The 1,109,948-nt window shown below is 43.0% G+C and overlaps 4 protein-coding genes across 6 annotated transcripts in view; 1 reads left to right on the top strand and 3 right to left on the bottom strand.

The window, feature by feature from the left end:
• TAPT1 (transmembrane anterior posterior transformation 1) overlaps positions 1-72,477 on the bottom strand; it is a 117,868-nt gene extending 45,391 nt beyond the window's left edge. Inside the window, exons 1-4 of the mRNA XM_040335212.1 lie at positions 72,275-72,477; positions 44,937-45,067; positions 16,983-17,101; positions 321-483 (exon numbers count right to left, since the gene is read on the bottom strand). Coding sequence (XP_040191146.1) covers positions 321-483; positions 16,983-17,101; positions 44,937-45,067; positions 72,275-72,410 — 549 coding nt within the window. The 5' untranslated portion in view covers positions 72,411-72,477. The remainder of the gene's footprint in view (positions 1-320; positions 484-16,982; positions 17,102-44,936; positions 45,068-72,274) is intronic.
• Positions 72,478-144,976: 72,499 nt separating this feature from the next.
• Positions 144,977-689,299, bottom strand: LDB2 (LIM domain binding 2). 3 transcript variants are annotated; one of them, XM_040335208.1, is made up of 9 exons: positions 688,918-689,292; positions 474,376-474,478; positions 313,427-313,599; positions 238,077-238,199; positions 226,874-226,957; positions 157,826-157,949; positions 155,311-155,441; positions 148,798-148,872; positions 144,977-145,497 (listed from the first exon to the last, which is right to left on the bottom strand). In XM_040335208.1, exons 1-9 carry the CDS (start codon positions 689,047-689,049, stop codon positions 145,267-145,269), a joined length of 1,176 nt encoding a protein of 391 aa, XP_040191142.1. In that variant the 5' UTR covers positions 689,050-689,292; the 3' UTR covers positions 144,977-145,266. The 3 variants fall into 3 exon arrangements, with proteins under 3 accessions (XP_040191142.1, XP_040191144.1, XP_040191145.1); XM_040335211.1 differs by having other exon boundaries at positions 145,431-145,531; positions 688,918-689,299; XM_040335210.1 differs by lacking the exon at positions 148,798-148,872 and having other exon boundaries at positions 688,918-689,295.
• Positions 689,300-818,184: 128,885 nt separating this feature from the next.
• LOC120924325 lies at positions 818,185-822,349 on the top strand. The gene is made up of 2 exons (XM_040335207.1): positions 818,185-818,614; positions 819,316-822,349. The coding sequence occupies exons 1-2, from the start codon at positions 818,422-818,424 to the stop codon at positions 821,889-821,891; spliced, it is 2,769 nt and encodes a 922-aa protein (XP_040191141.1). The 5' UTR covers positions 818,185-818,421; the 3' UTR covers positions 821,892-822,349.
• A 245,599-nt stretch (positions 822,350-1,067,948) lies between these two features.
• Positions 1,067,949-1,104,967, bottom strand: QDPR (quinoid dihydropteridine reductase). The gene is made up of 7 exons (XM_040335206.1): positions 1,104,792-1,104,967; positions 1,104,522-1,104,614; positions 1,103,555-1,103,651; positions 1,094,536-1,094,676; positions 1,087,522-1,087,630; positions 1,072,219-1,072,302; positions 1,067,949-1,068,303 (listed from the first exon to the last, which is right to left on the bottom strand). Exons 1-7 carry the CDS (start codon positions 1,104,879-1,104,881, stop codon positions 1,068,198-1,068,200), a joined length of 720 nt encoding a protein of 239 aa, XP_040191140.1. The 5' UTR covers positions 1,104,882-1,104,967; the 3' UTR covers positions 1,067,949-1,068,197.
• Between the last annotated feature and the right edge of the window lie 4,981 nt (positions 1,104,968-1,109,948).

Raw genomic sequence — 1,109,948 nt, 5'->3', positions numbered from 1 at the left:
AGCGCTTCGGAAGCGCCACAACATGGGAGTTTTTAACCCCTTCTTTGGGGTTAAAAGCGCCCTGTTGGAGGCCAAAAAGCGACACAAAAGCGTTGCTTTACTGCTAAAGGCCAGCGCTTTACTTGTGAAAGCAGCCTAAGATATTTTAATTATTTGGCAAAATTAAACAAAGATGAACTTGCCAATATGCTGCACAGTACACATAATAAATACAACAGCTTCTAAACATAAAAAAGGTACATTTGAAGTGATAAGCTTCAGCAGCAATATTATACAGAACATCGCCGAGAATGGAAAGAAAATGATAAACCAGTACCTACCTCAAGCATATTGTAGATGATATAAAGCTTGATGACGGACTGTCCCCTGATGAGGTGGTACATCATGGAGTAGTCCACATAGTGCATCATGAAGTAACATATCACTAGTATCACTCCCTTAAATATGTCACAGACCTGAGCTGGCTGCAGCAACCGACCATCACTAGAAAGGCAAGAATTCACAACCTTAGTCAAAATGTTTGTAAATGATGATTAACTAAATGTAAGCCGGCAGAAACACATGGACTACACAGCACAACTACTTTAATAAATAAAATAAAAAACTGACAAGGGTTCTAAACACACTTTCACTCATAACATGGGTTGTGTTCACATGAGAAACTTCTTTGATTTGTTTTCAGTCATCTGGCTCGAATGGAAAAATACAGGTTGATGCACCCATAGTGCCGACCGCAAGACTTGGAACCACTTTGATCTGTCCCAGCATTCCTAGGGAGAAGAATGGCACAGTTTTCAAACCCCAGGACCGCTCCACTCGGCTGCGTGGACTGTGCTACGTTATCACCCATAAAAGGTAATTGCGGCAGGGACAAGGGAGGGTGTTCGGGCACTTTTAAAAAAAAAATTTCTGTAAAGATGAACACTTCAAAGCCATGTTCCTAGATAGTAGACAACAGGCTGTAAAAAGAAATGTTTTACCTTTACACAGTCACTCTAACAGATCTCCAGAGCCCACTTTGGGCCGGGCCTGGTTGCTGACATATTTGGAAGAGTAGGAGAGAAAGAGTAGAGAGGGTTCTAGGATTACAAGGTAAATATAGTTACAGATGGACATTTTATAATAGTGGTTGTAAAAGCAGAAGTTTTTTTTTACCTTAATACATTCTCTGCATTAAGACCCCCCCCCCCCCCCCAAAAGTTCTATTCCTCCTGTCCCATGACAGCGGTCAATGGTGGGAACGCAGTGCTATTCTTGTCTTAATCGCATTCCCCACTGCTTCTGTGTGAACCCAGGCTGAAATCACTATTGCAAGCCTTTGGTTCACACAGGAGCGGTGCGGGAAACCTAATGCGATTTGGACCGCAATCGCACCACATTCCTGTTCAAATCACATTTCTTTTCAGTGCGATTTGAACTCATTCTGTATGGGCTCAAATTGCACCGCAAAAAGTATCTGTTTTGTTTTTTGCAGCATTTTCGCAAGTACTGGTGAAAATACTCTGTATCAGCAACAATATCGGTATGGGCGCGACCCTAGTATATTTTACATTCATTGCATTGGTCCAGCTTGGAGCAATGTAACTATGTATATGCCATACCTGGCCAATCCCCTTAGAAGCTGGAAATCACTGCTGTACCGTGTTTCCCCGAAAGTAAGACCGGGTCTTATATTCATTTTGTCCACAAAAAAACACACTAGGGCTTACTTTCAGGGTTGGGCTTATTTATTTACCATAGAAAATACCTTTTACCGTAGGGTATACAGCTCCCTGGTGTACCGATATTCAACTGCTCTTCTTTCGTCATCCGGGAGGAGAGAGAGAAGAGATCCCACTGACGTCAGTCCGCTCTGCGCGCTGAGGAGGAACGGGCTGAAGACATCAGGCAGGAGGAGAGAGAAGAGCCGAGGTCACCTGTCATCAGCTCGCTCCGTGCAGTAAGAAGGGATGGGCTGAAGATGTCAGGGGGGAGGAGAGGAGGAATGAGAAGAGCCGGCCAGCTGCTTACAGAAAAGAGGGATGGGATGCAGACGAGGCAAGAAAAGGACGGATCAGCAGTGGCTTTAAACATAACGGTACCATATTTTTTAACACAGTAATAAACGGAAACACTGCAGCAATGTATAGGTTTGAAAAAATTGCAGCCCGCCCCAATAATCACGCTAGGGCTCACTTTCGGGGAAACACGGTAGAGACTGCTCTACCACTACTCCAGTGATCTCCACTCCGGGTCTTGTGCTGTCGGACAGCAGCATTCGGTATGGGGGCCATTCAAAGAATGCTTTGTATTTTCTGAATGAATATGAAGTGTTTTCTGTTTGGACAAGATGAAGAGCATGATGTCACCCCATGCCTCTCCACCTATTCTGAGAACCCTTTGCATTCATTCAGAAAACACAAAACATTCCCTGAATGGTGCCTATGCAGAGCTGTAGACCTCCTGTGTTCAGAATGCAGAAGGACAGCTGCTCAGCACGGGACCCAGAAGCAAGTGGAGGTCACTAGAGTAGCGGTGTTTACTTCATTGATTTCCAGCTTCCAGTGGCATCAGCCAGGTATTGCATATACATAATTATATTGGTCCAAGTTGGACCAATGTAACTAGGTTAAAATTATACCATTGCTGGAATTTATCTTTAAACCGGAGTTCCACCCAAAAATGGAACTTCCGCTTTTCGGGAACACCCTCGCTCCCCTCCGGTGTCACATTTGGCACCTTTCAGGGGGAGGAGGGAGCAGATACTTGTGTAATCCAGGTATTTTCTCCCATTTCCGGGCATAGGTCACCGTGGCGACCTACACCACGTCTGGTGCCTACTCCCCCTCCCCACTGTCTTTTGGGAGACACACAGGTCCCAGAAGACAGCATGGACCAGTGGGATCGCGCAAGCACAGTAAAGAACCAGGAAGTAAAGCCGCAAGGCTTCACTTCCTGATTCCCTTAACGAAGATGGCGGCTCCTCAACCCAAAAGCAGAGGGACAGACAGGCAAGTGTCCATAGATTAAAAGTCAGCAGCTGCAGTATTTGTAGCCGACTTTAAATGTATTTTATTTTTTGGCGGAACTCCGCTTTAAGCAAACAGAGGCTTGGGAAGTAGCTTTTCCAGATTTGAATAAAAGGAGGAAGTATTTGGATTCCTGTTTTACCAAAATATGGTGCTTGGTTAGAGAGATTTATCTTCACTAAGAGCCCTTTCACACACGGAGGGGGCAGTAGCAGTAAAGCACATCTAGTTTTAGCGGTGCTTTGCCACTGTTATAGCGGCATTTTGGCGTCACTATTCGGGCGGGAGCAGGGTGCTTTTAACCCCCCTAGAAGGAGTTAAAAGTGCAAGTGTAGCAGGTTATCTATGTTTAGAAGATTCTGTTGCTATGACTATCTACTTTATCCAAGATGTACCATTGTATTTCCTTTATTGTTCCAACCAAAATGGTCTGTTACAGTACTCTGTGTTGTTTATTCTCAATAAAAAATTTGAACAGAAAAGTGTGAGTGTAGCAGGCGCTTCCCATTCATTTCAATGAGCAGGAGCCATGGAGGAGTTTAAACCGCTCCAAAGATGCTGCTTGCGGGACTTTTTCTAACCACTTGCAAGTGCACCGCTCCAGTGTGAAAGCACTCTGGATCTCACAGTGGGGCTGCAGGGGAGACATTAAGGCGCTTTACAGGCGCTATTTTTTGCCCTTTAGCACCTGAAAAATGTCTCTGTGTGAAAGTGGTATTAGAGGTTCATTTGTAGTGGACAGCATATAGTGCTCTCTGTTCTCTGTGTGCGGGGAAGCCGACCCAGTGACGTCAGACGCCGCTGCTCTGGCGCCGTTTTGAACGTCTCTTGGTTGGGGAGCTCATTTAATGGGCTGCTGCCCATGGATGAGCAGCGTGGATCTTGGTCCTGGTGATTCGTTTGGCTATGTGAGGACCGATGCAGGTTGCAGTGCCCCAGGGATATCCATAGGTGCCTATCTGAGTCCATGCATTACCATGCTTCCCATGTCACCAATAGGGTTATCACCCTGGCTGACACCTCACTGGACATTTACCAGCGAGATCTTATTTAGCACCCCCTATGACCCCGTAGGCACCTGCTTCAGCCAGCGTCCTTCAATCCATCCTGTCCACATGTATGCACCTTACCAGGACTCCCCCTCTTCGAATGCACCCACAGATGCCATTATGTTGGTAAGCTTTAACCTTAATTATTCCTATGGTCGGGTCTCGTCCCCCTCTTTCCCCCCCCCTCCCCTCTTTTTCCATCTCCACCTACCCCCCCCCTCCCCCTTCCTCCCCCCCTCCCCCTCCACCAACCCGACCATGCCTTATATTTATATATCTTATATCCTACATAATTCCAATCGATTATATGTCCTTTATTTATAGAGATCCACGTGCTATCCCCCCAAGTCCGCCACGGGGGGAAACCAATTGGGCGGTTCGCCTCCGCAATTGTTTTATTACCCATCGGATAAGCTACCCCTACTGTTTCTTATGCAATTTTTACTGCTCCTGAACTGTAATTTATGATTTTACTGTATTATGTATCCTATAGATTGGCTCTCCTGAGGAAGCGGTTAACCCGCGAAACTAGTAGAGAAATCGTCCAATCTTTGATCTATATGATTGTTCTGTATAATTTTTATTTGTAATAAATTATTTTTTATGCAATTGCTTTCTATTATTCTTTATCAGTACCGAAATAGTCCACCAAAATCTGGGTAGGCATGCTATCAAGTCTAGCTTCAGCAACTATTCTTTTGCCCCCATCCCTCCTCTTTTATGTTCTCTGTAATACTTTTCAGTACTACTGCTGTATGCAGGCTGAAGTATTCTACAGAGCTCCCCCTTTTTAACAATGATTAAAAAAATGTTGGGTATGCACCATATAGGCTTTTTTATTAGATTAAATTAGATTGAACAGTTTTACAATGCTGTATCTTCTGTGGTCTCTTCGTCTTGTAGTAAAACCTCCATGGGTAGAAACTTTGGAAATAAAATCGCTAATTGTAAAACTGTCCTGTTAATGGATGCACAAAAGTGATTACAAAAAATAAAAAATAAAGTTTGCAGCAAAAATACATTTATCCTGTCACATTATATCTTATAATATTGTAATTTGTTATTTGGAAGGAATAACCTATGAGCTTTTGTCTCGGGATCATAGGTTTCCCTCTGCAGATGCCTGTATGGATCCTTATAAAGCCTTCCCTGCTCTTCCTCCCCATATTGCGGTGATACTTCACGCTGCTTATCGCAGTACATCACTGTGATAATTCAGCCGCTTAAGCAAGATGGCACTTTTGGTGAAATATTACCGAGATGCACGCAAAAAAGGTGAACAATGATAATGCGGCCAATTTATTCTACAGACAAATCTTTCTATCCATAAATCTGAAGCCTTCAGAAAAGCTTCAAGGACAGTGATATAGCGCCATCTAGTGTTCTTCTTTGAAAACACGTTTGACCAAAAATAAAGACTTCATTCGATTGGGAACGTCAATTTAAACATTTAGGCCCAGATTCTCAAAGAAGCGCCTATCTTTAGGCGGGCGTAGCGTATCTCAGATACACTACGCCGCCGTAACTTAGAGCGGCAGGTCCCGTATTCAGAAACAACTTGCGCTCTAAGTTACGGCGGCGTAGTGTATCTGACACGGCATAAGCCCGCCTAATTCAAACTAGGCTGGTAGGGGGCGTGTTGTATGTAAATGTTTCGTGACCCCACGTAAATGACGCCCTTATCGAACGGCGCATGCTCACTATCACGTTGAATTTTCAAGTAAATTACGCCCGCTCAATGCTTAGGCAACGTGAACGTAACCTACGCCCAGCCCCATTCACAGACGACTTACGCAAACGACGTAAAATACGACGCTGTTCGGACGTTTCCGACGTCCATACCTAACATGACTTACCCCTGCTTTATGAGGGGTAACTTTACGCTGGTCCGACGCCTTACGTAAACGACGTATCTTGATACGCCGGGCGCACGTACGTTCGTGAATCGGCGTATCTAGCTAATTTGCATATTCTACACGGAAATATACGGAAGCGCCCCTAGCGTCCAGCGTAAATATGCACCCTAAGATACGACGGCGTAAGAGACTTACGGCGCTCGTATCTAGGCAACTGTGAGGCGTATCTGATTCTATGAATCAGGCGCGGAGATGCGACGCCTCACACTCAGAGTTACGACGGCGTATCTGGAGATACGCCGTCGTAACTCCTTTGTGAATCCGGGCCTTTGGCTTCTCAATCACTGAGCAACAATAATTGGCTGTATTTTGAACTATATTTTGAATTTTAATTATCAGCAAACAATGAAAAAACATAATACATAGAATTCTGTAAATACTTTAGCATATCCACACAATTGTTGGGTGAGCGCAATATCCCAAAAATAATAAATACACAGAGAATTATGGTGAAGTGCATTTACACAAAACATCTGCCTGAAAAGGGGACTACCAAGTGTCGTGATGTCAGAGCCGTGTCGTGGGTGGAGCTCTGACATCACGACACTGTCACGTGTTGACTGCGGCCATCTTTGTGGTTGGAAACAAATGCCATTCATGACAGACTGCAACCTTTGATATGCCTGTTTTTATCTGTCAAAATGTGAGTACCCTGGCTGCTTTTTAGAAATAAATGTTGCCTGGTTTTAACCACTTCAGCCCCGGACCATATTGCTGGTCAAAGACCAGGCCCCTTTTTGCGATTCGGCACTGCGTCGCTTTAACTGACAATTGCGCGGTCGTGCGAGGTGGCTCCCAAACAAAATTGGCGTCCTTTTTTTCCCACAAATAGAGCTTTCTTTTGGTGGTATTTCATCACCTCTGCGAATTTTAGTTTTTGCGCTATAAACAAAAATTTTGCGACAATTTTGAAAAAAAAAAAAAAGAGAATATTTTTTACTTTTTACTATAATAAATATCCCCAAAAATATATATATAAAAAACATTTCTTTCCTCAATTTAGGCCGATACGTATTCTTCTTCATATTTTTCATAAAAAAAAAAAAAAAAAAAAAAAAAAAAAAAAAAAATCGCAATACACGTTTATTGATTGGTTTGCGCAAAAGTTATAGCGTTTACAAAATAGGGGAACGTTTTATGGCATTTCTATTAATATATATTTTTTTTTACTAGTAATGGTGGCGATCAGCGATTTTTTTCGGTACTGCGACCTTATGGCGGACACTTTGGACTCTTGACACATTTTTGGGACCATTGGCATTTTTAATAGCGATTAGTGCTATAAAAATGCATTGATTACTATAAAAATGCCACTGGCAGGGAGGGGGTTAACACTAGGGGGCGAGGAAGGGGTTAAGTATGTTCCCTGTGTGTGTTCTAACTGAAGGGGGGGTGGGACTGACTAGGGGAAATGACTGATCGCTGTTCATACATTGTATGAACAGACGATCCGTCATTTCTCCCCCTGACAGGACCGGGAGCTGTATGTTTACAGCTCCCAGTTCTCGCTCTGTAACGAGCGATCGCGGGTGCCCGGCGGTGATCGCGCCCGTGCGTCGGCACCAGAGGCGAGCGGGGGGGGGGGCTCGCACCCCTATTGGCTGAAACGCGAGATGACGTATAGCTACGTGATCTCGCGCAGCCGAGCCGACCTGCCGCCGTATAACAGCGGCGGCTGGTTGGGAAGTAATACTACACCATGAGGAGTTGCCTTTCTTGTATTTATGCACCTACGATCTTCCTTTTGGTGAGACTACAAGACCCAGCCATCTATGATCCAATTAAAGTGGTTTTGTGGAGTTGTGGACATATCATGCTTGTTTGACCACCTGTAATTCAGTGGTCTGATTTCTTTGGCAAGACGCCCGGTGTGTTGATGTTCGGTGGAGGATAATTTCATGCTGATCTGATTGCGTCTTTGTTTACACTGTGGGGGATTCCAGCTTTCTTCCCTGAACAAGGACTTTAAACATTATGGACTCTTACCTTTAATTTTATGCTACTAGCGCTGCATACACCCATTTTTATGCTATTTTGTCGCCATAAAATTTACGCCAGCTGCTTCTGTAATACTAGCGCAGGGAGTAATCTTCAATTTATTAAATCATAATGCACTGACAGATTTACCTACATACGGGGTCTGGGAGGAAGTGTCTCAGAAGTGATGATGTCACTTCCTATTAGTCCTCGTCGCCGCTCACTGAAACTACGCATCCTAGCAAGTCCTGGGATATAGAGTGCATGTGTGCAATGGATCTTAAGCGTGCTACATAGCAGTTTTGACCTCCGCCCCCATCATCGCTGTGCCCTGCTTTGCTCTCATTTTGGGGAAGTTGATGTGATGAGGCTCGCTTTCTCCGAGCCGCGCACATCCTGGTCTGCCAGTGAAGTGTCTGGTCAAAGGAGGAGGCAGGACCATCTATTAACACAGCACAGTAGGTAGATAAGACTGGCAGTCCGAGACGTCTGGGTCCACCCACTGCAGTGAGCAGCAGCAGGATTTGGCCTTTACTAAATACTACAGAGAGGATTGTGGATTGAGGGAATAGAGGGCATAGCCAACTGTTGTGAAGAGACTATGAGGGAGACACAGGGCTCTTCACTGAACAAAGACGGCTGGATATCTGACAGGCAAGAGAACTGTGAACTCAAAAACCAACAGATTATCTAAAGAGGTATGGAAGCACCTGTACAAATACGTAATAAAACCTCTGCCCGGAGTTCCACTTTAGGTGCTCAGATTGCTCAAAAGGAAGTGCTAAGAAAAAGAAGAAGCAGCAATCCAGCAAGCATGCAAATTATGCTGGCACTCCGATTAAAAGTTCATAGTTTGAAAGTACCAAAAAAATTTATATAAAATATATATAATTATTTTTCCTGTTTTGCAGTCCTTGAGCCAACCTTTTTATCAGACAGGAAGTGAAGGAATTTTGTATCGGTTCAATACAAAAAAAAAAAAAGAAGTTTTTGTCTACAAAACAGATAAAGAAATTACTGTACCCTTATGCCACGTACACACGACCGTTTTTCATGTCATGGAAAAAAAAAACGACTTTTTTTTTTTCGACGTGATTCTTGTCATACACACGATCGTAAAAAAAAAAAATGCTTGAGCAAAGCGCGGTGACGTTCAACGCGTACAACGGCACTAGAAAGGGGAAGTTCCATTAGAATAGCGCCACACTTTGGGCCGATTATGCAAATTTCCCTTCTCATAACTTGCTTCTGAACATGCGCGTTTTCCCCCCCCCCAATGTTAAAGCCTACACATGACCATGTTTCACGACGAGAAAAAAGACAACATGAAAAACGACAATTTTTAATGCCCATTTTTCTCGTTGAGAAAAATGCCCTGGAGCCTACACACGATCGTTTTTAATGACCAACTTAAAAAATGGCATTTTTCTCGTCATGAAAAACGGTCGTGTGTACGCAGCATTACAGATGTTTTTCAGCACCACACAGATATAAGGGGAATGTTCAGTCTCCTAGCTATTTTAGGCCTCGTTCACACCACGGTGCAGAGACGTCAAAATCAGTGCCCTGCTCACAACACAACACACAGATTTTTCTGCGAGGTGTATGCAACTTTCTGCACAGAAAAAAAACAAAAAAAAAACAACGCAACATCAACATTGGTGTGAATAGGGCATATAACCGACGCGCATGAAAACGGATATCAATGTGCATAAAAACCCACAGAAACACGCATGAAAACCAATGTAAAACAAAAGGCTCTGCGATTAGTTTTTATGCAGGTATGCATGTTTCATGCAGATATGGTGTAAGCGAGTCCTTAGGCTGCGATCCGCTTGCTCAGCAGGGGATCTCTCCACTAATCCCTGCTGAGCATAAGGATGACAGAACCATGTCCGGTCCACTCATGCAGAGGGGATACTACGGACACAGACAACTCTCCTCTATGGGCCGGCGGATGTAAACCAATTTCCTGTCCGTTTACACCTGACTGCCATCGAATCTGATTGATGGACAGGCAAACTTATCTGTCTGTTCTTTATGTAGGCAGGTTTACACCTGCCGCTCCATAGAGAAGAATGGAGGTTTCCGATCGGGTCCGCCTGAAAAACTGATAGGCGGACCCAATCGTAACGTCTGTATAAAAGGGGCCTCATGCCTCGTACACAAACGTTTTTCCCAGCAGGAAAACTACCATGAGAGCTTTTGGTCGGGAATCCCGGCCGTGTGTATGCTCAATCGCAGTTTTCCCATCAGGAAAACTGTGCAAAAAAAAAAAGAGAACATGTTTTTTTTTTCCCCACCGGGATTCCCAGCGGACTTTTTCCCGTCGGGAAAACCGGTCGTGTGTATGCTTTTCCAAGGGGGGGGGGGGGGGGGGGGGCAAAGTGCATGCTCAGAATCAAGTATGAGATGGGAGCGCTTGTTCTGGTAAAACTAGCGCTCGGAATGGAGATAGCATATTCGTCACACTGTAACGGACTGAAAAGCACGAATCGTCTCTCAAACCTTTACTAACACGAGAATCAGCAAAAGCAGCCCAAAGGGTGGTGCCCTTTGAATGGAACTTCCCCTTATAGTCCCGTTGTACATGGTGTATGTCACCGTGCTTTGGACGGGCGGTATTTGGCCTGAACGTGTGTATGCAAGGCAGGCTTGAGAGCAATCCCGTCGGGAAAAACATCTTTTTTTTTCTGCCGAGAAAAACGGTCGTGTGTACGAGGCATCACTCTGCCCAGTCTCCCAGACTCTCAGGTGTTGGCCTGGTCAGAGTACCTGCTCCAGAAGACCAGACAAGGCCTGGACACGCACTCCTCCCCCTGGCTAACTGAAGACTCTCTTGCAGACAACACTCTTCTGTCCAATCAGTTTCGAAAACCCTTCAAACAGGAATTATCTGGCCTTGTTTAGACATGTGGTTAGGGGAAGTCTAATATAAGAGGTTGAGACACATTTTTGCCACTCCTAAAGCAGTAATAGGCAGCAGAGGGGGAAGATTACATGCCAGATTAATTGACCAAACATGTAGAGATCAGTGGGCGGTAAGCCCGCCAAATGAAGTCAATGGGTATGCACCAAAAACATCCAGCAGCCGCATGCCATGCACTTGGTTGTGGCACGATTGTTGAAAAAAAATGGGGTTAAAAACCAGGCAGTGAGGAGGCGTCACAATGAGGAGGTGTCGCAGCGCTTCCTCTCCGTATGTCAGTAGCCTCTGGAGCGTGATCCGAAAGAAGATCAGGATTCAGCAGCAAGGGAGATTTAGATGCAAATCTACTCTTACACAGCGACAGATCATCCATCCATTATAATGTATACACACTGGAGTGTCTACCTGTCCTGTGTCCCTCACGCTATTTTAGTGTACTCAGGAGGGACAGGTGCAGCGTCCAGCTCCGCTGTCTGCAGCCTCTCAAAGTCGAAGGCAACCTACGTCTGGGTGGGGCGGAACGCTGTACCGAGGGGTACTCACGTTTCGGGCCCTATGCATTCAGGGATGATTGCCCAGAAGGCAGGTCCTCTTCTATCCACTGATATGCATACTCTGATTTAAGAGCTGCTTTTACTATACATCAGACAAGACACAACAGCAGATATCAAATATGCCAACATTACATGGCTGTGTTATTTCACATGTCGCAATCACTAGAATAAGTGTTATTAGAAGGGATTAGCTGCAAAGCCTCAGTCTGCCATAACACAAGCAAACCATTCCACATATTGCTTTGCTCCGACACAGAAGCAGCCATTTGATATTCAGCACAGAACCTGAACAATGGTGGAGCCAGGACAGATTGTCTTACTCATCTTAGAAAAAACAGTGCTGATGTAATAACTCTCACATATAAATGGCAATAAATTAATAATAATAAAATGTCAGTGAATATAAAAGCAATCAGCTATAATAAATGATTCTCTTACAAGGCTGCCAACTCATCCGATTAATTGCTGATGTATAGAAGTTATGCAAAATGCTGTGGTTAATTAGATCTAGACAATGCTTTACCTACATTTAATTAGCAAGAGAACCTATGTAATTCAGCAATTAAAAGGACGAACTGGCATCTTTGCCCTCTTATCCCTGTACCCTCATTTACTATATACTGGTCTTTAAAAATGCTTTGAAAGCATAATGATACCATGAAAAGAATCCACATGGCTACAATTTATACAATAAAAGACCAGATTGCTGAAGCTTGTCACAGCCTATTAGTGGCAACTAATAGGCCTCAAATGGTTTGCGGTGACTGCGCCAAATAGCGGTGAACATTTTAGTAGTCTCCTGCTTTTCAAATGTTCTCCTTGTCCTTTACTCAAGTGTATTTATGATCAAAATGTAAAATCATATATTCACTTCCACATTGGAGAGCTGCACAGTTAATCGTTAAAAAAATAAAATAATTCAACCCCCCCCCCATCTTAATTCGGTGTTGTCTCCATTGTAAAGTGCCTGCGCATGCGCAGTACATAAGGCCACTCCAGCTGATCTCCCAATCAGCTGGCGTGACGACACCATAGTGCATGCGCACATTGTAGAAGGCATTTTTTCGATGGGAGATACCATTTGACGGGTAGAATTGAAAGCTATGCAAACAGCGGAGGGAGACCGCAGTTGTCAGATTGTGCCTCGCTGTTGCGGGGCGGGTTGAGGACGTGTTGCAACCCTCCCTTATACACAGGAAAAAAAAAACCCGTTCAACACCCCAAACCCGCCCTGCAACATAGACAAAAGCCGACCTTGACCACACTGTAAACCCGCCCCGCAACAGCGAGGCACAATCGGACAACTACTGTCTCCATCCGCTGTTGCATAGCTTTCAATTCTGCCCATCAAATGGTATCTCCCGTCAAAAAATGGCTCCTACGATGGAGGGCACTTTGACAGAACACTGGTATTTCCACGATTCTATGTAACAAGTGCAGAGCCATTCTCTGCTTAGAGCGGTCAAGAAAAAAAGCCAGCAAACGTTTATCAACATTGCTCAGCACTGAGTGATTATAAAGATTGTATCATTTGGTTCTTTTAGAACAAAGGGATGAACTTCAGTCTGTAAATGAGGTCAGTTTAAAGACTTAAGACTAAGCCTTTTTATGACACCTGTTGCTTAAAATCAGAAATTTTTGCTAGAAAATTACGAATTTCCAAACATTATATTTTAATATATTATATATATATTTTTAACAAAGACCATAGACAATAAAATGTCGCTGTTGTAATATTTAACATCACACTGTATTTGCACAGTGATTTTTCAAACAAATTTTTTGGGAGAGAAAAAAATATACTTCAATTAATAATAAAAAAAAAAAAACGAAAAAAAAAAAAAAAAAAAACAGTAGTTGCGATTCTCATTTTAGCCACAATCATGCAGCTTTACCACATTGTATTTCTATTATTTCTACCCTACTGAATAATCTTGAAGTTTGTAAACTTACTTTGTGAAGATCCCCACATATTTACTATCCACTATACCCTGTGAGTAGGCACTGCTGTGTCACACATTTCACAGAGCCTGCTCTCTTAACTACAGGAGTGCTGAGAGGAGGCAGAGTCAGTACAGCAATAACTGCTTGCAATCAGTTTGTAGTTTGCAATTTGTAGTCCTTAAAATGTTAAAGTAAACCAAATTAATAAGCAGAGGAGAAGCTGCAAAGCATGCAGGGAATTCAGGAAGGTGTGGGAAGACATGGCCAGCAGACAGGCAGAATGCACAAGATGGAAGGAGATTTGCTTAAAGTGTTTGTTAACCCCAAAAAATAAAATGGATCCTGTTCCCTTAAAGCATGTTATTTAGCACAGTGCTTGTGCTGTGTATTTTGGCCCCCTGTATCACCTGAAATACCTGGCTGATCCTGCCAATTTCTACCCTCTGCTCTGTACACTGACCACAATATATCTGGGCTGCTTAGCCCTGACACCGTGGTCAGGGTACGTGCCTCTGTCATACGCTGCCATCTGCAGCTCCCCGTGTCTCCCTCTGTCTTCCTCCCCCTCCCCTCCCTGCCTATCAGCTCTCACTAGGGCTGCTCTGCTCCTCTCCCCACTGCTTTAAAACAAACTGATAATTACATCATCCCCTCTGTCACATAAAAAGCTGTGTCCTAGTGCCTGTGCTTTATAAAAAAACATATATCAGATTTCTACCTGTTTTAAGTGTCTTCCAGCGATCAAATGACTCCAGGCTCTCTCCTCCACGCCTCCCTGGCTGACGTCGAGGGGAATCTCTGCCCCGCCCTCTGGAGCTATCATACGGGGAGAAGAGAGCCTGGAGTCATGCGATTGCTGGAAGACACTGTAAAAACAAGTATTTTTTTTATAAAAGCACAGGCACTAGGACACAGCTTTTTATGTGACAGAGGGGATGATATAATGATCAGTTAGTGGCTTAAACACTTTATGTAAGCCTATACGGGATTGTCAAAAATAACTATTGTTTGTATTGTCATTACAATGTTGATGTCATAAAAGTGTATGTTGTGACTATAGATCTCTTTCAAGTCTTTATGCAATCAAGTGCTGATGTTCACCACCTATGAAGAGTAATACTGCTACATAGTAGTAGTAATAGTTTGCAATACAAATAACAACTCAGCATTGGTAATTACCAGTATTGGTAATCACAGGTATCTGTTATTCCTGTGACAGAAGGGAGCCGATCAGTCACCGCAAAACAGCTTGTGAACTGCCTTCCCCATTATTTAACCACTTCATTACTGGGCACTTAAACCCCCTTCGTGCCCAGACCAATTTTCAGCTCTGACGCATTTTGAATGACAATTGCGCGGTCATACAACACTGTACCCAAATTATATTTTTATACATTTTTTCCCACAAATAGAGCTTTCTTTTGGTGGTATTTGATCACCTCTGCGATTTTTATTTTTTGCGCTATAAACATAAAAAAACAGAAAATTTAGAAAAAAAACACAATATTTTTTAATTTTTGTTATAATAACATCCCAATTTTTTTTTTAAAAAAAATAAAAATTTCCCTCGGTTTAGGCCGATACGTATTCTTCTACATATTTTTGCTAAAAAAAAAAAAAAAAAATCGCAATAAGCGGATATTGATTGGTTTGCGCAAAAGTTATAGCGCCTACAAAATAGGGGATAGATTTGTTTTTTGTTTTTTTACTAGTAATGGCTGCGATCTGCGATTTTTTTGTCAGGCCTGCGATATTGCGTCGGACATGTCAGACACTTTTGACACAATTTTGGGACCATTCACATTTATACAGCGATCAGTGCTATAAAAATGCACTAATTACTGTATAAATGTGACTGGCAGTGAAGGGGTTAACACTAGGGGGTGAGGAAGGGGTTAAATGTATTCCCTCATTGTGTTCTTACTGTGTGGGGGGAGGGGACTGACTGGGGGAGGTGACCGATGCTGTGTCCCTATGTAAAGGGACACAGATCGGTCTCCTCTCTCCCTGACAGGACGTGGAGCTCTGTGTTTACACACAGAGCTCCGCGTCCTGCTGTGTCACCGACGATCGCGGGTGTCTGGCGGACATCGCGGCCGCCAGGCACTCGCATTGGCTCCCGAGCGATGCGCCGGGCACGTTGTTTCCCCGCTGTGCGCCCCCAGCGGCGCGCACGGGGAATCACAACAACAGGACGTCTAAAGACGTCCACTCGGCACTTGAGAGCCGCGCTGTGGACGTCTTTCGTCTATAGCGCGGCCCTCTAGTGGTTAATGTGCCATTTAGAGGGTTTCTAAACCGACAACAGTAAAATCAGTCTGTACAGTGGATATAAAAAGTCTACACACCCCTGTTAAAATAAATGTCAGGCTTCTGTGATGTAAAAAATGACAAATATAAATCATTTCAGAACTTTTTCCCATCTTTAATGTGACCTATAAACTGTACAACTCAGTTGAACAACAAACTGAAATCTTTTAGGTGGAGGCAAGTAAAAATAAACTAAACTAATGTGGTTGCATAAGTATGCACACCCTTAGACTCATACCTAAAAAGCTGAGAGTATTAGTTTATCAGCATGGCACATCTTGACTTGGCAATTATGCCCACTCTTTTTGAAAAAACACTCCAAATCCATCAGATTGTGAGGTCATCGGATTCAGGTCTGGGCTCTGACTGGACCATTCCAAAACTTTAATCATCTTTTGGTAAAGCCATTCTTTTTTGCTGATTTGGATGTATGCTTTGGGTCGTTGACATGCTGGAAGATTCCGCCCAGAACGAGAGCTGCACCGTCCGGCCGTCATATGACGGCTGGCAAGCAGTTAAAGCGGGGGTTCACTCTATAAAAAATTTCTAACACATCCAGCCCAGTTCTGCAAATAAAATTACACTGACCTTTTTTTTTTTTTCGCCGTAGATAGCGTTTATCCTTAGAATTCACCGCGACTTCCGGGTAGGGAATCCCGCGGGAGTGGGCGTTCCTAATGACATGCCAATTGATTGACATGCTAAACGACGGCGCATACAGGGCGTCACGACTTCCCGAAAGAAGCTCGGGTCGGCTCGGCTCTATTTGGCGCCGAATAGAGCCAAGCTTCTTTCGGGAAGTCGTGACGCCCTGTATGCGCCGTCGTTTAGCATGTCAATCAATTGGCATGTCATTAGGAACGCCCACTCCCGCGGGATTCCCTACCTGGAAGCCGCGGTGAATTCTAAGGATAAACGCTATCTACGGCGAAAAAAAAAAAAGGTCAGTGTAATTTTATTTGCAGAACTGGGCTGGATGTAGTGTTAGAAATTTTTTATAGGGTGAACCCCCGCTTTAAGGAGATTCATCCTCTCCATTTGTGTCGTTTTAATCTTACCTACTTTCTGTGAAATGTGGGAATGCAAATAATAAAAAAAAAAAAAATCAAGAATCTGGCATTATCACAAATGCTGTATCTGTATCCACTATATCATGCTGACCGGTAGGCATAGCATCCATAAGGCAGAACTGGAATCTCAAGCTGCATGAAGGGCTTATACTAGGAGCTCATAACACTTAGAAACCGTACCCTAGAGGAAGAGCAAAGGAAAGGAGAAGACAAATCTCATCTTACCTTAATCCACAACATGGCAGTGTAATGAACCTGATAAATGCCAGCAGGACCCTCAGCGGGAGCAATGTGAAAACATACAAGAAAGCATCGAGGCACAGGAAGAACCCAAAGAACATCAGCTGAAAAGAAGAAAGAAGAAATGTGAGAGAGCAGATCTGCAATATTAAAGTGAACCTGTCATCAGATGGTCAGATGCCACCATTCTCTGTCACAGACCACCATACAAGGTTCAGGAATGTGACTAGAATCTCAATTTAAAGTGGTTGTAAAGGCTAAACATTTTTTTTTTTTGTTATTATTCTATTTTATTCTCTGCATTAAGGTAAAATCTCCTTGATGTTTACTGTAGCTCCCCGCCAGCTACTCTAAATACTTAGAACTTCAGCCCAATCTCAATACAGTGCTGCTCTCTCCCTCCTCACAGGATGGAGAGCAGTGGAAGTTATTGGCTCCTGCTGTTAATCAAATCCTGTGACCAAGGAGTGGGGCTGACCACTATATTACATTATTATATTACAAGACCACACATAGACTGGCCCAGGATCAAGCCTCTGTTTCGTCACATATGGCTACAGCCTACATTTGGGTACCCGCTGGAGTGCGCATGCGCAACGCCGCCATATGCGTTCCAACACTTTTACAAATGTGACGAAGAATATAGCTAGAGAATTTACCTGAAAGGAATTTGTGAACGTTGTAGTAATTGCTTTTCAATGAGAATTTAGCATTTGTAAAAGTGTTGGAACGCATATGCGCACTCCAGCGGGTAGCCAAATGTGATGGATCGCCATATGTAACAAAACACCTGCACGTGTGCCACCGCAGGAAGCGGCTTCTTATGGTGGCACATGGGGAAGGAGGAGCCCAGAGTGGTCTTGCAAAACCATTGCACAGAGCATAAAATGGTTCTTAAAAAAACAAACAAACAAACAAAAAAAAACACACGTTTAGACCCCTTTCACTCTATGGTGCTTTTCAGGCACTTTTACGCAGCAAAAAAAAAAAAAAAAGCACCTGAAAGGCTCACGAAAACCTACTCCATTAACCATTTAACAACCGCCCTATAGACGATATACATCTACAAGGCGGTTGCTTAACTCTGGGAGGACGTCCATGGACGTCCTCCCTGAATCGCACGCACACGGGAATGTCCGTGATCGCTGGCTCCTCCGGACCCGGAGCATCACGGTAAAACGCCGCTGATAGTGGCGGTTTACCACGTGAACGCTCCGTCCAATGACGTAGCGATCACTTGTAAACAAACCGGCGTCATGTGATGACGCCGGTTCCTCCCTCCCCTCTCTGTACCGAACGGTACAGTTTGAGAGGAGAGAGCAGATGCAGCAGGAGTGCTGTGGGCTGGATCTGTGACACATGCAGTCACAGATCCAGCCAGCCATCCATCCCTGCCCCATACTGTGCAATACTACACACCTATACTGTGCAATACTCTGCAATACCCCACAATACCCTGCAACGTCGCCTATGGGGATTTTTAAGTAGCAAAGTTTGGCGCCATTCCACGAGCGTGTGCACTTTTGAAGGGTGACATGTTGGGTATCTATTTACTCGGCGTAACTTCATATTTCACATTTATGCTAAAGAATGAAGAAAAAATACAAAAATTTGCTAAATTTTATAACAGAAACAAAAGAAAAATTCATTTTTTTTTTACAGAATTTTCAGCCTTTTTTCTCTTATAGCGCAAAAAATAAAAAACCCAACAGTGGTTAAATACCACCAAAAGAAAGCTCCATTTGTGTGAAAAAAAAGGACGTAATTGTCATTCAAATTGTGAGAGCACCGAAAGCTGAAAATTGGTCTGGTTATTAAGGGGGTTTATGTGCCCAGTGATCAAGTGGTTAAGATCAATGAATGCTTTCACACTGGGGCAGTTCGCTGGCAAGGTGGTTGAAAAAATGCCCCCCTCCATTGAAATTAACGGAAAGCTCTTCAAATACGCCTGAAAAGCTTAGAAGCGCCTCAGTGTGAAAGGGGCCTTACAATCACATCAAGATCCCAGTCCTGAAGAATGAGACTCATGAGTAGAGGATTAAAGGGGTTGTAAAGGTAATTTTTTTTTCCTAAATAGCTTCCTTTACCTTGCAGGGCTCCTTCACTTACCTCTTCTTCTGTCTGTAACTCCACACAGTAATGCAAGGCTTTCTCCCTGGTGTGGAGTGTCGTGCTAGCCCCCCTGCCTTGGACTACAGGAGAGTCAGGACGCCCACTAACACACAGCTCCTTTCTCTATCTGCAACGTAGAGAGTGTCCTCACTCTCCTGTATTCCAAGTGAGGGGGCGAGCACGACACTCCACACCAGGGAGAAAGCCTTGCATTACTGTGTGGAGTTACAGACAGAAGAACAGGAAGTGAGGATTTCTCAGAAGAAATAAGGACATTTAAAAGCAAAATGGAAGGATGAGGTAAGTGAAGGAGGACTGTACCTTTACGACCCGTTTAAATAAATAAAAGTGTGACGCTGGTATTCTGCTTCCCTTGAAAAAGTCACTCCAACCAAAGTGGACATGTCAGTTCAGTTTAGATGCTGGAGATGCTATCAAACTGCCGCCATTTTTTTTTTCTCAGAAAATAGCTTTTTTACTTTTTTTTTGCAGGTCAGCCCTGAAACTCCTGACAAAAAGCTAAATGCATTGATTAAATACACACATAAGAGCTGTATATCTGGCCATCCAGTTCTACAATTTACACAGCTCTGCCACACAGCACAGCCTAGTTTTCTCTGTTAGAATTAGGTATGGCTTGTGGGTCTCGTCTTGCCTTTAACCTATATGAATGGATAGTAAAAAGAAGAAACAGCAGACTGATGAGCTCATTTGTCATTGTTTTCTTTTCTCTGGTCAGCATGTTCTCTGCATTGCAGCACAATGACTGCCTCCTTATGCTACTTCTCTTTTCCCCAGTCTGAGATCTTCTGTCCTAGGGATTGCTGGAGGCTGACAGCAAGTCAGGCTCTTACATCACTTGCGTGTAAATATATTTAATAATATAAAATAATGAACACAGAACTGCAATAATCTTAAGACTACTTTCACACTGAACACTCGGGGCTTTCACACTGGGGCTGCAGGGGAGGCATTTTTCAGGCGCTGTTTTTAGCACTATATCGCCTAAAAAATGCCTCCAGTGTGAAAGGGGGCTTAATATTAGCCTGGTTTGAATAGGCAAGCAGCGGTGATGTTACTCCCGCGGCACATCATTATGAAGGGATGACGTACGCAGTGTGCCATCCTTTTAGAGTGCGGTGCGCATGTGCAAGGGATGTCACTGACAGCAGGAATGGTGAATATCTCTTAAATGATGAACGTACAGGAGATAATCCTTGTACCTAGAGGGAAGCTTTATTATAAACGTACTTGCAGGTACAAGTCACTAACCAGTAGGGTTGCAACTAATGATTATTTTCATAATCGATTAGTTGGCCGATTACTGTTTCGATTAAGAACTTTTTTTTTTTTTAAAGAGTAATTTTGCTGCAATTTGCATTTTTAACCACTTGCTTACTGGGCACATATACCCCCCTCCTGCCCAGGTGAAATTTCAGCTTCCGGCACTGCGTCGCTTTAACTAACAATTGCGCGGTCGTGCGACGTGGCTCCCAAACAAAATTGACGTCCTTTTTCCCCCACAAATAGAGCTTTCTTTTGGTGGTATTTGATCGCCTGTGCGGTTTTTATTTTTTGCCCTATAAACAAAAAAGAGCGACAATTTTGAAAAAAATACAATATTTTTTACTTGTTGCTGTAATAAATATCCCAATTTAAAAAAAAAAAAAAAAAAAAAATAATTTTTTTCCCTCAGTTTAGGCCGATACGTATTCTACATATTTTTGGTAAAAAAAACAAAAAAAAAATCGCAATAAGCGACTGGTTTGCGCAAAAGTTATATCGCCTACAAAATAGGGGACAGAATTATTTTTTATTATTTTTTTTTTTTACTAGTAATGGCGGCGATCTGCGATTTTTATTGGGACTGCAACATTATGGCGGACACATCGGACACTTTTGACACATTTTTGGTGCCATTCACATTTATACTGCGATCAGTGCTATAAATATGCACTAATTACAGTATAAATGTGACTGGCATTGAAGGGGTTAACACTAGGGGGTGAGGAAGGGGTTAAATGTATTCCCTGCATTGTGTTCTAACTGTAGGTGGTGACCGATCTATATCTCTATGTACAAGAGACACAGATCGGTCTCCTCTCCAGAGACAGCACCACTGTCTCTGTGTAAAACGGCAATAAGAGATGATCTCATATGTTTACATATGAGATCATCTCTCATTGGCTGCACAGATCGCATCGCAAACTGCCACTCTGATTGGCCGTTCGCGGCGATCTGTAATTGGCTGTGTCCAAGGGACACGGGCAACACAGAGTTTCCCCGCTGCGCGCTCTGGAGCGCATGCGGGGAACGCGCAAAGGGGCGGACGTCAATTGACATCCACTTGGATTTTGGGATCCGCGCTGTAGCCGTCATTTGACTATAGCGCGGATCCCAATCGGTTAATTTTTTTTGGCCAATTTGTTGTTAGGCAGATAAAAAAAAAAACAAATTGCCACAAAAACGCATTACATGCTTTTCTGCAGCTTCTCCATTGCAGTACATTGAACCAAAAAAACAAAATGGCAATGTTTTGCGTTAAAAAAAGTCCTTGCCCTTTCCAAATACGCAGAGGCTGAAAAAAAAGCATGGATGTGAATGCGTCCCATAGGAAACCGTTACATGAACTGTAGTGTGTTTCTGCAAAAACAAACAAAAAACACAGAGGTGTACCATAATGGGGTTAAAAAAACAAAAATAAGTACAAAAAGAGCAAATAATCGCTCTGTTCTTCTGTTATGAGTCCAATATCTCCTGACAAGTTCTCTGATTAATATGATAAAACCAGCCTGAAATTTGTGTCAGGGGGGAGCTATAACTAGATTAGCAAAAAAGCTGAACCAGTCACAGGCATGTGTGTAGAGGGGGTGTGTGCCTTTCCTCCAATCAGCTGTCTTGCGGTGTATAGCCAGAATTCACACCCACAGGTGAAACAGGAAGGAGACAATTCTAAAAGAGAATGTGCACTTTCTAAACAGTATATAAAGCTGAAGACAGCAGATAGACATGCAAAACTTATGTAGGGGGATTTGTTTAAAGCGGAGGTCCAGCTAAAATGAAAATATTAAAAGCCAGCAGCTACAAATACTGAAGCTGCTGACTTTTAATAAATGGACACTTACCTGTCCAGGGTGCCCGCAATGAAAGCAGCAAAAGACGAGCAATCGCTCGTCTCTCGGCTGCCCCCGCCGCCATCCTCGGTGAGGGAATCAGGAAGTGAAGCATTTCGGCTTCACTGCCCGGTTCCCTACTGCGCATGTGCGAGCCGTGCTGTGCGTCCTTCACTGGTCCCCGCTGTGTTCTGGGAACTGTGTGTTTCATGTGATGTAGATTCTGCGGCTATCTATGCAAGGAAGTGGGTGCAAATACCTGTATTACACAGGTATCTGCACACCCCTCCCCCCCGAAAGGTGCCAAATGTGACACCGAAGGGAGGGGTGGAGGCTTTCCGAAAAGCGGAGGTTCACTTTTTGTGTGGACCTCCACTTTAATTTCGGTGCATCGGAGTCTGTTCACTTCACTGGGTATATGAAGGGTTTACATCCACTTTAAAGTGTTATTAAACCCAAAACGGTAAGATTAGTCTGTATATGCAGTAAAGCACTGTTGAACCTAAGGGCTTAACCCTACGCATTGTGTAAAAAGGCAGTTAGATTCTGTTTTCTCTATTCCTCCCCTCCTTCCACTGTCCCCAATCTGCTGAGAGAGCAGAGTCTTGGGGACAAGCAGCACATGCTCAGTTTGGTGTGTATTGCTAGAGAGTTTTTTTTCTCTCTTGGGAGAATGCATGTAATCAGCACATGGCCAATCAGCACTGTCCAGTCAGAGGGTCAGGGGTACTGCAGTCTGATAGAACAGTCAGAGTAAAATGAAAACTCCTCCTACAAGCTACAATAGAATATATCTATATTAATATTACAACACTGATGACAAAAGGTATTTAGCAGTTTAGATTTACTAACATAATTGCCTTTCCATGTTCTGTGAACTGTGGGAGACCAAGTATAATGATTGCAGAGTCCTGGGTTTAGTAAAAACTTTAAGCTGGGCATAGAGGGCTTGAATTTCTGTGGATGTTAAATTGGCTAAAAGTTGGGCCATGGGTGACCCTGTAAACCACACCCAGCTTGACAAAAGGCGATTCAAAATGACTGAGTTGGGTGGAAAATTATCGGCTGAACATCAGATGTAGTAACTGTTTGATAGCTAAGGTGTATTTACCCAGCCACAGGTGCCGCAGTTACCCCGCCTGCGCACCGGCGCCGAATAGAGCCGAGCCGACCCAAACTTCTTTCGGGAAGTCGTGACGCGCTGTGTGTGCCGTCGTTTAGCATGTCAATCAATTGGCATGTCAATAGGAAAGCCCACTCCCGCGGGATTCCCTACCCGGAAGCCGCGGTGAATTCCACGGCTAAACGCTATCTACGGCAAAAAAATAAATAAAGGTTAGTGTCATTTTATATGCAGAACTGGGCTGGATGCAGTGTTAGACATTTTTTATAGGGTGAACCTCCACTTTAAGGCCTCTTTCCTCCTCTTCCCCAAATGCCTTTTTTTATGGGGAGGGGGAGGGGGGGAAGTAGCATGTGCCTGGCTTTGGCAGGTACCCGCTCCCACTTCTGCTTGGATCGTCTAGGTGACCTGAGCAGAGTTCTACTCCTTCCCTCCCCACAGTCCTCTGGGACACATCACAGGTTTCTGAAGACTACGGGACCATTCACAATGCACAGCAAGGCTGCGAGTTTTTGCAGCTGCTGACTTTTAATAAGCTTAAAACTGAGGCTCCTCTTTAAGCCCTCCAAGTCTTAAACTAATGCAAAACCTATCAATGTGCCTGTGAAGGACCTCGGAGCGCTGGAAGTGACTGCTTGTTCTTGTATTAAGTATTAGCAGGAAAACAGAAAACCCCACTTGTTTGCGACGCCCATGTGTACTACATTGAGGGGCCACTCACTTCACACCTTTACCGGAATGTAAACTAAATCTGCAACCAGACGCCATTCTATTTTCATAGCCAGACTTCAGTCTGCCAAACACAGAGCAAGATGGGGTGCCAACGTTTACAATGGTAATCGTACAGCCGTCAAACCCCATCACTGCAGCAAAGGAATTTTACTGCTACATTTAGCTGCATGTGCTCATGAAAGCTGCTGCCAAGAATGGGGCTTTCTGAAATTACAGTTCAAATGTCACCGGGCCCTTGTAGAACAACACTCTGCTGACAGCAGGGTCAGCACTTAACAACAACTGACCAGATACTTGATGGCAGGGAATAAAAAATAAATAAACAGAACAAAATCTCTGCGGATAACGGCATATGACACTCCAGACAGTTACAGAGTTGCTGTAAGAAAAGAATTGGCTGGAAATTGGAACTCGGATGAAAAGGTGAAGCTTAAAGATGATTTGATAATATAGCCTTCCAAAAGTTTTCTCTATGAAACTTTTCTATCATGATATTCTATCACAAAGCTAGATTTCTGAATTGGTTTGATGCCGAGCCAATCCTACGAATCGAGGGGTATCTGGGAAAAGTGGGGGTTTTCTGGGTGGGGGTATGGAGAAGTGGAGATTAGAAGGTTGACCAATATGGGTTTTCCTCTGGCCGATATTTACAAATCAGGGCGGTCGATATATGAGGTCGATTTTTTTAATTGATTTTTTTACCCTTTGTCTCGAACTCTCCCACTCCACCCTGTTTGCTCCTGTCATTCTACCACACACTTGATGTCCTCAGTACAGATTGCACTGGCAGGTGGCACTGGTTGGCTCTGGCAGGTTTCACACCGAGTCGATAGTGTAACTGTGTGAAACTGAATGCAGAGAGAGATGAGCTGTCAAAATCAGTGGTGATGTCGTGAGTGGGCGGGGCCCGGGGTGGGCAGAACCCAGCAGCTATCAAACACCAGCCAAAAAATGGGCTATTTAAGAAAGGGGGTGGGGGCTACATACACGTAGCGGGCCGCGCAGATCCCATCCCATTGGCTGGTGTTTGATAGCTGCTGGGTCCCGCCCACCTCCAACATCAAGGCTCAATTTTGACAGCTTCTCTCTCTCTCAATTCAGTTACATGCCCTGCCAACAGAGTGTGGAGGAGGAACATGGGCAAGGGAGCGGTCAGTTGTAAATATCGGCCTAATTTGGATAATTATAAGACACGGGCAACGTCTCTCTCATTCTGAGACAACATCATTTAACGTTGTCCAACTCTCGCCGCAAGGGGGCAGTTCGGTGATTGGTGGTGCACTCTGTCCCTGGGACACGGCGCATCACCGATCTTGGTAAAGACCCGATGACGAGGCTATTTACCCATGTGATCAGCTATGTCCAATCACAGCTGATAAAAAAGGAAATGACGGTTATCGGCATTCCTTTCCTCACACTGAGAGCATGAGAGGAGAGCCAATCAGCGAAATTTTCTGACAGGAGAGATCTGCATAAAAAAAATCAGTGCCCTGATTAACAGTGCAGCCCCACCAGTGCTGCAAATCGGTGCTGCATATTAGATGTTGCCTCATCAGTGCTGCCTCATCAGCGCACATCAGTGCTGCCTCATCAGCGTACATCAGTGAAGGAGAAAAATTGCTTGTTTACAAAATTGTATAAGAAAAACTAGTTTTTTTTTTCAAATTTTTGGTCGCTTGCGGGTTTTTTTTTTAAGCAAAAAAGAAATAACCCAATGGTGATTAACTACCACCAAAAGAAAGAGCTTTATCTGTCTAAAAAAAAATATATAAAAATCTAGTTTGGGTACAGCATTGCATGACCGCGCAATTGTCAAAGTGCTGAAAGATGAAAATTGGCCTGGGCAGGAAGTGGGTAAAGCGCCCAGTAGGCAAGTAGTTAAATAATAAAGAGAAATTACCCAAATGGCCCTAATCAAAATGTTTACAAACCCAAGGCAACATGCACAGGTTAAAATGGCAATTAAAGGTTAATTTCCCACATCTTTGGCTTTTTAACTTGCAATTAGTGTGTGTATAGTCTATGAGTATATGCTCTCGCATAGATGTACTGAACCATGAGGAGCAGAAAAGAACTGTCAAAAGACCTGTGTAGCAAGGTAATGAAACTTAATAAAGATGGAAAAGGATATAAAAAGATATCCAAAGCCTTGAATATATGTCAGTCAGTACTGTTCAATCACTTATTAAGAAGTGTAAAATTTAAGGTTCTCTTGCAAAGATCTAATACCAAGCCAAGGTCAGGTAGACCAAGAAAGATTGCAGCCACAAATGCCAGAACAATTGTTTTGAGATAAAAAAAAAATCCATAGGTAACCTCGGTAGAAATACAGGCTGCTCTTGAAAAAGACAGTGTGGTTGTTTCAAGGAGCACAATACGACAATACTTGGACAAAGACGAATTGCCAGAAAGAAGCCTTTACTGCGCCAATGGCACCAGATGCCCAACAACACTACGTGCCTCACAGCTTCTAGCACATTGTAATCTCGAGGGACGAGACAAAAAGAGCTTCACGGACACAGACATAAGGGCAATGTTTGGAGAGGGGTCAACAAGGCCTATAGAGACAAGAATACCATCCTCACTGTGAAGCATGGTGGTGTCTTACTGATGTGTTGGGGTAGTGGGAGCTCTAAAGGCACGGGTAATCTTGTGAAAATTTATGGCAAGACGAATGCAGCATGTTATCAGAAAATACTGGCAGAAAATTTGCATTCTTCTGCACAAAAGCTGTGCATGGGACGCTTTTGGACTTTCCAGCATTACAATGAGCACAAGCACAAGGCCAAGTTGACCCTCCAGTGGTTATGGGTGAAAAAGGTTTAGGTTCTGGAGTGGCCATCTCTGTCTCCTGACCTCAATATCATCAAGCCACTACTCTGGGAGATCTCAAACAGGCAGTTTATGCAAGACGACCAAAGACTTTGCATGACTAGGAGGCCTTTTGCCAAGACAAATGGGAAGCTGCTATACAACCTGCAAGAATCCGGGGGCATCAAAGACAACAATTACAAAAAACTGCAAGCTGTCATTGATGCGAAAGAGGGGAATACAATGCAGACCTTTAAACCGGGGTAATTTCCTTTGTTTACTTATTGCCATATTTTCTTTAAGGCCCTTTCACAATTGTGCGACTTGTCCTGCGAAGTCGAAGTCAAAGTCGTTCCCATGATAACCATTCATATCTGTGCGACTTCAAGTCGTGCAGACTTCAAAAGTAGTTCCTGTACTACTTTGGTCTGACTTCCATGCAAGTTTAGGTCCATTTACCAAGTTTACACAGGCACTTCCTAAAATCTTATCAAAATCACGTGACTTTTAAGTCGTAGCAGTGTGAAAGGAGTTTTAGGATTGTTTGAATAGGAATCCCATAAAAACTTGGTTCACACTGCTGCAAAATGGGATCCAACTTGACATGTCAATTCAAGGTTTCCCTATGAGAGCCGTCTTAAAGTGATACTAAAGTCTTTTGAGTTTAAAAATACCAAACATGTTATACTTGCCTGCTCTGTAAAATGGTTTTGCACAGAGCAGTTCAGATCCTCCTCTTCTCGGGTCCCTCTTGGGTGCTCCTAGCACCTCCCTCCTGCTGAGTAACCCACAGCAAGCAGCTTGCTATGGGGGTACCCGAGCTGAGTCGCATCGCTGTGTGTAGATTCAGACATTAAGCCATAGCTAGTCCCTCATCTGTCATTGGCTCACTGACTTTGATTGTCAGCAGCGGGAGCCAATGGTGCTCCGTTGCTGATTCAGTCAATGAGGAGTGAGAGCCCCGGGCAGCAGAGTCTCTCCTGCAACATTGGGGTCAGGTTAGTATTAGGGGGGCTTCAGGAGCTTAGAATGCATGAAGATAAAAAAAACTTTTGCCTTTACAGCCACTAACTGTTACTACATAAGTTGCTTTGACTTTATAAACGGGTTCCTCCACTAATTTGGTCAGACTGGGTGCGATTTCAGCTCTTGTACAGGCTCCTAAAAAGCATCCAAGTTGGACCAAGTCAGAAGGAAGTCGCAGGCAAAGTTGTACGACATTGCCGTTGCAGAAGTGTGAAGCACGCCTAAGAAAGGAATGCGTTTTGCCTCATTCGTGTTTTCTTTTGAATCGGAACATACTGTATATTACCAATTCTCCAAGGCTATGCAAACATTTGAGCACAACTGTAGATTTGACTAATCACACACCCTTTTGGGAGGCCGATCAAGCAAAAGAAATGTGCAAATAAAATCTCAAATGATTAGAGAAATTATGCTGATAACAAATCACAGCAAAGTTACAAAGGAATAGTTAAAGAAAAAGACTTGTTTTTGAAAAATAATCCATCCTCTCAATTTAAATGACAGTCCACCATGGAGTTGGCAGGGCTCTGGATGTGGAGTGGTTCCAGCTGCTGAGCTCCAGGTAATTTCAGGAGCCAAAATCAAACCGCAGGCTTTGTTCACATGGGCTGCCGCTTGCATAAGCGCTGTATGTACAAGCTTACAAAACATTTGCAAAGCCTTCAGCAAGTCGCACTTGTTGAAGCTTCAGGGTAGACTTAGACATGCGTCTAAATCTCTCTTCCTTCTAAAGCATGATCTGTGTTCGGGTCACGCTCCAGAGACTACCGACATGTGATGCCTCCTCACTGCCCATTTTATGCCGATACTCCTGGAGAAAAATGCAGTGCATGTGGTTTTGGCTTCCCCATTTACTTGAATGTGTAGCTTTCAGTGGGCTTACTGCTTTTCAATCACTATATCAGGTGACCTATTGCAGCTTAAAGGGGTTGTTAAGCCACTTGGTAAATTACCGTATTTATCGGGGTATTGCGCGCTCCGGCGTATAGCGCGCACCCCTAAAGTGGACCCACATTCCTGTGGAAAAAAGATTTTTGTACTTACAGTTTTGGTGTCTTGCGCGGTGTCCATCGGCGGCCTCGTCGGGTCCAGCGTCCGTCTGCGGCTTCGGGTGTCCTCTTAGTTGGGTCCAGCGTCCTTCTGCGGCGTCCTCCCTGCTCGATCCCCGCACCGAGTTTGAATACTGCGCCGGCATATACCGAGCGCAGTACACTCGTGTATAGTCGGGCAGGCTCGGCTACTCTCGGGCTCACGTCCTGTACGTCCAGGACGTGAGCGCGAGAGGAGGCGAGCCTGCCCGACTATACACGAGTGTACTGCGCTCGGTATATGCCGGCGCAGTATTAAAACTCGGCGCAGGAAAGCAGGTATCGACGTATATCGCGCACCCACGATTTTGCCCTGATTTTCAGGGCGAAAAAGTGCGCGGTATACGCCGATAAATACGGTACACGCAATACCCTCTGTTAGAAAACGTCCTATGCTCCAGTGTCTGTGCTTTGTAAAAAATATGCCCATTTCTACCTTCTTTCACAGCACCGCTCGGCAGTCTTGTGACTCTTCGCAGCTCCCTCTCCCGATCTGACAGCTAAAGTGCGAGGGGCCGAGAATCCCCTGCTGACATCAGTCAGGGGGAGGAAAGAGGCGAGACTACCTACCTAAAACACACGGACTATGATTTATTTTTACTGTAACCCCTTCTCTAACCATGTTATCTTCAAATAACTTTTTTGGTTGTTTAGATACTCCGGAAAGGAGAATCGGCAATGTATCTTGTTCTCCATTCAAGAGGATAAAGCATAAAGGGAACGGGCTGTAGCTACTTATCACTGTTACAGCCAATCACAGGCTATCACAGCAGTCATGTCGTCAAGAGCCGGTCCTTCCAGCCCCACAGAAAAAGCCCCGCTTCTGTGAGACCAGCATATGCGCTTACGCTCACCATAAAAGGTATTAACGCGTTATTAAAAGGGGTTGTAAACCTTGCAGTGTCCGCCGCCCCCCCTCCCCCCCCCCGTTTTACTTACCTGAGCCCCGAATTTCCATGGGCGCGATCCCGCGTCACTCTCCCTAAGTCTTCACGGCTCTTCATTGGATAGATTGATAGCAGCACAGCCATTGACTCCCGCTGCTGTCAATCAAATCCAATGACACAGCCGCATGGGCTGAGTCATTCACTCAGCTTCTCTGGAAGGAGAGTGATGGGGTGCTGCGCCAGGTGACTACCTCTTGAAGCTCATCAAGAGAATGCCAAGAGTGTGCCAAGCAGTAATCAAAGCAAAAGGTGGCGACTTTGAAGAACCTAGAATATGAAATATATTTTCAGTTGTTTCACACTTTTTTGTTATGTATAATTCCACATGTGTTAATTCATAGTTTTGATGCCCTCAGTGTGAATCTACAATTTTCATAGTCATGAAAATAAAGAAAACTCTTTGAATGAGAAGGTGTGTCCAAACTTTTGGTCTGTACTGTATATATCTATTATATATTTATTTTTTCCACAAGATGGCATACACCTCCTTGGACTGAACCCCTTATGACCACTTAACGACTTAAGGACCCCTTCACGCCGATATACGTCGGCAGAATGGCACGGCTGGGCACATCAACATATATGTACGTTGTCCTTTAAGCCCAGCCGTGGGGTCACGGGCGCGGTCCGAAGCTCCGTGACCGCGGGACTCGCTGACCCGATCGCCGCTGGAGTCCCGCGATCGGTCCCCGGAGCTGAAGAACGGGGAGAGCCGTGTGTAAACACGGCTTCCCCGTTCTTCACTGTGGCGGCGTCATCGATCGTGTGATCCCTTTTATAGGGGGACACAATCGATGACGTCACACCTACAGCCACACCCCCCTACAGTTGTAAACACACTTGAGGTCACACATAACCCCATCAGCGCCCCCTGTGGTTAACTCCCAAACTGCAATTGTCACATTCACAATAAACAATGCATTTTAAATGCATTTTTTTGCTGTGAAAATGACAATGGTCCCAAAAAGGTGTCAAAATTGTCCGAAGTGTCCGCCATAATGTCGCAGTCACGAAAAAAATCCCTGATCGCCGCCATTAGTAGTAAAAAAAAAAAAAAATTAATAAAAATGCAATAAAACTATCCCCTATTTTGTAAACACTATAAATTTTGCACAAACCAACCGATAAACGCTTATTGCGATTTTTTTTTACCAAAAATAGGTAGAAGAATACGTATCGGCCTAAACTGAGGAAAATATATATATATTTTTATATATTTTTGGGGGATATTTATTATAGCAAAAAGTAAAAAATATTGAATTTTTTCAAAATTGTCGCTCTATTTTTGTTTATAGCGCAAAAAATAAAAACCGCATAGGTGATCAAATACCACCAAAAGAAAGCTCTATGTGTGGGAAAAAAAGGACGCCAATTTTGTTTGGGAGCCACGTTGCACGACCGCACAATTGTCAGTTAAAGCGACACAGTGCCAAATCACAAAAAGGGGCAAGGTCCTTTAGCTGCATTTTGGTCCGGGTCTTAAGTGGTTAAAATGAAACGTCTGTTTATCTGTCTCCCCCCCTCCTCCGGTGAAACATTTGGCACCTTTCAAGGCGACGGGGAAACAGGTACCATTCCTTCCGGTCTCCCCCTCCTCCTTCCTCTGCCATCCGGACCAATAAAAACTGCTGCACGCTTATCACATGCACAGTAGGGAACCAGCTGTGAACCTGAAAGGCTTCACGGCTGGGTTGCCTTACCAGAAATGGTGGCAGCTGCACCAGACAGCCAATCTGAAGAACAGCTGGGGTGCCAACATCCCACACTCCCTGGACAGGTACCTGGACAGGTAAGTGTCCAGATATTAAAAGTCATCAACTGCAGTATTTGTAGCGGTGGACTCTTAATTTTTGGTGGGGGGGGACACGGTTGGGGCCAGACCACCTCTTTAACCAATTCCAGCCCAGGGACGTCATATGACATCCTGGACTTTCAGCGGGGATATCATTCAGATATCATTATTTTCTGCCGGCGATTCTGTGCACAGCAAGAATGATTATAGTGGCAGATCCCCCGCTTGATCGTTCTTACAAGCGATGTGAGTGGACACCCCCCTCTCCCATTGCCATCTGGTGCTTCTCCAGGCTCTCCCGTGCCATCGGGGATGCAGAGAAAGAATCGGCTGGCGCTGGATGATGACCATATGACCGTTGAAGGCCTGGGCACAACGTTATGGCGCAACGCCCGGGCCCCGGATGTAAACAAAGCCGTGGTCGCGGCTGTCGGCATGAGAGCGTAAATTTTTTTCCAGCCTGGCGGAGAGATGTGGGGTCTTATTGACCCCACATCTCTCTATAAAGAGGACCTATGACAATAGATTCCTATTCAAGGGATGTTTACATTCCTTGGAATAGGAATAAAAGTGATAAAAAAAAATGTAAAAAAAAAAAAAAAAAAAAAAAGTGTAAAAATAAAAAGAAATTACGTAAAATAAAAGAATACATTAATTTTTTTTTTTTTTTTTAAGCGCCCTTGTGCCCGGAATCGAACACACACGCAAGTCCCACCCACATATGTAAACGCCGTTCAAACCACACGTGAGGTATCGCTGTGTGTGTTAGAGCACAAGCAACAATTCTAGCACTAGACCTCCTCTGTAACTCTAAACTGGTAACCTGTAAAAAAAAAAAAAAAAAATTAAAGCGTTGCGTATGGAGATTTTTAAGTACTGAAGTTTGTCGCCATTCCACGAGTGTGCGCAATTTTAAAGCGTGGCATGTTGGGTAACATCTTTCACTTTATACAAAAAAATTTACTTTCCTGTTTTGTTATTTTTTAATTCATGAAACTGTTTTTTTTTCCCCAAAGAAAAAAGGCGTTTTGAAAAATGATTGCGCAAATACTGTGCGAGATAAAAAGTTGCTATGACCATCATTTTATTCCCTAGGGCAGTGATGGCGAACCTTGGCACCCCAGATGTTTTGAAACTACATTTCCCATGATGCTCATCTACACTGCAGAGTGCATGAGCATCATGGGAAATGTAGTTCCAAAACATCTGGGGTGCCAAGGTTCGCCATCACTGCCCTAGGGTGTCTGCTAAAAAAAAAAAAACACACAACGTTTGGGGGTTCTGAGCAATTTTCTAGCAAAAAAAAATTATGATTTTTACATGTAGGAGAGGAGTGTCAGAATAGGTCCGGTATGGAAGTGGTTAAGGACCAGTCCTATCCTGACATTTTTTGTAAAAATCTATTTTTTTTTGCTAGAAAATTACTTAGAACACCCAAACATTTTATCTATAAAATCTCAGACTAATGTAGAAAAGTTCTTAATGTTCTCCAGAGGCCTAATGATTTATCATATAGATTTATTTGCACACATTGGTTAAATGCCACCATTGTAGCAGTTCCAAGAACTTCAAAAGTCTGTAACAAGCGTGTGCAGACAGAGGAAGGAACGCTTCTGTAAAGTGAGTGTACAACCACACATGGGACTAGTCTGCTACTGAAGCAGATAAACAGCCTGCTAGACAATACTTTCACCACCCCACCTATCGAAGCTGTATATATATATGTATATGATTTGCATTTTATTGAGTGAAAAAAGTATTTGACCCCCTCACAAAACATGACTTAGTATTTGGTGGCAATCACAGAGGTCAGACGTTTCTTGTTGTTGCACACATCTCAGGAGGGATTTTTGTCCCACTCCTCTTTACAGCTCCTATCCAAGTCATTAAGGTTACGAGGCTGATGTTTGGTAACGCGAACCTCCAGCTTCCTCCACATATTTTCTATGGATCAAGGTCTAGAGACTGGCCAGGCCACTCCAAGACCTTAATGTGCTTCTTCTTGAGCCACTCCTTTGTTGCCTAGGCCGAGTGTTTTGGATCATTGTCATTCTGGAATACCCATTAACGATCCATTTTCAAAACCCTGGCTGAGAAACGGATGTTCTCACCCAAGATTTGACCGTACATGGCAGCGTCCATCGTCCCATTGATGCGGTGAAGTTGTTCTGTCCCCTTAGCAGAAAAACACCCCCAAAGCATAATGGTTTTACCTCCATGTTTGACGGTGTTCTTGGGGTCATAGGCAGCAATCTTCCACCTCCAAACATGTTGAGTTGATGCCAAAGAGCTGGATTTTGGTCTCCTCTGACCACAACACTTTCAACCAGTTCTCCTCTAAATCATTCAGATGTTCATTAGCAAACCTCAGATGGGCTTGTACATGTGCTTTCTTGAGCAGGGGGATCTTATGGGCGCTGCAGGATTTCACTCCTTCACGGAGTAGTGCGTTACCAATTGTTTTCTTGGCAACTGTGGTCCCAGCTGCCTGGAGATCATTGACAAGATTCTCTGTGTAGTTCTGGGCCGATTCCTCACCGTTCACATTACCCCTTCGGGGTAAGACTGTGCTACATTAAGATACCTCTCATCATTGAAACTCAATGAGGTGAGATCTTGAATGGCACCCCAGACTGAGGGAGACTGACAGTTATTTTATGTTTCTTACATTTGCAAATAATTGCACCAACTGTTTTCACCCTCTGACCAAGCTGCTTGATGATGGTCTTGTAGCCTATTTTAGCCTTGTGTAGGTCTACAATCTTGCCCAGACATCCTTGGACAGCTCTTTGGTCTTAGCCATGGTGGAGAGATTGGAATCTGATTGATTGCTTCTGTGGACTGGTGTCTTTTATACAGGTAACAAGCTGAGATTACGAGCACTCCCTTTAACCACTTAAGCCCCGGACCAAAATGCAGGTAAAGGACCAGGCCCCTTTTTGCGATTCAGGACTGCGTTTAACGACAATTGCACAATCATGCAACGTGGCTCCCAAACAAAATTGGCGTCCTTTTTTTCACACAAATAGAGCTTTCTTTTGGTGGTATTTGATCAGCTCTGCGTTTTTTTTTTTTGCGCTATAAACAAAAATAGAGCGACAATTTAAAAAAAAAATCAATATTTTTTACTTTTTGCTATAATAAATATCCCCCAAAAATATATATAAAAAAACATTTTTTTTCCTCAGTTTAGGCCGATACGTATTCTTCTACATATTTTTGGTAAAAAAAAAATAAAAAATAAAACGCAATAAGCGCTTATCGGTTGGTTTGCGCAAAATGTATAGCGTTTACAAAATAGGGGATCGTTTTTTGTATTTTTTTTTTTTTTTTACTACTAATGGCGGAGATCAGCGTTTTTTTTTCGTGACTGCGACATTATGGCGGACACTTCGCACAATTTTGACACGCATTTAAAATGCATTCTTTATTGTGGAAATGACAGTTGCAGTTTGGGAGTTAACCACAGGGTGCGCTGAACGGGTTATGTTTCACCTAGTGTGTGTTTACAACTGTAGGGGGTGTGGCTGTAGGAGTGAGGTCATCGATTGTGTCTCTCTATAAAGGGGATCACACGATCGATGCAGCCGCCACAGTGAAGCACGGGAATCAGTGTTTACACGCGGCTCTCCCCGTTCTTCAGTTCCAGGGGCCGATCGCGGGACCCCAGCGGCGATCGGTTCTGCGGGTCTCGCGGTCCAGGAGCTTCGGATCGCGGGCGCGCGCCCGCGACCCATGGCTGGGTAGATGTAAAGGACGTGCGGGTACGTCCATCTGCCCAGCCTTGCCATTCTGCCGACGTATATCGTCGTGCGGCGGTCGTTAAGTGGTTAAGAATGTGCTCCTAATCTCAACTCTTTGCCTGTATAGAAGACACCTGGGAGCCAGAAATCTTGCTGATTGCTAGGGAATTAAATACTTTCGACTTAGATCCTACTTCAGCCCATTGAATATCACTGAAGTCGGACAAAAGTTGGATCTCCATCTTGTCCAATCTGACTTTGGCATGCAACTTGTGCTCTGATGATCTTGAGGGGGAACTCCACAGCAAAAAAAAAAGGAAACGGCATGGGTTCCCCCTCTAAGAGCATACCAGGTGCTTCGTTCTCGTATGGATTTTAAGGGGGAACCCCTACGCTAAAAAAAACAGCGTAGGGGGCTCCCCCAAAGTCCATACCAGACCCTTATAAGGAAAGTGAGTGGGGACGAGCGAGCCCCTCCTGAACCCTACCAGGCCACATGCCCTCAACATGGGGAGTCTGTTTTGGGGCAGCTCCCCTCCTCCTCTGCCAGGCCAGCGAGTGCAGCGCACTTTGTGCATGCGCAGTAGGGACCCGGCCGTGAAGCCAAAAGGCTACACTCCCAGGTTCTCTTACCAGCAATGGCGGAGGCGGCAGCACCTGACATCACTGGACTCCAAGACAGGCAAGTGTCCCAATATTAAAAATCAGCAGTTACAGTATGTGTGGCTGCTAACCTAATTTTTAAAGGGGTGGGCGGATCTCCTCTTAAAGGACACGCTCTATGCTTTAGAAAGCAGGTATTTCAAGTTTGTAGGATGAAAAGACATGAGGGGTTTAGGTTAAGTAGAGCCGAGTATCTTTTGTATATGAAGTACAATAAGCCTCACAGGTTTGTCACCACAGACAGCTGCAAACCAATATATGAAAAAGGAGCCTATGAATCCCTGGAATGATTTTCTAGATGTTTTTTTAGCAAATATGTGATTTGCTGCAGTAATTCGTTCCTGGGTACAAATAGAAAATTAACACTGAAAATATCTGTGGCTTGAAAGCATTTTTACATCTTTTGTCGAGGCCAGATTTATACTGTTGCAGTGTGTCAACATGCACATGATTACATGCTTTGATGTGCATTGAGAGATCATGTATTCTGAATCGTCCGTCAATGCACCGGAACACACACGCGCGCGCACACACACACGTACGTACCTTTGTTCCTCAATGTAACTCACCATATCTACACAGTCCAGATCTGTGCAGTTGGTAGGAGCGCTGTTTTCATGCAAAATGTGCTTTAAATTTATAAGGTTGTATAGGAGTGCGTAAAGAGTTAAAGGTGTTTGTTACCCCAACATTTCATATTCCAGATACGCCTGCTGTACCATGGACTTGTATGAGAAAGTCTCCTGTTCTCTTTGTATTGCTTTCTTAGTGTGAAATCCCTGGTGTTCCTGCCAGTCAATCTGCTTTTCTATTAAAAACTGACCACACTAAGCAGAACACACTATGGTCAGTTCTCTAGCAGGGCTGGGTACTCAGTATAATCTCAGATGATGAGACTTGTCCTAACAAGTTTGCCTTTATTCCTATTTTAAACTGAAAGGGTTGTTTTACAAGGGGATCATTTCCAATCACTTTAATTTAGGATCTTCATAAAACAAGGATTGTAGTCCCTGCTAGTAGATACGGTATATAATGTAGACACAGACTTCCTACATAACAAATCCTGAATCATATTTATTGTAGCTGCGTCATAAAAAAGGTGGAAACCGCAATAATTTTCTTTTACCCAGGACTCAACAAACGGCGCACCATTACATTCCATAAACACATTGTTACTGCACAATGGTTTTTACCAGACAGATTTTGTTTACACCTCCAGCACAAACAGGCGCCGTTCTTCCATGTGACTGTCATAACAAATGTCTGTAACGGGGAAGAAATTGGTCTTTGGCCTTTCTAAGAAAGAAACAAAAAATAATCACTGTACACCTTAAAGCAGATCTCCACTGCAGCTTCATTTTTAGTAGGGTTGTCCCGATACCACTTTTTTAGGACCGAGTACAAGTACCGATACTTTTTTCCAAGTGCTTGCCGATACCGAATACCGATACTTTTTTTTAAATGTGTCCCCAAATGCAGCCATGTCCCCCCACAAATGCAGCCATGTCCCCCCACATATGCAGCCATGTCCCCCCACAAATGCAGCCATGTCCCCCCACAAATGCAGCCATGTCCCCCCACATATGCAGCCATGTCCCCCCACATATGCAGCCATGTCCCCCCACATATGCAGCCATGTCGCCCCTATATGTAACCATGTCCCCCCTATATGCAACCATGTCTCCCCTATATGCAGCCATGTCGCCCCTATATGCAGCCATGTCCCCCATAAATCCAGCCATGTCCCCCATAAATGCAGCCATGTCCCCCCTATATCCAGCCATGTCCCCCCTATATCCAGTCATGTCCCCCCTATATCCAGCCATGTCCCCCCATACCTTGATGCCGCCGCCGCATGGGTTAAACAGCGTGCGGGGAACATCACAGCTTTCATTTGAATAGCTGTAGTATTCCCGCTGCGCCGCGTATAGACACTCCCCCTTGCTCGGGATTGGACAGATCCCGAGCAAGGGGGAGTGTCTATATGTGGCGCTGCGGGAATACTACAGCTATTCAAATGAAAGCTGTGATATTCCCCGCACGCTGTTTAACCCATGCGGCGGCGTTGTTGCGGTATGCGACGGGGTCGGCGGCGGCATTCGTTGCGGCGGCGGCGGGGGAGGTGGGTCGGTGTTTTTCAAGTATTCTTTTTAGGTATCGGGGGTAGTTGCGGGAGTACAAGTACTCCCGCAAATACTCGGTATCGGTCCCGATACCGATACTGGTATCGGTAATCGGGACAACCCTAATTTTTAGAATTCAAAGCAAACTCCCCCATCCATCCTTGTCTCCATGCTTTATTTTGTTGCTCTCCTTTATACAGTATTTACTAATGCTAGCAACGTGAGGATTTAAAAATAATCAATATTGATTGGGAGAGTAAAGTTCCACTTTCATGTCTCCACCACTGCAAGGGAAAGGATCAAAGTATGTCCCCGGAGTGTACACACCAAGTGATTTCAAAACCAAGATTAAAGCGGGGGTTCCGTGGGAAAACTTTTTTTTTTTTAAAATAGGTTTTTGTAACGCTGATAGTACAAAGAAACTTGTACTCACCAGTACCATAGTCGCAGCTGCTAGGATGACATTGCCATCTTAATTGCGGGCACTCTGAAGCCCTCCTGTATATTCTTCCGGGATGCTGTGAATGCTGTCCCAGCATTCACCGCTCTATCCCGCGCATGCGCAGTGTGACGGCGAGCCGCGCCGTCAACACTACATAGTTGCTATGACAACGGCCGGCAGCGTCCTGAAAAGGACACTCTCCGCTGTGACCAGCAGACAAGTCATGAGGACTAGACCCTCGTGATCAATCCCACAAGACATTGCGGCGATCGCGACACGCCCAGTCCCGCACACCTAGAACCAGGAAGTGCCTGCTTCAGGACAGGAAAACAAGGTATCTAGATTTTTTATAATTTTTTCAACTGCGGACTAGTAGTAGACATCCAGGCCACTATTATTTAAGGCTAAGTTGTAAAATCGGGTGAACCTCCACTTTAAACTTTCGTTTTTTGCTTGCTTTTAACCACTTCCCTACCAGCCACAGTAGGGAAGCTGTTATACTGGCGATTCTCTTTCATGTAAAAGTATTCCCGAGCAGCTGCTGCAATACTTATACAGGTGGCGGAAGGGGGTCCCAGCCCCCTCCCACCATAATGGAGTTCTCCCCAACGATTGGGGAGTCTGGGAGCGATGTGACCGGCGGCATGCATGTCTGTCCTTGCAGAGAGATGAGCTGAAGCTGTTCCTCCCACTGTCTGATGTCAGTACTGGCAAGCGGTGATTGTTTTGTCACGTCTGGTTACGGCTCTTTGTTTACTGGCTACAACGCGACCAGTGAAGAAGCCGATCAGACAGATCTGTGCCCGATCGGCTGCATTGGAGCCCAAAGGAGAGATGGGGAGTCTAATAGACCCCCCATTGCTCCATAAAAAAAAAAAAAGGAGCACCTGTCATTTCTATTGACGTCAAAAGGGATGTTTACATTCCCTTTGACAGAAATAAAAAGTGAGCAATTTTTTTAAAAAACACACACAAAAAAAAATATATAATAATAATAATAATAATATGTTATATATATTTATATTTTATATTTTATTTTTTTAAAGCACTCCTGACACTCCGTGCTCACACGCACTGGCGAATGCACACATCGGTCCCGCATGCATATGTAAACAGTAAACGCACCACACACGTGAGGTATCACTGCGAACGTCAGAGTGAAAGCAATAATTCTAGTACCAGACCTCCTGTGGAAATCTAAACTGGTAACCTACGAATGTTTAAAGCGTCACCTATGGATAATTTAAGGTACCATAGTTTGTTGTCATTCCGTGACCATGCGCAATTTTAAAGCAAGACACGCAAGGTGGATTTGATTGAAATCACTAGTAAAGCTTAAGTTCAATGATCATTTTTAAAGAGCAACTGTCATCTGTCCCGCAGCGGCTCCTCCTCTGACCCGCTGTTGACTCTCCAACAGTCCCATTCACTTTAATGGGACAGCTGGCGATACGGCAGTGACACAACAAGCTGAGGGACGTGGCAGCAGCAGGTGAGTGAATGCCATGTTGGATCTGAAATGACAGGTGCTCTTTAAGTGTAAGGACTTATTCTTGCTGGTAGTTAGAGTATCTTTAGTATAACATTAATAACAAAATTAAGGTTTCCTATTTAAAATATTAAGCCGTCAGGTTAGTAAAATAGCGATAATAGAACAGATTCAATTATACAGTTTGTAGTGCACATAGATTTGCAAAACAATGGGATAAAGGAATATTCCCGAACTTTGATTTATCTCATGGTTACTGTGAAATTGTGTGAATGCATCAATGCAGTGCATGTTATCTCAGTTGGCATTCACAGAATGAGTTTACCAAAATGTAAATATTGCAGAATATACAGCCTCATGCTACATAACTAAGCTCCATTTCATGCTGAATAAACTAAATTATTAATGTATCTTAAATAGAAAATTATCTTTAGATTGATGTTTACTCCAAAAGCATTTTATGAAAATTAATTTGATAAAAATCTGATTTAAACCTAATACATTTTTTTTTTAAAAGATTTGTGACATGTTAGGTATCTGTTACTCTGCGTAACATTTGGACTGAGTGGTTATACCGGAAAGACGCCTGCAGGTTTAGGCATCATCTTATATATATTTTTTTCCAGCCGGAAGTTGGCTTTCATGTAAAAAGCAATCCTAGTGGCTAGAACTGCACAATTCGGACTAAAATGAGAATCTCAATTTTTTTGCTTAGAATAAAGATCACGATTCTCACGGCGCAACATCTTTCACATTATACGAAAAAATTGGGCTAACGTTATGTTTTTTTTTTTTATTCATTAAAGTGTATATTTACAAAAAAAAATGTGTTTAAAAGACCGCTGCACAAAAACCATGTGACACAAAATATTGCAATGACTGCCACTTAATTCTCTATGGTCTCTGCTTGAAAAAAAATAAAGTTTGGGGGTTCCAAGTAATTTCCTAGGGAAAATTTTTTTTTTTTTTACATCTATATGTAGATGTCAGAATTGGCCCAGTATTGAGGTGGTTAAATCAGCACAATGAATGAGAAGTATTCATTGTGCTTGTGGCTGCTCTGTTCACTCCTCTTTTCCCCCCCATACCCCCTGCAGCTGTAATCTTCCAATGCTGTGGGGATAAATATGTTGGACCTGTCACAGGCACTTTTCAAAAGTGTTGACTATGCCCGTCCCCGTGGTCGATCCATAAAAGCCATACCATCGGTTCGCACAATAAATGGAGGACTAACAGAAAAGTCCCCCCCTCCATTCAAAATGCACTTTCATTGTGAGTTGAGTTAAGTTAAGTTAAGAGGTCTTACCCCGAAGGGTCCTGACGTGCTTGGGCCAATTAAGACAGGATCCGATTAACCTACCAGCACATCCTTCGAGTGTTGGAGGAAACTGGAGTACCCAGGGGAAACCCACGCACGCACAGGGAGAGAGCAAACTCCAGGCAGGTGATGTCATGCTCGAAATTTGAACCAGCGACCCTTTTGCTGCTAGGTGAAAGTGCTAACCACTACACCACTGTGCTGCCCGTGGAAACCATTAATACCCCACAGAGCACCTCTGTTGCAGAGGACTGCAGATTTCAAGCAACACAGCAGTCACCAGCACAAAGGGCACTTTTCAATAAAAGCCCATCTCTGGGCAAATCTCGTCCCCCCCCCCCCCCCCCCATGCAGTGGGGCTGTACTTGCACTACATGGGGTCAACGGCACGTTTTTTCTAGGGGTGAACACAAAGTTTATACTCCCCTAATCCGTCAGAAAACCCATGATCCCCGTTATATTGTTAGTGATTCCTAAATAGAAGTAGTGACATCGAACAGTTACATTACGTTTGGTGTAACATAAGAAAGGAAAAAAACAATTAAAAATGCATGTAAAACAAAAAAAAATATCAGCGTTCACCTGACATTTGTTATGATTTAGTGCATTATTAATCACGTGTAAAATGTCTATTAGCTAGTAAATTATAGTAGTCATTTTGTGCCCACAAAGCTTTTTTTTACTCATCCTGTGGAAAACCACGTTAAAGTATGTATAAACAGCTGTTTATAAGTATAAAAAAAGTATAAGTATAAAAAAAAAAAAAACACGGATATGTTTGACACAAATCAAGCACAATTGTTTTAAGCATCAGACCCACTAATACGTAATACATGTCTAAAGGATAAATCACCATACCAGGGACAATATTTATGAAACTAAGCCAGAATAAAAGTATACTGCCCATCAGAAGATCACATGGGGTAAATGTTTTTTCTTTATGTATTTCCTGTAATAAACTGAAGTCCTACCAGGAAAGAGGCCAGGATATAAGAGATTGAAGAATATGCTGATCAGAGTTCTATCTCCATATGGTGCAATAAGATAATCTTAGTAGCATGTGTCAGTGAAGATCCCTGTGCACTTATCTCCCCGGCTCAGCTGTCTGTCTGTCTTGGCGGTCACAGGAACTCAACCAGTCCAACTATTCTCTGGTATTCTGACCTTAGACCTCCATCTCCCCAGTAAATGAAGGAACAAGGATTAAAGAGGAACTCTGCTAGAACCATTTCCATCTACACTGCTGAACATGGACTGTCAGAAAAATAAATAATGCCAAAGAAAAAAAAAGAAAAAAAAATTACTAGCTACGTCTTGCAGTCATAGGTGTTAACCACTTGCCTACTGGGCACTTTTACCCCCCCCCCCCTCCTGCCCAGACCAATTTTCAGCTGTGCTGTCACACTTTGAATGACAATTGCGTGGTCATGCTACACTGTATCCATATGACATTTTTAGCTTTCTTTTACTTAAAGCGGAGTTCCACCCAAAAGTGGAACTTCAACTTAATCCACTCCTCGCCCCCTTACATGCCACATTTGGCATGTAATGTTTTTTTTTTGGGGGGGGGGGGGAGTGGGGGCTTCAGGAGGAGTGGGACTTCCTGTCCCACTTCCTCCTTCCGCCGAGGGGCTGCTAAGGCGATTAGTCTAATCGCCTTTCTGCAGCCCCTCCCTGTACGCGATCGCTGGGAACACGTGACAGGTCCCAGGCAATCGCCTGTCCAATTGGATGGCGCAGTGCCACTCGCGCATGCGCAGTGGGTGCCCCGCCGTGAAGCCGAAAGCTGTCATGGCCAGGTGCCCACACTTGGAATGAAGACGCCGGCCGGAAGGGGGGGGAAAGGAGCAGAGCCCCGGCCGGCGCATCGCTGGAACGTGGAGCAGGTGAGTGTATGTTTATTAAAAGCCAGCAGCTACACTTTTTGTAGCTGCTGACTTTTAATAAACATAAAAAATGACTGGAACACCCCTTTAATCACCACTACTGAAATAAAAGATGGAGAATTTTGAAAAAATATATATAATATATATATTTTTTTCATAGTTTGTCATAAAATGTTGACAATGAGCGCTGATTAAGCTGCACTGATTGGCAGAGATAAGGCAGCACTGATGAGGAGGCACTGTTGAGACTGCATTGAAGTGCAGTCACTGTAGATCTGAGGGGGACATGCAAGGAAAATAAACAACATTTTAGCTTGCACATGATTGGAATATAAAAATCAGCAGAGCTTCCCCTCATTTCAGCTATTCCCCAGCTATTCTACAGCGACTGCACTTCCAAGTGCACATGTAGTGCAAAGTGGATTTGCCTTTCGTAAAAAAAACAAAAAAAAAACACTATATCATGCCTAGTAAATAGATACCCAACATATCACGTTTCCAATTTGCGCACACCCGTGGAATAGTGAGAAATATGATACAGTACATTATCCATAGGAAACACTTTAAAAGCCTTTACAACTTACCACTTTAGAGTTACACAGAAGTCTGGTGCTAGGTTGAGGTTTTCAGTGTACCTTACATATGTGGAGCTATTGCCATTTACATATCCATGCAGTACCTATATACGCATTCTCATTTGCGTGCGCACAGAGGGATAGGGAGCTTTCTTTTTTTATTGTATTTTTTACACTGTTTTTTTTTTTTCTTGAAATGTTCATTGAACAACATCCCTTGTGATGGCATGGGTCATAACAGGCCCTCTTTATGGAGAAATCCAGGAGTCGGACCCCAGATCTCTCCTCTGCCCTTCAAAGCAGTCGATCAAGCCTAGATCAGCCTTAGGCGATTTAGTTTGTGTTTGTATCGCTATACAAGTTACTCATTCATAGGCTACTTTACAAGGCGGTAGAGGCTTGTAAACAAACAAATTGAAGCCGGAAGTGACAAAGTCCTCATCGCTTCAAACTTCTGATGTCACAGAGGGGAGGAAATGGAAGTTCTTCCCACTCTTCACAGTGCATCCGATGCAACAGGTTGGCGGACAACAATGGCTGTACAGCCGCTCAGATCACACTTCCATTGTAGAGAAATGGCAGTTTGTGTGTGTGCGCCCACACGGACGCGCACACTTGCAGATTCAACATCAGTCATAATTTCTGCCGAGTAATCTAGTGACCGTGGTGGTTTTTAAAAACACTGGAGGATATTATGAGAGTTTTATTTCTTTGGAGACGGAATTGCTCCATATTTCTTCAATTTGGATGTGAAGATTAATTATTGGACGGGACCCTCGGGATTATGAAATTTAAAGGGGGTTGTAAAGGTTTGAGTTTTTTCACCTTAATGCATCCTATGCGATGTGAACAGGACGAATATTAGCATAAATAAGAGCACAAGACACAGTAGCATGAAACAAATAGTATGTAGCATGAAGCAACAGCAGAAGGGACCGAATCCAGCCACTACTGACCTTCTCAAGCTCTCTGGGTATTCTCAGGCAGGTGTACACCCGCTCTCTTCTTTCCTTGTATTTTGCTTCATTATGTTCCAGGAAGTAACCGCGTGTGAGTTCAGCGCCGATAAACCTGAATAGGGAAAGATCTGGAAAAAAAAACAGGAGGGAAAAAAAAGTTAAAAAACAAAAACCCATAAATCACTAGCCTGATATCCATGGGGGGGCCTAAAGCCAGCCATAGATGGAGCGATTTTTCTTGCAGGAAAGAAAATCGATTCCCCCATCTACACAGTCTCTGTGTTGATGGGGGAATCTCTCCGGCTGACCGACCGTATTGTGTTCTCCCAGCAGGTAGAGGGGGCTTGCAAGGAGCCGTTCCGGCCAGGAGGAGAACACAGTGATTATTGCTAGTGGCTAAAGATGCCAGCAATTCATCACATGAAAAATCTGACATGCTGGTTGTACCCAACTTAATCGCTCGATCAACTTAAGTACAATCAGCCTGCCCATACATGGTTCGAATGCCAAACCGGCCAAGATTCGAACCGTGTATGGCTGGCTAAAGAAAGAAGCAGTCACTGTGGATGATTCCTCCACCTCTACCCGTTTTCATAAATCATACCGGATTTTTTACCCAATGATATTAAAAACAAAACAAATACTGTAATGTTTTTAGTTAAAGTGGACCTTTCCGGCAAAACGTCACTGAAATCTTATCCCCTGGCACAATCTGAAGAAATTCAACTTTTGTTCACTTGTTCGTTCTCAGTTTTTGTTTTCTGCAATTCTGAGTCCAGCACGTCCCTTGCCTCCCCTCCACCAGGCAGCACTGCACGAGTATACATCCAGCACACATCAACATGGGGTTTGCGGCAAGAACCTGAAAGACAGCCGGCTTGCAACGACGAAGGAGAGGAAGGTGGCGTTACTGGATTGTAAAGAGAAAAAAAACAGCCAGCGCTATGTGTAAAACAATATTGTAGCTGCTAGTAATATAAGTGTAATACATAAACACCCAATTCGTGCAACATAATGATTGCAGCGCTTAAATGAAAAATATAATTACCGTATTTATCGCGTATAACACGCACCCTAACTTTAAGAGGGAAGTTTCAGGTAAAACTCTTTCCACAGCCCCCTGCGTATAACACGCAGGCACAGTTTACCCTCTATTTTCAGGGTAAAAAAGTGAGTGTTATACACCAATAAGTACAGTAATCAAAGTGCAAATTTAAATTAAAAGTGAAATTAATATACAAGTTCACAGAAGAAAGTGCCCAAAAACATTAGAGCAATAAATGTTTCTCTTCAATAGCACCAAACAGCGTTACCAATGAATAAACACTAATCGTCAATTACACCAAAAGTGCTTCCAGTGACAACAAGACTGTTGTGCAAAACTTCTCCACCCAGTGAGTAAATCAAACACTCACCAGACAGTTTGGCTGCCAAGTTATAAGCAGCATGCACGCTCCTATTTCTTATGGCAAATGGTCAGCTCTCCCTGGAATGCCAGATCCATGCACACATTACTGGCTCCAAGACTACTATTGGTGTGCAGCAGCAGATTGGCAGATCACTCTAGATGTGCGAGGAGGTTTATGGAGTAAAGGGGGATTAAAAAAAAAATACATGGAGGGGAATAAAATTCCCTTTTCCGAACCCTCCAAGACACAGTGGAACACCAAAGTTTGTGAGATCCAGTAAATGGAGAATCTCCACAGAGCAGATTATAGACTATTTTGGCCTAAACACCTACCTAAAGACGACAAGATGCATGAGACATAAGAGATGGTACTAAATGATGATGGAAGTTACACCATCTACTGATTTGCTTGTTTGTTTTTTGAATTCCCTAAAGCAGTCAAGGAGTCACTCAGTATTTCCAACATAACAAAGCCTCCCAAATCATAGGGAGTGAACTTCTGAACGGTAACTTTGCACTGATGAAAAAAACGATAGGCAGCAATAATTTATATATATATATATATATATATATACACACACACACACACACACACACACACACACACACACACACACACACACACACACACACACAGGTCTTCTTTAACCACCTCAATACAGGGCACTTTCACCCCCCCTTCCTGCCCAAGCCAATTTCCAGCGCTGTCACACTTTGAATGACAATTGCACGGTCATGCAACACAGTACTTAAAGCGGTGGTTCACCCTCATTACCAACATTCTAGCATTAAATTAAGCATAGTAGCGCGAGCTACAGTATGCCTTTATTTATTTTTGTTAGCCCCGTACTCGCTGTTTAATCCTATAGTGAAGATTCCGACTCCCCACGGGGAATGAGCGTTCCTATCCAGAGGCAAGATGATTGACGGCCGGCTATGGCGCGTCACGCTCCCCGAAGATAGCCGGAGTAGGTCTCGGCTCTTCACGACGCTATACAGCGCCTGCGCACAGACTATGCGCAGGCGCCGTGAAGAGCCAAGTCGGCTATTTCTGGAGAAGCGTGACGCGCCAGAGCCGGCCGTCAATCATCTTCCCTCTGGATAGGAACGCCCATTCCCCGCGAGGAGTCGGAATCTTCACTAATTTAATGCTAGGAAAAAAAAAAAAAATTTACAGGGTGAACCCCCTCTTTAAATGAATGATTTTTATAAATTTTTTCCCCCCACAAATAGAGCTTTCTTTTGATGGTATTTGATCACCTCTGCGGTTTTTATTTCTTAAACAATAAACAAAAGAAGAGGGACAAGTTTGAAAATAAAAATAAAAAACACAATATTTACTTTTTGCTATAATAAATATCTCAATTTTGTATTTATTTTTTTAAAGCAGGTTTTTTTCCGCATATTAGGCAGATATGTATTCTTCTACATATTTTTGATAAAAAAAAAATAAAAAAAATCCCAATAAGCGTATATTGATTGGTTTGCGCAAAAGTTATAGCGGGATAGTTTTATAGCATTTTTATTATTATTTTTTTTTCTTACTAGTAATGGCGGCAATGCGCGATTTTTATCGTGACTCCCATATTGTGGCAGGCATATCGGACACTTCTGGGACCATTCACATTTATACAGAGATCCGTGCTATAAAAATGCACCGATTACTGTATAAATGTGACTGGCAGGGAAGGGGTTAAATGTGTTTCTTAGGGAGTGATTCTAACTGTAGGGGGAGGTGACTCGCAAGGAGACGGATCGGTGTTCCTCTGTACAAGGAACACACCCATCGGTCGCCTCTCCTCTGACAGGATGTGGATTGGTGTTTACACACACACAGATCCATGGTCCTGCTCTGTTACTGGGCAATCGCGGGTGCCCGGCGGACATCAGGTCCCCAGAGACGCGAATGGGGCCCCAGAGACGCGGCACGCACGCCCCCTAGTGGGCCGGGAAGGTGTCATTTGACGGCCGGTGGGCGGCAAGTGGTTAAAGACGCCACAAACCAAAAGTGAAAAAAACATATAGTTACTCTACCCCAGACTTTCTCAACCTTTTTAACACAGGGGAACCGGTAAAATAACTTTCTGGTCTCAGGTAAGCCCTGCTAAAAATGACTAAATTCCGACTTCGGGGGCGATTTTAGAGACATTGAAATTGCACCCTGATGTCACCAAAAGCAGAGCAAAAACGACTTTTGGGAATCGGTGCGGTGCCGCAAATGCGGGGTCGCACCGATTCGGGCGGTGCTGTTGCTAGCAATGGCATGTGCGCCAAAATCGCTGCAATGTGAACCAGGGCTCACAGATTGATAAAAAGATCAATGGTGTCTGTGGGAACCTTACCCGAGAGGTTGAAATTGCTCAAGGAACACCTAGAAACCGCTCGAGGAACCCTGGTTGACAAACCCTGCACTACCCCATAATTTCCCATAAGTAGTAATACACTAGAGATGGACCTGAGGCTGACGGAGACCCTGTTCTTATGTCCATTTATCCCTTTCTCTCTTCATTCCTCATTGTCCGCAACCCCCCCATTGTCACACATTTGTTTCCCCACTCTTCTTAACCACTTATAGCGGATGTTCCGGCCAAAAAAAAAAATATTAAAAGCCAGCAGCTACAAATACTGCAGCTGCTGACTTTTAATATTAGGACACTTGCCTGTCCTGGAGTCCAGCGGCGTCCGCAGCAGAGGACGAGTGATCGCTCGTCACCCTGCTTCTCCCCCCTCCATCCACGCTGAGGGGACCAGGAAGTGAAGCTCTCTGGCTTCACTGCCCGGTTCCCTACGGCGCATGCACGAGTCGCGCTGCGCCCGCCGATTGGCTCCCACTGTGTGCTGGGAGCAGAGTGTTCCCAGCACACAACGGGGGGGGGCGACGGGATGTGACGCAATGCCCGTCTTTTGCCCGTGAATGTCAGGCCGGAAGTGGGTGCAAATACCTGTCTTTAGACAGGTATCTGCACCCCCCTCCCCCCTGAAAGGTGTCAAATGTGACACCGGAGGGGGAGGGTTCCGATCAGCGGGACTCCACTTTAGGGTGGAGAACCGCTTTAAGTCCCGGACCATTTTGCAGCTAAAGGACCGGGGCCACTTTTTGCGATTTGGCACTGCGTCGCTTTAACTGACAATTGCGTGGTCGTGCAAAATAAAAAATAAATCGCAATAAGCGTTTATCGACTGGTTTGCACAAAAGTTATAGCGTTTACAAAATAGGGGATAGTTAAATGGTATTTTTATAATTTTTTAACTAGTAATGGCGGCGATCAGCGATTTTTTTCCGTGACTGCGACATTATGGCGGGGTCACATCGAGTACACGGAGCCGAGATCAGTGTCATTGTCACTAGTCAGAGAGGGGAGATGCTTACACAAGCATCTCCACACTCTATAACTCCGTGAGACGATCACAGGTAGAGGTAGACCGATATGGGTTTTTCTCTGGCCGATGCCGATGCCGATATTTAGAAATCGGGGCGACTGATGGCCGATATGTGATGCCGATTTTTGCGGCCGATATTTTGGGCCGATTTTTGGATTGGGATGCATTGTGGAGAGGTGGATGGATGGTGCTGGGCGTGGGTGGGGGATGCGTTGGAGGGGGGATGGATGGAGCTGGCCATGGGTGGGGGATGCATTGTGGAGGGGGATGGATGGTGCCGAGTGTGGGATGGATGGTGCTGGCTGTGGGTGGGGGATGCGTTGTGGAGGGGGGGATGGATGGATAGAGCTGGCCATGGGTGGGGGATGCATTGTGGAGGGGGATGGATGGTGCCGAGTGTGGGATGGATGGATGGTGCTGGCCGTGGGTGGGGGATGCGTTGTGGAGGGGGATGGATGGATGGTGCTGGGCGTGGGTGGGGGATGCGTTGTGGAGGGGGATGGATGGATGGTGCTGGGCGTGGGTGGGGGATGCGTTGGAGGGGGGATGGATAGAGCTGGCCATGGGTGGGGGATGCATTGTGGAGGGGGATGGATGGTGCTGAGTTTGGGATGGATGGATGGATGGTGCTGGCCGTGGGTGGGGGATGCGTTGTGGAGGGGTATGGATGGATGGATGGATGGTGCTGAGTGTGGGATGGATGGATGGTGCTGGCCGTGGGTGGGGGATGTGTTGTGGAGGGGGGGGGTGGATAGAGCTGGCCATGGGTGGGGGATGCATTGTGGCGGGGCATGAAGATGATTGAGTTGCATTGTGAAAATGGATGAGGAGTTGCATTGTGAAGAGGCTCATATCCACCCAGAGTCATACTCATCCATTTTCACAATGCAACTCAATGCCAGCTTGTCAGTCTTAGCCAGGTGTCCCATCAAAGCAGATTAAAGTCTACAGGGCACAGTTGGCAATTCAGTATAAAGACAATTTCAGGTAAAAGTGTGGCAGGCACCAAGGTATTGCACTAAAGCGATGTCTGGGCAAAGAAGAAACCATATATGTTGTACATTTCTGCAATACATGCACATTTCATTATGTTTTTTCAATGTAAAAAAATCTACAAGGACAGAAAAAATATCTGTTGATCCTTCCAGTGAGCCCATTACATTACGAGTACTCTGCCTTCACTGTGCTGAAATCAGCTTTTCCTAAATTCTCCTCTTCTCAACTAAACATCTCCCCTGATTTTTCTGGAGATAAGCAGAGGGGGGGAGGTTTTTGGGTGCCTCAAAGAAAAATGTTGCAGACAGAAGCTGTTTGTGCCAGTTCTCCTTGAAGAACACAGTGGACGAGTTTCTGCTAACACATTACTTTTTTTACTTACCCTCCACCCATCCATGCAGGAAGGAAGAGGAGGTAGTGCTGGCCACGATCACCTGCTGAGGAGGGGGGAGTTACTAGTCACAGGCAGTAAGCGGCTCGGGCTTGTGACATACTTGCTGATGCTTTCTTCCTCTGCTATAGCCCGCCAAAGTCGGGGGGCGGGGCTGGGCGGCTCTACTGAAACTTGTTTCTCTTCTCCTATAGGGGCCGGCGCAGGCTATCAGCGGCGCGGGTGAATGATTTCTCGTGCTGCTGTAGCTGTAGGTGGAGCGGGGCACTGGTCAGCAGAGTTTAGCACCCGAAAATCGGCCTAATTTTCACAATAATCGGCCGATGCCGATATCTTAAAAACGGCCAAATATCGGCCGATAGATATATCGGTCGACCTCTAATCACAGGTATCACCGCGATGATCGAGTTCGGGGGACCAACGGTCCGACTCACGGGGATGGCGGCAGAGGCGCAAACGCTGCGCCGGCGGCGCGTGTGCGCGCGACCACACGGACAGGCATTTAAAGGGGACGTACATATACGTTGATATGCCTGTCCGTGCCATTCTGCCCACGTATATGTGTAGGAGGCGGCCTTTAAGTGGTTAAATAAAGAATAAATACATATTCTAAAAATTGTATTAACATCCTAGCTTTCTTACCAATGTACTGGTGCCAAGCACATAAAACGGTATATATCTATCGAAATGTCCTCCTTGTCGGAACACCAGGACAAGTTGTAACATAATACAGTCATGTTCCTGGCAACCACTGCAAAGAGTTCAATGTCACCTCTTCAAACTCATTCACAGGGATCTCTCATTAGGCTGAGCAGAAGTTGAATTGTGCAGTAAAAATAAAATAAGGCTAGAAGCCAGAAAATAAAGCATTAATCAAAGCAAACCACACATTTCCCACATTGAGCAAATACCAGCTTCATGCCGCAGCACTGAAATGATCTCATACCATAAAGGTTGTTGGGAAAAATATATACAGACAACCCCACTGAAAGGATTCAATTATTTCATAAAAGGTTTGTTTAAAGCTACCTCCTCTATTGGGAAAGAGCAAAAACTAAACAATGGCTTTAAAGTGGAGTTCCACCCTGAAAAAAAATGTTTTACTCCAAAAATCAAAAAAATAAATAAAGTTTTACTTACCCGAAATAGCTGTTGCTATGTGGAAGTCCCGAATCTGCCTCTTCATCTTCCTCTGTGGATTCTCTTCCTCCTCCTACACTCGGTTTCTTCTTGTGAATGGGGCGCGCTGCATTCTGGGAACTGTGTGTGTCCCAGAAAGCAGCCGGCCCATTCACAAAGCTCCGCACTGATCGCGCATGCACAGTAGGAAACGGGCAGTGAAGCCGCACGGCTTCACTGCCCGTTTCCCTTACTGTGGATGGCGGCGCCTGGAGCTGCCAGGATCGAGGATCGGCCTCGGCGAAGGCCGACATCGCTGGTGACTAGGACAGGTAAGTGTCCTTATTAAAAGTCAGCAGCTACAGTGTTAGTAGCTGCTGACTTTAAAAAAATTTTTTTTACCGGACCTCCACTTTAATTTAAAAGGAGTTTCCAGTTCTGAACCCACTCTTCTGAACTATATGTCTATCTATACATGTTAGGGTTACACTGTGCCAGGACATTTGGCAATGTCCTACAAAGAACATTGAACTATCCAGTCCATCTCTTACCAGGTTATGGATTTGAAGCTAATGGCAGCCCCCTACATAGTGGGCCGGATTCAGGTAAGAGATACGACGGCGTATCAGTTACGCATAGATTTCCCTAAGATTCGACTGGCGTAAGTGTCTTACACCGTCGTATCTTAGGCTGCATATTTACGCTGGCCGCTAGGTGGCGCTTCCGTCGATTTACGCGAGGAATATGCCAATTGGGTAGATACGCCGATTCACAAACGTACGTACGCCCGGCGCTATTTTGTTACGTCGTTTACGTTAGGCTTTTTCGGCGTAAGGTTGCTCCTGCTCTTATGAGGTGTATGCAATGTTAAGTATGGACGTTGTTCCCCTGTCGAATTTTGAAATTTTTACGTCGTTTGCGTAAGTCGTTCGCGAATAAGGCTGTACGTAAGTTACGTTCATGTCTAAAGCATTGACGATTTGCGGCGGAATTTCGAGAATTATCGGAGATACGTTACGCCCGCACAATATTACGCAGGGCTACCTGAATCTAGCCCCCCGTCTACAGCAGTTCTGGTAAACTTTCTTGATATTGTGGGTCTTAAAGTGTTACTAAACCCACAACAGTAAAATTAGTCTGTATACGCAGTAAAGCATGGGGGTTATACAACTGCGGAGCCTCACTGCACATTGTGTAAAAAGGTTGTTTGATCCTGTCTTCTCTGGTCCTCCCTTTCTACCACTGTACCAAATCCATCTCCTAATACAAGGGTGTCAAACTCAATTTCATCGTGGGCCGCATCAGCATTATGATTGCCCTCAGAAGGGCCGGTTGTATGTATCTGTAAGATTAGATGTCCAGCGCATCCCCTCCCCTTACATTAGATGTCAAGAGCCACCCCACCATCAGAAGTTGAGTCCCCCCCCCCCTCTACATCACAGTGCACCCCCATTCCTTATGCTGCTGCTGGGAATAAGCTGGATGCATTGCTTGAAAGCAGAAAGTAAGGGTCTGGAGTAGAACCAGAGGAGGGCTGGAGCTCTCTGCAGCTGCAGGAGAGGTGCGAGGGCCACATGAAATGGCCTGGAGGGCCAGATTCGGCCCGCAGACCTTGCGTTTGACACCTGTGTCCTAATAGTACACTCAGCACATGCTCAGTTTGGTGTGTATTGCTAGAGTGTTTTTTTTTTTTGGGTTGGTGCATGTGATCAGCTCTCTACAGACAGAGGGTCAGCGGAGAATGAAAACTCCTCCTACAAGCTTTAACCAGTGCTCAGCCAGACAATGATAGAAGTCACAAGACTGCTATATACTGCCGATGAGAAAAAAGGTATTTAGCAGTTTACAGTGCCTTGAAAAAGTATTCATACCCCTTGAAATTTTTCACATGTTGTCATGTTACAACCAAAAACGTAAATTTCTTTTTTTGGCACTTTACGTGATAGACCAACACAAAGTGGCACATAATTGTGAAGTGGAAGGAAAATGATAAATGGTTTTTAATATTTTTTACAAATAAATATGTGATAAGTGTGGCGTGCATTTGTATTTAGCCCCCCTGAGTCAATACTTTGTAGAACCCCCTTTTGCTGCAATTACAGCTGAAAGTCTTTTTGGGGATGTCTCTACCAGCTTTGCACATCTAGAGCGTGGAATTTTAGCCCATTCTGCTTTGCAAAATAGCTCAAGCTCTGTCAGATTGGATGGAGAGCGTCTGAACAGCAATTTTCAAGTCTTGCCACAGACTCTCAATTGGATTTAGGTCTGGACTTTGACCGGGTCATTCTAACACATGAATATGCTTTGATCTAAACCAGGGGTCTCAAACTGGGGGCCCTCCAGCTGTTGTGAAACTACAAGTTCCATGAGGCATTGCAAGGCTGACAGTTACAAGCATGACTCCCACAGGCATGATGTGACTTGTAGTTTGGCAACAGCTTGAGGGCCACCAGTTTAAGACCCCTGATCTACATTGCTACTCTACATAAAGATTGGCAAGACCCTGAAACTGAGCTGCAGCACGGTGGCCAAGACCATACAGTGGCTTAACAGGTCAGGTTCCACTCAGAACAGGCCTCGCCATGGTCAAATAAAGAAGTTGAGTGCACGTGCTCAGCATCATATCCAGAGGTTGTCTTTGGAAAATAGACGTACGAGTGCTGCCAACATTGCCCGAGAGGTTGAAGGGGTGGGGGTCAGCCTCTCAGTGCTCAGACCATACGCCGCACACAGCATCAAATTGGTCTGAATGAAGGAAGCCTCTTCTAAAGATGATGCTGAAGACAAGCAGACTAAGGACATGGCGTACTGGAACCATGTCCTGTGGTCTGATGAGACCAAGATAAACTTATTTGGTTCAGATGGTGTCAAGCGTGTGTGGCGGCAACCAGGTGAGGAGTACAAAGACAAGAGTGTCTTGCCTACAGTCAAGTATGGTGGTGGGAGTGTCATGGTCTGGGGCTGCATGAGTGCTGCCGGCACTGGGGAGCTACAGTTCATTGGGGGAACCATGAATGCCAACATGTACTCTGACATACTGAAGCGGAGCATGATCCCCTACCTTTAGAGACTGGGCCGCAGGGCAGTATTCCAACATGATAACGACCCCAAACACACCTCCAAGATGACCACTGCCTTGCTCAAGAAGCTGAAATTAAAGGTGATGGTGATGGAAGAGGTCTCCAGTGGCAACCTGTGATGCTCTGGTGAACTCCCTGCCCAAGAGAGTTAAGGCAGTGCTGGAAAATAATGGTGGCCACACAAAATATTGACACTTAGGGCCCAATTTGGACATTTTTACTTAAAGGTGTACTCACTTTTGTTGCCAGCAGTTAAGACATTATTTGCGGTGTGTTGAGCGATTTTGAGGGGACAGAAAATTGACACGGTTATATAAGCTGTACATTCACTACTTTACATGCGCGCGGGAGACATCTTTCCGGCAAGGTCCTAAACAATAAGGTAAACTGTCAGAGCAAACGACTAGTGCATAAAAAATGTAAATGAATATGGACAGAGGATAGATCTAAAAAACAGTCACAGTTCTTTAGTCCATATTCTAATATGTGGTAATAACCAATCCTTTAAGGGGGGGGGGAGGAGAGGGATAGGAGGATGGTAGGCGGCAGCTGTCCACAAAGAAAGACGGCTCTGTAAGGGGAACAAAACAGGAAGCGCTACCTAAGTGCAATATGTTAATCACAATTTATTGAGTTTAAAAGGAAATGCACTTACAAACATACTAAGTCGTGACAATCACAGCACATAAACAGCACAATAGCTGCAGTACTGTGTTAGGCCTTTAGAAGGAGCAGAAGGCTCCGAGCGCGTAGCCTAGATTCTCAGTGGTTTGCCTCATACTGTCCTTCCCCCGGTGCTCTCTCTGGTTCCGCTTCCTGTGACGTCATCGTCTGTGTTCCATGCTGATTCTGGCTGGCTTCCTGATCACAACAGGATGAATTTCTACACTCTCCTGCCTACCCGTGAGCCTGGATGCACCGGAGACCGGAACCGCACCGCGACTACAGCACACAGATGAGCCGGATTTTTATACATGGTTTGTAAGTGCATATCCTTTTTAACTCAATAAATTGTGATTAAGATTTTCCGACAAGGTCTGGCAGCTGCCGAGTGGATATAAACCCGAAAAATATTTTTTTTTGATGTCACAATGTACAGTATAAGATTTCCTATTATCTGTGCCCAGTCTTGCCACACAGAGTTGATCCAGCTCTGAGCAATCCTCTTTTATTGTTCAGTGAAATAAAATGGACTTACAAAAGAAAAACCTTAGTCCGTTCCGCCCCCTTGATGTGAGTGACAGGTTATTTACATATCTCATGCACTAGCCTGGAGACGGGCATTATTTTTTAATTCCCACCCCCACTTCTTTTCTGAAGTCATGTGCTTACTTTTCGGGGTTTTGACTGGATGTTAGTGATCATAGCAGAATTTAGTGTAAGGAATACACAGGAGAAAATGCATGTTGACAAGGGGAGTGTAGAGGTGGGCAGGGAGTCTACTGACATCACAACTCCACCCACTGAGCTCCAGACAACAGATCCACCCACAGAATCTGCAGTTTTCAGTTCTTATAACAGACAGAGGGGAGACATTTGACAGGTAAGGATACATGCAGGAGGCATGTATATCTTTATAGATCAGCATTATGGCAGTAGTTTAGAGAGCATGAGAGTGGGTTTACATCCACTTTAGGAGATTTTTTTTACCTACACGTAAGCCTTATTATAGGCTTACCTGTAGGTAAATGTAAAAATAAATAACTTTACTACCACTTTAACCAGTTCCCGACCCCCGCATGTACATATACGTCCACAATATGGCACGTACAGGCACATGGGCGTACACGTACGTCCTCGCCTATTAGCGGGTGGGGGGTCCGATCGGGACCCCCCCGCTACATGCGGAGGTCGGGTCCGCTCGGGGAGCGATCCGGGACCACGGCGCGGCTATTTGTTTATAGCCGCTCCGTCGCGATCGCTCCCCGGAGCTGAAGAACGGGGAGAGCCGTATGTAAACACGGCTTCCCCGTCCTTCACTATGGCGGCGCATCGATCACGTCATTCCCTTTATAGGGAAGACACGATCGATGACGTCATTCCTACAGCCACACCCCCCTACAGTTGTAAACACATACTAGGTGCACCCTAACTCCTACAGCGCCACCTGTGGTTAACTCCCAAACTGCAACTGTCATTTTCACAATAAACAATGCAATTTAAATGCATTTTTTGCTGTGAAAATGACAATGGTCCCAAAAATGTGTCAAAATTGTCCGAAGTGTCCGCCATAATGTCGCAGTCACGAAAAAAATTGCTGATCGCCGTCATTAGTAGTAAAAAAAAAAAAATTAATAAAAATGCAATAAAACTATCCCCTATTTTGTAAACACTATAAATTTTGCGCAAACCAATCGATAAACGCTTATTGCGATTTTTTTTACTAAAAATAGGTAGAAGAATACGTATCGGCCTAAACTGAGGAAAAAAAAAAATTTTATATATGTTTTTGGGGGATATTTATTACAGCAAAAAGTAAAAAATATTGCATTTTTTTCAAAATTGTCGCTCTATTTTTGTTTATAGCGCAAAAACTAAAAACCGCAGATGTGATCAAATACCACCAAAAGAAAGCTCTATTTGTGGGGGGAAAAAGGACGTAAAAAACACCTTGGGTCTTTAGGCTGCATATTGGTCCGGGGCTTAACTGGTTAACTACCACTTTAAAAAAAAAAAAAAAAAACGGGAAGGCTCTTCAGAGACTGTGGGCACGATGCAAGAGACGGCCAGAGACTGTGGGCACGATGCAAGAGATGGCCAGAGACTGTGGGCACGATACAAGAGATGGCCAGAGACTGTGGGCACGATACAAGAGATGGCCAGAGACTGTGGGCACGATACAAGAGATGGCCAGAGACTGTGGGCACGATGCAAGAGATGGCCAGAGACTGTGGGCACGATGCAAGAGACGGCCAGAGACTGTGGGCACGATGCAAGAGACGGCCAGAGACTGTGGGCACGATGCAAGAGACGGCCAGAGACTGTGGGCACGATGCAAGAGACGGCCAGAGACTGTGGGCACGATGCAAGAGACGGCCAGAGACTGTGGGCACGATGCAAGAGACGGTCAGACTGTGGGCACGATACAAGAGATGGTCAGACTGTGGGCACGATACAAGAGATGGTCAGACTGTGGGCACGATACAAGAGATGGTCAGACTGTGGGCACGATACAAGAGATGGCCAGAGACTGTGGGCACGATACAAGAAATGGTCAAAGACTGTGGGCACGATACAAGAAATGGCCAGAGACTGTGGGCACGATACAAGAGATGGTCAGACTGTGGGCACGATACAAGAGATGGTCAGACTGTGGGCACGATACAAGAGATGGCCAGAGACTGTGGGCACGATACAAGAAATGGTCAAAGACTGTGGGCACGATACAAGAAATGGCCAGAGACTGTGGGCACGATACAAGTGATGGCCAGAGACTGTGGGCACGATACAAGTGATGGCCAGAGACTGTGGGCACGATACAAGTGATGGCCAGAGACTGTGGGCACGATACAAGTGATGGCCAGAGACTGTGGGCACGATACAAGTGATGGCCAGAGACTGTGGGCACGATACAAGTGATGGCCAGAGACTGTGGGCACGATACAAGTGATGGCCAGAGACTGTGGGCACGATACAAGTGATGGCCAGAGACTGTGGGCACGATACAAGTGATGGCCAGAGACTGTGGGCACGATACAAGAGATGGCCAGAGACTGTGGGCACGATACAAGAGATGGCCAGAGACTGTGGGCACGATACAAGAGATGGCCAGAGACTGTGGGCACGATACAAGAGATGGCCAGAGACTGTGGGCACGATACAAGGGATGGCCAGAGACTGTGGGCACGATACAAGGGATGGCCAGAGACTGTGGGCACGATACAAGGGATGGCCAGAGACTGTGGGCACGATACAAGGGATGGCCAGAGACTGTGGGCACGATACAAGGGATGGCCAGAGACTGTGGGCACGATACAAGGGATGGCCAGAGACTGTGGGCACGATACAAGAGATGGCCAGAGACTGTGGGCACGATACAAGAGATGGCCAGAGACTGTGGGCACGATACAAGAGATGGCCAGAGACTGTGGGCACGATACAAGAGATGGTCAGAGACTGTGGGCACGATACAAGAGATTACTGCTTCAAAAGGGCAATATGGACAGATTAGTGTCTGCAGAGGAGAGGCCCCCAAGGGCTGCAAGGTATATTGTCTGTAATAGAGCTCAAAGTGCTTACAGTGTAACAGCCTCTATACATAGAATTTGCAGCTGCACCAGCAAAACAGCCCGTTTTATTCTAGATTTGATGAAAGCAATGCCTAATCATTTTTTAGCACTGATGTCTAATCACACAGATCTGTGTACAGTTTGCATGGGGCTTTTGTTCAACTGGCATGCTGGAGTTCATACCTAGGGCAACAACAGAGACCATTACATCATAGCACTATTCATTTTGTACCCCAAAAGTCTCAATTAGAAAGTTGGCCTGCGTTATAGTCTGAACTCTCAGTGGAGAAATTTGGTGCCTGACTGCCATTTATAAAAACTACATAGCATGCTTTTTTTTTTTTAAATCAATCATGGAAAGAAGGTAAATATTGTTTCAGTGTTATTACTGATTAACTAGCAGTTTGCATTTGACCTTTATGTGTTGTGATACGAGAACAATGAGGACACCAGAACTGGGAACACGAGATAGAGGTGAGCCTCCAGACAGCAAGAGCACTGCCAAGTAGTGGAGGTCAGTACTGATATCCAGACACAAATATGTGGAGTGTGTATGTGTATATGTGTATATCACACACACACACATAAAATCATTGGTGTGCCGTACATAGTCTGTGCAGAAAGTAGAGCTGTGGGAGGGACCCAGCAGTCTCCACCCACTACATGAGGGGGCGGAGATCAGACCAGACACCCTGCACAGGGAGAGAATCACAGCAGTGACTGGTCTTTATTACAGGAAGTTCCTACACACACACACACACAGTTTGACATTGGATTACTTCACAGATATGAAAGAAATACACAAAGCACACCAAGATTAAAGAAAAAATGCATATGACTTGTATTTGGACAATATTTGTTTATCCAGGAGATTTGTTTTAAAGGGGTTGTAAATCCTTGTGTTTTTTCACCCTAATGCATCAAGGTGAAAAAACTTCTGGCAGTGACCGGATCCCCCAGTTTTACTTACCTGAGCCCCTACATTCCACAGGGATTCGGCTCTTGATTGGAAAGATTGATAGCGGCGCAGCCATTGGCTCCTGCTGCTGTCAATCAAATCCAATCACGCGGGCGCTGGTGGGCGAGGCCGAGTCCAGCATTTGTGTCTATGGATGCAAATGCTTGACTCAGGAGCGCGCCCTGAACGTTTCTTCTAGGGCAGGGGTGGAAAACTCAAATTCATCGGGGGCCGCATTAGCAGTATGGTTGCCCTCAAAGGGCCGGTTGTATCTGTAAGACTACGTGTCCACTATTTATTATCATAAATAATTGTCACTGCATTTGTTTATTACTGGTTTTATGGAGCGCAGGGTTCAGGAGTTTGCTGCGTACGAAATGCAGGATACAGGAGTATGCTATGGACCGTGTGCAATATCTGACCTCTGCACCCTCCACTCTCCTTCCATCCTCCCATCCACCCTGGGATGGGGTGGGGTCGGGATGGGGGTGGATGGGAGCCGTAGGATGGGATAGGGACGGGATGGGGTGGTATAGGATGGCGTGGGGTAGGATGGGATGAGATGGGGTGGGGTGGAGTGGGGTGAGATGGAGTGGGGTAGGATGGGATGGGGACGGGATGGGGTAGGGTAGGATGGGATTGCCCCCACCTCACTGTAACATCCACCATTGCCCCCACTCATCACTGTAATGTCCACCATTGCCCCCACCTCACTGTAACATCCACCATTGCCCCCCACTCGCACTGTTCCAGTTCAACATTGCCCCCCACTAGTAATCACCTTAATAATAGCCAGTCCAACATTGCCCCCACTAGTAATCACTGTAATAACAGCCAGTCCAACATTGCCCCCACTAAAAATAGCAAAACTCACTGTACTTGAACTACGCGCTCTTGCAGAATAGCCGAGAAGATCCACGAGCAGATGAGGGAGGGGTGATGACGTCAGCGCGCTCCTAGGCAGCAGCTGCCGCCGCTGGGTGTACCAAGATGGCCGACCGCTCCGGAGCTAGGCCGAAGCCTTTCCTAAGGCCGAGGCATCGGTGCGCTCCGCGGATCACGGATGGGTAACGATCCGTTGCACCACTAGTGGCAACGGACGGCCCGTTGCGCGGGCCACATGGCAAGGTCTGGCGGGCCGGATTCGGCCCGCGGGCCTTGTGTTTGCCACCCCTGTTCTAGGGGATTATCTAATGCGAGGAGGTGCTGCGAGAGCTGCCGGGGGACCCCAGAAGAAAAGGATCGGGGCCACTCTGTGCAAAACAAGCTGCACAGTGGAGGTAAGTATGACATGTTTGACATTTGAAAAAAATGCACTGACGTGCACGGACGAGACAGCACTGACGTGCACTGTTGATCAGTGCCCTGGTTATCTGTGCAGATCTCCCCTGTGGGAAAATGCTGCCGATTGGCTCTCATCTCCTCACACACTGTCAGTGTGAGGAGAGGAAAGCTGATAACTCGGCATTTCCTTGTTTACATGTAATCAGCTGTGATTGGACACAGCCAGGGTGGATACAAACCAATTGAATCATATTGTAAATAAATGTGATTAAAAAATTACCTTTCCCTTTTCAATCTGCAGCTCTGTAATTTTCTGCAAAAATCACACAATATGGCTACTTGGAGGTGTTCTGTACAACGCCCTCCATAAATGTAATGCCGCGTACACACGATCATTTTTCGGCATGAAAAAAACGTTGTTTCGTGTGTGGGCTTCACATCATTTTTCAGGTTCTGAAAAATGACAAAAAAAAATTCGAACATGCTGCATTTTTTAACGTCGTTTTAAAAGATGCCGTTTTTCGGGTTGAAAAAAAATGATCGTGTGTGGGCTAAAACGCCAAAAAAAACCTGCGCATGCTCAGAAGCAAGTTATGAGATGGGAGCGCTCGTTCTGGTAAAACTACCGTTCATAATGGAGTAAGCACATTCATCACACTGTAACAGACAAAAAAGCGCGAATCGTCTTTTACTAACACAGAATCAGTTAAAGCAGCCCAAAGGCGAATAGAACTTCCCCTTTATAGTGCCGTTGTACGTCACCGCGCTTTACTAGATCATTTTTTTAAAACGATGGTGTGTAGGCAACATTGTTTTAATGATAAAGTTGGGAAAACTTTGTTTTTTAGACATGCTGAAAAACAAAGTTTTTTTTTCATGCTGAAAAATGATCGTGTGTACGCGGCATCATTCCCTGCTTGCGTGATTGGCTAACTATTTGTCCCACTAGTCTGCACTAAGATAGACATCCCCTGAAACAAAAATATAATTTTTGGTGAGACACTCACAAAGGGAAATCGGGTCTAAAGGGATGCAGACCCTGACACTTTCCTCATTAGAGCCCTGCAGGTGCAGCAGCTGATTGAGAATTATAAGATCACTCCCATACAGATTCACTTTCCACATGGACACAGGCAAACAGTTATTTCTTCAGACTAACAAAGGGTAGGAATCTGCAACAAAGTTAGGTAAAAACGATGAAATTGTACCAGATTACCCAGAGGGGATTTCTTTCTCAACAAAAGAAGTTACTTTGGAAGAAATTGTAAAAATCGACCAAGAGCACATTACATTTTTGGGTTTAAAAAATAAATAAAAATTCATTGAGCTGATCTTTTTCAGTCGACCAAAAAAAAAAAAAAAAAACACACTAGAGTTATTAACCACTTCCCGCCCGGTCAATGGTCAATTGACGTCTGGGAAGTGGTTGTGAAATCCTGACTGGACGTCTATTGACGTCCTAAAGGATTTCATGGGGGCGGGCAGCACGGCGATCGGTGATGCGGGGTGTCAGTCTGACAACCTGCATCTCCGATCTCGGTAAAGAGCCTCCGGCGGAGGCTCATTACCACGTGATCAGCCGTGTCCAATCACGACTGATCACGATGTAAACAGGAAGAGCCGTTGACCGGCTCTTCCTCACTCGTGTCTGACAGATGCGAGTAGAGGAGAGCTGTTCGGCGGCTCTCCTGACAGGGGGGGGGGTTTGCGCTGATTGTTTATCAGTGCAGCCCCCCCTCGGATCCCCACACTGGACCACCAGGGAGTGCCCCCCAAATAGCAAAAATAGATAATAAAAAAATGTTTTTAATACAATCGATGCCAATCAGTGCCCACAAATGGGCACTGACTGGCAACATGGGCACTGACTAATGATGCCCAGCAATGCCATCCCTCAGTGTCACCCAGTGTCCATCAGTGCCACCCAGTGTCCATCAGTGCCACCTCTTAGTGCCCATCTATGCCTAATGCCCACCTATCAGTGCCCATCTGTGCCACCACCCATAAGTGCCCATCAGTGCCGCCTATGAGTGCCCATCAGTGCCCATCAGTGCCGCATACCGGCGCTGCCTATCAGTGCCGCCTCATCGGTGCTCATCGGTGCCCATCAGTGCCCATAATTGAAGAAGAAAACTTACTTATTTACAAAAAATATTACAGAAACAAAATAAAAACGTAATTATTTTCAAAAATGTCGGTCTTTTTTTAGTTGTTGCGCAAAAAATAAAAATCGCAGAGGTGATCAAATACCACCAAAAGAAAGCTCTATTTGTGGGAACAAAATGATAAAAATTTCATTTGGGTACAGTGTAGCATGACCGCGCAATTGTCATTCGAATTGCGACAGTGCTGAAAGCTGAAAATTGGCTTGGGCAGGAAGGTGCGTAAGTGCCTGGTATGGAAGTGGTTAAATGAATTTGAGAATTGCTAAAAACCCAGTTCCAATGTGCAGTGTCACTGTATCTGTAGGACAGGAGCAGCCATATTTGACAAGTACACATGCTGGCTGTGCTGCCTGCTCTGTAGTGCTGTACAATGTAGTGCCTTGCTAATCATCTCTCTTATACAGTGTATAGCAGACAGGGCATATCTAATGACTTGCAACATCAATAATGTCCCCGATTGCAGAAGACCACATGATCTGCGCCTAGTCCCTTGGCAACATGACAGCGCTTTGGGTTCGCATTTTTTTTTTCAATTCATGCCAAGAAAAAAAAAAAAAAGGAGGAAGTACCTAATGACAAAACCTATCAATTCATGTGAAGTATGTATTACAAGTGGATGCAGATGCAGCAGTTGCACAGACAGTCGCATATCAAAATCTGACTTGTGGGCAGGAGCGGGTGCATGGATCCGAATGCACAGCGTCTGTGTTTGGACCCGTGCACCCACTTCTGCCCGCATGTCGACATGCGACTCTCCTTGCAGCTGCTGTATCTGCATCCAGTTCTATGGGCTCACTGCATGCAGTTCAGAGGTGGATGGACAAGCAGCATATAGTGGCTCCGCATAGAAGACGGGTCTCAGTGCCCCACTGAAATAATACCGATACTATTGTGCATGCAGGACCATTTGCATTATGTGCTGCCTCTGCCTGCATTGTAGTCCAGGGATAGGCTATCTTACATAGATAGTCAGGTTAAAAAAAAAAAAAAAAAGAAGAAGAAGGACACAAGTCCATCTAGTTCAACCAATAAAAAAAAAAAAAAACACACACGTTAGAAATAAATCATTCAATCCCATATACACAATCCTATACCCAGAGGAATGAAAAAAAAAAAAAAAACACACAGCAAATCATGATCCAATTTGCTACAGGAGGGAAAAAAAATCCTTTCTGATCCCCGAGAGGCAATTCTATTTTTCCCGGATCAACTTTACCAGTAAATGTCAGTACCCAGTTATGTTATGTGCATTTATGACTGAAAACAGGCCTTTAACCACTTAAGGACCGCCTCCTGCACATATATGTCGGCAGAATGGCACGGCTGGGCACAAGCACGTACAGGTACGTGCTGTGCTATTGTCCAGCCGTGGGTCGCGGGCGCACACCCGAGACCCGGTCCGAAGCTCCGGGACCCGCGGAAACTCGATCGCCGCTGGAGTCCCGCGATCGGTCCCCAGGGCTGAAGAACGGGGAGAGCCGTGTGTAAACACAGCTTCCCAGTTCTTCACTGTGGCTCCGTCATCGATCGTGTCATCCCTTTTATAGGGGGACACAATCGATGATGTCACACCTACCGCCACACCCCCCTACAGTTGTAAACACACTTCAGGTCACACATTACCCCTACAGCGCCCCCTGTGGTTAACTCCCAAACTGCAATTGTCATTTTCACAATAAACAATGCATTTTAAATGCATTTTTTGCTGTAAAAATGACAATGGTCCCAAAAATGTGTCAAAATTGTCCGAAGTGTCCGCCATAATGTCGCAATCACGAAAAAAAAGTAAAAAAAAAAAAAAATTTTTATAAAAATGCAATAAAACTATCCCCTATTTTGTAAACGCAATAAATGTTGCGCAAACCAACCGATAAACAGTATTTTTGGGGGATATTTATTATAGCAAAAAGTAAAAAATATTGATTTTTTTTCAAAATTGACGCTCTATTTTTGTTTATAGCGCAAAAAATAAAAACCGCAGAGGTGATCAAATACCACCAAAAGAAAGCTCTATTTATGCGAAAAAAATTACGCCAATTTTGTTTGGGAGCCACGTCGCACGACCGCGCAATTGTCAGTTAAAGCGACGCAGTGCCGAATCGCAAAAAGGGGCAAGGTCCTTTAGCTGCATTTTGGTCCGTGTCTTAAATGGTTAACCACCTCTCACCCACCATATAGCAAAACGACGGCCGGAACGTGATTCTGTTATCCTGACAGGACGTCATATGATCGCGCTAAGGCACCGTGCAGCGATCAGTGGTGTGTCACACCGCATCTCTGATCACGGTAAAGAGCCTATGATGTGCCATATCACAGTGTAACAGCTTTTCCTCACTCGCACTGACAGGAGCAAGTAGAGGAGAGCCAATTGTCTACTCTCCTGACGGGGGGGTCTGCACTGCACAAGGATTATCAGTGCAGACCCATTGAGGATGCCCACCCAGGACCACCAGGCATGCCCACCCAGGACCACCAGGGATGCCAATCCGTGCCCATCAGTGATGCCTGCCAGTGCCTCGTGATCTGTGCCGCCCACCAGTGAAAGAAAGCGCTATTTGTGGGATCAAATTCTGTTTGGGTACAGTGTCGCATGACTGCGCAATTGTCATTCAAAATGTGATAGCGCTGAAAGCTGGTCTGGGCAGGAAGGTGTACAAGTATTGAAGTGGTTAAAGCAATCTACTGAGCTGGCCAGAACGACCTCTGGAGGGAGACTATTCCACATTTTCACAGCTCTTATTATACAGGATTTATATAGCGCCAACAGTTTGCGCAGCGCTTAACAAAATAAAAGCAGACATTACAATTTGGTACAAGAGGAATCAGAGGGCCCTGCTCATTAGAGTTCAGCTCTTAGACCCCTTTCACACTGAGGCACTTTGCAGGCGCTATAGCGCTAAAAATAGCGCCTGCAAAGCGGCTCCATTCTCTCCAGTGTGGAGCGGTGCACTGGCAGGACGTCAGAAAAAGTCCTGCCAGCAGCTTCTCTGCAGCACACTAGGAGCGGTGAATTCACGGCATGCGCCGTTCGTAAAATACGTCAATCACGTAAGGTCACCCCCCATTAAAACACGCCCCCTCAGCTAAATTTGAATTTACATCAGCAGCTTTACATGGATGAGCACCAGACTTTTTATTAAGGCTCCATGCACACTGAAGCTGATAAACTGAAGTTTATTGGCGTTTTGGGCTTTTTTTTTTTTTAAAAGCCCATAAACTGAACTCTATGTTAGCCTATGTGCCCATGCACACATGGGCGTTTTTTAGTGTTAATGAGCAGTGGAGTTTATGGGCTTTTCTCTGAACGCCAGAAATTTGCGTTCAAAGTGGCGCCAGCGTTTTTTTGCTTTTTTTTATCCATCGAAAAAAAGAAAAAAAAAAACGCTACACTACAATACACTAATAAGCGCTATTGCAAAAACGCTAAAAAGCGTTGAAGGGCTCCCTGCAAAGCTACTGGCGTTTTTTTTTCGCTTCAGTGTGCATGAAGCGTAAAACGGATCATACTACAGTGCACTTAGATGGCGCTGCTCTTTTTGTTCTTTGTGTCACGTGACTGAAACAACCCCACCTGAAGTTTACCAATAACCTGTGTTTTTTGTGCCTCTAAGTGTAGCAATATGATTACAAATGGTTATGGAACAAATCATTATTTCTTAGGCCTCATGCACACTGGATGTTTTTACAGCTGCTGTCTTTGGCTTCAGATGTTTTTTTCTGCAGTCAATAAACTCCCCAGCATGTTATCCTATGTGTCCGTGCACACATGGGCTGTTATTAGCAGTTCTTGGCCGGGGCATTTTCTAGCTGTAAAAAAAAAAAACCCAGAACTAGTGGGTTTTGAGAGGAGTTTTTCAGCTCCAACTCTGACAAAAGCTGAAAACAGCTTTAAAACGCCCCCAAAAAAAATTAAAAAATAAAATAAAACAAAACGCTCAACACCACAACTATTCAAAGTTTATCAGCGTTTTTGAGCCACAAACTTTTATGGAAGTATAGTTTTGATAAAAAAAAAAAAAAAACACTCTACAGCAAACATTACAGTCTTTTAGGGAAATTTGCTTTGATAAATGAGAAGCATGTTTCCGAAACCAATTATGCTCGCAGTCCAAGTATAATATATATATATATATATATATATATATATATATATATATATATATATATATATATATATATATATATATATATATATATATATATATAGACACACACACACATATATTATATATATATATATATATCACGATTCTGGCTAAAATGAGAATCACGTTTTTTTTTTGTTTGTTTAGCATAAAGATCACGATTCTCGCAGTGTAACATCTTCTTTCACATTATACAAAAAAATAAATAAAAAAATGGTCTAACTTTGCCGTTTCGTTTTTTTTAATTAATTAAAGTGTGCGCAAATACAGTGTGACATAAGATATTGCAACAACCACCATTTTATTCTCTAGGGTCTCTGCTTAAAAAAATAAATACAAAAATCATGTTTGGGTGTTCCAATTTTCTAGCAGGAAATATTTATTTTTTTTACATGTCAGAAAAGGTTTGGTCTTCAACCACTTCAATACCAGGCACTTACCACTGCCCCCCGCCCAAGCAAATTTTCAGCTGTTTAAATGACTATTGCGCGGCCGTGTTACACTGTACCCAAACAGAATTTTTATCATTTTGTTTCCACAAATAAAGCTTTCTTTTGGTGTTATTTGATCACCTCTGCGGTTTTTATTTTTTGCCAAACAAATAAAAAAAAGACCAAAAATTTAGATAAAAAAAAAAAAGTTTTTGTATTCGTTATAAAATTTTGAGAATAAGCAAGTTTTCTCCTTCACTGATAAGGCAGCACCGATGATGGGCACTGATATGCAGCACTGATGGGCACACATGGGTGGCACTAAAAGGCTGCCCTGATGGGTCATTATGAGTGGCACTGATAGGCGGCACTGATACACGTCAATGATGGGCATCCCTTGTGGCACTGGCAGGCATTGTGGGTGGGTACTGATTGGCAGCTGCCCGGGCACATATTGGTATTTCCCTGGTGGTCAAGTGGGGTGGCCATCCCTGGTGGTCCATTTCGGCATCCTGGTGGCCCTGGGCGGGCATTCGAGGGAGGGCTGTGCTGATAAAACAATCAGCACAGACCCCCCGTCAGGAGAGCAGCCAATCGGCTCTCCTCTACTGGCGTCTGCCAGACATGAGTGAAGAAAAGTTGATCAACGGCTCTTCCTGTTTACATCATGATCAGCTATCATTGGACATGGCTGATCACGTGGTGAAGAGCCTCCGACGGAGGCTCTTTACCGAGAAAGGTGAAGGGGTGTCTCAGACTGGCACACCGCACCACCGATCGCCGCAATGCATGGCCCCATGGGAGCGTGGCGGCTGTTATCCTGCTGGTCGTCATAGCACGCCCAGTCAGGATCATGCAACCACTGCCCAGCCATCATTCTGTTATAGGCCAGGCGGGAAGTGGTTACATTTTCTTCATCTACACACCAGAGTTCTTTCCTTTGATAAAAGAATGAAAAGATACTTTGTTTCCACTTATTCACATGTTGTATTAAAACTTGTCAGGCTGTCTGGATTTAGTTTTTCCAGCTGTGAGAACTCTATGTTATACCTACCTGCTCTGTCCAATATTCTCCTTACCTCCTCCCCCACTAGCACTGTCTGCTCCTCCTTCCTATAAGTGCCCCCTCAGTAATCTGAGCGCCAAGGGGGCACTGGCATGGGCGTGCTCCCTAGTCAGGCTGTACGAGTGTCCACACAAGCACACACAGCGCCGGTAAGCCACGTCCCCACTACCTCCTCACAGGAGTTTGACTGACACCAGCAGGAACAATGAGAACAGCCAGGTAAGTGTTTAGAGACGAGGGGGGGGGGGGGTCCCGGACAGGTAGTGGGGCGTTTAATTTAGCGCAGAAAATCCATCAAGGTAAAAATAGTTTTGCCTTTAAAATAACTTTAAGTGCCTTCACATTCAATGATTACATATGAGGGACGGTTTTTCTAATGCACAATAAAAAGAAAATATAAGCCGAAGGATCTTTATGCAATTTTTCACAGTTGTGTGCATGACAAGGTACGGTTTCTGCAGCGTGCGCAAATCAGAGTCCCACGGCATAAACTTTCCCTATAGAACCCTTAGAATATCTGAATCGGCTTGTTTGCCATTTAATCTGAGAAGACGATTAGACAAATAAAAAAGAAAGGAAAGATTTTGCTTACACATGCATGAACTATATACCTCTAACACTTCCTGGGTAATTATAGCGCTGGACTCTTTATTGTGCCAATAAAAAGTACTCTGGATAAAAGCTGTCCCAGTTCAGATGCGCAAGAACATTATTACACAAGACAAGGGAGGGAATAATAATTACAGGCACTGAACAGAGATTGCAGCAGAAGCACCGTGGGACAGAACATTACACCGGGCAGGATGTGGTTGGGTATGTGTTAGTGGGTAACATTTCATGGCACAGCTAACCAATACTACATTTGTGTACCTGACTAAGACAACGTGGGCACTTTCATTGCATGGAACACTCTAGGAGGCCCCGAGCCATTGCTGATGCTAAAACCGTCATCAGTCCACCTCCCTCCAGCAACCCCGTGTACAATCTGTTGCAGTGCCTTGTAGAAAGTCATGTGAGCTGCACTTGTCAAGTAACACAACTATTGAGAATTGTGATAGATCAGAGCTGACCACCTGTGATCACAGAATGAGCGGGGTGTGCGGAGCCTCGTGCCTCCACTTCTGACATACCCCACGTTCTTCCTGCCAGCTGTTCACTCACTGAGCTGCCCATGATGATCACTTCTGTACATTATCTACACATAGAATGACTGGGAACCGCACACAATGCACACACTCAGCTACAATGGAAGGACAAAGAAAGTGCTGCAGGGTGAGAGGCCCCCAATGATAAACAAAGAGCCAGAGAAAACATTCAGTCCTGGGACAGCTGTCAGGTGACCCCCCCCCAACAGAAGCAACCAATCAAATGCCCCCACCCACCTGATCTGCCATATAGAGGGTTAACCAGCAGTCATGCCAATGTATCCTCCTGTATGTTGTAAAGCACCAGTACCAACTATACCCGCCGCCAATCAGGACTTCACACATCCAGCTGCCAATCACAGGCTCACTATACCCCACCAATCAGCACCTCCCAATAACCACCTGTCACCCTCATCCTCCATGCACCCACCTCCTCCCTGTCACCCACCTCTTCCATGCACCCGCCTGTCACCCTCACCCTCCATGCACCCACCTGTCACCCACATCCTCCATGCACCCACCTGTCACCACCCCACCTGTGAGCCTCCATGCACCCACATCCTCCATGCACCCACCTGTCACCCACATCCTCCATGCACCCACCTGTCACCCACATCCTCCATGCACCCACCTGTCACCACCCCACGTGTCAGCCTCCATGCACCCACCTGTCACCCACACCCTCCATGCACCCACCTGTCACCACCCCACCTGTCAGCCTCCATGCACCCACCACCCCACCTGTCACCCTCCATGCACCCACACCCTCCATGCACCCACCTGTCACCCTCCATGCACCCACATCCTCCATGCACCCACCTGTCACCCACATCCTCCATGCACGCGCACACACATACAGCTGTCACACACACACACACACACACACACAGCTGTCACTCTCCCCCGCCATGCACCTACCTGTCACTCCCCCCCAAATGCACCTACCTGTCACTCCCCCCCAAATGCACCTACCTGTCACTCCCCCCTCCATGCACCTACCTGTCACTCTCCCCCTCCATGCACCTACCTGTCACTCTCCCCCTCCATGCACCTACCTGTCACTCTCCCCCTCCATGCACCTACCTGTCACTCTCCCCCTCCATGCACCTACCTGTCACTCTCCCCCTCCATGCACCTACCTGTCACTCTCCCCCTCCATGCACCTACCTGTCACTCTCCCCCTCCATGCACCTACCTGTCACTCTCCCCCTCCATGCACCTACCTGTCACTCTCCCCCTCCATGCACCTACCTGTCACTCTCCCCCTCCATGCACCTACCTGTCACTCTCTCCCCTCCATGCACCTACCTGTCACTCCCCCCCTCCATGCACCTACCTGTCACTCTCTCCCCTCCATGCACCTACCTGTCACTCCCCCCCTCCATGCACCTACCTGTCACTCTCTCCCCTCCATGCACCTACCTGTCACTCCCCCCCTCCATGCACCTACCTGTCACTCTCTCCCCTCCATGCACCTACCTGTCACTCCCCCCCTCCATGCATACACACACACAGCTGTCAGCGCTCCCCTCCTCACCAGACAGGTTCCTCCTCTTCTCCCTCGCCCTCCTCCCGTCGGTCCTCTCATAGAAGCCCAGGGTCTCCGCCGTGGCGGCTTTCTTCCCTCCGTCCTCCTCTTTGTCCTCTCCGCTTAGAGCCGCCGCGTCCGCCATCCCCAGCCGCGGCGGCAACTAGTGCAGAGACGAGTCTACCAAACAGAGTACGTCATCACAGGGCGCCGCTCCGGGCTCAGGGTGGAGTGAACGGTGACGGCACTTACTAAGGGGGCGGGGCCTCAATTCCCTTGCAGCCATTTTGATTATGGTCCACCTGCCCGGACCCCAATGGCTTCATGTGTACAGTATAGTGCAGCTAGTGTGAGGAGCTGTGTGTTGGCTCAGTTACCTCACCTGCTGTGCCTGAGGTCAGGGATTGAACATCTGTCCTGTAAATAAAATGGCATTACTGTACAAGTCCTGGAGTTCCATCTGCCTTAGAATAGCACACCTTTCTACATACTGCTTTCCTTTGGGGTGTATAGGTTGTGGGGTTCTGCAAGCGGAGGCGGCTTATTGTAAATTGGAAGGTCCTTTTAGTAAAAAGAAGGTCCCCAGATACTTTACCCCATGTCATAGTGGGAACCGGCAGCACTAGTGAGCTCCCAGGTAGGTCATTCTCCTCACTAAGCCAGGGTAGTAGAGAAACATTGACTTGGGCACTAATAGACTGCACTGATAAGGCTGCAATGATGAGACTCAGTGGCGGCTGGTGCTCAAAATTTGGGGGGGGGGACATTGATTGCAGCCATTGTGCCCATCATATGCAGCCACTTGTCCCCAACTTGTGCCCATCATATGCAGCCACTTGTGCCCACCTTGTGCCAATCATATGCAGCCACTTGTGTCCAACTTGTGACGATCATTTGCAGCCTTTTGTGCCCATCATATGCAGCCACTTGTGCCAAACTTGTGCCCATCATATGCAGCCACTTGTGCCCAATTTGTGCCCATTATATGCAGCCACTTTTGCCGATGATATGCAGCCACTTGTCCCCAACTTGTGCCCATCATATGCAGCCACTTGTGCCCACCTTGTGCCAATCATATGCAGCCACTTGTGTCCAACTTGTGACGATCATTTGCAGCCTTTTGTGCCCATCATATGCAGCCACTTGTGCCAAACTTGTGCCCATCATATGCAGCCACTTGTGCCCAATTTGTGCCCATTATATGCAGCCACTTTTGCCGATGATATGCAGCCACTTGTCCCCAACTTGTGCCGATCATATGCAGCCACTTGTGCCCAACTTATGGCCATCATTTGCAGCCACTTGTCTCCAACTTGTGCCTATCATATGCAGCCGCTCGTGCCCAACTTGTGCTCATCATATGCAGCCACTTGTGCCCAACTTGTGCCGATCCCTTTAATTGTCGCCGCTGTGCCAATTGTCCCCATTGATGTCACTGTGCCCTTCGTCGCGCTGTACCCCTGTTCCCCCCCCCCCCCGCCCGGCACTTATCTTTACTGGAGTCAGCCATCCACGTCCTCAACCCTCGCCTCGATGTCTTCTCCCGCCCTCGATGACGCTTTAGCCAATCAGGTTACCGGTAGCCAGAACCGGCCAACCTGATTGGCTGAGACGTCTGTCAGTCTCATCCAAGGAGCACACATATCGTTGGCTCTGATAGGCACTTCCGTACAGCCAACCAGTTGCCGTTATTCAGCTGGCTGGCGCTCAACATCCGGCCAGCTGAATAGTGGGCGGCAGCGGGACAATAACATAGATTCGTGCAATGCATGAATCTATGTTATTAGACTCATTGGTGGTGAGAGCCAGAGCGGGCGGCGCTCCAGCGCCCTCTATGGATGAACCGCCACCGATGAGACTGCACTGATGATGCTGCAATGATGAGACTGCACTGATAAGGCTGCAATGATGAGACTGCACTGATGATGCTGCAATGATGAGACTGCACTGATAAGACTGAATGCACTGATAGGCTCCACTGATGAGGCTGCACTGATGGTAAAGGAGAGCTCTGATGATAAAGGGGGGCACTGATGGTAAAGGGGGCCTCTAATGTTACAGGGTGACTTTAAAGGCAAAGTTTCTTTTTATCTAGCAGTCCCTGGACTTGGGTTTAAATCTGCACTGGCCAATTTCTCACAGTCAGGACAGTGCTACATGTCAGCTAACAGCACTATTCTACTTCTATCTTCTAGACTCTTAGATAGATGTGGAAAAAATGCTGTTAGCTGACAAAGATGGTATCTCCTTTTTTCATGTAGCACTGTCCTGACTGTGAGAAATTGGCCAGTGCAGTTTTAAACCCAATTTCTCACAGTCACTCCTTGCTGACACCATCACTAAAGCCCTTTTCACATGGCGGGCCACAACAGGTCTGTCTGTCAGCTTTTCAGGCGGACCTGATGGGAAGGTCCATGGTTTCCTAAGGACAGGCGGATGTAAACAGGCTCTATTTAACCATACCCCCTTTAGGCATACCTCCCAACTGTCCCTGTTTTCGAGGGACTGTCCCAGATTTGGAGCAATGTCCCTCTGTCCCTCATTCTCCTCATTTGTCCCTCATTTTGGTCTGATTTATACAGATGTTTATAAAATGCACTTTTTATCTGTCAAAAAGTGTTTCCCAGTGCTAAGCCTTTCATCGGATTTCTAAATTGCTGCATTTGTAAATTCCAAAAGCCAATATAATGGAATAGTAGTGGTAAAAAAAGCACTTGTGGGTTTAATCAATCTTATTTTTTTTGTACAATTCTCCTTTAAGGGGGCGTGGCAAGGGGTGTGTCCTATGCCTGCATACTTTTGCTGATAGGTGTCCCTCATTTCCATCTCAGAAAGTTGGGGGGTATGCCTTTAGGACATGCCCAATAGTTACCCTAATTTAAACTATGCCCATCTTTGCAGCAGCGTGTTTTTTAAGTGACAACCACGCCCACAACATGAATGCCCCACCCCTATTTAGTATACTACACTGGCTTTCTGTGGGGAAAAAAATGTGCCAACAATTTTTGGGGAAAGCTTGGCAACTATGCGTGTGGCCAAATTTAGGCAATAATATAAGCTCTCTGATCCAAACCTGGGGATTCCCACCCCTGAAGGAGCTGCTGGTTAAGATGGATCATCTGATGCTGGCCTCAACCTTCTCCAAGCCCCCAACTTCTCCAACACACCTAGCTTGACGAACAAACACTGGGTCTCACAAGGAGATCACAGACAGTAACCCTAATACTCCACAATATTACTAATTTTAAATAGACACCAAACTAGTCAGTAAAAGAAAATCAAAATTGGGATATTGGTATCTGTTAATGGTCAAACAATGTAACAAAGGAGTGATAATAAATAATATAGTTAACTTAATGTATAGAGTAGCTGACCACACCATGTAGGCTAAAGTTTTACCAGTCAACCAGGTCAGCTTAAACAATAAGGCCTCATACACACGATAGGTTAAACAGAGGACAACGGTCTGATGGACCGTTTTCATCGGTCAAAACCGATCGTGTGTGGGCCCCATAGGTTATTTAATCATCGGTTAAAAAAAAGCCAACTTGCTTTAAATTTAACCGATGGATTCCTAACCGATAGGTCAAAACCGATCGTTAGTAGGCACAACCATCGGTTAAAAATCCATGCATGCTCAGAATCAAGTCGACGCATGCTTGGAAGCATTGAACTTCGTTTTTTTCAGCACGTCGTTGTGTTTTACGTCACCGCGTTCTGACACGATCGTTTTTTTAACCGATGGTGTGTGGGCGCGACGGACCATCAGTCAGCTTCATCGGTTAACCGATGAAAACGGTCCATCAGACCGTTGTCATCGGATGGACTGATCGTGTGTACGCGGCTTAACACCGTCACCTAGAGTGCAACAATGAGCAGCAAAGGAAACAAATATGTTTAACCCCTCGGTGCTATGCTGCCTATGTGCACAAGAGTGGCTATGTAGGCCTATGATCCCTATAAGCCCTATATTTTATCACGATTATGTAATAGTTTACATTTTTGGGGCTGTATTCTATATATGCAAAGAGAGATCACACAAACACTTGTAGGTATAACATTTAATTAATTAATCACAGATACAGATACTGTAAGTAATAATATTAGAAAATATAACAAGAATATTGAACTAAAGATGCTGTTTTCCACCAAGGATCCCTCCATTATATGGCATGGTGCAGATGACCAAAATCAGACATATGCATGATGGGAGCTGAAACAATTATTCCAAGTTTTTGCTGTAGTATATACTGTATAGCACTTGAATGTAAAGAAATTACCAAGCCACCTCCATTGGAGAAACATTACCTTTTAACCACTTAAGCCCCGGACCATTTTGCAGCTAAATGCCCAGGTCAGGTTTTGCGATTCGGCACTGCGTCGCTTTAACAGACAATTGCACGGTTGTGCGACGTGGCTCCCAAACAAAATTGGCGTCCTTTTTTCCCCACAAATAGAGCTTTCTTTTGGTGGTATTTGATCACCTCTGCGGTTTTTATTTTTTGCGCTATAAACAAAAATAGAGCAACAATTTTGAAAAAAATTCAATATTTTTTACTTTTTGCTATAATAAATATCCCCCAAAAACATATATAACATTTTTTTTCCCTCAGTTTAGGCCGATACGTATTCTTCTACCTATTTTTGGTAAAAAAAATCGCAATAAGCGTTTATCGATTGGTTTGCGCAAAATTTATAGCGTTTACAAAATAGGGGATAGTTTTATTGCATTTTTATTATTATTTTTTTTTTTTACTACTATTGGCGGCGATCAGCGATTTTTTTCGTGACTGCGACATTATGGCGGACACTTCGAACAATTTTGACACATTTTTGGGACCTTTGTCATTTTCACAGCAAAAAATGCATTTAAATTGCATTGTTTATTGTGAAAATGACAGTTGCAGTTTGGGAGTTAACCACAGGGGGCGCTGTAGGAGTTAGGGTTCACCTAGTGTGTGTTTACAACTGTAGGGGGGTGTGGCTGTAGGACTGACGTCATCGATCAAGTCTCCCTTATAAAAGGGATCACTCGATCGATACGCCGCCACAGTGAAGCACGGGGAAGCCGTGTTTACATACGGCTCTCCCCGTTCTTCAGCTCCGGGGAGCGATCGCGACGGAGCGGCTTTAAACGAATAGCCGCGCCGTCGTCCCGGATCGCTCCTCAAGGGAATCCGCCCGCCGCACGCAGCGGAGGGGGTCCTGATCGGACCCCCCACCCGCTAGAAGGCAGGGACGTATATCCAGGCCCATTCTGCCTGTCCGTGCCATTTTGCGGACGTATATAGTCATGCGGCGGGCGTTAAGAGGTTAAGGACTTGATCAATTTGTAATGACATTCCTTTGGTATGAAATCAGTTAAGGTAACCAAGATATTGGAGACTTTCTTTCTTAGGGATTGTGAGACAACTCCAATACGGAAAAATGAAATATGCAATTTCCTCATCACCCTACCAACCCCAGATAGGAAACAGGAGGTCATATGTGGGTAGAATAAATTTACCAGAGGCAGTACTTGAGTTGTTTCCTCTGCCAGCTACCGTTGGGGCCCTTTAAAGCATTGATATATAAAAATATAAATAGAACCTGCATCCAGTTATGGCACGCTGGAGAACTAGTGTAGTCTTTGGCTCAGTTGTAAAACAGAAATAAAGGAAGTTCAATACAGCAATGTTGTCTTGAATAAATGTTTAGCATGTGGTCTGGGGAATGGTGCAGGTGTCGTCTGGCAGCAGTAGCCATGCCTGAAAACTAAGTGACAGCTGTTGTCCCTGGCAACAAGAGATTAAGGGTGTCCCAGCATGGTAAGGGGACCAGCATATAAAACCTGGAGAGGATACCAGATAATGCCACCTGGCAGCATTAACCCTGGCTAAAATGGAAGTGCGGGGTGTTGTCCCTAGCAACAAGTGCCCCTTGGTACAGGAAGTTACACAGAATAACCGAGTCAGTCGATTGGTGGATCTTGGAGCTTGCCTGCCAAAGGATCAGTGGTGTCTGAGAGAGAGGGATCAAGTAGACCAGAGAAGCAAGCAAGGGTCGTTTGAGAGACAGCAGTACCCTGTTGTAGTGGGGAAAAAGCAAGTTTTCCTAAGCAATATAGATATGCAGTTATCCCTAACAACTGAGAACCTGTTTTGCTTGCAAGGGGTGCTGGAAAGTTAGGAAGGGCTGCAGTTTCACCCCATGACAGAATCAGCTTGTGAAGATTCCACTGATAATAGACAATGCACTTGAACACTTGTCCCAGGATCTGTTAAGACCTATGCAGTTTATGGGATTGATCCCAATAAATAGGAATGAGCCGAACACCCCCCATTCAGTTTGCACCAGAACCTGCGAACAGACCAAAAGTTTGTGTGAACTTTAGAACCCTGTTAAAGTCTATGGGACTCGAACTTTTGAAATCTAAAGTGCTAATTTTTTTTTTTTGTTGTTTACAAACGATTTTATTGTAGAAAAGGTCAAGGTACACAAAAAATAATAACAATGATGTTACAGAAATGTATACAGGTATCATTGATAATTAACATTGTACAGTAAGAAAGGGTTATGATTAGTAGTAGTTAATCTTGAACCAAAAGTGTGGTGTCCCAGAGAGACCATTTTTTTGATACTGGGGCATAGAATCATATAGCGTATGGTGAATTCTCTCTGAGAGTTTCATGTTTGTCATACGGTTGAGAATCTGTGGCCAGGGTAAAGAATTGGAGTGCCAATTAAAGGCTATGGCCCAGTGAATGGAGGAGTGCTAATTTTAAAGGCTTATATGCAAGTTATTGTCCTAAAAAGTGTTTGGGGACCTGGGTCCTGCTCCAGGGGACATGTATCAATGCAAAAAAAGTTTTAAAAACGGCCATTTTTTTGGGAGCAGTGATTTTAATAATGCTTAAAGTGAAACAATAAAAGTGAAATATTCCTCTAAATTTCGTACCTGGGGGGGGGTGTATAGTATGCCTGTGAAGTAGCGCTTGTTCCCGTGCTTAGAAACGTCCCTTGCACAACGTGTCATTTCTGAAGGAAAAAAAGTCATTTAAAATCGTGAGGGTCCCCCCAAATTCAATTACCAGGCCCTTCAGGTCTGGTATGAATATTAAGGGGAACTCCGCGTCAAATTAAAAAAAATGATGTGGGGTTCCCCCCAAATATCCATTCCAGACCCTTCAGGTCTGGTATGGATTTTATTTTTTTTAACCACTTCAGACTCCACCAAAATAAAGGACACGAGACTTGCTCACGTTTTGCTTGCTTATATCGTCTCTGCTATGGTTTCGCATCATTTGTGGTTATCCTTAGCTTTTTTTTTTTCCTTTTTTTTTCTCCTTTTTCCTTCTTTCCTTTTTCTTTCCATTCTCTTTCTTTTTTTTTTCTATTTTTTCCTTTTTTTTTTTTTCCAGACATAGATTTTCCAGTATATAAAAATCAAAAATATGTCCATTTACAGACATTTAAGGGAGAAAATAACAAATAGGCTACTCCCTATTTTATCCCTCAACCCTCCCCCCTCCCACCCCCTGCTACCTCGCCGTTACTACACTTACAACCATATTTTATTATTCCTTCCTATGTTGGCCCCTATCAGATCTTAACCCTTAATGAGAGGGCACACCTGGGCACTGCCCAGGGGCTCTAGCTGCATGGGGGGCCCCTGCACTTTCCCCAAAGCAGCTGGTCCTTGAGCCCACGATGCCCCGTAATTGGGGGCCCCATGATGGCACTGAGAGTGATAGATACACAGGGGAGGCAGTCTGCCTCCTACCTACTTGATGTCTGTTTACCTGCACTGTCATCATTGTAGGGGCCCCAGAGCATTACTTTGCCCAGGGGCCCATGATGCTATTAAGATAGCCCTGGTGCCTGTGTGTGTGTAGGTCAATCCTGTATGCCTCCAGAAGCCAGATTTGAGAACTTAGACGGGTGTACGGTTAGGATCTAAAAACATCCCCACCATATAGACTGTAGCTGAAAAGTTGATGATCAGCCAGAGGGTGACCCAATGCCATTGGAGTCAAAGGGCCGTCATGCTTTGTTGAAAAACCCAAAGGTTCTGTTAGGAAATCTGGCTAGCATCTGGAGGTTCCTTGTTGCCAACTGCCACCCCTGCAGGAGCTTCTGATAGTATTGGCTCCTCTGCACTTTCCCTGGCCCTGGGCAGAACCTCACTCACACTGAAACCAACAGAATACCATAGCTCCCAACTGTCCCTGATTTTGAGGGACTGTCCCTGATTTGGAGCAATGTCCCTATGTTCCTCATTACTCCTCATTTGTCCCTCATTTTGATCTGATCTATACAGATGTACCGTATTTATCGCGGTATAACGCGCTCTGGCGTATACCGCGCACCCCCAAAGTGGCCCCCAATCCTGTGGGAAAAAAAGATTTTTTGTTATTTTGTACTTACAGTTTTGATGTCTTGCGCGGCGTCCATCTGCGGCCTCGTCGGGTGTCCTCTTCGGCGGGTCGGGCGTCCATCTTCGGCGGGTCGGGCGTCCATCTTCGGCGGGTCCGGTGTCCATCTTCGGCGGGTCCGGTGTCCATCTTCGGCGGGTCCGGTGTCCATCTTCGGCGGGTCCGGTGTCCATCTTCGGCGGGTCCGGTGTCCATCTTCGGCGGGTCCGGCGTCCTTCGGCGGCGTCCTCCCGCTCGTTTCCCGCCACGACTTTGAATACTGCGCCCGCATATAGCGAGCGCAGTACACTCGTGAATCTTCGGGCAGGCTCGGGCGCCTCTCGCACTGACGTCCTGTACGGTCAGGACGTCAGTACGAGAGGCGCCGAGACTGGCCGAAAGATTCACGAGTGTACTGCGCTCGCTATATGCGGGCGCAGTATTCAAACTCATGGCGGGAAATCGGGTATCGGCGTATACTGCGCACCCACGATTTTGCCCTGATTTTCAGGGCAAAATAGTGCGCGGTATACGCCGATAAATACGGTATATAAAATGCACTTTTTATCTATCAAAAAGTCTTTCCCAGTGCTAAACCTTTCATATGAGTTCTAAATTGCTGCATTTGTAAATTCCAAAAGCCAATATAAAGGAATAGTAGTGGGAAAAAAAGCACTTGTGGGTTTAACCAATCTTATTGTTTTGTACAATTCTCCTTTAAGGGGGCGTGGCAAAGGGTGTGTCCTATGCCTACATACTTTTGCTGATAGGTGTCCCACATTACCATCTCAAAAGTTGGGAGGTATGAAATACTGTGGCTGAGAACTCTCGGAAGTCGCACAAAGATGGCACACACTGACCTTTTTGAAATAGGCAGACTGTATTGGTAGACCATATTGAAAAGGTAACACAGCAGAGCAGATCAGTGTCAATGTATGAAAACTGTAAAGGACTATTAATAGGTATAACAAGTTAGGTCACTTGAGGACTCTCAGACAAGGGACCAGGTCTGTGAGATTAAAACACTAAGGCCCCATACACACGAGAGAATTTATCCGCGGATACGGTCCAGCGGACCGTTTCCACGGATAAATCCTCTCAAAGATTTCCGCAGATTTCTATGCGATGGAGTGTACACACCATCGCATTGAAATCCGCGCGGAAATCCTCTGGCGATGACGTGTCGCGCCGTCGCCGCGATTATGACGCGGCGACGGGCGCGATGCTGTCATATAAGGAATTCCACGCATGCGTCAAATCATTACGACGCGTGCGGGGAATCCCTTCGGACGGATGGATCCGGTGAGTCTGTACAGACGAGCGGATCCATCCGTTGGAATGGACTCCAGCAGATGGATTTGTTGTGCATGTCAGCAAATAACCGATCTGCTGGAATCCATCCCAGAGGAGATTTCTCCGCGGAAACAGATCCGCTGGCGTGTACACACCATAGGATCTATCCGCAGAAACCCATTTGCTGGGATTTATCTGCGGATGGATTCTATCGTGTGTATGGGGCCTAAGAACAACCCAGTCCTGTCCTCAGGTATGTAGCAATTCTGAGCAGTTCTTAAAGTAAACTTTTGTCTGCAATGTTGGGGCCCTTTAACGTTGGCGTGCAAAAGTAGTGAAGTTGTCTCAAGGGGTGATGTTCAACAGCAGATAAATATAAAGTTGTTCTCAGTATGTAGGTAGGCCCCTTGGCACAGAATGCAGACATAAGGCATGTTTCAAAAAGGAAAACAGAGGAGGAATAAGGTAATTATGCAGTGTGGAGCGATGCACAAGGGGCAATCAAAGTCAGGATTCTAGGATGCTTTGGATTATGTCTCTGATGTTGATGGCTGCCGCTGTCAGGTGAAAGTGGCAGCAGAGATGATTAAAGGATAAGTTCACCTTTTGGAACATGTCATGCCGCGTACACACGATCAGTTCGTCTGATGAAAACGGTCTGATGGACCGTTTTCATCAGACTAACCTATCGTGTGTGGGCCCCATTGGTTTTTTATCCATCAGTGAAAAAACTAGGAACTTGTTTTAAAATGATCTGATGGTTAAAAAAAACAATAGAAAAAAACGATCGTCTGTGGGCACGTCCATCGGTTAAAAATCCACGCATGCTCAGAATCAAGTCGACGCATGCTTGGAAGCATTGAACTTCGTTTTTTTCAGCACGTCGTTGTGTTTTACGTCACTGCGTTCTGACACGATTGGATTTTTAACTGATGGTGTGTAGGCACGACTGATGAAAGTCAGCTTCATCGGATATCTGATGAAAAAATCCATCAGACCGTTTTCATCGGATGAACCGATCGTGTGTACAGGGCATTACACGTTCCAACCATATTAGATTAGAACATGTAACATATTCCAGCAGCTGCAGCCTCTCCCCCCTCCCCAGTGACAGCGATTGGACACCTTTTCCAGGTACCCGCTGTCACTGTTTGAAAATAACGTGGACATGTCCTTCATTCACAGTGCTCTGTGAATGGTAAACTACAAGCACCGACAGTCACAAAGGCTTGCAGTTTTAACCACTTCCTTACTGGGCACTTAAACCCCCTTCCTGTCCAGAGGACTTTTTGCGATTCGGCACTGCGTCGCTTTAACTGACAATTGCGCGGTCGTGCGACGTGGCTCCCAAACAAAATTGACGTCCTTTTTTTCCCACAAATAGAGCTTTCTTTTGGTGGTATTTGATCACCTTTGCGGTTTTTATTTTTTGCGCTATAAACAAAAATAGAGCGACAATTTTGAAAAAAAATTTTTTTTTTTAATTGTTGCTGTAATAAATGGCTCAATTTTTTAAAAAAAACATTTTTTATCCTCAGTCTAGGCCGATACATATTCTACATATTTTTAGTAAAAAAATAAAAAATAAATCGCAATAAGCGACTGGTTTGCGCAAAAGTTATAGCGCCTACAAAATAAGGGACAGAATTATTATTTTTTTATTATTTATTTTTTTACTAGTAATGGCGGTGATCTGCGATTTTTATTGCGACTGCGACATTATGGCGGACACATCGGACACTTTGACACATTTTTGGCGCCATTCACATTTATACTGCAATCAGTGCTATAAATATGCACTAATTACTGTATAAATGTGACTGGCAGGGAAGGGGTTAACACTAGGGGGTGAGGAAGGGGTTAAATGTGTGTTCCCTAATTAGTGTTCTAACTGTGGGGGAAGGGGGGTGACTGGGGGGGGTGACCGATCTGTGTCTCTATGTACAAGAGACACAGATCGGTCTCCTCTCTCCCTGACAGCACCGCTGTCTGCGAGAGCCGGGAATGAGAGATGATCTCATATGTAAACATATGAGATCATCTCTCATTGGCCGCACAGATCGCCTAGGAAACGGCCGCTCCGATTGGCCGTTCACGGCGATCTGTGACTGGCTGTGTCCAAGGGACACGGCCAGCACAGCAGTTCCCCGCTGCGCGCTCGGGAGCGCGCGCGGGGAACGCGGAAATGAGCTGCCATCAATTGACGGCGGCTCAGAGATTTAGAACCACCCTGCGGCCGTCAATAGTCGTACGGCCGTAGGGAAGTGGTTAATGAACCGACGCAGTTCACGTTGAGCACTTTGGTAGTTCATTCTCTCTTACTGTCAGTGGGGTGGATTCAGGTAAAGGCGAGCAAAACTGCGGCGGCGTAACGTATGACATTTACGTTAAGCCGCCGCAAGTTTTACGGGCAAGTGCTTGATTCACAAAGCACTTGCCTGTAAACTTGCAGGGGCATAGCGTAAAAGGGGCCGGCGTAAGCGCGCGTAATTCAAATGATCCCGTAGGGGGCGTGGATCATTTAAATTAGGCGCGTTCCCGCGCTGAACGTACTGCGCATGCGCCGTCCCTAAAATTTCCCGACGTGCATTGCGGTAAATGACGTCGCAAGGACGTCAATGGTTTCGACGTGAACGTAAATGGCGTCCAGCGCCATTCACGGACGACTTACGCAAACTACGTTAAATTTTCAAATCACGACGCGGGAACAACGGCCATACTTAACATTGGCTGCGCCTCCTAATAGCAGGAGCAGCCTTACGCCGAAAACGACGTACGCAAACGACGTAAAAAACTACCGCCGGGCGCATGTACATTTGTGAATCGGTGTAAGTATGCAATTTGCATACTCTACGCTGACAACTACGGGAGCGCCACCTAGCGACCAGCGTCAGAATGCACCCTAAGATACGACGGCGTAAGAGACTTATGCCAGTCGTATCCTAGGCTACAGTCGGCGTATCTAGCTTTCTGAATACAGAAAGTAGATACGCCGGCGCAACTTAGCAATTACGCAGCGTATCTATGGATACGCCAGCGTAATTGCTCTCTGAATCTACCCCTGTGTGTATAGCCTGCCCGTACGAGGTACCAGCGGACAGATACACTGACAAGTCTGCAGGAGTCCTGCATGGCACCTGCAATCCACTGATCATGGGCGCAATGCTTTACAGGCTCCAAGTAAAAAAATGCACATTTTTTTACCTGCAAAAAGATGTACAGGTATTTTTTATAGGTGAACTTAATCTTTTACTTCTAATGGCAAGGTTTTAATAAGGGTAATGGCTCTCCTTTAGGTTTGGGTTGGGGAAAGGTTAACAATTAGTTGTGCGGATCAGTGACCCTCCCACCAGATCCCTTTGTGACAGACAGGGTGCAACAGCGAGTTGTCTGTGTGGTGGGGAGGACCCTTAACCACTTTTCCACTGGGCACTTTTACCCCCTTCCTGCCCAGGCCAATTTGCAGCTTTCGGTGTTGTCACACTTTGAATGACAATTTCACGATCATGCAACACTGTACTCAAACTAAATTTGTATCATTTTTTTGAGACAGATAGAGCTTTCTTTTGGTGGCATTTACTCACCACTGGGTTTTTTATTTTTTGCTAAACAAACCAAAAAAGGAAAATCAAAAACAAAAACCGAAATTTTTGAAAAAAAATGTTTTTCTTAGTTTTTGTTATAAGAGTTTTTAAATAAGTAATTTTTCTCATTAGGTTGGCTACACACTAGTGTGAATTGGATGTGGATTTCCATGCATCCAATCTGCACAGCAGGAGATTGTGACTGGCTCTCTATGGAGTGCGATTTGCACAGGAGCCCTGTGAGCCTTTTGGTCCGTTTCAGGACCGAATTCAGCCAAAAATTTGAGCGGAAATCAGACCTGAAACTGTAAACGAGGAAGCAACGGACTTTTGCTGTGAGCCGCTGCATGCTCAAATGTGAACCCAGCCTCACAGATGTGCGCTGATGAGGCTGCACTGATAGGCTGCACTGATGGGCACTGAGGCAGCACTGATGGGCACTGGTGAGAAGGCACTAATAGGTGGCACTAATAGGAGGTACTGATGGGCACTGATAGGCAGCACTGATGGGCACTAACAGGCATAACTGATGGACACTGATTGGCAGCACTGATGGGCACAGATTGGCAGCACTTGTGGGCACAGTTGGGGTGGCACGGATCACCAGGACACTGATGATCAGTGCCCTGATTATCAGTGTAGCTGTCCACTGAGTGGATGTGCCAGTTATCGGCTCTCCTCTCCTCATGCGCTGTCAGTGCAAGGAGAAACTGACGATAACCGCCAAATACTGTTTGCACTGTGATGGCTGTGATTGGACACAGCTGGTCACAAGGTAAAAAGCCACTGTGATTGGCTCTTTACCCTGATCTGTGATTAGCTGTGTCCTGAAGGACACAGCGATCACAGATCACTGCCGATTTGCGCCACAGGGTGCACGATCATGGGAGGATGGGTGGGATGAGGTTAAACAGCGATGCAGCAATTGTAGCAGTGGCGAAGGCAACGCAAACAGTTATTTTGGATAATGGGTGCTCAGTTCAGCACAGCTCCCACACTCCTTCCCAGTTTGCACATTTCTTCCAACTACCCAACTCCTTGCCGGGCTTTTATTTATATATATTGTCCCTCTTGGTGCTTATGTGCTTTGTAGTTGCAGCCCCAGTTTAGCTGTGTGTAGAAACTTCCTTTTGGACTACATCTCCCAGACTGCCTCTGGCAACTGCAAATTTGATTATAGTTAAGAAAAACAAGTTGGCACTGCCATCTTGTGGACAAATATAGTTCTGCAGCTCAGTAACAGTGTTACACATAAAGTGCACTTTTGCATGGCGCTTGCCCCCTTGACCTAAAGTAAACCACCCTCCCCTGCCCCAGATTTATACTTACATCTAATCGCATGGCCTGCTGCAATCCTCACATCCCATCCTTATTCCTACTGACTGTGCCTGCACAGTTAATCCACATAGACTTCTATGGAGCCAGATACAAGAGATGCTTTTTCTGCTTCCTGAAGTTCTTTAATAGCCCACTGGCCTTGTAGCACTAGTGTGTGTTATGACTTCCCCTCAGGGCATTATTTGCATAGGATTTCTGCGTTCTCCTGGCGTGCCTGGATGGATTTCCTCCTACAGTCTAAAACATGGTGGCAGTAGAGTAATGAAGGGCTTAATATTCCTGCCTGCTGGCTAGATGTACCAACATTGGGGCAGATCCACAGAGATCTGCACCCGCACAGCGTATCAGAGATACGCTACGCTGCCGTACCTTACCTGGATTTAAATCAAATCCTGGAAGAATTTGTGACGTAAGTTATGGCGGCGTAGTGTATCTCTGGCGGCGGAATTCAAATCAGCGATTAGGGGGCGTGTTTCATTTAAATGAAGCGCGTCCCCGCGCCGAATGAACTGTGCATGCTCTGTTTCTAAATTTCCCGCCGTGCATTGCGCTAAATGACGTCGCAACAACGTAATTTTTTTTAACTTAGACCTGAATTACGTCCATCCCGATTCACGGACGACTTACGCAAAAAAAAAATTCAAAATCAAGGCGGGAACGACGGCCATACTTAACATGGCAGGTCTAACTATACGCGACGAAATACCAGCTTTAACTTTACGCCGGAAAAAGCCGACTAGAGACGCCGTAAAACAAATGCGCCGGCCGCTCGTAAGTTTGTGGATCGACGGAAATAGCTAATTTGCATACCCGACGCGGAAAACGACGTGAACGCCACCCAGCGGACGCCAAAGTATTGCATCTAAGATCCGAAAGGCGTACGAGGACGTACACCTGTCGGATCTAACCCAGATGCCGTCGTATCTTGGTTTGAGGATTCAAACCAAAGATACAACGCGGGTAATTTGAAAGTACGCTGGCGTATCAGTAGATACGCCGGCGTACTCAATCTGTGGATCTGCCCCATTATGTTTACAATAATGGGGCCTAATGGAAAAAAAAGAGGAAAAAAAATATTTATGTTTTTAAAGCGGTAGTTCACCCTCCTTTCCATCATTAGACCATTAAATTCGGCATCGTAGCGCGAGCTACAGTATGCCGGTCTTAAATTTTTAATCCCCGTACTCACTGTGGTATCGCTGATTGAAGAATCCGACTCCCGCGGGGAATGGGCGTGCCTATGGAGAGGGAGGATGATTGACGGCCGGCTCTGGCACGTCACGCTCCCCGAAGACAGCCGGAGTAGGTCTCGGCTATTCACGACGCCTGCGCACAGGCTATGCGCAGGCGCCGTGAATAGCCAAGCCTATTTCGGCTATTTCCGGAGAAGCGTGACGTGCCAGGGCCGGCCGTCAATCACCTTCTCTCACCATAGGAACGCCCATTCCCCGGATTCTTCAATCATCGATAGCACAGTGAGTACGGGCATAAAAAATGTAAGACTCGCGCTACGATGCCGAATTTAATGGTCTAATAAAAAAAAACTTTTTTTTTTTTTTTAACAGGGCGAACCCCCGCTTTAACTACATAATCATGAATTCAACTCACCTTCGCAGTTCAATCGTCACAATACAAAGCTATAGCCAGAGGGGCTGCTTTAGGGCTCTTGCAGCTAGCCTTATATTTCAGGTTCCGAATTCAGAATAATCTAGGCTCCCACGACCTTTCATCTACTTTCTACATTCTTTCAGATTAATTCCTTTGGTCTCTCAATTACTCAGTGTAGTTTCAGTCTTAATTAGCAGATTAGAGCAAAATCTTTTGTCAATCCCTCCCTGGACACGGTCACTTTTCATTTATTCCGCTCTCTGTTTTTCCTTGGCACTGCCCTGATGTCTCTATTTTGGATATGATAACTTTTTTTTATTTTAATTTGGCAGCCGTTAGCAATTTGACTGATTTAAGTTTAATTCAATCTAAAATTGGAAAGACATCCAAAGTTCCAGCAGTGAAATTCAATTCTATATTCAGCAGCGTTAATGCATGGCCTAGACATTCAGTCTGTTTTGTTAATAAACGAACTTTAAAGTAAACTTAAATGTATAAAATGCTTCAAGTACCAGAATGTATTTTCTGGAGAAAATGCTGTTCCAGGCCCCTTCAGTGCTGGCCATGTGTCAAGGTACCTGGCTTCATGATCTCCTCTGAAGGGATAGATTAGCCATTCTTAATTTTCATAGGACCAAGTGCTTAGACCTATCATAGATATGGTCAGCACCAGTGGTGGCCTGTCCATTGGGGGCGCCTAAGTGCCGCCCCCTTTCTCCATGCCACCCCCTATATGAAAAATGGATAGATTCATTCATAGCATAAATCTATCCATGGCCGCCACGGCCACCCCCTAATCAAGCATCCGGCACCCCTCTCAGGACACCGGGCGCCTGAATTACATAGGCGGGGGTGTTTTTTTAAAGCACCTGATTAGAGCCATAGGGCCAGATTCTCAAAAGAGATACGCCGTCGTATCGCCTGATACGCCGTCGTATCTCTGAGTCTGCCCGTCGTATCTATGCGCCTGATTCATAGAATCAGTTACGCATAGATAAGCATTAGATCCGACAGGCGTAAGGCTCTTACGCTGTCGGATCCTAAATGCAATTTTTTTTTCCCCGAACGTACGCCCGACCGACGCAGTGAAGTTACGATGTTTACGTAAGATTTGCGAAGCGTAAAGTTGCCCCTGGGTATATGAGGCGCAGTCAATGTTAAGTATGAAAAGGATAATGCGCTAAATCAACTGATTAAATAAGGTGTCAACACATAAAAATTACTGGAGGGAAAAGACAAATTGATACAAAGAATATAGTTCCAAATTCTATATGTATATTGTCCCTTGTTGCTGTAATCCTGAAGGCAACTCAGAAACACTTTGCCAGACCACACGCGCACATTGTGTGAGATATCACCAGCTTGATGATGTAATAATCAAACTTGTCAGGTCAAAAAAGTGCTTTCCACCAGGTATTCACGTATTCAGATATGCAAAGAAAGGGAGACAGAGAAAAGACCGATAGTGTGATACCGTTAATGAAACATCAGCGTCTCACAACACTCAGAACATCACTCACGAATCCCCGGTATTAGTTAGGCTTCAGCGTGTGTGCATGTAAGCTGCTCAGCTTGTCAGGCTCCTCATCCGGCACCTCCGTGCGTCCCGTCACTCAAGCTCCTCCCCCACGCGTATCGTCACTAGACACGTGACTTAATCATGGGTCAATGTGTGACTGGGGCTTACTATGGCTATAAATAGCCAATCACACACTCGCATCAGCGCGAACGGACCAATGGGGAGGCACCAATGACTACATCATTGCAGATACACCACAACATATTCAGCCAGTTGCGGTTTATATAAATGTCTAATATTAAGTTTTAATATGATACAAATTGAGACAAAATAACTTTTAAAACCGCTGTCTTGATACAAACAATAAAAAACAAAAACAAATGTAGTCTATATCAGATTCTGCTACAGACGCATCCATGCAGCTCAGACTCATCAATTTAACATATGCAGACAGCATCCCGTGGTTTTCATATGGTATTTCTACCACAAACCAAAATTAAAATTTTAAAAAATATGTATAAATATAAATATATATAAAGATACTGAGACACATATATGCAAAATATTCCACCATATGAATGTTACATATAGATCAGAATATCGGTCACATGTCCCAATCTACACTAAGAGATAAATAGCATCACAAACATGAATTTGCATTCCAATATCTGCAACAAACACTAGGTATAGGAGCACCACACCACTAGCCAACAAATGGGTACATGCTCACAATGTAGAAGTATTCAACAAAATGGTGCTAAAAGATCTGGAAAAATTAAAAATAAGGAGGTTACCAGATCCCAAAATTATTCAAAAGGGCATCAAAGAATTGGAGAAGAACAAGAAAGTAATAATACGACCGGCAGATAAGGGAGGAGCAATAGTATTGCTGTCAAAAGATTATTACTATGAGGAATTAAACAATCAACTCCAAGATCAGAATACGTACATTAAGCTTACAGGCAACCCTACCGGGGAGTATAAGGAAGAATTGGCTGTGCTCATACAAAAGGGCAAAGATAAAGGTATTTTATCCAAAAGAGAAAGTAAATACCTGAATCCTGATATGTGTCGAGTTCCTATCATATACACGGTGCCGAAGGTACATAAGGATCCATTAAAACCCCCTGGGAGACCAATCATCAACGGTATCCAGTCAATTAATTCACGTTTAGGAGAATATGTTGATAAGTTTATACAGCCCTTGGTATCCAACACCAAGGCTTACCTCAGAGATACAAAACACCTTATCCAGTTACTGGAGACTGTAGTAATTTCTCCACAGCATAAGTTCCTGATAGCAACAGCTGATGTAGCCTCGCTCTACACTAATATTAATCATGAGGAAGCGATTAATGCAACCAAGTGGGCGATGAATCATTTTAGCCAACTCATCCCGAAGCAAAAAAAGTTTGTCTTGCGATGTTTGGCTTATGGTTTACAGCATAATTATTTTTGGCACCAATCCCAGTTCTACAGGCAACTCAATGGCATCGGAATGGGAGCTAAATATGCACGTATTCATGTCAGAATGGGAGGAGGGGGCAATTTACAACGATATGCCTAGCCAGCTGATTTTATACAAAAGATTCATAGATGACTGTATTGTCATCTGGGATGGTGATGAACAATCTTTAATCACATTCTTTGAGAAATTGAATCTAAACCAACAAAATATTTCCCTAACGTATACTATCAGTAATCAGACGATACAGTTCCTGGATTTGAAAATCACGCTGGAGGAAAACTCAATATCAACTAAAACATATTTTAAACCAGTGGAACGGAACAGTTATATCCCGGTGGATAGCTGTCATTTCGAGCCCTGGCTTATAAATATCCCTAAAGGACAGCTGTTACGCATCCGTAGAAACTGCACTGACCAAAAAGTATATTTGGAGCAAGCTAACTTTATAGGAACAAAGTTTGTGAATAAAGGGTACAATGAGGAGTTTATTCAAGAACAAATCCGTAAAGTATATGACACACCTAGAATTGCCCTTATTCAGGATAAAGTGAAACCTGATCAAATGGATAATAATCCCCCGATTATCCTGAACTACACTGTCCAACATAGACAGTTAGAAGCCATTTTTAAAAAGCATTGGCCTATCCTAAGAGCTGACCAGCAGCTACAGGGTATTTTACCCATTAACCCCAGGGTGGTATATCGCAGAGCTCCCACCCTGAGGGATTTAGTAGCGAAAAACGTTCCTGATCCTCCATTAAAGAAAAATGTACTTACCTTTTTTCAGGGTAAGGGATTCTTCCCATGCAAGAGGTGTTTTGCATGTAAGAATACGAATTTTAATGGGCAAAAATGTACTAAATTCACTTCAAATGTCACCAAGAAGGAGTACAACATTGATGACCTCATTACCTGCAGGACTGAGGGTGTTGTGTATGTTCTTGAGTGCCCATGTTCCTTACAATACATAGGCCGCACAAAACGACCCTTATGGAAAAGATTAAGAGAGCATGTACAGAATATCCTAAAAGCATACCCGAAACATAATGTCTCCCGTCATTTTGAGCTATGTCATCAAGGGAACCCAAAGGGTTTGAAATTTTGGGGCATACAAAAATATAGCCCCCACTGGAGAGGAAGCCATAGGGTGAGAGAGATCAGTAAAGCAGAATCGAGATGGATCCATGAGATGGGATCTCTCTCTCCGAATGGTTTAAATATTGACTTTGATCTTAACTGTTTTATATCTGATTTTTAATCTCTCTCTTTTTTAAACTTTTTTAAACTTTTTTAAAGTTTTTATAAAGTTTTTTATTTATATATATATACACATCTTACACATCTTTCAAATTGCTAATTTATTACTATTTCATTGTGAGCATGTACCCATTTGTTGGCTAGTGGTGTGGTGCTCCTATACCTAGTGTTTGTTGCAGATATTGGAATGCAAATTCATGTTTGTGATGCTATTTATCTCTTAGTGTAGATTGGGACATGTGACCGATATTCTGATCTATATGTAACATTCATATGGTGGAATATTTTGCATATATGTGTCTCAGTATCTTTATATATATTTATATTTATACATATTTTTTAAAATTTTAATTTTGGTTTGTGGTAGAAATACCATATGAAAACCACGGGATGCTGTCTGCATATGTTAAATTGATGAGTCTGAGCTGCATGGATGCGTCTGTAGCAGAATCTGATATAGACTACATTTGTTTTTGTTTTTTATTGTTTGTATCAAGACAGCGGTTTTAAAAGTTATTTTGTCTCAATTTGTATCATATTAAAACTTAATATTAGACATTTATATAAACCGCAACTGGCTGAATATGTTGTGGTGTATCTGCAATGATGTAGTCATTGGTGCCTCCCCATTGGTCCGTTCGCGCTGATGCGAGTGTGTGATTGGCTATTTATAGCCATAGTAAGCCCCAGTCACACATTGACCCATGATTAAGTCACGTGTCTAGTGACGATACGCGTGGGGGAGGAGCTTGAGTGACGGGACGCACGGAGGTGCCGGATGAGGAGCCTGACAAGCTGAGCAGCTTACATGCACACACGCTGAAGCCTAACTAATACCGGGGATTCGTGAGTGATGTTCTGAGTGTTGTGAGACGCTGATGTTTTATTAACGGTATCACACTATCGGTCTTTTCTCTGTCTCCCTTTCTTTGCATATCTGAATACGTGAATACCTGGTGGAAAGCACTTTTTTGACCTGACAAGTTTGATTATTACATCATCAAGCTGGTGATATCTCACACAATGTGCGCGTGTGGTCTGGCAAAGTGTTTCTGAGTTGCCTTCAGGATTACAGCAACAAGGGACAATATACATATAGAATTTGGAACTATATTCTTTGTATCAATTTGTCTTTTCCCTCCAGTAATTTTTATGTGTTGACACCTTATTTAATCAGTTGATTTAGCGCATTATCCTTTTCACAATTTTTGCTTGGTTTTAGTTCACCGTTATAATTGCTGCTTTTTCATTTATTTATTGATTAAGTGATATAATTATTTTTCACTATAGTAGCGCTGTAGATCTTTCACATATATTTTTGCAATGTTAAGTATGGCCGTCGTTCCCGCGTCGAAATTTGAAAATTTACGTTGTTTGCGTAAATCGTCCGTGAATGGCGCTGAAGACCATTTACGTTAACGTCGAAACCAATGACGTCCTTGCGACGTCATTTACCGCAATGCACGTTGGGAAATTTTAGGGACGGCGCATGCGCAGTACGTTCGGCGCGGGAACGCGCCTAATTTAAATGATCCACGCCACCTAGCCGGATCATTTGAATTAGGCGGGCTTGCGCCGGAGGATTTACGGTACGCCGCCGCAACTTTACGGGCAAGTGCTTTGTGAATCAAGCACTTGCCTGTAAAACTTGCGGCGGCGTAACGTAAATGTGATATGTTACGCCGCCGCAGATTTACGCGATTATACGTGAATCTGGTCCATAGGCTCTAATAAGCTTCAAAATAGGGTGCGCAGAGCATTGTGCCATGAGCCCACCCAGGTGATACAACAGCGAATTAAAATTTGCTGTTGTAACACTGATCCTCAATCCGACCAATCAGAAGCAGGTCTAAGACCCGTTTTCTTATTGGCCGAAAAGAGAAGGGTCCCAATTAGCCACAGAGGAGGAGGGAGGAAACAGAAGCCGCCAATGCCCATAGAGAGCAGGGGAAGGAAGAGCCGCCGCTGCCACCGCCGAGGAGCTAGTGAAGCCGCCGGGGAATCGCTGCATAGATGGGGTAAGTGCACCTGACCCGCCAGCCGACTGACAGCCGAGGGGGTGATACTGTTTTCCGCCCCCCCCCAAAAAAAAAAGTTCCACCGGCTGCCATTGTTCGGCACTTTAGGAAGCCTGAAACAGTATTTTCTCCAAGAAAACTAAGAATATAATAATAATAATAATTTAATGTGACAATAAACAGTATCCTTATTTTTCATAAATAATCTATACGTACCGTGTTCCCCCGAAAAAAAGCCTGGGTTTTCTATTAATTTTGGCAACAAAAGACACAGTAGGGTTTATTTTAGGGGTAGGTCTTACAATGTAATGTGCTGTCTTCTCTCTCCCTGCCTGTCAGGAATCCCCAGTTTGAACGGAGTTAAAATGCTTGTACAATTCTATAATCCACTCTATTACAGTAGTATATAATGTACAATGTGTGTGTTTTTGTAATATAATTGTGCCAAATACCTTCATTATAGCCCCGATCTGCGCTTCTGTGACCCGCAAGAGCTCTCTTCCCCACAATTATATTACAGAAACACACACATTGTACATTATATACTACTGTAATAGAGTGGGTTATAGGATTTTACAAGCATTTTAAACTAGGGCTTATTTTTGGGATAGGGCTTATGTTGCAGTCCTCCTGGAAAATTACGCTAGGTCTTATTTTCAGGGTAGGACTTATTTTCGGGGAAACACGGTATCTACTACTTAATAGCCCTGTAGTCTATTTTTCATCAAATCATTTTTGCCTCCTTGTAACATCCTCTCCTTTTCCCTCTTGCTTTTGTTCGTTTGGCATGAGCAGTGCACATAGATTGCAGTCATGTGCACTGCTCTACGTACACTACAAATCCTATAGTCCATAGTAGACCATAGCCCTAGTCCATCTCAAGAGTAAGAAAGAGAGGGTGGCTATGTCCTTACTTACAGTGGTAGCAATTTAGTGTCACAATTTATCCTTACCTGTCATATTGCAAAGATAACTTTAACCACTTCCCGACCGCCGCATGTAAATGTACGTCCACAGAATGGCACGTACAGGCACATGGGCGTACATGTACGTCCTTGCCTTCTAGCGGGTGGGGGGTCCGATCAGGACCCCCTCCGCTACATGCGGTGGTCGGGTTCCCTCGGGGAGCGATCCGGGACGACGGCAAGGCTATTTGTTTATAGCCGCTCCGTCGCGATCGCTCCACGGAGCTGAAGAACGGGGAGAGCCGTGTGTAAACACGGCTTCCCCGTGCTTCACTGTGGCGGCGTATCGATCGAGTGATCCCTTATATAAGGGAGACTCGATCGATGACGTCAGTCCTACAGCCACACCCCCCTACAGTTGTAAACACACACTAGGTGTACCCTAACTCCTACAGCGCCCCCTGTGGTTAACTCCCAAACTGCAACTGTCATTTTCACAATAAAGAATGCAAACAAAATCGCTGATCGCCGCCATTAGTAGTAAAAAAATTTTTTTTTATAAAAATGCAATAAAACTATCCCCTATTTTGTAAACGCTATAAATTTTGCGCAAACCAATCGATAAACGCTTATTGCGATTTTTTTTACTAAAAATAGGTCGAACAATACGTATCGGCCTAAACTGAGGGTGTCAGGGCTCCATTCCCGGCTCCATTGAGTTCCCGCGCATGCGCGGGGCGACTGGGCACGGGCGCACGTCCGGGCGCAATATGTGCGCGCGCATGCGCGGTACAGCGGCGCGCCGTGTGCGTGGACGCGCACACGGCCGTGCACGTGACAGCTCTGTGGCCAATCAGAGGACTGGCTCTCCTATTTAAACTGGCCTCATCCCTTGAACAAGTTGCTGGCTTGTCTTCAGCTCCTATGTGTTTACCTGTTGCCATACCTGCCTGTTTTGACCCGGAATTCCTGACGACTCTCCTCTCACCTGGAACCTCTGACCCTTTGGCTAACGTTACCTGGATTGCTGTTGTCTCCTGCCCCTTGACCTTGGCTTGCTCTCATGGACTCCCTCTGAACTCTCCTGCCCTTGACCCTCGGCCTGTGACTCGGATTTGCCTTCTTCTCCTGTGGACCCTACCAGACTCACCTACCAGTTCCTGCCTGACCAACGCTTGTCTCCAGTCTTCTGCACCGGCCCTGCTTCTGTCAGCTGCACTAAGTCTTCCTGCCAGCTCCCGGCACCGGTGCCTCCTTGTGCCGTCCCTCCTCTGTCCCAACTCCAGGGAGTGGTCTGCACAGGGTCGCAAAGGTGAGCCGCCCTCAGCATCTCGGTCTCGGTGAGTACAGGTTTTGACAGTACAAGCCAGCCAGATGTCTGAGACCGACAGGGCGCGCTCACCCTTTGAGACGCTGTGCCAACAGGTCTCCGCCTTAACAGAGGCAGTCCAGAAGCTTCAGGAAGGCTACCTCCAGATTGATGGCCGCCTCCAACAACTGGCCGGTTCCCCAGGTCCATCCACTGCAGCCCTAGCCTCTTCACCCGGACCTTCTGCTGCCCAAGCTCCTGCAAGCCCTGCCATGATGGGGAGTAATCCCGAACCCCCGGGTCTCCATGCCCGAGCGATTCTCAGGCGACCGCCGGAAATACCGGGCTTTCAAGAATGCCTGTTCCCTTTACCTGGCCTTGCAACCTAGAACTTTTGCGACCGAAGCTGTTAAGGTTGGATTCGTAATCTCTCTCCTTTCTGAGGAGCCTCAAGCATGGGCACACTCCTTAATGGAACAACGCAGTCCAATACTTGACTCTATGGACACCTTCTTCACCCACATGGGGAAATTATACGACGATCCTCTACGTGCAGCCACCGCAGAGGGTACTCTGCACAGCTTAAATCAAGGGAGACGGCCGGTGGAAGACTACACCGCCGAATTTAGAAAGTGGTCTGCCGACACAGGCTGGAATGAGTTGGCCCTCAGGTACCAATACCGCCAGGGCCTCTCTGAGAACCTAAAGGATGAGCTTGCAAGGTCGGCACCCCCTGCCTCTCTGGAGGATTTAATCCAAACCGCCACTCAGCTGGATAGGCGCCTTCGAGAACGTCGTTCGGAGAGGTTCCAGTCCAACCGGCCTAACTGGGTTCCACCAAGATATGCTCCAGTACCTCCGCCTCACCCAGCTCCACCAAACACCTCATTACCCGACCCAGAGCCGATGCAGCTTGGTATAGTACGGGCCCCTCTGACTCCAGAAGAGAGACTCCGGAGGCGTCAGTCTAACCTCTGTCTGTACTGCGGAGCCGCCGGACACTTTTTGCGCACTTGCCCAGTAAGGCCTTGTAAGTCGAAACCTCCATCTGCTATCAATTTCCCTGTTACCAGTTTGCTTCAGACTTATGTTATCCTCTTTCTTTCCCTACAGCTCCCGGAAGGGGCAACACGTCTGCCGGTGATAATTGATTCTGGGGCCTGCAGCTGCTTCTTGGACTCATCCTTGGCCCAAAAGCTGCGTATCCCCTGCCGTACCAAGGATTTTCAGCTGCAAGTTCATCTGGCTGATGGCTCTCTTCCCCGTTCCCGATTGATTACCCAGGAAACCCTTCCTCTTTGTGCCATCTCAGATTCTGGGCACCGGGAGTTCCTCTGTTTGGACTTGATCCCGTCCCCCATGTTCCCTATCATTCTGGGTCTCCCTTGGCTACAAGTTCATCTGCCCTGCATTGATTGGCTCAAGAAAGAAGTCAGCTTCCCTTCCACCTACTGTTCCCAGCACTGTCTCGCACCCGCTCCAGTCGCCTGCTCCACGCTAGCTACTCCACCTGAAGACCTACAGCATGTTCCTCCAGCCTACCTAGACTTCAAGGATGTCTTTGACAAAAAACAAGCCGATTGTCTCCCACCACATCGGTCATATGACTGCCCCATTGACCTCTTGCCCGGATCTGAAATTCCCTTTGGGCGCATATTCCCCTTGTCAGAGACTGAGTTGAAGACCCTCAAGGCCTATATTGAAGAAAATTTAAGTAAGAAGTTCATCCGTCCCTCCTCCTCGCCAGCGGGGGCGGGGATCTTCTTTGTCGAGAAAAAAGATGGATCGCTTAGACCCTGCATTGATTATAGGGAGTTAAACAAAATTACCATCAAGAACCGGTACCCGCTGCCCCTAATCCCCAAGCTCTTTCAAAGGTTCCGATCAGCTCAGGTTTTTTCTAAATTGGACCTCCGGGGCGCCTACAATTTGGTCCGAATAAGGGCAGGAGATGAGTGGAAGACTGCGTTCAGGTCCAGATTCGGGCACTTCGAGTATCTGGTCATGCCCTTTGGGCTTTGTAATGCGCCCGCCACCTTCCAACATCTAGTCAATGACATTTTTCGACAATTTCTAGATGACTTCCTCGTAGTCTACTTGGACGATATTCTCATCTTTTCAGCCACAAAAGAATTACATCGGCAACATGTCAGGCAGGTTCTCACCATCTTGAGACAACACCGGCTTTATCTCAAATCAGAAAAATGCGAGTTCGAAAAGACATCAGTGCAATTTTTAGGATTCATCATTTCTGTGCATGGGGTAGCCATGGATCCCCAGAAAATCAGTGCTATTCAGGAGTGGGCACCTCCAACAGACAAAAAGGGCGTTCAGCGCTTCATTGGCTTCGCCAATTTTTATAGACGATTCATCATCAGTTTTTCATCAATTGTTTCTCCCATCACCAAGTTGACCCGCCAGGGGCATCGCTTCCAGTGGCCACAAGAGGCTCAGGAGGCCTTTATCAAACTCAAAGCGGCCTTTACCTCGGCACCTGTACTTTGTCATCCGGATTCTACGTTACCTTTTGTTCTAGAAGTGGACGCCTCGGAATCTGCTACAGGCGCTATTCTTTCCCAGAGACAGGGACCGAAGTCGCTTCTTCACCCAGTAGCCTACGCCTCTCGGAAACTAAGTCCTCCTGAGCGCAATTACGACGTAGGCGATAGAGAACTACTGGCCATAAAATTTGCACTGGAGGAGTGGAGGTACCTGCTGGAGGGGGCAGCGCATCCCATTATCATTTTCACTGACCACAGGAACCTGGAATACTTACGGTCTGCAAAACGCCTTAGGCCCAGACAAGCCCGTTGGGCTCTTTTTTTTGCTCGCTTCAATTTCCATATTACCTATCGTCCTGGCGCAAAAAATGGAAAAGCTGATGCCCTCTCCAGGATGTTTCCAGAGACGCCCGATACTTCCGAGCCCAGCACGATCCTGTCACCTCAAAATGTTTTGCTTCTCCCTCAAACAGATTTGTTGACTGCTCTAAAGACCGCATGCCAACGGTGCCCTGATCATGAGGTTTCCTCCTTGGAGAAAAAGGATGACCTGCTGTGGTCTCGTGGGAAGATTTTTGTTCCAACAGAGGCAAGACAGTTAATCCTCAGCACCTTCCATGATCGTAAATTGGCTGGCCATTTTGGTACCCGTAAAACTTCCGAACTGATCTCTCGCTCCTTCTGGTGGCCTAAATGGAGGTCCGACTGCAAGGATTATGTCTCTTCCTGCATTCGCTGCCAGCGGAGTAAGGGGCCAAACACGAAGACCTGGGGGCTGCTGAAACCCCTTCCTATCCCAGAACGGCCCTGGATTGACATCTCCATGGACTTTATTGTCGATTTGCCTCCTTCAGCCGGGTTTACCACGATCCTAGTCGTGGTGGACCGTCTGTCCAAGATGGCGCACTTCTTGCCCATGGTGGGTACGCCCTCCGTGGCAGACACAGCCAAAATCTTTTTTAAAGAGATTATCAAGCTCCATGGAGTGCCCAAAAGCATAGTATCTGACAGAGGTACTCAATTCACATCCAAATTTTGGAAGGAACTTTGCAGAGCTTTGGAAGTGAAGATCTGTCTGTCCTCGGCCTATCACCCTCAAAGTAATGGCCAGACAGAGCGCACTAATCAAACGCTAGAACAGTATCTACGATGTTTTTGCTCAGTCTCCCAAGACGATTGGTCCTCCTTGTTATCTACAGCCGAGTTCGCTTACAATAATTCCATACATTCTTCCACAAACCAAACCCCGTTCTGGGCTAACTTCGGTTTCCACCCTTCCTTTTTGCCGGACTCCATCCCGGAAACATCTGTGCCAGCGGTCCAGGAACGTGTGACCTGCATCCAGCAAAACTTTCAGAAGTTACAGGAAAGCATGCAGCAAGATCAGCAGGACTATAAGAGGTTCCATGACAAGGGGAGGAAGGATTGCCCTGTCTTCAAAGTGGGTGAGAAGGTCTGGCTATCCGCCATCAACCTCAAGTTACCTATTCCCTCTCGGAAGCTGGGTCCAAGGTTCATCGGGCCATTTGAGATCAGGCGAGAAATCAACCCAGTAGCTTTTGAGTTGGCTTTACCCAGGTCCTACAAGATCCACCCTGTGTTTCACGCCTCCCTGCTTAAGCCCGTTGTGTCTGACCCCTTCAACGGTAGAGAAGAACTGCCGCCACCACCAGTGGAGATTGAGGGGGAAAAGGAATTTGAGGTGGAGGCCATCTTGAATTGTAGGAAGAGAGGAAGACAATTACAATACCTCATCAAATGGAAGGGGTATCCCCCTGAAGACAACTCCTGGGAGCCTTCCCGAAATCTTCATGCCCCTCGTCTGATTTGGGCCTTTCATGCGGAGCACCCTGAGGTGATGGACAGTTTGGGCGTCCGGAGTCCGCCCCTTGGGAGGGGGCACTGTCAGGGCTCCATTCCCGGCTCCATTGAGTTCCCGCGCATGCGCGGGGCGACTGGGCACGGGCGCACGTCCGGGCGCAATATGTGCGCGCGCATGCGTGGTACACCGGCGCGTTGTGTGCGTGGACGCGCACACGGCCGTGCACGTGACAGCTCTGTGGCCAATCAGAGGACTGGCTCTCCTATTTAAACTGGCCTCATCCCTTGAACAAGTTGCTGGCTTGTCTTCAGCTCCTATGTGTTTACCTGTTGCCATACCTGCCTGTTTTGACCCGGAATTCCTGACGACTCTCCTCTCACCTGGAACCTCTGACCCTTTGGCTAACGTTACCTGGATTGCTGTTGTCTCCTGCCCCTTGACCTTGGCTTGCTCTCATGGACTCCCTCTGAACTCTCCTGCCCTTGACCCTCGGCCTGTGACTCGGATTTGCCTTCTTCTCCTGTGGACCCTACCAGACTCACCTACCAGTTCCTGCCTGACCAACGCTTGTCTCCAGTCTTCTGCACCGGCCCTGCTTCTGTCAGCTGCACTAAGTCTTCCTGCCAGCTCCCGGCACCGGTGCCTCCTTGTGCCGTCCCTCCTCTGTCCCAACTCCAGGGAGTGGTCTGCACAGGGTCGCAAAGGTGAGCCGCCCTCAGCATCTCGGTCTCGGTGAGTACAGGTTTTGACAGAGGGAAAAAATTTTTTTTAGATATGTTTTTGGGGGATATTTATTATAGCAAAAAGTAAAAAATATTGCATTTTTTTCAAAATTGTCGCTCTATTTTTGTTTATAGCGCAAAAAATAAAAACCGCAGAGGTGATCAAATACCACAAAAAAAAAGCTCTATTTGTGGGGAAAAAAGGACGCCAATTTTGTTTGGGAGCCACGTCGCACGACCGCGCAATTGTCTGTTAAAGCGACGCAGTGCCAAATCGCAAAACCTGGCCTGGGCATTTAGCTGCCTAAAGGTCCGGGGCTTAAGTGGTTAAAGATTCATTTAAAGTGATTTCTTTTAATCAGCACAATGGATAGTACTCACTGGATAAGAAGTGTATCTTGTGCTGGTGGCTGCTCTCTCCTTTCAAATCTTCAGTCCTCTACCCTCCCCGCATACCCCCACAGTGGTAATCTTATGGTGTTGCGGTGGTTAGATGAGCCGTGGGACCTGTCATAGGCACTCATTAAGAGTGCCGACTATGTCCACCCTTTGCTCCCTCGCCTTCATTCATAAAAGCTGTACTATAGGTTCCAACAATGAAAAGCGTTCTATGAATCCATGACCAGTGTAGACCAGATGTCCCCAAACTTCTTGATACCTGCCCGACCACTCGTACTCCATCTCACCCCTTAATGCTACCTAAAATTAACGAGACCACACATGGAATTGGATTACAAATGGCCATAGCAGCCTTTTATTAACACAATATTAAAATTTCACAATCTTAAACACATAAACATCTGAAAACAATCAGTCACTAAGCCTGTTGGTCTTAACGGCACCCTAAAATTTAAATATGTTTCACTTCTACACTGCAGGACCTTTTACCATAGTAGGCCTCCAAGCCGTAAAAAACACCAGCTCAGAGACAACCCACTACCCACAGTGCAACCATTACCATATTCCAGCTAAACCGTTCTTACTGGAGTACACCAGAGGGGCACATACCACCGATGAGTCCCCAACACTTCCATCTCATAGTTTTTCCAGAGACCACCCCAGGATGCTGCAACACAGAACACAAATTCCACGCCATAGGCGGGATGGCAGCCAAAGAACATGGGATCCTAAAACCCTCCTAGAATCTCGCGCCCAACAGCAGCGCAGCATCCAGAAACCTATTTAAGAAAGGTTGTATCCTTTCCCCCCCTCACTGGCGTCATCCCTCAGGCTCTAATCATGTGCTTCAAAAAAAAAAAACACACACTGAAATCCATGCGTCCTGCACCCTGCATGTAGAAATGAGCACACAGAAGAAGATGCCAGAAAGGGATAGGAATGTTGTTTCCCTTAAAGGGGTTGTAAAGGTAAAACAAAAATCCCTAAATAGCTTCCTTTAGGATTTCTCAGAAGAAATAAGGACATTTAAAAGCAAAATCGAAGGATGGAATAAGTGAAGGAGGACTGCACTAAGGTAAAGGAAGCTATTTAGGGAAAAAATGTTTTACCTTTACAACCCCTTAAACCACTATACTACCGGCCGCCGTCAATTGACGGCGGCACGATAGCTCTATTGTTTGACAGGACGTCATATGACGTCCTTGTCTTTCACAGCCACTAGGGGGCGCGCGCGCACCCGCCACCTCACTGGGAACACGATGCGCGTGCCCCGGCTGCCGCGATGGCCGCCGGGCACCCGCGATTGCCCAGTAACTGAGCAGGACCGTGGATCTCTGTGTGTAAACACAGAGATCCACGTCCTGTCAGGGAGAGGAGACCGATGCTGTGTCCCTTGTACATAGGGACACAGATCGGTCTTCACCCCCAGTCAGTCCCCTCCCCCCACAGTTAGAAACACTATGCAGGGTACACATTTAACCCCTTCCTCACCCTCTAGTGTTAACCCCTTCCCTGCCAGTCACATTTATACAGTAATCAGTGCATATTTATAGCACTGATCGCTGTATAAATGTGAATGGTCCCAAAAATGTGTCAAAAGTGTCCGCCAAAAAAATCGCAGATCGCCGCCATTACTAGTAAAAAATAAAATAATACATTTTTTTTTTTTTTTTTTACCAAAAATATGTAGAAGAATACGTATCGGCCTAAACTGAGAAAAAAAATTGTGTTTTTTTTTTTAAAAAAAAAGGGATATTTATTATAGCAAAAAGTAAAAAATATTGTGTTTTTTTAAATTGTCGCTTTTTTTTTGTTTATAGTGCAAAAAAATAAAAACCGCAGAGGTGATCAAATACCACCAAAATAAAGCTCTATTTGTGGGGAAAAAAGGACGTCAATTTTGTTTGAGAGCCATGTCGCACGACCGCGCAATTGTCAGTTAAAGCGACGCAGTGCCGGACGCTGAAATTTCACCTGGGCAGGAAGGGGGTATATGTGCCCAGTAAACAAGTGGGTAATGAAGCGGCCACCACTGAACAGAGGAATGTAGATTTAAAGTGGAACAACAATCCTGTCCCTTGCTGACATCTCCTTCTGTGTGCTCATTTTTGGGCATCTTCATTGGCCAGCAGAAGATGATGTCACATGCTTACAGCTTTCTCCACTGTAAGCTGGGCTGTGCATGTGCAACCGCCCGTGGATTGCTGTGAGTAGGCAATTAGGTGTCTTTTACTGTAAAAAAAAGACTTTGCATGTATCTTCTGCAATACAAAGCCTGCTCTTAGTGAATAACAGTAGAACTTTTGTTCCACTTTAGCCAAGAGAGCAGCCACCAGCCCAAGGGAGACTTCTCATTCATTGTATCCCTAGTGTTGATTTTTTTTATTTATTTTTTATGAACAAAAGTTTAACTGGTTGTAAACCCTTAGGCCCCGTACACACGGCCGAGGAACTCGACGTGCCAAACACATCGAGTTCCTCGGCGAGTTCAGCCCTGAAGCCACCGAGGAGCTCGGCGGGCCGAGTTCTCCCATAGAACAACGAGAAAATAGAGAACATGTTCTCTATTTTCTCGACGAGTTCCTCGGCGGCTCCATCGGGCCGAAAGTGTACACACGACAGAGTTTCTCGGCAGAATCCGGCTCTGACCGAGTTTCTCGCTGAATTCTGCCGAGAAACTCTGTCGTGTGTACGGGGCCTTACATATACCCAGTGACTGGCCCCAGGTGATGCACAGCAATTAAACAAATTCTCCTACATAAATTGTACCTGTTGTGCTCTTCTCCACTACAGCTGTTCAAAGTGCATTATTTACACAGCTTGTCTGAGCTTCACAAAACAGGGGGAAGATAGCCAAAGTTACACTTTACAGAGCTCAGTAAGACAAGCTCTGAGAACTGAATGGAGGGAAGGGACACATCCACCATCACAGAGAACACAGGAACATAGCTGAGGCTGTCAATTACAGACTGTGTGCTGGATATCCTTCCCCGTCACCTTTTATTCTCCTGGTGTCAGGAAAACTTGTCAGAAGGGACTGACAAGTCCCTTCTGACAGGGGATATAACAGGGAATCAATGAATGCATGTAATGCCCGTACACACCATCACTTTATGTGATGAAAAAAAACGACATTTTCTGTGAAGTAAAAAATGACGTTTTTGAAACTTCAATTTTCAAAGACGAAGTTGCCTACACACCATCGTTTTTCTCACAATGTTCTTGCAAAGCGAGGTTACGTTCCACCACGTTTTTCCATTGAAGCTCGCTTCATAAGTAGCTTCTGGGCATGCGCGGATGAAAAAACTTCGTTTTAAACGACGTTTTTTGCTACACACAGTCAATTTCTGTGAAGTAAAAGTTGACGTTTTGAAAAACGACACATAAAATTGAAGCATGCTTAAATTTTTTTTGGTCGTTTTTTAGAAGACATAAAACGATGTTTTCCCCCACACACGGTCAATTAAAGAGACGTTTTTAAAAATGTCATTTTTTTTCATCACATAAAGTGATGGTGTGTACGGGGCATTAGGCCTCGTACACACGAGGGGACATGTCCGATGAAAACGGTCCGCGGACCGTTTTCATCGGACATGTCCGCTCAGAGATTTCGGTCTGATGGTTGTACACACCATCAAACCGAAATCCGCGCGGACAGGATACGCGGTGATGTGGTCGCGACGATGACGTGGCAACGTGCGCGACCCTGGAAGGTCAATGCTTCCACGCATGCGTCGAATCACTTCGACGCATGCGAGGGCTTTCAGCCGAGCGGACATGTCCGGTAAGTCGTACAGACGACCGAACATGTCCGACGGACAGGCTTCCAGCGGACATGTTTCTTAGCATGCTAAGAAACATTCGTCCGCTTGAAACCTGTCCGATCCGCCGGAAAATTGTCCGCTCGGCCGTACACACGGACCAGTTTCAGCAGACATGTTCGGTCGTGTGTACGAGGCCTTATAGAAACCTCACTCCAAATGGCAGCTCAGACAGGTCTTGTCCTTAAGTAATGACTCTCATCCAACAGAGGATATGGATCATCAATAGATATTGCCGATATGTAAGAGATAATGACAGCTCCACATAGTGCATTAAATGTAGAAAATATTTATTAAAAAGATGGTAATGAACTTACAATGTTGCAGGAAAAAATAGGCCTTAGGCCCCATACACACGAGAGGATTTATCCGCAGATACGGTCCAGCGGACCGTATCCGCGGATAAATCCTCTCGAGGATTTCAGCAGATTTCTATGCGATGGCGTGTACACACCATCGCATTGAAATCCGCGCTGAAATCCTCTGGCGATGACGTGTCGCGCCGTCGCCGCTATTATGACGCGGCGACGGGCGCGACGCTGTCATATAAGGAATTCCACGCATGCGTCAAATCATTACGACGCGTGCGGGGAATCCCTTTGGACGGATGGATCCGGTGAGTCTGTACAGACGAGCGGATCCATCCGTGGGATCCGATTCCAGCAGATAGATATTCTGTGCATGTCGACAAATATTTATCTGCTGGAATTCGGAAATATCCGCGGATAAATATCCGCCGGAGTGTACACACCATAGAATCTATCCGCAGAAACCCATTCGATGGGATTTATCTGCGGATAGATTCTATCATGTGTACGGGGCCTTAAAGTCTGTTGTGCCGGCCGGTGCACAAAACACAGACACCCGTCCTACTGGGGAATCGTATGGAGCTTGAGGTGACGTCAGTGCGCCGCTCCGCCCTACGTCCGTTTCGTAACAACTTACTTTGTGCCCCTGGATGCATTTTATGTCATTGGTCATATATCACTTTAGTACTGTTTATGTCACCAGTCATTCATTAGTTCACTAGCCTTTTTTTTGGTATTTATGATTTTTTGTGACACATTTTTCACATTATTATTATATATATCATATGGTTAGGGGATTAGCGCGATTTATTTCCTTACCATACTAGCTCATTATGTCTTTGTCTTGCAAGTTTTTATTTTTTTATTTTTTGGGGGTTTACAACCGCTTTAATGCATAGAATGCGTTAAGGTGAAAAGACACAAACCTTTACAACCCCTTTAAGCATGACGGAAAACCTCCAGGCAAACACCTACATACACAGTATTCTGTGTATTTGCCGAAGGATTTGTAATTCTGTACAGCCAATCATGCCTAACACAGCTAGTCACTAATTAAACAATTTATCTTCTTGGTTCAGCAATTTTGCTTCTTCTTTTCACCGCCCTCTTCTCTGGACAGTGAAATAGCATCATCACATCTGTCCATTTAGCTGATTAGAAAGTTGTTTGTATGACAAAAATGGTTTGCCAAGATCACAAATCCTTTGGCAGGCAAAAAAAAAAAAAAAGTAGATCTACAGTATGGCCCGGATTTACAGACACTTACGTCGACGTATCTTCTGATACGCCGCGTAAGTGCACTGATGCGCCGTCGTATCTATGCGCCTGATGCTTGAAATAAGATACGCCTGAATTTTGTCTCCATCCGACCGACGTAAGTCTCCTACGCCGTCGTATCTTGGGCGCATATTTACGCTGGCCGCAAGGGGCGCTTCCATTGATTTACGTGTCAAATGAGCGAGATACGCGATTCACGAACGTACTTGCGCCCGTCGCAGTAGTATACGCCGTTTACGTAAGGCGTATGTCCAGCGTAAAGATAAACCACCAAATAGGAGGCGCAGCCCATGCAAAGGTATGGACGTCGGAACAGCCGTCTTATTTTACGTAAGTAGTACGTGAATGGGGCTGGGCGTAGGTTACGTTCACGTCGTAGGCATTCAGCCGTCGTATCTTAGGGCGTAAATTCGATGTGATTCTGAGCATGCGCGCCCATGCGCTGTTCGTTCGGCCCTTCATTTACATGGGGTCACGCTTCATTTTAATACATCACGCCCACTCCCTTGCTACTTTGAATTAGGCTGGCTTACGCCAGCCAATTTATGCTACGCCGCCGCAACTTACGGAGCAAGTGCTTTGTGAATACTGGTCTTGCCTCTCTGTTTTACGTCGGCGTAGCGCATGTGAGATGCGCTACGCCGGCCAAAAGATGTGCCGCTCTACGTAAGTTTGTGCGGGCGTAGCGTATGTTATTTACGCTACGCCTCCGCAAATTACGTGGGTAAGTGTAGTATTGACAAAGTATGTTATTTACGCTACGCCTCCGCAAATTACGTGGGTAAGTGTAGTATTGACAAAGCACTTGCTCGTAAGTTGCGGTGGCGTAGTGTAAATGGGGGCGGCGTAAGCGCGCCTAATACAAATGAGTATGAGGGGGGCGTGTTTTATGTAAATGGATGGTGACCCGACGTGATTGACATTTTTCCTGAACAGCGCATGCGCCGTCCGTGGAATTTCCCAGTGTGCATTGCTCCAAAGTACGCCGCAAGGACGTCATTGGTTTCGACCTGAACGTAAATTACGTCCAGCCCTATTTGTCCAGCCCTATTCGCGGGAACGACGTCCATACTTAACATTGCGTATGCCTCATAATAGCAGGAGCAACCTTACGCCGAAAAAGCCTAACGTAAACAACGTAAAAAAAATAGCGCCAGGCGTACGTAAATTTGTGAATCGGCGTATCTAGGTAATTTGCATATTCTACGCCGAAAACGACGGAAGTGCCACCTAGCGGCCAGCGTAAATATGCACCCTAAGATACGACGGTGTAAGAGACTTACGCCAGTCGGATCTTAGGCTAATGTCGGCGTATTTTGCTTTCTGAATACAGAAAGAAGATACGCCGGCGCAGCTTTGAATTTACGAGCGCCGACCACCTGAATAACGGCAGCTGGTGGGCTGTACGGAAGTGCCTACAGCCCTCAGCCTTCCGGATTCTTATCCAGGGAACGTACCGGGGTGCGTTCCTTGGATAAGACTGACAGGCGTCTCAGCCAATCAGGTTGACCGGTTCTGGCTATCGGTAACCTGATTGGCTAGAGCGTCATCGAGGGCGGGAGAAGACATCAAGGGATGTGGATGGCTGACTCCAGTAAAGGTAAGTGCCGGGCGCAGGGGGGGAAGGGGCATTTTACAGGGGCACAGTGGCAATGAAGGGCACAGTAACATCAATGGGCACAGTAACATCAATGGGCACAGTAACATAAATGGGCACAGTGGCGACAATAGGCACAATGGGCACAGTGGGGACAATTGGCACAGTGGCATGAATGGGCACAGTGGCGACAATTAAAGGGCACAGTCACAGTGACATCAATGGGCACAGTGGCACAGTTCTTATTGCCTCAAAAAGTCCGCCTTGTCACTACCTTGTGTAGTATTTTCCTCTTGATTCAATATTTCGGATGTTGGCAAATGTGAGTGCCTTTTTGTTTTCCCCTCCCCTTACTTTTTTGGGCACAGTGGCAACAATGGGCACAGTGGCGACAATTAAAGGGCACAGTGGTGAAAATTGGCACAGTGGCGACAATTGATGGCACAGTGGCTGTGTTTGATGGCATGGCACAGTGGCTGCATTTGATGGCATGGCACAGTGGCTGCGTTTGATAGCATGGCACAGTGGTGACAATTGATGGCACAGTGGCTTCGTTTGATGGCATGGCACAGTGGCTGTGTTTGATGGCATGGCACAGTGACTGCGTTTGATGGCATGGCACAGTGGTGCAAATTGATGATGGCATGGCACAGTGGTGCGTTTGATGGCATGGCACAGTGGTGCGAATTGATGGCACAGTGGCTGCGTTTGATGGCATGGCACAGTGGTGACAATTGATGACACAGTGGCTGCGTTTGATGGCATGGTATAGTGACTGCATTTGATGGCATGGCACAGTGGTGCGAATTGATGGCACAGTGGCTGCGTTTGATGGCATCACACAGTGACTGCATTTGATGGCATGGCACAGTGGTGACAATTGATGGCACAGTGGCTGCGTTTGATGGCATGGCACAGTGGTGACAATTGATGGCACAGTGGCTGCATTTGATGGGCACAGTGAGGCTGCAATTTTTTTTTCGTTTGCGCCCCCCCCAAAAATTTTGAGCACCAGCCGCCACTGGGACATGCCAAGCATGTTTTCAGACCTAAACCCTATTGAGCATCTGTGGGGCATCCTCATGGAAGGTGGAGGAGTGCAAGGTCTCTAACATTCACCAGCGGCCACATAAAATATTGACACTTTGGGCCCAATTAGGACATTTTTACTTAGGGGTGTATTTACTTTTGTTATCAGCAGTTTAGACAATAATGTGTGTTGAGTTGTTTTGAGGGGACAGCAAATTTACACTGTTATACAAGCTGTACACTCACTACTTTACATTGTAGCAAAGTGTTGTTTCTTCAGTGTTGTCACATGAAAAGATATAATAAAATATTTACAAAAATGTGAGGGGTGTACTCACTTTTGTGAGATACTGTATATGTAATATATTAATATAATGTGTGTGTTAAAGGATTTATTGTATCAATTTAAAGAAAGCTTAATGTCACTTTAACAGATTGTAGGTTAGAGAGGTAGAAAAAATTGTTGTAGTCAACAAAAGTTTTATCAATTAATGTGTAGCAGAAGAAATTCCTCATCTGCTCAGTAGATGGTGCTAGTAAGCCATGCAACCTTGCTGCAAGTGTTTTTTTTTTTTTTTTTTTTTTACAAGAATGTTCCTATAAACTCACCCTGCTGCTATAGCTGTTTGTGTCTAAAATACAAATTAAGTATGAACATTTCTTGTTCTCAGAAGTTTTTTCTCTTTGGAAAAATAAAGAAAACATTCAAACATATGAAAAGTTATTTGAACATAAACACATTATCTGTGATATTGAATAAAATATTGCAACGTACCAACCTGGGAAGCAGAATTTTCTATTTTGTTTTTACGGATCGGAATACATCACATGATTACTGATCTGATATGTAAGAGTGTGCATAAGCCCAAAGAAAACAATGCACTTATAAAAAATACACACTATATAAAAAAAACAAAAAAAACGCCATGCTGATTAATACACCGTGGGGTAGATTCAGCAAGCAATTACGCCTGCGTATCCATAGATATGCAGCGTAATTGCTAAGTAGCGCCGGCGTATCAACTTTCTGTATTCAGAAAGCTTGATACGCCGACTGTAGCCTAAGATACAACTGGCATAAGGCTCTTATGCCGTCGTATTTTAGGCTGCATTCTGACGCTGGCCGCTAGGTGGCGTTCCCGTAGTTGTCAGCGTAGAGTATGCAAATTGCATACTCATGCCGATTCACAAACGTACACGCGCCCGGCGGTCTTGTTTTACGCCGTTTGCGTTCATCGCTTTCGCTCCTGCTATTAGGAGGCGCAGCCAATGGTAAGTATAGACGTCGTTCCCGCGTCGCGATTTTCGAAATTTACGTCGTTTGCGTAAGTGGATCGTGAATGGCGCTGGATGCCATTTACGTTCACGTCGAAGCAAATGACGTCCTTGCGACGTCATTTACCGCAATGCACGTCAGGAAATGCGCAGCATGCGCAGTACATTCGGCACGGGAACGCGCCTAATTTAAATGATCCACGCCCCCTACGGGATCATTTAAATTACACGCGCTTACGCCGGCCCCGAAACGCCGCCGCAAATTACGGAGCAAATGCTTCGTGAATGAAGCGTAGCTCCAGTAATTTACGGAGGCGTAGCGTAAAAACGGTACGCTGCGCCGCCGTAGCAGTGCGCGCCCCTACCTGAATCTACCCCCGTGTGTTTTGTAGCCATGTTCATGAGCCCTTAATAAAACCCCAGCAACAGGTGAGTGCATTGCATACAGCATTTGGTTGTCTGCTTACTGTATGTCAGGTTTTACTATGGGGCTCAGTCATACTTTTCAATTATTTAGCGGTATTGACTCATTCATATACAGTGCCTTGCAAACGTATTCACCCTCCTATCCTCCTATCCCTGTTGATGCCTTGTGAGGAGAAACGCAGCGTCGGGCGGAGCAATAATACCTGACGTCACCACGCCCCAGCTGATCGGCCCGAGCCCTGGTTTGCTGAGCCCCTAAGATCTCCGTAATAGAGGTCCATCTGATCTGGTAAGCGACCCCTCTGTTTATTAAATGTGTTCCATCGGCTGAAATATTGGATGAAAATATTGGATGAAGATTTGTCTTTTCCTCCGTGATTACAGCCAACTACTATCAGCTGTTTCTGATTTGGACACTAATCTTTGGTTTTGTTGGCACCATTTGTATTGATTTATTATTTGGTCAATATTTTTACACCATTACACTTTGTTTGCTTGCTTTTGTTGGTTGCGCATTTTTGTACCCATTTTTTAAATGTATTCACCCCCCTTGGCTTGTTACTTATTTTGTTACATTACAGCCTTTAGTTCAATCGTTTTTTAATCTGAATCATATGTGATGGATCAGAACACAATAGTCTAAGTTGGTGAAGTAAAATTTGAAAAATATAAACATAAAACAATTTTTCAGAAATAAAAAAACTAATAATTGGCATGTGCGTATGTATTCACCCCCTTTGTTATGAAGCCCATAAAAAGCTCTGGTGCAACCAATTACCTTCAGAAGTCACATACAGTCAGGTCCATAAATATTGGGACATCGACACAATTCTAATCTTTTTGGCTCTATACACCACCACAATGGACTTGAAATAAAACGAACAAGATGTGCTTTAACTGCAGACATTCAGCTTTAATTTGAGGGCATTTCCATCCAAATCAGGTGAACGGTGTAGGAATTACAACAGTTTGTATATGTGCCTCTCACTTTTTAACTACTTGCCGACCAGCCGCCGTCATTCTACGGCGGCAGGTCGGCTCTCCTGGGCAAGAGCCCGTCATACTACGTCGGCTCTTAGAGCGGCCACTAGGGGCGCGTGCGCGCCGCCGGAGTTGGGCGCGATCGCCGCCGGGCACACGCGATCGCTCGTTACAGAGTGGGGAACGGGAGCTGTGTGTGTAAACACACAGCTCTCGGTCCTGTCAGCGGGGGAAAGGCTGATCTTCTGTTCATACAATGTATGAACAGAGGATCAGTGTTTCCCCCTAGTGAGGCCACCCCCCCCACAGTAAGAACACACACAGGGACATACTTAACCCCTTCCCCGCCCCCTAGTGTTAACCCCTTCACTGCCAGTGGTATTTTTATAGTAATCCAATGCATTTTTATAGCACTGATCGCTATAAAAATGCCACTGGTCCCAAAAATGTGTCAAAAGTGTCCGAAGTGTCCGCCATAATGTCGCAGTACCGAAAAAAAATCGCTGATCGCCGCCATTACTAGTAAAAAAAATATATTAATAAAAATGACATAAAAATACCCCCTATTTTGTAAACGCTATAACTTTTGCGCAAACCAATCAATAAACGCTTATTGCGATTTTTTTTTTACGAAAAATACGTAGAAGAATACGTATCGGCCTAAACTTAGGAAAAAAAATGTTTTTTTATATATTTTTGGGGGATATTTATTACAGCAAAAAGTAAAAAATATTAATTTTTTTCAAAATTGTCGCTCACCGCAGAGGTGATCAAATACCACCAAAAGAAAGCTCTATTTGTGGGGAAAAAAAGGACGCCAATTTTGTTTGGGAGCCACGTCGCACGACCGCACAATTGTCAGTTAAAGCGACGCAGTCCCGAATCGCAAAAAGTGCTCTGGTCTTTGACCAGCAATATGGTCCGGGGGGTAAGTGGTTAAGGGACCAAAAGTAATGGGACAGATTAACAATCATAACGCAAATTTTCACATTTTAATACTCTGTTGCAAATCCTTTGCAGTCAATTACAGCCTTAAGTCTGGAACGCATAGACATCACCAGACGCTGGGTTTCATCCCTGGTGATGCTCTGCCAGGCCACTGCAACTGTCTTCAGTTCCTGCTTGTTCTTGGGGCATTTTCCCTTCAGTTTTGTCTTCAGCAAGTGAAATGCATGCTTCAGTCACTAACAGAATTGGTGAGCACACATATATTATGTTCTTCTTGACAAAAAATGCATACTGTAATATACTGTACTAATTTGATGTGTATTAATGGCATATTCTTATGTCACACACAGACCACTTAACCCAAAAAGAAAAGTTGCAAGGCCCTGACGAAGCACCATTGTGCGAAACTTGTTGGCTTCCTGCATACTAATATTTATCCCGCTTTTTGTAACTATTGTGGTCCAATTCATGTTTATAATTGTTTTTATGAATTATACATATTAAAACTTTTGATATTTTTGTAAACCTTCTGTGTTTGGTGTACTTACCTTCTTACAACAATTGACACTTCTCACTTAAAAATCCCCATATTTGGAAGAGGGTTACTCTCTTCCAAATTCTTCTCTGTTCTTTTATTGCTTCTAATTATGGGTTTTGAGTTAATGTCAATTGGATTTGAATACAATCCCACCATTTTTCTCTTTTTTATGAAATGCATGCTCAATCGGATTCAGGTCAGGTGATTGACTTGGCCATTGCATAACATTCCACTTCTTTCCCTTAAAAAAAACTCTTTGGTTGCTTTAGCAGTATACTTCGGGTCATTGTCCATCTGCACTGTGAAGCGCCGTCCAATGAGTTCTGAAGCATTTGGCTGATTCGGATAATATTGCTCGAAACACTTCGGAATTCAACCTGCTGCTTTTGTCAGCAGTCACATAATCAATAAATAAAAAAAAAAACAGTTCCATTGGCAGCCATACATGCCCACGCCATGACACTACCACCACCATGCTTCACTGATCAGGTGGTATGCTTTGAATCATGAGCAGTTCCTTTCCTTCTCCATGCTCTTCTCTTCCCATCACTCTGGTACAAGTTGATCTTGGTCTCATCTGTCCATAGGATGTTGTTCCAGAACTGTGAAGGCTTTTTTAGATGTTGTTTGGCAAACTCTAATCTGGACTTCCTGTTTTTGAGGCTCACCAATGGTTTACATCTTGTGGTGAACCCTCTGTATTCACTCTGGTGAAGTTTTCTCTTGATTGATGACTTTGACACACATACACCTTCCTCCTGGAGAGCGTTCTTGATCTGGCCAACTGTTGTGAAGGGTGTTTTCTTCAACAGGGATAGAATTATTCGGTCATCCACCACAGTTGTTTTCCGTGGTCTTCTGGGACTTTTGGTGGTGTAGAGCCTGCAGTGGGGGAGAGGCGCTGCTGACAGTTGTCTGTTTCCAATCATCGGAGGAGGAGGAGGAGCTTGGCGGAGTCCTAGTCTGGCACATTCGGTTCCGGTATTCCAGATCCTGATGGCTCAACAGCTGATCGGATATTGAGGTCTGCTTCGAGTGGAGAAAAGGAGGTGTTCTGTAGATCCAGTCCTTACGAGTCCTTGGTGTGAACAAGCGTTGGTGATCCACCACGGTATGGTGAGCTGGGTCCACTCTGGAGGGTAAGAGTATTCATTTCTCCCCCTGTCCAAAGGTGACACTTTTTATAGCACACCAAGTATATATCACTCGAAGTACCAAGCACAGTGCGACTTCGGACAAGTCTCCCCTCACTTGGATATTTACTGTTGAACTGTCTAGTGCTCATAACTTTGGACTCTGGCAATTTTTTTATGTAGATTGTTTTATTTCATAGAGATTAAAGGAGTTGTAAAGGAAAAAATGTTTTTGCCTAAAATTAATGTCTGCAAGGTAGACAGACAGAATAGTGTAATGATTCTGTTAAAAAACGAGTAAATACCTATTAAATTCCTTCATCTATATCACCTTCGGCGTTCTAGTTTCTGTTCTCTCATTCACTTCCTGGTTTGCAGCGCTCGTTTATGTAAGAACTACATTTCCCAGTATGAATTGCGGCACGCCCAGTAATTCACACCTCCTTGAAGTCTCTAACATGTAGAGAGCATCCTGCCACACAGATGTAGTTACCAGGAGGGCATACCTCCCAACTTTCTGAGATAGGAATGAGGGACACCTATCAGCAAAAGTATGCAGGCATAGGACACACCCCTTGCCACACCCCCTTAAAGGAGAATTGTACAAAAAAATAAGATTGGTTAAACCCACAAGTGCTTTTTTTCCCACTACTATTTGTTTATATTGGCTTTTGGAATTTACAAATGCAGCAATTTAGAAATTAGATGAAAGGTTTAGCACTGGGAAACACTTTTTGATAGATAAAAAGTGCATTTTATATACATCTGTATAGATCAGACCAAAATGAGGGACAAATGAGGAGAATGAGGGACAGAGGGACATTGCTCCAAATCAGGGACAGTCCCTCAAAATCAGGGACAGTTGGGAGGTATGCAGGAGGGGGTGAGCACGTTACTGACCACCGCAGTAAAGCCTCCCGTCACGGTGGTCAGTAAAATCAGACAAGCAGGAAGTGAACAGAACAGAGAAGAAAGAGAGCAACTTCTGAGCAAAAACGAACAATGAGGAAGTGAAAACAGGGAATGTCTGCAGGTAAAGGAGACTTATTATGAATTTTTTTTCCCCTTTACAACCCCTTTAAGATACACTATTTTTGTTGTTGTTTGGATTTTCACTGCATTTGTGCTGAATTTTTTCACATAATATAAGCATACCTTTCTTATTTTTGAATATATACACTGCTCATATCTGAGCATGGCCTAGTAATATATTTTTCTGTGCACATTGGGAATAGTCACATTTTCCCAAGGTTTCACTCACGTCATTTTGCATTGATGGTTTGTTCCATTTTGTCTCAGACTTAAAGATTGCTGTTCACAAGCGCAGACCATCCAACTTGAAGGAGCTGGAGCAGTTTTTCAAGGAGGAATGGGCAAAAAGCCCCGTGGTAAGATGTGGCAACCACAAAGAGACTTATCCAAAGCGACTTGGAGCTGTGATAGCCACAAAAGATGGCTCTACAAAGTATTGACTTTAGAGGGGTGAATAGTTATACACATTGGCCTGGATTCAGATACATTGGTGTATCTATTGGCGGGCGTAACGTATCTCAGATACGTTACGCCGCCGTAAAATAGGGCGCAAGTTCCGTATTCAGAAAGAACTTGCGCCCTAAGTTACGGCGGCGTAACGTATGTGCTCCGGCGTAAGCCCGCCTAATTCAAATCTGGATGATGTGGGCGTGTTTTATTTACATTTCATGTGACCCCGCGTATTTTACGTTTTTACGAACGGCACATGCCATCAATCATCCTCCGTCTCCATAGGCACGCCCATTCCCCGAGGGGAGTCGGTATCTTCGATGTACGAGTACACGGTGAGTACGGGGATAAAAAAATCGGGACAGGCATACTGTAGCTCGCGCTACAATGCCTGATTTTATGGTAGAAGAATTTTTTTTTTTTTTTGGGGTTTATAGGGTGAACCCCCGCTTTAACATAGGATACCCCTCATATAGCAGGGGTAACTTTACGCCGGAAAAAGCCGAACGTAAACGACGTAAAATCGTGGTATCTACCTAATTAGCATATTCCTTGCGTAAATCTACGGAAGCGCCACCTAGCGGCCAGCGTAAATATGCAGCCTAAGATACGACGGTGTAAGTACCACTAATGGAAAAATACAACTGAGAATCATATAAAAGCATTCAAGGTTTAATTTGTACTAATGTTAATAAAAACAGACCCACACGGTCACAGTACTTATATCAATAACAGGTAATATCACAATGAAATCCACCTAGAAGGTAACTATTTGAAAGTCAAAATGCGTTGAAGGTTATTTTCACAATATTTTTCTGCCTTCTATGTGGATTTGATAGTGATATTGATGCAGGTATTACTTGTTATTGATATGATTTTTTTATATAATTACTGTCTCTGTGTGGGTCTATTTTTATAAACCTTTGAACAAATAAAAACCTTGAATGCTTTTATATGAATATTATTCTTTGTATTTCTCATCAGTGGTACCTAAAACATCCCATCCTTTGAAATCTTTTCCTCTGTATAGAATTTAAAAAGAAAAGTTGGTTTGTTTTTTAGTGTGTGGACTTCAGAACTGTGTCATTCACAAGTCTGTCTTCCATACTGTATGCTCTTTTCTCTGTGCGCTCCCTCCCTGGCCACTGCACATGTCACACCGAGAGGCACATAGTGGAGGAGTTTTGTAGTGCAGTGGGGGTGCCTGATAAGGAGTTGAGAGACTAGTTCCCCATGAGGTTTTCCTGGCTGTTGACTGACAGCGCATGGCAGTGGCTAGATCCATAACATCTATTCAGTTCAAAAGCAGCATTCAAATCTGCCCACTGCCACGCGTTTAAGGTGGACCTAATGGGTAAATAGTTGCTCAGGGCCAAATCCACAAAGACCCGGCGTAACGGCGAAATTCTAATTTAAGTTACACTGCCTTAAAATTTCTACCTAAGTGCCCGATCCACAAAGCACTTACCTAGAAATTTCTGGCCGTGTAACTTAAATTCCGCCGGCGCAAGGCGTTCCTCATTTCATGGGGGCGATTCCCATTTAAATGAGGCGCGCTCCCGCGCCGGCTGTACTGCGCAGGCTCGTGACGTCATTTTCCCGACGTGCATAGCGCAAAATTACGTTACACCAGGCTTTGTGCATTGCGACGGGTCAATAAAGTTGCGTCGAAAAAAAAAAAAGATACGGCGCAAAAAAAAAATCAAATTCGGAAAAAAAACGCGTCACTAGACAGAAGGGTCTGCTTTTACATGGTGTACTAACTTTACACCATGTAAAAGCAGCCCTAATTTTGCGTATGCAACTTAATACTTACGGAGAAAAAACGAAGCTGAAAAGCTTTGTGGATCTCCGTAAGTGCTAATTTGCATACCCGAGGCGGCATTTCGACACGAAATGCCCCCAGCGGCGGATGCGGTACTGCATCCTAAGATCCGGCAGTGTAATTCAATTACACATGCCGGATCTTCTCCCTAACTATGGAAAACTGATTCTGTGGACCAGGGATACGACGGAGTAACAGCAATTACTCCGTCGTATCTCTTTTGAGGATTTGGCCCTCAGTTCCCCAGCTGACTCCCATTTCACAAATTTAGGTGATTTAAGACTTGAATGCAGCTTCTCGGCCATGGAAACCCATTCCATGAAGCTGTCTATGCACTGTTGTTGTGAGAATCTCAAGGCCACACAAAGTTTGGAGGTCTGTAGCTATTGACTTCACAGACATTTGACGAATTCTGCGCACTATGCGCTTCAGCATGCGCTGACCCCACTCTATCATTTTACCAAGTCTACTACTTCATGGCTGAGTTGCTGTTGTTCCCAGTTGCTTTCACTTTGTTATAATACCACTAACAGTTGACCATGAAATATTTAGTAGCAAGGAAATTTCACGGATGGCCTTATTGCACAGGTGGCAACCTATCACGGTACCACGCTTAAATTCACTGAGCTCCTGAGAGCGACCCATTCTTTCACAAATCTTTGTAGAAGCAGTCTGCATGCCTAGGTACGGTACAACAACCTCAATCACAATCTGCTGCCATACCTATTACGATCACAGTCGCAGCCACAAATACTTTCCTGTTACTCTGGAAACTCCAAGGCCTGCAGGGGTTCCTTAGCCAGTGCACCATTAACCCCTTAACGCCTGCCGCACGACTATTTACGTCCGCAAAATGGCACGGACAGGCAGATGGGCGTATATATATACGTCCTTGCCTTCTAGCGGGTGGGGGGTCCGATCGTGACCCCCCCCCGCTACGTGCGGCGGGCGGATTCCCTCGGGGAGCGATCCGGGACGACGTCGCGGCTATTCGTTTATAGCTGCTCCGTCGCGATCGCTCCCCGGGGCTGAAGAACGGGGAGAGCCGTATGTAAACACGGCTTCCCCGTGCTTCACTGTGGCGGAGTATCGATCGAGTGATCCTTTTGATAAGGGAGACTCGATCGATGACGTCAGTCCTACAGCCACACCCCCCCCTACAGTTGTAAACACACACTAGGTGAACCCTAACTCCCCCTGTGGTTAACTCCCAAACTGCAACTGTCATTTTCACAATAAACAATGCAATTTAAATGCATTTTTTGCTGTGAAAATGACAATGGTCCCAAAAATGTGTCAAAATTGTCCGAAGTGTCTGCCATAATGTCGCAGTCATGAAAAATAATCGCTGATCGCCGCCAATAGTAGTAAAAAAAAAAAATTAATAAAAATGCCATAAAACTATCTCCTATTTTGTAAACGCTATAAATTTTGCGCAAACCAATCGATAAACGCTTATTGCGATTTTTTTTACCAGAAATAGGTAGAAGAATACGTATCGGCCTAAACTGAGGAAAAAAAAATTATATATGTTTTTGGGGGATATTTATTATAGCAAAAAGTAAAAAATATTGCATTTTTTTCAAAATTGTCGCTCTATTTTTGTTTATAGCGCAAAAAATAAAAAACGCAGAGGTGATCAAATACCACCAAAAGAAAGCTCTATTTGTGGGGAAAAAAGGACGCCAATTTTGTTTGGGAACCACGTCGCACGACCGCGCAATTGTCTGTTAAAGCAACGCAGTGCCGAATCGCAAAACCTGGCCTGGGCATTTAGCTGCCTAAAGGTCCGGGGCTTAAGTGGTTAATTTTGAACTCCAGCCCCAAAATTTCTTGTCTGATTGGGCAAAGGTAGCCTATATTATTTCCCTTCTGTCTGACGAGGCTTTAGCCTGGGCTGCCACTTTGTGGGAAAAGAATAATCCAGCGGTTTCTAGCCTGTTTAATTTCTTGAAACTCTTTCGGAATATGTTCAAGGAACTGGGTCATGTCTCTTCAGCGGCCAGTGCGCTTTTATGTCTCCTCCATGAGTCTGCTCCCATGGGACAGTATGCTCTTCAGCTGAGCTGGAATAAAGGGGCCTTAGTTGCAATTTTTTTTACATGGCCTCTCTTACAGAGTGAAGGATGAACTAGCAGGAAGAACCATCCTTGCTGATCTGGACGGTGTCATCTCCTTATGTAACCAGATGTTTGCTTTCAGGAAAGGACCCTAGAAAAAGATGCCAGTACTTCTTTGTCCTTAACCAATTGACGACCGAGGACGTCCATGGACGTCCTCGACTTTGTGCCGTGATATCTGAATGATGCCTGCAGCTACAGGCATTATTCAGATATCACCGTCTTCAGACGCCGATCCTCTGCACGATAAGAACAATCAAAGTGGCAGTTGCGCCGCTTGATCTTTCTTATAGGCAGCGGGAGGGGACGTCCCCCCCTCCCGCTGCCATCCGGTGCTTCTCCGGGCTCTCCCATGCCATCGGGGGCCCGGAGAGAGAATCGGCCAGCGCTGCCTGGGAAGCTTAGAGATGACTGGTGACCAAATGGTCACCAGTCATCTCTATGACCGTCGGAGGCCCGAGCGCGACGTTATGACCCGGAAGTAAACAAAGCCGCAATCGATGTTGTCGGCATGAGATCGGTGAATTTTTTTTCATCGATTTCATGCTTGTAAGCCTGGAGGAGAGATGTGGGGTCTTATTGACCCCATATCTCTCCATAAAGAGGATCTGTCACAGTGATTCCTGTTTACATCTGTCTTCTGGGAAACCCTGTTCCCAGGAGAGAGCGGGGACCAGTGACCGCGCACCGCGATCCTCGCGCATGCGCAGTAGGGAATCGGGCAGTGAAGCCAAAGGCTTCAGCCTGGATAGTCTATGCAGGGTCTTAAAGTACCATCTATCTTTGCAACAAAAAAGATATCTGCTCCTGCACAGAGCCAATAGAGGGCAGTGATGGATTTTAAAAAACAACTGGATTGGTGCTGAGGAGTTTTAGACTCACAGTAATCACACCTCCTTGATTAGTGACCACAGTGAGAAATCTCCCAGTACTGTGGTGATCAGGAAACAGACAACCAGGAAGTGTCCAGAACAGAGAGGAATTACAGAAACATCAAAGCAAAAACGAACAATGAGAACATGAAACCAGGACTGCAGTAAGGTAAAGGAAGCTATTTAGCTAAAAAAAAAAAATTCCTTTAGTGACACTTTAAGTATCACTTAAAGAATTTGTATTTAAATATATACAGTTGTGAACTCACATGAAAAAAGCATCTAAAAACTTAGCTGACTGGCATAAAGGGAAATGGACCATCCTGTTCTTCAGTGTGTGTCCCTGTATTTGGTGAATTCTTAAAGCGGAGGTTCACCCTAAAAACAAGTATATATACCATTCAATCCAGCATACTGCCGACATGTACAGTATGCTGTTTTTTTTTTCTGGTTTACATACCATAGTATAGTATTTCCCCCCCACCCGGCTTCCAGGTAGTGAATCAAGCGGGACTGGGCATTCCTATTCGAGACTAAGTGATTGACGTATGACAAAAGCTTGCCCCCCGTCGCAAAAGGCACGTCACCAGTTTCCGAAAAAAGCCGAACGTCGGTGCGCAGGCGCCGTATAGTGCCGACTCGCAGTTTGGCAGGGGGCAAGCTTTTGTCATACGTCAATCACTTAGTCTCGATTAGGAACGCCCAGTCCCGCGGATTCACTCCCCGGAAGCCGGGGGGAAATACCTATACTACCGTATGTAAACCGAAAAAAAAAAAAAACAGCATACTGTACATGTCGGCAGTATGCTGGATTGAACGGTATATACTTGTTTTAGGGTGAACCCCGCTTTAAAAACCTGCCCAATGAATACATGTACATGTATCTTGGGTGTAAAAAAATGCTAGAAAGGCGACATTACAGCTTTACTGAATCCCCCTCAATGTAGCCACAAATCTTCCTCTGCTACTCTGCATTAGTGGATTGAACTCAGAATCTCACCAATTCAGGGCCACATTGCTTCACTAACTTTTTACATTTCTTTAAAGAAAAAAAAAAGCACACCTTGATTTGTCAAACAATGGCTACACAATGTACAATGACTTCTTACGCCTCCATAATTGAATACTTATTATGTCTGAAGAGAAGTGGTTTCCTTCACAGTTGGGGACCTGATAAGAAGACATTTTTAGCTTTTCCTTTCTGCTGAATGCAAATGCCTTTTATTTCCAGAACTTATTTAAACAGATAAGACCAATTTGGCCGTTTCTTCCATAGATGATCTGGAAAACTGTTCTTACTTGAGGTATGCGCCTCAGACAGACTTGCGTCAACATATCTGGATCAACTGTGGGTATAGGATTGGGTATATGGGATTGTATATTTTTTATTTTATTTTTATGGTTGAATTGGATGGACTTGTGTCTTTTTTCAACCTGACTAACTACCGTATTTGCCGGTGTATAAGGCGACCGGGCGTATAAGACGACCCCCTAATTTTACAGTTTTTTAAGATTTTTTTCCCTGTACTCACCATATAAGACGACCCCCCTTCCGAGGCTTCCGACGCTTCATATTTCTTCCTTCTGGAGACATATTCTTCTTCCTTCTTGCTGGAGCTGGAGCCAATCACGGTGAGCGATGTATTCTATTAATGAATACAAAGCCTGCTTGGCTTGGCAGAGGCTGTAACATCAGCCCACACCTCTCTGACTCTCAAAGCCAATCCGAGCAGGCTACTGTATGTATGGTAGATGGTTGTTGCTCCAATCCGAGCAGGCTACTGTATGTATGGTAGATGGTTGTTGCTCCAATCTGAGCAGGCTCTGTATTTATTTGAATACATCGCTCATCGGGATTGGCTAAGCGGTATATACTGTATGTAGCCAAAGCTACATACAGTATTACTGAATATCCAGCAGACATCCGAGCAACTGACCCGGCGTATAGGACGACCCCTGATTTTTGGACAGTTTTTTTAGGTGTAAAAGGTAGTCTTATATGCCAGCAAATACAGTATGTATGGCTTTATTATATGACCAATATTATGTGACCCTCCTCCAAATGACAAATGAGTTCAGGAGCCCCCACCAGTTTTGACATTTGAAGATGACCATATTTCAGGTCATAAACAGCAGATCTGAAATTGTCAGTTACAGAGCTAAAAACAGACACCTCATCCTGGTGTCAATGTTTTCTGAATTTATAGACATCAATAGAATAAGTATATTATGTGCTGGATACATAAAACATAAATAATGCAGATATAAGCCAAGCAAAGATGTTCCATATTTACTTTAACAGGAAAAGAATTGCCAACATTTCTGTTATAAAAACACCACATAGAAGGCCTAATGTTTTTCTTCCATTAATGGCGTGACAGTGATGGTGTATGTTGCCCAGGATTTTCAACCAGACAGGTTGAGGGGCTCCAAGATAATTGATTAATGTGGAGGAATCTATTTTGTCAGGTTCCTCTGTGGTTTGTAAAATCCAGTTGGGGACCTGGAGCCTGGAGATCCGGGGAACCAGGAGATTTTGCAGCAATCTGGGTGGGAGAAAATCTCCAGTCTTGGGACCCGGATTTGTGAATAGCCAGGATACTGATTGTTCAGGTGGGTTCTGGGCTAATAGTAGAGTCAGGACCAGGGTTCTAAGCTCCACCCTCCCAAGGAGTCCAGGTGTGCAAGGGAGAAGTGTACATGTCTGCACTTCCTCTGGATCAACTGTGGGTATATGATTGTGCATATGGGAATTTTTCAATATATTTCTCTTGGTTTAACTAGATGGTCTTTTTTTAAACATCACTATGTAACTATGTAACTTTTAATATTGGTTGTTTTAAAATGTAAACCTGATTCATAAAATGTGAGCTGGGCACATATACCTGCAATGTTTTCTTATCTCTCTTCAAAGCCCTAGGTCCCGTGGCTTTCTCCTGCTCCATTCTTCTGTTATCAGCATGATAACTTCTGACAAGTTCTCTGTCAACTGTGATAAAACCAGCCTGAGTTTTGTTTAGGGGTGGGTGCTATAAATTGATTAGCAGAGAGCTGGTCTATTCACAGCACATCTCTGAAAGTATATGCCGATGTGGAGAAGGGGGTGTGTGCCTTTTCTCCAATAAGCTGTCTCCCAGTATAAGCAAAGAATTCACACCCAAAGGTGAGTCAGGAAGAGAAAATTCTAACACCATGTGCAGTTTCTAAACAGTATTTGGAGCTGAAGACAGCAGATATACATGTAAAACGTATGTTGGGCGATTTGTTTAATCTCTGTATATCATCTGAGGCTGTTCACTTCACAGGTTATATGTGAGGGTTTACATCCACTTTAAACATGCTGTGATTTACATTACAAATAATTATTCTTCTATGGTGTCGTAAGGAAATTGCACTAACTCAAGAAATGTATTGAAATTTCTGATACCCTGATACCCTGATACCATGATGGTCATCTGAACCAACAATTATTTGTTATTCATTACAGGTACTTATAAAGCACAATCAATTTACGCAGCACTTTACATGTATATATTGTACATTCACATCCGTCCCTGCCCTCAAAGAGCTTACAATTTAAGGGTCCCTAGATCACATTCATACATACACATTCTGGGGCAGATCCACACAGAAAGTACGCCGGCGTATCTACTGATACGCCGGCGTACTTTAAAATTTCCTGTGTCGTATCTTTGTTTTGAATCCTCAAAACAAGATACGACGGCATCTGGGTTAGATCCGACAGGCGTACGTCTTCGTACGCCTTCGGATCTTAGATGCAATTCTTCGGCGTCCTCTGGGTGGCGTTCCCGTTGTATTCCGCGTCAAGTATGCAAATTAGCTTTTTCCGATGATCCACGAACGTACGAGCGGCCGTCGCATTCTTTTACGTCGTTTCCGTTCGGCTTTTTTCGGCGTATAGTTAAAGCTGCTTTTTGGTGGCATACGCAATGTTAAGTATGGCCGTCGTTCCCGCGTCGAATTTGAAAATATATTTTTTTGTTTGCGTAAGTCGTCCGTGAATGGGGCTGGACGTAATTTACGTCCACGTCAAAACAATGACGTCCTTGCGACGTCATTTAGCGCAATGCACGGCGGGAAATTTAGGGACGGCTCATGCACAGTTCGTTCGGCGCGGGACGTGCTTCATTTAAATGAAACACGCCCCCTACTCGCCGATTTGAATTACGCGACGTTACGCTGCGAGAGATACACTACGTAACTTACGGCGCAAATTCTTTCTGGATTCAAAGCTTTCAAAAGTAAGTTACAGCGGCGTAGCGTATCTCACATACACTGCGCCCATGCAATTGTATGTGAATCTGCCCCACTATTGTCAATTTAGACAGGAGCAAATTAACCTACCAGCATGTCTTTGGAGTGTGGTAGGAAACCAGAGTACCTGGAGAAAACCATCACAGGCACAGGGAGAACATGCAAACTCCAGGTAGGTAGTGCCATGTTTGGGATTCGAACCGGTAAACCTTGGTGCTACTAGGCGGAAGTGCTAACAATAGAATAATGGATTGTGAAATTATCATATGTAGTCAAGATTTATGCACTGGGATATCTGGGGAGAAATATTGTACATACAATGTATGTATAAAGAACAGTAACATACTGTATATTTTATCTGAAATATTTTTAACAATAAAAATATGCAATTTTATATAGCAGGCTTGAATTGGTATCTTTAGGGTAGCTTCACACTGCTCTGCTGCGTTTTGGCTGCAGCACAGGTGTAGGGCAGTGTTCCTGCAGTTTTTGTGCAAGTTAGTTGCGCTTTCCCATAGACTTCTATTATGGCTTGCTGTTTTGGTGTGTTTTCTAAAGCCTCGTACACACGATCAGTCCATCCAATGAGAACGGTCTGAAGGACCGTTGTCATCGGTTAACCGATGAAGCTGACTGATGGTCCGTCGAGCCCACACACCATCGGTTAAATAACCGATCGTGTCAGAATGCGTTGACGTAAAACACAACGACGTGCTGAAAAAAATGAAGTTCAATGCTTCCAAGCATGCGTCGACTTGATTCTGAGCATGCGTGGATTTTTAACCTATGGTTGTGCCTACTAACGATCGGTTTTGACCTATCGGTTAGGAATCCATCGGTAAAATTTAAAGCAAGTTGGCTTTTTTTTAACCGATGGTTAAGTAACCTATGGGGCCCACACACGATCGGTTTGGACCGATGAAAACGGTCTATCAGACCGTTGTCCTCTCGTTAACCGATCGTGTGTACGAGGCCTTAAAGCGCAAAAACAAATGTCCTGCATGCAGGACTTTTGGTGCATTTTCAGAAAACACACTAAGCACATTCCTAAACCTTCTGCTTCTGCATGCCTTTGGAAGAATGTTTCAGGAATAGTGTGGAAGGGTCATTTACTGGATTATGAATAGTTATCTGACCTTAGCCAATCCCTGGGAGGCTGGCCCAGAAGCTAGGGAGAAGATAAATGTTTGGGAGGATTTGATCAGCTCTTTCTTCCCATGGGGCCTTTCCCCTGGGAGGGGGAGCATATGTCCTACGTTTCAGAGATATTACTGAAACAAGGCCTCAACATGTGCCATGTGCTGGGGGCCTGAAAGATGATACCTAACCTGAAGCTGGGCTGTAGAAAGGAAAACTTTACTGAAGAGTGTTGCAGGGGAGCTGGTTGGGACCTGCCGTCTGGACATTGGGGTAGATTCACATACCTTTTACGGGGGCGTATCTCCAGATACACCGCCGTAATTTGAAATCCGCGCCCGCGTATCGTTACGCCGATTCTCAAAGGCAGATACGCTTAAAAAATAGGCTTTCTCCACCGACTTAACTTGATTGTGGCGGCGTAGAATTGTGTGCAATATAACGTTGGCCGCTAGGGGCGCTTCCGTTGTTGTCGGCGTAGTATATGCTAATTACCTAGATACGCCGATTCACAAAAGTACGTACGCCCGGCGCAATTTATTTACGTCGTTTACGTTAGGCTTTTTCGGCGTAAGGTTGTTCCTGCTATTAGGAGGCGCAGCCAATGTTAAGTATGGATGTCGTCCCCGCTTTGAAATTTTAATTTTTAACGTCGTTTGCGTAAGTCGTTCGCGAATAGGGCTGGACGTAATTTACGTTCACGTCAAAACCAATACGTCGTTGCGCCGTACTTGGGAGCAAAGCAATGCACACTGGGATATGTACACGGACGGCGCATGACGTGATTGACAAAACGTCAATCACGTCAGGTCATCATATATTTACATAAAACACGTCCCCCTTCCACATTTGAATTACGCGCGCTTACGCCGGGCCCAATATACGCTACGCCGTCGCAACTTACGGAGCAAGTGCTTTGTGAATACTGCACTTGCTCCTGTAAGTAACGTCGGCGTACCGTAAATACGATACGCTGCGCCGCCATAACATTGCGTGACCCTACCTGAATCTACACCATTGTGAATAGGACCTTTTGCACATAGCTCCCGGTACAGAATTGCTCACTGGCAAAGTGTTGCCAAAGGTTGCTGCTTAAGGACTGTAACTGTTTGCATGGTCTCATATTGACTGGCTGTCCTCTTTTTCTGCAAAGTTATTTTCAAGGCTACTATTGAACAACAACATTCAGGCATCTGTGCTGTAAGAATTTGTACCTTGAGTATTCTGCAACCCAAAACTCTCTCCTTACATTTGCTCAAGATTTGCAATAAATCTTTAGAAGTCATCCCTAGACTAAGCCTGAATTTGTTGGTGTGCTTCAGGGACTGGGGCCAGGGATGACAGCCTCTGAACAGGTAAGGGAGACTCAATGGGGCAGATCCACGTACCTATGCGCCGGGCGCAGCATATCTAAGATACACTATGCCGCCGTAACTTTATTCTTTTTTTTCAAATCCTCAAAGAATTCGCGCCGTAAGTTACAGCGGCGTAATGTATCTTTGGCGGCGTAATGGCACGGAATTCAAATGGATGTAATGGGGGCGTGTTTTATGTCAATACGTCGTGACCCGACGTAAACAAAGTTTTTGTTGAACTGCGCATGCGCTATCCGTGGGGGTATCCCAGTGCGCATGCTCGAAATGAACCCGGAACAAGTCAATGCTCACGACGGTGACGTCATTCTACGCGAATCCCTATTCGCGAACGACTTACGCAAACAACGTAAAAAATTCAAAATTGTACACAGGAACGCCGGCCATACTTAACATTGAGTACGCCTCATAACAGCAGCTTTAACTATACGCCGGAAAAAGCCGAACGCAAACGACGTAAAAAAATGCGCCGGCCGGACGTACGTTCGTGGATCGCCGGAACTAGCTTATTTGCATACTCGCCGCGGAATTCGACGGAAACGCCACCTAGCGGCCGCCGAAAAATTGCAGCTTAGATCCGACGGCGTACTAAGACGTACGCCTGTCGGATCTAGCCGAGATGCCGTCGTATCTTGCTTTGAGGATACAAAACAAAGATACGATGTGCAAAATTTGAAATTACTTGGTGTATCAATAGATACGCCGGCGTAATATCTTTGTGGATCTGCCCCAATATGTTTCCAGCAGCCTCTCTGGGGGTTATCACTACACACCCAATCGTGTGCAAGGAAAATAAAAAAACAACTTTTTGGTTGCACATTGTTGGACAATTTAAGTTAGCAGAGCTTCACCTCATTCCCTAAGCTCTGGGCGAAATTCCCCTTTCCAAGTAAACAGTCTATTATCTGTTATGCGATGAGGAACTGGACCCTCACCATCCCTTGTAGTTACCCCATATTTTGATTCCCTATTTAGCACCCAGCTTTTCCCTGGTTGATCCTGCCAGTAGCATATGCTTGTCTCAAAGATTAAGCAATGCACGTGTAATGGTTGGCCACCACAGGCTTGTCAGACCTCCACGCTGTCCCATCCTAAAAATCAAGATCAAGCAAGCTTTTGCTCTTCTGCTCTACGGGAGGTTTCTGTCTTCCCTGGGCTCACTTTAGGAGACCTGCGTTACCGTTTGACAGGTGTACCACCCAAGTCAAACTTCCCAGCCCGACCGATCCAGCCCTTAGAGACAACCCTTTTATAAAGTTACAGATCTGACTTGCCAACTTCCCTTTCCTCTTCTCTATATTCCCTTTGAAGCACCCCTTCTTTCCTCTCCCGTCCCCTTATATCCCCTTTCTTTCCTTCTCTGGAATAACATCAAAATTAAGAGAAAAAAGAAACATTCATGTTAGCACAATTTATTGGCACACAAACTGGCAAAGCATACATGAAATACATTTGCTCATAACACATTGACTTATACTGTGTGCTCAGAATGGTCATATTAAAAGGAAACAGAAACTTAGACATATAAAGTTCCACATAAATACACTGCAATAATAATTTTAATAATAAAAAAATGCCATTGAAGGATTTACAAAATATTTATACAAGAAATATACTATGAAAGAGAGCAACAAAGTCAGCTGAGATACAAGGAAACACAAGTGTGGAATTGAATTTGTTTTCACAGAATGGATGGCCAATGGGCTTTAGAAATACCATGACCACAGCTATTGAGTGAGTAGGCCATATTCTTGACACTGAAAATAGTTCTCCAACCTGGAGCTGTTAATAAGCAACTCCACCCACAGCTGTCAGGTACTAGATGAAACTAACTCTTGACATTCTTTAGAAAAATATATTCTGCCAATGAAATCAACTTAGTAGAGTTTCAGGCAATTTAAAAAGGGGGATACTGCCAAAATGAGTGATGATCCCATAAAAATTCTACTATAGCGGACCCATCAATAGTAGTTACGTACCTACTAGCATGAGTTTTCTTCTGAGGCCACCCTGTGTCAGTAGAAGACTAGGGGTGATCTCTATAACATGGTCAATGTAGGTTGCCGGCCAATAGATCCAAAAGTGGGATGGATTAGAACTTTAACCCAATAAAAGTGGGCTCTGACGTATTTTTCAACAATTATACCCATACCTCTTTATTACTCTAATCAGCTTTGAGTGTAGTTGCCATTTAATAATACAGAATATGACTCATCTATGTGAACTTTATATGGCCAACACAACAGCAAAACATAAACAAAACATTAACAGAAACAACTGTGCGTCAATCTCTTAACCAGAAAACAAATCAAATATATAAAAAGTTTCAAGAGAAGGAATTATACAAAGTTATAAATGAAGTTGATGTTCCATTTGTTAAAGCACAAATGATTCATTTTTTTAGTATTACAAAAAAGTTTTATACTTAAAAATTTATTTGTAAGTGATACTGTCATAAGCACTGTTTGTAATCCCATTGAAAAAAACTAAACGAAACGTTGACAAGTTTGTTGGAAATTAAATATTTCTTGCTCTGGGCATGTTGGATTTTTTTTCATAGGGAGACTAAATCTAATGTACATTTTGCTTTATATAAGTAAGTCATTTATGACATTTACAGATATGTATGCTTCCTGCATATTATTCTAATTCAGTTATTTTTTTAATGTTGTATTAAATATAGATATAAGTATAAATGTTGTATTAAAGTTAGATCGGCAAACTTAAAGAAAGGATAATAGGATGGCATTGATTAAAATGTCAATATGTTTATCTGCACCATGTTATATTGCACAGAATGCATTCCTCAATGTTGTATAAGCATGGAAAAAATTGTTTCAAAACATAATAAAAACATAATAAAAAAAGTAAAGAGAAAAAAAAGAAGGCATAAGTTCTAGCACAAAATGTTGAAGTACCACTTCCCAAATTTTATGAAATGCCAAAATCACCATAAGTAGATGGGCCTTTAAAGGTGCAATTATAATTACACAAATAATATAAAAAAAGTAAAACAAATATTTTATTGATACTGGTTATAAATATCATATGTATACATCGATAAGCAGTAGCTACAGCACATTTAAAGAATAAGCTTGTAATAAAATCTTACATTAGTAACTTTGTACAGTAATAGAATTAGAAATACAGTAAATGTATTATACTATCTGTTAACCATATTATAAAAGGAACACCACCATGACATGTTTCACATAATTTTGCTTTCTCAGAAGGTATGTGATGAATATCAGAAGTCTGAATGAAGAAATTTTGTAGCTGCCAGGTAAAAAATCATTCTCAAGGTGTTAGATCATAGGCGATATATAATCAAAACAACCCAGGAACTTCAAAAACGAGTCCTTACATTATGAAGTTTGGATCCTAATAATTACTGGGGTCCCAAGCGCAAGTATAGCACCTCAATGACACACAGATGCAAGTGTTGGGGAGGTCCTTCCCCCTCCCCAACCTGGCTCCTAGGACACCATATTTCTCTTGATACAAGACTCTACTCTGGCATGGGACCTAGCTTGTGCTTTGCCTGGACACAGTTTATATTATTAATTTGTGACCTCTCTTTACATTCACCATTTTAGTTGTGCTGTTCAAAATCTTCCAGGGCACTTTCAATTTACTCTATTCCTGTGTAGAATGTGTATTTTCCAACTTGAGAATTAAATTCTACTCACCTGATTTACTTATCTGATCCCAATTTTTTTAGAACTTTTCAACAGCACATGTCATTGGCACATTGTAAGTTAATATACTTACACTTGGGACCCCAGTGATTGTTAAGCCTCATACACACAATCACATTTTCCAATGGGAATTGTGTGATGACAGGCTGTTGGAGGAAAATTGACTCTTGAGTGCCGTTTGTATGCAAGACAAGTTCCTGGCCAACGCCCTTCAGACAAAAGGGCTCAAGCCTCGTACACACGACCGAGGAACTCGACGGGCGAGACACATGGTTTTCCTCATCGAGTTCCTTGTTAGGCTGTCGAGGAACTCGACAAGGCAAGTTTCTCCATTCCCGTTGAGGAAAAAGAAGACATGCTCTCTTTTTGGCTCGACGGGATCCTCGACAGTTTCCTCGTCGAAAAATGTACACACGACCGGTTTCCTCGGCAAAAAAAAAATCCCAGCAAGTTCCTTGCTGGTTTTTGACGAGAAACTCGGTCGTGTGTACGAGGCCTGAGGCCCCATACACACCATAGAATCTATCCGCAGATAAATCCCATCAAATGGGTTTCTGCGGATAGATCCTATGGTGTGTACACGCCAACGGATATTTATCCGCAGATAAATCTCCCCTGGGATGGATTTCCAGCAGATGGATATTTGCTGACATGCACAACAAATCCATCTGCTGGAATCCATTCCAACGGATGGATCCGCTCGTCTGTACAGACTTACCGGATCCATCCGTCTAAAGGGATTCCCCGCACGCGTTGTAATGACTTGATGCATGTGTGGAATTCCTTATATGACAGCGTCGCGCCCGTCGCCGCGTCATAATAGCGGCGACGGCGCGACACGTCATCGGCAGAGGATTTCAGCGCGGATTTCAATGCGATGGTGTGTACACGCCATCGCATAGAAATCCTCTGAAATCCACGAGAGGATTTATCCGCGGATACGGTCCGCTGGACCGTATCTGCGGATAAATCCTCTCGTGTGTATGGGGCCTGAGGTTTTGTCTGTGGAAAATCCGATTGTGTGTGTATGATGCTTAAGGCTCCATAAAACTTCATAGATCCATGAAGGAAGAATTATCTTTTTGCACGCGATAGTACATTAGTGTATCTGGATTGCTTTGATCCCCTATGATTTCCCCCCATTGTGGATGTTTTTTATACTTTTTTTTTCAAATGTCTGGTCTATTACTTTTTATACTCAATCCTATACCTACTGAGAAAGCGTAATTATACTAAATGCTTTGAGAGGGTGTGCCCTTTTTCCATGGTATAAAATGGATAATGGATAGTATAGCATATTTACTGTATTTCTATAGTATAATCTGAATATGATATGTAATCTCACTTATGGGGACATATGTGAGATTACATCATAAATGTATTTTTTAAATATGCTGTAGCTAATGCTTTTTAATGTATACATATTTTATGTTGTTGCCAAGAAGCCACGTGTTACATGATACTAGCCATTACAAGTTGAGTAGAGGTTCTAAACATGGGGAGTTTATCAGAGAGGAAGTCAGTTGTATACATGGAAATATTCCCAGCATATTTACAACATTTTCCCTATAGATGTCAGCTATTTGTTAGCCAGAAAAGCCTATGCACACTTGTAAACTTGTAGCCAAACTGTGCCTACTTGCCCTCTCTCTGCCCAACGTAAGTTTTCTCAGAGCTTTTTTTCTCAGAAAATAGGTGCAGGAACTCAAGCACGACCCCATTCAGATTTCACAAACAGTAGAAGAGTCTTAAAGGGGCATTAAATACCAGAATTGCATTACATATAGAGTGCAAAGTTCATGGGGGTTACAAACAGAGTGTAGAGCTGTCACTTGTAAACACAGAAACCAGACTTCTGTGTTTACAAGTGATTGTGGTGAGCAGGCACCAAAGGGTCTGAGCCAAAGGTGGTGGAACTGAGTTCCCCCAAGTTCCCCCTGAAAAAAAGCCCTGAGTTTTCTAGTTGGTAAACAAGCTTTCTCTGGAGAGAGAGATAGTGTTTTTTGTTTTGTGATCCTGAAATCCTTAGATGGATCCTTAGAAAACAGAGAAAAAACAGAATCAGAAGAGGCTCACACCAAACCAAAGGTAATAGTAGTCGCTTTGTAGTCTCAGCCCTTGTGCAGGATATTTTCAAGCTTGAATAGCTAATGTGTTTTCTTTAACATAAACCTAATAAGATATATTTTTTTTAAACTTCACTTGAAGTGGAAAGTAGGCATTTCTATGTGCTTATAAGCCATCTCTAGTCGCCATTCTTCTATCTATGCACCCCTGAAACCTGGGACTGATCTGTTTTCTGGCTGAAGGCTCTGACCCTATTCAGTTTCATCTCATGTGCTGTTCTGTTGGCTAGCAGGGCGGACCTTTACATTGATGGGCCAATATAAGGCACATGGTAAAGTAAGTAAGCAGAATCTGAGCCAGTGACATGAACGCTGTTTGGTACTTGCACCCTGGGTTGTACAGGGTACTATACAGGGGACAAGAAGCGGTTTTCAGACATTGAGGGGCCTACCAATAAACGGAATTATGCTTTGAAATCTCTTTACACGTACCCTTTATGCCCCCCTGATTGACACATGAAATCTACCTTGATTTAAAGTACAACTAAAGTCTTCTGTATTACAATCTATACAGTATTCAATCCAATGACTTTGTGGTGGACAAGCCTCATAATGTAAACAACAAGGCTTTATTTACCTTCCCTGACTGAGCCAAATACTCCTTCTTTGTGTCTAAAGCTGGCCATAGATGGATAGATTTTTAAAACAAAAATTCTTGGGAAAAGAAAGTTCTATGAAAGTTTGCTCCTTCCACATCCACATGGCTATTATGTGACTACTATGCAAATGAGTTGGAAGTACACTTGTAGTCTATTTGTTAGATATCATCATTGTATCTATAAAGTTTGTGCACAGCCTCATATGCTCGCAATTAAGTGCCTTTGAGATGCCTGGGAGTGACAATATTAAGGGAAACCTCTTCAATTAAAGTGGGCCTTGAGATTATATGCCTTCTGTCTCCCTTCCTTGGAATAATATTTTAAATCTTTTTCTTTGTCGGTATATGATCACTTTTTGATGATTGTGTACTTTATACAGGTATATTACCCACATATCCATGGGCGTCTGCAGAATCTATTTCTATGGAGGGCATTTTAAGATCACCCATGCAATATAAAATGATGTACATTCTCTAGGCTATAGGCCGGATCTACACAACATGTACACAGGCAGGCAGCCAATCACCGAAGAGGAATGGCGGAATGGCCGAGCTGCCGAGCCATCTCATCCGATGATCTGGCTGGGGGGGGGGGTGAGGGAGGCACATTAGATGTGTCAGGACAGAGAGCAGCCGGCAGACTGAGAAAAAAGTCAGTGGCGGCCACGGCGAACACTACAGCTGGAAACTACAACACCTTCTCGCCGATTCCAGGGGGGGGCAATCGCCCCCCCCCCCCTTGCCCCTACCTGCGGACGCCCATGCACATATCTATGATGTTATTTTTTTACTCTGTGAAAACTTTATTAAAAACATTGAAACAGAAAGTTTGCTCCTCTTTCTAATCATTAGTCTAATCATTAGTAGGTCAAATCAATGATAATTTTTTAACACAGTGATGAGAAAACTTGAAGGAGCGGGATGGAAGCTTTTTCGCAAACAAGTTTCTAACAGTGTAGGTGGTTTTTACTTGATAAAGTTCAATCATTCCAAAATCAAGTGTTAAAAGCAAACAAAATCTTTTGAACGCTAAATTAATGTTTTGAGAATTTTTGTACACATTTTCCTGATTTTGAGAACCGTTCTTCTATTACGGTATTATATTTAAAAGATATATACTATATTTATCAGAATAGCCATCTATAATACACAGAATTTTTTGTTCCTGATTTCCACGTACACACGACCATTTTTAATGTGATGAAAAAAACGACGTTTTTCTCTACGTGATTCTTGTCAAGCCTGCCTTGCATACACACGATCGTGAAAAAAAATGCTCGAGCAAAGCGCGGTGACGTACAACACGTACGACGGCACTATAAAGGGGAAGTTACATTCGGATGGCGCCACCCTTTGGGCTGCTTTTGCTGATTTCGTGTTAGTAAAAGTTTGGTAAGAGACGATTTACGCTTTTCAGTTACAGGGTGACGAATGTGCTATCTCCATTACAAATGCTAGTTTTACCAGAACGAGTGCTCCCGTCTCATGACTGGCTTCTGAGCAAGCATGTTTTTTTCCCGTCGTTAAAGCCTACACACGACCGTTTTTCATGACGTGAAAAACCACAACGTGAAAAGCGACGCGAAAAATTAGAACATGTTCAAAATTTTTAATAGCCATTTTTCACGTCGAGAAAAATGCTCTGGAACCTACAAACGATCGGTTGTGTGTACGCGGCATAAGACTTTTCTTGAGACTTTTCTTTTAGATTCTATCCATCGATGGCCAGCTCTACAGTGTCCCTTTCCCACACTGCAGTTCCCAGTCAAAAGTTTTAGTAGTTCAATAGTTTTTATAGGGCAAACTCCAACCAACTTTCAATCAATGGTATTGATTGAGTGGGGAAGTTCTAACTTTTTGAGTTAAGTTTTTAATGATGTCTGCATCCAGGTTTGAGATTTCCCTTCACTTTTTGTTCAGTTTAATACACATCACTTGTACAGTATGAAAGCAGAAATCTCCTCAGTGGGACAGTAATACAAACTTGAGATGCTGTAGCCTCCAAATACTTACCTCCAAATGCTTACTCTGTCTAAGTTATAAATAGAGGCCCAGATTCTCGTAGATGGGCGTAATACTGCGGCGCTGTAACGTATGTCATTTACGTTATGCCGCCGCAAGTTTTACAGGCAAGTGCTTTATTCACAAAGAACTTGCCTGTAAAGTTGTGGTGGCGTAGCGTAAATCCCCCGTCGCAAGCCCGCCTAATTCAAATGAGCAGGGTAGGGGGCGTGGAGCATTTAAATTAGGCGTGTTCCCGTGCCGAACGTAGTGCGCATGCGCCGTCCCTAAAATTTCCCGACGTGCATTGCGCTAAATGACGTCGCAAGGACGTCATTGGTTTCGACGTGAACGTAAATGGCGTGCAGCCCCATTCACGGATGACTTACGCAAACGATGTAAAATTTTCAAATTGCGACGCAGGAACGACGGCCATACTTAACATTGGATACGCCACCTAGGGGGCATGTTTATCTTTACGCCGCGTATCTCTTACGGAAACGGCGTATCTTTACTGCGATGGGCAAGCGTACGTTCGTGAATCGGCGTAACGACTCATTTGCATATTCTATGCCGACCTCAATGGAAGCGCCACCTAGCGGCCAGCGTAAATATTGCACCCTAAGATACGACGGCGCAGGCCGTCGTATCTTAGCCATGTTTAAGTGTATCTCAGTTCGGGCTTAGATTCTGAGTTACGTCGGCGTATCTACTGATACGCCGGCGTAACTCTTTGTGAATCTGGGCCAGTTGTGGGAAAAATTTACCTTGGAGCCCTTTGACTTCTATAAATGTGCTTGACTTTCATATGGCCAATTGTTTCTCAATGAAGCCTCATATCTATCATTTACAGCAGGTTGTATATCCTATTTATCTCCAACTTTTATATGTGCCTGAAACCCTTAGGCCTTCTACACACGACCGAGTTTCTCGGCAAAAACCAGCAAGAAACTTGCTGGGAGATATTTTTTTGCCGAGGAAACAGGTCGTGTGTACATTTTCGTCGAGGAAACTGTCGAGAAACTCGACAAGCCAAAAAGAGAGCATGTTCTCTATTTCCTTGACGGGAATGGAGAAAATTGGCTTGTCGAGTTTCTCGACAGCCTGACAAGGAACTCGACGAGGAAAACGATGTGTTTCACCCGTTGAGTTCCTCGGTCGTGTGTACGAGGCTTTACATATTCAGTATATTTTTAAATGTTATTGAAAGTTCTTATAGGGCTTATTCACGCGTGGTGCCGGGGAAGGTAAAATTAGGTGGCTGAGCCAAGGTTTTATGGCTACTCAACCACCTGTCTGAACAAGGACTTGCAGTCACTCAGGGCTGTACACATGCTGCAGCTGTGTCAAACTATGTAATGTCACATTCAGCCAGTGGTACCACCAGTGAACATGAGCCTTATAAATGCATGGGTCTGCTCTGCATCCTCATGTCAACCACACTGTTGCTGCCATTTTTTTAGTTAAATAGGCAGTGAGGAGGGGACACATCACCACCTCACATCTTGTCAAATGCGTTGGATTGTTTTTCAGAGGAGCATCTAAGTTAGATACACTTAACTAGACCAGCTTGTGTTGTATCAGGCTTATAACAGCCGCAAAGGAAAAACCTTGGTTATGTTTCTGAAATACATTGCCAGTGTGAATGTTTTCATTAAAAATCCTGAACTGAATATAGATACATTATAAGTTGTTCTTTTACAAAACCCCTTTAGAAATCTGTACTATGATAGAAATAAGAGATCTGTGAATCGCTATTTTTTTTTATAAGCCCAATACAAAAATATCTTCTCAAGGCCATCTACAGCGAGTTTGCCGGCCTGGGATGTTCTACTTACAAAAATAACTTCACGGTATTTTGACTAAAGTGTTCCATGCACATGTTTTAGTGTTGTACTTAACCACTTAAGACCTGGACCAATATGTAGGTTAAAGACCTGGCCCCTTTTTGCGAATCGGCACTGCGTCGCTTTAACTGACAATTGTGCGGTCGTGCGACGTGGCTCCCAAACAAAATTGGCGTCCTTTTTTTCCCAGAAATAGAGCTGTATTTTGGTGGCATTTGATCACCTCTGCGATTTTTTATTTTTTGCGCTATAAACAAAAATAGAAGAAAGAAAGTTACCGCTCCAGGTGGATTGTGTTAGGATGATCAGTATGGTCTCAGAAGATCAAGGGTGCTGGCAATGCACAAGGCAACAAATGGAAAAAGAAAATATGGACAGCCGCACTCAAAAAAAAACTTGATGGTTGTCTTTATTTAAAAAAGGAAAAATGCACTACAAGTCACAGCACACAACACTGGAGTAAAACAGCTGACGCGTTTCGCACTATAAATTAGTGCTTAATCATAGCTTATGATTAACTACTTGCCGACCAGCCGCCGCAGTTATACGGCGGCAGGTCGGCTCCCCTGCGCGAGAGCCCGTAGCTATACGTCGGCTCCTGCAGCGGCCACCCGCGATTGATCGTTACAGAGCGGGGACCGGGAGCTGTGTGTGTAGACACACAGCTCCCGCTCCTGTCAGGGGAGAAATGCCTGACCGTCTGTTCATACAATGTATGAACAGCAATCAGTCATTTCCCCTAGTGAGGCCACCCCCCCTACAGTTAGAACACACCCAGGGAACATACTTAACCCCTTCCCCGCCCCCTAGTGGTTAACCCCTTCACTGCTAGTGACATTTTTATAGTAATCAATGCATTTTTATAGCACCGATCGCTATAAAAATGCCAATGGTCCCAAAAATGTGTCAAAAGTGTCCGAAGTGTCTGCCATAATGTCGCAGTACCGAAAAAAATCGCTGATCGCCGCCATTACCAGTAAAAAAAATATTAATAAAAATGCCATAAAAATACCCCCTATTTTGTAAACGCTATAACTTTTGCGCAAACCAATCAATAAATGTTTATTGCGTTTTTTTTAAGAAAAATATGTAGAAGAATACGTATCGGCCTAAAGTGAGGAAAACATTTTTTTTTATATATTTTTGGGGGATATTTATTATAACAAAAAGTAAAAAATATTAATTTTTTTCAAAATTGTCGCTCTATTTTTGTTTATAGCGCAAAAACTAAAAACCGCAGAGGTGATCAAATACCACTAAAAGAAAGCTCTATTTGTGGGAAAAAAAGGACGCCAATTTTGTTTGGGAGCCACTTTGCACGACCACACAATTGTCAGTTAAAGCGACGCAGCGCGAATCGCAAAAAGTGCTCTGGTCTTTGACCAGCAATATGGTCCGGGGGTTAAGTGGTTAACCACGAATTTATAGTGCGAAACGCATCAGCTGTTTTACTCCCGTGTTGTGTGCTGTGACTTGTAGTGCATTTTTCCTTTTTTAAATAAAGACAACCATCAAGGTTTTTTGGTGTGCGGCTGTCCATGTTTTCTTTTTCCATTTATAAACAAAAATAGAGCGACAATTTTGAAAAAAAAATGCAATATTTTTTACTTTTTGCTATAATAAATATCCCCCAAAAAGATATAAAAAAAACTTTTTTTTTCCTCAGTTTAGGCTGATACGTATTCTTCTACCTATTTTTGGTAAAAAAAAATCGCAATAAGCGTTTACTAATTTACTACTAATAGCGGCGATCAGCGATTTTTTTCATGATTGCGACATTATGGCGGACACATCGGACAATTTTGACACATTTTTGGTACCATTGTCATTTTCACAGCAGTTTAGGAGTTAACCACTAGGGGGCGCTGTAGGGGTTAAGTGTGACCTCATATGTGTTTCTAACTGTATGGAGGCGGGGCTGGACGTTTGACGTCATTGTTCGTCTTTCCCTATATCAGGGAACAGACGATCAATGACACTGCCACTGTGAAGAACGGGGAAGGTCTTTTTACACACACCTCTCCCCGTTCTTCAGCTACTGTGACCGATCGCGGGACACCGGCGGTGATCGGGTCCGCGGGTCCCGCGGCCGCGGAACTTTGGACCGGTTCGCGCGACCCACGGCTGGGCTCTTAAAGGCAACGTACCTGTACGTGCTGTGCCCAGCCGTGTCATTCTGCCGACGTATATGTGCAGGAGGCGGTCCTTAAGTGGTTAAAGTGGATGTAAACCCTCACATATACCCAGTAAAGTGAACAGTCTCAGATGATACACAGGGATGAAACAAATCTCCCTACATAAGTTTTACATGTATATCTGCTGTCTTCCCTTTTCTACACTCTTTAAAATGTGCAGATCATGTTAGAAATCTTTCTTCCTTTAGCAGCAAATAGGGGTGGGTGGAGACACTGTACTTACACAGTTTGAGAGCTGATTGGAGGAAAGAGACACCCCCCCCCACATAGGCAGAGGAACGAAGGAACATGCAGAGCTGTATTGTGAATAGACAAGCTCTCTGCTTATCTCCCTCTAGGCTCCCTCCCCGACAGACACAAATTTTCAGCTGCTGTTATCTCATGTATTGAAGAACTTGTCAGAAGTGACTCATAGTGATAACAGAGGAACACAGCACCAGAGAGAAACAACACTTAGGCCGCGTACACACGGTTGGTCATAACCGATGAAAACGGACTGAAGGACCTTTTAGTCGGTCCAAACCGATCGTGTGTGGGCCCCATCGGTCAGTTAACCTTCGGTGAAAAAAATTAGAACTTGCTTCAAAATTTAACCGATGGACGCCTAACCGATAGGTCAAAACCGATGGTTAGTATGCAAAAGCATCGGTTAAAAATCCACGCATGCTCAGAATCAAGTCGACGCATGCTTGGAAGCATTGAACTTTTTCAGCAAGTCGTTGTGTTTTAGTCACCGCGTTCTGACCTGATCGTTTTTTTAACCTATGGTGTGTAGGCTCATCAGACCATCAGTCAGCTTCATTGGTTAACCGATGACAACGGTCCTTCGGATCGTTGTCATCAGATGGACCGACCGTGTGTACGCGGCCTGAGAGCTTTGGAGAGAAGAGTAAACATATATGTATGTACTTAGTTAAAATTTCATGAATGGGGTTTACAACCACCCGCAGGGATGAATTCTCAAGGGAGGGGGCGTCACCGCGGTTCTTTTGAAACAAAAGTCTGTACACTCGGGTGGCAAGAGTTTCTTGCCAAGAATCTTGTGTGTACGAGGCCTTCGTTTGTGCTGCCCCCTCCAAAATTTTGAGCACCAATCCGCCACTGCTCCCAGGAAAGGTCTCCTTTAAAAAGAGCAGACAAATTATGTAAAAAAAATTATGGGGACTGATATGAAAATGTACATCTTAGTTCAAAAAGGGGGTTTTAATCATCTTAAAGCGGAGTTCCACCCAAAAATGGAACTTCCGCTTATCCCACTCCTCACCCCCTTACATGCCACATTTGGCATGTAATTTTTTTGGGGGGGAGTGGGAGCTTCAGGAGGAGTGGGACAGGAAGTCCCACTTCCTCCTTCCGCCGAGGGGCTGGTAAGGTGATTAAGCTTAATCGCCTACAGCAGCCCCTCCCTGTAAGCGATCGCCTAGGACACGTGACAGGTCCTAGGCGATCGCCTGTCCAATCAAACAGCGCAGCGCCGGGCTGCGCCACGCCACTCGCGCATGCGCAGTGGGTGCCCGGCCGTGAAGCCGAAAGCCGGGGAGGGGGGGAGAGGAGCGGAGCCCCGGCCGGCACGTCGCTGGAACGCTGGAGCAGGTAAGTGTCTGTTTATTAAAAGCCAGCAGCTACACTTTTTGTAGCTGCTGACTTTTAATAAACATAAATATTGGCTGGAACTCCCCTTTAAGGAATCTATGCAATTTAGAAGGGCCAGGCACACATAAAAATTATATTTCAGCTTAAAATAATCATTAGTGGATTGAATAAGACCCAGCAAGCACAGATATACCTTGTAGCATGTTTAAAGGAAAACTATATTATATTTATATTTTCTTCTGAAATGTACGTGAAGGCAATTAGCTTAGGATATAACCTAGTTTATATTGGTATCTGTGCAAGATGGCTATTTGCTAATTTTCAGTACAGGTTCAGTAGTGCTGTCTTTTCATTTTGGGGACTGGGTGAAAAATGCATTACTTATAGTATCTCTATGATAATGATCTCAGTTGGCAATGCTTGGTTAATGAGGTAAAATTAAAGCCTCGTACACACAATCAGTCCATCCGATGAGAACGGTCTAAAGGACCATTGTCATCGGTTAACCGATGAAGCTGACTGATGGTCCATCGCGCCCACACACTATCGGTTAAATAACTTGTAACTCCCCATCCCTGCCCAGGTATCGGCTGAGGCATCAGAGCATTTCCCCCGAGTACAAGTACTCGGGGAAATGCTCGGTATCGGTACCGATACCGATACTAGTATCGGTATCGGGACATCCCTAGTTTTGACCTATTGGTTAGGAATCCATCAGTTAAAATTTAAAGCAAGTTGGCTTTTTTTAACCGATGGTTAAATAACCTATGGGGTCCACACACGATCGGTTTTGACCGATGAAAACGGTCCATCAGACCGTTGTCCTCTGGTTAACCTATCGTGTGTACGAGGCCTAAGATAGAAGGAAAATGTATAAGTCTGTATATGATGTAATGCAAAAATCAAAGAATGGTGTAGCAAGCATATAACTGGAAAGTCACATCAAATATTACTTTAAAGTTTACTTTTCAATGATAGCTGACTTATATGTCACCTTGAACTTTACGCAAGGAACACTTTAGGGTGGGCGATTTCTATCACAAGCATAGCTAAACAATGAAACCGTAGTTGATTTTCTTTGAATAAGCTGACAACTCCTTTTTTCTTCTTAGGTACTATGATGGAAAGATATCCTCCCCAGAATTTACATCTCTGTCTTTTCTATCATAGAGCAAAACAATTATGTATCTCCCTGGTAGATTTTTTATTATCAAAAAGTAAGAGCAGATTCCAGCAACATGAGTGTGACATCCATGTAATGGCTCAGGCCGGGTTTCACAAGTTTGGAATTGTAAAGGATACATCTTTCCACCAGCAGGTCTGAGAATTATAGAAAGCAGTCGGGGGAAACTACAGACAGCTAATAACTCAATAACTAAATATAATTTTTGGATAGACTAACTCGTTAAGAGATGCAAAAACTTTTTGTCCAAGATGTTCCGAGAATTTTTCAGAATTGTTCTATGATATTATTGTGCCTACATAACTGGCCACAAAGCACTCATAGTAAGTGTATAGCGTACTTTTAATCTTTTTTGGACAATTTTACCTTCAAATTCTTCCATATGAACATTTTATCTTAACCTGAAATCCCACCAACAGCCTCACAGAGCATACAAGGGGTCAACTAAAAAATGTGGAAATACTACAATATAACCTCTTGGGAAACCAACAGGCTTATTTGTGCAAAGTGCATGCTCTATGTGTCTCTATTTTACTGATCCAAAAATTGCCCTTATGCCGCGTACACACGATCGGAAATTCCGACAAGAAAACCGTGGATTTTTTTCAGACGGATTGTTGGCTCAAACGTGTGTTGCATACACACGGTTACACAAAATTCCAACCGTCAAGAATGCGTGACGTACAACACTACAACGAGCCGAGAAAAATGAAGTTCAATGATTCAGAGCGTGCGTCAAATTGATTCCGAGCATGCAGGTTTTTTTGCGCGTCGGAATTGCATACAGATGAAAATAACTTTTCCCCTCTGAAAAATTGAGAACCAGCTCTCAAATTTTTGCTGTCGGAAATTCCAACAGAAAAGTCAGATGGAGCCTACATAAGGTCGGAATTTCAGACCAAAAGCTCACATCGAACTTTTCTTGTTGGAAATTCCGACCGTGTGTACGTGGCATTAATTTGTTTTATCTCATGGCTTTGCAACAATGTATCACAAACAGCAAAAAATCCCATGACCAGACAAAGTATAATTTGCACAAGTATGACTTAAAAATACCGGATCAAAGGCTTTTAAGAAATAGGTATCTGTGTAGAAAGTTCTTATTTGAAATAATTATACCCTAGTATAATAATTGTAAATAAAACAATGCCATCATTTGTAGACTCTTGTCCTGTGCAGTATCAAGTTCTCGGATGGTTTGGTGGTCTATTGGGAAACTTGTTGTGCTGGGTTCTCCGATTTGGTCTCTTGATTTACAGGTGGTTTGCTGTTCCAGGGGCTATTGTTTCCCAGTGCGGGAGAGTTGTTGAAGTCTTCTTCATCATCCATACCATTAGCGGCATCATATTGTGTGTTTTCTAGTCTAGTGATAAGCCTTTCATCTTCATCTCCAAACTCGCCTCCCATCAATGTTGGTTCTCCTACCACCATCACATCCTGTGAACAGCACAGACCATTATTATGTGGGTACCTTGAGGAAAGACAAAAAAACTACCGATGACTGAATGTGGGAGTGCAAGAATACTGACTTATAAAAGAGCAAAGGCATTTAAAATGTAACAGATTAGATTTGATATGAGTAGGGTCTTTGACCAAAAGCACAAAGCTCCCTGTTTTTACATTGGAGTGACTATGACTCACACTGCCCACACAACTGATATAGTCATATATTGCTCACGGTAAAGAAGCTATCTGCTTTAAAGACAACTCATTGATTGTGGTGTAATCCTACATATGTTCTTATAGCAGTGTATTCTTTTCCCAGCGTTTTTCCTAGTGAGTATGATCAGTGCATCACATGACACTGATGGTGCTATTATGTTGTAAATTGTTGCTCAGCAAGCTGTATTTTTCTAGAATTCTAAATGAAAACAGAGTCCCGGTTGTGCAGTTTCTGAACATTTTTGCAGGGCCGGCCCTACCATGGGACCCGATGGTACCATTGTACCAGGCAGCACTTTCAGGGGGGCAGCAAATTTCCTGCCTGGACACCATCCCATTCCGCCAGCTCCACTCTCTACTCCACTGTGGGGCTAATTGCCACCCGACCGCTCCTCCCGTTCCGCTCTCCACTCCACTGTGGGGTTAATTGCATGAATAGAGCCATAACAGGTCCTTTTTATACTCCTATACATGTATAGAGCCAGGATAGGTCCACTTTAGTTATCATGATATAAAATAATGGATGTGGCGGCATTTTGGTGGGCGTATTTTTTTTTGGGGGGGCAGCATTTCATTCTTGGTACCAGGCAGCACAATGTCTTGGGCCGGCACTGCATTTTTGTCATGTTCAATTCAAGTCCTTTCCTGGCTTTGGCCTTTAGGAATAAACTTTGTAATTAGCATTTCACAAGTGCAGCTTACAGAAGGGGGTTATGAAAGCTAAAGAAAGGCAGAATAAAGCAAAAGTAGAGTTGTTGAAATAATACAGGCATACCCCACTTTTAAGTACACAATAGGGTTTATTTAATATCGCTAGAGAGTACAAAATCAGGCTCACTTCTGCATAGAAACCAATGAGCTTCTAACCCCAGCTTGTTTAATTAAGCCTGGTAATAAAACCTGGAAAAAGCTCATTAGTTTCTATGCAGAAGTGAGCCTGATTTTAAACTTTCCAGCGATAGTAAATAAACCCCATTGTGTACTTGTAAGTGGGGTATGCCTGTAGTAGCCTAGCAATCTTTTTACACTACGATACCTGATTGATTACTATAGTCAACAGCTCCACATTTACAAATGTTTTTACTACTCTTTTTTCAAAATTCAGCCACTCTATCAGCATGGAAACTTGGAATAGGCAGCCACACACCACAACAGGATACCAATAAAAACGTCTTTGTTGTAATGTAGACAGATGCAGTCACAGGAATGAATCAAAGGTTAACATGTTTTACGTACCTTGTGCTTAGTTATGACTGGCTGCATCTGTCTACATTACAATAAAGATGTTTTTGTTAGTATCCCCGTTGTGGTGTGCGGCTGCCTTTTCCAAGTTTTCTTGTTTATCGCGGTGGCGAGCCGGACCAGCACCTGTGGGGTTACCTGCTGTGGGATCACCTTGACTCACCTGGAGTGGTGATTTCTCCTCTGCATTCCTTTACTCTGTCAGCATGCCCCTTGCTCCTCCCTGGTCTACCCTAAATTTCTGGGCCCGGATTCACAAAGGACTTACGACGGCGTATCTCCACGTACGCCGTCGTAAGTCCGAATGTGCACCGTCGTATCTATGCGCCTGATTCTTAGAATCAGTTACGCATAGATTTGGCCAAGATACGAGCTGCGTAAGTCTCCTACGCCGTCGTATCTTGGGGTGCATATTTACGCTGGCCGCTAGGTAGTGCTTCCGTTGATTTCCGCGTTGAATATGCAAATGAGCTAGATACGCCGATTCAGGAACGTGCTTGCGCCCGTCGTATTAAAATACGCTGTTTACGTAAGGCGTCCGACCGGCGTAACTTTACCCCTCATAAAGCAGGGGTAAGTCATGTTAGGTATGGACGTCGGAAATGTCGGAACAGCGCCGTATTTTACGCCGTTTGCGTAAGTCGTCCGTTAATGGGGATGGGCGTAGGTTACGTTCACGTTGACTAAGCATTGAGCCGGCGTAATTTACGGAGAAAATTTGATGCGATACTGAGCATGCGTGTGCATGCGCCGTTCGTAAAGCACGTCATTTACGTGGGGTCACGAATCATTTACATACAACACGCCCACTACCAGCCTAGTTTGAGTTAGGCGGGCTTACGCCGGCCCATTTACACTACGCTGCCGTAACTTAGAGTGCAAGTTCTTTCTGAATACGGGACCTGCCGCTCTAAGTACGGCGGCGTAGTGTATCTGAGATACGCTACGCCTGCCTAAAGATAGGCGATTCTTTCTGAATCTGGCCCCTGGTGTCTAAGGTTCAGTGTTGGGCAGAATGGGGTATAAGGTGGGCTAGTGGACCCCAAGAGGTGCTGTTACAAGTCTATGCTTGGGTGCTAGGCAGCTTCCATTTAGAGCTTTAACTCATGTTGCTTTATGTACTGATGATGTTCTTTGTCTTATTTCAACTCACAAATCATTTTTAATAGCTAAGCATAATCAGACTAAATTTATGTGTGGGATGCTACTGGTTGTCACACTTCTTGGGTCTTTACCGTGCTCAATATAAATAACTCAGTTATAAGTAGCAACTGGCACATGGTTGAGGGTAGATCCCTCCAAGAGATACTGGTTCTAACCTTCAGCCCATGAGGTACATTTAGTTGACTTTTTTGCTAAGCTGTGGTAGCGCCACCTTTTGCTGGATCATCCGTCAGTATGTGAAGTGGACAGCACAGGCTGACTTTCATCACTGTTCTGTATGATGTCAGGCTAAATATATGACAATTTAGGTGTATAGTGTAGCTAGAATAACTGGGGAAAATTTGCTTTCTACGTTGTAAGAGAAAATAGTGGGTGGTTGACCCTGCTGACATCTACCCAAAGCTGAGAAAGACATGTACCCAGAAATGAGCTTTCCACTTTGAGTTGATGCTCCCTTTATTACGTGCAAAAAATCTAGCAGACACAAGAGAAAAAACTTGTGTTGTCCAATACAAAACCAGTCTAATATTCCATGATAATTCCACTGATTTCTCAACATCACTAATGAATGTTTAACAAGCAGGACTTGCCTGCTGCAGGGGAATTAGCATGGAATAGTGACTGGTTTGGCATAACAGGCCCGTATTTTTGCCTGGGCCTATTACTTACCAAACCGTTCCGTATTCCACGATAATTCCTCCTGACCCGTGTCTTATCTCCTATGCATTTTTTTGTAGGGATGAGCTGTAAATAAAGGAGGATTCGTTAAAGGAGAAATTCAGATGGAAGTTACACATTTGCAGTTAAACATACATTGATATTGATGACTTAGTATGGCATTGCAAAGTCTACAAATTCACTTACGGTAATAAACATTTTAAAACAATATAATAATCTATCATTAACTTAATCGAATAGTCAAAACAAGACTTGCAAAATATAGCCTAGTTAAAGCTCCATGTGGGACAGCTATGTTAACTTATTTACTATATGCATGCTGTGCTTACTATGTATGACACAATTTGTGTGCTTGGATGCTCCTGTCTAGGGATGAGCCGAACACCCCCGCGTTTGGTTCGCACCAGAACCTTCGAACGGACCGAACGTTCGCGCAAACATTTAGAACCCCATTGACGTCAATGGGACTCGAACGTTCAAATTAAAAAGTGCTCATTTTAAAGCCCCATGTGCAAGTTATTGTCGGAAAACGTCTTTGAGAACACGGGTCTTGCCCCAGGGAACATGTAGCATCATTAAAAACACTGCTCCAGAAAAAACTACCATTTAAAAAAAAAATTCAATTGATATATGTTCCCTGGGGCGAGACCCGGGTTCTCAAAGACGTTTTCACAGGCATACTATAGACACCCAGCAGGTACAATATTTAAAGGATTTTTTTATTTTTTTATTTAAGCATCATGTTGCTTAAATACAAAAATAAAAAATATTAAAAATTCCTTTAAATATTGTACCTGCTGGATGTCTATAATATGCCTGTGTAGCTTTATGGTGCACACTACAGAGAACACAGGCAATGCATCACGTGAGAATACTGCAGCTAGCACAATCAACTACCTGCCAGTAAATTAGGAAGAACTGATCTAGCTAAGCTATACAGTGTATAAATATATGTACAACACCTGGGATGTATATATATTCTCTACACATTGTAACATTAACTGGCCTGCCTGATCTATCTATCTAGAAAAAATGACACTCTCTCTCTCTGACTGATCTCTAACCAGCGCCGGAACACACTACACAAGGCCGACCTGCAGGTGGCCTTTTATAGTGTGGGGCGTGTACTAAACCCCCTGAGCCATAATTGGTCAAAGCCACCCTGCTCTCTGTACTGACACGATGTGATTGGCCAAGCATGCAGGTCATAGTGCATGCTTGGCCAATCATCAGCGCGTAATACCGCAGTGAATTATGGGCCGTGGCGCGTCACTCGAATTTGGCGCGAACGACCCGTTTTGTTCGTATTTCGACGAACGATCGAAAATACGATGTTCGAGTCGAACATACGTTCGACTCGAACACGAAGCTCATCCCTACTCCTGTCAATGAAAACTATGAAAGTGTCAGTAAAAACAAAATCCCTGCATCTGAGGTACCACACAGCAGGGAACACACGCTCTCTATAGGTAAATCACCTTGTAAATAATTTTTTAAAATAGAGTTATTCAGAAATATTTTTGATTCCGTTGAAGGACCAGTCCAACCAAAGCTCTTATCTTGGGTATTATTAGATACCTGGTAATTTCTTATATCTCTTGGGTTCAATACTGGCCATATTTTTGCACTTGAATGCCTGGGTTTGCACACCTGCTTTGGCCATTATGATGGGTTCCAACTCTTTCTGGTAATTATTGAATGAATTTTACAATATTGAGATTCCTTCATTGATCTTGAGCTTGATCATCTGGACAATTGTGGGCTCTTTTGCATGCAAAACTTATGTGATGCCAATACTATTTTGGGAACCAGCTAAATGCTGAACAGCGTTATCTAATTGTATAATTTATTATTACACGCTCGGACCCTGTACATACGCCTAAAATAGTTTTCTATTAAACCACATGGCCTAATCCAGGTTTGTGCTCTGTGAAAACACCTAAATGAATGAAACACTAGAGGTTTACAGCCAATGGGGTGGATTTACTAGGAAAATAGACTTGCAAGTGCAGTTGATTGAGAGCTATCACATGCACAAAACCCAATCACATGCAAGGAAAAAAAAAAGATTTTTCTTGCACATGATCGGATGATGGAAGTCAACAGAGCTTTACCACATTTACTAAGTTTTGGAACAACTGCACTTCTAGAGTGCACAGTCTATTTGCTTTTCATAAATCCATCCCGATGTAGTCAAAACTGACTGCAGACCTTTATTAAGGAAAATACAAGATGGATATCCTCCTTGGATTCACTGCAGAGCATTTCAAAAGGCGCTGTAAAAGGAGATATTAAATCTAAGTAAGATCATTGCAAATGGGTGTTCATGTTTAGGTGAAGGGTCTACTCCTGGCAGGCCTGCTGATAGAAATCATGGGGCCCCGTACAGCCTACCTGACGGGGCCCCCTTCAGCTCCACCCCTGGTCCCACCTTTAGCTCCACCCCTGGCCCCGCCTTGAAACTGTCTCTGCAGCACGTTACGGGATTGGCGGCATTGGTAGGCACCTGGAGCAGAGAACCGGAGGCGGGGGGGGGCTGCCGTCTGAAATTGAAGTTGAGAAGCGGGAGGGGGGGGGGGGCTGCCGCGAATTGAGAAGCAGAGGGGGGCCCTTTACAAATTATTAATAAAAATTAAAAAATAAAAAAATTTATAAAATAAATAAACATTTATAAAAAAAAAAGGGGGGGGGGGGGTTGCCATTCAGGGCCCTGGGGACCTCTGGGCCCTTTAATTAAAAAAAAAAAAACATTTATAAAAAAAAAAGGGGGGTTTGCCACATGGAGACCTCATGAGCCCTTATATATAAATATATATATATATATATATATATATATATATATATATATATATATATATATATATATAAAAGGAATAAAAAGGAAAAAAAATTAAATAAAAGATGAAAAAAAAAGAATTTATAAAAAAAGGGGGATTGCCATCCGGGGCCCTGGGGACCTTTAATATATATATATATATATATATATATATATATATATATATATATATATATATATATATATGAAATTTATAAAATATATAAAAATGTATTTATTTTTTATAAAAAAAGGGGTGTTTTCATCCCGGGCCCTGGGGATCTCCGGGCCCCTGGGGACCCCCGTACCCCTAAGAAAAAAAAATTGTCCCTTTAATAAAAAAAAATTTATATTAGAAAAAATATTTTTTTTTTATAAAAAATAAATAAAAAAAAGGGGGGTTGCCATCCGGGGCACTGGAGGCCTTCGGACCCCTGGGGACCCCCGGACCTCTAAAAAAATAAATTTAAAAAAATGACCCTTTAATAAAAATTTAAATAAAAATATATTAAAAAATATATATATATTTTTTATAAAAAATAAATAAAAAAAAGGGGAGTTGTCATCTGGGACCCTGTGGGCCTCCGGGCCCCTGGGGACATCCGGGCCCCTGCTGGCCCGGGGCCCCCTACAACAGGGCCAGCTGTACTGGATTATCAGCGGCCCTGACTCCTGGTAGCAATACAAGTGATTGGGGTCTGCAGCATCAGTGCACACAAAGCCAATGCTGGGAATGAAATTAAACTTGATTTTCATTAAACCTTTGTGCACTGAGCAATTTACCCCAATGCACTTTTTTCTGCCCTTGACATCAGAACACATAGCATTTTAATTCTTGTGTATACAGCAATGATGGGAAAGACAGCTGTAGAAACTTTTACTAGCTGGGGAGAGAAAATATCCACAAAAATACTATTTGTTGTTTTTATTGTAAAATTATTTTGTTGGAGTCCACTGAGGGACACAAGAACTCTTAGAATTTTTAAACTTGGGTTATATTGCCTCTACAGCCTAAGAAATCTAAGAATTTCGGTGTCCCTCAATGGACAATAAAGAAATATTGTCTCTGGACAAAGCAGATTGGTCTACTATAAAAGAGCTAGTTGAAAATTCTATATATTAGAAAACAATTTAAGTAAGAATCTATGAAAATTCTATATGTTAGAAAACAATCTAAGGAAGAATCTATGAAAATTCTATGAAGCTTCTGGAGTTTACATTAAATAGTTTTTGGGTCTTTATTTTTATTATTTTTTGGAGGGAGACATATTTTTTCATAAATAATGTTGTACTACCTGTTTACTAATACTGCACAATAATTGTATGTTAATGGGAGTTGATGATACTGGGGTTAATGGACTAAAAGATTCTAGGTCTTAATAAATTGAATATTAACTTTGAAAAGTGCGTGCTTACTTTGTAGAGTGAATGAAATCCCATAATGTGTGTAAGGCCGGCCAAAGACAGTTTGAATCTCGGCTGGTTCAGCAGGAACCGGCCAAGATTCTAACCGTGTGTGGGCAGGCTGAATGTACAAAGTTGATTGATCAGGTAAAAGGCCAAAGCTAAGCCACTCCATGTCTTTCTCTCCAACCTTCCGGTGCAGGTCCAGTCCGTGATCTGGATGAGAAGAAAATGGAACAAGAAAAGGTTGACCGTACTCTGAGGCCCCATACACACCATAAAATCTATCCGCAGATAAATCCCATCAAATGGGTTTCTGCGGATAGATCCTATGGTGTGTACACTCCGTCGGATATTTATCCGCAGATAAATCTCCCCTGGGATGGATTTCCAGCAGATGGATATTTGCTGACATGCTCAACAAATCCATCTGCTGGAATCCATTCCAACGGATGGATCCGCTCGTCTGTACAGACTTACCGGATCCATCCGTCCAAAGGAATTCCCCGCACGCGTCGTAATGATTTGACGCATGCGTGGAATTCCTTATATGACAGCGTCGCGCCCGTCGCCGCGTCATAATAGCGGCGACGGCGCGACACGTCATCGGCAGAGGATTTCAGCGCGGATTTCAATGCGATGGTGTGTACACGCCATCGCATAGAAATCTTCTGAAATCCTCGAGAGGATTTATCCGCGGATACGGTCCGCTGGACCGTATCTGCGGATAAATCCTCTCGTGTGTATGGGGCCTGAGGTGTGAAGAAATAGTATTGAAGATAAAAATCCATCAAAATGTCTTTATATGACATCATAAGCAACATAAACATCAATGCAGACCTGACAGAGATGAACGCGTTTCACACTCATGAGTAAGCAAATTTTGATTTGTGAAACTAGTTAATCTCTGCCAGGTCTGCATTGTGGTTTATGATGTCATACGAAGTGGTTTTGATGGATTTTTATCTTCAATAAAGTCAATACTATTGCTTCACACCTGAGAGTGTGATCAACCTTTTCTTGTCCCATTGATCGATCAGCTTAAAGTGGAGTTTCCGTCCCAAAATTTTTTTTTTCATTATTGTGCTATAATATTTTTTTTTTACTCATCTGCAAATGCCTGTTGCTATGCAGTCCCACTTTGTCCCAGTCTGCCTTTGAAACCACCTAGGATTCTGACATCATCTCCCTCTAATGCTCCTGGAAAATGTGTCATCATTTCCCAGGATGCAGTGCGCTGTCCAATTATCACTCCCCATCCAAGACTTCCAGGAAGTAAGTGCTTGTAGGATTCACAATGCCCACAAGCAAAATGACAACGGTGTAGATATAGTTTTATAAACTATCTTTTTTGAATAACTATGCGGATCGGCGGCGGATTGTAAAATAGTAAGTGACCGGATTTATATTATAAAAACGCAGGATGAAAGGACATACATTTAATAATTGCATTTCCATGCTCCATGTACCGTGGGAGATCAGATATAGTGAAGGCCGGATCCTGGATTTTTAGAAACACTTTAAGAACTCTTGACATGTTAGCCAAGTAGGGAGTGCATTGCTCAGATGAGTTGGCCCTATCCAAAAGATTTTTTAGTGTGAGAAGTAACATTAAAGCAAGGCCATTATACAGGACATGTTCAGGATATGTACATCAAGTTGATTTATTTTTTATGTTTATTTAATAAAAATGAAAAGATTGAAAGGACATACATTTAAAAAATGCTAATTGTGGTTGGAACTCCGCTTTAAGTACAATCAGCCTGCCAAATTCACTTGAGATTATAGCTAGCAGCTGCTATAGCTGCTTGCAATTATCACTGTCTTCTCCCAGCAGAGACGGCTTCCCCCACCTGCCCCTGTCCCCCTGCTGGGAGTAGGCAATTGCTTGGCAGGAGGGATTCCCCTGTCAGCATTGGGCACTGTTTATGGCCGTCTATGGCCTGTCTAAGGAAATTGAAGAAAGCTAAAATGTTGCTAACATGATTGGTTGATTGAGGTGAAACTTTAAGCTCTACTTCTTTGGAATATCAACCTCAAGGACAAGGACTCTAGCTGGCTTATCCTTCTTCTCACTGATTTCTTTGTAAGAATCTTTGTTGCCTTTTGTAGACATATAGAGGTAGAATCTATGAATATGTACATAAAATACTATCTTACAAACATGGCACAGCAAGCAACAAGTATAATTTATGCCGACATCATAAAATACAGACTTTCTGAATGAAATGTGAATAAAGTCCACAATGTGGTTCTCATAGTCGTAGTGTCATACTGATACTTACAGGTACTTGACTAGACAAGTTGAGGTTTGCATTTGGTTTCTTCTTCGAATATGTGCTGTTTGTGTTTGCTGTGCTGCTGGTGGAGTTTTTCCTTTTCCGCCTTTTGATGGTTGTCTGTCTTGTTGGTTCTGCTGTTGGGATATAAACATACATTCAAACGTACATTCCTAGCAAGTGTTTGATGCGTTTATGTATCACAAGCATCAATGATATCTATATATAATAGTGATACCTCAATAAAGGTGAAATGACCCCCAACACTTACTAGAGACTTCCGATTACTGAATAAAATGTTCTGGTTATTTACAACGTGGAATCTTATTCTTAGGGCTCATACACACTGGGCTTAAAGAACACCTCTTTTATAGGCTCTCCATGTATCATGCACACCCATTCTAAGTCCTATGTTAACTAGCCTGCAGAAGAAAGATGGGTGCTGCAGTCTGGTCACGTGATCAGCTCCCAGTGCTGGCTACAGCATAGGGGAGTGACAGCCCATAATAAGCCTATGGGTGATGTCTACACCCAGGCATTGCAGCCGTTGTCGGTGATCTCTCCTCTGCCCTAAAGCCAGCCACTGGGGAGATCATTTTGCTGGATTGGAATGTCCAGCCACCCAGCTTACAGCAGGGGTGCACAACTTTTTGAAGAGCCCTTCAACTCTCACTTATGTGTTTTTTTCCATGCTAACATTTTAAAGAGCAAGGGCCACTTAAAGGGGTTGTAAAGGTAAATGTTTTTTCACCTTAATGCATCCTATGCATTAAGGTGAAAAAACATCCGACTGTCCGACTGTACCCCTCTGAATCCCCGTTTTACTTACCTGACCCCTCAAAAGTCCTGCGCGCATCCACGTGATCCTCTTCGGTTCTCAGCCTGGCCGTTGATTGGCTAGGCTGGACGGATTGATAGCAGCGCAGCCATTGGCTGGCGCTGCCGTCAATTACAGCGGATGATGTGGTGCGCCGGGGGGCGGGGCAGAGTGATACAGTCGGCGGCTAAGCCCGCTGCTGTATAACGGGAGCATGCTCGCAAAAGCTTTCCACCATGCGAGCTCGCTCACATGAAGGTGGAAAGCTTTTGCGAGGAGGAGCCGAGACAGCCGCTGAGGGACCCCAGAAGACAGGGTTAGGGGACACTCTGTGCAAAACGAGCTGCGCAGTAGAGGTAAGTATAACATGTTTGTTATTTAAGAAAAAAAAAAAGTTTGCCTTTAGTGACCCTTTAAGTGATTTGGTAACTGGTCATGGGCCACAATACAATTAAATGGTTCAAACTTTGGAACTTTTTATTTTGAATAGCATAATAAATATTTTAAAGATCAATCAGGATCATAATTTTCCATGGGACCAATTGCCCATTGTTTATTCACAACCACAATCACTAGTACGAACATTCAATCGCTAACCCGCAGTAAAGCCGCAGATGCACTACACCCACAGATTAGTGTATAAGCAGACTTAGAATTGTTAACCATTTTATAGGTGCTAACATGCCCTTTGCAAAAGCTTAGTGTATGTGATGTTTAATACACTGACCTTCTTTTCCTCCTCCAGCTTCTGCTGGCAATGCTCTTCAGGCTGCTAGAAAGGTCTCAGGCCTCGTACACACAAAACTTGCTGTTTTTTTTTTTGCCAAGGAAACCGGTCGTGTGTACACTTTTCGACGAGGAAACTGTAGAGGATCTCGTCGAGCCAAAAAGAGAGCATGTCTTTTTTTTCCTCGACGGGAATGGCGAAATTTGGCTCGCCGAGATCCTCGACAGCCTAACAAGGAACTCGAAGAGCAAAACGATGTGTTTCGCCCGTCGAGTTTCTCGGTCGTGTGTACGAGGCTTCAGGTGAAGTGCACTTCGTATCACTCTGCCTGGGACAGGAGCAAGCGCTACAGAGGAAGCATTTGCTTATGCAGCTCCTGCTCCCTCTGCTTCCTGCTGCCGGCTCGATGCACTCTGATGCTTTGGGATGGTGGATTGGCAACCCGTTGATGGCGATCTGGCCTTGCTGACCCGTCATCCTAGAGCATAGGCATGCGCTTCCCTGGTCTGAGGTCACAGGCCACATCAGAGGCTCAGTGGGCCACAGGTTGAGCTCCCCTGCTTTACTGGCAAGTTAGTATAAGATTTAGAATGGGGGTGGGAGCAGGTTTAAGATTAGATGGTTTTAGACCAGACCAGATAGCTTTAAATCAACTGCTTCACAAATCAAAAATTCAGTTTTATGATAGTGGGTGGAGCCATGCACATTATTCTTCCGAAACCTAAACTGTGCAGCTATTATCTATCCAGCACATGTTCCCACTTTACTAAATATCCCCACTGTCACAATTTAACAACATATATTAATGTAATAAGTGATAATGCTTTTTTTTTTTTATTTATTTAGTACACTTTGTAATAGTAGTAGTAGTTGTAGTAGTTATAATAGTTGTGATGTCATTGCTTGCACTACTACAATCTGTAATGAATAAATACCTAGATGTAGATGGACAGGAAAACGAACCGGCTAAGCCATACCTGGTGGTGCTACCATGCGCTGCCATTTCTGGAACAGACAGGTTTTCAGGCAATCCCGAGGACTTAGGTTATATGTTTTGTGTCTGGACATTAACTCTTGCATTGGCTCCAGTATTACACACAACTGAAACAAAACATAGATACATACAATAAATTATCAGTCTGGCATTGTATATGTACATCATCATACTCACAATAGTTTGTGTATGGGGGACTTATTAAGTTAGACATAGGAGTTGATTTACTAAAACTGGAGAGTGCAAAATCTTGTGCACCTGTACATGGTAGCCAATCAGCTTCCAACTTCAGCATGTTCAATTAAGGCTCTTTCACATGGAGCGTACCGTTTCTGGGTCCGATCCGTGTGTCTCCGTCGGCTCAGCGGGGATCCCCGCTGAGCTGTCGGCGGATAGGGCGGTCCCCGCACACAGTGCAGAGACCGCCCTGTCTCAGCTCCGCTCTGCCCTATGGGGAACCTGATGCAGACGGACCGTCTGTCCGTCTGCATCAGTTCCGTTCCGCCGGACGGAAGAAAAATAGGGTTTTCTTCCGTCCGAAAACCGGATCCCGACGGACGCGGACGTTAGCGGATGCTCCATCCGCTAACGGATGCGATCCCATAGGGATGTATTACAAGTCCGTTAACGGACTTGTAATAACGGACAGGCGGAGCGGACGTCTGAAAGGGGTCTTAAGCTTTGAATAAAAACTGAACTGATTGGTTTCTATGCAGTACTGCACCAGATTTTGCACTTTTTCAACCCGATAGTATGAATCAGATCTGCAACCTTCTTATGAGATTTTCAACATTTGCCAGAAAACTGACTGCTGCAATATTAAATGTACTCCTTCCTATATCACATTAACCAGGCAGAAATGATAAGCATTCTGACCTTTATTGGAATAACTTATCTAGTTTTTTTTAGCAGTGGTGTGGTGCTTCAACTTGCATTTTTTGTTACATTACACTACAATCCAAGGAGACCATGTAAATCCTCTGGGGTATAGGAGCCACCTGCCGAGAAACCAGGTCATCTACATCAGGTGTCTCCAAACTTTCTAAACAAAGGGCCACTTTACTGCCCTTCAGACTTTAGGGGGCCAGACTATGGCCAGTGGAAGTGGAAATGTTCCTGGCATCAGTGAGAGTAAATATTGCCACATTTGGAATTGTGGGGAGAAATGGTGCCCCATTGTTGGTGCCAGTGGATGAAATGGTGTCCCATTGTTGATATCAGTTGACAGAATAGTGTCTGGTATCAGTAAGAGGAATGGTGCAACATGGGGTGGACAAAGAAAAACAAAGGACTGCATCTGGCCCCCGGGCCGCAGTTTGGAGACCAATTATTTACATCAACATCAATACATTAGGATAAGATAGCAATACCGATATAAATAACCCTATAGGTCCATTGTTATTTTTCCACTCTCCTAGACCAGATTGGGACAACCGTTTGGCTTTATATAGCTACCTGATCATCATTCAGATCTGTGATCACAGCACAAAGTAGAGGGAAAGTTTTGACTCCTGCTTTCCCATCATTAAAGGAGTTGTAAATAAAAAAAATGTTTATGCTGAAATGACTGTTTACAGGGTATAGAGACATAATAGTTAACTGATTCCTTTTAAAAATGATTAAAAATAGATAAGAATCAATCATATAATGTACCTGTAGTTTCTAGTTTCGTTTTTGCATGCTGTTTCCTGCCTCTCTGCTGTACAGAGCCACAGAGCCAATACAGGGCAGTGATGGTTTGGAAAACAAAACTGATTGGTGCTGAGGGGTTTTAGACACACAGTAATCACACCTCCTTGAAGTTAGTGACCACAGAGAGAAAGCTCCCAGCACTGTGGTTATCAGGAAACACAACCAGGGAGTGTGGAGATCAGAGAAGAATTACAGCAACTTGAGATCAAAAACGAACAATGAGGACATGAAAACAGCACTGCATTAAGGTAAAGGAAAATATTAAAATAAAAAAAAAATCCTTTACAAACCCTTTAAAGAGGTTGTATAGGTGCAATTTTTCTTTCCTAAATAGCTTCCTTTACCTTAGTGCAGTCCTCCTTCACTTACCTCATCCTTCGATTTTGCTTTTAAATGTCCTTATTTCTTCTGAGAAATCCTCACTTCCTGTTCTTCTGTCTGTAACTACACACAGTAATGTGAGGCTTTCTCCCTGGTGTGGAGTGTCGTGCTCGCCCCCTCCCTTGGACTACGGGAGAGTCCGGATGCTCTCTACGTTGCAGATAGAGAAAGAAGCTGTGTGTTAGTGGGCATCCTGACGCTCCTGTAGTCCAAGGGAGGGGGCGAGCACAACACTCCACACCAGGGAGAAAGCCTCACATTACTGCGTGGAGTTACAGACAGAAGAACAGGAAGTGAGGATTTTTCAGAAGAAATAAGGACATTTAAAAGCAAAATGGAAGGATGAGGTAAGTGAAGGAGGACTGTACTAAGGTAAAGGAAGCTATTTAGGGAAACAAAATTATACCTTTACAACCCCTTTAAATATATACCATGTTGGACTTTTGGTTTATTATATATACTGTGTGCGTTTACACACATACTTTACATATATATATGTATATATATATATATATATATATATATATATATATATATATAAGAGGGGTCTTCAAAAAGTTTCCGCACTTTTATATTTTCATTGGAAAGGGTGAGAAATGTGTGTATATATTGCATGTATGCATTTTTTTTTTGCTGAAATTACTGTTTACAGGGTATAGAGTAATAATAGTTAACTAAATCCTTTTAAAAACGATTAAAAATAGATAAGAATCAATCATATAATGTACCTGTAGTTTCGAGTTTCGTTTTTGCATGTTTCCTGCTTATCTGCTGTACAGAGCCACAGAGCCAATACAGGGCAGTGATGGTTTGGAAAACGAAACTGATTGGTGCTGAGGGGTTTTAGACACACAGTAATCACACCTCCTTGATTAGTGACCACAGAGAGAAAGCTCCCAGTACTGTGGTTATCAGGAAGTGTGGAGATCAGAGACGAATTACAGCAACTTGAGAGCAAAAACGAACAATGAAGACATGAAAACAGCACTGCATTAAAGCGGGGGTTCACCCTAAAAAAAAAAAAAAAAATGTTGTCTACCATGCCATCCAGCATACTAGCGTCAGCTACAGTATGCCTTTATTTTTTTTCACTGTACTCACAGTTTAATCCATTAGTTACGTTTCAGACTCCTGCGGGGAGAAGGCGTTCCTATGAAGAGGGGAACATGATTGACGGCCGGCTATGGCGCGTCACGCTTCCCGAAAATAGCCGAAATAGGACTTGGCTCTTCACGGCGCCTGCGCAGTCAGCTCCTAGTCTGTGCGCAGGCGCCGTATAGCGCCGTGAAGAGCCGAGTCCAACTCCGGCTATTTTCGGGAAGCGTGACGCGCCATAGCCGGCCGTCAATCATGTTCCCCTCTTCATAGGAACGCCTACTCCCCGCGGGAGTCTGAAACAAAACTAATGGATTAAACTGTGAGTACAGCGCAAAAAAAAATAATAAAGGCATACTGTAGCTGACGCTAGTATACTGGATGGCATGGTAGAAAGTTGCTTTTTAGGGTGAAGCTCCGCTTTAAGGGAAAGGAAGCTATTAAGATAAAAAAAATTCCTTTACAAACCCTTTAAGTCTCAATTCCAAACACCAGCAAATAGAATCCCATACACCAGCTGAAAGGCTGGAGCTATCAGGAGTCTAGTAGACCCTTGATATCTCCTTCAAGAATATCTGTCTGTAAACTGTTCCACTGGTGCATGTCAGCCCCCTATTTGTAAATAAAGAAATGCGAAAATGTAATAACATCACATTTATTAAAAAATAAAAAAGATTGGGGGTGGGAAACAAAGTCAACTAAAGTGTCCCTTCCTTTAGACCCGAGAGCTTGCGTATTGGATATATTGGAAGAATATGACTGGGACATACAAACCAGAGAGGCTATCCTATTCCAGGCACAGAAACTGATCTTGGTACTTTGAAAGTCAGAGGACCCTCCAACGATAAGGGAATAGGTTAACAATGTAGGAAAGGTGTTAAGAATGGAGAAGATTATTTACCAAGTATGCATAAAAATGAGATGTTATGGTTATGGGCACCGTGGTTGGATGTCTGGGGCTTGCCCCCGTGGATCTAATCATGGACAGGCTACACGGTGAAGACATTGTTGCATTTTTATAGTTAATGTATTTTGACTTCATTGGCGGATTTATTTTCACTGTGTTTTGCACTGTGATGTAATGTTGGCAATTTACGATGCTATATCTTTAATAAAAATATTTTTTGCATAAAAATAAATAAAGAAGATTAATAAAAAACAAAAACTGCTGAAACTAGTAGGTTTTCATTTTTGAGACGAAGGCCAGCAATGGCACCTCCCCCCTCTCCTCATTTCCCTCAGGACAGATTGGGGTAGATTCAGATAGATTAGCGGATCTTTAGATCCGCGTAATCTATCTTATTTACGATCTGCCGGCGCAAGTTTGAGAGGCTAGGGCTGTATTCAGAAAGCACTTACCTCAAAACTTGCGGCGGCATATTGTAAATCCCCCGGCGGAATTCAAATTCCGTGGCTAGGGGGAGTGTAGTATTTAAATCAGGCGCGTCCCCGCGCCGATTTAACTGCACATGCGCCGTCCGCAAATTTTCCCGGCGTGCATTGCTCCCAATGACGTCGCTAGGACGTCATTGGTTTCGGCGTGAGCGTAACTTGCGTCCAGCGCTTTTCTGAATCGACTTACGCAAACGACGTAAAAATTCAAAACTCGGCGCGGGAACGACGGCCATACTTAACATAGGATACGCCTCACATAGCAGGGGTAACTATACACCGGAAAAAGCCGAACGCAAGCGAAGTAAAAAAAAAAAAAACGACGGGCGGGCTTTCCTTTCTGAATCGGCGGAAATCGTCATTTGCATATTCGTCGCGTAAAAAAAAACGAAGCGCCACCTAGCGGCCGGCGGGGAATTGCAGCCTAAGATCCGACGGTGTAAGTCACTTACACCTGTCGGATCTTAGGGAGATCTATGCGGAACCTGATTCTATGAATCAGGCGCATAGATACGACCGACGGAACTCAGAGATACGACGGCGTATCAGGAAATACGCCGTCGTATCTCTATCTGAATCTCCCCCAATTACTTTAAAGATGTCAGTACACATAACACAAAAGGATATACCTTTTTAAAATGGCAAAATAACTATTATATAATAAGTTTTGCTTATATTAGTTTCTACTGATGTTTTTCTTTAATTGCAAATGATACAAAAATTGGGAGCTTTTGTAAAAAAAATGTAAGTTTAAATGTAATTCACACCCAGTTGGAGACAGAAATAACATAAAAATATATACTGTATATCTTTGGATTTAAAATGTTCCCACGATATTGTAAATTGTCTTTGCTGCGTTGGCAGCCCACAGATAGCACACTGTGATAATGACTGCAGTCTGCTGCCACTCTCAATTTGAGATTTTCAACTGATTACTCTGTTAACAATTGGTTTCAATGACAAATTCTTAATTGGCATGAAGGATAGTTTTAATTCTTGGCAAATTTTAAAGTGGGTCTAAAGACAAAAGGCTTTTTTTTTTTTACTTTAATGCATTCTCCGTTCTTTTAAAAATGTGTTTGGTTTTTAGCTCCCCTTTCCATTGGCACCCGCTGCTGTCAATCAAATCCTGTGATTAAGGACTGGGCAGTGGGGCCGAGCTGCGCTGTCTGTGTCTATGGAGGCACCGAGTCTGGCTTGGGATCACGCTCGCAGGTGTGCCACCATAGGAAGGTGATATACAGAGATTAATTAAATCCTCGTACCCTTATACCTATTTATTTTCAGCACTTCTCTACAGCCGTTCAAAGGCCAAAATGTATACAGCTTGTTTGAGCTTTCAGTAAGCAGGGGGCAGGGAACTGAAGTTACACCCTGCAGAGCCCAGTGAGAGCTGAATGGAGGGAAGGGACGCACTCCCCTTCACACTGAACACAGGAACAGAGCTGAGGCTGTCAATCACAGACTGTGTGCTGGAGCTCCCTCCCCTGTCAGGCCCCGTACACACGTCCGAGAAACTCAACGGGAAAAACACATCGTTTTGCTCGTAGAGTTCCATGTGAAGCCGCCGAGGATCTCGGCGAGCCAAGTTTCCCCATTGACTAACGAGGAAATAGAGAACATGTTCTCTATTTGGCTCGACGAGTTCCTCGTCGGTTTCCTCGGCCAAAAGTGTACACACGACCGGTTTCCTCGGCAGAATACGGCTCCCATCGAGTTTCTGGCTGAATTCTGCCGAGAAACTCGGTCGTGTGTACGGGGCCTCACTTTTTCATCTCTTGGTGTAACAAAAACTTGTCAGAAGTGATTTATGCAGATAGCAGAGGAATGAGGCAGCAGGCGGAAATGACACTTAGCGCTCTGGATTGAGATAAGTACACATTATGCTTTGTTCATATTTCACCACTCACCTTCCTTATCCTGCACATTAGTCCACTCATCTCCCTCCTTCCATCATATGTGACCTGTTCAATATCCCCTTTGTCACCTCCTCCCTCTGTATGGGCTGTATCTACTCTAGTGCAACATTACCAAGCTCCATGTTTCAACCCCCTCATTACCAGCATGTTTCTTCATTTGCCAACATTTTTAAAAAAATTGCTTAAAAATGTGATCATCTTGATAGAGGGTCATTTGGAGGTGTTTGTTCTGTCCTAGCAAAGAGATTTTTTTTTAAAGATTTTGGCCTTTTTTTCCTTTTTATGTAGTAGAAAGCTCTACTGTATCTGTTGCAAACAAATGATTCAAAATTAATGTGGGTACAGTGTTGTGTGATGGAGTAATTCTCAGTCAAACTATCACAGCACTGAAAACTGAAAAATGGCCTGGTAACGAAGAGTTAATACAGGCTGGTACTCGAGTGGTTAGTGAGAAAAATGTACCACAACTTTTTCTTATGACACTTTTATCCATATGGTGGCTATGTGTACAATGCCAGGCTTGGTTTTTGATCCGCTTGCCGACCAGTGCACAATGATGTACGTTGGCACAATGGCATGGCTGCGCAAATGAGCGTACCTCTACGTCCCCTTTAAATCGTGGCTTACTGGGTGCGTGCGCCCACTGCATACTCCGTGACCGCGGGTCGTGACGGGAAGATGCCTATGTAAACAAGGCATTTCCCTGTTCTGCCTGGCAACAGCTACTGCTCCCTGTCATCAGAAGCAGGGATCTCTGTCATGTTGTAGTGAGCCCTTCCCCCTACAGTTAGAATCACTCCCTAGGACACACTTAACCCCTTGATCGCCCCCCTTGTGTTTAACCCCTTCCCTGCCAGTGTCATTTACACAGTAAGCAGTGCATTTTTATAGCAACTGATCGCTGTATAAATGACAATGGTCTCAAAATAGTGTCAAAAGTGTCCAATGTGTCCGCCATAATGTCGCAGTCACAATAATAACTATGTGTGGGAAATAACTAGCCAAACCACACGGGTGGGTATGCTGATAAAAATAAGTTTAATTCTCCCCGTCAACCGACAGGACACTTTTAAACCAAAGTTCACAGAGGATAGAGAAGCAGGCTCTATGCAATAGTGTGACATAAAGGTATTAATGGAGGCCCATGAGGCCGCCTTGTAGATGACATCAGGAGCCGAATGCCGGGCTGCTGCCCACGAAACTGCCATAGCCCTGGTAGAGTGTGCTGTCACCGCCTCTGGAGAAGCCAGGCCCTTAGCCCTATAAGCCTGCTAGATAGACTGTACAATCCAGGTTGCAATCGTTTTGGATGAAGCCCATTTCCCCTTGTTGTTGCCGGAGTGTAGAGCAAAGAGGAAGTCGAAGCATCTAAAGGAGGAAGTAACTCGTAGGTATTCTTTCGATGAGGAGAACAAAAAAGGAATGCAGTCTCTAGTTGTGAGCTCAAATTTATGGGAGTGGGGTCCTATAGCAGTGGAGAGGAGGTGGGGTTAACCCATACGTAGTCTGCCATGGAGTCTGTCAGGAAATTGCTTTTTTTTCTAAATTGTCGCTCTCTTTTTGTTTATAGCGCAAAAAATAAAAACCCCAGAGGTGATCAAATACCACCAAAAGAAAGCTCTATTTGTGGGGAAAAAAAGGACGTAAATTTTGTTTGGGTGCAACGTCGCATGACCGCGCAATTGTCAGTTAAAGTGACGCAGTGCCGTATTGCAAAAAGTGCTCTGGTCAGGAAGAGGGTAAATTCTTCTGTGGCTGAAGTGGTTAAGTACAAGTTCTGTACTTACAGTGGATGTAAAGCCACTCTTATGCTTTCTAAACTACTGCCATAGTGCTGATCTATAAGGATATAGATGCCTCCTGCATGTATCCTTACCTATCCAATGTCTCCCCTCTGTCTGTTATAAGAACTGAAATACTGCAGATTCTGTGGGTGGATCTGTTGTCTGGAGCTCGGTGGGTGGAGTCGAGATGTCAGTAAACTCTCCGCCCACCTTTACACTCCCCTTGTCAACATGCATTTTTTCCTGTGTATTCCTTACACTAAATTCTGCTATGATCAGTAACATCCAGTCAAAATCCAGAAAAGTAACCACATGACATCAGAAAAGGAGTGGGAATTAAAAAATAATGCCTGTCTCCAGGCTAGTGCATGAGAAATGTAAATAACCTGTCACTCACAGCAAGGGGGCGGAACGGACTAAGGTTTTTTTCTCTAAGTCCGTTTTTTTTTTTTACTGAACAATAAAAGAGAATTGCTCAGAGCTGGATTAACTCTTTGTGGCAAGGCTGGGCACAGATGATAGAAGATCTTATACTCTACATTGTGACATCAAAATAATAAAAAATAAAAATCGGGTTTACATCCACCTTAACCCCCTACTTATTAAAAAAAACACACATACACAACCACAGTTTTTATATTTGCCTATGAATGGGCTGCCCTAAGCACATAAAATGTGCCAACGTAGCTACTGCACCCTTTTAGGACGGTGAGCCTTGTGAGTTTTTGTGCCATGCGTTTGGTGCATTTGTTTTGCACGTTTTGTGGTGCAATGAAATGCCGGTCTGCTAGCTGTGTTTGGAATCCCATTAACAATTCAAATCAGGACAAAATTGTGGGTGCATGATATACGCCGATACCCGCCTCCCGCGCTGTGTTTGAACCACTGCGCCGACATATACCGAGCGCAGTACACTCGGGTATAGTCGGGCAGGCTCGGCTCCTCTCTCGGTCACGTCCTGTGCGTCCTGTACGTCCTTTACAGCCGAGCCTGCCCGACTATACCCGAGTGTACTGCGCTCGGTATATGTCGGCGCAGTGGTTCGAACACAGCGTGGAAAGCGGGAATCGAGCGGGGAGGACACCACGATGGCCGCAGAAGGATGCCGGACCGGACGAGGCCGCTGATGGACACGACGGGCAGGACGCGATAGACGACGGGCAAGACACCGACGAGGGGCATCCAAACTGTAAGTATTTTTTTTTCCAGGAATTTTCCTTCAAGTTCGGGGGTGCGCGCTATACGCCGGGGCGCGTTATAGCAAGATAAATACGGTATGCCCTGTACACACGATCCGCAAATCATACGAAATATTCCGCTTTCGAAGCGATCGTACAATAATTGGATCGTTAGTACACAGCTTTCGAGATCCAATCATGACAGTTCATCCGATATTATTCTATCGGACATGTACAGAATTTTGCATGCAAAAAAAAACCGGACGATAATCTCATTGTGTGTACAAGGCAGATAATTATTTTCTATATCACAATGCAGATCAATTTTTTGCAGCCACCTATGATGCCGCGTACACATGATCGTTTTTCGGCATTAAAAAAAAAAGACGTTTTTAAAAACGTCATTTAAAATGATTGTGTGTGGGCTTCACATCGTTTTTCGGCTTCTGAACATGCTGCATTTTTTCACGTCGGTTTTTAAAATGTCATTTTTTGTGTTGTTAAAAATGATCACGTGTGGGCAAAAACAACGTTTTAAACCCGCGCATGCCCAGAAGCAAGTTATGAGACGGGAGCGCTCGTTCAGGTAAAACTACCATTCATAATGGAGTAAGCACATTCATCACGCTGTAACAGACAAAAAAGCGCGAATCGTCTTTTACTAACAAGGAATCAGCTAAAAGCAGCCCAAAGGCGAATGGAACTTCCCCTTTAGAGTGCCGTCGTACAAGTTGTACGTCACCGCGCTTTGTTCATAATTTTTCAAAAACGATGGTGTGTGGGCAACATCGTTTTTAATGATGAAGTTAGAAAAACGTAGTTTTTTGAACATGCTGAAAAACGATCGTGTGTACGCGGCATGAGAAACACAACTCTTCATTCAGTAGCTTTTATACAGATCCCTGGCAATATAAATGCTTTGGGTCATAAGGCTTGATTGCCAACTCATCCCTTGAATTACAATCAAATATAGGTGACTGGATGTAACAATCCCCTGGACCTCTCTTAGATATATCTGTAATTAAAGTGATGAGTTCCTAAGCCTGGCATAAAAGTCCCTTCACATCCACCAGAGAGATTATAGATCGCCCTTGGGAATGCAACCGTCAGTACTCAGTGTCACGTCCCTCATCTCTGAACACAGCGGAGTTGTAACATAGAGCATCAAAGGTGAGCCTGGTCCTCAGAGAATTGTCAGTAAGCATTGGCATTTGGATTCCCTTAGCGATCTTCTCTCTCCCTGGTGGACACATTAACCTCTTACCCACCAGCGGCCACAGACTGCGGCAGGTTGGCTCGGCTGCACGAATCGCCGTAGCTGTACGTCGGATCGTGCATCGGGTTCTCTGGGCACGCATGCTCGCCAATTGGCCAGCGGGGGAGCCAATCAGCAGGTCCGGCGGACTCGATGTTCGCCACCCGCCCGCGATTGTGTCCTGCAGAGACAGAACAAGGATCTGCCTGTGTAAACAAGGCAGATTTCTGTTCTGTCAGGGGATGACACAGGATCTTGTCCATACCTCCCAACATTTTGAGATGGGAATGAAGGACACCTACTGACAAATGTATGTAGGCATAGGATACATCCCCTGCCACACCCCCTTAAAGGAGAATTAACAAAAAAAAAGGCTGGAGGGCCGCCAGTTTGTCACCCCTGCACTAGAGGATTTAGATGGACATTCGTTTTTACCAAATTTGTACAAATTTGTTAATTCAGAAATATCTGAACTAGTTAGTTAGTTAAACCCGTTTAACACATTTTTCCAAATATTCAGAATTTTGGAAATTCTAAAATTTGGAAATTCGAAACTCGAAAATCCAAAAATTCGGAAATTTGAAAATTCGGAAATCCAAAAACAAAAATAAAAAGCAGAAAATTCAAAAGAACGAAAATTCGACATTCTGAAATAATAACTTACTAATAATAACTTAACTATTACTAAACTATTCAATTATAGGTATTGGAATTTCCTTAAAAATGTGTCTGTTAGTGAACGTAACGAATAGGAATTTATCAGAAGTTACGAATTAGCCGAAATGATGAATGCCATATCTAAATGGATGGAACGTAATTCATTACTTTTTATTATTATTTATTATTAATTTGTTCCATTTGTTATTTCCGATAATTCGTAACTTCAGACAAATTCACATTTGTTACGTTCCGATACCTATAATTTAATAGTTAGTTATTAGTTGGTTAGTTATTATGTTGAATTTTCAGATTTTCTTTCTTATTTTCGGATTTTCAAATATTCAGATTTTCTTTCTTATTTCTGAATTTTCAATTTTTTTTCAAATTTTCAATTTTTTTTCAAATTTTCATTTTTTTTTCAAATTTTCAAATTTCTAAATTTTCGGATCTTATTTCTTTCTAATTTCCTAATTTAATCATTTCCAAATTTCCTAAAAGAACGAATGAAACGAAATTGAATTTTTTTTTTGGCAGTGCACGTCTAATGGATACTTTCTAAGTGACTAACAAATTAAAGCTAACATATTTTACGCAGTTTGTTTTTTTAGATAAATATTTTACATACATAAATAAAAGCTGACGATTGTAAGCATCCCTGTCAGGCTGCATTCACCTCTTGCCATTTAATCGCGGGCAGATTTTCCGTAATTCTGCACGTGATTTCAAAGCGCTGAGGTGTAAATGACAAATGGCAGAAAGCACATTTGAGATGCCATGCATTTGAACGCACAATCACAGCAACCTGCATCGCGTTAGGCTTTTCGCTCCAAAAAAAGTTCAGTAGCTACTTTTGGGCGACATGCGCAATGCGGGTGTGCTGCGATTCCAGCGCGATTTATCATGCAACTTTAGGTGCCATTTAAATGAATGGCATCTCAAATTTCGTGCTGTGATTTGTGATTCACGCCTGGGCGCTTTGAAATCTTGGCAAATCTGCCCGCAATTTAAAACGCAGAGATGCGGTGCATACTCATCTCAAGTATGCACCATATGAGGTTTTATACACCTGTTGAAAAAAAATTTGCCTAACTCAGAGATCTTGGGGGTGTAAAAGGGGGACATTGGGGAGGTTTTCTTTTTTTTCCAGCAAATGAGTGTAATTTCATATGCTGCATGTGCAAGATGAGGTGCATATCGTTATGGGCTTCAGCTTGTGCATGAGTAGTATAACAATGCAAGATCTTGTCGTTTAAAGTATATTTAAACATTCGTAAAGAGAGGGGAATGGGGAAAAGAGGATTGTGGGACTTTATATGAAACACACCCCTGGAATAGAATGAATCAGTTAATATTAATAAATAACATATTTATTAATACAGATGAGCATACTGCAAGGTGATAAAGTACTATCTCAATAAATAACATTCAGAATTATAATAACCACGATTGGTAAATCACATAATATTAAAAATAATTTCATAATATACATCATTATTCCAAGTAATTCATAATAAAATTGCAATATACCCAAATATATACAAACATGATTGACATGATAAATTGAAGCCATAGTAATATGTAATTGATTCATAATTCAGAAAGATTGCTGTGATATAGCATAGGTAAAAGCTTGACGCGTTTCGTGGATAACTTCCACTCATCAGGAGCAGCTATTTTTAATATAATGTGATTTACCAATCATGTTTATTATAATTCTGTATGTTATTTATTGAGATGGTACTTTATCACCTTGCACTATGCTCATCTATATTAATAAATACGTTATTTATTACTATTTATTGATTAATTCTATTCCAGTGGTGTGTTTCATATAAAGTGCCACAATCCCCTTTTCCCCATTCCCCTCTCTTTACAGGTATCAGGGATGGAGACATATGTACTTTAATAGTCGTTGCCTCATATAAAGTCCCAACATTTTCTTTTCTTTATATATGTAAACACTCGCCTTGTAAAATAACCAGTTCAATTTAAAATAGAAATGAAAGGCAAAACATTTGTGTATAGATATAAAAAACATTAGAAATACGTTTTTCCCTTTTCTATAAGTGATACAATTCCCCCTGTTCGCAGCTGCAGAGAGCTAGGGGAGGAAAAACAGTGGCAAACTGATCTTCCCAGTAAACGGATGTGCAGGGGGGGCATGTCACCACAAGTCTGATCATTGTGTCATGGATATGCAATAGTCTGGCAGCTTTCCTGTTTCCATCTGTCCATTAAGAGGCCTGACTCTGTTCTGGTTACCTTCTTATCTCCTCTACTTCCTGTATGGCCCCACCCAGGCCATCCCAGGAAGTCTATATTAACTGTTGTACTACAGGCCTGCAGTGCTGTTCAACAGTGTTGTTTGCTTAAGTTCCTGTCTGCAGTGTGCTACGATTATCTTCCTGTGTACCGTTTTTGTCTCGTCCCTGACTTCTCCTGTTTGCCTGTGCCCTTGACCTTTTGCCTGTCCCTCGGTTACCCTAGTCTGCCTGTTGCCCTGACCTCGGATTACCCATCACTACCATTGTCCTGCTTGCTGCTTCCCCTCTCTCTCTGCGGAGCGTGACCTAGGGGATCCCAGGGGTCGCGACCTGGATCCAGCTGCGGCGAAGGCCATCCTCACCACTAGAGGCTCTGGTGAACACAAAGCTGGTTCTTAGACTCCGTGCCCTAGGCGATCTTGGGTTCATGCTTCCTCTCTGATAGCAGCAGTTGGCTATAGGGTTCACTACCCTGTGGTGCATCCCTGACCCCAACGGGGTGCACTTGTCACCTGGCCACAGGTGACCTGACACATTGGGGGAGAGCAGGCTGAGTTCTCAGCACAGCCAGAAAACTGACCATGTTGTGCTTTTATACTTAGTGTGGTCAGTTTTTAATAGGAAAGCAGAGGGACTAAAAGGAACACCAGAAATTTCATACAAAGGAAGCATTACAAAGAGAACAGGATTATAAAATTCAGGGTTGATATATGAGATTACCTGGAAGGCAGTGGTAATATTGCCTTCAGGGAAACAAGGACATGGAAACCAAAAAAAGTAAGTAAAATCTATTTTTTTTATATGTAACCAGTAGTGTATTTAAGTTTTATGCTGCCCTAGGCCTGACGCAACTCATGCACCCCCTAATTTACATATGACCCACCCTTTCCTATCAAGGCCACACCCCTTGCTGTTTAAGACCCACCCTGACATTTTTGAGTAGGGACACTAGTTCTGGTATGCAGTACCTCGGCCGCCGCTGGGGGCATTTCTCGTCGAAATGCCTCTTCGGGTATGCAAATTAGCACTTACGGAGATCCACAAAGCTTTTAAGCTTCGTTTTTTCTCCGTAAGTATTAGTTTGCCGTCGCAATATTAAGGCTGCTTTTACAAGGCCTAAACTGTTTACACCTTGTAAAAGTAGACCCTTCTATCCCGCGTCGCTGTCATTTTTTTTCTTTAATTAATTTTTTTCCCGCCGCAAGTCGTTTTTTTTTTTTTTACGCCCGTCGCGATTCTCAAAACCCGGCGCAACGTAAAACCGCGCAAAGCACGTCGGGAAAATGACGTCGGGAGCATGCGCAGTACGTCCGGCGCGGGAGCGCGCCTAATTTAAATGGGACTCGCCCCATTAGATTAGGAACGCCTTGCGCCGGACGGATTTAAGTTACACTGCTCAAAATTTCTAGGTAAGTGCTTTGTGGATCGGGCACTTAGGTAGAGATTTTGCGGCGGTGTAACTTAAATGGCAAAAGTTACGTTGCGCCGGGTTTTTGTGGATTAGGCCCCATGTATATATGTACACATCACATTTTCAAAACTGGACCTGAAAATACAATTTTGCAAAAGTTATACATTCCAAAGGCACATAAATTGCAAACTGTAAAAAAAAAGAGCCTTTTATAACCACAGAAGTAATACATTTAGCATCTGCTTATGCATAAAACCGACACGTATAAACCACATTTCTATATATCTACCACAAATCTTTGAATGGTGCAGCAACTATATATCTATTTTTCAGCCCATCGCTCTCCTTGTCATTTATAGTGCTCAGAATGTGATTTCAGGTGTATTTCTACATAGCACCATTAATAGCTTGTTATAAACTAGAGCTATGAAGGAGCAAAAAAACAATGCTGCTTTTACTACTAATGGCCACTAGATGGCAGAAGTGACACACAGGCAGCCTCAGTAACCAACACACACTAATCCCCAATAAACTGTTCTTGTGTCAGAAGTAATGCTGCTATTTGAAATAGAAAAACATTGTCTTCAAGCACTGGAATTAATTATACCAGATACGAAGAGAGGGGGTGGGGGAAAAAAAAAAAGACGAAAACCCCTGCTATGCAAAATACTGCAAGACAAAAACAGATTAAACGGACAGAGATTCACAAGGCTTTGCTTTGGTGCATGACACATAATGCAGGGGAAAAATGTATGATGCAGAAAAAGTCTACATTGTGTGCAATGCTTTGTGCTGCTGCTAGTTTATGATTTAACATGCGCAAATTTATCGAAGAGATATTAGGGGGGGAAAAGGAAAACCGGGGGAACTTGATTTCTGAGAACAAAGAATAAAAATTGAACAGTGCACATTAATGACTGTTTATTTCTTGGTTGAAACTTTTAAAAGACAGATTTTTTTTTCTTTTAATTCATGTTTTTCTTATTTATTTCATATGTAATTATACTTTTTCTGGTGTACTTTTCAGAAAAAAAAACTCTAGACCAATGAGAAACACTCCATTAAATAAATATATTTATATATTTACATTTAAAATATCTGTTCATAAATATTTTGGTAAGAATTTAGGGTGAATTCTCATCAACCCTTGCACACCATCAGCATTTTAACATCAGTCTGAGCGGAAGAATGCTTGTGTTGGCCAATGGTAACTAATGGGTACTGCAGATCAGAGATGACTAATGCCCTGTACACATGATCGGTTCGTCCGATGGACCGTTTTCATCAGACGAACCGATCGTGTGTGGGCCTCATCGTTTTTTTTCCCCATCGGTGAAAAAAATAGAACCTGTTTTAAAATTTTCTGATGGTTAAAAAAACGATAGAAAAAAACGATCATCTGTGGGGAAATCCATCGGTTAAAAATCCATGCATGCTCAGAATCAAGTCAACGCATGCTCGGAAGCATTAAACTTAATTTTTCTCAGCACGTCGTTGTGTTTTACGTCACCGCGTTGGACGCGATCGGATTTTTAACTGATGGTGTGTAGGCAAGACTGATGAAAGTCAGCTTCATCGGATATCTGTGAAAAAAAACATCGGTCCGTTTTCATCGGATGAACTGATCGTGTGTATGTGGCATAATACTTTCATTTAACCACTTAAGACCCGGACCAAAATGCAACTAAAGGACCCGGCCAGGTTTTGCGATTCGGCACTGCGTCGCTTTAACAGACAATTGCGTGGTCGTTGCGACGTGGCTCCCAAACAAAATTGGCGTCCTTTTTTTCCCACAAATAGAGCTTTCTTTTGGTGGTATTTGATCACCTCTGCGGTTTTTATTTTTTGCGCTATAAACAAAAATAGAGCGACAATTTTGAAAAAAATTCAATATTTTTTACATTTTGCTATAATAAATATCCCCCAAAAATATATAAAAAACATATTTTTTCCTCAGTTTAGGCCGATACGTATTCTTCTACCTATTTTTGGTAAAAAAAAAATCGCAATAAGCGTTTATCGGTTGGTTTGCGCAAAATGTATAGCGTTTACAAAATAGGGGATAGTTTTATTGCATTTTTATTAATTCTTTATTTTTTACTACTAATGGCGGTGATCAGCGATTTTTTTCGTGACTGCGACATTATGACACTTCGGACAATTTTGACACATTTTCGGGACCATTGTCATTTTCACAGCAAAAAATGCATTTAAAATGCATTGTTTACTGTGAAAATGACAATTGCAGTTTGGGAGTTAACCACAAGGGGGCGCTGATGGGGTTATGTGTGACCTCATGTCTGTTTACAACTGTAGGGGGGTGTGGCTGTAGGTGTGACGTCATCGATTGTGTATCCCTCTAAAAGGTATCACACGATCGATACTGCCGCCACAGTGAAGAACGGGGAAGCTGTGTTTACACACAGCTCTCCCCGTTCTTCAGCTCCGGGGACCGATCGCGGGACTCCAGCGGCGATCGGGTCTGCGGGTCCCGCGGTCACGGAGCTTTGGACCGGGTCGCGGGCGCGCGCCACAGCTGGGTACTAGCACAGGACGTACCTGTACGTGCTTGTGCCCAGCCGTGCCATTCTGCCGACATAAATGTGCAGGAGGCGGTCCTTAAATGGTTAATGCCTTGTCCATAGCTCACAACTGTCCCTGATTTCGAGGGACTGTCACTCATTCGGAAACAAAATCCCTCTGTCCCTCTTTCCTCCTCTTTTGCCCCTCATATTGGTCTGATCTATATAGTTTTAGATAAAATACAATTTTTATCTATTAAAAAAGTGTTTCCCAGTGCTAACTTTTTTATCCAATTTCTAAATTGTTGCATTTGTAAATGTCAAAAGCCAATATAAAGGAATAGTAGAGGTTAAAAAGCACTTATGGGTTTAACCAATCATTTTTTTTATTTTATTTTGTACAATTTTCCTTTAAGGAGGCGTGGCAGGGGGTGTGTCCTATGCCTACATACTTTTGATAATAGGTTTCTCTTATTCCCATCTCAGAATGTGAGAGGTATGTCATGCATGTAGAGGTTGATTTACTAGCAAATAGGCTGATTTAAAGTGGATGTAAACCCACTCTCATCCTTTCTAAACTACTGCCATAGTGCTGATCTATAAGGATATAGATGCCTCCTGCATGTATCCTTACCTGTCAAATGTCTCCCCTCTCTCTGTTATAAGAAATGAAAAACTGCAGATTCTGTGGGTGGATCTGTTGTCTGGAGCTCAGTGGGTGGAGTCGTAATATCAGTAGACTCCCTGCCCACCTCTACACTCCCCTTGTCAACATGCATTTTTGCATGTGTATTTCTTACACTAAATTCTGCTATGATCACTAACATCCAGTCAAAATCCAGATAAGTAACCACATGACTTCAGAAAAGGAGTGGGGGTGGGAATGAAAAAATAATGCCTGTCTCAGGCTAGTGCATGAGATATGTACATAACTTGTCACTCAAAGCAATGGGGGAGAACGGACAAAAGTTTTTTCCTGTTTGTCCATTTATCTCACTGAAAAAAGAAAAGAGGATTGCTCAGAGCTGGATTAACTCTTTGTGGCAAGATGGGCCACAGATGATAGGAAATCTTATTCTCTACATTGTGACAGCAAAAAAAATTCGGGTTTACATTCACTTTAAGGCAAATAGGCTGTTCCCTTTTCAAGGGAAGGTACTTTGTAAAGCAGCGGTCTCCAGACTTTGTAAACAATGGACCAGCTCACTGTCCTTCAAACTTTAGGGGGGGCAGACTCTGGCAACGTCCTGGCATCAGTGGTAATAACAATGCCCCATCACTGGTGCCAGTGAGAGGACTAGTGCCCCATCATTAGTATCAGTGAGAGGAATAGTAACCCATCATTGGTGTCAGTGATAGGAATAGTGCCCCATCATTGGTGTCAGAGGGGGAATAGTACCCCATCATTGGTGTCAGTGGGAGGAATAGTGCCCCATTATTGGTGTCATTGGGAAGAATAGTGCCCCATCATTGGGGTTAGTGGGAGGAATAGTGCCACACCACTGGCATCAGTGGGAGGAACAGTGCCCCGTTTTTGGTGTCAATGGGAAGAATAGTGCCCCAACATTGGTGTCAGTGAGAGGAATAGTGTTTAGTGAGGGGAATAGTGCCCCATCACTGATGTCAGTGAGAGGAATAGTGCTCTGTTATTGGTGTCAATGAGAAAAAATAGTGCCCCATCATTGGCGTCAGTGGGAGGAATAGTGACCCATCATTGGTGTCAGTGGTAAAATAATGCCACATTGTTGGTGTCAGTGGCAGGAACTATGTCTGACTGTTGCTGATGATAGGGGATATATTCCCCTGAGGGTTGCATAAAAACAAGCAAAGGGCCTCATCTAGCCCCCCGGGCCACTGTTTGGAGACCACTGTTGTAAAGGAATCTTCCCTAGAGCTTAGTGAATGCTGTTGAATTACAAAGAATACCCAATCATGTTACATTTCAGAGACATTCATTAAGGAAATCTTAACTCGTTTTTTTTTTTTTTTTTGCATTGAACAGGTTGTGCTCCAACGTGAGGTTTAGTGGATATACACACTCAACACAAGGTCACCACATGGTTTAAATAACAGAATTGACAAAATGGATACAAATTTGTGCTTAAAATAGTTATGTAATTGACATACATTGGATTTAATATGTAATATGTTTAAAATATTTGTGTCAAATGCTTGAACCATATTGTTCTCTGTTTGTTCTTCTCCATGTGTTAGTTGTTTTTTTTTTTTTTTTCTTTAATTTGTGTAATTTCAACCCCTATGATTCAATGGGATGTGAGAGTATTTATGTTGGATTTCAAAAAATATATATATAATTTTTGTTTTTCATTTTTGAGTTCCCCTTTTTAAAAAGGTTTATACCATAACAATAAAAGCTTGATCATTGTGAGAACTCTCACCAGTTTTATTTGGTTTGTCCCACCCCTGTAACGGCCACTTTTACTGGACAGCTTGGTCTGTTACAGAAAGAATCAAAGGGTAATACAACTGTGCCATAGGGAGGACTGAAAGAAACAGACACATCTGTGTTATTGCTATTGACAGAGAGCATTATATATGTCATTTTGCCAATAGCTACCCGTAACAAACATGTCATACTTACCTGCTCTACTTTTCAGGTCCCCCACCAGTGCTCCTGGCTCCCCCTCTTTTTCTAGGGCCCCCAATAGCAAGCCCCTTGCTCTGGTGTCACTGGTACATGCTCGCTCCTGAGCCCCGGTCTGTCTATGCATCCATAAAGCCCCATACAAACCCCAACAAACTTCAAAATGAGCAGGTTTTTCAAAAAATTCAACCATGTGTACGCTCCATCGGACAAACTTTTTCGATTTTCATCGGACAAAAGCTCGCTCTGCAAACAGACAACTTTCCAGCAACAAAAGTCCTATGGTGCAAAGTCCTGCCGTGTGTACAGAAATCCATCGGACTTAAGTCCAAAGTACAAACACGCATGCTCAGAACCAATGCAAAAGATTAGACAACAATACAGAAGTTGACCAAAGGGTGGCGGTAAGGAGCTGAAAAACCATGTGATTTTGGGAAAGTTTGCTGAAAAAGTCCTGTCGTGTGTATGCATACCAAGTTCACGGCCAATGCCCTTCAGACAAAAATCCACGGAAAAGTTTGTTTGAAGTCCAACCGTGTGTATGAGGCTTAAGACAAACAGCCGTGGCTCGGCCCCACCCCCCACTCTCTCATTGGCTACCTGGCTGTGATTGAGACAACCCGTGGCTCGGCCCCACCCCCCACTCTCTCATTGGCTACCTGGCTGTGATTGAGCCAATGGCTCCCGCTGCTGTCTCAGATAATGATGAATGTTAGACCCGGGAGAAGCGCAGCTCTTGTGCACATCGCTGGATAGAGAGGAAGCTCAGGTAAGTATTAGGGAGGGCTGGGGGCTGCTGCACACAGAGGGGCAAATCCACAAGAGGATTACGCAGGCGTATCTACTGATACGCCGGCGTAATTTTAAATTTCCCGCGTCGTATCTTTGTTTTGCATCCACAAAACAAGATACGACGGCATCTGGGAACGATCCGACAGGCGTACGTCTTAGTACGCCGTCGGATCTAAGCTGCAATTTTTCGGCGGGCGCTAGGTGGCGTTCCCGTCGAAATCCGCGTCGAGTATGCAAATTAGCTAGTTACGGCGATCCACGAACGTACGTCGGCCCGGCGCATTTTTTTACGTCGTTTGCGTATGGCTTTTTCCGGCGTATAGTTAAAGCTGCTGTTCTGAGGCGTACTCAATGTTAAGTATGGCCGTCGTTCCCGCGTACAATTTTAAATTTTTTACGTCGTTTGCGTAAGTCGTTCGCAAATAGAGATTTGCATAGAATGACGTCACCGTCGTAAGCATTGGCTTGTTCCGGGTTAATTTCGAGCATGCGCACTGGGATAACCCCACGGACAGCGCATGCGCACTTGAAAAAAAACGTCGTTTACGTCACGGCGTATTTACATAAAACACGCCCCCATCACTTCCATTTGAATTCCGCGCCCTTACGCCGCAAAAGATACACTACGCCGCCGTAACTTACGGCGCAAATTCGTTGAGGATTCAAACAAAAAAAAAGTAAGTTACAGCGGCGTTGTGTATCTTAGATACGCCCGGCGCAATAATGCGCCGATGTACGTGGATCTGCCCCAGAAGGTTTTTGACCTTCATGTATAAAGGTCAAAAACCTTGAGCCTTTAACACCACTTTACAAATTAATTGACAACCATTATTCATTAAGATCCATGTATAAAAAGAATCTATTATAACACAATGCTGAATGTTTTTTTTATTTTATTTAAAATGTAGCATATTTTTCCTGGTAAAAATACAGTTATAAACAGCAGCATAATGAGCAAGCACAGCTTCGCCAACCACTGTTCACATACTGATATTATAGACAAGTTCTACCCAAAATATTTTTTCTTGCTTGGCTGATAGTTCTATTCCCTCTGGAACCTGAGCTTGGCTATTAAGCCAAGCTACAGTCAGCACCCACTGAAATAAATACACTATTTATATCAAATAGAGAATTTTCTAGAAAACAAATTATATTGCATTTCTGTTCTTTTCATAAAATGTACAATTTAAGTACCTTCGTTTTTTCCACAATGCCCAGAATAAATCTATTTGAAGTAGCAAATGTGCCCATTTAAAAATGGAATACAATATTATATAGAGACTTACAGTGGAACTATGGGCAAACTGTAGAGCATAGATCATTAAAGTGGTTGTAAACCCTTACACATACCCAATGTATTGACGGACCTCAGGCAATACATGAGACGAAGGAAATTCTCCTATATACGTTGTACCTGTTTAGCACTATATCCTCTACAGCCATTCAAAGAACAGAATTTTGACAGCATTTGATAGCTCTAGAAGGCAGAAAGCAGGGATCTGATGTCACACACTGCACAGCATAGAAAAGGGAACTGAGTGTAATCTGAGACCTGAGTGGAGGAAAAATACACATGCCCCTCTACACAGTCTCATAGGGAAATATACACCTTCTGTGTGGTGTGGTGATTGTGGTGATGGGTCACCTCCCGTAATTGTCTGATGTCACCCTCTGGATTCTCTTCCCTGGGAGCTCACATGAAAGTGATAGAAACTTCAAAAGGATGGACAGCCGTACTCAAAAAAAACTCTTGAGTTGTCTTTATTTGTAAAATCAATAGAAAATGCACCACAGAAAAACAGCAAAAAATGAGAAAAGCCATGAATAAGCACTGAGCCCTGGTGTGAAACGCGTAGGCTATTCTTTTCCCATTTTTTGCTGTTTTTCTGTGGTGCATTTTCTATTGATTTTACAAATAAAGACAACTCAAGAGTTTTTTTGGAGTGCGGCTGTCCATCCTTTTGAAGTTTCTATCATTTGCCTAGTGCATTGCCGGCACCTTCGGTTTCCTGAGAGGTTCTTGATTGCTCAGCAGACCCACCTGGAGCGGTGACTCCCTTTCCCAGCTCACATGAAAGGGTGGCTCCATATGACTCTGCAAGGCAATGGAGCCACCTGATAACAGATCAGAGATTGTTGGACCGGCTCATTTAGGATGATATACAGTAAAACCTTGGTTTGAGAGTAACTTGGTTTGAGAATGTTTTGCAAGACAAGCAACATTTTTTAATACGTTTTGCCTTGATATACAAGCAATGTTTTCATATAAGAGTAGCGTCATGTCACAACTGAGTGTAAAAGAGAAGAGAGGCGCCTCTAAGTGTAGCAATATGGTTACATTTAATGAAGGTACAACGTTTATAAACTCACATAGTTGATGATTAAAACAGGCACATCTAAGTATGCAGGCATCCGGGGGAAAAGCTGTCCACAGACCATTCTCCTCACCACCATTGATGTCGTCCCTTCCATGAGCGGTTCAAGCCTCGCTTTCAGATCGCTCTACTGCAGGGTAGTCTTCCCGGTCACGATTGCAGACTGATATCGGTGAGAGCCGGCGGTGAGGAGGACGGTCTATGTGTATCGCTTTACCCTGGATGCCTGCATACTTAGACCATGTGAGTTGCTAAATGTTGTACCTTCATTAAATGTAACCATATTGCTACACTTAGAGGTGCCTCTCTTCTCTTTTATACTCTGTAGCTCCTGCTGGATTCTAATCCCCTTGGGGAGGCTTCCATTTGTGGATGGACATTTTATGGTTACACAACCTATCACATCGCTATAATCTTTTTATATGGACTATGAACTGAAGGACTTATGAATAAATGGTTGTGGAACAGGACCGCCTAACGCCGATATACGTCGGCAGAATGGCACAGCTGGGCACAATCATGTACCTGTACGTGATTGTATAATGCCCGCGACCCGGTCCGAAGCTCCGTGACCGTGGCCGTGGGACTCGCGGACCCGATCGCCGCTGGAGTCCCGCGATCGGTCCCCGGAGCTGAAGAACGGGGAGAGCTGTGTGTAAACACAGCTTCCCCGTTCTTCAGTGGGGCGCCGTCATTGATCGTGTGTTCCCTTTTATAGGGAAACACATCAATGACGTCACACCTACAGCCACACCCCCCTACAGTTAGAAACACAAATGAGGTCACGCTTAACCCCTTCAGCGCCCCCTTGTGGTTAACTCCCAAACTGCAATTGAAATTTTCACAGTAAACAATGCATTTTTAATGCATTTTTTGCTGTGAAAATGACAATGGTCCCAAGAATGTGTCAAAATTGTCCGAAGTGTCCGCCATAATGTCGCAGTCACAAAAAAAATCGCTGATCGCCGCCATTAGTAGTAAAAAATAAAATAAAAATAAAAATGCAATAAAACTATCCCCTATTTTGTAAATGCTACAAATTTTTTTGTGCAAACCAATCGATAAACGCTTATTGCGATTTTGTTTACCAAAAATAGGTAGAAGAATACGTATCGGCCTAAACTGAGGGAAAATTTTTTTTTTTTATATATTTTCGGGGGATATTTATTATAGCAACAAGTAAAAAATATAGAATTTTTTTCAAAATTGTCCCTCTATTTTTGTTTATAGCGCAAAAAATAAAAACCGCAAAGGTGATCAAATACCACCAAAAGAAAGCTCTATTTGTGGGAAAAAAAGGATGCCAATTTTGTTTGGGAGCCACGTCGCACGACCGCGCAATTGTCAGTTAAAGCGACGCAATGCCGAATCTCAAAAAGGGGCCTGGTCCTTTAGCTGCATTTTGGTCCGGGTCTTAAGTGGTTAAGTTTCCATTATTTCTTATGGGAAAATTTGCTTTGATGTACAAGTGCTTTGGATTACAAGCATGTTTCCGGAACAAATTATGCTCGCAATCCAAGGTTTTACTGTATATATTAAACAACAGGAGGAAGCAGACAAGGTAGGGGCTGAGGTCAACTACTGTATTTTCTATTAAAAATTTAGGATTAATTGGCACTTTATTTAAAGCTGACCATTGCAAGCTTCCCCTGCAGTCACCCTGGTCTGCATGTAAAAGGGGAGACATAAATAAATAAAGGCTTTTGAAATAAAAAAAGGAAATTATACTATCCGGTATTAGCCACATACAGTTACCAGAATACAACATTTTTGTACAAGAGAACATTTTTACAACAGGCGACAGGTGCTGCATACTAAAACACAATAGGGTTAGTTTATTAAAGTCAAATAGTCTTTGCAAGGGAAGTTGCACTTTGAAAGTTAATTTCCCAAGAGCTTTGCAAAGAATATCCAATCACGTTCATGGAAAATAAAAACAGCATTTTTGTTTGCACATGATTGGATGATGGAAGTCAGCAGAGTTCACCTCATTTACTAAGCACCAAGGATAATTCCCTTACAAAGTGAACGCATTATATAGCATACATGAATTGAAAGCTGTAAGTCTACAACAATTTCAAGTAAACAAGGAGCAGCGGACTTTTATACAAAATTAAATCCAATTTTTTTGTTGGCTTTAAAACATTAAACGACACATTAAAGCCCATACTGGGTCACTGAAAACAATAAGTTAGAATCCCCTGAAAACTGGATTAAAAAGGCAGGTTGCATTCTGCTAAACCACTAAGAAAAACACTTAGGGCCAGATTCTGAAAGGACTTACGCCGGCGCAGCGCCATGTACGCCGTCGTAAGTCCTAATCCGACCCGTCGTATCTATGCGCCTGATTCTTAGAATCAGTTACGCATAGATATTCATTAGATCCGACAGGCTTAAGTCTCTTATGCCGTCGGATCGTAACTGCATTTTTCCGCTGACCGCTAGGGGCGTGTAAGCTGATTTATGCGTTGAAATATGTAAATCAGCTAGATACGCAAATTCACGAACGTACGCCCGATCGACGCAGTAAAGTTACAACGTTTACGTTAGGCTTTTCCTGGTGTATAGTTGCCTCTGCTACATGAGGCATAAGTGCGGCGTACCAATGTTGAGTATGGCCGTCGTTACCGCGTCAAAATTTGAAAAAGTTACGTTGTTTGCGTAAGTCGTCCGTGAATGGGGCTGGACGTCATTTACGTTCACGTCGAAACCAATGACGTCCTTGCGGCGTACTTTGGAGCAATACACGCTGGGAAATTCCACGGACGGCACATGCGCCGTTCGGGAAAAACGTCAATCACGTCGGGTCACAGGAGATTTACATAAAACACGCTCCCCTGATCCAAATTTGAATTAGGCGGGCTTACGCCGGCCGATTTACGCTACGCCGCCGCAACTTACGGAGCAAGTGCTTTGAGAATACAGCACTTGCCCGTCTAAGTTGCGGAGGCGTAACGTAAATCAGATATGTTACGCCCGCACAAAATTGCGCGGATGTACGAGAATCTGGCCCTTAGATGGAAACTATACAGTGGATACAATTATAGAGACTTTGCCTTGCTGCTTCTGTGCGGTTTGGTTTCTTACCAACTTGCAGGGAGATCATAACCGTGGAAATGAGCCCTAAAGGTAAACTGAGCTGACTTACTGAATTTCGCATGGTCACGTTATGTTGGTAGCGTTAGCCCTTCACTGCTTTATTTTAAAACTTGTATAATAATTAGTTACCCTGAATACAATGCAAGGGATCAATATAAATATTCCCCACCAAACTCTGTAGGTAGTCAACACAAAAAGCCTGTTTAAACTGTTTCAACATTTTGTTTGAATGAAATACAGAGGTTATTGTTCCTATACATTTGCAAATACATGTAAAGCCACATAAAGCACCCTAACAAAGCACAAGGTCCCAAACTCTAACCAACTTGGCCTTGTAACGTCAGATATATATAGATCAACAAGTAAACTAGGAGCAGGTATTACTTGTAAGTAGCCAACAACACACTAGAAACCCAGACTCGCCTTAAAGCGGTTGTAAAGGTTCGTCTTTTATTTTCTAAATTGGTTCCTGTAAAGGGTTTGTAAAGGAATTTTTTTTTATCTTAATAGCTTCCTTTACCTTACTGCAGTGCTGTTTTCATGTCCTCATTGTTCGTTTTTGCTCTCAAGTTGCTGTAATTCTTCTCTGATCTCCACACTTCCTGGTTGTCTGTTTCCTGATGACCACAGTGCTGGGAGCTTACCTTTCCCTTCTAAATGTTTTTTTTCTTTGTTTGAATTTCTCACTTCCTGTTTCTCCTCAGTAAGCTTTCCACCATCATCCGAGCGGTGGAAAGTCATTTAGAACAGCTTACTGAACAGCTTACTGAGGAGTAACAGGAAGTGAGAAATTCAGACAAAGAAAACAAAGAAAAAAAAAATTTAGAAGGAAAAGGTAAGTAAACCAACAATGCACTAGCTTAACCTCCCTGGCAGTATGATTCTTTCAGAAAAAAGGTACTGAAAGCGGTACCATTATTTGCAAGGAAATTTGGCGTTTTATACTGTAGGCCTGTAATTTTTAGGAATAACTCACTTAAATCTGACCAAACAAGAGTCTTGTAGGCATCCTGGGTATGACATTTTTTTAAAAACAAAATTATAAATTATAATATAATAAATAATTATAAATAATTATAACAAACAATAATATAATTCAAATACAAATTATTCAATAATGTAATCAAATCAAAATCACTGAAATTTGCTCAGTTGCAGAATTGTCGCTGTCATTACTTTTATTTTTTTATGACGAATTTCCCCACAAATCGCTATCGCACAATTCTGCAAGTGATTATAATTTATTATCGCTGTTTTCTAGCTGCTCTAAAACCATTTTTGACATAAAGGGACACTTTTGGTTGCTATGGACAATTTACAGTTTGCAGGCAGAAAGAACAGTTTTTATTATATAAAAGAACATGCAGGGCACTGGACAGACCACTAGGGACAAGGGGGGTGTGTATTTTTTACATACAGTACTGTAATCTATAAGATTACAGTATACTGTATGTAATGTGTTTGTTTACGTTTTTGAATTTGGCGCCGTTCTCCGCTCCTGTGCGTCGTAACGTCGCAGGGAACGGAGATCGACGGCACAGGAGGACGCTGTGTGAATCGAACGAGGTCCCGCTCGCTCACACAACGCGGTGGCATCGCTGGATCCAGGGACAAGGTAAGTAAACACTGCCTGTGGATCCAGCGAGGCGAGCCCGAGTCTGACTCGGGGTTACCGATCCTAGCACAAAAATCTAACCCCGAGTCAGACTCGGGAATACCGCCAGGGGGGTTAAAGGAACCTATTTAGAAAATAAAAAACAAACCTTTATAACCCCTTTAAGCAATTGTAGCACATTCCCCATAGGGGCTACTGGGGAATAGGGAACCCTCACCCTGCACAGCCATGCACACTGACTTTCCACAGGCTCACTTGAGCCAGGAAACAGTCCAGCAACTTTGTTTTTTTGTATCTTATTAGGGGTTAATAAACTTGGATGGGGATAGGGGTATTATGGGATGCCCACTTGACTGGAACAACTTCTTCAGGGACCCTTCAACTATATATACTCTTGTATACACTCCTCTTCCTCCAGCACATCACTTGAAGAAACAACACAGACCCATCTGAAACACTGTTTGATAAATCTGACAAAAGGGCTCTCAGTCAGATTTTGAAGCAAAAGTTCTTTACAGGCAGGGACCACGGCCCCCTTTGATGTGTAGAGAAATGTCCCAGCATCTGGCTTCATTCCTGTGGCTACTGATCCTAGCACTACCTCATCAGGCATTAGCAGCCCTCCTGGCTGCAGCTGCCCCTTTTACTAGCCCTCCTGTCTAATCTTCCACAGTCCTCCCAGACTGACTCTCCAGCTATCCCAGACTGCCCCTCACCAGTCCTCTCAGGCTGCTTTCAGTCCTCCCAGATTGCTCACTCAGCAGCCCACCCAGCTGACTTCTCCCTGGAGACCTCCTGGATGTGCTCGCTGGCTCCTGCTTTCCTTACTCTTGCTCCCATGCCTCAGGACAGGACTTCTCTGTGTGTTGTAAGAGGATCCCTCCAGCACCCAAGCTCCAGGCCTGAGGTTAACCCCTAGACTAGGGGATTACCCTCAAGGGCCACTGACAGCCTCCTCAGCACTCCATCTTCAGCTTCCACCCAAATTCTCCTGCTCCTGCTGGCATGACCATGAGTATTAAGAGGTGCCCTCCCCTGCCAGCCCATTTGGCTTGGGTTGGCTGGGGCCCTCATCAATACTCCAGGCAGCTCCTTCTAACCTCCCTCCCATTCTTCTGGAAGCTTCTCGGAGGTTCCACAGTTATTGGGAGGTATTTATATGCAATCTGATTGTATATTGTGTATTTAGTGAAAAGGGGGATCACTGATTGATTGCATTTCATTTAAAAAAGGTGCAGCTAGGAATGGGTGGGTAGGTAGGAGGGTGGATGATGCATGGTGTGTGCAAATGAGGTCAGCTGGTCAACTCCTTCCTGTTTTATGACCTCTTGTCTGTCCAGGAAGTAAGGCATTGCTAATGGATACGTTTGGAAACATGGATGAGGACAAGTGAAGTAAGTGTCTGTAGATTTAGTACTGGTACATTAATTCTACATGCATGCGCGCTGGACAGGTAAGTGTCCATATTTTAAAAGTCAGCAGCTGCAGTATTTGTAGCTGCTGGCTTCTAAAAAAAAAATGGCGGAACCTCCGCTTTAAGGAGATTGACAAAGAACAGACTTACTGGCAGAATTACCAAAACATAAATTTCATGCAAGTTACCAGGGGCACTCTGAAAAACAAAGGCAGCTGAAGACCCCCAGTATTTGTATGTGCCAAAGCAAGCATGACAACCCTTTGGGTCAATGTACAATTAGTAGTATAATAAATGTCAGAAGTCTGCAATATTCATACTCTGTATACAAAATTTAGCAATGTGTGAAATGTGTCCAACTGAGAAACACAATGTATTTTTGATGTTTGATAGGTAACAAGAAGTGGGAAAGATCGGTGTACAGTATCTTCAGGAAACAGCATGGAAATCTGTATTTCCCTTTTTAACATCTACCAGTACACAGCTCGATGTTGTTGAGTCACATTTCCTTCCTCTTTGGTGAATATGATGAATGATATAAAAAAAAATGAGAATTGGAAGCTTATTTAGTGTGCAAATAATACATTTGATTGAAATTGCACTAAAAATTGTTATTCAAGAAAAAGATGAGATTATCTATCTATCTATCTATCTATCTATCTATCTATCTATCTATCTATCTATCTATCTATCTATCTATCTATCTATCTATCTATCTATTATATTTTTGTGTTATCTCTGTTAGCTTAAATAAACAATGGAAATTAGAGGATTACAGATACTGTTAGGTAGATTCACCTGGAAAGGCTTATCTTTAGGACGGCCTAGCCTAGCCTGTTTAGGCTACACCGCCGTAAATTAGTTAGGCTAGTAGTGATTTTCAAACCACTTACCTGCTAATTTACAGCGTCGTAGCCTCAAACGAGCGGGCGTAAGGGCGCCTAATTCAAATGACTTGGAGGGGGGCGTGTTGTATGGAAATGAGGCTTGACCTCACGTTTTTTGAAGTTTTTTGACACTGCGCATGCGTCGGGCGACTACATTTCCCAGTGCGCATTGCGGCTAAGTACGCCATACGGGCCTATTGATTTCGACGTGGACGTAAACTACGTAAATCCCGATTCGCGGATGACTTTTGCAAACGACGTTAACATTTCGAATTTTGCGGAGGGAACGGTGGCCATACTTAACATTGGCTAGGCCACTAGAGCATAGCTCTAACTTTAGGCGGCCTATCCCTTACGGAAACGACGTAATTCGACGGTGTACGTTCGTGTATCAGCGTATCCCCTCATTTACATAATCTACGCCGGCCGCAATGGAAGCGCCATCTAGCGGCCATCAGAAACATTGCAAGCTAAGATAGAACGGCGCAAGCCGGCCTATCTTAGCTTTGTTTAAGCGTATCTCTGTTTGAGCATACGCTTCAAAACAAACGCCGGCGTAGATTCAGAGTTAGGTCGGCTTATCTACTGATAAGCCGGCCTAACTCTTTGTGAATCTACTTATGTATATATACATGTACATGTATACATTTATTCAACATGTAATAAACAATATAGATTGAGATATATAGCCTATTCATTTGGTAGACCATTGGATAACATTTATTTTATGGTCTAAATAAAAAATGAAAAGCATAAAAAAAAATAAAAAATGAAAAGCAATCCTGAAAATACACCAGTATTTGTGTAACCCAATGACACAATGAAATATATATATTTTTAAATGGTAGATAATTTTACTAATGAGTTTCTTCCAGATGCTTTTATAATCTAATAGAGTAAGGGTAAAGAGTAAAGAATACCACCCATATCCCAGGTATTGTTTTTGCCTTTCAAGTTAGAAAAATAAAGAAGACAGCTAGTCTTTTATTCTGGTGACTCTCAATAGTACTTTTGCAGTGGCCCTTATGTCATTGCTCCCAACTGTCTCTTATTTGGAGGAGGGACTGTCCCTCTTTTGACTCCAAATCCCTCTGCCTCTTGTGCAACTTCAGTTGTCCCTCTTTTTAGTTTGCTGTATACAAAATTTACTATTTTACTTCCAAAAGTGTTATGCTGCAGACAATGTTTTATACAACCTCTGCATTTGGCATTATGAAAAAAATAAATAGAGGTTAAAAAAGTACTTTGTGGTTTAGCCAGTCATTTTCTGCCGATCAGTGATTCACGTAACCTGCCTACATACTGGGGTTGATTTACTAAGACTGGAGAGTGCAAAATATGGTGCAGCTGTACATCGTAGCCAATCAGCTTCTGTTTTTTTTTTTGTCAAAGCTTAACCACTGTGGCAGCATGGCATGGCTGGGTGAAATGATGTTATGTTACGTTGCTTCGCCCTGTGGCCACTAGGGGCGCGCGTGTGCCACCAGAGCCACGCGCATGCCCTCTGCTTGCCCCCGGAGCCGATGCGAGTGCACCCCTGCGATCTTTTGTGACACAGCAAGAACCAGGATCTGTGTGTGTAAACACACAGATCCCGATCCTTTCAGGGGAGAAATGACTGATCATATGTTCATACTAAGTATGAACAGCGATCTGTCATTTCCCCTAGTAAGTCCCATCCCACTTCAGTTAGAACACAGAGAGGGAACACAGTTAACCCCTTGATCACCCCCTAGTGTTAACCCCTTCCCTGCCAGTGACATTTTTACAGTTATCAGTGCTTTTTTATAGCACTGATCGCTGTAAAATTGTCAATGGTCTCAAAAATGTGTCAAAAGCGTCCGATCTGTCCGCCATAATGTTGCAGTCCCGATAAAAATCGCAGATCGCCGACATTACTTGTGTAGCGCCTGGTTACTTTTCAGAACTGATGCTAGTATAAATTTAGAGGGGGTTAGAGAGTTAAGTGACTCTGACCAGGTTAATTTGTTTAAATTTGGAGCCTCTGTCTCAGCTTTGGCTGTGCTGTGGGCTCATGCTGACGTTTCTGGGGTGCTGGTCACACCCCAGGCCAACAGGTGGCAGCAGCGGAGTCAAGGGTTTGGATGCTTCTTCCCGGCAGCCTATCAGGAGGAGGCTTCCTCGCTATGCAGGCTGGGGAGGGGTATTTATGGGGCAGACGCCATTTTCTTGGGTCTTCTTCCCGTGTGGCGCCCACCTTCAGGGTAGCCATTCCACGGCACCCCGGCAAATGGCCTTCCAGGCCGGGGTGTGTGTGTGTTACGGAGTGATCCTGGTTTTGGGACCACGTTGGTCCCAATCTAATCTGCCGCTGGGGCCAAGTAAACGACTAGGTCCCCAATCTGCTGAGGTCCTGGGCTGTCCGTCCTGTTGGAGGAAGCTGTCCGGTGGAGAGTCTGCCTGAGTAGTGTCAAGAGAGGCTGGTGTTCCAATAGGGGCCTGACCATCCACATGGGGACCAGGAAAACCGGGTACTGAGCGCAATTGTCAGTTAAAGTGATGCAGTGCCAAATTGTAAAAAGTGTTCTGGTCAGGAAGGGGGTAAAATCTTCCGGTGCTGAATCGGTTAATTGAACAAGCTGAAGTTTGAAGCTGATTGGCTACCAAGCACAGCAGCGCCAGATTTTGCACTCTCCATTTTCCAATCTTTTGTTTGTGGAAATGTATACAACTCTTATGCTCTGTACACACGATCAGTTCATCTGATGAAAACAGACCGATGGATTTTTTCATCAGATGTCCGATGAAGCTGACTTTCATCAGTCTTGCCTACACACCATCAGTTAAAAATCCATTCGTGTCAGAACGCGGTGACGTAAAACACTACGACGTGCTGAGAAAAATGAAGTTCAATGCTTCCGAGCATGCGTCGACTTGATTCTAAGCATGCGTGGATTTTTAACTGATGGACTTGCCCACAGACGATCGTTTTTTTCTATCGTTTTTTTAACCATCAGATAATTTTTAAAACAGGTTCTAAGTTTTTTCACAGATGGGGAAAAAAAACGATGGGGCCCACTCACGATCGGTTCGTCCGATGAAAAAGGTCAATTGGACCGTTTTCATCAGACTAACTGATCGTGTGTACGCGGCATTATAGAAATATTGGATGTCATGAGATTCCCAAACATTTGGATTTCTGTACAACTCTAAGTAAAATAATTTGTAAAATCAGGTTATAAAACGTGGCCATCTTAAAGTGTTAGTCAAATCCTCAATAAAATCTAGTTGTGTAGGACCGGCATTTGACTTGTGGTGGAGATCCTGAGGTGAGGCAGTGCCCACATAAATATCTGAGGAAGCAGAGAGGCTGTATGGAACTCCCAGCAGTAAAACGTCCCTTTAATGTTTATGTTTTTAAATGTCTGCGCACAAATCCCTTCTTATGGGAATTCAGGTTAAGTCAGTTTCTGTTCATTGTCTTTGATCTCTATTTCTGCTTATGTGCCCAGAGTCTGCCGCGTCCTTTCATGTGTGTTGCTGCCTCTGTGATCTTTAAGTAATCCGATGTGTTCAATATCATGTACAGTATAAAATAAAAACATTGTACATTGTTATCTGGGGACAGAAGCAAAAGGAGTATTGTACCACACTAGCCAGGAACTAATACTGGGGTAAAAAATGGCAAAAGACTGCCAATATACCACTCACGGCTTAAAAAAAAAAAAAAAAAAGCTATATCAAACACTTCACAGCTCAAGACTCCTTTCATCAGGCTTACACTTCTGTTCACCATGGAGGATGCTGATACGTATTGTACAGAAACTAGATATACTATTGTTGCACCTTTCATCTGTTTATATGCCTAACACAGGGGGCTAGAACATCAATAGGTTGCACTGTAAGGCCTCGTACACACGACTGAGGCCTCGTACACACAACCAAGTTTCTCTGCAAAAACCAGCAAGAAACTTGCTGGGATTTTTTTTTTGCCTAGGATACTGGTCGTGTGTACATTTTTCAACGAGGAAACTGTCGAGGATCCCGTCGAGCCAAAAAGAGAGCATGTCTTCTTTATCCTCGACAGGAATGGGGAAACTTGCCTTGTCGAGTTCCTCGACAGCCTAACAAGGAACTTGACAAGGAAAACGATGTGTTTCGCCCGTCGAGTTCCTCGGTCATGTGTACGAGGCCTGAGAAACTCAACAGAATCCATCAAGAAACTTGGTGGCAGAGCTTTTTTGCGGAGGAAACCGGTCGTGTGTACGTTTTTCATAGAGGAAACTGTCGAGGAACTCGACGAGGAAAAAAGAGAACAAGTTCTCTTTTTCCTCGACGGGAGTCTCAATTTTCTTGTCGTGTTCCTCGTCGGGCTGGTTTTTGACGAGAAACTCGAGCGTGTGTATGCTAAGAAACCCGCGCATGCTCAGAATAAAGTATGAGACGGGAGTAAAAGTAGCATTTGTAATGGAGATAACACATTTTTCACGCTGTAACAGACTGAAAAGTGCAAATCGTCTCTTACCAAACGTTTACTTAACACGCAGTAACATGAGATTAGCAAAAGCAGCCCCAAGGGTTGTGCCAGTGGAATCGATCTTCCCCTGCCGTTGTATGTGTTGTACGTCACCGAGTTTGAGAACGAGGAGATTTTGTCTTGACCGTGTGTACGCAAAGCAAGCTAGCCTAACAAGGAACTCGTCAAGGAAAACGATGTGTCTTTTCTGACGAGTTCCTCGGTCATGTGTACGAGGCCTAAGTGTGTAGTTACACAATAAAAGGTGTCATGATGACAATACTTTTTTTTTTTTACTTAAAGCTTAGTCCCACCCAAAAATGGAACTTCCGCTTTAAGTGCTGGTGACCCCCTGACATGCCACATTTGGCATGTAATTTTTTTTGGGGGGGGGAGCAGGTACCCTGTTTTTACAGGTACCCAGCTCCAACTTCCTCCCCTAGCGCCACAGTGTTAAGGAAGATCACCCCTCTCCCCCATCCCTCACTGCTATCTTCTGGGATACATCACAGATTGCCCGGCCATTCACAGCACGCAGCAAAGCTCGCGGATAGCATACTAGCTCATTTTGAATTACTTACCTGAGATCGAAGTCCCTGCAGTGCTCCCCACTCCCCTCCTCCATCGCCACCATCTCTCTTCTGTGTATCGCGGCTCCGGCACTGTGACTGGCCGGAGCCGCGATGACATCACTCCCGCACATGCGCGCAGCCACCGGCGGTGACGGCATGAGTCCATTCATTAACGGCACGCTCAGTGCGCCTGCGCCGCTGTCTACGTAATTCTGTCTACGTATTTTTTGCAAATATCTCTTAAACTGTGTAGGTTAAGGAGATATTTCTTGCACCTACAGGTAAGACTTAATCAAGGCTTACCTGTAGGTCAAAGTGGTCTGTAAGAGTTTACAACCACTTTAAGAATGTTCCATGTGTTACTTTTTGTGTTGTGAACTTTTTCTGGTTATCTGATCATGAGGTTTGATCGATAAATAAATTGCTGAATTGTTGTTTAGGGATAAAATGCTTTATCGTTAGATATGTAGGCAATTTAATAAAAACACGTATACATTGTTTATGGTCGTTAACCTCTGACCGAGAGAGATGTGGATCACATAAATACGCGACAAGACTTACAACATAAATAGACCTGAAGTGTGCCTTGGTGGTCTGGTCAGTATGCCAAGAAAAGCGGGCATACCTAAGTTAAGTAATGGGTAGTTAATTGAAGAAGGATATGCTGAGAAGTGCCCTGAAAAAGGGAAGGGCAGGAGAGTGTCGTATGCGATTGAATGCGCAGACTCACGGACATGAGGTGAGCTGGGAAGAGTCGGCCCAGTGACGTGTAGTACCGCACACTGAACCGACAAAGAGCATGTGTGAGTGGGCTGCTTAAATACCCTCCGGGCTCCTCCCATAAACTTATATTAGTTACATACAGTGGGCAGATTTCATCTTTTATTTTCTGGGGAAATTAAAAAATGAATTTGATTGGATCCAAGGTACTGCATTCTGCTAGAGATGTGTATACCTGCATACACCAGGGTTGGTGCTGGCTCAATGGCAGTAAAAAGAAAGACAGCCGCCACATTACAATTTGATTGGACACTACAGACATTGGGCTAGATTCAGATAGATTAGCGGATCTTTAGATCTCATTTACGATACGCCGCCGCAAGTTTTTGAGGCAAGTGCTTTATTCAGAAAGCACTTGCCTGTAAATTTGCGGCGGCGTATCGTAAATCCCCCGTAATTCAAATTCCGCAGGTAGGGGGCAAGTAAAATTTAAATCAGGCGCGTCCCCGCGCCGAACGAACTGTGCATGCTCCGTCCGTCAAATTTCCCAGTGTGCATTGCTCTAAATGACGTCGCTAGGACGTCATTGGTTTCGACGTGAACGTAAATTACGTCCATCTGTATTCACGAACGACTTACGCAAACGACATAAAAAATTCAAAATTCGACTAGGGAACGACGGCCATACTTAACATAGGACACGCCACATATAGCAGGGGTAACTTTACACCGGAAAAAGCCGAACGCAAACGGCGTAAAAAAAAACGCCAGGCGGTCGTTCGTTTCTGAATCGGCGTAACTCCTCATTTGCATATTCCTCGCGTATACAAACGGAAGCGCCACCTAGCGGCCAGTGTGAAATTGCAGCCTAAGATCCGACGGTGTAAGTCACTTACACCTGTCGGATCTTAGGGATATCTATGCGTAACCTGATTCTATGAATCAGGCGCATAGATACGACGGCCGGACTCAGAGATACGACGGCGTATCAGGAGATACGCCGTCGTATCTTCTTTCTGAATCCGGGCCAAGAACTCTTCTTGTGTGTAGAAGTGTAGAAAAAGGATAGGATAAATGTGACATGTAAAGACATAATAAAAATAATTCTTATTTTTATTATTGTTATTTTATATTCTGGACACACAAATGGCACATGGATTAAGAAACCTTTTAGGAAACATTATATCAAATAATAATAGTACAAAAGGTGAGAGGGTAATAGTTTTATGTGTAAAGGATGAGCTGTACATAAGGGAGATAATGATTGTATCTGTACAGAATGAACAATACATACAGGATGGCCTAATAAAGGCAACCAGCAATTGGGTAGATGATAGAGGAGCTCTCTTTAGCTAGTTATGTATATATTTTAAATATATAATATATATATGTATAAATGGATCTGTATCTCAGAAAATTAGAACATTACATAAGACCAATTTCTTGGTAGAGGACTGTGCACTTGAGAAAACACAGTGGACCAACACCAGCAGGTAACACGGCTCCCCAAATCATCGCTGACTGAAAACTTCACACTGGACCTCGTGCAACTTGGATTCTGTGCCTCTCCACTCTTCCTCCAGACTCTGGGACCTTGATTTCCAAATGAAATGCAACATTTTTCACAGTCAGTAATGATTTGGGAAGCCATGTCATCTTCTGTTGGTCCACGGTGTTTTATACAGTCCAAAGTCAGTGCAGCTCTCTACCAGGAAATTCTAGAGCAGTGATGGTGAACCTTGGCACTCCAGATGTTTTATAACTACATTTCCCATGATGCTCTTGTACTCTGCAGTGTAGTTGAGAATCATAGGAAATGTAGTTCCAAAACATCTGGGGTGCCAGGGTTCCCCATAACTGTTCTAGAGTCATGCTTCACTCTGCTGACCAGCTTTATGGAGATGCTGATTTCATTTTCCAGCAAGACTTGGCACCTGTCCACACTGCCAAAAGTACCAATACATGGTTCAATGATCGTGGTATTACTTGGCTTGATTGGCCAGCAAACTTGCCTGACCTAAACCCCATAGAGAATCTGTGGAGTATTGTCAAGAGGAAGATGAGAGACACCAGACCCAACAATTCTACACCACATTGATGCAGTAATTTATGCAAAAGGAGCCCCAACCAAGTATTGATTGCATACTATACTGTACATGGACATACTTTTCAGTAAGCTAACATCTCTGTATTAAAAATCTTTTTTTTTTATTGGTCTTAAAGCGGAGGTTCACCCAAAAATCCACTTTTTCACATTAGCTCCAGCATACTGCTAACATCTGCAGTATGCTGTTTTTTTTTTTTTGTAATTATCGTTATATGCGCCCTTGTTTACCGGCTCCGAGCGGGGAATCCTGCGGAGAATGGGCGTTTCTAAGCGAAGGGGAGTTGATTGACGGCTGCTAAGGCACGTCACGCCTTCCGAAAATACACAAAGTCACACTCGGGCGTTTACGGCACCTGCGCCTGCCATGTAAAGCTGACTGCGCAGGCGCCGTAAACACCCGAGTGTGACTTTGGGTATTTTCGGAAGACATGACGCGCTTTAGCAGCCCATCAATCAACTCCTCTTTGCTTAGGAACGCCTATACCCGGAAGTAATCCCCCGCTCGGAGCCGGATAACAAGGGCTCGTATAACGATAAGTACAAAAAAAAAAGAAACAGCATACTGCAGATGTTAGCAGTATGCTGGAGGCATATAGCTAATGTCAGAATGTTAATTTTTGGGTGAACGCCCGCTTTAAGTAATGTTAATACTGAATTTGGGGGTTTCACTAGCTGTAAGCCATAATCACCACAATTAAAAGAAAGAAATTCTTGAAATATATATGTAGCGCTTCCCCCCGGAGGAGCCGCTGATTAGATTTGGGATCGGCATATTTAAGTTACCTCTATACTGTGTCTAGGGGTGATGGTAGAAAAGAGAGCAGTAATAGAATGTCCAGACCGTCGGTTGCGTTTTCAATGCTTTATTTTCCGGTCAAACATGACCAACATGTAAACTTGAGGTAGACAGGATAGGTTGGTGAAGGAAGAGCAACTTCACAGAATCAGGCTGTGGATAGTAAAGGCAGTTCTGCCCTCTGTAATTATATTCTTCTCGTCGCCACTCCAGCCGGTGTGGGTAAAAGTGCCCCTGGACAGACCTCTCTCACAGGCCTGGCAGCCAGAGCGCCACTTAAAGCTTCTGGGAAGGAACAAGTCTCTGCCACCGACTTGGCTCTAATTAAATTGAGATATTAAAGTGAGACCTCTGCCACAGGCCTAGTTCCTGAAAGTTTGAACGATAGAGCGAATCCTCCCAGTATGTCTTTTGGGGTCACCGACTGACAGTCTGAATACAACCTGTCAGTGTCCGGTACCCAGATGCCGGATGGTTTGTTCAAGCCCTGTTGGATCACCTGCCTCTGGGTTCTCCTCAGACCGATCCCCCACCGAACAGCACCCAGCCTGGGATCTTCTCAATAGAAGTGGGGGCCCAGTAAGTCACTGGGGCCCCTTTGTAGCATCAGTTGCTCCGGGCTATGAGAGCCCAGAGTCAGGAACTCCGCGTAGCACACGGCCCCGGCCTGGTAGGCCATAGTGGTGGGGCCCGTGATGTGCGCACACCCTAAAGGTGGGTGCCGCACCTGGAACCAGGAACCAGCGAAGAACCCCAAACAACGGCCTCCGCCACAGAAATACCCCTCCCCAGCATGCCCCGCGAGGGAAAAACTCCTCCAATTGGCTGCTGGGAAGAAGCGGCTCTGCCTGGACCCCTCTGGCGCCACCTGCCGCCCAGAGATGAGACCGCATCTCCGGAGCACAGACCGACCCACAGGACAATCCAGATTTGGCGACAGCCAAATTCAACAAATCAATGAATGAGAGCAACATAACTCTCTCATTCCCCACTAAATTTAAACACAGCACCTGTACGAAAGTACACAGGCGCTACATATATTTTTATATATATATATATATATATAGTATAATACATTTACATACAAATGTACATTGGCAGATCATTTTGATCATATAATAATAAAATGCATAGCCCAAAATGCATATAAATAGTGCTTATATAATCATTGAAATTAAAGCAGAAGTAATGTCTGCTATATATATATTTTTTTAAAGGCCCTCCAGGTGGGTTATGCCATAATGTTCTAGTATGCACAGAATATTAGTACATATTGGCAGACTTACCTGTCCTCCAGCACAGCGCTGGGACCGATCCTGGCGCTTCCATCTTCCTTCTGGGTCCTGTGCCTTCAGCCACGATGACGCCACTCCCACGCATGCGCAAGGGAGTCACATCACCACGGCATGGATCAGGGGCCGATCAGGGCCGTAAATGTTTATTTAGCTGCGCTTGCGCGGCTCAGTGAACATGACAGCTGACAGGCAGAAGGATGCATTTATGGCAGAAGGAACCTATAGGGTCTCTTCTGTCATAAATAACCTGCCTGTCAGCCATTTATTGACAAACCAACTTTACTGCTATTTTAAATCTTCCAAAAGTCCAAATATGAAAGTCTAGAAACTGTGAACTCCTCCAACGTGCCCAAAAAGTAAACCTCTGTGTAATGTTTTCACACCCTGCACTATTAGTGAGCACACACAGCCTCTTACCAGAAAATATTGACCCTCTCATAGGCGTGCGCACAGGGTGTGCCAGGTGTGCCCAGGCACCCCCTTATCAGCCTGTGCAGTACAGATTCGCCCTACGGCCTTGGCTCCCCCCCTTTCCCCCACAGAGCTGCTGGCTTCCCTTCTCTCCTGCCAGCTGTTGATGCCGAGATGTTTTAGGATTAATGGGGGAAGGAGCCATAAAATATGTCATTTACCGGTCTCTTACCTTTCTGAATTAACATTGAGAGTCATCAGTAGGGTGTGTCTGAGCTTTGGGGTGCACACCCTAATGCTATAGGCTGCGCACACCTATGGACCCTCTCAGTGTCATCTTAAGAGCATTATAGGCCCCCGGGCAATACAGTGCACTGGGGCCCTGTCTACACAATCACGCACGAGAATTTACTGGCAAAAATCGTAAAATTTACTGGCAGAACCACGTTTTTTACTGCCACTGCAAAAAAAGTACCTAAAATTACATTTTTCAGTGCCGAACAATGCAAATGTCAGTATTTAAACTATAAACATATAGCTAGTGCTATTAGCAATGTGTTTAAGTTAAACAAAAGTAAAAAAAAAAAATTTCTTCATTGATATGAAGGTCAGGTTACTATAACCCAGCCAGCACAGAGTTTCCTCTTACATCAGAATCTGCAGGATTCCCCCTTACAGTGAAAGGGAACTCTTATGTAAAGGGGAACGCTGCAGATCATGATCTAAGGGGGGAAACTCTGATGTGGAGGGGGGCTATGGTGACCAGAGACCACCTTATATCAGAGTCCACTGCTTTCTCTTTCCCACTTACATCAGGGTCCGCAGACTGAGTTCCCCCTTGCATTGTAAGGGGGAATCCTGCAGACTCTGATGTAAAGGGGAACTCTGATGTGGGGGGCACTCTGGTGACCAGAGACCACCTTCCGTAGAGTAAATACACTAAGGTAAGGGGGGTCACTAATATAGGAGGGGGAACTTTTATATCAGTGCCCCCTTAAATTTTTGCATTCACTCCCCCCTTACATCAGCAACCCCCCGCACTCATGGAGGACCGGATCTTCTCTGTGATTTTCGCAAACTGGGCATTGGCAGTTCTAACCTGTCACTCTCCACATTTTTTTCCTGGGGTTGCTGGGCAGCCGGTGGGGCCGCCCAGGCAGGCGGGGCCCCTTCCCAGCGTGCCCAATGGAAAAGATGGCCCTGGACCCTCTACAATATAAAATGATTGGTCAAATAGCAGTTAAATAAAGCTTTCCAGGTCTCATTCCTGTCCCATCTTCCACCACATTCACTGGACCTCATCCAAACTGATAGGTTCAGCTGGGCCACTCTTTCATAGTCCAGAAACATCTATTCTTGTATCTGCTCAACTCATAAGGGCAAACAGAAAAGCCTCATGGTGTAGTATATAAAAAGCAATCATTTATTTCAACTAATTATACACTCACATCGTTATGAAAAAAGTATGCATGTTATAAAAGCCAGCATCCATTCCCAAAAGATTGAAGCGGTCCATAGCCTGATGACGTCACACATGATGTAGACTCCGTCTTACAATTGTTTTGATTGTAAGACAGACTAACTGACAGAGAAAAAATACAGCTCAAGCGCTAATAAAAAAGACCATATGATAAGTGAACAGAATAATAACATATGCTAATACATTTGTAATAAAGAAATATTTTATATACCAATAACATTATATACCACTTTTGTTCTTGTTAAAAAAAAAAAGAAAATAGAGACAGAACAAATCTTAAAAGGAGTTCGGATGAAAAGCATGTATTCTCTAACATCCCTGCCATCACCCTCAACCTCGGAGTATGTTATGTGAATTACAAATGGAAATTGATGGCCGATATGAACATTTGGACAGCTCCGAGAGACTCACAGAGTTTTAGCATAATCTAACATCTGAAATTACAATACCAGTTTGAGTTTATTAGCGATTTTTTTTTCCCTGTGCAGAATCCGTGCTCAGAGATCATGGAGGCAGTTGTGCAGCCAACTGTTAGCGGTGTTTTTCACAGAAGCAGATCTATTTTTAGCCTGAATTGTAGGAAGTGTGCGCCTTTCATAGAGGGGAGAGGAGCACAGAGCCCTGCTGCATGTTAACGTGCCAGCCGCAGAGAGAGAGCCTGGCCTTCAGCCAGCAAATTACAGGAGAAAAAAAAAAGAAGAAAGAAATAAGAAAACAGCGGCTACAGTAATAGTCTGGCAATCAGTTTATTATTTCAGTACTATTTTATTTTAACTTGCTTCAATTTTTACTGGTTGAACCATGTTTATAAAACACTTTGATTTACAAATACAATACAATAAAGTGCTGCATAAACTGTTGGCGCTATATAAATCCTGTATAATAATAATACAAATCTGGGAGTTTCAAGGAAAATGTAAGTTTTTTGTAAAGGATATGTATACTTTTCTTGCATTTATGATCTTTATTTATCATGGACAGGACTTTTTTAAATTTAATTTTAGCTCAGCAAATAATAATGTAATTGGATGTTTTATATTTTACACTTGCCTATGATAACTTTATTAATATGCTGTAAATAACACAGAAGAAAAGTATAGCCTGTCCATAGCTCATGATGTTCTGTATGGATTTGTAAGTAGACACAGAAGCAGTCAGGAAGTAACTTTAAAGGGGTGGTTCACCCTAAAAAGTACTTTTTTTTATTACACTGGCCCCCCACATTACAATACGATTAAGGCTATTATTATTTTTTTGATGCTGTACATACCTTTGTACAGCATATTCACCCGTGGCTTCGGGGTTGCGAGTCCTGCGGGAGTGGGTGTTCCTAACATGTCTGTGATTGACATTTTGACCAAAAACGAGCTCCCCCCCATCGCGTAAGCCGCGTCACGATTGGCGAAAGGAGCCGAACGGCGATGCGCATGCGCAGTATAGCGCCGACTCGCCGTTCGGCTCCTTTCGCCAACCGTGACGCGGCTTACGCGACGGGGGGGAGCTCGTTTTTGGTCAAAATGTCAATCACAGACATGTTAGGAACGCCCACTCCCGCGGGACTCGCAACCCGGATGCCACGGGTGAATAGCTGTACAAAGGTATGTACAGCATGAAAAAAAAAACTAATAGCCTTAATCTTATTGTAATGTGGGGGGCCAGTCTAATAAAAAAAAGTAGTTTTTAGGGTGAACCACCCCTTTAATACCTGTTTTTTGCTTTTTTTTTGTTCAACTTTGCAAAGATTTGATCACTTATATATTATCTTATGAATATAGGAAGATTTTCACTTTATCTTTGTTGAACTTTTCAAAGATTTGATCACTTATATATCATCTTATGATTATAGGAAGATTTTCCCTTTATCTTTCTTTTTTTTTTTATTTAAAACTTTATCAAAGTGACTTTATAGAAAGCCCAGTGTGCTCTACAAATGAGAAAGTATCATGGAAATACCCTGTATTGAAAACTAAGTTAAAAAGTGACTTTATAGAAAGCCCAAAATACTCGACAAATGAGCAAGTGTCATGGAAATACCCTGTATTTTTTTTATATTTCACACTTTTTCTGCAAGAATAAAGAAATATAGATAAATATATATATATATATATATATATATATATATATATATATATATATATATATATATATATATATATATATATATATATATATATATATATGTATATGTGTATAAGTAATGAAAGATTGACTTACAAACTTACCATGCAAAAAAAAAGCTTATAGGTTCATGTCAATGGGCATTCTTGTATAAGATTGCATTTTCTTTTCAAATGCATGCAGATGTGCTCAAACCAAAAAAGGCAACATTTGACCAGAAAGGCTGTGTTTGACTTGCTTTGCCTGCCGTGCAAATTCACCTCAGCACTAAGCAAGGGGGCAGTATGTAGTTTCATTTAACAGGAGACTTTTAAAAAAGAAACATCAAGTTTTTGTTAGTCCAAGTATGCTCCCTGAAAGCAATGTTTACTGGCAAAACAAATAATAAAATAAATACAATAATATATAAATGTGATGGGGTAACCCCACGCTATTTCATAATTTCAGTATTGAATATGTGTATCACTTTACCTGCAATGCAAATGTCCATGTATTTCTGTTTACAATACAGCGTATTCTCGGAGCTCAGACAGCCTGGCTGGCTGATTGGATCGTGCACCTGGTTTCTCCCCTTCCTATTGGCGCGTGGTGTGTCGTCCCCGGCCGTGAGCACCAATTGGAGCTCTCAGCTTGTAGCCTATGACCTGGCGCACTGCCATTGGGTCAGCAGCTACACACCCACGCACCCACGTGCATGGGTTGGTGGGACGTTGGACGGCGGCGGCGTCGCAATTCGATGACGTCACACGCCGTCCAGGGATACCTACAAAAGCGGCTCACACAGCCGTTTCTGTGAGTTAGCACGGACGCTCTCCCTGGGGACACATGTGAATGTCCTACATTCGAGGTGAGTACATCTGATTGCCTGTCACTAAAACTGCTCTACCCTTGATTTGGCAACTGCCCTCATGGATAAATCTTTCCTTCTTTGGATTTCTTAGTTGGACTGACTGCACAGCGATTGCCCTTATCCTGGCAATGCAAAGCTACTATTTAAGGCTGATTCCACCTCAATCTTTGTGCCCCAGTAATTTGTGTACTATCAATATGTTGATGGTAAGGCCCCTATGGGGAACTTCCCTATTATTTATTGGTTATCCTGGTGATGGGTACTCTTAACTTCAGTAAGTGCTTGGTGATAGATCTTTTTAATCAATCACTTCTTCTCTGAATTTTATTCTTTATCATCTATTATGCAACACTGCACCTTGGATGTATATTTGCTGGTGCTTCTCACTGGCATCTTCAATTTTTTCCCCCCCTTTTTCTTCCATTGCCCTTTAAAATCTCCCTTCCCGTTTTAATTTTCCTAATCCCCCATCACAGTCAATCCCCCCTCTTTTTCTTCACCAGTCCTCCCCCTTTTCTCCCCCCTCTTTTTTCTTCACCTTTCTCATCTTTTTCACCCTTTACACTTCACCAATACTTTTGCCCCCCCTTTTTTCCTTCACCTCCCCCCCCTTTTTCTCACTTCTTTTCACTTCAGGTTTATTTTTTACTTTTTTCTTCTCACCTATATCCCGCTACCTCTTCACCATCAACCCCCCAACTCCCCCCCCCCCCCATGGCCTCCCCCTTTTTCCCCTCTTTTTCATTTCTCCCTTCCACCAACCAAAAACCCTCTCTTTTTCTTCCCCTCTTCCCCTTCCCCCCCCCCCCCACTTTTCCCTCCCCCCTTGCCCCGCTCCAATAACTCTTTTTCCGCTCCTCCTCTTGTTTTCCTCCCCCTCTTCCCCTATTTTCTTTCCTTTTCCCCCCCTTTCCCTTTCTCCCATTCCTTCCTCTTCTTCCCTCCTTCTTTCCCCCCCCCCTTTCCAATTCTTCCCCTCCCTCCCTTCCTTGTTCTTTTCATCTTGTTTGGTCATTCACACACCTTCCTCACCCCCTGGTGATCCATACCTCAATAATTAATTGGCCATCCTTGTTATATATATATTATTCATTCTACTCCTTATCCTAATAGAGCCCGTCTAAATAAAAATATCCCCCTCCACGCGCCACAGAAGGCTTTTGCCAGGTTTCACGTCCGACCATATGACCAGCCTGGGTGAGTGCTTCGCTCTACTGTATAATGCGCTGTTTTGAATTATACATAATGTATATATATTTTGTATGTTCTGCTTGTTTATTTCAACTGTTTATATATACCTTTTAGAACATAATCTCCTCCTGAAGAAGCGGTAAAACCGCGAAACCGGTCGAGGTCATCGATTCCACTAAAACACAGTCTGTTAATCACTTTCTGATGTATGATGTGGGGATTGTTCTTAAAATTTCATCTGTGTTATATATGTATTTTCTTTGTTAAATAAATATCGATACCTTTTACCAGATTGTTTGTATCAGTGCCGCGAAAAGTCCCCCCCAAAATCCCCCTCCCCCCAATCCCTGACCCAAATATTGACTCTTACTGGCCTCAAGCACCCAAAAGTTGTCAAATATTTGTGGTCACATCTTTCAATATATAAATATATATATATATGGCATTGAAAGGGTAAAACAGGCTTGTGTTCAAGTGTTTTAAAAAAAATAATAAAAAAATAAAAATAAACTACAATTGACCCTAAACCATTATAGTTTCCCATCAAGGGTTCATTTTAAACGCTGGAGAGAGGTTGAGTTTTACATTAGTGAGCACTTGCGTAGGAGCTAACATTTTCCTCTATTCAATTTTTTTTTTGGGCATGCAGCACTGAGAACATACTGTTTCTTTCATTTATTTATACATTTTCAAATATTTATTATGTCACATTTATAGCAGCTTTATGTAGCCATGTATAAAACTCCCATTGTAAAAACAAAAAGTTATATTACTAATTTAAATGATTCAATTATATTAATATTATTCATATTATTGTATTATGTATATTATTATAGCCAGGACTAAATTTCAAGTCCTGAGCTACTAGCCAAGCCTCAAGGGTTACTCGCCAACAGTTGCCCCACCCAACCCCTACCATGCCCGCCCTAAACACGCGCTCATAAATTATGTCATGAAATGACACTTAAAAATGTTTTATGCAAGGCAAATCTTATTCATTCTCTACATTTTCGGACGGGGAAAGATTGCTGAAACGATTGGGCTTCATCTCCACTTCACCCCTAACATCACCTGATCGCCGGGATGTTCCATCGACAAACCATGGCAGAGGCAACAGAGAGCGTCCAGTTTCGCCAATATGGCACTCCCCAAGAGCTACTAGAAGCAGATCCCGCCGCCAAAACAGACCGCCTTGATGGTGTGAAGAGAGGATTAGAAGAATTGGAATTGGAGGAAAGGCTCCCTGGCTCTCATCCTGGGTCTCTCATTGATAGTTGGTGAACTTACCCCAAGAGATGGTTTAATTGTCTGTTTGATACTTCAGGGGTTAGTTTCCTCTTTTTGTTATTGTTTTTTTTTTTATTTGTTTTTTATCTTTAAGCTTGGGACATGTTCAGAAAATTAAGGTCCTCTTGCCTCATATACGTGTTATAACGCAGTTCACATTTCTTTCCACAAGAGGACAGAGAAGCAGAAGGTATGTTGGGGTCTTAACCCTGCAGGCCTTCTCACCAAGACCATTAGCTCACCAGCTTCAGGGTTTTTTTTTTTGCTGGCCGTTCAGGGTCGGGTCGTTGTGTCTTGCGCCTCGCGCTTACTCCAACCTCCTTCCCCCCGCTGGATTAGCGGGGGGCAGGGACCTTGGACATTTTGGGCCCCATAGGTGGCCTGCTTCGCTGATTGACCGCCAGGTCGGTCGGCTAAGTTGTTGTTCCTACCATTCCCCTTTTTTTTTGTATGTGTTTTTTTTTTTTTTTTTTTTTTTTTTTTATATTTTGTTTGTTTCCCGGCTACTGTGTTATTTCCCTGTTTTATTTATTTGAAATGCACTCACATGTGAGATTCTCATCTCTCTCTAATGATGTTTCCCTTGAATCCTCTCTTCAGGCTGCTACCCTCACGAGGGCGTCTAATCTCCTTCTTCTTTGTCTTTTTTCTTCATCTTTTGTGTTCCATCCGGGAATAACGGTTGTCCAGCCTTCGGGGGACCGATCGATCACTGTATCCCAGTCGGACAAGGTAAGCGACTTCAACCCCACCACACACCATGACTGATCACCATACTCCCAAACCCGTGAAATTTTTAACGCACAATGTGCAAGGCCTTAATTCACCAGTGAAAAGGCGGAAGGCCTTTAATTATTTCCAATCGGTAGGGGCTGAAATAGTGTTTCTTCAGGAAACCCATTTCCCCACTTCCTACAAACCCACTTTTATACATAAACACTACCCCACCTTCTTTCTTGCAAGTGCTCCAGATAAGACAAGAGGAGTTGCGATTTGTCTTGCCAAAAGCCTATCCTTCACTCCCTCACGGGTAATCTCAGATCCGGATGGGCGCTATATATTTGTCAAGGGGAACCTAGAGGGATCCCTGGTAACATTCCTATCCTACTATGCTCCTAACAAGGACCAATTCCCTTTTTTTCAAAACTTACTTCAGCAATTGACAGGCCTGATTGAAGGAACACTGATAATGGGTGGGGACTCAAACATTGCCCTAGACTCAATACTCGATAAGACACGCCCACCAGGATCCCAAATTTTGAGGCCCTCGAAACTCGGTTCCAAATTTGCGAAACTACTACACAACAATGATTTGATTGACATATGGCGAGAGTTCAATGGTTCCAACCGCGACTATACTTTTTATTCGCATGTACATTTGTCTTATTCGCGAATTGACCATGTCTTCACGTCTGCTAGGTCCTTACCAGCTTGCACCTCCTCCAAAATATTAGAAGTTTCCTGGTCAGATCATTCCCCTGTAGTGGTCACTCTTACTTCTCTGCGTTGTCCCACAGCTTCCTATACCTGGCGTCTAAATGAGTCCCACCTCAGCAATCCGGCTACATGCTTGGATATTGAAATTGCGTTAAAGGAATTTTTTGCTTTAAATGACCCCTCGCATACTTCTTCAATGTGTACCTGGGCTGCACACAAAGCTACGATCAGAGGCATCTTGATCCAGATAGCAGCCAGGTATAGGAGACATTACAAAGCCTTGTTGAAACAAAAAGAGGATGAGTTAGCTGCCCTTCTCAAAGAGCACAAACGTAATCCCCATCGTGACTTAAGGGATAGAATTGAGACCGCCCGTTTGGAACTAAACATATGCCTTACTACGACAGCAGAAAAACAACTACGTTGGACTCAGGCAAGATTTTATTCCCAGTCGGATAAACCAGGTAAATTGTTATCAACAAGGTTGGCCCCTAGACGACCTCCTCCCCACATTCCTAAAATCCGAAGATCCGACGGTTCCTTTACTCAGAATCCCAAAGTGGTACTGCAGGAATTCCATTCCTATTATAATAAAATATATAATGGTGGCAAGGACACAGGGCAACAGGAGTTCGATGCATTTGTCGAACATCTGCCCATTCCATCCTTATTAGAGGAACACAAAGCCTTCTTGGATAGGGATATCGCTGTTGAAGAGGTTCTGGCTGCTATTAAGCAGGCCCCCAAGGGTAAAGCACCGGGACCGGACGGGTTCACGACCCTTTATTATAAAAAAATTTCCACCCTACTGGCTCCCTCCCTAACGCGCGTCTTTAGAGATATACAGAAAGGTGGTCCCATAGACTCTGATTCTAACAGAGCCTTTATAACTCTTATTCCCAAACCCCACAAGGACCATAGTGATGTAGCCAATTACCGACCCATATCCTTAATTAATACGGACCTAAAACTACTTACAAAAATTTTGGCAAATAGGATGTTGACATTTTTGGCCGACTATATTCACCCTGACCAGGTGGGTTTTCTGCCCCATAGACAGGCAGCTGACCAGATCAGGAGGGCGATTGATCTTATATCCATATTACGCTCGTCGTGGGATGGGGGACTACACCGAAAAGGGATGTTGCTATCCCTAGATATCTGCAAAGCATTTGATTCCTTGTCATGGCCCTTTCTATTTCGAGTATTGGACAAATGGAATTTTGGCCCAGCCTTTTTGGCCTCTTTGCAGTCTCTATATAGCTCCCCTTCTGCGCAAATACTGTTGAGAGGTCACAAATCCGACTTGATACCGATCTCTTCGGGCACTAGGCAGGGATGCCCATTATCCCCCATTCTATTTGTCATAGCCTTTGAAACCTTAGCTATAGCAATCCGCCATCATCCGGATGTTCTGGGTATAGAAAGTGGGGGGAAGTATCATAAATGCGCATTATTTGCGGACGACCTCCTATTGTTTATTACATCTCCCCATACCACTATACCGAATCTCCTGTCCCTATTAGACCGTTTCGGTAAAATTTCGGGCCTATTGATTAATCGGGACAAGTCGGAGGCACTGAATGTAAACTTGCCAACCTCAACGTTAGAAAGTATTAAAGCTCAATTCCCTTTTAAGTGGCAACAATCGTCCCTTTCTTATTTGGGCATTAAATTGACTTCCGATGTGTCCACATTATTCAAGACTAACTACCCGCCCCTATTTGCCCGCTTGATTGAAGACGTGAAGACATGGTCCGATATAAGCTTGTCCTGGGTGGGCAGAATCGCCTCAGTTAAGATGATTGTTCTTCCACGTTATTGTATTTCTTTCGGGTTCTGCCGATCCCAGTACCTGCCGCTGATATACGCCGCTTTCAATCCCAAATTTTTCACTATATCTGGGGTCCGAAAGGCCCTAGAATAGCTCGAACAACATTATACACATCCAAAGAGGAGGGGGGCTTGGGAGTGCCCGAGTTTCGCAAGTATTATTTAGCAGCACAGTTGACTCAATTAACCCAAATACACAGCCGTCACTATTGTCCTGAGTGGGTCTCCCTGGAGGCTCAGGCGTGTTCTCCATTAGCTATGGACCTTGTCCTGTGGACATCCCCTAAATACCGTAAAGCGATTTTGAGTCCAACACTCTCTCATTCCCTTAATGTTTGGGAAATGGGATGTAGAAGATGGGCTCTAAGGTCAGCACATACCCCAGTGGCCCCCCTGTTTGGCAATCCTCGGTTTCCTCCGGGCAGGCGTCCCGACGGATTTAGATGGTGGGTCAACAAGGGATTATTACGGATAGGAGATTATTTTGACCACAGGGGAATACGCCCGTCATCATATTACTTAGACAGCTTGGAGATGCCTTCCTCGGAGAGTTACCGCTTACAGCAAATTCAGCATTTTCTCCGTTCATTAGAGAACAATGGGTCCGACTTGACAACGCGCACTGCCTTCGAGAGTAGGTGTGTGCAGGACTCGGCTCTCCGGGGGGGCATCTCTACGCTCTATAAACAGCTGACCACACCTCTCACTAGGCTCCCGTATCAAGTGGCATGGGAGAGGGACTTGAACATTAGCCCTGAGGCGGGGGATTGGCGTAGTTGGAGTACAAGAATTCATAAAGGCATCCTCAATGTGGCTTTGATAGAGGCGGGTTACAAGGTACAAGCCAGATGGTACTTGGTGCCGGAGCGACTCTCCAGAATGTATCCTGGTGTCTCATCCTCCTGTTTCAGGGGTTGTGGGCAGGTGGGCACACCACTTCATGTGTGGTGGACATGCCCTAGGGTGCGTCGCTTTTGGATCAGGGTCCACGCGCTTATTCTTTCGGTCACAATGGTGAATATCATTAAAGACGCCTCAGTCGCCCTCCTAAACAAACCAGTGGATAATATTCCCAGACATGCCCAGACTTTGATATTTTTTATTTTTTTAGCTGCTAAGATAGCTATTGCGACAGCTTGGAAAAGCCCCATTGTAGACTTAACATTGCTAAAACGGAAATTAAACTGGATCATGTTAAATGAGAAAATAGTGAGCGTTTTAAATGACAAACAACCCCTTTTTGAAAAGACGTGGTCTCCCTGGCTCACTTACTTACAGGCCCCTGCGACATAGAGATGCCTCTTCAGTCGATCGATCAAAGATTCCCGGATGGACACACCCTTCTCTCTTCTTTCTTCTCCTGTTTCTTCTTTCTTCTATCTCTAGTGCCTTGCCCTTGTGGATTCTCTGAATTACCCCCCCCCCATCCCCCCTCCCCTTTTATTTTTTTTTATTTTTTTTTTAAAACCTAGACCTTTTCTGTAGTGTTGGGGACTAAGGGCTCCCCTACCGGGGTCATTTAGGTTTAATATATGCTGAAGGTATCTTACTTGTTATGATTTTGAGCTGCCCAGATCCTCTAGTTGTGAGTTTACTCGACCCTGAATCCTACGAAGTGACTCAGCTATCTTAACTATCTGTAAAATGTGTTGTCTGATGGAGAATTTGGGCTCCGAGGGACTTCAATATCTAAATATTGGTCATTGATTGGCCTTCAGTATTAGTTATGTTATGTAGAGGGGCCGCAATTCAGGATCCATCCCTCAATTTGGGTCAATAATGGTTCTATATTTAGTATAGCAAGCATTTGAAGTAATGTGATATTGTCTATATGCTTGGATGCCTGCTCATATGTTACCCAGTATCATTTTCCCTCTTACTTTTGTTTGTTATGATTGAAATTATTTTTTTTTATTTTTATTTTTTCTCTGATTGTTTTCCCCCCCTTTTTTTTTTTGTTTTACTTTCCTTCCCCCCCCCCTTTTTTTTTTCTTTTTATTACGACTTACTATGTGCAGAGCATGCGAGGATTGTTCGCTGCTCTCTGTGTTGACGCATATAATCTTTACTTGAAAAACAAATAAAAATCATTGAAACAGAAACAGAAAAATGTTTTATGCAGAATTAAGTTCTAAAAATAAATGTTAACAACTTTATCTGTGCCCACCAATGCAGCCTGCCCGTGTCTGCCGATGCAGCCTGCCTGTGTCCACCGATGCAGCCTATCTGTCCCCATCATGCTGCCTGTGTCCTTCATTCTGCCTATCTGTGCCCATCATGCTGCCAAGCTGTGCCCATCATGCTGCCTGTGTCCTTAATTCTGACTATCTGTGCCCACCATGCTGCCTATCGGTAGCCACCATACTGCCTATCTGTGCCCATTATGCTGCCTGTGTCCTTCATGCTGCCAATCTGTGCCCATCATGCTGCCAATCTGTGCCCATCATGCTGCCTGTGTCCTTCATTCTGCCTATCTGTGCCCACCATGCTGCCTATCTGTACCCACCATGCTGCCTATCTGTGCCCACCATGCTTCCTGTGCCCATCATGCTGTCTATCTGTGCCCATCATGCTGCCAATCTGTGCCCATCATGCTGCCTGTGTCCTTCATGCTGTCTATCTGTGTCCACCATGCTGCCTATCTGTGCCCACCATGCTGCCTATCTGTGCCTGCCATGCTGCCTATCTGAGCCCATCATGCTGCCTGTGTCCTTCATGCTGTCTATCTGTGCCCATCATGTTGCCAATCTGTGCCCATCATACTGCCAGTCTGTGCCCATCATACTGCCTGTGTCCTTCATTCTGTCTATCTGTGCCCATTATGCTGCCTATATGTGTCCTTAATTCAGGGAACAGAGGAGAGGAAGTTGATTACCAGGTGGATGATGAGCGCACCGAGGAACATCACAGTTTTTATTTCAAATGGAGTTTCCCTCTGGACCCTTCCTTTCAGTAGGAAGGAGGGTAACAATTTAAAACATGTTCAATGGAGCTCCTAGTTGCCCCAACCAACTGACTAGGAGGGGATTCATATGTAAATAATGTCTACAACTTGAATTCTATTATACTTAATACTGATACTTGATACTACTCATTGCTATTGAGTAATTAAATGGGCTTACACAAGTCATCAATCCTTTAGTAATGAAGCTGTTACGATAATCCCCTTGTTCAAGTAAAAAAAAAATATATATATTGTGATCATATGACATCCTGCCAGGATTGCACCTCACGTGTGCCCCACAGGCCATGCTACCCCGCGATCTGTCATCTGTCTGCCCACAGGCCACGGCGGATGACAAATCAGTGTACTGGACCACTGCTGGTACCATGTGATCACTGTGACTAGTCACAGCAGATCACATGACAAGTGTACACAATGAATGGCTTTCATTCATAGCCATTCATTGTGTACAATTGTGTTGATCTCTCTGATAGGTAACAAAACACATCTTTTGAATTTCTCCATTTACCAAAACATTGTGACAAAAATGACTACTTCAAAACTGCCTTGCCTCTTACTAAATACCTTGGACTGACTACATTCCAAAATGGCATTTTAGGACCTAAAGAAATGACATAGGCCCTCAGTACATTAGGATTGATCTGTTTTTAGATATATACAGCATACACCATAGTTTGTAAACTCCATAGCTACAGAATACATCTATACACTGGTAAGAGTTATTCTTTACCAAAGAAATTTAGAATAATACATTTTGGCCTAAATTTATGAAGAAATAATTATTTATTTATTTCCTAAATGTTAAAACAGAAATAAAGAAAAACATGTTTTTATTTTCATTTATTTAGCAAAATATAAAAACCCAGTTGTGATTGAAAAAAAAAAAAAGAAGCCTTTTCTGTCTAAAAAAAAGATAACAATTTTATTTGGGTACATATAATTGTCAAAGTATGCCATCGCTAAATGCTGACAATTGGTCTGGGCTGTCCCACCGGGAGACCCGAGCGACCAACCGGCTTATCAGCCAGCTCCAGAGACCCGAACAATCGGCTTCAATTGGGTCTTCAATGTAAAAACCCGGAAGCGATGTCATGTGTCACTTCTGGTTTACTTGACTGCCAATGGTACCAATGTAAAAAAAGTCAGAATTCCGTTTTGAATACTTTTAAGTGCAAAGGAAAGGATTTGAAGTCTTTTAGACCCAAGATCCCTCCATGTTTACTTTCCTTGTGACAGCAATAAAAGTGATCAGATTTTTTTTATTATTAAAGGGACAGTGTAAAAAATGTCAAATAAAATAAAATAAATAAGACTTTTTTTTTTAAAGCACCCCGTCCCTGTGATAAGTCGCCACCACAAATGTAAACGGTATTCAAACCACACATGTGAGGTATCACAGTGATTGTTAGAGCGGGAGCAATAATTCTAGCAAAGGACCTCCTCTGTAGCATGTAACCGTTAAACATTTTTAAAGCGTCGCCTATGGAGATTTTTAAGTACCATAGTTTGTCGCCCTTCTACGAGTGTGCACAATTTTAAACCATAACATGTTAGGTATCTATTTACTCGGTGTAACATCATCTTTCACAATATACAAAAAAAGTTGGCTAACTTTTCTGTTTAGTTTTTATTAAATTCAGTGAAATTTATTTTTCCCCAAAAAATTGCGTTTGAAAGACTGCTGCACAAATATTTTTTCCTTACCTTAGTGAATGTAGTGAAATGAAAAGTCAGCAGCAACGCATACTGTAGCTGCTGACTTTTAATATTAGGACACTTACCTGTCCTGGAATCCAGTAATGTTGGCACCCCATCAGCTCTTGGGTGCTGCCGCTGCCATTGCCTGCAAGGTAAACCGGCAATGAAGCCTTGCGGCTTCACAGCCGGTACTCTACTGTGCATGCGCTAAACGCGCTGCGCTTTCTGAATGGCCCGGTGGGGGGGGGGATAGGTGGAGGGCCAAACTTCTGAGTGATCTCACCACGGCAAAATCTCCTGGATGTGGAGACAGGTACCTGTCAAAAACAGGTACCCACTCCCCCCAAAAGGTGACAAATGTGGCAGTAGTGGAGGGGGGAGGAGGCAGATAAGTGGAGCTTCCACTTTTGGGCGGAACACCTCTTTAAGTGAATAGTCTAATTTTCTTTAGTAAAACAACCCTATTGTATCTGAATGGTCACATTTCAGTTGGCCAAGCAATGTCAACAAAAGGTGTGTTACTAACTACCGTAGATTGAAAGGAGACTCATTTGAATCAAATTCACTTTTTTCACTTAAGCTACCATGGTTCTGATTCAGAGGAATGCAAACCCTTCTTAGTAAAGCTGGGTATACACTAGTAGAATTTTCAAAATAAAATTTGTGTGAAAATTCAAATAGAATTTCTCTGTACATTCGAACGACATTCAAAAGTAGTTTAAGATTTAGTTTGCATTCAACATTTGATTTTGGAATTAATAGACTTTACCAAACAAAAACCAAATACACTGTTAGAAATACGAGAAAAAATGTCATCCTTCTTTGAATTTTCTTGTCACTGCAATCAAAAACAAATTACAATTTGACCCCACTACTGATTAGAAAAATAACTGAACCTTCTTACAATGTTCTTACAATAAAAAAGGTCAAACAAAATCCAACTTGGTGTAAACCCAGCTCAGCCATTGCCAATTTTGTGCCTGCACAAGGGCAGTTGGCTAGGTTCAGGGTATTTCCATAATATCAAGGTATATGTATAATATTCTTTGGCAAATCTAATAATGGATATGAATAGTTTTAAGAAAGACCATGCCATTAAAAAAATAAGTTTTTTTTAAATATGAACATTGATATTGACAGCTTATTTCTAAACTAAATATGCCTAATGGCCCGTACACACGATCCGAATATCGTACGACGGATCGTACGACTTTTTTCGCTTAATAGTCGCAAGTAAAATGAAATAGGTTATTAAAGTCATGAAAATTCTCGTACGACCGAAAAAAATAATCGGAAGTGATGTCATGTGTTGTAATGTATTTGTATTGTATTGTCGGACGACAACTGTACTGACTAAACGAAAATCGTACGATCTTACATCGTACGAGGAAAATTTTCGTGCATGTCCGATCGAAAAATATCGGATGATCGGCTCTCGAAAGTAGTGTACACACGATCCGAAAATCGTACGATTCTTCATCGGACGATCGTTTTCGTCCGATATTCGGATCGTGTGTACGGGCCATAAGTTTTTTAACCATTTTAGGGGAGACAACAAACTTCTTTTATAAAGTTGTTTACTTACAAACCCTCACTAAACCTTCTACATCTTTTTTGATAGCCGCAAACAAATACTCTTGCACACAAGTGTTTTGGTCAGGTGATTTAAAGTTCCGGATGAATAATGTCTCTCAGGCCTTGCTGCCCTCCAGGATAGGAATATCCTTGCAGTGAGATAAGGAATAAAGAAAGAGGGCGCACCAGCCTTGCGCATCATCCTTTGATGAGTTTATTATAAGAATGAATTAAAAAACACTCACAAGCATGTGGAAGAAAACCGCAATGTGAAAGCCTTAAACTGATGGCAATCGGTCTGATATCGACAGTCTCAAGGTGATGAAGGGGAGGACATAAGAACCACTGCTGGCTGACATGTTTCGAAGGGAAAACTAATTTTTTACAAGATTGTGTCTGCTTTTGTTGCTGCTACTTAAAGTGTTACTAAGCCCACAACAGTAAAATCATTCTGTATATGCAGTAAATAATTCTTGGCGTTTTACACTGTAGGCCTGTGATTTTTAGGAATAACTCACTTAAATCTGTCCAAACAAGAGTCTAGTAGACATCCCGGGTATATTAAAGTTTGAAACACAAAATCATAAATTATAATATAATAAATAACTATAAATAATTCTAACAAATAATAATATAATTATAATAAAAAATATTCAATAATGTAATCAAATCAAAAACACTGAAATTTGCTCAATTGCAGAATTGTCGCTGTCATTACTTTCAGTGTTTGATGACGAATTTCCCCACAAATCGCTATCGCTCAATTCTGCAAGTGATTCTAATTTATTATCACTGTTTTCTAGCTGGTCTAAAACCACTTTTGACATAAAGGGACACTTTTTGGTTGCTATGGACAATTTCCAGTTTCCAGGCAGAAAAAAATGTATTTATAATATAAAAGTGCATGCGGGGCACTGGGCAGACCACTAGGGACAAAGGGGGTGTTTAATTATTGTATACAGTACTGTAATCTGTAAGATTACAGTATACTGTATGTGTGCTGTGTTTTTACTTTTTTGAATTTGGCGCCGATCTCCGCCCCTGTGCGTCGTAACTAAAGCCCCAAAAAGACTTATGTGAAATGGTGGTTGGTGAAAGGCTCAGTCTGATTCTTTATTCTCCTTGCCTGCAGAGTGGGATAGTCCTTCTTGCAGTGCACACTTTGGGGGTGATTTACTAAAACTGGTGCACACAGAATCTGGTGTAGCTGTGGATAGTATCTACAGGCATACCCCACTTTTAAGTACACAATGGGGATAATTTACTAAAGCTGGAATGTGCTAAATCAGGCTCACTTCTGCATAGAAACCAATGAGCTTCATGTTTTATTACCAAAGCTTAATTGAACAAGCTGGGGTTAGAAGCTCATTAGTTTCTATGCAGAAGTGATCCTGATTTTGACTTTCCAGCTTTAGTAAATAAACCCCATTGTGTACTTAAAAGTGGGGTATGCCTGCAATTAGCTTCTAACTTCAGCTGGTTCAATAAAACCTAGAAGCTAATTGGTTACTATGAACAGCTTCACCAGATTCCTGTGCACTAGTTTTAGTAAATCTCCGCCTTTGCGTCCTGGTGATGTGGGCACTATTGGCTACTACAGCTGTCCATTATTTGGACCCTCAAAAGGTCCTCCAGTCTTAAAAATAGGTGGCAACAAGACTGGTCTGGAGAACAGTTAAAGGAGAAGTACAGCCAAACCTTGTTTGGCTGTACTTCTCCTCTGGATCACAGGACTGCAGTTCATTCTACACTCCTGTGTCCTGTTTTCAGCATACAGCAGGTCAACCTTCCATCACTGAATCCACTGGTCATCTGGGTGTGTGTTTGGCAAAAAATCCTTCACTGTCTCAGTGCAAGTGGAGTGGTTCATGCAGCAATACAGGGGACCATATGTATGAAGAGGAAAGATATGAACCACTCCACTTGCACTGAGACGGCAAAGGATTTTTTGCTAAACACATACCCAGCTGACCAGTGGATTCAGTGATGGAAGGTTGACCAGATCGCTGCTGTTACCAGGAGGATATCTTTTGATACTGAGTCCATAAGATCTATCAGTTAAGCGGCCTCTTTGCACTTTTAGTATCCTGTGTTTGCAGCTTGGAAACAAAGGAGGAAGATTTGTATATTTGCTTCCTGGATCACCACCAAATTTTAGGAGGTGTTCATAATTGGACTCTTCCTTTTCATCTTAATTGGACTTTGTTGTTCCCTATGGACTTTTTTTCCTTTATTTCAAAATATTAAAAAAAAAAAAAATTTTCTTTATTTTTTTTGCAATATTTTAGGTTGCGCATCTTTTTTTTTACCTTTTTACATAGTAATACAACTATGCATTTACATACATGTTCAAAATTGTGTATATATATATATATATATATATTTATTTCTATATGATTTTTTTGACAACCATGAATTTGTTTTGCTGTATACAATACATCCACACTATCAGCTCTTAACCCCACATCCACATATTTTATTGTGTTATGATCTTATTGTAACAATCATGCAATGTTTTATTATATGTGCAAATTACTGTAATTATGATTTTTTTTTTATTTTATTGATAAGGATGCTTAATAAAATCAGCTCCTGATAGTATTACTTATATGTACTATCACGATTCTACTTACATATACACATATATATATATATATATATGTTTTAATAGTGTGTTCTTACATAATACCATCCATTTACTGTTGTGTTAGCATCTCATTTAACTACTTGTCGACCAGCCGCCGTCATTTTATGGCGGCAGGTCGGCTCCCCTGCGTGAGACCCCGTAGCTATACGTCGGCTCTCGCGCAGGCCACTAGGGGCGCGTGCGCGCCCCACGCTCGCCCACTACTCCCGTGCGCATGCCTGGCGGGCACGATCGCCGCCGGGCACACGCGATCGCTCGTTACAGAAAAATCGCTGATCGCCACCATTACTAGTAAAAAAAAAATATTAATAAAAATGCCATAAAAATTCCCCCTATTTTGTAAATGCTATAACTTTTCCGCAAACCAATCAATAAACGCTTATTGCGATTTTTTTTACGAAAAATATGTAGAAGAATAGGTGTCGGCCTAAATTGAGGAAAAAAAAAAGTTGTTTTATATATTTTTGGGGGATATTTATTATAGCAAAAAAGTAAAAAAAAATAGTAAAAAATATTCATTTTTTTTTAAATTGTCGCTCTATTTTTGTTTATAGCGCAAAAACTAAAAACCGCAGAGGTGATCAAATACCACCAAAATAAAGCTCTATTTGTGGGGAAAAAAGGACGCCAATTTTGTTTGGGAGCCACGTCACACGATTGCGCAATTGTCAGTTAAAGCGACGCAGTGCCGAATCGCAAAAACTGCTCTGGTCTTTGACCAGAAATAAGGTCCGGGGGTTAAGTGGTAAGTCCCAACCTCCTTCTTTTTCTCTTGAATCAAATTAGGGATGGAGGCACTGAGCCCTGGGCCATGTGCTTCATTAAAAGTCCCACAAACCCTCCTTTTTCAATGCTCTAATAAGAAGGTGGAGGTAAGACTGAAGCCTCGTACACACGACCGAGGAACTCGATGGGCGAAACACATCGTTTTCCTCGTCGAGTTCCTTGTTAGGCTGTCGAGGAACTCGACAAGGCAAGTTTCTCCATTCCCGTCGAGGAAATAGAGAACTTGCTCTCTTTTTGGCTCGCCGAGTTTCTCAACAGTTTACTCAACGAAAATGTACACAGGACCGGTTTCCTCGGCAAAAAAATATCTCCCAGCAAGTTTCTTGCTGGTTTTTGCAGAGAAACTCGGTCGTGTGTACGAGGCTTGAGATAATGATAGGGTGCTAATAGTAAAATGTATGTCTAATCAAATATATGTGACATTGTATCCCATACACCAGAACATTCCCAAGCAGGTGGATTCCCTTGGAGACATTGAATTGAATTAGGACTACAGCATCAAAGCATGAAGCACTTTGGTATGGTTCATTTTGCCAGGACTTAATGTGTAAATTGAGTCCTATAGGTCAATATATTCCTTGTGCCCTTCATCTCAGAGATCTGCGTGGTGAATGCATGCTGAATTCTCCCTTTTGACACCCTCATGTGCAGGGATTATTCTACTTTTTCTTCACGCTTCAATGATATACTTTTTTTAGATGTAGTCTTTCCATGAGTACAATGTTTATGGCTAAAATGTTGGCTTCTCAATGTATTAAAAAATTGCTGCATTATATCTAAAGAATCCACATAGGCATCGCTGTGTTCCAGGGTCATTCATGGCGCAGAAAATATAACTCCAGGGAATAAATACCATTTCTTGGTGCATAGTTTGATTTTCCTCTTCAACTGTTTTCTGTCTTTGGTGGAAATCAGAATCCACCTCTAGAAATATCTCTAATTAAATACATTACAGGTGGGAGTTTTGGCTCATTAAACAGAAGAATTTCTCATCATCCTGAAACACGAGGGTGTGGGGTTCATTTAATTTATTGGTAGATTTTAGTGTTTGACTAAACTTAATTGCAAACAATATAACAGCAGCAAATGTTATTAATGTCACTGGCTGCCTCTTAGTGCTCTTTAAATGTTAGCAAAGTTTGCACTTTAAATGGAAAACTTTTGTAACCCTTTGTGTGCTCAGAGTTTGGTGACCGGCCAGATGTCTAGTGGTTAAGCATCAATTCTCAGCTACAGCTAGTGAACTTAGTATAGACTTTGGGCCAGATTCAGGTAGAAGTGCGGCGGCGTAACGTATCGTAGATACGTTACACCACCGCAAGTTTTCATTGCAAGTGCCTGATTCACAGAGCACTTGCAATGAAAACCTATGCCGGCGGCCTATGGCGTAAGCCCGCGTAATTCAAAGGGGCGTATGCCATTTAAATTAGGCGCGCTCCCGCGCCGGACCTACTTGGCATGCTCCCTTTTGAATTACCCGCCGTGCTTTGCGCGAAGTGACGTCATTTTTTCGAACGGCGGCGCGCGTAGCGTAATTCCGTATTTCCGGACGGCTTACGCAAACGACGTGAATTTTTCAATTTCAACGGGGGAATGACGGCCATACTTTATACAGCACATACGTGTGCTGTGTAAAGTTAAGGCACCCAAAACGACGACTAACTTTGCGACGGGAAACTAGACTAGCGGCGACGTAGTGAACGCGAAAAAATGTCGTGGATCGCCGTAACTCCTAATTTGCATACCCGACGCTGGTTTACGACGCGAACTCCCCCCAGCGGCGGCCGCGGTACTGCATCCTAAGATCCGACAGTGTAAAACAATTACACCTGTCGAATCTTAGGGATATCTATGCGTAACTGATTCTATGAATCAGTCGCATAGATACTCTGAGAGATACGACGGAGTATCTGAGATACTCCGTCGTATCTCGGCTGTGAATCTGGCCCTTAGACCCCTTTCACACTGAAGCATTTTTACAGCGTTTTAGCGTTAAAAATAGCGCTCTTAAAACGCTCATAAAACTCTCTCCATGCATCTCAATGGACCCTTTCACACTGAGTCCTGCAAGCAGCATCTTTGGAGCAGCTTTTGGCCGCTAAAAAAAAAGGTTCAAAAACGCCCCTCTCCATTGAAATGATCTGAAAGCGCTGTAAAAACGCTTTACCCTTTAACACTGAGGCGTTGCACTGGCGGGGCGTTGAGAGAAGTCCTGCAAGCAGCATCTTTGGAGCAGCTTTTGGGCACTAAAAAAAAACGCTCCAAAAATGCCCTTCTCCACTGAAATGAATTGAAAAGTGCTTTAAAAACGCCTTACCCTTTCACACTGAGGCACTGCAAAAATTCCCAAAAACTTTAGGGTCTTAGCGGTGCTTTACCAGCACATTAGGATTGCAGATGAGGCTTTGCTCAAATAACGCTGTAATAACGCTGTAATAAAGCTGTGATAACACTCGAAAATCCATGAATAACGCTGTAACAACGCTCGAAAAACGCCCCAGTGTGAAAGGGGCCCATCTGATCTAGGAGTGCAAAGTAGCTACATGCTTCCATTTTATCCTTGTGGTTATGTGCACTGCAGTGGTTGCTGCCTGCTGATGCCACTGGTCCTGGGGGGGCCAGACCAAAATCTGGGGAGCACAGCCCACCCCAGCACGCCTATAGACCCAGCCTGTTTTAACCTCCCTGGCGGTATGATTCTTTCAGAAAAAACATGCTGAAAGCGGTACCATTATTTGCAAGAAAATTTGGCGTTTTATACTGTAGGCCTGTAATTTTTAGAAAAAACTCACTTAAATCTGACCAAACAAGATTCTAATAGGCATCCCGGGTATGAAATTTTTTTAAAAACAAAATTATAAATGATAATATAATAAATAATTATAAATAATTATAACAAATAATAATATAATTATAATAAAAATTATTCAATAATGTAATCAAATCAAAATCACTGAAATTTGCTCAGTTGCAGAATTGTCGCTGTCATTTTTTTTTTTTTTTATGACGAATTTCCCCACAAATCGCTATCGCACAATTCTGCAAGTGATTATAATTTATTTCCGCAGTTTTTTAGCTGATCTAAAACTATTTTTGACATAAAGGGACACTTTTGGTTGCTATGGACAATCTACAGTTTGCAGGGAGAAAGAAACGTTTTTATTATATAAAATGACATGCATGACACTGGACAGACCACTAGGGACAAGGGGGGTGTGTTTTTTTTACATACAGTACTGTAATCTATAAGATTACAGTATACTGTATGTAAAGTGTTTGTTTACTTTTTTGAATTTGGCGCCGTTCTCCGTCCCCGTGCGTCGTAACGTCGCAGGGAACGGAGATCGGCGTCACACGGAGGCACTGTGTGAATCGAGTGAGGTCCCGCTCGCTCACACAGCGCGGTGGCATCGCTGGATCCAGGGACAAGGTAAGTAAACAGTGCCTGTGGATCTAGCGAGGCGAGCCCGAGTCTGACTCAGACTCGGGGTTACCGCTCGCAGCAGGAAAATCTAACCCCGAGTCAGACTCGGGAATACCGCCAGGCAGGTTAAATCTGATGAGCTATTAAGTGCCTAGACTTTCAAACAAGGCAAAAAGTTAAAGTAGCTTTTACCATTGCTATACATCAAAGGTGTCAAACACAAGGCCCGCAGGCCGAATCTGGCCCTCCAGGCCATTTAATGTGGCCCTCGCACCTCTCCTGCAGCTGCAGCTCCAGCCCTCCTCTGGTCCTACTCCAGACCCTTACTTTCTGCTTTCAAGCAATGCATTCAGCTTCTTCCCAGCAGCAGCATAAGAAAAGGGGGTGCACTGTGATGTAAGGGAGGGTGGGGGACTCAACTTCTGATGGTGGGGTGGCTCTTGACATCTAATGTAAGGGGAGGGGATGCGCTGGACATCTAATCTTACAGATACAACCGGCCCTTTTGAGTGCAGTAATAATGCTTATGCGGCCCACAATGAAATTGAGTTTGACACCCCTACTATACATGTTATACTTACCTACTCTGTGAAATGGTTTTCTACAGAGCAGCCAGGATCCTCCTCTTCTCGGGTCTCTCTTCTCTTCTGCTGGCCCCTCCCTCCTGCCGAGTGCCCCCACAGCAAGTGGCTTGCTATGGGGGCACCCGAGCTGAGTCACACCTCACTGTGTCCATTCAGACACAGAGATGCGGTTCGGCCCCACCCCGTCTCTTCTGATTGGCTAACTGACTTTGATTGACAAGAGAGGGCGCCGATGGCAACACTGCTGTGTCTTCAATCAGGAGGAGCATCTCCCTGCAAGGATGTAGTCCCAAGGGAGGGGGCGGACACGCTGACTGACCCCCAGCCAGAATGGCTCGGATAATGGGGGCAAGCTTACTGAGGAGGCCCGGGAAGTGAGAAATTCAGACAAAGAAAAAAAACATTTAGAAGGGAAATCAAAGGAAAAGGTAGGTGAACCCACAATGCACTAGCTTAAAGGAACCTATTTAGAAAATAAAAAAACTAACCTTTACAACCCCTTTAAGCACGAGCACTTTACATCATCACTTAATTTGACTTTACTAGTTTCTTTGTGTGTTTTGAATGTTTATATATGAATTTGATCAACACTAAGCGCAGCAAACTGTTTTGATATTGACTTTTGCTCTTTTGCTTTTTAGCAAGTTTTTTTTACTGCAGCTGGTGTTTTTTATGATCTGCTTTTTTATCCAAAGGCGCTAAGGTTTTATATTTTTTCAGTATGTAATCACACCTTTTTTTTTTTACTTTTTGATATATAAAGAAAAAAAAAACATAAATGTTGAAAGAAAACTTTGTACACAAGAATCTTTCTTCATCAATTTGGGCAAAAATGTATTCTGCTACATTTCTAAAATAATTTTTAATTTTTATAAATCAGTGTATGTTATTTGTTCTGTATTAAAGGTTTAGCATCTCCAAACTATGGTATTTATATTTGAAAATTGATCAGTCCTGATGTACTGACTGACTATCTCGTTCTTGAGGCCCTAAAATGCCAGGACAGTACAAATACCCGCAAAATCTATCTTTTTTGGAAAATCGCCAGTCCTAGGTCCAATTTTTTGGAAAATGAAGACATTAATAAAAGATTTTATTACAAGATTTTAATTTTCACAAGTTATTTCTCACACACAGCATAGGCATACTTACATAGACACTGGGTTGGGGTAAAACATGTTTGGGACGTGGATTGGATGAATATAGGTAAGGCTGCTTTTACCAGATAACCACTTGTGCCAGATGAGGTGACTGGGCTATCTCTCCCTATTTTTAATCACAAATCAGCATGATTTGTGTCTGGGAGAACCTTTCCCCAGCCTGCACCCTCACTAGTCAGCGGCATCCAACTCATCGGACTTTGTCAATCTGAGTGGGGGCTCCTAAGCATTTATCGTTGGTCACAGTGTATTACCAAATAGTTATAACACAGAACTCTGCTGTGTTATATATACTGTAGATCATGGTAACATTTACATATGTGATCTTCAAACACAATAACTTCTAACATTCCCCAGAAACTGTGTTCCATTACTGCAACAACTAATTCTAGTGCAAAAGCTGATCCCTTCCTCTAAGACCCATGGGTTTTTGGATTCTTTTTCTGAATACACAGTTGACTATCCATTGTAGCGTGAATTTTTTTAATTGCATAATGGAAAATATATCATTGTTTTGAGAGCAAAGCGGTGCCAGGTGTAGCGAATGTTCTGAGCGCATGTGTTCTGCTTGTGTAATGTTCTACCCGTAAACCTTGGAGCAGGTCTAACAGTGCAGCGCCTATGTCCAGAATCCAAGAGTTCATGCCTTTTCCTGAACAAGCAACTTCCATTTTGAGCAATTTTGAAAAGTGCTGAAAGGTTGTCCTCCTCAAGCCCTGTGAGAGGTCTGCTATGTCTAGGTATACTGGCTTTTGCAAAAGTCAGCTTAAAAGTCAGTTGAATGGCTATTAGAAAACGACTAACTGACTTTTTTGGCACTTGGGTTTTTGGCTTTCACATACAATTTATTTGGATTTTTTTTTTTATAGAAACTATTATTTTTTAGTTTATCGTTCTCTGTTTCTGGGGTTCTGTCACAGTGATACGCTAGGTACTTAATTTACTCCTTCTGACAGGATCACTGAGGTTATCACTCACTAGTAGTTTTTGCCACACATTGTGGAATGCAGAGCCATACCGCTAACCTCCCTGATGTTGTCTTTACTGACAAGTTTTCTAGAGTCTAAAGCCCCGTACACACGGTCGGACTTTTGCCCAACCAACTCCAAAATCCGGCACTTTTCATATTTGTCCGACCGTGTGTACGTTCCATCGGACCAACTTTTTTGGCTTTCATCGGACAAAAAGTTGGGTCTGCGAACGGACCAACTTTCTGGCAACAAAAGTCCGATGGTGCCTTGTCCGACCGTGTGTACAGCAAACCATCGGATTTTTGGACAAAGTACAAATGCGCATGCTCAGAACCAATGTTAAACTCAACCAACAATAGCAGAAGTTAACCAAAGGGTGGCGGTAAAGAGCAAGTAAAACCATGTGATGTTGGGAAAGTGTTAGAAAAGTTTGCAGAAAAGTCAGAGCGTGTGTATGCTATGGGTGTGATCGGACAAATCAATTAAGACAAAAATCCAAGGGAAATTTTGTTGGATGTCCGACCGTGTGTACGAACCTTAAGAGGCAATTAATTGTATAATTCTCAAACATTTGGCACAATTTTTTTGCTGAAAGTGCTTCATTAAGGCTTATTTTTGTGCCCCTTGATCTTGACCCATTAAGAGAGCATGTGTATGACTTTGGCACTTACTTCAACGAACATTATAAGTTTTCCATGACCATGTCTGTCATTTTGGCATTTAACATTTTTATGCTTAAATCTAGTTACCAATAAATGTATTCCCACGCTTATAGTTAAAAGCCATACAATTAAAGTAATAGGTAATAAAAGGAAAATGTTGAAAAAGTAGATAGGAAAGGAATTTTGCAAACATTGGCATCAGTGCGTAGATCTGCCAGGGATCACATACTAATGAGTTTTTTATGGTTCCTTTATCCTTCTAGCCAAAGAATTTGAATTTGTGATCCTGAGAATAGTAACCCTTCCTTCTCAGTCATCCATAGTTGAGTAGATCTAAAGCAGAAGAAAAGTAATTCCCGTGTTGCAAGAAAATCATTCTTTGATCTGCTGTAAATACGTTGTCATTGATTTGCACAATAGACAAGTGCATATCAGATCTCAGGTAGTTGGTACTTTAAAACTTTTGTAACAAGCTTAGCCCCTACGTGTGTATTCTGCAGGAAGTATGTCAGAAAGTTTTCTCATTGGAGTTACTAAGGAACTGCCTCTCTGATGGACAGACCACAGATCTATTCAAAGGAATCTTATCTCTCATTTGGGGCAGTGTTCAGCTTCACTAGACTGGAAATCGTGTCTGACTATTGCCGTACCTGGAAGCATCTAAAATAAGTATCAACCGTAGAGGTTTTGTCTGAAGTGATGGCTCTCGGGCAGGGTGGGACAGTGCAATATTTTCATATTTTCTTAGAAATTTGTTTATAAAAGGCCATCTCTGCCCAAAACCAAAATGTCATTTTGTATAGTCACCAATTTCTAGCTGGTTTCTCAACCACTTGACCTCCAGATTTACCCCCCTTCATGACCCGGCCATTTTTTGCGATACGGCACTGCGTTACTTAAGAAATTGCGTGGTTATGCAACGCTGTACATAAATTACATTTATGTAATTTTTTTCCCACAAATAGATCTTTCTTTTGGTGGTATTTGATCACCACTGTGTTTTTTATTTTTTGTGCTATATTAAAAAACGACAATTTTAGAAAAAAAAAAAAACGTTTTGTTTTTTTACTTTTTGCTAAAAAATATATCCAATGAAAAATTGAAAAAAAAAATGCGATACTGTGGCGTGCAACATGACACTTTGTGGGAACCAGTGACACTAATACAGTGATCAATGCTAAAAATTTACACTGAATTGACAATGGCCGGGAAGTGCAGAATCACGACTCTGCACAGAACATCCACCCTGTAGCCCTGTTACCCTGTAGTACATCTGCTATAGGACGGTCGGCAAGCAGTTAAACATCTTGGAAACTCCACTGGTTAGGATCCCTTGTGGAAAGACCATATATAAATGTAGAAATCTTTTGCAGCTTCAATGTTCCAAGTTTACAGGATATTTGAGACTCATAATTCAAAACGGAAAGTAAATAGAAGAGTTAATGAACAGGATACAAAATTGTGTTTTACATTAGTTTGCGACTGTGAAGCTAAAAAAGTATAATCTATCTAAATAAGGTTAAAATGGATTATACGTTTCATGTAATTCAATATATATTGTATCCAAGAATTTTGATTTATTACTATTGGTTTTGACTTTTTGTTTCTTGTCCCTACTTGAAATTCTCAGAATCTGGTCACTTACCCTGAGGTAGTTGAGGGTGAAGTTGGTTAGGCCCATTCTAGTAATGTTTTTGGAAAGTTGCTCCAGCACCTGGGGGTCCGGTGCCTGTATACAAAAGTAGAATGGCCACAAACTGAGTTAATTTAACAAATTATTTTACAGAAAAATACAATTATACAATAATAAAATATTTTGCTGAGAAGAAAATTGAGGCTCAAGATAGAGACCGTAAACTTCTATATCAGCAATTCACAATGCATTGCTTCAAAGGGGACTTTACACTCAAACATACTAATTGCTGCAGAGTTCCTCAAAGTTTGCAAGACATAATTTGGGACTCAGCAAATGAGACAGAACTTGGAGTCTGAAGTGAGTAACTTACTTTTTACTGCTGCCAGTGTTTTTTTTTCTTTTGTTTGGATCTAATTTTGCATATGTCATAAGGGTGGAGCTAAAATATAGGTGATAGTTATTTTTGTGTGCAAGGTCTGCTTTAAAAATATTTTCATATGCATTCAACAGAGGAATTAAAGACCAGAAAAAAATATTTTGTCTTTGGTTTTGTGGCTCTGGCTCAATTAAAAGAGAAGTATATTAATTTTTATTTTTTAATAATTATACTTTCCTAGGTGGATGCAGCATTGGTACGGTACACCTTACAGTTAACTGACACCATACTTGAAAAGTGGGTCCTTACATATACAGTATTAAGCCTGGTAAAAACTATTTGTTTTTTTTGTTCAACCTACAAGGCTGAACAAAACAAAAACTGAGGAACTCAGGAGTTTGCTGTACTAACAATCAGTTATTTTGTATACCGATCTCCCCACTGTACTGCCCATGCCAGAACACCCCGGTCAGCGAGAGCCATCATCCATTTTCCAGTATGCCCATTCGACAGAAGCTGGTTGTTTGTCTGGCTTCTGTTGGACAAGCTGCTGTACACATGGGTTGAAGGCTGATATTTTGTCCGTGTGTACCAGGCTTAAGAAAACTTCTTTAAGAAGTTTGGGGACTAATTTCCCTTGAATTAAAACCATAGGAAACAAAAACAATGGAGTACAGTTATTAAAATTTCAGGTTGTACAATTTACATTTTACACAGACACCATAAAAGGACATAAAGAAATTCTAAATCTAAAATGATCAAACATTTTTCATCAACTCCCTACTGCAACATTCCCCACTAGCTCTACTGAGCGATTGCATGACTGCTGAGTGCTCAGTTTTCAGTCTGATCTGAGCAGAGTGTGGTGACTGTCAGTCACCTCTCTCTGCTTCGCCCTTCCAGCACTCACTGGAGCATCAAGCTGGGGAGGGGGTGGGAACATCCATCTTAGAATCTTAGGCCTCGTACACACGGCCGAGAAACTCGACGGGCAAAACACATCGTTTTGCTCATTGAGTTCCTTGTGAAGCTGCCGAGGATCTCGGCGAGCCAAATTTTCCCATTCCCGTCAGGGGGAAAAAGAAGACATGCTTTCTTTTTGGCCCGACGAGATCCTCGGCGGTTTCCTCGTTGAAAAGTGTACACACGACCGGTTTCCTCGGCAAAAAAAAAAACCAGCAAGGTTTTTGCCGAGAAACTCGGGGGTGTGTACGAGGCCTAAATGAAACTTTGAGAGGCTGATGCAACTGCCGATTAGGCATCAGCGCAGAACCAAACAATATGATTGGGATCCTTCCAGAAACTAATGCGGCTCTGGGAAGTCATCTGATAGCGGGCTTTAGCCTGTTGTTGGCTAATTCTGGGTCAAAGGAGAGCAAAATAAAGTGCATTCCCGTGACCCAGAAGAGAGGTATGACCAAAAAAGCTTTGGCCTTACTTCTCTATTAAAGGGAACTTTAAAAACACGTAGGGAAGGGAAACTTTTGAACTAAGAATGCTAGTTCTATTTCACAGCCCACTTCTTTCTTCGTCTCACCAACTATTCCAGTTTAATTACCATTGATATGTATGTTTGTGTTTTTTTTCTCAGACATTATTTTACTTAACGTTCTGCTAAAACATTGTATATAATACTGTTTGGATCTCAGAGGAAGGGGGTACCCCCCAAAAGTTTGTCCTGAGAATTTAAATGTTAGTGCAAAAAAAAAGTATCACAGACAGTACTCAATTGTTTTTTGTTGCAAGTGCACTAATATGACTTATAATCACCTGAGCCAACAAAAAAAACATGACATGACTGTAGATAAAGCCTATTATGGATACCAATGGCTGATCTAGGAATAATGACAAAGTGTATTGATATTTTTCAGCTAATTGCTATTGTATTCCCAAAGGATCAAACTGGTGTCTGCTCGATCTTCCTTTGTTCCTCCACTGACATAAATCTTTTATCACAAAATCTAAAATAGTTTTGCATACATTGTCTTTCTTTCTGATGGTAAGAGCTAACAAAATGACAATAAAAAATATTTTTATTATTTTCAAATTGAAAAAATATGCATTTGAATATTTTGCATTGTTATTTTTAGACAGCAAGTGAATTTTTAGGCTTATTTTTATATGTTTCCAGGCTATTCAAAAAAGCCTATTGATAGAGCTCAGTAGTGCAAGCTGAAATGTATAAACAATACTCAATCTCCTTCTTGCCATTTTTTTTGCTTCCTAAACTTCTCAGTGCTTTAAATCTGTTGTTTTAATACGTATAACCAAACCCCGGTAGTCTTTCTGTGCTGGACTGTATTAAAATGTAATTTAAATTAATTTACTTTAAAACAACAGCTTGTTTAGTATTACTTTCTGCATTATATATTCAACTTTGAACTCACTGGCACTTAAAGCTCAACTTCATCCAAAGGGGAAGTCCTACTTTTTCACCTCCTCTCCCTCTTCTCTACCACTTTTGGACACATTTATTTTTTTGGGGAGTGAGTACCTGGTTTTGACAGGTACCCACTCCCCCTCCGACTCGGATTGTCTAGGCAATTAATCTTTCGCCTCCTTTTTGACTGCAGCCCTCTGGGACGCATCACATGTCCCAGAAGGTTGCAGGACCTTCCACAAAGTGCATTGCGGCTCATGCATGCACAGTGGAAAGCAGCCTGTGGAGCCTTCAGGTGTCCCACCTGGCTTCCCTTAGTAAACATGGACCCAGTGGATAACCAGCTCAGATGAGTATGGTGCTGGATCCCTGGATATCATCTTAAGATTTACTTGATGAGGCGTGGCCGGACGAGGATGGCGCTGGACGTAGTCTGGATCAGCTCTGATTGTGGAGATCTAATCTACAGCCATCCTACATTGGTACTGTAATTTGGGTGCCCAAAATACCCTCACCCAGTGCCCGGGACTCTCCCTGTACAGTCCCATACCTTTTTTAGCTGCCTGGGACGTCTGCCCACTCATCGGGGTGATCCGAGGCCTACTCCCTCATAGGAGCTCCGTCGCCATCTTGGGGCCTAGTGAATTGCGGACGACACCGCGATCGAGTACGGCGGGGACAGCGGACCGATCGGTTCACCCGTCCTCCTTCTCCAGCAACATACTGCTCTGAGAGGGGTGCCCGGAGCAACCACCCAAACGGTGACTGAAGGAAGCACCCGTTCTTCTTAAAGGAGGCCCTCTGACGCACTCATCAATTGAGGTGACAGCACCATCTTGTGGCCTACGCACTTAATGCAGCATATATAAAAAAAAAAAAAATTTTATGAGGTGAAAGCTGCTGGCTTTTGGATAACTTTCCTCCTAAAATCACCCTCCAGTTCCTAAAAGCTCAGTGTGGGGGTTTAAACAGTATAAATTACAAATATTTGCAAGAGCCTGGAAGCAACCCATTTTTTTTTTTAAGGCCTTCTCCTCAGGGTCTTAATAAGCACCCAGGATTCATATTACCTCACGCCTGTGTAAGAAAACAGGGTCTGCCCTGTTATTAATATTATTTGAAGCATCTTGGATGACTTTCTTATGCTGAGGTATTTCTTCGTTAACTAGTTACCTAAATATAAGAACTGACGGTACGATTTTTCGGAATTCTCTCTCATAATCCACCTCAGTGACTAAAACTCAGTGTGTGGTGACTTGTGACCATTATCCTGCGACATTAATGCGAGGAACTGATAGAGTATAGATGGATTTTATCCCCAGGTCACAGTAACATCTTGCAACCTACATAATCCATTGTATCACACTATTTGGAATTTTTGTTATATTTATTTCTAAACTGAGGTAATTTTTTTTTTTTTTTTTTTTTACACTGGATACCTGACTGCAATAATAGACTAATCACAGTAGTCAGAGGTTGGTTACCAACTCGATACGGTGCCCAGGGCCTGTGTTATACATTATCGGATTATCCTATGATTATCCCTGCAATGGAAACTTTCTGAGGTGTTCCTACTCACCGTCCGATGTTAGTCGACGAAAGCTGCAGACCTATCTGCTAATATGACACCTACATGATACGTAATTGGAGGCATTTTCATGGTGCTGGTCTTTTTACAATACTTAATGTAAAGGCTCAAAGCTAGGTTTGGACTGATCACATGATTAACAACCGCTGAATGATGATGGTTATAGGACTGTTACACCTATAGGAGCTTATATAGGAGTTATAGGAGTAAGTGAACTGCTGATTCTAAACTATAGTGCGACTTAACTCCTGCTGATACAAATTCATTATAGCACTTCTTATATATGAAGGGGAAACAGGGCAAAAAAAATAAGAACTCAATTATCAAAGAGTGTCTTTCTGATATGGACACCCCTCCTCATACATGCACTCAGATGTCTGCAGTGGATCCGAAGTTTAATGAACAATTCTCATCTCATTTGATGCCCTCCTCATTACCTCCTCCCTTAGGTTCTACTACAACTTCAGCTTTATTTTCATCTGTAGTAAGGGAGGGAATAATACCTACAATGGCTGATCACGGGATTCCTATGGTGTCTCCCTCACATGACCCTATACAAGTAACTGCTAACGTTGAAACTGCCCCAGAAGTTTCTTTCAATGTTGCTGATCTCTATAACAGGATCTCTGAAATGCTGGAAAGGGGTTTAGCTCATACGGCCGAGAAAATTACTAAAGATATTAGGGCAGACTTCCAATGTCTTGGCAACAGGATTGATTCTGTAGAACATAAATTGGACACTAACGTTTCTAAAACTGAACAACATGATGACCATATCCATTTCCTACAAGAACAACTGGAGGCCGCTCAGGCTAAGATTGACGATTTGGAAAACAGGTCAAGAAGAGAAAACTTCAGGGTTAGGGGTCTTCCTGAGTCCATTATGGACGTTCATTCAGCAATACGAGACATTATGAGAATCCTCCTTCCATCTATGCCTGATATAAAATTGGAAATTGATAGGGCTCATAGATCATTAGGTCCACTGAGAAGAGATGGTTTGCCCAGGGATGTGGTGGTCAAGCCTCATTATTTCTCCACCAAAGAGGACATTATGAAACGGTCCAGACAACAGGAGAATCTTCAATACCAAGGTACTAAAATACAAATATTTTCTGACATTTCACCATATACCATTCAGAGAAGAAGAGCAATGAAACCGTTATTGTCTGCCCTCATTAACAAAGACATCAAGTATAAATGGGCTTTCCCCTTCGCCTTAAAATTCAATTATAATGGTAGAAACCATGTAATACATAGTTTCCAAGAGGGTGAACGACTTCTGTTTGATCTGAAAATTTTATCTCTTGAACCTGCCATGGACACTAATCCGCCTCAACTTCCATCTGCCAAGAGGAACACACCTACTAGTCCGACTCAAAACCCATGGAACAAGGTCAAATACAGGAAAATTGGAGGTGACCAAGCACCCTGAATATTGAATAGACTTACCCAGGACGTATCTCTTATTCTTTAATTCAGATGAATTTTATCCCGGATGCTTTTTTAAAGAAAGAAGACTCCGGGATTGCATATCTAGTTTAATGCCGTTTTTCTTTATATTTTTCTCCTCTTTTTTTGGTCATCCTATGATTCAAATGCCTTTTTTCTTAAATTTTGTTTTAAGGTGTAATGTTTAATTTGTCGGCAACTGACGACGGTGAGGTATTGAACCTCAACTTGCCTCTTGTGTCGACACTTTGTCGACCCAATGGGTAAGAATGTAGTCCTTTTTTGGGACTATACTAAAATTTCTTGTTTGAATGAGGGAAGGAGAATCATTCTCTTCCCCCATTCTGGGTCACGAATTGACCTTGCACGATCTAATAGTTTGTTGTGCTATATGTTTTTTTATTTTTCTCTTTTTATCTCTTCTTTTCATTTCTTTTTCTTTCTTCTTCATACTCTCTTCATTTCTTCAGCCTGCCTGCCATTGTTCGTATTTACGAAACTACTGATGATATCTGTTTGGTCCTGCCTGTCCATAGATGTTGACAAGACTTATGGCTGGATCGAATGATGTATCTAAACCCCTTAGTGTTGTTACTCACAACACTCAGGGGTTAAATTCTCCTGTTAAGAGGCGTAAAGCCTTTCAAGTATACAAGTCTCTCCGTGTAGATGTGGTTTTCCTTCAAGAAACCCACTTTCCTAGACGATACAACCCTTCCTTTATGCATGCCCACTTTCCATTATTTTACCTAGCTAAAGCAGAAAACAAAACTAAGGGTGTGGCCATTTTGTTTTCTAGGTATTGTAATTTTAACCTGATTAAAGAATTTGGAGACCCGGAAGGTAGGTTTCTTTTGTTACAAGGTACCCTTGATGGCAGACTGTACACATTTATTTCTTATTATGCTCCTAACAGAGGTCAGAAAAAGTTTTTCTCACAGATGCTTGATACCCTCCGACCATTTATGGAGGGGATCATTCTTATGGGTGGAGACTCTAACTTAGCTTTTGACACGGGATTGGATAAGTCCAAACCTTCTGTCAATGGAATCGTCAGACCAACTAAACTTAGTTTGCAAGTAGCACGCATTCTACATCAGTCTAGATTAACTGACATCTGGAGGGAGTTGAACCCCAAAATTAAAGACTATACTCACTATTCTAACCCTCACCACTCTTATTCTCGTATAGATCATATATTAATCTCTAACCATCACGTCCCAGCTGCCATTAAGTCTCATATAGTTGATGTTTCTTGGTCAGATCATTCTATGGTTTTATTGTCACTGAGGAGAGAGGACACTTCTCCTAAAGTGTCTCATTGGACACTAAATAAGTCTATTTTGAAGGATCCTGTCCTAATGAAGGATATTGAGCGATCTCTTCTAGAATACTTTAAGCATAATGATACAGAAGATGTGTCCCCTGAAACTTTGTGGGCTGCCCACAAGGCTTCTATCAGAGGCAAAATTATACAAGTGGCCGCTGGCCTCAAGAAACAAAGAAACCTGGACATAAGGAGACTGGAAAACAACTATTTAGACCTCCGTAAAAAACATAAATCTGATCCTCTTAACTTTCCTACTCAGGCACTTGATGCAGCTAGATCTGCCCTAAACTTGGTACTTACCACTAAAGCAGGGGAAGACATGAAATGGACTGGTGCTAATTTCTATAAATTTAAAGATAAAATAGGCCCAATGCTAGCTCATAAACTCTCACCTAGATTTCAATCACGGTCTCTCCCTAAAATAAAGATGATTGATGGTTCTTTTACTCTGAATCCTAGGAAGATAATGGAGGCCTTTCATGATTTTTTTTCTAAGCTTTATGCATCCACTAATGATTCTTCTTCAGAGGGAATGGATGATTTTCTGGACAATTTGAATCTTCCTCAATTGACTGAAATACATAGAGAGGTGATGGAGTCTCCCATATCGGCTGAAGAAGTATTGTTAGTAATTAAAAACCTAAAATTAGATAAAGCCCCGGGCCCTGATGGGTTTTCAAGTGCATATTATAAAACATATTCGAACATTTTGACACCCTACATGGTTAGATTTTTCAACCAAATGACTGGTGGAGTTCCCATAGAAAGGCAACTTAATTTGGCCTATATTTCGGTTATCCCTAAGCCAGAAAAGGATCATAGCCTGGTGGAAAACTATAGACCAATATCTCTTATTAATAACGATCTTAAGATACTCACTAAGATAATGGCCAATAGATTGTCCTCTTTCATTGGCCAGTATGTTAGTAAAGATCAAGTAGGCTTCATCGTTGGAAGACAAGGTCCAGATCAGGTCAGGAGGGCTGTAGATCTAATCTCTATATTGAACTCGGGTTGGACTGGTGATACTAATCAAAGGGGTATGCTTCTTTCTATAGATCTTCAGAAGGCATTTGACTCAGTATCGTGGCCATTTATGTTTGGAGTGATGGAACGTTGGGGGTTTGGCACAAAATTTCTTGGAATCTTATCGGCACTTTACTCTCACCCTAAAGCTAATATACGCTTTCAGGGTATTTTTTCGGAACCTATTGAGATCCATAGAGGTACTAGGCAGGGCTGCCCTTTATCTCCCCTGGTGTTTGCAATAGTGATGGAATCCCTGGCTATAGCTATACGAGAAAACTCAAATATCAGGGGAGTTAGATGTGCCAAAAAGGAGCATAAATGTGCCTTATTTGCAGATGACCTTTTACTGTTTTTGACCGCTCCAGATACATCCCTACCGGAAATATATTCTCTTTTAGACAAATTTTCTATGGTTTCAGGTCTAACTGTGAATATGGCCAAGTCTAGGGCCCTCAATGTTTCTCTCCCTGAATCCACGGTTTCTCTACTGAAGAAAAATTATGGATTCAAATGGGACACCTCTTATATCAAATACCTGGGTATTTATTTGACCCCCAACATTCAAAATTTGTATTTGGCCAATTATCCCCCTATGTATAGAAAACTTGAGAAAGATTTGAAAGATTGGGGGACACAGAATATAGGTTGGATTGGTAGAATTAACTCGGTTAAGATGACTCTTCTCCCTAGGCTTTTGTATCTTTTTAGATCATTACCCATACCTATAATTAAAAGTCATCTAAAATCTTTTCAAGGAAAGATTACCAAGTTTATTTGGAACAATAAGGGTCCACGCCTTCCATCTCGCACTCTCTATAACTTGCCTGAACAGGGTGGTCTGGGGGTACCCAACTTATTATGGTACTATCAATCAGCGAGATTGGCACAGTTATCGGAAACTTTTCTTAAACATGAACGCCCTGACTGGTTAGATATAGAAGAGCAGGCGACCCCGAATCTAACGATAGAGGAGTTAATGTGGAGTCCTACCAAGAATAGGCCCTCTATATTATCTCCGACTCTTTCTCAAACCTTAGTTTTATGGGATTCACTTAAAAACAATCCCTCTCTAATTTCTAAAGGCAGACCTTTATCGAGTGTTTTTCTAGACCCACTCTTTGTTGCTAAAATTGATATAGATTCTTTCAAATGGTGGCATGACAAAGGGTTGTATCGTATAGGTCGTTTTTTTTCACGCTCGGGTCCACTTCCTGAACAACACATAGACAAGCTAGGTCTTCCTGTCTCAGAAAAATTAAGATTTTCTCAACTACATGATTATGCACAAAGCCTATGGGATAGTGACTCGATCTCTGGACTATTGACACCTTATGAAAGTAATTGTGATCAGGGTTTGATCAGGAAGGGGAATATTTCAATCATTTATCAATCACTTGCTAATAACTGCACCAAATTACCTCATATGCTGGCCTGGGAAAGGGAACTTAATAATAAATGGGATTTATCTGACTGGTGTAGTAACTATACTAGATCCATTAAAGGATATGTGAATATATCCCTTGTAGAGGCTAATGTAAAAATTTATACTAGATGGTATTTAGTTCCCGTTAAACTGGCTTCCATGTATCCGTCAACTTCGCCCCTATGCTTCAGAGGTTGTCAGGGATTGGGGTCTATGATACATATATGGTGGGAATGTCCCAAAATACGTGGATACTGGAATAAGGTGTTCAACATAATAAGACGTGTCACAGGCTGTAACTTGCATCAATCCCCCACTATTGCTTTACTTCACGGGATGTTACCCCAGACCTCCAAGGTTACTAGAAAACTCATCCTATACATTCTGACAGGTGCCAGGATCACAATCGCAGCTGCTTGGAAAAAGACTACTGTCTCTATCCGGTATATGAAACAAAAGGTTACATGGATTATGGAACAAGAAAAGAGGGTCTGTTCCATGTTGGATATGTCTACTCTTTTCCATGAAATATGGGAACCTTGGATGAAATTTATGGGAATATCTTTTATCCCGTGAAGGTTGTGATGATATTTATTTCCTGAGGACGATGTTGTCCATTGGCAGGCAGGCTGTCATATCTCTTTCCTTTTTCTTTCTCCTAATCTTCTTTGTACTTTCTTTTTTACTCCTCTTTTTGTCTTCTGTCTTTTTTTTTCTCTTCTTTTCATTGATTTTTCTTTGATTTTATCTCGTTGTCTTATATACGAAGATAGAATTCTTGCTATTTCTCATTCTCAGAGTGTTATGATTAGAAAAAAAAAAAAAAAAACATTTATAAACATTTGTATTTGCCTATGTTTAGGTTGTTAAAGGATTCCACCAAACTTTTGGGGATATTAGGTTTGATAAGGGTTTTGAGAATATATATTTACAGATACCGGTGGATATTAGTGATAATTATTGGAGGGAGGGAGGGGGGATTGAAAGGTTTGCTTGACCTCTTGGACACAGACAGTTCCCGGTGGGGGTGTCAGAGAGGTTATTGTTCTCCAGAAATCCTATCCCTTTCTTTTTTGTTCCATAAACTTAGATCCAGTACACACATGGGGTTTTTTATTTTGTGGCAACAATAACCCTAAGGAATTATATAGCATATTGAAATATCCTTTTATTCAATTATAAATTATTAGTTAAACCTAACTTTTCTTCTTAGCTTATACAAAATGTTTTACTCTCACCGTATGGTGAGGAGCATATGAAATGGCTGTATATGATAGACAGTTTCTACGACAGTACCGTTTAATATGTAAAACAATGCATTTGATTTATTATTTTCTGTATATTACTGACTTGTATACTGCTGTTATAGTACAAATGTATGTACTTTTATTGAAAATAAACTTAAATTTGAGTGAAAAAAAAAAAGATTTACTTGATGTTGTATTGAAAAATAGTTTTTAGCAACTAACTACTATTAAAAAAAGAAGAATCTGAATAAATTGAGAACAGCAAACTCGACTACTAAGCAAATTTTTGTAAATGGTTGGGAAATGGAAAAATGGGGGCATGAATAATTATTTTAAACCCTTCTGATTAGACTTCAGATTGACTGTGCATAAGGTCCCGATACTTACATGCATGGCTAAAATGCTGCGAGGTACTAATTCTCTGTATTGTCTAATAGTAAAGTGCCATGTCTTTATTCTCATGAGATCGTCGAATGTAAACTCCAAGATGAGACGACCTTCAGTGCACACCTGTGTTGAAGAAAAAATGGGAAATATTAGTGCATTTTATAACAGGAACATATATATCACTCGTGGCAATAATAATACGATCTTTTTAACATGCAAAATTCTTGGATAAAAAAATAATAATAATTTTTAAATATTTTTTTTTTACTTTGGTTGTAATTGAATTCAGACACAGAACTTGAAACTGAAAACCATCAAAGCTTTACTGTAATGGCTAAAGCATTCATCCAGCAATATCCTATTTCTGAATAGTTTCATTTTGTTTTGTAATGCATTTTAGACCAGTGAGCAAAGAAAAATGAATATTTATGTTTACCAGGAGGGATTCAATAAAACCAGCAGAAGTAACTTCAGGTGAATAATCTCATATCAAAGATGCAAAAGTATAATTAATAAAGGTTATATAATAAATATAAGAAAAAGTAACAGAAAAACTGAGTTTAAAATGTTGTGATTTGTGATTTTTGAAAATGAATGTATTTAGTTTCCGAATGGGAATACAAGTTAAAAATAATCCTATTTTAATGGCTTGTTTAATTACAGTAAAGTTCCTCTAAATTGCAGTCTGGTTGCTATGGAAAACTACATTTTACCTATCATCATTATTTGACCTGATATACCAAAGTGAAGCTATGAGCAATGCAGCTAGACTGTGTACTGCAATGGTGGCAAACTGGCAATCGATACTGGTACGGTGCTGTTAGGTACTGCACTGGTGTATTTTCTACTCTGCCATTAACAAAAACTAGGGAAACAGGATGAGTGATTAATTAAAAGAGTGGCTCATTTCAAAGTCAAAGTTAAATTTTTTTGCAATTTCTTTAAGTTTAAATGCTTATAATCTGAGGTTATTCAGTTGGCATTTTTTTTAAATAGTTAATGTCAGGTGCATCCATGATAACTAGTTTGCAAAGCATGATGGCTTGATAATAAGTCATTCTAGCGCTGTGTATAGAAGAATTAATTAATGGGGTCTGTCTAAATCAAAGAAAATAAGCATAAAATGCTAAGAGCAGTAGAAGACAATTAAAGCGGAGTTCCACCTAAAAATGGAACTTCCTCTTAACCCACTCCTCGCCCACTTACATGCCACATTTGGCATGTCATTTTTTTGGGGGGGGTGGTGGGGGCTTCAGGAAAAGGGGACTTCCTGTCCCACTTCCTCCTTCCGCCGAGGGGCTGGAAAGGCGATTAGCTTAATCGCTTTTTCACAGCCCCTCCATGTAGGAGGGGCTGTCCAATCGGACGGCGCCGCGCCGCTCGCGCATGCGCAGTGGGTGCCCGGCAGTGAAGCCGAAAGCTGTCACTGCCGGGTGCCCACACTAAGAAGGTGCGTCGTTGGAGCCGTGGAGCAGGTAAGTGTCTGTTTATTAAAAGCCAGCCATAAACTTAAAAAAAAGGTGGAAAACCCCTTTAAGAGTTGCAGCACCTTTCACCCCAGGGACACCCCTCTCTATTCCTACACTATAGATAATAGACACAACCCAGAGCCTTATAACCCAATGGCTGGTGCCAAAGCAACCTATAATTAGTACCATCACACAAGGCTGTGTCTCTGCTCATAACGAAAGTGACTTTGAGAAAATACTTATTTATATTCCTGGTTCAGGCAAGCTACCTTCTGATCTGAATTAGGTTACTTTTTATTTTTTTGCATTAACTCCACTAAAAGAGAGGAGGGGGTAAAGGTTTGTTTCTTCACTTTAAATTATTCTGAAGTGTGTGTAATCTACTCTCCCTGCTACTAAGCTGAACTTTTAAACAGCTCTTGCTATGAAATGTTTCATCTTTCCTTTTAAAATAGCGTGTGTTTTTTAAGTTTTCAGAAGTTAAACAATACCAAGACCCTGACATTTTTTATTAAATATTTTAATTGCACACCTTAGCAACCTACTTGACCCCTCCTTGGAAATCTCCGTATTTAGAGCGCACTGACTTTGGTGTATTGCAAATGAGTGTATTGCCTCAAAGGCAGTTAGCTGCTGAATCCTGCTCTTAAAGTGGAATTCCAGCTTAATCTTGGTTACTATTAAAACTGCTACTACCCCCTCCTAAAACCTATGCTTACTAACCTGTATATAAAAGATATATATATATATACTTACCTATTTACATGCCACTCCGGTCCGGTCATGTGATCCGGCTTCCCTGGGTCAGTTAGCATGGCTGCAGGGGAGAGGGTGGAGCATTGACAACAGATGGGTGAGGTCATCACTCTGCTTTACCAGCCATTGTCAGAGAGCTCTCTCCTCTCCCCTACAGCCGCCGCTGGCTGACACATGGGATCACGTGACTGGACTGGAGTGGCCTGAAAATAGGTAAGTATATACATCTTTCTTACACAGGTTAGTAAGCATAAGTGTTGGGAGCGGGGAAGGAACATTTTTAAGAGTAGATATAGTTAAGCTGCAATTCCACTTTAATGCTGAGATTTAATTCCAAAACCATCAATATTAATAATTATAAATTCTGATGCAAGGGACGTGTTAGAACCCCATGAAATGTGTTGATTTGTCTTTTTAAAGGTTTATGATTAAATAAGCTCTTCAGGGTTTCAGAATATTTGACTTGGTGCTCCTGTTCATTTGTGTACATCTTGGCCTTTTCCCAAGGCACCCTCCAGAGGCATTTTCATGATGATAGGCAGCCAACTAGAGCCCATGTACACTTTTATGTTTCCACATCTTGTTCACGCTAAAGCCTCATACACACGATACGATTGATGGCAGGGGATTGTCTGTTGACAGACTGTTGTCCTAAAATCTTACCGTTAGTATGCTCCTTTTGACAACTGTCCAACTTTCCACCAACAAATGTTGGATGACATGCTAGCGGTTTGTTGTCAGATTTTCTGATGACCAGTACCCAAATCCGTCACAAAGTCGAAAGTACAAACACGCATGCTCGGAATCAATGCTCACAAAACAGAAAATTAGCAGAAGGAGCCCAAAGGGTGGCGCTTGAGAGCTGAAATTCCTCGTACTACGTTACTACATTTGTGTTTGTGGCATGACAATAATGTACTATTAGTATGCAAGACAAGATCCTGGCACATGCCCTTTTGACAAAAATCAGACGCTCAGTTGGCCAACAATCATACCATGTGTATGAGACTTAAAGCAGGGTTCCACCCAAAAGTGGAACTTCCGCTCATCTTATTCTTCCCCCCCTCCGGTGCCACAATTGGCAAGTTTCGGGAGTAGGGGGGACAGGATACCTGTCTTTGACAGGTATCCTTGCCCACTTCCGGGAGTCCCTGCCGCGGAGCTGTGACGTCACCATGGGGCTCCCTCCTTCTCCCCTGGCCGCTGGGAGAGAGGAGCGGAGTCTCTCACATGAGCAGTAGGGTTCCCGGCGTGAAGCCGAAAGGCTACACTGCCGGGTTCCCCTACCCACAATGGCAGTGGAGCACCAGACAGCTGATGTAAACATCAGCTGCGGGTGCTGACATCACTGGACTCCAGGACATGTAAGTGTCTATTTATTAAAAGCCAGAAGCTGCAGTATGTGTAGCTGCTGGCTTTTATTATTTTTTTTCAAGGCCGGAACACCACTTTAACACTCAATAAATAGGAAATGAGGATAAATCAAACAAAAAAAGTTGACATAGGGTCTGACTCTTTCACAGACTCACCAGATTATACACATGACCTGGTGTTTAGAACTCATGATTGTGGCATAGCCATGCATTCTCGCCCCATTAGAGACACCTGTGATGACCACTTTATCTCAAGTTAGCAACACTGCTAAAGGCCCGTACACACGATCTGAATATCGGACGAAAGCGATCATCCGAGGAAGAATCGTACGATTTTTGGATCGTGTGTACACTACTTTCGAGAGTCGATCACGGCAGTTCATCCGATATTATTCGATCGGACAAGCACGAAAATTTTCCTCGTACGATGCCAGATCATTCGATTTTCGTTTAGTCATTACAGTTGTCGTCCGAAACAAATACATTACAACACATGACATCACTTCCGATTTTTTTTCTGTCGTCCGAGAATTTTCGTGACTTTAATAACCTATTTAATTTCTACTTGCGACTATTAAGCGAAAAAAGTCGTACGATCTGTCGTACGATATTCGGATCGTGTGTACGGGGCATAAGACAGTCTATTGTGGCCAACCAATTACTTCCCCAAAACTGGATCAGTGGAGTCCATAGACATATATAGCCAGATTCAGGTACGGCGGCGCATCTTTCCGGCGGCGTAGCGTATCGTATTTACGCTACCCCGCCGTAAGTCAGAGAGGCAAGTGCTGTATTCACAAAGCACTTGCCTCCTAACTTACGGAGGCGTAGCGTAAATGGGGCCAGCGTAAGCGCGCCTAATTTAAATGCGGATGAGGGGGGCGTGTTTTATGTAAATGGGTGGTGACCCGACGTGATTGACGTTTTTTACGAACGGCGCATGCGCCGTCCGTGTACATATCCCAGTGTGCATTGCTCCAAAGTACGCCACAAGGACGTATTGGTTTCGACGTGAATGTAAATTACGTCCAGCCCCATTCATGGACGACTTACGAAAACGACGTAAAAATTTCAAATTTCGACGCGGGAACGACGGCCATACTTAACATTGACTAGGCCAGCTATTTGTTGGAATAACTTTACGCCGGAAAATGCCTTACGTAAATGGCGTATCTTTACTGCGACGGGCGCACGTACGTTCGTGAATCGGCGTATCTAGGCATTTACATATTCTACGCCAAAATCAAAGGAAGCGACACCTAGCGGCCAGCGGAAAAATTGCACCCTAAGATACGACGGCGTAGGAGACTTACGCCGCTCGTATCTTAGCCTAATTTAAGCGTATCTGGTTTCCAGAATACGCTTAAATTTACGGCGGCGCAGATTCAGAGTTACGACGGCGTATCTACTGATACGCCGGCGTAACTCTCTCTGAATCTGGCCAATAGTGGTTTATTTCCTAAAGACAAATAGACTGCACACTTTGGAAATTGCATTTGCACTCTGCAAGTAAAGTTGCTCCAGAACTTAGTAAATGAGTAGAAGCTATGCTGACTTCCATTATCAAATTCATTCATTCATTCATTCAGGCAGTTCTTTTTTATTTTCCTTGCACACGATTGGGAATTCTTTGCAAAGTGAAGCTTTACCTCATTTTATAAGCTCTGGAACAATTGCACTTGCACAGAGAAACTACTGTTTGCAAAGTGCACAGCCTTTAGTAATTTAACCCCACAATTTTTTCCTGATCCACCGTCATTTCCCAAATTAGCTACTGTGGTTCTAAAGGCAGATTTTTTTTAATCTTTATGCATTCTATGCATTAAGATAAAAAAAAACTTCTGTGTGCAGCAGTCCCCCACAGCCTCCCTAGGACCCCTTTCACACTGAGGCAGTTTTCAGGTGTTTTAGCACTAGAAATAGCACCTGTAAAGCACCTGAAAACTGCCTCCCATTCTCTGCAATGAGTGCTTTCACAGCTGGGAGGTGCGTTTTGGGACAGGGGCGTTTTGGGAGGGCGCTTCCAAAACGCCCCTGCCCATTGGAATGAATGGGCAACACTCCCGCTGCTGTCAATCAAAGTCACTGGGCCAATGAGGAGAGAGAGGGACCAGGGCTGAGCCATGGCTCCATGTCCGAACTGTGGCTCCGTGTCTGAATGGACACACAGAGCAGCGGCATTGCTCAGGGTGCCCCCATAACAAACTGGTTGCTGTGGGGGCACTCAAATGGAGGGAGGGGCCAGGAGCATCGGTTAGTGACCCAAGAAGAGGAGGATCTGGGCTGCTCTGTGCCAAACCACTTCACAGAGCAGGTAAGTATAACATGTTTGTTATTTTTAACCAAAACAAATTTGACTTTAGTATCACTTTAAAGATAATTTCATGTCCTTGAATACCTCCAGCAGCTACAACAGTTAAAGTGGATGTAAACCCACTCTCATCCTTTCTAAACTACTGCCATAGTGCTGATCTATAAGGATATTAGGGCTGCAACTAACGATTATTTTCATAATCGATTAGTTGGGCGATAATTGTTTTGATTACTCGATTAATCGGATAATAGCCTTTAAAAAAAAAAAAGAATAGCATTTTTTTTTTTTTTGGGGCCAATTTGTTGTTGGGCAGATTACAAAACACAAATTGCCGCAAAAACACATTACATGCTTTTCTGCAGCTTCCCCATTGAAGTATATTAAACAAAATAGCACAGTTTTGCGTTAAAAAGTCCTTGTCCTTTCCAAATACGCAGCAGCTGAAAAAAAAAAAATCATGGATGTGAACGTTTCCCATAGGAAAACATGTAAATGAACTGTAGTGTGTTTCTGCAAAAAGCACCAAAAAAAAAGAGAGGTGTGAACCCAGGCCTGAGATGTTTAGTAACATAATGGTGTTAAAAAAAAAACGAAAATAAGTACAAAAAGAGCAAATAATCGCTGCTGTAAGGGGTTCATTTTTTTACAGTGGGACAGTGAAAGTAATATTTACAGTAGAGATTTGCTTTATTGTACTATAAAGGGCCAATTTTAGTTTTTTTAACCCCATTATGTTACTGGCCGATTAATCGATTATGAAAATTGTAATCGATTAATTTCATAATCGATTAGTTGTTTCGGCCCTAAAGGATATACATGCCTCCTGCATGTATCCTTACCTGTCAAATTTTTCCCCTCTGTCTGTTATAAGAACTGCAGATTCTGTGGGTGGATCTGTTGTCTGGAGCTCTGTGCGTGTCATGATGTTAGTTGACTCCCCGCCCTCCTCTACACTCCCATTATCAGCATTTTTTCCTGTGTATTCCTTACACTGAATTCTGCTATGATCACTAACATCCAGTCAAAATCCAGAAAAGTAACCACATGACTTCAGAAAAGGAGTGGGGGTGGGAATAAAAAAAATGCCTGTCTCCATGCTAGTGCATGAGATATGTAAATAACCTGTCACTCACAGCAAGGGGGCGGAACAGACTAAGGTTTTTCTCTGTAAGTCCGTTTTATTTCACTGAACAGTAAAAGAGGATTGCTCAGAGCTGGATTAACTCTGTGTGGCAAGACTGGGCACAGATGATAGGAAATCTTATACTGTACATTGTTTACATTCACTTTAACCCCCCTGGCGGTATTCCTAAATCTGACTCGGGGGTTACATTTTTGTGCTGCGATTGGTAACCCCGAGTCAGACTCGGGCTCGCCTCGCAGAATTTACAGGCTTGGTTTACTTACCTTGTCCCTGGATCCAGCGATGCCACCGCGCTGTGTGAGCGAGTGGGTCCTCGCTCGATTCACACAGTGCCTCTGTGTGCCGCCGATCTCCTTTCCCTGCGACGTTACGACGCACGGGAGCGGAGAACGGCGCCAAATTCAAAAAGGTAAACAAACACCTTACATACAGTATACTGTATTCTTATAGATTACAGTACTGTATGTAAAAAATACACACCCCCCTTGTCCCTAGTGGTCTGTCCAGTGTCCTACATGTTCTTTTATATAATAAAAACTGTTCTTTCTGCCTGCAAACTGGAAATTGTCCATAGCAACCAAAAGTGTCCCTTTATGTCAAAAATGGTTTTAGAGCAGCTAGAAAACAGTGATAATAAATTATAATCACTTGCAGAATTGTGCGATAGCGATTTGTGGGGAAATTCGTCATACAACCTAGCTGGTGTTGCAGCTAGTGGAAAACACAGCATATAAAACCTGAAGATAGCGTATACTTTCCATCTCATAACATCAACGATATGCAGTCCTTCAAATGGTCTGGAACCATTAATGGGCCAAGCTGCACCATAAAGTAACAGCAAATGACACAATGTCATAGTACAATCTGAAATATCAGACTACCTATTGGAACATTCTTGTAAACTGAGGGAAACTATTTTCATGTTGTACTCGGATAACGTAAGGTGGTTGTCAAAGAAATAAGCAGTCTGTGAACAAAGTTATTATTCTACTGAAATAGATAACACATGGATCTCACATAAATAACATATTTTTTCTTTCTTTTGAAGTGAAACACACTTTATCCATTAAAACACGAAGTTTAAATTTAGAGACGTGGCAACATTCTGCGGCAGCAACTTGCAGACACGAAAGAAAACCCTCCGTTTGGCAGCTTCTGTGTTGAAAGATGTTTCTGACAGATGAAATGTTTCTTTTTGTAAAAGGAAAGACCCTCATTAAAGAATGTGTGTAAAAAGCCAGATTCTGATTCACAACAAAACTCCCGAGATTGTCAAATGAATGCATTCAAAAGAGGCTTCTATACCTCATCATTCATGAAGGAGGATGGCAGCCAGAACACAAGGTTCAGAAATAATTAGTGTGAATGTATGCGATTTAAAAGGAAAGCACAGTGTTTGGTGGTTGCACATATTTTCTTTCATTATTCAGTTCAAAAATAAAGTTTAAACATTTTTAATTTTGTTCTAGTCAGATAAATATCAATGATATTGTAAATATGTATTTCATATTTACCAGGTTTTATCAGCAGGTGGAGCTCTAGAGTTGGCTGAAAACAAATCGCAAGTCTATCCTCTGCTGTTCAGTTTTATTCTGAACACAAAGTTGAATGTGTCATAAGATGGACCCGCTCCCCATTATCTCTAGTTCAAGGTCTGTATAGAATAGAAATATTAGAGAGAGGCGGTCCACAGGTGAGCAGCTGTTGCTGGGCTGTCTTTAAATAAATAAATGAACAAGAACTGGGATAAATAGCTATGGTATGTGTTTCCGGCTTGCATGGATGTTCATTAGCACAGCAAAAGTGATATCTTAACCCAGGGGGGCCCATCCTTTTGAAAAGCAAGGGCCACTTAAGTAACTTGGTAACCGGTCATGGGCCACAATGAGCGGAACGGGTGAATGGCAGCCCGCTCGGCTCCATAGAGCCAACTCTACTCTAAGCACATCAAACTCGCTGGTAACAGAAATCTATGGCTCAGTGCAGGTAACCCGGAGGTGCACTTTTCTGTACCTGTGGATCAGTTTGAAAGCAGCCCAGTAACCTCTGCAGAACAGATATGCCCACATATACACTGTGATTTTAGTAATAAACTTACCTTTAATAACAGTATTCTATTCTATTTTATTCCATCCCAGAGCAGGAGGTTGCGGGCCACAGCATGAAAATTCAGCCACAGTGACCCCCTGTGGTGGGATGGCTATTGCACAACATAACTGAACCAGAACTTGCAGAATGTTTGGAAAGAAAGGTGATCTGGAGTCATGCAATGTGGACTTGCTGCAATTATGCAACAAACTTGTGAAGCCTGACAAGTCTATCAATAGCTTATCAAGTCATTTTCAAACTTGCAGCATAATTGCTTGCTATCTGGGATGGGCTTAGTTTGCCATGCACATTGAACATCCAAATAACGCTGCTTCAGCTTACTTTTTTTCTGATAAGGTACACTAAGGAATGGGCCTGGTGACCATTTCTTCTCACTTCCTGTTTTGCCTATGGTACAGGAAGTGAAGAGAAATCTCCCCATGGAACACAGAAGGCAAAAAATAAACTGACATGGGTTATGGTCTTTCCTATCTAAAATGAATAAAAAAGTTTTGCCTATAGTTCTACTTTAATCACCCTTCTGGAGAAGCACAGTCTATCCAAGAAATGCATAGAGGAAACACGATCATTGATTCACCACCTCATTAGTCAATAGATAATGTATAAGTAAACACTGGATTTAAGCAGGGTTGCCAACTTTCAGTAAATTTACAAACAGTTTGTAAAATCCGTAATTTTTGCATCCGTCTATAAATGGCCATTATGGACATGTAGTCTGTATGTAGTCTGTATGTCCGTAATTGGACATTTATGGACAGATGCAAAAATTCCGGATTTTACAAACTGTGTGTAAATTTACTGACGGTTGGCAACCCTGGATGTAATGTCGCGTACACACGATCAGTCCATCCGATGAGAACGGACCGATGGACCGTTTTCATCGGTTAACCGTTGAAGCTGACTGATGGTCAGTCGTGCCTACACACTAACGGTTAAAAAAAACGATCGTGTCAGAACGCGGTGACGTAAAACACAACGACGTGCTGAAAAAAATGAAGTTCAATGCTTCCAAGCATGCGTCGACTTGATTCTGAGCATGCGTGGATTTTTAACCAATGGACGTGCCTACAAACGATCGTTTATTTTTCTATCGGTTAGGTATCCATCGGTTAAATTTAAAACAAGATTGCTTTTTTTTAACCTATGAATAAATAACCGATGGGGCCCACACACGATCGGTTTTGACCGATGAAAACGGTCCACCAGACCATTCTCATCGGTTTAACCGATCATGTGTATGCGGCATAGGATAGAAAATTGCTAATGAGTGCTGGTTAAGGATCTGCATGTGATTGAGACATTACAATGACTACATTTGATAGCACACCTTTTAAAGTACGATAATTTAAATGTAATTTTAAAAAAAGTAGATTTTATAACTAATGTAAGTTTCAGTGTTTGAATACCCTAAAAGCCCATCTGTCTTTCCTCTTGTGATATCTTTTCATAGTTCCATAAATTTGTACTCATATGACTAAAGCCCAATTGTCTATATTTAAGAGCCTGAAATGCCTCAAAACCGGGAATGTGACTTCTTGCATCGGAGAACCTGTTACTTAAGCCAGGCAAAGGGGATGAGTGTCACACCAGTCAATCTTCCACAATAGAAAAGGAAATACTGACCATGCTTAACCTTTGTCTATTTCTTCGGACTCTACCGTGGATTTTCATTATTACTAAGGCCAGACATGGGATGTCTCGGGGGGAGGAGACGAATGCTCAGTGGGAGCGAATTACTGGCTGTGTCAGAGACGGGGAGAAGAGGAAGGCTCCTGGGGAATTAATCACTTTTGAATTTCTGCAGTTGAGATATGCATAATACATGTGTTAGCTATCTTGAACCAGGAACAGGCAATAGAGATGGAAAAATAGGAATAAAGCAGCTCCAGCAAGCATTCTATAGACAGACAGATTCACTTTAACATTAATTATAATTGTATTTTATTTTAAATTTTGCTTTGAATAATGTGTTTTCTTTGTATGCATTAATAACTCTTGTTTTATTTTCTATTTTAATTTCAATGTACTGAGGTCCATATGTGAATGAATTTTTTATTTTTTTTGGATTTCTACATATATTATTTGTAATGTACACCTTATTTCATATGCATTTTATACATACATTAATCATAAATTAAGCACTTAAGGACCGGGCTTATTTTACAAACTTGTTGTTTACAAGTTAAAATATATTTTTTTTGCTAGAAAATGACTTAGAACCCCCAAACATTATATATATTTTTTTCTAACACCCTAGAGAATAAAACAGTTGTCATTGCAATACTTTTTATCACACAGTATTTGCGCAGAGGTCTTACAAGCGCATTTTTTTGGAAAAAATACACTTTTTGAATTAAAAAACAAGACAACAGTAAAGTTTGCCCAATTATTTTTTTTATATTGTGAAAGATGATGTTACGCCGAGTAAATTGATACCCAACATGTCACGCTTTAAAGTTGAGTCACGCTTACCAAGAAGAGAAGAGAAGAGACCATTTTTGCTTGATGTGTATCTGAAGACAGTATCTTGTGTTTCTCAGCACTTATCAGTGCTTTTGTGTACTGAGTTTTTTTTATGGATAAAATGTACCCTGAACATAAGAGACTAATGACAGTGACTTTTTTACTTATCAGTAGATCCTAAAAGGCCCTTCATCCAAGTCTTCTCACTCAAGGAAGGGCTGACATGCTGATAAGATAATACATCTCCCCAGCCTGGTGTGCCAAGGAGGGGAAAACCAAATTTGTCCTTTTTATAAATGAACATTCCTTTAAATAAAACTTGGACAATAAAGTTGAGCCCGCTCCTGGAATGGTGACAAACTTTTACCCTAATTTTCGGATTTTCTAATTTGCTAATGTTCAAATTTACGAATTTTCGAATTATGATCATAACGAATGACCCAAAAAATAAAAAAACAAACAAAAAGGATGAAACAAAAAAAAAAAACACATTTTTCGGCAGTGCACATGTGTAAGGCCTCGTACACACGACCCTTTTCCTCGACAGAATCCATCAAGAAACTTGGTGGCAGAGCTTTTTTGACAAGGAAACGGTCGTGTGTATGTTTTCGTCGAGAAAACTGTTGTGGATCTCGACAAGCAAAAAAGAGAACAAGTTCTCTTTTTCCTCGTTTGGAAGTCTCAATTTCCTTGTCGTGTTACTCGTCGGGCTGGTTTACGACGAGAAACACGTTCGTGTGTATGCTAAGAAACCCGCGCATGCTCAGAATAAAGTATGAGACAGGAGCGCACCTTCGGTAAAAGTAGCGTTCGTAATGGAGATAGCACATTCGTCACGCTGTAATAGACTGAAAAGCGTGAATCATCTCTCACCAAACTTTTACTTAACACGCAGTAACATGAGATTAGCAAAAGCAGCCCCAAGGGTTGTGCCAGTGGAATCGAACTTCCCCTTTATAGTGCCGTTGTACGTGTTGTACGTCACCGCGTTTGAGAACGACGAGATTTTGTCTTGACAGTGTGTATGCAAAGAAAGCTTGTCAAGATTCTCCACAAGCCTAACAAGGAACTCGTCGAGGAAAACGATGTTTCATTTACGACGAGTTCCTCGGTCGTGTGTACGAGGCATAAGGGGAAGTGTTAAATGTATTAGCAGCTTTAGATCCACTAACAAATTGAAGCCAAACTCCAGCTCACACTTTATAATCAGTTACAGCGACCAGTTTTTATCCTATTGGGATAACGGTTTTGCATGTAAAAAATTAAAGCTGATCATTTTAATCACTTCTGCCAGTGTAAAGTGTAACATTCATGTAAATTGATACATTTTGCTGGAGAGTTTTTACTGTGAAAAACAGCAGACTTTCTGGCTGAATTATCAGATAAAAACAAATAAAATAAAACCTAAAAAAGGAAACTAATACAGCCATCACATCTAAGAATTTGTAAGCAGCAATATGATAAATGTTTGCTTTTGGGTTTATTACTGCTGTAAAGTGATATTGAAGGTATTTTTTTTAAAATAACAAACTTGTTATACTTACCTGCTTTGTGAAATGGTTTTGCGCAGAGCAGCCCCGATCCTCCTCTTCTCTGGTCCTCCGACGGTGGTCCTGGCCCCTTCTCTTCTCCGAGTGCCCCCATAGCAAGCTGCTTTCTAGGGAAATTTCCTATCTTTTTCTGTTGTCTCCTTATGAGAGAAAATGAAGTGAAATGAATGTGAAATTTCCCCCAAAGGGACACATAAAACTCTAAAAATTAAACAGAGGTTCTAATATTTCAAATTTGTGGGAAAAAAGAAAAGCACCATTGAGACTTTCTAGGTACAAAGTATTAGTCTTCATAAAAATCAATATACAACTTAAAAGCAGAGCTACAGACAAAAGACAGCCTCACTGTGCCCATCAAATTCAGCCACTGTGCCCATCAATTGAATTCAATGTGCCATCAAATGCAGCCACTGTGCCCATCAAACGCAGCCACTGTGCCATCAAATGAAGCCACTGTGCCATCAAACACAGCCACTGTGCCATCAAACACTGCCACTGTGCCCATGAATTGCAGCCACTGTGCCCATGAATTGCAGCCACTGTGCCCATCAAACACTGCCACTGTGCCCATCAATTACAGCCACTGTGCCCATCAATTACAGCCACTGTGCCCATCAATTGCAGCCTCTGTACCATCAAATGCAGCCACTGTGCCCATCAATTACAGCCACTGTGCCCATCAATTACAGCCATTGTGCCATCCAATGCAGCCACTGTGCCACCAAACGCAGCCACTGTGCCCATCAAACGCAGCCATTGTGCCCATTAAAAGTTGCCACTGTGACCCCCCTGCCTGCTCGTCATCTGCCTGGCACTTACTCTCGGTGGTGGGTCAGGCAGTAGGTGACAGCGGCGAGCTGTGGGACTTTGCAGCAGCGAGCTGTGTCCTCCATGCATCTCCTTCCGTCCTCCTGATAGGCGTCCAATCGTAGCATCTGTCCTTTCAGCCAATCAGGTGACGGGTATCAGATCTGTGCTACCTGATTTGTGGAGAAGCGGTTCAGTGTTAGAAAAGCAAATATTCATTCGCTTTTCTAACACACCTAGGTGGACTCTGAGCGCAATGCTTTGTGCTCTGACTTCACCTTTTTTTAAGCCTATGGCTCTAATCAGGTGCTTCACAAATACACCCCCGCCGCTGTAATTTAGGCGCCCGGCATCCAAAAAGGGGCCAGTCGCCTGAATAGGGGGTGGATACAGTGGCCATAGATAGATTCAGTGCATGAATCTATCCATTAGTCATAGAGGGGGTGGCTGGAGAGAGGGGCCGTCGTGCCCGTGCGCCCTTGATGGACGCAATGCCACTGCTGCTGTCTTTACTCATCATTGGATTTCACCTTCTTATCCAGCCATGTGCTTAAGCTCTGTGCTCCCCCCACAGTCTGTAATCAGCGCTGCCATTGGAATACCCCTACTTCTTCACCTCCCACTCTCTGCACTACTCTGAGTTCACAAGAGCCAGAACTAGAGAGGAGGCATCAAGAACAACACTGGCAACAACATTGGGGGGTATACATCCGCCATAATGTCGATTAGCGGCAGAACCCCTGGGGACCTTCAAAATGTTCTCATGGACCATCAGTGGTCCGCGGATCACTGGTTGGTGACTGCTGATCTAGTCTACTAGTGATGAAGCTGGCTAAAACAACCAGCGAGAATTACTGCTTCTTTTACTACAATAGAGGTCCAGCCAATTCTTGATATAATGGAATGACTCCTTTAATGGGTTAATGCTGAATTCTCTGGTGTCTGTGGAAATAAACGTTCCTTGGAAAAAAAAATAGCTGTCATACACTGTGAAGTAAACTGAATTCCATGGTGTTAGGAAGGCCATTGGGCTTTTTATATAAGTAATGAACAATGTCTGCAGTGCAGAGACTTCTATATCTACTTTTAAAAGCTTCATTGTCTAGAAAATAACAAAATGTATAACCGACCAAACCTGTTTACTGTATCATGTTACAACACTTCTCTATTTGCACGACTTGATAAGCCATAATGGGCCTTACATTTGGTAAATCAGAACAAAAGAAACAAAATAGTGGAATTCAGTGATTTTGTCAGTAGATGGTAGTTGAAACGTATGAGTTTTGTGTCTGCCGTTGCTGCAGTCATAGGCCCGGATTCACAAAGCACTTGCGCCGATGTATCTCCAGATACGCCGCGTAAGTGCAAATATGCGCCGTCGTATCTATGCGCCGGACCCACAGACTAAGATGCGGGCGCATATTTATGCTGGACGCATTTGGCGCTCCCATTGATTTTCTATTCAATATGCAAAATAGGGAGATACGGCGATTCACGAACGTACGTGCGCCCGACGCAAGTGCGCGTAAGTTTAAAGTACGTCGTAAAGCTATGCCCCCTAAAGGAGGTTTAACTCAGGCAGCATCCATGCAAAGGGCTGCACCAGGGAAAACAAGCGTATTTTACGTAGTTTACGTTGGACGTGAATATGGCTGAGCGTAGGTTACGTTCACGCCGTAGGCAGTGATCCGACGTATCTAAGGGAGTAGTTCCGACGTGATTCTGAGCATGCGCACTGGGATGCGTCCACGGGACGGCACGTGCGCTGTTCGTTATACGTATCTGTCTGGCGCTCAGCCCATCATTTGCATAGGTCATGCCTCATTTGCATGGCTCACGCCCACTTCCACCTACGCCGCCTTACGCCTAGGAAACCCAGCGCAGTTTTGGGAGCACTGGCTTTGTGAATTCAGTGCTTGCCTCTCTGCGCTGCGTCGGCGTAGCGTACAGGAGATACGCTACGGCGTCATAAATGTGCGCCGCTGTTTGTGAATCCAGGGCCAAAGTATCTTTGCACTTCTTAACCACTTAATGGACCAGGCCTTTTTCTGGAACTTTTTGTTTACAAGTTTAAATTAATATTTTTTGCTAAAAAATTACTTAGGACACCCAAACATTATTATTATTTTTTTAGCAGAGACCCTAGAGAATAAAATGGTGATCATTGCAATGTTTTATGTCACACCACATTTGCGCAGAGGTCTTTCAAACACAATTTTTGGTGAAAAAAATACACTTTTTGAATAAAAATAAAACAGTGTAGTTAGCCCAATTTTTTGTATATTTAAAAGATTATGTTAAGCCAAGTAAAATAGATACCTAACAATGTCTGCTTTAAAATTGTACATGCTCGTGGAATGGCGACAAACGAGCAGTACTTAAAAATCTCCAGGTGAACGTTTTAATTTTTTTTTACAGGTTACCTATTTAGAGTTACAGAGAAAGTCTTTGCTTTAGAATTGTAACTCTCGTTCTATTGATCGCGGTGATAGCTCACATGTGTGGTTTGAACATCATTTACATTTGTGGCATATGAGCAGGGACGGACGGGGGAATTTAAATTTATTTTTTATTTTATTTTTTATTTTTACAACAGTCCCTTTTTTATCACCTTATTCCTATTACAAGGAATGTAAACATCCCTTGCAATAGACATAAGGATGACAGATCCTCTTTATCGAGAGATCTGAGGTCAAAAAGACCTCTCATTTACCTTTACAAATAAAAAGAATAAAAAGAAAATGTCATTTTGCCTTTAACAGAAAAAGGAAAAAAACGTCCATTAAGGTCGAGAGGCGGAAGTTACATCAGACGTCACTCCGGTCCTCCAACCCCGAAAGCAAGGATAACTTGCCCAAAATTTGTGGCAGTGTTGAATTGTAAGGCCCCGTACACACGACCGAGTTTCTCGGCAGAATTCAGCCAGAAACTCGATCGGAGCTGAATTCTGCCGCAAAAAACCCGGTCAGTGTGTACACTTTTTGGCCGAGGAAACCGACAAGGAACTCGTCGAGCCAAATAGAGAACATGTTCTCTATTTCCTCGTTAGTCAATGGGGAAACTTGGCTCGCCGAGATTCTCGGTGGCTTCAAACAAAGAACTCGACGAGCAAAACGATGTGTTTTGCCTGTCGAGGTTCTTGACGTGTGTACGGGGGCCTAAGTCTGTTAAACTTGCTGCACATTTTCACTGGCAAGTTGTACACTTGCAGAGCACTTGAAGCACAAGTTCTAGTTGACACTTTTCCAATTTGTAGTAATTTGTATGGCAAGTCCTTAGCAAGAGCAAAATTGCAGTGGTGAGGTTCTACAGCAAGAGCTTTGCAAGTCACAGTGACCCCCTGTGGTGGGAATGACTATTGCACAACATAACTGAACCAGAACTTTGTAGCAGACTTGCAGAATATTTGCAAAGAAAGTTGATCTGGAGTCATGCAATGCAGACTTGTGCAACAAACTTGTAAAGCCTGGCAAGTCTAGCAATAGCTTAGCGAGACATTTTCAATCTTGCAGCTCAATTGCTTGCTCTTTGGGAAGGGCTTGGAGTCGAGTGGTAGCCATCTTGTCCTCACTTGATTTCCTGCTCATTCTCTCCAGCAGATCGGAATCGCTTCTACATTTACATCTCTCTGGTAAACGACCGGGAAGTACCTCACCTGGCGCCTCTAAAAATGATCTTGCGGTGAATCCGCTGCTGAGAACCACTTTTATTTTGTAGACAATCGCCCACAGAACAAGAGGATACAAGGGTTCGCGCAGCTAGCTACTGCCATACAAACGGTATTTAGCATCAAAGTAACAACGTAATGTGCTGGGGGTGGTCGTCAAGAGGAAAAAAAGGACAATTATGAGATGTAGCGCCAACCACGAAGGCTCACAAACTTTTTCTTTAGTTTGTATTCTAAAAAATAATAGAACATTTGTTGCATGTCTTGATATATTTCACTTATTGGAAAAGCCTGGTCCCTCTAGAATTTCTGGAGGAGATGCTGAAAAAAGAATTGATCAATATTCCCTGGATTCATCATAATGAAGCCTCCTGTAGAGCTGAGTCTACAGTTATTGAACTTGAGAATTATTGGTGCATTTACTTGTGACATATAAGGGAATTTGCACAATATTTTGACTTTAAAGAGAGCCCTTTGAAGACTTCTCTACTTTTATAGAAAGGTTCTTATACAAAGTCTTCTAAGAGTTGAATTCACAGTATAAGAAGAATGCAGATTGGATGTTTTCGCTTGTTAACTCTCATTGACAGCACTGGGAATTCGCAGTAGGAAACTGCCAGATCGATTGCTGGTGGAATGTACGGATGAGATTTGGCATTCACCGACTGTCTCTTCTCCACCGCTGCTTCCCTGTGTCTTTGGTGACTGTCAGTCACATAACCGCAGCCTATTATACTCACACTGTGCAGAACGTGCGGGAAATGAGACGAAGGAAAATACAAGCATTTGTATAAACAGCATTCTGTAGCACTGACACTGTCCCTTTCCAAGATATTTACCCCATTCTCAGAAATCTCAACAAGACATCACGCTTCCCACGCAACAGCTTGAGGGAATTCAGGAAAGAAATTAGGAGTGGAGCGCAGTGTTACAGATAGACGGTACTACATGGTGAAAGAGAATGGGGATTTATGTTGCCAAGACTCACGTAGCTTTAACACTGTTTAGCATGTTTTTTTAGCAGGGCATCTAAATGTATTTAAAGGGGTTGTAAAGGTAAATGTTTTTTCCCTAAATAGCTTACTTTACCTTATTGCAGTCCTCCTTCACTTACCTCATGCTTCCATTTTGCTTTTAAATGTCCTTATTTCTTCTGAGAAATCCTCACTTCCTGTTCTTCTGTCTGTAACTACACACAGTAATGCAAGGCTTTATTTCTGGTGTGGAGAAAGCCTATGAGGGGGCGAGCAGGAGAGTCAGGACGCCCACTAACACACAGATCCTTTCTCTATCTGCAATATAGAGAGTGTCAGGACACTCCTGCTCGCCCCCTCAAGAGGCTTTCTCCACACCAGGAAGAAAGCCTTGCATTACGGTGTGTAGTTACAGACAGAAGAACAGGAAGTGAGGATTTCTCAGAAGAAATAAGGACATTTAAAAGAAAAATCGAAGGATGAGGTAAGTGAAGGAGGACTGCAATAAGGTAAAGTAAGCTATTTAGGGATTTTTTTTTACCTTTACAACCCCTTAAGTTTTTAACCACTTGACTTCCAGGAAGATGTACCCCCTGTACCCAAATAAAATTGATGTCCTTGTTTTCCCACAAATACAGTTTCTTTTAGTGGTATTTGATCACCTCTGTGATTTAAATTTTTTGCGCTATAAATAAAAAAAAGACAGACAATTTGGAAAAAAAATGATATTTTTTATCTTCTGCTATAAAACCTACCTAATAAAAAAAAAATCTAATTTCTTCATTAGGCCAATATTTATTGTGATAAACATAGATCTATAGTCAGAAAACAAGGTTAATAAAAAATAAATAAAAAATTAAATAAAATGGGCTGACTCGATGGACTACTTAAGCCTCGTACACACGACCCGAGGAACTCGACGGGCGAAACACATAGTTTTCCTCGCCGAGTTCCTTGTTAGGCTGTCGAGGAACTCGACAAGGCAAGTTTCTCCATTCCCGTTGAGAAAATAGAGAACTTGCTCTCTTTTTGGCTCGACGGGATCCTTGACAGTTTCCTCGTCGAAAAAATGTACACACGACCGGTTTCCTCGGCCAAAAAAAAATCCCAGCAAGTTTCTTGCTGTTTTTTTCCGAGAAACTCGGTCGTGTGTACGAGGCCTTATGCCCCGTACACACAATCACTTTATGTGATGAAAAAAAAAACGACACTTTCTGTGAAGTAAAAAATGACGTTTTTTGAAACTTCAATTTTCAAAGACGAAGTTGCATACACACCATCGTTTTCTCACAATGATCTTGCAAAGTCAGGTTACGTTCCACCACGTTTTTCCATTGAAGCTAGCTTCTGTGCATGCGTAGATGAAAAAACGTCTTAGAAAACGACGTTTTTTGCTACACACGGTCAATTTCTGTGAGGTAAAAAGTGCACTTTTGAAAAACGACACATAAAATTGAAGCATGCTTCAATTTTTTTCTGTCGTTTTTTTAGAAGACATAAAACGACGTTTTGCCCACACACGGTCAATTAAATTGACGTTTTTTGAAAATGACGTTTTTTTCCATCGCAGAAAGTGATGGTGTGTACGCGGCATTAGTCTTTTTTCTGCCATCACTTTTCTATGTTTCTTTTGTTTCTATGTATTCTGCTACATATTTTTTGTGAATATAATCCCAATAGACATATATTGATTGGTTTGCACAAACATTATAGCGTCTACAAACTATGTGATATTTTTTACTAGTAATGGCGGCGATCAGCGACTTATAGCGGGACTGCCATATTGCGACAGGCATTCTTACAGTAACTGACACTTTTGAAACTTTTTGGGGACCAGTGACACTAATACAGTGATCAGTGCTAAATAATATGCACAATACTAATAGAAACTGGCTGGGAAGGGGTTAACAACAGGAGCGATCAAAAGCATAACTGTGTGCCTAGCCAATGTACTATACTATGTGATGTGCTTTTACTAGGAGAAGAGATAAAATATATTACTGTGCAGGGGACACAAAATCCATCCCTTCCCTCCTATCAGAAGCCCGATCTGCCTTGTTTACATAGGTAGATCGCAGTTCTGTCTTTGTGCCTGGCAGTCGGGGGGTGCCGGAGACATCAGGTACTGTGCACCCGCCGATCTTCTTCTGCCTGTGTGTAATCACAGGGGAAGCACACCCCCTACCCGGAAGAGTCGGATAACGTATATATCTGTGATCCAGCACACAGGTGTAATCCTGTAGCAGTAAAACTGCTATAGGGTGGACCTTAATTGGTAAACCTGCATTGATCAGAGCTATTTTTGGAATACAATTACTCACAGTAAATATACTGCAATTGGGCGGCAGGTGGCACAGTCACATACGTGACCAGCCTTCTTTTGAGTTTTAATCCGCACCCCCTGACGATCCTGCCAAGCTTGCCAGCGGATTTCAGCCAATGTTTTCAGCTGAAACCCGCTGATCGACTGTGTCCAATCACACACAGAGTTCTATGTTTACAAAAACATAGAACTTGATGTACAGGGAACAGCGATCTGGCTGTTTCTTTTCTCTGAAAAGCAGAGGGGGGGGGGGGGAATAGCCAGTTTAGAAATTAAAAGCAGCACACATTAGGCATTGTAAGGCACACAGTTAACCTCTTTTTGCCCCTAGATGTTATCCCCTTCCTGGCCAGTGTCATTAGTACAGTGTCAGTTTGCAGTATCACTGAATTAGTGTCAGTGTCAGTTAGTGGACCCTCCAGTCAGTGTCTTTTAGCACCAGATTGCTCGCCATCCTATCACAGTCCCACTAAAAGTCCCTGATTGCATCATTAAAGTATAGTGTCTATAGCTGTGTAAATTCCAGTATATATACCATAGTTTATAGATGCTATATTGTCCGCAAAAAACAATTAACCACTTAAGACCCAGACCATTATGCAGGTAAAGGACCTGGCCAGTTTTTGCGATTCGCCACTGCGTCGCTTTAACTGACAATTGTGCGGTCGTGCGATGTGGCTCCCAAAAAAAATTGGCGTTCTCTTTTTCCCACAAATAGAGCTTTCTTTGGTGGTATTTGATCACCTCTGCGGTTTTTATTTTTGCGCTATAAACAAAAATAGAGCGACAATTTTGAAAAAATATCAATATTTTTTACTTTTTGCTATAATAAATACCCCCAAAAAAGATATAAAAAAACGTTTTTTTTTCTCATTTTAGGCCGATACATATTGGTTTGCGCAAAATTTATAGCGTTTACAAAATAGGGGATAGTTTCATGGCATTTTTATTAATATTTTTTTTTTACTACTAATGGCGGCGATCAGCGATTTTTTTCATGACTGCGACATTATGGCGGACACATCTGACAATTTTGACAGATTTTTTGGGACCATTGTAATTTTCACAGCAAAAAATGCTATAAAAATGCATTGTTTACTGTGAAAATGACAATTGCAGTTTAGGAGTTAACCACTAGGGGGCGCTGTAGGGGTTATGTGTGACCTCATATGTGTTTCTAACTGTAGGGGGGTGGGGCTGGACGTGTGATGTCACTGATCACCTTTCCCTATTTCCCCACACCTCTCCCGGTTCTTCAGCTCCTGTGACGGATCGCGGGACACCGGCAGCGATCGGGTCCGCACGTCCCACGGCCGCGGTTACAGAGCTTTCGGACCGGGTCGTGGGCGCGTGACCCGCGGCTGGGCACTTAAAGGGGACGTACAGGTACGTGCCTGTGCCCAGCTGTGCCATTCTGCCGACGTAAATGTGCAGGAGGCTGTCCTTAAGTGGTTAATATACACTTATTGGGATTTTTTTTTTTACCAAATACTTGTAGCAGAATTAATTTTAACCCAGATTTATGGAGAAATTAGATTCGATTTTTTTCATTGGATATGAAAAAAGAAAATATAGTTTTGTTTTTTTCTGTCTTTTTTCTTTTATATAATAAAAACCACCCAGTGGTGATCAAATACTACCAAAAAACTACTAAAGCTCTGTGTGTGTGTGTGTGAAAAAAATATATACACTTTATTCAGTTACAGTGTTGCATGACTGCCCATTTGCCAGTTAAAGTAGTGCAGTTCTGAATAGCAAAAAATGGCCTGGTCATGAAGGAAGTAAAACCTTCGGGAGGTCAAGTGGTTAGAGTGTATGTCTGGGAAAAAATAAAAACAAATGCAGTATATTTCTGCATTACTTGCACATTTCCACATTTTGCCTGCAGCGAATACAGAAAAATACTTGTTGATCCTGCAAGAAATCAAGTGAAATCCTAATTCATAGTGTGAGATGACAACTCTTCCTCTGTTGCACTCACTCCAAGCAAATGTAACAGTACATGCCTAAGTTCTCCTCTGTTGGACTACAGAACACCCACCTATCCTTTTATTATTGCAGCCAGATACTTGACGAGAGACAAAGAGTGATTTAAAGCGGATGTTCGCTGAAAAAAATATATTAAAAGGCCAGCAGCTACAAATACTGCAGCTGCTGACTTTTAATATTAGGACACTTACCTGTCCTGGAGTCCAGCGCCGTCCGCAGCAGAGGACAAACGATCGCTCGTCACCCTGCTGCTCCCCCTGCCATCCTCGGGGAGGGAACCAGGAAGTGAAGCGCTCCGGCTTCACTGCCCGGTTCCCTACGGCGCATACGATTGGCTCCCGCTGTGTACTGGGAGCCGAGTGTTCCCAGAACACAACGGGGGGGACGGGAGGTGACGTCATGCCCGCAGTCTGCCCGAGACTGTGTGGCCCGGAAGTGGGTGCAAATACCTGTCTTTAGACAGGTATCTGCACCCCCCTCCCCCCTGAAAGGTGTCAAATGTGACACCGGAGGGGGGGAGGGTTCCGATCAGCGGGAGTTCCAATTTAGGATGGAGCTCCACTTTAAGACACTGTGCTACAGGGCTCTCTGTGCTCTCAATAGACTTCCGCTCAATGGGTTAACACTATTTATCCTCCATTAACTAGGGGGAGCTGACAAGCAGAAGGAGCTCAAGCGACCCGATGGTAGTAAACACTCAATCATGGGAGATGTAGTGTAAAAGAGGAATCATGCTATGGGAATCAATGGACTATAGAACTACAATTCTCAATGCAAGTTGGATATAACGAGAGAGAGAGAGAACGAGAGAGAGAATGAGAGAGAGAGAACGAGAGAGAGAGAGAGAACGAGAGAGAGAGAGAGAGAGAACGAGAGAGAGAGAATGAGAGAGAGAGAGAGAACGAGAGAGAGAGAGATTTTTCACAGGCTAAATATTAAGGAATTTCTTCTTTGCTGAGAAGGGACCGAGGTGTGCACATCGCTACTCCTGTGTGCACATCGTTACTCCTGTGTGCACATTAACCCGCTACAAGCCCAAGGCCATGTGCTGAGGAATGGTTTTGCACAGAGCAGCCCTAATCTTCCTCTTCTGGGGTCCCCCGCTGGTGCTCCTGACTTCTTCCCCCTGCTGACTGTCCCCATAGCAAGCGTACATATTCGCCAGCACACCATGGATCGACAACTTCCGTTCAAAAGTTTTTATTGGAAAAGATATCATCACAAGAGATAGTCCAACATTTCGGAGCCAAGCAGGGCCCCTTCGTCAGGCGTGTGAGCCATATTTGCCAGGAACATGTCCGATAGCAATATTGATTAGACTGTCGCCATAGCAAGTCGCACAGTCTATTTGCCTTTAGTAAATCCATCCACCCCATAATGTTAATGAACTCCCGGCTGTGTCACTGTGCTCGATAATACTAACTCAAACAGATTTGACTATATTTCAAATATTTGCAACAGTATTGATTGAATTTTGTGTCCAACATTCCAACTGTTGTATCACATTATGGTTACATTTAACTGTCAGTGACATTTCTCTATAAATTGTTGACAAATCAGCCCCGTGACATTTTTTGATGGATGTACTATACATCTGGTTAGAGGCAAACTACCTCTGATTTCGGAGCTTGACCCATGGGAAGGGAAATTAATAAAAGTAGCTATAAGCGAATAGAACATTTATCTCAATTGTAAGAAAAAAAGGTTACATTTCTTTTATCCTGCCTTGCCATGCAACGTTCCCGACAAACTCCGTTCATTGTATAAACAGTCTGAGCATGTTGTCTGTGTCAAAGGATGATGTATAAATTGCTGAGAGTTCAAGAAAATACAATAAAATTTTAAAACTGTTTTATACACATTGATATAAATCCAACAATACATTATTGAGGTTCGAGGACACTTTGATAACACCATTATTTTGGTTAATAAAAAACATAGAGAAGATAGTATAAGGAATAGATAGGGAGCTGTGATCTGGGCAGCTGTACATCACGCCTTGTCTTATATATATGGATACCTTTGGACTACAGAAGTCTTTGATTCCAGATTCTTCACTAGACATGTCCATTAATTTTCGTCCGAATTTCGAGGATTTTCACGTTTGTTTTAACAAACGATAACAAATGTGCAGGATCCGAAATACGAAGGATCCAACATAAAAAATGCTTTATTTTCGTTTAGTTTGCGACAACAGTTCGATATAGATAGAAGATTCGACATGACAGTGGGCCATATTCTGAGTATAGTTACGACGGAGTATCTTAGGATACTCCGTCGTATCTCAGGATACTCCGTCGTATCTCTCTTTTTTGGCCCCGGGTATCTATGCGAGTAATTCTTAGAATAATTTTCGCATAGATACGCTTAAGATCCGACATGTGTAAGTCACTTACACTGTCGGATCTTAAATGTAATTACCCAGCCGGCCGCTAGGTGGCGTTTACGATCAGGTCTAATTTGTTTATGCAAATGAGCCTGATACGCCGATTCCCGAACGAATTCGCGCCGCGTAACCGTCGCTAACGTCGTTTGCGTAAGCGTAAGGTTACCCCTGATATATGAGGGGTAACCTTACGCCAGTCCCACGTACGCCATGTTAAGTATGGCGTCGGGTCCGCGTCGTCTTTTCCCGTCGGGTATGTCGTTTCCCTAAGTCGTTCTTGAATACGACTTTACGTCAATGACGCACACGTCGGCGTCATTGACGTTTTACGCCGAGAACTGGAGCATGCGCACTGGGCTATTTTAAGCCCGGCGCATGCACAGTTCGTTCGAATCGGGGGCACGCTTAATTTAAATACAAGCCGCCCCCTTGGATTTACACAGGGATACGCCGGGCCAATTACACTACGCCGCCCCAAACTACGGAGCAAGTGTTTGGGGAATACAGCACTTGCTCCTCTAGGTTGGGGCGGCGTAGTGTAAATGGCTTACGCGCCGCCCGCCGAAAATGTATAAGAATATGGCCCAGTGACAATAGAGATCTGTGTCTATCAGACTTGCGGTTAAATGTGCCTAACCTAACTCTATTAGTCCAAGATTATTCAACATAGAGAGAAAAGATTCGACATCATAGAGACATGAAGATTCGACGAAGCAGCTAAAAACATATGATTGCCGCAAGCGAACATTTATGGTCAAATGTTCCACCCATACGCTATAGAAGAATTCTAACGTTGGTTGACTAGTAGTAATAATTAATAAATATAATTATTACTAGTCATACAACATTAGAATTCTACTATAGCTTGTGGGCGGAGCATTCGACCGGAAATTTACAATTGCGACGTTGTACAGTTTAGCTGCTCCGTCGAATCTTCTTAGAACATTCGACAGACACCATAAGCCTTCAATTGACAGATTCGACCTTAACCACTTCAATACGGCACATAATCATTTGACGTCCACAGAGGGGATCTCCCATCCCGGGTGGACGTCATATTGTAAAGTGCTGCGTAAACTGTTGGCGCTATATAAATCCTGTATAATAATAATAATAATCATAATATGACGTCCTGGACTTTGTGTGTGATATCTGAATGATGCCTGCAGCTAGAGGCATCATTCAGATATCATTGTGTTTCGGTGGCGATCCTGCGCACCATAAGAATGATCATAGTGGCGGTTCCACCGCTTGATCATTCTTATAGGCGGCTGGAGGGGACACCCCCCTCCCACCGCTATCAGGTGCTTCTCCGGGCTCTCCCGTGCCATCGGGGGCCCGGAGAAAAGATCGCCCTGCGCTGGATAGGAAGCATAGAGATGACTGGTCATCTCTATGACCGTCGGAGGCCAGGCGCGATGTGATGACATCACGCCCGGGTACCCGGAGGTAAACAAAGCTGCAATTGCGGCTAGTGAGCATGAGATCGGTGACATTTTTTTCACAATCTCATGCTTTCCAGCCTGGAGGAGAGATGTGGGGTCTTATTGACCCCGCCTCTCTTCATAAAGAGGACCTGTCACACACTATTCCTATTACAAGGGATTCCTTGTAATAGGAATAAAAGTGATAAAAAAAATGTAAAAAAAGTGTAAAAAATTAATAAATAAGTAAAATAAAAAATAAATAAATAAATAAAAAATGTAAAACGCCCCTGTCCCCGGTAGCTCGCGCTCAGAAGCGAATGCACACTTAAGTCCCGCCCACGTATGTAAACGTCGTTCAAACCACATATGTGAGGTATCGCCGCGTGCAATAGAGCGTGTGCAACAATTCTAATACTAGACCTTCTCTATAACTCTAAACTGGTAAACTGTAAAATTTTTCAAAGGCCCCATACACACGATAGAATCCATCCGCAGATAAATCCCAGCAAATGGTTTCTGCGGATAGATCCTATGGTGTGTACACGCCAGCGGATCTGTTTCCGCGGAGAAATCTCCTCTGGGATGGATTCCAGCAGATCGGATATTTGCTGACATGCACAACAAATCCATCTGCTGGAATCCATTCCAACGGATGGATCCGCTCGTCTGTACAGACTTACCGGATCCATCCGTCCAAAGGGATTCCCCGCACGCGTCGTAATGATTTGACGCATGCGTGGAATTCCTTATATGACAGCGTTGCGCCCGTCGCCGCGTCATAATAGCGGCGACGGCGCGACACGTCATCGCCAGAGGATTTCAGCGCGGATTTCAATGCGATGGTGTGTACACGCCATCGCATAGAAATCTTCTGAAATCCTCGAGAGAATTTATCCGCGGATACGGTCCGCTGGACCGTATCTGCGGATAAATCCTCTCGTGTGTATGGGGCCAAAGAGTCGCCTATAGAGATTTTTAAGTAACAAAGTTTGGCGCCATTCCATGAGTGTGCGCAATTTTAAAGCATGACATGTTAGGTATCTATTTACTCGGCGTAACATCATCTTTCATATTTTATAAAAAAATTGGGCTAACTTTACTGTTTTGTTATTTTTTAATTCATGAAACCATTTTTTTTCCAAAATAAAGATGTTTGAAAAATTATTGCGCAAATACCGTGCAAGATAAAAAGTTGCAATGACTGCCATTTTATTCCCTATGGTGTCTGCTAAAAAAACATATATAATGTTTGGGGTTTTGAGTAATTTTCTAGCAAAATAATGATGATTTGTATATGTAGGAGAGAAGTGCCAGAATAGGCCCGGTATGGAAGTGGGAATAAAAGTCCTGTATTGAAGGGGTTAATTAATTCAGATTTTTGGACTAATGCATTTCTTAACGGAATTAAATAAATGGAAAAAAAAAATGGGAGTAACTAAATACATTTATTTAGCGGGCGAAAACGAAATTCCGAAACAAAATATTTCAGTGTGCACATGTCTATTCTACACAAGTGTTGGACTCTGTGGTGTTAATTTACTAAAGGCAAATAGACTGTAAAGCTTCATTTGCACAGAATACCCAATCACATGCAAGGAAAAAAAATGCATTTTTTGCTTGCACATGATTGGATGATGGAAGCCTATTGTAAATCAACCCCACATTTCTTACTGTAATCCATTAGGTTGCATTGTATGTTCTAAAGCAACAGTTGCCATTCTGCTTTCCAAAAACTGTGGCGGTATGATTCCTTCTGGTTTTAGGTGCTGAAAGCGGTACAATTATTTTGCATGAAAATTTGGCGTTTTATATTGTAGGCCTGTAATTCTTAGGAATAACTCACTTAAATATATCCAAACAAGAGTCTAGTAGACATCCCAGGTATGATAACGTTTGAAACACAAAATCATAAATTATAAATAATTATAACAAATAATAATATAATTATAATAAAAAATATTCAATAATGTAATCAAATCAAAAACACTGAAATTTGCTCAGTTGCAGAATTTTCGCTGTCATTACTTTTATTGTTTGATGATGAATTTCCCCACAAATCACTATCGCTCAATTCTGCAAGTGATTCTAACTTATTATCACTGTTTTCTAGCTGGTACTTTTGATGTAATGGGACACTTTTTGGTTGCTATGGACAATCTCCAGTTTCCAGGCAGAAAGAACAGTTTTTATAATATAAAAGTGCATGCAGGACACTGGACAGACCACTAGGGACAAAGGGGGTGTGGAATTATTTTATACAGTACTGTAATCTGTAAGATTACAGTATACTGTATGTGTATTGTGTGTTTCACTTTTTGAATTTGGCGCCGAACTCTGTCCCCGTGCGTCGTAACGTCGCAGGGAACGGAGCTCGGCACTCAGCACTGTGAATCGAGCGAGGAGACACAGCAGAGGAGCCCGCAGACACAGCGGGGAGACATCGCAGGATCCAGGGACAGGGTAAGTACCTCTCCCTGTATCCTGCAATGTGATCCCGAGTCTGGCTCGGGGATATCGCTTTTGGTATTAAAAATTCCCCCCCGAGCCTGACTTGGGAATACCGCTAAAGAGGTTAAAGAAAGACTGCAACCACTGCATTTTAGAACATTGTTAGTAGATGAACTCTCTATGAAATCACCAAACATCTCAGACGCCCCTTTTTCACCATAACACAGAGAGGTCACCACATGTCGGTAACAGTCCATGCAACCCATACATACAAAGAAACCAAAACAAACACGTTCAGAAACATATCATGTGTAATAAAATAGAATGACACATGGAAAAAGTATTGAACATGCTAACTGATATTTATTTAATACTTCGTACAAAATCCTTTGCTGGTAATGACAGATTTAAGACACCTCCTGTATGGAGAAACTGTAACTGTATGCATTGCTCAGGTGTGACTTTGGCCCATTCTTCCACACAGTCTTCAAATCTTGAAGGTTCCGTAAGCCTCGTCTATGAACTCTGATCTTTAGTTCTTTCCATTGATTTTCTATTGGATTCAAGTCAGGTGATTGGTTGGGCCATTCTAGCAGCTTTATTTTCTTTCTTTGAAACCAATTGAGAGTTTCCGTGGCTTTGTGTTTGGGATCATTGTCTTGCTGAAATGTCCAACCTCGTTTCCTCTTCATCATCCTGGTAGATGGCAGCAGATTTTTATCAAGAATATCTTGGTACATTTTTCCATTTATCCTTCTTTTAGTGATATGAAGTTTTCCAGTACCGTATGCTGAAAAACAGCTCCACACCATGATGTTCCCACCTCCAAACTTCACTGCTGGTTTGGTGTTTTTGGGGTGATGTGCAGTGCCATTTGAGCTCCAAATATGGCATGTATTATGGCATCCAAAGAGTTAAATTTTAGTCTTATCTGACCAGACTATATTCTTCCAGTGTTTCACAGTATTTCACAGGCTTGTCTAAATGTTGTGCAGCAAACTTTTTTTTTTCTTCAGCAATGGAGTCTTGGAGCTGTGGTGAGCGTGCATACAGGCCATGGCGGGTGAGTGCATTACTTATTGTTTTCTTTGAAACAATTGTACCTGATAATTACAGGTCTTTCTGAAGCTTTCCACAAGTGGTCCTTGGCTCTTGGCCAGCTATTCTGAATAATTCTTTTCACTCCTCTGTCAGAAATCTTGTGAGAAGCTGGTTTCCACCTCCAGATTATGGCCCTAACAGTGCTCACTGGAACATTCAGAAGTTTAGAAATCCTTCTGTAACCAATGCCATCACTATGTTTTGCAACAATAAGTTTGTGAAGGTCTTGAGAGAGCTTTTTGCTTTTACCATCATGAGATGTTTCTTGTGTGGCACCTCGGTAATGAGATACCGTATTTATCGCGGTATAACGCGCTCCCGCATATACCGCGCACCCCTAAAGTTGCCCCCGAAATTCCTGTAAAAAAAAAAGTTATATGATTTTATTACTTACAGTTTTGGTGTCTTCCCAGCGTCCATCGTTCGGTCCGGCGTCCGTCTGCGGCCTCGATGGTGTCCTCCCAGCTTCTCCAGCGCACGCCTCAAGTCGAGTCCCCGCTTCCCGCGCTCAGTTCGAACTCCTCCGCCGACATATACCGAGTGCAGTACACTCGGGTACATTCGGCAAGGCTCGGCTTCGCTCACGCCCTGTGGCGTTTATGTGTGAGCACGAGCGAAGCCGAGACTAGCCGAATGTACCCGAGTGTACTGCACTCGGTATATGTCGGCGCAGGATTTCAAACTGAGCGCGGGAAGCGGCTATCGGCGTATATCGCGCACCCACGATTTTCCCCTTATTTTAAGGGGAAAATAGTGCGCGATATACGCCGATAAATACGGTACTTTTTTTATAGGCCATTAGTTGAGACTGAACCAGATGATTTTATTTTTCACTGCCAAGGGGCATGATTGTTTCATATTACTGATAGATTTAAGCTGGTGTCTTGGCTTTCCATGCATTTTTGCACCTCCATTTCTTGATGTGATCAATACTTTTTCTCTGTGTCATTCCATTTTATTACACATAACTTAATTTCTGAACTTATTTGTTTTGGTTTCTTTGTATGTATGGATTGCATGGGTTGTTACCGGCAAGCGGTAAAAATGTCATGTCAATAGCACCTTTAGAGCCCATTCACACAGGGGGCAACACAACTTCCAGCACGACTTTGGGAGGCAACTTGGACACGACTTGAGTATGAAACATCAGGCAACTTACAAGGCAACTTCAAGTTGCCTCCAGGACAGTACAAGGCAACTTCAAGTCGCCTCCAGGACAGGAGGCTTTCCAGTGGCCAATCAAACAACAATCAGCTCTGTGGGAGGGATGGGGCGGGAGGGGTTTGCCTGAGAAATGTATGTTATCTTCCTGTATTGTTGCTTCAGTTAAAGTGGGAGTTCACCCTAAAAAAAAAATTTAACATTAGATTCATGCTCATTTTGTCAAGAGGAATCGGGTATTTTTTTAAAAACGAAGCAGTACTTACCGTTTTAGAGAGCGATCTTCTCCGCCGCTTCCTGGTAAGGTCTTCGGGACTGGGTGTTCCTATTTGATTGACAGTCTTCCGACAGGCTTCTGACGGTCGCATCTATCGCGTCACCGACGTTGGGCTACTTTCGGAAAATTGTGACGCGATAGATTTGATCGTCGGAAGCCTGTCGGAAGACTGTCAATCAAATAGGAACGCCCAGTCCCGCAGCCCATACCCGGAAGCGGCGGAGAAGATGTATCTCTAAAACGGTACGGCTTCGATTTTAAAAATACTACCAGATTCCCCTAGACAAAATGAGCATGAATCTAATGTTAAAATGTTTCATTTCCGGGTGAACCTCCACTTTAAGACAGTGATCCAACTTCTGAGGCGACTTCTATTGAAATCAATGGGTACAAGTTGCCTACAAGTCGCCTAGAAGTTGGATTGAAGTAGTGCAGGAACCTTTTCTGAAGTCGGAGCGACTTCAGTAGTGTACATTAAGACGGCTCCCATTCACTTCCATTAATTTTATCTACCGCGCAACGTGGAGAAACTTGGGGCGACTTGAAGTCGGATCCTAGGTCGCCCCAGTGTGAACCGGATCTTAGTAATATATTTACCTAGAAAAATGGTGACGTGTTCAACACTTGTTTTACCCACTGTATGTGCTGTGTACATTCTTAGCAATTTTCACCAGATTGAAAATCCTTAATGCTAAGTGAAGAATCTTTACTTCTTTAATAATTCATCCCTAGTGCAGAGGAACCAATGAAGTTACTGCCTACAGTGATCTGTGAATGAATGAACTATAAGATTTGTCTGCCACCGCATGAACTATGAGCACCCTGATCAGTGACCTCCTAAGTCATTGATCCTTCCTGCAGCTTAGTAACTGTTTGCCCATTTGGAGGTACTGTATTGGCAGATAGCTGTACTGTGTGTCTGCAGGCGCCTGACATTGCACCAACAATCCAATGCTTTGCAGGCTCCAGTGTAAAAAAATAAATAAATGCAAATTTTATTACCTGCAAAATCATGTGCATTTGTTATTCTTATACTAAAGGTGAACCTAGCCTTTACATTTTCACGTTGCAAAGGAAAATAATCTTTTAAATGCAGCAAAGCTCTCTTTGCAAGGTATACCCAATCAAATGCAAGGAAAATGAAGAAAGAAGTATATTTTCACATGCATACTGTATTCGGACAGCTTCACCTCACTTACTAAGCTAAGTGAAAAAATACTTTCAAAAGAGAAAATGCCCTTAGATTAGTACATACAGTGAAATTGTTCTTTCTTCAATCATCCATTTGTGTGCAAGAAAAAAACTCCTTGGTCCGGATTCACAAAGCACTTACGCCGACGTATCTCGAGATACGCCGTGTAAGTATAACTATGCACCGTCGTATCTATGCGCCGTGCCCACAATCTGAGATACGCCTAAGAATAGGCGTAACTTGCCTACGCCGTCGTATCGTGGGCGCATATTTACGCTGGGCGCATTTGCCACTCCCATTGATTTTCTATGCACATATGCAAATGAGGGAGATACGCTGATTCACAAAAGTACTTGCGCCCGGCGCATAATATATGCGGTTTGCGTAAGTCGTACGTCCGGAGTAAAGTTATTCCTAATATATGAGGCGCAACTCATGCTAAGGTATGGACCAGGGAACACAGCCGTCATATTTTATGTTGTTTCTGTAGTACGTGAATAGGGCTCGGCGTAGGTTACGTTTATGTCGTAGGCAGTGATCCGTCGTATCTTAGGGAATAGTTCTGACGTGATTCTGAGCATGAGCACTGGGATACGTCCACGGGACGGCGCATGCGCCGTTCGTTTTTATTACTTGTATGGCACTCGGCCCTTCATTTGCATGGGGTCACGCCTCATTAGCATGGCTCACGCCCACTTCCACCTACGACGGCTTACGCCGAGGGAACCCAGCGCAGTTTGGGAGGCAAGTGCTTTGAGAATTCGGTGCTTGCCTCTCTGCGTTACGTCGGCGTAGCGTATATTAGATACGCTACGCCGGCATAAATATGCGCCAATGTATGTGAATCCGGGTCCTTGTTTTTAATTTTTTGATTTTACATGTCTGGATATTTTTTGCAAAGTGATTTTTTACTGTGCTTCATCTTATTTACTAAGCTAAGAGTAAATTAATTTTCAAAATCAAAATGCTTTACTTCTTTGGCAAATCTAACCTGCTGTGTTCACTGGTTCCCTTTGAAGTTCTGCCTACCCTATTGCCATGTCCATACTAGGGTAGAAGGGTGGGAGTGCACAGCACAGAAACATTACGACAAGCAGTGACAAGTGTGCTGAACCTGAGAGCAATGGATTCTCAAAGCCTATGGTAAGCGTTTAACAGGGCGCACTTTCTGATAGATCACAGTTGTTTTGTGCAAAGTTTTAACAATTAACTTATTGGAATTTCTCCCTTCCTTATTTTACGGGAATAATAAAACACATGGATTACTTTTAAACCATATTTGTAGATGTGTCTTTCATTGCATGGGTTATATCATCATCCTGCCAACTATACTACTTAGTATGTACCATTCTGCCATTATCACCACCCTCCATTAAAAGCCAGAAGTCACAGTTCTCAGTGTGCAGCTTGTGCCTGTTCACTAGATATTTCATGCCGAACACTGCTTATTAACACCTACAATATATTTTTCCCTGTGGAGAAGATAAAAAAAAACTCCCGCGACCTTCAATTTAACATGTTAAAAGCCAAATGTAAAGATAATAATAGAAAGCATTTACGTTCTTTTTTTTCTTAACTTTGCTGCACACGTTTACTAATGCATGTGTGCTGTATCTTATATATTCATATAAAAAGAATGACCGTTCTATAGCAAGAAAAAAAAAGCAGAAAGAAAAAAAAAGCCTTTCAAACATACTGTAATTTTTAGAGAAGTACCTGTCACAAAGCTGAGCAATGCAAGCTGACCTAAGTAATAAACCAAAAAAAACATAAGAAGGTCCACTTTAATAAAAAGTCCATGACAATTTTTTAGTAGTGGATCCAGAGATATGCTGTAGGCAGCATAAATGACATGCTAATTCTAGACTGGCCCTGTCCCATCCCCCCCTTCCATGCTTTTTACTGGGTAGTGACAATTAGGATCAAAGGCTCCCAAGTGTTAAAACTGGTTACACAAGATCAGAATATCGTACAAAAAATATCACTTTCAAAGCGATCGTACGATAATTTGATTAGAGTCTACAAGCTATGGTGCCAATCACTGACAATTGATCACACATGATGGGCCAGATTCAGATAGATCAGCAGATCTTTAGATCCGCGTAATCTATCTGATTTAAGATCCGCTGCCGCAAGTTTTAGTGGCAAGTGGGTAATTCACTTAACACTTACCTCCAAACTTGCGGCGGCGTATCTTAAATCCCCCGGCGGAATTCAAATTCTGCGGCTAGGGGGAGTGTAGCATTTAAATCAGGCGCGTCCCCGCGCCGATTTAACTGCGCATGCGCCGTCCGCGAATTTTCCCGGCGTGCATTGCTCCCAATGACGTTGCTAGGACGTCATTGGTTTCGGCGTGAGCATAACTTGCGACGAGCGGGTTTGTGAATCGACGTACGCAAACAACGTAAAAAAAAATTGACGCGGGAACGACGGCCATACTTAACATTGGCTGCGCCTCATAGAAGCAGGGGTAACTATGCGCCGGGAAAACGCTTACGTAAACAACGTAAAGTGACTGCGTCGGGCCCGCGTACGTTCGTGAATTGGCGTATCTCGCTGATTTACATATCGTCGCCGTAAATCAGCGAGAACGCCCCCAGCGGCCATTTTTAAATTGCAGTTAAGATCTGACGGTGTAACACAGTTACACCTTTCGGATCTTAGGCATATCTATGCGTAACTGATTCTATGAATCAGGCGCATAGATACGACCGGCCTAACTCAGAGATACGACGGTGTATCAGGAGATACACCGTCGTATCTCTTTGTGAATCTGGCTCGATGTCTTTAGGGTCTCATTTCTTGAGACCCTAACAAGCCAGGGAAGTATAAATACCCTGCAGATGACCCCTTTTTTGGTAAGTAGACATTCTAAAGTATTTAGTAAGAGGCATAGTGAATTTTTTCCCACAATTCTTTGCAAAATTAACATTTAATTTAAAAAAAAAAATTCTCAAAATTGTCATATTAACAGGTTATTTCTCACACACAGCATATGCATACCACAAATTATATATCAGACAGGAGGCTCATATCTTGTGCATTAATCTTCCTTTATTAATGCTCACAGCAGAATACATTTCTAATAACTTTAATGTAAAAAACTTTTTTAAAACAGAATACCCCCTCAGTAGTCCATACAATCCTTAACCACGCCCCTGATAGTGACCCCATAAAAGGGTCTGTCTGTGAATGTTCCCCCTCTTTCTTTCTGCTCACAGATCAGATAAGTACTCATTTATAGTGTATTGCTTGTTTTTATAGGATTTCTAGAGAATTTTCTCCTAATTTTCCTATATTTGTTACTTACATATATATTTATATGTATATTCTCTCTTATTATATATATTTTCGTCAATATGATATAGATTTTAGTTTTCTCCATCTTTCCTGTGTTCAGGAGTTTTTACTGTGCCTTTACCTTTAACTCTCTGCTTAAACATCGCAAACGTTTCTTTCTATACAGCGCGACTACCAGGCAACAGGGTGTCGGGAGCGCTTCTCCTCCCGACATCCTGCACAGCTGACTACCTGGCACGGCGCCATTAGTGTCCTCTTCTCCCTCACGACACTTGCGCGCTCTTAGGGGGCGTCCCCGCCCTCATACGCCGCTCATCCAATCAGCGCGCACCGGACGAAATCTCGCGAGATTTCGTTTCCCGGGCCGCTGCAGTTCTGAAGCTCCCCTCTTCTCTGTAGCCACTCGGAGCCTACGGAGGAGAGGATAAGACAGGAGCCTGCCCGCACAGTGCATTTAGCTAAGTATTTCCCCTGAACTTAGCTATCCCCAGCGCTGGCTATCCTCAGCCATCCTTAAATCCCTGCGCTGACCACATAGTGCCCCTTTACTGTAATACTCAGGAAATAATTAAATATCATATATACATACCTACAAACGGTCTGAGCAATCTAGATAACATCCTTTACTGGCATACTACCTTAAAGTCACAGGATGGCTGATACTAATCCACTGAACCCCAGTGGGGAAATTCAATCCACAGGCACCTCACACACGCTGAGCGCCTCCCAACTCCAAGACATCATACAGATGTCTATTCAGGCCGCCCTAGCCGCCACTACCCCATCCCCCTGGGCATTACAACCCACGGATGTGACACCGACCCCGCTTCAGTGCGGTGAACCGCCTAATAAAAAGGGAAAATCCTTACAAAAAAAAGGAAACACACCCTTGCGGTCCATGACTCCCCGGCAGGGGAAGTAATTAATATGCTACAGGTAGCACCCACCACGGTCTACCAACCCCAGCATCACTTAGACACAACTCGACCCCTGAACCTCAGGGAGACCCAGAAAAAGGGACCTAATGCCACCAGAAGAGCAAAACCTGACTCTTACGTGGATTCCTCTGAGGAGGACTCTGCCGACCCTTTAGAGGGATCGGAAGGATCCGATTCTGATTCGGATACTGAAGATGCTGGGGCTACGGCTCTTAACACAGCAGCCACTCCTGCCACACAGGACGAAGTCCTTTTGGACGCCCTCGGCGAACCCTTCTTCCACCCAGACGCCATAACACACCCGCGTTCTGGAGAGTGGACTCCTTTACCGCACGTTTCACAATACGTGGAACTATGGGCAAGGAAATCTTTAGACAAGGGTAGCCGCAATAAATTGAGGGCCGAATGTCCCAGACCCTCCATTCCCAAAAAAGTGGTAGCCACCCCGGAAGTTGACCCGGTTTTGACAAAATACCTGTTAAAAACAGGAAAGTTTCAAAAGAAAGGCATTGAACGGTCTTTCCGAGCCATACAGGACCGCGTCCTGGATCTGATGGGCCCGTTAACCAAAATACTCAACCTCTCAGAACAAGCGGCGGCTTCTGAACAACCAGTTGACTTGCCGCAGCTTAGAGGTTGGGCACAGAGAGCCCTGTGCCTGGCTGGCACCGCAAACACAGCATGCTCAGTAGAAAGGCGCAGGTCAATCCTGATGCGCTTAGACCCCCAGTTATCCCACCTGGCGGAATCCGAGCCCGGCCCAGCAGCCGAAGGCATGCTCTTTGGTGACATGGTCATCAAAGATATTAATAAATTTGTTGGACTGTTCTCCAGTCTGGATAAGGCTCAGAATTCCCTAAGAAAAACGGGCACAAACAAGGTTTTTAACAGGGCCGGCAGAAATAGAGGCCGTTCTGCCGGCCGCTCTTCCTTCTTCAGGCCACAGGGCAGATCCACTGCCCAATACCAGTACCAGGCTCCGTCCTACGCCACTCCTATGGCCCAACCCGCACCGTTCTTCCCTCCTCGAGGCAGACCCTGGCGCGGACGTGGTGGACGAGGCTACCCACGATCCCGACCTCATACCGGTGAGCATACCTTACACCACACTCGATTACACTCCTGTGGGGGGACGTCTGAGGTATTTTTTCCAACATTGGTCTGCGATTACGGCAGACGCATGGATCCTACACTCCGTCACGGGGTTTATCATAGAACTACTATTCCCTCCGATCCTCAACATTATTCCCCCACCCATTCGGTTTGCAAAACAAAAGGAACGCCTCATAGACAAAGAGATCCTAGATCTGGTCATGAAACAGGCCATTATAGAAGTAGATCCCTCTTCCCCAGGTTTCATAAGCAACCTGTTTCTAGTAAACAAGAAAGGAGGAGGCTTCCGCCCAGTGATAAACCTGAAGGGCTTGAACCAATATGTCGAATACCGGCATTTCAAAATGGAAGGCATCCACTTCCTCCGAGACCTTCTCCACCCCAGCGATTGGCTGGTGAAAGTGGACCTAAAAGATGCATATCTTACGGTTCCCATTCATCCCGACTCACAACATTTACTTCGCTTCCCGTGGAAAGGCAGAATGTGGCAATTCACTTGCCTTCCGTTCGGCCTGTCGTCTGCCCCATGGTGTTTTACCAAACTGATGAAACCAGTGGTGGCAGCTCTGAGGAACAGAGGAGTTCGTCTGATTATCTATCTCGACGACATCCTCATCATGGCTTATTCCAGAGATCAGGCCCTCCTACACATGTCTTGGACAATTTCCCTACTCCAAGATCTGGGATTCGTAATCAATTACGAGAAGTCCAGCCTAACTCCAGCCCAACAAATAGAATTCCTGGGCTTTACGGTAGACACCATCCAGTCGACCCTCAGTCTACCCAAAACGAAACTTGCGCTCATCCGCAAAGAGATTCGGGCAGCACTGAACAGAGGTTCCTTATCCCTCCGCACTCTAGCACGGTTGGTGGGCCTGCTCGCGGCCTCCATCCAGGCCATTTTCCCAGCCCCACTACATTACAGAGCCCTTCAACGGCTCAAAATTATGCACCTGAGACAAGGCCTCAGGTATTCAGACGAAATTCCCTTATGTCAAGAGACTACCGAGGAACTGAGATGGTGGCTTCATCATGCCGTAGAATGGAACGGCAAAACCATCTTCAACCCCTCTCCGGACGTCGTGATAGAATCAGACGCCAGTCGCAGGGGTTGGGGTGCCCGGTGCGGGACGTCCTCCACAGGAGGGACGTGGTCCGCTACGGAAACCTCCCTGCATATCAATGCACTGGAACTTTTGGCAGCTCTGTTCGCTGTCAAGAGTTTTATGCCGCACACGTCCACATGCTGTATTCTATTTCGCATGGACAACGTGGCAGCGGTGCAATATGTCAATCGACTGGGAGGCACCAAATCCAAGACGCTGGCATATATCGCGAGGGACTTCTGGCACTTCTGCCTATCTCACAACATCACCCCTATAGCGGAGTACATCCCGGGGGTATCCAATTCGGTAGCCGACTGGAATTCTCGATATCTCCGAGATTCCAGCGATTGGACATTGGATCGATCAATTTTTCTTCGTTTGCAGCAACTTTGGGGTCCGCTATCTTTCGATCTCTTTGCCTCACGCCTCAACCGTCAGCTACCTCGCTTCTTCAGCTGGAGGCCAGATCCGGAGGCACATGCGGTGGACGCTCTCCGCCAGCCTTGGCCAGAGGGGACACATTACGCGTTTCCCCCCTTTCAAATGATCCCCAGACTTCTCCCACGGATAACCTACCTGGGAGCGACAGTGGTCTTAGTTACCCCATGGTGGCCGACCCAACCATGGTTTCCTCTGCTTCTGGGAATGGCTATAGATTACCCCAGACTGATCCCCTTCTCCCCTCACCTCCTCACCAATCCGACCGGGGATCCTCATCCCATGGTTCTGGAGAACAACCTGCCACTTCTAGCGTGGTTAGTCTCGGGATCCCGATCACAGATAGAGGCCTTTCAGTCTCGGCTCGGAATCTCATCTCCCTGGCCTGGGCCCCCGGGACTAGATCGGCATATCGATCAGCCTGGGGACTCTGGGTTCGTTGGTGTGATCAACGACAGGTTGATCCCATACAGGCCCCTGTTTCACTAGTAGCTAATTATTTGGCAGAGTCTTTCGAATCCGGCAAGGCATACAGTTCTATTAATATCTATCGATCGGCTATTTCAGCCTATCATTGCCCCGTGGATTCTTTACCGGTGGGCAGACATCCTTTAGTATGCCAGCTGTTACGAGGCATAAAATTTCAACGTCCCCCTAGGCCTAGATACCAAGTGACCTGGGATGTTTCAAAGGTACTTGGTATGTTCGCCAGTTGGGGGGACAATTCGGACCTGTCCCTGAGACTTTTATCTATGAAATTGACGGTCCTTCTTTGTTTAATTTCCATCAAGAGGGTTTCAGATGTTAGAGCTCTTGACGTCTCCAGAAGGCAATTTTCGCCACACGGCGTTGAATTTTCCATTGTACGCAGGACCAAGACTGCGATTCACTCGGTCTTCTATCCTTCTTTTCCTACGCATCCCCTCCTCTGTGTCGTTCGGTGTCTTCAGACATACGAATCTCTCACGGCTAATTTACGCCCTACAGGCTCTTCTCAACTCCTTATATCCTATGTCAAACCCCACCTACCTGTCTCGTCTGCCTCCTTGGCACGATGGGTGAGAACCGCCATGGAAATGGCGGGGATCGACGTCACCCTGTTCGGAGCTCACTCCACCAGGGGCGCCATGGCTACTAAAGTAATCACTTCAGGAGGCTCTCTCTCCGATCTCTTGAGAGCGGCGGACTGGTCTTCCGAGACCACGTTCCGTCAATTCTATTTCAGACCTCAGGACCATGTCTCTCTAGCGGTCCTTCCTTAGAGTTATGACTTGTGTTTTTTATCATATCTATTTATGTATATTTGAGCTTTGAACTTGCACAAGATATGAGCCTCCTGTCTGATATATAATTTGAGATTTTCCTAGCTTGTGACGGAAAATATTGATTATATGAGGACAGGAGGCGAGTATCTTCCCTCCCGACCCTCCCTGTTACGATTGTTTTTCATTTTTTCGCAGGTTACTGAGGGCCGAGCTGGAACTTACGGACGGATAATCCGGTTAGGAGATTGATCGAATTCTGCTTTCCCGTTGGAAGGCAGCTCGATGGAAAATCCTCGTTGTGGATTTATTGCTCCTGAAACCCCTGTTGGGTCATGGTTGGTGGTGCACTTCCCGTTGGAAGCCATTCAGAGGTCGACCGGCCGGTCTTCGCCCCAAGGACACGCTCCGATCCTTCTTTCTGGTACCATTTTATATGAAGATTATCGCATCAAGAAAGAGGGGGAACATTCACAGACAGCCCCTTTTATGGGGTCACTATCAGGGGCGTGGTTAAGGATTGTATGGACTACTGAGGGGGTATTCTGTTTTAAAAAAGTTTTTTACATTAAAGTTATTAGAAATGTATTCTGCTGTGAGCATTAATAAAGGAAGATTAATGCACAAGATACTCGCCTCCTGTCCTCATATAATCAATATTTTCCGTCACAAGCTAGGAAAATCTCAAATTATACCCCAAAACACATTCCTCCTGAGTATGGCGATACCACATGTGTGAGACTTTTACACAGTGTGGCCACATACATGCAGGGAGCACCATCAGGCGTTCTAGGAGCATACATTTCCTGACTACCTCCTGCACTTTTGAAGGCCCTGGAACACCAGGACAAAGGAAACGCAAACAATTACCCCATTTTGAAAAGAAAAAAAACCCACCCAGTGTATATTCTATGAGGCATAATGAGTCTTTTGTGAGTTGTTCAGAAAATGTGGAAGTGGCATGGAAGTGGCACTGGTGAGAACTGATGTCGCATGGAGGAGGCATGGATGAGCCGCGGATGGGGATGGCTGAGCCATGAATGTGGATCAATGAGCCATGGATGGGGATGGCTAAGCATGGATGGAGGGATGAGTATGGATGGCATGGCTGAGTATGGATGGGATGGCTGAGCATTGATGGATGGATTAGTATGGGTGGCATGGCTGAGTATGGATGGCATGGATGGATGGATGAGCATGGATGGAAGGATGAGTATGGGTGGCATGACGGAGTATGGATAGCATGGCTGAGTATGGATGACATGGCTGAGCATGGATGGATGAGTATGGATGGGGATGGCTAAGTACAGATGGGATGTCTGAGCATGGATGGATGAGTATGAATGGCATGGCTGAGTATGGATGGGGATGGCTGAACATGGATGGGGATGGCTGAGCATGGATGGGTTAGCTGAGTACGTATGGGATGGCTGAGCATGGATGAGTATGGATGGGATGGCTGAGCATGGATGGATGGATGAGTATGGATGGCATGGCTGAGTATAGATGGCATGGCTGAGCATGGATGAATGAGGTAGGAATTGTCACAAAGCGCTGTGGGCTCTACAGATCCAGCCTACAGCGCTGCTGCAACCAATCTCTCCCCTCTCCTCTCATACTGTACCAATTGGTACAGAAAGGGTAGAGATGAACCGGGTATGTGCCAGCTTGTTTACAACTGATCACTCCATCATTTGACGGAACGCTCATGTGGTAAAGGACCGCTGCTATCAGCCCTATACTGTGATCCATGATGCGGGGGAGGGGGGGACCCGGCGGTCACGGATATTCCCAGGTGCATGCCTCAGGGGGCGCACGGGAGCGCGATTCCGGGAGGACATTATAGTATACCCTCCCAGAGTTATCTGACCGCCTTGCAGCCGCTTTTTGGCTATGGGTAGTCGGCAAGTGCAGGGGCAGAAGGTTTTTTTCTTAACCACTTCAGCCCCAGAAGGATGTACTTTTCCCCCAACAAATAGAGCTTTCTTTTGGTGGAATTTGATCACCTCTGTGGTTTTTATTTTTTGCGCTATAAACAAAAAAAGAGCGCCAATTTTTAAAAAAACACAATATTTTTTACTTTTTATATGGGACGGATGTTACTGGCGCAAATGGAAAAGATCGTATTCTATATTGAATGGTTTGCTGCAATCAGGAGGGTGCAAGTCACTCAATGGTGGCTCGCCCAAAGTATAATTAATGTAATATAAGGATTGCGCTACCCTGGTAGGTGACCTACATCTACCTAATCATGTGTGATAAACAAAATAAATTAGCATCTATAAGTATCGCCTTGTGCTATTCCACCACAAATTTACTAATAAGTGACAATCCACCAAAAGTTGTACGTATGTTTTTCTAAAAAATCTGCATACAGTATGTATATATAAAAAACACATAATCATATCATATGAGTGTTGAATTTTCACTGCACTATTCTCTTTCGGATTCACACTAAAACGTTGTTTATATATATTTTCTGTGAATCCGAAAGAGAGTAGTGCACGTTTTTGAAAATTCAACCCTCGTATGATATGATTATGTGTTTTTCATTTATACATATGCATTTTTTTTTAGAAAAACATACATACAACTTTTGGTGGATTGTCACTTATTAGTAAATTTGTAGTGGAATAGGACAAGGCGATACTTATAGATGCTAATTTATTTTGTTTATCACACATGATTAGGTAGATGTAGGTCACCTACCAGGGTAGCGCAATCCTTATATTACATTCATTTTTTACTTTTTGCTGTAATAAATACACCCAAATGAAAAAAAACAACAACAAATTTCTTCATCAGTTTAGACCAATATGTATTCTTCTACATATTTTTGGTAAAAAATGGCAATAAGCATATATTGATTGGTTTGTGCAAAAGTTATAGCGTCTATAAAATAGGGAATAGATTTATGGCATTTTTATTATTATTTTTTTTACCAGTAATAGAGGCGATCTGCGATTTTTATCAGGACTGCGACACTGCGGTGGACAGAACGAACACTTTTGACACTTTTTTGGGAACACTGACATTTATACAGTCATCAGACTGAAAAATAGCCACTGATTACTGTATGAATGGCAGGGAAGGGGTTAACACTAGGGGCGATCAAGGGGTTAAAAATGTTCCCCCAGCGTGTTCTAACCATAGTGTGGATGGGATTGTCTTGGGGAGAAGACCGATCAGTGTTCCTATATACTAGGAATACACGATCTGACTCCTCTCCCCTGCCAGAACGTGGATTTGTGTGTTCACACACACAGATCCTCGTCCTGGCTCTAGCTGTCAGGAGCGATCGCGGGTGCCTGACGGACATCGCGGCCGCCAAGCATGTGCATCGGCTCCTCAGTACCACGGCAGGTACGTGCCCCTTATACCCCTTCAAGAGGCTGACACGATTCGCGCAGGAGAGCCATCCTGCCGCTGTCAAATGACAGTGGGCATTTGGCAAGCGGTTAATGCATTCTATGCATTAAGATAAAAAAAACTTCAGTGTACAGCAGCCTCTCCTCACCCACCACCGTGGCGTAGCGTGGGGGGTGCAGGGGGTGTCGTGGCCCCGGGCGCAGCATTTGGGGAAGCCAAATCCCGCACCATTGTGTGTCACTTTGGCTCAATCCTTCACATTTCTTTCTACTGTGTCCCCTGCAATCCGGCCGCCATGTTTAATCTGAGCTGGTGCCCTGTGATTGGGCGAACGGGGTCATATGCTGCGGCAGGACTGGCCTGTCTGTGATCGCAGGCGGCACATGCACAAAGGCTGTTACTGGAGCCCCGTCCTGCCTCTCTAATTGTGCCGCCGCTATTTTCTTCTCCTCTCAACCTGACTGCCAGATCTGGAACTGGAACTGGGACGTCATCTGGGTATCATTCCCCGTTGGCATTGTGGCAGACTGATGAATAACTAAAGCAGGTGAGCCGTCTCAAAGGAGGGATCAGCCGCCAGCCAGCGAGCAGTTAGGGAGAGTAACACCACATACATTCGTTAATTTCGGGCTAACTTCAAGTGCTTACATGCCAAATGCCGCCCCCTCCCCCCCACCTGAGGGACATGCATGTTGCATGGTGCATTATTACATAGCAGGATTGATTTAACTGCTTCATGATGTAGCCCTCAGGGCTTTTGGCATGTAAGGGGTTATGTGTAGTGTAGTGGGGTAGGCAGTGTAGTGTGGGGTAGGCAGTGTAGTGTAGTGGGGGGTGGGCAGTGTAGTGTAGTGTAGTGGGGTGGGCAGTGTAGTGTAGTGTAGGGGGTGGGCAGTGTAGGGGGGTGGGCAGTGTAGTGTAGGGGGTGGGAAGTGTAGTGTAGGGTGTGGGTAGTGTAGTGTAGTGTGGTGGGCAGTGTAGTGTAGGGGGGTTGGCAGTGTAGGGGGGTGGGCAATGTAGTGTAGGGGGTGGACAGTGTAGTGTAGTGTAAGGGGGTGGGTAGTGTAAGGGGGTGGGCAGTGTAGGGGGAAGGCAGTGTAGTTTAGTGGGGTAGGTAGTGTAGTGTAGGGGTGGGCAGTGTAGTGTAGGGGGGTGGGCAGTGTAGGGGGGTAGGCAGTGTAATGGGGTAGGCAGTGTAATGGAGTGGGCAGTGTAGTGTAGTGGGGTGGGCAGTGTAGTGTAGTGGGGTGGGCAGTGTAGTGTAGTGGGTGGGCAGTGTAGTGTAGTGGGGTAGGCAGGGTAGTGTAGGGTGTGGGCAGTGTAGTATAGTGGGGTAGGCAGTGTAGTGTGGTGTATGGGGTGGGCTGTGTAGTGTAGTAGGGGTAAGCAGTGTAGTGTAGTAGGGGTAGTCAGTGTAGTGTAGTGGAGTTTAGTGGGATGGTCAGGATAGGAATCAGGTTGGTCAGTGGAGTGGTCGGTGTAGGAATAATGTAGGTCAGTTCTATTGTAGGAAAGGAAAAGACTCAGGGAGTGCTAAAAGTCTGCAGGTAAAGGGGGGCGCAAATTACTTACCTTGCCCCGGGCGCTGACAACCTATTCTACGCCACTGACCCACCCTAATACTTACCTGAGCCCATCTCGATTCAGCGATCTTGCACGAGAGACCATTGGCTCCTGCTGCTGTCAATCAAAGTCAGTGAGTCAATGAGGAGAGAGAGGGGGCGGGGTCGAACCGCGGCTCAGTGTCTGAATAGACACACGAAGCTGCTATTTGTCTCAGGTGCCCCCATAGCAAGCTCTTTGCTGTGGGGGCACTCGTCAGGAGGAAGGGGCCAGGGGCTCCGAAGAAGGACCTGAGAAGTGGGGAACCGGGTTGCTCTGTGTAAAACCATTTCACAGAGAAGGAAAGTATAACATGTTTGTTATTTTTATAGAAAAAAACACAAGACTTTAGTATCACTTATTGGGGTGATCAACACTGTATGAATACTAGGATTATTACTATTTAAACTCAAGTTGTATTTTTATTTACAGTTGGTAATCAGCAGGGAAATTGAAGCCTGTTGACAATAGTGACCTGAACAGATGTCGGAGACACAGGGAAGCAGCCAAACATTATGGAAAGTGTCTAGACCTTGACCTTCTATCAAAGTCAAGATTTGCATATGAAGTGGCATTCAAATGTTTGTAAACACAGTACAATATAACAAGGTCATTTAAATCACAGGGCCATGGTGTTTGCATTCTTCGCCCAGGGCAGGCTCTATCAGACATCAGGTGATCTGTAAGACCTGACACTCAAGCTGAAATGACAGACCCAATCAAAAATAAGTGAATCAAAATAATGGGTCAACAATTCCTGCATAAGTTAAGCCTGAACAAGTATAACAATATAAGACTGAATATTCACAATGTTGCATTAGCCAAACTGGGTCTGGTTGTCTTTAAGGATCTAATTGTTTCTGCTTTTATCCTAAGATAGTAAACCTTACTTCATTTTTACAAACATCATAATTGTGAGGGGTCATTTTTTATTGATCATGACAATATTTACAGAGACCAAAAAATAATTAATGTAATTTACTTGGATTTTACTAGATAGACAAACAGTATGGCCCATGTGGACCTTTATCTAGATATAACATGTAATGGTTTAGCAAAGTGGCTTTAGGTGATATTGTGTTATAGCTTCATCATTTTGCCGGTAGGAAATGTAAAAAGTTCTATTTTTAAGCAGTTTTAATAGGCTTTGCCTATCTGTATACTATTGTCAATGTTGTGTTGCTTAAAGCGGGGGTTCACCCTATTAAAAAAAAAAAAATGTTATTCTAGCATAAAATTCGGCATCGTAGCGTGAGCTACAGTATGCCGGTCTTACATTTTTTATCCCCGTACTCACTGTTTAATCCTACCTAGACGATTCCGACTGCCCACGGGGAATGGGCGTTCCAATCCAGACGGAAAGTGATTGACGGCCGGCTCTGGCGCGTCACGCTTCTCCGGAAATAGCCGAAATAGGCTTGGCTCTTCACGGCGCTTGCGCATAGCCTGTGCGCAGGCGCCGTGAAGAGCCGAGACCTACTCCGGCTGTCTTCGGGGAGCGTGACATGCCAGAGTCGGCCGTCAATCACCCTCCCTCTTGCTAGGAACGCCCATTCCCCGCGGCAGACAGAATCGTCTAGGTACGATTAAACAGTGAGTACGGGGATAAAAAATGTAAGACCGGCATACTGTAGCTCGCGCTACGATGCCGAATTGTATGCTAAAATGTTGTTCAGCAGGGTGAACCACCGCTTTAACGCCCGCCCACTGTATATATACGTCCTGTTTTTAAAGATGGATATCTCGGTAACGGCAGCAGCTGCTGCCACAACCGAGGTATCCATCTTTTCAGTGGGCGGGCCTGTAAACGATAACGGCGGTCTCCGCGGCGGATTCGCCGCAAGAGAGGGGGCCCCCCTCTCCCGCCGCTCTTCCGCGCCCTCCGCCGCTTACCGGAGCCGTCGGTAGCGCCGGAGGAGATCGGGTGCCGCTGCCTGGTGTGTGAGGACTTGAGTGAGGGGAAGATGGCCCCCACCCGTCCTCATAGCTTTGCTGGGCGGAAGTGACGTCAAAACGTCAGTCCCGCCCAGCGTCTTAAAGAGACAATTTTTTTGTTGTCATTTTTTTAAATGACAAATTTTCCTTTTTTTTTTTTTTTTCTTGCATTTAAGTCTAAATATGAGATCTGAGGTCTTTTTGACCACAGATCTCATATTTAAGAGGACCTGTCATGCTTTTTTTCTATTACAAGGGATGTTTACATTCCTTGTAATAGGAATAATAATAAAAACTTTTTTTTTTATTTCAGTGTAAAAAATAATAAAATCAATAAAAATAAGAAAACAAAAAAAACATTTTTTTAAAGCGCCCCGTCCCGACGAGCTTGCGCGCAGAAGCGAACGCATACGCGAGTAGCGCCCGCATATGAAATAGGTATTCAAACCACACAAGTGAGGTATCGCCGCGATCGTTAGAGCGAGAGCAATAATTCTAGTAACTCTGTAGCTCAAAAAATGCAACCTATAGAATTTTTTAAACGTCGCCTATCGAGATTTTTAAGGGTAAAAGTTTGACGCCATGCCACGAGCGGGCGCAATTTTAAAGCGTGACATGTTGGGTATCATTTTATTTAGCGCAACATTATCTTTCACAATATTTAAAAAAATTGGGCCAAATTTATTGTTGTCTTATTTTTTTATTCAAAAAAGTGATTTTTTTCCAAAAAAAGTGCGCTTGTAAGACCGCTGCGCAAATACGGTGTTACAAAATGTATTGCGATGACCGTCATTTTATTCTCTAGGGTGTTAGAAAAATAAAATATAATGTTTGGGGGTTTTAAGTAATTTTCTAGCAAAAAGAAACTGTTTTAGTCTTGTAAACACCGAATCTGAAAAACACCTTCTGTCCTTAAGTGGTTAAACATCTCTCCAACCTTTCCTACAGCCTGAAAGATTTACACATTCGTAACTTTTGCGTATGAACTATGATAATTCTAACATGAGATTGATAGTGATGGAAGGGTTTGCTTGTTACCTTTTCTCAGGCTGATTTGAAATTCTGCTATGGGGGGTATGGGCATGGGATTGGCAGCCATTGGGTACTCAGCTCCATATAGCACAGTTGCTTGTGGGCAAGGTTTAGGCGCCCTGTGGGGGACACTAGAACCACACTCTCTAACTGTCTAGGTTCTAGGCAGGAGCTTGCTTCTATGAAAATCTGAATCAAAGGGGTTGTAAAGGTTCGTTTTTTATTTTCTAAATAGGTTCCTTTAAGCTAGTGCATTGTTGGTTCACTTACCTTTTTCTTTGATTTCCCTACTTAGGGCAAGATTCTCAGTGGAGATACGACAGCGTATCTCCAGATACGCCGTCGTGTCTCTGCGTTGCGCCATTGTATCTATGCGCCTGATTCTTAGAATCAGTTACGCATAGATATCTGTTAGATCCGACAGGCGTAAGTCTCTTACGCCGTCGGATCGTAACTGCATATTTACGCTGGCCGCTAGGTGGCGCTTCCGTCTAATTCTGCGTCGAGTATGCAAATTAGCTAGATACGCGAATTCCCGAACGTACGCCCGGCCGACGCAGTAAAGTTACGCCGATTACGTTAGGCTTTTCCCGGCGTATAGTTACCCCTGCTATATGGTGCCGTAAGTGCGGCGTAACAATGTTAAGTATGGCCGTCGTTCCCGCATCGAAATTTAAAAAGGTTACGTCATTTGCGTAAGTCGTCCGTGAATGGGGCTGGACATCATTTACGTTCACATCGAAACCAATGACGTCCTTGCGGCGTACTTTGGAGAAATGCACACTGGGAAATTCCACAGACGGCACATGCGCCGTTCGGGAAAAACGTCAATCACGTCGGGTCACGGTACATTTACATAAAACACGCCCCCCTGATCCAAATTTGAATTAGGCGGGCTTACGCCGGGCGATTTACGCTACGCCGCCGCAACTTATGGAGCAAGTGCTTTGAGAATACAGCACTTGCCCGTCTAAGTTGCGGAGGCGTAACGTAAATTGGATACGTTACGCCGCCGCAAAGATACGCGGTTCTATGTGAATATAGCCCTAAATGTTTTTTTCTCTCTGAATTTCTCACTTCCTGTTCCTCCTCGGTAAGCTGTTCTGGCTGACTAACCACCACTCGGATGATGGGGGCAAGCTTACCGAGGAGAAACAGGAAACAGGCATCGCGGCGATCGTTGTTGCAGGGTGTCAGTCTGACACCCCGCAACACCGATGTCGTTAAAGAGTCTCTCACGGAGACTCTTTACCACGTGATCAGCCATGTCCAACCACGGCTGATCACGGTGTAAACAGGAAGAGCCGTTGATGGCTCTTCCTCACTTGCATCTGACAGACGCGAGTAGAGGAGAGCCGATCGGCGGCTCTCCTGACAGGGGGGGTTTGCGTTGATTGTTTATCAGCGCAGCCCCCCCTCGGATCGCCACACTGGACCACCAGGGAAGGGCAAACTAAAAAAAAAGTCTGGGAACCAAAAAAAAAAAAAGTCTGAAAAAAAAAGTCTGAAAAAAAAGCATTAAACAATTTAAAAAGATGCCAACCAGTGCCCACAAATGGGCACTGACTGGCAACATAGGTAAATCAGTGCCGCCCCACAGTGTAAATCAGTGCCGCCCCACAGTGTCCATCAGTGCCACCCCACAGTGTCCATCAGTGCCACCCCACAGTGTCCATCAGTGCCACCCCACAGTGCCCATCCATGCCCAGTGCCCACCCATCAGTGCCCATCTGTGCCACCCATAAGTATCCATCAGTGCCACCCATGAGTGCCCATCTGTGCCGCCTATGAGTGCCCAGTGCAGCCCATGAGTGCCCATCAGTGCAGCCCATGAGTGCCCATAAGTGACGCCCATGAGTGCCTATCAGTGCCGCCCATGAGTGCCCATCAGTGCCGCCTATGTGTGCCCATCAGTGCCGCCTATGTGTGCCCATCAGTGCCGCATACCAGCGCCGCCAATCAGTGCCACCTTATCTGTGCCCGTCAGTACTACCTCATCGATGTCCATCAGTGCCGCCATATCAGTGCCCGTATCAAAATCACTGCCGCTGTCACTACTTCTGTCAGCCTTGTAACAGAAGGAAGGTGCCCTACAGTAAACCAATGAGCCCAGGGCAGCTTCCCCTTCGGCACCACCCCTTGTCCCAGCCCTGGCTATTCCTGCAAAATAGTTCAACTTTAACTGAATACTGCAAACTGCCACTAGTGAGCCCTCTTTAGCCTAAGAAAACCAATGACAGAACAAAAATAACTCTTCATCAAGTCAAGTGCAATGGGCCTTATTTATAAAAGTGTTTAAAGGGAAGATAGTCTGCGTTGCCCCAAAGCAACCAATCAAATTCTCTATTTTATTTTCCCACACAGCAGCAAGCAAATCTAATTGGTTTCTGTGGGGCATCACAGATTGAAAGATTTTTTTTCCCCTCACACACTTCCATAAATAAGATCCATTTTCAATTATCTTTTTTTTCCTGTACAATTATTTTAGATACATATTTGGGAATGTTATTAACTTGTCTGTTACCCTCGGAAAATCAAGACCTATTGTATCTTCTTTATACAGCTTGAGCCTGCGTCAGCTGTTTGCCGATCGGACTGAACAAGGGAAAGCTGCGTTCACCTATGTGCGAAGCTGATTAATTTTCAAGGTTTACCACACAAGTCCAACATTTGACAGCGTCTTGGGAGCACGCTGTGCAGAGGTCAGGGGTCAATGTCCCACTCTGACTAAAATCTATTTGTATAATAAGAACCTTTGAGACCTATAGAAACAAAACTCCTGTATAGCTGTAAAAATGCAGCAGCAAAGGGACGTCGTTATTTTTATGCCCAAAAAAAAAAAAAAGGGGAAAAAAAAAAACGCTTAAAGGAATAGAAAAATAAATGCGTACCCTAGATCCCAAGCAGAGAATAAACTGCATGCTGTAGTTTGCAGGTGAAGCACTCAGTTCCGTTATATTTTACCTAAAAGAGAAATTATTTGGACCAAGATTTAATAGCCGCATTTAAGGTGGATTTTTAATTTCAAGTAGTCCTTCTGATCAGGATGAATATAAAAAAAAAAAAAACGAAAAAAGAAAAACCGAAGAAAAAAAAAAAAAACAGTCCCTTTTCACCATCACCAAAGAAGAAAAAAAGAAAAGAGTCTCCAATTAAGAAAATATTTTGTGTTCTGCTGAATTCATGTTACCGTACTCTGAGCTCTGACATTTTGTTGCCATGGCAGCCGAAAATCAGCTGATTAGTTGGCATGGCAACAGAAAAGATGTAATCCCAGCAGACACACTCTAATCAATGCCCCCAGCACAGATGGTCTCAGGAGGATCAACAAGAAAGAGGCTGGCAGTCATTCAGAGGATCACGTGCTCCCTCCAGACTAGACCAGGAAAAAGAAAAAAAAAAAAGAACATTTCTTTACTGAACCAATACGAGGTTAACCCTTGCCAGTCATGGATAAGTATTATGTGTATACAGTCCAGATAAATGTGCCTTTAATAACAAATAGCTACAAAATCAATAGCCAGACATTTGCCATTAGAGGACCATTCCCCTAAGTGGTCACCGGAAACAAAGCTAAAACAAAGTAAACTTAAAAAAGTGTTTTGTTGTTTTTTAAAGATCTGAAAATCATGACACACATGCATTCATTCATTTCTAATGGTATAATTCCAGGGTATAATATGTGACTTTTGGGCAGTACAGATTATTGCTGGTCAAATGGTGGGTACCTATAATGGTGGTCTTGCTTAGACCCAGCACCAGTGCATGTACAGTATATGAACGGGCATTGCTACTTACTGTCAGTAGAAATACCAGTTTATAAGGTTGTTCTTCATGTATGGTTTGGTGAGGTAGAAACCCATAGTGACATAATGAAAAAATAAGGTGGGTGGTGGGGTCTTAGACATGAGAGTCATGTAACACTTCATATCTGGGTGTCTGTGTGTTTCTTGTGTTGTGAAAACCTGACTGACAAACAAAGGTTCACTTTCGGTAGATAATCAATCTCCACCATAGGGGTGTGCACAGGGTTTGCCGGGTGTGCCTGGGCACTGCCTAATCACCCCATGTGGTGCTGATTCCCCCAACTTCCTGTCTCCCCCTGCAGTGCTGCCAGTTTCCTTCCTCTCTTCTCAGGAGCGGGGAAGGGGCTGGTAAAAATTTCATTTTTGTAGTGCCTTCTTTCCTTTACCATTAAAAGGCTACCTTTTTAAGGTTTTTTGGTGTGCGGCTGTCCATATCTACTTTCCAAGTTTTTGCTCCGTGCATTGCCGGCACCCATCTGGTTCTGAGAGGACACTGATTGCTTAGTACACTCACCTGGAGCGGCAGTTCTCCCCTTTCTGTTTAAATATGTCATTAACCGCCCCTTTCCGTTTATGAATGAACACAGTAAGTGAGCTGTACCGATCGCTCCTATCTTCATTCTTAACTGAAGCAAAGTAAACTATGTTTACTGCAGGCTGCAGAGAAAGGATCTAGGGAATTGATGTCCTCAGTTTCTTTCTCTATCTCAAAAGTGAGACATCAGGGGTCTGTTTAGACCCTCAACATTTCACCAAAGCCCCACAACGGGGCTTGTTAAAAAAATAATTGTAAAAAAAATAATAATAAAAAAAAAAAATGTTTTACAAGTATGAAAAAATAATAACAATAAAAAACTACTGACATCGTCCAGTGCCCTACTGACGCCAGTCTTTGCTCTACCAACATCGCCCACTGGTCTGCTGATATAGTTCATGCTCACTCCCTAGCCCCGCTCTATGTGTCCATTAAACACATAGAGCTGCGACTCAGCCCCACCCCACTCTCTCCTCATTGACTCACTGGCTAACTCAGGACACCAGAGGCTCCAGTGCACATTGTTGGATCGAGAGGGGGCTACGGTGAGTATTAGGGTGTCTGTGGGAGAGCAGCATATGGAAGGTTTTTTACCTTCATGCATAGAATGCATGAAGGTAAAAAAACCTTCAGCCTTTACCACAACTTTAATTCTATCACTTTACCCAGAATATGGGTAAACAAGCTGTTAGTCAAGGAAAAATTCTGCCTGAATCCCAAAAATCTTAAAAAAAACTAATAAAAAAAACCCCAGCATTTTGTCCATTCCTTTCCTTACACAGAAGTGCAATTGGCTGTGATTTGACATCAACCAAACCAATTACCGGTAAGTGTTTCAGCAGAAACATTCACAGGCACTGGAGGCATCCATATATAAAATGATCATAGCTGCCTCCACCTAACATGACCAGATAATTGTGGGAAAAGTTATAAGGAAGCTTAAAATAAACTACAAGGATAAAATCAAGTACTTAATTAAATGGTACACTTTATAATAACAGACACACAAACACATGCAAACATTACACAAGAACTGCTAGAAACTGTGTCTGTAACTGAGAAATTCTACTAGTACATCTGTGGGGCAATTGAGAAGTTAAATTTTAAGAGAAAGGCATTTGACTCAAAAAACCTAAGCTGTCCCAGCTGGCAATACCCTACTGGTCATAAGTGCTAAAGTACAGGGGTTGGTCAAAATGATGGAAACAAGAATGCTAAAAGAACAAAATTGTTACCTATCATAGTGCTGGACCACCTTTCGCATCCAAAATGGCCTGAATTCTCCTGGGAATTTACATATATAAGTCTTGGATGGTGGATAATTTATTCTGATACCACTCTTGCTGCAAAAATCCGGGTCACAATACTGCGCAATGTCCTGTTGACCATGTCAACCTTGCTTATGGGTATCAGAATAAATTTTACCAGAAACTGTATAACCTTTGATCCATACCTCGTGACACCGCAAATAAATTGTCAACTTCAGTCACAGAGGCATTAGCTAAGCGGGCACCAACAATTTGCCCTCTCTGAGACTCAGTAAGCTCTGACATGACTCGGTTCTAGCAGCACACACAGTGAATGACAAAAGTAAGGCTTCCCACCTGTTAGGTGTCTCATCACCAGGGCTGGTGCAAGGATTTTTGACATCCTAGACGAAACCTAATTTTGCCACCCTTTGCTCCACCCCCTGACTCCACCCCCTTTGCCCTGCCCATGAATACCCCACCTTTTTAATGAAGCGCCCTTCAAATGCAGCCCACCAGCACCCATCAAATGCAGCCTCACCAGTGCCCATCAAATGCAGCCTCACCAGCGCCCATCAAATGCAGCCTCACCAGCGCCCATCAAATGCAGTCTCACCAGCGCCCATAAAATGCAGCCTCACCAGCGCCCATAAAATTCAGTCTCATCAGCGCCCATCAAATTCAGTCTCACCAGCGCCCATAAAATGCAGCCTCACCAGCACCCATAAAATTCAGTCTCATCAGCGCCCATCAAATTCAGTCTCACCAGTGCCCATCAAATGCAGCCTACCAGGGCCCATCAATGCAGCCTACCAGGGCCCATCAATAAATGTTTGCTTGCTTCCATTCATTCGGGAGTCAGGACACAGACACAGTCCTCGAGGCCACTACACCTCTGACACTATATTTAAACGGAGCGGCGGCTGCCTGCTGATGCTGAGACTTAGTTGCTTGCTGCAGAGAGTAGAGAGTAGAGCGTAGGAACACCAATGGCCTGGCGCCCTAGGCAGCAGTGTGCCAAGTGGTAGCACTGGCCCTGCTCATCACACATAGCGAAAGCAAAATAATGTAAAAATATACATCACTTACAATTTAAATGCAAAACAGTCACTTTCACACCTGCAAATTATGTATTGTTGCCATTTTTTGTGTAGCTACATGGGAATTGTATCAATACATTTTGACCTCTAAAATGTGAGGATGATAATGTACTATCTTGGTATGTCTAAAGACAATGAGCAAAAAGTCATAAAAACAGACCATCTGACTAATGAAAGTTTTGTAACTGACATACCATTGGAATGTTTTTGCAAAGAATTTGGCAAGTCAAGATGTGCCATGCTGATAGACCCCTACCCAAAAAGACTGAGTGCTGTAAAATCAAAAGGTGCCTCAACAAAGTATTAGTTTAAGGGTGTCTACACCAGTGTTGCCAACCTACCAGATTGAAATTTACTGACACAACATCCAAAATTTACTGGCACAGTCACGTTTTTACCGGCATTTACAAAAGTTACAAAATTACAGTTTTAAGTGCAAATTAGAGTATTTAGGCTACACAAAAATACAATATGCAATTAGCAATATGATTTAAGGTAGATAATAAGGCAAAAAACATATTTCTTATTTTATTTTCGATATAGTAAGTAAGTAGCTCAGGGACAGGAGATAGGAGGGCAAAAAATTAGAATGGGCGGCACACAAATAACATTTAATCTCCCAGTGACACTGACAGCAGTGTGCAACAGCACAGATAATGATGAGACTTCCCAGTGACAGTCTCTCTCTCCAAGCCAAGTGGTCCTTCCAGTCCACTCCAGTCTAAACAGTACTGACGGTCCCGGTTTCAGCCTGCCTTGCTCCCATATTGCAGACCCGCACACAAGGCTCTGGCTGCTACGGCTTGGCTTCATTGCAGCGCGACATCACATGACATGCTCAGGCACCGCCTCCGCCAGAGCCACCCGATCACACTGTAGCAGGCACTCGAGATGGTCTCAGCCAGCTCCGAACCAAGCCATGTGTCACAGCCATATTTTTACTGGCAACCTTTTAGGCCTCGTAAACACGACCGTTTTCCTCGACAGAATCCATCAAGAAACTTGGTGGGAGAGCTTTTTTGCCGAGCAAACCGGTCGTGTGTACGTTTTTCATCGAGGAAACTGACGAGGAAAAAAGAGAACAAGTTCTCTTTTTCCTCTACGGGAGTCTCAATTTCCTCGTCGTGTTCCTCGTCGGGCTGGTTTTGGACGAGAAACGCGAGCGTGTGTATGCTAAGAAACCCGCGCATGCTCAGAATAAAGTATGAGACGGGAGCGCACCTTTGGTAAAAGTAGCGTTTGTAATGGAGATAACACATTTGTCACGCTGTAACAGAGTAAAAAGTGCAAATCGTCTCTTACCAAACTTTTACTTAACACGCAGTAACACGAGATTAGCAAAAGCAGCCCCAAGGGTTGTGCCAGTGGAATCGAACTTCCCCTGCGGTTGTATGTGTTGTATGTCACCGCGTTTGAGAATGAGGAGATTTTGTCTTGACCGTGTGTACGCAAAGCAAGCTTGTCGAGTTCCTCGACAAGCCTAACAAGGAACTCGTCGAGGAAAACAATGTGTTTTTTCCAACGAGTTCCTCGATCGTGTGTACGAGGCCTTACTGGCATTTACTGGCAGGAGAAAATTGCCTGTTTTTTTACTGGCTGCCAGTAAAAATACTGACGGTTGGCAAAACTGGTCTACACTTATGCAAACATATTATTTTATTTTTTTATTTTTACTTCCCTCCACCTAAAAGATTAAAGGTGGAAACTGTTCTGAAATGATTTATCTTTGTCTCATTTTTTTACATCACAGAAACCTGACATTTTAACAGGGGTATGTAGACTTTTTATATCCACTACATATATATATATTTACACACACACACACACAGTATTTATACTGCGTAGCTCTAACTAAGGATGAGCTCCGGCATGTTCGCAACCCGCACGTGCAGAGACCGCCAGGAAGTCGGCACTGCACAGCGCTAATCACAGGCAGCGAAACATTTCCCGATCTGTGCAGCCACGGATCAGGAAATGGCTCTCTGCCTGTGATTAGTGTGGTGCAGTGCTGACTTCCTGGCGGGCTCGGCACGTGCGGGTTGCAAACACGCCTGAACTCATCCTTAGCTCTAACTACTGTACACATCACTTGAAGCAAAATTGTCCTTGTGATGAGTCACAAAATAACAGTTCTCACCTGCAAAACTGCTGCTACTGAATGCGTTTGATTATTAAAAGATTAAAGTGATAGTGAATTTTCATTTTGAAAAATGGATGTTGATAAATAAGGCAAACCTTTGTGTTACCAATGTGGTTATGACTAAGGCCTTATAGGCTGAAACGCGTCAACCTTTCCTATTTGTGTTTGTCTACTGTGGCTTGTCAATAAATACGTCAATTGTTTAAGAGCAACGACCGGAGTGCGGATCATCTTTTCCTCATTATTCTACGCAGCCAGCAAATGTGGATTGAGCACCCGGGAGCTCTGCTTTCCATGTGATGTATGGGTAGTAGCACTGACTTTTTTGTTTGTATTCTAAACCTTTGTTGATACCGAACCGTGTACAAGGAAAATATAAAAAAACAATATTTTTGGTACCATATGACTGGGTATTAAAAGTAAACACAGATTCACTTATTATAACTGTTTATAAACCTTAACCGCTTGCCGACCGAGCCACGCACATATATTTCGGTAGAATGGAATGACTGCGCAAAGCAACGTATATATATATGTTTCTTTGAATTTCACCCCTGCCGTGAGCTCCGTGACCAGGCTGGCGGGACCTGCGGACTCGATGTCCGGCGGTGTCCCGCGATCGTGTCACGGAGCTGCAGAACAGGGGGATGCCTGTGTAAAACAAGGCATCTCCCTGTTCTGCCTTGTGACATGACACTGATCGTCTGCTCGCTGTGATCAGGAGTCATGTCACAGTAAGCCCAGCCCCCACACAGTTAGAATCACTCCCTAGAACACACCTAACCCCTTCCCTGCCCCCTGCTGGTTAACCTATTCACTGCCAGTGTCATTTACACAGTAATCAGTGCATTTGTATAGCACTGATCGCTGTATAAATGACAACGGTCCAAAAATAGCGTCAAAAGTGTCCGATGTGTCTGCCATAATGTCACAGTCACGATAAAAATTGCAGTTCGTCGCCATTACTAGTAAAAAAAAAAATATTAATAAAATGCCATTAAACTATCCCCTATTTCATAGTCGCTATAACTTTTGTGCAAACCAATTAACCCCATTAAGCCCTGGACCTTTAGGCAGCTAAATGCCCAGGCCAGGTTTTGCGATTCGGCACTGCGTCGCTTTAACAGACAATTGCGCGGTCATGCAACGTGGCTCCCAAACAAAATTGGCTTCCTTTTTCCCACAAATAGAGCTTTCTTTTGGTGGTATTTGATCACCTCTGCGGTTTTTATTTTTTGCGCTATAAACAAAAATAAAGCGACAATTTTGAAAAAAAATCTATATTTTTTACTTTTTGCTATAATAAATATCCCCCAAAAACATATATAACATTTTGTTTTTTCCTCAGTTTAGGCCGATACGTACTACCTATTTTTGGTAAAACAAATTGCAATAAGCGTTTATCGATTGGTTTGCGCAAAATTTATAGCGTTTACAAAATAGGGGATAGTTTTATTGCATTTTTTTTTTTTACTACTAATGGGGGCGATCAGCGATTTTTTTCATGACTGCGACATTATGGCGGACACTTAGGACAATTTTGACACATTTTTGGGACCATTGTCTTTTTCACAGCAATATATGCATTTAAATTGCATTGTTAATTGTGAAAATGACAGTTGCAGTTTGGTAGTTAACCACGGGGGGCGCTGTAGGAGTTATGTTTCACCTAGTGTGTGTTTACAACTGTAGGGGGGTGTGGCTGTAGGTCTGACGTCATCGATTGTGTCTCCCTATAAAAGGGATCACACGATCGATGCAGCCGCCACAGTGAAGCAAGGGGAAGCCGTGTTTACATACGGCTCTCCCCATTCTTCAGCTCCGGGGAGCGATCGCGAGGGGTCGGCTAGAAATGAATAGCCGCGCCCTCATCCCGGATCGCTCCCACACGATTTCCCAGCGCCGCATGTACCGGGGGTCCCGATCGGACCCCCGACCCGCGGAAAGGCAGGGACGTACATGTACGCCCATCTGCCTGTATGTGCCATTCTGTGGGCGTATATGTACATGCGGCGGTCGTTAAGTGGTTAATAAATGCTTATTGCGATGTTTTTTTTACCAAAAATATGTAGAAGAATACATATCGGCCTAAACTGAGGAAAACAAATAATGTTTTCATATTTTTGGGGGATATTTATTATAGCAAAAAGTTAATTTTTTTTTTTAAATTGTCGCTCTATTTTTGTTTATAGTGCAGAAAATAAAAACCGCAGAGGTGATCTATTAGAGAAATAGAGAAAGCTCTATTTGTGGGAAAAAAAGGACATACATTTTGTTTGGGAGCCACGTTGCACGATCGTCCAATTGTCAGTTGAAGTGATGCAGTGCCGAATCGTACAAAGTGTCTCGGTCATTTGGCAGCCAAATCCTCCGGGGCTGAAGTGGTTAAAGGGTCACTAAAGGATTTTTTTTTTTTAGCTAAATAGCTTCCTTTACCTTACTGCAGTCCTGGTTTCATGTCCTCATTGTTCATTTTTGCTTTGATGTTGCTGTAAATCCTCTTTGTTCTGGTTGTCTGTTTCCTGATAACCACAGTACTGGGAGATTTCTCTCTGTGGTGACTAATCAAGGAGGTGTGAGTACTGTGTGTAAAACGAAACTGGATTGGTGCTGATGAGTTTTAGACAAAGTATCACTGCTCTCTATTGGCTGACTGCCCTCTATTGGCTCTCTGTACATCAGAGAACCAGCAAACAACAGCAAAAACGAAACTAAACTGCAGGTACATTATATGATTGGTTTTTATCTATTTTTAAAAGGAATCAGTTAACTATTATGTCTCTATACCCTGTAAACAGTGGCCCAGATTCTTTCAGTCCAACAATTAGATAGGCACCTCCTTTAGAAACAAGAACACTCTTCTTTCTACGGTGAACTCACTGCAGAATTTTGTCAGAGGTTTTGATGAACTTTAAACAATAAAATTTACTTCACTCAATTACAGTTTCCCTTTAAATAAACATCCTAGCTTGTGCCAAACAGACAAAGATTGTCACCTATGTAGGCACTCCTCTGATACATAATAACACTCTAATGCTGCGTACACACGATCAGAAATTCTGACAACAAAACCGTGGATTTTTTTTCCGACTGAATTTTGGCTCAAACTTGTCTTGTATGCACACGGTCACACAAATGTTGTCGGAAATTCCAAAGGTCAAGAACGTGGTGATGTACAACACGAGCAGAGAAAAATGAAGTTCAATGATTCCGAGCAAGCGTAGGATTTTTTTTGCGTCGGAATTGCATACAGATGATCGGAATTTCCGACAAGAACTTTTGATGCCGGAAAAACTGAGAACCAGCTCTCAAATTTTTCTTGTCGAAAATTCCGACAGCAAATGTCCGATGGAGCCTACACACGGTCGGAATTTCTGACAAAAAGCTCACATCAAACATTTGTTGTCGGAATTTCCGAGCGTGTGTACGCGGCATAAGTCAAATATTCATTCAGTGATTTCTGGTATGTTTTTATTTTTTTGTCACTATTATTATTTAAAAAAAAAAACACTTTTTATTAAAAATTCAACACCCACCATTTACAGCTGTACATGCTATCAGGTCATACTTCTGTCCTCCCAACATGTGACAGAGGGAAGATCAGGAAGGGTTTAGGGATGTGGTCAGATTTTGTTCTGTACTGGCCAATCACAAAGCACTTAGGGCCAGATTCACGTAGAATCGCGGTGGCGTAACGTATCGTAGATACGTTACACCGCCGCAAGTTTTCATCGCAATTTCCTTGATTCACCGAGCACTTGCGTGAAAACTTACACCGGCGGCCTCCGGCGTAAGCCCGCCTAATTCAAAGGGGCGTGTGCCATTTAAATTAGGCGCGCTCCCGCGCCGGACCTACTGCGCATGCCCCGTTTTGAAATTCCCACCGTGCTTTGCGCGAAGTGACGTAATTTTTTCGAACGGCGACGTGCGTAGCGTACGTTTGTATTCCCGGACGTCTTACGCAAGAAAAAAATAATTTGAAATTCGTCGCGGGAACGACGCCCATACTTTACCATGGGCTGTGTAAAGTTAGGGCAGGTAAAACGACGACTAAATTTGCGACGGGAAACTAGACTAGCGACGACGTACCGAACGCAAAAAACCGTTGTGGATCGCTGTAAAACCTCATTTGCATACCCGACGCTGGAATACGACGCGAACTCCACCCAGCGGCGGCCGCGGTATTGCATCCTAAGATCCGACGGTGTAAGACAATTACACCTGTCAGATCTAAGGGCTATCTATGCGTAACTGATTCTATGAATCAGTCGCATAGATACTCTGAGAGATACGACGGAGTATCAGGCCTTGTACTCACGACCGGATCTGTGCGCTGAAAACTGTCTGCCGGACAGTTTCCGGCGTACAAGGCTGATTTTTGTTTGGTTCCGCTGGCTTGTACACACCAGCGGACCAAATTCCCGTCGTACCAGAACGCGTGCACGTAAACCACGTACGACGTCACTATAAAGGGGAAGACCAAACTTAATGGCGCCGCCCTCTGTTCCTCTTTTGCTAGTTACGGGTTTGCTCGTGTTAGTGAAGGTTTGGTTAGAGCTGATTCGCGCTTCTCGGTCTCCATGCTTTGACAGCGTGTATTCACGGGTTCAGTGCGTGTGCTTGCGGGATCGTAGTTGTCATTCGGCTATAGGCTAGCAGGTTGTTTCTGCTTTTGCAGTTGCATCCTGTGCACTCGTATCTGTTTGTCACGTGTTCGTCGCAGGTAGTGCTGGATTTGCGAGTGCTTTCTGTTTGAGTGTGTTCTTGACTGACCAGCCGGCCGGTTTGAAGCCATGATGGAGCAGCAGCGTCAATTTTCGCGAGTTGGTGCTGTTTATGGGATGGCTGCTGGATATGTTCATTATTCCAGTACTTTGGCCAGAAACAGGGGGCGGAGGCGTTTCTGGACCAAGAATTGGTTGCGCCAGCGTGACCAGTTCTCACATATGCCTCTGCTTAGGGAAATCCAGGAGAATAATCCTAATGACTTTAGGAATTTTCTCCGCATGACGGACCCCGTATTCAACAGTCTGCTGGATCTTCTGTCCCCCTATATCACGAGGCAGGACACTGTGATGCGCCAAGCCATCACGGCCGAGCAGAGGCTTATTGCCACGTTGCGGTACCTGGCGACTGGGAGGAGCCTGCAGGACCTCAAGTTCTCGACAGGCATCTCTCCGCAGGCGCTTGGGGTCATCATACCGGACACGTGTGCTGCCATCATCAAAGTTCTGCATGAGGAGTATATTAAGGTAAGTTTCCTGGCTGTAATAATGTTGCTAACTAACTTTATTTTTAATTTCCCAGATATGCTGTGTGTTTAACTAACGTTCCCTTTTCTCCCTATGCATGTTGATATAAGCTTTACATGTTTTATTCTTGGCCTACCTGCCTATTTGTCCCTTACCCAATATTAACCTGTCCAGCATGCTATCCTAGTGACAAACCCACCTTGCCATTTTTTAAAACACGACTTTTTGGTTTTTGTGTCCCCCCCCCCCCTCCACCTTTAAACTTTTTTAGTCCCCCATCAGAGGGCTGTGGAGTCTCTTAATTAAGTGGCCCTATATATTTCATTCCCCAACTTCTCCATGCACTTTTTTATAATGCAATTTTAATACTGTGAAGTTTCACAAGGATGCTTGTAGGATGTTTATGTGCCAAAGTACTAAATCTCTTTTTTTGTTTGTCCCCACAGCTACCCTCCACACCACAGGAATGGCAGTCTGTGGCTTCCCAATTTGCCCAGCGGTGGGATTTTCCTAACTGCGGTGGAGCAATAGATGGGAAACACGTCCGCATTGTGCCCCCACCCCACTCGGGGTCCTACTATTATAATTACAAGGGTTATCATAGTATTGTGTTGATGGCGGTGGTGTCGGCACAGTATGAGTTTCTATATGTGGACGTGGGGAAGAACGGCCGGATGTCTGATGGGGGAGTGTTCTCACGGACTGATTTCTATGATCGTCTCCAAACTGGTGGTCTGGCATTGCCACCAGATGAAGATAATGTGGAAGGACTTCCGTTTGTGTTCCTAGCGGACGAGGCTTTCGGGCTTGGTCCTCACCTCATGCGGCCTTTTCCCCAGAGGACCCTCACCTCAGAGAGGAGTGTGTTTAATTTTCGGTTGGCCAGGGCTCGGAGGGTAGTCGAGAATGCCTTTGGGATACTCACCAACCGGTTCCGCCTGTTCAGGACATCGATACATCTGGCGGAATATAAATTGGACACCGTTGTATTTGCCTGCTGCATTTTGCACAACTTTTTACGCAGGCACTCCCAGACGTACCTACCCGACATCGGTTCTGAGGCAAGACTACCCTCAGATCCCCTTCCCGGGCTGGACACTGGTCGCGCTGGCTTGGCCCCCCAATCAGCTCGTGAGGTACGCGACAAATATGTTGAGTACTTCATGGGTCGGGGGGCCATTGCTATGCCAGATCATATTTCTTTCTAATTCGGCCCCCAAAGAAAGGAATATTCTCAAAAATAATAAATAATTAGACCATTGGACTTTATACAGTTGTTTGTCATTAATGCTTTTTCTCTTTTTATCTGTCTTCCTGGTTCTCTAACTAACTTCTGCAATTTTAGTGCATAATTGATTTCTCCATTTTTAGTAAATAACCACATTTTGCACAGTATTCACTCATCTACAAACAGGGTATTGAGTCTAGAAATAAGAAGCAACTCCATTTGTACATTTTGAGGTCAAGTGTTTTAATTTTTGCTTGTTCATGACCACAAAAATTATTTTTTTGTTTTTTCATTACTCCCTGCTTTTGTACTTAGGAGTCTCCAATATTTTTTTGACTTTGTGTATTTTTTTTTAAGGTAATTAAACAAAAAATATTTTCAAGAATATACATTTTTGAACAAGTTCACAGTTTTGTTTATCAAATATAGTTCGATTTATTGTTTACACATATATATATATCTATATAGAATATTTTTGGTGGGGTGTTTACCGCCTTTGTATTTTTTCTTCTCGCCATATTTTTTAGTCCCAAAAACAGATTTTTTTTTTTTTTTTTTAGTTTTCTTTTTTTTTTCCATTTTTTTGTGTGTTTTTAAATAGGAATATTTGTGGGGGAGATTTAGGAGTCAAATCTCCACTTCACTAAATTCAGTGATTATAGAGATTTATAATTCTATATATATATATCTTTCATTTTTTTGGGTGTTTATTCTTTATGGTCTAAACTTTATAGTATCCAAAAATGTACAACATGGACCAAAAAAAGAACTTAAAAATTATAAAAATATAAAAAATCACAACAGCAGTCAGTCATGGTGTGCTTTCACACTGGAACACGCCAAAATTTGAAGATACACACATTCAGTGCAAACTCGCCAAATGTCATTGGTTCAACAGACAAATGGCCACATGTGCTATCTGACATCATGGGTGATCAATGTCTGTGTTTTGTGGGAGCAAACCCTTCCTCTCAACTACTTGAGGAGCGAGGAGGGGGTTGGACCCACAAAGCACAAACACTAGATATTATGTGATGGCAGATAGCACATGTTGGCACACTGTGTGTGTATCTTCAAATGTTGGCGTATTCATTATTAAAACAGTAAAAATGTTTGTGGGGGCGGGGGATGGGCGGGGGGTGTTTCAGTCTTTGACACGGCCCATCATGTCAATAATATTTTTAAAATTAGATTCGATGACCATCATTCTTTGCCGCATATTGTCCATTTCCGTGCTGCATTCCAAAAGGACATTTGTTACATTCTGTTCCATGACAACCATCCTTTCACGCATATTGTGCATTTCAGTGCTGCACTCCATTACCTGTTGAATAATTATAGCAGCACTTGCACGTGAAAATATTGACACACCATCCTCCTCACCTAAAAATTAAAAAAAATGGCATTTTCAAATTTTTGATTTGATGAGGCCTATCTACATATGTTTTTTTTTAATCAAGCTAGGGTGACACTGACCTGATGGGCTTCTCCTTTCCACCTCTTCGACATCTTCTATCACTCCTCCTTCTTCCACCACCTCCCCATCATCTTCTATCACTCCTCCTTCTTCCACCACCTCCCCATCATCTTGGACTCCTCCTTCATCCATCAATCCACCTTCTTTCAATTCGCCAAATTGTTCTTCCGCCACTTGCCCTTCATCTGCTATAAATTCTAAGTCCAAAATTACTTCTTCCTCCTTTCTTCCTTCCTCCTCTCCTTCCACATCCTCTTCTCCTTCCACATCCTCTTCTCCTTCCACATCCTCTTCTCCTTCCACATCCTCTTCTCCTTCCACATCCTCCTCCTCCTCCACATGTTGAGATGGAAGATTTTGGCCTTGTCTGGCCCTCTCTGCCTCCTCCAAATGCTGGTGACTTCTTTCCCCTTAAATAACAACAAAAAAAATGTATACTCATCAGCACACAGATATTGGAGAGCAGAAATCGCATACATTGCTTAGAAGAGGCTTTCATTTCTTTACTTTTATCTTTCACCAAAACTACATTTTTGAATTACTTCTATGGCAAGCTCTGATCCTGCCCCTTTTTAGCAAAGTGACACACATGGATGTCCCCCCTAAACAGTATTTCTGGGAGACCCTACCAAAACCCATTTTTGATTTGGGGAGACACAGGTGCTCTGCATTGCAGATGTGAAAACATCTGCTTTATTACCACTGTTTTTAGAATGAATCCTGTTTGCCTTTCCCATTCTCCGAATTCTATTTTTTATAACTAGCTTTTACACAATGTTTACCAACAAAGTTTTTGGCCAGTGAGCCATGTCCAGGTGTGTTGTTCCTGGAATAACCGAGCCTTTCTGAGAAACTATGTGATGTTACGTGGTTTACTAAGAACACTATTTGTAAATATGTAGTTATTTATGTCATAAAAAAATAAATGACAACATGTCTTTAGAATTACAAGCAGGCCAAGGAGGCAGATGGTGAAATATACATGGCAACACATTATTGCAGACTATCAACCCCCCCCCCCAACCCCAAAATATATTTACTTACTTTTACGCAGAATTTTAAGTATCTTCTTCATCTGATGTGGCTCCCTCAATTTTAAGTCTGACCAGCGTTTCCTCAGCTGTTCCTTGGACCTGGTGATCCCAAACATCCTCTGCATTCTCCTCGCCACCTTGTCCATAATATGTGCCTTTCGGCGGTTAGGGGTCTTGTATGGCCCTAATTCACCATCATAGTCCTTCCTCCGCATGATGGAAACTAACTCCACCATTTCCTGGAACCGCATATTAGTGGCTTTGTATCTTCTTTGCCTTGATCGGGACGTCCCTGCCTCTGTCCCTTCACTTGTGGCATGAGAGCATCGTGCCCGCTCGTGTGACATCGCCATCTTTCCTTTCCCACAGAGATTATGGGCGGGGAAAAGATGAATTGTTACGCCATGGGCGGAGAAGAGGGCGGCGTTTAATACATACGCGGAGTGTAGAGAATGCAAACAACGTGTTTACGTAGGTTACGCGGAGAATCTTCGAGCGCATCCAGAACATACACAGTTAACGCCATATTCCCTAAACACATTGATTAGGGGCCTAGCAAAGGTGACGAGGGCGGGGTTTAATAAATACGCGGAGTGTTTAAAAGGTGCACGCCGTGATTACGCATCTTACGCGGTAATTAGGCGAGCGTGAGAAACGAGGAGCGAGAGACAGGAAGGTAAGGAAATTAAAAATGGGATCAGCAGAGGCCTAGAAAATGTAGACACATGGGATGGGGGTTTGGGCTGTTGGTTGCACCCTTTTTAAGCTATTCTGTCTATGGGGTACCACAATGTTATTTTGGTGTCCAAATGCTTTTGGACACCTCACAAAATAGAGATGTGAACAATGCTGTACCTCATTGACAAGTTTTTGAATGGTGTATTCTGATCAGGCAAAGTATTGTTCAAGTGTTGGTTGTACAGAGGTCATTAGGAAGTGTCTTTTATGTCATCCATTGTCAGGGGCATGAGATTTACACATGAAAGCGTGCCTAGATGAATACTGTCATTTGTAATCATTGTTTATTTTTCTATATTAAAAATAGTTAATGCAATGTTAAGAATGGCTCTGCATCTAGCAAATCAATGTTTGGTACAACCAATGCGGCCGAGCTGCCAATCATTCTTTAAACAAGAGAGACTGTGTTTGTAATTAGATATAGGTAATAAATTTGAAGACACATATTAGATCAAGGTCAACGCTGATCCTTTTGAATATCTATTTTTCTTTGGTTTATGTTTTGCGAATATAGACTCAAAAAGAAATATCATATTTCATAACGGAAAATGGACCTCCTACAAACTAAGGAATCTATAGAGGCCTTACTACAAAAATATCAGGACACGCCCATCCTGTGGAATTCAAAACACGCGTTATATTGCAATAAAGATGTACGAGCGGCAGCACTAGAAGAGCTAGCAAACTATATGCAAACATGGGTGCCAGGATGCACTGCCAACATGGTGAAGGATAAACTTGCCAACCTGAGAAGCACATACAGAAGAGCATATAAAGCTAATAAAAGCAAAAAATCGGGAGCAGCAGCAACACAAGCAAAGGAACCCAAACTGTGGTATTACAAACAGATGGCTTTTTTGCGGGACGAAATGGAAGGCAGGAAAACGATGTCTAGTCTTTCTTCCAACCTTTCCTCCATGCTACCTTCCAGCGGACATTCCCCAGATGACCACAGCCCTGCAGAGTCGGAGGAAGAGGGCCTGGCTGACAGAGATGCAGATCTGCCACCCTTCGATGAGGAGGTATAGTAGTTTCCTCTATATTTCTGGCGTAAATAATTATTGGTGGATTAATGATTTGATATTGTAAAAGAAAAGCCAAGCTGGGAAAAAGCTAAAAAAAAAGGTGTACAGACAAATAGGTGTCAGGGATGACAACTGCAGGGGTCAGAAGTAGAGTCTATTCAAGTAATAATGAACAGAAAATGCTAAACGAAAAACATGAAAATGAGTGTGGTTTTATTTAGCGAAATTGTAAAAAATGTCCTTTTTTTTGCACACAGGAAGAAGAGATCAGCCAGGAGGTGGCAGATCCTCACGTGTCTGTCAGCCAGGAGGAGGCCGGGGTCAGTGGCAGCCAGGAGGAGGCCGGGGTCAGTGGCAGCCAGGAGGAGGCTGGGCCCAGTGGCCTGCAGCAGGTCCCCCCGGCCAGGAGAACCACCACCAGCCAGTCTTCTCCCCCCAGGTGAGGCCATCAGGCCGAAGGAGGCAGTTGAGGCCTGTGGAGGAGGCAAGCCTCCGCATGATACAGGAGGCAAGCGCCATCATGAGGGCCCCCCTCAACCCCACAGAGGCCTTCAGTGCCTCCTTGGCACATGATTTGAATGAAGGGGAGGAGGACCAGAGAAGACTGGCAAAGGCCCTGATGAACCAGGTCCTTTGGTGGATGCAGAAGGGCCTGCTCACCCCAGAGACTGGGCTATGTGACCCGGCCCGGCTTGCGGAACACCATCCTCCTGCTGCCACATCGACCCCACCTGCAAGAGCCCGTGTAAGATCCGCTGGAAGGCTGCCTGGAGGGAAGGTTGGAAAGAGGAGGAAACGTTGATTTTCTGCCTTCCATTTCCTTCCACATAAAGGACATATTGTTTGGACTACCACAGTTTGGGTTCCTTTGTTTCTGTGCTGCTGCTTCATATTTTTGGGTTTGGCTCCTGAGGCTTGGAAGTTTATCCTTCACCATGTTGGAAATGCAAGTTTGCATATAGTTTGCTATCTATTCTAGTGCTGCCGTTCTGTTTATTTTTTGTGATGACATTTGCCTAAATAAAAGGCTTTTTGCTTTCATTTGAAAACATGTCTATTGTTTGTTATACTGTGGGGATTATTAGGCAGCAAACCTTTAATAAATATACAATGGGTCATTTACAAAGGACACACTCCTTGGGGGGGGGGGGGGGGACATTTGGTGTGCCAACATGGTTCAATATTCTCAAATGAAACACAAAAAAATAAATAAATAAATAAATAAAGAAAATGGTGACATAACTAGAAACAACAGAAAAAAATAAAAAGATGCACATTCCTTTACAAAAATGACTACAATAAATTATGGAGGACCACCAACCAAAACACACGTCTGGCATAGAAAACATTATTAAAAGATTACATCACAAGCAAGAAATTGACATTTCAGTATGGGACAACTCTATTGAAATTGCATCAGCAAGAGAACGGGGTTATTATAGCAAGAGAAGAATTAATAAAACGAGGCAAGAAACTGTGGTTTAGTGCGCCTTTTTAAGACATTGTTCTCTTGCTAGAATAAAAGGTTTCTAATGACGAATGTGCCATATCCCAAACAAACGCGAGTTTTACCTGAACGAGCGCTCCCGTCTCCTCATTTGGACTGAGCATGCGCGGGGTTTTTGTACGCTGCTTTTGTGTACAGACGACCGAACATGTCTGACGGACACGATTCCAGCAGACTGTTTTAAAGCAAGACCAGGAAACAGTTGTTCGTTGGAAAACGGTCTGGCCGACGAATGTTTGCTGGAATCCTGTCCGTTACTGCCTACACACGAACGAACATGTCCGCTGAAACTGGTCCGCGGACCAGTTTCAGCAGACATGTTTGGTCGTGAGTATGGGGCCTCAGAGATACTCCGACGTATCTCTGCTGTGAATCTGGCCCTTAGTGACCATAGCTATTCCTGTACTAAAATCATAAAACATTCTCTGCCAGTTGACCCTTTTATTTTGTTACTTTTAAAATCAAGCAAGATCTACTTTTGAAGAGTATACATAGTATAGCTTTTGTGTTTTCTTAGAGAGATATGAAATATATATCATGAAATAAATAAAAGGCTTGAAAAGGGAGTCTTTGAGCTGGATTCACGTAGATCCGTGCATTTTTACGGCGGCGTAGCGTATTGTATTTACGCTACGCCACCGTAAGTTAGAGAGGCAAGTGCTGTATTCACAAAGCACTTGCCTCCTAACTTACGGCGGCGTAGCGTAAATGGGGCTGGCGTAAGCGCGCCTAATTCAAATGAGGATGAGGGGGGCGTGTTTTATGTTAATGATTGGTGACCCGACGTGATTGACATTTTTTTATGAACGGCGCATGCGCCATCCGTGTACATATCCCAGTGTGCATTGCTCCAAAGTACGCCGCAAGGACTTATTGGTTTCGACGTGCTGACAGCATTTTTACATCTATTTGCCCCAAAGACAATCTCTGGATATGACACTGAGCATGTGCACTCAATTTCTTTGGTCGACCATTTCAAGGCCTGTTCTGAGTGGAACCTGTCCTGTTAAACCGCTGTATGGTCTTGGCCACCATCCTGCAGCTCAGTTTCAGGGTCTTGGAAATCTTCTTATAGCCTAACCATCTTTTTGTAGAGCAACAATTCTTTTTTATTCTCAGAAAGTTCTTTGCCATAAGGTGCAATTTTGAACTTCCAGTGACCAGTATGAGAGATACCAGTATGCATGCAAGGGGTGTATAGCTGCAGCACAGGAATTATATGCCTATAATTGACCATTGGATTTGACAGCCCCCCCCCCCCCCCGGCAGAATAGTTGAAGTGGGTTCTGTCGGAACCTGCCTTAGCTCATCACTGGTTTCCAGGAGCAGGGATCGCTAATGCAAGGCTCCAGCTGTGCCCACATCTTCTGGTCCTCAAAGTTCCTTTGTGATGACATCTGGATTCTATTAGAATACCACCACCGAACGATCAATTGTATGCATCCATGTCACATTGACAGTGACATGGACATTTGAAAAAGGACTCTGCCAGATGTAAACGGATGATAAGAGAAGACTTGGGCCTGGAGAGTCACATAACTGCAGCCTTAGGTAAGAAAAATGGGGATTTAAATTGGATTCATTTCATTCTAGCAATCAGGTAGAGGGTAGTGGGAGGTCCAAGTCTTCTCTCCTCTTCTGTTTACATCCGGTAGGGTCCTTCTTCGATTGTCCATGGGCTTCTGTTTTGACAAGAGTTGGCTTAAAATTATTTAGTCACCCCTATATTTGCACTGCAAAACAGCGCCACTTTCTTATCATCCTAATTGTGTCCTAGGTTGTTATTTCTGCATATATCTTTTCACATTCAAAAAACAACTTTATTGAGAATAAAAAAAGAAGATAAGAAAGTCAGCATTACAAGAAAGAAAACAAGACCCAAGTATGGCAATCACTTAGCCAGTAGACCCTTCACTGGTATAAAATCGGGTGCCAATACACCAATCATATACCAGTACATTTACAGGCAAGTAAGACATTGCTGGTAAATAACAAATGAAAAAAATAAATAAATAAATAAGATTGCAGTCAATAGAATGTAACATGAAATTCAAGAGACATCACTTAAACATAACTTAATGTATCTGGTTGTGTCAGCCATCTGTCCCATACTTAATTGTATTTGGTATATCCATATTCGACCCTTATGCTACGTAAGTTTACAGAAGAAAACGGCAGGTTGTCCTTTATTATTTCCTCATTAAGGAGTTTTTTTTACAGATAATATGAACCATGGTGATCTTCTCACCCTCCTAGGTAGAGTTTGACGGAGGTTGGGGGCTGGAGACTCCTATCCCGGTACAGTTAGTTCCCATATGGGGTGCTGGATGACGGGGGGGTTCCATCACCCAAAAATTCTCCTAGTGCCTAAATCACACCATGGTAATCTTATCTCAGGTGATCTAATATTGAACCTGTTTATGTGTACTAGTCGTTTTTCAATCTGTAAGGTTTCAGTGGTTTTCTACCTTTGCTTTACACATGTTGTCGTTTTCAAATGTATTTCTCTGATACCTTTAAATAAAAAAAATGTAAATAAAAGAAAATGTGTCCATATTGCTGTCCGGAAAACTACAAAGCACACAGGGTTTGGGGTCCATAGATAAAGGAGAGCCTATATGGTCATCAACAGAGTCCAAAATGTCTAAACTACTGAACAGGACCATAAAAGGTGAAAAAAAGGTGCCTGTGTGTTTCACACAAAGAGGAATGCTGTTTATTACAAAGACGGACACCACCTGCAGTATTGTAGGTTTTGATGTTTCTGTCAGACCCTAGGCTATCAATAAATGAAGACTTATAACAGTGATTTTAACCTTGGGGAACAATATATAGGGTGATGTGAAAATCGCACACAACAAAAACCTGGTGTGGCCAAATTGTGTAAAGCAGTACTTTGTTACATTTACATACAAAGAAGAAAAAAAATGAGAAATATACAGTGTGTACAACAAAAGACAATGGGGTTAAGTTACTATAGGTACTGTAAATAGGTTGTTTGCTTTGCAAAGAAGTTATGCTTTGCAAGGAAATATGCTACAGAACTTGGTGAATGTGGTGAAGTTTGACTTTGCAAAGGGTACCCAATCATGGAAAAAAAAGTATTTTTTCTTGCGCATGATTGGATGATCCCTTGAAAAGTTAACAACATATTTGCCTTTTTGTCATTTCAACTCCATAGTACTGTGCCGTGCCTATATTTAAATGTTGTTAACATTTGAGAACCAGTATCTAAAACCACAAAATAAGCATTTACAGTCTTTTACACTTAAACAACATCTTGCAAAAGAAAAAAAATAACTATGCGGAGAAGGCAGGTTTGTATATCATGCAGGGTTGACATGGCTTAGATAACTTCTATGAATGTTTCAGTTACATTGTCCATAAGGTTAAATAAAGACACTGGGCCAGATTCAGGTACAAATGCGGCGGCGCAAAGTATCGTCTTTACGTTACACCGCCGCAAGTTTTCAGCATAAGTGCCTGATTCACAAAGCACTTACCTGTAAACTTGCGGCGGTGTATCGTAAAGACGTCCGGCGCAAGCCCGCCTAATTCAAATGGGGCGTGTACCATTTAAATTAGGCGCGCTCCCGCGCCAAACGTTCTGCGCATGCTCCGTTAGTAAATTTCCCGACGTGCTTTGCGCGGAATTACGGCGCCCCGACGTGTTTGTGAATGGCGACGTGCGTAACGTACTTACGCCGTACTTACACCGAAAAACAAACATTTAAAATTCAACGCGGGAACGACGGCCATACTTTAACATGGCTTGTGTAAAGTTAAGCCATGAAAAAGATAGCTTAACTTTGCAACGGGAAAAAACGACGTAACGCACGCGAGTAGCTTCGTGGATCGCCGTAAAAGCTAATTTGCATACCCAACGCTGGAAAACGACGCAAACTCCACCCAGCGGCGGCCGAAGTATTGCAGCCTAAGATCCGACGGTGTAAGTCAATTACACCTGTCGGATCTTAGGGCTATCTATGCGTAACTGATTCTATGAATCAGCCGCATAGATACTCTCAGAGATACGACGGTGTATCAGGAAATACGCCGTCGTATCTCTTCTGTGAATCTGGCCCACTGGTTCAACCATGTGTGTGCATTTGTGTCACTACCATGTTCAATATCCCTGTACCTTCTATTCACCAGGAAACACATCTAAAAGTTTTTTTTTTATTTATCCAAACTCCCTGCTGACACCACCAACTGTGGAAGAGAGTTTTACATCCTTACCATTCTTATAGTAAATAACCCCTTATGCAGTTGAAATTAAACCCCCCACTCGTCCAACTTCATTGTGTGGTTGTCTTTAGAGACCTTAGGTTAAATAATTTTCTCCCAGTCATACAGTCCTCATGTAAAGATCTGTATATTGTGATCATACTCCTTTATAAGTGCCTAATCTCCAGGTAGAATATGTTTAATGCATGTAGTAATTCCTCATAATGGAGGTTCTCCAGCCCCCCTGTTAGCTCCATTACCCTTCTCTGGACCCTCTCCAGTTTCAGCACAACCCTCCTGAGGATTTGTAACTACAACTGTACGGCATACTCAAGATGTGACTGAATCAGAGTTTTGTAACGTGGTAGAATTTAAATTATTAGTATCTTTTGTGTAAATACCCTTTTTAATGCATACTAATAGTCTGCAAGACCTGCTTGCTTCAACTTGGCATTTAGTCTGTAAGCTACTAGGACCCCCAGATCTTTTTCCATCCTGGATTTCCCCAGAGGTTCTCCTCCTAGTGTGTAACTTGCATTTATATGTTTAGCTCCCAAGTGCAATACTTTACATTTTTCAATGTTAAACCTCATCAGTGGATCCACAGAAGACAGTGCCACTAGTACATTTACTACTGAAAGGATTCAACAAGCCCACCGGGAGGTATCTTAAGGGAGAGTTTATGGGAAGCCATAAAGCCCTTCCCAATCCCAGGCTCTATGGCTGCTGTATAGGCTGCGTTGTAGTCTTTCCACCCATGATGCTTACTTATGATGCTATATGGTCAGTATAACTACATACTATTGCTTGCACACATAATAAATAATATCCATATGCTTGGCTATATAGAAAAACAAAATACTATTTATACTGTAAATAACGTGCTTGCCACTCAGTCAAAATATGAAACCTGTGCACTGGACAAGAGCAGCGGTATTATATTAGTGCAGAAAGGAGAAAAATCAATCACTCTTAAACACGGGGAAAAAAACATCAGCTTTGTTATTACCTTGGTGAACATGGGTTTCCCATGCTGAGTGACCATGGTACATTGATCACAGTCCACGGTGATGGATGAGTTGTGGTAGGATTCTTTGGAGTGCTTGAGAATGTAATAGAGATCAGTGACACCCCCTTCAAACACTGTGCTAAAGTATCGAGGAATGAGAGTCCTTCCAATTGCTGGGGAGGGAAAAAGACAGAAAAAAATAATAATTAGATTTCAAAGCCAAGATCCAGGCTGCTGGCTATGGCTTCAGTATTTGTCGTTTTGGAGAATATTTTATCTTCAGGATAAAATCACATTAGATAATGCAGGATGTTGACAGCATGCATGGTACAAAATATGAACGCCATTAACTGTCCCTTAAATGTTCTATGGAGGATCAGTAATTTGTTATAGAAGGAAAATACAGCTAAAGAGAATTTACTAAGCTAGAACGGGTATATGCTGTATTTATCAGTGTATAACACGCACAGGCATATAACACGCACCCTAACTTTAAGAAGGAAGTTTCAGGAAAAAGACTTTCCACAGCCCCCTGCGTATAACACGCAGGCACAGTTTACCCTCTATTTTCAGGGTAAAAAAGTGAGTGTTATACGCCAATAAATACAGTATATGTTTATACAACAAACTCAAGGTAGAGATATGGTCAAACCTGATTTATCTTTCACAACAACAGACACACAACTTACAATTGGATTGTATTATGTCTTATAGATTGACCTCCCATTTAATGTGAAGGTTTACCTGACTAGGTATAAAATGAATGAATTGTTCAGGTTGGCTTTCGAAATGTAAAATCCAACTCCAGGATTGGAATCCATTTGCCCCTTTGGAGTACCTCCTAAAATACCCTCTATACCAGTGATGGCGAACCTTGGCACCCCAGATGTTTTGGAACTACATTTCCCATGATTCTCATGCACTCTGCAGTGTAGTTGAGCATCATGGGAAATGTAGCTCCAAAACATCTGGGGTGCCAAGGTTTGCCATCACTGCTCTATACATATCATTTTTCTGTGGGTCTTTGGTCTGGTCGTGTGACAACACAGGTCCACTTCACCCTCTTTATTTCTCCAATGTTAGGCACATCGTAAATGTGACACCCCTCTCGGCAGTGTTCATCTGTGAGTCAAGGGTGGAGGGTGGTCCCTTGATGCCTTGGGCTTACAGAATGTGGATTAAATGACACTGGGTAATATTTTATTTTCATAAATGCTGGGGACTATTTATTTTTTAACTTTTTGTCCAACTTGGAGTTGGCCTATAAATAGTTCACAGTGTAAAGGCCCATACACACGATCGGACCTTTTGACAACAAACCTCAGACGGACCTGTTTTTTGCAGAAAATCCGACCGTGTTTATGCTCCATCGGACGCTTTTTCCTCGGACAAATGTTCGCTGTGTGAACAGACAAACTTTCCGGCAACAAATGTCCTACGTCAGCTTATCCGATCGTGTGTGCACAAGTCCATCGGACTAAAGCCCAAAGTATAAAAACCCAATGCTCAGAACCAATGCTAAAGATCAGACAACAATAGCAGAAGTTGCCCGAAGGGTGGCGGTAAAGAGAAGAAAAAACACGTAGTACGTCTGTTATGTTTGTTGGCTAAAAAAGTCCTACCGTGTGTATGCATACCAAGTTCACGGACAACGCCTTTCGGAGCAAAATCCACGGAAAAGTCAGTTGGAAGTCTGATCGTGTGTATGAGGCTTTAGACTGACAGCACTGCACAATGCAGTACAATTTGATTGCCACATTTCTCTGGCCCTTCCTCTACCATTCAACAATCCTACTGTGCACTGGACTACATGAAGGTACTATAAACAGCAATTTAGGTACTTATGCATCCTGTATTTGGAAATATTTTAAAGATTTTAATTACTATATTATATTACTATAACATAATTCAATTATGGGTTTTTAAATTATCTAAATAATCTCTCAGAACCATAAATTAAATTTACAGTACTCTATAACAAAATTTTGATAGCCCTCCCCCAGCAAACTCTCTGTACAGAACCTGGCAATGTTAATTGGAACTAGAGTGTAACTGATCTTCATATGTATGTCCACTGTCCAGCAATTTTATTTTCTTGTCGGAGAGCTCCACTCACTTCCTGTCTGGTAAAACATTGTCAGAAGCACAGGAATTGAGGGGAAATCTCTGTAATGGAATCACAGATAGTAAAAAATTAACACAGGTTCTAATCCTTCCCTACTGAATCCCAAAACTAGAGAAAAAATTGGTTTTGATATACACTTTAACATATGCCGAAATCAAGGGCAGCAGAAGCATAGCAGGCTATCAACATAGCCAAGACACTATTTTGAACCAGTGTTGTGCATAAAAAGTTATAAAGTATATATATTTTTTTCTAAAATAATAGATATGTTATACCTATCTGCTCTGAGCAATGATATAGCACAGAGCAGTCCCAAACCAGAGCAGGCACACTCTCTTGGCTCCTCCTCTTCTGCACGCACCACCATAGCTGCTTGCTATGAGTGTACACATGTGTCTCTCTTCCGAGCCAGGCAGTGTGCATCTATAGACACACAGAACGTGGCTCTGCCCTATTCCATGCTGCCTCATCACAAGATTTGATTGACAGCAGCAGGAGCCAATGGCTTCCGCCGCTGCCTTTCTGTCCTGTGAGGAGAGAGAGAGAGAGAGACTGATACAAATGCTGGCACATTTTTTTACCTTAATGCAGGGAATGCATTAAATTAAACAATGTCTTACCTTTACAGCCACTTTAAAGTAGAAGTTTAGCCAAAAACTAAATAACTCTAAATCTACTCGCAGCCACATTCTTAATCTATCTAGCTCTGTAAAGCAAAATTTGCTATACATACCTTTTCTGCAGTCGCTCCAGTCCCACACTGAGCTGTCAGCAGTGACTCCTGTGTGTAGGCGTATGCTGAGGAGGCAGCTGACATCGGAAGCCCCATAGTAAGTCTATAGGTAATGTCACTTCCCAGGCATTTCACAGCCATCGTTGGTTGTCTCCTGCACAGAGCGTCCTCTGCTGGAGACTGGATCGGATTGGCTTCAAAAAAGGAACTGTATGTATGCTTTACAGGATTAGAGAGATTAGTTTCAGAATGTAGCTGCGAGTAGATATTCTAGAGTTCTACTTTAACCTTAAATTGACAAGATTAAAGTGATTGTAAACGATCATCTTTTAAAACAACCCATTCAGTTTAAAATAGAAATGAAAGGCAAAACATTTTTGTATAGATATAAAAAAACATTCTAAATACCTTTTTTCCCTTTTTTATAAATTATCAGATTCCCTATGTTCTCAGCTGCATAAGAGCTTGGGGGGAGGAGAAGCAGCAGCACACTGAGCTTGCCAGTGAATGGCTGTGCAACTGGGGACAAGTGGGGACAAGTCTGATCATTGGAGGAGAGCATACTGATTTCCCAGCATAGAGAACTGACCATGATATGCTCTCCTGCTTAGTGTGGTCAGTTTTTAACAGGGGCGTTTACATTTTTTTTTTTTTTTTACACTTTAAAAAAAAAAAGATCACTTTTATTCCTAAAACATGTGTTTTAGGAATAATCCCTTGTAATAGGAATAGTGTGTGAGGCCCCATACACACGATAGAATCCATCCGCGGATAAATCCGTGCAAACGGGTTTCAGCGGATATATTCTATGGTGTGTACACTCCAGCGGATAATTATCCGCGGATATTTTTCCGTCGAATCGCTTTTCAGCAGATAAAATATTTGCTGACATGCTTAACAAATATATCCGCTGTGAAGCTATCCGACGGATATATCCGTTGGTTAGTACACATTATCCGCGTATAAAAATCCCGCGCATGCTCAGACGAAATAAGGGGATGGGAGCACTCGTTCAGGTAAAACTCTCGTTTGTTTCTGATATGGCACATTCGTCCTGTTAAAGCTCTATTGTGTTGTTTCTTGCCTCTTTTTTTCTCTGCGTTCTCTTGCTAGAATAAACCCGTTTTCTTGCTAATGCTATCTATCCAGATGTTGTAACTTTATTGTAGTCCTCCACATGTCTATGTTTTGTGTTTAATTTTTAAATGGAATTTTTTTTTGTTTGGTGTTTTATTTGATTAATATTTTTGGTGCAATTTCTGGCACCATTGTTTTTTCAAGCACATTTTTTTTTTTTTTTTTTTTTTTGTGCAATTTCTGGCACCATTGTTTTTGCATGCACATATTTTTTTTTTATTTTTTTTTTGTGCAATTTCTGGCACCATTGTTTTTTCATGGACATTTTTTTTTATATTTTTTTTTTGGTTGCAATTTCTGGCACCATTGTTTTTGCATGCACATTTTTTTTTGTTAATTTTTTTTTTGTGCAATTTCTGGCACCATTGTTTTTGCATGCACATTTTGTTGTGTATTTTTTTGGGTGAGGTTATGTCACCATTTTTGTTATGCGTGTGTTTTTCCTTTTTTGTTTCACCAAGTTGGTACACCAAATGTCCCCCCCCCCACAAGGAGTTGGTGTCCTTTATAAATGACACATATTACCAAAAATGTTTCATGCCTAATCAACACAGTGTAAAAAAACAATAGACAAGGTATTTATGAAAATAAACTCACCATTTATTTCAAACATAATTCAACAAAAAAATAACTAGAAGGGCAGCACTTGCTGAGATAGCAACATACATGCAGACTTGTGTTCCAGACTGCACAGGCAACATAGTCAAGGACAAAATGGCAAACCTTGAGGACCGCATACCGACAACTAAAGAGAACAACTACAAAAAACAAAAACCAGGAGCAGCAGCAAGCGAGCCAATGGAGCCCAGGCTGTGGTAGTCCAAAAAGCAAAAAGTTTTTGGGGGATCAAATGGAAGGCCGGGAATCATCGTCTCCTATTCCTTCTAACCCTCCTTGCAGCAGATCTTCCACGGATCCTGAAATGGCCTCTTGCAGATGGGGAGGATGTGGCAGCAGGAGGAGGTAAGAGATGTTGGGCAGGATGGGCCGGGTCACTGATCTCGGTGTCATCCGTCAGCCAGCCCCTCTGCATCCATAGAATGACCTGATTAAATAGGTTCCTGGCACGCCTCTGATCTTCCTCCCCCCCTGTTGCTAGTTCGTGTGCAACATAGGCACTGTAGGCCTCAGTGCGGGTGAGGGGGGCCCTCATTATGGCGCTTGCCTCCCTTATCATCTCAAGGCTCCTATCCTCCACTTCCCTCCTGCGCCTCATTAGGCCTGCTTGCCTGACCTGGGGGGGAGGGACATGTGGGCTTGTGCTAGCCCTGGGCCTGGGGCCCTCCTGACTAGTGCTTGGCCCGGCCTCCTCCTCCTGGCTGGCAATGACCCCTTCCTCCTGGCTGCCATGCATCTCGGGCTCAGTAGCCGTCAAATCCAGGCTGGTCTCTTCTTCCTGTGGCAAAAAAGGGACATTTTTTACAATTTGACACCAGCAAATCACACACATTTTCAAGGCTCTAGACTGGTTTGTTTTAGCTTACTTTAATGTTTAATCTACTCTCCTTCTGATCCCTGTACTTGTCATCCAGGACCCCTATTTTTCAGTCCCCAAATTTTCTCTGCCATTTTTTAGTTTGTGCTTACAATATCAACTCAAGAATTAAACCATAATTAGCAGCCCAAAAATTTGGCGTAAAATACTCTACCTCATCTGAAGAAGTGCTCAATCGAAGTTCTGGACGCATGCCAGCCAGCCCCTCACTGTTCTCCTCCTGTCTAGGGTGATCCGTGGAAGGTCTGCTGCCCTGCTGTCTGGGTGGAAGGCTTGACATTGATCGCCGGCCATCCATTTGTTCCCCCAAAAACTCCAGCTCCTGGTAGTACCACAGACTTGGCTCCGTGGACTGTCTTGCTGCTGCTCCTGATCGTTGCGCCCGTAGTTGTCTTCTTTTTGTGCGGAATGCGGCCCTCAGGTTGTTCAATTTGTTCTTGACCATGTTGCCTGTGCAGTCGGGAACCCATGTCTGCATATATGTTGCAATGTCAGCAAGTGCTGTCCTTCTGCGCGCCCGACTTTTATAGAGGGGGTGTCTTCTATCCCAAAGTAGGGGCGTCTCCCGAAACTTCGCTATAAGCATACTGATCGCCTCTTGGCCCACAATCTGGTCCATTTCCTTGGTGAATGTTTTTTCACAAAAAACACAATTAACACACTGTAAAAATAAAAATTAAGAAGCATAAAAAAATGCACAGCATTCACATTGTAAGAATATGTGGCACCAGATTTCAAAACTACTATGCAAACACAGTGTCTCCTGCAGCTAAAATGCTGCCCAGCTCTGCCCCATTGTTGTGACCAAAAATTATTTCATATGCAGCCCATTTTACCAAAAAGTTGCCTATTTACGTGTCATCTCTAACCATCCTCCATTTTTTATATTTTGACCATTCCTCAAGGCACTATTTCATGTGTACCTAGCATGCCCCTCATCATTCCTGACATATAAATACACTTCATAATAACCTCTGGCCAACCAACACAGAACAATACTTGCATGATCACAATACACCTGTCAGAAACTACAAATACGTAGAGCATTCTTCACATCTACATTAAAGTGATGTGTGAAAGCATTGTGAGAAGGAATTAACGTTTTGGGGACACAAGAAACATAAGTAGCGTTAAAAGGGTGCAAACAACAGACCAAACCCCAATCCCATGGCTCTATATTTTTTAGGCCTCTGCTGATCCCATGTTCCAATTTTCTTACCTTACTATCTCTATCTCCTCGTGAAGCACCTTCAATTAATCTCCGCGTAACGTACGTAACCACGTGGCTTCCCTTTTATACACTCCGCGTGTGCCTGATACACCGCCTTTGCCATGCCCCCTAATCAATGTTAACTCAAAATATCTGGCGTTAAGTGGGTAACTTCTGTCAAATGTGATAATCAGCTCCGCGTAACGTACGTAACCACGTGGCTTATTTTCTAGACACTCCGCGTGTGCCTGATACACCGCCTTTGCCATGCCCCCTAATCAATGTTAACTCAAAATATCTGGCGTTAAGTGGGTAACTTCTGTCAAATGTGATAATCAGCTCCGCGTAACGTACGTAACCACGTGGCTTCCTTTCTAGACACTCCGCGTGTGCGTGACACACCGCCTTTGCCATGCCCCCTAATCAATGTTAACTCAAAATATCTGGCGTTAAGTGGGTAACTTCTGTCAAATGTGATAATCAGCTCCGCGTAACGTACGTAACCACGTGGCTTCCTTTCTAGACACTCCGCGTGTGCGTGACACACCGCCTTTGCCATGCCCCCTAATCAATGTTAACTCAAAATATCTGGCGTTAAGTGGGTAACTTCTGTGAAACGAGCGAAGAATCTCCGCGTAACCTACGTAATTACGTTTTATTCATTCTCTACACTCCGCGTATGCATGAACCGCCGCCCTCGTACACGCCCATGACGGGACATTTCCTGGTTTCCACGCCCCTAATCTCTGTGGGGATGAAAGATGGCGATGACAGGCGACCATGCACGGAGCTCTCAGGCCAGAAGTGAGGGGAGAGAGGCAGGAACGTCCCGATCCCGTCCCAAACGGTATAAGGCCACTAATATGGCTTTTGAGGAAATGATAGAGCTGGTGGATATAATGCGGAGGAAGGACTATGATGGCAAATATGGGCCATACAAGACCCCCAACCGCAGAAAGGGGAAAATAATGGAGAAGGTGGCAAGAAAAATGAAGAGAATGTTTGGGATCACCCGGTCCAAGGAGCAGCTACGGAAGCGGTGGTCTGATTTGAAACTGAGGGAGCCACATCAGTACAAGAGGATCAAAAAAATCTTAAAGAAAAGTAAGTTAATTATATTATTTGGGGGGGGGGGGTACCTTTTTTGAATTTTAGCTTGGTCAGGTACATTTCTACATCTGTCTCCTTGGCCTGGTTGTACTTCTGAGCTCATGTTGAAATAGAAGGTGTTGTTCTCCAACATTTTTCATGGGCAACGACTGTTAATAGTAAACATCTTTGACATCAGCTTATTTCTCCCAAATACGATGTTAGCCCAGGAACAAAACACCTGGACATGCCTCTCTGGCCAAAAACATGGTTTGTAAACATTGTGTACAAATAGAGTTGTTGAAAATGCAAATCCAAGACTGTGTAATGCCAACAGTGCTACTAAGCTGGTGTTTTCATATCTGAAATCCAGAGCACCTGTGTCTCCACCTAAATATTATGATTGAAATTTGTATGGTGTCCGTGTTAAAATTTAAGGGGGGGACATCCATGTGTGTCACTTTGCCAAAAAGGGCCCGAATCAGAGCTTGCCATAGAAGTCATCCAAAATGTAGGAGTGGGGGGGAGAAGACCCAATTTATCCCCAAAAAAAAGCCTCTTCCTTAATAAAGCAATGTATGCGATTTCTGCTCTACAATATCTGTGTGTTGATGAGTATACCTTTTTGTCATTGTTTTTTTAAGGGGAAAGAAGACGCCTGCAGTTTGAGGAGGCTGAGAGGGCCAGACAAGGCCAACATCAAACATCTCGCCATGTGGAGGAGGAGGAGGATGTGGAAGGAAGAGAGGAGGATGTGGAGGAGGAGGAGGATGAGGAAGGAAGAGAGGAGGATGTGGAGGAGGAGGAGGATATGCAAGGAAGAGAGGAGGATGTGGAGGAGGAGGAGGATGTGCAAGGAAGAGAGGAGGATGTGGAGGAGGAGGAGGATGTGCAAGGAAGAGAGGAGGATGGAGTCATCTTGGATCTGGTACTTGTGGATGAGGAAGGGGAATTTGATGAGGATGATTTTAACAATTTAGAAGATGGTGGATTGATGGAAGGAGGAGTCGTGGAGGATGATGGGGAAGTGGTGCAAGAAGGAGGAGTGATTCAAGATGTCGAAGATGTGGAGGTTGGAAGGAGCACACCATCAGGTCAGTGTCACACCAGCTTGATATGGAAAAACAGATGTAGATAGGCTTGCCACCTCATCCCTTTATTCACAAACACATATGGATTACACATGTTCTGTGGCTAGTGTAATGCTGATATGGCACCAGATGAGTTTAATTACCACCTTAATCAGCCACAGAACATGTAAAATTAATATGTGTTGTGGTTTAAAGGGATGAGGTGGCAACCCTATATAGATCTAGACAGGCTTTTTCTGACATTGTATTTCTTTGGCTTCATTTTGTAGGGGATGAAGATGTTGGTCATCATTTTTCTGCCGCCAGTGCTGGAATCATAATACAGCAAGTGATGGAGTGCAGCAGTGAGATGGACAACATGCGCCAAAGATTGCATCTCATGGAACAAAATGTTAAATCATACTTTTTAGAGTGCTGCACCGAGCTGGAAACTATGCGCCAACAAATGAGTGCCATAGAACTGAAATATAAAAACATCATTGACATGATGGGCCGGGTCAAAGACTGACCACCCCCCCCCCCCACCCGCCCATCCCCCAACCTGTTTTATTTTTTTAGTCAGCAATACGCCAAAATTTGAAGATGCACACACACAGTGTGGCAACATGTGCTATCTGCCATCACAGAATCTGGATTATCTGTGCTTTGTGGGTACAACCCCCTCCTCCATTCTCAAGTAGTTTTGGAGGAAGGGTTTGCTCCCACATAACACAGACATTGATCACTCATGATGGCAGATAGCACATTTCGCCCTTTGTTGTTGTTTAGATGTTGTAGTACTGACATTTGTCCATTGGTGTGTGCATCTTCAAATTTTGGCGTGTTCAGGTGTGAACTCACACCATGACTGGGATGTACAAGTGAAACATTTTTGTCTTTTACATGTTTTACACATTTTATATGTTTTTTAAAAAATAAAGGCTTCAATCTTAAAGCCGAAAAAGTAAAAAAAATAAAAAATAAAAAATAAAATTAAAATCAAAGAAAAAAAAAAAAATTGTTTCTAAAAAATTTCACACACAAAAATTGTGTTCTGTTTACTATTGTGAAATATTCTAGTTGTGGGAAAAATGTCAATTTTAAATACATTGGTGAACTCCAAAAATATAGGAGAATAATGATTGTTAAAACTCCAAGAATTCGAGAACTCAAAAATATAAAAAGAAAAAAAATCTAGGCAAAAAATCAAAGTTGACATGTTTGTTAAGAAACATTTGATTGAGTCAGCAAGGAAAATGAAAAAGCTGAAAATAAAAAAAGATTGTCCAAAAAACAAACAATGAGTGGCTTTCTTCTTTTATATGCTGGATACCCAGTTTGTAGATGAGTGAATAATGTACAATTGTGTTTATTTACTAAAACCTGAACCCTACATTTGGCACTAGAAGTGAACTATTTTTTTTGAGAACCAGGAAGACAGATAAAACGAGAAAAAGCAGTAATGACAAACAACTGTATAAAGTCCAATGGTCTAATTATTTATTATTTCTGTGAATATTCCTTTCTTTTGGGGGCCGAATTAGAAAGTAATATCATCTGGCATAGCAATGGCCCCCCGACCCATGAAGTACTCAACATATTTGTTGCGTACCTCACGAGCAGATTGGGTGCCAATGCCAGCGCGACCAGTGACCAGCCCAGGGAGAGGATCTGAGAGTAGTCTTGCCTCAGAAACGCTGTCGGGTAGGTACGTCTGGGAATGCCTGCGTAAAAAGTTGTGCAAAATGCAGCAGGCAAATACAATGGTGTTCAATTTATATTCCGCCAGATGTATAGCTGTCAGGAACAGGCGGAACCGGTTGGAGAGAATCCCAAAGGCATTCTCGACTACCCTCCGAGCTCTGGACAACCGATAATTGAACACCCTCCTCTCGTAGGTGAGGGTCCTCTGGGGAAAAGGCCGCATTAGGTTAGGTCCAAGCCCGAAAGCTTCGTCCGCTAGGAACACAAACGGAAGTCCTTCCACATTATCTTCATCTGGTGGCAATGCCAGACCACCAGTTTGTAGACGATCGTAGAATTCAGTCCGTGAGAACACTCCCCCATCTGACAGCCGGCCGTTCTTCCCCACGTCCACATAGAGAAACTCATACTGTGCCGACACCACCGCCATCAACACGATACTATGAAAACCCTTGTAGTTAAAATAGTCGGACCCCGAGTGGGGTGGGGGCACAATGCGGACGTGTTTCCCATCTATTGCTCCACCGCAGTTCGGAAAATCACAACGCTGGGCAAATTGGGAAGCCACAGACTGCCATTCCTGTGGTGTGGAGGGTAGCTGTGGGGACAAACCAAAAAAAAATGTTAAGTAATTTATCAGATAAACATTGCAATCACAATACAAAAACCATCACATTGTGCAACTTCAAAAACAGGATTCTAATTTCATAACATCATTGTGAAGTGAGTATTTAGTTAAAACAATATAGGCCCACTTAATTATCAGACTCCACATCCCTCTGATGATAGAGCAATAAACTAATTTCAGGGGGGAGGAGGGGGGGGGCAGAGCTACAATTGATTAGCCACAAATGCAAAAATTGGCTAGGTGTGTTTGGGCCTAGCAAAGCATGCTGGACAGGTTTATGGTGGGTAAGGACAAAATATGCAGGTAGGCCCAAATAAATTTTTTTTAAGGTTAACAACATGCATGGGGAGAAAAGGGAACATCCCACACACAGCAGATTCAAATCTCATGGTTATTATGGAAGAAAAATAAATTAGACTTTATCACACATTTAAAAAAAAAACATGGTGATGTTAAAATTAGGGAACTTACCTTAATATACTCCTCCTGCAGAACATGTATGATGGCAGTACACGTCTCCGGTATGATGACCCCAAGTGACTGCGGAGAGATGCCTGTGGAGAACTTGAGGTCCTGCAGGCTCCTCCCAGTCGCCAGGTACCGCAACGTGGCAATAAGCCTCTGCTCGGCCGTGATGGATTCCCGCATCACAGTGTCCTGCCTCGTGATATAGGGGGACAGAAGTTCCAGCAGACGGTTGAATACGGGGTCCGTCATGCGGAGAAAATTCCTGAAATCATCAGGATTATTCTCCTGGAGTTCCCTAAGCAGAGGCATATGTGAAAAATGGTCACGCTGGCGCAACCAATTCTTGGTCCAGAAACGCCTCCTCCCAGTGTTCCTGCCCAAACAACTGATTCGCTGAGCCTGTCCATAAGCAAACCCATAAACACCACCAATTCGCGAGAATCGACGATGCTGCTCCATCATGGATTCAAACCGACAGGCTGGTCAGTCAAGAACACACTCCAACAGAAGCACCCCCAAATCCAGCACAACCTGCTAAGCCCGCACGACACACAGATACGAGCGCACAGTACGCGGAAACGTGCTGAAAGCCTGTGCCCGAATGCCAACTGCAAACCCGCAAGCACACGCACTGAACCCAAGAATACCACCTGTCAAAACACGGAGACTGAAAAGCACGAATCGGCTCTAACCAAACCTTCACTAGCACGCGGTCACACGGAACTAGCAAAAGCGGAACAGAGGGCGGCGCCGTTGACTTTGGTCTTCCCCTTTATAGTGACGTCTTACGTGGTTTACGCTGCATACGTTCTGGTTCGCGGGGATTTTTATACGCTAGTGTGTACGTGACAGCGGATCAACAGATAAATCCGCCGATCCGCTGAAAAACGATCCGCGGATAAATTCAAGCGCATGGATTCTATCGTGTGTATGGGGCCTGACAGGTCCCCTTTAAGGAGAGATGTGGGGTCAATAAGACCCCACATCTCTCCTCCAGGCTGGAAAGCATGAGATTGTGAAAAAAAATCACGATCTCATGCTTACTAGCCGCAATTGCGGCTTTGTTTACTTCCAGGTACCCGGGCCTGAAGTCATCACATCGCGGCCGGGACTCCGATGGCACGGGAGAGCCTGGAGAAGCAGGATGTCCCCTCCCGCCGTCTATAAGAATGATCAAGTGGCGGAACCGCCACTATGAACATTCTTATGGTGCGCAGGATCTCCGCCAGAACACAATGATATCTGAATGATGCCTCTAGCTGCAGGCATCATTCAGATATCACCGCACAAAGTCCAGGACGTCATATGACATCCACCCGGGATGGGAGATCCCCTTTGTGGACGTCATATGACTATGTGCGGTATTGAAGTGGTTAATGATAAAGTATTGGATCTGTGTTAGCTTTACGTTCACCAGGTCCGGCCCTATGATGGGACCGGGTGGTACCATGGTTACCAGGCAGCACTTTTAGGGGGGCAGCATACTGATGCCCGCCAGCCCGTTCCGCCAGCTCCGCTACCCAAATAAAATTGATGTCTTTTTTTTCCCCACAAATAGAGCTTTCTTTTGGTGATATTTGATCACCTCTGCGGTTTTTATTTTTTGTGCTATAAATATATATATTTTTTAATTTTTTGCTATAATAAATATTCCCAAAATTTAGAAAAATTAAAAACAGATTCTTCAGTTAAGGCCAATATGTATTCTTCTACATATTTTTGGTACAAAAAAAAAAAACACAATTAGCGTACATTAATTAGTTTGCGCAAAAGACATTGTGGCCGCCGGCAATTCACGGGTCCCGTTATACTCCTGGATACATGTATAGAGCCATGGCAGGTCCTTTTATACGCCTATATGCATGTATAGAGCCATGACAGGCCCTCTTTATACATCTATAGAGCCATGACAGGCCCTCGTTATACTCCTTTATACATGTATAGAGCCACGACAGGTCCTCTTTATACTCCTATATACATTTATAGAGCCATGGCAGGTCCTCTTTATATTCCTTTACATGCAAAGAGTCTCGACAGGTCCTCTATATACATGTATAGAGCCATGACAGGTCCTCTTTATACTTATTTATACATGTATAGAGCCATGACAGGTTCTCTTTATACATCTATAGAGCCATGACAGGCCCTCGTTATACTCCTTTACACATGTATAGAGCCATGTCAAGTACTCTTTATAGTCCTATATACATTTATAGAGCCATGACAGGTCCTCTTGATATTTCTTTACATGTAAAGAGTAATGACAGGTCCTCTATATACATGTATAGAGCCATGACAGGTCCTCTTTATACTCCTATACATGTATAGAGCAATGACAGGTCCTCTTTATACTCCTTTATACATGTATAGAGCCATGACGGATCCCCTTTAGTTATCATGATATAAAATAATGAATGTGGGGGTCTTTTGGTTGGTGTGATTTTCTGGGGGGGGGGGGGGAGCGCTTCATTCTTGGTCCCAGGCAGCACAATGTCTTGGGCCGGCACTGACGTTCACACTAATCTGTTTATGTTACCTCAACAACCTCTCTAGTAGGGACACATAGCCACAATGTGGGCTGCTATGCCTATAATTACGCCACTGGCTGAATTAAAAAAAAAAGACCTCCAACATTACCATAGGCAAAATAAATATGGCACCACTTGGGGTTTGCCCACTCCAGCAACTCCCACCTTCTGCGAGTACATGTTGCAACAGATTCTCAAAAAACATTTTCGGTTAGGAGTTAGTAGTAGTTAGTCACATTCAAAACCCACACACTTCAGAACTGGAAAAAGGATGTCAATGATACTCTTCCATTTAAGAAACTGATCTACACCCATCAGGGGCAGACTGACCATTCAGGTACTCGGGCACTGCCCGAGGGCTCCATGCCACTAGGGGGACCCATCAGGGTTGCCAGCCTCAGTAAAACCAGGGACAGTATGTAAAAATCTGTGTTTTTTAAAAAAATTCCAAGATTATAGCTGCCCTAACTCTCCAGTACGTGTTCAGTGTGTGTATGTGTATTCTGTGTGTATGTATACTGTGTGTGTATATTGTGTGTCTGTGTATGTATACTGTGTGGCCCCATAATCTATTGCCTGGGGGTCCCATAATCTCCTATTGCCTGGGGGGCCCATAATCTCCTATTGCCCAGGGGCCCGATGGGTTGTCAGTCCGCCCCTGATACCCATAGAGGGTGTCCACTTAAATACTCCAGAGTGTGGGATAGGTGGTTGGAAGATGGTGAGACCTAAACCTAACTGAAACATATGCTGACTATGTCACACGCCAGGGCGGTACCAGTGGGAAAAAACTTCACCCTCCCATCTTCATGGTGGGCTACTGTATATCCTAGTTCACAGGAACTGGAAATTAATTGTTACCATAGACATATGTTGTTTTCTCTGGCTGAAGTGATTGGTCTGACGAGACCATGATGAATGTGTTTAAGTACCATATCTGACATATGTATCCAAATTTGTTGTAATACGTGCATTTCCTCTCAATAAAGTTGGTTTTTCAAATAAAAAATAAATAAATATGAGGAATGAACACCTCTTTAGACTTTTTCTCTTTATCAAATTTTCTTTATTAGTCTTTTCCATTACATTACATTTCATACATTTCAATATAAAAATACTTTAAACGCTCACACACACAAATACATAGACAAATACATAAACGGTCTCAATATACTCCCTATTTAAAAAGGTCTAATAATATTGGTAGAAGTTATACTGGATAGTCTATTCATCCTATATTCAACTTATCCAGAACCTATGGTCCCCATATTCTATGGCCCAGATTCACGTAGACGCGCCTATCTTTAGGCGGGCGTAGCGTATCTCAGATACACTACACGGCCGTAACTTAGTGAGGCAGGTCCCTTATTCACAAAGAACTTGCGCCCTAAGTTACGGCGGCGTAGTGTAACTGTGCCGGGGTAAGCCCGCGTAATTCAAAGTAGGCTGGTGTGGGCGTGTTGTATGCTAATGAATGGTGACCCGACCTAATTGACGCTTTTAACGAACGGCGCATATGCCGTCCGTGAACGTATCCCAGTGCGCATGCTTAAAATTACGCCGCAAATAGTCAATGCTTTCGACGTGAACGTAACTTACGTCCAGCCCCATTGCAACTTACGCAAACGACGTAAAATACGACGCTGTTCATACGTTTCCGACGTCCATACCTAACATGATTTACCCCTGCTTTATGAGGGGTAACTTTACGCTGGCGTATGTCTTACGTAAACGACGTATCTTGATACGCCGGGTGCACGTACGTTCGTGAATCGGTGTATCTAGCTAATTAGCATATTCAACGCGGAAATATACGGAAGCGCCACCTAGCGGCCAGCGTAAATATGCACCCTAAGATACGACGGCATAGGAGACTTACGCCGCTCGTATCTAGGCAACTGTGAGGCGTATCTGATTCTATGAATCAGGTGCCGAGTTGCGACGGCCCGCACTCAGAGTTACGACGGCCTATCTGGAGATACGCCGTCGTAACTCCTTTGTGAATCCGGGCCTATATCTCTAGCTAGAGGAGTCAATGAACTAGGAGAGAAATGGGAAAGGAGAGAGAGAGAAAAAGGAAAGAGAAAAAAGGGGGGGGGGGAATTATATGTTATGTGTTTACAATCTAGAATACTAGAATCAATACTCTCTAAAGTGCAAGTACAAAGTGGCTCGTGCCTATAATGAGGAAAAAATATATATATATTTATATTATGTGATTAAGATCTAGAATACTAGAATCAATACTCTCTAAAGTGCAAAGTGGCCCGTGTCTGTAAAAAAAAAAAGGGGGGGGGGAAATGTATTGTTATGTGTTTAAGATCTAGAGTTCTAGAATCAGTACTCTCTAAAGTGCGAGTGCATTATGACCCATAACTGTAAAAAAGAGAGAGAAAAAAAACAAAAAACAAAGGGGGAGTGAGGGGGACAGGTGCTAGTGTAGATAGTTCCTTAACCAACTATCTCTAGTGTTAAGTGTTTTATATATATATATATATATATATATATATATATATATATATATATGTATATAATACTACTAAGACGGCTCCTATTCTATGCCTAATTATATGTAGAAACCTAAACTACCAAAAAAAAAAGGGGGGGGAGGGGATAAAAAAGAAGAAAGGGGGAAAATATTTCCATAGAAAATCATGATGCTAATTTACACATGTAATATCTCATGAAAGATTAATAAAAGTGTGAAAAAAAGGGGGAGAGGGATAAGGGGGGGGGGGGGCAAGGACATACACCCCCCTAATACCCCAATCCATCAAAAAAGATTTCTGTTTCCTTGAACTCTCACCAGCCTTTCCAGATCTTATCAAATCTTGGCCTACATTCATTTTGAATTGACAATTGCTCCTCCATCACTTTAATTCTATCTACCTCTCTAAGGCCCCATACACACCATAGAATCTATCCGCAGATAAATCCCATCAAATGGGTTTCTGCGGATAGATCCTATGGTGTGTACACTCCGTCGGATATTTATCCGCAGATAAATCTCCCCTGGGATGGATTTCCAGCAGATGGATATTTGCTGACATGCTCAACAAATCCATCTGCTGGAATCCATTCCAACGGATGGATCCGCTCGTCTGTACAGACTTACCGGATCCATCCGTCCAAAGGGGTTCCCCGCACGCGTCGTAATGATTTGACGCATGCGTGGAATTCCTTATATGACAGCGTCGCGCCCGTCGCCGCGTCATAATAGCGGCGACGGCGCGACACGTCATCGGCAGAGGATTTCAGCGGGGATTTCAATGCGATGGTGTGTACACGCCATCGCAGAGAAATCTTCTGAAATCCTCGAGAGGATTTATCCGCGGATACGGTCCGCTGGACCGTATCTGCGGATAAATCCTCTCGTGTGTATGGGGCCTCAGCCATTCACCTATTGATGGAGCTTTTTTTCCTTTTTCCAATTCTTTGGTATTAATGCTTTAGCTTCATTCAATAGGTAAGGGATCAGAGACATTCTATATTTTTTCCTTGTTATCCTCGTATTATGTAACAGGCAATACCGGGGATCCCGTTTCACCTCCAATCCACTTATCTTCTTTATCAGACTTAAAGCGGGAGTTCACCCAAAAAAACACGTTCTGCAGTTAGATCCAGCATACTGCTGACATCTGCAGTATGCTGGTCTTTTTTTTTGTTGGTACTTATCGTTTTAGCAGTATTTCTTCTATGGCTCCGAGCGGGGATTACTTCCTGGTATAGGCGTTCCCGAAGACAAGCAAGTTGATTGACAGCCTTCGATAGCGTGTCACGGCCTCCGAAAATACACACGAGTGACACTCGGCAATTTACGGCGCCTGCGCAGTCAGCTCTACACGGCAGGCGCAGGCGCCGTAAACAGCCAAGTGTCACCTCGGCTGTTTTCGGAAGCCGCGACGCGCTATAGAAAGCCGTCAATCAACTTGCTTGCCTTCGGGAACGCCCATTCCCTGCAGGATTCCCCGCTCGGAGCCATAGAAGAAATACTGCTAAAACGATAAGTACCAAAATAAAATAAAAAAGACCAGCATACTGCAGATGTCAGCAGTATGCTGGATCTAACTGCAGAAAGTTGATTTTTGGGTGAACTCCCACTTTAATACCTCTCCCCAATATATCTGTATCAGGGGACATTGCCACCATATATGGGCATGGGTTTCCTCCATCCCACAGTCTCTCCAACATAGAGGTGATATCTCCCTATTTATTCTATGGAGTTTCGTTGGAACATAATACCATTTAGTTAGGAGCTTATAGTTCATCTTTTTTACTTTTGCATCTATTGATGTAGAGTGGACATAGTCCAAGACTTATCTCTTCTTATCCTCAGTTATAGTTGGATTTAATTCTAATTCCCAACTTTCCAGCATTTTCAATGTCTCCAACCCCCTTGAAGGGATCAATATCCTATATATATTTGATATCCCCTGTCTGCCTGTACCCATCCGAGGTTGCCCATTTCAGGTATAAACCACCCCCTTTTTCCTGGCGGGAAGTAGTCCGTACCCGTAGGGCTATTGTAGGGACACTTTTTTATTTTACATTCTCTGTCCCATATTCTAAAAGTTTATTTTGTTATTGATGGTATCTTCTTAGAGAAGCTTCTGTATTGTTTTGGGATCCATATTCTCTTTCCCAGATCCTTTTTACTTAGGTTCTCTTCTATTCCTACCCACTTTTGTTTTGTACTTCCTCCTGAAACCAGTCAGCTATCCTCTTTAAAACAGCTGCCTCATAATATATAAGACTTTTTCTCTTAATTCATCGATTTACATGACTAAAGGTGTGATTTTCATCAAATCGTTGGAGTAGAGATATCAAAACAGCATTATATACTGTTTTTTTTTTCTTTTTGTTTTGCATTTTTCTTCTGTTAAGCACATTGCCAGGGACCAAGTCTAACAAATTATTGGAGATTTAATGGCAAATCTGACACTATCACCAAGATCATGGTGTCTCGATTGATCAGTAAACTGGAACTTGTTGACTTTTTCAAGATATTTGAACAGGCAAACATTAGATCTTTATTCAAACACTGCCTACAAATAAAGGTGAGATACTTGAACAAATGACCAATAAAATTGACATGGTGTATTGAATCCAATAATCTAAATGAACAAATAGAGAATTCTCATGTGCAAAAACTAATTACACCTCTCCATTTACAACCAATTCATATCTAACAAATTATAATTAAGTGATCCAGATTAGGTGTGTTTGGTTAGAGTCTTTAGAACCTTTTTAAGGAAAAATCAAGTGTAAACCTGTATTATTTAAACCTCAGATAGCTAGAGAATGGTGTTCTGTTGGTGAAAACATATGTGGGGCCATCATGCCATCATGCCAAGAGTTAAAAGCTCTCTAAAGCTCTAATGCCGCGTACACACGGTCGTTTTCTGCGATGTAAAAAAACGACGTTTTTAAAAACGTCAATTTAATTGATCGTGTGTGGGAGAAAACAAAGTTTTATGTCTTCTGAAAAACGACCAAAAAAAATTGAAGCATGCTTCAATTTTATGTGTCGTTTTTCAAAACGTCGTTTTTTACTTCACGGAAATTGACCGTGTGTAGCAAAAACGACGTTTCAAACGACGTTTTTACACCCGCGCATGCCCAGAAGCTAGTTATGAAGCGAGCTTCAATGGAAAAACGTGGTGAACGTAACCTCGCTTTGCTAGAGCACTGTGAAAAAACGATGGTGTGTAGGCAACATCGTTTTTGAAAAGTGTCGTTTTAAAAACGTCGTTTTTTACTTCACAGAAAACGTCGTTTTTTTTACATCGCAGAAAACGACCGTGTGTACGCGGCATTAGAAGGAAACTTGTGGAAGCCCTTAAGTCTGGCTAAAGACGGGAATAGTATTTAAAATCAATCATTCTGCTGTAAGGAATCTAATCTACAAGTGATATGGATTTCAAATGAAAGCTAAATTGTCCAAGACTAGCCAAGACCCGACCATCTGATGCTAAAAGAAGTTTCCAAGAAGCACAAAATTCTATTGCAGGATCTGTGGGTAACTCTTGCAACATGTAGACAACCAAAAAAAAAGTACTGCTCTAATATTCCTAGCACTGATATCAGTCAACATGACATGTAAAAAACTGATGCAGATCTTATAAAACAGCTTGTCAGGCTACAATATGCTACAAGAAAAAAGGGCAAAAAATCGCACACAGGACACCAACTCACTGTGACCAAAACTAAACCATATAATGTAAGATGGCTTCAGCTCTGCTCTCTACCCACAAACATCTTTAACTGGAAAAAGTTGCAAGGAGGAGCAAACATAGTCAGTTTCAGAGGCAGTTACGGTATATGCAATGCCTTGCATAGGTTATTAACCACTTCCAGACCTGCGCACGACGATGTACGTCCATTTTTTAAAGATTGATATCTCGGTAACGGCAGCAGCTGCTGCCACAACCGAGGTATCAATCTTTAGTGTGCGCGGTCTGGTAAACGATAACGGCGGTCTCCGCGGCGGATTCGCAGCGAGATCGCCGTTATCAGTGGCGGGAGAGGGCCCCCCCCCTCCCGCGCCCTCCGCCGCTTACCGGAGCCGTCGGTAGCGGCGGAGGTGATCGGGACCGTTCGGCAGCTGAGCGGGGACGAGACTGAAGGAAAAATCTCCTTCGCCCGTCCCCATAGCTCTGCTGGGCGGAAGTGACGTCAAAACGTCAGTCCCGCCCAGCCTCTTAAAGAGACAAATTTTTTTTTGTCATTTGAAAAAATGACATTTCCAAATTTTTTTTTTTTTTTTTTTTTGCATTTAAGCCCAAATATGAGATCTGAGGTCTTTTTGACCCCAGATCTCATATTTAAGAGGACCTGTCATGCTTTTTTCTATTACAAGGGATGTTTACATTCCTTGTAATAGGAATAAAAGTGATCAATTTTTTTTTCCAGTGTAAAAAGTAATAACATAAATAAAAATAAATAAGAAAACAAGAAAAACATTTTTTTAAAGCGCCCCGTCCCGACGAGCTCGCGCGCAGAAGCGAACGCATACGTGAGTAGCGCCCGCATATGAAAACGGTGTTCAAATCACACAAGTGAGGTATCGCAGCGATCGTTACAGTGAGAGAAATAATTCTAGCCCTAGGCCTACTCTGTAGCTCAAAAAATGCAATCTCTAGAATTTTTTAAACATCGCCTATCGAGATTTTTAAGGGTAAAAGTTTGACGCCATGCCACGAGCGGGCGCAATTTTTAAGCGTGACATGTTGGGTATCATTTTACTCAGCGTAACATTATCTTTCACAATATATAAAAAAATTGGGCCAAATTTATTGTTGTCTTATTTTTGAATTAAAAAAAGTGAATTTTTTCCAAAAAAAGTGCGCTTGTAAGACCGCTGCGCAAATACGGTGTGACAAAAAGTATTGCAATGACCACTATTTTATTCTCTAGGGCAGGTGTCTGCAACCCGCGGCTCCGGAGCCGCATGCGGCTCTTTTGAACCTTTGCCGCGGCTCCGGGGCACCTTTTGAGGGTAACGACTAATCTACCTGATTACTAGGGTTGTCCCGATACCACTTTTTTAGGACTGAGTACAAGTACCGATACTTTTTTTTTATGTACTCGTCGATACCGAATACCGATACTTTTTTTTAAATGTGTCCCCAAATGCAGCCATGTCCCCCCACATATTCCAGCCATGTCCCCCACATATTCCAGCCATGTCCCCCCACATATTCCAGCCATGTCCCCCCACATATTCCAGCCATGTCCCCCCACATATTCCAGCCATGTCCCCCCACATATTCCAGCCATGTCCCCCCACATATTCCAACCATGTCCCCCCACATATTCCAGCCATGTCCCCCCACATATTCCAGCCATGTCCTCCACATTCCAGCCATGTTCTCCACATTCTGCAGCCATGTACTCCACATTCCAGCCATGTCCCCCACATAATGCAGCCATGTCCCCCACATTCCAGCCATGTCCCCCACATAATGCAGCCGTGTCCCCCACATTCCAGCCGTGTCCCCCACATTCCAGCCGTGTCCCCCACATTCCAGCCTTGTCCCCCACATTCCAGCCGTGTCCCCCATACCTGGATGATGCCGCACGTGCCGCCGTTAATCAGCATGCGGGGAACAGCTTTCGTTTGAATAGCTGTATCCCCGCCCCGTATAGACACTCCCCCTTGCGCGGGATTGGACAGATCATCCGTCCAATCCCGCGCAAGGGGGAGTGTCTATACGCGGCATGGATACAGCTATTCAAACTAAAGCTGTTCCCCGCACGCTGATTAACGGCGGCTTTGCGGTTTGCGGCGACGGGTTTGCGGCGGTGGCGGGCGGACAAGTATTCTATTTTAGTATCGGGGGTATTTGCGGATACTCGGTATCGGTCCCGATACTGGTATCGGTATCGGGACAACCCTACTGATTACTCTTACCCTCGCGGTAACACCGTTCCCATTACTTGGGCGGCGTTACCGCAATTACATCTACCGTGCGGCGTGCGGGGGGGCAGGGGAGTGTCATGTGGCCACAGGCATCATGTGTGGATTTGAAGTGTCTGGGACTGAGGGGGGGGGGGGAGCAGCCTAGTCTAGGGCTGGGGGCTGGGGTCTGGGGCCAGCCTGGGCATGTGGAGGTGGAATCTTATCTGATATATTGTACAGTATTGCATTTGCTAGGCATGTGGAGGTGGAATCTTATCTGATATTGACAATATCAGATAAGATTCCACCTCCACATGCCGAGCAAATGCAATACTGTACAATATATCAGATAAGATTCCACCTCCACATGCCCAGCAAATGCAATATTGTACAGTATTGCATTTGCTGGGCATGTGAAGGTGGAATCTTATCTGATATTGTACAGTATTGCATTTGCTGGGCATTTGGAGGTGGAATCTTATCTGATATATTGTACAGTATTGCATTTGCTGGGCATTTGGAGGTGGTATTTTATCTGATATTGTACAGTATTGCATTTGCTGGGCATTTGGAGGTGGAATCTTATCTGATATTGTACAGTATTGCATTTGCTGGGCATTTGGAGGTGGAATCTTATCTGATATATTGTACAGTATTGCATTTGCTGGGCATGTGGAGGTGGAATCGTATCTGATATATTGTACAGTATTGCATTTGCTGGGCATTTGGAGGTGGAATCTTATCTGATAGTGTACAGTATTGCATTTGCTGGGCATGTGGAGGTGGAATCTTATCTGATATATTGTACAGTATTGCATTTGCTGGGCATGTGGAGGTGGAATCTTATCTGATATATTGTACAGTATTGCATTTGCTGGGCATGTGAAGGTGGAATCTTATCTGATATTGTACAGTATTGCATTTGCTGGGCATTTGGAGGTGGAATCTTATCTGATATATTGTACAGTATTGCATTTGCTGGGCATTTGGAGGTGGAATCTTATCTGATATATTGTACAGTATTGCATTTGCTGGGCATTTGGAGGTGGTATTTTATCTGATATTGTACAGTATTGCATTTGCTGGGCATTTGGAGGTGGAATCGTATCTGATATATTGTACAGTATTGCATTTGCTGGGCATGTGGAGGTGGAATCGTATCTGATATATTGTACAGTATTGCATTTGCTGGGCATTTGGAGGTGGAATCTTATCTGATAGTGTACAGTATTGCATTTGCTGGGCATGTGGAGGTGGAATCTTATCTGATATATTGTACAGTATTGCATTTGCTGGGCATTTGGAGGTGGAATCTTATCTGATATTGTACAGTATTGCATTTGCTGGGGATGTGGAGGTGGAATCTGACTGCACGATCCTGTATATAGCATTAAGGTAAACAATATATGCAGTGTTATATTTGTTTTAAATGTCGCAATGGTTTTGCGGCTCCCAGTTTTTTTTTTCTTCGGAAACGGGTCCAAGTGGCTCTTTATGTCTTAAAGGTTGCAGACCCCTGCTCTAGGGTGTTAGAAAAAAATATATATATAATGTTTGGGGGTTTTAAGTAATTTTCTAGCAGAAAAAACTGTTTTAGTATTGCAAACACCAACTCTGAAAAACACCTAAGGTCTGGAAGTGGTTAAAGCGGAGTTCCAGACACCTTTCCAACTTGGTCTTAAAGTAAAGTCCACCTCTCATTTTTGGATAACTATTTATTTTTAATTTATTTAATTTTTTTAATTTTTTGAAGTACATAGTGTACTTCCGTCCTAGCTCGGCCACAGCACAGTGCATAATTTCCTCTTCTGCGGAAAACCCTCCTCCTTCTCCCCGCTGCCTTCTGGGATCTGTGTGTGTCCCAGAAGATGACGGGGCCATTCAGAAAGCGCCATGCGACTCACACAAATGCGCAGTAGGAAACTGGATGTGAAGCCTAAAAGCTTCTATGGTGGTGCCTGCACCCGATCCGATGGATGGATCGGCCTCAGGGGGCCGACATTGCAGGCTCCCTGGACAGGTTTGTGTCCTTATTAAAAGTCAGCAGCCACAGTGTTTGTAGCTGCTGACTTTTATAAAAAAAACAGTTTTGAAGGTGGAACTCCGCTTTAACCACTTAACCCCGGACCATATTGCTGGTCAAAGACCAGAGCACTTTTTGCGATTCATCACTGCGTCGCTTTAACTGACAATTACGTGGTCGTGCGACGTGGCTCCCAAACAAAATTGGCGTCCTTTTTTCCCCAAAAATAGAGATTTCTTTTGGTGGTATTTGATCACCTCTGCGGTTTTTAGTTTTTGGGCTATAAACAAAAATAGAGCGACAATTTAAAAAATAATAATATTTTTTACTTTTTGCTATAATAAATATCCCCCAAAAATATATAAAAAAACTTTCTTTTTTCCTCAGTTTAGGCCGATACGTATTCTTCTACATATTTTTCGTAAATCGCAATAAGCGTTTATTGATTGGTTTGCGCAAAAGTTATAGCGTTTACAAAATAGGGGGTATTTTTGTGGCCTTAACTGAATTTACTGGGAGGATTCGCTTAATCCAATTATTGCACCCTAAATCGCTAGGCCTGTGGCAGAGGTCCAGAGTCAGGCCTGTGGCAGAGATCTATTCCTCCCAGTGATTTGCAAGTGACACTTCGGCTGCCAGGCTTGTGGCAGAAGTCTGTCCGGGGGCACTTTACCCACTCTGGCTAGAGTGGCGACAAACTGATCTCATTATTACTAAGAGCGGGACTGCTCTTTTTCATATCCAAGGCCTGATACTAAAGTTGTTCTCATGCTTCATCAACCTTTCCTGTCTTGTCTTATGTTGATGTTGGCCATGTTGGGCCTTGGAATAAAGCATTTAAGAAAATCCAATTGATGACTGGACCTTCGCTCATTGCCTCAACTCACTAGTATCACCCCTAGACACCCTGCAAGGTAACTCAATATGCCGATCCCACAAACAACCAGCGGCTCCTGCGGGGGTAGCGCTACAATAAACACAGAAATGGGTGAAACTCAGTTTTAACAAAAAAAATCTTAAAAAGAAAAAAAACTTATAGCTTATTTTTTTTTTGTACTGTCACCACTCAGTGTCCCTGATCATGGCCACAACAGTTGTATACATACACTGTACTGCACTGGTGACAGTAATTAAAAAAAAATATTTCTTAAATTTTCCAAAAATTATGACAAAACTCCAGAAAACCCATCATGCCTCTTATACCTTGGACTGTGTTCTTTACAAAAATAGATAATTTTTCGACGGTATTCTACTGTCCTGGCATTTTAGGGCCTCAAGAAATGAGATGGTCCGCCAGTAAATCAGGATTGATCGATGTTCAGATATAGACAATAGTTTGTTGACTTTCCTACACACTAAATAATATATACTGATTTGTGTTATTTTCCGCAAAGCAAATGTAACAGAAGACATTTTGGGAAAATTTTTTGAAGAACAATTATTTATTTGCAAAATGTTAAAACAGAAACAAAGAAAAACAAGTTTTTCTTTTTTAAATTTGAGGCTTTTTTTTTTGTTTATTTAGCAAAATATAAAAAACCCAGTGGTGATTAAATTTTGTGTAAACCAAATGATAAAAAAATTAGTTTGGGTACAGTGTTGCACGACTGCACAATTGTCATTCAAAGTGTGACAGCGCTCAAAGCTGAAAATTGGCCTGGGCAGGAAGGGGGTAAAAGTGCCCGGTATTAAGATTTGAAACCACATATTTATCTAAGACAGTTTGCAGGATGACAACGCTAATGAACAACACTTTCACGCTATTACAGCAAGAAAAATAACAATTTACCCGGATAGAACAGTAAATAAAAGTATGTTATAGCATGGCTCAGGAAAAAAAAAAAAAAAATCAAAACACACGAAAACTGCTGTATTAATTGTAAAACCAGACTGAACCATATATATATCAATTTTTATTATGCCCATTGTTCCATTTTAAGAACAGAAACATAAGAAAGTCCCTAATACACAGAACAACTATCGCGTGTGGTGCTTCTGTTCCCTCACATTAATGGTCTACAATTTTAGAGAATCTTTCCCACTGGATATAAAAATTCGCCCCCCTCCGAGCTTCTATCCCAGCTACAAGATTAAAGTCATATTAAACCCTCCGTTTTTAAAATCACTTTTAGCGGCTGATTTAATCACTTATTGAACATGCATCTTATTTATTTTAGATCATGCTCTGCTGTTTTTTGTGCCTTCCTCTGGATCAACTGTGGGTATAGAATTGGGTATATGGGAGTGTATTAATTTTTTTTTTTTTAACTGGATGGACTTGTGTCTTTTTTCAACCTGACTAACTATGGGCCAGATTCAGGTACAATTACGTTACGCTGCCGTGGCGTAACGTATCCCATTTCCGTTACACCGCCGCAGGTTTACAGCGTAAGTGCCTGATTGACAAAGCTCTTACCTGTAAACTGCGGCGGTGTAACGTAAATCTGCTCGGCGCAAGCCCGCCTAATTCAAATGGGGCGGGCACCATTTAAATTAGGCGCAATTCCGCGCCGAACGTACTGCGCATGCTCCGTCCATCAAATTACCCGACGTGCATTGCGCTAAATGACGTCGCAAGGACGTCATTGGTTTCGACGTTAACGTAAATGACGTCCAGCGCCATTCACAGACGACTTACGCAAACGACGTGAAATTTAAAATTTCGACGCGGGAACGACGGCCATACTTAACATGGGTTACACCACCTAGAGGGCAGCCTTAGTTTTACGCCGCGTATCTCGACGGAAACAACGTAAATTTAGAGCGATGGGTAAAGCGTACGTTCGTGAATTACCGTAACTAATCATTTGCATATTCTACGCCGACCGCAATGGAATCGCCACCTAGCGGCCAGCCTAGAATTGCATCCTAAGATCCGACGGTGTAAGTCAATTACACCTCTCAGATCTTAGGGCTATCTATGCGTAATTAATTCTATGAATCAGCCGCATAGTTACGGCGGGCGGATCACAGAGATACGATGGCGTATCAGGAGATACGCCGTCGTATCTCTTTTGTGAATCTGGCCCTATGTAACTATGTAAGACAGGATGGATCCATGCTTTCATGTTGTTTACGCCAAATTCAGACCCTACCATCTGAATGTCGCAGCTGAAATCGAAACTCATCAGACCAGGCAAAGTTTTCTGATCTGCTATTTTCCAATTTTGGTGAGCCTATGTGAATTGTAGCTACCGTTTACTGTACTTAGCTGACAGGAGTGGCACCCGGTGTGGTTTTCTGCTGCTGTAGCCCATTTGCTTCAAGATTCGATGTGTTGTGCATGTTATTCTGCATACTAGTGGGTATTTGAGTTACTGTTGCCTTTCTATCATCTCGAACCGGTCTGGCCATTCTCCTCTGACCTCTGACATCAACAAGGCATTTTCTGCCACGCAACTTCCGCTCACTGAATATTTTCTCTTTTTCAGACCATTCTCTGTAACCATCTAGGGATGGTTTTGCATGAAAATCCCAGTAGATCAGCAGATTTTCAAATACTCAGACCAGCCCGTCTGGCACCAACAACCATGCCATGTTCAAAGTCACCTAAATCCCCTTTCTTCCCCATTCTGATGCTCAGTTTGAACATCAGTAAATCGTCTTCACGTCTAAGGTGACTAAATGCATTGAGTTGCTGCCATGTGATTGGCTGATTAATAATTTGTGTTACCAAGCAATTCAATAGGTGTACCCAATAAAGTGGCTAGTGAGTGTATACATCAATACAAAGGGCAATTTAGTATTTACATTTTAAATGAGAATGTTTGGGTAACAGTGTATTAAATAAATGTTGTATCATAAGCATATACGGTAAATATATAAATATATATTGTAAAAGTTGATGATAAAAAAAAAATCATAATTTGGATTGGGGAGGGGGAGTTTTAAATTCTGGAATTGGATAGGGGACCCAACATGGTTGAGTAAGGGAAAATACCCTATCGCCACCCAATATCCAAACCTTCAATGTTAAAACTGGCATTAAATGCATCCTTTTTCAACTTGCTTTTTGCACATTTATCCGTGTGAATTTATTCAGCACATTTTATTCACTGGATCCCATCAAATTCATCAGTTATTGCAAGATCCATTCTCTGGCATAAAACTTTATTGATATATTAACATGTAAATTAAACTGGGAACAGTATAAGATTTTTTTCACTACCCCATTTTTCATTTAAAAATTACATATCTCTGATTTTATTACCTGTGTTCTCAGTTTTACTGCTAAGTATTGGCAGTGAATTAAGAAACATCTAAAGTAAGACATTTTAGTATTCAGTTAGCTGAGGACTGGCATTTTTCATGCCAGTAGTAAAAAAGGCTATTTCATTCCTGTGAACCTCATAGTTGTCCATGCAAAAGGAGGGGAAATTGTGATAAGAGGGAAATAAATGTGTTTTGTGGCTCTATTATTGCAAATCAAAATTCTAGGCACCCCAGTTTTGGCAGTGATATGAATTGGTACAGGTGCCATTAAGTTTAGTGCATACTAGCACAGTAGTATGGGTCATATTTTAATTTAGGTTACTGGTAAGGCCTCGTACACAAGATAGGATCGCCAGAGGACAACGGTCTGAAGGACCGTTTTCATCAGTCCAAACCAAACATTAAAGGACTATACATATTTTATAATGATTTTTTAATTATTTTATTTTATATATTTTATATATGGATACAATGGAAGGGTTCCAATTGCAGTAATGTTTTGTAAATTTTCCATAATTGAGAATTTCTTTTAGAATAACACTATCATTATAATTTTCATCTTCAATAGGCTGATAGATGCTGAAGGGTTAGCATTAATATCACCACTGATGGGAATGCTGGCCATGAAGAGAACAGTGTCTACCTGGCAAGACATCTGTTTACCTTCTAACAACCTGTGTATGGCTTGTACCTGCTGATATTCATTTCCTGATTTAAGCCTGGCACACACGATCGGATATTTCAAACGTAGGACTTTTGTCCGAAGGGAGTTGGCCATTAACTTGTCTTGGATACAAACGGCACACAATTGTCGGCCAACAAAAACAAAACTATGTGGTTTTTCAGCTCTTTAGCGCCACCTTCTGCTAATGTTGTGTTTGGTGAGCACTGCTTCCGAGCATGCGTGTTTGTACTTTGGACTTTTGTCCGATGGACTTGTGTACACACGCTCAGAAAATCAGAAAACAGACACATTTTCACTGAACATGCCATCCATCCAACATTTGTCTGCGGAAAAACAGTCCGATGGAGTTTACAAACAACCGGATTTTCCGCCAACAGCCTGTCATCACATAATTCCTGTCGGAAAATCCGATCGTGTGTAGGAGGCTTTAGTCAATTGATGGGAGTGGTGCAAAAACGATTAAAACTTCAGTTTTGTCTAAAATGTAGGAAATAATTAACTATCAGTTGTAAAATCATCTCCCAACTCTGTGCAATAATGATTTTTGCCCACAATCGTATTCTCTCATTAATGGCCTTGTACTAATTGCAGCACTTTTATTTAGACATGTATGGCCAGTCTTAAGCCCCATACATATACGGTAGGACTTTTTGACAACAAACTTCAAAATGAGCAAGTTTTCAAAAAAATCCTACCGCGTGTACGCTCCTCCGGACTAACTTTTTCAGTTTTTATCGGACAAAAGTTTGCTCTGCAAACAGAAAAACTTTCGGCAACAAAAGTCCGAATGTGCAAAGTCCTATCGTGTGTACAGAAATCCATCGAACTTTTGTCCAAAGTACAAAGACGCATACTTAGAACCAATGTAAAATCAAAAACAATAGCAGAAGTTGACCAAAGGGTGGCGGTAAAGAGCAGAAAATAGCAGAAAAAACATGTGATGTTGGGAAAGTTTTGGGAAAGTTTGCAGAAAAGTCCTGCCGTGTGTATGCTATGGGTGTGCCCGGCCAACTCCCTTCAGACAAAAATCCACGGAAAAGTTTGTTTGAAGTCCGACCGTGTGTATGAGGCTTTAGATACATTAAACACGATTTTGCCCAGATATAAGGTACCCCTCTCTGGAATGGAATTCCTTCCTTTGTCTAATTCATGCACCCTGATCCATTCTTCACTTTAATAATGAAAGAGTGATGAGTGTGCACAGCCTCTAATTTAAGGTAACATCAATTGCCTTGGAAAATCTGTGTTCTATGCTAGCCCTGATGAAAACATTAGTGGGACTTAAGTGGATTCCACGCTTAAAGCTTAAAAGAAGACACCTCAGCTTGGCAATTATTCTAGAGTGGAAGCTAATAGAGGTCAGTTGTAGTCCTAAGCTTAATAATGGTTTCATGATGAATCCCTGAGCAAGCCATTAAACGCTCTACAAAGATACAATGCTGTGCCTGTGTCTGCCTCTGGAGTTCTCTTTTAAAGTAGAGCCTTATGCTGGCCATACACTATATGAAAAATTGGCCCAATATCGGTCCTTCAGACAGTTAGTTTGTTTTTGAGATGAAAAAATGAAGGACAAGTTTGGAGATTTTCTGCAGAACGATTTCTGCACTAACCGAACCAAACATGAACCAAATTTTTTTTTATTTATGTCCACTGAACGATTTATCGGCCATTACATGATGGCACTGTCGTCTGCGCTCACGGCCGAACATACGTTTTTCGAAAGTGTATGGCCAGTATTAGTCAGAAAATGAAGTCCTGCTAGATCACTTCAGGCTGGCCCCTTTTGCCCCTTTTGCAGGAGTAGCATGTAGCAAAAAAAGGACTATACAGTAAAACCTCAGATTGCGAAAAACGTAGTTTACGGGCGTTTCGCAATACGAGTTATTTAAAAAATAATAACCCTCGATTTGTGAGCGTTGTCTTGCAAGACGAGCAGGATTCATGCCTCTGGGGTGTGCTCAGAGACCACTCGGAGACACGAGACAGTGAATGTCTCCGAGCGTCTCTGAGTGTCTCCAGTGCCCCCTCACCTCTGGCCACATGCAGTACTGCATACACTAGCAGTGACACTGGAACAAATTATCTGAGTTTCCTTTGATTTCTATGGGGAAACTTGCTTTGATATACAAGTGCTTTGGATTATAAGCATGCTTCTGGAACGAATTATGCTTGTAATCCAAGGTACTACTGTACTGTTTAAAGTGACACTAAAGGTTCAAATACAAAATAAATAAAAAACAAACATGTCATACTTACCTCCGCTGTGCAGATTGTTTTGGACAGAGTGGCCCTGAACCTCGTCTTCTGGGGTCCCTCGGCAGCTGTCTCAGCTCATCCCCGCATCAGATAACCCTCTCTGGGAAGCGCTTTCCCAAGGGGGCTACCTTGTGGACACGCTCCCGAGTCCAGCATTTTCATCCATAGGCATGAATGCCGGACTCGGCCTCACCCCTTGGCACCCGCGTCATTGGATTTGATTGACAGCAACGGGAGCCAATGGCTGTGCTGCTATCAATCTATCCAATACAGAGCCGAGAAGACCAGGCCGAGAAGAGCCGAGAAGCCAGCGCGTTCTCGACACAGGACTTTGCGAGGGCTCAGGTAAGTAAACCGGGGGGCCAGTAATTAACAGATGTTTTTTCACCTTAACCACTTGAGCCCCGGGTCATTGTAAAATGACGTCTTCACGGTGGCTCTGAAAATCCAACAGGACGTCTATTGACGTCCTGGATTCCTCCGCCCGGCGCGTCCCCAAGATACCGATGCGCGTGCCTGGCGGTCGCGATGTCCGCCAGGTACCCGCGATCGGTAATGACAGAGCAGGGACGTGGAGCTCTGTGTGTAAACACAGAGCTCCACGTCCTGTCAGGGGAGAGAGGAGACCGATCTGTCTCCCTTGTACATGGGAACACAGATCGGTCACCTCCCCCAGTCACCCCCCTCCACACACAGTTAGAACACAATACAGGTACACATTTAACCCCTTCCTCACCCCCTAGTGTTAACCCCTTCAATGCCAGTCACATTTATACAGTAATTAGTGCATATTTATAGCACTGATCGCTGTATAAATGTGAATGGCGCCAAAAATGTGTCAAAAGTGTCCGATGTGTCCGCCATAATGTCGCAGTCCCAATAAAAAAATCGCAGATCGCCGCCATTACTAGTAAAAAAAAAAAAATAATAATAATAATAATAATTCTGTCCCATATTTTGTAAGCGCTTATTGCGATTTTTTTTACCAAAAATATGTAGAAGAATACGTATCGACCTAAACTGAGAAAAAAAAATTTGGGAAAAAAAAATTGGGATATTTATTATAGCAACAAGTAAAAAATATTGATATTTTTTTCAAAATTGTTGCTTTTTTTTGTTTATAGCGCAAAAAATAAAAATCGCAGAGGTGATCAAATACCACCAAAAGAAAGCTCTATTTGTGGGGAAAAAAAGGGCGTCAATTTTGTTTGGGAGCCACGTCGCATGACCATGCAATTGTCAGTTAAAGCGACGCAGTGCCGGAAGCTGAAATTTCACCTGGGCAGGAGGGGGGTATATGTGCCCGGTAAGCAAGTGGTTAATGCACCCTATATAAAGCAGGAAGCTTTACAACCCCTTTAAAATCTATTAATACACTGTCTCACCCTGCTCTGCATGTTCTCAGTTGCTATCCATTTTTGGAATAGTGCCAAAAATCAGAGCCACTAGAGGCCTAAAAGATTTACTGCTGCTCAGGAGCTCACACACTCATTTTGGCAGCATAATTATTAATGTAGAATGTATAGTATGTTCCTTGCTAGAGAACATAATTTTTTATCAAGTTGTTATGGGTAAAGTTCAGCTTTAATATAAGCCACTCTTCTTCCCAGTTATTTGTAGGATTCTCAACACTCACATATCTTTTGATGAATTAAGCAGCAAATCCAGGAAACACATACAATTAATCAATGAGCTACTAATATTAGCTAAACTAATACTGCAACTGTATTAACTTCAGAAAGTTACTGACATTATGTTGTGCTCTCCAGAATCTTCTGCAGTTACAGTAGGTCTAATGTAGCTCATCAAGGGGTCATTCGGGGGGTGATTCCTAAAGTCTATACTATGTATCTTCTCTCTTTGTTTTCTGCATCACCAGTTACTGTACATTCAAATTTCCAAGGCAGGTTTAAATTCCCATTAGAGATAGTATCGTCACCTTCTGTCTTTGGCTTTATCTATCACCAGGACGGGAAGTAAAAGAAGTGAAATCTCCCTTTTTAGGACACAGAGAGCAATAACATTTTGTATCAGCAAACAAGAAAAAACTGAGCACTAAAGTCCATGATTACCCCCCCCTCCTTCCAGTACAAAAATGCCTCCCTGTTGAAATTTCCCCCATCCCCAAACAAATCTTTGCCCCCAACACAGATCCCACAAAATCAGCTCCTAGCACCCCCACCCCCAATTGACCTTCCTAGAACAATTCTTACCCCCTGCTGCCCCCCCCCCCCCCCAATTCTCTCTTTTAAAACAAATTCCCTCCCCTCCAATCTCCTCATGGCGCTCTCCCACCTCAAATGATACCACAGTGCCCTGGGCAGCCACCCCTCCTGCCCAACCCTTGTCAAAGCCCTGGCCATAGCCAGACTATGCCCACTCTTTCCAACCACCTGCTCCATTAATAGATGCCATACTAGAGCTTGAATGAAACATGATCTAAGAATGGCCCAATTACAAAAGTGTGGCTACCGCTTAGGCTAGAGGTATTAGTCCACAGCCGACTGCTAAAAGTGCTGGCCAGGAAAGACGCTTGTTTTGGCTTCAAGCTTTAATGTAGCAGGAGAAAAGTCCATATGCTGCACATTGTGACAAACCTGTGGTAGGAGAGTAATCAGCAGCCTCAGCCTGGGCGTTAACCAGGCCATGACCCTGGGGGGGGGGATCCATAAAAAAAAAAAAAAACGGACGGTTGGCAACACTGCATTTCAGGATATTAGAAAGAGCCATGCCGATAATTGCTTTAGCTCCATTGGCACTATGCACATGCAGGTGAAAAGGTAACTAAAGCTTTAGGCTCAGTTCACACCTTTGCGTGTCTGTACCACATACAGTACAAATTTGCACGTCTTCCAGTCATGCACAGAAATGTTGTGCTACTCTTTAGGAGATGCACAGCAATGCCAATGATTATTAGTGCTATTAATTACTGCAGCACCATGTGGTTCATTGTGATGCATTTTTGGAAAAAAAACAGGGACTTTTTCTGCATTTCTCATTCATAAGGCAGCCCACTGATATGAATGGTTTGCCCTACATGAAACACACAAAATTGTGCCCTCGCCTGGTCACACCTGCATGGTGCGCACCAAGCCTGAGTTAACTTACCTGTGTACTGCCATGAAGTGTTACTTTGGGCCTAGAGGAAGCAAACTGCTGTTGTCCCCCGCATGGGGGTGATGAGTGGAAAACAACACAGGAACCTTTCCATGCTTTCATGCCTTGAATACTAAGATTTGAGATACCACGAGAACCTAAGTTGTCAAGGAGCCACTTGAGGTTTAAGAGTTTAGCCAGTATAGCCCTGCAGGACTCAGAATGTTAGAAAGACATGCAGAAGACCAAGAATTGTGCTTTGAATAGAATCTGCCGCTATCCTCTGGTCTACAAAAACCCAGATTATTATTGATTAGCATCCATCGATCTGAACAGCCAGAGAAAAAAAAACTGCGTCCCGAGAAGAATGGACCCAGCACATTATTTGCCAAATGAGTGGGCCTAGGACATTCACAATGTATTTGCTACTTCATTTAAGTATTTAACTGGTGAGTCAATATTTAGGTCAATATTTAGCTATATCCAGTGAGGATGAATCAGAATCGTGTTACAACTGTAAAATGCACAGTCAAATTTCGGTGGCAAGTATTATTATCTTCTACAAGTAAGAGATGACACAAAAAATAATAATATTGGAGGAGTTTAAAAATCAAACATGTGCGGCGCTACTCAAAGTGCAGATAAATACTTCCTGTTCCAAAATAATCAATATATAGAAAGTGCTATAAAATATATCCTATAGTGCCTAAAATATATCACATATATATATATATATATAACATAAAGTGCAACAGTGTCCATCCAAATTCATATGACATAAGGTGCTTAAATGTCCATCCAAATAAGTCTGTATGGGGCAGATCCACAGAGCGAGTACGCCGGCGTATCTACTGATACGCCGGCGTACTTTCAAATTACCCGCGTCGTATCTTTAGTTTGAATCCTTAAACCAAGATACGACGGCATCTGGGTTAGATCTGACAGGCGTATGGCTTTGTGCGCCTTCGGATCTTAGATGCAATACTTCGGCGTCCGCTGGGTGGAGTTTGCGTCGTTTTCCACGTCGGGTATGCAAATTAGCTATTTCCGACGATCCACGAACGTACGCACGGCCGTCGCATTATTTTACGTCGTCTCTAGTTGGCTTTTTCAGGCGTATATTTAAAGCTGGTGTTTTACGGCGTATAGTTAGACTTGCCATGTTAACCCCCCTGGCGGTATTCCCGAGTCTGATGATGGTGGAAAGCTTACTGAGGAGAAACAGGAAGTGAGAAATTCAAACAAAGAATAAAAAAATTTAGAAGGGAAATCGAAGGAAAAGGTAAGTGAACCAACAATGCACTAGCTTAAAGGAACCTATTTAGAAAATAAAAGATGAACATTTACAACCCCTTTAAGTAAAGCCAACTCAATTTTTTTCAATTTATACACCATAGGTTCAAGAAAAGCCAGCTAAATGTTTCCAGTTCATAGACCATAGGTTCAATTAAAGTCAACTCAATTGTTCTAGAAAAGTTTAAGTTAGGAACACATACATTAACTTATTTATTTTAAGTACTGTCAATTTACGTAGTGCTTTACATATACATTCACATAAGTCCCTGCCCTCAAGGAGCTTTCAATGTAAGATCCCTGACTCATATTCATACATACACATATTAGGGCCAATTACCCTACCAGCATGCCTTTGGAGTGTGGGAGCAAACCTATGCAGGCATGGGGTAGAACATGCAAACTGCCGGCAGGGAATGTCATGGTCAGGATTTGAACCAGTGACCCCTTTTCTGCTAGATGAAAGTGCTAACCACTACACCACTTTGCTATCCTATTACTTAGCTACTTAATTTTAAGTGATATTAACTTGTAACTTACTCAATTTTTTTAAGTTGGTAAAACTTATTTTACAAATGATATATGTTTGAAGGTTTTTATATAAAAATAATACCATAATATGGTATTAATAATAGTCTCATGAAACAGGCTTTTAAAACAAATTGACATTTATTATTTATAAAGTGTTACAAATGTAATATTATTAAAGCAGCATCAAATGTAAATGTAAACATTTAAAAAATACAAATAAAAAATGCGTCTTTCTCAGCTAACAATTTTTTTAAGCCTTTTAGGGAAGTAATTGGCACTTTAACTGCTTGCCGACCAGACGCCGCAGTTTTACGGCGGCAGGTTGGCTCGGCTGCACAAAATCACATAATATTACGTGCCGCGAGCGTGCCCGGCGGGCGCGATCATCACCGGGCACCCACAATCGCTCGTTACAGAGCGTGAACCAGGAGCTGTGTGTGTAAACACACAGCTCCCGGTCTTTTCAGGGGGAGAAATTACTGATCGCATATTCATACAATGTATGAACAGCGATCTGTCATTTCCCCTAGTCAGTCCCACCCCCCTTCAGTTATAACACACCTAGGGAACATAATTAACTCCTTCCTCGCCCCCTAGTGTTAACCCCTTCCCTGCCAGTGACATTTTTACAGTAATCAATGCATTTTTTTTTAGCACTGATCGCTATAAAAATGCCAATGGTCCAAAAAATGTGTCAAAAGTGTCCGAAGTGTCCGCCATAAGGTCGCAAAAAAAAAAAATATTAATAAAAATGCCATAAAACGATCCCCTATTTTGTAGACGGTATAACTTTTGCGCAAACCAATCAATAAACGCTTATTGCGAAAAATATGTAGAAGAATACGTATCGGCCTAAACTGAGGAAAAAAAAATTAGTTTTATATATTTTTGGGGGATATTTATTATAGCAAAAAGTAAAAAATATTCATTTTTTTTCAATTGTTGCTCTATTTTTGTTTATAGCGCAAAAAATAAAAACCGCATAGGTGATCAAATAACACCAAAAGAAAGCTCTATTTGTGGGAAAAAAAGGATGCCAATTTTGTTTGGGAGCCATGTCGCACGACCGCGCAATTGTCAGTTAAAGCGGCGCAGTGCCGAATCGCAAAAAGTGGCCCGGTCATTGACCAGCAAAATGGTCCGGGGCTGAAGTGGTTAACCACTTCAGCCCCAGAAGGATTTGACCCCTTAATGACCAGGCCATTTCTTGCGATACGGCACTGCGTCGCTTTAACTGACAATTGTGCGGTCATGCGACGCTGTACCCAAACAAAATTGACCTTTCTTTTTTCCTACAAATAGAGCTTTCTTTAGGTGGTATTTGATCACCTCTGTGGGTTTTTATTTTTTGCGCTATTACAAAAAAAGTGTGACAATTTTGAAAAAAAAAATTTTTTTACTTTCTGCTATAATACATAGCCAAGAGATGTATAAAAAAAAAACAAATTTATTCATCAGTTTAGGCCAATAAATATTATTTTACATATTTTGATTAAAAAAAAAAAATCACAATAGGTGTATATTGATTGCTTTGCCCAAAAGTTATCGCGTCTAAAAACTATGGGATAGATCTAGGGACTTTTATTTATTATTGTTTTTACTGGTAATGGCGGTGATCTGACCCCAAATTACACTTTTTTTGGGACCAGTCACATTATTACATTGATCAGTGCTATATAAATGATCATCAACATATAAATGACACTGGCAGGGAAGGGGTTAAGTGGGTTAAGTGCGTTCCCTGGGTGTATTCTAACTGTAAAGGGATGGGCTACCAGGGATATGACAGAGATAGCTGTTCCCGATCACTGGGAACAATAGATCTCTGACATGTCATCTGGCAAAATGGGAATCGCCTTGTTTACAGATCCATGTTCTGCCTCTTTATACCTCGATCGTGGGTCGCCGGCAGACATCGAGTTCGACTGACCCGTGGGCACGATCCCGCGGTACACGGCAGGCACGCACCCGTTATCTCCTGTGCAAAGACAAACGTACACCTACAGCCAGTGCTTTAACTGGGCCGGAACGCGGCGGTACTCAGTACCGCCACTTCCAAAAATGGCCCTGGAGAGTACCAGCACCTCTCCGTGCGCCCAGTACGTGGGTTTCCCGTACCGGAACACAGCCCCAGGCCAGGAATATGATGATCAGTGGCGGAACTACCGCCATAGCGACCCACGCGGGCGCTATGGGGCCCGCAGCCGAGTGGGGCCCGCTGATGGGGAGGCAGATCGGTGCGCTTTGACAGTTACAGAACCGATGCTGTGTATCTCTCCCTCCTGTCGGCATAATTTCTGTAACTGTCACAGCGCACCGTTCTGCCTCCCTGTTCTAGCCACATGTGATCCTCATATAGGTGCCTGGTCTCCACCCAGCGCTGCCTGCTTTCCTCTCCCTAAAAGCTGGGGGACACTGTGAGAGCGGGGGAGGGCTTTCCTGTCTTAATGCACAGGCACTTCTGTGAACTGCCCAGGGGTCCTAGGTGCATGGGGGGCCTTTGAAGTTTCCTCCCAGCAGGTTCGGGCAGCAGTGGTAACAGGTCTCCTCACGTTGGCTTTACAGGTCAGTTCTGTTATCTGGCTGTGTCTGCAATGCTCTCTCTCTCTCCCTGGCATCTTCCTCCCTTCCTCAGCCACTCTCTGGCCGGCCGTCCTGCTCCCTGTCGTCCTCACACAGATCCATTCATCTTTGCCTGTCACACTGCTCCTCTCAGATACTTGTTATCTCTCCCCCTCCCTTCCCTGACTTTTCCCTGCAGACACTTTACCTTCACACATGTGTGTGTGTGTGTGTGTCCCAGGATCTACAAACATTACAAATGTCTGGAACAGTGGCGGCTGGTGCTCAAAATTGGGGGGGGGGGGGGGCGCAAAAAAATAAAATAAAAATTGAAGCCTCACTGTGCCCATCACATGCAACCACTGTGTCATGCCACCAAATGCAGCCACTGTGCCATCAATTGTCACCACTGTGCCATGCCATCAAACAGCAACTGTGCCATCAATTGTCACCACTGTGCCATGCCATCAAACGCAGCTACTGTGCCATCAAACGCAGCCACTGTGCCATCAATTGTCACCACTGTGCCATGCCATCAAACGCAGTCACTGTGCCATGCCATCAAACGCAGCCACTGTTCCATCAATTGTCACCACTGTGCCATGCCATCAAATGCAGCCACTGTGCCCCTCAATTGTTGCCACTGTGCCAATTGTCACCACTGTGGCCTTTAATTGTCACCACTGTGGCCCATGATGCCACTGTGCCCATTGTCACCACTGTGCCCCATGATGCCACTGTGCCCATTGTCACCACTGTGCCCCATGATGCCACTGTGCCCATTGTCACCACTGTGCCCCATGATGCCACTGCGCCAATTGTCACCTCTGTGCCTTTTGTCACCACTGTGCCCCATGATGCCACTGTGCCCATTGTCGCCCCTTTCCCTGTAAAAAGCACTTACCTGAATTTAGCATTTATGTTCAGTAGCTCTTTCTACAGTAGCTCTTTTTCAGGGTACTTTCTAAGGGTATTTTCATGTTCAGTATTGGGGGGGGGGGGGAGCACCGGCGCCTAATAGAGTACCGGCACCTCTTTTGGCCCACTTAAAGCACTGCCTACAGCGGTTTGCAGCATAGCTCAGGCTAAAAGCATAAATGAGTCCCATAATCATACTTTCTGATACAAATCGAGAGTGCTATTTGAAAATATGGTATATTTGTTTTTGAAATGTAATAACATAGTGCAAAGTGGGCGGGGCTTTCAATCTAACGTTGAATGTCCAATATCTTAAAAATTGAACAAACAAAGTTTGTTTTTGTGGTACAAATCAGCACAAATTAATTGTATAATCGTTTAAAATTGAACAACATGTGGTGCAAAGTTGGAGAGGCTTCCTCCACTATAATGCGCAATATCTCTGAAACCAAACCAGCACATACGTTACTTTTTGCAGCACAAATCGCCACAGATGCAGTGCAAACGCATTCTATATTTGTTTTTAAATTGGAATTACCGGTACATTGGGTGCAATGTGGGCGGGGCTTCATGTTACATAATCTGAATTTTAATTCCAATATCTCAAAAACCAAACCGGCTGAAACATTAGTTTTTGTGGAACAAAATAGTTTTTAAGCTGGCGATCCCTCACCCTGCATCTTGGCTGCATTCTGCCGCATGCACTAAGCGCAAACTTTGCATGCGCACAAGTGAGTTGTCTGAATAGGTGTATACAACGGACGTATGTCCATTTATTATAAATATATTAATCAGCAAAAAAATAAACATTTTGGATGGTATGTTAAGCAACATTTAAAGAATGTGAACGAGAATTTGTTCAATGTGCATTCTATACCTTTCAATGCCAATGCATGACTTTGTAGTGATATGGAAAAATACTGGTGGCGCTCTTTTGTCCTGATGGACCTCAAACGTATGGGAACTGCCTTGTGCAGTTCTTTTTAAGATATACAGCATCAAAACTCATGCAGTCCCGCAATTTCATTCAAATTAAAAGATAATTTTTTAAGTAAATGTAACTTAATTAGAACATGGAAATGCACATACCTTAAACGTTTTGTCTAGATTACTCAATATTATACATTATTTTCGTAAATGTAAAAAGGTGTGTTTTAAGAACTAATATAAATTCAGAGAGGTACTTAAAATATCAAAGTAAATTACTGTATTTATTGGCGTATAACACTAACTTTTTTACCCTGAAAATAGAGGGTAAACTGTGCCTGCGTGTTATACGCAGGGGGCTGTGGACATTTTTTTACCTGAAACTTCCCTCTTAAAGTTAGGGTGCGTGTTATACGCCTGTGCGTGTTATACGCCGATAAATACAGTAATTAACATTTATTTTTATGTTAAAAATTATAACATTTTTATGTTAAAATTACAAGCCAACTGGATCATTTTTATCAGTATATGTTGTGGTCTTTCAGGTGCTTACGGTATTTAATATTTTTTATTTTTTTTGATGCATTTGTTTTTTGGGACTATTATACATTTTGTTTGTTGGCTACCCAAGCCCAGGGTGACTCTCTGGACGTTTATTCGTTGCATTTACTCTAATCATTATTATTATGTGCTAATTTCAGTATTGCACAGGCACTGTTTGCACTTTGCACTTTAGTATTCACATGTGTCCCTGTGTTTTATGATTTATTCAAGGTCCATTTGTACAAGCACTTCATCACAGAATATCCATAGGGCCAGATTCAGGTACAAATGTGGCGGCGTAACGTATCGTCTTTACGTTACACCGCCGTAAGTTTTCAGCGCAAGTGCCTGATTCACCAAGCACTTGCGTGTAAACTTTCGGCGGCGTAGCGTAAAGCCGTCCGGCGCAAGCCCGCCTAATTCAAATGGGGCGTGTACCATTTAAATTAGGCGCGTTCCCGCGCCGAACGTTCTGCGCATGCTCCGTTTGGAAATTTCCCGCCGTGCTTTGCGTGAAATTACGGCGCCCCAACGTGTTTGTGAATGGCGACGTGCGTAACGTACTTACGCCAATTTTTTTTTTTAAATTCGACGCGGGAACGACGGCCATACTTTAACATGGCTGGTGTAAAGTTAAGCCATGAAAAAGCAGGCTTAACTTTGCGACCTCCGTGGATCGCCGTAAAAGCTCATTTACATACCCGACCGTGGAAAACGACGCAAACTACACCCAGCGGCGGCCGAAGTATTGCAGCCTAAGATCCGAAGGCGTACGAAGCCATAAGCCTGTCGGATCTTAGCCAAATGCCGTCGTATCTTGTTTGTGAATCACAAATTAAGATACGACGCTGCAAATTTGAAAATACGCCGGAGTATCAGTAGATACTCCGGCGTATTTCTTCTGTAAATCTGGCCCATAGTACCTTTTTGAGCTTTTACACTGTTACTCTATTATCTCATGTACATTTGCACTTTATTATAGTTTATTCACAGCAATTATCAGAGAGCCCACAGCGCAGCACCACCTTTACCTATTTATCCCCAAACTGTTCCCACAAAGTTGGGAGCATGAAATTGTCCAAAATTTCTTGGTATGCTGACACATTTAAAGTTCCCTTCACTGGAACTAAGGGGTTAAGCCCAACCCCTAAAAAACAACCCCACACCATAATCCCCCCTCCACCAAATGATTTGGACCAGTGCACAAAGCAAGGTCCATAAAGACATGGATGAACGAGTTTGGGGTAGAGAAACTTGACTGGTCTGACCTCAACCCGATAGAACACCTTTGTGTTGAATGAGAGCAGGCCTTCTCGTCCACATCAGTGCCTGACCTCACAAATGCGCGTCTGGAAGAATGGTCAAAAATTCCCATAGACACTCCTAAACCTTGTGGACAGCCTTCCTAGAAGAGTTGAAGCTGTTTTAACTGCAATGGGTGAGCCAACTCAATACTGAACCCTACGGACTAAGACTGGGATGCCATTAAAATGTATGTGTGTGTAAAGGCAGGTGTCCCAATACTTTTGGCAATATAGTGTATTTTATAGCACTTTCTATGTATTGATTATTTTGGAAATTTTTGGCACTTTCTATGTATTGATTATTTTGGAAAAGTATTTATCTTCACTTTTAGTAGTGCTGCACATATTTGATTTGGATTTTTGGATTACTCTTAAGTAGTAGTCATTGTGCAGGCAGCCACACCAAGAATTTAACCCTTAGCGCAGAGTCTATGGTATACACCATTGGAGTCATTTACCTCTCTCATTTCATATACTATTAGGTAGATTCAGGTAGAGTTAGACCGGCGTATCAGTAGATACGCCGACCTAACTCAGAATCTGCGCCGACCTATGTTTAAGTGTATTCTCAAACAGAGATACGATTAAACATATCTAAGATACGCCGGCTTGCGCCATCCTATCTTAGGTTGCAATATTGAGGCTGGCCGCTAGGTGGCGCTTCCATTGTGGTCGGCGTAGAATATGTAAATTAGTAGATACGCCGATTCACGAACGTACGCCCGGCCGACGCAGTACATTTACGCCGTTTACGTAAGAGATAGGCCGCTTAAAGTTAAAGCTGCCCCTAGGTGGCGTAGCCAATGTTAAAGTATGGCCGCCGTTCCCGCTTCGAAATTCGAAAATTTTACATCGTTTGCGTAAGTTGTCCGTGAATAGGGATTTACGTAGTTTACGTCCACGTCGAAATCAATAGGCCCGTGCGGCGGACTTAGCCGCAATGCACATTGGGAAATGTAGGCGCCCGGCGCATGCGCAGTTAGAAAAAAACGTCAATCACGTCGGGTCAAGCCTCATTACCATAAAACACGCCCCTTCAGACGAATTTGAATTAGGCGCCCTTACGCCCGCCCGCTTTAGGCTACGCCGCCGTAACTTAGCAGGCAAGTACTTTGAGAATCAAGTACTTGCCTCGCTAACTTACGGCAGCGTAGCCTAAACACGCTAAGCTACGCCGCCGCAAAGTTGCGGCAATCTCTTTGAATCTACCTATATAAGTACTGACAAATATCTGGTCAGATTTAACATGGGTAGAGCTAGGGAAAAAAACTGCAAAGGGTTGAATGTCTTCACCACACTTTATGGATTCCCTTTAGGCTTCCCAAGCTTCCAGCAGAACTTTACCCAGCACTTTATGGACAGAAAATGTACACTTGGCCTCTCATACAGCAATGAGTCGATAGGCCTGCCAATACATAAGCATTATTACTCCTCTGAGCTTAGCAAACTTTTGTTGTAGACACAGATGTTTGCTGGAATGCTTTATTATGCCATTCTGATTGTAGTCCCAGTCTAGCTCTAATCTTCCTCTATTGGTAGCTGGAAGGATTCTAGCCAATAGCATCAGTTAATTGCTGCATTTCCTAAGCATCTTATTCCCCCGTGCTTCCAGACGGAGAGAAAAGAAGAGCTAAGCTCACTGATGGAGTTGAAGGAAAAATCTACTCAGTGTGTTTTTGAAGCTTTGGTTTGCAATGCGGTTAGCAGGAGAGCATGTACTGAATGTTACAAATGAGTGTAGCGCCACTGTTCTGCAATTAGACCATTGGTTGACTGAAAGGGGGGCTGGGGGAGCGCAGTTGAGCTTTTTTTATTATTGTTATGTATAATCTAAAATGAAAAAAAAATGTTATATGTTCAAAAATTTTATATGTATTTATATTTCTTGACAAGGTTAGTCAGCAGGATGGAGCAGTGGATAATATGAGTATACTGCTGTACCAAAAGCAGGTTCAAATTGTACAGAACTGGATTATTACACACAGGGGGTAATCCACAAAAGGGATACGCCGTCGTATCCCTGTTTCTATCTTTGGAACTGATCCACAGAATCAGTTTCCAAGAGATAGACAGAAGATCCGACATGTGTAATTGAATTACACTGTCGGATCTTAAGGATGCAATTCTAGGCCGGTCGCTTGGTGGCGAGGCCATTGCGGCCGGCCTAGAATATGCAAATGAACACTTACGGCGATCCACGAACGCTCCGACGGGCCTGTCGCTCTAATGCTACGTTGTTTACGTCGAGTTACGCCGTGTAAAAATAGGGCTGAGTCCTATTTGACTAAGCCCTATTAAGTATGGCCGTCGTTCCCGCGTCGAAAATTCAAACTCTACGTCGTTTGCGTAAGACGTCCATGAATGACGCTGGACGCCATTTACGTTACCGTCTAAGCAAATGACGTCGGAGCGACGTCAGTTAGCGCAATGCACGTCGGGTAAGTTACCCGACAGAGCATGCGCAAGACGTCCGACGCGGGAGCGCGCCTAATTTAAATGGGACTCGCCCCATTAGATTCGGCACGCCTTGCGCCGGACGGATTTGAGTTACACCGCCGCAAATTTCCAGGTAAGTGTGTTGTGGATCGATACCTAACTTAGGAAATTTGCGGCAGTGTAACTTAAATCACTTAAGTTACGTTGCGCTGCGGGGCTGTGGATTTGGCCCACACTTCCTCTGATTTCTACCCCATCTACTATATATATATATATATATATATATATATATATATATATATATATATATATAGATCTAGATCTATATATAGACAGTATCTCACAAAAGTGAGTACACCCGTCACATTTTTGTAAATATTTTATTATATCTTTTTATGTGACAACACTGAAGAAATTACACTTTGCTACAATGTATATAGTGAGTGTACAGCTTGTATAACAACAGTGACAGCCCATCCACTAGGGGCACCCGGGCACCACCCCCTCTTCCATGACGCCGGCTTGTGTGTAATGGATAGCATGAATCTATCTGATCATGGCCCCCTATTCATGCGTCTGGCTCCTTTCAGGGCACCGGGCACGTGAATTACAGTGGCAGTTTTTTTATAAGCACCTGATTAGAGCCAGAGGTGGCCGCATCCAGGATAAGGACTGACCAGACAGCAGGTGGGGTGGTTGGCTGGGGGTGCTAGTGTCGTGCCGTAAGGGGTTTGGGGATTTTCTGGGGGTGTTAGTGCCGCGCCGTGTGGGGGGTAGGGACAGTTGTGGTAATGCCGCTCCACTGGCACCCTGGGGGGAGGTTATTTGCCGCCCCCTCCAAAAAAAAAATAGCTGCCACTGTATAACATGGTAAATTTGCTGTCCCCTGAAAATAACTCAACACACGGCCATTAATGTCTAAACCGCTGGCAACAAAAGTGAGTACACCCCTAAGTGAAAATGTCCAAATTTGGTACAATTAGCCATTTTTCCACCCTGGTGTCATGTGACTCATTAGTGTTACAAGGTTTCAGGTGTTAATGGGAAGCAAGTGTGTTAAATTTGGTGTTATCGCTCTCACTCTAATACTGGTCACTGGAAGTTCAACGTGGCACCTCATGGCAAAGAATTCTCTGAGGATCTGAAAAAAAGAATTGCTGCTCTACAAGAAAATGGCCTAGGCTATAAGAAGATTGTCAAGGCCCTGAAACTGAGCTGCAGTATGGTGGCCAAGACCATACAGCGGTTTAACAGGTCAGGTTCCACTCAGAACAGGCCTTCACTATGGTCAACCAAAGGAGGTGAGTGCACATGCTCAGCGTCATATCCAGAGGTTGTCTTTGGGAAATGGACATATGATTACTGCCAGCATTGCTGCAGAGGTTGAGGGGGGGTCAGCCTGTCAGTGCTCAGACCATACTCAGCACGCTGCATCAAATTGGTCTGCATGGCTGTCCTCCCAGAAGGAAGCCTCTTCTAAAGATGAGGCACAAGAAAGCCCACAAAACAGTTTGCTGAAGACAAGCAGACTAGGGACATGAATTACTGGAACCATGTCCTGTGTTCTGATGAGATCATGATAAACTTATTTGGTTCAGATGGTGTGAAGTGTGTGTGGTGGCAACCAGATGAGGAGTACAAAGACAATTGTGTCTTGCCTACAGTCAAGCATGGGGGTGGGAGTGTCATGGTCTTGGGCTGCATGAGTGCTGCCGACACTGGGGAGCTACAGTTCATTGAGGGAACCATGAATGCCAACATGTACTGTGACATACTGAAGCAGAGGATGATCCCCTCCCTTCAGAGACTGGGCCGCAGGGCAGTATTCCAACATGATATTGACCCCAAACACATCTAGAAGACAACCCTATTGAGCATCTGTGGGGCATCCTCAAATAGAAGGTGGAGGAGTGCAAGGTCTCTAACATCCACCAGCTTCGTGATGTCGTCATGGAGGAGTGGAAGAGGACTCCAGTGGCAACCTGTGAAGCTCTTGTGAACTCCATGCCCAAGATGGTTAAGGCAGTGCTGGAAAATAATCGTGGCCACGCAAAATATTGACACATTGGGCCCAATTTGGACATCTTCACTTGGGGGTGTACTCTCTTTTGTTGCCAGCGGTTTAAACAATGGCTGTGTGTTGAGGAATTTTGAGGGGACAGCAAATTTACACTGTTATGCCCCGTACACACCATCACTTTATGTGATGAAAAAAAAACAACATTTTTAAAAACGTCACTTTAATTGACTGTGTGTGGGGGAAAACGTCGTTTTATGTCTTGTAAAAAACGACCAAAAAAAATTGAAGCATGCTTCAATTTTATGTGTCGTTTTTCAAAACATCGTTTTTTACTTCACAGAAATTGACCGTGTGTAGCAAAAAACGTTGTTTAAAAAGACGTTTTTTCACCCGCGCATGCCCAGAAGCTAGTTATGAAGCGAGCTTCAATGGAAAAACGTGGTGGAATGTAACCTCGCTTTGCTAGAACATTGTGAGAAAAACGATGGTGTGTAGGCAACTTCGTCTTTAAAAATTGAAGTTTCAAAAAGGTCACTTTTTACTTCACAGAAAATGTCGTTTTTTTTCATCACATAAAGTGATGGTGTGTATGCGGCATTATACAAGCTGTACACTCACTACTTTACATTGTAGCAAAGTGTAATTTCTTCAGTTTTGTCACATGAAAAGATATAATAAAATATTTACAAAAATGTGAGGGGTGTACTCTTTATACAGTGCTCAGCATAAATGAGTACACTCCAACAGATTTGTCAAAAAACCTTTACTTTCCTTTCAGAATCAACATTTTCTACACCATACTTTAAACGACGCCCACAAATGCGTGCCATTGATTGCAACCAAAATTTGTTATATTGCGCACACAAAAAAGTATTTTTCCTAACAAATTTATTCAAGACCATGTTGCATAAATGGATACACCCCAATGAAAGTCTTATGCCGCGTACACACGACCGTTTTTCGGGTTGGAAAAAAATGGAGGAGATCTGCTCTAAGGCGGATAAGCAATGGAATGAAATTTGCCGTATACAGATTAAAATGGTCAGAGTTAATGTCAACTCCCAGATAATGAATAGAGTCAGTCGCCCAATGGTTAGCCATTTCCATGTCTCCTGTGATGTTAAGGACAGAGGGTTTGGATAAATTGATTCGGAAGAAAGAGAGAGCCCCATAGTCCTGCAAAGACTGTAAGCACATGTACACTTTGACACAGTTACTGTATGCTGTTGGCACCACCTTTAAAATTATTATATTTTTGTGCATCACACTCTAAATTCCATTGTGTCAATGGAAGGTCCGCCAACAGAATTTCCATTATTTCTCAATTTTTTCCATTGTCCATCATTTATTCTCCTTTTCACATGTTTATCAAGGGTAATCTTGGTTTACAGAAAGTTATAGCCCCAGTTCAAATTTCACACAACTTAATAAGTCACAGAATTGAATCACCCACCTCCCTCCTTCCCACTGCCTGCTCTATCCAAAAGCTACCCTATTGACTTTCAATTAGAAAGAGATAGTCTGAAAGGAAAGACCCTATGCTCTGCTATTTCTTTAGAAAACAAATTAGGCTCTTTGACAACGCGAACACTGTACTAAATGATTAAATGTGAATTAAAGATTTTATAAAAAAAATACAAAAACATAAGTTTTAAAGCTTACTAACTTAATAACATTGGGCAAGATTCTCGTAGATTCTGCGGCGGCGTAGCGTAAGCCATTTACACCACGCCGCCGCAACTTACTGGAGCAAGTGCCGTATTCTCCAAGCACTTGCTCCGTAATTTGCGGCGGCGTAGTGTAATTGGCCCGGCGTATGGCCGCATAATTCAAAGGGGGCGGCTTGTATTCAAATTAAGCACGCCCCCGTGCCGAATGGAACTGCGCATGCGCCGGGCTGAAAAATAGCCCAGTGCGCATGCTCCAGCTCACGACGGAAAACGTCAATGACGCCGACATGTCCGTCATTGACATAAAGTCGTATTCAAGAACGACTTAGGAAAACGACGTAACCGACGGAAAAAGACGACGCGGACCCGACGCCATACTTAACATGGCATACGGCGGACTGGCGTAAGGTTACCCCTCATGTAGCAGGGGTAACCTTACGCTTACGGAAATGATGTAAGCGACGAGTACGCGACGCAAATTTGTTCGGGAATCGGCGTATCAGGCTCATTTGCATAGTCAAATGAGAACTGAACGTAAGTGCCACCTAGCGGCCGGCGTTGCATTACATCAAAGATCCGACGGTGTAAGTGACTTACACCTGTCGGATCTTGGCCGTATCTATGCGAAAATTATTCTAGGAATCACTCGCATTGATACCCGGGCTCAGAAACAGAGATACGACTGTGTTTGCTGAGATACACCGTCGTAACTCTTCTGAGAACCTGGCCCATTAAAATCAATTCCAAATTATTTAAATTTCTCTTTCACAGCAAAAACAAAAAAAACAACACAAAAAAATAAATAAAGAAAATTTGTAGCTTTCCAATGCCTGACTATAGCTTATTTCGAACATGGCTACATCTGCTGTGTTTAGCCAGGAAGCAGTACACATTTTGTTTCCAACACTAATATAATTGGTCTTTCTGGGACTTTTGCACAACCTTTTAATGCTACATATTTTTTTGTTCTTGTCCCATAGGTCACTTCCTGGAGAATGCTCACAGAGTTGCCTTGTCAACCAATCTCAAACACCAGTAATCGGCATTCTTTGCAGCTTCTACAGGATTGCACAGCACGGTTATTTAAAGCACACCAATATCTGAAAGATTGTGATCCATTAGCCAATGATATAAATGATGGATTTCAAAATACAGGAACTCTAATTGCATTGCTTTAGAATATAGTTATATCAACAAGCCGAAGGTAGTATGTATGGAAAGTACTGTAATCCACAGGAACCCAACCAATCGAACACATTGCATAGCTCTGACTGCTGTATCTGATGAATGGTGAAATGGGATTGATTGGGTTAACTGGACATTTCATATAATCATTGCTCACGAAACTGCTCACTATGGCAAAACTGCACAGAAATATTTGAAAACTGTCATTAACCCCTTTCATTGCCAGAGGCCATTTATACGTAGAAAAACATTATTAGCAGTAACAAGGGCCATTTAAATGTTTGTGTTTGCAGAGAGGTGCATTCTTTCGTAGCATTAGGTACACCACTGTATCCTGGCCTAGGCCAACAAGGCCCAGGCCTAGGGCAGCACTTTGCAGGGGGGTAGCACTTTGCAGGGGGCAGCACAGAAAGAGCCCACGCCAGCTTGCACTACACTGTTAGTCTTATGGGGCGGACTGGGCTAAGAGGCAAATTAGTCTAGTGCCCCTGTAAAGTGGTTGCACTGCTGTGGGGGGGGGGGGGCGTTGCTTCTAATTTTGACTGTCCTCTCATCCTGGACCACAAACCTTCCTCACTGTGCTATATGTTTTCTGCTGAACCATTGGCATGGTTATATCTTCTTACTCCTCTCCATCAAATTATCAGAAATTTGTGCTTAACCGCTTGCCACCCTCTGCACGCAGATATGCATCTGCAGCATGGCACGGGCAGGCAGAAGGACATCCCCTTCAAGAAGCAGGTGTTGCAGGCACGCACGCCCACGGGTCCCGCGAACAGGATCGCCGCAGGCATACCCCCGATCGTCTCACGGCGACATAGAATGGGGAGATGTTAGCGTAAACACAACATATCCCCGTTCTTCCTAGCTGACTCTGTCACTGATCGTGTTCCCTGTCATCGGGAACACGATCAGTGACGTGTCACAGCAAGCCACGCCCCCCTACAGTAAGAATCATGCCTTAGGGAACACTTAACACCTACAGCGCCACCTAGTGGTTAACCCATTCACTGCCAGTGTCATTTTCACAGTAACTAGTGCATTTTTATAGCACTGATCGCTGTAAAAATTACAATGGTCCCAAAAATGTGTCAAAAGTGTCCGATGTGTCCGCCATAATGTCGCAGTCACGAGAAAAACCGCAGATCGCCGCCATTACTAGTAAAAAAAATATTAATAAAAATGCTATAAAACTATCCCCTATTTTGTAGACGCTATAACTTTTGCGCAAACCGATCAATAAACGCTTATTGCAATTTTTTTTGCAAAAATATGTAGAAGAATACGTATCGCCCTAAACTGAGGGAATTTTTTTTTTATATCTTTTTGGGGATATTTATTATCGCAAAAAGTAAAACATATTGCATGTCGGAACACATGTCGGGGGGGGGGGGGGGGAGTGGGAGGCAGCACATTCTCCTACATTAAAAGTGAATAAAGGTATGTGACCACCGGAATCAATTTAACTACATAGCTAACAACCAGGAGTAAAAATGTGAACCAACTTCTGGCTGCTAAAGTGGCCTTGAGTTTGTGTACATGATTCCACTAATGTAATAGTTTTGTTGGCAACAGGCAAAGGGTTCATAGGTTATTCGTTTTTATGTTATTATTTTTTACAGGAGTTTGCAATTTTTACATTTGTAAACCTTCCTGTTTTTTCACCTTAAGGGCTCTTTCACACGGAGCGGATCCGTATTGATCCGCTCCGTTAGCCCGTTTGGCTCAGTGGGGATCCTCCGTTAATCCCGGCTGAGCTGTCGGCTGACAGGGCGGTCCCCGCACACAGTGCATAGACCGCCCTGTCTCTCCTCCGCTCTCCCCTATGGGAAATCGGACGAATACGGACCGTCTGTCCGTATTCATCCGATCCGATCCGTCAGACGGAAGAAAAATATGGTTTTCTTCTGTCTGAAAAAACGGATCCTGACGGAGGCGGGTGATTACGGACTTTAGTGGATGCTCCATCCGCTAACGGCCGTGATCCCATAGGGAACCATTGTAAGTCCATAAACGGACTTATAAAAAGCGGACCGTTCGTCCGCTGGTGTGAAAGGGCCCTTATGCATCCCATGCATTAAGGTGAAAAAACATACGATGGTTACAGGCCCCCCAAGCTCCCCTAGTTTTCTTAGCTGAGCCCTCAAAAGTCCTGCATCGAGATCGCGCCGGATCTCGGCCCGGTCTTCTCGGCTCTTCATTGGATAGAATGATAGCAGAACAGCCATTGTTTCCCGCTGCTGTCTATCAAATCCAATGATGCGGGCGCCGGGGGCGGGGCCAAGTCCGGCATTCGTGTCTATGGACATATATGCAGGACTCGGGAACGCGCCCGCAAGGTAACCCCCTTGGGAAAGCGCTTCCCAGAGGTGGTTATCTGAGGCGGGGAGGAGCCGGGACAGCCACTGGGGGACTCCAGAAGACGAGAATCGGGGCCACTCTGTGCAAAACGAGCTGCACAGTGAAGGTTTAGTATGACATTGTTGTTATTTTTTTTGTTAAATATTCAAACCTTTACAATCACTTTAAACCATACATCCAAAAACAAAAATGGAGGCACATTTAAGTAAGCTATTCTTTTCTTATTACTGATTATTGTATTTTGTTTGAAATCCTCCTTTAAGCTGACATATATAATATCAATTCTTTCTGCTAAAGTACTCTTTAGAGTTCCATAACAATAAAAACATAAAAGGATTGCATCTGGAAAACTTCCTATAAAGTTTCTGTCTTGTCTCCAAATGGCTAAAAACACAGAGGAAATCTTAACCAGTGATCAATGCAGAGTTAGTATGTGGAATATCTCATACAAACATTCATTACCTACGAGAGTCATTTCAAACTTTTATTTTTTTGGCTCCAGCTGACGTTTCAAGGTACTTTGCTGGGTTAGTTACTCATTTCATTATGCACAATAATTCATGCTTCCCCTTAGGAGGCAATTTTTATTTTTAGTGAGCCTGCTGTTTGCTGACTCGGTTTTAAAAGGAACACTCAGGAGAGACGATTAGCAGTCACTTGTTTCAATAAACATTGAATGTAACATATGCCTCTCAAGTAATGTGTATCCAAACATACAATTTACAAATAATTAACATCATGTTAATTAGTTCCATTAATTTATTCTACTTTGTGGAATGATTTCTCCAGAGCCTGCAGGATTGGTGCCAGACGTTTGAGCCAGAGCCTGCTTGAAGCTCTGGAACTGTGGTGGTGACACACAGTGTGAACATGAGGGATGCAAGGACGGCAGAAGCTATCGCTTATCACAGCTCTTGTGTGGCTGGCAGGACACATACTGTATAACAACGTGGGAACATTCATCTTAATTAGCACAATTTGTAGATGCCAGCACTCTAGCCTTATAAATAATAAATCTGCTGATTGTTTCATTTAGATGGGATTAGTGGACCTGTCAGGATTTTGCTGTTATAATGTATACCATTACAACATGTGGATCAGTGTGCTCTGATTGGACAAAAATCTGCCACACACCTTCACCTGCAGAGAGAGAGAGAGAGAGAGAGAGAGAGAGAGAGAGAGAGAGAGAGAGACTTGTAAAGCGCAACACATGCAAACTGAATCGCCTCCGGGCGCTGTATCCATTTCATGGGTAAGGAACCCCTTGACCTCAGAAGAGATGGGTTTTAATCTTTCTCCTGAAGGCCAAGTGGTCCGACTCCAGTCGGATGGTGGTTGGTAGTGCATTCCACAGGCGAGGTCCCTGGACTGCAAATCTTCGATCTCCTTTGGACTTGTATCTGGCTTTGGGTATCTGGAGGAGGTTTTGATTGGTGGATCGCAAAATGCGATTGGGGTTATGGGCTTTTATTTTTTCGCATAGATATTGGGGGGCGTTGCCTTGAATACACTTATGTATTAGGCAGAGTGCCTTGAAAGTGATTCTGTCTTTTACCGGCAACCAATGAAGGGATCTCAGTGAAGGTGAGATTGATTCCCATGGTTTTTTCCCAGTCACTAGTCGAGCGGCCGTATTTTGAACGACTTGCAGACGAGTGATTTGGTATTTGGGGAGTCCTAAATGTGCACAACCAACATTGATACAGTGAGAATCTAAATATGTCCAAATAATAATAAAAATAAATAAATCCTACCTAGCTTTAGTTACACAACTTTTCTCTATATTGAAGTGTGTCCCATGTTGTGCAGGCAAATGGATTATGGAGAAATCTTCACTGCAGGGATGCCTGTCTTCTTCCTGGCATGTCTTCTCCCTGCAGGGCTTTAAAGGGGTTGTAAACCTTTGTGTTTTTTACCCTATGCATTAAGGTGAAAAAACACCTTGCAGTGTCCTGCCCCCCCTCCCCCCCTTACCTGAGCCCTGAAGTTCTGTGGGCACAATCCCATGTTGCTCTCTCCATGGCTTCTCGGCTCTTCATTGGCTAGATTGACAGCAGCGGGAGCCAATGCCTGTGCTGTTATCAATCAAATCCAATGACGTGGCGGGGCCGAGTCATACAGGTGGCTATGGACGATGAATGTATGATACGGAAGCGTGCCCGCAAGGTAACTCCCTCAGGGGAGAGCTTCCCGGAGGGGTTGTCTATTATGGGGAGGAGCAGTGAGAGCCGCCATGGGACCCTAGAACAGCTGGATCACGGCCACTCTGTGCAAAATGAACTACACAGTGGAGGTAAGTATGACATGTTTGTTATTTATTTATTTTTTTAACTGTACCTTTAGTGTCATTTTAAGTTCAACAGCCAGGAAGAGGACAGGCATCCCTGCACATAATTTTTTTTCTAGGTGCAAGCTACCTGCACAATGTGGGATATCCTTCATTACAAGTGATATGACTAAAGTTGTAGATACGTTTTAAGCTAAAATTCAGCTTGAAAACCTTACATTTTTTATATTTAGATTTATACAGAGTCAAGAATTTGCATAGCACTTTACAAAGTTAAAGCGGATCTCCACCCAAAATTTAACATGATCGCATAATTAATAATGCTCCAAAACGATGCAGAAACCAATATTTTCAATAAAAATAATATTCACAGTACCATAAAACTAGATGGTCTTCCGGTCTGCCTTCCTCTAGTTTCTGCTCAGGTTTCTCTTTGTTTCCTGTCCCGCGCAGTGTCTTCTGGGAGCTCAATTCATAGCTCCCTTGATATCGTATTCTTCCCATGTTAGACAAGATATCGCGCGATTTCATGGCAACACACGCCAAAGCCGATGGTCCCTGTTGCGAGATCTAGCGGTGGATGCTGGGACATCAGCATCCAACTGGAAAAGGAAGTGCCGGGCAGTGGGCTTATGCCCACAGTTAAAATGGTGCCTACACTGGAAGGGGGAATATAACTTATTGTTTCACACTGCAAAGCGTCGGAGCGGCCGGCGGAGACAGGACACATGAGTTGCAGAGGTTAAGGTAATTTAAGTTTTAACATAGCCAATAAAAAAAAAACGTATCTGGCGTGGGAGATCCGCTTTCAGGGGGTGGCAGTATTTTTACAATCCAATTCAATACAGGAGGGAGAGGCAAGAGGCACACATTGTATTGACTGTGGGGGGATGAGTTGATGGGGAAAGTAAAATTACGATTGTTACTTGGAGTGGGATAGAGTTTTCAGAGATCTCTTAAAGACAGACAGAGAAGGGGAAAGCTTAAGTTTTGGCTAGGGACTTCCTGAGGATGGGAGAGGCTCTAGAGAAATCTTGGAGACAAGCATGGAGGAGGTGATGAGGGGGCCAGAGAGCAGGAGGTTTTAAGAGGGGCGTGAACATAGTGTGACCATAGGGTCTCTGAAATGTCAGTGGTTTTTATGTTTTCTTCTTTTAATGCTATGTTGTCATTACAACTAATGCCCTGTACACACGACCGGGTTGTCGGACAGGAAAACTGCGAGGAGCGCTTTTGGCTAGGAATCCCGTGGGTATGCTCCCTCGCAGTTTTTCTGACGGGAAAACTGCCAAACCCACCGGATAAAAAAAAAGAGAATCAGCTCTTTTTTTTCCCCGCCGGGATTCCCACCGGACTTTTTCCCATCAGATGACCTGGCCGTGTGTAGCAGAAAACAGACATTTTTGGCCGTTTTCCTGTGGGGAAAAACTCTGATGTAGCATAAACACGGTCGGGATTCCTAAGGAAAAGCTCTCATCTGAGTTTTCCCGATGGGAAAACCAATCGTCTGTACAGGGGAAAAGTAAAGAGCAGGTTCTTGGTTTTCCCTTCAGGATTTCTGTCGGACCTTTTCCCCTCGGGAATCCCGGTCGTGTGTGCTAGGCATAAGACCTCAATAAAAATTGGAGGTCTTTAACTTCTGGTATGATGGTCATTTTTGCTATTGGGTTTTGACACTCTACTGTTACCATGATTAGCACCTCTTTTAATACTAGAGATACATCCCAGGCCTCCCCCTTTTTATCCTTTTTCCTCTCCACCTTCCTCCTCCTTCTCTACTCTCCTTTACTCTACACTCTCAACTTCATTTTCCTTGTTGCCTGATTTCTTCTTCTTTCTTCTGGTAGCTGTATACTAATGAAAGTTAATGTCGCCTACTTGAGCGATGGCCAATGGGCACCACTATTGAACTCCTGTTAAATAAAAAGTTACTCTATCTCTTAGTTGTCAGTTTAAACCCATCCCCCCCCCTTTTTAGTCTTTTGTATTGAACCTCCTAAACTCCAAAGTATTAAATTCCATGCGCACTAGATCCTCTGTTGCCTTATAGCCTGTAACCTCTCCCCCATTATAACCTGCTTAACTTTTTCTCTAGAATTATGTATGGACTACACATTTTATGCCTGTACTCCTGTTTTGTTCGTGCAACCTTCAAGCATTCCTACCTATGTTTTATGCTTTATCTCTGCTCTCTCGGTCTATTTCACTGTGACCTTGTATAGCTACCATTGTACTACTCATTTGTCCCTAGTCCATTTATGGATTCGTGTTTGTATTACCTAGTCTTCTTTTCAATAAAACATTTGAACAAGAACACAGGACTTTTATTTCTGAAGTGACTCTGAAGAGACTCCTGGCACAGGATGAGGGGAACAAGCAGAATAGGGATTAGTTAATTAATGTTAAAGGTTTGAAGCAGTTGTCAGTAAAAAAAATAACAGCTGTAAAGTGTAGTCAGCTAGAGGTGCCTGCACATATCTGCACCAGCCTCAAAGCCCTACCACATTTATTATGTACTCCAGCCATTTTGGGTGCCAATCTAATTCCAGAATTTAAAAGACTTCCTAACCACTTAAACCCCCGGAAGAATTTGAATATTCACTTTTTATTTTACATAAATAAACACAATCACATGTTAAAAACATCCTTTATCTATGCTTTATCCAGTTATTCCCCCTACCCCAAAAAACCCTCTTCATTCCTTACACCTTCATCCATTCCTCCAGGTTCCTTAACCTGAACTCCCGCCATTTTCCCCATATATTCCCCATATATTCCATATAATCTCTCCAGTGAGTCTTCTTCTATATGGATAGTTTCTTCTATGACTCTTACCATTTCAACCCTTACAACCCAGTCCTTCCGGAAGACTTTACCCCATTCCTGACCAGAGCACTTCTTGCGATACGGCACTGCGTCGCTTTAACTGACAACTGTGCGGTCATGCGACGTTGCACCCAAACAAAATTGATGTCCTTTTTTTCCACAAATAGACCTTTCTTTTGGTGGTATTTGATCACCTTTGTGTTTTTTTTTTTTTAGCTATAAACAAAAAAAGAGTGACAATTTTGAAAAAAAATATATATTTTTTACTTTTTGCTATAATAAATATCCCCCAAAAAATATATAAAAAAAAAAACAAATTTCTTTCTCAGTTTAGTGTATTCTTCTACGTATTTTTGGTAAAAAACGCAATAAGGGCATATTGATTGGTTTGCGCAAAAGTTATAGCGTGTACAAAATAGGGGATGGATTTATGGCATTTTTGTTATATTTTTTTTTTATTAGTAATGGCGGCGATATGTGATTTTTTATCAGGACTGCAACAATATGGAGGACACATCGGACACTTTTGACACTATTTTGGGACCATTGTCATTTTTTTACAGCGAAGAGTGCTATAAAAATGCACTGCTTACTGTGTAAATGACACTGGCAGGGAAGAAGTTAAACACTAGGGGGTGATCAAGAGGTTAAGTGTGTCCTAGGGAGTGATTCTAACTGTGGAGGGGATGGGCTACCACTGACATGACAGCGATTACTGCTACTGATGACAGGGAGAAGTAGATCCCTGTCATGTCACTAGGAAGAACAGGGAAATGCCTTGTTTACATGTCGCCGTTCTGCCTCTCGGTCTCACGATTGCGATCCGCCGGCGAACATCGAGTTTGCGTGACCTGCAGGCACTCTCCCACGACGGCACACGTGCGCAAGGTGGCAAATTGAAATTGACGTACCTGTATGCCCATTTGCCGGCCTGTGCAATTCTAACGATGTATATGTGTGTCGGCAAGGGGCTAAGCCACTTTTTTGATACTTTTGTTCATGAGCTATTGTAATGTATATGGCAACATTCTTCAATTTCTTAAAGAAATAATGCAGCAAAAGATTGTCTACAGCTGACACACTTCCCCATGTGATGAATGCCTGGTCCCCAATCCATGCTGTAGTTTTACTCCCTGGATCCTATACTCCTACAGGACACAGTAAAAATAACGTCTGACCGGCATTCTCAGGACTATATGCTTGAGAATCAGTGAACTGGAACTAGAATGCAGAAAGTGATGTCAGAGGAAAGTCACAACTTTTAATCTACTGTGACAGGAAGTCAGGTAAATCTGTGGGTGTTGTCACAGACGGAACATACCTTTTTGCCTTGTTTAGACAATACACCAATCGTTATTAGGCGTCGGCTGGAAAATGTAGCCAGGAAGGCTAAGGGCCGTTGGAAGACTCCAGCTGTTCAGAGTGAGGCAATTAAGGCCTCTATAAGAAGTCCAAAGGATTACCACTAATTGGCTGCATCACTTCTAAGGCTGTGTGAGTAGGAGAGCAGTGCCAGAAGGTCTTCTGTGGAGGTGAGGAGAGGATTGATTTTTTCTGTGTGAAACAAAATCAAAAGACTATTGTTTTGTGCTGTATGACCAGCGCTGTCTACCCAGCAGTAGGCTGTGTTAGATGTCATAGATAGGTTCCTGTGTGGAAGGTAGACGCCCAGAGTGGCTAGGAGTTATTTTATGTTTGATTTTGTTTATGCTGTTTGGATGCTTGCAATTGTTTTCCAGCAAGATGGAAAAATAAACCAAAAACTTTGTTTTCAACCGTCTTCGACTGCCAGTCTGTATAAATTCAGTGTGTAGTGAACCCATCCAAGGGGTTGCACACCCCGATACCGAGCTAACCCCTCACACTACATACTTGTTCTTGGTTAGGAATTCAAAGTATTGAAGCCTTTGGGTCATCAAAACAGCCTAAGAAGGCATGCCATTTTAGCACTTGGCATGAAAAAAAAATTCAGGGTAGGTAAGGTGCTCAGTGGCACCATACACATTGCTATTACTATCAGTGCGTTCCTTGCTCCTCTTTCACTTGGCATCAATGCTGAGAACAGTATAGTCATGCTCACCCCTTTCAGGTTATCAGCATTGTTCTGTGTGAGTAAACACATGAAAACTACAGGGGAATTCTGGATCATTGATTCCTGGGATCTCCATAAGAAAATCAAACTGACTGTTTTCCACTTGAGCGCAGATGTAAAGTGCTGCATTACTGTTTGAAATACACACAAGTCACTTAGCGCCACTATACAAATTCAGTCTCTGATGCCTCTGCTATAAATAGAAGATATGAATATAGCGGGAAGATGAAAAGTCCTAGTCACTAGACTCTGCTAGCTTTCAGCCCTGGAGTAATAATTCATTAAACATAACTTTTACCCACAGTGTGCCTTTAAAACTCATATTCATGTACTTCATACGAAATACAATAGCGTTTTGATGAATGATTAAAAGACTAGTATATAAAATATACAACTTTTATACAACAGTAATACATAAAAGAGTTATCCATACCTTTTTGAAATAAGTACAGAGTTCCTGGATCACAAGCCATACATTATTTGGTGTATATTTATATTTTTAGGATATCTATTAATTTTAGGCCAAGATAAGACCAGGCTTTGAGATGCTTGGGAGAAAGCTCCATAGACGTCTATGGGAATTAGCTGCACATGTACAAAATATTTTGATCACGGGATGGCAACTTTGCAGCAGATCCATGAATCCGGGCAAGGTGAGTTACCCAAAAATATAAAAGAGGGAGGGCGCCTCCACCTGAGTGCCGGTTCACACTACCGCGACCTGGGGGGTGACTTGTGTCGCCCCAAGTCGCGCCACATGACAAATTACATGGAAGTGAATGAGAGCCAGCTTAATGCACACTACTGAAGTTACTCCGACTTCAGAAAAGGTTCTTGTACTAATTCAAGGCAACTTCAAGGCGACTTGTACGCATTGATTTCAATGGAAGTCGCCTCCAAGTCGGATCAGTGTCTTAACTAAAGCAACTTTCCAGGAAGTGAAAATAGTTTTCTCAGGCAAAACCCTCCCTCTCACAGAGCAGATTATTATGTGATTGGCCACTGGCAAAGTCGCCTGTCCAGGAGGCGACTTGAAGTCGTGTTGTAAGTCGCTAAAAGTAGCGCTGAAGTCACGCTCAAGTCATCTCCAAGTTGCCGTGTAAAGTCGTGCTGGAAGTTGTGTTTCCCCAGTGTGAACCGGCTCTAAGTATAAAGATTTGATTAAAAGAATGAGAAAGAATACATATATGCACACATAAGATCAGCATATACAGTATGTATTGTATGGTGAAGAATGAAGTCATCTGTGGAGCGGCTCTGAACTGCGGAGGTCGGTAGAAATGATTCAGAAGGTGCCTTCCTGCAATGGTATCTGGTGCAGTGGTATAGCTAAAGGTATATCAACTTTGCCAACTACTTTTATCTGTTTATTGTTTCCAAGTCAATGTGTCCTGTGCATCTTCTATAGAAATAAATAGTCGCATATGTAATTCCCAGAAATAGTTCATTTTGCACACATTTTCACATACCCAGAGAGAAAAGCTGGGGGCATTTCCTCTCCCCAAAGGGAACAAACAGACATAGAAAAACACCCTGAAATGTGCCACAATACATATCAAATGCATAAAGTGTGCTTACAATGCACATGTTTAATACAAATAAGTTTAAATGGGCCCTTGGATGGATATACTCCTTTCTGTCAGCCAACTGTGAGTGAACCCCTAGAGCATGTAGATCTAAAGGCATGTCGCTGATGCTTTCTTTCATGTAACTGAATGCATATAGCCCTGTGTCTGCAGATAACTACAGGAAATAAAAGAGAATGTGAAGTGGCAGGACCCTGAATGATCCCAGTATGGGACTCAAAGGACAGTAGAAAGAATAAAGGAAGGCTATATGCAAACATATTTGAAGTACTTAGATATGGTAAAAAGAGGTAGGGTGTTTTAAAGCTTCACTTATAGCTAGATTCACATAGAGTTAGGTCGGCGTATCAGTAGATACGCCGACCTAACTCGAAATCTGCGCCGACCTAAGTTTAAGTGTATTCTCAAACAGAGATACACTTAAACCTATCTAAGATACGATGGCTTGCGCCGTTCCTATCTTAGGGTGCAATATTTAGGCTGGCCGCTAGGTGGCGCTACCATTGCGGTTGGCGTAGAATATGTGAATCACTAGATACGCCTATTCACGAAACGTACGCCCGGCCGACGCAGTACAGATACGCCGTTTCCGTAAGAGATAGGCAGCCTAAAGATAAAGATGCCCCCTAGGTGGTGTAGCCAATGTTAAAGTATGGCCGCCGTTCCCGCTTTGAAATTCGAAAATTTTACGTTGTTTGCGTAAGTCGTCCGTGAATAGGGATTTACGTCATTTACGTCCACGTCGAAATCAACACTGGGAAATGTAGGCGGACGGCGCATGCGCATGCGCCATTCCAAAAAAACATCAATCACGTCAGGTCAAACAAAATTAGCATAAAACACGCCCCCTCAGCCTATTTTGAATTAAGCGCGCTTGCGCCCGCCGCATTTACGCTACGCCGCCGTAAGTTAGGAGGCAAGTACTTTGAGAATACAATACTTTCCTCTCTGACTTAAGCCGGCGTAGCGTAAATACGATACGCTACGCCGCCTTAAAGTTGCGCGGGGCTATGTGAATCTAGCTATCAGTCTTTAATATATCAGCAGAGAGCCATGGAATTTGAGCATTTCCAGCAATTCCATAATTGTGATTGCCATAAACAAAAAAGGATTGCTGAATTGATTTTTCAAAGATCTCACAATAGTATGTGAACAACTACATCTATAGGTCATTACCACAAAAGATTGGACTGTCGGTGCAGGGAATTTTTATTTTTTTCTCTGGAACAAAACATAGCATCTTTGTGGGTCAAAAAAAGCTTGTAACTTAGGGTAATTTATTGAGCTCTGTGGGTTGAACTGATGAAGGCGGCCTTGTGTGTTTGGATATATCAGATTTTAGATCTCAGAGTCCAATGCTGGCAGTTTCCAGTACAGAGCTGGAATTTGATCCCTAATGCCTTATACACACGATCAGAATTTCCGATGGAAAAAGTCTGACTGACTATTTCCATCGGAAATTCCAACCGTGTGTATGCCTTATCGGACTTTTTTCATCTGAAATTCCGATTCTGTCGGAGTTTAGCTAGAGAACATGTTCTCTTTTACTCCGATGTTATTCTGTCGGCGTTTAGATAGAGAACATGGGGCAGATTCACGTAGAAATCTGTTACGCTGCGGCAGCGTAACATATCCCATTTACATTACACCGCCGCAGGTTTACAGCGCAAGTGCCTGATTAACAAAGCACTTACCTGTAAACTTGCGGCGGCGTAGCGTAAATCCGCTCGGCGCAAGCCCGCCTAATTCAAAAGGGGCGGGCACCATTTAAATTTGGCGCGTTCCCGCGCCGAACGTACTGCGCATGCTCCATCCCTAAAATTTCCCGACGTGCATTGCCCTAAATGACGTCGCAATGACGTCATTGGTTTCTACGTTAACGTAAATGGCGTCCAGCGCCATTCACGGACGACTTACGCAAACGACGTGAAATTTAAAAATTTGACGCGGGAACGAAGGCCATACTTAACATTGGTTAGTCCACCTAGAGGGCAACCTTAGTTTTACGCGACGCATCTCTACCGAAACAACGTAAATTTAGAGCGACGGGCAAAGCGGACGTTCGTGAATCGGCGTAACTAGTCATTTGCATATTCTACGCCGACCGCAATGGAATCGCCACCTAGCGGCCGGCCTAGAATTGCAGCCTAAGATCCGACGGTGTAACACAGTTACACCTGTCGGATCTTAGGGCTATCTATGCGTAACTGATTCTATGAATCAGGCGCATAGATACAACAATCGTATCTCAGAGATACGACGGCGTATCTCTTTTGTGAATCTGGCCCCATGTTCTCTTTTACACCGATGGAATTCCGTTGGAATTCCGATGTGATTTTGTCCGGTCAAAAGTCCGACCGTGTGTACCGGGCATTAGCCTAATGTTCCCCTTATGCCCGTACACACGATCGGATTTTTAGTTGGAAAAATCTTGGATGGTTTTTCCGAACGGAATTCCGCTCAAGCTTGGCTTTCATACACACGGTCACACAAAAGTTCTCTGAACTTTCGTCCATCAAGAACACGGTGACGTACAACACTACGACGAGCCGAGAAACTTAGGTTCAATGCTTCTGAGCATGCGTAGAATTGTTTCTGAGAATGCGTCTGAATTTTACGCTTTGGAATTGCTACAGACGATCTCAAAATTTGATAACCAGCTCTCAATCTTTTGCTGGCGGAAATTCCGACAGCAAAAGTTTGATTGAGCATACACAGGGTCGGAATTTCCGTTCAAAAGCTCACATTGGACTATTGCTGGCGGAATTTCCGATTGTGCGTACGGGGCATTACACTATTTCCTTCTCTAACCCCAACACCAATAATCCTCTGTAACCTTAATACTAACCCTTTAAGAATCTAAACATTCTCCTTGTTTGCATCCTTATCAAGCCAAGGAAAAATATACCAGCCCTGGGGTATTTGGCACCTCCACATAGGTGGAGATGGAGAACACCAGGGATCAAGTCCTGCAGGAACGCGTGGGAACGGAGTTCCTGCACTTTTTTCACAGCAGGAACGCAGTTCCCTTTGTAGGACTAGAGCAGCCGAGCCAATCCTTCACTAAGCGGCGAGTCCCAGCTCAAGTCACTGTCAGGGGCAGGCGAACCTTAGTAATCCTTTATGTTACTGGCCGCTTCCTGTATATGAATTCATCAGGTAGTGTGCGGGTATTCCGTCACTTCCTCGATGCCGCAATGTCTCCTGGGAGCTTTTGTTATTGTTCCCAGGAGAAATTGCGGAGGTCTGCCGTGAGTTATCGCGGGATTTCGAAATAAGCAAGTTCTTTCTAAATCCCGCTACACCAGTGGTTCTCAACCTTTTAGTGCCGTGACCCCTTGATAAAATTTCCCAAGTTGTGGGGACCCCTAATAGTAAAATTATTTTTGTAGCGTGGGTTGTCAGCACCCAAGGCAAGACAAGTAATTTGCCCCCCTAACCCTGCGGAAATTTAGCGCTCCCTGAGTCCCCTCCAATCATACAGTATTAAAACCTCATATGGTACATTTTAGGATGTACCACTCTTTCTATTTGTTCTCCTCTTTTTCCCTTTTATCTCTCGCTATCCTAATTTCTTGTTTTCCCCCATCCCTCTCTCTAGCCGTCTTTCTTGTTTTTTTCTCTTATTTTTTTTCTCCCTTTTTCTTTCTTCCTCCCACTATTTTCCTCTCCCTTCCATGTATTCTTTATTTTAATTCCTTCTCTAACTCCTTGGTGGAGGGGGAATGGGACGAGTGGTAATGCTGGGGGGAGTTCTGATCAGCCAACTTAGGTGCTCTTGATCAAGGTCATCTGCTGATCTTAAAACTGTAGTGGGGACTTTTAATGGCAACTATAATCGCAGGTAGTGTTACCCAGTGTGTCTCTGACTTTGTGGTGTCTCTCGTAGCAGTGACACCTATGCTGAAATCAGGAGATGGGGTCTCCTCCAGCCCCTCCCACCTCACAATCCCCACCAATCAGTGGACCTCTAGTCTCTTCCCCCCAGCCATGCTGTGAACTGAATGGGTGGCTGCGAAGAGGCTGAGTGGGCGGCCGTGTGCTCCAGGAACAGCCAGCTGGGTGGCCACCGGCTCCAGAGACATCCCTGCTGAGCAGCCGCAAGAAGGCTGGGAGAGTGGTGCGGGCTTCAGGAACATCCCAGGATCTGGTGACCCCTGGCAAATCATCATTTGACCCCCGAGGGGGTCCCGACCCCCAGGTTGAGAACCACTGCGCTACACGATGAATCCATATACAGGAAGCGGCTAGTAACATAAAGGATTACTAAGGTACAGTGGATCGAAAAAAAACAAACATGCGGTTTAGTAATTATGCATATGAGCGTATTATTTTTTATTTTTTGGTGGGGGAGTGGATCTTGGGTGGGAGTTCCCACACTTTTTTCCCCAGGACTTGACCCCTGGAGAACACACTTGGTACGATGAAATCCCTGGATGAACATTGGATTCTCCAGGGTTATGAACACTGATTAAATTTCAAGTGTATGGTCAGTGTTTGGCAACATTGATGAGCAGACCAACTGCATGTGATGCAAAGCTACAAGTACTGTAGTAGTAATATCTGTAATGCTACCCCTGAAGAAGCAGCTGGTTAGGATGGGTCCTTTGTTCTTTGCATCGACCTCCTCAAGGGCCTCAGCCTTTCTGACACACCGGGTTGAGCAAAAAACAAGCAAACACAGCAATTGATTCGTATCCAATTATAGCACTGGCTTGAAAAGAGGCACAAAATCAGTTAGCAGAGGTAAGCTTAATGTATTATTACCCAGTAAGGTTGACAACTACAATTAGGTTGGCAATTGTGGTAACACAATCCAGCATATAGAATGGCTAACAGTAAGGGGTTGGCATAATTGGCATTAATGCCCAGATCAGCATAAACATTAGCAGTGCCACCTAAAATGCAACAATGAGCAGTAATAATAGTTGATCTAGCATTACAGAAGCTATACTCCATCAATGGCAGCTATGTTGGACATGGTCAGATTTGAGCAACACAAGCAGTGAAGGGGAAACTTGCAAGATGGATAATAGGGGCATTCTTTTATGTTGATGTACTGCAGGCTAACACTGGGGCCCTTTAAATTAGTGTTGGTATAATTACAGTGCCTTGAAAAAGTATTCATACCCCTTGAAATTTTCCACATTTTGTCATGTTCCAACCAAAAGTGTAAACGTATTTTATTGAGATTTTATGTGATAGACCAACACAAAGTGATACATAATTTTGAAGTGGAAGGAAAATGATAAATGGTGTTCAAACTTTTTTACAAATAAATATCTGAAAAGTGTGGCGTGCATTTGTATTAAGCCCCCTTTACGCTGATACCCCTAACTAAAATCTAGGGGAACCAACTGCCTTCAGAAGTCACCTAATTAGTAAATAGAGTCCACCTGTGTGTAATTGAATCTCAGTATAAATGCAGCTGTTTTGCGAAGCCTTTGGAGGTTTGTTAGAGAACCTTAGTGAACAAACAGCATAATGAAGGCCAAGGAACATACCTGACAGGTCAGTGATAAAGATGTGGAGAAGTTTAAAGCAGGGTTAGGTTTAAAAAAATCCACCAAGCTTTGAACATCTCACAGAGCACTGTTCAATCCATCATCCGTAAATCGAAAGAATATGGAAAAACTGAAAAACCTACCAAGACAAGTCCGTCCACCTAAACTGACAGGCCAGGCAGAGCATTAATCAAAGAAGCAGACAAGAGGACCATGGTAATTCTGGAGGAGCTGCAGAGATCCACAGAATGGTCCAGTCAAAGTCCAGACCTAAATCCAATTGAGAATCTGTGACAAGACTTGAAAATTGCTTTTCACAGATGCTCTCCATCCAATCTGACAGAGCTTGAGCTATTTTGCAAATAAGAATGGGCAAAAATGTTACTCTCTAGATGTGCAAAGCTGGTAGAGACATACCAGAAACAAAAAGACTTGCAGCTGTAATTGCAGGGAAAGGAGGTTCTACAAAGTAATGACTCAGGGGGGCTGAATACAAATGCACACCACACTTTTCACATATTTATTCATTTTAAAACCATTTAGCATTTTTCTTCCACTTCACAATTATGTGCCACTTTGTGTTGGTCTATTACATAAAATCCCAATAAAATACATTTACGTCTTTGCTTGTGACATGACAAAATGTGGAAAATGTCAAGGGGTATGAATACTTTTTCAAGGCACTGTATAATAGTCCTTTAAACATGCATGCAATAAGATAACAAGAGGTGCAATACAGTTCAGCACAATGTGAATTACAAGTTGGCCAGAGAAAATAATGGTTAGCTACAACTGTAGCTCAGAGTTTGTAATGGGGTTGTACCAGGGCTTTTTTTCTCAGGGAATAGGTTCAGGAACTCCACCCTTCTGAGTCACCTCTTGTCTCCGCCCCCAACCCGCCTCCGAGCACTGTTCCTTGGCTCCACCCCTTACCACCTCCCAGTACCACCCCTTTTAGAGAATACAGAACCAATTTGTAGTGCCAAGTATTTTGCATAAGACTTGTTAATGATAACAACAATAGATCTAGCAACAATTAACACCCCAGTGACACTAGATCCACTGCAGCAACAAAGGACTCCCAACAGCCAGCATCAATAGACCCTCCAGAAGCCAGCAACAATAGACCCCCTCCCTCAACAGTAGATCCCTTCCAGCAATGACTGACTACCCCAGCAACAATAGATCCCCTGCCAGCAACAATAGACCTCCCCAAAAACAATCCACCCCCCTGCAAGAATAGATCCTCTCCAGCAACAACAGATTCCCCAGTAGCCAACAACAATAGACCCTTCAGCAGCCACCAAAGACCCCTCCCTCAACAGTAAATCCCTCCCATAAACAACTCACCCCCCCGCAACATAAGGCCTGACCCAGCAACAATAGATCCCCCATGCCCAACAGAAGACCTCCCCAGCAACAACAGACCCCCTTCCTCTGCAAAAATAGATCCACTCCAGCAACAATAGATTCCCAAGCAGCCAGCATCAATAGACCCTCCAGTACATCCCAGCACCCCTTCCCATTTCAGTTCTGAAGGTGCCGGAACTGCGTTCCCCCGAGTTCCTGCTGAAAAAAAGCCCTGGGTTGTACGGACTTGAAGGCAATGAGGTACAAAATAGCTTTGGAGGAGTTAAGGATTGGGTGCTTTATATGTGATGCCCTCAGCAGCTTGGCTACTGCTAACAGTACAAAGTGAGTCAGTGGCCCTCTCACTGACTCCCTAAGGTGGCGATAAATTATTGCAGTGAAAGGGGCCCCTTTGGTCCTTTTGTGGTGCAACTTAAAACAGCCAGAGTGGAGAATCTGGAAAAATCTGGTCTCTCGGTGGCAATCCCGCAAGGTCAGTTCTGCTGGTTCCCCGACGATCTCACCCTAAACCTCAGGCTTTTTGGGTTAGCTATGTCTCCTGCTCACACAGGCAGGTCTGGATACCTGAACTTCTGTGGCTCCAAGAAAGATTTTTTTCCCCAAGCAATTAAATAAAAGCTCTCCCTGGCTCCTTGTACTTACATATAGGGGTATTTACTAAAACTGAAGCACTCAGAATTTGGTACAGCTGTGCATGGTAGCCAATCAGCTTCTAACTTTAATTTGTTCAGTTAAGCTTTGACAATAAAACCTGGAAGCCGATTAGTTTCTATGGAGAACTGCACCATATTTTACACTTTCCAGTTTTAGTAATGGTCCCCCATAGAGTCTATTGGGGCCTATATTTCAGAGAGTCAGTTGTAGAAATACACGGCTGCTGCCTCAGACTACACCTCCCAGGATTACAGGTGCTATGCATTGAAGTCTAATGGTTTACTAGATTTGGATCTCCCCTGCTGGCCAGAGGAGGATTGTGTAATATATTATTAACGTAACAAAAAAAAAGGGGGGGGGGTAAAAAAAAAAAGAGCAATATCTATTTCTCCATACAGTTGTAGCCCACTACCTGGCGACATATCAAAATAAAAAGAAAGCAGCTTTCCACACAAAAAATAAAGTGAAATAGACCAACAGAATCCTGGAAGCCAAATGTGGGCAATGATTCCTTCATCTTTAATTTGGGATTGAGGTTGTTTTTCAAAATAATGGTAGGTGAAGTTTAATTAGAAGCAAAATTTGTATTGCTAATGAAATGACTCCATAAAGCCGCTGACATGAGTTCTTTATGAACTTAATCTCCATATGCTGCTGTTATCTGCTGCTTGCAGGGACTTGTTAAAATCACATCCAAAACTGTGAACATGTGAGCAAAATATCAACGGCGGTACAAGACATACATTATTATATTATAATTCCTAGAAAATATTAGAAAACACTTCAGCTCAGCAATAGCTGTGCGCAGCCATTGGCATTAGGGTGTGCACCCAAAATACAAAAAAATGCAGCGCTGAAAATAAATAGTAAAAAGACCGTGATGTCTATATTCAACATTCACTAGTATGAATGTAAAAAAATGAATCCATAAAATAAAAAGTGGTATCAAATATTATGGTGAAAGCACTATAGACCTTATTGAAAAGGCAATGACTATATATGCATGAGTCCACAAAATTATACGTGAAAATGAAAGTCCATATACATAAACGTGGAAAAAATTTGAAATCATCAATGAGAGATCATAGTGACAAGACACCCACGGTGATTCTATTGGAATGTGATGATAGTGATAACACCCGCCACCAACAGGAGGCTTACCGGATGCGGTGGACCCAAGTGAGCTTATACCCAAAGGGTCAAATAGGCTTGTAAGCAGTGCAGATGAGATGGTACAGGAACACACCAATGCAAACGGACAACAAACAGCGATAGGATCTTCGCTTGGTATCAGGTGAAGAGGATACCTCAGCTAGGAGATGGCTCATACAGTGGGAAGAGCTTGCCCAAATTATGTGGAGGAAAACGAAATTTGTTCATGGCCAAATGGGAGGAGGATGTCGTCTATGCCTATAATACCACTTCACTGGTGTTCTGGGCGAGGTATATTGACGACATCCTCCTCCTATGGGATGGCAGCTTGGAAACACTAGAGATTTTTATGAGTCATTTGAACAACAATGACAGGGGGATTTCTCTTACCCATACTGCCAGCTCAAATACTATTCAATTTCTAGATCTGGAGATCAACATTGTAAACAACCGGTTTCAGTTTAAAACATTTTTCAAAAAAACTGACCGTAACAGCTTCATTTCAATTGATAGCTGCCATCATCCGTCATGGCTGAACTCTATACCCCGAAGTCAGTTCCTCAGGTTGAGAAGGAACTGTACAGATTTAGACACTTTTTCTACACAGGCTAACATCCTCAAACACAGGTTCATTGACAAAGGATATGATCCTGCCAACATAGAACTGGCTCTTAAATCTTCGCTTGAAGTAGATAGAAGTTCCCTACTGGAGGTCAAACCAAAAAGAGAACAAGATGAGAGTTTCAAATGGGCATTGCTCACGTCTTTCTCCATACAACATAAACTGGTCAAATCCATTGTTTCCAAACATTGGAACATATTGAGAAATGATCGAGTTTTGGGGTCCGTTCTACCCGAACGAGCCAAAGTTATATTCAGGGGTGCACCGTCACTCCAAAGTAAAATAGCCCCGAATATTATCAACCCCCCTATACGTCCTTCTTTCTTTTTCCAGTTAGTTGGTTACCATCCTTGTAAGAGGTGCACGGTATGTAGGTATAACATCTCAGGCAGGACTAAGAACCTTGAGTTCCGGTCCACAACAACCGGGAAAGTTTACCCTATTAAACAGTTTTGTACCTGTTCAACTAAGTACGTTGTGTACCTCATCACTTGTCCGTGTGGCCAGCAATATGTTGGCCGCACTATCCGGAAATTCTCTGTAAGAGTTGCTGAGCATATAGCCCTTATTTTAGCCGGTGACATTTACCATACTGTACCCAGGCATTACAAAAAACATCATGCCCAGAACCCCACTGGCACACAATTTCTCATTATAGATCAATTTGTGGCGCCATGGAGAGGTAGTCCAAAAACCCGTGGGGTGTCTCAACTCGAAACTTTCTGGATATACGAATTGGGCACACACACACACCATTGGGCCTTAATGTAGAGTGGGACATCAACTCTTTCATTAACAAATCCTAGGAAATACACAGATGTCCCTATCTACCATTCATTTACTGCTTTATAATTTTTTTAATACATCAGTTCCATTTGAGACATATTATTATGTCCATATAGTATGTTCCCATGAGACAATATTTATTTCTTTTCTTTCATTCACACTTGTTTTATCAGTGTTTTAGATTTTTATGTATACTTTTAACAGTATGTATTGTATTAATCTCAATATGTTCATAGATATTATCGTTCAATTTTATAGTTCTGCCTAGGGGATTGTTCAGGGGAGTGTCATTTCCTGGGCCTTGTAGTTTTACACGCTCAGACATGAAATTTTCCAATTGGACATAGACCCAATGGATTGGGGAAATTCAATGTTCATTTTCTCCCCTTTTTATAACATATCCCCTATATGTTTTACACTATTTTTTCTAGGGGTCATTAGTCATGCCTTTACAAATGTGGATGCTTATTGACATTCATAGCCAATATACAATTTCCCATTGGTATTCTGGCCTCTCGATGTGACTCCTATTATGGAATAAATGAGTCACTTCTACAATTTTTATGTATGTAAATAAATATACACATTTTTATTCCAATACACTTTACTGCCTTAGTGATGGTTTAATTTCATGTCACTTCTGCGTTTATTCCCTGTTTTATCGTATATACATTATCTGTGGCTGCCCGGGCTGTTTGTTTGTTTCCGTATCCCGGAACGCACAGTGGAGCGCAGCGCACTGTATCCAGTCTAACGTGGAGCGCAACGCACGTATACGCGCACACGCATGCACGCATTATGAACCAGTGAGAACACGCCCATCACATACGTCACTCTATCGGGTTGTGTAACGCTGAGCGAATGAGCAGAACGGCGCGTCGTATGACGGTTTGTTTATGCGCCTTCGTTCAGCGTGGTCACGTGACCCAAATGCCGGCTGGATGTGTAACAGCGATCGAATCAACTATTGATCCACGTCCCTCACATAGTGACCTTGACTGATCCCATTGGCCCCGATCTCCAGCCTGGATTCACATGCGATCATATTATGTGATTCCACTACACCGGATTAATATGGACTGTTTGTCTTAATTTTCAAACAGACCAGGTTAGTACATTTTAATTAACAAATTGGTCTCAAATAACATTAATATTCATTGCAATACAGAATCTATATGTTTTGTTTATTACACACTCAAACAATATACGATTACTGAGGCGACCCGGAAGTGCATTCCCATTGGATGATCCCCTAGGGGTGTGTTTCCAAGGAGGTCAGATTTCAAATTTAAGCATGGCGGCATCAGTAGGGTTTCACCCCAGACGATGCTAGTTGTAGCGAAACATGTCGGGACTCTACTGCTGCCATGCACTTTACAAACATTGATGTCCTTTTTTTATCCACTAAATTGTAAGTGTTTTTAACCGATAAATAAACGTTTCTGTTTTTACGGTATCACGCTATGTGCCTTTCGTTTTCCTCCACATAATTTGGGCAAGCTCTTCCCACTGTATGAGCCATCTCCTAGCTGAGGTATCCTCTTCACCTGATACCAAGCGAAGATCCTATCGCTGTTTGTTGTCCGTTTGCATTGGTGTGTTCCTGTACCATCTCATCTGCACTGCTTACAAGCCTATTTGACCCTTTGGGTATAAGCTCACTTGGGTCCACCGCATCCGGTAAGCCTCCTGTTGGTGGCGGGTGTTATCACTATCATCACATTCCAATAGAATCACCGTGGGTGTCTTGTCACTATGATCTCTCATTGATGATTTCAAATTTTTTCCACGTTTATGTATATGGACTTTCATTTTCACGTATAATTTTGTGGACTCATGCATATATAGTCATTGCCTTTTCAATAAGGTCTATAGTGCTTTCACCATAATATTTGATACCACTTTTTATTTTATGGATTCATTTTTTTACATTCATACTAGTGAATGTTGAATATAGACATCACGGTCTTTTTACTATTTATTTTCAGCGCTGCATTTTTTTGTATTTTGTCTGTATTTCTTTCCTTGGTTTCACTGGATTGTATGTAGCGGCTTGTTACCCTGATAGCGCAGATTTATTTTTTATTTTTTTCTTATTAGGGTGTGCACCCCAAAGCTCAAACACACTCTACCGATCACTCACGATGTTCATTTAGAAAGGGAAGGGGCCAGTAAATGGCATATGAGCTCAGCCATGTAGTCAGTCAAAATATATGTATTTCTAAATAAAGGTGGTGCATTTACATGAATTTCCTCTCTGTCCATCTCCAAGTGACCTTAGTTACTGTGATCAATGAACACGTCTTAATGACTGACCTGCCGCTAGACTGTGATTGGACAACAAAGGAGAAGAAACACACTAACATCATCACTTTGTACTCTCCTCCTGCAATGAAGGTTGAGGGAATCGAGAATTTTAATTTCCTCAAAATTCTAGCAAAAATAAAATGTTGCTATTTTTATGGAGTCAATGAGGAAGACAAATTCAACATGTTAAACCAAAAAACACATTTTTTCATTGACTTCGATGCATTTCACCAAAATAGCAGAATTTTTCCAAAATGAGTGTAGCATACAGTAAGGGCATCTGAGGGTTATGGAAAAAGAGAGGACTAAGTCCAAAAAGAGCATGCTCTGAGGAGACTCAACACCCTTGGATGCTTAGCGGGATGTGGAATGCAGGTGTAATCTTCTGATATGAGCGGGGATCGCCGAGTGAGTCACCTGCGAGATGCCAGTGATGTCTACAGAGCTGTGGTGTACTGCTCCATCCCTCTCTCCCTGAATCGGATTACAAGATCTCCAGCACAACATTACTGCTTGGAATCCAGAGAGTGGTGAGCTAGACTAGTGCCTGTTGATACCCGATTGGGTAACTGATTTCCTTGTCTCCAATTTCCTCCTCCTCTTTGTGCAATCCTGTGAGTAGAGGGTGTAGTATTGACCAGGGGCCAAGTCCTAGGGAAAAAAGTGTGGGAACTCCCACCCAAGATCCACTCCCCCACCAAAAAAAAAAATGATACGCTCGTATGCATAATTACTAAACCGCATGTTTTTTTAAGCAAGTTCTTTCTAAATCCCGTGATATGTCTTCTGGGAACAATGACAAAAGCTCCCAGGAGACATTGCGGCATCGAGGAAGTGACGGAATACCTGCACACTACCCGATGAATCCATATACAGGAAGCGGCCAGTAACAAAGGATTACTAAGGTTCACCTGCCCCTGACAGTGACTCGAGCTGGGCATCGCTGCTTAGTGAAGGATTGGCTCAGGCGGCTCGGCTGCTCTCGGCTTCTCTAGTCCTGCAAAGGGAACTGCGTTCCTGCTGTGAAAAAAGTGCAGGAACTCCATTCCCACGCGTTCCCACAGGACTAGAGCCCTGGTATTGACATTGGGCTGATTGAAGGTGTGTATAGAGAGCGCTAGACTACAAGTAAATAACACACAATGAACATGTATCCCCTATAGTTGTGCAAATAACAAAATTATAACAAAAATAACTTCAATATATACTTTATAAAAAATCATTAATAATGAATAATTACAATGCTACAATGATAGCAGTGATTGGGCTGATTGCCTGCCTGCGATCTATATACCTGATGTCTGAGTGACTCCCGGCTTTTTCTCCCTCATTACAGTGAATTTTCACATTGACTTCCCCCGATCTTCAATTAATTACCAGGAACTGATATTGTCTCCAAAGTGAGATCTCCGAGGCAAATCACTACTTTCAATCTGAGGCTGTATATCACAGTATTACACTGATTCCATCTACCTCATATTTAGCTGTGAAGTTGCAATCACCATCTGGTGGATATTCTATACTGAGTCCATTTGGCGGTTAGCCAATTCAGTTATAGCAAATAATTTCCACCAATTCAGACAGTTTATTATTATAATATTATTCTCAGTGTGAGAGTTGGATGTCTGTGGTAGCTACCTGTGTCCTGAGGATACATTTTTATGTTGTATGTGGATTTTTCTAAATAAAGATAAGGATTTTTGATAATACCGGTTGTCCCTCCTTGAAGTATCTCTTTTTGAATTTAGTCCTCTCTTTTTTTCTATATGCAGCCTTGATTCAGAGGTTCACAGCTTTATTCTAATTGGATTAGGTGACTGGATTTTTAACTAGGTAGAGGAATAATCTTGCACTGTTTTCCTCCCCAGCTATCTTCTAAAAAATTGGTCTAGCTTTAGTTACAGCTTTTATCTTTTTATTAATCATCTACCCTGTGTCGAAAAACTCCCACCACCTTTAACCTTGTTGTTTTTAACTTTTACAAAAAAGAAGAAACAGACAGTAAAGAAACAAGGTAAAATACAAACAGAAATCAAATCAAATACACAATAAGTATGGAATAAAAAACAAACAAACAGAAAACTTGATGAAATTAAATAAGGTAAACTACCCTAAATAGCTTCTAAAAATAAACTAAATGAAGAAAAACAGTAGATTTTTTCAAGCCAATGTCACCAAAGCAAATGGCTCTGGATAGAGATACCAGTACAGGTCAAGCAACCACAGTAAGATGGCGCCTAGTAATATATTGAATAAGAGGCTATAGAAAAATTGCGTTCGATAGGGATATATACTGTATATATAGATATATATCTATAGATATATATATCTATATGAGGAACAGCGGTGTGACGTCTTCTTACACCTCCCTAAGGAAGCCATGTGACCCTGTGGCGCAGCGCATAGGGAAGGGGTTTTCGGATGCCACAGAGTATCTGTTACGCAAGGTAGTGCAGTAATTACACTACCCAGGAGCATTACATCGAGCTGTATTACTATTGTTTCATGCTGTGTATAGTCTGGTACACTGGGAGCACCATGAACAAGTGAGTGCTTAATATTAGATGTTTTTAATAAAGATCAATGGTTTTAAAGAATTAAGCACTATACAGTTTTCTTTTATGTTAAGCTGGCTGAGTGGAGCAGATATTTTAGGAACAAAGGGAACATTCTTTGTTATCTATTGGAACAGCATTTAAATATCCCCTACAGTGGGTAAAGGGTTCATTAAGACCATTTCTGTGGTCATATCCCCCAGGGGAGGGCACATCTTGTGAAGGGTTTTTCACTATTGCATCAAAGTTCTTTTCCGCACAGAGTGGTGGATATCTAAGGCCTCGTACACACGACCATTTTCCTCGACAGAATCCATCAAGAAACTTGGTGGCAGAGCTTTTTTGCTGAGGAAAACGGTCGTGTGTATGTTTTTCATCGAGAAAACTGTTGTGGCACTCGACGAGAAAAAAGTTCTCTTTTTCTCCATCAGGGGGTCCCAATTTCCTTGTCGTGTTTCTCGTCGGGCTGGTTTACGACGAGAAACACGATCATGTGTATGCTAAGAAACCCGCCCATGCTCAGAATAAAGTATGAGACGGGAGCGCACCTTCGGTAAAAGTAGCGTTTGTAATGGAGATAGCACATTTGTCACGCTGTAACAGACTGAAAAGCGTGAATCGTCTCTCACCAAACTTTTACTTAACACGCTGTAACATGAGATTAGCAAAAGCAGCCCCAAGGGTTGTACCAGTGGAATCGAACTTCCCCTGCCGTTGTATGTGTTGTACGTCACCGCGTTTAAGAACGGCTAGATTTGGTCTCAACAGTGTGTACGCAAAGAAAGCTTGTCAAGATTCTCGACAAGCCTAACAAGGAACTTGTCGAGGAAAACAATGTTTCATTTACGGTCGTGTGTACGAGGCCTAAGAAGTCAATTTTGGTAATTCTGAGGACTGTACTGTTTATTACATCTGCTGGATTTGGTTATTTTTGAGTCACATTAACGGACAGTAAGAGATTGTTGTTTTTTATGGTTCACTTTTTATGGACACTTTAGAAATTCATTTTGGATGTATATTTTCATATTGTTTTAAAAATATTATTTGTCTCAGGGGATATTAACACTTTGGTTAATTTTCACATTTATTCTCATTAAAATAGATAATAATATAGACATATGCTGCACGTAACCATGTGAGTGACAAAAATATGTAAATATGTAAATATGTAAAATATGTAAAACATTAATAAATAAGAAGAGCCAAGGCATCTATCGCGCACAAATTAATTATAAAGTCCACCCTGAATATATCATATAAATGTAGCGCCTGGTTACTTCTAAGAACCGGTGCTAGTTTAAATTTAGAGGGGGTCAGAGAGTTAAGTAGCTTTGACCAGTCTGATTTGTTCAAATTGTCTCAGCTTGGCTGTGCTGTGGGCTCATTTTGTCGCTTCTGGGGTGCTGAGCTCACCCCAGGACGATAGGTGGCAGCAGTGGAGTTGAGGTTTGGGTGCTTTTCCTCAGCAGCCATTCAGGAGGCGTTTTCCTCGCTGTGCATGCGGGGGAGGGTATTTATGAGACAGACGCCATTGGTCTGGGTCTTCTTCCAGTGTGGCACCCACCTTTAGGGTGACCACGTCACGCCGCCCCGGCGAAATGACTTTCCAGGCCAGGGTGTGTGTCCCACGCGGTGTTCCTGGTTCTGCGACCACGTTGGTCCGGAACGTTTGAGCTGTGACCGGGCCCCAGTGATCGACTGGGTCTCCAATCTTTAGAAGATCCCAAGCGTTGTTCCTTTGAGAGGAAGCTGTTCGGTGGGGAGTCCGCCTGAGGAGAGCCAAGAGAGGCTGGCAATCCAATAGGGTCTCGACCATCCACCAGGGATCAAGGTAACCAGACACTGAAAGGCTGGGCGTTGGTCACTTATCAGTCGGTAACCTAACTGCAAACTACCTGAAGGAGATCCAGGCGCAAAGTCTATCAAGGAGGATTATCTCCGCTATCTCAAATCTAAGGAGGGTCTGTGGCAGAGACTTTTCCCTTAAGTTCCAAGTGATACTCTGGCTGCCAGGTCAGTGAGAGAGGCCTGTCCAGGTACACTAAGCCCACTCAGGCTGGAGTGGCGTAAGAAACATTACACGTGGAAGCGGGACTGTTTCCCTATTGCTACGCCTGAATCTGCTATTTCTCCTTCTACTGAATCTCTGCCTTTCACCACAAGTTTTATTGTTTTTACCTGTCTGGGTAATAAAGAGCACATAAAAAGACACCTGTCGTGGACATTCCGTTACTACAATTTTCACCAATCACCCCTAGATGGCGGAGGAGCCACGAGGTGACATGCCACCCAAAACAAACCAGCAGCTCCTTCGGGGGTAGTGCTACATAAAAAAAATATTCAAAAGTATAAAGTGCAAAGTACCAAACGGCGTCCAAAAAGTTTGGAATGCACTTTATACTTTTGAATCATTTTTTATATGATATATTCATGTTGGACTTTATCATTTATTTTCCCATGATAGCTGCCTTATACATCATTGGCTCTTCTTATTTATTAATGTTTTACATATTTTTGTCACTCACATGGTTAAGTGCAGCATATGTCTATTTTATTAGGCATTTACACAATTTATGTCAATAGTGATGCTAGCAGCTTTTTTATGCATTAGCTCAGTATTTCCTCTTATAGAGTGCGGTACCACCTGATTTATATAAAATGTCATCAAAGCAGCTTAATTAGTGAAAATTGAAATTTACACTTTCAGATAAATTAGTAATTTTGCAATGATGTGTATTTTGAGAAAATCACTCTTGCTCTTTTCTATCTGAAAACATATCCCAATTGACTGACAGCACTGTTCAAAGCAATCAAGCTCTGATTAGCTTATGCCGCGTACACACGATCGGTCAATCCGATGAGAACGTTCTGATGGACCGTTTTCATCAGACCAAAACGATCATGTGTGGGCCCCATCGGTTATTTATCCATCGGTTAAAAAATTTGAAACTTGTTTTAAAATTAACCGATGGATACCTAACTGGAAAAAAAAACGAACGTTTGTAGGCACGTCCATCGGTTAAAAATCCACGCATGCTCAGAATCAAGTCGACGCATGCTTGGAAGCATTGAACTTCGTTTTTTTCAGCACGTCGTTGTGTTTTACGTCACCGCGTTTTGACACGATCGTTTTTTTAACTGATGGTGTGTAGGCATGACTGATCATCAGTCAGCTTCATCGGTTAACTGATGGAAAAATCCATCAGACCGTTCTCAACGGATGGACCGATCGTGTGTACAGGGCATTAGAGTACTGGTCCTTCGTCTCATATTGTGATTGGGACATTAAGACATATTCGGATGTTTGTATTAATTCTAAATAAAACATCTAATTATTATTATTATAATTACTTTTAAAGCGGTGTTCCACCTGGGAATTTTTTTTTTTTTTTTTAAGTCAGCAGCTACAAAAACTGTAGCTGCCGACTTTTATTATATGAACACTTACCTGTCCAGGGAGCCCCGCAATTTCGGCACCCCAGATAAGCGAAGGTTCCACTTTTGGGTGGAACTCCGCTTTAATAAATACTTTTGCCTGGGGTTCATCTTTAAATGTAGAATACTTTTTTCTCTACCTCTCTTCTCTGATCTTAATGGATGCTGTGTGTATCTGTCTTAGAGCCGCTCATGGTGGACATCACATCGGTATGACATTTCTAGACAGCTACAGAAACAACAACATAAACTGAAATATTCAGAACATAGAGCAGTGGGAAGAATATATTATAATATGTCATTTGCTGACAGGACAGTGCATTTGTATGCAACATTAGAATGTTATTGTTGAATTTGCAGACAGCAATAAAATAACACAATGTAGCATATAATTAGAAGATAGTGCTTTACATATGAAAACACAGCACTTTCACACCAGAAGATGACTAAGGCAGACGCCGGCACATTTACAGATCACGTTACAGCGTTGTAACGTTTAAAAGGCGGGCGTATGAATAAATAACCGGCAAAATGTAAACAGCTACAGAATCTGCAATGCACAGCGATATAAATGGAAAATAAGAATACATTTGCTACTAGCAAACTCTTGTAACTCGCTGCCTAAAAGCTTGCTGTACAGTTGTACATTACATGAACATTGATACATTTGTTTTCGGAGCTGGAAGCCCGGCGGTGTTAATTGATGGTGTGAAGCTCCCAGCATTGACAACCAGTGTGACGCTGGCCAATGTTTTACACTCTACAGAAACCTTTCTCAAACATTTTACCACTGAAAATATTTTAAGATCTCCAAGAACCCCTGCTAAAAAATTACACCACCAGCTTATGGTACATTAGCTTGATCAGTAAATTGTGCAGCGTTTTAAATAACACAATAAATAATGTTGCATACCTGAAGTATTTGACATTTAAGGCTAATTGTTTTTTAATGTCCACCTGCTGTATATGATGAAAAAAATATTTTCAGTAATACAATCAATTTTAAATTCACTGAAAAATATTGATAACAAAAAACACACATAGTGACATTTTTTGTGTGCTAACATTTCCATCTTGCATTGGGGGGTCAGAGTAGGTTAGAGATTAAGGGCCAGATGCTCGTAGATCGGCGTATCTTTGCGCGGGCGTAACGTATCCGATTTACGTTACGCCTCCGCAACTTAGACGGGCAAGTGCTGTATTCTCAAAGCACTTGCTCCGTAAGTTGCGGCGGTGTAGCGTAAATAGGCCGGCGTAAGCCCGCCTAATTCAAATTTGGAACAGGGGGGCGTGTTTTATGTAAATAACTTGTACTCCAAAGTACGCCGCAAGGACATCCAGCCCCATTCACGGACGAATTACGCAAACAACGTAAAATATTAAAAATTTGACGTGGGACTGACATCCATACTTAACATTGGTACGCCGCATGTACGCCACCATATAGCAGGGGTAACTTTACGCCGGGAAAAGCCTAACGTAAACGGCATATCTGTACTGCGTCGGACGGGCGTACGTTCGTGAATTTGCGTATCTAGCTGATTTACATATTTCTAGGCATAAATCGTATCTCTTTTGAGAATCTGGCCCTAATTGTCCTTTGATAATTGATCAAGAAACTCCTAGCAACAACAGGAGGAAAACTAGCTATTTCTAAGTTGGCTATATCTTAGCGGCAGTAAAGTACCCTTCCCCCCAAAAAATTTTTTAATTCCCCTGCAAGTTAACAGCATAATGTGCTATAATGCATCACATACTAGCACACTATAAGAGACGTATGCCCTGTACACACGATCGGGCTTTAGCTCGACCAAACTCACATTGGAATTCCGACGGAATTCCATCAGAGGAAAAGAGAACATGTTCTCTACGGCCGCATACACACAATCAGTCCATCCGATGAGAACGGATGTCTGCCCTGTCCCTTTGTTCCTCCCGAATTGTACCCCGGAGGGTAGCAGAGGGGGAGAGAGAGGGAAAACCCACCGTCCTTTTTCCAAAGGACCACTAATGGTCCTTGTGACTATTCTTATTTTTATGTTAAATATATATTCCTACTATTTAACTATTAATCAGTCGTGATTAGTGTTGCTCACGAATATTCGCATTGCGAATATTCGACTCGAATATAGCATATTCGAGAAATCGCGCTATATTTCGAATTTCGCGGTGAATATTCGCAATTCCGAATATTCGCATTTTTTCAATTTGATTTTTAAAACAGATCACATCCTATCGACGTCTAAAAGCATTGCTGGTATGATTAGAGACCCTGGGCCGAGTAGCTAAGCTGAGGCGATCCTTTTATGTTGCCAAATTGAAAAAAAAAAAATTGCGATTTTTCGCTATTGCGAATGCGAAAATGATTGCGAATTTTCGATAACTGTGGTAGGAGAACTCTGATTGTCTCTGATGCAAAAGGGGGGGGCTTTGTGTATGTGTATGATATCAAAAAATTGCGCATACCTTAAAAAAGGGGAGAATACAGCAGCAACTCAAAAATGTTATACAACATAAATTAATACAAGACAGAAAATGGAGTCGCTCTACAAGAATAAAAAATATGTCTAGTGACAAGACATGTGGGCAAATTATAAAATAAACAAGCGCAAATAACTTGTGAAATACACAGTGAAACAAATATATAAAGAAATATAGTCCCAATAATAGAAAAATAATCTTTCATAAAAATGTCTTTGATATGTGAAGTGAAAAAAAGTCCAAAGCATGCAGCATGAACGTGTTCAATCTTCAAGGTGTTTGATTGACAAACGGCTGTGACAGATGGATAGAGTAAAGAATCACCACCAATGCAAAACACTTTTTATTTTGTATTGTAAAATATCACGAATATTCTGAGCCAATCAGAGTGCTCCTTCCGCATTTGCCGAATATTCGCAATTATTTTGTATTGTAAAATATCAAGAATATTCTGAGCCAATCAGAGTGCTCCTTCTGCATTTGCCGAATATTCGCAATTATTTTGTATTGTAAAATATCAAGAATATTCTGAGCCAATCAGAGTGCTCCTACAGCATTTGTCGAATATTCGCAATTATTTTGTATTGTAAAATATCAAGAATATTCTGAGCCAATCAGAGTGCTCCTTCCGCATTTGCCGAATATTCGCAATTATTTTGTATTGTAAAATATCACGAATATTCTGAGCCAATCAGAGTGCTCCTACAGCATTTGTCGAAATTGCGCAATAAATATCGCATTCGCATGTTGCGATATTTCGATAAAATATCACGAATATTCTGAGCCAATCAGAGCACTCCTCCAGCATTTCTCAAAATTGCGCAATAAATATCGCATTCGCATGTTGCGATATTTCGATAAAATATCACGAATATTCTGAGCCAATCAGAGCGCTCCTCCAGCATTTCTCGAAATTGCGCAATAAATATCGCATTCGCATGTTGCGATATTTCGATAAAATATCACGAATATTCTGAGCCAATCAGAGTGCTCCTACCGCAGTTATCAAAAAATCGCAATTATTTTCGCATTCGCAATAGCGAAAAATCGCAATCATTTAATTTCGATAAAATATCACGAATATTCGAATTTAGCGAATATATCTCGAATATTCGAATATATATTCGAGATATATCGCGAAATCGAATATGGCATATTCTGCTCAACACTAGTCGTGATTATATGTATCGGCCCTCTTGGCCTTTCCCCAGACTTGTGTAACAATGTGCAAGTGGTTGGAGACCAAAAAAAAATTAAAAATGGATACAGTATGCACCTGAAATGGGCTAAGGACAAGAGAAATGGAGCAGGAAAGCCGGGAGCGTAATAGCTACGTGTGGCCCCCAGGGTAGTCATATATGGTTTCAAATATGATGAATAAGGAGCTAGAACATGATCATTGACCAGAGTTGATGTATCTAGGTTTTTAATTTTTTTCTCTTTTTTTATTTTTTTCTTTCCTTCTCTCCCCCTCTTTCTTTCTTCCCGGGATCCCCCTTGTTTGTGTGTTTTGTGTGTTTTGTTTTGAACAGCCTTGATAATGTGGAGTAGGATGTCTGCTCCGACCTAGGAGAGAGAGAGGGAGGGCAATCACGGGGAAGCGGGGATGGTGGGGAGGGGTATGGGGAGGGGAAGTGGAGAGGGGGGAATACGGGAGAGGAGGGCTTTAAAGCAGAATGAGTATAGAGGTGGTACAAATGTCACAAGACGAAATTATTAAACCTTTTTCTTCTTCTTTTTTTTTTTTTTTTTTTTTTTTTTTTTTTTGTCTGTGTTTTCACCTCACTGGTGTCATTTGCGGGGGGGGGGGATGGCTGAGATGGGTAAGTCACTTAGAGTGGGAGGCAGAATAGAGAGATCACTGGAGAGTAGACACAGTTGAAGATACTCTCTTCATCATAAGGTACAACTATATATCCATATAAACAACATGGCCATTAGTGGCCTCTTAAGAGGGGTTTCATTTTTTTATTTTTTTTTTCTTATTTTTTTTATTTTCTCGTTTTCATTTTTTTTTTTGGTCTCCAACTAGTGACTTAAACAGGTGGCAGCAGGAATAGTTATAGGAAAAAGAGATATGCAGTAGACAAAATCTAATATAGTTCAAATAATGTTAGGGTAGGTACATTGAAGATTTATGGAGAAAATAGCTAGCTCTATGAATTTATTTTACCTTACATTGAGCTACAGCGGTGTATGGTCACCCTTGGAGTACTGACAATGGTCTAATGAGTGTCAGTACTCCAAGGGTGACCATACACCGCTGTAGCTCAACGTAATGTAAAATAGATTCATAGAGCTAGTGATTTTCTCCATAAATCTTCAATGTACATACCCTTACCTTATTTGAACTATATTTGTTTACTGCGTATCTCTTTTTCCTATAACTATTCCTGCTGCCACCTGTTTAAATCACAAGACAGTTGATTTGCAGCAGTTACTCGGTCTGTGTCTTTGCAACCACAGATCTATATCAATTCATGTTACAACTTAGCTATTAATATTCCAAACTTAAAGTGGAGGTTCACCCTCAAAAAAAATATGACATCACACGGAGTCGCTGCATCCTACCGACAGAATGCCAGTGTTTTTTTTTTTTTCTCGGCACATACCTCTTAATCCCGATTTTCACCTCACGGCAATCCCGCGGGAGTGGGTGTTCCCAAGCACTGCCTGTGATTGACAGGCTTCCGAACGGCGCATACTGCGCGTCACAGGTTGCCGAAAAAAACCCGTTCGGGTTCTGTCGGCAACCTGTGACGCGCAGTGTGCGCCGTTCGGAAGCCTGTCAATCACAGGCAGTGCTTGGGAACGCCCACTCCCGTGGGATTGCCGTGAGGTGAAAATCGGGATTAAGAGGTATGTGCTGAGAATAAAAACAAACCACCGGCATTCTGTCGGTAGGATGCAGCGACTCCGTGTGATGTCAGAATTTTTTTTAAAGGGTGAACCTCCACTTTAACATCATATTTACATTTGTAATTAGTAAGTTCTTGTCATACTATGCTCATTCTTACTACAGATTCCCTAATACTTTTTCAGCATTCCACTGCCTGTCATTTATTCTGACAATCAGTCTTATAATCCCATCACGGCACCCTTGGCCTGTTCGCATATCAACAACTTGTGCTGTGCGTATGCTATATGTGTTTGGTGTGTCACTCCAATATGTAATGTACACACACACAAAACAACCCCCCCTTTTACTTATCCTTCTCCATCTATTCCTTGCAATCACTCAGTTGTTGAGAAGACACCTAACACAGTACTATTACATTATAGTTTGGTCTTTCTGGGCCCTTGTTGGCCATCCTGTGCGCCCCCTGATGTCCATCACAGCATCCTTCGCTCTTGTTCGGAGCCAATGGGAAGTTGAGTCGGGTGAGTGGTGATATGATTTAAAATGGCGAACCATATCTACAACTTACTTTCCTTTTTTGAACCACCTTGGTTTTATACCTTGTTATAATATGTTAATGTAGTGTCTCAAACTACGTGGGGCTGTAGCTGCTGTACACAAGTTGTCTAAACTCGCCCATTTAAGACAATGGGGCTGCAGCAAGTTAGTTCTATTAACCACTTAAGACCCGGACCATTATGCAGGTTAAGGACCTTTCCCCTTTTTGCGTCGCTTTAACTGACAATTGCGCGGTCATGCGACGTGGCTTTTTACCAAACAAAATTGGCATCTTTTTTTCCCCACAAATAGAGCTTTCTTTTGGTGGTATTTGATCACATCTGCGGTTTTTATTTTTTGCGCTATAAACAAAAATAGAGCGTCAATTTTGAAAAAATTCTATATTTTTTGCTATAATAAATATCCCCAAAAAGATATAAAAAAACATTTTTTTTCCTCAGTTTAGGCCGATACTTATTCTTCTACCTATTTTTGGTAAAAAAAAAAATCGCAATAAGCGTTTATCGATTGGTTTGCGCAAAATGTATAGCGTTTATAAAATAGGGGATAGTTTTATGGCATTTTTATTAATAATTTTTTTTTACTACTAAAGGCGGCAATCAGCTTTTTTTTCGTGACTGTGACATTATATCAGACACATCGGACAATTTTGACACATTTTTGGGACCTTTTTTGGGTCATTTTCACAGAGAAAAGTGGTATATAAATGCACCGAAGCACTGTACTGAAAATGACAATTGCAGTTTAGGAGTTTACCACTAGGGGGCGCTGAAGGGGTTAAGTGTGACCTCATATGTGTTTCTAACTGTAGGGGGGCGGGGCTGGATGTGTGACGTCAGTGATCGTCTTTTCCTATATCCGGGAACAGACGATCACTGACATTGCCACAATGAAGAACGGGGAAGGTGTGTTTACACTTACCTCTCCCCGTTCTTCAGCTCCTAAGACCGATCGTGGGGCGGCAATCGGGTCTGCGGGTCCCCACTGGGCTCTTAAAGAGGACATACAGGTACGTGCTTGTGCCCAGCCGTGCTCTTCTGCCGACGTATATCATGGTTAAAAATGCCTCTTCTGCCGACGTGGTTAAGTAGTTAAAAATGATGTTTGGAAAAAAAAAATGTTGTCCACATCCAATTCGCATGTCAGGAGCCTGTGACCAGCTCTCAATGGAGCCGATTCACACATCTCCGATACAGGTGTGAAGCAAATTGCACAGGAGCCCTGTGCATCTTCTGGTCTGTTTCAGGTCCGAATTCAGCCCAAAATTTGGGCCGAAGTGAGACGTGAAACGGTGAACAGGGACGCATGGACCCCCTGCTGTGAGATGTGAACCTAGCCTAAAAAGAAAAACAAAGGAGGCCATCAGGAGGCAGGCGGATCGTCTCCTGAAAGCCTGGAAGCCACTCCTTGGCCGCCTTCTGAAAAGCAGTCCGCCACGGGTAGATTTTTATAGACTGCTGCAGTGTGAACTAAGCATTATGCAGACTATAAGGAAATGTGAACTTTTCCCCAATCAGAACATCTCGGCATCCCTTCTAGATTGCAAGCTCTAACGAGCAGGGCCCACTGATCCCTCCTGTATTGAATTGTATTGTGACTGTACTGTCTTCCCTGATGTTGTAAAGCGCTGCGCAAACTGTTGGCACTATATAAATCCTGTATATTAATAATAATAATTTAAGCAAAACAGACAAAACTGAAAATCACCAAAGGTTGGTTCTCTGGGTGCCTGTACTTCATATCTGTCTGCAGCTTTCAATATTCCTAAAGAAGACAATTATAATAATTGTAATGGCTAGTGTTGCTCACGAATATTCGTATTGCGAATATTCGGCTCGAATATGGCATATTCGAGTATTCGCGATATATTTCGAATTTCGCAATGAATATTCGCAATTCCGAATATTCGCATTTTTTCAATTTTATTTTTAAAACAGATCACATCCTATCGACGTCTAAAAGCATTGCTGGTATGATTAGAGACCCTGGGCCGAGTAGCTAAGCTGAGGCGATCCTTTTATGTTGCCGAATATAAAAAAAAAAAAAATGCGAATTTTCGCTAATGCGAATGCGAAAATGATTGCGAATTTTCGATAACTGTGGTAGGAGAACTCTGATTGTCTCTGATGAAAAAGGGGGGGGGCTTTGTGTATGTTTCTGTTATGAATATTTGTATGTTTGATATTATTTTTTTTTGTAAGAAGGAAAAAATTGCGCATACCTTAAAAAAAGGGGAGAATACAGCAGCAACTCAAAAATGTTATACAACATAAATTAATACAAGACAGAAAATGGAGTCGCTCTACAAGAATAAAAAATATGTCTAGTGACAAGACATGTGGGCAAATTATAAAATAAGCAAGCGCAAATAACTTGTGAAATACACAGTGAAACAAATATATAAAGCAATATAGTCCCAATAATAGAAAAATAATCTTTCATAAAAATGTCTTTGATATGTGAAGTGAAAAAAAGTCCAAAGCATGCAGCATGAACGTGTTCAATCTTCAAGGTGTTTGATTGACAAACGGCTGTGACAGATGGATAGAGTAAAGAATCACCACCAATGCAAAACACTTTTTATTTTCTATTGTAAAATATCAAGAATATTCTGAGCCAATCAGAGTGCTCCTTCCGCATTTGCCGAATATTCGCAATTATTTTGTATTGTAAAATATCAAGAATATTCTGAGCCAATCAGAGTGCTCCTTCCGCATTTGCCGAATATTCGCAATTATTTTGTATTGTAAAATATCAAGAATATTCTGAGCCAATCAGAGTGCTCCTTCCGCATTTGCCGAATATTCGCAATTATTTTGTATTGTAAAATATCAAGAATATTCTGAGCCAATCAGAGTGCTCCTTCCGCATTTGCCGAATATTCGCAATTATTTTGTATTGTAAAATATCAAGAATATTCTGAGCCAATCAGAGTGCTCCTTCCGCATTTGCCGAATATTCGCAATTATTTTGTATTGTAAAATATCAAGAATATTCTGAGCCAATCAGAGTGCTCCTTCCGCATTTGCCGAATATTCGCAATTATTTTGTATTATAAAATATCACGAATATTCTGAGCCAATCAGAGTGCTCCTACCGCAGTTATCGAAAATTCGCAATTATTTTCGCATTCGCAATAGCGAAAATTCGCAATTATTTCATTTCGATAAAATGTCACGAATATTCGAATTTAGCGAATATATCTCGAATATTCGACTATATATTCGAGATATATCGCGAAATCGAATATGGCGTATTCTGCTCAACACTAGTAATGGCCCATTAAAAGATAAAAAATAAAATAAGGACACAGGGCCCACAGGAAGTGGGTTGGATGGTGCTCATTGTCATTTCACTGGAAGGCTGGCATCACTGTAGGACAGAATGGACCTTCTACAGGGGATATTGCTGGATTACAGGCGAGTATTGCAGCATATCCTTTTTATTTTAATGAATTTTTGTTATTTGTTGTGGAAACTGTTTCACTTTAATTCTAGTCTAGATAAAAAGATCGGGTACATTATTTTAAGCTATTGTTTTCTGTGTTTGCAGGCTGTAGTATCAGCCCTCCAAAGTTGCCATCTGTTTTTTTTTTAGTATTCACCCAGCCATACCACTGATCTGCTCTGCAGTGATTTAATTGCTTTACAGTTTGAGATGTTTTGATATCACTTCATTGCAGCACTTACCTCTCTGCGGTCTTTGTGAACTTAAAGCGCTGCATGAGTGTCAGGCTGCCAAGTCGTTTTTGTCGTAACTTAAAGAGACAATTAAGGAATTTTATTCGAAGAAGCTCTCGGTGTAATTATTAATTAGGTGGCTGATCGACATTTCTTTAATTTAATTCCCTGAACAGCTATTTATTGATTACCGGTACTTACAGTATCTCACAATTCCAAAGAATTCCAAAATACAATTTCTCACAAAAGTGAGTACACCCCGCACATTTAAGTAAATATTTTATTATGTCTTTTCATGTGACAAGAAATGACACTTTGCTACAATGTAAAGTAGTGAGTGTACAGCTTGTATAACAGTGTAAGTTTGCTGTCCCCTCAAAATAACTCAACACACAGCCATTAATGTCTAAACCGCTGGCAACAAAAGTGAGTACACCCCTAAGTGAAAATGTCTAGATTGGGCCCAAAGTGTCAATATTTTGTGTGGCCACCTTTATTTTCCAGCTCTGCCTTAACCCTCTTGAGCATGGAGTTCACCAGAGCTTCACAGGTTGCCACTGGAGTCCTCTTCCACTCCTCCATGATGACATCACAGAGCTGATGGATGTTAGAGACCTTGCGCTCCTCCACCTTCTGTTTTGAGGATGTCCACAGATACTCAACAGGGTTTAGGTCTGGAGACATGCTTGACCAGTCCATCACCTTTACCCTCAGCTTCTTTAGCGAGGCAGTGGTCGTCTTGGAGGTGTGTTTGGGGTTGTTATCATGTTGGAATACTGCCCTGCAGCCCAGTCTCTGAAGGGAGGGGATCATGCTCTGCTTCTGTATGTTACAGTACATGTTGGCATTCATGGTTCCCTCAATGAACTGTAGTTCCCCAGTGCCGGCAGCACTTATGCAGCCCCAGAACATAACACTCCCACCACCATGCTTGACTGTAGGCAAGACACACTTGTCTTTGTACTCCTCACCTGGTTGCCGCCACACACACTTGACACCATCTGAACCAAATAAGTTTATCTTGCTCTTATCAGTTCACAGATCATGGCTCCAGTAATCCATGTCCTGCTTGTCTTCAGCAAACTGTGTGCGGGCTTTCTTGTGCATCATCTTTAGAAGAGACTTCCTTCTGGGATGATAGCCATGCAGACCAATTTGATGCAGTGTGTGGCGTATGGTCGGATCACTGACAGGCTGACCCCCCACCCCTTCAATGCTGGCACCACTCATATGTCTATTTCCCAAAGAAAACCTCTGAATATGATGCTGAGCACGTGCACTCAACTTCTTTGGTTAACCATGGCGAGGCCGGTTCTGAGTGGAACCTGTCCTGTTAAATTGCTGTATGGTCTTGGCCACTGTGCTGCAGCTCTGTTTCAGGGTCTTGGCAACCTTCTTATAGCCTAGGCCATCTTCATGTAGGGCAAAACATTTTTTTTTAGATCCTCAGAGAGTTCTTTGCATTGAGGTGCCATTATGAACTTCCAGTGATCAGTATGAGAGAGTGAGAACGATAACACCACACCAGATCCTATAACACTAACGAGTCACATGACACCGGGGTGGTAAAATGGCTAATTGGGCCCAATTTGGACATTTTCACTTAGGGGTGTACTCACTTTTGTTTAAACATTAATGGCTGTGTGTTGAGTTATTTTGAGGGGACAGCAAATTTACACTGTTATACAAGCTGTACACTCGCTACTTTACATTGTAGCAAAGTGTCAGTTCTTCAGTGTTGTCACATGAAAAAAAGTAAGGGTGTACTTATTCTTGTGAGATGCTGCAGCACCGTCCATTTACACAGCACTTTACATATACAGTATATTGTACATTCACATCAGTCCCTGCCCTCAAGGATCTTACAATCTAAGGTCCCTAACCAGTGCCGATCCTGACCTCCCTGGGGCCCTAAGCAAAATGACATGTCATATTAAAGTTGAAAAGCGGGGGGGGGGCGCGCTGCCGTCAGTGACATGTCACATTAGAGATTAAAGTTGAGAAGCGAGGGGAGGGGGTGTTCTGCTGTCGGAAGTGACATCTTACATTAAAGTGAGAAGCGGGGGGTGCTGACTTCTTACCTCTTCTCCCATGCAGCCAGCGAGTTAAGAAGCGGGGTGAGGGGCCGAAAATGACTTCTCACCGGGCGGGGCCTCTAGTAATTTGGGGGGCCCTCCCCAGCTTTGCGGGGCCCTAAGCAACTTGTATAGTGAGCCTATAGGGTGGATCGGCCCTGTCCCCAACTCATTCATACACATATAAGGTAACATTTAGACTGGAGCAAATTAACCTACCAGCATGTGTCTTTGAAGAGTGGGAGGAAACCAGAGTACCCAGAGGAAATCTGTACAGGGACAGGGAGAACATGGAAACTCCACGCAAGTAGTGTCATGGTTGAGTTTTAAACCAGTGATCCTAGTGCTGCTAGGCGGAAGTGCTAATCACTTACCACTGGGCTACTTGAAGGAATATAGGCTAGGATAGTGATGGCAAACCTTGGCAGCCCAGATGTTTTGGAACTACATTTCCCATGATGCTCAACTACACTGCAGAGTGCACGAGCATAGTAGGAAATGTAGTTCCAAAACATCTGAGGTGCCAAGGTTCACCATCACTGGCCTAGGGTAAACCTGAATTGTTTGGAAACTTTTTTAACAACGTGTTTGTTGTTTGCATAACTGTGGTTAATAGGTGCAGTATGGTAGTCAAGCAGTTAGTGCCCTTGTGATAGTGCCCTGAGATTGAATCCAACCTGGGACACTATCTGCATGGATGTTTGTGTCCTTCCCTGGTTTGTCTTGGTGCACCCATTCCTCTACTGCAGGGGTCTCCAAACTTTTCAAACAAAGGGCCACTTTATTGTCCTTCAGACTTTCGGAGGGCCGGATTGTGGCCAGCAGGGACAGGAAATGTCACGGCCCAGCATCAGTGAGAATAAATATGGCCTCAGGTTTTGTGGTCAATAGGAGGAGGCGTTTCCCCCCCATTAGTAGGAGGAATAGTATCCCATCATTTGTATCAGTGTAAGATTCAGTGTCCCATTGTTGGTGTCAGTGGGAGGACTAGTGCCTCATATCAGTGGGATGAATAGTGCCCCAAGGGCCGGATAAAGGCTATCAAAGGGTCACATCTGGCCCTCGGGCCGCAGTTTGGAGACCCCCTGCTCTACTGGTAAACTTTTTTGGAAACTTCTCATATTGCTCCTTGATAGTATTGTAGGGACACTAAATTGTATGTTTTAGGGAAAGATTTTCAGTGGATTGGTTTACCCTGTAAAACTTGATCACGCTGCTATCTCCAGGTGTACTGACACCTTCTATCTAACTCATCCCAGACACACACCATAAATAAGCATCATGCATCTATAAAATCAGCAGAAATTGATAGTACAGAACAAATAGTTTAACTAATAAGGACTACATATATGAATGGATAAACAAAAACATTTTCTAATAATAAAAATTAAGAAGTAGCCTTTTTCCATAGCCTTAAATCAAAAACACTGGAATGATTAGGGTGAACCGTATGAACTGACAGCGCATTAATATTTATCATGTTTTTGTCCATAATCCAATTCCATAAAGAGTTAATTTCACATCACCCAGCGAAGCATGAGGACTCCAGGTACCTCTGGCACCCCAAGCATATAATATTTATAACATTCATCCAAGTTTAATTTTTTATTCCTTGGCAAAGAAAGAGCATACTTTTTTTTTTTTTTTTAAAGTTCTGCACTGCAGAAAAAGAGAAAAAAAAAGAAAGAAAAAAACACCTGACTTGCTCTCATTAGCTGGGAATTTTCCATTCCTTGTTCCTCAGACTGGCAAAATGAATGTGAAAATAAAAATATACATAGACACAGAAGAATCGGGAAGACAGCGGTGTATGAAGAGGCTGTCAGACTGCGCTGAAACTTTATATGCTGACACTTTTAAAACATGGATTTGGTGATTAAAGATTATTTTATAAAATAGAGCTATCACAGATGTTTGCATGGTTGCTGCTTGTTTTGAAAATGATTACAATGAATGAGCAATCCTTGATTCGACCATTGTCCCTCACGTACAACTGCTAATTTGTAATGAAGGATAATGCCTTGTACACACAATCGGAATTTCCGATGGAAAAAGTCAAACGGAATTTTTTCATCGAATATTCCCGACATTGGGCTAGATTCAGGTAGGGGCGCGCATTGTTACAGTGGTGAAGCGTATAGTATTTACGCTATGCCGCCGTAAGTTAGAGAGGCAAGTGCTATATTCACAAAACACTTGCCTCCTAAGTTACGGCGGCGTAGAGTAAATGGGGCTGGCGTAAGCGCGCGTAATTTAAATGAGGATGAGGGGGCGTGTTTTATGTTAATTCTTGGTGACCCGACGTGATTGACGTTTTTCCCCGAACGGCGCATGTGCCGTCCGTGGAATTTCCCAGTGTGCATTGCTCCAAAGTACGCCGCAAGGACGTCATTGGTTTCGACGTGAACGTAAATTACGTCCAGCCCTATTTGCGAACGACTTACGCAAACGGCGTAAAAAAATAATTTGATGCGGGAATGACGTGCATACTTAACATTGCGTATGCCTCATAATAGCAGGAGCAACCTTACGCTGAAAAAGCCTAACGTAAACGACGTAAAAAAATAGCGCCGGGCGTACGTAAATTTGTGAATCGGCGTATCTAGGTCATTTGCATATTCTACGCTGAAAACGACGGAAGCGCCACCTAGCAGCCAGCGTAAATATGCACCCTAAGATACGACGGTGTAAGAGACTTACGCCAGTCGGATCTTAGGTTAATGTTGGCGTATCTTGCTTTCTGAATACAGAAAGAAGATACGCCGGCGCAGCTTTGAATTTACGCAGCGTATCTATAGATACACCGGCGTAATTCAATGCTGAATCTAGCCCCATGTGTGTGCCCCATCTGACTTTTTTCCTTCGGAATTTAGAAAGAGAACATTCTAGCAGAAAAAACATGCATGCTCAGAAGCATTTTACTTAATTTTTCTCGGCTCGTAGTGTTGTACGTCACCGCGTTCTTGACGGTCGGAATTTGGTGTGACAGTGTGTATGCAAGACAGCTTAAATGGAATTCAGACGGAAAATCCGATCGTGTGTACAAGGCATAAGCCTCTCAATTTCGGAACCTACAATTACTTCCCTAGAAGTCTCAACTCTGCCTCCTGAAGAATCTATATCAGGGGTCTCCAAACTTTCTAAACAAAGTACCAGTTTGTTGTCCTTCAGACATCAGATGTTCCATATAAATTTGCCAAATTTCTGTATGTCATTTCTCCTTCTTGTCTTTTTTTTAGAATGTTTACCCTTGAACATATTTGTATGCACTTTACACTCAGAGATAATTCATTACACAAATTAATAAGCAACTTTCTGTCTACCGTGTTTCCCTGAAAATAAGACCTAGCGTTATTTTCCAGAAGGGCTGCAATATAAGCCCTACCCCGAAAATAAGCCCTAGTTTAAAATGCTTGTAAAATCCTATAATCCACTCTATTACAGTATTATATAATGCAGGGCTCAAAATTTCAAGCCCCGAGCTACTAGCCAGGCCTCAAGAGTTACTCGCCACCAGTTGCCCCACCTAATTCATACACTGCTCCACGCCTAATTGCGTCCCTAAACACGTCCTCGTAGATTATCTCATGGAATGACACTGTTAAATGTTTTATGCAGAATCAAGTTACACAATTAAATATTACCAAAAACAACTTTAACAAAATGGGACAGGGCAATGGGGACAGACCAGAGTGACAGGGCACTGGGGGCAGACCAGAGGGACATGGCACTAGAACTGGATCTCTTCCCCATTCTCTTGCTGTCTCCTCTGCAACTCCCATCCATCCATCCTCTCTCTTCCTCTCCTATTCACCTCATCATCAGGAGCCTGTGTGTGCGGCTCCACGCTTGCATGTCCCCACTTCCCCCTTTTATTCAGGCTGGCAGTGAGGAGAGGAGCTGCAGCACAGCGGGAGGGAGTACAATCCAGCGCCGAGATCCACACAACTGCACAGCCATTGACACCATAGCACAGCACACATTGACACCGCACAGCACACATTGAGACCAGTCTGCTCGCAGTGCTCAGGCTGAACTGCTGGACACCTACATAGAGCACAAGGAGAAGAAAACTGCACAAACTGGAAGGCTGCCACTCTCATGTCAGGGCAACTTTCAGTGAGCGCTGGACTGCCTACCTGGGACACCCGGAGTGGTAATTTTCGCAATCCTCCACCTGACTCATTACTTCCTGCTTTCTGCTCTCCAGCTACATTGGTCGGGGGGAGGGGGGCAGGCTCAGAGAGGTCATACTCTTAGGTCCCATGGCTTAATGAGAATTGTAAGGAGAGCACCTGTGTACTGCTCTGCCTGTTCGTGGCTCACCAGACTACTTTTCCCAAGCATGCACCTTTCCTCTTCGGCCGCCAATCCCATCGGGGCTCTAAGTGTAGGCACAGATTAGAGGGAGATTGGTCATGCAGCCCTGTCATCACTCGCCCCCAGCTTAAATCCACTCGCCAAATGCTAGCAGGCGAGTGGAAATTTTGAGGGCTGATATAATGTACAATGTGCGTGTTTCTGTAATATAATTGCGGGGAAGAGAACTCTTACGGGTCACAGAAGTGCAGAGCGGCACTATAACAAAGGTATTTGGCACAATTATATTACAGAAACACACACATTGTACATTATATAATACTGTAATAGAGTGGATTATAGGACTTTACAAGCATTTTAACTCAGTTCACACTGAGGATTCCTGTCAGGCAGGGAGGGAGAGGGGGAGAGAAGAACACACATTTAGCCAGATTCACGTAGATGGGCGCATCTTTGTGCCGGCGTAGCGCATCTCATATGTGCTACGCCGACGTAACTCTGAGAGGCAAGAGCAGTATTCACAAAGCACTCGCTCCCAAACTTGCACCGACGTAACGTAAATTGGCCGGCGTAAGCCCGCCTAATTCAAAGTAGGGAGGTAGTGGGCGCGATCTATTAAAATGAAGCGTGACCCCATGTAAATGAAGGGCCGAACGAACGGCACATGCGTGCGCATGCTCAGAATCACGTCGAATTTACTCCCTAAGATACGCCAGCTCAATGGCAACGAGGTGAACGTAACCTACGCCCAGCCCCATTCACGTACCACTTACGTAAACGACGTAAAATGCGACGGCTGTTCCGTCGTCCATACCCTAACATGACTTACACCTGCTTTAGGTGGAATAACTATACGCCGGACGTACGCCTTGCGTAAACGGCGTAGATTACAGTGACGGGCACAAGTACGTTCGTGAATCGGCGTATCTCGGTCATTTGCATATTCAACGCGTAAATCAATGGAAGCGCCCCTTGCAGCCAGCGTAAATATGCGCCCAAGATACGACGGCGTAGGAGACTTACGTCGGTCGGATGGAGCCAAAATTCAGGCGTATCTCATTTCAAGCATCAGGCGCATAGATACGACGGTGCATCAGTGCACTTACGTGGCGTATCAGAAGATACGTCGGCGTAAGTGCTTTCTGAATCCGGCTAATTATATGGTAGGACCTACCCTGAAAATAAGCCCTACTGTGTCTTTTGTTGCCAACATGAATATAAGACACAGTAATAAGCTAAAATGAATACCCCTAGAGAGATTATCACATTAGGTTATCAGTGCCTATATAATGGTGATTAAATTCTAAATAAATACATTTAAATAAAATAACAAACATGGTATACTTATCTGCTCTGTGCAGCGGTTTTGCACAAAGCCATATCACCATAATTTAATCTGCCACTGTCAATCTATTATGCTTTTGTCCCCAGGTTCTGACGTGTTGTGTGCCATCCCTTCTGTGATGCACAATTGCATTTCACCCAGCACAGCATGTCCTATGCTGGCCTTGGAGGACAGGCCTTTATAGTAAGGTGACCAGATTTTTAAAATGAAATCTGGGACACATATTTTTTTTAATAGTAATGGCGGCAATCAGCGACTCTCTGCCCGTTGCGGCCCGCCTCACAGCCTGTCAAGTCTCACTCACAGGGCCCCCCAGCTACTACTGGATGGGAAGCAGAGGAAGATCCCTTCACCAGGGAAGGCAAGGAGATAGGCAGGCGGCTGGCTGGGACTTGAGTCAAGGCAGAAGAACATGTGAGCAGAGCTGGATGGGCATGCATCCGAAACTGAAGAAATATTCCCTCCGCTCCGACCAGAACATGATTATCAGAAAGGGGCACAGATAATGGAAAAAAATACACCCCTAAGCTAGTAGAAGCGGTGAAGTGGAGGTGTGTAATTCTGATTTTTTTTTTTTATTCTGCACTGACTGTCTTTGAAATTGCCCCAGCCCCTGTTCAAATCCAATCCGGGGACAAAACTGGGGACAGACTTGGTCCGGGGACAGTGTCCTCAATCCAGGGACTGTCCCCTCAAACCGGGGATGTCTGGTCACCCTACTTTATAGTATTATTCGATATACTGGTTATCGCAGTACACAGGGGTCTATGTAAGTGAGGACAAATGGAATATAAATACACATATCATAAGAGAAATATGCAGGATAACATTGCTAATGTTACCGGTCCCAAAATATAGATTAAGGGAACCGATGATTGTAGACGTACTGATGTGATGTGATCATCTCGGCGGGTACTACAAAAATACACGAACAGGAAGACATATGACCATGCTTCTTTATGACTAAAATGAGTTTCACTTTTACATAACAATACATACAGTTTTTTATAGTTACATGTTTATAATTGCCAACATAACAACAGAACAGATTGGACTGAAATACTTTAAAACATAGCTGCAACAATGAATACCATTATATTTTAATAAACATACATTTTCCTTTTTTTCTGTGTTATAGACACTTATATTTATCTCTATAGCACACTTTAGCTGTGTCATAATGAGAGTTACACTGCATTGCTTATAAATATATACATTCTGAAGCAATTCTCTCTTTTGACCACTAGATGGCGCACCTTGCATAAATGTACAAGCAGTGTATAACCTTTCCATGTGGCTAATAATATCATTTTAACATGTGCTTCTAATATATGTAATTTTGCATAAATCAGGTTGAAATATACCCATATATAACAGTCTAGTGCTTGTAATAAACAGTTGCTCCGAACAGTACAATAGTCCTAGGGTTTTTCGCTATTTTCACTGCTCTCAACACATGCTGCTTTGAAAGTCTAATTACAGCCAAACTATTGCACAAAATCTACTAAAACTTTCTCCTGCATCTGCTCTAGATGTTTAGGAATCTTTCTAGTACAGTTTAGTAAGAATGAGAAAGGTTTAAAGTACATACCTACAAAAATACACGAACAGGAAGACATATGACCATGCTTCTTTATGACTAAAATGAGTTTCACTTAGTCACATGATGCATGTGGCCTTATATAGACTCTGTTCGGGTACCCTCTCTGCCATCTACTGGTTGTTTTATAGAATAGCAGGATATCAAAAAAATAACGATAAAATAAATGAATGTAGGCTATGAGGTGCCTGTTTTGTCTTTCATGTGATACCCCAGCCCGTCACACTCTCCCCTCCTTTAGTTAATGGCTCCTGACATTACACTGAATTGTACTCTGAACTCTATTGAGTGATTTAAGAAACCCAAATAGGTACTTGCTGCCACCACGGAGCTATGTTAACTACCTGGTATGTCATGGGAGTAGCTAGCATTGTAGGAGTTTGTACGGTGTGAACCTGACTTGGTCTGTAGGTTGGCTGACCTAGTGTATCATATGTAAAGATCTCTTTAGACTTAGTTTGCCTGGTAGATCTTCTTACAGGAGTTGAGTCTTCTCCATCAACATCATTCTCTATTAGCATATCTTGGCTCAAAGGCAAGTCTTGACTTAATGGGTGTAATTCTGCAGTGTCTAGTTCCACCATGTCTGAAGCCCAAACTTGGTCGCCAACTACTGTTCCATCATTTTGTTCTTGTTCAAGATTGGGTGTGGTAGTTGTAGGATAGAACTCTGGAGCAGAAATTCTTAATGGCGGTTTCTGTACGTTTTGAGAGTTTTGTTGAGGCACAACGTGATCATGACTTTCTGTAGTCTCCGGTACATAAGAATAATACCATCTTTCATCATCGGAACCTTCCTTCTCCTGGTTCAGATCCATGCTAGTCTCTTTCCTGTTACTTGATTGTCTTTTGTTCATCGGTACTCTTGGAATGTGTCTTTCAATGGGTAGGTCATTTACTGGTAGTAACAGATTTCTGTGCATTACTCGAATAGTCTTTTTACCACTTTCAGGCTGAATTTTGTACACAGGCCCATCTTTGATTCTTTCTACTACTTTGTGTACTGATTCTTCCCAGTATGAACGAAGTTTACCAGGACCTCCTCTTTCAGAGAGATTTCGCACTAAGACCCGATCACCCGGTTGGAGAGGTGCTCCTTTTATCTTCTTGTCATAGTACTTCTTCCCTTTGGCAGATGATTTTTGGCTATTCTCGGATGCGATCTTGTAAGCTTCTTGCATTCTGGATGCCCATTTCTGAGTAAATGTTGGTTGACTTTCTGATTCTTTTTCCAAATTTAGATTGAGCATTAGGTCAATCGGCAAACGAGGATATCTCCCATACAATAGAAAGAATGGCGAGTATCCAGTGACTTCATGCCTGGTGCAATTGTATGCATGAACCATGTGTGGAAGATGTTCTTTCCAATCTGACTTTTTCTCTTCCGCTAACGTACGAAGCATCTGTAACAAAGTACGGTTCAGTCTCTCCACTGGGTTACCCTGTGGATGGTATGGGGTAGTTCTTGAATGAGAAATGCCTGCCAATCGTTGCAATGTCTGAAACAAGTTGTTTTCAAATTCTCTTCCTTGATCATGGTGGAGTTTCTCTGGATATCCAAAACGTGGTATGAAATCTTGAAAGATCTTTTCTGCTGCCGTTTTTCCAGATTTGTTCTTAGTTGGATACGCTTGTGCAAAACGTGTGAAATGGTCTACCATTACAAGTATATACTCATATCCTCCTTTGCTTCTCTCCAAGTGGAGGTAATCAATGGATACTAGCTCCAAGGGTGAACTGGTAGTAATCCCACCCATAGGTGCTCTTTCTGGGATATTTGGACGCTTTTGTTTGATGCAGTTACACGTCTTCAGCACATATTCATCAATGTCTCTTTGCATAAATGGCCAGTAAAACCGTTCACGTGCTAGGTGGATTACCTTGTCAGTGCCAATGTGACCCATGTCATCGTGAAGGCTTCTTAAGACCAATGGTTTTAGCTTTTCTGGTAGAACTAGCTGTTTTCGGGTTCCAGAGTGTCGATATAGGATTCCTTCCTCCACTATGAGTTTGTTCCATTCGTGTATCAAACGTCTTGTTTTAATGGTCATACTCTCCTTGTCTTTGTGGTTTGGAGTCCAATTGTTCTCCTTCAGCCAGACCACTTCTCTAATGTTGGTATCGTCTTCTTGTAATGCTCTGATATTCTCCTGAGTCATTGGGCAGATTGTCCGTCCTTTCAGCAATTCTTCTGCCACATCACTTTCTGAGTGAAGAGTCAATGAGGCCACCCATGGTGCCTCTTCTTCGTTGACAGCTTTGCTCCCTTGCCACATAGCTGACACAACCTCGAATGGTACAAGCTCTGTGTACTCACTCAGATTCTCAGTGAGTTCCACCGGAAATCGTGACAGTGTATCCGCGTCAGCATTCTGTTTACCTGGCCTGTACTTGATATCGAAGTGGAAATCGGCCAGCTCACCAACCCAGCGATGACCCACAGCATTCAGTTTGGCAGTACTCAAGACATATGTCAATGGGTTGTTGTCTGTATAGACTGTGAATGTTGGAGCGTAATACAGGTAATCTCTGAATTTGTCACAGATTGCCCACTTGAGAGCTAGAAACTCAAGTTTACCAGAGTGGAGATGGTAATTGCGTTCTGCTGGGGTCAATGTTCTGGAGCCAAATCCAATAACACGAAGGTGTTCTCCTTGTCGTTGGTACAGTACAGCACCTAGGCCTTCATTGGAAGCATCAGTGTGTAAGATGAAGGGTAAGTCAAAATCAGGGTATGCTAGTATCGGTGGATTGGTTAGCATGTCCACCAATCTGAATACCACAGCCTGATGTTTGGGTGTCCATTGGATCGGTGCTTTAGATGGCACTTGTGTTTTATTCCCGTCTCTCTTTGTAGGTTCCCCGCGCCGGTTTTTGGTGATGGATGTAGCAGATTCTTTCTCAGTGTTCTGCAAAAGTTCATACAGTGGTTTAGCAAGTCGAGAGAAATCTTGAATGAAGGACCTGTAGTAGCTCAGGAATCCTAACAAAGTTCTGACTTCTCCAACTGTTTTTGGTTCTTTCCTTTTCAACTGCAATACCGCTTCAAGATCATTTGGGTCAATTTTTATGCCTTCTTCTGACACCATTCGCCCAAGGTATCGAATCTGACGTTTAAAGAGTTCACACTTCTTTGGTCTAAGTTTGATACCATGCTCGCGCATTCGACTAAGCACTTGCCTAAGATCATCGACATGCTCCTGAAAAGTTTTGGAGTAGCAAAGTACGTCATCCAGATATGGAGAACAACATTTGTCTCTGATGCCCTCTAGTACATTCTCCATGCATCTCTGAAAAGCTGCTGGGGCATTAGTTAATCCGAACGGAATACGATTCCACTGCAGGAGTCCCCAGGGGGTGCTGAAAGCTGTCAGGTGTCTGGAGTCTTCATGCACAAAGCCTTGATGATACGCACTACCCTGGTCCAGGATTGAGAACCATGTAAATCCTCCTAAGCTATCCAGCAGATCTTGTATTCTAGGTAGTGGATGTCTATCTGGAATAGTCTTCCGGTTTAACTCCCTAAAGTCCACACATAGTCGTAGGCTCCTGTCCTTCTTCCGAACACAGACAACTGGTGACGAGTATGCGGAAGAAGATTTCGTTACCCAACCTTGGTCAAGAAGGTTTTGGACATATTCTTTCACTTCCTGATATAGGGGTTTCGGTATCGAATTGTAGCGTTTCTGGACAGGAGTTTCATCTTTTAGATTTATCTTCAGTTTCAGGTTTGGAATGCTTCCTATGTCTCCCTCATCTTGAGCAAAGACATCTGATTCGTCATATAACATTTGTCTCGCTATCTCCTCTTCTTCTTCTGAGAGATTATCCAAATTGACAGGTGGGTGCCACTTAACAAATTCGTTAGTGGGTAGCTGATTTTCAGCGTTCACTTTATTCAACTGGTTTACATGAAACATTCTTTTCTTCTGGTCAATTCCCTTTTCATCGTCTTTATTTGGAGAAAACGGTAGAATCTCAGCTGCTGGAGAAATGGTACCCAATACTGTTCTGGGCGGAAGGTAGATATCATGTTCAGCACGGTTCAGTATGGGTATCTTCACTAGTTTAGAGAAACCGCTTGGTACATCTACCACTGAAGGAAATAGTTCAAGTCCTTCTTCAACTGGATATTCTGGAAGTGGTTCAAATGGCATGATTCCTCCTTTCGGCCATGCTCTAATTCTGCATTTGACTTCACCAAGCTCGCCTCCTTTGATCTGGAGTCCTTTCTTCCCCACTTTGACCACACGACTATCGGATATTTCTCCTGGTTCAGTTGCTTGACTGACAGCATTGACAATGTTATTCGCTACACTCTGTCTTACTTTCATGGCTTCACTTAGCAAGATAGTCAGGTTTTGGGTGCTGTTTGATCGGTCACGGTTTTCTCTAATCAATTCTTCGATAACATTAAATCCAAGAAGTGGATTGTCGTTACAGAAGTCGCTCACCAGTATTGGCACATGGATGGCTGAGTTTCCATGTCCACTACTTTCGAATTCCAGGAGGACTTCAATCCATCCAATGAATGGAATGATAGAACCATTTGCAGCTGTAATGGATAAGTTGTCGTCACAAAGTAAATCTTGTATGTGTCTAATAGAGACACCAGGTAGGAACTTTTCTAACCAGGCCTTCCCGACAATGCTGACCTGAGCTCCTGTGTCCATCAACATGTCAACCGGAACACCATTCATCTGACAAGACAATAGGCATTTTCCTCCAATTAATTGTGCTACGCGTTGTTTGGAGCATCCATTCGCTTTTGGAGGTGTTCTAGTTGACTGGTGGGTGAATACCCTATTTATCTTAGCATGGGACAGATTATTTGAGGTGGTCACTGGTTGTCCCTTTCCCAGTGACCGTCTGTCGTTTCCCGACTGCCTTCTTTTCTTCAAGCAATCAACTGCTCTGTGTCCTGTCCAACCACAGTAGAAACAATGGTAGCAGTTCTGACTCTCTCGTTTGATGCAATCATCACACCTGGGCTTGCAGTGAGCTGTATCTGGAACTTGAACATTGGTTAGTGGCTTAGTCATTCGGTTTTCCACAACAGGAGTTTGCTTCATCATCTGATCTGGTGACCTGCTCTATGACAAAGTCATCAGTTACTGTCAAATCAGACACGTAAGGCTTGATATCTCTTCTGACATTAGAATTTTTCTCGTTTAGTCCCTGATACAGTGTATGAAGGAATACGCCTTGCACTAGTTTTTTGTCATAGTTAAACTCTAGCCTATCATGTTGTGATGTAGACAGAATTTTTTGTTTTAACCCTGCTAGCCTGTAAACAAATTGTTGTGCTGTCTCTTTTTCTTGCTGTGTAGCATTGCTAAGTTCCTGAAATAACTCAGTACCACTTCGTTCTCTCATATGTGACTTCAAAAACTTTTTCAATTCAACAACAGTAAGATCCTCTTTGTCAGTCAACATATCTTTAAAATTACCAGGTTTGATTATTCTCAACACTGTGCGTATAATTTCAGATTCAGGGAATTTTTCACTTAGACCCTCGTCAATCTGACGGCACACGCTACTGTAACTCATGTCCGAACCATGATCTGAAATTACACCACCATGCATTTTGAATTCCCTACGTGGCAATAAAGCAACAACATCAGTTAATCTCACCACCTCCGATCCCTGTTCAGTCCTTGCAGTCCCACTACTCATTTCTTTAGCAGTGGTTGCAATGTTCACAGTTGGTGTACTTTCCTTATTGAGTTTTAGTTCATCGATCTTGTCTTGGATGATGAGCAGGTAAGACATGCCTTGATCTTCTAACTTCGCCAGCTGATCACTTCTCATGTAGTCTTCAATAAATTCAACGAATTCCATTTCGCTTGCACCAGTCACTGATGGAATGTCCACGTCTCTTTCATCATCCAGCATAATAGCGAGGCTATACAGCTGTTCTTTACTCAGCAGATGAATCTGTTTCCGGATATCCCACATCAGCGCACGACGAGGGGACGCCATCTCTGTTGCACTCTGACAACTTGCACTCACACGGCAGACGACACTCGCGACTCTCCTTGTAGCTCTGCAGTCGACTCACACTCGTCTCGCGTTTCCCTCTCACTGGTACACAACGAATCCCGGACGAGCCCCCAAAATGTTACCGGTCCCAAAATATAGATTAAGGGAACCGATGATTGTAGACGTACTGATGTGATGTGATCATCTCGGCGGGTACTACAAAAATACACGAACAGGAAGACATATGACCATGCTTCTTTATGACTAAAATGAGTTTCACTTTTACATAACAATACATACAGTTTTTTATAGTTACATGTTTATAATTGCCAACATAACAACAGAACAGATTGGACTGAAATACTTTAAAACATAGCTGCAACAATGAATACCATTATATTTTAATAAACATACATTTTCCTTTTTTTCTGTGTTATAGACACTTATATTTATCTCTATAGCACACTTTAGCTGTGTCATAATGAGAGTTACACTGCATTGCTTATAAATATATACATTCTGAAGCAATTCTCTCTTTTGACCACTAGATGGCGCACCTTGCATAAATGTACAAGCAGTGTATAACCTTTCCATGTGGCTAATAATATCATTTTAACATGTGCTTCTAATATATGTAATTTTGCATAAATCAGGTTGAAATATACCCATATATAACAGTCTAGTGCTTGTAATAAACAGTTGCTCCGAACAGTACAATAGTCCTAGGGTTTTTCGCTATTTTCACTGCTCTCAACACATGCTGCTTTGAAAGTCTAATTACAGCCAAACTATTGCACAAAATCTACTAAAACTTTCTCCTGCATCTGCTCTAGATGTTTAGGAATCTTTCTAGTACAGTTTAGTAAGAATGAGAAAGGTTTAAAGTACATACCTACAAAAATACACGAACAGGAAGACATATGACCATGCTTCTTTATGACTAAAATGAGTTTCACTTAGTCACATGATGCATGTGGCCTTATATAGACTCTGTTCGGGTACCCTCTCTGCCATCTACTGGTTGTTTTATAGAATAGCAGGATATCAAAAAAATAACGATAAAATAAATGAATGTAGGCTATGAGGTGCCTGTTTTGTCTTTCATGTGATACCCCAGCCCGTCACACTAACCCCTACTTAAGAAATGCTACTGTCATGCTGTTGCTTTGTTTTCAGCACTTTCTGAGTCACTGACCCGGAACAAATATGTTGATGAGGAATTTGAACCTTTCTGACACTCATTTGGCCCATGCTGTTTCAGACCTGTACAGTTGTGAAGCCAAATCAGCCAAATCCAGCAGGTAATCAGAATTGTAAGGAGTAAAGATGAGCTCCAGCGTGTTCGCATAGTACACGTGCAGAGCCCGCCAGGAAGTCTGCACAGCACTGCGCTAATCACAGCCAGGGAGACATTGTCCAGATACTCGGCCGCAGAGATCGGAAATGTTTCCCTGGTTGTGATTAGCGCCATGCAGACTTCCTGGCGGGCTCTGCACTTGTACTATGCGAACACGCTGGAGCTCATCCTTATTCAGGAGGCCAGCAATGGTAGCCCGCTTGATCGGCTCTATTGCGCAAATTGCCGTAGGTGTACGTCGCTACATGCAATAGATACAGTGCGTGCCGGCAGCCGCAATGTCCGCCAGCCACCTGCGATCGCTCCACAGAGAGCCAGAACGGGGATCTGTCAATGTAAACAAACATATCTCCGTTCTGTCAGGGAAGTACATAGTGATCTTCTGTTCCTTGTGATTACTTCCAATCAGTCCACTCCCCCCACAGTTAGAAGCACCTCCCAGGGAACACATTTAACCCCTTAATCGCCTCCTAGTGTTAACCCCTGCCCTGACAGTGTCATTTATACAGTAATCAGTGCATTTTCATAGCACTGAATAAATGTCACTGGTCCCAAAAAAGTGTCAAGTGTGTCCGATCTGTCTGCAGCAATGTCACAGTCCCGCTAAAAATTGCCGATCATTACTAGAAAAAAAATGATTAATAAAAATGCCATAAATCTATCCCCTATTATGTAGACGCTGTAACTTTTGCGCAAACCAATCAATATGTGCTGATTGCGATTTTATTTACCAACAAAAATGTAGAAGAATACATATTGGCCTAAACTGATGAAGACATTCATTTTTTTACATTGTCTTTTAAAAAATGTATTATAGCAAAAAGTAAAAAAAATTGACAGTCTTTTTTTGTTTAGAGCGCAAAAAATAAAAACCGCAGAGGTGATCAAATACCACCAAAAGAAAGCTCTATTTGTGTGGGGAAAAAAGGCATAAATTTTGTTTGGGTACAGTGTCGCAATTGTCAGTTAAAGCGACACAGTGCCATATCGCAAAAAATTACCTTAAAGTTTTTAAGGGGGTAAATCTTTCTGGGGCTGAAGTGGTTAACTACAGAGAAAGAATGGTTTCTGATTATGTATTTTCTTATGATTCATATAATAGTCTATTAAGCAGTTCTCCTAAATATTGGATATTACTACAGATAAAGCCTAGTACACAACATGAGTTTTTGTTTCATTTAACCCAGCGGGTTGAACAAAAAAAAACTGACGGCTCCGGTAGGAACCGCTGTAGAAAACAATCCAATGTTAGTACAGTGATCGCTTTCGCTGAGCTATTGTGTTCTGACAGGGAGACGCCCCCTCCGGAACCGGAACCAGCACTCTCTGCATGTACATCTGACAGAAGCTGGCCAAACGAACGATTTCTGTTGGATCGGCTGCCATAAAAATGGGCTGAATGTCAGGCAGTTTTATTGAACCGGCCGATGTTGCCAGACATTCGACCTGTGTGTACTAGGCCTAAAGTGGATGTAAACCCCATTCAAAAAAAATCTGACCTGGGCACATATATCTGTAGTTTGTACTTATCTCTCTCCAAAGCCCTACATCCTGTGTCTTTCTGGTGCTTCGTTCTTCTGTTATCAGTATGAGACCCATCAAAAACTGAAAAGACCTCAAAGGGGTGTGATTTTTAAGGCAACAAATATTCAACTCAAAACTTCATAAAAAATTATACAAAATGTATTACACAATATAAATAGAAACAATCTCAATGATAAGAACATGAAGATGTATAGAGGAAATTGTATAACAAAATTATACTGTCCGTCAAACAATGCCCGTCACCACAGGGCTGGTGGCACGTAAGACGGATGATCCAACGCGTTTCGAATGTGTGACATTCTTCTTCAGGGTGATTTACAGTATCAAAATCTAAAATGAGAAATGCAAATAATTACATCTCAAATATTTCAGAAAAAATAACCATCACCATTGGACCGGGCTCTTCTCTTCCTGGACATATAGGTCCCACTTTAAGGATATTTTTTCTTTTTGGGATTCCTTCTACGAACATATGGTAAGGCCTTTGGATATATAGATGAGAGTCTTTGTCCCCCCTTTTTTTGGTGGTCCATATTTATCTATATGGTAATCCTCCTTTTTGGATTTTGTCTCCCCCATTATAGTGATTTGAGGAAGGAATCTTAAATGCCATTCTGTTTGAATTTCCTTTATTCCGCCCCCCTATGGGTTGTAGGGATGGAGAGCTACTTGAGTGCACGGTGCGAAAAGTGAATATCTCCATCTGGAGTATAGTGAGGGGCACGGCCTGAGACACTGGGCATGTATATATATATATTGTAAGTGAGTCATCATTATATCTACATCTGGGGATGTGGGATGGTGATGGTTATTTTTTCTGAAATATTTGAGATGTATTTATTTGTATTTCTCATTTTAGATTTTGATACTGTAAATCACCCTGAAGAAGAATGTCACACATTCGAAACGCGTCGGATCATCCATCTTACGTGCCACTGTGGTGACGGGCATTGTTTGACGGACAGTATAATTTTGTTATACAATTTACTCTATACATCTTCATGTTCTTATCATTGAGATTGTTTCTATTTATATTGTGTAATAAATTTTGTATAATTTTTTATGAAGTTTTGAGTTGAATATTTGTTGCCTTAAAAATCCCACCCCTTTGAGGTCTTTTCAGTTTTTTATTGATCAAGGGATGATGGCAACTGCAAGCCGCCCTACATGAGTTAATCCTTTTCATCAGTATGAGACCTTCTGACAAGTTCTCCGACACAGGAGATGAAAGCAGCTGGAACTTTGTGTCGGGGAGCATGCATAGAGATAGATTAGCAGGAAACTGGTCTATTCACAGCACAGCTCTGCAATTTTTTCCCCTCCTCTGCCTGTGGAGGGGGGGGGGTGCCTTTCCTCCAATCAGCTTTTACACAGTGTATGCCCAGACTCGACTCCCAATGCTGAAACAGAAAGATACATTTCTAACAGAATGTGCACATTCTAAACAGTATATAAAGCTGAAGACAGCAGATATACAGTGGAACCTTGGATTGCGAGTAACGTAGTTAACGAGCGTTTCACAATACGAGCATTGTATTTTAAAAAATCCTAACTCGCTTTGCTAGTGTTGTCCCGCAAAGCGAGCAGGGTTCAGGCCAAAGTGGTGTGCAGTACCGCATTTGGCCTGAGGTGGGGGACCCCGGAGCCGAGCTGAGCCAAACGGCGCCAATCGCAGCCGATTGGCGCCATTCGGGAATGCTTGCAAAGACGCGGAAATACTCAGTTCCCGAGCCTTTCTGAGGTTTGCCGAGGTCAGCTAAGCTGTCCTCGGGCCTTTCCGGACGTTTCCGTGGCTCTCCGGCGCCCCCCACCTCTGGCCACATGCGGTATTGCATGCCATTGAAGTCAATGCGGAACAAATTTTTTTCGTTTACATTGACTTCAATGGGGAAACTGGCTTTGAGTACTGCGAGTACGAGCATTCTTCTGGAACGGATTATGCTCGTAATCCGAGGTTCCACTGTACATGTAAAACTTATGTAGGGAGATTTGTTTAATTTGTGTATCATCTGAGGCTTCTCACTTCACTGGGTATAGGAAAGGATTTACATCCACTTTAAGTGTCTATTGTAAAAAAAAACTGTAGAACCTATGTGCTTTATAAGTGGTACTAATGTCAGTCCACCTACAGCAGCAGCACAGACAGGAATAATGTATATTGCTTTGAAGTCAGGAAACTACATTGTTCAGCTACATTCTTATCTATTATCTTTAAACCCCTCAACGGGGTCTTTTTCGTGGCTGAATATTCATACACCTTAGGAAATTGAATCTTGTTGTGATTAGATTTGTTACACAGATATGGCAAAGATTTCTGAGGAAGTAAATTTTATTCACTATCCAACAGCCCATAAAATTCCACCTGTAGGTGTTTTTATGTATACAAAATATTAAAGTGGTTGTAAAGGCTAAAGGTTTTTACTTGAAATGCATTCTTTGCATTAAGGTTAAAAACCTTTATGGTGCAGCTCCCCCCTTCCCCCCTAAATGCTTACCTGATCCCAATCTCTACCCAGCGCTGTGCCAGAGAGCTGCAGTGCTGTTCTCTCTCTCCCTCCTCATTGGACTCAGCAGCGGGATCCTTGGGTCCTGTTGCTGTCAATAAAATCCAGTGATGAGGAAGTGGGGGGCAGGGACTAGCCACAACGTGTGTGTCAATAGAAAGGCAGGAGTAGCGAAGAGCACAAGCGGAGGATCCCAAAGAAGGAGGAACCTGGCTGCTCTGTGCAATGGTTTTGCACAAAGCAGCCCATATCCTCCTCTTCTGGAGTCCCTTGCCGGAGCTCCTGGCTACTTCTAAATTCCGAACATGTATGACATGTTTGTGTGTTATAAAAAAAAAAAAAAATCAATCACACTCACTTTAACCCCTTCCCACCAATGTAACACATATATGTGGTCTCACGGAAGTGGGCTTTTTCTGTGGGGCCGCATGCGTATCTCACCTTCTGCTGGGAGCGCGACGCACAGCACGCTCCCAAACTGGGGTCTCACCAAGAGCCCTGGGCCCTGTACTAATGATCGGGACCCTGATCTTTCAATTCCGGGTCACCTGATCACTGTGGTAGCCACTGATTGGCTATCACAGTGATCAGTCATTGTGATGTCCGCCCCTGTGTTTTTCTCTATCTGTGAATAGAGGAAATGTATCTTTTGTTTTACTTGTAGTAAAAAAAAAATGAGTTTTTGTGAAAAAATTCAAAATACAATAATTAAAAATAAGGTTTCATCTAGGTTAGTGCCAGTGTTAATGTTCGGGTCAAAGGTCATGGTCAGGGTCAAAGGTCAGGGACAGGTCAAGGTCACAGGTCAGGGTCCGTATATTTTGGGCAGGATTTTTTTTAATTAGCATCAGTGTCAGTTAAGCCCTGTACACACGATCGGTTCGTCTGATGAAAACGGACCGATGGACCGTTTTCATCGGACGAACCGATCGTGTGTGGGCCCCATCGTTTTTTTATCCATCGGTGAAAAAAATAGAACCTGTTTTACATTTTTCTTATGGTTACAAAAAACGATAGAAAAAAAAAACGATGGTCTGTGGGGAAATCCATCGGTCAAAAATCCAAGCAAGCTCAGAATCAAGTCGACGCATGCTCGGAAGCATTGAACTTAATTTTTATCAGCACGTCGTAGTGTTTTACGTCAGCGCGTAGGACACGATCAGATTTTTAACCAATGGTGTGTAGGCAAGACTGATGAAAGTCAGCTTCATCGGATATCCGATGAAAAAATCCATCGGATTAGATTCCATCAGATATCCGATTGTGTGTACAGGGCTTTAGTGTCAGTGGCCCGGATTCAGAAAGAAGATACGACGGCGTATCTCTGAGTCCGGCCGTCGTATCTATGCGCCTGATTCATAGAATCAGGTTACGCATAGATATCCCTAAGATCCGACAGGTGTAAGTGACTCACACCGTCGGATCTTAGCTGCAATCTCACGCTGGCCGCTAGGTGGCGCTTCCGTTTGTATACGCGAGGAATATGCAAATGAGGAGTTACGCCGATTCAGAAACGAACGACCGCCCGGCCCTTTTTTTTTTACGTCGTTTGCGTTCGGGTTTTTCCGGCGTATAGTTACCCCTGCTATATGCGGCGTATCCTATGTTAAGTATGGCTGTCGTTCCCGGGTCGAATTTTTAATTTTTTACGTCGTTTGCGCAAGTCGTTCGCGAATACGGATGGACGTAATTTACGTTAACGTCGAAACCAATGACATCCTAGCGACGTCATTTAGAGCAATGCACGCTGGGAAATATGACAGACATCGCATGCGCAGTTCGTTCGGCGTGAGGACGCGCCTGATTTAAATGTTACACGCCCCCTACCCGCGGAATTTGAATTCCGCCGGGGGACTTACGATACGCCGAATACAGGCAAGTGCTTTCTGAATAAAGCACTTGCCTCAAAAACTTGCGGCGGCGGATCTTAAATGAAATAGGTTACGCGGATCTAAAGATCTGCTAACCAATCTGAATCTAGCCCAGTGTGTTTTAGGTAGGGCAATGTATAATCCACCTGGATGCACAAAGTAGAAGTGATGATATGTACAGTTTTACTAATACATGTCAACATTGCAAAATTGTGCTTAGGCACTAGGATTTGTCTTACCCGTAAGTATGAAGGGGTTAAGAGGCGTATTAATTTTTTTTTATTGCATAGCTCTTCACCTAGTAAAATTGCATGTACATACATTCTAAGTAAATGGGGGGGGGGGGGATATTAGGTTATTTCCTGTGCTGGTCGAATGCTTTTTGTTAATTTAAAATGGGAAATATTGTATTTAGTTGTTAAATGGCGCTAAGTATCATGCTCAGCCATACCATCTAGTGGTCAATATGTTGTATTAGGAAATAGTCTAACAACATTCTTTTTTTGCCCCATTTGCACCAAATGAATGTACATGAACTTTAACGGGGGGAGTTGCTATGCATTTTTTCATAAATATACACTTAACGTGCCATAATCCAAAGTGCGTTAATCCCAAGAGTGGATCATCAACAGCTAAGGCAGCACATTTCTATCCAGATATCAGTCAATGTTTTTCAACAATTGAGCTGGGTAGGGGTTTAATTTTGGAGCCATTACAAACGTTGGAACTTGCAAATATGCCATGCTACCTTAGGTACATGTAAATGTTCATGCCCTGCAGGGGTTCTATGCATTTTGTTAAGATATACAAAAAAACTAAAACCAGATAGTGTTATTGGAGCAGCATGTTTTGTATATGCATTTATGGTGCAACTGTAACAACCAACAAGACAAAAGAAAGATAATTTAATGTTACTGAACTATAGAGAGACTTATGGCATTTCCCACCTTTTAGTTGACTTCATTCCCTCTACATTTTTGCTGGATTTACCTAGAATTGTCCAGAGGTGATCAGACAAAATAAAGTAACCAGGGAAGCAGAGTGGCATATTTGATAACGCTACATCCTGTGATGCTGTAGGGGCAGAGCCTGACAGGGAAGCTGACACACTTGTTCCTCATAAGGTTTGCTCTCTCCTTTCCATTGACAGCAAGCAATGGGTGGATTCTATAGCCAACAGCAGACTGTCTCTTGGTTAAAGATGTGCCCACTACCTGCTGTCAATTTCAAAGAGAGCAGACCTTATAGGGAACTTGTGCCTGTGAATACCCAAAAGGCTCCTACCCCCAGATAGAAAATTCCCTCCAAACAGGGCAAGCCCCAGATTCCAGTAACTGTCTACAATAAATTCTCCTGATAGAAATGTAGCATTACCCCCAGTGGAGCTGCTGGATTTTTGGGCGGCGTGTTACCTCGTGGCTCTTCCGAAATTCCTAGGGGTGAGTGATGCGTATTGCATGTAGTAGAAGTAAAGGAATGTCCAGACAGGTGCTCTTTGCTGTGCTCTTTATTACCCAGCCGGGTAAAAAGAGTAAAACTTGTGGTGAGGAAAGTAAAGCTGAAGAAGATAGGAGAATAGCAGATTCAGGCGTAATGATAGGAAACAGTCCTGCTCCCAAACGTAACACTCCTTTTCACAACTCCCGCCAGAGTGGGTTTTGTGTACCCGGACAGGCCTCTCTCACTGACCTGGCAGCCGGAGTATCACTCGGACAATTATAGGAATAAGTCTCTGCCACAGACCCTCCTTTGTGAACTTGAACTTGGGAGAAAGTCTCTGCTACAGACCCCTCTCAAAGAGCCTCAGAAGATACCTCTGCCACAGGTCGCCTCTGGGTTGAATTATTGGAGATGTGCCTCCTTCATTGAGTTACGCCTGGATCTCCTTCAACTTGCCGCCCAGGTACAGACCGACAGGTGATCAATCCCTCAGTGTCCAGCTACCTCGATCCCCAGTGGTTTATCCAGGCCCTTTTGGACCGCCAGCCTCTCAATGGCGCTCCTCAGACCGACTCCCCACCGAACAGCAGCACAGCTTGGGATCATCAAGAATGGGAACCCAGTCACTCACTGGATCCCCGTCGCTGCTCAGATGCTCTGGGTCAGCATGACCCCAGAACCAGGAACACCACGTGGCACGCCCCCCCCCCCCCCCGGCCAGGCAGGCCATAACGCCGGGGCGCCGTGATGTGGCCACCCTAAAGGTGGGTGCCACACTGGACGCAGAAGAACCATGAACCAATGGCGTCTGCCCCATAAATACCCCTCCCCACAATGCACAGCAAGGACAAACCCCCGTGATTGGCTGCTGGGAAGAGCACCCAAACCTTGACTCCACTGCTGCCACCTGCAGCACCGGCTCTGGAAGAACACCCCAGTACAGCAGAATGAACTCACAGCACAGCCAAACTGAGACAGAGACCGCATTTTGCTACTAACAATCTGGATCAGAGTTAAACTACACTCTGATCTACACATAAATTTAGCTAGCACCAGTAATGTAAGGTACATAGGCGCTACAGAAACCATTGCAAAATTCTCTGGTATTGGCTAGACAGGAGATAAAAGTCATGGTGGGTGCTAGCCGTGCATCGGCTACATGATGATGGTCCTGTTGGCCTCCCCTTTATCTTTGTGGGACATCTGATTGTGGACAGCAGGTCGATTCGATTTCAGTCCTCACATTTTTTACAACAGGTTAACCACTTCCATACAGGGCAGTTATACACACATCCATACCAGGCCTATTCTGGCACTTCTCTCCTACATGTACAAATCATAATTTTTTTGCTAGAAAATTACGCAGAACCCCCAAACATTATATATGTTTTTTTAGCAGACACCCTAGGGAATAAAACGATGGTCATTGAAACGTTTTATCTTGCACGCTATTTGCGCAATAATTTTTCAAACGCCTTTTTTTTGGAAAAAAATTGTTTCATGAATTAAAAAAATAACAAAACAGTAAAGTTAGCCCAATTTTTTTGTAAAATATGAAATAAGATGTTACACCGAGTAAATAGATACCTAACATGTCACGCTTTAAAATTGCGCACACTCATGGAATTGCGCCAAACTTTGGTACTTAGAAATCTCCATAGGCAACGCTTTTTTTACAGGTTACCAGTTTAGATTTACAGAGGAGATCTAGTGCTAGAATTGTTGCTGGCGCTCTACCTCACATATGTGGTTTAAACGGCGTTTACATATGTCGGCGGGACTTGCGTGTGCGTTCGCTTCTGCGCGAGAGCTACTGGGGACAGGGGCGTTAAAAAAAATATTTTTTATTTATTTATTTTTTTACATATTTATTTATTTTTTTACACTTTATTTTTTAATTTTTTTACTTTTTATTATCACTTTTATTCCTATTACAAGGAATGTAGACATTCCTTGTAATAGGAAATGTGTGTGACAGGTACTCTTTATGGAGAGATGCAGGGTCAATAAGACCCCACATCTCTCCTCCAGGCTGGAAAGCATGAGATCGGTGAAAAAAATTCACCGATCTCATGCTTGCTGTTGCTTAGCAGCCGCAATTGCGGCTTTGTTTACTTACGGGGACCCGGGTGTGACGTCATCACATCGCGCCCGGGTCCTCCGACGGTCATAGAGATGACTGGTGACCATCTGGTCACCAGTCATCTCTATGCTTCCTGCCAGCGCCGGACGATTCGTTCTCCGGGCCCCCGATGGCACGGGAGAGCCCGGAGAAGCACCGGATGGCGGCGGGAGGGGGGGATGTCCCCTCCCGCCGCCTGTAAGAACGATCTAGCGGCGGAATCGCCGCTATGATCATTCTTACGTTGTGCAGAATCGCCGGCACTAAAGAAGGATATCTGAATGATGCCTCTAGCTGCAGGCATCATTCAGATATCCACCTGCAAAGCCCAGGACGTCACATGACGTCCTCCTGGATCGAGGAGGGGTTCCTGCCGCCGTCATTTCACAATGACGTGGTAGGGAAGTGGTTAATAATAAAGACTCAAAAGAGACATAAAAGTATGTGATAGAAAATCAGAAAGAATTGCGTTTGTTGAATTCCCAGCTGAAAAACCATAGTTAGTGCTGGTACATTTGCTAAATGCTAAAAGATAAAGACACAAGCAGGAATTGTGATATCACTCAAAAACAACTGATGAGTACAATTATTTAAAACATATATATCACCTGATGAATGAACCAATCTGCTAGATTCAGGATCTGATCTAATCCATCCCTTAGCAAACATATATATCCATAGCTCCCAACTGTCCCTGATTTCGAGGGACTGCCCCTGAATTGGAACAATGTCCCTCTGTGCATTTTTACTCATCATTTGTCCCTCATTTTGGTCTGATCTATATCGTTGCATATAAAATTCATATTTTACCTTTCAAAAAGTGTTTCCCGATGCTAATCCTTTCATCCAATTTGAAATTGCTGAAATTTTAAAAGCCAACATAAAGGAATAATAGTGGTAAAAAAAGTCCTTGTGGTCTTAAAGCGGATCTCCACTCTAAAGTGGAGTCCCGCTGATCGGAACCCTCCCCCCCTCCGGTGTCACATTTGACACCTTTCAGGGGGGAGGGGGGTGCAGATACCTGTCTACAGACAGGTATCTGCACCCACTTCCGGCCCTACGATACGGGCAAAGGACGGGTTTTTTCCTTCCTTCCCGTCCGTCCCCCGTTGTATGCTGGGAACACTCGGCTCCCAGCACACAGCGGGAGCCAATCGGCGGGCGCAGCGCGACTCGCGCATGCGCCGTAGGGAACCGGGCAGTGAAGCCGGAGCGCTTCACTTCCTGGTTCCCTCACCGAGGATGGAGGGGGGAGCAGCAGGGTGACGAGCGATCGGCTCGTCATCTGCTGCGATCGGCGCTGGACTCCAGGACAGGTAAGTGTTCTTATATTAAAAGTCAGCAGCTGCAGTATTTGTATCTGCTGGCTTTTAATATATTTTTCCCATGGCACATCCACTTTAATCAACCTTTTTTTTTTTTTTCAGTTAAGTCTCATTTAAGGGGGTGTGGCAGTGGACGTATCCTATACCTACATACGTTTGGTAGTAGGTGTCCCTTATTCCAATTTCAAAATGTTGGGAGGTATGTATATCCCCCCAGCCATATATACACTTCTTCTCAGCACATCTAGCAGTCATTTATTCTATTGTCTACCTCCCCCAACCCAAACCCAATCGGCCATAATTACACTGCCTAGTTCACCTCCAAACAATTTTTTTCCATTTCTCAGCTGCCATAAACACACTGCTCCCCTCCTCCAAAAGATGAACATATATGTAATATTCTTCCACTGTTAAAGCCAAGGGGGTAGATTCATGTAGGAGATACGACGGCGTATCTCCAGATACGCTGTCGTATCTCTGAGTGTGCGGCGTCGTATCTATGCGCCTGATTCATAGAATCAGTTACGCATAGATTTGACTAAGATCCGACCGGCGCAAGTTTTTTACGCCGTCGTATCTTAGTTGCAATTTTAGGCTGGCCGCTAGGTGGCGCTTCCGTATATTTACGCATTGAATATGCAAATTAGGTAGATACGCCGCATTTTTTTACGTTGTTTACGTTAGGCTTTTTCTGGCGTATAGTTACTCCTGCTATATGAGGCGTATCCTATGTTAAGTATGGACGTCGTTCCCGGGTCGAGTTTTGAAAATTTTACGTTGTTTGCGTAAGTCGTTCGCGAATAGGGCTGAACGTAATTTACGTTCAGGTCGAAAGCAATGACGATTTGCGGCAGAATTCCGAGCATGCGCACTGGAATTTTTTCACGAATGGCGCATGCGCCGTTCGTACAATACGTCAAATGCGTGGGGTCACAGTAAGTTTAGATAAAACACGCCCACACCATCCACATTTGAATTACGCGGGCTTACGCCAGACCACATACGTTACGCCGCCGTTACATAGGGCGCAAGTTCTTTCTGAATACGGAACTTGCACCCTAAATTACGGCGGCGTCACGTATCTGAGATACGTTACGCCGCGCGGATAGATACTCCATTCTATCTGAATCTGGCCCAAGGAGTTTATTGTGTCCTAAATGGCGGACCATCGACACTAGCAGCTTAATACATGTTAATGGTGCTGACCAATGAGGGAATCCTTTCCCGGCCCAAAGCCATGGTAATTTCTCAATTTGGGTGGATGAGACTTTCTTTTGAAATATGAATATTCACCGTTTATACTTTTGTTAAATGGCTGAATGCAAACTGTCTTTAGAAATTCACCATTATAGCAAATGTGTACCAGAATCACCTAATTCCTAAAGTCATAACGGTGGAATAGCTCTCAGTGTGATCAGAAAGCTGTGTGATGTGGGTGGGGATTTTCTAATAGGAAACACCAGCCCTGCCACTCTTGTCTTTCGGAAGGAAATTTGCAAACAGGATGTGAAGCAGGACAGAGAGAAAGGGTGATGGTGTGGATAAGATTTTTTTTTTTTTTTTTATTGTTGTATGAAGTTCTATACACCAGAAAAAAATTAGACAACTCAGGAGAAAAGAGGGACAGGGAATTTTTTTTCCAAAACATGGACAGTCCTTCTAAATGAGGCACAGTTGGGCAGTTGAGGGTTATGGAGAAGGGGGCACAAGTTCATCAGATCACGCACAAAACAAAAGCTAACTAACGTTGGCTGGTGTCAGCATTCGTGGGAGATGAGACTACATGAGTACCAATTTAGTTACAGCAATTATGGTGTGGTATATAAGTACTAAAAGTCATAGATAGATAGATAGATAGATAGATAGATAGATAGATAGATAGATAGATAGATAGATAGATAGATAGATAGATAGTAAATTACGGCTTTCACTGGCTGTATCATTACATATGATCTCACAAACCTGTGCTTTTCCTTACAACCCACACGGCCACCCCATCCCCTTTCCATATATATAAAGTACTGTGCACAAGTTTTAGCCAGGTGTGAAAAAATTCTGTAAATTAAGAATGATCATGAAATTTAATGGCACCCCAGTCTTAGTCTATAGAGTTCAATACTGAGTTGGCCCACCCTTTGCATCTATAACAGCTTTAACTCTTCTGGGAAGACTGTCCACAAGGTTTAGGAGTGTGTCTATGGAGGAGTGTTTGACCATTCTTCCTTAACCTCCCTGGCGGTATGATTATTTCAGAAAAAAGGTGCTGAAAGCGGTACCATTATTTGCAAGGAAATTTGGCGTTTTATACTGTAGGCCTGTAATTTTTAGGAATAACTCACTTAAATCTGACCAAACAAGAGACTAATAGGCATCCCGGGTATGACATTTTTTTAAAAACAAAATTATAAATTATAATATAATAAATAATTATAACAAATAATAATATAATTCTAATAAAAATTATTCAATAATGTAATCAACTCAAAATCACTGAAATTTGCTCAGTTGCAGAATTGTTGCTGTCATTATTTTTTTTTTTATGACGAATTTCCCCACAAATCGCTATCGCACAATTCTGCAAGTGATTATAATTTATTATCGCTGTTTTCTAGCTGATCTAAAACCATTTTTGACATAAAGGGACACTTTTGGTTGCTATGGACAATATACAGTTTGCAGGGAGAAAGAACAGTTTTTATTATATAAAAGTACATGCAGGACACTGGGCAGACCACTAGGGACAAGGGGGGTGTGTATTTTTTACATACAGTACTGTAATCTATAAGATTACAGTATACTGTATGTATAGTGTTTGTTTACCTTTTTTAATTTGGCGCCGATCTCCGCCCCCGTGCGTCGTAACGTCGCAGGGAACGGAGATCGACGGCACACGGGGACACTGTGTGAATCGAGCGAGGTCCCGCTCGCTCACACAGCGCGGTGGCATCGCTGGATCCAGGAACAAGGTAAGCCAGCACGCGCTGCAGGCTCTGCATAGCTACCCCGAGCGTGACTCGGGGATACCAATTTCAGCACAAAAAATCCACCCCGAGTCACGCTCGGGAATACCGCCAGGAGAGTTAAGCACATTTGTGAGGTCAGATACTGATGTTGGACAAGAAGGCCTGGCTCGCAGTTCTATGAGGGTTGAGGTCAAGACTCTGTGCAGGCCTGTCAAATTCCTCCACCCCCAAACTCGCTCATCCATGTCTTTATGGACCTTGCTTTGGGCACTGGTGTGCAGTCATTTTGGAACAGGAAGGGGCCATCCCAAAACTGTTCTCACAAAGGTGGGAGAATTAAATTGTCCAAAATGTGTTGGTATGCTGATGCCTTAAGGGTTCCCTTCACTGGAACTAAAGGGCCAAGACCAACCCCTGAAAAACCACCCCACACCACAATCCCCCCTCCACCAAATGATATCAACCAGTGAACAAAGCAAGGTCCATAAAGGATTGAGTGAGTTTAGGGTAGAGGAACTTGACTGGCCTACACAGAGTCTTGGTCTCAACCTGATAGAACACCTTTGGGATGAATTAGAGAGGAGACTCATCCAGCATCAGTGTATGACCTCAAAATGCGCTTCTGGAAGAATGGTCAAACACTCCTAAACCTTGTGGACAGCCTTCCCAGATAAGTTGAAGCTGTTATAGCTGCAAAGGGTGGGCCAACCTCACTGTGACTATTGCAGCCAGACTTCACCATGCCCATTGCAGCCAGACCTCGACGTGCCCATTGCAGCCAGACCTCGTCGTGCCCATTGCAGCCAGACCTCACGTGCCCATTGCAGCCAGACCTCACGTGCCCATTGCAGCCAGACTTCACCGTGCCCATTGCAGCCAGACCTCACTGTGCCCATTGCAGAATCACTTTGCCGTGTACCTGAGTCCTGTTCCGTGATAGTCCATGACATGCAGATTCAGACGGCGGCCGGGCAGTATTAAAAAGTTGTGCTCCTCCATGTCCTGTTCCGCGATAGGCGGAACACTGAGTTTCCCAGCAGACACTGTGTTCAGTGTTCAACTATCACGGACGCCCTCTCGTCCTCTCGTCTATCACGGCGTCTGTGATAGGCGGAACACTGAACATAGTGTCTGCTGGGAAACTGAGTGTTCCGCCTATCACGGAACAGGACATGGAGGAGCACCACTTTTTAACACTGCCCGGCCGCCGTCTGCATGTCACGGTACACTGACTCGAGTGGGTCACTTTCAGCCCAAATAAAAGGGCTGAAAACTTGGCTTATACTCGAGTATATACGGTATATTGGATTGTCAAATATAACTTTTTCTATTGTTATTACAATGCTGATATTATAAAATGAAAAGTTTATTCTGTGACCATAGATTACCTTGAATACTTTGCAAAAAGGCAGTACTAGGGGTTCAAACCCACTTAATAATCCTACAGTTGCTTTTACATATTTTTTTATATAAAAATAAAATTTGCAGTCAATAACACCCAACAATAATAGTAATGACAATATTGCTAATTGCAGGAAAAAATAATTATATTGAGAAATGGAAAGCCACATTAAGCTATGACGATTAGTTATGGAAGATGAGCACTCTCTTTTGGATTTGCAGTCAGTAAGTGTTGAAAATGAAAGAACTGCTTACTAGAACTTAACAAATGTTAAATATAACCGTGTAATCTGCTGCATTTCATTCAGTCTTCAGCTACAAAATCCCGGATCTTTGTTTAAGCCGCAAACAGACTTAAGAAGGAAAAAATAAATAAAAAATAGCAGACACAGGCTTACTTTTTACTGCATATTTTCCTTGTCCTTCTAGAAAATAAAAAGCAAGGCCTTTGGTAACGATGATGAATGCATGGTGCATAGACATAACAGCTATCATTTTCATTCTGTCTTCTCACACAGGAATAAAATAAAAAAACAATATTTGAGAAATGCATAAAAATCTACAACTGGAAAGCCAGCGATAGACTATGATTTGGAAAGTGACATTCTCATTGTTTATGTATTTTATTTTTCAAATTTTCATGTATGAGTTAAGTGCTTCTTATTCTTAAAAGTTTTTTTTCTCTGTGGTAAAACATTTAAAGTGAAACTTTCAATTCCCTATACTGTAGTACTAATACAATTCATACATACAAACAATGCTCTTAATCAGATTCAAACATACCTTCTCAAAAATAGTTTTCTGTCCATAAATATCACCACTGACAGCTGATTTGAAATATGAACTCTGCTCTAAGTTTTCAAGTATGACAATCTCCACTGTTTGTGGGGGATCGTAGAGCAGCGAATTGCAAGTGTTCAGAAGGTACTGATACTGCTGCCTCCTGAATGCCTTGTTTTTTGGTCCTAACTGTGGCTGCTCACCTGCTGACCTTGGCCTCTGATGTATCCTCCCAACCCTGCTGACCATGGTCCCTGATGTGTTCTCCCAGCCCTGCTGACCTTGGCCTCTGATGTATACTCCCAACCCTGCTGACCTTGGCCTCTGATGTATCCTCCCAACCCTGCTGACCTTGGCCTCTGATGTATCCTCCCAACCCTGTTTACTTTGACCTCTGCTGTATCCTCCCAAACCTGATGACCTTGGCCTCTGATGTATCCTCCCAACCCTACTGACCTTGACCTCTGCTGTATCCTCCCAACCCTGCTGACCTTGGCCTCTGATGTATCCTCCCAACCCTGCTGACCCTGGCCTCTGATGTATCCTCCCAACCCTGTTGACCTTGGCCTCTGATATATTCTCCCAGCCTTGCTCACCTTGGCCTCTGAATGTATCCTTGCAGCCCAACTCACCTTGGTCCTTGATGTATTCTCTCAGCTATGCATACCTTGGCCTCTACTGAATCTGTAGCGCTACCCCGTAGGGTGGCAGAATCCTTTCCCCAGTAATTTCCTTGCAGCCAGGCACACAATTCCGATAACTCTTTAGACTCATGAACCAGTCTAGGGGTATTATTTTGATGCTTTAATAAGAACTTGGATAGGTAGTGGATAATGGTAGTATACTCCAGTAACCCTTAGTAACAAATCAAGGACACTAAAGTCCTTGCACAAGTAAATGATGGACTGAGCTTTGTAGTAGCAACTTAAGGAGATGGAAATAGCACACAGTCTCTAGGATCTCTCACACCAGTCTGTACTCATTAATGTCCTTGGATTATTGCTTGGCTCCTTCCAATATCTTCCAGTGGCTTTCACTCCATGGTACCACACCAGATCCTCAGCCGACAGCCCCTCAGTCAGCTTCAGCAAACTCCCAGGTCTTCAACAAACTCCTAGCTAGTTCCACTGAGGCCTCTATAACCTGCAGGTAAATGGCAGAATTGCATGGGGGCTAAAGACACCTTAGGCTGTGATCTCCTCATCTGTTGATTAGACTCTTCCTGCCAACTAACTTCCAAAACATTTCTGGACAACCATATCCTTGGATTATTGCTTGGCTCCTTCCAATATCTTCCAGTGGCTTTCACTCCATGGTACCACACCAGATCCTCAGACGACAGCCCTTCAGTCAGCTTCAGCAAACTACCAGATCTTCAACAAACTCCCAGTTAGTTCCACTGAGGCCTCAATAAGCTGCAGGTAGATGGCAGAATTACATGGGGGCTAAAGACCCCTTAGGCTGTGATCTCCCCCTAATGGAAAAAGACAAGGCTGTTCCAAGTCTCTGAGTATTTATGCTTTCTCCAAGCAACCCTCTGGACAAACTCCCCAGGTATTAGCTAGGGCTACATACAAATTCTGTTGATTAGACTCTTCCTGCCCTCTAACTTCCAGAACATTTCTGGACAACCAAGGGGGAGCAGATAATCCTGCAGCCACTGAAAAACTGAACAGAACAGAAAATCAAACACAGTTACACTGATTGCGCTCCCAGTCCACCCAGGTGTGTCAGAAAAACAAATGAATATTTGCTTTTCTAACACTGAACCGCCTCTCCGCCAATCAGGAGGCGCAGGTCTAATACCTGTCACCTGATTGGCTGAAGACACAGGCGATCCCATTGACAGCTTAGCTAAAGGCAAGAAGAGGTGCACAGAGGACACAGGAGCCATCGCCTGACCTGCGTTACACATCCCACAGCTCGCTCTTGTCTCCCACTGCCTGCCCACCACCATGATGGAGTAAGTGCTGGCCAGACAGCGGGCAGGCGGGGGGGGGGTGTCACAGTGGCTGCATTTGCTGGGCACAGTTGACTGCATTTGCTGGGCACATTTGGCTGTATATGATGGGCACAGTTGGCTGCACATAATGGGAACAGTGGCTGCATATGATGGGCACAGTGGCTGCATATGATGGGCACAGTTGGCTGCACATAATGGGAACAGTGGCTGCATATGATGGGCACAGTGGCTGCATATGATGGGCACAGTTGGCTTCATATGATGGGCACAGTTGGCTGCATATGATGGGCACAGTTGGCTGCATATGATGGGCACAGTTGGCTGCATTTGATGGCACAGTGAGGCTGCATTTGATGTTTTTGTTTCAGTATTGCTCATAATTTTTAAGTTCATTTGTGCCCCCCCCCCCCAAAAAATAAAAATTGAGCACCAGCCTCCACTGCATTTGGTGCACTCAAAGAAGACTTTTTGCTTTATGGCTATTGAGGATTATATTTACAAGAACGTTTTTGTGTTCAGCTTTAATAAAAAAAGCTCCAAAATTTTTAAATTGCACAGACTGAATTACAAGATGTGTAACTCCTCAACCTGGATTGGGAAGACACCCTTATTAGTGTGTTAAAAGGCGGCTCTATTAATAGAAATCATATTGAATAGTTGATATAGTGCAGAAGAAGAGGAGCATTATTCTCAAACTTCTACAATAAACTCCCCAGAGATTTATCTGTAAAATTTACCATAATATTTGTGCAGCCCGAAACATGTTCTGTCTGGCTTAGAAAGAAACGATGGTAGCGCAAGGGATATCATTCTTACAAAGTCTGCTTCATCTCACTTGTTTTAAGTGTCTGGAACTGTCATTCACTTGTCATTTTCCAACATGTCAACAACATGTGCCAGACCAATCTGTCAGCGGAACGACTTTGGCTGCCCATGAAGAAGCAACAGTTACAGCCTCTGATTCCCAGGCGATGCTGAATCCAGATGACATTCATTACTGTTGGATACTATTCTACATAGACTTTTATTGCCGCCTCCGACATCGAAATTCACAGCACGTACTTCAGAACTCCATTACATTATTAATAAAGTACACAAACTATTCCTCTGTGCAGCTCAGATTGTCCATGGGAAGTTTGTCAAATGATTTGTTAGAATTACCTATCCGCAGTCTGAACAGAACCCTTTCCGGTAGCAGGGCTGTTTGGGTCTCTTGATATAGACTATTAACAATGTAATCTATGTTTCTCATAATATGGGCCCTGGAAGTATACAAATTAATGGAGTCTTTAAAGTTATTGTAAACGTTTGGATTTAAAACAGAAAGAAAAAAAACAAACAAGTTATTCTTACCTGCTCTGTGCAATGATTTTGCACAGAGCAGCCCCAGTCTTCCACTTTTCATGTCCCCTTCCGGCACTCTTGGCTCCTTCCTGCTGAGTGCCCCCATAGCAAGCAGCTTGCTATGGGGGCACTTATGCATACTTGCTCTTGAACTACCTCCGTGTAATGGCCAGCCCCTGCTCCTTTTTTACTGGCTGACAGCATTGACAGATTGACAGCAGCGGGAGCCAATTGCTGTGTCTGAGCCAATGAGGAGGGAGAGAGCCAAGAAAGCCTCTGCTCTTCTGCACATCACTGGATTGAGATCAGCCTCAGGTAAGGGGTGGGGGGGGGGGCAGAGGGGAAATCTGCATACTGAAGGTTTTTTACCTCAATGCAGAGAATTTATTAAGGTGAAAAACCTTCAGCCTTTAGAACCATTTTAACCAGAATCCAATTTTGTCTGTACAGTCACACGTATAGATTTTTGGGAGACACTAAGGGCCAATTAACAAAGTGTGGTGATCTATGTTTTCTGCACTGGATGAACACAGGTCACTTCTAGGACACACATTAAAAAAATTGCTTTAAGTGAAGTGTCACCTTCAAATAAAGTTCATAAATAAAAGGGAGCTGTGTTATGCACAGAAACATACATAACACCACCCCCTACCGCCAGCTTACTGCATCCGGGATAGACAGCGACCAAACAGTCAACTGCCCCGTTTTACTGTGCAGCAGCTGTCTGTTTATGTGTGAACGGGGCCTATTTAAGAGCAAAGCTGTGTCTTTGTCTGTGTTTGTCCTCACCATAAAAAGTAAACCTGTGATAATACTACTGAAAGCTCCACTTCACACAAAACCTTTTTTGTTAGTATTGGAGAGGATGGAAAAGAGTTGAATCATCCCTGTCAGGTTTTGATTGCTGTCTGCATCCCTGTTAAAGCCTACGTTTATTATTATTTTTTATTCAGCACAAGGTATTTTCAAAAGTTATTCAGTCCCATGTGCTGGTGGTGGTTGTTGGAAGAAGGGATTGAGTAGACCAGAGAGGGAATTAATGCATCACTTTTGTTGAACCGAAAGGCTGGGAAGTTGGAAGATATGAAGTTGGTTCATACACTGTGGAAGAAGAGGTAGGGAATATATGAAGGTGCAACATTCAACACTAAATTGTTCCATAATGAACACATTCCTATGCAGAACATCTCTGAGCTTTCCTGGTTAAAATCATCTGCAATTTCAGTAAATCCTTTACTAGAAGTTACTGGATAAGTCCAGAAGATTTAGTAGGGAAACATTCAAGAATGTACTCTTCCATTATAGAGTTGATGACATTTTGGAAGGCCCCCAGTATGTTCCAGATTCACTGTGTTCTCCAATAGTTCACCTCTATGTTCGAAATGTCAAACAGATGGTCTCATTGTACATTTTCAAATACTGAAGAAGTCACCAGCATCACACAAGTGCCTCCAATCCAGCTATTTATTTGCATTTGTAGAAACAATGTTTTGAGGTCCAATAAGACTGCAACGCCACATCATCGGGGGGCTGGGTGTGTCCTCTGAGTTATTCCATTTGGGTTCTTGATTACATACCACTGAACATGCGCAATATGTCCATGATTGCCCAGTGCATGTGCAGTGTGCTAGACATTGCCCTGAAGGTTCCTGAGTTGAGTAACGTGAGTATCCCTGGAGGCTTCAGGAATTGGGGACAGGTCAGAAACCAGAAGATGCGTGGCTAGAACCCAGCAAAAATGTATTAAAATGAAAATGATCTTTGATTGTGTAATATAGTAAGGGGGAGGAGGAAAATTATGTAAAGTAGCTAACCTTTCATATACAGTATCTCCCCCCTCCTGTTCATTAGCTTGCAGTGCAAACAAGTCTCACAAGTCTCACTTAACAAGTCTAAGTACATTTTCAAACAGGAATTTGGCAAATCTCAATACATTTCAGATATTTACTGTACATTGGCTTAGCTGAAAACGATTTCAGAACTTTAAAGCAATGCATACAGAAGCTACCTGTGTATTTTCTGTTTTGACCTAAAGTTCTTCCTTCATCATTCAATTATTTTTTTTCCTTAGTTCTATACTTTTATTGCAATAAAAATAGCACTTTATGAGGGAATAAGAGAAGAGAAGATTATATTTATTAGATCAATAACTTGTGTGTGGTAAAATTTCCAGCAAAGACAAGTCCCATAAAGTAAGGTTCACATCCAATCCCTTTCTGTTCTTTCCCCTTAATTAACAAAATAACAAACATCCTATGACAAAAACGAAGATCTTGAGGAGAGGGCTGCTGAATTACTTTTCTGAAATGAGACTTGGAGTTGATGCATGTGGATATAGGGGCGTCACTGGCTTGCCTAATGAAAAAAAAACTGTTATCAGCTAAGATTGTAACATTTTATAAAACCTCAGTGTTGCTTTCTGCTACATAAAATGGTCCCGTCTATGCGTTAACTCAAGCCAAAGTAACCGATACAATTTTATAGAGGTTCACTATTTCAGGACACACTCCAGCTGAAGCCTATCCACCTGGACACTCCACTACAGCTGAAGGCTCCTAATATCAGTGTCACCCATGGCAGTGTTTATTTTCCCTTAAGGGCTAAAACTCTTTGTTCAGTTCTTTATTGTATATGGTGCCCAAGTGTCTTTGTGGCTCTCTAATGCCGCGTACAGACGATCGGACATTCCATCAACAAAACCATGGATACATTTCCGACGGATGTTGGCTCAAACTTGTCTTGCATACACACAGTCACACAGTCACACAATTGTTGTCGGAAATTACGAACGTCAAGAACGCGGTGACGTACAAAACTACGACCAGCCAAGAAAAATTAGGTTCAATGATTCAGAGAATGCGTCAAATTGATTCCGAGCATGCGTAGAATTTTTGTGCGTTGGAGACCTCAGCTCAGAGACCAGTAACTATAGCAGTAGAGGGACTCCCACCGACTAGCAGGACTGGTATACAAGCAGGTCACCCTGGAAAATAATGCAGGCTCACCTGAGGTGCAGAGTCTAAGTAAGTACTAACCAGTGTTCACCAGAGCTCCCAATGGTGGAGATGGGTTTAGCTGCATGTTAGCAGCAGGTCAGGATTTCCCCACCAGGAGGTGAGCAAGCAGGGGTCCAGTAGAGGATATAGCAGGTAGAGGATCAAACAGAGGCATTGTCAGTAAACAAGCTGAGTAGTTGCAGGTTGGAATAAAGCTGAAGCATAATTGAGAAACAAGCCAATAGTCAGTAACAAGTGGTAGTAAATATACGGATGGCATCAGAAAAGACAAAAGGGAGATACTGGCTTGAGAGAGCACAATAATCTGGCAAGCATGAAGTGCAGACATGGCTTAAATCAGGGAGTTCATGGTAGGAGAAAAGAGTTCAAGGTTCAGCAGAAGTCAAGGCACAAGGCGGGGCTGTCCAATGGATCAGACAGGGTGCTGTCCAGAATCTCAGTTAGCTTAGTGATAGGAGTCATTGCTAGACACAGCAGACATCACAGGTTTATTCCTCCATGCTGTCCAATTCTCTTAACAATCTCTCGTCAATACTGACACTTTTCCTGGCTGCTCTCTTCTGATCTGGGTTTCACATTGATGTTCTACTCTGATTTACACTTCTTCATATTCCTTCCTGCTCTAATTTTTTTTTCATTTTTTCCAAATGTTTCCCTATGCTGCCCTGTTCTAAATCCAGCAACCCTGTCCTTTTCTGTGCTGCCCCATTCTGAGCTTGACTTCTCTGTGTTCCTCCGTACTGTCTGTTTTTATTCCACTCCCCTGCCCCATTCCTTCATGCCTCATTCTAATCTAGGCTTTTTAATAATACCCTATTTTGATCCAGGCTCACCTATACTGCCTTGATCATAGCTGTGCTGTGCTCCCCTATGCTGCCGCATTCTAACCCAGGCTAATCTTTAAGATCCTTTCACACGAGCGGACCGTTCGTCCGTTCATTACAAGTCCGTTAACGGACTTGTAATGAATCCCTATGGGAACGCGTCCGTTAGCGGATGGAGCATCCGCTAGCGTCCGCATCAGTCGGGATCCGCTTTTCCGAACGGAAGAAACCCTATTTTTCTTCCGTTCGGCGGAACGGACCGGATGCAGACGGACAGACGGTCCATCTGCATCCGGTCCCCCATAGGGGACAGCGGAGCAGAGACAGGGCGGTCCCTGCACTGTGTGCAGGGACCGCCCTATCCGCCGACAGCTCAGCGGGGATCCCTGCTGAGCTTTGGCGGACACACGGAGCGGACCCAGAAACGGTCCGCTCCGTGTGAAAGAGCCCTTATTGCTCCTTCCTGATCCTGGTTTCTTTATACTCCTCTAGGCTGTTACATTCTGACCCAGACTCATTTAAAAACGTCGGGCCAGATTCACATATAACGTATGTGATTTATGTTACACCGCCGCAGGTTTACAGCGTAAGTGCCTGATTCTCAGAACACTTACCTGTAAACTTGCGGCGGTGTATCGTAAATGCCCTCGGGGCTAGTCCGCCCAATTCAAAAAACATTTAAATTAGGCGCGTTCCCTCGCCGAGCGTACTGCGCATGCTCCGTCGGGTAAATTACCCGACGTGCATTGCGCTAAATGACGTCGCACCGACGCCATTTGCTTAGACGTTAACGTAAATGGCATCCAGTGCCATTCACGGACGTCTTACGCAAACGACGTTGATTTTTAAATTTCGACGCGGGAACGACGGCCATACTTAACATGGCTTAGGACAACTAGAGCTCAGCCCTAATTTTACGTGGCGTAACTCGACCGAAACGACGTACAGTTAGATCGACGGGCCGTTCGGACGTTCGGGGATCGCCGTAAGTATTCATTTGCATATTCTACGCCGGCCGCAATGGCCTCGCCACCTAGCGGCCGGCCTAGAATTGCATCCTTAAGATCCGACAGTGTAATTCAATTACACCTGTCGGATCTTAGGGCTAGCTATGCGTAACTGATTCTATGAATCAGTCGCATAGTTAGGAAGGCCCTAACACAGAGATACGATGGCGTATCAGGAGATACTCTGTCGTATCTCTTTTGTGAATCTGGCCCGTCATTCTTATCCTAGCTCCCTTGTGCTCCTCTCTGCTGGCCCATTCTAATTTAAGCTAATTTATAACAAGTGGGCACTCTTTACGTCTAGAGGAAAAGAGATTTCATCTCCAAATACGGAAAGGTTTCTTCACAGTTAGAGCTGTGAAAATGTGGAACAGACTAAATGTACATAATATAACTGAGTACTAAGATTTGTAGGTAAAGTTGATCCAGGGTAAATCCGATTGCCTCTCAGGGGATCAGGAAGGAATTTTTTCCCCTGCTGTAGCAAATTGGATCGTGCTCTGCTGTTTTTTTTGCTTTCCTCTGGATCAACTGTGGGTATGGAGTTGGGTGTATGGGATTGTATTGTGTTTTTTATTTTGTTTGTTTATTTTTTTTGTGGTTGAACTGGATGGACTTGTGTCTTTTTTCAACCTGACTAACTATGTAACTATAACATTCAATTCAATGTGGCACTAAATTCTGAACCTAGTTCCTGTGAGCTTCTCTATATGCTACCCCATTCTAATCCAGGCTCTACTAAAATGCCCCACCTTAACCCTAGTTCACCCATGCTCCTTCCTGCTGCCCCATTCCAGTCCCCACCAAAATGTTCCAACCCAACCCTAGCTCTTTCCTTCTTTCCAGTGCTGCCCTATTTTAATTCAAGCCTTTAGGAAATGTAAGCTCCTCAAGCAGCGCCCCCCTGTCATTTCTGTATTGAACTGTAATTGTGCTGTCCCCCCTCCACATTGTAAAGTGCTGCGCAAACTGTTGGCACTATATAAATCATGTATAATAACATTCCATTCTGACCCATGCTCATCTATAGCACTCCATTCTTGATCTTAGCTCTTGTGAGCTTCTCTATGCTACTTCATTGTAATCCAGGCTCTAATCCACCCTAACCCTAGCTTTACCATGCTTCTTTCTGCTGCCCCATTGTGATCCAGGTTAATTTATAGAATTCCATTCTGATCCAAGATAATCTATAACACTCCATTCTGATCCTGGCTCCTTTGTGCTCCACTATGCTGTCCCATTCTGATGCAGGTTTATTTTTAACAATCCACTCCAATCCAGGCTCGTTTATGATGCTACATCCTATTCTGGCTCCTCTTTGCTCCTTCTTGCTGCCTTTTTTGGTATCAGTTCCCTCTATACCAGGGGTGTCCAACTTTGTAGTAATGTTATTCCTGCGCTACCAAGTGTAAACAAAGGACTACAAATAAATAAATGGAACTGGTGCAAGCACCGAAAGGGTCAGACCATACCCATAGGAACAAAGTATTAAAGTGGGGGATGGTGCTGCGCTATTTCCAATAAAAAAAAAAGCCAAAAGGCTAAAACCAGTGTCGGTATATTGTTGCTGACGTAAGGTTCATGTAATGCAGTGCAGGCAAACGTACATGCTAATCAAAATCAACTAAAAAATACAGTAATAACGTGCATGAATAATATCCAAAGTGCACTTTTGATTGCACTAGTTGCACTCAGTGCACTTTGGATATTATTCATGCACGTTACGTATTACTGTATTTTTTAGTTGATTTTGATTACATTTGCCTGCACTGCATTTCATGAACTTTACGTCAGCAACAATATACCGACACTGCTTTTAGCCTTTTGGCTTTTTTTTTCTGTTGGGAATAGCGCAGCACCACCCTTACTTTAATAAGGGGTGTTCAACTTGTGGCCCAAGACACTAGTGAATACGGCACAACACAAAATGGTAAACTTTTTTAAAAATGTAGATTTTTTTGGGGGGGGGGGATTTTTAAGTAAAATGTGTTTACACTTAGCGAACACATGCTGCCGAAGAAAAATTTGACAGTGTCATGTTACTGGACTTTTGTAATGTTTATCTTCCCAAAGAAAAATCTCCCACTCTTCACAATCACACCTTATCCATGTCATCAGTTTTCGGCAGCACCTATATCTGTGAGCAACCATTTTCAAGGATTAAACACAATATCCAAAATATCTGACACACTTTGAGAATTTCATGAGAATCGCTGCTACATCCATCCAACCAACCAGATATTGATGTGTTCATTTATCAAAAACAATGTCAAATAACGAACAACTTTACTATTATAATCTAAAATATTACCAAAAAAATATGTTTTCTTACTCAGATAGGTATACTGTTTAAATCAGAAATCATTAACTCTGCTTATCAGCCACCCTCGTTGTTAGTGTATTGTATGTATGATCCAAGACAATTCCTCTTCTTCCAATGTGACCCAGGAAGGTCAAAAGGTTGTATGAAACCTACATAGACATGGATGGATAAGTAGTAGAAGCCTCTTGACCTGACTACAGACTAACCAGTGGCGGCTGGTGCTCAACATTTTTGGGGGGGCGCAAACGGAAAAAAAAATTGCAGCCTCACTGTGCCCATCAAATGCAGCCACTGTGCCATCAATTGTCACCACTCTGCCAATTGTCACCACTGTGCCCTTTAATTGTCGCCACTGTGCCCATTGATGTCACTGTGCCCTTTAATTGTCGCCACTGTACCCATTAATGCCACTGTGCCAATTGTCCCCACTGTGCCTATTGTCCCCACTGTGCCTATTGTCGTCAGACTCGTCACTGTGCCCTTTAATTGTCGCCGCTGTGCCAATTGTCCCCATTGATGTCACTGTGCCCTTCGTCGCCGCTGTGCCGCTTTCCCCCCCCTGCCCGGCACTTACCTTTACTGGAGTCAGCCATCCACGTCCTCGACCCTCGCCTCGATATCTTCTCCCGCCCTCGATGACGCTTCAGCCAATCAGGTTACCGGAAGCCCGAACCGGCCAACCTGATTGGCTGAGACGCCTGTCAATCTTATCCAAGGAACGCACATACCGTGCGTTCCGAGGATAAGCTTCCGGGGACCCGAGGGCTGTACTCGGAAAGCCTATCAGAGCCGCTGGCTCTGATAGGCACTTCCGTACAGCGAACCAGCTGCCGTTATTCAGCTGGCTGGCGCTCAACATCCGGCTAGCTGAATAGTGGGCGGCAGCGGGACAATAACATAGATTCATGCAATGCATGAATCTTTGTTATTAGACTCAGTGGCGGTGAGAGCCAGAGGGGGCGGCGCTCCAGCACCCTCTATGGACGAACCGCCACTGAGACTAACTATAGTCTTATCAGTTAAAAAAGAAATGTTCTCTGTTGCTTAGAGATGCTCTTTAAAGGCTGATTTAGCTGACTCCAAAAATAGTTCTCAGTGCTCACATTTTAGTTGTATTGCTCCCCTCCCATAAGGCCATAATAAAACTATTATTGTATAATAGTTAGATTCCTCTTCTCCAATGTATTCTCTAAACTCCTTTATAGGGAATGCATTGCTACAACAAAATTTGCCATGTAATGATCCTTTGCACTTGGGTAGAGCAATGGAAATATTTTGCTCAATCACTTGGGAAATATAAGAAGTAGGTATAGTCAATCAGCTTTCCAACACCCATGCGAAATTTCAGCTGTAGGTGGAAGTAACCTTCATATCACCTTTACAGATAATTCAGAGAGCTGAGCCATCCCTGTGCTATAGAAGACTTCTGTAATTATGGGAAATCTCTTCTATCTCTATTAATGCTGATGTCCAAGCAAACAACTAAATACACAAACGAAATACATATAGCATAGCTGTTTTGCTTGCCAAAGGACTTGTATTTCTGTCCATCCACTCCTGAGATTCACTTAGCTCTGCCAGCTCATGTGGCAAGGCATAAAAATCAGATCTTTATTATTTATTATTAAGATTGTCAAAAAACTGAAGTATGTAAGTATTGTGTATGCTATAATTATATATATTGTATAGTGTTCCTATTACAAAATAATTGAATAACAGGTGACTTTTATATACATTTTGTATTTTTTTCTTCATATGTACTGCAAAATCCACTGTTTGTGAAACTGCTTGAATTTTTTCTAATAAAATTAATTGGTCAAAAAAAAAACTTGTGCAGTTAAGTAACACTTATGGGTCTCCTCCCCACTCACAGCCTGTGACTGGACAGTAAAAGTAGAACCAGAAGATTGATGGGCTTATCTCTTCATTAGGCAAAAGCTCTGCAAAAGGGTAAAGCCTTGTACACACGACCGAGGAACTCGACGGGCGAAACACATCGTTTTCCTCGTCGAGTTCCTTGTTAGGCTGTCGAGGAACTCGACAAGGTAAGTTTCTCCATTCCCGTCGAGGAAATCGAGAACTTGCTCTCTTTTTGGCTCGTCAAGTTTCTCGACAGTTTCCTCGACGAAAATGTACACACGACCGGTTTCCTCGTCAAAAAAATATCTCCCAGCAAGTTTCTTGCTGGTTTTTGCCGAGAAACTCGGTCGTGTGTACGAGGCTACTGATGCCTCATACACACGACCGATTTTCACGACGGGAAAACTGCCATGTTTGCTTTTTGTCGGGAAAACCGGCCGTGTGTATGCTCCATAGCAGTTTTCCCAATGAGAAAACTGCCCGCAAAAAAATTAGAACCAGCTCTCTTTTTTCCCGTCTTAATCCCCAGACTGTCTTTTTCCGTTGCGAAAACCGCTTGTGTGTATGCTTTTCCGAGGGGAAAAAAACACGCATGTTCAGAATCAAGTAACGGGAGTGCTCGTTTTGGTAAAACTAGCTTTCGTAATGGAGATAGCACATTCATCACGTTGTAACGGACTGAAAAGCACAAAGACTGAAAAGCGTGAATCGTCTCTCACCGAACTTTTACTAACACAAGGATCAGCAAAAGCAGCCCAAAGGGTGGCACCATTTGAATGGAACTTCCCCTTTACAGTCCCGTTGTACGTGTTGTACGTCACCGTGCTTTGGTCGGGCGGGATTTGGCATGATCGTCTGTATGCAAGGCAGGCTGGAGAGGAATCGTGTCGGGAAAAACGTTGTTTTTTATCTTGACAGGAAAACCGGTCGTGTGTACGAGGCATGAGTCAAATTCAGATAGTTACACTGCTTGTATTAAAAAATAAATAAATACAGGACTGCATTCATTTGAGACTTTTATATCTGCCTGGAGTTCAGCTTTAAGAAAAAGAAGGAATATAAAGCAGAAAGAATTATAAATTCTCAGCTACTGATCTGTTATGGTCGGGTTCTGGAATAATTGATGGAAAGTTTGCATTTTTTATGACTGATGAGATAATGCTTTCCAGCAATATTATATCCTTACTTTTAGTGTCTGAGACAAACAGAAAACATCGTACAGGGATCAATGGTATGAATTTACTGACAGTCCATTACTGCATGTTATAATGCAGCTAAAAAAAGACAAACGAGTCATCTAGACACCTAAAGAATCAGTATATTTTTGTGAGAAAAACAAATCTACTGATATACACCAGTATATTATCAACTGCTTGGCTTCTACAGTCCAGTCTGGAAATCAACTCTTTCAGGTACATTTGCCCATGCCGTGAGAAAATAAATCTACTTTTGCAGGTTTATCTTAATGTGCGCACCTGTGCGCTTTCCTGGTTCTGAAATCGCACTCTCACTGACATACATGAGCCTCCGACTAATGACCAAGAACCTATTCGGTATGGTAAAACTTCTCCAGTCTGAAGATGGCGCTGTACCTCTCTCTTTCTGCACACAGATGCATTGTTAGAAATCATTACAATTTGTAAAAATATTATTTAAAAAGTTTGATAAAAAGTGTTATGTAAAAAATAACCAAAATGCATTAAATGTTTGTCCATTTGCAAATTCAAAAGCAGAGCAGGGGGTTAATAAAACCAGGTACCTATACATCGCTGTCAATTCACACAGCACTTTACATACATATATATATATATATATATATATATATATATATATAGTACATGTACATCAGTAACTGCCCTCAAGGAGCTTACCAACTAGGGGCACTAACTCACATTCTTGCATACACATACTAGGGCCACTTTATCTACCAGCATGGGAGGAAACCAGAGTAAACCCATGCAGGCACAGGAATAACATGCAAACTTCAGGCAGGTAGTGCCATGAGTGAGTGAGAAACTTATATAGCGCAACACATGCAAACTAAATCGCCTCTGGGTGCTTGGTATCCATTCCCTGGGCCCTCAGAAGAGATGGAATGTAATAAATTACTAGCTGGTTATTAAGGAGCCAGGTCCTGCCAAATCATAAGAGGCCTGGTATGATTTTCTTTTTGTTTTGCACTGTCGGCTCTTTTGTTTACATCTTTCTGACAGCATGAGTCGTGGTTGTTAGGATGCAGGCAGGTGCCAGTTCCTTAACAACCAGCAGTCCGGAGCTGAACTGTCACATTTAACAGTGGTAGGAAAAGCAATGTTACATTTTTCACTTTCAGCTGCAGAAACAAATGTTAATATAAATACCATGTGCAATGTATGTATATGAATGGTGAAAACCAGTTGCTGCTATACTAGACAAATCCCTAAAAACTGTGAACATAGGAAAATCCTTTTAATATACTATAGGTCCTTCATAGTGTGCACCGCTAGTGTTCAAAAACCTCCAAAATAATATTCAGTGCAATCAAAAGTGGAAAATAGATAAAAAAATATTATATATACACAGTATAGATATATATATATATATACATATATATATATATATATATATATACATACAAATATATATATATATATATATATATATATATATATATACATACACATATATATATATATATATATATATATATATATATATATAGTGCCAAACATAAATCTAAACTCACATGAATTTGCACAGTGCAAATCACATATAAATACTAATGACCTTTAAAGTACTCCAACATGTCCCAATGAACCTTGTAATTATACAGAAAAATATTTCTAACATAAGTGCATAAATACTTCATAAAACGTGTGCATAAAAAAATCGTGTTGTATACATAAAAAACAGTGTGAGGGACACTGGTGCACAAGGAATCTGGTGCAGCTGTACATAGTAACCAGCCAGTTTATAACTTCAGCTTGCTCAATTGAGCTTTAAAAATAAAACCTAGAAGCTGATTGGTTACTATGCACAGCTGCACCAGATTCCTTGTGCACCAGTGTCCCAGACTAAGTGTGCATCATTTTTAGTAAATCTCTCCCAGTGAGTCTGCAATAGGTGACAAGTTTCGACCCACAGTGATCCCTTCATCACACTCAAGTACAACACTCACCAGAAGTGCAGGCCAATCTAATTAAAGATAGGCAAGCACAGAATAAACAGCATATGGGAAGATTATCTCACACCACTTGGATACATTCTTAGGGAGTAATCTTCCACTGCCTACACTCACAGTGGCTCCAAACCCTGTGATGGATGAATACGTTATGTAGAAAAGAGGTTTTTAATAGTGTGATCCCATAATTATAACCACTTTATTGTGAATTAAAAAACTTACTCACAAAGATTGAGCAGATTATAAGCATATCATGTAGTCTAATGCCCCGTACACACCATCACTTTATGTGATGAAAAAAAATGACGTTTTTAAAAACGTCACTTTAATTGACCGTGTGTGGGGGAAAACGTCGTTTTATGTCTTCTAAAAAACGACCAAAAAAAATTGAAGCATGCTTCAATTTTATGTGTCGTTTTTCAAAACGTCAACTTTTACTTCACAGAAATTGACCGTGTGTAGCAAAAACGTTGTTTAAAACGAAGTTTTTTCACCCGCGCATGCCTAGAAGCTACTTATGAAGCGAGCTTCAATGGAAAAACGTGGTGAACGTAACCTCGCTTTGCTAGAACATTGTGAGAAAACGATGGTGTGTAGGCAACTTCGTCTTTGAAAATTGAAGTTTCAAAAACGTCATTTTTTACTTCACAGAAAATGTCGTTTTTTTTCATCACATAAAGTGATGGTGTGTACGGGGCATCAGATGCAGGTGGAAGCTGCATGAGTCCGCTTAAACAGAGCTTGAGACCTCTGTCAGCCACCGACTGCTCAGCTCACCACTATTTGCAAAACGAAAGGACCGATCACAGCACCACTCTGCTGACAGCATCAGGCTCCGCCCCAACTTGTTTCGTCCCAAAATTACTTTGTCAAGAGAATGTCTAACACTGCAGCCACAAGTCTTAATTACTCTTATTCCTCCTATATATTGAGACTGCCAGTCTCTTGTGAGCCATCCTCGTTTTGGGTTGTGTTGGAGTTTAAGGTTTGCTGCTGCAGCATCAGACATCCCTCCGTTTTTGTTATAATCAAATTCCCCATGGTGATTAGACCCCTTTCACACTGAAACAGTTTTCAGGCATTTTATCACTAAAAATAGCTGAAAACTGCCTCTCATGCCTCCCCAGTGTGAAAGCCTGCATGATTTCACACTGGGACGTTGCACTTGCGGGATGGGAAAAAAAGTCCTGCAAGCAGCATCTTTGGGGCGGTGTAGGAGCCCTGTATACAGGGCTCCTACACTGCCCCTGCCCATTGGAATGAATGAGCAGCGCTTCCAGAATGCCTGAAAGTAAAAAAAGTAAAATGAGCCCTGTTAGTGGCAGAAAAGCGCCGCTTAAACAGCGGTAAAGCGCCGCTAAAACCAACGGCGCTTTACTGCTAATGGACCCGCTGCCCCAGTGTGAAAGTAGCCTTAATGTACATTGCAGGGATTTAACAAACGTTGTAGCAGATTCCTACCTTTTGTTGCTGTGATGAAATAGCTGATTGTTTCACCATGTCATTTGCGAACTGAGTCTGAACAGAAGGCTACTGTTCCGAGACTGGTTCGCTATAATCACATGGTGCATTCTTAACGTTCTAATAAAAAAAGCTGCAGGATTTGCATCCCTTTAGAAATATTTAACCCTTGGAGATTATTGGATTGATTTACTAAAAGCAAATAGACTGTACACGTTTGAAAGTGCAGTTGCACTCTACAAGTGAAATTGCCCCGGAGCTTAGTAAATGAGGTACATTTTCACTTTACAACGAACACCAAAACAACCCAAGGAAAATGAAAAAAAATATATATTTTTGCTTGAACATGATTGGATGATGGAACTCAGCAGAGCTCAGCCTCTTTTACTAAGCTCTAGAGAAACTGCAAAAGTTCTCAATCTATTTTCCTTTACTAAATCAACCCCTATCTCACCAAAACTAAAATTCCTTTTGCAGGAGATGCCTAAAATTTGACTTTGTATCTTAATGGAGACTTCTGGGAAAATTATTCAGCCAACCACACCATATTGCATTGAATTTTACAAAAAATTATAGCAACTACAGATTGAAAAGTAATTTTTAATAACAATAAATTACAACTTAGCTTGTGTAGTAATTTTACTGTATATGCTATATTTTTTTTGCTATATTTTTCCCACAAAAGTGAAGGTACCCTTTAAACATCTATGCTGTCACCCCTTTAAAAACAACAGCAAAATAGATGCATATGCTACCCACATGCTAAAATGCTGGAAGTATGTTAATACAGGAGGGAAATTTAGTTACAATCAGCTGCTAAATGAAATGCTATATCTTTCAATGTATCAAATTTACAGGGTTCTTTCTCAATAGAGCAGCACTCTTTAATGCCTGTGCATGTACAATCCATTTTGTACATATTTAACATATGTCTCATTTCCCTGCAGCAAACTGCCTTACGAAAAATCTCTTATTTTGTCACCTTTAAGATGTTTAACAGGGTATAGAACAGCATGCACAAGTAGAGTCCAGGAATGGAGTAGAGCACCAGGGGGTTTTCAGCCTTGATGCAATTTGCATTAGAACACTTAGTCATATGCCTTCTGACTAAGCGTTGTATTGAGAAAAGTGTCAAGGCTTTCTCGCTGATGATTTGTGGTGATTTAAAGCTTATGTTTGTAGATTTTGTCGATTTTTTTAAAATCAGCACCAAGGATGGTACTCACAATGAATGAAAAGAGTCCCTTGTGCTGGTGGCTACCGTGTTAGGTTGAAATCTTCAGTCCCCTGCCCCCCCCCACCCGAGATACCCCCGCAGTAGTGATCTTTCAGTGCTGCGGGGGTTCATACAACAGGCAAAAGTGCTGATGATACCCACCTATTCTGTGGACTTTCCTGGACTCTACTTGTCTAAAGACAGGCATTTGCACCCACTTCCGGCCGCACAGTCTCAGGCAGACTGCGGGCATGACGTCAACTCCCGCCCCCCCCCCCCCCCCCGTTGTGTTCTGGGAACACTCGGCTCCCAGTACACAGCGGGACTCGCGCATGCGCCGTAGGGAACTGTGCAGTGAAGGTGGAATGCTTCACTTCCTGGTTCCCTCACCGAGGATGGCGGGGGGGGGCAGTGACGAGCAATGACTCGTCCTCTGCTGCAGACGGCGCTGGACTCCAGGACAGGTAAGTGTCCTAATATTAAAAGTTAGCAGCTGCAGTATTTGTAGCTGCTGGCTTTTAATATTTATTTTTATCAGTGGAGCTCCGCTTTAAGTAAGATTTCAGTGCTCTTGCTCTCCAAATCTCCAATTTATTTGATTTTTGCTTCCTGTTAGAGAGTATCATTGTCAATGGTCCCACTGTATGTAGGAATCTAGCCAACCTCTCTTGCTTGCTCCCAGGGCAGACTATGGGGTCTGTAATGTGCAAAGAGAAACTAACATGCAATGCTCATTCCCCCCCGAAAATGAAAGTGAAGGCGACAAAGACGTTTTGGGAGTTCATGGAGGACTTTACAAGAAGGAAGAAATTATTTCATGAAAAAATTGATTACAGGGCCATTATTTAGTGCATATGTATGGATTATATTTGGAAAATGCTACATTGGATGCAATGGTGGACCTTTGTTCTAGATTTCAGAAAGTTCATTACATAGGCAATATAGGTACAGGAGGCACACACCAGCACCTTACAATACTGGTTCACTTATGTGTGTGTTGGTTTCTTGTGAATTTTAAGACTACAGAATTACATAAAAAATGTGTTGGTCATGCTGGGAAATATATATTCCAAGTCTGTAGTAAATAACTTTAAGTAGATTCCAGTGAACACATGGGAAATGTTCACTGCAATTAAATTGAAATTATGTCAAGTAAAAACTATATGAATATTTTTCAGTGGATGGTAGGGCACAAATAATATATTTAGACCGGAGACACAGTTGTCTAAATAGTGTCTGGGGGGCTGTGTGTGTTTAATTAGGCCAGCCCGGATTAGTGCAACTCTGCTCCAAACGGACCATAATTTCACATCATGACGGACCTGGATTTTGTTACTTTTCCATAAAAAGGACTTTTGGGAGGTATGGTTAACAACTTTACGTATTTACACTAAGGGAGCAGCAAAATTGCAGTCTGTCATCAGATATCTTTTACCCTTTTCAGAGTAAAAAACAATAGGCAAAGAAAAATGGTGAAGTGGTATACATGCTCACATATAAATGAAAACATTTTTAAATGGGACCTGGCATTGAGATTTTCTTTTATAGAAATGGCTGACTATTTACTTTTATAATAGGTTATTGTGTAACTCTGTTTTCGATGCAATCACTGCTTGGTGAAGGCTCTCTTTTCATTTGGCACTGGTATTTTATATTCATTGCATGCTACTATTTTTATCTTTTATGGTCATGGCTGTGATACAATTAACCTCTAATAAACTCAAGTGAAAAAGTATGTTTATGTATGCAGATACAAATCTTCATATTTTTCAAACCCCAGTTTAGCCATTAAAAAAATCTTTAATTGAATTTTGCTAGGATAGCATCTTTCAGGATCAGACCACCCATTTGTGAAATGTTACCCACGTATGTATCCTCATCTCCTAATCAGATTACTGTTTTTTTTTTTTAATGTTTTGTGAGACAACAAGGAAGACTAAAGGAGGCCTTAGGGCCAGGCTTAATTTTGATCCATGTAGTGTCACTGCAGTTGAACAGAAATTGACTTCTGTTCAACCACCCTGTTGGATAAAAGCTGCTCGATCAGCGGCTGCAGCCAATGGCTGTGTATTCTGACTGAGGGGGAGTCTTTCCACTGTCAGGATACAATAGTGCAGCGACTGTGTGGATGGGAGAATTGGTTACTTTTTTTTTTTTAATTCAACCCACTGGCTGAATGTTAGGATTGATGTCTTTCATATATATGTAAGTTCTAAAATGTAAGCGATAAGTGTAAATGACAAGACGCCCTTCATGAAAACTAAGTTAATAAAAAAAAAAAAAGGGAAACATGAAACAAAATATTCAAAAGAAAAAAAAAAAACCCACGAATGATACGAAACCTTAGCAGAGACGTTACAAGCAAATAAAATGTGAGCAAGTCCCGTTGGTTGGTGGAGTCTGAAGTGGTTTTAAGAAAAAAATAAAAATAAAAGAACCTCCTCTATTATATATAACAGCTTACTGATGTCAGTAGTAGTTAAGGATGTTGGCGGGTGCAGACACCATTGAGTCCTTAAAAACTAGTGATGAACTGTAACTGGCACCATTCTGGAAAAAAAAATGTGTGGGGTTCTTCCCTCAATCCTTACCAGGTCATCACGACAGGGGGCATGGTCAGGGATGGGGGGATGGCGAGTGTGCTTCAGACCAAACTGACATTTAAAAATAATTTTTACTTTAGTACATATCATCTTTAACCGGTCCCAGACCGGCTCACGCAGATTTACTGCGGCACAATGGCTCTCCTGGGTGAAATCTTGCACATATCTCGTACATCTCGTCCCTTTAAGAGCTGCCAGAGGGCGCACACGCGTGGCCGGCCATGCGTGATTGCGTGCACAAGAGCCAGCACAGGGATTTGTGTGTGTAAACACACAAATCGCTGTCCTGTCAGAGGAGAGAAGACAGATCATGTGTTCCTACTAAGTAGGAACAAGGATCTGTCTCCTCTCCTAGTCAGTCCTACTCCCATACAGTTAGAACACACTGACGAGAACACACAGTTAACCCCTTGATCACCCCTGGTGTTAACCCCTTCCCTGCCAGTGACATTTACACAGTAATCAGTGCATATTTATAGCACTGATCGCTGTATAAATGTCAATGGTCCCAAAAATGTGTCAGAAGTGTTCAATCTGTCCGTCGCAATGTGGTAGTACCGCTAAAAATCAGATCATCACAATTGCTAGTAAAAAAAAAAAATCTTTTCCATGTGAAAACCAAACAATATACACTTATTGCAATTTTTTATACCAAAAATATGAAGAAGAATATATATTGGCCTAAACTGATGAAGACATTTGTTTTAAAAAAAAAAAAATAGGGATATTTATTATAGAAAAAAGTAAAAAATATTGTTATTTTTTCAAAATTGGCACACTTTGTTTATAGCGCAAAAAAAAAAAAAAAAAAAAGAAACAGAGGTTATCAACTACCACCAAAAAATAGCTCTATTTGTGGGAAAAAAGGATGCACTTTTTGTTTGGGTATAGCATTGAACGACCGTGTAATTGTCAGTTAAAGCGACACAGTGCAGAATCACAAAAAGTGATCTGGTCAGGAAGGGAGTAAAATCTTCCGGGGCTGAAGTGGTTAATGGCCAGCCTCCAGTGCAATTTGTTTGACAATTCCTTGCCTAGCTTATAAAATGACTTACTATTGTTTCACATTTGGCTCTTCAATGGGGTCCAGATTCAGTACCCAAACTTTAGCAATGCTAATTGAACCTACTTGAAGTGAACCCAGGTATGTTTGGTCCATCACTAGGACATACACAATTATGTTTAAAAGGTAAACAAGTATGTCAACAGTATTACCCACCAAAGGATGTGAAATTCTAGCATATTTTCTGATCTAGACATTTCTAGCAGATAACACGTCATGCCCTGGACTTCTCTGCAGGCTATACTGCGGTTGAGAAATCCAGCATGGCCCAGTCTGTGATTATAAGTGAAGATGAGAAATTAAAAACCCTATCCCTTTTAGCTTTGTATTGTCCTTCTGAGAATCTATATGTCTTGGAACACATAGGATTTCAGAACTTGGGTTAGTAAATAACTGGCTAGGGCTATAAAGGTGGTAGTAAAGGAACTATTAAGTGTGTAGTATAGCCCGCTTTGCGACTTTTACCTACAGATAAGCCTATAATAAGGCTTACCTGTAGGTAAAATTAAAGGGGTGGTTCCACCTAAAACTCATTTCTAGCAATATATTCGTAAGACCCGTTACACTGCGGGTAGGCTGGCTTCTTTTTTTTTTTCCCCGTACATACCGAGATCTCGGGGGTCTCGTCCCTAGGCGGTGGGCGTTCCTATTTGATTGACGTTCCTCAGACGGGCGCATACGTGACGTCACGACTTTCCGAAAGAAGCCGAACGTCGCCGCGCAGGCGCCGTATAGAGTCGGCTCTATACGGCACCTGCGCGGCGACGTTCGGCTTCTTTCGGAAAGTCGTGACGTCACGTATGCGCCCGTCCGAGGAACGTCAATCAAATAGGAACGCCCACCGCCTAGGGACGAGACCCCCGAGATCTCGGTATGTACGGGGAAAAAAAAAAAGACACTGCGGGTAGGCTGGCTTAACGGGTCTTACGAATATATTGCTAGAAATGAGTTTTAGGTGGAACCACCCCTTTAATATCTCTAAATAGGTACGGGTACGTCCTACCTGTTTTTGGCCATGAGCGCCAGCACAGAGATTTGTGTGTATAAACACACAAATCCCTGTGCTGTCAGAGGAGAGGAGCCATATTGTTTCTTCCTACGAAGTAGGAAAGACAATATGGCTTCTTTCCTAGTCACTCACAACCCCACACAGTTAGAACATGCAGAGGGCACACACATGTAACCCCTTGATCGGCCCCTAGTGTTAACCCCTTCCCTGACAGTGACATTTAGACAGTAATCAGTGTATTTTTATAGCACTGATCTGATTTTTTACTAGTGCCATAAAATGCCATAAAAATGCCAAAAATCTTTTCCATAGTTTGGAGACGCTATAACTTTTTCGCAAACCAATCAATGTATGTATTTTACCAAAAATATGTAGAGGAATGTATATTGGCCTAAACTGACGAAAAAAAAAAAATCCAACTTTTGGGGATATTTATTATAGCAAAAAGTTAAAAATATTATTTTCTTTTTAAAATTTTCGCTCTTTTTTTGTTTATAGCACAAAAAATAAAAACCGCAGAGGTGATCAAATGCCACCAAAAGAAAGCTCTATTTGTGGGAAAAAAAGAACGCAAATTTTGTTTGGGTACAGCGTCGAACGACCGCACAATTGTCAGTTAAAGCGACACAGTGCCGAACCACAAAAAGTGCTCTGGTCAGGAAGGGGGTAAAACCATCCGGAGCTGAACTGGCATTTTTTTTTTACTACTAATGGCGGCGATCAGCGATTTTTCTCGTGACTGTGACATTTTGGCGGAGACATCGGACACTTTTGACACATTTTTGGGACCATTGTCATTTTCACAGTGAAACGTGCTATAAAAATGCACTGATTACTGTGAAAATGACAATGACAGTGAAGGGGTTAACCACTAGGAAGCGCTAAGGGGTTAAGTGTGCCCTAAGGGAGTGATTCTTACTGTAGGGGGTGTGGCTGGACGTGTGATGTCACTGATCGTCGTTCCCTATAACAGGGAACAGACGATCAGTGACAAGCCACAGAGGAGAACGGGGAAGGTGTGTTTACACTCACCTCTCACCGTTCTTCAGCTCCTGTGACCCGTTCGCGGGATATTTATTATAGCAAAAAGTAAAAAATAAATAAAAAATTGATGCTATATTTTTGTTTATAGCGCAAAAAATAAAAACTGCAGAGGTGATCAAATACCACCAAAAGAAAGCTCTATTTGTGGGAAAAAAAGGACGCCAATTTTGTTTGGGAGCCACATCGCACAATTTCCAGTTAAAGCGACGCAGTGTCGAATCGCAAAAACTGGCCAGGTCTTTACTTGCATAATGGTCCGGGTCTTAACCCCCCTGACGGTAAACCCGAGCTTGACTCGGGGTTGGTTTTTCATGTTAGGATCGGTAACCCTGAGTCACGCTCGGGCTGGACGGGCTTACCTTTCGCTGGATCCACAGGCTTGGTTTACTTACCTTGTCCCTGGATCCAGCGATGCCTCCCCGCTGTGTGAGCGAGCGGGACCTCCTCGCTCGATTCACAGTCCCCGTGTGCCGCCGATCTCCGTTCCCTGCGACGTTACGACGCACGGGGACGGAGAACGGCGCCAAATTCAAAAAAGTAAACAAACACTTTACATACAGTATACTGTAATCTTATAGATTACAGTACTGTATGTAAAAAATACACACCCCCCTTGTCCCTAGTGGTCTGCCCAGTGCCCTGCATGTACTTTTATGTAATAAAAAATTTAATTTCTGCCTAAAAACTGTAGATTGTCCAAAAGTGTCCCTTTATGTCAAAAATGGTTTTAGATCAGCTAGAAAACAGCGATAATAAATTATAATCACTTGCAGAATTGTGCGATAGCGATTTGCGGGGAAATTCGTCATAAAAAAAAAAAAATAATGACAGCGACAATTCTGCAACTGCAAATTTCAGTGATTTTGAGTTGATTACATTATTGAATAATTTTTATTATAATTATATTATTATTTGTTATAATTATTTATAATTATTTATTATATTATAATTTATAATTTTGTTTTAAAAAAAAAATCATACCCGGGATGCCTACAAGACTCTTGCTTGGTCAGATTTAAGTGAGTTATTTCTAAAAATTACAGGCCTACAGTATAAAACGCCAATTTCCTTGCAAAATAATTGTACCGCTTTTGGTACGTAATTCCAGACAGAATCATACCGCCAGGGAGGTTAAGTGGTTAAAAAAAATGAAAATATTAACTTGAAAAAATTTAAAGTAAACCTGACCTAAAATTTTTATAGGTTCCTTTTAATAATAAAAAAAAAATATGTTAACAGACCAGCTGTAATAGATACAAACAATGACAGATGGGGTGAAATATTTATCTTTATTGAGGTAAATGTGGCTCTATCGATCATGTGGCCAAAAGCCTAGGCATTTGGTCATGTGATATCTGAGTTCAGACTTAGCTAAGCATTTTTAGCCATTTGGTTACACTTTCTTTATCCATCACAACAATAGTGATGAGCATAGATGTACTTTATAACACCCCCCCCCCCCCTCGATTATGAAGACATGAACAGACTACTGGTTGGGTCACGGGCAAGCAGTTTGTTAAACCTTAGCTTTCCTGTTGTAGAATCAGCCATATTAATAAGCAATGCCAAAAATACTATTTTTTTCTTTTCAACTGTTGTTGGGTTCTAAATCGGTTACAGCATTCATTAGGAATAAGAACAATGGCTCTTCATAGAAAGAAACAATGTATTCCACATAACTACACATAATAGTCACATTTACTACACTGGTTACATGCATAGTGGAAAATAGCACACATGTGAATAATTTCTAATATTGGCTGAAGGCCCAGCAGGTCCCAGTGTGCACTATTTACTGCTATAAAATGCATACATTTCAAAAAACCAATGCTATACTGCATAAATCCACTGGACTTTATACAGTTTTATAGCATATAGAACATAGGTTTTTTTTTCATATATTTTCATTGTACAACCACCATATTGTAACGTTCATCTCAGATTGGTTTGTATGAAGAAAAAAAAAATGTATGCTGCTTATGGTAATCTTAATTTGCTTATGTAGTAAACTATTAAAAGGGCAATTTTAAATGAACAAATTAACAAAAAAAGGTCTTTTGCAGCCGTTACTGTACATAGAGGGAGCCCTTATGTGTAAAGATCACGCATAATCACTCAACTAAAGGTTGGAAAAGGTGTGAGAGACCAGAATACAACATAATGAAGAAATAAGTGAATCACAAAGGGCCTGATGTATCAATATGTTTTTATTGAAAACTTGAGCAACTTGCCCAAAGCCACCAACTAGATCAGGGGTAGGCAATATTGGCACTCCAGATGTGGTGAAACTGCAAATCCCATCATGCCTCTGCCTCTAGGAGTCATGCCTGTGATTGTCAGGGTCTTGCAATGTCTCATATGAATTCACCACAGTGCTCCACCATTAGAAATGTGCTCACCTTAAGGCCCCTTTCACATTAGCGGACCGTTCGTCCGTTTATTACAAGTCCGTTTACGGACTTGTAATGCTTCCCTATGGGATTGTGTCCGTTAGTGGATGGAGCATCCGCTAACGTACGCAACCATCCGCGTCCGTCGGGATCCGGTTTTTCGGACGGAAGAAAACCCTATTTTTCTTCCGTCCGGCGGAACGGATCGGATGAAGACGGACAGACGGTCCATCTTCATCCGATTCACCATAGGGGAGAGCGAAGGAAAGACAGGGCAGTCTCTGCACAGTGTGCGGGGACCGCCCTGTCCGCCCACAGCTCGGCGGGGATTACGGATGATCCCCGCTGAGCCGACGGACACACACGGAGCGGACACAAAAACGGTCTGCTCCGTGTGAAAGAGGCCTAAGATGTGTGACCTTACAATTAAGTTTGGTCAAAATTAGCTTTTAGTCACTCTGGACCAACAGGTCATGTTTTCCTCCTTTCTGCTCTGTCAATGTTCCTCCATTATGACTCGATATATGTGGAAAAAAAGAGAGCTCCATATAGTGCTTATATGATTTTAAACATAATATCATTTATTAAAATATGTGCATTAGACTCACATTCAATGGGTGCTTCAGTGCACCAACCAGGCCCGGATATACTCCCTTTGCGCCCCAAGGCTGGGTCCTTCAATGCAGCCCCCCGCCCAGAAAAAAACTGAAAGTCCCCCAACCCGTACCCATCATTGCCTCCTCACCATCATTGCAGCCTTACCGTGTCCTCATTGCAGCCTCACCATCACTGCCGCCTTACTGTTCCCTCATTGCAGCCTCACTCACCATCATTGCTGCCTTATTGTGCCCTCATTGCAGTCCCCCTGACCATCATTACAGCCCCCCTGACCATCATTACAGCCCTCCTCACTATCATTACAGACCCCCTCACCATCATTGCAGCCTCCCTCACCATCATTGCAGCCTTACTGTGCCAAACAATGTAGCCTCACCAGTCTGTGTGTGCATTACGCACATCGGGCATCTCCTGCTCCTGCTGTGTCACAGAGCTCACAGTGAAAAGTTTGGGCGCGCTGTGATAAAAGTCCCGCTGTCCTCCTAGACCAGCTTGTGTGATAGACAGAACACTGCCTCTATCACACGAGCTGGTCTAGGTGGAGGGTGGGACTTTTATCACAGCGCGCCCAAACTTTTCAGAGTGAGCTCCGTGACACAGCAGTCTCTGCCCGGCGCCGCCCCTGCACCCACTGCCGTCCCGAGGCCTGGCCTCGGTGGCCTTGTCAGGAATCCGGCCCTGGCACCAACTGTTTACAGCGTATATGAAATAAAATCCACAATGCTGCAGCATTGTGCCTCTCCTTGGATGATACAAAAGCGTCTTGTCAACCAAATCTGCCCCTCCCCTATGCATTATGTCACAGGGTCACGTGATTCATCAGGGGGATTCCTATAGTCAGACAAGACGCGGGCGCGATCGGTCACAGGAGCTGAAGAACGAGGAGAGGTGTGTGTAAAGACACCTTCCCCGTTCTTCACAGTAGCAGTGTGAGTGAGTGAGTGAGTGAAAAACTTATATAGCGCAGCACATGCAAACTGAATCGCCTCTGGGCGCTGTAACCCTTTCGTGGGTGAAACTCCTTGACCTCAGAAGAGATGGGTTTTAATCTTTCTCCTGAAGGCCAAGTGGTCCCCCTCCAAACGGATGGTGGTTGGGAGAGCGTTCCACAGTCGTGGTCCCTGATCGTCTGTTCCCTGATATAGGGAAAGACGATCAGTGATGTCACAAGTTCAGCCCCGCCTCTCTACAGTTAGAAACACACATGAGGTCACACTTAACCCCTACAGTGCCCCCTAGTGGTAACTCCTAAACTGCAATTGTCATTTTCACAATAATCAATGCATTTTTATAGCACTTTTTGCTATGAAACTGACAATGGTCCCAAAAATGTGTCAAAATTGTCCGATGTGTCCGCCATAATGTTGCAGTCACAAAAAAAATCACTGATCGCTGCTATTAGTAGTAAAAAAAAAATATTAATAAAAATGCCATAAAAAATATTGCATTTTTTTCAAAAATGTCGCTCTATTTTTGTTTATAGCGCAAAAAATAAAAACCGCAGAGGTGATTAAATACCACCAAAAGAAAGCTCTATTTGTGGGAAAAAAGGACGCAAATTTTATTTGGGAGCCACGTTCGCACGACCGGCAATTGTCAGTTAAAGCGACGCAGTGTCGAATCGCAAAAAGGGGTCTGGTCCTTTACCTGCATATTGGTCCGGGTCTTAAGTGGTTAATACTAGCACCTGCCAGTCACACAGAGAGTCTCTGTGCCGTATGTGACGACACCGTTACACTCGTGACCTGGAAAGATGTTTTTTTTTTTTCCTTTGTGTGCCGGCCTACATATAAGCATTAAGGCGTTCTTACATGACATCTTGTAAGTGCAATTTCTACGTTCATAAAAGCTCTGAGGATTTTACACTATGCAAAGTCTTCTTTATTTTGGGGAACCGTTATGCTCGCCCTATGAGCAGGATCAATGTCCCTTGTCTAGAAGACTTACTGGATTCAAAAGGCCCTGGCTGGGTTTGGAGCCCAATCTCATCTGACCTTTTGTAATGAGAGTTCCATTTGATCTGTTAAGCAAGCCCCTTTTCAGCCTTTGGTGGTGGTGTTAAATTGCAAGATCACTTTCCAAGGTGTTGGATGGTGGTGAAGATCCATTGGAATTACTGAGCATTTTTATTGGATTATTTATGTTACTACTATATATATATATATATATATATATATATATATATATATATATATATATATATATATATATATATATATATATATATATACACATACAATGAGGGAAAAAGTATTTAATCCCTTGCTGATTTTGTATGTTTGCCCACTGACAAATAAATGATCAGTCTATCATTTTATTGGTAGGTTTATTTTAACAGTGAGAGACAGAACAACAAAAATATCCAGAGAAAAAGCATTTAAAAAAAGTTATAAATTAATTTGCATTTTAATGAGTGAAATAAGCATTTGATATGCTATCAATCAGCAAGATTTCTGGCTCCTAGGTGTTTTCTATACAGGTAGCAAGCTGAGATTAGGAGCACTCTCTTAAGGGGAGTGCTCCTAATCTCAGCTTGTTACCTGTGTAAAAGACACCAGTCCACAGAATCAATCGTTCAATCAATCAGATTTCAATCTCTCAATCATAGTCAAGACCAACGAGCTGTCCATGGATGTCAGGGACAAGATTGTAGACCTACACAAGGCTGGAATGGGCTACAAGATCATCGCCAAGCAGCTTGGTGAGAGGGTGACAACAGTTGGTGCGATTATTTGCAAATGGAAGAAACACAAAATAACTGTCAATCTCTCTCGGGCTGGGGCTCCATGCAAGATCTCACCCTGTGGAGTTCTAAAGGTCATAAGAATGGTGAGGAATCAGCCCAGAACTACACGGGAGAATCTTGTTAATGATCTTAAGGTAGCTTGTATATGGTCACCAAGAAAACAATTGGTAACACACTACGCCGTGAAGGAGTGAAATCCTGCAGCGCCTGCAAGGTCCCCCTGCTCAAGAAAGCACATGTACAGGCCCGTCTGAAGCTCGCTAATGAACATCTGAATGATTCAGAAGAGAACTGGGTGAAAGTGTTATGGTCAGAGGAGACCAAAATATAGCTCTTTGGCATCAACTCTACTAGCCGAGTTTGGAGAAGGAGGAATGCTGCCTATGACCTCGAGTTACCAAACGTCATCCTCAAAACCTTAAAGGGGAGGTTCACCCTAAAAACCACTTTCTCTTATTACACTGGCCCCCCACATTACAATATGATTATGCCTATTAGTTTTTTTTTTATGCTGTACATACCTTGATACAGCATATTCACCCGTGGCTTCCGGGTTGCAAGTCCCGCGGGAGTGGGCGTTCCTAACATGCTGGTGATTGACGCTTTGACAAAAAACGAGCTCCCCCCGTCGCGTGAGCCGCGTCACGATTGGCGAAAGGAGCCGAACGGCGAGTCGGCGCTATACTGCGCCTGCGCATCGCCGTTCGGCTCCTTTCACCAATCGTGATGCAGCTTACGCGACGGGGAGGAGCTCGTTTTTTGTCAAAACGTCAATCACCAGCATGTTAGGAACGCCCACTCCCGCGGGACTTGCAACCCGGAAGCCACGGGTGAATATGCTGTATCAAGGTATGTACAGCATCAAAAAAAAACTAATAGGCATAATTGTATTGTAATGTGGGGGGCAAATATAATAAGAGAAAGTCGTTTTTAGGGTGAACCTCCCCTTTAATGATTTGGAGAGGATTTGCAAATCGGAGTAGGACAAAATCCCTCCTGAGATGTGTACAACTACAAGAAACATCTGACCTCTGTGACTACCAACAAGGGTTTTGCCACCAAGTACTAAGTCGTGTTTTGCAAAGTTGCAAATTACCTTTTATACTCATTAAAATGCAAATCAATTTAAAACTTTTTTGAAATGCCTTTTTCTGGATATTTTTCTTGTTATTCTGTCTCTCACTGTTAAAAAAAACCTACCATTAAAATTGTAGACTGATCATTTCTTTGTCAGTGGGCAAACGTACAAAATCAGCAGGGGATCAAATGCTTTTTCCCTTGCTGTATATTTATAGATACATACATAAATGTAAGGTCTATACCAGAAGTAATACAAACGCGTGCATAACATTTTTATTAACGTACATAGGTCGTTCAAAGTTCACATGTTGGTAGAGTAACTCTTCTTCTTTTTCATTGCAGGTAAATAATGGATTACATACAGAAGCAATGTGTCATCATTGAGTTCTTGAAGAAGGAGGGGTACAGGCAGGGGCGGACTGACAACTCATGGGGCCCCCGGGCAATAGAGGATTATGGGGCCCCCGGGCTTACAGATGGCCACCAAGCCAGGAAGCAGTACAGAGGCGGGGCATCTAAAATCTCGGGATTTTCACATAAAAATAAAAAACCTTTTTCAAAGAAAATAAATTTCTATAAGAAAAAACACTGCGCTGAAAAAATTCGTAAGTGCTGCCAAGTACCAAAAATTATAGATACAAATTTATAGAGAAGTTAAAAAGAAGAGGTACAGCGCAAAAACCTGTAAACGAATGTGAGACACTAATGTTTAAACACAAGGTATGAAATAAATAAATGAATACACAAGATACATAAAAAATGGCCTGAAAAAAGGCAACAAAAAACCTGTAATATGAATCTAAAAGGATCTTAGTGATAACAAAGTCCAAACATATCAAGTGAGGGAACAGTGAATATATTATAAGTCCAAAGAATGAATTTTCCAGTGTAAATCGGTGAATCACTAATGGTAAACTCAAAATGTGACATCAAAAGAAATCCATGTGATCTGTCCACCAGATAGAACACCCAAGTGACAGTGTTGTAGTCTTCTTACCAGAACAAATGACCACAACAGCGGTCAGTATGGACACAAGATTTGTTTAAAGTCTCCCAGCAAGACATGGGGGGATGCGGTTCCTGAGTCCTGGATATAGTTTTCACATATGTCTCAGAAGGGAGAGAAAATAAAAGATCCCCAAAGTGTAAAATTGCTAAAACAGGGTGATTTATTAAAAAGTAATGCACTTACAGAAATGTCGGCATTGTGCGCATTGAAATGGACATCCACTTGTATGTGCGAGTAATCTCGGCGTCTTCTTGTGTCCTCCCGCTGCCTCTGCTTACTGTGTAGGAGATGTGATAGCGTCGGGACGCAGGCCACACCTACGCATTTCGTCACAAGATGACGTCGTCGGGGATTGGCTTAACATTTTATTACGGGTTTTTTGTTGCCTGTATTCAGGCCATTTTTATGTATTTTGTGTATTCATTTATTTATTTCATACCTTGTGTTTAAACATTAGGGTCTCACATTCGTTTGCAGGTTTTTGCGCCGTACTTCTTCTTTTTAACTTTTCACATCAAAAGTATGTCGGTTTTGGACATATCAGGGACAGATGTAAAAAAAACACAGATTTTTACAAACTGTACCTGTTTTTACTGAGCCTGGCAACCCTGATGGGGCCCCCTAGTGGTATGGGGCCCCCGGGCAGTGCCCGAGTGCCTCAATGGGCAGTCCGCCCCTGGGTACAGGCTGTCCAACATCCACAGAAGGTTACATCATTTTTTACAGAGATTACACCATTACACCAGACTTTGCTCTTGTCAATGTTGTCACCTCCATAAACATTTTGTAGCCACCTGTGGATGTCAGACAGCTCGCCCCCCTCCTTATTCAAGAACGCAATGATGGCACAGGGGTGCCGCCCCCCCACCCCCAGGTTGTATTCAGGGGTGTATGCAGGGCACCAGAGTCATAGGTTTCTATGAGTTTTTTTTCAAGACACATGATTAGAGCCTGAGGCTCTAACTGGCTTGAAAAAGGTTGGGCTCGGGGTGCAGAGCATTGCACCCCGAACCCACCCACTTGTGACACTAGCGAATCAATATTCGCTATTGTCTTCCGGCTTCTCCTCCTGGTCAATCAGAAGAGGAGGCGGATCGGGCTGGCCAGGAGGAGAAGCCGAGGAAGTCGCGGAGGGGCTGAGTGTGGGGGGACTATATGGGGGAAGTGCAGACCTGGGGGGGGGGGGGGATTTGTGTGTTGCACCGACCTGATTCTACCAATGTGTGAAATTGAAATGACCTATGTCATTAATAAAAAAGTTATGCCCACTTTTGCATTACTTCTGGTGCAGACTTTAGATGTATACTATGGGCTATATTCAGGTAGAATTAGGCGGGCGTAGCGTATCTCAGATACACTACGCCACCGTTAGTTTGAGAAGCAAGTCCTGTATTCACAAAGAACTTGCGCTGAAACTAACGGCGGCGCAGTCTAACTGGGCTGGCGTAAGCCCGCCTAATTCAAAATAGGCTGGTTGGGGGCGTGTTCTATGTAAAATCTGATGACCCCACGTATTTAACGTTTTTAATGAACGGCGCATGCGCCGTCCATGGACGTATCCCAGTGCGATATGCTCCAAATGACGTCGGCAAATTGTCATGCTTTCGGCGTGAACGTAAATTACGGCCAGCCCCATTCACGGAAGAGTTACGCAAACGACGTAAAATTTTCAAATTTCGACGCCGGAACCAAGGCCATACTTAACATTGGCTGCGCCATGTATTTGGTGGAATAACTTTATGCCTGAAAAACCCTTACGTAAACGGCGTATCTTTACTGCGACGGCCGGGCGTACATTCGTGAATCGGCGTATCTAGCTGATTTTCATATTCTAGGCATAAATCAGCGTACACGCCCCTAGCGGCCAGCGTAAATATGCAGTTAAGATACGACGGCATAGGAGACTTACGCCGGTCGTATCTTAGCAACATTTAAGCGTATCTCAGTTTGAGCATACGCTTAAAGTTGCGACGGCGGGGATTCGGACTTACGACGGCGTATCTACTGATATGCCCGTCGTAAGTCTATGTGAATCTACCCCTATATATATATATATTCCAATAATTTCTGAATGCCTCTACTTTTTAGGAGGCTACATGAGCATACCTGAGTGGCTTATATTTTAGCTGTACTGTGATAAGAACAGTATTAATTTCCAGTTCTATGTTCTCTCTATGTTTGTGTGGCTGTGTTCCTCCGAGAATCCAAAAATACACTTTCAGCTTAATTGGCTCACAACACAATTGGTCCCGATTCAGTATTTGAAAGGGAACTGGTCACCATCCTAAAGGTCAGTGTGACCACGCTAGTCAGATGATAAATGAGCATTTGTTTTTTTTATTTGTAAAATGTTACATTCTGTAAATGTGCTATCTACAACCAGTAAATAATTATTAGAATGTAGATTTATGTATTTTTAAATAACAAACAAGTCCTGCTTGTACATTTTATTTAGAATGTTTTATGAGTAAAATTAATACCTCAAAGTGTGAAACTTGCGTTATTGGCTGCCATCTGTTATATGAACTGTGAAGACTGGATTCTGCATGAAAACCACATGTTTATAAAAGCAATTTAGCCCACAAGCCAGTGGAAAGAGCTGTTTTTCTAGTGATATACTTCTATTACAAGTAAGTTACCCACAGATAAAAGCTCATGGAGACTCTGAAGAGATCCAATTTATAACCAAACATTTGTCTTTGGGTTACTGTTAGCAAAAACCCTTGGTCCATTACTGCCTGCTGTGGCATGGTGTGTAGCAATCAAGCTAACCATACACAGCTCAAACTTCCAACAACTCCTTCTGAACTGGCTAAAATTCGAGCCGTAGGTGGCCCTGTCTGCACTTCAATGTTGATTTAAAAATTGACTAAGGCCCCGTACACACGGTCGGACAAAACCGATGAGAATGGTCTGACGGACCGCTTTCATCGGTTCACCGCTGAAGTGGCCTGATGGTCTGATGTGTGTACACACCATCAGTTCAAAATCCGATCGGGTCAGAACGCGGCGACGTAAAACACACGACATGCTGAAAAAAACGAAGTTCAATGCTTCTAAGCATGCGTCGACTTGATTCTGAGCATGTGCGGGTTTTGAACCGATGCTTTTCTGTGCTAACCATCAGTTTGGTCCGATGGGGCAGCGCTCCATCGGTTTGGTTTTGAAGCATGTTTTGGACTGAAGGAAAACAGACCGATAGCCTATACACACGGTCGATTTGGTCCGATGAAAATGAACTTCGCTTCATTCTCATCGGACCAAAACGACCGTGTGTACGGGGCCTAAGCCGGGTGGAATATTATCAGACGAACAGTGACGCCACTCTTTCAGGTGCAGTCATTGTTTAGGTATTCAGGCAGCAGGCAACAGGCTGCAGTGGAACTTCCTCCATCCACATTAATTAGTATGGAAGGTAACACTAGCTTAAAGTGGCTGTAAAGCCTAAATATTTTCTTACCTTAATGCATACTTTGCATTAAGGTAAAAAATGTTTGGGTGTCAGGTTCCCCCTCACCACCCCCCCTTTTTACTTACCTGAGCCCTCATTTAAACCAGAGCCATACACATCTGCAGCTCTTCTTTCCGCTCACTTCCTGGTCTCACTGGCTTTGCTGGTGCATCGGGAGCCATTGGCTCTTAGTGCTGTCAATCAAAGCCAGTGACAATGTGTCAATTGAAGCACACCGGCTAAGGAGTAAAAAAGTTGTCGCCACTCGGAGGCGGTCATTTTGTTGGTTAGTAGCAGACGAACTAACAACGGCCCAGATTCACAAAAGAGATACGACGGCGTATCTCCTGATACGCCGTCGTATCTCTGTTTTAGGGTCTTCCTAACTATGCGACTGATTCATAGAATCAGTTGCGCATAGTTTGCCCTAAGATCCGACAGGTGTAATTGAATTACACTGTCGGATCTTAGGATGCAATACCTCTGCCGCCGCTGGGGGGAGTTTGCGTCGTAAACCAGCGTCAGGTATGCAAAATTAGTAGTTACGGCGATCCACGACGGTTTTTCGTGTTCGCTACGTCGTTGCTAGTCTAGTTTCCCGTCGCAAAGTTAGTCGTCGTTTTAGGTGCCCTAACTTTACACAGCTCACGTATGTGCTGTATAAAGTATGGCCGTCGTTCCCACGTCGAAATTTTAAAATGTTTTGTTCTTGCGTAAGACGTCCGGGAATACGAAAGTACGCTACGCATGTCGCCGTTCGAAAAAATGACGTCACTTCGCGCAAAAAACGGCGGGAATTTCAAAACGGAGCATGCGCAGTAGGTCCGGCGCGGGAGCGCGCCTAATTTAAATGGCACACGCCCCTTTGAATTACGCTGGCTTACGCCGGAGGCCGCCGGCGTAAGTTTTCATGCAAGTGCTTGGTGAATCAGGCACTTGCGATGAAAACTTGCGGCGGTGTAACGTATCTACGATACGTTACGCCACCGCAGTTCTATGTGAATCTGGGCCAATGTTCTTTAATTTTATAGTTTACTGTTAGTGTATATGCTGTCGATGTTCTGTGAAAACAGCCAAGTCATCTAAATCTGCAATTACTGATGCTAGAGTGTCACTGGAAGTGACGTAATTGGAGATTTAACGAGTTGGCTCTTTTGACAGAACACAGGAGGGGGACACGAAAAGAGGAGGTTCGCGGCCGCTCTGTGCAATTCTATTGCACAGAGCACGCAAGTATAGACATGTTTGTTATATATATATATTTGTTTTATTTATTACAATCACTTTAAGTCATAGACAATTTTTTTTATAGTAATCTTATACCCAAGCTGGTTACAGATTCCCATTCATTCAGCAACAGAACAATGTCCAGTTTCTGGAAAGTTTCCAAACATAGCATAACGTTTTTAGATTGCATAATACCTGTAACTTGGTGGTTTGCTTTAGCATTATCAATAATAGTATCGCTTTCTGTTTAAAATAGTATATAGGAAATACCTGCATTTGTTGCCTCTGTGTGTACACAGCTTTATAAATAACTCAATTAGAATTTTTAAAATATTACAAATGAACTGGTGGAGTTACATGCTCCTGTCACATGTCAATTACAGTCTAAGCTGCTTTGCTAATATAGCTTAAACTGAAATGTACATACACCTGTGAAAGAGAAAGGTAAATAGCTCATTCCATTTCCCTTCCCCTGCCGGTCTTCTATGTACAGACTTTCAATTAGAAAGAGAGATTGTGAAAGCAAACAGGTAACGCTCTGCTCTGTAGAAAACCCATAATGTTTCTTAAAAGCAATGTCACCCTTACATGTATATTTGTAAAATAAAGATTTTATATAAATAGTAAAACACAAATATAAAACAACAGGTTAAAAACTCACAAACTTGAATCAGTTTCTTTGCTTCCTACTCTATACTGTCATGTCCTATACAGGAGCTCTACTTTTAAGTGCAAATTAGCGAGTTACCTTAAAACAGTATTCAGCTGAATAATTCAGATGCTTTACATTTACTTTGAAAATATTGTCAGTGTGCAACACAGCCTAAGAATTTACAGTGAATATCTAAACTAGAAAGAGCATACCTGGAACTGGTAAAATATCTTCATGATCTGTCTCCACAACAGTTTTGGAAAAAAAAAATTGTATTTGGTCTACAAACATTACCATGAAAGTCCCCCCTCTCTCTCTCTCTCTCTCTCTCTCTCTCTCTCTCTCTCTCTCTCTCTCTCTCTTTGCTTTTCCCCCAGAGAATATGTTCAAGCAACTCAACCATGCCCCTCCTTCCTGCCAAATCACATTAAATGGTGGGTTTGGCAGGGTCTTAAAGGGGCATTAAATACCAGGAGTGCATTACATACATAGTGCAGAGATCGGGAGTGTGCTGTGTACAGAGTGTAGAGTTCAGGAGTGCACTACATAATGAGTGCAGAGTTCAGGATTCAAGGTTGTGCTTCACATGGAGTACAGTGTTCAGGGGTGTACTACATTCAGAGTGCAGGATTCATGGGTGCTCTACACACAAATGTCAGAGTTCAGGAGTGCTTTGTTTATAGATTGCAGGGTTCAAGGGTGCAGAGTTCAGGAGAGCGCTCCTTACAGAGTGCAGAGTTTAGGAGTGCATTATGTACACAATGCAGAGTTCAGGGGTGCACTATGTGCAGAACGAGACAGATAAATAGCTTAGTCCATGGGTTCAGAGGTTCGCTACGTACAAAGCACAGGGTTCAAGTCTCTTTTACAGGCCCTTACCTCTGCACCCCCCATTCTCATTTCTACCCCTTCTCAGCTCTGACCTCTGCACTACTCCCACCCATACCCCACTACTGAACATCCCCTTCCTCCACTGATCTCATCCCCTCCATTCCTTCAAAGCTTCCACACACTGTAGGTGGCTTCAACGCTCTTAGGCCCCGTACAGACGACCAAACATGTCTGCTGAAACTGGTCTGACTTATGACTTCGACGCATACGTGGAAGCATTTAACTGGCAGGCCCGCCCACATCGCCGCGTCATTGTCGTGGCGACACCGCGTCATCGATGCGGCGACACCGCGGACACGCCACGCGTATTGTTTACGCGCAGCTTTCTGTACGATGGTTAGTACAGCCATCGTACAGAAAGCCCCGGGCAGACATGTACGGTGAAAACGGTCCGGCGGACCGGTTTTATCGTACATGTTTGCTGGTGTGTACACGACCTTACTTGGAGCAAGATCATCAGTGTGCATCTTCATTTGTGCACCCAGGAATAGATGGTGATCACAGAGGGTGCAGCCTACCCTGCACTTCTCCCTCCCACCCATGACCATACTGTACTAGCACCTGCGTCTGCCTTGTCCCTCAACACACAGCCATTATTGTCTAAACCGCTGGCAACAAAAGTGAGTACACCCCTAAGTGAAAAAATTGGGCACAAAGTGTCAATATGTTTGTGTTATGTAATTTTTTTCCAGCAGTGCCTTAACCCTCTTGGGCATGGAGTTCACCAGAGCTTTACAGGTGAACAGGTGCTACAAGCTGTACACTCATTACTTTACATTGCAGCAAAGTGTAATTTCCTCAGTGTTGTCACATGAAAATATATAATAAAATATTTACAAAAATGTAAGGGGTGTTTCAGAAAGACTAACAAGGTGTTTTGGCTTCAGGGGCAGCGGGGGACTGCTCTCCAAAAGTACGAGATGGTAGAGTCAGCTCTCCAAAATCTATCCACAACCGGTGCTAGATGTCGAGTAAGAAACATTTAAATCACTTACTGTATCTCTTTGGTCCATCTTCTAAACAAAATGACAGTGTTAATGTTGCATCATCTTCAAAAAATTCTGTTGTAAAGGCATCCCACCAAAGATTGTCACTATCCTGTGGAGGAAAAAGACAAACCTGTATTGAGAAAGTGAACTGGAAACATGGCACAATGCTAAATGAAAAATAAAATGATTGAATATTTTTACACTTTGTACACGCATTGGACCTGAGTTTCCAAGGTATATGCACGTCCACAATTAAATCAATGCCTGCAAAGAAGAATGAGGAAGCAAAATGTACCCTCACATGATTCATGACACATGTGTGTGATACTCATAGCTGTAACAGTGGGCTATTCACTAACAAATGTGGTTTCCTTAAGCCTTGTACACACTATTTCTTTTGCTCAACCCAGTGGGTTGAATGAATATAAAAACCTGACAGCTCAGGTAGGAGCCACTGTACTAACAATCCAATGTTAGTACAGCGATCTCCCCTGCTGAGCTTTTGTGTTCTGACAGGGGAACGGCCCCCCACTCTGGTTCTGGTTGGCAGGATTTTGTCAGTCATGGCCCTTCGACTGACCCTTCGACCGGCTACCGTGCACACAAGCCAAATGTAGGCAAATTTCTATTGAACTGGTGAATGCCGCCCGACATTCAACCCAGTGGCTAAATGAATGCCAACAAATTGGTGGCATAGCTTGGAATCAAAATTTACAATCAATATTTTAAAGTCACTTTACATGCAGGAGCAATATTTCCTGGAGTGCGCACAGTGAAAAAATAATATGTAAGATTATTGTAGCTGTATTGGTGCACTTTTAACAACACTGTTGAGTACTGTACATGATATTTTTAATATTTGCACTGACATTAAGGTGTCTGTTTTTAAAACAATAGTTGGACAAAAGTCACAAGCATTTTCTCCACCATCACAAATTCTAATCATATTCTGTTAACATCCATCTAGTGGCCTGAGGCTCTAATTGGCTTAAAAAAAAGGGGACTCGGGGCACAGAGCACTGCACCCTGGGCCCACCCACTTGTGTCACATTAGCAAATTAATATTTATATATTAATAATGTCTTCCTGTTTCCCCTCCGGGCCAATGGGGAAGCGGCTCGTGAGACCCTATTGGCCGGGAGTCCAAAGACCCGATTGGCCAGGAGGAGAAGACGGAGGGTGACACGGAGGCCAGGATATGAGGAGGAGACAGAAGGGGAAGCCCTGGGAATGGGTGCGTGGTGGTGTGCTGGTGCGTGGTAGCATGCTGGTGGGACGGGGGGAGGTGTACATGGTCAGGTCCACCTGCCGCCCCCCGACCGATGAAGCACCAGCCACCACTTAGTACACACTGCAAATATAGATATATAGATATATATAGATATATATAGATATTTATCTAAAACCTATATATATCTATATATATAATATGTATTGTTTATATATCTATTTATCACAAATAAAAGTATGTAAATAAGTGTGTTGTGCTAACAAAAGTGAAAACAAAACATAACATATAAAAATGTGTTCAAACGTGAATCAAATTCGACAGCTCAATCAGTCCCATAAATGGTGATGAAAAAGAGATAGTGGATCTTGCAAGAAGGATCAGAGATTAAAAGAATTACACTCCCTCCACCGCAGGGGTCGACCAGCACCAAACAAATTGGATATTCTCTTACCAGAAGGCCAGGACCACCATGACAGGTAGGAGTGTAATCCACAGTAGAAGCCACGGACTCCCAAAAGTGTGGCGTAAATAAATTAAACACTATGTAGGGGAAAGACTCAAAAACTGGTATTTATTAAAAGAGAGTAACACTCACATATTATGATAAAAAAACATGCATATGTCAGAAAAACATCCAGGCAGAAAAATGGGGTTTGCCTTCAGTTCAGGGTAGTGTGATGACATAGACAAGTAACTCCGCCCTACGTGTTCCGTCACGATAGGACTTCTGGGCTACTATCTCTTTTTCATTACCATTTATGGGACTAATAGAACTTTTGGATTTGATTCAAGTTTTTTACGATTTTCACGATTTTTAAATATGTTATGTTTTGTTTTCCATTTTGATAGCACAACACACTTTTTTTACATAATAAAATGGTAAACCAGGATTCGGAACAAAAAAAAATAAAATAAAATAAATTAATCCCTTGTCCAGTAAAGTTGCTTTATAAATACTAAACATAACACAAATGAGCTTTCATACTAGTTTGATCCCTTGTTTTATGTGAACGACAAAATGATATCTAACCCCTTTATGACACTTGATACACAAATGCTTTATTTTTTTCAAGGTTTCACCCATAATACTCTGCTGCTTATTCCATATTTGTATTAATTTATTTACTTCGATGTTAACAATAAACTAAAATTAAGTATCATGCCTTGTGAACTCTCAATTTGCAGATATCGCACACGTAGCTGCTGGTCACAATTCACAAATATGTTGGCAAGCTTAATACAGTTATTGAATTTGTGATGTTCCTGACGATGACACACTGCTGACAATCAAAAGAGAGAACAATGTGCTCACTGCCAACTAACCAAATGAGTTTGGTGTCACTGATGAGGACCGACAGGCTGGTAATTCACAGCTTCATTGTTTAATAAGCACGATTAGTATAACAATGAACATTCGGGTTAAGTTAAACTGGTTTTAATATGTTTTGAAATATGAAATATGTTTTCATGTTAAAGAGACCTTGCCCCCAGGCTATTTAATTCAACAAATATATTCCTGTAAGGTTATATGTGCAATTAAAGCGGAGGTTCACCCTAAAAACATTTTTCTAACATTACATTGTGCTCACTTCCAACATTGACAGTATGCTGATTTTTTTTTCTGTACATACCGTCGTATAGCTATTTTCCCCCCCAGGCTTCCGGGTAGTGGCTCCCGCGGGAGTGGGCGTTCCTATTCAGAGGCTAAGTGATTGACGTGATGACAAAAACTTCCCCCCGGGGCATAAGGCGCGTCACCAGTTTCCGAAAGAAGGGAAGGCGCCTTGTAGCGCCGTATAGAGCCGACTCGCAGTTCGGGTTCTTTCGGAAACTTGTGACATACCTTATGCGTCGGGGGGAAGTTTTTTGTCATCACGTCAATCACTTAGCCTCTGCATAGGAACGCCCAGTCCCGCGGGAGCCACTACCCGGAAGCCGGGGGGGGGGGGGGGGAAATAGCTATACGACGGTATGTACAGAAAAAAAAAATCAGACAAAAGTAAGCTATTCAGCCCTAAAAAGACACGTAAAAAAAAAGTGGCATACATCATGCGATATTGCTGAATTCCAATGTTTATTCATTGTAAAAACAAGTAGGCAAACCAAAAAACACTTGAAACAGATCGCATAGCATTTAAATCAGTACACAGGTTGCCTCAGGACTCTTCCACATGCTGTTCACAGAGCTCAAGTTGGCTTCCCTGCTCCTCTGTATGTCTTTTTGGTTCCCTACCTCACAGGCTCACATCTAATCACCGCTAGGTCATGTTCTGATGCATTTCATCATCAAAATTACTAGAGGATCCTCTTGATGAAGGCATTTTTAAGACGAAATGCATCAGATGTGGCCTAGTGGCGATCAGTTGTGGATCCTCTTGATGAAGGCATTTTGATGACGAAACTCATCAGGTCTGGCCTAGTGGCGACCAGATTTGAGTATGTGAGGCAGGGAAATGGGGAGACATGCTAAGGACCTGGGCAGATTGAGCTCTGTGAACTGCAGGAAGAGGGGTCCCAAATAGCCTGTGTACTGATTTACATGTTATGCTCTCTGTTTTAGTGTTTGTTAGTATGCCTACTTGCTTTAAATAAACACTAGATTTGAGCTATATCACACAATGTATGGCACTTTGCTTTTGAACAGCGGGAGGAAGAGTCCCGAGGCAGCATGTGTACTGATTTATATGCTATGGGATCTGTTTCAAGTGTTTGCTGGCTTGACTACTAGTTTTTACAATGAATAAACACTGGATTTCAGCAATATCGCATGATGTATGCCCCTTGCTTTTTTGTCTTTTTAGAGCTGCATAGCTTACTTTTGTTTTTAAAGTGTCTAGATGAGTGCCGTGCCTGTCTTTACAAGTGAAGTAAAAAACATTCATAAGGTATGTTAATTGCACATATAACTTTACATAAATATTTTTGTTGAATTAAATATGCCACCCTGGAGGCATTCTGTACATAGTTGTATGGGACTTCCCCAGAAATGAAATTTCCTGTTTTTGTGACTGGCTGACTGATTTTTCCAGAAGTCTGCACTAAGATACAGGTCAGATTTTAGGCATCCACTGCAACAAACATTACATTTTTGGTGTGATACTCCTAAAAGGATTAACCCCTTCTAAAGGAATGCAGACCCTTCAGCTATTATCGTTAGAACACTGCAAGTGCATCAGCTGAACAGTAATGAAAAAGTTATTCCCATTGAGAATCAGTATTCAAAAGACATGGAAAAACATACAGCTTTTTCTTTAGAAAAGAAACAGGCAGGAATCTGCCAAAAAGTGTGTTAAAATCCTTGCAGTGTACCTTGATCACCCAGAGCCGAACACACCCTTTGCCACAGAGCTTAATCAAAGAGGGAATAACAAATTTTCCAGAAAAGTGATGACAGTAGAATCTATGGGCCAGATTCACAAAAGAGATACGACGGCGTAACTCATAGAATCAGTTACGCATAGATAGCCCTAAGATCCGACAGGTGTAATTGACTTACACCATCGGATCTTAGGATGCAATACTTTGGCCGCCGCTGGGTGGAGTTTGCGTAGTTTTCCAGCGTCGGGTATGCAAATCAGCTTTTACGGCGATCCACGAAGGTACGCGTGTTCGTTACGTCGTCGCTAGTCGGTTTTTCCCATCGCAAAGTTAGTCATGCTTTTTCATGGCTTAACTTTAGAACAGCCATGTTAAAGTATGGCCGTCGTTCCTGCGTCGAATTTCAAATTTTCTTTTTGCGTAAGACGTCCGGGAATACGAAAGTACGTTACGCATGTCGCCATTCAAAAAACACGTCTGGGGGCTGTAATTTCACGCAATGCACGTCGGGAAATTTCCTAACGGAGCATGCGCAGAACGTTCGGCGTGGGAACGCGCCTAATTTAAATGGTACACGCCCCATTTGAATTAGGCGGGCTTGCGCCGGACGTCTTTACATTACTCCGCCGCAAGTTTACACTCAAGTGCTTTGTGAATCAAGCACTTACGAGGAAAACTTGCGGCGGTGTAACGTAAAGACGATACGTTACGCCGCCGCGGATGTACATGAATCTGGCCCGATGTTCCTGTTCAAGGTGAAATAAGTCTCATCTGGCAATGAAATTTAAAAGCACATTTATGAAAAAATACTGTAATATAAATATATGTTTAACCATTTCAGCCCCGGCAGGATGTGCCCCCTTAATGACTGCGCCATTTTTTGCGATACGGCACTGCGTCGCTTTAACTTACAATTGCATGTGCGACGCTGTAACTAAACAAAATTTACGTGCTTTTTTTCCCACAAATGGAGCTTTCTTTTGGTTGTATTTGATCACCTCTGCGGTTTTTAATATTTGTGCTATAAAGAAAAAAGAGCACCAATTTTGAAAAAATATATTTTTTTTACTTTTTGTTGTAATAAATATCCCCCAAAAAACAAACTAAAAAATGTATTCATCACTTTAGGCCAATATGTATTATTTTACATATTGATTGATTGGTTTGCGCAAAAGTAATATCGTCTACAAAATAGGTGATAGATTTATGGCATTTTTATTATTATTTTTTTTTTTTTTACTAGTGATGTCGGTGATCTGTGATTTTTAGCAGGAATGTGACATTGCGGCGGACAGATAGGACACTTTTGACACTTTTTTGGGACCAATGACATTTATAAGTGATCAGTGCTGTATAAATGTCACTGGCAGGAAAGGGGTTAACACTAGGGGGTGATTAAGGGGTTAAATGTGTTCCCTTATGTGTGTTTCTAACTCTGGGGGCAGTTTACTGACTGGAGGAGACATATAACTGTTCCTTATTAATAGGAACAGCAGATCTGTTTGTCCTATCCTGGCAGAACAGGGATTTGTGTGTTTACATACACACAAATCCCTGTTTTGGCTCAAGTGCCCGTGGTCGCGGGGCAGCCAGCGGAAATGCGTGCGCCTCCTATGGCTCTTAAAGGAGCCAATGTACAGGTACGGCGACTCACACAGGGGAGCCAACCTGCCGCTGTGAATGTACGGTCGGTAAGTGTTTAATAAAGAGTTTTTGCAACCATCTATCAGGCCTTGTACACACGACCGAGTTTCTCGGCAAAAACCAGCAAGAAACTTGCTGGGATTTTTTTTTTGCCGAGGAAACCGGTCGTGTGTACATTTTTCGTCGAGGAAACTGTCGAGAAACTCAACGAGCCAAAAAGAGAGCAAGTTCTCTATTTCCTCGACGGGAATGGAGAAACTTGCCTTGTCGAGTTCCTCGACAGCCTGACAAGGAACTCGACGAGGAAAACAATGTGTTTCGCCCGTCGAGTTCCTCGGTCGTGTGTACAAGGCTTTACTCCATACAAGGTAATTTAGGCAAGTGTGCACTTCCAAACTTGTGGCAACAGTTTGGAGAAGACCCTTTTCTGTTCTAGCATGATTGTGTTTGGTTTGATGAGTTATAGTGTAGAGGAATTTGAGTGGCCTGCATAGAGCCCTGACCTCAACTTTATCGAACACCTTTTAGAATGCAGAATGCAAGCCAGGTCTTCTGGGCAAACATCAATATGCTCAGAAGTCCAAGCCAGGTCTTCTAGGCAAACATCAATATCTGACCTCACACATCTTTTGGCTGCATAGGCACAAATTCCCACAGACACACTTCAAAATCTTGTGGAAAGTCTTCCCAAAAAAGTGAAACTCGATATAACTGCAATGGAAGTTCCAACTATTAGTGTCCATGGTTTGGGAATTTGAAGTCCAACAAGCTCACATAGGTCTGATGGTCAGGTATTCAGAAACTTTTGTCCAAATAATGTACCTTCAGAAATGTTCAGGGTGGCCCCTGTGTCCCCCCAAAATTAAGGCACTCTATTTTCTAATTACTTGGGGAAGTTGGGGGAATTTACTAAAACAGGAGCTTGCAAAATCTGGTGCAGCTTTGCATAAAAAAACAATCAGCTTCCAGATATTATTGTCAAAGCTTAATTGAACAAGCCAATGTTAGAAGCTGATTGGCTACTATGCACAGCTGCACACAATTCTGAGTTCTGCAGTTGTAGTTAATCTTCCCACTGTCTTCAGTTGGCAATGCCATATATCGTCTGTGTATTTTCAATGGCCACCAAATGTGATAGCTCTACCTAACCATTAGTAAAGTGGGAGAGGTGCTAAGGGAAGGTATATTTACCTAATAGAGTACCCTGAATGTCAATGTTCCTGGGGCATTATACAAGACAGTTAAAGGTACTGTATGTTCAGGTACCCCTAGGTGCCACCACCATTAACATTTGGTTAACATATCATTTTACAGTTCAGTACATGTACATGCAACTATTCACTTAAATATATATTAGTTAAAATTTACAAAAAATAACAATGTTTAAAACATTTCCATGTTACTTTTATAATTTATTAGCCAGAACAAAAGCAGAACACTGTATTTAAAAAATAAGCCTAAAATTGCCTTACTAGCAAACATGTTTAAGTCTAACTTAGCGGAAAATTTTAATTCAAAAGCTCTGCTCAGGTAGAAATGCAGAAACCTATGTAGGAAAAGAAAGTTAGTTGTTATATATATATATAAAAAAGAAACAAAAGATTAAAAAGTGAAATTCAAGAAGTGCCCTAGGCAGGTTTAAGTTATGGACTGACAGGTAGTGTGGAGTTTTACCAGACTAATTATTTTCCTATTCAACAGTAATGAGAAATTGCCATGGCAACTAAGTTCTCTCCTGGCAGCCGGTATATGCGCACCACACAGAGAGTCATGTGAAGGGAACAAGTACGATGGAGCATATACATAGAATGTTGACTCATTTTCCTTGCAATGCCCCCCACTTCCAAGAGGTAATTGACCTAAAATGGATAATGGGGATGGGAAGACTCTTAAATGCAGTAGATGAGATCCATTACTGAAACATTACAGACTTTACATAAGGAACATATCCAAATAAACAGCGATAGTGCATAAAATATTAATGATTAATAATAATTACGTATAAGATCGAACCAACTCCTACACACAATGGATGAAATACACTTTGAAATAGATTTTTAAAATGGTAAAATCTTAAAAGTAGAAGAAAATATAATTTGATTCATTAAAGGACAACCTAATATTTGGCACAATTGATATGTAAAGTAGGAAAGTAAAATAATACAATTTGCGCATAGTGTTTATTCCACCTATCTTGTTCATCTACATTCATGTTATAATGGTTTGCATTTAAGGAAAAATGCATAAAAAGAAAAGTGTGACTCTAAGCAAACTTTTAAAGTGTTTGTAGTTGTAGGTGCTTGAAATATCTCCCAGATCTGCATGGTCTAGGAGATATTTGCAAATCGCCGTAGGGCGATTTCTTCTGCACATGCGCCAGATTTAGAACGGGCACGCTGTGCCGTTTCTATCTCGGGTCATGCCGTTAAAGTAGGACGTCACGCAACTCCGGCCAGTCACAGAGCCGGAGTTCGCGGCCCTGGAAGGAAGAGGGGTGAAGAACAGACACTCGCTACTAGCGAGGAAGACGGGGACATCGCGGGCTTCTTCTGCAGGTAAGTGTCACATAATGGGCTACTATGCGATACATAGTAGTCCATTATGCTTTACCTTTACAGGGAGACAAAGAGGAAGTAACACCCATCAAGGTTTACTTCCTCTTTAAGCACATAGTTAAAATGCACATATGCAAGTTGTTTACCTGCTAAAGGTCTTTTTTTTTATCCTCTTCAGCTAGCGCTAAAGCAAATCTTCTTTATTACTAGCCTGGTATCAGTGGTATGTGATGCCCTTAATTCTTGGTAGAGCTTTGCAGCTTTCTGTGTCACCTGCTCATTGGACAATAAATATGTCTCACTGCAATGGCCATTGGTTATTCAATGAGCAGGCAGGTGACACAATAGATGTAACCAGAAAATAGTGGAGTCCTGGGTATTTAGTGTGCTCCTTCTGTCTCCTGACAATCCCATATTGATATTTAATATGATGGACATACTCAGTGACCAACAGAGAGTTTCAGGAGGTGGTACTAAAATCTGGGATGTGATTTAAGTTCAGATGCCTATGATCCAATCGATCAGGGAAGGGATGGTTCCGATCACCCTCAAGCAAGGCATAATTAAACCCCTCTTAAAGAAACCCAACCTCGACCCCAAAGACCCTAACCATCGCAGACCGGTAACAAGCCTGAACACCATCTCCAAGATCATGGAGAAAGCAGTAGTACAACAGCTTCAGCCCCATCTGGACGACCACAAACTCCTAGATCCGCTGCAATCAGGTTTTCACCCAGGCCACGGGACAGAAACCGCTCTTCTCAAGATATGGGATGATGCCCTCGAAGCAGCAGATGACGGAGAATCCTGTCTCCTAGTGCTGCTGGACCTCAGTGCAGCCTTCGACACGGTAGACCACAACACATTGCTCACGCGACTCAAAGAAGTAGCCGGAGTCTCAGACTCGGCCCTACCGTGGTTTGTGTCTTTCCTAGAAAATCGCACTCAGACCGTGAAACTTGGAGGCTTCACGTCAGAAACACAGACCATTACATGCGGAGTCCCTCAAGGATCACCCTTTCACCTGCACTCTTCAACATCTACATCCGCCCGCTCCTCAAAATCATCAGCAAACAGGACCTGCGCTACCACTCCTATGCTGAGGACACGCAGCTTTACTTTCGAATCACCAACAAAAAAGACCAATATCATGAACTAGGAAAATGCCTCACTCTGATCGATAATTGGATGACTGAAAGCTCCCTCAAACTCAATGGATCCAAAACAAATCTCCTCATCCTTCACGCAAATCGGAAATCTAATTCTAGGACCACTTGGACACCACCCACCATCCTCGGACAAACCGTCGCGCCAAGCAACAAAGTGGGAACTAATCTTTCCAGTCTTGAGGTCCCTCCACTGGCTGCCCATACAGGACCGGGTGACTTTCAAGACGCTCTGCCTCACCCACAAATGTACACAAGGAAACGCTCCTCAATACTTAAGCGAGAAAATAAAACACTACGTCACCAGGTGCGTGCTACGGTCAACCAACCAAAACCTTCTCCAAATCCCTAAACCCTGCTACAAATCTAAGGGAAAACGTAGATTTGCAGTCCAAGGACCCCGGCTTTGGAATGCTCTACCCACGACCATCCGCTTGGAAGAAAACCATCGGGCTTTTAGGAAAAAACTAAAGACCCACCTCTTCTAAAGGATCAGGACAACACTGGATGCAAGCGCCTTGAGGCGATTAGGTTTGCATTTGTTGCACTATACAAGTTACTCACTCACTCACTCACTTACCCCAAACTCAGACTTAGGACAGGTATCGGTGGATCAACCTACCAATTACCCAGGCTAGTTACCACCTAGCACAACTAGATTTATTAGCAGCCCTGTTTAGGACCAGGGTACTACACTAATTTTTATTCAGGAATTTGTCGACAGTCTATGAGTAAAAAGACCTTTGTGTGTAAAGACCTTAGTAATGTTGAGTATAGACGAGTAAAGGTGTGGAAGCGTATAGACAAGTAAAATTCTTCTTCATTTTCAGTGTTGTAATATACTCATTTATACTCAAGTAGACATTAACCACTTGCCTACTGGACACTACTTCTCCCTCTTCCTGCCCAGGCCAATTTTCATCTTTAAGCGCTGTTGCACTTTCAATGACAATTGCGCAGTTATGAAATGCTGTACCCAAACAAACATTTTTGGAGACAAATTATTTTGGTGGTATTTAATAACCACTGAGTTTTTTTTGATGGACAAATAAAAAAAGACCGAAAATTTAGAAGTTTTTCTTAGTATGTGTTACAAAGTTTTGTAAATAAGTAATTTTTCTCCTTAACTAGTGTGCGCTGATGAGGCTGCACTAATGGGCACTGATGAGGAGGCACTAATATGCAGCACTGATGAGCACTAATAGGTGGCACTGATGGGCCAAAAAAGTTTTTTATTTCTCTGTGCACCCCCTTCCCTGTGTGAAGGGAAAGAGAGGGGAGAAGAGATCAGCGATATGTCACGGCTGCATCTTTTCTCCCCTTCCTCTTTACACAGCATTCGAGCAGCAGCAAGAGCCATTGACCCTTGCTTCTGTCAGATGCAGTGAGGAGGGAGTGGGGGGTGGGCCAAATGCCGCGTACACATGATCATTTTTCGGGTTGTAAAAAACATAATTTTTCAGGCTCTAGAGAAAACAACATTTTTTTCAACTTCATCATTAAAACGACGTTGCCCACACGCGATCGTGAAAAATAAATGCTCTAGCAAAGCGCGGTGACGTACAACACATACGACGGCACAATAAAGGGGAAGTTCCATTCGGATGACGCCACCCTTTGGGCTGCTTTAGCTGATTTTGTGTTAGTAAAAGACGATTTGCGCTTTTCTGTCTGTTACAGTGTGAGGAATGTGCTTACTCCATTACGAACGGTAGTTTTACCAGAACGAGTGCTCCCGTCTCATAACTTCCTTCTGAGCATGCGCTGGGTTTTTTACGTCATTAAAGCCCACACACGATAATTTTTTACAACCCCGAAAACAACATTATTTAAAACGTCGTGAAAAAGCATGTTCGAAAAAAAAAATTAACGTTTTTCAGAACCCGAAAAATGCTGTGAAGCCCACACATGATCGTTTTAAATTACATTTTTAAAAAAGCATCATTTTTTACAACCCGAAGAATGATCGTGTGTATGCGGCATAAGTCCCGCTTTTTAAGTCTATGGAGCGTGGCTCCATAGATACATAAGAGGAGGAGCCAAGATCGCCACCGGGAATCCCAGAAGAGGAGGATTGTAAGAAGAGTAAGTAAGTATAACATGTTTGCTATTTAAAAAATGTTTTAAATTGAGTTTAGTAACACTTTGATAGATGAGTAAGTTAATGCACTCAAATGTAAAATCTTCATTTTTTTTACTGCTCTGTACTCAATGCTGTATTACTGATATTTACACAGCTGTGTGCATGGTTCCATAGACAGCAATGCATCCTATTTCAAATCAGTAAAATACACAGCGTTTTTTTAATCTTGTGTGCAAGAAGCCTTAAGCCTCGTACACACGACCGAGGAACTCGATGGGCGAAACACATCGTTTTCCTCGTCGAGTTCCTTGTTAGGCTGTCGAGGAACTCGACAAGGCAAGTTTCTCCATTCCCGTCGAGGAAATAGAGAACTTGCTCTCTTTTTGACTCGTCGAGTTTCTCGACAGTTTCCTCGTCGAAAATGTACACACGACCGTTTCCTCGGCAAAAAAAAAAACTTGGTCGTGTGTACGAGGCCTGACAGTCATAACTGACAGATGCTGTTGTAAGGGGGAACATCTGCCAGTCCATGGGCACTTTAACATTTACAATTTGCACAAACTATTCTACCTGAGGAAGAAAGACACTTTTGCAAAGTTCCTTTTATTGCAGCTTTTAAGTGTCTGTTGTCTCCTGACTGTCATTGTCACCTTACGTTGACAATAAAACTACAAGAAACAAACTAAAGGATTTTTGTAATTTCCATAAAATCTGTTTCTTATGCCGCATACACACGATCATTTTTCGGCTTGAAAAAAAAAACGTTGTTTTTCAGCATGTCCAAAAAACGAAGTTTTTCCAACTTCATCATTAAAAACGACACTGCCCACACACCATCGTTTTAAAAAAATGATGAACAAAGCGCGGTGACGTGCAACATGTACGACGGCACTCTAAAGGGGAAGTTCTATTTGCCTTTTGGGTGCTTTAGCTGATTCCGTGTTAGTAAAAGACGATTCACGCTTTTCTGTCTGTTACAGCGTGATGAATTTGCTTACTCCATTATGAACGGTAGTTTTACCAGAACAAGCGCTCCCGTCTCATAACTTGCTTCTGAGCATGCGCGGGTTTAAAACATCGTTTTAGCCCACACACGATCATTTTTTACAACCCGAAAAACTACGTTTTTCAGGAGCCGAAAAATGATGTGTAGCCCACACGCGACCATTTTAAATGACGTTTTTAAAAACGTTGCTTTAATTCATGCCAAAAAATGATCGTGTGTACGCGGCATTAGAGTCCGTTCAGCAGGGACATAGGAATAGTAGATAATCTTGGACCAATGTTTTTTGTCACCTTCAGGAGTTTGGAAAACTTGCAGTGGACTGTGAGCTGGAGGGACCTATTACAGTAGGGCTGCTCCCTTTATTTCCGGGGTCTAACATATTGCACTGCAAGGCAGACATCTTAGCTCAAGGTACAAGATTAACCTCCCTGGCGGTACGATTATTTCAGATTTTAGGTGCTGAAAGCGGTACCATTATTTGCAAGGAAATTTGGCATTTTATACTGTAGCCCTGTAATTTTTAGGAATAACTCACTTAAATCTGACCAAACAAGAGTCTAGTAGGCATCCCGGGTATGAAATTTTTTTAAATACAAAATTATAAATTATAATATAATAAATAATTATAACAAATAATATAATTATAATAAAAATGATTCAATAATGTAATCAACTCAAAATCACTGAAATTTTCTCAGTTGCAGAATTGTCGCTGTCATTACTTTTATTTTTTATGACGAATTTCCCCACAAATTGCTATCGCTCAATTCTGCAAGTGATTATAATTTATTTAAGGAAAAAACAAACAAAGCTGCGCCACATTAATTACAATTGATAAGAAAATAAAAATAATAAATGAATAATAACGATTAAGGTGAATTGGTCAGTCCATAAATGAATATTATCAGCATCAAAACAGTCAGTATGTATCCTCTAGTGGATACACTCATGCAGGTAATTCATGAAAAGCCACACCACCACAGTGACAGGTAAAAATTGACTGAAGTGATCCCTCCACCAATAAATGAGGCCGCTTACCAGAGGGCAAGCAAACTGAGCGTTTGGCTATAACCCAGCTACGGCCTTTAATCCGCAGGATCCCGGGGGAGAAGCAGCTCTCAGAAACTTGATGGGTAACACTAAACATTGCAGTAAAAACAGTGTTTGGTTTAAAATCAGAGTAAGCCGGCTGGCAAATACAAGGAGCCCTTCCTCCTTAGCGTGGTGACATCACTGCGCGTCCTTTTCTGACGCGTTTCGTCATCAATGGACGTTCTCAATGGGGGATTATAATTTATCATCGCAGTTTTCTAGCTGCTCTAAAACCATTTTTTTACATAAAAGGACACTTTTGGTTGCTATGGACAATCTACAGTTTGCAGGCAGAAAGAACAGTTTTTATATAAAAGAACATGTAGGGCACTGGGCAGACCACTAGGGACAAGGGGGGGGGGGGTGTATTTTTTACATACAGTACTGTAATCTATAAGATTACAGTATACTGTATGTAATGTGTTTGTTTACTTTTTTGAATTTGGCGCCGTTCTCTGCTCCCGTGCATCGTAACGTCGCAGGGAACGGAGATCGGCGGCACACAGAGGGACAAGGTAAGTAAACACTGCCTGTAGATTCAGCGAGGCGAGCCCGAGTCAGACTCTGGGTTACCGATCGCAGCACGAAAATGTAACCCCGAGTCAGGCTCGGGAATACCGCCAGGGGGGTTAAACCTGTGTACTCACAAAACAGGTAGCTGAAGAGGTTTGTGTGGCTTGAAGTGACCAGGACAGATAGCAAAGACCAATCATATTGTATCTTTTAACGCTAGGGTGTGGTCGCATGTTGTAATGCGTCCACCCCTAGTAGCTCAACGCATTCCTTTATGTGAGAGAGAGATGATGTAGAGAACCCCCAAACTCCTGTTTGTGTGGAGTGACGCCTGGGGCTCAGTACTGAAATCTCACATAAATCCTTGCTATCTGCAGTTGTGGTTCACTCTCGTTCAGTAGAGCCGTTACAACAGCCTTCAAAACTATTGCTGAGAATTCCCCAAGCACATTGTCAGCTTAAGCAGCATGTATGGAAATATATATTTTTTTTGCTGTCACAATGTAGAGTAAAAGATTTTCTATCATATGTGCCCAGTCTTGCCACAAAGAGTGAATCCAGCTCTGAGAAATCCTCTTTTCTTTTTTTAGTGAAATAAACGGACAAACAGGAGAAAACTTTTGTCCGTTCCTCCCCCTTGCTGTGAATGACAGGTTATTTACATATCTCATGCACTAGCCTGGAGACAGGCATTATTTTTTAATTCCCACCCCCACTCATTTTCTGAAGTCATGTGGTTACTTTTCTGGATTTTGACTGGATGTTAGTGATCATAGCAGAATTTAGTGTAAGAAATACACAGGACAAAATGCACGTTGACAAGGGGAGTGTAGAGGTGGGCGGGGAGTCTAATGACATCACAACTCCACCCACTGAGCTCCAGACAACAGATTCACCCACAGAATCTGCAGTTTTTCAGTTCTTATAACAGACAGAGGGGAGACATTTGACAGGTAAGGATACATACAGGAGGTATCTATATCATTATAGATCAGCACTATGACAGTAGTTTAGAAAGGATGAGCGTGGGTTTACATCCACTTTAAGCTTTTCTCATCAGAAAAAATATGCCAATCTTTATAGGACACTAGCAAAAAAAAACGGCATGCTAGGGTTGGGAGTGGTTAAACTGTAATGGTCACTGCCTTTTGTTTGCCAGTGTCCAAATCCTCCTGTAAGCCCCATTGGCTTTGAATCCTGTGCCCCTCAATGAATATGAAAGAAAAAGTTGCTATGGCTAAGATGCTACAGAAAAAAGTGTCTGCTGACCTCAAATCAGCCAAAAAACAAAAACAAAAAAAGGGCCACCTGATAAAAAAAGACAGCAAAGGTGTGATTATACAAAGAGCAAGGAAAAAGATCTAGCGATCAGAGCTGAACTGATCCTGAATCCTTCCCTATGCAGTCTGTCATTCATTTTCCTGCAGCAGCTTCCAATACACTGATATTGCAGCTGTTCCCTGCCCCCATTTCATAGTGAGAGAGCTAGCACATTACAAAGACCCCATTATTAGCCATTCTAAGCCAGATGATCAAAGGCAAAAGGCTCTCCCAGTGCAATGCTTGCCGTGTTCACTAGGGATGAGCTTCGAGTTCGAGTCAAACTCATGTTCGACTCGAACATTGCCTGTTCGCCTGTTCGGCGAACAACGAACAATTAGGGGTGTTTGCGGCAAATTAGAAAAGCCGCGGAACACCCTGTTAAAGTCTATGGGAGAAATCTAAAGTGTTAATTTTAAAGGCTAATATGCAATTTATTGTCCTAAAAAGTGTTTGGAGACCTGGGTCCTGTCCCAGGAAACATGTATCAATACAAAAAAAAGTTTTAAAAACGGCATGTTTCCCGTACATAGAACTGTCCCTGCACAAAGTGTCATTTCTGAAAGAAAAAAAGGCATTTAAAACCGGCTTTGCAGCTCTAATGAATTGTCAGCTCTGGCAATTACAGAGATGATTCATTATAAAGAAAAAAAAATGTGTGGGGGTTCCCCCAAATTAAATTACCAGCACCTTCAGGTCTGGAATGGATATTAAGGGGAACCCCGCCGTAAAAAAAAAAAAATGACGTAGGGTTCCCCGCAAATATCCATACCAGGCCCTTCAGGTCTGGTGTGGATTTTAAGGGGAACTCCACCCCAAATTAAAAAAAAAATGGCGTGGAGTCCCCCTAAAAATCCACACCAGACCCTTATCCGAGCACGTTAACCTGGCCGGCCGCAAGAAAAGAGGGGGGGACAGAGTGCGCCCCCCCTCTCCTGAACTGCACCAGGTCATATGCCCTCAACATGGGGAGGATGTCCCCATGTTGATGGGGACAAGGGCCTCATCCCCACAACCCTTGCCCGGTGGTTGTGGGGGTCTGCGGGCGGGGGGCTTATCAGAATCTGGAAGACCCCTTTAACAAAGGGGACCCCCAGATCCTGCCCCCCCTACCCCTATGTGAATTGGTAATGGGGTACACTGTACCTCTACCATTTCACGAAGGAAGTGTAAATAGTTAAAAAACACACAGACATCGAGGAAACTGTCGAGGAATTCGACGAGCAAAAAAGAGAGCAAGTTCTCTTTTTCCTCGATGGGAGTCTCAATTTGCTCGTCGAGTTCCTCGTCGGGCTGGTTTTCGACGAGAAACTCGAGCGTGTGTATGCTAAGGAACCCGCGCTTGCTCAGAATAAAGTATGAGACGGGAGTAAAAGTTGCATTTGTAATGGAGATAACACATTTTTCAAGCTGTAACAGACTGAAAAGTGCAAATTGTCTCTTAACAAACTTTTACTTAACACGCAAACTCATGAGATTAGCAAAAGCAGCCCCAAGAGTTGTGCCAGTGGAATCGAACTTCCCCAGCAGTTGTATGTGTTGTACTTCACCGCGTTTGAGAACGAGGAGATTTGGTCTGTAAAGTGTGTACGCAAAGCACGCTTCTTGAGTTCCTCGACAAGCCTAACAAGGAACTCGACGAGGAAAACGATGTGTTTCGCCCGACGAGTTCCTCGGTCGTGTGTACGAGGCCTAAGCCCTTTGTATCGCTTTAAATATTAAAAATTGGTATAGAGTTGAATGGGCTTTGGGCAAAGAGTCAGACCATAGAAGAGATTGTAAATGAGTGACATGAAGACTGTCATGGGTCAAACTAAATTGTAATGCACATGCTTGGTGTAATTGAGAAAAAAAAAATACCAGTTGGAAAAGGAGTATTTGGCTCACAAGACATCAAAAGTAGAAAGGCGTCCATTAACAATATATTACTCAACACCTAGACTGCCCCAATGACTGGCTTTGTGATTCAAAACAAATGAGGAAGATTTGGTTTATGCCACAAGGGGAGATAAGGTAAGCATAAATACCAGATAACAGCCCTGTTCCACGCCCTAATAGTGGTTCTCATAAAGCAAGTGAGTGGATACAAGGGATGACAGTCCCCATGAAGACGTAACTGCAGCGCCTCATAAGAGCCCAATACCACCACCTCCACCAACACCGAGGTATTCCCCTTATCAAGCAAAAGCCAATCTGTGAGTCTGTATACGTTGCCCCGGTAGAAAATTCTGACAAAAATACCTACTTGTGCCAAAGAGGTTTATTATTCCACAAACGTGAAGAAATATAAATATCTAGTTACAGCTTTTAAAGTAACTAATAGGGTAGCTATAAAAAGATGCCTTAAAATCATATATTTACTTTATTGTATTCATTTAAATATATATACATATGCACAGTGAAAATAGAGATATGCGTGTTCAGGCAGGTTCTACAGTGCCTTAAATAAGTATTCATTCATACCCCTTGAGATTTTCCACATTCTGTCATGTTACAACAGTGCCGATCCTGACCTCCCTGGGGCCCTAAGCAGAATGACATGTCACATTAAAGTTGAGAAGCGGGGGGCGCTGTCGACAGTGACATGTTACATTAAAGATTAAAGTTGAGAAGCGGGGGGAGGGGGTGTTCTCCTGTCGGAAGTGACATCTTACATTAAAGTGAGAAGCAGGGGGTGCTGACTTCTTACTCTTACCTCTTCTCCCATGCAGCCAACGAGTTGAGAAGCATGGGGGTGAGGGAAAAAATGACTTCTCACCAGGAGGGGCCTCTAGTAATTTGGGGGGCCCTCTGCAGCTTTGGGGGGCCCTAAACGGCTTGCATAGTGAGCCTATAGGGCAGATCGGCCCTGTGTTACAATCAAAAACCTAAGTGTATTTTATTGGGATTTAATGTGGCACATACTTGTGAAGTGGAAGTAAAATAATAAATGGTTTTCAATTTTTTTTACAAATAAATATCAGAAAATTGTTGTGTGCATTTTTAATACCCCTAACTAAAATCTAGTGGAATCAATTGTCTTCAGAAGTCATCTAATTAGTAAATAGAGTCCACCTGTCTGTAATTTAATCTCAGTATAAATACAGCTGTACTGTGAAGCCCTCAGAGGTTTGCTAGAGAGCCTTTGTGAACAAACAGCATCATGAAGACCAAGGCACACACCAGACAGGTCAGGGATAAAGTTGTGAAGAAGTTTAAAGCAGGGTTAGGTTATAAAAAAATATCTCAAGCTTTGAACATCTCATGGAGCACTGTTCAATCCATCATCCAAAAATGGAAAGAGTATGACACAACTGAAAACCTACCAAGACATGGTGGGAGAATCTGTCCACAGGACAACTATTAGTCATGCATGCCACAATACTGGCCCTTTATGGAAGAGTGGCAAGAAGAAAGCCATCGTTGAAAGAAAGCCATAAGAAGTCCTGTTTGCAGTTTGCGAGAAGCCATGTGGGGGACGCAGCAAACATGTGGAAGAAGGTGCTTTGGTTAGATGAGACCAAAATGTAACTTTTTAGCCTAAAAGCAATTGCTTTGTGTGGTGGAAAACGAACACTGCACATCATCCTGAACACATCATCCCCACTGTGAAACATGGTGGTGGCATCGTCATTTTGTGGGGATGCTTTACTTCAGCAGGGACAGGGAAATTGGTCATTGGTTGATGGGAAGGCAAATGGAGCCAACTACAGGGCAATCTTAAAAGAAAACTTGTTAGGCCCTGTACACACGATCAGTCTAAACCGATGCGAACGGACTGAAGTTCAGTTTCATCGGTTAACCGATGAAGCTGACTGATGGTCTGCTGTGCCTACACACCATCAGTTAAAAAGCAGATCGAGTCCAATGCGATGCTGTAAAAAAACGACGACGTGCTGAAAGAAACAAAGTTGAATGCTTTCAAGCATGCGTCGACTTGATTCTGAGCATGCGCGGGTTTTGAACCGATGCTTTTGCTTACTAACTGTCGGTTTTGACCTATCAGTTACCAGTCCATCAGTTCAATTTTAAAGCAAGTTCTAAATTTCTGGACCAAAGGATAACTGACTGATGGGGCCCACACACGGTCGGTTTGGACCGATGAAACTGAACTTCAGTCCGTTCTCATCGGTTTAGACTGATCGTGTGTACAGGGCCTTAGAGTCTGTAAAAGACTTGAGAATGGGGTGGAGGTTCACCTTCCAGCAGGATAACAACTCTAAACTTTCATCCAGAGCTACCATAGTTTCAAGACTTGGAAATTGCTGTTCACAGACGCTCTCCATCACATCTGAGGCCTCGTACACACGACCGAGAAACTCGACAGGCGAAACACATCGTTTTGCTCGTCGAGTTCCTTGTGAAGCTGTCGAGAAACTCGACAAACCAATTTTCTCCATTCCCGTCGAGAAAATAGAGAACTTGCTCTCTTTTTGGCTCGTCGAGTTTCTCGACAGATTCCTCGACGAAAATGTACACACGACCGGTTTCCTCTGCAAAAAAATATCTCCCAGCAAGTTTCTTGCTGGTTTTTGCCGAGAAACTCGGTCGTGTGTACGAGGCCTGACAGAGCTTGAGCAATTTTGCAAAGAAGAATGGACCAAAATGTTACTCTCTAGATGTGGAAAGCTGGTAGAGACATCCCCAAAAAGTCTTAAAGCTTTAATGACTCAGGGCGGCTGAATACAAAATTAATGTTTTTGGTCGTATCATGACAAAATGTGGAAAATGCCAAGGGGTATGAATACTTTTTTTAGACATAAATAGCTTCCATATATCCAACACATGAGATGCTAAAAAGGTGTAACCACTTGTTAATCATTACATATTCATACCAAACTCATGCTGGGAGTTTTAGTTTGCATATATTGCAATGCAAATTCAAGCTGGCCCTCTCTGGCCAGTCCCTACTCTATCTGTAAGCGCGTCGGTATCCTACGGGGTAAATGACTGCGCTATATCAAGATGCCTCTCTTTCTTTCTCTCTATCTATTATTTGATGAAGCAATATATAATGCTCTACTATGCTGTAACCACCTTGTATTGTATTAAATTTTTGTGTTTTTTATTTTTTGGGGTAACACACCTGGTTATGTACAACTCTTTTTACCTGCTGGTGCTGTCCAACATCTTTTGCTGTCCATCAACTATATACATTTTTTTTTCTGTTTTGTAAGGTAAAGCACTCTGGTTTCGCTCCTCTACGTGTCTGTACTTATAAAGTTCATATGTTCCCCTTCCTTTGATTCTAGTCAGGGGACCTATAATTTATTAAATGTGTCCATTCTGTCTGGAGGTATTCCCTTTAGGTTTTCCATCCAGCAAATCATTTTTATTTGTTCTGCAATATAAAGCAATTGCAAAGTCTTGGCACTTCCACTATTACCCTGGCTGTTTTTTTTAAAACCTGTGCAAATGCTTGTGATATATAATTTTATTTCCTGGCTTTGGCATGACATTGAATTAAGCTGAAAGAATCTGCAATTATTTTAGTTGATTGCAGATACAAGCAAAAAGAATTGCGTAAAGAGTAGTTCAGGCAACATGTAAACTCATTTAGTGGACTGAAGATGATGACTATCAATCGTGCTAGACTGAGAAATTCTACTGTTTACCTTGGTTTGGATATTATACACAGCAGCCTTCTTCATTAGATTGACTTGTTTCTGCATAAAATGCTTTCTGTAGATAAAAGAAGGTATGGATGATCTTTTTTTTTTTCAATTATATGGCATCCATGGGTCTGTATGTACTTGTGAACCAGTTTTGCAACTTTATTGCAGTTACACCTATGTTGTATTTTGTACATGTAGCACCCTCCTCGGTAGGTGCTTGTATAGTTAGGTAAGTGTTATGCCCTGTACACACGATAGGAATTTCCTATAGGCTAAACTCTGATGGAATTTTCTGTCAGAATCCTGTTCAAGCTGTCTTCCATCAGTCTTGCATACACACCAAATTCCGACTGTCCAAAACGCGGTGACGTAAAACTCTACGATGAGTTCAATGCTTCCGAGCATGCTTCGAATTGATTCTGAGCCTGCGTGATTTTTTCTCCATCAGAGTACCACACAGACGATCGGAATTTCCCATAGGATTTTTTTCCATCAGAAAAAAATAAAACATGTTCAATTTCCAAACTCCGATGGAAAAAAATCCTATGGGGCCCACACGCGATAGGAATTTCTGATGAAAAAATTCCATCAGACTTTTTCATCAGAAATTTCTATCGTGTGTACAAGGCATTAGTGTGTTTTTGATAGGTAAATATAATTGGCACACTGTAGTCAGTGTGGCTATATTTTTGGGTAAGTTAAAAGCATAGTTTGATTCACTGTACTCAGTGAGCTGTGATCGTTTAGTTAGGTCTGCTCTGTGTGCTCTGCTGCTGCCAGTCTGCTGGATAGCTCCCTCTGTATCCAGGTAACTTGAGACGTTTCTAGATGATAGGTGTGGAGCCTGCAGATAGCAGCATGAACATCGATACACCTCTGGTCTATGCCAGAGAGGTAGGGTCTGATGGCATGCTGGGAGACTGCATATATTCTGGGAGCACAGAGCTCTGGGTCTTTTCCCAAAGTGCATGAGTCCAGCCTGGGTGTCACGCTGCCCTCCCATGCAGAATATGCTCATACTGAGGCCTTAGGTAGGTGATCTGTGAGGAGAAATGCTGAGACCCAGGTGCTAAGGAGTAGCTGACTGAGGGTAGCTGTCTGCCAAATATCTGTCTGCTAACAACGGAAAGTTGGAAGCTTGGATGGAGGATACCATCTGTTCTTGGGCCTTGTGAATACATACACTGAGGGATCTTGGGGACCTTGTGCTATAGCTACCCCTCTGGTAACTTATAGTCAGCAGTGGATCTGTTAAAGGGGACACCAGTTGGTGTCCTGAAGAGCTTTCTCCAGATAAAATCCTACTTAAAGGGACCCCGCTCTTGTGGCTCTAATTATGACTTACAGTAAGTTGAAGTCTATTGTTCTCTTCTTGCTTAGAAAGGAATACCAAGCCCTCAAGTTGTACATAGTTCTTGTCTATGGAGTTTCCCACCACTTTCCTCAAACATATCCAAGTTCGAAAAAGAAAAAAACACAAAAACAACATTCCCTAGACTGGTCATTGAAGACAGAGTGAATGAGCCTGTTGTGTACCTGACTGGGGCAAAACTTTGGGAAGACTTGGACAGCAATCCTGCGACTCCTACGGGAGAAGCGCTACATACAACTAACTTGCAATGCCCACATACCCCTGCCAGTCTTATAATTCCCTGTCCTAGGGCAACTGATATAGTACCCACTAAGCCACTTATCAACATGTTTTGAGTCAGGCCCATGCACTATGCAATCTCCATTCAATCTTATAGAAAGTTCATACTCCAGAAAAGCCAGCGGACTGAAAGGGGAACACACTGCACAACAACAAATGTCATAGTCATTATTAAACATAATTTAGAGTTGAATTTAAGCTGAACTTTGGGAACTGGACAAAACCTACCCTTAGGCCTCATGCACACTGGATGTTAAAATAACGTTATAAAAACGCCAGTAGCCTTGCAGTGAGTTTTTCAACTATTTTCAGCTTTTTTCAACTTTTTTTCGCGTTTATTAGCGTTTTTCCACGTTAGAGTTTTTTCACGTTTTTGGTTGAAGAAAAAAAAAAAATTTCCCCAATTGATCAAAAACGTTAAAAAAAACGCTGGTGAGTGACGTTTTTGAGCGTTTATCAGCGTTTATTGACGTTTATCAGCGTTAGAGCGTTTTTACAGCTGAAAAACGTCTCTCAGAACCCACTATTTTTTTTTTTTACTGCTCAAAAACGCCACTGCCCAAAACTGCTGATAACAGCCTATGTGTGCATGGACACATAGGATAACATGATGGAGAGTTTATTAACTGTAGAAAAAAAGTCTACTGCCAAAAACAGCTGCTGTAAAAACGTCCAAACACGTCCAGTGTGCATGAGGCCTTATAGTGGGAACCCCTTGTAGAGTTAAATGCTTGTTTAGCCAAGGAGTGTGGGGAGAAGATGTATTGCTTGCCCTATCTCTAAGCCCCAGCACTATTTTCTTATACCCAAAGGTCTTGCCTGTAGATGGGCTTTGGGTAGTCCCTTAGTGTCATTGTGTACACTGCAGGGCTATTAACCCTGCAGTGTACATGAAGGAGGCAAGAAAGCAATTGCAGCTAAGAACTGCTTAGGGAGGCAGCGACCCTGAACCTTTTGCATAGATGGAGGAGGCATGCTGGAGCCAAGTGTTACCTAAGGTGCATTTACCCCTGCAGTGTCTGAACACACTGAATGGGTCGATTTTAAACATCTGCAACTAGTTTTGGAAATATTCAAATTAACGAAAACCCGTTTAACAATTGTTTCCAAATTCTAAAATCTGAAAATTCTAAAATCCGAAAATTCTAAAATCTGAAAAAAATGAATTATAATCCAAAAATTCAAAAGAAAGAATGAAAATCCAAAAATAACAACGAAAAATCTGAAATAATAACTAACTAATAATAATGACTATTAATATTTATTAAATTCTAGGTATTGGAATTTCCTTTTAAAAATGTGTCTGTTAGTGAACTTTACAAATACGAATTTATCCAGTTACGAATTATCCGAAATAACAAATGCCGCATATAAATGAATGGAATATAACCAATTAATAATGATAAATAATAATTATAAAAAAGTTTTATTATTTTAAGTTTTTTATTATCATTATTAATTACATTCCATTAATTTAGATGCGTCACTCGTTATTTCAGATAATTCGTAACTTCGTATAAATTTGTATTCTTTATGTTCATGAACAGCCAAATTTTAAAGGAGACTCCAATACCTATAATTTAATAGTTCATTATAATTAGTTAGTTAGAATTTTGGATTTTCTAACTTCCGAATTTTCACATTTTGGATTTTTGAATCTCTGATTTACGAATTTTGTATTTTTATGAATTATCGAAATAACAAATACTGCATCTAAACGAATGGAACATAACTAATTACAATTTTTCAGAATTTACAAATTTTCGATCATAACGAATGACCTGAAAAACAAAAAAAATAAATGAATGAAACGAAAACAAATACATTTTTCGGCCGTGCAAATGTCTAGTAGATTTTGCCTGAGTCCTGGGGTTCAGCTTTAGATGTTAGAATATTAACTCCAGGGGAGCACTCTAGAGCAACATAATACAGTTCTTCCCCTTTCTCAAGCCACGATAGAAGAACAGAGCCCCATAACAGCAAGAACATATTAAAATATATAGAGGGGGGGGGGTTTACTAAAACTGGAGCACTCAAAATTTGGTGCAGCCAATTAGCTTCTAATTTCCGCTTGTTCAATTAAGTTTTGACAATAAAACATGAAAGCTGATTGGATTCTATGCAAAGCTGCACTGGATTTTGCACTCTCCAGTTTTAATAAATCCTCCACAATGATTTGTATGTAACTTTTGTTTTTGTGCGTGCATAAAAGGGTCTCTTTTAAGCATGAGTTAACCACTTAAGGACCAGAATGTCGCAAGTCACGAAAAAAAACGCTGATCGCTGCCATTAGTAGTAAAAAAAAATGTATCAATAAAAATGCTATAAAACTATCCCTTATTTTGTAAACGCTATAAATTTTGCGCAAACCAATCGATAAACGATTATTGCGATTTTTTTTACCAAAAATATGTAGAAGAATACGTATTGGCCTAAACTGAGGAAATTTTTTTTTTTTTTTATATCATTTTTGGGGATATTTATTATAGCAAAAAGTAAAAAATATAGATTTTTTTTCGAAATTGTCGCTCTATTTTTGTTTATAGCGCAAAAAATTCAAACCGCAGAGGTGATCAAATACCACCAAAAGAAAGCTCTATTTGTGGGAAAAAAGGATGTCAATTTTGTTTGGGAGCCACGTCGCACGACAAGGAGCAAGGGGCCAGATTCACAGTGGAGATACGACGGCGTATCTGCTGATACGCCGTCGTATCTCTGTTTCTATCTATGCGACTGATTCATAGAATCAGTTACGCATAGATAGCCATAAGATCCGACAGGTTAACTTAGGAGTTCGCGTCGTAAACCAGCGTCGGGTATGCAAATTAGGAGTTACGGCGATTCCCGACGGTTTTTCGCGTTCCCTACGTCGCCGCTAGTCTAATTTCCCGTCGCAAAGTTAGTCGTCGTTTTAGGTGCCCTAACTTTAGTCAGCAAACGTATTGCTGTCTAAAGTATGGCCGTCGTTCCCGCGTCGAAATTTAAAAAATAACGTCGTTTCCGTAAGCCGTCCGGGAATACGGTATTACGATACGCGCGTCGCCGTTTGAAAACATGACGTCACGGCGCGCAATGCACGGCGGGAGTTCGGAAACGGAGCATGCGCGGTAGGTCCAGCGCGGGAGCGCGCCTAATTTAAATGTCACACGCCCATTTAAATTGGCCCGCCTTGCGCCGGAGGCCACCGGCGTAGGTTTTCATCGCAAGTGCTTGGTGAATCAGGCACTTGCGATGAAAAATTGCGGCGGTGTAACGTATCTACGATACGTTACGCCGCCGCTGCCCTACGTGAATCTGGCCCAAGGTTCTTATCCTGCATAATGGTTTGGGTCTTAACCGGATAGTAATGATCTGTCTCTTCCTATCGCAAATAACCAATATGTGGCTGGATTAGGGACAAAGCTGCATCTTTTGATAGAACCCAGACCAATGCCTATATCGTACCCATAACTGTATCCCCTTATGCAATTTTCACTATGTGAAACCGTGTCGTTTCGAAAACATCGGGAGGTATATTTAATTGCAGTTTCTAATTACTGTTGGAGAAATAAAAGCTTAGTTATCTAGGAGACTGGGATGAATTCTTCAAAGAAGGCAGCATGATGACAATGTATTTAAAACACTGTGGAAGCATCAGTCCTAAAATTCACTTAAATGCCATTTAGGACATGCAGAGTCCAGCCATAGTTAGTGCTGGAAACTATTATTTAAAATTTAAGGTCGGTCATCCGGATACTCCACACAACGGCTGTGAGTTTTTTTGACTTCCAGTCTCCGAACACAATGGTCTCACTCTCAATTATAAAAGCTTGTCACCGTGAGTCAGCGTTGGAGGAGATGGGAGCCCGTTACACGGCTCAAATGTCACCAGTGCTTCACATGTCATCAAATGCTGCCTGGATGCCAATTAGTTTAGCAAAATGTCTATTTGTTTAAAGCTTTAAAGGGTACTGCACACCTGACATCTGTCTGTGCAGGGTACTGTATTAAATTTCACACTTCATCAAAGGAGACAAGCTGACAATTCACATCTAATTAAAAAAAAAAAAGGTCGGAAATATGTTAACGGATTTATACTAACGCTGGAAAACACAGCTTATGCGTTAAAGTGGGACCTGGAATTTTATGCATGCTGCACAGGAATAATGGCAACATAGCCAAATTATGGGTTCATCAATCCTGATATTTTTGAATATTGGTAGACTCTTGCAGGTTGAATAACTCACTAAAGTCTTCAGGATTTTGGGGATGCTCTTATCCTGCTACATTCCTTAAAATATTCAACAGACTGCAAGACTCTCTTAAAGAAAACCAATACTTTGATCAATGACATAGTAACAGGTTTTCTGGATAGCAGACATAGTAAAAGCCTTTACTTATCTTCCTAACCATTCCCCTCTGCCTTATTCACCCACTGCAGTCCTGTGAAAAACTCAGTGAATCCAGATAACATGTCTTTCCCTCCTGCCTCCTACACTCAGTGATCAATTCCAAAGTGTCATTACTGTTACACGAGGGTGGTGGTCCATAAAGCGGTTGTACAGTAACCCTTAAAGCATGAATTACAGCACAGTGCATGTGCTGTGTAATTTGTCCATTTCTATAATAGAAAATACCTGGTTAATCCTACCTGGTGCTGCCCTCCCCTCTGTAAACTGAGCATGTTTATCATGGCTGCTGATCCATGATACCATGGTCAGGGTCTGTGCCTCCATCAGCCCGCTTACTCTCCTCTCTCCCCATCCCTTCCTACCCGTTGGCTAGTCTCAGTGCTGATCTGCTCCCTGCTCCCTGCCCCCTCCCCTCCTGCTACTATAATACTAAATACTGCTAAACTAACTTTGTTTTCTACCTAGAATCCCCTGTGTTAGATTTTTTATTTTGATGCATTAATGTATTAAGATAAAAGGCCTTCTGTGTGCAGCAGCCCCCCTTGGCCCCCACTAATACTTACCCGAAACCCATCTCTGGCCAGCGATGTCCACGAGTGCCTCGGCCATCAGAGGCTCTCCCTCCTGGTTGGCTGAGACACAGCAGCGACACCATTGGCTCCCACTGCTGTCAATCAAAGTTGGCTAGCAAATCAGGAGAGGGGGCGGGGGCCAGGCCACGGCTCTGTGTCTGAATAGACACAGGGAGCTGTGACTCAGCTCGGGTACCCCCATAGCAAGCTGCTTGCTGTGGGGGCACTGAACAGGAGGGAGGGGCCAGGAGCACAGAAGGGGGACCCGAGAAGAGGAGGATCTGGACTGCTCTGTGAAAATCCACTACACAGAGCAGGTAAGTATAACATGTTTATTATTTTTTATAAAATAAGAAAACAAGACTTTACAATCACTTAAAGTTATGTGCTCCAGTGTATGTGCTTTTTAAAAAATATGCAGTTTCATTCCTTATCTTAGACAGCGTCTGAGCTCTCATGTGACCGCTCGCCACTCTCCTCCTCTCCTCCTCTCCTCCACTCTTCCTGACTAAAAACTAAAATCAGTGGGGGGTTCTCAGCCCCTCCCACTGTAGTTCTCAGATCATGGAGGAGAGCAGCAGGCAGTCACGTGAGTGTCGAGCGGCACTCTGCAATAAGGTATGAAGCTGCATATTTTTTTATAAAGCACATACACTGGGGCACATAACTTAATCTACCACAGGGGATTACAACCACTTTAAAGTGTTTTTGATCTGAATAGATCTGCAAAAACTGAATGTGCTAATGCAGTCTATGATCCCATTAGGTAGATTTTCTTTCCACTTCCTCTTCTTCACAAGAAATTAAGAAAAAAGTTGTCACAGAAAGTCAAGGACAGTAAAAAATGTAAAAGCTGACAGAGTATCTGACTCTTTTTTACACTTTATTGAAATTATGTGTTTTGTTTCAGTCTTTGTCTTCACTGGATACATTTCCTTTTACTTCCTTTACAAAATAAAGTTGTGAAAAATCTCTCCGAAGAGGACACGCAATTTAAAAAACATTACAGGGTTACTGTATATCCTTATCTCATGCTGAAAACATAATCATGTCTGGAATTGGGTTTGAGCTTTGACCTGTGTATGGGTGGAACGTACACAGATATTTTTGGAGCTCCACCAGACAAACAAGGAGTGCATGAAAGACTCCATAGTAAAGACTCTTACCATATCTTACCATATTGGCTCTCGCCTGGTGGCCATGGACAGCCTCTGAAGATGACCACTCCCCAGTTTGGGATATTTAAACCGGTAAGCTTCAGGGTCTAATTAGGCTTGCTGCTCGATTCACCATACTATGTGGACTTCCATATGGTGCTGGTTAAAGGTAATCCATTGATGCTTCGAATCAAACCATTTTATTTATCTCTAATAGACAACCTATGGTTAACTATATGTCATACTCTCGTATCCCCCCCATCACTTCCCCTGTTTGGAGTCTTCACCCCCAATCTTTGTTTCTTCACCACTTTTGCACCATCATTCCCCTTCACTCATTAAAATTTACTCTTTCATTTTTTTTCCCTATGAGCACCGACCCCATATCCAATCCTCTTCACTTTTGCACTTCCCTACTTCATAGCACACATGTCATTTATTTAGTACACACCTACAGCTTATGTAGATGCTATCACTTACAGCTGTAACTCTTCCTTGCAGAGGGATACGTTTATCCCTATCCAATCCATTTCATTTTCGCTCATTCTGACTCTACACTACAGATTGAAGTGGTATTGTTTCTCTTTGATGATCTTCAAGACAGAAGGTAATCTTTCCAGCTGTAGTTAATTAGCTCAGCAACCTAGGTTGATATACATTCTCCTTTTTGGACCCTTTAAATCCTGTACACCAGGTATCCTAAGCACTGTTAAATTTGATATTGCCCAGCTTTTAAGCATAGGAATCTTATGCATTCATTAAATTTTTTAGTTGTATGCTCCATGTGGTGCCCTCTCTGGGGCTGGTCACTCTCCCACAGGCCGGTTAGACTCGATCACATATGTATGTTTGCCCTTGCACTTTCACAAACAGGTCAAGATAACTGGCATATTGCTGCTGAAAAGGTATAAGTAAACAAACAAATATATGGGTACTTATGTGATGCTCATTTAAAGTTGTTCCTTCTATTCTCTCCTCCATCTTGATCTCTGAGGGATAGTATTATTGTATTGATGTATAAAGTATTTCATACTTTTCAGTGAAGTTATCATAATGATTCCATAATGATTTTTGGTGAATAAATATGATTGTATTACCGGTATGTTATGAATCACACTGATATGCTCTATATTCAGAAACAATCTCTATGGTTCCTCGAGAGTTAGGTGGTCCTGAAGAAGTGGCACTCCCGTGAAATGAGTAGACCTCTATCCTATATCTCGATCATATACCATGCAATTCCATGGTGGCTATATCTGATAGAATTAATATGCAAGCCAATTTTTCATATTTTACCACTTTTTTATTGTCAAATAACAAATAAGATATTCGGTGTTTTCATATATACTTTTGTACTTATGTGTACTTTAGAGGGTATTTAAAGTCCTACTTACCCTTTTTGATCCCAATATATATCTTACATGTTAGTAATTCTGGATTGGTTCACCTGGGTTCAAATGTTTGCTAAGGATTACTGTATATACTGTATATGCACAGTACTGTAGACTTGACTTGTCAAGACTTGTAGCTAAAAAAGCCATGCCTCTGACGTGAAAACAAGGCCATGCAACTCTCCCATGCACAAAAACATTAGGAGTGTGCTCTAAAAGTGGTGCAGAATGCGCCAAATTTATATACCTATATAGAATTAACACTTGAATTTTACTTTTAGAATGCACTCCAGACACTTTTGCAAAATCTGTCTGAGCTAGTTTTTATCTCTGTATGCCAAAAGAGAGTTGATCTTAATTAGATTCACTTTTCCATTTGGCGCATTCAATGTGACACAATATAAAAATGGCTCATCTTAGAACTACTTGAATTTGGTGCACGAGTCCCTGTGAAAACCAAAAGTGTCGTAAATGCTTCATGAATTTGGCACACTATATTAACGAGAGAAAGTAATGCCAGAAGAATGGTGCAGAAGCTTTACTGAATTTTACCCATAATGTCAGAACCACTCTCTGCAGTATTAAAGACCACTCCAGCAGCCCCAAGGAGACGAAGAAGAAAACCCAAGGATGTCACATTTTTTTGCCCAATAAAATACTCATAAACACAGGTGATTATATACTTTTTGGGGTATTATTCTAGATTTGGCAATGATTGCTTTGTCTGTTGATGGCAGTAGACATCATATTCATTCTTGGATGATCATTACATTGGTCATGTTGGATTTTTAGGTAGGCCTTTACTGTTTTTCTGCTCCCAGGGTTGTCTGTATACAAAGGCAATTGGTGTATATGTAGCAATCACATAAACTCATCCTGTGGGATAATATTACTTTGTGAAAAGCTCCAGTTCCATATAGAAGGAAACCTCTGATTACCTAATCACTGTCTCAGAGAATCTCTGGGAAATCTACCACAATGCTGTTAGAAAAAGTTTGGTACATGATTAAGGCGATTCTAAAATATGAAGGTAATTCTAGCTATACATCACTATGGTATAATATGTCCCTTCAGGATCTTGACAAGCTAAATATTTTTGATCATTGGTTGTCCAGAGGTATAATGTATCTTCACCAGATCCTTGAACTAAATGCACTCAAGTCATTTCAACAACTACAAAATGAATATGGCCTACCTAAGGTTTGTTTCTACCAATACTTACAATTACGCCATGCTTTACATGATCAACAAAAGTTTTCCCCATTAAAGCATGGTCAGTCGATTGTTCTGATGGTACTTTGGTCAACGGTTAAAAGGGGAACCATGTCCTATATCTGTTTCAGTCTCCTTAGTTCCCAGATACAAAATACTCTTTTCTTGTGCAAGGGTAAATGGGTTGGGGGCTTGGGTGCATTTTCGGAGGACCAATAGGACTATATACTGAAAACAGTTCCCTGTCTCTCTTTATCAAATTCCACATTTTTGGCACAACTTTATCTCATATGCAGGTCATACAGAACACCAGAGTGGTTATATAAGTATGGATGCATAGGGGTTGATTTACTAAAGGCAAAAAGACGGCAGTTGCCCTCTGCAAGTGCAGTTGCTCCAGAGCTTAGTAAATGAGGTGTGAGGCTCACTTTGCCAAGAATACCCATCATGTGCATGGAAAAAAAAACAGCATTTTTGCTTGTACATGATTAGATTATGGAATTCAGCATTATTTCTGCTCATTTACTACGTTCTGGAGCAAATGCACTTGCACAGTGCAACTGCCCTTTGCAAAGTGCATAGTCTTTTTCCCTTTAGGATTCGATGCATATGTTTTGGTATTGCCCAAACTATTTAGATATTGGAAAGAGGGAATAGCAACAGTTTACTTGGTTTTTGATTTAGCTATTATACTTAATCCTTTAGCGCGTGTACTGGGTTGGCTGGTGATTCCAGAGGAGGGCAATCATTTGTCCATATCTATTGGTCATCTCTTCTTCATAGCGATGAAATGGTTGTCCCTCACACCTCCTACCATGGAGCAATGGATCAAGAAGGTTAACTTTATTCTCCATTTAGAGAGATGAGCACAGGAGCTGCCCACATAATGTTGATAAAATGTGGGGAGCATGGCTGAATGCACCATGTGTAGCCCTTGTGGATTTGATTTGAATTAGTTGCTGTCCTCGAAGATAATACCTACAGTACAGGCAGGTACCTCAAATATGGTTCTGACTTAATGTGAGATTTAATACAATTTGAATCTGATCAATTCCAATGTGTTGCTTTTGATTGTTATTACTGTTTGCTAAGTAATATTGACCCCTAACCCTCAATCCCTGTCTGTATTTTTCTTGTTTCTCTTGCCCTCTCATCGTCTTTTTCTCAATTCCAGAACACACCATATTCACTATTCTAATTTACAGTACAGTTAATACTGACAATGTGATGTACCAAGTAGTTAATCCTCCTACGTATTAGCCTATACAATTTTATAGTCAGATAACTGAACACAGTTTTGTTCTTGCTTTTTTGCTTCTGTACAAAACAAAAAATTGTAAAATGAAAAACCCTTTAAAAAATATATATATATCAGAAAAAAAAGAATCTCTGGGGATCTCCAAAAGGGAAAGGCGGTGGCACTTCCTAACATATAGGCACAGGGACAGTTGGAGACATGACAGTGATTGACCACAGAAAATGTGCTTGGTATTTTTATGATAGAACTTCTTTGGTTTTGGGGATCCTAGGGTGCTCTGAAGGTTATCTGGAAGTGCTCTTATCTGCTTTTTGGACCTGTAAACCATTTTACAAGGTGTCAGTGGGTTAAATTGGCATGTCTTACTGCCAACTTATATCAATGGCTACCTTTACAGAGGCTGGCTAAAAACAACAAAGGAAGTGGTTAAACCTGCAGGATTAATTCTTGCACCCTAGGTGCATGGCTCTTCCATGAATTGAAACTCCTGGCTAGCACTAGAAAACGTGAAAGAAAAATGTGTATAATGCGCAACCTAAAGTCGCATGAACTATGCGACTATTAATAATTGGTGTAATATAATTAAACTGTGAATCACAGTGTTGACTATAAGTGAAAATATTTAACCACAAACACCTTGCATGTGAAATAATCCTGAAGGATCACATAAATCAATACAAATAAAAATCAAAAAAAGGAAAAATAGTCCAAATAAATGAATGTGACAAAAAAAGTGCAAAAAAGCTAGGAGATAAAGCACCGCTCTAGATTGTGGGTTTGATTCATCACACCTGTGATGTGTGCGCTGGATCTCTGTATTTAGCTGCATTTCATTATTATTATTTGGGTTAGCGCGGTTCACATCTTTTACATTAGCTCTAGAAAACGACAGAATAGGCAACAAATAAGCCCAATCGACTGACTAGTAGAGAGAGCTCTGTAAACATTGTTATTTTAAAGACTGCAAAGAAAATCATACTTTTCACAATTTACTCTTAGGAATTAAATGTAACAGAGGTCTTCATGTCTCTACACCCCTCTAAGGACATGCAGCTCATTCTTGTTAATATTTACTGATGCAGAACTAAAATATTAAAATATTACTTTGAAAGTGTCAGTGTAATAAGAGGACATGTTTTAACTACCACACTGGTGTACACTGCTGTATATGAACTGCTTATAACACTGATCATTAAAAATTCTGTAGACCTGTTTTATGTTAATCCTTAACAAAGGGTTCAGCTCATTAGGCTATGCTGCTGTTTTCTCAAAAGTTCCTTCCTTGCTGTTATAGGCGGAATCTGCGTATTGTGTGATATTTTATAGTTAATTTAGGTGCTTGGAAAATTTGTTTCCCTGAAATACACCATGCTGTAAATTAAAGCAATGTGGCTGTAAAGTCATTTCACATAACAGCAGGCTGATAATTCTAACAGGGCTCAGGATGATGCAGGCTGTTGATTATTATCAATTATGATATTACCAGGGTAAGATTATTCCAGGTACTAGGTCTGGCAATGTTGTCTCTCTGCAGCATTTTGTTAGCTAATGTTCCTGCTGCTGTGCGATTATTCCCAAGAAGTTCCACTTCCTAAACTGAAGTTACAGTGTAGAAAAAGGCAAGTGAACGATCAGATCAGACTTATATCCATGCATAAACAGCAAGATCAGAAAAGAAAGACCACTTTTCTGAAAGATAATAGTTTTAGAAAATTGAGTAATAAAATAAAAACTCCGGAAAGACCTCGTAAGCTCCAACGTTTTAACAGACAGAAGTGTATACTTTCAATATACTTTAAAGTAGAGTTATAGGCATTTTGGATAGGGTAAGGGAGGGTTATAAACCCCTGTAATGTTCATTTTTGCCATCTTCTTCTTAATGGGGAAATTTCCCTTCACTTCCTGTCCCATAGCCAAAACAGGAAGTGAAAGAAATCCCTGCAAATTAAGGGAGTTCCTCAGGGACCCACAGATCACCAGAACTAGTGTCCCATTGGAAGATTTCCTCTCTATTACTTTTCTGGGGACAACCCGAATTTTGGGATTTTCTTTTACTCTTACTTTCAATGATAATGGTAAACAGGACAAATAGAGAAGGTAAATCTCCCTAGTGGGGGCACGGGCCGCACTAGAAACTGACAGGTGTTCTAATCCCTCCCCGCTCAATCCAAAACTAAAAAAAAAATTACATTTTTTTTCTCTTTAGTTCTACTTTAAAAAGTAAATCTTCTTTTGTTGAGAAAAAACATTCCCCTCTGGGTGATCTATGTGCATTGCAAGGATTATAACAACCTTTGTTGCAGATTCTCTGTACTGAGTGAATCTAATGGGAGTGGTTTCATAATTATCAGTCAGCTGTAGTAGCTGCAGGGTGCTAATGAAGAAAGCTGATGGGCCTGCATCCCTTTAGATGTGGTCCTATTGATAAATAACATTTTTGTTGCAGACCTTTTGGCTAAGATCAAGTGTAGTATCTGTTCCTATCAGTTGCCAGAGGATTCACTGTGCTACTCCAAAAGAGGAGGGCTATGCAAATCTGACGGTGTAATTGTACATGGACGGCCTGTCTCGGTAGGATCCACATTAAGGTGCTCTTTGGTCTTTGAGGCCAATGATGGTCATATCCAAGCAGGCTTGAAGTATGCTCCTGGTGAGGATGGCTGCTGCATTTGGTCTGGCTAAAGGGTTGGGTCTTCCCAGCCTTCTGGCTAGGATTGGTGTGGTCGCTGTTCCTGTCAGGGTCCGGTGGAGGAGCTGGCGTCACCCTGGAGTGAACACAGGTGGTGCTATGCAAATCCACTTGTCCATGATGGAGGCCTGGAATGGTTAGTATCAGTGGAGGCCATGTCTGTCAGACACGGTTTCCCCCATCTCGTCCAAGAAAACCTCGAAGGCCTCACTGTCTGGCAGGGATGGAGGGCTGCAATGGTCCGGCTGAGGGTCAGTCCTGAAAAAAAGACCATGGTGTATGTGTCCCTGGAGTGGCAGTCCAGCGGTGCCGTAAAATCACTGTGAGTGAGGGTCACTCTTATTTATGGCACCATGGTCACTGCATTATATCACACGCTTTTTCTCACCTGCCTCCTGGACCGGGTCTTTTGGCTGAGACCGGAGGAATTTTTGATTCCTGGCCGGAGGGCCTGGCCATTGTATCACACAATGGCCACTTTTCACTCTGGTAGGGTGTAGGTCCTCGGGCCTGCCCTGAAAGTCTTGGGAGGGGGTGGACATGGCCTTCTGGCTTAGTTCACCCTCTCTCTTGGGATCTCCCTTCAGGGGGGCCCACCTAGTACTTGGGTTTAGGCCAGATGGACCAAGTGTAAAGTACCCCAGTTCCCGTCTGGAGCCTAACGCCTCGGGGGATCAGGGCAAGGCCTTCTGATTTTAGAGGGCTTGTGTACACCCGTCTGCACGTTTTTGTGTCACTTCTTTATGTGTGTGTACATTTTTTTGGCACTGGGTGAAGTTTTTGAGTGTGTTTCACACACCATGGGATTTTCAAAAATAAATAAATAAATAAATAAATAAAGGGGTTGTCTGAAATCTGACTTGCATTTTGTAGAAAAATCAGTGAGCCTATCACACAAACAGAAAATTATGTTTCTGGTGGGTGTTCTGTATACATATGGGTGCAGAACACCTCCAGGTAGCCATATTGGATTGCATTTTCATAAAATTACAGTGGCTGCAGATTGAAAATAAAAGGTAATTTTAAAAACATTAAATTAAAATTGTATATGCTATATTATTATTATTATTATTCTTTATTTCCTACCCCCCCCCCCCCCCCACAAAAGTGGAGCTACCCTTTAAGTAGCTTTTCGTCCTAAGTTGGTCATACACATGATGAGTATGAGCTCTCAGTTAGCATGAATGAACAGAAAGTCAGGTATAAAATGATCTGTCATCTGAGCACCAATGACACAGATGTATTCACTGCACAATTGGTCATAGCAACAACAATGTATGACCACCTACAGGCTAATGGACTTTTTTTTGTTTCAACCAGTGGTACCTGGTTTACTCTTCCTCTAGTCAAAATACATCCAGGTGATGTCTATGATATATTACACAATTAACCTTAAAGGTACACAATGGAAAGCGTCAAAGCACAAGTCAAGCAAACATTAATCAAACTATAATGACTAACTGAGTTTAATAATGATGACTTATAGAACTCCAGTGTTGAAGTCAAGGCGACTGGAGACTCAACACAAGTTATCTGAAAACACCATTCTGACATTTATAAGTCCACAGTCAGTATTATCAAACTCATTCTGTCCTGCCAATGGTTTCATGGGAATTCCTGATGAACTCCTATTGATTTTCACATATCATTCTTGTCAAAAGGATTTATATACGTGTCATGTCTTCTTGAAGTTTCAGCTTGGCAACTTGAAAGGAATTATGAGCCATCTAGCACTCCTGAAATTCAGGGTGGTAAATAACTAACAGCAGATTCTGACATTAATCCTGGCAGTGTGGTCAATGAAATCTTTAGCCGACTAATTGTCAACATTGACAAACAGTTCATGATCTAAATGAACAGCTGGAAGTAATTTCAGAATGGAAATGTTCCAAGTAGGTTTAGAAAGCTAGCTTTGTGAAGCTGTTACGTTTTATTGTTAAGAACTGTGCCTCACAGCATGACTGGCGCACTGCCTAGACAGCGACTTTATACCGCGGCGAGCAGCTTAATTTGCTTCTCTCGACAACACTATAATGACGAGTCAAGGTAAATAAAGGTAAATGAATTACTGAGGTCATGTCAGATCAACAACAGCTTAGAGCATCATAATCCCTTATTTTCCTCAGTCACCATATAAATTAGCACCATGGTTTATCCCGAAAAGATGCGCAATGTGTGAAAATCAATGATACGGATAAATGCTGATTACACCTAATAGATATCCCTAAATGATCACACAGCACAGCTGTAAAACTCATGAATCACCATTGTTATAAGGTTTTCTGTGTGACATGGTAAACTACAGAGCTATGCTTTTTTAAAGGAAAACAATAATGGCTTGGGTCAATTTTATTTTACATTTCTTTCAAAATTATGTTTAGAAGTTTAAGTTAATGTGCCATTAAACCCCAATTTTTTTTCAGATCTCTTTAAAAATATGCTTTCTTCCTATGTGCTGAAGCTTGCCATCATTTAACAAATAAAGTTCAAAGTAAATGTGAGAAATTGCTTAATCAATATTATCTATCACATAATACCATCATATAAATGAACTGGATGGACTTGTGTCTTTTTTCAACCTGACTAACTATGTAACTATGTAACTATAAATGTAAAAAAATATGACCCCCTGATGACGTCAGACCTTGCTGACGAAATGGGTTTAGCGGAGCTTCCGGGACACGTCATTTCTGGTTGTTGGAATGCAGGTGGAGCACTTTCAGTTTCCATTTCATGCCTGAGTATATTATTATGGATGTAAGTGCAATTTTAATTGCTTTTTAATCAAATTTGAATCTACTACACTATACTTCCATACTGAACATCAAAATGGTAATCACTTTTTTTCAGCCAAGTTGGTAATTAGTTGGTGATAAGTCCCAACCAAAGTGACACAGTGAGTAGTATTGTGAACAAAATAGATATCCACTTTGATAGTTCTCCAGCACTATTATTTTTATAAAATATTTTACAAACATGTAATCCACTATCAGGGTTGCTAACTCAACAATTTTTTTACTGACACCATGTAGAATTTTTTTTTTTTTTTTTACTGGCAACCTGACATTTTGCAAATGCCTATTAGAAACAAAGATAATACATCTATATTGAAACAATAAGTAATTACCCACAGCAAGTAAACCACCATATTTAAACCTTCCTCCTGAACTTATTTTAAAAAATTACCCTTATGCCGCATACACACAGTTGTTTTTCGGCATTAAAAAATAAAAATTTTCAGCATGTCCAAAAAACTACGTTTTAACAACTTCATCATTAAAAACGATGTTGCCCACACACCATCGTTTTTGAAAAATGATGAACAAAGCGCGGTGACGTACAACACGTACGACGGCACTCTGAAGGGGAAGTTCTATTCGCCTTTGGGCTGCTTTTAGCTGATTCCGTGTTAGTAAAAGACGATTTGCGCTTTTTTTTGTCTGTTACAGCGTGATGAATGTGCTTACTCCATTATGAATGGTAGTTTTACCAGAACGAGCGCTCCCGTCTCAAAACTTGCTTCTGGGCATGCGCAGGTTTAAAACGTCATTTTAGCCCACACACGATCATTTTTTACAACCCGAAAAACGTTGTGAAGCCCACACACGATGATTTTAAATGACGTTTTTAAAAATTTCATTTTTTTTCATGCCGAAAAATGACCGTGTTTACACGGCATAATGCATACCATAAATCCTGCAATCTTCTGGCTGCTCATGTGCTCATTTCTTATCTTCCTGCAGTGACAGTCTGGGCTCATTGGAAGTGCATTGATTAATATGGGAAAATATTTACCCAGAGAGTAGTTGTAGAGCGCAGCACTGTAGAAAAGGTGAGTATTGCAGCAAAAAAATATATATATTTTTTTTTATATTTTACCCATAGGTCAATTTATTTTTAATTAAATTGAATAAACCTGGAAAAGGTTTTAAAAAACTTTAAATGGTAAGGCAGTAAAACTGAGCAAACAATTATTGGGAGATTGAGGGAGAATGAGGGAAAGAGAGAGGGGAGAGAAGAAAGAGAGGGTGAGTGAATGGTGGCCAGAGAGGAAAAAAGAGATGGTAAGAAAGGGAGCAAGAGAGGGAGAGGGAGGGGGCAAGAAAAGTACAGAAAAGAAAAAAAGGAAAGAAGGAAAAGACAAGAATAACACAAAAACTACTGTATACACAAAAAAAGTACACAATGTGACAAAAAGCTGATTTGAAACCCTGCACTAAACAGAGGACTTTGTTGTGACTGTATAGATAGAGCAATGCTAATATGAAAATGCAGATGACATGTAAACTAAGTGCAGATGAAAATTCAGAAAGAAGCCACTAAAGACTTCAAAAAATAATCTGCTTAAGAAGCAATACATATAGCAGAACATTAAATTGATGTTGCTGGGTTATATGTATGCAAAACAAGCCAAATCATTTTACAAATGGCTAACTATCTGCAATGCAATAAAACAAATTGATTGCTAGACTGTCTTCCTCCACTGCATCCACTGCTGTGCCATCTGACCAGGAAACAGCCTCCATCCAGCATTAACCCTTATACCCCCTGTCAGACAGTGCCTACTGGTTGGATGCAGTCTTGCCAACTGCTAGTATTTTTACTGGCAGCCAGTAAATACCGGTGACAGGAAAAGCTTGCCAATAGAAAATATAGCTGTGACGCTCAGCTTGGAACTGCCCATATGCAGTTCCGGTACAGAGCTGGCAGAGACCATTCAGGCTCCCGCTACAGTGTGTTCCGGCAGCACTGACCTGAGGCGGCGCCTAAATGTTTTGTGTGATATCATGGTGCAAGGGAGCCGAACGGAGCGGCCGGAGCCTCATGTGCAGGTCTACGGGACCGGAGCAAGGCAAGCCGGGAGCGGTACTGTCAGTGCTGTTTGGATTGGAGTGGACTGAAGGCACCACCTGCCATGTAGACAGCGTGTCCCTATGACTCAGTAGTGGAGGTGTTGTGTTGGTGAGGTTTTGTCATCATCTCTGCTGCTGCACTGTGAGAGTCAATTTCATGTGTGTGTGCCGCCCATTCTGTCCCTAAGCTACTTACTTACCATATAGAAAATAAAATAATAAATATGTTGTTTGCCTTAATATCTACCTTAAATCACACTGCTAATTGCACATTGTAGGTGTTTGTGGCCTAAATACTAGACATTTTGCAGAATTTTGCACCGAATGTCCAAAGACAAACATAACGAATTTCAACTAATACAAGATAAATTGTAGCGAAAATACTGAATTAATTTGACATGATTTGTTCATTTGTTAAAGGTCTAATGAAACAAAAGGTCAAAATCTTAGTGCCGGTTTACACAGGGGCGATCTGTCAGGCGACTTGGACACCTGACCATTGAAATGGAACTGTTCTAATTGGAGCGACGCAAGTCGCTCCGACTTAAAAAAAGGGTCCTGTACTACTTGGGGGCGACTTCGGAGCAGCTTGAAAAATGACTTCTGTATAGAAGCCATTTTGCAAGCCTTGCTGAAGTCGTGTTCTACGGGGCGGCTTCAGAGTCGGACGACTTTGAAGTCACCCCTGTTCAAATCGTCACTTAGGCCCCTTTCACACTGGGGCAGGATGTGCGGTGGCGGTATAGCACCGCTATTTTTAGCGGCGCTATACCGTCGGAATTGTCGCGGTATTTGGCCGCTAGCGATGTGGTTTTAACCCCCGCTAGCGGTTGAAAAGAGGCACATTGCCGGCGCTATTACCGCGGTGTCCCATTGTTTTCAATGGGAAGGAGCGGTATACATACCGCTCCTCTCACTGCTCCAAAGATGCTGCCAGCGCCAGCGCATCGCCTCAGTGTGAAAGCCCTCGGGCCTTCACATTGAGAATGCTGGGGCAGGTTTTTTTCAAATATAATTTTTATTTTATTTTATAGAAACATACATACAATATAAACATTACCGTACGATTAAAATGTAACATACCAAGTTCACACATATTAATCTCAGACACAGCTGGATGTTTAAACTGGTGTAGATAACCCAACATGGGAGGCTCCTAACTTAAAGCTCCCAGCCATCTGTTCAGTGACCCCCTCAGGTGTTTTCGCATTACACTAGACTAGAGTCTTCAAGTGGGGGGTGTCACCCTGTCACATCTACCAGCCGTCCAATACTCATAACACCTTAATTAAAAAGATATAGAAAGATAGATAGGAGGGAAAGAAACAGACAAGGGGAGATAGTGGGGGGGGGATGGGGAGGGAGGGGAAAGAGGGTTGACCCAGGGTTGTGGACCCATCTCTAGTCGCAGCAGCCATCACGGCTGTATCCCCTTGCCAGATTAAGTATTGAGTAGGGCCGATCCTTCATAGGAGAAGATGAAAATGTTCCAGAGCCTCCATGCCTCAGAATGCCTCTCCTGTTTGTTTTGGGCCGTGAGAACCAAATCTTCAAATTTTTGGATATCCTCCACCCTGCGCATCCTCATTGCCACCGACGGGGGAGAACTTTTCTTCCATCTGAGGGGGATACAGGATTTAGCTGCGTTCAGTAGATGTCTAATGATTGACTTTTTGTAACTCCGTGCTGGTATTGAGGTTGCGAGAAGCAGAAAAAAGGGAGGGTCGTCACTGATTACATGGTCGGTGAACTTCTGGGTGACCGTTCTAACTGTCGTCCAAAAGTGTTGTAAGCGGGGGCAGGACCAGAAGATATGGAGAAGTGTTCCCACCTCTGACTGACATCTCCAACATTTGTTTGTGGCCGTGGGGAAGCAGCTGTGCAATACCTGAGGTGTGTAGTACCACCTGGTCAAGATCTTGTAGTTAAGTTCCTGAATTTTTGTGCATATTGATGTTTTCAGTGAAAATCTAACTATGGTCTGTTTTTGGGCGTCTGAGTGAGCACTGTAAGTCCGACTCCCATTTCTGCAAGAAGGGCAAGTCAGGTTGTGCGGGGGGAGAGTTAAGTAGTGCAAACATTTTAGAGAGGACCTGGGGCAGTGTCCCCTCCTCCCTGCAATATTCTTCAAATGTCGTGAGTTCTTGCTGATAATGCGCCGGGTTCGCTATCGATTGTAGAAAGTGGTGAAGGCGGATCGCCCTCCAAAACGGAAGCCAGAAGCATCCCTCGTCACTCGTTAGGACTTGGACAGAGGGCCACCGAGTGCCTACTAGATAGTGAGAAGCCTGGTTCCACCCCGACAATGCCAGCGATGCGTATTCCGTTGATTCCAGCCCCGGGGGAACGCTGGATTCCCTAATATAGGATAAAGTGGGGATTCACCCGAAGAAAGGTGAGAGGAGCGTAGGTTCATCACCCCTACCCGAAGGGTGGTGCCAATAACCGGGTGAGAGGTCAGGGTTGGGGGTAGCTGGGGCAGGTTTATTTCAGGCGTTATTTATTTGCTATTTTTAGAGCTAAAATGCCTGAAATACGCCTCAGTGTGAAAGGGGCCTTACAGTCCAATCAGCTGATTAATTTTGTACTGGAGGCTGGATAACTGGCAAAGTGCATTCCTGAGAACTGAGTTTGAGTGAGAAGGGTGTTGTATTGTATTTGAGCATAGGAGAAGAAATATTGTCATTATGTGTGTTAATGAATTCAATAAACAAACTTTTCAAACTACGAATCGTTGTCACGAATATATATACATACATAAATATAGAATCAATATACAAACAAATATCGACACTACAGAAATAATGAATTATCCGAAAACTAATTAACATAAAATAACGAATATAACAGAATGAAATTCTGTATTTTACGAATAAAAACAAAACAAAACTAAACAACACTTTCCGTTTTGCACAAGTCTACTAAATACTGAAGTTTGGACTTAAAAGTGTAATTTTGGAAATGGCAGTAAAAACGTGGTTGTGCCAGTAAATTTTGGGTGCTGTGTCAGTAAATTTCAATCTGGTAGGATGGCAACACTGGTTGGATGTCTCAGTATAATCTGGAGGGACAAATGTTATTTATCATACAGCACCTCTTCTCTTCCAGGTTGAAATGCTGCTTCAGTGGACTGGACATGCACAGATACAAGCAAAACAACACATTTTTACAAACTGTCCATTAATTGTCAGTAGGTAACCCTATACAAGTGTACAGGATGCACACACAACACTGGGTTGATAAAGAAATCTTATTTTTCTAAACAAATGGTAGCCCAGAAGTAGGCTCACATTTAATGCCTCGTACACACGACCGTTTTCCTTGGCAAAAACCATCAAGAAACCTGCTGGCAGAGCTTTTTTTGCCGAGAAAAATGGTCGTGTGTATGTTTTTCGTCGATAAAACTGTTGTGGATCTCGACGAGAAAAAAAGAGAGCATGCTCTCTTTTTTCTCATCGGGAGTCTAAATTTTCTGGTCGTGGTTCTCGTCGGCCTGGTTTACAACAAGAAACACGTTTGTGTATATGCTTAGAAACCCGCGCATGCTCAGAATAAAGTATAAGACGGGAGCGCGCCATCGGTAAAAGTAGCGTTGGTAATGAAGATAGCACATTCATCATGCTGTAACAGACTGAAAAGCGCGAATCGTCTCTCACCAAACTTTTACTTAACAGGCGGTAACATGAGATTAGCAAAAGCAGCCCCAAGGGTGGCGCCAGTGGAATCAAACTTCCCCTTTATAGTGCCGTCGTACGTGTTGTACGTCACCGCGTTTGAGAACGACGAGATTTTGTCTCGACAGTGTGTATGCAAGGAAAGCTTGACAAGAACCTTGTCTAGGAAAACAACGTTTCTTTTACGACGAGATTCTCGGTCATGTGTACGAGGCCTAAAACTGTTAATCGAATTGAATTTCGATACATCCTGTATAAACAGGGCAGACGAGGAACGTGTGTGTGTCTGGCTTGTTCATTTGACCACAATTGGAACTTCAGATATTCTTCTCTATAAACCTCAAGCCTTTTTTAGCAATGCAGTTAAGGTAAATCTTGTAAGAATATGAACAAAAATACAGAGCTTCATATAGTGGCTGCATATATGGTATTTTTCAAATGCAATATTTTATATTTTTTGATTAAAAAGACATAATTTTATTTTTTGTAGTTTTAATCCTGAATTACTCCTAAGAGAGACACATAGCGGAGGAGCATAATTTTTTTTAAAAAATATACTAATACTAAGAAGGCAAAGCCGGAGCATATTGGTCCCATAAAGGATAGTCAAGGGAATTTGGTTAGGAAAAGGCAACTGTGTTAAATGCATTCTTCTCTGTTTTTACTAAGGAAAAGAAAGGGTATATCAAACAAGATGGTATTGTTATGAACAGAGCACAGAATGTTCCTGTATGGCTAACAGAAGCCAGTGTTTGAATAAAAGACTGGAAAAACCTAATGTGAATAAATCACCAGGACCAGATGGCTTACACCCGAGAGTACTTAACCACTTCAGCCCTGGAAGGTTTTACCCCCTTCATGACTAGGCCATTTTCTTGCGATATAGCACTGCATTACTTTAACTGACAATTGCGCGGCTGTGCGACGCTATACCCAAATAAAATTGTTGTTTATTTTTTCCCACAAATAGACTTTTTTTGGCTTCATGTACATGGAATGTTGTTCATCCTCTCCTGTATGATTTAACTTGACAGCTAGAAACTGGCGTCTAAAAACGGCCATTTAGCAGTAAAATGCCACGTTGATAAGGGACTATAGCCAAGAACTGGCTTATGAAAATAGTATCATTAGTAGTAACCAGCATGGATTTATGATTTATCAGACCAACCTTTTAACATTCTTTGAGGAGGTAAACTGTATTCTGGATAAAGGAATGCCTGTGTACGTGGTGTATCTGGACTTTGCCAAAGTATGATGTGCCGATTATACCTGACTGTCCCCCTTTGTCCTCCTCCAGCTCCCGGGTTCCTCCTGTGACATCAGGTGTCCTCCTCCCTCCCTCCGGTGTCATCCTCCTTCCCTCCAGTGTCGTCTTCCCTCTCTCATGTCCTCCTCTGGTTCCCGTTCTCCTCTGGGTCCTCCTCTGTGCTCCACAGGTCCTCCTTCGGTCCCAGTCTTCCTCCGGGTCCTCCTCTGTGCTCTGCAGGTCCTCCTTCGGTCCCAGTCTTCCTCCGGGTCCTCCTCTGTGCTCTGCAGGTCCTCCTTCGGTCCCAGTCTGCCTCCGGGTCCTCCTCTGTGCTCCGCAGGTCTTCCTCTGACCCCCCTCCCAGATCTGTCAGGAGTGGAGGAAGAAGCTGGTATACAATTAGGTCCATATATATTTGGACACAGGCACAATTTTAGATTTTTTCAGGTATTTACCAAAAGATATTCAAGCTATAGTTATATCATGGATATGGGCTGAAAGTGCACACTCGTAGGTTTAATTTGAGGGTATGTACATCCAAATCGGAGGAAGGGTTTAGGAATTACAGCTCTAAAGAATAGCCACCCCCCTTCAAGGGACCAAAAGTAATTGGACACTTGAATCAAAAGTTGTTTCATGGCCAGGTGTGGGCTACTCCTTTGTTATTTCTTCATCAATTAAGTGGTATTTGCATTTGGTATCTATTGCTGTGAACCTACATCATGCATTCAAACGAGCTGTCCATGCAAGTGAAACAGGCCATTGTAAAGCTTCAAAAGCTAAACAAATCCATCAGAGAGATAGCAACAACATTAGGAGTGGCCAAATCAACAGTTTGGTACATTCTGAGGAAAGAAGAACACACTGGTGAGCTCAGCAACATAAAAAGGCCCAGACGTCCATGGAAGACAACAGTAGTGGGTGATCACAGTATCTTCTCTATGGTAAAGAAAACCCACTCACAACATCCAGACAAGTGAAGGACACTATCCAGGAGGTAGGTGTATCATTTTCAAAGTCTACAATCAAGAGAAGACTTCATGAGAGCAAATACAGTGGCACATGGTCATTGGTGTTTATTTATGATGTGACAGAAGACAGAAGCAGCTGGATGAATTCTGCAGTGTTTAGAGATATACTTTCAGCCCAGATTCAGCCAAATGCAGCAAAGTTGATTGGACGGTGCTTCACGGTGAAGATGGATAATGATCTAAAACACACTGCAAAAGCAACCCAGGTGCCTTTGAAGGAAATTAAATAGACTATTCTGCAATGGCCCGGGTCAATGACCTGATCTCAACCCAATTGAGCATGCATTTCACTTGCTGAAGACAAAACTGAAGGCAGAAAGACCCACAAACAAAGAACAACTGAAGACATCTGCAGTTAGAGCCTGGAAAGGCATCAGAAACCCAGTCTCCTGATAATGTCAATGGATTCCACACTTCAGGCAGTAAAGGATTCTCAAAAAAACATTAAACATGAAAATTGTATTTATGAATATATTTGTCCAATTACATTTGAGCCCCTGAAAATGGGGGGGACTGTGTATAAAAATTGTTGCAGTTCCTAAAATGTGTACTTGTCAAATTCATTTGGATTGTTTTGTTTTAATTTTATGTTGGTGGCATACAGAACCAAAAGTATGAAAATTGTGCCTGTGTCCGAATATATATGGACCTAACTGTATATGTCATTTACCAGCTCCTTCCTTTTTCGAAGAAGGAAAATCACCGCTCAAGGTGGGTCTGCTATAGGGTCATACACAGGTGTAGGATTCCAAGGGTGCTGGCAGTGCACTAGGCAAGCATTGGCGTAAAATGAAGGATGGATGGCCGCACTCCAAACCAAACAGGTTGTCTTTATTTAAACGAACAGCAAAAACATACCAGATCACAGCAACAGAAACAGGAGGATAACTGACGTTTCGCACTGACTTAGTGCTTATTCATGGCCATGAATAAGCACTAAGTCAGTGCGAAACGTCGGTTATCCTCCTCATTTTACGCTAATCCTTCCTTTTTCGAATGCAAAGAAAGCATTGTGAAAAAAATAATAACAAAAAAAGAAATAAATTTTAAACAATAATAAAAAAATGCCCTGTACACACGATTGGTTTGTCTGATGAAAACGGACAGTTGGTTTGTTTTCCATCGGTGAAAAAAAATAGAACATGTTTTAAAATTTTCCTATGGATAAAAAAACAATAGAAAAAAACGATCGTCTGTGTGGAAGTCCATCGGTCAAAAATCCATGCATGCTCAGAATCAAGTCGACGCATGCTCGGAAGCATTGAACTTCTTTTTTCTCAGCATGTCGTAGTGTTTTACGTCACCGCGTTTGGACACGGTCGGATTTTTGACCGATGGAGTGTAGGCAAGACTGATGAAAGTCAGCTTCATCGGATATCCGACGGAAAAATCCATCGCATTAGATTCCATCAGATATCCGATCGTGTGTACAGGGCTTTATAAAAAACAAAAAAGTGATATCTGTGCAACCCTAGTTCCGACTATTAGCATGCACTAAAAAGAGTATCTACTCAAGAAATAAGACTATAATCCTACTACCGTATTTTTCGGCGTATAAGACGACTTTCTGGATGCAAAAAAATGCATCCAAAGTCGGGGGTCGTCTTATACGCCGGGTACAGTCTCAGTACTCACTTTTTTTCCCCAGCGCTGACAGTCTAACATGCTGCGATCGCGAGCGTGTATTGATTTCAAAGCCGCGCCTTCACTGCAGAGTGTTCTGTGATAGGAGGAACAAAAATCTTCCCAGCAGCGCCTCTGTTCTTTGTTCCTCCTATCACAGATGCCTTCTCATCCTCAGACGAGATGAGAAGACGTCCGTGATAGGCGGAAAACATAACAGAGGCGCTGCTGGGAAGATTTTTGTTCCTCCTATCACAGAACACTCTGCAGTGAAGGCGCGGCTTTGAAATCAATACACGCTCGCGATCGCAGCATGTTAGACTGTCAGCACTGGGGAAAAAAAGTGAGTGTTATTGCACTGGGGGGGGGAACAAGTTCAGGCACAGTGGGGGCAAGTGATGGCAATGTGGGGGCATGTAATAGCACAGTGGCAATGTGGGGGCATGTAATGGCACAATTGCAATGTGGGGGCATGTAATGGCACAGTGGCAATGTGGGGGCATGTAATGGCACAATGGCAATGTGGGGGCATGTAATGGCACAGTGGCACAGTCTGGGCATGTAATGTAATGGCACAGTGAGGAATGTAATGGCACAGTGAGATTTGAAAAAGCCTGTTTCTGTCAGCGGTTCTGGCTCCCCCTCAGCTTCCAGAAAGACTAGTAAGAAGGGGGTAGTCTTATACAGTGAGTATTTCCCAAAATCAAAATTTTTCCTGGAAAATTAGGGGGTCGTCTTATACGCCGGGTCGTCTTATACGCCGGAAAATACGGTACTTTACAAGACTCTGGTTCGGCTGCACCTTGAGTATGCCATTACAGTTCTGGTCACCAGTTCTCAGGAAGGGTGTGCTGGAACTCAAGAGAGTCCAGAGAAAGGCAACAAAACTGACAAGGGGTCTGGAGGACCTCAGTTACAAGGAATGAATACATACATTAAACGTATTCTCCCTGGAGGACAGATGCTAAAGAGAAGATATGATTGCAATATACAAATATCTAAATGGTGATTCTAGCTAGGGATGACATTCGAGTTCGAGTCAAACTCATGTTCGACTCGAACATTGCCTGTTCGGCGAACAGCGAGCAATTTGGGGTGTTTGCGGCAAATTCGAAAAGCCACGGAACACCCTGTTAAAGTCTATAGGAGAAATCGAAAGTGCTAATTTTAAAGGCTAATATGCAAGTTATTGTCCTAAAAAGTGTTTGGGGACCTGGGTCCTGCCCCATGGGACATGTATCAATGCAAAAAAAAGTTTTTTTCGGGAGCAGTGAATTTAATAATGCTTAAAGTGAAACAATAAAAGTGAAATATTCATTTAAATTTCATACCTGGGGGGGGGGGGGTAGTAAGTATGCATGTGAAATAGCGCATGTTTCCTGTACTTAGAACTGTCTCTGCACAAAGTGTAATTTCTGAAGGAAAAAAAGTCATTTAAAAATTACTTGCGGCTATAATGAATTGTCGGCTCTCGGCAATTCAGAGAGAATTCATTCATATAAAAAAAAAAAGCGTGGGAGTCCCCCCAAATTCAATTAACAGGCCCTTCAGGTCTGGAATGGATATTAAGGGGAACCCCGCCGTCAATTTAAACATTTTTTAAGATAACACTTGACCATTTTATGAAGTTGATTGAGAAGCTCTTTAATCGCAAATTGCCTGGGGATTTTTTTTAACAGTTACAGCGGTAAGGATGTGGAACTGTTTGTTGGGGGATTGTTAATAACTTCAAACAACTCTTAGAGGGTCATCTAATGCCGTGCACACACGATCGGTCAAACTGATGAGAATGGTCTGATGGACCGTTTTCATCAGTTAACCGATGAAGCTGACTGATGGTCAGTCGTGCCTACACACCATTAGTTAAAAAAACGATTGTGTCAGAACGCGGTGACGTAAAACACAACGACGTGCTGAAAAAAACGAAGTTCAATGCTTCCAAGCATGCGTCGACTTGATTCTGAGCATGCCTGGATTTTTAACCGATGGACGTGCCTACAAACGATCGGTTTTGTTCTATCGGTTAGGTATCCATCGGTTAAATTTAAAACAAGATTGCTTTTTTTTTAACCTATGGATAAATATCCGATGGGGCCCACACACGATCCGTTTGGTCCGATGAAAACGGTCCATCAGACCGCTCTCATCGGTTTGACCGATCGTGTGTACGTGGCATTAGAGGTTGCAATATAAGTAGATGGGAAATGATATAAATAGGCATAAATACATACACACTCTTACACCCACACAGATCAAACTGGATATACTAATGTCTTTATTCAACCTTATCAACTATGTAACTATGTAACTTAAGAAGGCATTATTCACAGGGCTGCTGAGGCTTGTATTTGGTGAAGGAGGTCCAAATAAGTGAAAGAAGATACAGTCTGTCCACACTTGAAAATGCATCCACCCTTGCATGCCTATACAACTTAGATGTGTGGCTGATGCTTCTCCATTCACTTATATGGGCTGCCTACACACACTTACAAGAAAAGAAGTGCATATATGGAAGGCCAGACCAAAAAATAAGTCCAAATTAATTTATTGATGTGTTAAAAGATAGCCAATATGTTTTTGGGGTCAAACCCCCCCTTCATTCATATAGAGCTTCAATAAAACATATAATTATGTAAAAATAATTAACTAACCTGAGCCAGTGTGCTCTTCTTATGTGTGTTCTATGTTTCTTGCCCTCTCACTACCTTGTTTAAACTCATATGAAAGTCCCAGCGCCTCTTGGATGCACCTTTTTTCATTCATTTTCAATAAAAAGATTTAAATATATAACAGGGATCTACAGACCAGTCAGCCTAACATCAATAGTATGTAAGATATAGTAACTCTATACAGAGATTTGTCTGCATAAAAGGTATCATAAGTAAAAACCAGGGTAGATTTAAAAAAGACTGTTCTTGCCAGACCAAACTCATATCATTCTATGAAGAGGTAAGTGAGAAATGTAATGGTGGAAGTCCAGTGAATGTAGTTTATCTAGATTTTGCTAAGGCCTTTCCTAGTGTACCTCATAAACAGTTAATCTATAAAATGAGGTCTGTTGGAACTGATGAAAATGTATGTTCATGGATAGGAAGCTGGTTACATGAACAGTTTCAATGGGGAAGTTATAAATGATTCATTCCCTGAACAGTCTAAAGTTGTGAGTGGTGTACCCCAGAGTTCTGTTATTTGGCCAATGCTGTTCAATTTGTTTATTAATGATATGAAGGTTGGAATCAAGAGCTCGATTTCTGTGTTTGGTTAAGATACCAAATTACACAGGGAAATAACTCAAGCACAGGATATAGGATATAGGATATAGAATCATTACAGAAAGACCCTAATACAATTGGGGGTTGAGCAGATACATGGCAGATGAGATTTAATATTAAGAAATGTAAAGTTATGCACTTGGGTGCCAATATTACACGTGCAAATTACACATTAGGAGGGGCTCCACAGGGAGAATCATTATTGGAAAAGGATCTGGAGATGCTTTTATATCAAGGACTTAGCAATAGTATTCAATGCCAAGCTGCAACTAACAAAGCTAGCAAAATACTATCATGCATTAAAAAGGCCATACATTCAAGAGATAAATCAATAATTCAACCTCTTTACAAAACACTAGTTCATCCTCATCCTGAATGTGCAGTTCAATTTTGGTAACCAATACTCTGGAAAGACGCTGAATTAAAAGTTCAGCGATGGGCAAAAAAATTAATAATGGGGTTGGAGGACCTCAGCTATGAGGGTCAATTATATAGATTACAGTTATTCAATCTGGAGAAGAGACTCTTATGTGATATTATTACAATGTAAAAATATATGAAAGCTGTCTTCAGTAACTGTAAGGTTACTGGCACAGCACGTGCTGACGTCACAGCGTACTGTGCCAGTCCCGGAAGCTACGGGCTGTGATTGAGAGACGGCCGGCTTGAATAGACATACTGAACCGCCTATATACCTGCACAATTGTAAGTGCATATGATTGTTTTTACTTAATAAATGTTTTGAACGGGTTACACTATGGAAAGGTTTTTTCATTTTTTATAGGCCATGAATTCTCTTGTTGTTGTGGACACTTGGATTGGACACCTCTGATTGTACCCTCATACTGAGACGCAGAGACTTAAAGCTGGAGAAATAGCCAAAAGCGTGTATGATCTCTCTAACCAAGGGATCATACAATCTGGTAAGCGGCCGAAATTTGGTGATGGAGAATTTTCTTTTTCTACATCACTCCTTCTCGGGTGTTGCATACATGTCACTGTGGACTTTGTGTGTGAGACATTTTCACCATGGAACCGCTACCTGGAATCTTGCTCTCATTTGAATTTCTCAGTGTTGATTGGACATTGTGTTGGGTGCAATAGCCCTGACTCATATTACCATTCTTCATTTAACGTTTAAGGAATTGTGACATGATTGGTGGCTCTTCATCCCTCACTTTTCTCACTTTCAATTCTATTTTCATTTGAATATGGTGACAACTCACTTCATATAGTGGGAGAGACTGTATTCAGTTTTTTCACTTCACATGTAAGCACGTTACACTTATTCACATGTAAATTGTACTATCATTTTATTTTGCGCATTTTATAATTTTTCGTTGTTCTATAGTGTGTGTATCTCACATAAAAGTTGCAGCATTCATTTTTACAATTTTTGAAATATTGACTAATATTTTTTGTGGACAGCGCAGTAATTAACCTTTTCCATATTGCTACTTTAGATTTGACACATGATTGTCCATTGTTTACACCATGCTGGTTTCATCCAGTTAAATTGAATGTTTGTGAACCCATAGGAGATTTTTCCTAATTCTGCATGAATGATTTAAAAAAGAATATAGTCATAATATTAAATTGAGATCCTTGCTATTCATATTGCTATCCAGTAGCAGTACACAGAGACGGTTAGTGCACATGTAGGCTTCTTAGTGCAGCATTTCTCCTGCCAAAGTTTTAAGCAATTCCTAGATCTGCCTTTTTCAAACGGGGTGTTTTCTTGCTCTTTCAAAAGTGCCTTGGCAAAATGTCTGAAAATTGCCCTAAACTGCAAAAATAATTCAACAAGCAATCGGTTGTATAAAACCTGCCTTTTTATTACATAAAGCCATAGGTGTTTACTGTGCAGCATTACAACTAGGGATGGGCTGAATGGTCCCCTGTTCAGTTCGCACCAGAGCTTTAGAACATCACGATAGTTCGGAACTGCATAACGAACCCCATTGAAGTCTATGGGACTCGAACATGAAAAAAATCAAAAGTGCCTATTTTGAAGGCGTATATGCAAGTAATTGGGCATACCATGGTTATGGGGGTACGGGTACTGCCCTGGGGGACATGTATCGATAAAAAAAGTTTGTAAAAATGTAATTTTTAAAAGAGCAGTGATTTATTTATGCTTAAAAGTGAAAGTATAAAAATGAAAGGGGGGTTCCCTTAGTCCACCTGTAAAGTGGCACATCTATACTGTGTATAGAAGCTGCTGCAGCAATAATTTAATTTATAAAGCCCAAAAAATTGACATTTTCCCTGCAAGCTTTCTTTATTTTGTAAGCAACGGCTTGGGGAGTCAGTCTGTATGATGAGGCCAAGATGTAGTGCACTGGGAACAAGATTAGAGATTTTTTGGATAGATTCTGGTGCACATTCTCTAGCACAGACTTTGAATTTCTACTTCTGTAATGGGTGTGGAAAATTTTTAACCCTATAGAGGTACTTTTGATTAAAGCAAGAATTGGCATTGCTGTCAAAAATTGCAATGATGTGCACCTGTCAAACAGGTGCCGAAAAATAGTTATTTGGGTGTTGGTGGTGCCTTCACACTGTAACCCTATAGAGGTACTCTTGATAAAGGCAAGAATTGTCCTTGATGTCAAAAATTGCAGTGATATGCACCTGACAGACATGTGTGTAAAAATTTGTCTTTGGGTGTTAATTGTACCCATGAAACCTACACCAAAAACATTCTTCTAGATGAACTCAACACCCACAACTCTAGGCAGCCTAGAAGTCCTGCAGAGATTCCACATTTCAAAAACACTTAATCTGTGACATCGGCATCTAGAGCTCCATATCTGCTGGTAATCCAGGACTGATTCATTTTGATAAAAGTCAGACGGTTCACAGAGTCTGTGGACAGATGCATTCTATGATCAGTAGCAAAACCTCCAGCAGCACTGAATGCCTGTTTGGAAAGCACACTGGATTCAGGGCAGCCCAGAAGCTCAATAGCATACTAGGCAAGTTCTGACCAGTGGTCTATTCTCATAATCCAGTAAGCCAGTGGATTGTTGACTAGAAAGCTCTCCATCTCTTTTTTTGTCCCTAGATAATCGTACACCATGTGATGCAGATGCTGCTGATGGGATGTGGAAGCTGACAACCCTGGGCGGCGAGGACTAAAACAATTGATAAATGCATCACTTCTCCACCGCTTCTCCACCACTCCTCTTTTGACCAATATAAGCCTCAAAACTATGTTTTCCACAACACTGTAACCTACCAGTAGGGAGAAGCGTTTGATAAACTCCTTCTTAAAGTGTCCTCAAGAGATTTCATCTTCTGCACTCTCTGTGGAGACAGGATGAGTTCTGAGACTTTCCACTTATAACGGTGGTCAAGGAGGATTGCCAACCAATAGTGATGGAGCATTATGGAGCCCATGCACCACAAATTTGCAGAGGCATGAGAAGCAGATTCCTTGGGGTCACTGAGGATTATACTATCTGGAACTGCCTCCTCCCAGCCACGTACTACTCCCAAGGGTTCTGTAGATGGAAAACTATATCTTACTGTTGCTCTTCCACTGCTCCAATGCCTTCAAAACTACCAGAATCCTCCTCCTCCTCTCTCCTTATGTGAATTATGTGGCATAGTAACAATGGAGTCTGCATAATCTTTACATTCACACTAATGTAAAAATAAATGGTCGCACTACACTCACCACTCACACTATAGCACACTAACTGTCTAATAGCACTGAACATATCCCTGTTCTATCTCTCTCCACGCCGATATCACACTACAAATGGCTGCTATGGAAAGAATACTTTTATAGTGTGGGGCGGGATTAAGAGCAATGAGCCATGTTCAGATACAGTCATCATGACAGCATCCAATTATGGCTCTGACAGTGCTCTGTGCCCTGGGCTTTTTAATGCACTGTGCGGTGGCACAGTGCATTGTGGTAATTTGCTTCAGCAAATCAGGGCATTCAATGCACTGTGCAGTGGTGCAGTGCATTGTGGTCGTTCGGCAGGCTGAACAAACGGTCGAATGATCCTATAATTCGGTTGTTCGGAGAATGTCTGGATAGCCAAAGTTCAGCCAAAACTTATGCTCGGGGCCGAACTGTTCGCCCATCCCTAATTACAACCTTGGGCTCCATATGAATTAGCTGCTGCCGTCCTAATAACCGAAGACGTCATTTATTTTAGAATCAATTTTTCTGAATGCACTAAATAAAGAGGAACTAAACCACTAATCTATATTGTTGAAGCTAGGCTCTATAATAAGGCTTACATGTAGGTAAAATTAATATCTCCTAAACATGCACCATTTATGAAATATTCACCATGCATGCAACCAACGCTATCACTGCGCCCTGAAACTTCTGAGCTTTTCCTGGAACTGAGGGCTCCCGCACAAACCCGGAAGAAAGGCAGAAGAAACATGTCAGCCCTCTCAGCGGCGACATTACAGCACTGGATGGCTTAGTTCCAAGTTGAGTATTTCGGAATGTGCTAGTAGGCCCACTGAACAAGGTGTTAAGATCAAACCAGAATCCCCTACCCTACTAATCCCCACCCAATCCCCCCTAAACATTTTAGCCTTTCCCAATGCCCCACCCTTCTTACTTTATACCCACACTATCCCTGCTCTCCCCTTTTTTCTTATCTTACTTTTTCCTTTTTCTTTTTTCACATTACTCTCCCTCCTAAGCTTATCTACTCCTAGCCACACCTCTACCAACCTAATACCCTCCTCTACCCTTTACATGTTTGTTTTCCTATCCCGATATCCTCCATGTTCTAAAGCCTATCTAAATGTTTACACTCCCTGACAACTACCATACATATAACCATACCACCCATATTCACCTCTCCTGTTAATCTACAAGAATCAGTGTTACTGTGACCTACTCACACACACTTTAAACCCATTTCACTTCTAGCATACCTGTGATTGTCTATATTGTAAGTTTATTATATTTGAGAAATATGTATTCAAAAAGCATTCAAGTTTTGCTTATAATAAAGCAATTATGTGCACTTAAAATTTCCATTTTTGAATAAAAATCCTTTTAAAAAAAATTTGATTATTCTAGAGGCATATTTTCTATTAATTAACTTTATTTGTTAAAATAATAAGTTAGATAAACACATAGCAGTATAAACAACAGAGTGGGTTCTTTGTTAAATAAAACCATAGGAATGGAACTAAAGAATAGAGGCTGTTTACATAGCAAAGCAAAGTAAAAAAACTTTTCAAAGAAAAAAGGACCCCCCCCCCCCCCAATCTCTGCACACAAACAAGACTAGAGTGTACTATAAATGAAAGCAGCTTCAGCCCGGCTTCGTCCAGGCAACACCTTCATTGCATTTCATCCCACACCCAGGGCTTAGTTATGGAGATAAGGATTAATGTAGCACACAGAATCCCCCCCTATGACTAAGCCTATGGGCCAGGGTGAAATGGGTTGGGGGGGGCGTGGCCTGGGCAGAGCCAGGCTGAAGCTGCTTACATTTATGGTACACTTGGGTCTTGTTGGCATGCAGAGATTGGGGGGGGGGGGTTACTTCTTCAGTTGACTGCATGCTTTGAGCCGGTATGGGCTCTTTCCATGCCAGCAACCCCCTCTTTTTGTGTGAGTCACCAGAATAAGAGATGGGAACCTGAAGTTTTTCTAGTTTATGGTAAAAATATATATATATATATATATATATATATATATATATATATATATATATATATATATATATATATATATACACAGTATATATATATAGCTATAATTTACACGATCGAGAAAAATGTACAAATATTTAAAAAAAATGTTTTACACGTGATTGGTTGACTGTAGTGAATTTTATTTATTTAGCTTGATGAATTACAAAGCAATTTTGCAAAGGGACATTGCCTTATCTAGGGGAACAATATCTACTACTAGATAGAGTATCCCAGAGCAAGGGATTCCAAAGCAGCCCTCTCCCTTGTAGTCCCTGGGAATGTAGATGTGCTCACACTGTCCTTGTCCTGCAGCTCCCAGGCTACACACAGCAGCACTTCAGCACTCCATCTTCCACCCGACTCCCCTACGGACCAGGGTACACAATATCTATGGGCTGGATCAGCCACCCTGCCAGGCCTCCTGCCTGGGGATTGGCCAAATTCCCATAAATATTCAGATCGGCACCTTCTGGCCTCCGCCTCCTAGCTTCTAGAGACTTCTTAAAGCTTCTAGAACCAGGGGAGGTACCAGAGGCCTGAACTATAGAGTCCTCCAGTCTGACCTAACATAAACCCTTTGACTCACACCCAGGCTTCTAACAGGCCTCTATCTACACTACACAACTATGTACTCAAGAGGATGCAAGCAATGGGCCTCGTTTACCCAAATGACTGATATATGGAAATCTTTTTTTAGTGCCTGCTAGAAACCTGCTTTGCTTCAAAGTTGCACTGAAAATGACAGACATTGAATGTCTGATACTGACTGCTGTGGGAATAAAAACAGAGAACTTTTTCAGACCTTTTAATTCAACTGGAGCCCTTCTTTAACATGCCCATGTTTTATCCATATGATGATAGAATTCTAAATTACACAGAAGAGGAGAGGAAGGAAGGCAACTATTTATGTGCACACCGAAGCATGTTAATATTACAAAATAACTATCAGGGGAGTTTGGAGTTGGGCAGATCTCTTGTTAACTGAGGCGATAAAAGAGATTGAAAGGTAGTCAGGCTGTCAAAGTGAAACGGGCTCTAAGTTGTGACAGAATAAAACATGTACTGGTCACTCACTGCTGCACTGAAGGAGCCAGTCAGTTTCCATCAATAATCACAACAAGGCCAAGCCAGTTGTGGAAACTAAAAAGCAGCACATTTCTGATTGAAGGCAAACTATAGAAAACATCACATCTGCTGCCCTGTGAAACCTTCACACGTACATGTATGTTCCTTCACAGAACTTAAAAGGCGTACATCTGCTCTGAAAAGGTATGATTTTGTAATATATGGTATATAGCGACACTAATAATAAATTATTAAAACTAAACTCGAGGCAGATCTAAAAGACACAAATTATTGTAGCTCCTTATGCATGAATACATAATTATATATATACATTTTAATGCAAACAGGGTAAGTACCTTAAAGCGTAACTCCCAATTGTGTTAGGAAAAAAAACATTCCCCTCTGGGTGATCTTTGCACATTGAAAATTGTACCGCTCTAAGCCCTGTACCACCAATAGATAACTCCCGCCCTGTTACACTGACAGGTGCTGGCTCTGCACTAATCCATGGAGCAAAAAAAAACATCCTGGATTGCCGCACTCTGTAAAAAGCACATTTATTGCAAAAAATGACAAAAAAAGTGTCAAATCCAAACAATGCAATGCAAATGCAAAATCATGCAAAAATTAGCCAAAAGTGGACATGCAGGGGAAAGGACTAGCTGACGCGTTTCACATCATGGTTAGATGCTTACTCATAGCGAAGGTGTGTGGGAATCAAAAACTGTGAATTTAAAAGAGAACATGAGAGGCCGATCAGCCAATTAAAGCTGCTCTGCACAGCATTAGAGTATTGAATCCGACACACCAGGTGTTAATAGCATTGTTTTCGTGTTAATATAACTTTTAAGTCGTGATGACTGATCATGAATTTACAAATTCTATATGAGATCTGTAAGAGGTGAGACAACAACCAAGTGTCTATATGTTTGTGTGCACTACATTAATCGTGTATATAGTAGAAACTATAATGTTAATGTGCACATTACACATTGTTAGGCACACAGTTAACCCCTTAATTGCCCCTAGATCTTAACTCTTTCTCAGCCAGTGTCATTAGTTCAGTGTCAGTATTATCTTTTATTGCTGTAATATTGTCACTAGCAGCGTCAGTTAGTGACCCTATTTCCCGACACCCTATCATAGTAAGTCGCTGATCACCATCATTACAGTATAGCATCTACAGCTGTATACATTCCAGTATATATACCATAGTTTGTAGACACTACAACTTTTGCACAAACCAATTATTATACACTTATTTGGATTTTTATTTTTTGTCAAACATGTAGCAGAATACGATTTGGTCTAAATATATGAAGATTTTCTTTTTCATTGGATATGTTTTATAACAGAAAGTAGAATATATATATATATATTTAAAATCCTTTTTTTCTTAATATAATAATAAAAAAAAAAAAAAACAGTGGTGATCAAATGCCAACAAAAGAAAGCTTTGTGTGAAAAAAATGATATAAACTGCATTTGTGTTTACCAGTTAAAATAGCACAGTGCTGAATAGGAAAGAAAATGCTCTGGTCATGAAGGGGGGGGGGGGAACCTTCCGGAAGTCAAGTGGTTAGTTTGACTTGGTGTCAGCCTTCTGCAATCCTCTGTACAGCAAAGATCAGACTGATGGAGAGAGAAGCATCACAAGCAGCCAATGAGCTGTTGTGCAGTGATCATGTGCTACCAAGTAACATGCTGACAGAAGGAGTGAGCATAGCGATGAGTTTATTAGTGTGCAGCTTCCCCTTTAAAAGTCCACTCACAGGCTGTGACATGTAAGAGTTACTTAGCTACAGCAGAGAAAAGTCAGGTCTTCTGTCCTATATTAACGTTCTTATACAGAGTTGCGCTAAAAAAACTGTGATAACAAGTCCAAAAGGGAAGTTGAGAATTCTTCAAATGATATCCACACCATTTTATCACAAATCTGCACTTTTGAAGGGTTGTAGACAAGAGAAGACTGCAGATAAACAAGTAAAACATATGTAGGAGGATTTGTTTCATCTCTGTGTATCATCTGCGGCTATTCACTTCACTGGGTATATGTGAGGCTTATGAGTTTCCCCTTGTCTCCGGCCCTTATCCACTCCCAGGCACCATCACTTGGTTCCACCACATACCAGTACCACCCCTTTAAAGAGAAAATTAAAATTTTGTGGTACAAAGGGCCAGATTCACAAAAGGGATACGACGGCGTATCTGCTAATACGCCATCGTATCCCTGTTTCTATCTATGCGACTGATTCATAGAATCAGTTACGCATAGATATCCCTAAGATCCGACAGGTGTAATAGTTTTACACTGTCGGATCTTAGGATGCAGTACCGCGGCCGCCGCTGGGGGGAGTTTGCGTCGTAAACCAGCGTCGGGTATGCAAATTAGCAGTTACGGCGATCCACAAAACTTTTTCCCGTCGTTACGTCGCCGCAAGTGTTAGTTTGCCGTCGCAAAGATAGGGCACCTTTTACAAAGTGTAAAATTACTACACCATGTAAAAGTATACCCGTCTTTCCCGCGTCGCTTTTGAATTTGTTCTGAATTTTTTTTTTTTCCCGGCGCAAGTCTTTTTTTCACGTAGCGATTCACAAAACATTGGCGCGTTGTAATTTCGCGCAAAGCACGTCGGAAAATTTGCGTTGGGAGCATGCGCAGTACGTCCGGCGCGCCTAATTTAAATGGTACCCGCCCCATTTGAATTGGCCCGCCTTGCGCCGGACGGATTTGGGATACACCGCCGCAAATTTCCAGGTAAGTGCTTTGTGGATCGGGCACTTAGACAGAAAATTTGCGGCAGTGTAACCTAAATCGGTTACGTTACGCTGCGCCCGGGCTACGTGAATCTGGCCCACAGTCCTTTGTATGACATTTGTTAATGATAACAAGAAAAGCAGTAAAATAGATCCTCTACAGCCAGCAACAATGGAAAACCCCCCCAATCACCCAGCAGCAATAGATTCCCCTCAACAACAATAGACTCCCCCAGCAACAACAGACCCTTGCATCAAAATATCCCCCAGCAACAATAGATCTAACTCAGCAACTTCTTTGTCAATAACAATAGATCTACCAGCAGCCAGCATCAAGAGACCCTCCAGCATTCAGCAACAATAGATTTTTTTCTCAACGGTAAATATCTCTCATTAGACCCCCCCCCCCCCCCCCCCCAGCAAAATAAGTCTTCCCCTACCAGCAACAACAGACCCCCTGGAACAATAGAACCCCCCCAGCAACAATAGATCCCCCAGCAGCCATGATCAATAGACACTTCAGCACACCTCGTCACTCCGTGCCAATACATACATTCTGTGCTGGAGGTTTCAACTGCGTTTTACTGCATTCTCGCTGAAAAAAAATGAGGGCTTGTGTATATGGAAGTTAGAGTAAAAAGTAAACAAAAGGAACAAGAACACATGCTATAGGCACATCCAGGTAAAACTAAATCACTTTAAAGATGTGTTTGTGATGGATCTGATGTAGGTTTACGATGCATCTGGGATGCATTTTACTTTGATGGGACTGATCAGCAGTTTTCGCCTAAAAAATGTGTTTGATTTTTACAAGGTTATTGTGGTAGCAGCACCTAAAAAGCATGCCAACTGCACTGTAAATACATGCTCTGCACTAGCTGTGCATTTACAAATCATTTGTAGTGACAGCAACAAAAGCAGATTTATCGAAAGTAAATTGGACATGCTGTCTAGGAAACATGGAACACTGCTCAAAATGGGGGGAAAGGCTAAAGCCTCGTACACGCGATCAGACAAATCTGTGGATTTTTGCCCCAAGGGCGTTGGCCGTGAACTTGTTCTGCATACAGACGGCAGAACCTTTTCATCCAATATTCACAAAACGACGTGTTTTTTCTGCTCTTTAGCGCCACCCTTTGGACAACTTCTGCTAATGTTGTCTGATAGTTAGCATTGGTTCTGAGCATGCGTGTTTGTACTTTGGATTTTAGTTGGATGGATTGTATACACGATCGGATAATCCGACATAACAGATTTATTGTCAGACAGTTGGTGAGCATGAACAGCCAACATTTGTTGTTGTTAATTCCGCCAACAATTGTCTGATGGAGCGTACACACGGTCGGATTATCCGACACAACACATCATCAGACAATTATGGCCATAAAGTTGGATTGTGTGTGTACGAGGCTTAACAAGCTTTGGAACCTTCCAGAAACAGTTGAATTTTTATGAGATTCTATGACACTTAGAATACTCACAAGGGAACTAATTTGATAAGTATATGATTGTACCAGAGTTTATTTTAAATTTCAACAAATTGTAGGGCGTAGTGGTTAGCACTTTCACCCAGCACCAAAAGGGTCGCTGGTTCGCATCCTGATCATGACACCATCTGCCTGGATTTTGCATGCTCTCCTTGTGCCTGCATGGGTTTCCTCCCATGCTCCAAAGACATGCTGGTAAGTTAATTGGCTCCCGTCTAATTTGGCCCTAGTCAAGCGTGTCGGGGACCCTTCAGGGTAAGACTGTGCTATATCAAGGTACCACTCAACAAAAAAAGGAATTATGTAATTGAAACTTTTATGCCGCGTACACATGATAATTTTTCGGCATGTAGAAAAAACAAAGTTTTTCCAACTTCATCATTAAAACAACGTTGCCCACACACCATCATTTTGTAAAAATGCTCTAGCAAAGCGCGGTGACGTACAACACGTACGACGGCACTAGAAAGGGGAAGTTCCATGCGGATGACGCTACCCTTGGGGCTGCTTTAGCTGATTCCGTGTTAGTAAAAAACGACTCGCGCTTTTTGTCTGTTACAGCGTGATGAATGTGCTTACTCCATTATGAACAGTAGTTTTACCAGAACGAGCGCTCCCGTATCATAACTTGCTTCTGAGCATGCGCAGGTTTTTAACGTTGTTTTAGCCCACACACGATAATTTTTTACAACCCGAAAAACGACATAGTTTAAAACGACGTTAACCACTTAAGCCTCGGACCTTTAGGCAGCTAAAGGACCCGGACAGTTTTTGCGATTCGGCACTGCGTCGCTTTAAATGACAATTGCGCGGTCGTGCGACATGGCTCCCAAACAAAATTGGCGTCCTTTTTTTCCCACAAATAGAGCTTTCTTTTGGTGGTATTTGATCACCTCTGCGGTTTTTATTTTTTGCGCTATAAACAAAAATAGAGCGACAATTTTGAAAAAAATGCAATATTTTTTACTTTTTGCTATAATAAATATCCCCCAAAAATATATAAAGCATTATTTTTTTTCCTCAGTTTAGGCCGACACTTATTTTTCTACCTATTTTTGGTAAAAATAAAAGTTTTTATCGGTTGGTTTGCGCAAAATTTATAGCGTTTACAAAATAGGGGATAGTTTTATTGCATTTTTATTATTTTTTTTTTTTACTACTAATGGCGGCGATGAGCGATTTTTTTCATGACTGCGACATTATGGCGGACACTTCGGACATTTTTGACACATTTTTGGGACCATTGTTATTTTCACAGCAAAAAATGCATTTAAAATGCATTGTTTACTGTGAAAATGACAATTGCAGTTTGGGAGTTAAGCACAGGGGGCGCTGAAATGGTTATGTATGGCGCGACCCCACGGCTGGGCTTAAAGGGCCACGTACATGTACGTGGATGTGCCCAGCCGTGCCATATTGCCGACGTATATCGGCGTGAAGGGGTCCTTAAGTGGTTAAAAAATGCAGCATGCTCGAAAAAAAAATTGGTTGTTTTTCAGAAGCCGAAAAATTATGTGAAGCCCACACGCGATCATTTTAAATTACATTTTTTTAAAACAACGTTTTTTTTTATGCCGAAAAATGATCGTGTGTATGCGGCATTACTCTTTTTTTATTTAAAAAAACTTGGAAAACTGTAAATTCTGTTTAACTTTAACACTATGGACTACTTTGTGTTTATCACCGAAAGAAAAAATCTCAGTTATCTATTTCAATTACAGGTTGTAACAGTACATAATGTGCAAAAGCCCAAGGGAGCCGAACACTTTTTCAAAACCTTTTCAATAAATTCATCCATCCTGTTTTAATTTTCCATTTCCTTTTTTTTTTTTGCCTTTCTTTTATTTGGCTATGCTGACAGTTCTAAGAAATATTTTTTATGCCAAATGTGTTTGCAGAAATCTAACCCACAATTTTCATTTTAGCAGGACGTGGAAAGTGGATGGCATCAAAAACCACCCTGAACTTCTGATATTTTAAAATAACAGGGAAAATAAAATACCAGATGATTCATTCACCTTTGCGAAATGCTAGAGGGCTCAATTGTCATCTAATTTTTTTGTGTGCAGGAAAATGTAAATATAGAACGCTTTATTATGTTAATATGAATATTCACAAGGAATGAAGATAACTGATTTGTTATTCAAGGTACACTAGCTATTACATGATTTTGAATATCTATTGCCTCCCTGGAGTCCAACTAAATTAAAAAGTAGCTGTTTCACAGGGAAAGTTCCAGCATTGCATGTTCTCCCAACTTGTTACTAATTTATTACCCAAGTTATTTGCTCTTCACTCTTAGCATATGTAGTCAGAACCAGACAACTTTTTTGTGTCATCTAAGTCACTGTTGTTTTTCTTTTCTTCTAGCAAGATGCTAATGGATATTATCCGTAATAACCACATAAACATAAAAGGTAAACTCTAGTTAATCATGGCCATTTTGCATTTTCACTGACTCAAGAAGCACAGGTAGCTTGCAGAATGGCTTGTATCATCTTTTTTGCCTGAACCAGGCTATCTTGCTACCTGAATTGCTAGGGTTGCCAGTATCATTATCTTATGGATGGCCATTAACCTGCCTGGCGGTGTTCCCGAGTGTGACTCGGGGTGAGACTTTCAGGCTGCGAATGGTAACCCCGAGTCACACTCGGGCTTGCCTCGCTCGATGCAGAAAAAAGGTTTTCTTACCTTTTCTCCGCGATCCAGCGTTGAATCCTCGCAGTGCACGGCGGGCGGATGTCCGCCCGATGCTCTGTGTTCCCCTGATTCCCTTCCCTGCGAGCGTCGCGACGCAGGGGGCGGAAGGAGGGGGGGCGGCGCGAAATTCAAACGTATAAGTAGAAACAAAGTATAACACAGTAAAAACACACTGATATCATTGGATAAAATTAAAAAAAAAATACAGTGACCTTTGATTGCCCCCCCCCCCCCCCCGTGCTTTCCAGTGCCCTGTCTGCAGAATTACTGTACCATTACTGTACCAGTGTCTGTATATTGCACAGCAATAATGGCAAAGCGCGCCTCTGCATCAAACTCATTATGCGACCTGCTGCCAAACAGCGACAGCGATGCAGAATCCATTGCGGAGGAGCTGAGCGACAGCGACGTGTGGGAAAGTTCATCGTCGGATGCAGAAAGTGATGTGGTTGACGAACCTGCACCTGTGCCCAGCGACGTGCGGACCTGGTGCGCAATTGATTGCGCTACGGAGCACGTAGCGCCCCCTAGGTTTCCGTTCACAGGATCACCTGGAATAAAAGAGGATGACAATCCCTTAGAATACCTCCGACTATTTTTGACCGATGAGGTGATCGACAAAATTGTTTTGGAGACCAATCGGTATGAAGAACAGCAATCTGCTACCCAGCAGTTATTTTCAAGACGCAGAAAATGGGAGCCTGTGACCAGCGAGGATATATGGAAATTCCTTGGCCTCCTAATTTTGCAGGGAGTGGTGGGAAAACCACTCCAAAAGTGGTACTGGACCACAAATAAATTATTGGCCACACCTTTTTTTGGAACAGTAATGTCCGAATATCGGTTTTCACTTATAATGAAATATTTGCACTTTGCAAATAATGAGGAATTTGACGAACGGTCTCATCCAGCTCCAAAGCTTAAAAAAATTTGGGATATTTACCAAATGGTCCTGCAGAATTTCCAGCGGACCTACATACCTGAGAGGGACATTACAATAGACGAAAGTCTCATGGCCTACAAAGGTCGCCTAAGCTGGATTCAATTCATTGCGTCTAAGCGCGCTCGCTTTGGGATAAAATCCTTTATGTTATGTGAGTCCAGCTCGGGATATATTTGGAACTCAGTACTTTATACTGGCAAAGGGACCAAATTCTCCCCGAGATTCAGTGATTTTGGGATGGCAAAGTGGTGGGAAAACCACTCCAAAAGTGGTACTGGACCACAAATAAATTATTGGCCACACCTTTTTTTGGAACAGTAATGTCCGAATATCGGTTTTCACTTATAATGAAATATTTGCACTTTGCAAATAATGAGGAATTTGACGAACGGTCTCATCCAGCTCCAAAGCTTAAAAAAATTTGGGATATTTACCAAATGGTCCTGCAGAATTTCCAGCGGACCTACATACCTGAGAGGGACATTACAATAGACGAAAGTCTCATGGCCTACAAAGGTCGCCTAAGCTGGATTCAATTCATTGCGTCTAAGCGCGCTCGCTTTGGGATAAAATCCTTTATGTTATGTGAGTCCAGCTCGGGATATATTTGGAACTCAGTACTTTATACTGGCAAAGGGACCAAATTCTCCCCGAGATTCAGTGATTTTGGGATGGCAACCGCGTCAGTGCTTTCATTGATAGAGCCCTTGCTCAACCAGGGCTACTGTATCACTACGGACAATTTCTATATGTCCCCAGAACTATACAAGTTCCTACTTCTGAATAGGACAGACGCTTATGGGACTGTGAGGCCTAACCGGCGTGACATGCCGTCAGAATTTCCAAACAAAAAGCTTGGGAAAGGACAAGTAGCTGCATGGCAAAAGGGGAAAATGTTGGCTCTGAAGTGGCGGGACAAAAAGGACGTTTCCCTTTTGAGCACGGTCCACAACACCTCGACCGCCATGGTCCATACCAAAGGTGGAAAAGACGTTCTAAAGCCACAGGTGGTGTTGGACTACAACCACACAATGGGAGGTGTGGATAGGGCTGACCAGGCCATGACTTTTTACCCTGCAATGAGAAAGCAGCAAAAAAAATATTATAAAAAGATTTTCCGACATCTTTTGGAGCAATGTCTTTGGAACTCTTTCATCCTGCTCAAAAAAAAAAATGTCAGGCCTATGGTCCATGCGGACTTTATGTGGAAGGTGGCTGAACAAATTTTCCTCAAAAACCAAACACCAACGGCGGTAAACCGTTCTGGACGACGGGCTTCTGGGGTTGTAAATCCAGAGCGACTAACTGGTCGTCATTTTTTGGAACATGTACCACCCACTCCAAAAAAAGCAGCACCCACACGGATGTGTGTGGTTTGCTGCTCCAAGCGCGACGCCAGCGGAAGGAAAATTCGCAAAGAAACGCGCTACTGTTGTCTCGACTGTGATGTTGGACTTTGCGCCATACCGTGCTTTAAGGATTTCCACACCCGAGACATTTATTGAATTATCATTTTGCACCCCTGTTTGACCCCCCAAAAAATCAGAGTATCTGAATATATTATTTGTTACAATTTATTGAATAAAAACTATTGTTATTATTAAATTATTATTTGTTATTATTTATTATATTATAATTTATGATTTTGTGTTTCAAACTTTGTCATAGTCTATTAGAGACTCTGGTTTGGACAGATTTAGGTGAGTTATTCCTAAGAATTGCAGGCCTGCAATCTAAAACGCCAAACTTCCATGCAAAATAATGGTACCGCTTTCAGCACCTTTTTTCAGAAAGAATCATACCGCCAGGGAGGTTAAAGGGGTTGTAAAGGAAAAAGGATTTTTACTTTCATGCATTCTAGGCGTGAAGGTAAAAAACCTGTAGCCCTCCCCCATCTCCCTCAATACTTACCCGAGCCCCCTCTTGATCCAGCGATGCCCACGAGAGCCTTACCTCTACCGGGACTCACACTCCTGATTGGCTTAGAATTTCCTGATTTTCTTTATTTGAGATTTTTCGAATCGATCCATTTTTTGGGGGGGGGGGTTTCAAATGCGGCAGCTGAGATGTTTACATTTAAGAAGTGCATTTTGCTTTCGGAACTGAGAGACATGTGCCTACTGAACATTGTTGCCAACCGCCAGTATTTTTACTGGCAGTCAGTAAAAAATGGGCACTTTTCTGCTGCCAGTAAATGCCAGTAAGAGGAAAAGGTTGCCAGTAAAAAATATGGCTGTGATGCTCGGCTCCGAACTGTGCATATGCAGCTGGAGTCCACTGATGGCTGAGACCATCCAAGTGCCTGCTATAGTGTGTTCTGGCGGTGCCAGCAGAGAGTCTGGTGGAGGCGGTGTCTGAGTGTGTCATGTGATGTTATGGTGCAAGGGAGCCGAGCGGAGCGGCCAGAGCCTCGTGTGTAGGTCTGCAGGATGGGAGTAAGGCAAGCCAGGAGCGGGGCTGTCAGTGCTGTTTGGACTGGAGGGGACAGAAGGGACCACCTGGCATGGAGAGAGAATGTTACTGTGACTCAGGAGGGGACGTGTTGTGTCGGTGAGGTGTCAGCATCATTTGTGCTGCTGCACGCTGCTGTCGGTATCGCTGTGAGAGTCAATTTCATGAGTGCATCACCATTCTAATGTATTAACCTCATGAGACCTGTCCCTTAGCTACTTACTTACTTTTCGAAAAAATAAATTAGTATGCTTTTTACCTTAATAACTACCATATTTATCGGCATATACTGCGCACTTTTTTCCCCTTGAAATAAGGGGAAAATCGTGGGTGCGCGATATACGCCGATACCCGCTTCCCGCGCTGTGTTTGAACCTTGCCACCGACATATACCGAGCGCAGCACACTCGGGTACACTCGGCAAGGCTCGGCTCCCCTCACGGTCACGCCCTGTGCCGCCTCCTATGCGAGTGGAGACGAGCGTGGCTGAGCATGCCCGAGTGTACTGTGCTCGGTATATGTCGTCGGCGGCGTTCAAACACAGCGCGGGAAGCAGGGATCGGCTCAGAAACAGCGCGGGAGAAGCAGGGAGGACGCCGATGGACGCCGGGCAAGACACCGACGAGGGGCATTCAAACTGTATTTTTTTTTTCCTCAACTTTCCCTTTTAGGTTGGGGGTGCGCCCTATAGGGCGGTGCATGCTTTACCCCGATAAATACGGTACCTTAAATCACATGACTAATTGCCCATTGTACTTATTTGTAGCATAAATACTGGACTTTGCACTTAAAACTGTAATTTTGTAATTTTTGGAACTGTCAGTACAAACTTAGCTGTGCCAGTAGAATATGGGTGTTGTGTCAGTAAATTTCAATCTGGTAGGTTGGCAACACTGCTACTGAACTGAGTATGACCAAGATTAGAGTGAACCATTTTGGTGAGCTTTAGGGACTCTGGGTTGGTGTAGGTTTTATGCTTAAGATTATTGTCGTTTTGGAAGGAAGGAGAACCTTCAGCCCAGCCCGAGGTCCCGAGTACTGTGTGTGGATGTGGAAGAGGTTTTCACTGACCCTCAAACCATGGACCCTGAAAAGTCTACCTGTCCCAGACAAGTCTATAATTCTGCTGGAAAACACACACAACCCCCACAGCAGGACACTGCATGCCACCACCATGGTTCACTGCTGGGTTGGAATTGGGCAGGTGATGCAGAGCAGAGACCAAGTTTCCTACATAAATAACACTCAAGCCTCGTACACACGCTCAGTTTACTCGGCAAGAACTAGGAAGAAAACTGCCGGCAGAGCTTTCTTGCCGAGTATACTGTGCGTGTGTACGAGGCTTTCAGGCCTCGTACACACGACCGAGTTTCTCGGCAAAAACCAGCAAGAAACTTGCAGGGTTTTTTTTTTTGCCGAGGAAACCGGTTGTGTGTACATTTTTTGACTGTCGAGGAACTCGACGAGCCAAAAAGAGAGCATGTTCTCTTTTTCCTCAACAGGAATGGAGAAATTTGGCTCGTCGAGTTCCTCGACAGCCTAACCAGGAACTCGACTAGCAAAACGATGTGTTTTGCCCGTCGAGTTCCTCGGTCGTGTGTACGAGGCCTCACGTTTCTCGTGAAGAAAACTGCCTAAAATCTTGACGAGGAAAATAGAGAACCTGCTCTCTATTATCTCGTCGTGATTCTCGGCAGTGTTTTCCTGCCGAGAAACCCGAGAGTGTGTATACCCATCGCCATGGAAACCCGCGCATGCTCAAAATGACTTTGACGCATGCGCGGTAGCTTCCTAGGCATAGGTAGGGTGCAGCAAGATGGCAGTGACGTCATCGAATGTGACGAGCACATGCTTCACATGCTTTATGCGTCACCGCGTTCTTGCCATTCAAAAGAACCGCAGTACTTTTGAAAGGAGTGTCTGTACACTCGGGGCGGCAAGAGATTCTTGCCAAGAATCTCGTCAGGAAAAACTATGTTTTTTTTCCTGACGAGATTCTGGCCCTTGTGTACAGGGCTTTACACTCGAGGCACCAAAAAAAATCTATATTTCTCTTTCTTCAAACCAGAGAAAAATTCTTGTTCCTGACAGTCTAAGAGCCCTTCAGGTGCTTTTTTTTTTAAATCAAAGAGGACTTTTATGTGTTTTTCAATGAGGAGAGGCTTCCATCTTCATCTAGCCACTCAGCCATAATAAAGGCCACATCAGTGGAGGCCTGCAGTGATGGTTGTCTTTGTCGTTCTCGTTCTTGAAAATTGTCCCATCTACACACAGGATCTCTGGAGCTCAGTCAGAGTGACATCTGGTTGTTATTTATACACATTGATCTTTTTTTGTATTAATACGCTTATTCAAAATATGTGAAGTGTTCTAATTGATAAAATAAATATCTTACTTTCAACATTTTAATATGTACAATACTGTTTTAGCCAGCTGAGAAAGAATTATGTCAAGTACAAATGCTCTCATCTATATATATGTAGCGCTACCCCCGGAGGGTTTCTTTTTATCAATTTTACACATGCAAAGTGAACAAACGAAAAATCTTTAACAAATGATTACAATGACTCATTATGGTACACTAATAACACAGTCTTTGATTTCAGAAATATGTTTACAGTTCAAATTCGAATGAAATTCGATATACTACTCGATTCGAATTTCAATTTAATGTTGTTATTCTGAGAATTCGGTAAAATTAGTTTGTACTGTAATTCTGGGATTCGCATATATCCAAATCTCTGTATAACAAAACATTTGTCTAAGTATTTATTCGTAATGAACTGCACATGTCTAGTAGCCTTTTCTACCTTCTCACTGCCCACTGCCCACTATACAGGACTGAGTAATGCCGCAAACACACGTTCAGTCCATCCGATGAGAACGGACCGATGGACCGTTTTCATCGGTTAACCGATGAAGCTGACTGATGGTTCGTCATGCCTACACACCATCGGTTAAAAAAACGATCGTGTCAGAACGCGGTGACGTAAAACACACAACGTGCTGAAAAAAACAAAGTTCAATGCTTCCAAGCATGCGTCGACTTGATTCTGAGCATGCGTGGATTTGTAACCGATGGTTGTGCCTACTAACGATCGTTTTTGTCCTATCGGTTAGGAATCCATCGGTTAATTTTAAAACAAGTTGTCTTTTTTTTAACCTATGGTTAACGAACCCGATGGCGCCCACACACGATCGGTTTTGACCGATGGAAACGGTCCATCAGACCATTCTCATCGGTTAAACCGATCGTGTGTATGCGGCATAAGACTCTGAACTTGTCTCTTGACTTTTTTGATAGTTTGTTATACTGTATTGTGCCACCTAGTGGTCAAATGTTTAGACTTTTCCAAGGCATCCATGTTACCAAGATAGCTTCATTGACTATTATTCTTTATTCAACACTTTTGCATACCATCCTACTATCTTCTCTGTATTTTCAATCCACCCTGCGTTCAGTCCATAAACATCCAATTTCTCAATGCTGTTTTCTTGATCTTTTAGTAGATATTGTTATATAACAGGCGTTCTACTCCTGAAGGGGTATGCAAGAAAAGTAAGTATAAGGATAGGGGTAGAGTGGGCTATCAATATTCTCCATAAAGCTCACAGAGTTGACACATTTCAGTGTAATGAGTTTGGGAGAAAGAGGTAGTCTATTAATATGCAATTTTGCCAGCCTACCAGATTGAAATTTACTGACACAACACCTATAATTTACTGGCACAGCTAAGTTTTTACTGGCATTTCCAAAAGTTATAAAATTACAGTTTTAAGTGCAAATTTCAGTATTTAGGCTACAAACATGTACAATATGCAATTAGAAATATGGTTTAAAGTAGATTATTAAGATAAACAACATATTTCTTATTTTATTTTGGATATACTAAGTAAGTAGCTCAGGCACAGAACTCAGAAGGGCAAGAAATTAGAATGGGCGGGTGCACACACACGTGAAACTGACTCTCACAGTGATACTGACAGCAGTGTGCAGCAGCACAGATCGCTGACACCACACGTCCCCTCCTGAGTCACAGTGACAATCTCTCTCCACCCCATGTGGTCCCTCCAGTCCAAACAACACTGACTTGCTCCCGTCCCGCAGACCTGCACACTTGGCTCCTTTGCACCATGACATCACATGTCGCTCTCAGGCACTGCTTTCGCCAATTACATCCCCGGCCAGCGCCACCTGAACAAACTATAACATGTGTTCTGTCAAAATAGCCAATTCATCAAGATCTCTAATTATGTCACTTCCGGTTAGAGTAAACTGTCAGCAGTTGGAGATTTCAACAACTTGCTGCTTTGACACAACACTGACAACCTTATACACTCCGGTACACAGTATTATGAGCGAATATTGTTAGTCTGCTCCGATACCAAACAACAAAATGGCCGCCTCCACGGCAGTGACACATTTTTTCCTTGTTGCCCGCTGTTGTGTTAAAACAGCAAATTCTTTGTGTACGGGAGTGTACACGCTTGCCGATGTTGTGTCAAAACAGCAATCCATCAAAATCTCCAATTAATGATGGTTTACACTTACAGTAACCCGGAAGTGACGTAATTGGAGATCTTGATGAATTGGCTATTTTGACAGAACATAGGCACTCGGAAGGTCAGCGTCACAGCCATATTTTTTTGCAACCTTTTCCCCTCACTGGCATTTACTGGCAGGAGAAAGGTGCCTGTTTTTTGCTAGCTGTCTGTTCAAATACTGATGGTTGGCAACACTGTCAATATGCATTCCATTGGTAAGTCACACATGTTATGTACTGGGACCCACCATGGAAATAGAAAATTGATGGCAGAAAAAAAACAAGTGGTCCATTGAGTCGCCCCCCCCCTTTTTTTTCTTTTATTTACACATGCTTTTGTATGTATGTACAGTGAGGGGAAAAAGTATTTGCTCCCCTGCTGATTTTGTACATTTGCCCACTGACAAAGAAATGATCAGTCTATCATTTTAATGGTAGATTTATTTTAACAGTGAAGCCGCGTACACACGTCCGAGGAACTCGACGGGCGAAACACATAGTTTTGCTCGTCGAGTTCCTTGTTAGGCTGTCGAGGATCTCGACGAGCCAATTTTCTCCATTCCCGTCGAGGGAAAAAGAAGACATGCTCTCTTTTTGGCGCGACGAGATCCTCGACGGTTTCCTCGTCGAAAAGTGTACACACGACCGGTTTCCTCAGCAAAAAAAAAACCCAGCAAGCTTCTTGCTGGTTTTTGCCGAGAAACTCAGTCGTGTGTACGAGGCCTGAGAGACAGAACAACAACATACAGTAAATATCCAGAAAAACGCTTTAAAAAAAGTTATAAATTGATTTGCATTTTGAGTGAAATAAGTATTTGATCCCCTATCAATCAGCAAGATTTCTGGCTCCCAGGTGTCTTCTATACAGGTAACGAGCTGAGATTAGGAACACTCTCTTAAAGGGAATGCTCCTAATCTCAGCTTGTTACCTGTATAAAGGACACCTGTCCTCAGAATCAATCAATCAATCAATCAATCAATCAGATTCCAATCTCTCCACCATGGCCAATACCAAAGAGCTGTCCAAAGAGGATGCCAGGGACAAGATTGTAGACCTACACAAGGCTGGAGTGGGCTACAAGACCATCCCAAAGCAGCTTGGGGCCAGATTCATGTACTTTTACGGCGGCGTAACGTATCTTGTTTACGTTACACCGCCGCAAATTTTCAGGGTAAGTGCTTAATTCACAAAGCACTTGCCTGTAAACTTGTGGCGGCGTAGCGTAAAGCCGTCCGGCGCAAGCCCGCCTAATTCAAATGGGGCGTGTACCATTTAAATTAGGCGTGTTCCCGCGCCGAACGTACTGCGCATGCTCCGTTTTGAAATTTCCCACCGTGCTTTGCACGAAATGACGTCGCCCCGACGTAATGTTTTGAACGGCGACGTGCGTTACGTCCTTTCGTATTCCCGGACTACTTACGCAAAAAAATAACATTGAAATTCGACGTGGGAATGATGGCCATACTTTAACATGGGCTGTCTATTTTGACACCACCTAAATAGCAACCGTAACTTTGCGACGGGAAAAGCCGACTAGCGACGACGTAAGAGAATGCGACGAACGCGCGTACCTTCGCAGATCGCCGTAAACAGCTAATTTGCATCCCCGAGGCGGAAAACTACGCGAACTCCACCCAGCGGGCGCCGAAGTATTGCATCCTAAGATCCGAAGGCGTACGCCTGTCGGATCCTAGCCAAATGCCGTTGTATCTTTGTGAATGCAAAATAAAGATACGACGCGGCAAATTTGAAAGTACGCCGGAGTATCAGCAGATACTCCGGCGTACTATTTCTGTGAATCTGGCCCTTAGTTTCTTTGTCAGTGGGCAAACGTCCAAAATCAGCAGGGGATCACATACTTTTTTTCCCTCGTTGTATATATATATTTTTATATAACTTAACACCATTTTATTTTGGGCAAAGACCAGTTCATGGCTCCCCACACACATTAAACACTACCTGCCAGACTTGTAGCTGATTCCTCAGTCATTCAGTATTATATAAATGAGTTCCCATACAGAGAAAATTGCATGCTTGTAAAATATGGTATGATGGTAGCAGATAATACTGAAACAATGCTTGCACATACTAGATATTGATCGCATGCACTGGCTGAAGAGGGTAAAAAAAAAAAAAAAATGATATTTGTTCAAAGAAAAACAGGCAAGAAAAAAGTCATACAGATTTTTCTTGCAACGGATTTGATCTGTTATAAAGATTATATTACAAAAATAAATACATCAATAAACTTTCTTCTGTAACCACATTATGAAAAGAATATTGTGAAAGTACTGGGCACGTTGTTCACTGCTAGTGTTGAGCAGAATACGCCATATTCGATTTCGCGATATATCTCGAATATATAGTCGAATATTCGAGATATATTCGCTAAATTCGAATATTCGTGATATTTTATCGAAATGAAATGATTGCGAATTTTCGCTATTGCGAATGCGAAAATAATTGCGAATTTTCGATAACTGCGGTAGGAGCGCTCTGATTGGCTCAGAATATTGGTGATATTTTATCGAAATTTCGCAAAATGCGAATGCGATATTGATGGCGAAATTTCGACAACAGCGCTAGGAGCACTCTGATTGGCTCAGAATATTCGTGATATTTTACAATACAAAATAATTGCGAATATTCGGAAAATGCGGAAGGAGCACTCTGATTGGCTCAGAATATTCTTGATATTTTACAATACAAAATAATTGCGAATATTCGGCAAATGCGGAAGGAGCACTCTGATTGGCTCAGAATATTTGTGATATTTTACAATAGAAAATAAAAAGTGTTTTGCATTGGTGGTGATTCTTTACTCTATCCATCTGTCACAGCCGTTTGTCAATCAAACACCTTAAAGATTGAACACGTTCATGCTGCATGCTTTGGACTTTTTTTCACTTCACATATCAAAGACATTTTTATGAAAGATTATTTTTCTATTATTCGGACTATATTTCTTTATATATTTGTTTCACTGTGTATTTCACAAGTTATTTGCGCTTGCTTATTTTATAATTTGCCCACATGTCTTGTCACTAGACATATTTTTTATTCTTGTAGAGCGACTCCATTTTCTGTCTTGTATTAATTTATGTTGTATAACATTTTTGAGTTGCTGCTGTATTCTCCCCTTTTTTTAAGGTATGCGCAATTTTTTCCTTCTTACAAAAAAAAATAATATCAAACATACAAATATTCATAACAGAAACATACACAAAGCCCCCCCCCCCTTTTGCATCAGAGACAATCAGAGTTCTCCTACCACAGTTATCGAATATTCGCAATCATTTTCGCATTCGCAATAGCGAAAATTCGCAATTTTTTTTTTATACTCGGCAACATAAAAGGATCGCCTCAGCTTAGCTACTCGGCCCAGGGTCTCTAATCATACCAGCAATGCTTTTAGACGTCGATAGGATGTGATCTGTTTTAAAAATAAAATTGAAAAAATGCGAATATTCGGAATTGCGAATATTCACCGCGAAATTCGAAATATATCACGAATACTCGAATATGCCATATTCGAGCCGAATATTCGCAATACGAATATTCGTGAGCAACACTATTCACTGCTCCATTCTCTGCTGCCTATCTCTGTCCACTGCAGCATCACCCCCCCACACTTTATTTAAATACTTTGGCATGTGTAGGTATGACCAGTCCTTCATTCTCCCCTGCAGCTCTCTCTCTCAATGCATTTACCAGCAATCCCTGGCTGTAATTTTTTAGACGCAAAATTGAAGAGAAGAAGCTGGGACAGCCGCACTCCAAAAACGTTACTTTTTATTAAAACTGGTCACAGAACATCACACGCCACAGCAAACAATCAGGAAAAGGCTAACGCGTTTCGCACTGTACTTCAGTGCTTATTCATAGCTAACTTTTGCATTTAGAACCACTTGAAAGCTACATTGCAGGAAAAAATGTAAATAAACTGTTCTTATATAACCTCTTTGCAACTTTTGATTAAACCTGATCAGTACTAATTAACTACTTCCTTTCCTTTTATCCTTAGACCCCTTTCACACTGGGGCGTTTTTTCAGGCGCTTTGGGGTTAAAAAAAAGCCTGAAAGAAGCCTCATCTGCAATCCCAATGTGAAAGCCCGAGTGCTTTCAAAACCCGGAAAACGCTAGTAAAGCACCGCTAGACCCCTTTCACACTGGGGAGTTTTTCAGGTGCTTTGGCGTTAAAAAGGGTGCTTTAGGAGCGATGTATTCAACGCTCCAAAAGCGCTGCAAAGAAGCTGCTTGCAGGACTTTTTTTGACGCCCTGCCAGCGCAGCGCCTCAGTGTGAAAGCACTCGGGCTTTCACATTGGGATTGCAGAGGCAGCTTCTTTCAGGAGCTTTACAGGTGCTTTATATTAACGCTAAAGCGCCTGAAAAACGCCCCAGTGTGAAAGGGGTCCTAGGTATTATTTTGCTGCTGATTTTTTTAAATGATCTTTTTAACCATTAAAATGTAAACCCTTTTTTGCACCTCTCTTTGTTTGTCGTCTTTATTTTTGTAGTCTCATTTAAAAAAACGTAAACCTTAAAAAAACACCTGAAAATAACTTTGCTTTGGTGTCATTATACACAGGAGAAAATAAAAAATAAAATGTGTGAACTCATGTCAAGCGAGAAAAAAAAAATTGTTTTGTTCTGTTACATCTTTTGTCAACAGATTTCATAGAAAATATATATTTTTTTTCAAGACAATATTGACATGATAAAAAAAGCAATGTATGTACTGTATTTATTGGCGTATAACACTCACTTTTTTACCCTGAAAATAGAAAACTAAACTGTGCCTGCGTGTTATACGCAGGGGGCTGTGGAAAGTTTTTTTCCTGAAACTTCCCTTTTAAAGTTAGGGTGCGTGTTATACGCCTGTGCGTGTTATATGCCGATAAATACGGTATTAATTTGTAATTTAAAACCACTGAAATAAAAAAAGAAAAGGCATATCCTTCTATAGTATGTACTTGCCTCAATCCAAAGCACCTAGTGTGATTTCTGACTGCTCTCTCATTTCTCTGCTATCTGCATTAGCCAATTATTTATGTCAACATCAGGTAATCTAAGGAGATGGCGCCAACCCACCTCTAGTTTACAGCAGGTGATTGACAGCCTTATGCCGCGTACACACGATCGGAGTATCTGATGGTCTAGAACCCGATGGATTTTTTCATCGGAATTTTGTTTAAGCTGTCTTGCATACACACTGTCAGACTAAATTCCGACCGTCCAAAACGCGGTGACGTAAAACACTACGACGAGCCGAGAAAAATGAGGTTCAATGCTTCCGAGCATACGTCGACTTGATTCTGAGCATGCATGGATTTTTCTCCGACAGAATTCCACACATACGATCGAAGGGCCAGATTCACATACAATTGCGGCAGCGTAACGTATCGCATTTACGTTACACCGCCGCAAGTTTTACGGGCAAGTGCTTGATTCACAAAGCACTTGCCTGTAAACTTGTGGCGGCGTAGCGTAAATCCGTCCGGCGCAAGCCCGCCTAATTCAAATGGGGAGTGTATCATTTAAATTAGGCGCGTTCCAGCGCCGAACGTACTGCGCATGCTCCGTTTTGAAATTTCCCGCCGTGCCTTGCACGAAATTACGTCGCACCGACGTAATCTTTTGAACGTTGACGTGAGTTTAGTCCTTTCCTATTCACGGACGACTTACGCAAAAACAAAAAAAAATTTAAATTCGACGCGGGAACAACGGCCATACTTTAACATGGCAAGTCTAAATATAAGCCACGAAATAGCAGCCGTAACTTTACGCCGGGAAAAGCCGACTAGCGACGACGTAAGAGAATGCGACGAACGCTCGTACCTTCGTGGATCGCCGTAAACAGCTAATTAGCTTACCCGACGCGGAAAATGACGCAAACTCCACCCAGCGGGCGCCGAAGTATTACACCTACGATCCGAAGGCGTACGAAGCCGTACTCCTGTCGGATAGAAGGCAGAAGCCGTCGTATCTTGGTTTGAGAATTCAAACTAAAGATACGACGCGGCAAATTTGGAAATATAGTATTTCTACTGTGAATCTGGCCCGAAATTTCCCATCTGTTTTTTTCCATCGGAAGAATTTAAAATATGTTCTATTTTTTTACTCCGATGAAAAAAGGTCCGATGGGACCCACACACGATCGGAATTTCCGATGAAACAAGTCCATCTGACTTTTGTGTACGCAGCATTACTGTGCATGTTTCCTATGAGACTGAGTAGATGGGGGTGTTCATTATCTCCTCAGGTCTCTGACTACCCCCTCTCTGCAGTGTGTGATAGCAAGATCCCTGCCTCCTATAAGCTCATGTAAGCTCAGAAATATCCTTTGATCTGTGTACATTGAATGGCTGTAGAGGAGAGGTAGCTGCAGATAAACAGATCTTATGTTGGAGGATTTGCTTCATCTCTGTGTATCACCCATTTCAGTGGGTATATGTAAGGGTTTACAACCACTTTAAGTAATGATAAATTAATAGGTCCATAACTGAAAAGGTAAAATCTGCTGGACCATTATGGGTGTTCAGATGTGGGAACCTACTAGTTAGGGTACAATGAGCTTTAAATGGTTCCTGGGGGCAATAAAAACACTTTTCAGCTATAGTGGACGTGTTCTTGTGCCAAAAATGCTCCCTCACTAGCCTTATTTATATTTCTTTTTTACAGAAAGAAAAAACTGTGTAAAATGTAGATAATGAAGATTTTTTTTCCAAGCCAATATAACCTAAGCAGCTTAATGGGTGAAAAAGAGTTTCAACTTCAGCAAACTTTTGTTGAAATCACCTTGGTCATTCCTACCTTACACATAGGAAAGGGGCAGGGGCGGGCTGACCATTCAGTCACTCGGGCACTGCCCGAGGGCCCCATGTCACTAGGGGGCCCCATCAGGGTTGCCAGGCTAAGTAAAACCAGGGACAGTATGTCAAAATCTATGTTTTTTTTACATCTGTCCCTGATATGTCTGAAACCAACATGCTTCTGATGTGAAAATCCTGAGATTTTAGCTGCCCCGCCTCTGCACTGCCTCCTGGCGTGGTGGCCATCTGTAAGCCCAGGGGCCCCATAATCTTCTATTGCCTGGGAGCCACATGAGTTGTCAGTCTGCCCCTGGAAAGGGGTGAAATTATTTTTTTTCTATGGATTGTGTAAAACTATTTTTATTTGTCGCTGTCTGTGTTCTGTTTTCCTTTTACTTACTTCCTAAGACACAATAGTAAGTGAGAGAAAATAAAGTTATGGGAATTTCCCTGTTAGTTATCACTGAGTTAGATATACCTTTATTTTTTTATTCTAGCGACAATTATACAATTCCACTTTCCATCACTTTCTTTCCTGTAACAATGATCACCAGGAAACATAGAGGAGTGATTCTATATAGCTGGGACAACAGTAAAAACATGACAGAGGTTCTCACCCTTGACAACTCCAATCAAAACTAAAATTTAGAATTTCCCATTTGACATCAGCCCAATAACAAAAGTATCAATGAATGTAAGTGATCAAGATATTAAATGCATTCCCTAGTCATGTCTGAAAAAAAAAAAAAAAAAAAAAAAAAGTTGTGGGATGCAAACAATAATAAAAGCCTATATATATAAATACTGTATATAGATATATATATTCTAGGGGTTGACTGATTATCGGAGCAGCCAATTATTGGGGAGCCGATATTCAAATTTTTAAAATAATCAGTATCGGTCAGAAACTTACCAATACTATCAGAATTGGTCAGACCTCCACCCCCTTGTCCCCTTGCGGAGCTCGCTGCAGTCTCTGCTAATCCTTGTCAGCGGTGCAGCGGGCAGCAGAGAGATGACATCATCGATCACTGCCCGCCTCGCATCACCGCTGTTCTGCCCCTACAGCAGGGTCATGAAGGCTGCTCCTGGCAGAGCTGCAGGCATGGGCAAGCAGAGAGATAATTACGTTATCTCTCAACACCCACCCGCATGTGGAAGTTTACCTGCTTGGATACCACTGGGGAGAGGCTGCCAGAAGTAGCGACAAGCTGCATATGGGTGGCAGGTGACAGTGTCAAGTGACCCGCTGTATCTGGTGGGAGGAGACAGTGGCAAGTGTAACGCTGCATCTGGTGGGAGGAGACAGTGGCAAGTCAAATGCTGCATCTGGGTGGCAGGTGAAAGTGGCAAGTGACAAGCTGCATCTGGTGACAGGAGACAGTAGAAAGTGACATGCGGCATCTGGGTGGCAGGTGACAGTGGCAACTGACATGCTGCATCTGGTGGCAGAAGACAGTGGCAAGTGACATGCTGCATCTGGGTGGCAGTTGACAGTGGTAAGTGACATGCTGCATCTGTTGGCAGGTGACATTGGTAAGTGACATGCTGCATCTGGGTCGCAGGTGACAGTGGCAAGTGACATGCTGCATCTGGGTGGCAGGTGACAATGGCAACTGACATGCTGCATCTGGTGGCAAATAACAGGGGTGTACAGAATATCAGCACCTGCTATCGGCTATTGGCCTGAAAGGCGGCCAGAAAATTGGTATCAGTATCAGCCCTAAAAAAAACGATATCAGTCCACCCCTAATATATATATCCACTTAAAGACCAGACCTTTTCAGATTTTTTTGGTAAAAATATGTTTTTTTTGCTACAAAATTACTTAAAATCCCCAAACATTAAATATATATTATTTTTTAGCAGAGGCACCAAAGAACAAAATAGTGGGTTTTGCAATTTTTTTATGTCACAGTGGTGCATTTGAATGCAATTACATTTTTGGGGAAAAATACACTTTAATGAATGTTAATGCGCAGATTCTTGTTTTACAGATACCGTATATTCCACCCCATCAGCCAGGGTTCAAATAAATGGTTCTCTCTCTCACAGATTTTTAATTAATAATAATACGCAGCAGGGATGTCCCTTATCCCCTCTTCTCTATATTTTAATGATGTAGCATTTAGCGGTGGCTTTATGAAATAACAATATCCCTGGAATCTCTGTTGGGTTGACTCAAAGTAAATTATCTCTGTTTGCAGATGACCTCTTTTATACTGTATGTTACTCAACCTCATATAGGAATGCCTTCTATTTTTCAAGAATTTAGTAGGTTTGGCCTACTAAGAAATTTTAAAGTTAATCTCTCTAAATCAGAAAAACACAAAAAATTGTTTCTCTGATTCCATATCTTTTACCATTAATAAACATTACATACAGTAGATCAATAATTGGTCCATTAAGTAAAACCGCGAGTGGCATCAATATTTTACTCTGGCCATTTTCCGTCTCACATTTTTCATCCAATCTTTGCCAGACAGTTGCAGGTTGATACTCCCTATGAGAAACTTGACATGTGCAGAACGGAAAAATTATTTTCGTTTCAGATATATTCCTTATGTTACTAATTTCATTAATTTTCAGAATTTGTTTATATTCGTTATGGAATTTGTTTATTTACGTTTTCGTTAAATTACGTTTAGTTTATTAATTTTCGAATGAGTTCCAAATTTTCAGAGAATCGTCAATAATTTTCTCGACCGATCCGAATTCTATGTGAAGAATAGCTGGTTATCACCCCTCCTCCTCCCATCCCTGCCTCAGGGGTTTTGCTCTCTATATGTATTATATGGGGCCCACATCTGTCTGTATTTCTCCTCCTGTTCCCTCATTCCCATGGTCAAGTTTTCCATTAGCTGAATTTCCATTACTCTGGCCAACCACTGTCTTCTTGTCGGAGCAACCGTACTCTTCCAAAGAATTGGAATGCATGCCTTTGCCGTGGACAGCAAATGTCTAATCAAAGATTTTTTAAACTTTACCATGGAAATCGGGAAATCATTCAGCAGGTAAGCCGCTGGGCTATCTCCCAAATTCACCTCCGTGATTTCCCTTATTGTATCCGCAACCATTTCCCAAAATTCTTTCAGTTTCGGGCATTCCCAGAATATGTGCACCATGGTGCCCTCCGCCTCTCTGCATCGCCAACATTGATCTGATACTTCTGGGTATATCTTTTTAAGTACTACTGGAGTCCTATACCATCTAGTTAAAATTTTGTATCCCCCTTCCTGATATTTGGTGGCTATCGAGGCCTTATGTGTAAACCTGAAAATTTTATTTTTCTGGGTCTCTGAGAATGTCAGCCCTAACTCTCTTTCCCAGGCTTGGATAAATAGGAAAGTCTGTGGGGCTTCTGATTCTACTAGCAAACTATACATACAGGACAAACCGTGTCTCGTTGGTTTTCCCTTTAAGCAGACTTCCTGAAACTCCGATAGTCTTCTAGTCGTCCCCCCTTGTGGTTTTATTGCTCGGATTGCCGCTTTTAATTGCAGTTGTCTTAATGGATCCAGTTCTCTCCTAACTATCTCTTCAATTTCTCCACTAGTCCTCCTCTGATTATTACTCTCATAATGTATTAATCTGCCCATACCCATTCGTCTTAGGTTATTAAAATGTAAGTCTGTTAGGCCTAACTCAAACCTCGGGTTCCCAAGAACCGGTATCATTGGGCTTAGATATTCTGAAATTTTAGTTTTCCTGAAAATCCTTTTTATCGCTCTTATCGTCGCTCCCATTGTAGGGTGTTTCTTCACTTTAGGTGGAATATCTACTTCTGCAATCCATGCCATTCCCTCCAGGGGGATATTTGTAATCTTTTGTTCCATATGGATCCACGGTTTCTCCCTCTGGTGGGCCCACCACTCTACTACCCTTGCCATATGAGAGGCATCATGGTACCTAATAGGGTCTGGGAATCCCCCCCCCCCTCTCTCTTTCGGCAATGTAAGAATATCCCTCCTTATTCTCGCCGGTTTATCTGCCCAAACAAACTTGGCGAATCTAGATCTTAAATCTCTCATAAAACCCATGGGGATCTTTACCGGAAGGGTCTGGAATAGATACAACAGTCTTGGCATCACATTCATTTTTATAATATTAATTCTTCCGAACCATGTAAAGGTCGCCTTATCCCATCGTTGGAAGTCTACTTTGATCTGTTTTATTAAAGGCACATAGTTCAGTTCAAAAATCCTATTCAAATTTTTCGGAATCTTTGTACCCAGATAACATATATGGGAACCTGTCCATCTAAAAGGAAAATTTACCGCTAGTTGTTCCTGCATCCGTCCATTCATCTCCACCCCCATCGCCTCGAATTTACTATAATTCACCTTGAAATAGGACAGGTCTCCATATTCCCTTATCTCTTTTAATAACGATGGGAGGGATAACTCTGGCATCGTTATCGAAAACAGTAGATCGTCTGCAAATGCGGCCACCTTGTATTCATCCCCTTGAACCTGCATCCCTCTTATATCCGCATTCGCACGTATTGTTCTCAAAAATGGTTCCAGGGTAAGGGTGAAGATAATCGGGGAAAGTGGGCATCCTTGCCTTGTCCCATTCCCTATTGGGAATGGATCAGACATCACCTTGTTTATCTTCACCCTTGCCATCGGGCAAGAATACAAGCCTGAGATCCAATTTTGCATCCCTTTCCCTAACCCTATGTGTTGTAATATGGTTCTCAGGAATCCCCAGTCCACCCTGTCAAAGGCTTTCTCGGCATCAGTTGAAATTAATACTAACGGGTTTTGTTGGAGTTGGGATAGATAAATAGTGCTCAATACTCTTTGTGTATTTTCCCTCCCCTCTCTCCCGGGTGTAAACCCTACCTGATCTGGGTGTATTAAGGATGGGATGTACATTATCAATCTGTTAGCGAGTATTTTCGAGAAGATTTTTAAATCTACGTTCAACAGAGATATTGGTCGATAACTGGAACATAACGTAGGGTCCTTTCCCTCTTTCGGAGATTCATTTTTTTTTTTTTTTTTAGGGGGTTTGTTTAGGGGAGGGGTGAGGGGGAGGGGGGTAGGGAGTTCACAAAGTTTTTGTTCAAATAACCGTCAGGAAGTTAAGAAAATAGAATTTTGAGAATGAGAGGATTAACAGTAGCCAACATATTAAAGTAAGAGATAATTGAAATGTTAATTGTATTACTGTAACTATTATTGTTTGAACTTTCGATAAGCGAGAGAAAAATTTATAAAAAAAAAAAAAAAAAGAATAGCTGGTTGAGAAGCCGGCTGCTGCGTCCTTAATAACCGATGAATCATCAGCAGTCAGCGGGCTTCTACACTGGCAGCTGAAATGTAAACAAAACAATGCAATAGAAAATTCCAGAAATAAAACAGTGTGGGGTCCCCCGCCTCCCAATCCATACCAGGCTCTTTGTTAAAGGGGATTCCAGATTCCGATAAGCCCCCCACCTGCAGACCCCCACAACCACAGCCCAAGGTTGTGGGGAAGAGACCCTTGTCCCCATCAACATAGGGACAAGTTGCTTTGAAGCAGGGGGGCAGAGCTAAAGGTCTTGTATGGATTTTGGGGGGACCCCACGCCATGTTTTTGTTTTTTGTTTTTTTTAGGAAATGTTATTGCTGGTATTGTTTTGTTTACATTGAATGAGTCGTCCATTCTTAAGGTCATGGCACCCGGCTTCCTGGCCCGTTGCTTAACAACCAGCTATTCTCCACACAGAATTCGAATCGGTCGATAATTTTTCGACCGATCTGAATTTAAATCGTTCTGAAAATTTGGAATTTGTTAGAAAACTAAAAAAGGAAACAAATATTAAAGAGTTTCAACAAAATTTGTTACTATTCATTACTATTTCATTCGGAGAACCGGATACATGTGAATCTCCGAATAACCAATGTATTTGGACCGAAACAAATTGCACATCTATGAGAAACTACTGTTACTGTATGTGACTTCCTCTACCATGCTCGGTTCCCAAATCTATTCAATATTGTCCATTCTTACTCTACCCAATCTCTCAGCCAATACAGTTACTTGAGAAGGAAAATTTGGCAAAAAAACATCAGTGAGGATTAGGAGAAAATATTTATAGTCTGAAAGGGCCCATACTTAGTACATTAGCATATTTGCAAGGCAATTATAGACCAACTCTTTCCATTTTTACACTTTATAAATATTCTACATTTAAAAAAGGGGCATTTCAAAAACTCCAGATTCTAGTCAATACGTATTCACACTCAGCTGATATTTGAAGCAAAAACAAATTAAACCCTCTTCCCATAAACAACCCAGCTATAATGCCCGGTACACACAATCCGATTATCGGACGAATGATCGTCCGTTTTTTTTTGTAGGCTAATCTCATGTCGAATCTGATGAGTTTACTAAAGTCACGAAAATTATCGTACGACAGAATAAAAAACCGGAAGTGATGTCATGTGTTGTAATGCATTTGTATTGCATTTTCAAACGACAGCTGTGCTGATTAAATGAAAATCGTACGATCTGGCATCGTACAGAAAAAAAATCTGTGCATGTTTGATAGAATAATATCGGATGAACTGTCATGATCGGCTCTCGAAAAGCTCTGTACTAACGATCCGATTATCGTACGATTGTTTCGAAAGCGACATTTTTCGTACGATTTTCGGATCGTGTGTACTCTAAATGGCTTTACTCTATAAATTGTATTGTTATTATTGTTTTCTGTTTTACTTTACATTTGCAAAACAGCACTTGGGCTACTCTGAATGGCTTTACTCTATAAATTGTATTGTTATTATTGTTTTCTGTTTTACTTTACATTTGCAAAACAGCACTTGGGCTCTGGTTAGTGAAGAAAGTGTAATGCCGCGTACACACGATCATTTTTCAGCACAAAGAAAACGTTGTTTTTCAAAAACGTCATTTAAAATGATCGTGTGTGGGCTTCACATCATTTTTCAGCTTCTGAAAAACGACAATTTTGTTTTTCAAACATGCTGCATTTTTTAATGTCGTTTTAAATAATGTCGTTTTTCGGGTTCTAAAAAATGATCGTGTGGGGGCTAAAACGAAGAAATAAACCAGCGCATGCTCAGAAGCAAGTTATGAGACGGGAGCGCGCGTTCTGGTAAAACTACCGTTCATAATGGAGTAAGCACATTCATCGTCTTTTACTAACACAGAATCAGCTAAAGCAGCCCAAAGGCGAATGGAACTTCCCCTTTATAGTGCCGTTGTACGTGTTGTACGTCACCGCGCTTTGCTAGATCATTTTTTAAAAACGATGGTGTGTAGGCAACATCGTTTTCATGATGAAGTTGGGAAAACTTTGTTTTTTAGACATGCTGAAAAACAACGTTTTCTTTCATGCTGAAAAATGATCGTTTGTACTTGGCCTGTTCGGCCACACAGTCTCTTTTGTTAGGTATCCCCCCGAATTTCCAGTGTCTAAATATATATAGAACATAACTTGGTATGAGCTAGTAATTTCAAAGTCCTTATTATATTAGAGACTTTTGAGCTCCTGAACTTTAGCAAATCACTTAAATGTCATTAGTAATCAGCATCCATTGTTCATGGACTTGTAAGGTATACCTACTGTTACTAGCAGTAATAAGCCATTCAGTTTAATCTTGTTTCTTGTTGGCCTGCGGTAGTAATGGGAGCAGTTGAGGTCCTGCGCACAGTTTTGGTCTGCTTTGTTTCACAGGTCACTTTTTGGAAATGAGTCCAAAGCTGTGCATTCACATTCAATACAAGTATTACAATACACCAAGCATAATTTCAAGTCACAGAATGCAATTGTGTCTTTTACACGGAAATGAATTTGATTATTATCATTGGATTCAAATTTAAAGCACAACATCACTTAAATACCTACATTCACAGTTAAAACACACATTGAATACAGGAAATATTTAAGTTGCCAAAAGATCGCACATGCTCAGGTGACCTCCGACCTGTGCTTGCTGTATCACGTGGCTATGCACAAAAATGTAAAACTCATACGGAAAACACAAGCAAAAAGAATCACTAATGCCTTGTACACACGATCGGAATTTCCGTCGAGATAAACTCCTATGGAATTTTACGACGGAATTCCGTTCAAGCTGTCTTGCATACACACTGTCACACCAAATTCCAACCTTCAAGAACGCGGTGATGTACAACACTACGACTTGAAAATGTTTAATTCTTCCGAGCATGCATCGACTTGATTCTGAGAATGCGTGTTTTTTTCTTTGTCGGAGTTCCATACAGATGAACGGATTTTACAAAAGAATTTTTTCCATGGGAAAAAAAGAGACATGTTCTCTTTTTAATGCCGCGTACACACGATCGAAATTTCCAATGAAAAAAGTCAGACGGATTGGAGTTCGTCTGTATGGAACTTCGACGGAGAAAAAAGCATGCATGCTCAGAATCAAGTCGACGCATGCTCGGAAGCATTGAACTTCATTTTTCTTGGCTCATCGTAGTATTGTACGTCACCGCATTCTTGATGGTTGGAATTTGGTGTGACTGTGTGTATGCAAGACAGCTTGAACGGAAATCAAGTTTATCCCGACGGAATTTCCGATCGTGTGTACGAGGCTTAAGTCCGTTGGAATTTTCAGAAGGAAAAACTCAGAAGGGGAACACACACGGTCGGAATATCTGATCGTGTGTACGTGCCATTACACATGCAAAATGCATGTAAACATGTTGAAAACATTTATTTTTTGTTAGATTTTTTTTAACATCTTTTTTTAGGATCCAGGATACCTGACTTTCTGTCTGGACAGTGCTGATTGGAACTGTGCTGATCACATGCACTAACTCTCCCAAGAAACAAAAAACCTCTCTAGCAATACACAACAAACTGAGCATGTGCAGCTTGACTCCACAGGCTCTGTCTATCTGATCTGTTCTGGAGTCAGTGGAAGAAGAGGAGGACCTGTGCATACACCATCAAACAGCCTATCTACACAATGCAGAGGATTAACCCCTTGGGTTCCACAGTGAGTATGCTTTACTGCATATACAGACTGATTTTATTGTTGTGGTTTTAGTAAGACTTTAAGAGTCATTATGCTTTCTGTCTAATAAATAGAGCTCCTAGTTTACATTTATTGTACACAGTACTGAATTATTCTACATTTTTTGTAAGACATGTTGCAATGTAGTATAATGACAGATTTCAAGTAATTAGTGCAGATGAATAAAAAAAAGGGGAACATTTTATAGCATATGTTGTTATCCATAGATTTATATTTGCCTGCAATTAATCTTCGAAGATTTAAACGTGAAAACATTAGTCATAGTTGCAAACATTATTGTATTAAAAACTCATCACGTTTATTACATTGAATAAGACTCTACTTAGGCCCCGTTTACGCCAATGTATTTCAAAATGTAGCATTTATGGTTTAATGGCTTTAAATCTGCATAGTGTATGTTATGTTACATTTATTATGTTTTTCAAGACGGCTTGGGTCAAAAGTTTATAACCAGAACATTTTCTAAAGCTCCGCCACTCTTCAGAGCACAAAGATGCACATTAATGTGCAATTATGCTGCCTTCTGTGCTATCTCACATACACAACTGCAGGCAAATGACAGATGAGGTTTAGGAGAATACAAGAAGGCTCAGTCTTCCACTTCTCTCTTATTTCATTTTAAGACACCCATAGCATTGAAATTCTTGCCACTATGTACCATGTATGCATTTATAAAGGAATTAAATGACTACCCATAATTCTAATAAATTAGCCAAAACAATTAGAAATATTGCAATATTAAATGTTAAAATCACTGTTGTTTTTAGAGTGTGAATACCAACACATTTTATTAAAAAACAAGTTAATCTTACCAAATGCAATACAAATACAATACCAAACTAATTAAAAAGTCTGTTTCAAAAATATTTTTACTAAAATTGCAAATCAGAGATCTATCTTTATTCTTCTTCAGTTAAACATGAGCTCCTATTAAATACCTTTTTCTCAAGGCACCCCTTAAAATTGTGTACAATCTCTGGGCACACCAGTGTGAGGGCTTGTTCACACCAGGAGGTACGTCTATGGGCAGTTTTTTTTTTTTACACTTTGACACTTTTTTGCCGTTTTGTTTTTTAATGGACTACCCTATGCATGTGAAACACACTAAGCCAACATGGCTTAAAATTGTGCCACATCAAAACACATTGTACTGCTTGAGAAAACATGTGCATTTGTTAGATGCGTGGGGGCTGTCATTAGGAATTACACAAATCCCCCTCCTAGAACAAATTCCCCTCTTAGCACAAATTCATCCCTTCCTCACCCCAATCCTAACAAATCCCCAACCCCCAAATCCCCCCTGCTAGCACACACCCCCCCACCCTCATAACAAAAATCCACCCCCTTCCAAGCACATATTTCCCCCTCCAATACCCTCTCCTAGCACAAATCCCTTCCCCTTAAATGCCCTTCCTAGCACAAATTACCCTAATTCCTTCTGCCAGCACAGGATACCGACCCCCCCCCCCCCCATAAATCCCTCTTACTACTTACATCCCAAGTACAAATGCTTGTTACCCTTTCCCCATTGTGTTCCCAGTACAATTCCACCTTCCCCACCCTGAAACTTACAAGTAGGGACTCTTTACATGAGAAGCAATATCAGAAGTGAGGAGAGAGTCAAGAGGAGCCAGCATGATTTTTAAAACTGTGCCTTACCAAAGCACATGGTACTGCTTGAGAAAACATGTGCACTTGTTAGATGCATGGGGGTGCCATTAGAAACTACACAAATCCCCCTCCTAGAACAAATTCCCCCCAACCCCCCCTCCCTTTTAGCACAAATCCATCCCTTGCTCACCACACCCCTAACAAATCCCCAACCCCCAAATCCCCCCTGCTAGCGCACACCCCCCCACCCTCATAGCAAAAATCCACCCCCTTCCAAGCACACATTTCCCCCTCCAATACCCTCTCCTAGCACAAATCCATTCCCCCTAAATCCCCTTCCTAGCACAAATTACCCTAATTCCTTTTGCCAGCACAGGAACCCACCCCCCTCATAAATCCCTCTTACTACTTACATCCCAAGTACAAATGCTTGTTACCCTTGCCCCATTGTGTTCCCAGTAAAATTCCACCTTCCCCTCCCTGAAACTTGAGAAGTGAGGAGAGAGTCAAGAGGAGGTGTGGACCTCTGATTTTTACTATACAGCATTTGATTACCTGCCCCCACCCACATTTTCTGCTGTTAGGAAAGGCGCAGTCTGTGGAGGATATAATGGGAGGAAAATAAGATCCTATAAATTCCTTACTTTCCAATGGTTGATAAAGAAAATTGTAACTGGGCATACAATTTTATTACATTTTTTTATCACAATTGTCTTTGTCATGGAAAATATAACAGACAACCTAAATATGAAACTACAAAATAGATGACCAATGACAAAATGGCTTGATTTTTATTTGGGGTAAGAATGTTATACACACTCAGCACCAAGGATACAAAAATATGTAATTGTATCTTTGGTCAAACTTTGGATATAGGTAAACATTTCTAAGCAGTATTTGTGGGATTGCAGGAGATGGATAACTTCCAGGAAATGGAGATGTAGGAAACATTGTTGTGATAGTTCCATAAAATGCAAACTTACCGGTAATTTTTTAGGCTGGTTGGATTCTTGCCATAATGTTTAAAGCGGTTCTTCACTCAACACCCCCCCCCCCACTGTTTTGGGTTCTGCAAATTTTAGAGACTCACCCACTCCGCAGATCCAGCGTTGCCCCACTAAAAATCCTTTGGTCCTGTGCCACCATGTTGTTTCTGATGTCAATGAGAGGCTCTCTGGCTCTTCTGGGTTTAGCAGCCGTACCCCTGATGATGCACCACTAGGTCCGCCCTCCTCTTTTGAGATATGCATATTCGAGGAGGCACAGTGGGCACTGTGAACATCATTTGCCTAGGTGAGTGACATGCATAGGGGGGGATGGGGCTGGACACTTTTCTGTAAAAAAAAGGGTCGGACTTATCCGGTGAGTCTGTACAGACGACCGGATAAGTCCGACGGACAGGTTTCCAGCGGATAGATTTCTTAGCATGCTAAGAAATTTTTATCTGCTTGAAAACGGTCGGCTGGACAAATGTCCGCCGAAAAATGTCCGCTAGGCCGTACACACGACCGGATTTGTCTGCTGGAACTGATCCGCGGATAAATCCCAGCGGACAGATCCGGTCGTGTGTACGGGGCCTAAGAGAGCTAATGTCTTTTGCAAATAAGAACAAATATGAAAAGAAATCTCTGCTGACTAACTCGCATGCAAGAGGATTACAAACAAATTTACAACATGAGAAAAGAAGACAAAAGCCTTGTACACACGTACGGGATTCCCGGCGGTAAAAAGTCTGCAGGAAAACCAGAGGGGAAAACCGAGAACCTGCTCGGTAACTTTTTCCTCTACACACGACCGGGTTTCCTGACAGGAAAACTGTCACGAGAGCTTTGGTCGGGAATCCCGGCCGTGTGTATGTTCCACCGCAGTGTTTCACATAGGAAAACTGCCAGGTTAAAAACCGCCTGGAATCCCGGTGGGAAAAAAGAGAGCTGGTTCTCTTATTTTTCCGGCAGTTTTCCTGTCGGGAAAACTGCGATGTAGCATACACACGGCCGGTTTTCCCGGCCAAAAGCTCTTATCACAGTTTTCCTGACGGTGTGTACAAGGCTTGAAGCTCCCCCCCGCTGGTTGGTAAAAGACTACATAAAAATATAATTTGCAACATTTAATGTTTACCTGACTATAAACTTGTATTTCAAATTATTAGTATTATTATTTTTTATATTTCTGATCAAAATAAAAAAATAAACATATGTACACAACCACTATGCCCTTCCTTTCATTGTCACCTAGCAAAGATTCTAACCACATTGTTTGGCATGCAACTAGCCACAAGTGGTCATGGCTACAAATTTCCATGTGAGCTTCGATAGTAAAAAATATGAAAGAGCAAACTCGTAATAATGTAATATTCAATTCATGTCAAAAATTACTTTCAGGTAATAAGTCAAAATAAATTAACACTGAAAACCACTTTAAACAGAATTGCTAATAAAGACCTTTTTGAGTCTGTAAAACCATCACTAATGAGCATGAGAAGGAGAATAATTGTTGAAATAACAACAAAAATAATAGTCAGAGAGAAACTCTGCCGCAGTAGTGATAATTTTAGTTTCACGCCTTTTCATTGAGAACATCTGACATTCTTTATTTCCATCCAGTTTACGTGGCAACTCATCTTAATGTAAAACGGTTCAACGAATAAAACATCAAATGTAAAACCCAGATGAGTCTGCATTTTACCAAATAAAAAAAAACATGAACGTGGCTAAATAAATAATGTATTAGTTAATCAAAAAGAGCCATTGCTGAATTAATTAGTTCTTAGATGTTTATGTTTGTGATGCCATTTACACAAAACTATGAGCCCCAAATATAGGTACGTGTATTCAAACTCAAAAAAAAATAAAAAAAAATCATATCTTCTAGTTAAGACAAGTTCAGGTTCATAGTCAAAGCAGTAATTGTAGGAAGATAATATTCAAGTAACATTCTTTGTGAGTCACAGGTGAGGAATTACTCCCCCTGCTGATCTACTGAATGTACTTCAATGAAAAGTTACACAAAATTACCAAGTCCAGAACTTTAAGGCTAAGTGCAATATTATTATTATTGTAGTGCAATATTACTTTATAAAAAACAGTAGATGTTTGGTGAAGCACACCAAGTTTGCTATAAATTATATATTTTCACTCTTTAAAGTGGATCTTTAAAAAGTATTGCTTATGTCATCACTAAATGTCACTTAAATCATAACTAAAATAAACCTGTGCTGAGAGAATACACAGGCTGCAACTGCTGAACTTCTTTTGAAGATGCTAGTTGTCTAACTGTGGATGGCTTAGATACTTTCTAAGCCAACAAACTGGAACAGGCATGCAAAGTCAGGACTTCTGATCTGCACAATTAACTGTTGTAGTGTCCTGGTTTAACAAATGATTAAAGCCCAACTCCAGGCAAACAAAAAAGTTTTCCCATGCAGTGGGGCTGTGTCCATACTACACCGGACAACTTCTCATTTTTGTCTAGGGGATTGGAGAAAGCTCATACTCACCCAATCCTCCGCTCCACCTGCAAGCAGCACTCCCCCGTAATCCAGCGGTGGATTGTTCCTGTCATCCTCATGTCCAGAGCAGGTTGATGGGCATGATAATGTCAGGAACAGTCCACAGCACAAGACTGCTAGACCACGAGGGGGGGAGGGATGGAGGCAGGAGCCACAGGGACTGGTTTTGTGTAGGGAGGATCAAGGATTAAGTAAATATATTTTTCTGTTCTCCAATCCCCTATAGAAAATCAAGCAGTTGGCCCCTGCAGTGCAGACACAGTTCCACTGCATGGAAGCACATCAGATAACAAAGATAACAGACATCAGATAACAAAGAACCAGGACATGCCCCACTGCAAATAAATGTGCAGGTATTAAAACACACACCAACCTTTAATAATTATATAGAAGGGTGATTTTATTTATTTGTATGGGACCAGAATTTTCTGCAGCTATCCTCTCTGTCTTTCCCGTCCTTCATCCACAATAACAGTTTCAGCCTCTATCTTCCCCAACAGCTGATCAGTATCGGTACTGGAACCCAATACAGACAGGCACAAAATAATTAATAATTAATAATTGGGTTTTGGAGATATGGTTTAGAAAATCAACGCACCACCAATACAAACCACATACACAGATACAGGGTGGCAAGTGGCCCACTGCATCTGGTGGCAGGCTGTAGGTGGCAAATGTCACACTGCATATGGTGGCAGGCTATATGTGGCAAGTGGCACACTGCATCCTGCAGCAGGCTATGGGTGGCAAGTGACAGGCTGCATCTGAACGTGGCGGCAGGCAACTGTGCAAAGTGACATGCTGCATCTGGTGGCAGGCGACTATGGAAAGTGATTTGATTCATCTGGTGGCAGGCTATGGGTGGCAAGTGACGCTGCAGCATCTGGTGGCAAGGGACACACTGCATCTGGTGGCAAGCGACGGTGGCAAGTAACAAGCTGCATCTGGTGGCAAGCAACTGTGGCACGCTGTATCTGGTGGCAAGTGATAATGGCAGGAAAAATTAGAACATGTTCTCTTTTTTTCCTGCAGCGATTCCCGGCGGTCTTTTTCCTGGCAGTTTCCCCATGGGGAAATACACACGGCCGGGATTCCCGGCCAAAGCTTACACTGCAGTTTACCTCTGGTGTCTACAGAGGGAAAGTTCTCGGTTTTCCCTCCGGGATTCCCAGCTCACTTTTTACTAGAGGGAATACTGGTCGTGTGTACAGGGCTTTACAGTTAGCTGGTTTTATGCTGGCTAATGCATATTAAAGTTCACTAAAGGAAGCAGGATAAAGTGCTCAAAACATCTTCCTTGTGTCACGATATGGACACTAGTTCTCTTACATAGCCCCACAGGAGTCCCAAACCCCCCTTTATTATGCATATACCCGCTTAGCTTCAGATCCTGAAGTTTGCAATTGCTTAGTTTAGCGCCTGGGGTTACGTCCCTGCTTAACTTTGTTAAATTTCTTTGCAAATTCCCTTTGAAACTTTTTATTAAATAAGTTATAGACAACATGGCTGCTTTTTTAAAGCTTTTAACAAATTACAATTAGCTCTATTGTTTGTCACAAGTGACTAGAAATTTGTAGGAAATCGTAACACTTAAGGCCCCATACACACCATAGAATCTATCCGCAGATAAATCCCATCAAATGGGTTTCTGCGGATAGATTCTATGGTGTGTACACGCCAACGGATATTTATCCGCAGATAAATCTCCCCTGGGATGGATTTCCAGCAGATGGATATTTGCTGACATGCACAACAAATCCATCTGCTGGAATCCATTCCAACGGATGGATCCGCTCGTCTGTACAGACTTACCGGATCCATCCGTCTAAAGGGATTCCCCGCACGCGTCGTAATGATTTGACGCATGCGTGGAATTCCTTATATGACAGCGTCGCGCCCGTCGCCGCGTCATAATAGCGGCGACGGCGCGACACGTCATCGGCAGAGGATTTCAGCGCGGATTTCAATGCGATGGTGTGTACACGCCATCGCATAGAAATCCTCTGAAATCCTCGAGAGGATTTATCCGCGGATACGGTCCGCTGGACCGTATCTGCGGATAAATCCTCTCGTGTGTATGGGGCCTTAGACTATAGGATTTTATGGATGAGTTCCACAACATTGTAATTTCCCGTTTACATGTGTCTGAATGTGGATATATGACCCACATTGTGAATCATATTTAAAGTTGTACTTCTTTAATTCTTTAGAGGAATAGGAACCCCAGTTTTGTCAGAGGAAGATAGAAATGATATGGAATCCCCAATTACATTATTGGAATTACAACAGGCAGTCAAAGGACTCTCCAATCAAAAGTCCCCAGGGCCAGATGGCCTGCCAGCGGAGATTTACAAACAATATGGTGAGGTACTGCTTCCGGAATTAGTAAAAACGCTGAACTGGGCGATAGAAGGAGGAAGGCTACCCCCCTCAATGATGGAAGCAATTATTATAGTGCTCCAGAAGGAAGGGAAGGATCAACTAGATACATCATCTTATAGACCTATATCTTTGCTTTGTTCAGATGTAAAAATATTGTCTAAGGTATTGGCGACGAGAATAAACAAATATATTCAGAAATTAATACACCCAGATCAATCTGGATTTATTCCAAATCGGTCCACGAGTATAAACATAAGAAGGCTGTACCTAAACTTACAGACTCCAACGGAGAATATGGGAGATAGATCTATTCTATCATTGGATGCCACCAAGGCCTTTGATAGCTTGGAGTGGGACTATCTCTGGCATGCTCTGGAGAAGTTTGGGTTTGGTCCATCTCTTATTAAATGGATAAAGCTATTGTATAATTCCCCAAGGGCCAAAATAAAAATAAACAATGAAGTTTCACAGTCATTTGAATTGGAAAGGGGAACGAGACAGGGATGTCCATTGTCCCCCCTCCTCTTCGCCCTGGCAATTGAGCCCTTGGCGATTGCTATTAGAGCAAGACAGGAAATACAGGGGTTTCAGAGAGGAGTAGAGCAGGAAAAAGTCGCACTTTATGCGGACGATATCCTTCTTTTTTTGGGCAACTCTACAACCTCCCTTAAAACGGCAGTTCAAACAGTAGAAGCGTTCGGACGATTTTCGGGCCTAGTAATAAATTGGGAAAAGTCAACACTCTTATTAGTGGACCCGGTAAGCAATATGGATGGAATGGGAATCCCTCAATTAAAAATTGGGGAGAAGATGGAGTATCTAGGCATTGTGGTAACATGTAACCCAGAACAATTTATAAACAACAACCTAGTGCCACTTCTGGGTAAATTTAAACGCAAAGCGGAGATATGGGGACATTTGCCACTATCGGTGGCCGGCCGCAGCAATTTAATCAAAATGATATGGATGCCACAATTGCTCTATATACTCCACAACTCCCCAGTATGGATTGATAACAGATGGTTTAAAAAGATAGAGACCCTCTTTAGGACCCTAATTTGGAAAAAGGGAAAAGCAAGGATCAGTCTCCGAACGTTGCAATTACCAACAAATAGAGGAGGATTAGCGGTCCCACACCCTTATAGTTATTTTTTGGCGGCACAGTTGCAGCACTTGGGGGGGTGTAGTATAGAGGGGGGTGGAAACGCAAGCGGGAAAATTATATTAAGAGGATCTCCTCATAGATCTGTAATAGAGACCTTGGAGGCTAACTCCTTCTCGGTGAAAAATCCTACAGTAAAGATGGTGGTAAGAATATGGCAAGCAGCAAAATTAGCTTTGGGCTATAAAGGATTAACAGAATATTCCCCATTATGGGACAATAATAATTTAAAAGAAATTCTGGCCATGGGGAAACTAAAAGAATGGGATAAACGGGGGATAACCAGAGTGGTACAATTGTATACAGGTTGCACATTAAAACCCTTCTCAGAGCTAAGCAGTAAATATAGCATCCCAAACTCCATGTTTTTTACTTATTTACAGGTGAGACACGCACTACAAGCCCAATTTAAATTACAGCCGATAAGATGGCAAAAGCTCACGCATCTCCAAAGACTAATCAAGACGGGGGTTCTGAAAGGTCTTATCTCAGAATTATATGAACAGATCAGTGATCAGTTAATAGGAAAAGAGAAGTTGAGCAGGAACAAACAGAGATGGGAGGAGGATATTGGACCTTTAACGAACGACCAATGGGACAGGATATTGGAACTAGGGACAAGGGTCTCATTAGCCCCGTCACAACGGGTCTCCCATTTATTCCTCATACACAGGGTTTACTATACCCCAAAGAAATTATATGGATTTGGATGGAAGCTGGATGATAAATGTCCCAGATGTCAAAATACAGGGGACCTCATCCACATGATGTGGAAATGTCCAAAATTGCATAGATATTGGGTAAAAATTTTGGATACTATAAATGCAACTTTCAGTATTACTCTGGAACTTGAAGCCAGGGTCTGCCTTTTAGGATGCATTGAGGAGAGAATGGGGCAGAGGGATACATTAGAAGCAGTTATAAGATGCCTGTTTCAGGCGAGGAAATTAATAGCACTAAAATGGCAAGCACAAAATCCACCCACAGCAGAGGAATGGGTCAATGTAATGAATAGCACAATTGGGAAGGAAAGGGGAACATGGATTAGAAGGGGTAACCTCAAAACATTTAAGGCAATATGGGAGCAGTGGTTATGTAAAATAGGCCGCTCACTTTAAATCAGGGAAAAATGGGCAAAGAATAATTTAAGGAAAAGAATGGAATTAAAAACGTGTATGCACTTTAAAAGCAAGATAGGAGGGAGGGAGGGAGGGGAGGGGTGGGAACGGGATGAATGGACATTTTTAATTTTTGCAATAATTTTTTTGTATGCACATAAAATGCACTAAGTATATAAAAAGAATGGATCTGTAAATTTTTCTTTGTATCTGTATGGAAACAATAAAAAAAAGTATTGAAATAAAAAAAAAAGTTGTACTTGGATTAGTTGTACTTGAAATATTTGAATTTAAATTTCTTTAACATATATCTTGAAAACACATTATATAGCTTAGCACTTCTATAGAATTTCATGTTTCCTAGAACACCAATTTCCGTGACCCCTAAAGCTATTTTTAGCATTTTTTCACTAAGTCACCAATACACATGGATATATTGTTTTTGTAAAGCTCCTGCATGAATGCGTATAACACAAAAGGGCATAACATTGTGTAAAAAACACCCACTGTGAAAAATATATCACTTCAGCATAATAAATTATATAACCTGTGGTCTTGTCCATAGACAATGCACAGTATTAAAGTGTATCTAAATTCCCCAAAAGAAGAAATTTATTGCAGCTTACCAGTTTTTAAATGTAATAAGTTCATTAGTTCTTTTTTCCAGACTACAGACATTATTAGCAAGTATAAAAAATATTTGTTGCTCTTTACACATATTTCACCTCATGTGAGCGGACTTTGTTATATCTTTTTTTTTCCTACTAAACCTATCAATCCAATATGTAATAGAGATAAATAAGACAGTCATGTTTAAAGTGGAGTTCCACCCAAAAATTTTACTTGAATTTAAGTGATGCTGACCCCCTTACATGCCACATTTGGCATGTCATTTTTTTTGAGGGGGGGGGGGGAGCGGATAACCTCTTTTTAGAGGCACCCAACTCACACTTCTTCCGGGGGCTCCACAGTGTCACCTCTCCCTTCTTCCTCCCTGCAATCTTCTGGGACACATCACAGGTCCCTGAAGATTGCCTGGCCATTCACAGCGCCTGTATTGCGCACACAATTGAAATGCCGGCCCCGCAGAGAGGAGCGAGGCTTCGTTCGGACGCATCGCTGGACCGTGGGACAGGTGAGTGTCCGGTTATATAAAGTCAGCAGCTACACTTTGACCCCTCGAAAGTCCCGTGCCATAAATGCGCAGGCTTCTCGGCCGTCTTCCCGGCTCATTCATTGGTTGATTGAAAGTAGCGCAGCCATTGGCTTGCGCTGCTGTCAATCACATCCAATGATGCGGCACGCCGGGTGGAGGGCCCGAGTGATACAGTCGGCGGCTATGGCCTCCGGCTGTATCACGGGAGGGCACCCGCAAGAACTCAACACCATGCTCGCTCGCATAAAGGTGTTCGGTCCTTGCGGGGGGGAGCCGAGACAGCCACCGAGGGACCCCAGAAGACCAGGTTCATGGGGGGAGCCTATGTGACAGCCATGGCTCCTTCATACACACATTTTCATCATGTGTGGTATTTATTCTCTAACAATTCTCATAGCCCTGTATATTTTGTTTCCTGGGGAAGACATCTAAGGCCTCGTACACACGGACGGACTGTCCGCTGAAAACGGTCCGCCGGACCGTTTTCAGCGGACATGTCCGCTCAGAGATTTCTGTCTGATGGTTGTACACACCATCAGACAGAAATCCGCGCGGACACGATACGCGGTGACGTGGCCGCGCCGTCGCCGCGACGATGACGCGGTGACGTGCGCGGCCCTGGAAGGTCAATGCTTCCACGCATGCATCGAATCACTTCGACGCATGCGAGGGCTTTCGGCCGAGCGGACATGTACGGTGAGTCTGTACAGACGACCGAACATGTCCGACGGACAGGCTTCCAGCGGACATGTTTCTTAGCATGCTAAGAAACATTTGTCCACTGGAAACCTGTCCGATCCGCCGGAAAATTGTCCGGTCGGACGTACAGACGACCGAACATGTCCGCTGAAACAGTTTCAGCAGACATGTTCGGTCGTGTGTACTGGGCCTAAAAGTTTTTTTAAGCTGCTGACACTCTTAGCTAGTAACACTACCTGGGGGAGGAAGTTTGACATTTTAAAGTGCTTTAAACCTAAAGAACCCTTTCCACAACCTAAGGTTAAACTTTTTTTCTTCTAACCTCAAATTTTGGCCATGTGTCCTCTCCAGGAACCTTATGCCGCGTACACACGCTCGGAATTTCCAGCAACAAATGTTAGATGGGAGCTTGTTGTCGGAAATTCCGACAACAAAAAGAGCTGGTTCTCGTAAATTCCGATTGTGTGTAGCCAATTCCGACACACAAAATTCCACACATGTTCTAAATCAAGTACGAGATGGAAGCGCTCAGTCTGGTTAAACTAGCGTTCGTAATGGAGATAGCACATTCATCACGCTGTAACAGACTGAAAAGCACAAGGCTGAAAAGCGCGAATCATCTGTACGCAGTGTTAGAGTAAACAGTTTATTATAGTTACTGAAGTCTTTGACAGGTATCTTATTCCCACTTCTGGGAGTCCGGGCCACGGCCCATGACATCACCGTCGGGCTCCCTCCTCCTCTTCCTGTCACCGGGCCAGTGGGAGAGAGGAGAGGGGCCTCGCGCATTCACAGCAGGGTTCCTGGCACAAACCCTTTCCCGCAATGGCGGCGGCATGGAAACATCAGCTGCAGTGCCGACATCACTGGACTCCAGGACAGGTAAGTGTCCTATTGTTAAAAGCCAGCAGCTGCAGTATGTGTAGCTGCTGGCTTTTTTTGTGGGCGGAACACCGCTTTAACATTTTCAATATCGAACCTCATCTGTGTGACAGGTCTTCCTGTGAGGATATGCTATATCCTATGCAGAAGGTATATCCCAGCTAAATTTTGTCTCATAGCAAACACTGAAATTGAGCTCTTGATTCCAACCTCTATATCATTAATAAATGAATTGAACAGCATTGGACCCAAGACAGAACCCTGGGGCACACCACTCATAACTTTAAACCATCCAGACAATGAGTCATTTATCACTGTTCTCTGGACCTGTTCATGTAACCAGTTTCCTATCCACCATGTACATGCAATTTCATCAAATCCAACACCTTATTGTACAGATTTTGAAAACATTTATGATGTACATTATCAAAAGTCTAAAAAAAAAAAATCTAAATAAACTACTCTAAATCCACTGGACTTCCATTGTCCATTTTCTAACTTAATTCTACAAAGAACAATAAAAGGTTGGTCTAACTAGAATGGCCTTTCATAAATCCATGCTGAGTGTCAATTATGATAACTTTATCACAGACAAATTTCTGTATAGAGTCCCTTATTATTACCTTGGATACCTTACATACTATTGATGTTAGGCTGACTGGTCTGTAGCTCCCTGGTATATACCTCAATCCTATTGTAAATGATTACCACATTTGCTCTTCAATTAGTTGGTAAGGTGTCTTTAAAATTAGAAATAGCATCTTAGCTATCTGGATCTGATGATTTGTTTATTTTGTTCATTTGTATATTTTCTTTTGTACCTGGTTTTCAGTCAACCACGGAGGTACTTTCAGTAGAATTACTGTTACAACTATCAAATCTGTATTTTTCATCTATAAAAACCGAAGAAAGAACAGTTCTTTTGCCCTTTTCCCTGTTATCTGTGACCAGCCTCCCATGTTCGTCTGTTATGTGGCCTGTTTGTTCTTTCATAGCCTTTTTACTACTGATATAGTTGAAAGAAAATGGAATTTGTTTTACATGCTGTACCATTGTGTTTATTATATTCTATTTCATATTCCCTGATTGCTCTCTTGCATTTCTTGTTACATTCTTTGAAAATCTGAAATGCCCAGGGTGTCCCCTCTACTTTTTACATGTTAAGAGCCTGTGTTTGGTTATTGTCATACCAACATGCTGCTCTTTCTTGTAACATATAGCAAATGTAATTGCATCCTTATTAACAAGTTGTCTCTAACTTACACATCTGTGAGCACAACATTTATTTATTTTATTTATTTTAATTTATAGATCCAACAGAGCCTTTTTCCTTTTTGGGTCTTCCACCATTTATTCTATGAAACTGTCCTAACGATACATTTAAGAAAAGACAAGCCTTTGTTGATGGTACAGTTCCATTCACCCAATCAATATCAAGATAATCAAAATCACCCATAATAATACTTTCGCCTTGTTTCTAAGTTATTTCAGTTTGCGAAAGGAGTTGGGACCCCTCCTCATCCATATTAGGGGGCCTAAAACATACTTTCACAAGTATTTACTATTTACTACAGCTCCAGCCATAATGACTTTACATTAAATTTCTCGTTAGTGTTCTCTCAAACCCACTTTCAGATTGCTCTTCACATACTAACATACCCCTCCATCTCTTCTGTCAATTCAATTCCTCTGAAATAGAGTTTACCCTTCCACATTTGCAACCCAGTCATGTGAGCTTTCCAAGCAGGTGTCAAATATTCCTACTAAGTTAGAGTGCTCTTCGAAAAAACATAAATTCTAGGTAATCTATTTTGTTTACCAGGCTTCTTGTATTTGTGAACACAGCTTTTAATATTGTATTAGCAGTTCATATTCTATTACTACTGATTTTTGAGCTATCACTTGATGCCACTACTCTTTTTGTTTTGGACTTAGGTGAGCCAATTTCTCTGCCATCTAGTTTTAACCCCACTATTCCACCCCCTGTTCCCCTGCAGACCCTTGTTCTCCCTATGGAATATTTATTTTTGATCACTCAATCCTCAGACCCCAGTTTAAAAGCTTTTCCAGCCTTCTAACCATTGTTCCCCCACCAGAGCAGGACCCCCCCTCCCCTCGCCATTTAAATTTAGTTTATCCCTACATTAGGAATCCAAAATCCTCATTCATAGACCAGTTTCTCAGGCACTTGTTCAGCTATCCAGGCTCCCATTGCCTCTCTGGTGTAGGTCGTGAAAATACTACCTTGAGGGTCCCTTTTCTTAACTTGCTACCTAAGTCATTGAACTCTTTAGTATTCTTCATCTTCCTCTAATTCTGTCATTTGTATCAGCCCCAAGCAACAATCTGTCAACCCATTCTGCCCATGTTTTGAACTCTGAGCCCCTGGAAACAGCAAACTGTTTGGCAATTGTGGTCTTTGTGAGATATTACCCTGTCCGCCCTTCTAATAACTGAGTCCCCTATCACCAGTATTTGACTCTCTTTGCCTAAACCCCTGTTCCCATCCTTACTGGATATGATACATTTTTAATGGACTTTAACCACTTGCTTACCGGGCACTTAAACCCCCCTCCTGCCCAGACCAATTTTCAGCTTTCAGCGCTGATGCATTTGAATGTCAATTGCGCGGTTATACAACACTGTACCCAAATGAAATTTATAATTTTTTCCCACAAATAGAGCTTTATTTTGGTGATATTTTTATTTTTTGTGAAAAAAAATTAAAAAGACAGATTTTTTTTTAAATGATATATTTTTTATATTTTGTTATAAAATTTCGCAAACAGGTTATTTTTCTTCTTCATCTATGTACGCTGATGAGGTTGCACTGATGGGCACCGATGGGCCGCACTGATGGGCACAGATAAGGTGGCCCTGGTGGGCACTGATAAGGTGGCAATGGTGGGCACTGATAGGCGGCACTGAGAAGTGGCACTGATGGGTGGCACTGGTGGGCACTGAGAAGTGGCATTGATAGGTGGCACTGATAGCTGGCAGTGATGGGCACTGATGGGTGGCAATATTGGGCACTGATTGGTGGCAATAATGGGCACTGATAGGCAGCACTGCTAGGTGGGACTGATTGGCACCAATGGTGGGAATTGATAGGTGGCACTTGTGGGCATTGATAGGTGGCACTGGTGGCACTGTGGACACTGGCAGGTGGCACTGGCAGGGGGTACAGATTGGCACCAATGAGGCAGATGTGCCTCCTTCCTCTTCGGGACCGATGTCCCTTGCACCTAAGCCGGTGATTGGCTTATTTTTCTCCTCACGCTGTCAGCGTGAGAAAAAAAATGATTGCTGAGCTTTGTTTACATCACGTGATCAGCTGTCATTTGCTGACAGCTGACTAGGTGGTAAGGGGCCGAGACCAGTCCCTTACTCGGATCTGTGATCACTCGAGTCTCAGTGACTTGGGTGATCACAGCGCACGCCGCGCGCGCCCTGCAGGGGCGTGCGAGGAGCATGCGAATAGGAGGACGTGAAGGGGAGGACGTCATTTGACTCTAGCGCAGGCCCCTAGTGGTTAAAGTGGTTGTAAACCTATATATATATATACCCACTGAAGTGACGAACCTCAGGTGATACACAGAAATTAAACAAATCCTCTTACAAAGGTTGTATCTGTTTATCTGCAGCCATCTCTTATCCACAGTGGTTCAAAGTGTACAGTTTACACATCATTTCTGATGGTCAGAGGGCAGGAGACAGGGATCTGATGTCACATGCCTCCCTGCTTTATGCTGTGCAGTGAGTGTAATCTGAGGCCTGAGTGGAGGGAATGTAAACACCCCTTGTCCACAGTCTCATAGGGAAATATGTACAACAAAGGCTGTCAATCATAGCCTGTGTGCTGGAGCTCCCCTTCCCCGCTCTCTGGACCCCTTGGAGTCTGCATAGTCAGTCAGAAGTAACTCAGATGGCAAATGAAGGAGAGAGCTGACAGAAATCACATAACGTGCTTTGGATTGAGACAAATACACACAACAGAAGGATATGCTTTGTTAATTTTTAATTTCTAATTTTTACATTCACTTTCACAAGTAATCTGTCAGACTTGGCCCAGATAGCAGATGAAGGAGACAGCAGACAGAAATCCCATTAAGTGCTTCGGCGGATTGAGACAAGACTCCAGAAGAAGCTGCTGGAAATATGCCTGGATTCCTTTTCCCAGTAATTGACCCACAGGCACTCGTTCACTGTCACTCTTTGGTTTAATAACAAGTCCAGGGGTGTTCTTTTTGGTGTTTTTATTTTTGGTGACTTGGATAGGGTTGGGGAATTTAGGATATTCCAAAAAAGAAGATGAGGACAGTAAACTTCCTTTGGTAGAATTGAAGCAAAAGTCCTTGCAAAAGCAAACCGTGGACTTGGCTTTGTAGAAGAAGCAGTTACAATGACAAAGCGTCTTTCTTTGAGCAACCAGAGCAGAGTTCCTTCACAAAGAATTAGACTATGCTCTCCAGGACACCAGCCGATTCCCCTTTACACAAACAAACAGCTACCCTTCTAGCACCAGAGGGATGGCAGCAGCCCAAAAGTCTCTAAGATCTCTCACAGCAGTCTGTACTCATAAATGTCAGTTGATTGACTCTTTTCAACATCCATGCAACACCTTTTCTCCTGGGATATCAGACTAGATCTTCAGGTGACTGCCCCTCAGTCAGTAGCTTCAGTATCCAGGCCATTCAGGTAGACCAGCCGAGGCCTCACAACAGCAAGCTCATAGCAGACTTCTCATCTGCAGTATAAGAGCCAGGAGGTCTGTGTCTCAGAGTATTTATACAGATTCCTAGCAGCCTTCAGGGCCACCCTCCCTGGGACTGGCCAGGGATGTAAAAATATTCATGATGCTATCTGCTTTGTGCCACACCAATGTTGCAGAGAGTCTTCTACAGTTCTCTGGAAAGCAGAGGAAGCAATCAAACCAGTAGCAGCTGAAACACTGAACAGACCTAAGTAAACACATGCAGCTGCACTGATTACAACTAAATGTACCTAATATAATAACTTCAGCCACACTGAACACAGTAAGCCAAAACTAAATCTACCTAATCTTCGAAACCTATCTATGAGGGTGCTCCAGAATATGCTTTGTTCATTTTTAATTAAAAGGTTTTCAACCATTTTAAGTACAGTGCATCTGCAAAGTATTCACAGCGCTTTACTTTTTCCATATTTTGTTATGTTACAGCCTTATTCCAAAATGGATTAAATTCACAATTTTCTTCAAAATTCGACAAACAATACACCATAATGACAATGTGAAATAAGTTTGTTTGAAATCTTTGCAAATGTATTAAAAATAAAAAACGAAAAAAATCAAATGCACATAAGTATTTACAGCCTTTGCTCAATACTTTGTTAAAGCACCTTTGGCACCAATAACGGCCTCAAATCTTTTTAAGTATGATGCTAGAAAGCTTGGCACACCTATTTTTGGGCAGTTTCTCCCATTTTTCTATGTAGGACCTCTCAAGCTCCATCAGGTTGGATTCATCCAACCTGATGGAGCTTAAGAGGTCCTACATAGAAAAATGGTGCACAGCCATTTTCAGATGTTCAATTAGGTTCAAGTCTGGGCTCTGGCTGGGCCACTCAAGAACATTCACAGAGTTGTCTCATGCCACTTTTTTTTTTTTTTTGGCTGTGTGCTTAGGGTCGCTGTCCTGTTGAAAGATGAACCCTCGCCCCAGTCTGAGGTCCAAAGCGCTCTGAAGCAGGTTTTCATCGGGGATGTCTCCATACACTGCTGCATTCATATTTCCCTCGATCCTGACTAGTCTCCCAGTTCTTGCTGCTGAAAAAAATCCCGCAGCATTATGCTGCCACCACTATGCTTCAATGTAGGGGTGGTATTCGCCAGGTGATGAGTGGTTCCTGGTCTCCTCCAGACATGACGCTTGCCATTCAGACCAAAGAGTTCAATCTTTGTTTCATCAGACCAGATAATTTTGTTTCTCATGGTCCGAGAATCTTTCAGGTGCTTTTTGGCATACTCCAGGTGGGCTGTCATGTGCTTTTTACTGAGGAATGGCTTCCATCTGGCCACTCTACCATATAGGCCTGATTGGTGGAGTGCTGCAGAGATGGTTGTTCTTCTGGAAGGTTCTCTTCTCTCCACAGAGAAATGCTGGAGCTCTGTCAGAGTGACCATTGGGGTTCTTGGTCACCTCCCTGACTATGGCCCTTCTCCCCCGATCTCTCAGTTTGGCTGAGCAGCCCACTCTAGGAAGAGTCGGATGATGGAGGTCACTGTACTCATTGGGACCTTCAATGCAGACATTTTTCTGTACCCTTCCCCAGATCTGTGCCTCAATGCAATCCTGTCTCGGAGGTCTACAGACAATTCCTTGGACTTCATGGCTTGGTTTGTGCTCTGACATGCACTGTAAACTGTGAGACCTTATATAGACAGGTGTGTGCCTTTCTAAATCATGTCCAATCAACTGAATTTACAACAGGTGTACTCTAATCAAGTTGTAGAAACATCTCAAGGATGATCAGTGGAAACAGGATGCACCTGAGCTCAATTTTGAGTGTCATGGCAAAGGCTGTGAAAACTTATGTACATGTGATTTTTTCATTTTTTATTTTTAATAAATTTGCAAACATTTCAAACAAACGTCTTTCACCTTGTCATTATGGGGTATTGTTTGTAGAATTTTGGAGAAAATAATGAATTAAATTAATTTTGGAATAACGCTGTAACATAACAAAATGTGGAAAAAGTGAAGCGCTTTGAATACTTTCCGGATGCACTGTAAACTCAAGACAACTGGGTGTTTCCACAGTCATTCTACAGATATACACTAAAATCATGATTGACCAGCCACAACATATATAGAACCAATGTGGCAATAGGTGACTGTATAATGATCTGCCAAGACTACTTTTAGTTTTGCAGGTTGCAGTTGTGAAATTATTTATCACAGGAAATTTTTAAACATGACGTTTACATGACTAAAAGCAGCCTAGTGTGCCCATTTCTTGTAGACAACAATAATAATCAAAATCATAATAATAATAATTATAATATATAATATATAATGTGTATACACATTTCTTTTAGCACCAGGAATTACACTGGAGATTATGTGTACACTGGGACAGGAGGTAGAAACATATCTGCTGCCACAGCATCTACTCTGAACACAAAAGGTGTGGAAGGGTGATTTGCTCTTCAGCGTTGGGCTGAATAACGACACTTCAGCTTAGTTCTGAAAAAGCATATTGGCAAGCATTTTGCATAAATATGTGTGGCCCTTTTGAGGTATCAGCTGGTACAATTTGGGAACTTTTTTTTTTCATTCCATTATTTGAATTGAGAAAAATGGCCAAACTGCCAACACAAGGGATTTTTAACCATTGGTTGAGATCTGAATACTTCACTGTTGCCACAGCACATTTACATGTTCAGTGGCTGGATGCTTCCTGAAACATATGCTATGTAATTCTTCTCTGTACCTAATACAGACAGAGAAATATTTTTGGCGGGATTTTTTAGGTGCTGATATAGTGAAAAAACATATTCAATTTGAATAAAAACAATTTTTATTCAAGACATATAAAATAAAAACACAATTAGTTGTTATTAAACAACATATACATTAATACAACTTGGGTAGAGTTGTGCCGTATAATGGAAAATATCTTGTCATGTGGATAGTAGCAAATGTAGATTTATCCTGACATGTTTCGCCACCATGGGCTTCCTCAAGGGATATGCTAAAATAGCACAACACAAATCTCTAAATATAGAATAAAATATATTTAGGACATATTGTTTATACAAAATTATCAAAAACATAAAGAAAATTGCCCACTGAGACTGACCGCATCACCACCCATATCAAACTCAATGCAACTCCAAAGTGGGCGCCTGAACCAAGGAGGGCAACCCCAGTGGGGCACGCAGAGCAGCCAAGCAAGGACCCATGGGCCAGATTCACAAAAGAGATACGACGGCGTATCTCCTGATACGCCGTCGTATCTCTGTGATCCGCCCGTCCTAATTATGCGGCTGATTCATAGAATCAGTTACGCATAGATAGCCCTAAGATCCGACAGGTGTAGTTGACTTACACCGTCGGATCTTAGGATGCAATTCTAGGCCGGCCGCTAGGTGGCGATTCCATTGCGGTCGGCGTAGAATATGCAAATGACTACTTACGGCGATCCACGAAGATACGCGCATTCGTCGCAATCTCTTACGCCGTCGCTAGTCGTTTTTTCCCGTCGCAAAGTTAGGCCTGCTTTAACATGTCTTATCTTTAGATCAGCCATGTTAAGGTATGGCCGTCGTTCCCGCGTCGAATTTCAATTTTTTTTTTTTTGCGTAAGACGTCCGGGAATACGAAACGCAGTAACGCACGTCGCCGTTCAAAAAAAACCTTCGGGGCGCCCTAATTTCGCGCAAAGCACGTCGGGAAATTTCCTAACGGAGCATGTGCAGAACGTTCAGCGCGGCAACGCGCCTAATTTAAATGGTGCCCGCCCCATTTGAATTAGGCGGGCTTGCGCCGAGCGGATTTATGTTACACCGCCGCAGGTTTACAGGTAAGAGCTTTGTGAATCAGGCACTTACGCTGTAAACCTGTGGCGGTGTAACGTAAATGGGATACGTTACGCCGCCGCAGCGTAACGTAATTCTCTCTGAATCTGGCCCCATCTGACCAACTATGGAACAAAAATAAAGAAGCAGAGATAAATTATAGATTCATCTGCCATCAGATTGATGAGTACTGATGAAAAGGTAAAGGCAGCTGAAAGCGGCCAAAGGATTGAACATAAAACATTACAGACAAAGGTTATACTCACTAAACAAGCTATTGGGGTATGACTAAGTCAAGGGTGCTGTATGATGTTGGGATTTACTAGGTGGTCAAAACAAATAAAGCTGAAAGGCATTGGGAAAAATAGTAAGTAAATAGCAATAAGCTTAGATGTAGTAAAGCATTGACATATGTGAAAATAATTCACACATGTACATAAAGACCAGTATTTATCAGCCAGTAAACATAAAAAGGATTTCATAGAATGAAGGAGCCAACATGTATAAAGAGTTGAACTAACATGCTACAAATCATCTGTCTCCTACACCTGGAGGAGATTGAACAGATGGTAGCAAGCAAAGCATACCTGTGGTTAAATACAGACCACTGTAAAGGATTGGCTCACAGATCCAATGAACAAACAGAACGAGTATTGGGATAGAGACAAAAAGATTTGAATCTCCAAAAAATAATATTACCTAAAAGCCTTCTTCAACCATGTAAGGTCACCCCTGATGCAACTATGCTATCAGGAGTCACTGCTTTTTATATACACATGCCGATCGGCCGGCGTCTGATGTCACCGGCCGAGTGTGGATGTGCGAAAGTCAATGCGCATGTGTGGAGCGCCATTCTAGACTACAGCGTCCATAATGCAAAGCGGCTAGTTGGAAAAGGAGATGACGCAGCGGGAGCTGAAAGGCCCCAATCAGTGGGTGGGAGTCAATAGCTCCACATAGACCGAACGGGCACACACTGATAAACCTGATAAACCTGCAGCAAACCTGACTGTAGAAGAAAGTTATGCAACAAAGAAGAGTCAATAGAAAAGAAAAAAATATATAAATGCCTCTTTTTGTAATAAACCACCATAGGAGCCATCCAAAGGACAGGCACACACAAGGGATAGAACACAGAATCCAGGGCAGGAAAAATAGATAGTACAGCAGATCAAATAGGCAATGAATAAATAAAATAAATAAAAATAAAATAATAAACAAACATGACAAAACATTAATTTAATGAAAACATTCTCTGTACCTCTTATCTATCTCTCATTCAGAGAATTAGTCCTTAATTTTGAATGAAAACAATCCTCTTTCCCACCTTTTCAAAAGTTTTTTTTTTTTTTTTTTGCTTTTACATCAACTTAACAACAACTATAACCAATGGCCACTATTCAGTACTCATACTATTAGGCCTGTCTGCTGAATTTGACAGTTCAACACCCACTTCTGCTCTCAAATCTCCTTTTCTTTGACCTCCCTTTGGTTATTCTTTTACCTTTTAGGGGTCCTTAGTTCCTACCTACAACTCTACCTATTCCCCTTCTCTTCTACTTTCTGTAGGGTTCCAAAGGCTCTGTCCTCAGACACTTTCTGCAATCTTGGACCCTGACCTCTACATCTAGTCACTGTCCAAATCTTCTGTCTTAATCTTCGTAACATCCAAATGTACAAAATACATCCCTTTTTAACCAATGACTCTACTAAGATACTTATGTATTCCCTTGTTATCTCTTGCTTTGATGACTACAGCTCCCTCCTCATTGGCTTAACTCTACAAAGGCCCGTTCAGTCCATCTTGAATATCTTGCAAGGCTCATCCACCTTACCAACCTTTCAGTGTCTGTCACCCCTGCCTGACAAACCTTCCACTGGCTTATGATAGCCCAATGTATACAATTCAAAATATTAACAACATAAAAGTCCATCCACAACTCTGGCACCAACCACATTACCAACTTCATTATAAAATATCACCCAAAACATGCTCTTTGCTCTTCCCAAGACCTCCTACTCTTTAGCTCGCTTGTCACCTACTCCCATGGTCATGCCCTAGACTTTTCCAGTGTCAACAGGCTTTTTTTCTTTGGACGGGTTTTGCACTCCCAATTGCTTTGTTTAGTAATAAAAAAAGCTTGTTCAACAAAGAAAAAGACACAGGCCCTAAGTCACACCACAGCTTTTTGGATGTGAGAGGCAACAAGGAGTCTTTATTGAGTGTGTTTAGAAATATATGCATTAAAAAGAGTGAAGCAGAAGCTGTTTCCAGACTGAAGATTACTCCAAAGGGACTGGTGTGGACTGGTAAACCGCAGCTTTACCTTGATAAAAAGCTGACCTGAACAGGTATCCTATACTCCTTATATTCAGGTATGTTGCCAGTGTAACAGTAAGATGATATATTCAAGCTCCTTTGTGATTAAAACTCAGAAAATACACGATCTGATGTTTTCTAACAAGGGAGTCCTGTTATTAGTGCAGAAACCTCTAGCTTCATAAAGAAGTCTCTAAGAAATGGAAACTGATTACATGCTTCTACATTAGCTGGCAATTAATGCACTGTCTGCTGGATTCTGGACCCACAGAGAGGTCATCTAGTGCCCACTTTCACAGTAATTAACGGCAATCTAAAATTGTTTATCTACTTTCTCCTAAATATTTCATCTTCCATACCGCATCTTTAAGAATACAGTTTCACCCACCCATAATGGATATTTACCGGCAGTAAATAGTGATTATGAAAACAATCTATTGCAACATCTATAATTTACCTTGACAGTTTTATATCCACTTGTACTCCATTGACTGAAGTCATAAAATGCATTACCATAATCCATTAAAAAGGGCTGTGCATTGAAAGAAGCGTGCTATACATGAGAACATAACTTATGCTCCTGTGTATTTTGTATTGAATGTTTGAAAAGACTTCCATGCAATATACAATATCAATAAAAGGTAGGCATGTGATACTTAAAGTACCCCTAGAGTTCAGGATTGGAATTTAGCATCTAATGGCCATGAAGGTTAAATACTTACTATCTTCGCTAACAAAACAAAAAGTTCTGTTTAAAATTAAAATATTTGCATTACTGTACTACTGTAGCGCATTTTAAGAGGTGAGGGTTAGATAATGGACAAATAGCGAGTAAACAGAATAAATATAACCTTGTGATCTACATAAAGGAACGAAACAAAATCAGCTTGCGAGAGCTTTTCGTGATGGCTGTTACTTTTCCTAAGCAAGGCTGCCATACAAATCTGAATACTGGCACTGCCTGATATCGGGGAGTAGTTCTAGCTCTGAAACATTAAAAATTAGGCATGTGATACCTAAAGTACACTTAAAGTTCAGGGTTGGACTTTTGTATACAATGGCAATGAAGGTTGAATGCTTTACTATCTGTGTTAACAAAAAAATCTATTGAAATTGTGTTTAAAGTTAAAATATCTGCAGCACTGCATAGCATTTTAAGAGGTGAGGGTTAGATAATGGAGACATGTTGATTAAAGTTAAAATATCTGCATCACTGTAATATTGTATAGCATTTTAAGAGGCGAGGGTTAGATAATGGACACATAGTCAGTAAACAGAATAAAGATAACACTGTCTCTACAAATTCAGCTTGCGAGAGCCTTTCATGACGGCTGTTACTTTTAAGGCTACCATCCAAACCTGAATACTGACACTGCCTGATATCGGGGAGCAGTTCTAACTCTGAAACATTAAAAAGTAGCCATATGATACTTAAAGTACACCTAAAGTTCAGGATTAGAATTTTGCATCTAATGGCCATGAAGGTTAAATACTTACCTGTACTATGTATTAAAGTTTTGTTTAAAGCTAACATGTCTGCATTAATGTACTACTGTATAGCATTTTAAGAGGTGAGGGTTAGATAATGGACACATAACGAGTAAACACAATAAAGATAACACTGTCATCTACATTGTAAAATAACAATACAAATTTAGCTTTCATGACAGTAGTTAACGTCCTAATTAAGGCAACCATCCACACCTGAATATTGACACTGTCTGATATTGGGGAGTAGTTCTAGCTCTGAAACATTAAACAGGAGGCATATGATAATTAACCACTTGCCGACCGCAGCACAAACATCTACGTCGGCAGAATGGCACAGACAGGCAAATGGGAGTACAGGTACGTCCCTTTAAATTTGCGCGCAGCTCCGTGACCGTGCCCGCGGGACCCATGGACTCAATGTCCGCCGGTGTCCCGCGTTCGTGTCACGGAGCTGCAGAACAGGGGGATGCCCATGTAAACAAGGCATCTCCCTGTTCTGCATAGTGACAGGACACTGATCGTCTGCTCCCTCTCATCTGGAGCAGCGATCAGTGTCGTTTCACAGTAAGCCCAGCCCCCACACAGTTAGAATCACTCCCTAGTAGACACTCAATCCCTTCCTTGCCCCTAGTGGTTAACCCCTTCCCTGCCAGTGTCATTTACACAGTTACTGCATTTTTATAGCACTGATCGCTGTATAAATGTCAATGGTCCCAAAATAGCATCAAAAGTGTCCGATGTGTCTGCCATAATATCGCAGTCACAAGACAAAATCGCAGATCACTTCCATTACTAATAGAAAAAAATAAATAAATGCTTATTGCATTTTTTTACCAAAAATATGTAGAAGAATACGTATCGGCCTAAACTTCGAAAAAAAATTACATATATTTTTTGTGGGTACTTATAGCAAAAAGTAAAAAATACTTATTTTTTTCAAAATTGTCACTTGTCAATTGTATATTTGTTTATAGCGCAAAAAATAAATACCGCAGATGTGATCAAATACCACCAAAATAAAGCTCTATTTGTGGGAAAATAAGGGCATCAATTTTGTTTGGGAGCCACGTCGAACGATCGCGCAATTGTCAGTTAAAGCGACGCAGTGCAGAATCACAAAAAGTGGCCCGGTCATTGGGCAGTCAAATCCTCCAGGGCTGAAGTGGTTAATTATGGCTATTAATGCTCAATCCCTAATGTACATCTGTAAATCAATGGGTATACTACTAAATATGCTTAGGACACTTATGGGTTCAACGGTATATTTTAATGATGCTAATTGTGTTTCTTTTTATTTCTCTGGTAAATTTATATACATTTCTACAATGAAAATCTCAATAAAAATATATTAAACAAAAAAAAATTCTACAAAATTGGATATAGCTGTCTTTTACTACTATAAACAGCGGACCATCAATATACCGAATATACAAAAAAGAAAAAACAACTTTCAATAGGGTTCCTATCTGAAAAGATGCGGTGCTCCCCTCCTTCAACCCATATATAGGTCGGTGTATGTTGTTTTAAATTTAGCGCCTGTAGTAAAAAAACACATCTCTGGAGATAGAACTTCCCATCAAACAAAAAATAATTATGTTTGTCAGAATCACAGTCCATGATGAAAGGCTTCGGTTCCTCTGAATAATTTCTGTATTTGCTAAGATGAAATTCCAATGCCTGTAAACTCAGGTCATGAGGGACCTGAAAAATATAGTGAATTTACATTGCTTGTTAGCCACCTGTAGTTGGATCTTCACAAAGTTCCTTCCATTTTCAGCCTTTTCAGCTAATAAAACAGCAGTGTTTACATCTACTGAGACTGGAAGTGACGTCATAATGTCACGCCCGGCCTCCAAAGGTCATATAGATGGCTGGGTCAGCTCTATGGTAAATGGCCGCCGCCTATAAAAACAATCAAGCCGCAATGATTGTATTTACTTTGCAGGGAATGGCTGGCAGGCATCATTCAGATATCTTCACTCAAAGTCCAGAACATCCTTGTGTGGGAAGTGGTTAAAGCGGTTGTAAACCCATTTGAAAAATAAAAACCCTGCAAGACAAATGCATAATGAGCTAGTATAACTAGTATACTAGCTCATTATGTATTACTTACCTTAGATCGAAGCCCCCGATGCCGTCCTCGTCTCCCTCTCCAGCCGCAGCCATCTCTCCCGGAGGTTACTTCTGGGTATCGCCGCTCCTGCTCTGTAATTGGCCGGAGCGGCGATGACGTCACTCCGCGCATGCGTGGCTGCTTTAAAAGACGGCATTATCTTTTTGCAAAAACGACATTTACAGTGCACCTGCGCCAATGTCTATGGCGCGCATGCGCCGTAGACAGTGGTGTACACTTTTTAGGAAATATCTCCTAAACCGTGTAGGTTTAAGAGATATTGCAAACATCCACAGGTAAGCCTTAATCTAGGCTTACCTGTAGGTGCAACTCACCCAGGAGGGTTTACAACCACTTTAAGATTGTGGATCCATGGGTTTTGAATGCATATATAATTTACAGCAAACCTACTTAGTTGGATAAAAAAAAGTTCAATGTCTATGCAGTTTTTTAAATAAAACACAGTGTAAATTAAACTTGAATTTAATTTGCCAGCTCTTGTTGTCTGTAAAAGATATTAGCTTAGATGCCGTAACGGCAAGAATAGGGATTCCATGAATTCACTTGATATGTGGTATTTTTATGAAAAGGACAAAAAGCATCCAAATTATAATTATGAACTCAAACAAATAATTTGCAATGTTACATTTCCTTTTTGTCCTGATGAAGTATATTATAGTTAGACCCTAAACGTATCACATAATGTCCTTATTGTCCTTCCTAGCAAGATCCATAAAGACATGGATGAGCGAGTTTGGGGTGGAGGAATTTGGCTAAATATTTTATATGTTTATTTTTATCAATTTAAGAATTGCAAAGTGAGTGAAAATTTGGATCAAATCAATATTTAGCACTACCACTCTTTGGCTTTAAACCAACATCAGTTTTTACACTTGCACACTTGGTACCCTTGCATATAATTAGCCCCCACTCACACTGAAGGTGGGCTTTAAATCGCGCTGAATCAGCTGAACTCGCACAATTTCAAACTCGCATTTTAGTGTGAGTTCAGGGGCGATTTTGAAAGACATCTGTGTGGGTTCATGCACAGATGGATGATGCCGTTGCTGACAATAGGCTGTGATTTGGCATCACATCAATGTAAATGGGGGTTTAGGGATTTTGTACAATTAGAGTCAGGTGTATAATTAATCAATAATATCAAGCAGGTACTAGCGATCATTAATTTTATATGTAGGTTGAAACACAGTCATTAACTGAAAAAGAAACAGCTGTGTAGGAGGCTTAAAACTGGGTGAGAAACAGCCAAACTCTGCTACTAAGGTGAGTTTGTGGAAGGCAGTTTCCTGTCACAGGTCATACACCATGGCAAGACTGAGCACAGCAACAACACACAAGGTAGTTATACTGCATCAGAAAGGCCTTTCCTAGGGAAAGATTTCAAAGCAGACTGGGGTTTTAAGATGTACAGCTTATGCTCTTTTGAAGAAGCACAAAGAAGTGGGCAACGTAGAGGACCGTAGATGCAGTGGTCGGCTAAGGAAACTTAATGCAGCTAATGAATGTCCAGCAGTATCATTAGCACAGAGCTGGTGTAAACCAGTGGGGCCCAGGTACACTCATCTTCTGTCTGGAGAAGTCTGGCCAGAAGTCGTCTTCATGAAAGATTTGTGGCCAAAAAGCCATACCTCCAATGTGAAAACAAGAATAAGCGACTCAACTATGCATGAAAACATAGGAACTGTGGGCCAGATCCACAACCAGCGGGCGCAACTTAAATGTTCCGATTTAAGTTACACCGCCGCAAAATTTCTACCTAAGTACCCGATCCACAAAGCACTTACCTAGAAATTTGCAGCAGGGTAACTTAAATCTGTCCGGCGCAAGGCGTGCCCAATCTAATGGGGCGAGTCCCATTTAAATTATGCGCGCTCCCGCGCCGGACGTACTGCACATGCTCCTGACGCTATTTTCCCGACGTGCTTTGCGTTACGTTACGCCGAGTTTTGTGAATCGCGACGGGTAAAAAAGAGATGCGGCGGGAAAAAAATAAATTTAAAAAGAAATTTGACAGCGACGCGGGAAAGACAGGTATACTTTTACATGGTGTACTAACTTTACACTTTGTAAAAGTAGCCCTATCTTTGCGACGGCAAACTAACACTTACGGAGACTTAACGAAGGGAAAAAGCTTTGTGGAACTCCGTAAGTGCTAATTTGCATACCCGACGCTGGATTTCGACGAGAAATGCCCCCAGCAGCGGCCGCGGTACTGCATCCTAAGATCCAACAGTGTAAGTCCATTACACATGTCGGATCTTAGGGATATCTATGTGTAACTGATTCTATGAATCAGCCGCATAGATAGAAACAGGGATACGACGGTGTATCAGCAGATACGCCTGCGTATCCCTTTTGTGGATCTGGCCCTGTGATTCAGAAAAAAGTAAAAATCTGAAATATTTGGCTGTAGCTAGAGGCAGTTTCTTTGCTCAGCACAGGCCTCGTTGCTTCGTAGTTTGTCATTTCTGCAGCCTCGTTCGTTTTTCTTGTCCCGCAAACATATAAACTCATTCGCAGTTTCGCAAGCCTCTGATTTGTTGTTGGTCATTGTCTGTCATTTCTTGGCACAGGCTTTGTTTGTTCGTAGTTTGTTTTTACAGCATTGTTTGTTAATTTCCACAGATTCATACACGTCAGCCCGATTCGAATCCCGGTCGCAGCTGCGACACATCGATTCGAATCTTCGGCACGATTCAACACTTCTAATCACACACCCACAGCTTCCGCAGCTCGGCCTCCCCCTCGAGGCACCTGCCACAAGCACCCAGTCGCTACTCATACTACTCATTCGCACATTCGCACTCACTCCCAACTCATGCGATACTCCAAGTTCCCAAATCCGACACAAGTCGGCACCCTTCATTATTCGTTTTACAAACATACGATCACTACACAGGATCAGCACGGCCATGGTTACTTCCCACACATGCTTTAGTGGCAACCTGTGAAGCTCTGGTGAACTCAATGCCCAAGAGGGTTAGTGCTGGAAAATTTTGGTGGCCACACAAAATATTGACACCTTTGGGCCCAATTTGGACATTTTCACTTAGGGGTGTACTCAATTTTGTTGCCAGCGGTTTAGGCATTAATGGCTGTGTGTTGAGTCATTTTGAGGGAACAGCAAACTTACACTGTTATACAAGCTGGACACTGCTAAGTGTAATTTCTTCAGTGTTGTCACATGAAAAGATAGTATAAAATTAGGGCTGTGCAAATTAACTTTTAATTAATCGATTAATATTTAATTTTTTTGATCGATCAAAATCTTTTTGATCGATTAAAATTCTTTTGATTGGTACTCACCTCTCCGCCGGCTTCTGGGCCTTCAGGGAGTTCCGTTGAGATCCAGTAACGTCACGGACACCGGCGGGGCTTGCCGTGTCCATCTGAAGGGCTCCTTTGCTGTGCCTTCATATCTGCATGCCGGCGGGACCTCACTATCTGCCACACGCAAGGGCTGTTACACTTCCCTCTATCAACCTGGGATTCTACAACTATCCACTGGGAGTTGTGATAATTCCCTTCATTGGACATCTACATGCAGATGGACTGATGTTAACATGTTACATGTTTTTATGACTGCTTTTGGTACCGTTTGGTATTACTCGCACCATTTTTACAGTTTATGTAGCTACATCGATTTTATCTCCAGTGCAATATTTGGTTACCTACTTGAAGACTATAAAAGTTTTAATGCTATTCCCATCGAGCGTTGCCTTTGTGTGTTTTTGTATCCTGCTATCCATTTTTCCAGTGGTTGGTAGCTGCACTGGGAATCAGCCTGCAAGGAGATCAGCTAAAAGTAGTTGGATCTGTATGTGCGTTATAATTAATCAAAATTAGTCGATTAATCGATTAGAAATAAAAACGATTAATCGAACAGAAAATTTTTGATCAGCAACAGCCCTATATAAAATATTTACAAAAATGTGAGGGGTGTACTCACGTTTGTGAGATACTGTATATATCGATCAGCCTCAGCCATAACATTATGACCACCCATCGTAACCCTTCGAACCTTGGACAAAAAGTTCAGCACAAAGGACATAACGTGCAGTCAGTCAGCAGATCCTTACCCCTCGTCTGCTCCTACATATGGCCTCTGTGCTTTTAACACAGATATCGCAATGTTGTACTGGGAGCAGAAAGAACCAAGTGATGTACCGCTTGGGGATGTGAACAGCATGGAGCCTGAGCGATAAGACACTACGGAGAATGCTGATTTTGACAGCAGTGTTAAAGGCAGTATTTTGATTTAAAAATGAATAAGGGAGCGTTGTTGCCGACATTTTGTGTATGTCTTCCTAATGACAGGGTCTCTTTTAGGACCATTGAGTTAGGATACTGAGAATATTAGAATTCAATACAAAGGTTAATTTACTAAGCACTCTATACTGATGCATGTGGTTTACATCCAGTTAGACTTGCTCAAGGAGAATAATAAATCACTTCTGTAATCAGTGAGAAATCTGCTTGCCTGTGGCCAGCTTGGCAGTTAACTGATCCATGGAAAGTGGCATTATCTTATATAACCCGCTATATACTTGACTGGGAACATGCACCGCAGTAGTTGGCAATCAATAGTGCCTGTTGTATTTATTACAAAAGATTATTAAAAAACAAAAATATTCAAAATGCTAACAATAACTTGCAAAGGCATCCAATATAATCCAATACCTATATCACTAGCCTAGTCTCAAAATACCAACCAAATCATTCTCTTCATTCCCCCCAAGCCCTCCTGCTATATAGTCCCCTTGTCACCTCCTCCTTTGCTCGCCTCCAGGACTTCTTCCGAGCCTCTCCCATCCTTTGTAATTCTCTTCCCCAATCGGTAATACTATCGCCTACTCTATCAACTTTTAGGCGATCCCTAAAAACTTTCTTTTCAGAGACGCTTATCCTGCCTCCACCTAATAAATGTACTTGTATATTCTTTATTAGCTTACCCCCCACAGTTACTACCCTTTGTATCACTTGACCCACCCTTTTAGACTGTAAGCTCTAAGGAGCAGAGCCCTCTGATTCCTCCTGTATTGAATTGTATTGCAATTGTACTGTTTGCCCTAACGTTGTAAAGCACTGTGCAAACTGTTGGCACTATATAAATCCTGTATAATAATAAAAATAATATTACAGGTACTTATATAGTGCCGACAATTTACAGAGTATATATATTGGACCATCACATCAGCCCCTGCCCTCAAGGGGCTTACCATCTAAGGAACAGTTAAGAGGGAAAGGGAAGCACTCACAATGCCACATCCGTATTCATAAGAGGAAAATATAAGAGATTGCTCAGCAAAAGTAACCAGTGGTCGGAATTTAAAGGCAAAACAACAATAGAATTTGTCAAATTCTATTGTTGTTTCGCCTTTAAAGTCCGACCACTTGTTACTCTTCCTGAGTAGCTTACCATCTAAGGTCCCTAACTCACATTCATACAGATACTAAGGCCAATTAAAGAGGAAGTAAACCCTCTCAATTATTATTATTTTTTTAAAACCCTGCAAGAGAAAGGTATAATGAGCTAGTATGCACAGCGCGGGTTTCCACGGCGTCAGGTAAGTAAACACACTCTTGGGTTTCTCGGCATGAAAACTGCAGAGAATCTCACAACGAGAAAAATAGAGAACTCTAGATTCTGGGCAGTTTTCTTGTCGAGAAACCTGAAAGCCTCGTACACACGCTCGGTATACTCGGCAAGAAAGCTTTGCCAGCAGTTTTCTTGCTGGTTCTTGCCGAGTAAACCGAGCGTGTGTACGAGGCTTTAGCCTTAATCTAGGCTTACCTGTAGGTGCAACCACTTACAACCTACCAGTATGTCTTCAGAGAGTACCTAGAGGAAACCCACACAGGGAGAACATGCAAACTCCAGGCAGGTAGTGCTGTGGTTGGGATTTGAACTCACAACCCTAGTGCTGCTAGGAAGAGATGCTAATCATTTAGATACTCTGCTGCCCACTGCACTGTTGTTTCCCATTGAACATCTAACCCTCACCCACAAAATGTCCTTTTGAGTAGATGCTGATGAAACAAATAATGTCCTCTTATATCTACAGACATTTCAATAAAGTGGTCTTCTGACAGAACTCCAGCCCTATCCACTTCTCAATGCCTCTCCCCAAATTCCACAGAAATAGTGTCACTCTGATGCTGCGTACACCCAATCAGATTTTCCGTCGGAAAAACCTTGGATGGTTTTTCCGACAGAATTCCGCTCAAGCTTGGCTTGCATACACACGGTCACACAAAAGTTCTCAAGAACGCGGTGACGTGCAACACTTCGACTTGCCGAGAATATGAAGTTAGACATGTGCAGACTGGAATATTTTGTTTCGTTTTTTTGTTTTCGTTTGGAAAATACATTTATTTAGTTACTCCCGAAAATCGTTTTGATTTATTTAGTTTTTCGTTGGGGAATAGCTTTCGTCCGAAAATCCAATAATACTTGGGTTCTGTCGAATGGTCAAAAGAATATTCGACGGAAAGTCAAAACTTTACGCTGAATCGTACATTTCCGTTCGAATATTCCGCCTACAAGAATTCTAATGTTGTATGACTAGTAATAATGTCGAATCTATTCTCTATAATGTCGAATCTATTTTCTCATAAATCGAAATCTATTCTCTGTAATGTCGAATCTATTATTTCTATAGTGTCGAATCTTTTCTCTATGATGTCAAATCTTTTCTCTATGATGTCAAATCTTTTCTCTATGATGTCGAATCTCTCTATATCGAATTTTTACCGCAACGAAAATGAAAATAAAGCATTTTTTATGTCGGATCTTTCGGTTTTCGTTTCTTGCGCTTTCGTTATCGTTTGTTAAAACGATAACGAAAAAACAAGATTTTCGGATGAAAATGCATTCTAACGAAAACGAATGCACATGTCTAAAGTTCACTGCTTCCTAGCATGCGTCAAATTGTTTCCGAGCACGCGTCAAAATTTTGCGCGTCCGAATTGCTACAGACAATCAGATTTTTCAAATTGAAAATTTGAGAACCAGCTCTCAATCTTTTGCTGGTGGAAATTCCGACAGAAAAAGTCCAATGAAGCATACACACGGTCGGAATTTCCGTTCAAAAGCTCACATCAGAATTAATCTGCCGGAACTTCCGATCGTGTGTATGGGGCATTAGAGCTGGACTCACCATTATATTATGTCGAATTCATTAGGGAAGGGTGGTACTATCATTTGCCATTTCAAGGTCTTCTGACTGTGATATTACATGTCAAGAAATGACAGAAGTCATCATACAAGTCAACTAGGCAAAGCTGAAATGTCAGTTGTGAGTGGAATTTGTATTTTTATAAGGAAAGGCATATCCATAGGTTTCCTCCCATGAGTATTTGAGACCCAGTAAGGGAGTTTACAATATAAAATTATTACCAGCCAAAGCAAAACGTTGAATTATTTTTACAATGGGTACTGGTAAAGCATTATGTCCTGTAACATAAAATCCATTTTTAATCAGATAAAATGTTACGCAACATCATGCATCCTCTCACTGGCATTCATCTGCGCTATATGAGTTATCTATGTCGCCTGGAAGGAACTCTGGGTAAGTCACAGGAAAAAGGTGGGAGTATTGTTGGTGTTTCCTGATGGCCACAAAAAAAACTATAGAGTATTGTTCATTTTTTATTTTTTTAAGCTTCTTGCTTGAAATCCCAATGATTCCTCTTACATCCTCTTTCCATCCGCAGGCTGAAACAACATTTATTGACTTGCAAACCGCGTCAACATGTTGAAATATTCTGAGAGTAAAGCTATGAGGAAATAAATATTGCAAGCAACTATAGATAGGTTTAAAAAAAAAAAAAAGAACCCTGGGAAAACTGAAACGTCATTAAAAATGCAATATAAATATCTATTTGTCTGCGTCTTCTATTTGGTCTTGGATGTGCTGCACAATGTACTGATCTATGGGATTGCAGCCAACAAAAAAAGAAAAGAAAAAAGACGTCTATACAGGACACAGTGCAGCCTGGATGCATGTAAAACCATAGTTTGAGTCAACAGTGGAACCTCTCAAATCCATATTAACCACTTTAGCCACGTCATTTTTTTGCGATACAGCACTGCGTTACTTTAACTGACAATTGCGCGGTCATGTAACACTGTACCCAAATGAAATTTATGTCCTTTTTTCCTATAATCAAAGCTTTCTTTTAGTGGTATTTGATCACCTCTGCGGTTTTTATTTTCTGCGCTACAAATAAAGAAATACAGACAATTGAAAAAAATATATATATATTTTTTACTTTCAGCTATAAAACATATTCAATATAAAAAAAAATGAAAAATCGAATTTCTTCATCAATTTGGGCCGATATGTATTCAGCTACGTTTTTGGTAAAAAAAATCCCAATGAGCATATACTGATTGGTTTGCGCAAAACTTATAGCGTCTACAAACTATGGGATATTTTAATGGAATTTAAATACATTTTTTTGCAGTAATGGTGGTGATCAGCAATTTTTAGCGGGACTGCGACATTGCGGTGGACAAATTTAACACTAAGTGACACCTTTTGTAGGTCAGTGACACCGGTACAGTAATCAGTGCTAAAAAAAATGCACTGTCACTGTATTAAATTTGGGCTGAAATCAGACCTGAAACGGTGAACCAGGATGCACCGGACCCCTGCTAAAACGTGTGACAGAGGGATTTGGTTCCAAATAAGGGACAGTTTGGAGGTAAGTATTGAACATGCACTAGCAAAGTATAGATGTTTAATGATTCTGTGAAGACATCTTGCTGTGAGGGTGGTCAGATTGTGCCTTCATGTACAACTAACTTTTCCGTCTATGAGCAGCCTTACAAATAAGGGCTGATTTACTAAAGGCAAATAGGCTGCTCACTTTGCGAGGGAAATTTCACTTTGCAAGGTAATTTTCCCTAGAACCAAGATGAAGCTCTGCTGATTCTGTTGTGAAGCTCTGCAGGCTCTGCTGACTTCATGTGCAAAAAAATAAAATTCCATAAATATGATTGGGTATTCTTTTTATCACATTTACTAAGCTGTTGGTCAATTTCCTTTGCAAAATGCAACTTCCTTTTCAAATTAAACAACCTATTTGTCATTAGTACCTTAAAGGGTCACTAAAGGAAAACAATTTTTTAGCTGAAATGACTGTTTACAGGGTATGGAGACATAATAGTTAACTGATTCCTTTTAAAAATGATTAAAAATAGATAAAAACCAATCATATAATGTGCCTGCAGTTTAGTTTCGTTTTTGCTGTTGTTTCCTGGTTCTCTGATGTACAGAGAGCCAATAGAGGGCAGTGAGCCAATAGAGGGCAGTGATACTTTGTCTAAAACTCCTCAGCACCAATCCAGTTTCGTTTTACACACAGTAATCACACCTCCTTGATTAGTCACCACAGTGAGAAATCTCCCAGTACTGTGGTGATCAGGAAACAGACAACCAGGAAGTGTCCAAAACAGAGAGGATTTACAGCAACATCAAAGCAAAAACGAACAACGAGGACATGAAACCAGGACTGCAGTAAGGTAAAGGAAGCTATTTAGCTAAAAAAATAAATTCCTTTAGTGACCCTTTAACTCCCAGTGTTCAACCAGAAAAATGTTATCTACTTTTCTTTCAGTGGTGGTCATTTCATATGCATAGCCGATAAGTTACTTGTAGCCATTAAATGACAATTATTTGTTTTACATTATGAGGTTTATTTACTAAAACTAGAGAGTCCAACATCTGGTGCAGCTCTGCATGAAACCCAATTAGCTTCTAACTTCAGCTTGTTAAATTAAAGGGTAAAAGAATAAAAAATAAAAGCAAATGAAAAAAAGCAAATAAAAAAATATATAGTATATAGAATTGCATCTTAAGTCATATTGGAATTGGATGTTATTAAAAATGTCCTTTACTTTTCAATCTGCAGCACTGTAATTTTCTGTATATGCGATGCAATATGGCTACCTGGAGGTGCTCTATGCACAGAATGTGTACAGAACGCCCCCCAGAAACATAATTTCCTGCTTGTGTGATTGGCTCACTGATTTTCCCAGAAGTCTACACTAGGATACAAGTCAGATTTCCAGCATCCCCTGAAACAAAATTTTGATTTTTGATGAGATAATTCCAATAGGAAATCAAATCTAAAGGGATGCAGACCCAGCAATTTTTCTCATTAGAGCCTTACAAGTGCAGCAGCTGGTTTATAATTATGAAACCACTCCTATTAGGTACACTTTCCACATGGACACAGACAAAGAAACAGGGATAGCTTAAAGCGGTAGTAAACACTGTCATTGTTACTACATTTAATTAAATAAAAACTACCAGTACTTGTTTGCATTAAAAACCCACTAATAGCATGCTTCAAAATCATTCTTACTTTTTCAAATAAAGAGATTGTGAAACAATCCTGCGTGTTCTTAGCCGCCGCCATCACAACTGAGGTCTTCCGTGTTTGAGCAGTATCTTTTTTCTGCCCTCAGTATGTTTCCATGGCCATAATCCTGCGCATGCACGCTATTCGCCTTCTCCAAACCTCAATGAGGAAGGAGTAGGAATACGTCTTGCAAGATCTCGGGGCTAAGGACAACAGTAGAAAATTAACCGCGGCATAGACCCAGCATTTTTCTGCCAGCATAAGCTTGCCGGAAAATTAGGGTTAACGGCGCATGCGCGGGTGACATCATTTAAAAGAAAAAAACAAGATTACTCGGAAAGGAAGACGGTAAGAGCAGAATAACAAATCGCAATAATTAACATAGCCTGTTATTATTAATTTAGAGAAAAGTGATAAGAACAACCACTCTAAGAATAACAAAGGTAGGAATCTGCAACATCGTTTGTTAAAATTCCTGCAATGTATATCAATCACCCAGAGGGGAATGTTTTTTTTCTAAACAAAAGAGGAGTCAGGCCCCGTACACACGGCCGAGGAACTCGACATGCCAAACACATCGAGTTCCTCGGCGTGTTCAGTCCTGGAGCCGCCGAGGAGCTCGGCGGGCCAAGTTCTCCCATAGAACAACGAGGAAATAGAGAACATGTTCTCTATTTCCTCGCCGAGGTCCTCGTCGGCTTCCTCGGCCGAAAGTGTACACACGGCCGGGTTTCTCGGCAGAATTCAGCTCTGAACCGAGTTTCTGGCTGAATTCTGCCGAGAAACTCGGTCGTGTGTACGGGGCCTTACTCTTGTACGCTTTGACAAAAAAAAACTGGAAGCAGATCGGTTTATATGGAGAGCTGCACCAGATATTGCACTTTTAAGTTTTAGTAAATCAACCCCTATGCGACTCTTACATGTTTATGGGCAAGTTCCAGTCAATAGACTTCATGGAAAAAAAACATTCACAATTTTTTCCTTAAACTGGATATAAACCCCAACATATATCCAGTGAAATGAACAGCCTCAGATGATATACAGGGATGAAACAAATCTCCCTACATAAGTTTTACCCGTATATCTGCTGTCTTTGGCTTTCTAGACTCTTTAGAAAATGCACATCAAGTTACAAATTTTGTTTTCTCATTCAGCAGTGGCAGGGGAGTCTGGGCATACACTGTGCGTGAGATGATTGGAGGAAAGGCACAACCCCCCCCCTCCACATAGGCAGAGGAACAAATGAACTCGCAGAGCTGTGCTGTGAATAGACCAACTCCCTGCCTATCTCTAAGCTCCCTCCCCGACACAAATTTCCAGCTGCTTTTATCATGCGTGTTGGAGAGCTTGTCAGAAGTTATCATACCGATAACAGTGGAATGGAGCAGCGGAAAGACATGGGACGTAGGGCTTTGGAGAGAGATAAGAAAACACTACAGATATATGTGCCCAGGTCAGATTTCATGAATTGGGTTTACATCCACTTTAATGTCAGAAATGTCTAGCAGTGGCTCTGCTTCTTCTTGATACAGTATAAACATAAAGGTTTAGTGAAGCTTAGCATGAATGATGTAGAGCAGATACACTGGACTAAAGATAGTTATCCCTGTACAGTGGATCTTTTTATTGCCTATGGCCAACTTGGTGACATGGATATGAAGTAAACAGTAGTCTGTTCTTTATATTCATATATTTATTAATGATGAGGCCACTTTCGATGCAATAACATTCAGCAGTTCTTTTTTAACCACTTCCAGCCAAGGCTGTTATATGACGTCCTTGATTTTCAGTGGGGGATATCTAAATGATGCCGGTAGCTACAGGCATCATTCAGATATCCTAATTTTCAGCCAGCGATTCTGTGCACCATAAGAATGATCATGGCGGCAGTTCCTCCACTTGATTGTTCTTACAGGCGACGGGAGGGGACATCCCCCCTCCCGCCACCATCCGGTGCTTCTCCGGGCTCTCTCGTGCCATCGGGGACACGGAGAAAGAATCGCCTGCCGCCGGATGATGACCATAGAGATTTCCAGTGACCAAATGGTCACCAGTCATCTCTATGACCGCCGGAGGTCCGGAGTGCGACGTTATGACATCACGGATGTAAAAAAAAATGAGATTGTGGCTGGTAAGCATGAGATCGGCGAATTATTATTTTTGTATCTCATTCTTTCCAGCCTGGAGGAGAGATGTGTGGTCTTATTGACTCTGCATCTCTCCGTAAAGAGGACCTGTCATGAACCATTCCTATTACAAGGGATAATTACATTCCTTGTAATAGGGAAAAAAAGTGATAAAAAAATGTAAAATAAAATAAAAAAGTGTTAAAGTGTTAAAATAAAAAATATAAAGTAAAATAAAAAATATTTGTATTTATTTTTAAAGGGGTTGTTCACAGCGTCTCCCCGCAGGGATGTAGTCCCAAGGGAGGGGGCGAGCACACTGACTAACTCCCAGCCAGAACGGCTCGGATGATGGGGGCAAGCTTACTGAGGAGGAACAGGAAGTGAGAAATTCAGACAAAGATAAAAAACATTTAGAAGGGAAATGGAAGGAAAAGGTAAGTGAACCAACAATGCACTAACTTAAAGGAACCTATTTAGAAAATAAAAAACTAACCTTTACAACCCCTTTAAAATGACCCTGTCCCCGGTAGCTCACGCTCAGAAGCACGTAAGTCCCGCCCACATATGTAAATGCTGTTCAAACCACACATGTGAGGTATCGCCGCATGCCTTAGAGTGTGAGCAGCAATTCTAGCACTAGACCTCCCCTTTAACTCTAAACTGGTAACCTGTAAAAAAAAAAATTAAAGCGTGGCCTATGGAGATTTTTAAGTACCAAAGTTTTGGTGCCATTCCATGAGTGTGCTCAATTTTAAAGCATGACATGTTGGGTATCTATTTATTCGGCGTAATATCATCTTTCACATTATACAAAAAAAATGGGCTAACTACTGTTTTGTTTTATTTTAATTAACGTTTGAAAAATGATTGCGCAAATACCGTTTGAGACAAAAAGTTGCAACGACCGCCATTTTATTCCATAGGGTGTCTGCTAAAAAAAAACATATATAATGTTTGGGGGTTCTGAGTAATTTTCTAGCAAAAAAAAAATCTGATTTTTACATGTAGGAGAGAAGTGCCAGGATATGCCCGGTATGGAAGTGGTTAAAGTCATCACTTATTCCTTATGCTCCTACAGGAGCTTGGTAGACTATTACAAAAGCATCACATCCAGGAACACACTAAAACAAACAGGATGATAATGCAGATCTGTGCACTGAGGTTGGCTTGAAATCCACTGTAATACATCACTGATATTGGAAAGCTGCTGTATTTATTTGGATAAGACAAGCTTATACCTGCTTGACTGGGTCACAGTGTAACACTGTAAAATCGGATTTTCTTTTTTATTACATAATCCAGTAACCATGTATTTTATTTATCAGAAATGTTCAGAAGTAGATTTCATTGCTGGAGAGGAGACTTCAAGTTTTGCTTGCGGATAGAACGTTATAACAAGGAGAAGCTATTATTCTACACTCACCCTATCTAATTCATTAGTGGGGAGGATTTGCTAAGCTGCAGAAGGTAAATCCTATGCTTGTGTTACTGGATCTCTGAAAGAAGCCTAGCCTTTTCCCTCGCTACTCACTAAGAATCTCAGTGTATTTCTGCAGTATATAATAGACTCATCTAGGGACTACAACATTTCACGTGAAAATACAGAGGGCAAATGCTAAGTTTACAGCTTAAACTTAACCTCTGCTCGGTTTTAATTATATAAAAAATATTGCGTAGACTCTAAGAGGTGGATTTTCTAAAGGCAAAGGGAATGTGCACTTTACAAAGTGCACTTGCACTCTGCAAGAGTAGTTGCTCCAGAGCTTAGTACACAAGGTGAGGGGGAAGCTCTGCTTACTTCCCCCATCCTATCCTATGTGCGAGTTAAAATTTTGTTTTTTGTTATTCATTTGTTATTAGTACAAATTACTCACTGTATTAATTCCGAAAAGGTTAGTTCATTAGCATACAATATAATAGACTCCAATTACAAACAAGGTTTACTCGTCACCAGTGCTGATCCTGACCTCCCTGGGGCCCTAGGCAAAATGACATGTCATATTGAAGTTGAGAAGCGGGGGGGCGCTGCCGACAGTGACATGTCACATTAACCGCTTAACGACCGCCGCATGTATATGTACGTCCACAGAATGGCACGTACAGGTATATGGGCGTACATGTACGTCCCTGCCTTTCTGCTGGTCGGGGTTCCGATCGGGACCCCCCCCCCGGTACATGCGGCGGTCGGAAACCTGCAGGGAGCGATCCGGGACGAGGGCGCGGCTATTCGTTTCTAGCCACCCCCTCGCGATCGCTCCCCGGAGCTGAAGAACGGGGAGAGCCGTATGTAAACACGGCTTCCCCGTGCTTCATTGTGGCGGCGTATCGATCGAGTGATCCTTTTATAGGGAGACACGATCGATGACGTCAGACCTACAGCCACACCCCCCTACAGTTGTAAACACACACTAGGTGAAACATAACTCCTTCAGCGCTCCCTGTGGTTAACTTCCAAACTGCAACTGTCATTTTCACAATAAACAATGCAATTTAAATGCATGTTTTGCTGTGAAAATGACAATGGTCCCAAAAATGTGTCAAAATTGTCCGAAGTGTCCGCCATAAGGTCGCAGTAACGAAAAAAAATCGCTGATCGCCGCCATTAGTAGTGAAAAAAAAAATTAATAAAAATGCAATAAAACTATCCCCTATTTTGTAAACGCTATAAATTTTGCGCAAACCAATCGATAAACGCTTATTGCGATTTTTTTTACCAAAAAATAGGTAGAAGAATACATATCGGCCTAAACTGAGGGAAAAAAAATTATATATGTTTTGGGGGATATTTATTACTGTAAAAAGTAAAAAATATTGCATTTTTTTCAAAATTGTCGCTCTATTTTTGTTTATAGCGCAAAATATAAAAACCGCAGAGGTGATAAAATACCACCAAAAGAAAGCTCTATTTGTGGGAAAAAAAGGACGTCAATTTTGTTTGGGAGCCACGTCGCACGACCACGCAATTGTCTGTTAAAGCAACGCAGTGCCGAATCGCAAAACCTGGCCTGGGCACTTAGCTGCCTAAAGGTCCGGGGCTTAAGTGGTTAAAGATTAAAGTTGAGATGCGGGGGAGGGGGTGTTCTGTTGCTGTCGGAAAGAGAAGCAGGGTGAGGGGCCAAAAATGACTTCTCACCAGGCGGGGCCTCTAGTTATTTGGGGGGCCCTCCGCAGCTTTGTGGGGCCCTAAGCGGCTTGCATAGCGAGCCTATAGGGCGGATCGGCCCTGCTCGTCACATATAAAATCAAACAAGATTCACCAATTAGCTCCCATATTAGGCTCGATTCACACCAATGCATGTTGCTTTTGAAAGTTTTTTGCAGTGCTTTTTGCAGTGCTTGCTCCATTTTTCAACACGCGTTTAACCGTGATTTTACCGCAATTTGCAGGTCCTTTTTTTTGCCAGCAGTTTTTTTTTTTTTTTTAGTTTACTTTTTTTCCTTTAAAGAACAGCTATACAGGTTAAAAAAATAAAAAAATAAAAGGAAAACGTAAATCGCGGCAAAATCGTGACAAAAACGCGGTACTTGCGTTTTGGATGCAAGTCCATTGAATTCTATTACATGCAAAATGCTGCTTTTTGCGGGAAAAAAATGTTTTTTTTACTAGTAATGGTGGCGATCAGAGATTTTTATCATGACTGCGATATTGTGGACATATCGGACACTTTTGACACTATTTTGGGACCATTGTCATTTATACAGCGATCATTGCTATAAAAATGCACTGATTACTGTGTAAATGTCACTGACAGGGAAGGGGTTAACCACTAGGGGGGCGAGGAAGGGGAGAGATTCTAACTGTGTGGGGGTTGAGCTACAAGTGACATGACAGTGATCACTGCTCCCTGTCACTAGGCAGAACAGGGAGGCATAACATAGGCATAGGCATCTCCCCATTCTGCCACTCCATGACATGATTGCGGGACACCGGCGGACATCGAGTCCCTGGGCATGGTCACGGAGCTTGTAGCGGGCATGCCCGCTAGGCAACAGATTCAAAGCAACGTACCTGTATGTTGCTTTGCCTTTCTGTGCCATTCTGCCAACGTATATCTACGTTAGGCAGTCGGCAAGTGGTTAACTAAACAAACAGACGATTGAAGCTGATTGGTTGCAGCTGTGCATGGCATCCAATCAGCTTCTATCTTTCATTTTCAAATCCTAAAGAGGGAGTAAACTCCCATCTCTGACTTGTACCTATAAGTAAGCATATAATAAGGCTTACCTATAGGTAGTGTAAATATCTCTTAAACGTGTACCGTTTAGGTGTTCTTTACTGTACATGCAGCCGGTGACATCACTGGCGCACTGGTCTGCCACCTGGGCCGTTCCATCAGAGGCCCTGTGCCGTAAACTGTGGCTCCCGCTCGCGATGAGTGACGTCATCAGAGCTCTGGCCAGTCACACAGTTGGAGTGCACAAACCCGGAAGAAAATGGGTGAAGATGGGAGCACCTGCTAATGTTGTATGACACTAGTAATAATTATATTTATAAATTATTATTACTACTCAACCAACATTAGAATTCTTCTATAGCCTATGGGCCGAGCATTTGACTGGAAATGTACGATTGCGGCGTCGTACCGTTTAGCTGCTTGTCGAATCTTCTTAGAACTTTCGACAGACACCATAAGCCTTCAATGACAGATTCGACGTTTGTATGTTTTTCGTTGAATCTTCGTCGTTCATGTAGAATGGTCTACCCCAACACTGTCTCTATAATGTCAAATCTTTTCTCTCTATGTAGAATAATCTTGGATTAATAGAGTTAAGGTTAGGCACATTCGACCACAGGTTTTATAGACACAGATCGCTATTGTCAGTGTCATGTCGAATCTCCTATCTATATCGAACTGTTGTCGCAATGAAAACTAAAATAAAGCATTTTTTTATGTCAGTTCTTTCGGATTTTGGATTCTGCGCATTCGTTTTCGTTTGTTAAAACGATAACGAAAATACCTGAAACTCGGACGAAAACGAATGCACATGTCTACAAAACACTAGGACAGTTACCCTGACCACACATTCTATAATATTGTTTGCCCTCCTTCATACACTAAAGTTGTTCCTGCTCCAAACCAATGTACAAAGCACACAAGGGACTGTCACAATCATGCAGCAATGATGCTTTAAAATAACATGCACAACCTTTGAGCTGACTTATTAGGGTAAGCATATTGATTCACTCTGCAGAGCAGATGAGGGAAATACTCCTGAGAGTTCTTATAATTAAGTCTGTCAGCCTTTTGTTGCTGTCACAATATTTAAATGTATTGGAAAAAATGGAACAAGTTTAAGATATAATTGCTATAGTGAGAGTATGAAATAAAAGTGCTCAAAGTCATTCCCTATCATTTAAAATAAATAAGGTAGTGGGGTTCTGGACCATCCCAATGGGGTACAAGGGTTTTTCTACACACAGGCATCGCTCTAATAGGCCATGGCCAAACTCTGGGAACTTGGAGTAAAGTTAAAAAAAGAAAAGAGAAGCACAGAGTTTTCTCAACAAAAATAAAAATAAATATGGGTATGTAGCAGGCAATATGTTTTATTTACACACAGCTACTACTTTATTTGGAACAGTGGCTCTAGTTTAGGTCCAATGTACTCAGGCTGCAGTGCCAAATACTCATTCATGGTCCTACTAAGTTCCAAATATCCTTGTATTCAGGACAGCACCCAACACTTTCTCAACTGATTATACTCTAGTTATATGGGCTTTGCTATACAGTGGAACCTTGGATTACGAGCATAATCCGTTCCAGGAGAATGCTTGTAATCCAAAGCACTCTTATATCAAAGCAAGTTTCCCCATAGGAAATAATTGAAACTTAGATGATTCGTTTCACAACCATTTATTCATATAAAAATGATTACGGCAAAACAAAATACAGTATAAAGTGTACTGTAAACATAAAACAAATTAAACTGCACTTCAAAATACTGCGCTGTACTGTATCTCTCTGTTGCAAATAATTTTAAGGTAAAGACAAAGAATGTGCACACTCACAATGTTACGGACTCTGGTGCTCACCTATTTAAAGCCTCTGTGTATATGTACAGCAGCGGCTTCACTGTACATATACACAGCGGCTCTACTGTACATACAATATACACATCAGCGTTTTCACTGTACATATACACAGCGGCTTTACTGTACATACAGTATACTCAGCTGCGGCTTCACTGTACATATACACAGCGGCTTTACTGTACATACAGTATACTCAGCTGCGGCTTCACTGTACATATACACAGCGGCTTTACTGTACACACAGTATACACAGCAGCGGTTTCACTGTACATATACACAGCGGCTTCACTGTACAAACAGTATACACAGCAGCGGCTTCACTGTACATATACACAGCGGCTTTACTGTACATACAGTATACTCAGCAGCGGCTTCACTGTACATATATACAGCGGCTTTACTGTACATACAGTATACACAGCAGCGGTTTCACTGAACATATACACAACGGCTTTACTGTACATACAATATATACAACAGCGGTTTCACTGTACATATACACAGCGGCATTACTGTACATACAGTATACACAGCAGCGGTTTCACTGTACATATACACAGCGGCTTTACTGTACTTACAGTATACTTACAGTATACAAAGCAGCGGCTTTACTGTACATACAGTATACACAGCAGCTTTACATGGATGAGCAACAGTCAATGATTAGGTCTCTTATTTCATTTGTCTTCAGCAATTTGATAACTTGCCAATAATTGTCCATGTAATACATTATTTCTGTGTATGTTACACTGCAGAGATTGCATTTTATCTATTGCTTAGGCCGGGTACACACGATCAGTCCATCCGATGAGAACGGTCCGAAGGACCGTTCTCATCGGTTAACCGATGAAGCTGACTGATGGTCTGATGTGCCTACACACCATCATTTTAAAAAAACGATCAAGTCCAACGCGGTGACGTAAAACACAACGACGTGCTGAGAAAAATTAAGTTCAATGCTTCCAAGCATGCGTCGACTTAATTCTGAGCATGCGCGGGTTTTTAACCAATGCTTTTGCATACTAACCGTCGGTTTTGATCTATCGGTTCAATTTTAAAGCAAGTTCTAAAATTTTCGACCAAAGGATAACTGACCGATGGGAACTACACACCATCGGTTTGGACCGATGAAACAGTCCTTCAGTCTGTTTCCATCGGTTTTGACCGACCGTGTGTACGCGGCCTTACACTGAAGATGTACAACATAGGTGCATGTCTTTGCCAGCATTGATGTTGTTACTTTATGTCTATTTTAATACTAATAAAAGCTCTTTTGAATGAAACAAAAAGAAAGAAAAGAGCCTCAGAAAGTTTCAACAGTTCAGAAATTGTTTATTAATAAATACAGACAAAGTATGAAAAATGCCTTTCGGGGGAATCAACTGCTCCTTTCATCAAAGTTATAAATACAGGAAATTACATTTTAAAGCGGGAGTTCTCCCATAAATGTTTTTTTACCCTTAGATAACCTTAGATGGATGCTCATTTAGTCTAGGGGAATGGGCTAGTTGTTTTAAAATCCGAGCATTACTTACCGTTGTAGAGGGCGATCTTCTCCGCCACTTCCGGGTATAGGTCTTCGGGAGCGGGCGTTCCTATTTGATTGACAGTCTTCCGAGCGGCTTCCGACGGTCGCATCCATCGCGTCACTAGTAGCCGAAAGAAGCCGAACGTCGGTGCGGCTCTATACTGCGCCTGCGCACCGACGTTCGGCTACTTTCGGAAAATCGTGACGCGATGGATGCAACCGTCGGAAGCCTTTTGAAAGACTGTCAATTAAGAAGGAACGCCCATTCCCGAAGCCCATACCCGGAAGTGGCGGAGAAGATCGCTCTCTAAAAAGGTAAGTACAGCTTCGATTTTAAAACAACTAGCCGATTCCCCTAGACTAAATGAGCATCCATCTAAGGGTAAAATAGCAATTTAGCAGTGAACTTCCGCTTTAATTCTAAGAAAAAACAATTAATAAAGCTGAACTCCAGGATAAGCAAATATTGTCTAAATACATGAGGTATGTGTATCAAAGTATAAGTAAATCCCCAAACAACCCATTCCATTTAAAATAGAAATGAAAGGTAAAACATTTGTATACAGATGTAAAAAAATGTATACTTGTATATAGATTTGTATATAGATATTTATAAAAAAAAACATTATAAATACCTTTTTCCTCTTTTTTTTTTATAAGTGATCACATTCCCTCAGTCCTCAGTTGCATATGTAGCTCAGAGAGCTGGTGGAAGAGAAACAGCAGCACACTGATTTTTCCAATGAATGGCTGTGCAGGGCATGTAAGCACAAGTCTGATCATTGGAGGACAGCAGGCTGAGTTCTCAGCATAGCTAGAGAACTGACTATGCTGTGCTCTCATGCCTAGTTTTTGATAAGAAAGCAGAGGGACTGGCAGGAACACCAGTTGGTTTCACACAAAGAAAACAATACAAAGAGAACACTAAACATTTTCATATAAGTACATGCAGGCACATATGAGGAAAATTAAATGTTGGATTTATATATTCTTTAATACTTGAATCTTGATGTTCTTTGTGTATTTCTTCCAGATCTGTCTAGTAATCTAGCATGAAACGTTGCCTCTTTGCAAAAACATGTGCATTTGATAAGATTTCTAGACTGTTGAAACCTTGTGGCGCTCTCTTCTTTTTAATACAAAGATATTAATTTAAAAGAGAACTCTAGGCTAGTGCTAGAATTTCAAATTGTCTTAGCCATAATTCATAGACTGGTTTTCTGATTTATTTGATTTTATCTATTTTCCACATATATGTATACTAGGAAGTGCAAGCCTTTGGACACACTGCTGTATTTTAGGCATATTTGGAATTTTAACTTAGGAATATACAATAACACAATGTAATGTTTGATTAATAAAATTCACTAGTTTAATCATTCCCTAGCGGTATGATTATTTCAGATTTTAGGTGCTGAAAGTGGTACCAATATTTGCATGGAAATTTGGCATTTTATACTGTAGGCCTGTAATTCTTAGGAATAACTCACTTAAATCTGACCAAACAAGAGTCTAGTAGTCCCCCCGGGTATGATTTTTTTTTAAAAACAAAATTATAAATTATAATATAATGAATAATTATAACAAATAATAATATAATTATAATAAAAATTATTCAATAATGTAATCAACTAAAAATCACTTAAATTTGCTCAGTTGCAGAATTGTCGCTATCATGACTTTTATTTTTTATGACGAATTTCCCCACAAATCGCTATTGCTCAATTCTGCAAGTGATTATAATTTATTATCGCTGTTTTCTAGCTGCTTTAAAACCATTTTTGACATAAAGGGACACTTTTGGTTGCTATGGACAATCTACAGTTTGCAGGCAGAAAGAACAGTTTTTATTATATAAAAGTACATGTAGGGCACTGGGCAGACCACTAGGGACAAAGGGGGTGTGTATTTTTTACATACAGTACTGTAATCTATAAGATTACAGTATACTGTATGTAAGGTGTTTGTTTACGTTTTTGATTTTGGCGCCGTTCTCCGCCCCCGTGCGTCGTAATGTCGCAGGGAACGGAGATCGGCGGCACACGGGGACACTGTGTGAATCGAGCGGGGATGCATCGCTGGATCCAGGGACAAGGTAAGTAAACCCTGCCTATGGATGCTGCGAGGCGAGCCCGAGTCAGACTTGGGAATACCGCCAGGGGGGTTAATAGGTTAGTCTACCAGGAGCTGAAATATAATATATTTTTTTACAAAATAGCTTCCTTTACCTTAGTGCAGTCCTCCTTCACTTACCTCATCCTTCAATTTTGCTTTTAAATGTCCTTATTTCTTCTGAGAAATCCTCACTTCCTGTTCTTCTGTCTGTAACTCCACACAGTAATGCAAGGCTTTCTCCCTGGTGCGGAGTGTCATGCTCACCCCCTCCCTTGGACTACAGGAGAGTCAGGACACTCTCTACATTGCAGATAGAGAAAGGAGCTGTGTGTTGGTGGGTGTCCTGACTCTCCTGTAGTCCAAGGGAGGGGGCGAGCACGACACTCCACACCAGGGAGAAAGCCTTGCATTACTGTGTGGAGTTACAGACAGAAGAACAGGAAGTGAGGATTTCTCAGAGGTAATAAGGACATTTAAAAGCAAAATCGAAGGATGAGGTAAGTGAAGGACGACTGCACTAAGGTAAAGGAAGCTATTTAGGGAAAAAAAATATTATATTTCAGCTCCTGGTGGACTAACCTATTAAAAGTAAACTAGTGAATTTTATTAATCAAACATTACATTGTGTTATTGTATATTCCTAAGTTAAATTCCAAATATGCCTAAAATACTTTTGATATTAATATTTTTTCTTAGAAAGCAGAAAGTTTGCAATTAGCATACATCATTAAAGTGTATGTAAAACCTAACAATGAGCTTTTCCTGTTTGTTCACGTTTGGTATGTTAAATATTACAACTAAAAAAGAGTTTTGTTAAATTGTTTGGATAGGTGCAAAAAATAAAATAAAATACCAGACCCTGCTAGATATCTACTGACATAATAACTTCCTATGTACTCAACAACTTTGTATGTTATGCGTGAGTTTCCACCGAGTCCCCGGTTTCCTCCCACACTCCAAAGACATGCTGGTAGGTTATTGGCTCCTGTCTAAATTGGCCCTAGTATGTGTATGTATGAATGTGAGTTAGGGACCTTATATAGTAAGCTCCTTGAGGGCAGGGACTGATGTGAATGTACAATATATTCAGAGGCGGCCCATCTTTTAAGGGTGCACAAGCGCCGCCTCCCCTGTCCCTTGCCACCACCCCCCATCCATACGACTGGCCCCTTTCAGGATGCCGGGCACATGAATTCCAATGCGAGGGTGGGATTTTTTCTTTGAAGCACCGATTAAACCTAGAGGCCCTAATAGGCTTCAAAATTGGGTGGGCTTGGGTTGCTGAGAATGCGCTTGGATGCCACCCAAGTGTGTGAGAATAGGGAATGAAGCCACAGAGCAGGGGAAAGAAAAGCTGCTTGTGATGCCCGCTATGAAATAAGGTAATGCTGCCACCAGGTGAATGGGTAGGGGTACGTTGTACCCCATACTCATTCACATAGGGTGAGGGGCCGGGATCTGGGGGCCCCCTTATTAAAGGGGGCTCCCAGATTCCGATAAGCCCCCCCACCCGCAGACCCTGACAACCAAAGGCCAGGGTTGTCGGGAAGAGGCCCTTGTCCCCATCAACATGGGGCGCCCCCCTGCCCCAAAGCACCCCTCGCTCGCCCGTCCCCACCCCCTTTCCTGACCGGCCGGACTGCATGCTCGCATAAGGGTATGGTATGGATTTGGGGGGAACCCCCACACAGTTTTTTCGGCGTAGGGGGTTCCCCTTGAAGTCCATACCAAACCTAAGGGCCTGGTATGCTCCCAGAGGGGGAACCCATGCCAGTTTTTAATTAAAAAATTGGCGTGGAGTTCCTCCCTCCTGGAGGCGACCTCAAGTCGTGTTGTGGTCGCGTAGTGATTCATACTCAAGTCGTGTTGAAGTTGCCTCACAAAGTTCTGCTGAAGGTCATGTTGCCCCTGTGTGAACCGGCTCTCAGTGTTGTCACATGAAAAGATATAATAAAATATAAAATGTAAGGGGTGCACTCACTTTTGTGAGATACTGTACATAACAACACTCTTGTCCATATATGAAGTTCAGTGAATGAGCCTTGCCTCCTAGGATCAGAAGTGTATTACTGGCAGGATCTCCAGGTAAAAATAGAAGAAGAAATCATGAAAAAAAATGAATGCAGCACTCACATTTAAGAACTGGTAAGCTGAGAAAGTATACATTTTGTTTTAGATACACTTTACCATTCCGTTTTATTTTTTTGCATTTATCTGACTATTTTACATGCATATTTATATTTTACACCTAGCGTGTCTAATTAAATATTTGGTTTTAATTTAACATTGCATTGGCATTTACCCTGTTAATGATTAATGTTTACGTTTTACAAGGCAGGTCTTTCATTGCAGGATTGACAATCTGCATTAGAGTAGCTGCGGGTCAGTGAGTTTAGCTCCCTCATGGTCTTGACTTGACAAGTTATAAGTCTTTACACTTCTCTTCATAACCTCAAAGCTTTATAGCATTTACCCATTTAACCTAACTTCATCTCAGAACAATATCTTTCAGGTTCTTATAATAGAGAACAGGTGCCCAGCGACTGTGGTGCCCTAGTGTATTATATAAATATTAAATAACAAAAGATTTTTTTTCTATGGGGAATGAAGATTTCATAGACCTGGAAATGTAATTTTACATAAAGGCTCCGCTAGGTACTGTTTGTATGTAAATGACCCACAAAACAACAGAAGAACTTCAGAGAAAATATATTCCTTGTTATAAAAAAACGGTTCATATATTTACCATGCCCATATGTACACCTATGGACCAGATTGTTGGTACTCCTACAGCCAATTTTTTTATTCTCTTTGAAAATCAATGAAATGAAAAGCAATTGTGTTATACAGTATGTGACAGACCTAGCTGCGACAGAGGCTTTTGGAGAGGACTGAATGCGAGCCTCTTGCCTTCCGATTATGGGCCAGGGCCGCAAAACACGAAGGCAGAGAGGTTATCCCGGCAGACAGACCTGGAACCTTAAGACTGCTTTTCCAACATCCTCGAGTTGACCCGTTCGGGGTCCCACTGTGGCTGTTGGACTGTTTCTCAGGGGGGAGTATTGTCATGGACCTTGGAATGCTGAAGTGTTTGAATATGTTACACAGTGGGGGGTCTTCTGCCCTGTCTTAAGGCTAACTCCCCCCCCCTCCAGACGGCTCTCAGGTCTGGAGGAAAAGCATTGTTCTGTGTTTGGCTGTTTGTGTACTTTGAGTGCCCCCTGGGGCTTCTGTCTCATTACACATAGCAGTCATCCTATTCAAGCTATCGGACCAATCCCTGCTGACCCTGTTTCAAGTCCTCATTTGCATGGCTAAGAGGACCTAATTGAGAACTACAATGTACTTTACAATTGACCAATAGGAAAGCGGTTGTTGGGGATGGGGTGTTCAAACTGCTGTATAAAAGTGTGTTGTGTGCATCCAATAAAAGAGTTTCCTGTTTGAACTTACATACAGCATGCCTGGTGTTTGTTCTGATGGATTTCGAATGGCACATAGCTGTAGTTCGAATCCCGGAGCCTTGGATGACCGAACCATCAGACGTTGCAATCTGCAATCTGATTCAATAGCAGCAGAGGAGTGTCGGGAGAGTGGAACCGAGCGAGCAAGGGTCTCGTTACACAGTATATACCTGCATGCCTTTGGTATATCATAGAGTAAAGCCATGAAAGCGTGAAAACGAATACATAGGGGGTTGATTTCCTAAAACTGGAGAGTGAAAAATCTGATGCAGCTCTGCATAGAAACCAATCAGCTTCTAGTTTCTTTGTCAAATCTTAAAGTGTTACTAAATCCACAACAGTAAACTCAGTGTGTTTATGCAGTAAAGCAGGGATCCTCAAACCACGGCCCTCCAGCTGTTGCGGAACTACACATCCCATGAAGCATTGTAAACTTCTGACATTCACAGACATGACTAGACATGATGGGAATTGTAGTTCATGAACAACTGGAGGGCCATAGTTTGAAGATCCCTGCAGTAAAGCATGCTTGTTATACTCACTGTGGAACCTAAGGGGTAATCCTGCGCATTGTGTATAAAGGCTGTTTGATCCTGTCTTCTCGGATTCTTTGTTTTTGGGAGAGTGCATGTGATCAGCACAGGGCCAATCAGTACTGTTCAGAATGAAAACTCCTCCTTTAAGCTTTACTAGGAACATATACAAGTTACAAGGCTGCTATATACTGCTAATGAGAAAAGGTATTTATCCATTTATATTTAGACCAGATATAGTGAATGCAGGTTCCTGGGTTTAGTAACACTTTCATTGAACAAACTAAAGTTAGAAGCTGATTGGCTACCATGCACAGCTGCACCAGATTTTGCACGCTCCAATTTTAGTAAATCAACCCCATAATTGCTAAATGGCCTAGCCTCCCTGGCGGTATGATTATGTCAGGTTTTTGATGCTGAAAGCGGTACAATTGTTTTGCATGGAAATTTGGCGTTTTATACTGTAGGCCTGTAATTCTTAGAAATAATTCACTTAAATCTGTCCAAACAAGAGTCTAGAAGACATCCCGGGTATGATAAAGTTTGAAACACAAAATCATTAATTATAATATAATAAATTAATATAAATAATTATAACAAATAATAATATAATTATAATAAAAATTATTCAATAATGTAATCAAATCAAAAACACAGAAATTTGCTCAGTTGCAGAATTGTCGCTGTCATTACTTTCAGTGTTTGATGATGATTTTTCGCACAAATCGCTATCACTCAATTCTGCAAGTGATTATAATTTATTATCGCTGTTTTCTAGCTGCTCTAAAACCACTTTTGACATAAAAGGACACTTTTTGGTTGCTATGGACAATCTACAGTTTGCAGGCAGAAAGAACATCATTTATAATATAAAAGTGCATGTAGGACACTGGGAAGACCACTAGGGACAAAGGGGGTGTGTAATTATTTTATACAGTACTGTAATCTGTAAAATTACAGTATACTGCAGTTGTTCTCATCCTTCTAGTGCCGTGACCCCTTAATAAAATTTTCCAAGTTGTGGGGACCCCTAACAGTAAAATTATTTTTGTAACGTGGGTTGTCGGCACCCAAGGCTTGACAAGTAATTTGCGCCAAAACCACAGACATTTAGCGCTCCCTGAGTCCTTTTAATGGCAACTATACAACTATAGTCACACTCACTGTGTCTCCGGCTTCACTGTGTCTCTGACTTTGTGGTGTCTCGCAACAGTGACACTTATGCCGAAATCAGGAGATGGGGTCTCCTCCAGCCCATCCCACTTCACATTCCTCACCAGTCAGCTGACCTCTAGTCTCTGCCCCCAGCCATGCTGTGAACTGAATGGGCGCCTGCAAAGAGGCTGAGTGGGTGGCCGTGGGCTCCAGGAACAGCCCAGCTGGGCAGCCACAGGCTCCAGGGACAGCCCTGCTGGGTGGCCGCAAAAAGGCTGGGAGAGTGGTGCGGGTTCAGGAATAGGCCAGGATTCGGTGACGCCTGGAAAATTATAATTTGACCCCCGAGGGGGTCCCGATCCCCAGGTTGAGAACCACTGGTATACTGTATGTGTATTGTGTTTTTATTTTTTTTTAATTTGGCGCCGATCTCCGCCCTGTGCGTTGTAACGTTGCAGGGAACGGAGCTCGGCATCACTTGGGCACTGTGTGAATCGAGCGAGGAGACAGCTCGCTCACACAGCGGGGAGACATCGCAGGATCCAGGGGACAAGGTAAGTAACTTTGCCTGGATACTGTGATGCGATCCCGAGTCTGGCTCGGGGTTACCACTATTAGTACTGAAATTTTACCCCGAGCCAGACTTGGGAATACCGCCAGGGAGGTTAAACCAATTTGGTGGCATCTCTGGAACAGATTATACATAATTGGGTCATAGGGCTATTTCAAACTAATGGTTTTAGCATCAAACATGATTGCAAAGTTTAGACTATTTAAAGGATAAGACTATTTCAAAATAAATACCAAAAAACACATCTTATTTTGCAGGTAAAAAAAATGTGCATTTATTTTTTTTATTTATTGGGATCCTGCAAAGCATTGCACCTGGGATCAGCAGATCACAGGTGCAATGCAGGGCTCTTGCAGTCTAGGCAGCTCAAATAGTTTACAACTAAAAGGCAGAGGTACCTGGGCAGGTGATCTGCAGCCAGGGAAGTGGTCCTCCACTGTAAGAACAAGCATGCAGGCAGCATAATAGCACTCAGCTTCTCCAGAAGACCCAACCATAGTGGGAATTCTGTCCCAAATTACTACCACAATACTATATTTTCAGTGGGGTGACCCTTTGGCCATTGGCTTTGGACCAGAGCAATTCTCAGCTTGACTATTTATTGTTATAGAGACTATGCTATATAGCCACATGTTACCCTAAAGCCTCGTACACACGATCGAGAAACTCAATGGGCGAAACACATCGTTTTCCTCGTCGAGTTCCTTGTTAGGCTGTCGAGGAACTCGACAAGCCAATTTTCTCCATTCCCGTCAAGGAAATAGAGAACATGCTCTCTTTTTGGCTCGTCGAGTTTCTCGACAGTTTCCTCGATGAAAATGTACACACGACCGGTTTCCTCGGCAAAAAAATATCTTCCAGCAAGTTTCTTGCTGGTTTTTGCGTGTGTACGAGGCTTAAGGCCTAGTTTACACTTTCTTTGCTGTTTGAAGCATGATCCGCATTCAAATGACTCTTCAAATAGCAATAGATGGGCAGTGAGGAGGTGCTGTATCACCCATGTTTGTACAGTTTTTAGAATCTGTTTATCTTGCCCAATTTACTTGAATGGGCCGCACTTGGCGGTCTGTACTGCCTGGCAATTTTGACAGAGCGCTACATGGGTTGGGGGGGGGGGGCTGCACATTGTCCCATACCCAGAAATACTTTTTTATTTCTCAGGCTCCAACTGCAGATGGACCGCTGCAAGTGATAATTTGGAATGCTAATGCTTCATTTAAATACCAAAATAGAAAAAACCCTCTGAATACGACTTTTTAGGGCATCCATCACAAAATTGTAATATACAAAATTAAAAATATGTCCCATAACACAATACAATAAAAGACGAGATGCAGTTAAAGGGGGTTGTAAAGGTTTGTGTCACGGGCCCCCCCCCCCCCCCGCCCCCCATTTTACTTACCTGAGCCCGTTCACCTACTGTGTGCACATCCCCCTCGGCAGGACCGAGTCATACACTCTGCATCTATAGATGTAGCGTGTATGACAGGGAGCGCGCCCACAAACTGTACTCCTTTAAAAAAAATACTACTAAAACCCAGAGGCGATTGGGTCTTAATATTTTGGGGGGGCAGCAAACAAACCTGCCCCCCCTCGCACAAATGAAACCCTCCCCACGGGAGGCGAACGGGAAGGCGGTGATCAGTGGTCTTACCTTGGAAGGCTGGTAATGCTCCTCGCTCCAGCTTGCCGAGGGGCTGTTGCTTCTCCACACAGCCAAACAAGAAATGGGTCTTGAGACCCGACTGGCTGGGAGTCATAAGACTCCCTGGCCAATCAGGTCTTAGGACCCGCTTCCTGATTTGCCACGAGGAGAAGCAGGGAGTCATCGGCGAATATAATGTGCTAATATCACATAACTGGGTGGACTCAGGGCGCAGTGCTCTGAGCCTCGAGCTCACCCTTTTTTTAAAATTGAAAGCCACACGCCCTGCATTAAGATTAGGGACCAGGCGCATGGATTAGGGTGGTGCCGCCCCTGCGCCCATATGGACAGCCGCAATTGCTAAAACCTTTGCAATGTATTGTATGTAATGTACATGGGGGACAGTTGTTGTTTTTTTTTTTTTTTTTAAGAAACCCTAGAATTTGTTATATAACAATAATAGTATTGATGATGATGATAACCATCAAAAATATTATATTCAGCAAAACAGAGCAGTTAAGTTAAAAATAAGGAGCTCAATAATCTTTTAATAACAATTTTTCAGTTTGCAAGTTTTTATTTTTTTATTGGTGCACACAGTACATGTACCTATTATTGTAGTTCTTATTACATAATTAATCGGAAGTATATATATTTTTTTCTGCTGCGTATGCTTATCATAATGAGTCTCGCTTATACATGCCAGAAAAGTAGACGCTAACCCTACACTGTATTTCCCATTATTTAGAAAAATTGGAGTATAGTGGACATGGAAAGGTCACAATAGAAAGGTTTTTCTAAGTGATGAGTGCAGACTGACCAAAAACATTTTTCTTTCCATTTCGCATACAGTAAAAGTTTATTTGTGCCGCAACGCAGATTGTTAAAGGTCATACATTTTTTTGTCAGCAATTTACTAGACTCAAAACAGTTATAAATATATCAGGAAAAACACTCAAGAACACATCATAAAGTTTTTTTTACATACAGTAAATATTACATATTTTATGACAAAATATTTTCATGAAGAAATAATATTAAAACAAGTACTTTAACAGGGTTATGCTCCCAGTATAGTATACATTTTCTAATACATTTTGCTTTGTAATGTAGATTTATAGGTGTAAATCTGGCTATACGCTTTTAGTTTTTTTTTTTATAATTCAGCCAGGGGGCTAAACAACGAAAAAAGCGAACAGATTTCTCCATCCACACACATGAGGTGGATGGGGGAATTCTCCTGCCAGGACTGGAACATTGTATTCTTATGCCCTGTTACACGACAGGGGGGGTTTGTTTGCCGCCCCCCCCCCCCCCAAAAAAAGAAATGCAGCACCAGCCACCACTGGTTGGGATATGAAATAAACAGACATTCATGAGTATGGTAGGCACTGCTGCCAGTGTGAAAGAGTCCTTATAAAGAATGTCTAGCCATTTTATTTTTAATGGCTTCAAACAGATTAGGGAACTTACCTCAGGCACAAAACAGGAAGTGAGAGGAAATTTCTCCAAAGTGAGAGGAAGCTGTCACTGCAAAGAGTACTTTTACCTTCTGTTCCATTGACAACTGTAATATTTTGGATATCTTATCAAATTATGTTGCCGTGCCAATGGACACTGGAACATAAATTGGGAATACAGACAGCAATAGAAACTTGATGTAGATTTTAGTGTTTTTGCATTCTATCCAAAATGATAAAAAAAGTTTTGTGCTACAGCTGCACAGTAAACGAATTTAAAGTTAAGTTAAACTAATTTTAGGAGACTTGAATAAAATGGGTTTGTGGTCCCGAGTGGAAGTATGAACGCATTTAACCCCCAGGGGTCATACCTGTGCTTCTTAAAATTGATAATGTAAAAGCTAGCGGCACGGCTCTATTCAAATGGAAGGAGATGTCAATGATGACACATTTTATAGAACAGACAGCATGGAAGACCCCAGGCTGTGTGCCAGGGCAGTGAGCGAAGAGGTAAGCCAATTATGGTAGCAGCAGGTTGTGGATTCTGACCCGCTGATGGTGCACATAAAAAAAAAAACACAGTTCAATTTTACTCGGGTAGTTATAGAAGATCAAAGGCGGCTATAACACAAAAGTGAAAAGAAGCTTTCAAAAAAAAAAATCCCAAAAAACAAATAGAAGGCCTGCAAACCCTTTGTTGTTCTGGAGCCTGTGATGAAAACTACAATACATGACCAGAGAAAAACACACCATTCAAAAAAGACAACTTTAACAAACAAATAACAAAAAAACGATAAACCTAATATTTTATGAAAATATATATTGGCACAGTCATGTGGTCAGATTTCTTACACACAAAGCAAAAAACAAAAAACAAACAAACACGGTATGAATATTCCTAGGGTTTTCTTTCAGCGGAATGTATCGATGATAGCTTCTCAGGGTCCATTGTCACCAGGGGAGGATCTATTGTTGTGGAGCATCTATTGTTGCTGGGGTGAATCTATTGTTCCTAGGGGGTCATTTGTTGCTTGGAGGGATCTAGTGTTAAGGGAGGGGTCTATTGTTGCTTTCTACTAGGAGATCTACTGTATTGTTGAAGGAGGGGTTTATTGTTTCTTTCTACTAGGAAATTTACTGTATTGCTGGCTGGGGTCTAAAATTGCTGGGGGAAATCTATTGCTATTGGGGGGGTCTACTGTTGCTGGGAGGATCTATTTTGCGATTCGGCACTGCGTCGCTTTAACCGACAATTGCGTGGTCATGCGACGTGGCTCCCAAACAAAATTTACATCCTCCTTTTCCTACAAATAGAGCCTTCTTTTGGTGTTATTTGATCACCTCTGCTGTTTTTATTTTTTGCGTTATAAACAAAAATAGAGCGAAAATTTTGAAAAAAAATGCAATATATTTAAAAAAACATTTTTTTTCATCAGTTTAGGCCTATACTTATTCTTCTACATATTTTTTGGTAAAAGCAATCGCCATACACGTTTATTGATTGGTTTGTGCAAAAGTTATAGCGTCTACAAAATAGGGGATAGTTTTATGGCATTTTTATTAATATTTTTTTTTACTAGTAATGGCGGTGATCAGCGATTTTTAGCGTGACTGCGACATTATGGCTGACACATCGGACACTTTTGACACCATTTTGGGACCATTGTAATTTTTACAGCGATCAGTGCTATAAAAATGCAGTGATTACTGTGAAAATTACACTGGCAGTGAAGGGGTTAACCTGTAGGAGGCGCTGAAGGGGTTACGTGTGACCTAGGGAGTGCTTCTAACTGTTAGGAGGCGTGGCTTGCCGTGACACGTCGCTAATCGCTGTTCCCGATGAGAGGGAACAGACGATCAGTGACATGTCACTAGCAGGGCCATCTTAATAGCATCATGGGCCCCTGGGCAAATAAATGCTCTGTGGCCCCTACAACGATGATAGTGCAGGTAAACAGACATCAAGTAGGTAGGTAGGAGGCAGACTGCCTCCCCTGTGTATCTATCACTCTCAGTGCCACCACAGGGCAGCGTGGGCTCAAGGACCAGCTGCTTTGGGGAAAGTGCAGGGCCCCCCCATGCAGCTGGGGCCCCTGGGCAGTGCCCAGGTGTGCCCTCTCAAGACAGCCCTGGTCACTAGGAAGAATGGGGAGATGTTGTGTTTACACTGACATCTCCCTGTTCTTCAGCTCTGTGACCCGATCGCGGGACACTGGCGGACATCGAGTCCATGGGTCTACGGTCATAGAGCTTGCAACAGGGTTGCGAGCGTGCCGGCGGCGGCGTGCGCGCGACCACACAGCGCCAAACTAAAGGGTATGTATATATATATATGCCCATTTGCGCAGCCGTGCTATTCTGTCGACGTATATGATCATGCGGCGGTCGGCAAGCGGTTAAGTTACAGGATTTTTTCCCCTGCAATGAATGTTTAGTGAACTTCACTGCCTCATAAATATGCCCCTTAATGAATTTTTGCCTTGAGTATAGTTGCAGTGTTTGTTGGATATCATTAATAGCGTACCAGTTGTTCTCAATTGTTGCCCTGAATTGCTTATTAACGTGGATGACGTAATTTGTACGCATTCATACAGTCAGAAACACCACTACACTAAAACAGTCTATGGGCAAGTGCTGCTCCTGGGCCTATGGATTTGTACTTATTATGTGGGCCCCATGAGATTTGATATAAGACACAAATAACTGCAGGTACTGTATGGCCAGCGTTTCATAAGGAACTACACCACCGCGTAAGTGAGGTGCGTATGTACCCTTGGAATTGAACACGTTAAACTTTTCCTAATAATGTATGTTCTCCACATGTATGCAATTAAAATAACTGTAAATTACATTTTCCCATACCAAAGAAAACGGTTCCCTCTCTCCTTTAACGACTGCATTCTCATGGTCGATGAGGTAATGCCTGTGTAGCTCCAAACCCTCTTCTTACTCTATCCCAGCGGATTCAATTTCCAGCAGAACAACAAGTCCTATGAAAGTAACATTATTGTCTTCACCATAAATCCTTTTTTCTTTTTCGTGTGTGTTTTGCCTCACTGGCTTAAAAATTTCTGGATGGATTTCATTGCTCTGGTTTTACTGTTGCTTTCCCAAACCCTGCTGATACAGACTTTGCTGTTCCTTCCAGCGGTTGGGTCATTCCATTTACCTCACGCTAATATTATACAGGCTGTGTGGTACTAAAACTAATTTTCATGGTAAAATAAAAGTTGGCTTTTCAAACTACAAGCCCAATAGTTTTCTTTGTTTGCTGGGCACTAAGAAAAATCAATGTTACTGTCCTGTTTCAAAAGGTGCTTCATGCATTGACATACGACCCTCAGACCCAGTCTGATAGTATGGTCGCCTGCTAACTTGGCACAAATAGAAGCAAAAAGGTATGGACAGCCGCACTCCGATAAATGTAAAAAACAATAAAAGCCTTTAATCCAGTAAAAAAACACTGTACAAACAGAGAAACAGCAAACGGTGGGATGATATAGCTGACGCGTTTCACATTGTTATACAATGCTTAGTCATAGCTTCAAAGAGTAAACCGCAGAGGATCTCGTCGGGCCAAAAAGAAAGCACGTCTTCTTTTTCCTCGACTGCAATGGGAAAATTTGGCTCGCCGAGATCCTCGGCGGCTTCACAAGTAACTCGACGAGCAAAACGATGTGTTTCGCCCGTCGAGTTCCTCGGACGTGTGTACGAGGCTTGACTCTCTGACCCCCCCTTAAATTTACAGCAGCACCGCCCATGAAAGTAGCCAGGCGCTACAACAACTATATAGTGTGTATGCAGATAAAGTGTGTTACCTTACTATGCAATGTGATGCAACAAAAGTAATAATGCAAAACATGTCATACTTATTGTTGCTGCTGGGTCATCACTCCAGCTTCTACCATGCATCTCTAAAGGAGGAGGATTTCTACTGAATACTAGATAAACCCACCTAAAAACACCCCACCAGCTATGTTTGAAGCCTCTTCTTGTGTCAAGAATAGTGTTGAGCAGAATATGCCATATTCGATTTCGCGATATATCTCGAATATATATTCGAATATTCGAGATATATTCGCTAAATTCGAATATTCGTGATATTTTATCGAAAGTAAATGATTGCGATTTTTCGCTATTGCGAATGTGAAAATAATTGCGATTTTTTTGATAACTGCGGTAGGAGCACTCTGATTGGCTCAGAATATTCGTGATATTTTATCGAAATATCGCAACATGCGAATGCGATATTTATTGCGCAATTTCGAGAAATGCTGGAGGAGCGCTCTGATTGGCTCAGAATATTCGTGATATTTTATCGAAATATCGCAACATGCGAATGCGATATTTATTGCGCAATTTCGAGAAATGCTGTAGGAGCACTCTGATTGGCTCAGAATATTCGTGATATTTTACAATACAAAATAATTGCGAATATTCGGCAAATGCGGAAGGAGCACTCTGATTGGCTCAGAATATTCTTGATATTTTACAATACAAAATAATTGCGAATATTCGGCAAATGCAGAAGGAGCACTCTGATTGGCTCAGAATATTCTTGATATTTTACAATACAAAATAATTGCGAATATTCGGCAAATGCAGAAGGAGCACTCTGATTGGCTCAGAATATTCTTGATATTTTACAATACAAAATAATTGCGAATATTCGGCAAATGCGGAAGGAGCACTCTGATTGGCTCAGAATATTCTTGATATTTTACAATAGAAAATAAAAAGTGTTTTGCATTGGTGGTGATTCTTTACTCTATCCATCTGTCACAGCCGTTTGTCAATCAAACACCTTGAAGATTGAACACGTTCATGCTGCATGCTTTGGACTTTTTTTCACTTCACATATCAAAGACATTTTTATGAAAGATTATTTTTCTATTATTGGGACTATATTTCTTTATATATTTGTTTCACTGTGTATTTCACAAGTTATTTGCGCTTGCTTATTTTATAATTTGCCCACATGTCTTGTCACTAGACATATTTTTTATTCTTGTAGAGCGACTCCATTTTCTGTCTTGTATTAATTTATGTTGTATAACATTTTTGAGTTGCTGCTGTATTCTCCCCTTTTTTAAGGTATGCGCAATTTTTTCCTTCTTACAAAAAATAATAATATCAAACATACAAATATTCATAACATACACATACACATACACAAAGCCCCCCCCTTTTGCATCAGAGACAATCAGAGTTCTCCTACCACAGTTATCGAAAATTCGCAATCATTTTCGCATTCGCAATAGCGAAAAATCGCAATTTTTTTTTTTTTCAATTTGGCAACATAATAGGATCGCCTCAGCTTAGCTACTCGGCCCAGGGTCTCTAATCATACCAGCAATGCTTTTAGACGTCGATAGGATGTGATCTGTTTTAAAAATCAAATTGAAAAAATGCGAATATTCGGAATTGCGAATATTCACCGCGAAATTCGAAATATAGCGCGATTTCTCGAATATGCTATATTCGAGTCGAATATTCGCAATGCGAATATTCGTGAGCAACACTAGTCAAGAAATATATCACAAATTACAACTTTAGTGCTAACCCCTGGCTGAGTCTGGCATTGCAGCCCATACATAAAATACAATGGCTCCATAAGAACCAGAGTCTCCAAACCTTCAGTACATATTTTATATTTTACAAATGTCTGCAGGCTGAAAAATCAGTTTTATAAATTAAGAAATTACATTTAAATTAATATGTTTTACATAAAGATTTTTGGAATTAGCTTGATATGATTTAGAACAACATAAAAAACATCAAAAGCAATGAGATTCCAAATAAACATGAACCCATCAGAGTCCCCCCCCCCCCCCCCCATGACGAGGTCCCATCAGAGTTCTCTTATATCAAAGTCCCTCCCTAGTCCACCTTACATCGGAGTTCTCCTTCCATTAGTGCCTCCTTTACATCAAAGCCCCCTACCCCTCAAACAAGAGTCCCCATCAGTGCACCTCCATCCAGAACATCAGAGTCCCCATCACAGTCCGCTCTTACATCAAAGGGTCAGAAAAACAATCTTTTTTTTTTTTGCAATAAAAAATTAAAATAATTTGCAAGAAAAAATACAAAGTTTTTTTTCTACACAGTTTTCCTGATCATGTCCCAAAATTAGATAACAAATGGACAAAAATGTTTGCAAAATGCATTTTACTCCTAACATTTTTTTCAAACTTTGTAATTACATTTTTATTTGTATTTTTACACAACGTAATGCAGCCACCACTGTGTTTCTCTCTATACATGGTAAGAACACAAGAGAAAGCCAGCAGGTTTGTTTGTAAAGCAATGTAATTACTACTGTAATGTTAATCACATCATTGGGAACTATGCTGATTGATTGTGTGGAAGATCTGCAGATGGTCATTCTGAGATGTAGGAGGGTGCACAGGTGTGTGCTCCTAGGTCTCAACTGCAACATAGATTAACATTCTCACAGGAAGGCAAGGTAATTTGTAGATTGCAAGTAGGGAGGGTTATCATTATGTTTTCTTAGTCTTTCTTTTTCAGTTAAGCAGGCGTTCTAGTTCCAGCATCTAAGGTCTCAACTAACAACACCTCACTTAACTTGGAATTATTCTAATCGTCAAAGTAGATCTAAACCCAGGTATGGTCTACACTCTACAGTCACTATTAGGGCTCCTTCAGATAGGTGGTAATGAAAAGTGCCTGTGGAGGGCAGTATAGCAACCAGAGGTGTAACTAGGGCAGAGGTGTAACTAGAACTTTCAGGGTCCTGGTGTAAGAAATTATGAAGGGCTCCCATGACCCCCAGCTGGGGACCTTCCCACTAATTCCGGGCCCTTTACTCCCATCATGGGACCCTTTATAACGGACCTGCAGTATGCCCCCTTCCTGCCACCTTGGGATCCACCCAGGGTGACGGAATGCCAGGGCCCAGTCGCAAGTGTGAACTTTGCAACACTAGTACCGCCACTGGTGTCAGTTGTATGTTTTTTGTTATTTTATTTTTTTATAATTTTTTTGCCATTTTATTGTAAATTTAGGACCCCAAATGCGCACCGACGTTCGGCTACTTTCGGGAACTCGTGACGCGCTGTATGCGACGGTCGGAAGGCTGTCAATCAAATAGGAACGCCCAGTCCCGCAGCCCATACCCGGAAGCCACGGAGAACATCTATCTATAAAACGGTAAGTACTGCATTGATTTAAAAAAAAAACACCCGATTGTGCTTCCCACAATTAGCCTCAATCTAATGTTAAAAATGTATTTTTTTGGGTGAACCTCCACTTTAAGAAAAGCAACAGTCTGCTATTTCAATCTTTCAGCCTACAGATTAATGGTACATTTTTTCATTTACTGCAATTATCTGCAGGGTCCAGACGCAATGTAGACTTCCATCTGGAGTTTAAAAAGTAAAGTGATGTTTGTACATTGGGCCTGATTTACCAAGCCTTTACTCCATGACTCATGGAGTAAAAGCAGGAGTAGCAGCCGTTTGGCCATTTACTAAAGAAATACGCTGCTAGTGCAGTGTATTTCCCTAGTTACTAATGTGCTCCGTGCGCCCAGGAGAGGGTGCATTGTGCACCAGTACAGACCTGGCGCACGGCACATTAAACTATAAATTGCGGGGGTTTGGGCGGGAGTTTATTAGGGGGGGAGGTGGGGGGATGCAGGGGAAGTGAAGTGACATGTGTTTTGAAGTGTTTGGCGGGCCGAATTGAAAGGGAAAGTGTTTTTTGAAAACAGATCCCCGTACGCTTGCACAGTGCGCCTGAACCTCGGGAGGTTCATTTGCATACTGGGCATGCGCAGAGAGAAAAGTCAGGGATTCCCGTGCGCCCTGTCAGTACGCCGTGAAAATCTTGGTAAATACCAAGCGGCGTACCCGTGAATGCGCTGCGTGACGCGGCGCACGGGAATCTCCGAGCTGTTTTCAGCCCTGAAGGGGAACTCGGCGCCAAATTTCAAACTTGAAATCGGCGCGGGTCCCCCTTCAGGGCTACATTAGGCTCTTAGGCTTGGTCCGGAACGTGAGGGGTTAAACCCACGCCGATTCGGCGCGGGGGTCCCCCCCAGATCCAAACCAAGCCCTCATCCCAAGCATGCAGTCTGGCCCGGACAGGAATGGGGGAGGGGACGAGCGAGCGGCCCCCCCCCCTCCTGAGCCGTACCAGACCGCATGCCCTCAACATGGGGGAGTGTGTGCTGTGGGGGAGGGGGGCACTGCCCCCCCACCCCAAAGCACTCTTGCCCCCATGTCGATAGGGACAAGAGCCTCTTCCCGACAACCCTTGCCGTTGGTTGTCGGGGTATGCGGGCGGGGCTAATCGGAATCTGCGAGCTCCCTTTAATAAGGGGGCCCCCAGATGCCGGACCCCCACCCTATGTGAATGAGTATGGGGTACATCGTACCTCTACCCATTCACATGGGGGAAATGTAAAGTAAAAAAAAAACACCACACAGAATAAAATATTTTATTAATCTGCTCCGGAGCCCCCCCTTTCTTCTTTAGCTCTCTTAGAAGGGGGGGTTTCTTCTCTCCCGATCTTCCGCCGGGACCCTGGGCTTCGGTGATTTCTGCCGGGGGAGGGCGCCATCCCTCGGTCCTCTCCGGAGCCTTCCGCCGGATGCCCCCACCCCATTTAAGCTCTTTTTCATTAGGGAGGGGCATCCGGACTTCGGGGTCTTCTGCCGGGGGATGGCGCCTATCCCCCGGTCTTTCCGGTGCCTTCCGCCAGGGTTCCGGTCTTCCTGGTCTTCTGCCGGGGGTGCGCCAACTCCCCGGTCTTTTCTCTTCTGTCTTCTCTGCTCCCTCTTCTGCCTGGCTCCCCCGCGGAGCCAGGGCTTTCTTCCGTCTTCTTTCTTCTCTCTTCCTTCTTCTGCCTGTCTCCTCCGGGAGCACAGGGCTTGTCTCCGCTGTCTTCTCCCTTCTCTTCCATTGGATGTTGACACGACGAGGTCCGGCGCTGGAATGCCGTCTGAGCAGTGGGCATGGACTTATATAGGGCAATGCCACCATGTGACCTCAACCCATGTGACATCACATTCCCATCATGCCCAGGGAATGTGATGTCACATGGGTTGAGGTCACATGGTGGCATTACCCTATATAAGTCCATGCCCGCCGCTGACACGGCATGTCAGCGCGGAACCTCGTCGTGTCAACATCGAATGGAAGAGAAGGAAGAAGACAGCGCAGACAAGCCCTGTGCTCCCGGAGGAGACAGGCAGAAGAAGGAAGAGAGAAGAAAGAAGACGGAAGAAAGCCCTGGCTCCGCGGGGGAGCCAGGCAGAAGAGGGAGCAGAGAAAAGACCTGGGAGTTGGCGCACCCCCGGCAGAAGACCAGGAAGACCGGAACCCTGGCGGAAGGCACCGGAAAGACCGGGGGATAGGCGCCATCCCCCGGCAGAAGACCCCGAAGTCCGGATGCCCCTCCCTAATGAAAAAGAGCTTAAATGGGGTGGGGGCATCCGGCGGAAGGCTCCGGAGAGGACCGAGGGATGGCGCCCTCCCCCGGCAGAAATCACCGAAGCCCAGGGTCCCGGCGGAAGATCGGGAGAGAAGAAACCCCCCCTTCTAAGAGAGCTAAAGAAGAAAGGGGGGGCTCCGGAGCAGATTAATAAAATATTTTATTCTGTGTGGTGTTTTTTTTTTACTTTACATTTCCCCCATGTGAATGGGTAGAGGTACGATGTACCCCATACTCATTCACATAGGGTGGGGGGCCGGAATCTGGGGACCCCTTTATTAAAGGGGTCTCTCAGATTCTGATAAGCTCTCCGCCCGCATACCCCGACAACCAACGGCCAGGGTTGTCGGGAAGAGGCTCTTGTCCCTATCGACATGGGGGCAAGAGTGCTTTGGGGTGGGGGGGCAGTGCCCCCCTCCCCCACAGCACACACTCCCCCATGTTGAGGGCATGTGGTCTGGTATGGCTCAGGAGGGAGGGGGGCGCTCGCTCGTCCCCACCCCCATTCCTGTCTGACCAGACTGCGTGCCTGGGATAAGGGCTTGGTTTGGATCTTGGGGGGGGGGGGGGCACGCTATTTTTTTGGGCCCCGGTTTAACCCCTTATGTTCCAGACCAAGCCTAAGAGCCTGGTATGCACCTGGAGGGAACCCACCTTATTTTTTTTGGGGGGGTCTGGAGTTCCCCTTCATGAACAGCGATCTGTCATTTACACATGTCAGTCCCATCCCCCCCCCCTACAGTTAGAACACACCCAGGGAACATATTTAACCCCTCCCTCGCACCTAGTGTTAACCCCTTCCCTGCCAGTGGCATTTTTTGAGTAAGCAATGCATTTTTTACAGCACTGATCGCTGAAAAATGCCAATGGTTCCAAAAAAGTGTTCGATGTGTCCGCCATAATGTCGCAGTACCGATAAAAATCGCTGATCGCCCCAATAACTAGTTAAAACAACAAAAAAAAAAAATTTGTAGACGCTATACCTTTTGCAAAAACCAAACACTAAACGCTATTTGCGATTTTTTGGAACCAAAAAGATGTAGAATACGTATCGGCCTAAACTGAGGGGTTTTTTAGTTTTTTGAATATATATTTTTGGGGATATTTATTATAGCAAAAAGTAAAAAGAATTTTTACATATGTGGGCGGGACTTACGCAAGTCCCGCCCACATATATAAACATCGTTCAAACCACACATGTGAGGTATTGACGCGTGCGTTAGAGCGAGAGCAATACTTTTACCACTAGACTTTCTTTGTAACTATAAACTGGTAACCTGGAAAAAAAAATAAAAGGTCGCCTATGGGGATATTCACGGAATTCATTTTGGCCCCATTGCAGGAGTGTTTCCAATAGTAAAGCGTGACATGTAAGGTATCTATTTACTCAGTGTAACATCATCTTTCACATTATCCCCAAAAATTGGGCTCACTTTTGTGTTTTGTTAATTTTTAACCACTTGAGCCCGGACCATATTTCTGGTCAATGACCGGGCAAGTTTTTGTCATTCGGCGCGGCGTCGCTTTAACTGACAATTGCGCAGTCGTGCGACGTGGCTCCCAAACTAAATTGGCAACCTTTTTTTTCACACAAATAGATTATTAAATGTGCGTGTTTACTTCTGTCTTTAACACCTCCCCTTCAGGCTGGAAAGCATCAGATCAGGGGAAACAAAAAAAAAAAGCTCTCATTCCATTGCAGCTTGGTTCCTACATGTGTGATGAACTGAGCATGCTCAAACACTTAGAAAAAAAATATCCTTTCTTTTTAAAAGGTGAAAAACACTCATTGGATGCTCATAGAGCGTGGTTTGGGTTAATTGCAGGTGTGCCCAATTACAAGCTCACCCAAACTAGAGACTGCAATTTGGTCATGTGATTTCAATTGCTTCATTACTAGCACTGTTATAAAAAGCTTGGATCGATCATTCCTCAGCTGCCCTCAGAAGGGGCAGGCTGGCAGAAATGCTGTTGCTAAACACAAATGTGGTTTGTTGCATGGGTTTTGTTTTATTTTGCCAATGGTTTTGGTTTATTTTTAAATAATGTTCACTTTGATGTATTTGTCTATGTGGCCTTATTTTATGAAAAATGTGTAAAGCTATGGTTAATTAGAATTTTGAAATGTATTTTTGTTTGTTTGTCTTTTTTTGCTTTCCTTGTTTTGTTGACCAATAAAAATTACTTTAAAATTGTTAAGTTTGTCTTTTGTTACTTTTTCATGCTACATATGTTGACAGCTGCAGCTGAACTAGGTTTGGGCCTAACAAATTATGTGTGATTTTTGTCTAAGCTTCTTTCCTGGTGTGTAATCATGAAATGTTTGCCATGTTTATTCTCCCTGACTTTAAAGACAAAAACTGGTAAGTATTTTATTTATTCTGCAGTGGTCCTCAGCCCTCAAGTACCCCCGACAGGACATGTTTTGGGGATTTCTCTTATCAAGAATTGCTGTCCAGACTATTTTAAAGCACATGTGCAAGATGAAGGAAAACCTGCAAACATGGCCTGTGGGGGGGGGGGTTTGCTATTGGTGGACAGGCTTGACGTGCTGATTTACAGCACTGTGCTTAAATCTAGCGCAAGGCAATCCTATTCAAATTGTGGGTGTTTGAGGGAAGCCAAGTGAGTGTTAGAACCCCTGCTTTGTGTTTTTTTATTTTTGTGTTGAGCTTTGTGTCCCTTTTCTTAAAATTGGCTTCACTTCCTGTCACACAGCTGAACAGGAAGTGAGGTTAAAACCCTACCAGTGTCATTTCTTGGACACCGGTCAATCTAACTAGTGTCCCCATTAAGCAAATTGCACTCCAGCACTGCTGTGTACACCCCAAATCATGGGTCTTCAAACTACGGCCCTCCAGTTGTTCAGGAACTACAATTCCCATCATGCCTAGTCATGTCTGTGAATGTCAGTGCATTACAAGGCCTCATGGGATGTGTAGTTCTACAACAGCTGGAGGGCCGTAGTTTGAGGATCCCTGCCCCAAATGATTATTTAGTTTGGGGTTTAGTAAAGGCAAAGCCACTCTGCAGTACAAGCATAGTTGCTGAAAATCAGAGAGGAAGCACTGATGGTTTTAACATCCAATCCTGTAGAAGCAAAGTTGTTTTGTTTTCTTCCTTGCTTTGCACTTGTAGGAGTGGATTTGCCTTTAGTAAATGGACCCCAAAGTCCAAGATCCCTAATAATTTGGGGTGTACACAGCAAAATGCTAGAGTGCAATTTACATAATGGGAAACTATTTAGATTGATCTCTGTGTCCCCAAGAAAAGATATTAGTAAGGTTTTACCCTCACTTCCTGTTTGGCTATGTGACAGGAAGTGAATGAATTAGAAAGGGTGAAGACACCTCACAAATGTTGTCACTATCAGGGGTGCAGACATCCCCAAAAAAATGAGCAGATAATACTTATTTGCAAATTAATAATTTTTTAGTTAACATTGGGTGGGGTGCTCTAACACACATTCCTACATATTAGCAACGCTCTATCCTGGCCTATTGGCATGGTTATATTTTCTTAAGGCTCTCAATAAAACTCTATGAAATTTGTGCTTAAACTAGAACCAGGGGCGGACTGACAACTCATGGGGCCCCTGGGCAATAGAAGATTATGGGGCCCCTCTGGCTTACAGATGACCACCACGCCAGGAGGTAGTGCAGAGGCGGGCAGCTAAAATCTTGGGATATTCACATTAAAAGCATGTCATTTTCGGACATATCAGGGACAGATCTAAAAAAAACACAGATTTTTACATACTGTCCCTGGTTTTACTGAGCCTGGCAACCCGGATGGGGCCCCCTAGTGGCATGGGGCCCTCGGGCAGTGCCCGAGTGACTCAATGGTCAGTCCGCCCCTGACAAGAACTATAATCAACAAGTTTTATTTTCTTTCATTTTGGATAGAGTGAGGGAGGGTTATAGGCCCTGTCAGTTTATTTTGGATTATCTGTGTCCAATTGGGGAGATTTGCCTTCACTTCCTGCCCCATAGCCAAACAGGAAGTGAGAGAAAAACTATGCAAATTAACCACTTCCCGCCCAGCCTATGGCCGATTTACGTCCGGGAAGTGGTTACACAATCCTGACAGGACGTCCTGCAGGATTTCATGCCGCACGCGCCTGTGGGGGCACGCAGCGCGGCGATCGGTGATGCGGGGTGTCAGTCTGACACCCTGCATCTCCGATCTCGGTAAAGAGTCTCTCACGGAGACGGAGACTCTTTACCACGTGATCAGCCGTGTCCAATCACGGCTGATCACGATGTAAACAGGAAGAGCCATCGATGGCTCTTCCTCACTCGCGTCTTACAGACGCGAGTATAGGAGAGCCGATCGGCGGCTCTCCTGACAGGGGGCGTTCGCGCTGATTGTTTATCAGCGCAGCCCCCCCTCGGATCACCACACTGGACCACCAGGGATGCCCACCCTGGACCACCAGGGTGTGCAAAAAAAAAAAAATTATAGAACAAAAAAACAAAAAGCATTAAAAAATAAGAAAAAAGATGCCAATCAGTGCCCACAAATGGGCACTGACTGGGAAAATCAGTGCCACCCCACAGTGCCCATCCATGCACAGTGCCCACCTATCAGTGCCCACCTGTGCCACCCATAAGTATCCATCAGTGCCACCCATAAGTGCCGCCCATAAGTATCCATCAGTGCCACCCATAAGTGCCGCCCATCTGTGCCGCCCATCAGTGCCGCCTATGAGTGCCCATCAGTGCCGCATAGCAGCGCCGCCAATCAATGCCACCTCATCTGTGCCGTCAGTACTACCTCATCGATGTCCATCAGTGCCATCTCATCGGGGCCCATCAGTGCCGCCATATCAGTGCCCGTAATTGAAAGAGAAAAACTTATTTACAAAAAAATTAACCTAAAAAAAGAAAAAGGTTTTTTTGTTTCAAAATTTGCAGTCTTTTTTTAGTTGTTGCGCAAAAAAAAAACACAGAGGTGATCAAATAACAACAAAAGAAAGCTCTATTTGTGGGGAAAAAAGGACGCCAATTTTGTTTGGGTACAGTGTTGTATGACCGCGCAATTGCCATTCAAAGTGCGACAGTGTTGAAAGCTGAAAATTGGCTTGGGCGGGAAGGTGCGTAAGTGCCTGGTATGGAAGTGGTTAAGGGAATCCAGTGCCCCCCCAGAACTAGTGTGTGGGTCCCCTGAAAATTACTGGGCGGGGTTATACAAAAACAGGGTGTGACCTTGACAGGAAGGGGTGGGTCATTTTTCTATTAGGAGGTGCAGATATGTAGTCAGGCCTAGGGCAGAACCAAACCTTAATATACTACTGCATATTAGGGCTTATTTAGACCGGAACCGATTTACAGCGTGTTTTTATATTGTGGGAGGAAACCCACGCAGGCACAGGGAGAACATGCAAACTCCATGCAGATGCTGTCACGGGCGGGATTCGAACCAACGACTCTTTTGCTGCTAGGTCAAAGTGCTATACACTACACCACTGTGGTGAACGAACATGATTGCAGCTGAAAGCATGAGATCTATTTTTTTTTTTTTCAATACCATGCTTTCCAGCCTTATTGACCCCGCCTCTCTCCATAAAGAGGACCTGTCACACACTAGTCCTATTACAAGGGATGTTTACATTCCTTGTAATAGGAAGAAAACTGATCATTTTTTTTTTATTTTTTTATTTCAGTGTAAAACATTATAAAACTAAATAAAAATAAATAAGAAAACCCCAAATAAAAATTTTAAAGCGCCCCGTCGCGACGAGCTCGCGCACAGAAGCAAACGCATACGCGAGTAGCGCCCGCATATGAAAACAGTATTCAAACCACACAAGTGAGGTATCGCCGCGATCGTTAGAGTGAGAGCAATAATTCTAGCCCTAGACCTACTCTGCAACTCAAAAAATGCAACCTGTAGAATTTTTTAAACGTCGCCTATCGAGTTTTTTAAAGGGTAAAAGTTTGACGCCATGCCACGAGCGGGCGCAATTTTTAAGCGTGACATGTTGGGTATCATTTTACTCGGCGTAACATTATCTTTCACAATATAGAAAAAAATTGGGCAAAATGTATTGTTGTCTTATTTTTTAATTCAAAAAAGTGATTTTTATCCAAAAAAAGTGCGCTTGTAAGACCGCTGCGCAAATACGGTGTGACAAAAAGTATTGCAATGACTGCCATTTTATTCCCTAGGATGTCTGCTAAAAAAAAATATATAATGTTTGGGGGTTCTGATTAATTTTCTAGCCAAAAAATTGTGATTTTCACATGAAGGAGAGAAGTGCCAGAATTAACCCGGTGGGCAAGTGGTTAAAGTACTCATGGCTATAAAGAATAGAGTCATTGCTCATTAAAACAAAAAAAAAAAAGGGGGGTCCCTCCAAATTAAATTACCAGGCCCTTCAGGTCTGGAATGGATATTAAGGGGAACCCCGCCGTAAAAACCCCAAAAAAAAAAGACATGCGGTTCCCGGCAAATATCCATTCCAGACCCTTCAGGTCTGGTGTGGATTTTAAGGGGAACTCCACCCCAAATTGAAAAAAAAAATGGCGTGGAGTCCCCCTAAAAATCCACACCAGACCCTTATCCGAGCACGTTGACCTGGCCGGCCGCAGAAAAGAGGGGGGGACAGAGTGCGGCCCCCCCCCCTCTCCTGAACCGCACCAGGCCACATGCCCTCAACATGGGGAGGATGTCCCCATGTTGATGGGGACAAGGGTCTCATCCCCACAACCCTTGCCCGGTGGTTGTGGGGGTATGCGGGCGGGAGGTTTATCAGAATCTGGAAGACCCCTTTAACAAAGGGGACCCCCAGATCCTGACCCCCCCCCTGTGTGAAATGGTAATGGGGTACATTGTACCTCTACCATTTCACCCCAAAAAAAATGTCAAAGTGATAAAAATGACAGTAGCCGGTTTTTGACAAATCTTTTAATAAAGTCTTCTTTTCTTCTTTCCTTCGGGGTTCTTCCGCTGCTTCTTCTCGTCCACATCTTGCCCGACGTCTTCTTCTATCTTCTCAGTCCGTCCTTCCGCCTTCTGGTCCCGCATCTTGCCCGTTGTCTTCTCCGTCCGCCTCCTCGTCCGCATCTTGGGTCTTCTGCGGTCTTCTTCTCGGTCCGCCGCCTTCTCGTCCCCTGCGTTTGAATTGTAATTGGCCGCCGTTTTCCCGCTCCTGGGACCCGCCCCCCTCTGACGCCACAAGTAAACTCCTTAGAAGGTCATGTGCGTCAGAGGGGGGCGGGGTCGCAGAGCGTCACACAGCGGGGGAATTCAATTTCAATCGCGCCGCCCGGAGAAGAAGTTCCCGCCGTGTCACACTCATGTGACCCCGCCCCCCTCTGACGCACATGACCTTCTAAGGAGTTTACTTGTGGCGTCAGAGGGGGGCGGGTCCCAGGAGCGGGAAGACGACGGCCAATTCAAATTCAAACGCTGGGTCCGGAGAAGACACAAGATGCGGACGAGAAGGCTGGCGGACCGAGAAGAAGACCGCAGAAGACACAAGATGCGGGACCAGAAGGCTGAAGGACGGACGGAGAAGATAGAAGAAGACGTCGGGCAAGATGTGGACGAGAAGAAGCAGCGGAAGAACCCCGAAGGAAAGAAGAAAAGAAGACTTTATTAAAAGATTTGTCAAAAACCGGCTACTGTCATTTTTATCACTTTGACATTTTTTTTGGGGTGAAATGGTAGAGGTACAATGTACCCCATTACCATTTCACACAGGGGGGGGGTCAGGATCTGGGGGTCCCCTTTGTTAAAGGGGTCTTCCAGATTCTGATAAACCTCCCGCCCGCATACCCCCACAACCACCGGGCAAGGGTTGTGGGGATGAGACCCTTGTCCCCATCAACATGGGGACATCCTCCCCATGTTGAGGGCATGTGGCCTGGTGCGGTTCAGGAGAGGGGGGGGGCCGCACTCTGTCCCCCCCTCTTTTCTGCGGCCGGCCAGGTCAACGTGCTCGGATAAGGGTCTGGTGTGGATTTTTAGGGGGACTCCACGCCATTTTTTTTTTCAATTTGGGGTGGAGTTCCCCTTAAAATCCACACCAGACCTGAAGGGTCTGGAATGGATATTTGCCGGGAACCGCACGTCTTTTTTTTTTTTGGTTTTTACGGCGGGGTTCCCCTTAATATCCATTCCAGACCTGAAGGGCCTGGTAATTTAATTTGGGGGAACCCCTACACATTTTTTTGTTTGTTTTATGAATGAATCCCTTTAGAATTGTCAGAGCCGACAATTCATTATAGCCGCGTGTGAATTTTTAAATGACTTTTTTCCTTCAGAATGTCACTTTGTGCAGGGGGAGTTCTAAGTGCGGGAAAAATGCGCTATTTCACATGCTGACATTACACCCCCCCTAGGTACGAAATTTAAAGGAATATTTCACTTTTATTGTTTCACTTTAAGAATTATTAATTTCACTGCTCCCGAAAAAACGGCCGTTTTAAAAAATAAAAAAAGCATTGATACATGTTCCCTGGGGCAGGACTGAGGTCCCCAAACACTTTTTAGGACAAAACTTGCAGATTAGCCTTTAAAATGAACACTTTTGATTTCTCCCATAGACTTCTATAGGGAGTTCGGCGCGGCTTTACATATTAGTTTCAATGCGCCGGCTGCTACGCTGGTTCATGCGCCTGATTAAGCCTCCACCCGGAGTACTAATTAATGCATGAACCAGCGCAGCGCACATAGCTTAGTAAATCAGGCCCATTGTCTCCATCTGCTCCACAATCCTGTGATCTAGATTTACATGTAATACAATTGCTTTAAATGTGATCCTTTCCCAATCCTAGGGATACGCAGCGTAAGTGCAAATATGCGCCGTCGTATCTGTGCGCCGGACCCATATACAAAGATACGCCTAAAAACAGGCTTCATCCCACCGACGTAACTTACCTATGCTGGCGTAGAGTGGGCGCATATTTACGCTGGACGCATTTGGCGCTCCCATTGATTTTCCATTGAAATATGCAAATGAGGGAGATATGGCGATTCGCAAACGTACGTGCGCCCAACGCAAGTGCGCGTAAGTTATACGTACGTCGTAAAGTTATGCCCCATAAAGGAGGTGTAACTCAGCAGCATCCATGCAAAGGGCTGCACCCAGGAACACGAGCCGGCGTATTTTACGTAGTTTACGTTGGACGTGAATATGGCTGAGCGTAGGTTACGTTCACGCCGTAGGCAGTGATCCGACGTATCTTAGGGAGTAGTTCCGACGTGATTTTGATCATGCGCACTGAGATGCGTCCACGGAACGGCGCATGCGCCGTTCGTTATACGTATCTGTCTGGCGCTCGGCCCATTATTTGCATGGGGTCACGCCTCATTTGCATGGCTCACGCCCACTTCCACCTACGCCGGCTTACGCCTAGGAAACCCAGAGCAGATTTGGGAGCACTGGCTTTGTGAATTCAGTGCTTGCTTCTCTGCGCTGCGTCGGCGTAGCGTACAGGAGATACGCTACGGCGGCATAAATGTGCGCCGCTGTCTGTGAATCCGGGCCAATATCTATATATATATATATATATATATATATATATTGATTTATATAGATAGATCTATATCTATATAGATATATCTATAAATATCTATATTTATAATAAAATATACTTTATTAAAGGCCCTCCCTGCTTTCCCCAACACATGGGGTTAATAAAAAAAGCAGACTTCACATTACATTCTCCATTCCACCAGCCGGCAGACCTGAGGCACTGTTCTCTGTTTACTCCCCTTCTGTCTCAGTCCCCTGAGTTCAATACAGTACATGAGCCAGTCAGCTCCATAAGGTTCTACATGTGCCCATATATTAGTCCATGAGCTAAGATATGTTGTTTTCTTTTTAATATAGTTTAAATAAAGTACTAAAAAAGTTAATTGTTTTAAAAATATTGTAAATATGAAATATCCCATGTGAATTGTTCTTATTTACTACTTCCAGACCACCGGTGGTGCTCTAAACAAGGTCTTAGGCCCCGTACACACGACCGAGGAACTCGACGTGCCAAACACATCGAGTTCCTCATCGAGTTCAGTGTGGAAGCCGCCGAGGAACTCGGCGGGCCGACTTTTCCCATTGACTAACAAGAAAATAGAGAACATGTTCTCTTTTTGGCCCGACGAGTTCCTCGACGGGTTCCTCGCTGAAAAGTGTACACACGACCGAGTTTCTCGGCAGAATCCAGCTCTGACCGAGTTTCTGGCTGAATTCTGTGTGTACGGGGCCTGAGATCAAATGTTGTGCTAAGCAAAAACCTTAACTTTGCTGGCGGTATGATTATTTCAGATTTTAGGTGCTGAAAGCGGTACCATTATTTTGCATGGAAATTTGGCGTTTTATATTGTAGGCCCGTAATTCTTAGGAATAACTCAATTAAATCTGTCCAAACAAGAGTCTAGTAGACATCCCGGGTATGATCAAATTTAAAAAACAAAATCATGAATTATAATATAATAAATAACTATAAATAATTCTAACAAATAGTAATGTAATTATAATAAAAATTATTCAATAATGTAATCAAATCAAAAACACTGAAATTTGCTCAGTTGCAGAATTGTCGCTGTCATTACTTTTATTTTTTTGATGACGAATTTCCCCACAAATCGCTATCGCACAATTCTGCAAGTGATTATAATTTATTATCGCTGTTTTCTAGCTGCTCTAAAGCCACTTTTGACATAAAGGGACACTTTTGGTTGCTATGGACAATCTACAGTTTGCAGGGAGAAAGAACCGTTTTTATTATACAAAAGAACATGTAGGGCACTGGGCAGACCACTAGGGACAAGGGGGGGGGGGGTGTATTTTTTACATACAGTACTGTAATCTATAAGATTACAGTATACTGTATGTAAGGTGTTTATTTACTTTTTTGAATTTGGCGCCTTTCGGTGCCTACTGTCAGGAATTATTTCTGGTAACAGACAGGGGAGAGGCAATAGGGTTGGAGTATGAATATTTGTGTCCTTCTCTGGCCAACCACTGGGAGTTATTGTACTAGTGGTGCTTTCTGGGAAAGGGTAGAAATATTTGGGTTAACCTTGAGGAAAGGATTTTTTTCCCCTAGACTTATGCCGCGTACAGACGGTCGTTTTTTGTGATTAAAAAAAAAAAAATTTTTTAATCATGAAATAAAACAAAGTTTTTGAAACTTCATTTTCAAAAACGACGTTGCCTACACACCATCGTTTTTTCAAAATGCTCTAGCAAAGCGCGGTTACGTTCAGCACTCTTTTCCATTGAAGCTCGCTTCATAACTTGCTTCTGAGCATGCGCAGGTTTAAAAACGTCGTTTTGCCCACACATTATCATTTTAATTGACACAAAAAACTACGTTTTGAAAAACGACACAAAAAAATTCAAGCATGTTCGAATTTTTTTTTTGTCGTTTTTCAGAAGACATAAAACAAAATTTTCCCCACACAGGGTCATTTTAAATGACGTTTTCAAAAACAACGTTTTTTTTCATCACAAAAAACGACCGTCTGTACGCGGCATTAGGCTTGAGTGATTTCAATGTAGGTATAAGGTATAATCTGCATTTTTGATATAGATAAGACACTGGGACACATATTGTTATGTAAGAAGGCCGAGCAGCGGCCTGTGTTTATGGGAGGAGCCCGGGGAGCCTATTTAACCTCCTCGCCTCCCTCCGGGCTCCGTCGGCTTCCTGTCTCTGCACGAGACTTCCGGCGCAGTTCGATTGCGTCATCCGTCGCATCCGCGCCATCCAGCCGACACACACCGCCGCAGACACCGAGACGTTCCTCCGTTCGCCTCCGCCCGATCGCGACAAGGTAGGCCTGCTCCCCCAGCACCCGACCCCCTCCCGCACCGGAGGTTTTGCCAGCCATTTCAGTCCCTGCCGCATCCAGTCCACGATCGCTCACATTTCTACCTGTCACCCACATCCAGCTCACCTGCTCCTTGTGCTAACCCCAAGCGCTCATTTTTTAAACTGCTGTAATTTCCTCCTGCTTATATCTCCTACTCTTTCCGTTCCAATTGTCCTTCACCCTGTCCACTAAATCTGCAGTTCCCTCTGTCCCCCTTATCTCCTGGTTCCTCTACCCACTTCTTCTAAACCCCCCTGCCCTATCTGTTGTCAATTTGTCTGTCACTCATCTGTCTGCGCAGCATCCCTTCCTCAAACGGCCCCACATGACCAGCCATGAGACACATGTATAATCGCATTGGCTTGTATAGGATGCCCCGATATTTGCAATTGTCGCATTACACGGCACATGCCCCACACCTTTCACTGTCACTTTGGCAGCCCATCTACTTGGATCTACTGTGTCCGCTGTAGCCTGCCACATGCCATACATGTGCACATTTGACTCACCAGCTTTCCCTGCTACATGTATTATGTCATTGTAAACTGTGAATTTCTACTGTTGTTGTTCTGTTCATCCGCTTCATAACACGCACTTCTGCATAGCGACATGTGCACGCGGATGAGCATCTCTATCCACCCCTCTCGCTGCACCGCTATACATGTGGCACACACGTCATTATTTATCAAGATGTGCACCATTCATCCTCCACTTGCCCCAGAGCAATTCCAGACACGCCCCACTTGCCTCTGAGGCATGCCACCACACAGCCCGCGCTCCTCACACCCACACCAACCGCGGCGACCCCCCCCCCTGCCAGCAGCGGCCTCACTTCCAGGTCACGCTCCACAGCCCGGCAGTCGCCAACCACATGGCAAACCACTCTCGCGCTTCTCTCCTAGGACGTCCCCCCCACTCGCCCAGCTGCAGTACGTCTCGGACGCACACAAACGCCTTCTCAGCTGCAGCTTCACCCCATTCCACACGGCCAAATCCCCGTGGCCCTGTCCCAGTACATGCTCCAGAGCCCGGTAGTCAGTTACAGTGCACCGGTTCATGCCTCTGTCATGGCTCATTTCGGCTACTCGCTCTACCACAAACACGCCCCAGCAGTCCACACAGGTCCCCACACACAGTCCTGACCCTAAACATACCCCTCTCTTCTTGGCCCCATTTCAGCGCATGCTCCAGAGATGCGTATCTCTGCCATGGGAATTTCTGTCACTCATTTCCTTGACACACGTCCAGCTCCCAACCCTTGCACGTTCCCGCAGGCAGGCCCGCCTCGAACGTTCCCCAAACAGTGTCACCCCCATTTCAGCACATGCTCCAGAGCCCCCGCGTTGTCAGCCACACCCGCAACGCACCGCTTCAGGCCTCTGTCATGGGACATTTCGGCCACCAGTCGTCGCCGCCTCACCCCCTTCGTCGGTCGCTTACAACATTCGAGCTTGGCTAGCCCCCGTCCTTATATATTGTAATTTCTCCACAGGTCAGTCAACCTCACCAGCTCCTCCCGCATGCCAGATTCAGTCATTTCTACAGGTAAAAAAAAAAAAAAAAAAGGGAATCCCCATCCCCGGCAGGACACGGAAACAACCCGTTTTATCTCACCCCTGCAGGTTCTTGCTCGTCCCACCCCGACCTCCTAGACAAGACTCCGTACCCAGGGCACGATTTACCCTGAGCCATGTCTCAGGACGGCAGCGAAGACCTTTTTGCCCCTTCCTCACCGCCCCCCGCTTCAGAGAGCGGCAGCGCACGCTCCTTCAGGGGATGGACCATCCCCAAGTTAACAGCGGAGTTGAGGCGCAAGCATGTGCCCTTTCCGTCCACAGCCAGGAAGGCAGAACTTTTCAGGCTCCTGTTCCCACCTCCTGCTTCAAACGACGTCCCGCCAGCCTCACCCGGACCAAGCACCCAGCAAACCTCGCTACACTCCATATCCGCCGCCGTGTCCCAACTCCACAACATGGTCGCAACACTCTCCACCACTATTACAGACGTACAGACGAGAATGATGCTTCTGGAGGCTTGCCCACCTACAGCTACCCCCGATCCATCCACGCTCACCCCGTCCACAGTACAACCGCAAATACCTCTCCCGCTTACACCCGCAGGCAAGTGCTCCGTAGTCCTCCCAGCCCACTTGGTACCTGCCAACATCAGGAAGGACATCCTGGACGGCAAGGACATCAACCTAGCCTCCCTCCTCATCTCAGTACACGACCTAGCCGAGAACAAGGCCTACGCCTGGGGAGACGTCTCAGTGGTCCTCAAGGCCAAAGACCCAAGGCTTAACCGTAAACTATCGGTCCCGGAATTCGCCTTGGCCTTTGGCATGCTCAGAGACGTCCTATGCTCCGCCTCCCCCAGTAGGAGGGAAGAGCTGGACCTTTATCTCCACACCATAGTGGATCTGGGCTACAAGTACGGAGGGTTTTCATTCTATGACTACCACCGCTCCTTCTCAGCCAAAGCAGCGGCCAGGCTGCTGCAGTTCCAGACAGCTACAGATTGGAGTCTCATGGACACCGAGCTGTTCTGCCGTCACTTTGCTGGCCTGCGCTCACCATTATGCGCTGTTTGCCAGTCCTCCACTCACACCGCCACCTGGTGCGCCAACACCGCCAGCACCACCTCCAACACTCGCCCGTTCGAACTCCCCTCGACCTCGAGGGCAGCTCCGGGCCTACCGGCCACCCAGCAGACGTCCCAGGCCGACAAGTTCGGGCGCCCAGTACAGACGCTAGGCGGCGCGGCCATCTGCAATAATTTTAACCATGGCTCCTGCAACTTCAGCCAATGCCGTCTGCTCCATGTCTGCCTTACGTGCCATAGAGCGCACCCCAGGACCCTATGCCTAGTCAAGCAACAAAAGAAGACCTGACTAGGCCGCATTAACATCCCCTGGCTGGAACTCTACCTCACCTCCCACCCCACCCCCTCCCTCACCACCTTCCTCGTCCAAGGCTTCACAGAAGGGTTCCACACAGGCCTCATTTCACTACCCCACACAACGCACGAATGTAGAAACCTGCGCTCAGCCGCCACAGACGAGCAGGCCATAGACCAGCTCTTACAGACAGAGCTAGAGCGAGGCTTCATCATAGGCCCCTTCACCACACCCCCCTTCAGCACCTGGAGAGTCAGCCCTATTGGGCTTGTCAAGGGCAAGTTTTCAAATAAAACACGTTTAGTTTACGATCTGTCTGCGCCTCATTCTTCCCCCACCCCCAGCCTGAACTCCTTGATCCCCTCGGAGGAGTTCTCCCTAAAATACGCGTCTGTAGACATGGCAATCCAAGCCATAATCAAAACCGGCACGGGCACCTGGCTCTCCAAGGCCGACATCTCAGACGCCTTCAAACTCCTGCCTATCCACCCGTCCCTCTGGTGTTGGCATGGCATGAAATGGAGAGAGTCATACTACTTCGCCACCAAGCTGACGTTTGGCTCCAAGTCTAGTCCCTGGCTCTTCGACACCTTCGCACAGACTCTCACCTGGATACTCGTGCACCAAGCCCAGTGTCAAGAAGTCATCCACTACTTGGATGACTTTTTGCTAATTGAACAACCCGACACGCCTCCAGGAGACCTCCAAAAGTTGAGACTCGTCTTCAAGAATCTCAACGTCCCCCTCGCAGAACACAAAGTAGAAGGCCCAGCACACTCCATTACCTTTCTCGGAGTTAACCTGGATACCTCCTCCATGCAAGCCAGCCTCCCCCCCGACAAACTGACCTGCATCAGGGCAGTCCTCCATAGTTTCACCCAAACGCAGGGCTGCACCAGGAAGCAGCTGCAGTCCCTCCTGGGAATGCTAAACTTTGCGGTAAGGATCATCCCTCAGGGCCGATCCTTCGTGTCACGTCTTCTGGTCTTCCTTTCCCAAGCACAGGACCCTGATCAGATTCTCAAATTGGACACCGCAGCCTTAGCGGACCTCTCGATGTGGGAAGAATTTCTCACCAACTGGAACGGTATATCAATGTTTATACCGTCAGTGTCACCCCTTTCCCCACAAGTAGTGACCGACGCCGCAGCCTCCACAGGTTTCGCGGCTATTTTTGGCCACCACTGGTTCGCAGGACCGTGGCCGCCAGAAATACTAGCGATCCCGGGCTTCACCCAGACGTCCTCCTTGTTCGAGTTGTACCCTATCGTAGCAGCCGCTCAACTCTGGGGCCACAGCTGGGCTGGACAAACGGTAACCTTCACCACCGACAACCAGGCCACGGCCGACATTATCAATAAGGGCAGGTCCAGGTCTCTTGTTGTAATGTCCTTCCTACGTCGGCTAGTCCAACTGTCCTTACTACACCAATTCAATGTGTATTGTACCTTCCTCCCCGGCAAGTGTAACCTCGCCGCAGATGCCTTGTCCCGCTTTAATTATGCCTCTTTTTTCCAGCAGAAACCCACAGCCGATCCATCTTCAGCCCCTATCCCTCCTTGGTCTCAACTGACCCTGGACTGACACAGCACCTACAGCAAGCTACCCAGCTCATCAATCAGTCTCTCGCCCGCAATACCCTCAAAGCCTATCACACGGCTTGGGACACCTTTACCAAGTTCTTGACGCGCCACTCCGCTAACACCATCCCGAGTGTCAAGCACGTACTGGCCTTCATCTCCTACTGCCACACTTGCCAGTCCCTTTCATACAACACCATCCGTCTCTACCTGGCTGGCGTCCAGCACTTTCTGGCCTTACAAGATCCGGCGAAGCCTTCGCTGTTTATGTCCCACGCAGTCAAAGCTGCCCTACGCGCAGTCCAGAAGCGACAACCAGTCGTCAACACCAAACGCCTGCCCATTACCAGCACCATATTTAGAGACCTGTCGGCCATCCTCGTCACGTCCCCGTTTGGCCTCCTCCCTAGCTTGGTCATACAAGCGGCCATCTACCTAGCGTATTATGGTTTCCTCCGGCCCAGCGAGTTTGCCTTCAACAGCCCTGCTGGCCAAGTCCTGCGCAGACGACACTTGGTCCGCCATCAAGACCGCTTCACGCTTCACCTCACCACCACCAAAACACAGCAGTCAGGCCCCGGCTTAGACATCGCCATTTTCAAGACAGGTAACGCCTGGTCTCCAGTGACCGTGTTGGACCGCCTACTCTTACTTTTGCCAGCCCAATCAGACTCCGCTCCTCTACTCCCTTTCCCGGACAAACCTCTCAACACCAGCCAGTTCATTAAACACGTAAGGATCCTCCTTCGGACTCTGCACCTCAATCCTACCCAGTATTCGGGCCACTCCTTCCGTATCGGAGCAGCCTCAGCTGCCTCGCGACACGGGGTCCCCGACCATATCATTAAGAAACTAGGCAGGTGGAAGTCTGCCTGCTTTGCTAGGTACATTCCTGACCCTCAGGCGGAGATGGCACAAGCCTTCGCCAAACTTGCTCACTAATGTTCTAGCTCAATAAAACTATAAACCCTACCTGTATGTTTTGCCCCCTTATTCTGGCGTACCGTCCATTAGGGCCAGCGCACACTTCAGGTCCATTGTATGTTGTGAGTCCTAGTCAGTCTGTGTCCATGTCCGTGTCGGCCATAGGGCTCCAACCATAAGTAAGAAGGCCGAGCAGCGGCCTGTGTTTATGGGAGGAGCCCGGGGAGCCTATTTAACCTCCTCGCCTCCCTCCGGGCTCCGTCGGCTTCCTGTCTCTGCACGAGACTTCCGGCGCAGTTCGCCCACCCCCCCATCCCATTTTACAGGAATTCCCAGGTTCATTCCTCTCCACAACATCTATCATTTAACAGGGTATGCCCCCTTATTCTGGCGTACCGTCCATTAGGGCCAGCGCACACTTCAGGTCCATTGTATGTTGTGAGTCCTAGTCAGTCTGTGTCCATGTCCGTGTCGGCCATAGGGCTCCAACCATAAATAACAGGGGATAGCATGAATAGATTATAGTTTTTAAAGCAGCAGAAGGGGAGGGGCGGGCAGTGTCTCGAGCTGACAGGCAGGGAGGGCGGAAAGGAGGACAGAGAAGGACAGAGCAGGGCTGCGGATGAAGGAGGCATGTAAACTGACCACAATGTCAGAAGCCCTGATAAACCATGGTCAGTTTACAGAGGAGAGAGCAGAACCAGGCAGTATCAGACAGTTTTTTTAGGATATAGAAGGGACCAAATTACACATCACAAGCACTGTGCTTTATAACATGCGTTAACCACTTCAGCCCGGACCATTTTGTTGCTAAATAACTTGGCCACTTTTTGCGATTCGGCACTGCGCCGCTTTAACTGACAATTGCTCGATCGTGCAACGTGGCTCCCAAACAAAATTGGCGTCCTTTTTTCCCCACAAATAGAGCTTCCTTTTGGTGGGATTTGATCACCTCTGTGGTTTTTATTTTGCTCTATTAAAAATAGAGTGACAATTTTGAAAAAAATTCAATCTTTTTTTGCCAGAATAAATATCCGCAAAAAATATATAAAAAACATTTTTTTTCTCAGTTTAGGCCGATACGTATTCTTCTACATATTTTTGTTAATCGCAATAAGCGTTTATTTATCGGTTTGCGCAAAAGTTATAGCGTCTACAAAATAGGGGATAGCTTTATGGCATTTTTATTAATAATTCTTTTTACTAGTAATTGCGGCGATCAGTGATTTTTATCGTGACTGCAACATTATGGCGGACACATCGGACACTTTTGACACCATTTCGGGATCATTGTAAATTTTTCAGCGATCAGTGCTATAAATGCACTGATTACTGTAAAAATTACACTGGCAGTGAAGGGGTTAACCTGTAGGGGGCACTGAAGGGGTTAAGTGTTCCCTAGGAAGTGATTCTTACTGTAGGGGGGCGTGGCTACACGTGACACGTCACTGCTCGTTCCCGATGACAGGGAACACGATCAGTGACAGTGTCACTAGGCAGAACGGGGAGATGTTGTGCTCTGTGACCAGATCGCGGGACACCGGGGGCCATCGGATCCACGGGTCCCGCGGGCGCGGTCATGGAGAATGCATCAGGGTCGCGCGCGCTCGACCACACGGCGGCAATTTAAAGGGGACGTACCTGTACACCCTTTTGCCTGTCTGTGCCATTTTGCCGACGTATATCAGCGTGCGCTGGTCGGCAAGTGGTTAAGGAAACAGGATCTATTTTTTATATATATATATATATATATATATATTTATATATTATATAATTTCAGCCTAAAACTAAAATCTCAGAATCAACTAGTATCCACAATCTAAGACTAACCTATCTAGCTCTGTATAGAAAAAATCACTTTACATACATTTTCTGATCCAATCTGGTCTTATGCTGAGCTGTCAGCGGCGGCTTCTCTGTGCAGGTGGGTGCAGAGGAGGCAGCCCACAACGGAAGCCCCATAGTAACTCTATGGGTGATGTCACTTCCCAGGAATTTCACAACTGTTGTCTGCTGTCTCCTGCACACCGGGAGACCGGATCTGAGCAAATTCAGATTTAGTCTTAGATTATGGCTGCAAATAGATTTAGAGATTTTCGTTTCAGGCTGAACTTCCACTTTAAAGGAGAAGTCCAGCCTGAGTTTGTTTGGCTGGGCTTCTCCTACGGGTTACAGGAGTGCAATTCGTTTTGCACTCCTGTGACCCATTTTCTACAGAGAGTGGTCTGAAGTCCCCCCTCCGCTGATGTCACCAAGATCAGTCCAGGCACCGCGTCATCATGACTCTGGAAGTCTGGATCCGCCAGGTGCCTATACTGATGGCCCTCTCAGCCTCTCAGCAAGCCACAGAGAGGACCGCTCCTGGCCCCTCCACAGCTCAGCGCTTCAGTGAGCGTGGAGGAGCAGAGAGGAGAGCTGCTGACTGACACGTAGAACCGAGACACCCAGGAAAGTAGGAATATGGGTAATTTTTTTCCCCATACTTCTCTTTTAATTAAGGTAAACACTGACTACAGTGAGGCCAGTAGTGAAAGAACCAAAGAAAAATAACGTAGGGCTGGGCATGACTGGGTGGACGTATGGGCAACCAAGGGGTTAACAAGTACAGGGGGAAGGAAGGCGTGTGTGCGGAACAGAGGCTATTGTAAAGGGGGAGGAGCCCTATATATAAAGGGGGCGTGGATGCACGTGGAGTCAGTGCGGGAATGGGATGACACAGAGGAGGCAGTTTTTCCCACCCACCCTCCCTATTTGTTGTGTGTTTGGTGTTGTGCGTTTATTTTATTTTCTTTCAGGTTCAATGGCAAAGGTCATCATGACAGCGTTGGCGGTGTCGTTGATCTTTGATGGTGGCAGCTAACAGATGTGATGGAAGTGGTGGGGGGCTCATCAGTGGGATGGGCCCCTTCTGGTGTTATTCCAGTGAAACAGTGTTGTCTCCGAGCTGGTTATACGGCTGGAGGCCTGTTATGGAAAAGGTACCGCAGTGCAGTGGTGGAAAATAAAGGTTAAGCCGGGATGCCGTCAACGATCAACAGCCTGGTTTAAAAAAGTTGTTTTTGGTTAAAATGTTAATGAATAAAGATTTGGAATTATTTAATTATTTAATTAATTATTTAGTTGTTAAATTAATAGGCTGTTATGGCCATTTTACTCTAATATTTGTGTCTCTCGTTAATGGTAGAAAGGGGGGTAAGGGTAAATAAAGGGGGGAATATGGTGGAAAGGTAAAGGTTGGTCTATGTGAACTACACTAGTCATGTCTGCAGGAACTCCAGAGCTGCACAATAAGTGGCCAAGGGGTTGCAGGGATCTTGGTTGTAAGAGGTCATTTAACCTGCAGCAGAAGGCATCAGCAGTCATTATTCACTCATACAAAAGCACTGTGAGGCCTCGTACACACGACCGTTTTCCTTCGACAAAATCCATCAAGAAAATTGGTGGCAGAGTTTTTTTGCAGAGGAAAACGGTCGTGTGTATGTTTTTCGTCAAGAAACTGACGTTGATCTCGACGAGAAAAAAAGAGAACATGTTCTCTTTTCTCGTTGGGAGTCTCAATTTCCTCGTCGTGTTTCTCGTCGGTCTGGTTTACGACGAGAAACAGATTCGTGTGTATGCTTAGAAACCTGTGCATGCTCAGAATAAAGTATGAGACGGGAGCGCACCTTCGGTAAAAGTAGCATTCGTAATGGAGATAGCACATTCGTCATGCTGTAACAGACTGAAAAGCGCGAATCGTCTCTCACCAAACTTTTACTTAACACACAGTAACATGAGATTAGCAAAAGCAGCCCCAAGGGTTGTGCCAGTGGAATCGAACTTCCCCTTTATAGTGCCGTCATACGTGTTGTACGTCACCGCGTTTGAGAACGACAAGTTTTTGTCTTGACAGTGTGAATGCAAATAAAGCTTGACAAGATTCTTGACAGGTATTGCCTCCTATCCCTGTTGATGCCTGTTGAGGAGAAACGCAGCATCGGGCGGAACAATTATCATCTGACGTCACCACGCCCCAGCTGATCGGCTGAAGCCGTAGCTGGAAGTTTTTTATCCTGTTTTTTAAACTGTTCTGCTTAAACAAGCTTTTAATTGATGTCAGTTAAACCTACTTTTTCAATAAAGGGGTTTTTGGAATACCCAAAATAATACTGCACCATGAAGCTTTTTTTGCTCTTCCTCTAAATATATTTGCACACCACGCCAACCCATTGGAAGCTGACAGTGGAAGCTGAGAGTGCTTGGAATAGGATCCAGCATAGCCCCTGGAAGTTTGAAGTAAGACAGACACGTTTGCACACCAGAGCGCAGCCATAGAGGATTCCCTTGAGTGACCCCTGTTTTTTGATGAGCCCATATGACCTCCGTAACAGAGGTCCACCGAATCTGGTAAGCGGCTTCTCTGTCTGAATATATATTGTTTGATTAATTTACCTCGTGATTACATCTAATCCATATCATCTGCAGTGGACACTTTCTCTGTATCATTTTCACTTGCATTTGTTTTTCACCTGGGTGTTACACCGTATTGTTACATTTTATGGTTACTCCTATTTGTTTACTATATCATTTTTTTCTTATCACAGATAAGATATTTTTATGTATATATATTTTTTTTTGGTTGCGCAGATTTTTTTTTTTACCAATTTTTGACAAGATTCTCGACAAGTCTGACAAGAACCTCGTCATGGAAAACAATGTTTCTTTTACGACGAGATTCTCAGTCGTGTGTACGAGGCCTAAGACCAGCCTAAGACCTGCCTTTTATTATCTATCTCCTTCCTATTCACCTAATGTGTGGGTAATCAATTAATAAAGAGGCAGTTTTAGAGTTCAGGTCCACTTTTAATAACAGAACTTATTTTGTTCTAAAGAAGTCAATGCATTAATGCAAAGTACATTTGCCCCTGGATACGATGGGGTGGTAAACCCCAGCAGAATAATGTGTTAAGGCTTTTAGCAGGAAATGTCAGGGTAGAAATTTAATTGAAACGGGCTCCTATTGCTAGTGTGCCAGTCTCTCATTGTTACATTTTATGCAATTCTGACTAGATGGCAATGTTCCAAAAGATCAAAATAGTAAAAAAAAAAAAGCTTCAAATTATACGCTGACTGGTGGTAATTCTTTTTTGACGTTTATTTTTCTCCCAGCAGCAGAAAGTCTAAGCCCGGCGAAGGCTCTGAAGATCATTTTAAGAGAGAATAAGTAGGCCCTGCTGACTGAGAGCTAGACTGCCGTCGTCTGTGTTAAGTGACAGTATGCGCTGATACCGTCTCATTATTTTGCAATGAACTGATGCCGGCTGACGGTCACTTGTTATATTTTATGTATATTAAACAGGCACAGGAGCCATAATAACACAAGCAGTCCATCATAATTTAATGGTGGCTGTTTTTAGAAAAATAGGGAGCAGCGTAAGGATGCAAAAATTTTAATCTCCTCATGGACATTTTTTATCAGGAAAACATAAGATGTCAACAGCCCCGGACCCAAGTGAACTAATAAAGTGAACCTCTGCTGGGCAAAACAAGATCAGATCTTCAAAGACAATGCAGAAACGTATTTTAGTATTTAAATACATGCTGTCCTTATCAAACAAATCCCAAATCTGCATTTTGCTACCATTTATTATAATTTCAGGTATTTTTGTAGAATGCAGCCTACCTAATGCATAGAAGTAACATGGAATTGTCTTGTGCCTCTTGTCATCATTAGGAACCTGGAAACTGCAGAAAATTATGCCGTTTACCATTAATTTACAGTGAATTCTTATTAGAGCCGGTTCACACAGGGGCGGCACGACTTCGGGGGCGACTCGGCCAGGCGACATGAAGACGACATCTAAGGCGACTTGCAAAATGACTTCTGTATAGAAGTCAATGCAAGTCGCCCAGAGTCGCCCCCGAAGTCGTACAAGAACCTTTTTCTAAGTCGGAGCGACTTGCGTCGCTCCTATTAGAACGGTTCTATTCACTAGAATGGGACGGCTGCATCGCCTGACGAGTCGCCCCAGTGTGAACCGGGTCTTACACCCTTATGTCAACCTGGGCACAAATAGACTTGGTAAACAGATGTTACCTGATCAAATTATTGCACTGTTGTATGTCCAAGAGTTATTTTGCAAGTACCACATTACCTTTAAAATAATTTGTTCTTCCATTACAGGCATACCCCACTTTTTTTTTTTTTTTTTACTTTCAAAGTATTTTATTTTCAAAAAATAAGAAATAATATAAAGACAATAAATCACAATACATCCTAGTGTAATCAAGATACCTCCCGGAGAGATATAACAAAAAAAGAACGGATCATCAACAACCAATAAGCAAATATAAACGGAAGAACAGGTAAAAATAAAAAGGAAGGATAAAAAAAGAAAAAGGGAAAAAATAACATCGGAGATACAAGAATATTGGTTAGGGTAGCTTAAGCATTAAATAAGAGGCTAGACTATGCCTAATGCTGCGTACACACGATAGGTTAGTCTGATAAAAACGGTCTGATGGACCGTTTTCATCAGACCAAACCGATCGTGTGTGGGCCCCATCGGTTATTTATCCATAGGTTAAAAAAATAGGAACTTGTTTTAAAATTATCTGATGGATAAAAAACCTATAGAAAAAAACGATCGTCTGTGGGTACATCCATCGGTTAAAAATCCACGCATGCTCAGAATCAAGTCGACGCATGCTTGGAAGCATTGAACTTCGTTTTTTTCAGCACGTCGTTGTGTTTAACGTCATCGCGTTCTGACACAATCGTTTTTTTTAACTGATGGTGTGTAGGCACGATCATCAGTCAGCTTCATCGGATAACTGATGAAAAAATCCATCAGACTGTTTTCATCAGACTAACCTATCGTGTGTCCAGGGCATAAGAGGCCTCTGAAATGCTAGCCATATGAGGAACGGATATCCCTGTAACTCCACGGCACCCCTATATGGATCATGCTGTGCCCGAAGAGAGGACCTCCAATCCCCCACATGAACTTAAATTATAGTCTTTCTAGACTCTATTAAGTAACAGAAAAATATCCAATATAACTCATGTGTAATTCTCCAAAAATATTGCTTATAAATGTAATAAAACTAAAGGATAAACCTGTAAATAGGATCCTTAACCACTTAAGCCCCGGACCTTTATGCAGCTAAATGCCCAGGCCAGGTTTTGCGATTCGGCACTGCGTCGCTTTAACAGACAATTGCGCGGTCGTGCGACGTGGCTCCCAAACAAAATTGACGTCCTTTTTTTCCCCACAAATAGAGCTTTCTTTTAGTGGTATGTGATCACCTCTGCCGTTTTTATTTTTTGCGCTATAAACAAAAATAGAGCGACAATTTTGAAAAAAATTCTATATTTTTTACTTTTTGCTATAATAAATATCCCCCAAAAACATATATAACATTTTTTTCCCTCAGTTTAGGCCAATACGTATTCTTCTACCTATTTTTGGTACAAAAATTGCAATAAGCGTTTATCGATTGGTTTGCGCAAAATTTATAGCGTTTACAAAATAGGGGATCACATTTATACCGCGATTAGTGCTATAAAACTGCACAGATTACCGTGTAAATGTGACTGGCAGGGAAGGGGTTAACACTAGGGGGTGATCAAGGGGTTAATATGTTGCCTAGTGAGTGATTCTAACTGTAGGGGGAGGGGGACTCACAAGGGAAAGAGACCGATGTGTGTTCCTCTGTACTGGGAACAAACATCGGTCTCCTCACCTCTGACAGGACCAGGATCTGTGTGTTTACACACACAGATCCATGGTTCTGCTGTGATTGCGGTCAATCGCGGGCACATGTACCAGGTCCCGAGCGATGCGGCACGTGGGTCGCCGGCGGTGCACTCGAGCCACCTAGCCCCCGGGAAGCTCAGGACGTCATATGACATCCACCCGGAGGGAGGGTTCCCGCCGACGTCATTTTACAATGACTCGGTAGGGAAGGTGTTAAAAGTGGGATATGCCTGTATTGTGTTTAGGGCTAAGAAATATAATTTTTCTATATTTTCTTTTAGCAAGGGGAATATGAAATATTCAGTATGACTATTCCATAGTTGGTGGTAAATCAACATTTAATTTTACTACTTTGATGTAATTTTTACATGATTTCCATATTGTTGTTTGCACTGTATGTGTTCTGCCCCACTTGTATGTGTTGTGCTGAACTGCATTAAAGTGGTTGTAAACTCTCTAAAAAAACAACAACCTGCAAGACAAAGGTATAATGAGCTAGTGTGCATCGCATACTAGCTCATTATGAAATACTTACCTTAGATCAAAGCTGTTGCAGCAGTCCCCGAACACCGTTATGACCAACGGAATGTCTCCCAGGGGGTTATTTCCGGGTTCGATGGCTCCGGCGTTGTGATTGTCTGAAGCTGCGATGATGTCACTGCGGGTGGGAGCTGCCGGTCATTGCACAGCTTCTGAAGAAACATCACGATGCAAGTTTAGGATATATTTACGATGCCTACAGATAAGCCTTATTGTAGGCTTATCTGTACATAAAAGTGGTAGTACAGGGTTTACAACCACTTTAAGTTGTTATTGTTTTGCAGTGTGCTGACATCTAGTGGTGGTTTTTGGCCATAACAACTAATTTGCTAATGTGGTTTGGTATCTTCCCTTGCCATTCCCTCCTGTTTAGTGCTAGTTGGTTTGGTCCTAGCTATACACTACCCACTTCTTGATGTTCCATAAGTTAGTGTAAGTTATTCACAGGAACAGGGCTTAGGATAGTCATTATGGGCCAGATTCACAGCCAGCGGGCGCAACGTAACTTTTCTGATTTAAGTTACACCGCCGCAAATTGCCCAAGTTAGTGCCCGATCCACAAAGCACTTACCTGGAAATTTGCGGCGGTGTATCCTAAATCAGTCCGGCGCAAGGCGGGCCAATTCAAATGGGGCGAGTCCCATTTAAATTAGGTCCGCTCCCGCGCCGGACGTACTGCGCATGCTCCCGACGCTATTTTCCCGACGTGCTTTGCGCGAAGTTACGTTGCGCTGAGGTTTTGTGAATCACGACGGGTAAAAAAGAGATGCGGCGGGAAAAAAAAATTTTTTTTAAAAAATTTGACAGCGACGCGGGAAAGACAAGGATACTTTTACATGGTGTACTAACTTTACACTTTGTAAAAGTAGCCCTATCTTTGCGACGGCAAACTAACACTTGCGGCGACTTTACGAAGGGAAAAAGCTTCGTGGATCTCAGTAAGTGCTAATTTGCATACCCGACACTGGATTTCGGCGAGAAATGCCCCCAGCGGCGGCCGCGGTACTGCATCCTAAGATCCGACAGTGTAAGTCCATTACACCTGTCGGATCTTAGGACTAGCTATGCGTAACTGATTCTATGAATCAGCCGCATAGTTAGAAACAGAGATACAACGGCGTATCAGTAGATACGCCGTCGTATCTCTTTTGTGAATCTGGCCCTATATTCCTATGCTTCAAACAATTTAGAAAACATCTTCCATGTACTGCAATTAGCTGAACGAAAATTGCATTGGATTCAAGGAAAGCCATTGGGGATGATTTACTAAAACTGGAGCGTGCAAAATCAGCTTCTAACTTCAGCTTTCTCAGTTAAGCTTTGATAACTTGACTTCTATTCAGAGCTGCACCAGATTTTGTACTCTCCAGTTTTAGTAAATCAACCCCCTTGTCTTCTTACACTTTAAAAGACTGGAAAAACATCTTCTGTACTGCAATTAGTTAAAGTAAAATTGTGTTGGATTCACCTTCTGTGTGTTAATGAAGAGTTACATTTCTGTGTTTTTGATTTGATTACATTATTGAATAATTTTTATTATCATTATATTATTATTATTTGTTATAATTATTTATAGTTATTTATTATATTATAATTATTGATTTTATGTTTCAAATTTTATCATACCCGGGATGTCTACTAGACTCTGGTTTGGTCAGATTTAAGTGTGTTATTTCAAAGAATTACAGGCCTACAATATAAAACGCCAAATTTCCACGCAAAACAATTGTACCGCTTTCAGCATCAAAAACAAGACATAATCATACCTCTAGGGAGGTTAAGTGTCACTGGTAATCGCAAAGTGTCAAAAGTGTAATTTAGTGTCCGATTGTTTGCCGCCATCCTGCTATAAGTCGTTGATCGCTGTCATTACTAGTATAACAAATCTAAAAATTCTATGAATATATTCCATAGTTTGCAAAAACTATAATGTTTTCGTAAACCAATCAATGTACCCTTGTTGTGATTTTTTACCAAAAATATGTAGCAGAATACATATTGGGCTACATTTATGAAGAAAGCTAATTTTTAACCATTTTTATTGGATATGTTTTATAGCAGAAAGTAAAAAATAATGTGTTTTTACTATTTTTTGTTTATAACGCCAAAATAAAAAAAGTAGTGAGGACCAAATACCACCAAAAGAAAGCTCTATTTGTGGGGAACACCCTCACATGACCACACAGTTGTCAGTTAAATTAACGCAGTGCAGTATTGCAAAAAATGGCCTGGTCATGAAGGGAGGCTAAAGCCTCGTACACACGGTCTGATTGTTGGCTGACCGAGCTTCTGATGTTTGTCAAAAGGGCGCGTGCCAGGATCTTGTCTTGCATACCAATGGGGCGCAAATTTACGTTTGACCAACCCAAATGCAGTGACGTACTATGAGTGTATAAGAAGGAAGTTTATTTCTCAAACGCCACCCTTTGGGCCCCTTCTGATAATTTTGTGCTAGTAGAAGTTTGGTGAGTGTTGATTCACGATTTTCAGATCGTACGAACCAAATGCCTTTAAAATACGTTTGGCATAACTACACGCAAAGCAGCTTCATTATTATCCCATTAACCTCCCTGGTGGTATGATTAATTCAAATTTTAGGTGCTGAAAGCGTTACCATTATTTTGCATGAAAATTTTGCGTTTTATATTGTAGGCCTGTAATTCTTAGAAATAACTCACTTAAATCTGTCCAAACAAGAGTCTAGTAGACATCCCGGGTATAATAAAATTTGAAACACAAAATCATAAATTATAATACAATAAATAAATATAAATAATTATAACTAATAATATAATAATAATAACAATTATTACTTTTAATTTTTTGATGACGAATTTACCCACAAATCACTATCGCTCAATTGTGCAAGTGATTCTAATTTATTATCGCTGTTTTCTAGCTGCTCTAAAACCACTTTTGACATAAAGGGACACTTTTTGGTTGCTATGGACAATCTCCAGTTTCCAGGCAGAAAGAACAGTTTTTATTTTAAAATAGTGCATGTAGGACACTGGGCAGATCACTAGGGACAAGGGGGGTGTGTATTTTTTACATACAGTACTGTAATCTATAAGATTACAGTATACTGTATGTATTGTGTGTATTTACTTTTTTAAATTTGGCGCCGATCTCCGCCCCCGTGCGTCGTAACCTCGCAGGGAACGGAGCTCAGCGGCACTCGAGCACTGTGAATCGAGCGAAGAGACACAGCTCGATCACACAGTGCGGCGGCATCGCAGGATCCAGGGACAAGGTAAGTAAATTATGCCTGTGGACTCTGCAAGGCGATCCCGAGTCTGGCTCGGGGTTACCGCTTTTGGTCCTGAAATTCCACCCCGAGCCAGACTCGGGAATACCACCAGGGGGGTTAAAGAAGATGATAATTTTGACATTTCATCAATTGCCGTGTCACAAATGTTAATTCTAGATTATGAACAGTAGTTTACAATACCAAACTCTTCCCGGTAGTTCCTTGATTCTGAGCATGCGTGTTTGTACTTTCGACTTTTGTGTGACGGACTTGTGTACTGATCATACAAAAATCAGACGTGGAGCGGTTGTCCGCCGAAAATTTACTAGCCTGTCATCCAACATTTGTTGTCCGAAAATTAGAAAACAATTGTCTAAAGGAGCGTACTAATGGTAAGAATTTAGGAGAACCGTCTGTCAAACAACAATCCCCTTCTGATTTTTGTACCGTGTGTACGAGGCTTTAATCTTCTGAAGGTCAAGTGGTTAAAACAAAGAAGCAGTTGTCTTTGAGGCTTGGAATGGTACTATTGAGGCTTACAAAGAGGAGAACTTATTATATACCCTTGGTATTATGGGACGGAATGAGGAATCTGTACATGGGCTTGTTGCAACACTAAGGCCTCGTACACACGACCGAGTTTCTCTGCAAAAACCAGCAAGAAACTTGCTGGGAGATATTTTTTTGCCGAGGAAACCGGTCGTGTGTACATTTTCGTCGAGGAAACTGTCGAGAAACTTGACGAGCCAAAAAGAGAGCAAGTTCTCTATTTCCTCGACGGGAATGGAGAAACTTGCCTTGTTGAGTTCCTCGACAGCCTAACAAGGAACTTGACGAGGAAAACTATGTGTTTCGCCTGTCGAATTCCTCGGTCGTGTGTACGAGGCTTTACATGCAACCTCTGGCCATAAAACTTTAGGTGACAGTGAATGGTGATGGGGTCTGAGGACACATAAGGACTACATCGACCATTAATTAACAGCTTGCTTATGGAAGAAGGAGAACAATGGAATTCCATTGGTAGATTCGGTCACAGGTCAGTCATCAAATATAAACTCAGACTAAAACAAATAGCACGATAAGCAATGGAAAATATTGGTGTTCACCTCACAGTTGCCAAGTGAGTGAATTTGAGAGTTGATTTCTCCCCAAAACCTCAGCAAATGTAGCCATTTTGGTGAGTAATTACTCACCAAAATGGCTACATTTGCTGAGGTTTTGGGGAGAAATCAACTCCTAAATGCATAGTAATAGTCACTGGAGTAAATAAGGGAGGTAATATTTTTTTTTAAGGATGCAAAAGGCTTTGAATGGCTTATAAGGTCTAAGGAATGACCATCAACCATTTTTAGACATGTTCTTGTGCCAAAAATGGCCCCATATTAGTTTCATTATTTAACATTTTCACTAAAAAAAGGCAATAAAAAAGTGACAGTGAACAAAAAAATGTTAAATGCTCAAAACAACAAATTGTTATTAATATACACGATTTATATAGCGCCAACAGTTTACGCAGTGCTTTACAATGAATAGGGGGGGCAACACAATTACAGTATAGTTCAATACAAAAGGTACAGGAGGGCCCTGCTCGTAGAGCTTACATTCCAAAGGGAGGGGAAGTCTCTCCACTTTGCAAATAGTCCTATGACCACCCCATGTCCTATAGCAAGTTCTGGCACAAAGCTCATCACTATTTTTGATACAGAAGGAAAATGTCATCTAAATTTTACCAAGAACATTGGCAACTATATTAACTATATAATATCTGTTTGTGAGCTGCAAAAAGTATGACTCAAATAATGGCCAGAAAACTAGTGTTGAGAATAAATGGTATTGATTAGTGTAGGATTTATTTTTCAGTAAAATTAGAAAATTGGTCAAGCTTCTAAATACTTTGTAGAATACCTTAACATAAGATGTGTTTTGATGAAAACATAGGCACGAAATAATGCAGATTGATGATATACCATGTTAAATAATAAACAGTTTAAAGAATATATTAATAAATAGAGAATGGTGATGAAAGAAGAGAGCAGGTGATATGGAAAAAGCAGAGACTTATAACCAAGGGAACATAAATATCATCTATAAATACGTTCACATTCTGTAGACTACACAACCATCATGGTGAGTCAGCAACATTATCGGACAATGGTGAAATCTATTTTCCTTATTTTTTCTGGAACACGTCATCCTAGACACAGGAGATCAGGTCTATAAAACAGGAGATCTGCTACTACTTTGTCAATCTGCATTCATTTGTTTTAATCCTTATGCTTCTAGCATTAGTAAATAGATAGGGAGGTGTACTATATTTACCTGTTTTAACATGTCCTTAGTTTCTTTCAGGTTTCTGGCCTAGGCCAAAATTATGTCATATATTCCAGGAGTCTCCATGGCATTATTTTTCTTTCATCTGCAGGATGGGGGCTTTCTCAGCCAAGCACACCCTTCTGCCTACATGCCTGAGCTAAGGGCAGATGGATCCCAGGAAGTAAATTCTACATGAATCATTTGCCGTTACTCAAGATGGCTGCAGCTAGAAATGCTAGGGAGGTGTTTTTTAAAGTGATTATTCAGCAAAATTAGGCATAGGAATATGGATGGATGGGGGAGTAAAGGTGTCGGGGGACTGGTGAAAGTAAAAATGCTTTTTGCAGCCCCCTTAGACCTAAATGAGCATTTGACCCCTGCAGTGTGGGGGCAGCTCTACTGCAAGGGAGTGTTTTTGCTTTCCCCAGAGATGAACTTGTTGATGAACCATCCCCAAACTGTTCCTACAAAGTTGGGAGAATGAAATTGCCCAAAATGTCTTGGTATGCTGACACCTTAAGAGTTCCCTTCACTGGAACTAAGGGGCCAAGCCCAACCCCTGAAAAACAACTCCACACCATAACCCCTCCTCCTCCAAATGATTTGGACCAGTATACAAAGCAAGGTCCATAAAGACGTGGATGTATTTTATCTCATGCAATGTCATATCCAGTGGGATGGATACAGTGGAGAGGGATTACAACACCTGTCAGTTGTTATTGTTGTGTGTGCCCCCATTAGGGAGATTCACTCCCTCTATTTTTACTTTCTCCTTATCACTGGGAGTGAAAAGAGTAGAAATTCCCACATTCATTTTGGGTTGACCTTGAACATATATAGTGGGGAAATTTTACCAATGGGACACAGCAAAAAGTAAATTACAGGGGTTATAACCCTTCATTACTCCAACCAAAATGAAAGCATTGTTTTATCCCCCTGAGCGGTAATCCCGAGTCTGGCTCGGGGTGGAATTTCAGGACCAAAAGCTTTAACCCCGAGCCAGACTCGGGACCGCTTTGCAGTGTCCACAGGCACAAGTTACTTACCTTGTCCCTGGATCCTGCGATGCCTTCCTCCCCGCTGTGTGATCGAGCGGTGTCCTCCTCGCTCGATTTACAGTGCTGAGTGTCGCTGAGCTCCGTTCCCTACGACGTTACGACGCACGGGGGTAGAGGTCTGTGCCAAATTTAAAAAAGTAAATAAACACAATACATACAGTATACTGTAATCTTATAGATTACAGTACTATATGAAAAAAATATGCACCCCCTTTGTCCCTAGTGGTCTGCCCAGTGTCCTACATGCACATTTATATAATAAAAACTGTTCTTTCTGCCTGGAGATAGTCCATAGCAACCAAAAAGTGTCCCTTTATGTCAAAAGTGGTTTTAGACCAGCTAGAAAACGGAGATAATAAATTGGAATCACTTGCAGAATTGAGCGATAGTGATTTGTGGGAAAATTCGTCATCAAAAAATTAAAAATAATAATTTTTATTATTATTATATTATTTGTTATAATTATTTATATGTATTTATTATATTATAATTTATGATTTTGTGTTTCAAATTTTAAAATTATACCCGGGATGTCTACTAGACTCTTGTTTGGACAGATTTAAGTGAGTTATTCCTAAGAATTACAGGCCTACAATATAAAAAGCCAAATTTCCATGGAAAATAATGGTACCGCTTTTAGCACCTAAAATGTGAAATAATCATACCGCCAGGGAGGTTAACCCAGGACCCTGGATTCACTATATCTGGTCTTCCACAGTACACAGAACATAAAAATGCAATTATTTTAGTAAATATAAACTGCTAAATACCTTTTTTTATCAGCAGTATACAGCAGTCTCGTGACTTTTTACAGTGTCTGGTTAAAGCTTGTAAGGAGTTTTCATACTGCACTGGCTGTCCAATCAGGATGCAGGACCACTGACCCTCTTTTTGGACAGTACTGATTGGCCCTGTGCTGATCACATGCACCCTTCCAAGAAAAAAAAAACAAGACACACCAAACTGAGCATGTGCAGCCTGACTCAAGTAACTCTGTCTTATATGGACATGTTTGGAGACAATGCAAAAAGGGGAGGATCAAACAGCCATTTTACACAATGCAGAGGATTAACCCCTTAGGTTCTACAGTGAGTATAACAAGCATGCTTTACTGCATATACAGACTGATTTTACTCTTGTGGGCTTAGTAACACTTTAGGTTACACTTTAAAGCCATTTTTGCTGTGATATTTGACAAAGTCATTGCTATATCTTTGGACAGATCTGTTTTGTCATCATTCTCCGATGTTCTTGAAAGTGTCAATTTGGTATCCATCTGCCAAACTTTCCAATTGATGACACCCCTTCCCTAACAGGTTCCACACCTTTGTTAGAATACTTGTCTATTCCTAATTCTACAACATCTCCAAAGCTATTTGTGAAATAGTAAAGTATTCCAACTTCATATGACATATGTTCTACCAAGAATGGATTAGACCAGGGGTCCTCAAACTTTTTAAACAAGCGGCCAGTTCACGGTCCCTCAGACTGTTGGGGGGCCGGACTATAGTTTGAAAAAAATATATATAAACAAATACCTTTGCACACTGCACATATTTTTTTTTGTAGTGCACAAAAAACAGTTAATCAACATAAACTCCCCCCCTCCCCATCACAGATCCCCCCATCACAGACTCCTCTCCATGAAAGACTCCCCCCAATCACAAAGCTCCCCATCATAGATCTCTCCAATTACAAAGCCCCCCCATCACAGATCCACCAATCATAAAGCTCCACCACAGATCCCCCCAATCACAGACTGCCCCCATATCACAGAGCCCCCCATCACAGAGTCCCCTCATATCACAGAGTCCCCCCATCATATCACAGAGTCCCCTCATCATATCACAGAGAAGCACTCCCCCCATCATACCACAGAGTCCCCCCATCATACCACAGAGTCCCCCCATCATACCACAGAGTCCCCCCATCATATCACAGAGTCCCCCCATCATATCACAGAGCAGCACTCCCCCCCCCCCCCCGCGTATCACAGACCAGCACTCCCCCCTGCATATCACAGAGCAGCACTCCCCCCCCCCCCCCCGCGTATCACAGACCAGCACTCCCCCCTGCATATCACAGAGCAGCTATCCCCCCCCCACATATCACAGAGCAGCACCCCCCCCCGCACGATTCAGACCGACTGATTCAGAGGTTTATGCAGCAAATTATGTACAGTATATGCTTGTATGTACACAAAAAAAGTGAAAATCTGTCAAAATGACTGGAGAAAATAAATATATTTCACTAAAAGTTATGTTTCTATCCATATTTAGGTTTTTATGCATTACTGTTTAGAAACTACGGATCCACAAAGATAGAAAATACTACAAATTGGCTATCATATTTTTATATTCCTTAAATATTGCATGTCTAGACCACAACTTATTTCCCGCATACATTTATTTCCTTTTGATTTTAATGCCGTTTTAGGAGATATTTACCAAGCGTTTTTGTTTTTTGAGATAAATGCAGAGGCGCATTGTGGGTGGTATTGCCGCAATTTCCCATTGTTTTAAATGGTAAGGAGCGGTAAAGGAACGGTATACATACCGCTCCTCTCACCGCTCCAAAGATGCTGCTGACAGGAGATTTTTTTCTCTCCTGCCAGCGCATCGCCTCAGTGTGAAAGCCCTCTGGCTTTCACATTGAGGTTGCTGGGCAGGAGTTTTTCAGGCGGTATAGCAGCGCTATTTTTAGCGCTGTACCGCCTGAAAAACTCCTCAGTGTGAAAGGGGTCTTAGGAATAACTTACTTAAATCTGTCCAAACAAGAGTCTAGTAGACATCCCGGGTATGATAAAGTTTAAAACACAAAATCATAAATTATAATATAATAAATAACTATAAATAATTATAACAAATAATAATAATAATATAATAATAATAAAAATTATTACTTTCAGTGTTTGATGACGAATTTTCCCACAAATCATTATCGCTCAATTCTGCAAGTGATTTTAATTTATTATCGCTGTTTTTTAGCTGCTCTAAAACCACTTTTGACATAAACTGACACTTTTTGGTTGCTATGCACAATCTCCAGTTTCTAGGCCGAAGAACAGTATTTATAACATAAAAGTGCATGCAGGACACTGGGCAGACCACTAGGGACAAAGGGGATGTGTATTTATTTTATACAGTACTGTAATCTGTAAGATTACAGTATACTGTATGTGTACTGTGTTTTTATTTTTTTGAATTTGGCGCTGATCTCCGCCCCCGTGCGTCGTAACGTCGCAGGGAACGGAGCTCGGCGGCAATTGTGTGAATCGAGCGAGGAGACAGCTCGATCACACAGCGGGGAGACATCGCAGGATCCAGGGGACAAGGTAAGTAAACTCCACCTGGATACTACAATGCAATCCTAAGTCTGGCTCAGGGATACCGCTAATGGTACTGGATTTCCACCCGAGCCGGACTCGGGATTACCGCCAGGGAGGTTAACACCTAAACAGAAAAAAACAAGGCTACAGTGTGCTAAAGAAAAACAATCATGGACTGTGGATGACTGGATCAAAGTTATATTCAGTGATGAATTACAAATCTTCATTGGGCAGGGTAATGATGCTGGAACTTTTGTTTGGTGCCATTCCAATGAAATGTATGAAGAAAACATGCAAATTTCCACAATCATTGATGATATGGGGTTGCATATCAGGTACATGGTGATTCCATAATATTTTCCTCAGATTTAAGTGATTCCATCTGCAAAAACAGTTGTAACTGGCTACAGTTTTCTTTCTGTTGGGTAAGACAGCTCCCCCACTAGAAAAAAAGGATGGGGACACAGAACAGTCATATGGGTTGATTTACTAAAGGCAAAAAGACTCTTTAGTTTTCAAGTTGCACATTGCAAGGGAATTTTCCCCAGAGCGTGATAAATGAGGTGAAGCTCTATTGACTTCCATCATGAAATCATGTAGAAACAAAAATGGTGCTCTTTTTTTTATTTACCTTGCACATGATTAGATATTCTTTGCAAAGAGAAATGTCACCACATTTCCTAAGCGATGGGGAAAATCCAACTGCCCTGCAAAAGGAACAGCTTATATGTCTTTAGTAAATCAACCCCACAGTGTTAGTGAATTGGAAGCTGTTGTATTAATAATAATGTTGAATTTTTGCCTTCATTTTATTTTGTGGTCGATTTGAGATCAACAGTCACTTAAAGCGGAGTTCCACCCAAAAGTGGAATCTCCGCTTATCCTATTCCTCCCCCCCCCTCCGGTCCCACAATTGACACCTTTTGGGGGAGGGGGGACAGGATACCTGTCAAAGATCTTCCCACTTCCAGGAGTCCGGGTTGCGGCCATGTGAAATCACTGTGGGGCTCCCTCCTCTTCCCCCGGCTGCCAGGCCAGTAAGAGAGAGGAGCAGAGCCTTGTGCATGCGCAGTAGGGTTCCTTGTGTGAAGCCAAAAGACTACACTGCTGGGTTTCCTTACCCGCAATGGCGGAGGCAGCACCCAACAGCTGATGGAAACATCAGCTGCGGGTGCCAACATCGCTGGACTCCAGGACAGGTAAGTGGCTTATTATTAAAAGCCAGCAGCGGCAGTATGTGTAAGTGCTGGTTTAAATTTTTGTTGGGGCGGAACACCAGTTTAAGATGCTGTCTTGTTCATAGCAGTTTTTTTTTTCTGACAGGCTTTAAAAAGACTTAAAAATTAACCTTTTTATCTTAGGGGGTATTATTTTCTGAGCAATAAGGATATTTTGGGTTAAACTCCTTTTTTTTTTTTTTTTGCTGTAAGGCTTCCCATTAAATTAAAAGTGAGTTTTTTTCAGGGTGTTATTTTGTGGTTTTTCTTTCTTTTGTGGGGTTTCTATTATTTATGTTGATAGGCCCTTTTTAAGTTTGGGGTGCAGGAGAAATTGAAAAAAACAAGCTCATAATTAGCTGTTTGAAGTAATGATAGATTCACACACTGTAATTTTGCTTCATATCACTTAGTATGTCATAGGGGCATATTTATAAAGTAGTGAATGTGACTTTTGACAAGCTTTACCTGGCATTTGAAGCACATGTACCAGGAGGATTTAACAGTAGTGAATTCTTGGTGAATGCCTTATAAATATTCCCCATAGTGTAAGGCGACCAGATTTTTAAAATGAAATCCGGGGACATATTTTTTCTTTACTAGTAATGGCAACAATCAGCGACTCTCTGCCCGTCGCCGCCCGCTTTACAGCCTCTCAAGTCTGAAGCCTCGTACACACGACCGAGAAACTCGACGGGTGAAACACATCGTTTTCCTCGTTGAGTTCCTTGTTAGGCTGTCGAGGAACTCGACAAGCCAATTTTCTTTATTCCCTTCAAGGAAATAGAGAACATGCTCTCTTTTTGGCTCGTCGAGTTTCTCAACAGTTTCCTCGACGAAAATGTACACACGACCGGTTTCCTCTGCAAAAAAAATTCCCCCAGCAAGTTTTTTGCTGGTTTTTGCAGAGAAACTCGGTCGTGTGTACGAGGCCTCACTCTTCGGGCCCCGGCTACTACTGGATGGGAAGCGGAGAAAGATCACTCCGCCAGGGAAGGCAAGGAGATAGGCAGGTGGCTGGCCAGGATTTGAGCCAAGGCAGAAGAACATGCGAGCGAAGCTGAATGGGCTTGCGCCCAAAACTGAAGAAATATTCCCTCCGCTCCGACCAGCACATGATCATCAGAAAGGGGCACAGATAATGGAAAAAATACAACCCCCCTATGCTAGTAGGCACAGCGGAGCGGGGGGTTGTAATTCAATTTTTTTTATTTTAATTCTGCACTGATTGTCTTTAAAAATTGCCCCTGCCCCCAATAAATTCAATCTGGGGACAAAACCAGGGACAGACTTGGTCCGGGTACAGTTTCCTCAATCAGGGGACTGTCCCCTGAAACTGGGGATGTCTGGTCACCCTACCATAGTGTATTTCTCCAATTTTAAACAAAAATTACGTGGTTTTTTTCTGGAATGCATGTTGAGCCATTGAAATCAACACATTGGCATCTTCTAAAATTCAGAATGAAAAGCTGCAGAATGCATTCTACTAAACAGAAAATGCATACATGTGACGGCACAACTGAATACAATGGTAGAGATGTTTTCTTTCTGTTTCTGTGTAGTTTGGTTTCTTCATAAGACTTCAGGTGAACTCTGAACACATCCTTGAGCCTAGACTCATTGCCAGAGAGGACACATCTAAATCGTTCATAGCTATGTATATTTATAGTTATCAAAGACTGAATCTACAGATTTACAAAAAAAAAAAAAGTCCAAGGGACTTTGAGAGACACAAACAATAAATATAAATTGTACAAAATTTTACTCAAACACTAAAAAAATTTTTTTCACACATTTAAAATCTTAAGACATGATATGCACATAAATACCCATAGTTACATGAATCATGATATACTGTAAGTGGTAATACAGGGAGAAGATCCTTCTCCCTGCCGCAAGTTATCGCAGGATTTAGAAAGAACTTTAAGCAAGTTCTTTCTAAATCATCTGCAGTGTCTCCTGGGAACAATGACAAAAGTTCCCAGGAGACATTGCGGCATCGAGGAAGTGACGGAATAACCGCACACTCCCCGATGAATCCAAACACAGGAAGCGGCCAGTAACATAAAGGATTACTAAGGTTCGCCTGCCCCTGACAGTGACTCAAGCTGGGCATCGCCGCTTAGTGAAGGATTGGCTCGGGCGGCTCGGCTGCTCTAGTCCTGCAAAGGGAACTGCGTTCCTGCTGTGAAAAAAGTGCAGGGACTCTGGGCTAGATTCACAGCGGAGATACGACGGAGTATCTCAGATACTCCGTCGTATCTCTCAGAGTATCTATGCGACTGATTCATAGAATCAGTTACGCATAGATAGCCCTAAGATCCGACAGGTGTAATTGTTTTACACTGTCGGATCTTAGGATGCAGTACCGCGGCCGCCGCTGGGGGGAGTTTGCGTCGTTAACCAGCGTCGGGTATGCAAATTAGGAGTTACAGCGATCCACAACGGTTTTTCGCGTTCGCTACGTCGCTGCTAGTCTAGTTTCCCGTCGCAAATTTAGTCGTAGTTTTGGGTGCCCTAACTTTACACAGCACACGTATGTGCTGTATAAAGTATGGCCGTCGTTCCCGCGTCGAAATTTTAAAATTCACGTCGTTTGCGTAAGACGTCCGGGAATACGGAAGTACGCTACGCATGTCGCCGTTCGAAAAAATGACGTCACTTTGCGCAAAGCACGGCGGGAATTTCGAAACGGAGCATGCGCAGTAGGTCCGGCGCGGGAGCGCACCTAATTTAAATGGCACACGCCCATTTAAATTATGCGGGCTTACGCCGGAGGCCGCCAGCGTAGGTTTTCATTGCAAGTGCTTTGTGAAGCAGGCACTTGCGATGAAAACTTGCGGCGGTGTAACGTATCTACGATACGTTACGCCGCCGCACTTCTACGTGAATCTGGCCCTCTGTTCCCACGCGTTCCCGCAGGACTTGAGCCCTGGTCACAACATCTTTTTCAGGGGAATCATTCAATCATAGTATGTGCAGCAATTTTATCTTAGCATGTCAAGTTTGGCAAGCAGTCCAAGACAAAGGGACTGCGCTGCAACTGTGGGCCAAATGCTTGGCATGCGGTTGCCACACGGTCTATGAATGTAAAGAACCCCCTTGGCATAAAGGAGGTGGCAGTATTGCCTCTCGGATGCCTTTAAACCAGCTCTGAACTGTTGCTGAAAAAGCGTTCCACCCATCTTTAATGTTTTATATAGTTTTCTAAGGTTTGCATTTATTTAGATATAAGTTTTAAATGCGATTTGTAGCTTTATTTATGCTGAAAAACATGTTCAAGTTAACGTTACCTTTGAGCACTCCTAGATATGACATATCGTTCTCTGGTGACCCAATTAAATGTGATAGTTTTGTTCAAGAAACACTTTTGCTAACTATATTTTCAGTGATGTTTGTGCTGCTACTGAAAATAAGAGAAAATCTGCACTGAAATCGCAGATAAAAATAAACCTGAGGAAACATCCTTTTCTCAAAACCGATAAAATAATTGGCATGTTTAGTATAAACTATTACTGAGTGAGTGAGAAACTTATATAGCGCAACACATGCGAACTGATTCGCCTCTGAATCGCTACTGTTTAACATGTATATGCTGCAACCTGCAGATGTGGAAAACACAACCAAGGAAGACCACATTTAGGCAACTCTGTTCTATACTATATTATCAAAAGTATTGGGACGCCTGCCTTTACACGCCCATGAGTCCTGACATCAAACCGATAGAACACCTTTGAGATGAATTAGAGCGGATACTGCGAGCCAGGCCTTCTCGTCCAACATCAGTGCCTTACCTCACAAATGTGCTTCTGGAAGAATGGTCGAACCTTCCCATAGACACACTCCTAAACCTTGTGGACAGCCTTCCTAGAAGAGTTGAAGCTCTTATAGCTGCAAAGGGTGGGCCAACTCAATATTGAACCCTAGAGACTAAGACAGGGATGGCATTAACCACATGCCAGCGCATGCTGATGTACGTTGACAGAATAGCACGGGCAGGCAGATTGGCGTACAGGTACGTCCCTTTAAATCTGCCACACAGCAGACGCGTGCCCACCCGCCTCGTGCCTCGCGAGTGCGGCCGCGGGTCCTGGGAACTCAATGTTCCCGGGAGGCCCGCGATTGTCGTCAGCAAGGGCAGAACAGGGGCGTTCCCCTATTCTGCCTAGTGACACTGTCACTGATGACCGTTCCTCTTGAACGATCATTAGTGACGTGTCACGTGTAGCCACGTCCCCTAACAGTAAGAATCACTCCCTAGGAAACACTTAACCCCTGCAGCACCACCTAGTGGTTATCCCCTTCACTGCCAGTGTCATCCGATGTGTCCGCCATAATGTCGCAGTCACGATAAAGATCGCTGATCGGCGCCATAACTAGTAATAACTTTTGCGCAAACCAATCAATAAATGCTCATTGTGATATTTTTTAACAAAAATATGTAGAAGAATACATATTGGCCTAAACTGTGGAAAAAAATGTTTTAGATATTTTTTGAGGATATTTTTTACAGCAAAATATTAGACATGTGCATTCGTTTTCGTCCAAATTTCAGGTATTTTCGTTATCGTTTTAACAAACGATAACGAAAGCACAGAACACGAAAACCGAAAGATCCGACATAAACAAATGCTTTATTTTCGTTTTCGTTGCGGTCGAATGTGCCTAACCTTAACTCTATTAGTCCAATATTATTCTACATAAAGAGAAAAGATTCGACATTATAGACATGAAGAAGATTCGACATAAAGAGAAAAGATTTGACGTAGAGAGAAAGGGTCCTTTCACACGAGCGGACCGTTCGTCCGTTCATTACAAGTCCGTTAACGGACTTGTAATGAATCCCTATGGGAACGCGTCCGTTAGCGGATGGAGCTTCCGCGTCAGTCGGGATCCGGTTTTCCAAACGGAAGAAACCCTATTTTCCTTCCGTTCGGCGGAACGGACCGGATGCAGACGGACAGACGGTCCGTCTGCATCCGGTCCCCCATAGGGGACAGCGGAGCAGAGACAGGGCGGTCCCTGCACTGTGTGCGGGGACCGCCCTATCCGCCGACAGCTCAGCGGGGATCCCCGCTGAGCTTTGGCGGACACACGGAGCGGACCCAGAAACGGTCCGCTCCGTGTGAAAGAGCCCAAAAGATTAGACATAGAGACACATGAAGATTCGACATAGAGAGACATAAAGATTTGACAGAGAATGTATATGAGAAAAAAATAATAAAGAGATTTATAAAAAAAAAAAAAAGATTCGTTGCACCGTCGAATCTTTTTTTTTTTATTATTTAAAGATTCTGTCGAATCTTTTTTTTTATTTCTTAGAACATTCGACAGACACCATAAGCCTTAAATGACAGATTCGACCTTAATTAATTTGGATTTTTGGACGAATGCATTTTTTTTTACGAAAAACTAAATAAATAAAAATGAATTTCGGGAGTAACTAAATAAATTTATTTTTCGGACGAAAACGAAATTTTCGCTTTACAAACGAGGGGCACATACTTACATTATTATTATACAGGATTTATACAGCGCCAACAGTTTGCACAGCACTTTACAACATGAGGGCTGACAGTACAGTTATAATACAATTCAATACAGATGGAATCAGAGGGCCCAGCTCATTAGAGCTTACAATCTACATTCCCTCTGTTCCCCACTCCCTCTGTCCAGCTGCTCCATTTGACAGCACTGGTGATTGGCCCAACACAGTCACATGTAAGGGGTTTGTTTCCTAAAGACAAATAGGTGTTTCACTTTGCAAGAGAAGTACCACTTTGTTAGGGAATTTTTCTCCAGAGCTTAGCGAACGTGGTGAAATTGTGTGGTGAGGCAGTGATATCACTCACAGAATTTTAAAGAATACTGAGGGAAGGGGAAAAAAAATGCAGTTTTTCTTTCACATGGTTGGATGATGGAAGTCAGTAGAGCTTCATCTCATTCACCAAGTTTGGTGGATAATTCACTTGCAAAGTGAACAGCCTATTTACCTTTAGTAAATCAACCCCAGTTATACTTGTGTAAGCTCTGATTGGAGATCAACCTAGAGCTCACACAAAACCATCATTCCTCACTCTTAGTGGCTTAAAAAAAGCCAACAAATATCAAAATAACAGCCCAAAATAGATAAAAAAAAATGCCATATGCACCTTTAATCCAGCAATTAACCTCACAGTACTTATGTTTCTGTCATTAGATGTCCTCAGTCTGATTGCAAGCATCAAACCAGTTCTTCTGAGCCCAGGTCATCATGGACCCACCCACATCCTCTGACAGGACAGTGAAAAGAGAAGCAGCACATCATTTCTCTATCCTTCTCTTGGCATACTTCTTGTTAGTACATGAACTGATTCACACCCTGTGCTGCTTCTTCCTCTCACACTCCAGCACTGGTGTATAGGGACTGCAAGAGGCTGATACCAGGTCAGATTAAGGTACTTACACAGCTCGCATTAAAAATATATATTAATGATTATAGGACTGCTTTAAACTGTTTTTATATCTGCCTGGATTTTAGCTTTAACCACTTATCGTCTGCGCTATAGCCGATTGACGGCTACAACACGGTCATCTAATTCTGAGAAGCCGTCGTATGATGGCATCCCATGATTGCACTTCCGCTGTGATCACATATTGAGGTAAAAAGCCAATCAGCGGCTCTATACTACGTGATCAGCCTGTGGCCAATCACAGCTAATCACAGAGGTAAACAGATGCCAGTTAATGGAGAAGAGAGCCAATAACTGGCTTCTCTAAAAGGGACATGTACACTGATAATCAGGGCACTGATTACCAGTGTTCTAATTATCAGTGCAACCCCACCAGTGCTGCAAATCTGTGCCCACCAATGCTGCCAATATGTGCCCATGAGTGCTGCCAATCAGTGCTTACCAGTGCCTCCTCATGAGTGTCACCTATCAGTGCCGCCTACCAGTGCCACCCATCAGAGCCCATTAGTGCCACCTATCAGTGCTGCCTATCAGTGCTGCCTATTAGGGCAGCCTCATCAGTGCCCACCAGTGCCGCCACATAAGTGCCCATGAGTGCAGCCTATCAGTGCCCATCAGTTCAGCCTCATTAGTGCACAACAGTGAAATAGAAAAATGACATATTGCCAAATTTTATAACAAACTATAAAAAAAAAAAAAAAAATGTTAATACATTTTTTTGTTTTTTTAACAAAAAAAAACCTGTGGTGATTAAATACCACCAAAAGAAAGCTCTATGTGTGTGAAAGAAATTACATTTTTTTTTTGGGTACAGTGTTGCATGCATTGTCATTCAAAGTTATACAGCGCTGAAAGCCTGGGCAGGAAGGGGGTTAAAGTGCCTAGCAGTGGCGGTTCGTCCATAGAGGGCGCTGGAGCGCCGCCCCCTCTGGCTCTGCATTGCATGAATCAATGTTATTGTCACCGCTGGTCTATTCAGATGGCCGGACATGAGCGCCGACCACCTGAATAACGGCAGCTGGTTGGCTGTACGGAAGTGCCTATCAGAGCCAGCGGCTTTCCCAGTACAGCCCTCAGCCTTCCGGATGCTTATCCAGGGAACGTACCAGGGTGCGTTCCTTGGATGAGAATGACAGGTGTCTTAGCCAATCAGGTTGACCGGTTCTGGCTATCGGTAACCTGATTGGCTGAAGCGTCATCGAGGGCGGGAGAAGAAATCGAGGGACGTGGATGGCGTCATCGAGGGCGGGAGAATACATTGAGGGACGTGGATGGCTGTAAAGGTAAGTGCCGGGCGGGGGGGGGGAAAGGTGCATTTTACAGGGCACAGCGGCATCAATGGGCACAGTAACATCAATGGGCACAGTGGCGACAATAGGCACAATTCGGGACAGTGGGGACAATTGGCACAGCGGCATGAATGGGCACAGTGGTGACAATTAAAGGGCTCAGTCACAGTGACATCAATGGGCACAGTGGCGACAATGGGCACAGTGGCGACAATTAAAGGGCACAGTGGCGACAATTGGCACAGTGGCGACAATTGATGGCACAGTGGCTGCGTTTGATGGCATGGCACAGTGGCTACGTTTGATGGCATGGCACAGTGGCTACGTTTGATGGCATGGCACAGTGACTGCGTTTAATGGCATGGCACATTGGTGCAAATTGATGATGGCATGGCACAGTGGCTGCGTTTGATGGCATGGCACAGTGGTGGGAACTGATGGCACAGTGGCTGCGTTTGATGGCATGGCACAGTGGTGACAATTGATGACACAGTGGCTGCGTTTGAAGGCATGGCATAGTGACTGCATTTGATGGCATGGCACAGTGGTGCGAATTGATGGCACAGTGGCTGCAATTGATGGCATGGAACAGTGGTGACAATTGATGGCACAGCGGCTGCGTTTGATGGCATGGCACAGTGACTGCATTTGATGGCATGGCACAGTGGTGATAATTGATGGCACAGTGGCTGCACCCCCCCAAAAAATTTGAGCACCAGCCGCCACTGGTGCCTAGTAGGCAAGTGGTTAAAGCAAACCTGTGATAACACTGACTTTCAATGAGGTTTCTGTTCAAGAGACCAGGAAAAAGTGATGTTTGAGTTCATAATAAAATAATAAATTATAGGGAAATAAGGCTTTCAACAGTTAAATGGCCATTTCATGCAGAAAAACAAGAACGACCTAAATGATATTTATTTGTGGGAATTGAACATTTTTAGAAGAGAATCATCATGAAATTAAAGCAGGAGTGAAGACAAAATTACTCCCTTCATATTCATAAATTGGACCTGTTGCCTACTTAAAACAGCCACTGATCAATGGATGTGCCAGGATGCCAATCCCAGTGCCAATACACAATTCAGCTGGCTAGCCAAAGATCTGATCAAGCAATGTTGTTTTTGCAATCAAGTTGCCATGGCAATGCTGATGGCTCTTGCTCTGCTGCTCAGAGAAAGTCAGTTAATTAGGGTAAAGTTGATCCAGGTCTACCCGATTAGGTCTCCCTGATATGTGCCACAACATATCACTAATACCTGCCCTTATGCTGTTATGAGCTGCAGTAGACCACAATAATAACTTATGTATTTGAATCCAGATGTTTAGAGGTGCTAGATTTGATATGACCATATTCAATCCCTTCCATAAAAAGAATAACATATAGTATAATATATATATATATATATATATATATATATATATATATATATATATATATATATATATATATATATATATATATATATATATATATATATATATACTAAAAATATATAAATACTAAAAAAACATATAAATATACAATATATACAATATACAAAAGTGAGTACACCCCTCACATTTTTGTAAATATTTTATTATATATTTTCATGTGACAACACTCAAGAAATGACACTTTGCTTTAATGCAAAAAAGTGAGTGTACAGCTTGTACAACAGAGTAAATTTGCTGTCCCCTCAACACACAGCCATTTATGGCAACAAAAGTGAGTACACCCCTAAGTGAAAATGTCCAAATTGGGTCCAATTAGCTATTTTCCCTCCCCAGTATCATATGACTCATTAATGTTACAAGGTCTCAGGTGTGAATGGGGAGCAGATGTGTTAAATGTGGTGTTATCGCTCTCACTCTCTCATACTGGTCACTGGAAGTTCAACATGGCACCTCATGGCAAAGAACTCTCTGAGGATCTGAAAAAAGAATTGTTGCTCTACATCAAGATGACTTAGGTTATAAGAAGATTGCCAAGACCCCAAAACTGAGCTGCAGCACCGTGGTCAAGACCATACAGCGGTTTAACAAGACAGTGGAAAAGAAGGTGCAGTAAAAAGGCCTACTGCTGCACTTCCGGCGCCAGGTAGCAAACAAAGACCTCAACCAAAGTGGTAGTGTATTGGTGTTGTATTAATTATAGATATAAACCACAGCGAGGAAATCATCACATCGCACCCGCAGCACACGCGGATCCCTGTGGATACGAGCAGACCGGTGAAACCATTCCTTTTTTGTGCACGGTTTATTTAATTTACTGTACGGGCATTAACTAGTGGAGCTATTCCACACTTAATTGGAGCCAGTGTTAAAGTTTTTTTGCACTATGATCTGTGTGTTCTTTTACTTTACATGTACCTCCATTTGAGCCATCCTGCCCGTGCAGCATCTGTATGACTTGATGGTTTGTATGCAAATCATTTATTGATTTGCAGTGGTAAGCTGATACCCTTTCCATTTGGGTGATTTAACCACATTCTTTGGTGCAATTTTTATTCTACACTTGAAATGGTTTCTACTTTTAGGTGCATAAATACCATTTAAAAGATCACCTCCACTCCATCACTCATTCAGGGTTTTATCTTGAACAGGCTATCACCTGTTCCTAGCGCTGTTTATATCACTTTGAACAACTGTTCACGTGCATTGATATTCTTTTATCGGTTTAACAAGACAGGTTCCACTCAGAACAGGCCTTGCCATGGTCGACCAAAGAAGTTGAGTGCATGTGCTCAGCGTCATATCCAGAGATTGTCTTTGGGAAATAGATGTACAAGTGCTGCCAGCAATGCTGCAGGGGGTGGGGGGTCAGCCTGTCAGTGCTCAGACCATATGCTGCACACTGCATAAAATTTGTCTGCGTGGCTGTCTTTCCAGAAGGAAGCCTCTAAAGATGATGCACAAGAAAGCCTGCACACACTGTTTGTGGAAGACAAGCAGACTAAGGATATAAGGATATGAATTACTGGAACCATGTCCTGTGGTCTGATGAGACCAAGATAAACTTATTCAGTTCAGATGGTGTGAAGCGTGTGTGGCGGCAACCAGGTGAGGAGTACAAAGACAAGTGTGTCTTGCCTACAGTCAAGCATGGTGGTGGGATTGTCATGGTCTGGGGCTCCATGAGTGCTGCCGTCACTGGGGAACTGCAGTTCATTGAGGGAACCATGAATGCCAACATGTACTGTGACATACTGAAGCAGAGCATGATCCCCTCCCTTCAGAGACTGGGCCACAGGGAAGTATTCCAACATGATATTGACCCCAAACACACATCCAAGATGACCACTGCTTAGCTAAAGAAGCTGAGGGTAAAGGTGATGGACTGGCCAAGCATGTCTCCAGACTTAAACCCTATTGAGCATCTGTGGGGCATCCTCAAATGAAAAGTGTAGGAGTGCAAGGTCTCTAACATCCACCAGCTCTGTGATGTCATCATGGAGGAGTGGAAGGGGACTCCAGTGGCAACCTGTGACGCTCTGGTGAACTCCATGCCCAAGAGGGTTAAGGCAGTGCTGGAAAATAATGGGGAGCACACAAAATATTGTCACTTTAGGCAGAATTTAGACATTTTCACTTAGGGATGTACTCAATTTTGTTGCCAGCGGTTTAGACATTAATGTGTGTTGAGTTATTTTGAGGGGACAGAAACTTACACTGTTATACAAGCTGTACACTCACTACTTTACATTGTAGCAACGTGTCATTTTTTCAGTGTTGTCACATGAAAAGATATAATAAAACGTTTACAAAAATGTGAGGGATGTACTCACTTTTGTGAGATACTGTGTATATGTATGTATATATATATATATATATATATATATATATATATATATATATATATATATATATATATATATATATAGAGAGAGAGAGAGAGAGAGAGAGAGAGAGAGAGATAGAGAGAGACAGAGATATAGAGAGATAGAGAGAGAGAGAGAGACAGAAAGACAGAGAGAGAGACAGACAGAGACAAAGAGAGAGAGAGACAGAAAGAGAGAGAGAGAGACAGAGACAAAGAGAGAGAGAGACAGAAAGACAGAGAGAGACAGAGACAAAGAGAGAGAGAGACAAAAAGAGAGAGAGAGAAAGAGAGAGAGAGACAGAGAGAGAGAGAGAGAGACAGAGAGAAAGACAGAGAGAGATTAGATTGATAAACTGATGATCACAAAAAAAGTCCACCTCCAAAGTGTGGAAGAACTAGAACCTTCATCAACTCTTTACTGCTCTTTGTGTCCCCATCTGGGAGATTTTTCTTCCCTTCCTTTGTCTATTTAATGGGTATCAGAGACAGAACAGGAAAAGACAGGAAGTCATTGGAATCCCAATAGGTGAAAAATAAAAAAACTTTCAGCATAGTATGGTTCTTTCTATCTCTGTGTTACAGTCTGTAAATTTTGGCGGGAGTAGGGCTTTAAATATAAAAATATTAAAAATACTTCCTAGTTATTTGCGAAAATAATTCTCATTATGGGTGACTTTAATGTTTTCTACATGCACGTTACAGTCGTGCAAGAATGTATGAAAATCCCCCACTTTTCAAACAATTATAATGGCAATTGTGACCCCTGGCAGTACAAAAATGGCACTATGTTACCGCTTTTAATCTATGCGCCCGGATGCTTTGAATACTTGTTCATTTGTGATACAATTCAAGGTTCAGAAAAATGCTATAATCAGAAAGGAAAACCTTGAACTTTGCCAAGCACAGTGCTGTTGTGTCATGAAAGAAGTCCCCTTCCACAGTTTCTTTATATGAAAGACACCCAGCCAAATAAATGGTGCTATGTACATTGCTAATGATGTAAAACCTGCAAAATAAAACTGAATTTATTTGCATCTGCTCCTAACATCTTTTCCATGTCGTTTCAGTGAACAGATTTAAAAATCTAAAGGGTATTCTAAATGAAATCTCCAAAAAACACAATAATTATTTAGATTCCTAAAGAATCACTACTGCAAAAATAGTAGCTTGCTTATTGCACGCAGTTTATACATGTAATAACAGAATTCCTTATTTGCTTTGTTTATGTTTTACTTCACATTTACATGCTTATAATGCTCAGTTCTTTTTCCATGGTATAAAACTTCCTAAACAAAAGAACTGTAACTAAAACTGCGCAAGCACCCCTGGCATTGTTATAGTTGACCCAAACTTTGTCACTGTCACTTTTGCTGGACAGCTTGGCCTGAACATAAATGTGGAGAAAAATATAAATATAGACATGTGGCATTAAAACCACTTCCTATACCAAATGCAGGGCTCTTAACTGTCCCTGATTTCGAGGGACTGTCCCTGATTTGGAGCAATGTCCCTCTTTCCTCCTTATATGTCCCTCATTTTGGTCTGATCTCTATAGCTGTATATAATTGCACTTTTTATCTTTCAAAAAGTGTTTCCCAGTGCTAAACCTTTCATCTAAATTCTAAATGGCTGCATTTGTAAATTTTAAAGGCCACTATTAAAGGAATAGTAGTGGTAAAAAAGCCCTTGTGGATTTAATTAACCTTTTGTTTTTAGTTAATTCTCCTGTGGCAGGGGGCGTGTCCTATGCCTACATACGTTTGCTATTAGGTGTCCCTCATTCCCAACTAAAAATGTTGGGAGGTATGCAAATGCTACGTATGTTCTAACCTCATCTTTGATCAGAATATAATATTTTTCATCGTAGTAGTCCTTTAAAAATGAAGATCTTTCGAGTCAAGTATAAAACACACTTGTGAGGCCCCGTACACACGTCCGAGGAACTCGACGTGCCAAACACATCGAGTTCCTCTTCGAGTTCAGTGTTGAAGCCGCCGAGGATCTCGGCAGCCGACTTTCCTCATTGAACAACGAGGAAATAGAGAACATGTTCTCTATTTGGCTTCCTTGCTGAAAAGTGTACACACGACCGAGTTTCTCGGCAGAATCCAGCTCTGATCGAGTTTCTGGCTGAATTCTGCCGAGAAACTCGGTCGTGTGTACGGGGCCTGAGAAGCAGCAGATGGAAGCAGCCATTTTTTTTTGTCCTATGAGTTACTTACTCGTTCGGAGGCAGTCACTCTCAGAGAACTGGAATAGGTCAAGCTTGCTCCTAGACCTAATATACATAGGGGTTGATTTACTAAAACTGGATAGTGCAAAATCTGGTGCAGCTGTGCGCCAATCAGCTTCAGCTTGTTCAACTAAGCTTTGCCAAAAAAGAATAAAATGAAAGCTGATTGGTCTCTATGCAGAGATTCCCCAAATTCTGCCCTCTCCAGTTTTAGTAAATCAACTCCATAGTTGCATAGTTATGCAGGTTAGACACAAGTCCATGTAGTTCAACCAATAGAAAATAAATAAAAAGAAAACCTTCCTATACACAATCCTATACCCAAAGTTGTTCCAGAGGAAGGCAAAAAAACATTTAAAGCATGGTCCAGTTTTCTAAAGCAGAGGAAAAATACATCTCTTCCTAATCCCCCTGAGAGCAATCAGATATTCCCTGGGTCAACAAGCTGTTATTACCTTTAATGTTAATGTCCAGTTATATTTTGTGCATCTAGGAATGCAGCCCGTGGGCCACAGAATAGTAACTTTCATATGAAGCTTCTTCAGGACTGACAGCTTATGCTTTAAAAACAAATCTAAGTTATACTGGTACTGTAACTATTTAGATTAAGTCTATATCTTACCTTGATTTTAGATCTGAACTTCAGGCAAGTGGTCAAAGTATAAGTTAACATTCATAAACAATAAAATAAAAATAAATGCACATTTATTATAATTTTTTCTTAGGAGCCTGCAGAGCATTGCACTGGCGATCTGTAGATTGTGGGTGCAATGTCAGGCTCCTGCAGACTCTCAGTACAGCTGTCTGACCATACCTTCTGTACAGGCAGATAGTTACTGGACAGGAGGAAGGATCAACTAAGAGAGCGCTTACCAGTGCCCTTGCAATTCATTGAGAACTGCAAGCTGTCTGCCACGGTGGAAGACGGGATTTGTAGTTCATTCATTTACAGATTACTATTAATGAATGGCGCGCATGTGTGGGCAGAGTCCCATACAGCCTCACTGTTTTTAAATTTTTACAGCGAGTGCAGGAAGACGATCTCCCACCCACAGTCAGGCCTCGTACACACGACCAAGTTTCTCAGCAAAAACCAGCAAGAAACTTGCTGTTTTTTTTTTGCAGAGGAAACCGGTCGTGTGTACATTTTTCGACGAGGAAACTGTCGAGGAACTCGACGAGCCAAAAAGAGAGCATGTTCTCTTTTTCCTCAACGGGAATAGAGAAAATTGGCACGTCGAGTTCCTCAACAGCCTAACAAGGAACTCGACGAGCAAGACGATGTGTTTCGCCCATCGAGATCCTCGGTCGTGTGTACGAGGCCTCACAATGAGGGATTGGGGCTGCTGCTTTTGTAATATGTTGCATGTTACACCTTGAACATGGGTGTAACATATAACAGGTTACTAGGATTGAACTTAGCCTTTAAAGTGGTATTAAACTCAGTTTTACCACTTGTACCTACAGGGAAGCCTGTAATAAGGCTTCCCTGTAGGAACTGTGAATATCTCCTAAACTAGCACTGTTTAGGAGATATTCACACTGCATGCAGCTGGTGATGTCACCAGAGCGTGCGCTCTAAAGATCCGGTATACTGTTCAGGACCTTTAGAGCCTGTGCCGTAAATGTTGGCTCCCACGTACATGCATGGGAGTGACGTCATCACATCCCTGGCCACTCATGTAGCTGGAGGCTGCGAACCCGGAAGGAAGACCAGATGAAGCTGGAAGCCCTGTCAGTGGTTACAGTGCACCACTTGAGGGCTTTATTTTAAGGTAAGTCCCTCATAATGTGCATTATGACATTATCTTGCAGGGGAAGTTTTCATTTTTAACTACCACTTTAAATATAAAGCTGAAATATATACATGTACGCTGTCCTATCTGATAAATGATTTGCAATGCTGTTCAGCCATTCTTGTGATCCATACTCCAGTTAATTTCAGCAGTACAGTGGTTATTGACCCACCATCAACTTGGTGCCTGGATAATGCAGGAGCACAACACATGTATAGCACAATACATGAGTGATCACTTTGCTTACTCTACTCTTTCCTTCTGTCAGCAAGGTGCCAGTGTTAGATGGACAGCACTGTGCATCTCATCAGAGCCTGTTTGGGTCACATTACTACCAGGGCCGGCGCTACCACTAGGCGAAGTAAGCAGCCGCTTGGAGCGCACTACCACCTAGGGCGCAAGCGCCAGCTGCGAGTGGGACAGATCAGCAGGGGGATCGGAGCACACTGAGAGCTCCAAAAAGAGAGAGAGATGAGCTGGGCGTATCACAGCCAGCTCTGACATCTATCCCCTCCCCTTGCTGCCCACACAGCCAGTTAGAGGAGAGGAGCTGCTTTTACTCCTCCCCTCCTCTCCTTGTGTCTGCCCCGCCCACTCTCCCCGGCATACAGGGGATGTGGGCGGGAATTTTTAAGCACAGAAAACAGAAGGGAAAGATGGAGGAGTGTGATATCCATCCAGTCCCTCCTGCCGAGTGAGTCCTGTACACTGATGTAGGGGTGGCCTTCATTCCCTTCTCTCTCTCTCTCTCTCTCTCTCTCTCTCTCTCTCTCTCTCTCTCTCTCTCTCTCTTCACCTTTCTTTCTTTCTCTCTCCCTATTATCTGTCTATCTATCTGTCAGATTATCTATCTATCTATCTATCTATCTATCTATCTGTCAGATTATCTATCTATCTATCTATCTATCTATCTATCTATCTATCTATCTATCTATCTATCTATCTGTCAGATTATCTATCTATCTATCTATCTATCAGATTATCTATCTATCTATCTATCAGATTATCTATCTATCTAATCTATCTATCTATCAGATTATCTATCTATCTATCTATCTATCTATCTATCTATCTATCTATCTATCTATCTGTCTGTCTATCTATCTATCTATCTATCTATCTATCTATCTATCTCTCTCTATCTGTCTATCTGATTATCTATCTATCTATCTATCTGTCTATCTGTCTATCTGATTATCTATCTATCTATCTATCTATCTATCTATCTATCTATCTATCTATCTATCTATCTATCTGTCTATCTGATTATCTATCTATCTATCTATCTATCTATCTATCTATCTATCTATCTATCTATCTGATTATCTATCTATCTATCTATCTATCTATCTATCTATCTATCTATCTATCTATCTATCTATCTATCTATCTATCTGATTATCTATCTATCTATCTATCTATCTATCTATCTATCTATCTATCTATCTATCTATCTATCTATCTATCTATCTATCTGATTATCTATCTATCTATCTATCTATCTATCTATCTATCTATCTATCTATCTGTCTGTCTATCTATCTATCTATCTATCTATCTATCTATCTATCAGATTATCTATCTATCTATCTATCTTTCTTTCTTTCTTTTTCTCTTTCTTTCTTTCTTTCTTTCTCCTCCTTTTCTTTCTTTCTTTCTTTCTTTCTTTCTTTCTTTCTTTCTTTCTTTCTCCTCCCTTTCTTTCTTTCTTTTCTTTTCTTTCTTTCTCCTCCATTTTTTTCTTTCTTTCTATCTTTCTTTCTTTCTTTCTTTCTTTCTTTCTTTCTTTGTCCTCCCTTTCTTTCTTTCTTTCTTTCTTTCTTTCTTTCTTTCTTTCTTTCTTTCTTTCTTTCGTTCTTTCTTTCTTTCTCTTTCTTTCTTTCTCCTCCCTTTCTTTCTTATTTTCTCTTTCTTTCTTTTTTTCTCTTTCTTTCTTTCTTTCTTTCTTTCTTTCTTTCTTTCTTTCTTTCTTTCTTTCTCCTCCCTTTCTTTCTTTTCTTTCTTTCTTTCTTTCTCCTCCCTTTCTTTCTGTCTTTCTGTCTTTCTCCTCCCTTTCTTTCTTTCTTTCTTTCTTTCTTTCTTTCTTTCTTTCTATCTATCTATCTATCTATCTATCTATCTATCTATCTATCTATCTATCTATCTATCTATCTATCTATCTATCTATCTATCTGATTATCTATCTATCTATCTATCTATCTATCTATCTATCTATCTATCTATCTTTCTTTCTTTCTTTTTCTCTTTCTTTCTTTCTTTCTTTCTCCTCCCTTTCTTTCTTTCTTTCTTTCTTTCTCCTCCCTTTCTTTCTTTCTTTTCTTTTCTTTCTTTCTCCTCCATTTTTTTCTTTCTTTCTTTCTTTCTTTCTTTCTTTCTTTCTTTCTTTCTTTCTTTCTTTGTCCTCCCTTTCTTTCTTTCTTTCTTTCTTTCTTTCTTTCTTTCTTTCTTTCTTTCTTTCTTTCTTTCGTTCTTTCTTTCTTTCTCTTTCTTTCTTTCTCCTCCCTTTCTTTCTTTCTTTTCTTTCTTTCTACTCCCTTTCTTTCTTTCTTTTTTTCTTTTTTTCTTTCTATCTTTTTATCTTTCTTTTTTTCTTTCTTTTTATCTCTTTTTTTTTTTTTTTCTTTCTCTTTCTTTCTTTCTTTCTTTCTGTCTTTCTCCTCCCTTTCTTTCTTTTCTTTCTTTCTTTCTTTCTCCTCCCTTTCTTTCTTTCTTTCTTTCTTTCTTTCTTTCTTTCTCCTCCCTTTCTTTCTCTCTTTTCTCTTTCTTTCTTTCTTTTCTCTTTCTTTCTTTCTGTCTTTCTCCTCCCTTTCTTTCTTTCTCCTCCCTTTCTTTCTTTCTTTCTTTCTTTCTTTCTTTCTTTCTTTCTTTCTTTCTTTCTTTCTATCTATCTATCTATCTATCTATCTATCTATCTATCTATGTATCTATCTATCTATCTGTCAGATTATCTATCTATCTATCTATCTCTCTTTCTTTCTCTTTCTCCTTTTTCTTTCTTTCTGTCTTTCTCCTCCCTTTCTTTCTCCTCCCTTTCTTTCTTTCTTTCTTTCTTTCTTTTCTCTTTCGTTCTTTCCTCTTTCTTTCTTTCTTTCTTTCTTTCTTTCTTTCTTTCTTTCTTTCTTTCTTTCTTTCTTTCTTTTCTCTTTCGTTCTTTCCTCTTTCTTTCTTTCTTTCTCTTTCTTTCTTTCTTTCTTTCTTTCTTTCTTTCTTTCTTTCTTTCTTTCTTTCTTTCTTTCTTTCTTTCTTTCTCCTCCCTCTTTCTTTCTTTCTTTCTTTCTTTCTTTCTTTCTCCTCCCTTTCTTTCTATCTATCTATCTATCTATCTATCTATCTATCTATCTATCTATCTATCTTTCTTTCTTTCTCTTTCTCCTTTTTCTTTCTTTCTTTCTCCTCCCTTTCTTTCTTTCTTTCTTTCTTTCTTTCTTTCTTTCTTTCTTGTGTATGTGTCAGGTAAGGGGGGTCAGTGTGTCAGGTGAGGGGGGGTAAGTGTGTCAGGTGAGGGGGGGTCATTGTGTCAGGTGAGGGGGGTCAGTGTATGTGTCAGATAAGGGGGGTGTCAGATAGGTCACATGTGTTGCAAGGGCAGAGTGAAGTGATGTCAGGGGCGCAGCGGGGAGGGGGGGGGGCGCAAAATTAGGATTCGCCTAGGGTGTCAAAGATCCTTGCACCGGCCCTGATTACTACCCCTCCTTCTCCCAAGTATACTGCTAAATTGAAGACATACAGTATAGAGGTATTCTAACCAGCTTTATGTCAAAATACATTTATTTATTTTGTTTTGTATATCTGATAAAGTTTTTTTTTTTTTCAGCTACTTATTTTGTCTAATTGATATGTTCAGTCTTTAAAGGTATGAATGAGGTGGTAATCTCTCTACCACAGATATTTCTCCATGGCAGATTCCCTTTTATGTATTTGCTAACGCTAGGGTCACACAAGAGCTTATCATATCTTCAATTTCATGTACCCCCATCAGGTGAAAGCATCTTCACAGACCCATTTCTCACCAATGTACAAATGATAATCAGGCAAAGACCATCAGCTCTGAAAGGAAATTTCACAACTGTGTTTTTTATTGAAAAAAAATCCCCAGCATGGAAGTGTGAACCTTCTCTAAAGTTAGAACCCTGGAAGACCTTTTTCACATCCACCATTCTGTTAGACTAAGACCTGTGTCCCCAAACAGTACAGTGCATTTGAATGAGATTAGAGGGTCATTGAAATAAAGGAATCAATAATTATCGGTTTAAAAGGAAACACATGAACTGTCATTGCTGATCCCCTTCCAAAACACAAGTTACTTTGCTGCCTCTGAAGTCATTGACCTGGAACAAGGATGCAGAGTAGAAAGTCTTAGGACTCTTAATCTGCATACTTACACCAGACCTGTGATTCATATACGAATAAAGCCACTGAAATAATAGGACAGCCAAGAAATTAGCATTTTTTTTGAATGAAAGGTCTTGTGTGACATCAGCTTTGCTTCTGACCAGATGATCACGATCAGAAAGGATGTGAAAAAAGCAGAAGACAACTATTGCTGAAAAAAAATGGTCAGTGTAGCCCGGACGGTTATGGTCATTTTGAGTTTCAGCAATCACCATTTCAGTTGTAAAAATGTTAAGACAAAGTTAATTTAAAGGCATCACAAATTCTAGATTTGAATAAGAATAAGTCAAATGAATATGTCCACCACTGCACAAAGTCAACTTCCATCAGCAGTAGGTGTAAGGAATTAGATGTATCAGTGAAATTAACCTCAGGATCAATGTCAAATCGCATATAAAATACTTCCACTCCTCCAAGCTGTTGAGATCATTCAGCTGTGTGACCCCATAGGCACAAAGGTGGCAACAGCACTTCTTTGTTCATACAGGTGCTATGGGGAAGGGGGCTACTGGCATTATTCCAGTTTGCACGCTTTTTTAACACTTTACAAAGTGAATTGTATAGGGAGTCTGAACTCCATTTCTCATCCAATCTACTCAGCATTCATCCTTCTGCCTTCGCTCCAGTTCTTATTTATTCATAGACGGTCCACACAACACTACCAGACCTCAGAGAACACAGTACCCCCTAGAACATATTAGAAATGAGTTTGCCCATCACAAGGCAGACAATTCCAAATGTTCAGTTCACTTATTTTACATTTAACTAATACTGAGCTTTACAAAACCTATAATAAAGGACAAATGAGCATAAAAAAAAGTGAAACGCTGGCTTATTTTTATTAAAAAACATGTAAAAGTTTCACAAACTTACTAGAACTGTTTATGTATTATAAAGTCAGTATAGTTGAATGTAATATTTAGTCTCTTTCAGGTAATCCCAAAGCTCAGTACTGCCAACTGTCACTTTTAGTTTAAAAATGGTAGCTAATGTAGAAGAACTGGCAAAGTTGCCTAAATATCGGATATCTATCTTTCCATTCAAGTGTGAAAACTTTTACATACGTGTTTGTGAATGTTGTCAGGATACAAAAACAAACTTTCTTAGTTTTAGATTAACGGGGTCCTTTATCGTACATCTTATTTGTGTCCCCTGGAAAGCCCCGTGAAGCCACCAAGTGAAAAATACAAACTGTTCAGAAACACTTCAAAGAGAGATGAACTCCTTAACTCAACTTTACATCAGAAGTACCTGGTCCATGCCTGTAGAAAGGCAACTCAGAATACCGTTATCCTTTGTGGTATATGAGTACCTTTGGGTATAACCAGGCAGTAGGTGCAAGGACGTAGGTGGATTAGGATTGGGATGAAGTGAATGTGTAGGTTGTGATTAGGGGAAAGGCTAAAATGACTTACCTCTGTACGCGACTGCAGCCTCTTGTTCATCTCATATATACGATACTCTGGCTGTACCATGTACGGAGAGTGTCTTCTGTAAAAAGGACCAAAGGGAGAGGAATAAAAGGGGTCATGCTGAGAGCTGGACATGTTCTTTCTTCCTTCCAGAGAATCAGGGCAGCATCAGCATCCATAAAGAGCACATGGACTGCGCGTTCTTCACAGCATAAACTAGCAGTATGCAAACACTGATCACACTGCTTGCCTGAGAACTGCTGCTAGAGCTTTCTCTATAGCAAGACACAGAAAAAGAGAGAGAGAGGGAGAGGGAGCCAGAGAGAGAGAGGAGAGAAGCAGAGCACCAGAGCGAAAGAGGCTGAATAGCTTCAGGCTACACTGCCTGTTTTTAAAGAAGCAGTATATGGAGAGGGTGACTTCCTGTCCACGCCATGGGCTGCCTCGCATACATCGTTCAAGGCTGCCTTTTTAATTGTATCAGGCAGGGTCCCATAGGAAACTGAGTGGTATACCTCATGAATTTACATATTTCTTTATATCTGGCCTCATTTTTATTCATACTGCGTAGGGTCGTGATTTATTATTAATAAAAAACCCAGCTTGTCTATTAGAATGTAACTTTTAATTTATAGAAGATACAGTTATTTTAGGATGTTGTTGACTAAAAGAAAATTAAGCAAAGTGTGATAAACAAACATATATATATTAACATAATCAATAACATATCAATAAAAAATATATATGTATAATATTCCACAGCACCCAATCTTCTTTCTCTTTGCAATGTTTTAATGATTTAAAAATACATATTTGACTGGTTTTGTTTTTGCCAACCAATAACATGAATTTGTTTTTCAAATAATCCTCTCTATAAAAATGAGAGCCTTAGAGCCAATTTACCAAAGCTTAACACATGCAGTAGAGTTTTACGCATTACAATGGTGCAATTATTTTTAATTTTTTTTTTATGTATAAAATGTTTTTCTCAAACCAACTAAGTGAACTATCCATATACAGTACATTTTATAAAAAAAAATATTTTGTGTTTTCTTAAGTAAAAGTTCACAGCAATGACCGCCCAGGTCATCGCTCCATAAACTATTGCTAGAATTAGGCTGGAGTTAATTGTGAGCATTTATAAGATGTCTTTTGGGGAGAGTAAAAAAGAGCTATTACAGTATTTTGGTTAAAAAAAAAATGTTTTTCATAGTCAAATATGTAGAGGAAAAAATAACGATTGCACACCCATGCAGCATTTATGAATGTGATCTGAACATTTTGATCGGAAAATTATTATTGTGAAACAAAATAGAAGATGCAGCTGTATTAATTCATAAAGTGATCTATATTTGATTATTGGAAGTTCCAATTTTATAACTATTTGAACTGAACCAGCTAATCTCCTATGTCCAGCCTTTTGTACTTAAAGGGGTTTGTTTTTAATTTTTCGAAATAGGTTCCTTTAAGCTAGTGCATTGTTGGTTCACTTACCTTTTCCTTCCATTTCCCTTCCAAATGTTTTTTTCTTTGTCTGAATTTCTCACTTCCTGTTCCTCCTCGGTAAACTTGCCCCCATCATCCGAGTCGTGGTTAGTCAGCCAGAACAGCTTACTGAGGAGGAACAGGAAATGAGAAATTCAGACAAATATATAAAAAGCAAATCTTCACAACCCTTTTAAGGTACAATATTCAAATATACATAAACTGCTCTCTCAGTCTCTCTCTCTCTATATAATTATTGTATTATTTAATACACACACTGTATATAGATAGTATATGTACAGAGAGAGAGAGAGGGAGAGAGAAAATAGTGTCATGTGGCAAGGGTATATATATACTATTTATATGCAGTATACATATATATATATATATATATATATATATATATATATATATATATATATATATATATATATATATATATATATATATATATTACCCTTTTCAAAATCCACACTGAAAAGAATATTGTACACAAAAGAATGGATACCTTGCAGGCTACACCGACGCAACTTACAGGAGCTAGTGCAGTATTCACAAAGCACTAGCTCCGTAAGTTGTGGCGGCGTAGCGTAAATGGGGCCAGCGTACGCGCGCGTAATTCAAATGGGGAAGGGGGGTGTGTTTTATGTAAATCTATGATGACCTGACGTGATTGACGTTTTGCGTGCGCCTTCCGTGTACATATCCCAGTGTGCATTGCTCCCAAGTACGGCGCAACGACGTATTGGTTTCGACGTGAACGTAAATTACGTCCAGCCCTATTTGCGAATGACTTACGCAAACGACGTAAAAAATTCAAATTTCGAAGTGGGAACGACGTCCATACTTAACATTGGCTGCGCCTCCTAATAGCAGGAACAACCTTACGCTGAAAAAGCCTAACGTAAACGACTTAAATAAATTGCGCCGGAAGTTTTTACGTTTGTGAATCGGCATATCTAAGTAATTTGCATATTCTACGCCGAAAACAACGGAAGCGCCCCTAGCGGCCAACGTAATATTGCACACAATTATACGCCGCCGCAATCAAGTTACGTCGGTGGAGGAAGCCTATTTTTGGAGCGTATCTGCCTTTGGAGATACGCCGTCGTAAATACTACATAAATCTAGCCCGCTGTTTTTATATACATACTCCCCTTACCTGGATAGGAAGTATTTTGGTAAAGGTAAAACGAACCCTTTAAACCTCAATGTACTGAACTATAAAACACTAAAAGCATACTAGTATTATGCACCCTAAAGAATGCTATTACCATATAAATACATACATTTATGAAGGGCAAGCACTGGTGTCAAAGGTGTGGAAACTCCTGCTGACAGCTAAAATGCATGGAAAAGATACAGAGATTCTTCCACCCATTAGTGGTCAGTCACTCTTGCACTAAAGCACCACGTCTGCAGAGGCCTGCTGATTACTGCAGAAAAATGTACAGAATGTTACCAGCTACCCAAAGATTTTTTCACAGGTTCAAATAAATTACTACATTTAAAAATAAATAAATACATATATATATATATATATATATATATATACAGATATAGATATATATCTATAGATATATAGATCTATCTATAGATATGTATCTATATCTATATATACACATTTATGTTTAAATCATAATATTAGGATCTGAAGTAAATACTTCATATATACAGTATTTGCTGCAACATCTGTGTGCAAAGTTAGGTACCCCACCCAAATCATCCATCTGATCACTGAATATAGGGAAACATGTCCAAACACCCCTTCACCTTATGGTCTAGCAATAAAGAGTAGCAGAAGGTAATAAGGTTATCCCTGTGTCCCTTTTTGCAAGCATGTACTGTGCAAATCACCAGTGGAGTCACCACTAACCAAGAACGTTCCTCCTACAGTACCTCACTACCTTACAGGTATCACAGGATTCCAGTATAAACGCAAGGTATATGTAAAATACATTTATTGATTTGCAATGTATTGGCATAAATAGTTGTTTAATTTCAAAATAATTAATAGCACTTTATTTTCATTGCTATTAAAAATCACATCTCTGCTATAATTTGGAGGCAGCCTGAGCAAAAATACTTATGCAAGACATTTTCACTCCCTTCCTGCCCAAAACATTTTTCAGCTTTCAGTGCTGTCACATTTTGAATGACAATTACTCAGTCATTCAACACTGTACCTAAATGAGATTTGTATCATTATTTTGAGACAGATATAGCTTTCTTTTGGTGGTATTTAATTACAAATTTCTTTTCATTTTTTGCCATATATCGTGTTTCCCCCAAAAATAAGCCGGGGTCTTATATTATTTTTGTAACCAAAAACACAGTAGGCTTAATTTTCGGGGTAGGGCTTGCAATTTAATCCCCAGTGTGAACAGCATAAAAGTTCTTCCAAACTGCCAAAATTCACGCCACCACAGCAGAATATAATGCAAATGATATTTGTCTCTGCAATCCAACCGCTTCGCATACCTTCCCACAGTGCCGATTGGCGCTTCCATGACCTGCCTGAGCTCTCTTACCCGCTCCGAGCTTTGCAGAGGGAGGGGGGCCCGAAATCCCCTGATGACAGCTGGCAGAAGAGGAGAGCAGTGGGAATCAGCTGAGGGCAGCTCGGGGGTTTCCGTGACCCGCCTGGGCTCTCCTACCCACTCTGAGCCTTGCAGTGGGGGCAAAATCCCCCGCTGACCTCTGGGAGAAGAGGAAGACTCCAGCAGCAATGGAGAGGACTCCAGCAGGCCACAACTACCCTAAACTAGGGCTTAGTTTCAGGGTACGGCTTATATTGCAGCCCTCCTGGAAAATCAGGTTAGGTCTTATTTTCGGGGTAGGGCTTATATTGTAGCCCTCTTTTAAAATCAGGGTAGATCTTATTTTCGGGGTAGGTCTTACTTTCGGGGAAACACGGTAAGTGAAACTGAAAATATTGAAAAAGAAACACATTTTTCTTTGCTTCTGTTATAAAATTTTGCAAATAAATATCCTTTCTTCATCAATATAGGCCAAAATGTAGTCTTCTAAATTTTTTTGATAAAAATAACCCAAATATGTGTATGTAGCGCCCCCTTACTTTCAGTATGGGCACTACGCTAAAGTTAGTGGGAGAGTTATTTTGCTCCCATTCACAATTTGCTAAAATTGGGACTTCTGTCACTCCAGAAACGTCCACTGGGTCAGTCTGTGCTCCAGGGATGCAATACCATCCCTGGCCAGCAGTTGGCACCAGAGGGGTTCTGGCAGAGCAACTTTCCCCACCAGCCAATTAGAGGAGCTTCTCCCTCGTGGGGCATGCTGGGGGAGGATATATCTGCGACAGGTGTCATGTGCTAGGCAAGTTTCGCGGGGTCCCGGTTCCAGGCGCGGCATCCACCTACAGGGTGCGCGCATCCATGGACCCCACCAGTGCGGCCCACCAGGCCAGAATTGCAGTCCACACAAACCCTCATCCGGAGGTAAAAAAGGACCCCAGTGACTTACTGGGTCCCCAGTTCTATTGAAAGGATCCCAGGCTTGGTGCCGTTCGATTGGGGGGTCGGCTTGAGGAGAGGCAGGTTGTCCAACAGGGCTTCAACGAACCATTCGGGGATCTGGTGACCGGAATGTTGACAGGTACGTTTTGTTGTCATCTGGTGACCTATGCTAAAATCTACTGGGAGGATTCGCTCCATTTATCATCTAGCTCACCTAAAGTAATTGGCCTGTGGCAGAGGCCCTAGAGCCAGGTCTGTGAGAGAGATCTGTTTCCTTCCAGCAAATCCTGAGTGACACTTCGGCTGCCAGGCTTGTGAGGGGGTCTGTCCGGGGGCACTTTACCCACTCCAATTAGAGTGGCGACGAATAATAATTTGGTACTCTATTGAGCAAGGATTGCTCAATTAATATCCGGGCCTGATACTGCAAGGTTCTCCCTTTTCTTCATCAACCTGATCTTCCCATTTGATGTTGATGTTGGCTGTGTTTGGCTTGGAAATAAAGCATTGGAAAACCTTTATTCACTGTCTAGACCTTCGCTCACTGCTTTGTTCTCCAACTGCACCCCTACGCCACATTAAGGTAACTCAATATGCCGATCCCAATAACAAATCAGCGGCTCCTGCGGGGGTAGCGCTACATGTATATTATTTAATCTGTGTGAAAGTTATATCATTATATAGTCTACAAACTATGGTATTTACATTTGAAATTTGATCAGTCTTGATCTACCGACTGCATATCTAATTTCTTGAAGCCCTAAAATGCCAGGACAGTAAAAACACCCCCCAAATGTCTCCTTTTTTGGAAAATAGATAGTCCAAGGTATTCAGTAAGGATGAGCTTCGTATTCCAGTCGAACTCATCTTCGACTCGAACATTGTATGTTCGATCGTTCGTCAAATTATGAATGTTTTGGGCCGTTCGCGCCAAATTCGAGTTACGTTTCACAGCCCATAATTCACTCAAAGACACGGGTTCTCAAAGACGTTTTCACAGGCATACTATAGACACCCAGCAGGTATAATATTTAATATTTAAAGGAATTTTTCTTTTTTTTTTTTTTTCAATTTAAGCATCATTAAAATCAGTGCTCCAGAATAAACAACCGTTTTTTAAACTTTATTTCCATTGATACATCAGCCCTGGGGCAAGACCCGGGTTCTCAAAGAAGTTTTACAACAATAACTTGCATATTAGGTATTAGGCTTTAAAATTAGCACTTTTGAATTCGAACGTTCGAGTCCCATAGACGTCAATGGGGTTCCAAACAGGGCTCAAGTCCTGCGGGAACGCGTGGGAACGGAGTTCCTGCACTTTTTTTACAGCAGGAACGCAGTTCCCTTTGCAGGACTAGAGCAGCCGAGCCACCCAAGCCAATCCTTCACTGAGCGGCGATGCCCAGCTTGACTCACTGTCAGGGGCAGACGAACCTTAGTAATCTTTTATGTTACTGGCCGCTTCCTGTATATGGATTCATTGGGTAGTGTGCGGGTATTCCGTCACTTCCTCGATGCCGCAATGTCTCCTGGGAGCTTTTGTCATTGTTCCCAGGAGACATTGCGGAGGTCTGCCGCGAGTTATCGCAGGATTTAGAAAGAACTTGCTTAAAAAAAAAAAACATGCGCTTTAGTAATTATGCATATGAGCGTATCATTTTTTTTTTTTGGTGGGGGAGTGGATCTTGGGTAGGAGTTCCCACACTTTTTTCCCCAGGACTTGAACCCTGGTTCCAAATGTTCACGGTCGGTCCGTTCGAAGGTTCTGGTGCGAACCGAATGGGGGGGGGGGTGTTCGGCTCATCCCTAGTATTCAGAAAGAGGCATGGTGAGTTTTTTGAAGTTGTAATTTTTCAGAAATAAAGAAAATAAATGAAATTTGTTTGTTTTTTTCACAACGTTGTCATTTTATCAAGTTATTTTTCACACACAGCATAGGCATACTTAATTTTACACCCCAAAACACATTCTGCTAAGCTTCCTGAGTATGGGAATACCACATGTGAGAGACTTTTCCACAACTTAGAAGCTGTGAGGGTCCCAAAATCCAAGGAGAACCTTTAAGCTTTCAAGAACTGGTGTCTAGCAGGAATATAGTCAGTGGGACATGCAGATGGGTCAGTTCAGGCAGAAACATAGTTAGCAAACACACAAAGAATCAGTCCAGGCAACAGGAAAAAGCATGGTCAATAAACAGACTAACGTTAGTACAGGCAGCAGGTAGAGGCAACACAACAATGGTGTGGCAGTTATCAGGAACACTGTTCCTGGCTCACATAGTGACACCAAAGACTATTGAAGTAGCAATTAGGAACATGCTGCTGACTTACACTTGTGTGTTGACACTGCAAATGAGGTGGCAGTGATAAGGAACACTGTTGTTGGCATATACTGGTCTGGTGACACTGTAGCTAGTGTGGCGTAATCGGGAAACCTGTAACTGGTGTGGAGGTAAACAGGGACACTAACTGGTGTGGCGGTGATCAGGGACACTAACTGGTGTGGCGGTAATTAGGTACAATATGACTGGTGTGGCAGTGATCAGGGACACTGTAAGTGGTATGGTAGTGATCAGGGACACTGTAAGTGGTGTGGCTGTGATAAAGGACACTGTAATTGGTGTGGCATTGATCAGGGACAATATGACTGGTTTGGCGGTGATCAGGGAAAATATGTTTGGTGTGGCGGTGACTAGGGAAACTGTGAGTGGATTGCGGTGATTAGAGATACTGATTTGTGTGGCTGTGATTAGGGACACTGACAGCACTGGTCTGGTGACATTGTACTGCTGTGGCAGTGATCAGAGACACTGACATACAGTGATAACAGAGCAGCCAGCTTTTGTACATGTCCAACGACACAGCAGTACAATGTCACCATAGTGACACTGCTCTTGCTTTAACCACTTCCATACCAGGCACTTACACACCTTCCTGCCCAAGCCAATGTTCAGCTTTCAGTGCTGTCGCACTTTGAATGATAATTGTGCGATCATACTACACTGTACCCAAACAATTTTTTTATAATTTTGTTCCCACAAATAGAGCTTTTTTTTTGGTCATATTTGATCACCTCTGCGATTTTTATTTTCTGCGCAACAACTAAAAAAAGACCGAAAATTTTGAAAAAAATTACGTTTTTATTTTTTTCTGTTTTTTGTAAATAAGTACGTTTTCGTCTTCAATTACGGGCACAGATATGGCGGCACTGATGTGCACTGATGAGGTGGCACTGATGGGCACCGATGAGGCGGCACTGATAGGCGACACCGATGGGCACTGGTATGCGGCACTGATGGGCACTCATAGGCGGCACTGATAGGTACTCATAGGCGGCACTGATGGGCACTCATAGGCGGCACTGGGCACTCATAGGCGGCACTGATAGGTACTCATAGGCGGCACTGATGGACACTCATAGGCGGCACTGGGCACTCATAGGCGGCACTGATGGGCACTCATAGGCGGCACTCATGGGCGGCACTTATGGGTGGCACTGATGGGTACTTATGGGTGGCACAGATGGGCACTGATAGGTGGGCATTGTGCATGGATGGGCACTGAGAGGTGGCACTGATGGACACTGACGTGTAGCACTGATGGACACTGAGGGGTGGCACTGATGGCATAGCTGGGCATCACTTGTTTATCCCATATTGCACCAGTCAGTGCCCATTTTTCCAGTCAGTGCCCATTTGTGGGCACTGATTGGCATCTATTGTTCTCATTTTTTTTTAATAGTTTTTTTTATTGTTGCCCCCTTCCCTGGTGGTCCTAGCAGCTTCCCTAGTGGTCCAGTGTGGGCACCTGAGGGGGGGCTGCGCTGATAAACAATCAGCGCGAACCCCCCCTGTCAGGAGAGCCGCCGATCGGCTCTCCTCTACTCCCGTCTGTCAGACGCAAGTGAGGAAGAGCCGATCAACGGCTCTTCCTGTTTACATCGTGATCAGCCGCTGGAGGCTCTTTACCGAGATCGGAGATGCAGGGTGTCCGTCTGACACCCCGCATCACTGATCGCCGCGCTGTGCGCCCCCACGGGCGCGCCGGCAGGTTATCCTGCTGGACGTCAATAGACATTCAGTCAGGATTACACAACCATTTCCCGGGCGTCAATTTACTATTGACCGGGCGGGAAGTGGTTAAATATACAGTATGTGTGTGTGTATATATATATATATTTTTTTTTACGTTATTTTATATACTGTCACCACAGCACACTTTTTTTTTACACTCTGATTGCTTATTACAGGGATGATCACTGTATAAGCAATAATTTCTATCTGTGTTTGGCATCCATTCATAATTTCATTGTTTACTATTGTGATTGCTGTAAATGTGTACATGGTGACCAATCACAGAGATCACAGTAGTAAACAATGTCATCATGATGAAAGCAATCAGAAGGTACCGGGCCTGTCACAGCCTACAAGGCACACTTCTGGGAGGACGAATGGGTACGTCTTCCTAGAAAGGTGCTTTTCCCAGCTGGCTGTATATACAGTGGTCAGACAGGAAGCTCATGGAGCATGGAAAAACAGAGAGAGCAACCGCGCTAATATATTAGATAGTAGACAAACCAATGCTACTGAAATGATGTTCATATGTGATTGGGTGAAGCTGCACCTTACTGCATACATAAAACAGTGATAACATAAAGGAAAAAACAAGATGCGCTACGCTGTGAATACACGTTCCGCCCGACGTGGTTTCGCGAAAATTCGCTTCATCTGGGGCACAGATGAAGTGAATTTTTCGCGAAACCAGGTCGGGCGGAACGTGTATTCACAGCGGCATCACCCCCTGTTGACTGCACCTATTCCACACTATTGATGGGTTGTCTGGTCTGCTTCCGGCCGGAGCTCCAGCTTGACAAGCCTTTCAAAACTACTATTTTGTAAGTGTGTTTTTGTCTTAATTTTTAATAAATATTTTATACGGTTTTACACTATTGCGGCTTCCTATGTGTCTTTCATGTGGTACGGTTACCGAGTCTTCCACTACGGGAATGTTACAGTGATCGACTTCTGGATATGCCTATACAGACTCTAAATCCTCTACATTATTAAACCACACGCTACCTGGGGTCCTCTTTTAACTAAGAGACCACTGGGAATCTGGTAAGCAGATTCATTACTCGTTTGGTGGAGGATCTTCTCTATTGGATTATCACGTCTATTTATGTTAATTAATTTGGACTTTTTCTTTTTTCATTCACTGGTGAAAGGATCTTCTGTCTTCCAAGGACGTTGGACATTTTATTTTTCCATATGCACAATTCTACTATTCATGGACATTTATTAGTTTTATTTGTTTTTTGGATAATTTTTCACTTCACTTAAGTGTAGCGCATCTTGTTTTTTCCTTTAGCTCATGGAGCATCCCTAGTGTCTGAACAGAGCTTATGGTCAAATTACAAGTATCCCCTGCGCTAGGTATTTCAGCTGAAATATTTGCCAAGAGTGCCTAGGGTTAAATGTTTCTTATTACAATTAGAATGGGACTAATCACATGGCTATAACAGGCAGATCTACCCACTGAACAATAAATATAAAACTTCCACAACTACTGTAAGTTATTTAACTAATGATGTGTTTGAATATTGATGAGATATTAGGTCTTTTATTTTATTAAATATTTATATTTGAATAAAAATTGCTTTTTAATTGGTGACCATATCTATCTACACATAAAAGTTTCTATGGGAATATGATATACATTTAGCCAATTTCTTTATGTTTACATTTGAAACACTTTTATATTTTAAATGTACCAAAATCACAGTTTATTGCAATTTTTTTGTGACGTTTATTTTAACTGAAAGGATAGTCAACCCATTTGTAACCCTAAAGTGGTTGTTAAACTGATTGTAAAGTCTTGTTTTTTTTTAGCAAGAGGAGAAGCTACAGTAGCAAACACGAAAAGTAACTCCACCTGCTGGTTGAGTATGCAAATACAAAACTATTCACATGTAATATTTCAAGTAAAAAATAAAACGTGTTTGTACATTTTATTTTGTAGAATGAAATAATAATAATTTATTTTACAAAGAGACAGATAAAAATAATCATGTATTAGCCGCCAGTTGTCAATCGAAAGCTCTTGTTAATGACCTCCCCAAGAACAAACGGGTCAGGGCTCATCATATTGCTTCTGAAAATAACTTATATGAAATCAAAGCTGAATTTGTAACAGAAAATATGATGAATTCCTTTGTACATGTAAGGCAGCAAACCACAAATTCCCTATTAGCACTTTAATAACTATGGGCTAGATTCACATAGACTTACGACGGCGTATCAGTAGATACGCCGTCGTAAGTCCGAATGCGGCGTATCTATAAGCGTATTCTTAATCTGAGATACGCTTATCTGTTGCTAAGATACGACCGGCGTAAGTCTCCTACGCCGTCGTATCTTAGCTGCATATTTACGCTGGCCGCTAGGGGCGTGTACGTCGATTTACGCCGAGAATATGCAAATGATCAAGATACGCCTATTCATGAACGTACGCACGGCCGTCGCATGTAAGATACGCCCTTTATGTAAGGCGTTTTCAAGCGTAAAGATAAACCATTAAAAAGATGGCGCAGCCAATGTTAAGTATGGACGTCGGACAGCCGTCGAATTTCACGTTGTTTATGTCGTTTGCGTAAGCCGATTCAGAACGGGGCTTAGCATCGGTTACATTCACGTCGAAAGCAAGGAGTATTTGTGACGTGAGACTGAGCATGCGCGCGCATGCGCCGTACGATCGGCGCTTCATTTACATGTATGGTAATGAAGCGTGAATTCGTTAACATACAACACGCCCCCTACCTGCCTATTTTGAATTAGGCGGGGTTACGCCGGGCCATTTGCGCTACGCCGACGTAACTTAGGAGGCAAGTGCTTTGTGAATACAGTACTTGTCTCACTATGTTACGTCAGCGTAGTGCAAATGGGATGCGCTACGCCGACCTAAAGATAGGCGGCTGTACCTGAATCTAGCTATGTGTATCATTTATTAACCTAAAAATAATGGCCATGTATATATTATTGCCTAATCCAGTGTTTCTCAATTCCAATCCTCAAGGCGAACCGACAGGTCGTGTTTTCAAGAAATGGCTGTGGCCATTTTACTAAGGTAGTGAAACTTATCAAATCACCTGTGCAAAATAATGGAAAGCCTGAAAACATGACCTGTTGGTGGGCCTTGAGGACTGGTATTGAGAAACACTGGCCTAATCCATTAATCGTTATTTTTGGGTGCCAGGTCTTCAAAAAACTGTCACCCCTTTATAAAAGGTGATTATATAAAAAAATCAATCAAGAGGCTATTTTGCAAGCAACACTCAAAGCATCATCCACAATATTAAATGCCCTGTGGTATGGGGTACCGCGACAAACAAACATAGAAGTATCATCCACACATGTGGCCCATGAATTGCGCAAGGGCCCGTGTTGATGGCCTTTGGGCTTGTGTTGATGGAATCAGTTTAAGAGACTTCAGAGATCATTCAGAATTTATTGGCAGATGCATATGACTGATTCAAGTGGGTTTTACATTCCTGTAGACTTCTACGTGACCAAAACCCATTGACACAAGCCCTACAACAAGCGAGTCATATAAAACCTAATTTCTAGCCAAACCCTGTTATACTCATTGGGGTTGATTTAGGAGTAGAGGCTGTTAACTTAGCTAAATTAATGTTCATTTTGCAACATGTTGAGTGACTTCATTTCTCTAAACAAGCTGAAGCTATGTTCACTTTGAATATCCAATCATGAACAAAAAGTAAAAAAAAGACTTTTTCCTTGCACGTGATTTGATGATTAAAGTGAACAATGCTTAAAGTGGTTGTAAACCCACTTTTTGTACTTTTACCTACAGGTAAGCTTATAACAAGGCTTACCTGTAGGTAAGAAGAATATCTCCTAAACCTGCACGGTTTAGGAGATATTCCCCTCGCAATGCGCCGCTGCGCATGCGCAGGGGGGATCTACGGCGAAAGGACCGGCAGCCGCCGGACCTTGCCGAGTTTTAAATCTCCCGCACGCACGCGCGGGAGTGACGTCATCGCCGCTCCAGCCAATCACAGCGCTGGAGCGACGATACCCGGAAGACACGCCGAGGCAAGATGAAATCTCGCTCGGCGTGAACCAGGTAAGTGCTACGCACCTCGTTCCGAGGTAAGTATTTCATAATGAGCTAATATGCGGTGCATATTAGCTCATTCTGACTTTTCCCTTACAGGAGGAAAAAAAAAAAAATTTTTCATGCGGGTTTACAACCGCTTTAACTTCATTTATTAAGCTTAGTAAACAATCACCTTGCAAAGCGAGCAAGCTTTATTCCTTTAGTAGCTTTTAGGAAAAAAGTGAGGGAGAAACGTAGGGAACATCGAGAATTTTAGATAGTTTTACCCTCTCCTAGATTCCATTTTATGATATGGTTTACCCTGTACATGGGGGATTATGATGTACACGTTCATTTGTTTGTGCCATGCTGTTATATATATATATATATATTTTACTATGTATATTGATACCGTCTATGCCTAAATGCATGCTACTGTATACTGTTTTATGTCATGCCAATCATTGGTTTACCAATAAACATACAAATGTGAATTTGCTTGGTTCCACCACGCACACCTCATCTAAAGTTCCAACCTCCCCCTCTTTGCATTTAGTAGCTTTAGTAGCTAGTGAATATGGTGAAGCCATGTTCACTTTGAATACACAATAGTCTATAAAGGGAAGTGGAAAAAAATAATTAATTTTACTTCCTTGTCTTTGAATTCATGAAGTGACCCCAGTTTCTTCACTGTATTCAGTAAAGTAGAATTAAAAATACCAAGTTATTTCAACCTATACATACTTATTAACCAGGAAAACATTTCCCAGTACATTTAGTGCATATGCATGTTCCCAAAGGACTTACATTCTTAAATCTTTACTGGGGCTGGCTCCAGATCATCAGATCAGCAGAACATCCTGTCGGGGAGTGTGCACACTAGAGATGAGCTTCATGTTCGAGTCGAACTCACGTTCGACTCGAACATCGTATGTTCGATCGTTCGTCAAATTCCAAAAGTTTTAGGCCATTCGCCCCAAATTCGAGTGGCATGTCACAGCCCAAAATTCACTGCGGCATCGCAGTGCATTGCTGGCTGATGATTGGCCAAGCATGCACTATGACCCGCATGCTTGGCCAATCACAGCGTGCAAAAAACGGAGAGGCTGGGTGGCTTTGGCCAATTATGGCCCAGGGGGTTTAGTACACGCCCCACACTATATAAGGCTGCCTGGAAGTTGGCCTTGTGTAGTGTGTTGGTGGTTTACAGAGAGACAAAGAGAGAGAGTGTCATTTTTTGGAGTTCTATAGAGCAGGCAGGCAGGCAGGCTAGTCAGCTAAAGTTACAGTGTGTAGAGGATATATATGCATCCCAGGTGTTGTATATATATATTTTTTTACACTGTATTGAGTTTAGATAGATCCGCTCTTCCTAATAAACTGATATGCAGGCAGGTGATTGTGCTAGCTGCAGTATTTTCACGTGGTGTACTGTCTGTGTCCTCTGCACAGTGTGCACCTAAAGCTTGCAAACGGAAGGAGACAACAGAAAGTGAGAAGAAATCTACCCCTAGGAAGGGAAATTCTTTTCTGTAAGAGGTGTCTCCTGTCCACTGATGCTTTATCACCAATCCAAAAAATTGTCATTGGGACAGAAAGTGAGGTGCAATCTTCTGAACAGATGCACACAGACAGCAAAACAAATGTTACAGGGGTGATAACCCTTCTCTATGTTTTCCAAAAGCTTAAAAATTTATTTTTTGTCTGGAGCTACACTTTAAAAAAGTACCAGTTCAAAATTACAAACAGATTCTACTTAACAACAAACCTACAGTCCCGGTCTTGTTTGCACTGCCTGTATACTGCTGTTCAAAGTATATAGGGCCAAAGGGGCTGGTAATGACCTGGGGGGGGGGGGGGGGGGCGGGGAAACCCATGCTATTTTTCTCAATGGTTTTCATCCATATTGCAGGGACAAAACATTACATTAAAGCCGCAAGCAGTTTTAAATGACTTTATTCTTCTAGTAATGTCATTTTGTGCAGGGACAGTTCTAAACATGGGAAACACGTGCCACTTCACAGGCATACTATAGACACCCAGCAGGTACGATATTTAAAGGAATTTTTCATTTTTTTTTACTTTAAGCATCATTAAAATCACTGCTCCAGAAAAAACTACATTTTAAAAAAAAAAAATTCCATTGATACATGTTCCCTGGGATAGACCCGGGTTCTCAAACCCGTTTTACGACAATAACTTGCATATTAGCCTTTAAAATTAGCACTTTTGAATTCGAACGTTCGAGTCATAGTGTAAATCTCTACGTCAGCAATGGAAACTGCTAAACAATTAAGGTGTTAACATCACTTTAAGCTAAGTGAAGATTTGTTTTGCAAAGTGCCTACTTCCTATTTTAAGTCACCAACAGGTCTAAGGTTAAAGACCAAAACATTTTTTGGTCTCATTGAAGACAGGATGTGTGTAGGTGCACAGCCAGCAACCAAAATCTCACACATACAACCCAATGACGGTGTCAAACAAACATCCAGTACAAAGTAATTTAAAGGGGTTGTGAAGGTACAATTTTTTTTCCTAAATAGCTTCCTTTACCTTAGTGCAGTCCTCCTTCACTTACCTCACCTTTCGATTTTGCTTTTAAATGTCCTTATTTCTTCTGAGAAATCCTCACTTCCTGTTCTTCTGTCTGTAACTCCACACAGTAATGTGAGGTTTTCTCCCAGGTGTGGAGTGTCGTGGTCGCCTCCTCCCTTGGACTACAGGAGAGTCAGGACGCCCTTTACATTGCAAATAGAGAAAGGAGCTGTGTGTTAATGGGCGTCCTGACTATCCTGTAGTCCAGTGTTTCTCAATTCCAGTCCTCAGGCCCCCCCAACAGGTCAGGTTTTCAGGATTTCCCTCAGATGAAAAGGCTGTGGTGATTACTAAGGCAGTGAAACTGATCAAATCACCTGTGCAAAATAATGGAAATCCTGAAAACCTGACCTGTTGGGGGGGCCTGAGGACTGGAATTGAGAAACACTGCTGTAGTCCAAGAGAGGGGCCAGCGCGACACTCCACACCAGGTAGAAAGCCAAGAAAGCCAATCTGTATGTGTGTAGATTCTCAATTCTGGGTCCTTTCCCTTTCTCCTCACGGTGTTCCCCTTCCTGTGGGGTGCTGCTAAACTTAAGCCACTGAGGCCAGTGCCAATTTTAGTGACCGAATCCAGTGCTCTGTTCGTTCTTGCGTTTTTGAGCAACAAACACTTTTCCTGGGGAGAGTTCCTTATACCTTTTCATCTTACATTGTTCATTCCTCTTTCACAGTCACTAAGACAATATATAAAGGGAAATGTGCTTGCCCACACACTTTCCCATTTTCTAAGCCCCATGAGGCCACAAAGGCTTATTGGTTGCAGCACTGGGGTCCTCAGGTCAATCCTGGCTAGAAAACTATCTGCATTGGTTTGTATATCCTCCCTGCGTTTGCATAGGTTTAGTTCCTGTCTAAACTGACCCTAATTTTTGTGTGTATGCATTTAAGGTACAGTAGGGACCTTAGACTTTAAGCTTTTGAGGGCACGTGAATATGTGAATGTGCAGTATTCAAAATGCTGCATAAATTGTCGGTGCTATATAGATGCTGATTGCGGATGTAAAAGGGAGTTTGACAAGACACGAGGCCACTCATTAAAATTAGAAAAAAATAAGTTTAACCTTAAAGGGGTTGTAAAGGTTTGTTTTTTATTTTCTAAAAAGGTTCCTAACCTTTTCCTTCGATTTCCCTTCTAAATGTTTTTTTTCTTTGTTTTCTTTGTCTGAATTTCTCACTTTCTGTTCCTCCTCAGTAAGCTGTTCTGGCTGACTAACCCCCAGCCATATGATGGGGGCAAGCTTACTGAGGAGAAACAGGAAGTGAGAAATTAAGACAAAGAAAAAAAACATTTAGAATGGAAATCGAAGTGAAAGGTAAGTGAACCAACTAGCTTAAAGGAACCTAGTTAGAACAAAAATTGAACCTTTACAACCCCTTTAAACTACGTAGAGGGTTCTTTACTGTAATGCCGCGTACACACGATCAGACATTCCGACAACAAAACTGTGGATTTTTTTCCGACAGATGTTGGCTCAAACTTGTCTTGCATACACACAGTCACACAAATGTTGTTGGAAATTGCGTCAATACGTACGTGGTGACGCGGTGACGTACAACACGTACGACGAGCTGAGAAAAATTAAGTTCTATAGCCAGTGTGGCTCTTCTGCTTGATTCTGAGAATGCGTGGAATTTTGGTGCGTTGGAATTGTATACACATGCTTGAAATTTTCGACAACAAGTTTTGTTGTTGGAAAATTTGAGAACCAGCTCTCAAACATTTGTTGTCGGAAGTTCAGACAGCAAATGTCCGATGGAGCATACACACAGTCGGTTTTTCCAACAACAAGGTCACATCGAACATTTGTCATCAGAAATTCCGACTGTGTGTATGCGGCATAAGAGTGGCAAAGGATGTGGAATTCCTTTCCAAGGCGGTGGTATCAGCAGGGAGCATCAATAGTTTAAAACAACTATTAGATAAGCACCTAAATGACCACAACATACAGGGATATACAATGTATTACGGACATATAATCACACACATAGGTTGGACTTGATGGACTTGTGTCTTTTTTAAACCTCACCTACTATGTAACTATGTAACTATTGTTGTAATAGGCAACTTTGTTGGCAAATAGTAAGGCTAAGGCCCCATACACACAATAGAATCCATCCGCTGAAAAATCCCAGCGAATGGGTTTCAGCGGATAGATCCTATGGTGTGTACACTCCAGCGGATCTGTTTCCGCGGATATTTATCCCCTGGGATGGATTCCAGCAGATCAAATATTCGCTGACATGCTAAACAAATCTATCTGCTGGAATCCATCCCAACGGATGGATCCGCTGGTCTGTATAGACTCACCGGATCCATCCGTCCGAAGGGATCCCCCGCATGCGTCGTAATGATTCGACGCATGCGTGGAATTCCTTATATGACAGCGTCGTGCACGTCGCCGCGTCATAATCGCGGCGACGGCGCGACACGTCATCGCCAGAGGATTTCGGCGCGGATTTCAATGCGATGGTGAGTACACTCCATCGCAGAGAAATCCGCTGAAATCCTCGAGAGGATTTATCCGCGGAAACGGTCCGCTGGACCGTATTCGCGTATAAATCATCTCATGTGTATGGGGCCTTAGGAGAGTGGTCAGGGGGAAGCCAAGGTTACTGTCACTGCTTTGTTAATTGTCAAAACGTTTTCATTGTCCAAACAGCAAGCTGGGGGTGGGGAGAAGACATCGCTGTGTCCCTTCTACAGTCTACAACTGTGACAGAGCAGGTGTTGTCATCAATCTGGCTGTGCTGTGTGCGGCAGGGCTGTTTAAATAAAACAAAATTAATGTATAGAAATATGAATATTTTGTCAGGCAAAACAGCTCACATATGCATTTCAACAGTGGATTTAGCTGTTCAACTGGGGTTCTGTTTTAAGGAAGAGTGTGTCAAAGAGATGGGGATTTTACTGAGGACAAGGGGAAGTAAGGTGCATAGGTAGGGGAGAGGAGGCTCCAGACAAGGATGAGTGTGTGTGCATGGGAAAGAGGAGAAGGCACATAGGATAGTGAAGGGAGGCAATGGGAAAATGTTTGAAGAGTGTGTTTGAAAGGGGTGCACAGGATAAGGAAAATAAGTGAGTATGCGCAAGGGGACAGACAGTATGGGGAAACTAGTGATGAAGGGCACGTTGGGATGAGGTAAGCACATGGCAAGGAAGGGTGGTGTGGGGTAAAAACAGTACCTTGGAGCAGTCTCTGTTAGAGAAGGAGTTCACAGATATACAACGTACATATAATTGTAACACCAGAAAATATCTGTTTGGTATGTGGTCCGAGTTACTGTAGCCATGTGTAGCGCTACCCCCTCAGGTAGGGTTGCCACCTCATCCCTTTAAAACAGAACACATATGAATTACACAGGTTCTGTGGCTGATTAAGGTGGTAATTGAACTCAAGTGGAGCCTTATCTAAATTAAATTAGCCTCAGAACCTGTGTAATTCATATGTGTTCTGTTTTAAAGGGATGAGGTGGCAACCCTACCCTCAGGAGCCGCTGGTTAGATTTGGGATCGGCATAATTAAGTTACCTCTACGATGTGTCTAAGGATGATGATGGTGGTGTGAAGCAATGACGGATTGTCCAGATAGTAGGGTGATGTTTTCAATGCTTTATTACTGGTCCAACATGACCAACAATCCAACTGAGGTAGATAGAAGTAGGTTGGTGAAAGAAGAAACATGCAGATTCAGGCCTATGGATAGATTGAAGCAGTCCTGCTTCTAGTAGTAGCTTTTACTTTGTCGCCACTTCAGCCGAAGTGGGTGTAGTGCCCCCGGACAGGTCCCTCTCACAGGCCTGGCAGCCGAAACATCACTAGAACTTCTGGGAAGGAGTAAGTCTCTGCCACAGACTTGGCTCTAATAGGATTAGGATTTTAGTAATGTGACCTCTGCCACAGGCCCAGTACTTGAAGCATGGATAGTAGAGCGAATCCTCCCAGTAACACAATCTTGCCTGAATCTTTTCCAGGTAGACTTGATAGTTTGGGGTCACCGACTGACAGTTTGCAGCATACAACCTGTCAGTGTCCGGTCACCAAGATCCCCGTTGGTTCGTCTAAGCCCTATTGGATCACCTGCCTCCGGGCTCACCTCAGACCGACTCCCCACTGAACAGCACAACTCGCTTAGGATCTTCTTAATAAAGTTGGGGGACCCAGTAAGTCACTGGGGCCCCTTGGCAACATCAGTTGCTCCTGGCCATGAGGGCCCAGAGTCAGGATCTCCGCGTAGCACGTGCGCCCTGGCCTGGTAGGCCATATCGCTGGGGGCCCCTAATTTGCGCACTCTAAAGGTGGGTGCCGCACCTGGAACCAGGAACCCGCGAAGACCCCCACCAAAAGGTGTCTGCCAAAGAAATACCCTCCCCCAGCATGCCCCTCGAGGTAAACACTCCTCTAATTGGCTGCTGGAGGAAAGCTGCTCCGCCTGGACCCCTCTGGCGCCACCTGCCATCCAGAGATGGAACTACATCTCTGGAGCACAGAATGACCCACAGGACAGTCCAGAACCGGCAGAAACCCAATTTAGTAAATGACATGGATAAGAGCAAGGTAACTCTCTCATCCCCCACTAAATTTGACATAGCACCTGTACTGAAAAGTACACAGGCGCTTCACATGAAAAAATCTAAAGTCAAACTTTTTGTCCAAAAAAACAAAAGAGCTGAAAGCCTTTGAAAGCACAAAACCCCATCTTCTCCTAGAGCAGGGGTCTCAAAGTACCGGCCCGCGGACCGGTTTTAAATGGCCCGCAGGCAGGGCGGGTGCTGCGGAAGTGAAGATCGAGGTGCACGAAGAGTAGTGCAGGAAGCGTCTGTCATAAGTTCACTTGTCTCTCATGTCACGCTGCTACTCCCCGGCGGCCCCTCCTCTCTTCTCGTCCATCCCCATTTGCTTGTGACATCATCTGAGATGGACGAGAAGAGAGGGGGGCGTGGGGGAGTAGCAGCGTGACATGAGAGAGAAGTGAACTTATGACAGACGCTTCCTGCGCTACTCTGCCTTTGAAGAAAACAACAAGTAAATGCTGACCTGTGCCCTGGTGTGCTCTCATGTGCCCTCATGTGTCCTGATTGTGCCCTAATGTGCTCTCATGTGCTCTCATGTGCTCTCATGTGCCCTGATGTGCTCTCATGTGCCCTAATGTGCTCTCATGTGCCCTGATGTGCTCTCATGTGCCCTCATTGTGCTCTAATGTGCTCTCATGTGCCCTGATGTGCTCTCATGTGCTCTCATGTGCCCTGATGTGCTCTCATGTGCCCTCATGTGCCCTGTTGTGCTCCCATGTGCCCTGTTGTGCTCCCATGTGCCCTGATGTGCCCTGGTGTGCCCTGATTGTGCCCTCATGTGCTCTCACGTGCCCTGGTGTGCCCTGATTGTGCCTTCATGTGCTCTCATGTGCCCTGGTGTGCCCTGATTGTGCCCTCATGTGCTCTCATGTGCCCCATGTACCCTGTGCCCTGTACCCTGATGTGCCATGTGCCCTGTCCTGATGTGCTGTGCCCCATGTGCCCTGATGTGCTCTCATGTGCCCCATGTTCCCTGATTGTGCCCTGATGTGCCCCATGTGCCCTGATGTGCCCCATGTGCCCTGATTGTGCCCTGGTGTGCTCATATGTGCCCCATGTGCCCTGATATGCCCCATGTGCTCGGATTGTGCCCCATGTGCCCTGATGTGGCCCATGTACCCTGATGTGGCCCATGTACCTTGATGTGCCATGGGGCACATGAGAGCACATCAGGGCACATGAGAGCACATCAGGGCACATGGGGCACAGCACATCAGGACAGGGCACATGGCACATCAGGGTACAGGACATGGCACATCAGGGCACAGCACATCAGGACAGGGCACATGGCACATCAGGGTACAGGGCACATGAAACAGCACATCAGGGTACAAAGCCCAGCACATCAGGGCACATGGCACATCAGGGTACAGGGCACATGAAACAGCACATGGTACAAAGCCCAGCACATCAGGGTACATGGGGTACTCTGATGTGCTGGGCTTTGTACCCTGATGTGCTGTTTCATGTGCCCTGTACCCTGATGTGTCATGTGCCCTGTCCTGATGTGCTGTGCCCTGATGTGCCATGTCCTGTACCCTGATGTGCCATGTGCCCTGTCCTGATGTGCTGTGCCCTGATGTGCTCTCATGTGCCCCATGTTCCCTGGTGTGCCCCATGTTCCCTGATTGTGCCCTGATATGCTCTCATGTGCCCTGGTGTGCTCGTATGTGCCCCATGTGCCCTGTAATGCCCCATGTGCCCTGATGTGCTCTGATTGTACCCCATGTACCCTGATGTGGCCCATGTACCCTGATGTGCCATGTGCCCCATGTACCCTGATGTGCCCCATGTACCCTGATGTGCTGGGCTTTGTACCCTGATGTGCTATTTCATGTGCCCTGTACCCTTATGTGCCATGTGCCCTGTCCTGATGTGCTGTGCCCTGATGTGCCATGTCCTGTACCCTGATGTGCCATGTGCCCTGTCCTGATATGCCCTGCCCTGATGTGCCGTGCACCCTGATGTGGCCTGTTGTGCTGTACCCCTATGTGCTGTGCTCTGATGTGCCCTGTACCCTGATGTACTGGGCTTTGTACCCTGATGTGCTGGGCTTTGTACCCTGATGTGCGCTGTGCACTCATGTGCGCTGTGCCCTGATGTGCTGTACCCTGATGGTGAGTGGTCAGTGTGTAGTGTAATGGTTAGTGTGCAGTGTAGTGGTCAGGGTTAATAATGCGTTCACTGACACAGTACTGTTTTTGAAGTTTGAAAGTTTGCATGCGGCCCCCCATGGGATATGAAAACTTGTCTTGTGGCCCTCAGGTAATTTGAGTTCGAGACCCCTGTCCTAGAGTAACAGCAAGCTGGAACGCTTGAATTTGACGTAGTCAAAATGTAGTGACAACTTACAAAATAAATTTTAAGATTTTAATGACTATATTTAGTGTTGGAATTTTTGTTGATAGCTACATTTGTTTTTAATCCGTTTCTACACCTATAGTGCCCTTAGGCCCCCTGGAGATACTAATCTGTGTTTCCCTATTGCCATGTTATAGTAGTGATTTCTAGCAGCCTCATGTCATGTATCTCCAGTTTATTACTAGACATGTGCACACTATATTTTGTTTCGGAATTTCGTTTTCGTCCAAAAAATAAATGTATTTTGTTACTTCCGAAATTCGTTTTTATTTATTTTGTTTCGTTAAAAAATGCATTTGTCTGAAAATCCAAATTAATTAAGGTTGAATCTTTCATTGAAGGCTTATGGTGTCGGTCGAATGTTCTAAGAAGATTCGACAAAGCAGCTAAACTGTACAACGCCTGAATTGTACATTTCCGGTCGAATGCACCACCCACAAGCTATAGTAGAATTCTAATGTTGTATGACTAGTAATAATTATATTTATTAATTATTATTACTAGTCAAAGAACATTAGAATTCTTCTATAGCCTATGGGTGGAGCATTTGACAGTAAATGTCCGCTCGCGGCGATCGTATGTTTTAAGCTGCTTCGCCGAATCTTTATGTCTCTATAATGCCGAATCTTTTCTCTCTGTCGAATAATCTTGGACTAAGAGTTAGGTTAGACACATTCAACCGCAGGTTCGATAGACACAGATCACTATTGTCATCGTCATGTCGAATCTTCTATCTATATCGAACTGTTGTCGCAACTAAATGAAAATAAAGCATTTTTTATGTCGGATCTTTTGGATTTCAGATTCTGCGCTTTCGTTATCGTTTGTTAAAACTAACTAGAAAATCCCAGAAATTTGGATGAAAATTAATGCACATGTCTATTTATTACTGCATATCCTCAGTCTCCAACAAGTCCTATAGCATGTTCACATTCTCTGACAGTCTCTTGCAGCATGTCTGCAGTCTCTGACCATCTCTCTTGTATGATGCCCAAAGTATTTGACTATATCCCACTGTTCATCTGCTGTCTATGATAATGAATATTCACTGAATTGTATGTGCAGCCCTTTGGTGATTGTGGTGGGGGCTGCACTTGAGGCCCCCCATATTGTGAAAGTTGCCCACCACTGTTCTACATATATCATAAGTCCTAAAGTCAAAGAACTACTGTCAGGGACCTGCCAATAGGCTCCGGCGCGCACGAATGCGCACGCATACTAATGCCCAGAACCAGCAGCAGTCATCTGTTCCTGTGCGCAGGCACGCGCTAAATGCACGAGGGTGTGCGCCAAATATGCGTGCGAATGCACCTACTACACGCGCATTTGCGCGACAGGTGCACGCGCGGCGGGAACGCACATGTGCTCGTTAACGCGCGATTGGCGCCACTCTGCCTTTAAAAAGCCAGCAGCTGCAGTGACATTTTGCTGTCTGATCTGCAGAGTTGTACCTGTAAACCTGTGACCTGTTGTACCTGTTACCCAAACCGACCCGGCTCTGTCTGACCATCCGAACCTCTCCAATCCGACCCCCGGCTTGCTCTGACTCCGCTCTGCTCTCCTGCCCACCGTTACAAAAACCCTGCGCTTGAATCTGACCACGCTTGCACTTACCAAGATTGACCACCTGATTACCTGCTTGACCCGGCTTGTTTACCCTGATATCAGCTATTGTTCTGCATCTAACCTGGCTTGCTCCACCAGCTCCTGCTATCTCTATCCAGTACCTGTGCTGGCTCCAGAGACGCTGTCTCCTGCACCAACCGTCCTGAAGTACCACCGTGCCGGACTGCTGTCATCACCAGGCACTCCTACCTCACAGCCCTCCCGAGCTTGCTGTCCCCACTCCAGCAGCTCTAGAACCGGGGCTGTAAGAGAGGCCTCCTCCTGCACACTAGGCTCTGGCTACAAGGTACGTTCCAGTACATAACAACTACAAATGATGGGAAAACCTGTCTTATGCCACATTTGGAAGTGTCAGCATTCTCAGCCTTTAATGAAACTGAGGTCACATAAATTAGCTGGAGGAGCTTTCAGTACATTAAATGCATATATATGATTCCCCCTGTAATATGTACTCTGGCTGACAGCAGTCCAGGAAGTTCTCCAGGAAGAAGTCTGGGTCTGCAGGCAGGAGGCAGCCAGAGTGGCTCCTGCTTTATGATTGCTGCTACAGCTAGTTAAAGTGATCTTTTTTTTTTATTTATTTTTTACACTACTGCAAGTAACAATGTCGTACCAATTGTCACTGAAGATCACAAGGTCTGTTCTGTGAGCTCATCATGGCAGGAACTGCAGCAAACCTGTGCAGCCAACAAACGTATTTTTTTCTTTTAATAATTATTCCTTTTTTTTTCCATCTACCATGTTAACGCTAATTAGACATAAACAACTCCCACCCCTCTAGTCTTTCCTTAATATTTTTTTTACCAATCTTATATAGTGTATTTGCTTCTTTTTTTTTTTTTATTGTGATTTTTTACTTGCTTGATTTGATTGTATAATTAAAAATACCATACAGAATTTGTTTAAAATGTACACATTTTATCACTTCAGAACTGCAAGTAATAGTTATGCAAATGTCCAATCAATAGGCGCGTACTGTGAGTCGAGTTTAAAAATAACTGTGGTCCCCTAGGGGTACACAGCCATCAGTGCTAAAGTGAGAAAGGTTGTGTCACCACTGTGGCTTGTCAGTGAATCAAGGGGTGATTCACGTCTAGAACTTAAATGTCAATAATTTACAGTCTTTGGCATATTTTACGTAAATCGACATCGGCATTAATACGGGCAAGATCAAAGAACAGATATTACTAAATGGGTACCTACTGTATAGTAAATATTGAGATGAACTGAATTCAGAAATATTGCTATTAAAGGGGTTGTAAATGTTTGTTTTTTATTTTCTAAATAGGTTCCTTTAACCATTTCCATACCAGGCACTTACGCACCTTCCCGTCCAAGCCAATTTTCAGCTTTCAGCACTGTCGCAATTTGAATGACAATTGCGCGGTCATGCTACACTGTACCCAAATGAAATTTTTATAATTTTGTACCCACAAATAGAGCTTTCTTTTGGTGGTATTTGATCAGCTCTGCGATTTTTATTTTTGCGCAACAACTAAAAAAAGCCTGAAATTTTGGAAAAAAAAATATTTTTTATTTTTTTTCTGTCATTTTTTTTGTAAATAAGTAAGTTTTCTTCTTCAATTATGGGCACTGATATGGCAGCACTGATGGGCACCGATGAGGTGGCACTGATAGGCGGCGCAGGTATGCGGCACTAATGGGCACTCATAGGCGGCACTGATGGGCTCTTATAGGCGGCACTGATGGGCACTCATAAGCGGCACTAATGGGCACTCATAGGCGCACTGGGCACTCTTTGGCGGCACTGATGGGCACTCATGGGTGGCACTCATGGGTGGCACTGATGGGCACTTATGGGTGGCACTGATAGGTGGGCACTGGGCATAGATGGGCACTAAGAGGTGGCACTGATGGACACTGGGTGAAACTGAGGGGTGGCACTGATGGTATTGCTGGGCATCATTAGTCAGTGCCCATGTTGCCAGTCAGTGCCCATTTGTGGCATTGATTGTATTCAATTTTGTTTTATTTATTGTTTTTTTTTTTTCATCAATCTGTGCTCGATTGGACACGGCTGATCACGTGGTAAAGAGCCTCCGCCGGAGGCTCTTTACTGAGATTGGAGATGCAGGGTGTCAGACTGACACCCCGCATCACCGAACGCTGCGCTGCGCGCCCCCACGGGCGCACGGTGGCATGAAATCCTGCACGACGTCAATAGACGTCCAGTCAGGATTTCACAACCACTTCCCTGACGTCAATTGACCATTGACCGGGCGGGAAGTGGTTAAGTTAGTGCATTGTTGGTTCACTTACCTTTTCCTTCGATTTCCCTTCTAAATGTTTATTTTCTTTGTCTGAATTTCTCACTTCCTGTTCCCCCTCAGTAAGCTGTTCGGGCTGACTAACCCCCAGCCAGATAATGGCGGCAAGCTTACTGAGGAGAAACAGGAAGTAAGAAATTCAGACAAAGAAAATAAACATTTAGAAGGGAAATCATAGGAAAAGGTAAGTGAACCAACAATGCACTAGCTTAAACGAACCTATTTAGAAAATAAAAAACAAACCTTTACAACCCCTTTAAGCTAAAGATAAAAAATACATATCATTTAATTCTGTTATAATTTTTTTCCCATGATCAGTGAGCATATGAGACAATGAGAATACTGCCTCTTGGCAGTCATTGAAGCAAAATCCAAGGTTTAGTTAATTTATCCTAGCATGGTTGTAAACAGCTTTATGTTATTATGTGAGTATAAGTCAGCTTGTTCCTACATACACTTCAAACTTTCAATCATGTACTGGGAAATTTTGAAAAACAGAGCTTCTTTATGCAAATAAATGTTTGAAGTGGACACTTTGATTTAATGCAAAACGCAAATTAAACAAATGAACCAAGTGAAAATGTAAAGCTGTGTAATCCCCCACTTGGTGACAAGACAAATCAAGTAGGTACCGTATTTATCGGCGTATACCGCACACTTTTTTGCCCTGAAAATCAGGGCAAAATCGTGGGTGCGCGATATACGCTGATACCCGCTTTCCCGCGCCGAGTTTGAATACTGCGCCGGCATATACCGAGCGCAGTACACTCGTGTATAGTCGGGCAGGCTCGGCTCCTCTCGCACTCACGTCCTGGACGTACATGACGTGAGCGCGAGAGTAGCCGAGTCTGCCCGACTATACACGAGTGTACTGCGCTCGGTATATGCCGGCACAGTATTCAAACTCGGCGCGGGAAAACGGGGATCAAGCGGGGAGGACGCCGCAGAAGGACGCCGGACCCGACGAAGAGGACACCCGAAGCCGCAGATGGACGCCGGACCCGACGAGGCCACCGATGGACGCCGCGCAAGACACCAAAACTGTAAGTACTAAAATGTTTTTTTACAGGAATGTCGGGTCCACTTTAGGGGTGCGCGCTATACGCCGGAGCGCGCAATACCCGGATAAATACGGTATATCATGGAATTCAGTTAACATATAATGCACAAAATATCCTTAATATACAAGTGTCCATGAACAAAATTTCCACCTACTGTATAAGGTAAAGAATGTCCTTCATAGAAATATACATAAAAAAAAAAATAGTCAATTTCTTTTTTTAATATTCATGTAAAGCGATGACTAAACTCATCAAAACTGTATTCATTTAGCATCTGGGAGATTCTCCCCTTGTGAGAAGCGACTTATACTGTATATACTACCAATTATGAAGCCAAGCAAAAACTCCACATGCTGCACATGAATGGTTCTCCTTTATAAGCTTCTGTTCCCCACCAAACATCAAACACTTAAACAAGGCAGAAACTTGCATAGTATAATGCCACTTTAACAGTAAACATTTAGCTCCATATAACACAGACTCACATTTTGCAAACAAAACTTTGTTGCAAACTAAAAGTGAGGATCCCTCTAGGTTAGGGTGACCAGACATCCCCGGTTTCCGGGGACAGTCCCCAGATTGAGGACACTGTCCCCGGAGCCAGTCCAAATAACAATGGTCGCTGGACCCCGTCGCAGGATACCGACAGCGTTGGAGCGGAGACCGAGAGTGGATTACCACCGCTGGGATTTTCTTTTTTATTTATTTTTTTTAACCCCCCTGGCGGTATTCCCGAGTCTGGCTCAGGGTGGTATTTCATTACCAAAAGCGGTAACGCCGAGCCAGACGCGGGATCGCCTCGCAGTAGCCACAGGCAGGATTTACTTACCTTGTCCCTGGATCCTTCGATGCCGCCACACTGTGTGATCAAGCGGTGTCTCCTCGCTCGATTCACAGTGTCCCTGTGTGCCGCCGAGCTCCGTTCCCTGCAACGTTACGACGCACGGGGGCGGAGAACGGCGCCAAATTCAAAAAAGTAAATGAACACAATGCATACAGTATACTGTAATCTTACAGATCACAGTACTGTATGTAAAAAATACACACCCCCCTTTGTCCCTAGTGGTCTGTCCAGTGCCCTACATGTTCTTTTATATAATAAAAACTGTTCTTTCTGCCTGAAAACTGTAGATTGTCCATAGCAACCAAAAGTGTCCCTTTATGTCAAAAGTGGTTTTAGAGCAGCTAAAAAACAGCGATAATAAATTATAGTCACTTGCAGAATTGAGCGATAGCAATTTGTGGGGAAATTTGTCATAAAAAAATAAAAGTAATGACAGCGACGATTCGGCAACTAAGCATATTTCAGTGATTTTGAGATTACATTATTGAATAATTTTTATTATAATTATATTATTATTTGTTATAATTATTTATAATTATTTAATATATTATAATTTATGATTTTGTTTTTCAAACTTTTTCATACCCGAGATGTCTACTAGACTCTTGTTCGGACAGATTTAAGTGAGTTATTCCTAAGAATTACAGGCCTACAATGTAAAACGCCAAATTTCCTTGCAAAATAATGGTTCTGCTTTCAGCACCTAAAATCTGAAATAATCATACCGCCAGGGAGGTTAATAAAGGACTTTCCCAATGGTGTCTGTGTTTTTTCTTTACAATTGTTACACTTTTTTTGTGAAATCGTAGAGATACAATGTACCCCATTACCAATTCACATGGGGGGGTGGGATCTGGGGGTCTTCCAGATTCCGATAAGCCCCCCGACGCAGACCCCCACAACCACCAGGCAAGGGTTGGGGACAACATGGTGCTTTAAGGGGTCACAAACCCCCAAAGCATCCTCCCAATGTTGAGGGCATTTGGCCTGGTACAGTTCAGGAGGGGGGCCGCTCTCTCGTCCCCCCCTCTTTTCGCACGGCCTGCCAGGTTGCGTACTCGGATAAAGGGTCTGGTGTAGATTTTTGGGGGGAACTCCACACCATTTTTTTTTTATTTGGGGTGGAGATCCCTTTAAAATCCATACCAGACCTGAAGGGTCTGGAATGGATATTTGGGGGAAACCACACGTCATTTTTTTTTTCATTTGATGCGGGGTTCCCCTTAATATCCATACTAGACTTGAAGGGCCTGGCCTTGAAATTGTTTGCTGTTCGGTTCGACTTGAAATGGAAGCTCATCCCTAGTTATGATGGGGCACAGACTGGGCACTGATTGGCAGCTGATGGGTACAATGTGCTGATAATCAATGTGCTGATTATCAGCACAGACCCCCCCTCCGACAGGGAGAGCCGCCGATCGGCTCTCCCTGTCAGCGCCAACCGAGAAATGCAGTTTACCGACACTTTCTGGTTCATGCTGTGATCAGCTGTGATTGGTCACAGCTGATCACGTGGTAAGAAGCCTCTGTCAGAGGCTTCTTACCACAATCGGAGATACGGTGTGTCAGACTTATGCCCCGTACACACCATCACTTTATGTGATTAAAAAAACAACGTTTTTAAAAACGCCACTTTAATTGACCGTGTGTGGGGGAAAACGTTGTTTTATGTCTTGTAAAAAACGACCAAAAAAAATTGAAGCATGCTTCAATTTTATGTGTCGTTTTTCAAAACGTCGTTTTTTACTTCACAGAAATTGACCGTGTGTAGCAAAAAACGTCGTTTAAAAAGACGTTTTTACACCCGCGCATGCCCAGAAGCTAGTTATGAAGCGAGCTTCAATGGAAAAACGTGGTGGAACGTAACCTCGCTTTGCTAGAACATTGTGAGAAAAACAATGGTGTGTAGGCAACTTCGTCTTTGAAAATTGAAGTTTCAAAAACGTGGTTTTTACTTCACAGAAAATGTAGTTTTTTTTCATCACATAAAGTGATGGTGTGTATGCGTCATAACACGCCGCACTCGTGATCGCTGTGCTGCGCGCCAACACCGGCACGTGCCGGCATGTTATCCGGACTATATTCTGCATATGGCAGGTGGGAAGTGGTTAAAGTGGATGTAAACCCGATTCATGAAATTTAAGCTGGGCACATATATCTGCAGTATTTTGTTATCTCTCTTCAAAGAGCTAAGTCCCATAGCTCTCTCCTGAATGGTTCCTCTGTTATCAGCCTGATAACTCCTGACAAATTCTCGGACACATCAGTTATAAGCAGCCTGACATTTCTGTCTGGGGAGGTTTGCTAAAATAGATTAGCAGGGAGCTGGCCCTGTTACAAAACACCTCTGAGAGTCTCTGCCTATGATGAGAGGGGGTGTGTGCCTTTCGACCAATCAGCAATTTTAGCTATCTTGGCTGTATGCCCAGACATCACACTCTGTGTTAAATAGGAAGAGAAAATTTCCTAACACGATCTGAACTATCTAAATGTGAAGACAGCAGATATGGATGTAAAACCTATGTAGGGAGATTTGGTTAATCTCTGTGTATCATCTGAGACTGTTCCCTTCACTGGATGTATCTAGGGTTTACATCCACTTTAACAACCGATGACTCATCAGCTGTCAATGGGTTTCCTCACTGACAGCTGAAATTAAACTACAGAATACTGGCAATGAAAAATAAAGAAAAATAAACAGAGTGAGGTTCCCCATTTTTTTTAAACGGTGTGCTCCCACCTCCTAGACCGTACCAGGCCACATTCCCTCAACATGGGGGGAGGTCCTCTTCCCCATAACCATGGCCATTGGTTGTGAGGTTCTGCAGAAAGGGGGCCTTATCAGAATCTGAAAGCCTCCTTTAACAATGATCCTGCACCCCCATGTGAAAGACTACTCATTCACCAAAAAAGTGTCAAAAATGTAATAAAAACACTCAGTCCGTTTTTGACAACTCTTACTTAAAAAACAATGTCCTCCAAAGTAAATTCAGCATCAATCACGATGAACGCCACTGCCGCCAACCCTAAAAACAAAAAAATACAGGTCCGCACCCATCAAAGGCTCCTGCCGTCTGATAGTTCTTAAATAGCTAAGGGGCGAGGTCACCTGATGATGTCATCAGATGACACGCCCCTTAGTTATTTAAGCACTGTCAGGTGGCAGAGCTGTCAGCCAGTGGGAGCCTTTGTTAGGTACAGAACAGTTTTGGGTCAGTGGCAGTGGCATCTGCATTGTACTGGGGGACATTGTTTTTGTTTTTCGTTTTTAAATAAAGCAATTGTCAAAAATTGTCTCTGTTTTTATTTATTTTTGACACTTTTTTGAGTGAATGAGTAGAGTTTACAGATTCCAATGAGCATCTCACCCGCAGACCATCAACATGGGGACAAGGTGCTTAAACCACTTGCCCATTGGGCCAATTTTTAGCTTTCAGGGCTCTCACATTGTGAATGATAACATTGTACCCATGCAAAATTGTTGTCCTTTTTTTCACACACATAGAGCTTTCTTTTGGTGGTATTTAATCACCACTGGGTTTTTTATTTTTTTGCACAATAAATGAGAAAAGACTGACATTTTTTGTAAACAGTTGAATTTGTCTTTGTTTCTGTTATAAGATTTTGCAATTTGTAATTTTTCTTCATAAATTTTGCGCCCAAGCCCTGCTTTGTGTTTCCATAAGACACAGAGGGCCAGATTCAGAAAGGACTTACGACGGCGCAGCGCCATGTACGCCGTCGTAAGTCCTAATCTGGCCCGTCGTATCTATGCGACTGATTCTTAGAATCAGTTACACATAGATATCCTTTAGATCCGACAGGCGTAAGTCTCTTACGCCGTCGGATCTAAACTGCAACTTTTTTTTCCCCGCTAGGTGGCGCTTCCGTCGATTTCCGCGTTGAGTATGCAAATTAGCTAGATACGCGAATTCCCTAACGTACGCGCGGCCGACGCAGTAAAGTTACGACGTTTACGTTAGGCTTTTCCCGGCGTATAGTTGCCCCTGCTATATGAGGCGCAGCCAATGTTAAGTATGGCCATCGTTCCCACGTCGAAATTTTAAAAAGTTACGTTGTTTGCGTAAGTCGTCCATGAATGGGGCTGGACGTCATTTACGTTCACGTCGAAACCAATGACGTCCTTGCGACGTCATTTGGAGCAATGCACACTGGGATATATTAGGGACGGTGCATGCGCAGTTCGTTCGGCGCGGGGACGCGCTTCATTTAAATGATGCACAGCCCCCTACCAGCCGAATTTGAATTCCGCCGGGTGATTTACGCTACGCCGCCGCAACTTTACAGGCAAATGCTTTGTGAATAAAGCACTTGCCTGAAAAACTTGCGGCGGCGTAACGTAAATCGGATACGTTACGCCGCCGCACAGATACACCAGCTGTACCTGAATCTGGCCCAGAGAGTGCAGCTCAGCCCCGCCTCCTGCTGCCTTCTCACTGGCTGTGATTGACAGCAGTGGGAGCCAATGAGGAGCAAAAGACCCAAGAGAACCACTGCTTTTGTGTACATCGCTGGATTGAGATCGGGCTTAGGTAAGTATTAGGAGGGCTGAGAGAGGAGCTGCAAACTGAAGTTTTTCTACCTTTATGCATAGAATGCATGAAAGTAAAAAACATCTTCAGCCTTTAGAACCACTTTAAAGTTCTAATGCCCCCTACACGCGATTGGGCTTTTGCCCGGCCAAATCACATCGGAATTTCGACGGAATTACATCGGAGTAAAATAGAACATGTTCTAAAGCTAAACTCAGGTGGAATTCATCAGAATTTCCGATGAAAAAATTCCGATGGGGCTACACACGATCGGAATATCCGATGGAAAAGGTCAGTCGGACTTTTTCCATCTGAAATTCCGATCATGTGTACAAGACATTAGGCTAAGTGTATCTAATTGGAAAATACAAAAGGTTTATTTTTTTGGCAACTCTCTAGTGAGATTTGAACCCCGTCAAAAGAAAAACACTAAATCTGTGCTGCAGAACAACAGGCCACTAGGGTCCCTTCTATTGCGTTATCGGAATGTAAAAAAAACTGTGCGTTGTGAAACCTGTATTATTATAATTATTTAGTTCTTCTAACCAGATCCTAAATTGCCTAGTGGTATGCCGCAGTGGTAGCTGTAAGAGCATTCCAGCAAATATATGACCTGTGTTGTGACACACAAGATAAAATGTTCAGCTTGAAAATTCTCATCCATTACTGTTGGATCTAAATACATATTGCCTCCTATTCTGACCTAACTTATTTTTACACATCTCAAATCTACAACAGAATAGTAGGTGCTAAATGGTTTAGAAATCTATTAGCTTTCCTAAAGATTTATTTAGGCTGCTCCAGTAAGACATTACAAAACCTTATACTTTAATAGGATAGGCCATTGTTTTTTTTTTTTTATCATTCTCTTTATAACCTACTAACCTATACTGTAAATTAAAATTAGAAAAAAAAAATATTCAAAGCTTAATGCCTTTTTATCTTATTTTTTTGTTATGTATTTGGCTAACTCTGTCTGTCCATACAGGCTACTTTCATGATATATTTATTAATATTATATTTATTATACCTCTTTTTCATAAAGCGACCACTCAAAACTTCTGCCTGTTTACAAAATTCACTTTGCTTTATGTCACATCCTTTCACCCTTAAGTAAGTCAGGTCCCACATCTCTCTGCTGGAAAGCCTCTTGCATACTGCAGTGGAAAGTGAAGCAGAGGTGTGAATAATTTCTGACTGATCAGCGGTGTGCATAATTAAACTGTAGAGAGACTTTGATGAGCTGAGTTAAAAATTCCAAACCATTGGAATCAGGCTTAGAATTAGGTGCTGTTAGAATGCCAAGATGCCAGGCATAAGAGGATTTTTTACCATGGGGTAGCCAAGTGAAGTTAAGGATCACCAAGATAAAAAAAAAAAAAAAAAACATGAGAAGCTCTGAACCCTCTATGTGTTTACATACTAATATTTTTTTGACTGTAGGCTAGTCTCACAAACTGTCACCTGCATAGCAATTCTCTTTTTAGGCAAAGTAAAATGTATGCATTCTGCCAGTGTTAATTAAGTAGATTAATGTTACAAATTCATCCTAAAATTGTGTCAAGGGACACCAAGCCGTTGACTGTCAGAGAGGTGCTATGTCGATTTGGACCCCTGAACTACTTTATACTGGATAACCAACAGGAGCCATTAGAGTTTTCCAGGAGAACGTGGAATTGGAAAGAGTTGATAACTGGAAATGTGAAATGTGGCCCTTGCTGGATTTTGCACATCACCAAGATGCTTGAGCACAGTCTTAAGGGGAAGCAGGTGACAAGGGAACACCTCATTGGGTTGAATGTAAAGGCCAGTTGGTATTCACCAGAGACCCCCTCACAAGGTGTGGACTTAGCTGCATGTTGACCAAGGTCATCAAGTTCACCCTGCTCTGAGCACCATGGACTGCATGGCTCATGAACACACCAAATAGTGTCATATTGGAGCAGATCGGAAGACTGTGGATTTTTAAAAGCAGAAGGAGAAAAGCAGTTTGTGGGTAGGGCCAGGAATTGGGTACACAATGAAGTTGAACAACACTAAGGCCCAGATTCTCAAAGGCGTTACGACAGCGCAACACCATTTGCGCCGTCGTAACTCCTCATCTGGCCCCGGGTATCTATGCGACTGATTCTTAGAATCAGTTACGCATAGATACCCATTAGATCTGACAGGCGTAAGGCTCTTACGCTGTCAGATCTTAAAAGCAATTTTTTTCCCGCCGCTAGGTGTCGCATCGTCGTTTTCCCCGTCGTCTATGCAAATGAGGTAATTACGCGAGATTCCCGAACATACGCGCGGTCGACGCTGAGAATTTACGTCGTTTCTGTAGGGTACGCGACGCGTAAGGTTGCCCCTGCTATTAGGAGGGGCAACCAATGTTAAGTATGGCCGTCGTTCCCGCGTCGAATTAAAAAAAATTACGTTGTTTGCGTAAGACGTCCGTGAATGGCGCTGGACGCCATTTACGTAAACGTCTAAGCAAATGACGTTGGGGTGACGTCATTTAGCGCAATGCACGTCGGGTAATTTGCGCAGTACGCTCGGCGCGGGAGCGCGCCTAATTTAAATGGTGCCCGCCCCATTTGAATTGGGCGGGCTTGCGCCGAGCGATTAAACGATACACCGCCGCAAGTTTACAGGTAAGTGTTCTGAGAATCAGGCTGTAAACCTGTAAACCTGCGGCGGTGTAACGTAAATCACATACGTTACGCTGCCCAGGAGCAACGTAAATGTATGAGAATCTGGCCCAAAGAGATCGGAACAGGGTTCAATGTTTTTTTTTTTTATACATAACATTAGATTTGTATTGAGAAATGTCAAATAAGTACACTGAATAAGCATATGCAGATGCTTAGAAGCATATGTTCTAGGCATTGCATGGTACTAAATACAAGAAAGAGAAAAAGAAACAACGGAGTCAAGATTACGTAACACAGCCAATTCAAATCTACAAATCTCAACATGTATCATAATATTAGTAGGACTAAAATGCCATCAGATTACGGTTCGCTTTTTTCACCCAAACTCCACTCTATCCAGTGTTGCCAGACCTTCACAAATGTCGGGTATTTGTTCAGACTAGTGGCGAGGTCTTTTTCATAAGAGAAGTTAGTTCTAACCATGGAGATATCTTCCGAAGGGTTAGGTGCCAAAAGGGATTTCCAGTGTCTGACAAGTATAGGTTTAGCCGCTAAAAGAATATTGGTAATAACTGTATGGCAATCTGTCGGCCATTGATCAATGCCTAGATTTAGTAACGCTAAGGCAGGGTTAATATGCCACAATATTCCGGTGATTTCAGAGATAATAGTAGATATCTTATGCCAAGAACTGGTTAAACACTTGCAAACCCAGAGTATATGGTACAGAGAATCCACTTGCCCACAATACTGCCAGCACATTGAGGAACCCGTGGAGGAAAATTTGGATATGCATAGAGGTGTGTAGTACCAACTAAATACCATTATTTGTTGCAGCTCCCAATGATTAAATATACTATGAGTGATCAATAAGCGCAATCTACCGTATTTGATATAACAAATCTGTGCAGACTGAATTGCTGACCAACATCTATAAGTAATTCAAAACGTATTGAATAAACTAACCCAAAATGGTGTAGCGCAATTCTCCTATATATAGGAGAGTTACGTTAAACCATTTTGGGTTGTAGCTCCCAATGATTGACATGTGTTATGCTGAATACACAGATGGGAATGCGATCCATTACACATCATAGAACTGTTGGTTGAGATCCAACTCTTATTTTTTAATGGCATCCAACTTATGGAAAATGTGATTGTCTTTAAATAAAGCATATAAAAGTGATATCCCCTCACGGGGGATTTCAATGATTATTGTAGGGTTGTAGGTGAATAGTCAAAAGGTCATTGTGCAAACTAGTACAATGGGTATTGCAACTGTGGCACACACTTGAGGTAATGTTTCCAAACAATATGGCATCCGCAGACACAGTGACACCAGCAACATGGTTGAAAAGCTAGTAGTATTTCTCTCAATATGCTCAGCCTTTACTAGAGAAATAAAGCATTTTAAATACTGGTGCAATCAGCGTAGAAGCTGGTGGTGTTTAGGGAAGGGGGTTGTCCTCTTGGCGGTGAGAGAGAATCCCCCTCATGTAACATACATTGGGTGACCTGGGTCCTTACTGTTCATGGGCCCTGGGTGTTTGTCTGGACTAACCCTAACCTAAACCATGAAAAATCACCCTCTGTTCCAGGTGTGCAGGGGTGTTATAAACTTAGATCAGGAAGGTGGAGTGTGAAGGTCTTGGACCACCATACATTCACATGTTGGCAGTAATGCAGGTGCAATGACATGTGTCAAAAACTATGAATCAGACCAAGACAGAAGTACAGTTCAATCACACTTGTTTAAAAATAATAATAAAAAGAAAAACAGAGTAAGCATAGTCAAAACATAGCCAGAGTTCAGGAACTGAATCGGATAATCAGCCAAGCCAAATGTCAGAGAGCCAGAGAAGAGCGTGTAGAACAGCAAGCGGGATCAGGAGCCAGAAGGAACGTCAAACAAGCAAGTATTCAACAGCAACGCAGGAGATAGTCTCAGTGATGTTGACCAAGGTGAAGGCAGAGAGTAACTGAGCTAGAAGGCTTAAGTAGGCAGGACTGATGAGCAGGATCATCAACAGGTAAGTCACTGTGGAGAGCTGGGAATTAGCCGACAGCTGAGCGGGCAGCTCAGAAAAGGCAGGGCTGAGCCCAGCCCTGACACATGGGTGGTTAAAGAGTACATAATATGGCCTGGATAGCCAGGTTTGGTGGTAGGGCCCCAGCTACAGGATTCACCCACAAAGTATAGCTTTGGTGCTCCTCCTACACTCAGCAGTGTTAACTAGTCTTTACAGCATCCAGGCTCCAGAACACATGTTCTTTGTACAATTGTAGACTTCCTAGATTGTCCCCAAACTCCCTTCTTTCACCAGACTTTGGACACCATCACCATCATCATCAGTCATATTAGGTACCAGTATGAGTTTGAAAGATGTCAAAAGCTTGGTTCTACTATAGCTATGAATAACTGAGAACAGAACAGCTGAAAGAAAATCATAAGTATCTTACCATATTTCATAAGTCGCATCCACATCTAGATCACAAGCCAAGATGATAGATATGAGGTAGCTTTGTAATTTCAAATTTCCCAAATAAGCAAAACATCAAATAATTTATTACATCAAATAACGGGTGCTATAAAATGCATAAATAAGGGGGCAGATCCACAAAGATCTGCCTATCTTGAGGCAAGCGTAGTGTATCTAAGATACACTACGCCGCTGTAACTTACTTTTTCTTCTTGTAAATCCTCAAAGAATCCGCGCAGTAAGTTACGGCGGCGTAGTGTATCTATTGCGGCGTAAGGGCGCGCAATTTCAAATGGGAGTGATGGGGGCGTGTTCTATGCAAATACGTTGTGACCCGACGTAAACAACGTTTTTTTTTAATGGCGCATGCGCCGTCCTTAAAATATCCCAGGGTGCATTGCAACAAAGTACGCCGCAAGGACGTCATTGGATTCGACATAAAAGTAAATGACTTCACATTCCTATTCACAACGACTTACGCAAACGACGCAAAAAATGTAAAATTAGACGCGGGAACGACGGCCATACTTAACATTGAGTACGCCACCATATAGCAGCTTTAACTATACGCCGGAAAAAGCCGAACGGAAACGACGTAAAAAAATGCGACGGCCGCTCGTACGTTCGTGGATTGTCGGAAATAGCTAATTTGCATACTCAACGTGGAAACGCCACCTAGCGGCCGCCGAAAAATTGCATTTAAGATCCGACGGCGTACTTAGACGTATGCCTGTCGGACCGATCCCAGATGCCGTTGTATCTTGTTTTGTGGACACAAAACAAAGATACGAAGCGGGAAATTTAAAATTACGCCGGCGTAATCCTTTTGTGGATCTGCCCCAAAGTGTTCATCCAATAACACAGAGTCCAAGTAACACCCGTGAAAAGTGCAAATATTTCTCCAAAATCTTCATGAAGCCGTGAATGAGTGCTCAGACCTTTTCCCCATATTCAATCTCACTCACCAGAATATTTGGTGTCTCATACTGAAATGATCGACAAAACAGCGCATATGGTGTTATCCCAATGACGTGGTATGGCTCTTCCAGGTGCGGTCCCCCGATAAGAATTCCCAAATGTTCCACATCCAAAAGAAAGAAGACCGTGATAGTGTACTATCTTCTAACACTTCTAAGGCCTCGTACACACGGACGGACTGTCCGGACCAGTTTCAGCAGACATGTTCGGTCGTGTGTACGAGGCCTTACACTCACATTTATGTTTTTTTTTTGATACTGGTTTTTATTAAAGGAACCTCTATTATGTATTTTTCATCAAATGTTCAGTTTGAAATGTCCAGGTTTAGGACAACCCCACTATAAGCTAAGAAAAAGTACAGTAAAAAGAATGTTAATGTATTACTCAGAAGAATATTGTGCATTTCTGGCAGCTGAAATGAACAGTAGAAAAAGCTGAGAGAAGGAAACCTGGTGCTGTGCAGGATTTCCTCCACAAGTATTCAGCAGAACTAACGTAGGAACAAAACAAAGCGATAATAACCGAGTGTAATCAGGGACAAAGATGCCAGGAACACGCTGAGAAGGCAGTGCCTCAGAACTATGAGCACCAAGCAAGAAAATAACAACCTATTGAATGATTGCAGTTCGAATGTTTGGCTTGGTCAGAGTGAGGTAAATGTTAAAGAAAACCCATCTTGATAGAATCACAGGCTGCTATTGATACTCTTATATAAGTACTACTGTCCTGTTGTTAGGGTAACTCTCTGGCTTCATTAATATTTAACCACTTAAGCCCCAGACCACTTTTTGCAATTCGCCACTGCGTGAGCTATGACTAAGCATCGAAAGATGTAAAACATGTCAGCCACCCCTTTTCCTTTTGTCCACCTCTCCTTTTTGACTGCACTGTTTTTGGTTGTTTTGTATTTTTGAATTTTTTTTTGCTGAATAAAGACATTGTTTCAAGGAGTGCGGCAGTCCTGGAATTTTCTCCATCTACTGCGTCGCTTTAACTGACAATTGCGCGGTCACGCTACATGGTTCCCAAACAAATTGATCCCATTTTTTTCCACAAATAGAGCTTTCTTTTGGTGGTATTAGATCACCTCTGCTGTTTTAAATTTTTTCGCTATAAAACAAAAAATAGAGCGACAATTTTGAAAAAAATTTAATATTTTTTACTTTGTGCTATAATAAATATCCCACAAAAATATTTAAAAAAAATGTTTTTCCTCAGTTTAGGCCGATATGTATTCTTCTACAACAAGCGTTTATTGATTGGTTTGCACAAAAGTTATAGCGTCAACAAAATAGGGGATAGTTTTATGGCATTTCTATTGTGACTGCGACATTATGGCGGACACATCGGACACTTTTGACGCCATTTTTGGACCATTGTATTTGATTCAGTAAACGGTGCTATAAAAATGCACTGATTTGCTGTAAAAATGACACTGGAAGTAATGGGGTTAGCCAGTAGGGGGCGCTGAAGGGGTTAAGTGTGTCCTAGGAATGTGTTCTAACTGTGGGGGGGATGGGCTACGTGTGACACAACACTGATCACCGCTCCCGACCACAGGGAGCTGTGATCAGTGTCCTGTCACTAGGAAGAATGGGGAAATGCTTGTTTACATTAGCATTTCCCCGTTCTTCCTCTCCGTCAGACAATCACGGGTAGCCCCGCGGACATTGAGTCCGCTGGACCCATGATCGGACTCACGGAGCTTGCGGCGGGTGCGTGCGCCCACAATGCCGCATCTTAAAGGGGACGTACAGGTACGTCCATCTGCCCAGCCGTGCCATTGTGCCGACATATATCGTCATGCGCTGGTCCTTAAGCGATTAAAAGGGACACAAGCTCAAACTCCTTTTTGTTTTTTGCTATAATTCTCTTCTGGGTCACAGGAGTACATTTACTAATATAATTCTTTGACCCCAAATCATCTGTTAGTGGGCATGGAGGTGAGTATGTACACTATATTACCAAAAATATTGGGACGCCTGCCTTTACACACACACATGAACTTTAATGGCATCCCAGTCTTAGTCTGTAAGGTTCAAAATTAAGTTGGCCCACCGTTTGCAGCTATAACAGCTTCAACTCTTCTGGGAAGGCTGTCCACAAGGTTTAGAAGTGTGTCTATGGGAATGTTTGACCATTCTTCCAGAAGAGCATTAGTGAGGTCAGACACTGATGTTGGATAAGAAGGCCTGGCTCCCAGTCTCCACTCTTATTCATACCAAAGGTGTTCTTTCGGGTTGAGGTCAGGACTCTGTGCAGGCCAGTCCAGTTCCTCCACCCCAAACTCGCTCATCCATGTCTTTATGAACCTTGCTTTGTGCACTGATCCAAATCATTTGGTGGCGGCCGAATATGGTGTGTGGTTATTTATCAGGGGTTGGGCTTGGCCCCTTAGTTCCAGTAAGGCTGTGGTCAGAATATTGCGAATTGGGTGCGGGTTCCCCTTTACTGAAATGGTGAACGGGGACTCACCGGACCCCTGCTGTGAGCCACATGCAAGGATAGTGTTAACCCAGCCTGAAGTGAACACTTGAGGCATCAGCATACCAAAACATTTTGGACAATTTCATGCTCCTACCTTTGTGGGAACAGTTTGGGGATGTCCCCTTCCTATTCCAACATGACTGTGCACCAGTGCAAAAACAAGGGCCATAAAGAAATGGATGAGCGAGTTTGGGGTGGAGGAACTTGACTGTGCTGCACAGACACACCCACATTCCCATAGACACACAATTTTTTCGACAACAAAACTTGTTGTCGGAAATTCCGATCGTCTGTAGCCAATTTTGACGCACAAAAATCCTACGCATGCTCGGAATCAATTTGACGCATGCTCGGAATCATTGAACTTCATTTTCCTCGGCTCGTCGTAGTGTTGTACGTGACTGCGTTCTTGACGTTCGGAATTTTCGTCAACATGTGTGTGACCGTGTGTATACAAGACAAGTTTGAGCCAACATTCTGTCGGAAAAAAAAAAAACACGGTTTTGTTGTCGCAATGTCCGATTGTGTGAACGCGGCATAAGACTGGGATGCCATTAAATTCCATGTGCATGTAAAGGCAGGTGTCCCAATACTTTTGGTAATATAGTGTATGTATGTTTTTTTTAAATAAATTTCAAACATCTACTTCATCAGCTCAGATCAATTATACAGATGACACTTCACACTCAATTCACTGGCTGCATACTTGTTCCTGGTCAGTGATGTATAAACTACTGATGCAAGGGGCAGCCAGGCAACTAGCATTTTTAAATAGAGGCCACAAGTGATAGCCCCCGTGCTTCCCTGGTGACTGTCTTACTTTAAAGAAGCAGAACTTCAATGTCTCTCTGTGGAACTACTAAGAATGTTTTTGATGTGGTACAAAGGACATCCATATATCCAATGCCATTTCACATTCTATTGTTCTGACTGCTGGCAGGTCAAATTTACTAAAGCAGGAGTAAACCTAAAAAACAAAAAAATTGCCAATAGGTAGGGTTTTTGGTATAAGAAAACTATAATTCTCTTTTGGAAAAAAAAAATATTTTACATATGTAGCGCTACCCCCTCAGGAGCCGCTGGTTAGATTTGAGACGGCATAAGTATGTTGCCTCTGTGATGTGTCTAGGGATAATGAGCAGTAACGGAATGTCCAAACAGCAGGATGTCGTTTTCTGTGCTTTTATTTCTCGCCCAACATGGCAAACAGTTAACTTGAGGTAGATAGAAATAGGTTGGTGAAAGGAGAGTTTGCAGATTCAGGCCTACGGATGATGGAAGCAGTCCTGCCTCCAATGGGACTTTAACTCACGTCGCCACTCCAGCCGGAGTGGGTAAAGTGTACCTGGACAGGCCACTCACACCGACCTGGCAGCCAGAGTATCACTTAGAACTTCTGAGAAGGAACAAGTTTCTGCCACCGATTTGGCTCTAATGGAATTTGAATTAAGAGTGGAACCTCTGCCACAGGCCCTTCACTCAGGAATGAAGATAATAGAGTGAATTCTCTCAGTAAATACAATTTTGCCTGAATCTCCCTCAGGTAGACTGAACAGCATAACTCGCTTGGGATCTCCTTTATAGAATGTGGGGACCCAGTAAGTCACTGGGGCCCCTCTGTAGCTTCAGGTGCTCCAGGCCATGAGGGCCCAGAACTGGGAACTCCGCGTAGCACGTGCGCCCCGGCCTGGTAGGCCATCTCGCCGGGGGCCCGTGAGGTGCGCACACCCTAAACGTGGGTGCCGCACCTGGAACCAGGAACAAGTGAAGACCCCACAAAATGGCGTCCGCCAAAGAAATACCCTCCCCCAGCATGCCCCGCGAGGGAAACACTCCTCTGATTGGCTGCTGGAGAAAGGCGCCTCTGCCTGGACCTCTCTGGCGCCACCTGCTATCCAAAGATGGAACAGTATCTTTGGAACACAGAATGAACCCACAGAACAGCCCAGCCTGACAGAAACCCAATTTAAAAAATCATCATGAATGAGAGCAAAATAACTCTCTCATTCCCCTCTAAATTTAACATAGCACCTGTACTAAAAGTACACAAGCGCTACACATATCTGCTAACAATCGTTACATTGACTGACGTAACATGCACAGTGCATGTACAGTCCTGGCATCTTACAGATTCAGGGGATGGAGCCAGGTGCCAAGATAATGTAACTCCATCATGCAGGATGTGTTATTGATATGTACCTCTGAGGGTGTGAAAATTGAACATTTTAAAGGGGCGTACCATCATCCAGATTCTAGATATATAAAATTGGCTCTAGGGTCCCCGAACCCGAGGAGCCAAATAGGGGGAGATAATTGGGCCATTGTTGGACTATTACGGTACTGGTAATTAATGTGGGTGGTGTACAAAAAACCACCCACATTAATTACCAGTACCGTAATAGTCCAACAATGGCCCAATTATCTCCCCCTATTTGGCTCCTCGGGTTCGGGGACCCTAGAGCCAATTTTATATATCATGCAGGATGTGCATACTTTCACATTTTGGCAAATGCTAGCCGCCCCCACCATGCTTAATGAGAATAGTCAGGCTGTATGAAAAAAAAATCAGCAGCTACAAATACTGTAGCTGCCGATTTTTAATTAAAGGACATTTATCTGTCCAAGTATCCAGCATCATCAAAACAAGGTACCTGCCACCCCCCCCCCCCCCCAAAAAAAAAATGTGATAGAGGAGGGGGGAGGAGGCAGAAAAGTGTAACTTTCACTTTTCAGAATCTTAAAGGGTCACTAAAGGAAAAAAATTGTTTTGCTGAAATGACTGTTTATTGGGTATAGAGACATAAAAGTTAACCGATTCCTTTTAAAAATGATTAAAAATTGAATTTAATCTATCATATAATGTGCCTCTAGTTTCACTTTCGGCTTTAAAGGTACATACATGAAGTTCCGGGTGAGAGGTGAGTCGGGAAGACTCACAGAACAAAAACAAACAAATCCAGGGCAGTGTTTTGTTTTCAAAATGAATCTGATTGGTTCTGAGGAGTTTTAGACACACAGTAATGACAGCTTAGACCACCGTGAGAAAGCTCCCAGTATGATGGTTATAAGGAAACAGGCAACCAGGAAGTGTGGAGATCAGAGCAGAATTACAGCTACTTTAAAGCAAAAACGAACAATGAGGACATGAAACCAGTACTGCAGTAAGGTAAAGGAAGCTATTTAGCTAAAAAAAAAAATTCCTTTAGTGACCCTTTAAAGTGGATGTAAACCAGATTCATAAAATTTGAACTGGGCACATATATCTGAAGTGTTTTCTTATCTCTCTTCAAAGAGCTATGTGCCATAGCTCTCTCCTGAACCATTCCTCTGTTATCAGCCTGATAACTCCTGAGAAATTCTCAGACACATCAGATAAAAGCAGCCTGACATGTCTGTCCTGGAGGTTGATAAAATAGATTAATAGGGAGCTGGCCCTGTTACAAAACACATCTGAGAGTCTCTGCCTATGATGAGAGGGCGTGTGTGCTTTTCCTCCAATCAGCAATTTTAGCTATCTTGGCTGTATGCCCAGACATCACACTCTCTGTTAAACAGGAAGAGAAAATCTCCTCACATGATCCAAACTCTCTAAACAGTATAAAAATGTGAAGACAGCAGATATGGATGTAAAACCTATGTAGGGAGATTTGATTCATCCCTGTGTACCATCTGAGGCTGTTCACTTCACTGGCTTTATGGAGGGTTTACATCCACTTTAACTTCTGTCAAGATTGATGGCACAACTATCAACTCGTCCCCATACCTCCCAACTTTTTGAGATGGGAATGAGGGACACCTATCAGCAAAAGTATGCAGGCATAGGACACACCCCTTGCCACGCCCCCTTGAAGGAGAATTGTACAAAAAACAAGATTGGCTAAACCCACAAGTGTTTTTTTTTTTCTACCATTACTATTCCTTTATATTGGCTTTTGGAATTTACAAATGCAGCAATTTAGAAATCAGATGGAAGGTTTAGCACTGGGAAACACTTTTTGATAGATAAAAAGTGCATTTTATAAACATCTATATAGATCAGACCAAAATAAGGGACAAATGAGGAGGAATGAGGGACAGAGGGACATTGCGTCCCCACATGCCAGGGAGCCAGAATTCTGCACTCTGAAATCTCCTTTCTGCCCCACATCCAGTCATCGTCCAAAGCTTGCCTGTCTCAAACCTCCACAATGTCACACCACAAAGCTTCTTATTCACTCCCTGTTTTTTTCTTGCCTAGACTCTTGTAACTTGCTCCTCGTTGGACAACCTTTACATAGACTATCCCCCTTCAGTCTATCATGACTTATCCACCTTACCAACCTTTCAGTGTCTGCTGCCCCTCTCTGCCAATCCCTCCACTGGCTTCCATTCACCCAACAAATTAAATTCAAAACTATAAACAACTTACATGCTCCCGTTTTTTCCCAAGACCTCCTGCTCTCTAGCTCCTTTCTCACCTCCTCCCATGCTTACCTCCAGGACTTTTCCCAAGCCTCTCCCTTGCTCTGGAAATCTCTACCCCAATCTGTCCAACTATCTCCTATTCTGTCCATCTTTAGACGATCCATGAAAACCTTCTCCTCAGAGAAGCCTATGCTGCCTCCACCTAACTGTACTTTATCTTCTCCACAGCCCACCCCTCACGGGTATTACCTTTTATATCACTGGACCCTCCCTTTTAGATTGTAAGCTCATATTGTAAAGCACTGAGCAAACTGTTGGCGCTATAATATTAATAACTTCTATCTTAAAGTGATATTAAAGCTGTAGTTATCGCGTGACAGTCCGAGCGGATGGGCGTTCGCTTAGCCGGCCGGCTTTATTTTTATGCTTCTATATGATCGTTCTCTTCTAAAGGCCAGATTCTCAGAGAATCAGTGGAGTTCAGATTTAGATTCCCAATTTTCGCTTATCCCTACTTGCAGCAGCAACATTTCACTTACATTGCTTTAGAAAAACAGAAAACTGACACAAATTCACATTTTGCACGGTCACTTGTAGTGTTACATTACATGTTTTGTTTTTATATAGCTCTGTTTGTTCCTTTCTCAAATTCTGTACACTGTGCAGCCTGTTCTAGAACCAATACATAGATAGATTGACCTGAGCGAGCTCTGAAACTAATACAATATGAGTTCGTTTGTCAAAGTCACATTGTATATTGCTTGCCCCACTATCCAATAATTTGTATCAGTGTTTTGATCACTATTGTCACTTGCATATAGGAAGCACCAGCCACTGCTCTAAATAAAAAAATATATTTAATGTTCAAGTAGAACCAATTCTTGCTGATGATAGATACCATCCATCATAATCCATTCATATATTAACGCACCAAGGATTCCTCCATTCTTTATATCATTTCAGTTACATTTTCAACCTGGTATGAAAGTTGTAATATTTAAAAATGTCAATAAAAATACATTATACATTTCTGAAGCTCTGCCTTATTATGGTATGTACCATAGGTAATATAGGTAATGTAGGGTAATTAAAGTCAAACCTCATCCAAGTTATAATCCATAATAACCCCCTCCCGTGGGTATTGTCCAAATGCAGTAATTCCCTGTGGGAGCCAAGAGACATTTCCCCATTCAGCAATCCAATATGAGATCCTCAAGAGCTAGTAGAGACCTATGTATTGGACTGTTGATGGGGACCTAAAGCCCAAGTTTAGTTAAAAAATATATATATATTTTTTAAAAATCAGCACAAGGGACACTTCACATTGTAAGTGTTATCCGTCGATCCTTAATTCGTAGAGCACTTTTCATTCTTGGAAGCTATAGTATGGCTTGGAGGAATAGAGGAGGGGTGAAGTGGTGGGCATAGTCTTAATTAGTGCATATAACAGATCCCCCAGCTCTTCAACTAAATATGCAGCTGGCGGCACAAGGGACACTTTGCATTGAGGTGCCACCCTATTTTATTCTATCAAAAAATATGGTTTTGTCTGTGCAAAGTTGGGTACCCACCTTTCCTAGGTATAGACAGAATGCCGCCAGCCCAAAAGTTGTATAGAAAAGAAAGAAGTCTTTCTCCCAAGGACTTATACGCAGCTAAATTTTTTTTTTAAATACCAGTTTGTAAAAATATGTTCTTTATTAATATATAAAAAGAGAGAAAAAATAAAAATGTATAACTTTACATCATATTATCAAAAAAAATATTAAAAAAATGGAAAAAAGGGCTTTCTTCCTTTTTTTATGTTTTTTGATACATTTTTTTGATAATATGATGTGAAGTTAGAAATTTTTATTTTTTTCTCTCTTTTTATATATTAATAAAGAAAATATTTTTACAAACTGGTATTTCCAAAAAAATAATTAAGCTGCGTATATGCCCTTGAGAGAAAAACGTCTTTCTTTTCTATGTTTTTGTCTGTGACCCAACTGAAGAGATTTTTCATTACTTCTTGTCCTGGGAGGCTTTGCTATAGCCAAAATAAAACGTTTTGGATTGAATTGGCTTGGAGTTTTGGTTTTGGTTTTGAAAACTCATGACCAACCTATGTTGACTCAGATTAATTAATGAACATATACTAAGTATCAGATACAAAGTGAAAGACTGAGAAAAATATGTTAGTGTTAGTGAGGTGCAGAGGGGGTACATTCTTCTTTTCATATACGATGAGACGATAGAGGGTGCAAGGCTGATTACAGCTGCTTCCACTTGCTGCCTGCTGAGACCACATAAGGCTCTCTCTAGCAATATCAGCTAACAAATTCACAGCAGATGTCAGCTGTGCGGGGTTAACATTCACAACCCTTGTTTGATTACTAATGAGCACAAGCTCATTTATCTGTTCCCTGTTTTGCCGTGTGGATTGAAGCTGTCCTTTTTTCTTTTTTTTTTTGCACGTTCCCTTAGCGTCAACCATGTAAGAAGCAACACGTTTAATTGTAACTGCTAGCTGCCCTGCTGGGAGCCAACATTTTACCTGTCTGGTTTGGATGCAAATTTGGTTACAAAGGATAAAATCTGCCCCCTAACCCAACACCACCGAGATTATTAGAAAAGGAGGTGGAAGGTATCAGCCTGGAAACTGAAAGAAAAAAAATATATAAGCATTGTTAAATTGTATGCTAGCAGCTTAGAAATAATAATATACTTTGCTTAGCTAAAAGTATCTATGCCTTCTGATGAGAATGTGGTCAGTCCTGCATATATAAATAAATAATGCTTGGAATAATGTGCACCTTACTATAAATTACAGGATTTCTTCAGGACCTGTAAAACTGCATTAGCATAGAGCAGGGATAAGCAATTAGCGGACCTCCAGATGTTGCCAAACTACAAGTCCCATCATGCCTCTGCCTCTGGGTGTCATGCTTGATGCTGTCAGAGTCTCGCTATGCCTCATGGGACTTGTAGTTTGGCAACAGCTGGAGGTCCGCTAATTGCATATCCCTGGCATAGAGAATAAAGGCATTTTGCAAATATTGCAGACTCAGAGAATCATAGAAGCTGGCTAAGTTTACGGGTGACAAAAGGATGTTAACTGACCGGGGCAATGGCAGGAATTTATCAAAACTGGAGCAGACAAAATCTGGAGCAGTTGTGTGTGGCAACCAATCGGTTTCTAACTTTAACCTATTCAGTTAATGTTTGAAAATGAAATCTGATTTGTTGTCATGACCAGCTGTTCCAGATTCTGTTTGCTTCAGTTGTTATCCTCAATTTGTGGCATATGGTGATGGAGGGAAAAATTAATCTGGATCAATTGCCCTGTAAAATTAGGCTCGATATGACAGGATTGTACTTTTAAGTTAAATCTGCATGTTGTGGGGTTTTGACTTTTGCTGTTGGCAGGTTCTGCAACAGTAGTGGGTAGAGCTTCAGTGCCCCCTTTGGGTGCTTTCTGGGTTCTTCAGGGGTGCCTTGGCCTAAAAATTTCTCCAAGTTGAACAAAAATTGTCAACAAGCTGGCAGGTTGATCAAGTCTGCCTTTTTTATTAGACAAAGCTACAGGTTTTCATTAAGGAGAATTATAATTGTAGAGCTAGTCTGTTGGAAAAACTCTTTGAAGGGGCCACATCCCTTTTTGTAGATCAAACATGGAAACGGAGAATTGGGACTTTTCAAGCACATACAAAGACAATATTTAGAAAAATAGAAAATTTATTATTTAAAATTCATAGGTGAGAAAATAACAATTCCACAATAGATCAGTAGCAAATAACAACAAAAGTACAATTGTATCTCTTTACATGTTTCGCCCTTTAGACCCGGTTCACACTGGGGCAACACAACAGGCGGCTCAGCCGCCTGACGTGTCGCGTCCCATTGAATGCAATGGAACTGTTCTAATAGGAGCGACGCAAGTCGCTCCGACTTAGAAAAAAGGTTCCTGTAGTATTTCGGGGGTGGCTCGGGGCGATCTGCATTGACTTCTATACAGAAGTCGTTTTGCGAATCACCTCTGCAGTCGTCCTCAGGACGACTTGCAGAGTCGCCCCTGAAGTCGTGTCGCCTATGTGTGAACCGACTCTAACGGCTTCTTCAGGAGATTCAATAGACACTGTGCATGTAGACTGATCACTAAAATAGAAGAATATATATCAGAAAAAACTATTTAGGAAAAACAAAAAAACAATAGGAAACATTTTCAAAAAAACAACAATTCTGTACAATCATATAGTGGACTGTAAACAATAAACAATAAGTATGTTCTAATCACGGTACCAACCTTCAAAGATTTAAAGTTACAATCATCAATAATTGTGGAGAAGCATATGGGACCAATTTTCTAATTTTCTATTTTTCTAAATATTGTCTTTGTATGCACTTGAAAAGTCCCAATTCTCTTTTTCCATGTTAGATCCACAGGTTTTTATTGTTCAGCATTACGACCTTGTGCATGTTCAAAAACAATGACATTGTAGGTTGATAAGGAGGACATCAGGCACCTGGGCATGTTCTTGCTTGCCCCTCCCCTGCACCTCTCCATCAGCACTGGGGTCACATTGGCTGAATGAGGGAGAAGATAAATGTTGGTTACAACTCAGTACCAGTGTACCAGCTAGGTATATTGCTTAGTAAAATATAAATCACCTCCAATACTGGGTGTCTTACATGTGTAGAGGCCATTGCATTATGTTAAATCTATTACGGTAATTTCATTTTTACATTTTAGAATGGGGTGCCTCAAGATTGTGCAGAATTTTAAAGGGTGCCTTGACTTAATAAAGGTTGAGAAACACTGCCATAGAAAGAGCCACAGTTATACTGATAAGACTGGATAAACAGCACATTCTGACATGGGTAAAAGTTTATTGATATCACTTACAGGAAGTATCATAGGCACCTAAAGTACACCTACAGGTGAAACTCAAAAAAATTGAATATCATGCAAAGGTTCATTTATTTCACTAATGCAACTTAAAAGGTGAAACTAATATATGAGATATACTCATTACATGCAAAGCAAGATAGTTCAAGCTGTGATTTGTCATAATTGTGATGATTATGGCTTACAGCTCATGAAAACCCCAAATCCACAATCTCAGAAAATTAGAATATTGTAAAAAGGTGCAATATTCTAGCCTCAAAGTGTCCCACTCTAATAATCTAATTAAGCCATAACACCTGCAAAGAGTTCCTGAGCCTTTAAATGGTCTCTCAGTCTGGTTCAGTAGGAATCACAATCATGGGAAAGACTGCTGACCTGACAGTTGTACAGAAAACCATCATTGACACCCTTCATAAGGAGGAAAAGCCTCAAAGGGTAATTGCATAAGAAGTTGTATGTTCCCAAAGTGCTGCATCAAAGCGCATTAAAAGAAAGTTTTGGGGAGGGAACTCATGCCCACATATGGTGGCAATGCCCCCTCATACAGGTATATTGGCGGGAGATACTAGGTCTGATAAAAAAAAATCAGTGGATATGAGATAAGATATGATCCATGGGAATGTTTGTTCCACACTACGAGTATGTCCAGGAAAAAGTATAGAGGTTCCTTGGTCCCGTTCCTACTGAACGGAGCCAAGGCACTAATACCTAGGAACTGGAGGGAAAAAAGAGTACCCTCGATTGGGGAATGGCTCCAAGAAATTGATAAAATGAAAGTGATGGAGGAGCTGTGGTCCTTTCAGGTAGAGTCTGGGCCAAGATATGAAATGACCTGGAGAGGATGGAGGGATTTCAGAGCTAGGGGGAGGGAGGGGGGAGATAAGGAGGGAGAGAGTGGAGGGGAATAGAGGAGACCGTTGGTGGGAATCCTCCTAGAGTACCCTCCTCCCCTCGCGCTTGTTTTTCCTCTTTTTTTTTTTTTTTTATCGGTGGTGGGGGTTTATATTTCAAAACGTGGATAATATGCACAATAGGGGAAAATTATAGCCCCTATAATAGAATGTTATTTTTGCCTCTATTTTCTTTTTTTTTCTCACAACATAGGGGTAATTGTTTTATTCCCCTTCTGACTATGGGTTTTTTTTGGGGTTGTTTTTTTTTTTTCTCTTTTCCTCCTTCCTTCTTATTTTTGTACACTCAAGTAAATACACAATAAGGGGAATTAACCCCTACACTTTTCACTATATTCTAGATGGACTCAGTGTCTTCCTTCTTTTTTTTTTTTTTTTTTCGTATACTTAAGTAAATACACAATAAGGGGAATTAACCCCTATATTTTTCACTATATTTTAGAGGGACTTAGTGTTTTTCTTCTTTCTTTTTTTTTTTTTTTTTTACAACTCCCTCCTGTTTTTGTACACTCAAGTAAATACACAATAAGGGGAATTAACCCCTACATTTCTCACTATATTCTAGTAGGACTTAGTGTTTTTTTTTTTCTCACAACACAGGGGAAAGTGTCGTCTTTTTCTTTTTCTTTCCCTTCTACAATATAGGAGAAATTGTTTTTAGTTTTATTCTCCTTCCTATGGGGTAGTTCATTTTTTTTTCTCTCCTCTCTCTCTCTCTCCTCTCTCTCTCTCTCTCTCTCTCTTTTACATGTCCTCCCCCCTCCATTCACTGTAGGTATAGGTAGTGTGGCCCTATCTCTGGGTATCTCCCATGGAGAGTGGAAAGGGAAGGATTGGCCCTGGGTTGGAATGATGGAGAAATCCAGGAGTAGTACGTAGTATTGGTAGAAGAAGATACAGTTTTTAATATTTTTTCAATGAAAAGGGTACATTTTTAGACCATATATGTCAGTCTGTATATTGATTTTATGTTGTATTAATTGTACTGTTTTGTAAAAAAATGAATAAAAGATTTTGGAAAAAAAAGAAAGTTATGTGGAAGGGAAAAGTGTGGAAGAAAAGGGTGCACAAGCGGCAGGGATGACCGCAGCCTGGAGAGGATTGTCATGAAAAGGCCATTCAAAAGTGTTGGGGACTTTCACAAGGAGTGGACTGAGGCTGGAGTCAGTGCATCAAGAGCCACCACACACAGACGGATCCTGGACATGGGCTTCAAATGTCATTATCCTCTTGTCAAGCCACTCCTGGAAACAAACAACGTCAGAAGCGTCTTACCTGGGCTAAAGAAAAACAGACCTGGTCTGTTGCTCAGTGGTCCAAAGTCCTCTTATCTGATGAGAGCAAATTTTGCATCTCATTTGGAAACCAAGGAGCCAGAGTATGGATGAAGAATGGAGAGGCACACACTGCAAGATGCTTGAAGTCCAGTGTGAAGTTTCCACAGTCTATGTTGATTTGGGGAGCCGTGTCATCTGCTGGTGTTGGTCCACTGTGCCTCATTAACTCCGGGGTCAACACAGCCGTCTACCAGGAGATTTTGGAGCACTTCATGCTTCCTTCTGCAGACGAGCTCTATGGGGATGCTGACTTCATTTTCCAGCAGGACTTGGCACCTGCCCACACTGCCAAAAGCACCAAAACCTGATTCAATGACCATGGGACTACTGTGCATGATTGGCTAGTACTCTCGCCTGACCTGAACCCAATAGAGAATCTATGGGGCATTGCCAAGAGAAAGATGAGAGACATGAGACCGAACAATGCAGAAGATCTGTAGGCCGCTATTGAAGCATCCTGGTCTTCCATAACACCTCAGCAGTGCCACAGGCTGATCGCTTCCATGCCACGCGGCATTGAGGCACTAATTGCTGCAAAAGGGGCACAAACCAAGTACTGAGTACATATGCATGCTTATACTTTTCAGAGGTCCGATATTGTTCTATGTACAATCCTTGTTTTATTGATTGCATGTAATATTCAAATTTTCTGAGATTGTGGATTTGGGGTTTTCATGAGCTGTAAGCCATAATCATCACAATTATGACAAATCACGACTTGAACTATCTTGCTTTGAATGTAATGAGTTTATCTCATATATATTAGTTTCACCTTTTAAGTTGCATTACTGAAATACATGAAATTGACAATTGATGAGTTGCCTATTGGAATTTATTGGAATTACTATTCTTAATTTTTTTTTAATTTAAAAGTGTATTTTTTGGAGAGATAGTTTAGTTAGATCAGTTTAGTTTATTTAACTTAGTGCATTTGTTGAATTCATATTTGTGTTCCTATTTTATTTATTTGATTGTTAATTGTGTTCTGCTGCTTAAATGTTTTTTTCCTGTAAATAAAAGATAAAATGAGGTTTTGAGGGGCTGTTTTGCAAAAGAACAAATTCAGGATAGTTTAAATTGGCCTTTGTAGCTGTAAGGAACCATTTAAAACCAATTGTACACATAAAAAACACTTTAAATTCAGCCTCATATTGGCTTCAAAGCATTTTGTGAAAATGGTGAAAATTTACCAAAATATCTTGAATTTTAATAACATTTTGTAGAAATTAAAGCTCTCCATTTTATTCATCCCTACAGAAGCTATCATAGCTGGCCTACGTTAAAACATGCTAGGTGCTTCACTACATTTAAATCGCATTGTTGGAACATGCTGAACTGAATGTCAGAAAACTGTCATTATACCAATATTGTCCTCAGTTAGTGATTTAGAAAGAATTGAAGACAACACATTTGCATAGCAGCCAGGCAAATAACATTCCCATAAGAAGAGGTCAGCATTGAAAGTCTATATTATAATGGCATGTGTACTTTTAAGTAAAACTGTCATTTGAGAATGAATCTTATTGTCCTGCCATTGGTGACCTCCTCCTGCAAATTGTGTTTGCTAGGCAGTTATACTAGCCTGCTATGTTTGTTTTACTATAGAAATTAGGTAAAGCTGCGTTCCCTTTGGTTAGCCAATTGCATGCAAGAAAAATGAAAAAGACAGCATTATTGCTTACATATGAGTGGTTTATTGAATTATTGACTATGGAAAGTAAACATTCACTTTAGGTGTACCACTTCTACTCCTTTAGGCCTCATTCACTCAGTTGTACTTGAGCATACGCAGTGTGAGGACCATGTGGAGGGATGCACTGAACGGTTGTGCATCATCCCCAGATAGGCAAACAGTCTTTGCATGGGCGTGTGCTTAACTAGTTACCGGCCACCGCCTGCCGCAGTTGTACTGCAGCAGGTTGCCTCCCCTATGTGAATAGTCGTCATTGTACATCGGGCGCGTAGTGGTAATTTGAGGGATCGCACCCGCACACCCATTCATATGCGGGGGAGCCAACCAATGGGTCCGGCGGATTCGATGTCCACCAGCCACCCACGAGAGCACAGGCAGGACCGGGATCTGTCAGTGTAAACAAACAGATCCACATTCTTTCAGGGGAGGAGAGAGAGCTTGTCTGTTCCTAGTAATCAGGATCAGCGATCTCTCTCCTCCTTCAGTCAGCCCAGCCCCCATACAGCTATTTTTAGCTCTGATCGCTGTATAAATGTCAATGGTCCCCAAAAACTTTCAAAAGTGTCTGATCTGTCCACCGCAATGTCTCAGTCCCACTAAAAATCCCAGATCACGGCCAATACTAGTAAAAAAATAATAATAATAAAAAGTCTATAAATATATCCCCTATTTTGTAGATGCTATAACTTTTGCACAAACCAATCAATATACGCCTATTGCGACTTTATTACCAAAAATATGTAGCAGAATACATATTCGCCTAAACTGATGAAGAAATTATTTTTTTAGATTTTTTGGGATATTTATTATAACAAAAAGTAAAAAATATATATTTTTTTCTGTTTATAGTGCAAAAAATAAAAACTGCAGAGCTGATCAAATACCAGAAAAAGAAAGCTCTATTTGTGGGAAATAATTATTTTGTTTGCGTACAACGTCGCACGACCGCACAATTGCATATTTACAACTGGGGCTATGGGAGTATGAGGTGGTGTACCATTCATCAATGTACCTCGGCCATAGTCTTCTGTGGTTGAGATACATCGATGATGTTCTAGAGCGCACGGGATGGAAATGATGTTCAGCTGTCCCAATTTATGGAAGAACTTAATACTAACAGGGACATCCATCTAACCTTCTAATGCCATACCAGCACGCTGTCCTTTCTTGATTTAAAGATTTCTTTGTAAAAGAATAAATTTGATTTAAAAACCTTTGGAAAAAAGACAGCCGCAAACACTTTGCATCAGGCCAAAAGCCATCATCCCCCTCTCTGATCAGTGGAATACCTGTTGGGCAGTTTCATCATATCAGACGTATCTGCTTAACAATTGCCAATTTCCATCCGGAATCCCAGGAGATGTATACAAGGTTTAGGGAGAGGGGTTATTCTCATCAATATATTAGGAAGGCCAGGAAAAAGGGCCTTTTTTTGTGATCAATTGTAACTCCTTGAAATGACACAGGACTAGCAAGAATGATCACTAGGTTTGGATCTCAGTAGAACCAGGTGAAAACAATTTTGCACCAGCATTGGCATGTGCTCACCAAATCACCACTTTTAGGTGAGATTGTGGGCCCATAACCTCTGATGGTGGCTAAACGTGCCAAAAATCTGAAAGATAGTTTGGACCATTCGGAGTTCAGATGGAAATAGACTACTAATTGGCTTACTGAGCTTCCGCCACTGTATGGTATATATCAATGTGGTCGATGTGCTTGCTATCTGTGGTTATGTAGATAGGACAAATGTTTTTGCCAGTTCAGATGGGGAAAAACAAATCAAGATCCGTGATTTTATAAATTGCTCTACTACACGAGTGGTTTGTATGCTCACTTGCCCATGTGGAAAGGCCTATAATGGAAAGACCAAGCAACAGTTAAAAATCCGAATAGACAAATACATTGGCAGTATTCGAAAGACGAATGATGAATGTCCACTAGCTTTGCATTTTCTACAGTTTCACAATGTTAACCCAGACTGGTTGAACATTAAAGGAATATATGCTCTGAATTTCCCCCTTAGAAGAGGGGACTTTGATTGTATACTCACACAAAAAGAGAAAATGTGGATTTTCCGTATGGGTACACTTATGCGAAATGGGTTACATACAGAATGCAATTCTAGAAATGTAACCAATAAGAAATGATATACTTTCAGGCCCCCATGACCCCCATGACACCTGGTGGTGTCCTGTTTGACCATTGTCGCTTAGGATTTTTGATCCTTCTGCCGTTTGCGCTTTATTATATATTTGTAGATTATTTCTTGGTATATTTGTGTGTGCTTTACTACTATTTTTAACTTTTAACTATCTGATGTTCTTTTTATTTATTAAGAGACATATATACACTTACAAAGTGTGATATATATACAATTACAAAAACTGATCTTTGAGATTTAGGAAATACTCTGTCTATGTGCTATAGATTTGATGAGTGTTTATTTGAGGAGCGTGTGGTGAGGACATCTGTTGGTCATACACAAGTACAACATGATAGGAATGGGTATTTAAGGCATCAACCCCCAGCCACTCCGTGCTCCGAAGAAGCTTGTGCTCATTGGCGAGTGAAACATGTCAGCATGACATCATCACCGTGGTCGGAGAGTTGATAAGGATCTGTGCTAGCTGGGAAACAACAAACTGTTTATTTGGTTGGACTATCTGCATCAACACAGGACTGACAGACACAGTGAAAGCAAAGGTGTCATCTCACCGACAGTGAGAAAAAATCTTACCTCCCATGGTTTGGCAATGATGGTTCTCTTTTACCTCCTCCTGTCTTTATTGAGTGGACTTACTGACACCTGACACCTGATCTGCCTGCATATTCCCTGTTCCAAGAGACAGCTGAGTCTCTTTGGGGAGGATTTCATTGTTTGCATCTTCTACCTCAGTTAGAGCTGCACGAATAATCGTGGAGAGAATCGCGATCTCGATTTTCCCCGCCTGCGATCTCCCTGCGGGATGACCCGCGATTCTTTGGTGTCACCGCCGGTTCCATGTAACCAGCGTGGAACGCAAATGGTGGATAAAGGAACTGACGTCAGTTATCAAAAATGCAGCGTGATGCGGCGTGATGCCTGGGCGGTAACACCACACTTCTCGACCAGTGGGAAAAAGCCTCCGCTGCTGTCGGAGGTGCTGAAGGCACCGCTCTGGATGGTAAGAGTCATGTACAGCCTTTGGGTGTCCGCATCTCCTGCAATGTCACCCGGGATGTCTTGTGACCCCCAACCATGTGACCCCTGTCCTCCCCCTGAGGGTTACAACCCTTCCTGTGTCACCCGACCCACCCCAAACTTCACATCACACCAGCAACTGATAGAGGGACCCCCCATATCTGTAATCCCATCCTCTGATCCCCGAATCTGCAGTTCTGAGTGTATATTGGAAATACAAGCCTTCTATAACCATTCCTCATTACACAGCCTGCATGGGGAACTTTCTATCCAGGTACCCCCATACCAGATTATCCCAAATCATACACCCCATATGGCTAAGACAACACCTTAAGGCCGGGTACTCACGAGCAAACATGTACGGTGAAACCGGTCCGTCGGACCGTTTTCACCGTACATGCCTGCCAGAGGGCTTCTGTACGATGGTTGTACTAACCATCGTACAGAAGTCCACGCGTAAACACTACGCGGGGCGTGTCCGCGTCGTCGCCGCGACGATGACGCGGCGATGACGCGGCGACGTGGGCGGGCCTGCCATTTAAAGGCTTCTATGCATGCGTCGAAGTCATTCAACGCATGCGAGGGACGGCGGGCGCTCGGACATGTACGGTAGGTCTGTACTGACGACCGTACATGTCCGAGCGGGCAGGATTCCAGCGGACGGTTTTAAAACACGTCCAGGAATATTTGCCCGCTGGGAAAAGGCCCGGCGGGCAAATGTTTGCTGGAAAAGGCCCGCTCGCGCCTACACACGACCGAACATGTATGCTGAAACTGGCCCGCGGACCAGTTTCAGCATACATGTTTGGTCGTGTGTACGGGGCCTTACATGCTTTATTCACTCCAATGCCCGAGGAACTTTGTGACCCTTGGTGTTCTGTCCATGTACCCCAAAATCTTATCTAGAAAAATACACATTAACCCAATATGGGTAATGCATTCCCTCTACATTCTCAGAACCTTTCTGACACTTATTAGCTTGTCAATGTTCCCTGATTCCAGAATATCCAAATCTTACACCACATATGGGTAATGCAATCCTTCTAAATTCTTTAATAATGCTAAAGCCGAAAAACCTTTCTGATACTTATTAGTTTGTCTATGTTCCCCGATTCCAAAATATCCAAAATCTTACACCCCATATGGGTAAGACAACACCTTTAAATGCTTTAATCACTCCAGTGCTTGAGGAACTTTCTGACCCTTAGTGCTCTGTCCATCTACCCCGATATCCAAAATCTTATCTAGAAATACACATTTACCCCATTATGTGTAACGCAACCATTCTAATCATGCTAAAGCAGAACCTTTCTGAGACTTATTAGCTTGTCCATGTTCCCTGATCCCAGACTATCCAAAATCTTTACAAGAAACATGTATGCACTCCCATATGTCGAATACAACCCCACCCCCCCCTTTAAAACCTTCAATTGGCATTTCCATGTGCCCTAATTGCTAGATATTAATAATAATAATGTTATTAGTATTTATACAGCACCAACAATTTGCATACAGTACATTTCTCATCAGTCCCTAATCTCATGGAGCTTACACTCTAAGGCCGCGTACACACGGTCTGTCCAAACCGATGAAAATGGCCTGAAGTCCAGTTTCATCGGTCCAAACTGACCATGTGTATGGCCCATCGGTCCGTTGTCATTCGGTCCAAAATTTTTAAATTTGCTTTAAAATCGAACCGATGGACCACTGCCCGATAGGTCCAAACCGATGGTTAGTACACAAAAGCATGGGTTCAAAACCCGCGCATGCTCAGAATCAAGACGATGCATGCTTGGAAGCATTGAACTTCGTTTTTTTCAGCACGTCGTGTGATTTACGTCACCGCGTTCTGACCCGATCGGTTTTTGAACTGATGGTGTGTACGCACATCAGACCATCAGGCCACTTCAGCGGTGAACCAATGAAAACGGCCTGTCGGACCATTCTCATCCTTTTGGACCGACCGTGTGTACGCGGCCTGAGTCCCAAACTCACATACACATATTATGTCCAATGTAGACAGGAGCTACATGCTCTTGGAGTTGGAGGAAACTGGAGTATCAGGCTATTAAACGGGGGCATGCGAGGAGTAGACATGTGCAGACTGGAATATTTAGTTTCGTTTTTTCGTTTTCGTTTGGAAAATAAATTTATTTAGTTACTCCCGAAAATCGTTTGGATTTATTTCGTTTTTCGTTGGGGAATAGCTTTCGTCCGAAAATCCAATAATACTTGGTTTCTGTCGAATGGTCAAAAGAATATTCAACGGAACGTCGAATCTTTACGTCGAATCGTACATTTCCGTTCGAATATTCCGCCTACAAGAATTCTAATGTTGTATGACTAGTAATAATATCGAATCTATTCTCTATAATGTCGAATCTATTTTCTCATGAATCGAAATCTATTCTCTGTAATGTTGAATCTATTATTTCTATAGTGTCGAATCTTTTCTCTATGATGTCGAATCTTTTCTCTATGATGTTGAATCTTTTCCCTATAATGTCGAATCTCTCTATATCGAATTTTTACCACAACGAAAACGAAAATAAAGCATTTTTTATGTCGGATCTTTCGGTTTTCGTTTCTTGCACTTTCGTTATCGTTTGTTAAAACGATAACGAAAAAAACTGATTTTCGGACGAAAATGCATTCTAACGAAAACGAATGCACATGTCTAGCGAGGAGTGGACTTAAAATACCAGCAACCACTGTCCCTTATAATATATATTATGAATATTACCACAGTCAAAAAAAAAGTTTTTGAGAATCGTGATCTTCATTCTAAGCAAAAGAATCGTGATTCTCATTTTTCCCAAAATCGTGCAGCTCTATCCTCAGTGCAGTTCCAAGTTTTTTTTGTACAGTTACATCACTGATCCTGCAGCAATGATCCAACCAGGCTGGTGGTAGTGTGGTATTTTTATCTTAAAGTGATTGTAAAGGTTCAAACATACTTACCATCACTGTGCAGCTTATTTTGCACAGAGTGGCCCTGAACCTTGCCTTTTGGGGTCCCTCGGCGGCTGTCTCGGCCCCTCATCGCATCAAGAAACCCCACTGGGAAGTGCTTTTCTAAGGGGGTTATCTTGTGGGTGCGCTCCCGAGTCCAGCATTTGCGTCCATAGACACGAATGCCGGTCTCGGCCCCGCCCGCTAGCGCCCGCGTTATTGGATTTGATTGACAGCAGCGGTAGCCAATGGCTGCACTGCTATCAATCTATCCAATGAAGAGCCGAGAAGACCGGGCCGTGATCAAGCGCATTCTCGACACTGGACTTTTTTCTCGACCGTGGTTGCAGGAAAGAAGTTTGCACTATATATGGCAAGGCCTTACGAAGTTAATGCCTTCTTTTTTTAAAGCGGAGTTCCGGCCACAATTTCACTTTTTAAATATAAATACCCCTGTAATACACAAGCTTAATGTATTCTAGTAAAGTTAGTCTGTAAACTAAGGTATGTTTTGTTAGGTTGTTACAGCATTTAGGCACTTTATAAAATAGAAATTGACTGGGGCCATCTTAAGTGTGTGCATCATGAAGCCAGACTGTATGACTTCCTGGATTTCAGCCTTGCAGATCTCGCACATGCTCAGTGCTGCACAAGCAGTGTCAGATCAGGTTTCAGCACCTGTGCTGTCCAAGTCACATGATTCTTTGAGACTGGGGAATGCACAGACTCCTGGAAAGTTACACCCACTACATTCCCAGGAGTCTGTGCGGTGTAGGTTAGGAAGCATTAAGCACCTAGGTGCAGGAAGTGGGAAGATTAACTATTCTGCCTAGCAACAACACTTTGAAGGCATCTAAAAAAAAAAAAAAAAAATCGTAAAGGACTAATGACATTTTTTTAAAACTACTGATGTAATGTTATATTTATGGGTGGAACTCCACTTTAACTTACTGACAACTATGCAGATCAGGAAAGTTGGAGAGAGGCAAAAAAAAAAAATATCGACCTACTATCCAGGTAAGTGACCAAGTGTCAAAGAGACATTTTTAGCAGGAAGTCAGCAATGGCAGCCTCCAAGTTTTTCTCATGACAGGTTCCTTTAATAGTTGTGTTATATAAATGAGATAATCAGGACTTTTTTTCAGCGGGAATGTGAGGGAACGCAGTTCTGTCACCTCTGGCACTGAATGCATGTAATGGCAAGGGGTGCTGGAGGGTCTATTGCTGGCTGCTGGGGGATCTGTTATGTCTGGAGAGGATCTATTGTTGCAGGGGTTCTATTGTTGATGGTGGGGAATCTACTGTTGCTGGGAGGGTTCTACTATTGAGGGAGGAGTCTATTGATGCTGGCTACTGTTGCTGGGGTGGATCTATCTTGCTGGGGGGGTATTATTTTTGGAAGGAGGTCTTTTGCTGTGGGATCTATTATTTGTGAGGTGTCTAATGCTGTTGGCTGCAGGGAATCTTTTTTACTGCAATCCTTTTATCAATAACAAATTCCATACAAATTGCGTAGCACCACAATATGATACTTGGTTCTGTATTTTTCAAAAGGGGTGATACTAGGAGGTGGGTAGGGGGTGGAACCAAGGGACTATACTCGATGGTGGGTAGGAGGCAAAGAAAAGGGTAGAAGTACCTGTACCTATTCTTCGAGAAAAAAAGCCCTGGAGATAATAATCCAGGAGATGGTTTTTAAAGAACCTGAATAATGAGCCAATATGGAAAGTTCACCAAAGACTGCTGGTGACTTCATCTTTAACTTTACAATGAATGGTTATATAAATATAAATTCTGATACCCAATCTGAGTGTCAGCTTACCAGCAGCATGATGACGTACCCCTCCCTCTCCCAAAGAGACCCCAACCCAAGTCAGCCAGCAGTTTAAACTTGGAAGGAAATACATGTCAAGTATGTCAAAACATTTCAAATAAAAAAAAACTGAACGTCAGATTGAGTAGGAAAGCTCAGTAACAGATTGCATTAATTTTATTATGCACTTACACCAAAGTAGTCTGTAAATAGTACTACATGATGATAGGGATTGGGGATTGTTACATAATTAATAAAAAATGTTTTATAGGAATTAAATACTTAGTACCTGATTTGTGGCGTAGGTCATTGTAATTGACAACATTGTAACCCTGGTTGTTAATAGCACTAGGAAAATCCATCAAACCTGTTTCATTAAACTGAAAAATAATGTCATGAAACAGTGAATAAACAACTTAAACCTCAATTCAAAGGGGATATCTAGTCTTATCAATTTTTTAGGAAATATATATAAGAGATCTGCTTGGTTTTTTAAAGTGGTAATAAATCCCAAAGCAAACATTTATTCTGTTGCAGCTTACCAATTCTTAGATGGTGGCTGCATTTGTTTTCTTTTTTTTTTGGAGATCCACGGAAAAAAATAAATAAGTCAGCAGCTTCAAATATTGCAGGTGCTGACTTTTAAAAGAAGAACACTTACCTGTCCAGGGCAGCCGCGATGTTCTCACCCGAAGCTGATCCGTCCCTCGGCTCCTGGGTGGTAAAGGAATCTTCAGTAAGGGAATCTGGAAGTGAAGCGTTGTGGCTTCATAGCCTGGTTCCCTATTGCCCATGAGCGAGTCATGCTGTGCGTCCTGACTGGTCCCTGCTGTCCTCTGGGACCTGCGTATCTTCCAGAAGACAGCAGGGGGGGACAGAGGAAGGGCCAGACATGGCGTAGATTGCCGCAGATTCTGTATTGGACAGGTATCTACTCCCCCCCCCCCCCCCCGAAAGGTGCCAAATGTGACAGCGGAGGGGGGAGGAACATGATACGCGGAAGTTCAATTTTTGGGTGGAACTCCTTTATGTTCACCTGGTGATCTGGCCAGTAACACTTTTGTTTTTCAACCGAACAAGCCCTTCTACAAATGTAGCAGTAGAGTCATGAGACAAACAATTTACCACTTACAGGGGTGCTCGCAACGGTCATCTTTTTTATTTAATTATGAAAAACGTTCATCCCAAATGTAACAAAACAAAACAAAAAGTAACAAAACTGTTTCTGTAATGGCTTAACTACTTGCTGACCGCCCAGTTCTGGGAGGCCGTCAATTGATGGCCTCACAGAATCGCATCCCTCCACGCGCACGCTAAGGCACGCACACAGCACACTCTGTGATTGCTGTGTCCTTTACCATGTGAGCACAGCGGCCCTTTACCATGTGATCAGCTGTATTCAATCATAGCTGATCATGATGTAAACACATTTGCTGGTTATCCGCATTCCTTTCCTCACGCTGTCACAGCACAAGGAAAGCCATTAACTGGCAAGTGTAAAAGATGACATTTACATCTACAGTCCAGCACCAACAGTACCCATCAGTGCTGCCTATCAGTGTCAATCAGTGCCCATCAGTGCTACCTATCAGTGCCTCCTCATCAGTGCCGCCTATCAGTGCCCTTCAGTGCTGCCTATTAGTGCCTATCAGTGCCGCATATCAGTGCACCCTATCAGTGCCCATCAGTTCTGCCTCATCAGTGCCCATTAGTGCTGCCTAGTAGTGCGGATCAGTGAAGGTGAAAAATGTTATAACAATTTTATTTTTTCAAGATTGTTGGTCTTTTTTCATTTGTTTAGCAAAAATAAAAACCCAGTGGTGAGTAAATACCAAAAAAAGTAATATTTGTGTTAAAAAATAATAAAAATTCCATATAAGTACAGTGTTGCATGACCGCGCAATTGTGACAGTGCTGAAGGCAAGTGGTTAAAACATGAGAGGTGGTGTTTGGCTTAAATCTTTTAGTGTATCTTAATATGCTAGTACATCTAAAGCCTCATACACACGATCGGACTTCAAACAAACTTTTCCGTGGATTTTTGTCCGAAGGGAGTTGGCCGGGCACACCCATAGCATACACACGCTCTGACTTTTCTGCAAACTTTCCTAAAACTTTCCCAAGATCACGTGGTTTTTCTGACACCCTTTGGTCAACTTCTGCAATTGTTGGTTGATTTTTTTTTTTTATCTTAATTTCTCTTTATTGTTTTTCAAAAAAAATAAATAAACATAAATACAAGTTTATATGCTTACATATCTGTAGTATAAAATTGCTTAATTTAGTTACATTAATACAAATAGACAGACATACATTATTTAAATTCATCGATTTACCCCCTCCCCTCCCTCTCTTCTCCCCCCTCCCCCCCCCCCGCCAATATTATAAAGAGATAGGAGTAGGTATCTTCATCCTAATTAGTTCATAGTTGGTTGAAGGAGAGAGGGCAAAAAGAGAAAGCGGAATCCCAGAGGCATATAAAAGAGAATCCAGTCCATCGGAAGGCAGAGAGTGCAGAGATGTCCTTAGTTTCTCTTTGTCGTTAGAGAGCTTTACCAGCCTCTGAGATAGTGGTATTTACACACTCTATACAGAGGCTATCTCTCAAAGGGGACTCCCATTTCTATCAGCCAAGGCTCCCACACTCTTCTAAATCTATTGTAGTTTCCTTGTTTAATAAAGGCTACCCTCTCGCACCAAATCAGAGCATTGATTGTTTCAACCCAATTCTCAACTGTTGGAGGTACATGCGCTTGCCATCTCTGTGCTATTAGCTTCCGAGCTTGGAATAGGCACCTAAGTACACTTTCCATGGCTCCTACGGGGATTCTATGGTCTTCCATATCACCTAGCAGGCAAGTTCTAGCCTCCGGTTCTAAAGAGGTCTTGAAGATCTTATTGATCTTGATTATCACTGCTGTCCAATATCTAAAGAGCTTGGGGCATCTCCAGAACATGTGTATAAGGTCCCCTGTTGCCCTACACCTGGGGCATTCATCGTTTTGCTTCCAACCTAGTGCAAACATTTTTTTAGGGGTATTATAGACCCGGTGGAGTAGAAATAGGTGGGACAATCTCTGAGCTGGGGCAATTGACACCAATGTTCCTCTATATAGGATTTCATTCCACTTCTCCGGGGTCAATAGCCCAATGTCTCTTTCCCACTTTTCTCGGCTCTTAGCCACCCCAATTTGACTTATGGATTTGGCCCCCAATTTGTCGTATAGTACAGAGATTTGACCTTTTGTAATGTTAGTCTGGATCATTTTGAGAAGTGCAGGGGTATGAGTCCTAACCATCGGATGGATCTTGAACTGAGTCTGGAGAGCATGCCTAACCTGTAAATAATTAAAGAATGTCTTATTTGGTATATTAAATTCATCTCTCAATTCCGAGAAAGTTTTAATAAGGTTTCCCTCATACATGTGTAATAGCCGTGTTATCCCCTGGTTCTCCCAAGTTTTAGGAATTTCTATGTCTCTAAGTTCTGTTAGGTTCTTATTATGCCAGAGGGGGGCAAACTCAGTTACACCGGTATATCCCAACAAAGCTTTCGTAGTCTGCAATACTTTGTTAATTAGCTTTACAGTTGGGCATTGATAGTGAAATGAGTTTGCCTCTAGGGCTTCTATTAGGATCGTATGTGGAGCCCTTGATAGCATCAATTTAAAGTTATTATTGCCCAGCTTTTGAGAGCCACACCCCACTATATGCTGTAGTTGGGATGCCAAGAAATATGTTCTCGGGTGTGGGACCGCCATCCCCCCCTCCTTCACCGGCAGTTGCATAGTCTGAAGTCTAATTCTGGCCTGACCTCCCTTCCACACCAACTCCCTAAACAGTGTCTCCATTCGCTTAAACCATGTTTGGTTCACCCAGACTGGAGAGTTGTGAAGGGCATATAGTATCTGGGGAAGCCAGATCATTTTTATCAAATTGCATCTGCCAGCTACAGAGAGGGGGAGGCGGCTCCAGATATCTTTTTTTAGTTTCAATTTTAACAGTAGTGGAGCGATGTTATTACTGGTGTACTCCTTGACCTCGCTAGTGATCCAGACCCCCAAGTATTTCAATTTTGTTGTAATTTTCAACTGGGGCATTTCGGCTATTGTCTGGTCCCCCAACGGATCTATCGGGAGTAGGGCCGACTTATCCCAATTAACCACTAGTCCCGAAAACTTTCCAAACTCCCCGACCATTTGGACCACTGTGGTCAACGAGCTATCCACATTCCCTATAAAAAACAGGACATCGTCCGCGAAGAGCGATATCTTGTCTTCCTCTGAACCCCTTCTAAACCCCTGTATGTCCTTATTTAGTCTAGTTTTGATAGCAAGAGGTTCCATGGCAAGTGCGAACAGGAGCGGTGAAAGGGGGCAGCCCTGTCTCGTCCCTCTCTCGAGCTTAAATGTGTCTGAGACTTCACCATTAATTTTGATTTTTGCTCGTGGTTCGCTATATAGGAGTTGAACCCACTTGACAAACAATGGGCCAAATCCAAAGCTTTCTAATACCTTCCATAGGTATGGCCACTCAATGCTATCGAAGGCCTTAGCTGCGTCTAAGGCCAACAGTGCTCTGGGGCCCTCGTTGTCAGTGGGGATCTGTATATTTAGGAAGGCCCTTCTGATGTTTATGCTGGTTGACCTGTTTGGAATGAACCCTGATTGATCCGAGTGGATAAGGCTCTCAATACACCCTTTTAGTCGGTTTGCCAGTACTTTAGCAAGAATTTTTGCGTCTGCACAGAGCAATGATATTGGACGATAAGAGGTAGGATCTAATTTATCTTTTTCCTCCTTATGGATCACAACAATCGTTGCCTCCATCATAGAGGAAGGGAGTTGCCCCTCCAAGAAAGCACTTTTTAAAATCTGAAGCAGTTCTGGTAGTAAGATTTCACTAAAGCGTTTGTAGATCTCTATTGGGAGCCCGTCCGGGCCAGGTGATTTATGGCTGGACATCCCCGCTACTGCCGACTGTAGTTCTTCCAGTGTAAGTGGGGATTCCAGTTTTTCCCTGTCCACTTCTGGGAGAATTGGAACTGGAATTCCCTGAAAGAAGGCCTCCATTCCTGCATTTCCTCCCCTAGACTTATAGAGGGATTTATAAAAGCCATGAAATATTTGTCTTATCTCACTACTATCAGTGGAAATATCGCCTGTTAAGGCCCTAATTGCCGAGATATTTGAAGAGGGGGAATTGGCCCGAGTCAGCAAAGACAAAACTCGCCCCACCTTCTCCCCCTCCCCAAATTGGGCTTGTTTCTGGAATATTCGATGGTTCTCTGCCTTTCTCATGGTGGCCATCTTATAGGCCTTCTGTTTGTCGAGCCACTCTCTTCGACTACTTACGGACGGGGTCTCAATATATCTTTGTTCAGCTACCATCACTTCACTTCTAAGATCCTCTTCCCATGCCCTAGACTCCCTCTGCACTCTTGCCACTCCCTGGATCAACAAACCCCTCAAATAGGCCTTCAGTGAGTCCCAGACCACTCCAGACCTTGCCGAGCCTGTATTTATTTCGAGATATTCTTTCAAGCTGTTCAACATTTCCTGTGGTTCACCCAATAGCTCAAGCCAGTATGGGCTAATTTTCCACTCTCTTTGAAGGATATTCTTACTCCTCCTAATAACTAGGTCCAATGGTGAGTGGTCTGAGACCCCCCTTGGTCCATATTCTATCTCCTTGACCATACCCAGAGCCAACTCGTTGCCCAAGGCCATGTCAATTCTGGACAAGGTAGCATGGGAGCTAGAGAGACAGGAATACTGTCGAATACAAGGATGGCGAGTGCGCCAAATGTCCTTTAGTCCCATCTCATCCAGGAATCGGGTCAATCGGCTCCCTTGTTCTATATTTGGTTCGTGTACAGAGGGAAATCTATCATAGGCTCTGTCTAGCACTTCATTGTAGTCGCCTACTGCTATCAGAGGAGTATCGGTTTTATCCAGCATAAATTCCACTAGTTTCTGTAAGACATCGAACTTAAATGGGGGGGGGGATGTAGATATTGGCAAGAATATAGGGCTTATTTTCAATAGAGCAGGCCAAAAATACATACCGACCCTGTTCGTCTATCCAACTCCTCTCACAAGTAAATGACACACCTTTCCCCACCATTATGCTCACTCCCCTCGAATATGAGGAGTGTACAGAATGGTAGCGAAATGGGAATTTTCGAAGGCCCAGCTGGTTCATTGTATCCTTGGTTAGGTGTGTTTCCTGTAAGCAGAGTATCCCTGGCCCCCCTCCTTCCATTGATGCTAACACCAGTGCTTTCTTAGTGGGGTCCCCTAGCCCCCGTACATTCCAAGATCTAATCCTCAGAGCCATGGACTAAATAAAATAGTAATAACATGAAATAAGATAACGCCATATAAGGCAGCCACTCTCTTTTTTTTTTTTTTCCCTCTCTCCTTTTTCTCTCCCCCTCAACCACCTCTCTTCCTTTTTCCCATCTTCCTGTTGCTTATCAAGACCAAGACCTCTCCTCTTTTCCATGATAGTTAAGGTATCTCTCCCCCCCAAAATTCTCTCCCAACACCCTCCCTCCCAGATCTCCCTCCCCCTCCCTCCCTCCCCCTGCCCACCTGGGCTACCCCATAGGGCTTCACCTGTGACCTCACCACTCTCACCTAACCACATCCATCCTCCCATTCTCACACTTATTCGCCTCTCTCTCCCTCTGTTGAGGAGCAAGAGCCTCTCGTCTCCACCCCCCCATTACCCTAGTCAGAATCTGGTACCCCATCTCCCATACCTGGAAAAGAGGCTACCTATCTTCCAAAAAAAAAAAAAAAAAAAGGGGGGGGGGGAACCCCACAATTAATCAAATTGGTCAAATTGATCCAGTTATCCAGTTATCGAAAAGTGTAACACTCTAAGTTAGTTATAATCATTGGCATAGTAGAAATGTGCCTATAGTTATAGTGCCTATAGTTACAGACTGCTCCCTCTATACCCCAAAGCGATTTCCACCTAAAAAAAAAAAAAAAAAAAAAAGGGGGGGGGGGAAGAGAAAAAGAAAAGGAAAAGAGGGACCCCACCATTGGTCGAGTTAATCAAGTTAAAATTAAAGTGCAAGAATCTAAACTAATTTAAATCATTGACATTGACATAATGAAAATGAACATAGTGCACCCCCGTCCCCATTTGATGAAATTAATCAATTATCAATACGTGTAATGTATCAAACCAGCTAAACCCAGTATTAGTAAAAAAGTAATCATAATTCAACTATAAAAGTGTCAAATGAGTGTCTATAAATAGGAATTTCTCTATACCCCAGATCCACCCCCCCCCCTAAAAAAAAAAAAAAGGGGGGGGAGGATGAGGGGGGACCCCCAAGTTAATTGACTTAGGCCAACTATCCATATAGTATAGAAGTGAATATTGTATTGTGTGACTATACAAGTGACTATACAAGTGACAATACATATCACTCCCTCCAAAAAAAAAAAATAAAATAAAAAAAAAGGAAGAAGGAAAAAAAAAAAAAAAAAAAATTCTTACCATACTGATTTTCCCTGCCCTCCCCCCTCCCCTCTCCCCCTGAAGAAAAAAAAAGGGGAGAACCCTCACAAAAATATTAAGACATTTGGTGAAACATTTAGTGCTATTAATCTTATAATACTATTCTTCTTGTGTAGTCAATCAGTGGGAAATTGTTTCAGTAGCTCAGTTGCTACCCAATAGAAAAGGTGTCCCTCTCCAAAAACCAAAAAAAAAAAAAAAAAAATAAAGAAGGATAGGTATATATCTATACTATATCAATGTCTATAGATCTTTGCTATTTGCTTCCAGCCATTGTGTCCCCTCTGCCGGCGAGTTGAAAAAAAAAGTCTTGCCAAAGGCTGTGACCCGTAAACGAGCCGGATACTGTAAGGCATATACCACCTTGTGGTGCTGTAGGGTACGCTTTATTTGTATAAATTCGGCTCTACGTTTTTGTAGATCAGGAGAGAAGTCGGGGTAAAAGGAAATTCTCGCTCCGTTGTACATAATATCCCCCCTTTCCCTGGCTTTTTGAAGCAAGGTGACTTTATCGCCATAATAGAAAAACTTGAAAAGTAGTGATCTAGGACGTCCTCCTTCCTGCGGGGGTTTGAAAGGGACTCGATGGGCCCTCTCAATAGAAAAGAAAGCTGAAAAAGTGTCGGGACCAAAGATTTCCCTTAGCCAGTTCTCCATAAAGGATATAGTGTTGGGACCCTCACTCCTTTCCGGAAGACCGATCACTTGAATATTATTTCTTCGAAGCCTATTCTCGATTTCATCTAATTTGGCTGCTTGTTGGTTCGTTTTCTCCTGTAAGCCCCTAAGTTCATTCTCAAACGGATATAGGGTATCCTCAACCGTACTCATTCGTTCTTCCAGGGTAGTAACTCTTTCGACAGTTTTACTCATATCCTGATGTATTAAGACCAGCTCTTCTCTCAGGTTTTTTAGCTGATTATCAAAGCCCACCATAAATTCTTTACAATCATTGACAGCCCGCAGAACATCCTTCAATGTAGGTTCTTCTACTAATACAGGCCCAGGTAGGGTGGTAGGGTCAGGTATTGCAGGTGCAGCCAGTGCAGATTCGGTCCCATGTCCCTCCCCCTCAGGCCCTTTAATACCCGGGGCCTTGGTCACAGCTAGATTTATGGGGTTGGTTGGTTTAGAGGCCACCGAACCCTGGCTTTTCCTAACAGCCGATGCTCCTACGGAGCCCTTAGGCTGTGTAGTTGATGGTGATAGGCCTCCTTTAGTGGGTGAATGAGATGTAGACTGAGAGGGATGAAAAAAACGCTCTAGCTTAGCCGCTGCAACCTGACTACCCTTCTCCTTTCCCTTAGCAGACCGTGTGGTGGGAGCTCCCTCTGTGTGTTGCTGGTCCTCAGGCCCACGTTTGGTAGTCATAGTGAACATGTGTATGAGTTACAGGGGGAAAAAAAAAATTAGTTAACATACAAAATGTCTCCAAAAAGGGAAAAAAAAAAGGGGGGGGAAAGGGGTCGAATTTCTGAGGGGTTCCTAGGGACTGTCAAGGATCCCCACCTCGTAGCAGTTCATGTGGGAGGGTAATCCCCCTTTGGGGAAAAATGGGGAGCAAGTTGCAATTTATGCAATACACAGTCCAGCAATCTATATAGCAGGCAAATCTATTGATAAGTTTTAAGATTGGTAAATTTGCAGACCACTCCTCCTTTTATCCTTTTCCCCCCTTCTTTAAAGGGTACTTGCATCCACTCTCTCTATTCCTTTACATGTGGTATATAGCAGTCCTTAAAGAAAGAGAGGAGAGATATCGATACAACTCAGGCAGCCATCAGGGAGCCTTAGGTGGCCATACCTCTGTACAGGAGCAGATATCTCCTTACCAGTACCGCCGCGTTAGTGTCCCGCTCCTCTATGGGCTCCTCTGTCCCCTGCAATGGTGTCCAGTAACTCTCCTCCGACACGCCGACCCGTCTCTCCTCACTCTAGTCAGCGTGACAGGCAGACACACGAAGTCCCGTAGTCTCGCGAGATCTCGGGAGCAGCGCCGGGGGAGGCTCCAGACTCTCGCCTCTCCCTCTCAGCGTGCACAGCAGCTCCAGCCCACACAGCCCGCAGACCGGCACACAGCGCCCAGCAGCGTCAAGTCCCTGAGCCCCAAACAGCCGAAGTCCAAGGCAGGAGGTAGGTGGCAATGCTATTGAGATAACAATCTCCAGGGATAGGGATAGGGATCCGGTCGTGGGTTTAGATATAGCAGTGGAGCGGCATGGTTTTTCACCAGATTATCCTCTGGTGTGGGGAGGTGTGGAGGTCCTCACTCACTCATACTGCCGCCACTACTCTCACACTCGCTCCCTCCTGCATCCGGTCACGCCCCCGTTGGTTGATTTTAACACTGGTTCTGGGCATGCGTATTTGCACTTCGTACAAAAGTCCGATGGATTTCTGTACACACGATAGGACTTTGCACCATCGGACTTTTGTTGCCGAAAAGTTTGTCCGTTTGCAGAGCGAACTTTTGTCCAATGAAAAACGAAAAAGTTTGTCCGATGGAGAGTAAACACGGTCGGATTTTTTTGGAAAACCTGCTCATTTTGAAGTTTGTTGGCAAAAAGTCCGATCGTGTTTATGGGTCTTCACACTCCCCTCCTCCCAGACCAACAATGCTGCTGTCCAAAGGTGCTCTCTATTAGCGATGAGCCGAACACCCACCTGGGCATGATGGGAATGTGATATCACATGGGTTGAGGTCACATGGTGGCATTGCCCTATATAAGTCGATGCCCACCGCTCAGGTGGCATTTCAGTGCGGGACCTCGTCGTGTCAACATCGAATGGAAGAGAAGGAAGAAGACAGCGGAGAGAAGCCCTGCCCCCCCGCCGAGGAGCCAGGCAGAAGCGGAAGGCAGCGGAGAAGACCAGAGAGTGTCGCCCCCCGGCGGAAAACAGCGTAGAAGCCCGGGGAGGCTACAGCACCCCCCGGCAGAAAACGGCAAAGTCCGGGGCCCCCCCGAATGTAAAAGAGCTTTATGGGGTGGGGGGCCCCCGGCGGAAGACAGCGCAGAAGCCCGGGGGGGTCACCCCCGGCGGAAAACAACATAGAAGCCTGGGGGGGGGGCTAGAGCACCCCCCGGCAGAAAACGACGAATTCTGCCCCCCCCTGAATGTAAAAGAGCTTTATGGGGTGGGGGGCCCCGGCGGAAGACAGTGCAGAAGCCCGGAGGTGTCGCCCCCGGCGGAAAACAGTGTAGAAACCCAGGGGGGGGGGTTGGGCTGGAGCACCCCCGGCAGAAAACGGCGAAGTCCGGGGCCCCCCCGAATGTAAAAGAGCTTTATGGGGTGGGGGGCCCCGGCGGAAGACGGCGGAGAAGAGGGAAGGGGTAGGTGCACCCCCCGGCAAAAAACAGCGAAGCCCACCCCCCCCCCCCCAATGTAAAAGAGCTTTATGGGGTGGGGGGCCCCGGCGGAAGACGGCGAAGTCCGGGGGCCCAATGGGGTGGTGGTGGGGGGCCCCGGCAGAAGACACCCAGCTGACTAATAAATTAATTTATAAATGTGTGTGGTGTCTTATTTTTTTATATTTTTTCCCCCCAGGTGAATGGGTAGGGGTACAATGTACCCCATACTCGTTCACATAGGGTGGGGGGCCAGATTATGGGGCCCACCTTATTAAAGGGGCTCTCAGATTCTGATAAGCCCCCCCGCCCGCATACCCCGACAACCAACGGCCAGGGTTATCGGGAAGAGGCTCTTGTCCCTATCGACATGGGGACAAGAGTGCTTTGGGGTGGGGGGAAGTGCCCCCCTCCCTCAAAGCACACACTCCCCCATGTCGAGGGCATGCGGTCTGGTACGGCTCAGGAGGGGGGGCCACTCGCTCGTCCCCACCCCCATTCCTGTTCGGGCCAGACTGCGTGCCTGGGATGAGGGTTTGGTCTGGATCTGGGGGGACCCCACGCTGTTTTTCGTTCCTGTCAGGGGGGGAAATGCCTGATCGTCTGTTCATACAATGTATGAACAGTGATCTGTCATTTCCCCTAGTCAGTCCCACCCCTCTTACAGTTAGAACACACCCAGGGAACATAATAACCCCTCCCTCGCCCCTAGTGTTAACCCCTTTCCTTGCCAGTGACATTTTTATAGTAAGCAATGCATTTTTAGAACATTGGTCGCTATTACTAGTAAAAAAAAATATATTAATAAAAAAGCCATAAAACTAACCCCTATTTTGTAGACGCTATAACTTTTGCGCAAACCAATCAAACGCTTATTGTGATTTTTTTGAACCAAAAATTTGTCGAAGAATACGTATTGGCCTAAACTGAGGGAAAAAAATATTATTTTTAGATAATTTGGGGGATATTTATTATAGCAAACAGTAAAAAAGATTATTTTTTTTAAAAAAATGTCGCTCTATTTTTGTTTATAGCAAAAAAAAAGGAAAAAACGCAGAGGTGATCAAATACCACCCAAAAAAAAATCTATTTGTGGGAAAAAAAAGGACGCCAATTTTGATTGGGAACCACATCGCACGACCGCGCAATTGTCAGTTAAAACTACGCAGTGCCGAATCGCAAAAACTGGCCCAGTCATTGACCAGTAATATGGTCTGGGGCTCAAGTGGTTAAAAATGAACAAAACACTAAAGTTAGCCCAATTTTTGGCGATAATGTGAAAGATGATGTTACACCGAGTAAATAGATACCTAACATGTCACGCTTTACTATTGCAAACACTCATGGAATGGCGCCAAACTTCAGTACTTTAAAATCCCCATAGGGGACGTTTTTTTTTTTCAGGTTACCAGTTTATAGTTACAGAGAAGGTCTAGTGCTAAAAGTATTGCTCTCGCTCTAATGCACGCGTCAATACCTCACATGTGTGGTTTGAACGGTGTTTACATATGTGGGCGGAACTTACGCAAGTCCCGCCCACATATGTAAACATTATTCAAACCACACCCGAAGGATATTTGGGGGGGTCCCACGTCATTTTTTTTTATTTGACAGCGGGGTTCCCCTTAACCACTTAACCCCTGGACCATATTGCTGCCTTTTCGGCCAGAGCACTTTTTGCGATTCGGGACGTGCGACGTGGCTCCCAAACAAAATTGGCGTCCTTTTTTCCCACAAATAGAGCTTTCTTCTGGTGGTATTTGATCACCTCTGCGGTTTTTATTTTTTGCACTATAAACAAAAATAGAGCGACAATTTTGAAAAAAATTAATATTTTTTACTTTTTGCTGTAATAAATATCCCCCAAAAATATATATAAAAACGTTTTTTTCCTCAGTTTACGCCCATACGTATTCTTCTACATATTTTTCGTTAAAAAAATCGCAATAATCGTTTATTGATTGGTTTGCGCAAAAGTTATAGCGTTTACAAAATAGGGGGTATTTTTATGGCATTTTTATTAATATTTTTTTTTTTACTAGTAATGGCGGCGATCAGCGATTTTTTTTCGGTATTGCGACATTATGGCGGACACTTCGGACACTTTTGACACATTTTTGGGACCATTGGCATTTTTATAGCGATCAGTGCTATAAGAATGCATTGGATTACTATAAAAATGCCACTGGCAGTGAAGGGGTTAACACTAGAGGGCGGGGAAGGGGTTAAGTATGTTCCCTGGGTGTGTTCTTACTGTAGGGGGGGGGCCTCACTAGGAGAAATCACTGATTTTCAACATATGAACAGAGGATCAGCATTTCCCCCCCCTGACAGGACCGGGAGCTGTGTGTTTACGAGCAATCGCGGGTGCCCGGCGGCGATCGCGCGCCCCTAGTGGCTTGCGAGAGAGCCGACATAGAGCTACGGGCTCTCGCGCAGGGGAGCCAACCTGCCCCTGTAAAACGACGGCGGCAGGTCGGCAAGTAGTTAATATCCATACCAGACCTGAAGGGCCTGGTAATTGAATTTGAGGGGACCCCACGCTTTTTTTTTTTTTTTTTTATGAATGAATTTCTCTGAATTGCCAGGAGCCGACAATTCATTATAGCCGCGAGTCATTTTTAAATGCCTTTTTTTCCGTCAGAATGTAATTTTGTGCAGAGACAGTTCTAACCACGGGAAACACGCGATAATTTACAGGCATATTATACACCCCTCTAGGTACGAAATTAAAAGGAATGTTTCACTTTTATTGTTGCACTTTAAGCATTATTAAACTCACTGCTCCCAAAAAAACGGGCGTTTTAAAAAATAAAAAATGCATTGATACATGTCCCCTGGGGCAGGACTCAGGACCCCAAACACTTTTTAGGACAAAAACTAGCATATTAACCTTTAAAATTAACACTTTTGATTTCTCCCATAGATTTTTAAAGGGAGTTTGGCGGCTTTACATATTTATTGCATTGCCCCCTCTGCTGCGCGGGTTCATACGCTCAATTAAGGATTTTTCCAGTGCACTAATTAAGCCATGAACCGGCGCAGCGCATTGTATATAGTAAATCAGCCCCTTTATCTTGCACGGGACTTATTCCAGGATTTTTTTTCACTGGAAGATTTATGTTGATATTATTTAGAATTTTTGCATCTTTTGCACAGGTTTTTTGCCTTCACAGGATTGGTTTATTCATATATTCATTGCTGATTATTGGTTCACGGAATATTGGATGTGCAGACAATATCAATTATTAGATATTCTATACACAATTTTTTTCACAGGTTTTATTATATTTAATATTAATATATAATATTTTTTAGGTAATTAATTTATTGGCCAATTCAATATTTATGTATTGGTCACATTGGTTATACGTGACTAATTTATCATCTATTCACTTATATGTAATTATTGGTTGCGATGACCTATATTTAATATTTGAGCGTGACCCTTTATTTTTATATTTCTGTTTTTGTGTTATCTCACATGGTGTTGCAGCTTATTAGTACTCCTTTAGCGCAGCTTTTTTTCGTTATATTATATGGTGGTGGGAGTGTCATGGTCTGGGGCTGCATGAGTGCTGCCGACACTGGGGAGCTACAGTTCATTGAGGGAACCATGAATGCCACCATGTAATGTGACATACTGAAGCAGAGCATGATCCCCTCCCTTTCGGAGACTGGGCCGCAGGGCAGTATACCAACATAATAATGACCCCAAACTTCAAGATGACCAGTGCCTTGCTAATGAAGCTGAGGGTAAAGGTGATGGACTGGCCTCTTGAGGGTAAAGAATGTCTCCAGACCTAAACCCTTTTGAGCATCTGTGGGGCATCCTCCAATAGAAGGTGAAGGAGTGCAAGGTCTCTAATATCCACCATCCATCCAACATGTCCTCATGGAGGAGTGGAAGAGGACTCCAGTGACAACCTGTCAAGCTCTGGTGAACTCCATGTCCAAGAGGGTTAAGGCAGTGCTGGAAAATAATGGCGGCCACATAAAATATTGACACTTTGGGCCCAGCTTGGACATTTTCACTTAGGGGTGTACTCACTTTTCTTGCCAGAGGATCAGACATTAATGGCTGTGCGTGGGGTTATTTTGAGGGGACAGGAAATTTACACTGCTATACAAGCTGTACACTCACTACTTTACAATGTAGCAAAGTGTAATTTTTTTCAGTGTTGTCACATGAAAAGATAGAAAAAAATATTTACAAAAATGTGAGGGGTGTACTCACTTTTCTGAGATACTGTATATATATATATATATATATATATATATATATATATATATATATATATATATATATATACAGGGCTCACAATTTCAAGTCCTGAGCTACTAGCCAGGCCTCAAGGGTTACTCGCCACCAGTTGCCCCACCCAACCCCTACCCTGACCTGCCCCTAATCCCACCCCTAAACACACCCTCATATATTATCTCATGAAATTACACTTAAATGTTCTATGCAGAATTAAGTTATAAAAATATTAACAACAACTTTATCCATACCCTAAAATGCAGCCTGCCCGTGTCCACCAATGTAGCCTGTGTCCGCCAGTGCAGCCCGTGTCCCGGTCCTCAGTGCAGCCTGTGTCCCCACTTTAGCCTGTGTCCCCACTTTAGCCTGTGTCTCCCAGTTTCAGCCTGTGTCCCCCCAGTTTCAGCCTGTGTCCCCCCCAGTATCAGCCTGTGTCCCCCCCAGTTTCAGCATGTGTTCCCCCCCAGTTTCAGCCTGTGTCCCCCCCAGTTTCAGCCTGTGTACCCCCCAGTTTCAGCCTGTGCCCTCCCCCAGGGGAAACATAACAGATTTTATTACAATAGGTGTGTGTTTCCCCGCTGTGCGGGGAACTTTGATAGACAGATCATCGTCCCAGGATTGGACGGTGATCTGTCTATCAAAGTGTCCAGACAAGGGGGAGGGGCTGAATATGACGCCGCACAGCGGGGAAACACACAGCTATTGTAATGAAAGCCGCTATGTTCCCCAGCGCTCTAATCAGCCAGGCAGCGGCAGCGATGGCGGCGCTCCTCTCTCTTCCCCTACGATCGCTGGGACAAAGGCTCCCATACAACCCAGGCAGCCCACACTCGCCCCCCTCAAAATCCACTCGCAAAATGCGAGCAGGCGAGTGGATTTTTTGAGGGCTGTATATATATATATATAAATAGATAGATAGATAGATAGATAGATAGATAGATAGATAGATAGATAGATAGATAGATAGATAGATAGATAGATCTATATATGTAGAGAGAATTATATCTGTTCCAAAATCAGGAAGGGAGGGAGAGAGCCGGGTGACGTCAGTTCCGGTCGCGGCTGAGGTCGGAAGTTTCCTATGTGACACATGCTGTTTTTTTGTACATCAATTGTAAGTTACTATTTATTTTTATTAAATCGTTTTATCAAAACGACCAAGGAATCAATCTGTCAGAGGCCGATCGGCCAGTGAGGATTTATCATTGAGGCTCATTTATCTGATACATGAGGTGAGAGGCTGGGGAAAACGTTGTTATCCACACTGGATGGTGGAGATCAGTTGGATGGTGGCACGTGCACTTTACGTCTGATGAACTTTAATACACGTTTTGGATTCAATATCACATTCGGATTGTTGCACTGCTCATGTGAATATTCCGTATACATTGAACTTTTTGCACATAGAAATTTGCACATATCCCTTGCTGGAAGTCTTTTGATTGCCATTTGCACTTTGTGTGCTATTATTGCACAATTTTTGCGCTCTTTGCACATTTTTGCACCTTATGGGCCAGATTCTGAAAGGACTTATGATGGCGTAGCACCATGTACGCCGTCTTAAGTCCGAATCCGACCCGTCGTATCTATGCGCCTGATTCTTAGAATCAGTTATGCATAGATATCCATTAGATCCGACAGGCGTAAGTCTCTTACGCCGTCGGATCTTAACTGCATTTTTTTTGACCGCTAGGTGGCGCTTCCGTCGAATTCCGTGTCGAGTATGCAAATTGGCTAGATACGCGAATTCCCGAACGTACACGCGGCCGACGCAGTAAAGTTACGACGTTTACGTTAGGCTTTTTCCGGCGTATAGTTGCCCCTGCTATATGAGGCATAAGTGCGGCGTAACAATGTTAAGTATGGCCGTCGCTCCTGCGTCGAAATTTGAAAAAGTTACGTCGTTTGCGTAAGTCATCCGTGAATGGGGCTGGACGTCATTTACGTTCACGTCGAAACCAATGACGTCCTTGCGGCGTACTTTGGAGAACTGCACACTGGGAAATTCCACGGACGGCGCGTGCGCCGTTCCGCAAAAACGTCAATCACGTCAGGTCACAGTAGTTTTACATAAAACACGCCCCCCTGATCCAAATTTGAATTAGGCGGGCTTACGCCGGCTGATTTACGCTACGCCGCCGCAACTTACGAAGCAAGTGCTTTGAGAATACAGCACTTGCCCGTGTAAGTTGCGGAGGCGTAACGTAAATCACATACGTTACGCCTGCACAATTTTATGCGGCTGTACGTGAATCCGGCCCTTAATTGTCTATTTTGCACAGTTGCTATTGTTGTGCATTATTATTATTATTAATTTACTGTGATTGCAGTTTATATATTTTTTTTGTAACTTGTCACACCTGTATTGTATTTAGGTTAGATTAATCTTATGAGTTTAGTAAGCGCGACATTCCCTTTAATTATCATGTACGTTTAGTGTGAGAACACCTTTATGTTTGCAGCTACTTTGCTAGTTAGTTATTTATTCACCCTTGTGGTTTGTGCATTAGTATACCCTTTACACATTACTAGCATTGTAAAAAAAAAAAACATAAAAACCCAGCAAAGAGAATTTATTTTTGGAAGTAAATGAAAATGTATGTTTTTTTTGGAAGTAACAGTTATACAATGAGAATCAATGGTTGACACTTGCATTTATATATAAATAGTACATAGTTTGCTAGCTATCACATATTCCCGGTCGTGAATGCTTGTTTGGCATTCGAAATATCCGGAATTTACTATAGCACAGGGCTAAACTGTATCTCTTCTCAGACTTTCAAGCACATTTCTGCTTTCACAACAATATTTTAAGAAATTTAAAAGCATATCATCTCCAAACAATATACAACATGTTTAGGAACCATTTAATATATGAGATTAAAGTGGTTGTAAACCCGATTCATGAAATTTGAGCTGGGCACATATATCTGCAGTATTTTGTTATCTCTTTTCAATAAGCTAAGTCGTATAGCTCTCTTCTGAACGGTTCCTCTGTTATCAGCCTGAGAACCCCTGTCATATTTTTTTACCTTTTAGACAAAAGCAGCCTGAATGTTTTGTCAAAGGAGGTTGCTAAAATAGAGTAGCAGAGAGCAGCTCCTATTACAAAACAGCTCTGAGAGTCTCTGCCTATGAGGAGAGGGGTTGTGTGTCTTTCCTCCAACCAGCAATGTTAGCTATATTGGCTGTATGCCCAGACAACATACTTTGCTAACCAGGAAGAGAAAATCTCCTAACAAAATCTGAACTTTCTAAACAGTATATAAATGTGAACACAGCAGATATACATATAAAACCTATGTAGGGAGATTTGGTTAATCTCTGTATATCATCTGAGGCTGTTCCCTTCACTGGGTGTATGGAGGGTTTACATCCACTTTAAGCTCTAAACATTATTTCCATGTGCAATTTCAATGCTTCTACCACGACTACTGATTTAGTCAGTCACTGATTTATGTTACCTATAGTGAATATGGTTTTGCGATTATGTTTTCCCCTACCTTTTCTGACTAGATTTAGTCGTTCTCTATGGATTTTAGTCGCTTGTGACCATGTGTTCATTTGCCGCCTGGGTGCTATAGTAAATAAACCCCAATGGGGCAGATCCACAGAGAGAGTACGCCGGCGTATATACTGATACGCCGGCGTACTTTCAAACTTTCAAATTTGAATCCTCAAACCAAGATACGACGGCATCTGGGTTAGATCCGACAGGCGTACGGCCTGGTACGCCTTCGGATCTTAGATGCAATACTTTGGCGTCCGCTGGGTGGAATTTGCGTCGTTTTCCTCGTCGGGTATGCAAATTAGCTATTTCCGACGATCCACGAACGTACGCGCGGCCGTCGCATTCTTTTACGTCGTCTCTAGTCGGCTTTTTACGGCGTATAGTTAAAGCTGGTGTTTTGCGGCGTATAGTTAGACTTGCCATGTTAAGTATGGCCGTCGTTCCCGTGTTTAATTTGAATATTTTTTTTTTTTGCGTAAGTCGTCTGTGAATCGGGATGGACGTAATTCACGTCTATGTTAAAAAAAATTACGTACTAGCGACGTCATTTAGCGCAATGCACGGTGGGAAATTTAGGGACAGCGCATGCGCAGTTCATTCCGCGCGGGATGCGCTTCATTTAAATTAAACCCCCCTAATCGCCAATTTGAATTCCGCCGCCGGAGATAGACTACGCCACCGTAACTTACGGCGCCAAATCTTTAAGGATTCGAAGATAACACAAGTAAGTTACGGCGGCGTATCTTTGTGGATCTGCCCCAATGTCTCTAAGGCCGGGTACTAACGAGCAAACATGTACGATGAAAGCGGTCCGTCGGACCGTTTTCACCGTACATGCCTGCCAGAGGGCTTCTGTACGATGGTTGTACTAACCATCGTACAGAAGTCCGCGCGTAAACACTACGCGGGGCGTGTCTGCGTCGTCGCCGCGGCGATGACCCGGCGACGTGGGCGGGCCTGCCATTTAAAGGCTTTCGAAAGTAATTTAAAGTCATTCGACGCATGCGAGGGACGGCGGGCGCTCGGACATGTACGGTAGGTCTGTACTGACGACCGTACATGTCCGAGCGGGCAGGATTCCAGCGGACGGTTTTAAAACACGTCCAGGAATATTTGTCTGCTGGGAAAAGGCCCGGCGGGCAAATGTTTGCTGGAATTCGGCCCGCTCGCGCCTGCACACGACCGAACATGTATGCTGAAACTGGCCCGCGGACCAGTTTCAGCATACATGTTTGGTCGTGTGTACGGGGCCTAAGAAGTAGTAAATATATATAATCTACTAAAGAAATGAAATATGGGCCTTCCAAGAAAATGCAAGATCCATTTTACTTTGTGGAAAAAATATAGAAAATTTAAATCTATATAGCATATACAGTTGATAGACAAGCAATATTGTAATTTAATGTTATTAATGTTATTTAATCTGCAGCCTCTATATTTGTCTGTAAAATTCAATGCAATGTAGCAACCTAGAGGTGTTCTTTATACCATTGGTGAGAAGAAAGTCCCCAGAAATGTCAATTCATGCATGTGTGATTTTTTTACCAATTTTCCAGAGGTCATAGTTTAGGAGCAATAGGAGTTTTAGTGTTGGTGAGACACTCCTCAAGGTTTAAATATTTCTAAAGGGTTGCAGACATGGCAGATTTTCTCATTAGAACACTGAAAGTGCACCAGGTGAGTATAATGAACCCAGCCCTCCCATCCAGAAGCAAACGGATATTTCTTCAGAACAGAAAGAGTAGGAATTTGCAACAAAGTTTGTTAAAATCCATGCAATTGGCATAGATCACCCAGAAGAGATTGTTTTTTTCTCAAACTAAAAGCACGTACAATATGACTTGAAGAATTTAAATGGATGTTTTTTTCTCCTGACTCTGTATGCAGCTTAAAAAGAATTGGGCGCTCTGTAAAACTAGAACAAGCATCAAGGTTACAGAATGTTGTGTTTTAAAATGTAAAAGGGAAAATACATAATTTTTAAAAACCTTATTTAAAAATAGAAAATGTCCTAAAAGTCTATTACAGAAAAATAGCAAAAATATAAGGTAAGAAAAAGTACAATCCTTATAAATAAAATGAAAAGGTAATATAGCTAAGAAAGAAAAGAAAAAAGAATGACACTTCCATTGTTGTCCATAAAGGATATGTTTTCCTTTCTTTTGTGAGATTTAAAGAAGAACACATGGCTATACATTTGAGTGAAATCCAAATACAAAAAATGGCTTAGTAATACATTTACACAAATAAAAGTATGGCTAAGTATAATTTAAATGAGCTTACAATATGCCACACATTAACCACTTAAGACCTGGACCAAAATGCAGCTAAAGGACCTTGCCCCTTTTTGCGATTCGGCACTGCGTTGCTTTAACTGACAATTGTCGTGCGACGTGGCTCCCAAACAAAATTGGCGTCCTTTTTTTTCCACAAATAGAGCTTTCTTTTGGTGGTAGTTGATCACCTCTGCAGTTTTTATTTTTTGCGCTATAAACAAAAATAAAGCGACAATTTTGAAAAAAATTTAATATTTTTTACTTTTTGCTATAATAAATATCCCCCAAAAATATATATAAAAAAAATGTTTTCCTCAGTTTAGGCCGATACGTATTCTTAAAAATGCAAGTCTAGAGGATTTATGCATACTAGGAGGCTGTTCTGGAGATACTGATCTGGGTTGATGCTTTAATTAAACGCTGTTGACCATTTTATTTGGGTGGTCCACAACAGAGGTTAAGAGGCTCGGAGTGTTGTGATTTTGGTGGAGGATATCTTCAATCACAATTTGCTTTTAAGTGCAATTTTGTAGGTGTGTCTGTCAACTCTGATGTTCCATTCTTGGGACTGTGAAGGAATTTTATTATGTGTAAGCGCTGTATTTTACACTTTTACTTTTTTGGGCTTGCAGGGTCTTTAAAGTGATAGTAAAGTCTTGTTTTTTCCTATAAAAATAACAAAAATGTTATACTTACCTGCTCTGTTGCAGTGGATTTGCACAGAGAAGCCCGGATCCTACTCTTCTCGGGTGCCTCTTCTTTGCTCCTGACCCCTCCCTCCTCTTGAGTGCCCTCACAGCAAGCAGCTTGCTATGGGGGCACCAAAGCCGAGCTGCAGCTCCGTGTGTCCATTCAGACACAAAGCTTTGGTTCAGCCCCGCCCCTCTCTTTCCTGATTGGCTAACTGACTTTGATTGAGAGCAGCGGGGGGCCAATGCTGTGTCTCTGCCAATCAGGAGGGAGAGTCTCGGATGGCAAAGACATTCGTGGACATCGCTGGACAGAGAGGGGGCCCAGGTAAGTATCAGGGGCACAGAAGGGGCACTTTAACTGACAATTGTCGTGCGACGTGGCTCCCAAACAAAATTGGCGTCCTTTTTTTTCCACAAATAGAGCTTTCTTTTGGTGGTATTTGATCACCTCTGCAGTTTTTATTTTTTGCGCTATAAACAAAAATAGAGCGACAATTTTGAAAAAAAAATAAATATTTTTTACTTTTTGCTATAATAAATATCCCCCAAAAATATATATAAAAAAAATGTTTTCCTCAGTTTAGGCCGATACGTATTCTTCTACCTATTTTTGGTAAAAAAAAATTGCGTTTATCGGTTGGTTTGCGCAAAATTGATAGCGTTTACAAAATAGGGGATAGTTTTATTGCATTTTTATAAATGTTATTTTTTTTACTACTAATGGCGCCGATCATCGATTTTTTTCGTGATTGCGACATTATGGCGCCACTTCGGACAATTTTGACACATTTTTGGGACCATTGTCAATTTCACAGCAAAAAATGCATTTAAAATGCCCCTTAGGAATTTGACACGCTCACAGTCCCAGTGCCGGGCAGGCACCTTCCAAGTAAGAGGCCAATCAGCTGTATGTTTATAAATGTCTTTTAATTAAACGGTATTATGCTATGGGATCCCATTTGTTTTTTCTGGTTTGAGCACATATCGCATATGAAATTGGAGTCCTAGGCCCAGATTCACAAAAGAGATACGACGGAGTATCTCAGATACTCCGTTGTATCTCTCAGGCCCCATACACATGATAGAATTTATCCGCAGATACGGTTCAGCGGACCGTATCCGCGGATAAATCCTCTCTAAGATTTCAGAGGATTTCAATGCGATGGCGTGTACACACCATCGCATTGAAATCCGCGCTGAAATCCTCTGCCGATGACGTGTCGCGCCGTCGCCGCTATTATGACGCGGCGACGGGCGCGACGCTGTCATATAAGGAATTCCACGCATGCGTCTATTCATTACGGCGCGTGCGGGGAATCCCTTTGGACGGATGGATCCGGTAAGTCTGTACAGACGAGCGGATCCATCCGTTGGAATGGATTCCAGCAGATAGATATTCTGTGCATGTCGACAAATATTTATCTGCTGGAAATCCATTCCAGGGGAGATTTATTTGCGGATAAATATCCGTTGGCGTGTACACACCATAGGATCTATCCGCAGAAACCCATTTGATGGGATTTATCTGCGGATAGATTCTATGGTGTGTATGGGGCCTCAGAGTATCTATGCGTCTGATTCATAGAATCAGTTACGCATAGATAGCCCTTAGATCCGACAGGTGTAATTGTTTTACACTGTCGGATCTTAGGATGCAATACCGCGGCCGCCGCTGGGGGGAGTTTGCGTCGTAAACCAGCGGCGGGTATGCAAATTAGTAGTTACGGCGATCCACAACGGTTTTTCGCGTTCGCTACATCGCTGCTAGTCTAGTTTCCCGTCGCAAAGTTAGTCGTCGTTTTTGGTGCCCTAACTTTACACAGCACACGTATGTGCTGTATAAAGTATGGCCGTCGTTCCCGCGTCGAAATTTGAAAATTTTTCCTTCTTGCGTAAGACGTCCGGGAATACGGAAGTACGCTACGCACGTCGCCGTTTGAAAAAATGACGTCACTTCGCGCAAAGCACGGCGGGAAATTCAAAAGGGAGCATGTGCAGTAGGTCCGGCGCGCAAAGTCACGAGTGCGTTTACATTCGGCGCTCCACTGAAAAACTGACAGCCTGACTGACTCAATCAAACCTTGTTTGTGAAAGGGACAAAGAAGGAGTGAGAGGGTCGCATTAAGCCACAAAGCATGTTTGACTTGTAGTGTAAACCCGAACAATGAACTTCTTCTATTTGCTCTCTTTTGGTCTATTAAATATACTTTTGAGAACAGTTGGTAGCTGTATATTTGTGTGATAAGTGCAAAAAATACCCTTTGAGACTGTCAGAAGTTTAGAGTTTTCCTATATCCTGTATACTCTGTGTTATCTCAAGGAAACCGATTAGCCCTCCCAACTCTTATAATGGACAACAGGCATTGTGGAGATGTTGCAGTTTACAAAAAAAAAATGGGCAGGGCTGAAACCATTCTCTGCAATGTTTGTCTACAAAAGGCACTGTGGGAAATTAGGAGATGAGTACATTTCTGGCAGATCGATAGCTATTTTTCTGGGCTGGGCCCTGATGATGTCTTTTTATGACAAAACGCATTGGGTGGAGTCTGGACACGTGACGTTGCCACACATAGGAGTGGGCGATTTTTTGGTTGGAAACGTTCTTACCTTTCTAAATCGACATGCTGTTTTTATCCTCATTGCTTGTGAGTATTCTGGTGTATTATAATAAATGCTGCGCAATAAGGCTCTGTTTTACTTCCCAATACTGCATGGTTTGATGCCACTTTTCTTGGAGTCTACCAGTCAAGAGGATTTATGCATACTAGGAGGCTGTTCTGGAGATACTGATCTGGGTTGATGCTTTAATTAAACGCTGTTGACCATTTTATTTGGGTGGTCCACAACAGAGGTTAAGAGGCTCGGAGTGTTGTGATTTTGGTGGAGGATATCTTCAATCACAATTTGCTTTTAAGTGCAATTTTGTAGGTGTGTCTGTCAACTCTGATGTTCCATTCTTGGGACTGTGAAGGAACTGTGCAAGCGCTGTATTTTACACTTTTACTTTTTTGGGCTTGCAGGGTCTTTAAAGTGATAGTAAAGTCTTGTTTTTTCCTATAAAAATAACAAAAATGTTATACTTACCTGCTCTGTTGCAGTGGATTTGCACAGAGAAGCCCGGATCCTACTCTTCTCGAGTGCCTCTTCTTTGCTCCTGACCCCTCCCTCCTCTTGAGTGCCCTCACAGCAAGCAGCTTGCTATGGGGGCACCAAAGCCGAGCTGCAGCTCCGTGTGTCCATTCAGACACAAAGCTTTGGTTCAGCCCCGCCCCTCTCTTTCCTGATTGGCTAACTGACTTTGATTGAGAGCAGCGGGGGGCCAATGCTGTGTCTCTGCCAATCAGGAGGGAGAGTCTCGGATGGCAAAGACATTTGTGGACATCGCTGGACAGAGAGGGGGCCCAGGTAAGTATCAGGGGCACAGAAGGCTTTTTATCTTAATGCATAGAGTGCACTCTATGCATTAAGATACAAAAAAAACCTCTGCTTTTACAACCCCTGGACAAACACATGTGCATGTATGTACTGCAAATGATTTTTCTACCTGACATAGACTTATCTTTAAAGGGAATATATATAGCCAGATTCAGAAAGACTTACGCCGGCGTATCTACAGTAGGGTGACCAGACATCCCCAGTTTCATGGGACAGTCCCCTGATTGAGGACACTATCCCCAGACCAAGTCTGTCCCTGGTTTTGTCCCCAGATTGGATTTAATAGGAGGCAGGGGCAATTTCAAAGACAGGGGGGTTGTATATTTCCCATTATCTGTGCCCCTTTCTGATGATTTTTCTGTTTCAGGCCCATTCAGCTACACTCGCATATTCTTCTGCCTTGGCTCAAATCCTGGCCAGCCACCTGCCTATCTCCTTGCCTTCCCTGGCGGAGTGATCTTCCTCCGCTCCACCATCCAGTAGTAGCCGGGGCCCGAAGCGTAAGACATGAGAGACTGTGAGGTGGGTGGCGACAGGCAGAGAGTCGCTGATTGTTGCCATTACTAGTAGAGAAAAAATATGTCCCCGGATTTCATTTTAAAAATCTGGTCACCTTAATCTACAGATACGCCGCGTAAGTGTAAATATGCGCCGGCGTATCTATGCGCCGTACACACAGAACTAGATACGCCTGAAAATAGGCTTCTTCCGACCAACGTAACTTTCCTACATTGGCGTGTCATGGGCGCATATTTACGCTGGACGCATCTGGCGCTCCCATTGATTTCCTATTCAAATATGCAAATGAGGGAAATACAGCGATTCACACATGTACGTGCACCCGACGCAGGCTACGCGCGGTGCGCGTAAGTCGTACGTCCGGCCTAAAGTTATTCCATCAAAAAGCTGGTTTATCTCTGCACCAGACATGCACAGGTCAGGTGGAGAGCAGCTACAGCAGCACCGTTACGGACGAGCTGAGCTACCCCACTTGCAGGACAACACATCTGTCTGCCAACATGCCAGGGGCAGCCGTGGTCCTAGCACTACTAATGAGTCCACCGGCACGTAGGAGGGCACGGGAGAGGATATACCACACGCGCATGAACGTCTTTGGCATGGGTGATTCAGAGGTGTATCGCATCTTCAGATTCAGCCCTGCTGCCATCCTGGAATTAGCCACAACCCTGCATGATGACATCACCAGCAAGACACAATGTGCACATGCAGTGCAGCCACTGGTCAAGGTACTGGCAACACTGCATTTCCTTGTCAGTGGATCTTTTCAGCGTACAAGTGGCGTCGTGGCTGGGATGTCACAATCCACCATGAGCAGATGCATGCACCAGGTTGTCCCCCCAATCCTCAGACGCATGTCCCACCACATCATCAGACCCACCCATGAGCATCTGCAGCAGAAGGCAATGCAGGATTTCTACAGGATTGCAGGATTCCCACGCACCATGGGGGCCATTGATTGCACACATGTGGTACTACGCCCCCCCCCCCCGTGCCACTGAGCACATATACCGCAATCGTAAGCAGTGGCATTCCATCAACGTACAGGTGATAGCCGATGCCCAATGCCTCATATGGCACGTCCGTGCCAAACACCAAGGGTCCAGCCACGACAGCTACATATACCGTCAAAGCAACATCCCAACAGAATTTGAACAGAACGTGTACAGAGACAGCTGGCTGGTTGGTGAGTGACATGGGTGTCAAGCATGACTGTCCGACCCCATGATGCAGACATCACGAGGGGCACATGCACGACTAACATCCTCCTGTCTTTTCCCTTCAAGGTGACTCTGCATATGCACTTGGGCCCCATCTCCTGACTCCATTCCGGAATCCCCAAACCAGAGGAGAGAGAAACTACAATGCTGCACACATACGTACCCGTGCAGTGGTGGAACGCACATTTGGCCTCTTGAAGTCCTGTTTCCGATGCCTGTATAAGTCCGGGGGTACCCTGTTGTATTCCCTAAACTTTGTGTGCCAGATCTTCGGTGCATGTTGCATGCTACACAACTACGCCATGAGAAAGGGCCTGGAGATTGACATACATGATGACCTGACCCCCGAGCCACACAGTCCCCCCCTAACCAAGGGTACCCCGTCTCCTGAGGGAAGAGCAGTCAGGAGATGCCTCGTGGTAGGCATATTTGCACGTTAAACACACACATTCATCATGGCACAAGGAGAATGCACGCATGCACACCACTGTGGTCCCTAACTCACACACACCACATCCACATCACATTGGTTTAGCCCAAGTCCACAATGCAGGACTTGGGAGCAGCAACGCCGCGCCAAGGCCCCAATGGTGTCGCTGTCCATTCATACCACATTCACACGGTCGTGGGGATAACTTCTTTCCATTTGCCCAGACGTGGGCTGCGCCTGGTGGCACCTCTCTGGCTCCTCAGCTGCCTGTGGGGAGCCTCGGGTGGGGGGTGGGGCATCTGGAGATGGCTGATCCCCAGGTCTGCCACTCCTGGCAGGTGATGGCTGCCTGCCCTCCAAGGCCACGGCAATGAGGCTGAGGTACTGATTGGTCTGGGCCTGCATCCTCAGCTGGCGGGTGATGTTGTGCCACTGGTTGCGCTGCCTCTTCCTCCCCTCCTCCTGGATGGCAGCCGTGTTGGCCTGGACCGCCCCAGTCAGGGTCTGCACCTCAGCGACAAGGTTAGCTGTGGTGGCCTGCAGCTTCCCCAGGCAGGTGACCACTGCAGCACAATTGCCACTAACATCCTGCACTGCATCAGCAATCTGAGCCGAGGAGGCCAGGCTGTCAGCCACCCGGTGCAGGTGCCCGGCTAGTTCCCCCATATGCCGGGTCTGCTGGGCCTGGTCCCTTGCTATTTGTTCCTGCACGGAATCAGGAACACCACGGGTCTTCCGTGTCGCCTTCCTGGGGGCAGAGGATGCTTGGGACCGGCTGTATGGTGAGCCCCTTGAGGGGCTTCCCCTGCTGGGGGCTGAGCCAGAGGGGCTTCCCCTGATGGGGGGGTGGTGTGAGAGGGCCCAGGTAAAACAGAGGCCTCCTCTATATAGAGGCAACCCTGATCCAGGGTCACTGTCTCCTCCTCAACCACCTCGAGAGGAGAGGTGTGGCCAGTCCTCTCCACCGCTGGAACTTGGCTTCCTAGGGGGTCTGGCTGAGGTTGTTCCGGGAAATATAGCGTGGGATGGCCACCGGCAGCAGACGGCCCAGCTCCCTCCTGCACATCTGTGGATGACACAAAACATTCACATGTTGGTGGACCCACACACTTGTCACATGTTCCCTTCCACCCCCTCACATGCTACACACCGGATAGGGGATAAAAAACACTTACCTGTCCTCGAGGCCTCATCAAGGGAATCAAAGCCCTCAACGCCCTCCAACTGCTCCCTCTCCAGACACCGGGAAATCACCTCCTCCTCCGGGGTCAGGCTCAAAGCACATGGTGGTCCACCCCCGGTGCCCCTCTGGTGCTTCTTGATAGCGGCCACCTTCTCCCGAACATGGCGCCTCAGGTCATTATTTTTTTTATTAATGTCCTTGTATGTCCGGCACTCATTGCCAAGGGCACTGACTTCAGTGGCAATGGTCTCCAGGATGACCTGTTTCCTGGCCCGGCTGGTCTCGCGACTCTGGGAACCATGGAGGTAGATGTCATACGTCTCAATGGCAGACATGAGGACTGCCTTCTCCTCTGGCGAGAAGTTCTTCTTCATCTTGTCCTTCGCTGAAACTCTAGCAGCCATCGCACAGCAAAATTACCTTGCTCAGGGGGGGAAAAAAGCAGGATGTAATTTTGCGCCGTCTGGGCGTATTTATGCGCTCAGCGTAAGCCGGTGGGCCGGCGTATCCCAGGAAGTGGTGAGCATGCGCACAGGGGAGCGATCATACGTCCGAGTCACTGCGCATGCTCCGTTGATAATACGCCGGGCGTAAGCCACTGCTCCACGCTCAGACCATCATTAGCATAAGGTCACACCCACTTACACTTACGCCGGCTTACGCCTTCAAATTTACATTATGCCGGTGCAACGTTGGGAGCAAGTGCTTTATGAATACTGTACTTGCCTCTCTAGGTTACGTCGGCGTAGCGCATATGAGCTGCGCTACACCGGCACAAAGATGCGCCGATCTACCTGATCTAGCTGAATCTGGCTATCTGTCTTTACATTTTTTTAGACCTACACATGAAAGTGAACAACATAATGTAGATATTATCACTGTGCGATAACATTTTGTGAGAGCAGCCATATTTGTTCAATACACACACAATGGTTCTGCTTTCTGTTTGGCAGTGCTACACTGAGGCTGTACTTTACTGCTACTTTTATAACAATAACTATAAATACAATACCTTCCCTATGTGGTATATTTTATCAGTTAGGCTTTGTTCACAAGGGGAGTATGAATGCATGCCCTGTGTGGGGGTTGTGTTTACCCCTATGGGGATTCACAGGTTTTCAGTGCATCCTCGTGCAGACAGTCCCACTGATGTCAATTAGGACGTAGCAGCTGCACGGACACAGCTGCTGCTCCAAATTTGACATCTGTGTTGGCGCGTGGCCCTGAATGCAACCAATTGGTGTTTGGGGCCGAGTACCTACACAGATGTCAAATTGGGGGCAGCGGCTATGTCAGTGCAGCTGCTACGTCCTAATTGACATCAATGGGCTGTCTGCATGGAAATGCATGGAACAACTGTGCATTCCTGTGCAGGAAAACACAACCTTCATACAGAGCATACATTCATGCTTCCTATGTATACGAGGCTTTCATGCCCTCATGTTCATGGCTGCTTTCTTGCCTTGAAGTGGCATTATGCTTACCTTTCTCTGTTACTTTGTAAAAAAAACAATAAAGATATATTTGCCTCTAAAAATAGCACTATAATAATAACTCAAAATACTGATGGAATTACCTTCATGAATGTGCTGAAAATTTACTTTTCAGAGATTATCCACATGCAAGGAATAAAAACTCACTCACAAAGGGAAAATTCCCTTGCAAAGTTAAAATAACATTTCAAAGTGAACAGCCTATTTGCCACATTGGCGTTAATTTACTAAAGGCAAATATGATGTGCCCTTTGCAAGGTAATTTTCCCCAGAGCTTAGTGAATGCTGTGAATTTGCACTTTGCAAATAATATCCAATCATGTGCAAAAAAGCAGCTTTTTGATACTCATTAACTTTTTATTGTGTAACATGTATTTTTTATTTGTACACCACAGATATAAAAGTTTGGACTGCAAATAATAGTTTAGTGTAAATAGTGTTTGCCAGTATCATGGTCATCAGTTTTAGGATACCAGAGATTATGTTCATCAGTATGTATGAGCGAGGCAACATTGAGTTTCAGAGTTTCTGTCCTGTTGTTGTAGTATTTTATATAAATATAAACATAGATTTAAAAATGTTGATACTATCAATAAATTTAGAAGTATCAATATCCCTAAATATCCATATCCATACATGATGATATGTGGCAACCTCAGCCTGGGCTCCCACCAGGCCACTCTCCAACACATTTCACTCCACCCCTTGGAGCTTAATCATGGGAATAGTTCATACTTCTACAAAGTGACGTTTGGAGCTGGGACAGGTTCCCTCCCCAACCAGCACTCATGGCAGTGAATCAGGACTAGTACCCTTTCCTAGCCTGAGTAGGGCTCGCACACAAGGTTTCTGATCAATAAATGTAACTACCGTATTTATCGGCGTATAACATGCACAGGCGTATAACACGCACCCTAACTTTAAGAGGGAAGTTTCAGGAAAAAAAACTTTCCACAGCCCCCTGCGTATAACACGCAGGCACAGTTTACCCTCTATTTTTAGGGTAAAAAAGTGAGTGTTATACGCCAATAAATACAGTATTTTCTTTCCTAAAATCAGTGCTTATTGTATTTTGTGCTTCAAATTTCATAATTACCAGTACCTTTTCCTCTTTATAATTTGCTACTTTTACTAGGTACTAAGGGGTTGATTTACTAAAACTGGTGCACTCAGAATCCGGTGCAGATTTGCATGGTAGCCAATCAGCTTTTAACTTCAGCTTGTTCAATTACGCTTTGGCAATAAAACCCAAAAGCTGATTGGTTTCTATGCAGATTTTGCACTCTTCAGTTATAGAAAATGACCCCCTAAGTCTACTATCCTCTGAACTGCAGAGTAGGAGAGTCCTTCTTTAGATTGTACTTCCTGGGTGGTGTGGACCCTCCTGTTGACTATCAGTGGGGTTCTCCTAGGCACCAAAAGATGCAGAGGTGTGTTGATGTCATGGCAGGAGTTGGTGGGTCCAAACTGTGATGCCGTATTACTATCTCCACTTAGAAAGGAGAGACGTAAAAACAACTATGCAAGCCATTTTTAAAAAAAAAAACGTTGTGCAATGGTCGGGGATGGGGGGTGTTAGGGGGAGATTTAAATGTAAAGATCTAGCATTGTCATGGTGTCTTGTTTACCACAATACAGCATGTGCCCATATCTACTAGTGTATAATACATTTAAAATATCCAGAAACAGATACAAATAAGGCATTACAGAACTGAAAAGCAAAGGAGGATAGAAAAAAAAAAAAGAAAAAAAAGACTGTGGGCTGCTATGTCAATAATGAAGCTCTTGTCCTTGGCCCAAAATGGCAGACAATACTGAACAAAAGGCTTCACAGATAAATAAAGTGAATGTCCAGTTACAGTATATATAACATTACAGTATGGCTGTGCATGTTCTGTCCCTGAGGCAAGATCATTTCCTTCACACAGCTGAATTTTACTGTTGGACCCTGTAGCAGCCTTTTTTTTTTGTTGTTGTTATCCGTCTTTAGATTAAAAACTGCAGTTAATATCAGAAAATGTATCTTGCACAGCAGAGTTACAATAAATACAATGCTAAATATATCAAGAAGAGGTAAAATAAAAAAAAATGTTCACACAAGCATTGGATTACTTTAGAAAGAAGTAGATATCATTAAAGTGCCAAGCCACATAAAAGTGATATTTTAGTCAAAGTCAGCAGGTATACAACAGCTTTAAGTATCTAATTCTCGACCATTTACCAAGAAATGGAAATATCACTCTAAACCAGCTATTTTTAACCAGGGATCTGAGGAACCTTAGGGGTCCTCCAGAGTTTATAAAAATAAGGTACAGCGCTAAGTGAAAAATTCTTGAGAACAAAAATGTGAAATATATGAATGAAATATCTAAAATATAAAATGACAAAGAGTGAATAACATGTGTTGAAACAAACAACTGTGAAGAATAAGTTCCAAACTATAGGTATTAAAGTCCATAAATTGTGATTCACATTGCAGTAAAAATTGGATGAATAAAGAGAAAAAATCTTCTTCCACCAAGAGAATACCCAGTGAGTGAGATGTAGTCTCCTTACCGCAAATAGATGACCGTCATTACAGCGATCTAAATAGACACAGGGATTTTTAAAGTCTTCCTGGATAGACTTGCTTCAAATAAACAGGCAATAACTCCAAAATGAACTCGCTCCAGAAAATAAGTTGATGCTTCAATAATAATAATGAGAAACAAAAGGAAACCCCATAGGGTAATACTGCTTAAAAGTGGGTTTAATTGACTAATAAAGTTGCACTTACAGTTAAGTTGATAAAGTAGCGCGGTAAAGTGCAAATGTAGAGGAAATGCAGCGTCTCCTCAGATCCTCTCCTGTCTGCTAGGCTCCTTAACTGCGTATCACCGTAATCAAAGCGTAATGACGTTCCACTCAGCAAGGCCACACCTACAAGTTTTGTCATCAAAAGACGTCGTCGGGGATAGGCTGCTCCAGAGTTTGCTAGGGTTTTCTTGACCTGTGACTAATTGGCATTCCATCTGATGGTACCTGCATAATTCCGGGGCCAATGTAATTTGGCATAGGCAGCTGCATGGCACCAATGATCCTTTTAGCTCTCTGTAAAGGTGACATTCTGACTACCACTGCAATGGGGGCATTCTACCAATGTAAGTGGCATATTGTCCATTAAGTTAGAGGGGGGAATTTTGGGACTTTAAATGAAGCACACTGCTAAATGAAAATAAAATTGCATTTATGTTTATTGATTCCTGGTACATGATAATATAATGGTAATACCTGTAGTGACAGTAACAATATACGGTTAATGGTTCTTATAAGTACACATATATTGGGAATGGTGAACAAATACATATGACCATGAATAGCCGTAAACACTGTAAACAGTAGAATCTTTGAACATAATTCTGCAAAGGAGTAGCATGTAATGATCGTTGAGTAGCTCTACGCGTTTCATGGGTATTCCCAATCATCAGGAGCGATTAAAAACAAATTATCTATAATAAAACAAAAATGATGGGGGTAAGTGCAAAATAATTCCATGGGCAAGGCAGGGGGGAATAGTTGGAAAGAGGGGGAATGAAAACATTTCCCAAGCCCCCCTACCTGGGGGTAATATATGATACATATGGTGATGTTGATGGCTGGAGGAACCACAATTGTAACATCCCCCCGGAGCTGAGGCAACATAGTCCAAGGCTGTGCTGGCCGACCAAAAACATATTGTGACCGTATAACAGTGGGTATGAAACCCATGGAGCAGGATACATAGTATAGGTAAATACTGTATAGGGTTTCCAGAAAGTTTCTGTGGAGAAGACAAGGTAAATATGAATAATACAGCCTGCTACATGGGCGGGGTCCATTGATCCTTGATGAATTTTTTTTTTACTGGGGTTCTCTGGAATGTGAACATTATTTCAATGGTTCCTCTGGGGTAACATGTTGAGAAGAAGAGAAAGACTAGTCTAAACTGTTTTAAGCGCACTGGTCCTTTAATTTTCAACTGGTATATTAACTCCTAATTACAGAAATATTATCAAGAGTGATTTTTTTATATTCAACTGTATGTTCCAATGTAAGAATCAGACCAACATTTAAAAATTAAACCAGGGAACACATTTTCGATGTAATATTGTATGCTACTAAGTCCTGAATGATTTTGTCCATTGTTACATTGCAGATGGTTTCCTTTCCATTGCTCATTACAGTAACCACTAACCAGTAACCAGTAGTGCCTGTATCCTTGGGCTTTTATCAATGACATCAGTTTGAGACTTTTCTGAGATCATTCAGAATTCACAGAGAGATGTCTTTGACCTGCAGTTTACCTTCATGTGATCATGCTTACTGTAGGTTTGGCATTACCTTAGGCTGACCTAGAACAACGCGGTATCCTGGCCTAGGCCAACAAGGCCCAGGCCTAGGGCAGAACTTTGCAGGGGGGCAGTACAGAAAGAGTCCCCGCCGGCTTGTGCTACACTGTTAGTGTGCTTCTAATTTTGACTGTCCTATCAACCTGGACCACAAACCTTCCTCACGGTGCTATATGTTTTCTGCTGCACCATTGGCATGGTTATATCTTTTTAGTCCTCTCCATACAATTATCAGAAATTTGTGCTTAACGCCTTAAATACCGGGCTTTTATACCCAACTCCATACTGTGCCTATTCTGGCACTTCTCTCCTACATGTACAAATCATCATTATTTTGCTAGAAAATTACTCAGAACCCCCAAACATTATATATGTTTTTTTAGCAGACACCCTAGGGAATAAAATGGCGGTCATTGCAACTTTTTATCTTGCACGGTATTTGCGCAATAATTTTTCAAACGCTTGTTTTTTGGAAAAAAAATGGTTTCATAATTTAAAAAATAACAAAACAGTAAAGTTAGCCCAATTTTTTTGTAAAATATGAAAGATGATGTTACGCCAAGTAAATAGATACCTAACATGTCACGCTTTAAAATTGCGCACACTCATGGAATGGCGCCAAACTTTGTTACTTAAAAAAACGCTTTGAAAAATGTTACAGGTTACATAGGAGATCTAGTGCTAGAATTGTTGCACACACTCTAACGCACGCGGTTATACCTCACATATGTGGTTAAACTGCGTTTACATACGTGGACGGGACTTACGTGTGTGTTCGCTTCTGAGCGCGAGCTACCGGGGACAGGGGCGTTTTACATTTTTTTAATTATTATTTATTTTTTTATTTTAATTTTTTAATTTTCTTTTACACTTTTTTACATTTTTTTTTACACTTTTTTAAAAAAATGTTATCACTTTTATTCCTATTACAAGGAATGTAAACATCCCTTGTAATAGGAATAGTGTGTGACAGGTCCTCTTTAAGGAGAGATGTGGGGTCTTATTGACCTCCAGGCTGGAAAGCATGAGATCGTGAAAAAAATTCACTGATCTCATGCTTACTAGCCGCAATTGCGGCTTTGTTTACTTCCCGATACCCGGGCGTGACGTCCCCTCCCGCCACCTATAAGAACGATCAAGCGGTTCTGCCGCTATGATCGTTCTTATGGTGCGCAGGATCGCCGCCGGCAAACAATGATATCTGAATGATGCCTCTAGCTGCAGGCATCATTCAGATATCACTGTACAAAGTCCAGGACATCATATGTCGTCAATCCGGGATGGGAGATCCCCTCTGTGGACGTCATATGACTATGTGCGGTACTGAAGTGGTTAAAGTAGAACTGTAGGCAACACTTTTCTTCCTTTTGGATAGCGTAAGGGAGGGTTATACCCCAGTCAGTTCATATTTTACCATCCCTGTCCCATTCTAGAGATTTCCCTTCACTTCCTGCCCCACTCCATTGCAAGGGGTGTGGCCTTGACAGGAAGGGGTGGGTCAAATTTAACCACTTGCCCCCTCCCTATAACAAAAGGACCGCGCCCCCCGTGGGCGTGCATTGCAGCGATCGTTGTTGCAGGGTGTCAGTCTGACACCCCGCAGCACCGATCTAGGTAAAGAGTCTCTGACGGAGACTCTTTACCACGTGATCAGCCATGTCCAATCACGGCTGATCACAATGTAAACAGGAGCAGCCGGTTATCGGCTTTTCCTCACTCACGTCTGTCAGATGCGAGTAGAGGAGAGCCGATCGGCTGCTCCTCTGACAGGGGGGGTTTGTGCTGATCGATTATTAGCACAGCCCCCCGAGGATGCCCACACTAGACCACCAGGGATGCCACTAGACCACCAGGGATGCCACCAGACCACCAGGGATGCCCTCCACCAGGTATGCCACCCTAGACCACCAGGGATGCCAATCAGTGCCCACAATGGATGCCAACCAGTGCCCACAATGGATGCCAATCAGTGCCCACAATGGGCATCACTGATTGGCAGGCATTGTTGTTTGGCACTGATTGGCATCCATAAGTACAATATAATACAGTACATCCATGCCCATCTGTGCCACCTATCAGTGCCCATCCATGCCTATCCGTGCCACCTCTCAGTGCCCATCCGTGCCACCTATATGTGCCCATCCATGCTGCCTATCTGTGCCCATCCGTGCTGCCTATCTGTGCCCATCTGTGCCGCCTATCTGTGCCCATCCGTGCCGCCTATCAGTGCCCATCCGTGCCACCTATCAGTGCGCATCCGTGCCACCTATCAGTGCCCCATCAGTGCTGCATATCAGTGCCCATCAATTCCACCTCATTGTTGCCCATCAGTGCCGCCTTATCAGCGCCTCTAGTTGGAGCGCAGGAATGAGCCCGCTGCAAAGTATTGCATCAAAAATTGTAATTACACACCCCTGTCAAACAGGGGCAGAAAAATTGGACCTTAGCCAACCAAAAATGTTCTTACAAGATATCAGCATGATCATTGAGGAGGAAAAGGATAGTCACTCAGCATAACAGGATAGTCACTCAGCATTGGCAGTCTTGAAGGGATCTGACATTTCAAAAAAAATTACTCAGTTACATCAGCATCAGGTGCTTGGTAGCTGGTGGTGATCCAAGCCTGATTCATTTTTATGAAGGTCAGTCGATCGACCGAGACGGTGGAGAGGCGCACACTGTGATCGGTTACAAAGCCTCCAGCAGCACTAAATGTGCGTTCTGAAAGAACACTGGATGCAGGACAAGCCAGTAGCTCAGTTGCGTACTGTGTCAGCTCTGGCCAGTGATCCATCCTCAAGACCCAGTAAGCCAGAGGATTTTCGTGGGAAAGGTGTCCAAGTCTGACCTTGCCCCTAGGTATTTCCACACCATGTAAAACAGATGCTGGCGATGGTTGCTGGAACCGGTCATACCTTGGGGCTGCAGACTAAAAAATTGTCTGAACGCATCGGTCAGACGGCCACCTTCTGGGAACGCGTTGCACAGACCTTTCTGCAAGGCCTCCCAAAGATGTTTAATCTTCTGCTCCCTCTTCGCCAGCAAGATAAGGTCCTCAACCTTATTCTTGTAACGTGGATCAAGGAGAGTTGCCAGCCAGTAATGATCCCTCTCCTTGATAGCACGAATAGGATCCTTCCGCAGGCTTTGCAGGATCATAGAGGCCATACAACGTAGGTTTGCTGAGGCATTCAGTGTGGATTTCTCTGGGTCACTGAGGACGAAAGGATCCGCAGCCACCTCATCCCAGCCACATACAAGTCCATGGGTTCCTTGGGACTGCAATTGATCCATTGAATACTGCTGCTGATGCTGAGTGCTAGGCTCCACCTCCATGCTGACACAATCCTCCTCCTCCTCGTCATCTTCCTGTGTGATAGGCAGGCAAGCAGGAACACTGTCTGGATAAAGGGGGCCTTGAGAGGTAAGGAAGTCCTCCTCTTCCTCCCTCTGTTCTGCCTCAAGGGCACTGCAAGGAGAAACCCTCCTGATAGGCTGCTGGAGAAAAGCACCCAAACCTCGACTCCACTGCTGTCACCCATCGTCCTGGGGTGGGAACAACACCCCAGAGACAACAGAATGAGCCCACAGCACAGCCAAGCTGAGACAGAGACCCAATTTGAACAGATTAACTGGATCAGAGCCAATTAACTCTCTGATCCCCCTTTAAATTTACAAAGCACCGGTACTTGGAAGTAACCAGGCGCAACACACTCCCCCCACTTGAATAGACACTGTCCTCAGTGTCCCAACAAAACTGGTGTTCAAACCTGAACACCTGACCTGAATCTGCTTTAACAGTATAGGAAAGAAATAGAAAAGATAGAAAATATAAAAATATCAACATTACTTTGTACAATATTCACAGTGATGCATTATGACATTAATCATTCCTGACTATCTATCCTGCCCCATTCTCCAACAGTTTTGATAGATGATCAATAACCTGAAAAGCAAAAATGGAAGAACACACACAAAAATATACATTTATAGTCACTGAGGGTGAAATGAAATTGCATCTTCCCCAGCAGAGGCAAAACCTCCTTTCCTCCCAAAGAGACACATTCAAAAATAAGTGCTAAGATTTTCTCAAACTGCAAGGGCCTAGGAGAAAATATATACAAGTTAGTCTTTCTGCTGTGATAGAAACTGCAGAACACTGCCCCTAGTGGTAAGTGCGCTGGTACTACCAACATGAGGCAGTCCACTCTCAAATTAGAGCAATCAGAGAGAAAAAAAACGTTCTTCTTTTATTTCTTTTCCTCTTTGCTGTGATGAAATCCGCGAGACCCTAATCTTACTAACTTATCATTATATCCCCCGAAGTTCTTCACATCACAGCCAAATCCGGAGGGGAAAGAATGAAAACAAAAACTGAAAAGGGGCGATCGTTCCCGTCCATGATTCCTTCAAATAGCAGCAACAAACAGAAAAATTACACTGTAGGTACCGGTTCTACAGATAAAATCTTGGGTCAGGCAAAGTGATGATGTCCCCTTGGTTATTCATTGCGGTATTTGAATAAACCTGATCCACTTTTCCGGGACTTGATGACCACTCTATCACTGTAGATGTACCGACCGGGGCTTCACTCCTTTAGGCAACCTTCAAACCGGTGGCCGAGGGTAACAAAGGTATAGTCCGTGTCACGAGCAACTTCTGTGACATTTAAGTGTTCCCATATTGCATCCTTGCACCACTCCTCTCTCATTTCCTCAATTAGTGTCATGAGAGTTGGGGGCACGTAGGGAAATTCCCATCCATAGTCCAGGGCCAATTTCTTCATTACTATACGCTGAAGGCGAGCCAGTTTTGGTATGGTACGGGGGTGTCCAAGTCCTGACATAACAATAGTGTCGGGTGCCCTCTTCACCACGGGCAATGCAGCTGGTATGGGGGCAGTCTCTTTAACAACACTGGTGCTTAGCACCGCAACTCCCCATGTCAGCTGCGGGACATCCGCCTGTGGCACGGTATCCCAGGAGCGTCTTTTGTGTTTGCAGGGTTTGGAAGCACGGGAGTTTCTGCCTCATTGTGACTCGGGCAGCTCCGGCTCAAACCACTGGTCATCCCCCACATCGGAGGAAGAGTCAATTTCAGAAGTGTGGTACTCTTCAGCAGGCAAACAGACACGCTCTTTAACAAGTGTACTGACCTTGTCCTTGGGCTTGGATTTGGCCTCGACAGGGGCAACGCTCTCGCTGAAGTGCTTGTCATGTCCACATGTAGGTAGGCCTCGACCACAGCTGTGGGAGACCTTGGCAGGGCCCATTTTTCCAGAGGTGAGCCAAGCGGGGACCACCGCCATGCATACTGTTTCAGTAGCAACATCCACCTTCACAGCAGGCTCATTCTCTTTATTTTCAGTGTCACTTACTTCCAACGACACAATCGGGGTAGCAGCCGATGGCATGGTGAGTGTGGAAGATACAGTCACGACATCGGAATCAGCAATAGTAGTGGTAGAAGCAGGTGCAGGCCATGGGACCTCCTCTTCTGCGGTCACCGTTCACCGTTCCAGCGACCCAATCCACCCGGTACTCACGGGGAGATTCCGTTGGTTGCTCCACATGGAACAAATATTCCCAGCACTTCTTGCACCGGGCAAAAGGCTAAATCCGGACAGCTAGCTCCGCACATCGGGGGCAGGACAGTCCAAGGGCCTCAATGCTACCACTGGAAAATAGTACGAACCTCATTCGACTTCCGGTATCGGTCAGGGGTACTCCGGTGGCAGCAGGTATCACATTGATTCCCGGCATAGACATCAGGGGCCTCAATCTCTCAAACGGCATCGGGGGCAGAGACATGCTTGCATGACTCTCTCATGGGCGGGAAATCACTCTGTTCTTTGGCACCAAACTCGCCCTACGTCTCACGCAGGGGTGGGTAACTCCTCACACTTGAGTTATTTTTCTTGCACGTTGCAGGCACACGTTGCTCCGCTGCATGTGCGCCCAAACTTTAACTACCTGACATTAACTCTCTCCTCACCAGCACAGTCCAACACCACGACAATTCCTTGCTTCAATGGCGGAATAAAACTTCTCAATTTGGTTGTCCAAGGTAACAGCCTATCCCGGACAAGCCCCCACGTGTAGCACTACCCCCAAAGGAGCTGCTGGTTTGTTTTGGGTCTACGCTCTGGTCATCAACCCCTGAAATTGGCTCAGAACTCTCCCTTGGCACAACTGGTATAATGGGAATTGTGGACCTCAAAAAATTGTGAGAGGGCACAATATCCTGTCACACCACAATCAATTATTTAAATTAATGCTTACCTTGAGTTGAATGGATCCCGCAGGATAATAGAGAGACTGTACACAACTTTCAGCTTAACCAATGTAACTCTTTACTTGAAAGGATAAAGCAAAAGAAACAAAGGTAAAACGGTAGAAGACAGCTTGCAGAGCCCTGCAAGAGTCAGAAACAGAAATAACAAATAAATACACGCCAATTTATAATGGCTATGCAGACCTGTGTAAGCACGCAGTAAGGGGATTCCCTCAATAATACATGCACACTGAAGTACCTCCTTGCCAAGCCTAACCCAGCTCTTACCACTAATAACACTCACAGTGTAATAGAACCAATTACTCGATCAACGAGTATGAAAATGAATATCAACAGTCTGCAACAATTAAATAGTTAGTCTTTGAATAATATAGCTAACTAACGTGGTTTGGCGGGCCAGGCCAAACCTCGATATAAATTATCTTAACAGTACATGCACGTATGCGTTGGCAAAAAAAAATACTATTTGTAATCCAAAAGGGAAATAGTAGACTGATGGAAATTTAACAGTTAAATCACAGTGATGAATATAAATGATCCACCCTCCTGCAAGGCAGTCAGTATGCTTGGGCAGGTGCTCGTCTCACCCAACCAGTTCAGGCCTTGTCCTACAGAATCACTCCGTCCGCGATCTCCGATCGCAGTCCTTCAAGATGACAGCCTCCGGTTCTCAGACAAGTCGCAGGGGTACTGGACTCCCGTCCGATCACTCCGTCAGAGGTTTTGTCTCTCCTTCTCAATGGCGCTCCACCCGGGCGTAGATAGGCCGCAATTCCAGCCTAGACATCCAGGAAGACACCTCGCACAGGTGTCCTCCGGAGTTGAAGAGGCAGTCCAGAGAGAGCATGCCAAACATGTCCTCTACATTAAATTACCTCTCTCAGCAGGCTGTGCAGGGAGCCAAGCATTCTGGGATTGTACAGTTGCTCTCTGGGTAATGTAGTCTATAACAAGCCTGGGAAAATGGAGTGCCCTTTCTCTCTGTACTCAATTTCCCAACATTCCCTGCGGTATCAGGACAAAAAGTAAGCAGCAGGTGGTTATAACACAATTAGGCCACAGGAGGGAGCTGAGATCCTTCTTGAACAGCAGATGGTAGTCTTTTATATCACATAAAAAGGGCGATATCCCGCTACATACAGTTGTGCTCATAAGTTTGCATACCCTGTCCGAATTTATGATTTCTTGGCCCTTTTTCAGAGAATATGAATGCTAAGACAAAAACTTTTCTTTCACTCATGGTTAGTGTTTGGCTTAAGCCATTTATTAGCAATCAACTGTGTTTATTCTTTTAAATCATAATGGCAACAGGAACTTCCCAAATGACCCTGATCAAAAGTTTTCATACCCCAGTTTTTAATACCGTGTATTGCCCCCTGTAACATCAATGGCAGCTTGAAGTCTTTTGTGGTATTTGGGGATGAGGCTCTTTATCTTCTCAGATGGTAAAGCTGCCCATTCCTCTTGGCAAAAAGCCTCCAGTTCCTGGAAATTCTTTGGCTGTCTTGCATGAACTGCATGTTTGAGATCTCCCCAGAGTTGCTCAATGATATTGAGGTCAGGAGACTGAGGTGGCCACTCCAGAACCTTCGCTTTATTCTGCTGTAGCTAATGAAAGGTTGACTTGGTCTTGTGTTTTGGATCATTGTCATTTTGGAATGTCCAAGTACATCTCATGCGCAGCTTCCTGGCTGATGGATGCAATTGTTCCTCCAGTATTTTTTGATAATAAACTGCATTCATCTTGTCATCAATTATGACAAAATTCCCTGTGCCTTTGTAGCTCACGCATTCCAAAACATCAATGATCCACCTCCATGTTTCACAGTAGGAATGGTGTACCTTTCATCATAGGCCTTGTTGACTCCTCTCCAAATGTAGTGTTTATGGTTGTAGCCAAAAAGCTACATTTTGGTCTCATCACTCCAAATTACTTTGTGCCAGAAGGTTTAAGGCTTGTCTCTGTGCTGTTTGGCGTATTGTAAGCGGGATACTTTGTGGCATTTGCATAGTAATGGCTTTCTTATGGTGACTCGACCCTGCAGCCCATCTTTCTTCAAGTGCCTCCTTATTGTGCATCTTGAAACAGCCACACCACATGTTTTCAGAGAGTCCTGTATTTCACCTGAAGTTATTTGTGTTTTTTTTTTTTTTGCATCCCCAACAATTTTCCTGGCAGTTGTGGCTGAACTTTTAATTGGTCTACCTGACCGTGGTTTGGTTTCAACAGAACACTTCATGTTCCACTTTTTGATTAGAGTTTGAACACTGCTGATTGGCATTCTCAATTACTTGGATATCTTTTTATATCCCTTTTCTATTTTATACAGTTCAACTATCTTTTCCCACAGATCCTTTGACAATTTCTTTGATTTCTCCATGACTCAGAATCCAGAAACGTCAGTACAGCACTGGTCTGTCAGGAGTCCAGAAACTCATTGACCTTTTTACACACACTAATTACAAGCAAACAGATCACAGGTGAGGATGGTTACCTTTATACCCCTTCCCGACCGCCGCATGTACATATACGTCGGCAGAATGGCACGTACAGGGCACATTGGCGTACCTGTACGTCCCTGCCTAGACTGGTATGGGGGGGGTCCGATCGGGACCCCCCCCGCGACTTGCGGCGGTCGGGTCCCCTCGGGGAGCGATCCGGGAAGACGGCGCGGCTATTTGTTTTTAGCTGCTCCGTCGCGATCGCTCCCCGGAGCTGAAGAACGGGGAGAGCCGTGTGTAAACACGGCTTCCCCGTGCTTCACTGTGGCGGCGCATCGATCGGGTGATTCCCTTTATAGGGAAGACCCGATCGATGATGTCATTCCTACAGCCACACCCCCCTACACTAGTAAACACACACTAGGTGATCCCTAAATGTTACAGCGCCCCCTGTGTTTAACTCCCAAACTGCAACTGTCATTTTCACAATAAAGAATGCAATTTAAATGCATTTTTTGCTGTGAAAATGACAATGGTCCCAAAAATGTGTCAAATTGTCCGAAGTGTCCGCCATAATGTCGCAGTCCCACGAAAAAAATCGCCTGATCGCCCGCCATTAGTAGTAAAAAAAATAAAAAATAAAAATGCAAAAAACTATCCCCTATTTTGTAAACGCTATAAATTTTGCGCAAACCAACCGAATAAACGATTATTGCGATTTTTTTACCAAAAATAGGTAGAGAATACGTATCGGCCTAAACTGAGGAAAAAAAAAATTTATATAGTTTTTGGGATATTTATTACAGCAAAAAGTAAAAAATATTGCATTTTTTTCAAAATTGTCGCTCTATTTTTGTTTATAGCGCAAAAAATAAAAACCGCAGAGGTGATCAAATACCACCAAAATAAAGCTCTATTTGTGGGGAAAAAAAGGACGCCAATTTTGTTTGGGAGCCACGTCGCACGACCGCGCAATTGTCTGTTAAAGCGACGCAGTCCTGAACTGTAAAAACCCCTTGGCTCTTTGGGCAGCAATATGGTCCGGGGCTTAAGTGGTTAATAGCCATTTAAACCCCTTTGACACCTTTTGCACTGGGGCATTTTTCAGGCGCATTTGGGCTAAAAATAGCGCCTGAAAAACTACTCACCTGCAGTCTTGAGTGCTTTCACACTGAGGCGATGCACTGGCAGGACATTAAAAAAACTCCTGCAAGCAGCATCTTTGGAGTGGTGGAGCAGAATCTTTCAATGGGCACCGTTCCCTGCCCATTGAAATAAAGGGCAGCGGCGCTTTGCGGGTGGTTTTAAAAAAAAACCCTTTTCTGGTTGCTCAAAAACAATGGTAAAGCACCGCTGACGCCTCGGTGTGAAAGCACCTTTTGTGTCAACTCGTGTGCATGTTATCAGGCCAAAAATCACCAGGGTATGTAAACTTTGATCGGGGTCATTTGGGTAGTTTCTGTTGTCATTATGATTTAAAAAGAGTAAACACAGTTGATTAATAATAAGGGGAAATATATGAATGTTTGATATGTGAAATTTTGCTAATCTTGTGAATGAAAAATCAAATAAAGGAAAATAAAAAAATTAAATAAAGCAGAACTACAATGTTGTATAAGGATCTTGGGTAATTTTGTAATGTGACTTTTAAAAGGGTAAAAGTTAACATACTGTATATCTCAAAATTGACCAATCCTAATGTACTGACACCCTAATTTCTTGACAGCCGAAAATGCCAGGACAGTACAAATACCACAAAATTTCTTTTTGGAAACTAGAAAGTCCAAGGTATTTGGTAAGAGGCATGGCAAGTTTTTTGAAGTTGTATTTCTTTTGTTACAATTTTTTGGAAAATTAAGAAAATAAAAATAAATGTTCACAATAAATTTTTTCATACATTTTTTTTTTAACGCACAGTGAACATTTTTACTGAATGAAATCGATTCATTTAGTGTCTTTTGTTGTGATTAGCTGTGATTAGCCAAAGCGAATCACATGGTACTGATGGGCTGTGATTGGATCTGTCTGTACCATGTGATGATCACCTTGACCAATCACAGCAAGCAACACAATTGTATACAATGGATGGCATGAAAGGAAGCCATTCATTGTTTACAATTGTCATGTGATCTGCTGTGATTGGTCACAGCGATCACATGGTCAGTATAGTGATCAGTCATTAGTTGTGTCTGGTGGACTCAGCCGGTGACAGATCTTGCCACTGTACAGTCCTGCCACACGAGAGGCCCATTCTGGAAGTCATATGAAGTCCACCCAGATCGACGAAAGTCCCACCTAGCCGTCATTTTTCTATGGGCCGGGCGGGAACTGCTGACAGACACTCACTGGTCCCAAGATCCAGCGATGTGCTCACCCGAGCCATTCCTTGCCTTTAACGCTGTGCTCTGTGAACGGTCCCATATTCTTCTTAGACCTGTGATGTGTCCCAGAAGACTGCAGGGAGGGAGAGGGAGAGGAGAACTTACGCACAGATCGCCTAGGCACCTGGTACCCCCCCCCCCCCCCCCCCAAACAAGTGCCATTTGGTGAAGGGGAGGAGGCTTAAAAGTAGAACTTCCCCTTTTGAGCTCTGGTTTAACTTCTGCATATTGCTTTAGTGCAGGCAGCAACCCCTACATTAGGCACATTGGTCACATAGGTCTCAGCAGATGCTCTGACTGCCCATATCTTTCTATAATCCAATGCCAGAGCTTTTATTGTCGATGTATAAAGTACCTGAAACCACCTCTGCATACCTGCTCTTCAAGTATTTTCTTAGCTTTATACATACTATACACACATATACAGGCACGCTGTATAAACACAGAAGTCAGAGCTATACTTAAAATCTTAATGAGCCTTGTAACACAAGTTTTCTAAGATATCATGTTCCAGTTTTTAAGACTTATACCTCAACTCTGCAACACTTGAAGATCGTTTCTTCAATGTGGCTGAAGGCAGAGAAACAGGCTGTTGCATACATTGCAATGCTGGCGGAGAGGCTCTAGCCTCATAAATAATGCATTTTAACTCATCCCTGGTTACCTGGTAAACCATTTGTGAATTTTCTATACTCTCTTAAAAAAATATCTGCAGTTCGTGAATACATTTGCGATAGAAAGAGCTAGACTACTTCAAGGCTAAAGGATTCAGTCAATGAGTACCACGCACTGATAAAATATTAATTGATGGTGTTTGCATATCGATTTAAACACAGCTAATGCTGATCATGAGTTTTTAGTGCAGAGATCTTGGTGCAAGACTATTAGGCCGCGTACACACGATCGGTCCATCCGATGAGAATGGTCTGATGGATGTTTTCATCGGTTCAAACCGATCGTGTGTGGGCCCCATCGGTTAGTTAACCTTCGGTCAAAAAATAGGAACTTACTTTAAAATTTAACCGTTGGACGCCTAACCGATAGGTCAAAACCGATCGTTAGTATGCAAAAGCATCGGTTAAAAACCGGTGATTGCTCAGAATCAAGTCGACGCATGCTTGGAAGTATTGAACTTAGTTTTTTTCAGCACGTCGTTGTGTTTTACGTCACTGCGTTCTGACACGATCGGTTATTTAACCTATGGTGTGTAGGCACATCAGACCATCAGTCAGCTTCATCGGTTAACTTCGGAACGTTCTCATTGGATGGACTGATCGTGTGTATGAGGCCTTAGGATTTGGTGCCAATGCTTCAGGTTCCCACTAAACAAAGTATTCTAGTACATAGGGGTTTAATTGAAGTTAGGAATTTTATCAAGGCCTATATTAGGATTTATTGATATATGCATGCTCTACAAGAGTGCTATGGGTCCTCTGAGACTATTGGCAGTCTAATCTGCAAGCTTCAGCACTTACTGTAGTTGGCCTTCGAATCCTATGTATTGACTGTATTTAAAGCGGAGTTCCACCCACTTAAAAATCAGCAGCTACAAAAAGTGTAGCTGCTGACTTTTAATAAACAGACACTCACCTGTCCCACGGTGCAGCGATGCAGGCACACGAAGCCTCGCTCCTCTCCCTCTCCTCTCCACGGCACTGGCATTATAACTGTGGGCACCCAGCTGTGGCTTCACAGCCGGGCGCGCACTGCACATGCACGAGATGCACTGCGTATGCGCGAGCCACGCTGCACGTTGTGAATGGTCGGGCAATCTTCTGTAATGTGTCCCAGAAGATTGCAGGGAGGGGGAGTGGTGAACTTCCTTCTGCGCACTGCGGCACCGGAAGTGGGAGCTGGGTGCCTGTCAAAACTGGGTACCTGCTTCCCCCCCTAAAAAAATGACATGCCAAATGTGGCATGTCAGGGGGTCACTAGTACTTAAAGCGGACGTTCCATTTTTGGGCAGAAATCCGCTTTTAATGGGCAGTGTCACGTACTTGCTCGAGATAATGTGGGTTGTCTTTTGCACAATTTTTGTCCAATCATCCCTGAGACAGGGACTGCTAGAGGAATTGAAAGGCGCAGGTGTCAGGAGACTGGAATCGCGGATCTGAATTCAAGAGCACTAGTGTCAGGTAAGCAAATGCGCAGCAATAAGGGCACCCCAAGTTCACCCAGACCAGTAGAGAGCAGAGCTGGGTCACAAGCCGAATTGGGTAACAGCCAGGCAGGAAGGCACCAAATCACAAGCAGGATCAAGATCAGAGACAAGATGAGGTTGGCAACATGCAAACAGCAAGGTACAGAATCTATAGGCAGAATCTTGGCCAAGAGTCCAGACCGAGGTCGGTAACACAGGTAGGCAGAAAACATAAACAGACAGGGGTAGTCAAAAGGTGGTTAGACAAAGGCTGGGTCAGTAACAGAATCAAGCAGTATTCAGGATAAAAGATAACAGAGATACAAGCTGAAATATTATCCAGCAATAATACCATACAGGCCTCTGGTTTAATTTGAGGTGGACGTGTCTGTGTCTGCTGTTGCGTACTTATTGCTATGTGCACGTTTCTGCACGTGAAAATGAGCACGGTGTCTCTGATGGCTGACAAGAGGTTCCTGACAGTAATGCCGCGTACACACGGTCGTTTTATGCGATGTAAAAAAACTACGGGCCATATCCTCAAAAGGGATACGCCGGCGTACGCCGTCGTATCCCTGGTTCTAACTTTGGAACTGATCCACAGAATCAGTTTTCCAAAGTTAGGCAGAAGATCCGACATGTGTAAGGGACTTACACTGTCAGATCTTAGGATGCAGTACCGCATCCGCCGCTGGGGGCATTTCGAGTCGAAATGCCGCTTCGGGTATGCAAATTAGCACTTACGGCGATCCACAAAGCTTTTCAGCTTCGTTTTTTCGCCGTAAGTTTTAGTTTGCAAGTGTAAAATTAGGGCTGCTTTTACAAAGTGTAAAGTTAGTAACACCATGTAAAAGCACATTCAAGCGAGCGCGTCATAGAGGTGACGGGGATCCGACTTGGATTCCCGCCAATTCTAGCGTCGGCATTTGGTATGCATTCCTGAGGGAGAACTCCACGGCAATTTGTAAAATCAAAACCGGCATGGGTTCCCCCCAGAAGCATACCAGGCCCTTAGGTCTGGTATGGGTTGTAAGGAGACCCCCCCTACGCCGAAAAAATCGACGTAGGGGGTCCCCCTACAATCCATACCAGACCCGTATCCAAAGCACGCTACCCGGCCGGCCAGGAATGGGAGTGGGGACGAGCGGAGCGCCCCCCCCCCTCCTGAGCCGTACCAGGCCGCATGCCCTCAACATGGGGGGGTTGGGTGCTCTGGGGCAGGGGGGCGCACTGCGGGCCCCCCCACCCCAGAGCACCCTGTCCCCATGTTGATGAGGACAGGACCTCTTTCCCGACAACCCTGGCCGTTGGTTGTCGGGGTCTGCGGGCGGGGGCTTATCGGAATCTGGGAGTCCCCTCAAATAAGGGGCCCCCAGATACCGGCCCCCCACCCTAAGTGAATGGATATGGGGTACATCGTACCCCTACCCATTCACCTGGAGGCAAAGTGATAGTTATTAAACACACGACACAAGGGTTTTTAAAATCATTTATTAGTCTGCTCCGGAGGCCCCCCCTGTCTTCTTTAGCTCTAATACCAGGGGGGGCTTCTTCTTCCGCTCTCCGGGGCGGTCTTCTCCGCTCTCCGGGGGGGGGCTTCTTCTTCCGCTCTCCGGGGGGGGTCTTCTCCACTCTCCGGGGGTCTTCTTCTATCTTCGCCGCTCTCCGCTGTTGACTCAGCGCACCCCGGTTCTTCTCCAGCTGTCCGGTGCCTTCTCCTTCAGCGCTGGCTGCCTGCTATCTTAGTGAGTTAGCTCAATTACTAGCAGGCAGCCAGCACGGTCTTCTGTGACGTCATCTTCTTCTCTTCTCTTCTTCTCCCTTCTTCCGATGTTGACCCGACGCCTCTTCTCGCTGCAATGATGGAAGCGCGCCTTGCATCCGATTTATATAGGCCTCACCGTCCCATCATGGGTACCTACCGGAGCATGATGGGACGGTGAGGCCTATATAAATCGGATGCAAGGCGCGCTTCGCTTGTTTTTCTTTTGGCCTAAACTTTTGGTGAAATATTTTTTCTTTTTTATTTTGGAGTGTGTGAAGTGGCTGCAACAACATATTTGTTTTTTTAAGTTACCCACAAGGAGGTTTTCCAACCTTGTAAATGTTTTCTTCAATTTTGGGCAAATGGGTCTGCCCACTCACTAATGATCTCTCAGCTTCCTAAAAAATACACATGTTCAAATTTGGCTGATAAATAAAAATTGCATTTATTATGCATAAATATTAAATAATAAAATGGTGGCAAACCAAAAAAACAACTTCCTAAAAACAAAGATGCCAAGGAAGCCAGCACTAGAGAGCGTGCTTGAACTTAATTAAAACAAGTGTCCCCCAAGCCACCAATCCAGGCTGTGAGTCCAATATAAATTCCATCAGGGGCACCGTGTCATTTTTTGGGCTTTCTATTCCCAGCAGCCTTCCCTGCAGTCTTCCCTGCAGCCTTCCCTGCAGTCTTCCCTGCAGCCCGAGTCCATGTGGGCTGGGTTCCTGGAGACGATGTAGTGCCAGGAGCCAGAGCAGCCTCAGGAAGAGGAGGAGCAGGAGCAGGAGCAGGAGGAGCAGCAAGGACAGGAGGAGCAATCCGCACAATGTCGGTGTCGTCATCGAGCTGCCCCAGGGATGCCATGCTTATGGCTTTGAAGATGAGGAGTTTGCAGCGCACACGCTGGCTCTGCTCCAGATTATGGAGCTTGGCTGCAATGAGCGCTGCGAACCCCTCTACTTTACTGGGTGGCTCTCGGATGGCCGCAGTAGCTTGGCGAAGCAGGGTCTGGGTCTCCTCCTCCATTTGGCGCAGACTTCTGTGCCTTTTTGCAGGAGTGCGGAGTGGAGGGATCCGGGAGATGGTATCCCGCCGGCGTGCCTCCTGGGTTCCACTGGGGCCTGCCACCTCCTGGCTCCCAGTGGGTTCTGCCACCTCCTGCCTTGCAGTTGGCCCTGGCTCCCCCTGGCTCCCTGTGGGCCCTGGCTCCCCCTGGCTCCCTGTGGGCCCTGGCTCCCCCTGGCTCCCTGTGGGGCCTGGCTCTCCCTGGCTCCCTGTGGGGCCTGCCTCCTCCTGGCTTTGCTCTGCCTGTGTATCCAAAAAAGGGACATAGTTTAGGTTTCTTTTTCATTAAGCACACAAATTTTTACAATCATGAGAGATGCAAATTGAATGCCAATATATATTACCCACAGGGTCGCCATCCCTAATTATGTGGCCCCTTACACACCTTCAGACATGGTCCCCCTGGAGTTGTGGGGGTTGTTGCAGGCTGACATTTTGAATTAGGGTGCCTTTACAGCAAAAAGCAAACTAGTATATTTGGTGTCAACTAGATTTTACCCAAAAAGTGTGTTTGTCATCTGGGACCCCTTGCATGTGTATTGCGTCCCCCCCCCCCTCTACTGGCCTACCAGAAAATGACACACAATCATTCTGACCCGTTCATTTTTCTATCTTGTCCACATCCTGTTTTGACACTACTGTCTATTGCTATTTAAACAAAAAAAAAATAACATTCCCTTTGAATTTAGAACACTAGTAACCTCAATTTGACATCATTATATACCTTGTCATATACAAAATTCCTATACAAATTACATACCTGGCTCATGGGTCACAATTGGGGTCCTCCAGGAACTCTTGATCTTCCTCCGAGCTTGCCTGCTCTTGTCTGCAGGGAAGACTGGAGATTGGCTGCTGGGAAGCTGTGAGCTCCCTCTTGGGGAAGGGTAGACAGTGATGCCCTGGTCTCAATATGGTCGTCCAGAACTGCAGCTTACTGTAGTACCACAGGCTAGGTTTGTAGTGGAGTTAGCTGCAGCCCCAGACCTCATTGAGGCCAGGACTTGGACCCGTTGGGCCCTGGTAGGTGCCCCTGATGGGAATTTATTTTGTTCTTGACTGTGTCCTTGTGGCATGGGGGACCCTTGTTTTAACAAACTCCAGCATGCTCTCCTTTGCTTTTTCCCTGGCATCTTTGTTTTTATTGATTGTTTTTTTGGTTTGCCACAGAACAGGATGTTCCTTCCATTTCTGAATAAATTCAGTCATGAACTCTGCATCCTTAAAGGGATCCATGATATCTGCAAATGAAACATATAATCCAAAACCTAAAATGTCAGTAAAGCCACTAGCTTTCTTACCATATATAGCCCACAAACTCATTCCCTGTTCACTATAATAAAGTAAAAAAATTAAGTTACGTACCGTCGTTTGCAAAGATCGTGACTTCCGCCTTCTTCACCAGACTCTGCACGCCACTTACAAACACTTCCGATCCCTTTTTACACTACGCACGCGTGACGCTCCGCACGACACCCCGCCCCTGACGTTCGGAATCGTCCTTTCCCCGCCCCTTCTCTGTCGTTTTGTGAGGGAGAAATGATGGACGACATGGATGACAATTCAAGCTCAAGCCAGGAGGCAGGCCAGGCCCAACCACGCAGAAGATACAGGTGCAGAGCCTCCAACATGTCCTTCAACGAAATGGTGGAGATGGTCACCATTTTCAGGAGGGAGGACTATGATGCCAAGCATGGCCCCTACAGGCATCCGAACAAAGTAAAGGCCACAATAATGGAGAAGGTTATCCGGAGGCTCCAGCGAAAGTTTGGAAAACGCAGGAGCAGAGAGCAAGTGCGCAAAAGGTGGTCAGACTTGAAGAAGAGAGAACCCCAGCAACTAGCAAAAATAAATAGGGTGATTCGAAGAAGAAGTAAGTATTTTTCATGTGTATTAATTATTTGTGTGTGTTCTTTGTGCCATGTGGTTTTTCTTTCAGGTTGACCAGAATTGTTCTTATGATTGTGGGCGCATGATTCTGTCGTCGGAGTCGTCGTTCATTCGCTGACTTTCAATCATAAAATACCATATTTGTGAGAAATGGCATCATGCCTATTTTGCATGTGCAAAGGGGAGTTGAATCACTGTATCAGACAAAAAGAGCGTAATTTTCGTAATTTGGGGCGAATGAACGACGACTCCTAGGACCAATTATTCGACCCAGAAACATGAAAGTTGTGACATCTTTTTGGTTTGAGGTGTCATCAATTGTGGTTTTGATGTAGATGTGTTTCTAACTAGATTTTTGGAATAAAAAATACCTTAATATACAGAAAAAGGAGGGTTTGCTCAGCAGTTCTTTATTACACATGTGGACTCAGTAGCACAATTGTTTGTCACAATCACAACCTATGTCGGGTGTCACACAGGGGTGAGCAGATCCAGTGGATACTTGGTTAGCTTCCATGTAGAAAACGAGACCAAATGTACCAAGATTTTGAATTACTTTGTGAATGGATAAAATACTGGTCTATCTTATTTGAATGGTTTTTTAAAAACAACAATATGCCATCTTTTATTTTTCAAAATATATGTTCTTTGACATTCAGGCCGCTATAATGTTTTAAGCTCATGTTTTCCCTTTCTTCAATCTCGTAGGGCACAATGAAGCAGCAAGGCAGGAGGCACAAGCAAACCAAGCCACACCCCCGAGGGATGTAGACGAAGGGGAACCTGCCACAACATCGGGTAAAGTAACATATACCACAGCTTCAGGTAATGTAGATGTAGGCCTACATAATTTTAATACATGTTTTGGTCCCACATTTCAGGAAGAAATCGGGCTGGTGAGGGACTATAGTGCCCAGTTCCTCATCGCAGAGGTCTTGTCATGCAGGGCCCAAGTCGAGGACATCCGTCTTGCCTGCCGCGAAATTCGGCACAAGGCCAAAACGCTGGAACGCCAGCTGAAAAATGTTATCAATGTTTTGGGAGGGTTTAATTTCTTGTGGGCTTTTTTTTTTTGGTCAAAAAACTTGATTTTATAATTAAAAAAACAAACAAAACAAAAAAATGATTATATTTTGTCATAATGAAAAAATAAAAAAAATAAAAAAAAATGATTACATTTTGTCATAATGAAAAAAAAAAAAAAAAAAGTGATTATATTTTGTCGTAATGAAAAAAAAATAAAAAAAATAAAAAAAAATTGATTATATTTTGTCATAATGAAAAAAAAATAAACAAAAAGTGATTATATTTTGCCATAATTTTTAAAAAAATAAATAAACATATTTGTACTCTAAAAAATGTGTGGCTAGTTATTTGTATCAATGCTGACTCATTAAATAACTCAGGTATATTTTGTTTGTTAAGATTGACACTGATGGGAATTTTGTACATCCCAAACACATGGCTCGATGAGAACCTACGAAAAATAACCATTCCCCAAAATTATAAAAACCAATTATAATCTAAATAATTACACTGTTTATTCCAGAAAAAAATTGTATTTATTTTTTACACAAGATCGGGCATTGCAATGGCCCCCTTCCCCATAAAAAAATCCACATAGGATTGACGCACTGCACGTGCAGTTTGGGGGGCCAAGCCTGTATGGCTAGCCTCACGGCCCGGCTCCGGAACCACAACATCTGCCTCATCAGGCAATACCGTTAGGTAAGTTGGCGAATGTCTTCTTAAATAATTGTGTAGAATGCAACAACATAAGATGATGTGATTCCATTTGTATTCCGCAAGGTTCATTGCAGTTAAAAACAATCTGAATTGGCTGGCCAGATTCCAAAGGCTTTCTCTACCACACGTCTTGCCCTGGCCAGCCGATAATTAAAAACCCTCCTCTCAGGGGTGAGGTGCGTTGGGGAAATGGCCTCATGAGGTGGGGACCCAAACCAAAAGCCTCATCTGCAATAAACACGAAGGGCAGACCCTCTTCGTTCTCCTCCGCAGGTGGCAATCCTAGGTCCTCCGACTAAAGCCGTTGGGCGAACTCCGTCTCCGCAAAGACACCGCCGTCCGACATCCGACCATTTTTCCCAACATCCACGTACAAGAAATCATAGTTGGCAGACACCACCGCCATCAAAACAACGCTGTGGAACCCCTTGTAGTTGTAAAAATGGGATCCACAATGGGGTGGGGGCACGATGCGGACGTGCTTGCCATCAATGGCTCCTCCGCAGTTCGGAAAGTTCCAACGCTGGGAAAAGTCCGCTGCCACAGTCTGCCATTCCTGTGGCGTGGTGGGGAACTGTATAGAAATATAAGAAATAATACATTCAAACAAACATTGTGAACAGAATATCTCAAAACATTCAAGGGATCCCCAAAAAAAAAAAAAAAATATGTTAATATTACAAAATAATATGGGATCACTAAGCAATTATAATCACCCCCTCTGATGTGCAATAAAAAAAATTAGGGGGAGGGGGGGCCCAAGATGAGTTTGTGACCTGACAAACAACCCCCAAAAATAATAACCTTAAAATATATTTTGTCAAAATATTAAAATGTAATCCAAAAAAATGTGGGGGGGGGGGGGTTCTACAATGGAGGCCACAAATAAAGGGGGATATAGGGACACACAAAATGCAGCACTACAATGGAGGCCACAAATAAAGGGGGATATAGGGACACACAAAATGCAGCACTACAATGGAGGCCACAAATAAAGGGGGATATAGGGACTAGGCTAGGTGGGTTTGGCCAAAAAATAGAATGCTGGACAGGTTGGCTAACTAAAATAAACATGTAGGGCTTAAAATTTTTTGAAAACCAGCATACATAGAGACAAAGTGAACATTCTCAGCATATTACAAACAGGTTAATTAGGGAGTGTTTTTGGGCATATTTTGGGCATAGTTTGGGCATTGAAAGGACACCACTTACCTTAACATAGCCAAAAGCTGCTGAAATACGGGGTCAGACATCCTAACAAAATTCCTGAAGTCATCAGGGTTATTTTCTTGGATCTCCCGTAGCAGAGGCATATGAGAGAACTGGTCCCTGCGTAGCAACCAGTTCTTGGTCCACAACCTCCTCCTCACCCTGTTCATGGACCGTCGCTGGGATGCAGCACACATCCTAACAACAAGCACAGCACGATCTCGGCGACGAGTTCGTACCCGCAACATGGCTAGAAAACGGTCGTCAAATCAGATCAGACTAAAAATTACGCCCTGAAGTACAGAATAGCCTCTGAAGAACGACCTGCTAAACAGCACCGTGCACACAAAAACGTAATGCCGAAACAAATACGTCTTGAATACAAGCACTGTATCACAGATCAGACGACAAATACACAAACTGTACAACAAAACGAAATTTAAAGCACAAACACTGAAAAGCGCGAATCGTCTCTCACTTAACTTTTACTAACACGCAGCAACACGATATCAGCAAAAGAGGCCGTCTTCCGCATGGAAACGACCCTTTATAGGGACGTCGTACGTGCTTTACGGAACTGCGCTTTGCTAGAGCGTTTGGAAAAAGCGATGGTGTGTATGCTACGTCGTTGTTCAAATTGAAGTTTCAAAAACGTCGTTTTTTTACATCACAGAAAACGTCGATTTTTTAGATCGCATAAAGTGATGGTGTGTACGCGGCATAAAGGTTAAAGTGTAAAGCCTTGTATACACAATTGGATTTTCCGTCTGGAATGGTGAGTTGACAGCCTGTTGGCGGAAAATCAAACTGTTTGTACGCTCCATCGGACAATTGTTGTCGGATTTTCCGCGGACAAATGTTGGATGGCAGGCGTATACATTTTCCATGGACTGTTGTCGGATTTTCCGATCGTGTGTATACAAGTCCAAAGTATAAACACGCATGCTCGAAAGCAATGCTCACAAAATACAAGATTAGCAGAAGGTGCCTAAAGGGTGACGCTAAAGAACTGAAAAAACGCGTAGTAAGTCTAGTACGTCACTACGTTTCGTGTTTGTTGGCCGACACTTCTTTGCCGTTTGTATGGAAGACAAATTCCTGGCCAACGCCCTTCGGACAAAAGTCCTACTCTTTGCGGAAAATCTGACTGTGTGTACGAGGCTTAGGTGTGCTCATAGTGCTCTAAGCTGGGCTTCATCCTTTCCCCCAGCAGCTTTGTATTACCACGTTGCATTGTCAAGATTGTCACTACACAACCTTCTCAGTGCTACATAGCCTCTTATTCAAAGTCCCCATAGTCAGACCCTGCACCTTTCACACAAGTGTGGTGGCCTCAATTACATAAAAAGTAAGATTCAGCATCCATCCAGGCGTTTAATGGCTTTCTACTGGAATTCACTGAGTGCACTTAAGAGCTAAGGGTGGGTTAGATGTCTTAGCAATGAAGATGAATTTATCATGCTATACAGGATCAATAACTGCCTAGATCTGAAGGCTGTATTTGATTCTGACCAGCAAGAATATTCATATCATAAGGCAAATTAAGATCAGGATGTGACTTCTATTATAATTATAATGAGCTTTGGAAGTGGTGCAGTTATCGTGGTCTGCGGCCTCATCAATATTTCGGAATGAGCCATTGTAACAAAAGGTTCTCATTGTCAGCCCTATTTACAGTAAGTGGCAGGTTTTTGACTAGGACTTTCAATACACAGTTTTTCTGCGAACCCAGGCAACTGGAGTGTCCTACAATAATTCATTCAACTAAGGCTCCCTAAGTAACGTTTCTAAAGTAGCTCCTTCACTCTTTAGTAAAATGGAATGTTGCACAGTGTCTTATGAATATGCCAGCGCTGATATGTGACCTGCTTTCTTTCTTCTAAGCCTTATGCCGCGTACACACGATCATTTTTCGGCTTGTAAAAAACAACGTTTTTTCAGTCTCTAGAAAAAACAACGGGCTAGATTCAGCAAGAATTGACGCCGGCGTATCTATAGATACGTCGCGTAAATTCAAAGCTGCACCGGCGTATCTTCTTTCTGTATTCAGAAAGCAAGATACGCCGAAATAAGGCTAAGATCCGACTGGCGTAAGTCTCTTACGCCGTCGTATCTTAGGGTGCATATTTACGCTGGCCGCTAGGTGGCACTTCCGTAGTTTTCGGCGTAGAATATGCAAATGACCTAGATACGCCGATTCACAAACGTACGTGCGCCTGGCGAAATTTTTTACGTCGTTTGCGTAAGGCTTTTTCCGGCGTAACGTTGCTCCTGCTTCTATGAGGCGTACGCAATGTTAAGTATGAACGTCGTTCCCACGTTGAATTTTGAATTTTTTACGTCGTTTGCGTAAGTCGTTCGCGAATAGGGCTGGACGTAATTTACGTTCACGTCGAAAGCAATGACGATTTGCGGTGAAATTTCGAGCATGCGCACTGGGATTCTTTCACAAACGGCGCATGCGCCGTTTGTAAAAAACGTAAAATACGCGGGGTCAACAATAATTTAAATAAAACACGCCCACATCATCCCCATTTGAATTAGGTGGGCTTACGCCGGCCCACATACGTTACGCCGCCATAACATAGGGCGCAAGTTCTTTATAGATACGGAACTTGCGCCCTAATTTACGGCGGCACAACGTTTTTTAACTTCATCATTAAAACGATGTTGCCTACACACGATAGTGAAAAAAAATGCTCTAGCAAAGCGCGGTGACGTACAACACGTAGGACGGCACTATAAAGGGGAAGTTCCATGCGGATGACGCCACCCTTGGGGCTGCTTTTGCTGATTTTGTGTTTGTAAAAGACGATTCGCGCTTTTCTGTCTGTTACAGCATGATGAATGTGCTTACTCCATTACGAACGGTAGTTTTACCAGAACGAGCGCTCCCGTCTCATAACGTCTCATAAGTTTTTCACGTCGTTTTAGCCCACACATGATAATTTTTTACAACCCGAAATACGACATTGTTTAAAACGTTGTTAAAAAATGCAGCATGAATTTTTTTTGGGTCGTTTTTCAGAACCCAAAAAATTATGTGAAGCCCACACACGATCATTTTAAATGAAATTTTTAAAAAAACTATTTTTTTACAAGCCGAAAAATGATCGATTAGAAATGCATTTAGAAAACGTTGAAAATCATGGGGAAAATTGGAATTAGTGTTGGGGCATTATCAGTGCCAATCCTGACCTTGTCACATTAAAGTTGAGAAGCGGGGGGGGGGGTGTTCTTTGTTACATTGAGAAGCGGGTGATGCTGACTTTTTACCTCTTCTCTCATGCAGCCAGCGAGTTGAGAAGCGGGTTGAGGGGCCAAAAATGACTTCTTACCAGGTGGGGCCTCTAGTAATTTGAGGGGCCCTCCGCAGCTTTGTGGGGCCCTAAGCAGCTTGCATAGTGAGCCTATAAGGCGGATCGGTCCTGGGCATTATAACAATAGAACACGGTGGCAGAAGGAAGGTAACAGAGCAGCTACAGGTCAGTGGTGTATTCATAGTTGCCAACAGTCCCGATTTTCCTGGGACAATGCTGATTTTGGGACTCTTGTCCCGAAAGGAGCTCGTCCCGATTAATTTCCCGGGATTTTGCCTTTGTCCCAGGAAAATTGTGAATGTTTTGGCCAAAAACGTTCGGCGGGCTACAAAAACAATGCCGCCGTCATTGTCGTGAGGTGCCTTTCCTCGTGTGTTCAGTGGAGAGGGAAGGGGAGGGGCAGCCAATCGGCTTCACTTTTCAGTGTACACTTTAACCGATTGGCTGCACAAATCAGAGGCCCCTCTCCTCTCCACTGAACACACGGCGCCGCTTGTGGAGTTTGCTTTGCTCTGCTCTGCGGCTGCCGTATGCGGGGATGTCGGTGTTACAGCCAAACGGGGATGTTGGTGTTACAGCCGTATGCAGGGATGTCGGTGTTACAGCGATGTATGTACAAGGGGGGTAGTAAATATGTACAGGGGGGTATGTACAGAGGGGGGTAGTAACTATGTACAGAGGGGGGGCAGTAACTATGTACAGTGGGTGTATGTACAGGGGGGTAGTAACTATGTACAGGGGAGGTATATACAGGGGGGTAGTACTATGTACAGGGGGGTAGTAACTATGTACAGGGGGTATGTACAGGGGGGTAGTAACTATGTACAGTGGGGGTATGTACAGGGGGGTAGTAACTATGTACAGGGGTAGTAACATTGTACAGGGGGTATGTACAGAGGGGGTAGTAACTATGTATGGGTTGGTAATTATGCACGGGGGCACGGGGGGTTACTATGTACAGGGGAGTATGTAAAGGGGGTAGTAACAATGTACAGGTAGGTAATGGGGGGTTACTATGTACAGGGGGGTAATTATGCACGGGGGGTTACTATGTACAGGGGGAGAGGGGTAACTATGTACAGTGGGAGGGGGGAAACTTTGTACAGGGGGGTAACTATGGCTCTACTTGGGACACTGATGTAAGGACTGAGGCTGGGACACTGGTGTAAGGACAATGATGGGGACACCAGATGTAAGGAGGGACTCTGCTGGGGGCAACTGATGCAAGGAGGATCTCTGCTGGGGGCAACTGATGTGAGGAGGGACCCTGCTGGGGGCACCTAATGTAAGAACGGGCTCTGCTGGTGCATCTGATGCAAGGACAGACTCTGCTGGGGGCACCTGATGCAAGGACGGACTCTGCTGGGGGCACCTGATGGCATCTGGTGGCAGGTAACATGCTCAGGGGCCCCACTGATTCTGCATTATGGTGAGTTGAATGATTTATTTTTATATTACAATGTAATAACGAGTACCCCCATGGGAAGCGGCATCCTATGGGGGCATTGGACAGAGAGGAGGGGACAGGAGCGCCAACAGGGACCCAAAAAGAGGAGATTCACCAGTGCTTTGAGCAATTCTGTTGCACAGAGCAGGTAAGTATAGAGATGTTTGTTATTAAAGCGGAGTTCCAGGCTTTTTTTGTTTATTAAAAGTCAGCAGCTACAAAGAGTTTAGCTGCTGACTTTTAATAAACAGACACTTACCTGTTCCATGGTCCAGCCATGCGCCCCCTCCGGAGCGTCGCTCCTCTCCCCTTCCTCTCCGCCGCCGCCATCATAGACACTGTGAGCACCCGGCCGTGACAGTTTTCTGCATGCGCGAGTCGTACTGCGCTCTCCCAGTTGACAGGCAATCTTCTATGACCTATCATGTGTCCCAGAAGATGGCCGAGAGGGAGGGGCCGCCTAGGGGGAGAGGAAGAGACTGTAGGCAGAAGGAGGAAGTGGGACAGGAAGTCCCACTCAAAACGAAGCACCCACTCCCCCCCCCAAAAAAATTACATGCCAAATGTGGCATGTAAGGGGGAGAGGAGTGCTTAAAGCGGAAGCTCCACTATTGGGTGGAACTCTGCTTAAAATAAAAAAATATTGGATCACCATGGCAACCAGGCAACTAACATTTGCAAAGTTCAGTAATGGCAGCCTATGTATTTCTCTCATTACAGGTTTCCTATCATAAAGGAAAAGTGGGAACATACCAGTAAAGCTGTAGAAAGCCTCTATATCCTCACTGTGTGTGTATATATATATATATATATGTATATATATATATATATATATATATATATATATGTATATATATATATATATGTATATATATATATGTATATATATATATATATATATATATATATATATATATACTCTGCATTCAGTGTAGCCTATATCTACAGTGCATTAGGTGGTGTACAGTTGCTAATACAGTGCAGGCGATGTACACAGTATCTAATACAGTGTTTACATTCTACTACACTTCTGGTGGTGTACACAGTATACAATGCAGCACAGCCGTTGTACACTTTCTAATACACTTCAGGCGATGTACACAGTATTTAATACAGTGTAGTGTGGTGTTGCAAAACAAAAATACATCATGTCCGGAAGGCCACAAAGGAGAGGCAGACGCTCACAGGCCACTAAAAGAGGGCAAGCAGCCTCTGTGTCTACAGTCAACAGTGGTGGTCGTGGACATGTTGCATCCTCTGCAGGTGCCCGTTCCTGCGCCCAACAAGAGTAACTGTGAGGGCTTACAGTGTTCTGGTACCACCAACATCTAAGGCCCAATTTTCTGCAGAGTATATAGGGCAGGCCGTATAATACTGCTGTTCAGAGTATATAGTGCCTGGGGGACCACCACGCCATTTAAAAAAAATTGGGTGCAGGGTTCCCCTTAATATCCATACCAGGCCTGGTATGGATTTTGGGGGGGGACATCCACGCCATTTTTTTGCCACTTTTTATGGCAATAACTTGCATTAAAACTTGCACTTTTTATTTTTCACAACATACTTTTAACGGTGTTTGCGCATTCAAACTAATTTTTGGCCTGTTCGTATGTTCTGCTGCAAACTAAACCAGGGGGTGTTCGGCTCCTACCTAGTCAGCAATGCCACCAAACTTTTGGTAGTTTGTTCCAGTTGGTAAACACTTTAGGTGGGAACAGATATACTAAATTACAAGTTTATGATAATATATATATTTTTTATATATATATATATATATATATATATATATATATATATATATATATATATATATATATATATATGTTATGTTTATGTCTTTGTTGCCATAATGTCTGATTATTAGAGTACTGCATAGAGCAATGATGGTGATTCCTTGGCACCCCAGATGTTTTGAAACAACATTTCCCATGATGCTCACGCACTCTACAGTGTAGTTGAGCATCATGGGAAATGTAGTTCCAAGACTTCTGGGCTGCCAAGGTTCGCCATCACTGGCATAGAGGGTTTAATAAATAGAATCCAGCAGGATGGGTAGGAAAACTAAATGACCGTTCCAATGTTTAGATGCACGCTGGGCTTAAAAAAATGCCAGTTGTTTTGCAAGAAAAAAAAATCGATCATATACTGCTCTTTTGTACAGGTGTTTAGGAGTGATAAAAAATATATAGATTCAGCGCCAAAAGTATTTGTAACAAAATTAATAAACATAATTTAACAGCTGCTCCTCTCAGATAGTAAAGTGATACTAAAACAAATGAATAAATGTGGCAGGTAGAGGGCGGTCAAAAATAAAAATAGAACTACTATATAACACCATGCATAGTAGATAATATGAAAATAAACAACCAAATACTGTATGTACTATTCAATAAATCAAACGATCATCAAAGTGATGTGCTCCAAAAGTTCCTTGGTGCTGTTTGAACCAATAGTGACTGGTTATTCAAGTCCCAATTCTAAAATAAAAAACATGTGACTGTTTCTCTTCAACAGCTAAATATAAACTTGTGCTTGAAGTGATAATGTGTTCCTTCACCAAACAAATTATTTCATCTTCACCCGAAGTGCTCAAATTAATATTGCGCTTACCACAGATATTTGACCTCTTAACTGAAAAAGACAGTCAAATATAGCGTTGTCAGGATAGTGCCTGAACACCTGCTGGATGGACTGAATCTAGTTTAAAAGCCTCACTCCCGGAAGTATGGTAGTAATAAAAAAACAGAAGATGCCCATGATGACGTAAACCCACGAAACGTACATCAGCGGCAGGTACCTGGTCACGTGTCTATCCACGCTATCCCCGGCACGAGCAGAAGCAACAGAGCTGTAAGGAGCGCACGCCAGCACGGAAGTGTGAGCGAGCGGGACCCCAGGAGCTCAATTGTTTGGTCTGCAGCCCCACTTTTTAATGTAAGAGGTCAATTGGCTTTTCTTTTTATGTATACTTTTTTACAATAAACAGTATTATGCTATGAGCATCTTCTGTTTTTTTATTCCTACCATACTTCCGGGAGTGAGGCTTTTAAACTAGATCCAGTCATCCAGCAGGTGTCAGAATTGCATACAGACGATTGGTCATTTTATGTGAGCAGTGGCGGTCCGTCCATAGGGGTCGCCCGGGTGCCGCCCCCCCCCCCCTCCCTGTAGTCACAAAAAAAAGGGCCCCTTAAGAATTTTTATTTTCCTTAAAATTACGTTTTTTTCCTATACTAACTGCAGTGATGGCGGTCTATAGAGGGCGCTGCAGCCCCGCCCCCTCTGGCTCTCACAAATAACATACGAATGTGCATTGCATGAATGTATGTTATTGTTGCCAGCTGCCGCTGGTCTATTCAGATGGCCGGAATCTTGGGCGCCGGCTACCTGAATAACGGCAGCTGGTTGGCTGTGCGGAAGTGCCTATCAGAGCCAGTGGCTCTGATAGGCTTTCCGAGTACAGCGCTCGGCTCCCGGATGTCTTATCCTCGGAGCGTACGGGGGGTGCGTTCCTTGGATAAGACTGACGGCCGTCTCAGCCAATCAGGTTCACCGATTCTGGTTATCGGTAACCTGATTGGCTGAAGCGTCATCAAGGGCGGGAGAGGACATCGAGGGACGTGGAAGCAGAAAGGTAAGTGCATTTTACAGGGCACAGCGGCGACAATGGGCACAGAGGCATCAATGGGTATAGTGGTGACCAAGGGCACAGTGGCATCAATTAAAAGGGCACAGCGGCATCAATTAAAGGGCACAGTGGCAACAATGGGCACAGTGGTGACAAAGGGCACAGTGGTGACAATGGGCACAGTGGCAACAATTAAAGGGCACAGTGACATGCACAGTGGCAACAATGGACACAGTGGTGACAATTAAAGGGCACAGTGGTGACAATTGGCACAGTGGCGACAATTGAGGGGCACAATGGCTGCGTTTGATGGCATGGCACAGTGGTGACAATTGATGGCATAGTGGCTGTGTTTGATGGCATGGCACAGTGACTGTGTTTGATGGCATGGCACAGTGGCTGCCTTTGATGGCATGGCACAGTGGCTGCGTTTGATGGCATGGCGCAGTGGTGCGAATTGATGGCATAGTGACTGTGTTTGATGGCATGGCACAGTGGTGATAATTAATGGCACAGTGGCTGCGTTTGATGGCATGGCACAGTGGTGACAATTAATGGCATAGTGGCTGCGTTTGATGGCATGGCACAGTGGTGACAATTGATGGCACAGTGGCTGCATTTGATGGCATGGCACAGTGGTGACAATTGATGGAACAGTGGCTGCATTTGATGGGCACAGTGAGGCTGCATTTTTTTTTTTTTTGCGCCCCCCCCAAAAATTTTAAGCACCAGCCGCCACTGATTGTGAGGATATCCCTGTTTGCTAATCCTGCACACATATTTGTTTCTCCATAGTCGGCCCAAAAGCCAGACTTCTTATATCATATTAGCAGCTACATACAAATATCCCAAGATGATTTTTACTATGAATCCCCGCATAGAGATTTTCAGGCATTTGTAACTGGGATTAAAGAATAAGTGTAACTGATCACAGGCTTGGAGTTTTAATTCTAGCAGGCCAATGTAAGCAAAACAAGTAGTCTTCAGTAAATCTCCAATAAAGATTTATAATGAGCCTCGGAAGTAGTGCAGTTGTCTTGGCTGCGGTCTCATCAGAGTTGCTGGACACTGATAACTAAACAGTAATAAGCAAACACCGATTATAGTCTGATTTCAGCGCCTTGTCTTCCCATCCCTAGGAAGAATTACAAATGTGTTATTTCTGACACCAGCCTAACTTGCTCTTCAAATATATTCCACCACTTCGCCTTGAGGTTAGATTTCATTACTTCAATCAGGAACTTGTGACCCTAAAAGAATGAAGGCTTAAAGAGGTTGTAAACCCACTGTTAACACTTGCACCTACAGGTAAGCCTAGATTAAGGCTTACCTGTAGGTTTCAAGAAATATCTCCATAACCTAAACAGTTAAGGAGATATTTTCACAGAAACGGTCACCGTTGACAACGGCGCAGGCGCATTGAGCGGTGCCATTTTTTATGAATGGCATTAATGGGGTTAATGCCGTGTTTTCGTGCATTCGCGTGCGGGAGTGACGTCATCGCCGCTCCGGCCAATTACAGCGCCAGAGCGGCGAAAACAGGAACTAGCGACAAGGGGACATGGCGGCAGCGGTGGACGGGACTGAGGCGGACTTTGGGGGCTTCAATCTCAGGTAAGTGACACATAATGAGCTAGTATGCTGTGCATACTAGCTCATTATGCCTTTCTCTTGCAGGTTATTTTAAAAAAAAATATCCGAGGGTCCACTTTCTCTTTCAAGCCCAACTTTTATTTTAGTTTTGTACAGAGTGAGGAAGGGCTAGAACCCTTGTCAGTTGCTTATTGGGGACTGTAAACCAGTGCGTACATAGGGGGCTGTGACACTAAGGCTAGATGCCGGCCCCCCTAACACTTCCAACCTCTATTAACATGTTGTTTTTTCCTTTACAAAGTTAAACATGTCTGCTTTTATTCTACAACAAAGATAATTTACTAGTGCATTCCATATTATTATATGTGTAACTGTCCGCTTATCATTGTGGATCTTGTTCAGCACTTACTGCTGAGTGGAACCTTTCTGCCTCCCTTTGGTTCCCTGGGGAATGTTTTGATCAGCAGGATTACAAGACCACTCCTTCTTCCTGTCTTAGAAAGAAAGCCTTTTCCTGTATCTCAGATGCCACATGTTAGCTGTCTGCATAGGATTTCATGGAAGATGTCTGCAGAAAATCCCTAAAGCTTAAAGTTTGTACCCCCCTTGGCAAGTGGATCGAGGTATGCAGAAAAGTGTGCATTGTTATAAAGGTGTATATGTTCTAGAGATAAACCCTGTTCATGCTGTTTGGTTTTAAATACGCTATATGATCCAAGACACTTTGCATGTAACCATGTTTCTTTGAATGTTCAATGTAATTAGATGTGTGTGCAGACAACTGTAATTAACCCTGTAACCCCCTTTTTGGTGACAACTGTAAATAAGTGTGTTGTATGTCATTTACAGTTTTCACGGTGCTATGGTGCTATGGTGCTATGGTGCTTACGATATTCATGTTTACGGTGCTCAAGGAGATAAAGAAAATAATATTCAACACTGCTGCACACCTTTGTTCCGAAAAGAATAAAACTACTGCACCCGTCAGAAGCTCTCCTCTTGTTATTTATTCGATGCCAAAGGGGCCGTAACAGTGAAAACTCGTCGCTGCGGTGGAGACTCGACATCACCAGCTGCGTCGCTGTCTTCATCGAACTGTGAGTAAAGGCTTCCCAACGCCTCGCAAGACACGTGCGGACGCCATCTTGGCAACAGAGACTTGGCTAAAAAAGTAAACGTGTCACGTGGACTTTTAAATATAGCGGGCTCTTTATATGTGATCCGGAAGCCGCCCTTAACTACTATGCGAGCCAAATAGTTAATATTTTGCTAAACCAGTGATCAAGTTATTATATTCGTGTTTAGAGGCCTAGTGTCAGATTTAAAGTTCCTAATCCACTAAACTGCAGTTATTTACGTAAAGGGTTAATTGTCTGGTTAGAAAGTGTCAGCAGTATATTCGTTTAAAACATTTTGTAGTACTGTATGCATTGTTTGCTAATCTTTAGTTACAAGTGTGAACACCTGTTATCTGTCGTAGCCCTTAGTAGCAAGTTTGAGCCAACACTCATTCAAGTTAGGTTTCAGGCACACTCACACTTGAAAGGCAAAGGCACACTAGAACAAAATGTTGTCACCTGCTGAAGAAACAGACAAACCCACAGAGTCACAACAGGTACGATCCAGCTCTAGAGAGCGAAGCCTAACAGAAAAGGGCAAAGAAATGCACGAAGAAACAGTTAAGAAAAATGAAAAGGCATTCAACAAGGTGTGCAACTCTTGGAAGGAGCTAGCAAAGGAATGTAGGACAAAGTTAAAAGGTTTCTGCTCAACTGAAGACCTTAATACAAGATTGAAAGAGATTAAAGCCAAAGAAGCGTTAGTGCACCAACAGTATGAGTCCATGTGCCGAAATAATTCCACTACCCCGTACGTTGTTAAGAAAATGGATGCATGCACCGCGTTAACGGCTGAAATCTGCAACCTCATCAGCAAGCGGCTAGAGAATGTAGATGAAATCTTTAACGATCAACTTGAGAAGGAAAGGGTGAGGATGGTTCTTAATAAAGAAGAGCATGAGTCAGTCTTTGGAAACTCAGAAACAGAAACTGTCCTCTCAGAGTCATTACCAGACTCCAACGCAAGCTCAAGAGCCACTTCCAGATCTAGCAAACGCGCTGACGCAGAAGCAGATCTTGCAGCCAAAATAGAACAGGCAAAGGCGACGCAACAGATGCGCGAGGAGCAAGCTAAGCTGAACAAACTAGAAGCAGAAATTAAACTGAAGTTGGATGAGGAAAAGACAAGACTACAACAGCTACAAGCAGAAAATGAAGTCAAGGTAGCTGCAGCAAGAGTGAAAGCCTACAACGCTTATGATAGTCTTGAAATTTACGAACAGGAGACAGACCACAATGTGCAATACCTCTGCCAAAATAATGAACCACGAAACTCATTGAATACAAAGGCTGTGCCATTTCAACCTTCAAATACACCACTTGGGCTGTCAAGACCAAAAAAGGTTTCTGCTCAACTGAAGACCTTAATACAAGATTGAAAGAGATTAAAGCCAAAGAAGCGTTAGTGCACCAACAGTATGAGTCCATGTGCCGAAATAATTCCACTACCCCGTACGTTGTTAAGAAAATGGATGCATGCACCGCGTTAACGGCTGAAATCTGCAACCTCATCAGCAAGCGGCTAGAGAATGTAGATGAAATCTTTAACGATCAACTTGAGAAGGAAAGGGTGAGGATGGTTCTTAATAAAGAAGAGCATGAGTCAGTCTTTGGAAACTCAGAAACAGAAACTGTCCTCTCAGAGTCATTACCAGACTCCAACGCAAGCTCAAGAGCCACTTCCAGATCTAGCAAACGCGCTGACGCAGAAGCAGATCTTGCAGCCAAAATAGAACAGGCAAAGGCGACGCAACAGATGCGCGAGGAGCAAGCTAAGCTGAACAAACTAGAAGCAGAAATTAAACTGAAGTTGGATGAGGAAAAGACAAGACTACAACAGCTACAAGCAGAAAATGAAGTCAAGGTAGCTGCAGCAAGAGTGAAAGCCTACAACGCTTATGATAGTCTTGAAATTTACGAACAGGAGACAGACCACAATGTGCAATACCTCTGCCAAAATAATGAACCACGAAACTCATTGAATACAAAGGCTGTGCCATTTCAACCTTCAAATACACCACTTGGGCTGTCAAGACCAAATGAAGAAGTTAGTCTAACCCCAGGACTTGCAAGTCTGCTTATCTCCAACCGTCTCCCTATACCTGAACCAACTGTATTCACAGGTGATCCTTTGAAGTTCATAGATTGGAAGATATCCTTTATGGCGCTGATTGATCAGAAACCACTCCCTGTGTGCGAAAAAATGCTGTACTTGAAGAGGTATCTCGGTGGTGAAGCTCGTAAGGCAGTGGAAGGGTTCTTCTACCGAAATTCAGAAGATGCCTATCTAGGTGCTTGGGGAATCCTACAGGACAGGTATGGAGGTCCATTCATAGTGCAAAGAGCCTTCAGAGAAAGGTTGGCTAAATGGCCAAAGATATCAGCAAATGACCCTGTAGCATTAAGAGAGTTTGCGGATTTCCTTCAAGGTTGTGTGGAGGCCATTCCTCATGTTAAAGGCCTAGCTATTCTAAATGATTGTGAAGAAAACCACAAGCTTCTCAAGAAACTGCCTGAATGGATCGTGCGCAGATGGGGTCGCATCGCCGTGGACGAGCTGGACAAGTCCCAAGAATACCCAACCTTTGCTCGTTTCACAGAGTTCCTGCAAAGGGAAGCTAAGATTGCATGCAACCCCATTGCCTCTCCTTTTCTCCTCAGTACCAAGACTACAGATGAGAGAATTCCCAAGAGAGCCAAGGCGCTCAACACAAGCACTCAAATGAAGCCCTCTACCTTCAACGTTCCAAATATCTCAGCTTCAAGACCGAAACCACCTTGCCTAGTCTGCAAAGACGAAACACACGGTGTCGCTAAATGTCTGACTTTTGCGGCAAAGACCATCGATGAAAAGAGGGCCTTTATTCACGAAAACCATCTCTGTTTTGGTTGCTTAAGAAAGGGCCACACTACAAAAGACTGCAAAGGAAGACACACGTGTAGCATATGCAGTCGACGTCATCCAACCTGTTTGCACATACAGAGAGACACTGAGCCTGTCAAGGCATCAAACGATGATTCAGTAGGCATGAGAAATAAGGCAAACGACAACGTTCCCAAAGTTATGTCCCATACTTTGACAAGACATACGTCTGCCACATCCTGCATTGTTCCAGTTCTGTTGTCAGCTACTACGGAGCCTCAGAGGGAAATCCTCACTTATGCCTTACTTGACACACAGAGTGATTCAACCTTTATTCTGGCAGACCTGGTATCGAAGTTAAGTGTGAGCACCAAGCCATTACAGCTAAGGCTCAGCACAATGACAGCGGTTGACACAGTTATTTCAAGCCAAATTGCTCACGGTCTGCAAGTGCGTGGCTTCAACTCCGAAGTTCAAGTCCAACTCCGTCAAGCCTATACAAGAGATTTCATTCCAGTAGATAAGTCTCACATCCCCACTAAGGAGACTGCACTCCAGTGGTCACACCTCAAACAATTGGCAAACAAGTTACAGCCACTTCAAGATTGCGAAGTAGGACTACTGATCGGTTATGACTGCCCATCAGCACTGGCTCCCTTGGAGGTTGTTATCGGCTCCGAAAATGAACCCTTCGCTCAAAAAACTATGCTCGGCTGGAGCATTGTAGGATCAGCAAATCCACATCTTGATAGACAGGGTAGCCAGAGCTTCGTACACAGAGTCGCAGTGAAAGAAATGCCAATGCCGCCGGTCGCTGATGTGTTAAAGGCTTTAGAAATGGACTTCATTGAAAGAAATTATGAAGATAAGTACGTGTCTCAAGATGATGTTCGCTTCGTGCAGTTTCTCTCGGAAACTATAATGAAAAGGAAAGATGGACACTACGAGATGCCGTTACCCTTCAAAGACAACAGTCAACTGGCACTACCAAACAATAAGAGGCTGGCCCTTATTCGACTTCATCATCTAAAGAAAAGATTAAAGGGAAATAGATAGTACCATGAACACTACACTGCATTCATGGAAGAAACAATCAGAAAAGGTGATGCAGAACCAGCCCCTTCATTATCAGAGGAAGAGACAGTGTGGTACATCCCACATCACAGGGTTTATCACCCCAAGAAGCCAGACAAGTTAAGAGTTGTCTTTGATTGTTCAGCAAAGTTCAAAGGCATCTCCCTAAACGATACCTTGCTGACAGGTCCCGACCTGATAAACTCTCTAGTGGGAGTCCTCTGTCGCTTCAGGAAGGAAGCAGTTGCTGTGATATGCGACATTGAAAAGATGTTCCATCAGTTCTATATCCCCTCAGAAATGCGCAATTACTTAAGGTTCCTTTGGTGGGAGAACGGTCAGTTGGAAACAGAACCGAAAGAATACAGAATGGCAGTTCACCTTTTCGGTGCCAGCTCCTCTCCAGGATGTGCCAATTTCGGCCTTAAGTATCTTGCACGATAACACAAGTCAGAACATCCCTCAGCATCAGCCTTCATCGAGAAGAACTTTTATGTCGACGACGGCCTAACTAGCGTTCCAACAGTCAGCGAAGCTTCGAATCTAATCCTTGAAACTCAAGGATTATGTAAAAATGCAGGCCTACGACTGCATAAGTTCAACTCTAATAAAAGGGTTGTCCTGTCCTGTATAGCTCCGTCAGAAAGAGCAACAACTAGTGTACCTGTCAAACTTAGCCCAGACTCAACAACAGAAGGACAAGTACTTGGCATTCAGTGGTCAATTGAAAATGACACCTTCAGTTTCAGTGCTGACATAAAGCATCAACCCTCAACTCGTCGTGGTATCCTGTCAGTCGTAGCCTCCCTTTATGATCCTCTAGGCTTCATAGCCCCCTTCATACTGAGTGGCAAGTGCATTCTCCAAGAGCTTTGCCACAGAGGCATCAGTTGGGATGAAGCACTTCCTGAGAGCTTATGTCCACGGTGGGAGGCTTGGAAGAGTAGTCTGCAAGCTTTAAGGGAAATCAAGATACCCAGATGTTACCATCCCCCAGACTTTGGTAACAGAATGAAAGTGGAACTACACCACTTTTCCGATGCCAGCAACATAGGATATGGTGCCTGTTCGTACCTTAGGTACAAAAATGACAGAGATCAAGTCCATTGCAGCTTCGTAATGGCCAAGGCAAGAGTTGCACCAACGAAGATTGTGAGCATCCCAAGGCTTGAACTCTCAGCTGCCGTCACTGCAGCAAGGTTGAGTGTCATGTTGAAGGCAGAACTTGAAATAGAAATTGACAAAGAATTCTTCTGGACAGACTCCCAAGTAGTCTTAGCCTATATCAATAACGAAGCAAGAAGGTTTCACGTGTTTGTAGCCAATCGTGTTCAACTCATAAGAGAGATTACAGATCCAACCCAGTGGCATTATGTGGATACGACACAAAACCCAGCCGACCATGCATCCAGGGGTCTACATGTAGCGGATATCTCCACCTCAAGTTGGTTATCTGGGCCTAGTTTCCTTTGGAGATCTGAAGTGCACGCATCTTCAAGCTCTTCAGCAGAACTAATTGTAGGCGACCCTGAAGTCAAACCTGTTACAACCCTTGCATCACAAGCCAATGAACAAACTGATACTCTAAATCGTCTGAGCAGGTTCTCCAGTTGGTCAATGCTCATTAAGGTGATTGCAAGAATCAGGAGAATAAAAATGAAGACGTATCACTGCAGCAATCTTGTGTCTGTGGAGGAACGTAAGGAGGCCGGGGAGGTAGTGATAGGTCTAGTTCAACAGCAAGTTTTCCCCCAAGAGCTAAAACTCCTTCAAAGAGGAGATAGTCTCCCAAGTTCAAGCCCTCTTAGCTGCCTTGACCCCATTCTGGTTCAAGGACTTCTTCGTGTTGGTGGAAGGCTGTCAAGATCAACTCTTAGTCAAGAAACAAAGCACCCAGTCATCCTCCCAAAAGAAGGGCACATTACCCAGTTAATCCTGTCCCACTATCATGCAGCCATTCATCACCAGGGCCGCAGCCAAACTCTAAGGCCTCGTACACACGACAGAGTTTCTCTGCAGAATTCCCCGAGAAACTCGGTCAAAACCCGGATTCTGCCGAGAAACTCTGTCGTCTGTACAGTTTTGGCTCGATGGAGCCGCCGAGGAACTCGACGAGAAAATAGAGAACATGTTCTCTATTTTCTTGTTGTTCTATGGGAGAAGGCGGCCCGCCGAGCTCCTCGGCGGCTTCATCCCAAAACTCGACGAGTGTACGAGGCCTAACAGAACTCAGAGCAAATGGATTTTGGGTGCTTGGTGGAAGCAAGTCAGTTGCTAAGTTAATACATAAATGTGTACAGTGTCGAAAGCTCCGGCGTCCCACAGAGGAGCAGCGTATGTCAGAGCTCCCTGAAGAACGCGTAGAAGTTTCAGCTCCCTTTACATACTGTGGTATGGACTGTTTTGGTCCCTTTATCACCAAACAAGGTCGAAAGGAATACAAGAGGTATGGTCTGATCTTCACATGCTTCTCCTCACGTGCAGTCCACATCGAAATGCTTGAAGATTTATCTACAGATTCCTTCATCAATGCCTTAAGGTGTTTTATCAGTTTAAGAGGAGCCGTTTGCCAACTTCACTGTGACCAAGGCACAAACTTCACAGGAGCAAAGAACGAACTTAAAGAAGCCCTGAAGCAATGTGACACAAAGGCACTAGAAACTTTCCTAGCTGATAAACAGTGTGAGTTTATCTTCAATGCTCCTTCCGCAAGTCATGCAGGTGGAGTCTGGGAACGTCAAATTAGAACCATTCGTAATGTGCTAAATGCTACAACAGTCCAATGTTCAAGTAGACTAGACGATGCTTCTCTTAGAACGCTATTTTATGAAGCCATGGCCATTGTTAACAGCCGTCCTTTAACTGTCGATGGAATCAATGACCCCAAGGCGCCAGAACCTCTAACTCCAAACCACCTTATCCTGATGAAATCCAAGGTTGCATTACCTCCACCTGGGAAATTCGTAAAGGAAGACGTATATGCAGCTAAACGGTGGCGTAGAGTGCAATATATAGCAGAACAATTCTGGAGTCGGTGGAAAAGAGAATACCTCATGAGTGTTTCCACAAGACAGAAATGGCACACAACTCGACGTAACCTCAAAGTAAATGACATTGTCATAATCAAAGATGATATGTCTCCCAGATGCCAGTGGCAACTAGGACGTGTAATTGAAACTACAATAGAAAAGGATGATCTAGTTCGTCGAGTCAAGGTGTTAGTAGGTGACAGACGATTGCAAGATAAGAAGGACTATGTATCAAAACCTTCAATTATTGAACGTCCTATTCAAAAGCTAGTAGTCCTCATAGAAAGCAAATAAGTTCAGTTTTAGTGATACACTAGCATACCACCACACAAGACAGCCAGTTACAGAGGTACCTATAAGCTAAATTTTGTATGATGTACCATGTTTTATAGCGGCCAAGGTTATGTTCTGTAAATTATGTATGACTTTTAGGTTATGTTCATCATAACATAATTTGGTGGGAGTGTAACTGTCCGCTTATCATTGTGGATCTTGTTCAGCACTTACTGCTGAGTGGAACCTTTCTGCCTCCCTTTGGTTCCCTGGGGAATGTTTTGATCAGCAGGATTACAAGACCACTCCTTCTTCCTGTCTTAGAAAGAAAGCCTTTTCCTGTATCTCAGATGCCACATGTTAGCTGTCTGCATAGGATTTCATGGAAGATGTCTGCAGAAAATCCCTAAAGCTTAAAGTTTGTACCCCCCTTGGCAAGTGGATCGAGGTATGCAGAAAAGTGTGCATTGTTATAAAGGTGTATATGTTCTAGAGATAAACCCTGTTCATGCTGTTTGGTTTTAAATACGCTATATGATCCAAGACACTTTGCATGTAACCATGTTTCTTTGAATGTTCAATGTAATTAGATATGTGTGCAGACAACTGTAATTAACCCTGTAACCCCCTTTTTGGTGACAACTGTAAATAAGTGTGTTGTATGTCATTTACAGTTTTCACGGTGCTATGGTGCTTACGATATTCATGTTTACGGTGCTCAAGGAGATAAAGAAAATAATATTCAACACTGCTGCGCACCTTTGTTCCGAAAGAATAAAACTACTGCACCCGTCAGAAGCTCTCCTCTTGTTATTTATTCGATACCAAAGGGGCCGTAACAATATGCATTCATTTAATTTCTTATATTAATACATGTATTTATATACTGTATAATATATATTTATAATATTTAATACTCAGCGTGCATGATCCCTTAAATAATAAAGAAAAGAAAATAGTAAGCAGTTACATTAATAAAAGGCCATTTATTCAACAGTTTAATGAAAAGGTAGCTGAAGTAAAGGTAAAAATAGGCCCACAGTACTGAAAAACTTGTAAGGTTTTTTATTTTTAACTTCTGGTCTCACAGACATAACAGGAAGTGAGAGGAGCCCATTCCAGTGTTCCCTTTGGAAGATTTCTCTCTATACAGTAGCTGTTCTGATGATAACTGTAAAATTTTAGATATCTCTTTTCACGTTCTGTCTGGGTCACCAGGACCAATATAGAGTATGACTCTCTCCAGCAAGGAGACAGACAGCAGTAGAAACTAGACAAGGGTTCTAACCCACTATTTGATGGGAAAAAGTTATGGCTTTAGGCTTCATTTCCATGGACGTTTTTGGACGTTTTTACAGCCACTTTTCTGAGCTTTTTTTGCAGCTTAAAAACGTCTCTCCATGTTCGTCTATTGCCTCATGCCCACCATGACGTTTTTGAGCTGTAGATGGCTGAGCCGTTTTTAAGCTGCAAAAAAAAAAACAGGACCAGTGCGTTCTGAAGCTCCAGCCTTAGAGCTGTAAAAACGCCAACGTTAAACGCTCAAAAACGCTAAGAAACTCTACCGCGGCGTTTTTGAGCTCCAGCTAAAAAAAACAAAAAAAAAACATGGACAGGCGTTTTTAAGTTGTAAAGAAGGCTAAAGAAAGTGGATTTAAAAACGTCCATGGAAATGAAGCCTTAAAGTAAACCTGCACTGAACATTCATGGAGGCTGCCTTTGCTGACCTCTTCTGCAAATTCTAGTTTGGTACTGCAAGAAACAATATTTTACTAGCATTTAGTCATTGACCCACAATATCTCAGCAGATCATGAATCCCAACCTTCCAGATCTTGATATTTGTTTTCGTTTTTAGACAGAGAAAAAATTAAAGCCAGAAATATTACCATTTTTCAGAAGGATTTTAGGGAACATCTAGAAATGTTAAATGTGCCTAAGCAGTGCCTCTTGTTTTTGAATTTCTTCTGAAAAATAGCAGTGCACTTCCTGATATGTGTGTTTTCCTAGACATTTCTAAGCCTAAAGCCTCATATCTGTATATCTGCAGTGTGAGAGCATTTAAAGTGATACTATAGTCTCGCTTTTTTTGTTAAAATTAACAAACAAGTTATACTTACATGCCCTGTGTAGTGGTCTTGCACAGAGCAGCCCCGATCCTCCTCTTCCCTTGTCCCTCTTGAGTGCCCCCACAGCAAGCAGCTTGCTATAGGGGCACCTGAGCCAAGCCGCAGCTCCATGTGTCCATTCAGACACAGAGCAGTGGCCTGGCCCCTTTCCCTTTATCTCATTTGCTTACTGACTTTGATTGACAGCAGCGGGAGCCAATGGTGCTGCACTGCTGTATCAACCAATGAGGAGGGAGAGTACCGGACAGCTGAATCTCCTCTGCAACATCACTGGATCAAGATGGGCTCAGGTAAGTATTGGGAGGGGGGGGGGGTGAGGTGGACTCATTAAAAAAAACCTTATGCCTTTACATCCTCTTTAAAGCACTGCTACCTTTGATTCCTAGTCTCATGCAATTTGAAATTACATTTAGTGATGTCACTGCTGTGCTGCTTGCTGGAGAGAAAACGGCACTGTATGCATCTCCCTGCTTCTGCTTCATTCTTAATGAGAATATGTGTTTGTAAACTTCTCCTTTTTAAATATTACCCCACCAGTTAAAAAATCAAGCCTTCAGTGGAAAGCCCTAACGTGAGAAAAGAAAGTCCTATTTCTCTATGAAGGTGACTTTCCCCACACAGACACGCTAAGGCTGCATTCACACCTGAGCGTCGGTCGTTTTTTTCCGGCGTTTTGTCGCGCGTATTCATGCTTATTTGCGCGTTTGCATACAGCGTCGTCGGACGTTTTTGTACTTCAACGTTTTTTATTTTAGCCAATAGGAAAAATGATCATCTTTTCATCACTTGTTGCTATGTTGGTAGATATTTGTAATCTTCTGCCTGGGTGAAAAGTTCTATTGATTAAAGCGACGAAACGCCCATAGCAAACGCTCGTTGTCGCGCTAGTAGCTTGAATCGAGCGTTTCCATTACTTTCTATGGGAAATGGAAACGCTCAAATATGCCCAAACCGCCCGATACGCACGACAAAAAAGGGTCCGGAACTTGTTTGAGCTTCAGGCGTTCGGCGTCAGGCGTATTGGCGTGCAGATGTGAACCATCTCCATAGGGGATAATGTATTTTTTCCCCTCTAGTGTATTTGAGTGTCGCGCTTCAGGCGACAAAACGCTCAGGTGTGAATGCAGCCAAAAGCCTGCAATATGGAATAGATCAGCTACAAAGACTAAAACTTACGTTTTTTTGGGTGCAGGGGTCTGGTCCTTTTTAACACAAATATTTTGGCTAGTTAAAAAAAAAAATGTAGACCAACATTTAAAAAAAAAACAAATATGTCTGTAAGTAACCAAACTCTCAACCCTACGGGTATCTTTTCTTTTTTTAAATGCAACTTTATGTATCGATATTCCTCTCTAGATCCAGTCTGTCTGTACAGTATGGTCATCTGCTTATTTCGCACCATGCACAGGCAGCTTAAAGCGGAGCTCCACCCAAAAGGGGAAGTTCTGCTTTAAGTACTCCTCCCCCTTCCCTGCCACTTTTGGCATGTCATTTTTTTGGGGGGTTACCTAGTTTTGACAAGTACCCGCTCCCACTTCTGCTCCTCCTCCCTCCCTGCAATCATCTGGGACAAGTCACGGTCCCAGATAACTGCTGGACGTGCGCACCCAGCTTTGAAGCCATAAGCTGTCACAGCCGGGTGCCCACAGTTGAATTTCTGGCACCTGGGAAAGAAGAGGGAGAAAAGCGATGGCTCGGGTGAGAACATCGCTGGACCTTGGGGCAGGTGAGTGTGTGTTTAGTAAAAGTCAGCAGCTGCACTTTTTGTAGCTGCTGATTTTTATTAAACATAGAAACGACTGGAGTGCCTCTATAATTCTTCAATCAGACACACAAATTAAATCTAACCCAGTTCTACTTCAGCTAATTGCAGTACAGGATACGTTTTCCAGTTTGGTGTCAGAGTTGTAAATACTAAGATAATTAGATAATATTTTTAATATAGTATAGATTTGTTAGGGACTTAGATTAAAAGAAGAGTATAGTTTTTCTGGAGTATTTTTTTGTTGGAGAGGGTCCAAGCCACTTCGGTGACATAATTGGTTAATTCCCTAAGTTGCACCTGGGTTGCTCACCCTTATAGGATAAACGCCTCACTGGTAGTATTGTAGAAACTTGTAATTACTGGTTGGTAGATATTACTTGCATACTGTTTGTTGTAGCAGCCTTGGGCTTCTAAGATGTTGTGCCCAGGTTGGCCTTAAGCGATCTGGGAACGCTATGAAAAAGTGTACACGCCCATTGGTAGCTTTTGGAGCTCATGGGAAAAGGTGGAAAGCTTGAGCAGGTAGGGATTTTTATTCAGAAATAGTGACAAAATAAATTAGGAATCTCCCTTGCTCAGACCCAGATATTGTGAGAGTGGTAAGTACTTTTTTGTATGTATGTTCATATAATTTGATAAGTCGTCTTTAAAGAATGAAAGAAGGAGAGATCTCAATTATTTCTATGGCATCACCTAAGGTGTTAAAAAGACTGAGGGAATTAAGGAGACTGATGTTGCTGTGGTGTATATGGGAAAAGGGGGTTTTAGCTGTGCGAACTAAACATAAAGCTTTATCTAACATACAAAAAATTATAACCAGAGTTACACAGAGTTCTAAGGTTTAAACAAGAGACAGTTGCTTTGAATAAGTTACCACAGCCACCGATGCATTCTAGGAGAGGGTAAGAAATGGATATTTATATTCTTACTGAGTGTCAACAAATACCTCAATGAATGAAACAGACATTAAGGGACCAGTCATGGTAAAAGTAGAGTAGTATATGAGGAAGGTCTCCCCTTTACGAATATTTTGTTTATAGAGTTATAGAGTATAAGTGCTTACATTGCTTGCAAATGGTGTGTAATTGTTTAAATTCATGTTTAAAGGTGAACACATAGAATGATCTCAAGGTTACAAACAAAGGTGTTTTAGGTTTTCAGGAGGGATGTGTAGAGAGGGAGTGTTTTAATGAAAACACCCTACATTGAAGTCTGGTTAAAGTAAGTTAAGATTTGAAGGAAAAGTAAGAGAGGAGTTATTAATTAAAGTTAAATTAAATTAGAGAAGCCTGAAAACTCAGGGAGCATTAAGGTCTTCGGAAAAGTGGAAAAGTTAATGGAACTTACCACTCCTAGGCCAGGTAGAGCTTACACCTAGAAACTTATGAACACTGTGTTTGCAGCTAATCCAGTATCGGAGGCAGATGATACCAATATGTCTGATGAAAGATCTCATTCTACAGGTCTACGCCATAAAGTTCACAGAGACAAAACACAAATTAAATAGGTTTAAAAATGGGAAGTGACATTACAGAGCTTCGAGTTTTAAAGTGGACTTGGGAAACATTGACGACAGAGCATACCATTCTAGGCAAGTAGCCATGTTTGCTGTAGCCCAGCGGAGTTCATTTCCATACATTGATGGATAATGAAATTATACTTAAGCCAAGGGATAGTCAGGAATTAAATGAGATCATCAAGGGCTGTCCAGATCCTAGGATGTTAGCTGGAATTTGGAGAATGTTACAGTAATGTTTTGGATGTGCAATTTATAATTTCAAGCCGTAGTTGCATGATATAGTTGCATTGGCAAAGATATATTTGCTTGTACGCTCCCATTTTTGATTTCTGCTTGAGGTTTGGGAAAAACAAAAACAGGAAGTGTTTTAGCAATTAAAACTAATAAAACTATCTTTACAGTATCATTAAGTATGAAACTAAGAAAGCTAAGAAAAGGGGAACTTGACATTGAACATAATATTGTTAAAAAATATATATATATATATATATATATATATATATATGTGTTGCAATTATGAATTTTAAGATTTAAATTCTAAAGATAAGATAGTAATGAAGTTTATAATAGAGGTAAAGTTCCACTTTAAAGCTGATTTCCGCCATCCTCGATGAGGGAATCAGGAAGTGAAGCGCTCCGGCTTCACTGCCTGATTCCCTACGACGCATGCGCAAGTCATGCAGCACCGTCCTCACTGGTTCCCGTTGTGTTCTGGGAGCCGAGTGTTTCCCAGAACACAACGGGAGGGGGCGGGAAGTGACGTATATGGCTATAGGGTGGAGCTCTGCTTTAAGATAATGTTTTCTTCTTCCACACTGGTTATGTGAAATTGCAAAAGTTGGTTTTAGACTCGCAAGATTTCATTATATATATTTGGGTAGCCATACTTCTTAACAGTCTGATCTACATTTGAGCCCCTAATATTGATAATAATTTTTTGTGAGTTGCCAGTGCTCATATTGGTGAGACTTCAGGCCATTTATTTGCATCAGATTGCAGGAACTTTGACTGACACTAGTATTAACAGAGTGCACAGATTTGAATAAGATATCGGAGCAAAATGTTTATTCTTAAATGAATAACACTTAATTTTAACATATATAATATTGCCATCTTTGTTCTGTATATTCAATAATATAAGTGAAATAATTAAAGTAGATGATATGATAAAGTAGATTCTTATGAATTTATTTTATGGGTGCACTTTATTATCATATGTATTACTCAAGAATGCATATTGCTACATTTGCATTCCATATTCCTCGAGTCCTAGACTTGCTGGAAGCGAGAGTAAATGTTGAGACAACTGCGAGTTGTTGAGAAGGGTTTAGTTAAGAGAAGTTATATGTATAGATTTAAAGTATGTTTTTATTACACGTTTATGGTTGAAAGGTTGCAACTACTGTTAGTATGTTCATGGAATGTGTTGGACGCATATTATTAAGCCAATGCCCAATGCACTGTTAATTGGAATCATATATGGAGAATGTGACGTCACTACTAAATTACATGTATTTAATGGTACCAAAATGTCCTCTTTTGAGGAATCTGATCAGATAATTATGTGGATTACTTTCCAATAAATATCTTAAACTTGGAAAAAAAAAAAAAAAAAAAAAAAAAAAAAAGGTTAAGATAATTGCAAAATACAAGTTTTTAAGAGTAACATTTTAACTTATAGCTGGGGTATTTTGATTATTTCAGTTAAAGTCTGACTTTAAGGAATGGTTTTAATTGTGCAATTGCCTATTTTCACATTGTTGAAAGTTTGGAAGGTATTTTTCAATATCAACAAATGTACTAAACTTCAGATTTATATAACTGCCCTAGACTCAAAGTGTACAATAAATGGCATTATAGTTTTTGTAGAGGAGCCTAGGGTGGTGTTACATGTAGGAAAAAAATATGTTGTTTAAGATTAATTATGAATAAAAAAATGGATTATATATTTGGAAAGTAATTGTGACAATAAGCCCATTTATTGATATTGAAATAAAAAAAATGGCAACTTGGCATTGTACAAATACCTTGCCTGTTACAAAACAAAGGGAATGGTTTATTTGTGCAAATGTTTAAGCTGTTATACATAGGAGTGCCAAAATCTGTATATACCACTGTTACATACAGGGGGTCCAACTATTAGAGGCATGAAGTGTTTCAATTGTGTTGCTAACCTATAGAGTTAATACAATTGGTACAATATTGGTGAAAAAAAATAGGGGAAGTCTGTATTCCAAGCGCTACGCCAAAGAAATGGTGGTTAAAAAAGAAAAAGGGAAGTAACTTAAAGGGGTGTTCCAGCCTGTTTTTAAGTTTATTAAAAGTCAGCAGCTACAAAAAGTGTAGCTGCTGGCTTTCAATAAAAAGACACTTACCTGCTCCACGGTTCCAGAGACGCGCCGGCCGGGGCTCCGCTTCATTCCTAGTGTGGGCACCCGGCAGTGACAGCTTTCGGCTTCACGGCCGGGCACCCACTGCGCATGCGCGAGCGGCGCAGAGCCGTCCCTACAGGGAGGGGCTGCAATAAGGCGATTAAGCTATTCGCCTTACCAGCCCCTCGGGGGAAGGAGGAAGTGGGACAGGAAGTCTCACTCCTCCTGAAGCCCCCTCCCCCCCCAAAAAAATTCATGTCAAATTTGGCATGTAAGGGGGCAAGGAGTGGATTAAGCGGAAGTTCCATTTTTAGGTGGAACTCCGCTTTAAGGTTGTGTAATTTATGTATTAAGTAACAAATAAAATTATACCTTTTGATTATATGGATTTGATATAAATGTGTATGGTAAAAGGTGTTTCAGAGGAAAATATGGAAAAATTTCTAAATGGAGAATGAATTAAATGACCAATGAATGTGGAATAAGAAAATGGTATTGTATTGTGCTTAATAAATGCACAAGGTAGTATTTGATTAGTAAAGTATCTAAGTTTATTTTAAAATGTACACAATGAGATTATCTATGGGATATTGTGTTGTCTTATTTTAGGAGTAGAGGTTACTTGGCCCATGTTGCTTGTTTAACAGCGTCTCGTGTGCATGGGGCCTAAGATATCTGTGCATCTGCTCTATTACCAAGAAACCATATACCATGTATTCCTAAACGTTTAAAGTGGCTGTAAACCTCAGACATGAAGTATGAACCAAGCATATCACTCTATAGTGTGTACTTGTCTCAATTAAGAGCACTAAGTGCAATTTCTGTCTGCTGCTTTATCCTTTGCGCTTTATCCTTTGCTATCAACATGAATCACTTCTGACAAGTTTTCTGACACCAAGAAAAAAAAGTGACAGGGGAGGGATCTCCCTCTGATTGACAGCCTCAGTTCTGTCCCTTTGAGCTGTGTGAAGAGGGTGTGTCCAGGGCAAGACATTGTGCTGCCTGGGTCCAAGAATGAAATGCTGTCTATTTCAGTCTTCAGTGCCTAGCCTCATGTGTGACATCAAAATATTGCAAAGATTGCCATTTTATTCTCTAGGGTCTCTGCTAAAAAAATATATATACTGTTTGGTGGATCCAAGTAATTTTCTAAAAATTTAACTTGTAAGCAACAAATGTCAGAAACAAGCATAGGCGTGAGAGGGTTAACATAGTATTAGTCCAGAGGAAGGCAAAACAAAAACTCAGTGAACAACCTTGGATAGATCTCAACCCCCCCACCCTGCCACCGTAATGGCTAGTTACTTTTCTGATTAATCCACATACACTTCAAGTCCATTATAAACGGGCAAAACCCCCCTGGAAGATGATTGCTCCAAATACAGTAGGTGGAGGTTGCTTTTGTTTAAAGTTTTGTGTTGTAAGTGAATATTTCATAAGTCAGTTTATGGATGAGTAACAGGGTTGTATGCTTTCTAATTACAAAATCATAGAGTCTTTTGGGTTCCAGCTATTTATTTAGCATATGCTTCCCCGCTGGATTTCCTTCATGTCTCACAGGTTTTTTATTCCTCTATTACAGACTTGAATGAATACAATAGCTGCTAGAAAACTGTCCCTATGCCTCTTTTACATAAACATCATTCTTAGGCTTTGACTTTGCCATGCATTTCAATGCATATTGCGTGTCCTGTCTTTAGGTCGAATTTTTTAGCTATCTCTGTGTTAAATGTGAAGAAATCTATATGTTTTATTATTAAAAAAATAAAAACAGATACCAGATATTTTATGTATAAATGTGTGAAAACTGGGCTTTGACCTTGATAGGGCACATTTGCATGAACCTAGAAATTTGTAAATATTTTACATATGCCAGGTAGGGATGAGCTTCGTGTTTCGTTCGACTCGAACATCGCATGTTCGATCGTTCGTCAAAATACGAACAAAAGGGTGGCTTTGGCCAATTATGGCTCAGGGCTTTAGTACACACCCCACACTATAAAAGGCCGCCTGCAGGGCGGCCTCGTGTAGTGTGTTGCAGCGCTGGTTATAGATCAGTCAGAGAGAGAGAGACAGTGTCTTTTTTTTCTAGCTAGATAGAGCAGGCAGGCTAGTCAGTTAAATTTACAGTGTGTTGAGGATATATATACATCCCAGGTGTTGTACATATATTTATACACTGTATAGTTTAGCTAGATCAGTTCTTCCTAATTTGTCAGGCAGTTGATTGTGCTAGCTGCAGTATTCTCACGTGTTGCATTGCCCGTGTGCTCTTTAGTTTTCACCTAAACCTACTTGGTGTTTACTGCACTTGTGCTCTATAGTTTGCACCTAAACCTACTTGGTGTTTACTGCACTTGTGCTCTATAGTTTGCACCTAAACTACTTGGTGTATACTGCAAGTGTGCTCTGTAGTTTGCACCTAAAGATTCAAGAGCAGTGATTTTAATGATGCTTAAAAAAAATGAAAAATTCCTTTAAATATTGTAGCTGCTGGGTGTCTATAGTATGCCTGTGAAAACGTCTTTGAGAACCCGGGTCTTGCTCGAGGGAACATGTATCAATGAAAAAAAAGTTTTACAAACGGTTGTCCTGAAGGGATACCAATAATGAAAAAAACGACTGTTTTAAAACTTTTTTTCCATTGATTCATGTTCCCTCGGGCAAGACCCGGGTTCTCAAAGACATTTTCACAGGCATACTATAGACACCCAGCAGGTACAATATTTAAAGGAATTTTTATTTTTTATTTTTTTTATTTAAGCATCATTAAAATCACTGCTCCTGAAAAAATGACCGTCTTTAAAACTTTTTTTCCATTGATGCATGTTCCCTGGGGCAAGACCCGGGTTCTCAAAGACGTTTTACGACAATAACTTGCATATTAGGCTTTAAAGTGAGCACGTTTGAATTCAAACATTCGAGTCCCATAGACGTCAATGGGGTTCTAAATGTTTGCGCGAACGTTCGGTCCTTTCGAAGGTTCTGGTGCAAATCGAACAGGGGGGTGTTCGGCTCATCCCTAGTGCCAAGCACACCAATTCACAATGGCTGGAAAATGAACTGTAAAAGTACTTTGGGGAAACGGTAACTTTGTCCCTCTTCTCTTAATCTCTGAGTGAGTGGGTAAGTGAGTGTAGACATGTGCAGTTCGTTTCATTCCAAATTGAAATTTTGACACATTTTTTTGTTATTTGAAAATTCAGGTGTATCCGAATTTCCGAATTACAATTATAATGAATTTAAACTAATTCAAAATAATGACCCTACATTTCGGACACAATTCTAATTCGAATAGTTATCAAATACAATAGAATGTCCGAAGAAAAGAAAATAGAATAGAAAATAAAGGAATAGAATAAACAAGAATAGAAGATACAAGAATAGAAGATAACATAATATAATATAATAGAGTAAGACAGAACAGAATAGTAAATAAAAGAATAAAAACAGACTATAAAATAAAGGGATAGAATAGAAAATAAAAGAACAGACAAGAAAAGAATAGAGTTAAGCAGAACAAAACATAATTGAAACTAAAAGAACACAATAAAATAGAATAGAAAATAAAGGAATAGAATAGGGTAGAATAGAATAAAATAGAATATAATCATCTTCTGAAATTCACATTTCAAATAGAATAGATTTGAATACAATTGAAAAGAATAGAACAAAAAACAATAGAGAGGAATAGAATAGAAAATAAAATAATAGAATAGAAAATAATTAAACAAACAATAGAACGGAATAGAAAGAATTTAACAATATAACTGTTTCCCAAACTTTGAATAGAATACATTTGAATTTAAATAGAAAATAAAATAATAGTAAAAAATAGAACAGAAAAAATGAATAGAATAGAAAAAAAAATAGAATAGAAAGGAATAGAAAGAATATAACCATCTTCCAAAATTCGAATTACACATAGAATAAATTAGATTTGAATGCATTTTGAATGGAGTCTGAATGGAATTCAAATTTTAATGCAATTCAAGCAAATTTGGAAATTTCAAAGCGATTTGAATTAGAATAGATAAGACGAATTCCAGAAACGCATTAAATAAATGTAACTATGGTAATTTAATTTATGCAAATACCAAATCAAAACAAAACACATTTTTTTCATTCTGCACATGTCTTAGGCCCCTTTCACACGGGGCAGTGGAGGTGCGGTGGCAGTATAGTGGTGCCATTTTTAGCGTCACTGTACCATCGTATTTACCGCGATATTTGGCCGGTAGCGGTGTGGTTTTAGCGCCCGTTAGTGGCCGAAAAAGGGTTAATACGCATTGCGGGTGGTATTATCGCGGTTTCCCATTGATTTCAATGGGAAGGAGCAGTATAGGAGCGGTAAACACCCCGCTCCTATACCGCTCCAAAGATGCGGCTAGCAGGACTTTTGGAGCGGTCCTGCTAGTCCCCTATTTCAGTGTGAAAGCCTTCGGGCTTTCACACTGAAGACTGCAGGGCATGTTTTTTTAGGCGGTATAGCAGCGCTATTTTAAACGCTAAACCACCTGAAAAACGTGTCAGTGTGAAAGGGGCCTAAGTGAGTGAGTTAGTAAACCAAGAGGAATTTCCTATACGCTGTAAATAAATCACAGCACCGAGAATTCTCATGCTGACAGTCTTTATCAGTAATAACTTACTTTAAGGGGATCTTCAGTAATTTTTTCAACTTTCCATCTATTAAATCTTCTACCCTTGTTGTTTTAACTTTGAATAATAAAACATTTTTTCTTGTGAGAGTTTGCCAGAAGAGGGTGAATCATAAGAGGGCCAATGAGAACTGCATGGCTGCAGAGCTAGAGATGTGCCTCTGTGTGTCTGTGTAAATCCAGGAAGTGAACAGGCAGCAGTTTCAGCTGCCCACAGTTAAAATGGCTGGAGCCAGACTCAGTGGAGGGAGATGTCTGCAGCATATTTGGCAGGTACAGAATCAAAGTATATATAAAATAATATGCAAAGTGGTTGGGGGGAAGCTTCAGAATGGCAAAGATGTTTCTTTTTACAAATTATGTGAGCAGACTGCAGTTCCTCTTTAACCACTTGCCGACCTGCTGCCATCAGGGCTGGACTGGGACAAAAATGTGGCCCTGGACTTCATCCAGACCGGCCCAGGACACAACACATCAGGGTACAGTGCACATCAGGGCACGGTATAGAGCTTAGCACATCAGGGTACAGCACATCAGGGTACAGAGCCCAGCACATCAGAGCACAGGGCACATCAGGGCACAACATGTGCAGGGCACATCACATCAGGGCCCATCACAGAACATCAGGGCACACCACATCGGGGCACGGGGCACATTGGGGCACGGGGCACATTAGGGCACGGGGCACATCAGATCACATCAGGGCACAAAGCACATCAGGGCACACCAGGGTACATAGCACATCAGGGTACTGGGCACATAGCACATCAGGGCACATAGCACATCGGGGCACGGGGCACATAGCACATCAGGGCACATAGCACATCAGGGCACTACTTTTGTAAACAAGGCGGATCCCCATTTTGACAGGGGGATTGACATAGATATACTGTTCCCAGTGATCGGGAACAGTGATCTCTGTCATGTCCCAGTGAGCCCATCCCCCCTACAGTTAGAACACACTAAGGGGACACATGTCAATGTTCTGTGTACTGTGGGAGACCAGATATAGTAAATGTAGGGTCCTGGGTTTAGTAACACTTCAAAGCTACCATCTGATATAAGGTACAAAAAAATAAATAAATAGCATTTGTCTTTGAGGTGTACATTGACCCAAAAGTAACATTTTAGCTTTGGGTGGATTAGGAAGGTTTCCACATTCTAGATTCCTTTCCTGTTACGGCTGCATTCTGCGTTCATTCATTAATCTTACATTAAAGAGAATGTAGAATGGGGAGTGAGACACCCTTGTTTGATTTTTAATAGCTAAGCAATCAGTAGTATAGTAAGGTTTTATTACTATAAAAAAATACAATTTCCGTACACTGCAAATTTAAAAAAAAAATGTAGCGAGGAGAAACTTTCTCTTTTAAACAAGTATTCAGCACAGTGTGCTCTTGAGCACAATCCACTATAATCTGTACTTCCCCACCTTCACACTGCCAATTAGACTTTCCTATCACGTACAGTACTAAGCACAATACCTCCACGAAAAAGCATTTAGACTTAAAGGATTCAAGGATTCAAATCCTCAGCTGGACGCCAGTTTGGTGCAATGTGTTACCGCTCACAGAAGAACCAGCTACCAAAATAAGTGCCGTATTACCAGCTAGGTTATTCTTTGCCTGTTGACAAAATGTTATCTATATTAAAGATTAAACATATACAAACTGTATTTTCTGTATCAGGAGATGAATATTCTTGTGGCATGGCACACCACCACAGCCTCAGAAGAGTTAACTCCAGTTTGGATGCCTTCCATGAAGAGCAGGCGAAGAGCTGAAAGGCAGGGGACAGGTTTGCCAAGTGTTGAGAATTTTACAGACAGCCTGCAAAAAAAATCTAGACTAGATAAAAAACAAGTTTCATATATCTCAAGTGATTCACATGAGGAAAATATATAACATATATAGTGGATAAATAGATCAAAATCATAACTTGTGCCAAATCAGAACTTGCACGGAAATATGCAAAATACAATCATAAATACCTGTAATAATATAATGGCGCTATAGTCATTAAAAAAAAGGCAACCCACCCTGTGACTATACAGTGATAACATGAAATGATGTGTTCAAAAGCATTTTCCACCATCAGGTTGCACACCAGCACCTTACCTAATCAGCATGACCTCCCATACATCAGGACTTCAGCATTTTGGTAGTTTGCCAAGTGCTTGGCTAAAAACAGGGCCGCCATCAGGGGGGTACAGGCAGGACACATGTAAGGGGCCCGGAGGTCCCCAGAGGCCCAGATGGCCACCCCCTTTAAAAAATTATTTTTTTAATATATATTTTTTTATTTTTTATTAAAGGCCCAATTTTTTTTTTAGAGGTCCCCAGGGCCCTGGATGGCACCCCCCTTTTTTTATTTATTTTTATAAAAAATAATAATTTGTATATATATTATATATATATATATATATATATATATATATAGGGCTCAGAGGTCCCCAGGGCCCCAGATGGCAACCCCCCTTTTTAAAAAAAAAATATATATATATTTTTTATTTCTTTTCATTAAAGGGCCCCCTTTTTTTATATATATTTTTCTTTATCTCTTCTTTTTAAATTTGTGGCAGCCACCCCCCCCCCGCTTCTCAATTTCAGGCGGCAGCACCCCCCCCCCTCCCCGGTTCTCTGCTCCAGGGGGCCCATGCCTTAAGCTGTGTAAGGGGCCCCATAATTCCTGATGGCGGCCCTGGCTAAAAATGCAGAGTAAGAAACAATGGCTGCTGCAGTGATGAACTAGGTAATAGCAAGAGGAGGGAGCTGCTCAGCAGGAAGAGTTCAAAAGACAGGAGTCAGAGTCAGGCAACACTGCATTGTGGGAACTCTAGTCCAGAGAAGAAAGACTCTACTGTAATCAAAAGCGTTTGACCAGCCAAGTGACTTCTACCTTTTGGGATCAGATACTAAAGTACATTGACAACAGTGGCGGCTGGTGCTCAACATTTTTGGGGGGGCGCAAACAAACAAAAAAAAAAACAATTGCAGCCTCACTGTGCCCATCAAATGCAGCCACTGGGCCCATTAAACGCAGCCACTGGGCCATCAATTGTCACCACTGTGCCATGCCATTAAACGCAGCCACTGTGCCCATCAATTGTCGTCACTGTGCCCTGTGATTGTCGCCACTGTGCCAATTGTCGCCACTGTGCCCTGTAATTTTTGCCACTGTGCCAATTGTCGCAACTGTGCCCTGTAATTGTCGCCACTGCGCCAATTGTCACCACTGTGCCCTGTAATTGTCGCCACTGTGCCAATTGTCACCACTGTGCCCTTTAATTGTTGCCACTGTGCCCTTTAATTGTCACCACTGTGCCCTGTAATTGTCGCCACTGTGTCAATTGTTGCCACTGTGCCCTTTAATTGTTGCCACTGTGCCCTGTAATTGTTGCCACTGTGCCCTGTAAAGTGCTGCCCCCCCCCCCCGCCCGGCATTTACCTTTCTGGGGTCGGCCATCCTCCTTCCACGGTCCCGATGGCTCTGATAGGCACTTCCACAGCCAACCAGCTGCCGTTATTCAGATGGCCGGCGCTCAGCAGGGGGCCGGCCATCTGAATAGTTGGCGGCAATACATAGATTCATGCAATGCTTGAATCTATGTATTGTATTCAGTGACGGTGCGGGATCGAGAGGGGGCGGTGCTCCGGCGCCCTCTATGGATGCACCGCCACTGATTCACAAGATACAGCATCTTATTCTGCCCAATGACCCCATGCTATGCATTTTCAGCTGTGACACTCCACTGGCTACCCCCTCATCTACGGGTGTCTCTCTACCTCAATGGATTCACATCTGTCTCTTCACAGTCCGCAGAGTCCTCATGCAGGCTTGGATCGACCACACCCCACCTCAAATTGCATTGGTGACACAAGAACTTCGAACTTTATTTTTCATGGAAAAAATGGACACTGTCACCCAAAACTTCAAATCCTTAAAACGTTCTATTACCGTCGTTTTATGGAATATTCCTTTACTCCAAAAGAAATCTCCTAAAGCCTCGTACACACAACCGGTTTTCCCTTCGGGAAAACTGCCATGACAGCTTTTGGCCAGGAAAACTGGCCGTGTGTATGCTCCATCACAGTTTTCCCGAGAAAACTGCAGGAAAGAAACGGTCGTGTGTAAGCTTTTCTGAGGGGGAAAAAAAGGCACATGCTCAGAATCAAGTATGAAACGGGAGCGCTCGTTCTGGTAAAACTAGCGTTCGGAATGAAGCCAGCACATTAGTCATGCTAAAAATTATTGGATCGCTTAACCACGTAAGGACCGCCTCCTGCACATATACGTCGACAGAATGGCACATGCACGTACAGGTACGTGCTGTGCTATTGTCCAGCCATGGGTCTCAGGGGCGCACGCCCGCGGCGCGCGCACGCTACCCGGTCCGAAGCTCCGGGACCGCAGGACCCACGGACCCGATCGCCGCTGGAGTCCTGCGATCGGCCCCCGGAGCTGAAGAACGGGGACAGCTGTGTGTAAACACAGCTTCCCTGTTCTTCACTTTGGCTCCGTCATCGATCGTGTGATCCCTTTTATAGGGGGACACAATCGATGACGTCACAGCTACAGCCACACCCCCTACAGTTGTAAACACACTTCAGGTCACACATAACCCCATCAGCGCCCCCTTGTGGTTAACTCCCAAACTGCAATTGTCATTTTCACAATAAACAATGCATTTTAAATGCATTTTTTGCTGTGAAAATGACAATGGTCCCAAAAATGTGTTAAAATTGTCCGAAGTGTCCGCCATAATGTCGCAGTCACGAAAAAAAAAATCGCTGATCGCCGCCATTAGTAGTAAAATATAGTATAAATGCAATAAAACTATCCCCTATTTTATAAACGCTTTAACTTTTGTGCAAACCAACTGATAAACGCTTATTGGGATTTTTTTTTTACCAAAAATAGGTAGAAGAATACGTATCGGCCTAAACTGAGGAAATTTTTTTTTATATATATATTTTTGGGGGATATTTATTATAGCAAAAAGTAAAAAATATTGAATTTTTTTCAAAATTGTCGCTCTATTTTTGTTTATAGCGCAAAAAATAAAAACCGCAGAGGGGATCAAATACCACCAAAAGAAAGCTCTATTTGTGGGAAAAAAAGGACGCCAATTTTGTTTGGGAGCCATGTCGCACGGCCGTGCAATTGTCAGTTAAAGCGACGCAGTGCCGAATCGCAAAAAGGGGCAAGGTCCTTTTGCTGCATTTTGGTCCGGGTCTTAAGTGGTTAAATGCAGCGCATTCTTTCTTCTTTATAAGGCTAGAATAATGAAGTTGTTTTTCTGCTGATATTCACACAGATTTCTGACCACTTTATTCAAGCCAAATTTTGAAGATGCACACAGTGGCCCAGATTCAAGAAGCACTTGCGCCCGTGCAACCATAGGTTGCGCGGCGCAAGTGCTTACTTGCTCCGGTGTAACGAGTGCTCCTGATTCAGGAACCTCGTTACACCGACTGCAGCCTAGGATATGACAGACATAAGCCTCCTTATGCCTTCATATCTCAGGCTGCATTCTTGCGTTGGCCGCTAGGGGGCGCGGCCATTGTGATCGGCGTATAGTATGCAAATTGCATACTACCACCGATTCACAAAAGGTGCGCGGGCCCTGCGCACGCAAGGTACGGAGTTTCCGTACGGCGACTTTAGCGCAAGGTTGCTCCTGCTGTAGCAGGGGCAACCAATGCTAAAGTATAGCCGCCCTTCCCGCTCGTGAAATTTAAATTTCACGTCGTTTACGTAAGTGATTCATGAATGGCGCTGGACGCCATTCACGTTCACTTAGAAGCAAATGACGTCCTTGCGACGTCATTTGCCGCAATGCACGTCGGGAAAGTTTCCCGACGGAGCATGCGCTGTTCGCTCGGCGCGGGAGCGCGCCTAATTTAAATGATTCCCGCCCCCGGCGGGATCATTTACATTAGGCAGCCTTACGCCCGGCTATTTAGCATATCGCCCGCGCAATTTACGGAGCTACTGCTCCGTGAATCGCGGGAATTTCAAAATATTTGCGTGGGCGCAGAGCAAACATCGTTGCCCTTTGCCCACGCAAATATTGCACGGATCTACCTGAATCTGGGCCAGTGTGTCAACGTGTGCTATCTGCCATTAGGGGATATCAATGTACGCGTTTTGTGGGTGCTACCCCTTCTTCGCAATTCAAGTAGGTGAGAGGAAGGGGTTGCACCCCCAAAACACGTCCATTGATCCCGCATCATGGCAGATAGCACATGTTGACATTAGGCATGGGATCATAAAGATCCGTATTTTAGTGCATCTTCAAAATTTGGCTTGTACAGGGCTGACATGACCCTCCCATCTAATGAAGGCAACAGAAACATATTGTTGACATACTAGAATGTCTGATATTGCCTTCACATTTTGTACGTTGAACTTTGTAAGCTCCCCAGTTTTGTATGTTATGTTTCAAGTAAAACCAGTTGTATATATTTTTAAAAAATGTTTTATAAGGCACACGTGAATGTGCATGGAGTAAAATGTTGAAAATCTACAATGTGTGGCTTCTTCTTTCTATGCTCAATACCATTTTTTGAAGGAATTTGATGTTTACAGTGACAATGGGGGTTATTTACTAAAGGCAAATACACTTGGCACTACAAGTGCACTAGGAGAACCTAGGAGGCAGCTAAAAGAAACACAAGCAGTAAAACAAATTCAAGATGTTTTCAGGACAAAATGTTAGTTTTATTGTATTACAAATCATGATTCCTCTGGCATAGCAATTGCACCAATAAAATAGTCAACATATTTTTTCCGCACATTACAGGCGCTTTGGGTGGGGCAAGCCAGTATGGACAGCTTCAAGGGACGGGACTTGAATTTGGTCCTGAAGTTGCGGCCTCAGGCCCAACTGATGCATGTAATTTTGAGAATGTTTCCTTAAAAAAATTGTGCAACACACAGCACGCCATTACTACATGGTTACGTTTTTATACTCCGCAAGATTAATTGAGGTCTGAAACAGGCAGAACCGGCTGGCCATTATGCCAAATGCATTTTCGATCACTCTTCTGGCTCTAGCCAGCCGATAATTAAACACCCTCCTTTCAGGGGTGAGGGTCCTTTGGGGAAATGGCCTCATCAAATGGTTTCCAAGTCCAAAAGCTTCATCTGCCACAAAAACAAACGGTAGTCCCTTAACGTTGTCTGACGCAGGTGGCAATGCCAGGCCACCACTCCGTAGACGTCGGGAGAACTCCGTTGGGAGAACTCTGTCTTGGAAAAGACTCCACCATCGAACATCCGGCCATTTTTCCCCCGCATCCACATATAGGAAGTCATATGTCGCCGACACTACCGCCATCATCACTATACTATGGAACCCCTTGTAGTTATAGTAGCAAGACCCTGAATGGGGTGGTGGCACGATGCGGACGTTCTTCCCATCTATTGCCCCTCCACAGTTGGGAAAGTCCCACCGCGTGGCAAACTGGGATGCCACAGTCCGCCATTCCTGTGGCGTAGAAGGAAACTGTGGAGTCAAACAAGAAAAAAATATATTAGTACTTTTAAACATAACATTGCAAGCTGATTATACAAAAACATTATTGGCCAACATCAGTATAACATTTATTTTAAGGAGTATTTAAAGACAAAAATATAAGGTCCACTCATTAGATTCCTCACCCCCTCTGATGGCCCATTGTACGTCACCGTGCTTTGGACGGGCGGTATTTGGCCTGAACGTGTGTATGCAAGACAGGCTTGAGAGGAATCCCGTCGGAAAAACGTTTTTTTTTCATGCCAAAAAAAACGGTTGTGTGTATGAGGCATAACACATGATTCCCTTCCGTTTTACATGCAGTGCAGACCTATCCAACACCCTGGGCAAACTTAGGATCTGAGACTCTTCTGGCTCCTAGACTCATCATGTGCCCCCCTAGGCATTCCACCGAGTATATAAGAATATTTATACTTTATACTTGACTTAAAATGTACATATGTTTGTAAACTTGCTAACCTTTATTTCCCTCTCCGGTTATGATTTATACCTGCTTCCACTCCTCGGGTACTCCTTTGGTAGAATCCACCATTAGATACCTTTCTTAAGCCTGACACTTTGATAATAGCTGTTCTACATCTACTCAATGATGTTGAGCCTCTTGCTTTGTCTTGTCTATGACTTCTCGTACCATTTTACACTGTGAAGGTTATGTTTTTTGTCTTGATGCCCTCACTACCATGTTATTCTTGTCTATCGCCTTTTGTACTTTGTATGGAAAAATCTTGATAAACATAAAAAAAAGTGTTTGAATTTAATTTCCCAGAGAGAGATTGCCAGGAGGAAGGGAAATAGCTGATTGTTCTAGGCTGTACAAGACACAGCTTCCTCTTGCTATGAGGGAGACCGGAGAGTGCACATAATTGTGCATATCAGCAGCCTGAGCGGGATGCAGAGTATTGAGGTTGGGGCTGCAAAACAGCCAGAGGCACCTGGGTGCAGAGCAGAGAGTGAACTAATCACTGTGTGTGACTGGATGGTAAACTACAATATCACTTGGAGTTGTGAACTGCTGCTGTGGAGATTTACTGCTAGAGAGCCTAAGCCCTATAGGAACTGATCATACAGCCATCTAGTAGCCTTGATGCTGCCTGCAGGCTTATCTGGGTCTATTCTTTTATGCACCAACAGCACAATTCTCTTTACAGCTGCTACACAGAAACATTCACCCACTGCTGATGGAAAAAGTCAGATGGACTTTTTCCATTGGAAATTCCGACAGTGTTTATGCCACATCTGAGTAATTCCATCGTAAATTTCTGATGAATTACATCGTAGTTTACATAGAGAACATGTTCTCTTTTCCTCCGATGGAATTCCGTCAGAATTCCGATGTGAATTTGGTCGGACAAAGGTCCGATCGTGTGTACGTGGCATAGGAGGTACCTCTCGGGTGATATTGCACCATATCCTATCCATTCTCTCAGAGTGCACTCTAGACTATTTCTAGGTCACATTGCGATTATACACACTGGGGTAGATTCAGGTACAGCTGCGTGCTCCTTACGGAGGCGCATTGTTCCCTTTTTACCCTGTGCCTACGCAAATTATTTGCGCTACGCTTCATTCATGAAGCAGTAGCCACGTAATTTGCGTGGGCGCTCCTCAAAAATGCCCTGCGTAAGGGCGCCTAATGTAAATGATCCCGTAGGGGGCGGGAATCATTTAAATTAGGCGCATTCCTGTGCCGAGCGTAGAGCGCATGCTCCGTCGGGAAACTTTCCCGACGTGCATTGCGGTAAATGACGTCGCAAGGACGTCATTTGCTTCAAAGTGAACGGGAATGGCGTCCAGCGCCATTCACGATTCACTTACGCAAACGATGTAAAATTTAAACCTCGCGACGCGGGAACGACGGGTATCCTTAGCATTGGCTGCCCCTGCTTTTAGCATGTGCAGCCTTACGCGAAACCTGACGTACGCAAATGACGTAAACTGCTCGCGTAGCGTTGTGAATCTGCGTTAGTATGCAATTTGCATACTATACGCTGACCACAACGGGAACGCCACCTAGCGGCCTGCATAAGAATGCAGCCTAAGATATGAGGGCATAAAAGCCTTATGCCACGCATATCTTAGGCTGCAGTCGGCGTAACGAGCTCTCTGAATCAAGAGAAGTCGTTACGCCGGCGCAAGTAAGCAATTGCGCTGCGTAACTATGGTTACGCAGACGCAATTGCTTCTTGAATCTGGGCCACTGTTTTTTACTGAGTTTGCTGATGTATGTGTTGATTCCAGTCTAGTGGTACAGAACCATATTCGGAGTTACTTTGGCATAGGGATTATATTCTCTAGCAGACTGTGTCTGAACCTGCCTTGTCTATGCTCATATGTACAATATTACTGTTGTCATTATTAATGATGATTGGATAATAAGTAAATGTTTTGTTTGTTCTTAGTTTTAAATTGTAAAATTTTCTTATGTGGATATGAAAGAGGCCTGAGAGGTCACGAGGAAGCAGGGCGTCCCACGAAATGTGTCGATCCTGATTTTATTTTCAGCTAACTCTGTCAATATTCTAATTAGGATGTTCTGGGGATACAGTGTTGTGGTGTGGTTTACTGACCCTGTATATGTGCAATGAATTGCCTTTTATAACATATCTGTAATAAATATGATTTTATATTTTTGTACAAAATTGTGGATTTATTTGTCCATATTCATATTCGATTTTCTGTAATTTACAAACCTTTTATAATAATGTCTTTAAACTTTTGTAACAATAAATATATTGATTTTACCTATGTGGATTGGCATTAAAGTCTCATCTATTTCTTAAATGGTTTAGTTGTAATTACATTTTACTGTAAATAGAGAAATGTCTGGAAAGTTTTTTATTAATTTTTTTAGTATTTTTTAATTTATTATTGAATAGCTAGGTAAACTACTAAATGATTTGCAATTTGTCAGCCAGTTTTATAATTCACATACCTCTGTCACATCGCACAGCCAGAAAAAACATTCTACTAGTCATTGGAGGGCTTTTACTGCTTCATCTTTTTCCTCTGTCCTTATTGGACAAAAGTGATGATGCTAAATCATTGTCCAATAGCTTGGCTAGAATAGAGTGCCATAGGAAGCTTTGTTGTTACCCCAAGAAATAAGTTTGTTCTATTATCTTATTGAGGCTTGCAATTATAGCCGTAACCAAGGAAATAGCTAACCCTCTCACCTATAACAGCGGGATCGGATGAAAATAAAGGAACTTCCACTCCCAGATGAGACGTCTCGACGGCCATATTTCAAGCCTCATTATGATAATGAGGTTTGGTTGGACTTCCACTGTTATGAACGAGACATGAGGTTTTCATATATCTCTCAGAGTGAGGCTTGGTTATTGCACAGCAAGCCCGTGTGTGAAAACGATGCTTGGTTGGTTTTGTTTGGTACATATTGCGGTGACAGGAAGTGTTCCTCATGCCCTGGAAGAAGTTCAATTGTGACAAAACCGGTCAGGCGAGGATATACTGACCAGTCACCACGATTTTTTTACTTTTTTTCTGTTTGTTGCACCTTTTATCTTATGCACCATCTGTTTATATGCATTGTTATTTTTTTTACAATAAATACCTTAAGAAAGTTTTACACTATCGTAAGCCTGTTGTTTGTTTTTTGGGTATTGCTGGGTTGCCATGATGATCTAATTCTATTGTGGGAGGAATAGCTGGAGATACGTACTCTGCCTGCACTACATCTTTATGGATGCCTAACAGCTGATATTTCCAAATGCGCTTTTGAGCTTCCATAATAGAGGGTCCATTTTGTGGGGTAAGAGCACATCCTGACTTTATGTTGGTGACATCACATGGTGGATGATATCCTTGGATACACCTTGCAATAATCACCAAATACCAGTACTCTTTGCTGTGTCTTCAAACTTGATATTTTGGACTAATTAGATCACTATTTGTATTCTTTGGATTGCAGTAATTTAAGCGAAACTTTCATTTTTTTCCCATTTTAACTGCTGATCTTGTATTCAGGTCTCTGACACTGGGAGGTTGAATTAATAAAGGCAAATATACAGTGCACTTCAAGTGCATTTGGTCTAGTTTAGAGGGGAAGCTCTGAACTTAGGGGAAGCTCTGCTGATTTCTATCATCCAATCATATACAAGCAAAAATGCTGTTTGTTTTCTCATGTTATTGAGTATTCTTTGCAAAGTGGAGCTTTACCTCATTTACTAAGTTCTGGAGCAAGTGCACTTGCAGTGCACAGTGTATTTGCCTTTAGTAAATAAACCCCATAGATGAACACCACATCACAATCATCCTCAGGGCCCCTGCAACTAAGCTTTGCGGGAACATTCATCTAGAGATATGTTTAATAACAACGATACATACCCAGGTATATGTGCACAATTCCACAGGACTCTTGTAAAGACCTTTGCTGATAAACATGTTTGTCCATTGGATGCAGTGGTGGCCCGTCCATTAGGGGTACATGGGCGCCGCCCCCCCTATTCATGTGTCCGGCCCCCTTATCTAGTGTTGCTCACGAATATTCGCATTGCGAATATTCGACTCGAATATAGCATATTCGAGAAATCGCGCTATATTTCGAAATTCGCGGTGAATATTCGCAATTCCGAATATTCGATTTTTTACAATTTTTTTTTTTAATCAGATCACATCCTAGATATCTCCATCGACGTCTAAAAGCATTGCTGGTATCATTAGAGACCCTGGGCCGAGTAGCTGAAGCGTTCATTGAATTTTCCAGAAAGATCGCAATGCGATTATTCGGCAAACGCAATATCGCGCGATTATTTTCCTCGCCCCGATCTTCCGCATCAGAACGATTTTTACAGTTTCATTTTTAAAACAGATCACATCCTAGTGATCTCCATAGACGTCTGAAAGCATTGCTGGTATGATTAGAGCCATTGGGCCGAGTAGCTGAAGCGATCATTTTATATTGCCGAATATTCGCAATGCGAATATTCGGCAATAGGAATATTGCGCGATTATTTGCTCCGCCCTTTTGCATCAGAGCCAATCAGAGTTCTCCTTCCACACTCGTCACAGGTTAGCAACCAATAGGAACCTGCCTGCATGGACATTATATAAGCTCACTCCCAGCACCATTTCATTGCAGATTCAGAAGCTTGCTATAGAGTGTGGAGGCTGTTTCTGTGTTCCTGGTTTCCTGGTTTCCTGGTTTCCTGTGTCTTTGTTCTTGATTGATTTAGATCATCACCAGCATTGCTATTTAGTGATTCCAGTGGATCTTTTCCAGTATATCAACTGCTTTTTTCAAAGCAATAGACCCAAGAGCTTTTTTCAAAGCTACGTTTTGTGCTGTTTTGTGCTGTTTTTTTCATTTGTGTTACTGTTTGATCCTGCAATCCTCCCTGTTCAGTTATATTTGCAAGAGATTTCAGAACACATTTTGCTGAGCTTTATAAAAGAGCTTTTCTAAAAGCTAAGTTTTGTTCATCTTGTGTTACTGTTAGATCTTGCAGGTTCGCTGTTCAGTGATATTTGATAGGCATCTCAGTTCAAATTTTGTTTAGTTTTCCCTAAAGAGCTTTTATAAAAGCTAAGTTTTGTGTTCAGTTTAGTTAAATTTTGTGTAGTAAGTGTACACACTGTTAGTGTACATTTATTTCATCTAGCTTAGCTTAGTGTGTGTTTAGTGTCTGTGTTTTGTGTTTAAAAAAAAAAAAAAAAAAAAAAAAAAAGTTAGTGTTTGTTTAGTGCTTTTTTTTTTTTCTTTAATTTTGTAGTCCTTGTCTGGTGTACTACTTTTCTTATAGTTTAGTAGCTGTCTGTGTACGTCTTTGTCTGCGTGCCTGTCTTGTAAAAAATACACAAAAACACATTTTGTTCACATTTTCCCCCCCCAATAAAGTTTAACCCCCCCACACACATATCAGCAATTATGAGCGGCATCCGTGGCCGTGGCAGTAGGGGTAGGGGAGTTACTCCCAGTGCTGGATCGCTGCCAGCACGGGGTACCTCTCGTGCCCCTACTAGTGGTAGAGGATCGGGTGCAAGGGGAGTACGCCTGATCCGGGAGTTCTTCCCATCGGGCAGCCGCCCGATATTGCCATCTCAGGCTCAAGTAGTGGTGGACTACATGGGGCACAGCAGTGCCACTGAGTCGTCGGTCCCGACTCACAGTAGTACCACCATTACACCGTTGCCTGTACTACCCCCCCCCCAGCCCCCAAGAGTCCAGCATCTTACTGTTCGACAGCGACAGTGAGAGGGATCTCTTGGGGGAGGCCATGCATCAGGCAGACCTCCAGCTCTGTCCTGATGGTCAGGACCTTTTTGAAGGGATGGATGAGGAGGATGGGATACCTGCTGGCAGTATCCCAGAGACATCCCTTCAAACTGGTGCTGCTGTTTTGGTGCAGGAAACAGCAGCACCTAGTCAGACCCAGGCGTGGGTGAGGGGACAGCGGAGCCAGGCTAGAGGCTCCATGTCACGTGGTTCCCTCAGACCAACACATCTCAGCCCTTGGTCTGACATCTCTGGGGGCGAAGAGGGTGACCCATCATGGTTGCCATCTGACGCGTCGGCTCACTACGTCAGTGACGACGGGGAAGGTAGGCACCCTGGTGAAACGGTGCGCCAGGTCACCACCAGGGAGACCATCGTCAGGGTCTCCACTGGTGATGGCAGCAGGAGGTGTCAGGAGGAGGAGCAGCAGCAGCAGCAGCAGGCAGCTCCACCTGTGCGCACCGAATCCCAGCAGGTGCAAGTAAGTGTCACCCCATCTGACAGGAGGGCGGTGCTGAAGTCACCTGTCTGGAATTTCTTTACCCTGGTGGCAGACAACCCTACCGTGGCCATCTGCCGGATTTGTAAAGTGAGGGTGAAGAGAGGGAAGTGTTTGGCTCGGGTGGGTACCACAGCCCTGAACCAGCACCTGAGGATAAACCACTGGGCGTTGTATGACGAGATGAAGCGTGGTGGTGGTAGCAGCGCCACCACCACAAGTGAGCAGGGTACAGCAGCCCCTGCCACATCTTCATCTGTTTCCAGCAGGTCATGCCCCCCCCCGCTCCCTCTAGTAGAGGTACTGGTACCGGCAGCCAGACCTCTACTTCCACAGCACCCTCCACGTCTGTGTCCCGCACTGCCGTCCGGCGCCAGGCGTCGATTTCAGACGCCTTTGACCGCACCACTCCCTTCCCCCCTGGAGACCGACGTGTGCGTTCCCTCAATGGGCTCCTGGCAAGGGTTATTGCCCAACATCTGCTGCCCTTCAACATAGTTGACAGCAACCCCTTCAGGCAGATGTTGGAGCAGGCCCAACCCCAATGGCGTGTCCCCAGCCGCCATTTCTTTGCCAGGACTGGTGTCCCTGCCCTACACCAGCACATTGTGCAGAATGTAACCCTGTCGCTGGATCACGCTGTCAGCGACAGGGTTCATCTGACAATGGATGGCTGGACCAGCAGGCATGGGCAGGGACGCTACATCAGCTTCACGGCCCATTGGGTTTCCCTCCGAGGCGTCGGTGAGGGATCGTCGGCAACCGATCTTGTGGTGCCGCCCCGGGGTGTCCAGGGGAGAACTGCTGGTCTCCCTCAAGCCACTGTCTCCGCAGCTGCTGAGCCTCCCAGCAAGCGCCCCCGTAGCTACTCAAGTGTGGGGCACGTGCGCTGTCAGGCCGTGCTCCAGCTTGTTAGTTTAGGGGACCGGAGACACACTGCAGAAGAAGTGCTGAAAGCACTTCAAGCTCAGGTCCAGAAGTGGCTGACACCCCGAAGGCTCCAGCCAGGTATGGTTGTCTGCGATAACGGCAGCAACCTACTCGCCGCCCTCCATGCTGGCAGTCTGACGCACGTGCCCTGTCTGGCACATGTCCTCAACCTGGTGGTGCAGAAGTTCCTGCGCACTTATCCAGGGTTGAGTGACATTGTGGCAAAGGCGCGTAGGATTGCCAGCCACTTCAGGCGCTCCCCAACCGCTACCGCGTCCCTGTCCAAATTGCAGCGGAAGTACAATCTGCCCCTTCACAGGCTGATTGTGGACAGTGTGACGCGGTGGAACTCCACCCTCCACATGCTGAAGAGGTTGTGGGAGCAGCAAAGGGCGGTGAGGGAGTACCTGATGGAACTAGGCACTGAGAGGGCTTCACCACAACTCCCTTTCATCGCCTGTGCGCAGTGGGGGCAGATAAACCAGGTCTGCCAAGTGTTGTCCTCCTTCGAGCAGGCGACCAAGATGGTCAGCAGTGAGCAAATTGGCCTCAATAGCGTGCTGCCAATACTGTTCATGCTGGAGAGGACACTAGATCGCCTGCTCGAGGCTGGGGAGAGTGCATTGGTGGAGCAGGAGGAGTCAGCAATGCTCCACCGAGACCAGGGCCAGGACCAGGAGGAGGAGGAGGAGGATGATGATGAAGAGGAGGAGGAGGTGGTTGCTGGTGTCGTCCCGGAGTCAGGGCCTGGTCAGGAGGGAGAGCCGGTGTTGGGGGCACCGATAGTCCGGGGGTTGGGCATGTCTGAGTTTGACCAGCAGCGCCTCAGGGAAGAAGAGTCGCACCTCATTCACCTGGCCAGCATTGAGGAGTCACAGCGGGCTGTGCTCTTCCCCATGGCTGCCCACATGCTGAGATGCCTCAGGAGGGACCCCCGGGTTAAGACCATCAAGACGAGGGATGATTTCTGGATGGCCACCCTTTTGGATCCCAGGTGCAAGGGGAAACTGGAGCAGTTCATCCCAGCCAGCCGGAGGCAGCACCGGATGGAGGAACTGCAGGCAGCCATTGTCAGACGGTTGGAGCAGGCAACTCCCCGGCCTCCAGTTGTCCCCCCTCATCTCACCCAGCAGGTGGCTGCACCCAGCTGCAGCCGAGCAGGGGACCTAATGGAAGAGATGAGGATGTTCTTCCAAACCGAGCGACCCAGTACCACCACCAGCAGCAGCAGCAGCAGTCACCACCAGCGGCTGGCCCACATGGTGGCAGACTACATGGCGTCCGTCGGTGCTTCTGACAGTATGAGCACCGACGACCCCATGGAGTACTGGGTTGCCAGATTGGACACCTGCCGCGAGCTCGCTCAGTATGCGCTGGAGTTATTGTCTTGCCCCCCCTCCAGCGTACTATCTGAGCGGACATTCAGCGCGGCAGGTGGGGTGGTCACGGACAAGAGGACCCGTCTGTCCACAGACTCCGTGGACAGACTCACATTCATAAAGATGAATGAGTCCTGGATCGGCGGTGACTTTCTGGCACCCGTCGTCGGTTCAGGGCGCTGAAGGGTCCCTTGCCATGCATTCCCTGATGAAGCCCCGGACCTGATGTATTTACAGTGCTGAATATAACTATTTCAACATCAGAGAAAATCAATGTTAATATTTGGTACAGTAGGCTTTCTTTGCAATTACAGCGGTCAAACATTTCTTGTAGTTTTACACCAGCTTTGCACACACTGGAGGAGGGATTTTGGCCCACTCCTCCACACAGATCTTCTCTACATCAGTCATGTTTCTGGGCTATCGCTGAGAAACACGGAGTTTGAGCTCCCTCCAAAGATTCTCTATTGGGTTTAGGTCTGGAGACTGGCTAGGCCACGCCAGAACCTTGATATGCTCCTTACAGAGCCAATCCTTGGTTATCCTGGCTGTGTGCTTTGGGTCATTCTCATGTTGGAAGACCCAGCCTCGACCCATCTTCAAAGCTCTAACTCAGGGAAGGAGGTTGTTGCCCAAAATCTTGCAATACATGGCCCCGGTCATCCTCTCCTTAATACAGTGCAGTCACCCTGTCCCATGTGTAGAAAAACACCACCAAAGCATGATGCTACCACCCCCATGCTTCACATTAGGGATGGCGTTCTTGGCATGGTACTCATCATTATTCTTCCTCCGAACACGGTTAGTGAAATTATGATCAAAAAATTATATTATAGTCTCATCTGACCACATGATTTTCTCCCATGACTCCTTTGGATCAGTCAAGACAATTATGTCAGCAGTTATTTCACACCCTATATACTCTTATTAAGACTGCTGTACATCATGGCAACTCCTGCCCATGTGATATGACTCTGTATCAACTACTACTGTTAATACTACTACTGCTGCTTCTGCTGCTGCTGCCGCCCAGTCAATACACCTATGTCAGCAGTTATTTCACACTCTATATACTCTTATTAAGACTGCTGTACATCATGGCAACTCCTGCCCATGTGATATGACTCTGTATCAACTACTACTGTTAATACTACTACTGCTGCTTCAGCTGCTGCTGCCGCCCAGTCAATACACCTATGTCAGCAGTTGTTTAACACTCTATATACTCTTATTCCTACTGCTGTTCATCATGGCACCTCCTGCCCATGTGATATGACTCTGTATCAACTACTACTGTTAATACTACTGCTGCTGCTTCTGCTGCTGCCCAGTCAAGACACCTATGTCAGCAGTTATTTGACACTCTATATACTCCTATTCCTACTGCTGTTCATCATGGCACCTCCTGCCCATGTGATATGACTCTGTATCAACTACTACTGTTAATACTACTACTGCTGCTTCTGCTGCCCAGTCAAGACACCTATGTCATCAGTTATTTCACACCCTATATACTCTTATTAAGACTGCTGTTCATCATGGCACCTCTTGCCCGAGTGATTTGACACTGTATTGTCAATGTCTACTACTACTATTACAGCTCAGTCAAGACACCTGTGTCCCAATTTTTTGGTACACTATTGACTACTATGACCACTACTGATGCTGTAAAGTATTCCCCAAGTGTTTTTATGCTATGTATTACTATTACCACTACTGCTTGTAAATCATGCCTGTGTGATACTTAGTGGGAATGCTTTAATAAGCATTCCTAGTATGGATACCCGTAAATGTATTAATCTTAATTAGTGTGAATGCTTTAATAAACATTTCCAGTATTGATATCCGTAAATTTAGTAATCTTATTATTCCTTAAGTTTTTTGGTTCTGCGTAACTTCGGCATACTTTCAGCTATTGAGACCATTCAACTGTAAAAATGTTCGTCTCGTTCAGCTAATGATGGGACTTCTTCAAGTTTTTTTCTACTTTTTACACTTTTATAAATTTTAAGCTTTTAGACCCTTTTTTTAAACATTGAAGTCAATGAGAACATCCTTTTCCCCTTTGAATTCACATGCCATGCCAAAAGTTTCAGCTACTTCATACTTTCACTTACAGACACTGAAAAAACTTTAAAGCGGTCACAAAATATTTAGCTATCCGGCTATGACTTTTCAGATCGTTATCGTTTACAATTTTTTGGTGAAAACGCAATTTACGTTTTGCGAATTTTTCACAAAAATGCAATAGGTTATAATGTAATCCTATGGAGGGGATTTAGAGTCTGTCATGTGACCTTAACATTGGAGATCTTTGTAATTAAAAATATCTTTACAAAAAGGGGAAACAAATTGGTCTCACGCCCACAAGATCTACTTTTCATACACAATTTTTATATCAAAACGTAGCTATGCTTGTCTGGTTTATGGCAATGTGACCAATTCTGCGATACGTATTTTAGTTTTAATTATTGGAGCAACAGCCAGAAATTATGTCTCATAGACTCTCATGTGAAATTATCTAAAAAATGTTGCTGCAGAACTCACAAAGACGCTCTTTTCTAAATCGCAGAAATGGCCACATTTTTAAGTTTATCTACATAAATTTCATATCGATGCGTTTACAAGGGCCGTGTATTTCAAACGGTGTAGTCGTTGTATCAATTGCATGTACGTTTGAGGATTTATTAAGCTTTGTTTGGAGGCTTAAATCATGTATTAGATCTGTGAATTAAAAGCGTTTGTAATGTTATTTCTTTCCATAAATAACTTTCCTGACCTCAGTGCAATATTCCTCCTCACTGACCTGGGGGGGAGGGGAAACCTATTGAGGGGGGAGGGGCGACCAGGAAGTCAGCATACTCTATACTTTGCAGATAGAGAAAGAAGCTGTGTGTCCTAAAGATAGTGTAGTGGTTATGGTGAATGTCTTTGGCAAGGGGCTCACCAATTAAGCTATTCAGCATTCCCACTCGCATTTTCCTCAGGAAATGCATTGTCTAGTTATATTATATTTTAATACTCCTGCTGCTGCCTCCATGCTGAGTAAAGCTTCATGACCTTTCTGGCACAGCGGATCCACCAACAGCCTCCGCTACAAGCTACCAGACCGGACTACCAGACCGGATCTAAACAGCAAGTGTAACTATAACAATGAACCTTATGTTAAACCCTGTTTTGCGGCATTTATACTGCAACCATTGGGCTGACTGCAAGAGCTCATCTGCATTCTCTCTCTTTCTTGCTCTCCCTCTCTCTCTCTTTGTATATGTATATATATATATATATATATATATATATATATATATTGTTGCTTTTGTTATGTTCATTTTTCAACAGTTTATTTTGTGTTCGTCGTGTCTGTGTCGTGTGCTTTAGTTTGTCCTAGGTTAATGTTAAATAAAATAATAGTATAAAATGTTTTTGCTTATTATGAAGTTAAATGTGTTGATGTTGATTTGTTTGATGTGAAGTTAGATGTGTTGAAAAACCTACAACTCTATCTCAAAAAGAAATGAAACATTTCCAAAAAATAAGTTTTTTTAATACAAAAATAAATTTAAATATAGCTCTCAATCCGTTTCTGAATGCGGTGCATTTCCGCAATCTGACCCGATAGCTGCTGCTCTAGCAGAGCATTTTGTTGGGTGAGGTAGCTCATCTTCCGCTGGTTCTGAAGGATCTTCTGGTGCGTCTTTTCGATGAGTATATTTTGCCTCCTCAGATCTCTTGATGCTTTTAGGATATAATAAAAAAACATTTGGATTTCAAATAACGTTACCAAATAAATAAATATTTTTTTTTGCTTATTAATCAATCATTATCATGTGTATACACTTGTTATGTGTCTAACACATCCCGGGAGTGCAGAATTATTAGGCAAATGAGTATTTGGACCACATCATCCTCTTTATGCATGTTGTCTTACTCCAAGCTGTATAGGCTCGAAAGCCTATTACAGATTAGGCATATTAGGTAATGTACATCTCTGTAATGAGAAGGTGTGTGGTCTAATGACATCAACACTCTATATCAGGTGTGCATAATTATTAGTCAATTTCCTTTTCTTTGGCAAAATTGGCCAAAAGAAGGATTTGACAGACTCTGAAAAGTCCAAAATAGAGAGATATCTAGCAGAGGGATGCAGCACTCTTAAAGTTGCAAAGCTTCTGAAGCGTGATCATCAAACAAAAGAAGCGTGTGGAAAAACAAAGGTGCAAAATAACTGCCCATGAACTGAGAAAAGTTAAGCGTGCAGCTGCCAAGATGCCACTTGCCACAAGATTGGCCATATTTCAGAGCTGCAACATCACTGGGGTGCCCAAAAGCACAAGGTGTGCAATACCCAGAGACATGGCCAAGGTAAGAAAGGCTGAAAGACGATGACCACTGAACAAGACACACAAGCTGCAACGTCAAGACTGTGCCAATAAATATCTCAAGAAAGATTTTTCTAAGGTTTTATGGACTGCTGAAATGAGAGTGAGTCTTGATGGGCCAGATGGAAGAGCCCGTGGCTGGATTGGTAAAGGGCAGGGAGCTCCAGTCCAACTCAGACGCCAGCAAGGTGGTGGTGGAGTACTGGTTTGGGCTGGTATCATCAAAGATGAGCTTGTGGGGCCTTTTCGGATTGAGGATGGAGTCAAGCTCAACTCCCAGTCCTACTGCCAGATTATGGAAGAGACCTTCTTCAAGCAGTGGTACAGGAAAAAGTCACCATCCTTCAGGAAAAACATGATTTTCATGCAGGACAATGCTCCATCACACGTGTCAAAGTACTCCACAGCGTGGCTGGCAAGAAAGGGTATTAAATAAAAAAAAGTAATGACATGGCCTCCTTGTTCACCTGATCTGAACCCCATTGAGAACCTGTGGTCCATCATCAAATGTGGGATTTACAAGGAGGGAAAACAGTACACCTCTCTGAACAGTGTCTGGCAGGCTGTGGTTGCTGCTGCACGCAATGTTGATGGTGAACAGATCAAAACACTGACAGAATCCATGGATGTCAGGCTTTTGAGTGTCCTTGCAAAGAAAGGTGGCTATATTGGTCACTGATTTGTTTTTGTTTTGTTTTTAAATGTCAGAAATGTGTATTTGTGAATGTTGAGATGTTATATTGGTTTCACTGTTAAAAATAAATCATTGAAATGGCTATCTATTTATTTTTTGGTTAAGTTGCCTAATAATTCTGCACAGTAATAGTAGTCACCTGCACACACAGATATCCCCCGAAAATAACTAACACTAAAAACAAACTAAAAACTACTTCCAAAAAAATTCAGCTTTGATATTAATGAGTTTTTGGGGTTCATTGAGAACATGGTTGTTGTTCAATAATAAAATGAATCCTCAAAAAATACAACTTGCCTAATAATTATGCACTACCTGTATACTTCTAGCATCAATACCATATTATGGTTCTACAATCTGACAGGTGCGCTTTATATGTTGTCCATTTTTATATCTACATTTTGTTGTTGAAATGTTATTAATCATTGTGCACATATTTACCTTCCTGAATGAGGCTCACAGGACCGCTCTCTTCCTCCTGCTCTTCTGCTTGAGAAGTTGGGGTGGTGGGGGGGGGAAGCTCCTCAGCTTGCTCCTCAACAGGAGCTGGGGTTGGGGAGTGGGAGGGCCCTGGCTGCTCCTCCTCATGCATCTCCTCCTCTGCCGCATCCTCCTCTGCCGCATCCTCCTCCTCCTCATCGGCCTGGCGCCTTCTGCGCTTGGCGCGGACAACTGGCATTGGAGCTCCTATAATAACACAATGTTCATATATTATAAAAATGTTTTCTAATGACGTATGCAAATTCTGTGTACTGTGCTGTATTGTATATGAATACAAATTGATTTATATAGACAGTTAACCAATGGGACAATGTTATATTAAAGGGTCTTGTGGGCACTACAGGGGACTGAGCGTGAGCTGGGATGCAACCATGTTAAAATGAGCTGTTTTTGTCTCCTTTGTTTTGTTCAGACCATCTCATGTTAAAAAAAGGGCCTGATGGAGCACACGGGATTACTATAACAACCCCACTCCTAACACAGGAATTTAGTGGTAATCTATATATATAAAACTCAACGTGTGTGTGTGCATAAATGTATGTATGTATGTATGTATGTATGTATGTATGTATGTTCCAGCATCACGTACAAACGGCTAAAGATATTTATATGAAACTTGGCACACAGGTTACTTATATGTCAGCCACAAACATAGGATAGGTGGTTTAAACCTTACCCACCCCCACTTGCCATGGTCGGGGTTTTTCTTTAAAGTCCCATGCAAAGCAATGGGAAAATTATGTTCCCACATAACTTCTGTGTTCCTGTCTGCTGCCCCATGTCTTTTTTCAACAGTACTATGAATACCTTGGCCGGTGGTGATATATGTTAGCACAACATGGCATCTTGGTTAACAACATCTGACCTTACATGAATTACATATGACCTTACATAACTGTCACCAAAGGAGCTGCGGTGGCTCCACGCGATTGCCACTGCACTGACAACTGATTCACCTCTGCAGCTAGGGGTTCGGATCCCGCTCTCGGCTACCTGTGAATTGAGTTTGGTGGTCTCAGCCCCGCCCGTGGTGGGTGTGCTATGCGAGGTTGGGTTGGGAGGACCCCCTCACACCCGCCATTGCCAACCGGGGCATGGAGAAAGGTGGCAGATTGCCTCTGGGGGAGGCCTCCCAACTCCTGCAGGCCGGCTCCTCTCTCTTTCGAGTTCACGCACAAAATACACTTTTTTAAAAAAAAACATAACTGTCAACAATAACTTACCTGGATGATATTTAGCCCGAAGACGTCTGACATGAACCATTTGGCGCCTCTTCAGGTCAGACCACTTCTTAACAATGGCCTTGTGGTCATGTTGGCCGCCAAAGTCAGCGATTAGGGCGCTGACCACAGCCCTTTTCTCTGGCTGCCTCCGCAGCTCATCGTATCCTGTTTCCAGGAACTTCTGCAAGATGAAGAACAAAGTATATTGTAATACTTCTGTTGACAGCCTTATGGATATATGACGTAAATGTATGCTATTCAACAATTGGAAGCATTCTCGCCTTATTAATCAATGACAGGGGTAACATGAAAGATTTTATATCCTGCCATTTCGGTCGCCACCTTTTTTGCATAAATATAGCAGCCATTATCATTTGCATAATTATGAATATATTATTAACAACACAGGATACACGTATAGGGGAGATATGCGTTGCTAACTCTTTTCCCTGTCAGGAGCCTAACGCCCCGGGGGGTCAGAGACGGGACCTTTTTCGGAGGACCACTGACGTATGTACCCGTCGCAGTTTTTTGTGATGTCACTCTTTAGGTGTGTGCACATTTTTCACTGCATCCGGGTGGAGTTTTTGGGTTGTGTTTTGCACGCCACAGGCTTTTCAACAGGAAAAAAACAGCTGGAGGCAGAATGGTTGCAAAACACTACGTGTTTGTTACTTAACTCTGGGTTTCAAGACCAGTCCACCTCCAGCTGTTGCAAAACTACTACTCCCATCAGCCACGGTCTGTCAGTGCATGCTAAGAATTTTACTTTTGCTGCATCTAGGGTGCCACAGTTTAGAGACCCGTGCATAAAGGCCTGAAAAATGGGGGCCTGCAGAACTTACAATACTAGAAGTGCCAGCATTCCCAGGCATGCTGGAAGTTGTAGTTCTGCAACATCTAAAGGGCAATATGTATTCGAACGTCCTTGGGCCTTGAGGACACTGAAGTCAGGACGTTCGCATACGTCCTATGTCCAAAAAAATTTTAAATTCATTATGCTAAATAACAAGGAAAAGTGCCTAAATACACATTTGCCAACCAGGGTGTCTGCAGCTGTCCAGGCATGCTGGGACTTGTAGTTTTGTAAAAGCAGGAGACACATTTTTTGTGAAATACTAATATATGATCATATATACTAACTTTTAAACTAGACTAAAATGCTGGGCTGGGCTGGGACTTGTAGTTTTGTAAAAGCAGGAGACACATTTTTGGTTAAATACTAATATCTGATCATATATACTAACTTTTAAACTAGACTTAAATGCAGTTGAAGATGATGAAATAACAGTGGTCAAAATACTTACACAAATCAGCAACTTTTCCTCAGACTTAGTGAAATTGCTTCCAACCATGTTGCTGTGTGATTGCGCTGCGATCATAAGTTGGAAACTGGCAAGGCTCCAGGAAATGGTCGCGTGTTGTTCGCGTGTTGATTGCGCTGCTTGGACCGAGATGGGTCCATATGGCTTCGGCTGTATGGACCACAGTAACTCTTTTCCCTGTCAGGAGCCTAGGAGCCTAACGCCCCGGGGGGTCAGAGACGGGACCTTTTCGGAGGACCACTGACGTATGCAACCGTCGCAGTTTTTTGTGATGTCACTCTTTAGGTGTGTGCAAATTTTTCCTTGCACCGGGTGGAGTTTTTGGGTTGTGTTTTGCACGCCACAGGCTTTTCAACAGAAAATAACCAGCTGGAGGCAGAATGGTTGCAAAACACTACGGGTTTGTTACCTAACTCTGGGTTTCAAGACCAGTCCACCTCCAGCTGTTGCAAAACTACTACTCCCATCAGCCACGGTCTGTCAGTGCATGCTAAGAATTTTACTTTTGCTGCATCTAGGGTGCCACAGTTTAGAGACCCGTGCATAAAGGCCTGAAAAATGTGGGCCTGCAGAACTTACAATACTAGAAGTGCCAGCATTCCCAGGCATGCTGGAAGTTGTAGTTCTGCAACATCTAAAGGGCAATATGTATTCGAACGTCCTTGGGCCTTGAGGACACTGAAGTCAGGACGTTCGCATACGTCCTATGTCCAATAAAATGTTAAATTCATTATGCTAAATAACAAGGAAAAGTGCCTAAATACACATTTGCCAACCAGGGTGTCTGCAGCTGTCCAGGCATGCTGGGACTTGTAGTTTTGTAAAAGCAGGAGACACATTTTTTGTGAAATACTAATATCTGATCATATATACTAACTTTTAAACTAGACTAAAATGCAGTTGAAGATGATGAAATAACAGTGGTCAAAATACTTACACAAATCAGCAACTTTTCCTCAGACTTAGTGAAATTGCTTCCAACCATGTTGCTGTGTGATTGCGCTGCGATCATAAGTTGGAAACTGGCAAGGCTCCAGGAAATGGTCGCGTGTTGTTCGCGCAATTGCGCATGCGCGATCGAAAAATCGCAATCGCAATATGTATTTTGGTTAAAATATCATACATATTCGATTTCAGAGTGCTGCTACAGCAGTTTTCGAAATATCTGCAATAAATTTCGCATTCGCATGTTGCGATATTTCGATAAAATATCTGGAATATTCTGAGCCAATCAGAGCGCTCCTCCAGCATATCTCGAAATTGCGCAATAAATATCGCATTCGCATGTTGCGATATTTCGATAAAATATCACGAATATTCTGAGCCAATCAGAGCGCTCCTCCAGCATATCTCGAAATTGCGCAATAAATATCGCATTCGCATGTTGCGATATTTCGATAAAATATCACGAATATTCTGAGCCAATCAGAGTGCTCCTCCAGCATATCTCGAAATTGCGCAATAAATATCGCATTCGCATGTTGCGATATTTCGATAAAATATCACGAATATTCTGAGCCAATCAGAGCGCTCCTCCAGCATATCTCGAAATTGCGCAATAAATATCGCATTCGCATGTTGCGATATTTCGATAAAATATCACGAATATTCTAAGCCAGAGCGCTCCTACCGCAGTTATTAAAAAAATCGCAATTATTTTCGCATTCGCAATAGCGAAAAATCGCATTCAATTAATTTCGATAAAATATCACGAATATTCGAATTTAGCGAATATATCTCGAATATTCGAATATATATTCGAGATATATCGCGAAATCGAATATGGCATATTCTGCTCAACACTACCCTTATCTACATACTGGGTGCCAGACCTGCGGTGTGGGCTGGAGTGTATTATTTCGATACTGGTGTGCATCTATACTTTTATTTGTGGTTAATGTTATATTTGGGTTGCAGTAGTTCCTCTGCTCCCTATTACTTTGATTATATTACTGGTTAATTTCAGAAGAAGGGAATCCCCTCTGTTAACAGAGGTCCTGTCCTGGATGGAGGCACTGCCAACTTTATTATCAATCCCACTCTTCCACTTTTTAAAGTTTCTGGTTTTCCTGTTTACCTACAGCTTTAGCACACCCTGTTTGGGAAGGGTCATTTCTTATAATCTCCATCACAAAGAGGGTTACATATGCTAAAGGACAGATTTGTGTGGAAGCCGATAAGACACCCATCCAAGAATAACATACTGTACATCAGGGGGTCTTCAATTTATGGTCCTCCAGTTGTTCAATTCCCATCATGCCTAGTCATGTCTGTAAATGTCAGAGTTTTACGATGCCTCATGGGATGTGTAGCTCCGCAACAGCCGGAGGACCGTAGTTTGAAGATCCCTGCGTAGTGTCCTTGTGGGAACTGGACTGAGAACGGCTGTACAGGGCTAGAAGACTGACCATTTACCATCTATGCTGCTCAGGCAGTAACATAGTGATGTTGTGGATTTATGGATGTATATAGTGCTTTGCAACATGTTTTTATAAATGCTTTCCTTGCTACAAACTACTTATCCACATTTTGCGTAAATTGTGCTATACAAGTGCAAATTCAACTTGACTTGCATATACTCAACTTGAATGCAAAATATGCGAAGACAAATTCTCTTACAATATTTTTTTTCTTTTATGTAGTCAAAGGTTAACAAAACCTACATATAAACAAACATAATACATTTTAAATAATGTGCAGAATTTTTTTTAGATGACCTGTCAGATACTTAAGAGAACTGTGTAGCATAAGTGCCTACAGATTCCTTTCTTTCATTTAAGTAAATATTGTGAATGTAATGCACACAAAGCATACTACAACAGCATATAGATTGTTAAGTTAAACTAACTGGAATGCCAAGACAAGATGCATGTGTAACATCAAAGAAAAATATATTAATCAAGGGCAAGCTGCTAGAACTAGCAGCTATTTACTGATATTGTCACGATTTAACTTTATTAGAACCAACAAAAAATAGAATTTTGTGTACAGCAAATAAACATACATATAACAACTCTGTTAAAGGGACATGCTAGGCATTTGGGTAAAGGCAATCAGAAAATCATGGTGGCCGGCAACCCCCATGTCCAGGATGAGGTACGGGTCTTAATTGCATAACACCACTCTCCGGACTTAAACCGGGGTTCCACCCGCAATTTTTTTTTTAAATAATGACTTTTAATAAGGACACTTACCTGTCCTTGGCGCCCGCGATGTCGGTTCCCCGAGGCCGATCCCTCGATAGTTACAGGTCCGGGCGCCGCCATTATCACTAAGGGAAACTGGCAGTGGAGCCTTGCGGCTTTACTGCCTGTTTGCTACTGCGCATGGGGTGGCGCTGTATGAATTGGCGGCTGCTTTTTTGGGATACACACAGTTCCCAGGAGGCAGCGCACACCATTCCGCAGAAGACAACCTCGAGGATGAAGACCAGCCGTGGACTAAGAAGATCTGCCTAGCAACCGCAATTTCTGGTAAGTATAAAAAAAAAATTCAATTTTGGTGTATTTTATTTTTTTAGGGTGGAACTCCACTTGAAAGCGGAGGTCCAGCTTTAATTTTCTTTTTTTTTTACAATGTCAGCAGCTACAAACACTGTAGCTGCTGACTTTTAATAAGCACACTTACCTGTCAAGGTTGCCCACGATGTCGGCCGCCCGAGGCCGATCTGTCGATCGTGGCAGGTCCCGGCACTGCCATCCTCACTAATGGAAACAGGCAGTGGAACCTTGCGGCTTCACTGCCCGCTTCCTACTGCACATGCGTGAGTCGCGCGTCGCTTTGTGAATGGGCGGCTGACTTCTGGGAGACACACAGTTCTCAGAAGTCAGCGTGCCCCATTCCCCAGAAGACAACGCGAGGAGGACGAGACCGAGGAGCATCGTGGACAAGGAAGGGGCAGATTAGGAAGATCTGCCTAGTAACAGCCATTTCTGGTAAGTATAAAAAAAATTATTTATTTTTTCTAATTTTTTTTGCCTTTTTGGCTCTTTTTTTTTTTAAAGGGTGGACCTCCGTTTTAATATGCAATAGTTAATGGTTATTTACTGCAGGCAGGCGTATCTTTTTTTTATAATATTTCACCCCCTTTAACCTAGATCATTGTTTCTCAACTCCAGTCCTCAAGGCGCTCCAACAGGTCGTGTTTTCAGGATTTATTTCTTTCAGTTGAAACTAAGGCAGTGAAAACTGATCAAATCACCTGTGCAAAATAATGGGAAGGTTGAAAACATGACCTGTTGGGGCGCCTTGACGACTGGACCTAGATAATCAATAAAATAGCGGCCATGAGCAGATTTCACTATTTATAACCACCAAAATGGCAACTGCGTCCTGTCTCACTAGGACTAGGAGAGTGAGAGGATTTAAATACCATTTTTGTTACTTTGCCCCACATAAAATGGTGGAGGCAGTCGACAAGATGGCCACTGATTCATTGATCCAATTACCTCCACTACAAGCAGATATATAAAACAGTAAGGTGGCAGGGCCGTTTCTTTTGGAAGAAGTCACAGGAAGTGATAAAATGCATCAGAGCGGGACTTAGTGATATCATCACATTACCAGGAAGGAACCAAGTAGAATAGGATGGGATTTTTGAGGTGCAATTTGAATCCACAAACAGGGCCATTTGGGGTTCCCCCCCCCCCACATGCACGCAAAGCCTACAGGATCCACAGCATAGCGATACAGTTTAAGTTCACCCACACTTTATATAAATAAAAAAAAAATTACAGTGCAAATACTGCAGCAGAGCTACCCCCCCACAGCAGGTGTCCCCAGCAGAGTCACCCCACATCAGGTGGTGTCCTTATCAGAGCCCCCCCAGAGCAGGTGTCCCTATCAGAGTTACCCCACAGCAGGTGTCCCCATCAGAGTCACCCCACAGCAGGATTCCCCATTAGAGCCCCCCCACAGCAGGTGTCCCCATCAGAGCCCCCCCACAGCAGGTGTCCCAAGATCATTAAAGCTGTACCTGTCCAATAAGTCCCTGGGAGCAGAAGCATGATGCAGGGGGTGGGGCATACGTGACATCTTCAGTTGCTAGGAGGGCGGGACTCGGAGGGCATTTCTAGGAGTGCAGGAGATGACTGGCAGCAGCTCTGGTCAACCAGAAGGCTCTCATCAGCCGCCTATGTCTGTGAGAGGAGCCGACACACACACACAGAGGGGGTGGGGGGCAAACAGGGGACTGCTACAGTATGGCGCGGCCGTTCCACACGCACCGGGCTGGAGGATTAGTGGATACAGCGCAGCAAGGCAAGGGCCCTGATTGGGGGCCCCAGGCCAGCTGGGGGCCCCAAACAGTTGCTTGTTTTGCCTGTCTTGTTCCGACGGGCCTGTCCACAAAGAAAGATATATAAAAACAATAAAATTGTATTTTTACAAAGTTTAAAAGTCGTACACACATTATATATATATATATATATATATATATATATATATATATATATATATATATATATATATATATATATATATATATATATATATATATATATATATATATATATATCTCAGGAGTTTTGACCATGTGTTGTTATAATTATTCCAAATGTACTTTCTATCTCCTACATATTTTGCCAAAGCTGGCTTCTTCAGGAACATACTGTAACTAGGTGGAAAAATATATAATTAATAAATGGCACATCTATCACGAATTTGCTTTTAGTAAGTGTAACGAAACTGTCCCACACTCCGCTTGAGTGCTTTAATCAAATGCCACTTCCTCCCAGTCTAGATATAGATATCAGATATTCCAACTGCTCACAAGCACACAACGAGACAATACTTGTTAGTCTGCTGAACATGGACTGTTTATTAGAACAAGAATACAAGTCTTATGTACAGTCGAAGAGAAGGGAGTTCACCCCTCCTACTGATATTACTCTAACAATACACTTGTGACCATAAACATAAATTAACATGAGCTAATTAACTAATCCCTTAGGGCAGACAATGTGACTCCGTGCCTGACAGGATTTCACTACAGGTCAGACTTGTTATCACTGAGCTTCACACAGTAGATTATACATTATCATAAGTGTACATACAGGACACCTTCACACAATAGAGGAGCTCCAGCGGGAGTCGGCCCGTTTCCTACATTGTACAGAGGCCAATAAGATCAGCTCTTTCAATTAACATGTTGAGTTCAGAATCAAACAAACCAAGAAAAGTCTTTATATATATCCTGGGAGATATTGTGGATAAATATTACTGTCCCATTTTAAGTACTCCAAGATATATTTTCTCAGTCACCCTGTGTCAGGATGGCACAGGGTGACTTAGACATAAGAGGTGAATGGGGAGCTGAAACAAGGTTTTCCCAACCTTTCCAAGGGATTCCGGGTTCCACAAGCTCTCCCTTCACAGTAAGTTTAACCACTTGCTTACTGGGCACATATACCCCCCTCCTGCCCAGGTGAAATTTCAGCTTTCGGCACTGCGTCGCTTTAACTAACAATTGCGCGGTCGTGCGACGTGGCTCCCAAACAAAATTGACGTCCTTTTTTCCCCACAAGCAGAGCTTTCTTTTGGTGGTATTTGATCGCCTGTGCGGTTTTTATTTTTTGCGCTATAAACAAAAAAGTGCGACAATTTTGAAAAAAAATACAATATTTTTTACTTCTTGCTATAATAGATATCCCAATCTAAAAAAAAAAAAAAACATTTTTTTTCTCAGTTTAGGCCGATACGTATTCTTCTACATATTTTTGGTAAAAAAAAAAAAAAAAAAAAATCGCAATAAGCGACTGGTTTGCGCAAAAGTTATAGCGCTTACAAAATAGGGGACAGAATTATTATTTTTTATTATTTTTTTTGTTACTAGAAATGGCGGCGATCTGCGATTTTTATTGGGACTGCAACGTTATGGCGGACACATCGGACACATTTTTGGCGCCATTCACATTTATACTGCGATCAGTGCTATAAATATGCACTAATTACAGTATAAATGTGACTGGCATTGAAGGGGTTAACACTAGGGGGTGAGGAAGGGGTTAAACATGTTTCCTATAAAGTGTTCTAACTGTAGGTGGAGGGGGGGTGACCGATCTGTGTCTCTATGTACAAGAGACACAGATCGGTCTCCTCTCCAGAGACAGCACCGCTGTCTCTGTGAGAGCCGGCAATGACAGATGATGTCATATGTTTACATATGAGATCATCTCTCATTGGCCGCACAGATCGCATCGCAAACGGCCACTCTGATTGGCCGTTCGCGGCGATCTGTAATTGGCTGTGTCCAAGGGACACGGCCAACACAGATTTTCCCCGCTGCGCGCTCTGGAGCGCGGGCGGGGACCGCCCAAAGGGGCGGACGTCAATTGACGTCCTGTTGGCTTTTGGGATCCGCGCTGTAGCCGTCAATTGACGGCAGGCGGATCCCAAGTGGTTAAGAATATGTTGCCCTACAATATACTTAATATGAGCCGTGGCCTATATGATCTGTTTATTTATAAGTTCATTATTACTATATAAATATATCCCTCTCTTTTATATTTATTTGACATTTATGTTTCTTCTATGACTGGCCTGAAGCTTGGGTGTTGTGAGCGGGGGGACTTGGGGATGCATCTTGGGGTCCCAGTTTCTTGGGGACATTTCCCTCTTTCCATCATAATTCAACCCAGGTGTAACCACTGGAACCCATGGTATGTGTCAATTTGGTGTGCTATATGAATCAACCCTGTGTATGTACCATTTATTAATTATAGTTTATTCCACCTAGTTTTGTTGTTCGCACAAACATTAACCGAAGAAGCCAGCTTTGGCAAAACATTTAGAAGATACTAAGTGCATTTGGAATTATGAAAACACATGGTCAAAACTCCTGCTTTATATATAAAGCTCGGTAGCGGGGTGTGTGACCCCTTGGATGGGTTCACCACACACTGAACTTATACAGACTGGCAATCAAAAACGGTTGAAAACAAAGTTTCTGGTTTATTTTTCCATCTTGCTGGAAAACAATTGCAAGCATCCAAACAGCACAAACAAAATCAAAACATAAAATAAATCCTAGCCACGCTGGGCGTCTACCTTCCACACAGGAACCTATCTATGAAGTCTAACACAGCCTACTGCTGGGTAGACAGTGCTGCTCATACAGCAAACAATAGTCTTTTGATTTTTTTTATCACACAGAAAAAACAATGGTCTCCTCACCTCATCAGGCACTGCTCTCCTACTCACACAGCCTTAGGAGTGATGCAGCAATCAAGTGGTAACCCTCTGGCTACTTATAAAGGCCTTGATTGCTTTATTCTGAACAGCTGAAGGCCTCTAGCCTTCCTCTGTCTATGTTTGTAGCCGACGCCCGATAATAATCTGTGTATCGTCTAAACAAGGCAGAAATGTATGTCCCGGCAGTGACAACACCCACAGATTTACCTGACTTCCTGTCACAATATATATATATATATATATATATATATATATATATATATATATATATATATATATATATATATATATATATATATTCATACACACTGTATGTATTGTATGTATATGTATACAACTTTTAAACTTGGTAAAAAATCAAAAGTATTGTTTTTATATATCTTTCCTTGTGGATTCAAATCACACCTCAAAAATCCCATCATATTCTACTTGATTTCTTAAACTTCAACTTGGGATGTGATGCAGTTATGATATATACCCTCAGCAATACAGTTTTTTATCTCATCACCAGCATGGAGCTGCCTGAATATAAGTGTCTGGTGAGGCTGTGATCTTACCCTTAAGAGGACAGGTAACTGCAAATATAACAACATGTTTTAAGGTGGTGCACCACTGACAATTAGTACATTTGCATTGTGAGTGTATTTTAGTATATTTTTTATAAATTAATAATGGTATTTTAAAGCTGTAAAACATGTTTCTATTCCTTTTGAGAAATATTGATGGTGAAGAGATTCCTTGGATGATTTGATACCATTGGCAAGCCTAAAGGAGTTGAGGAAAGTGGTCATATGGACCACTTATAGGGGAATGCGCATGGTGACCTGTATTAGGTCTGGACATTAAGGTGGGTGCAGCGGGTGATATCAGTGTTGGCAACCGTCCGAATTTTTACGGACAGTTCGTAAAAACTGTCACTTTTTTCCCCCGTTCATAAATGTCCGTGGTTGCGGGAATCTTTCCTGGTGCATAGTATAAATGCCTCAATATGAAAATGTTTGCCCATGCCTGTCTGACAAGCTACCCTGAGCCACTTGAGGGTTATGCACCCTCAGCATATGTACAGATGCACACCCCTCTCCAGTGATGTCAAAGTTCCATGGTACCTGACACTCACGGGCTGTAATGGTAACTAATGCCCTGTGTGAAAGCATATTAGCTTGTGCTCCACCGGGAGCAGTGTTGCCAACCGTCCGTAAATTTACAGACAGTTCGTAAAAACAGGCACTTTAAAAATAGCCGAGATCGGTTCGGCTTGGAACTGCGCATGGAGATTGGAGGCAGGGGGTGATTGGAGGCAGGGGGTGATTGTGGCTGCAGTGGCACCGCAGAGGGGGATGGAGGCAGGGGGAAATTGGAGACAGGGGGTGTTAGTGGCAGGGGGTGATTGGAGGCAGGGGGTGTTGGTGGCACCACAGAGGGGGATGGTGACACCGCAGAGGTTGGGGGATGGAGACAGGGGTTGTTGGTGGCAGAGGGAGATTGGAGGCAGGGGGAGTTTGGAGGCAGAGGGAGATTGTGGCACCGCAGAGGGGGGTGAAGGCAGGGGGTGTTGGTGGCAGAGGGTGATGGAGGCAGGGGGTGATGTGACTAAATAATTTGCCCTTAAAATATCGAAAATAACAAAAATATGTTTTTTTACCTTAATATCTACCTTAAATCACATTGCTATTTGCCTAGCGTACTTGTTTGTAGCCTAAATACTGAAGTTTGCACCTAAAAATGTAATTTAGTAACTTTTGTCAGTAAAAACGTGGCTGCGCCAGTAAATTTCGGGTGTCGTGCCAGTAAATTTCAATCTGGTAGGTTGGCAACACTGGGTGGTATTCACTGAAGAGTGGTCACATTGGTAAACATGGAACATTATATATTATATATATTGATAACCCAGGCACAAGAAAATGTCACTTTAAGAAGCATGGGTGGAAGTGAAGTTTTGCCGTTGCTTCCGCCCTGCTATGCTATGGAGACTGGTGGGGGCCATCTTGCCCTCACTCGTATCCCGGCCGAGCAGGGGACAGGACCCGATCGCCTCCGCCGCTGTCGATGGCTCTGGTAAGCGGCGGAGGGTGCGGAAGAGCGGCAGCATGGGTGGCCCTCTTCTGCCGCCGATAACGGTGATCTTGCGGTGAATCCGCTGCGGAGACCACCGTTATCGTTTACAGGACCGCTCACTGAAAAGATGGATATCTCGGTTGTGGCAGCAGCTGCTGCCGTTACCGAGATATCCATCTTTAAAGAAATTATGTATATATACATTGAAGGGTCCTAAAGTGGTTAAACAACAATACTTCTCTTCTGGGGTCCCCCACTGGCCCTTTTAGCTCCTCCTGCTTTCAGAGTACAATATAGCAAGCCAATTGCTATGGGGGTACTTGTTCAGGCTCAATGCTTAGCCTCACTGTGTGCTTCTGTTGACACGCACAGTGTGCCTTGGCTCTGCCCCTTGCTCCCTCCTCACAGGCTGTGTTGTGTGTCACAGCAGCAGGCGCCAATGAATTCCGCTGCTACCGCTCAGTCCTGTGAGCAGAGAGAGAGAGCAGTGCTGCTGACCTCAGGTACAGCAGTAGATCAAGATCGGGTAAGTGTACAGGGAGGCTAGGGGAAGTTGGTCACAGAAGTTTTTTTTTATCCTAATGCATAGAATTCATTAAGGTAAAAAAACTTCTGCCCCTACAATCACTTTAAATTGCTTACTTGTCCTGCCCAGGACTACATGCCCCATGAGGCATTGCTCCTCACATTCACAAGCTCTCAGGCATTTACTGACATGTATGTCTGCTGAACTGAGCCATATGTGTGCTGCACTGTGTTTCCTGATATGTAAACATAATGCATTCTGTATGCAGGCCAACTAATCAGCTGACCAATTAATTGATTATGAAAATAGTTGACAACTGTTATTATAATCGATTATGTTCATTAGTTGTTTCACCCCAACTATTATGCCCTGTACACACGTTCGGTTCATCCGATGAAAACGGCCTGATGGATTTTTTCCTCAGATATCCGATGAAGCTGACTACACACCATCGGTTAAAAAAACGTTTGAGTCCAACGCGGTGACGTAAAACACAACGACGTGCTGAGAAAAATTAAGTTCAATGCTTCCGAGCATGCGTCAACTTGATTCTGAGCATGCGTGGATTTTTAACCGATGGACGTGCCCACAGACGATCGTTTTTTTCTATCGTTTTTTTAACCATCAGATAATTTTAAAACAAGTTCCTAGTTTTTTCACCGATGGATAAAAAAACGATAGGGCCCACACACGATCGGTTCGTCTGATGAAAACGGTCCATCAGACCGTTTTCATCAGACAAACCGATCGTGTGTATGCGGCATTAGCCTACACTACCTGTGTCAGATCTGGCTTGTATTTCTTTTTTCTGCAAATTATAAACAAATTACAAGCATTAGAGAAAGTTATAACAAACAATAATTAATAAATATGTAAAGTAAATATAATGAGCAAGCCCTGGCTTGTATTCTGACCATTGTCATGACAATGTATCTGCCTCATGGCATAATCTGATTTTTGGCCACACTGTGATTCGGTATAATTTTACTTTACTACTACAAAGGTACACTCCAAAGAGTGTGATTCCTCAAATGGGACTTTAAAATTGGGTGACTGTTAAACCTCAAAAAAATATATATAATACCAAAAGATTCATAAGATGTTTGTATTGAAAAAAGATATAAAAGGCTGCTACTAGCTATACAAAGCACATCCAAGTGACTATAGGCACAAAAGGGAAAGAAATATACAGGCAGGGCTGTCTTAATGAGAGGGTACACCTGGGCACAGCCCAGGGGCCCCATCTGCATGGGGGGCCCCTGCCCTTTTCCCAAAGCAGCTGTCCTTGAGCCCGGGCTGCCCTGAAATTTGGGCAGCCTGGGCTGTGCCTCTACATCCCAGAAATCCCCCCAGCACTCTGACCCCTCTACACCCAAGATATGCCCTATCTCCTACCTACTTGATTTCTGTTTACCTTCAATGTCTCTATTGTAGGGGCTCCAGAGCATTACTTTGCCCAGGGGCCCATGATGCTATTAAGACAGCCCTGTATACAGGCGCAATTCACAGATAACATTAAAAAAAATGTAAATAATTGCAGGATACAGGACCCAGCTCAAACCCAATGTTTTGAGGTTATCTGTATTTGTGGAACCTCTTCTTCAGGGGTGGGATACTGCAATAAGATGTCAACGGTATCTGTATTCAGAAAGGAGGAAAAAAAGATAGGGAGAGAGACAACAAAAGACAAGAAACATAAGACAAAAAACGCATACCCACTGATCAATTTTCATCATGCATAGATAATTGTGTATAAAAATAATTGTCCATATTGTATATTACTAGCCGTCAGCGCATGTGTGTGCGTATTCCTTAGACGTTAGTAGCAAATTAATTTTAATAAGGCATGTAGGTTCTACTTGAGTTATTGGACAAGACTATCCTTTTGCTTCAGAATATGACCAAGCAGGGGGCTGCAACCCGAACCAAGATGGAATGTAGCCCGGTCGGTGCTGATTCACAAAGGGTGTGGGCAGTGTCGAAGCCTCCGTGACAGTATTGTAGCGCCCCCTTGCTTTCAGCATGGGCACTACGCCTAAATTTAGTGGGGAAGGGGGAGTTTCTTTGCTCCCTTCCAGTGTTTGTTTAAATTTGGGACCTCTGTCATTCTGGAAATGTCCACTGGGTCAGTCTGCGTTCAGGGAGTGCAATGACATCCCCTGGTCGGCAGCTGGCGCCAGAGGGGTTCTAGCAGAGCAGATCTTCTCTCAGCAGCCAATTAGAGGATGTTTTCCCTTGCAGGGCATGCTGGGGGAGGGTATATCTGGGACAGATGTCATGTGTTGAGAATCTATCCACGGGGTCCCCGTTCCAGGTGCGGTACCCACCTTCAGGGTACGCGCATCCATGGACCCCACCGGCACGGCTGAACTTTGCAGCGAGCATTATCCTGATGAGAGAAGGGATCTCAGCTTCCGCTGGGTTCCAATGCCTATTGACAGAATCCCAGCATGGGATCGGGTGTCCGGACCACCGACAGTATGCTTGCTGTCTTTCGGGGACCATTTATAGAAAAGTCTACTGGGAGGATTCTCTTTCCTTATTCACCCAAGTCCTCTGTTGAAATTGGCCCGTGGCGGGGGCCCTAGAGACAGGTCTGTGTGAGAGACCTGTTCCTCCCAGTATTATCCTCCGGCTGCCAGGCCTATCATAGGGGTCTGTCCGGGGGCACTTCACCAACTCCGAGCAGAGTGGCGATGTGTTATAATTTTTTTTTCGATGCAGAGCAGCGTATTGCTCAGTTCTATATCCAGGCCTGATACCGCATGGTTCTCTTTTTCTTCCTTCATCAACTTTGACCTTCCAAAATTGTGTTGATGCTGGCCGTGTTTGACCTGGGCAATAAAGCATTGAAAACTCTTTATTGGATGTCTGGACTCCACTCACTGTTGCTATTCTCACAAGTTACACCCCCTAGACACTGCTAGGGTAACTTAGTAGGCCGATCCCAAATCAACCAGCGGCTCCTTCGGGGGTAGCGCTACAGGATCAATGCAACAAAGTCGCGTAAAAAATAGGTAATCCCCTGATGTAAAAAAAAAGTGCCTAAAAAGTAAAAGGGATAATGGATGTAGGCTTATTTGTGATTGCTGATAAGCTAGGTAACATTATTAGCATCAATAATCCATAGCGACATACCTAAAATAGTAATTCTATCCCTCATAAGCTGCACTGTGGAATAACCGAAAATGAACTAGTTCTTTAAGAACTTGTCAGTTCCTAGGAGTCTGGATCCCGTTTGTGTTCCTATGAAAAGAAGACAGCATTTGGACCCTTCCTTATGGCATCTCCAAAGGTTTACCAAAAGGACACAAAAATATATACAGTGATCGGTACATCTGAGGTCAGTCCAAATCTCTAGGTTCCTAATGGGATAGCTTACCTAATCTCAGAACACAGATGAATGTGTGCCCAAGGCTGGGTCTCTGGGATCAGTACTTTTTGCGACCTATATGGTTGCTAGTGTTCTAAGATGAAGGAAGAGAGCAGAACATATGAGCCAGAATGGCATGCAGGGAGGTCAGCAGCGTCCTTAAAGCGGTAGTTCACCCTGACCCACATGATGTTACCATCGAGACAGGCATTGTAGCGCGAGCTACAGTATGCCTGTCCCGATTTTTTTAACCCCGTACTCACCTCGTAGTCGTCCATCGTAGATTCCGGCTCCCGCGGGGAATGGGCGTGCCTATGGAGAGGGAGGATGATTGACGGCCGGCCCTGGCACGTCACTCTCCCCGAAGACAGCCGGAGTAGGTCTCGGCTCTTCACGGCGCGTGCGCACAGGCTATGCGCACGCGTCGTGAAGACCAAGCCTATTTCGGCTATTTCCGGAGAAGCGTGACGCGCCAGAGCCGGCCGTCAATCATCCTCCGTCTCCAGAGGCACGCCCATTCCCCGGTATCTTCGATGGACGACTACAAGGTGAGTATGGGGGGAAAAAATTCGGGACAGGCATACTGTAGCTCGCGCTACAGTGCCTGATTTAAAGGTAAAAGAAATTTTTTTTTTTTTTTTCCTGTCGATAGGGTGAACCCCCGCTTTAATAAAGACAAACTAAATGACCAAACACTGGTGGCTTACCGAACTAGATCCAACGGCTAGTGCACATGCAGCTGACTTCAGGCAGAAGTGAAACCTGAATGAATATGAGGCTTTAAATGTGGTTGGGAGCTAATTCCTATACTGAACAGCTGAGGGGGGAGGGGACTAGTCAACTTTAGCCGACTTCAGGCAAAAGTGAGGCCTGAATGAATATTAAGCTTTGAATGTGGTTGGGAGCTAATTCCAATACTGAACAACTGAGAGGGGGAGGGATCGGAGGGACGGACAGGTTCCACACCCCCGAGTGCGGTGGCGCGCGCAGTCGACTCTCCATCTGTTCCCTGTTGTGATGAGAACCATGACGCTCCCCCTCCAGAGAGAGCGCACATGCATGCGAAGAAGGGACATCACGCGCCAAGGTCTTGCGGAGCAGGAATGGCTAGGACCGCAGCCATGGAAACTAAATGCCGCGTCCAGCCAGAAAAAATGGGCGAATGTGCTGTGAGGCACATACTGGCCCTACCTGCACCGAGTGGGTCAGACTAACCCAGGAAAGGTAGGGTGCCAAAACAAGCCCCCTGCAGTCTCTCCTATAAAGCAATAAAAATGATAAAAAAATGGGCATAGCTTGCCCATAATCAACATATATATTTGTCCATTGAGTAGAATGATCATATTGCTATTAATCATGATCTACATATCAGTGGGAGCTCAGTTGTAACATGATGATACACAAATTCAATACAAAAAGTCACAAAAAAAAAAGCGACAACAGTAATCCAGAATAAGCAAAAATAAAATAAACATGTATACCATGGGAACAAAAAGCAGAGGATGTGAATCAGGAAAGATGAACTTCATGAACTACACATCCATTCTAACATATTGAAGATCGCCCAAAGTGGGGTATTGTTTCTACATATATATTAATGACCTCTATAAGGGGGAAAAAGCCCTACCTACTCCCCATTCTCATGAAGACCAGCTGACTCAAACGGGTGGAGTGTGGGTAACGATAAGAAACATTGCAATATGGAAAAGGGGTGAAATGCATTGAACCAAACATTGGTAAGGAAGAAGGAGGAAGGGGATAAGGAAGACGTGAAAGGACCCCAGAAGTATGAAAACTTGTTAACACAGTGATGAAAAAAAATCTATATGTTTGGGGGTTCTGAGAAATTTTCTAGCAAAATAATGATGATTTGTACATGTAGGAGAGAAGTGCAAGAATAGGCCCGGTATGGAGGTGGGTATAAAAGCCCTGTATTGAAGGGGTTAAGATACATTGTAGGAGTCTTGCCTGGTGTATGCCAGTACATTGTGAGACTCTTGACTGGTGTATACAAGTACACTGTAGGAGATTTTACAAGTTTTTACAGGTACAGTGTAAGAGTCTTGACTGGTGTATGCAGTTACATTGAAGAAGTCTTGCCTGGTGTATGCCGGTACATTGTGAGACTCTTGACTGGTAAATACAGGTACATTGTGAGACTCTTGACTGGTGTATGCAAGTACATTTTGGGGGTCTTAACTGATGTATATAGGTACATTGTGGGAGTCTTTACTGGTGTATGCAAGTACATTTTGGGGGTCTTAACTGATGTATATAGGTACATTGTGGGAGTCTTTACTGGTGTATGCAGGTACATTGTAGGAGTCTTGACTGGTGTATATAGGTACATTGTAGGAGTCTTTTATATAGGTACATTGTGGGAGTCTTCACTGGTGTATGCAAGTACATTGAAGAAGTCTTGCCTGGTGTATGCCGGTACATTGTGAGACTCTTGACTGGTAAATACAGGTACATTATAGGAGTCTTGACAAGTGCTTACAGGTACAATGTGAGAGTCTTGACTGGTGTATGCAGGTACATTGTAGGAGTCTTGACTGGTGTATATACAGTAAGTACATTGTGGGAGTCTTGACTGGTGTATATAGGTACATTGTGGGAGTCTTGACTGGTGTATATAGGTACATTGTGGAAGTCTTGACTGGTGTATGCAGGTACATTGTGGGAGTTTTGACTGGTGTATGCAGGTACATTGTGAGACTCATGACTGGTGTATGCAGGTACATTGTAGGAGTCTTAACTGATGTATATAGGTAAATTGTAGGAGTCTTCACTGGTGTATGCAGGTACATTGTGGGAGTCTGGACTGGTGTATGCAGGTACATTGTAGGAGTCTTGACTAAAGTATATAGGTACATTGTGAGACTCTTGACTGGTGTATATAGGTACATTGTGGGAGTCTTGACTGGTGTATGCAGGTACATTGTAGGAGTCTTGACTGGTGTATATACAGTAAGTACATTGTGGGAGTCTTGACTGGTGTATATAGGTACATTGTAGGAGTCTTGACTGGTGTATATAGGTACATTGTAGGAGTCTTGACTGGTGTATATAGGTACATTGTGGAAGTCTTTACTGGTGTATGCAGGTACATTGTGGGAGTCTTCACTGGTGTATGCAGGTCCAGTGAAAAGCCTTCACACCTAATAAACAATAAACTGGCATTTTTTATAGTGTTTTTGAAGTGTTGTGCAAACATTTGTGCACATGCATGCAAGTTCCTGGGTGGGATGAGAGGAGGAGAGCAGTGGATAACGGTTGTTCAGGCTCCAAAACCTGTGCAAAAATGCATACAACTGCTTGCGTCATACATTTACAGGCAATTCCATTGACACCTATAAGGGTCCAAACCATGCGAAAAAAGCTCTATAAAAAAGCTCATGTACCTCTTCAAGCATCAAGCGATTAGGTGTGAAGTTGCGAACAGCCTGTATTGAAAAGAATGGGAGTTATAAAGCTCAAGACAATGTTATATTTACTACATGGTTCAATCAAACCTCCCAGAGCCAATGTATTACCAGAGCAACCAAATCACCTGTCGGTTGGCGCCTTGCACAATAGCAAATGATTAAATCAAAGACATGGTCCATAACATTCTAAAATACTACATCAATTATAACCAAAAAGTGAAACGACTCTACTATTGTTTAAATACTGTAAAACCTGCACTGTACTTGAATAGGAATGACTATGTACATTATTACACACGATGCATGTTCACTGTAATTGGGCAGCGAACGAGTTAAGATTAATGCAATGAGCGATCCGCCCTGAAGAGCTGCACTGAGAATTCGCTGTGCAGCCATGAACAATGGATTTCTCCTAACAAGCTGTGTTGTTAAACCCAGCTTTCCCAGACTGCCAAGCACAAAGAATGCTGCGTTCCTGACCAAAATTGTTTCTGCTGCAGCATTGAATTTACTGACATTAAAGAGGCACATCTCACATTTCTTATGTTTGTATTGTGCAATAATAACTACACAGACTGCACATTAAAAATATGTATGTTGTATTCTGGTGGAAATAAATCATGCAGTGTAGTTAACACATCTTTGTACTGTGTTTAGGGTATGACAATCTATTCTGACAATCAAGGTACCCTTTGACATGAGGTGACCATTATACAATTAGGCTCATTTCATGTCTGTGGTATCTGAGCTGGGTCATTTGCACCATGCAGCCCAACTTTCGGTTTAATAAGCTGTGGGGTAGGAAAACTTGTCCCAAAGCTCACTGGAATAAAATAAAAGTACAAATTTGGAGTTTGGCTGGATGTTCGGACTTGGAGGATGTCCACACTCATCTCTATTAGTGATTTTGGGGAAGGTAACAGAAAGCTGTATAGTAAGGCCCGGAACGAGAGAAAATAAAATGAAACATAGTGCAGGGACAGCATTACAGTGTGAGAATGGGAAGAAACTATGGGGTTAAGGATTGTTGGTGGAGAATGGGGGAGAGGTGGATTGGTTGGAGCAACAGGATAAGGAGGGGTTTGTGGTAGTTAGTTAAGGGATAGCTGGGGTCTCCTGGACAGCAGAGAAGGGACAGGAGGTGACAAGCAGGCCGTTTGACACCCACCCTCCATGTGTTTTGTTTTGTTTCGCTTGGTTGGTTTACTTTATCTCTTTGCAGGTGCAATATGAGCAAAGGATGTCATGGCAGCTGATCGTGTGGTGGTGGTTGGTCTTTTGACGTGTGGAAGAAAATACGGTTGAGATGGAAGTGTGGGGGCTCATCAGTGGTATGTGCCCCTCTGGTGTATTCCAGTTACAAAGGTTAGCTGGAATATGGTATTGGTTGCACTGCGGGTGTGGGTTGTCTCCGAGCTGCTGCGTCACGGCTGGAGGCCTGGTATGGTAAAAGGTCCTGCAGTGTTACAAGTGGAACAAGTTGGAATTCTGGGTGCCGTCATAAGACCAACAGGCTGATAAGTTATTTTTGTTAATAAAATGGCTGCTATGGCCATTTGTACTCCAATTCATGTGTGGTCTCAATAATTTAGTTAATAGCAAGGGGGATGGTGAGTACTCATGGTCGAGCAGACACAAAACAAGGTGGGACATCTTATCTACACTGGTCATGTATATGCATGGCCTGTTACTTTTGTTTGGTATGAGATTGGGCTCCCAGCAAAGGTGTTTGCTTGTACTCTATCCCCACGCCAATATAAACAAACTCTAAGGTATTGCAGGTTATGGATGTTTATGTTGCAGTACTTGTAGTTAATTTACTAAAGACAAGTTCACTTTTCAAAGTAAGTTGCATTCGTCGAGGGAATTTTCCCTAGAGCTTAGCAAAGAAAAGGCAATAAAGTGCAAGGAAAATTTTAAAAACTGAATTTTTGTTTTCACATGATAGGATATTGAAAGTCAGCAGAGCTTCACCTCATTCACAAAGCTCTGGGGAAAATTCCCTGGAAAGTGCAACTTCCTTTGCAAAGTTCACAATTGACTTCAGTAAATCAACCGTTGCATTAATAAATAAATAAATCTGAATTTCAGCATTTCCTCACTCTGGTATACTGTACAGATCCCCCAATTTGACTCACTGATATGAGTATAAATCATTCAGTTCCAATTCACCTCTCCATCTTTCTGATTAGAATCTCCTGAGCTTAGTCATTGAACTGTTGGACAGGGTTTGTTAAACTGTGAGGTAAGTCTAAACGGAGAGATGATGAGAACCTGAGTGTTTTGTAACTACAGGGTGGGCCATTTATATGGATAAACCTTAATAAAATGGGAATGGTTGGTGATATTAACTTCCTGTTTGTGGCACATTAGTATATTTGAAGGGGGAAACTTTTCAAGATGGGTGGTGACCATGGCGGCCATTTTGAAGTTGGCCATTTTGAATCCAACTTTTGTTTTTTCAATAGGAAGAGGGTCATGTGACACATCAAACTTATTCGGAATTTCACAAGAAAAACAATGGTGTACTTGGTTTTAACGTAACTTTATTCTTTCATGAGTTTTTTACAAGTTCCTGACCACTTATAAAATGTGTCCAATGTGCTCTCCAGTGACATGCGGTGAGTGCTACGCTGTGGGCTCTTGCTGAATGAAGCTAGGACAGCCAATGATATTTCTTCATTAGTGACAGATTTCATGCGTCCACATTTTGGCAAATCCAACACTGAACCAGTTTGACGAAACTTAGCAAGTAGTTTGCTAACTGTAGCATGGAAGATGGGTGGTCTCGTAGGCTGTCTTGCATTGAAATCTGCTGCAATGACCCGGTTACTGCGTTCACCAGACATCAACACAATTTCTATCCGCTCCGCACGTGTTAACCTCGGCAACATGTCAATGGCTGTAAACAAAGAGAAACTTGTAAATAACTCATGAAAGAATAGAGGTACGTTAAAACCAAGCACACCATTGTTTTTCTTGTGAAATTTCCAATAGGTTTGATGTGTCACATGACCCTCTTCCTATTGAAAAAACAAAAGTTGGATTCAAAATGGCCGACTTCAAAATGGCCGCCATGGTCACCACCCATCTTGAAAAGTTTCCCCCCTCACATATACAAATGTGCCACAAACAGGAAGTTAATATCACCAACCATTCCCATTTTATTAAGGTGTATCCATATAAATGGCCCACCCTGTACTATAGTGGGTCACATTGGAGGGTTTGGTTGTGTCTATAACCAGCTACATGGCTTAACTATCGAGCTTGTTTAATAGCTTAGTAGTGTGAGATTAAAGCTCTTGTTGACAATGTACCTCAGTAAGATAAATTGTTAACCAATAATACATTTCATATTACAAAGTGCTTTGAAATATTGCATGTGGTTGAAGCCCTTGGGTAATAAGAAAAGGACATTTTGGAAATGTTGTGAGTTAAATATCACAGCAGGTTTTTCTTCTGTTAAGCTCCAAAAAGTGCTATACAGTCATGAAATAGAAACCTATTTGGTCAGTTCACTAAACTGCACGATTGTCTCATCAAAAAGTTCAGTCAACATACATCAAAATCCTAAATGTTTCAAATTATTACTCTACTATTAAAAGCCTTTATTTCTCATGAACAGCTATTTTATTAATGAATTGTTTACCTCCACCTCAAATGGTTCCATAGACATCTCATAAAAACCTAAAAATGATCACCAGCTGGAAAAACAGAAAATTGTATCAAAAATTTTACGTAATTTTCCTTTCCTGGGGCCAAACCATGGCAGCATATTAGTGATAGAGCTCCGCCTCTGGTCCACTCCCTCAGGACAAGTGAATAGCATAAAAAAAAGGTGTAGTTAGCCACCCCCCTTCCATTCTTTGTAACAAACCACATACTGATACCTACAAGGGTGAGTCCTTATGCTGCCATGGTTTTCAGTCAGGAAAGGAAAATTACAGTAAGTATTTGATACAATTTTCAGTTTCCTGACTCCAACATGGCAGCATACTAGTAATAAATAACTAGCTGACAGGGTGGGTGCTGCTTAAACAATATTAGTTTTATTTACAATGTAAGAGAAGATTGAATTGTTCTTCTCCCAAAGTCTACAGATGATGGGCCAGATCCACGTAGGGCGGCGTATTTTTAGGCAGCGTAGTGTATCGTAGTTACGCTACGCCGCCGCTACTTTGAGAGGCAAGTGCTGTATTCACAAAGCACTTGCATCTAAAGTTACGGCGGCGTAGCGTAATTCTCCCGGCGTAAGGGCGCGGAATTCAAATGATGAACAGGGGGGCGTGTTTTATGTAAAACAAGCTTGACCCCACGTAAATGACGCTTTTTTCGTAAGGCGCGCTCAATATCACGTCAGATTTTCAAATTAAATTACACCCGCTCAATGCCTAGACGACGTGAACGTAATTTACGCAAAGCCCTATTTGCGAACGTTTTACGCAAACGACGTACACGACGGAAAATTCTACGCTGGCCCGACGTCCATACTTAACATTGCGTACGCTGAAAAAAGCCTTACGTAAACGACGTAAAAAAAAGCGCCGGGCGGATGTACATTTGTGAATTGGCGTATCTAGCTAATTTGCATACTCGATGCGGAAATCGACGGAAGCGCCACCTAGCGGCCAGCGTAAATATGCACCTTAGATCCGACAACGTACTAAGACGTACGTCAGTCGGATCTAGCCCAGCTTCAGGCGTATCTTGTGGGTACAAAACAAAGATACGCCGGAGCAACCTAGAAGTTACGTGGCGTATCAATAGATACGCCAGCGTAACTGCTTTGTGGATCCGGGCCGATAAGGCACCCAGATTTACTCTATAATGCCTTAGGAAGGTATTTTGCGATGACCATGAAGCCGCTCTGCAGATGGTCTCCATTGACACATTTGAAAGGGTTGCCCAAGAGACTGCTGCCGCCCTGGTAGAGTGTGCAGTCACCATTGCAGAGAGTTCACACCCTCTCGCCGTTGAGATAGGAGTCATCTGCCATTCATCTATCCATCAGAATACATGTGCTCCCACTGTGGAGACTCTTCAAAGTTAGGGTCTGCAGGATACAGGGTGCCTTTCCGGAGCCTGCAGCTTACACATGTATTTGCAAATGTGTGCAACTAAACCCGTTTTTAACGCATACTGTTAGACAAGTTTATTTGGTTGGTCGCAGGCTGGTTGGTAAGTTTAGCTTGGAAATTCTTTGGTTTTATTTGCCACAATAGGACATATACCTTTCCTGGAATCCAGCGATGTTGGCACCGCAGTAAATTTTTTCTTCAGCTCTCGGGTGCTGCCGCCACTATTGTCTGTAAGGGAAACCGGCAGTGAAGCCTTTTGGCTTCCCTACTGCGCATGTGCGAAGCACACTGCGCTTTCTGAAAGGCTTGGGGGGAGGAAGGAGTAGAAGAGCTGAACTTCCGAGTGATCTCACCATGGCGAGATCTCTTGGAAGTGGGGATGGGTACCTGTCAAAAACAGGTACCCGCTCCCCCCCCCCCCCGTAAGCCACCAAATTAAGCACCGGAGGGGGGGAGAAGGCAGAACGGCAGAGCTTCCACTTTTGAGTGGAACTCTGCTTTAACAGAACTTAATAACAGGTTTTCACTGATATATGCAGTGTACATTAACCAAGAATTTATTTTCCTTGTTGTTTTTCTTCTATCTAGGTTCCCCCACCTATGTATCTTTCTAAGGACTATTTTTCATACAGCTAGCCTCTGCTCCATCTCTTTGCTGTCATATTCTATAGATGGGAGAGATTGAAAGTCGAGGAGCACTGCAGACAGAAGCGTTGTTGTCTATACGGAAACATGTTTGCTATCCACACCGAGCCCAGCTGGAACAGATTTCAGAAAAGCCTCGGGAAAAACTGATCACGTTGTGCTTTTCATTCACATTCTGGCAAAACAAAAGTTCACTAAATTGTCATCATACTGTCCTTCTCTGCCTTCTGTCTTTCTCTTCACTCATGCTGGAGAACTGCTGTGTAAACTTAGCATTCTTTTTTTATTTTTTTAAAATGTCATGTGAACACACCTCCCCTCCCCCTCTTTTCCTTTTCTTGTCTCTAACTGTCATAAATTGTTCAGACACCAGACAGTTACTTATTGAATGTTATATGGAGGTGGGGGTTACACCCTTCTTGAGTCATATAATTTTAAATTGCTAATAGAGCTGTCATACGTTTTCATTTATGAGCAGTGATTTTTAGCTCATTTTTGTGTGATTTTTGAAGGCTTTATTTTAATAGGTTCAGCACCTACACTTATAATATTTGAGTACAACAGGCCTTCTTGTGTATTTTTGTTGTATTTTTTTTTGAACCTTTGAAGCTGAATCCAGGAATTCAGCTCGTTAGTAAAAAGTAAAGACTCACTATGAGTTAAGTCCAAGTAGGTGAATGACATCTCCCGGGCTTATCTCTATTATTTACATCTGACAGCTTTAAGATGGCTATCGCTGTATTTCCGGGAGACCGACACTGATGCTTTGGGTCTAAATATCTTTAACATTAGAGTTGGTGCAGCTGCTATATCCACTCCTCCCCTTCTCCTTCCCCATCATAGAAGCCTTTGTATTAGGTAAACTTATCCACAAAATACAAAGGCTTCTCAGAATGGGCAGCATAGGGGAGGGGCGGGCATAGCTGCTCTTTGTCCTTCTCTCCACTATCACTGTAAGAACCAGTGCATGCTCTGGCAGAGCCATAAACCTGCCAGACATACAGTACAGTAAATAGTAGAGAAAACTTCAGGAGATAACATGCACCTCCTTGGACTTAACTCATAGAGTGCCTTCACATTTTACAAAGTGTCTGAATTCCTGAAATTCAGCTTTACCTAAATGGAGCAGCATGACATGTGACATAGTATATTAGAAATGTAGACTGTATGCCAATGACCACAATTGTATGAGGTTTTGATTTTGAAAAAGTAAAAGCAGAGGTATTGTTTAAAACATTTTCCTGTAACTATATACCTTTTTGGTCCATATGCTGCATTGTAGCTACTTACTTTCCATAGCAACATACATGTATATAACTGGGTGCACGTTTCCTCTCCCCTACATCCGCTGAAGAAGTCCCGCCCTTGGGACGCAACGTTCGGTAGGGAAGTACGTGACGTCACCCGCTGCCATCTATCGGACCATGCTGTGTGCGTTTTTGTTTGCATTTGATTCCTAGCACTGGATATAGTGCTTTTTATGTAAGTGTATTTTCACTATTAAATGTTATATTGGTTATTGCGGAGAAACACTATGTTTTGTTTTTCTTACATCGGATTCCATGGCTGCTATCCATGCTGATATTACTTGAGATCTGCCATCCATGCTGATATTACCTGAGATGTATTCCTTTCCTGCTTGGATTATGCTGTTACATGCCTGGGATTGACCCTTATGGGAAAGCGATTTTTTATTATCAGTGAGGTGAGCGGCCATTGTTACTATTGGTGGAGGTCTCCTGCTAACCCACGCTATATCACCTGCATGCCTCATATTGTCAGTCACTTATAAGAGAATCACCTGGATGATCTTTATTTGGACTTTTCCTCTAGCGCTGCACTATCTACTTTACACTGTAACTATATCACCTACCACCTTTCCTTCTCTCTCTAAAAAAAAAGAAAATAAGCAATGCAAAACATAGTAGAGCCTTCTTAAAGGGGTTGTAAACCCTCCTGTTTTTTCACCTTAATGCATCCTCTGTTTTCTGGGATGGCATCACCATTTTACCTTTGGAATTTTAGGACACTGTAGAAGGTCCTCTTTACCTATAAACTACAAAGGCCCTATGCTCCAACATAGATTCCAAGTGCCACACCTCTGGCAAACTTTATGCTCACTATGCCCCACTGGCCAATAGTAAGATAAGGCCCAAGGATAGTAAACAATCCAGGCTGCTAAATGCTTTCCCCCAAAGTTTACTTCCTTGGTTGTCAATCAGCAGGGCCATTCACTTCTAATCCACCTACTGCACTTTTGGCAAGACCATACACAGGCGATAAAAAGGAAAGTGTCATAGATCTTTGCTGTAGCGTTGTTACTACAGTTGCTAGCAGGTTAATCCTGTCATTATAGATGTAATCGTTTTACTTTATGGGCCAGATCACACCACATGCAGTCCAGTGTGTTATTTTCTGAATCAAAAATGCATGGAAAGTAGGTTATATGGTTTTCAATTAGATAGTTCACATCAGTCCTTGCAGTTCAAGTGCATTCCAGTTCCAAAAAAAAGAATAAAAAAGCAGAACATGCTGCATTTTCCTGTACTGGACTGTACTGGAACACTAAAAAAATGCATCAAAAACGCACCGGAACACAACAAAAATGCACTGGAACACCCATGTCCTTTTTTAAAGTTAAGAAAAAAGAGGGGGGAAAAATGCCCTGGACTGCATCAAAAACGCACCAAAAACGCACGGGGACGCATCAAAAATGCGCATGCAGAAAAGCATCTGCAACATATCTGGACTGCATGTCTATGGTGTGAACCGGCCCCAAATGCACTTTTATCATCACTGGACTTTAGTTTGCTTTTTTTATGGACACATGATTTTGTGAATTTAAGCGCTGAAATGGAATGTATGGGGCCGGATTCATAAAGACTTACGCCGACGTATCAGTAGATACGCCGTCGTAAGTCCGAATGTGCGCTGTCGTATCTATGCGCTCATTCTTAAAATGAGATACGCCTGAATGTTGCCAATATACGACCAACGTAAGTCTCCTACACCGTCGTATCTTGGGTGCATATTTACGCTGGCCGCTAGGGGCGCTTACGCTGATTTACGCATCGAATATGTAAATGAGCAAGATACGCCAATTCACGAACATACGTACGCCCGTCGCAGTAAGCTACGCCGTTTACGTAAGGCGTACGCCGGCGTAAAGATAAAACACCTCTATAGGTGGCGCAGCCCATGCAAGGTATGGACGACGGAACAGCCGTCGTATTTTACGTCGTTTGCGTAAGCCGTATGTGAATGGGGCTGGGCGTAGGTTACGTTCACATCGAAAGCATTGAGCCGACGTATCTTAGGGAGTATTTGCGACGTGATTCTGAGCATGCGCTCGCATGCGCCGTACCAACGGCCCTTCATTTACATGGGGTCACGGTTAATTTAAATGTAGTACGCCCACTACCAGCCTACTTTGAATTAGGCAGGCTTACGCCGGACCATTTTCGCTACGCCGACGTAACTTACGGAGCAAGTGCTTTGTGAATACTGGCCTTGCCTCACTATGTTACGTCGGCGTAGCGCAAATGGGATGCGCTACGCCTGCCAAAAGATGCGCCCTCTTCCGTGAATCTGGCCCTATATTGCTATTCTATTGATGGATTTCATTGGCTTATTTACTTATTTGCTCATTTGCACAATTATTTAATCCCTTTGCAACACTAGTGATCTGGATGCACTGCACAGTAGGGTCATCTTAAAATTTATGAATTTTATTTATTGATATATGAAATCATTTTTTGTATTTATTTATTTATTTATTTGCACATTTTTGTTGATTTTTTTGCAGCACTAGTGATTTTGGACTTACTACCCAGAATGGTTATCTTAAAATTATCTTTTGTCAAATTGATTATTCATATATTTGTTATATGCAAATTACCGTACCCTCTGGAGCACTGGTCATTTAGGATTTAATACCAAACACGGTTATTTGGAAAATTTATTCATTGACACTGGAGTTTCTAAATTTTAGGTTTTTGCACCTACTGTATATACATAGATGATTCAGAGGTACACATCACAATTATTCGCTGTATTTATATAATTTGAATTAATGAGAAACTGACACATTTTAACACAATCACATTTTATTAATAACTTATGCCGATCAGTTCGTCTGATGAAAACGGTCTGATGGATTTTTCCATCAGTTATCCGATGAAGCTGACTGATGATCAGTCGCGCCTACACACCATCAGTTAAAAAAACGATCGTGTCAGAACGCGGTGACGTAAAACACAACGACGTGCTGAAAAAAATGAAGTTCAATGCTTCCAAGCATGCGTCGACTTTATTCTGAGCATGCGTCGATTTTTAAACGATGGACGTACCCACAGACAATCGTTTTTTTTCTATAGGGTTTTTATCCATCAGATAATTTTAAAACAAGTTCCTAGTTTTTTGACTGATGAATAAAAAAACTATGGGGCCCACACATGATAGGTTAGTCTGATGAAAACGATCCATCAGACTGTTTTCATCAGACAAACTGATCGTGTGTGCGCGGCATTAGGGTTATTGAATATAATCCATACCATATACAACATATGAGAAATATTATATAATAATTATTGATTTAGTGGAATATATAATTGGATATAAATATAAGTTTATTCACTTCCATCGAGCACTATTTACATTAAAGCAAAGTGCTTATTTTAACTATTGCATCTTTATTTGTACATGTGGGGACACATTGATTGATGTGAGTAACTGCTTTTTAACTATTATAACTTTATTATTATCTAACAAGTGGGAGCGCATAGGACCTCTTGTATACAGGTGGTTCTCAAAAAATTTGCATATTGTGATAAAGTTCATTATTTTCTGTAATGTACTGATAAACATTAGACTTTCATATATTTTAGATTCATTACACACAACTGAAGTAGTTCAAGCCTTTTTATTGTTTTAATATTGATGATTTTGGCATACAGCTCATGAAAACCCCAAATTCCTATCTCAAAAAATTAGCATATTTCATCCGACCAATAAAAGAAAAGTGTTTTTAATTTAAAAAAAGTCAACCTTCAAATAATTATGTTGAGTTATGCACTCAATACTTGGTCGGGAATCCTTTTTGCAGAAATGACTGCTTCAATGCGGCGTGGCATGGAGGCAATCAGCCTGTGGCACTGCTGAGGTGTTATGGAGGCCCAGGATGCTTCGGTAGCGGCCTTAAGCTCATCCAGAGTGTTGGGTCTTGCGTCTCTCAACTTTCTCTTCCCAATATCCCACAGATTCTCTATAGGGTTCAGGTCAGGAGAGTTGGCAGGCCAATTGAACACAGTAATACCATGGTCAGTAAACCATTTACCAGTGGTTTTGGCACTGTGAGCAGGTGCCAGGTCGTGCTGAAAAATGAAATCTTCATCTCCATAAAGCTTTTCAGCAGATGGAAGCATGAAGTGCTCCAAAATCTCCTGATAGTTAGCTGCATTCACCCTGCCCTTGATAAAACACAGTGGACCAACACCAGCAGCTGACATGGCACCCCAGACCATCACTGACTGTGGGTACTTGACACTGGACTTCAGGCATTTTGGCATTTCCCTCTCCCCAGTCTTCCTCCAGACTCTGGCACCTTGATTACCGAATGACATGCAAAATTTGCTTTCATCCGAAAAAAAGTACTTTGGACCACTGAGCAACAGTCGAGTGTTGCTTCTCTGTAGCCCAGGTCAGGTGCTTCTGCCGCTGTTTCTGGTTCAAAAGTGGCTTGACCTGGGGAATGCAGCACCTGTAGCCCATTTCTTGCACACGCCTGTACACGGTGGCTCTGGATGTTTCTACTCCAGACTCAGTCCACTGCTTCCGCAGGTCCCCCAAGGTCTGGAATCGGTCCTTCTCCACAATCTTCCTCAGGGTCCGGTCACCTCTTCTCGTTGTGCAGCGTTTTCTGCCACACTTTTTCCTTCCCACAGACTTCCCACTGAGGTGCCTTGATACAGCACTCTGGGAACAGCCTATTCGTTCAGAAATTTCTTTCTGTGTCTTACCCTCTTGCTTGAGGGTGTCAATGATGGCCTTCTGGACAGCAGTCAGGTCGGCAGTCTTACCCATGATTGCGGTTTGGAGTAATGAACCAGGCTGGGAGTTTTTAAAAGCCTCAGGAATCTTTTGCAGGTGTTTAGAGTTAATTAGTTGATTCAGATGATTAGGTTAAGAGATTGTTTAGAGAACCTTTTCATGATATGCTAATTTTTTGAGATAGGAATTTTGGGTTTTCATGAGCTGTATGCCAAAATCATCAATATTAAAACAATAAAAGGCTTGAACTACTTCAGTTGTGTGTAATGAATCTAAAATATATGAAAGTCTAATGTTTATCAGTACATTACAGAAAATAATGAACTTTATCACAATATGCTAATTTTTGGAGAACCACCTGTATATAATCTTGTCATTGTTGTAACTACAATTAGCACTTCCCTTTTAGGACTTATTTTTGGTAAACCTCTTCACACAACTATGTGGCCTCACTGCACTGGGCTTTTTTCCATGATTTGCATATCTCCCAGCAGAGAGAGCGAAAGCTCAGCGAAAGCCCTGGACCCCGTTCTAATGATTGGGACCCGTCCAATTATGGGTCACCTGATCACTGTGATATCCACTGAGTGGCTATCACAGTGTCACTGTGAAGCCTGCCCCCTGTGTTTTCTGTCTCTGTGAAGGGACAAGATAGATACATTGGGCCAGATTCACAAAAGGGATACGACGGCGTATCTGCTGATACGCCGTCGTATCCCTGTTTCTATCTATGCGACTGATTCATAGAATCAGTTACGCATAGATATCCCTAAGATCCGACAGGTGTAATAGTTTTACACTGTCGGATCTTAGGATGCAGTACCGCGGCCGCCGCTGGGGGGAGTTTGCATCGTAAACCAGCGTCGGGTATGCAAATTAGCACTTACGGCGATCCACGAAACTTTTTCCCGTCGTTACGTCGCCGCAAGTGTTAGTTTCCCGTCGCAAAGATAGGGCACCTTTTACAAAGTGTAAAATTACTCCACCATGTAAAAGTATACCCGTCTTTCCCGCGTCCCTTTTGAATTTTTTTTTTAAAAAAATTTTCCCAGCGCAAGTCTTTTTTTCACATCGCGATTCACAAAACGTTGGCGCGTCGTAATTTCGCGCAACGCACGTCGGGAAATTTGCGTCGGGAGCATGCGCAGTACGTCCGGCGCGGGAGCGCGCCTAATTTAAATGGTACCCGCCCCATTTGAATTGGCCCGCTTTGCGCCGGACGGATTTAGGATACAACGCCACAAATTTCCAGGTAAGTGCTTTGTGGATCGGGCACTTAGCCAGAAAATTTGCGGCGGTGTAACCTAAATCGGTTACGTTGCACTGCGCCCGGGCTACGTGAATCTGGCCCATTGTATCTTTCTCTATCCTTGCAGAGATATAAAAAAAAAGTGAGTGTATAAAAAATAAAATAATAATAATAAAAAAATAAAAAATTTAAAAAGGTTTGATCTAGGTCAGCCCCAGGGTTGGTGTTTGGGTCGAGGTCAGGGTCAAAGGTCAGGGTTAGTATTTTGTTTGGAAAAATATTTTTTTTTAAATTAGTATTAGTGTCAGTGTGTTTTAGGTAGGTTAAAAAAGAAAGCAAAATGTACAAAAAAAATGCTGGGCTGTACTACGGGTATAAACAACAACTAACATCAACATATGTGGTATTTCTGCATTTGTCAGGAGCAGGATAGTTTATTTTTTTATTTTTTTTGCAAGAAATATACAGCTAAATATAATAAAATATGTTTTTTGTTTTTTTTACTATGTTGGGCCAGTTTTCCTTCAGGAGACATCCATTACCATTTACCACCAAATGAAAGGCCAATTTGTCCTGAAAAAACAAGGTATAATCCACATAAATGCACAAAGTAGTTTGCACAGTTGTATTAACACATGTCAAAGTTGAAAAATTGGGCATAGGCATTAAGATTTGTTTTACCCTTAGCTGTGAAGGGTTTAAACAAAGCCCATTTTATCACTAGTGGTGTGTTGGTTAATAATCTTAAAGGGTGCCTTGACTGAAGAAAGGGTGAGAAACACTACAGGTAACTCCTGTTTTAAAAAAGCTCAGTTCTGCTCTGTAGTCCTTTCCTTGCACATCTTAAACTGCTTTCCGATCGTATAACCTACAGTAAATATACGGCGTGAAGGTGGCGTGGCTGCGCCAGATCACGTACCAAGCGACCCGGCTGATTGCCGCCATTACTAGTAAAAAAATAAAAATTCCAGTATATAGCCCATAGTTTGTATACGCTATAATTTTTGTGCAAACCAATCAATATACGCTTATTAGGATTTTTTTTTAACAAATACGTATAGCAGAATACATATAGGTCTAAATTTAATTTAACCACTTCCCGCCCGGCCTATGGCCGATTTACGTCCGGGAAGTGGTTATGAAATCCTGACAGGACGTTCTAGAACGTCCTGCAGGATTTCATGCCGCGCGCGCCCGTGGGGGCGCGCATCGCGGCGATCGGTGATGCGGGGTGTCAGTCTGACACCCTGCATCTCCGATCTCGGTAAAGAGCCTCCGGCGGAGACTCTTTACCACGTGATCAGCCGTGTCCAACCACGGCTGATCACGATGTAAACAGGAAGAGCCGTCGATGGCTCTTCCTCACTCGCGTCTGACAGACGCGAGTAGAGGATAGCCGATCGGCGGCTCTCCTGACAGGGGGGGTTAGCGCTGATTGTTTATCAGCGCAGCCCCCCCTCGGATCGCCACCCTGGAGCACCAGGGATACCCACCCTGGAGCACCAGGGTGGGCAAAAAAAAAAAAAAATGGCAAAAAAAAAAAAAAGTCTAAAAAAAAAGACTAAAAAAAAAAAGCATAAAGAAAAAAGATGCCAGTCAGTGCCCACAAATGGGCACTGACTGGCAACCTGGCAAAAATAAGTGCTGCCACCCCAGTGTCCATCAGCGCCACCCCAGTGTCCATCAGCGCCACCCCAGTGTCCATCAGTGCCACCCCACAGTGCCCATCCATGCCCAGTGCCCACCTATCAGTGCCCATCTGTGCCACCCATAAGTATCCATCAGTGCCGCCCATCTGTGCCGCTTATGAGTGCCCATCTGTGCCGCCCATGAGTGCCCAGTGCCGCCTATGTGTGCCCATCAGTGCCGCCTATGTGTGCCCATCAGTGCCGCCTATGTGTGCCCATCAGTGCCGCCTATGTGTGCCCATCAGTGCCGCCTATGTGTGCCCATCAGTGCCGCCTATGTGTGCCCATCAGTGTCGCATACCAGCGCCGCCAATCAGTGCCACCTCATCTGTGCCCGTCAGTACTACCTCATCGATGTCCATCAGTGCCATCTCATCGGTGCCCATTAGTGCCGCCATATCAGTGCCCGTAATTGAAAGAGAAAACTTATTTACAAAAAAATTAACAGAAAAAAATAAAAACGTAATTTTTTTTCCAAATTTTCAGCCTTTTTTTAGTTGTTGCGCAAAAAAAAAAATCGCAGAGGTGATCGAATACCACCAAAAGAAAGCTCTATTTGTGGGGAAAAAAGGACGCCAATTTTGTTTGGGTACAGTGTAGCATGACCGCGCAATTGCCATTCAAAGTGCGACAGTGCTGAAAGCTGAAAATTGGCTTGGGCGGGAAGCTGCGTAAGTACCTGGTATGGAAGTGGTTAAAGTAAAAAATATTAAAATATTAGTCTTACAAAACCACAAAACCAAAATGGAGTGGAAGAGGAGTGCAAGAGAAGTGGAAGAGGAAGAGGGGCAGTAGTATTTATAGACTATATTTTGGTTGGGGTGAGGGAGATTTAATATCATTATTCTCTCCAAGGGTCCAGCAATCTGAGTAGTTGGGTAGACTATTCTATCTATTTTTCATAACATATAAGCAAATATATTGTTGGACTTATCCCATTAATACCTTAATTAATCAAGGCCATTGTTTGGGCAAGGGTTTATGTGGGGGTTTTTTACTGTGTTTCCCCGAAAATAAGCCTGGGTCTAATATTAATTTTGGCAACAAAAGACACAGTAGGGCTTATTTTCGGGGTAAGTCTTGCCATTTAATGTGCTGTCTTCTCTCCCCAGTGTGAATGCTTGTAAAATCCTATAATCAACTCTTATTACAGTAGTATATAATGTACAAAGTGTGTGTTTCTGTAATATAATTGTGCCAAATGCCTTCATTATATTGCCACTGTGTGTTTCTGTGACCCATCGGAGCTCTCTTCCCCGCAATTATATTACAGAAACACACACATTGTACATTATATACTACTGTAATAGAGTGGATTATAGAATTTTTCAAGCATTTTAAAACTAGGGCTTATTTTCAGGGTAGGGCTTATATTTGAGCTCTCCTGGAAAATAACACTTATTTTCAGGGGAAGGTCTTATTTTCGGGGAAACACGGTATATGTTTATCAGTAATATGTTTTATGTGATGTATATTTCTTTAGTGAAGTATGTTGAAATATTCCTTGTTTTTTTAAATTATATGAAAAATTATATATGAAAAATTCCAATAGATTTAGAATGAACACAAAATATTAGTCTTTTTTTGTTTATATAGCACAAAAAATAAAAATCACAGTGGTGATCAAATACCACCAAATAAAAGCTCTATTTATAGGAAAAAAGGAATATAACTTTTATTTGGGTGCAGTGTTGCATGACCACGCAAATGTCAGTTAAAGGAAAGTATTGTCGTTTAGCAACAAACGGCCTGGTCATGAAGGGGGCAAATCTTCCGGCGGTCAAGTGGTTTAAAAACAATATATTTTAAAAAATGTAAATAGTTAATTAATTGGTCCGATTGCCAAAATATCGCCAAATTAATTAATTAACAGTTCTTACTGAGCATGGGTTTGTAAGATAAACAAAAAGTAAATAAATATATACATGCAGAAATAAAACACATTGGGCCAGATTCTCAGTCGAAATACGACGGCGTATCTCTGCGTTGCGCCGTCGTATCTATGCGCCTGATTCTTAGAATCAGTTATGCATAGATATCTGTTAGATCCGACAGGCGTAAGTCTTACGCCGTCGGATCGTAACTGCATATTTACGCTGGCCGCTAGGTGGCGATTCCGTCAAATTCTGCGTCGAGTATGCAAATTAGCTAGATACGCGAATTCCCGAACGTACGCCAGGCTGACGTAGTAAAGTTACGCCATTTACGTTAGGCTTTTCCCGGCGTATAGTTACCCCTGCTATATGGTGACGTAAGTGCGGCGTAACGATGTTAAGTATGGCCGTCGTTTCTGCATCGAAATTTGAAGAAGTTAAGTCGTTTGCGTAAGTCATCCGTGAATGGGGCTGGACGTCATTTATGTTCACGTCGAAACCAATGACGTCCTTGCGGCGTACTTTAGAGCAATGCACACTGGGAAATTCCACGGACGGCGCATGCGCCGTTCGGGAAAAACGTCAATCACGTTGGGTCACACAACATTTACATAAAACACGCCCCCTGTTCCAAATTTGAATTAGGCGCGCTTACGCCAGCCGATTTACGCTACGCCGCGGCAACTTACGGAGCAAGTGCTTTGAGAATACAGCACTTGCCCGTCTAAGTTGCAGAGGCGTAATGTAAATCAGATACGTTACGCCCGCCCAAAGATACGCGATCGGACGTGAATCTGGCCCATTGTGCATGAATTTCCTTGACAGAAACATGGAGTTTTAAAGACAACGTTCCTGAAATTTTCTGAAATAAAGTCCTGTTGCAGCATTTAAATGCAATTATTTTATATATTCTATATTATCACACGTAGCAGCCAAATTGAACTACATGGTCCAGTGGGAAACCGATTTGCAGGAAACCATTGATCTAGAGGACTGGTGTGAAATGGCGGAGTTGGCTTCCCGTTCTCTCATTAACACCTCTATCATAGAGGCCAACTATAAGGTCTTGCTGCGCTGGTACATGGTGCCAGCTAGACTGGCAACCTTCGTGCCAGGAGCTACGCCTTACTGCTTTAGGGGATGTGGCCAACTAGGAACTATTTATCATATCTGGTGGACGTGTCCCAAGGTCAGGAGGTTCTGGATCAGGGTGTATAATTTTGTTTACTCCCTCACCCGGATAAACTTGCCCAAATTGGCGAAGCAGGCGCTGCTGGGGAGTGGGGGGGTTGAGGCCTCTAAATCCAGCAGACGACTACTAACATTTATTTTTATTTCGGCTAAAATCACCATTGTCAGAAATTGGAGGTCGGCGGCTCTCCCATTTGAACAGCTTAAGGGCAAATTATCCTGGCTGATGTTAAATGAGAGGCTGTCAGCCCTGACACAAGATAAAATGAAATTCTTTCATCAGGTGTGGGATCCTTGGATTCGATACCTCACTAATGACGCCAGTGTGTGTGGGACTTAGTTACAAGTTTCAGTTCTGTGGTTTGGAAATGCCGATCCGTGGCTCCCCCCCCCTCTCCCCCCTCTCCCTTTTTCTTTCCCCTTTCTCCCTCTCTCTTTCCTTTCTATCCCATTCTCTCTTCTTGACTTCTCTGTCTCGGCTACCTTGATATATCTTTATTGGTATGACCGGATTAAGCCCATGTAGGGTTTCTTAGGCTTTGATATCCTCTTTCCTGGCTTATCCACATTGTACGATCGTTGTCGGTCAATGATTCGAAGCTGAGGGAAATATTTGTTCATAGATAATCTATGCATTCTCTATTGGATTTTGAATTTTGTTTTATTTCTTTGTTTTTTCTTTGCTTATCCTTTGATGTTTTCCTGGTATTCCAACTGGGAACTTAGGGCATTGGATCCCTCGGTATTAGAATTCCATATGCTGTTATGACTGTACAATGACCAGATATGGTTTTTTCTTTTTTTGAATGTCTATACCATTTTATCCTTTCTAATAAAAAAACATTGAAACATAAATGCAATTATTTTAAAATTACTAAGTATGCTGGACGCTTTCACTGCTAAAAGGTCAATTACAAATGAGAACGGCAGGTTTTAAATAGCCATGCATCTATATACCTCCCAAAGTCACAGCTTGTTCAGTGTAATGCAGTGCTACCTGCTACAATGTTCCTATGTCCCAACCAATTAAGATCCCTCCATTTTATAGCACGTAAGGCTAAAGTCAGTCTAAATTTCTTTGACTAAAAACATAAATTCCATATACTCGCTCTGCTACAGAAATTGGTGCGTTCTAAAACAGGATATGCCTTTTTTTAATGTAATAACCCAGAGAAAACCCAACCTAGGAATGTGAAATGCAATGCAAAAAGCTGAAAAAATAGGTCTGATTTTAAAGTGTACACTGCAAGTCAAATGGTAGCCTGGGCTAAAAGCATATGTTTATAATTATGATTACTAAGGGGAATTCAAGACTTCTTAGTGAATGATGGAAAAGGAGGCCAGGGAAAGGGGAACCTCAAAAATACATAAAAGAAAAAAAAAAATTGTTGAATGGAAAAACCATTTACCGATAATAGGAAAGCTTGGTTGTAAATTGTAGAATGCGTTCTACATTGAGTGCTTGCATTAGATCCAGTGTTCTCAGTTGAGCATTACATTTATCAGAGTCCCATTGCATTTTTTGCTCAATCCACAGTGAATTTTTGGTCTCATAAAATGTTTTTCATCAAGATGGATAATACTTAATGCTTGCATTAAAAAGTAATGCTGATTTCCTTTGTAGACAGAAAATAAAATGCAGGAGGAGATGCTGTGCACATAGAAGGTGACTTCATTTTTTTCCACTGTACGCATAAAAATATAGGGGTCGGGAGCTTGGTCCCCAACTAAGCCTCCTTAGAGAACAGGGGCAATTGGACTATCTCTGTAAAGATAAACTAAAGTCAATTCAAATATGTAAACAGATATGTAAAAATATATATATATATATATATATAAAGGTTTATTAATAAATAAAAAATAATAAAACATAAATAATAAAACATAACAAATACTCAAATACAGAATAAAAGCATGGTAACAATCCATGTGTATAACCAAAACAATGGTCCCCAAGTGGGGAAGATCACAGTGGGATAGTTGATCACGGATAACATCTCAACTAGTTTTGCGATCTAATGCCGGTTCGTCAGGAGGATATCTGTAATTTGATTGGCAAATGATCAATAACAAAACAATAAAAGCATTTCATACAATAATGTCAATTACAAAATATATATGGGGGGGAAGAGCAGAGCTGCTTACCTATAACCCTGGCAGGCACAGGGCACACAACGTCACCAAAAAGTTCCCCCGCGGCGACTGGGGGGGACTTGCAAATCAATGGACTGGTATCTAAATAGACAGGGTAAGATTGTTGAAATGGGTAGACTATGCACTTGGAGGGACTGGGAGTGAGGGAATGTGACTGTGATCAGGGGCGTAACTAGAAATCACAGGGCCCCATACAGCGTAACCGGTTCCCCATACAGCGTGACCTGTGCCCAATGCAGCATGACCTGTGCCCCATGCAACGTGACCTGTGCAGCATACAGCGTGACCTGTGCCCCATACAGCGTGACCTGTGCCCTATACAGCATGACCTGTGCCCCATGCAGCGTGACCTGTGCCCAATGCAGCGTGACCTGTGCCCCATACAGCATTGCCCGTGCCCAATACAGCCTGGCCTGCCTGTGCCCAATACAGCCTGGCCTGCCTGTGCCCCATACAGCGTGACCTGTGCCCAATACAGAATTGCCTGTGCCCAATGCGGCATGACCTGTGCCCAATACAGCGTTGCCTGTGCCCAATACAGCCTGGCCTGCCTGTGCCCAATACAGTCTGAACTGCCTGTGCCCCATACAGCGTGACCTGTGCCCAATACAGCATTGCCTGTGCCCAATACAGCCTGGCCTGCCTGTGCCCAATACAGCCTCACCTGTGCAGAGGAAGAGGCAAGCCGGCCGGATCAGCAGAGAGCGGGATTGCCCGCTGTAATAGCTTTCATTTGAATTTCCCATCTTCCCGGGGCTCATGGTCACATAGCCCCACCTCTTAGCCTAGCACCTTTGATGACGTCACATGTCCGACACTGGACCGGCGTTCTGTCGATCAAAGGTGCCAGACCAAGAGGTGGAGCTATGTGACGTGAGCCCCGGGAACACTGGAAGTTCTAATGAAAGCTATTACAGCGGGCAATTCCGCTCTCTGCTGATACGGACAGCTCGCCTCTTCCTCTCCTCTTTCTTCCCCAGGCTGGGAGACCATGCCGGCGATGCTCTTATCCTCACCGGGCCCCCCTGATCCTCACTCAGCTGCGGGCCCCATAGCCCTGCGTGGGTCGCTATGGCGGTAGTTCCGCCACTGAGTCTGTGATACAGGTATTGTAAAGGGGGGAAATGGTGGGGGATTGTGTGTGAGTCAGGGAGAGAAAATGCATAAGAGGGGGGGGGGCGAAGGGGGGGAGAGAGAGGGAGTGGGGAGGGAGGGAAGGGAGTGGGAAAGGGGGAGGGGGGGGGAGGGAGAGGGCAACGACACTGGAAAGAAAGGAGAAGGAGAAAATGGAAGTTGTGAAAAAGTGGAGGGGAGAGGGAAAAGGAAAGACAGCAGGGCGGAAGAAAAGGGAGAGAAAAAAGGGGAAAAGAGAAAAAAGGGGAGAGGGAAGAGTAAACAAGGAAGAAGGGGGGAGGAAAAAACAGACAGAAGGAGAGGGGGGAAGTGGGGGGAGAGGGATTTTGGAAGAGGGAAAGAAAGGGCATAATGTATACCTTGTATGCCAATACAGCAAATTTATTAAAAAAAAAATACATATCTGTTTACATATTTGAATTTACTTTAGTTTATCTTGTACCGAGATAGTCCAAATGCCCCTGTTCTCTAAGGTGGCTTAGTTGGGGACCAAGCTCCCGACCCTTATATTTCTAAGTTCCTGGATGATGATATCATTTTCTACATATTCTTTACTAACATTGCTGTTGTAGAGGCTACTTCTATTCCACTGTACACATAAAGTGAAGTGGGGGAGGGGAAATTAGAGTATATTTGCTGGGGGGCTGCTTTATGAGGGGAGAGGGTTTGTGTTAGAAGGGGGGAGAGGATTTGCATTTAGGGGGGAGGATTTTGTGAAGTAGGATTTGTGCTGTAGAGAATTAGAGAATTATGGGGGAAGGGAGAATTTGTGCTGGGATAAGAACAATAGTGGAGAGGGAAGATTTGGAGGAAGGGTTTGTGCTGGGATGGTGCTGGGGTGTGAATTGTGCTGGGAGGCAGGATTTGGACTTGTTCTGGAATGGGGGATTTGGGGGAAGGATGATTTGTGCCTGGACTATTGTGGGTTGGGGGTTGTGATGCTAGGGGGGGGGGGGGGGGGGGGGGGGGGGAAGAAGATTTTTTTGGTTTGGGGGATTAGAAGTGGGAAAAGGATTTATGGTGAGAGGGGGAGGATTTGTGCTAGAACAGGTATCGGAGAAGAGGGGGGTTGTTGTTCTTGGGGGGCGGGGGCATTTGGGAATATTTGTGGTGTTAAGAGAGGGAATTATGGCATAGGAGGGTTTAGCTGCGGGGCAGATAAAATGTTGTCCCTATCAGAGTCCCATACACCAGAGTCCCCCTCTTACATCAGGGTCCCCATCAGGGTCTCCCTTACATCAGGGTCCCTATCAGAGATGGATAGATAACATAAATGTAAGGCTGATGAGAAAGAAACAGTGCTCAGACTCAAGCTCCTGTCAGCCTATAATTGTCAAAATAGTCCAAAATAGTCAGCACACAGCGGGATCTCAAAATATAAGAGACTTTATTGAAACATGAGGATAAAAGCCGTGTTAGCTGGTCTATAGACATGGATTGTATCCTTAAGTTTTAATAAAGTCTCTTTTATTTTGAGATCCTGCTGGGTGCAGACTTGTTTGTACTACAGTATTACACTATCAGGGTTCTTTTACATTAGAGCCACTCCTAACACCAGGGTCTCCATCAGAGTACCACTTACATCAGAGTCTCCCTCACATCAGAGTTCTCTGGTATAGACTTTGGGGTAGATCCACGTACCTACGCTGCGCCCGGTGCAGATGTCAGATAAGCTACGGCGCTGTAACTTACGTTGGCTTAGTTTGAATCCTCAACGAATTTGCGCCGTAAGTTACGGCGGCGTAGTGTATCTCTCGCGGCGTAAGGGCGCAGAATTCAAATGTGGCGGGAAGGGGGCGTGTTTCATTTAAATGAAGCGCGTCTCACGCCGAACGAACTGCACATGCGCCGTCCCTAAAATTTCCCGCCATGCATTGCGCTAAATGACGTCGCAAGGACGTCATTGGTTTTGACGTGAACGTAAATGGCGTCGAGCCCCATTCACGGACGACTTACGCAAACGACGTAAAATTTTCAAAATTAGACGCGGGAACGACTGCCATACTTAACATTGAGTACGCCACCATATAGCAGCTTTAACTATACGCCGGAAAAAGCCGAACGGAAACGACGTAAAAAAATGCGACGTCCGCTCGTACGTTCGTGGATCGTCGGAAATAGCTAGTTTGCATACTCGACGCGGAATACGATGGAAACGCCACCTAGCGGCCGCCGGAAAATTGCATCTAAGATCCGACGGCGTACTAAGGCGTACTCCTGTCGGATCTAACACAGATGCCGTTGTATCTTGTTTGGTGGATACCAAAACAAAGATACGACGCACGAAATTTGAAATTACGCGGCGTATCAAGTGATACGCCGGCGTAATTTCTTTGAGGATCTGCCCCTCTGTTTTTATTCACGTGACAAAACAATCCAGGAAATAATGTAGGGATCTATGGCAGCCATTTTTTAATAGCATAGAATGTTCTTATTTAAAGGGAAACAAATAAAAATAAAAAAAATCTGTGCCAACACCTGGCCAGTGAACTAGATAACACACACGAGATAAATAGCAGCCCGCCATCTCTGTGGCAATGCATTTTGAGATGCCATCTCTGCGTCAAGTAAAAAGGGTGTAGCATTGAAACACATCACCATGGAGATGGCTGGATGTTCTACGCCAGTGGTCATCAACCCTGTCTCCTTGGGGAGATGCAGACTAGAATACTGCAATCACTGAGCAGCAAATTATATCTCCTGTGATGTATTTCAGTTATCTTGCAAACCTGGCCTGTTAGTGGGCCCTGAGGACAGGGTTGATGACCACTGTTCTATGCGACCCGGAAGAAGGAGAAAGAACAGCAGGACGACTTGTTCCTGGCCACTGCATACTGCTTTAGCACTGTGTACATTTGATTCTTCCAGGGCTGTGCTTTTCTTTTGGGTGGCCACAGGAGAAGAAGGAGGGGAAGTTGGATACCATACTACCACATTGATGGCTTCCTGGTCCTGTAAGTGGATATGCTTTGTGGTGTTAACGTGCCTTGATTTACTGCTAATGGGAGTTCTCTTCTTTACTTACCAACTTACCAAAATTGTGTTTCCAGCTTCCCAGAACAAGGGTTCATCATTTTGGCTGCTGCAGGTGCCTGGTCTTTTTTTTAAGACATTGAGGACCTTTATTTAGGTCTTGCATTACATAGAAAAAAATCAGTTTAAGCCCTGGTTCACACTGGGTACGATTTGGAACGATTTGAGATGCGATTTGACATGTCAAATCGCATCTCAAATCGGCGGCAATTGTCGGCAAGGCACTGTCCTAATCAGTGCGACGCCGCATCTGCGATTTCAAAAAGTAGTTCCTGTACTACTTTTTGCGAAATCGCGGCAAAATCGCAGCCGCGAAATCGCGGTAAAATCGCGCATTTTACCGCGATTTTGAATTCGCAGCAGTGTGAACCTAGGCTTAAGTGGTTATAATAACTCTAAATAGAACATTATCTTAAAGGGGTTGTAAAGGTAAAAAAATGTTTCCCTAAATAGCTTCATTTACCTTAGTGCAGTCCTCCTTCACTTACCTCATCCTTCCATTTTGCTTTTAAATATCCTTATTACTTCTGAGAAATCCTCACTTCCTGTTCTTCTGTCTGTAACTAAGCACAGTAATGTGACACTTTCTCCCTGGTGTGGAGAAAGCCTCTTGAGGGGGGAGGGGGCGAGCAGGAGGGTCAGGACACTCTCTACTTTGCAGATGGGGAAAGGAGCTGTGTGTTAGTGGGCGTCCTGACACTCCTGCTTGGCGCTTCCTCCCTTAAGAGGCTTTCTCCACACCAGGGAGAAAGACTCACATTACGGTGTGTAGTTACAGACAGAAGAACAGGAAGTGAGGATTTCTCAGAAGAAATAAGGACATTTAAAAGCAAAATGGAAGGATGAGGTAAGTGAAGGAGGACTGCACTAAGGTGAAGGAAGCTATTTAGGGGGGGAAAAATGTACCTTTACAACCCCTTTAAATTGCCGCTGGGTTTTTTGTGCTCTTGTTTTTGTATTTAGGGTTTGGATTTTTTATTTAATGGGGGGGGGGGGGGTCTGTCCCAATCAAATATGCAACATTAGAAAAGAGTTCTTGGTGCACTGTGTACTCTGGCAAAGGTACATCTTGCCCCGTGCCTTTTTTTAGCACTGGACAAGTTAAGACCTCTGTCTGTCTGGGAATCATGTTACACGTATGTAAAATACTATGTTTTCCCATCTGGAATACGGAACAAAACTTAAAGGTTGATGTCAGGCTTTGTGCTGCCTCGGGCTGGGAAATAAGGACAGGACATTGCAATGCGCTATTCTATTGATTTTTGTGCTTTTGTTTGAGAAAATAATTCAGTCATATCGTTGATAATAGAGCAAGTGTGAGCCTTTAAAACTTATAATGGTTTTAAATCTGTAATGGTGTCAGTTCACCCAGTCCACTTCTTCAATACAGTGTTGTCTCTGTTTTTCTGTTGCATAGTTTAATACTGCCAAAATATGCCATACAGTCATAATATACTATATATACAGACCATAGCAAAAAAGCTGAAAACATATAGCTCATCAACCATGGTGATTGCAGCCTTTAAACCCTTTAATATAAACCAAATGCTTCAGAAAGGAAACCTTAGAATAACAGGTACTCAGAGGCACAAGCTAGTCCCTCACTCCACATTGACCTTCCGCATTGGATGCCCCCTAAAGAGCATAGGGGAACATTAGCAAGGGTCTCTACATGATAGTTTATTTCATCGACAATAAAGGAATTAGAAAGCCCTTTTATTTTCCTGGTTGATCCTGCTGCTCTCTATCTCCACCTACTGTTTATGTCCTCAATTCAGCTAGGGATTTCACAGCTGTGGTGGCAACTTTGCATGTGCTCAGTTTTCAGTGAGTTTTTATGCTGAGCATTTCCTCCCTATCACACTTGAGCAGCCCATGTGACTATAGAGTCACACATATCGGTGTTTACACAGTGGTAAATGGCAGCCTACGCCCTCCCTTCTCCTCCATGCCCCCTAATCAGTTAAACACAATGGGGGCAGGATATTACATGTAGATTTATGGTGGCATCACCTCCTTCTTATTTCAAGTTACAGGTTGGAGGGATGTGGCACAGACTGTGAAATCCACCTACACCATTATGTTGTCAAACAATAATAAAGATTTGCCTTCAAATATATATTTGTATGCCAATTTAAAATAGTTTATTGATATTATCTATTTTTACTCTGTATTCCAAAGGCTGCTTTTTTTTATTTTGAACATGTGACCAGCAGCAGAGGACTAGAAGCTCCTCCTGCTTATGTTTGCCTGCAGACAGGCTGGGAAAAAGCTGGGTCATGTGACTGTATATCTATTAGAAAAAAAAAGGTACTGTTTTATTTGATGCTTTATTTTTATTCAAATAATTACAGTGCCATCATCCACATACAGAATTATAATTATTCTTCAGAATTTATATAGCGCCAACAGTTTACGCAACACTTTACAACTTGAGGGTAGACAGTACGAATACAATATACTTTAATACAGTAGGAATCAGAGGGCCCTGCTCATTAGAGCTTACAATCTAGTAGGACAAAGTAGGAGAAAGTCAGACAGATTGGGGAAGATCATTTCAGAGGTTTGCTATGCATGTTCACTTAGTGCAATCGCTGAAGTGCACATCACTTGTATAATGAATCACTGAATAATTTACAGAAAGAAGCACTAAGAAGGAAAGGATAATGTAAATCAACCACTTAAGGACCGCCTCCTGCACATATACGTCGGCAGAATGGCACGGCTGGAGTCCCGTCGATCGGTCCCCGGAGCTGAAGAACAAGGAGAGCTGTGTGTAAACACAGCTTCCCCGTTCTTCACTGTGGTGCTGTCATTGATCGTGTGTTCCCTGATATAGGGAAGCAGGATCAATGATGTCACACATCCAGCCCCGCCCCCCTACAGTTAGAAACACATATGAGGTGACACTTAACCCCTTCAGCGCCCCCTAGTGGTTAACTCCCAAACTGCAATTGTAATTTTCACAGTAAACAATGCATTTTTATAGCATTTTTTGCTGTGAAAATTACAATTGTCCCAAAAATGTGTCAAAATTGTCCAATGTGTCTGCCATAATGTTGCAGTCACAAAAAAAAAATCGCTGATCGCTGCCATTAGTAGTAAAAAAAAATTATTAATAAAAATGCAATAAAACTATACCCTATTTTTTAAACACTATAAATTTTGCGCAAACCAATCGATAAACGCTTATTGCGATTTTATTTACCAAAAATAGGTAGAAGAATAAGTATCGGCCTAAACTGAGGGAAAAAAAACGTTTTTATATATTTTTGGGGGATATATTTATTATAGCAAAAAGGAAAAAATATTGAATTTTTCTCAAAATTGTCGCTCTATTTTTGTTTATAGCACAAAAAATAAAAAACGCAGAGGTGATCAAATACCACCAAAAGAAAGCTCTATTTGTGGGAAAAAAAGGACGCCAATTTTGTTTGGGAGCCACGTCGCAGGACTGCGCAATTGTCAGTTAAATCGACGCAGTGCTGAATTACAAAAACTGGCCAGGTCCTTTACCTGCATTTTGGTCCGGGTCTTAAGTGGTTAAAAACAGTGTGCATATGTGCCAACAGTCCCGATTTTCCCAGGACAATCCAGATTTTTGGGCCCTCGTCCTGATCTGAGGCCGTCCCGATCAAAATTCCAGGATTTTGCTTTTGTCTAAAGATTTTTTTTGCACCGAAAGCAGCTTCTGGCTCTGAAAAAATGGCCGCTGCTACAAGATCTCTTTCCCTATGTGTTCAGTGGAGAGGGGAGGGGCCTCCCATCCGTGCAGCCAATCGGCTTCTCTCTTCAGTGTACATGTAGACAATTCGCTCATACACTGAAGCCGGTTTGCTACATGGATTGGGGGCCCCTCCCCTTTCCACTGAACACACGGGGAAAGAGACCTGCAAATGGAGCTGCTGCCAACCCCCCTACCCATGGCCTGCTGCTGACGAGAGGAAGAGCCAAGGGGCTCCACTGGGGACACCTGATGTAAGGACGGTCTCTGCTACCTGGGGACACCTGATGTAAGGAGGGACTCTGCTGCCTGGGGGCACCTGATGTAAGGAGGGACTCCGCTGGGGGCACCTGATGTAAGGAGGGACTCTAGTGGGACACCTGATGTAAGGAGGGACTCTAGTGGGACACCTGATGTAAGGAGGGACTCTAGTGGGACACCTGATGGCATCTGGTGGCAGGTGACACACTCAGGGCTTCTACTGATTCTGCATTATGGTGAGTTGAAGGATTTAATTTTATATTACAATGTAATAATAGAAATAATAAACTCCAATCCCAGCCTATGCTGTTATGGCCACAAGTCAAGCATTGCATATATGTAGACTGCATCTCAGCTCTGTTTATCTACTAAAGCTTGCAACATTATTACATTGTTTTTTTTCAGTCTATGGGTTGAATGAAAGAAATGTAATAGATTCTTCCATCCACGCTAACAGCACGGATGGATGAACCTCTCCTGCTGTGCGATTGTATTTTGACAGCCGTGAGCACCAGCTGTCAGAATACCAAAAAGTGCCTACAGCTGATTGACTGCAGACCCTGTTCAGCTGACAATTAACATCTCCTGCCTTTAACAAAAGGCAATGGTGTTATAAACTTTTTATCAAGCCACCTATTGCCAGAATGTTGTCTGATTTTGCTAACAAAGAACATACCAGTCTGTTTTAGAATTGTAAAGAGGACCTGTGTTGACATACATGTTCCTTGAAGATACCGGAGATGATTTACTTAAAGAGTTGAGAATTTTAACTGAATAAATGATCTAGTCATGTGAAAAACGATTTCCTGTTAATCTTGTAGTCCATCTGCACATGATTTGTATTCAAATCAAGAACAACTATTTATTGTGTAAAAAATCTTAAAGTGATTTTTTCTTGTTTACAAACTTTTTTATTTGGTATAAAATGGTGGTACAAAAAATAAATTGCACAATAACCACTTAAAGCGGTGTTCTGGCCAAAAATAAGAAAAAATTAAAAGCCAGCAGCTACACATACTACAGCTGCTGGCTTTTAATAATAGGACACTTACTTGTCCTGGAGTCCCTCGATGTCAGCCCCGCAGCTGATGTTTCCATTGCGGGTAAGCGAACCCCCCAAAAAATGTGGCACCGGAGAAGGGGAGGAATCAGATGAGCGGAAGTTCCGCTTTAGGGTGGAACTCCACTTTAAGGACCACAAGATTTTCCCCCTTAATGACCAGGCTATTTTTGAGATATGCCACTGCATAATTTTAACTGACAATTGTGCTGTCGTGGGACGCTGTACCACTTCCTTCTTTTGCCACAAATAGAGCTTTCCTTTGGTGGGAATTTGATCCCCTCTGCGGGTTTTTATTTTTTGTGCTATAAGACCGATAATTTTGAAAAAATACTTTGCAATAATAAATATCTCCAATGTTAAAAAAAAAAAAAAATGTCTTCATCAATTTTGGCCTATATGTATTCTTTTACATATTTTTGGTAAAAAAAAAAAAAAAAAAAAATCAAAATAAGTGTATATTGATTGGTTTACATAAAAGTTGTAGCATCTACAAAATATGGGATATATTTATGGCATTTTTATGATTTTTTTTTTTTACTAGTAATGGCGGAATTAAGTGATTTTTAGTGGGACTGCGACATTGCGGCGGACAGATCGGACATTTTTTTGGTACCATTGACATTTATACAGCAATCAGAGCTCAAAATAGCCACTGATTACTGTATAAATGTCAATGACAGAGAAGGGGTTAACACGAGGGGGTGATCAAGGTGTTAAGTATTCCCTAGGGAGGTGTTTTCTAATTGTGGGGGGGGGGGTGGACTGACTGGGAGTAGAGAGAGATCACTATTCCTGATCACTAGGAACAGCAAATCTCTCTCTACTCCCCAGAACGGGGATCTGTCTGTTTACCTTGACATATCCCCAGTCTGGCTCCCCAGTCTGAGGAACAATCGTGGGCCGCCAGCCATGCGCATCCACCATGCACATCAGCTCCAGCGTTGCACCATGGCCGTGCACGCCCCCTATAGCCCTTAAAGCAGCCGCTGTACAGCTACGGACATTTTTTTTTACGGCAGGAGAGCCAACCTGTCACTGTATAACGCCGGTGGCTGATCGGTAGATAGTGATATATAATTTGAGTAATGTAAATGTTAGAGCCGGTTCACACATTCTATGCAATAGAACCGTTCTAATAGGAGCGACGCAAGTCGCTCCGACTTAGAAAAAGGTTCTTGTACGACTTCGGGGGCGGCTCGGGGCGACGTGCATTGACTTCTATACAGAAGTCATTTTGCTAATCGCCGCTGAAGTTGTCTTCAGGACGACTTGCAGAGTCGCCCCTGAAGTCGTGCCGCCGCAGTGTGAACCCGACTCTTAGAGCCGGTTCACACTAGGGCGACACGACTTCCAGCGCGACTTTCAGAGGCAACTCCGACACGACTTGAGCATGAACCACAGGGCGATCTGGGGCGATTTACAACACAACTTGAAGTCGTCTCCAGGACAGGAGACTTTCCAGTGGCCAATAAAACAACAATCAGCTCTGGGAGAGGGAGGGGGAGGGAGGGGGGCAGGAGGGGTTTGCCTGAGAAATGTCTGTTATCTTCCTGGAAAGTAGCTTCAGTTAAGACAGTGATCCGACTTCTGAGGCGACTTCCATTGAAATCAATAGGTACAAATCGCCTACAAGTCGGATTGAAGTAGTACAGGAACCTTTTCTGAAGTCGGATCGCCTTGAGTCGTGTGTATTAACACAGCTCTCATTCACTTCCATTGTTTTTCTCTACAGCGCGACTTGGGACGACTTGAGGCGACATGAAGTCGGATCGCAAGTCGCCCCAGTGTGAACCGGCTCTTAGGTTGGATTTGTTGAATAAACGTATTGCAGATAAAAAACAAAAGCATACTGTAAAGTGATATTTTTAAGCACTTTCATCGGCTGATTAATTACTGAGTATGCAGCTTCTTTATATTTTAACCTTTGCCTACAGTATATTCCAGTTTAAGCTGGTGCCATGACCACTGCCCCAGGTTTTCTGTTTCAGAGTGGATCCTTTCTCTTCTGGCATTCTATGGCATGCAGGGACTAGAGTTGTGTCTCCCTACATTGAGTTTATTATTATTATTATTATTATTATTATTATTATAATACAGGATTACACATCACTACACAATGTAGGGGGGGGGGGGCAGTAAATACAGTTCAATACAGAAGAAATAGGAGGGCCCTGCTCATAGGGCTTACAATCCAGGGCTCAAGTCCTGCGGGAACGCATGGGAACGGAGTTCCTGCACTTTTTTCACAGCAGGAGCTCAGTTCCCTTTGCAGGACTAGAGCAGCCGAGCCGCCCGAGCCAATCCTTCAGTAAGCGGCGAAGCCCAGCTCGAGTCACTGTCAGGGGCAGGCGAACCTTAGTAATCTTTTATGTTACTGGCCGCTTCCTGTATATGGATTCATTGGGTAGTGTGCGGGTATTCCGTCACTTCCTCAATGCCGCAATGTCTCCTGGGAGCTTTTGTCATTGTTCCCAGGAGACATTGCAGAGGTCTGCCTCGAGTTATCGCGGGATTTAGAAAGAACTTGCTTTCGCAAGTATACCTGCACACTACCCGATGAATCCATATACAGGAAGCGGGCAGTAACATAAAGGATTACTAAGGTACAATGGATCGGAAAAAAAAAAACATGCGGTTTAGTAATTATGCATATGAGCATATCATTATTTTTTTTTTGGTGGGGGAGTGGATCTTGGGTGGGAGTTCCCACACTTTTTCCCCCAGGACTTGACTCCTGTTACAATCTATTCAATACTAGAAACACACAGCCTGCTTCTCCCTCCTTCTTCCTACTCCCTTCTCCAAGCTAACAGACTGCGTTGCTCCCAACTGTCTCTGATTTTGAGGGACTGTCCCTGATTTGGAACAATGACCCTCTGTCCCTCTTTCCTCCTCATTTGTCCCTCATGTTGGTCTGATCCATATAGTTGTATATAAAATGCACTATCTATCTTTCAAAAAGTGTTTACCAGAGCTAAACCTTTCATCCAATTTGTAAATTGCTGCATTTGTAAATTCCAAAAGCCAATATGAAGGAATAGTACTGGTAAAAAAAAAAAAAAAGCGTGGATTTTTTTACAAAAAAAATACCAAAAAACAGCAGTGATTAAATACCACCAACATAAAGTGAAAATGATAACAATTTTATTTGGGTACAGTGTTGCAAGCTGGAAAATGGCCTGGGCAGGAAGGGGGTGAAAGTGCTCTGTATTGAATTGGTTAAAAAAAGTCTCTGACCCTTTCCAGAAATGCAGCGGCTCAAAAAGCATTGATGTGAACGTGGCCCATAGGAAACCATGTTAAATGAACTTTAGTGCGTTTCTACAAAAAGCCCAAGAATAGGTGTGAACCAGGGCCGGTACAAGGGGTGGGCAGAAGATGAGGATGCCCTGGGCGGGACCATTTACTGGAGGAAGGTGGGGCGCAGTAGATGCCACGCTACAGGCCGCCTGTCCTCGGGTGGCGGGGCCGATTTGATCTGTGGCTGCAGCGCTTCCAACTCCTCCTCTTGTTTGCCAAATAGTGCCGGTCTCCTGACCGGGAGCGCTGTCTGTCAGGGAGCTGAGTCTGTGTGTGTGTTCGGCAGTGCCGGTCCCGCCACCCCTAGACCAGCTCATGTGGTGGCAGATTGAATCAGTGTTCCATATATCACACGAGCCGGTCTAGGGGGGCGGGACCATGTTACGGCGCTGTAGAAATCACACACACAGACCCAACTATGTGACACACAGTGCTGCGATAGATGTCCGCTGTGTGATCCAGCCAGTGCAGGCTATGGTGAGTCTGCATTTATAGGCAAAGTAAGGCTGCAATTATTGGCACAGTGAGGCTGAAATTATGGGCACAGAGAGGCTGCGATGGGCACAGTGAGGCTGCTATTATTGGCACAGAGAGGCTGCAATTATGGTCACAGAGAGGCTGCTATTATGGTCACAGAGAGGCTGTGATTATGGGCACAGAGAGGCTATGATTATGGGCACAGAGAGGCTGTGATTATAGGCACAGAGAGGCAGTGATTATGGGCACAGAGAGGCTGTGATTATGGTCACAATGAGGCGACATTGATGGGCACAGTGAGGCGACATTGATGGGCACAGTGAGGCGGCATTGATGGGCACAGTGAGGCGGCATTGATGGGCACAGTGAGGCGGCATTGATGGGCACAGAGAGGCTGTGATTATAGGCACAGAGAGGCAGTGATTATGGGCACAGAGAGGCTGTGATTATGGTCACAATGAGGCGACATTGATGGGCACAGTGAGGCGACATTGATGGGCACAGTGAGGCGGCATTGATGGGCACAGTGAGGCGGCATTGATGGGCACAGTGAGGCGGCATTGATGGGCACAGTGAGGCTGTGATTATGGGCACAGAGAGGCTGCGATTATGGGCACAGAGAGGCTGTGATTATGGTCACAGAGAGGCTGCGATTATGGGCACAGTGAGGTGGCATTGATGGACACAGTGAGGCGGCATTGATGGGCACATATAGGCTGCGATTATGGGCACAGAGAGGCTGTGATTGTGGGCACAGTGAGGCGGCATTGATGGGCACAGTGAGGCTGTGATTATGTGCACAGTGAAGCTGCATTGATTGGCACAGTGAGGCTGCAATTATGGGCACAATGAGGCGGCATTGATGGGCACTGGTGAGACTGCATTGATCTCTTGCATCATGTCTACAGTCTCTAACCATCTTTAGTATGATGTCCTCAGTCTCTAACCATCGCCTGCATCATGTCCTCAGTCTCTAACCATCTCTTGTATCATGTTCTCAGTCTCTGACCATTTCTTGTCTTATATCATGTCTCTGAGAGGAGTTTGCTTAATTAGCAATGGTATTGGTAATATGCAGCAGGAAGAGGTGTCACTGATGCATTAGTATAGATCCCATCGTCTGTAGGCGCTGTAGCTTTTCACAGCAGGGGGGGGGCGCAGTTTTTCATCTTCGCCCTGGGCACCAGATGACCTTGTCAAGGCACTGGTGTGAACCGAGCCTCAAGCCCTGTGCACACGATCGGTTTGTTCGATGAAAACAGACTGATGGACTGTTTTCATCAGACAAACCGATCGTGTGTGGGCCCCATCGGTTTGTTTTTCATCGGTGAAAAAAAATAGAACGTGTTTTAAATTTTTCCTATGGATAAAAAAAAATGATCGTCTGTGTGGAAGTCCAACGGTCAAAAATCCACTCATTCTCAGAATTAAGTCGACGCATGCTCGGAAGCATTGAACTTCATTTTTTTCAGCACGTCGTAGTGTTTTGGCACGGTCGGATTTTTGACTGATGGTGTGTAGGCAAGACTGATGAAAGTCAGCTTCATCGGATATCCGACGTAAAAACCCATCGGACTAGATTCCATCAGATATCCGAACGTGTGTACGAGGCTTAAGGATCCATAGAGAGGAGGCGTCTGTGCAAAACTCAATAAAGCGCAAACTTTATGTCAATCTATCCTTAAAGTTCATCACCTGAGACAAGCTTTTCCAACGTCTCATGGCGGGGATATCCCTGATAATAAACACGTCTGTGAAGTGGTTACAAGTGTTTTCATTGATTGCACTTCACTGGTTACATACTTTCATTAATTAAATCATATTAGGTTAATGGCCTCATGATGATGGAAGGCCTTGCATGCTTTTTGCTTTTCAGCCTGTGGGGTGCATTTTATTTTAGTCAGTAGTATTGGTGAATTGCCTTGTTCTGTAATTATGGTAACGCTATCCTGTCATAAACACTGATCTGATAATCAAGTTGATTGCCATGCAAAAGTAGTGTTCTAATTAAGCTGGGATTTTGCGGCATCCCATTTAATGGCAGACTCATATGCAAATATAATGAAAGGAATGCCAGATCGAGCATTTCTATTTTAATTCCTTTATGTAGTGTGTATAAACAAACCTCATAACAAAAAGTGTGGGGCAAATGCTTTAAGAGCACATGGAAGGCAAAGGGAAAATACAAATTATTTTCAGGTGAAAGTGCTAATAATACTTTTAGGGGACTTTTACCCTACATTCACACCTATGCTTTTTTTTGTGCGTTTTGTAGTTTGCAGAAACGCACTACAGTCCATTTAACATGGTTTCTTATGGTACTATGGTTCACATCTATGCGTTTTGCATCTTGTGCGGTTTTGGAAAGGGTCGGGGACTTTTTTCCCGCGATTTCCGGCAAATAGACTTCAATGGAGCTGCACCAGAAACGCAAGTGGTGCATTTTGGATGTGTTTTGCGTTTCTTATTTTACCACTGTATTTAGCTGGTTGATAAGCAGGCTGCCGGTAAGCCGGCCACTGTGTCCTTAGCAACCGATGAGTCATCAACTGTAAGGCCCCGTACACACGTCCGAGAAACTCGACGGGCAAAACACATCGTTTTGCTCGTCGAGTTCCTTGTGAAGCCCCCGAGGATCTCGGCGAGTCAACTTTTCCCATTGACTAACGAGGAAATAGAGAACATGTTCTCTTTTTGGCCCGACGAGATCCTCGTCGGTTTCCTCGGCGAAAAGTGTACACACGACCGGTTTTCTCGGCAGAATACGTCTCCCATCGAGTTTCTGGCTGAATTCTGCCGAGAAAACCGGTTGTGTGTACGGGACCTCAGCGGAGTTCCCCCCAAAATCCATCTTAACTGGTCTGACACAAGTCGGTCTGACTTTGAAAGATTCCTGCACTACTTTGGTCCGACTTGGGCACAATTTCAGCTTATTAATTTGAATGTAAGTCACATCCAATTTGGATCATCGTCTTAACTGATCCAACTTATTGCATGCAACTTGTGCTCTTAGGAAACCCCACTCCAAAATTGAAAATAAAAACTGTGTGGTGTCCCCCCCCCAAGACACTACGAGACCCTTCGGTCTCGTATGGATTTTGAGGGGAAATCCCACGCCAAAAAAAATGCCATGGGGTCCCCCCCAAAATCCATACCAGACCTAGTTGTGAACTTAGACTTAGATAGGTGTGTGGTTGACATACTTCAGTAACTTAGACCAAAACTGTTTACGTTAACTGCATATAAAGTATTAACTGGAGTCCAGTTGCCAGACGGAAGCCCATTAAAAGCAATGGGAGGCTGACAGCTCCCTCAGCTACTCATGGTCGGTTGCATTAAATCGCTCAAACAGCCATTACCTGCAGATCATTGGCCCTGGATGCAGACAGTCTGTGTCCAGGACCAATCATTCAAGGATTTCACTGTATTTGGCTCCATCCATCTTACCATCAACTCTGACCAGCTTCCCTGTCCATTCTGAAATAAAGCATCCCCACAACATGATTCTGCCACCACCATGTGTCACGGTGGGGATGGTGTGTTCAGGGTGATATGCAGTGTTAGTTTTCTACCACACATAGCATTTTTGCTTTTAGACCAAAAAAGTGAAATTTTGGTCTCATCTGACCAGAGCACCTTCTTTCACATGTTTGCTGTGTCCCCCACATGGCTTCTCACAAACTGCAAATGGGACTTTTTATGGCTTTCTTTCAACAATGGCTTTCTTCTTGCCACTCTTCCATAAAGGCCAGATTTGTGGAGTGCACTATATAAGTTGACCTGTGGACAGATTCTCCCACCTGAGCTGTGGATCTCTGTAGCTCCTCCAGAGTTACCATGAGCCTCTTAGCTGCTACTCTAATTAATACTCTCCTTACCCGGCCTGTCAGTTTAGATGGACAGCCATGTCTTGGTAGGTTTGCAGTTGTGCCATACTTTCCATTTTCAGATGATGGATTGAACAGTGCTCCATGAGATGTTCAAAGCTTGGGATATTTCTTTATAACCTAACCCTGCTTTAAACTTCTCCACAACCTTATCCCTGACTCCCTGGTGTGTTCCTTGGCCTTCATGATGCTGTTTGTCTACTAAGGTTCTCTAACAAACCTATGAGGGCTTCACAGAACAGGTGTATTTATACTGAGATTAAATTACACTCAGGTGGACTATGATTGCTAATTAGGTGACTTCTGAAGGCAATTGGTTCCACTAGATTTTAGTTAGGGGTATCAGAGTAAAGGGGCTGAATACAAATGCATGCCACACTTTTCAGATATTTATTTAAAAACATTTTGAAAACCATTTATTTGTTTTCCTTCCGCTTCACAATTATGCACCACTTTGTGTTGGTCTATCACATAAAATCCCAATAAAATTAATTTACTTTGACAAAATATGGAAAATATCAAGGGGTATGAATACTTTTTCAAGGCACTGTAAGGACTGGATGGACCTGTGCCTTTTTCCAACCATATATTTCATGTATGAAATAGAAATATGGTCACGCTAAACCTATAAATATTACAAATATGAGTGTAACCACTTATGAATACCAGAACACTGAAAAGTGAACAAAAACAAGTGAATGGTTCAAAACTTGTGTAACAGTCAGTAGTGTACTTAGGTTTTGTGCTGCCCTAGGCCTGACTAAACTCATGAACCCCCCCTAATTTAAAATTGACCCAACCCTTCCTGTTTAAACCCCGCCCTGTAATTTTCGAGTGGGGACACTAGTTCTGAGGCCCTGGGGGGCAAAGGATTCCTTTAACCACTTGCTTACTGGGCACATATACCCCCCTCCTGCCCAGGTGAAATTTCAGCTTTCGGCACTGCGTCGCTTTAACTAACAATTGCGTGGTCGTGCGACGTGGCACCCAAACAAAATTGACGCCCTTTTTTCCCCACAAGTAGAGCTTTCTTTTGGTGGTATTTGATCGCCTGTGCGGGGACCACCCAAAGGGACGGACGTCAATTGACGTCCTGTTGGCTGTTGGGATCCGCGCTGTAGCCGTCAATTGACGGCTAGCGGATCCCAAGTGGTTAATTTGCATAATTTCCTTTCACTTTCTGTTTGGCTATGGGGCAGGAAGTAAAGGGAAATCTCTGCAATGGGACAGGGATGGTAAAAAATAAACTGGCAGGGGCTATAACCCTCCCTTACTCTGTCCAAAATGAAAAAATGTTGCCTACTTTAAGCACAAATTTCTGATAATTTTATGGAGAGGACTGATGCCGCGTACATATGATCATTTTTCAGCATGAAAGAAAACTTTGTTTTTCAGCATGTTCAAAAAATGACGTTTTCTCAACTTCATCATTAAAACGATGTTGCCCACACACCATCGTTTTTAAAAAATGATCTAGCAAAGCGCGGTGACGTACAACACGTACGACGTCACTATAAAGGGGAAGTTCCATTCGCCTTTGGGCTGCTCTAGCTGATTCAGTGTTAGTAAAAGACGATTCGCGCTTTTCTGTCTGTTACAGCGTGATGAATGTGCTTACTCCATTATGAACGGTAGTTTTACTAGAACGAGCGCTCCCATCTCATAACTTGCTTCTGAGCATGCGCAGGTTTTTTATGTCGTTTTAGCCCACACACGATCATTTTTTACAACCCGAAAAACGACATTGTTTAAAACAACGTTAAAAAATGCAGCATGTTCGAAAAAAAAATTGTCTTTTTTTCAGAACCTGAAAACTGATGTGCAGCCCATACACGATCATTTAAAATGAAGTTTTTTAAAAAGGATGTTTTTTTCATGCTGAAAAATGATCGTGTGTACGCGGCATGAGAAGATATAACCATGCCAATGGTGCAGCAGAAAACATATAGCACAGTGAGGAAGGTTTGTGGTCCAGGATGATAGGACAGTCAAAATTAGAAGCAGCACCCCTCCCCCCCAACGGTTGCGGAATTCCGGCCGCCCGCATTCCTAAAGCAGTGCGGGCGCTTTATGGGGGCGCTAGACTAATTTCCCCCTCTGCCCAGTCTGCCCCATAAGAGACTGCCCCATAGCGCAAGCCGGCATGGACTCTTTCCGTACTGCCCCCTGCAAAGTACTGCCCTAGGCCTGAGCTTGCTGGCCTAGGCCAGGATACAGCGCTAGTAACAGCTGTAAAGAATTTTAAAGAAACAATTATCATACAGAGAAAAAACTAAAATTGAGAGTTCATAAACATTGAATGAATAATAACTGTCCACCCTTGCAAAATTAATAAAGTCCATCTATAAATAAGGACTCCTACAGATGTTAAAAACAAAAGGCCATGTGAAATCCACCACCGATATGGAAATAATTCCTGCTTACCAAAGCTCCATGATCCTCGGTAACAGAGGATCCAGAGAAGCTTAAATTATAATACAGCTTGTTTCCAGAGACATCCGAGACTTGCTGCACCACTAGTCAACACACTCCGTGGATGATCAGACCCGTGTGTAAATGCCATGGCATGTAAAAGACATAATTCTTCAATAGCATTAAGCCTTATGATTTATTTAAAAGAATAAAAGCACAGTATCTCACTTACAAACTTTGCATCGACAAAAGAGCCTTAAGCCTGTTGTGCTGGCCGGACACGAATAGGCAAACCCATCCGTCTGGATGTATGAGTAGTGAGAGGTGATCATGTCAGCGCGACGCTCCGCCCTACGCGTTTCGTAATAGAGTCGAGGGGCCATATATCATGTAACCATCTACGATGACCAGAAGGAAGTTTGAGATTTATCTTGTGCCAATTGCAGTTGGTTCTTTTGCTACAGGCATCCTAATTTGAACTAAATAAGTGTCTGATTTTTATGATAGCAACAAATTGGATGGAAACCAACATGATAATGTGAGTTAGCACAGACAATTCATATTTTAAGGGCTAATCCCACCTTTAAGACCATGTTACAGATTACACCCATATTTAGAGTGTATCATGGTGCTAAGCGGACTCCATCCCAACCCCCAATACAGCCCCTCCTGACAGCAAGTGGGGATTCTTCCCCCGCCGCAGCCGTCAGATTTAAAATCTGCTGTAGCTGTTGTTATATAGTAATTGTTAGCAGGCGTTCCTCAAGACCTGACAGTTATTTCAAAGGTTCTTCCATGTAAAAAAAATAAAATAAAAAAAAAGTTAAGAAAGACTGGGTTACATAAATGTAATTTCTGGATAAGATAATTGAACGAAACAAGTAACAACTTTGGACTGCCTACTTAGTCTATTACCTTGCCTATTATTGACAATCTTTACATGTTCACTTTAAGTCCATTTCTGTATGTTTAAATATACATACAGCTTGATCTGTAGTATAAAGCGATAATCGCTATCACATGTGACCTACACTTGTAAGGTCATACATCTGAATTGCATTAGCAGTTAGCTGCAATGAATGTATTATCCTGACCTTAACTGACTCCACCCCACCTGTCATGTGAATCCAATCAACCTAACATTCACAAATTATATTTAGTCCTGTTTGTATTTAGTATATTGCAGTCTAAATGTTTTTTGCTTATTTTTGCTCCATGATATGTCATATTGTTAGTGTGAAAAAAAAGAACACTGCATTTACCAAGATAACTTGTAAGTGAGCCTGTTTATACACTTATATACTTATATATTTATTAATACCTACCGTATTTATCGCTGTATAACGCGCTCCCGCGTATACCGCGCACCCCTAAAGTGGCCCCCAATCCTGTGGAAAAAAAGTTTTTTTTGTACTTAGTTTTGGTGTCTTGCGCGGCGTCCATCGGCGGCCTCGTCGGGTCCGGCGTCCTTCTGCGGCTTCGGGTGTCCTCTTCGGCGGGTCCGGCGTCATTCTGCAGCTTCGGGTGTCCTTCTGCGGCTTCGGGTGTCCTTCTGCGGCGGGTCCGGTGTCCTCTTCGGCGGGTCCGGTGTCCTCTTCAGCGGGTCCGACGTCCTTCTGCGGCGTCCTCGCGTCCTTCCCGCTCATTTCCCGCGCCGAGTTTGAATACTGCGCAGACATATACAGAGCGCAGTACACTCGTGTATTGTCAGCAATCCTCGGCTACCCGCGCTGACGTCCTGTACGTCCAGGACGTCAGCGCGGAAGGAGCTGAGACTGGCCGACTATACCCGAGTGTACTGCGCTCGGTATATGTCGGCGCAGTATTCAAAACTCGGCGCGGGAAAGCGGGTATCGGCGTATACCGCGCACCCACGATTTTGCCCTGATTTTCAGGGCAAAAAAGTGCGCGGTATACGCCGATAAATACGGTAATATATGTTTTTCTTAGCTAGCAAAGAAAGGCATTAGACATGTAAGCGGGACTTAGGCCCCTTTCACACGGGCAAACTGTTTAGGTCCACCTGTCAGTTTTTAGGAGGACCTGAACGGGCTCCATGTACCTCTACGGTGCAACAGATGTCAGCGGTGAACACCTATTTTCCATCCGTCCGGCGGATCTAATCGGATGAAAACCGACTCTACGGTCCGTCTTCATCCGATCCCCCATAGGGGAGAGTGGTGCTCTTACAGGTTGGTCCCTGCACAGTGTGCAGAGACAGACATGTCACCTGTCTGCTCAGCGGGCATCGACGGAACGATCCCTGCTGAGCAAAATGGAGCCCGCACACAAACACGTCCGTGTGAAAGGGCCCTAAGTGGTTGGCTGAATTTGGCCCCACACCTGCTCATGTCCTGCTAGAACACCATAACTCCTGCTGATGCCAAACCCTCTGCCATCTTGTGTCCTATTCAATGCCAGAGGCATGACATTCTGTGCCATTGACCTTCATACTTTCAAAGGAAGGAATGTCCACACGTAGAAATAGTTTTGCTGCACTTTACTGATAGAATTCAGGAAATGGCAGAACAGTCACACCACATCAACATACAATCCGGAGTCACTTGATATTACACAATCACATTTAGTGGACGGTTCGCTATAGTCACATGTGAAAGCAGGTGCAGCACCTTTTGCAGCCATCTCACATACAGTCTCTCTTCTCCCAGGGTCATTAGTATTCACAGGACTGTGCTCTTGGTAGTCACCTCCCAGGCACCCTCCAGGGAAGCAGCCTGGCCTGAAAGACCTTTCACAATGCTCCCTAGCCCCCACCTCCACACACCCGGCTCCTCCCAACTACAGGCCCATGCCTCCTGCCTTCTCCAGGGCCTGCATTCTGGTTAAATCCATATGTGCTGGGTGTTTAGCTCCCATGCTCCAAGTGCACTAGGGCTCCTCCCAAACTGAATTCTGCTATGATCACTAACATCCAGTCAAAATCCAGAAAAGTAACCACCAGGGGTGGATTGACAACTCATGGGGCCCCTGGGCAATAGAAGATTATGGGACCCCCGGGCTTACAGATGGTTACCACGCCAGGAGGCATTGCATAGGCAGGGCAGCTAAAATCTCAGGATTTTAACATCAAAAGCATGTTGGTTTTGGACATATCAGGGACAGATGTAAAAAAAACACAGATTTTTACATACTGTCCCTGGTTTTATTGAGCCTGGCAACCCTGATGGGGCCCCCTAGTGGCATGGGGCCCTCGGGCAGTGCCTGAGAGTCCCAATGGTCAGTCCGCCCCTGGTAACCACATGACTTCAAAAAAGGAGTGGGGGTAGAAATTAAAAAAAAAATGCTTATCTCCAAGCTAGTGCATGAGATATGTAAATAACCTGTCACTCACAGCAAGGGGGCAGAACAGACCAAGATTTTTCTCTGTTAGTCTGTTTTATCTCACTGAACAATAAAAGAGGATTGCTAAGAGCTGGATTAACTCTGTGTGGTAAGACTGGGCACAGATGATAGGAAATATTTTACTCTACATTGTGACTTGGGATGAGCCGAACACCCCCCTGTTCGGTTCGCACCAGAACCTGCAAACACACCAAACGTTCGTGTGAACTTTAGAACCCTGTTAAAGACTATGGGACTCGAACGTTTGAAATCTAAAGTGCTAATTTTAAAGGCTAATATGCAAATTATTGTCCTAAAAAGTGTTTAGGGACTCGGGTCCTGCCAAAGGGGACATGTATCAATGCAAAAAAAAGTTTTAAAAACAGATGTTTTTACGGGAGCAGTGAATTTAATAATGCTTGAAGTGAAACAATAAAAGTGAAATATTTCTTTAAATTTCGTACCTGGGCAGGAGTAAAATATGCCTGTGAAATAGCGCATGTTTCCCATACTTAGAACTGTCTCTGCACAAAGTGCCATTTCTGAAGGAAAAAAAAGTCATTTAAAACTGACTCGCAGCTATAATGAATTGTCGGCTCCAGGCAATTCAGAGAGAATTCATTCATAAAAAATAAAAAAAACGCGGGGTCCCCCCCAAATTCAATTACCAGGCCCTTCCGGTCTGGTATAGATGTTAAGGGGAACCCCGCTGTCAATTTAAAAAAAAATGTAGGGGTCCACACCAGACCCCTTATCTGACCACGTAACCTGGCCGGCCACAGAAAAGAGGGGGGACGATAGAATGCCTGAACCGTACAAGGCCACATGCCCTCAACATGGGGCTTGTACTTGGCTTCCCCAGTGACATAGCAGAGGGTGCGTCAGAGGGGGACAGGGTCACGTGACGGGTGGCCCCGCCTCACCTATATAAGAAATGTCACTAGCTCCAGCAGCATCATTCACTGGGCTGTCTCCGATCTTCTCATTGCTGGACCGTCGCTGGATACCGACAACGTTGGAGCGGGGAGCCGGGACCGAGAGTGGATTACCAACACTTCACACTTCCTTTGTGATATGGTAGGGGTACAATGTACCCCATTACCAATTCACATAGGGGGGGCCAGGATCTGGGGGTCCCCTTTGTTAAAGCGGTCTTCCAGATTCTGATAAGCCGCCCACCCGCAGACCCCCACAACCACCGGGCAAGGGTTGTGGGGATGAGGTACTTGTCCCCATCAACATGGGGACATCCTCCCCATGTTGAGGGCATGTGGCCTGGTAAGGTTCAGGAGGGGGGCGCTCTCTCGTCCCCCCCTCTTTTCTGCGGCCGGCCAGGTTGCGTGCTCAGATAAGGGGTCTAGTGTGTTTTTTTGGGGGAACTCCACGGCATTTTTTTTTATTTGGTATGGAGTTCCCCTTAAAATCCACACCAGACCTGAAGGGTCTGGAATGGATATTTGGGGGGAACCCCACGTAATTTTTTTTTTAATTGACGGCGGGGTTCCTCTTGATATCCAATACAGACTTGAAGGTCTTGGTAATAGAATTTGGGCAGACCCCATGCTTTTTTTTTTTATTAATGAATTCTCTCTGAATTGCCGTGACCCGACAATTCATTATAGCCGAGTCAGTTTTAAATGTCTTTTTTTCCTTCAGAAATGACACTTTGTGCAGAGACAGTTCTAAGTACGGGAGACATGCGCTATTTCACATGCTTACTTTACACCCCCCCCCAGGTACGAAATTTAAAGGAATATTTCACTTTTATTGTTTCACTTTAAGCATTATTAAATTCACTGCTCCCGAAAAAACGTCCGTTTTTAAAACTTTTTTTGCATTGATACATGTCCCCTGGGGCAGGACCCAGGTCCCCAAAAAAAATTTAGGACAATAACTTGCATATTAGCCTTTAAAATTAGCACTTTAGATTTTTCCCATAGACTTTAACAGGGTGTTCCGCGGCTTTTCTAATTGCCGCGAACACCCCAAATTGTTCGTTGTTCGCCGAACAGGCAATGTTCAAGTCGAACATGAGTTTGACTCGAACTCGGAGCTTATCCCTAATTGTGACAGCAAAAAAAAAAATTGGGGTTTACATCCACTTTAAGGCTTTAGAACCACTTTAAACAATTCACTGCTACTATGTAAATGAACATGTTGTGTATTTTTGATGTGTACAAATGTTTTTACTTTCGGCAATATTTGCCTAAACCTAATTTTTGATGTGACACATTTTACATGCTGCTGTTCCATAATTTATTCATGTATATTTTTCTTGTTTTTTTTTTTTTCAGAATCTTTATTTTAAAAATGTATATGACATGCAATGTAAAAGGAATGTGCAATAAGATCATAGTAAAAAAAAAAAACAAGATAATATTATGAGTAGCATTTTCTACCAATACAAGTTTATGGTTCAAGACATTGGGCCTGATTTACTTACTTTACTTATTGGCATTTAAAATGACAAGATGAGCTTGGTAATGCATTAAAACACAAAAAAAAGATATATTCTGACAAGCATGACAATTGCTCCCTGTGGTACGATATGCACATGCACCAAAAGAGAAGTAGCTTCAAAACATATGTACACCAGGCAGCAACAATAATGTACATTTGAAAGCTTGACTAAAACATTCATGCTTGGGCATTCATTATGGCCTCTTTTAATTACATTGAATTTTTACAGTCAGTTTATATTATATCAGTAAGCACTTTAGCCAGTATTGAGCTTGCATGAAATGCAAATGGAAAATAGCTAATAGCCAGATGTCAGATGCCTTAGGGTTCATGCACAAAGACTTTTATAAGCAATTTTTATGTCTAGATTTAAATTGATGGTACTTTCCGGAGCCACATGTGGTGTGCACAGCCTGGCATAAAAGTGAATGGCATCAGTGTTTATCCGTGCATGCACACCTGACATATCTCCTGAACATGGGAGTTTTGACTTCGGAAAATACGTTGTGCGTGCATGAATGGGTAAATGCTGATGTGTAAAGCCATTCACTTGTATGGCAGGCTGTATGCAGCACGTGTGGATCCCCGGGTGCAAAAAAGCACTGGAAAATTTACGCTAGCCATACAAAAAGCCATTAAAAGTCCTTGTGCATGAACCCTTAAAAAAAAAAGTTACAGCTCAGTATGCCTTCAATTTGTTTTTATTTTTGTGCATTTACATGTGCTAAACAGAATCACAGAAATGCTAAAAAAAAAAAGCATGTATCGTGTTTTTCACATATGTAGCCCCTTTTTTAAGGTGGTTATGAGAAATGGCCCTCCCCAAACAGTGTAGTTCATTAAACCTGTAGGCAAATAAGAGAATATGAACCTTCACCAAGTTCAAGAGTGGGATTAATAATAAAGTTGGCAGTGCCTCCACCCAGGACAAGTATTTGCAAGCATAGGAACTACTGCAACCAGTATATACCATTAACCATAAGAATATAGAGGCACACCAGTAAGGCCCCGTACACACGGTCGGACCGAACCGATGAGAATGAACCGAAGTTCAGTTTCATCGGACCAAACCGACCGTGTGTATAGGCCATCGGTCTGTTTTCCTTCGGTACAACATTTTAAACCATGCTTCAAAACCGAATCGATGGACCGCTGCCCCATCGGACCAAACCGATGGTTAGTACAGAAAAGCATCAGTTCAAAACCCGCGCATGCTCAGAATCAAGTCGACGCATGCTTGGAAGCATTGAACTTCGTTTTTTTCAGCACGTCGTGTGTTTTACATCACCGCGTTCTGACCCGATCGGATTTTGAACTGATGGTGTGTACACACATCAGACCATCAGGCCACTTCAGCGGTGAACCGATGAAAACGGTCCGTCGGACCATTCTCATCGGTTTTGTCCGACCGTGTGTACGGGGCCTAAGGAAATAATACAAGCTGTAGATATGAAAAGATTAGTACCACCACATACATTCAATGTACAAACTGATTTTTTCAGCAAAGGGCCAGATAGAAGTCCTGGTGGAATTGTCACACACACACCCAAGGTCAGCCAGGGGATTCTAGTGAGTGTCCTGAAGTCAGAACAGTTTCATCAATTCTGCTGCCAGAGCAAGCAAAGGACTTATTTATTCCATACAAGCTTTGCATGGCATAGCAAAGAATCTGCTACCACAGCTAACCTGGTAGTAAGAGTTCTTATCTGTAAATAGTTCCATTTGAAGTATCTCACTATTTCCTTCTCCCATCCAAGTTCCAACAATAAATACCAAAAACAAAACAAAAACTCTGAATTGATTATTGGATAATCAGCGGCTAAGAATATGGGTGGTCTTGTGAAAATCTCTAGTAACTGGCTGCAAGATAATAAGGAGAAGGCCCAGGGAAGTCTACAAACACCAATCCCTATGGGGGCAATGCTACAATTGTCTGTGAACACAGATCACCATGCCATTAAAAATGCAAGGTAAAGCGCTATCATGCAAAGAAGGAGCCGGTTTCAAAGTGGAAAACTGTTTTGTGGTCAGGCGAATCGAAATTTGACATTCTTTTTGGTAACCAAGGGTGCCATGTCCTCTGGACTAAAGAGGAGAGGGACCATGTAAAGAAGTCACGGGGTGTGACGTAATGGCGTAGGGAGTGCGAGAGGCAGACGTAGACTGGAAGAGACGTAAGGAGGCACTGGAAATGCCGCAATTTTATTGTTTGCTTGTTTTAATGTTTTTCCATGTAATAGTCCACCCGTATAGCGCCCAATAAAGTTGTTTCTAAAAAAAAATTAAATTACTACACTATTGGAGGTCTCTTCTTCTCTTTCTCCCCTATTCCTACACCCCATATTTTGGAGCTTATGGTGATAGCTTTAGTGAAAGAAATCGGCCACCTACAGGAATAGCGGTACCTGATAGCCAGAGCCACCACAGAGTTGGAGAAAATAGTAGAGAGGGTTTGGAGAAAACATAGCTCGAGGCTGGATCACATACATGTTCTATCTATGTGAATTGCTACTTATATTGAGGTGAGAGTTCTGGGAGACTAGTGTGTGGATCACTTATATCATTCACCTTTTCTACTGTGGAAACTCCTAAATGGACCTATTTCATAAGAAGGCTTTATTTCAACAAGTTTTTTCACTTGGATTATCTGTCCATATATTATAGCTATTTTAGCTATCACAGAGACTCTTTTATTATTCTTTTTAACAGAGAGACAATTTACATTGATTGCTTTCACCCCTGCTTTTCACCTACATTTCTATAGCATTTCGTTATTTGCACGTTTATTTATTACACATTTTTATCACCTTCTGTAATAGGGTGTTATTTGTAGTGATATTTTTCTTTAGCGCAAGATCACCTTTGTATATATATTTGATTCTGTGTATGGTAAATACTTAGATTTTGCAGCTTTTGAGTTTTTTATCATTTTTTCTGTATTATTCACATTCACTATCTATTCACAGTAGCGCGAGAGACCTATTCACATTTATCATTACAAATAGTGTTTTCCAATTCCACCCATCTTTTTTCTTTGTTATTTTTTACCCATTCTAACACCCGTGAAAGCAATACTGCTGGCACCATCAGCAGGCTCCTCCCTCCCCAGTTGAAAGGATTTAAACTCTATAAATGTCCTTGTGCCCATTGTCTTTAGGACAAATGTGATAGGAAATTCAAAATTTTACAATTGTCACTGGAACACTTTAAAAGAGAACTTCGGAAATAAAATAAAAAATCGCTGATCGCTCGATCTTCAGGTACTCACTTGAACACCAGGCTTTGAAAGAGGGGCAGAGCCTAAAGGCTGGACTTTACCCGTGGTTGGCTAAAAATGGGTTGTAGAACGAAGTGCACTCCTGTGATCCATAGGAGAAGTAGGAAAAGAACTTTGGTCCTACTTCTCCTTTAAGGGGAAATGTTCCAATAAGGACACTTTTTCTGGTGTAAACTGTCTAAGAGGGTATTTCTCCTAACTTTTGAGAATGTTCCTCTCACTTCCTATTGTATCTCCGGCACAGAAAATGAGGAGTAACTACATTGATAGGGATATGGGTAGCAAAAAATAAAAATAAACTATCTTCTTTATTGTTCTTTGTTGGTCATGTGATTTTCTAAACAAGATCATAAAAGACTTTTCAGAATAGATCAGTGATGGAATTCCTGGTAAAAATTCATATCTTTCATTTCATTAGAGCCCTATTTGAAGAGTCCCTACCAGGGCCGGACTGGCCTACCGGGATCCCGGGACATCTCCCGGTAGGCTGCCTGCCCTGAGGCTGCTTTGGGCTAAGCTGTGGCTGCTGTGCAGTGCTTCGCTCCCTCCTCCTCCACTACACGTCACACAGAGTCAGCAGGCATCTCCTGTTGTGTGGCTGCACTGCTGTTTGAAAAGTCCCCCCCCCTCCTCCTCCTAGACCAGATCATGCCTGCTGTAGGGGGGGAGGGGGCAAAAGCTAGTAATGTGGCTTTAGTTATGAGCAGAGTGCCTATTACATTCTCTGTCACAACACTGCAAACCCCGCACTGACAGCCCCCCCCCTCCTCGCACGGACGTCGGACAGGAGAGAGAGAAAAAAAAGATACAGATAGCAGGCTCTTCTCCTCTCACCCCCCTCGTGTGTGTCCCTGCGGCCCCTCCCCTCCCACATTCCAATCCTCGGCAGCTCCTCCATGCAAAGAGAAACTCTAGCAGCAGTAGGTAGATAGTGGAGGAAAGGAGAGCTTGTATTATGGATGCTGCCTGCAACCCCCCACAGAGGATCCACAGCTCTCCAGGTCAGCTAAAATCCTTGCTTCCTAATGAGACTTCTCAGTGATTGAAAAGAAAGCAGCACACAGGTGGGTCAGTCATTGGGGGTGAACTGATCAACCAACACAGCAGCCCACTAGGGTTTCCATAGTGTGGTGTACTACAAGCCCCAGCATGCTCTACCAGCCTATGTTAATGCATAGCACAGGCTAGTAGGCATTGTTTGCTGACCAATCCAGGGCCCAAGCCTTCATCTATAGTAAGGGAAATACTTCCTCTCATCTCGCCAGCCTCTGAGCACACTTATGTAAGGGAGAGCTCTGTGGACTGTGATTTAAAGGGTGACTCTGATGTATGTGGGGGCTTTGGTGATCAGAAACCCCTTACATCAGGATACCAAGAGTACCTCTTTGGACCAGTTCACTCCAGACGCAGTTCCGTTCAGTTTCGTGTGCTTTTTTTTATGCACAAAATACATGCATTTCAATGGCTCTATTTGGCTCTAGTTCACACCATGCAGTCAGTTTTCGGTCAGTTTCTTTCCACGGAAACTGCATAGTGTGAACTAGAGCCAACTAGAGCCATTGAAATACATGGAAAACATTGTGCATGGATTTTTAGCGCAGTAAAAATGTGCACAAAACTGTACGGTAGTGCGTCTGGTGTGAACTGGCCCTTACATCGGTTTCCCTTTATATTACAGTCCTCAGAGCCCCTTCACATGGGTAGACTCTGCCAAGCAAATCCACCTGCTCAGTGGGGGAACTCTCGGCTGATCCCTGCTGAGCAGGTGGATGACAGGTCCGTGTCTGCTCCACTTGTGCATAGTGGACACGGTCACAGACTGTTGTTCTCTATGGACCGGTCTGACTGTCATCCAATCTGCTAGACGGATGGGGAATCTTTTTTCATTGGAGTGGATGCAGGCAGGTGTAAATGGACATGTCTTTTTACAACCGCCTCCGCATACAAAACAATGGGTAGTCCAATCAGTTCAAATGTGTAAAAGGGGTCCTGCTGCAGGACCATAATCAAGGGCCCCGTGATGGAGAAAAGGACACCAGGAGCATTAGAAAGGTTCCCAGGGGTCCTTTATGGTTCCTTCATGGTTTCTTGGGGGCCCTGAAAGTTTCTAGTTACACCTCTGGGCACAGGCACTGACTGCAGTGAGGCTGTGATTATGGGCACGGTGAAACTGCATTATGGGCAGGGTGAGACTGCATTATGGGCACGGTAAGGCTGAGATTTTGGGCACTGTGAGGCTGTGATTATGGGCACGGTGAGACTGCATTATGGGCACAGTGAGATTGCATTATGGGCACAGTCCGGCTGCAATGATGGGCACGGTCAGGCTGCAATGATGGGCACGGTCAGGCTGCAATGATGGGCACGGTCAGACTGCAATGATGGGTACGGTCAGGCTGCAATGATGGGCACTGTGAGGTTGCAATGATGGGTACAGTGAGGCTACAATGATTGGCACGGTCAGGCTGCAATGATGGGTACAGTGAGGCTGCATTTGATGGTCACTGTTGAGGCTGATTGATCTCTTGTACCATATCTGCAGTCTCTGACCATCTCCTGTATCATGTCTACATATCTTACCATCTTTATTATCATGTCCTCAGGCTCTAACTATCTCCTGTACTATTCCCACAACCTCTGGCATCTTCTGTACCATGCCTGAAGCCTCTGACATCTCCTGTACCATGCCCGCAGCCTCTGCCATTTTGACATCTCCTCCTGTACCATGCCCTCTGCCTCTGACATCTCCTGTACCATGCCCTCTGCCTCTGACATCTCCTGTACCATGCCCTCTGCCTCTGACATCTCCTGTACCATGCCCTCTGCCTCTGAAATCTCCTGTACCATGCCCTCTGCCTCTGACATCTCCTGTATCATGCTCACAGCCTCTGACATCTCCTGTACCATGCCCACAGCCTCTGACATCTCCTGTATCATGCCCGCAGCCTCCAACATCTCCTGTATCATGCCCACAGCCTCTGACATCTTCTGTATCATGTCTGCAACCTCTGACATCTCCTGTATCATGCCCGCAGCCTCTGACATCTCCTGTATCATGCCCACAGCCTCTGACATCTCCTGTATCATGCCCGCAGCCTCTGACATCTCCTGTATCATGCCTGCAGCCTCTGACATCTCCTGTATCATGCCCGCTGCCTCTGACATCTCCTGTATCATGCCTGCAGCCTCTGACATCTCCTTTATCATGCCCGCAGCCTCTGACATCTCCTGTATCATGCCCACAGCCTCTGACATCTCCTGTATCATGCCCGCTGCCTCTGACATATTCTGTATCATGTCTGCAACCTCTGACCGACTCTTGTTTTATATCATGTCTGTAGTCTGGAGAGGAGTCAACAGTGGGAGCACTGCTGGGATGGGAGTCATGGGAGATGTCAGACGTGTGTGGACTGTGGAGAGGAGACAATAGGAAAACCAGAGCCATCAACCAGGAGCCGACTGACTGATCCCTGCATGGTGCTCCTGAGAGGTGGTCAATGACAGCGCCGCCAGGCCAGTCTGGGGTGGGGGGTCATTGATGTAAGGTGCCCCCCTTAATAATTTCTCCACTTTTAACTGTAATTTGCTGTTATATATCCCTAGCCCTATGTGCTTTCAGATCTGTCTTATCTATATATAATACACTCTTCAAATGTGCTTTAATGCATGATTTTCCCTTTTATGAACAAGAAAATAATGACGTTATGCTGTTGGGCTGGTATAAAAATTCTATGGGGCTGGTATGACATTTTTTCCAGGGCTGGTTTTTACTCCCAGTCCGGCCCTGGTCCCTACTGGCTGGGGGTCCTTTTTGAAAGATTTGTAGAAGCATAGGGCCAGATTCTCATACATTAACGTTGCTCCTGGGCAGCGTAATGTATGTGCTGTACGCTACACCGCCGCAGGTTTACAGGTTTACATCCTGATTCTCAGAACACTTACCTGTAAACTTGCGGCGGTGTATCGTTAATTCGCTCGGCGCAAGCCCGCCCAATTCAAATGGGGCGGGCACCATTTAAATTAGGCGCGCTCCCGCGCCGAGCGTACTGCACATGCTCCGTCGGGTAAATTACCCGACGTGCATTGCGCTAAATGACGTCGCCCCAACGTCATTTGCTTAGACGTTTACGTAAATGGCGTCCAGCGCCATTCACGGACGTCTTACGCAAACGACGTATTTTTTTTAAACTTTGACGCGGGAACGACGGCCATAGTTAACATTGGTTGCCCCTGCTAATAGCAGGGGCAACCTTACGCGTCGCGTACGCTACGGAAACAACGTAAATTCTCAGCGTCGGACGCGCGTAGGTTCGGGAATCTCGCGTACTTACCTCATTTGCATAGACGACGGGGAAAACGACGATGCGACACCTAGCGGCGGGAAAAAAAATTACTTTTAAGATCTGACAAGGTAACAGCCTTACGCATGTCAGATCTAATGGGTATCTATGCGCAACTGATTCTAAGAATCAGTCGCATAGATACCCGGGGCCAGATGAGGAGTTACGACGGCGCTAATGGTGTTGCGCCATCGTAACGCCTTTGAGAATCTGGCCCAAAGTATTTTACAGTTGTCCTGCAATACCAGAGTTTACCTATAGGTGAAAACTGTCTCACTTTCTCTCTTTTTATACATATATGTGTGTGCACGGTTGTGTTTGCATATGTGTCAGTATATATACATACTGTATATAAGCTGATAGATAGGTAAACAACTTTCTAATTACCAAAAGCAGGAAATATTTTACTTTACAGAAATCGCTACAGACAGTATTTTTTCAGTGAGTCGGCTGTTTCAACTTTGTTGCAGGGAGAGAGCACACAACAGTGTCTCCTGGGAGCTGGTTCATGCAAAGAATTATCCTGCTGAGAGAGTGGAAATATACCCATTAGGCATTCTTCCTGCAGACACCAGGCAAACCTGATCAGAATTTTTAAATATGCCTTCTTTTTTTTTTCTTTTTTTTTCTTTTCCACCCCCACCTACTTTCCAATCATTTCATTTCCACAAGATTAAAACAAGGCATTTTCTTCATTGTAAGACACTGTCTTTTAATTTTTTTTTCAAACATATACCAGGCTATTTTTTTTATTCTGAAATACAGAAACAAGCAAATTATGCAGAATACATTTGCTACATGGCTACAGATAGGCAGAGATGTAAGAATTATAAAAGTAGCATATGAAAGTGATCACAGAGTGCAGCTTGGCCCTGGAATGGAGGAAGGCAAAATTATATTTAGAATTGTAGCAAAAAAATAATTCAAGCAGCCTAAATATGGGCATTTATTGCTTTTTCTAATTATTTTCACAGAGTTTAGCTTCACAGGTCTTAAAATTTGCCCTAAATATGCTTATCTGATATAGATCTTTTTTTTATGCTGTAAAATTTTATCTACAAATTCTGGTTTAATATTGGATATAATGGGGAAAAGTTAGGACATCTGTCAGGTTTTTATTGTTATATCTGTGAAAATTTCACGACAGTGCTCATTAGGAAAGGAAGTGGGCAGAATCTCTCCAACAGAGACTCAGAGATCTATAATGCACCTTTTTTGTAGAAGGGTAGTGAAGGATTTCTTCTCATCATTGATGATAAAGGCTTAACACATATTTAAAAAACAATTGAAAATTGTTTTTTTTTTTTTTTTTTTTTTTAAAGGGAGCACCACCAACCCTCAGGAGCCATTTCCATCCATTTAAAACCCACCATAACTTCTCCTTTGACTCCTTTGTCCTTCCCCATAGACTCCAAATACTGTCACTGAAATGGCAAATGTTTGTAAAGCTTAGAGCAGTGGTCTCAAAGTACCGGCCCGTGGGCCATTTGCGACCCGCGGACCAGTTATAAATGGCCCGCAGGCAGGGCGGAAGTGGGGGAAGCAAAGAGGAAAAAAAATATGTTTTTTTTTTGTGAGCTGGCGCCATCTGGTGGTGAGCCGTTGGTATTACAAGTTATTACCACCAGATGTGAGCTGGCGTCATCTGGTGGTGGCCGTTGGTATTACAAGTTAAGCATTACAAGTTAAACAGCAATTCTAATGTCATTTTACACTATTTTCACTGCCATCTTCTTCCCTCTAATTAGAACCCCCAAACATTATATGTATTTTTTATCCTAACACCCTAGAGAATAAAATGGCGATCGTTGCAATACTTTCTGTTACGCCTTATTTGCGCAGCGGTCTTACAAGCGCACTTTTTTGGGAAAAAATTACACTTTTTTTAATTAAAAAATAAGACAACAGTGAAGTTATCCCCATTTTTTTTAATATTATGAAAGATAATGTTACGCCGAGTAAATTCATACCCAACATGTCACGCTTCAAAATTGCGTCCGCTTGTGGAATGCCGACAAACTTTTTTACCCTTTAAAATCTTCATAGGCGACGTTTAAAAAAATCTACAGGTTGCATGTTTTAAGTTACAGAGGAGGTCTAGTGCTATAATTATTGCTCTCGCTCTACCAATCGCGGCGATACCTCACATGTGTGGTTTGAACACCGTTTACATATGCGGGCGCTGCTCGCGTGTTCGCTTCTGCGCGCAAGCTCGTTGGGACGGGGTGCGTTTTCTGGCTCCTAACTATTTTAGCTGGCTCCTAGATTCCAAGCAAATTTGTCAAACCCTGACTTACACCAGTGCTGGTGGTAATAATGCGCTCGCTGAAACCAGTGCTGGGGGTTAATAATGTGTTCGCTGACACCAGTACTGTTGTTTTTGAAGTTTGAAAATTTTCATGCGGCCCCCCATGGTATATGAAAACTTGTCTTGTGGCCCTCAGGTAATTTGAGTTTGATATCCCTGGCTTAGAGCCTATTAAAAAAAATGGTACCAAACTTATTGCTGCAACTGCTTTTTGTAGCTACTTGAAGTCCAAGTTGTTTATACAGTCTAATGCCGCGTACACACGGTTGTAAAAAATTCAGTTTTTTTTTTATGTCATTAAAAACGATCGTGTGTGGGTTTCAGAGCATTTTTCGGGTTCTGAAAAATGGGCAAAAAAAATGTGAACATGCTCTATTTTTTAACAACGTTTTTAATGTTGTCGTTTTTCGGGTTGTAAAAAATGGTCGTGTGTGGGCTTCTCGTTCTGGTAAAACTACCGTTTGTAATGGAGTAAGCACATTCATCACGCTGTAACAGACAGAAAAGCGCAAATCGTCTTTTACTAACACAAAATCAGCTAAAGCAGCCCAAAGGGTGGCGTCATCCGAATGGAACTTCTCCTTTATAGTGCCGTCGTACGTGTTGTACATCACCGCGCTTTGCTAGAGCATTTTTTTTTATGATCGTGTGTAGGCAAGGCCGTTTTAATGATCGGGTTGAAAAAAACTTTGTTTTTTCTAGAGCCTGAAAAACTTCATTTTTTACAACCCGAAAAACGGTCGTGTGTACGCGGCATAAGGATTGCAATTGGGTAAATCCAGGTACGGCTGCCAATTCCAACAACCAGTTTGCCTTGTTCAGATCATTATAGGCCGGTCTGTTGCTCAACTCTGTGGTCATTGGACCACCATATCAAAGAATATACAGTATGTGCTAAGTAAATATACAGTGTAAATGTTTCTAATAAGAGAAAAACATTGGGCCAGATTCACACAGCAAGTACGCCAGCGTATCTACTGATACACCGGCGTACTTTCAAATTTACCGCGTCGTATCTTTAGTTTGAATCCTCAAACCAAGATACGACGGCTTCTGGCTTCGATCCGACAGGCGTACGCCTTCGGATCGTAGGTGCAATACTTCGGCGCCCGCTGGGTGGAGTTTGCGTCGTTTTCCGCGTTGGGTATGCTAATTAGCTTTAACGCGCGGCCGTTGCATTCTCTTACGTCGTCGCTAGTCGGCTTTTCCCGGCGTATAGTTAAAGCTGCTATTTTGTGGCGTATAGATAGACTTGCCATGTTAAAGTATGGCCGTCGTTCCCGCGTCGAATTTGAATTTTTTTTTTTTTGCGTAAGTCGCCCGTGAATAGGAAAGGATGTAACTCACGTCTAAGTTCAAAAAATGACGTTGGTGCGACGTCATTTCGCGCAAAGCACGGCGGGAGATTTCAAAACGGAGCATGCGCAGTTCGATCGGCGCGGGGACGCACTTCATTTAAATGAATCACGCCCCCTACCCGCCCAATTTGAACTACGCGGCGAGACATACACTACGGCGCCGTAACTTACTGTGCGAAATCTTCCTGGATTCGACTAAGGCCTCGTACAGAAGAGGGGATCTCCGCTGGAAACGGTCCACCGGACTCCTGTCCTCCTGAGGACAGGAGTTCAGAACCACTGCCTTAGAGGCTCTGCAAATGCAGGAAAAGACTTGTTGATATGCCAGAAATGCACTCAGCTTATAACTTCCACATGCCTTTTTGTGGACTAAAACTGCAAGGATTGGTGTCAGCCCTGCCTAGTTAACGCTTGTTAAAGCCTTTTGGGTAGCTGCAGCGTGGTGCGGTGGTAGTTAGACACTCGGGCCCGGATTCACGTAGAATGGCGTATTATTGTGTGGGCGTAATGTATCCTATTTACGTTACAGGCAAGTGCCGTATTCTCAAATGAAAGTTGCGGCGGCGTAGCGTTAATAGGCCGGCGTATGCCCGCCTAATTCAAATGTGGTAGATGTGGGCGTGTGTTATGTAAAATTTTATGTGACCCCACGTAAATTACACTTTTTACGAACGTCGCATGTGCCATCCGTGAAAGTATCCCAGTGCGCATGCTCCAAATTAACCTGCAAGAAGCCAATGCTTTCGACGTGAACGTAAATGATGCCCAGCCCTATTCGCGAACGGTTTACGCAAACAACGTAAAATTTTAAAAATTCGACGCGGGAACGACGTCCATACTTAACATTGGTACGCAGCATCTACGCCTCATATAGCAGGGGTAACTTTACGCTGGGAAAAGCCTAACGTAAACGGCGTATCTGTACTGCGTCGGCCTGGCGTACGTTCGTGAATTCGCGTATCTAGCTGATTTACATATTTCTAGGCGTAAATCAGCGTACACGCTCCTCGCGGCCTGCGTAAATACGCCGGTCGAATCTAATACAAATCTATGCGTAACTGATTCTAAGAATCAGGCGCATAGATACGACAGCTCAGACTCAGAGATACGACGGCGTATCTGGAGATACACCGTCGTATCTCCTTTGAGAATCTGGGCCTCAGAGTCCGGTTGCAAGGAACAGAACTGTATTAAAGTTGAAGTTCAGTGACGCACAACAAACATGGCGGGAAGACAACCCAACCAGGCACACTCATGGGTTATTCAGCGATGAGTAGCAGCAATAGGTCCCAGATATGCCAACAGCGTCTCTCTCGAGGGGTGTAATGCGGCCTGGCTAGTTTGTACCCAAGTGGGGAGGCTTCACGGAATGATGGCATGCCCCTGCACTTTTCCTACTCATCTGGACCTCTCCCTGAGGCTAAGCACTGTAACTGATAGATGAGTAACCTGTCCCTACTCTATCCACACGTGAAATGTGTGCCAATTCCAGGGAGCTAGGGTCCTAAATAGACTCTGCTTGACTAAAGGTGTCTGCCAAGTTACATGGGACACCAGCATCCAATCAGTTGCTGCTTTTCTGTAATCAAGGAGATCATAGAGGAAGAAGGCTCCTCTCAACTACCTCGTTCTCCTGCATTGCTGCTATGGGTAAGCACCATCTACAGGGGAAAAAATAGACTGCATCTGCCTACAGCCTAAGTTTGGTTTTAAAAAAAAAGAGCACAAGGAACATTACTTACTGTTAATTTGATGTGTCTCTTGTGCTGCTGGCTCCTGCAGTCCTTGAAATCTCAAACCTTTACGGTCTCAATATTTTGGGTTTATAGAACTGAGGGAGCTGTGACAGGCACTTATCAAGCGCGCCCCACTATTCCCACCCTTTATCCCACCCTCAGCTCGATTAACCCCCACTGCACTGGAAGATTAATGGGGGCATCAGAGGAGGAAGATTTCAACATCAAATGGATATTAGGTCACATTCCTTTTTTTTATTTTTTTAACTAAACTTAGGCTTTAAACTACTGAATCCCACCCATTCTTCTCTTCCCCACATAATTGGGTCTAGTTGTTCTGTAATGTGACTGTGAGATAAGAACTGGTAGAATTACCTGAGATAACACAGGAAATGTGCACAGAACATAGGGCAGCTCAGGATTTCCACATGGTTAACAGGTACCTTTTTTCAAAAGAATGTTTTTAATGATATATTTAACAGACCAAAAGGGATCAACGAAAAGAAGGTAATTGGAAGGCTTTACCTACACTTGCTAACTAGTGAAGGCCAATCTACTCAATGCACCCACACATTAGTTCTGCAAGGCGTGTCTATGAAGCATAGCCCTGCAGACCCTTTCTTCCTGTGCTTCTGGAAGCCGAAGATCTGGAAATCAGGTAATGACATCAGCCAGACTTCAAAGAAAATTTTCTTCAGACAGGAAAGGTAAGTAAAAAAAGACAGGGGCTCCCAAGAGGTTTGGAATAGATTTAGATTTACCTGGAGATAATGTAACATCTGTAGCCACCGCGCCTTAAAGGGTCACTAAAGGAAACATTTTTTTTAGCTAAATAGCTTCCTTTACCTTACTGCAGTCCTGGTTTAATGTCCTCATTGTTCGTTTTTGCTTTGATGTTGTTTTGATGTAATTTCTCTCTGTTCTGGACACTTCCTGCTTGTCTGTTTCCTGATCACCACAGTACTGGGAGATTTCTCACTGTGGTGACTAATCAAGGAGGTGTGATTACTGTGTGTCAGCACCAATCCAGTTTCGTTTTACAAAGCATCACTGCCCTCTATTGGCTCTTTGTCTCTGTACATCAGAGAACCAGGAAACAACAGCAAAAATGAAACTAAACCGCAGGTACATTATATGATTGGTTTTTATCCATTTATAATCATTTTTAAAAGGAATCAGTTAACTATTATGTCTCTATACCCTGTAAACAGTCATTTTAGCAAAAAAATTCCTTCAGTGACCCTTTAAGTCTACATTTAGTCCTGCATGGTTGTAGCTAGCCAATGCTAGTTTGTGTTCTTTGGTTTGTTCAGATTCCCCAAAATTCAGCCTGGCTGTCAGTTCTCCCTCTGTCAGTAGGTGGCGCTGTCACCTCTGGTATTATTGAGAAACATAACAGTAGGTGTAAATTATGAATTTTCATATTTTCCCAGACCACCACCAGGAGTTTCTGGCTGATGCAAGCTCTCTTCCTTCCTGGCTGTGGCCAGGGGAGGATGTGCATGATGGAGCTGCTGATTTGGACTTGCCTAGGCGGATGAGGGCCTGGGAAGTAATGAGGCCTGGTGCTGCTCATCTTTACTGGAGGCAGGATGGAGTCCCATGGAGGCTGGCTGACTCTACTGCTGAAGATGGAACCTTCTGTAGTCTTTGCTGATTGCTAGAAATTCTACCACAGGAAAGTCAGTCCTAACTTGAGGACTCTTATCCTTGTGTTGTGCTTATGGAGTGTCGGAGTTCTGTCTAGATCTGAGCACTAGACATGTGTTTGACCAAATATGTGTTTTGTTTTATTTCAGATTCCTTCGTTAGGACAATCATTTTGTTTTGTCATGTTTGTTACATTAATATGATTCATTTTCATAATACGTTTTGTATATTCAGATTTGCTTTGTGTATTCGTTGTTCCATTCATACTTTCGGAAATTATTTCGGAAGATTCATTCCTTGTGGCCCAGATTCACAAAGGAGATACTCCGTCGTATCTGAGATACTCCGTCGTATCTCTCAGAGTATCTATGCGACTGATTCATAGAATCAGTTACGCATAGATAGCCCTAAGATCCGACAGGTGTAATTGTTTTACACTGTCGGATCTTAGGATGCAGTACCGCGGCCGCCGCTGGGGGGAGTTTGCGTCGTAAACCAGCGTCGGGTATGCAAATTAGGAGTTACGGCAATCCACAACGGTTTTTCGCGTTCGCTACGTCGCTGCTAGTCTAGTTTCCCGTCCCAAATTTAGTCGTCGTTTTGGGTGCCCTAACTTTACACAGCACACGTATGTGCCGTCGTTCCCGCGTCGAAATTTAAAAATCAACGTCGTTTGTGTAAAAGACGTCCGGGAATACGAAAGTACGCTACGCACGTCGCTGTTCGAAAAAATGACGTCACTTCGCGCAAAGCACGGCGGGAATTTCGAAACGGAGCATGTGCAGTAGGTCCGGCGCGGGAGCGCGCCTAATTTAAATGGCACACGCCCCTTTAAATTACGCGGGCTTACGCCGGAGGCCGCCAGCGTAGGTTTTCATTGCTAGTGCTTTGTGAATCAGGCACTTGCGATGAAAACTTGCGGCGGTGTAACGTATCTACGATACGTTACGCCGCCACACTTCTACGTGAATCTGGCCCAGTGTTTCTAATACGACTTTGGAAAATTTAAAACTGCGCTTTGAGTTGAATGAAAAGCAGCTGGCACTCACTAGACAAATTGTGTAAACAAATAAATAAGATATTAGTGCAGCGCTTATGGTAAAACAGATGATAATACCGTATAATGAGCAAGTATTATTGCAATAAATGTGAAATGAAAAACAGTTACTATGCACACAATTAGCAAAACGTGAAATGCAACAGTAAATTCAAATGTGAATAACATGCTATCATCAAAAAAAGCAAAAATGCTAATAAATGTATAACATTAAATGACTCCAAAGTTAAAATTCCATTCAAAGTGAAAAAATGAATTATGGATAATGAATAATGAAAAAATAGTCCACCAAGAAGTTGAAATCCTTAAGTGAAGATGAAGATACCCATGTGAAGGCACAAAAAACACTGGTCACTGGTTTGGGCAATCCACCTACAAGGAGTAAAAGGGGCACGCTTACCAGAAATTGTGGACTCAAATACTGGTTTGTAATGAGTCAACCAAGCATATGTGAGGTAATACCTGAACCTGGTCCAGCTGTATAGAATGGATGGTCTGTATACACCCCATCACCAGTTGAATAAAGAGGTTCCACTTTAAATACACAGACTCCCAATGGACAGCAAACATCAGAAAGGGGGGCGGCTCTCGAAATGTATGTTGGGAATAAACGGCCACACATAGTGTAAAACTGTATAAAAGCGTTTTATTGTAAAATCAGATGTACACTTGCATAAGTCCACTTTCTGATGCATCTTTGAATTTTACATGCATCATAAAGAGGCTGCAATGGCTCACAAGCAACACCCGACGTGTTTCGTCCTATTGGATATCATCTGGGGTGCGACTTTGCATTGTGACTTGCTTTCGTCTTCGATGTGACTTGCTTGTAACTTTTATGTGACTTCCTTGAGACTTCAATGCCACTTGCTTGTGACTTTGGCCAATTATAATAATACAGAGTGTGACACATATTATTGAACTTACAAAGCCCTCTGAAGTTGCAAACAAATGAAACAAAAGTATACAAATGAATTTGTTGTTTCGTTATATTTTTTTTCTGATTCGTTGACATTCCTTACTATTGTGATTCGGAGATTCTGATACATCCAAATCTCTAAATACTGAAAATGTTATCCGAATTTCAATTGTAAATAAATGTATCACATGTCTATCCCCAACCCTAACCCTCTCTCCCATTCAACTGTGAATAATAAACCCCCTTTTGTTTTATCTAAAAGTGACTGGCGACCTTCTGTCCCATCCCACCTAAGAGACTCACATATGAGGTGAAATATTTGCTCACCCTGTCTCTGGGGGTCCCACCATGCCTCCAGGGGTCAGGGGAGTGCTGCACGTCATACAAAACATGCACAATGTAAGGATCGTCCAAAAATTTGTATGAAGTGTACCTGCAGTCAAACTCTCTTTAAACAGTAGTTTAGCTCAGATACCAATAACTGAACATTTACAGGTATGCATTTTTTTTTTTTTTTAATGGTCAGACATATACTAGATTACCAAATGTATTGGGACGTCTGCCTTTAAACTCACATGAACTTTAATGGCATCCCAGTCTTAGTCCGTAGGGTTCAATATTGAATTGGCCCACCCTCTGCAGCTATACCAGCTTCAACTCTTCTGGGAAGGCTGTCCACAAGGTTTAGGAGTATGTCTATGGGAATGTTTGACCATTCTTCAATATAGACAAGAAGGCCTGGGTCACAGTCTCCACTCTAATGCCCTGTACACACGATCAGTTCGTCTGATGAAAACGGTCTGATGGACCGTTTTCATCAGACTAACGGATCGTGTGTGGGCCCCATTGGTTTTTTATCCATCAGTCAAAAAACTAGGAACTTGTTTTAAAATTATCTGATGGTTAAAAAGCCTATAGAAAAAAAACGATTGTCTGTGGGTACGTCCATCGGTTAAAAATCCATGCACTCTGAGGCCTCGTACACACGACCAGTTTCCTCGGCAGAATTCAGCTTCCGACCGAGTTTCTGGTTGAATTCTGCCGAGGAAACTGGTCGTGTGTACACTTTCGGCCGAGGAAGCCGACGAGGAGCTTGACGAGGAAATAGAGAACATGTTCTCTATTTCCTCGTTGTTCTATGGGAGCTCTCGCCCCGCCGAGCTCCTCGGCGGCTTCAGTGCTGAACTGGCCGAGGAACTCGATGTGTTTGGCACGTCGAGTTCCTCGGCCGTGTGTACGAGGCCTCAGAATCAAGTCGACGCATGCTCGGAAGAATGGAACTTCATTTTTCTCAGCACGTCCTTGTGTTTTACGTCACCGCGTTGGACGCGATCGGATTTTAAACCGATGGTGTGTAGGCACGACTGATCATCAGTCAGCTTCATCGGATATCTGATGAAAAAATCCATCAGACCGTTTTCATCAGATGAACTGATCATGTGTACAGGGCATAACTCATCCCAAAGGTGTTTTATCGAGTTGAAGTCAAGACTCTGTGCAGACCAGTCAAGTTCCTCAACCTCAAGCTTGGTCATTCATGTCTTTCTGGACCTTGTTTTGTGCACTGGTACACAGTCATGTTGGACAGGAGGGGGCCATCCCCAAACTGTTCCCACAAAGTTGCGAGCATGAAATTGTCCAAAATGCCTTGGTATGTTGGCACCTTAAAAGTTTCCTTCACTGGAACTAAGGGGCCAAGCCCAACCCCTGAAAAACAACCCACACCATAATCCTCCCTCCACTAAATGATTTGGACCAGTGCATAAGGCAAAGTCCAAAAAGACATGGATGAGTGAGTTTGGGGTGGAGGAACTTGACTGGTCTTTATAGAGTCCTGACCTCAACCCGATAGAACAACTTTGGGATGAATTAGAGCGGAGACTGCAAGCCAGGTCTTCTAATCCAACATCAGTGCCTGACCTCACAAATACACCTCTGGAACAATGGTCAAACATTCATAGTTACATAGTTAGTCAGGTTGAAAAAAGACACAAGTCCATCCAGTTCAACCACAAAAAATAAAAAAACAAAATAAAAAACACAGTACAATCCTATACACCCAACTCCATACCCACAGTTGATCCAGAGGAAGGCAAAAAACCCCAGCAGAGCATGATCCAATTTGCTACAGCGGGGGAAATAATTCCTTCCTGATCCCCCGAGAGGCAATCGGATTTACCCTGGATCAACTTTACCTACAAATCTTAGTACTCAGTTATTTTATGTACATTTAGGAAAGTATCCAGGCATCCAGGCATTCCCTAAAGCCCTGTACACACGATCGGTCCATCCGATGAAAACGGTCTGATGGACCGTTTTCATCGGTTAACCGATAAAGCTGACTGATGGTCAGTCGTGCCTACACGCTATTGGTTAAAAAAACAATCGTGTCAGAACGCGTTGACGTAAAACACAACGACGTGCTGAAAAAAACGAAGTTCAATGCTTCCAAGCCTGCGTCGACTTGATTCTGAGCATGCGTGGATTTTTAACCAATGGACATGCCTACAAACGATCGTTCTTTTTCTATCGGTTAGGAATCCATCGGTTAAATTTAAAACAAGTTGGCTTTTTTTAACCGATGGATAAATAACCAATGGCGCCCACACGCGATTGGTTTGGACCGATGAAAACGGTTCATCAGACCGTTCTCATCGGTCTAGCCGATTGTGTGTACGCGGCCGTAGACACACTCATAAACCTTGTAGACAGCCTTCCCAGAAGAGTTGAAGTTGTTATAGCTGCAAAGGGTGGGCCAACTCAACATTGAACCCTACAGACTCCCTATGACTGGGATGCCATTAATGTCCATGTGCGTGTAAAGGCAGATGTCCCAATACTTTTGGTAATATAGTGTATTTACATCTACACCAGTGTGAATGAGTGATTGATCTGCTTCTTGTGTTAGATTAGTATTGACTTTTTTTGCCATTATTGTTAAACTGTGTTCTATGATACCATTCCCTATAAATTGCCACATGGGGACTGTGAAATGTAAATAATGCAGTGTAGCTATCATATAAATAGATGTTTTTTGGTATTACATATAAAGGTCAGTTACTATTAGATTGGTTTCATAAAATAAGATTTCTTTGATTGACTTACTATTATTCTTGTGTAACATCAGGTGTCCATTCAGCATTACACAGAAGGAGGAACTAGTGGAGGAACTGATGAGAATAGACTGTAAATAAACGATGAAGCGAGGGTAGGGTTCAGTGAACGAATAATGAGACTGAAACACATGGGAAGATATTTACAAAGAATTATGCAGCGTTACATAAGTGCAATTTCCACAATTTTTACATTGCCATCTGTAAATCATTTCTGGTGGTATAATGGATTTGATTTTACATTTTGACAAGTTATTTTGTTTCTTTGTGGGCATTACTTGCTTCTGTACCACTGATGTAACATCCACGCTCTCCCACGTGGTCCATGCTTTCATCTTCTCCCAGTCTTCTTCCATGTTTGGCAGCCTTGGCCATCATGCTTGGCTAGGTTGGGATTACCTAACTTCCATGCGCACAAGAGTTAATTCATCCCGGCACCTAGGAATTCCAAGGTTGTACATGGGTGGCTTATTGTTAATCTTTAGAAATTTACTAATAGAAAGGTCTCTTCTGAAATAAAACCCTTCCTGCATTTTTTTTTTCTTTTCAGTTTTCAATGGTTTCTATTCAAAATTTTGGAAGTGTACAAAACCAGCATTTGCCGATATGTCAATAAAGAGTAGTTTTTTTTTTTTTTAAGCTAGAGTTTCACTTTAAGAACATGTTTTTAGGATTGATTTATATCTGTGCATGAATAACAGTAGCGACTGTGTACTTTCCTAAATGTATTTATTTTCCGGTTCTTAGGTCACATTTACAGTAAACTATTCTTATGTTCTGCGCTGTGAATAATCTACGTCAGGTGCATAAACAAGTACAATACCAGCTGCATATTTTTTGTAAATTATATGCTTAATTTTCTGAATAGTATATATTCTGTAAAATAATACACATGTTCCAATGAGTTTAACAAGTATTAGATTTAAAGGGAAAGTACATTTTTGGTTAATAATATTTTTATTTTGAGCATTTATAAAACACACTGTGCATTTAATGTAAATATAAATGATAATGGTTTTGGGTCAGTTTTACTTCAGCTGTTTTTAAAAACCAAGTCAATGTTTGTGCCCCACCCATCTTTCTAGAGAAGCCCCATGTATTTCTTACATACCTTGCCTTTGACACTGAATAGTCATCTTTAAAGGGGTTGTAAAGGTTTGTTTTTTATTTTCTAAATAGGTTCCTTTAAGCTAGTGCATTGTTGGCTCACTAACCTTTTCCTTCGATTTCCTTTCTAAATGTGTTTTCTCTTTGTCTGAATTTCTCACTTTCTGTTTCTCCTCAGTAAGCTTTCCCCCATCATCTGGCTGGGGGTTAGTCAGCCAGAACAGCTTAGTGCCGGTTCACACAGGGGCAACCGGACTTACAGCGCGACTTTGCAAGGCGATTTGGAGGCGACTTCAGCATGACTTTGAGCAACTTACAACGCGACTTAAAGTTGCCTCCAGGACAGACGAATGTGGGAGGGAGGGGTTTGCCTGGGTAAACTATTTTATTTTCCTGTTGCTTCAGTTAAGATGGAGATCCAACTTTGGAAGGCAACTTTCATTGAAATCTATTGGTTAAGTGGCCTAGAAGTCACCTTGAAGTAGTACAGGAACTTTTTCTGAAGTCGGAGAAGCTTAAGTAGTGTACATTAAAGCCTTGTACACACGATTAGGCATGTGCAAAAGGGAAAAAATTGTTTTGTTTTGTTTCTTTTTAATTCGTTATTTAATTAATTTTGTTAAGTTAGATTCGTTACATGTGTTCGACTGAATTTCGAAAAATCCGGTCGAATTCGAAAATATTTCAATCGGATTCGAAAACAAATTCTATTTGAATCGAATTCGAAAACAAATCGATTCGAAAACAAATTCGAATGAAAATTTAAAGCATCAGAATCAAAATCTAAAAAATATAAATCGATTTCTAAAAAAGAATACAATAAAATAGAATATAAAATAATAAAACAATAGAATGAAAATCAAAGAATAGTAAAGAACAGAATGGAATTTAATAGAATGTAATCAAATACAATAGAATATGACCTGGCTTCTTCTATCTATCTTCCATTTTCTGAAATTTGAAATTCATATAGAATGAACTCAAATTCGAATAGAAAAATATTAGAAGAGTAGAATAATAATATGTATATGTACATATATGTATATATATATATATATATATATATATATATATATATATATATTATTCTACTCTATTCTAATATTTTTCTATTCGAATTTGAGTTCATTCTATATGAATTTCGAATTTCAGAAGATGGTTATATATATATATATATATATATATATATATATATATATATATATATATATATATATATATATATATATATATATATATATATATATATATATATAACCATCTTCTGAAATTCGAAATTCATATAGAATGAACTCAAATTCGAATACAAAAATATTAGAATAGAGCAGAAAAATATATATATGTGTGTGTGTATATATATATATATATATATATATATATATATATATATATATATATATATATATATATATATATATTATTATTATTCTACTCTTCTAATATTTTTCTATTCGAATTTGAGTTCATTCTATATGAATTTCGAATTTCAGAAAATGGGAGATAGATAGAAGAAGCCAGGTCATATTCTATTGTATTTGATTACATTCTATTAAATTCCATTCTGTTCTTTACTATTCTTTGATTTTCATTCTTTTTTTTTCCAATAAAAAATGTTATTAAATATTTTTGACAAAAACTTAACATTCACATTCACATTATTACATTTATGTTTTGACATACATATAACAACACATGCATGGTCTCCTTATAATCCCTTATTTAAGTTATTCTATGGTGGCCCTTACATGTCATTCTCCCCCATTCACTTAGAAAGAGGGAAAAAAAGCCTCTCTAGTATATGTATAGATCAATACGGAATGGTTCCTGATACAGGTACTAATATGGTATGTAGAGGCATGGAGGGTAGGGGGGGAGAGGAGAGAAAAAAAGAAGAAGAAAAAAAAAAATCCCCATTTCTAACTGCGATTAACGCATCCCCCTAATCAGGGGTACCCCAGTGCACTACATTATTTAAATTCTAATTTGTATTTCTATGTGATGGCTACCTACCAGAAGAGCCTCCCCCTCGTCTCTCTACAATTTGAGAAGAGATCATGGGGGGGAAAAAAAAAAAAAAGACAAAAGAGAAAAGAGAAAACAAAAAAAAAATTCTAATTGTGATTTAAACATCCCCTTAATCAAGGGCTCCCAAGCACACTATTTATTAAATTATATTCAAATTTTTTTTTTTTAAGTGACCGCTACCTGACTAACGGGCCTCCCACTCCTCTCTCTCCAATTTGAGAAGAGATCATGGGGGGGAGGGAGGAAAAAAAATGTATTTATATATATATATATATATATATATATATATATATATATATATATATATATATTGTGCTAAACCTTCCCAACTCTAGGGGGGCAACACCTGCCCCTTACCTCCCACCCTAGTGATTCATGCAAAGAAAAAAAAATTAATTAATTGCTCTCAAGGGAAGTATTCTCACCTTCCCTTTCTATATATAGGTGCTAAATCCTCATAAATCTGATGAAAGTACCCCTCCTCCCTACCCCAACCCTTGGTGATGGACAAAAAAAAAAAACAAGAGAGAAAAAAAAAAAAAACAAGTCCTCAGGGGAAGTATTCTCACCTTCCCTATTATGTATATATAAATACTAAATCCTCTTAAATCTAATGCAAATACACCTCCTTCCTACCTCATCCCTTAGTGATCAAAAAGGAAAGTTAAATAAAAAAAAAGGAGAAAGAAAAAAAATATATATATTTTTCTTTTTCTTTAAGGTGAATGGGGGAAGAGGGAGGGGAACTAGGAGACTTCTCCCACGTCAATACCCACCCCTCCTCCCTCCCCACTCCCCCTTTGATTTTCATTCTATTGTTTTATTATTTTATATTCTATTTCATTGTATTCTTTTTTAGAAATCGATTTATATTTTTTAGATTTTGATTCAAATTTGCTTTCAATTTTCATTCGAATTTTTTTTCGAATCAAATTGTTTTCGAATTCGATTCGAATAGAATTTGTTTTCGAATTCGATACGAATAGAAGTTGTTTTCGACGTTCCATTGAATTTCGTCCGTGGTAAATTCGTTAATATTACAATTCGGGAATTCGTATGCATCCGAATGTCCGAATAATGAAAAATTTGTCCGAATTTCGATTTGGAACGAAACGAAATGCACATGACTACACACGATCAGTCCATCCGATGAGAACGGTCTGAAGGACCATTGTCATAGGTTAACCGATGAAGCTGACTGATGATCAGTCGCGCCCACACACCATCAGTTAAATAACCGATCGTGTCAGAACGCGGTGACGTAAAACACAACGACGTGCTGAAAAAAATTAAGTTCAATGCTTCCAAGCATGCGTCAACTTGATTCTGAGCATGCGTGGATTTTTAACCGACGGTTGTGCCTACTAACGATCGGTTTTGACCTATCGGTTAGGAATCCATCTGTTAAATTTAATGCAAGTTGGCTTTTTTTTAACCGATGGTTAAATAACCTATGGGGCCCACACATGATCGGTTTTGACCAATGAAAACGGTCCATCAGACCGTTGTCCTTTGGTTAACATATCGTGTGTACGAGGCCTTATGCCCCGTACACACCATCACTTTATGTGATGAAAAAAAACGAAATTTTTAAAAACGTCACTTTAATTGAGCGTGTGTGGGGGAAAACGTTGTTTTATGTCTTGTAAAAAACGACCAAAAAAAATTGAAGCATGCTTCAATTTTATGTGTCGTTTTTCAAAACGTCGTTTTTTACTTCACAGAAATTGACCGTGTGTAGCAAAAAACGTCGTTTAAAAAGACGTTTTTTCACCCGCGCATGCCCAGAAGCTAGTTATGAAGCGAGCTTCAATGGAAAAACGTGGTGGAACGTAACCTCGCTTTGCTAGAACATTGTGAGAAAAACGATGGTGTGTAGGCAATTTCGTCTTTGAAAATTGAAGTTTCAAAAGGGTCGTTTTTTACTTCACAGAAAATGTATTTTTTTTTCATCACATAAAGTGATGGTGTGTATGCGGCATTAGACGGCTCCCATTCACTTCAATGGAATTTCTAATGTCCAGCGACTTGGGGCAACTTGAGGTCTGACAAGTCGGATCCCAAGTCACTGTAGTGTGAACCAGCACTTACTGAGGAGAAACAGGAAGTGAGAAATTCAGACAAAGAAAACAAAGAAAAAAAAACATTTAAAAGGGAAATCGAAGGGAAAGGTAAGTGAACCAACAATGCACTCGCTTAAAGGAACCTATTTAGAAAATAAAAAATAAACCTTTACAACTCCTTCAATGTCCAACCACCTGTCTGTAAGAGAATGTATTAAACAATTGTTACTCCATTTTTTAGATCCCCCCTCATGGTCTGCTAAATAGATATGAATCTGTGTATGTATGAGCTTCACCTTAGCAAATCTAAAGTTTACATAGAACTAGATTTTGACCGTTACTTGTGGTGGGGCCATTTCCCGTAACAAGCTTCCTGTTTCTGTGAAGAAGACCTAGGGGTAGATCCACAAAGAAATTACGCCGGCGTATCTATTGATACGCCAGCGTAATTTCAAAATTCCTGCGTCGTATCTTTGTTTTGAATCCTCAAAACAAGATAAGACGGCATCTCGGCTAGATCCGACAGGCGTACGTCTTCGTACGCCTTCGGATCTTAAATGCAATTTTTCGGCGGCCGCTAGGTGGCGTTTCCGTCGTAATCCGCGTCGAGTATGCAAATGAGCTATTTACGGCAATCCACGAACGTATGTCGGCCCGGCGCATTTTTTTCCGTCGTTTGCGTTCGGCTTTTTCCGGCGTATAGTTAAAGCTGCTGTTCTGAGGCGTACTCAATGTTAAGTATGGCCGTCCTTCCCGCGTACAATTTTGAATTTTTTGCGTTGTTTGCGTAAGTCGTTCGCGAATAGGAATTTGCGTAGAATGACGTCACCGTCGTAAGCATTGGCTGGTTCCGGTTTAATTTCGAGCATGCGCACTGGGATACCCCCAGGGACGGCGCATGCGCAGTAAAAAAAAAACGTTGATTACGTCGGGTCACGACGTATTAACATAAAACACGCCCCCCATCACAGCCATTTGAATTCCACGCCCTTACGCCGCAAGAGATACACTACGCCGCCGTAACTTATGGCGCGGATTTGTTGTGGATTCAAACCAAAGCAAAGTAAGTTACAGCGGCGTAGTGTATCTTAGATACGCTGCGCCCAGCGCAGATGTATGAGGTTCTGCCCCATAGACTATTTCTGCTTACATGCGAACGGCCTAAAACTTGTGATATGGAAATACTGTGTAAGTTTAACCACTTGCTTTCTGGGCATATATACCCCCTTCCTGCCCAGGCGAAATTTCAGCTTCCGGCACTGCATCGCTTTAACTGACAATTGCATGGTCGTGCGACGTGGCTCCCAAACAAAATTTAGGTTGTTTTTTTCCCACAAATAGAGCTTTCATTTGGTGGTATTTGATCGCCTCTGCAGTTTTTAGTTTTTGCACTATAAACAAAAAAAGCGACAATTTTGAAAAAAGACAATGGGGCAGATCCACAAAAGAATTACGCCGGCGTATCTCTTGATATGCCGCGTAATTTCAAATTTTGCGCGTCGTATCTTTGTTTTGTATCTACAAAACAAGATATGACTGCATCTCGGATCGTCGTTTGCGTTCGGCTTTTTCCGTCGTATAGTTACCCCTGCTATTATGAGGCGTACTCAATGTTGAGTATGGCTGTCGTTCCCGCGTCGCCTTTTGAATTTTTTACGTCTTTTGCGTAAGTCGTTCGCTAATAGGGCTTTGCGCAGAATGACATCACCGTCGTAAGCATTGGCTTGTTCCGGTTTAATTTCGAGCATGTGCACTGGGATACCCCCACGGTCGGCGCATGCGCATGCGCCGTTCAAAAAAAACGTTGTTTACGTCGGGTTACGACGTATTTACATAAAACATGCCCCCATCACATCCATTTGAATTCCCTTACGCCGCCAAAGATACACTACGCCGCCGTAACTTACGGCGCAAATTCTTTGAGGATTCGAAAAAAAAAGTTACGGCGGCGTAGTGTATCTTAGATACGCTGCGCCCGGCGGAGATATGCGCCGAGGTACGTGAATCTGCCCCAATAACTTTTCATTATAATAAATATCCCAAATTTAGAAAAAAAAAACATTATTTTTTGTCAGTTTAGGCCGATATGTATTCTTCTACATATTTTTGTTAAAAAAAAAAAAAATCGTAATAAGCGACTGGTTTGCGCAAAAGTTATAGCGCCTAAAAAATAGGGGACAACATTTTTTTTTATTATTATTATTATTATTTTTTTGTTTTACTAGCAATGGCAGCGATCTGCAATTTTTATTGGGACTGCAACATTATGGCGGACACATCGAACACTTTTGACACATTTTTGGGACCATTCACATTTATACAGCGATCAGTGCTATCAATATGCACTGATTATTATATAAATGTGACTGGCAGGGAAGGGGTTAACACTAGGGGGTGAGGAAGGAATTAAATGTGTGACCTGCATAGTGTTTCTAACTGTGGGGGAGGGGGACTGACTGGGGGAGGTGACCGATCTGTGTCCCTATGTACAAGGGACACAGCATCGGTCTCCTCTCCCTGACAGGACGTGGATCTCTGTGTTTAATTGAGAGCCACCTTGTGGCCGTCTTTTCACTATAGCCAGGATGCAAATTGGGTAAGATACATGTGCTTTATATTCAGCCCCTCCTCCCTTGTTGGTTTTCCTTGTTTATAAAAACTATTGACTTCCTCATTAAAGCCAGAAAACTTATGAACACACAAGGCTGTTTCCAAGTGTCATTTGGTTTCTCACCGATCCGGGGGGTCGCAGTGGTGGCCTACTTAACCAGCGTGAATTCATCAGAGTGTATAATTCCTTTCACTGTCTTGAAGCTAATCCTGTCCAAAGGCACAAGGTGGAGAAATTACAGACCTACATCACATAAACAAACCCTGCTGAACTGGAAGGGGGTTGAGGAGATCAGTCAACCAGCGTGCAGTTAGCTGGTTGGGGTGACTGTTCTCCTCTGCAGGAAATGTGGTTATAGCAGGTATAATTTCCTGACGATTTAATGGTCAAAGGAGGTGGAACCTGTTTAAAGAAGTTGCCCCAACAATAATTTTGTGTGTATTAATATAAAGAAAAAGTATAATTTTTGTATGTATACAATTTTAAAATGATGTATGCTTATAAATGTTTATTTTTTTTGCCATGAAGGGCCCCCTTGACCCTCAGCCATGGCCCTTCCCTCTGAGCCCAGTGGCGGAATGCCAGGGTTGTCACGGTCCAATACGACCTTTCAACCTTGGTAGTTTTGCCACTGGTGTCAGTAATTTTTATGTTTTTTTTTTTTTTTTAACCAAGTTGTTATTTTTTTAAAGGAAATTAAGGAGCCCCATTAGGTGGCTTTTGTGAGATGTCAGGGGTCTTAACAGCTGGGTTGCAACTGCGACTCCTTTGGCTACACTTCATAGTCTTGGATAGAATAAAATGACACTCACTGCATCTCCCACTTCTTTCTTTCCTCAAAAAATCCATTATTTTCTACCAGATTTACTAACCCTGGGTATTTGAAACACTGTGTCTCCTTCCTTCTTTTATAACTTAGTCACAACCAATGGCCCAAAACATTTCAAAGCCTGCAAAGATGACCACGACTCATCCAGTTAAAATTCCTGCCATCTATTCCACACTACTAATACACACTACTAATACACACACACATATACTAGCATAATTGGGAATTGGAACTGGACTCCTCACTGATGGAGGAAGACTGGATGAAAAACTGATTTACCACAAAGGCATGCTCACAAAACAAATTGGTGGTGGGCAAAAATTACAGAGTATTCATTAGCTGGTGCTTGATATCCAGTCATTTAGCCGTTTTTGCACCAAATAATTCTCCCACCTATTTCCAGGAGTTCACGGGGTCTGGTACATTCCTCCATATATGATGAACCTGCCCCATAGTATGGAAATTCTGAACTAAAGCATACTTCTATTTTTATTATTATTATACAGGATTTATATAGCACCAACAGTTTGCACAGCGCTTTACAACTTTAGGCCAAACAGTACAGTTACAATACAATTCAATACAGGAGTAATCAGAGCGCCCTGCGTGTTAGAGCTTACAATCTAGAAGGGAGTCTCAAGTGATTCAAAGGGTAATAACTATGGGGGATGAGCTGATGAAGTAAATTAAAGTATAGTCGTTAGGTGGGGGAAGGCTTCTCTGAAGAGAGAAGTTTTCAGGGATCACCTAAAAGTAGATAGAGTAGGAGATAGTCGGACAGATTGGGGTAGGGAATTCCAGAGGATGGGAGAGTCTCAGGACAAGTCATGGAGGCGAGAATGGGAGGAGGTGACAAGGGAGCAAGAGAGCAGCAAGAGGTCTTTGGAGGAATGATGAGGATGGTTTGATTAAAAACGTTCATAATATACAGTACAACTAGAATATGCAAAAAAAAAAAAACTATGAAGCCCTACTTAACTGTAAAACTGACAATTGACAATGTGGATAAATACATCTTTAGATTCCACAATCTCTTGTTTATGCCTGCCAGACAAATCATCGCAAAGGTTTGGAAATCTCAAACTCTCAGAATTTCAGAAGTCCAACCTAGATGATCCTAAACCATGATTCATGAAAAGCTGACTGCCAAACTCGTAGACAGAATTGCCCTATTCGAAAAGCTATGGGAACCAGGGAAAACCCTTACCCTCATCTCCCCAGACCTTTGATAGATGTTTTTTTTTTTTTTTTTAATCCACTTTATTTTTATATTTTCTAATTTCATACATAAATATGCCTATTCGGCATCCATTACAGTTCAGATGACATACATTATACAACATTTTTATATTCCTATTAGGTTCCAATGTACGCCACTATATTTCTATATCCCACCCTCCCCCCCCCCCTCCCCATCCCCCCCTGTCCTCTGCACTCTACATAGATAGTCTATCCAACACCAGTTTTGGTGGTGCGACCCTCACGTCTCTCAACCAGGAATACCAAATCTCCTCAAATTTGCCCTCTGCTTTCCTTCGTTTGTAAGCCAGATGTTCTCTACCCAACAGGGAGTTAACATACGCAATCCATTGTTTCCCAGTGGGGACCCCGGGGGCCATCCAATATCGTGCAATGAGTTTTCTTGCCAAATACAGCAGTCTTGTTATCATATAATACTTTCCTTTGGTGTACTCTCCCGGGTCAATAGCCCCTAGCAGATATACTAGGGGGTCCAATGGAACTGGTACCTGTGCCACTCTAGTAATACACTGTGATACTTCCTCCCAGTACCTATAGAGCTTTGGGCATCTCCAAATCAAGTGTATGAAGTCCCCCTGCTGGGCCTTACATTTTGGGCACATAGGAGTATCCCTTCTTCCCCATCTATGTAGTTGTGGCGCAGTTCTATAAGCCCTGTGTAGTATAAAAAGTTGCGTCAGTTTGTGCGACGCAGAAACGGACACCACCGGGACAGATTCAAGCGCCCTCTCCCACTGGTCTTCGTCTAACTCCCCAATATCTTCCCCCCATCTCCTGCGGCTTCTAAGGGAGGCATGGTTCTGAATTGTTGCTAACAATCCCTCATATATTTTTGTTATGTTATGTATATAGATGTTTCTTAATGTTCGTAACCTGTCCCAACACCCTCTTCCTTTCCTTCCCTTCTCTTTACCTTTAACTATAGCAGTGCTTCTGCTTGCTTTGCAAACCTCTCAAAGATGATGGAAATGTTACATCATCATTGACACTGTTTGATTATGTCCATTGCCAACTGCCGACTGTCACAAAACATTTTGGGCCAGATCCACAGAGAGAGTACGCCAGCGTATCTACTGATACGCCGGCGTACTTTCAAATTTCCCGCGTCGTATCTTTAGTTTTAATCCTCAAACCAAGATACAACGGCATCTGGGTTCGATCCGACAGGCGTACGGCTTCGTACGCCTTCGGATCGTAGATGCAATACTTTGGCGTCCGCTGGGTGGAGTTTACGTTGTTTTCCGCGTCGGGTATGCAAATTAGCTTTTTCCGACAATCCACGAACGTACGCGCGGCTGTCGCATTCTCTTACGTCATCTCTTGTCGGCTTTTTCCGGCGTATAGTTAAAGCTGGTATTTTGCGGCGTATAGTTAGCTATGTTAAGTATGGCCATCGAAATTTGAATATTTTTTTTTTTTGCGTAAGTCGTCCGTGAATAGGGATGGACGTAATTCACATCTAAGTTAAAAAAATTACATCGCTGCGACGCAATGCACGGCGGGAAATTTAGGGACGGCGCATGCGCAGTTCATTCGGCACGGGGACGCGCTTCATTTAAATGAAACACGCCCCCTACTCGCCGATTTTAATTACGCGCCGAGAGATACACTATGCCGCCGTAACTTACGGCGCAAATTCTTTGTGGATTCAAAGAATTAAAAAGCAAGTTACAGCAGCGTAGCATATTTACTGTACCTAAATCTCAATTTGCTGGTTAGATATAAAAATATCTAATATTTATAGGCAATATTTCATATTCACTTAGCTAAAAAATATGATTTTTTTTTAAGATAACTAGTTCAGGTAACTCTTTCTACTTAATTCAATCACCACAAAATGCACCAAGGCAGATGTTGATTGTCCAAAAACATGATTAAAGTTATGAAAGTTTATGAAGCCAGACTGTTCTTACTACCTATTTAAATCACCATGGTTATTAAGTCTGTGACAAGTGTTCATTTTCAAGTTGCATGGTTAAACACATAGACCGTGAATAAATGATGTCCTTCGCGCTACTGTGAGTAATAAATGTCAACAGTGACAAAAGTGAAAATGCAGCAAAAACTAGTAGTGATTACAATGCACAAAAACTATATATAATGTAATAGGTTCTTGCTTAAAATCTAAACACACTCAAAATCAAAATTAAGGACAGTGAAAAAATAAGTGTGAACAAATAAAGTCCATATAATATCGATATCGTGCCAATGGTGAAGGATCATATAATATGTAAATAAATGAAATCCATATATTATACATATCGTGCCAATGCACACAGTACCAGTGCACAAATGAATGATCCTTAGTGAACAAATAGTGAATGAATAAAGTGCAAATAGCTGTGAAAGTGAATGGAATAGTCCGCAGATCTCAATGTGAATAGGAGTCTGGATCCTCAGAGAATTCGGTCTCTCAAAACTCTCACCTTATGGACAATAATATGGGACATCAAGGACAGTAGTGGAGCTCTCCCAACTGATTCCAAACTTCCACAAGTGGCTCATAGACTTACTCCAAACCCATACATGTACTGCAGTCTCGTATAGTATCCACACAGGAATCTAGTTAGACTCACACAGGGGGAGAAAGAGAAGGAAAAGCCTACAATGGTGTAGTGTGTAAAGTAAGGGAACCGTGTATTAAAAAATATGTAATGCTCGTACATTTAAACAATAAAACAATCGTAAAAGAAAGCAGCGGCATACTCAGCGCCTTCTCACATCACTCCCGGTGTACGTCTGCCCACGGCCAATCCCTACGCTTTACGACACTGTCACGTGTCTTCATCTGGGGAACCTGATTGTACGTGTGGTTGGTGTTTATACCTGAGTATAAAACAGAAGTCTACGTTCCGCCATTTTCTTGGAGCTCAGCATATCGACAATAGCGCGGCCATTTTGTTGGTTATCTGGCATACTATGTATGGTTGCCATTTTTTCGAAGCCCATACTCCGTCCATGACCGCAGACACTATTCATACAGTGCATAGCGGCCATTTTCTTGTGGAGCTTATTAGATCAACGCTACGTGATAACTAGAACGCCACAGCTGATAGCTAGAATATTCGCCTCACGGACATTGATAAAATGGGAAGAAAGTCTAAAAAGATGGGGAAATCAGAGTTTATGGTAACAAATTTCCCACATATATAAAACCTCACTACAATATATGTGAGCCAGTTTATGCATGAATGTGTACAAATCTAAAATATATGCACAAAATAGACGAATCACGTGCATTCAAGAAATGCATATGTCTCAGAGTAAATATATCTCAATAAATTATAGTAGCTCCAAAAGAGACATATATCAGTGGATAAAAAACAATGAATGAAAATCACCCAGTTAAACATATATATATATATATAAGAACCTAAAATGTGTAGAGATTCATGATAATATATATTTATATCTAAAAATATGTGTAGCGATCGCACACCTGGAGCGACGTGTGGACAAAATAATGGGGCATAAATCAAAATGTAATACTCTAATCTTAAACATTATTGCTATAAGATCCATAAGTAATATGGGGCAGGAAAAGCCGAATTGATGTGTATAAAAACAGCTAAAAATTAGTAAGAAAACAGTTCAGATCAAACTTGACATTCATACCTCCTGGCACGAGTGTACGTATAGTGTGTATCCATTTGGACTCTATTTGGCTAATAGTCTTAACCATGTGACTACCTCTCCATGACTTAGGCCGCGTACACATGGTCGTTCCAAACCGATGAGAATGGACCGAGGTTCAGTTTCATCGGTCCAAACCGACCGTGTGTATAGCCCATTGGTCTGTTTTCCTTCGGTCCAAAATTTTAAAACATGCTTCAAAATCGAACCGATGTACCACTGCCCGATCGGTCCAAACCGATGGTTAGTACAGAAAGCATCGGTTCAAAACCCGCGCATGCTCAGAATCAAGTCGACGCATGCTTGGAAGCATTGAACTTCGTTTTATTCAGCACGTCGTGTGTTTGACGTCACCGCGTTCTGACCCTTTCGGTTTTTAGAACGATGGTGTGTACGCACATCAGGCCATCAGGCCACTTCAGCGGTGAACTGATGGAAATGGCCCGTTGGACCATTTTCATCGGTTTGGAACGACCGTGTGTACGCGGCCTCAGTGCATTTTTCTATCCCCCAAAACTGTAGTTGGGTGGGATCCCTGTTGTGTACAAGATCAAAATGTCTTGACACATTGTGCTTCGGGAAGCCTTTGATAATATTCTGGACGTGTTCTTTTATCCTAACCTTAAGAGCCCTCTTTGTCCTTCCTACATACTGTAGGTTGCAGCTACACTGGAGTACGTATATAACTCCCTTCGTACGACAATCAACCAATAAATTCTCTAATGTTGTGAGATTCGCCTGTGTTTGTAGCTACAAATTCAGTTCTCTTTTTCTGGAATCTATGTGACTGACCGCAAGCATAGCAGTGTTTACACGGAAAGAAACCTTTCCCAGTAAAAAAGGAATAACTTGCTTTAGGGGGTGGCTCAATTACCGACTTAACAATCAGATCTTTCAATGTTGGTGCTCTCTTATATGTATCAGTGGTTTATCAGGGAGAATTTTCCGTAAATCCTTGTTGTTCCTTAAGATGTGCCAGTGTCGTTTGATGACCTTGGCCACATCTTTATGTTGGGAATTAAAATCCAAAATCAAGCTACCAATTTTTCAGCTTGTCTAAAATCAACTTCTTTTGTGCAGTTTTGTTTCGTTTTTACCAACTGTCCCCTCGGAATATTGAACAACCATGGTTTAAAATGACAACTGTCCATGGACAGGTAACTGTTAGTATCTACATTTAAAAAAAAGGTTTTGGTAACTATCTTATTACCTTCTAGGCCAGGGGTCTCCAAACTTTTCAAACAAAGGGCCACTTTATTGGCCTTCAAAAAACTTTTGCCATACGTCTCCTGTAATGCACAGGAGGACTGCTAAGTCCAGAGTTCATTTTACTGTTGGGTACTCTTCATTACACTGGATTGCTTGCACTTTGGTTATTTCATTTGTGGTCAGATGTTGTCTTTTTGTATAAGCTTCCGTTTCAGGGATGTTTTTCTGACACTCCAGCCATATATGGGACTTCTACATTACTCCGTGTGTTATGCTTCTCCCCACTTTTTGTTGAATCTGTGTTTTTGCTTGAACTTGTTGATGTGCTAATTAAAACCAATAGCTTGTTTGGTTTGAATTCTGGTCACGACACTATTTACATGGAGTTTGCATGTTCTCCCTGTGCTTGCATTGTTTTCTTTTGGGTACTCTGGTTTCCTCCCACATTCCAAAGACATACTGGTAGGTTAACTGGATCCTGTCTTACGCTATGTAAAGTGTTGTCTAAATTGTCAGTGCTATATAAATACCTGTAATAAGTCTGGTCTGTGTAGCTATAAACTTTCAAAGCACTCTTGAGATGAGCCTGTATCCTGCTCCTCCAGTCCAGCCATCAAGTAGCCTCAGTCCCAGCGACCACATGAGATTTCTCACTTATATTAGGCAAAAGACTCTCCATATATTTCTGAGCTTCAGTACTCCCAAGGTTCCTCTTCCCTCTTCCTTTCATACATAGGGGCTCCTTATCACAATGTCAGTCCCATGTATGGGGCACCAATCGATAGGGAGGGAGACTAAGCTCACAAACCTCCCTTGCTACCAGAGCTCTCTGTCATCTGTGCCTAGTCACACTGTCCTTCCGTTGGCTGGCAACTATAACACCCAATGCTCCTCTGGTTACTCACAGCAACAGCACTATAGCCTTTTACTCTTCAGACTTCACCACTTGGTGACCCTGGATAGTGTTCTATCCTAAGCTCCTCTTCATTCCTGTTCTTTTTTATGCCTTGCATGCACCCCTTTTCTAAAGAACTTCAGACCAGGCACTCTTGGAACTTTTTAGAACATTCATTTGAAAACTCTTGCAGATGCATAAATAATATGAAACTTAGGCTGGCCATACATGGTCAAATTTCGAAAGAATTTTCTTTTGAAAATCAGAAAATTTGTGCGTTTTGTGATCTGATGATGCCACCATTGATTTTCGAAATTCGACCAGCCAAGCCTTTCATTTCACCTCATGATGCTACATAATTTTTTTTTATTTCCGAGAATTTTCTTTTCTTGCACATGCGCATTTCTTTTTCAATTACATTTCTCGCGCGATCATTGATTAGAAAATCTTTTATTTTTCAAAACATTTCCAACATGTCTGATCACTGAAATTCGATGTCCGCACGAAAATCAGCTGATGCCGCAGCCCACTAATGATGCAAAATACAAACGAAAGAAAATTCTTTCGTGGTTCGACCCATGTATGACCTGCCTAAGACCCCTTTCACATTAGAGGCATACAAATAAGTCCTGTAAAGCACCTGAAAAAAGCCTCATCTGAAACCCCAGTGTGCTTTCACACTAGGGCGCTGTGCTGGCAGGACGTCAAAAAATATCCGGCAAGCAGCTTCTTTGAGGCGCTTTAGGAGCGGTGTATACACCACTCCTAAAGTGCCCCTGCCCATTAAACTCAATGGGCAGAGCCCTCGAAGCTCCTCGGCAGTGGCGCTTTGTAGGCGCTTTTAATGCTTTATTCGGCTGCTAGCGGGGATTAAAATTGCCCCACTAGCACATGAAAAGTGCAAAAATTATGCTAAAGCACCGCTAAAACTAGCACCGCTTTACCGCCAACGCCCAGGCGCTGGCAGTGGGAAAGGGCTCTTACTCTCACAGATTCCTCCATACACACTCTAATAAATCTTTTCTTCTGGCTGCCCTTTTAATAAAGCCCACAAGCCATCTTCAGTACCCTGATTGGTGACTCCCCAAGGAATAGAGTCCCAATTACATGTGGCTGGAGTCTTCCCTGCACTTTCCCATCCAGGAACCCAGAACTCAGCTGGGTTGCCTCCCAATGTATTTATAGCTCACCACAAGGGGTTAAAAATGCAAGGAGCTATGAACACCCAGGAGTTGGCAGCCTTAACCCTTTCCTAACACCCGGACAGTCTAATAGACCAGAGCTCAATAGAATACACTTTATTAGAAAAACAGTGCAAGTTAACAACATTAGGTAATGGGCACCCCAAAAGTAGACACCTGCCTATATGCCTCTGCTGTGTAATCAAGTATAACTGCCTGGCTGTATACTGTATATGTCCATGAAAAATAACATTTCAACACTCCAATTACAAAAGTAATAACTTCACAGCTTTTATTAGCTTTAATTAATTGCTTGGTAAATTAAATTGAGGATTTCCTTTTGTACCATATTTAATATTAAACAGAGACATATGTTCCATTAATATCAGCATAATCTACTGTAACTAAGGCAGCTCTACACACAGTGCTTCTTAATGTGCAAATTAATAGCCTGTTTAGGTTTGATTTCCTGCTTCAGCCTGAACTGTTGAAAATCAATAAAAAAGATTCAATTGAGTGCTATGTTTGATTAGCACATTATGCTAATCAGGGCACATTTAGTCAACTTGTGCTAATTAGATTTATTCTATTTAATGAGACCTGATGGCAGAGAATTATTTGCTACTTTTATCTATTTACACAACAAATGTAATGACCTGCCATTGTTGGTGGTAATAGCCATATGAGGCAAACATAGGCTGTAGATGTCTACTATAGAGAAATATGATGGCTTATCCTCATTTAAAGTAGATGTAAACCCTCACATATACCCAGTGAAGTTAACAGCCTCAGATGATACACAGTGATGAAACAAATCCCCCTACATAAGTTTTACATGTATATCTGCTGTCTTCAGCTTTATATATTCTTTAGAAAGTTCAGATGGTGTTAGAGATGTTCTCTTCCTGTTCAGCCCTGGAGACATGCAAAGGAAACCAAATAATGAATAAACAGAATGCCACAAAAAGAAGGTGTCTAAAAAATCGCCACAAAGACACTGCAATGATGGGGAATTTAGGTAATTTTGCCCCTATTCCCAATCATTGCAGTGTCTTTGTGGGGATTTTTTAGACACCTTGGCCCTTCTCGAGATACGCCGCGTAAGTTTAACTATGCGCCATCGTATCTGTGCGCCGTGCCCACAATCTGAGATACACCTAAAAATAGGCTTCCTACGACCGATGTAACTTGCCTACGCCGTCGTATCGTGGGCGCATATTTACGCTGGGCGCATTTGCCACTTCTATTGATCTTCTATGCACATATGCAAATGAGGGAGATACGCCGATTCACGAACGTACTTGCACCCGGCGCATAATATACGCGGTTTGCGTAAGTTGTACGTCCGGCGTAAAGATATTCCCCATATATGAGGCGCAACTCATGCTAAGGTATGGACCAGGGAACACAGCCATCGTATTTTACGTCGTTCACGTAGTATGTGAATAGGGCTGGGCGTAGGTTACGTTCACGTCGTAGGCAGTGATCCGTCGTATCTTAGGGAGTCGTTCCAACGTGATTCTGAGCATGCGCACAGGGATACGTCCACGGGACGGCGCATGCGCCGTTCGTTTTAAGTACTTGTATGGCACTCGGCCCATCATTTGCATGGGGTCACGCCTCATTAGCATGGCTCACGCCCACTTCCACCTACGACGGCTTACGCAGAGGGAACCCAGCGCAGTTTGGGAGGCAAGTGCTTTGTGAATTCGGTGCTTGCCTCTCTGTGCTACGTCGGCGTAGCGTATATTGGATACGCTATGCCGGCATTAATATGCGCCAATGTATGTGAATCCAGGCCCTTCTTTTTGTGGCAATCCGTTTCTGAATGAACTTCTGTTTATTCATTTTTTGGTTTCCTTTGCTGTGGATACCCACTCTTGCGGGCTCCATTGGAGGGGAATGGTTCTCTTTTTGATGTTTGGATGACAGACGCATGTACATGTAAGCTTTTTCAATTTTATTTATTGTTTGTATTTAAATAGTATTTTTCACAGATGATTGATATATGATCATTTATCATTGTTAATTTTCTGTATCAAGTACATGTATTATGTGGCTGTGTTTTCAATTGCAGAGATGCTGTCTTTTCCTGATGAAGACATTCAGTGTAACTCACAAGTCGAAACGCGTCGTATCAGCTATCTTTATATACCCTTGAGCCTTCTTTCGTAGGTTCTTGAGGTCCCTTTGCTAAAATACCATATACTCTTTGTGCACATGAACTTTCATCTCATTTATGTACTGTTTTTATGCACCACTGAGTGGTAGATGTATTATGTTATTTGGATATATGTTTTGTATTTTTTGTATATTAAATTATATATATATTTTTTCAATTCTTGAATTTATCTTTTCATTGCCCACAAAATCCCACTTCTAAGAGGTAATTTTCTTTTTTGATGTACCAGGGATGGTGGCAATGTGCATGCAAGATTGCTGGGAGTACACTTTTTTCATCTTTTTTTTTTTTTTTAACAGAGACACTTTTTTCATCTTTAAGTAGAGCAACAGTTCTTCTTTTTTTCAGATCCTCAGTGAGTTCTTTGCCATGAGGTGCCATGATGAACTTCCAGTGACCAGTATGAGAGAGTGAGAGCGATAACACCAAATTTAACACACCTGCTCCCCATTCACACCTGAAACCTTGTAACACTAATGAGTCACATGACACAAGGGAAGCTGAGGGTAAAGGTGATGGGCTGGCCAAGCATGTCTTTAGACCTAAACCCTATTGAGCATCTGTGGGGCATCCTTACATGGAAGGTGGAGGAGCGCAAGGTCTCTAACATCCACCAGCTCTGTGATGTCATCATGGAGGAGTGGAAGAGGACTCCAGTGGCAATATGTGCAGCTATGGTGTACTTCATGCCCAGGAGGGTTAAGGCAGTGCTGGAAAATAACGGTGGCCACGCAAAATTTTGACATTTTCACTTAGGGGTGTACTCAATTTTGTTGCCAGCTGTTTAGACATTATTGGCTGTGTTGAGTTATTTTGAAGGGACAGCAAATTTACACTGTTATACACTGTTATACAAGCTGTACACTCACTACTTTACATTGTAGCATAGTGTAATTTCTTCACTGTTGTCACATGAAAAGATATAATAAAATATTTACAAAAATGTGAGGGGTGGACTCACTTTTGTGAGTTAGAGCCGGTTCACACTGGGGCGACTCGTCAGGCGACACAGTAGCCTGACAAGTTGCGTCCCATTTTAGTCAATAGAACCGTTCTAATAGGAGTGACGCAAGTCGCTCCGACTTAGAAAAAGGTTCTTGTACGACTTCGGGGGCGACTCGGGGCGATTTGCATTGACTTCTATACAGAAGTAATTTTGCAAGTCGCCTTGGAAGTCGTCTTCATGTCGCCTGGCCGAGTCGCCCCCGAAGTCGTGCCGCCCCAGTGTGAACCGGCTCTCCCTGTATACAGTTTATGTATACAGGCATATACAAAAATAAAGTTTAACTACATTTTTAATGTGGAAACATTCATTTAATTTGAAAGAAATACATCTTTGTAAGTCCAAGTCAAATGATTATCATATGTTAAAAAATGCATATTTAGGGGCAGATCCACGTAGATCGACGCATATATCCGCCGGGCGTAGCGTATCTAAGATACACTACGCCACCTTTTTTTTTTTTTTTTGAATCCTCAAAGAATTTGCGCCGTAAGTTACGGCGGCGTAGTGTATCTTTGGCGGCGTAGGCGCAGAATTTAAATGGATGTGATGGGGGCGTGTTTTATGTAAATACGTCGTGACCCGACGTAATCTACGTTTTTTTTAACAGCGCATGCGCCCTCTGTGGGGGTATCCCAGTGCGCATTCTCGAAATTAAACCAGAACAAGCCAATGCTTCCGACAGTGACGTCATTCTATGCAAATCCCTATTCGCAAACGACTTACGCAAATGACGTAAAAAATTCAAAATTCAACGCGGGAACGACGGCCATACTTAAAATTGAGTACGCCTCATAATAGCAGGGGTAACTATACGCCGGAAAAAGCCGAACGCAAACGACATAAAAAAATGCGCCGGCTGGACGTACGTTCGTGGATCGCCGTAACTAGCTAATTTGCATACTTGACGCGGAATTCGACGGAAACGCCACCTATCGGCCGGCGGAAAATGCATCTACGATCCGACGGCGTACTAAGACGTACACCTGTCGGATCGATCCGAGATGCAGTCGTATCTTGTTTTGTAGATACAAAACAAAGATACGACGTGCAAAATTTAAAATTACGCGGCGTATCAATAGATACGCCGGCGTAATTCTTTTGTGGATCTGCCCCTTAGTCTATTGCATAAAAAAACATAAAACAATTTCCCATTTAGGAAATAAAAAATATTTTTTATAGAATTCTAGCTATCACATCTCTTTATTGGTTCACATTCGTTCTTTCTTCCCACACTGGTTTGCATACATCCATGCAGTGAAATTGAAAGGCGTTTATCATTTTCTAGTGTTTTCAGTACTCAATGCACTAGCACATGAAGTACGGACCTGTAGAATGCTTTGAACACAAAAGTGTGGGAAATGTAGAGATAGAAATCAATGTGATGTACAGGCATTAGGAACTTATGTAAATAGAGCAAGAACCAGGGTCTAGCTAGCATGCTACTTCAGTGTGAAAGATAAGCTTTATTCAGCCATAGGCTGTACAGAAAATTCACAGTTCTGTACTAAAAAGATAACATTTAGCTTTATTTGTCCTGTCTAAGCTGAAGCATGACACATTCATCTGCACAAAACTAGAAAAAAAGGCTATGCATGATGAAATACTGTCAAATTATATATGAATAGAACACAGTGCTATCACAATGAGACTCAATATATAACATAGTGCTATATGCATTAAGGTCCCATATTCTGAGCAAGCGCTGGAGAAAAAAAAATGAACTAAACTGTTGGCAGCAAATGGGTAGCTATTCTCAAGCCCTGTACACACGGCCGGGAATCACGTGAGGAAAAACTATTTCTGTTTTCCTGACGGGATTCCTGGCAAGCTTGCCTTGCCAAGCTGTGCATACAGACGGCCACTCAAAAGAACCGCCTTTCTTTTTAATGGCAAGAACGTGGTGACGTCATTGACTACAACGAGCCGGCGTCTCGTCACATTCGATGCCGTTGCCGCCATCTTGCTACACCCCACACTAACTTTGTATGCTACCGCGCATGTGTCGAAGTGTTATCGAGCATGCGCGTTTTTTCTACACTCAGGTAAGCAGACAGACGACCGGTTTTCTCTGCAGGAAACACTCTGCCGGGAATCCCGACGGGAAAATAGAGAGCAGGGGGCCAGATCCACAAAAACCCGGCGCAACGTATTTTTTTCCATTTAAGTTACACCGCCGCAAAATCTCTACCTAAGTGCCCGATCCACAAAGCACTTACCTAGAAATTTTGAGCGGTGAAACTTAAAATCGTCCAGCGCAAGGCGTTTCTAATTTCATGGGGCGAGTCCCATTTAAATTAGGCGTGCTCCCGCGGCGGACGTACTGCGCATGCTCCCGACGTCATTTTCCCGACGTGCTTTGCGCGGTTTTACGTTACGCCGAGTTTTGTGAATCACGCCGGCTAAAAAAAGTTGCGTCGAAAAAAAAAAAAGATACGGCGGGCAAAAAAAAACAGCGTCGCGAGAAAGAAGGGTCTACTTTTACAAGGTGTAAACAGTTTACACTTTGTAAAAGCAGCCCTAATTTTACACATGCAACTTAAAACTTACGGAGAAAAAACGAAGCGTAAAAGGTTCGTGGATCTCCGTAAGTGCTAATTTGCATACCCGAAGCGGCATTTCGACTCGAAATGCCCCCAGCAGCGGATGCAGTACTGCATCCTAAGATCCGGCAGTGTAAGTCCCTTACACATGTCGGATCTTCTGTCTATCTATTGGAAACTGATTCTGTGGATCAGTTCCAAAGATAGAAACAGGGATACGACGGCGTATCAGTAGATACGCCGTCGTATCCCTTTTGTGGATCTGGCCCTGGGTTCTTTATTTTCCCGTCGGGATTCCCGGCCAAATGCTCTCCTGGAAGTTTTCCTGCCGGGAAAACCGGTCGTGTGTACGAGGCTTAACTCATTATTATGTAAAGGTCTTTACGGTTAATGCAAAAGTTAAAGCGGAGTTCCGGCCACAATTTCACTTTTTAAATATAAATACCCCTGTAATACACAAGCTTAATGTATTCTAGTAAAGTTAGTCTGTAAACTAAGGTCCGTTTTGTTAGGTTGTTACAGCATTTAGACACTTTATAAAATAGAAATTGACTGGGGCCATCTTAAGTGTGGGTATCATGAAGCCAGACTGTATGACTTCCTGGATTTCAGCCTTGCAGATCTCGCACATGCTCAGTGCTGCACAAGCAGTGTAATACGTTTCAGATCAGGTTTCAGCACCTGTACTGTCCAAGTCACATGATTCTTCGAGACTGGGAAGTGCACAGACTCCTGGAAAGTTACACCCACTACATTCCCAGGAGTCTGTGCTGTGTAGGTTAGGAAGCTTAAGCACCTAGGTGCAGGAAGTGGGAAGATTAACCATTCTGCCTAGCAACAACACTTTGAAGGCATCTAAAAAAAAATGTTTTTCCTTAAAGGACTAATGACATTTTTTTAAAACTACTGATGTAATGTTATATTTATGGGTGGAACTCCACTTTAAACTAGTAAAAGGCAGCAGGGATTCTTTGCCAGGGCACAGAGGATGCAATAGAGGACAAGGATGCAATAAATATCACACTGGGAGGGGGAAAAAAATAAAAATAAATTAACGATTCATGTGTTCCTTATAACTAAATTATTCTGCATTTACCTGGTGATCACCAACTTCCAATCAGGACCCAAGCACTTGACTACACAGGTAGCTCAATGAGAGAAAGAATACACAGAACTGATGTTCAGGAGACCAGGATCGGTGCTAACACTAGGCAAACTAGGCAGCCGCCTAGGGCGCACTTCTGCCTAGGGGCACCCGACCGCTGGTTTCCTTCCGCGTCTGCATGCCAGACTGCAGCATGTAACTAACTCAGTCTCAGGCAGCTGCTCCATCTGACCGGTAGTGTAATTAGAGGCGCAGCGCAGCACTGGAGCCAGCGCTAGAGGAAGCAGAGCCGATTCTTCCTGTATAGCGCCGCCTCCTGTCACATAGGCTGGGCAAAGGTGGTGGAGTCAGGGGTGAAGCCAATGGGGTGGTAAAATGAGGTTTCGCCTAGGGCTGTGATGGCGGATCTTGGCACCCCAGATGTTTTGGAACTACATTTTCCATGATGCTCACCTACACTGCAGAGTGCATGAGAATCATGGGAAACATCTGCGGTGCCAAGGTTTGCCATCACTGGCCTAGGGTGTCAAAAATTCTTGCACCAGCCCTGCAGGAGACAGGTACAATTGCTGGTACATAGATGATATCTACAATACATCTTTACATATATCCATTAAATATGGAATGTGTCCTTGTAGGTAAGGACTATTTTAAATTGTCTTACATTTTGAGGATTTTTTTTTTTTTTAAATGTTTTACACCATATTAAAATAAATTATTTCGTGCTTACCGAGTGCTTGTTGCTGAGAATATCCAACCGGCGTAAGTCTCTTACGCCGTCGGATCTTAACTGCATATTTACGCTGGCCGCTAGGGGCATGTACGCTGATTTACGCCTAGAAATATGTAAATCAGCTAGATACGCAAATTCACGAATGTACGCCCAGCCGACGCAGTACAGATTTACGTTAGGCTTTTCCCAGCGTAAAGTTACCCCTGCTATATGGTGGCGTACATGCCGCGTGCCAATGTTAAGTATGGCCGTCGTTCCCACAACGAAATGTGAAAATTTTACGTAGTTTGCGTAAGTAGTCCGTGAATGAGGCTGGACGTCATTTACGATCACGTCAAAACCAATACGTCCTTTGGAGCAATGCACACTGGGATATTCCACGGACGGCGCATTCGCCGTTCGTGAAAAACGTCAATCACGACGGGTCACATAACATTTACATAAAACACGCCCCCCTGTTCCACATTTGAATTAGGCGGGCTTACGCCGGCCTATTTACGCTACGCCGCCGCAACTTACGGAGCAAGTGCTTTGAGAATACATCACTTGCCCGTCTAAGTTGCGGAGGCGTAGCGCAAATAGGATACGCTACGCCAGAACAAAGATACACCAATCTACGAGAATCTGGCCCTATATTAGCAGTTCCAATCCATATAGCCACTTCTGGCACTTGCACAACTAATAGTCCCAAGCAAGGTCTTTACTCACAGTGTCCTAGGAGCTGCCTGCCACCCAACATCCTTCTCCAGGCGAGGACTTCAAGACAGTGCCTTCCAGCAAATGTAATCCTTTAGTAATATTCTGTAGGTCCTCATTCCAGCAGCTGCCGAGGCCCAGACTGCATTTTCTTGTTTCAGTAAAGCTGCTCCCAGGGTTAGTAGCCCCAAGAGACTCGGAATCCTGGAGGGAAAAGACCACTCTGCCAAGGCTTCCCGAATATTTATCACCTCCTCAGCCACGTTCTGGATGCCTCCTTCACACTGGTCATTTGAATATCCCTGCCCAATAGTGTGGAAGCTTCTTCCAGAGCCAGGTGGGAAGAATCAAACCCAGAGCAGACAGAAACAGTCAATACTGCTCCACTTACTACACTTGAAGCCAAAAACTAATAGGTAGATTCAGTAAGAGTTAGGCCGGCTTATCAGTAGATAAGCCAACCTAACTTTAGAATCTACACCGACTTATGTTTAAGTCCTATCTTAGATTGCAATATTTCGGATGGGCGCTAGGTGGCGCTTCCATTGCGGTCGGCGTAGAATATGTAAATGAGTAGATACGCCGATTCACGAACGTACGCCCGGCCGACGCAGTACTTTTATGCCGTTTCCGTTAGGGATAGGCCGCCTAAAGTTAGAGCTTAGCCCTACATGGAATAGTAATGTTAAGTATGGCCGCCGCTCCCACGTCGAAATTCGAAATTTTTACATCGTTTGCATAAGTCGTCCGTGAATCGGGATTTACGTCGTTTACGTCCACGTCAAGATCAATAGGCCCGTGCGACGTACTTAGCCGCAATGCACACTGGGAAATGTAGGCGCCTGGCGCATGCGCAGTAAAAAAAAACGTCAAAAACTTAAGGTCAAGCCTTATTAACATAAAACACGCCCCGCTTACACACATTTGAATTCGGCGCCCTTACGCCCGCCCGCTTTAGGCTACGCCGCCGTAACATAGCAGGCAAGTACATTGTGAATCATGTACTTGCCTAGCTAACTTACGGCGGCGTAGCCTAAACACGCTAAGCTACGCCGCCGCAAGTTTAGGCCAATGTGTGTGAATCTAGCTATAAATGTAACCTAGGAGCCTAACTAAAGGAGGGCGCTACACCTAGAAATTGTGTCATAACTTGCTATTATGTTTATTTAATATTTACTAGAAATTCATTCTTTTCACAAATCAAAAGGGTACATCAGCATTATAATCACATGAATGCAAAAAAAAGTACCTGTTGCATAAATAAAAAAAACTTGCAACCAAGCAGTATAGTCTAGATCACACATTATCACTAATTTGTAAGGCAATAGCCCACAGAAATCATTGGTAATGCATGATATACTAGTTTGATTTCACCAGAGTGAATGCAGCTAAAGTGGAGATCCCGCTGCTGTCAGAGCCTCCAGTGAATATAGGAAGAGGAGAAGAGAGCTGCAGCAGATGGGCACAGTTCTGGATTGAGAATGGACTCTGGTAAGTATTTAAGTGTGGCGAAGGGAGCTGCTATTGGAGGGTTTTTAAACTTAGGCCCCTTTCACACTGAGGTGTATTTCAGGCGTTTTAGCGCTAAAAATAGCAAATAATCCTGCCCCAGCATTCTCAATGTGAAAGCCCGAGGGCTTTCACACTGAGGCGATGCGCTGGCGGGAGGAACAAAAATCTTCTGCAAGCAGCATCTTTGGAGCGGTGAGAGGGGTGGTGTGTTTACCGCTCCTTCACTGTTCCTTCCCATTGAAAACAATGGGACACCACGGTAATACCGCTGGCAATGCGCCTCTGCAGAGGCGCATTGCCGGCGGTATTAACCCTTTTTCGGGCCGCTAGCGGGGGTTAATACCGCACCGCAAGTGTCCGAATACCACCACAATTCTGTGGCAATTCTGACCACACATCTTGCCCCAGTGTGAAAGGGGCCTTAATGCAGAGAATGCATTAAAGCAGTGGCAGCTGGTGCTCAACATTTTTGGGGGGGAGCAAACAAACTAAAAAAAAAAAACATAAATTTACGCCACTGTGCCCATTAAACGCAACCACTGTGCCCATCAAACACTGCCAGTTTGCCCCCTCAAATGCTGTCAGTGTCCCCTCAAATGCAGCCAGTTTGTCCCCAAATGCAGCCAGTTTGTCCCCAAATACAGCCAGTTTGTCCCCAAATGCCACCAGTTTCCCCCCCAGCCCTGCACTTACCTTCCTCGGGCAGGGGAGAAAAGTGCCCTTGGGCAGGAAGGGGGTAAAAGTGCCCTGTATGGAAGTGGTTAAGGTAAAAAAAAAAAAGCTTTTGCCTTTAGAACCACTTTAACCACTTTTCTACAGGGCACTTTCACCCCCTTCCTGCCCAGGCCAATTTTCAGCTTTCAGCGCTGTCACACTTTGAATGACAATTGCGCTGTCATGCTACACTGTAACCATGTGAAATTGTTATAATTTTCTTCACATAAATAGAGCTTTTCTTTAGTGGTATTTAATCACTGCTGGGTTTTTTATTATTTTCGAAAAACAAAGCAAAAAGAAAGGCTGAAAGTTAAAAAAAAAAAGTTTTTCTTAGTTTGTGTGCTGATGAGGCACTACTGATGGGCACTGATAGGCTGCACTGATGGGCACGGATGAGGTGGCACTTATGGGCACTGATGAGGAGGCACTAATATGCCGCACTTATTGGCACTGATGGGTGTCACTGGTGGGCACTGATAAAGTAGGTGGAACTGATAGGCGGCACGGATAGGTGCCACTGATGGACACTTATGATGGGTGGCATTGATGGGCAGCACTGATAACCAGTACTGACTGCCATCACTAATTGGCACTGATTGGTGGCACTTGTGGGTACTGATTGCTGGCACTGGTGGCGCTGTATTGTAATTAGAGCACGGATGATCAGTGCCCTGATTACATTTCTGGATGTCCCCTCTGAGGAGAAATGCCGCTGATCGGCTCTCCTCGCGACACACTCGCCGTGTTTACATGGGACCGGCTGTGATTGGACACAGCCGATCCTATACTTAAAGAGCCATGGCCATGGCTCTTTACAGAGATTGGGATCACACCATGTTCTAGCAACACGGCGAGATTGATGCGCGCCCAAGAGCGGAATTTGACGGTGGACGGGCGGCAAGCGGCTAAATGTACCTGTGTTTACATTTAACATTCAGAGTATCTAATCTACCCCTGGATACACAGGTTTCCTTTTTCCTCTTAACACAATTAGACTGAACACATCTACACAGTTAACTGCATCGTGTGAATTACAACCTTTTAAACATTACATTCATTAGGTTTAAATTAATTCAGAAATGTACTGTATGTCATTGCCTGTTTGAATGTGCCTTTACAACCCCAACCCAGCCTGTGATTGAGGAAATTAGTTCATCCATCTGTCATTCTTCCCTCTTCTTCTATCAGCATGCCCCCTGTTAGCACTGGTTTAAAGTGGTTCTAAAGCCAAAAGTTTGTTTTTTTAACGCATTACTTGCATTAGGTAAAAAACCTAGTTGTTCCCCTTGTGGGGAGGTGCAGCGATGTGCAGCGGTGGTAAACACTCAGAGACCAGTTGCAGTAACAGAACTGTACTGAAGTTAAAGTTCAATAAGGAACAACTTCCCGGCAGGGAAACAACCTAACTGCACTCACAGAATGTTGCAGAGAAAGGTACAACAGTTGCTCTCGAGTGCACCAACAGTATCTCTAAGTGCGGAATGCAGCCTGGCTGGTCCATACCCAAATGGGAAGGCTTACAGAAAGCATGGCATGTCCCTGCTCTTTCCCTGCTCATGTGGAACCTCAGCCTAATCACTGTCCCTGACAGATCGGTGACCTGTCTCTACACTGCCCACATACAAAATGCACACCAATCCTGAGAGCCAGGGTATTAAATAGACTCTGCCTTGCCCAAGATGGCCACCATGGTCATGTGGGGTGCCAGTATCCGATCGGATACCAAATGACTCAGGAAAACATAGAGAAATCATGTTTCTCCTGACTTCCCCTCCCCATGCAATGCTGCTGCAGTTGAGCACCACCTGCAAGGGAGAAAGTAGACTGCACCTGCCTACAACTCCCCATCCCTAATACCTACCTGAGCCCTGTATTGATCCAGCGTTCTACCCATCTGCAGCAGCACTGGTTCTTTCTTTCCCTTCACACAGGCTCAGAGATAGCAGCAAGAGCCATTGGCTACTGGGCACGAAACTGAGCTAGAATATTAAAGCCATAATGAATAGAGACCAAATGGGTTTTATACCTGATAAGAAACCAACATTATTATTAGTATACTTAAAGTATAACCAAAGACACATTTTTTATTTTTTTTTGCAGAGTGGAGATGGATAAGAACACGTCAGGTTTTTATTGCAAGTGAAAGAAAATCACAAATTTTGGGTTGTTGTGTGAATTGATGTAAGTCCAGCATTGGCTCACAACATATCCTGTGAGTCTATACCAGGCATGTCCAAAGTCCGGCCCGTGGGCCAATTGTGGCCCATGGTCCAGTTTCATATGGCCCCACTGGTAATTTGGATATATATATCTCTTGTGGCCCCCAACAAATCCCCAAGCACCGCGCAGCGATTGGGGATTCGTTGGAGGGTCACAAAAGATATATACTGTATTTATCGTTCCTCGAAGGAGACAGGGAGGGGGCGGGACGAGTGTCGTCAAATTACATACAGGACGGTCTCCTGTTTACTCGGCAGCCTCTGTAATAGGAAGTCCCGTCTCTTGGGCTGGCATTGGACGACTGTTCTGTCTGTCATAGGAGGTGGGACTTTGTATTAAGGAGGCCGCCAAGTAAACAGGATACTCTTGTGTATGTAATCTGTTGGCGCTCGTCCAGCCCCTACCTGTCCCCTCCGAGGATGCAGATGAGTATGGATCAGGCTGCACTGATGGCAATGGTGAGGCTGCATTCAAGGAAATGGTGAGGCTGCATTCAGAAGCTGCATTCATGGCAATGGTGAGGCTACATTCATGGCAATGGTGAGGCTGCATTCATGTCAATGGCGAGACTGCATTCATGTAAATGGTGAGGCTGCATTCATGGCAATGGTGAGGCTGAAGATGGGCACTGATTAGGCTGCATTGATGGGCACTGACTCTTATTTTGCTTCACAGTTCTTTATTAAAAATTAAGTTTTTTTTCCCTGAAACTTCCCTCCAAAAAACACGCCCGAGCTCATCCTTAGACTCTTCACCACACACAGCCACAAAGGGAAAATAATTCTTGTTGGGCAGTGCATTTCATTTCATTTTAATAGTTCAAAGAATGTCAGGCAAAATGGTCAGCCCTCACGCATGTTAACTTCATCAAATCTGACCCTCTTTGAAAAAAGTTTGGACACCCCTGGTCTATACCCTTCTCATGCCATTTAAAGGTGCTTCAGTCTTTTAAAAAAAGGTGTCAAGGTCCAGCTCCTAAATCTAGTTCATATTCTAATGCAAACATCCAATCTACTCTAGATGCTTTGAAACTAAAAATAAAGGGCCAGATTCTTGTAGAACTCCGGCGGCGTAACGTATGTCATTTACGTTACACCGCCGCAAGTTTTACGGGCAAGTGCTTGATTCACAAAGCACTTGCCTGTAAAGTTGCGGAGGCGTAGCGTAAATCCGTCCGGCGCAAGCCCGCCTAATTCAAATGGGGCGTGTATCATTTAAATTTGGCGCGTTCCCGCGCCGAACGTACTGCGCATGCTCCGTTTCGAAATTTCCCGCCGTGCTTTGTGCGAAATGACGTCGCACCGACGTAATTATTTGAACGGCAACGTGCGTTACGTCCTTTCCTATCCCCGGACGACTTACGCAAAAAAAAAAAATTTAAAATTCGACGCGGGAACGACGGCCATACTTTAACATGGCTAGTCTAAATATAAGCCATGAAATAGCAGCCGTAACTTTACGACGGGAAAAGCCGACTAGCGACAACGTAAGAGAATGCGACGAACGCGCGTACCTTCGTGGATCGCCGTAAACAGCTAATTAGCATACCCAACGCGGAAAACGACGCAAACTCCACCCAGCGGGCGCCAAAGTATTACACCTACGATCCGAAGGCGATACGAAGCCGTATGCCTATCGGATCGATGCCAAAAGCCGTCGTATCTTGGTTTGAGGATTCAAACGAAATATACGACGCGGCAAATTTAAAAAAAACGCCGGCGTATCAGTAGATACGCCAGCGTATTTCTTCTGTGAATCTGGCCCAAAGAATTTGCTTAACTTACTATTAAACTGGATGGGTCATGTAATATTCAAAAGATGCTTTTTTCTCTGAAGTTTCTCCATGTTCTAGCTCATTCAGCCTACTGAATCCCTAAGAAAGTTTTTAAAAATCTTGGTCTCATCTCAGTGGCATCCAAACACTACAATTTTGCTCACTTTCAGTGCTTAGATTTCACAAAGTGGTCTTTCACTAATGAATTTTTGCCTATTCTGCCTCGCTTCACAACTAATATATAGTCATTGGTTGTCATATTAGCTGTCAAATAATGCTTGCACAATTCTGATTTTCCAAATTGATTTTGTCACGCAATTACCAAACATTTGCTCATTGCACTGTTCAAGTTAAATTTGCTTCAAAATTAAAAATGTTCCGTTTTTAATTCTACTTTTTTGCTGTTTTTTTTTACTGTTGAAAAAAAAAGTTAAATAATGAGGAACCATTTTGCAGAAAAACAGGTCCAGGATAGTTGAAAGGAATATTAATAATTCCCAGGAGCCATTTAATGTCCATTGCATCCTCTAAAGATAAACGCTTTGATTCATTTTTCAAAGTACCCTTGCAGTGGGCCATCCCCTGCATTGCAAGGGTTAGATGCTGGTTAAGTAGCATTAAGCTCATTAAAAGAAGCCTCATCTCTTTGTAGCTCTGGCCAGCAGTTGCACTCCAATGTCATCATTTTCAGTGCAGGACCAGTAGTCCTGCATTGTACGTCAGAATGGCGAGAACCTACCCACAAGCCTGGATGAGCCGCAAATGAGTATTACAGCTTATTCCTCCACTCCTCAATTCATGGAGCATTTAACCTTTGCAAAGCAAAGGTTACATTTTTTAAATAATCCCAAGTTTATGAGTAAAAAACAACCAAACATCTTGATTTTGCCATCCCTATTGACTCCAACACATTTCCTCAAAATCGCAAAATTTCACCAAATGTCCCAATTTTTGCAGAAATTTAGGGAAAACTAAAATCTCAAAATTTCACTAATCCTTGAGATCCACTTTATATAATACTTTGGCTAATTTAATTACCATGTACCATTTCCTGTATCATAAAGCACTTTTTTAAATAGGCCTCTAAATTTTTTTGGGGATCTGACCTCTCTAAATCCATGAGCAACCTCATGTGGTTTAACCACTCATTGAAAAATTCCCTCGATATGCAGATGTAGCACCCTCCTAGGTAGGTGCTAGAAGACAGTATAGGTTTTGGCCTTTCTGAATACCAGGAAGATGGTCTGGTAAAACTTAGAGTGCTCTCTGCCTACAAGCAGGATCTATTGGTTAGGTCTGCTCATTGTACTCAGGAGCAGCTCAGCTTGTTTTGACTGTCCCCCACTGGTTCAATAGGGAGGCATATTTGACAGTGGGAAGGGACTTGACAAGTGGGTGCATTGGCTTTGTTACAGACCTGGCAATTGGCAGAGAGAAAGTGCTGCATTGCATGTTGGGATACTGAATAAAAAGCCAGAGTACATGTGCTCAAAGTTAGTTGAGCCGGGGGACAGAGTTCAGGAGGGAGGGGGTCACTGCCCTCTCCTCCGCAGAGGAGGCTGTGCGGTCCTGGGTGGTTGACCCAGGGGCCGAGAGAGAGAGAGGAGCTGAACCCAGAGGTCCTGTAGAGCGGACTAGAAGGGAGAACCAGGAGGGATCTGATTCTACTGAGAGTACAGATATGTGTCTTTGGGGCCTGTCGAGTGAGGGACGCCCCCTTCAGCTAGAAGAGTCAGTAAAGGGGATGCTAGAGAGTGTCCTAAAGATAATTTAGGGCATCAAGTCTGCTGCTAGTGCAAGCAAGAAGACTTAAAGGGGTTGTAAAGGTTTGTTTTTTTATTTTCTAAATAGGTTCCTTTAAGCTAGTGCATTGTTGGTTCATTTACCTTTTCCTTCGATTTCCCTTCTAAATGTTTTTTTTCTATGTCTGAATTTTTCACTTCCTGTTCCTCCCCAGTAAGCTGTTCTGGCTGACTAACCCCCAGCCAGAACAGCTCGAATGATGGGGGCAAGCTTACTGAGGAGAAACAGGAAGTGAGAAATTCAGACAAAGAAAAAAAACCATTTAGAAAGGAAATCGAGAGAAAGGGTAAATGAAGCAACAATGCACTAGCTTGCAGGAACCTATTTAGAAAATAAAAAACAAACCTTTACAACCCCTTTAACCCTTCCATACATGTGGCTGTATGGTCAAAGTAGTGTAACTGCTTCTACTACCAATCCAGTGAGGCCAAGTGAGAGTTGTCGTTATCCTTTGTGAATAGTTCCAGCTGGAGTATTCCACTCATTCCTTCTCCCATCCAAGTTCCAAAATAAAATACAAAAACACAAATACCCTGGACTGGTTATTGAGTAATGAGCAAACGGGAGTAAGGGTGAGACAAGCGGGAACTCCTAGCTACCAAGCGGGAACCCCTAGCTAAGTATTTTACTAGGAACAGAGGTGAACAGAATCCTCTTCTCCTCTGGGTACTTGGAACCTTCACTATCACTTGTTTTATATTTAATTCAGCAACAAACTGGACTAGAATTATTTGCTTTTCCATCAAAAGCGGTAGCCTGGCTGGCTGGAAGTGATCGAAAGGTGGGCTTCCACCAATGTCACACTGATATAGACATTATGGTCCACTGATCCTGAATATTTTCCATCCCGGTGTGTACAGATCGTCAGTCTATTTCCCACAAATACCCCCGGACAAGAGTACCCTTAAAGGGGACTTTTTCAGTTCTCCCAGGGCAGATGCCTTCGATTTTTTTAAGGCTTTGACAATGCAGATTGGGTACTTTTACAGTTTCCTTCTATAATCTTTTGCCAGACTGTAGCATTTTGCCTGTTCGTATCTATCCCAAATAGGAAGGAGCTTTCATCTGGTATCTTGCACCAGTTTGACTTTGAGGCGGATCATGGCTTCAGTCGTAATGCCCTCCTTTACATGACTGCAGACAACATCACTCTTAAAGAATGTCTAATGACGACTACTGACACCTTCGCCACAAAGCCTCCTGCCAATTTCGGCTCTTACAAAGCTGTTACCACTTTGTATCTCTCCATTAGCAGTCCAACTCGATATTGCTCTACCTACTGCTGCAAATATTCTTGCTGGTCTGCAGGCACCTCCAGATGCTGCAGAAGAGCACTCCAGATCCAAATCTACTGCCCCGTACACACGATCGGAATTTCCGATTGAAAAAGTCATACAGGCTTATTCCATCGGAAATTCCGACCGTGTGTATGCCCCAATTGACTTTTTTCATCAGAAATTCCGAGGAATTCCATCGTAGTTTAGATAGAGAACATGTTCTCTTTTACTCCGATGGAATTCCATCAGAATTCCGATGTGATTTTGGACGGTCAAAAGTCTGACCGTGTGTACGGGGCATAACTTTCATGCTAGAGCATTCTTGAACGTAACCACAAGGTGACGTGTCTTGCCAGTCGCATAAATGATGCATCCAATATCGGACGTGACAGCAGCAGATTGATCTTTGGCTCTTTCAGGGGATATAGTTTTGACAAATTGTTCTTTGTACAGGCCTTTTTTCTCTGTCCCCTGCTGTTCTTCCGAGTCCCTCAATGAAGGGAAATGAGACCGGATCTCTCTTGAGATTTGGAAAGTACTTTCTAACCTTGTGGAGAGTTTCCTCCTTTTTACCCCAGGCAATTGCCTCTTTAACTGCCCTTGCAAAAGGCTCTATTAGGCAAAGCCAAAGCCTGTTGCCCCTTTAATGTCTTCCTTCACCATGAACTTTCCAATTTGGACACCAACTGCTGGCTCTGGTAGGAAGTGCAAGGCAATTCAGCCCCTTACTTCAAAGTAGATACTTTATGTATTGATTCCTTGGACCGATTCTTTAAGCCACTACTTCCCTGACATCAGCTTCTTTGTCTGGTGCTGCTTCCTCCAAGCGGGCTTGACATACTAACTTGTCAGGTAATGACTTTCCATTAAATACCCAGCAACTATTAGAGCTGGTAACTAGTGATGTTTTGTAGACAGGGGAGCAATAGTAATACGAGGCGAGATAATAACCTTAATCAACGTTGCCTAGGATGTCTGCACCTAAATGGCAACTTGTTTTGGTCTTTAAACAGCTTTCTCCATCTTGAGGTCCTTGCAGGGATGTATACAACAACAACAACAATACAACAACACTGGGACCAGATGCACTCTTTTTCTCAATATCTTCACTACTTAGCTAATTCCTTTACCTTACAGCAATGGGTGGTCTGACTGGACAGCATTCTTCAAACAGGGTAAAACAACAGACTAAAATGAAACACAGCATGATACAGTAATTTTAGAGCAAGTATAGAGAATGAACTTGAGACAGAAAGAACCCAGGTGATTGCGATAAAGAGAGAAACATACGTGCAGACATTAATCACATAAGCATCCAGCATGCCTGTGTAGAGAACACCACCATGTGTTGCTCAAATAATGCCTTAAAACCATTTAAAACTGGCATCCCTGGCCATTAGTGATGATATCAACTCCTGAGCATGCTCAGATCGTGGCCTCAGCTCCCAGTGCCATCTTGAAAAAGGACAAGCCAGGAGTAACTGCCCACAGTGGCTGAATCACCTCCTGTCAGCCCTGCTTAGAATGTACTTGGACTGCTGCAGACATTTTGGAAATGGCAAAGGCCCACACACAAACAGGTGCAGGAAAAACACTGACAAAGAAAACAAAAAGGAAAAGCAAAAGGCAAATGCTTCCACCTACTCCAAAGCTTGGTTAAAGCTTTCTTTGAGAGGTCATGCTCCCCAGACCACCAGAATGGGGCTCAACGCATATAGCTTATTTAGGGGCTGTACAGGAAGGACTTCAACCCAGGAGAGGCTGAACCAGGCTGGGGCAACAAGCAGTAAGAAATACCTTGCGACTCCAGTCCTGATCAGGTGAGGACAAAAAGGAGAATGCTGCAAGCTGGGTCTGTCTTTGATTTAAATTTAACCAGTCCTATCAGCATAGGCGTGCACACAGGGTGTGCCCAGGCACACCCTAATCATTCTGTGCAGCACAGATTCCCCCTACTGCCCTGGCTCCTATCTTCCCCCCCATAGCGCTGCCAGGTTCCCTTCTATCCTATCGGCTGTTGCTGCTGGGATGTTTTAGGAGTGGGGAAGGGGCCAGTAAATATGTAATTACCTGCCCTTTCCCTTTCTGAATGAACATCGTAAGTGATCAGTAGTGTGTGTTTGGGCTTTGGAGTGCACACCCTAATGCAATAAGCTGCGCACACCTATGCCTATCAGGTTGTGGGGATGGAGCCTCAACTCATTGTATGCTGCCATGATGTGCCAGGAAAATAATTTTGCTCACCCTTGGTGGCTTTAGCTGCTTTTTGAACTATGCACATATAGCCACCACTAAGCATGTAATAGGCGCAAAGTGAGGCAGTGTATGCAATGGTATTTTTACCTTTACACTGTGCCACTGGAGTGTGGAGCAAAGGGTGCATCCAGTGAGGGTGCTGGGAAGCAGCTTCCACATGCAGGAGGGCAAAGGATTGTGTGTGCAGGGCACAGTTGCATAGTGATTGTTGCTCTGCCTGTATATAGGGTTTCCACCTTTTCTTTAAGCCAAACCCGAACACTTTAGCGGCCTGGGACACCTTAGGATGCCCCAAGTAGAGTAATAATGTGGTGTGCATAGCGTGCAATAGCAAACAGTGGGTGACGCCAAATTGCTCTTGCTGACTTCATCGCCCTGCCCCTCAGTGATACTGAACCTGCCCCCAGACAGCCACGTGCAGTGTGGCTAATTTGGTTACTTAGGGAGTCACAGCCTGGTCTGAATAGTGCCTGAATAGGTTCAGTCTGCCTGAAACCCGGACACATGATTCAAAACCTGGACTGTCTGGGTGAATCCCAAACAGGTGTCCCCTTTCTTTTCTGAATCTCAACATTGACTGAGCTGACCATATTATGAAAGAATACTGTTAGGTTCCTCATTGAAGAGTCGATGAAGCCAGACAGAAATTTGTAAGCCAAACTGCAGCTGCATCCAATCAGATGAAGCCGCTGTTCTGGTATTCTGACAACCACAGATGTCATCTGTCAGAATGCAATAACTGACACTGCAGATTCGTCTATCTGGGTTCAGAGGAATAAATGTGAGGGGAGGGGCATGGAATGTCCCCAACCATCACACATGGAATGCTGGCATAGGTAAAACTAATTTGCATAATGGTTTTGAAAAAATACTTACTGTGATTGGTGAGTTATTGGTGATCCTAACGGTCCAATCAGCAGGGATCCAGACCTATAAAAGAAAAAGAAAAAGAAAATGTGTCAGTTATTTACAAACGTTGGGAGTATCTAGAGAAGCAGCGTTATTAATTATTTAATTATTATTATTTATTTAATTATTACTTTAAGTATGTAAGTGTTAAAAAAATTTTATGACTAGCATTCCATGGACTGGACAATGAAATAATAATGAAAACAAATGTACTCCTGTCCTTTTTGGGCAAGCATAGGACAAAACATACCAAATAACTTTTTCACAAAATATCACCTGGTGATAGGGGTGATGCATACCTTCCAACATTTTGAGATGGGAATGAGGGACACCTACTAACATGTAGGCATAGGACACACCCCCTGTCACACCCCCTTAAAGGAGAATTAACCAAAAAAAGGTTAATTAAATCCACAAGGACTTTTTTTTTACCACTACTATGCCTTTATATTGGCTTTTAAAATGTACAAATGCAGCAATTTAGAATTTGGATGAAAAGTTTAGCACTGGGAAACACCTTTTGAAAGATAAAAAGTGCATTTTATATACAACTAAATAGATCAGACCAAAATGAGGGACAAATGAGGGGGAAAGAGGGACAGAGGGACATTGCCCCAAATCAGGGACAGTCCCTCGAAATCAGGGACAGTTGGGAGCTATGGGTGATGGTAGGGGCATGACATAACTGTTTGCATATCATCAGGGCTGCTAATAGGGGGGGACCACAAGTCCTCCTGTAGGGGGCCCGGGAACACAGGGGGACCCAAACAGCAGGGGTAATTAGTGCAGTCGGAAAGAGGGGTAAATACAGAAGGATGCCCTGTGCTACTCTCTGCAGCAGCTAAAAGCCAGTTTCTCCTCCTCCTGGCGGCTTTCAGCTGCTGCAGTGAGAGACGCAGACACAGGGCATCATTCTTGTAATTGCTTCCCCAACACGATCCTCCTCCCTGTTCTGCCTGCTTCTGGTCATTCCCCCCCCCCCCCTCGTGTGCCCCCCTGTCACTGTGCCATTCCCTATTCGATTTTAGTGTTTTTTTGGTGAATATATGGTCTTGGTATATTGGGGGGGGGGGGGTTGGGCAATGCCAGGTAGGCGGTACAGGGCCCTGTGATTTCTAACAGCAACCCTGCATATCATTGACACATAATAAAAAAGTAAAATAGAATGCAGTATCCTGAGGGAACCAATCAGAAATAAACTTTAGGTACACTAGAGTATACTAAGTAATACATCTAATTTCTGCCTGGTTGCTGTAAATTACCGCAATCCACTGCACTATGCCATCAAGCCAACATCAAGGTGTGCAAATAAATTACCTAAATACTGTATAGTGTAAAACATTGCCCATCCAGATATATGTACACAATCATCCTGACTATCTCCTGATGTGTGGTTCACCCCATCAGCTTCTTGTGTTCTGCAGATAACGATCAATAGTTGGTAACTGAAATAGATTACAAGTGATTTTTGATTGTAAAGCAAAGTTACTAAAAATCCCACTCATAGCTGAACCCGTAGGCGTTATTAATATGGATTGGTCTTTTATTTCAATTTTCTCTTTTTTTTTTTAAATAGGGTCGGTACACACAATATAAGGTATAAGCAGAAAAACAGAAAAAATGACCAGGGAATCTTTTCCAGGCTTCTTTTTAAAATGTACCTTTTGTGGGGGAAAAAAATGTTATTGTATGTTCGTTATATGTCTGTGACCTCCTACTGCCATCTACAGGAGGTATGAGTTACAACGGTTGGGTTTATGTATTGCTTACACAGCTACTGCAAGAAAAATAGGGGCAGGATTCTATGCCAGAGATCCAGTTGTCTGGATTGATTTTGGATTATATTCTGATATATTCAGTTTGCATTGCTTCTTTCTCTACCCAAATGAATTGTGTACTTTCAGCTACTCGTATGATCCAACCAACCGTGTTTAAGACTGAATTTTTATTTCATAAACGTTTTAAAGTTTACAGTACAGGCTTGCCATGATTTCAGATGATCTTCTGGATTCAAGTTCAATATGTGTTCCAATCAAATTCAGCCTGTTCTTGAATAGAATAAGAAAGTAGACCTATTTGGCCTGGTCCATCTGCCCACACTGCTTACTAATGTTTGTAAATAAACATCACCTAGAAGTCTGCCATTTTGCGGTGGTAGTGCGACAGATCCCAGGCCAGCTGATGTTTATAAACAGACCTTCCAGAAATCCTGGGTGACCTCATTGACAGGATCTGCAGCTGGCTAGGGATCTGTCTTTTTGTGACAGCGGTGCAATGGGTGAGCAGGTCGTTGTGTTGATGGATCAACGTCCTCGGGCGGTGGGTCAGCATGATTGGCAAGGATCTACTTCATTGAACAATGTGATTAATGTTGTATTTTTCACTGGAGGGTTGTTTATTTGCTTTCTTTTTTTTTTTAAGAACTTTTTTACAGTGTAGGTTTTTTTATTGTAAATATGTAGGGTAGACAAACCAGCTAGGGATCCTGGGTGATGTCATTGAAGAAATATGGTCATAACCATAACTGACCAATGACATAACCCAGAATCCCCAAACAGGTTGTTTGTAAACATCAGCTAGTCAGGGATCTGTCATTCTGCTATGATAGTACTAGTGACACAAAATGACAGATCCCTGGCTGGCTGCTGTTTGTTAACAAACCAATTGGGGATCTGTCAGTTAGAAAAGATGACACTACCACAGCACTAACACTAGCATTACTGCTAGAGCCAGCTGGGAATCTGTCATTTTGAAGCAGTAGTGCTACCGCTGCTAAATGACTATCTTCTGTTTGTAAGCAAACAGGCAGAGGATCCTGGGTGACGTTATTGACCAAATATGGTCCTGACCACCCAGAATCCTCAGCCAACTTCTGTCCATTTGTAATGGGAGTAGCAGGGGGACAAAATTGACAGGTGGTAGATCATCAAGGCAGTGTGGAAACATCATCAGCCGGTGGGGAAACATCATCAGACAGCAGCAGGATTCATAATTAGGGTTGAGCGAACCCGAACTGTAAAGTTCGGGTTCGGTACGGACTTTGTTTTTTTTTTGTTCCCGAACCCGAATAATTGGAAAAAGTTTGGGTTCGGGTTCGGAGTTCGGGTATGTTTTGGCGCGCTGCACGGCAGCCAATCGCCATTTGTTTTACTACTGTGACTGGGAACTAATCACAGCCATGCCTACTTATGGCATGGCTGTGATTGGCAATCTATAGGTGACTCTGTATATTTCAACAGCACTGCACCTGCCACCACCTGTGCACCTGTTATATACTGTGTGTGTCCAGTACATAGTTCAGGGACAGGTTCCAGAAATGTTCCTATAGGGACAGCAATCTATAGGTGACTCTGTATATTTCAACAGCACTGCACCTGCCACCACCTGTGCACCTGTGATATACTGTGTGTGTCCAGTACATAGTTCAGGGACAGGTTCCAGAAATGTTCCTATAGGGACAGCAATCTATAGGTGACTCTGTATATTTCAACTGCACCTGCCACCACCTGTGCACCTGTGATATACTGTGTGTGTCCATTACATAGTTCAGGGACAGGTTCCAGAAATGTTCCTATAGGGACAGCAATCTATAGGTGACTCTGTATATTTCAACTGCACCTGCCACCACCTGTGCACCTGTGATATACTGTGTGTGTCCAGTACATAGTTCAGGGACAGGTTCCAGAAATTTTCCTATAGGGACAGCAATCTATAGGTGAATCTGTATATTTCAACAGCACTGCACCTGCCACCACCTGTGCACCTGTTATATACTGTGTGTGTCCAGTACATAGTTCAGGGACAGGTTCCAGAAATTTTCCTATAGGGAGAGCAATCTATGGGTGACTCTGTATATTTCAACAGCACTCTACCTGTCCCCTGTGATATACTGTCTGTGCAGTACATTGTTTAGGGCTGGGTTCCTGCTTCTTGCTATAGGTAGAGAAATATATAGGTGAATCTCTGCCTAGTTCACCAGCACTCTACCTGTCCCCTGTGATATACTGTCTGTGCAGTACATTCTTTAGGGGTAGGTTCCTGCTTCTTGCTATAGGTAGAGAAATATATAGGTGAATCTCTGCCTATTTCACCATATTACACTATTTTTGTATTTGAAATTTCTCAAATTTAGGGCAAGATCCTAAATTTGAGAAATATGAGGAAAACGTCAAATAAGGGACGTTATATCTCCCTAACAGCGCACTGGGTAAATGTAGTGGCGGCTGGGCCTGAGGCGGATAGCAGTTTGGCGCATGTCCTTCCACCACCGAGGATTGCAGGGCGCTTCAGTTTGCCTCCTGTTCCTAACTCCTTCTACTCCGCTTCCTCATCCTCTGCCGCCTCCTCATCCAGTCAGCGTAACAAATTCACCACCAACTTCAGCACAGCCATGGGTAAACGCCAGCAGGCAGTTTTAAAACTTTCCTGTTTGGGGGAAAAACCACACACCGCGCAGGAGTTGTGGAGGGACATGGAACAACAGACCGATGAGTGGTTGGCGTCAGTGAGCCTCAAGCCGGTCCTGGTGGTGTGCGACAATATGTGAAATCTCGTAGCAGCTCTGGGCCTGGCCGGTTTGACGCACATCCCTTGCCTGGCGCATGTGCTGAATTTGGTGGTGCAGAGTTTCCTGAAAACTTACCCCGATATGCCACAGCTGCTGCAGAAAGTGCGGGCCGTCTGTGCGCACTTTCGGCGTTCTTACCCTGCTGCTGCTCGCCTGGCAGCGCTGCAGCGTAACTTCGGACTTCCCGCTTACCGCCTCATATGTGATGTGCCCACAAGGTGGAACTCCACCTTGCACATGCTGGCCAGACTGTGCGAGCAGCAGCAGGCGATAGTGGAGTTCCAGCTGCAGCACGCATGCGTGAGTCGCTCTGCGGAACAGAACCACTTTACCACCAATAACTGGGCCTCCATGCGAGACCTGTGTGCCTTGTTGCGCTGTTTTGAGTACTCCACCAACATGGCCAGTGCCGATGACGTTGCTCTCAGCGTGACTATCCCAGTTCTATGCCTCCTTGAAAAAACGCTACGGGCGATGATGGAAGAGGATGTGGCACAGGAGGAGGAGGAGGAGGAATCGAGATCATTTCCAAGGCCTTCAGGGCAGTCATTCACAAGTGGCTCCGAGGGTGGGTTCGTGCACCAACAAAGGCCAGGTACACAATTGTCCAGCAAGGGCACAGTTCTGGAGGATGAAGCGGTGGAGGATGAGGAGGAGGAAGACACGGAGGAGGAGGAGGAACCATGTTCACAGCAGGATGGCATCCAGACCAGCTCATGGCCAGTACTGGTGCGTGGCTGGGGGGATACAGAGGACACAGATGATACACCTCCCACAGAGGACAGCTGTTCGTTGCCTCTGGGCAGCCTGGCACACATGAGCAATTACATGCAGTGTCTCCGCAACGACCGGCGTGTTTCGCACATTATAACAGGTGCTGATTACTGGGTGGCCACGCTGCTGGATCCCCGTTACAAGCACAATGTACCGTCCTTAATCCCCTCACTGGAGCGTGAACGCAAGATGCTCGAGTACAAACGCACGCTGGTAGACGGCAAGGCGAAGGCAGAGGAGGAGGAAGAGGTCGCCAACGCAGCAGGGGCACCGCCAGCACCTCAGAAGGCAGGGTTAGCATGGCTGAAATGTGGAAAAGCTTTGTCAGCACGCCACAACAAACAGCACCATCAGCTGATATGGAACGATTTAGCAGGAGGCAGCATTTCAGCAACATGGTGGAGCAGTATGTGTGCACACGCCTACATGTACTGAATGACGGCTATGCCCCCTTAAACTTCTGGGTCTCCAAATTGGGCACATGGCCTGAGCTTGCCCTTTACGCCTTGGAGGTGCTGGCCTGCCCTGCGGCCAGTGTATTGTCTGAAAGTTTATTTAGCACGGCAGGGGGCGTTATCACAGACAAGCGCAGCCGCCTGTCCAGAGCCAATGTGGACAAGCTCATGTTCAATAAAATGAACCAGGCATGGATCCCAGAGGAGTTGTCCGTACCTTGTGCAGAATAGACACCGGGCCGGCCTTACCCAGCCATTGTTTTTTTTCTGATCTTTCTTGTGTTGTAATCTCATCCCTTTAAAAGCAAAAACATATTAATTACACAGGTTCTCTGGCTGATTAAGTTGCTGCTAATTAAACTCACTTGGTGCCTTATCGACAGTAAATTAGCCCCAGAACCCGTGTAATTACTCTGTGTTCTGGTTTAACCACTTGCTTACTGGGCACATAAACCCCCTTCGTTCCCAGGCGAAATTTCAGCTTCCGGCACTGCGTCGCTTTAACTGACAATTGCGCGGTCGTGCGACGTGGCTCCCGAACAAAATTGGCGTCCTTTTTTCCCCACAAATAGAGCTTTATTTTGGTGGTATTTGATCACCTCTGCGGTTTTTATTTTTTGCGCTATAAACAAAAAAAGAGCGACAATTTTAAAAAATAGGCTCCCGAGCGATGCGCCGGGCACGTTGTTTCCCCGCTGCGTGCCCCCAGCGGCACGCACAGGGAACAACAACAGCAGGATGTCTATGGACGTCCACCCGGCACTTGAGAGCCGCGCTGTGGACGTCTTTCGACCATAGCGCGGATCTCAAGTGGTTAAAGGGATGAGGTAGCAACCCTAGATCTTTCTCACTCTTTTGGGGTTTACCCTAATTTAAGCACTTCACGACGGCCGTAAGACTATTGACGGCCGCAGGGTGGTTCTACTTCTCTGAGGCGACGTCAATTGACGTCCGCCCCTTTGCTCGTTCCCCGCGCGCACTCTTGAACGTGCAGCGGGGAACTGCTGTGCTGGCCGTGTCCCTTGGACACAGCCAATCACAGATCGCTGTGAACGGCCAATCGGAGTGGCCGTTTCCTAGGCGATCTGTGCGGCCAATGAGAGACGATCTCATATGTTACATATGAGATTATTTCTCATTGCCGGCTCTCGCAGACAGCGGTGCTGTCAGGGGAGAGAGGAGACGGATCTGTGTCTCTTGTACATAGAGACACAGATCGGTCACCCCCCCCCCAGTCACCCCCTTCCCCCACAGTTAGAACACTAATATTAGGGTACACATTTAACCCCTTTCTCACCCCCTAGTGTTAACCCCTTCCCTGCCAGTCACATTTATACAGTAATTAGTGCATATTTATAGCACTGATCGCAGTATAAATGTGAATGGTGCCAAAAATGTGTCAAAAGTGTCCTATGTGTCCGCCATAATGTCGCAGTCGCAATAAAAATCGCAGATCGCCGCCATTACTAGTAAAAAAACAAAAAAATAATAATTCTGTTCCTTATTTTGTAGGCGCTATAACTTTTGCGCAAACCAGTCGCTTATTGCGATTTTTTTTTTTTTTTTTTTTACTAAAAATATGTAGAATACGTATCGGCCTAGACTGAGGATAAAATTTTTTTATTTTTTTTTAAATTGAGCTATTTATTATAGCAACAAGTAAAACAATTTTTTTTTTCAAAATTGTCGCTCTATTTTTGTTTATAGCGCAAAAAATTAAAACCGCAGAGGTGATCAAATACCACCAAAAGAAAGCTCTATTTGTGGGAAAAAAAGGACGTCAATTTTGTTTGGGAGCCACGTCGCACGACCGCGCAATTATCAGTTAAAGCGACGCAGTGCCAAATTAAGTGGTTAAAAAATACATATATTAAAAACCAAAACCTGCTGTGTTGGCTACCTCCTCCTCCTCCTCCTCCACCTACACCGCCACATCCACCTCAACCTCCTAATACATATGGACCTCGTCCTCCTAGGTCAAAATGATTTTATTTTTTATTTTTATTTTTTTTATGTTATTTTATGTTATTTTGAGTTATTTCCCTATCCACATTTATTTTAGAGTACTTGCCATGCTGTTCCCGTCATTTTGCAAAATGATTTTTTTTTTATGTTATTTTGAGTTATTTCCCTATCCACATTCCCTATCCTATCCCGAACCCGAACTTTTTTTTCAAAGTCCGGGTTCGGGTCCGAACCCGAACATCCAGGTGTCCGCTCAACTCTATTCATAATTGATGAGGATCTACATCGCTGGTTGATGTGATTGATGTTGGATTTACGTTGTGGCACATTATCTTTTCGTTTTTATAAAGAACTTTTTCACAGTGAATGAATAGCTGTGTGTGAAAGCTGCTGTACCCCATACGACAAAGTCACTTAGGTGGGGGATGTCAGATATGTGGGGGCACTCTTACCTCCGAGTTTTTTTTAACTTCCAGCAAATCAAAACTTTTCCTGGTTGACTCATTGTTAGTAATGATGAAATCAGGGCAGAGCTCTTTCATAATATAGATAACATTTTACCAATACAGTGTTGAAGGAAGGACTAGTATTTTACTACCTGCTGCCTAGAGGTTGTATACTGTATATACAGAGCAGAGGTATACTATATTTATTTATTTAATTTTTTTACTTATTAAATGTTGAACTTTAGTGTTATTTGATCACTTAATAGTACTTTGTAGTCCTTTTAGTTAGCAGTAGCGCTACACAGTTCCATAAATTTGGAGCAGCTCAATAAGTTTAAACTGAACTAAAAGTTCTTTATCAGTCGGGTGGTTAGAGTTCTACAATTCCTTTGGTAGCAGTGTGGTTGCAATATTACTATTCATTTAGCAGTAGAGTGGTTACAGTTTTGAAGTTCCTTTAGTAGAGGGGTGATTAAATTCCCACAATACTTTTAGAAGAGGGGTAGTTATAATTCCACAATTCCTTTAGACATATGATGGTTGCAATCCTACAATTTCTTTAGTAGTGCAGTGGTTACAATCCCATCATTCCTTCTTAGTAGTGGTTTGAATACAATCCTACAGTTTATTTAGTAGTGGGGTGGCTTCAGTCCTGCAACCTCTTTAGAAGTGTGGCAGTTACAAGCCCAAAATGTCTTTAGCAATAGGGTAGTTACAATCCTATTATTCCTTTAGCAGTTGGATAGTTACAGTCGTACAATTCCTTTAATAGTGGGTTTGTTACAATTAAACAATTCCTGTAGCAATGGGATGGTTATAGCCCTACAATTCCTTTAGTAGTGGGTTGGTTTAAGTCCAGTCCTAGATATCCTTTAGAAGTTCCTCTAGTAGTTCGGATATTTCAGTCCTACAATTCCTTTGGTAGTGGAATGATGACAGTCCTACAATTCCTTTATCAATGGAAGTGTGATGGTTGCAGTCCTACTATGTTTCCCTGAAAATAAGCCCAGGTCTTATATTAATTTTGGACATCAAAAACACACTAAGGCTTATTTTCGAGGGTAGGGCTTGCAATGCAGAAATCCCCAGTATGAACATACCAGTAAAAGGATCATATAATGCAAAGGATGCTGCTACAATACAATTGTGCAAACACCCTTACCGTGCATTGCTGCTTGCCGCTTCCATGGGCCGCCCTGAGCTGTCTTCTCCGGTCTGAACACTGCAGGGAGGGGGGCCGAGATCCCCGTCGCCAGCCAGGAGATCACACAGACACACACACACAGTACACTGCACTAACAGAGAGATTTATAGGAGTACATAAGCACTTCAAACTAGGACTTATTTTCGGGGTAGGGCTTATATTGCAGGCCTCCTGGAAAATAGTGCTAGGTCTTATTTTCAGGGAAACATGGTACAATTTATTTAGTAGTGGGGTGGCTACCGTCCTAGAACTTCTTTAGTAGTGTGGCGGTTACAATCTCATAATTTCTTTAGCAATGGGGTAGTTACAGTCCTACAATTCCTTTAGTATTGGGTTGGTTACAATTCTACAATTTCTTTAACAATGGGGTGGTTTCAAGTTCACAATTCCTTTAGCAGTAGGAAAGTTAAAGTCCTACAATTCCTTTTAGTAGCGAGGTGGTTACAATCACAATTCTTTAAGAAGTAAAGTTTATTAATTTCACTGGAAGAGCAAGGCAAAAAGAAAATCTTATATTAACAATAACTTTCTACTTTAAACCCACTGATTTAATGGTTTCCCAAAAGACAGCTCAAGCTAAAAATGAATAAGTGTTATCAAATCTTTTATCAAGCATTAAAATGTTGTATTCTGCTTGTATTTTTATTTACATTCTGCCTATTAGCACAAATGCAGTGTGTGATACATTCAGGACACGTCTCTGGTAATACTGTCACAGTTGCCAGTGTGCTTATGTCTGCTTTCAACCAATCTTTCAAACCCTCAAATGGCTGGTGTCATAGCTTCTAACTTATACAACACCATGGCAACTGCAGAGCTAAACAGAGGTTCAGATGGCACTATCTTTGGATGCAAAAAAAATAGGAGGCTTTATTCCCACTTTAAGACACTGTTATTTTCAGTTGCACAGCCTTTCACTGTTGATGGTTTTGTTATTTCATAGTAAATCTATTTTAATGATTGCAAAAAGGAAGAGATCGCGCTAAATAATGAATATATAATAGGTGAGTGAAAAGTTCAAATTAATAATCAGTCCCGCCACACAGGCAAATTCATAAGGACAATCTCCCGGGTGAAACACTGAATCCACAGAAGAAGAGTGCTTGAAAGGAAAGGACCTCCACCAAGGTTATAAAAGCCTCTTACCGGATGGAATTGATCTCCAAATTATAAGAGATCAAATATAGCGTGATAAGAGACAAGGATGGATGGTATGCCATAGGAAGCCACAGCGCTGAAATCCTGATAGACTGTATTCTTACGTTTAGATAAGTACTCCCGATGAACCATCCAGGGGTATGCAAAAACAGAAGGGACTCTATATGGACTCGAGATGGATTGCAGAGAGTAGCAGGGTCCTTTGCCAGCAGGAGAATGACTCAGCTTGGAAATGCTGTCAAACCTTCCAAGGTTTGTGAAAAACTGTAAAGTGGTTGACGGAAATACGAGAGTACGGAAAACTGTCTAATTTTAAAGTCAATTACGGGAAAACAGAAGCATTAGGAATAGAAGTAAAAGCGGAAGAACTGGAGCATATAAAAACGAATTTTGATTTCAGGTGGACAGACTCTCATATAAACTACTTGGGCACAAGGATAACGGGGTGTTTAAACAAACTTTTTGAGCTCAACTATGTAACGTTGGCAAGGCGTATAAAAACAGACCTAGACAAATGGGACAAAGGGACCTTTACGTGGTTCGGGCGGACAAACATATTAAAAATGAACGTGCTCCCAAAAATTTTATATATAATACAGGCCCTACCAATTAAAATCCCTCAAAGCTACCTAAGAGAATTAAGATCAAGATTCTTGAAATTTATATGGGCAGGGAAACCAGCAAGGATAAGCAGGACCATTCTATCCTTACCCAAGGGGAAAGGGGGGATTGAATTTCCAGATCTGATAAAATACCAGGAGGCAGCACATATAGCCAAAGTAGTGGATTGGTGTGGGCGGAATGAAAAGCCGTGGATAAAAATGGAACAAGCTACGGTAGAAGTACCATTAGAAGGACTGGCATGGACCCCAGATAGGGAAATAACACCAGAAGTAAAAAAAACACCCCACGATAGGAGCGACTATACGAATTATCAAAAAGATTTTTGCAAAAACGAAACTGTCTGAGGATCCAAGCCCACTCGCACCGATCCTGGGAACTAATGCTTTTCAAATGGGACTACAGACCCAAAGTTTAAGGCCCTGCGACAGAGGGGTATATATAGGGTGACCCACTTCTCAAAAGATATCTGATTAATGATGAGGGGTGAGATGGAAAGAGAAGGGATGCAGGAACTAGATTTTCTGAGGGTGAAGCAATTAGAAGCATTTCTTCGAACAAAGGCAGGGACTTACACGACAGTCAGGAACCCATCCAAATTCGAGCAGACATGCCTAGAAGGGAAGTCAATAAGACACTCTCTGTCCCATTTTTACGCAATGTTAGTAAATCTAGATATACCACAAGAATTTAAGTTCATACAAGAATGGGAGAGAGACCTGAAATTAACATTCACACAAGAACAAAAAGATAAGATCTTGAGATTCACGCATAAAGCATCAGTAGCAAGTAAATACGAGGAGGGAGGCTACAAAATATTAACAAGATGGTACAGAACACCAGCGGTGCTACATCGAATATACCCAGAGACGTCAGAAGTCTGCTGGAGATGTAAAGAAGCGGAAGGGACACTAGTGCATATCTGGTGGGAGTGTAGAAAAATACAGGAATTCTGGCAAATGGTAATAGAAATAATTGATAAAATTACAGGATTTAATCTGGCGGATAGACCATCGGCGGTTTTATTATTAGATATTCCAATAACAATGGAAAAATATCAAAACTCGCTGTTAAGACACCTTATCACAGCTGCAAGAGCGTGTATCCCAGTCTTGTGGAAGCAGGAGATGTCTCCATCAAGAGCACAATGGCTCGCAAAAGTGGCAGAAATCCAACAAATGGAAAACCTAATTTTGACACTGAAAGATCAAGATGAGAGATATCAATCGATGTGGGCCCCATACGAGAGGTACAGGGAGGGGTTGGGGAGGGGGAGCGGGGAATAGCCAGCGGAAATTTTATTTTATTTTTTCTTGCCCCCGTCTTTTAATTTATTTATTTATTTATTTACTTTTTTGGGAAAGGGGTGGGGGTGGGAGAGGGTAGGGATGTAAGAGAAAAAAAGTAAGAGAGAAAGGAAAAAGAAGGAAAAGAGAAGAAGTATTGCCGAAAAGGGATGGAAGCGGGAGGGGGAATGGTGGGGTGCTTATCTTTTCCTTACCATCTCTCTAATAATTTGATGATATAGTTTATGTAAGTGGTTGAACCACAATGTATAACCCTGTAAAGCAATGCTTGAAATAAATAAAGAATTAAAAAAAAAAGAAAATTAAAGTGTAGCACCCTCCTAGGCCAGGTGCTAGAAGTGAGGCAAATTTCGTTTTTGGCTTTGCTGTTAGAAATGGAGACTTAATTATGTTTACCTACTCTGAGTTCTGAGGCTGCAGGCTTTTTTGTCTCCCCCTGTCTTTCCAGAACTTTCTAGAAACATTGTGAGCAGGAGAGGGCAGAGTCTGAGCTGGCCATGGATACAGCTTCAGCCAATCCCTGGTTGAGAAGAATGGCCAGCAGGGGGGTTGGCAGGTGTGTTTAAGGCTGAGAGCAGAGAGTAGCAGGGTCCTTTGCCAGCAGGAGAATGACTCAGCTTGGAAATGCTGTCAAACCTTCCAAGGTTTGTGAAAAACTGTAAAGTGGTTGTAAAGGCATCTTCGGTATGAAGCAGCCCCCCCCCCCCAGTACTTACCTGAACCCCCTCTTGATCCAGCAATGTCCAGGAGAGCTTCTCTCTGGGGACTCAAACTCCTGATTGGCTTTTGGCAATGGCTCCGGCTGCATTCAATCACCGCCAGTGAGCCAATCAGGAGATGGAGGGGGCAGAGCTGAGCCACAGCTCTATGTGTGAATGGACACACAGAGAAGTGGCTCAGCTCGAGTGCCCCCATAGCCAGCTGCTTGCTGTGGGGGAACTCGGCAGAAAGAAGGGACCAGGAATGCCAACGTGGGACCCGATAAGAAGAGGACCCGGGCTGCTCTGTGCAAAACCACTGCACACAGCAAATAAGTATAACATGTTTGTTATTTTATTTTTAAATAAAAAACAAGATTTTAATATCACTTTAAGAAATCTTAGCTGATTCTCGTTCAGTGAGGAGCCATAGGACCACCCCTAAAGTTGCAGGAACATTCAAGGCATCACCCAGAGCCAAGCTCAATAAAAGTCCAGCCTAACCCTAAAATCACTACATCTATAGACATCCACATTCTAACACTAACCTAGCTAACCCTGTAAAGAAGAAATCAGTATACATACCTTTTCTGAAGCTGATCCGACACTGAGCTGTCAGCCGTGGCTTCGCTGTGGAGGCAGGTGCAGAGGAGGCAACCGACTATGGAAGCCCCATAGTAACTCTATGGGTGACATCAGTCCCAATTCATTTCACAGCATTGTTGGCTATTGTGTCCTCTGCAGAGCTTCTGCCACTGGAGACCGGACTGGATCAGCTTCAGAAATGGTATGTATACTGATTTCTTCTTTACAGGATTAGATAGGTTAGTGTTAGATCATGGATGTCTATAGATGTAGCAATTTTAGTGTTAGGCTGGACTTCTCCTTTAAGGGATCAGAACTTGGGATCAAAAGCCCAAGGCCAATATGGTCTATGCACTACAAAAGTAAACAGGGAATCCAGAAAGTTGTGGAAAGTGATGCTCAATGAATTTACCACCAGAAATCCAAAGACATGGATACTTGTCCTCAGGCCTAATGAGGGGAGTTATAATACAAGAGTTTGTCCCTGAAGGATGGCTTGACTGGGAGAATTAGCAAGAACCCCTGCCCACCAAGACCTCCATGACAAGAAAACCATTACAGTGAGGCTATCCAGACACTTACTAATTTTTCAATCCATGCTAAACAGCACGGGTAGAGCAATCTCTACAAAATCTATCTCCTAAGCATTTATAGGTAGATTCACACACATTGGCCTAACTTTAGGGCGGCCTAGCCTAGCCTGTTTAGGCTACACCGCCATAAATTAGTTAGGCTAGTAGTGATTCACAATCTACTTACCTGCTAATCTACGGAGGCGTAGCCAAAAAAAAATGCGGGCATATGGGCGCCTAATTCAAATTGCTTGGAGGGGGGCGTGTTGTATGGAAATGAGGCTTGACCTCATGTTTTTTACGTTTTTTGACACTGCGCATGCGCCGGGCGACTACATTTTCCAGTGCGCATTGCGGCTAAGTACGCCGTACGGGCCTATTGATTTCGACGTGGACATAAACGACGTAACTCCCGATTAGCGGACGACTTACGCAAACGACGCAAAAAATTAAAACCTTGCGGCGGGAACGGCGGCCATACTTTAACATTACTAGTCCACTAGAGCATAGCTCTAACTTTAGGCGGCCTATCCCTTACAGAAACAACGTAATTCGACGGCGTAGGCCTGGCGTACGTTTGTGAATCGGCGTATCCCCTCATTTACATAATCTACGACGGCCACAATGGAAGCGCCATCTAGCGGCCATCAGAAACATTGCAAGCTAAGATAAAACGGAGCAAGCCGGCCTATCTTAGCTTTGTTTAAGCGTATCTCTGTTTAAGCATACGCTTAAACAAACGCCGGCGTAGATTCTACTGATAAGCCGGCCTAACTCTTTGTGAATCTACCTAAAAATACTTACTTTTACTTCCCATTAAAAGATGGGAAGATGAGTATAAGCTGCTGCTTAGGTGGGTATTAAACTTGTTGTTTTGCCTTGCATGGGGAGTACATATTCACGCTAAGTGAGAACAGGAGCTTGATGAAAAGAAAATCCAAGATAAAACAGCTATAGTAATAAAAAAGACAGCAATGAATGAATTTACAAACTAGGAAAGAACAAAAAGTAATAAGAGCAATAAATCTCCCTGAGTTAAGATAGTATTGATCTGGCTCATATTCAGATTTTGGCCATATGAGCCTATAGAATAAGCTATACTGTATTATACTATTAATCTTAAACACATCATGACAACCTCAAACTAAGTAGAGTATGTTATTTTTAGGCCAATTAATGTGTAGTATTTCTAATATGTAAAAGGCATGCATGATTTATATTCACAATCCCCACGCTATATGATCACACAGTTTACAAATTACATTTCATTACATTTTCTTTTGGTGGCATATATTATAGAACATTTTATGATATTTACCATACTAGAACATTCTAAATTAATGTTTTTACATTACTCATGTGAGTGGGACAGCAAAAAGTCTGTCTGCCCCCTAAATCCTAGGCTGTACTAATGCCCTGTACACACAATCGAAATTTCCGATGGAAAAAGTCAGACGGAAATTCCATCGGAAATTCCAACCGTGTGTATGCCTCATCAGATTATTTTCTAAATAGGTTACTTTAAGCTAGTGCATTGTTATTTCACTTACCTTTTACTTCAATTTATCTTTTAAATGTTTTTTTTATTCATTTTCTTTGTCTGAATTTCTCACTTCCTGTTCCTCCCCAGTAATTTGTTCAGCAAGCTGTTCTAAATGACTTTCCACCGCTCGGATGATGGTGGAAAGCTTACTGAGGAGAAACAGGAAGTGAGAAATTCAAACAAAGAAAAAAAACATTTAGAAGGGAAATGAAAGGAAAAGGTAAGTGAACCAACAATGCACTAGCTTAACCACTTAAGCCCCGGACCTTTAGGCAGCTAAATGCCCAGGCCAGGTTTTGCGATTCGGCACTGCGTCGCTTTAACAGACAATTGCGTGGTCGTGCGACATGGCTCCCAAACAAAATTGGCGTCCTTTTTTCCCCACAAATAGAGCTTTCTTTTGGTGGTATTTGATCAACTCGGCGGTTTTAATTTTTTGCGCTATAAACAAAAATAGAGCGACAATTTTGAAAAAAATTCAATATTTTTTACTTTTTGCTATAATAAATATCCCCCAAAAACATATATAAAATGTTTTTTTTTCCTCAGTTCAGGCCGATACGTATTCTCCTACCTATTTTTGGTAAAAAAAAAAAGGCAATAGGCGTTTATCGATTGGTTTGCGCAAAATTTATAGCGTTTACAAAATAGGGGATAGTTTTATTGCATTTTTATTAATTTTTTTTTTTTACTACTAATGGCGGCGATCAGCGATTTTTTTCGTGACTGCGACATTATGGCGGACACTTCGGACAATTTTGACACATTTTTGGGACCATTGTCATTTTCACAGCAAAAAATGCATTTAAATTGCATTGTTTATTGTGAAAATGACAGTTGCAGTTTGGGAGTTAACCACAGGGGGCGGTGTAGGAGTTAGTGTTCAGTTAGTGTGTGTTTACAACTGTAGGGGGGTGTGGCTGTAGGACTGATGTCATCGATTGAGTCTCCCTATATAAGGCATCACTCGATTGATGCAGCTCTCCCGTTCTTCAGCTCCGGGGAGCGATCGCGACGGAGCGGCTATAAACGAATAGCCGCGCCGTCATCCCGGATCGCTCCCCGCGGAAATCCGACCGCCGCATGTAGCGGGGGGGGTCCCGATCGGACCCCCCCACCCGCTAGAAGGCAAGGACGTACATGTACGCCCATTTGCCTGTACGTGCCATTCTGTGGACGTACATTTACATGCGGTGGTCGGGAAGTGGTTAAAGGAACCAATTTAGAAAATAAAAGACAAACCTTCACAACCCCTTTAAAGGAACACTAAAGGTTCGTTTTTTATTAGATCAATTGATTTCTGTAAGCTAGAGCATTTAAATATCACTTACCTCGTTTTTCCTTTTGACCTCCAAAATACAGTAATCCAGGTTTGAAAATGCCATTTCCTGTCTCTCCTCTTCTTGCTTTCCACCAGCATTTGAGCCGTTTTGCATGGTGGAAAGCAGAATGTGCTCACCCCCTCCCTATGACTACAGCCCTGCATGAAGATGCTCTATTTTCCCTCACAGGCATGGAGGCTAAGCCTAATGGCAACTGTAAAAGAGCAATTTATAATCCAAAAGGGTAATAGTAAACTGTTAAAAGTTTCCTGAATAGTCAAACAATATCAACAATCCACCCTTCCGCAAGACAATCAGTACTTTCAGGCAAGTGCCCGTCTCACCCAACCGGTTCAGGCCTTGTACTTCCACTGCACACCGTCCGGTCGGTCAGCAGTCTCCGGTCCTCAGACAGGTCGCAGGGTTACTGGGAACTCGTCTGATGACTCCGGCAGAAACTCCGTTCCTCCTTCTCAATGCCGCTCCGCTCGGGTGTATACAGGCCTCAACTTTGGCCTACTCCCCGTGGAGACACTTTTGACAGTGTCCTCCTGGATTGAAGAGGCGGTCCTGAGAGAGCGCGCCAAACACGTCCTCTTCCTTAAATTACCTCCCCCAGCAGGCGGTGCGGAAGGTAAAGCGTCTTGGGGTGGCACAGCTGCTCTCTGGGTAATGTAGTTTATTACAGGCCAGGGCAAATGGAATCCCTTCTCCTTCTGCACTCAATCCACCAACATTCACTACGGCGGTACCAGAATGAAATGCAAACAACAGGTGGCTCTAACCCAACTCGGCCACAGGAGGGAGCTGAGATCCTTCACGATCAGCAATGGTAGTCTTTTGTATCACATCAAAAAGGGCGATACCCGGCTACATATATGGACTTTTGAGGCGTAGTATAGTTAAAATTATGGATATTTATTATAAAATACAAAATTGATAACAGACAAAAATTACATAAGAAAGTGCCATAAATACGGCCTAAAATTGCAAACACGTTAGCATGACAGGCCACCTACTAACTAGAAATACAGTTACAAGGATCAACAAAAAATGGAAGACTCGCAACCACTTAATCGTAAAGTTTGAAGACCAGTTGAGTTCTCAGAAGGTGGGATGTCACGCAGTGTTCAGTGTATTTTCTTTATACATATGTGTATATATAATTTCTTTGCAACTCTATCGGGACATGGCATTCTAATATTTTCTCATATCCACAGCCCCACTCTGTGATAATCTGATCTATTATTCCGGCTACATATATAACACTGTTGCACTGAGAATTGCTAAGCTTTTTATGTTCTTATTTGCAGGATTACCAGGGTACAATAAAGGGGAAAAGCCTGAGTAAAAAAATTGTGCAGCCACCACATCTAGTGCCTGGTAGCCTGCCGTTTACTGTATTCTTTGGCTTAAAGCGGTGGTTCACCCTCAATAACAAAATTCTAGCATTAAATTAAGCATAGTAGCGCGAGCTACAGTATGCCTTTATTTTATTTTTTTGCCCCGTACTCACTGTTTAATCCTATAGTGAAGATTCCGACTCCCCGCGGGGAATGGGCGTTCCTATCCAGAGGGAAGATGATTGACGGCCGGCTATGGCACGTCACGCTCCCCGAAGATAGCCGGAGTAGGTCTCGGCTCTTCACGGCGCTATACGGCGTCTGCGCACAGACTATGCGCAGGCGCCGTGAAGAGCCAAGTCCTATTTCGGCTATTTCCGGAGAAGCGTGACGCGCCAGAGCCGGCCGTCAATCATCTTCCCTCTGGATAGGAACGCCCATTCCCCGCGGGGAGTCGGAATCTTCACTATAGGATTAAACAGTGAGTACGGGGCAAAAAATAAAAATAAAGGCATACTGTAGCTCGCGCTACTATGCTTAATTTAATGCTAGAAAAAAAAATGTTTATAGGGTGAACCCCCTCTTTAAGTCTAGATACACTTTAACTTAAAACTATTGTAGGGATATGTTCCTGTAGAGTATTTCAAATATGAAATAGAATCAATGATGGATCCACCACCATGTACTATTGATCTGGAAGCTCTTTTGCGGTGCCTTGGTTAGCACAATTCACTTAACTGGCTAAAGCATGCCTTCAAATACATACCGTATACAGTGGAACCAGTAGTGTATTTAGGTTTTATGCTGCCCTAGGCCTGACTAAACTCGTGACTCCCTAATTTAAATATGACCCATCCCTTTCTGTCAAGGCCACACCCCTTTCTGTTTAAGACCTGCCCTGACATTTTCGAGTTGGGACACTAGTTCTGAGGGCCTACGGGGGGAGGCGGGCAATGGATTCCCTTAATTTGCATAGATTTTCTTTCACTTCCTGTTTGGCTATGGGGCAGGAAGTGAAGGGAAATCTCTGCAATGGGACAGGGATGGTAAAGAATAAACTGACAGGGGCCATAACCCTCCCCCACTCTATCCAAAATGGGAAAAAAAGTGTTGCCTATAGTTCTACTTTAAGCACACATTTCTGATAATTTTATGGAGGGGACTAAGAAGATATAACCATGTCAAAGGTGCAGCAGAAAACATATAGCACAGTGAAGAAGGTTTGTGGTCCAGGACCAGGATGATAAGACATTTAAAATTAGAAGCAGCGTCCCCCGTCCCCCCCTTACAGTTGCGTAATGCCTCCCGCATACCAAAAGAAATTATGGGTGGCGCTAGACTAGTTTGCCCTAGTCCTGAGCCTTGTTGGCCTAGGCCAGGATACAGCATTGAGTGGAACCTTGGATTATGAGCATAATCCGTTCCAGGAGAATGCTTGTAATCCAAAGCACTTGCATATCAAAGCAAGTTTCCCCATAGAAGTCAATGGAAACTAAGACAATTCGTTCAGCATTGACTTCTACGGCATGCAATACCACATGTGGCCAGAGGTGGGGGGGGCACTGGAGAGCCTCGTAAATACTTGGGGACAGGTCGACTGATCTCGGAAACCCTCGGAAAGGTTCAGACACACTTGGGAATGGAGTATGTTTCCGAGTATTTCAGAGTGATTCTGAGTATTTCAAAATGCGTTAAAGCAGTTGCGACCGCGTAGCACAACATCGCAGGCATGGCATGCTAACAGGCCCCTTTGGTTGTTTTTTTACAGTTCAGGTGGACGGCCAGGGGTAAAACTGCTGCTTAGCTTATCATATACAGTGTTTCCTTTATAAGCCATCAATTGAATAATGCTAAAGAATTATAATAACTACCCAATTAATTCCATAAAATAGGTACCCAAAAAGCATCATTTTACTTTAAGAAAAAGTCACCATTATAAAACATAATCTTCCCCCTACAAGTAGTTTCATTATTTGTGTAGCATGAAGCAAAATAAATCGCTCTCAAGGGCAACTAAATGTAAAATGAAACGCAACCACTCAACTCTAATGGTTTAAAAAGTGCTATTAACTATAATGGTTTGTAGAATTTTTCCAACACCCTTTACGGTCTTACTTGGTATGTATATATTTTTGCTGTTGTTCTAGATGTAAGACAGAAAATGGATTTCAAAACTCACATTCCAGCATCAATTATTAATGAATCTATGGAGTCTGTACATTAAGTGTAAAAGAGCAATTTACATGTTTCCTGTTCATATTTAGATTTTTTCCCTATTTTTGTTAGGCAGCAGTAATTGAAGCAAAATGCATGTTCTTATGCAGATGAAATTTTCACAGACATAACTTGTCAAGCTTGTCAATACATTGAAATATAATGGCAGATGTAATTCCCAGCAATATTTTCCCAAAGTACACAAGCTGAAACACATACAGAGGCACGCACATACACTTATAGGCAGGAAACATACAGTCTTCGTGGCCCTAATGAAGAGTTTCATGTGGGCCCCTTATACTGATGCAGATTTTTGGCCCTGGCTTTTCTTGTATTATCATGAAGACAAAAAAAGGCAACCTATGCTCAGACCAGGGCTGTACTTAATCCCCAATATTCAGTAGAACACAGAAACATTTTCACCCATGGGACTTTACTGAGAGTAAAATAATTCACCAAGTGTTAAAAAATAGATTTCATAATGCATAAAAAAAAAGCAAAATTTAATATTGATTGACATATCAACAATTTACATACACAATACCAATACTGATGCATAAACATCATTGCTAGAGCATATGATTCCGAATTTGTAGGAGCTATTATCTCTACGTGTTTCGTCTGACAGTGCCCACTCACCTAGGAGACAGCCAAGGTTGGATTTTGTGTACATCTGTGGAAAGACTATGTCATAGCGAAAAGCAACAAATTAAACAATTAAACTTAACCATGAAATTGGTATTTGAAAGTTTGCATCAGACAAAATTGGACAGTGTCCATTAATGAGCACAAAATATACTTAAGCCCTGTACACACGGTCAGTCCAAACTGATGAAAACGGACTGAAGGATCTTTTTATCGGTCCAAACCGATCGTGTGTGGGCCCCTTCGGTCAGTTATCCTTCAGTCAAAAATTTTAGAACTTGCTTTAAAATTGAACCGATGGACGCCTAACTGATAGGTTAAAACCGATGGTTAGTATACAAAAGCATCGGTTAAAAACCCGCGCATGCTCAGAATCAAGTCAACGCATGCTTGGAAGCATTGAACTTCATTTTTCTCTGCACGTCGTTGTGTTTTACGTCACCGCGTTGGACTCGATCGTTTTTTTAACTGATGGTGTGTAGGCACATCAGACCATCAGTCAGCTTCATCGGTTAACCATTCTCATCGGATGGACCAACCGTGTGCACACGGCCTTACACGTCGGATGATAGATCAGAAATATCGCTGCATAGTAGAAAGCCAAACGTTTAAGGCCTTGTACACACGAGAGGATATCCACTGGAAACGGTCCGCCGGACCGTTTCCAGCGGATAAATCCTCTGGCGGATTTGGATCTGATGGCTGTACACACCATCAGATCGAAATCCCCGCGGAATACATCCGCGGTGACGTGGCCGCGCCGTCGCCGCGACGATGACGCGGCGACATGCGCGACCCTGGAAGGTAAATACTTCCACGCATGCGTCGAATCATTACGACGCATGCGAGGGATGGGAGCGGACGGACTGATCCGGTGAGGCTGTACAGACGACCGGATCAGTCCGCTGGACTGGATTACAGCGGATAGATTTCTTAGCATGCTAAGAAATTTTTATCCGCTGGGAATCCGTCGGCTGGATTTTTATCCGCCTGAAAATGTCCGCTAGGCCGTACACACGACCGGATCTATCTGCTGGAACTGATCCGCGGATCAATCCCAGCGGATCGATCCGGTCGTGTGTACGGGGCCTTAAACAATAACACCAGAATCCCAGCACTGTGGAATGGCCTCGACAGCAGAGGTTTCGCCCGGGAGCTAATGGCGGCGGGTGAGCCAAGAGCCAGGGCATACAAGAGGGACCAAAATGCAATACCCTTGATAAGAAAAGGGGGAAAAAAGAAAACTCAGAACGAGTAGAGCAGGGGTGTCCAAACTTTTTTGAAAGAGGGCCAGATTAGATGTAGTGAACGTGCAAGAGGGCCGAACATTTTGCCTGACATTCTTTGAACCATTAAAATTTGGTCTAAGTGTGTTCCTCCGAGCACTAATACACAACTCAACAAGAATTCTCTTGCCTGTGTGGCTGTGTGTGGTGAAGAGATGAGCTAGGGCGTGTAATTTGGCTATAGGGTATTTATCGTTGTATAACACACATGCCATCAATGCAGACCCACTGTTGCAATGAATGCAGCCCCACCCTTTCTATGAATGCAGCCTTACCATTGCCATGCCTTACCATTGCCAGGAATGCAGCACCCCCCCCCCCCATTGCCAGGAATGCAGAATCACCATTGCCATCAGTGCAGCCTGATTGATGCCCATCTGCAACCTGGGATGGGACAGGGAGGGGGATAGGTTGAGCGCCAACAAATTACATACAGCAGAATCTGTTTTCTCAGCGGCCTCTTTAATACAAAGTCCCACCTCCTGTGATGGACAAAACAGTCGTCCAAACAGGAAATTCACCTGTATGTATGGCACTCATCCCGCCCCCTCCATGTCCCCTCCAAGGCAGCCAGCATGTATATCTTTTTTGGCCCCCGGCGCTCAGGGATTAGTTGGGGGCCACAAAAGATATACATGTCCAAATTATCAGACGGGCCATTGGAAACCGGAACGTGGGCCACGATTGGCCCACAGGCCGGACTTTGGACATGCCTGGAGTAGAGTAAAACAAATGAAAAGTGAATGAAAATCGGATCAAAGTGGGAATGCATGCTAAAAAGCATATACTAGCGATGGTCCGTAAGTGTGGAAACAATAAATTCAACTGGGTGAAACATATAAAGAGCAAGCCGACCAAAGATATATATACCTGGATAGGGACATATACCAAAAATATGGGGGTTTGAGAGTTTGCAAAAAAGGTCGGGTCCTATCAGAGTGCAACAAAAATGGATAGAGTCTCTAATTTAATTGTTTAATTTTTTTTTTTTTTTATATGACATGTCTTTCCACAGATGTACAAAAAATCCAACCTTGTCTGTCTCCTGAGGAAGGCCCCGTACACACGATAGAATCCATCCGCTGAAAAATCCCAGCAAATGGGTTTCAGCGGATAGATCGAATATTTGCTGACATGCCAAACAAATCCATCTGCTGGAATCCATCCCAACGGATGGATCCGCTGGTCTGTATAGACTCACCGGATCCATCCGTCCGAAGGGATCCCCCGCATGCGTCGTAATGATTCGACGCATGCGTGGAATTCCTTATATGACAGCGTCGCGCACGTCGCCGCGTCATAATCGCCGTCGCGATTATGACGCGGCGACGGCGCGACACGTCATCGCCAGAGGATTTAGGCGCGGATTTCAATGCGATGGTGTGTACACGCCATCGCATAGAAATCCGCGGAAATCCTCGAGAGGATTTATCCGTGGAAGCGGTCCGCTGGACCGTATCCGCGGATAAATCCTCCCGTGTGTATGGGGCCGAAGTGTTGATATGTCTCTCAAGAGGATACAATCTGTATTCAATTTTGCTTGTTTTTATGCATTGTGAAATACATTTTGTCTTTTTTTTAACACTTGGTGATTTTTTTTTTCTCTGCACCACTCAGTAAGGTCCCATGGGCAAAACAATTTTCTTGGTTTTTCTTGTATTATACTGTTGTTTGTGAGGCTTTTAAGCATAGTGATGAACTAATAAGTTGGACATGAGCTGCATGAGGTGTCAAGACCAAACAAACTTCCAAAATGGAAGTTGCTCTTATTAGGTCTTTCTTAGCCTCAGAGAGGTCTCAGGATAGTCTATAAGGTATATGAACATACACGTTAACATATGTATGCTTTATGTTACTGCCTAAGGTTTAAGAACTATGGTTCATCCTAAATTCCTATTGGATGGGAATTTGAGACATACCTGACATTCCTAACATACATTACCTTACTTTTCTTACATGAACTGGGATTCATACACCATAATAAACCTAACCTCTTCATCCCCCTTACCCATCGGTAAGCCGTCGTAGTTGGAAGTGGGCGTGAGCCATGCTAATGTGGCCTGACCCCATGCAAATGATGGGCCGAGTGCCATACAAGTACTTAAAACGAACAGGGCATGCGCCGTCCCGTGGACGTATCCCAGTGCGCATGCTCAGAATCACGTCGGAACTACTCCCTAAGATACGACGGATCACTGCCTACGACGTGAACGTAACCTACGCCCAGCCCTATTCACGTACTACGTAAATGACGAAAAATACGACGGCTCTGTTCCCTGGTCCATACCTTAGCATGAGTTGTGCCTCATATATGGGGAATAACTTTACGCCGGACGTACAACTTACGCAAACCGCATATATTATGCGCCGGGCGCAAGTACGTTTGTGAATCAGCGTATCTCCCTCGTTTCCATATTTGAATAGGAAATCAATGGGAGCGCCACTTGCGGCCAGCGTAAATATGCGCCCACGATACGCCAGCGTAGGAAAGTTACGTTGGTCGGATGAAGCCTATTTTCAGGCGTATCTCAGTTTATGGGCACGGCGCATAGATACGACGGCGCATATTTACACTTACGCGGCGTATCTCGAGATACGTCGGCGTAAGTGCTTTGTGAATCCGGGCCATACAGTATATATGTATATATACACAAATACTGTATATATATATATATATATATATATATATATATATATATATATATTCATGTATACATACGGTATACTTTAAAATATAATTGGACTTTGACAAAGAAAAAAACATTTATCTTTGTTCCGGCAAGCTTTGTAAATGTGTGATGGGTTACCTTTAGACATGTGCACAGCAAAAATTTTCGTTTATTTCTGTTTCGTTTCTGTTCGTTTATCGTGATTCGTAACGAGTCGTAATTTCGTAAGACGTTAGTTATCGTATTCGTACTCTTTTTAGTATTTTGGTAACACTCTTTTTTCCGTTTCCGTTTTTTTCTGTTAGTTTATTTTTCGTTGAATCGAGATTCGTATTTTCGTTATATTTTGTATTCTGCCGCGTTCGTATTTTTAAAATGATTTTATTTGTTCCTTCATTTTTACGTTAGTTTAATTTTCGTTGTTTTGTTATTCGTATTTACATTATATTTTCCATCATGCCGCATTCGTATTTTCGTAAAGAAATATATTTTCGTTGCTTTATGATCATTCGTATTTTCATGTCTAATTTCCTTCGATTGTAAAAACGTACTTTTGTAGATTTTATTGCATTCGTAATTCTGTTAGAATACATTTTACGTTTATTCGACACACTACTCGTCGTAATTTTGTAATTCGGATTTTACTGTGATTGACTTGACTGTCTTAGCACACACACCCTGTCTAGAATGAAGTCTGACGTAGAAGAAAACTAAAATATGTCAGATATTACAAATACAAATCTAGAAATTAGATGCACTGCAGTCTAACACAGAAAAAGACACAAGGAGCCAGGAGGTAATGAGAAAGAAGCTCATTGGGGGAAGGAACAAACCTCTTCAGAGGAAAGGGACAGCGCTCAGTGGCTATTGGTCAATGTCCAGAAATATTTCAGTACTAACGAAAGCTAATTTACATTATTTTGTATTTTCGTTGTTTTCATTTCAGTTTTCCGAAGATCCGTAATTTATTTTTCGTTAGTTTTGATTTTCGTTTTTTAGTCTTTGTTCGGCATTTCGTTTTCTTTTCGGTCTTCGAATATTAGTAAGTTTGCATTTTCGTTCATTTTGTTTTTCGTAATTATTTTTTTTTTTGGGTTCGGTATTTTCGTTGTTTCTATGTTTTCGTTTCTTTCTTCTTTCGTATCTTCGTTGTTTTCCATATTCGTTATTTTGAAAATATCGTTATTCGTTATTAATTGCGCTAAACCATTCGTTCATTCGTATGTTAACGAATCAACTAAAATAACTGAAAAATGACGGAAAACGTATTCGTAACTTAAAAAATTGCACATGCCTAGTTACCTTTCCTGAGAAGTTCATGCAACAATTTTGCCTGCACCCTCCAGGCTCTGAGTACATCCTTCTGTGCCTCGAAAAAAGCTGCTTCTGGGAGATAGGTTGCTCAGTGAGCTCAATGTAGAGTTATGCCGCATACACACGACTGTTTTTCATGTCATGGAAAAAAACAAAGTTTTTCTCAACATGATTCCTCTCATGCCTGCCTTGCATACACACGATTGTGATAAAAAGTGCTCGAGCAAAGCAAGCTGACGTACAACCAGGGCCGGCCTTTGGGTTGTGCGAGCTGGGCACCATGGGCAACAGGGGCGCCGTGCCGGTTGACCCGGACAGTCTTTTGGGTTTAGACACATGTGCCAGTGGCCATTAGCAGCCGGATCTCTGTCTCCAGACAATACATTTAGATGGGCGGCGCGCATGATCCCGTACTGTACTCGCTATCGCTGTCACAGTGGGCGCCCTGTGATTGGCCTAACGGGCGCCTTGTGATTGGCTGAACGGGCCATGTGCGATGTGCGGGGCGGGCCGGGAAGCAGACATGGGGGTCTGTGAATGGTCCTGCAGGAACTGGTGCTGGTCATGTGTGGAGGCGGGGGCGGGGCTGCACTGTGGATTCGATAATCGTGCCTGCTTGCTCCCGGAGTCCTGCCTCCCGATGTGTGTCTTCTGAGGGCTCATCTGCTCGGTCAGCTTACGCCCCCCTCCTCTGTCACCCCCTCCTCTGTCACCCCCCTCTTCTGTGTCAGCTTACCCCCCCTCTTCTGTGTCAGCTTACCGCCCCTCTTCTGTGTCAGCTTACCCCCCTCCTCTGTGTCACCCCCCCTAATCTGTGTCACCCCCCTCCTCTGTGTCAGCTTACCCCCCTCCTCTGTGTCACCCCCCCTCTGTGTCACCCCACCCCCCCTCTGTGTCACCCCCCTCCTCTGTGTCAGCTTACCCCCCCTCCTCTGTGTCACCCCCCTCCTCTGTGTCACCCCCTCCTCTGTGTCACCCTACCCCCCCTCCTCTGAGTCACCCCCGTCCTCTGTGTCAGCTTACCCCCCCTCCTCTGTGTCACACCCCCCCTTCTGTGTCAGCTTACCCCCACCTCTGTGTCAGCTTACCCCCCTTCCTCTGTGTCAGGTTACACCCCCTTCCTCTGTATCACCCCCCTCCTCTTTGTCACCCCCCTCCTCTGTGTCAGCTTACTCCCCTCCTCACTCTCACTCTCTCACTTAGCCCCTCGCTCACCTCCTCTCTCCCACCCACCACTCTTTCTCTAATCCCCCCTCTCTCTCTCATCCTCACCCCCACTAACTCACCTCACCCCCTCTCTCTCACCCCCCCCTCACCTCCTACTCTATCCCACCCACCCCTGGCACCCTGTGATTAGGTCAAGCGGTCATGTGCGGTGGGCAGGCCTGGCCTATCCACAATCGCGGGGAGCGGGGCTAGCCTTTGCTGCGAGCTGTGTACGATACACTTGCGGTCTTCTCCGCCTCCTCCTCCTCAGGCTCTCCAGCGGAATTGGATCCATGAACATGTTCCCCTCGGGGCGGCCCGCGCGTGCAGTGGGAAGAAAAAAAAAGGTGAGAGACTCATCTCCCTCGTGAGTTTTTTCTGTTGGCCTGGGGAGTAGGTATTGGTCTGGGGAGAGGGAGGGAGCAGCCAGAAAGTCATTGTGTAACGTGTTATGCCTCCATAGTAAAATGCTGGGCCTTTTAGTCCCACCAATGCCTCCTATAGTAAAATGCTGGGGCTTTTACTATAGGAGGCATTGGTGGACTACAATGCCCAGCATTTTACTATAGGAGGCATTGGTGCAGCATTTTACTATAGGAGGCATTGGTGGACTACAAGGCCCAGAATTTTATTATAAAGGCATTGGTGGACTACAAGGCCCAGCATTTTACTATAGGAGGCATTGGTGGGACTTCAATGCTGGGCATTGTAGTCCACCAATGCCTCCTATAGTAAAATGCTGGGCCTTGTAGTCCACCAATGCCCCCTATAGTAAAATGCTGGGCCTTGTAGTCCACCAATGCCTCTATAGTAAAATGCACCAATGCTGTAGTGTCAGTGTGTATTGTGTAGCGGTCAGTGTGTATTGTGTAGCGGTCTGTGGGTAGTGTATTGTGTAGTGGTCTGTGGGTAGTGTATTTGGTAGCGGTCAGTGTGTAGTGGTCTGGGGGGGGCGCCACAGGATTATCTTGCACAGGGCGCCTGAACACCTAAGGCCGGCCCTGCGTACAACACGTACGACGGCAATATAAAGGGGAAGTTCCATTCGAATGGCGCCACCCTTTGAGCTGATTATGCAAATTTCTATTCTCATAACTTGCTTCTGAGCATGCATGTTCCCCCCCCCCCCCCATCGTTAAAGCCTAAACACGACTGTTTTTCACAACGAGAAAAACAACGACGTGAAAAACGATGAGAAAAAATAGAGCAGGTTCTAAATTTTTAATGGCCATTTTTCTTGTCTAGAAAAATGCTCTGGCACACACATACCCGTTTTTAACGACCAATTTAAAAAATGGCAATTTTCTCGTCATGAAAAACGGTCGTGTGCACGCAGCTACAGGGACAAGTACATTATGTTTGGTGAAACTGCAGTTGTACTTTAAAACACATAACCTTTTGCTGTACAGGAAACTGGGGGAAGATATTATAAAAATAGATTAAGCAGTTATACTAGCATTTTTTTTTAAATACAAAACAGAATTACAGTAAAAGAAGTTTTAAACCGTTTTTCTAGAGTTCCATTTACCATTTTATTTTCTAAAAGGAAGCCTGATATTTAAAAAAAAAGAATTCAGAACTTTGGTTGTTCTGCCCTAACTTATCTCTTTACAAGGATATCTCTTATAATTAGGTGAATAAAGTAAACAAGGAGGAAAAAAAAGATCATTTGCCGTCTTTCCAAACATTACACCATTTATCTATGTTTCCATGGCAACAAAAACGTGATGTGCTCATTATTTCACACTAGTCCTGCTATGAAATTAGACTTGCTCCTCCCCTTTGCCTGACTTGCCTGATGGTATAATAATTGCACATGAGGATCGAATAGACACAGCATGGTGTTATTCTCAGAGTGGTAAACCCCAATCACCTTATTGTGTAAATATGCAAGCATCTAATTCTTATAAAATCCAAGAAAAGAAATTCAGATATTTATTGTAAAACCTTCAACATTCTTCAGAACTATACAGACAAAGATATAAAAACAGGTCATAACATAGATATACAGGCAGATAGATAGACAGACAGACAGGCAGATAGACAGACAGACAGGCAGACAAACAGGCAGACAGACGGATAGAGGAGACAGAATAAGATAGATAGACAGACAGACAGGCAGGCAGACAAACAGGCAGACAGACAGACAGATAGAGGAGACAGAATAAGATAGATAGATAGATAGATGAATAGACAAAGCACATTCCAGCGAGCGTGTCATAGAAGCGACGGGAGATCAGACTTGGATTCCCGCCAATTCTAGCTGCGGAGTTTTGTATGAATCCTGAGAGGGAGGGGCATACCAGGCCCTTAGGTCTGGTATGGGTTGTAAGGAGACCCCCCCTACGCTGAAAAACCGACGTGGGGTTCCCCCGGCCACCCCGGTGAGCGGAAGAAGAAGGCCCCCCCGGAGAGCGGAAGAAGAAGGCCCCCCCTGCTAAAAGAGCTAAAGAAGACAGGGGGGGCCCTGGAGCTGACTAATAAATAAACTTTAAAAACCCTGTGTTGTGTGTTTATTTTCTTTTACACTTTGCCTCCAGGTGAATGGGTAGGGGTACGATGTACCCCATATTCATTCACCTAGGGTGGGGGGCCGGTATCTGGGGGCCCCCTTATTAAAGGGGTCTCCCAGATTCCGATAAGCCCCCCACCCGCAGACCCCGACAATCAACGGCCAGGGTTGTCGGGAAGAGGCTCTGTCCTTATCAACATGGGGACAGGGTGCTCTGGGGTGGGGTGGCCGCAGTGCACCCAACCCCCCCATGTTGAGGGCATGTGGCCTGGTACGGCTCAGGAGGGGGGGCGGCCGCTCGCTCGTCCCCACCCCCATTCCTGGCCAGCCGGGTAGCGTGCTTTGGATACGGGTCTGGTATGGATTGTGGGGGGACCCCCACGTCAGTTTTTCTGCGTAGGGGGGTCTCCTTACAACCCATACCAGACCTAAGGGCCTGGTATGCCCCTGGGGGGGGAACCCATGCCGTTTTTTTATTTGAAATTGGGCGTGGAGTTCCCTCTCAGGATTCATACCAAACGCCGCAGCTAGAATTGTCGGGAATCCAAGTCGGATCTCCCGTCGCTTCTATGATGGCTTTGTCTCCATCGCGGCAAGCCTGCTCGGCGCTGGCTCCCGCGATGGGGCTCGTAGGTGGTCAATCTCGCCGAGAAAGGGAGCGAGATTGACACAATATCGCGGTCACCTACTGTAGATAGATACTGCAGATTTGTAGATATGTAGGAGCCACAAGAATTATTGTCCAGGTCTTTCAAACTTCTGCCCCGCAGCCAAGCACACAACAGGATCATTCACTCTTTCTCCAAAAAACAGTCCAGGGGATGTTGTTTTTGGAGAAATTGGATAGGGATGAGGGATGTGGGAGTATACCCCACAGATAAGAATTATGTACAACTGAGAACATAACATAATACAGTATAGTAGAGCAGAGTTCCTTCTCTTTAGTGTACAAATTAATGGACAAAGCTCTTCAGGACTAGGGATGAGCTTCGTATTCGAGTCAAACTCATGTAGTGTGTTGCGGTGGTTAAAAGAGAGAAGACAGAGAGAGAGAGAGTGTCATTTTTAGTAGGCAGATAGAGCAGGCAGACAGGCAGGCTAGTCAGTTAAAGGGGAGTTCCACCCACAATTTCACTTTTTAAATATAAATACCCCTGTAATACACAAGCTTAATGTATTCTAGTAAAGTTAGTCTGTAAACTAAGGTCCGTTTTGTTAGGTTGTTACAGCATTTAGATAGTTTATAATCTAGAAATAGACCGTGGCCATCTTAAGTGTGGACATCATGAAGCCAGACTGAAGATGACTTCCTGGATTTCAGCTTTGCATATCTCGCACATGCTCGGTGCACAAGCAATGTAATAGGTTTCAGTCAGGTTTGCAAGGACTACTGGGAAACATGATGCCTATCCCAGAAACCCTTGCAAATAGCCTAGGCAAATAAGGAGGAGGAAGTAATGAAGGACTACAAAATAAAGGTATTTACAAGCAACAAATTAAATAAAAATTGTCCATTCTGAACACTATGAGATTAGAGCATGCAGCACAGACAAACATAAAAAAATGGGTGGAACTCCACTTTAAAGTTACAGGCCCGGATTCAGAAAGAACTTACGACGGTGTATCTCCAGATACGCCGTCGTAAGTCCAAATGAGCGCCGTCGTATCTATGCGCTTATTCAGAAAGGCAGTTACGCATGAATTTGGCCAAGATACGACCGACGTAAATCTCTTACGCTGTCGTATCTTGGGTGCATATTTACGCTGGCCGCAAGGGGCGCTTCCGTAGATTTACGCATTGAATATGCAAATTACCTAGATACGCCGATTCACGAACGTACTTTCGCCCGTCGGATTTAGCTACGCCTTTTACGTAAGGCTTATGTCCGGCGTAAGTTTACCCCTCATAAAGCAGGGGTAAGTCATGTTAAGGCATGGATGTCGGAAATGTCGGAACAGCGTCGTATTTTACGTTGTTTGCGTAAGTCGTACGTGAATGGGGCTGGGCGTAAGTTACGTTCACGTCTAAAGCATTGAACCAACGTATCTTAGGGAGTATTTGCGACGTGATTCTGAGCATGTGCGCGCATGCGCCGTTCGATCGGCCATGCATTTACATGGGGTCACAGTTAATTTAAATACAACACGCCCACGGCCTTGCTTATTTGAATTAGGCGCTACGCCGACATAACTTTGGGAGCAAGTGCTTTGTGAATACTGTACTTGCCTCTCAATGTTACGTCGGCGTAACATTGTTACGTCATCAGCGCCCGCTCAAGGATACGACAATGTATCTGAATCGCGACCACAGTGTGTAGAGGATATATATGCATCCCAGGTGTTGTATATATATTTATACACTGTATAGTTTAGCTAGATCAGCTCTTCCTAATATACTGGCAGGCAGGTGATTGTGCTAGCTGCAGTATTCTTACGTGGTGTATTGCCTGTGTCCTCTGCAGTGTGCACCATAAAGCTACGTGGCTTGTGTACTGCCTTTGTCCTCTGTAGTTTGCACCTAAAGCTACGTGGTAGGTACTGCCCGTGTCCTCTGCAGTTTGCACCTAAAGCTACTTGGTGTGTACTGCCTTTGTCCTCTGTAGTTTGCACCTAATGCTACTTGGTGTGTACTGCCTGTGTCCTCTGCAGTTTGCACCTAAAGCTACGTAGTGTGTGTACTGCCTTTGTCCTCTGCAGTATGCACCTAAAGCTACGTGGTGTGTACTGCCCGTGTCTTCTGCAGATTGCACCTAAAGCTACGTAGTGTGTACTGCCCGTGTCCTCTGCAGTGTGCACCTAAAGCTACGTGGTGTGTGTACTGTCAGTGTCTGTGCTATTTTTCTCAATGATTTTCATCCATATTGCAGGGACCAGACATTACATTAAAGCCGCAAGCAGTTTTAAATTACTTTTTTCTTATAGTAATCTCATTTTGTGCAGGGACAGTTCTAAACACGTGCCACTTCACAGGCATACTATAGACACCCAGCAGGTACAATATTTAAAGGAATTTTTCATATTTTTTTTTCATTTAAGCATCATTAAAATCACTGCTCCAAAAAAAAACGACCGTTTTTAAAACTTTTTTTCCATTGATACATGTTCCCTGGGGCAAGACCCGGGTTCTCAAAGACGTTTTACGACAATAACTTGCATATTAGGCTTTAAAATTAGCACTTTTGAATTTGAACGTTCGAGTCCCATAGACGTCAATGAGGTTCTAAATGTTCGCGCGAACGGTTGGTCCGTTCAAAGGTTCTGGTGCGAACCGAACGGGGGGTGTTCGGCTCATCCCTATTCAGGACACCAGCCGGTGTCCCCTTTAACCACTTCAGATCCCGTCCATAGTCAAATGACATCCACATATGGGATCTCCCATCCTGGGTGGACGTCATATGACAACCTAGGCTTCCCGGCCTTCTAGGGGGTGCCGTGATGTCCACCGGGCACCCTCGATTGCCCGTAATCACGGCAGGACCGTGGATCTGTGTGTGTAAACACAGATCCATGTCCTGTCAGAGGTGAGGAGACCGATGTGTGTTCCCAGTACAGAGGAACACAGATTGGTCTCCTCCCCTTGTGAGTCCCCTACAGTTAGAATCACGCTCTAGGGAACATATTTAACCTCTTTAGCGCCCCCCTAGTGTTAACCCCTTCCCTGCCAGTCACATTTACAAGGAGATCAGCTAAAAGATCTGTATGTGCGTTATAATTAATCAAAATTAGTTGATTAATTGATTTTAAAAAAATTGATTAATCGAACACGAAAATTTTAATCAGTAACAGCCCTAAAGAATACATATTGGCCTAAACTGAGGGAAACATTTTTTCTTTTTTTTTAAAGGATCACTAAAGGAATTTTTTTAGCTAAATAGCTTCCTTTACCTTACTGCAGTACTGGTTGCATGTCCTTATTGTTCGTTTTTGCTTTGAAGTTGCTGTAATTCTGCTGTGATCTCCACACTTCCTGGTTGCCTGTTTCCTTATAACCACAGTACTGGGAGCTTTTCACGGTGGTCTAAGCTGTCATTACTGTGTGTCTAAAACTTAACAGAACCAATCAGATGCATTTTAAAAACAAAACACCGCCCTGGATTTGTATGTTTTTGTTCTGTGTGTCTCTCTAGTTCACAGGAACATGAAACCAGTTTAAAAGTGAAACTAACCTTCAGGCACATTATATGATTGATTTTTATCTATTTGTAATCATTTTTAAAAGGAATCAGTTAACTATTATGTCGCTATACCCTGTAAACAGTCATTTCAGCAAAAAAAATGTTTCCTTTAGTGACCCTTTAAGCACTTGCTCCGTAATTTGCGGCGGCGTAGCGTAAAAAGGCCGGCGTAAGCCCGCCTAATTCAAATTTGGAACAGGGGGGCGTGTTTTATGTTAATAACTTGTGACCCGACGTGATTGACGTTTTTCATGCGCCGTCCGTGGAATATCCCAGTGTGCATTGCTCCAAAGTACGCCGCAAGGACGCATTGGTTTCGACGTGAGCGTAAATGACGTCCAGCCCCATTCACGGACCCATTCACGGACGACGTGGGAACGACGTCCATACATAACGCTGCATGTATGCCACCATATGGCAGGGGTAACTTTACGCCGGGAAAAGCCCAACGTAAACGGCGTAACTGTACTGCGTCGGCCGGGCGTACGTTCGTGAATTCGCGTATCTAGCTGATTTACATATTTCTAGGCGTAAATCAGCGTACACGCCCCTAGCGGCCAGCGTAAATATGCAGTTACGATCCGACGGCGTAAGAGACTTACGCCGGTCAGATCTAATAGAAATCTATGCGTAACTGATTCTAAGAATCAGGCGCATAGATATGATGGCACAACTCAGAGATACGACGGCGTATCTGGAGATACGCCGTCGTATCTCTTTTGAGAATCTGGCCCATTGTGTTCTTCGTTGGTTTATAGCGCAAAACATCAATTTTGTTTGGGAGCCACATTGCACAACCTTGCAATTGTCATTCAAAGTGTGACAGCCAGCGCTGAAAACGAAAAATTGGTCTGGGCAGGAGGGGGGTGAAAATGCCCTGTATTGAAGTGGTTAATAGACTGACTATAACTAGGCACCAGAGGGGTAGCTAGAGCACAAGGCCCCCAAGATCCAGCAAGGTCTGTACTCACAAGGCCCAAGGACAGATGGATTCCTCATTCCAATCTTCCAAGCGATGTTCTCCAGTGATACCAATGATCTGTGGTAGACAGTTCCCCTCAGTCAGCTTCTTCTAAGCACCCGGTTATCTGCACTCCTCCCTCAGGTCGCCCACCTGAGACTTCTACATTGCAGCTTGTGTCTGAGGGGGCAGATTGCCCCCCTCAGGCTTGACTCCTCCACCAAGGGACAAGACCCAGAGCTCTGTGTGCTCCCAGAATAAATGCAGTCTCCCAACGCACCTTCAGAGCCTGCCTCTCTGGAATAGGTCAGGTTTGTATCAATATTTACGCTGCAATCTGCATAACTCCACACCTATCATCCAGAAACATCTCAAGTTACTGTGATACAGAGGGATCTATTAGGTACACTAGCAGCAACAGAGAACACAGATCAGATCAGACCTGACTAAACAATTGCAGCTCACTAAGTACAGTGAGCCAAATTATGCTTTTACCTCAACCAAAATTACAGTCACACTGACTACAGTGGGCAACTAAATGTATCTATCAAAAACAAACAATACCATGTATCCAACTGTCCTAGCACCTACATAGGAGGGTGCTACAGACGGATAGATAAGACAGAATAAGATAGATTGACTCCCTTTAGAATCAGTGAGCATGTATTCTGCATTCTGATTGCCAGAGCATGTTTTGGGTGTGATGTGGAATTGGGCAGTGGCACACCACATGCTATACAAGGCTGGGGATGGAATTGAACAGATGGCAGCGATGGGAATGACAGGGGAGATGGCAGCGATGGGGATGACAGGGGAGATGGCAGCGATGAGGATGACAGGGGAGATGGCAGCGATGGGGATGACAGGAGAGATGGCAGCGATGGGGATGACAGGGGAGATGGCAGCGATGGGGATGACAGGACAGATGGCAGCGATGGGGATGACAGGACAGATGGCAGCGATGGGGATGACAGGGGAGATGGCAGCGATGGGGATGACAGGGGAGATGGCAGCGATGGGGATGACAGGGGAGATGGCAGCGATGGGGATGACAAGGGGAGATGGCAGAGATGGGGATGACAGGGGAGATGGCAGCGATGGGGATGACAGGGGAGATGGCAGCGATGGGAATGACAGGACAGATGGCAGCGATGGGGATGACAGGGGAGATGGCAGCGATTGGGATGACAGGGGAGATGGCAGCGATTGGGATGACAGGGGAGATGGCAGCGATGGGGATGACAGGGGAGATGGCAGCGATGGGGATGACAGGGGAGATGGCAGCGATGGGGATGACAGGGGAGATGGCAGCGATGGGGATGACAGGGGAGATGGCAGCGATGGGGATGACAGGGGAGATGGCAGCGATGGGGATGACAGGGGAGATGGCAGCGATGGGGATGACAGGGGAGATGGCAGCGATGGGGATGACAGGAGAGATGGCAGCGATGGGGATGACAGGACAGATGGCAGCGATGGGGATGACAGGGGAGATGGCAGCGATGGGGATGACAGGGGAGATGGCAGTGATGGGGATGACAGGGTAGGTGGCAGCGATGGGGATGACAGGACAGATGGCAGCGATGGGGATGACAGGACAGATGGCAGCGATGGGGATGACAGGGGAGATGGCAGCGATGGGGATGACAGGGGAGATGGCAGCGATGGGGATGACAGGGGAGATGGCAGCGATGGGGATGACAGGGGAGATGGCAGCGATGGGGATGACAGATAGACATGTGCAGGATGAAAAAATTCATTTTGTTTAGTTTCGATTCGTTATTTAATTAAATTTGTTTAGTTAAGTTTGTTGCATTCATTACATTCGTTTTCGGGATTCATTTCGTATTCGAAAAAAATTCTACCGCATTCGAAAAAACTCTACCGCATTTGAAATAATTCTAACGCATTCGAAAACAAATCTACCGAATTCGAAAAAAATTATCAAATTCGAAATAATGCTACCACATTTAAACAAAACTATATATAACCATTTCCTGAAATTCGAAATTCGTATAGAATGAAATCGAATTTGAATAGAAAAGATTAAAATAGAATCGAATAGTATAGAAAAACAATAGCACAGAACAGAAAAAAATATTTTATATATCTCTATATATAGAGATATATATATTTATATATAACATCTTCTGAAATTCGACTTTCGTATAGAATGAAATCGAATTCCATTAGAAAAGATTAGAATAGAATAGAAAGTAATAGAAAAGAAAAGCATAGAAAAACAATAGAACAGAATAGAAAAAAAAAATTCATTCTGTACCAAATTTGGATTTCAGAATATGTTTTTTATATATATATATATCTGTTCTATTGTTTTTTTCTATTCTAGTCTATTCTATTAGAATTTGATTTTATTCTATTTATTTATATTTTTATATATTTATATATATATAACCATTTTTAGAAATTCTAATTATGAAATTCTAATTACGTATAGAATGAATTCGAATAAAATAATAGAAAATAATAGAAAATAATAGCATAGAAAAACAATAGAACGGAATAGAAAAAAATATAATATATATTATATTTTATTCTATTCTGTTCAATTGTTTTTCTAGTTTATTAACTTTATTATTTTCTATTCTATTCTAATCTTTTCTATTCCAATTCGATTTCATTCTATATGAAATTCGAATTTTGGAAAATGGCTATATGTAAAAAAAAAATCGAATGTAGTAGTTTTTTCTAATTTAGTAGATTATTTTCAAATGCGGTAGTTTTTTCTAATTCGGTAGATTTTTTTCAAATGCAGTAGATTTTTTTCTAATCGAATTACATTTTTCAAATTTGATCGACTTTTTAGGAATTCGATCAAAGTTTTTTTTCAAATTCTAATATGAAGCTAATCTTTTATAATCTTTTCTATTCAAATTCGATTTCATTCAATAGGAAATTCGAATTTCGTATAAAATTAATTCAAATTCGAATAGAAAAGATTATAATGGAATAGAACAGAAAAACAAGAGAATAGAATAAAATAAAATATAATATATATTATAATTGATTCTATTCTGTTCTATTGTTTTTCTAGTTTATTAACTTTTCTATTATTTTCTATTCTATTCTAATCTTTTCTATTCCAATTCGATTTCATTCTATATGAAATTCGAATTTTGTAAAATGGTTATATGTAATAAAAATTGGGATGTGGTAGTTTTTTCTAATTTAGTAGATTTTTTTTCAAATGTGGTCGAATTTTTTCGAATGCAGTAGATTTTTTCCAATCTAATTAAATTTTTCAAATTTGATCGACTTTTTAGGAATTTGGTCAAAATGTTTTAAAATTCTAATATGAAACTAATCTTTTATAATCTTTTCTATTCAAATTCGATTTCATTCTATATGAAATTCGAATTTTGGAAAATGGTTATATGTAAAAATTCGAATGTGGTAGTTTTTTCTAATTTAGTAGATTTTTTTCAAATGCGGTATTTTTTTCTAATTTGGTCGATTTTTTTCAAATGCGGTAGAATTTTTTCGAATGCAGTAGATTTTTTCTAATCTAATTACATTTTTCAAATTTGATCGACTTTTTAGGAATTCGGTCCAAATTTTTTCAAATTCTAATATGAAACGAATCTTTTATAATCTTTTCTCTTCAAATTCGATTACATTCAATAAGAAATTCGAATTTCGTATAAAATGAATTCAAATTCGAATAGAAAATAGAAAATAAAAGAGAAACAAGAGAATAAAATAAAATATAATATATATTATAATTGATTCTATTCTGTTCTATTGTTTTTCTATTCTTTTATATTTTAGTTTCCATAAATTTTAATTATTTTCCAATCTATTCTAGAATTCAAATTTATACTATTCGAATTTCAGAAGACTGTCATGTTCTATTTTATTACATTCTATTAACTTCTATTCTATTGTTTTTGATTCTATTGCTTTATTGTTTTATATTCTATTTTATTGCAGTTTTTAGAAAATCGATTTCTATTTTTTCAAATTCGATTCAAATTTGTTTTCAAATTCGATTTGAATTTGTTTTCAAATTCGATTAAAATTTCGAATTTCGTTCGCGTTTTTTCTAATTTTTTTAAATTTGTTAATTTTGTAATTCGGAAATTCGGATGCATACGAATTTCCGAATAATGAAAAATTCATCCAAATTCGAATTCGTAACGAAATGAAATGCACATGTCTAGAACTGGGTGTTAGTGAACTGTAAGCTCAATAGCTATGGCATTCTGGCAAGGGGAAGCTCATGTCTTTCTCTCCCAGATCTGCCTCCCTCCCTATGAAGCTGTCACAGATTATGGGGCAGATCCACAAAGGAAGTACGCCGGCGTATCTACTGATACGCCGTTGTACTTTCAAATTTCCCGCGTCGTATCTTTGTTTTAAATATTCAAACCAAGATACGACGGCATCTGGGTTAGATCCGACAGGCGTACGGCTTAGTACGCCTTCGGATCTTAGATGCAATACTTTGGCGTCCGCTGGGTGGCGTTCACGTCGGGTCCGCGTCGGGTATGCAAATTAGCTATTTCCAACGATCCACGAACGTACGCGCGGCCGTCACATTCTCTTACGTCGTCTCTAGTCGGCTTTTTCCGGCGTATAGTTAAAGCTGGTGTTTTGTCGCGTATAGTTAGACTTGCCATGTTAAGTATGGCCATCGTTCCCACGTTTATTTTGAATTGTTTTTTTTTGCGTAAGTCGTCCGTGAATCGGGATGGACGTAATTCACGTCTATGTTAAAAAAAAATGACATCCTCGCGACGTCATTTAGTGCAATGCACGGCGGGAAATTTAGGGACGGCGCATGCGCAGTTCATTCGGCGTGGGGACGCGTTTCATTTAAATGAAACACGCCCCCTAATCGCCGTTTTGAATTACGCGCCGTTACGCTGCCAGAGATAGACTACGCTGCCGTGACTTACGGCGCAAATTCTTTCAGGATTCGAACTGAGGACAAGTAAGTCACGGCGGCGTAGCGTATCTCAGATACGCTGCGCCGGGGCAGATCTTTGTGGATCTGCCCCTATGTCTTTAATTAATATCTAATATTGTCCCTTTGTCTGTGTGTTGTTGCTAGAAAGTCAGGGGCTCCATTTTCTCTTATGGTGTTGTGTTAAACTGTACCTAAAACTTATGAATGTAAGCAGAACTGAAATTGCTGCATTTGCCTATTAACATAAGCCCTTCAAAACAAGACAACAATGATAGCTCCCATAAACTAACATGTACTTTTTACTAATTATGAAACTTGGAAATCCCAAGTACACTCCAAAAATAAAAAATTTTGTAAATACTTTGGGGCAGATCCACAAAGATCTGCCCCGGCGCAGCGTATCTGAGATACGCTACGCCGCCGTAACTTACTTTTGTTGGTTTGAATCCTGAAAGAATTTGCGCCGTAAGTTACGGCGGCATAGTGTATCTCTCGCGGCGTAAAGGCGCGGAATTCAAATTGGGCGGGTAGGGGGCGTGTTTAATTTAAATGAAGCGTGTCCCCGCGCCGAACTAACTGCGCCGTCCCTAAATTTCCCGCCGTGCATTGCGCTAAATGACATCGCAAGGACGTCATTGTTTTGACGTGGACGTAAATTACGTCCATCCTGATTTACGGACGACTTACGCAAACAAAAAAAAAAAATTCTAATTATACGCGGGAACGACGGCCATACTTAACATTGCGTACGTCACAAAATAGCAGCTTTAACTATACGCCGAAAAAAAGCCGACTAGAGACGGCGTAAAAAAAAAGCAAAGGCCGCTCGTACGTTCGTGTATCGTCGGAAATAGCTAATTTGCATACTCGACACGGACAACGACGGGAACGCCACCCAGCAGACGCCGAAGTATTGCATCTAAGATCCGAAGGCATACGAAGACGTACGCCTGTCGGATCTAACCCAGATGCCGTCGTATCTTGTTTTGAGGATTCAAAACAAAGATACGACGCGGGAAATTTGAAAATACGCCGGCGTATCAGTAGATACGCCGGCGTACTTCCTTTGTGGATCTGCCCCTTTGGGTGCATCTATTACACCTTGATCTTCCTTTCCTGCTGTAGTTAGAATTGTCTTTTGGCAGCTGGGTCCGAGTCTGTGTTGCAGTGGTGCTGACAGCAATGTGTATATATACATCATAAAAATACTATACAAAATATTTTTCCAGCTGTCTGATTGTGTGCTGATTTTTTTTTTTTTTTACCATTCATGCCTAATGTTTTTTTGTTTTCCTCAATTTTTTGTTTTTTGTTTACATTACCGCAGCACCAGACATCTGTTGTTTAGTGATGGGAGTGTGGCAGGTACACATAGGCAGCATCAGGTCGTCGTGATTGATGAGGATTTAAATCCATGGATAAACAATGTATTTACATGACTGGACTTAGTGATTGACAATGTAATTACACTGAAGGATATTTAAGACATTTTAAAAATGTTATTTATTTTTGTTAAGTCATTGATTGTAAAGTTTTTTTTTACTTAACCACTTCAATACCAGGCACTTACACCACCTTCCTGCCCAGGCCAATTTTCAGCTTTCAGTGCTGTCGCAATTTGAATGACAATTCATCATGCTACACTGTACCCAAACACATTTTTTATAAATTTTGTTCCCACAAATAGAGTTTTCTTTTGGTGGTATTCGATAACCTCTGCAATTTTTATTTTTAGCGCAACGCAAAAAATAAAAAAAGACCAAAAATAAAAAAAAATTTAAATGGTTTTCTTTATTTCTGTTCCAAATTTTTTGTAAATAAGTAAGTTTTGTCCTTCAATGATAGGCACTGATATGGCTGCACTGATGGGCACTGATAAGGCGGCACCGATGGGCACTGATGAGGTGGCACAAATGAGATGGCACTAATGAGGTAGCACTGATGAGGTGGCACTGATGAGTGGCACTGATAGGGGGCACTGGTATGCGGCACTGATGGGCACTCATAGGCAGAACTGATAGGTACTTATGGGTGGCACTGATAGGTGGCACTGATGGGCACTGATAGGTGGGCACTGATGGACACTGATGGGTGGCAATAATGCCACTGATGGGTGGCATTGCTGTGCATCACATATCTTATCCATAATGGTGCCAGTTAGTGCCCATTTGTGGGCACTGATTGGCATATATTGGGCATATATTGACGTACCTGGCCATCCACATGTTTGGGGCTTCCCTGGTGGTCCTGGCGGCTTCCCTGATGGTCCAGTGTGGGCATCAGTGGGGGGGCTATGTTGTCAGGAGAGCCACTGATCGGCTCTTCTCTACTCGTGTCTGTCAGATGCGAGTGAGGAAAAGCCGATCAACGGCTCTTCCTGTTTACATCGTGATCAGCCGTGATTGGACACGGCTGATCATGTGGTGGTAAAGAGCCTTCTTCAGAGGCTCTTTACCGAGATCGGTGTAGCAGTGTGTCAGACTGACACACTGCACCACCGATCGCCGCGGTGCACACCCCCACGGGCGCGCGGCGGCTGTTAGCCTGCTGGACGTCATATGACGCCCAGTCAGGATAACTGAACCACCGCCCGGCCGCCATTCTGCTATAGGCCAGGCGGGATGTGGTTAAAGTGGATGTAAACCCAATTAATAAAATTTGAGCTGGGCATATCTATCTGCAGTGTTTTCTTATCTCTCTTCAAAGTCCTATGTCTCGTAGCCTTGTCCTGCTCGTTCCTCTGTAATCAGCCTGATAACTTTTGACAATCTCTCCGAGACAGGAGCCCGAAGTGTGTGTTGGGAGAGGTTGCTAAAAATAGATTAACAGAAAGCTAAAGTATACACAGGCAAGCTCTGCATGTGTGGGGAGGGTGGTGTGTGCCTTTCCTCCAATCAGCTGTCTCACAGTCTCTCACAGTGTCTAGCAATGATCCCCTCCTACAGGGGAACCAGGAAGTGAAAATTCTAACAAAATGTGCACTTTCTAAATAGTATATAAAGCTGAAAACAGCAGATATACATGTAAAACTTATGTAGAGATTTGTTTCATCTCTGTGTATCATCCGAGGCTGTTCACTTCACTGGGTATGTGAAGGGTTTACATCCACTTTAAATAACAAACATGACATACTGTACTTACCTGCTTTGATTAATCGCTTTGCCCTGATAATCCTCTTCTGGGGTCCCCCCCGATGGTGCTCTATTATCCTCCTTTACTCTATGTGCGTGTGCCACCACTTTTGCTTTCACTGAATCCAGTGAGCAGGGAGAGAGAGCAGTGTGACTGCTCTCAGGCATATTGCTGGATCAATCTTGGGCTCAGGTAAGTATTTGGGGGGGTGGACAATAGAAGGTTTTTTACCTTAGTGCAGAGAATGCAATGAGTAATATGGGATAATCTTTTCCCTGGGAGAGAATGAATACCTAAGGTCACCTTATAATAAAGGGGCTTCCACATTCCACCATAAGTCCCCCCAATAACCCCAAGAGACATTTTTGAAGGACTGGATGTAAGGAAGATGCCCTTGTCCCTCAACATTGGGATAAGATCAAAGTGGAAGAGGACTTTCTCACCCCATCTTGCAAAGTACCCCCCAATGTTGAAAGGCATGTGGCCTGGTCTGGTAAAGGAAGAGTGGAGCTACATGCTTGCTGTCCTCCTTTTCCTGTCCAGCCAGGCTGCATGCTAGGCAAAGGGTCTGGGTAAAGTCTTAGGGGTAAAAACCCACTTTGTTTTACTTTTACCCCTTTTTTTTCACGTACTGTCAAATTTAAAGGACTACATTTTTGTATTCAATAATCATACTTACCTAGGTGGATGCTGCACCTGTCCCCCGGGTGCCTCTAACACTGAGAACCGAGCGAGCTAACACTGCCAGTCGCTCCATTCTCACGGGTCCGAGCAAAGAGCTGATGATAGTCAGCAGCTCTCTGCTCTGCCCCCTCCCCCACGCTAGGCTGTGGAGGGGGCAGGGGCTCAGGCAGCCAGCTCAGGCTCTCAGTGGCTCGCTGAGAGCCTGAGCCGGGTGCCAGTCCAGGCATGTATGAGAATCCCGACTCAGTTGTCGCGATTTTGCCAGAGCCTGGACCGGCTCTGAGAACATTGCGGTATCAGGCCTGGATATTAAATGGAGCAGTCAATACTGCTCTGTATAGTACCAATTTTGTAACTCGTCGCCACTCTACTTGGAGTGGGTAAAGTGCCTCCGGACAGACCCCTATAATAGGCCTGGCAGCCGAAGTGTCACTCTGAACTAGCTGGGAGGAATAGGTCTCTCTCACAGACCCGGCTCTAGGGCCTCTGCCACAGACCAATTTCAATAAAGGACTTGAAATAAAGTGAATAAAGAGAGCGAATCCTCCCAGTTGACTTTTCCTATATAGGCCCCCGGATGACAGCAAGCATACCTGTCAGTGGTCCGGATGCCCGATCCCAGACTGGGATTCTCTCAACAGGTCATGGAATCCAGCGAAACACTGGGGTCCCTTTTCTCCTCAGGTTGAGGTTCGATGCAGCTTTCAGCTTTGGCCAGGTGGGCGTACCCTGAAGGTGGATACCGCACCTGGAACGGGGACCCCGCGAAGATGCTCAACACATGACCCCTGTTACAGATATACTCTCCCCCAGCATGCCCCAGGAGGGAAAACTCCTCTAATTGGCTGCTGGGGAAAACTTGCTCTGCCAGAACCCCTCTGGCGCCAACTGCCGGCAAGGGGTGGTATTGCACCCCTTGACCACAGACTGACCCAGTGGACATTTCTGGGATGACAGAAGTCCCAAATTTGGACAAACCACGAATGGGAGCAAAGTAACTCTCCCATTCCCACTAACTTTAGCGTAGTGCCCATGCTGAAAGCAAAGGGGCGCTACAAATGCATTACTAATTTAAAGTTTGCACTGATTGAAAAGACACAATACTTTCCCTTTAAAGAGAAGAAGGTTTAAAGCCAGACTCCCTTCCCGTCCAAGCATACATGGCAAGCCTGCTCCTACCCATTGCTATGTTAGATAAGCTATTTCCCAGCTGAGCTCCTGAAGTGTTAACAGCAATTGCTATTTCCTGCAGACACATGTGGCACAGCCCTAGGAGCTAATTCACACAACTATAAAGCTGCAGGTACAAATCTCATGATAAAGATATGATGGTCTCCTACAGTGCAAAATTCACTTGGCGGTCTGAACGTGAATTGTTTTATATTGATTTGGGTAGGTGTGTATAATTCCAGAGCTGCAATACAGTAACAGGATTTTTTTGCAGTGAAGCTGCTGGAATGAAACTGCATTGAACAACAGCGTTTAAGTACTATCAGAATGTAACCCCTTCATTGCAAAAGCCTACTACATCTCATGCATGGCCTTCATACATACGGGGGGAGGCTGGGTTCACACATGTCCGGTGTAAATTGCATGTCCATTTTCACTGTGAAAAACAAAGCATTTGTTCAGCGGTTCAGGTGCATATTTGATGCAATTCTGATGCGAACTTGCAAGGCTCAGGACCGGATTTTTGTCATAGCTGCATTTTCAGTGCTGGCCAACACATAGTAGATGAAGGGTGTCAACTTCTGTAGTAGGAGAGCAATCTGTGCTGAAATCCTGAACGAAATCCTAAACACATGTGCGATTTAGAAGCATTCCTATAGAACTCAATGAGCCCGGAATTTGCACCTGAATCACACCGCAGTGCTCAGAAAATGCACAGGAATCTTTTTAAATTTGCACTACGGATGCACTGCATATACAGTGTGTGAACAGATTCAATGGAAATCAATGTTATTTCACATTTCATGCGAATCGAATACGGTCCAAAATGCATCCAGTCTGAACCAATGTACACAAATAGGGCCATAACATGTCCCCTCATTACTCATACTACCATATGTACAAACCTGCTTGTGTACATGAGGATCAGAAGCAGCCAGAAGCACAGGAACAGAGCTGAGGCTGCCAGATCACTCCTGTGTCACCTTTTTTTTTCTCTTGGCGTCAGAAGTGGTCCAATGCGTATAACAGAGAAATTAAGCATCAGACCGAAATTACGCTAATGCCGCGTACACACGGTCGGAATTTCCGACAACAAATGTTGGATGTGAGCTTGTTGTCGGAAAATCCGACCGCGTGTATGCTCCATCGGACATTTGCTGTCGGAATTTCCGACAACAAATGTTTGAGAGCTGGTTCTCAATTTTTCCGACAACAAAAGTTCTTGTCGGAAATTCCAAACGTCTGTAGCCAATTCCGACGCACAAAAATCTTACGCATGCTCAGAATCAATTCAACGCATGCTCGGAATCATTGAACTTAATTTTTCTCGGGTCGTCGTAGTGTTGTACGTGACCGCGTTCTCGACGTTCGGAATTTCCAACAACATTTGTGTGACCGTGTGTATGTAAGACACGGTTGGGCAAACAATCTGTCGGGGAAAAAAAACATGGTTTTGATGTCGGAATGTCCGATTGTGTGTACGCGGCATTAGTGCTCTTAATTAAGTCCACACTATAGAGGGATGTTCTTTGTTCATATTTCATGTCTGCGGTTTACAACCACTTTAACCCTAGATGTAAAGACCTGGGAACAGAAAGGATGTTTCTTGTAGGAGAGACATAGTTGTGGGGAATTTATAAAGGGCATTGAAGACACCCATTAGAATTCTGTTGGGGCACAGCACCAAAAATGTCTGTGCTTGAGCCCAATTCATGTACCTCAGGTCAATGTACACAGGGCCGATTCGCCCTATAGGCTCACTATGCAAGCCACTTAGGGCCCTGTTTTATAGTAGAATGAGCACATCACAATGAACAGGGTGCAACGTTTCAGAGCTGCGTAGGACACCTTCGTCAGGCATGTGTCATGCTTTGAAAAATTGCACAAAATTGTGATGTGATCATTCGGATGGTACTCGTTGATCCGTTGTGTGCTGACAAAGATGTGCATTGACCTGTGATGCCTCCAGTCTCTAGCTGGTTGTTGTTGCAGCACCTGCTACTTCTTATGCCGCGTACACACGATAATTTTTCGGGTTGTAAAAAGCAACGTTTTTCAGCCTCTAGAAAAAACAATTAGGTAGATTCAAAGAGATTGGACTAACTTTAGGGCGGCCTAGCCTAGCCTGTTTAGGCTACACCGCCGTAAATTAACTAAGCTAGTAGTGATTCTCAATCTACTTACCTGCTAATCTACGGCGGCGTAGCCTCAAACGAGCGGGCGTAAGGGCGCCTAATTCAAATTGGTTGGAGGGGGGCGTGTTGTATGGAAATGAGGCTTGACCTCACGTTTCTTGAATTTTTTTGCTACTGCGCATGCGCCGGGCGCCTACATTTCCCAGTGCGCATTGCGGCTAAGGACGCCGTACGGGCCTATTGATTTTGAAGTGTACGTAAACGACAAAACTCCCGATTCGCAGACGACTTGCGCAAACGACATAAAAAAATCGAACCTCGCGGCGGGAACGGCGGCCATACTTAACATTGGCTAGGCCACTAGAGCATAGCTCTAACTTTAGGCCGCCTAAGGCCTTACGGAAACGACGTTAATCGACTGCGACGGGCTCGCGTACGTTCGGGAATCGTCGTAAAGCTTGTCTGAATTAGCCACAGGTAGTTCTCAAGAGAGATACCAAGATACCTAATAGCTAATTTACATAATCTACGCCGGCCGCAATGGAAGCGCCACCTAGCGGTCAGCCAAAACATTGCAATCTAAGATAGAACGGCGCAAGCCGTCCTATCTTAGATATGTTTAAGTGTATCTCTGTTAGAGAATACACTTAAACATAGGTCGGTGCAGATTCAGAGTTAGGTCGGCTTATCTGTAGATAAGCCGGCCTAACTCTTTCTGAATCTACCTAAATGTTTTTTTCAACTTCATCATTAAAACGACATTGCCTACACACGATAGTGGGAAAAAAATGCTCTAGCAAAGCGCGGTGACGTACAACACGTACAACGGCACTATAAAGGGGAAGTTCCATTCGGATGACGCCACCCTTGGGGCTGCTTTTGCTGATTTCATGTTTGTAAAAGACGATTCGCGCTTTTCTGTCTGTTACAGCGTGATGAATGTGCTTACTCCATTACGAACAGTAGTTTTACCAGAACGAGCGCTCCCGTCTCATAACTTGCTTCTGAGCTTGCACAGGTTTTTCACATCGTTAAAGCCCACACACGATCATTTTTTACAAACCGAAAAACGACATTGGCCCAGATTCAGGTACATTTGCGCGATATTTGCGGGGGAGCAGGGCAACGATTTTGCCCTGCGCCCCCGCAAATATTTTGCGCTGCCCTCGATTCACGGAGCAGTAGCTCCGTAAATTGCGAGGGCGCGCCGGCAAAATTGCCCGGCGTAAGCGCGCGCAATGTAAATGATCCCGCCGGGGGCGGGAATCATTTAAATTAGGCGCGCTCCCGCGCCGAGCGTACAGCGCATGCTCCGTCGGGAAACTTTCCCGACGTGCGTTGCGGCAAATGACGTCGCAAGGACGTCATTTGCTTCAAAGTGAACGTGAATGGCGTGAATGAAATTCAAATTTCACGTCGCGGGAGCGGCGGCTATACTTTAGCATTGGCTGCCCCTACTATTAGAAGGGGCAGCCTTGCGCTAAAGTTGCCATAGGGAAACTCCGTACCTGGCTTGCGCGGGGCCCGTGCAAGTTTGTGAATCAGTGGTAGTATGCAATTTGCATACTACGCGCTGATCACAATGGGAGCGCCCCCTAGCGGCCCACGCAAGAATGCAGCCTAAAATCTGCGTGGCATAAGAGCCTTATGCCGCGCAGATTTTAGGCTGCAGTCGGTGTAACTAGGTTCCTGAATCAGGAGCACTCGTTACACCGAACCAAGTAAGCAATTGCGCCATGTAACCTATGGTTACACGGGCGCAATTGCTTCTTGAATCTGGGCCATTGTTGAAAACGTCTTTAAAAATAGAGCATGTTCGGGAAAAAAATTGTCATTTTTCAGAACCTAAAAAATGCTCTGAAGCTCACACACGATCATTTTAAATTACATTTTTAAAAAACAAAATTTTTTACAACCCCGAAAAATGATCGTGTGTACGCGGCACTAGCCTTATCCAGGAATGTGTGCAATGAAAATATTGGCATTATTTCGATTCATGTCACCTGTCACAGACCTCTGTGACTCTTTATGCCAGATCTTTGGTCTTTATTGCTGCCAGTTTCCTGAATAGAGTACTGGTGGCAATTCTTCAGGTAGTAAGAATCATCTGAATTTGCCATACGTGCCATAATGTTACCGACACTGGCAAAAAAAGCTTGCCTGAATTAGCCACAGGTAGTTCTCAAGAGGGATACCACTAGAAAACTGTTGTTGGGGCCATGTTGAATTCCCCTATTGTCCTAACTATGTTTCTTCTGCAAAAAAAATGGCTTCTTACTCTTCTTCTCAATAGATACTCAGTGTACAGTCTCGGCATACTTTAGTGCCAGAGTAAAAAAAAACTCCTGGGCACATCAGCAGTAGTGTATTTAGGGTTTGTGCTGGCCTAGGCCTGACTAAACTCGTGCAACCCCTGATTTAAATATGACCCACCCCTTCCTGTCAAGACCACACCCTTTTCTGTTTAAGACTCTCCCTAAAAATTTTGAGTGGGGACACTAGTTCTGAGGGCCTGCATAGATTTCCCTCTCACATCCTGTTTGGCTATGGGGCAGGAAGTGAAGGGAAATCTCTGAAATTAGACAGGGATGGTAAAAACTGACAGGGGCTATAACCCTCCCTTACTAAAAAAAGAGAAGTGTTGCCTGTAGTTCTACTTTAAGCACACATTTCTGATAATTTTATGGAGAGGACTTAGAAGATATAATCATGCCAATGGCGCAGCAGAAAACATATGGAAGGTTTGTGATCCAGGATGATAGGACAGTCAAAATTAGAAGCAGCGCTGCCCTCCCCCCCAGTTGTGGAATGCTGGAAGCAGCGCGGCCGCTTTTTGGGGGGCACTAGACTAATTTGCCTCTTAGCCCAGTCCGCCCCACAAGACTGGCACTACACTAACAGTGCAGCGCAAGCCGGCGGGCACTCTTTTCGTGCTGCTATAGACTCTAGGGGGGGGGGGGTGTTAATTAGCTGACTCGTTCAGCTGTGTGTGAAATCTGAGATCCTGCTATTTAGATATGTACAGCACAGCAGTAACACAAATATGAATTCCTTTAGCACCAATGTTGCCTTTGCTAGCCGCTGGTTTCATAAAAATATATTTCTATGTTATATTTCATATTTACTTGACAAAAAATAGTTTTTATTCCTGAAATTAAAATATTTGCATGGAAACTCTATGCTATGACTCCACACGTGTCCTTTTGAGTATTCTTGGGGTGAAGCAGTATATACAGACATACAGCTTACAGGTTGTTACCGTAGTAAAAGTCAGTGATGTATCTAGGGGGTCAGGGGAAGCAGTCAGCCCCAGGGTACAGACAGCCAGAGCGTTGCTCCAGGACTGCATCCCCCCTCCTCTATCTGCACTGCACACTAGGACTATCTAGGGCATTGGTTCTCAACCTCTTAGTGCTGTGACCCCTTGATAAAATTTGTTGTGGGGACCCCTAACAGTAAAATTATTTTTGTAGCGTGGGTTGTCAGCACCCAAGGCAAGACAAGTAATTTGCACCCCTAACCCAGGGACATTTGGCATTTCTCGCGTCCCTTCCACTCTTACAGTATTAAAACCCCTTATGGTACATTTTAGGATGTACCACTCTTTCTCTTTGCACTTCTTTTATCTCTTTCTATCCTAATTTCTTGTTTTTTTTCCCCCGTGAAAAGGCTGGGAGAGCAGAGCGGGCTTCAGGAACAGCCCAGCATTCAGTGACCCCTGGCAAATTATCATTCGTCCTCTTAGAACTCAGCTACAGAGTGGTGCAGAAACGGGAGAAGCTCTTCCTCAACTCTGAAGTGTCATATGACACAGCCAATAGAAAGTCTGGGAAGACCCCCCCCTCATTTTGCATGTGTCGTTCGTCTGAATCTGAGGTCTGGTATGATTTTTGGACTTTGGGCCTATCCCGGGCACATCTGGCTGCTAGACTGTCTGAGGGCTATCCAGAAGTAAGAGAGCAGCTTAGGATTGGGATTGCGGCTTGCAGTCCAACCAGAAGTGATGGTTCTGCCGGAGAACCTGTCATGGTCGGAGGTAGAGGGGAAGCTGTTGCCACTAAGGAACCAACCACCTTATTACCAGGGACCACAGTGAGTAGCTGAAGCAAGTACCGGAGCAGGATTCTCACCAACCGGGGACAGTGAAGAATCAGGAAACCTCAGCAGGTGCCAAGCCAGAGACCCAGCCAGTGGGGTGACACTTGAGGAGTATATGGAGTGCCAAGCCAGGGACCCAGCAGGGAAGCGGGGGTGACGCTTGAATAAGATACTAAAGTAAGAAGATTAGAAGAGCTCATGGGTTTCAGTGGCAGTGAATCAGCAAGTCTAGTGAGAGAGACTGTGAGCTCAGTGGGCTGGGAGTCTACAAGAAGTGACTGTATAAAAGTAAAGGAGTTTGTTACAATCTGTGTTAGGGACTGTTTTAATACTGTTGCCATAGGAGACAGTTCTCCTACACATGCAAATGTGGTGTCTTGCTGGATGCTTTTCCCTGCATGGCTGTCTACCTGTAGAAGTCTCGCTAATTAACATTGCAAATACCTAAGGGTGTCCTGGCCCTAAATCTTCTCCCACTGTTCTGTTCAAGAGAAAATAAATCTCTTTGCATTCAAGAAGTGTCTGGTGCCAATGAATCTACCTTACATTACACCCACTATGCCTTGCAACCCACTCTACACAGAAGGATGTCAGCTGTCCTTGACTAGAGGTTCTCATTAGACTAAAGGAGGCCTGGGACCTTGCTACGTGTATAATATGACAGCTGTCCATTTGTTGCCTGCATGTTGTCACAACAGTCTTTTTGTCAGGATTGAAATTAGTTGCCAGCATATTGTCAACATACCATAGTTTAGAGCAGAGCTCTTAACCTGGGTTCCATGGACCACTTAGGGGGTTTCAGGAGTCTTTGAGAGTTACATTCCCTATACAGTCCTCCTCTTTGTCCCAATCAATGGTTTCCCATTGAAAGAAATGAAAGAAAACTCATCCTGCCATTGCTCATAGCACTGACACTAATGCTGCATACACACGGTCGGAATTTCTGACAACAAATGTTCCATGTGAGCTTGTTGTTGGAAAATCCAACTGTGTGTATGATCCATCGGACATTTGCTGTCGGAATTTCCGTCAAATGTTTATGAGCTGGTTCTCAATTTTTCCGACAACAAAAGTTCTTGTCGGAAATTCCTGATTGTGTGTAGCCAATTCCGACGCACAAAAATCCACGCATGCTCGGAATCAAGCAGAAGAGCCGCACTGCCTATTGAACTTAATTTTCTCTGCTCGTCGTACACGTTGTACATCACTGCGTTTTTGACGTGCGGAATTTCCGACAACATTTGTGTGACCGTGTGTATGCAAGACAAGTTTTAGCGTTTCTTGACTACTAGTGGGCAAATGTTTATCATTTAAAGTGGAAGTAAACTTCCTTCTCTTGCTTTTATCTATAGGTAAGCCTATAATAAGGCTTACCTATAGTTAGTGTAAAAATCTTATTATATCTATATTTACTGTACATACAGCCAGTGACATCACTGGGGAACCTGTGCCGTTTCTTCAGATCCCTGTGCCTTGAACGGTGTCTATCATGCGCATACATCATCGCGGCTCCGGCCAGTCACAGACCTGGAGTACGCAAACCCAGAAGCAAGATAGGTGAAGATCGGAGTGTCTGCAAGGCTGAAATCTTGGCACTGGGAGAGCTTAATTTTAAGGTAAGTTTAACATAATGTGCTAGTATGCGATGCATATTAACACATTATGCCTTTACTGTGCAGGGTGAGAAAAAAAAACGTCCAGTGGTTTGCAACCGCTTTAAGTTTGTATTATTGTTCTTAGCATAACCGCCATCCTGTGCCACTCCATAACAGCAAGTGCTAATTCTCATTTTCTTGTAGTAGTAGTAATTTTGCATGAAAAGGATTAAGGGCCAGATCCACAAAAGGGATACGCCGGCGTATCTACTGATACGCCGTCGTATCCCTGTTTCTATCTATGCGACTGATTCACAGAATCAGTTACGCATAGATATTCCTAAGATCCGGCAGGTGTAATTGTTTTACACTGCCGGATCTTAGGATGCAGTACCGCGGCCGCCGCTGGGGGGAGTTTGCGTCGTAATCCAGCGTCGGGTATGCAAATGAGGAGTTACGTCGATCCTCAAAGCTTTTCGCGTTCGCTACGTTAGTTTTCCGTCGCTTAGTTACACTTTTGTGAGGCAGCCCTACTTTTACACAGCAGGCGTTCTGCTGTGTAAAGTATGGCCGTCCTTCCCGCGTCAAATTTTTAAATTTTACGTTGTTTGCGTAAGCCGTACGGGAATACGGAAATACGCTACGCGCCGCGCCGTTCAAAAAATGACGTCACGTCGCGCAATGCACGTCGGGAAAAAAGCGTCGGGAGCTTGCGCAGTACGTCCGGCGCGGGAGCGCGCCTAATTTAAATGGGACTCGCCCCATTTGAATTGGCTCGGATTTGAGTTACACCGCCGCAAATTTCCAGGTAAGTGTTTTGTGGATCGGTACCTAACTTAGGAAATTTGCGGCAGTGTAACTTAAATCTAAAAAGTTACGTTGCGCTGCCGGGCTGTGGATCTGGCCCTAAATTTGTTTTTAAGATTATTTACTTTATTCTTTATTTATTTATTCTTTACTATATTCTGTTTTGTGCATGTTTTATATGTATGGGGCAATCGCATTTCAATAAAATAAAGTACGTATATTAATTTCATGTAGACATGAGAAAAACAAAAAAAATGTTAAGTTTCAATTCCTATTTTACTAATTTTATAGATTTGTTAAAATCGTGTAATTTGTTTTCTGATTTTGTTTTGTTTGGTTTATTTGACCGATTTGTAAAACATTTTAACCGGATTCGAAAACATTTCAACCAAATCTGTGTGTGACAGATGTTTGTGCTTTGGTACACACACTGAGACAGATGTTGATGGGACACTAGTACACACTGAGACTAGATGTTGATGGGACACCAGTACACACTGAGACAGATGTTGATGGGACACCAGTACACACTGAGACAGATGTTAATGGGACACCAGTACACACTGAGACAGATGTTGATGGGACACTAGTACACACTGAGACAGATGTTGATGGGACACTAGTACACACTGAGACAGATGTTGATGGGACACTAGTACACACTGAGACAGATGTTGATGGGACACTAGTACACACTGAGACAGATGTTGATGGGACACTAGTACACACTGAGACAGATGTTGATGGGGACACTAGTACACACTGAGACAGATGTTGATGGGACACTAGTACACACTGAGACTAGATGTTGATGGGACACTAGTACACACTGAGACAGATGTTGATGGGACACTAGTACACACTGAGACTAGATGTTGATGGGGACACTAGTACACACTGAGACTAGATGTTGATGGGACACTAGTACACACTGAGACTAGATGTTGATGGGACACCAGTACACACTGAGACAGATGTTGATGGGACACCAGTACACACTGAGACAGATGTTAATGGGACACCAGTACACACTGAGACAGATGTTGATGGGACACTAGTACACACTGAGACAGATGTTGATGGGACACTAGTACACACTGAGACAGATGTTGATGGGACACTAGTACACACTGAGACAGATGTTGATGGGACACTAGTACACACTGAGACAGATGTTGATGGGACACTAGTACACACTGAGACAGATGTTGATGGGGACACTAGTACACACTGAGACAGATGTTGATGGGACACTAGTACACACTGAGACTAGATGTTGATGGGACACTAGTACACACTGAGACAGATGTTGATGGGACACTAGTACACACTGAGACTAGATGTTGATGGGGACACTAGTACACACTGAGACTAGATGTTGATGGGACACTAGTACACACTGAGACTAGATGTTGATGGGACACTAATACACACTGAGACAGATGTTGATGGGACACTAGTACACACTGAGACTAGATGTTGATGGGACACTAGTACACACTGAGACAGATGTTGATGGGGACACTAGTACACACTGAGACTAGATGTTGATGGGACACTAGTACACACTGAGACTAGATGTTCTTGAACACTGGAACATGCCTGCTGTGACAGCTGCTTGGTTGCACTGGTAAGCTCTGACAGATGTTGATTGGACACACACTACTACTACTATAGATGTTTTTGGGCACAGGTACATTTTGACAGGTGTTGACGGGGCACGAGTAGTACACCTGGCCTAGAGACATTTTTAGAAAAGAAGAATGATCATCATTTGTTTTTTTCATCAGCAGAAATATGATGTACTCATTTCTATTTCGTTTTCAAATTAGAATCAATTGGAGTTAGTAACAATTTGAATATTTGATTGGTATTTCTGTTAGCTCAGGTAGCCTTCGTACAATGCACATATATTTTTTATTTAAGCACCTAAATACTGGACAATTCTTTGCTGCCTGGGCCATTTTTCAGCTTTCACATCGGATGTTGCCGGGACACTCGTATTACAGAGGTTTTGTGCAATGGTACACTGTGACAGATGTTTTGGTACAGCTGTTGATGGAACACTAGTCATACAGATGTTTTTGTACAGAATCAGTAGTAGTATGTATGTTTTTATTCTATTTTCTATTCTAATCTATGCTTTTATTTTATATTCTAGTCTTTTCAATTATTTTCCAATTCCAACTTATTTTATTTGTAATTCAAATTTCAGAAGAAGGTTATACTCTATTCTATTCCTTTATTTTCTATTTCTATTTCATTCTGTTGTTTAATATTCTATTTGCCTTTGTTCTATTTTACTCTATTATTTTCTATTCTATTCCTTTATTTTCTATTTTATTTTATTACACTCTTTTGTATTCTAATCCTTTATTATCTATTCTATTTTATTGTATTCTTAAATTTAAATGTGAATCATATTTGAAAACAATTATAATCAAATTCAAAAACGATTCTAATTTGATATCTATTTGAATCAAATTTGAAAACGATTCTAATTTGAAATCTATTTGAATCAAATTCTAAAAAAGTTTGAATTTCATTTAAAATTTCATTAAAAATTTCAATTTATTATTTTGTATTAGTTTAAAATTGTTACTATTGAAATTTGGAAGTTACAAGATACATCCGAATTTCCAAATAGCGAACAATTCGTCTGAATTTCAGACAAAACTAACCACACATGTTTAAGCACGCAAAGCTGTGTTTATGTAAATATTTCTACAAAGGAGGCACGTCGTTTTCAACAGATTCTTAAAAGGGTCTGTGACTCAAAAAAGGGTAGAAACCACTGGTTTAGAAGACCATATTATTATTATTATTATTATTATTATTATTATTATTATTCTATGTGATTTATATAGTGCCAACAGTTTGTGCAGCACTTTACAATATAACTATAATTTAATCTTATGCCCTTGCCTTGTCACTATCAAACGATGCCACTGTTATCCCCATGTTTGCCACAGCACACTATATGTGCTGCTATAACTGTATAACCAAAACACAATACAAACTTTTTTCTAGCTTTGAATGTAGTGCATTGGGATTAGAACACTTCTCAGTTTTTATTGTTGTCTCTGCCCCCGTTAAGGTGATTCACCCTCTCTATTTGTGAAAGAAAATCACAAATTTTTGGGTTGTCCCCTAAAAAAGTAATGGAGGGAAAATCGTCCAATGGGGGCACTAGTTCTGGTGATCTGGGGGTCCCTATTGTATTCTCTTAATTTCAAAGGAATTTCCTCTCACTTTATGTTTAACTATGAGACAGGAAGTGAAGGGAAATCTCTGCAATAGGAGACAGATGGCGGGAAAAAAATCTGATAGGGGTTATACACTCTCTTGTTCTATCCAAAATGGAAAAAAAATAGTTTTTCCTACAGTTCTAGTTTGAATCCTTGAATTTAAAGTGGTATTAAACCCAAAAGCAAAACTGTAGTATCATTGGATTTGGTTGCTTTATTCATTATTTTTTATTTTTTTGGCCTTTCCCTGTTCACTTGGCGAATCTGGTTAACCATTGGCTGACCAACCGCCGTCATTATACTGCAGCAGGTTGGCTCCCCTGTATAAATCGTTGTAGTTGCACGTCAACCACTTAGTCATAGGGAGCCAGAACAGGGATCTGTCAATGTAAACAGACAGATCCCCATTCTGATAGGGGAATAGAGAGTGATCTGCTCTTCCTATTTATCATGAACTGCAATCTCTCTCCTCCTCCAGTCAGTCCCACCCCCCCCACAGTTAGAAACACCTCCCTAGGGAACACTTAACCCCTTGATCGCCCACTAGTGTTAACCCCTTTCCTGCCAGAGACAATTATACAGTGATCAGTGGCTATTTTCAGCTCTGATTGCTGTATAAATCTCAATGGTCTCAAAAAAGTGTCAAAATTGTCCGAACTGTCCACCACAATGTCACAGTACCTCTAAAAATCACTGATTGCAGCCATTACTAGTAAAAAATAAATAAATAATAAAAATGCCATAAATCTATCCCCTATTTTGTAGACGCTGTAACATTTGTGCACACCAATCAATATACGCTTATTGCGATTTTTTTAACAAAAATATGTAGAAGAATACATATTGGCCTAAGCTGATGAAGAAACTTATTTTTTTTTAGGATATTTATTAGTATAAAATATGTTTTTTTATTTCAAAATTGTCGCTCTTTTTTTTGTTTATAGCGCAAAAAATTAAAACCGCAGAGGTGATCAAATACCACCAAAAGATCTATTTGTGGGAAAAGAAGGAAATATATTTTGTTTGGTACAACGTCGCACGTGCAATTGTCAGTTAAAGGGACGCAGTGTCGTATCACAAAAAATGGCCTGGTCATTAGGGGGGCAAATCCTTCCGGTCTTTGTGGTTAATCGGGGGGGATAGTGTTGGATAAACTGGTAGATTTACAACACGCTCAACAGTGCGGAAGTGCGAACAGAGTGCACATAAAACCATTGATTTCTGTGTGCCCTTGCGGGAGCTATATTTTTCTTCTACAGAAAAACGTAGGTCTCTGCACTACCGTGAACTGGTCCTTAATCAAATAAATTCATGAAAATGAGAAATAAACTAATACAAATGTGAAAGTTGCAAACCAATTGTTACACTCATAATATCTACTGGAGTGCACTTTAGTTTTCTTGTAATCATGTTCAGTTGGCAGGCCACAAAAGCAACGTATGCTACATCATCCCAATGACATGAGGTACAATCATTGTTCAGTTTTATGTTTTTTTATCATTACAATGAATCACAACCAACATGATTTTTTTTTTCTTTCTCTCAGAGCACTTTGCTATACGCCCAACACATGGTTGTCACGCTTTCTAATTTTAGTTTGTTGTTTGTGAATTGTCCCCAATCCGGCTTTCAGGGTATGATTGCCAGTTTGAGCTTTTCGAACAATAGTATTTATCTTTGCCGTTCAACGTCTTTTATCCATCACAAACAGTTTTTTTTGCCCAATGCTTATCCCAAAATCTCGTAGGGATAGGGATAATAGGGATGTCAAAATGTTTTGAAATTTACTAAACAGATTAACCACTTCCTTACTGGGCACTTAAACCCCCTTCCTGCCCAGAGGACTTTTTGCGATTCGGCACTGCGTCGCTTTAACTGACAATTGCGCGGTCGTGCGACGTGGCTCCCAAACAAAATTGACGTCCTTTTTTTTCCCACAAATAGAGCTTTCTTTTGGTGGTATTTGATCACCTCTGCGGTTTTTATTTTTTGCGCTATAAACAAAAATAGAGCGACAATTTTGAAAAAATATATATTTTTTACTTGTTGCTATAATAAATAGCTCAATTTAAAAAAAAAAAAAAAAATGTATCCTCAGTCTAGGCCGATACGTATTCTACATATTTAAAAAAATAAATAAAATCGCAATAAGCTTTGCGCAAAAGTTATAGCGCCTACAAAATAAGGGACAGAATTATTAATTTTTATTATTATTTTTTTACTAGTAATGGCGGCGATCTGCGATTTTTATTGCGACTGCGACATTATGGCGGAAACATCGGACACTTTTGACACCATTCACATTTATACTGCGATCAGTGCTATAAATATGCACTAATTACTGTATAAATGTGACTGGCAGGGAAGGGGTTAACACTAGGGGGTGAGGAAGGGGTTAAATGTATTCCCTATATAGTGTTCTAACTGTGGGGGGTGACTGGGGGAGGTGAACGATCTGTGTCCCTATGTACAAGAGACACAGATCGGTCTCCTCTCTCCCTGACAGCACCGCTGTCTGTGAGAGAAGGGAATGAGAAATGATCTCATATGTAAACATATGAGATAATCTCTCATTGGCCGCACAGATCGCCTAGCACAGCCCTCAAAATTTCCACTCGCCTACTAGCATTTGGCGAGTGGATTTAAGCTGGGGGCAAGTGATGACAGGGCTGCATGACCAATCTCCCTCCAATCTATGCCTACACTTAGAGTCCCGATGAGATTGGTGGCCGAAGAGGAAAGGTGCATGCTCGGGAAAAGTAGTCTGGTGAGCCACGCACAGGCAGAGCAGTACACCGGTGCTCTTCTTACAATTCTCATTAAGCCATGGGACCCAACAGTATGACCTCTCTGAGCCTGCCCCCCTCCCCCGGGCCCCGACCAATGTAGCTGGAGAGCAGAAAGTAATGAGTGAGGTGGAGGATTGCAAAAATTACCACTCCGGTGCAGCGCTCACTGAAAGTTGCCCTGACATGAGAGCGGCAGCCTTCTAGTTTGTGCAGTTTTCTTCTCCTTGTGCTCTATGTAAGTGTCCAACAGTTTAGCCTGAGCACTGTGAACAGACTGGTCTCAATGTGTGCTGTGCGCTGTCAGTGTGTGCTGTGCTATGGTGTCAATGGCTGTGCAGTTGTGTGGATCTCAGCGCTGGATTGTACTCCCTCCCGCTGTGCTGCACCTCCTCTCCTCTCTGCCAGCCTGAATAAAAGGGGGAAGTGGGGACATGCAAGCGTGGAGCCGCACACACAGGCTCCTGATGATGAGATGAATGGGAGAGAGAGAGAGGATGGATGGGAGTTGCAGAGGAGACAGCAAGAGAATGGGGAAGAGACCCAGTTCTAGTGCCCTGTCCCTCTGGTCTGCCCCCAGTGCCCTGTCCTTCTGGTCTGCCCCCAGTGCCCTGTCCCTCTGGTCTGCCCCCAGTGCCCTGTCCCTCTGGTCTGCCCCCAGTGCCCTGTCGCATTTTGTTAAAGTTGTTGTTGGTAATATTTAATTTTGTAACTTGATTCTGCATAAAACATTGTCATTCCATGAGATAATCTATGAGGGCGTGTTTACGGGTGCAATTAGGCGCAGGGCAGTGTATTAATTAGGTGGGGCAACTGGTGGCGAGTAACTCTTGAGGCCTGGCTAGTAGCTCAGGACTTGAAATTTTGAGCCCTGGCCTAGCACATCTCCGATTGGCCGTTCACGGCGATCTGTGATTGGCTGTGTCCAAGGGACACGGCCAGCACAGAAGTTCCCCGCTGCACGCTCGGGAGTGCGCGCAGGGAACGCAGAAAGGGGCGGACGTGAAAACACGGCGCCCCAGAGAAGTAGAACCACGTATATAGTCGTACGGCCGTCGGGAAGTGGTTAAACATTGCAATTTTGAATTTGAATTGTTTATTATTCCACCTGACAGCAGATATAAGGACCTTGCTACCTGATCATTTCTTCATATATTCTACTTGTGACCAAGAATGGCTCTTGCTGTCTTCCAATAATTGCAGTTATTATTAATGGTACCACACAGGGGTTCACTGTACAATCCAAATTATTATTATTATTATTATTATTCAGTAAGAAAAGGGTATAGGACTGACTAACACCAGGTCCTACCTAAATACCAGGCTTAAAGGCTTCAAAATGGGAGACACAACAAGGTTTATATAAAAATTATAAAAATAAAATGTATTGATAATACAAGGGCTTATCAGCCCTAACAATATGTTCCATATGCAACAGTATTTACTGGATGGTGTTAAGGCTGATAAGCCATTGCTTTATCAATTAATTTTTAAATATGTATTGATAAAAAATAAATAAAAAATGATATTAACCTTGTTGTGTCTCCCATGTTGAAGCATTTAAAGTCTGGTATTTAGGTAGGACCTGGTGTTGGCTGGCCCTGTACCCTTTTCTTGCATTTCCCTTTCGGATGTTGCTTTTTTACCAAAATTTGCTCTTCTATATTATTATTCAGTATAACACCACCTCAATGCTGGGCACTTTCACCCCCTTCCTTCCCAGGCCAATTTTCAGCTTTTAGCGCTCTCGCTCTTTCAATGAAAATTGTGCGATCATGCTACGCGGTACCCAAATGAATTTTTTTTCATTTTGTTCGCACAAATAGAGCTTTCTTCTGGTGGTATTTATTCATGACTCTGTTTTTTTTGGTGAAAAAAGCGTAAATTTGAAAAAAAAACGATATTTTCTTCTTTCTATTTTAAAATAAATCCAATAAAACCTAATTTTGTCATAAATTTAAGCCAAAATGTATTCTGCTACAAGTCTTTGGTAAAAAAAAAATCCTGTTAAGTGTATAATAATTGGTTTGTGTGATCACAGACATATGTACGCAGATGATCATGTACAGATGTGCGGAGGTGATCGGTGACATATGTGTGCAGATGATCATTTGGTATATGATTTTACTGTAACATATGTGGGGGGCAGTGTTGTAAGTAACGGCGTTTAAATAAACGCCGTTACGTAACGATTGGCCTTCAAGGGGTAACTAGTAATCTACCTGATTACTATTACCCCATCGGCAACGCCGTTGCCATTACATTGACGGCGTTACCGAGTTACTATGAGCGCGCGCGGGGGGGCAGTCCGGGCAGACTCTCACTCTGTCAGGGGCAGGGCGTGATGGAGCTGGCCTGTGATTGGGTCACAGGCCAGCTCTGGGTCATGTGTCGATGTTGTGACGCACTGACACGTGACGCTGGCGCATGCACGCGCCTGAAGTCTCGCCCGCAGCAGTGTAGTGTGATGGGTCGGGAGGGAGTGAGTCTGGCTCACCTCCCCAGCGTCACGTCAGCCGCCGACATGGCGACATCTCCCCCGGCCGCCGCGGAGGCTCCACTCCACTCCACTCCACCACCAACGGTCCGGACTCCGGGGACACTCACCGTGCCAGCAGTGCACCGACCGACCGACCGTGGGCCGTGGCCCTGCGCAGGTGAGGAGGCGAGGCGAGCGGCATCTGATTGGGAGTGGGGGGGCCGGGGGGGGGGACAGATGACGGGACACTCCACCGGACCGCTCCACATGCCCAGGCAGGCCCAGCATCATCACACTTCACCTGCCCAGCAATACTGTACAATATAGATTCAGTGTGCAGTGTGAGTGACACTTCTGCAGTGCACACTGAATCTATATTGTACAGTATTGCAGGGCAGGTGGAGTGTGATGATGATGATGATATTAATAATTGTACACAGTATTGCATTTGCTGGGCCTGCCATATACTGTACTATACTGTATAACTGCACTACAAAATTCCTTTACAAATAATGCATATTTTAAAATGTTATTAGTAATAACTTATTAGTAATAACATTTTAAAATATGCATGTGTACAATTATTAATATCATCATCATCACACTCCACCTGCCCTGCAATACTGTACAATATAGATTCAGTGTGCACTGCAGAAGTGTCACTCACACTGCACACTGAATCTATATTGTACAGTATTGCTGGGCAGGTGGAGTGTGATGATGATATTAATAATTGTACACAGTACGAAATGTTCTAAAATACTGTATATAATGTTTTTATTCTTCAATAAGTTAATATAAACATCTTTGATATTAAAGATGTTATAGAACGTAATTGCATTGTAGAATATAAAAAAAAAAAATCTCAGTTACTTTTCCGAGTAACTAGTTACTTTGCCAATAAAGCAACTGAGTCACTAACTCACTTACTTTTTCGGACAAGTAACTTGTAATTGTAACTAGTTACTTTTTTAAAGGAAGATATGTGTTTTACATTGTGTACATGTTTTACATGTGAGTTTTACACTGGTGATCAGTGTGTACAAAGCTGTAAAAACAGCTCATACACACTGATCACCAGCCAGCTGCAGCAATCCGCTCTCCTCTCCTCACTGACAACTTCTGTGTGAGGAGAGCCAATTGCCTCGCAATCGGCTCTCTATTTACATCACATGACGGCTGTGATTGGACACGGGCGTCATGTGATCAGGAGGGCCAATCACAGAGCCCTCCTGCCGATTGGAGATGCGCCATGTCCAGGTGACACGAGCGCATCGGGATCGCGCCGCTGCGTGGGCACGCATGCGCGGTCATGCATGTGTGGTCACGCACACGCGGTCCCCCTCCTTCTGAGGGATGTTCCTGAATGTCCACGTAGAAGGAGAGAGCGCCCACCATGGCCATATATATACAGTGGCCGGGGTGGGATGTGGTTAGACAAAGATTCTTATAGCTGTTAGCATCCTGTTGCTTAGTGTACCCAATTGCACTTTGGTTTACTTATTTCTAGGTCAGTTGAGAATGGCCCCATCCCTTACACTCAATCGCAGCTATGCCCATCTCCTGAAATTCGCAGTAAAATCACGGTAAAATCACTGTAATTTTGCGGTAAATTCGCGCCTCCCACGGGACAAAAAACAGAACAAATTCACAGCGCAGCAGTGTGAACTGAGCCTTACTGTTATGTTATCCTTTGGAAAAGAAAACCAATAAAATTATAGACCCTCAATTTCTTTGTAAGTGGGCTAACAAAATCTGCAGGGGATCAAATAATTATTTTCACCACTGAAGGCTGGAAATAGCTATAGTAGGCACCACTACAATAGTGATCTCCACTAGCTTTCTGGTCCCATTTCGAGCCACAGCCCTGCTGCTTATCAAACTCGAAAGGGTTCCCCAATCTGCATGTCATCATTCACAGAACAATTAGCATTTTCTCAACAAATAAAAATGGACGAGGTGGAGACCGTGATGTCACTGCCCTGCCTCTCATTTACTAAAAAAATGCAAAGTGTTCCCTGAATGGCACTTGTGCCAGTAGAGTGACCTCCTCTGTTCACAATACAGCAGGGCAGCCGGGGACACACAAGATAGTGAAGATCATTCTAATTGTAGCATTACCCCCGGAGGAGCTGCTGTTTGTTTCGGGTGGCACATTTACCTCATGGCTCCCCCGAATTCCTAGGGGTGAATGATGCGTATTGCATTTGGTAGAAGTAAAGGAATGTCCACAACAGGTGCTCTTTGCTGTGCTCTTTATTACCCAGCCGGGTAAAAACAATAAACTTATTGTGAGGAAAGTAGAGTTGAAGAAGAATGGAGAACTGCAGATTCAGGCGCGATGATAAACAGTCCTGCTTCCAAGTGTAACACTTTCTATGCCACTTCTATGTGAGCGAGTTGTAGCGTACCCAGGTAGGCCACTCTCACTGACCTGGCACCCGGCGTATCACTCGAACATTTGTAGGATAACGTTTCTGCCACAGACCCTCCTTGGTGAACGTCAGGGAGACACCTCTGACACAGGACCTCTCTGATTTGTAGTTACGGAGATGATCCTCCTTAAATGAATTACGCCTGGATCTCCTTCAACTTGTCGCCCAGGTACCGACTGACAGGTGATCAATCCTTCAGTGTCCGGCTACCTTGATCCCCGGGGGTTTGTCGAGGCCCTTTTGGATCGCCAGCCTCTCAATGGCACTCCTCAGACGGACTCCCCACCGAACAGCAATACAGCTTGGGATCCCCAAAGGTGGGAACCCAGTCGCTCACTGGGTCCCCTGTCGCTGTTCAGATGTTCCGGGCCAACATGGTCCTGGAACCAGAAACACCGCGTGGCACGCACACCCCGGCCAGGTAGGCCATAAAGCCGGGGCGCCGTGATGTGGTCACCCTAAAGGTGGATGCCACACTCGAAGAAGACGACCCAGAACCAATGGCGTCTGCTTTATAAATACCCCTCCCAGCATGCACAGCGAGGCCAAACCCTCCAGATTGGCTGCTGGGAAAGAGCACCCAAACCTCGACTCCACTGCTGCCACCTGCAGCACCGGGGTTGGAAGAACACCCCAGCGCAACAGAATAAGCCCACAGCACAGCCAAGCTGAGACAGAGACCCTGTTTTGTACATGTTTTGTACATAACAATTTGGATCAGAGTATAACTACACTCTGATCTCCCTCTAAATTTAACTAGCACCGGTACCATAAAGTAGCCAGGTGCTACACACTCCTCCCACCTGAATAGACACTGTCCTCAGTGTCCCAACAAAAGGTATTCCCTCCTGAATACCTAACCTGAATCTGCATTGTAACACAAAAGGATAGTGAGAAGAAGAAAATAGAAAAATACAAACATTTTAAAACATTGTCATGTATGCATTTATATACAGTAAAATTTTAACTTTTTACACTCCTGACTATCTATTCTGCCCCATTCTCCGACAGTTTTTGATAGCTGGTCAACCACCTGTGAAACCAAAATTGGAAGAAAAGCATGTACCAATATACATTAACTATTATACATATACAGTCACTGAGGTTGGAATTGAGACTGCACCCTCTCGTCAAAAGGCGAAATCACCTTTCCTCCCAAAGAGACACATCCAAATAAGTGCTGAGGTATATAAACCAATAATCATATTTATAAAAAAAAAAAAAAATTCTGCTGCAAGGCTGAAAAAGAAAACATGGTTATGTACAACAGTCTTTTTGCGCTGGTAGAAATTGCAGAACACTGGTCAATGCTCTGGTACTACCAGGGTAAGGCAGTCCATGGCTCATTTAGAGCAATTAGTAGAAAAAGAGAAATAAAAAAACACTGTTTCCTCTTCTTTCTCTGCGTTGTGAAGAAGCCGGCAAGACCCTATTCTCACTAACTTATCAACCCCCCCCCCCCCCCCCCCGAAGTTCTGCACAAATAACAAAATGTGGATCCGGTGGAATGAAAACAAAACTGAAAAAGGGGCAATCATTCCGTCCGTAACTTCTTAAAAGCAGCAAACAAGGGTGACAATGCAGGCATTGGGCCTACTTGTAGAACCTTGGATCAGGCAGAGTGATGATGTCCTCTTGCCGATTAGTAGTGGTAACGGAGAAAACTTGATCCACTTTCCCGAGACATTTAAGAACCACTCTGTCGCTGAAAATGTACCGGCCAGGGCTCCAGTCTCTCAAGCAACCTTCAAACCGTTGGCCCACACAGATGAATGCATACTCTGTATTGCGGTCAGTCTTTGGTACATTTAAATGTTCCCATATTGTGTCCTGGTACCAGCCCTCTCTCTTTTGTTCAATCATGGGCATAAGAGCTGGAGGCACATAGGTATATTCCCACCCATAATCTATGGCTACCTTTCTCATGAAGATGCGTTTCAGGCGAGCCAGTTTCGGCAGGGTACAGGGGTGTCCGAGTCCCAACAAGACAATAGCGTCAGGAGCTCTCCTCAGTACAAGCAGAAGAGCAGGCATGGGGTTAACAACACTGGTGCTTGGCACTTCAACTTCCCATGTTAGCTGTGGGACATCCGCAGATGGTGCGGCATCCCTGAAGTGTTTCCTGTGTCTGCGAGGCTTGGGAGTTTTTAACCCACTGCGACTCAGGAAACTCTTGCTCAAACCATTTATTATCCCCATCATCAGATAATGAGTCTAAATCCGATGTGTCAAGATGGGTGCCACACTCGAAGAAGAAGACCCAGAACCAATGGCAACCAGCGCAACAGAATGAGCCCACAGCACAGCCAAGCTGAGACAGAGACCCTGTTTTGTACATAACAATTTGGATCAGAGTTTAACTGCACTCTGATCTCCCTCTAAATTTAACTAGCACCGGTACCATATAGTACCCAGGCCTTACTCAAAATATGGGACGATGCCCTCGAGGCCGCAGACGAGGGAGAATCCGGTCTCCTGGTTCTGCTGGACCTAAGCGCAGCCTTTGACACAGTAGACCACAAAATGTTACCGATGCGACTGGCCGAGGTAGCCAGAATCGCAGAAGGTGATTTACCATGGTTTTCCTCCTTTCTTGAAAACCGATCACAAACAGTGAAACTGGGATCTTTCACGTCGGAAAAACGCACGGTGCCATGTGGAGTCCCCCAAGGATCCCCCCTGTCGCCGGTGCTTTTCAACATCTATCTTCGCCCTCTCTTTGATATTATCAGTAGCCAAGAACTACTCTATCACTCTTATGCAGATGATACGCAACTGTATTTTCGCATCTGCAACAAAAAGGATCATCATCTCAGTTTAGAGAAATGTCTCTCTTCAATAGAAAACTGGATGACTAAGAGTTATCTTAAACTCAACAGTTCCAAAACAGAACTTCTTATGTTTCACGCCAGCCGAAAGAGTCAACTGGCAACAACCTGGACACCGCCGCCCATTCTGGGCCAAATCATCACCCCTAGCTCCAAAGTCAAAAGTCTAGGAGTCATTTTTGACACCTTCATGACAATGGACGCACAAATAGGGTCAGTAGTCAGCGGATCGCACCATTTGTTGCGCCTACTACGCAGACTTATTCCATTTATCCCCAAAGAAGACGTAGCAGTCGTGGTGGGAACAATCGTGAATTCCAGACTGGACTATGCTAACGCCCTTTACCTCGGGCTCCCAAAGTACCAAATCGCTCGTCTGCAAGTCGTACAGAATACGGCCGCCAGACTGGTGACTGGGAAAAGGACATGGGAATCAATCTCACCTTCGTTGAGAACCCTTCACTGGCTGCCAGTAAAAGACAGAATTGTATTTAAAGCACTCTGCCTGACACATAAGTGCATCCATGGGAAGGCGCCGCAATATCTTTGCGACAAGATAGAACCTCACAATTCTAATCGCGTTCTGCGATCCACTGACCAAAATCTGGTCAAGGTGCCAAAAACCAAATACAAGTCCAAAGGAGAAAGAAGGTTTGCTTTTCAAGGTCCGAGACTATGGAACGCTTTACCAACCAGCATTCGGTTGGAGGAAAACCACCTGACTTTCAGAAGACAGATCAAAACTCTGCTCTTTTGATGTCATGAGACACGAAACATCAAGCGCCCAGAAGCGATTCAGTTCGCATGTGCCGCGCTATATAAGTTTTTTCATTCATTTTCATTCATACATAATAATAATGTTGTCTACAGTGATTTCCAGCTTTCATGGGGATCCCACTGGTATGGAACATATATACTTAGATAGGTCCAAGTAACTACATATAAATTGGCGTATCTGAACTTCAGCTTGAAGCAGAGGTGCACCATGTTTATTGAAGTATGTTTATTTGTCCAACAGAACCCCTTACTTGGCATTCATGCTGCCATATTTTATGATTATAACAGATAAATCAAAAGCCGAGCATGCTATTTTGTGTAATGTTTTACATATACAGCTCCTTTAGTATGCCATTCTACAGCCTTCAGAGAAAGAGATTTCACTTAATGTACAGAATGTAAACCAGCCCCATATTCCCTACGCCCTCAGTTCTGCTGTTGGATTTACCTGGATGCCTGCAGATTTAGTAAGACAGACACGAATGTGAAGTCTCCAGTTACCAGTTCATGTAATAATAACATCGCAGCACAGGCAGGATATGCATTATGCAAGAATGGAAAGTCTCTATACACCTAATGTCAGACATGGTCATTCAGCTTTTTGTATATCTATATTAAAGGGCTTATGTATGGTAAGTGTAATAACAAGATACTCTGTTGTTGGCCATTGCAGAAAATTAGCGTCCTACTCTCATTTCTGGAATGGAGGACAGATTGGTATCTATGGTCAGCAAGATTTTTATTTATTTTTTTGTTGCATTTTATATACATAGACCCCTCATGGTGGCCATATACATGTTGAATTAACTATCCAATCAATGTGCAAATCATTGAAATTATAAAATTGACAAACAATCAAATAGCCATAACTACCCTTCTGATTGGATTTGACTGAACTGAGTCAATCGGTCAGGGTGGAAAATTATCAATTGTTTTGCAGCACTGAATTACTTTGGTCATTTGGTAATGATGCAATTAGTTTAGTTCAGAATTTGTTTTTTAACCACGTCCCACTCGATCACTGCACATAAATGGCCAGGGGGTCCTTTCCTTGTTCTGAGTGGATGTTCAGGAACGTCCCTCAAAATGAGTGCTGGCATTGCGGCCACGAAAACCTTTGAAATGGCTTTGAAACCCTTCCTAGACCGATACATGCACATTACTTTGTTTCTAATCTGTTCTTGATTTTGTTTAGATTGTGGCATGATGTGTGGATTTTTGTGATCTGTTAGCATGCTTCACTTTGTCAGACAGCTTCTATTTATGTGATTTATTGATTCAACAGGTCTGGCAGTAATCAGACATGGGTGTGGCAAGTGAAATTTAACTCAGCTTTCCAAAAAAATTGTGATTAATCACAGTTCATTCATTAATCAGCTTGGGAGGGTGTGTGTCCCGAACACAAAGGATCATATTACCACTGTGACTGGTCTTATACCATGTGATTGCAGTGTCCAATCACCGCAATCACATAATACTCAATGGAAACCGAAAGTAAACATCTGTTCTCTCTGCTCTCATACAGATCAGTTGAGAGAACAGAGAGAAGTGTGGCTACAACCTGTGAGTGTACAGCAGTCTGTCACAGTGCATGTACATTCACAGACCGCTGTGTCAGCTTTCCCCAGTGTCCCTGATCACCACAACTAAGTGGCAAATGAGGTTCACTGTTAATAAATGTAAAGTTTTGCACTTGGGGGCTAAGAATATGCAATAAGCTCAATAATAGCATGCTATGCCAAGCTGTGGTTTCCAAAGCGAGTAAAGTTCTTTCTTGTAAGATTAGAGGAACTGAATTTATTCTCTCTTCAGAAGAGGAGATTAAGGGGGGGATATGTTTAACATGTACAAATACATAGGTGGTCCATATAGTGAACTTGAGTTATTCACTTTCAGGTCATCACTGAGGACAAGTGGGCACTCTTTACGTCTAGAGGAAAAGAGATTTCATCTCCAAATACGGAAATGTTTCTTCACAGTAAGAGCTGTGAAAATGTGGAATAGACTCCCTCCAGAGGTGGTTCTGGCCAGCTCAGTAGATTGCTTTAAGAAAGGCCTGGATACTTTCCAAAATGTACATAATATAACTGGGTACTAACATTTATAGATAAAGTTGATCCAGGGAAAATCTCTCGGGGGGATCAGGAAGGAATTTTTCCCCTGCTGGAGAAAATTGGATCATGCTTTTCTAAGGTTTTGAGTTTTTTTGCCTTCCCCTGGATCTACTGTGGGTATAGGATTATGTGTATGGGATTTATGATTTTTCCCCCCTTTTTTTTGGTTGAAGAGGATGGACTTGTGTGTTTTTTTTTTCAACCAGACTATGGGGGTTATTTACTAAACCTGAAATCTGGTGCAACTTTGCATGGAAACCAATCAGCTTCTAGGTTCTATTGCCAAACCATAATTGGACAAGCTGAAGTTAGAAGCTGATTGGCTCCCATGTACAGTTGCGCCAGATTCTGAGTGCACCAGGTTTAGTAAATCTCCCCCATGTATTTAACTATGTAACTTCTACTGACACTTGTACCAAGGGATATTGTACTTTGTGGATATAGGGATTGGGGCAATATGTTAATGAATTGTAATTGTGATTTTTATTAACTAATGTTCTATTTTTGTATTTTTGATTTGCGCTCTTTTTTCTTTAGCATTTGTTTATTATATATTTGATACACACACAGTAGCTGGGTCAGGGAGCACTTTAGCTAAGTGCTGAATTTTTGTTCGATTTATGCTGCATCAGTAAAAGACCTGGAGGTCCAAAATCGTGTTTGTCACCTGCCGACACTTAACACCCCCCTCCCTTGCCTTAATGCAGAGCAGCTACCTGATTATTTCTTTTGTGCTGATCTGAGAATGAAGAGTGTTAGGTGGCCAGCATTACCATACATGACAGCGCTGCATTATGGACAGGTCACTGGATATACTGACATACAGCTTACAGGCTGAGCGTCCAAGAGAAATAACAAAGTAACAGGACATGAGAATTTTATATTTCACAGTAAAGGTGCTCTAAAGAACTGGGGATATATATAGATCCAAGAAATAGCTGTTCAGAAAAATAAACTTTAAAAGTACACAGTGTTCAGGAACACTTCACTGAGCATCATATTTTCAGAATTTCTCTGGATCTCATGTAGATCCTGAAGATCTATTGACAACCCATACATAGACATCTGTCTGGAACCCAACAAGCTCTGTGAATACCTAGTTCTGATGAAACATTTGAACATTTATACTACTAAAAAGTGATGGGATGTTAGGACAGAAATAGACGGACACGTGTGTGTACTTATTTTGTACTTTCATTTTAAAATTAAGCAACAAAAAGCTTATTTTATGTATTAAGCGACTATTGATTCTTCTTTTTTTTTTTCATTTTTTAAACAGCAGGATTTTGCCTTTATTATTTCAGCTTTAAAATACAAAACAATATATTGGTTCTAAAAAAGATTGGAAGCAAAGCAAGGACAAAGGATTGTGTAAAACCTCTTACAGTGGTGCTTTAGTGCCACCTAGTGGCCAATGCTACTTAGGAATAAATGTTAAACCAGCATTCCAATTTTAATAGCCTGTGCTATGGCTAAAAAAAAAGGAGAGATGTACAGGCAGTTTATTTTGCTGCTAAGGATCTTCTTTTACTGTTTCCTAAAATTTTACATGTGCTACTGTTATCAGATTTCTATTCATATATCCCATGTCCATGGCTTTGAAAAGATGTAGCAGAGTATAACAACTGGCCAGCTTCTGAAAAATCTCACTCTAGATAATGCTGAATGCAATTCTACACTATGGGGTAGATCCACAAAACAATTACGCTGGCGTATCTCTTGATACGCCGCGTAATTTCCAATTTTGCGCGTCGTATCTGTGTTTTGTATCTACAAAACAAGATACGACGGCATCTCGGATGGATCCGACAGGCGTACGTCTTAGTACGCCGTCGGATCTAAGATGCAATTTTTCAGCGGCCGCTAGGTGGCGTTTCCGTCGAATTCCGCCTCGAGTATGCAAATTAGCTAGTTACGGCGATCCACGAACGTACGTCCGGCCGGCGCATTTTTTCACGTCGTTTGCGTTCGGCTTTTTCCGGCGTATAGTTAAAGCTACTGTTATAAGGTGTACTCAATGTTAAGTATGGCCGTCATTCCCGCGTAGAAATTTGACATTTTTACGTCGTTTGCGTAAGTCGTTCGCGAATAGGGAACGTCACCGTCGTGAGCATTGGCTTGTTCCGGGTTAATTTTGAGCATGCGCACTGGGAAACCCCCACGGACGGCACATGCACAGTTTAAAAAAAACGTCATTTACGTTGGGTCACGACGTATTTACATAAAACACGCCCCCATCACAGAGATTTGAATGGCGCGCCATTACGCCGCCAAAGATACACTACGCCGCCGTAACTTACGGCGAGGATTCTTTGTGGATTTGAAAAAAAAAAGTAAGTTACGGCGGCGTAGTGTATCTTAGATACGCTACGCCCGGCGCATAAATGCGCCGCTGTACGTGGATCTGCCCCTATATTGTCAAAAGTATTGGGACACCTGCATTTACATGCACATGAATTTTAATGACATCCCAGTCTTAGTCCATAGGGTTCAATATTGAGTTGGCCCACCCATAACAGCTTCAACTCTCCTGGGAAGGCTGTCTGCAAGGTTTAGGAGTGTGTCTATGGGAATGTTTGACCATTCTTGGACGAGAAGACTTGGCTTACAGTCTCTGCTCTCATTCATCCCAAAGGTGTTCTATCGGGTTGAGGTCAGGACTCAGTCAAGTTCCTCCACCCCAAACTCACTCATCTATTTCTTTATGGATCTTGCTTTGTGCACTGGTCCAAATCATTTGGAAAAGGGAGGACTATGGTGTGGGGTTGTTTTTCAGAGGTTGGGCAGTTTTACAGCACAAGCTCAGAAGGTCCGGCACAGTAAGCCGGACCTTCAGTGCGCATACGCCGATTACGTCATCGGCTGCATGCTTTCTGACTATCTCAAGTTTAGGAGATATTCGCAGTACCTTCAGGTAAGCCTTATTATAGGCTTACCTGTAGGTACAATTAAAAAAAAAAAAGACTTTACTTACTCTTTACTCACCCATACCAAGACATTTTGGACAATTTCATGCTCCAAACTTTGTGAGAATAGTTTGGGGATGTCTCCTTCCGGGTTCCAACATGACTGCGCACCAGTGCACAAAACAAGATCCATAAAGACAGGCATGAGCGAGTTTGGGGTGGAGGAACTTGCCTGGCTTGCACAGAGTCCTGACCTCAACCCGATCGAGCACCTTTGGGATAAATTAGAGTGTAGATTGCGAGCTAGGCCTTCTCGTCCAACATCAGTGCCTGCTCTCACAAATGCACTTCACCTTAATGCATTCTATGCATTAAGGTGAAAAAAACTTCCGACTATAACGCGCCCCCCGTTATACTTACCTGTCCCCTCGAAAGTCCCACGGTCAGCCCTGACATCCTCTTCGCCGATCAGCCTGGCCGTTGATTGGCTAGAGCGGATGGATTTAAAGCAGCGCAGTCATTGGCTGGCGCTGCTGTCAATCACATGCAATGACGCGCCGCACCGAGGGGCGGGGCCGAGTGATACAGTGAGCAGCTATGGCCACTCGCTGTATCATGGGAGAGCGCCCGCAAGGGAGCTCACATGAATGTGTGGAGTTCCTGCGGGGAGGACCAGAGACAGCCGCCGAGGGACCCCAGAAAACGTGGATCGGGGCCACTCTGTGCAAAACGAGCTGCACAGTGGAGGTAAGTATAACATGTTATTTAAAAAAAAATATTTCTTTATAAACCCTTTAATTTATCAAAGGAGCATAGACAGTTCACTTTGGCAAACTTAATGTTTGCTTTACAAAAACAGCATTTAATTAGTTTAGTGAATAAGGTAGAACTAGAAAGGAAATTTATGGTAGTGCTGCATATTATTATATTTATTTATGTTACATCTTATTTTTTTTGGTTTTGTTATTTTAAAAAAAAAATTGTTATGCATGTTTGACATGGTTAAACACTTTACAGTTATTTGGCAAAGGTTTGAACAAACAGCCATAAAAAAAAAAGGGAAGAAATATATGACTTTAGTTTGAGCACACACACAAAGACATATAGAAAAATGTATCAATCAAGTAACAAGTATGTAGCGCCTGGCTATTTTCAGAGACGGTGATCTTGTAAATTTAGAAGGAGTTCAGAGCGGTAGTTGGCTCCGAACCTGTTTATTTGGTTAAATTGAGGGCCTCTGCTCCAACTTTTGCTGTGCTGTTTGTGCATACTGTCGTTGCCTGGGGTTGTGTTCCCACCGACAGGTGGCAGCAGTAGGGTCAAGTGCAGTTGGATATCTCTTCCCAGCAGCCAATCAGGAGGGTTGATCGCCTCGCTGTGCATGCTGGGAAGGGGTATTTAAAGGGCAGACGCCATTGGTTCGGGGTCGCTGTGTTTCCGCCCTTGAGTTGGGTAGTCGTCCCGCCACCCCCCTGTGTCGCAGTGTTCCTGGCTTCGGGACCACGTTGGTCTGGAGCACATGCATCTATCTGGTGGATCCTATCTGGTGGGTCCCTAATTTGCCAGATGGTCCTGGGCTGTCCGTCCAATTGGAGGTAGCTGAGGACCAGCAAAGAGTACAGTCACAAAGACCAAAGGCATGGAGTTTTTTGAGGAGGAGGGGGTGGTCCACTGTGTCAAAGGCAGCAGAGAGATCTAAGAGTAGTAGTAGTAGTACAGAATAGTGCCCATTGGATTTAGCTGTTAGCAGATCGTTTGTGAGTTTTAGGAGAGCAGTTTCTGTGGAGTGTTGAGGGCATAATCCAGACTGAAAGGGATCAAGAAGGTTATTCTTGGCAAGGTGGTTGCTCAGTCGGTTGTAGACCAGATGTTCAAGGAGTTTGGATAAAAATGGGAGCAGGGAGATGGGGCGTAGGTTGTTGATTAGTGGGGTCTAGTGAGCGCTTTTTAAAAATGGGAGTGACTAATGCATGTTTTAGAGAGTTTGGTGAAGATGCCTGAAGAGAGGGAGAGATTGAAGATGTGAGTTAGAGAGTGTAGAATAGAGCCAGAGGGTGAACATAGCATTTGTGAGGGAACAGGGTCCAGGGGGCAGGTGGTAAGGTGGACGTTGGAGAAGTTTAGCAACCTTGTCTATGGTGGTGGGGTTGAATGAAGCAAGTTATGATTGTACCTGCGAACATGTGGTGTTAGGTGGAGAAGGCATCTATACAATGGAGATCTCCTCACAAATTGTATCAATCTGATGTTTGAAGTGATTGGCAAAATCTTGGGCAGTGAGTGAGTTAGTGGGTGGAGGACGAAGTAGAGAGTTGAAGGTAGAGAAGAGTTGACGTCAAAAGTGTAGCTATGTTTTTTCAGACTTCTAGTGTCATCTGTTTGCCAAGGTTGTATTGGTCGTGGCCTGGTTCTGTGTGTAGTGAGGGGGGAGAGCTTGTCTAGGGAGGATGACAGTGAAGTGTTGTAGACAGAAGTAGCTAAGTTGGGGCAGGACAGGGTATGTCTGTCCAATTAATCGTATTCTGTGGTAACTCGATGTTCAAGGTGCACAATAGTATCCAAATCAGTAAAACATTCAGCTAAAGAGGAACGTGATGCATTGTGCCAGGGACAATAGATAATAAAGCAATCCTGGAGGCATTAGGTATCACAGTATCCGTTACCCTAGTATAAGTTTGTAACATACAGTGGACACTGGGCCCAGTTATATGTATTTATAACTTTACGGCATACAGATTTTCAAGTGAACCAACTATAAATTTTCACCAAGTAAGTGTACCAACTGATCAGCTCATCGGATAAAGTAAAATGCTTCAAAAGCAAGGGAAGATTTGATCGCTGAATATTTTTTAAATAATTTTCCTTCAAACTGCATTAAGAAGCAGGCCAGGTTTTGAAACTCTTCATTATTATTGCAGTTTGAGGGTAGATTATTTACAAAGAAAACTACATGGGAACTCTTCATTAGAAGTGGATGGCTTACGTCTGCTTTGAGGTTTGCTTTTTCTAATTGAAACTTTGGATGGAGCCTTCTAAGAGGAATGAGCATGATGTGGCTTTCACTTGTGTATAAAAAGATAATAAACATAAGTCTACACTATTATACATCTAAACGAATGCAAATGTGTCAGCAGCTTTCAGAAAATGACATGTATAAACCTTTAAATATTAACATGAAAAACTGCAAAGCTTAAAATAAATTACTTTTCTTCAAAAAGATGTGCTCTCGTTCACTTAGTGACCTCCGATAGGTATATGCCCTTTAGTCAGTGACCTCCACCAAGTCAATTCACTCAGCATATTTCAGGTCCTGAAAAGTTATTAATTTCAAGTGTCGAAAATACACTGATCAAAAAAATTAAAAGAACACTTTTTATTCAGAGTATAGCATCAAGTATACTTCTAGGGCTGACTATACCCCAGCAGAGCTATCTAGTTATTTGGCCAGTATTAATCTTCCGGTTATCCCACAAGAAGAGAAAGAAATTCTTAATGCTCCACTCACCTTACTGGAAGTGGAAAGTGCGGTGGCTAGCTTCCCTAACTCCAAGGTCACGGGGATTGGTGGTCTCCCTATAGAGATCTATAAAAAAAATATAATAAAGAGATGCTTCCTGCCCTCCTTAGTACATTAAATTCAGCTTTTCATCTGGGCCAGCTTCCAGACACTATGGCCCAGATTCTCAAAAAATCGCCTATCTTTAGGCGGGCGTAGCGTATCTCAGATACACTACGCCGCTGTAACTTAGAGCGGCAGGTCCCGTATTCAGAAACATCATCTGCTCTAAGTTAAGGCGGCGTAGTGTATCTGATACGGCGTAAGCCTGCCTAATTCAAACTAGGCTGGTAGGGGGCGTGTTGCATGTAAATGTTTTGTGACCCCACGTAAATTACGCTTTTATCGAATGGCGCATGCTCAGTATCACGTCGAATTTTAAAAATAAATTGCGCCCGCTCAATGCCTAGTCGACGTGAACGTAACTTACGTCCAGCCCCATTCACGGACGACTTACGCAAACGACGTAAAACACGACGCTGTTCCGACGTTTCCGACGTCCATACCTAACATGACTTACCCCTGCTTTTTGAGGGGTAGGTTTTTTCATTGGTTTTCCCTTATATGCATATATATACACCCATTACTAGCCTGATTAACCACATATCTCATTTCATGTACCTATTGGGTTCTGGCATTGGTTCATGATTCACAGGTTATCCACCATAATTGTCTATTTGGTATGGTTTCATACACTTGTTGTGATTGCCACATCATGTATACAATACTTCAATATACCTACCACTTACATGATTTTGGTTTTAGAGGGTTCTACTCACTCATTTTTACTTTCATTTAATATTTTACCTATAATTTCAAAAATGAAGAAAACATGGTTTTATTTATCTGGAAAATTTACTAGTTCCAAAGACACATTTCATTTGGTACCCCTTCCCCCCCCCCCCCCCTCTCCTTATGTGTACGGCCTTCATGTGTTCTGTGCATATGTGTATATATATATATATATATATATATATATATATGTATTCATTTACATATATATTTTTTATTGCCCTTGTTGGGCTTTTCCACAGCACACGGTAATGGACCTCTATACATATACACATACACTGAGGGAGGTGATACATCCCTTTAGTGATGTAGTGATGTACCTTTCGAAATTCTGTCTATTCTTTTACTTATCACTTTTTTCCAACACCACACACTACTGGGCACCTTTGCATTTATATAATCTTTTACCGGTTCATTATTAGTTTTATGACACCTTTATACATATATGTCTTTTACACATATATTTATGTATATATACCCATATATACCTTTCACATTTCATACACACTTATTTAACATGACATAACAATCACAATTTTTTCTATTATAATATGTATTGCAATTGGTTCCTTGCTCACATCATTCTGTCCTTGCTTTAAATATAAGTGACATCACATGCTTCGATTACAGGGGCTTGTCGGTCTTCATTTAGCACATGCTTATAATACATTTTTATTAATCACCCACTCACTTTCTTTATTCACATTTATATTTACACCACATCCCTGCTACACCTTAGCTTTTAATATGTTTTTGATTACTATTTTTATTTTCACACAATTATATGTTGCCTTTTTGGTCACATTTATTATTGTCCACACTTGTATTTACAGATTTGTTTTACTTTGCAAGCCAGTTTGTTTTATGTGTGCTTTTTTCACCTATGCCTCTTCTTCCCACCCCCCCCCCCGCATGTGTGTTGGATACTGGCTAATTGCTGTAGTCAATCACATGCTGGGTGGGTCCAATTAAGCATAGATTTCTGTGTGTATATGTATACCTGTTATTTTTTATTTCATCTATAGCTATGATTAACCACTTGAGATCCGCGCTATAGACGAAATACGTCCGCAGCGCGGCTCTCAAGTGCCAAGTGGCCGTTTAAACACGGCCTTCTATGTGCATTACCCGCGCGCGCCACTGGGTGGCGCGCGGCGGGTAAAAACTGTCCCGACGCATCGCCGAAGACCCGATGCGTGTACCTGGCGGCCGCGATGTCCGCTGGGTACACGCGATCGTCGGTGACACGGCGGTGACAGCAGGGACGTGGAGCTCTGTGTGTAAACACAGAGCTCCACGTGCTGTCAGAGGAGAGGAGACCGATCTGTGTCTCTTGTACATAGGGACACAGCATCGGTCCCCTCCCCCAGTCACCCCCCTCCCCCCACACAGTTATAACACACCCAGGCTACACAGTTAACCCCTTCCTCACCCCCTAGTGTTAACCCCTTCACTGCCAGTCACATTTATACAGTAATTCGTGCATTTTTATAGCACTGATCGCTGTATAAATGTGAATGGCGCCAAATTAGTGTCAAAAGTGTCCGATACGTCCGCCGCAATATCCCAGTCCCAATAAAAATCGCAGATCGCCGCCATTACTAGTAAAAAAAAAAATAATAAAAAAAATCATAATTCTGTTCCCCATTTTGTAGGCGCTATAACTTTTGCGCAAACCAGTCGCTTATTGCGATTTTTTTTTTTTTTTTTTTACAAAAATACGTCGAAAAATACGTATCTGCCTTAACTGAGAAAAAAAAGAGTTTTTTAAAAAAAAAATTGGGATATTTATTATAGCAACAAGTAAAAAAAATATATATTTTTTTTAAATTGTTGCTCTTTTTTTGTTTATAGCGCAAAAAATAAAAACCGCAGAGGTGATCAAATACCACCAAAAGAAAGCTCTATTTGTGGGGAAAAAAGGACGCCAATTTTGTTTGGGAGCCACGTCGCACGACCGCGCAATTGTCAGTTAAAGCGACGCAGTGCCGGACGCTGAGATTTCGCCTGGGAACGAAGGGGGTTTATGTGCCCAGTAAGCAAGTGGTTAAGCATTGACACTCAATGCGAAACGCGTCAGCTGTTTATCCCACTGTGTGCTGATACCTGTAGTGTATTTTTTCCTGTACCCAATAAAGGGCACGTCTTTTTCAAGTTACTGGAGTGCGGCTGTCCATATCCTTGTAGTTTTTTGCACTTTTTGAGGGGTAACTTTACGCCAGCGTATGTCCTACGTAAACGACGTATCTTGATACGCCGGGCGCACGTACGCTCGTGAATCGGCGTATCTAGCTCATTAGCATATTCGACGCGGAAATCTACGGAAGCGCCACCTAGCGGCCAGCGTAAATATGCACCCTAAGATACGACGGTGTAAGAGACTTACGCCGCTCGTATCTTAGCCAAATTTATACGTAACTGATTCCAAGTATCAGCCGCATAGATACGGCGGCTCTCATTCGGACTTACGACGGCGTACATGGCGCTACGCCGTCGTAAGTCCTTTGAGAATCTGGGTCTATGGGTCAATCTGTAATTGTAGTCATACCTAAAAAGGATAAAAACATGCTACAGCCTGAATCTTACAGACCAATTTCTAAACTATCCACAGATGTTAAAATTCTTGCCAAGATACTTGCTACTAGATTAAATAAGGTTATTAAACATATTATCTATTCAGATCAGGTAGGATTCATACCCAATAAGTCAACCGCATTTAATATCAGATGCGCATATTTAAATATGCAGATTCCGGCTCTGGGCCACTCAAATCATGCCCTTTTGGCGCTAGACGCAATCAAGGCCTTCGATAGTGTTGAATGGCCATACCCATGAGCCATCCTCGAAAAATTTGGGCTTGGCTCCGCTCCGGTGGCATCGGTTAGGATCAATGGCCTTCAATCTCCCAGTTTTAGACTCTTCTGGGGCACTAGGCAGGGGTGTCCACTGTCCCCCCTGCTTTTTGCCCTGGCTATAGAGCCCTTGGCATGTCTTATGCAGGCCTCTTCAGATGTTACCGGTTTGATTAGGGGAGATATGAAGGAAAATATATAATTGTATGCAGATGATCTTTTTCTCATCTTAAGGTTGTTTCTTCTATAAAATATTTGGGTATAACTATGTCTGACTCCCCACAGTCATATATTGTGGATAATATACTTCCATTACTTTCTAGATTCCAAAATCAAAGTAAAACCTGGAATAAGCTCCCCTTTTCGTTGATAGGCCGTATTAATCGAATTAAGATGATATAGATGCCTCGGCTTCTTTATTTTTTTTACACAATTCCCCCGATTAGGATACCCATACGGATCTTTATTAAGATTAATACCATATTTAGGCGATTAATATGGCGGGGAAAAAAAACCCTTGTATTAAATTGGAGGTTCTACAACACCCCAAAAATGCGGGCTGTCTGGCAGTTTCTAATCCAAGGATATACTTTTTTGCATCCCAACTATAGCACTTTGCTGAATGGGAGTCTGTGCAGACACTTCTTCCTGCTCAATTAATATTTTCTTATGCATTTAAGGGACAGTTACCACCCTATGTCCTAGGTGGTGCAAGAGGGGGTATGTCGCTTGCCGATATGCCGACCTGTGCGTTAATATGTAAAATATGGGATACAGTTAAAAAAAATACAGGGTGTCTCTTATCCCACTAGATACACCCCCATATGGGAAAAAGATAGACTTCCTCAAATTTTGGCCCTAAGAGGCTTTCAGAGATGGGGGGAAATTAGGAATAACAACTCTAGCTCAGTTATACGAAAACGGTATACTTAAATCCTTTGAAGATCTAAGGGGAGAGTTCTCTTTACAATCTAATTGTTTCTATCAATTCCTCCAACTAAGACATGCTTTACATGCCCAATTCTCTTCTGCTAGGATATTGTTTCCCCCTATCCTTGTTCTTGATAAAATAGTACAGGCAGGGTCAACAAAACGTCTCACCTCTGCTACATATAGAGTATTGTTAGATAGGTTTCTACTAAACTTTCCCATTCGCTCTAGGGCTGGCTGGGAAAAAGATATCGGTTCTATCCCTGAGGAGGTCTGGGATGAATTCTTCGGTCCTGGCCCCCGGTGTCTTTCTCCATCACACAGACTGACACTGATCTTTATTCTTCATATCTCTATAGAACTCCCCAATTCCAGTATGCAATTGGAATGAAATCTGAGCCAGCATGTGCTAGATGTGGTAATACAAGTACGCTAATACATCATTGTGGTGATGTCCGAAACTTCAAAGATACTGGGCGGAGGTGATTGGTACCCTAAATGGGCTATTGGATACTAATATTCTGGTTGAACCACTTATGTCTTTTGGGATACTGCGATACGTCTATCTATACCTCCTCTATTGGTAATAAAATGTGCACTTTTTGTTGCTCTTTACCGTATCCGAGTGGATTTTAGATCTCAATAAGATTATTCTTTTTGAAAAACATACATACTCCCTAAGGAATTCCAAAAACAGGATTTTCTTTTTTTTTTTTACAGGTGAAGACCGCTGACATTTTGTTCCCTACTCACCTTTTCTGATTGTTTTTAATTTGGCTAGGGTCAGTGTCACTACTGGTAGCATGAGGCGATACCTGGACCCTATAGAGCAGGGATTCTCAAACTATGGCCCTCCAGTTGTTCAGGAACTACAATTCCCATCATGCCTAGTCATGTCTGTGAATGTCAGAGGTTTACAATGCCTCATGGGACTTGTAGTTCCGCCACAGCTGGAGGGCCGTAGTTTGAAGATCCCTGCTATAGAGGTTGCACAGGCAGTCCAACTCCTCCAGGATGGCACATCAATACGTGTCATTGCCAAAAGGTTTGCTGCGTCTCCCAACACAGTCTCAAGAGCATGGAGGCGATTCCAGGAGACAGGCAGTTATTCTAGGAGAGCTGGACAGGGTCTGTAGGAGGTCCTTAAGCCATCAGCAAAGCTGGCATTTGATCCTTCGTGCAAGGAGGATCAGGATTAGCACTGCCAGAGCCCTACAAAATTACCTCCAGCAGGCCACTGGTGTGAATGTCTCTGACCAAACAATCAGAAACAGACTTCGTGAGGTTGGTCTAAGGCCCCGATGTCCTCTAGAGGGCCCTGTGTTCACTGCCTGGCACCATGGAACTCGATTGGCATTTGCCATTAAACACCAGAATTGGTAGGTCCGCCACTGGTGCCCTATGCTTTTCACAGACAAAAGCAGGTTCACCCTGAGCACATGTAACAGAAAGGGTGTGGAGAACATTATGCTGCCCGTAAGATTGTTTAGCATTACCGGTGGGGTGGTAGGTCAGTAATGGTCTGGGGAGGCATATCCATGGAGGGACCAACAGACCTCTACAGGCTAGACAATGGCAACCTGACTGTGATTAGGCATCGGGATAAAATCCTTGGACCCATTGTCAGACCCTACGCTGGTGTAGTGGGTCCTGGGTTCCTCCTGGTGCATGACAATGCCCGGCCTCATGTGGCGAGAGCATGCAGCCAGTTCCTGGAGGATGATGAAATTAATACCATTGAAAGGCCCCTGACCTAATTTCAATAGAACACCTCTGGGACATTATGTTTCGGTCCATCTGATGCCGCCAGAATGCACCTCAGTCTGTTCAGGAGCTCAGTGATGCTCTGGTCCAGATCTGGGTAGAAATACCCCCGGACACCATCTGTCATTTTATTAGGAGCATGCCCTGATGTTGTTATGCATACAAGCACGTGGGGGCCATACAAACTATTACCATTTTGAGTTGCTGCAATGAAATTTCATTGCATCATTTTTTTCACTTTGATTTTTGGGGTGTCTTTAAATTTAGCCCTCTATAGGCGGAATAATTTTCCATCAAATGATGTGGCATCCTTTTATTCCCAACACATTACCCAGTCCATATCAGTATAGAAATGCAGCGTAATATTTTTCCCCATTGAGATCTGATGTGTTTTTAAAGTGTTCCTGTTTTTTTGAGCAGTGTACTTCAGTAAAGGAAAGCACATATTTTTGAAGAAAAGTTATTTATTTCAAGCACTGCAATCCGATGTTGCATCCAGGGCTGTGGAGTCGGTAGATAAATGTTCCGACTCCTCAGTTTTATGTACTTCCGACTCCGACTCCTCTGTATTAATATGCAAATGTATTTTATACATTCCTTGAGGGAAAGAAACGCAACCTACCACAGGACTACTGGCTGGGAAGCCAACAGTCTACTGTATTGCACAGTTTAAGCAATTTAATGTAAATCGCGGCCCGAAATCGCAAATAGTAGTACAGGAACTACTTTTTGAAATCACAGATGCGGCGTCGCACTGATTAGGACAGTGCCATTGCCGACAATTGCCGCCGATTTGAGATGCGATTTGACATGTCAAATCGCATCTCAAATCGTTCCAAATCGTACCCAGTGTGAACCAGGGCTTTATTATTTTTAGGGCTGAAAATAATCTTTCGACACTGACTTGGGTGGGTGGCGTTGCAGTAACTATTCTGGCCACATCACTAACGATCTCTGGATAAACAAGGATGGCTTCTTCAACAGTAAGTTTTGACTTTTCAACTTCTTTTAGTGCTTTATAAAACTCCTGTTGGAATTTTTTTATTTGGACACTTACTGGTTCTCTAACATGCGTTCCCTGTAAAAGCAGAACACAACACTATGGAAAGTATAAGTATTGCCGCTCCTAATTGTGCGTTGCGTGCCATATAGTGAAGCACATGAAAAGCATGCTTCTTCACGGTCACTTAACGTGTTCGTTTTGCGGTTACGTGAGGCACTGCATGCATTGGTCTTAATTCTTACAGTAGAGGAGTCATTAATTATAACTTTTTGTGAATTGGGACATTTAAACTTGCCTTTTTTTTTTTTTTTTATTCCAATCTAAATTTAGTAGGAGTCGGAGTCGGAGTATTGTTTGCCGACTCCGACTCCAGGTACCCAAAATTTCCCCCGACTCCGACTCCTCGACTCCGACTCCACAGCCCTGGTTGCATCTGCACTGAAAACCGCGCGATCAAACATCTGCATTCACTTGGTTTTCAGAGCTCTGACAGAGAGCTGCAGACACAGTTCTCTACTCATCTCCCTCCTCGCTCATTGGAGCACAGAGCTGTGGAGAGTTGGAGTGGGCAGTCTCAGGCTCTCAGCGGCTCGCCGAGAGCCTGATTGGGGTGTCAGTCCAGGCACCAGGCAGATCCATTGTCGGGATGACGCCGAGCCTGAACCGATATCCGTGACATCAGCAGAGAGCAGAGTTCAGCGCTCTCTCTGCTGAAAACTGGACGAAGGAGTGCAAAACGAAATGCACTCCTGTGATCCATAGGAGAAATACAGTCAAACAAGCTTTGGCTGGACTTCTCCTTTAACCTAGACTCTTGGCCGTCAATCTATCTGCAAATATAAGAACAAAAGTGCAACAAAGCAACAAATCAAGTGTGATTCATTCACTCAACAGTAAAAATTACAATACTTTAAAAAAAAAAAAAAACAATATGATGTTAAAAAAAGAAATTGGTAATATAAAGTAAAAACCTGGCTGGGGCCCAAAAAGTTAAAAAAAAAAAAAAAAGAAGAGAGAAGGAAGAAGGTTACATTTCCCAGAGAAAATAAAGCAAAATGTAACTCAAAGGGCCAAAAAAAAAAGGAATAGTTTATTCAAGAACAAAGTTTAAATTGAATATCTAAATAATTCCATTGACAGTTGTATGAGCGAATATAATACTTTAACAATGCACGATACAGGAAAATGCCAATAAAAGCTTATCGTTTTAGGTTATTGGTAGTACACATCATAAAAGGAGGCTAAGAAAAATACATGTTTTTAGCTTTTTTCTTTATATCCAGAATTGTAACTAATTATACCTAAACTAAAAAAAAAAAGAAACCTATTCAAGGACAACATTGGCTAGTTCCTAGACAGACTCCCCTGTGGCTGGACTTTCTCCGCCTTACAGTTGTGCGGGAACAAGTTCTGTTTTTCCCTTTTCTGTGACCACCGTAATAAGGCTGCCAGACTTTGGCCTGCTATCCCCGGTGGTCCAGTTATAAAATGTTCTGTAGAGGAGGAAATACAAAAAAAAATAATCAGGGTCAATTATTGCATGAGGATTAGACAAGACCAAACAGCAAGTTACATCAATACCAACAATAAATATAATTGAAATTAAAAAGCGCAATAACTGCAACAACAGCAGAAGTTACAATATATTTAACATAGTCATCTATTAGGATGATGAGAACAACAAACTATTAGATTTTTTTTTAGGCTAGTTATTCAAGCGTTACTGATCCAATTACCTCATTATATTAAAAAAATTCAAAAATAAAATCACATTGATAAAAAGAAATGTGTAAAAATGCATAAATATATGGTCAGCATTAGACCTGCATATTTAATGATGTAACATGATCTATAAACTACACTCACAGGCCACTTTATTATTAGGTACACCTTGCTTGGACCCCCTTTTGCCTTCAAAACTGCCTTAAAGCGATTGTAAAGTCTTGCTTTAATTTTCAATAAAAATAACAAAAAACATGTTATACTTGCCTGCTCTGGTTGTAGTGGATTTGCACAGAGCAGCCCAGATCCTCCTCTTCTCCAGTCCCTCTTCTGTGCTCCTGGCCCCTCCCTCCTGTTCAGTGTCCCCACAGCAAGTGGCTTGCTATAGGGGCATCCAAGAAGCATCACAGCTCCCTGTGTCCATTCAGACACGGAGCTGCGGCCCCGAACCCTCTCTGTCCTGATTGGCTGACTGACTTTGATTGACAGCAGGGGAGCCAATGATGCCGCTGCTGTGTCTCAGCCAATCAGAAGGGAAAGTCTTGGGGGGCCAAGGGACTCCTGACATTACTGGACAGATATGGGGGCTCAGGTAAGTTTTGGGGGGGGGGTGCTAGACACAGGCTTTTAATCCTAATGCATCAAGATAAAAAACCTTCTGACTTTACAACTCCATTAATTCTTCGTGGCAAGGTGTTGAAAAGATTCCTGAGAGATTTTGGTCCATATTGACAGTTGCTGCAGATTTGTAGGCTGCACATCCATGATGCAGATCTCCCATTCCACAACTTCCCAAAAGGTTTCGCTTTTGGATTGAGATCTGGTGACTGTGGAGGCCATTGGAGTAGAGTGACCTCATTGTCATGTTCAAGAAACCAATGGTGAGGCCCCGTACACACGACCGAGTTTCTCGGCAGAATTTAGCCAGAAACTCGATCAGAGCTGGATTCTGCGTGTGTACACTTTTCACCGAGGACATGTTCTCTATTTCCTCGTTGTTCAATGAGGAAAGTTGGCTCGCCGAGATCCTCGGCGGCTTCAACACAGAACTCGACGAGGAACTCGATGTGTTTGGCACGTCGAGTTCCTCGGACGTGTGTGCGGGGCCTGAGACGATTTGAGCTCTGTGACATAGTGCATTATCCCGATGGAAGGAATAATCAGAATATGTACTTGTTCTGACTTGCATAGAAATTCAACCCAAAAAAGTGGAAGCTTTGCTTATCCGACAACCCCCCCGGTGCCACATTTGGCACCTTTCGCGGGGAACAGGTACCTGTTTTTACCGGGTACCTGTCCCCACATTTGGGAGATCCCGCCACAATCATTTAAAAGTTCGGCCTCCCCTTTGCCCCACCGCCATATACAAAGTGCAGCACGCTTCGCACATGTGCAGTATGGAGATGGCTGTAAAGCCAACATCGCTGGATTCCAGGACAGGCAAGTGTCCTGATATTAAAAGTCAGCAGCTACAGAATGTAGTAATTTTTTTGCTGGGAGGGGTGGGAGGCACAAGAACTGCCTGTGCAAAAAAAAAAAATTATATATATGCTGCATCTTAGGGGTGCTTTTAGTAAATACACCAAAAATGCACGCTCTAATAGAAATTTCATGGGGAAACGTGGATAATCTGTACGAAATCCATGGGTACACAACATTGCACCTGCGTTGAGGCCAAACCGCACCACAGCATTGTGAAACTACCTAGTGTTTAACTACTTGAGCCCCGGGCCATAGTCAAAAGACGGCCTCAAGGTGGCTCTATAAATCCGGGACGACATCTTCAAACGTCCTTCGGCCACTGGGGGCGCGCAGCGTCGAGATGCCGATGCGCGTGCCTGCCGGCTGTGATGGCCGCCAGGTACCCGCGATCGGCAATGACAGAGCAGGGACATGGAGCTCTGTGTGTAAACACAGAGCTCACGTCCTGTCAGTGAGAGGAGACCGATCTGTGTCCCTTGTACATAGGGACACAGCATCGGTCACCTCCCCCAGTCAGTCCCCCTCCACACACAGTTAGAACACACCCAGGATACACATTTAACCCCTTCCTCACCCCCTAGTGTTAACCCCTTCCCTGCCAGTCACATTTATACAGTAATCAATGCATTTGTATAGCACTGTTTGCTGTATTAATGTGAATGGTCCCAAAAATGTGTCGGACGTGTCCGCCGCAATATCGCAGTCCTGACTAAATTCGCAGATCGCCGTATTACTAGTAAAAAAACAAAATAATAAAAAAAAAAGTCAGAATTCTATCCCCTATTTTGTAGCCACTATAACTTTACATTATACGCTTATTGCAAAAAAAATTTTTACCAAACATATGTAGAATACATATCGGCCTAAACTGAGAATTTTTTTTTTTTTTTTAATTTTCGCTCTTTTTTGTTTATAGCTCAAAAAATAAAAACTGCAGAGGTGATCAAATACCACCAAAATGAAGCTCTATTTGTGGTAAAAAAAGGATGTCAATTTTGTTTGGGAGGCACGTTGAAGCGACGCAGTGCTGAAAGCTGAAATTTCGCATGGGCAGGAAGGGGGTATAAGTGCCCAGTAAGCAAGTGGTGTTCTGCTTGGCACAGTTACTGTCTGATGCTGTATGCAGTGACAGGATTTCTCTTGTACTGTAAGAGCCGGTTCACACTAGGGCGACACGGCTTCCAGCACGACTTTCAGAGGCGACTCCGACACGACTTGAACATGAACCACAGGGCGATCTGGGGCGATTTACAACACAACTTGAAGTCGTCTCCAGGACAGGAGACTTTCCAGTGGCCAATAAAACAACAATCAGCTCTGGGAGAGGGAGGGGGGCAGGAGAGATTTGCCTGAGAAATGTATGTTATCTTCCTGGAAAGTCGCTTCAGATAAGACAGTGATCCGACTTCTGAGGCGACTTCCATTGAAATCAATGGGTACAAATCGCCTACAAGTCGGATTGAAGTAGTACAGGAACCTTTTCTGAAGTCGGATCGCCTTGAGTCGTGTGTATTAACACAGCTCCCATTCACTTCCATTGTTTTTCTCTACAGCGCGACTTGGGACGACTTGAGGCGACATGAAGTCGGATCGCAAGTCGCCCCAGTGTGAACCGGCTCTAAAGGTTCGTCTTTTATTTTCTAAATAGGTTCCTTTAAGCTAGTGAATTCCTTAACTTTTACTTAGGATTTCCCTTCTAAGGCCGCGTACACACGACCGAGAAACTTGTTCGGCTGTCAAAAAACTCTTCAAACCAAATTTTCCCATTGCTTGTCCGAGCAATGGAAAGTCATTTTGAACAGCTTACTGAGGAGGAACAGGAAGTGAGAAATTCAAACAAAGAAAAAAAACATTTAGAAGGGAAATCGAAGGAAAAGGTAAGTGAACCAACAATGCACTAGCTTAAAGGAACCTATTTAGAAAATAAAAAACAAACCTTTACAAACCCTTTAAGGTGAAATGTGATAAATGGAAGCGGTACAGCAGAACATGTGTAATGTTTTACATGCTAAGAGAGTATGTAAAAGGAATATATTACACACATCTCATCATGGCACTTTACAGTACAAGAGAAATCCTGTCACTGCATACAGCATCAGACAGTAATTGTGCCAAGCAGAACATTACAAGGTAAACAATATAATGAGAAGAACATAGTCTGGGGCGAGAGGCTGGCAGCTGATAAGAGAATACTGTGTACTCACTCCACGATAAAGTCTAATGGTGTCCAGGAACTGAAGTCTGCATCAGGCATTGAGGCTCTGTTGGCTGGCGTATCCAAGGTAACGCTGCAACGAAAAAAAAAAAAAAAAAGATAACGATTATTAAAACGCACTGTACACCTAAGAGCAGCATTGTATGTTAACCCTTCTCAATATCGCCAACACAGCGGCCAATATATTTGTACATTTATGAATGTTTTTTATTGGAATTCTTTGAGCTTAAATTATGCTTTAGACGAGCCTGCCAAGCATATTCCAAAACCAACATTATTCCTTAAACTTGTACACACACAAAAAAAAAAAATTATAATCAGCTTGCAACTACTATGGTTTTAACACCTGTTAAACAAACCCTGGCTTCAGCTACCACCACCTCCAAAGTCTTCCTATTGGAGAGACAACTCTCTTGGTTGCCGATCATTCTCCGATTGGAGTTAAGTTGGGGAGGAAAGGATGCCTGTCAGAGAACTCCCCTTGCTGGTTCGCCCTGTTGCTAGTCATCGTGCGCCCTCCGGTGCGCAAGCTGTTGTGCATGCCCCTGGGCGTGCTGGTCTGCGGGCACGTGCACCTATGCGCGGTGGTGTGCCTGTGTGCACGGTGCTTGTCGCCAAACTGCCCATTTAAACGGCTGGAATACTTCAGACCAGTGCTGTCTGATCCGCAGCTCTCCGTTTACCCTGTACCGGCTCTGTGTGCCTGAATCTTCACCTCCTGATCACCCAGCTTGTTATTTGGACTTCTCCTACCTTCCGCCTGCATCTGACCTCGGCTTGCCCTTGATCCTGAATCTGCCTGCTCCTCTGTACCACATTGTCTGACCGTTGTCAACCCTGCCTGTTACTTGACCACTCTCCTCTGCTCCTGCTTAGTCTCACCCTCCAGTGTACCTACCTGCCTGCCGCCTGAGTGGATCATCTTCCTTTCTGAGCCGCCTCTCTGAAGCTTCTCACCAGACTCTCATAGCCTTCTGCACTGCCGCGCCTCCTATCTGCACTACCAGGGGCCACAAGTTGGATCCACAAGGAGGACCTTCCTCTGCTCCATTTGGCTTCGTCGACCAGGTACGTACAAGTCTGACAATGCCAATGTTCCAAAAGTTGAAATCCAGGCCCAGAAAGGCACCGTGCCTGAGTTTGGGGGACTTGTCAACTGGCTGAAAACTCCAGTGGCCGTGTGGTGGATGTTTTTGTACATCTTTTTTTTAAAGGCCAAAAACAACATTATATTTTTTCCCTCTTCTTGATGAAGACAATATATTTTTTTTTTTAGCTGTATTTCTGATTTAAAGCGGTTGTAAGAGTTACATTTTTTTCCTAAACTAATAAACATTATAGTTACCAGCTCTGTGCCATGCAAATCGCACAGCGCGTCCCTGAACCTCCTCTTCTGCGGTCCACAGGCGCTCTGGGCTCCTCCTCTTCTGTGTCTGCCACCAAAGCAAGCCATTTGCTATGACGCTAGATGTGCAGGCTTGCAAGCCTGCCCAATCCCCCACTCTATTCTCACACGATTTGATTGGCACCTGCTGCAGTCTCTCTGTCCTTTTGAATGCAGGGGGAGAGAGTGGCTGCAGATGGGCACAGCGTTAGAGCGAGTGAGTATTTAGGGATACTGCTGGTGGGACTTTTTTTTACCTCAAGGCTGGGTTCACACTATTACACAGACATATCATGTGATTCGCACCCGCACTGCTGTGCAGATCACATGCAATGTCTGTGCAATGCGAGTTCAGCCATACAGTTGTCAAATTTACTTAGTCAAGAGAAAATACTGAAAAAAAAAAAAAAAAAACAAGGATGTTGGTCAGCCAAGTCATGGATAAACAGCAAAGACTCGGTTGAAGCAGTCAGATTAACAATTAGCAGCAACAAATAAATGATACCAACGTAGACAGTAACAAACAATAGCGGAGTTCCTCAGATAAAATAAAAAAAACTATTGATTTCTGTAGGCATTACTACTGCTGAAGGGGAACCCCAGGCCGGCCTATAGTACCTCAAAACTCAATGAGGGATAAAATAATTTAGAAATCAGCAACCGGTCCCCCTTAAAAGCAACAATGATGTTCTAGGAGCAAGGCCTTGCACTGGCTTCACCGGCAAGTTGGCGCTTATAAACAAGAATTTTAGTGTGGTAAAGTGATGAGGAACAAGACAAGATAGCCGATTCTGTGTTATAGCAATCCTCTGTGTGATCCAGGTAGAAGTTGTCTGTGCATAGTGTTCAGCATGTGATGTGTATGAAAGGCAATAGAATCTGTGGGCAAAGGCCCCCTCACCAATCCTGACAGCAGTTTGCCGCAGGGGGGCGATCAACGATTCTCCTTGCTGCAGAGGGACAGAGATGTTGATCGGCCAGTTCTCCGTTGTTGAGTGCTGCTGCAGACTGCCCTTCAGGAAGCGGGCAATGTCTGGACCCTCTAGGGCTGGAGCTGTAGGCTAGGGTGACCAGACATCCCCGGTTCCTGGGGACAGTGCCTGGATTGAGGACACTGTCCCCAGACCAAGTCTGTCCCCGGATTGGATATGAACAGGGGTTGTGGCAATTTCAAAGACAGTCAGTGCAGAATAAAAAAAAAAAAAAATCTGAATTACACCCCCAGCTCGGCCGCTCCTACTAGCTTGGGGGGCATTTTTTCCACTATCTGTGCCCCTTTCTGATTATCATGTTTTGGTCGAAGCGGAGTAAATAATTCTTCAGTTTCGGGTGCCCATTCCGCTCCCATGTTCTTCTGCCTTGGCTCAAGTCCTAGCCAGCTGCCTGCCTATTGCCTTGCTTTTCCTGGCGGAGTGATCTTCCTCCGCTCCCCACCCGGTAGTAGCCGGGGGCCGGAGAGTTGACAGGCTGTGAGGCGGGCGGCGGCGACAGGCAGAGGTTTTGCCGATTGCCACCATTACCAGTAAAAATAAATATGTACCCGGATTTCATTTAAAAAATCTGGTCACCTTACTGTAGGCTGTGTATTAAGTGGCAGGCCGCAATGCCCTCACACAGCAGCGAGATGGTGCCCATGCAATGGGATCCAGGAAGCAAGAGAGGTTGGGACCTGGTCTGCCGTCCACTTTATAGTCTCAATCGAGAGGGGAATTGGGACTTTAAATGAAGCAATAGGATAGTGGAGGTAAAAATAAATAAATATAGTAACATGAGTCTAAGGACAGTAAATAATATATTACGTATATACATAATTTACATGCACAAAACATTCATATGATGGAAAAATAAATACATAGCAGCATATGATTGCAATATTGGGTATATAAAACATAATTGTAGAAAATAATATGGCAATAAAATGTTTTTGTTATTCCTCATCCAATATTTTTTAATATATCCTCAAATATATCCTTCACCATTAATTACTATTATGTACAACATATTATGGTTATACAAGTTACACATACTTACTATATTATTTGTTCCCAGATATTTCCATCTTAAGAATCTCGTATTACCCAATCACATTGAGACCCTGTTATTAATTCTGCACTACTGGACTCCTTCCATTTTCGCATCTTTATATATGCCGCCCCGTGGAGATGTCTTGCTCCCAGCCCACCTTGCACCGTTTGCTGCACGCTGCACTCGTTGTCTGGGTTGGTGAGTGCGTTTGGCTGATTATCCATGATTTATGTATATTATCTTGATTTATTTATATTGGCTTACTATATAATAACATTCAAACCATCCAATATTCCCTAGGAATTCTGCTGCATCTGCTCCTGACGAGTGGACATATCCACGAAACGCGTAGAGCTATACCTGATGCTACAGATACAACTTATATGGAATTCCACTTATCTACTTACTATGTACTGCTATATAATATGCAGTGGGTCTACCTAGGTTCATATGCGGGTGCCGAGCATGTTGCCTTTGGCATTTTATTGCCATATTATTTTCTACAATTATGTTTTATATACCCAATATTGCAATCATATGCCGCTATGTATTTATTTTTCCACCATATGAATGTTTTGTGCATGTAAATTATGTATATACAAAATATATTATTTACTGTCCTTCGACTCATGTTACTATATTTATTTATTTATTTTTACCTCCACTATCCTATTGCTTCATTTAAAGTCCCAATTCCCCTCTTGATTGTACCTAATACCATGATGGAGGCACTTAATTGTGCTTCATTTAAAGTCCCAACCTCCCCTCTTTTTGCATATCCACTTTATAGTCTGTCCCACAATTCTTCTCTCTTTCTGCAATGCAGACTGAGATTTGTAGTCCCACCCCTTTTTTAAGTCAGTAAGGCCGCTTCATACTGGGACTTCAAGTCCCATGGTCCTCTGCTGCCTCTCATTGTCTCTCTTTCTCCATACCAATAGGGAAGAGGGCAGAGCATCCAGATGTTTGTCTAGGAGCGCCACTCGCATTACATTCCAGTTAGTAGGGGGGGGCACCAGCGGGGGATGGCAGGAGGTGCGGGGCCACGGGTGACAGAGCAGCTCCCGGTAGAATTTTTTTTATAAGGAAACTCCTATTCCAGCCTGGCTACATATGTTTGACATCATCTCTGTTGCACAACAGAGAAAACAGAGGTGCACAGTCTTTACTCTCCTCTACCATATACACCTATGCAAATTCACTATACTTTTCCTTATTTTCACCCTTTCCCCTAAAAAGTTTCCATAATCAATATATATACACATACACACACACACACACACACCTGGCCATTACACTGTAAGTAACACTCTACAATGACCTCTTGTAATCGATTTGCAGACATCTTAACCCTACACTGTCCACCACTTTTCCGCCATCGCTTTGCACATGTCTGATCCTTATGCTGTCTTTTGAACCTCTGGCAATCAGTTTCCACACATCTAAACCTTGTGCTATCCTCCGAATGGCTTGCAACCACTTTGTACACATCTGATCTCAAACCTGTCCTTTGAACCGTCTGCAATCACTTTACACATATCAGATTTAAATATTGGGGTTGATTTAGTAAAGGCAAATAGGCTGTTCACTTTAAAAAAAAAGTTTGCACCCCAATACGTTTCACTTTGCAAATACGTTTAAAAAGTGGTGCGCGTTCCACACTTCCTGGGAGGTAATTGGCAGATTATGCTTACAAATACAACTTTGGTAAACATCATCGCTATACTCCTGCATCCCTTGATAATGTTAGTTTAAATGAAACCTGAGTCGGGAGCTACAGCAGTGATATTATTGCATCCATCTGGGTGCCTGCATGCAAGCTTTCAATTACTAAACTCTGAAGGTGATTTAATAAAAGGCAAATACACTGTGTACCACAAGTGCACTTGGAAGTGAAGTCGCTGTAGATCTGAGGGGGAAGATCTGAAATGTCCTTGCATGTCTTCCTCAGATCTACAGCGACTGCACTTCCAAGTGTACTTGTAATGCACTTGCCTTTAGTATAAGGTGACCAAATTTTCAAAATTAAATCCAGGGACATTTTTTTTGGGCAAATGGTAAATGATTTTATAAGCATATATTTCTCAAATTATATATGCAGTGTATGTGGTATATGTTTATGGAAGGATTATATGATATACCATATTTTCCGGCGTATAAGACGACCTTTTGGATGCAAAAAAAATGCATCCAAAGTCGGGGGTCGTCTTATACGCCGATGACAGTCTCCGTCAGGCTGCGGGCATCCATGATTTAAAAGCCACGCCTCCTCCTCAGACTGTTCCGTGATAGGCCGAACACAAATTTTCCCAGAAGGGCCTTGTCATGGATCTTAAGATATTAAAGTGTTTCTACTTGACATCTGTTACACAGGAGAGGGACATTCAATGCAAGGACACCGGCTATTGAAATGCTAAGTGGAACCAGCTAGAGAAATACCTTTTATTGTGCTCTGCAGGCTAAGAGCGGGTGTCGGAGACACTCCGTCTGGCTAAAAAACTATGGATTGAAGGTTAATTGAATCTAGAATGTATGTGTGAAGATGTATGTGTTTATTGTTCTAAAGGTCAGAAGCCTCCTGTCAGCTGTATTGAATTAGCATTCTATTGTCTAAAGCAATGTAACCTCTCAGAGGTAGTAATTAAGTAGACCGGGTTATTGTGTACATTGATTACCCCCTGGGGCTTCTGTCTCAATACACAAGTCTTTCTATCCAAGCTATTGGACCAATCCCTGTTGACAATTTCAAGTCCTCATTTGCATGGTCAAGGAGGACTTGAGTGAAGACTGGATATACTTTACAATTGACCAATAGGAAAGCGGTTGTTGGGAGTGGGATGTTCCAAAATTCTGTATAAAAGTGTGCTGTGTACTTGAAAATAAAGAGTCCTGTTGGAACTTACATACAGCCTGCCTGGTGTTTGTTCTTAATGGGTCCGAATGGCACATAGCTGTAATTCGGATCCCGGAACCTTGGATGACTGGACCATCAGACGTTGCAATCTGCAAGCTGACTCACTGGTAGTAGAGGAGTGTCGGGAGAGCAGGACCTGGGCGAGGAAGGATCTCGTCACATTGGTTGGCAGCGGTGGGATTTGCTCTCCAGTTACTGGGACAACTCCAAACCACCACCATGAATGACCAGCTATGCAGCCTGGAGGAGAACCATGCTAAAAGACTTGCTTGAGAGCCGTGGAGGGACCGGTGGGAAGAACAAGGCCACCCTGATCATTGCGCTAGCCGAGATGGATCAGAGGGATGGTGATGCAGGACCCCGGTCAGTTGAAGACTTGTTCCAGCAGCGAGTTCAACAGCGGTTGGCATTATATGGTGCGAACCCATCAGAGACCGCCATACAGAATACCATTAGAGACCTCCAGCGGCAGGATGAGAGAGAACGAGAGTGGCAACAGAGAGAACGAGAGCGACAACAGATAGAACGAGAGCGGCAACAGGAGCTGAGAATTGCAGAAATACGGCGATCGGTGACAACGCCTAAAGAAGCAGCACCAAATGAAAGAAGAGGAGAGGTACAGATATCAGTAACCATGGAAGAGGAATTCAGAAGGAGGTTGCGAGAGAAGCAGATACAGCGCAGAGGACCAGTATCAGAGGAGGTCCTGCTTGGATGGTCTGATTCGATCCGCTGCGAACTCTGGAAAGAAGCGCTAGCCTGCGAGCAGCGACACCAGGGAAAAGCTCTCCCCTCCATCCATGTAAGGTACTGGTCACAGTATGAAGTACGGATGTTGTTATTGGGGGAACAACCAAAGCAGGAGTGGACAGCAGAGTTAAGCAGGCTGATCCGGGAAGAGATGCGGTTGGACGAGAGCTACAGAGCCCTCCGGTGGTATGTAGTCCAAGAGTGCCCGTGGTCAGCGGATGACAGCCCCACGGAAGGCTTTGACTATGATGGCCTGGGATTGTTGTATTGGAGGATGTCCAGGGATCCCAACTTTGGGAGCGATCGGGAGTGGCGTTGGGAGGAAATAATGGAGCACAGAGAGCGAAGACTGAATGTCCCGGAAGTGCACTGGTTACAGGAAGATTTGGAATTCCTGGCCGCTCAGGAATGGGAACTGGAAATTGCCTACAAACAGCTGCTAGACTCCGCTCAGCAGCAGGGTGAGGTTCCCTTTACCTGGGACTATGAGGAAATATCAGCTGACAGTGATGAAATCCTGGCTGATGAATCAGCAGTGGAAAATCGGGAGCTTGCCATTCCCAAAGCTGAAGTGCTGACCGCAGGGCCGAGCTCTGCTAACCTCTGCTCAGTACCCATAGCATCTGCTGGGTTCCATGGACAGGAGATGGTGAACCTTTTTTTCCCAGACACCAGTTGTAGAGACAGGGGATTTGATAGACTTTTCTGCTGAGGAAGAACAACCTGGGGAGCCTCCAACAGAAGAGCTGGTATCAGGGCCAAACTTCACTGTGCTCTGCCCAGCACCAAGGACAGTATTTGTGGAGTTACAAGGAACTTCCCCAGCTGAAGCGCTGGTCACCGGACAGAGGGATCAAGACCTCTGCCCCACCCCTGTGGCAGTTCCGGAGGCTCAGGGTGAGAAGATGGCGATCACTCCCCAGCCACAGATTACAGAATGTATGGACTGTTCAGAGGATGTTATGGATTATGCACCCCCAGCAGAAGTGCTGGCAACAGGGCAGAATGCTAGCCATCTCTGCCCAGCACCGGGACCAACTGTGGAGTTCCAGGGAGCCGGGGCGGTTGGCCCCCCTCCGCAGCAACAAGCTGAGGTAGTGAAGCTGTTACTCCCAGCTGAATCACTGGCAGCAGGGCAGGATGCTACTGGCTGCTGCACACCACTACAGCTTGAGCGGATATCGGTGGATGGGACTGTGGTCCCCACTCACATCAACCCAGCGGAAGAGCTGGCAACAGAGCAGAGTGCCCCGGGCCTCTGCTCTCAACTAACAGAAGAGGGGGTTCCGGTGGTAGTGGATGGGACTCCGATCTCCACGGACACAACCCCAGAACATGGTGCGGCACTGAGACAGGAGGATGTCGGCTTTGCTTTGCAAGCACCGGGGGATTTTTACCTAGCCTCAGTGGATGGGACTGCAGTCTCCACTGGTATACCCCAGGAATGGTGGCCAGTTGGCCCAGATTCCCAACGGCATGATGAACTGAGCCCAGCCACCCTGTCTTCTCTCCAGCGGCTGAAAGGACTCCAGGGAGAAGGGCCAGTCCAGGCCTCTCCCCAGCGGCAGGCGTGTTCTCTGAGAGAGGCAGAGATTGGCTGGGTGAGTAATGCTCTGTTTGGGACAAGGTATCTGGGGTACTGGGTGGGTACCGGAATTGGGATCTCTCCCAGTGTTAGTCTCCTGCCAAAGGGGGAGATGTGTGACAGACCTAGCCGGGACAGGGGCTTTTGGAGAGGACTGAATGTGAGCCTCTTGCCATCCGATTATGGGCCAGGACCTCAAAACAGGAAGGCAGATGGGTCATCCCAGCGGACAGTCCTGGAACCTTAAGACTACTTTTCCAACATCCTCGAGTTGACCCGTTTGGGTCCCACTGCGGCTGTTGGACTGTTTCCCAGGGGAAGTAATGTCATGGATCTTAAGATATTAAAGTGTTTCTACTTGACATCTGTTACACAGGAGAGGGACATTCAATGCAAGGACACCGGCTATTGAAATGCTAAGTGGAACCAGCTAGAGAAATACCTTTTATTGTGCTCTGCAGGCTAAGAGCGGGTGTCGGAGACACTCCGTCTGGCTAAAAAACTATGGATTGAAGGTTAATTGAATCTAGAATGTATGTGTGAAGATGTATGTGTTTATTGTTCTAAAGGTCAGAAGCCTCCTGTCAGCTGTATTGAATTAGCATTCTATTGTCTAAAGCAATGTAACCTCTCAGAGGTAGTAATTAAGTAGACCGGGTTATTGTGTACATTGATTACCCCCTGGGGCTTCTGTCTCAATACACAAGTCTTTCTATCCAAGCTATTGGACCAATCCCTGTTGACAATTTCAAGTCCTCATTTGCATGGTCAAGGAGGACTTGAGTGAAGACTGGATATACTTTACAATTGACCAATAGGAAAGCGGTTGTTGGGAGTGGGATGTTCCAAAATTCTGTATAAAAGTGTGCTGTGTACTTGAAAATAAAGAGTCCTGTTGGAACTTACATACAGCCTGCCTGGTGTTTGTTCTTAATGGGTCCGAATGGCACATAGCTGTAATTCGGATCCCGGAACCTTGGATGACTGGACCATCAGACGTTGCAATCTGCAAGCTGACTCACTGGTAGTAGAGGAGTGTCGGGAGAGCAGGACCTGGGCGAGGAAGGATCTCGTCACAGGCCTCTGTTCAGTGTTCCGCCTATCACGGATGCCTTCTCATCCTCGGACGAGAGGACATCCGTGATAGGCGGAACACTGAACACCATAATGCAGAATCAGTGCTCTGATGTCACTGTCCCCATCCAGTGGAGTGCTTCCTTACATCTCAGGTGTCGTCTCCCCCCCAGAGCCCTTCTATAGCTCAGCAGCGGTGTCTCCGACTATCACATATATTTGAGAGATATATAGATATATATATCTGCCTGTCAGTGCCCACCAGTGAAGGAGAAAAACTGTATTATGTTACCTGCTGGAATAAAAACGCACCCGCTTGTGGTCATTCACTCTGTACTACTTCTTGCCTACAAATCCCATAGCGCTTTGCAGAACCGGAGGGAAGGGGAGGAATGCTGTACTCGGTCCTCTCCCCTATGCTGCCAGGAGCGCGATTGGAGGAGGGAGCAGAGGTAGGAGAAGAGGGGCGGGATGGAGTCATGTTATGCAATGGATTTTTCTGCTGAAGAGGAGGAGCAGCTACGATACTAACACTAGCACAGTATAGGGCAGGCTGGAGCCGCTCCAGCTCCTCCTCTACAGTTTACACAGCGCTGCATGTGCCATCTCTTGGGGAAACGCCCCCGTCCATCAGGAAACTGCCGCAGCCTGGCTACCAACCGGAAACAAAAGCGGGGACAAACGGGGTCTGGGGATCGTAGCCGTATCGTCACCGTACTTTAGTAAATAAACCCCAATGAGTTTCTCCTAGTCTTTTCCTTTGACCTGCCTCACAGATGATCTTCTTGGTATGTGACAAGCCACCCTGGAATCCCGGCTCATACTATCCATACATCCCATGAGGTTATTAGGATAAGGTGCAGTCAGACTCCTACCCTGGAGTCAAATTAGCTGGCAAGCAGCTTGTGAGTGGGGTGTGCACATTCTGTGTGTGAAGAGGTTTCTCACTCATGCTGGAGCATTGAATCCTGCTAAACAATGTAATAATGCACCCTTCTGCACAAGAGCACAGCCGTGACCTTATTGCATTCTATCTAGGTACCTGCATGTGATTTACTGGACTATATGCAATTATTTTTTTTATCTTTGATGAACTTTTGAGGATTTTATCTTCCTATAACGCACCCTGGCGTATAGCGCGCACCCCCAACCTAGAAGGAAAATTCCTGGGAAAAAAAAAAAGAAATACTTACAGTTTGTATGCCCCTCGTTGGTGTCTTGCCCGGCGTCCATCGGCGGCCTTGTCCAGTCCGGCATCCTTCTGCGGCCATCGTGGTGTCCTCCCCGCTGTGTTTTTCAGCCGATCCCCGCGCTGTGTTTGAACCACTCCGCCGACATATACCGAGCGCAGTACACTCGGGTATAGTCGGGCAGGCTCGGCTCCTCTCGCGTAAAGGACGTACAGGACGTGACCGCGAGCGGAGCCGAGCCTGCCCGACTATACCCGAGTGTACTGCACTCGGTATATGTCGTGGAGTGGTTCAAACACAGCGCGGGAAGCAGGTATCGGCGTATATCGCACACCCATGATTTTGCCCTGATTTTAAGGGCAAAAAAATGCGCGGTATACGCCGATAAATATGGTAAACGTTCTCTTTTGCACATGTGGATTATGTTTATTGGTTTTTCCCTTGATTTTATGTTCGGTTATGGATTTATGCATTTTTTTATGAATAGCGCAACACTTTCAGTTTGAATAGTTTGGTTATGGTTTATGTGGACATAGGGGTTTATTTACTAAAGGCAAATCCACTTTGCACTACAAGCGCACTTGGAAGTGGTCACTGTAGATCTGAGGGGGACATGCAAGAAGAATAAAAAACAGCATTTTTGCTAGTACACGATTGTATAATAAAAAATCATCAGAGCTTCCCCTCAGATTTACAGCAAGTGCACTTGTAGTGAAATATGGATTTGCCTTTAGGCTGGATTCACACCTATGCATTTTTCAGTGCATTTTGCATATTTGCACTACAGAACGTGTTCCATAGGAAACCATGTTAAATGGACTGTAGTGCAAATCTGCAAAATGCAAAAAGCACTAAAACTGCATAGGTGTGAATCCAGCCTTAGTAAATCAACCCCATAGTGTGAGGGCAGCCATCAGTGAGTTTGCATTATTATAATTAAACATTTTTACCAGGACACTTTTTGGCATGGTGTACATTTTGGTTTTACATTACCTTGAAAAATTATTATTTTCTTCAGCAGGGACAGGAAAGGTGGTCAGAGATTATGGGAAGATGGATGGAGCCATAAATACAGGGCAATCAGAAGAAAACCTGGAGACTGGGGCGAAGGTTCACCGTCCAGCAGGACAATGGCCCTAAACATACAGCCAGAGCTACAATGGAATGTCACTCTACAGGTGCAAAGCTGGCAGAGACATCCCCAAAAAGACTTGCAGCTGTAATTGCAGCACAAGGCGGTTCTACAAAGTATTGGCTCAGGGGGGCTGAATACAAATGCACGCCACACTTTTCACATATTTTATTTGTGAAACAATTTGAAAACCATTTATTATTTTCCTTCCACTTCACAATTATGTGCCACTTTGTGTTGGTCTATTATAGAAAATTCCAATAAAATACATTTAGGTTTTTACATGACAAAAAGGTGGAAAATGTCAAGGGGTATGAATACTTTTTCAAGGCATAGTATGTATACTGCAAGTGCAAGCAAGAAAATAAAAATGTGCTTGCTTGCGATTGATGATGGAAGTCTGCAAAGTTTCTCCTCATTCTCTACGCTTTGCAAAGTAAACATCCCATTTGCCTTTAGAAAATCAACCCCACTGTCCCCTAAATCTGACATTTCAACTTCTCACACTACTGCCTCCATTCTGTTCTCTGAACATTCGTTTATCACTTTGCACAAATCTGAACCTCACTCTGTGCTATGAACAGCCATGCATCCATTAAGCTTGGGTGAAAACGTATATACTGTGCCTTGAAAAAGTATTCATACCCCTTGAGATTTTCCACATTTTATCAAGTCACAACCAAAAACCTAAATGAATTTTATTGGGATTTTATGCGATAGACCAACACAAAGTGGCAGGTTACTACAGGTAATTCTATGGTAGAGCTGGTAGAAAGCCTCTTGAGGGGGCGAACAGGAGTGTCAGGACGCCCACTAACACACAGCTCCTTTCTCTATCTGCGAAGTAGAAGTATTGTATGTCCTGGTAATCCTGGAGCCATTAGCTGAAAAACTTGTATGATCAAGCTGATCTTTGTTTGGAGTATTAGGCCCCTTCCACACAGGGACTGATCCGTTGCAGCGATCCGCCAGCTCAGCGGGAGATCTCTGTTGATCCCTGCTGAGCTGGCAGGTGACAGGTCCCTCCCTCTCTGCTCACTGAGCGGGGGAGGGGCTTGTTGAGTGCCGCTGCTTGCTATGGAGAGATCGGACTAAAACAGACAGCATGTCCGTTTTCATCAGATCTCGCCTGATTCGATCCGCCAGGACGGATGGCGACGTATCGCCATACGTCTGATTTTATCGGATCGGATGTCAGCGGACATGTCAGCTGACATCCGACGCTCCATAGACAAGCATGGAGCACCTGTTCAGGTCCGCCAAAAAAAAAAAAACTGACAGGCGGCCCGTGTGAAAGGGGCCTAATTGAAAGTGCCAATAAACCCAAGGGGGTCTTCCTTTGAGGTGAGCAGGCATTGCACACTGAGGTGGTGGTGATTATCTGTCAGTACATATTCCCTGAAGAGACTGTCACAGAGCATGGAGTGATTTTATTCACGTTTTGTCAGCATTCAATAATTTTTATATATTTTGTGCATGTCGACTTTTTTGTATATTTTTATATGATCACCATTTGTCATTTATCCACTGGAATAAATTATTAATTTGAGGTTTAGCGCACTATTATTTGTTTTATTGATCGATGTATAGGTCGTGGGTTGACATAAAAAAATAAAAAAAAAAATAAAAAAAAATAATATGTAAATACGATAATCAAAATTCTCACTGGCCACTTAAAGCGTAGGTCTACCGATCTTTTTTTTTTTTCCTTAAAGGGGTGTTCCAGGCATTTTTTGTGTTTATTAAAAGTCAGCAGCTACAAAAAGTATAGCTGCTGGCTTTTAATAAACACACACTCACCTGCTCCACGTCCCAGCGACGCGCTGACCGGGGCTCCGCTCCTCTCCCCCCCTCCCCGGCCGGCGTCTTCATCCTAAGTGTGGGCACCCGGCCGTGACAGCTTTCGGCTTCACGGCCGGGCACCCACTGCGCATGCGCGAGCGGCGCTGCGCTCTCTCATTGGACAGGCGATCGCATGGGACCTGTCATGTGTCCCAGGCGATCGCCTACAGGGAGGGGCCACTGTAGGCGATTAAGCTATTCGCCTTACCAGCCCCTCGGCGGAAGGAGGAAGTGGGACATGAAGTCTCACTCCTCCTGAAGCCCCCACTAACCCCCCAAAAAAATTACATGCCAAATGTGGCATGTAAGGGGGCGAGGAGTGGGTTAAGCGGAAGTTCCAATTTTGGGTGGAACTCCGCTTTAAGTCAGCAGCTACCAATACTGCAGCTGCTGATTTTTAAAATAAGGAAACTTACCTGTCCAGTGCGCCCGCAATGTCGGCGCCCGAAGCCGATCTACCGCTCAGCTCTCCAATGCTGCTGCCGCCATCTTCGGTAAGGAAATCAGGAAATGAAGCCTTGCGGCTTCACTTCCTGGTTCCCTACTGCGAATGCGCGAGTCACGTTACGCGATTTGAATGGTCCCTGCTGTCTTCTGGGACCTGTGTGTTTCCCAGAAGACAGGGGGTGCCGGACATGGCGTAGATACTCGCATATGATGCAGCCATCTATGCCCAGAAGTGGGTGCAAATACCTGTCGTTGACAGGTATCTGCTCCCCCCTGAAAGGTGGCAAATGCGACACCGGAGCGGGGGGGGGGGGGGGGGGGGGGTAATCCGGACAGCGGAGGTTCAATTTTTGTGTGGACCTACGCTTTAATGCATTAGGCCTCCAGAATTTAAACCCCTTTTTACCTACTTTTTACTGCTACCTTGGCCCCAGACTTATTACATCATCCCTTGCGCTCTCCTGCAGTGCGATAATCTGTACGGTTCTCGGGGACCAGCACACCCATCATGTGACTTTGATACAGTGGCTAACACCTGCTACAAATTGTATCAGGGTCACCCCCTCTATTGTCCATGAAATCCACATTCTAATCTAGGCCTATTACCATTTCCTGAGAACAGACATACAAATCTAAATGAGATGAGATTGAAAGGAAATTCTCTATTGAATGAAATACATAACATGCGGGGCAGGTTAATAGCTTGTCTTATTTGGATACAAACATTGGCAGAAATATAATAACTTGTTTCAGGGTAAAGTCAGGTTTCCCTGCTCCATAAAAATCAGAAATGGTTTATTTTCACATGATCGATAAGACAGGCGGCCTGGCAAGTGTCTGTGTATTGTATGCACAGTATGAGCATCCTCCCGCTACCTCCCAGTCAGTCTAAAAACACATTCAGATTCAGTGTGGATCGAAATCTGAAACAAATAAATAGAAGACTTACGGAAGTAAGGCTATGGCAGCAGAATTCGCTGGCAGTCCGCTCTTCTCACCGCCAAGGCTCTGACACAGCTGGTGAACGGCTGCCTTTGCCATGCCATAAGCAATCATACCTAGGTCCAAAAAAAGAAAAGCATGCAATGAGGTTAAAGTGCAAATCCTGACAATACTTTTTAGTTTTGGACAGGCGTGTTATATTATTTATTGATGTATGTTGGGATGTTTCCAATCACTTGCTGTCCTGGTGGTGTTGATACCCAGCTAGTAATTTACTGGCCTGAGTTGTAAAAATTAGATTTATAATACATTTCCTATTAATAAAAACAGGTAAAAAAAGAGGTTGGCATCTAAAAGGATAAGGCTTATGTCCCAGTGACACTGTTGCATTTTATACACATATGACATATACTCAGCGCTTTAAAGGATCACTAAAGATAAACATTTTTTTTTTTAACCACTTAAGACCCGGACCAATTTGCAGGTAAAGGACCAAACCCCTTTTTGCGATTCGGCACTGCGTCGTGCGATGTGGCTCCCAAACAAAATTGCCGTCCTTTATCGATCGGTTTGCGCAAAAGTTATAGCGTTTACAAAATAGGGGATAGTTTTATTGCGTTTTTATTAATATATTTATTTTTTTTACTACTAATGGCGGCGATCAGCGATTTTTTTCGTGACTGCGAAATTATGGCGGACACATCGGACAATTTTGACACATTTTTGGGACCATTGTCATTTTCACAGCAAAAAGTGCTATAAAAATGCATGGTTTACTGTGAAAATTACAATTGCAGTTTAGGAGTTAACCACTAGGGGGCGCTGAAGGGGTTAGGTGTGACCTCATATGTGTTTCTAACTGAAGGGGGCGGGGCTGGACGTGTGAGGTCATTGATCGCCTTTCCTTATATCAGGGAACAGACTATCAATGACAGTGCCACTGTGAAGAACGGGGAAGGTGTGTTTACACACACACCTCTCCCCGTTCTTCAGCTCCTGTGATCGATCGCGGGACTCCGGCAGCGATCGGGTCCGCGGCACTTCGGACCGGGTCGCGGGCGCGCACCCACGACCCACGGCTGGGCACTTAAAGAGGACGTACAGGTATAGAATGCATTAAGGTGAAAAAAAACGTTTACCTTTACAACCCCTTTAACCACTAGCCGACCAGCCGCCAGGTCAGCTCGGCTGCGCGAAATCACGTAGCTATACGTCACTTCGCATTGCAGCCATTAGAGGGGTGCGATTAGGGGAGGGGGGCAATGACAGTTCTGAAACTGCAAGTGACGTAATACACACATCCTGTAAAAGTGATTAGGTAGCTTTAGAGCCACCCTGAATCCTTTTACCTAAAAGCTCTTTACCTTCGCTAATGATTAATTTTCTTATTTTTTTTACCCTTCCCATTGAGGGATGTTGAGTGGGAGCCAACCCCTGAGCGAATATTGACCGTTTTGATCAGGATGCAGACAAAAATTGTTCCCTGGATAGCTAGCTCTAGTCTTCTATACCAATTTGTGTCCACTGGTAAGAATTAACTCCTTGTCTACCAAGAGAGGTTAAACCAGCCATGGTTTTAAAAAAAAAAAATCAGTACCATGCTCATGGCTGCAGCAAAAAATGGAAGGAGTTGGGAGGAAAATAGCCAGCTAAATAGCACCTGTATCCAATCAGATGCAGGCACTGCAGGGCCGGATATAAAAATATATTAGCTGTAGCAGGGGATTAATCCATTTGCGCTGTGTGTGTGTGTGTGTCTCACCAGCATAAGGCTGATTTACTAAAGGCTTTGTGAATGCGCAGAATAAAGTAAACAGGGATTTTGAATCTTAATACATTGCATTATGTGAACACTCTCAAACCCTTCAGTAAGGCTCTGTTTCCACTATTGCAACCCCCAAAGTCGCATGATTTTTGATGCGACTTGAAGTAATGCCTGTGTATTCTTGAGGTCCTGGACCTCAAGTCGCATCACAGTGCGACCAAAGTAGTGCAGGGACTACTTTGAAGTCGCTGCGACTTAAAGTCACACAGATATAATTGGTACTCATTGGAAATCATGGGGTATAACTTGTCATGGAACTTTGCAGTCCCAAGTCGCATAAGTGGAAACCGAGCCTTAGGCCTCTTTCACATTTATACGACTTCAAAGTCGTGCGATTTTGCGGCCGCGATTTTGCCGCGATTTGGGATTAGTACAACTCCGACTTTGCCACAACTTTGGCATTAACCAATAAAAACATACTTGGTGTGAGGCAATTCCTTTTCCTGCCACCGCAGTTGTCATTGCTGCTGCGGCAGTAGCAGTGCATGAGGAAGAAGAGGAGAAGCAGAGGCGGAGAAGACGTTGATATTGGGTGCATCCCCTCATTGCCAATCGTGAAGATAGGGGTCAATTTTGGGTCCTCTATAATGAAGCATGAGAAGAATGCTCCTTACATTGGTGGTCAGTGAGAAGAATGCTCCTTACATTGGTGGTCAGTGGGAAGAATGTCCCTTACATTGGTGGTCAGTGGGAAGAATGCTCCTTACATTGGTGGTCAGTGGGAAGAATGCTCCTTACATTGGTGGTCAGTGGGAAGAATGCTCCTTACATTGGTGATCAGTGGGAAGAATGCTCCTTACATTGGTGGTCAGTGGGAAGAATGCTCCTTACATTGGTGGTCAGTGGGAAGAATGCTCCTTACATTGGTGGTCAGTGGGAAGAATGCTCCTTACATTGGTGGTCAGTGGGAAGAATGCTCCTTACATTGGTGGTCAGTGGGAAGAATGCTCCTTACATTGGTGATCAGTGGGAAGAATGCTCCTAACATTGGTGGTCAGTGGGAAGAATGCTCCTTACATTGGCGGTCAGTGGAAAGGATGTCCCTTACATTGGTGGTCAGTGGGAAGGATGTCCCTTACATTGGTGGTCAGTGGGAAGGATGTCCCTTACATTGGTGGTCAGTGGAAAGGATGTCCCTTACATTGGCGGTCAGTGGGAAGGATGTCCCTTACATTGGCGGTCAGTGGAAAGGATGTCCCTTACATTGGTGATCAGTGGGAAGAATGTCCCTTACATTGGCGGTCAGTGGGATATTGTCTTTGTAGTTTGGGTCACACAAATCATAAATAGCTGGGCACTCACGGATAAAATCAAATGATTTGCTCATTATCGAGGACGTCTCTTATTTTTACCTGTTTGGAGCACATTGTTCCTGAGGGAATAACCAGGAAGTGAATGTTTGGTGGAAAAATGTGCTCGAGAGGAGCTTCTATGCTGAAAGGATTGGGTGGGACAAGGGTTAAAAAGCTGCTTGTGCTTACAAAGTCGTACTGAAATCGTGTCTATATTATTCAGGTACGATTTGCATGCTACTTCAGGGGTTTAACATTGAGGTCTATGGACATCAACTCGCATGGAAATCGGACCAAAGTCGTGCCAGTATGAATGGTGTTCATTGAAAATCATGGAGAATGACTTGTCATACGATTTTGCAGTACAAAATCGTGAGACAAGTCGTATAAGTGTGAAAGGGGACTTAATCATCCGTTTGTCTGTCTGCTCTTCTTTCTGCAGGCTTTGTTAATTAAGCCAGATCATCCCAAGTAAAAGGTTTCCCAATCCTTGTTTTGCAATACTCCTCTATTCTATATAATGAAAGGCACATGTCTGCTGAATAAAGACATTCCTACAAAACAAGCGCCTATATGTGGTTATTATGATGCAACAACATAGTATAGAGTTCCGGGTAATTTGTAAGATCAGAGGTCAGCAGATGTAATATAATAAGCCCCATATAAACATACAGCACTGTGTGTAATTTCTCTTTTCCGTGGGTTTCCGAATGAGACTAAGTATAGCTCTCCAGGATCAAAGGACAAATATTGCAGAACAGCAAAGGGATAGATGTCATAAGGCAAAGGTCTTCTGTACAATCTGATCCTTTTACAGCGGGAGGAAATCTCTGGCAGCAGTGATCAAACATGTATGTCTATGGTCATAGCACATGAAAGATGACCACTAAAAAGAAAAAAAGAAAAGTGACCTTATTTTTCAGCATTCAGTACTCCCTGTTCTATATCAGGACTCCAGCACCTGTGGCTACAGTCCTACATTCATCTAAGCGGTCAGTAATGTCTCATATGGGGAGGAGGGAAGATGATTTCTGCCAAAAAGAATAAATTCATATGAACCAGACTGTAGTGTCATACACAGTCATGGACTCACTGAGCACTTTTGTGTTCTCAGCCAACGGGCACAACGCATGTTTTCTAGCTTGAGCATTAGTCATGGTGACACCAGGCTCTTCAGGGTCAACGAACCTTTACAACCCCTTTAAAGGCCCGTACACACGATCGGATTTTCCGACAACAAATGTGTGATGGCAGGGGTTTGTTGGAAAATCTGACCGTTTGTATGCTCCATCGGACAATTGTTGTCGGATTTTGCAATCCAGAACAAGCATACCGATTAGGAGTTCTAACTTCTCTATGACTTGCAGCATGCTTCTTCAAAGTGTTGAAGTCAGAGATAATCAGTAAATATTCTTCTGCAAGATAACGATTCTGTTAATGAACATACACGCTGGTGCTCCCCTTTAATAAGTAAATGGGAAAGGGGTTGCTCCACTCCAATAGGCAATATCCATGAAATAGAGACCACCAAAGAAGAATGCGACGAACAACTCTAAAAAGGTCCATATAATTCTATTCCAGTTTTAGAAGAACCGCAACCTGTTCGGTGACTAACCAATGGGCAAATCTCATAGCCAACTACAACATGTGTCCATCTGTTGCCAAGCGTAGAATGTCAATGATCAACCCATTGGATGCAACCTTAAAGCGGATGTGCCACGGGAAAAATATATTAAAAGCCAGCAGCTACAAATACTGCAGCTGCTGACTTTTAATATAAGGACACTTACCTGTCCTGGAGTCCAGCGCCGATCGCAGCAGATGACGAGCCGATCGCTCGTCACCCTGCTGCTCCCCCCTCCATCCTCGGTGAGGGAACCAGGAAGTGAAGCGCTCCGGCTTCACTGCCCGGTTCCCTACGGCGCATGCGCGAGTCGCGCTGCGCCCGCCGATTGGCTCCCGCTGTGTGCTGGGAGCCGAGTGTTCCCAGCATACAACGGGGGACGGACGGGAAGGAAGGAAAAAACCCGTCATTTGCCCGTATCGTAGGGCCGGAAGTGGGTGCAGATACCTGTCTGTAGACAGGTATCTGCACCCCCCTCCCCCCTGAAAGGTGTCAAATGACACCGGAGGGGGGGAGGGTTCCGATCAGCGGGACTCCACTTTAGAGTGGAGATCCGCTTTAACCTCCCTGGCAGTATGCTTATTTCAGAAAAAAGATGCTGAAAGCGGTACCATTATTTGCAAGGAAATTTGGCGTTTTATACTGTAGGCCTGTAATTCTTAGGAATAACTCACTTAAATATGACCAAACAAGAGTCTAGTTGGCATCCCGGGTAAGACATTTTAAAAAAAAAACAAAATTATAATATAATAAATTATAAACAAATAATAATATATTTAAAATAAAAATGATTCAATAATGTAATCAACTCAAAATCACTGAAATTTGCTCAGTTGCAGAATTGTTGCTGTCATTACTTTTATTTTTTTATGACGAATTTCCCCACAAATCGCTATCGCACAATTCTGCAAGTGATTATAATTTATTATCACTGTTTTCTAGCTGCTCTAAAACCATTTTTGACATAAAGGGACACTTTTGGTTCCTATGGACAATCTACAGTTTGCAGGGAGAAAGAACAGTTTTTATTATATAAAAGTACATGCAGGGCACTGGGCAGACCACTAGGGACAAGGGGGGTGTGTATTTTTTACATACAGTACTGTAATCTATAAGATTACAGTTACAGTATACTTTATATATTGTGTTTGTTTACCTTTTTGAATTTGGCGCCGTTCTCAGCTCCCGTGCGTCGTAAGGTCGCAGGCAACGGAGATCGACGGGACTCAGAGGCACTGTATGAATTGAGCGAGGTCCCATCGCTGGATCCAGGGACAAGGTAAGTAACTTTGTCTGTGGCTGCAGTGAGGCAAGCCCGAGTCTGACTCGGGGTTACCGATAGTAGCCAGAAAATCTAACCCAGAGTCAGACTCGGGAATACCGCTCAGAAGGTTAAAGGAGTTGTAAAGCAAAACATTTTTTTGCTGAAATGACTGTTTACAGGGTATAGAGACATAATAGTTAACGGATTCCTTTTAAAAATGATTAAAAATCAATCATATAAATGTACCTACAGTTTCAGTTTCGTTTTTACATGCCGTTTCCTGCTTCTGTGATGTACAGAGACTCAGAGCCAATACAGGGCAGTGATGGTTTGTAAAACGAAACTGATTGGTGTTGAGGGGTTTTAGACACACAGTAATCATACCTCCTTGATTAGTGACCACAGAGAGAAAGCTCCCATGACTTTTTTCATCAGGAAACAGACAACCAGGAAGTGTTCAGAACAGAGAAGGATTACAGCAACATCAGAGCAAAAACAAAACAATGAGGACATGAAACCAGGACTGCAGTAAGGTAAAGGAAGCTGTATAGCTAAAAAAAAAAAATTCCTTTAGTGACCCTTTATGAGCCAATGAGTAGATACTTTCAGGTCCCAGATCTGAGCTAGTAGCCATTGTTCATTGGCTCCCCAAAAATTGGATTATATGGATAGCACAGCTCCAATTTAAAAAAGGTACAGGCTGACCTCTCATACTTTACAATGTTCAGGTGAGGGGTTGCAAACATCAATCTATAAGGGGGGGGGGGGGGAGGGCCAGCAACAGCACCATCTAAAGCTCACCCCCACAGGTTACAATCTATCCAATGCAATCATTGCACAACCAGACTAGGTAGGTCCTCAAATTACATAGTTTTGCTAGATCTAATGGTTGATTGTAATAGAATGGTCTTGTCAAATGTTGAAATGTATGGGATGCCCAAGTCTTTAAATTTTATACATATGTCAGATTGTCAAAAAAAAAAAAAAATGTAAACATTTGCTGTGGAAAGTTATACCTGGGGTAGCAGATAACCCAGCATTTGCACCAGACAAGGTGAGAAGTCCTCCTTCTTTAAGATACTTTGTGGCAAGATGGCTGGAAATGGTCGAGGTCCAAACACTCTGTTTCCACATCTGGTCGCAGCTCTTATAAAATGCTATCAAAATGAAAAAAGAAAACAATTTAAATAAATAAAAAAATAAAAAACAAGTCTAAAATTATATATATATATATATATATTATATATATATATATATATATATATATATATATATATAAAATAAAAAAAAAGGCATTCTGATAATGGCAATATTTTGATTATTTTTAAAGGCTACAGACTGCGAAGGACTTTCCTTTTTTTTTATTATCAGAAAGGTTTTTATTGAACATAAAGACATAGCACAGCAGTTTCCAGTGCACAATAACTTACAGGATTTTTTTCGCACGCAAACATTCAAGTTTAACAATCCAATACTTCATCGCCATATTCACCAAACAAATACATTTCAGTTCTATGGACATTGTAAAATTCCAGTCATCACGAGCTCCCTAGGGCTTAAACCAGGAGTATCTAGCCAGTGGCATATATTTCTCCATAATGAGAGTATTCCCCATATGTGTTATCCATGAGGCGATGGTAGGTGGCAAGGTCGATTTCCATCCCATCAGCATAAATTTCCTGGCCTGAAATAGTGCCCTAGAGAACGCGATCCTGACCAATTTCTCAGGAATCACCTCCTCCAGGACCCCCTAAGACTTTACCTTTTACATAACTTTTTTTTTCCCCCCTCAATAACATTCTGTCTATACAGGGGAAAATATTTTTTACTTTAGAGTGAAGATCCAATAGAATACATTTTTGGAGGTACATGGGTTGTGTGCTGGCAATTTATTGTAACAGACTTATGTAGCAATTTTGTATAGACCCTGGCCAGGTCTCTTGGGCTGGAGCACCCCTCCCCCTCTTCATTACCTCACATTAGTGGCCACCAGTGTATAGGAAGAATCCCTTCAGTTCTCCCACATAGAGGAGTTTATCTCCCATGGTTGAGACCCAGGTTCTTTCATTCTATTACTAGGGTAGGACCCACTAATTCGGGGTACTTTGTCGCAGTAAGTGGGCTTAGCACTATATGACTATATAGTGTGACCAAACCCCCGTATTTTTGAATATGTTCAGGTGTTTTTAACTAGCCTTGCAGGACAAATGTCATTTTTGCATGTGTGCGCTATAATCTGTTTTGTACTGTATTTGGTCTTATAGCAGCACCATCTGATGTATAGCATTCAAGCCATGTATGCCTAGCCTTGCAAATGAACAGTCGATTCCTGCTGAACTGTAAAAACAAAAGGGAAATTGAATGGAAAATAATCAGCCAAACAGCAACTGCATCCGATCAGATCAGTGCTCGGATATTCAACCGGCTGCATGCACTGTGGCAGTCCGCACAGAATAGTTGGAAGGGGCATCCCTCCATCCAGCTAAGGGTTGCCACCTTTTCTCCAAGCCAAACCTGAACACTTTAGTAGCTAGGGACACCTTTGGGGGCCCCAATGAGAGTAGTAATGTGGTGCGCATTGCGTGCCGCAGCGAACAGCAATTCTGGCCAATTTGCTATTGACATCATCACCCTACATCCCAGTGATGCCAAACCTACCCCCAGACAGCCGCCCACAGATCCCGGATGGCAACAGATTTGTGTGCAACTATCTTGGTTACTTGAGGAGCCACAGCCCGGTCTGAATAATGTGTCCGGGTTTCTGACATCATTTAAAACCTGAGCTGTCTGGGTGAATCCTGGACAGGTGGCAACTCTTATCGGAGCAGAACAAAATAAAAAAAATTTACTACAGTGTACAGCTTTCCTAATGTTGGCAAGAAGATTTTCATTCAAAAAATGTGTCTGAATGTTCATTCCATTTATTGTCATTCATGGTGTCAAATTAATGATTGCTTTCGAGAGTAGTGACAAGAAAATTTGAATACATTTTTTCTAGAATGAGCCCTGTAATAAAATGGTCTCATTCAGGAAATTCCATAAAAAAAAGAAAAAAAAAAAAAATTTAAAAGCAAAAATGAATGGTACTTTTAAATGCCATTCATCAAGTCTGTTTGCATTATCAAAGGTAATGACCAGATTTTTATTATGAAGGTTTGTTCCGAAAACCTAGCAGTATATGGCCAGCTTTAGGCTCTATGGGCCAGATTCTCGTATAATGTCGTATCTTTGCGGCGGCGTAACGTATCCGATTTACGTTACGCCGCCGCAACTTACACGGGCAAGTGCTGTATTCTCAAAGCACTTGATCCGTAAGTTGCGGCGGCGTAGCGTAAATCGGCCGGCGTAAGCCCGTCTAATTCAAATATTTGGATCAGGGGGGCGTGTTTTATGTAAAACTACTGTGACCCGACGTAATTGACGTTTTTGCGGAACGGCGCGTCCGTGGAATTTCCCAGTGTGCATTGCTCCAAAGTATGCCGCAAGGACGTCATTGGTTTCGACATGAATGTAAATGACGTCCAGCCCCATTCATGGACGACTTACGCAAACGACGTAACTTTTTAAAATTTTGACGCGGGAACGACGGCCATACTTAACATAGGCTGCGCCTCATAGACCCAGGGCCATTTTACGCCGGGAAAAGCCCAACTTAAACGTCGTAACTTTACTGCGTCGGACGCGCGTACGTTCGGGAATTCGCGTATCTAGCTAATTTGTATACTCAACGCGGATTTCGACGGAAGCGCCACCTAGCGGGCCAAAAAAAATGCAGTCAAGATCCGACAGCGTAAGAGACTTACGCCTGTCGGATCTAATGTATATCTATGCGTAACTGATTCTAAGAATCAGGGGCATAGATACGACGGCTCAACTCAAGAGATACGACGGCGAATCTCCTTTGTGAATCTGGGCCTAACTATCTATAAATCTTAAAGGTTGGCATGCGATAAGCAAAGCATGCAAGAAATAGTCACATTTTGGGTAAAGAAAAGTCGTATTATCTTTTCTACTACTGAAATTCTATTAGAATATACTGTGCATTATTTCATTTTAAGTGCATTAAGGGGGGGGGGGGGGGGGGCACAAGAAACAAAACCACACATTTAATTACATTTTGAAACACAAAAAAAAATATTTTTATCTTTCGGATCAGTAAAGGCAGCCAAGAAAAACAGTGGCAATCGTTATCTTGTCATGAACAGAAATCATTAACCAGTAGAAATACCGACCTACCAGAAAACTCTGGTAAATAGACAAAGAGATAAAAACAAACAAAAAAAAAAAAATTGTTAATAATTGAAAGCATTTGCCGTTTTTTTTTTTTTTTTTTTTTTTTTTTAAACAACCCTTGAAAATAACTTTCTGGTCTCAGAAATCAGGAACCCCTGATATTTTCTACAGCTACAGCTCATAGTACATTAGTGACTGTGTGATGGTCAAAAGGAAGAATGCTTACATTTGTGTACACACAATCTTTTTTTTTTTTTTTTATTTCCCCCCTCGATGAAAAGTCAGAAAAAACGATCATGTATAGGCCCTATCGCTATACCGCCTGCGGCCGATAAAGGGTTAATACCGCCCGCGGTTTCCCATTGTTTTCAATGGGAAGGAGCGGTAAACACGCCGCTCCTCTCACCGCTCCAAAGATGCTGCTGACAGGAGATTTTTTTGTCTCCCGCCAGCGCATCGCCTCAGTGTGAAAGCTCTCGGGCTTTCACATTGAGTCTGCAGTGAAGGAGTTTTTCAGGCGGGATAGCAGCGCTATTTTTAGCGCTGTACCGCCTGAAAAACTCCTCAATGTGAAAGGGGCCTCAAAGATAGCTAAAAAGATCACTAGTGTCAGTGGCTACTCATCCAAGAGGCCTCTCATTGCTCAAGGAACCCCCTGGCAAACCCTGGTTGACAAAGGCTGCTTTAGGTATCTTGCACTCTGCTGCCTTTTTAGGCATATGGGCATTTTTTTTTTGTACCCCCCAATGTGTCTGTACACACAGACCCATAAAGATGCTGTATGTAGATTAACATAATAAAAAGCAAAAAAAAAAAAAAAAAATGTAATCTAAGTTACCAGTCAGTATTTTGCGCTCAAATATGTGCGCAAATTGTTTTGCAAGGTTAAGAGCACACATATACATGCAAAATAAAAAACAAAAAATATTTTTTTTCAGGAATTCATATGTCACGGCTTGTATTAAAAATAGACATAAAATAATTTGGCCTGAAAATAAAGCATTGCAATTAGCAAATCTGATATTTAAACTGCTTTTAGAAATCACAAAATCATTGTAAGGCATAGCTACCCCCCCCCCCCCCCAAAACAAGACATCAGTGGTTTTACGATTTTCTCCAGTTATTTACCCTGAAACCTGAACATCAGGGAAATCCAGTTCCTCGACAACCAAATAACAAAACAATAAGTCTTTACAGAACCTCTGCAACTTCAAACGCAATTAAAAGCAACTCGAGCAATTTACATATGGAGTATATTAGAGGTAATCTTGTCGATCGCTACCAGACACACAGATGGCTAAAAAGGCTGACTCACTGTGATTTTGTCTTTTCCAAGTCATCCTCTATGGAGATGGGAAACTGCCCCCTGATGTGACGCACAAAACACGTTCAGGCTTGTAGATCCACATTTATAGGTAGATTCAGTAAGAGTTAGGCCGACTTATCAGTAGATAAGCCGGCCTAACTCAGAATCTACGCCGACGTATGTTTAAGCTTATGCTCAAACAGAGATACGCTTAAACATATCTAAGATACGACGGCTTGCGCCGTCCTATCTTAGATTGCAATTTTTCGGAAGGCCGCTAGGTGGCGCTTCCATTGCGGTCGGCGTAGATTATGTAAATGAGTTTGTACGCCGATTCACGAACGTACGCCCGGCCGCCGCAGTCGATTTACGCCGTTTCCGTAAGGCCTTAGGAGGCCTAAAGTTATTCCACCTATTAGGTGGAATAATAATGTTAAAGTATGGCCGCCGTTCCCACCGTGAGGTTCGAATTTGTTACGTCGTTTGCGTAAGTCGTCCGCGAATCGGGAGTTACATCGTTTACGTCCACGTCTAAATCAATAGGCCCGTACGGCGTACTTGGCCGCAATGTGCACTGGGAGATGTAGGCGCATGCGCAGTGGCCAAAAGACGTCAAAAACGTGAGGTCAAGCCTCATTGCCATTAAACACGCCCCCCTCCAACCCATTTGAATTAGGCGCCCTTACGCCCGCCGCGTTTACACTACGCCACCCTAAGTAAGGAGGCAAGCGCTTTGAGAATCATGTACTTGCCTCTCTTACTTAAGGCGGCGTAGTGTAAACACGCTAGGCTACGCCGTCGCAAATTAGCGCGCCCCTACCTGAATCTACCTATTAGCCTGTATTCCCACCTGACAACAGCGGATTCCTGGTGATTTTGAAGCCCCCCCCCCCCCCTTCAAGGGTTTTTGCCCAAGTACTGTACCAAGCTTCAGGACTCTAGTTACTGGTTTGGGCAGGGAGTAGAGAGGAATTCTTCAGCTGTAAAAATGTGCTTATTGCGCATTTACAGGCATTCCCATTGAAGTATACAAGATCAAAAACGCCTGAATACGCAAAAAAAATAAAGATTGCTCATGTGCTTTTTGTGCATAGGGTGACTGAATGTACAAATGTGAAGAGAAACAATTAGAAATAATGGGATGCTGCATAGTCAGGCATAGGGAGATGAACAGAAAACGGCGCAATAATTGCTGAAAGGCACCGAAGATGGTCTTTCCTTAGTCGCTGATGTAGAATCACATCCAAATCCAAAAATATAGTGCAATGCAAATCTCCACCAATGAATTAGAATCTAATTATTTAATTGCACTTTCACTACAGTGGAACCTTGGATCCGTTCCAGGAGAATGCTCGTAATCCAAAGCACTCGCATATCAAAGCGAGTTTCCCCATTAAAGTCAATGGAAACAAAAATAATTTTTTCCGCATTGACTTCAATGGCATGCAATACCGTATGCGGCCAGAGGCGGGGGGTGCCGGAGAGCCTCGGAAACAGCCGAAAAGGCCCGAGGACAGCTCGGCTGTCTTTCGCAAACCTTGGAGAGGCTTGGGAACATAGTATTTGAGTCTTTCCGAGCATTTCCAAATGGCTCCGGCGCCCCCACCTCAGGCCACACGCAGTACTGCACATCGATTTGGCCTGAATCCTGCTCGTTTTGCGAAACACTCGCAAACCGAGTTAGGAATTTTCAAAATAAAGTGCTCATATTGCAAACCGCTCTTTAACCGCGTTACTCACAATCTGAGGTTCCACTCTATATTAAATTTACTACTCCACCTGTGGTTGCAGGAAATAAAATTTACACCGGCTATGGCCTGCCTAAGTAAAGCTCGCCATATACAGTGCCGTCAATAAGGGGGTACCACTAGTTCGCCTGTATGGAGCATGGGCCCCATTCATTCAGGGGGGGGGGGGGGGGGACCTACAGGGGATCGGTTCCTGTATTTGCCCTCTTACCGCACTGATCACCCCTTTCTGTTCAGGATCCCCTTTCTTCTAAGGCAGTGATGAGGTCATCTATTTTCACCCATTGTCAGCACATGTGTATGCAGCCGAGCATTATTGGCTCAGAGTACTCACACAGTCTCATAGTCTGAGGCTGGATTCACACCTATGCATTTTTAGTGCTTTTGCATATTTGCATTACAGAATGTGTTTTTTTATAGGAAACCATGGTAAATGGACTGTAGTGCAAACCTGCAAAATTCAAAAAGCACTAAAACTGCATAGGTGTGAATCCAGCCTAAAGCCTCGTACACACGAGGAAAACTGCCAGGAGAGCATTTGGCTGGGAATCGCGGCCGTGTGTATGCTCCCTAGCAGTTTTACCGTCAGGAAAACAGCTGGGAATCCTGACGGGAAAATGGAGAACCTGCTCTCTATTTTCCCATTGGGATTTCCAGTGTTTAATGCCGAGAAAACCGGGTAGAAAAGCCGTGCATACTCGATGACACTTCGACGCATTCGTGGTAGCATACAACGTTAGTCTGGGGTGTAGCAAGATGGCGGCGACGGAATCGAATGTGACGAGACACCGGCTCGTCGTAGTTGATGACGTCACCGCGTTCTTGCCATTCAAAAGAATGGAGGGTTTTTGTGTGGCCGTGTGTATACATGGCTTTTCAGGGCAAGCCTGCCAGGAATCCCACGTGTTTTTTACATTCTGACAGTGGCTGATGGGAGAAGATCCCCTGCCCACTATCACCAGGGGGTGTAGTGGAGGCAGGAGCTGGGACATGTTACACATGTCACCCTAAGGCCCCTTTCACACTGGGGCGGGAGCCGCGGTGGCGGTATAGCGCCGCTAAAAATAGCGGCGCTATAACGTCGTAATTGCCACGGGATTCGGTCGCTAGCGGTGCGGTGTTAACCCCCGCTAGCGGCCGATAAAGGGTTAATACCGCCCGCAATGCGCCTTTGCAGAGGCGCATTGCGGGCGGTATTACCGCGGTTTCCCATTGTTTTAAATGGGAAGGAGCGGTATACACACCGCTCCTTCACCGCTTCAAAGATGCTGCTGACAGGAGATTTTTTTCTCTCCTGCCAGTGCATCGCCTCAGTGTGAAAGCCCTCGGGCAGTTTTTCAGGCAGTATAGCAGCGCTATTTTTAGCGCTGTACCGCCTGAAAAACTCCTCAGTGTGAAAGGGGTCTAAATGCGAGCGGAACATGTAACATGTTCCAAAGGTGACCTTTTTCTTTAATTTAGACATCAGTTTGTGAAGTATAGTAATGAACGCAGCCTACCTCAACATATCTCACTTACTGGTGTCTTTGACGCTTTGTCTAATTTTGCTGATTTTTATGGGTCATCTACATAGACCAAACTGCTGGCGAGACCAGCATCCCTTTGGAACTTGCTGGCTAGCATAGTCCACAGCTCACCACACCTTAGCAGACATTTTGTACAATACAGACTATTCCTACATGTGAATCATGGAGGAGCTTTTTTTTTTTGTTTTTTGTTTCTCTTAATTACAAAGTTGAACTTCTATTTCAAATTTAAAACGTGAAACATTGTGTTTTTTTCTTCATGGATGTCTTTTCTTTTATATAAAATTTGATCATTCATACCTACTAATGTATTTTGATTAAATATGCGTTTTCTTTTCTAGTCACATGACAATCCTATCTATTTACCACTTGATTCTATAATAAAAGCTCCTGAAGAAGCGGCTAAACCCACGAAACATGTTGAGCAACAAATTAGTATTTTCTGTGGATGTTCTATTGGGTAACGATAGGATGTAAAAATCATTTTTTCATTATTGTCCTGATTTATTTGTCTATTCTATGAATATGTTAACATATATAATTTAGGACTAAAATCTTTTTGTACTTTCTTATATTTGACTGTATTATCAGTTAAAGTGGAGGTTCACCCAGAAATAAAAAATTTTAACATTAGATTGAGGCTCATTTTGTCTAGGGGAATCGGCTAGTTTTTTTAAAAACGGAGCAGTACTTACCGTTTTAGAGAGCGATCTTCTCCGCCGCTTCCGGGTATGGGCTGCGGGACTGGGCGTTCCTTCTTGATTGACAGTCTTCCGACAGGCTTCCGACGGTCGCATCTATCGCGTCACGATTTTCCAAAAGTACCCGAACGTCGGTGCGCTGGCGCCGTATAGAGCCGCACCGACGTTCGGCTTCTTTCGGCTATTTGTGACGCGATAGATGCGACCGTCGGAAGCCTTTCGGAAGACTGTCAATCACATAGGAACGCCCAGTCCCGAAGACCATACCCGGAAGCGACGGAAAAGATCGCTCTCTAAAATGGTAAGTACTGCTTCGTTTTTAAAAAAACTAGCCGATTCCCCTTGACAAAATGAGCCTCAATCTAATGTTAAAAAAAAAAATTCCGGGTGAACTCCCGCTTTAATATACGGTACCATAAAAGTCCACACACGGCCTCCTCCCAATCTCTATTCTCTATTTTGTGGTCTATGTAATACATTCATCAGGTAGAATACATTGGTTTTCCCAAATGGAGACTTACATTTGGCTTTTGCAGAACCTCCAGCCCAGCCTCCAGCTACGCACAGGATGGCATCAACCTTTTCTCCATTAAGGAGCTGATCTACTGCAGATGTGACCTGATGAGCGGTAAAAGGAAAAACATTAAATGAAAATGATATACAGACAGCGACTGATCAGGCTTCAATATACAGACAGCGACTGATCAGGCTTCAATATACAGACAGCGACTGATCAGGCTTCAATATACAGACAGCGACTGATCAGGCTTCAATATACAGACAGCGACTGATCAGGCTTCAATATACAGACAGCGACTGATCAGGCTTCAATATACAGACAGCGACTGATCAGGCTTCAATATACAGACAGCGACTGATCAGGCTTCAATATACAGACTGCGACTGATCAGGCTTCAATATACAGACTGCGACTGATCAGGCTTCAATATACAGACAGCGACTGATCAGGCTTCAATATACAGACAGCGACTGATCAGGCTTCAATATACAGACAGCGACTGATCAGGCTTCAATATACAGACAGCGACTGATCAGGCTTCAATATACAGACAGCGACTGATCAGGCTTCAATATACAGACAGCGACTGATCAGGCTTCAATATACAGACAGCGACTGATCAGGCTTCAATATACAGACAGCGACTGATCAGGCTTCGATATACAGACAGCGACTGATCAGGCTTCGATATACAGACAGCGACTGATCAGGCTTCAATATACAGACAGCGACTGATCAGGCTTTGATATACAGACAGTGATTGATCAGGCTTCAATATACAGACAATGATTGATCAGGCTTCAATATACAGACAACGATTGATCAGGCTTCAATATACAGACAACGATTGATCAGGCTTCAATATACAGACAACGATTGATCAGGCTTTGATATACAGACAGTGATTGATCAGGCTTTGATATACAGACAGCGATTGATTGGGCTTCAATATACAGGCAGAGACTCACCTCTTCGGACTGCTGTGTGAATGATTCGGACAATTTCACTACAACATTGGCACTGGCAGCAGCATTTTCCGTCACATCGATGGATGCCACCCACTGAGCAATAACACATAAGAACAAATTATTATTGCAATGAAATCTACATATTTTATGCAATACAGCAAAACAGAAGACAGTTACACTTCAGCTGAACTCCAATCAGGGTCATTCCTCTGATCACTGTGTCATCAGCCTATCAGCGATCACAGAGTAAACTTCCTATGAATACAGTACCCAGTTTTTGGATGTGAAGTAGTCCACACACTTGGAGCCCAGGGCCCCCCTGCCCCCATACACCAGCACTCTCCGGACCTCAGCAGCCATGCTGTATATCGTACACAGTGTGGAGGGTAAAGTGCTCTCCTAATCTACTCTGCCTGTCTACTGTCACAGCAAAGGGCTCAGTCCCGCCCCTATGATTACATCACCGCCCCGCCCATTACCATTCGCCCTCCGATCCTCCAACTACCTCGGACTGACGTCTCAGCTCACCATTGGCTGTCACGGGCGGCTCTGCGCGAGTCTCGCCAGGTGGTCACGTGGTGCTCGGCTTTATTTGGAGTGAGGATACAATGTCACAGGTGTGCGGATCATCAGAGACAATGTGATCTGTCAGTGTGTGTGATACATTGTATATATAATCACTGTACAGGAAGTGCTTCCAAATCTCACACCAATAATATCAACATCTATAAATATCTAGAATATAGAAAAATATCCTAAAATCTCTTCTGGATGCGCCCAGGTTTAGCATTGCGATGGGGCGTACGCATTTGTGTGCGATTTTGCACCTTGCATTCATTCATTTCAATCACTCACATACACACACAAAACTGCACAAAAGAAGCGTGTGACCGATCTTTTATAAATCATGGGCTAGATTCAGGTAGATCAGCGGATCTTTAGTTCCGTGTGATCTATCTGATTTAAGATCCGCTGCCGCAAGTTTGAGAGGCAAGTACGCAAAATTTCCCGGCGTGCATTGCTCCCACTGACGTCACTAGGACGTCAGTGGTTTCGACGTGAGCGTAACTTGCGACGCGCGGGTTTCTGAATCGGCGTACGCAAACGACGTAAAAAAAATTCAAAATCGACGCGGGAACGGCGGCTATACTTAACATTGGCTGCGCCTCATAGAAGCAGGGGTAAGTATACGCCGGGAAAATCGCTACGGAAACATCGTAAGAAACTGCGTCGGGTCCGCGTACGTTCGTGAATTCGCGTATCTTGCTGATTTACATATAATTCAGCGTAAATCAGCGGGAACGCCCCCCGCGCCATTTTCAAATTGAAAATAAGATCCGACGGTGTAACACAGTTACACCTGTCGGATCTTAGCCATATCTATGCATAACTGATTCTATGAATCAGGCGCATAGATACGACCAGTGTAAGTCAGAGATACGACGGTGTATCAGGACATACAGCGTCGTATCTCTCTGTGAATCTGGCCCCATGTTTGTTATCATGTATTATGGCGAGCGTATAAACGTGCGTGTTTGCGGGATGCATTGGGGTGACATTAGGCATGAATGGTACATGACATTTTTTTGTGCACTTTTGTGTGCATTTCTACAACAATCTGAACCCAGGCTTAGGCTCCATTCACACTAATGCTTTTTTTGATGCATTTTTCAGAAATTCAGGGAATTTTTTTAACATGGTTTCCTATGGAACATGTTCACATCAATGCTTTTTTGTGCCTCTGCGTTTTTGAAAAGGGTCTGGGACTTTTTTTCCTGCAAAATGCAGCGTTTTGCATGTAATATAATTTAATGGACCTGCATCCAAGACGCAAGTACCGCGTTTTTACCGCAATTTGCCATCTAAATAAAAAAAAAAATTGCAGTAAAACGTGTGTCGAAAAATGCAGTAAGCGCCGCAAAAACGCTTAAAAGCAACATGCATAGGTGTGAATCGAGCCTTAGAGAATGACTAAGGACAGAACTTCTTTTTTTTTTTTAGGCTGGGTTCACACCTATGCAAATTGGTTTCCCCACATCCAATTCGCATTGACAGGACACTGTGATTGGAACGACCACAGCCGCCATCTTGATTGCTGGCGTGCCCTTCCTGACAGTTTGCTGTAAAAATGACAATGGTCCCAAAATAGTGTCAAAAGTGTCGCTGTCATGATAAAAATCACTGATCGCCGCCATTACTAGTAAAAAAAAAATTTTTTGGGAGCTACGTCGCACGACTGCGCAATTGGCAGTTAAAGCGACGCAGTGCCGAATCACAAAAAGGGGCCTGGTCCTTTAGCTGCATAATGGTCCGGGGCTTAAGTAGCTAGAGAATAAAATGGCAGCCGTTGCAATACTTTTTGTCACACCATATTTGCACAGCGGTCTTTCAAGCGCACTTTTTTGGGAAAAAGTTCACCTTTTGGAATTAAAAAATATTGTGAAAGATGATGTTACGTCGAGTAAATTGATACCCAACATGTCATGCTTCAAAGTTGCGCCCACTTGTGGAATGGCGACAAACTTTTCCCCTAAAAATCTCCATAGGCAACGTTTAAAAAATTCTACAGGTTGCATGTATTGAGTTACAGAGGAGATCTGGGGCTAATGATCGCAGCGATACCTCACATGTGCGGTTTGAACACTGTTTTCATATGCGGGCACGACTTGTGTATGCGTTCGCTTCTGCACGTGAGCTCAGCAGCAGGGCCGATCAGCCCTATAGGTTCACTATGCAAGCCGCTTAGGGCCCCCGCAAAGCTGTGGAGGGCCCCCCAAATTGGTGAAGAGTCATTTTTGGCCCCTCACCCCGCTTCTCAACTCACATGTCACTATCTGCAGTCCCCCCCCCCCCCCCCCCGCTTCTCAACCTTAAGCAGGCCCCCCTTTTAAACTTTAACCACTTCCATACCAGGCACTTACGCACCTTCCCGCCCAAGCCAATTTTCAGCTTTCAGCACTGTCGCACTTTGAATGGCAATTGCGCGGTCATGCTACACTGTACCCAAACAAAATTGACGTCCTTTTTTCCCCACAAATAGAGCTTTATTTTGGTGGTATTTGATCACCTCTGCAATTTTTTTTTTTTGCGCAACAACTAAAAATAGACTGAAAATTTAGAAAAATTTACGTTTTTATTTTTTTCTGTTAATTTTTTTGTAAATTAGTACGTTTTCTCATTCAATTACGGGCACTGATATGGCGGCACTGATGAGCACCGATGAGATGGCACTGATGGACATCGATGAGGTAGTACTGACGGGCACAGATGAGGTGGCACTGATTGGCGGCGCTGGTATGCGGCACTGATGGGCACACATAGGCGGCACCGATGGGCACACATAGGCGGCACTGATGGGCACACATAGGCGGCACTGATGGGCACTCATGGGCGACACTGATGGGCACTCATAGGCGGCACAGATGGGCACTCATGGGCGGCACTTATGGGTGGCACTGATGGATACTTATGGGTGGCACAGATGGGCACTGGGCATGGATGGGCACTGTGGGGTGGCACTGATGGACACTGTGGGGTGGCACTGATGGACACTGTGGGGCGGCACTGATTTACCCATGTTGCCAGTCAGTGCCCATTTGTGGGCACTGATTGGCATTTTTTTTATTTTTTAATGCTTTTTTTTTTTCCAGACTTTTTTTTTGCCCCCTTTTTTTTTGTTTGCCTTCCCTGGTGGTCCAGTGTGGCGATCGGAGGGGGGGCTGCGCTGATAAACAATCAGCGCGAACCCCCCCTGTCAGGAGAGCCACCGATCGGCTCTCCTCTACCCGCGTCTGTCAGATGCGAGTGAGGAAGAGCCGTCAACGGCTCTTCCTGTTTACATCGTGATCAGCCGTGGTTGGACACGGCTGATCACGTGGTAAAAAGCCTCCGTGAGAGACTCTTTACCTTGATCGGTGTTGCGGGGTGTCAGACTGACACCCTGCAACAACGATCGCCTCGATGCGCGCCCCCGGGGGCGCATCGGCTCAGAATCCTAAGGGCGTCATATGACGTCCAGTCAGGATTCTACAACCACTTTGCCGACGTCAATATGTCATTGGCGGGCGGCAAGTGGTTAATGTGACATGTCATTTTGCTTGGGGCCCCAGGGAGGTCAGGATCGGAATTGCTCAGCAGGATGGGGTGCATTTAAAAAAAACTTTTTTTTTATTTATTTTACCTTTTATTTTTTATTTTTACACTGTTGATTTAAAAAAAAAAATTGTCACTTTTATTCCTATTACAAGGGATATAAACATCCCTTGCAATAGAAAAAAAGCATGACAGGTCCTCAGATCTCATATTTACACTAAAATGCAATAAAAAGAAAAAAAGTCCCTTTAGGTGCTATGGGCAGAAGTGAAGTTTTGACGTCGCTTCCCCCCTGCAATGATACGGAGATGGTTTGGGGCCATCTTCTCCTCACTCATCTCCATACCAAGCCAGGGAGCAGACGTGATCGCCGGTGGCTCCGGTAAGCAGCAAAGGGCACCGGAGAGTGGCGGGAGGGGGGCCCCTTTCCCGTCGCCGATAAAAGTGATCTTGCGGTGAATCCGCCGCAGAGACCACTTTTATCTAAAAGCAGACTGCCTGCTGAAGAATAGGATACAGGGGTTATGGTAACTAGCTAGATTCTGTCATAACGATATCCCTCTTCAAAGTACCAACGTATAACGACAGAGGGTGTTTTTTTTTTTTTATGTCACAATGTAGAGGATAAGATTTCCTATCATCTGTGCCCAGTGTTGCCACACAGAGTTAATCCAGCTCTGAGCAATCCTCTTTTATTGTTCAGTGAAAATTAACAGACTTCCAGATAAAACCCTGTCTAAATACAAAGTCCTTTCCTCTCTCCTTGCTTTGAGTGACAGGTTATTTACATATCTAGCTTGGACATGTTTATCATATGTTATGTTATGTTTATCATAATATGAGGTGATCCACAGTATAAAAAGTGAGAAATCCACCCCTCCTCCACATAACACATCCTGGTAATATACAATGACCTGTGGATCACCTCATATTATGATAAACATAACATATGATAAACATGTCCAAGCTAGATATATAAATAACCTGTCACTCAAAGCAAGGAGAGAGGAAAGGACTTATAGGTAGATTCAGGTAGGGGCGCGCAAATCTAGGTCGGCGTAGCCTAGCGTGTTTACACTACGCCGCCTTAAGTAAGAGAGGCAAGTACATGATTCACAAAGTACTTGCCTCCTTACTTAGGGCGGCGTAGTGTAAATGCGGCGGGCGTAAGGGCGCCTAATTCAAATGGGTTTGGGGGGGCGTGTTTATGGTAATGAGGCTTGACCTCACGTTTTTGACATTTTTTTGTCACTGCGCATGCGCCGGGCGACTACATTTCCCAGTGTGCATTGCGGTTACGTACGCCGCACGGGCCTATTGATTTCGACGTGGACG

The sequence above is a fragment of the Rana temporaria genome, chromosome 1 (genome assembly GCF_905171775.1).
Source record: "Rana temporaria chromosome 1, aRanTem1.1, whole genome shotgun sequence".
Classification (NCBI taxonomy): Eukaryota; Metazoa; Chordata; class Amphibia; order Anura; family Ranidae; genus Rana; species Rana temporaria.
This window is presented reverse-complemented; position numbering and strand designations above follow the sequence as displayed.

Coding starts and splice junctions, on each gene's coding strand:
- LDB2 (XM_040335208.1), bottom strand. CDS start 689,049: ATGTCCAGCTCTCAGCATGACCCCTTTTATTCCTCTCCCTTTGGTCCT. Junction 157,950..226,873: donor TCACCCTCAACTACCTCAGG/GTAAGTGACCAG, acceptor GTTTTGTTTCAG/TTGTGTGTAATACTGGAGCC. Junction 148,873..155,310: donor ACTTGTCTAGTCAAGTACCT/GTAAGTATCAGT, acceptor CTTTATTTACAG/CTCATCCCTACAAAAAAATG.
- QDPR (XM_040335206.1), bottom strand. CDS start 1,104,881: ATGGCTGCTGAGGTCCGGAGAGTGCTGGTGTATGGGGGCAGGGGGGCC. Junction 1,103,652..1,104,521: donor TCACACAGCAGTCCGAAGAG/GTGAGTCTCTGC, acceptor ACCGCTCATCAG/GTCACATCTGCAGTAGATCA. Junction 1,087,631..1,094,535: donor TGGGTTATCTGCTACCCCAG/GTATAACTTTCC, acceptor TTTTGGACCTAG/GTATGATTGCTTATGGCATG.
- LOC120924325 (XM_040335207.1), top strand. CDS start 818,422: ATGTTGTCACCTGCTGAAGAAACAGACAAACCCACAGAGTCACAACAG. Junction 818,615..819,315: donor ATGTAGGACAAAGTTAAAAG/GTTTCTGCTCAA, acceptor AGACCAAAAAAG/GTTTCTGCTCAACTGAAGAC.